Genomic DNA, 1,083,717 nt, shown 5'->3' with positions numbered 1-1,083,717 from the left:
ATGCTACACCTCCCCCAGTGAGGTGTAACAAGGAGTAATATCTTTATTTCTCAGGGAAAGCTTCAGGGAGAACACCCATCGAACATGGTGGAGAGAACTGTACTGGAGGGTGTCCCTTTGCTAGATATGCAATATGGCTGGCTTGCCTTTGCTCCATGGTGCAAGACTGGGTGTCATACTAAATAGCCTTTATTATGCAAGCACTGGCAATGATATAATTTGTAGATGACACTCTATAAACCTAGTGCAGCACGTTTTTCCATTTTCCGTAAAAGACAGCTCAGCTATTACCATGCAATACACCATTGAATGAAGAATAGTACATTTGGGCCTATGTGTCTGAGAGTGGTTGTTTCCCTGTCTGCATGCATTTAAGAGGGACTCTCTGTGAGTCTCTTTCTTCCGCTCTCTCTTAGGGCTTGATGTGTGGCGGCTCTCCCTTTGGGGCGTGGGGGCGTTGCTCCACTACTTTCTTGCCGTGCGGGAAGGCAGAAAAATAAATGGTAATAACTACCATTTTATGTTTCTGCCTTCTCGCACAGCGAGAAAGCAGAAGTGCCTCGTTGGGGGTGGGCGGTCCTACTCGAGGGCAGGGAGGAGTGGCTTGCCCACTGTTGTGCATACTGACTGTTTGGTCGGCCCTGGGGCCGACCAAACAGTCAGTATGCACAACAGTGGGCAAACCACTCCTCCCCTGCCCTCGAGCAGGACCGCCTACTCTCCCTTTTTCTCTATGTCCCCCACGACGACCCCATTTCCACACCCACCCCCCTCCCCGCCCGTCATGCCGACCGTGACTGTTGATTTGCCACTGACCGCGACCCCCACAGGGGGCCACTAGAGCGGTCGGCGCCCTAGTATCGTCTGGGCACCGGTCTCCCCTCCCCGCCCCCCCCCCGGGGGCAGGGACTCCGGCTGGTGTCCCCTCCTCTTCCTGCCCGGTGGTGGCGCGAGGGACGTCACTTTCGGGGCTTATCTGTTGTGGGGGGAGGCTATATAGCCCTCCCCCACCATGCTGGCGACCCCTTGATCGCCTCGCACGCCACAAATCAATAAAAAAACAAAAAAACAAATACTAAATCCCAAGGGGCAGCAAGGGAAGGCAGGGCTCTTTCCAAATCTGGCACCAGGACACTAGTCAGCCAGGGGTAACACGTATGTTGGGTAACTTGGGTAGGCAGTGTGATTTGTATCAAATAATGGGCACAAGGCATATATTTTTTCAAACCAGATTTGACACCGTAAGGTGTTCACTAGGGTTTAGCACCCAAGGAGTTTGGGCTATCGTCGCAGGGGTGAACCCAGGCGGAAATTGTGTGCTTCTCAGGGTTCTCATGACCAATACGGTGTGGTAGCACACCAAGCTGATTGTTTAAGGTCACCCTGGGCCGCATTTACACATTCCAGTAGGAGCACTACAGCTGGGTGGAGCCAGGCCCATTTAGAGGCACGGTTAGGGGAAATGCTGTGCTCCCTAAGGTTCCCACGACCTAGGCGGTGCGTGGCGTCTCCCGCATCACATGTTAGGCACCATATTCAGACAGTGCGCCCTGTATTGAATCAGACAGATTCTCCATGCGGGATACCTAGGTGTCTCCACCAGTGGGAGCTGAGCGGGCGAAATTCCCAGCAGGGATAAGGGTTGCAGGGCAAGTGCTGAAGGGCAGCCTTGCTCACTGTCACAGTACGCCCAGTTACGGGCATTCCTGTGCGCCTTCGCTGGCAAGCACAGGGACTGTTAAAAGGTTAAGTAGAATCCTTCTTGCTATAATAGCCAAAGTAGGCAGGCGGGCGGGGGAGTGGTCACCTAGCACGTAGGCTGCTGTCCCATAGGCGAGCACCAGGTGTTCAGGCACACTCGGTACTAGTAGGACGGCAGCTAGGTGAGATCAGCAAATAGATGGGGCATTGTGAGCCTGGGTGTCGGCATCCACCCCGCCCAGAGTTGTCTCGGGGTTGAGGCAAGTGATGCAGTGGAACTTTTCCGCAGGGGGTGAATAGTTTGTGGCACAACTCTCAGGCCTAACGGGCCTTTTGTTTCATCAGACACTATCTGACCCAGGCTAGCGTCTAGGGCCTTGGGTTATAGATGGGGCCACCTATAACCAGTAGGGATGGTGCTCTTTCATCTAGCTGTGCAGGAGGCTCTAGACAGGAGAGGTTGCAGGGAAGACCATAGCTGTGGTGGGGGGCCCTGGCGGTGACGGGGGCCACCTCCAGAGCTGTGGCGGAGTTACAGGGCGATCTGGAAGCAGGCCGGTACCAAGGGTACCTCTGCGCGGCACCATAGGGGGTGCCAGAGCCAAATCCGAGGAGCCTCATGGGAGGGTCCTGAAAGCCGTGTCTGCGCCCCGCTAGTCCTTCGGGCGGTTGTGGGCTTGAACAACTGGGTTTTTTTTCCATGCGACGCTCCGCCCCGTGAAGGGGCGTGAGTAGAAGTTACCAACGGTCAAGTGATCCTGTAAGCGAATCACTTGGAGGGCAGCAGAGGCGGGGTTCGCCCCAGTGCTGCCCAGCTCATCAGGCGGGCAGGCGGCCCAGTTGGTTGCCTGCCCTTGGATCGCCCGTATGATAACCCACCTATTACATAACGGTGTATGTAATAAACCTGCAGCAATTGTACCCAATCAAACAGCCTGTGTTGTGTGTTTATTAATGGGAAATGTTATTGGTTGGAGGGGGGACAGAGGGATGCCTATGACGATACTATGCCACTGACCGCGGCCCCCACAGGGGGCCACTAGATCGGTCGGCGCCCTAGTATCGTCTGGGCACCGGTCTCCCCTCTTCGCCCCCCCCTCTCAGGGGGCAGGGACTCCAGCGGTGTCCCCTCCTCTTCCTGCCCGGTGGTGACGCGAGGGGCGTCACTTCCGGGACTTATCTGTTTTGGTGGGAGGCTATATAGCCCTCCCCCACCATGCTGGCGACCCCTTGATCGCCTCGCACACCGCATCCCTCCCTACCGCTTACCCGGCGTGCTCTTGACAGGTGGGGGGTGAGAATATTGTAATGTTTTCTTTTTCGTTGCAGGTGGAGTTACAGGGCGATCTGGAAGCAGGCCGGTACCAAGGGTACCTATGCATGGCACCATAGGGGGTGCCAGAGCCAAATCCGAGGAGCCTCATGGGAGTGTCTTGGAAGCCGTGTCAGCGCTCCGCTAGTCCTTCGGGCGGTTGTGGGCCTGAACAACCGGGGGGTTTGCTATGCGACGCTCCGCCCCATGAAGGGGCGTGAGTACAAGTTACCAACGGTCACGTCATCCTGTAAGCGAATCACTTGAAGGGCAGCAGAGGCGGGGTTCGCCCCAGTGCTGCCCGGCTCATCAGGCGGCCCAGTTGGTTGCCTGCCCTTGGATCACCCGTAAGATAACCCACCTGTTACATAACGGTGTATGTAATAAACCTGCAGCAATTGTACCCAATCAAACAGCCTGTGTTGTGTGTTTATTATTGGGTAATGTTATTGGTTGGAGGGGGGACAGAGGGATGCCTATGACGATACTATGTCACTCGTACAAAGATTAAAAAAGAAATCCAGCCTGCATGCTTAAAAAACTGTGAAGACGTGACAGTTGAATTTTGTTTTCTCTTCGGATGGAGTCGGTTTTGTTGGTCTCGAGGTCGGATCTCGGTAGCATGGAGCGGGCACACCTTTGTTGCTCTCTGTCTACGTTTCCAGCTTCCACTTCCCCCCCTCTCCGAATACTTTACAACACAGCCTTGGACATGAATCGCCTTGGCGCACACTTATTTTCCACAATAAAGCATGATGGCTCCTCTTCGTGGGCAATGAAATGCCGATAAAGCTGGCACTATCTACTTATCGGCGTTTCACTGCCCACAACAAGCAGCTATCATGATTATTTCAGGAAATAAGTGTGTGTAGGATATGCTGCTTGAGCCTGACGCAAATATAAAAGTGCAGGACAAAGTGGAAGCTATAAACCAACACTGTATGCTAGCAATGCATTCTTTAGTAAAGTTAAGTCGACCTTGCGTTTTTCATGTTAAAGAAAATAGAAAAAACAGCCTTGCGTGCCACTTTCCTAGGGAATGCTTACATCGTTGGGTTCCAGCTTCCATTTCACCAGTACTTTATATTTGCATTACAGCATTGGGTGTTAATCTACCAGACGCACACTTATTTCCCCAAATGAATCATGACTGCTGCTCGCCCTTAATTATAGTATTTTAGAACCGGCGTTTCATTGCCCACAATGAGAAACTATCATGATTTATTGAGGTAAATAAGTGTGCGCGTTAGTAAATGAAGGATGGTCCAAGGCTGCCTGGTGCAATATAAAACACATTTGGAACAGATAGGAAGCCGTCAGGGTAAATTAATTTCCCTCTCTGGCTTTTTCTACCCATAAAAAACCTCTACCCTTTTGGTCCCACTAGCCTCCAAAGCTTATCCCACGAATTATGGATGTAGCATTTCTGCTTACAGAAGTGCTGTGGGCCCAAAAAGAGCCTCATCCTCTTTGTATCAAATCCTATTGTGACTGATGGTAACTTCAAGAAAGTAATGCCTGCTAACAGTCACAGAATTTAGACACTGGAAGACTGCTAGTAATGCCTGCATCTCACTTCTTACCTCCTCAAAGATAATTGCAGCAGGCATGTTTGGACCTGGGCAAAAATAAACTGTGGGGCGGGTATTAGAATTACAGTGTACTCCTTACTGAATTAATAGCTAAGAAAAAAAACGGGTGGAGGGGGCCCTAGGTTTTCAAATCAGGGCAGTATTTTGTTTTTTTACAAGGTAGGGGAGAGAACATGCATTTATGCTTGCTGTATGCAATGTTTCTCTTAATATTCGGGAAATCAAATGTAAAAACTGTCCTGCCAGACCTTATGGGGCAGTTTTTAATGTGTTTAAATATTTCAAGACTTCATGTTCACAATTGCTTTTCTTGCTTTCTCAAATTTGCTTTAAAATACTCCATTTGCCACTCCTTTTTCAACATTTTCTCTTGGGGAAGACCCTCAACCCCACCCCAAACCTGCCTTCAGTCAGTCTGGCTCCCTCACAATGCAACACTCATCCCCCAACTTTTACGCCTCACCACTTTCAAATGTCACCAGCCGCCACTGATATAGACAGGTCCCAAATAGTGGGTGAAAATTGCACACCAACTTTTTCCAACTTGCCTTTCCTTTTGTGCTGTGATCTATGTACTTTAATGCCACATTGCAAAATGCCCATTTCCCCGGGGGAAGAGTGGGGGTCACAAATTGACTTGGCTAATGATTATGAATTAGCCAAGTCTCTATTTGCCCCTATTCGATTTCCTGCTAATGCAGGGATAGTGACAGCAGACCTACTTCCCTGCATTTTCATTCCAAAATGGAAATATATATATATATTTTAAAAGCAGCACCTCCATCAAAGGGAAATGTGCTGCTTTTCTAAAGTCTTTCAAGTTTGGGAAGACTTTGGGTAGAGTAGGCATTAAACTACAGCATGTTCTTCCCGAGGCCACACAACACAATACCTAGGGCGAAAGTGACCTTGGGGACAACTTCACCTATGCAAATCCTTTACCACCTGAACGTAGAAGTCAGTAACGTTTCAGTGGTTGCAACAGCATTGAGATCACAAACCATTGACACATTTCATGACAATTCACATTTAGGAGGGGAATCCTCTTTTCGCCCCCTCCAATTCGTGATTTGGAGTGAGTCGCATGAGCTCCTTTTGTGAGTCAGAAAAACTTTATCAACTCGCAAAAGGGGTTTGATACATCACAAAACACACTTTGTGGTCACGAACAATGGGATTTTCTAAACTGAAGGGTCCACAAACACAAAAGTGCTTTGTATATCAGGCCATAATTCCCAAAACAGTGTTAGTGAGAGCTCTGTGATCTGGTCTGCTTCTGCGTTGTGTGGTACCTACTGTCATGATTGTGTGTGATGGGGAGGCAGAATATAACCACGTCCATATCGACCAATCACAAGGCAGAGAAAGCCCTGCAAGTGCAACTGCCTCTGTGAAACTGGTATATTGCTGTCCTCCTCTCTACTGGCGAGAGAGTGTATGGAGATCAAGTCTTATGTATGTGCACGGCTGAGGGAGTGTGATGTCCCTGCAAGTCCCTCAGGGGGTTCCACATCTAGTAAACTCCTTACATCTAGACAATGGAGTGACTGCTTGCATAGTGCTGGGCTGAGATATCTCGTGAAGACCCAGAGGCTGGGATGGGCTTTTCTGCCAGACAGGACAGGGTTCTCAGGGACCTACCAGCTAGAAGGTCTTGCACCTGGCTGGTTTGAACCCCTGCCACTCCTGACTCGCATGACATTTCTATAGCATACTGTAAGTGCTAAAGGTTAAGTGGAGTCATTTGGTACCTAGATCCACCTGGCCTCTCAAGCAGCAATGGGTGATGCAAGGCAGGTAGAATTAATATAACTCCTAACCCAGGTGGGGCTCTGCTCTGTGTCCACGTGGTGGGCCTTCCATAGACGAGGTCCTGGGGTTTTTGTTTTGATGTAGACAAAACCACATGAAATTGGCTTCATAGACATTTGCGAGACCGCGCAAGATTTCCAAGTGCAAAATTTGTGTGATTTCCATCTGCGAGAGACTGGTTTGAGCAGAAAACGTCTCACAGGAACAGTAAAACCAAGATAGAGAGACCTTTTCTCTCCGAATCAGCCTCTTGCTGTTATCTAACGTGGTATTAGAACCTGAAGTGTGTTGCCAAATACATTTTGCAAAATCTCGCGTCATTTTGCACAATTTTCCACGAATTTGTGAGAAATATTGTGAAACACAAAGTTTGTGATTTCAGCCACCCCTGCCCTACACAGACCTAGGTGGCAAGCCATAGTTGCCAGCAGGTTTGCAACGCCAAACTAATCGTTTGAAGATCACATCCTGACACAGCAGGTTAACTCGTCGCACCGCGTTACCGTGGCCACCGGTTTGTTCTGTGTTATAGAGAGCCCTTTAGTATCCAACTAGATAAAATGAGAAACACCAGATGATCTGTTTGGGAGGGAGGAGCTACCCCCAGACCAAGAGAGATGACAACAATTTGAGGAAAGAGTGGCGCCTCATTCAGGAGTCTTTGAGGGGTACAAGTACCAACTGTGCATGTGTCTTCCCCTGGGTGACTGCAGTCTATTATAGGCAGCGCTTTAAATGGAAATATAGAAGTGCTGGTACTCACTAGCTGCAGTACCTGTTTGCACCTGAAAAGTGCTGGTACTCTCCCATTAAATGTCATGCAGCAGTGCTCAGAAAAGTAGGTACTCTCCTTTTCAAATGAAAGAAATAGAAGTACTCACTACCAAATGGGGACCTGCGAATCTAAAGCACTGATTATTTGTGTTCAGTTTATCAGGCTAGCCATGTTGTCTTTTATTTATAAATATCTTGGAATTAGTTTCCTGTGAGTCAGCGAGATGGCTTATAACGGGCCCTGCTTTAGCGGGGCACTATTTAGTGTAACGATTCAGACTTGAGCAGTGTATCCAGCAAAGATACCACCACGCGTGTGCGCATGCCTGCGTGCATTCACACACTTACACAAACACACACACACACGCGCACACACACGCACACACACACACACACACACACACACACACTCTCTCTCTCTCTCTCACTTCCTTGTGTGAACTTGCACACAAACATACACTGCACCCCGTCCCCCCTGTACTGTGAGGCAGGGTGTGCACCCTCTCTGGCTCAGGTAAGTGCCAACATTCTCACATTGCCGGGGGGGGGTACCTCAGGTATGTGTGAAGAGCTCCTCTGAGTAGAGTTCAATTTGGATACAACCCTTGGATAATGTTAATACAATTACAAAGAGTTCACCATAGTGGGTTGTCAATGCAGAATGTGCATCAGTTGTTTAGGTCTCGCCTAGGCAGCGCTTGTGCTGTCTCTTCGAGACATGCTATATCTAAGATATGGCCTTGAAAAAACACCCATCTTTTTAATTGGTTCTTGTTGCTGTCCTTTAGAAATGCTGGCTTTTCATTGGTGAATACAATTAAGTAGTCCCTCCTTTTGGAATTTTGTATCCTCCCATGAGGACTGGCCCTCTTACATGTGGTCTTACTGTTCACGTTATTTATACTTAGAAATAACTATTTTTTTAGTTGGCCTGCCTCTTTGCTCATTAACTGTTCTGTTTACTTTGGTCGCATCATTTGCTTGCTGTTGCTTTATCTCCCTGTGCCTCCCCCTCACCCCTCCCATAACACTGCTTTGGTTGCTTCATGTCCCTTAATCTCCCTGTGCCTCCCCCACACTCCTCCCACAACACTGCCCACAGGCCCCCACCACCCCTCCAAGGCCACTATTGTGTTACTTGTTTTTTTTGTTACTTTATGCATCATTTGCATAGCAGTACCCTCGTTTAATATTCCTTTGCCGTCTACCTCATCGTGCTGCACGAACATGCTTGCCCGCCCCCTGAGATCGCTGTATTGAATTCTTATGTTATTTTACATTAAACACTTTATTTTATATAGCACACCTAGCCATAGGCTTGGGGAACAATAAACAATCAGCCCATTACCACAGGAAGTTGAGCCAACAGCAGACTTGAACATGGATCCCCAGCTCACCAGTCAGCAGCTCTCACCACTGCGCCATACCCATTGCCAAGTCATGTTTCAGGGTTCAGTACAATATGTTGCCAAAAGAGGTCCCAAGGGACACCTACTGACAGTCTGTGGTGCTGCACCCTCACAACACTGTGTTTTTTTGCAGTTGTAGCGCAAACCCGACTGGAGGGTATTGGAGAGCTTTACCTAAGCACCAGTTTTCCAGTTCCAAAATGCCAGCTTGCAAAAAAACTGTTCAAAATATGAAAAAAAGAATAATAAATAAAGCAATACAGAGTGGTCGCAAAATGGCCAGATTGGTTTTGTTCACAACCACATACATTAGCACCACTTTACAAATTTGCCAGTGAAGCGCTACTTTCATTTTCTCCTCTTTCTTTGAACAACATTGTTTTTTGGGTGGAGAAGGATGTACTGCAATACTCGGTTGATGCGTAAAATGGAAAAGTTTTAATGTGATCCTTATTAGCGTTTTTCCTTATTTTAGTTTATAAAATGTGTACCGCGGCTCTGTGTTCATGGATGTGGTCTTTTTAAACCATACTGCTTACGTTTTGTAAGTATATAAGCAATGGACATTGAAACAGGTTCCTTCTGGCCCTGCAGTCATGTTCTTAACTTTTCAGGCAAAAACACTCAATGATTTCTGAATATTAAGTGTAGAAGCGTTAAGGTAACTATGTTGTTCCTGTTTACATTTCACATGCTTTACTTAATCTTGCATTCCCTATGAGTGTCTGCTATTTCCAGGATGTTGTTACTTTTTTTTCCAGCCAGCATATTACTCTTGTCTCCCCTCCCTCATAACCTACTTCCCAATTTCTGCTTCTCCAGCACCGCAAGGTCATACGAATGCCAGTAGCACTATGCAAATATCATCACTCCACTGCATAAAAAAGAACAGAAGTAAAAACATTGTAATTTTCAACGCCAAGAGCTCTAGCATTCAAAAATGCGAAACCGATTGCATTGCAAATGCTTGTTTATACGTTCACTTCACTGCAAACCAATACACATGGCTAAAAGACATTGCCATTTACAACGTCAATACCTCTAACTCTCGCAAATGCGAGACCTATTGCATTGCAAATGCTTGTTTGATTTCGCGCCTAGTCATTGCATTTCCTGCACCCATGTACTTATCTCCATGTTCATTAGACGAATAAATAGAAAGGAACCTATGAGTACTGGTAAGTTAGCTCATTGGAGCAATGCATCCATTGTCGAAATCTATGCGTAATCTGCAGGTGACCGGTTTGATCCCTGGCAGGCCACACAGCGCATTACACAATTATATGTGAAGAAAATGACACCTTCACAAAAGCTGTGTAGTAGGCTGAGATCATACTCATTTAAGGTTTTTTAAGAGAGTGCAGTATTAGAAAATTGTGTAGTTTTAATCCATTTGATTAAAGTCTGAGTCATTTTCGGTCACTTGAGAAGAACTGGCCATATGCGTATTTGATTTAATACGCTAATTGTGGCTTACGGCCTCAAGAGACCAAACACCCTGTCTGCTGTAGGCTGCTTTCCCAAGAATTCCTGATTCTTATGTGTGAAACAAAACAAAACACTGTTTTTTATGTAAAAGAAATCAACAACATCTCCTCCATCCCCTGAAGATTTTTTGCGCGCTCTTTTGCCAAAAGAAAGCTCTAGTTTTGCCAAAAACGCAGCAAACAGCTGCTCTGGGTAGATTTCAAGGCAAAGCACGCACACGTGTAGAGACGGAAGTCCTTGAAATGTGTGAGGAGAGCCGCACCCTCCTGTCCTCACATGACATTTCTTTTCCTGACCTTGTGTTTTCTCACTGTGGGCTCTGCGTGTCTTGCCCACTGGAGGTGCCCCACTGTCTCCACATGTGCCAGGTGGAGCACAATGCCTCAGGGGCGTAGCTTCAGGCGGGCAGTTTGGGGTGTTACAGCCCCTTAATATATTTGTGATATAATAGATAGATGGGTACAGGAGCTTTCAGTTGGGTATGCTAAGGCATCTGTCGGATTTCACCTGGGGTTTTTAAATACTCACTCAGACACACAAACACACACATGCGTGCACCCCCCCCCCCAACACACACTTTTACTTTCTCCTCTCTGTTTTAAGGGGCATAAAGATAGTTATTTTACAAAATACGGTGGGCCTAATTTACAATATTTTGCAGTTGGGCAGCGTCGCACTCACAAGCCTTCCTGCTGCGCTTCTAAAAGAAAAGGGCAGTAATGCGCCTTATCTATCGGATACGGCGCATTCGTGTCCTCTTTCCCTGCGTTGGTGCTCAATTAGGTGCCATGCATCAATGCAAGCATTGTAGAGATGATTGTTTTTGTGCAGGATAAGACACCTTCCTGCAGAAAAAGAATCAATGGAGGTGATTTCCTCTTTCTATGTATTCTGCAGAATGTAGCACACATAAAAAGAGGAAACAAGCATTTGAATGCAATAGGTCTCGCATTTGCAAGAGTTTATGGTATTGACATTGTTAATGACAATGACTTTTATTTATCTGTTTTGATAATTAACACATAAATAAAAGACATTGTCATTTACAATACCAATAGCTCAAACTCTTGCAAATGTGAGACCTATTTAATTTCAAAGAAGCGGCCTCCAAAGTTCCAAGCTGCTTGGAAAGTGAAAGCCTGCATGGCGTGCTAAATCTTGCAAGAAAGCATGTCCTGCCTGCAGTAGGAGAAACTAATTGTAACAACAGAAGTAAAAAGGCCAGTCATCATGGGAGGCTACAAATGAAGACAAGGAAGTACGAAGGAGGGACTAACAAGCCTATTAACGAATCAAAAGCCAGCATTTACAAAGAACAATGACACAAGCCTATGAAATATATGGGCGGAGAGTGGGCGGAGCTTCAAGTCCAAACTCCAAAACACCATGCCTGGCAGAGCAGCGCATGCGCTGCCCAGGCTCAACCTAAAAATGAGGGGAAATAATGTTATTTCTCCTCGTTGCGCCTCCCCTACACCACCCCTGGGGAGGCATAGGTTTTTGGCGCATTCCCAGGTTTACAGATTGTTGTAAATCTGGGAATGTGTCAAATGCCATGTGTGTTTTGTGGGAATACCCACAGTAACGCCGCTGGCATGCCTCCCCATCGTAAGGTGGGATAACTCAGTGACTTGGCTGCATTGCCTCACTCCATCTCTACAAGGCGATGAAAAGCCACGCAGGGTGGCTTTACGTGGCCTTGTAGATATGGCTTAGTCCTCTGCGCTATGGGAACGTCACAATAAGTGACATCATGGCGGCGCACAGGTTTTATAATTGAGCCCCTGTGTTTTAAGTACCTCTTACAATCGGCACTTCTTTCCATTTCCACTAGCCTTTAAGCCCCCCTCATGCGCTGCTTCTCATAGAATGAGTAACATGATATGCCAGTGTGATTGTCAGAAAATCTGAAGCTTACACCCCGCAGTCTTGTTGACCAAGCTACGCCACTGACAATGCTCTGCGGGACATCAAAACGGTACCCCTACTAGCTCTGCCATCTTAAGGGTTTTTGGGGGCTAAGGCCAGGCATATTATGGGGCTCCACTGTTCAGGACAACTGAAATTATTTCCCATTTTCAGCTATGTGGAGCCCTTGTGATGCCTACATCATAGTGAATTATATGTTAAACTTTCAGAAACTGGGGCATGCACAAACAGTTCAAAGCTCCGGCTGCCCAGCAGCCAGTCAATCAGTTAAAAAAGAAAGCTTGAAAAATAATCTGTAAAACTTTTTCATTTTAGTGTTGGATCTAGATTTTTTTGTATCATGGAACAATTTGTTTTTACATGGAATTCAGCTTCTAACCAATATCTTCCTTCCACTGTAGGATAGACACAGAAAGGATAACTTGGTGGATGTTCAGTGAATTAAAGCATGATATTTAAATAAAACATATTGACATAGTACTTGAAATTGCATCTTTAATTGCCGGGTATTCATAATCAAAAATAAATTCCCATTAGAAATTAGCATTTTCAGTGCAACACTAAAATTCAAAACACTGCTCTGAGATTTTTTTTTCCATTTCATCGAGTGAAATCTGATAATTTTCCTCTTAAATCTCTTACCGTTCCTTATATTCCCCCTGCTCTTTCTGTGCATACAGTTCTTTGGCTAAGCAGTGATACCCGGCTTTACTAAGGGAAATAAAAGGATGCTGGACACAGGAATAGGACTGAGAGGCAGCAGCACTCCTCTGAATGGCGGAGGAGCATTGCCCCACTGCTCAGAGCGAGTAGATGAAAAATCAAATGGTAATAAAACAATGTTATCATCATTTTATTTTTCAGTGACTGACTGAGCCGATGCCAGTTTAGGGCGGGTCGGGACGGGCTATGGCAGGGAGGAGGAGTGGTGGGCACTGTAAGTGCGCATGTCAGTTTAGCTGGCCATCTTAGGATGGCCATTCCGACATGCACACTTATATTCCTCCAATCCAGCTGTGCTGCACAGCCGGGTGGAGATTAGGCACAGGCACCCGGTACCTGAGTGAGCTTCAAACCAGCCTGCTCATGCCAATCCCAGTTCTTCTCTTATGCTTGGTAATAGCATGAGAGCAGCATCTGGATTGGGTGGGGGAGTCTCGGAGCCTGGGAGTCTGTGCTGTGTGGCAGAGGAGCTCTGAGGTGACCAGCAGCATCAGGTAAGTCTTTTTTATTTATTATTATGCCCCACATTGCCCCACCACTTTATATTGCAAGCAGTCGCCACTGCTGAGAGGTAAAGAGAAAACTGTAGTGAGAAAGGTGAAATAGAGGGAGAAGTAAGTCAGAGACACAGATGAGGTAGAGAGATAGGTAAGGTAGAGATATGTGTAAGGTACAGAGGGAGGGGTGAGGGAGCCAGAAGGATACAGAGAAGTAGAAAAAGGAAGAGGTAGATAGAGAAAGAGTAGTAGACAGAAAAGTTAAGTTTTAGAATGAGGTATAGAGTGCAAAGAGTTATACATTTAAAGAAGGAAGGTACAGAGATTGAAGGAGGTGGGTACACAGAGGAGTGTGACAGAGGTAAGGTAGAAAAGTAGGTGACTTAGAGGTAGAGGAAGACAGGTAGAGATAAACATGCAGAGAGGTGAGGTAGAAAAGTATAGCCGTACAAGGTAGAGGAAGTGGTGAGGTGGATTGTGGAATGAGAAGCACAGAATAGAAAGACAACCCAGTTTAAGAGAGTAGTGAGGCAGTGAGAGGACTGAAGGGTACAAAGAAGTGGTGTAGCAAGAACTGATGGGAAATAGAGAGAGAAGAGTGTAGAAAAAGAAGAGAGGTGAAGTTTATCCAGAGGCAGAAAGAGGGAGAAGGAGAGAGAGATTAGTGAGGAAGAGACAGGTGAGATAGGGAGAGGGAGCCTAATGAAAGGCAAAAAGGGTAGCAGTTGGGGAAAAGGGGTACAGAGAAAAAAATAACATTGCAAGAGAGATGAGGTAGAGGGAACAGAGGTGGGAAGATAGAAGGAATGGAGATGTGAGGTAGCGAACAAATGATGATTTAAATTTAGAGGTTAGGTTGAGAGAAAGAGAGGTAAGTAGACCAGAGATGATGTTGGTGTGAGAGGGATGTGACGTAGTGAGACAAATGAGATAGAAAGAGAGAGGTGAAGAAGAAATAGTGAGGCACAGAGGCATGAAAATGAGAGGTGGTGTATAGGGGCGTAGCTTAGTCAGTGAAAATACAGAGGGGTGTAAATCTCAAATTTGCCAACTAAAAAGCGGTGGTTCGCAAGGTGGAGGGGTGAGATGACCAAGGTTCGGGATGGACTGCTCCCATGAGGGACAGGGTCAGTACTTATTTGCATTAGGTGGGCGTCGGTCCAGAATAGAGCAGTGGCCAAAAAACAATGGTTGGAATAAGGCCTGAGCAAAATGTAATTATGTATTGTGCATATTTTCACGGACCAGGGTTACGCTTATGTGAAATTCCCAAAGTTACACCATTATGCCACTTAGCATAAAATTCATGGTTTAATGCACTTCATAACATGCCATTTGCAGTAAAAATTTACTACAGTGAAAATTTACTATGAATAACAGAATGCAGGAAACTGTTGTTCATGGTCCCTTGTTTGAATGCCTCCTTGCACGAAAAATTGACGTGAGGACGTATTTCACGTAAAAATGAATCGCAACATGACAGATTTGTATTTTGCATAATTATGTTTGATTTCACATATTTTTGCTGAGATTTTGAGCAATTCAATGGAAGCAAATTACGCACATTTTGCACATCCCTTGTTAGAATGCTACTCCGAGCAATTGTCAGCGGTTAGACTGTTCACAAGTATTCATCCCCTCACGTTTTTGGTGTTTGATTGCCAGTAGTATGCCTCAAAACCTGACAACAAAATGTAGAAAATTCAAGGAGTACTTCTGGGGGGGCAGATTTATCAATTTTCTGGCAAACCAGTCACTATATCTATTTAAGTTCCTAATCCAAAAAATGAACAAGTTAAAACCTTTTTCTGAAATATGAATGACAAGCAAAGCAAACACAGTACTAGCAGACCCGACTCAGTGTCCCCAGACCCAACTACCTAGGCAAGAATGCATTTATTTGGGGGGTTGTCAGACCCCAGACACCCCCCCCCCCCGAAGCTACGCCCCTAGTGGTGTAGAGCGATGAGGCGTGAGAGACACAGAGAAGTGAGGTAACAAGATAAATTTGGTTCAGAGTAAGATGGTTTAGGTACAGCAGAGATATAGGGAGGTGAGATGGACAGAGAGAAGTGAGGGGATAATGTAGATAGTTGGGGTACAGTGACAGAGATGGTGAGGTAGGCACAAAGATTGGTAGAAAGAGCGTCCTGGTAACTTTTCAGCAGGCGTCATGGATAGGGAGGGGAGACCGAGCATAGTCCACTTTGCCAATGGCTAGAACGGCTCTATTTATGACCTCCTCACATGTTAAGTGGACATTGACGCTTGACGGTGGCTGTTAATTTATGTCTGTTTTTACTTGTACACGTGGGAGAGCATATAACGACCATCTCACAGAAAATCAACTCAATCCTCTATAACTGGGTGGCTTTACAGCACTTTAAAGTGTGTGGCTTGCTTGTACTTGTGTGTTCGATATGTGTACATAGCAACTTCTTACCAGGCACTCGCTGAAAAAGGTTTAGTTAAGAGGCCCTACTATTTCGCCAATATGGCAACTAACAGCTCAGCACTAGGCCTGGGCTAAATTTCCGTTCCGCTTGCGGAAATTGCGATAATTTGACATTTTCGCGTTCCGCAGAAAGCGCGAAAATGTAAAAATGTCCGCATTCCGCAGCTTAGCGATAATTTGTTTTTTGCTCGCGCTGTAAAATAATACATTCTCGCGCGTGCGCGATCGCCTTACCTGAATCCCCGCGTTCGCCGACAAGTGTTCCCGATCCGGTCGCGTTCTCCACGAGATGTTGGATTGTTGGTAGCCATTTGCGCTGTCTCGTGACAGTTCGCGCCCGCAGTAACGTCTTTCTTCTCGCGATCATGCACCGCGAGAAGAGTGAAAACAAGATGGCCGCGCCCGCGAGCAACCGAATGGGTAAGTTGGCGAGCCGCGACCATGCAGAAAATACCGCGAACGGGCGGGAAAAAAACTTCTGCATCTTCGCGATATTTCCGCGTGTTTGCGGAGATTTTTAACATTTTTGCGATCATTTTCGAAAGTCACTTTCGCAAATTCCGCCCACCACTACTCAGCACCACCTGGGATATCTAGCCTGCAACGTCTCTATATATATCTGCGGGGACATTTCTTACCCTGCCATTGCTAGCGGAAGTTGAAGATATTGCAGGTGGCACTCCAACCTTCTGGCTGGGCCGTTGGCTTCCACTTGTACCCCAATTTTTCCCAAGTAGCAGCCAACCAGTACTTCATATTTGCCTTAACTTAAGAGCTGAGAGCACAACAGACCACCTTTTCAATTTGTTTTAGTTTATAGAATTTGATTATTTCATTTTTAACCTCTTTGCTTCATTGATTGTCTTGTAAACCGAAAGAGCCTAGCCTTTGTTTGTTACCATTGTTCTTGGTCAAACTTTTCGAGTTATCCCCAGTTTTATTTTAGTCTTACTTAGGTAACACCTTTAATGGTCTTTTAGTGAGCTTTTTTATAGTTGGGCTGTATTTTGTTTAGTCATCCCTGTTGTTCCCTGCCCGTTTCCCTCCACATATCTTTCTTCCATTTCAATTTCTGGGTTTGGAATTTCCTTCAGGAGTACACGTTCCTTTGCTGGCTCTTACTGTTGTCTGCCTCTTCTTATCTATATTTAAAACTACCTGCATGCACCTGCTCAAAGTAAGGCAAGGCAACCACTACTCCCCTCCACATCTCTGCAACAGCCTTCCTTTTTCATTATTTATTTCATCTGATAGAATTAAACGTTTTTGTGTTTTTCTCTCCCCTTTATTATATGCCACATAATAAACCAGCTGGCATTCGTTTATGATTCTTTGCCTGTTTAAACAGTTTCCTTGAGCTTTCTTCAAATTGTAATATTCTTTAGCTTTTTTGCTTTTTTTTGGTACAAATTTCTATGCTTAGCTGTATTCTTTCTTATGATCCCTCTGGTTCTGTTTCTGTATGCCTTCAATGGCTTTTGGCCCATTTTTAGGTCTCGCGAGCCAAAGGCTTGAAGAGACATTTTATATCTGGGCTTTTCAAAGTGCTGCCGTGGCCTAAAGCTACAGTGCACGTGAACGTGCACGCGCGCTGCGCCATGTGTCTTTCCTCCGTAGCGATCGTAATCACGATCACTTTCGCGGGCTCCTCTGTTGCTGGCATTCCCCCCTCCCTTCTCGTTTGTTTATTTTCTCTGGCTGCACGCATAGAAACAACTGTGTTACATTCCTGATATTTTCATCATGATGCCATTGAGGACTATTCATTTGATCTCACTCTACATTTTATGTGGGCTTAAATTCTTGAACGATTTTATAACTTTGTTTTCGGCAGTTATATTAGAGTGCCTGCTCGAGCCGTGTGACGATTTTACGTCACTCTCTCCCCATATTGGAAGACCTGGACAACACTGCCATCTACTGGTTGTTTTTTTAATTGAATATAAGAATTGCTCTTGTTTCTACCTGACACTTTCTTGCCTCTTGCCATTCGTCATCTTGCTTTATCTGTATGTTTTTCCCCATTTAGTTTCAATTTGGTTAGCATGTGTTTGGCATTATTTTTTCAATATTTAGTGTCCACGAAACGGCTTTACTGTCCATCATGTGATTCAACTGACGATTTTCGAATAAGGGATAATCTGTCACATCTTCTCCTGTTACCGCTATGCAAGACTGAATGTGTGTGCGTTTGAATGTTTTGGGAATCAGGGTAACATCACCTCCTAAGATTCTTCGCCCCCTTGCATAACTGTATCGCGCTTATGTGTGTCCTTCCTTTTTATGTATCTCTCCCTCTACTAGTGTGTGACTACGAAGGACCCACCCCACCCTTGACAGATTTTCTGGTATCCCCTAACAAATAGTGTAAGAAATGGGTCTTTTCACTTTTGAATTTTGATCAGGTACAGTCAACAATGCTGAACCTGATTGACATTAGCTATTGATGTCTCAAGTGTTATGGTTAAAAAATGAGAATAATAATATAGTGATTTCTTACATACAATGGATGATGAGATGCCCCATCCTAATGCATGGAGTTTCCCACCGTATGAACTACCTGCACTCTAAAACCACTGGTGTCCCAGACTAGCTGCATGAGCTGGGTAGGGTGTTTAATAAGTATAAGGTGGCCTAGATATTATTTCTTGTGGTTCACTAGATCAGATGTTCCGACATGTAAGTGACAAATTGAATTTGGATGAGATTTGTCCTTCTTTTGTCTCCCTTTCTTTTTCCCTGATACAGGTAACTGACGAAGAACGGACATTAGTTTCCCAGGTAGGACACACTTACATCAGCATTTTGGGTGATACTACTGCTTCCATGCAAGGAACTAGTAATCATACATTTTTAAAATGACTTAGTATACCATAGAGCTACCAATGAGGAGTAGCTGAATATATCACTGAGACCAATAGTATTGTAGCAGGAGTATCGTACACTTGGAGCGTTGTATATGGAATAGTTGTCATAGGGGCTCTAGAGCAGACTGATTTACATTGTGATGGTATGGGGCTGGTTCTAGACATCACACTGCATTTTTCATATTTTCACATCTGGATGCATAGCTAATGTGTGGTTGTACGAGGTTGCAAAGATTTTCCTTCCCAAACTTTGTGAAGATGTCTTCAAAACTTTTCAAGGTTCACAACCTCCTTAAACACAGCAACATTTTAATTGCGAGAAACAAATCTGTAGGGTTTGCTAAATTGAACCTCAGCAAAACCAAATTCTCTCTCTAAAAAGTTTTAAGTTTACAAAACATTCTCATGTTTGTAAAGGGAAAACATACATTTAGGAAAACTATGCAGGCAGAATTTACATTTCACCAACTCGAAGTAATAACAAGCATTTGCAATGCAATAGGTCTCGCATTACTGAATCTTTGAGCTGCTATTGTTATTGCATTATCATTAGCAATGCCAGTAGCTCAAACTTTAATAATGCGAGACCTATTGCATTGCAAATGCTTGTTAACTTTGAGCTTGGTTTGGTCGTCTCCACAGATATACAGCTGCTGAAGACCTATTGTCTGTAATACATTGTACAGAGTGTTGTTGGCGTTTGGTCAGCCCTCTAGTCCTGACTGAATGGATTCTTCAGTTCCTGTTTCATATTCAACGTCTTTCCTCCATATTCTTGTGTTTCAGTTTGTGCCACCTCTGCAGCATAGCTTCCTTGCATCAGTTGTGAGTGGTAGGCTTGTATGGGAGAGCTCTCTCTCTCTCTCTCTCTCACTTCCACTCAGAAATGCACCCCTTCAAATGCTCCCCCACCCCTCCCCTACTTTATTTTTCAGTATAGTCTTTTTGAATTTTTTTTATGGTCTGGATTGAGAGCACAACTGTCGCCAGACAATTATGTGAGCATCACTAGAGAGGGACTTTGACTCCACCCACATGTTATGTCTCAAGAGTACATATTTTAATTAGGCAGAAGTTGTGTGCTTCCACCAGTAGCGGCTGCTACTTTATGGGGGTAGTGGGCGGGGATTAATTAACAAAACAAAAAAAACACACTTAACTTAGAAAGGCCGGCCGGCAGCAGAAGGCACTCGGCACACAGGCTCCCCTGAGCCAATCACAACGCTGCAATGCAGTGTTGTGATTGGTCTGAGCACCATTGATCGGCGCACATACTGGAACAGGGAGCCTGTGCATGTTCCTGACCAGGCTGTGTAATGCAGCCTGGTAGGAACATGCAAAGTGCGCATGAACTGTTTGATCAGCCCAAGAGGGCCTGCCAAACAGTTCATGCACACTTTTGGAGTGCAAACTCCTCCTCCCCTGCTCTGGCCAGCCCTGCCCCGCCCCACACTGGCCACTGACTGCATGCAATTTTAAAAATAAAAGGACAATAACGATACATTATTGTCATTTGGTTTTTCCTTTCTGCGCAGTGAGGCAGTGCTCCTCTGCCTTAACGGAGGAGCCGCCACTGACTTCCACAAAAAAAGTGTTACCCTCCACACAGCTGTAAACATTTTATTTATACATCCAGCTCAACTTTTAGGGGCACACGCATAAGGATCTAATGCTATTAAAGTGTCTTAGATAACTAGATAATTAATGTGGTTTTTCTCTGGCAGCAGCACAGATGGGAAGTGGGCAGTCATTCACCTGCATGGAATTTTAGGTCTGACTTGACAGTTCAACCGTCACCTGACTTTTTGACCTACACCAATATTAATCTACAGTTCTTTGTTTCCGCACACATACATATCTATTCACAAGCTATTAACTTGTAATGCTTCACATACCATACAACATTTCTTTAAAGCCAGATCTATTGGTATTCTCAATGCTTGTTTTGTTAAAGTTGCTTGTGCGAGGTCCCGGCAACCGCAGACGGTTGCCAGCTCCTTGTCTCGCTGTCCCTTGCACTTCATCACTCTCCCCACAAAGCCTGCATTTTTTGTTTATTAATGCTTTTCTTTTATTTCTGTGAGGGCTTGGCAGCTGCACACTGCTGCTGGGCCGCTCTCCGTTGGCTCCCCACACCCTGTCCCGATCGTGTATTTGTGTGTGTTTACTATTGCCTCCATGGTGAAGTGTTGTTCTCCTGTGACTGTCCACCTGCATGATGACGTCAATGAATAATTTCAAGAGGCCTGGAGCACTGCAAGGCCTCTGCTACATGTGCCGAGACCTGACCGGAATGCATTCAGTTCTGGGAGTTGCACGTGACCTTGAGCAGGGGCGAGGCTTCCATTGGTGCATCAGGTGCAGTGGCACCGGGGCCCAGAGGCCTGAGGGGCCCACTGAACCCTGACTATTTCCGATGTTTTACTTGTTGTCGAGGTAACGTGAGGAAGCCCCACTTTGTTACGGGGAGGGGGGCGAGTTCGACAAGTCCTGCACATACTGGTGCTTGTACTTTTGAGTTATGGATGGTTGAAGAAGTCCAGAAACGAACTGGAAATGCCTCGACAGTGTCAACTGCTCAAAGGGGAAATGTGGTAACACTTTCTGGGCGACCAGGTCCCACAGCAACTCTCTCACTTGGCTGACAGGGTCTTCTTTGTTGACCTTACATCACCTCAGACCACACGCCCCACTGCCCCTCTGTCCAGGTCGAAGTATTATAGTCTTTCCAGTATTCATTGGATTATCATGAAATCATGAACCCCACCCCCTTTCTTACAAACCTCAGGTGAGTCGGGTACACGAGAAGGGGGTCTCCATACATGTAAGCTCCACAGACAGTCTCTAGGAAGCACAGGGAGGCTCCCTGTTGGATAACAGAGGGAGGATACTGAGAGGTGAAAGTGCTGTGTGCCCGCCCACTGAGTGCTGTGCTCCTGGGTGGGGTGCACCACAGGTGCGGGTGGATGGACGCATGCTTGGGTGGATGATTAATATGCAAGGTGACATTGGATGATGTATGCCTGGGTGAGGGTGGGTGATGGCATGTGTGTGGATGTGTGTATACATATGGGTAGATGTGTGGTTGGAAGGATACATTGACAAGTGCATCATACACATGAGTAGAACTTAGAAGGGTGAATGGATTTATGCTTGAGAATGGGTGGCTAGATGGGGCAAGGTGAGGGTGGCATAGATTTCTATCTGGGGATTGAGCTTCAAGGCGTGGCTGGATTCACCCATCCACCCACACTTGCATCTACCAACCATGCAACCACACCCATCCATCTGTTTGCACCTGCAGCCATTCAACCATGTATTCATCCATCACCCTCAAAGCCGGCAATCTTTCCATACAGCCATCCAACATCATGTCTCCAAGTGCCGTATGAGTGCTGATTGGCTATGTGTGGGGGGGAGGGACTTATTGTCTGGATGTGTATGGGGGCCTGTGTATTTTCCGTTTGTGCATCCAGACATATCACACAACAACATACATTACAGCAAAGCACACATAAACAGAAAATAAACCAAACCTATTTGATTTGCAGATCCGTGTCCGACTACCGGCTGGTTAGCTCGCTCCTTCTGCTTTCCCCTCTGAGTCGGCCAACTGTCCAGGGCCCAAGGACCACCTTGCTGCCTATTGAAATATCACTCATGGTGAGCTCGATCACCTGGTTAAAGGCAAACAGTGTTTCCCTTGTCTACGTAGGTCTGACATCTCCTGAGACCCAGTCACACCCAGAACGCTTTTGACATCTTGACGTCCATCTGACCCCATTGGCATGTCCATCGAGCACCGCCTTAGTGCCTGCGAGGTGCTTTGACAGTGTCCATTCGATTTTCATGGACATTGGACTTTCACTGACCCCCGCCCACTCCCCCATGCAACAGTTGCTCCACGTTCAAATATTCAACTTACATTTATTAGCCTTATTGAAGCGGAATAGGCGCATTTGTTCTGAATTATAGACTTGGCTCAGTGGCCACCATGGATCTGTCATTTCAGAAGCCATCGACCCTAATGAAAGACCAGGCCTCAGGTATTCATGGTGGTGGGCTTTCCCTAGTAGTGAGGCATTGGATTGATATCTACATATGGTCCCCACCTCTCCCCGTTTAGTATGAACTTCTAATTACTAAATGTAAGATCTGCCACAGTTACACCAACTCATTACTTATTCTTCACCTTCCCCCTGTCTGCAATAAATCTTTCATCTCCGAGTTTTCAGAAATGAAGACATCATTACTTTTGACACCTGACAATATCATTTTTATTGGAGACTTGAAATTTGGGACAATGGCCCTCACTACTCCTTGGGCTATGATTTTATACATCTAATGGAAGCTCTTTGCTTTCACGCTTCAACTGTTTTCGACATGAATGTCCTGCCAATCTCACAACTCTTGCACCAGAGCCTGCATCACACTTGACTGATAGAGTGTTGACTGACTTGCGAAATATGCCTCTGAGCACCCCTTAGAGTGTGTGACTCCTTTCACCAATGGGTCTCTACATTTCTTGATCATCTCGCTTAGACTTGTGTCCGGTCATCCAAGTGAGGTTGTATGAAACGAGTCCAATGGTACACCCTGGTACTTAAGATGTAGGTACGTTTGCCCAAAAGGATAAGGCAATTTATTTATAAGTCTTAAACATGTGGACACTATAAAACGTCAAAAAAGCCTATACATTGGAAATGCAGAAGTCAAGTTTTAGCTATTTTGTAAACACATTCAAGGATACGAAAACAAGCAGACAGACATCCTCGAAAGCATGAAAGAGAATTCTTTGCCTGTCTCAACTACTTTCACAAGATGCAAAAATCCAATATTTTATAATCACGTCACTATTCCCACATACCTATAATCTTCTGTCCCACTAATTGTACAGGATTCGACCATAGTTAGTTTAATAACGCTTTGTACACTTTATATTTCACGTATCCCCAGTACAAAGTTCCAGGATACCCTTAACATTAATCCAACTCTCTTGGTATCAGGACTTATTTGCTGCTTCTGATGTTGTTTTTCGACTGTATACATCACAATACAAAAGCCTTTATCACGACTTATCATGCCTCACAAACTCTTCCCATCAGAGCCTTTTTACAGTGGCTAATGCCCTGGATAAATATAACACAGGAATTATTTTTAATATGTTTTATTGGACATATTTTGTAATTTTGTAACTATTGAATTCGCTGCCCACTAGGGTTAGGACAATTGTCAAGAAGGTATATGAAGGAATGAGGCAAGGATTGTGTGTAGTTTATGGAACAGAGTTGCTCTTGTACTTTGGGTTTTATAATATTTCAATCCACCTCTCATTAATATATGACAACTTTAACTTAAGAATGCTGAAGACTTCCAGTTATGCAACAGCTGTATAAAGTTCCTTATCCCTTGTAAATTGCCGGATTTTGTACTCAGTGCCATGAAACCGTTAGGAAGACGGAAGCTTCGAGTTGCTGTTCTCCTCTGGGCTGAGAAGATGCCTTAGCTGGCTCCACTGAAATGCCTTACTTAGCGAAGATGAGCTGTGCTGCTTAAAGGGAACAGAACTATCAACTGACCTTGAGGACCAGACCAAGGCCCTGCAGACTGAGATCTGCATGGAAGACAACTCTAGGGAAACAGTGGGCCAAGAAGGTGTGAGGAGCACAAAGTCCAGCTCCAATGCATCTCTTATATATCTGCATCATGAGAGAGTTGAGAACATGCCAGGCACACTGAAAGACTGGCCCAGCCGGGGACCTTGCTGTGCCACATTGATTTGCCACCCTAGACACCCATCCTGTAGGTTAATTGTGAGCACCTGGGACCACGACCCACTGGTAGACAACAGTATGTCCTGAATAATATCAGTGAAATTTCCTGGAATCTGTTGGAGCCTTTATTATCCATGCCAGAAACAGAGAAGGAAAGGATTCCGTCTCTAATATTAGACACCTGCGTATGTTGCATTGGCTGAAGCAAGTCTATATGACCAACTGTAACCATCACTGTGCACTTACGGTTTTCGTGATATTGATCCCCGATGTTTAGGAATCCACAGATATTCCCTGTACTATGCATGCAAAGATGCGCCAGTTGCAGCTTTTTAGGTGGATGTGCACTACTGGGAATGTGATGTGACATCTGCTGATTCCATCATGTGGAGCTAGACACACAGTAAAACTCTTCATTGGGAAATGCAGTCTTGTGCAAATGGCCATTACCCACCTGCCATCCAAGGGGGAATTTTTTTTCTCGCATTGGCGAAACTCCTTCCCCAACGCCCCACAACATTTGAGAGTGTTTCATTCCACTTTCCATTCTGGATGGCTCGATCCCTTTGCTTGAGTAAATCTCAGACCATTCCCAAGGCTGGAAGAGGTTTCTGAATGCCAACTAACTCATAAATTTGTGGCCATAGACAAACTCTCCAGGCAAGCCACGTATTGATCTGCCCACTCTGCACTCATTCTACTTTCCTAGCATCCGGCGTAGACTACTGCATAATTATACGCCGCTTTGGCACACAATTTCATTGTAGTAAAACCATATTACCCCTGACAAGTATGCTATTGTTTATCGTGGTCAGCCATAAATGGAGCCATAATGACAATTAATATAGATCTACCTCCACAAAAGGCTTTGTACCTTAGACTTATAGTGTTTGGAAGGTCGAGTTGTTCCATAACCCTAAAGATAGGCATACCTCTGTCCTTGGTAGGTGCCACCTAAACCCACGAGTGCCTACTATCTTAGGGTTGTCCCTTCTACTAAAAATTCTTGACTGTGACCAACTAGTAGAAAGATTCAGCCCCTGATGTTTGCTATACTCATTGGGTCCACATGGTGCGGTACTAACCCATCTTCCAGAGCCATTTAGCATCCAGAACCTTTTATGACACTGTTCTGAAGCTTCTACTCATCCTTTAAATGCTTTCTGATGACCCTGTGGCCAGAACTGGAGTTCGAAGCTCTGGTACACCGGATACCCTTGTGACTTAGTCTGGTTCCCATGTTAAATCAGTAGCACCTCATTTTAAATTGGCCTCGCTGTTCAGTTTTTGGGTAGTGGGGTTGTGGCATTTTCGATACATTCACTGCAGCATTTGCTTAGGCCCACCGATCTATCTTGTCTCTACCCTGACCTGGTGAGGAAACGCTGGACAAAGGACAGACTTATCACAGCACCTAGGACACTTTGTTGCCATTGACTGGGTTGTAATGAATGCTCTGAGAGGATTGTGGTAGTGATAGTCGAAGACCGAATATGGAATGGTCACAACATTGAGACCAAAATATCGAAAACGAGAATATTGAGGGGATAAGTGCACTGAGGGATGTATGGATGTATTATTCTTAACTTTACATCTACGTACATGTGGAGTTAGATATATATATAAATCTATGCACACCTAATCAATCAACTTACCTGTTGATATTTTGGTCCTTGATATTCTGGTCATGATATTCTGTCCAATCAAAATTCTGCCCTCGCTGTTTCCTACCCACGCGCTCCGAGAGTTCTGGCTTCACCAATGGATAGAGAGCTGAATTGTTGAAGACGTTGCAGTTTACGGTCTAGTGACAAACCCAATACAGTCCCATAACAGAGGTGTGGTTATTCGCGCCATAAACGTCAAATCAATGGAATTACTTTGATGTCATATTTCGGCCATGGTTCAGGTTATCACCTTCTTGTTTTCAGTGTTGTGACTCTTTATAACTGTTCTACCATCCTATATGTGTACTCTTTTTATCTGCACGAGTCTGACAGGACATTCATTTATCACATTTAATTAATTTGATATCTTTCTCTACTTCCTTTCGCCACCCTTTTTTCCCGCCTTTTTGCTAGTAGTCAAAACCTAAAGGACGAAAAATAAGTTCCATGTCCGCATCCTCAAAAAATGAGTGCCCGAGCCCACCACCAGCAACCATCGGAGCAAATCACGCATTTGAGAAAAACAACACGTACTGACTAAGACCCTGGAGAAAATGAAACGCTTTGCAGCAAGTCGGAATCTCTTCAGTGTGGAAAAAAAAAACATCGGAAGGAAGCAAAAAGGTTGCCTAATCGATGCGTTATGCTAAACCTCATTACACATAAAATAGCTTTATTTAAAAAGAAGCATTAGACTTTCAAACAATGTTGAGTGCTTTTATTGGGATACGCCCCCTTTATTAATAGGCTTCTGAAGATCTTCAGAGTTAGCGATACTTACATTTGTTGCAGGAAAGGGATACATTCATGTCAACAGTATACTTCTGTGTTGTGGCAGGAGCCCATGATGTTCTTTTTTGGCACATCGAGCAAGTATCTGAACTACGCAACGAGTTAAGCGCTCCAGCGTGAGAGGCCTTGAATCAAGAACTTGAGAGCATTAACGGTCAATGCTAACTCAACGCCACAAACCCCGCCCACCTCTGACGTCGTACAAGCCCTGAACTGTGCGCGCCAGCTTCCAGGAAGCGAACAGGCTCCCGCGAGCTGAAAGGAGAACCTCCTGCGGTCTCTGACGTCATCCTTCTCAAACAGTTGCAGCTTCCGTCTCTCAGTCCTTGTATTCCCAGCTGCGGGGGGCATGGGGTGAGGGAGTAACTAAGTACTGAATGTGCTGCTTGTGCTCTGTTGTGCACGCTCATTGTCCTTCTTCTGGAGAGGGAGGGTGAGGGATTACTGTGTGCCAGGATGGGCGGTCTCCATGCTCTCCTTACTTCCGTCCCCATGGAGCCTGGCACATGTTGTGCAGCGTGGGTCTCTGGTGTGACCAAGGGCCGCACTGTAGCCAGCAGGCTTGTGGTGGGGGTGGTTGGGAGCAAAAAGTGGGTGTAGGGGAAGCACAGCATGTACATCTAGTAGCTGAACTGGACTGCACAATGTGGAACAAGAAAACCCGGGTTGAATTCCGGCTTCCCCACTAGTACAAACTGTGTGATCGTGGGCAATTGCTTAATTTCAATTTTCTTCCTTTTACTTCATTATCACATATAAGGGGTCTTTTAAACACATTACTTAAGGATGTGTGCTGTACAAAACCTTCTCTTGTGTGTTTGGATGTAATCACTAATTGCATTGTGGTCAGGGTGGAGTGGGGATAAGCGTGGATGTTTCTAAATTCATTTTTGAAAACGATCAGTTTATAAAAAAATACTTCTGAATGCACTGCTATAAATCTGATTTACTAAGGTGAAATGGTTCTGCAGGTTAATTAAATACACTTTTTGAATTTTGAAGAGACTATCATATTTTTACAAATTTGCTGTCTTTAAAAATGAAAGTGTTCCTAAAGTTAAGAAGTTCAGTACATCCAAGTTACTTATTTTCTTTAACTGAAATAAACCTTTAAATAAATACTTTGTTTATTAAATTTTTTTAATGTTAGTGCTGAGTAAACAGCAGCCCAGTGCTGCTGTTGCCCAAGGGGCCACATTTAAAGGTCAGGAGGGCCGCATGTGGCCCCCGGGCCGTACTTTGAGTATCACTGTTGTACAGGGTATATGCAGTGTGTAGGGCGAGGACTGTGCCAGGGTAAGTGAATTGTTCGAATTACCGCTTACGCAAATAGTACCTTCGGGCAAGGCCGCCCTTTCAGGGTGCCCGTTACTTGGGGAGTGGGACTCCAAACAGGTCACTCTGTCCGCAGTCTCTGAGTTTAAGCTACTGCCATCGAAAATGGTTCCCTCGGTCAGTTCAACTGTTCTGCTAGTTGATGTAGCTACGTTGTCCAACACAGCTTTGATTTCACTAGTGCATATTTGACAAATGATGTTTCAACACGTGCCCTGGTGCTAGGCAGTGTGAAAACTTAGCTATCACTGGCGAATGGCTATGTGTGAGAGTAAGTGTTAAAGTGCATGTGAGAAATTTGCATGATAATGAGACTGCATGTGAAAGAAAAGGGATAGGTGAGAGAGAAAGTGTTGAGGAAGGAGCAAGAGGGTGAGTGAGAAAAGGGTAAGGACAGGGATTTGGAGGAAAAGGGGTTTGTGATCGGTGAGGGCATTAAAGAACTGTGAGGGGGTTTAGCATGAGCACGGCGTGAGAGTATTTGTGAGAGGAGTGAGTGTGTGTGAAAAGAAGGTGTTAAGGAAGGAAGTAGGGGCGTTACTCAGGCCTCTGCAGTGCAGGCCCCCATTCAGCCCCCTACCAACAAATATCTGGGAGATACAGGAAGCTCAGTGGCCCTCACAACATTCTGCAACCCCCTCCCCCAATGATCTTGTGTTAGGCCACTGGAGGGAATGGATGTGAGAAGAAACTTGTGATCAGAGTTTGTTGAAAAGAAGTTGTAAAAGGAGAATAAGCAAGTGAGTGTCATGTGAGAGGGGTGAACCAGAGGAAAGTGGGTGGAAGGGAGAGAGTGAGCAGGGTGTTAGAGGATGGACAAAGCTTGGAAATGAAATAACCTACTGTGCAATAGGAGGTCTGTAGAAAAGGTGGTGCGAGATAGAGAAAGTGTTAGAAATGTGAGGGTGAAAAATTGGAGAGTGTGGAGAAAATGCGAATTAGGATAAAGGAGGATGCATGATAAAGAGGAACTTGGAGAGGATGATGTGTGTAATAACCACTAGGACAGGGAAGAATGTACCAGGTGGATATCTATCACACCTCCAACAGGAGAAGCCATATTTACACCACAGGGGAAATATAGCAACATTGATGGAGGAGTGGTACAGAAAAAAGGCAGGGTCTGGGCACAGCTTCTGTTCCCTTAACTGAACAGACACTGAATGTTCTTGCATAGGAAGATGGATGCATTTTCCGGTAACTAAGCAAAGAAAAAATCCCTGGAAAGCACACGCATTTTCCGGTAAACACTGGTAGCCAAGGTGACATCTCTGCTGCAATCCTGGATTGACACACACAACATCCTCAACAGTAAACCCACCATTGTTACCAGTGCCAAGTCCCTGGGAGTCATCCTAGACAAAAGACTCAACCTACAAGATCAAATCAGCAGCGTGGCCAAAAATGCTCACTATCAACTATGCCTTCTGTGGGGAATCCGCTGTTACATCTCAGAACAAGAACTTAAATCTCTTGCTCATATGCTGATGGTCTCCAAAATAGACTATTATAACTTTTGTCTGACTGGTCTCTACAAAACCCATCTCACCGCCCTGAAAATGATTCTACACTTGCCAGCGTGGTTCATCTATAGGGCCAAATGAAATGATCACATTTCGCCCTTGCTGGTCACTCTGCAATGGTTGCCAATTGAAGCAAGGGCTGTCTACAAGTCTGCCCGCATCACCCATAAAGCACTGCACACATCTACTCCCCGTTACCTGGTGGACAAACTAAAGCTATCAGGTGGCTCCAGACCATCGTGAAATGCCAAAGCAATGATGGCACAATCCTCCTTGGGAAGTGCATCCAGAATCTGCGCACAACTACCTCACTGATGACTTTCAAAACAGATCTGAAAGTCCTTCTCTTCCAAAGGTATTTTAACTAAAACACTGTAATAAGGGGGGGCGTGGTTTCGAGTGTCAAGATGGCGATCACACTCTAAGAGTGTTCTGGAACCCCTTATCATTTGCTCGCATCCCTGCATCCCTCCGAGAGCAACACTCCTCCAGCATATTGTGCAATGAGCAGTGCCTGAAGAGTTAATTTATCTGATGTGAGGGGCGCGTCGAATGGTGCCGGGAAGGCTTGAAATGGCAACGTTTGGCGGTATCAGTGAGTAGGCAAAATGGCACCTGCTGGCTCAAAGCCTGGGAGGCCTATGGTTGCTAACCACCGGGTGCAGCTGTGCTTCGTCGGAGGCTGGTCTGGCCCCCACCCCCCCAGTCCGAGCGGCGCATCAAGGTTGGCATAGTGCGGAAGGGGAGAGCTGCGGCAGACAATCGGCCTGCGGACCGGCAGGACTATGCCTGATGCTGGGTTGCCGATGGGTCAGCTCTGGAGGGACACCCACGAGCGGAGATTAACCGTGCAGGACTGCCAGATGACTGAGCTTCTCATCACTGCACCCACAATCGTCCCTCTCCCTCTCATTCCCCTCCGGAGAGATGTGGTGGCTGAGATCGGCTTGCGGTCGGCAGGACACCGAGTTGTTGGCTGCCCCCCACAGCACGGCACGCCTTGGAGACGTGGGGGCGGTGAGTTAGGCGGACCGGGCTCCAGACACATCCAAGCCCGCAGAAGAAACCGAAGCCTGCGATGTCTAGAGGCGGGCGTTCCCTCCCTGCAGGCATCTGTGACTCGGTTGGGTGCCCCCTCTCTCAGTGATGCCGGGCCTGGCTTCATTGAAGGCCTGATTCTCAATGGGGCCCCAATGAGGTACAACAAGGCCTCCTGCATGAACTAGACATAAGGTACTGGGGCCAAAGCAATACAGGGTGTGCAGGGTCAGTGGGGATGCGGGACTGGCCTACAAGTGCAGCAGGCCTCTGGACACAATAGGGATTGGGACAGCCCTCCAAACATCCAAACCGACCTGAAGTGCGAAGACGAGCCTTTAAGCCTCCTGCCAGACACCCCCGAGTGAAGGCTACTTGGGGTTTGAGGCCACCTCCTCCACATCGGGGTCGGCGCCCCTGTCTCCTCCACTCTCCCCTGGGATTGGGAGGACAACGCATCTGGTCTGCAGCCTGGCAAAATAACCACTGAAGGGCAGGGTGGATAGCAATTCCTGCCTAACCTGTGCTGGCTCCTGAGCGAGAGGGCTTCACCCTTATTGAGGGCCTGCCGAAGACCTCAGGGGGCCGTCTGAGGAGGTGTAACTGTACTGGCAAACCCTGCATTCTGGCCTCCATTGTCACGCAATGCTCTGAGTGATCCTTGGAGATAGACTCCCAGACTAGACGATGAAGAGGCTAGATTGATGGTCAGAAGCCGCACAGAGCACCTTGGGGCGCCACAGCGCCTACATCGCGAGGAAAGAAAGTGGGCGCTCTAGATGGACACCTTGAGAATCTGGTGCAAGACAGAAGTGACGGAAGTCCCCCCCGGCAACCCCGAGGTCAAGAAAGACAATTGCCGGGTCCCCTCTCTGATGATGGCAGGTTTACATAACCCCTGAAGCGGATCTGGTGACAAACAGCAAGGGGTGAACGCCATGGAGTTAGACACAACTACACAAGAAACTTCAGAAGAGATGCCTTGGCTGTGACCGCACGCTGTAGATCGGCGCTCCCCCTCTCAATACAGTTTCGCCATGGGGAAATATAAAGAGGTGAAGCCACCACTGTCCCAAACCCGCATAGAACAATACACCACAGGTAGCCCCAGCCTCAATGAGGTCGCACCGACCAAGACCCCTCGCGAGGACAGAGAACTCGCCATGATCCTGCAAGCCATAAAATCTTCCTAGGACTCAGGAGAAAACAAAATAGGGGAGGTGCGAGTAGACATGGCCCTCATCTGCCAAGATCTTCATAATGCCACCACCCTGGACAGAAGCCGAATCCCAATTGTCTAAGATGGAAGATGTTGTGTCCCACCTGAAAGAGCTGGTCAAGCAGCTACTATACCACACAAACAAGCTCCATAGGTGGGCAGAAGACACCGAAAATCGATCGCGCCAAAAGAATTTCCACATGGCGGGTGTCCCCCAATCGGTGTAACCAGAGCAAGTGGCCACCTTTGTTGAAGACTGGCTCAAATCCTGGATGCCACCGGGCGCAATCTCCACGTGGTTTGATATGGAATGCGTTCATCACGCCCTCATACCTAAGCCCCCATCGGGAGCCCCACATCGGCCAATCATTGCCAAGATTCTACATTTCAAAGATAGAGACGCCATTCTGCAAGAAACTGTCACCCGTTCAACCTTGTCCTGTCATGGTTCTAAAATAATGATTTTCCCGGACTACACTAAGGAAGTGCAAGTGCAGAGGAGATCATACTACTCGGTAAAGCAGAAACTATGAGCCCATTATCTCCCATACAGACTCAGGGTGGTCTTTCAAAGCAAAAATGTTTTCTTTGACAGTCCAGAGATGGCATGGACCTGGGTAACTGAGGAATGCCCATTCTGCCCTAGGGTGACTGCCCCTCCACCTGGCCCTCTGACAGCATCACAAACAACCAAGCCCACTGGCTCCCATAGGCAACATACTCGACCTCGTAGCGGACGTAACGCCCATAGAGCAGTGTACGCCTCGCCTACCACCACGGCCGGTAAGACACAGAGGTCGCAAACGCCACAAGGATCATCGAGCCTCCCAAGGAATATTGATGACTTGGAAGGGGCCACAGGAGAAAGACCGCCTGAGTACCCAAGGCTGGGGTCAGAGGACACTGACCTATCCCGAAGCCCCCAGATTTAATAATAATGCACTGCTACCACTATTCATGCTCCAGAGGACTGGAAATCCTGATACATGGAGGGGTCCACGTCTATGCTTCCAGAGTCAACTTTAAAGCCTAGTTTGGGTTTTTAGAGTTCTAGTTAATTGGGCGACAGATGCTTCACTGGGGGAAGTATTGGGTGGGAGGTTGGTTGGGGGGTGGGGTAGGGACCGTTGTCCCTGTGGCTGTTTTAATTTCTTTGTTTTGCTGCAACACTGGACATGACATTAGGGATGCACCAGCGTCCATCTGCCATAGCGAGGTCGGATTCCTTCAGCTACTCCCAGGTCGTAGCCATTCAGATCCACCAAGTTGCCCACACCCATGGCACTACATACCAATATTTAGCCGACATGGCAATACCCCGCTTTGAGGTAGGTCCTCTCCTGGAATGTGAATGTGCTCCTTGATAAAGTGAAATGCACAGCGGTCCTAAAATACTCACAAAACGTTGCCCCAGATGCTCTTCTGCTGCAAGAGACATCTTATGGGGAGTCACTGCCCTTTTCTAGCGCACCAAGGGTTTGAAAGGGTTTGGCATTCGGGGTTCTCCTGGGGATCCCAAGGAGTGGCGATCCTTATGCGGTGATCACTTCCCTTCACACCGGTCCACACAATTAGAGACCCTCAGGGCCAATTTGTAGCCCTTATGGGGACACTGGGAAAAGCCACTATTAACCTAGTATCACTTTATATACCTCTGGCGACCCTTGAGCCTACCCTCCGCGCTACTGTAGAAGTAATATCTTCCCTTCCCCAGGGACTGAAGGTGATCGGAGGGGACGCCATAGGGACTCCCTCTTCCCACAGAAAGCTAGGTGCTAGGTGACTCGCTGACTGGGCTTCCAAACTCGGCCTCTGTGATATCTGGTGTATTTGGAACCCCAGGGAGCTCCAATACACCCACACCTCTGCTGCACACCACAACCACTCCCGCATCGATCTTGTCGTTATGCCTGTCCCTGATTGTCGCTCTGTCACGAGTGTCCAAATCCTAGCAGGAAGCATATCGGATCACTCTCCCCTCCGCCATCATGTGGGGTACCCTACGGGCGCTCTACGCCCCATTTGGAGGCTTAACGCCTGGTGTATCCAGGATCAGGACTACAAACAGGCAGTTGGAGACAAACTCATACACTACTTTTGATCCAACGAGGTCACAGTAAAATCCCAGGGCCATCTTTGGGCGGCGGGCAAGGCCACAATCCAAAGCTACACTAAAGGGCTTCTTAGGCACAAATGTCGGACCAGTGCCTTTCCTAATTAGAGGCACAGGCTTTTCACCTGGAGCAGTGTACCGCTCCGGTGAGTAGCGAGGATGAGTGTCTGCAACTCCAGCTACTGAGCAAAGAAGTTAGACATGTATCACTTGAATTCCGCAAGTCCCTGTGGAGGCTCTCCACCGCCCGAGTCTATGTATGGGGCGATAAAATGGTAAGTTGCTCCACTGGCTTGCTTCCCATCTCCTGGCCAACCGAAAAGTCCCAGAAGTCAGAGACAATCAAGGGCATACGTCTCGCACCCCGACCGCAACTGCGCAGACTTTTGAAGATTATTATAGGGAGATATATTTCACTGATCGAGCGCATGCACCAGACTCCATCCCCCAATTCCTACAAGGAATCCCTCTCCCAAGGCTATCGGAAGCAGAAAACTAGAGCATCAATGATCATATTATAAGGGAAGAGATCGAAGAGGCAATCTCAACGCTTGCAGCTCGAAAGACTCCTGGCCCAGATGGATTCCCAGCGGAGTACTATGTTGCATTCTGGGAAATTCTGGTCCCATGCCTCCATGCTCTTTACGAGGAGGTGGTATAGAGAGGCGTCTTCTCCCCGGACATTGATACTGCTACGGTAGTAGCAATACCCAAAATGGATCCCACGTGGGCCTCCTGCTCAGACTACTGGCCAATCTTGCTCATAAATACCGAAGTCAAAATATTTGCACCCATCCTGGCCACATGTGTCAAACGGGTGCTTGGCAGCTTAATACACTCTGATCAATGTATTTTTATGCCACACCGAAGTACGAGACACTGCAGTGCCTACATGTGGCACTCTCCCATTGCCACCTCCTCCCTCCATACTTAGCTTTACTATTAATCGACTTCGAAAAAGCCTGCGCCACCATTAACTGGCTGTATTTGGATAATGTACTGGAGAGGGCTGGATTAGGCTCGCATTTCAGGATGCTGATACGGGTGCTCTACTCAAATCCGTTCACCAGGGTCCTCATAAATGGGGCACTCTCGGAGACGTTCCCTATGGGAAGAGGAACCCGACAGGAAGCCCTCTGTCCCCCCTCCTTTTCGCGGTAGCAATAGAGCTGTTAGCTTGCATTATACGGACCGTCATGCAGATACGGGGCTGGCACTGGCAGGGTGCACATGAAGATCGCATCACTCTGTATGCAGACGATGTCCTACTCTTCCTTGCAGACCAGGCACGCTTGGGTCCCCAATGCCTCCACATCCTTTGGCTAATGAGCGATGCATCAGGACTGCACTTTAACCCGGTCAAATCAATGTTAATACCCCATCATAGCTCGCGAGAATGTATAGATTGGCAAACTACCATTCCCCAGAGACGCCTCTCCTTCAAGTATCCAGGCATCTGGGTGGCGCTCCACCAAGAAATAACCTGGTCCCTCAACATTAACCCATTACTTAAGCGCGTGAAGGAAGACCTGTGCAGACTGCAATCTTTCCCCCTCAATCCCTTAGGCAAGACTGCCCTATTCAAAATGATGGTGTTGTCCCGGTTTTTAAATTTAATCCAAAATCTCCCACTTCATCTCCCTCACAGGTGGATCTGGGAAATAGATGGGGTAATCACAACCTTTCTCTGGGGTAACTCAAGGCCACGGCTAGCCCTAGCCCACTGTCAACGACCCCCCTATGACGGGGGTATGGAGATGATGAACCCTTTCCTGTACTACCTGGCTCCCCGTCTCCTGGTGATATATGACTGGCTTAATGAAGGATGGTCTGATCCGGCCTACCGGCTGGAGCTTCGGAGCCTTGGGTTTTCTCGGGTCCAGGCCATGCTTTACGGGGGCCCGATCCCCCAAACTGTTCCGGCGGTGACTCGGGCAGTCCTACTGGCATGGCGTTCGGCATTGCGATACACTCAGTGGGATTCCAAACTCACCTTACAGTCATCCCTGTGGTATGGAAATTGCCTTGGGGAGGATGGGGCGCTGGAGGGGTTTTGGATGTGGGATCTGATAGGGATTGCACACCTTGGAGACGTGTGGAAGGGAGGGTACCTATGCTCCTTTCAAGACTTACAACATATATATTCAATACATTATAACCCGTTCTATAAATATCTTCAACTTCGGCATGCCATTGCCCCTCATGCCCCTGAAAACACTACATTCTCAGAATTCAGCCCTTTAGATGCCAAAATCCTCATGGGTAATCTGGGGAAGGGGGAGTCTCTCAAATATACCGATCCCTGATAAATAATTCCCCGTCTACCCTGGACTCTCTTAAAAAGCACTGGGAACAATGGCTAGATCCTCTAGACGAGGAGGATTGGAGAGACGCCCACATACTCACCATTTCTGCCAGGCTCCGCCTAATCCAAATATACTACTTTCCCTGCGCCTACCTGACTCCAGTCCGCCTGTATCGGGCTGGATCCCTTCCCGCCCCAGGGTACCCAAGGTTCACAACGGAATACGCAGACTTCTATCACATGGTTTGGTCCTGCACCTCCCTCACCAGTTATAGGGCAACAATAATAGCAGAACTGAGTGACATTTTGGGCTGGTTGTCCCACCTGACCCAGTGCACTTCTCCTGGGAGTGATGGCGGGGCTGGACGGCTCCCGAGCCAATAGATTGTTCCTAGGAACGGCCATTATTGTGCCCAAAAGAAACATTGCAGCCGCTTGGAAAGATCCAACCCCCCGACCATCGCCAAATGGCAAAGGGGAGTGGACTGGTGCACCATACAAGAAAAGTCAGTGTATGAGGCGAGAGGATGTCTTGCTAAGCATGAACGCATATGAGTCAAATGGCTGGGATTGATGAATTGAGGCCAATTTGTTGGGGGTTGTTGGAGCCGGCCTCGTGGCGTGGTCCTGTTCCCCCTCGCCAAGCCGCACGAGGTCCCCTGCACCTCGGGGCCCCTCCATTTTGGATTGTACGTGACTCTGCGCACCAGCCTACGTGACCCCGCTCAATCCGGCCTCGGCCCCAGCAAGCCCCGACATCAAGGCACCAACAACTGGCCAGGGGGTACCACGTGAACACTTCCCCACTCCCGGCGGAGGGCAGTATCGATGGGACTCCCAACCGTCCTCCCACACCTAGGTGCGATCGCCCCACAGCTCTCCTGGGCCTGGCGCCTCTCCTGCTGAGCGTCTGGCCGCTCCCGACCCGGCCTCCTCCTCCCATCGGGTACCCGGGAAGGATTGGGGTGCCGGCCTATGGGGGAGGTTCCTCAGCGAGGGCCGGGATACCCTGCTGCAACTCCCCGACGCGGTGATGACCTCGTACGACCACATGAAAGAGGCCCTACTCACCCGCTACGGACTATCAGCCGAGATGTACCGGCAGCGCTTCCGGGACTGCAAGAAGCTCCCCGGTACCACATGGGTCGAATACGTGGACTTCTTCAGCAGAGCCTTTGAAGGGTGGATAAGAGGGAGCAAGGTTACCTCGTACAACGAACTGTTCGACCTCATTGTCTGGGAGCACCTCGCCAACAACTGCTTTGTCGAACTAAGGCAACACCTCCTTGACAGCAAACTGACCGAGCCCCGGAAGCTCGCCGCCGAAGCCGACCGATGGGTCAACACCCGGGTCCCCCGGAACCCCGTGGGGGACTACCAACGGAGTACCACGGGACCTCCTCGCCAGCGGGGCGGAGGAGGAGGGTCCCACCGCGGTCGAGAATTCCCGGCCGGGCCGCCCCGAAGCCCGCCACGAGGCCAAGCCGCCAACCACACGTCCCCGACCCTGGTCCGTAGGGGGACCCCCATCGCCAGGCCTGGACCCCGACCAACAGTGACCTGCTTCGGCTGCCAACAGACAGGCCACTATGCGAGCGACCCGGCCTGCCCCGTGAACCGACGAAACGGGACCGTTGGGCCCCCTCCCCGACAAATAGCCGCCGCAGCCCTGGGGGAAGGAGAAGAAGAGGAGGAAAACCGCGACGTCGGGTCCCCCGAGTGGGAACCGGCTGCCATGTCACTCGTATGCCTGGGCACCCGAGAAATGGTGCCCCGAGCCCCCATCCCGAGCAACACCCAGAAGTACCAGCAGTGGGTCACCATCAATGGGCAACGGGCCGAAGCCCTCCGTGACACTGGGGCCAGTGTGACCGCTGTCCGCTGCCACCTGGTGACCCCCGAACAGATCCTGCCGCATGTCCTATGCCCTGTCCGGACAGCGGACAACACCGAAAGCATGTGCCGGATGGCCCGGATCCCCTTCGAGTGGGGAGGAGTGTCAGGCACCCTGAAAGTAACTGTCCGCGATGACGCTCCAGTGGACTGCCTCCTGGGGAACGACCTGGAGAGCTCCCCCTGGGCCCAGGTGGAGCGCCGAGAGCATCTGGGGATGCTAGGGCTGCCCGAATGGGCCTGCGCCACCACCCGGTCCATGACCGCCCAACCAGCCGCTGCAGCGCCCCCCGTCGAGCCTGCGGGTCCAGAACTGCCACCCTCCTCCGGCACGGAGGAGCCTGACGATGAGGCCGGGCCATCCGAACTTTCCCCCGACGAGGCCGCCTCCCTCAGCGAGATCCCTGAGCTGGCCCAGTGGCGCCACGACGGGGGCCCCACCCGCGAACAGTTCCAACAAGAACAGAAGGCCTGCCCGTCCCTCGAGGGGGCCCGACAGCAAGCGGCCGCCCAGGCCACGGGGGACCCCACGGGAACCCACTGGATCTATTGGGACAATGACTTGTTATATAGCGAACAGAAAGTCGCCGAACTAGGAGCCGGCCGTGTGTTGGTGGTTCCCCTCCGATTCCGAGATTTCCTCCTGAACCTGGCGCATAACGTGCCCCTCGCCGGACACCTCGGGCGAGACAAGACCTACAGCCGCTTGGTGACCCATTTTTATTGGCCCCGAATGCGGAGGGACGTGGATCACCACTGCCGGTCCTGCCAGACCTGCCAAGCCAGCGGGAAGACTGGGGGTCGAGTCAAGGCCCCCCTCCAACCATTTCCAGCCGTCCACACCCCGTTCGAACGGGTAGGGATCGACATCGTGGGGCCCCTCGACCCCCGAACCGCCCTGGGCCACCGCTTCATCCTGGTACTGGTCGACCACGCCACCCGATACCCAGAGGCCATCCCCCTCCGAACTGTGACAGCTCCAGTGGTGGGCCGGGCCCTGATGGGCATCTTCTCCAGGGTAGGGTTCCCCCGAGAAGTGGTGAGCGACAGGGGTACGAACTTCATCTCGAAATACATGAGATCCCTCTGGCAACAATGTGGGGTCACCTACAAGTTCACCACCCCCTACCACCCTCAGGGGAACGGACTGGTCGAGCGGTTCAACAGAACCTTGAAAGGAATGATCAAGGGCCTGGAAAAGCCCCTGAGGAGGAGATGGGACGTCCTGCTGCCATGCCTCCTGTTCGCCTATCGAGAGGTTCCACAGAAATCCCTGGGCTTCAGCCCCTTCGAACTGTTGTATGGGCACCCCGTCCGAGGGCCCCTCAGCCTGGTCAAAGAGGGCTGGGAGGGGAGCGTCCAAGATGCCCCCCCCCGACGTCTACAGGTACCTCTTGACCCTGCGGAACCAGACTCGGAAGTTCCGGGCCCTGGCAAAAGCCAACCTCGAAGCCAATGAAACGCTGGTATGACGAAAATGCCTCGACCATCGAGTTCGAGCCGGGCCAGCAAGTCTGGGTCATGTCGCCCGTGGACCCCTGCGCCCTTCAGGACAAATGGACCGGACCCTTCAAGGTGGTTGAGAAGAAGAGCCCCGTCACCTACTTGGTCGACATGGAGTCCGCAAGGAACCCCCTCTGGGTCCTACACGCCAACCGGCTCAAGCCCCACTTTGCCCGAACCGAGCTAAGCCTGCTGCTGGCTACCGACGATGGGGGCGAAAGCGACTCCGAGCCCCTACCCGACCCCCTGGGGTCCTCGGACCAAGACGGCTCCATGGAGGGCATCAAACTCTCCACCACCCTGACCCCAGAACAGTGCCATGACTGCGGGCAGCTGCTGCAACCCTTCGCTGCCCTCTTCTCTCTCACGCCCGGGGTGACCCCCTGGTGCGTCCACGACGTGGATACCGGGGACAGCCCCCCTGTGCGACACCGCGCCTACAGAGTGCCCGACCGGGTCCGAGCCTGCATACAAACGGAGGTCTCCAAGATGCTCGCCCTCGGAGTCATCGAGCCATCCGACAGCCCGTGGGCCAGCCCTGTGGTCTTGGTGCTGAAGGCCGCCGCCCCCGGCACCCCCCCGGAACTCAGATTTTGTGTGGAATACAGTGGTCTAAACGCAGTCACCAAGACTGATGCCCACCCCCTGCCACGGGCAGACGAGCTGATCGACCGCTTAGGGGCCGCCCGCTACCTAAGCACTTTTGATCTCACCGCTGGGTACTGGCAGATCAGGCTCACCCCCGGCGCCCAGGAACGATCCGCCTTCTCCACCCCCGACGGGCACTACCACTTTCGGGTGATGCCCTTCGGTATGAAGAACGCCCCAGCGTCCTTCCAGAGACTGGTGAACAAGGTCCTGGCCGGACTAGGAGCCTTCAGCGCGTCCTACTTAGACAACATTGCAGTCTTCAGCAACCACTGGGCCGCGCACCTAGGACACCTCAGAGAAGTCCTGGCCGCTCTCCAAAGGGCCGGGCTCACGATTAAGGCCAGCAAGTGCCAGATCGGTCAAGGATCAGTGACCTATCTGGGCCATCAGGTGGGAAGTGGCCAGGTGGCGCCCCTCCAGTTGAAGGTCGATGCCATCCAGGCGTGGGAGCCCCCGCCACCCAAACAGCTGTCCGGGCCTTCTTAGGCCTCACAGGCTACTACCGGTGATTTATCAAAGACTATGGCAGTATTGTGGGCCCCCTCACGGAGCTCACTTCCAAAAAGCAGCCCAAGACGGTGCACTGGACACCCCGCTGTCAGACCGCTTTTGAAACACTCAAGGCGGCAATGTGCGCTGCCCCTGTACTACAGGCCCCTGACTACGGCAAAGAATTCGTGGTTCAGACAGATGCCTCGGAGTACGGGGTTGGGGCGGTCCTCTCCCAGATGGACACCGAGGGCCTCGACAGACCTGTGGCCTTCATCAGCCACCGACTGCTGCCCCGAGAACAGAGGTGGAGCACCATCGAGCGGGAGGCCTTCGCCGTGGTATGGGCTCTCAAAAAGCTCCGGCCCTACCTTTTCGGCACCCACTTCCGAGTCCAGACTGACCACCGGCCCCTGCGGTGGCTAATGCAGATGCGGGGCGAGAACCCCAAATTGTTGCGATGGTCCATCTCGCTGCAAGGGATGGACTTCACCGTAGAGCACCGGCCCGGCAACGACCACGCCAATGCCGACGGCCTATCCAGATTCTTCTGCCTCGGCGAGGAGAACCCCCAAGGAGATGGGTGACTCTACCTGCCTTCAGCTGGGGGGGACGCTTGTTGGAGCCGGCCTTGTGGCGTGGTCCTGTTCCCCCTCGCCAAGCCGCACGAGGTCCCCTGCACCTCGTTGCCCCTCCATTTTGGATTGTACGTGACTCTGCGCACCAGCCTACGTGACCCCGCTCAACCCGGCCTCGGCCCCAGCAAGCCCCGACATCAAGGCACCAACAACTGGCCAGGGGGTACCACGTGAACACTTCCCCACTCCCGGCGGAGGGCAGTATTGATGGGACCCCCAACCGTCCTCCCACACCTAGGTGCGATCGCCCCACAGCTCTCCTGGGCCTGGCGCCTCTCCTGCTGAGCGTCTGGCCGCTCCCGACCCGGCCTCTCCGCCCCCCCGGGCGCAAGGGTCCGGACATCAAAGGGCTCCAGACCTATATCTGGGGCGGCCCTGCAACAGGACAGCAGTTGTATCCCGGAGTCAAGAGCCCTGCTGATCGGATCGCGGCTGACCCTGCGGAGAAAGACTAATCCTGGAACCACACTCTGAGCCCTGCTGACGACGTCGCGGCTCCACCGTGCTTAAAGACCTTCACGAACCTTTGGGGCCCTGCTGACGCTGTCGCGGCCCGACCTTGTTGAACTTGCCATCAGAGCCCGGCTGACCTCGTCGCGGCTCGACCGAAGCGGACCTACCACCAGAGCCCTGCTGACTGTGTCGCGGCTCGACCCAAGCGGAACTACCACCCGAGCCCTGCAGACACCGTCGCGGCTCTCCATGTCCGAGCTGCTTTGAGACCAGCACCTGCCGCTCCGATCCCCGGAGCCACCTTCGGCCTAACGCAAGGTCTGGCGCAGAGCTTCCCCGTACCAGGCTGGTACTAAGACTGTCCCGCTACCCTGTCCCTACAAAGACATTGAGACTCTTTCTGGATCTCTCGATCCCCCTGTAAATATTTCGAATGTGCTACTATTGATAAAGTACCTAGATAAGCAACTGATACGGAGTCCTGTGTGGTGGTGTTACTGGGCCTAGTACGATCATAGGAGAAAGACCTCTCCTAGGAGGCTTCTCAGCGGCGCTCGGCTATAACTTTGCGGTAGGAAGGTGCCCCTGAGTGGGTCCCCTGACTCCCCGGCGGTCCTCCCTCCAACAGGGGTCTCATCAAACGTGTCATTTGTCACAGTGTACCAATGTATTGCGCTGTTGTCTGCAAAAACCAATAAAATTGATTATCAAAATTAAATCCACTATAATAAACTCTTGCCACCTCTATACTACCTCAACCTTTTGACGACTGTATACTAACGACCTCAACCTTTTTACTGCCATATATACCTCTTGTACACTCTGTATGCTACCCTAACCTTTTTACGCCTTTTCATGGCCTTTGTATATTCTGTTTTAGGCATTGATTTACTTTCTTACACTTTTAACCATTGGATTTTACTTGTAGCTGTATTGTCTATCTTAAATTATCTGTAACTTCCATGTAACTAAATATTTCTCCCGAAAAGCACTCTAGCACCTTTGGGTAATGTCTGCGCTATATAAATATGCATAAACAAATAAATTGCAAGGAGCCTTTTTCTACATGAAGAGCACTGACCAGAATCCGACTTTGTTAGCTGTGCAACCACACTCAAAATTGTTTTGTAGAGAGTAGCCAGACTTGGACAGAAATTAGGCCCAGGCACCAAAATAAAAGTGGACTCAAATTGCAAATCAGATAACGAAAAAAGTGGTCCATTTTCACAAATCATATAGCTAAAAAAGTGACCTATGTTTACAAATCAATGCAGTTTTGAACAGGGCCGGCTTTAGCACTGTGCGACAATCATGTTTGGCACCACCTCCCACCCATGACCTCTTCCTCAGATTCCCTCACTACTACAGGAGCAAAGTGCCCCTCATCTCCCTATAGCCCCTGTCTCACATTCATTTCCATTGTTTTAGAACACTGGTAAAGGCCAGCTTTAGAAATAAGAATGTATATCTATCCAAACGAACCCTTTTTAGCAACATTCAGAATAGATAATAAAAGACTGGAGAACAAAAGTTACTACCTTCGATAACGCTTTTTCTGGTGGATATAGTATCTGCCTGTGGATTCCTCACCTTTTGAATTACCCTGTGGTGTACTTAGCCTCTCTGACAGCCCTTAGCTTCTAGAATGCTTGTTGTCTAGAATGTGGGTTGCCTAGTGCTGTTTGAACAAATGGTCAGTTGTCCTCAGCTTTCTGCTGGATGGGGTCTCTATTCAATCCTGTACCTGAATAAACAACGTTTAATCAACTCTTCATGTCTGAGACTGCTTCTTGAAAAGGACGTTCCTCCACATTTTGGCGACGATTAACCTACGTGTGTCATGGCGTGTGAGACCCCAACAGCCAACTGTTACCGGAAAAGACAACTCTCTACTTACTATTTACTGCCTCCACGGGATCAATCAGCATCTTGCAACGGCAAATTTTGTGCTTGTTTGTCGTTCCTCCTGAAATACATGCACAAGAAGGATGCCAGGAGCACACAGCGCGCACCAAGAAGCTAACGCTGGATCAGACTGTAGGATCTTCCCATATACTGTCTCCCGAGCTCTTGATCCCATCTTTCGGCCGCAAACCTCCGGGGGAGGTGTTTCTGGACTGCAATTATTTAAATAACTTTATTCCAAGGCTTTTTTTTTTGTAAATCTTTTTTTATTAAACAGTCTTGACATAAAGGTACAAATTCACAGAGTCAATTGAGGGTTACAGTGAAATCAAGTTAAATACAATACAACAACATAATTACATTGAAAGTCACAGGGATGGGGAATCATCATCATCAGCCTCACGGGGAGGGGTACATATCTCGCCCCGGTATGTGTTCCAGGGGGCCCAACCCTTGGACCATTTGCGGGGGCAACCCCGGGCCACATAGACTGTTTTCTCTCTTAGCATACACCAGTCAAGATCTCGCTCCCAAGCTATGACCGTATGCGGGTGTGGAGCTCCCCAGAGCTGGGCAATATTTCTCTTGGCGATCATGCAGCCAAGTGTGACCCATTTTGTAGTATAAGTGGTGAGGTCGGTAGGTTCCCAGATGTTAAGGAGGCACCTGGGTGCTTCCGGTCTGACTTCCACTCCCAACACTTCACTCATGACCGTGTGGATGTTGCGCCAGTATTTCTGGATTTGCTCACAGTGCCATTGTATATGTATGAATGTGCCCAATTGTGTGCATCCCCTCCTACAAGAGCCATCCGTCAGTCCACCCATATGCACCAGTTGGGGACCCGTTACATAAATTCTATGAAGGATCTTTAGCTGCACCAGTCTGAGTCGCGCTAAGATAGCAACCATTTTAGGAGAGGAGACCGCTTCCTGCCAGGTTTCATCATCTAATTCTATCCCGTCCTCAGTCCATTTGTCTCGCAGTTTCAATAGGGGGTTGTCGATATTGTTAATGAGTTTGCGATATGTTAGGGAAATGGCCCTGTCAGGCAGGTGGCCATACAGTAATCTGTCCTCTAGTGGGGAGGTGTCTGGTGGAGTCCGCAAGGGCATACTGAGTTTGTAGAGCGTCAAAGGGTTCCACATCCCCAGCGCACCAAAGGTCTTTGACATGGGAAATGCCTATTAAGTCCCATTTATCAAAGCCCCTTGAGTTTCCCATATAGCCAAATTTTTGTGAGTCCCACAGAGGTGTGGCAAGAGTCAACTTGTTTTGCCAGCCTAGTGATTTAGTAGCAGAGTGCCAAATTTGAACTGTGTGGTCAATGGGGCCGGTGAGTGGGTATTTGGTTGGTGTTGAATATAGCGCCATCAAAAAGGTTCTGGTGGGTAAAAGCCAGTGATCCATAAGGAACCCTGGGTTATCAGGGCGGCCATATGTACAATGGTTGATAGCTGTTAGATGCGCAGCCCAATAATATTTTTTAATATCGGGCAAGCCGATCCCTCCATCATACCAGCTAAGTGTCAGTTTTTTATAGCAATACATGGTATTATTCCAAGGCTTTTACATGCCGACGCATTCCTCCTCACAGCGCATGCTCAGAGGCAACTTTACTGTATTTAATTATTGCTGGAACGCAGCGCTGGAACGCAGCTGCCATTTCACAACGTATCAGTGGCGGACATCTTAAGAAGGTGTTCCCTTGTCACGACGTCATCGCGCTACTGTTTATGCGCACAGCTGTTGTTCAAAGCCATTTGCACGAACTTCTTCGCTCACGTGCACAGCTTCCATGTTTCAAGTTTACGCGATGGCAATGATAAGACGCTGCTAGATGTAACGCTGACGCGCACAGCCTTTTGTTCTACTTCTTTGAGTGCGGAGAGAAAAACTTTGCTTCTCATGCACTGTTTGGGCTCTGAAGGCCAAGAGGTATTTGAACACCTTCCTGTACTCTCTGATAGTGACTCTGCTTCACTCAATGAGTATGAGATCTTTATAAAAAAACTGGATCTACACTTTCTACCCAAAATAAGTACTGTTCTTGAACGTTATCATTTTGGAAGGCGAATGCAGAGAGAGGAAGAGTATGTCCAACAATATATAACAATATTACGAAAATTAGCTTCAACTTGCAATTTTGGTGCCGCCCTGGAAGAATGGTTGAGGGATCAGTTCATGTTGGGTTGTGTCCAAGACAAGACTAGGGATGCTTTATGGCAAAAAGTCAATCCTACTCTTCAAGAAGTCATAACAATAGCTAAGAGTCATGAACATTCAAAGGCTTGTGTTGATGTCATAAAGAAAGACTCATCTAATGAAAAGAAAGAGAGTTCAGAAGTGAAGGTGGTGGTGGATAATTCAGCGGACAAAGCTGTTAGTTCCAAAAACACTTTAACTCAGAAGACGACCTTTCAAAAAGGTTTTCAAGGAAGGTGTTTTAGGTGTGGTGACCCTGGCCATATGGCTAATTTCAAAGATTGCCCAGGGTGGAAGTCTATATGTAACATTTGTAATAAGAGAGGTCATGTCTCCAAGTGTTGCAGATCTGAGAAGACTCAAAAGAAAGTCAGTGAAGTTGATCTCTTTGTAGAAGATGTAGAAGAAATTGTGGTTTCCCAAATTTCGGGGGGGTTCATCTGATGTCCTTACGAACTTGTACTAGTCAATGATGCGCCTGTTGACATGCTGTTTGAATCTGGTGCCAAGATTACATTGGTACCAAAGACATTCTATGAGAAAAGTTTACTAGGCAAAGTGACTCTTTCCAAATTCGACATCAGACCCAAAGGGTATGGTGGTGTTACGATAGACTTATTAGGTTACTTTTGGGGAACTATTGATTTCAAAGGAAGAATTATTCCTGGGAAAATTTATGTTTCCATGAAAGGTGATTCACTTATTAGTTGGTTTCACCAAAGAGATCTTCATGTCTATCTTGATCCTAACGAAAAGCCATCAGTCTGTTTGAAAGAGTTACCACCTGTGAGTGTGGTTGATGATTCAACTCAAGATTGGATCAAAGCCTTTCCCACTGCTTTTGGAAGTGATTTAGACTGCTTGAAAAAATATGTCCATCTCATTCTTCTAATGAAAAATGTCGTTCCGAAAGTTGCAAAAGATAGAAATGTGCCTCTCTTAGTAAGGGAAAGTATGAAACGTGAACTTGATAAACCTTTGAAGAAGGGAATTATTCAGGAAGTTGAAGCAACTGAGTGGGTCTCTCCGGTTGTGATGGATCAAAAAACCAATGGAGAGGCCTGGCTTTGTGTTGACCTAAGAGAGCTCAAAAGAGCAGTGATCATAGATCACTATGCTTTGCCCAACATCGCTGAGATGTTGTGCTCTCTTGAAGGGGCAAGACATTTCTCTTCGTTGGATTTAACCTCGGCTTACCCCCAGGTTAAACTTCACTCTTCTTCTGAAGATCTCACAAATTTTGTAACTCCCTTTGGGACTTTTAAGTATTTAAGGATGCCATTCGGGCTCATTTCAGTGGCCTCCATCTTTCAAAGAGTGATGGAGAACATACTAGGAGGTCTTAAGGAGGTTAAAGTATATCAAGATGATATACTCATTTTTGGGGCTGATCTTGGTCAACATGACGCATGGTTGAGGTCTGTCTTGAACGTATTACAAGATGCGGGTCTCACACTTCGTGCTGAAAAATGTAAGTTTAATGTTGCAGAGATAGAGTATCTTGGTCATTATGTCTCTGCGACAGGTATTAGACCAAAGGATGCTCTAGTTAATTCCATTCTTAATTTACACTCACCCTCGACTAAAGATGAGTTAATCAAATTTTTGGGAATGGCAGAATTTTATCACAAATTTGTACACAACTTTGCTGGGAAGACACAATTTTGAGATCTCTTTTGAAGAAAGGGTGTGAATTTGTGTGGTCTAAAAGTTGTGAGGAGGAGTTTGTTGGTGTAAAAAAGGATCTTAATAATGCCCCGTGTCTTAGTAGCTTTGATCCTGCCAAGACTTCTTACCTTATGACGGATGCAAGTTCGACGGGACGAGGAGCTGTTTTATTACAGAAGATTGATGGGGAAGAGAGAACAGTGTTGTTTATCTCCAGACCTTTGAGAGGTGCTGAATGTGATTATTCAGTTGTGGAAAAAGAGGCCCTTGGTGTGTTTTGGGCTATACGTAAGTTAAGGAAATTTCTATGGGGAAAGGAGTTCAAGGTTTTGTCTGATCACAAACCTCTTAACGAGGTTTTTAAAAAGAAGGGTATTGATTTTGTTTCCCATCGCATTCGCAAATGGATAGTAACTCTTCAACAATTTGAGTTTGAGGTATCGTACTTACCTGGTGCAAATAATGTTCTCACTGATTGTCTTTCAAGACTTGATTCTGTTGATGATGACGTAGTGGAGGATGTAGAATGGTTTGGAGGGGAGTACATTGAAGAAGAAGTGAATGTTTGTTTGATCACTGAGGGTATCATAACAGAAAGTGAATGGAAGGAATGCCTTGTGGGTGATGATGTTTTTCAAACGGTCATTACTATGGTGAAAGGTGGTTGGTGTGAGAAGAAGGATTGTAGTGAGGTTCTCAAAGGTTTTTGGAATGTAAAAGAAGACTTGGCTGTAGTGGATGATCTCCTTTTGCATGGGAGTAAGCTTGTTCCGCCTTTTACTATGAGGGACAAGCTAGTCAGAAATGCTCATGCATCGCATATGGGCATTGCTAAAACCAAGAAAAGGATTAGAGAAGCATACTGGTGGCCTCCCATGGATGTTTTTGTGGAGAGAATTGTTCATGACTGTGTTGAATGTGCAAATTGTGACAAACTACTTAAATGCAGAGCTCAACCCATGATTGTTAGGGAGCAAGTAGCTAGTCTATTGTCTGACATCTCAATAGATATTTTGGGACCTGTGAGGTTCAATTCTCATGATAGGTATGTCATTCTGTGGGATTTGTTTTCCCAGTAGCCTGTGATAAAAGTGGTGAATTCAGTGGAGGCTATTGTGGTGATTGAATTTTTGGATGAGATTTTTGAGAGTGAAGGCTTTTCCCAAACTCTCTTGTCAGATAATGGCGAGCAATTTACTTAAAAAATGATGCAAGATTTTCTGTCTTTGAGAGGAATTAAGCACAAGAGGACTTCTTTGTTTCATCCCCAAAGTAACGGTGTTGTAGAGAGGTTTATCAAGGATTTGAAGGAGTCTATGCAACAGGCAAGATCCTGTGGTGAAAATTGGGAGGTGGCATTAAGAAAGAAGGTCAGGGACTATCGGTTCACTCCCCATTCATCTACTGGTGTGGCTCCTTTTCGTTTGTTCAAAGGAAGAATGGCGAGTACTGAAACTGTTCCCTTGTGGGTGTGTGACAAGAGGTCCTTAGTGTGTGACAATGTGGGGGGCTCAGATGGATGGAGAGAAAGGGAGAAATGTATAATGGTTGAACGGAAGGTTCGGTATGATGAAAGAAAGGCTGTCAAGAGTACTGTTGTCAGTGTTGGAGATTGGGTCAAAATTAAGTCCCCAAGGAAAACAGGAGGCATTTCCAAGTTTAGTAAGCCTTTTCAGGTTATTAAAGTGTTTCAGAATGCCATAAAGACAAGTGATCACAAGATTTGGAACCTAAACAGGGTTGCAAAGTTTCGTCCTGTGCCATCCATCGATGGAACTTCTGTGACTCCCACACGTGAGGTGGTTCCTGAGTCTGGTGCTGAAGAAAGGGGATCCAGACCACTTTGTGTGAGGCGAGTTCCTCTACGGTTACAAGATTGTGTTTCATGATGGATTTCATGCACTTCAATTTTCTCAGGTTTCTTATTTGTTTTTCATTTACAAATCTTTGTTTTTATAGGTTGTTGATTTGTGAAGGGGGAGGTGATGTGGTGTTCTTAGCATCTTTGATGGCCCTTAGCTTCTAGAATGCTTGTTGTCTAGCATGCAGGTTGCCTAGTTCTGTTTGAACAAATGGTCAGTTGTCCTCAGCTTTCTGCTGGATGGGGTCTCTATACAATCCTGTACCTGAATAAACAACGTTTAATCAACTCTTCATGTCTGGGACCGCTTCTTGAAAAGGACGTTCCTCCACATACCCCTTGCGCAGCATTCCACAGAAACCTTTTTCATAGCTCTCCCACATCATCGAGGAGGTCACAATGGTACGGCTCCGCTCCCGTCTCCGCGTGACATCATTGGAGCCATAAGAACAACTCGTCAGTTCCACCCATTTTTTCTGTGCCTTTGAGGTGAACCAGTGAACCGACAACATTTTGCAAGTATACACAGTATACAATACATACACAAATATACACAGTAAATTATTTCAATAAGAAAGAAAAATGGAAATTCTGAAGTATAGACAATTCCCAGTGACAAGCATCATATCATTTCAAATTACAATGAAATACAAGAATGTCATACCCAAAATTATTTTCGGTAAAGGTAGGCTGAAAACAGGGAGGCGGGTTGGTCAGTGAGGAATCCACAGGCAGATACTGTATCCACCATAAAAAGTGTTAACGAAAGTAAGGAACTTGTTCTTCTGATGGCTACATCTGCCTGTGGATTCCTCCCCTTTTGAATTGAATCCCAAAGCAGTCCCGCTCCTGGTGGAGGGTGTCCATCAACCTATGCCAAAATATCCTGCAGCACAGAACGTGCAAAATGGCCATCCCTCTTCACCTTTGAGTCTCAGCAGTAATGCTTTGCTAAAGTGTGAAGGGATGCCCAAGTTGCCACCTTGCAGATGTCTACAACAGGGACACCTCGAGCTAAAGCAAAAGAAGAAGAAGATTTAGCTCTGGTGGAATGAACTCTAATACCTTCAGACAGCTCCTTCTTTGCCAAGGCGTATTAGATCTTGATGCACAAGATGATCCACCTGGAAAGCGTTCGCTTGTGGACAGCTTTGCCCTTCATTCTTCCCACATAACCAATAGAGAGGTGGTCGTCCAACCTTAAGTACTTGTTTCTGTCCAGGTAGAAGCTGACTGCCCTCTTAGGGTCTAGGCGGTGAAGTCTCTCATCCTCCTTGGAAGGGTGAGGGAGAGGATAGAAAATAAGTAAGGTGATTGACTACCCTAGATGAAAAGGAGTAACCACCTTAGGCAGGAAAGCAGCTCTGGTCCTGAGAACCATCATATCTGCATGGATATCGGTAAAAGGAGGTTTAGAACTAATTGCCTGAAACTCACTCACCCTCCTGGCAGAGGTAATAGCAATCAGAAAAATAGTTTTGAATGTAAGAAGCCTCAACGGGCAACTATGAAGAGGCTCGAAAGGAGACCCAATCAGGAAAGTAAGAAACAAATCTAAATCCCACTGAGGCATAATAAAATGATTGGGAGGGAATCTATTAGTGAGGCCCTTAATGAACCTCATGACTATGGGAGACTTAAACAACGATGGTTGGTCTGGCAACAAAGGAAGGCTGATAAAGCCGACAAGTAGCCCTTAACATTCGCCACAGAACAACCCTGCTGGGCCAAAGAAAAAGAAAAACTAAGAACATCAGACAAATGAGCCTTCAAAGGATCAATTGAACTCTCTTCACCCCATTTAACAAATATGGCCCATCTACAGGAATAAACAGATTTGGTGGAGTGTCTTCTGGCTGATAATATAACATCCACAACATCTGGTGGGAGAGAGAAAAAACTCAGGTTGCCCCGTTCAATCTCCAGGCATGAAGGTGCAGGCTCTGGAGGGGGTGTAGAAACTGCCCCTGCGATTGCGAGAGGAGGTCTGCCCTGAGAGGGAGATGGAGCAGAGGGTGCGATGAGAGGTGAAGAAGATCTGTGTACCACACCCTTCTTGGCCAATCCGGGACGACCAACATGACTTGGGCCCGGTCTTGGCGAATCTTCCTCAGACCCGAGGAATCAAGGGTATTGGAGGAAATGCGTAAAGAAGCCGAAAGCTCCAATCTAGTTGAAACGCATCCCCCAACTCTCCCCGCATCGGATACTGGAGACTGCAGAACGGCAGGCAGTGCATTTTCTCAAGAGTGGCAAACAGGTCCATCCAAGGAAACCCCCACATCTTGAAAATACGGTGAACCACATCCAGGTGAAGACGCCATTTGTGATCGGCCAAGTATTGCCGACTGAGACTGTCTGCACACACATTCAGCACTTTGGCAGAATGATTTGCTATTACACAAATCTGGTGATCCTGAGCCCAGGACCAGAGCCGCAGAACCTCTCTGCAGGGAAAATATGACCCTACACCTCCTTGTTTGTAGATGTACCACATCGCGGTAGTGTTGTCCATTAGGACCAAAACTGACTGACCGCAAATGGAGGGAAGAAAGGCCTTGAGAGCCAAACGTATCACCCGCAATTCCAGAAGATTGATGTGAAGCAATCTCTCCTCTGGAGACCAAAGACCCTTGATTTCCAGGTCCCCCAGATGAGCACCCCACCCCAGAGTGAAGGCATCCTTTATCACTGTGGCCATCGGAGAGGGAGGTTGAAATGGTTTCCTCTGAGACAGGTTGCCTGAAACACTCCACCATAACAAAGCCACTGCAGTGTCTCTGGAGATTCTAACCACCTCCCTGAGATCCCCGTTGTATTGAAACCACTGCCTGCGGAGGCACCACTGGAGTGCCCTCATGTGCCAGCATGCATGGTTGGCCAGCAGTATGCATGAAGTGTACAGACCGAGCAGGCACAAAACCTTCAGGATTGGAACAGTCGCTCTATTTTGAAACATTGGGATCATAGTTTGGTGGTCTAGAACCCTCTGAGGAGACGGGAAAGCACGACTCAGAGTAGTATTCAGTACTGCCCCTATGAAAAGGTTGCCCTGAGAGGGCACCAGGTGAGATTTGGGTACATTTATCGAAAAACCCAAGTTTTTGAGCAGCTGGTCCTCCAGATAGGGGGAACCAGGAATCCCCGACCTTCTGAGATGTATTGCCACCACTGCCATCACCTTCGTGAAGACCCGAGGTGCAGATGTAAGACCGAATGGAAGGACCGCAAACTGATAATGTTAAGATCCCACCGTAAAACGGAGATACTTCTGATGCGACTTCAGGATGGGAATGTGAAAATGCGCATCCTGTAAATCGATCGACACCATCAAGTCTACCTGCTGCAGCACCAGAAGAACCTGAGCTAGGGTCAACATATTGAACTTCTCCTGTTTGAGATAAAAATTCAAGACCCTGAGGTCCAGGATCGGCCAGTAACGGCCGTCCTTCTTGGGGATCAGGAAATATTAGGAGTAGCATCCCTGACCCCTCTCCTGCTCTGGAACAATCTCTATTTCACCTTTATATAATAGGGACAGGACCTCTTGTTGTAGAAGCATCAGATGGTCCTCTGAACACCGACGCAAGCGAGGAGGATAAGGAGGGTGAAACTACCGGAAAGGAAGGACGTACCCATTTTCTACAAGATTTTAAAAAAACACAAAGACCTGACGTAACAGATTTCCAATTTTGTAGCAAATGGGACACCCGACCTCCAACAGGACCAATATGCTCCAAGATGGGGGATCTAGAGCTGCTTCCCTAGGGATCCAGTGGTGGGGACAGGGGAGGGGACCTGTTTGCAAGCAGCCCCTCACACACAACCTCTTCCCTTCCCTCACTATGATCCATACAGAAGGTTGTATTGTTACTGATGTTATTGCTGCTGCCTGCCTCGAAAAGGAGCTGCCTTTCCAAATCCCTGAAATCTCTGGAAACCAAAACCCTTAGACTGGGATTGTAAGAAGAGGAGTTGGCCTAACGGCTAGGTTGGTCGACCTCGAATCTGGGGAACCGGGCCCGAGTCTCGGCAGTGACGCTGAACGTCCTGTGATTCTGGGCAAATCACTTAATCTCCCCCTTGCCTAAAAAAAAAAAAAAAAAGTAATGTGTCCTCATGTAATGCAACTGGTGCTATGTAAAGTGCTCTGATACCCAATACCTTCAGGTCAAGTTCGCGATATATAAAACATCGTAAAAAAAAAAAAAAGCAGTGGCTCTGCTATCCTTAAATTGTTCTAAAGCTGAATCAGCCTTGGTCCCAAAGAGTCTTGAGCATTCAAAGGAAGATCCAGCAGCGTGGCTTGGACGTCAGGGAAAAAACCCAGAATCTCTCTACCAGGCATGCCTCCTAGTCCCCTCCTGTAGAGCCCATTACTCTGGCAACGGAGTGAGCTGTATCAAGGCCAGACTGGCTCACCTGACAGGCCGCAGCCTGCGTTTCTGACAGTACCTCAGCGAAGTGACCCTGGACATCCTCCGGCAACAAAGGTATTTCCTCCTTGTCAGAATACATCAATGCCTGGATATAACGCCCCAGCAAGGACATGGCATTAGTTGATTTCAAGGCCATGCTGGCTGACGAAAACACCTTTTTTGCTGATTGTTACAACTTATTGGAATCCCTATCCCCAGAGTGGAATGGAAGGAACCAACAGATTGTTTTGAGGAACAAGACACTTGAACCAACAGGCTCTCAGGTGAAGGGTGTGATGATAAAAATGCTGGGTCCCCAGGCGCAACCTTATAGCATCTTACCACAGTTCTCGAAACAGCAGGGGCAGACATTGGCTTCTGCCATACTTCCAAAATCCGATCTGTGAGAGCCTCATTGAAAGGAAGCAATGGCTCCACCGCAGAAGGAGAGTGTAGTACCTCTGTTAGGATATTAGATTTGACCTCTGCAGTTGGCATCTGCAAGTCCAAAAGGTCAGCCGCCTTTCTTATAATCGAATGATATGAGGCCACATCCTGAGAAGGGAGAGCTTTTGGAGAAGAAAGCTCCCACTTAGTGATGTGTCAAATCATTCATAGGGACTATTATCTCCCCCCCCTTCAGCTTGTTCCTGTTGCTCTTGGAATTCCTCCTCTTCCTGAAACATCTAAGCCTCCCTCCTTGACCGCAATTTTGAGGTCGGCGTCGGCAGCGCCAGGCTTGACACCGTAGACCTTGGAGCCGGCGTCGATTTAGGACCTTCAGAAGCGGGAAGTGGCACTGACTGAAGTTGAGACAGCGACAGAGCAGAGCCCGATGGTGCCGGTGAGAAGTCCATCCTTTCCTCCTGAGATGGGATTGGCGTCTTGAACCTCAGCAATGGTAGAGTCGAAGACAGAGTCATTGGCATGAACGTCATGAATAGTGCCAGGGCATAATGTTCGGGAACGTCCAAATTATAAGAAAGCGGTCCCACGGGGCCACGAGGCGCTACGGATGGGTTGACCGCCCTGGCAATCATGCAATTCATCGCATTAAGAAAAATGCGTTGGATCCGCACCCAGAGCCGGGAGAGGTGGATATGGATCCGGAAAAGCCTGACCTGAGCTAGGTCGAGGTCGTAGTACGGGCTCTGGTTGCGGCGCTTGAGACTCCGGACCCGGGCCCGGAGCATCTGGAGGTGCAGGAGACTCTCCCCTGGACGCCTGAGAATTCCTCAATGTCGAAGAGCTCCTCGGTGTCGGAGAGGGTACAGGAGACACCTGCGGTGAAGGAGAAGCGGAGACGTCATCCTTCCTATGATGACACCGGACCGGGAACACCGACTTTCGACGACTTCTCCTTAGAAGATCGATGCTTTGACCCATGTCGCCTCTTTTTCTTGTGTTTTTTTGACGACCTCAAGGTGTGCCGAGTCGACGACTTCGACCTCAACTTGGTCCTCTTCCAACCTCTCTTTTCCTTCTTCGCCCCGGCCATAAATAACTTTGCTTGCATTTCTTTAAGTTCCTTCAGGTTCATCTGACGGCATAAAGAACATTGTTCTACATCATGGTTCGACAAGAAGCACCAAAGACTGTCTCTGTGGGGGTCTGTAACCGACATATGGCCCCACATTCCTTACAGGGTTTAAAACCAGGCCTTTTCTGAGTAACCATTGTGCAGAAACAGGTTCAGGACAACTGCAACAAAGTAGAACACCAAGAAACGGAGAACCTACAAAAAAAAACGATACATGTCGACTGTACAGGAAAAAAAGGAACTGACGTCAGCAAGCCAATGAGGTCTTCTTATGGCTTCAATGACGTCATGCAGTCATGAGCGGAGCCGTACTATTGTGACGTCCTTGTCGACGTGGGAGAGCTATGAAAAAAGTTTCTGTGGAATGCTGCGCAAAGGGTCATTCAAAAGGTGAGGAATCCACAGGCAGATGTATCCATCAGAAACATAATGTCCTAACCTATTTTATGCAGTTTGCATGCAGCGCTTTGAAGACGGTTCTGTAAAAGTCACTGTTCTATATTAGGGTTGTATATTATGAACTGCAGTAACAAAAGGATCTCTGTGACAAAAGCAGTAATCCACTCAGCTGTCCACATAAAATACAGATCTGTGCTCTGCACGGTACACATTCGTTGCAGCAAGCATTTTAACCCTCTGCACTACTTTATGGCGAGCCGAATCTGCCACTACACAAAACTCTGAGCCCTCTCTCTAGCAGGAAAAAGGAATCACAATAGTTATCTCGACATTTTTATAGCTGCCTGAAAGCTGGTTTCATAAGAAACTTGGCAGCCAGTTTTTTAAAATCGTAAGTTATTGTTAATCACAGTGACCCCCCACCCCGAGCTCAAGGCTCCCCTCCCCCCAGGTCAGTGCCCAGTGCAGCTGCACCGGCCACACCGCCCTAAAGCCGGCCCTGGTTTCGAACATTAAAGGCAGGGTGTATGTGTATGTTGAAACTATTGGAGGACTGCAGTCATCTGTGTTTGATGCAGGCAATGTTTGTGATAATATCTGAGAACAAATAGGCCCACCAGACCACAGAACAGGCCCACACACAAACAAAAAGGTCCACACTCTGCTTTTCAGCCCAGCCCTTCGGACACTGCTAGATTGTCCTTTACGCCAATCCAATCGTAAGAACAGCCAAAGTCCTACCCTAATGATTATGAAACATGCCTCAGCTGAGGTTGCTGCATGAAATCTGTTGCCCTCTTCGCTTTCAGTTGAGCTGCCTTCTCAGATTTTGTGGAGCATAGTTCCACCCACTCACTTTGATGTTTTCCCTCTAACCAATTATTTGGAGGAGGTAATAGTCTGAATGTTAGCTGTTCTGGAAGAGAATGACAGCATTATGCTTGATGGGCAAACATAACAACAGGACTGACCAGTAGGATAGCCAGTGTGTCATAGGCCATAGTGCAAGGAAGGGAATGGACCCCCTTGCTGGTGTTTTGAATTGTAAACTACAGCAATAAACAGGGTTCAGCGGACTCCTCAGGCCGAGAGGTGCCACTGCACCTGCTGCACCAATGGCAGCTCCGCCCTTGGGACTGGCTTAACTTCACAGTAGCATGAGTTACAGCAGTGACACTGCGACTCACAGGGAAGCTTGTACTGCCGCGGGCCTGGTGCAGCTCTTTGGCATGCAAAGGAAGCTTGAACTGATGTTGCTTGGTCTGTATCCACCCTGGGAGGAAAGAAAGCTTGCATGGCCAGTGCTGTGAGTGTGATGGAACTTTGCACTGGTGCTACTGCTACCTTTACTTTTTCTTTGTATTGTTGTATTATAAAAGTTTGCACATTTTGCTGACCTTGCCACAGGGTCTTGCCTGTTTGTGTGGCTTACTAAACAATTGTGCTATACACAAGGCAGCTCAAATGGCATTTTCAATGCCCGGTTTCCTACATCGTGCAAATGAAGTAGTTCCTTACCATAAAGTACGTGAACTCGCTTCATAGAAGGTATTGCACGTGAAACAAGCAGTAATAATGTTAGAAATGGGCTAAACCGATTTGTTAATTAAAAACTTGCAAGTGACTCCTTCAGCCAGTCCTGACCTTTTAGCCAGCAACATTTTGCACATTGTGATTTTCAGCCCTCCATCTTTCAGGCTTTATTGATATAGTACATGGGTATAACAAAGCAATACAAACAAAAAGGTCTCATAAACTCCTATATAACAAATATTCACTACAGTTATGCAATGTATATTTGTGTGATGCAACCATCCGTGTGCATTCATAAAAATATTCTACCAAAACATAGATTAAGAATGACATCTGACACAATAAAAGTGCTTGAGCCTTATCAGTAATTATTTTCCCAGCAGCCTCACTAAAAGCAAGTTTTCGCAAAAATGTAATGACTTTGTAAACAACAAATGCACACTATGCTGCAAAGTTGTCATCATTTTAATGTAAATGGATTCCTTTACAGATTTTCTGCCACCTTTCCAAGAACATCTGCATTGAATACGCTTAATCTGAGACAATGCAGAGGGGAAGGGGGAAATGGGATGAAAGAGGAGATATGACACTGCAACTGCAAATAGCTGTGCTGCTGTGTTCCTTCACATTGCTCTGTTTGGTGATGTACCTCACTGCTTTTAATTTAATTCCTCTCTTCCTTATGATTAATTTCTGAGGGCGTAACACTGCAAGGTTAAAAGACAATGTTAATACACCACCCCACCACTGGATGTGCAATCCCCTTTGTGTCCTCCCTTGTGTGTGCAAAACCCCTCCGTATCTTGTTTTTCCTTAAAGTCTCTCTTAGTGAAGGGCAAAGTATGAATGTCCAACCTCGAAGGTTTTTCGACTGTAGGTCCGAATTCTGAACTTAGGGACATATTCTCAAGGAGCTATTGCCGAGTTAACGACACTTTATCGCAGCCAAAGTCGCAATAAAGTTATAACCCAATTCACAAGCTGGTGCTAACAGCCCATAGCACCAGTTTACCCGCAATAGCAGCCGCAAAAAACATCGCCACAGACCACCCCGGCAACGATCGCTAATGAGATGCAGAGTAGGCATTCCCGTGCAAAAAACCGCGACAACACCACTCCGCAACATTCTCAACGACCTGCCAGATCGGCGAAAAGACCACGGAACATGCGATAAGGCGTGTTAGCAGCAGGAAACTAACACCTGCTCTGACCTGGTGCAAAGTCGGACGACAGCCTGCACCACAAAAGGGAGGCCAGCCCAGAGCCACACCTGAAGAATAACAGATGCCATGGAGCCACTGAACATGCGGGCCGGACACCCAAGAGGGCCACAACACCCACCGCCACCACCCCCAGTACCCCCCCCCCCCACGCCCCCTGACCTCCACTGCCCTCCCTGGTCCAACACTGAGGCAGTGCAGACAAAGACAGCAACCCTCAGAAAATGCACCATCCTCACAGACCCAACACCAGAGAATGTCATTGCCCACTACATGATAAAAGGGACAACCCTCCTCCGCATCCCGACCACCATTGTCCATAGGCTAACGGTACCAACACAGCAGACAACCAACATCCCACCTCAGACAAAGCTGCTGGCCGTGCTGCACCTGTTGGCCTCTGGTACCCTCCAACCAACAACCGCCTGAGACGGAGGAGTCACAGAGCCGGGCCAATCAAAGTCCCCCACTACGTTCATAGATGACACCATCAGCTTGGTACCCCACCATCTATACTTCCCACACACTGCGCAGGAACAGCCGGAGAGCAAGCAAGGTGTCTACGCCACAGCTGGCTTCCCGCACATGTCAGGGGGCAATTGACTGCACACATGTCCTACTAGTGGCCCCTGCAACACTGCACACAATAAGCGCAACAGAAAGCGCACGTATCCCACCAATGACCAGGCAATATTGGACCACCGAGAAATGTCAGCCAACGCCGTCACCGACCCTCCAGGCAGTGTGCATGAGTCCTACACCTTCCGACAGTCCATCATCAACCTGAGCTACCAGGATGGCACCCACGGAAATGCACTGCTCGTTGACCAATACCAAATAAACACACCACACACCTCAACTACACAATCATGCAACTCACAACACAGGAAATGCACACGTCACAAACTCACATACAACATGCACACCCACCAGACACGACAAAACAACTTACTGTGGGAACCTGGGCCAGCCATGTACATTAGCCATCAACGGCATGGCACCTCAGCCACACAATAGCAGGATGTTGGAAGAGGTGGGGACCAGACATGTGCGATGGAGGAAAGTGATCGATGAATATGAATGTACACAATGGCAAGTGTGGCGTGGATGTGATGGCCAGACTGCAATATGCAGACCACACACATATCCATGTCGACATACCCCGCTGGTGTATGGAGTGTGGTGGACAGTGGACGCAACCATGTCACCCCAGCCAGTGGGAAAGATCGTGGAAATGTAGCTTGTTACGTCCCCCCCGGAAGCGTGAGTGGAGTAGGCTGGCCCGGCGTACGCCAGGCCAGCGTAGGGGTGTGAATAAAAGGCACGTAACTCTGGGCATGGTCCTCTTCCGGAATGCCCAACGTCTCTGCCAGGGCGGTGCCTCTCACCCCGCCACGAGGCCGATGCCATGAGCGGTGTTGCCAGCGAATCTGTGCGCCTGCTGCACCCTGGGACGCTGGTCCGTGAACCAGTCCGCCCACCACTGCGCACCCAGGCCTCAATTCCCACCTGCAGACACCGGCGTGTGTCGAAGAGGGCCCACCACGTGCCGGTACAATCTCCAAGCCCGAGGCCTGCGACCTTGGCGACCACCTCAGACCATCACGGCCTCCGCAACACATGCCCGCAGTACTACTTTCTCATTGACGTACTCCACCGGCATGCACAGCGGACAAGTAGGTCACACATTTGGGACTGAGTCTTGATTACACCATGGCAGAGCACATTAATTATGGCTGAGTGTATGTCACTATACACCCTTCGATGTGGTGCCACCAGGACTTAGTCGAACATCACAACTGCAAGATTCTGTGGGCCCACGCGGACTACTGCTCTCGGCCTACGCTGCGCTCGAGTAGGTAACAGAATGGGAACTGGACATCGATTATTCAAAGGCAGAGTATATATCATTGCATGCAAGGAGAGGTGTAAGAGGATGACGCGTTGCATTTGGGCGGAAAAAAGGATCATCGTTACGGAGGTGATCGAACACTACCAACAACTGCCCTTGTGTCACTAACTCTGTGCATCGCGAGCCAACGTCACATGGCTGTGGGCCACTGCTGACCGCTGCCTTCAGCCTACACTGCAGTCCAGTAGATCAAAGAGTCTTGATTTAGCAATGGCGCAGTTCATATCAGTGTACCGGCATCATCGCAGACTGCATCCCCTCTCAGCCCCGGTGCCACTAAGTCTGTTCCCCGACATTCATGGACACTCTCTGGTCGTACATTGGTGGCATCTGAGTCTATGGACTAGGGGGTAGTTTTCATCCTCATGTAGCTTATACCGAATTGGTTGTGGCAACGAGGCTGTCGCTTTCCACTACCCCATTTGCTGCTTCCGGATAACATCAGACCTCTGCATCATGCCCTGGTGACACCTTCCACTGTCCCCGAAACCCTCCGCCACATTCACCTTCGACATCGACGAGGACCCGCTCAGTCTGCGTGGCCCTACCTCAGTGGACCGCAAGTCACCTGTGCCGGCCGCTGTGCATCCGGGGCCACTAACTTTGTGCTGGTCAAGTCAGGGACCCTTTCCACTGTTACGTTGGATGACCTCTGAGACGGTAGTCTTGGGGTCTTCGATGCCATGTGTATGTGGCCCTGTGCTGTCCGCTGCCTCCGGCCTCAACTGCGGTCCACCAGGGCTCACACATCCAATCGAGTCATGACCTGCCCGGACATGGCATCATCACAGGAGGCACACGCCACCATCGCCAGGACCACCTCAAACCGCCATCGGCCAAATTCGAAATAGTGGTACTGGCAGACTGACGGAGTTGCTCACACCTGTCGTGGTGGCCATCATCTGCCTGGTACCCTGCTCAGCACTCCAGGTACCACTGACTCAGTGCACCGCAACCCATGGACCGTTACTGATTGAGTTTTGTGCTGTGGAGAGGTTGCACAGCAATGTCACCTCAAGCAGTGTGGGAGACCTGGGACGTTGATGAGGAAGATGATGCAGGTCTAACACACCCCAATGCATCTGCATCAGGAATATCTCGAAGGGACACAATCCTAGACATTTTCTTCACATGAGCGCGCTCAGCTCTAGTGCCCCAACCTCAGTGCACTGCAACTCACCGACACTTCTGTTTGCATGTTGGGTGACGTCTATACTTGCTCCGGCTCCCTTCATGTTGCTCAGCAGTTGACTCTGTTATGCAGGTGTTTTCAGTTTCCGTTGCACTGGTGTCCACTGTTCAAGTTGTTGCCAGCACCAAGCACTCCGTGCGGGCTGGCTTGTACTTACCCCACACACATCCAGCACAGACGTCACTGTACATGTGGCCCTGCCAATAAAGGGGCCAGGCGCAAGTGCTCTTAGCCAGTTCAACATAATATCTGCGTGTGTCCCTGTGGTCTTGTTGTATGCATGAGGGCCCTGGGCCCTACAACATTACATTGTGCTGTGTACAGCGGGTGCAGACATGTCACCGCAGGCAGTGGGTCGGAGCTTGGACATGTAGCTTTGTCGTGACCCACTCAATTCCTATGGGGAGTGGCCTGGGCCGTTGTACGCAGAGCCAACGTGGGTGTGTGACTGCTATTTGCGTGCCCCTAGCCGTGGTTCTGTACTGTGCATGTGCACTTGCATGTGTCTCTATGGCAGTGTGGGTCTCCTTTGTGTGGTGTAGGTGGTCCCTGAAGGATAATAGACACCCACGTATGTGGTCTAGTTCGACTTCCATGGGTTCGGACCCCAACCGCACCTGTTCAGCCACCTCCGTTTGGCGTTCTGACACCTGGCATTGGGGTGCCATATGTGGGTCGGTTATGTGTCATGAGCCAGCCGTGCTTGAGGGTGCTTCCTGCTGTATGGTCTGTTGCAGGGTCTGTGTTCTCATCTAAGTAGCATGGCTGCCCGGGTCCTGGTGGTGGGTTGCGTGGGATGCCCATGGGCTGTTGTAGGGCGTCGGTGTAGAAGGTGTGGTGGTCCTCTCCGGCATCACAGATGTGTCGTCTTCTGTGCTCTGCTGGAGGTGTTGTGTGTCCCTATGCAATGTGAAGAGGAGATGCATGTTGACATTGTGTTGACATGTATGTTGGCGCATTGTTCTTGTTTACATGCAGACTGTATGACAATGGACATTGTGACTGTTTGGAAGGTGCAGGATTTGGATGCGGGACCGTGTACATTTGGACTACATGACAGATATGAGGTTGTATGTGTACGTTTCCATTTCACAGTTTCCAGCTCTGTCAGATGTAGTAGGCCTGTTTCTGTGTGTGTGCGGAGCCAGTTGTGTCCTCTTTTCTGCAGTGTCGGGTTTGCGCATTGTACCACATTGTCGTCAATGTGGGTGTGCTGTTCTTGCTATGTGTGTGTGCTGCAGTGTGCCCCGGGGATCAGGGTCGTGATCTAGGGTCATTGTGGGTGTGCAGTGTGCTACACCTCGTTGTGCATGTGTGCCATTGTGCCCATCTCCCCCCGTCCCCCAGTCCCTGGTCGTTACTCACCCTGTTGATGTTGTGTCAGGTCCTCTCAAGCTGTGTTCGTACTCCCTACTCCTTGCACCATCTCCACACTGATGACTGTGGCCTCGGTTTCCTCCAGCTCCTCCTGTGGTGCAGGACTCCCACCTCCTGTCGCCGTTGCAGCCTTCCTGTTGGCAGCGGGTTTGTGCCTGGTTTAGCTTGATGGTAGTGTTCTGTCACCTCTGTGACGCTGATCTGGTTTTGCTGCGGACTGCACCCTGTCTTCCTCTCCTTCTTCTCCTTGGCCGTCCCCGTTGTTCCTTGCTGGTGGTCTGTGGGGGTTGTGGGGTTCGAGTTGGACTCTGTACTCAGTCAGGGTGCATCCATGTTGCTACGCGCTTTGGATTGTTTCTGGGGTGTTGTTTCTGTAGTTTTTATAGTGCATTTTTCCGCCAGACGCGTAGGATTTGCAGACCTGGTGCTGGTTTTCGCTGCTTTTTGTACCACGATTGGCCTCATCGCAAGATTTTTTGCGCTCGCGTTTCGCATTCTTGCTGCGTGGCGTTGATTTTAACGCAGACGTTTGATGCGTTATCTGGAGACTATCGCATGGTAGCAAACACAAGAATCCTAGGGTCTACGAACTACCTCTAAGTTTATTATTTAAACCTATGTGATAGTGAACCTAACTGGAGAGAAACTAATAGACAAAATATGCATAAGGGCAGATCCCTTTAAGGACGAAATCCCTCACTCACCAATGGTGACATGCTTCATCATAGGGACTCTCCTCCCAAAGGAAAAACCTAGTTCCTTTGGGGGCTACAACCCCCTCTCTGAGAGGGAGGAGCTCAGGGATGTTTTATTTCTAATAATTAGGACTGACTAAGTCCACAGATGATGAGCAAGGATGTGTGAGCAAGGGTGCAGCGCAAAAAATGAAAATAGTGAGTATGTGAGAAATAGTGATAAACTAAAACTGGCTAGGAGGCACCAAAGCCAACTTTAATCATAAGGTGCCTACTGTCAGGCTTAAAAAGCAGTACACCTGCAGTATGGATTTAAAACTGCTATGGTGTGGGTTTTAGGTGGTCAACATGTTTCAGCCCACGAAGACCAAAGATGGATCGGGCTTTCGTCAGGACCTTACAGAGAAACGCTACTGCAAGTAAATAAAGTGAACAAACTAAACCAAAAAGGATATATGGCCAATGCAATATCATCAGCCTTTATCCGAACCTGCATGTACCTAGAATGAAAAGAGAGTGACACATGTCAGGAGAATGTGATGCTTATCATAACAGTATAGAAAGTTTACTGAAAAAAGGGATCTGCATATACAATAGTCATAAAAAAGGAAAAGAGATACCTTACCCGCAAAGGCTGGGTACAGGATCTCACCTCTGCCTGGCAACCGCTCAGGAAGGCAGCACCGCTCTACAAAAAAAGGTTTTAATATTATGGGGTGCAGCAAGAGTCACCAAAATCTCAAAAGATGATCGTATAATAGTCAGATGCTAAACATATCGATCATATGAAGATAACCATTAGTGTGGGGAGCTGTAGAATAATGAAAAACAGAAGCGGGGTTAACCTGTATAAGCTCACATTACACATGTTTATGGGTCTTAAGCGGGGGCTCCAGAGATACTGATCACTCAACCTACTGCCCAGCAAACCCAGCAGAGGGAGGTAGAGCTGACCACAAAATATGTGAATAGTAATAGACAAACTACAGCGTCTAGCACTAAACAATCAAGTCCCAAAAAAACTGCGTGATTCGTTCAAAGTTCAGCGCTGAAGGGCATCATGAAGTGCTCACAATCACTCACCTATCCGTCGGTACCACTAGACCAGGAGAGCCTGCTGCCGGAGGTAAATGCTAGTCCACGACCACGCTCTTAAATAGCCCTCGCCGTGATATCCTAATCGCGCTCAGGTGGTAGTAACAGTGTATTATCGCGCATGCCCAGTGCAAAGTGTATTGGATTGTAATATAGCGCATGCGCGGAATAAAGATGCTGTTGTTCCAAATAACGGTCTTCTGTTGCGCAGGCCCAGTGAAAATCATAATAAAGCGCATGTGCGAAGTGAAAGTGCTACATGTCGGCATTGCGCTTATGTCTAGGGGTTCGTGTTTAGACCTGACTGCCCACGCGTGTCTCCAGTGTAAAAAAGGATATTTAAAATGCATACCCTACAATGCACTTTCACTTCGCACATGCGCTTTATTATGATTTTCACTGGGCCTGCGCAACAGAAGACCGTTATTTGGAACAACAGCATCTTTATTCCGCGCATGCGCTATATTACAATCCAATACACTTTGCACTGGGCATGCACAATAATACACTGTTACTACCACCTGAGCGCGATTAGGATATCACGGCGAGGGCTATTTAAGAGCGTGGTCGTGGACTAGCATTTACCTCCGGCAGCAGGCTCTCCTGGTCTAGTGGTACCGACGGATAGGTGAGTGATTGTGAGCACTTCATGATGCCCTTCAGCGCTGAACTTTGAACGAATCACGCTGTTTTTTTGGGACTTGATTGTTTAGTGCTAGACGCTGTAGTTTGTCTATTACTATTCACATATTTTGTGGTCAGCTCTACCTCCCTCTGCTGGGTTTGCTGGGCAGTAGGTTGAGTGATCAGTATCTCTGGAGCCCCCGCTTAAGACCCATAAACATGTGTAATGTGAGCTTATACAGGTTAACCCCGCTTCTGTTTTTCATTATTCTACAGCTCCCCACACTAATGGTTATCTTCATATGATCGATATGTTTATCATCTGACTATTATACGATCATCTTTTGAGATTTTGGTGACTCTTGCTGCACCCCATAATATTAAAACCTTTTTTTGTAGAGCGGTGCTGCCTTCCTGAGCGGTTGCCAGGCAGAGGTGAGATCCTGTACCCAGCCTTTGCGGGTAAGGTATCTCTTTTCCTTTTTTATGACTATTGTATATGCAGATCCCTTTTTTCAGTAAACTTTCTATACTGTTATGATAAGCATCACATTCTCCTGACATGTGTCACTCTCTTTTCATTCTAGGTACATGCAGGTTCGGATAAAGGCTGATGATATTGCATTGGCCATATATCCTTTTTGGTTTAGTTTGTTCACTTTATTTACTTGCAGTAGCGTTTCTCTGTAAGGTCCTGACGAAAGCCCGATCCATCTTTGGTCTTCGTGGGCTGAAACATGTTGACCACCTAAAACCCACACCATAGCAGTTTTAAATCCATACTGCAGGTGTACTGCTTTTTAATCCTGACAGTAGGCACCTTATGATTAAAGTTGGCTTTGGTGCCTCCTAGCCAGTTTTAGTGTATCACTATTTCTCACATACTCACTATTTTCATTTTTTGCGCTGCACCCTTGCTCACACATCCTTGCTCATCATATGTGGACTTAGTCAGTCCTAATTATTAGAAATAAAACATCCCTGAGCTCCTCCCTCTCAGAGAGGGGGTTGTAGCCCCCAAAGGAACTAGGTTTTTCCTTTGGGAGGAGAGTCCCTATGATGAAGCATGTCACCATTGGTGAGTGAGGGATTTCGTCCTTAAAGGGATCTGCCCTTATGCATATTTTGTCTATTAGTTTCTCTCCAGTTAGGTTCACTATCACATATGTTTAAATAATAAACTTAGAGGTAGTTCGTAGACCCTAGGATTCTTGTGTTTGCTAATAGTAGTTTGGGGATATAATCCTTTAGCGGTCTTTAAAATTTTCCCTAGGACTCTCTTGTTCAAACTGCTTGTTTATTGACTATCGCATGGTACCACCCTGTTGAGAATGCTTTGTTAACACGGCGTAATCTTCCCGCGATAGACTGAGATATTGTAAGTTGCGTTGTTATTTTTGCGATGGTTATCACGCGTTCTTGAGAATATGCCCCCTTAGTGTTTGAGAGTTTGCCCAACAAGTTGTTAGCTTTATCTGGCTGTTAGGTCTTGTTCCTGTCACAGTGACCTCAAATAATCACGCTTAGCCTCACACAATATCTCACAAATTCTCTCCTAAATCAAAGAGTAGTCTCTCCTAGTTCTAGTAAAACAAAAAGTTAAGGGCACATATTATAGTTCAGGACGAATTGAACTCATCTGTACTCTTTCTTTTGCAGGTTTCATAGTGCAGGAATTGGTGATGCTGGGATGCTGTTCTCTGGGATGACTAGACAATCAAGAATGAAGTTGTTCCAGGAAGCTGAATAGGACTGTGTAGATAAGTCTGACAATCAAACAGTAGCTTTCGTCTGCTGGTGCTGAGTTCCCAAATGCCAAGCAGGGCATGGCAGACAGGCGTACCTTTTATAGGCTCTGGATTCAAAATGGCTACCAAGAATATTCCAGAAGGTTCTGAATTCAAAATGGTCACCAAGAAGATTCAAGAAGATTCCAGAAGGTTTTCAAGCTAGATAGCCTAGGGCAGCTGGACAAAATCGTATTGGTGGTAAAATATTTGGACATATGGCCCTTTAAACACTTGAAAGCTTAAATGCTATGTTGGTAGGCCTGGCCACTGTGTGTGCATTGAGCTACACGAATGACAACTGTGTTCCTGAATTCTCCTACTGGCCGTGACAATATCTCATATGTTGTTTATGACTACAATGTTTCAAGGGGCTCCACGTGGTCTTGCATGGATAGGGGTGACCGAGGACAAAGGACATAAGGGAGCTCTGGGTGGTTCTGACAGTACTCCCTTTCAACATCCTCTACCTCAGCAGATTTCCGGGTTTAGAAGGGTATTTCAAGTGACAGTTTTTCACTAGCAGAGGAACTTGGTGGAGATGTTTTTCATGCTCAAAATACCTCTCCTAAGGCCTAATTCCTAACCAATCTCTAAGGTGGTACAATCAACCTCTGACTTCCTTACTGTCTAAGATGTGCTTAATCTTATTTTCCGGTTCTCCTTCTATGGTAAATGGGCCCAGAGGGGCTCTCAAATGAACGTCTGGATGACACAACTGGGAAACGTGAAACACTGGATGAATGTGCATACTGGTGGGTAATTTTAATTTAACTGCCACTGGGTTAGTATTTTTGGGATAGGGAAAGGTCCTAGGTATTTTGGTTCAGTTTTTGATTTCCTGTGATCAACAAATGTTTTGTAGCTAACAAAATCCTTATCACCAATCTTGCACCCTGGTTCTTTCCGTCACTCTTGGGCTGTATATTTCTTGGTATGCTCCATTGCATCTTTTAAAAGAGTTTTGGCTTGATCATAAAATTCTCTAAAGTGCCTATAGTAATCTAGGCTTGACAGGAAGGGCGACACCTTGGTCCACTCAAATAGTAGAGTGGATGATAACTGTATAGACAAAAGAAAGGGGAACACCCAAGGGCTGAGTGGTCCGAATTGTTATACATCAATTCTGCCATCCAGAGATTCTCATTCCAGTTGTCACCCTGCTGAACGACTAAACACCTTAAATACAGGCCCAAGGTTTGATTTATTTGTTCTGTCTGTAAATGCTCACCTGTTGTTTCTGCAGGAGCAAGATGCAAGGTCTAATGCTGGGTCGTCGCTTCCAACACCCACCGGAGCTAGCCCAACAATTTCAAAGCGAACACAGGGCAGTATGGGGGAAGAGGGGAAACAAAACAAGGAAAGCGAAAAGGAGATGAGTCACTTTTATAGGTCTTGCACTGATATTCTGGTAAAACGAGTTGTATGCAATTCCTGGATAGAAACACGATATAAGGGTTACCATGTATACACATGTGTTGTGCCCATTTACCCGCCACTAATGTTATTCCCTCTAATTTTAACTACCCGGGTAGAGTCCCTCTTATCTTGGTCAGTATATAGAAAAGCAGAAAACAGATATAGGTTGATATATCTAGCAATAGAAAAAAAAACAAGGTTTTTAGATAATGTACTCAGTGTAACAGCTTAATAATATATATGGAAAGAAGTAGTGTGAATGACCTCAAAACATATCAAGATAAAAATCCAAGCAAGCCCTCTTAATTCATTTCCAACATATATTAGGAAAAAACTAAAACAAATCCCATACTGGATAAGCAAAGAAAAATAACACACAAAAAGGTGTAGGGCTAAGAAATATATTCAATCAGCGCCTTAAGATTTCAGGAAACTAATATATATATATTTTGTCTTTTCAGCCATAAAGCAAAGCAAGCACAAGAAAACAGGATCTCCACTCACCGAGGAAAAGACCATTAGATAAGTATTGTGACAGAAATGTGCACTTCTCAATGTCTTTGCAGGAAAAATAACGAGAAGTTTTTAACCACTGAAGACGCAGTTACAAGCACCCGACAGAGACAGCCGTTGGGAGCAGAATACCTAACGCGGGAGACGCAGAGCACGGCCAACATGGAAGGACTTCAGGCAGGAGAGTGACGAGGACCAGAACTGAAGAACAAACGTCCGACGAGGGATTGCCGATATGTCTGTGGACACAAAGAAGATCAGGTATGTGCAGTAGGAGTAGGGTGCGAGGTGCAAGAAACACACGGATCGAAACTGAACGCAAAGCACATACTTGCAGGTCTTGGTCACTTTTATTCTAGCTTGACTCTGCCCCGCACACACCTGCGACTGGGTGCGGTGCAAGCATGACAGTACACCCCCCTAGAACCCCACTTACCGGTTTGGATTTGTCAGAATAACACCCATGGAACAATCGCAATAGCCGAGGGGAATGTACATGGCCAGCGGATGGGCATGTACAAGGCCAGCTGGTTCCCAGTATGATCTTCTGGCCCGTACCCCTTCCAATGGATTAGATACTGTAATCTGCGTCTTACTCTGCGTGAATCCACAATAGCCTCTACCTCATATTCAGTCTCATCATCAACCAATACGGGGGCGGGGGGGATTGGATGGGCAGATTAGTTTCTGAGACCACTGGTTTCAGCAGGGAGACAAGAAAGACGTAGTGGATCTTTAGAGAAGATGGTAGGCCCAACTTCATGGCAACAGGGTGAACCACCTTTAAGATAGTATAAGGTCCAATCAAATGAGGCTTGAAATTTTGTGTGCCCTTCACTGCGATGTTTTTTGTGGACAACTATACTTTGTCTCCACATGCATAGTCAGGAGACAGTCGGCGATGGAGATCTGAACAATTTTTGTACATGCTCTTGGCTTTGCTAAGGTTTTGTTGTGAAGATTCATATGTTTCGTTAGGTGGTTCACAAATTCTAAGGCTACAGGAGTAGGAGTAGTAACAGGAGGAGACATAAGTAGGAAACGCAAATTAAAGCCAAAATTACAGAAGAAATTAGCATAGCTAATGGAAGCGTATTTCCCATTATTGTACTGTCAAGAATTCCTGTCATGCGAGGGGAGGAAAACGGTAACCAGCGAAAACGGACTACATCTCCCAGGATGCTTAGCGGTTGAGAGGTTATGTAAACAGGAGAGCTGTTACATAACTCAAGGAAAACACGCCCTTATGTAAACAGGAGAGCTGTTACATAACTCAAGGAAAACACGCCCTTATGTAAACAGGAGAGCTGTTACATAACTCAAGGAAAACACGCCCTATAAAGGGAGGAACCGGGAGGTACAACGCTGTCGGATATTGTGTTTACACCGACGTACCTGCTTAGTGAAGAGCAGTGTTCCGGAGTGGTGCTCCAGTAAGGCAAGAACGGAGGTAGGTCTAGTCGTTACTCCCTGGGCCGTGTCTTGCCCCATCGTCACCTGTGAAGGACCCGGAAGCTCTACCGGATAACCATTGAGCTTCGCTTTTTGACTTGGCTGAGTCAAAGCGCAGTGGCGCTTTTGCTGGTTGGAGTCGTAACTCCCAGCCCGACCAGAGATACAGGGACTGCCAGCTGTAACGCACACCAGGAGGTGTTTGCCGCGTTACAGACTCGGAAGTCCACAGGATCGATCGAGCGGCTGCTCTCGGTTCAGTCTTCTTTGCTTGTGATTGGGGTATCGGTGACGCATCACCAGGAGGTGACTCCGCGTCCCGGTGCAGTCTGAGGAAGAGGTTGAGCGGCTGCTCCCTTCAGGTAGAGACCCCGGCTGGGTGTTTCCCTGACTCCTCGATTCTCCCCAACACTCTTCGTGCCCCTCACAGCCTACCGATTGGCATTGTCGGCCATTTCATTTCTGCCCTCTGTTGGCATACGCCGGGATCGGCGTATATGCAGAGGACGGCTAGGACCATCCGTGCTGTGGGCTGGTAACGTACTTAGCCTGGAGGATTCCAGTGACTATAACCTTTGTTTATTCCTTGTATTATTTTTGCCTTCATTAAAATAACTAAACCTTCACAAGTGGTTGCGTTCTCATTATCGTGTCTGTTAAACGATCCTGAGACGTTCAGGGCGTTACAAAATATCCGACCTTAATAACACTAACTGTCTCCCGGTCGATAACAGACATGGCAACACTTGATGATGTGCTGGCTGCTTTAGCGACCGTGCAAATTGAATTGGCTGCCTCCAGGCAAGAAACAGCCGATGTAAAAGCCAGACTGGATGCTATCCAATTGGACCCGCTTGTAACGCCCTGAACGTCTCAGGATCGTTTAACAGACACGATAATGAGAACGCAACCACTTGTGAAGGTTTAGTTATTTTAATGAAGGCAAAAATAATACAAGGAATAAACAAAGGTTATAGTCACTGGAATCCTCCAGGCTAAGTACGTTACCAGCCCACAGCACGGATGGTCCTAACCGCCCTCTGCATATACGCCGATCCCGGCGTATGCCAACAGAGGGCAGAAATGAAATGGCCGACAATGCCAATCGGTAGGCTGTGAGGGGCACGAAGAGTGTTGGGGAGAATCGAGGAGTCAGGGAAACACCTAGCCGGGGTCTCTACCTGAAGGGAGCAGCCGCTCAACCTCTTCCTCAGACTGCACCGGGACGCGGAGTCACCTCCTGGTGATGCGTCACCGATACCCCAATCACAAGCAAAGAAGACTGAACCGAGAGCAGCCGCTCGATCGATCCTGTGGACTTCCGAGTCTGTAACGCGGCAAACACCTCCTGGTGTGCGTTACAGCTGGCAGTCCCTGTATCTCTGGTCGGGCTGGGAGTTACGACTCCAACCAGCAAAAGCGCCACTGCGCTTTGACTCAGCCGAGTCAAAAAGCGAAGCTCAATGGTTATCCGGTAGAGCTTCCGGGTCCTTCACAGGTGACGATGGGGCAAGACACGGCCCAGGGAGTAACGACTCGACCTACCTCCGTTCTTGCCTTACTGGAGCACCACTCCGGAACACTGCTCTTCACTAAGCAGGTACGTCGGTGTAAACACAATATCCGACAGCGTTGTACCTCCCGGTTCCTCCCTTTATAGGGCGTGTTTTCCTTGAGTTTATGTAACAGCTCTCCTGTTTACATAAGGGTGTGTTTTCCTTGAGTTATGTAACAGCTCTCCTGTTTACATAAGGGCGTGTTTTCCTTGAGTTATGTAACAGCTCTCCTGTTTACATAAGGGCGTGTTTTCCTTGAGTTATGTAACAGCTCTCCTGTTTACATAACCTCTCAACCGCTAAGCATCCTGGGAGATGTAGTCCGTTTTCGCTGGTTACCGTTTTCCTCCCCTCGCATGACAGGAATTCTTGACACCGCTCACGCCCAGCACCTCCCTCACGAACCAGACCCCTGCGGTAGTAGTGGAAATGCCGGTAGCCGTCCCCTTGGCAACACCAGAGAGGTACAGTGGGGATCCTAACACAGTGCAGGTATTCCTCACACAAGTGGCGCTCCATTTATCGTGCAAACCAAGGGCGTTCCCCACGAGTCAGGCTCGTGTGGCTTTCCTTATATCCTATTTGGCTGGAAACGCGGCACAATGGGCCGTACCTCTGGTGAGCAGGGACGACCCCATCTTATGTGATTGGGGTGCTTTTCGCGAGGAATTCCTGAAAGTCTTCGACAGAAGGGCTGACTCGTACACGGCGGACCGTGAAATGCTTGAGTTGAGACAGGGATCCAACGACCTGGTGCAGTATCTCAACGTGTTCCGAAGGCTGGTTGCGGAAACCAAGTGGCCTGTTGCTAAACAGACGGCGCTCTTCCATCACGGGCTGTGCGATGAGCTCAAGGACGCCGTGGCTCATATTGACCCACAACCCAAGACATGTGAGGGCCTTATCAACCTGGTATTACGGCTGGAACATAGGCTAAGTGAAAGAAAGGGGGATCATGGGAGAAAAGGAAACTCCCTTCCATCCTATGTGACAGTGGGAAGTCCTGAAACTTCCACCGCATCCAAGGGAGAACCCATGGACATCGGCGCAATACGAGCGAGCCTCACAGCCACGGAGAAAGAGTCACGCCGTAAACAAGGATTGTGCCTATATTGTGGCAAAAAAGGCCACTACGTACGTGAATGCCCTGCCAAACCGAAGACGTCACGTTATCGGGCCAACCGGTCGGTAACAGCCGTGGTGGACGTACCGGCGGAAAACTAGAGGACTCCCAGACCAAAGAAGGGGCATCTCGGAGTCACTCATCCATCCCTTCACTTTCCAACTCGGTCACTAAGGGACAACGACACCTGTTTCTCACGGTGCACGTGGGAGTGCATGACCAGTGGATACCCGTTGTGGCCATGGTGGATTCAGGGGCCACTGGCATGTTTATGGACCACAACGAGGCATGCAGGCTAGGGCTAGTGCTTCTTCCCAAAGCTGTACCCGAAGACGTCTATGCTGTAGACGGAAGGCGATTGGTGACGGGGCCCATCGGGCAGCACACGGGGGTCCTTCCGATGAGATGTGGGAGGAACCATTTGGAACAAATCGATTTTAACATCATCCGAGCGCCCCAATATGGCTTCATATTGGGATTGCCGTGGCTACAGAAACACAACCCCTCTGTGGATTGGCCAACACATCGCATCGAACTGACGTCACCGTATTGCATCCTGCATTGTGGAATAAGAACGGAATCCCTTGACGCAGATGAGAGCGGGAGTCAGACGGTGGCTACAGCGGCAGAAAAAGATGTGGCTCTCCCCCAGGCTTATCACAGTTTTGAGGATGTATTTGATGAGGTGAAGGCGGAAGTGCTACCACCACATAGACAGTTTGACTGCCAGATCGACCTGGTGCCAGGGGCCAGCGTTCCCAGCGGCAGGCTGTATGCCCTGACGGAGCCTGAAAACGTGCATCTCCGGGGGTACCTGGATAAACTCCTCAAGCTAGGATTCATCCGCCCGTCCAAGTCTCCGGCCGCCTCGCCACTCTTCTTCATCCCGAAGGCTAATGGGGAGCTGAGAGCCTGTGTGGACTTTAGGGCATTGAATGCGATAACCGTAAAGAATCGGTACCCCTTGCCTCTCATCAGTGTACTTCTGGAACAGGTCAAGAAAGCTCGTATCTACACCAAGTTGGATTTGAAAGGGGCATACCATCTGGTGCGCATGAGGGACGGAGACGAGTGGAAGACCGCCTTTAAGACCAGGTTCGGCCTTTTTGAGTACCTCGTCATGCCGTTCGGTCTGTGCAACGCCCCGGCAGCCTTTCAGTACTTTTTGAATGAGGTATTCAGAGAGGAGTTGGATATCTACGTGGTCGTATATATCGACGACATCCTCATCTATTCGTCCAGTGTGGAGGAGCACGTACACCACGTCAAAGCTGTGCTCCAAAAGCTGAGGGAAAACATGCTGTTTTGTAAACTCAGCAAGTGTGACTTCCACGTCACATCCGTGGAATTCCTCGGAGTGATGCTGAGTCCAGAGGGACAGGAGATGGCAGAACGAAAGATCAAGGCGGTGAAAGAATGGCCGGTGCCCCAAAGCGTGAAGGACGTCCAAAGTTTCATTGGCTTCGCCAACTTTTACAGGCGGTTTATAGATGGATTTTCGGGATTGGTGGCCCCAATCACACAGCTACTGAGGAAGTCCAAGGAGTTTGTCTGGTCCCCTGAAGCGAACAAAGCCTTTGAGGCCCTGAAAAGCGCCTTTGGTAAGGCGCCGGTGTTGGCTCACCCCGATCCGGATCTCCCCTACGTGGTGGAAGCGGACGCATCGGATGTGGCGCTGGGGGCTATCTTGTCCCAACGCAACCACGACACAGGGGTGCTTCATCCCGTTGCGTACATGTCCCGCAAACTCAACGACGCCGAACGCAACTACCATATTGCGGAGAAGGAGCTTCTCGCAATCAAGGACGCCTTCACCGAATGGAGGCATTGGTTGATGGGGGCAAGACATGTGGTATCGGTGTACACGGACCATCGGAACCTACAGTTCATGACGGCCACAAGACACCTTTCTCCCAGACAGCTGCGGTGGATGATCTTCTTTGCGGGGTTCAACTTCCGCATCACATATCGGCCCGGGACGGAAAACCGGAAGGCGGACGCCCTGTCCCGTCAATCTGCAGTTAAGGAACCATTGCCTGCGACCGAGCATTCCATCATTTCCCCGAGGATGGTATTGGGGGTTATCCAACCGGATACTTTCCTGAGGGGAATAAAGAGAGGGATCAGGTCATTCGCATGGCGGAGGTGGCTCCTCAGTCACAGAGAATGGCAGCTGAAGGACGGGATACCCCTGAAGGGTAGGTGCCTATTGATACCCACGCCTAGGCTAAGGAAACAAGCATTCATCTGGTGCCATGACTCTCCATGCGCAGGTCATTTGGGCTTTGAAAAAACGGTGGCTAGCATGGGACGGCATTTCTGGTGGCCAACCATGAGAGTGAATGTCAGGAGGTGGGGACAGGAGTGTCCTACGTGTGCTACCATGAAGGCCGACCATGGCCGAACCCAAGGGCTCTTACATCCACTTCCGACCCCGGATAGACCATGGGATAGCATATCACTGGACTTCGTGGTGGGCCTACCGGTAGACCAGGGGATGACGGCAATACTGGTGGTGGTGGATTACTTGACGAAAAAGGGGCACTTCATCCCCTGCAAGAGAGTCCCTACGGCCGGGGAATTGGCGTCACTACTCCTAAAGAATGTGGTACGACTGCATGGATTACCTGGGGTGATCGTGTCGGACCGGGGGTCGCAGTTTACTGCGCAATTCTGGAAGACTTGGTGCACTGCGCTGCATGTTAAGACCGCCCTGTCCACCAGCTACCACCCTCAAACGGACGGCCAAACCGAGCGCCTGAACCAAACGCTCAAACAGTATCTGCGATGTTTTGTGGACCAGGGCAGGGAAGAATGGGTCGACTTGCTATGGGTTGCAGAGATAGCCTATAACAACGCCACTCACAGCTCCACACAGGCATCTCCGTTCTATAGCAACTATGGCCAACATCCCAGGTTCTTGCCATTTCTACATCCGTTCAGAGAGGACAGGATTCCCGCCACAGCGGACAGGGTGGCACACATAAAAGACACGTTGATGCGCTCAAGGGCTGTCCTAATAGAGGCCAAGAGAAGATACAAGGCTGCGGCAGACAGGAAGAGAAGGCCCGGGCCACTGTACCGCACTGGAGACTACGTCTGGATATCCACAAGAAACATGAGGTTTCGAAAGAACAGTGTGTTCCATCCCAAGTACATGGGCCCCTATCGAATTACCAAGTGTATGGGTCCCGTGAACGTGAAGGTGTGCTTGCCCCAGTCATTGCGGATACACCCTGTCTTTCATGTATCATTGCTCAAACCAGCGCCCTCCAAGCCGTCTGGGACACCTAGGCCGGTATGCGTGGAGTCGGAGGTGGAGTATGAAGTGTCGGGCATACGGGCGTCCAAATGGCGCAGGGGGAAGCTGTGGTACCTGGTTGCATGGAAAGGCTATGGCCCGGAGGAGCAGTCATGGGAACCGGCTGAAGGGGTTCATGCTCCGCGCTTGGTCTCCTTGTTCCATCGGCGTTTTCCTGCCAGCGCTGGACCCGTGGGGAGCCGCTGAGAGGGAGGATGTACTGTCAAGAATTCCTGTCATGCGAGGGGAGGAAAACGGTAACCAGCGAAAACGGACTACATCTCCCAGGATGCTTAGCGGTTGAGAGGTTATGTAAACAGGAGAGCTGTTACATAACTCAAGGAAAACACGCCCTTATGTAAACAGGAGAGCTGTTACATAACTCAAGGAAAACACGCCCTTATGTAAACAGGAGAGCTGTTACATAACTCAAGGAAAACACGCCCTATAAAGGGAGGAACCGGGAGGTACAACGCTGTCGGATATTGTGTTTACACCGACGTACCTGCTTAGTGAAGAGCAGTGTTCCGGAGTGGTGCTCCAGTAAGGCAAGAACGGAGGTAGGTCGAGTCGTTACTCCCTGGGCCGTGTCTTGCCCCATCGTCACCTGTGAAGGACCCGGAAGCTCTACCGGATAACCATTGAGCTTCGCTTTTTGACTCGGCTGAGTAAAAGCGCAGTGGCGCTTTTGCTGGTTGGAGTCGTAACTCCCAGCCCGACCAGAGATACAGGGACTGCCAGCTGTAACGCACACCAGGAGGTGTTTGCCGCGTTACAGACTCGGAAGTCCACAGGATCGATCGAGCGGCTGCTCTCGGTTCAGTCTTCTTTGCTTGTGATTGGGGTATCGGTGACGCATCACCAGGAGGTGACTCCGCGTCCCGGTGCAGTCTGAGGAAGAGGTTGAGCGGCTGCTCCCTTCAGGTAGAGACCCCGGCTGGGTGTTTCCCTGACTCCTCGATTCTCCCCAACACTCTTCGTGCCCCTCACAGCCTACCGATTGGCATTGTCGGCCATTTCATTTCTGCCCTCTGTTGGCATACTCCGGGATCGGCGTATATGCAGAGGATGGCTAGGACCATCCGTGCTGTGGGCTGGTAACGTACTTAGCCTGGAGGATTCCAGTGACTATAACCTTTGTTTATTCCTTGTATTATTTTTGCCTTCATTAAAATAACTAAACCTTCACAAGTGGTTGCGTTCTCATTATCGTGTCTGTTAAACGATCCTGAGACGTTCAGGGCGTTACATGTACACAAATTCAGCTGCCCAAAGAAATGTATCCCAATCAACAGAAGAAAGAAACAACTGGCTTCTTAAGTATTTTGATTACGTGATACAATTCCAGGCAGGCAAGAAACATGGTAAGGCGGATGCTTTATCACGTTATGGCTATGATGATCAGAAGCCTCCATTACTCATAATCAGCCGCTTATTATAGCTCCAGAACGAACTATAATAAGGGGCTGTCCCGTCTACGAACTGACTACAGCAAGAACGGAAGTAGTGTATCCAGCGCGATTGTCGCATAGATAGGGCTCTAGCGGTTTTTAAGAATTGTAAATTCCTATGAGCTGTAAGAACGGTGACCGTATCTAGAGCACCCAACAGATATTGGCACCATTCCACAAAGGCCCACATTATAGCTAGAAGTTCTCTGTCTCCAACCAAATAGTTTTGCTCAGTTGGCGTTAACTTATGTGAATAAAAGGCCACAGAATGTAACTGGCAGGTTTCTTTGTCTCTTTGCGGCAGGATTCCCCCAATGGCTACTTGAGAAGCATCATCTTCAACAATAAACAGCTGAGAGGAATCAGGATGGTTCAAAATGGAAGTAATAACAAAAGCAGTTTTTAGTTTTGTGATGGCTTCTTTAGCAGCAGGAGTCCAGCAAAAGGATACCCCTTTTTTCAATAGTTTCGTTATGGGGGATGCCAAAAATGCAAAATCATCTATAAAACACCTATAGAAATTGGCAAATCCTAGGAAACTCTGTGCTCCTTTTACAGAAGTAGGGGAAGGCCAGCTCTTGATAGCCGTAATCTTTAGTGGATCCATTGTCACCACTTCAGAGGACAGCACAAAACCTGAAAAGGTTACTTTAGTAGTGTGGAACTGTGGGAAAGTGTCCCTTTTTGCATGTTTACCCCCCACTTTTTGCCTGACATCTGATGCAACCTGATGATGGGCCCTTCTCCCCCAGGATGGGCTGGGTCCACGAAAGAGGAAGCTTCAGAGGTCTGCCGCCTTTGAATGCTATCCCTGCCTTTTGCTGCCCCCAGCAACTGGCCCTCACTTTGGGCGGGAGAACCGGTGGGAAATCCGAGCTAGGAAGAGAGGTGTGCCCACCTTTGCCAACCCGACCCTTCAGGTTGAGGAGGCGAGGTGAAGCACACATCTCAGTCCCCTCCATCTTGAAGATGAGGGGACTCAGCCAATTAGGACGAGGCTCATTCTCCCTCCCACTCGAGGGTGGCATAATAGGGGGTGTACCCACCCCAAGTAAAGGACCCATTGGTCCCAAACTGCACAGCCCTTTAACACCCTCAATTTAGAATTTAGGGGTGACCCTGAACCTTGCCTTCTCAAATTAGAGAAAGAAATATGAAGGACCGAAGAGCCGTACTGACCCAGGAAGGAGAAGAGGACACCAACTGCCTTGTCCCCAGCCCTACTGGCCTGTCCCGTCTACGAACTGACCACAACAAGAACCCCGGTGAGTGCAGCAGCCAGCAACCTCCAGAGCCCAGAGGACATGCTCTGCGACCTTCCCACAGACTCTGTCTCCCATGAGCACTGGATTTGTTCAACCAAAGACTCAACTCCAGAATCCGGATACCTGTGTCTCCGTGATTCTGCACCACTCTGCACGGCCCGAGTTCAAGTGGCCCAACACCCCAAGGAGGTCTCCCCAGCGATCCTGACCTGGGATCTGGTGATGCCCGACATGTCTCAGGACAACAGCTGCAGCTTCAACCCAAAGGGTCCCCCAGACCGCGACCGGAGCTGGTAAGAAAACCCAGTGCCAGAAGACACCCCTGTACCTGACGCCCCACAGCCTTGGGCGGCCCAACAGACGGTGTCCAGGCATCCCCTAGGATCCCAACTTACCTCTCCAGATGGTGGTCACCTTCAGGAAGCCTCCCTGCCCAAGCCTGCAACATCTTTTCGAAACCGAAGGTCTCCATTTGAAAGCGCAGGGTCCCCGACGTACGACTTGCATCCTGCACCCAGCCGCCCCACTGCCACTGGTGATGCAGCTCCTCTGCTGGCCATTGTCCCCTGCAGTGTTGACCTTAACCCCAGGAGCTTTGCTCCCACACCGAGTGGCGTGCTTGTCAGCAGTCGCTAACCGAAGGCCTCTTATCCCCATTGGCTTACATTGGGCCTCTGCACTCTGCACCCGGCTGCCCCAGTGCCGCTAGTGGTGCAATTTAAGTGCCCATCTAGACCTTGGGGAACCTTAGTCATAACCCCCAAAACTCACCCTTGTAAGTCGAGTACATACCTTCAAAACTGATAATCATTTTTTTTTCCAGAGGACCCCATTTTATAAGATTTTGGGCCTAAAAAATTTCAACTTGTGGAACTGTTAAATGAATGGAGAAGAGTGAACTCAATTGCTAAGTATAAAAAGTCATACTTACCATGTATTGCACAAACGTAGGGTGTGGTATTTAGGCTTACCACCCCAGTACTCAAAGTAATCTGAAAGTAATTACTGTGTCATTCAAACTGCATTTCAAAGTAATACGAACCTGCAAATTCGATCACAGGTTCATTTTCTTGAACAGTCTTGCATTTGAGAAGTGTATTTGTATTTTACTTACCTGTGCCAAGTCCTGCTTGGTTCTAAAAATAAAACACATGTATACCTTTTTTTAGGACGAGCCTAGGGAGGCTTCTTGTGAGCGCCCTAAACTTCTCTATGTGGGTCTGACTCCTCCCACACATTGGATTGGCCTTTGCATGTGTCTTTCAATAATGAAAGCATGCAAATGGTCAAAGGCAGGTGCATGTCCCACCACTTCTCCAAACGTTCACTCCCACGGCGTTTTGCTCTCGGGAGAGAGCAGCGGCGCTCAGGCTGGCAGCTGCATTCCTCGTCGTGGATCAGGTTACTAATTAAACACAGCGCGTCGCTTTCACTTTAGCGGCCGCGCTTGTTGTTTTGTGTGGGCTTTTTTTAAATTCAGCTTCACGTCAAGGCGAAGGCTTTATGAACCAAAAAAAGTGACGTCAACCAAACAAGGCTTCTCTTCTCAGGTCCCTAAACAATGAAACTTGCTGTTCGACAGAAGAAAGGGAGGGAATCGAATTGCGTGTTTAATTTCTCAACCGAAACAGGGAATGCCCAGTCGTCCCCAGATTGACTCCATTCAGCAGGGAGACTGTTTCTCCTATAACCCACTCGGGACTAGTTCTCCTGTATGTTTACTGGCCTGGGAAAAGTCCATAAAGCTTATGTTTACTATCCCGAACGCTTAAAAAAGTGCTATATAGTCAGGACTGCATTTCGTCAGCATCTTCAAGGCATTTGCGTAGTTTTTGGGGGTGGGTGAAAATGTTATATTTTAGGAATGCATTGCCTACATTAGGACTTAAAGAGCAGGGGCAAGATGTACTATAAAAAAATAATTAAAAAAGCATCAATACGTTTTCTGGTCTGTTTTGTTTGAAGCAGAAGTGTACACAATATTGCAAGACAAGTCATTCACGAATAGTCTTTCATGGCGTGAAACTGACTCGTTTTTTAAATAATATTCCCAGATGGTCTTCTTTCAGAAAGCACGAAGGAAATGAACTTAATTTTTTTCAGGGACACCCTCATTATATATATTTTTTTTATTCAGTAAGTAACAAGAGCAGTCAAGAAAAGACTGGACACATAAAGTCGATAAAATGAAACCACATCAGTGGAAACGCAATAATAAAAACAGGTTCTTCAACAGGCAAAGTGTGAATTGCTCCATTACTTAACCCTCCTCTCCTTCTTGGTGCTGGTGCAATGTTCTACTTGCCTGGCATGGCTAATCTGAAGCACAGCTACACCGTGCTTAGTATCCATTATGGCAACAGAACAGAGATTCTATCTACCCTTTGCTGCTGGTGCCAGCAGCAGCCCAATTCATGTTCTTTTGCAGAGTAACAGGAGAAACGAGGCACCTCCCCGTCCCAACCCATTAAACTCTACGCGTGGTTTCTTTATTTGGATAACATTCAAGCTAAGCCGAGGTTAAAGAACACTACAACAAAGAATGACTTCTGTGTAGCATGGGCACTTCCAAAACTCAAAACTGGAAATAATGCCTCCTCTTATGAAACAAACGGTTGTTTCCGTATTTTGATCAGCTGCATAAACTTCGATTTTCTCTCAATTTAAGAAATCTGGACATTTTTCCGTCCAGATGGCAGCCGTGGTAACAAAAGGTAATCTTATGTGTCTGGTGTTGGCTGTGAAGTGTCCATGGTATAAATCGAACTGTTCTTTGCTTACAAGCGGATATTATAAAACATATTGTGCGTGCAATGCTTTAATCGATGGCGGCACAGCACCCAGGATAATGTGCTGCATGACTAACCACTTATAAGGTCCCAAAGGCGAGACCTATTGGCTATGCTAATGCTTATTATACTTACCCAATTGATCTGGATTCTGTCTCTGAGTGTGTGTATCAGTTCTTAATTGAGATATGCTATGTTATGTTAAATATACTTCTATAGCGTGCGTCTACCCATAGGTGTCTTGGCGCTTGAGGAGTCATGAGCTACTAAGCTAGAGCATTACTGATTCCTAAACAGCCAGGTCTTAAGTTCCCTTCTGAATGCGAGAAGGGTGGGTATGGTCTTGAGATACAATGGGATAGAGTTCCACAGCTTAGCTGGGCTGTTTATGAAACTCCTTCCCCCCATTTCACTTTCCTGATTCTTATGGTGGTAATCAATTTTGCATTGTTGATCGTAGAAGTCTACTTGGTGAATGCCAGTTAAAAACCTTCCACAGGAATTCCGGTCCTTCTCTGTGCAAGGCTTTATGGGCCACACAGAGTGCCTTGAATTAAATCCGTTGTCACACCGGGAGCCAGTGAATCTCCTGAATGCCTGCGGAAATCGACTGGTATTTAGGGATGTCCAAAGTCAATCTGGCTGCTGCATTCTGCACCGCCTGGAGCTTATCAAGTAGTTTAACCTGGAGATTCATATATAAGCCATTACAATAGTCCAGTTTTGATCAAATTAATGAAGAACCAACAGTCTTTCTGGTATTTCTGTGAATAAAAGGAAAAATTATCCGCAAGGTTCTGATGGTGAAATATGAGGAGGATACTACTTTCGACACCTGGGCCTCATATCTGAGCTCATCATCCATGATAAATCCAAGATTTTGAGCTTTAGTCACCAGAATGGGAGGAAAACCCAAACTGTCTGGCCACCAGGCAGGAGACCATGCTGGAGAGAGATTGCCAAACAGAATGGCCTCTGTTTTACTCGAGTTCAGTTTTAGGTAGTGTCTACTCATCCAGTTGCTTAAGGCGGTCATGCAATTGTGTAATCTTAGAGGATAGTTGATATCATTATCTATAGCTGATACAACCAGTTGGGTGTCATCAGCATACGATGTTGGATTTAAATTGAAGCATTTAATTAGAGTGAATACAATAAAGGCTTAACAAACCATCTGGATAAGCCTAACTGCTCGCCCACACCAACACAAAGAAAGCTGTTGGTACTTACCTAATTTGGCATCTGCTATACCACTGGGGACTCCCTGGACTCGGTGCACACTAAACCTTACTTTGGTATAATATATACAGAGCCAGCTTCCTATGGGACCTCACACTTAGCCAATTTTACATATAAGTGCTTCTCACATAGGCGTTCTAGCATGGTTTTCACATGTCCTATGTGTTCTTCAGTGGTAGAAGAATATATCAAAATATCGTCTATGTATGCTATAGCACTGATAGCCAAAACATCCCTCAGGGCTTCGTTAATAAAAGACTGGTAGGTGTCAGGGGCATTGCAAAGGCCGAGGGGCATTGCAAAGGCCGAAGGGCATTACCAGGTATTCATAAAGCCCAAATTTCATGCGATAACCGATCTTCCACTCGTTGCCGTCTTGCACCCTCACCAAATGATAAGCCCCTCTCAAATCCAATTTTGTAAAGATTGAGGCGTCTTTTACCTGATCTAGTAATGATTGGATGAGGGGTAGAGGGTATCTGTTTTTTATGGTAATGCCCTTGAGGGCACAATAATCGATGCAACATCTGAGACCTCCCTCTTGTTCAGGAATGAAGAAGAGAGGAGAAGATGCAGGTGACCTTGAAGGATGAATGAACCCTATCTTCAGCATTTCATCCAGATACTCTCTTAAATAGCTGTTCTCCTTTTCTGTTAGCGCATAGATCCGACTACATGGGATCTTAGCTCCAGTTACTAAATCAATTCGGCAATCGTACGGGCAGTGTGGTGATAGTACAGAAGCTTTTTCTTTATCAAACACCTTCCTCAAGGAATGATAACAGTTAGGTAAATCAGGTAGACTTAAATCTACTAATAAGGCTATGTCCTTTGGTTGTGTAGATCTTTTTTTGCAATGTAGCATGCAAAACTCAGAAGTAAAAGATATGGAATGATTTCTTCAATCAATGTCTGGATTATGGCGCATTAGTCAAGGAATCCCAAAGATCGTTTGGAATTGGGGTGAATAAATTAAATCAAATTGAACTGTCTCTGTATGTTGGTCAAACATAAAGAGTTCTAATTCATCAGGGACATGTAGGACGGGATCTGATTTTATGCTACTCCCATCAATAGTCTTTATGTCATGCACTACCATTTTAGGTATTACATGAATGGCCATATGCTTGGCTCATTGGGTGTCATTAAAATGTCCAGTCGCACCAGAGTCAATCATGATATGTCTATAGACTGCTCTCCCCAGCGTAACTATGCTTTGACCATAAAATGACGAAAAGGGATGAAAGCGTGGCTCTGAGTCAATAGCTGGGAGACTATTAATCCTGATCTACCTGAAGACTTTGTCTCCTTAGACCTCGGGCTTATCAGTTTCATGACTCATTGCGCTTTTAGGGTTTAACAGGGCAGTCCCATAGATAGTATCCTGATTTTCCACAATAGATACACAATCTTTTGTCTCTGCGATGTTGTCTCTCTTCCTCACTCAAGTGGCCCCTAATACTACCTATTTGCTTAGGCTCAGCATCTTCTGCAACTCTTTCTAGTTCTGTTTTCTTCTTTTTAAATACAACAAACTTGGACTCAGTATGTCCTTTTTCTCACTTCCTCTCGTGTAATCGATGGTCCAATATAACCACGAGGTCTGTTAGTGCATTACATGATTCAGGGGGGGTCTACTACTTGGGCAAACACATCTATTAATTCACCCTTCAGCCCTTTATAAAACAGAGCACTTTGTTTAGCTTCAAGCCATCCTGCCTCAGCCACTAACCTATTAAAGCAGGAGATATAAGTTTTCAGATCCCTTGTTCCTTGTTTAAGGTTCAAGAATTCTGTGTCTACAGATTGCATGAAAGAATGCCTGTTGAATAATCGACGCAATTCCTTGTTGAACTCGGTGTAATTATATAATAAGGGGTCGTTGCGTTCCACTAAAGGAATAGACCAAGTGGCAGCCGTTCCCCCTAAATACGATAAGACAAAGGCTACTTTCGCTTGTTCAGTGGGAAAATAAGATGCTTTGCACATGAAATGCAATTGGCACTGATTAATGAAAGTAGCAAATTTAGCAGGATCTCTTAGAAACCCCTCTGGTGGAGTTAAGGGTTTAGAGGATGGGTAGGTTACATGAAACACAGGATGACCAGCACTAGACAAGGAGGGTAGGAACGAGAACAGATTACAATCATCCACTGCAGCAGCATCTGCAGAGGATGCAGGCATGGAGCCAACATGTAAGGCATCTACCCTGAGTTAAGGGCTTGAGTTTCTTTCTGCAATTTCCCTATCATATGGGCAAACTCAGCTTATGTGATCTGGTGGTCTTCCATCTCGCTTAGGCAGAAAATAAACATGGGCTTCATGTTCTCTAAATGCTCACCTGTTGTTTCTGCAGGAGCGAGATGCAAGGTCTGATGCTGGGTCCCTACTTCCCACACCCACTGGAGCCAGACCAACAATGTCAAAGCGAACACAAGGGGGATGGGGGGAAGAGGGGAAACAAAACAAGGAAAGGAAAAAGGAGATGAGTCACTGTCATAAGTCTTGCACTGATGTTCTGGTAAAACGAGTAGTATGCAATTCCTGGATAGAAACCAGATATGAGTGTTACATGTATACACATGTGTTGAGCCCATTTACCCGTTACTAAGGTTGTTCCCTTTAATTATAACTACCTGGGTAGAATCCCTCTTCCCTTGGGAAGTATATATAAAAGCATGAAATCGATATAGGTTGATATATCTAGAAATAAAAAAAACCAAGGTTTTTAGATAATGTACTTAGTGTAACAGCTTAGTAATATATGTGGAAAGAAGTAATGTGACTGACCTCAAAACATATCAAGATAAAAATCCAAGCAAGTCCTCTTATTCATATCCAAAATATATTAGGAAAAAACAAAAACATATTTTTCTAAACGGGATAAGAAAAGAAAAATAACACACAAAAAGGTGCAGGGCTAAGAAATATATCCAATCAGCTCCTTAGGATATCAGGAAACTAATATATGTATATTTTTTCTTTTCAGACATAAACCAAACCAAGCACAAAAAAAACAGGATCTCCACTTACCGAGGAAAATAACATTAGATAAGTATTGTTAACAGAAATACACGACTTTCAAAATAAATGTTACCACCTTAATAGGATACGCAGGTACTTTAAAACAAATCTGCATTTCTCAATGTATTTGCAGGAAAAAAAGAGAAGTTTTTAACCATGGGGACACAGTTACAAGCACCCGACAGAGACAGCCGTTGGGAGCAAAATGCCTAACACGGGAGACACAGAACGTCAGCAACCCGGAAGGACTTCAGGCAGGAGACTGACGAGGACCAGAACTGAAGAACCAACGTCCAACAAGGGATCGTCGACACGCCTTGGACACAAAGAAGATCAGGTAAGTGCAGCAAGAGTAGGGACGAGGCACTAGGAACCCACGGATCAGATCTGAACACAAAGCTCATTCTTGCAGGTCTCGGTCGCTTTTGTTCTATCTCGACTTCGTCCCGCGCACACTTGAGACCGGGAGTGAAACAAGCATGACATTGTAGGCCCATCTGTCTCATGGAGGTATCTCGTTGATATGCAGACGTCAATAGCTATGTTTTTAGGTCTCGCCTAGCGCTGCAGCGCTGCCATCGCTTTGCGAGGCATGCAGTATACACTATACTGGGAGAAGCTCCTTTTAAGCTCCGCCCATCTTTTGGATTGGCTTAGATTGTAAATGCTGCCTTCTGATTGGTTTTTAGCTTGTTAGTTCCTCCTCCTGATGGCCATGTTCTGATTTGTATCCTTCCAGGGCTATCAGCCCCTTCACTTTAAAAACAATTTTGTTGCTGTGGCTCACCCCCTTCCCTTTTGCAGTCCATCACTTCTGGGGCCATACCCACACACCCCCGCACTCCCGTTCATGCCTTTTGCCCCGCCCGCACTCCCGTTTTAAATGCAATAGGACTCGCGTAAATGCGAGTTCTATTGCATTGCAAATGCTTGTTTTTAAAGTAGTCCTCCCAAATGTCAGCAGCAGTTGCCTGTTTGTGGGCGGCAGCGCGCGTCACTTCCGCCTCGCTCGAGCCTCCCTGGAGCCCACACCTTCCTTTAAATATACATTTTACAGCAGCTGCCCGGCATCATTGAATGCGAAAGCGCTTAATATAAACAAAGCACTTCCTGTTTGTCCGGACTTTTGGCGCACATGCGTACTATGTACGGCATCGCGCAAATGGTGAACATACTTGTGACAGACTCCCCCGAAGGAAACAGCCTCAGATTCTACTTCGGGACATTCACATTTGAATGTGAAGTTTATCGCTTCTAGGCACGTAGAACCATTGCGTGCTTGCAATTTGTATGGATTTGCGGCGGGTATGAGTTTGATTTTTAATTCAGCTTACTGATTGGAAGGGGGTAAGGCATGTGCTATGGTTTGAATTAATTAAAACCGGGTGCCCGCAGCTTAGGGTGTGTCACTCACATATATCGCAGTAATTTTCAAATAAAAACCGTCTTAAAATATTCCCCGGTTCCTGCGTTCTCTTTATAACGCTTTTTTACCCAAGTAGAAATGCACACGGTGGCTGTCTCAGAGCTATAAATAAAACTCATGAACTAGATTGCATGCCAATTCAAACGTGTTTTTTTGCGTGTTCGATGTAATTAATGATGTTAAATAGTGCATTTCGATTTTGAAAAAGAGACAATCGTGTGAGCAGGATCTCTATGGCGTTGCTAACAAATGTACGTATTACCCCGGCCTGTTCATATTGAGCGCGCTGTGCTTTCAATGCTGCCGGGACACTCAACACCCTCGTTAATCGCCATCCTGGCCGGCGACGCCACGGGCTGCGGGGACACGGGCACTGGTTGCTCCTCCTGGCAATGCTGGGGCACGGGTGGGGGCTACTGGTGCTCATACGAAGGGGCGGTGGCAGGGACTCAATCGCCGATGTGCCCGGTGCCGTGGGAGGACGCGGGCGGTTTACGGAAACCGGTGTACGAGATGCACCGCTTAATGAGGCTGCTTTGGGGGAGCTGGGCCGGGAAATAAAGTTGAACTTTCAGGGCGAGTAGCGCACCAAGAAAAAGGCGAGCATCAACCAACACCAGATCAACACCTACCCCAGCCAGCGCATCTCCCTTCACCGGCGCCTGCCCGAACGCTGAAACCCTCTGTGAGTGTTGGGGTAGGGATGGCTGTGCTAACCAAAGGGGGAGAAAACAAAAGGCTGATGTGCAAGGGAAGAGACAAATGGGCACCTGCACTTTAGCGTGCCTGGCCCAACCTGCCACCCCCCCTCCCCCCCCAACAAGCCCACTTAACGTTTGTTGACACACAGTAGACCTGTCTTTCTTAGACCTTTTAGGGGTAATCCTCCAGTTTCCCATTCCTTTGAGCTTTGTTGCCACTATCATTGGCCTTGATTTATATTTCTTTTTCATGTGTAGGACAGTACCTTATACACTCTCGGTGCTTCCGCTCTCTATCTCTTTGGTGCTCACCGACGTGTGTTGTTACTATGTCCTCTTGTTTCTTTCTCCTTTCCGTAGCATTTACCCCTAGGTAAGGAGGGATTCCTTTCATTCCCCGATGTTCTCCTTATGCCTCTGTCACCACTTTCACCCTAACCTTGCCTTTTGTAACTCTTCTCTTACGTTTCTTCCCCCACTGTTCTACCTTTAGATGCGGCTTCTGTGTCAGCTCTTGCATTCTCTTTCCTACCACTCCCCACATTTCTCTTCACCTGCAGCTTCACCCTCTCACACTGCGTCTCTTTCACTGCTGGTTTAGCTCGTCCTATACTGTTGCTCTCCTCCGCTATTACCTCACTGCATCAGTCACTCTTGTTTTTCTCTCTGTCCTTTCCGTTGCTCTCCCCCAGCTCCCCATTTGCCTCTCCTTTTGCCCCCCCACTGCTGTTTCTCTGTCTTTACCTCTAGTCCACACCCGTATGTTTTTTTGTCAGTTTTATATAGCGCAAAGTCAACCCGAAGGTTTTGGAGCGCTTTACATGAGCACCAGTTCCAAAAGCAACCTCTCTGCCACTACGCAACATCTTCGCTCACCTTCTCTCTACTTTTCCTCCCAACTCTACGTCTGCTGTTTCCCTATCCTCTGAAAATTCCGTGAGCTCCTCTTATCTGCTGTTCCTATATCTTCCCTGTTACTGTAGTTTTCCTCCCATCTCTCCGCGCCGTCTAGCTCTGCTGTTTCTTGCACTCTCCCTTTGCTGCTTCTTGGCCCATCCTCTCTGTTAATTCGCCCCCTGTCCTGCTGTTGCTCTTCCTTTGGCGCCCATCGTTTGCTCTCTGTCTCCTCTGCTGGTACCTTTTGTGGGTCCTCCTAAGTGTGCCATTTGATTGGTAGGAAAAGGCTTGAGAAACGTATCAGGTGGCGTATTGTGTTTTCTTTACATTGAGTAGGCGTTTAGTTGAGGAGGAGTGGCAAGGGAAGTGCCACTGGCTGTGTGTGTACTCGGGCTAGTAGTTGGGCTACTGTGTTGCTTGTTTGTGTGATGCTCTGTGTAAGGCTCAATCGAGTCCGTGTACGAGCAGCGGGTGGAGAACGTTTTGGAACTCCATGCAAATCACGCAGTTTGGTGCTTATTTTCCCTCCATGTTAAAGAACAGTAGATGTTTCAGTACACAGGCTAATGTGCTGCATAGCTAAATGCATATAAGGTCCCAAAGGCGAGACCAATTGCATTGCAAATGCTTGTTACATAAGTGTTTCCAAAAAGGGGAATCACATTTTGTTTTCTTAATTGGTTATAACCACCCTGGGTATGCCCAGGTGTCTAGTTTCTAAAAACATGAATATTTGGTAGGTTTCCCTTGGTGCCGGCTGAGCTAGGGCCCAAAATCCACAGCAAATCAAATTGCAAAAAAAGGGTTGGTTTTCAATTGAAACTTTTACGTGTTCATACTGCGTTTTGTGCCCTTTCGTGTCATAGTGGCTTGGTCCACCCAGACAAGTGAGGTATCATTTTTATCTAAAAACTTGTGGAAACGCAGGGTCATAGAACATCTGTGGCTTCCTGCAGATTTCAAAACATTCCATCACAGAAATATGAGAAAAAAATGTTTTTAGCCAAAGTTTGAGGTCTGCAAGAGCTTCTGGGTAAAAAAAACCCTGTGAGAGCCACACAAGTCTCACCAATCCGGATTGTCCCAGGTATATAGTTTTAGGAAATGTGCAGGTTAAGTACGTTTCCATAGGTGCTGGCTGAGCTAGGTCCTGAAATCCATAGCTACCCAAACTGCAAAAAATAAAGCTGATGTTCAGTGGACAAAGCTGATGTGTTCATGTTAGGTTTTGAGCCCTTTCCTGTTGCGGGGGTTAGGTCCACCCACTCAAGTGAGGTACCGGTTTTATTGGGAGACTTGGGAGAATACCATGTGAAATTTGTGGATTCTTGCAGATTCCAGAACTTTCCAATGCAGAAATGTGAGGAAAATGTGTGCTTCTATCCAAAGTTTGAGATTTGCAAGGGTTTGTGGGTAAAATAACCTGGTGAGAACCACACAAACCACAGCACCCTGGTCTCTGCCAGGTGTCTAATTTTTAGAAATGTGCTGGTGTGGTAGGTTTCCCTAGGTGCTTTCTGAGCTAGGGTTCACAATCTAAAGCTAACCAAATTGAAAATAAGGGATTGGTTTTCAGTGGAAAAAGTTGATGTGTCTATGTTGCACATTGAGCCCTTTTCTGTTGCGGGGACAAGGCCCATCCACACAAGTGAGGTACCATTTTTATCAGGAGACTTGAAAGAGCGGTGAGTGGTAGAAAATTTGTGTCTTCTGGCAGATTTCGGAACTTTCCATCACAGAAATATGAGGAAAATGTGTGTTTTAGCCAAAGTTTGAAGTTTGCAAGTGCCTCTGGGTAAAAACTCCTAGCAAAAGTCATAAAGTTTGCCATCCTGGACTCCCACAGGTGCCTAGATGTTACAAATGTGCAGGTTTGGTAGGTTTCCCTGGGTGAGGGCTGATCTAGGGGTCAGATTCAGCAGCCTTTAATGTTGCAGAAAAGGGTTGGTTTTTAGTTAGAAAAATGTGATGTGTCCAAGTTGCGTTTTAGGTGTTTTGCTGTTGTGAGCGCAAGGTCCACTCAAATAAATGAGGGACCATTTTTATTTGGAGATATGGGAGGATGATGGGTGGTAGCAAATATGTGAATTCACACGGATTTCTGAACTTTCCCTTACACAGAAACATGAAGAAAATGTGTGTGTTCAGCACAGCGTGAGGTTTGCAGTTGCTTCGGGGTAATAACACCTCATAAGAACCATAGAAATCACACCACCCTGGTCAACCCCAGGTGTCTAGTTTCAGAAATGTCTGGGTATGGTAGGTTTTCCTTCAAGGCAGCAGGGGTGTAGATTAGTCAGTGAGATTTGGAAGGTGTGAATCTCAAATTTCCCACCTAAATAGGGATATGCCTCAGAGTGAATGGGTGTGATGACCTAGATTTTGGGTGTACTACTTCCCTGAGGAACAGGGTCAGTACTGATTTGCATTAGGTGGGCTTCTGGGTTTGACTTAAGAGTTAGGTGGACAGATATTACATAGCAACGAAGTACCTTGTCCACCAAACTGAAGGTCCGCCCACCCATTTTTGAGTCGGGTGGGCTGCAAGTCTTACGCTGATGGATTAAAAATGTACTCAGTCGATGTAAAACTTCCTGCGAGGGCCCAAAGGAGTAGTGGCGGTCAGAGCCAAGTCATCCAACCATCTGCTGTATTTAGAGTGGAAGGCCAGTCTGCTTTTCAGGTTGAGCATTTGATACCTCTTGTATATACAGGGATGTTTTAAGGATTTTGTGGGGCCTTGGGCAAAACGTATTCTGGGGGGCCTTGTTCAGAACACTTTGATTTTATGATCCAGTTTCAGCTCTTTCATGGCCGCCTTGGCCAGGTCACTGACAGTGCACAAGCACAGTCGTCCAAATTCTAAATGTATATACATCTAATATTCAGGGATAGTGATGTGTGTTTTCAGTATTTTAACATAGCAGCAGCTCCCTAATATTACTACAAAAAATCTCTATGACCCCCTCCAATTTCTCATATGTGAGGTCCGGTATTGATCTAAGAGAAACATTTATTATGGATGTTGCATGAAACATAAACAAACCATTTGTCTGCAAAATGTCTGTAATTGACTCTCACATATTACCCACATTAAAAATTAATTAAAGGAAAATGCTTTTTACAACATACTGTCCAATAATTATTCAAGGTCATCAGGACAAGAACAGATTTGGCTCTATCAGGGGCCCCCTAAAAGGCTGGGGCCCTGGGTTAGAGCTCACTTTGTCCATGCCTTAAAACGTCTCTCTGTGTATATACATTAGTATCTTAGTATATACTTCTTTCTGGGTTTAAAACCACCCACTGCTTTTCTTTTGTTTGTTTCAGTGTCCTTTAAAAATCCTTGCTTACTATTGGTCAATACTTCCTATTTGTCCCTCCTTTTTGTCTTTGTTTCCTCCCACGGAGCAGGGACCAAGTACTGTAAGGTTTTTCTTCGCACAGCTGCTCCCCCTGCCTTTCGAATTCCAGCATGGTTACAAACAGGCCTGTAAATCTTGTGAGTGTCTTTTATTAGCATGGCGTCCACATTAATTTTTCACCATCGCACGCATTTGATTTTATCAGGCACGGCACCCCACAGCTGGTCATCGGCACTGCAAGTACTCCAGTTATGTAAAGCCTCGGCCCCGGGACCATACGCGCATGTGCCTCTTGTTTACATTTGCCTGTTTATTTTAGCGATGGGCGCAGAGGCTGAGAGCTGCTCAGCTCATCGCAGCAGTATGGATCCCGACACACAACCCAATCCTGGCCACCAGTGGCTGACTCGAGTATCAGTGTGGCCAGTCCAGACCCAGCCGTCGTAAACCCTCAGTGCAGCAATAGATCTGCGGCTCGCACGGCACCACCGCAGGCGGGCGTGGTATTCATCTTGTGACCGCCGGGACAGTCTGACTCGACCCCAGTCTACCGGCCTATGGCGCTGGCAGCCTCATGATCATCAGGTGCCCAAACTACAGAGCCCGGACCCGGCGACTGCCATTTCTCAGCAGGCAGCTGAGCCCTTACTGAGTGAGAACACTGTCATGCGATGGTGGTGTTGGTTGCCGTGCCGGGGGCGTCCAAGTTGTTGTGGGCTGGCCATGCAGGGGACCCGCCTGTTGCTGCGGTGCAGGCTTGAGTTGCTTTAAGAACTAAAGTAAGTTCCCCGACCTGAGAGAGAGTGTCAGTGTGAGCCAGTATAAAATAAACACTTGTGCTATATCACCTAGCAAATAATAAAGTAGCAGTTTGTATTTTCTTGGTGCCCGGGTACGTCATTTTTATTACTTCCAGGCCTGGTGAGACTATAAAACTGAAGGCGGAGACAGGATGGGTTGGCTTGAAAAGAAAAAACTCACAACAGTGGTAATGTGAGACGACTTGTGTTTGAACAGAAATAAGGGGAATGTTAATTAAATTGCTTTAGACTGTCTAGAGCCACTGGTGCCAGTTAACTGAACTCAGGCAGCTGCAAGCGTTGCGATTGTACCCCAGGGGGATCAGGGGAGAACCCCTCATCTACAATTAATGATTTAAACATAATACTGCTAAGTCAGTGAAAGTCTTTTTGAAATAATACAGCCTGCCCGCTGTTTGGGCCACGAGTCAGCTGACTCTAGAGTTTCTCATTGCTCAAATGTTTCAGCACATTCTGGAATAAAGGGCTCCGCCCCTTTCTTTTTTTCTGCTGGACCAGAGATGCGGGTAAATGCCTCGCTGTCTTCAAGCAGTTTTCAGCCAGAACGTGGTCCCTATCTAAATTAAGACATCATTTAATAACTTATCTTATTTATTCATTTCCATCCTCGAAGGACCGCCCTAGGCCCTCACATGCTGTATATCTCTGCCCAGAACCAACAACCAGGCAGTCAGCTGGGGTGGGACTCGGTCCCCCAGCTTTCCTCGCGCTGCAGAGCTTGACGAGACGGAGGTGGAGCCTGCCCTCCCAGACCTGATAAAAGCATTTCTTCACTCCTGCATCGCCGGATCACACGAAGGGCCGCCCAAGGCCCCCACACGCTGCATAGCTCTACCCAGAACCAGGCAACTAGGCCGTCAGCTGGCGTGGGACTCGGTCCCCCAGCTTTCCTCGCGCGGCAGAGCACGATGAGAGGAGGCGGTGCCAGCTCTCCCGGACCTGATGAACAAGTTACTTACCTTCAGTAACGATGTATCTGTAAGAGACATTAGTAGTTATAGATTCCTTACATTAGAATTACCCCCAGGCGTCAGACTGGATACGGAGAAATGTTTTCGTAGCATTACCCCTGCACGTCGGTAGGTGGCACCGGTTGACTCCGCGTTCGTCGTAGGCGTCGTGGTAACCGGCATGACGTTTCGGTGTCTAGACGACACCCCTGCGTGCTGACGTCAGTTGTGACACAACTTTCCATGCCTGAAGCGCAGAGCTATGCAAGACACTGACCACGGGTGCACAAACCTAGGGCCCTGTAAGGGAGTCCCTATCCCTAGAAGTCAGTTCGCAGACTACTAATGTCTCTTTCAGATGCATTGTTTCTTTTTTTTATTGTTCTTCATTGATTTTCAACAAATTGTACAAATAATATACATATGACAATAATCTTTTGCTGCCATTACAATGACAGTTGCTTAAATAGCACAGGTGGGATGCCAGGGCATAACCAATACAGCGAAAAATTAACACAGTGTTGTTATTAGCCGCCTACAATTTCGCAGGAGAATATATTAGCATTCAAATACAATTTTTTTTATTAGATCACAAAACAATCGAAATATTAACTTTATGTAGACAAAGGAACATAAGGTCGATCTTGTCTGACTGATCCGAGTTTAACCTCGGTCGCTGGTAGTTCGGGGCTTGGGGCCACGTATGTGGCCAGGTGAATGTGAAGGTTTACGCACGGGGGGAGGGGAGGAGAGCGGAGCTATGTCCAGAGCCCAGCCCAGGAGACTCAACAGGTCTCTCCCAACTTGACACAGACATTTTTTGTGGTTACTTGTGTTTGAGGGCATGGCCTACCGGAGTCATCCAGCAGGTTTGCAAGCTATGTCGGGGGCAATTGTGTCGTAGCTAGCCTGGTCTCTATGAACGATAAATGATCTTGCCACTGAGTGGGATTGGCCTGTGTAAGTGCAGCCACTCGTGGTGCGTTGGACAACTGCGCTGTATGCTCTGCGACTAATGCCCTGCGAAGGTCAAGCAGCCATGATTGGATTTTGAGGCCCAGTTGCAACTTCCACGACCTGGCTATTTTATGTTTAGCGAGGCCCAGGGCCAGATCCAAGAATTTATTAAGGCCTTTGCGAGAGGCACTACGTTCTAGTATAACTGAATGAGGCGACACGTCCATACCATGGGAGTGAACGTTGCCTCTGAGTTCAGGCACACATCGGCAGAGGCTGGATACATTTGCCCCAGCTTATGTGGCGTCAAGTATGTGTGGTGTAAATAGTTAAATTGAGTGTATTTCAGCCTAGCGTTTGTAGATATGGTTTTAGGATAGCTTATACATTGTGCCCACTGTTTATCGGTGATAGTGGTTGACAGTTCCGTGTCCCAGTATGCGTGCAGTGATGTCAACAGAGGCACGCCTTCAAGCTTAAGATAGTTGTAGATTGACAGTATTGTGTGTCTGACGCATCCATGCATCAATAGTGTTTGTATGAGATGGTTTGTGGGAAGTTCAGTGCAATCGTTATCCCAAGTCTGGAGGAATTGGCGTGTTAGCAATGTGTATAGTATGAACGTCCCCTGTGGTATCCCGAAGTTAGTCACTAGAGCCTCAAAAGTTTGAAATTGCGAGTCCGCATACATTTCGTCCAGATGTACAATCCCCCCATCTTCCAAGACTCGAGTTCCGGGCGGCATTGACAGGCGAATGTGCCCGGCAAGACCTCTAGTGGTAGGCTAGGGGCGTAAGGCTCGTCCTGGTTTTTGGGCAACATGTATTTAGCCCAATTGCATCTAGCTGTCACCATTAAAATGTTGCCTTGTTTTTTCTGTAGCACTATATTAGCGCCCGATAGCCACTCCAGTATTGCTGGTTGCCCCCAGGACAATGCCGCGGTTACTTGTTTGGTGAGATTGCTCTAGGCAAGCCACCTCATCGGCCATTGCAGTTGCGCTGCAGCATAATAATGTTTGTAATTTTGTGCACCCAGGCTGCCGTCTGACATTGGCAGGTATAATTTTTAGAGAGCCACCCTGAGCCTAGAGTTCCCCCAAATCAGGGAGACAAGAAATTACTCTAAGTCCTTGAATAGCCTCTGCGGCAATCGATAAGGAAGTGTGGAGAAAAAATATAAGAGTCTGGGGAGTACAAGCATCTTGGAGATGGCCACTCGCCCCATGGGGGACAAAGGCAAACACAACCAGAATGGAAGAGCTGCGTGGGCCCTGACGATAGCACGTCCTAAGTTACCATCTATCTTATCTGTGCTTTAATGATAGACCTGGACCCCCAGGTATTTGAAGGTGTCAAACGCCCATTCCAGTGCTGTATGAGGCATGGCACGTCTCTGGTCTGGGGATAGTGCCTTCATTGGGAACACTGCCGACTTGGATCAGTTAACCCGTAGGCCAGAGACCCGTACGTGTTCATTCAGCAGGTCCATCAGTTCCCGCAGGACCTCAGTCCAGCCATGCAAGTAGATCAGTGCGTTATCTGTATACAGAAATACTATGTGCCACCACCGGTCCATGCATATACCCCTGTTGTGTCAAAATAATTATTCCAAGGGCCACACTTACCATTGGCCCGCAATATCCATTAAATAAGGAGCAGTTGGCAACGTGGAAGGTTCAAACGTTTATTAATCACCATAGATCTCTATATAGAGGAGCCTCGTCGATCCTCACCCATCAGGTGCGCCGAGGAAGACTGCTGGCTCCTTGACAGTAACACACTTTTATACATTATCAGCATAGCATACAAAACCCTATATGTGGAAAAGTACCAGTTAGTCCTGGCGCCCCTAATGAGCTCATGCCTATTTCTAGTTTCGGTTACACATACAAAGGGTTACTATCTTTACAGAGAAGGTCGGAAGGGTGACTCCCTTCTCGTCCCAGGTCTGGAGGAATTCGCTTGATACTCCCTTTTAGCAGATGTGACCTTGCTTCTCAGCAACTCCGTCTGTCTCCTAATAATTACCGTGAAAAGGGAAGGCAGATGGTGTGTAAGAGGGCCACGTGACTCTTAAGCGAAAGAGCCGCAATCCAAGATGGAGGCAGTTTGGTTCTCGGCCCTTTTTGTCAGGCTAAACGTAAAGGGGATTTCGATCCTTCGAATGTACCATGGCTAAGCATACCGTCATTAGATATACTGCGCTATCATACCATAATAACTTGAATACCTCAGAACGGCCCTTTAGCGCAGCATAGCTAATAACGAAGTCAGTCTTCGAAAATACCCTCATCAATCTGCATTAAATCATGCGTCTCTTTCTGGGTCCGTTGAGCATCGATTCTGGTTTGGTTGGACATGGGCTTAGGAATGGATCGGCGAACCTGAGTAGCACAATATGCACAACAGGCCGGCCCGCATTGCAGGCAAATGCAACAGGTAAAAAGGAATCCTACCGCCCCCAGGAGAATCATAAATAACTTCCATCCCCAGGCGGTCACCAAGCCCCAGAACCACCCGGACAATGACCAAGTACCAGTGTCGGTGTGAATTTCAGAGGCTAGTCGGTGCAGTTTCTGGATAGCTAGATGAACGGAAGGGGCGGAGTCAGGTATATATACACAACAGGAACTGCCGATGACCCTACAAGCTCCACCTCGATCAGCTAGGATAACGTCTAAAACAAGACGATTTTGAAGGGTCACGAGCCGGGTCGCCTGGAGCTCCACTGTGATATTAGTCAATATCCCTGCCGTAGTGTTAATCACCCCCTCCACCACTCTGGATAACCTCCTAACCTCCTTACTATTTAGGATGGGTCCCCATATGGGCAACGCTCCTTTTATAATATCAACAAAATGTTGCGCTGGAGTGTCGGTTTGGTCAGTGGCATCATTACTGGCGCCTACAGCTGTTAGGCTTCGTCGATTTAAAGTATGAGACTTATGATAGTCAGAGGGAGCTATGTACACCGGGGGGTAAAGGAAAGACAAGTAACACCTACCCATCCACCCTCTGGGCAACCAGGTATAGGCGTTTTCACCACATAGAAAATAAACATTGGGAGGGGTGAGTGTAGGGGGGCTACTGTATGTCTGTAGTTTATAAGTGTAATTACATCTGCTATATCCTACGAACAAATGCCCCATCCCCTGCACACAGAAAGAGGAGGATGTATTCAACACCGGGACCGGAATGATTTTTTCATTTGAGACATTTCGCTCTTGGAAGTATTTGAAATATTCAGTAAAGTTAAAAGTCATGAAATCCAGTATTTCCTCCCTCAACCAGGTATCATTTTCATGATCAGTATACACGTTCATACAGGCGGTGGGGTCAAGGGTACCATCCGTTCCCTCAGCATTAGGGGTGAAACCTTGGTGTGTCTCTATGTATGCTAAAATCAAGGCATAATCCTTCTCTGAGAATCGACGTTCATCTATAGCATAGTGTTCGTACAACATGGACAACATTTTAAACCAGGCTTCACAACTACCTAGGTAAGAAAAAGGCACTGATATAAACAAGTCTTGCTTATGCATTACTGACGGGAGAAGCCCACAGACCCAACAATCAGTAACATTTGTAGAACTATGAGTCTGGTGCAGCATTTCGATAAAGGCATTATGGACATATGTCTGTCGATGTCTTTCTTTATGAGGAGCGAAAGTCTGGAAATGATGTTCTTTAGGTGCAGGAGTAGACATTATCAGGGTGTGCACAGGATGACGAAGTTCCAAATATATGAACAAACCTAAGCATAGTACAAATGATACCATCAGTATAAAAATGAAAACAACTTTGACACGCAAGCTCCATGAAGAGAACATTGGCAAATGCGGGGGAACAGCACGGGGTGCTAGGGGACGCCCGTCTTCAGGGACAAAACGAGCAAAAGGGTACATTTTCCTCACTAAAAGTCCAATATAATCTCGGGCAACAAGGGGGGGTCTACAAGCAGTCTGACCTGCCGGAGGGTGCTTCTTTCCTGTGTCCGTTCAGAGCCTCACAGGCAGACTCCTATTGTTCAGAAAAACAAAAAAAGGGAAAAAAAAGCAAAAACTTCTCGCGTTGGAGTCACACTTGACGCAACTCATGCTGAAAAGAGATCTCCACCTGGGCCCCTGTTCGTCTCATCAATGTCTCTATCTTCGTTCTGAACAGAGCTTTACTTAAAGTTCCATGCTCTCAACGAGTTCAGTCCAGTGTTCCGACAATCCTCAGGTCTCTGCAGCGGCCTCCAGCTGCACTTGCCGGGGCTAGACCTGGGACTCGTTTATTTTCGGGGCCGCAGGTGATATCGATCCCGACCAGGGGTTTCAGGATTCGTGAACAAGGTGGGCACAGTGGGGTCAGATGAGGAGCTGGGCTCCCAACCAGATTCTTCACTTTGGACGATTGGGTGGCGACAAAAAGGGGTTTCAATGCCCTCAGCACTCTCCCCTCGCCCGTCAACCTCTCTGCGGGTGTCCGGGGAAAGTGACTCTTCTGCGCTGGGCTCACCCTGAGTCGGCTGACCTTCCTCCTGGTCCAGTTGCTCCCTTGGCAATGGGAGAGGAACTCGCTTAAGATGGGAGATATGGATCCAGTGCTGCTTCCCTTCGACTTTCACCGCTGTTCGCGTGGCCAGGAGCACTTGATAAGGCCGGGACCAGCGCGGATCTAAACTCGATTTCCGTTGGTAGTTTCGGACCAGGACCCACTGTCCTGGTTCTACGCCGTGTCCAGGACCCTCCGGCAGGGGCTGCAGTGTGGCAGATATCTGTTGATGAATGGAACGAAGATCTTTAGTCAGAGCATACAAGTAATCAGTCAACATAGGGTATTCAATGTCCCTGAAAGACTTGGGCCGGGGTACTCCCCATACGTTGGCGGGTCTGCCGAAGATGACTTCGTAAGGGGAGATACCACTCCGGGAATGGGGAGTAGTTCTTACGGACAACAGGGCCAGGGGGAGGAGATCGGGCCATTTTAATCCCGTCGTATCCTGGAGCTTAGCCAATCGCAGTTTTAAGATTCCATTATATTTTTCAACTAGACCCGCTGACTGGGGATGTCGAGCGGCATGAAACTTCTGCCGGATGGACAGGCCCTTGCATACATACTTAACTAAGTTAGCATTAAAATGGGTCCCATTGTCACTCCAAATCACCCTTGGTAACCCATATCGAGGAAAGAACTCTTTTACCAAGGCTTTTGCCATTGCCAATGCAGTGTTCTCCTTCGTGGGATACGCTTCTACCCATTTGCTAAAGGTACAAATCACCACCAGCACATATTTCAGATTGTTAACTCGTTCTAGCTGTATGTAATCCATTTGGAGTACTTCGAAAGGCAAGGTGGGTGGTGCAAAACTACCGGCTAGGACGGGGATACTAACCCCAGGATTATGCTGGAGACAAATTATACAATGTTGGACCAAGTTCCTAGCTGTCTTGGGGATATTGACATTATACCAGACAGAATCCAATATGGCACAGATGGCCTGAACTCCTACATGCGAAGGTCCGTGTGCCATGGTTACCACTGCATTTAAAAGGCGTTCGGTAGCAACCATCTACACCTTTCTGACAGGTCGGTCCAACACCCATTCTCATCAAGCCTCCCCACTTGCTCTCGCCAGTATATCAGTTCTTCCGAGGTCGCCTCTTTCTGTAGCTCTTTCACACTATTTATGGTGTTATTAAAAACCTCTGCTTCTATCATTTTTGTCACTACAAGCATGGAAGTGGTGTCAGACCGGGCTGTTTCCTTTGCGATCTGGTCTGCAAAGGCATTTCCCCTCCCCACATCATCAGTTATAGTTTTGTGTGCACTGCATTTGACTATAGCCAGGGTCTTGGGCAATGTTAACGCGGCTAATAACCGTTCAACCAGTGGCCCATTCTTTATTCTCTCACCGTGAGATGTCAAGAATCCTCTTTCTGCCCACAACCTCCCGAAGCTGTGCACTACACCGAACGCATACTGGCTGTCGGTGTAGACGTTCAGCTTGATGCCTTTTCCTAGCTCGCAAGCCCTGAATAATGCAACCAATTCGGCTGCCTGGGCTGACCGGTATGGTATCTTCGCTGCCTCGACTACCGTTTGTAGGGTAGTGATCGCATAGGCCGCAGCTGTCTTACCATCCGGTAATCTGAAACATGACCCATCTACATATAATTCCCCTTGGGCATCAGAGAGTGGGGTGTCAGTTAGGTCTATCCGACCCTTGGTTTCTTCTTCAGTTCGAAAGATACAATCATGCATGTCTTGTCCACCGCCCTCCGAAGGGAGGGGTAACAACGTGGCAGGGTTCAAATAAACACATCTTTTGATCGTTATGTGAGGTGAAAACAGGGTCAATTCGTACCCCGTAAGACGCGCACTAGTTAAGTGCTGCGTCTGTGTCCTGTTTAGTAATACGTCCACAGCATGAGGCACCATCACTGTCAGATCCGTATTCAGGACTAGCCCTTCCGATTGTCTGATGGCTATGGCAACTGCCGCTACAGCCCTCAGGCAACTGGGAAGCGCTTTGGCGACATTGTCCAAAACCGCCGAGAAATATGCACAAGGCCTTTGCTTACCACCAAAGTCTTGTGTCAACACTGAAAGAGAACAACCGTCCACCTCATGCACATAGAGCACAAAAGGTTTCCGGTAGTCAGGGGTGCCAAGCACAGGAGCAGAGCAAAGAGCAGTTTTCAGAGCGGAAAAAGCGGTCTGGCATTCGTCAGTCCAAGGTAAAGGTTCATGCACATCCTTCGTAGTTAGATACAGGAAAGGTTTAGTCAAGAGAGAATAGTTAGCAATCCATTGGCGACAGTAGGAGGTTATGCCAAGCAAAGCACGGACATCACGTTGCGTGCGAGGAACAGGCATGTTAGTTATGGTTGCAATACGTTCAGCAGTTAACCGTCTTCCCTCCTTCGACAGGAGATGACCGAGATAGGTCACCTCCGGTCGACAATATTGAAATTTGGAGAGTGACACCTTGTTACCGTGAGTGGCCAGATGTCGTAGCAGGGTAACCGTGGCATCGCGGCAACCCTGTTCTGTATCAGAAGCCACAAGAAGGTCATCAACATACTGCAACAGGACATTACCTGGGGGCAATTGCAAAGAGTCCAATACCCTCTTCAGGGCTTGGCTATAAATACTAGGACTTTCAGTGTACCCCTGGGGAGCGCGACAGAATCTGAAACTGCGGCCTCCTAATGAGAAACCGAACAAATGTCTACTATCCGGATGAATGGGAATACTAAAGAACGCATTCTTTAAATCAATCACCGAGAAAAATGTGGCAGTGGGAGGAATCATTGTTAAAATAGAATTGATGTCCGGCACCACAGGATACCGGGGTACCACAATTTTATTGATTTCTCGTAGGTCAATCACAAATCGATAGGTATTAGCATAATCAGGGGACTGGGGTACAGGGGCTCGTTTAAGAATCGGGAGAATCGGACTGTTGCAGGTATTGGACACTGTTTCTTCCACCACCCCTGTTTTAATTAGGTCGGAAATAATGGCCAGTAAGGCACGTTCACCTTCGGGGGCTATTTTGTATTGCGGAATCCTTGACAGTTGAGCATTCTGTTTTAAAGTGATGGACACCGGTGGAATTGGTAAGTACCCCACATCAGTGTCCCCCAGGGCCCAAAGATCTTTCGGGAGTGTCGCGAGCTCAGGGGGTAAGGAGTCGGTTTTAGCAAAACATTGGATGGAGGGGACAGAGGGATTCCTAATAGTTAGGTAAACTCCATCGGGGGAGCAAAAGATGCGTGCATGCAATCTTTTTAGTATATCCATACCCAGGAGATTTTCCCCACACTGAGAGGTGAGGAGAAAAGGTGATTCAATCGTTACTGGTCCTACAGTAAGGGAAAGTGGTTTCGAAATGGGGCTTACCACCGGAGTTCCAGAGAACCCTACGGACACATTAGTCTGGCCAGACAGAGCAGCCCCCGGGACCAAGGCACGTGAAACAGAACTGTTCATAGCCCCTGTGTCAACCAAAAACTTACCTGATGCCTCCAGCAATTGTGCATGGACATAAGGTCCAGCCTGATCTATCGGAATTGACACATGCCCCTTACTCTGCCCTTGGCTATCCTATGCTTGAGTGTACCCAATATCCTCATCCGTCACACGTCCGTCATGGTAGTATTGTTTACCCTGACTCTGATCGAAATAATTTTGACTGTTCTCACCTCTGACCGCCTGTTCTTGCCTCGTGTATCCGCCTCGATGTCCACTTACTCTACCCCTTCCACGTCCCCTAGAAGCCGCATTCTGCTCATGCAATAACGGGCATTGAGCTCTCCAATGCCCCTCCTCCTTGCAGAAAGCACATTGATTTATGCCAAGATCCGTTCGTCCAGTCGAGTGCACGGGCCCCGCCCCTCTCGGAACGAAATTCTGCAACCCTCTCCCTCTTCCTCTACCCCTCTCCACTTGCTGTAACAATACTCGTGTCTTCAAATCCTTCGACTTTCTTTCTGTCTTATCCTTGCTCTCATTTTCCCGATGCTCATAATACTGAGCCATGCTTAATATCGTGGAAGGCGTGGTGGTCGTCCAGGTACTCTCGGCTGCCTGTAGCCGAGCCGATACCTCGGGTAGCAAATTTGTCACAAATCTATTAACAAATAAACGTACACCTCCCTCCGTAGCCAGGTCCTGCCCGCTGAAATCAATGAATACTCCCTCAAACCTTGTGAAGAAATCAGATACACTTTCATCCCTCTTTTGTTTACAGGCCGTCAACTTGTCCCAATCTACCTTTCTGGGCGGGATCAATGAATGCATATATGTTATTATTCTCTCGGGTAGAGCCAATATCTCAGCTCAGGGCTTATTCCCTGGTTTGCGATCTCTATCCCAGTTTCTCAGTTGGTCCCATGTCCCCCCAAATTCCGTGACATGGTCCTGGTCATGTACTTGGCGCCAAATATCCACCGGTACTAGTAGGGCGAAGAATAATTCGATATCTGCCAACGTCATCACTGCTGACGAGGCGGCTTCGGTCAGTTCCTTATAATAGGCAGTGGGGTTCTTTCTAGGGTCGGGCAACTGGCTTTTCAAGGATAATACCTCACTCCACTTCCAAGGGGTATAGACCCATTGTTCCTGGAACCGGGCGTCTATTCCCGGACGGGTAACAACACCGTTACCATCCACCACCGCGGCAACTTCCGGATGGAAGATAGGGTGTACCTCTCGCATAGGGAATTGGGATGATCCGGCGGGAAGGGCGGACTCCAGACGAGTTCTATAAGAAACCAAAGTCTGTACCTTCCCATACACGTCTTCAGGTGTCAATCTGGATCTGTGAGTCTGATCAAGAATATCATACAATATGGCCGGAGCTCTCCCCTCCTGGTGTACCTGTTCCCATATAGAGATGAGACGGTTGGCCATATGCTCCAGGGCATGCTGTTGCATTACCGGCTAGTAGTCTCTCATGGTACTCCAGATATCAGCAAGAGTATAAATAGAATGTCGCATCCACTGGGATGCTTGTGTGGCAATAGCTGCCCTTTCTTCTGTTCCCAAAGCAGAACGAGTGAACAATCTCCTTCCCTCTGTTAGACTGGCCGGATGTACCGGAGTGGTTACAGCTGCTACTGGTGTTGTGCTAGCGGAGGAGGAGGGTAGAACAGAAGGGGAAGACATTGACCCCGTCGGCAGCTGAGGGGTCCCGGCAGCAGCTGTCGAAAATAAATTAGGTAACAGGGCTATAACGTCGGACACAGATGCCGACAACTGGGAGAGGTTAGGCAGGGAGGGAGAGGCAGTATTGGCCGGGGGAGCCGGAGCCGAGGCTCCCAGGGACGTATCGGGTGTCGGGGCTGTGGCCCTTGACACCTCGGGGTATAGTTTCTGGGGCACATAAGGGGGCGGTGGCCTGGTATCCAACAGATCTTCTATTTCATCGTCCGCATTTGGGCGGGTCACATAACTTTTATCAATTTTTAGTCTAAAATCGCGATTCATGCAATCCAATCCTTTCTCTACTCTTTCTCGGTCATAGGCCATAGCCTTCTGAGTAACATTCTGTCCTGCCTTAGCTCTAGCCACTTTCTCTTCTTTTATTCGCCGTTGTTTGGCCTCCTTCTGCCATGCAATTAGAGCATCGAACATGGCTTGCCTACTTCGCCTAGAAAACAATTGTTCTTGTAGGAACGCAATTTTCTTTTCATCAAACGAACCAGTCTTGGGCCACCGTAATTCTTCATTACCCTTAGTATACTTATGCCATAGAGTGCAAAACAGTAAAGGAGAGATCCCATGTTTGACATACATAAAATGGCTCGGACTGCCCTCCGGTGGGGCGGGTTGGCTCTCAGCTAATCTAGAGTCACTTGTGCGGCAGCAGCAACCAAAACAATTCAATTTACTGAAACAAGACATTTTGGTTAGTTTTTAGACATGTACATATAAAACATCAATCAGACACAACATACAATCAATATCAGAGAACCAAGCCCGTCGACTCTGGTTCAGGGTCCAGGCTTCAAACTGCACACAGGGATTCCGGTTACCCTCCTGGCTCACCACTAAGACCAACCCCTCCTCCAACAAGGACTTGCCTCGTCGGGAGTATGGCCTGTGGTTACCCAGTCCAGGTCACAGGTCCTTCCACGTGCAATCCGCCTATATTACTCCGGCGCGCTATTTCTAATCAAACCAGTATCATCTGTACGTACTTCGAGTCAAGCCACTGTAATGCAAACCTAATCAAGCAAGACACCACTCTCCGGTGCGTGTCTTCGAATCAATGAACCGCTGTCCAGCGCAAGCTTCAAACAAATGCAACCAGTGCTCAAGTCAAGACAAATGCATCGTTCTCAACGAATGCTTTCAAATCAATCAAATAGCACACCGTCCTCGACGCGTGCTTCAACAAAACATAATGCACCGTTTACAACGCGTGCGTCAAGTCAAATCAAATCAATCTATACTCACCGGGTGCACCCAGATACGAATGTTCGTTCTCCGCTGCCAACTCCTCCTGACCAACTTAGTCCATTCCCTGGGTTAAGCCCGTAGGACCCCGGTGAAGGGTCACTAGCAGCAGGGGACGTACCGAAAAGTCGCGCAGGGTGGGAGAATTCTTCAGGCTCCTTCTCCCGTCGACCGGTCAGGACGCCCCCAATCCCACCACCCGAATACGGGGGGGGGTTTGACCCTGTCACGGGGTCCCTTCGTGGTCGCCAACTGTTGTGTCAAAATAATTATTCCAAGGGCCACACTTACCATTGGCCCGCAATATCCATTAAATAAGGAGCAGTTGGCAACGTGGAAGGTTCAAACGTTTATTAATCACCATAGATCTCTATATAGAGGAGCCTCGTCGATCCTCACCCATCAGGTGCGCCGAGGAAGACTGCTGGCTCCTTGACAGTAACACACTTTTATACATTATCAGCACAGCATACAAAACCCTATATGTGGAAAAGTACCAGTTAGTCCTGGCGCCCCTAATGAGCTCATGCCTATTTCTAGTTTCGGTTACACATACAAAGGGTTACTATCTTTACAGAGAAGGTCGGAAGGGTGACTCCCTTCTCGTCCCAGGTCTGGAGGAATTCGCTTGATACTCCCTTTTAGCAGATGTGACCTTGCTTCTCAGCAACTCCGTCTGTCTCCTAATAATTACCGTGAAAAGGGAAGGCAGATGGTGTGTAAGAGGGCCACGTGACTCTTAAGCGAAAGAGCCGCAATCCAAGATGGAGGCAGTTTGGTTCTCGGCCCTTTTTGTCAGGCTAAACGTAAAGGGGATTTCGATCCTTCGAATGTACCATGGCTAAGCATACCGTCATTAGATATACTGCGCTATCATACCATAATAACTTGAATACCTCACCCCACTCCAGCACGCATTGGCGCAGTTTGCATGCCAATGGCTCTATGGCCAGTGCAAAGAGGATGGGCGACAAAGGGCATCCCGGCCTTGTGCCGCGTTCTATTGCAAATAGTGGAGAGAAAGTGCAGCCCGTCTTTACCCTGGCTTCTGGCTTTGCATAAAGTACACGTATCCACTTCAAAAAATTAGGGCCAATGCCAAAACTGGACAATACTGCCAGCAGGTGACGCCAGTCCAAGGTGTCGCAAGCCTTTTCGATATCTAAAGGCGCTATCCAAGGTATTCCAGGTTCCGCCCGTGCCTGTTCTAATAGTGCAAAGAGACAGCACAAATTCAGTTTGTTGCTCCTCCCTGGGATGAAACTGTTCTGGTCTTCATGCACCAGCACAGGCACAGCCTCGATCAGTCTATTGGCCAATAATTTCTCTAAGATTTTGTAATCTACATTCAGCATCGATAAAGGGTGATAAGTAGTCATCTGGAGGGGGTCTCTGCCTGGCTTGGGTAACACCACCAGCCTTACATCACGGAGGGTGGGCGGGAGTTCTCCCTTTTCGAACGCTTCTGTATACATAGTGGCCAGTCGGGGTATAAGTTGTTCAGAGTATGTTGTATAAAATTCCAACAGCCAGCCATCCGTCCCCGAAGTCTTGCCCGCCGCCAGTTGCCCAATGGACTTGGGGATCTCACACACAGCGATAGGGTCTTCAAGTGAGTCATAGTGCTGTTGTGTTATCTGCGAGAGTTAAACCTCCAAAAGAAACCTCTATGTAAAGACGGGATCATCAGTGTCTGAAGCTGTATATAAGGAGGTATAATACTCATAGAAGGAGTTATTGATCATCTCCTGGGTATTCGCTATGGTCCCTGTGGGTGTGAGTATTGCTTTAATGGGAGGTTGTGAAGTGTCGGTTTTTAAGAGTCATGCCAACATATTCCCAGCTTTGTCCCCCTCGGAGTGCCGATGGGCCAAATATGTTTTATAATCTAATGCGCAGAGATTATCAAGTGTTTATATGTATGCCAGATGGACCTGGGCCAACAAGGGGCCAACTTGGGGATCTGTGGGAGAGAGCAACTCGCATCTCTGTATTTCCAGTTTATGGTTTTGGAGCGCGTCTGTGAGTGATTTACGGCAGCCATATGTGTTTTTGATGTCATGTCCTGACAGGACAGCCTTAAATGCATCCCACTCCGCCCCATGCTCGAGGCCGTGCCCGAGTTGGCTTGGAAGTATGAGTCGATGGAACGTGACAGAATGGTGCGGAACGACGAGGCAGTGAGTGCTTCGCCCCCCCATACAAGACGCAACTGCACTGGATTTTGATCCGAGATCGTGCGCACTAAATATTCTGCATGTAGTATGCTATGTAGGGCATTGTCTGAGCAATATATGGTGTCTATCCTCGTGTAGAGGTCATGAATTGCAGAATAGGTTCGCAGCGCAGGGTGCCTGCTTCGCCATGCGTCCTGTAACTGCATATTGACTATTCACGCCTTCATATGTTGTGCTAATTTAATGGACTGTGCTCCTGGAAGTGGAGCTTGAGATCGGTCCAAAGTGAGGTCCTGTACACCATTGTAATCTCCACCCCAGTATGTAGGTACTGTGGGGTCTGTGAGTAAAGACGGTGTAATTGATTGCAAGAATGCCGCTTGACCTGAGCTTGGGGCATAGAGGGATATCAGTGCCAGTGGGGATCTATTTAAGAGGCCTTCTAGGGTTGCATAACGGCCTTGTGTGTCAATTCGGGAATGCAATATCTTTAACGGGACGCCGGGTGCCACCCATAAAAGAGCGCCCCTAGCTTGTCCTGAGTATGTGGTACCAAGGACAATGCCCCTCCAACGCTTGCGGAGGGACACAAGAATTTGCAGGGTCAGATGTGTTTCCTGTAACAGTGCTAATGAGACACTGTGGCTATGCAAATATTGATACACCTTGTGGCGTTTGGCGCAACCCGCCAGGCCACGCACATTCCAAGTTAGCAGAGTATAATTACCGTCAACCATCTACTTGGCAATAAAGAAGTAAGCAAACTCAGGATTGCAGTCTAAGCCCCTCCCCGGTAATGGTCCGTCCCCCAACCCCACCGACCCCTATCCCCAGCAACAAAAAAATGAGCAGTCAGCCCGCACTCTCCGTGCTACGTGGAAAAATGGACAGATCAAAACAAATAATAAAATCCCCCAACATCCCACTACAGGCCGACTTGCCAAAGGGCAATTGGCCATCTGCACTGAAATGGAATTTATTTGAACAAAAGATAACATCAATAGAAGAAATACAAAGAAGCATCTCAAAGGATCTAATTCCAATGAAGGAAATATAAAGAATCAGAGGGACAAAAGGATAGAGAAAAAAGAATTAAAATGAGAATAGCGTAAGAAAGGAAAAGAGAAAAGAATAAGAAAGAAAAGACAATGGATTATAAGAGTGCTGAATTAGCTACTTATCACACTCCGGGGGGCGCAGCTGGTCAGAGTGGTGCTGCCGGTTGGCCGCCTTATAGAATTCGAGCTGGCAACGTTCTTGTTTACAGTACGTGGTTCTGTTGTAAGTTCTCAGACATGTCTATAGGTGTTCAACTAAGTTCCTCTGCAGACTGCGGGGTGAGAGCCGGGTCGACCCCGATAATGCCGTGTGCTGTGAGGCAGTCAGAAGTAGTGTCTGATCCATTGCTGTGCCTGAGTCAGATTCTAATCTTTGGGGAGCTGTGGGGCTGCCGATGTGTTCTGCTGACTAAATAGCTAACGCACGTTCTTGGGCCAGCGGGGCTTTCATTGGTCATTGCATTCTACCCTTGCAGCGGCCCTTACGCGGACCCACCAGTTTCCATGCTTGGCGAGAATCCGTCTACATCGTGGGCGGTGTGTGTGCAAATCTGTGCTGATATATTCAAGCCCAGATTTCTTCAAGAGTGGGCCAGAAGACGGTGTTGTCTTTATGGCGGATACGTAGCTTGGCTGGGTATTGTAGTGAATATTGTATTTCGTGGTCTCTCAGGTACTTCTTGACCTCCAAGTAGGAGGATCTGCGGCGCACGACCAACAGGGTGTAATCTGGGTATCTATGGACTGTTGCATTGTTGACTTGCCATGGGCACCGGGCTCTAGTTACCTGTAGGATGTGGTCCCGGTCTCAATAATTGAATAACTTCGGCACCAAAGGTCTGGGAGGGTTGCCTGGACGAGGGGCCCCCGGGTACCCTATGAGCTACTTCAACCGAAAATAATTTTGAATTCTTGCTCTCGAGGATTTCCGTGGAGAACCAGGTCTCTAAGTAGAGCTCCATGCTGTGGCCCTCCACCCGTTCCGGTAGGCCCACAAGGCGTACGTTGTTCCTACGCGATCGCCCTTCCTGGTCCTCCACGCGAGCTCTCAGGTATTCCACTTCCTGCTGGAGGGATTGAATCTGGTCCGTTGCTGCATTCACTGTGGGGAGCAATGATGCTAAAGCGGCCTCCGACTCCTCCACTCTATCTTTCAGTTTTTTATTGGTCTTCCCTCATAAACCCTATGTCGACACTGAGCGAGTCCATTTTTAGGCCCAAGGTAGTCTTGATGTCCAGTATCGTTGCCATCAGTTCATCAAACTGATGTGATTGATTATAGCGATCAACAGGATTCGGGGGCCCAGAGTGTTCCATATTCGTTGCGCCAGGAGCCATGTTATTGTGACTGATGGCTGCGATTGCGCCTTATCCATTCTAGGATTTCCCATCTAGACAGTATGGGCGTGTGGTACTTCGTAGTTTATCTGTCCGTTGTTGTCCTCTAGGAAGGGGCTAGTATTGAATTGCTAGTCAATAATCGGCGGACTCATGATTGAGAGCGCAGCTCAGCCAGGCAACATGTAAAGTGCATAAATGGAGGCCCGTGAAGTCACCAGTCACCATTGACCAATCCGCCAGGCAGCCCCGGTAGCGTCTCACCAAACCAGGTGACGCATGTAACTTGGAGTTGACTTACACCCAGGATGCGTGATAAAGCTGTTGTGGTGTGAGGCATCAAGGTATCAGGGGTCCTATACCTAGTACGGCGCAGCTGTCATACAAGTAGGGGCCACTCACTGAAGAAGGAGTGAGTTAGTGTGTGCGCTGCGTTCGCATCACTCACCAGTAGCCCTGTGCTGGACCCTCACTTCATAGGCTCCCATACTCTGTTCAGTGTACACCCAAAAGAGTCCTCAGGTCCGGGGAGTCCCAGGGGCCCCTGGCACGGCAGGCGGTATGCGGGTGTTCGCCTCTCTATCTGTCAGCCCTGTGAATGTCTGTCCAGTGCCAGCTCAGTGCTTCCAGTAGGGACCACTGGCAAGGGAGGCCATCAGCGCACCAACAACACAGTTCAGTGCGTGAGCGCCCTCAGTGTGGTGACCACGCCAATAGGCCTCCGGGACACGCTGCTCACCCGAGCAAGTCGCAGTCACGCTGGATCCACAGCGTGCCCCCTGCGAAGTCCTGATGCCCCATTACCATCCGGTAGACTCCTGGTGAAAGGACGTGTCCTCTTGTAGGCCGCGCAGCCCAGTGCTACTCCGATGGTTCAGCAGCGCAGGATAGCCACATCCCCCGGCCTGCTGTGTCTCAAGAGGAGATGGCGGATGTAGATCTCGGGGCCTCCCGGCTGGTCCGGTACGGGTCAGGAACTCCCTCTGCGTTTTGCGCCTCTTTTGGTTCTCCCTCGGCACAGTAAGCGGAAAGCGCAGACAGTGCACACCGGCCTACGGCCTACTGCATAGCTCTCGAGGTCCACAGCTTCAGGCAGCCTGACGGCAAACTCCTCCTGCGGCCTGTTTTCTCCAGCTTTTCGGCTGCAGACGTTGCCTCCATTGCCAAAATATTACCGCTGTGTGGGACGCGGTTTTAATTCGTCCAGCTCAGGTTTTATTCAGGATACTTCAGTGGGCCCGGAGCGGAGTTCAGATTAGCACCTTCATGCTCGCTGCCATCTTGGCCACGCCCCCCTTACAGATACATTGTTACCGAAGGTAAGTAACTTGTTCCTCAGAAAGAGACCGTAGTTATAGATTCCTTACCTTAGAATAGATACCCCAGCAGTGCCAACCCCGGAGGTGGGTCTGCAAACTAAGTTCACACCAGGATGTCCTGGAGAACAGAATGGTCAAAAAGGCCGTCTCTATGGACTTGGCTGTCCAGGAAGTAATGCTTAGTAAACGTGTGCTGGGATGCCCACGTGGCTGCTTGGCAGATGTCAACCAGCTGAGCTCCACATCCCAAAGCATAAGAAGCTGCAGTCGCCCTGGTAGAGTGGGCGCACAGTCCTACTGGAGGTTCCATTTTAGCCAAAGAATAACAGATCTTAATGCATTGGATGACCCATCGAGAGATGGTATGTTTGTGCACTGCCCGACCTTTCTTGGCGCCCTCATAACCCATGAAGAGTTGATCGTCCACCCGGAAGTCTTTAGTGTGGTCAAGGTAGAAAGACAGCGCACATTTTGGGTCCAAACAGTGGAGTCTCTACTCCTCTTTGGAAGGGTGTGGAGGTGGGAAGAAGGTGGGCAATGTGAAGGTCTGATCTATGTGAAAAGAGGTAACCACTTTGGGCAGAAAAGAGGGCTTAGTACAAAGGACTTCTTTGTCCGGATGGACAGCAAGAAAGGGAGGTCTGGAAGATAAGGCTTGAAGCTCACTCACCCTGCGAGCAGAGGTGATGGCAAGCAAGAAAGCAGTCTGAAAAGTAAGGAGATGAAGAGGACAATTATGTAGTGGCTCAAAGGGAGAACACATACGAAAAGTGAGGACAAGATTCAAGTCCCACTGGGGCATTATGAAAGGAGAAAAAAGATGAGTAGTGCCCTTCAGAAATCTGTTAACAATAGGGGACTTGAAAAGAGAAGGTTGATCAGGAAGGCGAAGAAAGGCTGAAATGGCCAAAAGATATCCTTTAGGAGTGTCCAGAGCAGAGCCCTGCTGGGCCAAAGAAAGAATGAATAGGAGAACCTCTGAAAGATTGGCAGAAAGGGGATCCACAGCCTTTGCTGTGCACCATGCCACAAATTTGTTCCATCTACAGGCGTATACCGTTTTAGTGGAGGGACGCCTGTCTGCCAAGATGACATTACAGACTCCGGGAGGAAGGTCAAAAGCTGTCAACTGACGCTGCTCGATCTCTACGCAAGGAGGTGGAGACTGGACAGGTTCAGGCGGAGGACTGTCCCCTGCTGCTGCGACAGAAGATCCTCCAGAAGAGACAGTCTGATCGGAGGATCGATGACCATGCTCAAGAGCTCGGGTGCCAGACTATTCATGCCCAGTCCAGAGCCACAAGAATGACTTGGGCCCAGTCGCGCTTGATCTTCTTCAGCACTCAGGGTAGAAGTGGTACAGGCGGAAAGGCCGTAATTCCACTCACGACAAAAGGCGTCGACAAGCTAGTGTCGCCTTGGAAACTCCAACGCGCAGAACTGCTGACATTGCGTGTTCTCTTTGGTGGAGAATAGATCTATCTAAGGCTCTCCCCACTGCTGAAAGAGACCTTGCACCACCTCTGAGTGAATACGCCATTCGTGATCCATCATGTACCAGCGGCTGAGTTCGTCCACCCTTGCATTCAGGGAACTTGCCAGGTGTTGAACAACACCTGAATATGCCCTGATGTTCCAGCAATGTCCAAAGCCGAAGAGCCTCTTGACAAAGGGTATGCAACCCCACCCCGCCTTGTTTGCAGCAGTACCACATGGCGGTGGTGTTGTCTGTGAACACCTGCACTACTCTACCTTTGCCTTCAGTGCAAGACGAGTCGCCCGGAGCTCCAGAAGGATGATGTGGAGTCCGGACTACGCCGTAGACCAGAGGCCTCTGATCTCCGCCTCCCCAATGTGGCCGCCCCATCCCAGAAGTGACGCATCTGTCACTACTGTGAAATTTTGGTTGGGGAAGGGAGAGGGATCTGCCGCTGACCCAATCCTGGTTCCTGAGCCACCACTGCAACTGACTTGCAGTCCCCTCTGAATTCTGGACATCATCAGAAGGATTCCCCAGATGCTGCGCCCACTGGAACTTCAGGTCCCACTGCAATGTTGTAATGTTATGTTACGGGGTTTTATATAGCACATAGCTGCCCCAGCAAAGGGGCATCCCAGCGCTGACTAGCAGAGAAATTGGGAGGCTGCAGAAAGAGGGCAGATCCTAAGTCAGTGGGAAAAGGTGAGTTTCAATGGCCTTACGAAAAGCCAGGTAGTTGTCCGTGCTGCGGATGTGGCCTGGGAGAGAGTTCCAAAGTTTAGCCGTCAAAGTGCAGAATGAACATCCTCCTGATGCCAGCCCATAGATCAAGTTGGCAAGTGGGTGTACAAGGTAAGAGCAAGTTTGCCAGAACGCTAGAGGAGGAGAGATTCATAATCTTGAAGGCAATGCAGAGGGACTTGAACTCGACGCGTCTAGCCACTGGCAACCAATGGAGTCGGCGGATGGCGTTAGTTATGTAACAGGTCCTAGGAAGGTCAAGGAGAGTTCTAGCAGCCACATTTTGAACTTTCTGCAGTCATAGAATTTCAGCCTTGTTAACCCCCAGGTAAAGAGAGCAGGCATAGTCTAACCTAGGCATGATGGTGGCCTGATAATAACTTGACGAGTGGGAGGATCGAAGAAACCTAACAAAGGTTTGAGCCCATGCAGGAGTCCAAAGCAGGTCCATGCGACTTTTTGGGTTTGGACCTTGAAACTGAGGGCCGAGTCTACCCATACACCCAGATTTTTAACCACCTGTTTGGTGATGTATGCACTTCCCAGGGACGCCGGCCACCAGCGCTCTCTCCACATCTCAGAGTCTTTCCATACCAGCAAAACCTCCGATTTGCGGGTGTTAAGCTGAAGACGGTTAGCTGATATCCACTCCGCGATAGCTGCAAGATCGCTCCGGAACTTGAGGGCATCCTGCATGGAGTCGTCGGAGAGTGCTACTACCAACTGAGTATCATCAGCATATGATACTGGCGTTAGTCCTCTGCTCCTGGTCACAGCAGCCAAAGGTTGGACATACAGGTTGAATAGCGTAGGGCTCAACGCTGAGCCCTGTTGAACCCCTTGTTTCACAGTATGTATCTGGGAGGCGAAAGGGGGCCACCACCTGGAAGGTTCTCTCTGCAAGAAAAAAGGCGAACCATCCCAGGGCCGAGCCCTCGATTCAAGCCTCCACCAACCGTTGCAGCAAGATCTGGTGTGATACCGTGTCGAACGCGGTGCTGAGATCTAATAAAATCAGCGCCGAAGTGCGTCTGGCATCTAAGGCTGCCCTCAGATGTTCGGTCAGAGCTAGGAGAGCAGACTCCGTGCTGTGACCCCGGGCGAAAACTATTCTGAGAAGCATCAAGCGTGCTGTTGTTTTCCAGAAATCCTGTCAGAATGGAATTGATATAAGCCTCAGAGATCTTGCACACCCACGGCAGGAGAAGAATTGGGTGAAAAGTCTCCGGTTTGGCGTTATCTAAAGTAGTTTTTTTTAGCAGAGGGACCACCCTGGCTTGTTTCCGAGCCCTAGGAATGACCGCCATGGACAGGGACATGTTGATCAGCTGACACAGAGGTGTAAGAAGCAAAGGCAGGGATTTTAGAAATTGCTCAGGCTTACGTGGATCTGTTGAAGAACCAGATTTAACCCTGCTACATAACATACGCAACTCCTTCTGGGAGATCGGGGGAAGACAGCAAGAGGGCAGGTGGAGAGGGGTCTCTGAACGGGACCTGGACTCATCGAGGTGAGGGGGAAGGTCCTGTAGATGTTCTCTACCTTCTTAATGAAGAAGGTGGCAAGATCCTCACATTGCTGGTTAGATGAGATCAAAGGTGCTGTAGAAGACCCTGCCGCTTTAAGATCTTCAAGTATAGAAAAGATACTTTTAGCGGGATTGCTGCTATTCCTAATTTCGTCTGCAAAATTGGCCGCCCTATCCTTGGTAGTTCTTGATGGCTGCATGATAATGCCCCTTCAAGACCGGGTCATAATCCCGTCTCCATGATCGTTCCAACCATTTGCATGCTTTTCGCATAGTAGCAAGTTTACTGTTATACCATGGACTGGGTTTGCTGTTGCGACTCTTAGACCACTTAGCAGGGATGAGTACGTCAAGATGCTGCCGAATCCAGTCAGATAGAGCCTTATCAGTTTCATCAGGGTCATCAGGCAAGCTGAGAGTGTGCATAGAGAGGAGGGCAAGAAATTGATCAGTGTTCAATTTGTACCATGGATGTTTAAAGGATGACTTCTAACCCCCCCTCTGAGAGGGCCCTACCCCGGAGAGTGCCATGGGTATCAAATAGTGGTCAGACCAGCTCATCGGGATAGGAGTATTAACTATGAGGGCAGGAAGATTAGAAAAAACTGGATCAAGCAGGTGGCCTGCAAAATGGCTGCGGCCTAGGACCAGTTGAGTCAGCTGACAAGCAGTAAGATCTGCTTAGAAACTGCCCGTTTCTGTGTCATGTGGACTCTCCAAATGCAGGTTCAGGTCACCAATGATATTAAAATTGGCAGATCTCATAACCAAGAAGCTGACTACATCAGTGAGTGCTACCCTAAACTCTTTAGATGGCCCCGGCGGGCGATATACTAGTAACCCAGACATAGTGTAATTGGCGTTAAAGGAGATCCCAATAGGCGCGCACTCACCCCACCAAGACCTCCTTTGCGAAAGTGCACTTGTAGCAAGAGTTAAAAATAACTGCGACACCGCAACCTCTTGTGTCTGTTGAGAGTCACAATGCTGAAGCCCTGGGGAAGTGCCAAACCCCATCTGGCATGATCCACCAGCAGGATGCAGTAGGCCATGAGGCCTAGCAGCCTCAGGGTCCTTCTCACCAAAATCCGGGATAGAGGCTGAAACATCGGTATCATAACCCGAATATTGTGGACTCGCTGCTCGGGAAAATAGACCCGAAACTGTGCTGTGTCCAGAACCGCTCTAGTGAAAAGAAGCTTCTGAGAGGGAATCAGGTGTGACTTCGGCACGTTGATAGTGAACCCCAGTGAATGCAGGAGGTCCGCCGTAGTCTGGAGGTGGGAGACGACAGCCAGGGGCGAGCCTGCCTTCAACAGCCAGTCGTCGAGATAGGGGAAGACTGGAATCCCTGATCTGGGCAGGTGAGCTGCGACCACCGCCATCACTTTCGTGAACACCCGAGGGGCACTGGTAAGGCCAAAGGGGAGCACGGTAAACTGAAAATGTTCGTGGCCTACCGTGAACTGTAGGTAATGCCGGTGGGCAGGTAAGACGGTGATGTGAAAGCCTGCAAGTCCAGCGCTACCATCCAGTCTCCAGGGTCGAGGGCAGACAAGACCTGAGCCAAGGTTAACATCTTGAACTTCTCCTTCTGGAGGAAGCTGTTGACATCCCTGAGGTCTAAGATAAGACGCAGACCTTGGTCCTTCTTGGGTACCAGAAAGTAGTGGGAGTAGCAACCACAACCTACTTCTGGCACATGTACGCATTTGATAGATCTCTTGGCCAAGAGAGCCGTATCTTCCTGGCGGAGAAGGGCCAAATGATCCTCCGACATACGATGGAGTGTAGGTGGCACTGAGGGAGGGGTCTCGAAGGGGAGGGAGTAGCCCCTTCGGACTATCTGCAAAACCCACCTGTCCGATGTGATGTTGTGCCAGTGGGGGAGGTGGTGGCCGATCCTGACGCCACTGGCAACTGGTGGCTCTGAAAGGTCGGACTAGGAAGGTTTAAAGGCTGCTGCAGCGGAGGCATTGGTGAACTGGCCCGCCCGCTGGCCCCCAGACTCACGACTCTGGGTCCTACGTCCCCGGCCATGCAGAGGCTGGGTAGCTTGCGCGGCCCTGTGGCTCTGGGAGGAATGTGGTGAGGCACCCCTTCCATATCCACGAAAGGGGTGAAAGGCAGATTGTGTGGGCGAGAAGTGGCTGTGAGGCCCAAGGATCGGGTCGTATCCCTAGAGCCCTTGAAACGCTCGAGCGCGTAGTCCACCTTGTCACCAAACAGGCAACCCCAGAGAAGCCAGACGTTCTCAGCCAGGCGTAGTGCCTCAGGGCTACCGATGTGGAAACCGTTCTACCCAGCGAGTTGGAGTTTTCCAGCCCACATCGGATGGTGAACTTTGCTGCATCTCGACCCTGAGCAACATCGCGGGTGAGCACTGTCCGAGCCTCCTCCGGGCACTGCGGCAGCACGTGCATGACTGTATCCCACACCGTGTGTGTATAACGGCCGAAGAGACATGCAGTGTTCATCGACCGCAGTCCTAAGCTGGCGGAAGAAGGCATCTTCTTCCCATGATGGTCCAGCTTCTTGGATTTCCTATCTGGGGGAGCAGTAGGGAATGTGCCTTTTGAGGATGAGGCTTGGACCACCAAGCTCTCAGGGGTAGGGTGTTGGGAGAGAAAAAGTGGGTCTCCTCTGGCAATCATCCTGTCCACAGTAGCCCCTGTGCTGGCCATGGACAAAGTGCCGAGAATAATGTCGGTGAGGGCTTCATTAAAAGGTAGCAGGGAATCGGAAGAGGCTGCTGCCGGGCTGAAGCACCCCAGTCAGGAGATTAGTCCTGACAGACACCGTAGGAAGCTCGAGGCACAAGGCCTCAGCCGCCCTATGCAACACCACAGCATAGGAAGCTCCTTCCTCCGTAGCCACGGTAGGGGGAGAAAGCATACCAAGGTGTGGGGAGGTATCCAGACCACTGGCATCACCCAACTCCTCTTGCCAGTCCTGCTCCTTAAGTTGGTCTGCTAGAGGGTCAACAGTCCCCTCCCAGTCCTCCTCACCCTCCTCTGGCTGCCACTCAGGGTGATAGGGAATGCCCGGGATGAACAGAGGTACAAAGTACCCTCCGGCGCCGGTCCAGCACCGGGTCCAAGTCGGGGTGAGGCTGGGTTCAACGCCGGTTGGGAGCACAACCGGCATCGGGGGCGTCGTCACTGGAATCGGTGCCGGGAAAGGCACTGTGGGGTCGACTGACACCGATCTGGATCCAGGCCTGGATCCTCAGGGGCCCTCCGGCTCTGGAGCTGAAGCCGCCAGCGTCGAAGGCCCAGGGCCCCAGCTGAGTCCGTGGGGCCTGAAAGCGCGCCGGTGGAGTTGGGCTGCCAAAAGATGCTGTGAAGCACTTCGTAGAAACCTCAAAGCTGGGCAGGGGACGCTCCTCCTCCAGGAAAAGGGAGGGAAGCGTGGAGTTGTCCCAGAAGCGGGCTCCGTAGGCAGTGCCGGAGAGCGACGACGCTCCGGGTCCCGCCTCGCGTCGGCCGATGCACGGGGAGAAGGTGAAGAGTGACGGTACTTCTTCGCCTTCTTCTTGTGCTTCGACTTACCAGAGGAGTGCGAAGACTTCAAAGAGGAATGGTGATGACTCCACGACCGTACCCGCGACTTTCCTCTCGAGGGGTACCTCGAACAGCACGGAGCGGACTGCCTGGCCTCTACAAGCTTTCGGGACCGCTCCCGCAAAGACTTTGGGTTCATGGCCTGGCAGTCGGAGCACGACTTCGGATCGTGGTCGCGCTCCAGGCACCAAAGGCACACGAGGTGCGGATCGGTGACTGACTTCAACTTGTGAAAGGAGTCACAGGGCTTGAAGCTGGTCCGACAATGGGACATCCCTCGTGCACCAAGAGTCGAAGGTTAAAAAAAGCCGTCGACAAAAGTCAAAAAAGGATTAGTCAAAAATTGACTAAGGGGCACACTCTCTCCGGATCTGCGCTGGCTGGCGCGGAAAAAGAAAGAACTGACGTCAGCACGCAGGGGCGGCATCTAAATAGACACTGTGACGTCATCTCGGCGACCATGACGCCGATGACAAAAGCAGAGTCGACCGATGCCACCTACTGACGTGCAGGGGTACTGCTACAAAACAATTTCTCCGGATCTAGTCTGACTCCTGGGGCTAATTCTAAGGTAAGGAATCTATAACTACGGTCTCTTTCAGATAAAAGCATTTCTTCGCTCCCGCAGAGCTGGATCACACAAAGGGCTGCCCAAGGCCCCCGCAGTCTGCCCAGAACCAGGCAGTCAGCTGGGGCGGGACTCGGTCCCCCAGTTTTCCTCGCACGGCACAGCATGACGAGAAGGAGGCGGAGCCAGCCCTCCCAGACCTGATAAAAGTATTTCTTCCCTCCCACAATGCCGGACGCACGTGGGTGCGCAGAAGCCACGCCCGGGCGAAGTTTGGGCCAAGGGTGGGCCCGTCCACGCCCGGAGGAGGCTGGGCTGGGCCCGCCCTCTAGCGTCTTTTTCAATACCTGGTTCAAAATGGGTAAGAAAACGTCACCTGCCACAGAGAAGGTAACTTTATTAGATACTTTTTTGGCTAAGGCATCATCTGCTTTAGAAAAGGAAATTGCTCTAACTGAAAGGAGACTTTCACTGGAGGTGGGAGCAGGGCAGGCATCAAACACAGCTATTTCTCTATTTCAGGGAGGGGATGTGGTGCGACAGGGGGATCTTCCTCCTGCATTGTCAGTGGTTACTTTGCTGATCCCCGAAATCTCCCAGACTGCTTCCGCATCTAGGGGGAAGCCAATAGACTTAATTATTTGTAACGGGAAAAGGAAAAGAGGCCCTGTGGTATTGCCCTCTATTTGTTCCGCTAAGAAGCCTAGACAGGCCGCCGTACAAACGTCACTTTCATGAAGGTCTGGACACCTACAATCTGAAGCCACACCTCCTCCAATTTGGGGTGATCTCCTAGATAACTTTAAACAGCTTCTACAACCGATCTATGCCCGTTTAGATTGCATAGATCGCACTCTACAAGGTTTGTTAATGCCCACTTTAGAGCAACAAAAGGCAGTAGTTTCTGAGAACAGTTCAGATAATTTTAGTTCCCGATCCCAAACCAAGGTCACCCCTCTTATTGTCAGTAACACCTGTACAAATTGTAACCCTAATTGTCATAATTGGTGTTTGGACTTTAAAAACAGGTTCCTTTCTAGCTAAATAGACAAGCAGCCTCCTGTTTTTACTGGTCGCCCTTGTGTCGTGAATCAGACGGCCCCTAGTATGGATCCTATATGCTCAGATCATGGAGGTTTGAACATTAGAGGCTGTTCTTCACAGGTGTCTATTCAAGGTACCTTGGGCAAGGGGCAATTTCAACACGCTACAAGTTCACAGGCGATTTCAAGACCCTCTGTTTCTCAGCCATATAGTAGATTAAAGCAGCTTGTCCCTATGTTTTAATTCTAGTTAATGTGCCTTTACTCTGACCCAATTAAAGAGAGTTTATATCTCAGCTTATGGCCAAGGCCCGGCACTGGTTGTTACAAAACTCAAATAGTGGCCACTGTATCCAAAATCACATGATTAGGGCCAGAAGAACACCATGGATAGGTTCTGATGTAAAAATCAATAATAATGACTGTCATTGTAAATTTGGACAATGAACAGTTAGTGAGAGACCTTTTGGGGAGTTTAGCGTCCGGTCCTTCATCTCATTTCCAGATCTATGCTGGTTTTTTTTTTTAATAGGCCTGCAATAGTATTCTGTTTTACCACACATGCCCTAGGTCCTCCTTCAATGAGTATTGGCCATAAGTTAGATCAGTTGCCCGCTGATACTGTTCCTGTTTCAAATAGATATTCTCCTCTGGCAGATATGGAGGCTTGCGATTGACTCTCTTTAAATATAAATAATTTGCCATCCCAATCTGACCCTTACCATGAATATCAACCAATTCCCTGTTTGGTACAAGATGGGAAGGGACAGACGGTTCCATCTGTTTTACAAAGTAGTACAATATCTTCACCAATTGTTTCTATATTATCAGTGCCTAAATTATCTGTGCCCTGTTCTGAGGGGATTTTAAGGGATACAATGTTTCTCACTTGGAACATAGCGGGTATTGAAGAAAAAAGATAACCAAGATTGGTATAAAGTGTTTATGAACTGTGATATCATCTGCTTCTAGGAAACCTCGACGGAACAGGCGGTCTATGTAAATGGTTATAGTTATTTAAGTACGCCAGCTCTCACATCTTAATCAGGCAGATCTAAAGGGGGCCTACTCGCTCTTATAGCAACCACAATCCCCCTAGGAAAGGTGACTTTTACTAATAACTCGCCTTATTTTTTATTATCCTAGCTGAAGGCTTTGGAAAAATTTACTTATTATTGATTAACTATTATAATAATAATTTTCAGAATCCTATACAGGTGACTGATGAGATGGGGGAAATACTGAAAGCCTTGTTAACTCATCACCCTCGGCCAATCTTTATAATCTGGGCTGGTGATTTCAACATGCATTATTGCACTAAATCAGATCAACGTATCGACACCAATGACTCATTGTTAGTTCATTTTAACTATTTTAACTATGGTAACGTCCTAAATAGTTTTTTATTAATCTGGAACTTAGTCATAATAAACCTGTGTCACCCCACTACAGGTGCTCTTCTTTCCACTTTTCAACAAGCAGGGGCTATTTCTACAAATTATTTTATAATTATTCACGCTAATTTTAAGAGATGTATTAAGTATTCTATGGCTGAGTTGACAGAATATAGGGGCATATCAACAAGGGCTTTATCTCTGCTTTTTTTGGCTTTAAAAGCCAAAAAAGGAGAGATAAAACTAGCGCCCTATCAACAACAGGGTGCTAACATGCAAATTTGCATGTTAGCACCCTTTTACTCTACGCTTCCCCTTGCATCTCTAATGAGATGTAAAGGGGGCGTTCCAGAGTAAAATAATAGGAGAAATGTCGCTAAGCGACATTTCTCCTATTATCAAGAATATCGCTAACCCTGTTAGAGACAAAAAAAGCAGCGCTAACCGCGGTTAACGCTGCTTTTTTACGTCTGGTATTTTTCAGACTTAGCCATGATATCCTATGGAAGGAGGATATCATGGCTAAGTTTGCCTGTCCCTATCAACAAGGTAACGTGAGATTATCGCTGGGTTTCCAGCGATAATCTCACGTTAGCCTGTTAGCGTGAGGATTTTTATCGCTATTGAGATAAGCGTTGCTAATAGCACGCTATCTCAGCGATAAAAATTCACGCTAGCTGGCGATAATTATCCTAGCGCTAAGTGCGCTTAGAGATAATTATCGCCGGTTGTTGTTGATATGCCCCCTAGTCACCACGTCTTCCTCCTCTTTTGTTTTACGTGGCCTCTCTCCACTAAGTCAAGTTTTTATCTACCCCTATACCTATCCTGAGTAAAAAATGGATTTACACTCAAGTTGGAGAAAATAGATTCAACAGTTTTTTTCCCACAGGTGATAAAAAAAAGGTTTTACCTGAGATCTAACTTTGTCTAGATATCCACTCCGACAGTCATCAAGTAGTAACAGCGATTAGTAGAATTTTGATGTCTAAAAGATCTAATCTCTCGTGCCTGGCAATAAAACACACTCCACCGGTGTTACGATGGTTTGAGGCAGAAGGCTCAAGGGCTTCCAAACAACTCAGCACTGCTCTTAAAATACACCCTTGGAATAAAGACTTGATAAGGAAGCTACGAGCTGACTAGAAGAAAGCTAGGGTGATGAGGAAAAAGCAGCTGCGGGAAGAAGCATGTGAAAATCTATGTGAGGCCTTGAGGAACAAAGACAGCAAGGCATTTTGGAAGGCGGTTAACACCCCTTTTTTGCAGGATCAGGGTGGCCCCTCTCTTGACCTTTTTATTGAAGAATTTACTTGGCTGTCCTATTTCCAAAGCATTTTTCAGGGTGGGAGGGATTGTCCTATAAAAGATCCAGAGGATTGATGGTGGCCCAACTAGGGTTGAAATTTTCCTTAGAGGAAATGGAGCTCGCACTCTTTCAATTCCCTGTCTTAAAGCCAGCGGGCCCGGATGGGGTCCCACTGGATATTTTCTTTGTCTATAAAAATGTATGGGCCCGACTCCTGACTCAAGTCTTTAATGCTGTTACGAAAGTGGGTCCCCCAACATCCTGGAAACAGTCTGTGATCATCCCTATAGATAACAAGGGGGATCCCTCGAATCCCGCAAATTACCGTCCAATCTCCTTGTTGGGCAGCACGGCCAAGTTAATGGGGAAATTGCTTTTAAACAGATTGAGGGTGTGGACTCGCAGCAAAATGTGTTTATGCTAAAGAGGGTCAGTTTTATATGGCTTTTATGGACATGTCCGTGGCCTTTGACTGCGTGAGCCACACTAAATTGTGGGCTCTTTTGGAGTCGATGGCCGTGAACAACTCCATAATTCTTTTTATCACAGAAATGTATAGAGAGACAGGGGCTTAAATGAGGTATGGAAAACAGGTGGCATGTACAAAACTGTTTAAAATTGAAAAGGGGGTTAGACAGGGGTGTGTGCTCGCCCCCTTACTTTCTTTCCCTGTATACCAATAAACTAAATGAAGTTTTGACAGCACTGTGTAGGGATGTTCCATCTGCTGGTGGATTATTGCTCCCTGCTCTTCTCTACGCAGACAATGCGGTCTTGATGGCCAGAACGCCTCTGGCCCTTTAGCGTTTGATTGGAATGTATTCAAATTATATGGCTGCACTGGGTTTGTCTGTCAACAAATCGAAAACTTTTGTTATGACAGCAGGCTCAGGAAGGAAAAAGCCAATTTCACTTAATTTAGATGGAGGCCCCTTGGTATGCGTAGAGTCTTTTACGTATTTAGGTCTCCTTTTTGTTTCCAAACTTAATTGGTCCGTTATGGTAGAAAATAGAACCAACATGCTGAAACGAAGTATAGCTGCTCTCTGGAAATTTGCTTCTAATTTGGGCAAAAAGCCATGTAGGGAAATGGTAGAAGTCTATCTGGCAAAATCTGTCGCCATAGCTACCTTTGGCGCTGAAAGTGGATACCCTGCAGACAGTGAAGAATACGTTTGTTAAAAAGCTGCTTTCAGTCCCTCAGATCTCTTGACTGGGGGTGTTTTATTGTTATTGTTAGCTTATGTTAAGCAGTCATTTACAGACCTGGGCCTAGCTTTTCTGTATACACCACCCTTGAAATGCTTGTCCTGTTCTAAGACCAAGTTAAGAGAGGCTTTTATAAATAAGTGTGATTTAGAATGTTGTCAACGCAATCAAAGTAAACTGACGGTTTTATTTTACCAGAACCTGCCAAGAGCAGCCACAGGCAATGATTCTTATCTTTCCCTCGTCTCAAATGATTTGCACAGATATTTATTAACTAGAATAAGGATGTAGCCTTACAGCTAGAGCAGTCGACTGCGGAACTGTGTTCGAGTCTCAGCAATGACGCTCAACATCATGTGGTTCTGGGCAAATCACTTAATCTCCCTGGGCCTCACAAACAAATTAATGTGTCCTTCTGTAACGAAACTGGTGCTCATGTAAAGCGCTCTGATACCCGATGTCTCGGGTCTAGTTCGCCCTATATAAAACTCTAAAAAAAAAAAAATGAGACTGAGCTATTTTCCCTTAATGGTAGGATATCCAGCTACAGCATATTCGTTAAATCATCTATTGCTATGACCTTGTGATGATCGATCTTTACAAACTAGGTCACACATTTTATTTTTCTGTCATTTTTATAAGACGGAAAGGAAATATTTTATTTATCCAATGTCAACAAAATTGAGCTTATCTACTCATTCCTCTGCTCTGATAGTCATTAATACCCTTGAAACCCCTTTTGTTTGTTACATGACTGCAAATTTTTTATATTCAGTCCTGCGTACTAGGAAAGCTGCATCAGCAATGGGGGTTGCTCTATTGGATCTGTTTTAATAGTTTGTTTTTACCATCTATTGATGTGCTGTAAGGATTTTACTACAATAGCCCAAGTTTACTGTGGGATTAGGAGGAGCTTGCCTTGGATTAGTGCTGTTTTTAATTGGTCTGTTTTAATAACTTGTTTTATAATTTTTAATTTGTGGAAAATGAACTGTTGTTTGGTACTTATCCTGATGCTAACATATCGCATCGGTCATGTCTGTGACAAGTGGTATTTTCTCAAATATTCAATTGCTGATCTTAGGATGTATTTGTCCACCATTATACTGTGTTTTTTATTATGTGAACTTTTATGCATTTATCAAATGCGAGAAAAGTTGTTTTTGAATTTGAATTTCCATCCCCATTAAAAAGTCATCCAGCATGAAATCTGGGGGCTACTTTTAGCTTGAAAAAGGGAGGGGACATGATTTAATATACCCACATGTCTTGGGATCAAAAATATCTTTGTTTTATCTTTTTAAGGACTACAATATAACAAAAATATTGATACCTTCCCATCCCTCCAGGATCCCCACAAACACAATGACACATGGGTGCGCACACACCGCACGTTGGCACAGACATGCAAACATAGACACACAAGAACATGCACACACACACTTTTGTTTCATGTCCCACTTAAATATACCTGTTAAAAGTGACCATCCAGTCAACGGCATCAGACATCCGAAAAAACTCAAGATCACGACATCAAATAAAGCAATCTTCGACAATGCTTATTGCTGATGATCATTGTTGACGCTGGGCTGGTAAAGAGAACAATTGTTGTTCTTTATTCAGCAGGGTCCCTTCAAAAATATTCTACATATTAAAGGGTGGTAGGTATTTCTCAGCCAACATGGACTTTTGACTATTTATTCTTTTTTTTTAAGTGGTGCTGGTAGATATGCTTCTATTCACATACAACGTTGTTTTGCTGAACGCATTAAAGCAATAATAAAAATATTTTATTATCAGAGACTTTTCGTACTTTAGAACATGCCATCACCTCAGAGATTATTAATGTAACACAAAATCTTTAAAACGAAACTAACACCTCGAGTTGACACTGTAATTCCATAGCAAAGTAGCTTTTTTTTAAAAAGCAACTCATTTTTAGGTTTTGCCTGCACAGTGCTTGTGCTGTGCTTGAGAAATCCATTGTTTTTAATATAAACTTAAAAGGGACTTACATCCCGCCTCCTCTCTTTCCTGGCTTCTCATTGTTTCCTGTGCGTGACACTTACCTTTTCTCCATTTTTATTGGCAGTAGCATATTTTCCTGCATTTACTAATGCTTGTTTCTCGTCTGCTTCTCTTATCAGTTTCCCGCCGCCAAAATACTCTTAACATCCGCTTTAGTGGAACTAAATTTTCATAAAGGTTTGCCTTTTACTCTTGCAGCGTATTTATATAACAATTTATCACCCAAAGGGATTGAATGATTTTCATAGAATCACAGGATGTTGCGCAGTACCCCTGAGACTCGAACCGGCATCCCCAGCTCTCAAGTCAGCAACTCTGGCCACTGAGCTACATCCTCTCCACTCACGTGTTATTTGTCAGGGAGCTCTTTCGTTCTTCTGGACGATGAGGTATGGAAACAGCTCTTTACTTATTACATAGGAGAAACCAATGCATTACCAGTGCTTGTTAATTAACGCTGTCCAACATGACAGTCATACAAAACATAATTGAAACTAACAGCCCATTCACATAGGCGTTTTATCATACATAGCTGTAATATAGTCATGTGTACATTTCCGTCATGAGTCCATACCAATCTCCCAGACCCTTATGGTCATTCTTACAATTTTTATATTTAAATGTCGGAAGCTTTTTTCTTTTTCAAACAAAAGCAGGAGAATCTATTGCACTAAAACAGTTAGTACTTGGGATATATTTTTAATTGCAGACTAAAGGCCTGAGTAAGACTTTGGCAGATAGGATACTCTGTGACAAATGCAACAGATATACAGTCTACCGTGTTACAAGTGCCATAGGAGATAATGTACTTGTAATATGGCAGACAGGAGATTCGTCATGTTTGTGACTGAGAATCCCATCTACCAAAGTCAAAATCAGGCCCTAAATCTTTCGCTCAAGAAGTTCTTCCATGCTTTGTTGTATAACGTTGAGTTTGGCCAAGCTGTGTGGGACAAGATACATTCTTTCTGTGATAAATACATTTAAAAATCAAATTTCGACTTGCAGTCCATATTAGATTTGCATCTTAGAATGCATTTAAAACTGCTGTAGAAATGTTTTCACATAGAAAATGACACGTAGGAAAATGTGCCTGATTAATAACATGAAAGAATCCTGAAAATTAATCACTACTATTGGAATTCTGCCTTGGACTTTAAACATGACACACAGACATTTGGTGCTGAAAACATGAAAGCACAAGGCTTTGATATTCACACGCCTTTAACCAGACACTTTCCCTTTAATAAAACATGTTCTTTAGAATACTGAAACATGCACAAATAATAGTTTGACTTTAGTGCGACTAGTTTAGATTCTGTCTTACCTATAGAATGTTTTTTTTTTAACTTACAATAGTTATTAAACAAGTGTGCAGCATTAATTGTAGTTTGTATCATATTAACACGGCATTTAAAAGTGCAGAATACAGAATTAATGGTTTGTAGAAATACAGCTTGCACCAGAAGCTTACTTCATCTTTGACAAGAATGTGCCTTTTTTTTGGGGGGGGGGGGGAAAGACACTTTGCATAATTTACAGCATGTAACCTCGGAACCTTATGCTATTATTTGCCGGTAAAAGGTTTCATTCAAACAGAGCCCTATTCCCAAATAAAGAGATTGGAGCACTCTTATTATTCTTCTAAATCGAAAGTGTGTTTGTCAGAGTTTATGAAGGTCAAATTCCAATTTAACCAAGATACAACTAACAATGCCTCTAATTATTTATTGAAGCCTAGTGCAAAATGTTATGGTGGCCAAAACAAAGCTGGTAAACTGCTTGCTAACTATTTAAAGGTCAAACACAACAAACTTAATATAGAATCTATTTTTGATAGAAATCACACATTGAAGTTCAAAGATGATGATATCCTTAATGAATTTCTTCAGTTTTATAAAACATTATATACATCTGAAACTCTCTCTTCGGACCATTCAATTTCTCAATTTCTGTCTAGAATCCAATGCTCACCCGCCACACGTCTAGATCTTTCACTTTTGGAAACTGACCTTATGCAGAAGGAGCTTATCACTGCCTTAAAAACACTCAAAAAAGATAAGGCCCCTGGCCCGGATGGATTCACCGTTGAATTCTTCACTCACTTTGCACATTTACTCATCCCTAAATTACATACCCTCATAACCACTTTCTTACAGGCAGGAGGATCGTCTGGCTCTTTCTCAGATGCCCTTATATGCCTTATACCTAAAGATGGCAAAGATCCACAGCATTGCAAAAATTACCGTCCTATTTCTCTCGTCAATATAGATTATAAAATGTTCTCCAAAGCCCTAGCATCGCGTTTGGAATCCCAATTGCCTGACCTATTAGGCGCAGAACAATCCGGTTTTGTTAAGGGCCGACTCCTTACGGATAATACTCGCTTATTCTTCGATGTCCTTTCCAAGGTTTCCCAGGTTCCTCATTCCTTAGCAGCGATAGCTTTAGATGCAGAAAAAGCATTTGACAGAGTTGAATGGTCATACCATTTTCATACACTTGAGTGGTTTGGTTTTGGTCCAAAAATCATTGCTCTGATATCTATTTTGTATTCTAACCCGAGGGTGGCTGTATGCGCAAACGGCGGTGTCTCTTCTTATTGTCAACTTGGTAGGGGTGTCCGACAGGGCTGTCCACTTTCTCCGTTTCTTTTTAATCTTGCTTTAGAACCTTTTCTACTGAGAATTCATCACAATGACAACATTCATGGTTTCACCTTCAAAGAGACTAACATCAAAATGGCAGCTTATGCTGATGATGTCCTTCTGTTTCTTTCGCAACCTCAACTCTCCCTTCCCACCTTTTTAGAAGAAGTTGACTCCTTTGCATATGTTTCTGGATATAAATTAAACAAAGATAAATGCGAAATTTTGCCTCTCACCAAATATACTTTTATGGCTGAATTTGTTACTTCGGGTTTCACATGGAGTCCCCAATACATTAGGTATTTAGGTTTACACTTTACCTCTTCCATATCAGGAACCATATCACGCTGTATGGATAGCGGAGGCCAAAAGATCCTGGGATAATGATAATAAGAAAATTTTTAAACTTGTTTGCAGGATTTCAGTTGTGGAGTGTGAGGTACCATCAGCTACATCGTTCATACAGTTGTTTGAGATTTGTTTGTGATTGACTTATATTGATTGTGTTAGTGGAACCCGATTGTACACAGAGTGAAGCGGCATTGATTAGGGTGATTTCACACTGGTCGAGATTTTACTTGCAGTTGTGAAAATTTGTCTTGGGTGATTGTAATACTGTTGATTCTTTAAGCAGAGCAAACAAGTTGTTTAAAGAAGTTATTAGTTGGTGTAGTGTGAATACAACGAAAATTGGGATGGAGGATGAGCTGCTGCGAGGAGTGAGTTAATGCGTCATATCGTTTTACGCTGAGATTGGTTGGTTGGCGAAATATTAAGCTGTGATGTGTTGACAGTGTCGTATGGTGCTGTTCTGTGATGGGTCACTTGTGTGAATACCGCATTGAGATTGATTGAAAGCCTTCAAGGATTTAAACTGTAACAGGATTGGAGGAAAGAAATCTGACATTTATGGAATTGAATTAAAACATTGCATTGAATTAATGTGAAGATGAGATGGTTTAAAGGCTTTAAGAATGTTTTTGGAGGTGATGTGATAAATTTGATCTGGGACGGTGACAAGGCACCACCTGAGGGAACACCTTCACATTTTATATTAACAAATTTGGAACTAAATTTGTTTGTGTATTCGCCAATAGTGCAGGATTACTGAGAAAGAGGGTCCTTTGAGTTTCCAAAAAATGGTACTTTTGAATGGCAAATTATTAACAGGTTAGGGGAAATGTTATGAAAGATAAAGTCACCATCTAAACCTACACATTTTGAAGCCTTAAGCATCTGGGAAAAGACAGCAAGAGACAAGGAAAGAGAGGAATGCCAGAACAACACTAGCAGAGCAGAGCCTAATAATGCAGTTGCTTATTGGGATGAAGCACTACAGAGTTGGAGGAAGTTATAATTGAGGAAACCAGATTACATAGAGCCATTACTACTGAGAGACCTGAGAAGCAGAAAAAGGATCGGATACAACACAAGGAAATTAAGGATGACAAAATCCTCAAACCGATAGTGATTCAGGGGATGAAAGTTTGGTTGCATGGTTAACTGAGTGTCCACCACTTCAAGTGATCCCCCCAGCAAATAATGTTTATAGTGTACCAACAAGTACTACAGTAGCTATTGCTTCTGTTGAACCAAGAGAAATATAGATTGAGAGACCTTTGGAGATATTTCAGATTTCCCCAGGACCGGTTGACTCAACACCAACAGCGATACCTCCAGGTACTGCTTTACTTGTGACTGAGTCAGTACAAATACTACAAACTGTAGCTGCACTAACAGTGCCTAGACAATTTTTGACTGTCCTAATTAATATGGTCCCAACTCAAGAAGCTCAAAGAGCTGTTGAAGAAATAATTACATCAGGGTTTATCTCGATATCTCGGAATTCACTGATTTTTTTACGGAAACTGCCCCAGGCATTTCAAGCATTTAAAGACAGGGAAGAATTGTCTTTACAACACCAATAGCTCAGGGGAAAACAGATTTGTTTTAAGGTGAGATCTTTCAACCATGGTTTGTGAAAGCAGTAGGGATTGAAAAGATAGAGAGCACGGTACAACAAGTTAACCCAGAACCCGAAAAAGAGAGACCACTTAATGTTTCAAAGTTGCAAATTGAACTTGAAGAAATTATATGGGGATGTTTAAGTCTTGAGAATTTGAGCCAGTATCAGAAACATAAATTAATTTAACTGAGCGAGGTAATTACAATATGTGCAGAAAATACACATGATATACTGGTTCAGCCCAAAAATATGAAATCGATATTTCAGAAAGTTTTCCATTTCAGAAAAGTTTCAGGGTGCAAATGGTTAATGAAGCAATGCAAACAATGCATTCTTCAGGAATGGAGTTACACATTACAGAATTAGTCAAATTAATTTATAAATGGAATGGTTTTGAGAAATTAGGAAGCAAGTCGGCTAGGAACCATAAGAGGAAAAAGAAACCACCAGACCTACTTTGGGAAAATAATATGCTTTTTTTATTTATTTAAGAATTTTATATAGGGCTGGCAAGACCCGAAGGTATTAGAGTGCTTTACATCAGTATATATTTCCATCAAGTTAACAAGTCTAATCAAATCAAGAAAGTTAGATCACAACGTTACAATGCCTTGTCCATTGTACAATGTGAGACTGCTAATAACTTCTGATGTCAGCAAATCTGTTTTGTTAATCAATAAAAAATTTCCAAAAAAAAAAAGAAAGTTAGATCAAGTCCAAACAGTGGATGTGCATAGCGAAGGTGAAATAGTAGGGTGGGGTCCAGGGAGAGCAGAGGGTGGAGACGCTGTCTCGTTGGGCGAATGATGATCCACTAGTTGAGATGTTGGTTCGCTGAGAGTGATTCTGATGGGCACAAGGTGGGCTTGGCAGTGCCTGTGAGGGTGTCATTTCCGTAGTTCAATCTAGACAGCACCAGCACTTATGTGGCAGATTTGAGATCTTCCTGCGGTAGGTAGGGTTTGATTTTGTCCAGGAGTTTTAGGTTGTAGAAGGCACTCTTTTCACTATTCTTTATATGATCTTTCATGGTCAGTTTGGAGTCCAGAGTGATACCTAGAGATTTGATGGAGTCAGCTAGTGATAGAGTGCAGCTGAGAGCATCTCTGGAATTTATCCATTCTGGCATCGGGGTGGGGGGGACTTGTCTGTCCTGGATACGAGTACAATTTCTGTCTTATCTTGGTTGAGCTTTAGGTGGTTGTGAGATAACCAGTGTTGGATTTCTTTGAGGGTGCCATTTACTCAGTGGATGTCTTCTAGTGAGGAGGTTTCCATATATAGCTGGGTGTCATCTGCATATAAATGGAAGGGGATTTTTGCTTCGTTGAGGATGGTGGTGAGAGTTTCTATGTAGATATTGAATAGTGTTGGTGAGAAGACAGAGCCTTGGGGGACCCAGTGTTATCGCTGTTGTGTCAGATGTCTGATTGTCTATTTTTATTCTTTGAGCGTGGTTATGTAGAAAGGATGCAAACCAGCGCAGTACCACCCCGTCCGCACCAATTCTTTTTTGGAGGGAATCCAAGACAAGCTTGTGGTTGACCTGTCGAAGGCTGCCAATAGGTCTAGGAAAATGAGTTGGCAGATTTGGCCTTATACAGGGACTTGCGTAAGTCATCTATTATGTTCAGGATGGCTTTTTTCCGTGCTGCATCCCTTTCTGAAGCCCGATAGGTGACGGTCCAGGAGATTATTGTTTTCGATGTGATGATTAAGTTGCGCAAGAAAACATCCCTCCAGAGTTTTGGCTAGGAGTTATTGAGGTCGATCGGGTTTGCTCACTGTTTTTTTTTTATTGGCGTTGCTTGACAGAGTTTGAGACAGTCTGGCATCACTCCAGTTTTCAGGGAGTTGTTTATTATGCTGGTCCAGAGAGGAGTTACAGCATGATTTCGTTTTTTGGCTAGAGAGTCTGGGAGGCGGTCATCAAGGTGGGAGGAGGGTTTGGACATAGCCCGCAGGGAAGATATATCTGCCTCCATGAGTGAGTTGAAAACCTTCCAGCTTCTCTGGTTTATGTGGGACCATGGGGTTTGAATTGAATCGATGTTGTCCTGTGGAGTGCTTGTTGCTACGGAGGCATGGAGTGAGAGGGGAGGTTATCTTTATTTCTGGAAGGGGGGTCTCCATTGGGGAGCTGGATGAGATCGAGGGAGAGATCGATCTTCATTTTATTATTGAAGGAGGAGGCACATTTTTCACATTGTTCTTTGAATATCTGAGGGATTTTTAGGGCTGGCTTCGAGGTTTGTTGATTGATGATTTAGAAGAGCTCTTTTGGGCATTTTTTGGCCTTATGTAGAGCGTTGCGGAAGATTTTTTTTGTGATGTGCTTTTTATATTTTCTGCATTCCCTTCTGGGCTGGTCCAGGTGGGCTGTGGATGGATTTGTTCCCTAGAGTCTTTCAGCTGCTCTCAGCTGTCTTGTTTCGTTGTTGAGCTCTTTATTGAACCAGGACCTTGAGGGAGTGTTTCTCGCCTTTTTCAGTTTCAGAGGGGCTACTTGGTCCAGGATGGAGGACATTGTTGAGTTGTAATGGGTGATGAGTTCAGTTGTTGAGATGTTCTCTGATGAGGGAGGTAGTAGAGACACCATTCTTTCTTCAACGTCTTGTAGAGGAACTTGCCTAAAGTTTGTCCTCCATTGGAAGGTTTTTGCGTACGCGTTACGAGGGGAGATACTTTGTTGATGTGAAATAGGATGATGTGGTTGTCCGACCAGTCGACAGGGAGCATGCTGTCAATGGTTAATGTTTATTCCTGAGCTATGAAGGCATCCAGGGCTGAGCCTTTAATGTGGGTTTGATCTTTGCAATGCTAGGAGAGCTTGTTGCTGAGTGATAGGTAATTTAGGGATTGGATCAGGGTGTTGATTTTATCATCTCAGTGAAGGTTGAAGTCACCTAGGAAGATGTTGGTGTGTGAGATTGAGAAGTGTGCTATCATGTCATCTAGGTGTTCGCCAAAAGATAGTGTGGTACCAGGTGGGTGGTAGAGCAGATGACAGATCATTGTTAAATTGCCTTTCATCCTTATGGAGGTGCTGATATGTTCAAAGGAAGTGTAGGAGCAAATGTCTGTTTCACCCATGTTGATGTTGCTCTTATGTATAAGTGGTCCTTCCTGTTTTTCCTAATGATTCAAAACCCCGGTGACACTAGCATGTTAATGATTGGGTAGGAGTAGTCACTTAGTCAAGTCTCTGTAATAAATGCGATATCAATGTCTGTATTCAAGATTGTTTCTGCTAGTTCTGTTGATTTCTTGGTTGCTGATCTGCAGTTTATGAACATGCATTTAGTCTTTCTAAAGTTAGTAGTATCTTGGGGGAAGGAGGACAGGGGAATATTGGTAAGGTGAACTGGTGGTCTGGTCGTTGACGATGGCGTAGGACATCTCCCTTGTGCCATGATAACCTGGATTTTCGAGGGGGGGATGTGCCTATTATATGCTGGCCTGTAAGATTTGGTTAGCTTTGTTGCCTCTCTCAGAGATATCGTGGGGGTTGTTCTTTTAGGCCTCTGTGTTTTGTTGTTAAGAGGTGTAGTGGTCCAGCTGAGTGGTTGTGTCTTCGTTCGTCTTAGGGGTTGTGTGCTGTTGCATGTAGGGGGACAGTGAGGTGATGGGTAGGGTTTGAATCTGAGTTAAGGTTCTTACTGATAATGTTGAGACCCTGTAGAAGTTTTTAGGTTGGGCCTAGATGCAACACGCATGCGCTGTTCTGTGAGGCATGCTGTAATCCCTTGGGGGGCTTTGACACGCCCGCTGCATTTTCATAGGTTGCTTTGTCTGCCTTTACAAAATCCATTGCTTTAGTTGGTGAATAGTGTCCATTTATCCCGCCTTGTGGCTATTTTGTTCCCGCCCTGTGGACTACCCCTGCTACATGGATCCTTTAATTATTAGCCATAGGTTTGTCACAAGTTAAACACCAGACAGAAGCAGTGACCTAAAGATCACTACAGCAAGGAGAAGAAAGGGGTGAAAATTTGAAACCAGTCACATCAATCCAAGTTCCTGTGATTTCGCAAAGTGGCATTGAAGTCTCTAACAAAGAAGAAGAGACACCTCAAGCTAAAAAGACTACAGAGACAAACCGAAGATTTATTGGGAAAAGAAACAAGCACTGAAACAAGTGCCTGTGAAGTTTTTGTGTTCATTCCACTAAACAATATGCAAAAGAGACTGAAAACAAGGCTATCAGTTGATCGAAAATAAAAGACTTTAGCTGAAGAAAAAGAACCAAGTGGTGAAAGTGATAAAAAATAAGATCAACAGAAACAAAGAAGATCAATGAGAGCAAGAGTGCCTTGTCGTAGGTATTCATCAACACAGTGGTCATAATGCGTGGACAAAGTACTGAACAGTGTGACGTGCATCGCTGGTGTTTCAGGCAGGGTTTGGAAACAAGAACACCGGAGGATTGTGGAAATAGCGGACTTCAAGCCCCAGGAGGTAGAGGGGCAGTGTAGTGACCTGTGGCCCCTCCCTCCTCCCTGCACCGGACATACAAAGGAGCTCGCGCCCCCCGCTTCGCGGGACGCGCGTGCACGGGCGCCGGGCAAAGGGCGGGCCGTCTGTGGCCGTCCGGGGCCAGAGTAGGCCAGGCCGGGCCCACCCTCTTTCCAGCACACCATCAAGACGCAACTATGGGTAAGCGGAAATTACATATCACTCAGGCTCAGGGGGGGGCTAAAGCTAAAGTCCCTAGGAAATCGGGAAGCATCATTTCATATTTAACCTCTGCTGTGGGGGTGCTAACATCGGCAATTTCTCAGGCCGAGAGAGAATTGGGCCTCAATGTCAACGAACTTCATGACCCTGGCCTCATACAGCCATCGGAGGCCACTCCAGTTCCATTAGAACCTGTCGTTATTATTGGCCCCCCACCCTTGACTCAAGATCATCAAAATGATGCTGGAACCATATCGGCCCCTGACCCCCCGATAATCTCGCCTAAACCCATCATCTGTCAGCCCCCTGCTACTAACAGACAACTCAAACCCCAATTAAAAGGCACAAGGAAAATGGGCAAAAGAAATACAAATAAGCGGGACATTATACCCAGCCGCAATGCATCGGAGCCTACCCAAGTGAACATTGATTCCTTCCACTCTTCTGTCCGAGTCTTGGTGGAAAATATTTTTACTAGTAGACTTGAGGAGTCCCTTACTAACATTGCTAAGGACATAGTTGATACGCTGAATATGTGTGTGGCCAGTTTATTCGAGAAATGTGCTCGAATTGACTCTACACTTTTAGCTATGAACAAGGCATCTGAATTATTACAAAAGAGCACTTGCCTCAGTCTGACCCATTTAACATCATCTGGCCCCACTAGTGGGTCATCGGGTGTATCCCCCAGGTTACAGAGTGGTGACCCGTCGTCAAACCCAAGTCCCACTATTACAGTTCCAGTGTCTAGAGCTCAAGAGGGGCATTCAAATAGGGATACTAGCTCATTGCCCCAACTAACATCCCAGGCTAATGTTGCTAGTGAGTACATTTTAAGCACTACCCCAGTTCACCCTTATATTAATCTCCCCCCTGAGGCTGTCCCATTGGTGGTCATCTTGGTAAATGTGCCTCCACTTTTGCAAGGGAAAAGTGAAACACCCGAGGAACTACTGGCAGATACCAGAATTTAGTGCGACCAGAACTGCTCGGGTGATGCCAATATATCACCCTATATTCTGACAGCCAGGCGGGTTGGATGGATAGGTGAAACCAAGAAAAAATTTAAGGGAGACTGTGTGGTGGCAAATTTTAATAATCCTTATGTAGCTCCCCGTTTGTTATGGAATGCCTCTGATTGGGTTAGGGATTCCAACATTAGGGCTGTCCCTTTAAGCCTTTTTTATCCACTGCCCCTTACTTCTTCTTCGATCCGAGGGAGACATTGTCCCCCAACACGAACGGTGCATCCTTTGGTTGTCCCCCGTTGTACAGTTCCTAGTGCTGATCCCGAGCCTTGGCGCTTTATCAAAGCCCCTTTCCAGGGTCACCTCAGCAACAACAGGATAGATAGGCCCATTAACACCATCGCTTTATCTAACAGGTTTTTACCCTTGTCACAACTAGATGTCAATGAGTGACTAGCCTCATCAGTTCCCATAATTAGTAACACCGGTGGTGACTCTATTAACTTTGAGGATTCTGGTGTCTTTGTGAAAATAATGAGTTGGAACATAGCTGGCCTACGGTCTAAACAAGAAGATGCAAATTGGTTAAAATTTGTCTCTTCTTTTGACATTATAGCCCTACAAGAGACGTGGGCTAGGGAAAATAGCCTGTGGCTCGATGGTTTTAAATCTTTTTTTCTCCCTGCATCTCCATCGCCCGCAGGAAGAGCTAAGGGTGGCCTGCTATTCCTTTGCTCTATAAAATTAAAGGCCAAGATCATCCAGCTAGACACAAACTCCCTTAACTGTCACATATTGGAATGTACATTAGAGTCGCAACCCAAAATGTTGTTTATTAACTTTTATAATGCTGGGGATTGTGCTCCTGTGAACGCGAATCTTAGTTTTTTATTACATTTCTTGGAATCTTATAGGACACGTCAGACCACTTTGGTACAAATTGTTTTTATGGGTGATTTTAATATTCATCTTTGTGTAGATAACTGTAAGATTGTTGATTTACATGGCCCCCCGCACGCTGTATCCCCTCATTTTGAACACTCTATTAAGGGTGAAGCCCTCGAAGAGCTTCTTCAATCAGCGGATCTGTATGAGCCCTGTCTTTTATCCAAGAGTCAACGAGTTGCGACGTTTGAAGCGGGGGAAAGTGAATCAATTATCGATTATATTTTTTTATCTCCAGCTCTTTTAAGGTGGGTCTTTAGGTATTTTGTTTTCCGGTCCCCATTTAGTGATCATAACCCTGTAATTCTAGTTTTAGATAAGGGTTTTTGTCCCAAGGATGTAACCCTGGCCCTACCTCCACCTGTTATGTTAGTCTCCTGTGATCATGGAAGGAAATTAAAATGGGCCAAAGTAGCCCCAGAGGATTTTATGGAAAACTTACTGGTAAACAACAGTCTTGCGTTTGGGAAGTGTCTGGACCCCTCCTCTACGGGGGGAGAAATTATCTCTGTTTATGACTCCAGACGCCTACCTGAACTGGAACAGTAGCTTCTTTGCCAGCCGTGAGGGGAACGGCTTGTTGGAGGTGGCGGCGGAGGAGAAAACCATCGGGGCCATTCGAAATACTGCCGTGAGGGGAACGGCCTACAAATCCCGGCATCCCTTGCAGCCGCGCACACCTGTGGCGCTACGCGGCAGCCGTGGGACGGCATAAAGCCTTCTTGGTGCCCCCGCAGCGCGGGACGCCTACCTGAACTGGAACAGTAGCTTCTTTGCCAGCCGTGAGGGGAACGGCTTGTTGGAGGTGGCGGCGGAGGAGAAAACCATCGGGGCCATTCGAAATACTGCCGTGAGGGGAACGGCCTACAAATCCCGGCATCCTTTGCAGCCGCGCACACCTGTGGCGCTACGCGGCAGCCGTGGGACGGCATAAAGCCTTCTTGGTGCCCCCGCAGCGCGGGACGCCTACCTGAACTGGAACAGTAGCTTCTTTGCCAGCCGTGAGGGGAACGGCTTGTTGGAGGTGGCGGCGGAGGAGAAAACCATCGGGGCCATTCGAAATACTGCCGTGAGGGGAACGGCCTACAAATCCCGGCATCCTTTGCAGCCGCGCACACCTGTGGCGCTACGCGGCAGCCGTGGGACGGCATAAAGCCTTCTTGGTGCCCCCGCAGCGCGGGACGCCTACCTGAACTGGAACAGTAGCTTCTTTGCCAGCCGTGAGGGGAACAGCTTGTTGGAGGTGGCGGCGGAGGAGAAAACCATCGGGGCCATTCGAAATACTGCCGTGAGGGGAACGGCCTACAAATCCCGGCATCCTTTGCAGCCGCGCACACCTGTGGCGCTACGCGGCAGCCGTGGGACGGCATAAAGCCTTCTTGGTGCCCCCGCAGCGCGGGACGCCTACCTGAACTGGAACAGTAGCTTCTTTGCCAGCCGTGAGGGGAACGGCTTGTTGGAGGTGGCGGCGGAGGAGAAAACCATCGGGGCCATTCGAAATACTGCCGTGAGGGGAACGGCCTACAAATCCCGGCATCCCTTGCAGCCGCGCACACCTGTGGCGCTACGCGGCAGCCGTGGGACGGCATAAAGCCTTCTTGGTGCCCCCGCAGCGCGGGACGCGAGCGGGCAGCGCCCGGGCGAAGCCCGGGCCAAGGGCGGGCCCGTCCTTGCCCGTCATCGCCAGGAAGAGGCAGGGCTGGGCCGTCCCTCCAAGATCACTCCCGTAAGAAGGAAAATTGACAACCAAAGCCTGATTCCCGCACAGTGTGTAGCTGAGAACTGTAAGTACTGTGGCGGCAGAACAGACGCAGTAGGGATACCACCTGATTGGAGACTTAATATTGTTCATTGGGGTTAATGAGCTGGCAGCGTAACCCAGAGGCAAGGTGGCTGGATTGACATTACGAACACATCAAGCTATAGAGACCACAGCTGCCCTTTCTAGTACTGTGGGTGTGATTTGAAGGGATTACAGTTACCAAGCAGAGGAGTAGGGGATAACCTGGGGTATAGAAGGCTTTAAAGGGTTGGGGTAGGTGAGGGGTAGGGTGAAGCAAGTGGTGGGTGTTAAGCTGACTAGATTGCCTGGTAGCCTCACCTAAAGATAGCGGAAGTATGGCAGGCATAGCTAGAACCCGCTCTACTAAATCAAAGATGAGGCAAACTACGCAGCCAAATCCGCCCCCCACGGAACAGGGTCTTTTGCCATTACAGATTCAACCAACGGCAATCGATCGAATGTTGCAAAAAGCTATAGGGGCGGTTTCTAGCGAAATTGAACGCACAGAGAGACGCTTATCACTCACCCCACTACTAGATATACCATCCCCGGTTCAAACAATAGTGAGTGACAATACGGATTCCCCCCCCCCCCCAAATTACTACAATGAATGTCTCGGATGTCCCTTGTGCCCAGCGGACTGCGGAGAGGGATAGTGAGGCCCATATTAGGGGTCCACCACTAGGGGCAGGCAGGAAACGAAGAGTCGGCCCTGCAAAAGGTAGGACTAAATCAAAAAGTCGTAATGCCCCCCCAACAATGGAGACTACTATAGAGTCAGGGAGGGACGACGAGCCAAAACAATACTCAATCCCACCATTATGGTTAGCTCAAATAATGGCAGATTTCCAATCTCAATTAGAAACTTTTATAGCCAGTCAGATTAGACCACTCACTAGTAGATTGGATAAGATAATTAATGAAATAAAAAGCAGGGAAAGGGTAGTAAGGTCAACCCCAGAAATAGCCCCCATCCCTAATGTAAGTGGTATCAACAGTGTCCGCACGAATGAGGGACAACTTATTAACTTAGAGGTTAATCAAGTACAAGTTATGCAGACCCCAGAATGTGAGAATCACACACTGTTGCAATCCAAACCCACAAATCTAAGGGGGAAAGTTCAACAAAAAGAAGTGTTAGGGCAAGCTTTACATGTGACATCTGGGAATAACCAAAACCCCCCGCACACAGCGTATAGGAATCAGGTCACTCAACAACCAATGAGCATCTCTAGGCCAGCGGTTACAGTCTCCCTCCCGACAGTAAATTTACCGCCACAGGCATGCCCACTAGTTGTTATCCTGACTGGGGCACCGGAACTCAATGGTGATCAGAAGGAGTCCCACCAGGAATTAAAGAACAAGGTCATACACTGGTTGGGCAGCCACAAGCCTTTACCACATGGGAAAGATGGCGAGATCCTTTTAGTGAGAAGGGTAAACTGGCTCGGAAATAGGCACAAAAACATCCCGGGAAATTGCATAATCATTAATTTTAGGGATAGCAGTGTAGTCAACCACATTCTTAGAGAGGACATAGGGGTGAACAGTAAAACTATAAAACCGTTACCCCTAGACTATTTTTACCCCTGCCAAAACGTACCATACAAGGGAAGTCAACATGAGGATGGGCAATGGGAGTTAACCCGCATAAAACCCCACGAACCTCGGGAATGGCGGGGAGAAAGACCGAGGTCGTGGGACGCCGAGCAGGTTAGGTGGGAAAATAGGTATGCACCCCTTATGTCCTTGGAAGCTAATGACTGACTAACCCACGCTGTCTCGATAATGGAATATAGATGCATGGAGGGTAAGGTCAATAAGCCGGAAGACAGGGTGAACGAACCGACCATTGTACAGGTTGCCCCCAAAGAAGGTAATTGCCATACGATCTATTTAGATTCGTTGGTATCGCCCCAAGAAACAAGAGAGGCTGATTTGGTCGATAAGCCATATGCCACCCGTGACGTATTGCCAGGAATTAACAACGCGGGAATGGCATTAGATGAAGGTGGGACACCCCAAGGTTTGGAGGGTACAAGCGAGGAGTCAAGAGTGACAGGGGATTTTGACGGGTCACAAGTAATTTCCCAACAAACGGACCAGCCAAGGAAGTTAGAGGGTGGTCTAAATGTTATCTCCTGGAACACGGCTGGCCTGGCAAGCAAGTTCCACATCCAGGAGTGGAGAGAATACATAACAGAATTTGAGATAATAGGCCTCCAGGAAACCTGGGTAACAGAAAATAGCCCCTATCACATACAGGGTTTTAAATGTTTTTTCATTCCAGCCCTGAAATCAAGATCAGGGAGAGCCATGGGGGGTTTATCCCTATATGTGGATCTAAGGATAAAAGGCAAGTGGACGAACATATCAAGCCCATCGCGTAATATACAGGCCGTAAGGTTTGAGGGGCAGGGTCTAGGTCTGTTATTGCTCAACATATATAACCCGGGTGATGCTAAAGAGGAAGAGGATTTCGTGAGAACATTGGATACCCTATTGAGCAAGAATTATACACAAGCAAATGGAGTAATTCACCCACATTATATAATAATGGGTGATTTAAATATCCATTTATGCTCCTCCTTGTTCCCCATAAACTTTGAATGGTCACGCTGCCCGTTGATCAAGGGGCCCCATTTTGCCCACACGATAGCAGGCAGAGAATTGAGTAACCTCTTGAATAGCCATAACATGGAACATACTTTGGACATGATGGCCATGGGAAGTGATGGCTCCCTCCCTCCGACCTTTAAAGGCAGAGGGTGCTCATCAATTATCGATTACCTTTTGGTGTCTAGATCCCTCAAGCGCATGGTTATAGCGGTCGGAATTGAGTGGAACCCATTCAGTGATCATAACCCCCTAACACTAAAATTACAGTACCAGGTAGCAGCCAAGATAGCCACTATGGATGGGGTTCTCGAGAGGGCAACAGATCAAGGAAGGCGGATTAGGTGGGCCAAGATTGAGGGCGCAGTATTCTACAGAGATCTGATAGACAAAGGGAAACAACCTATTGAAGATTGTCTCGATCTAACTACTGAGGGTCCTCAAGTATTGTGTGCCTTTGGGCAGATTACAAGTTTGGTGGACAAACTTCTAACTACACGATCTGCCAAAAGAACCATAACGCAACCAAAATGGTTCGACAGCGATTGCTCTCGTGCACTCAGAGAGCTAAAATGCTGTTTAAAACAAAAGCCCAGGAATAAAGATAGGGTCACCAAGTGTAGAGCAAAATACAAGGCTGTCACTAAAAGAAGGAAATCAGCTCTACAGGGGGAAGTGTGGGCTGACCTAAGGGAGGCGGCCGAATCTAGGGATCTTGCTAAATTCTGGAGTATTATTAACAAACCCTGCTTTCATGAAAGCAATACACCAGAAATCAGCACAAATATCCTACCGGAGCAGTGGGTCGCACATTTTAAGAGTTTGTACAATCATGAAAAGACGGCCCCTGTCACCGTGGAAGATATCACATCACAGACCCAGAGGGTAGAGTTTACTCTAGCAGAAATTATTATAGGAATCGAGGGATTATCAAAAAACAAAGTGCCTGGCCCTGATGGGGTTCCCCCCGACTTGTTCATCAGTAACGTGGAATTGTGGGCTCCCCTAATGACCAGGGTAATAAATGCAGCAATCAAGTTTGGTTTGCCAAGGTCATGGTCAATGGCTACCATTATCACCATCTTCAAGAAGGGTAATAGGGATAACCCCCAGTGCTATCGGCCCATTTCTCTGATTGATGTCTCTGCTAAGATCTTGGGAAGGGTAATCCTTAACCGACTAACTGAATGGACCGAGGAGAACAATATAATCTCGGACATTCAATATGGTTTTAGATCTGGGAGATCTACTAGTGATCAATGTCTCAACTTATATATGTTAGTCGCCAAGTATACCATAGCAAGTAACGAATCCATTTATTTAGGATTCATGGACTTGGCGGCCGCCTTTGATCATGTAAATAGGGAGTAATTGTGGCAAATGATGTCCCAACTTGGTATCGACCAGGGATTGATCATTATTCTCAGGGAGCTGCATAGAGATACCACAGCTAGGGTACGCTACAACAATGCTGGGGGCCTTACTGAAGCTTTTGGGTGTTCAAGCGGGGTAAGACAAGGGTGCATCCTTGCGCCCTTTTTATTTTCCCTCTATATCAACAAACTCGAGCAGACCCTGGTTGCTTTAAATACTGATTGCCCGAAAATTGGAATGCGTCAGATTCCAGTCTTACTCTACGCCGATGATGCGGTATTGTTAGCCCGCACCCCGAAAAGTTTACAGGTTTTAATTGACGGCTTTGTGAAGTTCATGGGATCCCTAGACCTCTCTGTAAATCTGGACAAATCATTTGTGATGAGGGCAGGGAAAAAATCATGGCCCACATCTACACACAGAATTGGGTCTCACAAACTAGAAAGAGTACAACTTTTCTCCTACCTAGGGATATTGTTTGATGAGAGATTAAAATTTACATCCCTGGTAGAAGAAAGATGCGGGAAACTGATATCCTCTAATGGTGCAGTGATGAACTATGGGCGTAGACTAGGCAGATGGTCCCCTGAACAAGTACTGCATATGTACAATTCCATCTGCTGTTCGAAAGCTCTGTATGGAGCCGAAGTATGGGGCTTTGTAAACACTACACAATTACAGCGGGAGGAAAATAAAATATTGCGGTCTTTACTGAAAATCCCGCAGAGCACCCCAGCTATTATTGCCCATAGAGAGTTAGGGAGGCCATACATTGAAGATATGGTCAAGCTCAGGCCGATCCTGGCGTGGCTCAACATCTGGTTAAATACAGAAGCTAAGTTAAGCAGACTAATTTTGAGCGACTGTCTAGGCAGAGAGAAATGTATGAAGATACCCTGGTTCAAATATGTCATGGATATTTTAGAGAAGCTGGGTCACATAGAACTCTTCACTCACCCTTTAGAGATTAGAGCTCAGGATAAACTAATGGTAAAAAGCCTGTTTATGGCCCAAAGGAACACAACCAGACTCACGGAAGAAGGGTCTAAAAGGTCAGTGAACTTGTATACTCACACTGAGACCACAGTGGGCATGGAACCCTATCTTTGTTTATTGCATAATGCCCAAGATAGATTTTTAATAACCCGTTTTAGGCTCAATCTTTTACCGTATTTATTGGCGGACCCACAAGGGTATTCAGTACCGATTGAGCAGAAGGGTGCCTGCGGCTGCGACAATCGGTCTCCGCAGGACACCCTTCATTTTGTATTATTTTGTTCTTATTATTCTACTCCCAGGCGAGGTTTTTTAATTGATATCTTGAAAAGGGCTAAACTGACCCAGGCACACTCAGCAATACTGTTCTTACAAAGGGCAGCTGACCCACTGACTCTGTGTTGTATTTTGAACTTTCTCAAAGTGTCTTGGAGACTAAGATTAACCAAAGGTTAAGTCTAAACAGCGTCCGACTAGAAGTAGTGTACCTGTGAGGGGACACAATTGTTTTATCTGGTACTATCTTCATCAAATGTTCTTCTGATTGATTTAATTGTTTTTTTTTTTTTAAAAATGGATAATGAATGATATTTGTATTGTGCATATGTGCTTTTATGGTGTTTTTAACATCCGAATAAAGAACTTTTGATTGATTGATTGACTCCATCTGTTCCCAGGTTGCTTCTGACCTTACTATTACCAGCAAACCGCGCCCATCACATGGGAAAAAGTGGTTTGATTCCAGCTGTTCTAGGGCCCATCAAACCTTATTAATTGCGCTGAAAAAACAACCTCGGGATAAGGCCCTAATCTCTTACTTAAGGAAAAATTATAAACTAACTACCCAGAGGCGTAAAAACGAACTTAAGAAAGAGGCCTGGGAAGCCCTTATCTCGGTGGAGGTGCTCAAGGATAGTGCCAAGTTTTGGAACATTGTGAATAGCCCACTCCTAACAGGAGAAGAAAATGCCCCATTGGATATAAATATCCCAGAGGAGGAGTGGCTGGCGCACTTTGAACAAATTTATGCTAGTAATATAACCTTAGTCAACCCTGAGGCCTCTGAAACACCGTCCGCCATTAACCACCTAACCTTTGATAAACATGAAGTCTGTAAGGCTATAAAAGATTCGGCCTCAAATAAAGCCCCAGGACCAGACAGTGTCCCTTTGGATCTTTACAAAGGTGACACCGAGCTCTGGAGTATCATCTTAACCAACGTTTTTAATGCTAGTGTGGTGAATGGGTTCCCGGAGTCCTGGTCCAAATCGATCATTGTACCGGTTTTTAAGAAGGGAGAGAGGGGGGACCCAAGATGTTACCGGCCCATCTCGCTAATTGACTCAGCGGTGAAAAGTGATTTTGTACAAAATTTCAGACTGGGTATCGGAGAGGGGGATTTTATCAGAGGCCCAATATGGTTTTAGATCTGGTAGAGGCACCATGGACCAATGTCTTAATTTGTACACGCTAATCAACAAGTACACTAAATCAATTAAAGGTCCCATATATTTGGCATTTATGGATCTGTCCACAGCCTTTGATCTGGTTAACAGATCAAAGCTGTGGACGATCCTATTGGAAATGGGCATTGATCCCTGCTTAGTCCTTTTTCTTGCGGATTTGCACCAAGACCTACATGCTGCTATAAGGGTGTCTCATGAGGGGAAATGTAGACAACATTTTAAATCATCTAGAGGGGTTCGCCAGGGTTGCATTCTTGCCCCCATACTCTTTACTTTATATATCAATAGATTAGATATTACCCTAGGTAAGGCCTGCCTGGACACTCCGCGTATAGGGAACAGTGGTCTACCTGTTCTCCTGTACGCGGATGATTCCGTGTTATTGGCACGTACCCCTCTGGGTTTGCAGCGACTACTGAACTCCTTTGGGGAGTTAATGAACTCTTTGGATTTAGTGGTAAATAGCACTAAGTCACATGTTATGTCCCTGGGTATGTGTAAAAACAGAGGAAAAACCTTTTATTGTAATGGAGTTGAGGTTACAAAGGTAAAGGTATTCACATACCTGGGGGTCCTGTTTGAAGATAGGTGTTCATGGACCCCCCAGCTTTTAGATAAGAAGAATAGCGTAGGTAGAGCCTCCTCAGCTATATTAAGTTTTGCTCGACGGTTGGGTGGCAAACCATGTGAGGCAGTTCTTGCCATCTACAGGGCGAAATGTCTGGCCTTAGCGACCTACGGAGCTGCCATCTGGGGGTACAAAAAAGCGGAGGGCGTACAAACCGTAGAAAATAAATTTTTTGCTCTATCCTCTCCGTCCCCCAGTCCTCCCCGACCTTTTCAATACATCAAGAATTGGGAATGGACTATGTTTCTGACCGTATTAGTCTGGCCCCTCTGGTATTCTGGTTGAAAATATGGCTGAACCCTGAACTCTCTCTGAATCGACTGATCTTAAAAGACTGTATGGGTCTAGATAGAGCTCTAAATAGTCCGTGGCTCCTGTATATCAAGAAAACATTTTACAATTTAGGGCGCCCTGAGCTCTATGACAACCCAGAAACAATTGCTAAGGGGGATGTTAAGCAGATTAAAGCCCAATTCTTGATTCTAAGGTCTTTAGAGCGGGAGGGAGAGGAACTCAATAAAGTATCAGTAAGGGCCCATTTTTTATCAATAACTTCCCCCCAGACTGAGCCTTATCTCAAGATAGTCTCAAATCATTTTCACCGCTGGCTGCTGACAAGATTCCGTTTTAATCTAATACATTTTAATTTAGGTAGCTTTCAAGGTTGGTGCAAACCAGAAGATGCCGCTTTGTGTAATTGCGACGACAGTTCAATTCAAGACACTGCGCACTTTATCCTATTCTGTAACCATTACACAGTAATTAGAACAAAGTATATTTTACCTTTGTTACAAGGGAGAGGTTTTTACCAAGTAAAACCAGCACTGATGTACCTTCAATTACTTGACTCCCCATGGATAATTTTTAATATTGCTAACTTTTTGGTAACTGCGGTAAGGAAAAGGAAAAAACTTGATGCTCAGTTTGTATACTGCTGTTAGGGGCACATTTATTGGCGTGGTCGACCCCTATGTGAACTATTTTATACTGTATTTTGTAATGTTTTTATGTGTATGAATTATTGTGATGTACTTTTATGATTTTAATTAATCGATTAAAGTGGTTATGACTGACTGAACAGTGTGATGTGAGATATAAACTGTATGAGCCACCCTGATTTCAAGCTTGAGACAAAAAAACTGAGAAAAGCTGAAACAAATAACTGAGAACTATCAAAAGCTGAAAAGAAAAAAATAATTGAACAGTGAAAAAGAACTGTCCTGTTAGACCTTTATTATTTTAGTTACTTATTTTCCAGACGATCAACCTAGGCCCGAGTGTAAAGCTACAAGAAGAGTTAGGGATAACATTTCTAGAAGAACACGGAGAAGGTTTAAGGACTGTCTATTTAGAAATCTAAACTGCTGAAAACTAACTACTCTAAGAAGCTACTTAGAGAACTCTTCACTGAACCTTTGAGCTTGGCTATATATGATCTGATTACAGACAAAACATGTATTGCCTTAGAAATAGATGTAAAATTATTATGTGCTCGATTTTTGTAATAGTGATACTGATCATACTAGTGTTAGTAGGTTTCTTTTTTACACCCACCAGATATTACATCTACTAATGAAATCACCACATTTACAGACACCACAGATGAGTATCAATATTCTAGGTTAGTGAAGAGAAAGAAGAAAACAATTCTTAATTCAACTAATGATAAGAGTGCTCTTTAAATGATTTCACATTGAAATAAAGTTAGTGTGATGATTTAAAAATCAAAAGGGAGTGAATTGTGGAAAATAACTTTAAAAATCAAATTTCGACTTGCAGACCATATTAGATTTGCACCTTAGAAAGCTGTTAAAACTGCTATAGAAATGTTTTCACATAGAAAATGACACAGTAAATGTGCCTGATTTATAACATCAAAGAATCTTGAAAATATATCACTACTAATGACAATCTGCCTTTGACCTTAAACATGACACACAGACATTTGATGTTGAAAATATAAATCCACAAGCCTTTGATATTCACAGACCTTTAACCAGATGCTTTCCTGTTAATAAATCATGTTCTTTAGAATGCTAAATCATGCGCAAATAATAGTTTGACTTCAATGTGACTAGTTTAGATTCTGTCTTACCTTAGAACGTGCTTTTAACCTACAATAATAATTAAACTTCTTTGCAGCATTAATGAACGAGTTACTTACCTTCGGTAACTCATTATCTTGTAGAGAATGTATCTAGTTGCAGATTCCTTACCTTTTAATTTCCCAGGCGTTAGGCAGGATCCAGAAACTTTTGCTGAGCAGTACCACTTGCGTGCAACTTCGGGTGGGTCCATTTGGCTCCGCATGACGTCGTTTGCATCGTTAGCGTCGGTTATGACGTTGCGGTGTCTATATAGGCGCCACCCAAGCACGCGGATGTTAGTACTTTTTGTTTCCTTCCACACCAGAGTCACGAAGTAACTGACGTAGTCGTGTGCAAAACTAGGGCCCTGGAAGGGGGAAACAACCCTAGCCCTACAATATCAGTCCGCAAAGCGGGGAGGCATTGGTGGGGCTGTAAGGAACCTGCGGCTAGATAGATACCAGATGATGCGGTACCGAAGGTAAGTAACTATCATCTGATAGAGACTTCTAGCTGCAGATTCCTTACCTTTGAATTAGATCCCCAAGCCATACCATCCCGGCGGTGGGTTGCGGACTTACATCCTAAACTAAGAAGTCTTGCAGGACTGAACGGGTAAAATGACCGTCCCTGCGTACCTGACCATCAAGGCAGTAATGTTTTGCGAATGTGTGCAAAGAAGCCCACGTCGCTGCCTGACAGATGTCTTGGACTGGGACACTCAAGCCAAGGCCATAGTTGCAGCCTTTCCACTGGTGAAATGGGTTCTTAATCCCTGAGGGGGCTGCTTCTTTGCCAAGGCATAACAGATTTTGATGCAGAAAACGACCCAGCCAGGTGTTGAACCAACAGGGTTATTCCCTGCTGTTCCAGCCATGTCCAGAGACGAACAGCCTCTCGACAAAGGGTCCACGACCCCACATTGCCCTGCTTGTTGCAGTACCACATGGCAGTGGTGTTGTCTGTAAACACCTGCCCTAACTTCCCTTTGAAGGAAGAAATGCTCTCAATGGCAAACAAATTGCTCGGAGCTCTAATAAATTTCCCCTGATGTCCACCTCTCCCAAATGGCCACCCCATCCCAGAAGTGACGCATCCATCATGACTGTGAGATCTGGTTGGGGAAGGGAGAGAGGTCTGCCGTTGACCCAATCGCGGTTCGTTAACCACCATTGCAGATCCTTTGCAGATCCTTCCAAGATTTGAACCACATCGGTGAGATTTCCCCGATGCTGTGCCCATTGGAGCATTGGAACTTCAAGTCCCACTGCAGAGCCTGCATACGCCATCTGGCGTGTCTCACCAACAGTATGCAGGAGGTCCTGAGGCCCAACAGCCTCAGATGCAGTCTCACGGAAATCCAGGATAGAGGCTAAAATATCAGAATCAAAGCCTCAATATCCTGGACACGCTGTTCGGGAGGATAAGCCCGAAACTGCACTGTGTCCAGAACAGCTGCGATGAAAGGGAGTGTCTGAGAAGGAGTCAGGTGTGACTTCGGCACGTTTATAGAGAACCCCAATGAACGCAGAAGGTTTGCCGTAGTCTGAAGGTGGGAGACGACTGTCTGGGGCGAGGACGCCTTCAACAGCCAGTCGTCGAGGTAGGGGGAAGACTGACAACCCAACCTGTGCAGATGAGCTGCGACTGCCGCCATCACCTTGGTGAACTCCCGAGGGGCACTGGTAAGACCGAAAGGGAGCACGGTAAACTTCTGGCCTGCATTCCGAGCTCGGAATGCACTGCATCCACGTTCTCGCATGGCTTAGCCAGTCTGTGCGGGATGGTGGCTGGGATGGGGTTGATGCGGCTGGAAACCCCTTCCGTTGCCACGAAAGGGGCAAAAGGAAGACTGGCCAAGGGGGGTGGAGGAGAGGCCTGAGGATCTGGCCGTAGCTCGAGAGTCCTTGAACCTGACCAGGGCCGAGTCTCCCTTTTCCCCAATAAGGCGGGTTCCATCAAAGGGCATGTCCATCAAATTTGCTTGGACATCGCCCGAGAAGCCAATTGTACGAAGCCAGGCATGGCGCCTCAAGGCCACCGTCATTGAAATCGATCTACCCAGCGAATCAGCCGTATCTAGGCCACACCATATGGTGAATTTCGCTGTATCTCTCCCATCCATAACAGCCTGAGAGAGCACAGCCCGGGCCTCCTCCGGGACTTGTCGCAGCACTTACTCAACCGTCTCCCAAAGCGAATTGGAGAAGCGGCCCAATAAGCATTCAGTATTCACCGACCCAAATACTAGGCTGGAGGAAGAAAACAACTTCCTCCCAAATAAATCCAGCCTCTTGGATTCCCTATCTGGAGGGGCGGAAGGGAAGGGAATGCGCTCTGGGACGTAGAGGCCTGCACCACCAAACTCTCTGGGTTGGGATGTTGGCTGAGCAACTTCTGGTCACCCGGTGCTGGGCGATGGCGGTGTGCAATCGTCCTATTCACAGGAGCCCCTGTGCCAGGTTTGGACCATGTTCCCAGAAGGACATCCGTAAGTACCTCATTAATGGGCAACAAGGGTTCGGAAGTGGAAGCCCCAGGTTGAAGCATCTCAGCCAGGAGATTAGTCATGACCTGCACCAAGGGCAGCTCCAGTCCAAGGACCTCGGCTTCCCTCTTAACCACCATGGCATAGGATGCCCCCTCCTCCGTAACCACTGTTGGCGGGGAAAGCATGCCAGTATCTGGAGAAGTATCCAGTCCACTGGCATTCCCAAGTTCCCCAAACCAGTCCAAATTCTCCTCAGAGACTTCCTGGGTTTCAAGAGGGTCCCCAGACCGCTTCCATTCCTCTCCTGAGCCTAGCACATCCTCAAAGTGCTCATGCAACAACATAGAACCTCTGGTTTCTGTCAACGCCAGAATCAGCATAGATTGGCACCATTCCAGCTCCGTGTCATCAGGGATGAGGATGGGGCTTGTGCCACCAACGGGCATCGGTGATGTCGTAGGCACGACTTTGGATTCGACGTTGGGGACAGTCGGGTTGGCACGGCTGGCCTCGAATCGGATCCGAGTTTGGATCCCTGGGGCCCCAACGGCGTCGGAGCCGGAGCCAATGGCGTCAAACCCAATGGGGTCCCTTCCGAGTTAACACATGAGGTAGTGGTGCATAATGCGTCGCACAATCAAACCAAATATTTAACAGATAGTAGGGTACTTGTATAGAATGGGTACAATTGGCTAAAAATCGAACAAATTCATAGGTGCCAACTCGAGGTAAGATATCCCACTACCAAGGATGTCGATCAAACAGGCCACAGGTGGCCAGTAGTACATATAAGCATAGAAACCCCGGCACTCTAATTAAATGTAAATATACACAATTATGGAAATTAATCCTTTGGGCTAAGAACACAAAAATTATGTTTGAGAGAAGACCTCTGACATAGAGAATGTTCAGAAACGTACAAATATATAGTACAAATGCTGATTTATTGATTCTTAGAAACACAAATCCAGAATATTGTATCCCATGTCAAAAAATTCATAAATACAAATAATTTCGTAAAGTTCTTGACAGTTCAGTTCTTGACATGAGAAGCATCAGAAACAGCCAAAAATCTATTAGTGGAGAAAAGTCACCGAAAATGGATTTTCGTGATTATAGTTAGCCATAGACCAATAAAAATAGTAAAAAATGCAAACAAAGGTAAAAAATGTGAAAAGGAGAAGAGACATGAGTGAGGAATAGAACCTAATAGTGAAGGCTCACCAGCGGGGTAGTTCTGCTCAAATATGCGGTGCATGGCCCCGTAAAATTATTTTATTTGAGCGGGAGTTGCTCCGGCTCCCGGAAAGGTTGGGAGACGCGAAGTCGACTCTGGCTCCAGCTCCGCGCAACAATGCCTAGAGCGTCGGTGCTCCCTACCTCTCTCGACGACGGGCGCCAGTTGAGGTGAAGACAAAGTCCCCTTGGACTTCTTCCTATGCCTCTTCCCCGAGTGTCCCGAGGACCTTGAATGGGAGGTAGAGGACTTAGGGCTCCGTGAGCGGTCCCACGACCTCCTCTTCTTCGATCGGGACCGTGACCTCTTCGGAATTTCGCTTGACGGTGTAGACTGCTGGGCCATGAGTAACATCATCGCCTAATCCCTCAAGATCTTCAGAGCCATCACCCGCAGTCCAAACATGACTTTGTGTATCATGGTCGCCCTCGAGACACCACAGACATACGCGGTGCGGATTGGTAACTGACATCATGCGGGAACAAGTCCCCCATGGCTTGAAACCTGTCTTCCTCGAAGACATCCCTTGCGCACAAAGTCGGAATCCAAAAATGTCGACAAAAGTCGAGAAAAAAGCATGCCAAAAAGTGGCAGAGGGGTAGCTCTTCCCGGATTGGCGCTTAACTGGCGTGGAAAGAAAAGAACTGACCTCCGCGCGCCTGGGTGGCGCCTATATAGGCACCACGACGTCATAACCGACGCTGACGACGTCATGCGGAGCCGACGCCTGGGAAATTCAAAGGTAAGGAATCTGCAGCTAGAAGTCTTTATCAGATGAGCACTTTGTATTAAATTAACACAACATTTAAAAGTACAGAAAACAGTGACAACTAACTAGAATTCATGGTTTGCAAAAACACAGCTTGCTTGAAAAGCTTAGTTCATCTTATGACCGTGCGGATAATAGAATGTGCCTTTCGTTTGTGAAATAAAGACGCCTCGCTTAATTTACAGCATGTAACCTCGGAACCTTATCGTATTGGTTGACAGTAAAATGTTTCATTTAAACAGAGCCCTATTTATAACTGCCTTAAAGATTGCTTAATTTGCCATAGAGAACAGAAAGCACACATATTTTAAAATGCATGACCATATTTTGTTTCTAATGACTTCCTGCTAAAATTAAGTTTTCTTTGCAGCTTACAGACCTAATATTCAGCAAAAATAACAGTTGATTTATCAGAAGGTTAGGAAATGAAGTCATTTTAAATAGGATTCGAACTGCACACGTGGAAAAGATGTAATCATTGCCACAAAGAAGACAGCCAGCTTGCATGATGGATGACATGGAGAGGTGTGGAGGTTACCATTGGATGAAGACAAGAACAGAACAACTTTGAGTTACAACTTTATAAACGCGTTCCTAGTTTAGGAGCTTCAGACTTAGACTTTGTAGAGCACAGATTCAGCGGGAGAGCAGATGACAGGTGAGAGAACACAGTGATTTAGATTCCTTTAGCACAGCAGAGATTCAGAACAGAAAAGTGAGGCTGTTCACTTTTGATATTTATTAAAACCCAAGCTTTATGCTTTGAGTAATTGGCTTTGCCAAGGCTTATTTGTTCAATACTTTATCTCTTTTTGGGAAACTGCAATTATTGATTTGTTTTAGCTTCATGCTAATTTCATGCTTGCCTTTAGTTTTGAGCTCTTCATGGGTTCTGATTGACATAATTTGTGCCCCATTTGTTGGTACAGGGATTCTTTCCTTTATGGATGTGCTGTATGCACATTATAATATGATCTGCACTAACTTTATTTTTCTGTTATCAGTTCTGCAATCTGATTGATATTTGCCTGATGAACAAATAATCGGAAAACCTAAAACTTTAATTAGAAAATAAAACCTTTTTAAAACTACTCATACCTCTCATCATTGACTGAACATAAAGCACTTGAAGTTGATTATATACATGACCTGTGTGTTTTGTTTCAGCTCGGTTCAAAACACAGCGGCCAAGGTCCATGCGACCTGGAGGGAAATCATCAGGCTTTGCAAAGGACAACATTTGTAAGTTGGGATGTTTAGTCCTAAGTACCCATCTGACCAAATCCTCTTAGATTTCCCACACTTCCTTGCTACAGTGTGTAGGTTAAAGTTAGCCGCCCAAGAGACTGCTGCATTACTTGTGGCATGACGTAGAGTTGCAGCCCGTTTATCCTGGTAAGGCTAAGAAACCTATCCTGCCCTAACATGCCCTGCTGTCGGTACCTGAGCTTGATGAGAAAACTCAACCATCATTGGGTGTTTCCTGTCTTGTATCATTGTGGGCGGCTGTAGGAAGCTGGTTCTGTATATAGTATACCCTAGTATGGTATAGTGTGCACGGGAGTCCCCAGAGGTATAGCAGAGGCTACATTAGGTAAGTTCTAACAGTTCGCTTTGTGGTAGTGTGGGTGAGCAGTTAGGCTTATCCAGAGGGTGTGTTAAATATTTATTGTATTCACTCAATCAAGACTGATGCACACACTCAGAGACTAAATCCATACCAATTGGGTAAGTATAAAAAAGTTATACTTGTATTTTATTACTAGAACCGAGCAGGACTTGATACAGGTAGGTAAAATATACTTGGAATGCAGGATTTCACAATTAAACACAGTTATGATTTAATCTTGCAATAATTACAGGTTGGTATTGATTGAGAAATCAGTTTGCATTATACAATAATTACTATAAGAATACTTTTTAGTTACTTTTAGATTACTTTGAGTCCGGGGGCTGGGATGCATGGATACCCACACCTAAGGATCTCACAATGAAAGGTAAGTAAGACTTTTTTTGACTTTGAGTTATAGTTTCTGTTTTCCCATGCAAAACAACAGTTCAACACTTAAAACATTTTAGGCCCAAAATCTCATAACATGGGTTCCTATGTTAAAAAACGGTTATCGGTTTTGCAGGTAAGTAAACATCTTAGTTGGAGTTTTGGGGGATAGGACCAAGGTCTCCCAAGGTCTAGATAGGCACTCAAATTGCACCACTAGTGGCAACGGGGGACAGGTGCAGAGTGCAGGGGCCCAATGTTAGCCAATTGGGCGAAGGGGGCCTTCAGTTAGGGACTGCTTATGAGCAGGCCACTCGGGTGTGGGAGCAAAGATCCTAGGATTAAGTTCAGCACTGCAGGGGCAAACAACCAGCACAGGAGCTGCACCACCAGCATCACTGGGGCGGGTGGCGGCAGGGTGCCAAAAAGACGTCAGGACCCTGTGCTTTTCAATAGAGACCTTCGGTTCGGTGAAGCTTCTGCAAGCTCGGGCAGGGAGACCTCCTCAAGGCAACCACCAGCTGGAGAGGCAAGTTGGGATCTTGGGGGATACCTGGAGACCGTCGGTTGGGCCACCCAAGGCTGTGGGGCATTGGGTGCAAGTGTCTTATGGGATTGGGTTTTCTTAACAGCTCCGGTTGTGGTCGGGGGGACCCTTCAGGTTGAGGCTTCAGGCGTCGTCTTGAAGCTTAAGAGAGGTCGGGGATCACCAGATCCCAGGTCAGGATCACTGGGGAGACCTCCTCATGATGTTGGGCCACTCGGACCGTGGGCCTCGGTTGCAGAGTGGTGCAGAAACGCAGAGTTGTCTGAATCCAGATTCTGGTCTTGGAGTCTTTGCTGTGCAAATTCGGTGCTCACAGGAGACATAGTCTGTAAGGTGAGTGCAGGACAGGTCCTCTGGGCGGCTTCTAGACACGCCGGTTTCTTCGCTGTAGGCATTTCCGAGTCGAGACAGGCCTGTAGGACTGGTGCCAAAGCAGTATGTGTCCTCTTCTTCCTGGGTCAGCACAGCTCTTCGGTCCTTTTTCTTTCTTCCTCGAATCTGAGAAGGCAAGATTCAGGGTTGCCTTAAATCCTAGATTCAGGGGCGCTTAAAGGGGTGTGCAGGTCGGGACCAATGGGTCCCTTCCTTGTGTGCCCACCCCTGATTGGCTAGGTCCCCTCATCTTCAGGATGGAGGGGACTGAAATGTGTGCTTCACCTCGCCTCCCCCACCTGAGGGGTATGGTTGACAAATTTGGGCACACCTCTCTTCCTAGCTTGGTTTTACCACCAATTCTCCCACCCAAAGTGGGGGCGAGAAACGGTGGGAGCCAGTTGCTGGGGACAGCAAAAGTCAGGGACAGCTTCCAAAGGCAGCAGGCCTTTGAAGCTTCCCCTTTGTGGACCCAGCCCATCCTGGGAGAGGAGGCATGACACCTCTGCCCAAGATGGGCTTTGTGTCTGGACCCAGAGAGTGGAGGCTCTCCAGGGGTCCTGAAAACTGTCTGATGGTGGTGACTATATACTCTTTATGGCTTTATTACACTTAACAGTGTCTAAGAATTGACTTAGACACTGTAGGGGCACAGGGATCATCAATCAATCAATCACAGAATTTGTAAAGCGCACTACTTACCCGCGAGGGTCACAAGGCCCTGGGGAAGAGGAAGGGGGGGGGGGTGCCGCTACTGGTGGAATAGCCAGGTCTTGAGTAGCCTCCTGAAGGTCAGCAGGTCTTGGGTCTGTCGTAGGCTGAGTGGAAGGGTGTTCCAGGTTTTGGCGGCGGGAGAAGGATCTGCCGCCAGTGGTAGTTTTTCAGATGTGCGGGACGGTGGCCAGGGAGAGGTCGGCGGAGCGGAGCTGGCGGTTGGGAGCGTAGAAGGAGAGTCGTCTGTTGAGGTAGGCTGGGACAGTCTTGTGGAGTGCCTTGTGTGCGTGGATGAGGAGTTTGATGGAGATTCTCCTGTCGACGGGGAGCCAGTGCAGGTTTCTCAGGTGGGGGGTGATGTGGCTGTGGTGTGGAACTTCGAGGATCAGGCGTGCAGAGGCATTTTGAATTCTTTGCAGTCGTTTGATGAGCTTGGTCGGGGCTCCCGCGTAGAGGGTCTTTCCATAGTCGAGTCGGCTGCTAACGAGGGCCTGAGTGACTGTTCTTCTCGTGTCTGTCGGGATCCATCTGTAGATCTTGCGGAGCATGCGGAGGGTGTTGAAGCAGGAGGAGGAGACTGCGTTGACTTGCTTGGTCATGGAGAGCGTTGAGTCGAGGATGACTCCCAGGTTGCGTGCATGGTCGGTGGGTGTCAGGGGTGCCCCCAGTGTCGTGGGCCACCAGGAGTCATCCCAGGCTGAAGGGTTGGAGCCGAGGATGAGGACTTCCGTCTTGTCCGTGTTCAGCTTTAGTCGGCTGCTCTTCATCCAGTTGGCGACGGCCTTCATTCCTTCGTGGAGGTTGGATTTGGTGGTTAGGGGGTCCTTGGTGCGGTAGAGGATCAGTTGAGTGTCGTTGGCGTAGGAGATTATGTTGAGGTTGTGCTGTCGGGCGATGCGTGCGAGTGGGGCCATGTAGATGTTGAACAGTGTCGGGCTGAGGGATGATCCCTGGGGTACGCCGCAGATGATCTCGGAGGCTTCGGATCGAAATGGCGGGAGGCGGAATCTGTGTTCTGCCGGAGAGGAAGGAGGTGGTCCATTCCAGGGCTTTCTCTTGGATCCCTGCGTCGTGGAGGCATGCGCGTAGTGTGCGGTGCCCTCACCTGAGGGTTAGTGCCCCCTGCTAAATGGGTGACTTACCTAGGCCTCAGGCAGTGGGTTGCGGGCATGGCACACAGAGATGTGAGCCATGTCGACTCTTCACTTTTCTCTACGTGTGTTAAGGTACAGGGACTCTAAGGGTAGCACAATAGGTGTGGAAGTCCTTAGTGGCCTTCCTTGGCCACAGTGCCCTTGGTATCCATGGTACCTTTTAGAAAGGGGCTGACCTGTGGCAAGGGATGTGCCAGTTGTGGGTACAGAGGTACAACGTTGGGAAAGAACACAGGCCCTGGGAACCTGGTTGACAGGGAGCCAAGGCACATTGTCAGGGTGCATCACAGGTCAGGCAAAAAGTAACCATGCAAAAAGGGGTACTTTCCTACACAGGCTAACATACCCTCGAAGATACAGCAGGGTAGATGGATGTTCCTGTAACCTGCAGAGGTTTTCAAATCTGCCAGTGCTTGAAACAAATGGCATTATGTGGATGGCTGTAAGGTAGCAAGCTGCAGATGGGGGTGTAGGGTAGAGTGACCAAAATTGTAAAGCCCAAAACCAGAACATTTCACAAGAATAGAAGAAGGACTACAATTTTACATCAAGTGAGCGCACAGAATGACAGCGCTCCTCAGCAGAGAATTACAAAACAGGCAGGTAGAACATACATAAAATGCAATTTTAAACCCAGTAGCTTCCCTGTTAACTAAGTTTCTTACTTGAAACAACTGCTAACTATCCCTGCTTTGTAAAACATAAAAAACACCTTCCACTGGTTTCAGTCGACCTTCTCTAAAAACTGGGACATGAGCTAAATTTCCTGAAATCTGCCGGGACAGCTGGTGAAAAACGGGGACCACCCTGGCAAATCCAGGATGCCTGGTCACTCTAGTGTAGGGTCACTGGAAGATACGGGCTTTCATATTGAGTACTGACAATCCTGGCTGTGGTTTTAGATTTGAGAATATTTAAGTTTAGCTTTGCTTGGTGTTTTAGACATGGTGGCTTGGTGTTTGTGCACATTCTGTAAGCATTTAGGATCTTATTTTAGTTTGTGGTTAGTTGGCGGAGAATATTCCCACCTGTCAAAACAGCAGAATAAAATTGTACCACTATCAGTTGCTGCTTTTAGGTGATGGAAACATGGCTTAGAGAGGTAATCGGTTTGTGCAGTTTGATTGTCCTATGGCCTTATCACACATCACTGGACTTCCCAGGACCTTATTTTATATATTCATTTTTAGGCCTATTGTGGAAATACTAATACTTACATTGGACTTTTAGTAAGCCCGTTGCTTACCATTGGTTTGCTTTCTTGTCAACCTCATTTGCTTGCTAAGCCAAAAGGTCTGTGCTGGCGAAGCCAAATGGCGAGACCTATTGGCTGTGCCAATGCTTGGTTTTTTTACTGTCCATCACAGCCAGGTATATCCTAGCTGTGAGGGACAATATAAAAAGAAAAATGACACACACAACATGGGAGAAAACTCCCATAGTGTGGAGGTCATTCATTTTTTTTATTTTTCAAGAACAAACTCCCGATTTGAAATATAAAAAAATGTTGTAAACGTTTTGAGGTATTCAAGATATCACGATATGATTAGCGCAGTATATCTAATGATAGTTTACCTCGTTATGGTGTATTAAACGGCTCGAGATCCCCGATTATGTTTAGTACGACAAAAAGGGCCGAGAAACCGAACCGCCTCCATCTTGGATTGCGGCTCTCTCTCTCACTTGGGAGTCACGTGGTCTTTTCCGCACACCCTCTGCTTTCCCCTTTCCTTGCATTTAATTAGGAGACAGGCTGAGTTGCTGAGAAGCAAGGTCACATCTGCTAAAAGGGAGTATCAGGCGAATTCCTCTAGGCCTGGGACGAGAAGGGAGTTACCCTTTCGACCTTCTCTGTAAAGATAGTAACCCTTTGTAAGTGTAACCGAAACTAGAAATGGGCATGAGCTCATTAGGGGCGCCAGGACTAACTGGTACTTTTCCACATATATGGTTTTGTATGCTGTACTGATAATGTATAAAAGTGTGTTACTGTCAAGGAGCCAGCAGTCTTCCTCGGCGCACCTGATGGGTGAGGATCGACGAGGCTCCTCTATATAGAGTTCTGTGGTGGCTAATAAACGTTTGAACCTTCCACGTTGCCAACTGCTCCTTCTTACCTAATATTGCGGGCCAATGGTAAGTGTGGCCCTTGGAATAACTGTTTTGGACACAACAGTTGGCGACCACGAAGAGACCCTGTGAAAGGGTCTCCCCCCCCCCGTATTCGGGTGGTGGGGTTGGGGGCGTCCTGACCGGTTGGCGGGAGAGGAGCCTGAGGATTTCTCCCACCCTGCACGACTTTTCGGTACGTCCCCTGCTGCTAGTTACCCTTCACCGGGGTCCTACGGGCTTAACCCAGAAACTGGATCGATTTGGTCGGGAGGAGTTGGCAGCGGAGAACGAACATTCGTATCTGGGTGCACCCGGTGAGTATTGATTTGATTTTGACGCACGCGTTGTACACGGTGCATTATTGGTTTAGGCACGCGTCGAAGACGGTGTGCTATTTGATTGATTTGAGAGCATTCGTTGGGAACGATGCGTTTTTGATTTTGAACACGGATTGCATTTGTTTGAAGCTTGCGCTGGACAGCGGTGCATTGATTTGAAGACACGCACCGGAGGGTGGTGTCTTGCTTGATCGAGGTTAGCATTACCGTGGTTTGACTCGAAGTACGTACAGGTTGTATTTGATTTGAGTAAAAACGGCGCGCCGAAGGATTATAAAACAGATTGTGCGTGGAAGGACCCGCGACCTAGACTGGGTAGCCACAGGGCATACTCCTGACGGGGCGAGTCCTCGTTTGGGGCTGGCCTTAGTGGTGAGCCAGGAGGGTGGCCGGAATCCCGCGTACAGTCTGGTGTTTGGACTGTGAACCAGAGTCGATGGGCTTGGTTCCCTGATACGGATTGTATGTTGTGTATGATTCATGTTGACTGTTGTTTATGTATACATGTCTGAAACTAACAACAAAAAATGTCTTGTTTTAGTAAATTGAATTGTTTTGGCTGCTGTTGTCGAACGAGTGACTCCAGACTAGCTGAGAGCCAACCTGCCCCGCCGGAGGGCAGTCCTAGCCATTTTATGTATGTCAAACATGGGATCTCTCCGTTGTTGTTTTGCACTCTGTGGCATAAGTATACCAAGGGCAATGAGGAGTTACGCTGGCCCAAAACGGGCTCATTTGATGAAAAGAAAATTGCGTTCCTACAGGAACAGCTGTTTTCTAGGCGAAGTAGGCAGGCCATGTTTGACGCCCTCATTGCATGGCAGAAGGAGGCCAAACAACGGCGAATAAGGGAAGAGAAAGTAGCCAGAGCCAAGGCAGGACAGAATGTTACTCAGAAAGCTATGGCCTATGACCGAGACAGAGCAGAAAGGGGATTGGATTGCATGAATCGTGAATTTCGACTGAAGGTGGATAAGAGCTATGTGACCCGCCCGAATGCAGAAGATGAGATAGAGGATTTACTGGACACCAGACTACCACCCCCTTATGTGCCACAGAGGATATATCCGGAGGTATCAGGGGCCTCGGCCCCGGCTCCAGATATGTCCCTGGGGGCCTCGGCTTCGGCTCCCCCGGCCACCACTACCCCTCCCTCCCTGCCGAACCTCTCCCGGTTACCGACATCTGTGTCTGAAGTTATGGCCATACTGCCTAATTTACTGACGGCAGCTGCAGCCGGGACCCCTCAGCTGTCGCTGGGGTCAATGCCTTCCCCTTCTGTTCTGCCCTCCTCCTCCGCCAGTACCACGCCGGTAACAGCTGCAACTACTCCGCTACGTCCGGCCAGTCTCACTGAGGGTAGGAAGTTGTTCACTCGTTCGGCCTTGGGAACGGAAGAAAGGGAAACTATTGCTACACAAGCATCCCAGTGGATGCGACATCCCATTTATACGCTTGCCGATATTTGGAGTACTATGAGGGACTATGAACCGGTGAGGCAACAGCATGCTCTGGAGCATATGGCCAACCGTCTTATTTCTGTGTGGGAACAGGTACATCAGGAAGGGAAGGCTCCGGCTATACTATATGATATTCTTGATCAGGTCCATAAATCTCAGTTGACACCGGAGGAGGTGTATGGGAAGGTACAGACTTTGGTCTCTTATAGAGCTCGTTTGCAGTCTACTACTCCCGCCGGATTCTCCCAGTTCCCTATGCGGGAAGTGCACCCTATCTTCCATCCAGAAGTTGCCGCAGTAGTAGATGCCCACGGCGTCATTACCCGTCCCGGGGTAGACGCCCGGTTCCAGGAACAATGGGTCTATACCCCCTGGAAGCGGAGTGAGGTACTATCCCTAAAAAGCCAGTTGCCAGATCCTAGAAAGAACCCCACCGCATATTACAAGGAACTGACCGAGGCCGCCTCGTCAGCGGTAATGACGTTGGCAGATATTGAATTATTCTTTGCCTTATTAGTACCGGTGGACATTTGGCGCCAGGTACATGACCAGGACCATGTGTCGGAATTTGGTGGGACATGGGATCAACTGAGAAACTGGGATAGAGATCGTAAACCAGGGAACAAGCCCCGACCTGAGATACTGGCCTTGCCTGAGAGAATAATAACCTATATGCATTCACTGATCCCACCCAGGAAAGTAGATTGGGACAAGCTGACGGCCTGTAAGCAAAAGAAGGACGAGAGTGTCTCTGATTTTTTCACGAGGTTTGAGGGAGTGTTCATTGACTTCAGCGGACAGGACTTGGCAACGGAGGGGGGTGTACGTTTATTTGTCAATAGATTCGTAACCAATTTGCTACCTGAGGTATCGGCTCGGTTACAGGCAGCTGAGAGTACCTGGACGACCACCACGCCCTCCACGATACTGAGCATGGCTCAGTATTATGAGCATCGGGAGAATGAGAGCAAGGATAAGACAGAAAGAAAGTCAAAAGAGTTGAAAACACGAGTGTTACTACAGCAAGTGGAGAGGGGTAGAGGAAGAGGACGAGGGTTGCAGAATTTCGCTCCAAGAGGGGCGGGACTGACGCAAACAGCTGGGCGAACAGATTTGGGCATAAATCAATGTGCTTTCTGTAAAGAGGAGGGGCATTGGAGAGCGCAGTGTCCGTTACTATATGAACAGAATACGGCTTCAAGGGGTCGCGGACGGGGAATGATGAGTGGGCATCGTAGTGGACACACGAGACAAGAACAGGCAGCCCGAGGTGAGAACAGTCAGAATTATTTCGACCAAAACCAGGGTAAACAGTACTACAATGATGGACGTGTAACGGACGAAGACGCCGGGTATACTCAAGCATAGGACAGCCAAGGGCAGAGTAAGGGGCATGTGTCAATCCCGATAGATCAAGCTGGACCTTATGTCCATGCACGATTGTTGGATGCATCGGGAGAGTTTTGGTTGACACAGGGGCTATGAACAGTTCTGTTTCACGTGCCCTGGTCCCGGGGGCCGCTCTGTCTGGCCAGACTAATGTGTCCGTGGGGTTCTCTGGAACTCCGGTGGTGAGCCCCATTTCTAAGCCACTTTCCCTTACTCTAGGACCGGTTTCGATAGAATCACCTTTCCTCCTCACCTCCCAGTGTGGGGAAAATCTCTTGGGTATGGATATATTGAAAAGATTGCATGCCCGCATCTATTGCTCCCCTGATGGAGTTTATCTGACCATCCGGAATACCTCTATCCCCTCCGTTCAATGTTTTTCGAAAACTGACTGACTACCTCCTGAGCTTGCACAACTCCCAAAGGATCTTTGGGCCCTGGGGGACACTGACGTAGAATTCCTACACATTCCCCCGGTGCCCATCACCCTGAAACAGAATGCCAAATTACCGAAGATCCCACAGTATAAAATAGCCCCCGCAGGGGAACGCGCTTTACTGGCCATTATTTCTGACTTGATTAGAACAGGGGTGGTGGAGGAAACGGCTTCTAATGTCTGTAACAGTCCCATTCTTCCGATTCTTAAACGAGCCCCTGTACCCCAATCCCCTGATTATGCTGATACCTATCGATTTGTGATTGATTTGCGAGAGATTAACAAGATTGTGGTACCCCAATATCCGGTGGTACCAGACATTAATTCCATTTTGACCATGATTCCTCCCACTGCAACATTTTTCTCGGTGATTGATTTGAAGAATGCCTTCTTTAGTATTCCCATACATCCAGATAGCAGACATTTGTTCGGTTTCTCATTGGGGGGCCGCAGCTTTAGATTCTGTCGCGCCCCCCAGGGGTATACCGAAAGCCCTAGTATCTACAGCCAAGCCCTAAAAAGAGTATTGGATTCTTTAAAATTGCCGCCAGGTAATGTCCTATTGCAGTATGTTGACGACCTCCTTGTGGCCTCTGATACAGAACTGGGTTGCCGCGATGCTACGGTTACCCTGCTACGGCATTTGGCCACTCATGGTAACAAGGTGTCGCTCTCTAAATTTCAATATTGTCGACCAGAGGTGACCTATCTCGGTCATCTCCTGTCGAAGGAGGGAAGACGGTTGACTCCTGAGCGCATCGCAACCATAACTAACATGCCTGTTCCTCGCACGCAACGTGATGTCCGCGCTTTGCTTGGTATAACCTCCTACTGTCGCCAATGGATTGCTAACTATTCTCTCTTGACTAAACCTTTCTTGTATCTAACTACGAAGGATGTGCATGAACCTTTACCTTGGACTGATGAATGCCAGACTGCCTTTTCTGCTCTGAAAACTGCTCTTTGCTCTGCTCCTGTGCTTGGCACCCCTGACTACCGGAAACCTTTTGTGCTCTATGTGCATGAGGTGGACGGTTGTTCTCTTTCAGTGTTGACACAGGACTTTGGTGGTAAGCAAAGGCCTTGTGCATATTTCTCGGCGGTTTTGGATAATGTCGCCAGAGCACTTCCCAGTTGTCTGAGGGCTGCAGCGGCAGTGGCTGTAGCGATCAGACAATCGGAAGGGCTAGTCCTGAATACGGATCTGACAGTGATGGTGCCTCATGCTGTGGACGTATTATTGAACAGGACACAGACGCAGCACTTAACTAGTGCGCGTCTTACAGGGTACGAATTGACCCTGTTTGCACCTCATATAACGATCAAACGATGTGTTAACTTGAACCCTGCCACGCTGTTGCCCCTCCCTTCAGGGGATGGTGGACAAGACATACATGATTGTATTTTTCGAACTGAAGAAGAAACCAAGGGCCGGATAGATCTAACTGACACCCCACTATCTGATGCCCAAGGAGAATTGTATGTTGATGGGTCCTGTTTTAGATTACTGGATGGCACGACAGCTGCGGCTTATGCGATCACTACCCTGCAAACGGTAGTCGAGGCAGCCAAGATACCATACCGGTCAGCCCAGGCGGCCGAATTGGTTGCATTATTCAGGGCCTGCGAGTTGGGGAAAGGCTTGAAGCTAAATGTCTACACCGATAGCCAATATGCGTTCGGTGTAGCACATAGCTTCGGGAGGTTATGGGCGGAAAGAGGATTCTTGACATCTCATGGCGAAAAGATAAAGAATGGGCCATTAGTTGACCGATTGCTGGCTGCATTAACATTGCCTAAAACCCTGGCCATAGTGAAATGTAGTGCACACAAGGTTGTAGTGGATGATGTGGGGAGGGGAAATTCCTTTGCGGATAGGATCGCCAAGGAAACAGCCCAGTCTGACACCATTTCCATGCTTGTAGTGACAAAAATGATAGAGGCAGGGGTTTTTAACAACACCATAGACAGTGTGAAAGAGCTACAAAAGGAGGTGACCCCGGAAGAACTGGCATACTGGCAAGAACAGGTGGGGAGGCTTGATGAGAATGGATGTTGGACTGACTTGTCAGAGAGGTGTAGATGGTTACTACCAAACGCATTCGTAAATGCAGTAGTAACTATGGCGCACGGACCTTCACATGTAGGGGTCCAGGGCATCTGTGCCACACTGGATCCTGTCTGGTATAATGTTAATATCCATAAGACAGCTAGGAACCTGGTTCAGCATTGCATGATTTGTCTCCAGCATAATCCTGGGGTTAGCATTCCCGTCTTGGCGGGTAGTTTTGCGCCTCCCACCCTGCCTTTTGAAGTACTTCAAATGGATTAAATACAGCTAGAACGAGTTAACAATCTGAAATACGTGCTGGTGGTGATCTGTACTTTTAGTAAATGGGTGGAGGTGGAGGCCACAAAGGAAAATACTGCCCTGGCAACCGCGAAAGCTCTGGTAAAGGAGTTTTTCCCTCGATATGGGTTGCCAAGGGTGATTTGGAGTGACAACGGGACACATTTCAATGCTGACTTGGTTAAGCATGTATGCAAGGGTTTGTCCATTCAGCAGAAGTTTCACGCAGCCCGACATCCTCAATCAGCGGGTCTAGTTGAAAAATATAATGGGATTCTGAAATTGAAACTGGCTAAACCTCAGGACACGACAGGATTAAAATGGCCTGATCTCCTGCCCCTGGCCCTGTTGTCCGTAAGAACTACTCCCCATTCCCGGAGCGGTATCTCCCCTCATGAGGTAATCTTTGGTAGACCTGCCAACGTGTGGGGAGTACCCCGGCCCAAATCCTTCAGGGACATCGACCATCCTATGTTGACTGATTATTTGTATGCTTTGACTAAAGATCTCCATTCCATTCATCAACAGATATCTGCCGTACTGCAGCCCCTGCCGGAGGGACCCGGACACAGCGTGGAACCCGGACAGTGGGTCTTGGTTCGGAACTATCAACGAAAATCGAGTTTGGATCCGCGCTGGTCCCGACCGTACCAGGTGCTCCTGGCAACACGAACGGCGGTGAAAGTTGAGGGTAAGCAGCGCTGGATCCATATCTCCCATCTTAAGCGAGTCCCTCTCCCATTGTCAAGGTAGCAGCTTTACCAGGAGGAAGGCCTGCCAAACCAGGGCGAACCCAGCACTAGGAAACGACTTTCCCTGGACACCCGCAGAGAAGTTGACGGGCGAGGGGAGAGTGCTGTGAGCCTGCAAGACCCTTCTTGCGATCACTCAATTACTCCGAGTGAGGCGTCTGGTCAGGAGCCCAGCTCCTCGTCTGATCCCATTGTGCCTGCTTTGTTTGTGAATCCTGACACCCCTGGTCGGGATCGATAACACCTGCGGCCCCGGAAATAGGGAATCCCAGGTCTAGCCTTGGCAAGTGAAGTTGGAAGCCTCGGCAAAGACCTGAGGATTGGTAGAACACTGGACTGAACTCGGTGAGAGCATGGAACTTTCAGTAAAGCTCTGTTCAGAATGAAGGTAGAGACATTGGTTGGACTGGTGGGGGCCCAGGTGGAGTTTCCTTTCAACAAGGGTTGCGTCAAGTGCGACCCCAACGCGAGAAGTTTTTCTTTTTCTTTTTCTGAACAATAGGAGTCTGCCTGTGAGGCTCTATACGGACACAGGAAAGAAGCACCCTCCGGCAGGTCGGACTGCTCGTAGCCCTTTTCCCGAGATTATATTGGACTTTTAGTGAGAAAATGTACCCTTTTGCTCGTTTTGTCCCTGAAGAAGGGCGGCCCATAGTACCCCGTACCATTCCCCCGCATTTGCCTATGTTCTCCTCATGGAGTTTGCGTGTTAAAATTTTTTCATTTTTATATTGATTGTATCCTTTGTGCTATGCTTAGGTCTGTTTATATATCTAGAGTTTCGCCATCCTGTGCACACCTTGATAGTGTCTACCCCTGCTCCTAAGGAACATCATTTCCAGACTTTTGCCCCCCATAAGGAGAGACACCGACAGACATATGTACATAATGCTTTCATTGAGATGCTACACCAGACTCATAGTTCCACAAATGTTACTGATTGTTGGGTCTGTGGTCTTCTCCCGTCAGTGATGCATAAGCAGGATTTGTTCATATCAATGCCCTTGTCTTATTTAGGTAGTTGCGAAGCCTGGTTTAAAATGTTATCCATGCTATATGAACACTACGCTATAGATGAACGTCGATTCTCAGAGAAGGATTACGCCTTGATTTTAGCCTATATAGAGACACACCAAGGTTTTACTCCTAATGCTGAGGGGACAGATGGTACCCTTGATCCTACCGCCTGTATGAACGTATACACTGATCATGAGAATGATACCTGGTTGAGGGATGAAGTGTTGGATTTCATGACCTTTAATTTTACTGAGTATTTCAAGTATTTCCAGGAGCGAAATGTCTCAGATGAGAAAATCATTCCGGTCCCGGTATTGAATACGTCCTCTTCCTTCTGCGTGCAGGGTACTGGACATCTATCCGTAGGTTATAGTAGATGTAATTACACTTATAAACTACAGACTTTCAGTAGTCCCCCAACACTCACCCCTCCCAATGTTTATTTCGTGTGCGGTGAAAATGCATACACTTGGCTACCCAGGGGATGGGCAGGCCGATGTTACTTATCTTTTCTTTACCCACCGGTCTACATAGCTCCTTCCGATTATCACAAATCTCATTCCTTAAATCGGCGGAGCCTAAAAGCTGAAGCCGCCAGTAATGATGCCACTGACCAGACTGACACTCCAGCCCAACACTTCGTTGATATCATAAAAGGGGCGTTGCCCATATGGGGACCCATCCTCAACAGTAAAGAAGTTAGGAGGCTATCTAGAGTAGTGGAAGGGGTGGTCAATACTACTGCAGGAATATTAACTAATATCACAGTGGAGCTCCAGGCGACCCGGCTTGTGACCCTCCAAAATCGTCTTGTTTTAGATGTTATTCTAGCTGATCGCGGAGGAGCTTGTAGAGTCATCGGCAGCTCCTGTTGTGTATATATACCTGACTCCGCCCCTTCTGTCCATTTAGCCATTCAGAAACTACATCGGCTAGCTTCAGAAATTCACACCGAGACTGGTACTTGGTCCTTGTCTGGGTGGTTTTGGGATTTGGTGACCACCTGGGGATGGAAGTTATTTATGATTCTTTTAGGAATAGTGGGGTTCATTTTCACCTGCTGTCTTTGTCTACAGTGCGGGCCTGCTTGCTGTGCATACTGTGCCGCTCAAGTTCGCCGATCCATCCCTAGGCCCGAGCCCGTCCAAACCAGAATAGATACCCAGCGGGACTCAGAAGGAGACGCACGACTTAATGCAGATTGATGAGGGTATTTTCGAAGACTGACCCCGTTATTAGCTATGCTGCGCTAAAAGGGCCGTTCTGAGGTATTCAAGATATCACGATATGATTAGCGCAGTATATCTAATGATAGTTTACCTCGTTATGGTGTATTAAACGGCTCGAGATCCCCGATTATGTTTAGTACGACAAAAAGGGCCGAGAAACCGAACCGCCTCCATCTTGGATTGCGGCTCTCTCTCTCACTTGGGAGTCACGTGGTCTTTTCCGCACACCCTCTGCTTTCCCCTTTCCTTGCATTTAATTAGGAGACAGGCTGAGTTGCTGAGAAGCAAGGTCACATCTGCTTAAAGGGAGTATCAGGCGAATTCCTCTAGGCCTGGGACGAGAAGGGAGTTACCCTTTCGACCTTCTCTGTAAAGATAGTAACCCTTTGTAAGTGTAACCGAAACTAGAAATGGGCATGAGCTCATTAGGGGCGCCAGGACTAACTGGTACTTTTCCACATATATGGTTTTGTATGCTGTACTGATAATGTATAAAAGTGTGTTACTGTCAAGGAGCCAGCAGTCTTCCTCGGCGCACCTGATGGGTGAGGATCGACGAGGCTCCTCTATATAGAGTTCTGTGGTGGCTAATAAACGTTTGAACCTTCCACGTTGCCAACTGCTCCTTCTTACCTAATATTGCGGGCCAATGGTAAGTGTGGCCCTTGGAATAACTGTTTTGGACACAACAGTTTGAAGGACGGCCATCATGTTTGATAGAGCCATTCATCAAACTTTTCCTACATTTGCAGGAATCTCCTTGTCTGCGGTTCTTACCAATGTATAGAGATGTGTGTGGGACGGTGGCCATCTTTACATGTGGCAGGCATTATAAAGGCAGGTATGCCGGCTTAAAGTCCATAGCCACCCTGTCTGTCTTTACTCTGTGTAGGAGAGTAGGATCTGCTTCACATGGGTACCCCCACTTTTTGCTGGTGTTTCATTGTTTTTCGACCTTAGACTGGCTGTGGCCCTGCTAATCAGGCCCACAGCCTTGCTGCTTTCTCTCTAAAATGGTTTCCATGTACATTAGGTACATATCTAATTGGATTCTGGAGAGCCTTATAAGCCCCTAGTACATGGTATACTATGTACCTAGGGCATAGGTACCTCAGAGGCCTACCATGGGCTGCAGTATGTATTATGCCACCCCTGGGAAGCACTCCAAAATGACACCACAGGTCTGCTACTGCAACCTGGGTAAGGGTGTGCTTGCACCCCTTACTGTGGTATAGGCTACCTATATCACTACCTTATACAGACACATATACACCTATAAGCCACTCCTATGGCAGGCCTTGACAATCCTGAAGGCAGGGTGCTTGGTTTTATGTAACAGGGTGCCCGAGCATGAGCTGAGCCCCTCTGCAGCATTCGGAAATGCTTCCTTATGGCTGTGATACAGCCATACCATATACTCTTAAGTGCATTATAACCTCGCGGTAAATGCTAACTTTGGGATGGCTGCATCAAGACATGTCGTGTTTGGTGTCAAACGCTTTGGAATACTACCCCCCCCCCCGCCAGTTCTGGCGACAGGGGTAGCATTACACCCTTCTAGAGGGAGAGACATGTTCACACTGGCTAAGCCCGGTTAAATCCTTTCAAAGCCCTGGCATCACAAAATGGATGCCACTGCCACAGACACGGGTCTGGCCTCCTGCTGCTGGGGGAAACTCCGGCAGGGGAGGCCTCGACAATAGATTTCCTGTCACAGGGAGGTGTGCCCACCTCCCCAGACAGGCAGATGTGTATTGGGGCAGGGTGGGTGCATTCAGAGAATGCTTTTGAGACACTGCCTGGGGCACACAAGGTGTCCCTGTGCATAGCCCAGTTCAAACCGGTTGCAGGGGCACTCAGCCCCTGCTCTGGCGTGAAACTAGACAAAGGGGAAGGGGTGTAACCACCCCCACCCCAGCCCGACCCATAGGTGGAGCCTTAGAGTTAGTCCATCCCCTAAACTAAGTATAAGTATAGGAATCCAGTCCCTAGGACTTTAGATTACCCTGGACGAACCTCTGAAACATATATCCTGGACCTTCGACTTTCTGTTATGACTAGAAGATGGAAGAAATCTCCCTTGGGGTCAAGGAGTGACTCCCCTACTTTGCAGGCACCAAAGAAGCAACTGACCGGTCTGCATTATTGAAGGTCCTGCCGGATGCCGAAGTCTCTGCATCCCCATAGGTAGATTTCCAGACTTCCCCGAGGCTACCCTGAGTCCACAGCAAAGCTGAGGCCCGTGGTTATCATGGGTAACGTGGAACCGTGACCCCTGGACACCGTGAACTTTTGCAGCAACAACACCTTCCTGGTCATCCTCGAAGTTGTGCTTTGGACTCTGAGTAGTCCCAGCCTTGAGCACCTCCTGCACCGAAGATTGTTGGCCTCCACTCCATGAGTGACCCGTGGGCCAGCTTCCAGTGCGACTGCTCAAGGCTCATTCGCGATCACTAGCCCGTTGGCTAGCAGGTCCCCACGCAGGCAACTCCACTTCTGTTGGGGCTTTTCTGGTTGATTCAGACTTTTTCTTACTTACCCTCGCTGGGTGAGTCCATCAGATCTTTCTGGTCTGCACCGCAGTCCTTTCTCTGACTTCCTGATACTTGCCGATGCCAAGGTTTGTTGGGTCCTTCCTGGTTGCCGACACCGCAGCACTCAACAGACTTCGGGGGACAGCTCGAATCCGGCACGTGGACTTCGTCGACGCCTCCTGGACCTTGTGGCTGAAGAGTCAAGACACCCATCAACTCACCTGAAGCACCCGGCATCTGTGGGCATTGGTCCATTCTGCCCTAGGTCACTGGCAAGTGACCCAGACTCTGTCCCCACTGCTTTCAGGTTCCTTACATCCTAGATCCAGGTTTGGATCTCTCCGGACACTTCTCCTCTTCACGGCAGTAGCAGTTCTTTGCAGGATTCCATTGAAATCGACGACGCGACCCGACACCAAAAGACACCTGTGCACCCGGCTTCCCTGGGTGAGGTAACTCGAGTACTCCGGTACTCTCGTGGGTGCTAGCCCTAGAACTTCCTAAATCCAAGAGGGTTTGGTCCTGACTCGATTAGAAGTGTCCCTAATCTTTAAAATTCCAACCGCGACATTCCCCTTAGAAAGTAATAGGAACCCGCGGTTGTGTTCCACACTGCATACAGTTCCCGTGGGTCCGCTGTGTTCCTACCTTGGGTGGTTCCTTGGGGTTCCAGCGATTCTAGAGGCAATAGGCCTAGTGCCTATTAAAGTCGTGGTTCTTATACCACTTTTTTAGTATATGGTTTGGTACGCCCCTAGGGCTCAAACGTGTATTTGTGCTTTTACTGATGCTTAATCACTTGTAACTTTAGTACTTCGAACTCCAGTCTCATAAAGAGACTAGAGGGGTGGGTTTAACCTTATATACATATATTTTGAATATATACCTGGTGTGGTTGTCTTTTCATTTGATCATTCAAGAGATTATAGACTGGTAAAACAAGCTGCTTTATATTCCTTCAAGACTTAGCCTGAAGGCTGCTCTCCATAGCTACCACTAGGATAGCTTTCACATAAGGTTGTCTTTAACCATTCACCATAAGGGGTTGTTTGGACTGACACAAGGTGCCCACTAGAACTAGTGGACAGCATATATCAGGCCATCTTCTCACATTGTTGTGCAGCGTGTGGGATTCCAGCTTGCTATTGTTTTACCAGATATTCTCAATTGAATTGATCAACTGAAAACCACTAAAGGTACCTGAGGTACATATAATATCAAGTTTAGCTATAGTAAGTTCTACTGAACTTAGAGTTGTGTGTTAAGGAATAACACACCCTTTCTACAACTCAAGAGAGGTTAGTAGGCCACACTAGTGTAGGTAGTGCGTTACACCACACCACATTAGTAATGTCTAACCAGCCAGGAACCACTGAGTCCCTACCTGGAACCAGTGAGCTCCTTCCCTACAAGTATGAGGATCTCTCCTTTGCTAGACTTAGGGCCTTATGCACCATTAGGAAGCTGAAGACAGGCAAATGTCCATCCACACAGCATCTTATACAGATACTGAAACTGGATGATATCACAAGTCCTAGTGGGCCTGTAGATGGAGACAGTGTGGTTGGGGCAGCACCTGAGAATGGGTCCAGGGCTGGAAACTCCCCTGACCCTACCTCTGATGCTGACCAGACTGGTGACAATGACCAGACTCTGGTGGACACAGACCATTAGGATGAGTACAACAATGCCCCCTCCGTCATTCCTCCTGGTAGGCCTGAACACAGGGCTAGAAGGGATAGATCTCTGTCAAGGGGATCTATTCAGTCTAACTCCTCTATTGGAACCTCTGTTTCTTTTCACAGAGGGAGGGAAACCTCCCAGCAGAGGAGAGAGAGACTGCTGAAGTATGAGCAAGACAAGTTCAACCTCAGAAAGCAGCAGATGGCCTTAGATAGGGAAGCCCTGGAGCTCTACAGAGCTAGTAAAAATGAGGGACTAGAGTCTCTTGGTGGCAGCAATTTCCCTAGAGACAGGGAGAGGTCTTATGACCATAGAAACCTAAGTAAGATTGTCCCTCCCTACCAGAGTGGGGATGACATCCACAAATGGATAACTGCCTTGGAGAGGGCCTGTAAAGTACAGAAGGTCCCTCAAGGTCAGTGGGCAGCAATCTTATGGCTCTCCTTTGCAGACAAAGGTAGAGACAAGCTCCTGTTGCAGGAATTCTGCTCATGCACAGAACTATGCGCAGGAAACCAGGACCTCAGTGAATTGCGGTGTACCAAAAACTCACCTCAGTACCCAGAACCCCTATCCGACTAGCATCAGTGTCTCATTCGTTCTCCGTATCATCTCAAAGCTACCAATGATTAGACAACCCAGAACAAGCTACTTAGAGTACTCTCCGGAATGGTGGGAATTAGAAATACCTGTTCGTTATTATTCTCATATCAGTCCACAACAAGAGTAATCAGAGACACAGTAAAGTTTAAAATGTTTATTTTTTAAACTACGTGTCCTAAGATGCAGTACTTTGGCTAACATAAGCAGACACATGATTAAGAATAAAACCATCAGCATTGTTACAATACCATAGAAAATGAAGGGAGAAATCATGTTACAAATTATAGTGGAATACAACCACCCTCCCTTCGCTAGTAAGCTAGTATTATTAGACTAATAGAAGGTCTCTAGGTTTGAATGGGGAACCCCATACCGTAAATATCAGCTTAGGTGAATCACATCACAGGATCAGCTTTGCTCTGTGTCAGGAAAAAGTCTTCTCCAAAGTGTGTATCTCATGCATGCAAACTGCAATATTAAAGGCGCTCGAATTTCAGATATTTGGAGCTGTGTGCGTGTTATTCTAGAGCGTGGGCCGATCAACCTGAATTCAAAAGCATAAATTGTTTGTTGGCCCTGACTGTTTCTGCACATAATGTTCAGACCAAGGTCACGGTGCACGTCTAGGGATGTGAACAACAGACCGTTCTCATGTGAAGAAAAAGCAAGCAAGCAGTTTTCACATAAAAACATCTATCTGCAGTGTCATGTGCAAAAGCAGCAAAAGTGGCAAGATGGCGTTTTAACTGCTAAGACGCTTATGCTAACATAGCAATGTGTGTACCTGGACCTCTGTCTCCACTACACTCCTCACTGTAAGAGAAGAGGATGCTGATGATTACAAAGTCTTGAAAAGTGCTCTGATAGATGGGTTTGGCCTAACCACTGAACAATACAGGTTAAAGTTCAGAGATACCCAAAAGGCACAGAATCAGGACTGGGTTGACTTTGTTGACTGTGGTGCCAAGGCTCTGGAAGGTTGGTTATTGGGCAGTAAAGTGTGTGACTTCAAAGGATTGTATAATCTGATAATGAGGGAGCAGATTCTTAATAACTGTCAAAATCAGCTGTTGCACCAGTACCTGGTAGACTCTGATCTGACCTCTCCCCATGAATTGGGAAAGAAGGCAGACAAATGGGTCAGAACCAGGGTGAGGCAGAAAGTACAGAACCAAGGTGGTGACCCTAAGAAGCAAGATTCTAAAAACTCTGATAAGGGAGGGGACAAGGGTAAAGACCAGAAGTCTTCACAAGGGTCCCAACAATCTTCTTCAGGGGAGGATTCCCAGTCAGGAATGGGAAAAGGCCAAAATAAGCCCTGGTGCAAAATCTGTAAGCAGAAAACTCACTGGACTAGTGACTGCACCAAGGCTAAAGAAAATACTCCAACCACCACCAATGCCCCTAAGGCACCTGTTCCCCCTAGTACAGTTACAATTGGTGGTGGAAATACACAGAATAAGGGTGTAGTAGGGATGACCCTGGTTTCTGAGATGGACTCTGGCCTAGTCAGAGTACCAACTCCGGCTGTGCTTGTCAGTGATGGGGGCATGGATATGTCCCCCTTTGTGAGCCCCAGTAACCTGGGCAAATACAGACAGCAACCTTTAATTCTTTAATTAATGGAGTGGAAGCTTGGGCATTCAGGGAAACAGGAGCAAGTGTCACCATGGTGACAAAAGATCTTGTGGATCCTGGGCAGATTATACTTGGTGAAATGTACCAAGTGACCAATGCTAGCAACGTCAAAACAGACCATTCTCTGGCAGTTGTTAACTTCTCCTGGGGAGGGGTAACTGGCCTTAAGAAGGTTGTGGTAAGTGCAGACCTACCAGTACAATGCTTGCTTGGCAATGATCTGGAAACTCCAGCTTGGGCTGAAGTGGAGCTCAGGACACATGCAGAAATGTTAGGGATCCTTGCACATGTCTTTGCTGTGACTAGGTCACAGGCTAAAATATCAAAAGCTGCACAGGCCCTGGATTCTGGAATAATGGACCAGGTGTCTCACAAGAGGAGGAGCAGTAGGGTTAAGGCAGAGCCTTCCCACCTGTCTCAGGATGCAGATCAGTCTCCTCAGGGGGATGATCTTGAGCCTGAAGAAGGAACTGTCCCAGAGGAGCTTGAACCTGACCAGGTTGAGTTCTTGGGGACAGGGGGCCCTTCCAGGTCTGATCTGAGCCAGGAGCAGAAAACCTGCCCCTCCCTTGAAACCCTCAGACAGCAAGCTGCTGATGAGGCTGCTGGGAATGCTAGTGGCACCCATAAAGTTTATTGGGATGATGGACTCCTTTACTCAGAGAGTAGAGACCCCAAGCCTGGTGCATCCAGGAGGTTGGTTATACCTCTGAAGTTTAGGGGTTTCCTATTGACACTAGCCCATGATATTCCCCTAGCAGGACACTTAGGCCAGAACAAGACTTGGGACAGAATTGTTCCTCACTTTCACTGGCCACACATGTCTGAAGACACAAAGGAGTTTTGTCACTCCTATGTAACCTGCCAAGCCAGTGGCAAAGCAGGTGGCACTACAAAGGCCCCCCTGATACCACTACCTGTGTTGGGGGTTCCCTTTGAGAGGGTTGGGATTGACATTGTTGGTCCCATGGATCCTCAAACTGCATCTAGGCACAGGTTTATACTGGTGGTAGTGGATCATGCCACCAGGTATCCAGAAGCAATTCCCCTAAGGACCACTACAGCACCTGTAGTGGCAAGAGCTCTCGTGAGTGTGTTCTCAAGAGTAGGCTTTCCTAAGGAGGTAGTATCTGACAGAGATGCAAACTTTATGTCACGTTACTTAACTGCAATGTGGAAGGAGTGTGGAGTGAATTACAAATTCACCACACCCTATCACCCATAATGGAATGGTTTAGTTGAAAGGTTCAACAAAAACTTTAAGGGCATGATCAAAGGACTCCCAGAGAAGCTTAGGTGAAAATGGGACCTTCTCTTGCCCTGCCTTTTATTTGCATACAGGGAGTTGCCTCAGAAGGGGGTTGGCTACAGCCCATTTGAACTTCTGTTTGGTCACCCTGTCAGGGATCCATTGTGTTTGGTGAAGGAAGGATGGAAGTTACCTCTCAAGCCCCCAAAGCAAGACATCGTGGACTATGTACTTGGTCTCTGATCCCGGATGGCTGAGTATATGAAAAAGGCAAACAAAAACCTTGAGGCTAACCAGGAACTGCAAAAAGCCTGGCATGACCAAAAGGCTGTACTGACTATTTATCAGCCAGGACAAAAGGTTTGGGTGTTGGAGCCTGTGGCCCCAGCAGCTCTCCAGGACAAGTGGAGTGGACCCCACACTATTGTTGAACAGAAATGGGAGGTTACCTACTTGGTAGATCTTGGAACCCCTAGGAGTCCCCATAGGGTTCTCCATGTCAACAGGCTGAAGCCATATGTGGACAGGGCTGACATGGGCTTGCTCATGGCAACTGATGAGGGACCGGAGGAAGAGAGTGACCCACTCCCTGACCTCCTCTCACAGAACCCTGATGATGGGTCAGTAGATGGTGTAGCCTTGGCAGGCAGCCTCACTGCCCAGCAGCAAACTGATTGCAGACAAGTTCTTAATCAGTTCAGACACATGTTTTCACTGACTCCAAGTCAGACTACCTGGTACACTCATGAAGTGGACACTGGGGACAGTCTGCCTATTAAAAATAAGATTTATAGGCAACCTGACCATGTCAGGGACTGTATCAGGACTGAAGTCCATCAAATGTTGGATCTGGGTGTGATTGAGCCCTCAGATAGTCCAGTGGTCCTTTTGCCATAACCTCACACCAGTGGTGGAAAAAGAGAGATGAGGTTTTGTGTGGACTACAGAGGCCTCAGTGCAGTCACTAGGACTGATGCCCATCCAATACCAAGGGCAGATGAGCTTATAGATACTTTGGCCTCAGCCAAGTATCTTAGCACATTTGACTTGACAGCTGGCTACTGGCAGATCAGGCTAGCTGATGATGCAACGCTAAACACAGCATTTTTTAGCCCTAGTGGGCACTATCAATTTGTGGTAATGCCCTTTGGTTTGAAGAATGCACCTGTCACTTTCCAAAAGTTGGTGAATACAGTTCTCACAGGCCTGGAAGCCTTTAGTGCAGCATATCTAGATGATATTGCTGTCTTTAGCTCCACCTGGGAGGATCACCTGGTCCACCTAAGGAATGTTTTGGAGGCCCTGCAAAAAGCAGGCCTAATTATCAAGGCTACTAAGTGCCAGATAGGGCAGAGTCAGGTTGTGTACCTGGGCCACCTTGTAGGTGGAGGCCAGGTTCAACCATTGCAGAGCAAGATCCAGACCATAATGGAATGGACTTCTCCAACTACCCAGACTCAGGTGAGAGCCTTCTTAGGTCTGACTGGGTACTATAGGAGAATTGTCAAAGGGTATGGATCAATAGTGACACCCTTGAATGACTTAACTTCTAAGAAAATGCCTAAAAAGGTTCAGTGGACAGCTAGATGTCAAAAGGCATTTGATGACCTGAAGCAGGCCATGTGTACTGCTCCCATTCTGCAGAGTCCTGACTAATCACGGTCACATACTTGACCAGGTCTGGTCCCTTAACCTTCCAGTCTCCCCGGTGACGGTTTCCCCCTGTCCTTGGTCCGATCATGCCCTTATCTCTTTCTCTATCTCTCCTAACTCGGTGTCCAAAGTTCCCCACGCCAAAAATACCTGGGCGCGAAATTGGAACAGAGTTGACTTTCCTACCCTGACGTCCCACCTTCGGAATACTATCCCATCCCTTTCTGGTCTTCCGTCCGACTCTCAAGCCAACATCATCAACTCCTGGATGACTATGGGTTGTGACTCAGTGGCTCCCCTGCGTCGCATCTCCGCCCGGCGACCCAAGGAGTCTAACAGGTGGTTTAATGACCACCTAAAAGAATTAAAACTGTCCGCTCGTCAGGCAGAAAGGCACTGGAGGAAAAATTACTGTCCCTCACTTAAAACCCTTTACCTGACATCACTCGCCCACTACAAGACCGCAATCCTTGCTGCCAAAACTTCTTATTTTTCTACAAGAATTTTGTCTGCTGAAAATAAATCTAGGGAGATTTTCGGCATAGTGCAGGACCTAGCCTACTCCGATAGGGCTTCACCTCAAATCCCCCCATCCCAGCCTCTATGTAACCAACTAAACACCTACTTTCTTGATAAGATTGTTACCATCAAGGCCAACATCCCCCCTCCCTCCCCTGCTTTTGTTGATCCTTCTCCTCCCACTATTCAAAACCGTCTTCTTTCCATCCCTCCCCTCACTGAAGAGGTATTCCTGGAGATACTTCCCAAAGTAAAATCAGGCTCTCCGGCTGACATCTGTCCGGCGCGAGTCCTCCAACAAATCTATTCCTCTTGTCCTGAACCTCCCATCACCTTCCTTAACAGCTCCCTAGCGCAGGGAGTAGTGACCCCTACGCTCAAATCAGCCACCATAGTGCCCATTCTAAAGAAGCCTGGCGCTGACCCATCCATCTCAGCAAATTACCGCCCCATTTCCCTGCTGCCCTATCTGGGCAAGGTGCTGGAGCGCTATGTCACCGCGGTATTCAGCACCCACGTAGAGGCCAATGGGGGACTGGCTTCCCGCCAGGCTGGCTTTCGACCTAGGCACTCGACTGAATCAGTCGTGGTATCAGTCCTAGACAACCTCAGGAAGGGTATGGATAACAACAAACACCAGGTGCTGGTACTCCTCGATCTCTCCGCCGCATTTGACACGGTAGACCATACCATCTTATTGTCCCGTGTCAAGGCGGCTGGAATTGAGGGATCAGCCCTGGTGTGGCTTTCCTCCTTCCTGAGGGACCGCACCCAGGCGGTCCGACTAGGAGACTTCACAACCACCCCACTCCCCGTCACGTGTGGTGTCCCCCAGGGTTCTTCTCTGTCCCCCCTACTATTTAATCTTTATATCTCCCCCCTCATCTTTGCTCTTCAGCAGCTGGAGGTCACCGTGTATAATTACGCGGATGACCTCCAGCTCATCTTCGATCTATCCTCTTCTCCCCTCTCTGTCTCCAGTTTCCAGCACACTATGTCATTCATCAGGGACTGGATGAACCACAACCATCTCAAGTTGAACCCGGATAAAACCGAGTTGGTTCTTACCGGAGGCTCTTCCAGTCCCTGGAACTCTCTCTTCTGGCCCTCAACCCTTGGTCCCGCCCCCACCCCTTCTACCACGGTCAAAACACTGGGGGTCAAAATGAATAACCAGCTCACCCTTCACTCTCAAATTAGTTCTGTAGTTTCTTCCTGCTTCCTCACCCTCCGTACTATTCGCACTGTCGCCCGTTTCTTTTCCCCTCAGGCACTCAAAATGATCATGGCCGCTTTAGTGATATCACGGCTGGATTATGCCAACGCTCTTTACAACGGCATACCAGCATACAATCTTAGGAGGCTACAGTTGGTTCAAAACCAAGCCGCCCGGCTGGTCTTTGGTCTCCCTCGCTATCATCACTCCACACCCCTCCTCAGGGAGCTCCATTGGCTCCCTGTTAAGGAACGTTCTCTGTTTAAAACCGCCTGTATGGTATTCCAGGCCCGTCAAGGCACTGCCCCCGCCTTCATTTCCTCATTATTAAAAGAATATGTTCCCCCCAGAGAACTTCGTTCCTCCACCAAGTCCCTCCTTCAAATCCCACGCTTCAGATGCAAAAAGTGGGGTGGATCCAACTTCTCCACCCTGGCCCCCACTTTTTGGAACTCCCTCCCAGACCATCTCCGTGCGGCTACCCATTATGTATCCTTCCGTAAGGATCTAAAAACGTTTCTTCCATGCATAATCTTCCCTTCCCGGCTCTACCATCGGTTCTCGCTTTGTCTCTGTAGCCATTACCCTTTATCAGCGCCAAGAAACCGTTCGGTGCACGCTGCGCTTTATAAATGTTTTTTAAATTAAATTAAATTAAATAAATTTTAAATTAAATTAAATTTAAATTTTAAATTAAATTAAATTAATCCAAAAGGTTCATCGTTCAAACTGATGCATCTGAATTGGGGGTTGGGGCTGTACTGTCACAATTGAATGAAGAAGGTCAGGATCAGCCAGTAGCTTTCATAAGCAGAAGGCTGACCCCTAGAGAGAAACGTTGGTCAGCTATTGAGAGGGAGGCTTTTGCTGTGGTTTGGGCTCTGAAGAAGTTGAGGCCATACTTGTTTAGTACTCACTTCCTTGTTCAGACAGACCATAAGCCCCTCTTATGGCTAAAACAAATGAAGGGTGAAGCCTCCAAACTACTTAGGTGGTACATTTCCCTACAGGGGATGGACTTTACAGTGGGACATAGACCTGGGAGTAACCATGCCAATGCAGATGGACTCTCTAGGTATTTCCACTTAGAACATGAAGACTCAACTGGTCAAGGTTAGTTTAATGTCCCTGCGTTTGGATGGGGGGGGGGTGTAGGAGAGTAGGATCTGCTTCACATGGGTACCCCCACTTTTTGCTGGTGTTTCACTGTTTTTCGACCTTAGACTGGCTGTGGACCTGCTAATCAGGCCCACAGCCTAGCTGCTTCCTCTCTAAAATGGTTTCCATGTACATTAGGTACATATCTAATTGGATTCTGGAGTGCCTTATAAGCCCCTAGTACATGGTATACTATGTACCTAGAGCATAGGTACCTCAGAGGCCTACCAGGGGCTGCAGCATGTATTATGCCACCCCTGGGAAACACTCCAAAATGACACCACGGGTCTGCTACTGTAACCTAGGTAAGGGTGTGCTTGCACCCCTTACTGTGATATAGGCTACCTATATCACTACCTTATACAGACACATATAAACCTATAAGCCACTCCTATGGCAGGCCTTGACAATCCTGAAGGCAGAGTGCTTGGTTTTATGTGAGAGGGTGCCTGAGCATGAGCTGAGCCCCTCTGCAGCATTCGGAAATGCTTCCTTATGGCTGCTCTGTGATACAGCCATACCATATACTCTTAAGTGCATTATAACCTCGCGGCAAATGCTAACTTTGGGATGGCTGCGTCAAAACATGTCGTGTTTGGTGTCAAACGCTTTGGAATACTACCCCCCCCCCCCCGCCAGTTCTGGCGGCTGGGATAGCATTCCACCCTTCTAGAGGGAGAGACATGTTCACACTGGCTAAACCCAGTTAAATCCTTTCAAAGCCCTGGCATCACAAAATGGATGCCACTGCCACAGACACAGGTCTGGCCTCCTGCTGCTGGGGGAAACTCCAGCAGGGGAGGCCTGGACAATAGGTTTCCTGTCACAGGGAGGTGTAACCACCTCCCCAGACAGGCAGATGTGTATTGGGGCAGGGTGGGTGCATTCAGAGAATGCTTTTGAGACACTGCCTGGGGCACACAAGGTGTTCCTGTGCATAGCCCAGTTCAAACCGGTTGCAGGGGCACTCAGCCCCTGCTCTGGTGCGAAACTGGACAAAGGGGAAGGGGTGTAACCACCCCCACCCCAGGCCGACCCATAGGTGGAGCCTTAGAGTTAGTCCATCCCCTAAACTAAGTATAAGTATATGAATCCAGTCCCTAGGACTTTAGATTACCCTGGATTAACCTCTGAAACATATATCCTGGACCTTCGACTTTCTATCATGACTAGAAGACGGATGAAATCTCCCTTGGGGTCAAGGAGTGACTCCCCTGCTTTGCAGGCACCAAAGAAGCAACGGACCAGTCTGCATTACTGAAGCTCCTGCTGGACGCCGAAGTCTCTGCATCCCCAGAGGAGGATTTCCAGACTTCCCCGAGGCTACCCTGAGTCCACAGCAAAGCTGAGGCCCGTGGCTATCATGGGTAACGTGGAACCGTGACCCCTGGAGACCGTGAACTTTTGCAGCAACAACACCTTCCTGGTCATCCTCGAAGTTGTGCTTTGGGCTCCGAGTAGCCCCAGCCTTGAGCACCTCCTGCACCGAAGATTGTTGACCTCCACTCAACGAGTGACCCGTGGGCCAGCTTCCAGTGCAACCGCTCGAGGCTCCTTTGTGATCACTAGCCCGTTGGCTAGCAGGTCCCCACGAAGGCAACTCCACTTCTGTTGGGGCTTTTCTGGTTGCTCCAGACTTGCTTTTACTTACCCTCGCTGGGTGAGTCCATCAGACCCTGCTGGTCTGCACCGCAGTCCTTTCTCTGATTTCCTGAGACTGGCCGACACCGCAGCACTCAACAGACTTCGTGGGACAGCTCGAATCCGGCTCATGGACTTTGTCGACGCCTCCTGAACCTCGTGGCTGAAGAGTCAAGACACCCATCAACTCACCTGAAGCACCCGACATCTGTGGGCATTGGTCCATCCTGCCCTAGGTCACTGGCAAGTGACCCAGACTCTGTCCCCACTGCTTTCAGGTTCCTTACATCCTAGATCCAGGCTTTGATCTCTCCGGACACTTCTCCTCTTCACGGCAGCAGCAGTTCTTTGCAGGCTTCCATTGAAATCGACGACGCGACCTGACACCAAAAGACACCTATGCAGCCGTCTTCCCTGGGTGAGGTAACTCGAGTACTCCGGTACTCTCGTGGGTGCTAGCCCTAGAACTTCCTAAGTCCAAGAGGGTTTGGTCCTGACTCGATTACATATATTTTGAATATATACCTGGTGTGGTTGTCTTTTCATTTGATCATTCAAGAGATTATAGACTGATAAAACAAGCTGCTTTACATTCCTTCAAGACTTAGCCTGAAGGCTGCTCTCCATAGCTACCACTAGGATAGCTTTCACATAAGGTTGTCTTTAACCATTCACCATAAGGGGTTGTTTTGACTGATACAAGGTGCCCACTAGAACTAGTGGACAGCATATATAAGGCCACCTTCTCACACTCTGTATGCCAAACCATCAATTAAAGGATCTGTCTAATGCGGCACAGGGGTCGAAAAACGATGGTGCTAATGCCACTCCAAGTGATTGCCAGAGGTTAAACTATTTGCAAGCATTCATCCCAGCCTAACAGGCTTCACTTTAGGAAAATGGTCAAGACCTGGCTATTCCTCCCCACATAAACTCCGGTACTGAGCCTGGTAGTTACGACACTTCACCCCTAGCACCAACACGCCTTGGCATTTGTACGTTCTACAAATATGCTACTTATTTACTTACTTACTATAACCTTTTGGGTGTTTGATTGCCAGCAGTGTGACTGAAAACCTGAGACTGGTGCAGATTTCCAAGCCTACTACTGGCTTTTGTGAATTCCAAAAAGTAGTAAAATTGCATCCATGGAGTACTTGTATGAGTGCAGATATGCTACTTTTTTGATAAACCAGTAAGTATATATATTTACGATACTGCTCCAAATTTTTTTAGTTAAACCTCTGAGTGATATCAGGACAACGAGAAAAACCAACACAAATATAGCAGACCGGACTCAGGGCCTCACAAGACCTAACGACTGAGACAAAAAAACATTTATTTGGGGGTGTCACATCCTCCCAAACACCCCGTCCCCCAAAGCTACGGACCTAGATGCCAGCCTAATGAGGGCCTAAAATCTGCAGATACCCAAGTTGCAAAAAGCATGGATTCTGCTGGGTAAATTATGATGTCACTAGGTCACTCTTTAGGGTGTATTGTGTCACATGTGCTAGACCCAGCCACACAAGTGGGGTACCATTTTTATCAGGAGACGTGTGGAAACACAATAGTAGAACATTGGTTATTACCAATTAGATTTCTTTTCATTTCTGCCTTACAATTGTAAGTGAGTAAGAAAGAAGACATTTAGTAAAATGCTCTCAGAGTCACATTCTAGAATGGATATAACCACAAATACAGAGGTGTTAAAATAGCCACTACTCCTAAACTCAGTATCTGTTGTACATTTTATAAATGGAAAGGCTCCCTTCATACCCATTTTCACTCTTTATATTTTACGTTATGAATTGCTCTATATTTGGTACACAATGAAAAAGCATTGTAAGGTGCTGCTCATGTTGGCTCTGGGTACCTCTGCTTCTTGGAGAACCTACAAATCCTATATATCCCAATGACCATAAGAGTCTAGTGGACATACCGGTGTATTGCTTATGTAAATCGGCCATCATGACAAGAAGTTACAGATGAAAATGTCAAAAATGGCTGGTTTTTCATAATCATTTTTCCTATTTTTTTTATTTCAACAGTTAGTTGTACACACAAGTGTGTAGTTTCAGGAGGTACCCTGGTCACCATTTTTGAATAGTGGACTTTCATGCTTTTAAATAGTTTTTATAAGTAGTTAGTGATTTCACATTGTTTCTTTTCCTTCTCCTTTGTGACTAGGGAGCTTGTGAAGGTCAGCAAGGGTTGCTGGACCCTATTTAGTCATTTTCTTTTGCCCGCACATTATTTTTTAACTTGGTAACAATGACCGAGTAGCGCTCCATTACATGCCCCTGGACACGCACCCGGATGCCGGACTACAAAGCCGGCTCTACAGTACATCAGCGCAGCTCTCGGTAGGAGGTTTCTCCCCGCTAAAATCTTGCTTTTGTTACTTTCTTTGCATGCACAAGTGTGTAGTTTCATGAGGTGCCTGGCTCCCTGGTCGCCATATTTGTATGGTGGACTTTCATACTATAAATTGTTTTTATGAGTTATTAGTGATATCACATTGTTTATTTTCCTTCTCTTTTGTTACCAGTAGCTGGTCCTTCACAAGGGAGCGTGTGATGGTCAGCAGGGATTGCTGGACCCTAGATAGTCGTTTTATTTTTATGGCACGTTATTTTTTAACTTGGTAGCGTCGCAAATAGTAGCTCTTCCTCACACATCCCCAACATGCTCCCAGATGCCGGGCTACAAAGCCGGCTCTACAGTGCATCCGCACAGTGGACGCGTGCAGCGTGCACGCTGCTGGCGTGCGGAAGGCATGTCTAAGGCAAGCCTGTCTGCACCCGTCTGTGCTCGAAACACACTGAGCGCCAGACGCCCTGCCAGTTTCACTCCCCAACCGGCTGGTATCACCCGCTACTCACATGAAGAGCTGTTGGCCCTTAATCCCCCAGGTAAGAACTGCCCAGGCCTCATTCTGACCCCCTTAGACACCATAAATGAGAATATTTGCCTGGACTGTAACTGAAAACTGACCAACTCTGGCATCCTTGCTCTCAGCTCCACTATAGCCCACATCCGTAAGCCGCCCACTCTACCAAAGGCATTCAGATGCACACTTATCAAAGCAAGGTCTCTTATCAAAAGTGCATTCGATTTCGCAGATTTTTTAGATGCTCATTCACTGGATATGGCTTTTATCACCGAGACCTCGGCAGAGGCTTCCTCTGACCCGGATCTCATTTCTGCAACCCCACCCAGGTTTTGCCATTTCCAGGTAGAACACATTGGGAAAAGGGGCTGGGTTTCGCGATTATTTATAGGGATTACCTCAAAGCATTTTTTGAGCCGTTCACGGCCACCCGATTATGAAGCGCTCTCCTCTAAAATAACACTTTGTAAAACGCCTTTAATGGGGTACTTATATATCGGCCCCCTGGCTCTTGGACAGCTTTACTAAACAGCAATAATCAGCTGGAGGATATTAAATCCAACTTTTTCGATGTTACTATACTCTAGGATTTAAATTTCCATCTTGAAAACTCAGCAGACAGGGATTCCATTCATCTCATAGACTCTTTGGAAATTCTAGAACTTGGTAAAGGTACCAACACATTTAGCCGGCCACTCCCTAAATGGTATTTTTCAGACAATCCTCACCTCCAAGTCACTACCTTTCTCCTACTCCTCTGGTCAGACCATAGTGCAGTTATGTTCCATCTGAATCTGGAAGCTAAACACCTTATTGCTCACCCTCAGTCATGTTGAACTTCATGCCGTTCCTGGCATAAAATTAATTCTGACTCGCTCACTGCACATCTTGTTCAATCCACGCCTGAGATTACTGGAGATTTAGATGTGGCACCGGATAAATATCATCAGTGGACTGACTCTAGTCTTAACATGCTTGCCCCACTCAAAATCTATAAAAACAAAAGAATTTCCCCTTCTGAAACCTGGTTTGACGATAATCTTAAGAGCTCATAAACAAGCCTGTAGAAGGCTAGAAAGAAAATGGCGCACCCGCTAAGACCCCTGAGACAAAGTTGCATACAAGCATGCCATTCTGGCATCTAAGGATATTCTCTGTAAAGCAAAATCCAGAGATTATAGCGCAAAGATCAAATCCTCCTTGAACATCCCTAAAGAACTCTTTGCTTTAGTGATAAAATTGAGCCAGCTTCCCGAACCTAAAAACAACACTGCCGACCAAACCATCTGCAACACGAGGGCTAGCTTTTTCCAGAATAAGGTCGAAGCCGTCTACAACAAGTTCTTGGACAACCATTCTTCTTGTGGTCCAACTGAAGAGGACTCACTCATTGATCTTGTATCGGCTACTACCATACTGGACATGACCAGCCCAACTGAAAATACCTCTGCCCCTCCTTCTATCATATAGGGAGGTTGCCCATTGACCGGAAACATTCTCCTGTTGTCCTTTAACCCTCTATCGGAAGGTATTGTTCAGTCCCTACTTAGCCAAATTAAATCTGGCTCCCCACTGGATCCTTGGCTTCCTGAAATTCTTCATCTAGCACCTGATATTACTTCTAGGTACCTCAGGGACATCTTCACAGGATGTTCACTACAGGTTATTTCCCAAAGAAATGGAAGAAGGCTTCCATTTTGCCTTTTATAAAAAAAAACACAACCTAGATAGCAATGACCCAAATAATTACAGGCTTATCTCATACCTCCCCTTCCCTGCCAAGATTGTAGAGAAGGCCATACAATCCAAACCTTTCTCTCTATATCAATAACAATGCACTTCTAGATGCCACCCAGCTTGGCTTCAGAAGCCAACACAGCACTGAACTAGCTCTGATCACTGCCTCCGAAAAAATAAGGCAAACCTTAGACTTTGGTGGTAAGTCTGCTTTAATCTTATTAGACCTCTCTGCAGCATTCGACACGGTGAACAGCAGCCTCCTTATTCACCATCTCTTCACTGTAGGCATCAGGAGAAAGGCCCTCAAGCTCCTAAAATCTTTTTTCTCAGGCAGAGAGCAGTTTGTTGAGCTGAATGGCTTCAATCCCCCTCCTTCTCTCTACTTTGTGGCATCCCGAAGAGCTCCTCTCTGAGCCCAACCCTTTTTAATTTGTATGTAACCCCTCTGGCTAACCTAAACATATCTTTTGAGTTCACAGTGGTGTCATACACCAACAACACTCAAATTGTTGTGTCGGTGGCTAGTAACCAGAATGATACTGCCTCTAGATCTCATGACTGCATGCTTCAAGTCTGAAATTGGATGTCGAGCAACTGTCTAAAAGTGAACTCGGGCAAAACCGAGCTTCTGTTATTTGCTAGAAACACATCTTTTTGGTTTTCCAATTGATGGGGGAGCTCCCTAACCTGTTACCAAAGTCAAAAACCTTGGGGTTTACTTTGATAGCAAACTCTCCTTTGAAGGACTCAAACTCCATCACCTCCTCCTTTTTTTTAATGCTCAGAACCCTCAGGAAAATCTTTCATTTCATCCCACTTGATCTGCAGAAATCTGTGATCTCTGCACACACCCTGTCCAAAATCGACTACTGTGGCATGTTTTTCTCCAATATCCAGAAAAGATTTCTGAACAAATTGTAGATCCTCCAGACTCGACTGCTCAGCTGCTTCTAGCCATTCCTAAACAACAATCAGTAGCTCACGTTATTCCCCGACTGCATTGGGTTCCTAATAAAAAACGGATTGAGTTTAGATCCCTCTGCATTGCATTTAAAGCACTGCATAAAGCAGGTCCGAAATACCTTAAACAATACTTTCAATGGTACGTTCCCAAAATATCTCTGCATTCTTTCTCTGCATCCAATCTTGTGATACCCAAGGTCAGAAGAGCCAATGTGTGAGCTAGGCTGTGGAATTCCATACCACCAGATCTCAAGAATGAATCAGATCTGCTCTCCGTCCGTAAAGCCCTACAGAACAAGTTACTTACCTTCGATAACAATATATCTGTAAGAGACATATATTAGATATAGATTCCTTACTTGAGAATTACCCCCAGTCGTCAGACTGGATCCAGAGATTTTTTTCTTTAGCAGTACCCCTGCGCCTCAGTAGGTTGCATCAGTCGACTCCCCGTCCGTCGTTTGTTTCGTGTGCCCCTGCACACTGACGTCAGTTCTTTACACGACATTCCACACCAGAAGTGCAGAGCCATGCAAGATACTGACCACTGGTGCACAAAACAAGGGCCCTGAAAGAGAGTCCCTTACTCTAGAAGTCAGTTCGCAGAACTGGGAGGAAGGGTGGGGCGGTAAGGAATCTATAACTATTATATGTCTCTTACAGGTATATTGTTACCGAAGGTAAGTGACTTGTTCATCTGAAAGAGACTATTAGTTATAGATTTGTTACCTTAGAATAGATAACCCAGCAATACCAACCCCGGAGGTGGGTCTGCGAGCCAAGTTCAAACCTGAAAGTCCTGGAGAACTGAACGGCCAAAGAAGCCCTTTCTCCGGAGTTGGCTATCCAGGCAGTAATGTTTTGTGAACGTGTGCAGGGATGTCCAAGTGGCTGCCTGGCAGATGTCACAGAGGGGGAATCCACATCCCAAAGCAGTAGTAGCTGCCGTCGCCCTGGTGAAATGGGCGCGAAGCCCTACCGGAGGCTCCTTTTTCGCCAGGGAATAACAGATTCTGATGCAAAAGACGCCCCATTGAGAATTGTTCCGTTTTTGCACGGCCCGACCGTTCTTGGTGCCAACAAAGAGTTGATCATCCACCTGGAATTGTTTTGTGCGATCCAAAAAAAAGGATAATACATGTTTTGGATCCAGACGGTAGAGTCTCTCCTCCTCCCAGGAAGGGTGCAGGGGTGAGATGAACGTGGGCAAAGTGATGGTCTGTCCTATGTGGAAAGAAGTAACCACTTTGAGAAGAAAAGGTCTAATGCAAAGGACAACCTTGTCCAGGTGAACAGCAAGGAAAGGCGGTTTAGAAGAAAGAGCCTGAAGCTCACTCCTGTGAGCAGAAGTGATGGCAACTAGAAAAGAAAGCAGTTTTTAAGGTCATGGGTCTGAGAGGACAATTACGTAGTGGCTCGAAAGGAACACACATAAGGTAGGTTAAGACCAGATTCAAGTCGCACTGGGGCATTACAAAAGGAATAGGAGGAAAGAGGTGAGTAATGCCCTTAAGAAATCTATTTACAATAGTGGACTTGAAAGAGAAGGCTGATCAGGGAGGCGAAGAAAGGCCGAAATGGCCGAAAAATAGCCTTTAAGGGTGCCCAGAGCGGAGCCCTGCTGGGACAAAGGCAGAATGAAGGGGAGTACCTCTGAAAGAGGAGCAGAAAGGGGATCCACAGCTTTTGCTGTGGACCATGCCACAAATGTGCTCCATTTACATGCGTATACCATTTTAGTGGAGGGATGCCTGGCTGCCAAGATGACATTACAGACTTCGGGAGGAAGGTCGAAGGTTGTCAACTGTCGCCGCTCAATCTCCACGCAAGTAGGTGGAGGCTGGACAGGTTCGGGTGGAGGACTGTCTCCTGTTGCTGCGACAGAAGATCCTCCCGAAGAGGCAGTCTGATCGGAGGATCGATGGCCATGGTCAAGAGCTCGGGATACCACACTCTTCGTGCCCAATGCAGAGGCACAAGAATGACTCAGGCCGGTCACGCTTGATCTTCTTCAGCAGTCTGGGCAGAAGTGGTATAGGGAAAAAGTTGTATAGAAGACCGTAATTCCACTTGCGATGAAAAACATCGGCAAGCGAGTGCCGCCTTGGAAATTCCAATGCGCAGAACTGCTGACATTGGGCATTCTCTTCAGTGGCAAACAGATCTAACCAAGGTTCTCCCCACTGCTGAAAGAGACCTTGCACCACCTCCGATTGAAGATGCCATTTGTGATCCATCATGCACCAGCGGCTGAGTTCATCCGCCCTGGCGTTCAGTGAACCGGCCAGGTGTTGAACCGCCAGGAACATGCCCTGATGTTCCAGCCATGTCCAGAGGCAAAGGGCCTCTTGACATAGAGTCAACGACCCCACCCTGTCCTGTTTTTTGTAGTACAACATGGCAGTGGTGTTGTCCGTGAACACCTGCACTTCTCTTCCCTTGACACAAGGAAGGAATGGTTTTAGTGCAAGACGAATCGCCCGGAGCTCCAGAAGGTTGATGTGGACCCCGAACTCCACCGGAGACCGGAGGCCTCTGATCTCCACTTCTGCCATGTGGCCCCCCCATCCCAGAAGGGATGCATCTGTCACCACTGTGAAGTCTGGTTGGGGAAGGGAGAGGGATCAGCCGCTGACCCAATCCTGGTTCGTTATCCACCACTGCAATTGGCGTGCAGTGCCCTCCAAGATCTGGACAACATTGGAAAGATTCCCCTGATGCTGCGCCCATTGGAACTTCAGGTCCCACTGCAGAGCCCGCATGTGCCACCTGGTATGGTCCACCAGCAGGATGCAGGAGGCCATGAGGCCCAGCAGCCTCAAGGTCAATCTCACCGAAATCCGGGATAGAGGCTGAAACATCGGTATCATAGCCCGAATATCCCAGACTCGCTGCTCAGGAGGATAAGTCCGAAACTGCGCTGTATCCAGAACTGCTCTGATGAAAATTAGCTTCTGAGAGGGAATCAGGTGTGACTTTGGCACGTTGATAGTGAACCCCAGTGAATGTAAGAGGTCCGCTGTAGTCTGGAGGTGGGAGACGACAGCCTGGGGCAAGCCCGCCTTCAACAACCAGTTATCGAGATAGGGGAAGACTGGAACCCCTGATCTGCGCAGATGAGCTGTGAGCACAGCCATCACTTTCATGAACACCTGAGGAGCGCTGGTAAGGCCAAAGGGGAGCACTGTAAACTGAAAATGCTCCATAGTTAATGCCTGCAAGTCCAACGCTACCATCCAGTCTCCATGGTCGAGGGCAGACAGGACCTAAGCCAATGTCAACATTTTGAACTTCTCTTTCCGGAGGAAGGGGTTGAGATCCAAGATATGACACAGGCCTTTGTCCTTCTTGGGCACCAGGAAGTAGTGGGAGTAACAACCACAACCTACTGCTGGGACAGGGACTCGCTCGATAGCTCCCTTGACCAGGAGAGCCCTAACTTCCTGACGGAGAAGGGCCAAGTGATCCTTCGACATGCGATGGAGTGTTGGTGGCCAGGAGGGAGGGGTAGTCTCAAAGGGGAGGGAGTAGCCCCTTCAGACTATCTGCAAAACCCACCTGTACGACGTGATGTTGTGCCAGTGGAGGAGGTGATTGCGGATCCTGCTGCCCACTGGCAACTGGTGGCCCTGAAAGGTCGGACTAGGAAGGCTTAGAGGCTGCTGCAGAGGGGGCACTGGTGGACTGGCCCACTTGCTGGCTTCCAAACCTAAGGCGTTGAGTCCCACATCCCCAGCCACGCAGAGGCTGGGTAACTTGCGCCGGCCTGTGGCCCTGTGTGGAACGTGGTGGGGCTCTTCTTCCATAGCCACGAAAGGGGCCAAAGGCAGACTGCGCAGGACGAGAGGTGGCAGCGAGGCCCAAGGATCTGGCCGTAGCTCTAGAGTCCTTGAAGCGCTCGGGTGCACTGTCCGCCTTGTCCCCAAACAGCCCACAGCCATTAAAGGGCATGTCCAAAAGGGTCGATTGGACATCCCCTGAAAAGCCAGTGGATCTCAGCCAGGCGTAACATCTTAGAGCTAATGACGTAGAAATCGTTCTACCCAGCGAGTCGGCGGTGTCTAGTCCATAGCGTATGGCAAACTTTGCTACATCCTCTCCCTGTGTGACCCGGGCCTCCTCTGGACACTGTGGCAGCACCTGCACAACCCTTTTCCAAACAGAGTGGGTGTAACAGCCCAAGAGACATGTGGTGTTCACCGACCGCAGTCCTAAGCTGGCGGAAGAAAACATCTTCTTCCCAAGATGGTCCAGCTTCTTGCATTCCCTATCTGGGGGAGCAGAAGGGAACGCGCATTTGGATGTTGAGGCTTGGACCACCAAGCTCTCGGGGGTAGGGTGTTGGGAGAAGAAAATGGGGTCGCCCGGGGGCGTTGGGCAATCATCCTATCCACAGAAGCCCCTGTGCTAGGCCTGGACGAAGTGCCTAGAAGTATGTCTGAGGGCCTAATTTACCAGCAGCAGGGGTTCCGAAGAGGCCGCTGCCAGCTGAAGCACCTCAGTCAGGAGATTTGTTCTGACTGCTGCCGTAGGAAACTCAAGGCCCAAGGCCTCAGCCACCCTATGCAACACCACAGCGTAGGAGGCTCCCTCCTCCGTGGCCACGGTAGGTGGAGAAATCATGCCAAGGTCTGGGGAGTTATCCAGACCACTGGCTTCCCCCAACTCCTCTCTCCAGTCCGGCTCCTCGAGCTGATCTGCCAAAGGGTCAACAGACACCTCCCAGTCCCCCTCAAGCAAGAGTCCCCAGCCGAGTCTGCGTGGCCCGAAGGCACGCCGGCGGAATCGGGCTGCCCAAAAATGGAGTGGAGGACTTAGTAAAATGCACAAAGCTGGGCAGGGGACGCTCGGGCTCCTGGGAAGGGAGGGAAGCTCGGAGCCGACCCAGTAGGCTACACGGGCGGAGCCAAAGGCCGACGACCTTCTGTGTCCCGCGTCGCATCAGCCGACGGACGGGGAGCAGACGAAGAGCGACGGTGCTTCTTCAACTTCTTCTTGTGCTTCGACTTACCCGAAGACGAAGACTTCAACAAGGAGTGATGATGGTGACTCTGGGACCATTCCCGCGACCTCCCTCTCAACTGGGACCTCGAGCGGCGCAGATCTGACTGTCGGGCCCCCAGAAGCTTTTGGGACTGCTCCCACAAAGACTTCGGGTTCATGGCCCAATAGTCAAAGCACGACTTTGGGTCGTGGTTGCGCTCCAGACACCAGAGGCACCCGAGATGGGGGTCCGTCACCGACATCAGCTTGTGGCAGGAGCCATAAGGCTTGAAGCCGGTCTGTCGAGATGACATCTCTGTGCACCAAGAGTCGGATGACTCGAAAAAGATGTCGACAAAAAGTCACAAAAAGAGAGTAAAAAAGTGACTCGAGGTACCCCTCTCTCCGGATCTGCGCTGGTTTGTGCGGAAAAAGAAAGAACTGAAATCAGCGTGCAGGGGTGGCCACTAAGTAGACACCGCGACGTCATTCCGACGAACACAACACCAACGACGGATGTGGAGTCGACCTACGCCACCTACCGACGCGCAAGGGCACTGCTAAAGAAAAATCACCGGATCCAGTCTGACGCCTGGGGGTAATTCTAAGGTAAGGAATCTATAACTGATAGTCTCTTTCAGATAACCTGGCTTTTCAACCAGTAGTTCTCACGGTGTCATCCACCATCTTCTCTGTTCCTGAGGTTTCTACTCTTCCTTCCGAGAAACAGCACCTAGACACCCTTGGGTAGTAGAGCACTTCGCTAATCTAAATTTATATTTCATTTCTGTTACTTTGGGAAAACCTTGAGAGATCTATATGACCCTTTGCTAAATTCAGAATTTGAGCCACTATCTCATGGGTATGCCATGTACTTTGACTGTTTGGTGAATAAAGATTTGAGCTAAGGCTGGGGATATCAGAAGACCCCTACGCCACCAGAGCCAACTTACTCAGATGTATGATAAATGTCGCTGACTGGATGAAGGACAACCGTTTCAAACTCAACATGGATAAGACAGAAGTCCTTATTTTTAGGAACAATATCTCGCCATGGAATGACACTTGGAGGCCTGCTGAACTCGGGCCATCCTGTGCTCCGACACACCGCACCTGTAACCTCGGGATCATCTTGGACAGTAAGTTATCTATACAGAAACAGGTAAATGCAGTCTCGTTCGCTGTTCGAATGAACAGAGTACAGCAAAGCAGCTAGCAACTCCAGCGCCTAGAGACCTCACAGGTGATTTTCCATGCTTTATAAATCCTGATCGATTGATTGAAAGAGAAGCCTGTGAAGCACCACACTAAAGCACCACACTGGTTCAAATTGCCCTGCGCAGACAGTCGGTCATATTCAGGCCGGAGGGAATGGAGTAATTCATCACATCTTGGCTATCCAAGATAAGGCGTTGAAGGGTTGGATGTATTTCATCCAAGACAGCTGGCAAGATATCAGCCACTCCCTTCCACAGCGAATGCTTGTATCTGCTCACAAGGCAATAGTAAGGCTGGCAGATGAAAATATACGGTTAGCAAACGTCTTCATGTGCTGTGTTTGTCTGTGAGAGTTGTGGGGAACGCATTAGGGCTAAGCGAGTATTGGATGCCTGTCCCACTAAGCTCTCTGGAGTCTGGTATAGGAGTAGAAAGTCAGGATTCCCAGGAGCAGGTATCTGCCCCCTTACCCCTTGTTTAATTACAGGATGTCAAGATCTGGGCTTTGTCCAGGTACTTATCAACACATCTGTAACAGCCTCATTAAATGGAAGCAGAAGTTCTCTCTCATTTGGCCAGGGTTGGGCACTTCATTCAGGACATTTGTGTTTACCTCTGTTGTGGACAGAGTAAGGTCTAAGACTTCTGCCTTCCTCCTAATCACCGTGGTGAAGGAGGCAGACCCTTCTACTGCCATCGAGTGGAGTGGGGAAAGGCCAATGTCTGGAGAGGTGTCTAGACCAATGGAATCTTGTAAAACTAAAAAGATGCTTTTCTCATCATAGCGTTTATAATCACTGTTCTTATCAGCAGGTGGTTGGCAGGTTTCAGGGACAGAATAGAAGTACATGCGTGCCAGTGTGACCTCTGGGGTGGGAAGAGGAAGAAATTGAGTTTCGGGGTCCAATAAAACTAATAGCTCTGGTTCCTACATTGGTGACTTTGGAGATGGCATCAAGGCGCTGGGTGGTGGCGTCAGTCACGGCACAAGTGATGTTGCTGATGGTGGAGTCAACGGAGCTGGGGACAACCTCATAGTGAGGTGAATTGAAGCAGTGGCGTTGAGGAATGATACACCGGCTATAACTCAACTGGAAACCACCTAGGATCATTGGGGCCCCAAGGTGCTACAGAGAGAGGGACCTGGTGGAGTATCAAAATATACATTTAGGGTCATGGCCATTTTGAACTCGTGGACTTGTTGCGGTGTCACCGACGGTCCGAGGAAGTCGGGGCTCATAAGGACCAATTGTGGAATCAGTTCCAAGTGTGGAAACAATTCTGTCTCCTAGAGGCACTCAAGGTATTCACACACCTTCAAATGGTGGGAGTGGTCTGACTTCTTATGTTTATTTAATTTCTTAAACTTATTTGAACTCCTGGACATTAAAGGTGATGGTCATGACAGCAGCCCCTTGATCAAGACCACAATCGCACCTTTGACTTCGACCAAGACCAGGGGTTCTCTTCAACTTCCTCCAAACTACTGCAAGTTTGGCTACGCGGATGGCCTTCTTGTTCATCTTCACATAGCAGTTGGACAACGCCGAATCGTGCCTAGAGCCAAGGGACCAGAGATAGACCTTATGGGTGTCTGTGACCGACATTTGTCGGTTGGAGTCTTTGCAAGTTTTAAACACTATTGCTTTTGGAGGGAACATGTCTCTCGTACATTGGATAAAAAAAGTTTAAGGGAAAATAAACTGTCACTCAGACAAGAGTCAATGGAGTTCTGGATCCACGTTAAAAGGCTTGGAAAGAAAAGAATTGATCTCAGCATGCAGACGTGGTACATATAGGCATGATTCCGATCCAAAGCAGTGCTGCACAACGCCACCTACCGACGCATGAAGAACTGCTACCAAATTTCTTCGGATCAAGTCTGGTGCATGGGGAACATTACAAGGTGAGGAATCTGCAAATATAAGTCTCTATAAAAACAATTCATTTGAAATGCTTGTGAGATTAAAGGTTTATCATCATTTTGAGAATTCTCAAACTGAAAGGGGTGTGAAAAGTGCACAAATTACATGAATATACAGAAAAGCAGAATATGTTCAAGTGGAAGGTTGCAGCAATGTATAAAAAAACTCTCAGCCCACAAAACAGTTTTAAGTATTTACTAGTGTAACATATACAAAGTCTCCTTGAACTCACTGCGGTCTTCCTGATGGCAAATAATCTCCCTGATGCAGATTAGAAATGTAACTATTTTTTAACTGATTATAACTAGAACAAATCTGCTAACAAAAACGAAGCCATTTTTTAAAAGCTCCACATAATGGATAAATATAACTCCCAAATCCCTGAATCAGAACACACAATTGACAATAAAAATGCCTTTTTGAGTGAATTACATACTTAAAATAGGAAAATACAACGCTCCTAGAAATCAAATATCCTAAATATTATCTGACCTCATATAAATCAGTGTATTATACAGCAAGGAGGAAATAGCACCATTTCTATTGTGAATGCACATATACAATGCAATCAGGTAAACATTTAACCCATTGTCAAAGATCTTGTTTTTCTGTATTATTGCTCTTGTCTTAGGGCACCGGGTACATCTAAGAAATGGCAGAAAATGTATTTTGCATAGTGGGGTACGTAGGAGACATTACATTGCTTTTTTCAACATATTCGAATCACTCTTGGTATGTGTGCAAGAGGCGTCCCATGCTATGCTTAACGAGAGGCTTGTTAAAGTATACTTGGACTAGTTTAAAATTGGCCCAAGATTGTGTGCAAATTAAATGGCACATTTTGAAACAGTCTATGTGTTCAACACTCTGTAAGGAGATGGACATATTATCCACCCCTCTATCTCAGCAGTGTGAACCTTCTTTTAAGTGAAACCTTTTAAAGGGCTAACAGGGCACTCAAAGAGCATGGGAATCATAAAATTAAGACCTTGTTTATACCAGTTTTACTGAGTGCACATAATGGGGTCATGTGCTGCTGCTCTCTACATCTTCCCCTGGAGTAAGCAGCATCATCCCTACAATGTGATTGGTGCATCAGATATGGATGAAAAAGACACTTCACATATGTCAATTCCTGGATTGCCACTTGGGCTTAAAGGGTAGGTGGTTCACATGATGTGTTATATCAGTACATCCACATTCCTGGATCACTTTTCTGTTTACAGTGATCCTGGTAAACTCTTTTGCACTTTGCAATTCAACACTGCTTTGGATCAATGTGCACTTAGTAATAGAGGATTACACGAACCCTGATAAGTCTGATGTGCTAACGCAAAAGCCCTGACACCAGGAGCACATGGCTTCTGAAAGAGGGAAAGGACTGAAAGAACACAGAGTCTGTAGCCCAGCACCAAGAGGTTAGCGCTCTAGCATAAATAACCATGGAATGAGAGCGGTCACTGCAGTCTTCTCTGCAATGGAGTGGAGGCGGCAGCAAGGAGCAGAGGAGCACAAGAGAGGATAGCAGGAGAAATTGAAACCAGAGACAGCGTGGGGGAGCTAATTCACAATAACTGAGGGTGAGAGAGTGAGTGAAAAACAAGAAAGATATTATAGGAGGAGCCTAGCGCTTGACCAAGATGGCCGCGTGAGCCTTCAGCTCCCGCGACCCTCGCGCCCTCCTGCAATTATCCTGTCCTAAATCCTGTTTTTCATGCACGGAATCCTGCAGATGAGTCACAGCTGGGGCGATTGACGTTGTCCGGGCTAAGATCACCCACCGGGAACCGAAGTTGTGCATGGCGGAAGATTGCGGCCTACCTCCGGAGGATGCCAGGGGCTCGCGTTGGCAGGATGCCCGGCCACTAATTGAACAACAGCGGCCTTGGGAGGTGTGAACTGGCGGACGGGTGCCGCTGCACTTTCACTTTCGCTTTCTCGCCCGTTGCTTGCTCTGGCCCGGGAGTGCTTCATGCCGATCCCCTGATATCTGGAAGACCTGCACTCGACCCTGGCTGGCTGTTGAAGTTCTGGTTGACCCTGTTTCCTCTGGCTGAGCGAGGCACGTCTTTTTGTAACTGACCACCCTGCTGTTCGAGATGTCGGCCAAATCGGAGGTAGACAAGCCGAAGTCTAAGACTACCAGGCGGGGAGGCTATACCCAATCCAACAATATGGATCGCTATGCCCAGCAGAAGGGGTCGCCTGGTGGATCGGGACAGTCGCTGGAAGCACAGAAGGCCGATCCATCCCCAGCCTCGGAGTTATCATTGCAGGATATCAAGGGGGCGATCGAGGGGATGCAATCATCGATTGGGCGACAGTTCGAGACCCTGGCGCACAAGGTGGACATGATTTTGGTTGATGTCAACTTGATTCGCGCGGACCTGGGCAAAACCAATGAGCGGGTCAAGTCCCTGGATTTCAAGACCACTGGCCTCGCGGATGATGTTTCGGAACTCCAGGCTGAGGTTCGCAAGTTACGGACCGCGAATGACCTCTCCGCCCGCCGGCTCGAAGATTTTGAAGGTCGGGCCCGGCGCAACAATGTGCGCCTTATTGGGGTCCCGGAAACTTCGGAGGAGCTCTCCGTGGATTTACTCGTCGAGGACTTGGTGGTGAATCATCTTGCGCCTAAGGGCCTCGGCAGGTTTTTTGCGGTTGACCGGGCTCACCGAGTGCCTGGCGGAAGGCCTAAGGTGGGAGCCCCCCCGCGACCGATTGTCGCCCGGATCTTTAATTTTCGAGACCGAGACGCTATCCTGCAAGCATCGAGGGTGACAGGCCCGGTGCCCTTTCAGAATGCCTCTGTGAGCTTTTATCCTGACTTCACCCAGATGGTGCAGAAGCAAAGGCAGGGTTTCCTGGGGGTGAAGAGGCGGCTTAGGGAGATGGACCTGAAATATGCCATGCTTTTCCCCGCCAGGCTACGTGTGGTGTATGAGGATCGGACTTTCTTCTTCGAATCGCCGGACATGGCAAGGGACTGGTTGGATGCGCTCCCTCGGCGACAGCCCGGCGGGGACCGCGTGGTTGGAGCGGAAGGCGACCGGGATGGACAGGAGTGATACCTCCGGTGTCGGTCTGTTTTGACTCAGACCCGGACAGTGACTAGCACCCTACTGCAGTAATGGGAGGGCGGCGGGGGGAAGATAGGAGCTCTTTCCTCCCTTGGGGTACTTTTTGTAGATTTGTTTTTGATAGGGCGACAGGCACACTGCAAGTTGGGGGGGCTTTGCAAGCTGATGCAGGGGTGCAGGGAGGGGGGGGGATTTGGTATGTTGGGGTTGTTGTTGGGGTTTTTTTTCTTGCAAGGCGTAGTAATTGTTGTCAATATTGTCCGATTGTGGTTCTCCGGGGGGGGGGTGGAGGTCTCTTTGTGTTTGGGGATGGGGGGTAGGGGCTTAAACATAATTAGCTGGAATGTTAATGGCTTAGGGGATCGTATTAAATGGGGGATAGTCCTGCAATTCTTGAAACGGACCTCGCCAGATGTGGTCCTTTTGCAGGAGACCCACCTTATAGGGAATACGTGTTATGCACTTAATAGAAAGGGTTATAAATTCATTGCTCACTCGGGGTTCTCCTCGGGCTCCAGGGGTGCGGGCATACTTGTTAGAGCTTCCCTGCCATTTGAGGTTGACTCCACCATTGCTGATGATAGGGGGCGCTTTGTGGCTGTGGCGGGGAGGTGGGAGGGCAGAACGTTGGTATTGGTTTCTGTTTATGTCCCTCCTGCCCTGCAGGCCTCCACGTTTGCTGATCTGGGCAAGGCCTTGTTGGAACTCCCTGACGGGATGCTGGTGGTGGGAGGAGACTTCAATGCGGTTGGATCTGGATTGCTCGATAGGTACCCGCCCAGGGACACCGGGGGGGCTCAGAAGTGGCTTCCCGGCTTTATAGACACTTTTGGCCTGGTAGACTGCTGGAGGCTACGGCACCCCACTCAGAGACAATATACCTTTCACTCCGGGGCCCACGGTAGTCTCTCTCGGATTGATTACTTGCTCACTCTGGCTGCGCACGCCTCATTGGTATCTGAGGCTAGGCACATGGCACGGGGTATATCCGATCACTCGCCGGTGTGGGCCCGTCTGGATATTGGCCGGGCAGTGGGAGGCAGGGTGGCTCCCATTAACCCCTGGTACTTTCGTGACCCCAAGCTGCGCGGTGCGTTGCGTTGCTGAAGGCAGTCGATCACTATTTTCAGGAAAATAAGGGTTGAGTTGAATCTGCGGTGTCCTTGTGGGAAGCGTTTAAGACCGTATTGAGAGGGGAGGCCCTTTCCTTGGTAGTTGCCGCCAAGCGGCGGAGAGACGCCGAGGTGACACAAGTTGAGGACGAGATTGCGGCTTTAGACGTGGCCTTGGAGGAGGAGGTTGCAGCGGCCACACTGCATAATTTGAGCTTGAAGCAATTGGAATACAGGGATCTGGTGACAAACGCTGCCAAGACCCTCAATAGGGAGCAGCAGGGTCGATTGTACGATGTCGGTGATAAGGCCGGGAAACTGTTAGCGTGGTTGGATAAAAAAGAGCGTGTTAATAGAGTGGTGCCGGAGTTGTCGATGGATGGGGGAGAGGTTGTCACTGACCCTGACGGTATAGTCCAGTGTTTCTCGGACTATTTTCGTACGGTATACACCTCGGTTTCGGACAGGCCGACTGAGGACTCGTGCGACCTTCTGCGTGATATTGCTCTGCCCTGCCTTTCTGCCATAGATAGGGATGACCTCGATGGAGATATAACTGTTGACGAAGTGGCGTGTGCTATCCGCGTGTTGCGCTCGGGTAAGGCCTCGGGCCCAAATGGTTTGCCGATTGAGTTGTATAAGCTTCGTCTGGATAAGTTGGCTCCTCACCTGCGCGCCATGTTCGTGGAGGCGCGGGTGAATGGGTTTCTTCCGCTCGATCAACGACTGGCGACGATTGTGGTAATACACAAAGACGGTAAGCCCCGGAACAAGTGTGGTCCCTATCGGCCGATATCACTTCTCAACGCCGAGCCGAAAATCCTTGCCAAGATCCTTGCTAACCGCCTGGTCCGGGTGCTTGGAGATTTGATCCACCCGGACCAGTCGGGCTTTATCCCGCACCGTAACACTGCACTGAATCTTAGACGTCTTCATGGAGTGATTGCTAGGACGGGCACGATGCGAGAACCGGCCATTGTGGCGGCCCTCGATGCCACGATGGCTTTCGATACGGTGGAGTGGGCATACCTGTGGGCGGTGCTAGCCAAGTTCGGCTTCGGGCCTGGCTTTGTAGGCTGGGTGAGGTTGCTTTATGAGGGGCCCCTTGCTAGCGTCGTGGTGAACGGGCAGGCGTCGACACCATTCGAGCTCGGGAGGGGCACCCGGCAGGGCTGTCCCCTGTCGCCGTTGTTGTTTGCCCTTGCCCTTGAACCGCTGGCGGCGTGGATACGATGGCACCCGGATATACGTGGGATTCGTTGGTCGCCTGACCACGAGGACCGTATTTCGCTTTACGCCAACGATATTCTGTTATACCTCACTTCGCCTAAGAAATCTCTCATAGTGGTTTGTGACGTCTTGACTTCTTTCGGTAGGAACTCTGGTCTTGTTATTAATTGGGGAAAGTCATACTTGTATGTCCTGTGTGGTGATGTCCCGCCTATCCCGCGAAACTGCTCGATCCAGATCGCCCGGCAGGGCTTTTTGTATTTAGGGATCTATATTTCCACTGACCCCACTTTACGATACGAGAAAAACTTGCTCCCTCCCTTGGCGCGTTTGCGGCGGGACGTGGCGGGCTGGCGGCGGTTGCCGCTTTCCCTCCTTGGCCGCGCCGCCCTGTTTAAAATGATGTCTCTTCCCCGTTTCCTCTATGCCTTGCAGAATACCCTTGACTTGGTCCCGGCCAGTTATTTCCGAGAGGTAGAAAGCCTCCAGCGTGCGCTATTGTGGGAAGGGCGACCGCGCATAGCGATTGCTAAGTTGACGCTTCCGTGGTATGACGGGGGTATCGTGCTTCCAGACATTCGCCGTTATTATTGGGCCACTCAGTTGAGCGCGATTAACCATGGTGTCTATGGTCCGGCGCTGAGCCCCGGCTACGCCATGGACCGGTGGTTGCTGCGCGGGGGTAATTACCACAGAGCGCTGAACTCGAAGTCGTTGGAATTAACCCTTACGGGGCCCACCAGGGTGGCTGTGCACGTGTGGAAGGTGGCGACAGATTCACTGGGCTGGAAGGGTAAGCTTACCCTTGCCACCCCGTTGTTTGACTCCGATATTCTGGGAAAGCTTTGGCATACAAAAGGGTTTGAGAAATGGGACCTGATCGGTATATCCAGGGTTGGAGACCTTTTGGTTAAGGGTAGGGTGAAGTCATTCGAGGAGCTGCAGAAGGAGTACGAGCTAGGGAGCACGGAGTTCTTCCGATACGCTCAAGTGTGTCGTGCCTTGCGGTCAGTCCTTGTAGAGGGGGAGACGGTGCCTGAGTCCTCTCCGTTAGAGGACCGGATCCTGGATGGCCATATGCCAGAGAGTACGATCTCTCTCATTTATAAGAAACTAATTAATGTTCGGGCAGATCTTCTTCTAGGGCTGCGCGACCAATGGACTAGGGATGGCCTTGAATTAGATGATGAGGATTGGCAGTATGCAGTTTCTTCTCCCAAAGAGGTCGCGATCCCTGCGCGCCTGCGGCTGGTGCAGCTTAAAATACTCCATAGAGTTTACGTGACAGGGCCTAGGCTGGTCCATATGGGTTTCTCTGAGGAGGGCTTATGTAAGAGAGGCTGTGGTATGGTGGGCACCTTCCTACATATTATTTGGGAATGAGGTGCGATCATGGAGTTCTGGAAGCGAATCCACGATGTCTTGGGGGAGGTGACGGGCATCGCCATGCAGCCGGAGGCGCGGTGTTATCTTCTGAATGTTTGGGGTCCTACTGACCACGACGCGGCACAGACTCAGTGGGTGACCCTAGGGAACATGGTAGCTAAGCGCGACATCGCTCGCCTGTGGGGCTCTACCAGGCCTCCTACGTTGACAGCGTGGATGGAAAACATGGATTGGAGCATGTTTAGGGAGAAGACAGTGTATTGTGCTCGAGGGCGCCCCCGGAAATGGCACACTGTATGGGGGCGATGGAACCAGTACAGAGGGGACATATGCCTGCCCCCAGACCCGGACCCGCCTGAGGAGCAGCTCTCCCCTTAGCATTCTTTCCGGCTTTGTATTCTTTGCCGGTGTGTGTTTGCCTTCTTGAGTCTCTGCCTTCCCCTCCTTCCCTTACTATAGACCTGTGTCTGATGGACGAAATGGGGCTCGCTCCCCCTGATGGGAACCCTTTTTGTGCTTTAAGTACTTATCGCCTTGCTTGTGTTTAGGTTTGTGTTTCTTTAAAGCAGAACCTTTTGATTCTCCTATCAGTGAAAAGTGGACGCTCGTTTGTGTTGTGTTTCCAAAGCTGCCGTACCTCCGGGTTGTCGGCTGAATAGCTGTGTCCCTGACTCAAAAGAATAAAGGTTTTAAAAAAAAAAAAAAAAAAGAAAGATATTATACTAGAGTTAATTAACAATAACCAGAGAGGGGGAGGAGCGGCAAAGAGATGGTGAATGAGCACAAAGACTTTGGGCCCGATTCACAAAAGTAATATGAGACAAAATCCTAACTTTACGACTTTCTGTATTCACAAAAGCCATTTAGCAGTAGTAAAGTTAGGATTCCTAACTTTACTACTCATAAACTGAGACAAAATCTTAACTTCACGACTTTTGGTATTCACAAAAGGCATTTAGGAGTAGTAAAGTTAGGATTCCTAACTTTACTACTCCAAAACTGAGACAAAATCCTAACTTTACGACTTAAGGTATTCACAAAAGGTATTGTAAATATGCCCAATTCTTTCTTTTCAAGACTGTGTTTCTGCTCATCCTGACATACTGCCTCAGACATACAACAAACAATAAGCACTGCACGTAGGCCCAGCAGGTAGTTAACAGACGTGGTATACAAGAGGCACCCACTACTAGCCAATGCCTGACTATTTTGCCTACTCCCTTATGCCAACCCAGCCTAAGGAAGTGGAAAGTCTACCCGGGCCTACAAGAAATCAAAGTCAAGTCGACCACACATCTGTGATGTCATCAATAAAAGAGCGGAAGTCTGTTCTTGGACAAACTGCAACTGGGTGCTATGCAACAAGGGGGAATTCCTCACCTTATAAATTCCCTGCCAGCGTCAAACTGGATCTGAAAATCTTTTCTCCAGCAATAGCTCTCCAAGTGGTGCCATCCTTCCCAAGCATGAACTCGGAACACCGCGGACCACTGCATATTTGGAGTCCAGCCTATGAAGCAGCTTCTCGTCTTTGGTGGGAAAAGGAGGGGGAAAAAAAGATGGTAGGGTGATTGACTGACCCATAATAACAGCAGATAGCACTTCTGGAATTAATGGATGGACTGGTCCCAAGAGTGAATTTATCGGGTAGAATATCATTAATGGTGGCTGAACCGAATGGGCCTGGAATTTCTGACCCAATGGGCTGAAGTCATTGCCACTAAGAAGGCAGTATTAAAAGTTAGAAGTCTAGCCAGGCAACTGTGCATCAGATGGGGATGCCATAAAAAAAGTCAACTAAAGATTTAGATCCCACTGAGGAACAATAAACCTTGTAGACAGAAATATATCAAGCAAATCTTTCATAATGCACACAACTTGTGGCAACTTAAACAATGAAGGTTGGTTTGGGAGGCAAATGAAAGTGGCTTGAGCAGCCACATCGTCTTTTACATTGGATACTGCTAGGCTATTCTAGGCAAGAGACAGTGCAAACAGCAGGACATCGGAAATGCATGACCACCTCCGAAAATAGGGCCCCCCCTTTCTATTGATAAAGCGAATGTTGGTGGTGTTTTCGGACAGAAACTGAATGATGCTCTCTAAGACTGAAGGGACAAAGGCATTCATGGCAAGGTACATTTATCATAGCTCCAGCATGTTTATATGCAGGCGGTGCTACAACGTCGACCAAAGTCCCAATGCCATCATGTGGTCCAGACAGGTGCCTGAGGTCAGCAAGTAGGAATACCTTACTACAGTAGGCTGTACCTTCAGAGGGCTGAAGAAACAACCCATCAGTAGTAGTACAGCTCCAGATAGGCTGACTTGAAGACAGCCACACAAGCTGAGGAGCTCACTTGGAGCCGGTGCCAACTCAGACACAATTGTAGGGTTCTTATCTGCCACTAGGTGTGAGGCACCAAAAGTATGCATGTGTCCACATACCTAGCAGTCATAAGACCTGCAGGACCTGGGTCCGAATTTGAATCAGACACATCCGAATGATCACCTGAATAGCCACAATTCTCTGACAAGTGAAGTCCTTCATAAGGGTTATGTCAACCGCTGCCCCAATAAGAGTCAGCCTCTGCATGGATGAGAGGTGAGAGTTTTGGAAGTAGGTGGTAAAGTCCAGGCAGTGTAGGCAAGTCATCATCTGCTGGAGATGTTCTTGGACCAGCACCGTCATTTTTATGTTATTTAAAGGTTTAGTTGCAGGTAGAGGTAAAGGGAGATTTTAGTGTTATGGGGTGGATAGAGGTAAAGGGAGGTTTGTGTAACTTTAGGGTTCATGGGTGGGTAAAGGGAGGTATGGGGATATTAGGGTTTATGGGTGGCTAAAGGGAAAGATAGTTTAAGGGTTTAGGAGTAGGTAAAGCTAAAGGGAAATAATGGTGAATTTGGGCTTAGGGGTGGGTAGAGGTAAAGGGAGTGAAGAGTAATTTTAGATTTCAGGGGTGGGTAGAGTAATGGGCCTTTATCAGCCACTCATGCAAGTATGGGACTACATGGTCACTTGACTGCCACAGTGAAGTTGCCACCACAGCCAGCATCTTTCTAAAAGCATATTGAGCTGTCATCAGTCCGAAATGGAGGACCGCAAAATGTTAGTGACATCACGTCAGAGGCGAGGTCGTGGCTGGAGCTGTGTGACGCCACCTGGCAGAACTGGAGAGTCATTGTTGGGGAAAAAATTCTGAACCATTTTGAAGCCAAAAAGCTGTATTTATAGAATGACGAACCTTTAGGAAAATGTATCCATCATAATATTCGTTTTGTTCTTTCTTCACAGTAGATTCCCTGTTTTCTTTAGAGCATTTCCTTCACAGCCTCGTAGACCTACCACATAACTTTTCTACTACCCCATCACTTTGCACAGCTCCTCCCACCTTCACCCTGCCACTGTGCCAACTGATCGAGTGACCGATTGCTGTACAACAGCTCCTTTTTCCCACCTGGGACCATGCAGGGTATCGCTGGATAGGCGCTCACTGTGGTCCTGAACTCTTCCATCTGCCCTCAGCCAAATGGGCAGGCTAATTAAAGAAGACAATCGTTATTTTAATAATAATGATAATTATATGCAATTTTAAATTAAGCGTTCGTTTTTCAGAGAATCATGTTTTAAAGCATTTAACATGTAACTAGCATTACTCAAATCAACACTTCATTTTCTTCATGGTTTCTTGGAAGTTCCACTGTCTCTGACAGGACTATAGGTGCTGGGGAAGGTTTTACAGGCAACAGCCTGTTGGGAAGCATCCTCTTTTCTCAGTAAGCCAGTCTTTGTGAATAGGAAATGCAGAAACTCTTGATCTTGAGATAAGCATTCTTATGACTTTCATCATCAGGGCTGACATTCATCTATATCCACCAATCCTCAAATGGACCCAATCCATTCTTTGCCAACCTAATCAAAGCACCATAGCATCATGAACCTAGCAAACTCCACCTATATGAAGAAACAAAAGATATTTCACAGTCTGTGTAACATGATATTCAGCGAGCGCCAAGCAAATGGTGCATTCTAGCCCTAGATGGAAGCTGTCTACATACTACTCAGAAATTATCTATCTCCTCATGATGGGGAGGAAGACCATTTCTTCTTGAAAGCCCACAGCTTGGTAGGCTGCAATACATTGTGAGTACTTCATATTGGAGCTGGAGACCATATTCAGGTCAGGACAGCTGGCTTCATCTTGTCAGAGCATTTCAGTTATCTCGATGGGCTTTGGCATGAAGGTGTAGAGATTCCAAGCTCCTCTGTAGTATCACACAGGTGGACTTGCAGTGGTCCCAGCTCTCAAATCGGTTGCCATTTCCACCACAGCCACCATACCAGAAACGCTCACAGCGCAAGGAAGTGCTGTTGAAGAACCACTTAGCCAGGAAAGAGTGGCATGGTCCAGCATCTTTTTGCTCTTTGCACACTGCTGCTGCAGAAGAAGATTAAAAAGGGAAGATGGATTAGTAGTGTTGCAACTTACAAGAGCACAAAGTTAATGACATCTTTAACTCAACACAATTAGGTTGACTGATGATATCAACCATGACATTATGAATGTCATTCCTATGAAATAAAGCTTTGGCTTTTTTAAAGCAAAGAGCGATACCTACATAAGGTCTGGCCAAACAGGCAGTAGAGTCCCACCACACACACAGATCCATGCTGAGTTGGCAAGGATTTTTCACCAAAAGTCCTCCTGCCAACATGGACGGAGCACTTTTGTAAAAAATGCTGTGTCCACCATCTGCCATTGCCATCTTGGGTCGGTTTGCTTTTTCCCCCCCAAAACCTCCCACAGCAGAAGTTCCTTTCTGAAGTCCCTGGGGCACTGGAAGTTCTCTCCCAGCGCTTCAGGTAAATTGCTGCTTTAGTTCCTGCCCCCGACAGCCAGGCTTTGCAAGGTGGGCCCAGGCGGGAAAAACATTATTTGAAGCCCACTCTAAATAGGAGAGACATTCCAACACTATTCAGCCAGAGATTCTTTGGCGGCAGGCCAAATGCAAAGTGGTTTCCAGTAGCAGACCAACTGAGGCTCCTCCTTCAGAAAGAAAGTAATCCCCCATCTATACGTGAGGATAGCTACAGAAAATTTGGCATGCTAGGTACCCACAGATTGCTGGCAGATGTCCTGTAATTGCCCACCTCTAAATAAGAGCCTAAGGGCCAGATGTACGACCCACCAATTTGCGACTCGCAAATTGCGTCACATTTGCGACTGGCAATTTGCTACTCACAAATTAGGATATACAACAGTGTCTCAGACACTGTTTGCGATTCCCAATGGGGTTGCAAATTGCATGCCTCATTAATATTAATGAGGCAGGCGCAATTTGCGACCCCATTAGGAATGGCTAGCACTCACAGGGATGGTAGCCTGCTGGGGTCAGCACACCACCATGTCTATGACTGCTTTTAAAAAAAGCAGGTTTTTTTTTATGCAGCCTTTTTTCTTAAAGGAAAACGTGATGCATTTAAAAACAGAAAAATGAAACTTTTCATTTTCATTTTCCCTAGAACCACTGCCTGCCCTTAAAATTCTTTTGGCCCATTCACAAAAGGGAATTTTTACTGAATAGCAAAATGAGGTTTGTACATGGCCGTGCCCTAATTTGCGGTCGCAAACAGGCCGATTGTCTGTTTGCGACGCAATTTAGGGTCGTACATCTGGCCCTACATGTTTAGCTGAATCAATAACAGAGTAAAAAGTTTCCAAGGGTACAGGTTCATTCCTTGTTTGCTATATTGATGCAAGAGGTATATCAAAGGCCAGTGCAAAGTCAGCAGATGGTCAGATTGAGAGGATTGTAAACATCAACACGATTAGCTAAGTTTGTCCCGTTTTGACCCGGTTTTTTGCTTTGTCTATAGAACCTTTGGCTGGGTAATAAAAAACAGTCAGACAAAATAACGAAATACGGGTGGATACAGTGTAAACTGCAGACTACGTGATTGGCATAGTTTTGGTTCTATCAGCTGAAAGAGAGACTGTAGGAAAGTAGGATCTGCTTTCATGGTCACCCCCACTTTTTGCTGGTGTCATGTTTTTCTAACTAGTCTGACTGGGATCCTGCTAATCAGGGCCCCAGTCTCTGCACTTCTTCCCTAAATTGGACACGGTGAGTACTTAGGTAAACTCCAGCTTGGCTAGTGGTGTACCCTGATTAGTCCCTGGTATATGGTACTAAGGTACCCAGGGCATAGGTCCACCAGGGGTCTCCCATGGGCTGAAGCATTTATTATGCCACCCATGAGAGACCACCTCAGATTGTAACTACAGGTCTGTCATTGCAGCCTGTGTAAACTAGTGCTAGCACCACTTATGAAAAATATAGGTTTCCTGATATCTAAGGTCACTGCAGTTAAAACCTATAAATCACTCCCTAGGCAGACATTTCAATCCTGAAGGCAGGCTGCTCAGTTCTAAGTGTGAGGGTGCCCCTGCATGGCCAGGACACACCTACAACCTTCGGAGTCCATTCTCCCGGGTTGTAAGTACATCACCATTAAAATACATATAGTGGCTGTAACGAACCCTGTCAGGTTTGCTATCAAACATGTTGGAATCATACCCCCACTGTAAAGCTCTCAGTGCTCCCGGTACCAGTCTCCTAGACCCAGACATCAAACTATGGCTGCTGACGACCAGAGACACGATTCTGCCCTCCTGCTGCTGAGCCAAGCTCGAGCAGAGGAAGGCAGGACAATAGGTATCCTGTCACAGGGAGGTGTGACCAACTCCCAGACAGGACTTACTGTATTGGGACAGGGTGGGGGTGCTTACCAGTGCCAGTCGGACTTCTTGAAGGGCACATTTGGTGCCCTCCTTACATACTCAGGTCCAAACCAGTTCAGGGAACTGTTGGCTCTGGTGCAAAACTGGACAAAGGACATGGGAGTAACCTCCCCACTGTCCAGCCTCTCCTCTAGGAGGACCCCAGAATCATTCCAACCCTTTCCTTAGGGTACTTAAGGGCTTACTGTGGGTGGGTCCCTAGATTTATCGTGGGACAAGATTTAGATCACATACCACTTCAACTTCGTCCGTCTGGGCACTCTGGACCTCGCTGGACTTCGCACGGTAAACCGAGACTACTGGCAAGACTCCTGCTGCTCCTGCTCTCGTCGTCCTTCCAGTCTGCTGCAATGTCTGTGCCTGTGCTCCATAGGTTCTTTACAGGGCCTGTGGACTCATCCAAGACACCCGAATGAATCTCCCTTGGAGTGAAGGAGTCACTCCCCTGCATCTGAAAGCACCGCAACGCAGCTGACCGGTTTGTTGATCCTGGGCTGTCCGGTTCTGGAGACTGGTACCGGGAGCAATATAGGCCCCCCGGAGGAGCTTTACAGTGCATGGAATCATAGGTCCCCACTGTTTACGGTGTGGAGGTATGATTCCAACATGTTTGATGCCAAACATGACAGGGTTTGTTACAGCCAGTTTAGAGAAGGTCGTTGCGTAATGATACATGGCAACTCTATATGTTATAATGGCTAATGCACTTACAAACCAGGAGAATGGACTCCGAAGGTTGTAGGGGTTACCTGCTCATGCAGGGGCACCCTCACACTTACGACCCAGCACCCTGCCTTCAGGATTGAAAGGCCTGCCTTAGGGGTGATGTAGGACTTGGCCTTTTTGGCTAAAGTTCCCTAAACTTTTTGCTTTCCCCCTAGACCGTTTTCATGACATAGAGTTGTCATTTTAGATGCTTTGGGTACTTTGCCACTGCTGGTCAGTGTCAAAGTACAAGTGTTCTCTATGTAAAGTGTAATGGTAATTGGTTGGCCATGATTGGTATGTTTGCCTTACTATTAAAGTCCCTAGTGTTGTGCACTGTGTGGGCCAGGGCTAGTAATGCAAAGGCGTGTGGAGAAGGGAACTCAGGCCTGCAGTGTAGGGCCTGCGCGCAGTTTGCTAAATTAGCATGTTGTCCTGACAAGTGTAACCACTTGTTAGGTCTTACTTTCCCTTTTTCATACACATTTGGTACCCCCTGGGCAGGGTGCAGTGTAGGTAAAAGGCAGGACATATACTAAGGCGTGTGTTATGTCCTGACAGTGAAACACTTTCCATTTCGTTTTTCACTGCTGAAAGGCCATTCTGTCCATATGATAGAATGGGAGAGGCTGGGTGTTATGTTTTGGTAGCCTAGTTTCCTGTAATTTTATAATGGAGAGGTGAAGTTCAGTATGTATGAACTCACAGTGTCATAACACATCTTTCTATGAAAATGGTTTTGTCACTGTGTGTTCAGAAACCACTCTTTTAGAAAGTGGTCGAGTTTTGTGCTTTAAGCATTTCTGTGTGTCTCTGCTGAATGTGGATTGAATGTCTGGATCCGAGAGGTGAGAGGAGCCGGGAGAGGTCTTGGCCCAGGGAGGGGTTGAGATGGCACCAGGCTGCCCTGCATCTGGAGAGTAGGGGGAGGAGAAGCCCGGGAGGTGGAAAGGCCTGAGCTGGTGCTATAAACCAATTGACCCATCTCCTGCTGAGTGATTAAGGATCCAGTTCCCCGTATTAAAGGTAGAAAGGTGACACTGGGAGGGAGACACCCAGAACTGTTTTAGGGAGGGGTCAGGGACCCCTGAGCACAATGAACTTCAAAGACATTAAGGGGTATAACTATTAGAGCTGAAACCCCTGAACGTTGGAATGAAACAGAAATGGATTGAGACTGAAAAGGCTTGGACCCATTTCGTGGTCAAGAGGAACCTCTGCTAAGGAAGGAGCAACTTAAGAGACTGCTGGGGAAAGACCAACCCTTGCTTTGTGATCTGGGGCTGGTTTGCAGTTTGCTGTTCTAACCAAGGAAGAGGCTGTTGGGACTGTGCTTCGAGGCGCCGGGTCCCCCTTCTTGACAGAGACTGTGCTTTGTGCTGTGTCTTATAACCCCAAGGGCCCGAGGTGATCTGGCTCCCTCTTTGGAAACACAGGAACATAAAAGTTTCCTGAGAAGTTTCAAGTGTCGCGGTGGGCGCGTGTTGTGGCAGCTTGAGACCCTCGGAAGGTGTGCCCTGTGATCTTGGACACACCAAGGAGGAGTGAGACTCGGATGCGCTGGGTGCGTGTCGTGGTGCACAGGAAGCACAGGTGAAGAGCGCCTGGACAACTTGGGTATCACCGGTGAAGTGAGTCTCGGACGCGCTGGGTGCGTGTCGTGGTGCACCGCAGGTGTTAGTGAAGAGTGCCTGGTCAGCGTGTGCACTGAAGCTGAAGTGAGACTCGGACGCGCAGGGTCTCTCGGTCTCTCAGACCTTCTGACGACGTGAGCCTTTGCTTCGGCTCAGAGTGGGGCCCGTACTGACGAAAGGAGCCAAAGTAAGAAGCTGTACTCTGTCATCATTGAACCGTGTGGGGGCAACTGTTATCAAAGAGCCTGATTGTCGTAATACACATTGCCAATATTGCTGCTAACGAACTGCCGGACTGTCTTAGGACGCCTGACATTATTATTGCCTAACGAAGTACAAGATTGTAGCGCTACACATTGCATTATTTCTCCCTTGCCAAGTACATGATTGTAGTTACGCATTGCATTATTTCTTAATTGCAAAGTATATGATTGTAGCAGCCCGCATTGCATTATTTCTTCATTGCAAAGTACGTGATTGGGGTGTGACGCATTGCATTATTCCTTCATTGCGCAGTACATGAATGTAGCGGTACACATTGCATTTTTTTTCCCATTGCAGGTACCGGGGTGTATCGTTACGCATTGTATTATTTCTCCTGTGCCCAGCACAGGATTGTATCATTACGCAGAGCACTATTGTTTGTCTATCGCAACGTGTGGGATTCTAGCATTGCGACCAGCATAGCATTTTGAAAGTGGTGGTTGGGATTTGAACCTACCAGCCAGCCGGAACGAATATTACCCTTTATTCTATGTTGGCTTATGTATCGTGTGGTCTGATCGTATATATCTTTTTGTATAAAGTTATACTCGTTTTTATCAAACTTGTGTCGAGTCCATTTGTGGTGTCACCAGGGGGTTGCTGTGGGCGTGGTTGCACATACAGAACACTTGTGCCTTGGAGATAGGCCTGGCTGCTCGTGCCAAGCTACTAAGCGGGTGAGCAGGGTTATCTCAAACAGTGTCCTTACTTGGCCTAACGTTGAGTGGGGAGCCCCAGGCCACGCACTTGGTGACAATAGTGCGGGACTGGGACTCCGGCTTCCAACAGGTGACTCATAGGTTTTAAGTGTAGTGACTTTAGTTATAGTGAAACCTATATCTGTCGTTAGTGGTGCTAGCACCAGCGTACACAGGCTGCAATGGCAGGCCTGGAGTCACAATTTGAGTAGTTTCTCATGGGTGGCATAATACATGCTTTAGCCCATGGGAGACCTCTGGTGTACCTATGTCCTGGGTACCATGGTACCATATACTAGCGACTTACAAGGGTACCTTAGTTGCCAATCTGGAGTGTACCTAAGTACTCACCATGTCCAATTTAGAGAAGTAGCACAGTGACTGGGGTCCTTATTAGCAGGATCCAGTCAGACTTGTCAGAAAAACATAACAACACCAGCAAAAAGTGGGGGTGACTATGAAAGCACATCCTACACAACCCCCCCCACTCAACCGTAAGGAGATGAGACTAACCTTGCCCAGGCACTTCTTCTTTTTCTAAGTGGAAATATCTGGAGAGACCATCTGCGTTGGCATGGTTACTCCAAGCCTATGTTCCCCTGAATAGTCCATCGCCTGTAGGGAATTGGACCATTTAAAAGGTTTGGGATTTTCACCCTTCATTTGTTTAAGCCATAACAGGGGCTTATGGTCTGTCTGAAAAATGAAGTGAGTACCAAACAGGTATGACCTCAACGCCCAGACCACAGCAAAGGCCTTCCTCTCTATAGCTGACCAACATTGCTCCCTGGGGGTCAACCTTCTGCTTATAAAAGCTACTGGTTGGTCCTGGCCCTCTGCATTCAGTTGTGACAAACAGCTCCTACCCCTATCTCAGATGCATCTGTCTGGACAATAAAGGTTTTGGAATACTCAGGACTTTGCAGAATGGGAACAGTGCACATGGCCTGCTCAGTTCAACAAATGACCTTTGACAGCTAACTGTCCACTAAACTTTCTTTGGCATTCTCTTGGAGGTGAGATCGTTATGGGGGTCACAATGGACCCATAGCCCTTAACAAACCTCCTGTAGTACCCAATCAGGCCCAAGAAAGCTCTGACCTGAGTCTGGGTTGTGGGAGCAACCCAGTCCATGATGGTCTGGATTTTGCTCTCCAATGGATGAACTTGGCTTCCATCTAACAAGTTGCCGAAGTATACAACTGTGCTCTGCCCTATCTGGCACTTGGTGGCCTTGACAGTGAGACCTGCCTTTTGCAGGGCCTCCAGAACATTCCTGAGGTGGACCAGGTGAGCCTCACAGGTGGAGCTAAAGACAGCAATATCATCTGGATATTCTGCACTATAGGCTTCCAGACCTGTGAGAACTTTGTTCAGCAACCTCTGGAATGTGGCAGGTGCATTTTTCAGACGAAAGGGCATCACAAGGCGTCACTGCCCGGAGGAGCCCGGCCTGGACCACCGCTCTAAAGCCTGCATTCCCGGTTATACTTCTGCTAACCACGCATAAGGTACAGATTCCTTTTTCTAGCAGGCATTGTTGCACTTGGTTGTGATGGCTTCCAAAGCCCCCCACTCCCGTACACAGGGGAAAAGTGCATGTGCAGCATAGCGCTCTGGCCTAAAGTCGCATCCTCCCACTCCAGCTCTCCCTACTTCTATTGACTTAATGCTCCAGAAGGCGATCGGAATTGTTACCTCTGAAATTGAACAGACTGAGAGGCGTCTTTCCATTACTCCGGAATGTTTTAATTCTAACCAATCTCTCTCGAATGACCGTGCTAATTCCATTGATTTGAACTGTGGTCAAAATGTGGTTCTAACTGTTTCTGATTCGCCTACACCTCTAAATTCTGTGCCTATAAGTGAGGGGTCTATTATCAAACCAAGGAAGGAAAAACTAGCTGCCCGGGGGAGATCCAAAGGTAAGAAACTCAGAGGGAGACCCAAGCAAGGTTCTACGCCCACTCTCTCTAAATCTCCCCAATCTCAGTCCTATCCCCCTGGGCTCATGCCGTCCTTGTGGATCTACTTGCTCAGTGCCGACTGATGGTAAGGGAAGAGATTGCCCCCGTTTTACTCAAACTCCAAAATAGCACGTTCATTAATAATACACCACTGGTCCTCCCACACCAGGAATGTAGGCCTACCATTCCAGACCCTACCCCAAATCTTGGGCTTTCTCCCATACAGAACTCAATCTCACCTTCGATTCGGCAGCCTCACGTAGCCCCTATTTTAACCCTAGAGCGACCTTTTTTAAATCCCGCAGCCCCTAGTAATAATAAAAATGTTTCTAATTTAACTGATGGCCAGGGAATGGTTGGTCCATTTTCTTATACCTCACATAATAATATCCATCCTACTGTTCCTCAAATAGCAAGGCAAGACGCAATGCCATCCAGACATGTAGATGATAATTCTAATAGCCTTCTGCCATCTTCTTTAGGGAATGTTGGGGGGGTTAGTCATCCGCTCCCACTAACCCGTCCTCCCACAATCAATCTACCTCCGGAAGCTGCTCCTTATGTATTAATACTGGCAGGCTTGCCCGAATTGAACCATGGTAATAGAGAATCTCATTTGGAACTTCGTAACAAGAGTTTGTTCTGGCTGGCAAAAAACAAGCAATTCCCTTACAGCAAGGCCGACGACATTCTGATGGTCAGGTGGGTGGCTTGGGTGGGCCCTACACACAAGTCTCTTCCTGGGGATTGTGTGATGATAAATTTTAGATCTCCTGCAGTCATCCGAAGTATATTAATGCAACATCCAATATTAAGGGATTCATCCTCGAAAATACGTGCTCTCACCCTTGATTTTTTTTATCCTTGTCCTTGGAGGACGGGTGCCCCCTTCCCTCTACTTAATCCTGAAGGTCGCGCCCCGCCGCCACAGTCCTTACCTCTGAATCTGCAACACCATACTACTCTTTTCAATTTACCTGTATCAAATCGCTATGCTCCACTGGAAGATGTGGATTGACTTATCAGGTCAGTCGTTCTGTCACCAGTTACCCACTATTTGGGCACATTGGATAATGACGGGGACTCTACTGCCATTTTTCCAAATACTGACCTAAGTAGGCCCGATGCTTTAGGGGGTCACCCTCATTTTTTATCTTCCTCTGTTAAAGGATCCCAATTGGCGAAGGGTTCTATTAATCTAGTGAACGACAAGGCTAGTACTCCTCCTCCCCCGGCATCTGTGGAGTTAAGTTCCCCAAAAATCAATGGCCCTGAATCACTGGCAATTGCTAACAAACTCTCCTTTCTGTCATGGAATGTAGCGGGGCTTCGTAGCAAGATGGATCTTCCAGACTGGGGCTCCTTTATCGATCAGTTTGACGTTTGTATGCTCCAGGAGACTTGGCTCAAGGAGCATTTTTCCAGGATGGGCTTTCTATCTGTTAATAATCTGGCTTCAACCGTCGAGAGGGGAAGACCTTTTGGGGGCATGTCTATCCTAATTGGTTCTCACTTAGGCTGTACTGTGTCTCATGTAGATATCTCTTCCCTGGACATACAGTGCGTTAGACTCTCGTTTCCCTCTAAAATTACTTTGACTCTTATTAATGTATATTCTCGGCCTACTCAATCTGGTAAAGAATCGCCTTACTGGACACCATAGATAAATTTATTCCAACAGTACAGGGCGAGACTATTTTGATTGTTGCTGGAGACTTTAACTGCCATTACGAAACCTTGCCTGGCTTTGCAGAGTCTATTACCTCTGAGGAGGACTCACTCTGGTCTATTCCTGACCTCCAAGTTCCACCGATTAAGTCCTGGACACCTCTTGCCCTTCAGTTGAATTCTATCACTCTGGCACACTCTTTGAGAGCTTGTAACGGTCGCTCTCTATCAGACTTGGAGGGTAGATCAACTTTTAACCGTCCTGGCCAGTCCTCTCGTATTGATTATGTTCTGGTAGAGACTAGGACCTGACCTAGGGTAATAGACTTTAAGGTCCTTCCTCGCCACGACAGTGACCATGATGCCCTTTCTCTTGATTTAAGTTTCCCAGAGATGGGCCTAGGTACAGAGGAAAGAGCCATTACTCGTGGTACCCCTCTTCTTTCAAATGACAGAAGAAGGCTTAAATGGCCTACGGTCAAAAGATCTCCAGACAAAATGTCCATTTTATACCAAGCTGTCTATCAGGCACTCTCAAAACTAATTGCTTAAATGAGACCAGTGCTATGATGTGTTTACCCAACAGATTTATTATATCCACTTGGGCTTAGTGTCCGCTCTTGCTGATACATTAAATCCTTCATTTGCCAAACCAGGAAAGCCCAAACAACTTTCTACCTGGTTTGATTGTAATTGCAAGACTGCAAAGGGGGCACTTTTGGTTGCTATTAAATCCATGAATAGACCATTGATTAGGCAAAAGAGATTACATTATAAGTCAGTGTTAAAGGAGGCTAAACAGAACTGGGACAACAGTAAATGGGATGCTATAAAATCTGCACTTGGGAATCGGGACACAAGGGAATTCTGGTTACTAATCAGAAATGGAAGTGGGGCAGGCCGCAAAGCAGACAACCCTAATATTGCCCCAGAGAAATGGATTGAGCATTACCAACTTTTGTACTCCTCTCCAACTGTCCCCAACCCTACTCCCAATTTCTCCTCTCATCCCTTGCCCCAGAACGTTGAGACCATATCAATATGCTCTTCACCTATCCCCTTTCACACACTTACTGAAGCCTCTCATTTTAGAGTTACTCTTTTAGAGGTTGAATCTGCCATAAAAAGGCTCCCTGCCGGCAAGGCGCCCGGCCTCGATAACATCCCTGGAGACCTTTACAAGGACCAAGTGGCGATATGGGTGCCGTACCTTTGCTACCTTTTTAATGCCATAATTATGGGAGCTAAAATTCCGGACACCTGGGTGGGAGCTGAGATCATTCCAGTTTTCAAAAAGGGTTCTCCCTTACTTCCGGTCAGTTATCGTCCGATCAGTCTGATCGATGTTAGCCAGAAACTCTACTCACGTATAATACTCGATCGGCTTCAGACTTGGATGGCTGACCATTCGATTCTCAGTTGTTATCAGGCAGGTTTTAGGGATAAGATATCTACGGTAGATCAGCTACTCAGGCTTCTACTTCTATATTGGAAAACCGTTAAGAGTAGAGGGTGGCAGCCTCTACCTACTTTTTGTAGATCTCAAATCTGCCTTTGACTTGGTACCTCGTCATATTCTATGGGCAGTGATGGAGGACATGGGGGTCCCCGCTAATCTTCTTAATATCATGAGGCGACTTCACATGGACAATTTTGCACAAGTTAGGAGTGGCAAACGGGGTGGTATAACATCCAGATTTCCAGTCTCGAGAGGAGTTAGACAGGGCTGTGTTTTGGCCCCCACTCTGTTCTGTCTCTTTGTGAATGCACTCATTACTCACCTCAAAGAGGTTAAAGACATCGATGCCCCAAAACTACTCAATGACCAGGTGGTTGCATTAATGTTTGCAGATGACACTCTTCTGCTATCTAAATCGCCTATGGCTATCCAACGTGCCCTGGACAGTTTCGCCAACTTCTGCCACACAAGGGGATTGGAGATTAATACACTAAAAACTAAATTTATGGTCTGTAATCCTCCTAAGACCAGACGTTCCAATCCTTCCTTGAATGGTATAGTACTTGACAGGGTCACTGTATTTGAATATTTGGGCATCACCTTGACTGACAGAATGGAGTGGGGCCCACAACTGGCCGAAGCCAAATTAAGACTGGCACAAACCACAGGTGGTAAATTAAGGCTTCACAGAGAGTCCTCCACCAAGCCAGTCGCTCCTATCGTGGAAATATATAGTTGCCAAGCACGTGGTGCTATCTTGTATGGCACCGAACTGTGGGGCCACTCCCTGATTTCTGACATTTGTAGGATGGAAAACGCATTCTTTAGATCATTGCTGTCTCTACCTTCTAGCTCCCCTCTTATTCCCATCAGAATGGACTTGGGTATTAGATCCATTGAAGAACTTGTCTCCTTACGACTTTTATTGTATTGGCGAAGACTTTGGGTAAGCCCTGAACTGCTGCATTTTAGACTTGAAACCCAAGAGCTGTTGTCACACGTGGGAGCCCACAAACTGCCCTGGTTTGCTTTTATCAAGAATGCAAGTGTGAAACTGGGTATCCCAGGTTTCTGGTCCAATCCTGCCTTATTTTGTGCCGAAATGTCTTGTGCTGACTTGGTCAATCTACATCGTAGGTACAGCATCTCGACCATTCTTTGTAATCCTGGGCTGGGCTCACTCACACTCGGCTATTTTAATAACAAAATTCATTATAGAGCAGAGCCATTTCTTGATGAGATTGTGCCGACCTCTGCGAGAAAACTGTATCTTCAGTTTAGATACGGTACACTCCCTTTAAGGGCTTTCTCTTATAAATGGTCGAATGATAAATCTACTGAATGTCCGGCCGGTGGGGGCAAGGAAGAGTCAGTTGCCCACGTATTTTTTTTTTTTGTGAGGGGTACAAATTAATACGACACTGCTGGCTTGTTCCATCTTGTAGAAATCTTGGGGTTACCAACTACAAACAGGCACTCAGTATATTACAAACTAACACCTCCACGCCCATAGTCTTTTCGGTCTCACGTTTTATTAATGCGATGTGGCGCAGGAGGAAAGCCTTTATATAAATTCATGGGATTTCTCCCCTCTGTCGATAATCTAGGAAAATGTATTCCTTTTTATTTTTTTAATTTATTAACTGTAAAAATTGTATAACTCAATTTTAAATCTTGTTTTTATCTCTGTGTATTTGTTATTGACCTGTCTGAAATTTTGTATCTTTGATGGTCTTTGACCGAAATAAAGATTATTTGATGTAAAGAAATTGATAATGCCCACTGGGGGTTGAAAATGCTGGTTTTGGCTTGGTATCCTCAGCTAGTTTGATTTGCCAGTAGCCAGCAGTTAGGTCAAATGTACTCAGAAACTTGGCTGAGGCCAAAGTATCTATGAGTTCATCTGCCCTTGGAATAGGATGGGCATCAGTCCTAGTGACTCTGTAGTAAAACCCCATCTCTCTTTTTCCACCCTTGGTGTGAGGTTTTGGCACAAGGACTACTGGACTAACCCAGGGGCTATCTGAAGGCTCAATGAGCCCCAATTCCAGCATATTTTGGACCTCTGTCCTGATGCAGTCTCTGATATGGTCAGGCTGTCTGTAAATGTTGTCCTTTACTGGCAGACTGTCACCTGTGTCTACTTCATGGGTATACCAGGTGGTTTGACTGGATGTCAGATAAAACATATGCTTGTACTGATTGAGGACCTTCCTGCAATCAGATTGCTGCTGGTCAGGGAGGCTGCCTGCCAAGGCTAGTCCATCAACTGACTCATCAACAGGGTTCTGTGAGAGGAGATCATGTCAGCCCTGTCCACAAAAGGTTTTGAGGCGGTTCACATGGAGTACCCTGTCGGGACTTCTCTGAGTGCCTAGGTCCACCAAGTAGGTGACCTCCCCTTTCTTTTCAAGGATGGTGGGGGGGGGGGGGGTCACTCCGTTTGTCTTGGAGAGCTGCTGGGGCCACAGGCTCCAACACCCACACTTTCTGGCCTGACTGCTAAACAGTCAGGACAGCCTTTTGGTCATGCAAGGCTTTCTGAAACTCCTGACTGGCCTCAAGGTTTTTACTTGCCTTCTTCATGTACTCAGCCATACATGAACCCAGCCCAAGGACATAGGAGGTTTGAGAGGTTGCTCCCATCCCTCCTTAACTAGACACAATGGACCCCTAACTGGATGTCCAAACAAAAGTTAAAATGAACTGTAGCTAACCCCCTTCTGAGGAACCTCTCTGTAGGCAAAGAGAAGGCAGGGTAGTAAGACATCCCATTTTCGCATGAGCTTTTCTGGGAGTCCCATGATCATACCTTTTAGGGTCTTGTTGAACAAGCCCATTGCAATGTGGATGGTAGGGTGTGGTAAAGGGCAAGTTACTTACCTTCGGTAATGATGTGCCTGTAAGAGACATATGTTAGTTATAGATTCCTTATCACCCCCCCGTGTCAGGATTTGGAGATTTTTTTTAGCAGTACCCCTGCATGTCGGTGGGTGGCGTCGGTCGTCTCCACGTCCGTCTTCGGCATCGTGCTTGCAGGGAGGACGTTGCGGTGCCTACTTAGACGCCGCCCCTGCTTGCTGACGTCAGTTCTGACACGACTTTCCACCCCAGAAGCGCAGAGCCATATAAGACACTGACCACTGTGCACAATAACTAGGGCCCTGCAAGGGAGTCCCTATCCTTAGAAGTCAGTTCGCATGGTGGGGAAGATGGGTGGGGATGTAAGGAATCTATAACTAACATATGTCTCTTACAGATACATCGTTACCGAAGGTAAGTAACTTGTTCATCTGATAGAGACTGTGAGTTATAAATTCCCTACCTTAGAATAGATACCCCAGCAATACCAACATCGGATGTGGGTCTGCGAACTAATTTCACACCAGAAAGTCCTGGAGGACTGAACGGGCGAAATAGCCATTTTTCTGGACTTGGCTATCCAGGCAGTAGTGCCTGGTGAACGTGTGCAAGGATGCCCACGTGCCTGCCTGACAGATATCGAGAAGTGGGACTCCACGTGCCCATGCAGTAGTTGCTTCCGTAGCTCTAGTGGAATGAGCACGAAGCCCCAATGGAGGCTCTTTTTTCACCAAAGCGTAGCAGATGTTTATGCAAAGGACAACCCATCGAGAGATGGTATGCTTTTGAACAGCCTGACCTTTCTTGGCGCCAACGAAGAGTTGATGATCCACCCAGAATCCTTTGTGCGATCAAGGTAGTAGGACAATGCATATTTAGGGTCCAGACGGTGGAGTCTCTCCTCCTCCTTGGAAGGTGGGCAAAGTTATCGTTTGTTCTATTTAAAAAGGTGTAACCACTTTAGGAAGGAACGAGGGCCTCGCCCTAAGCACCACTTTGTCCATATGCACAGAGAAGAAAGGGGGCTTGAAAGATAGAGCCTGAAGCTATCTCACCCTGCGAACAGAGGTGATGGCAACAAGGAAGGCAGTTTTCAGAGTGAGGAGCCTGAGAGGACAGTTGTGAAGGGGCTTAAAGGTAGCACACATAAGATAAGTTAAAATGCTGTTCAAGTCCCATTGGGGCATTATGAATGGAGAGGGAGGAAAGAGATGAGTAATGCCCTTAAAAAATCTATGTGCAATAGGGGACTTGAATAAAGAAGGCTGACCTGATAGCCGAAGAAAAGCAGAAATAGCGGCAAGGTAGCCTTTAAGAGTGCCCAGGGCAGAGCCCTGCTGGGTCAAATAAAATATATACAAAAGGACTTCTGAAAAAGAGGGTCAGAGAGGGGATCTACAGCCTTTGCTATGCACCATGCCTCAAACTTGTTCCATCAACTGGCGTATACCGTTTTCATGGAGGGACACCTGGATGCCAAGATGACATCACAGACTTCAGGTTGAAGGTCAAAAGCTGTCAACTGTCACCACTCAATCTTCACGTAAGGAGTTGGAGGCTGGACAGGTTTGGGTGAAGAACCGTCCCCTGCTGCTGCCACAGAAGATCCTCCCGAAGGGGCAGTCTGATCGGAGGATCAATGGCAATGCTCAACAGCTCGGGATACCAGACACTTCGTGCCCCGTCTGGGGCCACAAGAAAAACTTGGGCCCGTTCACGCTTGATCTTCTTCAGCACTCGGGGCAGAAGTGGTACCGGTGAAAAGGCGTACAGGAGGCCGCAACTCCACTCGCAACAAAAAGCGTTGCCGAGGGAGAGCCGCCTTGGAAACTCCAACGCACAGAATTGCTGACATTGCGCGTTCTCTTCGGTGGCGAACAGATCTAACCAAGGCTCTCCGCACCGCTGAAAGAGAACTTGCACCACCTCTGAGTGAAGACACCATTCGGGATCTACCAGGCACCGATGGCTGAGTTTGTCTGCCCTGGTGTTCAGGGAACCTTAAAGTACTGTGGCAGCATGGTTTCACGAATATTAAACCAAATATGCATTTTGCTCTCTCATATAGTCATGTGAACATCAGGATCCTGGGGATTCCGAATGTTGATCAAAATTATTCTTGCAAGAAAAAGTTATCTGCGAGGGTGGTGGGTAACCCTGGGCGGTGAACTCCGCTCGCAGAGTTTGTGGAGTTTTCCGCACTCCCAAAAACTCCGCTCTACATAGCGGAGCGGAGTTTTTTCCCTCGCTCGCGTTTGTCAATGTCAAGTTGGCGACCGCAAGCGAGGAAAATCAACCTACCAGCAAGATTTTTCTTCATTTGCGATCACCGGCATCAAGCTGGCGAGCGGGGAAAATCAACCTCCCAGTGAGATTTCTCAACGCGCGGGGGGGGGGGTCATGTTTCTCACTGCGAGTGGTCGCGTTGAGAACCAGCCCGTTCGCGTTGAGAAAGCTACCACTCGAGTAAAAATCTACTCGAGCAGCAGAAAAGGAAAGCAGGGACCGCTTGCGCTGTGCATGGTGCTGTTCGCGATGATTGCACAGTGCGGACAAGCATCCAGCACTGTGCAATCACCGCGAACGGCATTTTTCTATCATACTCCGCCACTTGTGGAGCTCCGCGTAGTGCGGCAGAGTTTTTTCTTTACACTTTGCGGAGTTCCGCGTAGTGCAGCTCCACGAACTCCGCCCAGGGTTAGTGGTGGGTCATGTGTTTGCCAGCATATTCACTGAACACAGGCTATACCTGTGAAAATTCTGTTGTTTCAACTTTTTTTTAAACATTTGATTAGTGCGTCACTGGAACCAAGCAAACTTTATTTACTCGTCGCAACACACTGACAAAGAATTCTATTGAGTGTTTTCTCTGACTATTGTGCACCGCTGGCGTCGGTACGCACGTATTTACGCAAACGTCTGGGATTCTTGTTTTGATAAAGGTCGGGCACTCGGTGCAATGCACTTGTGGCGGCAGGGAGAAAAGCGTGGCAGAGGTTGATTTGAAGTAAGTACCATAGCCTGTAACAGTCAATTGGTTGCATGGACTGTTGAGTCACGGTATTGACATTAGAATTCGGTTTCTGATCTAGGAAAGTGGCAGTACGATGGACATATTAATCGAGCATTTACACATTTTTGGACAGTTGTCGTTTAAGTAAGTTAATCTCGCAGGTGATTGACACACAAACAATGTAAGCTGCACAGTCACACTAATGGGTACTCTTGTTGTCTTACAGATTATTTTACATCAGTGAATTAGTAAAGCCGCGTAATGTTTAGGTAGGATTGGAAACTTTTTTTAATTAGGCTTCTTTGCACAAGATGGTGGTGTATTGGGAGATACTTTCTCCACTTGGGAAATAAGAGGTGCAGTTTTTCGGAAAGGCTTGCATGTTTTATTCAATCAGTAGAGCATGGCTATCTTTTTTTTTTATCTCAATATATTCGGACACTTCATGGAGCATGCTACACACAGCAGTGGTAAGGGCACTTTGGGTGAGCCGGTAATAATCTTTAGGACACAAATAATTTTGAACAACTTCATTTGGCAATCATGTACCAATTAATAGGGGATGGGAGAGCCTATTATGTTCTCTAATACTTCTTGTTTTCTATTTTTGCTTGAACATATGTATTATTTGTCATTTATAGAGTTCCCCTGATGAAAGGAATTCCCGAAATGCATTGGGAACACTGCATTGGATACATCAGAATGGTCATTTGTTTGTAATATAACGCAATGAGGAAACTGCAACACGATCATTGTATGACATAGAATTGTAGTATTGAGGATTATTTGTTGTTTTGTGAAAATACTTCCTTTGAAAATAATGGTTGTGAACAAAAAATTAAATAAATTGCAACAAGATTGCATGAGAAAGAGGTTACAAAAGTTTACTTTATTGATGAACCATAGGGACATGTGCACCTTGAAGGGTGTGACAGGATTTGTACACAAAGTTTCAGAGTTCAGGGAACCTGCCAGGTGTTGAACCACCAGGGACATGCCCTGATGTTCCAGCCATGTCCAGAGGTTAAGAGCCTCTTGACATAGGGTCCACAACCCCACCCCGTCCTGTTTGTTGCAGTATCACATGCTGGTGATGTTATTTGTGCACACCTGCACAACCTTCCCTTTGAGGGTGGGAAGAAATGCTTTCAGTGCCAGGCGGATCGCCCGGAGCTCCAACAGGTTGATATGGAGCTCAGCCTCCACTGGAGACCTGACTCCTCTGCTCTCCGCCTCTCCCAGATGGCTGTCCCATCCCAGGAGGGAAACATCCGTCACTACTGTGAGGTAGGGTAGGGGAAGAGTGAGGGCTCTGCCTCTGACCCAAGCTTGGTTTGTTAACCACCACTGCAATTGTTGCACACTTCCCTCTGAGATCTGAACATAGTTGGAAAGATTCCCCTAGTGCTGCACCCACTGGAACTTCAAGTCCCACTGCAGAGCCCGCATATGCCATTTGGCATTATCTACCAGCAGGATGCAGGAGGCCATGAGGCCCAGCAGCTTCAGGGTTATTCTCGCCGAAACCTGGGATAGAGGCTAAAACATCAGTATCATAGCCTGAATATCCCGGACTCACTGTTTGGAATGATAAGCCTGAAACTGCACTGTGTCCAGAACAGCTCTGATAAAAGGGAGCATCTGAGAGGGAGTCAGGTGTGACTTTGGCACGTTGATAGGGAACCCCAGTGAATGCAGGAGGTCTGCCGTAGTCTGGAGGTGGGAGACAACCACCTGGGGAAAGCCCGCCTTCAACAGCCAGTCGTCGAGATAGGGGAAGACTGGGACCCCTGATCTGCGCAAATGTGCTGCGAACACCGCAATCACCTTCGTGAACACCCGAGGGGCACTGGTAAGGCCAAAGGGGAGCACGGTGAACTGAAAATGCCTGGTGGTGAACCAGCTGCTCCATCAAACTAATTGTACCACACAACCAAATTACATGTGAAGAGCACTTTGTAGGACATGCACAAAGCTCAAGGGCTTTGGGATTGGGGGTTGGTGCAGGGAGAGTGGTGCAAGCCATGGAAAGCAGTGGCTAGAAACTACTGGGTAACTGTTCAAATGAGGCAAGAGGCAGGGTACTGGAGCAAAGGGTCTCCAAGCTCAACAGGGTCTAGAATAAGGGGGCTGAGACACTGTTCACTGCTGTAGCTGGTGCTTCTTAACACCAGTAAACAAAACTGATTGTCTATATGATGTGGGGTGGTCAGTGATTCATACAAGGGCATTACGGATGGGGTTGGCCTTCCAGCATTCACTAGTCAAGGGTTCTCAAAAGTAAATTCCATCTCCACTTCTAACTGGCTAAATCGCCAGCACTGTTATACGTTAAAAAACTGGAACTTATTTTGTTCACACACTGCTCACCTGAGTTGACAACCCGCTCATCTCTGGAGTCACTTCGTCGTCGATCTGTGGGAATTATAATAACAAGAAGGATGTTCAAACATGGGAACTTTAAAATAATTAAAGTTATTGAACAATACAAAAAAACAATGTAAATGTTAAAACAGCTTCAGGATCTGTGTTCTGAATAACACCAGGGCTAACCAATCACAGGGTACTCTGTACATTTCAAGTCTATAACAAATTCCATGTTTCAGAACAGTTCTTCATGTACTAATGAGGTGGTCATCCCATAGGAAACTGATTTTTTGATGGTCAATAACTTTGGAGCTGTTTGAAGACTATACAAATAATTTAGGGAAAACGTTGCCATGCACCACAGGTTCATATTTTAATCAGCTGTGCAGATTGGTAACAGTGTGGGAAGCTATTTGCGTTTGGATTGAGAAAATCATATCCAATTTAAATTATGTAGCAACTTTATCTATTTGTTACAGTAAACACTGTTGAACAGATTTACAATAAATAAGGTATGATAGGACAAATGGATGGCAGAAAACCTCCCATTATGCTCAGTAAGACAAGAAACTGCTGAATGTTTTGCCCACTGGTGACACAGATATTGGGATTAAACAATAGTTGAAGGGTACGTACTGAGCTCAGGGTGTACAAGGGTTGGGAAACCACACTGCTAGACCAAAGGCTACGTCATTTGCCCAGGACCTACTGTGGAGCAGTATTGAGTGCAGGGCATGATAAAGGACACACCATGTGCCCAGTACCTGCTGGGCACGGTCAAAGGCTGTTCCATACAGGTAACAGTAATGAGAGGAGAAGCAAGGAGTTGCCATGCAACCAAGAGTTACTGAAGTGGTGTACTTGTTGCAGGGCATGACCAAAGGGCCAGAATTTACTGAGAGTTGCACAATATTGTTTCCTATGGGGAATGGAGACATTGGCTGGTAACTTGGCAGTGCTTAATTTGAGCTGGTGGGTGCAGGTGGGACCAACCGTCACTCATCTTTGGGGACCGGCACTTATTTTCTCCTCATCAGACTTTGACCCAGACCAGGAGAGTGAAATAAAAGAGGAAGAGAAAGACAGAAAAGAACGTGAGAAACGTAGGGAAAAAGACACTGCAGGACTGAGATAAAGGGACAGGGAGAGTCTGATGTTGGCTTAAAGAGGCATGTGGTTGAATCAAGACCATGTGTCTTTGGTATTGGCATGCTGACAATCAATAGAGCTGGCTGTGGGATTCTGAGCACAGCACTGACCACGATACAACTTATTTTACAAATCGAGTACTGGAACTGGCCTAAGCTACTTGGCATAACTGAAGGCCACTTCCAGCAGGTTTTGGGGTGACACAGCCAGGAAACATGTTGTGGCTGAAGCCCAGAGCCTTCTTGGCATGACCATACCCCAAGCCCACTGGGATCTAGAGAGTGAGGTACTGGGTTCAGGAAATGGTAAAACACCATGTCCTGAATGCAACACCCGCTGAGAATGGCTGAAGTCCATGTCCCTGGCACTGTGGAGCCAGGTGGTGAAGGATTAAGTGCAAGACAATGATGAAGGCCAAACAACTGTGCCAAGATGTTGCTGGACATGGCTGAAAGATGTTCCCTTTAGGTTCTAACGGAAGAGGAACTGGGCACATGTTTCTAAAGGCAAAGTCTGATGCCCAATACTAGTTGCAATCTGCCATATGCTAAACCCACTCAGCTGTTTGGTACAGGTCATGCCTGAAGGCCACAGCCTTTGGCCAGATAACCCTCCACATGGTCATAAGCTGAGTACAGTGTGGTCTCAAGCAAGTGAACACAGCACAGCGACACAGCTTCAGCAATGTTCTGAGCTGTGAAGAAAAAGTTCATTTCTGGTGGATACTCTAGCTATCTGTAGATTAGTCAACTGTACAATATTCTCAGGACCCAGAGTGGATCCAGATACCTTTACTGTAGTACTCTGCTGGTAGGTGGCGTTAGTTACGTTTCAGCACTGGAAGCGGCAGAGGTGTGATGTTACTCGAGTTATATACTACCACCCATGCACAACCACAGTACTTCCTCATCCATTTTCTCTCATCTTTTCAATTAACTTGAAACCATATTAATACCATTGGTCCTGACCACTCATCAGAAAGGGAGGTGGATGGGATCAGTGAGAAATCTGCAGGTAGTGTCCATCAAAAAGATTATTACCAATGTTTAGTAACTTTTTCTTCTGATGGATACTTTTACCTGCAGATTCGTCACCTTTTGAACAGATACCATAGCCGTACCTCTTACCAGGTGGTGGGTATAAAGGAGTGGTTAGACAAGGAAATCCTGTAGCAAGAAAATAACAAAATGCCATCTCTTCTCACTAAGGAGTACAAGCAATAGCATTTTGCAAAAGTGTGAAGGAAAGCTCAAGTTGCCACACAACAGACCTCAGCAGAGGGAACCACTGTGACAAGTGCTGAAGTTGAAGACTTCACTCTATTGGAATAAGCACAGATTTCCTCTTGCATTTCCTTCTTGGCAAGGGAGAGACACATTTTGATGCACAGCATGATCCAGTGTGGCAAGATTCTCTTCTGGAGCACCTTGCCCTTTTCGCTGACTACATACTCAATGACCTGCTGTTGGAAAAACTGGAGTTTCCTTTTCTGATCGATGTAATAACTTCAAAACCCTCCTAAGGGCCGGCTGATGTAATCTCTCCTCCTTCTTGGTGGTATGGATTGGAAGAAAAAAATTAGGAAGGGTAATGCATTGCTCAAGATGGAAAGGGGACACCATCTTAGGCAGAAAAGCAGCATTAATACTCAAGCATGTGCAAAGGGGCAAACCACAGTACTTGCAACTCGATGACTCATCTCACTGACATGATGGGCGCAAGAGAAAAAGGTAAAAGGTTAATAAGCATCCTGGAACCAGTTTTGGGGAAACAGCCCTCATCAGCCAGGCTAGCTTGAATCCAGTGGTACAGCGAGCAATGGACTGGGGATGGTGTGGTGAGCAAAAGAACGATGTATTAAAAACAGATCTTTGTGATTGGGGGTGAATGTTTGCATTATTCAGCATTCAGTCCATCAATTGATCATTTTGCTTTTGTCGTCCTAAGTGGGAAGGGTATGCCCAGACGTGGGTCCCATGCTCACTACACCACTGGATTCAAGCTAACCTGGATGATGAAGGGTGATGCCCCGAAACCGGTCCCAGGATGCTTGTTTCTGGTCCATGGAGGACCTGGCTTGGCAGTTCGGGCTGTACTGTTCCCATGTGGAACAGGGTCAAGACTGATTTGCATATGGCTGGGTCCAAACTGGGGTGGCGTGGTGAACAAAAGAACAATGGATTCAATCCAGAGCTTTGTGACTGGGGGGAATGTTTGCATTGTTCAGCATTCTGTCCATCAATTGTTCCTTCTCCTTACACTTTCAGGATAGGCACACCCCTAAGGTGGGCTACCTAAATTGGACACTCTAAGAAGGGTTTCACCATCTTGGTTTTGGTGATACTAGGAACTCTGCACCAGGTTTATGTCCACTGTAAGAAAGTAGGATCTGCTTTCAAGGTTACCCCCACATTTTGCTGGTGTCATGTTTATCTAACTAGTCTGACTGGGATCCTGATAATCAGGACCCCAGTCTCTGTGCTTCTCCCCTAAATTGGATATGGTGAGTACTTAGATTGGCTACTGATGAATCCTTCTAAGTCCCTAGTATTGTGTTCTAAGGTACACAGGGCATAGGTACACCAGGGGTCCCCCATGGGCTGAAGCATGTATTATGCCACCCATGGGGGAACACACAAATTGTGACTACAGGCTTACCATTGCAGCCTGTGTAAGCTGGTGCTAGCACCACTTACTACAGATATACATTTCCTTACATCTGTGGTCACTGCACTTAAACCTATAAGTCACCCCTAAGGCAGGCCTTTCAATCCTGAAGGCAGGGAGCTTGGGTCTACGAGTGAGGGTGCCCCTGTATGAGCAGGACACCCCTACAACCTACGGTGCTCATTCTCCCAGGTTGTTAGTGCACCAGCCATTACGATATATAGAGTGACCATGCGTCATTACGCGATGGCTATCTCTAAACTGGCTGAGACGAACCCTGTCGTGTTTGGTATCAAATATGTTGGACTCATACCCCAATACCGTAAACGGTGTTGGAGGTATGATTCCATGCACTGTAAAGCTCCTCAGTGAGGCCCTCAGTGCTTCTGGTACCAGTCTTCTAGAACCAGACAGCAAACTATGGCTGCTGCTGACCAGAGACACAATTTTGCGCTCCAGCTGCTGATCCTAGCTCACGCAGGGGAAGGAAGGACAATAGGTTTCCTGTCACAGGGAGGTGTGACCACTTCCCAGGCAGGACTTAGTGTCTGGGACGGCGTAGCCTGCTTTGAAGGACACATTTGGTGCCCTCCTTGCATGCTCCAGTTGAAACCTGTTCAGGGGGTCTTCTTTGGCTCCAGTGGGCTCTCATGCTTGCTCAGGGCCTGCTCTGACTTACCTGCTCATGGAGAGTCACTTCGAACTTGCTGGTCCTGAAACTGCACCTTTTTCGACTACTACGCTGGTTGCCATTGCCAAGGCTTGTTGGTGCCCCTGCCGGACACTGACCCCCTGGCATCTTGATATCCGACGTGGGAGAGCTTGTGAACGGCTCCTACCACAGCATCGCCTGGTCTGCACATCTGCAACTTCAAGGACACTGTCAACTCTTCTGCATCCGTCACATCAGTGGGCATTTGTCTTCCGTGCCTCCTGGTCACTCCTGAGTGGCACAGACTCTGTCCCCTCTTCTTGCAGGTGCCTCTCATCTTGAATACACCTTTGGGTTCCACCGGACTCTTCTGCCTTCTTCGCAAGCGGCATCTTCACTGAAGCCCTCCATTGTGGTCTACGACGGTTTCCGACGTCACTTCGCACCTATGCACCTGGCTTCCCTGGTGAAGGTATCCTGGTTCCTGGGGTACCCACAAGTTGGGTGACTCTCCAACCTTCCATCTTCCCCGGGGTTTCTTCAGGGTCCGCTCGGAAGGGTCCTTCTTCTTTAAAACTGCATCTGCGAGTTATCTATTGACTTGTACTAAGCATGCAGTCATGTTTCCACTCCGCACACAGCCTCCATAGGGTTCCTGGGTTCTTACCTTGGGTGGTTCCTTGGGTCCAGTCCTGACTTAAGTTGTGATTTGCATTCCTCTATTTTAGTATATGGTTTGATCTCCCCCTGGAGACCACTGTGTTTTTGTGCTACTTACATGTTCTATTATCAAAGTATTGTGTGTATTGTGGTTATATCTCCGGGTAGGAGATATTGCAATGTGTTAGTGAGTGTTTATAATAAATACATATTTTTATAACTACACTGTGTGGTTCTTTTTCACTTAACCTGCACCATAAGATTAAGTACTGGTAAAACAAGCTGCTTTACACTGCTTCTGGACTCAGCCTGAAGGCTGCTCTCCACAGCTATCACTGAGAGAGCTTTCTAAGATTGTCTTAGACCACTAAAATCCCCATAAGGGTTGTCTGGATTAGTGAAGGGTGCTACACTTACATACGTGTGCACCATATAGTAAGCCAGCCTCCTACATCCACTCTCAACAGGAAATGGCCATATGGGGGGTGTAGTCACCCCAGGGGTAGGTAGCCCATTGGCTACTACCTTACACTCCTCTTCATGCCCCTAAATTCAGTTTTTAGGTGGCCCCCTGACACCCGGAACTCGGATTCGTATACCTAGGAACAGAAGAAGGACAAAGAAGCGCCAACAACGCAAGTACTGTGACCCAGCACTGAAACTGGGGCAAAACCCTGCCTGGCTGCTGCTCTCCCAACAATTGCAAGAACTGACTCATCCTGCCAGTGAGCACCCTCCCCAAACCCACGGAGGACAGTCTAGTACTTCGCTAAACCAAGCAGCATCTCCCTTAACATGGGGGAGCCATCTCCCTAAATTTGCAGGCACTGACCGCATCTTCCCGGTTCACCATTTTTCTGACCATTTATCCACCAAGGGAGCAACTTGCCAGAAGGAGATCATCAAGAGTCCTGCAGGTCAGCCCCATCACTTCGACAAGTTTTGAGACGCTGAGCCGTCCCAGAGCTTCCCTGCACCAATCCCCGGGAACCAGAGCCCTTGCAAGCACCAAGGCTTGTTGTGTGTCAAGTTCGGATGCCACCAATGCCAAGACAAACCTGCTGACGAGGGACGTCCGGATCCACGAGGTGATCACCGAAAGTGGCCCTATAGTCTTTTTTTCTCTCCACCTACAGGTCATCAAAGCCAAGTCAGAGCCTCTGACTCAAGCAACTGGCCAGAAAACACCTCTGCACCGAACACCCGAGCCAGGGTTCACGTAAACCAACTGTGTCTTTGTGCTGCAGAGACCCTCAAGAGCTGAGCCCCTTATTGGGTTCTGCCGGACTGGTCCTACAGTCCCCACCTGCAAACTCTCTTTTTGCAGTCATTCTTCCCCACTGACTTTACTGCGTAGCGCTAGAGGCTACCAACGCAACCAATACCCCTGCACCCGGACATCCCAGGGCAGGTAAAACTGAACTGCTCATGTTTTCTTGGACCATGGCCCCTTTAGTCCAGGAGAAGAACCCTGTAAAATGTTTGCAAGTATTTCTATGTAGTGAATGTTTCTCCCATAGGATAACATTACTTAATTTGAGGCTCATGCCTCAAAACCATTATTCAACTCTATTTTCTTTTTCTACAAAAAGTTCTATCTCAGAAAGTACTTACCTGCTCTGATGATCTTGGTGTGTAAAATGATATAAAACCCTGTATTATTTTTCTAAATTTATCTCAGATTTCTTTTGGAGTGTGTGTCTCCTTTATTGACTCTGTGTACAACATATGCTCAACACTCTCTTTTGACAAGCCTCAGCTGCTCGTCCACACTAACACAAATAGAGCACTTGGGGTTCTTAAAGTAAGGCTCTGTAAACTAATAAGAGTCGTCTGGACTATCTGCATGGTGTACCCCTACATTGGTACACTACATAAATAGCCAGCTTCCGACAGCGGCCCAAAAGACATGCATTGTTTACAGACCGCAGTGCCAGGCTGGCGGAAAAAAACATCTTCTTCCCCAAAATGTCCTGCCTCTTGTATTCCCTATCCGGGAGTGTGGTAGGGAATGCACCAGGGTTTACATGGGATGCAGAGGCTTGGATCACCAAGCTCTCTGGGGTAGGGTGTTGAGTGAGGAAGTTTGGGTCCCCTGGACCAGGCGGTGGCCTGTGTTGAATTTGGACCAGGTCCCAAGTAGGACGTCCATGGGGGCTTCATTGAACTGAGTAGCAGTTCTAAGGAGGACACTCCCAGTTGCAGCACCTCTGTTAAGAAGTTTGTCTTGACTGCCACTGTGGGTAGGCTAAGGTCAAGGACCTCAGCCGCCCTCCTTACCACCATAGCGAAGCACACTCCCTCCTCCATAGCCATGGTAGTGGGAGAAAGCATGACATTATCTGAAGAAGTGTCAAGTTAACTGGCTTCTCCCAGATCCTCACACCACTCCATGTTTGCATCATAAGGCTGCTATTCTCTAGGGACCCCTCACATTCCTCCATGAGTCCGAGCACGTAAGAATAGGGCTCAGGCTCTTGAAGAGCATGGGTCTAGTACACACAGGAGCCGGTGTCAGGTGACACCCCTCCAGCTCCATGTTGGGGATATAAATGGGGATGGCACCATCGGTGGGCATAAGCAGCGCTGGGAGCATCTGCCTCGGGACTGGCACCAGGGAAGGTCAAGATGATATGGGCAGGCTTTCGGGCATGACAATCAGGGCAGGCTTTTGGGTCATGGCTGCGCTCGAGGCACTAGAAGCAAACAAGATCCGGGCCCGCCACTGATATCTGTTGGTGACAGGCGCAGCAGGGCTTGGAGCCGGTCTTCTTCAAGACCTCAAAAACACTTTGACAAAACGTCAAAAACACTTAGTTAAAAAGTGACTAGGGGGTAGCTGTTCCTGGTTCTTCACTGACTGGTGCAGAAAGTAAGAACTGACATAATCACGCATGGGTAACGCCGATATAGGCACCACGAATGTCACTTCCGGGATGGACGATGCCACGTGGAGCTGAATGGCACCACCTACTGGATATACCTCATGAAACAAATTGCAGATCCAGTCTGACGCTTGGTGATAATTGTAAGGTAGGAATCTGCAGCTAGAAGTTTCGATCAGATATGTAATTCTTGCATGCAATTGGCAAGATTCAGTTGTCTGCAACAGAATGAGTTGAAAGTCAGCTCACATACCACCAGAGATCTAGACACTAGAAGAACAATGGCTTTGCAACTCATAGGGGGTTGCTTGGTACATTTACTAAGAGGGCATGCAAATAGAACTGGGTAAAATTTAGAAGAAAGGCAACGTTTAGGGGAAGCACCACAGAGAAGAGATGATGTAGTGAAATATATATGTTAAGTTATGTTATGTTATGTCAAGGGGCATCTGTTTCGCACGACCCCATCAAATCTCTTGGCGCTCTCGCATTTGAGCAAAGAAATGGTGATTATTAGTCAAAGACAGATATATATAAGGATTGATTAAATATTGAAAGGAAAAGTTTTTGGAGATTTCCTGAAACACAGCAGTGACAGTTGATTTTTCAAATGGAAAGGCAACACGTTCCAGAATTGTGCTGCACCTACAGAGAAAGATTTGAAGACTTGAAGCAAAAAGTTCTTATCCGAGGACAAAGACCTACGTCGGACGTACCAAGAGAATGTTTCAGCCAGGATCTTTTTTTTTCAAAACAAAAATAATTTGTGCGCTATAGACAGTGCTTTGAACATGTTTTTGACCACAGAGGTAATCAGTGAATGGATTTGAGAGTAAGAGAAAGCTACTGTCACATTTCTTAAGGTTTCACAACAGTCTAACTACTGCATTCTGTAAACATTGTAGTTGAGCAATTAGACCTTTGGGGGCATTTGACAATGCTGCATTACCATAGTCCAAACACAACTGGATTAGGGCAATAATGAACATGTTACTAACCTTTGGTAATACTTTTTTTGGAATAGACTCTATCTAACCTCAGACTCTTCACCTTAGAAAATATTACAGGCATCAGACAGGATCTGTAAAATCTTGAGCAGTGACTTCTGCACGCCGGTAGGTGGTGTCAACTAGCTCCATGTTGACGTTGTCCATCCGGTATGCTGACATCAGTTTCCTTAATGACTATATCTGCTCCAAAAATGAGGAGTCATATAATAACCAATGTTTGTACCAGTGCGCAGTATCTAATGGGATCTTTAGGGTGAAGAGCCCAGTCAGCAGAGCAGAGAGGATGGGAGGGTCAGTGTGGTTAGATAGAGGCTCTACCAGGAAAACTGGTTCCAACAGTAAGTAACTTGTTCTTTTCATAGAGATTTCTAACCGCAGATTCATCACCTTAGAACAGATACCAAAGCAATACCTCCTAGGACGTGGGTCTGTGAACTTGCTCAACCAAAGAATCCTAGAGGATCAATCAAGCAAACGCCCATCCCGACGGACCTGAGTGTCCAAGCAGTAGTGTTTGTGAACGTGTGGAGTGACGCCCATGTAGCGGCTTGGCAGATGTCCAAGACAGGTACTCTGCGTGCTAACCCAGTTATAGTGACCTTGGCCCTGATGGAATGGGTCTGCAATCCCTCAGGAGGTTGCTTCTTAGGCAGTGTGTAGTATACTCCATTGAGAAATAGTCTATTTCTTCACAGTCTTGCTTTTTTTTGCTCCAGTGAACCCGATGAAGCACTGATCGTCCACCAGATGGACCTTGGTGCGATCAATGAAGAACAAAAGTTTTCTTTGGTTCCAGGCAATGGAGTTTCTTCTCTTCCTTATAAGGATGAGATGGGGGTAAAAAAGGTAGGCAGAGTGATACTGAAGAGGAGTGACAACCTTCGGCAGGGATGCAGCATATGTCCGAAGTCACTTCGATGACCTGGGCTCAGTCAGTCCTGATCGTCTTGAGAACTCAGAGAAGGAGGGGTATCAGCAGAATGGCGTACAGGAGTACTGAAGTTTACTCAGGGGGGACATTTGCCGAAGCCCTAGCTGATAGCACTCACCAGATTTTCCGGGTCCTGAGCAGGCTACTGTTGACGGGGTCCAAACGCTGTTTGTTTCTTCCGGCTGGCCCACGCCATCGGCCGCAGCTGGGGGAACTACAGCTCCCGTGAGCCTCTGCAAACTTCCGGACATCAGCGCGCCCAGAGGCGCTTTAAAAGCATTGGCTCCCTCCGCGTCGCGGGACGCGCGCGGGCGGCGCCGGGCTGAGCCCGGGCAGAGGGCGGGCCGTCTGTGGCCGTCCGGGGTCGAAGGAGGTCAGGCCGGGCCACCCCCCCTGGCCCAAACGAGGTGTAGGTCTAGCTGCAAGAGAACCCTACTTTGTGAGTATATTATATACTGTGGCTGGGAACTATTTAGTGTTGTGTAGTATACCCGGATACACATTGAAAATGGGGAAAAGGCCACCACCTGTGCCTAAATCTATTCGCAAGCAGCCAACTTCATCACTTACTGCTACTACCCCCACTCCATTGCCCAGTTTGACCGCTATTGATAAAATGCTCCAGAAGACAATTGGCGTTCTGGCTTCTGCAATTCAAAATACCGAAAGACGTCTCTCGCTCCCATCGAGCCTGCCACCACCTTTGCTGCAGGATAACTCACTGGACTCCCTGCTTGCTACATCGCATATAACATCTTACGCGGGGCTACCATGCACAGACCCTAATAAGAACTGCATAAATGTGGACACAGTATCCCCTAACCATTGCTTGATGGATAATAGACTCTCGATAACCCTGACTATGCTAAGATCAAGTGTTAACAGGAGCGCTGACTCTATTCCATCCCTAGTTAACGAGCAGGCACATTCGGAAGGAATAGAACTATGCTCAGATACCGATGTGTCGATTATAGACAGGGAGAAAAGTGATAGCATACCAACGCGAACAAGGGGACAGAAAGCAAGAAAACAAAAAGCAAAGCGAAAAGGGAAACAAATAGAGCAAGTAGTAAATAAACGTAGAGACAATGGTGGGTGCCACCAATCGCGGAGGCCTCCTACCTTTGTAGAGCAAAATGATGGCAATAGCGAAGTTTATCTTAGCAAGAAGGATGAACAAATCACACTAACTAATGTAATGCTGGGGAACGAAGGATTCTGGGGGAGAATGGAGACCCTGATAACTACCCTCCTAGGACCAATTAATCAACAAGTCCTTAATATTGACAAGAGGTTGAGGGCATTAGATGATCATGTGTTAAAACTAGGTACAGGGCGTAACCCTACAACCACACTACACCCTGGGATAATTAACACCAACACAGATAAATCGCAATATACTAAGGTCAAGAAGAAAAGTATAGCGCACATCAATGCCTCTCCTTTAACACCCAAACCGAGCACAAGTAAAGACCTATTAAACACGGAACTTCCATCCAAACAGGCATCTAACATTAAAACAACTAAGGCAGCTAGTTCTGGAGGAGGGGATCAAATCACTGCTAGAAGTAACAGGGCATCAACGACACAAGTGAATGATGTTGACCAATACCCCCCGATTGCCAAGCCGGATATAATTGAAGTGACTAATACGAGACAGATCCCGGCTCGCATTAGCTTAACCCCAGAGTGTGGAGCATATGTTTTGGTTTTAGCCAATGTCCCAAAATTGAGGGAAAACCAAGAGGAAAACCATACAAGTTTAAGAAATAGAACTCTTCATTGGCTCTCTGCAAATTGTAATTTTCCAATGGAAGGAGCAGGGGAGATTATCCACACTCAAAGAGTAGGGTGGGTGGGCCCACTGAGAAAAAAGTTTGAAGGGGATTGTATAATTATAAACTTTAGATCCCCACAATGGGTACAATCCACACTTTCAAAAGCCCCATTGCCCTCACCTTGGGAATTCTATACTACTCTGCTTCCTCTTGGGTATTTTTACAGACATTTAATTGATTTTAATCCTAATCCTGGGTTTAACTTTCTAGCAGATCAACTCGGCACGAACTACAACATTATGAATGGCTATGGATATCCTCATCAGGATCTTAATTGTAATCCTAGGAATGGTCGCTTAATAGGCCCTTGGACCATACCTCCATTGCATCAAATGTCATATTTACCTCTTCCCACTCCCTCTTATTTCAATCCAAGGGAGAGACCTTATGAAAGGCCCAAGCAAAATCTTAATATGCCCCAGAATGAGCCAAGGTACACATATAATATACCAACGCATAATCGATTTGAATATGCTCTTTCCAACTTGGAATGTCAGGATTGACTGGGGAAAAGAGATAGAGAGAGTGAGGATGTACCTATCATCACCAGGGAAAATCCTCAATATATACAAATCAATGAAATTGAGATAATGGCACCATATGTTGCTCCGGTTATATCCCCAGCCACACATGAGCACATAATTACCCTACCAATCCAACTTAAGCAGCTTAGTGGGTATAATATCTCTTGTGCTCCAAGACGCTCTAAACTGTCAATTCTTAGCTGGAATGTCGCTGGGCTGGAACCAAGATTGCTTGACCCTCAATGGGTCAAGCTACTGGACGATAAAGATATTGTTATGTTCCAGGAGACATGGGCTGTTAGCAATTTATTTATTGAGGGTTACCACTGCTTCAGTGTAACTTCAAGTAATCCTATTTTTGGCCGTGCAGTGGGAGGATTCTTCATAGGTATTAGTACATTGATGGGAGGTACCATCAAAGATCTATCAGAAGGAAATCAGAATATCCAGGTTCTTGAGTTGAAACAAAAATCCAGGATTTATATAATTAATTTTTATAACAATGATTTTCACTCTACACCCAATACAAACTATATAGCACTCTCTAAGACTTTACGGAAATTGGAAACAAATCTGGAATCAGAGGAGGAGATAGGGATTTTAATCGGGGGGGGACTTTAACGCCAAATTTACAAAGAAATGTTGGGCTAAGGACATTAATAATATTACAGACCAAGCTGAAAAAAGGGGGTTTGAATTGGCAAAGATACTAAGTGAGCACACCCTTAGTAATTACATGGAAGTGTGCCAATCACCTGGTATGCATTATGTCCCTACGTTTAGGGGGAGAGACTGTTGCTCAACTATTGACTTTATTTTTATGTCCCCCGATTTAGTGGATCGCGTGCTGGAATCCAAGGTAATAAAGACATCATTTGTCGACCATAATCCCCTCACAATTACTTTGCATTTAGGCTCCGGCCCTGTATATGCGAAATTTAATGGCGCAATAGACATTACACCATCTGGTGATGGCCTGCGGCTAAAATGGTGGGGAATTGATAGCGGAGCTATTTTAGAAAATGTGCGGAATGATTATCCTGACTTAATTAATTCTTGTTTACTCTCAAATGGAAATAACAATAGAATAATCACTGATTTTGGCAAACTGTGTCTAGTAATTAAAAAATTGTTGTTAGTCCCATTGCCAAAGACAGTGAAAGAACCAAGATGGTTTGATTCTACCTGTTCCACGGCAAACAGGGAACTACGTAAGGCACTGTCTTCCAAACCAAGGTGCACACTAGAGGTACAGTTGGCCAGGAAAAATTATAAATTAAAAACAACTGAAAGGAAGGCCGCACTGCTGACAGAACAGTGGGAAACGCTGGTCGAAAGCGCTAATTTGAAGAGCAGCGGCCCCTTCTGGTCAGCTGTCAGGAAGACGCGAGACATGGGGAAACATTTATCCCCAATCAGCTGTAACATAACTAGCAGCAGCTGGGAGGCCCATTTTTCTAAAATATATGCTACTCCTTCCAAAGAAGTAATTATCTCTACTTCGGAGCAGTCATGCAGCCTCAAGATTGACCTCTTTGAGGTAGTTACAGCTATTAAAGAGAACCTTGGTAACAAGGCCCCCGGTCCCGATGGACTTCCTATAGATATTATCAAGCATAACACGGACTTATGGGCACCAATTCTTCTTAATGTTTTTAACAGCTTACCCATGGTGCCTATGCCTGAAAATTGGGCCACTAGTACCATAGTCCCCATTTTAAAGAAGAGCGATAGGTCAGACCCAGCTAACTATCGTCCAATCTCGCTCTTGGATAACACTTTAAAAATCCTTGGACGAGTTATTTATAATAGGATGATAGAGTGGACTGAAGACACAGACCTATTGGACTCGTGCCAGATGGGATTTAGGAGCGGCATGGGCACGGTGGAGCAATGTTTAAACTTAAAATTGATTGTTGATAAGTATAATGTTGCTCGATCAAGTCCAATCTATCTCGCATTCATGGACCTCTCATCCGCTTTTGACCTAGTTAATAGATCCAAATTATGGCTTATGCTTTCTAACTATGGTCTGGATGAAGCTCTTGTAAACTTTCTGGCTTACCTTCATACTGACCTCAAAGCACAAGTTAGGATCGGGTCCGGTGGTGATGTGTCTGGACCCATAAAAATAGGCAGGGGGTTAGGCAGGGGTGCTTTTTAGCACCTCTGCTATTTATTATTTATATTAACGGTCTTGCCAAAGCATTGAAACAAGTGACGAGAGATGTTCCAATTATTCAGGGGAACCCATTACCAGTTTTATTATATGCAGACGATGCGGTCCTTATGGGCCGCACCCCTAATGCTCTTCGTTTGCTTGTTGGAACTTTCGTCCAACATATGGAGACATTAGATCTGCGTGTAAATTTAAAAAAATCTTTTATCATGTCTTGTGGACCTGGGAAAAGGAAGCTTAACATTATAAATGTAGGCTCGGATAAACTAGAATCCGTAACCATTTTTCCGTACTTAGGGTTGGTTTTCGCTGCGAACGGCTCATGGAGTGGGCACTCTGCCCATGCCATGGGTAAGTTCTCGAAAGCCACCAATTCTATATTGAGCCTCCCACGCCCGAAGAAAATAGGTGCCACTAGAGCTATTTTAATTTTTTTTAAATTACAGTGCATTCCTGTAGCCACGTATGGGGCTGAGGTCTGGGGTTCGGGGAGAAATCCAGGGATCCAGCGTGAGGAAAATCGTTTTTGCAGGAAAATATTGGGTGCACCTTTCTCCGCTTCTGAATTCATTTGTCATAAAGAATTAAATCTCCCCTATGTTTGTGACTTTATTAGAGCTAGACCAGCCCTATTCTGGATTAGGATCTGGATAAATAATTCAGCGACCTTAACAAAAAGCATTATAAAAGATTGCCTAAAATGTGACCACGGCATGCTAATACCTTAGTTAGCTGAAGTTTTTAATACATTGTGCGCCGTGGATAAAGGCGATCTTTTTTCCGAACCAACTAGAATTGAGCCTAAAGATAAGGTTGTGGTTAAACAAGCACTTTATGCACTTTTTAATTCAGAAAAAATGGGGAGGGAGTCACTCAAATCTTCTGTTGTCACATACATGGGGAATGATTTGTGTAGGTATCCACTACCACTCTACCTCACTCTCCCCATGTCTAACTGGGAACGATCCTTGCTCTTTCGTTTAAGGGCAGGTTCTGTAAAATTCTTTTTGGCTTTCCCTCTGGGGTATCATCATACAGTAGAATATAACCCATGCCCATGTGATGGCACTAGCAAACAGAATGATATCCACTTCCTATTCTTCTGTAAATTTTATTTAAAATATATTAATTGGTTTTTAACTCCCTATTTTAGAAAATTAAGACCCCTTTCCTTGGGGGAATCCTGTTCATTATTATTCTCCCTGGATACAGATGAATTAATCTTCCGCACTAGCACTTTTCTGAGATTAATAGTACGCGCACGCAAAATGGTGGAAAATCCCTGAAAATTGTTTTATGAGAGTTGCATTTCTGAAAATGAATTGTTTTGATTGTGGTGTTTTTATGGATTGTATTATTGTGTAAACAATTTGTTTTTGTTGTACTTTTATGGATTTTATGAAACCCGAATAAAGGTCTTTTGAATTGAATTGAATACTCAGGGGGGAATGCGTCTCAGAGTGAGAGCCACTTTAGAGACTGTGGGAGGCTGGCTTAGTATATGGTGCTTACTTATGTAAGTGTAGCACCCAGCACTAATCCAGACAACCCTTATGGTGATTTTAGTGATCTTAGACAACCTTATAAAGCTCTATAAGTGGTAGCTGTGGAGAGGAGCATTCAGGCTTAGTCCAGAAGAAGTGTAAAACAGCTTGTTTTTACCACTACTTAATCTTATGGTATAGGTTAAGTGAAAAAGAATCACACAGTGTAGTTATAAAAATATGTATTTTTATTAGAAACACTCACTCACACATTGTATTATCTCATACCCGGAGATATAAACACAATACACACAATACGTAGGAAATAGAACACGTAAATAGCACAAATACACAATGGACTACAGGAGGAGACCAAACCATATACTAAAATAGTGGAATGCGAACAATGACTCAAGTCGAGACTGGACCCAGAAGATGTAGAAGAGCCATGTGCAGAGTTTGAACACGACCGCGTTCTCAATGCTAGTTGATAGGTAAGTTGCTGTTGCAATTTTAAAGAAGAAGGACCCTTCCCAGTAGACCCTGCGGAAACCGCATGGAAGATGGAGGGTTGGAGAGTCACCCTACCCTTGGATACCCCAGGAACCAGGATACCTACACAGGGAAGCCGGGAGCATAAGTGTCAAGTGACGTCAGAAACTGCCGTAGACCACAATGGAGGACTGCAGGAAAGATGCAGTTGGAGAAGATGACGAAGGTGTCCGGTGGAACCCAAAGGTGGATTCAGGATGAGAGGTACCTGCAAGCAGAGGGGACAGAGTCTATGCAACTCAGGAGTGACCAGGAGGCAGGAAAGATGAATGCCCACAGATGTCGTGGATGCTGGAGAGGTTGACAGTGCCCTTGAAGGTGCAGCTGCTCACGAACTGTCCCACGTCAGATGTCGAGAGCCAAGGGGTCAGTGTCCGGCAGGAGCACCAACAAGCCTTGGCGGCAGCAACTAACGTAGTCGACGAAAAAGGTGCAGTGTCGGGACCAGCAAGGTCCAAGTGACTCACCATGAGCAGTTAAGTTGGAGCAGGCCCGAGCAAACAAGGGAGTCCACTGAAGCCCAAGAAGACCCTCAAGAAGACCCACAAGCCGAAGTCACAGAAGTCGCAAGAGGACCTTGAGCAATTCACCAATGAAGAAGACCCACGGTGCAGAGGAAGTGGTGAGGGTGAAGATCTTGGCTGCAGGAGCTGCTTGAGGTTTGAGCTTCTTGGAGCCTGAAGATCTCTGGAGGAGAGAGTCAACAAGCCTTGGCAACGGTAAATCAATGTGGTGCACAGTGGACCTGTTCCAGCCATTATGATGAGGGATACTGGCCTCAATCTTGGTATGAGGACAGTGCAGGCCTCGAGGGAGCAGCAGAACTACCACCTGTATTGTTAAGCCTTTCGGAGTCCGTGGGAGCCCAGGATCAGAAGACCGGTCAGCTGCATTGCAGTGCCTGCAGATGCACAGGAGTGACTCCTTCACTCCAAGGGAGATTCCTTCGGGTTGGATGTCCACAAGCCTGGTGAGTAACCTGTATGGAGCACGGCCACAAACGTTGCAGAAGACCAGCAGGTCAATGAGACCAGGAACAGCAGGAATCTTCCCTGTTGCAGTCTCGGTTCCCAAAGTAAAGTCTAGAGTGTCCAGACGGTCAAAGTTGAAGTAGTATGTGATCTGAATCTTGTACCACGATTAATCTGGGGACCCACCCACAGGTAAGCCCTTAAGTACCCTTAGGAAAGGGTTGGGACGATTCAGGGGTCCCTCCCAGAGGAGGCGCTGGACAGTGGGGAGGATACTCCCATGTCCTTTGTCCAGTTTCGCCCCAGAGCGGGAGCCAACGGCTCCTTGAACTGGTTTGAACTGGAGTATGCAAGGAGTGCACCAAATGTGCCCTTCAAGCAGTCTCATAGGCGCTGGCAAGAGCCCCCATCCTGCCTCAATATACTAAACTCTGTCTGGGAGGTGGTCACCCCTCCCTGTGACAGGATACCTATTGTTCTGTCTTCCCTGCTTGAGCTTGGCTCAGCAGCACGAGGGCAAAATCGTCTCTCTAGTCGGCAGCAGCCCTAGCTTGCTGTCTGGTTCTGGAAGATGGTACAGGGAACACTGAGGGCCTCCTGGAGGAGCTTTACAATGCATGGAATCATACCTCCCACACCGTTTATGGTGTGGGGGTATGATTCCAACATGTTTGATACCAAACATGACAGGGTTAGTTACAGCCAGGTTAGAGATGGTCATCGCGTAATGACGCATGGCCACTATATATGTTGTAATGGCTGATGCACTTACAACCCGGGGGAATGGACTCTGAAGGTTGTAGGTGTGCCCCGGTAATGCAGGGGCACCCTCACACTTAGAACCGAGCACCATGGCTTCAGGATTGAAAGGCCTGCCTTTGGGGTGACTTATAGGTACTAAGTGCAGTGACCTCAGATATAAGGAAACTTATATCTGTCGTAAGTGGTGCTAGCACCAGCTTACACAGGGTGCAATTACAGGCCTGTAGTCACAATTTGAGTGGTCTCTTATGGGTGGCATAATACATGCTTCAGCCCATGGGAGACCCCTGGTGCACCTATGCCCTGGGTACCTTAGTACCCATGTACTAGGGACTTATCAGGGTGCCCCAGTAGCCAATCTGGAGTGTACCTAAGTACTCACCATGTCCAATTTAGGGAGGAAGCACAGAGACTGGGGTCCTGGTGAGCAGGATCCCAGTTAGACTAGTCAGAAAATATAGCAACACTAGGCAAAAAGTGGGGGTAACCATGCAGAAGGATCATACCTTCCTACATAAACTATAACTTGCAGAATTGCTGACATTGCACGTTCTCGGCGGTGACGAACAGATCGAGCCAAGACTCTACCCATTCTTGGAAGAGTCCTTGCTCCACCTCCAGATGTAGTTACCATTTGTGATCTGCAAAACATCACTAGCTGAGATCATCCGCCCTAGCCTGCCAGGTGCTGCACCACCAGGAAAATGTGCTGCCACTCCAGCCAAGTCCAGAGGAGCAGAGTCTCTTGGCACAGGTTCCATGACCCCACCCGCTCTGTTTGTTGCAATACCACATGGTGGTGGTTTTGTTGGTGAACACCTGATCCAGGCTTCCATTGATGGATGGGAGGAAGGCTTTCAATGCTAAGCAGATCATCCTCAGCGGAAACATCTGGATCATAATACGAATATTTTGGACTCTCCACTCCGGAACACAGGTGCGTAACTGCACTCTGTCCAGAATAGCTCCAATGAAAGGGAGCATCTGAGAAAGAGTCACATGTGCCTTTGGCATGTTCATAGTGAATCCCAGCAAGGGCAAAAGGATTGTTGTAGTTTGGGGGAGGGGGATGACTGCCTGAGGCAAGCCCACCTTCCGCTGCCAGTCGTCGAGGTAGGCAAAGACTGAAACCCCGACCTCTGAAGATGAGCTGCAACCACCGGCATCACTTTCGTGAACACCCGAGAGGGAATGGTGAGGCTGCAGGGGAGCACAGCATACTGAAAGTGCTTGTGCCCTACTGTCAACCACAGGTAACACTTGTCAGCTCGCAGGACAGGCGTGTGAAAATAAGCCTCCTGCCAAGTCCGAAATTCCCATCCAGTCTCCAGGGTCCAGAGCAGACAAGACCTGAGGCAGGGTGAGCATTTAAAAGAATTTACTCCATAGAAAGGTGTTAAGAAGATGAGAAGATGCAGATCTAGGAGAGGATGAAGTTATCTGTCCTGTTTCGCAGTAGCGGCTGTTACCGGACGGGGTGGTGGGATGGTGAGGGAGGGGGAGGAATGTAATTAAAGAAAAGGACTTACCTTTAACGGCCGGCCACCGCCCCTACTCTGTCCTCTGTCCTTGTCCTCTTCATCTTCCAGTACTGGCCGACAGCAGCAGGAAGCACCCGGGCAGACAGGCCCCCCCTGAGCCAATTACAATGCTGCAACGCAGCGTTGTGATTGGTCTGAGCACCGTGGATCGGCGCTCAGACTGGAACAGGAAGCCTGTACATGTTCCTGACCAGGCTGTGTAATGCAGCCTGGTAGAAACATGCAAAATGCGCATGAACTGTTCGGTCGGCCCAAAAGGGCAGGCCAAACAGTTAATATGCACTTTGGCAATGCACCCCACTCCTCCCCTGCTCTGGCTAGCCCCACCCCACCACTGACTGCAATAGAGAAATGATAATAGCAATGCGTTATTATCATTTTTTTTTTCCTTTTGAGCAGGTGGGCGACGCTCCTCTGCCTTAGCGGCGGAGCCGCCACTGCTGTTTCAGCACCAGAAAGTAGTGGGAATAGCAACCACAATCTACTTCTGCCACAGGCACCCTCTTGTGCCTCCTTTGGTCAAAAGAGCCTGCACTGCCTGAAGGAGCAAGGAGATGTGGTTCTCCGTCAGCCATTCTTGGGATGGTGGCAAAGGCAGAGGAGTTTCCACAAATGGGAGAGCATACCCTTTCTGCACAATCTGAAGAACCCATGTGTCGAAGTTAATTGCGGACCATTGCTGCAGGTGGTCCCAATATCCCAGCTGGCTTCAGATGCGGCCCTGCCGGAGGTAACCCAGCCAGGACAACTCGTGGCTCTGTGGGTCCCGAAGGTTTGCCAAAGGAAGTTGAGGGCCCAAATATGGCATGCATTGCATTGTAGAACTCTTTTAATTGGGCAGGCGTTGACCCAGGGGAAATCAAGTTAGCGTGGAGTAGGCCCTGACATCGGCGATGCAGGTGGAATGTGGAAGCCGGGCCTAGAAACACCTTTAGATGGAAAAGCTGAAGGAACACTTCAATTTCTTTTTCTTGTGCTTCTTCAGCTTACCTGACTTGGAGGAACAGGTCTAACAGCATGAAGACGACCATCCACAGGACGTGGCTCCGACACCTGCCCCGAGGTCTGCCCCAGGAACAGGACCGGGACCGATAACACTGCGGAGCCTTCTTCTGCTGCGCATCTAGGAGCTTATCACCTGCTTGCAAACCACCTTAGGGTGCATGGACTTGAACTGAGCACAATCCTTGGAGTTGTGACTCGTCCCCAGGAATCAGAGAATGACCAAGTGGGGATCAGACACAGGCATCTGCCTGTGACATTCCCTGCAAGGAGGTTTAAACTATGTGGCTTTCGTAGGAGACATGTCCCTAACACTCTGGGACGAATAGCTCAAAAAAGGTCAATGAAAAGGTAGAAAAAGTTAGTAAAAAATGATTGAGGTTGTTTGCTAGATTTACGCTTTTGATGCGGAAAGAAAGTAACTGATGCTAGCTTCCCGGGGTGATGCTTATATGGACACCACAACATAAATTCCGAGGCGTATGACGCTGACCCTGAGCCGATCTATGTCACTTACTGGTGAGCAGAGGTACTGCTCATGATTTTCCAGAACCAGTCTGATGCCTTGGGAATATTCTAAGGTGAGGTATCCACAGTTAGAAGTCTCTATTTGAACACCAGTGCCCTTAATTCCTTTTGATATAGGAGAAAGATATTTTTCAAAGAGTTTTAGATGATAGAACTTTGCAAAATTTATATCATGCCCTTGGAGCTCAAAGTTGGATTCAGTTTGGAATCCTATGTTCTGGACTTTGGTGGCAGCTACCAAAGGAGCACCTAGAGTACTAGGCCAGTTCAGGTTATTTATCTGAATAGTTGAAGATGTCAGAAGTATCTCAGTTTTACTAGTGTTCCGTTTCAAGAAGTTGGTGGCCACTAACCAATGAATTACTAACATACAATCAGTTAGATGAAAGAGAAAATGATTGGGGAGATAGACCGAAGATTAGCCGAGCGTTGTTGGCATTCATATATGACCAAATAGTCCATTGAATTACAAAATTACATGAAACAGTGATTATTGGTATATAAAACAAGTACTGAAAAGGGTATAACTCTAACAGCACAGATCGTTTGCAGAGTGGAGAGGATGGGCATTGCGTTATGGAATCTGCGGCTAAACTGTATCTTCACCAGATAGTACGTTCCCGAAGGTAAGTAACTTGTTCATCTGATAGAGGCATCTTGCCACAGTTTCTTAACTTGTGAATTAAATACCATAGCAATACCAACCCAAAGAAGGGTCTGCAAACTAATCCTACAAAAGCTCTCAAAAGGAACCAGCTGGTCGAAATTGACCACAGACCAGACCTATGTAGGAATTGAATAAAAAGAGCATGGCTCTACATAAAAACCATGGCAATACCCACAGACAATTGAAATGAAAAAAACATTTATAAAGCGCATGGCTACCCGGGAGCATCCCAGCGCTAGGACTGACAGGGGCAGGCAGAAAGTGCTAAGGAAACAGAAAGGTCTTCAGTTGTTTACGGAAAGCCAGATGATTGGGAACTATGCGAAGGTGTAGTGGCAGAGAGTTCCAGAGTTTAGCGGCATTATAAGAGAAGAGCCGTCCACCACTTCTGGCATTTTTGATCCTAGGGACCTCGGCCAGAAGCAATTCATCTCACCGAAGTTTCCTATTAGCTTTGTAAGGAATAAGAAATAACCCCGCAGGCACAGAAAACCAAGCCTCAAGGGAAACAGGATAATAGCCTGTCAGAAGACATATGGCAACAGTCAGACAATAGTGTTTAACCCACAAAGGCTAAGTGAGTCCTTGGACTAGAAGGGCTAAAGGCACAGTGAATGCCATGTAACCCACATTCTCTACCTTAGTAAAAAATATCTGCAGGAAATCTGTCCTTTAAAAAAGAAGGGCTTCCAAAACCTATTCCCATCAAAAAGAAGATGAATAAACCCATTCATTGCAAGGTCGCTAAGATCATCCAAGTATCAAGACAGAGGAATATCATAGTCCACCTCAAAAACAAAGAACATTTTTTTTTAAACATAATGACCACCCAAAGGTTCACACAATGCATAGTGCCCGTAAAGACGAAAATATGGTAATTAAATATGAATCTGGTATAAATATTGATCAGTTTAACCCAGATCTATATGTAAGTTTTCCACGCATTCATATAGATCCGAACCCAAAACTCACCGCGAAGAGAGAAGCAATTGCATATCAAAATAATTGTTTTTTAAATGTGATATCCTTTCTGTTACATAGAGCAGAACTATATCTCAGCATGTTTAAATATATATGCAACAAGTTTATGTAAACTATGCATACACACATGGATAAACGGAACTGAAAACCCAGTGCCAATGTGCTATATAATATAAAAAGAGATATCGCACCCACAATGTATTACCTTGAATGACTCAGTATTAAGATAATGCTGCCAGTCAAAAGTATCTTAACAGGTTGGTACTACCTAAAGAAAACCCATATGATAATGAGCCCGCCAGCAGCAAGCACTTATGACGATACTTGGCCTAGAAGGTCAAGATGAATAAAATAAACCAAGCCCGTGGAAAAAACCCAAAAATGGAACCCAGTTGGAGTATCTGTCCACAAGGCATATGAGCCAGAATCGCATCTGACTGTAAGGCAGAAACGTACTCAAATACACAAATTTAGTTGTATAAGAACACACGAAGCACCAGATCATACCTTCGCACTATGATCCCTTAAAGGGCTGTGAGGTACAGAAAATAATAATTGATTATTAGAGAAAGAGAAATGTTCCCAAGGAGAAAGAATATCCAACCTCTGACAGGAAATATTTGACTATCAATGGTACCAATGCCAAGAGTATGGAAATATCCAGGTCGTTCTTAAAGTGAAGAAGGATTCAAAAGCGAACCATTTCTTCCTAGAAAACAGAAATCTTTTCAACCATGTCAGAAATGGTTGTAAACAGCCCAAAGAGAACTATTCAGACACTGCATCTCAGATAAACTTAGAAGCAGAGCTCACGGGACAACCATGTTCCATAACTGAACATAAGAAAAAATATCACCTGCAAAAATGGAGGAAACCAAGACTTTAAGTATTCAGAAGAATACAAATCAGACACCTTGAATTGCTGAACATAATGTCTCCAGCAAGAAGGAGCACACCTCCATGGAACAAATTCCTATGTGCAGGTAAGGAACACATCACATAATAAAGCTGGCATTACCCCCTCAACGGGAAGCATAACCTAAAAATTATCCAACGCAAAAACTATCCGCACACCCCTTGAATTCAATGAAAAGTTCACTCCGCTAAAGTAGTAAAAAGAACTGCGTTAGAGAAACCAGAGACCAAATTTACCCTGAAGTGGAAATTCTGAGTAGTCGCAGAAAACAAGTATACACTCTGTATATAAGGTCTCACAATTGGCATAAGTAATATATCTCCGTTAGAGATACTGCCAGACAACAGTAATGCATAACAGTATACCAAACTGCTTCGAAAGAAGCATGTGCAAAGTAAACTTCCTAACCGAAAGACACATCATCTGCAATGACCTCTTGAGCATGAAGCCCATTTCAGAGGAAAGAGAAAAAACTATACTTCAGTTATCCTTGTACCACATAAACTGTTAAAAAAGTATTGAAACAATAGCATCTGCTCCTTTCATTTATACAACCCACGAATAGAGGTAAAACCAAAGAACATATAAACAGAGAAAGAGTAATTACGACTTTGTATCACTTCGCCTATCACGGAAGCATCTCAATGCTGAGTCTGCCTGAGCCCCAAAAAGATGGGCACTGTCAAAGGGCATATCGACCAAAGTCGCCTGTTCAGCCTCTGAAGAAACCTGAAGTTCTTAACCATGCACAACGTCGTAGTACCACCGAAGATGTTATGGCCTGACCTACTGAATCAGTAGTATCCATGCCACATCTAATTATCAGCTTGGCTGCCTGTTGGCCATCTCAAAACAGCTGTTCAACATCAGAGCGGAGGGCATCCAAAAGTGATGGCAACCTAGTCTGCAAAAAATCCCACAAAGCATGGGAAAAACATTGAAGAACACAAGACGTGTTGGTGGACCTTAAAGCAGAACTAGCTGAAGAAAAGATGTGCTTGCCACATGCATCTTGATTTCTAGACTCCCTTGTCAATGGAGTCGAGTGAAGAATCCATATCCTGTGAAGGTGTAGCAGCCTGAACTACCAGGCTACAAGTGGTAGGAAGCCTGAGGAGACAAACTGGGTCTCCAGGCGCAGGCACCTTAGCACGGTCCACCGAGACCCCTGTATCAGGCTTGGCCCAAGTACCCAACAAAATGTCGAACAGGGCCTCACTGTATGGAAGAACAGACTCTTACCCCGACTGTCCATGATAAATGACATCAATCAGAGGGTCGGTGGACTTCTCCAACGTGGGCAGTGACAAGTTCAAAACTTGGAAACCGAGGGAAATGGCCGCCGCCCGTCGGAGCTCCGTGACGGGGTAACGCGCCGGAATCCCTCCAGGCTGCTATTTCTACCCTTCGGATCCCTCAAACGCATCAGCATACATTGGAATCCATCCTGCGTCGCTGGGAGTGGCTGCGAAGTCCGGGGCTGAGCACAAATGGCATTTATCTGTGGTTTCTTTTCGCTCTCGGCTTAATGAAAAGCCGCGGCCGCCATTTTGTTTACTCCAGCTTTCCCGCGTTTTCAATGAAGAAACTTCTCCTCAAAATCTAACGCTCATATGACCAAAGGTGAGCGTATATTCTTATACCATTTATCACCTGGACTCACATTTGACTGCTGAACAATGCAAGGGAGGGGGGCGTGGCTTGGCGCCCGCAGGTGATGGCGGCGCTCCAGTGAAGCTCCGGGGCAGCGTAGAGAGATTAGCCGGTTCCCGTTCGACTTTCCTGAGGACGACTGACTGACGGAGGGTCGGAAGATGCCCTGACCTCCCTCGTATTCGGTGGAAGCATTTTGAGGCTCCATGACACTGCAATTACCTGTCGTAAGTTCTGACAGGATTCACTCGGTTGCGGCCGCCATCTTGGGTCCGCCGAGCGACGCGCACTATGTTGCGGTTCTCTAACGTCAGCACAGCGCTTTCTCTGCCTAAATCCACGCATTTTTAATGATTTGCAATTCGCCTGCTTTGTTGTTTCCTCTTGCTCACATGGAACCATTGAACTATTGAAACGCATGTTCTTCCTAAGAGCGCACAGATAACGTTCCCACATGAACTGCCCTTGTTTCACATTGCTGTTTCTGTGCTGTCTTTCAAGCCATGACTTCGTCGACGCCTGTATGGACCCCTCTCTGACTCTTTTTGCTAATGGCAATTTGTTGTGTTGAAGCATACCAGGTGGCTCCCTGCGTTCAGCACCATTGCTCACTGTGGATTATTGTGAGGTGCGCGATGGGACTTTTCTTTTCACCAATTTATCTGAGCTCATTTTTTGTCGCGCAATGAGTGGGTGCCACCTTTCTGCCATATAATATCACATGAATAACGCTTTGCTCCTTTCACAGACGGCTTCTTCCACTTCTTCATATGCGCTCTGACGATTATTTCACTTGAACTGCTGTGAAGTTGGCTGCATTCCTTTCGTGAACTATTCAGACAACATCGCACTTCTGTCGTGTTATACTTTATGTAGCCTTCGTTTCCGCTTCCTGTGACCTCCACTGAGCTAGCCATTCCACGGCTTTGTTACATGGGTAGACTTAAGTCAATGTCGCGCTTGCCTCGCTCTACCAAGCCCCAGATTCTGAAGAATTCTAAGGTTTTTTCTGCTTTTTCACAATTGGAAGATTCTCTCAACTCGTTTGGCTCTGACACGCCAATGGATCCTCCCAGAAACCCGCAAGACAATTCTAAATCTAACATGAAGAGACTTAAGTCAAATTCTCTTTCTCCTCCAAAACACTCGGGGCCAGTATCCATGGAGTTGTTGTTAGAGGAGATAAGATCCTTGCGTCCTTTCATGGAAGAGACCAATATTAAACTCCAGGTTCTTACGGATAATTGGTCGCAAATGGAAACAAGAGTAACTTCGATTGAAAAATCTGTTCAGTCGTTCCAAGAGACATCCTCTGTGGTATCCAATCTGAAGTCTCAAATCTCAGATCTTCAACAACAAGTGGAGCAGTTGGAAAACAGAAATCGGCGCAATAACCTTCGCATTTATGGCCTGGTTGAAGGTCTTGAGGGGTCCGATCCAATCACCTTCTTCAAGTCGTTCCTCCCCAAGCTCTTGCATCTGACACAGGATAAGGTCCTCAACATTCAACGTGCTCACAGGCTGGGTCGATCACCTTCTTCTACTTCTTCCTCTCAGAGGCCCAGAGGGGTCATCATCTACTTTCTGGAGTATACCGACCTTCTGATGGTTTTGGCGGCGGCCAAATCTTCTCCGAATTTAACCTGGTCTGGTTCGTCCCTGTTCTTCGCACAGGACTACGCTAAGGCTACTGCTGCTCGGCGAAAAGCTTTTCTGAATTCAAGGGCGGATCTGCGGGCAATGGGGGCGCGATATGGCCTTTACCACCCATGCCTATTCAAAGTTACTTACAACAATAAGACTACAACTTATGAAGATCCAGTGCGCTTACAAAGTTTTATCAATTCGCACAAATCATCTGCCATGGATGCCTCCGGTCCATCATCTTCTGCTCATGGCTGACTATTGCTTGTATATTTCTCATATGGCTATTGTATTTTCTTCTATACCTCTTCAGGAACTTTCTCTTGGTTGTAGTTCATCTGAATTCCTCTGATTTTCCGGTTGCCCACTGTGCTGACTCTTTACTGTCTATGCATGATGGTTGTTCCTTGTTTTCCCTGTTAGTCATGGTTTCAACAGGCTTTCCTGGTATGTTTTAATCCTTTGTTTCTCCTTTTTTCGTCTTACAGGAATTTGTTCCCGTATTTAATGATGTCTCTCGATCCCTGCCTCGTTGTTCCTGGATGTGCTACCTCACCCATGTGGTTCCTTCCTCCCTCCACCCTCTCTCGTATCTCTCCTTCGTAGGTATGTTTTTTCCCTATTTCCTTCCTTGTCTTCTTAGTGCATCTGTTGGTTTTTCCTCCTCTCTTTCCCGTTTCCCTCTTCCCTTGTTCCTGTTCTTGTCCATATGTCTATATTATGATTTAATATCTCTTACCGGACCTTTTTGCCTATATAAGCGTTACATTCCTTGTTCTTCTTGGCACACCTATTTTACAATTTTTTTCCTCTCTCTGGTTTCCTATTCAAGTGCCTTTAATGTTTCCCTATATTCTCCTTTTTGTGCTAGTGCTCTTGCTCTCGTTTTTGGTGAGAGTTGTACTCTTTGTCGTTTTGGTTACATTTCTCTTTCCACTTTTTCTTTAATTCCGGCTTTTTGTGCTATCTTCGACGCTGTTGCATTTTCTTCTTCCTTTCCTGCAATGGCTCACGCTCCTGATCACTTGCTTCCTTTCTTTTACTTCTGCGTATTTACACTGGTTTTTCATTTTTCTTTCTGTCTTCTCTCATTTTCATGGGTGTTCCTTTTACTAGATATAATATTCACATGTTTTGTAGATAAATTACTGTTATGTCGTTGAACATATTATCATGGAATGTGAGGGGTATTAATTCTCCGATTAAGCGTCAACGGATTTTATCACACCTTGCCAAATTGAATGTTGATATTGCATTCCTCCAAGAAACACATTTAACTGAAGTAGAACCTGTTAAGCTTAAACGTGGTTGGGTGGGTGAATTGTTTTATTCGCAGGGTGATGGCAAACGCAATGGTGTGGCAATCCTCTGTCGCAAGTCTCTGCCCTTCCAGGTCCTTGCCCATGAATCGGATGCTTCTGGTCGATGGGTTTATGCCAAGCTATCACTCAGAGGTGTTCCAATTTCTCTCCTTAATGTCTACGGTCCTACCATGGGTGAACCTTCTTTTTGGGCTGATTTCTCCCCACTCCTAACTAAATTTGTGGACCACAATTTTATTCTGGCGGGGGACTGTAATCATCCTCTCGACCCTTTTATCGATAGGATGTCCATGGCCCCCCATATTCCCAACAAATCCCACAAGCTGTTTTGCCATGCTATTTCGCAGCATAAGTTAGTGGATTCTTGGTGCCTTTGTAATCCAAAGTTGCGGGAGTATACTTTTTATTCTCCCTGTCACCACTCCCAATCACGAGTTGATTACATCTTTGTTTCACACAACCTCACTCAATCACTCTTACATTCCGAGATAGGCCCGATACTGCTTTATGATCACGCTCCTGTTCTTACAAGTGTTGATGTATTCCCTAAAAATGCTGGTCCTAGGAGATGGCGTTTTAACAACTCCCTCCTTCTCGATCCCAAGTTTACGTCTACCTTCACTTCCTTCTTTGATGAATTTTTCCTGATTAATGATGACGCTACTCTCCCTAACGACACTATTTGGGATGCTTTTAAGGCAGCAGCACGTGACTTTATTATTAGTTACGTTGCGGACAAACGTAAGAATGCACGAAGATTCACTAAAACTCTCCTTTCTGACATTAAGAAATTGGAACATGCGTATTTCACCTCTCATTCTGCTGATAGCTTGGCAGCCCTTGTTGCAGCAAAAATGAAATTTAATGAGAAATCTACGGAGGATGCCTCCTTGTACTTATTGAAATCTACTGCTAAATTTTATGGGGGTCGGAACAAAGCGGGAAAGCTCTTGGCTAATTATTTGAAGGTTAAACATAATAAGTTAAATATTGAATCCATTTATGACTCTGATGATAATTTAAAACACATGGATGCTGACATTCTCGCTGAATTTTCACGTTTTTATGAGACTTTGTATACATCTGAAACTCATTCCTCTCCTAGTTCCCTGGCTCGTTTTTTCTCTACCATTCACGCACCACCCGACTTCCCCTTTGATCTCTCCTCTTTAGAATCCGACGTCACACAAAAAGAATTACTCAATGCATTGCAACATCTCAAACCCAACAAAGCCCCTGGCCCTGATGGTTTTACCGTCGAATTCTACCTTCACTTTTCTAAATTGTTGATTCCACGATTGCATTCCCTTCTCCACAATTTTATTTCCCACGGTGCTTCTTCAGGGACATTTTCGGACGCCCATATATGCCTCATACCTAAGCCTGGGAAGGACGCACAATACTGCAAAAATTACAGGCCCATATCCTTAGTCAATATTGACTATAAACTTTTCGCCAAAGCGTTGGCGATACGATTAGATCACCTTCTTCCCGATCTCCTAGGCGAGGAGCAATCTGGGTTTAAGGGCCGACATATTACGGACAACACTAGACTCTTATTCAACATCCTGTCAAAGTCTTCCCGTTGTCAGTACTCACTTGCTGCGATTGCCCTTGACGCCGAAAAGGCTTTCGACCGGGTTGAATGGCGCTATCTCTTTCACACTCGGTTCGGTTTTGGCCCTAGATTTATTTCTTTAGTTTCCCTACTATATTCACACCCCAGGGCGGCAGTTTTTGCGAATGGTCAAATTTCCTCTTATTTTGATCTTGGCAGAGGCGTCCGCCAGGGTTGCCCTCTGTCTCCCTTTCTCTTTAACCTCGCTTTAGAGCCTTTTCTGTCCAGGCTGCGTCAGAACCCTGCTATCCATGGTTTCCAATTTGCAGACACTCATATTAAACTCGCTGCTTATGCAGATGATATTTTACTCTTTCTTTCCAATCCTACAGAATCCGTTCCTGCTTTTCTGAATGAAGTTAGACATTTTTCCTCTATCTCTGGGTATAAGCTTAATCATGACAAATGTGAAATCCTTCCCCTGACCAAATTTACTTTTAAACAAGAATTTAGTGATTCTCGGTTTACTTGGTGTCCTTCACATATTAAGTATCTTGGTTTATACATTACCCCCTCTATTTCAGACACTGTTTCTTTATGTATGTCCAAATGCACACAAAAGATTGTAGATCTCACTGTAAGATGGCATCCCTTATACCTATCCTGGTGGGGCCGTCTTGACACCATTAAAATGATGATTTCTCCTATTATTCTTTATACACTCTCCAATATTCCAGTGTCCATCCCAACGAAATTCTTTACAAAAATTAACTCAACGCTATCCTCATTTTTATGGAACTCCAAAAAACCCAGAATGTCTCTTGCCAGGCTCATCCGTCCTGCTTCGGAGGGTGGTGTCAATTTTCCTGACTTCCCTGCATATCAGAAGGCCTTTTTATTACGTCAAGCCTCCCTCTGGTTACTAGATCCCACTTCTCCTTGCCCTCTATGGGTTAAGGTCGAACTTACTCTTCTCTCTCCATTTTCTTTTGCAGAATATCTTGCTTTTTCCCGTAAGCCCTCTTTGATTCCTACTTCTATTCACAAGTATACTCTTAAGCTTTTATTGTCTGCTACTCCTGATTCCCCTACGACCATTGCTGATTTCCTCTCTTCCCCCATCTGGCATAATAAATACCTCCTAATTGGTGGTAAGCCCTTCTACTGGAAATCTTGGAGAGTCCGAGGTTTGATCTGGATCTCGCAGCTCTTTTCTGGTTCCACCTTTATCTCTTTCCCTGATATCTGTTCTTCCTTTGGCCTAACCCCATCCTTTCTCTCCAAATATCTTCTACTTAAAGCGGCTGTATTGGACATTCATGAGAGACTCTCGGTTTTTCCTTCTCCCCCTGTTTTATGCACCCCTACCTTTCAACTTCATTCTCTCCTACGTAATACTCCCAAAGCGTCTCTTATCTATAAATACCTCCACACACACGAGTCAATTAGACCTAAATCCAAAGTTGAGCTTCAATGGGAAGCTGACCTCGGATTGGATTGGCCGATATCTCTATGGGACAAAATCTGGACAAAGCTACGTAAAACTTCTAGAGCGGCTTCCTTGACACAATCACTATTTTTTATTTACAACAGATTACTTCTCACTCCTTCTACACTACACAAACGATTTCCTACTGCCCCAGACAAATGTTGGTCATGTGATTCTCCCAATGCCACCCTACTTCACATGATATTTCTTTGTAAGCATGTACATGCTTTTTGGTTACAGGTGTGGGCTCAAGTCAATGTTATTTTTCATACTTGTATTCCTTTCTCCCTCACCCACCTTTTCTTGGGCAGTTTATCCCCTGATTGGGATAACGTAGATATGTATGCTCGCATTGTTGATTTGCTACTGGCTGTTGCCTTTCAACAGATTACCGTTAATTGGAAAAACACTTCCAATATTTCTTTTAAAGCGTGGTGGTACAATGTCTGTCATAACCATAGACTTGATAATGCCTTTGTCTTTCCTGTTCAATTAGCAGCTAGACGTGCGGACCTATGGCTTCCCATTACGCTATATTTAGACAATTGTGTTGCTCGTTCCTTCTGTCCATCACCTGCTCAACAGGAAGTTCCTAAGCCTCCATGATACCCTTTTTACATTCAGAATTTTTCAACATGCTGTTTTATTTTCATGCTCTCTGCAGTTAGTTATTTAGTTATGGTTGATGTAATTTCTCTGTTTCTTTTTAAAGGCCCATGACTATTGTTTTATTGTTTTGTTGTACACTCTCCCCTACATATTGTATTTTGCAATCCCCTCCCCACCCTCTCTACCCTCTCTCTCCCCTTCCCCCTTCCCCCTTTCCTATTGATATTCTGTATTGCATTTTCCTTTTTCATTGCCTAATAAAATTCTTTTAAACTTAAAAACAATGCAAGGGATATCCCATGTGGAACTTTATACTGATATTCAATCTTGAAGCATCACTCCTCATGGGCTAATACTCCAATGTTTTTAAAATGAGCGTTTGTTGATATTTTTTCAATGCATTTACATATTTTTGACCAGTAATATGCACCAGAGCTGGTACCATTGAACTTCTTGTTGTTTTTTATTTCTGCAGTCTACGCATATTCAGTTTTTCTGTGGCCGTGGAATTTATCTTGGTACATCTTACGTTTCCAGTGCATTTCTCCCTTATTTTTATGTCAATGCCCCATACTAATCATAGTAGAGCTCAGCATACTAAAAATATGTAATTAGATGACCATAATTCTTTCAGCATACTACAAGATAATAAGGAGGAGGCTTATTTCACCCTTGTTTGTTCAACGTGACTTATAATAACAAAACAACAAATTATGAAGATCCTGCGCTTCTTCAACACTTCTTGAACACTTGCAGAGATTAATCCATGGACATTCCTCAACCATATGTTTTCTGGATTGAGTTAATATCGTTTGTTGCTAATTGTTTTAGTTTCCCCTCTGATGTATTTGGTTTTGTTGTAATATTTCTTGTTAACATTTTTCTTTTCCTTTCTTATTAGATGCGGTTTTGTGATCCTTCACCTCATGTCCCTTCGTTATTCCTGGAGGTCGTGTTTCCTCGTACCTTCGTCCGTCCCGGGGCCCCCCGTCTGGTGTGCTGTCTTCCTCATGTGGCTTCACCCCCCCCGCTTTCATTGTTTACTTGTGGTATGTCTTTTTGTTATCTCTTATTGTTTTTTTGTAATATGTCTTTTTGATATTTGTTTCTATTATCAAATGTTGGACTTGTATTGTATGTTTGTTTTGTGTTTTGTTCTCCCTCATTTCTTTCCTTTCCTGTCTCTCTCCTTCACCCTTTTCTCTTCTCACATTTATATAACTTATAATAACTTACCTAAACATCTCTCTCCTTACTTGTTTCTGTTCTTTGTTCCTTTCCTTCTCTTCCTGACTTCTTGTTTCATCTTAATTATTGGTCTTCTCTTTTATCTTCTCTTTGCAACTCTCATTTCTCATTTCATATTCATTTATTTTTCTATTCTTTATTGTTCTAAATCTCTATTTACTATTTCTTTATGGCAATACTTCAAATTTATAATCTGACATGTGATGTATCATTATTCGCATATATATATAAGTATTGTTCTCACATTGTTCTACTTAGATGTCGTTAAATATCATATCTTGTAATGTTAAGGGTTTGGGTTCTCCCATCAAACGACAGCAAGTTCTATCACATATTGCAAGTTTAAAAGGTGATATTGCTTTACTACAAGAAATTCATGTAACTGATACTGAGGTAACTAAACTATAACGTAACTGGGTAGGACATGTTTTTGCATCACCAGGTTCAGGAAAGCGCAATGGCGTTGCCATTCTCTGCCATAAATGTTTGATGTCCAACTCATAAGTCAAGATAATGATTCTGATGGTAGATGGATTGCAGTGTATTTATTGATTAACAAGATTCCCTTAACCATTTTTAATATTTATGCACCCACTAACCAAGATAAATTGTCTGGCCCCAAATTCTATCCTCCTTGATGCAATACACTGACGATTATTTAATTTTGGGTGGTGACTGCAATATGGTTACGGACCCTTTTATAGATAGAAAATCTAATTCTAGATTCTCTTCTTCTCCCATGCATACACAATTTACCTCCACTATCTCTCAAAGGTCTCTTGTAGACTCCTGGCGACTTTGTCATCCTACGCTACAAGAATACACTTATTACTCGCCTGCACACTCCTCTCAATCCCGGATAGACTGCATCTATATTTCCAAAGCCCTAACTCAACATATTTCTAGGTTTCTAGGTTCTAGGTTCTATCCTAATTTCTGATCATGCCCCAGTCTCTCTCAGTCTGAAGTTGCTCCCTCACATTAAAGGTGCTAGACGATGGAGATTCAATAATTCTCTTCTATTAGATTCTAAATTTACTTCAGCCTTTCTTGATTTTGCATCCTTATTTTTTGAAGAAAATGAGTCCCCTCAGATTTCTCCTCAAATTGTATGGGATTTTTTTAAAGCTGCCTCTAGAGATTTAATTATTACTTTTGTTGCCCAAAAACGAGCAGCCTCTCAATCCATACAAATAATCAATACTCAAATTAAAAGATTAGAACATTCTTATTATCTTTCTAAGAACCAGTCTGTTTTGAATGATCTTATTAAAGCCAAACTCTCTTTTAATAAACTTTCTACAGATTCTGCCAATTTGTATTTACTTAAGTCTAGTGCTAAATATTATACTGCACAAAATAAATCTGGCAATCTTCTTGCTAATTATCTTAAAGTTAAAAAGGAACGCACTAAGATTGAATCTATTGTATCTTCTTCTAATACTACAGTCCATAAAGATGAAGATATTCTATTAGCATTCACTAACTTTTATCAAAAACTTTATAGTCCTGAATCCTCCCCTCAACAGACTGACATTGCTCAATATTTATCGCCCGTTCCTCCACCCTCCTCCCCGGATGTTGATCTCTACTCTTTAGAAGTCGATATACAATCTAAGGACATTCTTAAAGCCATTCAAGTACTCAAGAAAGGAAAAGCTCCTGGACCTGACGGATTCACCATAGAATTCTACACCCACTTTTCCAATGTACTCATTCCCAAATTACATCAATTATTTGTATTCTTCATATCATCCAAGAAATCTGAAGGTTCATTCCAAGAAGCCTTGATTTGTCTTCTCCCTAAGGAAAATAAAGATCACACACTATGTAAAAAGTATAGACCCATTTCTTTAATTAACCTGGATTATAAAATATTTGCGAAAATTCTTGCGCTCCGTTTGGATAACATCTTACCAAAATTAATTGGAAAAGAACAATGTGGTTTTATTAAGGGCCGCCATCTATCTGACAATACTCGTCTCTTTTTCAATGTTCTTAGTAAATTCCAATCCCATAAACAATCTCTAGCAGCTGTTGCATTAGATGCTGAAAAAGCTTTTGACAAGGTTAATTGGCAGTTTATTTTTTCAATGCTCGTTTGGTTTGGTTTTGGTCCTAAATTTCTTTCTTATATTTCATTATCATATTCTTTTCCTAGATTTTTTATTCTAGCTAATGGCCTTGTTTCTTCCTCATTCCCACTCTTCAAAGGGGTCCGACAAGGTTGTCCCCTTTCTCCTTTTTTATTTATATTGGCATTAGAACCCTTCCTAACAAACATGTGCATGAATAAAGATATCACGGCATTTACATATGGTGAGAAACATTTAAAAATTTCAGCATATGCGGACGATATTCTTTTATTTATTTCTAATCCCCAAACTTCTATACCAACTTTTTTATCAGAAGTCTCAGCTTTTGCTTCAGCTTCAGGATATAAACTCAATGTTGATAAATGCGAAATCCTTCCTTTAAACAAGCATTGTTTTCACGCTAATTTTTTGACTTCCTCCTTTAACTGGAGCCCAACAAAGATTAAATACTTTGGCTTATGGTTCACTCCCTCTATTAAGGATACTGTATCATTAAACTTGAGAAACCTACAATTACATTGAACTAACTCTACGACACGCTGGCACCCCTTATTCTTATCTTGGTGGGGTAGATTAGACTCTATAAAAATGATGTTAGTTCCAACAATCCTATTTTTCTTATCTAAACTCCCAATTAATATTCCTAATTCTTGTTACAAGAATATCTATAATATTCTTTCAACATTTTTATGGCAAAACAAAAAAGCTAGGATGTCTTTTTCCAAATTTAAGCAACCTAAACGTTTGGGTGGAGTAAATTTTCCGGATTTCTTTTCATACCATACTTCATTTTTTCTTAAACACTCTTCTTCTTTATTATCTGAAAATACGAATGATTCCACATCCCAAGCTTTATGGGTAGAGATTGAAAACTCTCTTTTTCTACTCCTATACATTTGAAGAATGTATTTCTATATCTCATACTCCCAAAAAAAAGTCTCTTCCCATTCTTAAATATACTCGTAAAATCTTTCATCCTATCCTATCAGATGGCCTAGATGACCGACCTCGATTTCTTCAATCCCCAATTTGGTATAGTAAACATATTAAAATTAAAAATGGGACTCTTTTTTGGAAAGATTGGATAGATCTTGGTCTTAAATGGACTTATCAGATTTTTCAAGGTGATACTTGTATCCCCTTCTCTATAATTCAATCCCGTTTTTCTTTCCCTTACTCATATAGCTCCAAATATATTTTGTTGATCACAGCCGCTCAAAAATCCTACAATGCCCTCACAAATTCCGTTGCACATACTAAATCTTCGCCCATCTTGCTCACATTTTTAAAATCTCCTTCTTCTGCATCTCAAATTTATAACAAATTAAGAAATTCTGTTAATATACGTGATAAATCTAACGTAGAAATCAACTGGGAATCTGATCTACATGAATCATTTCCTATTACAACATGGGACAAACTTTGGATCAAAATAAGGAAATCCTCTAGGGCAGCGAATACTACACAAACTTTATTTTTTATATATAAATGACTTTTAATTACTCCAGATAAACTTCATCAAATTGATCCCATCCCTCCCTCTACTTGCTGGTCGTGCCCGACCCCTGTAGCTTTCCTTAAACATATGTTATTTACATGTCCCGCTATTCATGCTTTTTGGATTAGAATGTGGCAACAAATTTAAAAAAAATTCCATACACATATCCCTTTTTCTTTTTCATATATTATTCTAGGTAGCATCTCAGAAGTATGGTCCTCCTCTTCTATTAATGTCTCCATTGTTGATATGCTTATAGCTGTAGCATTTCAGCAAGTCATGTAAAAATGCTTCAAATGTATCTTTTCAAGCCTGGTGGTATGGAGTCTGTTATAATCACAGACTAGATAGGGCATATGTTCACCCCATTTCACTTGCTATTAAGAGAGATTTATTGTGGTTACCTATTACTGATTTCTTAAACATATCAGCTCAATCCTTACCTCAACATACTCCTTGTAATGAAGAAGTACCCAATCCTCCTTGAAGTTAAACATTTTTTCATCTGTGTTTGAATTCTGTTTTATACTTTGATTCAGTTTATGAGCTAATAGTATAGAATTTAATGTAACTCAATTGTTGTACTGCAATTATAAGACCAATCATATCTTTTGATACATCCTTTTCCTTCTCCCCCTTCCCCATACCCCTCCCCTCTTTTTTCCCCCCTCTTTCTTCATGAATTATTCATATTGTTATACAATGATATAATATGTTTTATTGCTGTTATACGCTATTTTCAGACCCAAGAAAGTTTCTTTTAAACTTAAAAGTAGAACTTTAAAACTACAGCCACTCTCTCAACACATCTGCGAAGGAGAACTTGCCTCAGTAGCGAGACTTGGGGGGGAAAGTAGACCCGAGGCTGGGGAAGATTCCAACCCACTAGTCTCACCAAGTGCAGATATGCAACTCTCCTCCACTTGTGATGGAATTGTCTCAGAAATGGGCTGCAAAGGCCCAGACTCTTGTATCACCTGCCACAAGGCGACTCCCAGGAGCCTCATCATGAAAAGGAAGTGAAAATACCACATTCCCCTCAGTTTGCTCTGCTGACGCCAATCAACGCCGAGAAGACGCATTGATGTTGATAGGGGGAGGAGAAGTGGCTTAGATCGGTGCCACCAACTTCAAGGCTGGAGTCAGCTGATCAAGAATGGACGCTGAAGGTGGAGTCCCTGAAGGGCTGTGCACTGGCGCCAAAGAGGACACCAACCAGCGCCCACCCAATGACTTGATGGCCCAACTAACACCGAGGGTAAACCCGCAGGCATGGCTCCATTCACCTCCTTGGAGCTCAGGGACACTCCAGAGGAAGATGAGATTCAAAAGATGAGATGTAGGGAGTTGTAATACTACCTCATCTATGCCATCAATGCCCCGGGTCTCAGAAAGACGGGGAGGTGTAGGGCGGAGTCGTGAAAGACCTTCCCAACCGGCGACGGGAGGAGCCATGGGAGATGAAGACTCCACGTGGCAAAGTCGGGGGGGGTGGGTGGCTGCAACTTCAAACTTCTGCGCTTACCTTTGGACGTCGCTGCCCAAGATCGGCCCGGCTCCTGGAACAGCCCCGTGAACGGACTTCTGTACGAGAAAAAAGTGACTGAGGCTGTGAAGTTTCCAAGGACCGCAACAGACGCACTGCCAGTAACTTCATACGGCATTATTTGAGTCCATTCGGCTTCAAACTCTGGCAGGAGCCACAATCCTCAGAATCGCAGTGTTCTCCCAAACATCACCTACAAATGGAATGCGGGTCTGTAGCTGGCATTTGTAGCGAAAAGGACCCACAAGGCTTAAAACCTGACGACATAGAAAAAGGCACACTGTTCCCAACTGACAAAAACTGTTGAAGAAGGCCAGAAAAACGGCCTGGGGAAATGCTTATCCGGATCCGCATTACAGCCTGAAAAAGAAGAAACTGACGTCTGCGTGACGGATGTGGACTTATATGACTCTACTGACATCACAATCAGAGTCAACGTCATCACGGAGTCAGAAGGCACCGTCCCCCGGTGCGCAGAGGGACTGCTGAAATGGTTCCGGATCCAGTCTGATGCCTGGGGAGAATTCACAAGCTAAGGAATCTGCTGCTAGATGTCTCTATCAGATATAATAAATCTAGTACAGGTATCAGTACAGATTTATTAAGACACAGTGTTTGACACCAAACACCATTAGTTTCAGTGAAGCCATCATGTAGCTGGGTAACTCGTAATGATCAGTGCCCAGTACATGTCCTCAAGATGGCTTCCTGATCACTTGCAATATCTAGTAATGGAGCTTCACATCACAGGGGTACATCTGCTTATGCATATGTGCCCTTACATTTAATATAATGCACCCTGCCTTAGGGCTCTAAGGCCTGCTGTTGGGGTGACTTGCATATATTACATGCAGTGTACATGGGCATGAAACACAGGGAGTGTGCCATGTCATGTTTTCAAAATGGCTTGCACCATTTCACACGTCCTGCAATGGCAGTTTGCATGCTGTTTCTGTGTGGGTCCCTTAGCGTGGCATAATACATGCTGCAGCCCTTAGGGACCCTCTTCATTACCCATGCCCTAGGTGCTAGGGGTACCATTCACTAGGCACTTACAGGGTGCTAAAATCTTTGTCAACTGGGTTACAATTAGATATTTACCTTGTTTACTGGGGGCCGTATTAGCAGGAACCCTGTGCACTTTCTGTCAAAAAAGCATCAGTACCAGGCAAAAAGTGGGGGTGACCATGTCAAAAAGAGGCACTTTCCTACACTTGTGCCCCATACCAGTCTCCTTTTTTGCATAAACCCACTGAATTGTATTAGGTCTCTACAAATTCAGATGAATAAAGCACAGGGAAAAAGAGGTATGATCATTTTAGGTGTTCAAATCACTCACCTTTCGTAATGCCTTTTCTTATAGAGACTCTATTTAGCCACAGATTCCTTACCTTAGAATATTCCCCAGGCATCAGACTGGATCTGGAAGTTTTTGAGCAGTACCTGTGTGCACCGGTAGTTGGTGCTGTTTGGCTCCACGTCGACACTGTCTGTGTCGGAGAGATGACGTGCGCAGTACCTATATAGGCACCACCCCGGCATGCTGATGTCAGTTACTTTCGTGTCTTTCCATGCCAGGAGCATGGAGCAACGATGAGAACTCACCACTGGTATGAAATACTAATGCCCTGAGAAGGGTGTCTCTTACACTGCAATAGGCTCGCAGAGTGGGAAGGATAAGTAAGGAGTCTGCGACTAGATAGAGCCTCTACCAGATAAGGTGTTACCGAAGGTAAGTAACTTGTTCATCTGATAGAGACTTCTAGTTGCAGATTCCTTACCTTAGAATAGATAACCAAGCAATGCCTTCCTAGAGGTGGGTCTTTGACGCCAATTTCAATGAGAAAAACAGGCAGGACCGAACAGGAGAAGTGAACATTGCGACGTATCCGACTGTCCAGACAGTAGTGTTTGGTGAACCTGTGTAAAGATGCCCACGTTGCTGCCTGACGGATGTCCAGGACAGGGACTCTAAGGGCTAACACAGTGGTCGCAGCCTTAGCTCTGGTGGAATGAGCATGCAAACCCTCAGGGGTTGCTTCTTGCCAAGTGCGTAGCAGATCTTGATGCACAGCACTATCCATGTTGAGATGGTCTGTTTCTGCATAGCCTTCCTATTCTTAGCTCTCACATACGAGGAGTTGATTGCCCACCCAGAACTCTTACGTGCGTTCAAGGTAGAATGACAATGCTCTTTTTGAGTCCAGATGATGGAGTGTCTCCTACTCTTTGGAGGGGTGAGGAGAAGCAAAAACGTAGGCAGGGTGATGTTCTGGACTATATGGAAGGGAGTTACAACCTTCAGAAGGAAGGGGGCACATGTCCAGAGCACCAACTTGTCCGGGTAGAAGGTTGCATAGGGAGTGTGTGCCAAGAGTTCCCGCAATTTGCTGACCCTATTTGCCGATGGTATAACCACTAGAAAGGTGGTTTTAATGGTCAATAGGCTAAGATGGCAATTGTGCAGAGGCTTAAAGGGTGCACGCATCAAGAAGGTGAGAACAAGATTTAAATCCCAATGGGGCATGATGAATGGGCTGAGGAGAAACATGTGCTGCAAGCCTTTAAGAAACCTAATTACCACAGGTAACCTGAATAAGGAAGACGTGTCCGGCACAGCAGAAAATGCCGAAGTTGTTTACAGATAGCCAACCTTTAACTGTACCCAGAGCAGAGCCCAGCTGGGTCAACGATAGAGCAAATGGAGGAACCTTAGAGAGCGGTGCAGAAAGAGGGTTGATTCTATGGTTATCACATCATGTCACAAGTGTATCTCACTGGCAGGCATACCCTGACTTGGTGGAGGGATGCCTGGCTGCCAGAATGACATCACAGACCTCAGGAGGAAGGTTGAAAGCTGTCAATTGTCACTGTTCAATATCCATGCATTAAGGTGAAGGGTGTGCAGGTTTGGGTGCTGAACCTTCCCCTGTTTCTGAGACAGAACATCCCATCAAAAGGCAGCCTGATCAGAGGACTGATCATGCTCAACAGCTCAGAATATCAGACTCTGTGCCCAATCCAGATCCAAGATCTGGACCATGTCAGAGAGACTGCCATGATGCTGCACCCACTGGGACTTCAGGTCCCACTGTAGAGCCTACATATGCCAACAGACATGAGTTACAATCAGGAGGCCATGAGGCCCAAAAACCTCATGGTCATTCGCACCAAAATTCAGGATTGAAGCGGAAACATCGATATGGTAGCCTGAATATCCTGAACTCGCCGCTCAAGAGGATAAGCTTGAAACTGCACTGTGTCCAGAACAGATCCGATGATAAAGGAGTGTCTCAGAAGAAGTCAGGTGTGGCTTTGGCACATTAGTAGCAAACCCCATCGAGTGCAGAAGGTCTGCCGTAATCTGGAGTTGAAAGATGACCGACTGGAGCAAGCCCACCTTCAACAGCCAATTGTCAAGGTAAGGAAACACTGGAACCCTTGACCTCTGCAGACAAGCTGTAACCACCATCATCACTTTAGTGAACACCCAAGGGGTGCTGGTAAGGCCAAAGGGGAGCCTGGCAAAAGGAAAGTGCTCCAGGCCCACCGTGAACTGCAGGTAACATCTGTGAGCAGGAAGAACAGGGGTGTAGAAATATGAATCCTTCAAGTCCAACAATGCCATCCAGTCTCCCAGGTCCAGGCAAGATAGAACTTGTGCAAGTGTGAACATCTTGAATTTCTCCTTTTTCAGGAAGAGATTCAGAAAGTGAGGGTCTAGGACAGAACAAACGCCTCTTTGAGCACCAGAAAGTTGCAGGAAAAGCAACCACAACCTACTTATGATGCTGCTATACTCTCTATAGCTCGCTTGGCAAAGAGTTCCAGCACTTCCTGACAGAGCAATGAGAGGGGGTCCTCCATCAGCTAGTAGTAAGTAGGTGGCATGGGTGGAGGAGTGGTCTCAAAGGGGGGGGGGGGAGTAGCCCCTCTGGACAATTTGTAAAACCCAATGTTCCAATGTTAATGACCGCAGTGGTGCAGGTGATGGCGTATCCTACCACCCACTGGATGCTCATGATGGTTGGAGGGAAAACTAAAAGGGTCTGGAGTCTGCGGCTGCCGAGGCGGTGGGGGTGGGGGTGATTAGACTGGCTTGACCTCTGGCTACCTGTCCTACATAGTCTATGGAACCCGCATCCTCAGCAACGAAAAGTCTGGTAAGCCTGTTGACCGTGGTGGCTGGGAGGGTATTGACGAAGTTGGGGCCCCTTTCCATGGCCACAATAGAGGCAGAAAGCAGACAGGGTATGAAGAAGGGCCATAAACAAGTCCAAAGACCTGGCCACAGCTCTGCTGTGCTTAAAGCGCTTCAGTGCTGAGTCCGCCTTCTCTCCAAAACTACGAGAGCCATCAAAGGGCATGTGTAGGAAGCTGGCTCTGTATATACTATACCAAAATGAGGTATAGTGTGCACAGAATCCAGCGTAACCCAAAAGGTAGGCAGAGGTCAAAGTAGATAGCACCTTACTCTCTATTTATGGTAGTGTGGGCGAGCAGTAAGACTTTATCAGAGGGTAGTGTTAAGCATGTGTTGTACACACTCAGGCAGCAAAGGATGTCACACACTCAAAGACTAAACTCAGACCAATTTGTTCGCATAAAAATATTATTAGAACCAAGCAAGCCTGGCACAGGTACGTCTAAATAGTACTTTTCAAGGCAGGTTGAATAATACAAGCAAGCTGAATGAAAATGGCTTAATGAAAGGTTTGTAAATCTTTTCAATACAGTGGAAATTACTGTTAGATTACTTTTCAGATTACTTCATGGATTACTTTTTCTACTCAGTGTGATATGCCTAGATATCATACTGGGACATTTCCTACAGAAAAGGTAAGTAAAGCAGTTTTTAAATATTTGCCGTATTTTAAGTTCTCATACATAACCAACTCCACACACAACAATTTCAACATGAAAGCAGTCAATACAGTCCTATGGGAAGAAATGTGGTTATCAGTTTCAAGGTAAGTACTTGGGTTTGGGAGTTGGTTTTCTGGGGTTAGAACCAGGGTTCTCCAAAGGTCAAGGATGTACTCTAAAAGCAATTTCAGAGGCACTAGGGCGGCTGGGTGTAGAGTGCTGAGGCCCAACGTTATCCAATAAGAGATAGGGGGCCCCCTGTTGGTGGCTGCTCACGAGTAGGCCACAGGGTTGTGGGAGCAAAGATCCTGGTGTTAGGCTCAGGGTAAAGGGGGATCCCAGTTAGCACCCAAATTACACCAGCGGCGGCGCAGGGGCATCTGGGTGCAGGGTGCTGTTTTGGTGACTGGTGCCCTGTTGTTTTTAATGGGGATTCTCCGGTTGCAACAAAGACTGCAGGCTCAGGGACAAAGATCTTCTGGAGGCAACCACCGGTTGGAGAGGTAAGTTGGGATGCCTGGGAAAGCTGAAACACCATCGGTTGGGCCACCCAAGCCCGTGGGACATCGGGTGCAGGGGTGTCTTTAGGCATCGGGTTTTCTCACCAGCTCCAGTCGCGGTTGTGGGGGTCCTCCAGAAAGAGACTGCAGGCGTCGTTTGAAGAGTCTAGGCAGGTCAGCGATCACCATATCTTAGGTCAGGATTACTGGGGAGACCTCCTCGTTGTGTTGGGCTACTCGAACTTGGGCCATAGGCATCGGGTGCAGAGTGGTGCAGACTCACGATTTTGGCTGGGGCCAGAGTCTGTTGGTGAGTAAATCCAGTGCTCATGGGAGACAAACTCTTGGGTTTGGAAGTCAGGGCAGCTCTTGCAGGTTTTGAAGGCTGCTGGCTGAAGGACACAGGGATTTCGCTGGAGCAGGTTCGAGGTGAGGACAAGCAGGTAGGGCTGGGGCCAAGTCAGTGGATGTCCTACTCTTCTTAGTTTCAGCATGGCTTCTTCGGTCCTTATTCTTCCTTTCTTCTGGTCAGTCCTTGTCTGAGGAGGCAAGGTTCAGGGTTGCCCCTAAATACTAGATTTAGAGGCGTTACAGGTAATTAAAGGTTGGGACCAATGGATCCTTTCCTTGGGGTGGGTACACCCCCTATTATGCCACCCTCCAGTGGGAGGGGGGCATATGCCTCTCTCTGGTTGGCTGGGTCCACCCATCTGCAAGATGGCGGGGACTGAAAGTTGTGCTTCACCTCACGTCCCCTACCTGAGCGGTAGGGTTGGCAAAGGTGGGCACACCTCCGTTCCTCACTTGGTTTTCCTGTCGATTCTCCCACCCAAAGTGGGGGTCAAAACTGGTGGGAGGCAGTTGCTGGAAGCAGCAAAGGGCTGGGATAGTTCACAAAGGCAGCAAGCCATTGAAGCTTCCCCTTCGTGGACCCTGCCCATCCTGGGGGAGGAGGCTTGGCACTTCGTCCCAGGATGTGCATTGTTTCAGACCCCGAGAGCAGCAGGCTCTCGACCCCGGGGTCCAGAAACATGTCTGGTGGTGGCAGCTGGCGAGCAGCCACTCAGCCATGACACTAGAGTTAGGTCGTTTTTCAGGGGGCATCTCTAAGATGCCCTCTGAGTGCATTTTTCATTAAATCCCACACTGGCATCAGTGTGGGTTTAATGTGCTGAGAAGTTTGATACCAAACTTCCCAGTTTTCAATAAAGCCATTATGGTGCTGGGGAGTTCGTAATGACAATCTCCCAGCAACATATACTCTTACTGGTATTACTGCACTTACAATGTCTAAGAATTGGCTTAAGACACTGTATGGGTACAGGGCTCATGCACCTGTACTCTCACCACTAGTATAGTGCACCCAGCTAGAGGGGTGGCTGTCCTATGCCAGGGCAGTGGGTTGTAGGCATCGCACACAGGAAGGAGTGCTATGTCGACTCTTCGTTTTGTTCTGCACCAATACACGCAGCTTGCAAAGGCAAGGTGTGTGTGTAAAGGTACAGGGCCTCTAAGGGTGGCACAATAAGTGCTGCAGCCCCTAGAGACCTTCCCTGGCCACAGTGCCCTTGGTACCTGTGGTACAATTTACAAGGGACTGACATGTGGCCAAAGAGTGCCAATTGGGTTTTGTCTCAATTCATATTAGGGAAAGAAGGCCCTGGCTACCTGTTTGGCAGGAACCCAGGGCACACTCAGTCAAAGTACATCGGCAGTTTGGCAAAAAGTGGGGGAAATCATGCAAAAAGAGGGCATTTTCTTACAGCATGTCCATAAGCGAGGCTTGGACATACCCTGAAAAGCCAGTGGTTCTCATTCAGGTGTGGTGCCGCAAGGCAACCGATGATGAAATCGTTGTACCCAGAGAGTCAGTCATGTCCAGTCCACATCGTATGGTGAACTTCGCTGCGTCTCTCACACCTGCGATAGCTTGGGAAAGTATGGCTCAAGCCTCCTCCGAGAGCATAGGCAGCAGCACTTGCGCAACTGAATCCCAGATCGCATGGGACTATCGGCCCAAAAGGCACATGGTGTTCACCAACCGCAGTGCAAGGCAGGCAAAAGAGAACATTCTCTTGCCAAAGGTATCCAACCTCTTGGATTCCCTATCTGCTGGAGAGGTAGGGAACACGCCGGGGTTGATCCTAGAGGTGGAGGCTTGGACCACTAAGCTCTCTAGAGTGGGGTGCTGGGTAAGGAAACTGGGTCCCCAGGAGCAGGGCGATGGCGGTGGGCAATTTGTCCAATGCACAGGAGCCCTTGGCAGGGCTTGGCTAGGCCCCAAGAAAGAAGTCAGCAAGGGCCTTATTAAAGTGGAGTAAAGGTCTAGAAGGGGCAACTCTCAGCTGAAGCACCTCTGTCAAGATGTTCATCTTGACTGCCACTGTGGGTAGCTAAAGGTCCAAACCACCATAGCGAAAAAAGGTTCCCTCCTCCCTAGCCACAGTAAGCAGAGAGACTGAGCCAGCATCAGGTGAGGTGTCTAACCCGCTGCCTCTGACAGCTCCTCATACCAGTTGTCCTCTTTCTCATTTAGGGAATACTGGTGTCCATAAGGGTTCTCAGACCCTCCCATTCGTCTCCTTGTCCAGGTCTGTCAAATGCAAAAGGCGCTGGCTATGATCCGGAGAGCATGTTCCTGGTCAGCGCCACAGCCAGTGTTGGGCGATGCCCGTCTTGTTCTGTTTTGGAGTTGGGAATGACGATGGGGTGGCGCAACTGTGGGTCGTCAGCGACATCGGCCCTAGAGAAGGTGCTGAGAAAGGTCTCGGTCTCGCTGGCAGCTCCGACCCGAGTACAACAAAGGATCCTTGGGGAACCCTCCCTAGTCCGTGGATCCTGATGTGCTCCAGTGGGGCAGGGATGCCCAAATATGAGGTGCATGGCCTCATAAAATTCCTTAAGCTTGGTGGGGGTTGCTCTGGCTCCAGGAACATCAGAAAAGCACAGAGCGGACCCTGACTCAGGCTCTGCCGAAGCGTGAGGCCTGCAAGTGCTGACGCTTCCACGCCTCGTCAGAAGACTTCGACGGGCGCAGCGAATTCGAAGACCTCTCTCAACTTCATGTGTTTGTCAGACTTATCTGACTACCCTGATGACTTTGAGTGTGATAATGAATGCTGGGTACAGCAGTCCCAAGACCTTCTGCATGATCAGGATCTTTAGGGTCACGGGGTCGTCCAACGTTGGGAGGCAAGGAGCATAGGAGATCACGCCCTCACAGCGTTTGGGTGAATGGAGCAGCAGTCCTTGCAGGTCTTGGAGTCATGATCCCTCTTCAAGCCCCATAACCATACTAAGTGTTGGTCTGTTACAGACATCTGCCTGTGACGGGCACCACATGGTTTAAAACCAGTGGTTTCTTAGGGGACCTCCTGTCACACCAAGGTCGAAAATCTCTCAAAAACGTGTTGACAAAAAGTCAAGAAAAAAGCCAGTAAAAAATGAATGTCCAAATCAGCGCTATGTGGCGCGGAAAGGAAATGTAGGAAAGTAGGATCTGCTTTCATGGTCACCTCCACTTTTTGCTGGTGTAATTGTTTTACTGACAAGTCTGACTGGGATCCTGCTTATCAGGCCCCCAGTCTCTGTGCTTCTTCCCTAAATTGGACATGGTGAGTACTTAGGTGCACCCCAGATTGGCTACTGGTGTACCCTTGTAAGTCCCTAGTATATTGTACTAAGGTACCCAGGGCATAGGTAGGGGTCTCCCATGGGCTGAAGCATGTATTATGCAACCCATGAAAGACCACTCAAATTGTGACTACAGGCCTGCCATTGCAGGCTGTGTAAGCTGGTGCTAGCACCACTTATGAAAGATATAAGATTCCTTATATCTGAGTTCACTGCACTTAAAACCTTTAAGTCACACATAAAGCAGGCCTTTCAATCCTGAAGGCAGGGTGCTCGTTCTAAGTGTGAGGATGCCCCTGAATGAGCAGGACACCCTTACAACCTTCAGAGTCTATTCTCCGGGGTTGTAAGTGCATCAGCCATTACAATACATAGAGTGGCCATGCGTCATTATGCGATGGCTATCTCTAAACTTGCTGTAATTAACCCTGTTGTGTTTGGTATCAAATGTAAAGCTCCTCCGGGAGGCCCTCACTGTTCCTGGTACCAGTCTTCTAGACCCGGACAGCAAAATATAGCTGCTGCCGACCATAGACATGATTCTGCCCTCCTGCTGCTGAGTGAAGCTTGGGCAGGGGAAGGCATGACAATAGGTTTCCTGTCACAGGGAGGTGTAACCACATCCCTGACAGGACTTAGTTTATTGGGACAGGGTGGGGGTGCTTGCCGGTGCCACTAGACTGCTTTGAAGGGCACATTTGGTGCCCTCATTGCATACACTGGGAGGACCCTCTGATTTGTCCCAACCCTTTCCTTAGGTTACTTAAGGGCTTACCTGTGGGTGGGTCTTTAGATTTGCTGTGGGACAAGATTCAGATCTATTACCACTTCTTCTTCAACTGTCTGGGCATTCTGGACTTCGCTTTGGGAACCAAGACTGCAACTGGGAGGACTCCTGCTGCTCCTGGTCTCGTTGTTCTGAAAGTCTGCTGCAACGTATGTGCTTTGATCCATACAGGTTCTTCACAGGACCTCTGCACATTCAAGAATCCTGAAGGAATTTCCCTTGGAGTGAAGAAGTCACTCCTCTGCATCTGCAGGCACAGCAACAAAGCTGATCGGTCTACTAATCCTGGGCTCCCACGGGCTCTGAAAGGTTCAGCAACACAGGTGGTGGTTCTGCAGCTCCCTCGAGGCCTGCACTGTCTTCTAACCTAGTTTGAGGCCAGAATCCCTCATCAGAACCGCTGGAACAGAACCACTCCGCAGTGACTTGCCGTTGCCAAGGCTTGTTGATTCTCTCCTGCAGAGATCTTCGGGCTCCACCCAGCTTCAAGCATCTCTTGCAGCCAAGATCTTTGCCTGCACCGCATCTTTTGCTCCGTGGGCCTTCATCTTTTCGTGAGGTCCACTTGCGACTCCTGGGCCTTATTTATGAAGCCCTGCATCACATTTACGCCGCCGTTGCATCACGTTTTGTGACGCTGCGGGGGCGTAAATAATGCACCCGTTGTGCCATATTTGCGCAGTAATGCATCTAGGCAGATGCGTCACTTCTTAAACCCCTGCGCTACATTATACCTGCGTCAGGTATAATGTGTGCAGGGTGGGCATTCCCTGGCATCAAAGCCTCATAGAAGTGGCTCTTTGAAATCTGTAAGATTTCAGTGCGCCACTTCTAGGATGCCATTGCGTCAAAACCTTACGCCTGCCTCTTGGCAGGCGTAAGGCCCTTTCATGTGGGGCTTGCCCCATGTGAAAGGACACATTGCTGGATTTGTCTGTTTTAAGACATACCCCAGCAATGCATCACTTTTGCGCCTACAGATATGTCAGTAATACTGACATATCTGTAACTCCTTGCTTCGTGATGTGCCGTACTGTTAATTCAGAGCATCCATGGTGTTGCAAGGAGGGCGCACTGAGAAGTGTTGCATCGCTGCTTCGTCGTAGCGATGCAACACTTCTCATAAATAAGGTCCCCTGTGCCTTTGGCCTGTGAGTCCTCTTGAGGGTCTTGTTTGGCTCCAATGGGCTCTTCTGCTTGCTCGTTGCCTGCTCTGACTTACCTGCTTGTGGTGAGTCACTTGAAGCTTGCTGGTCCAGACAATGCACCTACGTTGGTTGCCATTGCCAAGGCTTGCTGGTGCCCCTGCCGCACACTGACCCCTTTGCTCTTGACATCCGACATGGGACAGCTCGTAAACAGCTCCTGGTCTTCCACAGCGTCGCCTCGTCCGCACAGTTGCAACTTCAAGGGCACCATCAACTCTCCTCCATCTCCGACATTGTGGGCATTTGTCTTCCGTGCCTCCTGGTCACTCCTGAGTGGCATAGAATCTGTCCCCTCAGATTGAAGATACCTCTCATCTTGAATCCACTTTTGGGTTTCACCGGACACTTTCACCTCCTTCGCCAGCAGCATCTTTTCTGAAGTCTTCAATTGTGGTCTACGGCGGTTCCCAAAGTCACTTCGCACCTATGCACCCGGCTTCCCTGGTGTAGGTATCCTGGTTCCCGGGGTATCCACCGGTGGGGTGACTCTTCAACTTCCAACTTCCACAGAGTTTCTTCAGGGTCTGCTGGGAAGGGTCCTTTTCTTTAAAACGGCCACAGGGACTTACCTATTGACTAATATTGAGGACGCAGTCATGTTTCTACTCTGCACACGACCTCCGTGGGGTTCCTAGATACTCACCTTAGTTGGTTCCTTGGGGCCCCTGCTCTTCTACTTCTCCTGGGTCCATTCTCGACTTAGGTTGTGGTTCGCATTACACTATTTTAGTATATGGTTTGGTCTCCCCCTGGAGACCACTGTGTATTCTGGGCTACTTACATATTCTATTGACAAAGTATTGTGTGTATTGTGTTTATATCTCCTGGTAGGAGATAATGCATTGTGTTGGTGAGTGTCAATAATAAATACATATTTTTATAACTACACTGTGTGGTTCTTTTTCACTTAACTCATACCATAAGATTAAGGACTGGAAAAACAAGCTGCTCTACAGTCCTTCTGGACTAAGCCTGAAGGCTTCTCTCCACAGCTACCACTAAGAGAGCTTTCTAAGGTTGTCTAAAACCACTAAAATCACTGTAAGGGTAGTATGGATTGGTACAGGGTGCCACACTTACATAAGTGTGCACCATATACTGAGCCAGCCTCCTACAAGAAAGAACTGATGTCAGAACACCAGGGTTGCACCTAAAGTGGTACTGTGCACATCCTTTCTAGCGCGGACAATGCTGAGCTGAACAACGACAAATACCGGCACGAACGGGTACTGCTGGAAAATCTTCTGGATCCAGTCTGATGCCTGGGAATTTGCATATGGCCATGTCTGAACTGGGGTGGCAGAGTGGGCTAAAGAACGGTGATGGATTAAACCCAGATCAGTTGACTGGGGGTGATTGCTTGCAATGTTCAACACTCCGTCCATCATTTCCTTTGGTTTTGCTTTGTTCGCCATAAGTTGGCAGGGTATGCTCAGACGTGAGTCCCTTGCTCACTTTGCCACTGGATTCAAGCAAGCCTGGCTGAAGACGGCTGAAATGCCAGAAACCGGTCCTAGGAAGCTTGTTTCCGGTCCAGGGAAGACATGGCTTGGCAGTTCGGGCTCGACTGTTCCCATGAGGCGGCACAGGGTCAGACTGATTTGCATATGGCCATGTCTGAACTGGGGTGGCAGAGTGGGCTAAAGAACGGTGATGGATTAAACCCAGATCAGTTGACTGGGGGTGAGTGCTTGCAATGTTCAACACTCCGTCCATCATTTCCTTTGGTTTTGCTGGGAATATTCTAAGGCAAGGAATCTGCCACCAGAGGTATCTATCAGATACAGGCAGTTATAGCTGTCTACAAAGTCAGAAAGAAAGATCAATTGAGAGATGAGGCTATTTCGCAGGAGTAACATTAGTTAACATTGCTTTTGTTAACTAGCTTGGTTATGGGGAAGTTGTCAAAGTCACTGTGCGGGCAGGCCTGCTCAATGGGCTTGGACGTGTTGTCAATAGACTGAAGGTGGGCCAGGCAGGAAAGAGAAAATGGAAGATAGATAAAGAAACAAGTGAACGACTACAGGAAAAGGGAAATACAAGAAAAATTGTGTTTATGGATTAATAGGATAGATTCTACATAGTCAGCAGAAAGGAGGGAGCAATGCATTTTGAGAGAGGAAGAAGGATCGGGGTCAAAGTGGTGGGTCATTTAGGGCAGGCGGCATGGATGAGATTCTGAATCTAGTAAGTGATCTTGTTTGGGTAGTGGGTAGTCAGTATGACAAAGGAACCAGTGGCTGTAGCCTTTGTAGAGGCCTCGAGAAATATACTAGCTCACTCGCTATGGCAAGTCAGATTTTACCAGGGCAAGCTATTTTTAGGTCCTACTGGTCAAGCTGAGAAAGAACAGCTGCCCTGTTCACTCACAAAGTGAATGAGCAATAAAGAGGCCATAAAATCTTGCTTTTATCTTGTCACATTTGCTCTGCATCCAGAGTCAGAAGTCAAATGTCAGCTTATGTCTTCTTACAATTTGCTGCTTATTTTATCCTGGAGGTTGGTGTTTACTTTTCTTTCTCTGACTGCAAAGTTAGAGGATTTTGTAAAGTGAACGGCTTGACTATCGTGCTGTACGAAGAGTGAAATGAAAGGCTTTATGTAGCATGTCAGTTTTTTTTTCTAACACAGCATTTAAATTGCTTATAAATTAACTGTACACATATTTCACAACGTATTTCAGTAGTTACGAAAGCACAGTTTTTGTAATGTAGTGTGATGCTAAAAAAAGATTTCAATAGGATGAAAACAAACCAGAACACTTTACTTGGTGATGTGTAAATCATACCTATAATCTCTGAACCCAGTTTCCACAGATTATCGACTCTGTGCTATACATATGAGCAGATCATTCAAGTCACTAGACCTGCAGGTCTGGTAACATTTTTATGATTTTTCAATGCCTGGTGTAAGACCAGCTAATTTTATTTAGGCGGTGTTTATACAGTATACGGTGTGTGTCAATGACTGTATACGAAAGAGCAATAAGCATGAATAATACAAATACACAAGGGTACAGGTTTAAATTCAAACCACAGCCTGCCTCCTAGTGTAATAATCAACTTTGCTGTAGCATGGAATTGAACTTAAATCAGTGGATCACCTGAGACGTCTGGTTACAGGGGGTCTTGAAAATACAATAAGCGGTTGGTTGACTTAATGTCTACCAGATATGCAGATAGTTGAATTCTGGATGTAAAAGGGATCCACTTTGGGTGGGAAAGTATCTCCCGCGATTACTGGCTCCTGCCTGGCAATTTAAATGGAAAACATCTCAGAGAAGCACTTACCTGCGGTAATGCAGGCCTCGAGGCATTCCTGTTCAGTATCAAAGCGGTTGGCATTGCCCCCACAGCCTCGGTACCAAAAGCGGACGCACACACCCTGGGAGGGCTCGTGGTACCACTTCAGAGAGTAATCAGCACAGACAGTGCCCGCATCCTTTGGCAGCAAACATGGGTCTCCCATGGCTACTGGTGCATTTGCAGGATGTCCAGGGAGGGCCAGCGTGGATGACATTAGGGGTTTGCTTGTGGTGGGCTCTGTGCTGAGGTTGGTAGTGCCTTCCAATGTCACACCCCTGGGCACCACTGTGGAAGCTTCCGGTGTGACTTCAACTTGCTGGAGCAAGGTAATGTTGAGCTCGGTTTTCAAATGCATGGCATCAGAAATTGCCTCCATGCCACTGCTGTCGGTGTGTAATGCTATACCAATCTCAGGTGGGAGCTCAGCCAAGCGGTGCAGCATAAAACGGGTGTCCACCTCCCTAGGAGAGAAAATAAGTGTTGTTAATATGAAATGGGAGAGGCACGTCAAGTGGAATAATGCCAGCAAAAGCACAAAGGCTAACTGCAGCAAACTCTCCATGTTACAGTAGGCTTTCCTGGTACTCACTCAGCAGGTGTAGGAGTCGATGGGGCCATGGTAGAGGCAGGAAGGGGGAGTCCTCCTGCCTTGCAGTTCTTCTTTAGCTGAGCCAGCGGCTTTCTTTGAGTTTCCACTGATGTAAATAAAGAAAAAGTATGAAACCACTAAAGAATGACAACAGGAGGTACTAAAATTCTTTCCGTAAGCAGTTTGAGTAAGGAAACATGGGTTAGATTTAATACTGCCTTTCTTACCCTCGGACTCAGGCAGAAAAAATAACGTTCTAAACACCAAAGAAAATGTCACACATTCAGAAATCATGCTTTGACATTTTTTGCAACATACTGTTTGGGTAGAACCTGCACATCACATGTCCTAAAAAATGTATGGCAAGGGGAGTATTTTAAAGCAACTTTGGTCAACTAAAGGATTTTTCTGATTATATGTGAAGCAAATACTGCATTTTAAGGCACATCACTAACTAACCTCGATCTGTAATGGGTCTGTCTGCAGCCTTCCATGCCGGCCTGCTTGGTACTACAGCCTCGGCTGCTGCAACTGCATAGCCTTTATGCTATACACTAGCTCCCACAGTAGTAATTTAGGTGCAAGATGTACAAAATACCGTTGCAGTCGCAAACCTTAGGATACGCAAATTCTATGGGCTGCAAATGCAAATGTGTCTTTATATACTAAATCCATTTTGCAAGTTGTAAAAGCCTTTCCCACACACAAAATGGCTGTTGTGATCTATTCCAAATCGCAATTAAGAGAGGCATAAAGCCTGTCCTAACTGCGAGTCGCAATTGTATGCATCAGTGGTTTGCGACCCCCACTGATCAACACCGACACCTCAAAAGGTGTGATAACCACCTTATCTTCAGAAAACAACTCAAGAATTGGCTCTTCCCCATATAAGCACCATACGCAAACAGAAATATACAGCATATACCTCTGTATATAAGCATTTATTTGTACTATAGGTATGTACCTATATATGTGTATTGCTTTGTATAAACATGTTGAATAATTATGTTTAAAAAAATGAATACATACATTTTTAAGTACAACCCTTGAAAACCAGAGTTTATCAAATGCATCTTTAATCTACTTATACTTACTTCCTTTATGCATCTATATACGTTCCATGTACTTGGATCCGTGTATTTATTACTTTCCTCTGTTAAAAAAAAACCACAAAAAAAACCAACATATTCAATGCACTACCCTATTTCTCACCCTATACCTCTATCAATATATTTAATCTACATATACTTATTTCATGTATGCACCTATAAACCTTCCATGTACTTATGGATCTATATATTTATCACTTTCTTCTAATTCAGCATATCCAATGCACTACCCTATTTCTCACCCTATACCTCTCTCAATATATCTTCTACCTCGACTCTCTGACTCATCTCAAACATCTTTCTACTACTCTTTCCAATGCACCATCCTATTTCTCACCCTATACCTCTATCAATATATCCTCTACATCCACTCTCTCATTCATCTCAAACCCCATACCCCTACTATGACCCCCAAAATAGCCTTTTCTAGACTCTCCCCATCTCTACCCCTCCTTGCACCATCTGACATCTTTTACTATACTGATTCCCCTCCCTTTTTACTCATTCCAAGCCTCCCACTACTGCTGTGACGTCCCAAAAATAAAATTAAAAAAACAGTCTAAATCCTTCACTCTTCTATCCCTCCGCTATACTTCTCAATCCAAATAACGGACTAATATCCACCACTTAAATTACTTTCATATTTCACTATACTAATTCACCACTAATCCTTTATGGGTTCCGGAGTTGCGTACTACTCGCCGAAAAAGCGCTTCAACACCCCTCAGGTGTAACAAGCGCTATATATTATCTACTGGCGGTCGCCAGTAGATAGTTATAGTTAGGACCGAGTTCCCATAGGAAATCTGAAAATTCTATTTTGAATAACTTTGGCGCCGGTTGACTTATCTTCGTGAAATTTTCAAAACTAATGGGGTGCTCCGCTCAGCTCCTACCCTGAAAGTCTCGGGGTGATTCGTCAAGCAGGGGCTGAGAAAGAAGGGGGGTCCCAAAACGCGTTTTCCCCATGCATTTTCCCATAGGACCTTTAGTCGAAGGTACAGCCCGAACGGCTGAACAGAATTACTTGAAATTTGGCAAAGAGGTAGTCCTCAGGTCAGGCAAGTGCCTTTTGCTCAAATGGTGTAAATCTGTTCAGTAGTTCCTGAGAAGATCAAAAGTAAAATCACATATATATCTGGGCGGAGCCTAACCACACATCTCATCGTGAGATCTGATTGGCTGTCAGCACTTCATCCAAGAAGTGTTGGCAGCCATCTTGGGACCAATATACATGATAGCACCTCATTAAAAAGCATTGCAGTTAATAGAAGGTTTTAAGACTTTAGTTACATTATAAATCATTTGTTGATGGTACATACTCATTTTAGGAATTGTGGTGTGTTCTAAGGTGATTTTACCATGTGAAAAAGCCTTCTGCTGTGATATCATGAATCATGTTTGAGAGAAAAGTATTTTCTCATGCTTTTCCCACAGAGGTTTGGAAGGTGATCTATAAGCTAACTGAGAGCATATTTTCTGTAAATTCATATTATCTTTCTCAGTCATGTGAGAATGAAGTCTGACATTCTCAGTAAAACATGTACATCCAACAAGGGCAGAGACTGTCAGTTGATTCCTTTGTGTTCTACTGCAGCTTCCCAGAGTGTTCTAAAGAACAACTAGAGCGCTAACAGTCCTACTTATGACAAACGTATGGCACACCTGAAGCCATCTTGGTTGGAATAAAGTGGTAATTCTTAAAACATTTAATTTAAAAAGGAACAAAATGAGGGGGTTCATTTTGCCATAGAAAGTATGATTAGTGCTGCAGAAAGAAAAATTAGGGCACATTTTGAGTGACTTCTCAAATCCTCTTCTATTTCATTAAAAAATTCTGACATGCAGACTGAAACATGCACTTTCAATACCAGCAGCAGACTTCCCTGGTGAGCAGTAGCTTTACTACAGTGATCTAATAAGCAACTAGAGTGCTAACATTCTGAATTTATGGCAAATTTGTGACACATCTGAATGCCTTCTTGATGGAATCAAAGTAAAAAACTGAAAGTATTTCCTACTGAGGAGACTGTAGTAAATGAGGAAATTAGGAAACATCATAACAAATAAGTCTCCCAAAATGGCCACCAGAGACAAAAGAGCCCAAATGTAGCCCAAATATCACCCAGATGTAGCCCAAGTATAGCCCAATGACAGAATGTCCCAGAGTGTTCTAACGAACAACTAGAGCGCTAACAGTCTTACTTATGACAAAAGTATGGCACACCTGAAGCCATCTTGATTGGAATAAAGTGGTAACACTTAAAACATTTAATTTACAAAGGAACAAAATTAAGGGGTTCATTTTGCCATAGAAAGTATGATTAGTGCTGCAGAAAGAAAACTTAGGGCACATTTTGAGTGACTTCTCAAATCCTCTTCTATTTCATTAAAAAATTCTGATATGCAGACTGAAACATGTACTTTTAATACCAGCAGCAGACTTCCGTGGTGAGCAGTAGCTTTACTACAGTGATCTAATGAGCAACTAGAGTGCTAACATTCAGAATTTATGGCAAATGTGTGACATATCTGAATACTTTCTTGATGGAATCAAAGTAAAAAACTGAAAGCATTTCCTACTGAGGAGACTGCAGTAAATGAGGAAATTAGGAAACTTCATAACAAATACATCTCCCAAGATGGCCACCAGACACAAAAGAGCCTAAATGCAGCACAAATATCACCCAGATGTATCCCACGTGTAGCCCAATGACAGAAGTGTGCAAAAACCTTATTTTTTGTGTATTTGCAGTTTTATATAGTGCAGACTTGTCAGGTATTGGAATGCTTTACATGAGCATTGGTTACATCACACAAGATCAAATTCATTTTGGTTGTAGACATGGGGAGATTAAGTGATTTGACCACAATCACAGAATGTTGAGCTGAAGCAGAAACTCCAACCTGGTTCCCCAGTTGCAAAGTCTGCAGCTCTGAAAGTAACACCACATCCTCTCGCCAAGGTGCAACATTTAATCAAGTGGTCAACTGGATAAAAAAACATAAAGATTACAAATAATTTAAAAGTTCTTTGTCGCTATTTGAAAACTCAGAAAATATGTCCTCATTTTAGTTTTTTAGAGCACTAACCATAATTTTGATGCAAATAAGACCCTCTCATATATGTAATTTCTAAAGGAAATACTCTAGGTATTACAGTTTTGATTACATCAAGATGACGTCAGGCGTTCCACACTTTTGTAATAAATATAGAATGTTAGCAATCTAGTTGTTCATTGGGATACTGTTGAGAGGCAGAGGCCAGGAGCACGGACTCTGAAAATTTAAGGCAGGTAGGAGAGTGCAGAGGCAACAATTTGACCACACTGGGCAGGCAGGAAGGGCAGTGGCAGCACAACAGACTATGGAGGGCAGTGGAAAGGGGGGCAGGGGCAACAAACCAACAATACAGGACTGGCAAGAGAGGCTGTGGCAATATAATAGACCATTGTGGGCAGAAGGAAGAGGCAGTGGTAGTACAACCATACATGCCAACAGACCTGTTTCAGCCAGGAAACGTCCAATGTTTTTAAGCTCAAATGGGCTTTATTTGATCTGTATCCTGTCTACAATCTCCTCTTTTTCAATGTAACTCAAAGGTAAAATCATTACCCCAGTTTTTTTTCAAAATCTCCCTCTTACCAAGTTCAAAATGTTCGCAAGTATGGTACATTGAATCATGGTAGGCAGGAGGAATTGGGGTAGGGACATGGACTCGGATAACAGAGGACAGGAGGGACATGGAGAGGTGCACCACACTGACCCTACAGGGCAGGCATCAGGGTTTGCAGCAGCACAATACACCACACAGCGCATGCGGGACGGGAGTGCAGCACAACAATCCATAGAAAGCAATAGGGAGGGGACAGGACCATGCACATGGACAACAGAGAACAGATGGGAACGAGGCAATGGTAGCTAGCTGACCATAATGGACAGACAGGAGAGAAAGCTGCAGCATAACAGACCATAAAGTGCAGGAGGGACGGATCGAGGCATTACAATGGAACAGACAAACCAGGAGGGAGGGAATAGGGGGTTTGCACATGGAAAAAGAGGGCTGGGGGCAAGGTGGCAGGGCAAGATCATCAAGATGACCATGGAGGTCAGGCAGGATGGGCACTAGAAACAAGACACACCATGGAGCGCAACAATGAGACTATGGTGGCATACACACAGACCATGGAGGGAAGGTGGGAGGGGGTCAGGGGCAGCTAGCCGACCACACAGGGAAGGTGGGAGGGGCCATGGCAGCACAGAAGACCATGCATGGCAAGCGGGAGGGTTAGTGGCAGCACAATGGCTATGATGGGCAAGAAGGAGGGTGCAGGGCATGCACAAAGGACCATGGAGGATAGAAGGGAGGGTCAGGACCTGGGCACAGACAAGAGAGTTCAGGGGAAGGGGCCTCACAACAGACCGCGCGGGGCAGGCAGGAGGAGCAGTTGCAGCACAACAGATCAGGTAGGGCAGAAGGGTGTGGCAGTAAAATGGACCATGGAGGACAGGAGGAAGGGGATAGGGGCATGGCATGTGGACAGGCAGGGTGGAGGTGGCAGGGACAGGTTACAGTCATCTGACAATGCTAGGCAGGTGGGAGGGGAGTGGCAGCTCAACAGAACACTCAGAGTAGATAGGAGTGGCAGGTCCATGGAACATAGTGGGCAAAAAGGATGGAGCAGGGGCATGCACAAAGACATCGGAGGGCAGGGGGAAGGATAATAGGGGCAGCAAGCTAAGCACAGAGGCTAAGCAGGAGGTCAATGATGGGCCATAGAATTGGGCAATGGAGGGCAGGAGGAGTGGACTGGTACATCATGCTAAATGGAGGGCAGTGGCAGCACATCAGACCATGCATGGCAGGAGGGAGGAGGCTAGTCCATGGATTCAGACAACAGAGGATAGGGAGGAGGTGGATGGGGCAGCAAGCTAACTGTTCAGAGAAGGTGGGTATTAGAAACTTTATTGTTTTTAAAATGTGTGTCTGTGCGAACTACTTAAAATATGAACAAGTATGCAGCATAATCTCACTTTTATTCAGGAAGAAGAGGACGTTTGTGACTGTGACTCCGGGCTCACTTGGCAGAAACACCCCCTGACCCTCCACCCCCATCGCAAAATGTAATGCCCGTAAAAAGGGAAGGTGGACGCAGTGTTATATAGAACATAGTCCTGAGAGCACGATTGAAAATGAAAACTAGATGTAGTATATGGTATAAACTATGCACCAAAAAGTGTGATATAAGATGAACCGGGGCGTGAAATATAATATGCAATACATTGTGCGCAATGACAGATTCATTGGAGAGCGCGATATAGCACAGGCACTAGCGCGTGCTATGCGATATCCGCCTTGGAGTGTAATATGCACAGGGCAGTGTTGTGTAACATAACTAGTCTCTAAAGTTGTAATATAAAATATGTGCTGGGGAGTGTAATGTTGCATATGCACTGTGACAAAGATATGGATCCCAGATTGCAATATGTATGGCATAGCGCTATGCGTTATAACATACACATCGAGGAAGGAACGTTAGATGGGGCAATATAACCCGTGCGAAGGCAAGTGTGGCATGACATATTCACGGGGTGGTGTTACAGTGCACATGGGCTAGAGAGTATCATAGCATACGCACTAGCTGGTGGAATACAACACAGAGGTGTGAGGCAATCGGCGGGCACTGGTGGGTGTAACACAGCATTGGGCTCAGCCAGGAGCACGCTGTGACTCTCAAGTAAGGTTCGTCTCCTTTCCAGAGAGTAAAATAAAAAGTATTACACATCCGGCGGTGGATGTGTTTTTTATTAACCGTGAGGGGGGTTTCTTGCATAGTTTGGTCAAATTTTTGTCGAATCCCCTTTGAATGGCTTGGTGTGCGTGTATATTAAATGTGCCCGTCAATAGCTACCCATGTTTGTATAAATAAACGACAAGGGTGTCTACTTGGAGAGTACCCACCGGAGTGTCCTAGGTGTTTCTATAAATATATATATTTTTAAAATAATAAAAAACAAAGGCCGGCGCCGGGGGATGGGGTCCCCGCAGCCCCCTCCTAAAGAATTTAAATTTAAAAAAGGCCATGACACGGGGATTGGGGTCCCCGGGGCCGATTAAGGCCTTGGGAGGGCCAAATTTATTTTTTTCAACAAAAAAAATTAGGGTGTAGGCCCTGGGGGATGGGGTCCCCGGGGCCAGTAAATTAGAAAAAGAAGGGGGGCCACACAGCCCTCCTTAAAAAAAATAAAAACAATAAAAGACCGGCATCGCGCTGGAGGCCACGCCCACTCCTTGCAGCACTCTGCAAACGCGCCCCCTGGCCAGTTGTAAGTTGGGGAATTAATTCCCCTTCAATACTGAGGGTCCCTGAGGGCCAACTAGCCCAACAGGTATCTCCAGTGTGCGCCAGGGAGCTGCGTTGCAGACAGGTGTTCTGAGGCCACGCCCCTTTTTACAACTCTATGCAACGCAGCTCTGTGGCGCTTACTGGAGGTACCTAGTGGGATAGTTTGACCCTAGGGACCCTTAGGATTCAAGGGAACTTAATCTCTCAACTTAGAACAGCCACAGGGCGCGTTTACACAGTGGTGAAGGGAGGGGACGGGGCCCGAGGTGACGTGTGCAAACACGCCCTGTGGCGCGTTTTAAGTTGGGGAAATAATTCCCTTTCAATCCTGAGGGGCCCTGGGGGCCAACTAGCCCACCAGGTGCTTCCAGTAAGTGCCACTGCTCTGTGTTGCAGAGAGGTGGTGCAGGCCGTGCCCCTTTTTACACCTCTCTGCAATGGCGCTTACTGGACGTACCTAGTGGGCTATTTTGCCCCTAGGGATCCTCAGGATTCATGGGGACTTAATCTCCCAACTTAAAAAACGGCCACAGGGCATGTTTACACAGTGGGGAAGGAAGGGGACGGGGCCTGAGGTGACGTGTGCAAACACACCCTATGGCGCGTTTTAAGTTGGGGAAATAATTCCCCTTCAATCCTGAGGGCCCCTGGGGGCTAACTAGCCCACCAGGTGCTTCCAGTAAGCGCCACTGAGCTGCGTTGCAGAGAGGTGGTCCAGGCTGTGCCACTTTTTACACCTCTCTGCAACGCAGCTCTGTGGTGCATACTGGAGGTACCTAATGGGCTAGTTGGACCCTAGGGACCCTCAGGATTCAAATTAACTTAATCTCCCAACTAAAAATGGCCACAGGGCATGTTTACACAGTGCTGAAGGGAGGCGACGGGGCCTGAGTTAACGTGTGCAAACAAGCCCTGTGGCGCGTTTTAAGTTGGGGAAATAATTCCCCTTCAATCCTGAGGGACCCTGGGGGCTAACTAGCCCACCAGGTGCTTCCAGTAAGCGCCACTGAGCTGCGTTGCAGAGAGGTGGTCCAGGCCGTGCCACTTTTTACACCTCTCTGCAACGCAGCTCTGTGGCGCATACTGGAGGTACCTAGTGGGCTAGTTGGACCCTAGGGACCCTTAGGATTCAAATGAACTTAATCTCCCAACTAAAAACGGCCACAGGGCGTGTTTACACAGTGGTGAAGGGAGTGAACGGGGCCTGAGTTAACGTGTGCAAACAAGCCCTGTGGCGCGTTTTAAGTTGGGGAAATAATTCCCCTTCAATCCTGAGGGACCCTGGGGGCTAACTAGCCCACCAGGTGCTTCCAGTAAGCGCCACTGAGCTGCGTTGCAGAGAGGTGGTCCAGGCTGTGCCACTTTTTACATCTCTCTGCAATGCAGCTCTGTGGCGCATACTGGAGGTACCTAGTGGGCTAGTTGGACCCTAGGGACCCTCAGGATTCAAATGAACTTAATCTCCCAACTAAAAACGGCCACAGGGCGTGTTTACACAGTGGTGAAGGGAGGGAACGGGGCCTGAGTTAACGTGTGCAAACAAGCCCTGTGGCGCGTTTTAAGTTGGGGAAATAATTCCCCTTCAATCCTGAGGGACCCTGGGGGCCAACTAGCCCACCAGGTGCTTCCAGTAAGCACCACTCCGCTGCGTTGCAGAGAGGTGGTCTAGGCCGTCCCCATTTTTACATCTCTCTGCAACGCAGCTCTGTGGCGCTTACTGGAGGTACCTAGTGGTCTAGTTGGACCCTAGGGACCCTCAGGATTCAAGAGGACTTAATCTCCCAACTTAAAACGGCCACAGGGCGTGTTTACACAGTGGGGAAGTGAGGGGACGGGGCCTGAGGTGACGTGTGCAAACAAGCCCTGTGGCGCGTTTTAAGAGGTAGTTTTAATCCCCTGCCCTATTATATACTAGGGGCTTACAGAGTAGGTCATGCTGATCACAGGGGGACCCCAACGCATGGTGTTCCCTAGTGTATTAGGTGTTTTCACTGTATTCTGAGTGTCTTTTAACATAGCACTGGCTCTAGGACTGGTTAGTCAGACTCCGTTACCACCAGTATCCGTCTGAAAAAGTTGAGGGTACAGGATGATTTTGCAACAAGGCTTCTTTCTGCTCTTCTGTTTGTTCTTTCTGCACGTTATCCTTCTTCCTGCACTTTTCTTCGTCTTTGAGGACTTCTGTTGCTTCTTTCTGCATTTCTTTTTTTACTTTCTGTACGTTTTTTCTTCTTTCTTCAGATGTCCTATCTCTGTAGGCATAGTTAGAAATTAGCATTTAAAAAACCTTTGAAATTCACTGAAAAAACCATAGGTTTCAGGCACGTTATAGTTAGGAATTAGCATTTAAAAAACCTTAGATGACGTCACATATTACATCACTCATGACATGGTCAGTGACATCACTCATGACATCACTGATGACATCTCAAATGACATCACTAATGACATCACTGATGACATTATCCTTGTGATAGAGTGGCAGACCTCCTCTTCCCCCAATATAACCTTTGTTACACACATTCAAAAATAGAAACTACAATGTTCAAAACAATGGACATACCAATACCAGTTACAACAACCTATTCAGTAATTCCAAGATCCACATACACATCCACTCATTCACCAACAGTCCTATACAGTCACTCATGCATGTACTCACTCATCATATGTACTCACACACCTATACATCCTGTTACACAACGCCACTCATCCATAGTTACTCACACACATAGTCACTCATGCTAATAAAGAATCAAACATCCATTTACTTGCATATACAGCTATACACACACCACCACACTTACTTCTACAGTAACTTACACATACTTAGTCTTTTAAACAATCACTTATAGAAACACATACTTATTCATACAGGAACTCTTTCAATCTCTCACTCTCACATATACTCACTTATATACACCAATAGTCACATATACTAGTTTAAAACATATGTAGTTACTCATAAAGACACTATTGCGACAGTCTATCACTCACTAACACACCCATGCACACACTCATCCACCCATACAGTCCTGCACACATGCTGTCTTCAACACATACAAACAGTGAGTCACTCATTCATGCACCTATGCACTATGTAATACCCCCCACCGAACCATACAGACACTCAGACACTCATACTGATACTCAAAAAACCAACTAATAACCTATATAGACACTCATGTAGCTACTCACCAACCCATGCAGCCACTTATACACAAAGTGAGAGACTGATACAGATATTTACACATTTAAACATTACTCACTAAGCCATGTATTCACTAAGATACACTTAATCAGTCAGTTATACAATCAATTTTTCAAAAACAAATCATCCATTTAGACACTTATATACCCATTTATTCTTCCATCGACCTTAAGATATACATATATAAAACATATGTAATTTTCAGAAAAACACACATTCACTGGATTATGTCATCAGTGATGTCATTTGAGATGTCATCAGTGATGTCATGAGTGATGTCACTGACCATGTCATGAGTGATGTAATATGTAACGTCATCAGCAGTGCATAGCGGGCGCGCGAGTTATAGTTAGCTGAACTAACTATAACGGGTGAATTTCAATGGTTTTGTATGAGTGAAAAGTCCAGCTAACTATAACGCCCCTGAAACCTATGGTTTTTTCAGTGAATATATATATATGATCAAGACCGGGGTGACCCGGTCGAAACGCGTCATGTTGCTGAGGGAATAATAAAACAACACTAAAGAAACTTTTACTGTGTGGTCTGTTCCTGCTCGTTTGTGCCAGGACTATGTTTTTATTAGGACCTATTTTCTATAGGAAATCTGCAACATTCTATTCCCAATAAGTCTGGCGCCGGTTGATGAATCTTCGCAAAATTTTTTAAACTTTTGGCCAGCTCCGGTCCGCTCCTATCCTGAAAGTCTCGGGGTGATTCGTCAAGCGGGGGCCGAGAAAAAGGGAGGTCCCAAAACGCGTTTTCTCCATGCATTTTCCTCATAGGACCTTTAGCCGCAGCTACAGCCCGAACTGCTGAACGGAATTACACCAAATTTGGCAAAGAGGTAGTCCTCAGTTCAGACTTGTGCCTTTTGCTTAAATGGTGTTAATCTGTTGAGTAGTTTCTGAGAAAATTACAGTTAAAAGTACATATATATATCTATGGCCTCGGAGGATCCGCAAACCCTATGCGCACCCTGAGCGCACCCTCTGCGCACCCTCCCGATCACGCGCTGAATGCTAATTGGCTGTCAAGTGGTTGTCAACATTCGAAAACAGGAAGTGTTGGCAGCCATTTTGTGCCTCGGTAGAAGCGAGGCTGAAGAAGTAAGGGAAATAAGTGTGTAAAACATATAAAGGGGGCAGGGTAGAAATACTTTGACCCTCTAGACTTGCTTAAGGGGTCCCAGAAGGACTCCCAGGACCCCTTTTTTTTTTTTTAAACGGCAAAATGCGCGCAGGCTGCGCGGATCCGGCCGTAATAATTAGCCCCCGGGAGGGCCAAATCCCGGGGGCAAACACTGTACCATTTATTGGGGGGCCAAGGGGGGCCCCCCAGCTCTGGGGAGCGCTACCCCCCCCCCCGGGGCTAGAAAATAAATAGGGTGGGGGGGCTGAACGGCCCCCCAATCCCCGGGAACCACCACCCCCCGGGGCTTTATTGTTTTGAGGGAGGGGGGCTGTTCGGCCCCCCTCCTCGAGCCCTTGGGGGGCCCTGGGGACCGCCACCCCCCAGGGCCTGCTCCTTCAGTGTCCTGGGGTGCCCACCCCTAGGACACTGTTTGCTATGAGAGGGCGGAAGTCTCCCGCCCTCCCATAGCAAGCTTTGTTTGGATTTTGAAAGAGAGAGCAGTGAACCTGCTCACTCTCTCAAAATCTAAACCATATTGCTTTCCTACACGGGGAGCTGCATGTCAGCAGCTCCCCATGTAGAAAAGCAATGCTGGCTACCGAAGGACGCGGGGAGCCAGCTGGGACCGTGGGGGCGTTTCGGCTCCCTTCACGTTCCCGAACGTTTTTTATAAGCCCCGGGGGATGGGGTCCCCGGGGATAATAAAAATTAGTGATAGGGGCTATTTTTTTTTTTACTGTAAAATTAGGAGTCAAGCATCCAGCGCGGGTCTCAGTGCGACCCCTGGTGTGCACGCATTGGGTGCATAACTCTCGCGTAGGGTGCGTGGTTCCTACCGAGTTGGGTGCGGTCATCAATGATGTCATTTGAGATGTCATCAGTGATGTCATCAGTGAAGTCACTGACCATGTCATGAGTGATGTAATATGTGACGTCATCAGCAGTGCATTGCGGGGGCGCAAGTTATAGTTAGCTGAACTAACTATAACGGGGGAATTTCAATGGTTTTCTATGAGGGAAATGTCCAGCTAACTATAACGCCCCTGAAACCTATGTTTTTTTCAGTGAATTTCTTAAGTTTTTTAGATGCTAATTCCTAACTATAACATACCTGAAACCTATGGTTTTTTAACTGAAAAAAAAAAAAAAATATATATATATATATATATGCAAACCTCTGTCCCTCTTCTATCACTCTGCTACACTTCTCAATCCAAATAACTGATTAACATATCGTCCACCACTCAAATTACTTTCATGTCACTGTACTAGTTAAGCACTAATCCTTTAATGGGTTCCGGAGTAGCGTGCTACTCGCCAAAAAAGTACTTCAACCCCCCATCAGGGGTAACAAGCGCTATATAAATGCAAACTTTTTTCCTTCATCTATCCCTCCGCTATCCTTTTCAATCCAAATAACTGATTAATACCCACCACTCAAATTACTTTCATATTTCACTTACTAATTCACCACCAATCCTAATGGATTCTGGAGTAGCGTGCTACTCACTAAGAAAGTGCTTCAACACCCCACTAGGGGTAACAAGCGCTATATAAATGCAAACGTTTTTTCCCTCTTCTATCCCTCCGCTATCCTTCTCAATCCAAATACCTGACTAATATCCACCACTCAAATTACTTTCATATTTCACCATACTAATTCACCACCAATCCTTTATGGGTTCCGGAGTAGCGTGCTACTCGCCAAAAAAAGCTCTTCAACAAACCATCATGGATAACAAGCGCTATATAAATGCAAACCTTTTTCCATCTTCTATCCCTCCGCTATCCTTCTGAATCCAAATAACTGACTAGCCTATCCACCACTCAAATTACTTTCATATTTCACTATACTAATTGTTATGTTATGCTACTGAGATTTTTAGAGCACTCTGCTACCCTGAGGTGTCCTGGCGCTATGCACTACCTGCCAAAGGAGACAGCTGAGGCAGTGGGCTGGATAGACCATCTAGGCGAATAACCAAGTTTTTAATCCCTTCCTAAAGGGAAGAAGTTCTGTAGAGTTCCTAAGATGAAAAGGAAGGACGTTCCATGCCTTAATAGCGCAATGGCGGAAACTCCTGCTATTCCCAGCTAGTTTTATTATAGCGGGGGAGGATAGCAAATCTGGATTGCAGGGAGCGCAAGGCTCTCCCCGGCACATACCACTGAATTGAGTGTCTCAAAAAGTCCGGGCCATACCATTAAGAGCCTTGAAGACTATACACATGGCCTAATTCAACACTAATCCTTCTTGAGTTCCAGAGTAGCGTGCTACTCGCCAAAAAAGCGCTTCGACGCCTCGTCAGGGGTAGTAAGCGCTATATAAATGCAATTACAATACAATACAATACAAAAAAAGATGTGATAATTGATTCGCAATATGGAAGATTTCCATTTGGGACAACTTCACTTATGTGAATTGTGTTCGCAACCTTGATGGTCAGTAAGCAGTGGTTGAGGGGACAACTGCCTGCCATTGAGGTTTTCCAAAATGGAAAACATTAATAAAAGAAGGAAAAAAAGCAGCACTGATTCCTTTAAGGAACATGGGCTGTTTAAAAAACGTATAATTGTTTTCCCTTGAGACAGTAGTGAAAGGCATTCTGGGCGCCATATGCGAGTGGTAGCGAGCTCCTTTATATTTGTTTGTTCTGTTTAAAAAACGTGAAGTTTCCCGTGTGATTATGCAAATATAACAATGGCGGTCTGCTGTTCCTTGCAGGCCACCATCCCTTTGTTTGTATTCAATCAAAGGTGGTTTCAAATAGGAACATGTCTAATGAAAAAGTTAGGGAAATGCCTAGTGAAAAAGTTACTTACCTGTGGTAACGATCTTTCTGGCAGATACTCTATCTACCTGCTAATTCGTCATCTGTAGACTAATCACAGACATAAGACTGGATCAGGAAACTTCAATCTCTGAAATCGCCATAAGGGGTACATTGGCTTCATATCGACAGCAGAAGTGACAACGCGTGGCATCACCAAAGCCATATGGTGTAGCACCCTCCACCCCACCCAGCACTAAATCAGTTTCCATCCATTTTTTCCAAGCCATCGAGACAGGCGGATGGACTGGCATCAACAGTTAACACTGTAGTACCAAACTTGAATTTGGACCTTATTAATCTTTCATGGTAATACATTATTCAAAAGTGGAGGTGAGCGAGATCCACCAGAAGGATTGTTACCGTAAGTAAGTACGTTTTTCTTCTGATGGCTGCTTCTCCATGCAGATTCCTCACCTGTAGCATGGATTCCCAAGCAGTGCGCTTCTTAGTAGGAGAGTTCATGAATGATTACATGAGTAAGTACTACAAGGCAGAGCATAGGATGCTCAGATGCAGTAATGCTTTGCAAATGTGGGTAGGGATGCCCCTCTAGCTGACTTGACATCTCTGCTATTGATAACTCTCTGGAAAGACAAGAGGTTGGAGATTTGGCTCTGGTGGAATAATCCCTGATTCCTTCCAGGATTCTTCTGGGCCAAAACGTAGCTGATCTTGATGTAGAGCATGATCCATCTGAACAGCGTACCCTTCTCGACAGATTTGCCTTTCTGCGAACTGCAGTAACCAATGAAGAGCTGGTCATCCAGTGGTATATCCTTGGTGCGGTCTAGATAGAAGCTGACCAACTCCCTAAGATATAGCCTATGAAGCCACTCCTTCATGGGGTGAGGCGTGGGGAAGCAGGTTGGAAGGGCGACGGATTGGCCTAAGTGAAAGAGAGTCACCACTATACGAAGGAAGGCAGTCCTAGTTCACAACACCAATTTGTCATGGAAAAAAGAAGCGAGCGGCAAACAGGAACACAGGGCCTTCAACTCATTAACCCATCTCACGGAGGTGATTACACTGTAAACAACGTTTTGAGGGTTAGCAACCATAACTGGCAACTGTGTAGGGGCTCAACTAGAGACCCAATTGGTTGCTTCCCATCATGGATATTTTGGTGCATGAAGACCAATCTGGTTTTAATCCGGCCCGAAACACCTTCCTAAATAAACGCAGGGTACTATGTTTGATGGATGTTACCCCACCCCCTCCCTGATGACAAGAGACAGAGCGCTGTGTCATTGGATACAGAAAATACTTTTTACACCCTGAGCTGAGACCACTTGTTGGCCTCCATCGAGTGTATGGGTTTTGACCCTACATATATGAGTTGGATTTGTGCCTTATGTAGGAGACCCAATGCTCAGGTGTGCACAAGTGTCACAATTTCCGACTGTTTTGAGATTCTGAGTGACACCAGGCAAGGTTGACCACTGTCTCCTTTAATATTCGCATGGCCATGGAGCATCTGGCCTGTACCCTATGACTGCGGGCACATCAGTGGGAGAGTCTGGCCCAGGGCGAACACCACATCAGCTCCTTATATGCTGATGATGTATTGGTGTACTTGTGCGATACTTCCTCTACACTACCAGCCCTGATGACACTGTTAGATGACTTTGGCAAAGTATCTGGCCTCAAAGTGAACTGGGCCAAATCATGCATCTACATCCTGTCGACGAAACTGGAGCGAGAACTTACCTCACAATCCTGGCTACAGTGGTGTTATACCCCATTCAAATATTTAGGGGTACAAGTTTATCACGACCTCAGTGACCTTTGTGATGGGAATCTTAATAAAGGACTGTCAGGAATATATATGTCCCTCTCATTCTGGACATCGCTGCTGTTATCCCTAGCAGGGCGGGTGGTGATAGCAAAGATGTTGATACTGCCTCACCTCCTGTATTTCTTTGCTGCTCTCCCCATCTATCTCTTCCGCACTTTTTTCAAGGAGCCACACAAACTCTTATCTGGGCTCATATGGGAGGAGGGGAGATGTTGGGTGTCCCTTTCTGGGCTACAGAGGCTGCTACTTGAAGGTAAACTAGGTGCACCCAACTATGAGTGGTATTATGTGGCATTTATCAACAGCTAACATAAAGCACAAGATAAGAACAGAAAATTAGAAGAAAACCATTAGTATGTGACCCTGAAGAAGTGAGTTACAAGATCCATGAGGTCCTAGCAAAAGGGCCAGTGCCAGATAATGTGTCTTATATCTTGCTTTTGGGGCCTAGTCAAGACCAGTCGCAGCCGGCATGACTTGAGGGTGGGGGCGGAGGGTCGCACAGGGGGGGGGGGGAGGGGGGGGGGGTTCATTTAATTAAAAAAAAAAATATTACAACTTACCTTCGCCTTCGGTCCCGCATCGCATCTCCTCTCTCTGCTCACAGGAAGCAGAAATAGGCAGCCTCCCTCTCCTTCCCTAAGCCAATCACAATGCCGCAATGGCAGCGTTGTGATTTGCTGGGACGCTGACTGCACAGATGTCTATGGGGAGGCTTTTTTCTCCATGCAGGTTGCATGCAGCCTACATGGAGAAAATGGGAAAGTGTGCATGACTGGTTTGGTTGGCCCTGGGGCAGACCAAACCGTCAGCGCCCACAACATTGGGCTAGCCTCTCTTCCCCGACCCGCCCACCTCCAACCAAACCCTTCTTCTGCTTTCTCGCAGTGCGAGAAGCAGAAACATTAAATGATATTTATACCATTTTATGTTTCTGCTTCTCGCACTGCGAGTAAACAGTGGGGCGATGCTCCTTCGCCCACGTGGAGGGGCCGCCCCTGGTCAAGACACCAAGTTCAGCAAGAATAATGTCTGTTCTCTCTGACTTCTCTCATGACTCGCGGGTGTGGGGGCAGGGGTTCACGCGGGGAGGGGGTCACGCATGGAGGGGGGGTTAATTTAATTTAAAACATTTTTTTAACTTGCCTTCGCCTCCAGTCCCGCGTCGCATCTCCTCTCTCTGCTCACAGGAAGCAGAAGTAGGCAGCCTCCCTCTCTTGCCCTAAGCCAATCACAAACTCTGCAATGGCAGCGTTGTGATTGGCTGGGACGCTGACCGCACAGGCGTCTATGGGGAGGCCATTTTCTCCATGCAGGCTGCATGCAGCCTATATAGAGTGAAAGGGAGAGTGTGCATGACTGGTTTGTTCGGCCCTGGGGCCGACCAAACAGTCAGCGCCCACAACATTGGGCTAGCCACTCGCCCACCCCCAACCAAACTCTTCTTCTCATTTCTCACAGTGCGAGAAGCAGAAACATAACATGGTATTTATACCATTTTATGTTTCTGCTTCTCGCACTGTGAGAAAGCAGTGGGGTGACGCTCCTCCACCCACGTGCAGGAGCCACCCCTGGTCAAGACACCAGGTTCAGCAAGAATTATCTCTGTTCTCTCTGACTTCTTTGAGTTCCCAGGAGATGTGCTGCTCAACCCTGGCACCACTGGATTACTTGAGGGCCCTGATTAGGGTGTGTGTCAAAATGAAGAGCTACTTACCTTTGTTAATGCTCTTTCTGGAGATGCTCTGTCTAACCACATATTCCTCACCTTTTGAATATTCCACGGCATCAGGCTGGATCTGGAATGTTTAAGAAAGTACTCCTGTGTGCCAGTAGGTGGTGTTGTATGAATTCACACCAACTTTGTTCCACTCCAGAGTGGCAAATGGAGCTACATATAAGCGCCACCCTTGTGCACTGACAGCAGTTGCTATCGTAGGCTTGCCCATGCTCTCAGATACAGAGCCCATTAGCCAATGGGCATGAACAGTGTGCAGTGTCTACACTGGGATCCTTTTTGAGGGAAAACAGTTTAATTTACAGAACGAAAAGTTGGAAGGGTCAGTGGAGAATTTGCAGTTAGATTAAATACCCATCAGAAACAAGTTACCAAAGGTAGGTAACTTCTTCTTTTGGTGGATTCTTCTAACTGTAGATTCCTCACCTTGTGAATAGATATCATAGCAGTAGATCTCCAGGGGGTGGGTCTGTGAATTGGCTCAGATCAAAATGTTCTGCTGCACCTAGGGGACAACATGCCCTTCACGGCCGACCTAACTGTCAAGATAGTAATGCTTTGTGAACATGTGTACTGATGCCCATGCCTGAGAAATATGCAGAACAGGACAGAGGTAGCAGCTTTGGATATGGTGAAATCAGCCGGTAAAATCTTCAGGAGGCTGTTTCTTAACGCAGAAAACAATGCATTGAGAGACATTCTGTTTTTGCACTGTCTTACCCTTCTTTGCACCAGAGAACCCCACAAAAAGCTGATTGACAATGCAATATTTCTTGGTGCAATATATATAAAAGTAGAGTGTTCTTTTGGGATCAAAACAATTGAGTCTCTCTTCCTCATTTGAGGGATGAAGTGAAGTAAAGAATGCTGGAAGAGTGATAACCTGCCCGACATGAATAGGCGTGATCACTTCAGTAGATATGCAAAAAGAACAGATGAAGAGATGGTGGACGGAATGCAGAACCAATCAAACATTCACCCCCAGTCACAGAACTGGGTTAAATCCATCATTTTTTGACATGCCACACCATTCCAGTTTAGACCTAGTCATATGCAAATCAGTCTTGACCCTGCTTCCCATGGGAACAGTCCAGCCCACACTGCCAGGCCAGGTCCTCCCTGGACCAGAAACAAGCCTCCTGGGACCATTTCCGGGGTTTCAACCCTCATCAGCCAGGCTAGCTTGAGTATGGTGGCGTAGCGAGCATGTGACCCATGTCTGGGCATACACTTCCCACTTAGGGCAACAAATGCAAAAAAGACAAATGATAGACAGAATTCAGAAGCAATCAAATATTCACCCCCAGTCACAGATCTGTTTTAAATCCATCGTTTTTTTGCACGCCACGCCATTCCAATTTAGACCCAGGCATATGCAAATCATTCTTGTCCCTGCTCCCCATGGAAACAGTCCAGCCAGAATTGCCAGGCCAGGTCCTCCCTGGACCAGAAACAAGCATCCTGGGGCCGGTTTTGGGGTTTCACCCCTCATCAGCCAGGCATGCTTGAATATGGTGGTGTAGTGAGAACGGGACCCACGTTCTGGCATACCCTTCCCACTTAGGGTGACAAATGCAAAAAGAACAGATGATGGACGAAATGTAGAACCAATCAAACATTCACCCCCAGTCACAGAGCTGGATTAAATCCATAATTTGTGTGCCTGCCACGTCATTCCAGTTTCGACCCAGTCATATGAAATCAGTATTGACCCTGCTCCCCATGGGAACAGTCGAGCCTGAACTGCCAGGCCTGGTGCTCTCTGGACCAGAAACAAGCGTCCTGGGACCGGTTTCGGGGTTTCACCCCTCGTCAGCCAGGCTAGCTTAAATCTGGTTGCGTAGCAAGGCTCCATCCATCATCTTGTTGTGTTTACCACTTTCAGTAGAAAGGCAGCTTGAGTCTTCAAAACCAACTTGTCCTGGCAGAATGTTGAATAAAGAGCCTGGACAGAAAGAACCTGAAGCTCGCTCACACACCAAGCTGACGTTATTGAAGCGAGAAAAAAGTTTTTCAAAGTTAGAAGACGGTATGAACAACTATGCATCAGTTCAAAAGGGTACACATCAAAAAAGTAAGAACTAAATTCAGGTCCCGCTGTGGCATCACAAATGGCTTTCTTGAAAACAAGTGTTGTAAATCTTTCAGAAATCAAACCATAAAGGGTGGTTTAAACAAAAAAATCTTTGACGTCAACCCCAAAAAAGGCAAAAGTGCCGACAAACAGCCTTTACCAATCCTTGTGGGGCCAGGGACAAAACAAACAATACTACAGACAGCTTGGCTTTTAGCAGGTCAATCTGGTGGGTGACACACCAAACCACAAATTTGTTCCAACGACTGGCGTATATTAATGTTGTAGAGAGACGCCTAGTCACCACGGTAATATCAACTAACATAGGAGGAAGGTTAAATGTAATTAACTGCCACTGCTCAATCTCCATGCATGGAGATGCAGATTGCGCAGACCCAGGTGCAAGACGTTGCCCTTCTGCTGCAACAGAACATCCTCCGAAAGGGGCAGCTTGATCATACCGAGGAGTTCTGGGTACCACACTCTCCTGGCCCATTCTGATGCCACTAGGATGAATTGGGCCTAGTTGTTCCTGATCTTTTTCAGAACTTGGGACAGAGAGGTAGTGGTGAGAAGGCATCAACATGCAAAAGTGCATGTTTTTGGCTGTGGTGAACAGATCAAGCCAGGGCTCTTCCCATTGCTGGAAGACACCCTCTACCACCGCCTGGTGTAAGTGGCTGAGTTCATCCGCCCTGGCATTTTGGCATGTCACCAAGTGTTTCACCACCTGAGAAATTCTCTGATGGTCCAGGCACTTCCAGAGCCCAGAGCCTTCTGATACAGGAGTCAAGACACAACCCCACCCTGCTTGTAGCAGAACCACATGGCTAGGATGTTCTCTGCAAGCACCTGCACCAGCCTTCCTCTAATGATGGGCAGGAAGGCCTTCAATGCAATCCGAATTTCCCTGAACTCCAGCAAACTGGTGTGCAATCAGGCTTCTGATGGAGACTAGAGTCCTCTGATCTCAAGCTCTCCCAACGGCCTCCCCTGCCCAAAAGTGATGCCTCGGTCACCACTGGCAAATCTAGGTGGGATAAGGAGAGGAGTCTGTCACTGACTATGTCACAGTATAGCAGCCACCAATAAAGATCTTTTGCAGTCTCTTCTGAAATGTGAATCCAATCTGACAGATGCCCCTGGTGCTGTGCCCACTGGGACTTCAGATCACACTGTAAAGTCTGCATATTCCATCTGGCATGTTTCACCTGCAAGATGCAGGAGGCCAGCAGTCTGAGTAGCCTCAGAACCATTCCCACTGAGATTAAGGACAGAGAAGAAACACTGAGATTTTAGTCCAAAGGTTCTGGATGCTAAGGAGGAAAAGCACGAAATACAGAACGGCTACAATAAATGGAAGCACCTGAGAAGGAGTCAGGTGTGTTGGCACGTTGATAGTGAACACCAACAATGTTAGAAGGTTACCAGTCATCTGTAGGCAGTCTACAACTGTCTGGGGTGGGCTCCCCTTCAACAACCAGTCATCAAGGTAGGGGAAGGGAGGAACCTTTGACATCCAAAGGTTTGTTGCGACCTGCCTGCATTACTTTTGTGAATACCTGAGTGGCACGGATGAGGTCTAAAGGGAGGGCTGTGAACTTAAAATGCTCCTGGTCCATTAAGAACCACAGATAGTGCCTGTGGGCCCGCAGGACAGGGATATGGAAATAAGCGTTCTGCAGGTCCAACACTATCATCAAGTCTCCGGGATTTAGGCCAGACAGGACCTGGGCTATCGTGAGTATCTTGAATTTGTCCTTTTTCAGGAAGGTGTTGAGTGGGAGAAGATATAAAATAGGACAAATGCAATTGTCCTTCTTCGGCACAAGGAAGTAGCAGGAGTAACACCCAGTTCCTACTTCTGAGACTGGAACCCTCTCTATGGCCCCTTTGGTCAAAAGGGCCTGCACTTTCTGCTGCAAATTGACAAATGGTCCTATGTTAGCTGCCCTGATGGTGGCGGAAGGTGTCGTGGGGTATAAAGGAAGAAGAGGGCGTAGCCTCGGTGGAAAATTTGGAGAGCCAATTTGTCTGAAGTGACAGCTTGCCACCCCAGGAGGGACAGTTGGTTACTGCCTTCCATTGGGCAGCTGTGCATCGGAAAGGACACACTAAAATGGTTTTGTGGCTGCTGTTGCTGGAGGGGCAGGGGACTGAGCTGTGCATTGTCCCAGATGCCCTGTGCATTTTTTTAGAGAACTGCAGCGTCATCCATGAAAGGACTGGGAAGCTTGTTGGGTTGGCGGTGGGGTCTGACCTTGGTAGTACTGAAAACCCCTAGTGTATCCCTGTAGGGGATGACATTTTTAATGGAATCGTCTGGTGGGGGGAAGACAAACCCAAGGAATGTGTTGTGGCCCTACACTCTTTTAAGGGCTGAATCTGCTTTCTTGCCAAAAAGGTGAGAGTCATTGAATGGCATACCCGTTAAGGATGCCTGGACATCCCCATAGAATCCTGTAGACCTCATTCAGGCATGACGACAAACCACCACTCCCATGCTGATCACCTGACTTAAGCAATTGTTTGTGTCCAACCTTGAGAGTATCATGAACTTTGCTGCTTCAGGCCCATTCTGTATGATTTGGGTAAGGGATGCTCATAGGTTGTCTGAACTGCTGGCAGAAACTGGACCACCATGTTCCAAAACACAGGGTCATCTGGTGAGGGTCTATGGCAAGGAGCAACCTGCCTGTTGACTGAAGGTCCAGAGCCTCTTTTATCCCAAGAGGATATCCGTGAAGACTTCATTGAGGTTCTGTAGGTTCCTGGCCAGGCTGGAGAACCTCAGTGAGTTAAGTCTTTACCTTCATAGTAGGAAGTTGTAGGTCAAGTATGTCTTCCGTCCTCTGCATAACAACAGTGAAGGAGGTGCCTTCCTATGTTGCAGGGCCGGGAGGAGAAGCAAGGACGATGTCTGGGGAAGTATCACAAACACATGCATCCTGTAGTTCCTCATTTCAATTGTCCTCATCATTTTTTTGGAACAAATTCATACCCCTCGTCAAAATTATTATTATTGTCTGAGTTTGAGCCAAAAATATGGTATAAGGCCTGAGCTCTGCTGTATGGTAAGGGTAATTTGTTTAAATCATAAGGGCTGCTGAGAGGCATTCAGTGGAATCAGAATGCTGCTTCAGAAAAGATTGAGGCAGTTTCAGGTTGGAGTTGGAAAGCACAATGTGTTGTGGACCATCCTTCGGCACCAGCTTTGATGCAGAAGGAACCTGTGCAGGGAGTGTCGCTGAAACTGAGGTCTGCACTGAAGTGGGTTTGAGGGGCACAGACGGCACCAAGAGAGAAACTGCTGGAGGAAATCTGACTGGAGGGCGTTACGGATCCTTGGGGCCCAAAGACGTGTCAGAAAGTGCTGATGATGCACAGCATGGCCTCCCTAAAGTCCTCAAATTGGTGCAACATTGCTGTTGGATCCACAAATTTGGTTTGCACCGGGACCAGGCTTGGAATTACCTCCTCAGGAGATCAGGAGGCACGTTGAAGTATTTGCGCTTTCTCTGGAGTTTAAGAGTGGTGGGAAGGCGCCTATTCCTGCTTCGATTTATTGTTTTTCTTTTTGGACTTTCTTAAAGACCTTGACCGTTATAAAGATCTGCCGCAGGAACTACTTTGACAGTGGGAACAGGACCTTCCTTTCGACTTCAACCGGTCATGCCATGAAGTCTTCTAATGCTTGGCGAAGTAGAGTTTTGCCTCGTAGAATGTATGGTCTTTAAATTCATCTGGACTCTGTTGTTGCTTTTCCGGGAGTCGTGTTCGAACCCCCAAGTACCACAGTTATACCTCGTGAGGGTCTGTCACAGACATCTGTTGGTGAAAGTTGCTACATGGTTTAAACCCTGTTGTCTTAGGAGGTTATATTTCCCTTGCACACTGAGAAAAAAAAATATTTGTGAAAAAAAAATGTCTCAAAAAAGAGGAAAGAGCAGCCATGGCCCGTATAGGGCGTGTTAGCGGGACGGTGAGGTGGGGCGGGGGAGGGGTTGTAAAATGCGGCATACGTCCGATTTCAGGTAAATTACGAAAACAGTAAATAAAACAAATTTTGTTGCGTGCGCTGCATCGCATTTGGCGATGCAGCGCACGCAACGAAATTCGTTTTTTTTCCTTTTTCGTAACTTACCTGAAATCGGCCGTATGCCGCATTTTACAACCCCCCGCCCCAAGTCACCGCCCCGCTAACACGCCCTATACGGGCTGTGGCTGGGAAAGAGCAGCTTCAGATCCGCGTCTGAAGGCGTGGAAAGAAAGGAACTGACATCAGCGTGTATGGAAGGCACTTATATGCAGCTCTGTTTATCCTTCCACAGCCGCACAATGCCACCTAATGGTGTGCAGGAGTACTACTTTAAAGTTTCCGGATCCACTTTGATGCCTGGGGAATATTCAGAAGGTGAGGAATCTATGGTTTTAGGTTTTTATGAAGCTATTTCACCGTGCAGCAATTTAGTCTTGGTAAGAATATATAGGTAATCATAGGTTTACATCTCTAAATGTCCATATCTACATATTGTGAAGATGCATATGTCTTTAAGGTACACAAATGTGGATTCAAAAATAATAAATCTATACGTACCTATAAATATGCTTACCTTGATGCCATAGTCGTTGTCGATATTCTGCACTTGATATTGTGGTAGACCACACTCTATTATAGCTGCTTCTGTGTGAAAAAGCAATGTAGCAAATCCCAGTGTGTTCTAAATGCCTCTGCAGTATTAAAGTCTGGCCTTAAACACACTGAGAGAGCAGCCTCTGCTAGATCTGTGCATGGAGTGCTATCCTGTCCTTATCCTTACTGACGCGCCTGGCAACCAGTGTATTACAACTTGCCACCAAAAACATGACTGCAGATTATTTTAGTGTCAAACTGCATCACCATGCGCAAGGCAGTCAGATAAGATATTCTTGCATAATTTCCATAATTTTAAAAATACTTAATGTAAGCGGCTGTGAATGAACGGAGCCCCCTCTATACCTCCACCACCTCCTGTTTATAATAGAGCAGTGGGGGAAGCTTTGATGAAATAATGGTGATGTTCCTGAAGAACAAGTTACTTACCTTTGGTAACGCCTTATCTGGTAAATAATCTATCTAGCCACAGATGCCTTACTTTTAAAATTATCCCTAGGTGTCAGACTGGATTCAAAAATGTTTCTATAGCAGTACCTCTGTGCGCCGGTAGGTGGCATCCTTTGGCTCTGCGTGGAGTCATTGCCCATGCCGGAAGTGATGTGCACGGTGCCTATATAGGCGCCACCCCAGTGTGCTGACAGCAGTTTCTTTTTGTGACTTTCCACGCCACGAGCACGGGAACCACGTATGACACTGACCACTGGTGTGGAAAACTATGGCCCTAAAAGAGGGAAAGCCATGTCCCTAGAAATCCGATCTCAGTCAGAGCGGGGAGGCTGGGTAGGTCGATAAGGAATCTGCTGCTTGATAGCATCACTATCAGATGAGGCATTGCCAATGGTAAGTAACTTGTTCATCTCATAGAGACTTCTAGCCGCAGATGCTTTACCTTTTGAATAGATATACAAGCAATACCTCCCCTGAGGTGGGCCTGCAGACCAATTACATATGAGGAAGTCCTGTAGGACTGAACGGGCTAAGTTCCATTGCAAGGAAGCCCACATTGCTGCCTGGCAGATATCCAGGACCTGAACTATGCATGCAACTCAATGGTCGTAGCTTTAGATTTGGTGGAATGAACATACAAACCCTCAAGGGGTTGCTTTTTGGTCAAAGTATAGCAGATCTTTATACAGAGCACAAACCATCTGGAGATGGCCTGCTTATGCATGGCCCGTCCTTTCTTCGCTCCAACATACCCCTCGAAGAGTTGGTCATCCACCCTGAACTCTCGTGTGCTGTCAAGGTAGAATGACAATGCTCTTTTTGGATCCAGCCAGTGAAGTTGCTCCTCTTCCTTGGAAGGGTGTAGGCAGAATAATGGACAGTCCTACATGAAAGAGAGTGATGAATTTTGGCAGAAAGGAGGCTCTAGTGCGTAGAGCCAACTTGTCTGGGTAGATGTTCAGGTATGGTGGCATGGATGACAAAGCCTGAAGGTCACTGACCCTACAGGCAGATGTTATTGCCAACAAGAAGGCTGTCTAGGTGGTAGGGAGGCTGAGGGGACAATTATATAAAGGCTCAAAGGGAGCGCACATCAAAAAACTGAGGACAAGAATAAGGTCCCATGATAAAGGGCGAACGTGGAAACGTGAAGCAACCCTTTCAAGAATATATTTACAACAGGGGCTTTGAAGAGGGATGGCTGATCTGGCAACCGCAGATGGCAGAAAAATAGCCCTTTAGGGTGCCCAGAGCAGAGTCCTGATGGATGAGACAAAGGATAAAGAGAAGGACCTGAGAGAGGGGAGCAGAAAGAGGGTCCGCCTGTTTCTCTGCACACCATGCTACAAACTTGCCCCCAATGGCAGGCGTACACAGTCTTAGCAGAGGGAAGCCTGGCTGGCAAGAAAACATTGCAGATTTCAGGCAGAAGGTTGAAAACTGTCAACTGTCGCTGCTCAATCTCCACGCATGATGGTGGAATGTTGACAGGTTCCTGTGGCACACCCTACCCTACTGCTGCACCAGAAGATCTTCCTGAAGGGACAGGCCTTCAAGCCCTGTGGCACCTGTCACCGTGAGGTTCCGTGCGAGACGGAACAACACTTTTTGGGTGTTGTCGAATATGGATGAGTTTGGTATCTACGAACCGCAAATGACGAGTTTAGTGGGTGTACGCGTTTTCGCTACGCAACCACGCATGGTTCGTCTAATTTTTGGGTTTGTCCATCCGAACCCTCGGGTTCCATTTTAGATGCGGCATCCATCTTGTCTCTTGCCCTCAAGTAGCCAGCGAACGGACTTTGTCCGCTCTGTGACCCTGGGACTCCCAAGCTTACACGAAGGACACGTGTTTCTTTGAGGGTGACTTTTATGATAGGGGAAATGACACGGCAAAGGCAGATGGCCCCGCTCGAGGCTCATCTTACCGTGCTGGTCTATTGTTTCAGTCGTGCATGCATTGAGCACGAGGTCTTTGATCCTGTAATCAAGTTCCCGTTATTACTCCCAACACTCTTTTCCAATCTGTCGTGCATCCTTGTTCTTTCTTTGCATCTGTTTCTGTCCCTTCTCTTAATGTGTTTACAGTCAGAATGGAATGTGTTTAACTGTGGGGATGATATGCTTTTACAGTTGGGAACCGGCAATGCTGCTGTAATTATGTTCCGGCCTCCTGAAACATGAACGCGACTCTTTTGAAGTTTATTGTGGGAACTGAGTTGTAACCTTTGTTTGCCATGTTGTGCAATGGCAAAAACGTGTATAAAAGGAGCGATCCACTTTTGCAATTTGAAGCAGTCTCCGAGAACCTACACGTTGTGTATTTCTTGCGATTTCTGTATCCCTGCAGTAAATAAACGCTGATCTTTGACGTCGCTGGAAGTGTCCCGTGTCTCTGTATTTTGTACGCCAGAACAGGTAACCCACAAAGGTTTCATGGGTTGTCCCCTGGCACCGCTGGGTCTTAGAATAACCCAGTCCTTCAGTTGGCGCCCAACGTGGGGCGACATCAGCGGTACCGGTCCAAAGCCCGACGATCGTGAGGAACTTCGTGTGAAATCTCGGAGGGAAGGTGCACCCTGCTTCATCGATCCAGTTGTCGAAATAAGTGGCCCGAAGTCTTTTCCCGCGAAGATTCCCGCTTCCAGGCGACTGCGACGGACTGATGCCCTGACTGTCGACCTGTTTTGGCGCCTGGCGTAGTCCTTTGTACGGCGAGACGATAGACGGGCCTTCCTGGTGACGCCATTGCTCTTTCAGTTAAGTATTTGTGGGTCGCTCCCAGAGTTACCTTGTTGTTTGCATGGTTCCATTGCATTTGTGGTTCTTAGTCGTTGGTTCTTAGTTGTTGGGTTTTATTTGACGATTGCAATTGCCAAAAACCGAGGGTCTTGCATTTTTTGTGCGAGGACATCATAATTCGATAGCCCTCGAAGTTTGTAAACTCGGTTAGTGTGCACGATGCCTGGCCGTAGTACTTTGTTTGGTTTCCTTAAATGTTGCAGCACGGATTCCCGGCTGGAGGATTCATGTCCGATACCTCCGGTTGGAACTCCAATTTATGAGCTCTATAGTCGCCATGGCGTAGGTCCTATCGTATATAATGAATATTGGGTCCGTTACACTAAAAATGATGGTGTTCTTAGTTGGCCATCACATGGTAGTTTCAAAACTGCTGTCTTAGATAATCTTGAAGCTAAACTGTTTAAAAAGAAGGCGAGGCCGGCCATGTTTGATTCTTTCCGGTTATGGCGCAAAGAGGCCAAGTAGAAAGAAATCAAACAGATTAAGAAAAATAAGAGAGAAGGTGTTATTACGGTGATGCGAAATGCAGAACAGTATCAGCGAGACAAAGATGAGAAGGAGCAGGAAGTTAGTGCTCGACTTCATCACATGGCGGTGGATAAGTGTTATCCGGCGTTACCGTCTAATTCTGATAAGACGGGAGAGGAGGTGATAGAAGATTCGTTATTGTCTTATCTCTTGAAATCACCACCTCCCTATGCTCCAGATACCGTGGGTCCTATGATTCTTCCTATTCCTCAACCTGCTGTTCTGGCGGCTGCTGGTCAGCCCGTTGTTCCTCCTGCTCTCCCGAATCCTCTTGTGCCGCAGATCGTTCATCCTCCTGTACCAGTTCTTCTTCCTACTGCTCCTTTGCCAGTCCCTTATCAGCCTATTGTTACCACTACTCCTGTTATCCCGTCCACTACTACTGTCTCTACTCCTACTGTTGTTGCTCCTGTACCTCCTTCTTCTTCTCCTTCTGTTCGTAGCCGTCTCTTTAACGCTGTTGCTACTCTCTATTCTCCGCTTTTTGGGCCAATACTCGGATCGACTCTTTCTGATGTTGCTCAGAGGCGCAGTCAGATTCCTGATGGTAGGGAACGTGAGTCGTTGGTAAAAATGGCGCGTAAATGGATTCGCCATCCTGTGAAGTACACTTCGCGTGTAGTGTTTGAGACATTTTCCCAGTTTAATGCGCCCACACAGCGATTCGTGTTCGAGGAAATGTGTAAATCTCTGAGAGAAGAGTGGGATAATGATGCGGTTGATAATGTACCGCCCGAGGTCTCCGAGCTCCAGAATCAATTTACGACTGGTGTGATTGTAGGTGATAATGTTCGATGTGCTCTAGAGCGTCTGTTATCTTTTCGATGTACAGTGCAACCTCGAGCATTGTTTAAGGACGAGACTGAAGAGTGGATGGCAAAACCTGGTCAGTATCCTATGCGGGAAGTTCCCCCAGTATGGATGCCAGGTGATCCTAATGCTAATCCCGCTATTCCAGCACGTTTTCAGAGAGTTTGGATACACCTTCCTTGGAAGCGATCGGAAGTTTTGCAGGTAAAGCAAACCTTGCCCGACCCTCGTAAAAATCCTGCAGGTTATTATAAGGAATTGTCCCAACTAGTGGATGCTACCGTTATGAACCTTGCCGATATTGACATGTTGTTTGGCAATGTAGTGCCTCAGCCGATTTGGGCGAAAATCCGTCATGAGAATCACGCGGCCGAGTTAGGCGGCGACTGGGCTGCTCTTGCGGCGGCAGACGCCCAGCAAGTTGGTGAGGCTAAACCTGAACAGCTTATTGCGGATTTGCCCCAGAGGATAATTACCCTTATTAAGACACTTATGCCAGCAATACGCGTTAATTGGGACAAGTTGTCTGCGTGCAAATAAAAGAGGGATGAGAGTGTCTCCGATTTCTTTACGAGATTTGAGGAGGCATTTATTGATCATAGTGGTCAGGACATGAGCTCTGAGGGTGGTCAGCGTTTGTTCGTTGATAAATTCGTATCGAATTTGTTGCCTGAACTCAGCAACAAGCTGAAGAATTCTGAAAGTTCGTGGGCTGTTTCTACCACTGCTCAGATATTAGCCACAGCCCAGTACTACGAAAACAGAGGGAAGGAAGAAAGCGAACGCGCAGACAAGAAAACGAAGGATCTTAAAACTAAGGTCTTATTGCAGCAAGCGTATCCTCCGCGCTCGAATTACAATGACTCGCAACAGCCAAATCGATCACAATCGCAGTTTTCTAGATCACAGTTGCGTAATGACTCTTCTGCACCTCGCTTTGTGTTGGGGTATAATCAATGCGCATATTGTCGGGGTGAGGGCCATTTGAAGTTTAATTGTCCAGTTTTACGTGACAGGAACAATGGTGTTTCGGCTCGAGGAGGTCGTAGTGGTCCTCAACAAGCTTCCCGTGGTAGAGGTCGCGGTGTTACTCAGAATTAGACCGAGCGTCTTGCCACTTCCTCAGACTCACAAAATTGTTTCGATCGACGCGATCTCTCGTCTGGTAGATCTGCACAGTATCATGTGGATGACTATTATGTTGAGCATGATGTTGATGCGGATGGTATCTACTAGGACAGCCGTAGACAGAGGAAGGGAGAAGTATCAGTTCCGGTTGATCAGAGAGGGCCTTATGTCGCAGTTGCCACATTGGGCGTAGTCGAGCCTTTTCTGTTGGACACTGGTGCAGCGAAAAGTTCCATCATGCATTCGAAACTCCCTGGCGCGCCTTTGTCTGGCTTAACTAATGTTTCCGTTGGATTCTCTGGCGCCCCCGTTAGCAATCCAGTTTCTAGCCCTTTGCCCCTTACAATTGGGTCTTCTGAGTTAGAAGCTCCGTTGATTTTGACTACTGGTTGTGGTGAGAATCTTTTGGGCTTGGATGTGTTGAAACGGTTACATGCGACTTTGTATTGCTCTCCCGCGGGAGTGGAGCTTACATTGGGTCAGAGAGTGATCTCCCCTATGTATTTGTCGATTGATAAGCTCCCACCGGAATTGAGTTCTCTTCCGGCTTCTTTGTGGGCGACAGGTCCCAATGATGTGGGCCTGCTGGATATACCACCTTATGTTGTTCAATTGAAATTCAACGCGCGACTGCCGCGCATACCCCAGTATCGTATCTCCCTTGATGGTGAACGAGCACTATTAGCGATCATTTACGATTTGATCGATAAAGATGTCATTGAGGAAACACGAGGTAACGTGTGTAATAGTCCTGTGTTGCCTATTTTGAAGCGAACTGATCCCTCCAAGCCTCCTGTGTACCGTCTAGTTATTGATTTAAGGGAGGTAAATAAAATTGTTGTTCCACAGTTTCCCGTGGTACCTGACATTACAGCTTTGCTGACTCTGATTCCAGCCTCTGCATCTTGGTTCTCGGTAATCGATCTGAAGAATGCGTTCTTTAGCATTCCGATTGCTGCGGAAAGCAGAGATTTCTTCGGTTTCTCATTAGGTGGTCGTAGCTTCAGGTTCAAACGTGCACCTCAGGGCTACTGTGAGAGTCCATCGATCTACAGCCAAGCTCATAAGAGTCAACTTGATGCGTTCGTGCTGCCAACTGGTGCGGCCTTGATTCAGTACGTTGACGATCTGTTGGTAGCTGCGGACACTGAACAGATTTGCAAGACTGCTACAGTGTCACTGTTACAGCATCTTTGTGACTTACATCACAAAGTGTCACCTTCTAAACTGCAATATTGTTGTCAAGAAGTAACCTATCTAGGTCACTTATTGTCAAAGGCGGGAAGAAGGTTGACCCCTGAAAGAATTGCAGCAATTGCTCGAATGACTGTGCCAACAACTCAGAGAGATGTGCGTGCCTTTCTAGGTATCACGTCATACTGCAGACAGTGGATTCCAAATTTTTCACTGTTAGCGAAGCCATTGATCGCTCTCACATGCAAGGATGTTTCGACTCCTTTGCCATGGACGGAAGAATGTCAGAAAAGTTTTTCTGAACTGCGTGATGCGTTGTGTTCGGCTCCTGTGTTAGGTACTCCTGATTACAGTAAGCCATTTACACTATATGTCCACGAGAGGGAAGGTTGTGCGTTGAGCGTTTTAACGCAACAATTTGGTGGCAAGCAGCGTTCGTGTGCATATTTTTCCTCGACCTTAGACCCGGTAGCTAGAGCGTTGCCGAGTTGCTTGAGGGCGACGGCGGCAGCTGCGGCGTCTATTCGACAATCCGCAGGTTTGGTCATGGATAATATGCTCATTGTGATGGTTCTGCATGCAGTTGACACTCTCTTGAATCGGACAAAAACTCAACATCTGACGAGTGCAAGGTTGTCTGGGTATGAGCTGACCCTTTTGGCAAGTCATATACAGATCAAGCGTTGTAATGTACTGAATCCGGCGACATTGTTGCCGACTAATATGGAATCAGATGATGTACCACCACATGATTGTTATTTACGAACTGAGGAAGAAACAAAGGGTTGTGTGGACCTGAAAAACACTCCATTGACAGATCCCGATGGCACTTTGTATGTTGATGGTTCCTGTTTTAAATTTCCGAATGGCGATGTGACGACTGCGTACGCTGTAGTGACGTTGAGCACGGTTGTGGAGACCGCGAGATTGAGTCAGAATTCAGCGCAAGCGGCAGAGTTGATTGCATTGACAAGAGCATGTGTTTTGTCTAAGGGAAAGTGAGTGAATGTGTTTACCGACAGTCAGTATGCATTTGGCGTTTCGCACAGTTTTGGACGATTGTGGAGAGAAAGAGGATTTATGACATCGCATGGCACGAAGATCCAACACGGGCAGCTCGTGAATGATCTTTTGGATGCACTTACACTGCCTAAACAGGTGGCGATCGTTAAATGTAGTGCACATCGGAAAGTGACAGATGATGTTGGTCGTGGTAATGCATTTGCGGATGAGATTGCTAAGAAAACGGCTAAGAATCTTGTAACCCGAATGTATGTGACAGGTTCAGCGAGATGGTCGACGGAAACTGGTATGTGTGAAGACACTGTTGAGAGTGTAAAAGCAATTCAGAACGAGGCCACTGAAGCTGAAAAGACCAAGTGAAAAGAAAGCACGGGAAAGTTGGATATGCACGGATGTTGGGTTGACTTGTCGGAACGTCAGAGGTGGATGTTACCGGATGCATATGTATTAGCTGTCGTGACGATGGCTCATGGGTTGTCACATATTAGTGCGAAAGGGATATGCAAGTTCTTGTCCCCTGTATGGAAGAATGATGGTATTGCTAAATGTGCTGAGAGAGTGGTTAAGAATTGCATGGTGTGTTTGATGCATAATCCTGGCAAGGGCACCCCCACTCCACCTGGTCATTTTGCTCCTCCTGCCTGTCCCTTTGAGGTTATCCAGCTGGACTTCATCCATATGGAGAGATGCAATAATCTAAAATATGTTTTGGTTGTGGTTTGTGCGTTCTCCAGATGGATTGAGGCCTATTCTCTTAAGGATAACACTGCCCTGTCCACAGCGAAAATCCTACTGAAGGAATACTTTCCTCGGTATGGAATGCCACGGATCGTGTGGTCGGATAATGGAAGTGAGTTCGTGGGGAGTGTGATGCAGAGTGTATGTAAGGGCCTTGGAATTCGGCAGAAATTCCATAGCGCTAATCATCCTCAGGCAGCGGGTTTAGTTGAAGGGTACAATGGTACCCTGAAGCTGAAACTTGCAAAGATACAAGCTACGACTGGTCTATCATGGCCTGATGCCTTGCCTCTGGCTCTCCAATCAACCAGAGCGACTGTACACTCTCGAGTAGGGCTTAGCCCATATGAGATTGTGTTCGGCCGCCCTGCGAACATTTGGGGAGTCCCGAGACCTAAGGCCTTTGATAGTCTTGAGTATCCAATGCTAATTGATTACCTTCATGATTTGACCACTAAACTAAGGTTAATTCACCAACAGGTCATTGAAGCTCTACCGGCGCAGACAGAGGGTCCTGGACATCAGCTCCGGCCAGGCGATTGGGTCGTTACCCGAAATTTTGGTCGAAAACGTAACTTGGAGCCAAGATTCGTGAGACCCTTTCAAGTCTTATTAACAACGAGGACTGCAGTTCGATTGGAAGGCAGAAAGAACTGGGTCCACGCCGGCCACACGAAAAAAGTACCGATCCCCTCACCAACAGATGGTTGGGTGAGAACTGGGATTGCGACAACGGAAACTGAGACCCCTTTAAGCTTTGTGCCGTTTAGTGATGCTCAACCTGTAGGAGACAATTTGTCGCTGCCAGACACATTTGTGGAGTCATCAGTCGTAGAGAACTCAAGGTCTGAATCATCATCCACTCTACCGAACACTGTTTTACCAGCTGAACAATTGTTTGTAGAGCAAACTCGACCTGGAAGAAATCGATACTTTCTTCGTCCACGTAGCAAGGACTAATAAAATTTAGTTTTATATTTTTTTTCCTTTACTGGTGCTACGAACATTATGGACGATTACATCCTTTTTTTTTTAGTTTTTATGTGCTTTTCACTGCTAAGAGATTTGTATTAAAGCTGAGTGTTTGAGAAAACCTATCATCCGGGTTAACCGTAGAGCCGTGCGGGTACTCCTTTCTGTTTAGCAGGTTTCTGACACTAGGTCGGTTACTTTTGTCGACTCCTGGGATCTCCTAGGAATTGATAATCGCAACTCAGAATGAAGTGCGTCAAGTACGTCACGGACGGTTTTAGAGGATGGCATTCTCTAAGCTGTTGGAAGTAGAAAGGATGTCGGCGCAAAGATCAAAATTGCATAAGATTGTACGAACAAAATGTTTTCTGTTTCAGGTATTCCTACTGTTTCTGACTGTGTCTATGCTATTGGTGGGCGGAGTGTATTTTGGAATACAGTCGTTATTACCTTCTGTTTCACCTACTCTTTCTCCTAAACTAAGCTCCATTACCACTGTTTCTCTACATTCTTTTCATCCCCTGCCTCAACACGAACAGGTTAGACGTGCGGAATTTATGAATAACTCCTTCGTTCAACTCCTACATCAGCATCAGTTGGTGATGAATACTACCAACTGTTGGGTGTGTGGGTTAATGCCACATACCATGGATAGGGGTATTCCGTATCTGGTTCTTCCTTATAGCTCCCAAGGGTCAGCTCGAGCATTCCAAACTATGTTTCGTAGTGCACTAGATTCCTACCCCAGTCGAGAGCCATGCTCTGCAAACTTTGGTCCTGGTCCGTACCACAAGCCTTTGGCGATAGCGATTGCTGATCTAGATAGAGATGTTTTTGATGCATCGCTTATTCCAGATGAAGAGGTGCAAGCCTATAAGGATCTGAGTGAGGCTGAGTATAGTACGGCTCAAGAGTTCGTCCCCAATATGGATTGTACCCCACATCGGTAATTTCTGCTTGAAGGGTTTGGGTCGAAATCCGAGAGCACAACTTGGGAACAGTGCTTGTACTGACACGTATGTCCTACCGATGCTCTCTTCCCCTGTTTTTCTGACTGCTAAGGGCACTTATTTCGTATGTTATGAACGTGCATATACATGGTTACCCCGTGATTTCTCGGGTACCTGTTATATTGCGAATCTTTTACCACCGACTTTTACAGTTGCCTCAGACTATCACAAGACTAGAATTGTGAGAGGTGTTATTAGCAAAGAGGACACTGCCGGTCAAGAAGCAGGAGACTTCTTTAAGGGTTTCTTGCCGTTTTGGGGACCTATGGTTAATAGTAGGAACCTAAGACAGTTGACCCGTGTAGTCGAGTCGACTGCTAACATAACTGCGAGTGCTCTTGGTAATTTAACAGCTGAACTTCAGGCGGATAGACTCATGACGTTGCAGAACCGTATGGTTCTAGACGTTGTTCTTGCAGATAGAGGTGGTGTGTGTAAAGTTATCCATTCGAGCTGTTGCATTTTCATTCCTGACAACGCTCCAACTGTCTACCAAAGCCATCTCGAAGTTGCACAAGATTTCCGAGTCCATACACGTGGACGAAGGTAATTGGACACTTCTAGGATGGTTTTGGGGCTTGATATCCACTTGGGGTTGGAAAATTCTGATGATCGTAGGGGTTGTTGTAACGTTTCTATTCACGTGTTGTCTTTGTGTACAGTGTGGTCCTGCCTTATGTGGCCTTTGTGCTACAACGTGTGTAAGACGGCCATCTGTTACCAAGGAGACATTGATGGATAGAATGATGTTCCAGCAGCAGCTGAACGATCTGATGAATATCGAAATCGATTCTGATATTGACTAGTGCTTGCCTACATGAGGGCAAAAGGAGCGTCTGAGGTTCCGTGCGAGACGGAACGACACTTTTTGGGTGTTGTTGAATATGGATGAGTTTGGTATCTACGAACCGCAAATGACGAGTTTAGTGGGTGTACGCGTTTTCGCTACGCAACCACGCATGGTTCGTCTAATTTTTGGGTTTGTCCATCCGAACCCTCGGGTTCCATTTTAGATGCGGCATCCATCTTGTCTCTTGCCCTCAAGTAGCCAGCGAACGGACTTTGTCCGCTCTGTGACCCTGGGACTCCCAAGCTTACACGAAGGACACGTGTTTCTTTGAGGGTGACTTTTATGATAGGGGAAATGACACGGCAAAGGCAGATGGCCCCGCTCGAGGCTCATCTTACCGTGCTGGTCTATTGTTTCAGTCGTGCATGCATTGAGCACGAGGTCTTTGATCCTGTAATCAAGTTCCCGTTATTACTCCCAACACTCTTTTCCAATCTGTCGTGCATCCTTGTTCTTTCTTTGCATCTGTTTCTGTCCCTTCTCTTAATGTGTTTACAGTCAGAATGGAATGTGTTTAACTGTGGGGATGATATGCTTTTACAGTTGGGAACCGGCAATGCTGCTGTAATTATGTTCCGGCCTCCTGAAACATGAACGCGACTCTTTTGAAGTTTATTGTGGGAACTGAGTTGTAACCTTTGTTTGCCATGTTGTGCAATGGCAAAAACGTGTATAAAAGGAGCGATCCACTTTTGCAATTTGAAGCAGTCTCCGAGAACCTACACGTTGTGTACTTCTTGCGATTTCTGTATCCCTGCAGTAAATAAACGCTGATCTTTGACGTCGCTGGAAGTGTCCCGTGTCTCTGTATTTTGTACGCCAGAACAGGTAACCCACGAAGGTTTCAGGTGTTGTCCCCTGGCACCGCTGGGTCTTAGAATAACCCAGTCCTTCAACCGCAAGATGTCAGTGGTGGACCCGCACCTTGTTTGTCTATGGTATCTCAAACGGGACCATGACCCGAGGCCCTGCCTGGACTGCCGTGCCATGCATCTGAAGGCCTTGATGGAGCTATCTCTGAAGCTCCTGGCGGCTCAACATGTGACACCACGACGCTCGAGGTCCCATATGAGAGGAATGTCCTGGGAGTGGTCACCCCCCCACTCCAAGTCATTGAGCCGTGCAGGTAAGTCGTGGAACCACAAGAAGAAAAACAAGTTGGCAGACGAGATGAGAAAGTGCCGCTCAAAGCCTGGCTCAGCGGATGAGCCAGCGCCTGGCCCAACACCGTGCCTCCCTGCATTTCTGGAGCCGGAGTTACCCTCACTCAAATAATGGATTTTATGCGCCTCATATTTGAGCGGCCTGTTCCCTCTGGTGCGCCTTCGGGCCCACTGGTTTGAGAGCGGCCCCTACTGGATCCACACTGGCGGCTCCGGTCAGGCCCTAAGGATCCACAGAAGGATCCAGATCGACGTTGGTCATGCTATCTCATCCTTCCCTGGTGCCATCCCCATTCTCATCCTCGATCCTACACGGAGTCGGAGGGGCGTCGTCCAACGCCGGCTCCAGCACTGAATGGAGCCATGTCTTCCAGGCCAGAGCCTGAGCCCTATTCCTATGAGCTAGGACTCGGGGAGGAATGGGAGGTGTCGCTGGACCCTGAAGAATACCAGCCTTATGACACTTTGGACTGGTGTGATAATCTGGGTGAAGCCAGCAGACTGGACACTTCTCCAGATACTGGCATGATTTCTCCCCCTATCATGGCCATGAAGTAGTTAGCGTCATTCACAATGGGGGTGCAGAGGGTGGTTTAGGCCATGAACCTTAGCTTGCCCTAGGTGACAGTTAGGGCTTATGTCTTGATGGAAGTGCTTCAGCCAGGAGCATCCCCTTCTTAACCACTTCTACCATTTAATGAGGCACTTGCTGATGTCCTGCTTGGGACCTGGTCCAAGCCCAGCACAGGGGCTCCTGTGAACAGGACAACAGAACAGGCCGCCGCCACTGCCCCGCTCCAGGGTACCCAACATTCCTCACGGAACATCCTACCCCGGAGAGCTTGGTGGTCTAAGCCTCCACTTCAGAAGTAAATACTGGAGCATTCCCAACTATCTGCTGTATAAGGAATCTAAGACGCTGGACAATTTAGGCAAGAAGATGTTGTTTTCCACCAGCCTGGGATTGCGGTCGTTGAACACCGCTTGCCTTTTGAACTGCTATTCCCATGCTATGTGGGATACGATTGCGCAGTAACTGCCTATGGTCCAGGCTGTGCTCTACCGTGGACTTGCCGATGGGAAGGATGCAGCTAAGTTCATCATTAGATGTGGACTAGACACCAAAACTCACTAGGCAGAGTGGTTTAGTTGCCAGTGGTGCTGTGACGCCATGCCTGGTTGAGGACTACTTGTTTTTCTGGAGATGTCCAGTCATCATTCATGGACATGTCCTTTGATGGCTTCCGTCTCTTTGGAAACAAGGTGGATTCTGCACTGGAGCGCTTTAAGGACAGCTGCCCCAGTGTCTGAAGGGCTACCAACAGATACTTGGGCCTTTCTTTAGCCCCTTGTTCCCCTCAATCTGCCTATTGCTCCTTTCAAGGCCAAAGAAGGGGCATGCAACTGCTTCCTTACCCATCCAGCCACTGCAGTGCACAAACTTTCCAGCCTCTGCGTAGCCATGGATGCGGCTATTACCGGACCCTTGAGTCAGGTTTCCAGTGGTTGGGTCAGTCCATCACTACCCCCCTTGCAGCCGTAGCCTCCCAACCCTCCTAGTCTGCCCATTTATCATCATGGATACCCGGTGGGTGGCAGGATTCACCACCATCTGCCCTGTTGGTGGTCTATAACATCGGACAGGTGAGTTTTGCAGATTGTCCGAACGGGCTACACTCTCCTCTTAAAGACTAACCCCCCCAATGCCACCCACCTATGACAGGCTGACAGAGGACCACCTATTCCTTCTCCACCAAGAAGTGACAGCTCTTTTGGTCAAAGGAGCCACAGTGAGAGTGTCGATGCCAGAAGTAGGTCATAGATTGGTATTCCTGCTACTTCCTGGTATCCAAGAAGGATGGAGGACTTCGTCCTATCCTTGATCTGCTCTCTCTCAATTTCTTCCTCAAGAAGGAAAAATTCAAATTGCTAACTTTGCACAGGTCCTGTCTGCCCTAGATCCGGGGGACTGGATAGTAGTATTGGACTTGCAAGACACATATTTCCACATTCCTGTCCTGCCTACAGACATTACCTGCAGTTCACTGTGGGCTACGCGCACTTGCAGTTTGCTGTGCTCCCTTTTGGCCTCAAGGATGCCAGTCTTCCCCTATCTCGAAGATGGGCTGTTGAAGGCGGGCTTGCCCCAGGCTGTTGTCTCCCACCTCCAGACTACGGTGGACCTCCTGCTTTTGCTGGGGTTTACGATCAACGTGCCGAAGTTGAGAGGGCTCAGGACTAAGATAGGACGAAGGCCTCGGTTGTTTTTGAGTAACAGAAAGTAGCGGGAAAAACAAACATGACCTGCTTCTGGCGTCGGCACCCTCTCTATGGCTCTGTCAGCCAAGAGAGCTGTCACTTCCTGGCAGAGCAGAGTGAGAGTGTCCTCCGCCAGCCTGTTGCAATTGGGTGGAGGAGCGGTCACTAAGGGGAGGGAGTAGCCTCTTCAGTTAATTTGAAGAACCCATTGGTCTGATGTTATAGAGTTCCTGTGAGACAGGTGATCGCTTATCCTGCTTCCCACTGGGTGCTCATGATAGCAGGATGGCAAACTAAAGGGGTTTCGAGGCCAGGGCTGCCGGGAGGTGGTGGACTGGCCCAACCTCTGGCTGCCTGACCCACAGGGTCAGTGGGTACCGCGTCCTCGGCCACGCAGAGGCTGGGAAGCTTGCGTGCCGTGGTGGGTGAGCAGGTAAAGACTCGGCTGGAAGCCCCTTCTGTGCCCACGAAAAGAATGAAAGGTGTATTGGGGTTGGCAAGGGCCAATGGAAAGGGCCAAGGACCTGGCAGTAGCCCTGCTATCCTTGAAGCGCTCCAGTGCTGAGTCCGCCATGTCTCCGAAGAGACGGAAACCATCAAAGGGCATGTCCTTAAGTGATGCTTGGACATCCCTGGAAAAGCCCGTTGTTTTCAGTCAGGCATGGCGCTGTAAGGTCACCCTCAACTAAACCGCTCTGTTTTGTGAATCAGCGGTATCCAGTCCACATCTGATTGTGAACTTAGCTGCATCTCTCCTGTCAGCAACGGCATGGGAAAGTATGGCCTGAGCCTCCTTCAGAACCATGGGCAGCACCTGCACAACCGAATCCCATAGAGCATGGGAGTAATGGCCCAAAAGCCATGAGGTGTTTATGGACCACAGTGCCAAGCTTGTAGAAAAAAACATGTTTTTGCCTGAGGTGTCCAGTCTCTTAGATTCCCTATCCAGTGGTGTGGTAGGAAATGCACCAGGATGTACACAGGAAGTGGAGGCTTGGATGACTATTCTCTCTGGGGTAGGGTGTTGCCTGAGAAACTGGGGGTCCATTACAGCGGGCGGTGGTGGCGGGCAGCTGTCCTGATCACAGGAGCCCCAGTGCTGGCTTGGACCAAGTCCCAAGTAGGAAGTCTGTAAGGGCTTCATTAAAAGGAAGAAGCGGTTCAGAGGGGGGCGCTCCCATCTGAAGCACCTTTGGCAAGACGTTGGTTGTGACTGGCACCATGGTTTACTGAAGGTCCAGGACCTCAGCTGCCCTTCTCACCACCATAGTGAAGACGCTCCCTCCTCCGTAGACATGGTAGGAGGAGAAAGCATGCCAGAATCTGGGGAGGTGTTCAGTCCACTGGCCTTTGCCAAATCCTCACACCCGTCCGCATTTGGGTCAAGGGGCTGGTATTCTTCAGGGTCCAGCGACACCTCTCAATCCTTCCTAAGTCCTAACCCAAAGGAATAGAGCTCAGGCTCCGGCCTGGAAGGTATGGTTCTAGTCAGCACTGGAGACGGCATCAGACGATGCCCCTCTGGCTCAATGTCAGAGTTGGGATGAGAATGGGTGTTGGACCTGGCCCTTTTGGCAAGTTCACCCTTAAACTTTCTGCATTTATCCTAGCCTTTTCCCCTATGTAGTGTTAGTGGTTTTAGGCCTCTAGGCACTTTAGCACTGTGTCCCAGTGTAAAGTGCATGCGCTCTGTGTTACCATTGGTGAGACTGGCCTGCCCTCCCATAGGAATGCATGGGGGATTTGTGTGTCCATGGTAATTCCTGGTGTGAGAGGAGTGCAGGGTCAAGTTTAGTATGTGCGAACTCGTGAGAATAAATGCTGCGCAATGGGGTGCGCAGATTTATTGTGACTGGTGGAGAAGTGCCCCTTTTAGAAGTTGGCATTTCTGTGTACAGTGTGATGTGAATTGCCTGTCTGACTTGTGAGTGCCAGGGGCTGGATGGTGTGGGGAATTCCAGGAGCCAGGATGGGTCTGCCCGGTGGTGAATGGAGAGATCTGCATGTAGATGGGAGGGAGGAGTTGCACCTGGGACCTGAATAGGGCTGTGCCTTCCCTACACAATGCTGGCTCCACCTCCTGTGGTGCATCTGATGTCCCTAGCCTGTCCTGTGAATAGGGAGAGGGGCTAAGCAAAACAAAGTGCTCCAGAACCAGTTGTAACCCTTGCCCTACAGTTTGTGACAAAGGAAATGTGTGTATAAGAAGGGGCTGTGACCCCATGAGCGGTGTTCTGCTGTGCTGGTCCTGACGCTGGGGGCTGCTGCTGCTGGGCTCCAGGAGGAACCGCCACAAGGGACTGCCGCCCTGCTGGAGGGCCCTGTGTGCTGGCCTGCCTGAGCCCAGCCTTGTGCCCCCTGAACTTTGCCTTATTTGGAGGAGCGCTTTGTCTTCCATTGCCAAGGAGCGCTTCATTTTTCATTCTGAAGAAGCGCTTGATCTTCCTTTCCTGAGGAGCTCTTTATTGTGGTGCCTTTCTGTAGAGGAGCTGTGCTTCTACTTGTTGGCTGCAGCACGGAGCTGCAACCATTTTAAGGGAATCCCCGGCGTGGGGATCCCCCCCTGCAGTAGTGCCCTTCTCGAGCTAGAGCCCACCCCGCTGAGAACTGCTTGAAAACCGAGCAGGAGCCCACCCCGCATCGATACCTCCATAGCGGGTGCCCACCCGCGTTGCACATCTTTGAGAGGAGCAGGAGCCCACCCCGCATTTGTGTGTCCTTGGCAGCAGGAGCCTACCCCGCTTTGCCGCACTTTTAAATTTCATTATTGGCGGGTGCCCACCCCGCATCGCCGCTTTGTAAGAAAGGGAATTTACCGCCGCGGGCCCGAGGGACGCCGAAGTGTTGCCTGGCAACCGGGACTCCCACCCCTACGTCGTCGTGACGCAGAGCGGAGGCAGGAAGTCCTGGTGCCAGAGAGATCACAGGAACAGAGTCGGCATCTCCCCCCGGGAGAACCCCGTAGCGCAGCGGAGGAGCGGAGAAGTGCTACAGCTGCTGGCGGGGCTCCCGTGTTGTGAGGGGAGCCCCGCGTGTACTGACAAACAGAACCTGAAGTTCGGCGGGAGCCCACCCCGCATGCTGCCGGAGCCTCGGAGGCTCTCCAGTGATGTCCTGGTCCCAGGAAGAGGGACCGGGTGAAGAAAGGAGTTGGAAGGAGCCTCCCCAACTTCAGATGAGACGGCTGGTGATTTCTAGAGGGGTCTCCAGGTGGCACCGAGCGGGTAATTGTTATTTCAGAGTCCCAGTGGGGGCCCCGGTGGCACCGTGAGTGCCATTGTTATTTTGCCTCTTCAGCTGCACCGCCGTAGCACAGCAGCGCCAGTGCTTTTCCAACGTGGGGGCATCGAGGTGCCCATGCCCACCTTTGGGTTGGAGGGCCAGTGCCACTGTGCTAACATTGGGGGCAAAGCATTACAGAGTCCCAGAATGGGACAGAGGGCACAGTGAATGCCCGTGGCCATCTTTTGATTTCCCAGTTGCCCAGCAAGTAGTGGGCAGCTGCATCGTTTAGGCCTGATCTTTTGTGCCGTCTGCTTTTGCTGCGTGCGCAGCCGCCCGGACATTCTGGACATCGGGCATTTGAGCCCCTGTGTGAGGCCAGTTGGCCTGAGGCCAGTTTTCAGGTGTTGTGCCCCCGCTTGGGGCCTACTGTGTTCGTGATAGTGATTATATGATGTTTTATACCTAACATGATGCCTAATGTGATTTATGCGTAATGTATTTATGGCCCTGAGGGTTGGGTAGGACATATTTGATCCCTAATGTGTAGGGTATTTATGCTTAGGATGTTAGGCATAATGGGATTTATGCTAAATTGAAGATGCCAAGTTCATTTCTTCTACCAGTAGCGACTGGTTGTTATTACTGATTGACTACCTTTATTATTTTATGCCACAGTTAGTATATGTTCTACATTTGCTAATTTCCCTTTGTGATTGTTCTGACAGTGGCCCAATTGGCCCTGTCAGGTGTATATAATCCCCTGTAGATACTGCCCAGTGCCAGTTGGCACAGCGTATATTATGTGATTAGGATCTAATGTGTTTATTATAATACAAAGGCTATTTTTATATATAACCTTGTGCAGAGTTCCTTTTGTGGTGTGCATGGGGTGTTGTGGCTGTGTGCTCGCGCAAACGCTTTACACATTGCCTCCGGGATAAGCCTGACTGCTCGTGCCAAGCTACCAAGGGGGTGAGCAGGGGTTATCTTTGGCGTGTAACTTCCTTGCCCTGACTAGAGTGGTGGTCTCTGCCTGGCTTTGGCGCAAGCCTCAGCCAACCAGAGATCCCATTTCTAACAATGGGGCTGGTGCATCAGCAGCACCAGAAGCATTAGCGCCGGCGCCTTGGCAGGTCAAGGTGGTACAACTAGCATAGGTCCAGATCCATCTGCGTATCCAACGGGCCTGACAGGTGCCTGGGGTGGACTTACCTGCGGGAAACCAGCAGATGCACCTCCTGAACCATGTGAAGAAGCACCAGCAGGGATGCGCCTCCCAAATATGAGCTGCATGTCCTCATAAAACTCACACAGTTAGGAGGGGGTAACTAGGGCTCTCGGAAACTCAGGGAGGCACATACCCCGCCCAGGCGCAGGCTCAACCATGGAGTCAGACCTCAAATTATGACGCTCCATTGTTTCGTCTGAAGACCACAACTGTAGCGCCAGAGGCACTCCCATTTATTAGGACCACATGATGATCTTTCACTACCATTATTTTAACTTTAGTTGTTTTCTTGAATGTACAACATCCTTTTTCCTGCATGTGTACTTTGCCTTAAATATTTCATTTGGTGTCTCCTAGTAGCAGCAGAGTGGGAGTGCTTTCACAGCCTTGCCAGGAACAGAACTTGTGGGATGTGCATTTGAAAGCATGAGAGAGAGAAAGGTGTGGAATGTACTTCTCGGTCTCAGAGTGCAGTGTTATAAGCAGTGGTGCTCAAATGTGGATTATGTTGTACATTGGGAGATGGAGTCTGTAGTGCTATAGGCAATGTGCATTGTGCTGTTAATTGGGAAGTTTTATGAAGTTCTTACTATTGGCTTTGACATGCTCTCATGCCATCTTGAATTTTGACTCCGTCTAGCTTGAGCTTTGCACAAACAGGCAGGCCCCCAGATCACTCCAAGTTGTTTAGGTTATTCACGTTCAAGGTTTTCTTCTATACTTTTGGAGACTTTCGTAAGCTTCACTGAGTTAATGTGTGGGAAACGTGCTAGGTACCTTTCAGAGAAGAGATTATTGTTGCCAAAGGAATGTGTGGAATGTACAGCTCTGTCTCAGAGTTAAAATACAGGGGCCTGGCCAGCTTCTGTCTTGACCTTGACACCGACCAGTACGGTCAGCTCGGTTTTTCGTAACAGAAGAAAGGGGGCGAGGTTTCTAGAACTTTCTCCTCAGGTTGAGTAAAAGGTATTAAAGGAGGGAAATCTTGGCACCCAGACGGGAGCTCGCTGTGGAACAGACGTGTTGCCGCAGGGAACTTGTTTTTAGGTTCCTGATCAAAGCTTCTGCCTGGCTGTCAAGGACTCCTCCAGCTGAGTTGGCAAGAATGCAGAGAAAGAGCGATTGGTGAGGTGTTTTCTTTTGATTATTGGCATTATGATGTGTGAGTGTGTCTGTGTGCACATTCAAATCTCCAGTGGTTATAAACATCTGATGTATTTAGTGTATATATCTTTATGATTTCTTGCAATGGACGTCTAGTATTATTATCTGCTTGTATTTTATTCCATGCATTTAACAGTTCTATTTGTTTACTTATAAGTGTGTTATATATATATATATATATATATATATATATATTCACTTAAAAAACCATAGGTTTCACACATGTTATAGTTAGCTGGACATTTCCCTCGTAAAAAACCAATGAAATTCCCCTGTTATAGTTAGTGCAGGCAACTATAACTCACGCGACCGCAATCCTCTGCTGATAATGTCAGATATTACATCACTGATGACATATGTGTCTTTCTGAAAAATAAATATTTGTAATATTTGTATAGGTAAAGATCAATGGAAGAAGACATGGGTAAATAGGTGTCTAAATACAGTGATGTAATATCTGACATCATCAGCAGAGGATTGCGGTCGCGTGAGTTATAGTTGCCTGCACTAACTATAACGGGGGAATTTCATTGGTTTTTTACGAGAGAAATGTCTAGCTAACTATAACATGTGTGAAACCTATGGTTTTTTAAGTGAATATATATATATATATATATAGCAACTGTCATTGCAGGGGTGTTAACAATTTCGTCCAAAAGAAATGTTACTGAGTAACTGACAACAGGTATCAAAATGTAAACAACATTTCTACTTTCCAAGAATGTTGGGCATTTATGCAAACATAAAGTAAACACAATTGTCATGAATGTATCATTGTTGTGTGCAATATGGCAGAAACTGCACGAATAGTATGTTTTCTAGCTCCATTATTTTAGTGGAAAAGAAACAAAGAAAAAAACTATGCACTTGTCACTTTAAAAGCCGGGGGAATTGACGTGGTGTGTCATGTGATCAAGAACCCTTGGAGGTTCGAAACGCGTCATGGCGGCCATGCACCGAAAGAAATAACAATAAAAACTATACCTGCACTCCAAAAAGTGGAGTTTGCGCCTTTCTTGGTTCTGGGGACTGGATCGAGGAGAGACCGTTGTCAGAAAGGATTACGAAATATATATATATATATATATATATATATATATATATATATATATATATATAGTGTATGTCTAATTAACTTTAATAATCATTGACACACACTTATAGATAGATATGTAGATATATATATATATATATATATTCACTGAAAAAACCATAGGTTTCACACATGTTATAGTTAGCTGTACATTTCACTCGTAAAAAACCAATGAAATTCCCCCGTTATAGTTAGTGCAGGCAACTATAACTCACGCGACCGCAATCCTCTGCTGATGCTAATACTGTATTTAGACACTTATTTGCCCATGTCTTCTTCCATTAAATTTTAGCTATACATATATTACAAATATTTTTTTTTCATAAAGACACATATGTCATCAGCAGAAGATTGCGGTCGCGTGAGTTATAGTTGCCTGCACTAACTATAACGGGGGAATTTCATTGGTTTTTTACGAGTGAAATGTACAGCTAACTATAACATGTGTGAAACCTATGGTTTTTTCAGTGAATTTGCAAGGTTTTTTAAATGCTAATTCCTAACTATAACGTGTGTGAAACCTATGGTTTTTTCAGTGAATTTGTACGGTTTTTTAAATGCTAAGTTACTTTACGCCATTCGTGGCGTGCGCGCCCAGTTAACGCAGTTCGTTCCGTGCGCGCACGGTGCGCTTCGCGCACCGTGCGCGCACAGTGAGCACGCGGTGCGCTTCACGCACCGCGCCCCCACTTTACGCAGTTAGTGCCGTGCACGCACGGTGGTCACGCGGTGCGCTGCGCGCACCGCGTGCCCACGTTATGCGGGATGGGCCATATACGCACGATGCGCTTCGCGCACCGTGCGCACATGGGGGACATATTATGCGCATCTTTGTGAAATTTATTCTTTGTTTATTTCTTAACTGTAATAAGCCATGCACAAATGGTGCCCTTCGGGCATCATTTGCACACGGGGTGGGGAGGGTGTGGATAATTTTTTTTAAAAAAAATTTTTACCGTACGCGCACGGCAAGCGTAATCGGTGATTTTCCCAAAAAAAAAAAAAATTTCTTTGGGCTTGGGGGTTGTTTGGGGACCCCTATATCAATGCTGGGTGGTTAGGATCTCAAGAAACTGCCTCTTTAGACATTTTTTGGCATCGTTTTTGCTGCCCAACTCAGAGAGCGAGAGAGAAAATGGCGGCCGCCGCTTCCTGGTTTCGACCGATTCGAATGTTTACTAAGATCTAACAGCCAATCAAAATCGCGCTCGCGCACGCCACCGTACGCGTACGGTAAGCGCACCGTAAGCGCACCGTACGCTGGCTCAGATATATATATTGATTTAAAGGCTATTTTCTCTGAATCTACTGAACAGATTTACACCAAACCTACAAAAGGCACTTCCTTGACCTGAGGACTACCTCTCTGCCAAATTTCAAGTAATTCTGTTCAGCCGTTCGGGCTGTAGCTGTGTCTAAAGGTCCTATGGAAAAATGCATGGGAAAAACGTGTTTTGGGACCCCCCTTTTATCTCAGCCCCCGCTTGACGAATCCCCCCGAGACTTTCAGGGTAGGAGCGGAGCGTAGCGCCCCACCTATTTTGAAAAATTCGCGAGGATTCGTCAACCGGCGCCAAAGTTATTCAAAATAGAATGTTGCGGATTTCCTATGGAAACGTGGTCCTAACTATAACTACCTACTGGCGACCGCCAGTAGGTAATATATATATATATATATATATATATATATATATATATATATATATATATATATATATATATATATATATATATATATATATATATATATATATATTTATTTATTTTTTCTTCAAAAAAAAAGATGCTCAGTAAGTCTTGTGCGGAGCAGTGGAGGCTGAGACAACAATGCATATTGTGTATACGCCCACTTTGGCCGGATTTATTAACCTATCCAAAGTGTGATGTGATTGTTTGCCGCTACTGCATCTTTCATTTGGAATATTTAGTGGCCTGCTCCGGTCGCGAAGACGCCCCACTGCTGACAGTGCAGCTCCAGCGCTGTTACTAACACTGCGTGAAAGGAACGACATGCAAGTTTGTTTTGACCAAAAGACTTTCATGGCACCTACTTCTATAGATGTCAGGAATTTAGGAAGCAATGGAGTGGCACCCTCTTGGGACATAATGAACTACGGAGACCACAATGCATATTGTGTATACGCCCACTTTGGAAGGATATATTAACCTATCGCAAGCGCGATGTGATTGTTTGCCGCTACTGCTCCGCACAAGACTTACCAGTGATCAAGGGCGAAGGAACGCCTGAAACGCGTATGGTGGACTAAGAGGCATATTCACCTTTGAAAGTGAAGTTGTTTGCCAAATGGTTTTTCAAACAATAAAGGAATTGAACATGACATGTGTGGCACCTCCAATCCTGAACATCTTTCATTTGGAATATTTAGCGGCCTGCTCCGGTCGCAGAGATGCCCCGCTGCTGACAGTGCAGCTCCAGCGCTGTTACTAACACGGCTAGTGCTTGCTTCTAGACAGTAGTTTCACACCTAGGCCCCCCCTTCCTTCTTTTCTTTTACAAGCTCTACCTGCAGGTGACTTTTCTGCACCTTGCTCTGGAACAGTTACCCCCCTTTTCTGATTAGTGCTAAGCAATACAGCAACAAACGGGGCAAACTTGAAGACCTCTACGACTTCTTGTTCTTGTTTTTCTTGTGGGACCTATCCGAACGCCCAGACATCTTCAAATGCGACGATGATCTTGGACTACGCGACCTATCGGGGACCCTTCTCTCAACCAGGATCAAGACCGTTGCAGTGTTGTAGGTAGAGAAGCAAGGAACTTGAGGGACCGCTTCCTCAAGGCCTTGGGGTGCATGGAGTGGCAGTCGGTGCAGGTCTTTGACAGAGGTAAACAAGATACGGGTCCTTCACCATCATCCGTCGATAACAGGAGCCAAAGGGTTTGAAACAGGCCTTCCTAGTGGACATTCCTGCCACACTAGGAGAAGATTCTTAAAAAAGAATTTAACAAAAGTAAAAAAAAGGTCAGTCAAATATTGACTTGTGGTAACTCTCTCCGGATCTGCGCTGACTGGTGTGGAAAGAAAGCAACTGACGTCAGCGTGCTGGGATTGCACCTATATAGGCACCACACGCATAACTTCTAGCGAGGACGACACCGATGACTCCATGCGGAGCCCAAGGAAGCTACCTGCCGACACACAGGGGTAGTGCTCACAAAATTTTCCGGATCGAGTCTGACACCTACAGATAATTCTACGGCAAGGAATTTGCAGCTAGAAGTCTCTATCAGATTGTACTTTTGGGTGTTATCAGATTGTACTTTTGGGTGTTATGTCATCTTTTGCTTTACAAAATGATTTTTTGGCTCTACAGTATTATGTGGGACAAAAAATTTCGACATTAAAATTGTTTGATAAAAAACAGTTACCCGCTTGAAAAATATAATATTCTAAAATAAAATTGTCTGATGACAAAATGCATTTTTAATAAAACTAGTCACTACAATAGTGCATTGACTTGGGGATAAAAGAAAGGCAATGCTAGCTTTGATTATATTATCAATGAGGGGGACTAGTGGGCTTATAAAAGGAGGTCCAGCATACGGGCCCAATTAATCATCGAAAGAATGAAGAGTATGCAGTTCCTCAGGATAGAGGGAGAGAGAGTATATTTTCACTTTTTTCTTCCAATAGGACACCAGAATCTTGGTGTCCCGGTAGCGCAGCGAACACGGACAGAAGCAGGGATATACACTCTAATAGGTGAGTGCCCTGCAACTCCATGATGTGAATACTAGTCCTTCACTGCAGCTACTACCGCACATCCAGTCTTCTGATTTTAAATGGTTCTTGTTTTTAATCTCACATTCACGTATAGTAATTTCTATACTCTATTGTTTGATTACCTACACTTGGTTACAATTGGCATAGTCTATTATCACACCTTGTAGGAAGAGAGACATTGTTTGTGATATATGTCCGGACAAGTACCAAGTACTCTACACTGACCTGTGTCTTGGTTACCTTATTTCCTTCTCCTAGGTTCCCATTTGACACACGGCAAGATCGTTTTCCATAATACATGTGGCAGGCAGGGCCGGACTGGGAACCAAAACCGGCCCTGGCAAAGTGCTCGTCCGGCACCCCCGGCCTTCGGGGTGCCGCCGACCTCTTTGCCAGGGCCGGTTTTCGGGCGATTTTGTTACAGGGCCGATTTTGCAGCTATGCTGCAAAAACGGCCCTGTAACAAAAACGGCCCCCAGGATCCCAAAACCGGCCCCCACCCGTGCAGCGCACCGGGGGATTGCCCGGTGCCCGCCACGGCCAGTCCGGCCCTGGTGGCAGGTAACAAATGCACCCACCACATTGTGTAGATAGTTAACATTTCATTAGGTCCTGAAGAATTGCCAAGGATCACTAGGACCGCGAGGCATGAAACATGTTGACCACCACAGAAGAGCATAGCTAAGCCGAACCCTCACGTCAGCTAGCTGCAACTCTGTTTTTGTTTTTTTAATCAAGTGGATAGCCATTCCCAATAAAGTCTCATTTTTGGATTATCCAACTTGTTTTAATCACCCACACGCATTCACATCTACACCACTAGACCCCTCACACGCACTACACCATACGGCCAGGAACAGAAGATCTCCGCTAAAGAGCCCCTTTAAGGGTGCCCGTCGGGCATTGCAGCGCCGACCCGACGAGGAGCAGGTCCATATGATGAAGCATGACACCTAGCTTGCTTGGTGTGTGAGGACCCTAGTTCCGACTAGAGGAACTCCTTTCCTCTTTCACACGGTCTCTTTGTCACTTACACCCTCTCTCTCCCTCTATCCTGAGGAACTGCATACTCTTCATTCTTTCAATGCTAGCTTTGATATCAGACTATCAACGGTCCATTTTACATGCTTCACTCCAATAGTAATGTTACATTCACTTTTTTTACTGTCAGCCAGGGACCTCTTTTTCATTTACCCTTTTCTGCTCTTTTTGACGGAAGATTCACTCCTCAGTATTGTTTTTGCTTTCTATTATTAGCTTTGTAAAGATTCTTTATACTGTATATTCTCCTGAACATCCATTGTGTTTATTCTCTAATACTTCCCTCACAAATAGTCTTGTTTTGTACTCATTATCTACCTTTTAAAGAACTCTGCAACTCATGTGGGTCTGGTTGGTGCTACATAAAACTGCATTAATAAATACAAAATACTGACTATCAAATAAGGTGGCACAAACCGTATGGAGGAAGTGTGGGTAGCTTACCTCAAAATTTATAGCTGAAGAAATACAATCTGTGTTACTTTATAGAGATCTGATACCCCTGATACCCTCTATTTAGCTGAGAAGTTGGGACCCACTCCATCATGATTTGGAACACTTCCCTAATCTCAGGGCAGAACCATCTCGTAGTCCCAAAGTATGATCTCATTTTCAAAGGACAATTACCCTTCTGGAATAACATGGCTAGGCAATATATACCACTTGTTATGGATTGCGTGTTCTATGCTCTTCAAGGTCTTTTGGTTCTAGCCGCACCATCAAATACTCACCTAAGACTCGCCGGAAAAATGCCAGAACTATCCTTCTTGCATACTCTATCTCTGGCTCCAGTGTCAGCGGCAACTGCAGCATGTGGTACTTCCATGGGGCAATGCCCATTCCATCGAGGGTTGCCTCCATGTCCTCAGCTACTGCTCTCTCTCCAAGCAGTAAAATGAACAAGATGACATCCTTGCAGTCAGTAAGCTGCGCAAGAGCCATATGCTTCTCCTGCTCCCAATGCCTGGTGCCTCCCGTAAGTACTACCAAAAGGCCCCTCAATCTTCCAGGATAGTCATGCGGGAAGCCAATCTCTACTGCCCATTCCAAGGCACGTGTCAGAGGGGGTATGTAGGGCCAAGGTTTCAGGGCCCTCTGCATGTGATGCTTCATGTCCTCTCGTGTTATGTGTCGGGTAAAGCCGAACTCCAAAGAGTCATTTTCCAAAAGGTCCTCTTCAGAAAGACCATTTTCCAAAGGGTTCTCTCCAGAAAGTGTACGGATTCTCATGGCCCACCTCTGAGATCCTGTTTGGAGAAAAGAGATTCTTGTGGTGTTTCCAGGGTGCTTGGGGTGAGGAGAGATCTTTAGACTATCCAGAACAGTGCCGAGGAAGCGAGACACCATTTCAGCACTGACAGAGGGTGAGTTGAAGGAGGTATCCACCAAAAGACGCAAGTCCATGGGCAAACGCAACGGGTTTGGTACTGTCCTATTCAGGCAGTCTCCGGGTTCACAAATATCTGAGTGACAAAATGAGATTACAGATTAATCAATAGGAAGATGTTCAGATTCAAACCCCAGAATCACACAACAGAAGACAACAGAGCATCGAACCATCAAAAGCCACTTGCTCAAGATGCAGCACTTGGGTAATAGGAAGTAATCAGAACAAGAGACTCTGCCAAACGTTCTATAGTAGTGAGCTCTCAGAGAGAGTTATATCTTTACGTAGAACTTTACAGTTTTGTGGTATCCAAGCACTGGCAGAAACACAGGTGATGAGGTTAGGATAGTACAGCATACAAACAAATTACAAATTTCATGTTTGTTATTGTGTGATAACATGCAGTACTGTATTAACAATGCAGTGCACAAGCAAACCCATTCTGGATGTGTTCATTATTATGTGTTAACATGCACTAATCACAGTATAATGGCCAGACACACACATTCTACACTTCTGATGATCATTATTGTAATACAATATGCATTACGAACAGTTTTATGCGCAGGCAACCAAATGGCAGATTTTTGGGGAGCTTACAGTCCTGAAACACTGTTCCCACAGTCGTTTGCTTTGCATCCTAAGCTCTGTGTAGGCAAATGAAAGAGTATACACTGTGCACTAAAAACCCATTCAGCCACTGCCTTTTCCAATAAATAATAGACAAAAACAAATTCACCTTGTCAGGAGGATGGTAAAATGCTTTTGGGGAGTGTATTACGAGACCCTACAACTAAGTTATCTTCGACAATGGTCTGGTAGATACTGTATCTGCAGATTCCTCACCTTAATATACACCCTTGGGTCCAGTCTGGATCAAAAACATCTCTCGAGCACCTCTAGGTTACGCTGTGTAGCTTCATACTGGCTCCGTAGTGCCCCAGAATTGGGGCTGCATATAAGTGCTACTTCTGTGCCTTGGCGTCAGTGTAAGAAAGTGCCCTTTTTGACATGGTCACCCCCACTTTTTGCCCTAGTACTGATATTCTTCGACTGAAAGGGCACTGGTTCGCTGCTAACCAGGCCCTCAGTGCCAGTGCTCTTTCCCTAAAACAAGGTATATGTCAATTGTAACCCAATTGGCAAGGACTTTAGAACCTCTGTAAGTCACTAGTAAATGGTACCTCTGGTACCCAGGGCATGGGTACTAAAGTGGGTGCCTATGGGCTACAGAATGTATTATGCCACTCAAGGGGACCCACACAAAAACTGCATGCAGCCTGCCAAAGCAGGATGCATTAATTGGTGCAAACCATTTTGAAAACACAACATGGCACACTCCCTGTGACCCATGCCCATGTACACTGCATATACTATATGTAAGTTACTCTTACAGCAGGCCTTAGAGCCCTAAGGCAATGTGCATTCTATTATATCCGAGGGCACATCTGCATGAGCATATGCCCCTGTGATGTCTGGTTGTGTTACCAGATATTGCAAGTGAGCAGGCAACCATCTTAAGGACATGCACTGGGCAATGGCCATTATGGGTTACCCAGCAACATGATGGCTGCACTGAAACCAATGGTGTCTGGTATCAAATATCTTGTCTTAATAAATCCACACTGATGCCAGGGTTGGATTTATTATGACATGCACCGAGTGGGGACCTTAGAGGTACCCCATGAAACCTACCAGTCATATGGTGTAATGACTGACTGAACTCTTCCAGCCTGCCGCCACAGACGAGTTTCTGACCCCCTGCTTGGGAGGACCAACGCTCTCGGATGTCAGGAACAATGCCTTCCCTGGAAGAAGGTGATCACACCTCCTCCAGCAGGGTGGCTAGTGCATTAGCATAGCAAGGCTAGAGACTTCAAAGCCTACCTGCCTTTGATATGTGATCCAAGCTTCCTCCAGACCTGGAGAATGCCACCCCCTGCCCTGGGACCAATATGGCCAATTTGGCACCAGAGCAGACGGAAAAATTAGCTAGGCAAGGCTAGAGACTTCAAAGCCTACCTGCCTTTGATATGTGACCCAAGCTTCCTCCAGACCTGGAGAATGCCACCCCTGCCCTGGGACCAATTTGGCCAATTTGGCACCAGAGCCGGCGGAAAAATTAGCTAGTCAGTAGACGTGCTGCACTATCAGGCTAGGCACACCCCCTAAGGAGGGCCACCTGAAGTGGACACTTGAAGATGTGTTTCACCACCTTGTTTTTGGTGCAACTAGGAACTCTGGTTCAGGTTTATGCCCACTCTCCACAGCAAGCATCAAGAATTGTTGTGTCCAGCCAGGACACCACCAACCTGCCGACGAGGGACATCAGGATCTCCAAGGTCATCACCGATAGTGACCCTGCAGCTTTATTTTCTCCCTCTCTCCAGGTCACCAAAACCAAGTGAGAGCCTCTGACTCAAGCGACCCACTGAACAAAACACCTCTGCACCTGAGCCCCCAAGCCAGGGTCCGTGCTCCAGAGACCCTCAAGAGCCAAGTCCCCCTTTGGGTTCTGCCAGACTGGTCCCCCAGTCCCCACTTGTAGCCTTTCTTTTTGCAGCTACTTCTCCATTGACTTTACAGAGCAGCACTCAAGGCTACCAATGTGACCAGCACCTCTGTACCCAGACACACCAGAGCAGGTAAAACCAAACTGCTGGTGGTTTCTTGGACCTTTTCCCCTAAGCCTCTTAAGTTCAGGAGAAGAACCCTGTAGGCCATTTGCAAGGATTTCTATGTTTATAGGATAACATTACAGCGTTCGAGGCTCATACCTCAAAAACCATTATTCAACTGTATTTTCTATTTCTATTAAAATCGCTATCTCCAAAAGTAATTATCTTATCCCGATTAGCTCGGTGACTTCATTTAAATAAAAATCTGTGTTATTTGATTCGAGTGTGTGTCTGATTTAATGACGAACAAGTTACTTACCTTCGGTAACAATGATTGTCTAACAGACATATGTGAGTTATAGATTCCTTACCTTAGAATTACCCCCAGTCGTCAGACTGGATCCGGAGAATTTCTTCTCAGCAGTACCCCTGTGCGTCGGTAGGTGGCAACGGTCGACTCCAGGTCCGTCTTCGGCATTGGGTTCGCCAGGATGACGCCGCGGTGTCTATATAGATGCCACCCCTGCACCCTGATGTCAGTTGTGACATGACTTTCCACGCCAGTAGTGCAGAGCCATGCAAGACACTGACCAAAGGTGCACTAAACTAGGGCCCTGCAACGGAGTCCCTGTACCTAGAAGTCAGTTCACAGAGCGGGGAGGATGGGTGGGGCAGTAAGGAATCTATAATTAACATATGTCTCTTACAGATACATCGTTACTGAAGATAAGTAACTTGTTCATCTGAAAGAGACTGTTAGTTATAGATTCCTTACCTTAGAATAGATACTTCAGCAATACCAACCGGAGGAGGGTCTGCGAAATAAGTTCACATCAGAAAATCCTGGAGGACAGAACGGGCAAAATAGCTGTCCATCCGGACTTGCCTGTCCAGGCAGTAAAGTCTGGTGAACGTGTGCAAGGCTGCCCATGTGGCTGCCTGACAGATGTCTAGGAGTGGAACTCCGCGAGCAAGAGCAGTGGTGGCCATAGTAGCTCTGGTAGAATGAGCACAGAGCCCCACTGGAGGTTCCTTCTTTGCCAAAGCATAGCAGATTTTTATACAAAGGACTACCCATCTAGAGATGGTCCGCTTTTGAATGACCCGACCTTTCTTGGCACCCACATAGCAAACGAAGAGTTGATCGTCCACCCGGAAATCTTTTGTGCGATCAAGGTAGAAATATAGCGCACGCTTGGGGTCCAGACGGTGGAGTCTCTCCTCCTCTCTGGGAGGGAGCGGAGGTGGGAAAAAGGTGGGCAAAGTAATGGCTTGTCCAATGTGAAAGGGCGTTACCACTTTGGAAAGGAGCAAAGGCCTTGTCCTAAGCACCACTTTGTCCGGATGGACAGGGAAGAATGGGGACTTAGAAGAAAGAGCTTGTAGCTCACAAACTCTGAGAGCAGAGGTGATGGCAACAAGGAAAGCTGTCTTCAGAATGAGGAGCCTGAGAGGACAGTTGTGAAGAGGCTCGAAGGGAACACACATAAGTTAGGTTAAGACCAAGTTCAAGTCCCACTGGGGCATTACGAAAGGAGAAGGAGGAAAGAGATGAGTAATGCCCTTGAGGAATCTCAGTACAATAGGGGACTTGTACAAAGATGGCTGATCTGAAAGCTGAAGGAAAGCAGAGATGGCTGAAGGATAGCCTTTAAGAGTGCTCATGGCAGAGCCCTGCTGGGCCAAAGAAAGTATGTACAGAAAGAGGGACAGAAAGGCGATCCACAGCCTTTGCTGTGCACCATGCCACAAACTTGTTCCATCAACAGGCGTATACCATTTTAGTGGAGGGACGCCTGGCTGCCAAGATGACGCTACAGGCTTCGGGAGGAAGGTCAAAAGCTGTCAACTGTCGCCACTCAATCTCCACGCAAGGACGCAGAGGCTCGACAGGATTGGGAGAAGAACCCTCCCCTGCTGCTGCGACAGAAGATCCTCCCGAAGAGACAGTCGGAGTAGAGGATTGATGCCATGCTCAGGAGCTCTGGGTACCAGACTTATCGTGCCCAGTCTGGAGCCGCAAAAATGACTTGAGCCCGGTCGCGCTTGATCTTCTTCAGCACTCTGGGTTGAAGTGGTACAGGTGGAAAGGCATACAGAAGGCCGCAGTTCCACTCACGATGAAAAGCTTCACCGAGAGAAATGCGCATGGCCCCGCGCGCATGCACAGTTCATGCAAGATGTACGGTGAAAAGGAAGAGGGCAGCCCGGGGATGCCGCAATACAGATAAGTGATTTTTTATTCCTTTAAATTATGTTTAAGTATTATTTTATTAAGGAGAGTGAAGGCGGGTGGCGGAGCGGAGTTCCAAGGAGTTTTTCCCCAACTCCGTGGACCTCCGCATAGTTGCACTCTGCCAGCTCCGCCCAGGGTTTTCCAGTAGACGATCAGGGCTATGGTGGCGGATGCCAAAGAGAAGAAGTGGATTACCCACAAGGATCACAATAACAAAGAGAGGGTGAGGGAAAATCACTCTTGTTCCCACTGGCAAACTAATTAAACAACAGAAGAGTGACAAGGGAAAACGGAACAAAAGGAGAGAGCAACAGCGTGGGCAAAAACCAAAAGGATTTGTTAAAAGAACCCTCACTCACCAACCTAGTTGGTGACATGCTTCATCATTGGGTTCCCACCAGAGAGGCCGAGTGCCTCTCTGGTGTGCTGCGACGCCTGGATTACAGCGGAGCTGGTTTTTGAATGGGAAAGTGGAAGTGAAATTAAAAGGTAAATGGTTTTAACCAACAACTAATTTAATCCTGGCAAACCAAAGACCAGTAAAAACAAGTGAGTTGGACCAGAGCCGGTTGTTTAGGTTAACCAGAGCTTGTCCAATTTACAATAAGGTCGACATGTTTCTGCTTTTCATGCCCAGTCGGCTAAGCATTCATCAGGACCACATGGACCCCCACGGCGGTATGCGCACGCTAAGGCGCACCCTAACCTGTGGAGATCAACTGGTAAAACTTACAGTTCTACCGTAAAGCCATCCTACTATTCCGGGGCTAGTAACGTCTGTAGGAGAAAGAACAGACAAAACACACATAAAGGAATAAAGAAACATGACTTTGTTGGTTGCATTACTATCCTTTACGTGATGAGTGAACAAATAATTTGGTAATCCCGTGCTGTGGAGCGGAAGTGGGTGTTAAATAGCAATTTCAGCCAAAGAACGCCCTAACCCGAGTATTACTCGTCATTGGCAGGGAGCCTCTAGAAATATCAAGGACGTTTCTATGGGGCTCTGTACACTAGTTGTGCCAGCGTTAAATTCAATGGTGGTGTGTCAAATCAGCAGGCATTGTGAAATCGTAGTGGCTGTTTTGCCGCTGTGTATGCCGAAGAAATAGCGGACTCGTGGAGGTGATAGGCATGCTGAAAACGAGCGTCTGTGGTGTTTGCCAGGCGCCGTTGCTCCAGTGCATGTCTAGCATTAAAAGTTATTAAAAACAGCAGCATGGAAAAATAGTGAACCTCTTACTCATGTACTCGGTGCTACTAACATAATGGGTCCGAGAGGGGGGTAGTGAGCTATAGTATCTGTCAGGGTGGAAAACAAACAAGCAATTACTCATGTTCTGTTAAGATACTAAATGGGAGATAAAGGGATCCTAGGATTGTGACAAAAAGGTACCCCAACTTACTTCCATGCTCGCACACTCCCGCGATCAACCTGGATCTGACCTGCTCGGCCCGGATGTTGGTGAGTGAATGGGGAACACGGAAGTAAATACTCCGTGGCTCCCGTCACATGATTGCCCCTACGTGCGTACGCGTGTGACGTCAGCAAAAGGGGAGGAGGGGGGGGGGGGGGGGCGTGTGTCAGAATGTGAAAACCAATGCGTGCGTTCGTATTGGTCCTCGCTTCGTCATAGGGAAGAAGACGTAACCATTTCAACTAGCGAGCTTTATCCAGCGTGTATTGTAAACACTCGGAACAACATTTCTATGTACACCGGAAGGTAAATAGTGCGTCTGGTTAGTAAAGGGGCTCATTTCAATAGTCAGACTACTTTTTAAGAATCTGGTACATATAATATCTTGTCATATTAGCTGCCTTAGGGTGATCTCAGTAAAATACATCTACAGTCACCTTGATGTTAGGCTGCAGATGGAAACATTGTGAAATAAGCTACACGGAGGCTATTTAGGCACTATTCCAAACTGGATAGGCTGGGTCAACAATTCAGTGCTTTAATATTGAACTCCATGGGATATTGTCATTCAAACCAATAAGGTGAGTGGATAGACGGTAGACCCAACGTTGTTCTTTTTCAAAGAGTGACTGTTGGGTGTTCGGTCCAGGCTTCAATTTTTCAATGACTGTCCACTTTAGGTCATTTGTTATGTGGTTCAACTGTAAAAAATGTTCCGTAAGTTTAGTGCTTAGCTTGCGACAACGAATGGTGCTGCGATGTTCGCAAATGCGCTGTTTAATTTTTCTACTTGTCATACCGACATATTTCAGTCCGCATGGACAGGTGATTAAGTAGACCACATCAGTGGAATTGCAATTAGTGTGCATTTTCTGCATCCATTGTTTTCCTTGTTCAAGCATTAGGTATTTAGAAGGGGATGTCAAATGGCAGACGCTGCATGAACCACACGGGTAGTGGCCAACAATTGGGGGAAGACCCCACGCACTGACATTAGACTGGTCCTGATTCTTATCATGTGCTTTAGGGCGAGTGTGTACCAAAGAATCCTTAAGGCTTCTTGCTCTTTTGTAAGAGAACAGGGGTTTTTCCCAATCGTGTTTGCTACTTGTTAAAATGTTCCAATGTTTCCTAATGGACTTGCTTACTGCGTTTGATGCTGCATTGTAAGTGGTAACGCATGTGAGAGGTATGGAGTTCTGGTCTTCTCTCGTATGAACTTCCAAAAGGGCCTCCCTGTTTTGGTTGCGGGTTCGTTTGTTACTCTTCGAGAGGATTTTATCAGGGTAGCCACGATCTTTCAATTTCCAAGTGAGTTCCTGTGCTTGTTTTTTGTATGTAGAAACTTCACTGCAATTCCGTTGGAGACGTAGATATTGACCAAAAGGGAGGTTTTCCCTCAATGGGCGAGGGTGGTAGCTTGAAAAATGTAGCAAATTGTTTTTTGCTGTAGGTTTTATGATGGGTTCTGGTTTGTAGAGTATTGCCTACCCTGGTAATGACCACAACCCAAAAAATCATCTTGTCTTTGTCATGAGTATGAGTGAACTTAAGATGAGGATCACAAGCGTTCACCCAATTGTAAAATTCCAGGAGGGATTCTTCCGATCCCTGCCAAATGATCAGTACATCGTCAATATATCTTTTCCAAAAGAAAATATTTGACGAAAAAGGGTTCTGTGGAGCTAGGATGTACTTGCATTCAAAATCAAACACATACAACCCTGCTACCGAAGGCGCGAAGGTACTGCCCATCGATGTACCAGTTGACTGTAAAAACAGATCGCCCTTGTATTAAAAAAAAATTGTTTTTAATGCGAGGGCAGCACAAGTGACCACGAAATCACGTGGAGTTGTGTAGCTCCAAGTGCTAGACTCTAGAGTGCTCCTGATGACATTGATAGTGTTGTCCTGTGGAATGCAAGTATAGAGGCTTTCTATATCCATAGTCACCAGGAACATTCCCTGTCATAAGCAGCAGTGTCTTGAATTACTACTCCGCCACCCTTGTCTGCTGATTTTATTACGATGTTAGTGTTGGATTGCAAGGAGTGTAAAGCTTGGAACTCGCTAGCCTTCATGTTCTTAAAGCGGTTCGGTTCAATGAATGCTTCAATGTCATTAGAAACTGCCTGTTCAAAGGCTGTGATCTCAGGCGGAATTGTATAGGGGGGAGGGGTAAAATTAGATTTTACCTTAAGGCCTGTATCGCTCAATTGAGGCTGAGTATTCTCTGGAGGCTGTTTTTCAAAGAAACTCTTAAGCTTCAGTTTCCTAAAAAATTCCGAAAGTTCGCATTTAAGTTTAAAGCACCCAAAACGGGCTGTGGGTATAAAACCTAACCCCTTTTCCAGGACTGAGGTCTCATCAGCTGTGAGGGTCACTGAAGAAAGGTTCGTGATCAAACTCTTTGATTGCTGGGGCCTGCTCGTTGAGCCATGCTCCGCGTGTTGTCCCCCACTGTTTCGTCTTATTGCCAGTGGACTTGAGTGGGACCTCTCCTTCGGCCTCTGCCTCTTCTGCCCCTCTCTAAAAAAGGGGGTCGGTATTGGTTCTGTTGAAACTGGGGATGAGGTAGAAAACCGGGGTTCCAACCCATCATAGGGTGGAACGGTGGAGGTTGAAAACGTGATTGTTGGAAGGGAAGCCAGGTCTGGTTGTTATATTGTCGTCTATTCCTTCCTCTTCCTCGCTGGCGCGCCTTATAGCTGTCGCCACTGGAATCACTCGCAGTGGAACCATCAAGTGAGCTGTCAGTACTGTAATCATTCCTCACAGGCGGGGTGTAGTCTGGACTGGCATAAGGGTATGCTCTTGTGTAGGACCATTTTGCCAGATCTTTTTGGAATTTTTGGGCTTTGGATTGAGTGAGGGAATCCTTATATTCATTCATTTCTTTGTTGAGTTCATCGAGCCGTTTCTTGTAGCCGGTTAGAGTGGTTCTAAAGTGAGTTTCCGTGAGTTGGATCTCTACCATAATAGCCTCCGAGAGCCTTAGAGCTGTTTTTATGATGAGCACCAACCAGTCCCTGGTGCAGTGCCAAGCGATCTGTGCCCATTCTTTTCTAAATTGTGCATCATCTAGAAAAATACGAGGGGCATTTGTAACTAGCAAACCCTTGGGTGCTATGTTGTTTCTGAGATATTCAGTAAGGATTGTGCCGTGAAGGATGGTACGTATCCGCCCTCTTTTTTGCTCACTGAGTTTATCCCACTCTGTGGTTTGTGAGATAGTTTGAGCAATCGAGGGGTCAGAGAAGAGTGAGGGGTCTGCCAGCAAGGCATCCACTTCCTCATTAGAGTACGAGAGGCCAAGATTATCCATGCTGCTGGGTGGGAAGAGTCGCTAAAAATAGGCAAAAAAAGGGGAAATACCCTTGCAGCTGTGCGCTGCAAAATATCACAATAACAAAGAGAGGGTGAGGGAAAATCACTCTTGTTCCCCCTGGCAAACTAATTAAACAACAGAAGAGTGACAAGGGAAAACGGAACAAATTGTAAATTGGACAAGCTCTGGTTACCCTAAACAACCGGCTCTGGTCCAACTCACTTGTTTTTACTGGTCTTTGGTTTGCCAGGATTAAATTAGTTGTTGGTTAAAACCATTTACCTTTTAATTTCACTTCCACTTTCCCATTCAAAAACCAGCTCCGCTGTAATCCAGGCGTCGCAGCACACCAGAGAGGCACTCGGCCTCTCTGGTGGGAACCCAATGATGAAGCATGTCACCAACTAGGTTGGTGAGTGAGGGTTCTTTTAACAAATCCTTTTGGTTTTTGCCCATGCTGTTGCTCTCTCCTTTTACCCACAAGGATGCCAATTTCTTGATGAATCCAAAGCCAAGGACTCTGGCATTTTATATCTTGCCGAAGATTCACAAGGCACAACATCCACCCCCAGGTTGCCCAATTGTGTTGGGGATCCAGTCGTTACTGGAGCCGCTCTCACAGTTCGCAGACTTTTTCTTGAGGGAATCCATCATAACTCGACCCTCGTTTGTCCAGGATACAACTAACATCTTCAACTTCCTGGGCCCTGTAGACTATGATCCTGAACACCAATTTTTGGTGACAATTGATATCGAATCCCTGTATACCAGCATTCCCCAAGATGCCATGCTGAAGGCAGCAGCGCGGGCACTTGGGGTGCAGGATTGGTTTTTACTATACATCACCATCCTTTGTGTTGCAGTGTGTTGAGTTGGCACTCACACGTAACGTTTTTGGCTATAAGAACCAGCTATATCTTCAGGTCTCCGGGACCTCTATGGGGGCCACCTTTGTGCCCAGTCTGGCTTGCATTTACGTCAGTCAATTTGAGGAGAACTTTATTCATCATGTCTCCAACCCCTTACTACAGAACATCTCTCTTTGGAAGAGGTTTATTGACGATGTGTTGTGCACCTAGACTGGGCCAGAGGACAAATTGTATGACTTCCTAAGATGCCTAAATGAGGCAGATAACTGCCTCCATTTTACATGGACCATCAGTAGGCATTCGGCTGTCTATTTAGATCTGGAAATTGCTGCAATTGACAATAAACTCCACACTACTGTCCATCAAAAACCCATTGATAGGAACTCACTGTTACATTATCGCTCCTTCCACCCAAGGGCCTTGCGGAACGATCTTCCCGTGGGTCAGTTTTTCAGGTATCGAATGTACATGGAACAATCTGAGGACCTGATGAAAAGGCTTGAAACAGAGCGTATCCAACTATGGTGGTAAAACGGGCATGCAAGAGAGTGCTCAACACTCCTCGTAAGTCATTGCTAGAAAGGAATGAAAGACACAATGAGGCCTGTCTACCGGTGGTCACCAATTTTGACCCCCTGTCTACTAAAATTAGGCAGATTATAAGAAAGCACTGGACTTTGCTGGACACAAGTCAGACCAAGATGCCTCCCCCAGGTTTGCATTTAGAAGAGCAACTAGTCTAAGAGACCGGCTGGTCCACACCCGCCCAATCCAAAATAAAAGAGAATCAGGTATACCATCAGGGCACTTCCCATGTGGGAGTTGCATGGTGTGTGATCTCACGCAGGTGTCCAAATGTGTCCAGTTGACGAACAGCAGAACTTGGCATCTAAATAAATTTAGCAACTACGACACCACAAATGTAATTTACAGACGGACCTGTGCGTGTGGATTGCATTATATTGGCCTCACATCCCGTAAAGTGAAGGTGAGGATAAAAGAACACATTAGCACCCTTAAGGCAGGGAAATTGACTACATGATTGGTCTGGCATTACCAGGAGCAGAAACATAATTTCAGGGATCTGAAATGGACAGTGCTGGAGAGAATAGTGGGAGGCACGCACAGTGCTGAAGACATACTGGTCAGGAAGGAGGCACGTTGGATTTGTACAGAAAAGGTGGATCAAATAGGTTTGAATGACTGCATTGAGTGGAACAAGGTGGGCAGATAGGAACCTGTCCTGCTTGAGACATGCCTGGGATATTGGCATGTGACGGGCTATGGTGAGATGAGTCCGTATTACAAAAGGCATGCCTGCGGCGGATAGGATGTGGTCCCCACCACGATTTAAACAAAGGCTAGAATACATGGTGGGCAGGAGGTGTGTACATAAATAAACGTCTGCCGATGTCTGTGTTAGTCTGCACTAAGTGCTTAATACCTACATTATGATCGTGGGGGCATCGGCATGGATTTCGGAGTTATAAAACACACTGCAGCCATACATTTATTTATTGTAGGGAATGCATTATAGGGAGGATCGGGAAAGGCATAGAGTGTGATGTTACACCACACCACACCTTTATTATTATTACTCGTTTGAGGTACACCACATAGGACACCTAGGAACCCATATGGGCACCAGGGGGTAGTGGTAAAACTAATCAGTCGTAGTTAGAGCACGATTGATACAACCAGATAGAGAGTAACATACTTCCATCCTTCTTAATAAGTGCAATGTTCAGAAGTGCAGATGTTCCAATGCCTGTACATTACACCAGGAATGCATATAACTGCCCGAGTAGATCAACTTATTCTGGCAAATGTGTCGATTTTTTGTAAAATACATGAAGTGTACAACAGGCTCTTTTATTAGAAAAAATAAAAAGAAGGCTTTAAGAAAATTCGAAATCATGATAAAGTCTAGATAGAAATTGAAAATGTCACAATCCAGGCAGCTGTTGGGTGTAACTAATACCACTCCAAGATGGCACCCGTGTGTGAGCAGGACTTGTACCAGTGTGCTGTCTCACACTACGGGGTGAGCGTGAATGCTGACTGACGTCAGTACAATTGGTCATAGTAGCAATAATTGAACAATATGGAAGAAATAGTGGCATTCACAACACCAAATTTGCAATCTTAACCTTCAACCTTCCGGCTCCATCCCTCGAGTCACTTAACCTTCAACCTTCCAGCTCCATCCCTCATCCCTCAAGTCACTTGAGGGATGGAGCCGGAAGGTTGAAGGTTAAGATTTGTCATTTTACTGTGAGGGATCTTTTGACCCACAGTTTAACTACGGATGATCGTACGTGTACTCTTGGCCGCACTGGTTCCCACTAATTAGAGCTCCGTTGAGCCCACTCTCCCTGACTGCACAGCCTGATTCTACATGCTGTTTGCCAGATTAGGTGCTCCTTTCGCACTGTCCTGATGAAGACCCTACTCTAAGGATCCAATCACCTTGAACTTCTAAGGGGTTGAAACGTTGACTACTACTAACCATTATAGAAGCTCTCACGACTGAAATTCATTATCAGTGTCTTCAAATGCTATGTGTATTTACTGGAACATTTGGCCTGTGATAGGCCGGAAAGGTTTCACTACGAAAATTTGATGTATATATGTTACATTACCCCTCCCTCGTCAATTACCCTCACTCACTCACTTTGACCCAGAACACCCCTATCATTCCTTTCCCAACACTAGAGCACCTTTGTTACAAATATATTCATGACTATAGATGCATGAGCAACTGTGTTGCCTATAAAAATGAATGCTTTGAAAATAAATCACATTCACTGCGGATTTTTGCAAATTTGGTGTTGTGAATGTCACTATTTCTTTCATATTGTTAAATTGTTGCTACTGTGACCAATTGTTTATTGTACTGCAATTTTGACCCGGGTCTGGTAGCATTTCTGGTAACCCCATTGATAATTAACGACTGAGGTCAGTGGGCTGGCTTCCCGATGTCTTTCCGGGACGCGCTTCATGCTCATTAAGGAGCGCATGAGCACTCTCAGCGTCCTGAAGGATTGCACGACAGAGACGGCCACTTGTGGGGTAAGAGTATGGTAGCACGCATGTGGTGAGTGGGACTACCAGGCAATGGTCAATTAACAGCGTGATACCGCCGGTCACGGCAAAGTACGGCGTAGTGCTGTGGCGATATGATTGGTAGTTCTCCAGAGACCGGAGTAGTATAGAATACAACCAGTGATGCTTTTAGTGTTAAACTAATGTACCGCGAGGCTGCAAAGGATTGGAATATTACCCAGCAGGATAGGTTTATGGATGTGAGGTGGGCACTCACTGATTACAGGGTGAATATGGGTGACCCCCAGGGGACATGGTCAGTGCAGATCAATTAAAATGTATGTATATATATCCACAGGTTGACGAGCGGCGACTGCTACTTTCTGCAGGGGATGCATTGCTAAAAGTTGTGTGTGCTCCCCTAATGGTGTGTTGCTGGTACGAACTCTGTTAGCAAACACCTGGTAAATATGGCATTACCTCATACATTCGCATGCATTAATGTCTTGGTAATATTGCCAGTGAACCACAATTTCAATGTGTGTGCTTTATTTTTTTTAATAAATATTTTTATTGCAGTTTTTTTAACTTCCAGAATCACAGTAAAATCATGGCAGCAGTTATACATCACAGGAGTTCAATGTGTGTTTAAATGTTTGGCACCATCTTTCTTTTATTGTTTGTCAATCACCATAGGTTGTGTTTGAAGCATCTGTGAGGTGGAGATCAGTCCCCAAGCCCTCATGAAAATGCTGAAAATAAGTGGCAATGAAACATGTTGGCCTTTCTAACTGAAATAGTCTAACACATGCCATTCTTTTAATCGGAGTGTGATCACTGCGATCAATAAAGTATGTATACCTGCAAGTGAGTCACAACTCATTTTAGTTTAGAGAAGCAACTTTCTTCTTTCTCACCACGGGGTCTGATTGACTAAGAATGACATAAGCTTTGTTATTGCATTCTCTTCCACATTCTTTTCTTTTCTTCACCTCTAAAAATTAAGACACTACCTTTTTTCTTTCTTCACGGTCATGAAAGTTACCAATGAAGATAGCGTGAGCAAACTGGTGAGTACCAATTAGCAGCTCCCTTGGTGATGCTTATGTGAGGTACTTTCTGACCTCTCACACTTTTTTCCTAGTTTTGCTCATGAAATGAGGTGTTATTTGGTGTATTGACAAACATTTTAAATTTGAACACTGGGAATTTGGTATGACTGGCACCTTGGCGAAGCCAGCTTCTTGACAGAAATAGTTTCAGACTGCCCAAGGTACTCTAAAAAAGAATAGTGTTTCCCCATAATCAGGTCTTGTGTATTATGACACTATATAAATAGCCAGCTTCCTACAGTCAGTTCCTCATTTTTTCCCTTTCCACACCATCAGACTGGGAGCATGAACAGCTGTTGGTACCAGCATGCTGATTCCTAATTTGGGTTTTTTCAAGATATTAGAAAGAGGCCTCTCCACGGAACTGGAAGGTGGGTGGACAGTGAGGAATCTGCGGTTAGAGCATCCACCTGAAAGTGCGTTATTGAAGGTAAGTAAAGTTTTTTTCGAAAGGATACTTCTAACAGCAGATTCCTCACCGTAGAATAAATACCGAAGCAATAGCTCCGCCGGTGGAGATTCTGTGGAGTGGACTCAAACCAAAATGTCTTGTAGGACAGAGTGGGTGAAATGTTCTTCTCCGTGTCAAAGCAGTAGTGCTTCATGAATGTATGCACTGATGCCTAGGTCACAGGCTGGAAGATGTCAAGAACAGGCACTCTGAATGCCAATGTAGTGGTAGCAGCCTTAGCCCTGGTGGAATCTTCTTTTTGGCAATGAATAGCAGATATTAATGCAGAGAACTATCCAAACTTTCTGCACAGCCTTCCCTTTCTTTGCCCCAGAGAACCCCACAAAAAGCTGATCGACCACATGTTGTTCTTTAGTACAATCAGTATAAAAGCTTAAATCCCTTTTGTGGTCCAGCCAATAAAGCCTTTCCTCCTCTTTGAGAGGTGATGGGGTATAAAGCAGGCTGGTAGTGTGATGGGTTGACCACTGTGGAAGGGAGTCACAACTTTTGGCAAGAATGCAGTCTAATCCCCAACTTGTCAGGGAAAAAGGTACTGCAGGCGGTTGCACAGACAGGGGCAGAAGTTCACTCACACGACGAGCTGAAATAATAGCAATGAGGAAGACAGTTTTTAAAGTCAGGAGATGCAGCTAGCAGCCAGGCATTAGCTCAAAGGTGCATACATGACAAAATGAAAACCAAGTTAAGGTCTCACTATTGCAACACAAACAGTTTGAGAGGAGACTTGTGCCAAACCATTTAATACGTTTCAATACATCAGGTTATTTAAACAAAGTTGGTTGGTCAGGTAAACAGAGGAAAACTGATAGGGTCAAAAAATAACCTTTGATAGTGCCACTTGCAAGGTCTTGCTGGGCCAAAGTCAAAAAGCTTGTAAAGGGTCAATCTTGTGGATGTCACACAAGGCTTCAAACTTGTACCAGCATCCAGCATAAATGGACTTCATTTGGCAGCAAGGTTCAGAGGAGAAGTGGCCTAATGGCCAGCACTGCCAACTTTAGAACTGAGGAATCAGTTTCGAGTCACAGCGTCAGCTCACCATCTTTTTTATTCTGGGCAAATCACTTAATATCTCTGTATCTAAAAAACAAACAAAAAAAACTGATCCTGAGTAATGTAATCTGGTGCTCATGTAAAGCACTCTAATGCCATATTTGCGCTATATAAAACTGTTAAAAAAAATTACATTCAGCACTTCAGGTGGCAGATCAAATGCAGTCAACTACCCCTGCTCTATCTCCATGCATCGAGAAGTAGATTGCGTATATTTGGGCAAAGGACCCAGATGTGCTGGTGTGACAGAAGATAGACTCTCCGCAAGTGTTAGCATAATCAGATGCACCTTGGGATGTAGACACTGTCTATTGAGCTTGCCCACTCTGGCGTTCTAAGACCTTGTCAGGTGGGTCTCAAGCAGGAAAATGCCCAGACGCTTCAACCAACTCCAGAGTATCCCATATGAAAGCAACATAAGTTACATGAGCTCAGGATGGGTGTTGTAAAAAAAGGATTGCAATTTGAACAGCATACAAGGCGCCATCATATGTGCTAATGACGTCACTAGCACTTATGGGAGTGCCTTGAAGTATGTAAGCTCAGGATTTGCTAATGACATAGGTCAAAAATGATCTGAAAGTCTGAGGATCTAGTGTGGAGAGTGGTCACCAACACTCAGCAGTACTTTAGGAACCCTTGCACTGTAAAAAATGAACTACTTATTAAAGTACATGGCTTTCTAAAGTGTGAAGATGACCTCAAGGGTGATGGAGGCATGGTGTGCATCTAGGGACATCAATCCGCATTCCCTACACCTTTCTCAGGTTCTTTTATCATTGGCCCAGCAGGGCTCTGCTCTGGGCATGGTTAAAGGTTACTTATCGGTCATTTCGGAGTTTTTGCAGCTGCCAGACCAACCTTTTTTGTTCTAGTCACCTGTTGTGGCCAGGTGCCTCAAAGATTTGCCACATGTTTCCTCCCAGGCCATTCTTCAGGGATTTAAACCTTGTTCTAAAAAGTGTTCGCACTGCTTTTGTAGTGGCCATTACATTGGCCAGGAGGAACAGTGAAATGCAAGTACTCTCGGCACACACTCCCTACACCACTTTCTATCCGGACAAGCTGGTACTCCGGACACTTGCCTACTTCCTTTCGAAGGTTGTGACTTCTTTCCATGTAGGCCAGACCATCAACCCTCCCTACTTTCTGTGCTCCACCTCACATTTCCATAGAGGAGGAGCGACTCCACCCTTCTGGACCCAAAAAGAGCGTTGTCGTCCTTCATTGATTACACAAAAGAGTTCCGGATGGACGATCAACTCTTCGTAGGGTATGTAGGGGCCAAAAAAGGGAAGGCTGTGAAGAAGTGGACCATCTTAAGTTGAAAGTACTCTGCATAAAGATGTGCTATGCATTGCTAAGAAGCAACCCCCTGAGGGCTTGCGTGCTCATTCTACCAGAGCCAAGAATATGACCTCTTTAGTCCATGCAGACCCTGAACTGGACATTTGTCAGGCAGCAATGCAAGCATCTTTGCATACGTTTACCAAGCACTACTGCCTGGCCAGTCAGGTTCGATGTGACGGGCATTTTACCCATTCAGTCCTGCAGGACTTTCTTGTTTAAATCGGTTTTGCAGACCAACCTCTGAGACGGCATTGCTTGGGTATCTATCCTAAGGCAACAAATCTGTGGAAAGAAACCTCTATATGATAAACAAGTTACTTAACTTTGGTAACGCCTTACCTAGTAGCTACTTTATATAGTCGCAGATTTGTTACCATCCCTCCCATCCTCCATGCTTTGCAACCTTATTAGAGTGTAAGGGTCACCCTTATTATGGGACTTAGAATTTTACACCTGTGTCAGTCTTCATCGTAGCTCCGCGCTCCTGGTGTGGAAGATGTCAGCGAGCCAGGGTGGCTCCTACACAGGCTCCGCACACGTCATTTCTGGTGCAGATGCCGCTGACACGAAGCTGAATCACGTCACCTAGGGAAGTACTGCTTGAATCTCCCGGATCAAGTCTGATGCCTGGGGAATATTGTATGGTACGGAATCTGCAGCTAGAAAGTCTCTATCAGATAAGGCGTTACTGAAGGTAAATAATTATTCATTATGCATAAAGATCTGCCATATATGCAAGCCAAGAAGCTGATTGTTGAATGCTTACATCCTCATTCCACCAGAGCAAAGGCTGCTAAGCCTGCGCTGGTGTGCAGTGTGCCCATCGTAGACATCTGCCAGGCTGCTACATGGGTGTTCCTAAACATCTTCACAAAACACTATTTTTAGACAACCAGGTCCAGCGGTATGGACATTTCACCTGACCTGTTCTGCAGAACTCCTGGTCTAAGTCATTCACAGACCCACCAACAGGAGAGGTACTGCTTCCAAGGTGAAGAATCTGCAGTTAGAAGTATTTCAGAAGCACAAGTTACTTACCTTTGGTAATGTCTTTCCTGGTAGAGACTCTGACTGCGGATTCCTCACTGACCCGTCCTCCTCCCTGTTCTGCGTAATGGACTCATACAGCCTATTAATAAGATTCCAAACTTAAAGATCTTCACAATGGCATAGTCTGATTTCTGTGGACTACGCATCCAACTGCCCATACATAGATCAGAAAGACACTGATGTCAGTATGTGGAGGTGGTGTATATATAGGGGCCTCAACATCACATCTAGGTTGGAATGGACACGATGTGGAGTGGCACAACGCCAACGCAAGGGGTTTGCTTTGAAAAACTTTCTGATCCAGTCTGGTACCTGTGGAAATTCGCAAGTGGAGGAATCTGCTGTTAGACAGATTCTCTACCAGAAGAGGTGTTACCAAAGGTAAGTAACACTACACTCTTTGTCATACATATATGTATATATCAAACCCAAGAATGCCCTGCATATAAGCTCGCACTCCAAAGACAGGTAAGTTGCAACAACAACTTTATTTAGACATGAAGCAGGCGTTTCAGTCCGTGTTCTCCTTTAAAATTTGCCTGACGCTTTTCAAAGATCACCATCCTCTTTTTCAAAGGCAATGTTAAAGTTCCAAAAGCTTTTCCTGCTGCAAATCCGCTTTCAATGTGAGAAGTTTTCAAAAGCGCTCCTGCATGGCTTTCACTACAATAGCTCATTAAGCTCAGGTGTGTCTTTGCAGAGCATTGCGGTATTTGTAGTCTTACGGCATTTTAAGAGAAAAGCCCTCCAGTGGGCAAAGACTGAAAATCCTGCTTCCATAGCATTTCAATACCTGTATTGCCCATTCGACCTGGCATAATTCCAAATCGGGGACCCATCATTTTTCGGGCGGTGCCGTGGCTCCACGGCTGGACCTGCCGTGCTATTATATCAAACCCAAGAATGCCCTGCATATAAGCTCGCACTCCAAAGACAGGTAAGTTGCAACAACAACTTTATTTAGACATGAAGCAGGCGTTTCAGTCCGTGTTCTCCTTTAAAATTTGCCTGACGCGTTTCAAAGATCACCATCCTCTTTTTCAAAGGCAATGTTAAAGTTCCAAAAGCTTTTCCTGCTGCAAATCCGCTTTCAATGTGAGAAGTTTTCAAAAGCGCTCCTGCATGGCTTTCACTACAATAGCTCATTAAGCTCAGGTGTGTCTTTGCAGAGCATTGCGGTATTTGTAGTCTTACGGCATTTTAAGAGAAAAGACCTCCAGTGGGCAAAGACTGAAAATCCTGCTTCCATAGCATTTCAATACCTGTATTGCCCATTCGACCTGGCATATTTCCAAATCGGGGACCCATCATTTTTCGGGCGGTGCGGTGGCTCCAGGGCTGGACCTGCCGTGCTATTATATCAAACCCAAGAATGCCCTGCATATAAGCTCGCACTCCAAAGACAGGTAAGTTGCAACAACAACTTTATTTAGACATGAAGCAGGCGTTTCAGTCCGTGTTCTCCTTTAAAATTTGCCTGACGCGTTTCAAAGATCACCATCCTCTTTTTCAAAGGCAATGTTAAAGTTCCAAAAGCTTTTCCTGCTGCAAATCCGCTTTCAATGTGAGAAGTTTTCAAAAGCGCTCCTGCATGGCTTTCACTACAATAGCTCATTAAGCTCAGGTGTGTCTTTGCAGAGCATTGCGGTATTTGTAGTCTTACGGCATTTTAAGAGAAAAGCCCTCCAGTGGGCAAAGACTGAAAATCCTGCTTCCATAGCATTTCAATACCTGTATTGCCCATTCGACCAGGCATAATTCCAAATCGGGGACCCATCATTTTTCGGGCAGTGCGGTGGCTCCACGGCTGGACCTGCCGTGCTATTACATCAAACCCAAGAATGCCCTGCATATAAGCTCGCACTCCAAAGACAGGTAAGTTGCAACAACAACTTTATTTAGACATGAAGCAGGCGTTTCAGTCCGTGTTCTCCTTTAAAATTTGCCTGACGCGTTTCAAAGATCACCATCCTCTTTTCCAAAGGCAATGTTAAAGTTCCAAAAGCTTTTCCTGCTGCAAATCCGCTTTCAATGTGAGAAGTTTTCAAAAGCGCTCCTGCATGGCTTTCACTACAATAGCTCATTAAGCTCAGGTGTGTCTTTGCAGAGCATTGCGGTATTTGTAGACTTACGGCATTTTAAGAGAAAAGCCCTCCAGTGGGCAAAGACTGAAAATCCTGCTTCCATAGCATTTCAATACCTGTATTGCCCATTCGACCTGGCATAATTCCAAATCGGGGACCCATCATTTTTCGGGCGGTGCGGTGGCTCCACGGCTGGACCTGCCGTGCTATTATATCAAACCCAAGAATGCCCTGCATATAAGCTCGCACTCCAAAGACAGGTAAGTTGCAACAACAACTTTATTTAGACATGAAGCAGGCGTTTCAGTCCGTGTTCTCCTTTAAAATTTGCCTGACGCGTTTCAAAGATCACCATCCTCTTTTTCAAAGGCAATGTTAAAGTTCCAAAAGCTTTTCCTGCTGCAAATCCGCTTTCAATGTGAGAAGTTTTCAAAAGCGCTCCTGCATGGCTTTCACTACAATAGCTCATTAAGCTCAGGTGTGTCTTTGCAGAGCATTGCGGTATTTGTAGTCTTACGGCATTTTAAGAGAAAAGCCCTCCACTGGGCAAAGACTGAAAATCCTGCTTCCATAGCATTTCAATACCTGTATTGCCCATTCGACCTGGCATAATTCCAAATCGGGGACCCATCATATTTCGGGCGGTGCGGTGGCTCCACGGCTGGACCTGCCGTGCTATTATATCAAACCCAAGAATGCCCTGCATATAAGCTCGCACTCCAAAGACAGGTAAGTTGCAACAACAACTTTATTTAGACATGAAGCAGGCGTTTCAGTCCGTGTTCTCCTTTAAAATTTGCCTGACGCGTTTCAAAGATCACCATCCTCTTTTTCAAAGGCAATGTTAAAGTTCCAAAAGCTTTTCCTGCTGCAAATCCGCTTTCAATGTGAGAAGTTTTCAAAAGCGCTCCTGCATGGCTTTCACTACAATAGCTCATTAAGCTCAGGTGTGTCTTTGCAGAGCATTGCGGTATTTGTAGTCTTACGGCATTTTAAGAGAAAAGACCTCCAGTGGGCAAAGACTGAAAATCCTGCTTCCATAGCATTTCAATACCTGTATTGCCCATTCGACCTGGCATATTTCCAAATCGGGGACCCATCATTTTTCGGGCGGTGCGGTGGCTCCAGGGCTGGACCTGCCGTGCTATTATATCAAACCCAAGAATGCCCTGCATATAAGCTCGCACTCCAAAGACAGGTAAGTTGCAACAACAACTTTATTTAGACATGAAGCAGGCGTTTCAGTCCGTGTTCTCCTTTAAAATTTGCCTGACGCGTTTCAAAGATCACCATCCTCTTTTTCAAAGGCAATGTTAAAGTTCCAAAAGCTTTTCCTGCTGCAAATCCGCTTTCAATGTGAGAAGTTTTCAAAAGCGCTCCTGCATAGCTTTCACTACAATAGCTCATTAAGCTCAGGTGTGTCTTTGCAGAGCATTGCGGTATTTGTAGTCTTACGGCATTTTAAGAGAAAAGCCCTCCAGTGGGCAAAGACTGAAAATCCTGCTTCCATAGCATTTCAATACCTGTATTGCCCATTCGACCAGGCATAATTCCAAATCGGGGACCCATCATTTTTCGGGCGGTGCGGTGGCTCCACGGCTGGACCTGCCGTGCTATTACATCAAACCCAAGAATGCCCTGCATATAAGCTCGCACTCCAAAGACAGGTAAGTTGCAACAACAACTTTATTTAGACATGAAGCAGGCGTTTCAGTCCGTGTTCTCCTTTAAAATTTGCCTGACGCGTTTCAAAGATCACCATCCTCTTTTCCAAAGGCAATGTTAAAGTTCCAAAAGCTTTTCCTGCTGCAAATCCGCTTTCAATGTGAGAAGTTTTCAAAAGCGCTCCTGCATGGCTTTCACTACAATAGCTCATTAAGCTCAGGTGTGTCTTTGCAGAGCATTGCGGTATTTGTAGTCTTACGGCATTTTAAGAGAAAAGCCCTCCAGTGGGCAAAGACTGAAAATCCTGCTTCCATAGCATTTCAATACCTGTATTGCCCATTCGACCTGGCATAATTCCAAATCGGGGACCCATCATTTTTCGGGCGGTGCGGTGGCTCCACGGCTGGACCTGCCGTGCTATTATATCAAACCCAAGAATGCCCTGCATATAAGCTCGCACTCCAAAGACAGGTAAGTTGCAACAACAACTTTATTTAGACATGAAGCAGGCGTTTCAGTCCGTGTTCTCCTTTAAAATTTGCCTGACGCGTTTCAAAGATCACCATCCTCTTTTCCAAAGGCAATGTTAAAGTTCCAAAAGCTTTTCCTGCTGCAAATCCGCTTTCAATGTGAGAAGTTTTCAAAAGCGCTCCTGCATGGCTTTCACTACAATAGCTCATTAAGCTCAGGTGTGTCTTTGCAGAGCATTGCGGTATTTGTAGTCTTACGGCATTTTAAGAGAAAAGCCCTCCAGTGGGCAAAGACTGAAAATCCTGCTTCCATAGCATTTCAATACCTGTATTGCCCATTCGACCTGGCATAATTCCAAATCGGGGACCCATCATTTTTCGGGCGGTGCGGTGGCTCCACGGCTGGACCTGCCGTGCTATTATATCAAACCCAAGAATGCCCTACATATAAGCTCGCACTCCAAAGACAGGTAAGTTGCAACAACAACTTTATTTAGACATGAAGCAGGCGTTTCAGTCCGTGTTCTCCTTTAAAATTTGCCTGACGCGTTTCAAAGATCACCATCCTCTTTTTCAAAGGCAATGTTAAAGTTCCAAAAGCTTTTCCTGCTGCAAATCCGCTTTCAATGTGAGAAGTTTTCAAAAGCGCTCCTGCATGGCTTTCACTACAATAGCTCATTAAGCTCAGGTGTGTCTTTGCAGAGCATTGCGGTATTTGTAGTCTTACGGCATTTTAAGAGAAAAGCCCTCCAGTGGGCAAAGACTGAAAATCCTGCTTCCATAGCATTTCAATACCTGTATTGCCCATTCGACCTGGCATAATTCCAAATCGGGGACCCATCATTTTTCGGGTGGTGCGGTAGCTGAGCCGTGGAGCTACCGCACCGCCCAAAAAATGATGGGTCCCCGATTTGGAATTATGCCAGGTCGAATGGGCAACACAGGTATTGAAATGCTATGGAAGCAGGATTTTCAGTCTTTGCCCACTGGAGGGCTTTTCTCTTAAAATGCCGTAAGACTACAAATACCGCAATGCTCTGCAAAGACACACCTGAGCTTAATGAGCTATTGTAGTGAAAGCCATGCAGGAGCGCTTTTGAAAACTTCTCACATTGAAAGCGGATTTGCAGCAGGAAAAGCTTTTGGAACTTTAACATTGCCTTTGAAAAAGAGGATGGTGATCTTTGAAACGCGTCAGGCAAATTTTAAAGGGGAACACGGACTGAAACGCCTGCTTCATGTCTAAATAAAGTTGTTGTTGCAACTTACCTGTCTTTGGAGTGCGAGCTTATATGCAGGGCATTCTCGGGTTTGATATAATAGCACGGCAGGTCCAGCCGTGGAGCTACCGCACCGCCCGAAAAATGATGGGTCCCCGATTTGGAATTATGCCAGGTCGAATGGGCAACACAGGTATTGAAATGCTATGGAAGCAGGATTTTCAGTCTTTGCCCACTGGAGGGCTTTTCTCTTAAAATGCCGTAAGACTACAAATACCGCAATGCTCTGCAAAGACACACCTGAGCTTAATGAGCTATTGTAGTGAAAGCCATGCAGGAGCGCTTTTGAAAACTTCTCACATTGAAAGCGGATTTGCAGGAGGAAAAGCTTTTGGAACTTTAACATTGCCTTTGAAAAAGAGGATGGTGATCTTTGAAACGCGTCAGGCAAATTTTAAAGGAGAACACGGACTGAAACGCCTGCTTCATGTCTAAATAAAGTTGTTGTTGCAACTTACCTGTCTTTGGAGTGCGAGCTTATATGCAGGGCATTCTTGGGTTTGATATATGTATATATATAAAACAATAGTACTGTAGTAAATACAAATATATGACTATGTTTTCAAAGTCCTTACTGAAATTTGCAGCCTTTGTCAGTTACGCCTGAACACTTGCTCCCCTTCAATGAGGCCCACACCGATACCTTAAAGGGCACTTGTTTTAAGCCTTATTCCTGCCCACTAGTGAATAGGCAGGGGGTCAGGCATCACTGGCTCCTTGTGACAGTGAGTTTCTTACTGAACATCCTACTCCAGAGAGCCTTGTGTTTTAGGTTTACAGCAGTAAGGTGTACCCCAATTCATTGTACACAGCTCCACTGGATAAGGAATCCAACAGGATTGAGTTGTTTGGCAAATGTATGTTCTCCTCTGCAGCCTGGCATTGTGATAGGTAAATGCTGCATGTTTGTTGGGTCACTACACCAAGGGTAGCTTCTGTATCTGGGTGTTGAGGTTACACCCTTCTAATTTTGTGAGCCAGGCAGTTTCCAGAGAGCATGTGCCAGCTAACATTTTTTTTGCTCACGGGCATGATCAGGGGGAGGGGTCTTCTAACTTAAGTAGGTTAAGAAAGGCTGACCTAGTGCCAGCACTAACCTGCAATTATCAGGGTCTTGAGCGACTACGCACTGGCCTGATTACATTTTAGAGCAGCCCAGACACTTAGGACATCATCCCCGTACTTCCCAAGGCTGCATGTCACTAATTCCTGGCAATGACCCTCATTCTCACCTGCCTCACCACCCCACCCTTCCCCAGTCATCACAGGTTGGGGTGGGGTCAACAAGCATTACTGACCACACCCTATCAGAAGTTGGGAAAGAGTGGGGCTACACAGGAACATGCTGAAGGAAGGAAAACTATTCCCTTTCTATATTATGCCAACAATTACTCTGTTTGCTTCCAGCTTTTCTCAAGGCTGGGACAGAAGGTGCCGGAAGCTTCCTTGTTCCTGTAAAACACATGGGTTCTGGATGTGCACTGCACATGAAGATATGCTTTTTGTTCAGCACTCTCATATGTGCTAATGACTTATGATAAGTCATGTCAGAAGTGAGAGCAACAAGACCAGTGATCATAGTCATTGAGATGAGGGCAGTGAAGAGGTAGCATTGAGGACAGTGGGGAATAACATCATCAGTTTCTAGAATTTCTTTAATGGCTCTCAGGCTGCATGGTCTTGTTTTCTGATTGGCCAAAGCTGCCTGATGCATTCCATGTATAGCTTGCTTGAAAGTAAATTGCTTTTTCACAGTAATGGCTTGTTTTTGGCTCTGAGTATCATGGTATTTTTTTCTACTTCCTAAATGTTTCTAGTTGTTCCTGATCTTCTTGGGGACTCTGTGCAGGAGTGGTATTGGTAGAAAGTCAGAAAGGAGGCCGGAGCTCCACTTGAAATGAAAAGATTCCCCGAGCGATAGCCGCCTTGGAAACCCCAATATGCATAATTGGGGACCTTGTGATTCTCAATAGAAGTGAACAGATCTAACTAAAGCTATCCCCACTCTAAAAAGAGACCTCTCACCACCTCTAGATGGAGACTCCATTTGTGATCTGGTAGGCATCTTCAGTTGAGTTCATTCACCATAGAGTTCAGAGGGCCCGCCAGGCGTTGAACCAACAGGGAAAGGCCCTGGCATTCCAGCCATGTCCAGAGACGCAGAGGCTCTTGAAAAAGGGTCCACAATCCTATCTCGCCCTGTTTGTTGCAGTACAACATGGTGGTGGCATTGTCTGTGAACACCTGCACCAGCTTTACCTTGATTGGAGGAAGAAAGGATATCAATCCCAAGCGGATTGCCAAAGCTCCAACAGGATGATGTGAAGCTCATACTTCGCTGGAGATCTGAGTCCTCTAATCACCTCTCCCAGATGGCAGCTCCCTCCAAAAAGTGGCGCATCTGTCAATACAGTGAGGTCTGAATTGGAAAGGGAAAGAGGTCTGCCACTGACCCAATCGCGGTTCATCAGCCACCACTGCAAATCTTTCGTAGTTCCATCCGAGATCTGCACCATGTTGGAGAGATGTCCTTAATGATGTGCCCACTGGGACTTCAGGTCCTACTGCATAGCCTGCATATGCCAACGGGAATATGTTACAAGCAGGATTCAGGAGAAGGCCCAACAACCTCATGGTCATTCTCACCGAAATCCACAACAGAGGCTGAAACATCAGAATTATAGCCTGATTATCCGGGACTCGCTACTCAGAAGGATATGCCGGAAACTGCACTGTGTCCAGAACAGATGCGATGAAAGGGAGCGTCTGAGAGGGAGTCAGGGGTGACTTTGACACTTTGATAGCTAACCCAATAGTGCAAGAGGTTCACCATATGCTGGAGGTGGGAGACGACTGCCTGTGATGAGCCTGCCTTCAACAGGCAATCCTCGATGTAGGGGAAGACTGAAACACCTGACCTCCACAGATGAACTGCAACCACCACCATCACTTTTGTGAACACCCGAGGGGCGCTGGTGAGGCCAAAAAGGAGCACCGCAAACTGAAACAGGCCCACTGTGAACCACAGGTAACATCTGTGGGCAGATTCACAGCTGGAACGCTTTAAGGACAGCAGAGCTATGGCCAGATGGCAAGAACCATCAAAGGGCATGTCCAAACAAGATACTTAATAAGGGACTGGGATTTGTCCCTACTTCTCAGGAAGATGAATTTAAACTTAACTGCAAATTCAAAATGTTTTTCACAAAATTCTGAAGCAAGGCCTTATTTTTTTAATAAAGCTGAACCAAAGGTAAGAGGTGATTCTGGTTTAAGAAACCCCTTTGCTTTCACCCCAGCTACCAGCACTATACCCAATGAAACTATTACCTTTGAACAGGCAGTACTGAATGACATAAAAAAAAAACATGACGGAAATGAGACCATTCTCTAATCTATCAAGAGAAGAAAGGAAAGCTATTAGCTCACTTTCTAATGATGACTCTATCACCATAAAACCTGCTGACAAGGGCGGAGCCATGGTGGTCCTCTCCACCACAGATTACAGAAACCAATGCTTGAGACAACTTTTCAAATGCAAGGTATTACATGGTAATCACTGAGGACCCTACAAAAAAACAGACTTGAGAAATTCTTACTATACTGAATGAAGCCAGTCATGAGATGGATTATGAAAAGAATGAATGTCCGAAAATCCCATACTTTTACACCCTACATATAATACCCTCCCCCATTGCCGCCTGTTTGTCTCCCCCATGCCGCCTGTTTGTTTCGGGTATTGGCTCCATATTGGAGCCCCTCTCCAAATTTTGTGACCATTTAATTCGGCCACTGGTGTAAAAAACTCCTTCATTTCTGAAAGACACAAAAGATGTTCTCAACCTTATCAAAGACATTAATCAAAGTGGAACTGTTAAGCTACTTGTTTCATCGGATGTTGAGACATTATATACTAATATCCCTAAAGATGCGAGCCTTGAAGTGATTGAGGAAATAATGAGAGCTAGTAATTGGACAACACCCTACACCAACACACTTCATCATTGACTGTGCATCAATAGTATTGAAAAATAATTTCTTTCAATTCGAAACAAAAACTATAGTTACAAATATAAGGGACTTCGATGGGGAGCAGCTCTGCCCCCGGTCTGGCCTGCCTGTATATGTCCAATTTTGAAAAAAACTACATTCTATGTGACGGCAACCCTTACAGAAACAACATACAGTTGTGGAGGAGGTTCATTGAGGATATCCTCATAGTGTGGAAAGACGAACCGGAATTATATGAACTCTTTAGACCCATACTTGAAAGTTTCAAAGAATGTGTCCGACAAGGAATTATCTTTTTGAAATTTAACCATTACCATTACGTAAATGGCTTGTTGACAACCAAGGCCTTCAGAAAACCTACAGGCCGTGACAGTCTTCTATTCTCTGATAGACATCATCCCAGTTCATTAAGAAATACCTTGCCATTTGGCCAATTTCTGAGGATCAGAAGAAACTGTAGCGACCTAAGGGATTTTGATCAGCAGTCTGGTAGAGTAAAAGAAAAACTGATGAAGAGAAATTAACCCTACAACACCATCAACAAGGCATGTAAAAGAGAGAGGAACAATAACTGGGATGCATTACTAGAACAAAGACCACAAGAACTATCAAAAATACTAACTTGTGTCACTACTTTTACTCCAAATTCAAATAGAATCAATTATTAACAAACGGTGGAACATTGTCAACTGCAATTCACTTAATTTTGACCGTTTCTGTTTTGCATTTAAATGCACCAAAAACCGTAGAGATATGCTGGTTCACACCAGACCACTAATTAAAGAACAGAAAAACAAAATACATGTGGATTACCACCTGTAACTGGTTATTTTCTGTGTAGGAAATGTAATGTTTGTATATTGACAAAACAAACGAGAGAGATTGTAGGTTCAGAGCTGTTTTGAAAGTGTAGATTAGTTAATTTTAATTCAACTTTCAATTCTTCACCAATTTCCCCCATTATAACTGCTTTTATTCTGGGAGTCCCTGTTAATGATTAAAAACGATAACCTAATCAACATAGAGTGGGACCACAACTCACTTCCAAGTGTGTACCCACAATAATGATTCACCAGGTGTGTGTTCGCAAGATTTTCTAACTCTTCGTATTCTAAAAACGAATCCAGAACATTAAAAGCGACCTCAAAAATAAAGAATAAAATATTCATGTAACCATACAATTGTGGGGGATGAATACAAAAGAGGATCCTCCTTTGTAGCCATGGTAGGAAGAGAGACCAGGCGAGTGTCAGGTGAGGAGTTTATTCTTCTGGCGTCTGACAGTTCCCATACCAGTCGTCCTATTCCTGTTCCCCTTCTGGGAGCTATTAACTATAAGGGTCCTTAGTCACCTCCCATTTGTCTCCCTCTCTAGAGCTATCAAATAGAAAAAGGAATTGGCTACAATTTGGGAAGCTTCGACCCGGTAGGCGTCAGATTCGGAGTCGGACGACACCCATCCTGCTCTGTGTTGGATTCAGGAATGACGAAAGGGACGGCGCCAGTGGCGGTGGCACTGTACTGGGCACCAAGGAAAGTTTCAGTCTCAACCAGCATCCCTGCTCCAGATCCAGCAAGGGATCCATGGGCCCAACTGGTGCCAAGGGTGAACCTACTGGCATGGGTATAGAAGGAGCAGGGCCCGAAGGCACTCCAGAAGGGCTGCCAAATATGAGGTGCACAGCCTCATAAAACTCCTTCAGCTGGGTGGGGGTCAATCTGGGAAAATCAGAGATGTGTGGAGCGAGCCCGGGTTCCCGGCTCTTCTGACTCACTGGCCTGGAGCGCTGACGCGTCTCATTGGAAGACTTTGACGGACACAGCGAAGTCGAAGACTTCTTAACTTCTTACGTTGTGGGACTTACCCAACTTTCCCGATGACTTGGAGTACAACGAAGACCATCATGAAGGGCTCTGCAAATGCTCCCGGGACCTTTCGCACGAATGGGACCTCTAGCGTTGCGGAGTTGACCAACGTCAGGCAGCAAGGAGCTTGAGGGAGTACTCTCTCAGCGCCTCGCGATGCATGGCACGGTATTGGAGTTGTGGTACCGCTTGTGGAACCCCCTCCCTTGGGGCGGTGACATTTATTTGATTGGGGAGGGAGCGTGGCACTTCCCCTCCCTAAGTCTACTTGAGGCCCCGGGAAGTGATCCACTGGAGGCAGTAGGTTAATTGAAGGGGATGGGGTGTGCAGCCCCCCTCCCAGACCATACTTCAAGCCCGGGACCCCATCCTCAGGGACCGAATTTACAATTGGTGGAAATAAACATGCGGTCCCCTCCCCTTGAGGTCCCAGGGACTACGTCCCCTGAAGCAGATACGTTAATCTAAGGGGAAATCGTGTGGCCCCCTTCCCCGAGTCTTCAGGCCCTGGGGACCCCATCACACCAGGGCCAATTTTATAATTGGAGGAGGGTGGCTTGCACCCCCTTCCAGAGCCTCCTTGAGGCCCTGGGAATCCCATCCCATGTTTTACGGGGAGGGTTGTGCACCCCCTCACCTCCCTGACCCATACTATGGCCCTGGAGACGCCATCTCCAGTGGCTAGCTCTGTGGTAGTGACTGTATTCCTTAGTATTAGAGCAAGTTGGATGCAATTTAGCAGAGGTCTCGTGGGGGCTAACACTGGGTATTGGCCTATGGACCATCCTGTGCAGGAGGCTGAACAGGGTGAAGAAAAATCGCCTAAAATCTCTTTAAGACACTGGAAATGAAACCCCCGAAGACTGTTATAGTGTCAGATTCCCCTAAGAATGCTTCATGGTACACTGGAGGCAAACTACCAAAAGTTGCTCCATTACTTTAAGAAATCAGGTTTTAAGAAAGGGACACTGATACTTTAGGGCTGCTACAGTACTGAAGTAAGGTCAAGCAGTCTATATTGTGGTGAACAAATATCTGAGAAGGAATTAAGTGTCCCGGGAGATCAGGAAAATAAGAAGTTCTTACCAAAGCAAATCGTGCACCTGGAAACTGGGCCATGAAGCTTTTCCACATCCTGATAGTCATCATTGACAGACAGCTGAATGTACTGGGATAGTCCATTCGCCTAGAGGGAAACATTCAAGCCATTGAGAAGATATAACATACTAGCTTAATCGTTAATGTCACAAGATCATTTCCTTAACCTTACCGGCAGTATATGACTTCCTTGCTATTGCCCTCATAGCCCTCATAGCCCTGCAAATATATCTCATACACAACTCTCACAACCAGTATTCCTGTACCATAATCTACAGTTCATGGACATCCGGCATTTAAATACCATGAAGTAAATCTTCACAACTAGTGCTCTTACATCACTCCATGAATTACCCATATTAATAGCTCCTAGCAAATTCCTTACAACTTTACCAATGGTAATAATGTGACATCACTTTCTATAGCTCTGCCACAGGCAGCAACACCTTAATTTTCTCATGATATGTCACTTGAAAACCAGCAATTCAACACAATTATCTAAACGTTTCTGCTTTATGTCCTCTCCATATCATTTGCTCCAAATCTGTGACTCCTAATCCATCTTCGTCAGGTCACACCTCTGTAAGCACATCTACACCATTCAGTACAGCTCTAATGCCAGATACCTCATACAGGTACTGATGTAGTGTGTCTACACCATTCCTCACAACCTTATCACAGCTACCCACTCCTGATATGTGCCAATAATCTCTGACACACTCAGACACTGGTCATAAAAAGCTTCTCCACAATCCAAGCTCTTGCACCATCCCCGCAGCCTCGAAAATCATCTGGCTTAGCAGAACAATTTTCTTATAAGCCTTATAAGCTCTCTTACCTGTAATGCATTCTCTACCTCAGGCACCCGCTGGAAGGTGACTACAACTGGAATGATGCCAAGTGCCTCCATCTGAAGCAGTGCCTTGTCTACGCCCTCCACAGCCTGCGAGTCTCCACTGGAGAAGAAGATGGCCACCTTTCTGCCCAGCAGTGTGGACCGTGCTCGCTTGAAGACGTTCCTGGACACAAACCTAATAGAGGCAGCAAGGCGACCACGCTGTGATGAACGTGCCTGAACAAGATTGTGCACTGCCTGCAGTAGCTGCCGTCTGCTGTGGTGGTCCTGGAAGCGCACATGGTAGCTGGAGGAGTGTGCATAAGCAAGCAGGGCCACACGGGCCCCTACTGGACAGTTACTGTTGCTGATGCGGAGGTCCTGCAGGAGTGCAGCCACCATGGCCTTCATACGGGCAAAGAGCTCTGGTGTTACCGTGGCTGACATCTCCAAGACAAACACAAGTTCTGTGGGATAAATTGGGCAGAGGGGACTGCCATCTGCATCTGTGAGAGACAGAAGGGTGTTCAACACATCAGACCCAGAAAGGTGGAAACATGATTAACAACCCAAAACAGAACTGCATCACATCATTCTGACCCTAAACAGCAATAAGATCTTTTCCGCACACCATACACAAGTATGCATAAAACTGGTCCAAACATTATGCGTAACACTGGTTGGCTCTGATCTGAACCTCATACACAATGCTGCCTGTGATAGATCCAAATCCTATGCAGAGTCAATGAGTACCATCTACAGACTGCTGGAACCTGCCCAGAACAGATATTGTTTACGGTGACTCGCTGGAACCCTGTACGAAACAATGCTGAGAACTGGTCAGAATCCCCTGCACAGCACTGGCTAGCACCACTCCTAACTCCATGCACAGTCCAGCCCAGAAGGGTCAGTAACACATGCACATTACTGGTCAACACTGAGCAGAACCTCATTACTGATGTTAATGCAATTCATAGCATTGCCTTGTCAGAACTCCATGTAGAGCAGTGTTCAATATTGAGTCTAACCCAGTGATACTGAAAGTACGGCCCTTTCATGCTGCTAATTACTCGACTCGGCACTAATATTAAAAATAGGTTAAATAAACAATGAAGCATGTATTTAAAAGTGAATTGCAGTTAAAGAAAGGAAGTAACTAGGGAGTCCTGCATTCTTAGCTTTAGGAACACCTTAATTTTTAAACAGATCTTTCAGTAAATATCAAATATATGATGAAGTCTCTTCAAAATTCAAAAAGTGTATTTCGGTAACATACGGAAGTGTTTTACCTTCATACACCTGATTATATCACTGCACTTAGAAGTATTATTTTCAATGGGATACATTTCAAAAAGGAATTTAGAAACATTCATGGTTCTCCCCACCCTGACAACAACGCCACAAGTGAACTAAGATGCAACTCAGTTGTTATGTGCAGCCTCTGGGTGGCCTGGATTGGAATGCGATTAAACATGGACAACATTATAGTTTATTAAACTTAACACAAGAAAAGGTTTTGCATATTTATACATGGACAAGATTATGTAAATCGAACGAAAGAGAAGGTTTTCTACAGCACACATTCTGAAGTCATGTATTTTGTGGTCCTCCTATACGTAATGAAGAAAAAGGAGGAAAAATTAAATGAAACAACTGCCTAGGATCTCGTAATTTGGTCAAGTGGGAAGCAGGGATGGATCCCAGGTTTACTGGTTTCCCATTGTGTAATTCAGCCACTAGATGTACATGCTTCGCTTCCCCTACAGCCACTTCACCCCACACCCCCAAACCACCACCCTGCTGGCAACAATGCCACAGACAAAACTTGTTTTGCCCCTAGGAAACTGTTTGTTAGTGCCCGTGATGTAACCCAAAATAAAAGCAAAAGACACACTAGGCTGGGTCTAAACGGGGGTGGCAACAATGGATTTAACCCAGATCTATTGACTCGGGGTGAATGTTTGATTTGCTCTGCATTCTGCCCATCATCTGTGTAACATTTGCTTTCTCGCCCTAAGTGCGCCGGGTATGCCCAGACGTAGGTCCCAGGCTCACTGTGTCACTGGATTCAAGCTAGCCTGGCTGATGAGGGGAGATGCCCCGAAACTAGTCCTAGGATGCTTTCCAGTCCAGGGAGAACCTGGCTTGGCTGTTCGGGCAGGATTGCTCCCATGAGGCACAGGGTCAAGACTGATTTGCATATGGATGGGTCTAAACTGTGGTGGCATGGTGAACAAAAGAACGATGGACTTAACCCAGATCTATTGACTGGGGTTGAATACTCGATTTGCTCTGCCTTACGTCCATCATCTGTGTGTGTTTCGCTTTGTAACTCAAAATAAAGCATGACTCCAAACTAGTCTGAATCCCCTATGCTGCAATGCCCAGGACTGGTCAGATTATTGCCCCAAACACGTTCCAGGAACAGTACAAAATAGATATACATCTTTAAGTGTGCGGGACTGAACCTCTTCTTCAATTGAGCTCAGAAATAATCACAACCCAATGCAGAACCCTTCCTAGGACTGATGAGTGAATGAACGCTAGGGGGTTTTCACAACAACAAATGCCATTCGTTACTTCCAAGAGGAAATTTTAGTGATGGATGCCAACGCTTCGGAGCATGGCAAATGGTTGAGGCTGCCTGACGGTAGTGTTAACTGTGGAGCGACAGTAAGGGGACGTAAGTTGAGTTGCACCTCTGCCCAATGCTGCCACAGACCTCTTTTGGTTCATTTCTAAGACAGGTATTTCTAGTGTAACAGATCGAGGACACAAGTTAAATGTTTGAAAACTAGGGAACACCCAGTGAATTAGTTAAAAGTAGCTTAAGCGTTGGTAAAGAACACTTAGGTCATTCCTAGGTATGGTAGAGTTTTGGTCAAGATAGCACTCATCAATACAAATATCAAATTTAAATGGGATGATAATTTCCAAGAAGCATTTGAATTGTATAAGTTATCTACATGACTCAACTGCTTTAAACCAAAACTGAAAAGTGCTGTCACAATTGATGCAAGTAATAAGGGTCTAGGAGCAGTATTAGATCAGAGGATCGAGAGAGGGGGAAAAATAATTCAGTTTGCCTCAAAGTCCTTCGTGCCATCATGCAAGCAGTATTATCTACGAAGGAGAAGAGAAAAAAAGGTAATTCTATGTTTCAAAGCCCCTCATGACATTCGAAATCCTGTGGTGAAATGTGAAGCTTCTGTTTCAGTATAGGGTTTGAACCACTTTAGACATTGCATACAGGGAAATGAATGTATTATCTGTGGTGATCATGAGCTACTGACAATGACATTTATCATTAAGGGTACATTAATGGCTCGATTTTCTAAACATTGTTATGATAGGGAGCACCAGTCTGGAGTGAAAGTCATCACATTTGACTTTTTGTCACATATATCAAATAAGCTCTAGCGTGTATGGATAACAAAATCTTTAGAATGGTGTGGTAGGTGAGTCAGGGTGTAGGAATTCTCCTTTATATTTTGTGGGAGTGGCTAAGGAAGTCCAGTTTATACAGTTTGGAAAGGTTATTTGAGGAAGTGCAATTAAAGTGGTCTTGATTTGTTGTATTAAAAACCATGCCTCCCATAAATGTAAAGGTCATGGTAATTGCATAGTGCCTTGAAGGTCATGTTAAAAGACCAAGGAAAGGCAATGACATACTTAGGTGACCACAGGTTGACTTACAGGTAGAGAAAGCACTGATAGCGTGTCATTACTCTGTGTTAAACCTCAAAAACCGTAAAGCCACTTCTTGTCTCCATGAGTGTTAGCATGCTCAGGGACACATCTGCTGCAGATGATGCAGTTTCCATTGAAACGGGGAGGTAGAAGTAATGAGATATACCTCTGGAATGATACAATTATTCAGCATGTTTTTGGTATTAGGATTAGTGGAGAATGTGGGCAAAGAACGTTTGGTGAAATGTATGTCAGGGTTTTTTTATGGTTGATAACTAACCCCAGATTCCTCACCTTTAGAATATCCCCGGGCGCCAGAGTGGATCCGGAAGATTTTACACTCTTGCTTTGCTGCTCCAGTAGGTGGCATTGTGCAGCTCTGCGTCAACCTCCTTCTACTGAGACTTCAGGTTCCGCTTATACTCCACTGCAGGTGTACTCTGCTTATACCACCTGGAAGTCTAGTAGCAGGATGAGAAGAGGCCCAAGTGCCTAAGAGCTACTCTCACTGAGACCCAGAATGGAGGCTGAGACATCAAGATCATAGCCTGAATGTCCTAGACTCATTGTGGTGAAGGAAAGACCGTGTCCAAAATGATTCAATAGAAAGGGAGCCTTAGCAAAGGAGTTACATGTGACTTTTGGCATGCTGATAGAGAACCCCAGTGACGTTAGGTTAGCATTCATCTGGGGGTGGTTTACGATTGATTGTGGCAAGCCTGCATGGAAGCCAGCTATTAAGGTAGAGGAAAACTGGTATTTCCAACTTCCAAAGGTGTGCTGCGACCATGGCCCTCCCTTTCATGAACAACCGAGGTGCACTAGTGAGGCCAAAGGGAAAATGGCAAATTGAAAATGCTTGTGGCCCACCTTGAACCCAGAGAGCATCTGTGCGACTGCAGAACGGGTACAAAAAAGTAATCATCCTGTAAGCATTTGCAGGACAGATATCTAAAATAGGACAAAGGTCTTCATCCTTCTTCGGCACCCAGATATAATGGAAATAACGCCCAGTACTTAGTTCCTCAGCCAGAACCCTCCTTATGGCTCCTTTGACTAAAAGAGCCTGTACTTCTTGGAGCAAGATGGACAAGTACTTCTCTGAAAGACTTTCGGATGTGAGTGGGAGGTGCAGTGGATCGAAAAGGAATGGTAGGGCATTGATTTGTTAGATGATCTGGAGGACCCCGCTGTTTGATGTGATTATTTTGCCATCCCTGGAGAAAGTATCTGAAACTGCCTCCCACAGGATGGTTGTGTACTGCTAAGGGCAAACTAACTCTGCTAAGTATGGATGCTGGAGGTGCAGGGGACTGAGAAAGTTACTGCTCTTGATGGCATGGGCATTGTCTGCTTCATCCACGCCCAACCCAAAATGTTTGAGGTGCTTGTTGCAGGGGAGGTGGGCCTTGGTGAGTGCAGTACTCCAGTCCTCTGGAGTAGCCTCAAAAGAGATGAGGAATGCCCTGTGACCAGCTCTCTTTAAAGTGTTCCAATATGGAATTAGCCTTCTCGCCAAGCAGGCAAGACCCATCAAATGGCATGTCAATAAAGAGTATTGAACATCTCCAGAGTAGCCTGTTGAACGCATCCATGGGTGCTGCCGAAGCATCATGCTGGTGCCAACTGCTCTCCCGAAGCAGTCATTGGTGCCCAACCCAGAGCGAATAATATACTTTGCGGCATCCTGATCATCATGGATCTTTTGAGCCAAACTGACCTGAAATTCCTCAGGAACTGCTGACACGATCTTGTCAACCATGTCCCATAAAGCATGGGTATATCTTTCCACCATGTAGCTAGCATTGAATGACTGAAGGGCAAGACTGGCAGAGAAAACCTCTACTTCCCACTCACTGAGATCTTGTAAATCCATGTACAAATTGTCATCCTCTTAATGTTGGGAATAATACTCCCCCTCATCACCATTGTCATCCCCTAGGGTTGTTGGCTCTGGTCACAGCCTGAACCAAAGATAAAAGCACAGTTCTGTCTCAATCGGAATTATCTGGGTGACCTTGGTGGAGGCAGAAATAGACCTGGCTCGGAGTCAGATAGTATGATAGGAATGGAGCTGCCTTTTGGCCCCGGCGTCAATGTCTCAAGTACCAGAGTGTATTTTGGTATGGACTGGAAGTCAGCTCTGGTGTTGGAGCAGAACTTGAAGCTGGTTCCGGATGCACAGATGGTGCAGAGGAGTGACCTGCCAGCATTCTGACTGAACACCTCCTTGAATCCTCAGGTTCAGAAAGTGCTCCCAGATGGGTGCAGAAAATTCACAACATGGCCACTCTGAAGTCCTCAATGTGTTACAACATTACCAACGGCCCTGGAAACTCAGGGTGCATCAGTATCAGTTTCGGAATTGGCTCTTCAGCAGAGGACTGGGAGTGGGACCCCATGGCACCTGCATTACACACAAATTTCCCGGCTGAGAGGGGTGAACAGGGATGAAACATTGATTTTGACTTACCGAAGACTTCAACAATGGCCTGTTGTGGTGACATCCTCGAGAGAGGTAACAGGTCAGCGTTCTCAACTTCAAGTGGGAACCGGGCTTCGAGTCTTTTGGCAACATACAGCTTCACTTCAAGGTCTGAAATCACCATCAGGTTAATAAGGGCACACTCCTAACTGGACTTGGAGTCGTGCACCGAACCCAAATAGCAGAGGCAGACCTCTGGGTAACTGTCACGGACATTTGTTTGCAACAGCCCCAACAAGCCTTAAACCCTGCCGTTATAGCCCTTGCACACTAGTGAAGGTTTTTGAGGAAATAAACTCATTAAAGACGAGAAAAAAGTAGGGAGCGAGCTCCGTATATGCGTTAGAAGGCATGGAAAAAAAGGACATCAGATAATAGGGGTAGCACTTATATGCAGCACTGTTTGTCATTTACGTGGCAGAACAAAGTCACAAGGAGCCACACAACTCTACGGCGCTCAGGATGTTGCAGAGCTTACATTTATGCTCTATTTTAGCTTTCCTTTTTAACTTAGAATCTTTTTGTAAAGGTGGTTTGCACATGTTCTCCCCTAATACGAGGAAGTGCCATGTACTCGTTTATTCCTGGTAGATATTGTCACCCGGCAGTCTGCACAATTAGTCCCAGGGGATGACTCTTTCTCCCCAGACTAACTAAAGTCGCTGTTCTGTAAGGCAGATAAGGTTGGTGTGATATTATTTAAACAGCATCCATGCTGAATTCCGTGAGAGGCACTTCACGTCGAAGTTATTATGGAAACTGTGGTGAGCTGTGACTGAGATGCAGCCCTTCTGGCCTCTCCTTCATCCTAAGAAGGAAGATAGCTGTGCAATAGAAGGGTGCAGGCCTGCACACTTAGACAGGTGCATTTGTTTATGCACTGAGGCTGGCTTCCTGACACAGAATACCAAGGTATGGGGTTAAATCATTCCAACAGGTCTGGCAGAAGGGTACTCCCACTATGCTCTCACTCTCTCTAGTGTAAAGGTACTAGTGACATACAGGAGTAATAGTAGGAACAATTAACATGGTTGAATTGTTTGTGTTTTGCATAATTCTAATAATGCTTATAACAATGATGTGTTTCATCTGTTTAATAACCGCAGCTTATGTGTTATTTACAAGGATAAGATATTTTCAATAAATATTTGAAAATGTATTCTTGTATCTTTTTTTTGTGACTCCTTGAGCATGCAAAAGCGACAAACGAAAGGGTTAGATCTGTTTCCACAAATTCCTTAGGGATTGGAGTGGTCATGTTCGAGGTTACCAGTAGCATCTATAACTCTGATACTTTAGGAGTTTAGATGTGGTACTGTGAGCTAGCCAGAAATCAGAAATAGTGATGATATTAGTAGAATAAATCTCTATATTGTGAAGTTTTGTTGACCTAATTTAATACACAGTCCTACTAAATTCGTATGAACCGTACAAACGAGCAATGCTGTAAAATCTTCCGGATCCACTTGGGTGTCTGTGAATATTCTACAGGTGAGGAAACTGCAGTTAAAAGTACCCATTAAAAATCAGACACATCAAAGAATTTCTTAAAAACTTAGGATTGAAAAACAAGTTACTTACCTTCGGTAATGTCTTCACTGGTAGGCACTCTATGTAACTGAAGATTCCTCATCTTATGAAAATTCCCAGGGTCAGAATGGATCTGGAAACTTTCATGGGAATTGCCTCGTGCTTCGGTAGGTGCAGTTGTGCAGCCCCACAAAGGATCTGTCCCGCCTCAGGTATGAAATCAGGGCTGCTATAAATGCGCTATAATATGCTCCGATTTCTGTCTGTGCCAACAGATGTGGTGCATATAGAAATCAATATGTTACAATGTGTAGATGTTTTCAACAGCTGGAACCTAATGAGTGGACAATCAGTTTCCATTTTAAAGGTCGTGGAGGAGGGTGGGTAGGTGAGGAATCTGCTGTTAGATAGAGTCTCTACCAGAAAAGCTGTTACTGAACGTATGTAACTCATTCCTCTTATAAAGACTTCGAACTGCAGATTCCTCACCTTGTGAATAGATACATAGGAGTATATCTCCTCAGGTGTTGGGTCTGTGGAATGGCTCAGACCAGAAAATCCTGCAGGACGGATCAGAGAAAGTGACCATTCTGCCTTGCTAACCAGGCAGTAATGCTTAGTGAACATATGGAGGGATGACCACATAGCAGCCTGGCAGATGTCCAAGACTGGCAGCCTTTGATCTGGTGGAATAAGTCTGCAAACCTTTGGGGGGTTGCTTTTTAGTAAGCCCATAGAATATCTTGATGCACAGCACAATCCATCAGGAGATGGTCTTCTTGTGCACTGCTTTTCCTTTCTTAGCTAAAGATAAACCAAGGTAAAATTGGTCACCCTGATGGTATTCCTGTGAACAATTAATGTAGAAGCAAAGGCTCTTTTTAGGGCAAGACAGTGGACCTATTAATTCTCCTTAGAGAACAAGGTAGCACATAGAAAGCCAGCAAGATGATTGTCTTTCCTATGTGAACAGGCGTGGCTACTTTGAGCAGGAATGCAGCTTTTGTCTGGGGGACCAGTTTCTCGAAGAAGAACAGTGCATAGTGGCACAAAAGACAATGCCTGCTGTTCACTCAGTTGAATGGCTGATGTTATGGTGATGAGGAAAACTGTCTTGATGGTTATAAGACAAAGGGGACAACTGTGCATAACCTTCAAAGGAGCGCACATGAAAAAGGTAAGAACCAAATTGAGGTCCCATTCCGGCATCAGAAATCGATTTGGCTGGAACATGAGGGTTAACCCTTTCAAAGGGCACATCACAACATGTGATTTGAAGGAAGATGGCTGATCCGGTAAACATAAAAAGGATGAAAGAGCCAATAAATTACCTTTAACTGTGGTCACAGCAAAGTCTTGCTGGGTCCGTCAAAGACAAAACAGAAGAATGTCAGAAAAACTTGCTTGCAAGGGTTGAACATGACAAGAGGAACACCAAGCAACAAACTTCTCCCAGTGTCCTGCTTATACAGTTTTTATAAAAGGACACCTGGCTAAGATAATGACAATTGCTTTGGGAGGGAGATCGAAAGCTATTAACTGTCGATGGTCAATCTTCACGCATGGAGGTGTAGGTTGTGCAAGCTCACATGCAGGACTTGGTCCTGCTGCAGCAACAGGAGGGCCACTAGGATGACTTTGGTCTGGTCTTGCCTGATCTTTTTCAGTACTCTGAACAGGAGAGGAAGGGGCAGAAAGGCGTACACGAGTCCCAAGCCCAGTGTAGACGTCTCTTAGGACTGCTTCGGGAACTCCAGTGCCCAAAAGCTTTGACATTGCGTTCTCTCTGCGAAGGCAAATAGATTTAGCCAGGATTCTCCCAATTGCTGGAAGACAGCCTGTGCCACTTTCAAGTGTACCTGCCATTTGTAATCTGATGGCAGCGGCGACTGAGTTTGTCTGCCCTGGCATTCAATGATCCCGCCAGGATCAAGGAAATGCTCTGAGCATTCAGCCTTTTCCAGAGATACAGAGCCTCCTAGCACAGGACCCACAACCCTATACCTCCCTGTTTGTTGCACTACCACATGGTGGTCATGTTGTCTGCGAGCAACTGTACTTATTTCCCCTTGATGGTTGGGAAGAACACCTTCAGTGCCAAGTGAATCCCTTGCAACTCCAGCAAGATGATGTGGAAGCGTGCTTCTGCTGGAAACCAGAATCCTCTGATCTCCACTTTTCCCAGATGGCCTTCGCAACCCAGCAACGATGCAGTTATCACGATATTTAGCTCTGGGTGGGGTAGGGAGAGGGGCCTGCTGCTGGTTAAATTGGAGTAGAGTAGCCACCATTGCAGGCCTTCTGCAGTCTCCTTCTACACCTAGATTGAATCTGGTACATTGTTTTGGTGCTGAGTCCACTGAGACTTCAGATCCGGCTGCAGAGTTTGCATGTGCAACCTGGTCTGGTCCACGAGCAGGATGCAGGGGAACAAGATTCCAAGAAGTCTCAAAACCGAACTCACTGAGCAGCCGCGGCCTGTGCAGGTAAGAGCGGTGGGGCCGGGTTGGGGGGAGAGGGTTTGACAGACGACGATGAGGGAAAATTAATTATTTAATTTTACCTTGTGGTTGTCTGTCAAACCCCCCCCCACCAACACCTCCACCCGGCCCCACCGCCCAGCTGCTCTTTCCTGCACAAGCTGCAGCTGTCACTGAGACCAAGGCTGCAGGTTCAAATATCAGGAACATAACCTGAATGTTGAGGAAAAGTAGGTCGCACACTGCTCGTCACACCAGCAAGTTGCCCCAAAGGACTGTGGGAAATGTAGTGGCGACGGCGGGTACGCCTATGCCACAAAATGTAAATAGAACAGTATGTGTATGCGTTAGCCATCCCTGGACACGTGTTTCGAGGTAGTTGCCTCTCGTCAGCAGGGAGCAGGTCAGTGTAAAGGGGTGCCGCGTGGACTGCCAAATGTAATTAAAAGCAGGTCAAGTACCTCTCCTGGCGCACAGGTGCAGACTCAAGGCTCGTCAGCCCGTTGACTTAAGGAAGCCGTTTAAATTGAGGAAAAGTAGGTCGCACACTGCTCGTCACACCAGCAAGTTGCCCCAAAGGACTGTGGGAAATGTAGTGGCGACGGCGGGTACGCCTATGCCACAAAATGTAAATAGAACAGTATGTGTATGCGTTAGCCATCCCTGGACACGTGTTTCGAGGTAGTTGCCTCTCGTCAGCAGGGAGCAGGTCAGTGTAAAGGGGTGCCGCGTGGACTGCCAAATGTAATTAAAAGCAGGTCAAGTACCTCTCCTGGCGCGCAGGTGCAGACTCAAGGCTCGTCAGCCCGTTGACTTAAGGAAGCCGTTTAAATTGAGGAAAAGTAGGTCGCACACTGCTCGTCACACCAGCAAGTTGCCCCAAAGGACTGTGGGAAATGTAGTGGCGACGGCGGGTACGCCTATGCCACAAAATGTAAATAGAACAGTATGTGTATGCGTTAGCCATCCCTGGACACGTGTTTCGAGGTAGTTGCCTCTCGTCAGCAGGGAGCAGGTCAGTGTAAAGGGGTGCCGCGTGGACTGCCAAATGTAATTAAAAGCAGGTCAAGTACCTCTCCTGGCGCGCAGGTGCAGACTCAAGGCTCGTCAGCCCGTTGACTTAAGGAAGCCGTTTAAATTGAGGAAAAGTAGGTCGTACACTGCTCGTCACACCAGCAAGTTGCCCCAAAGGACTGTGGGAAATGTAGTGGCGACGGCGGGTACGCCTATGCCACAAAATGTAAATAGAACAGTATGTGTATGCGTTAGCCATCCCTGGACACGTGTTTCGAGGTAGTTGCCTCTCGTCAGCAGGGAGCAGGTCAGTGTAAAGGGGTGCCGCGTGGACTGCCAAATGTAATTAAAAGCAGGTCAAGTACCTCTCCTGGCGCGCAGGTGCAGACTCAAGGCTCGTCAGCCCGTTGACTTAAGGAAGCCGTTTAAATTGAGGAAAAGTAGGTCGCACACTGCTCGTCACACCAGCAAGTTGCCCCAAAGGACTGTGGGAAATGTAGTGGCGACGGCGGGTACGCCTATGCCACAAAATGTAAATAGAACAGTATGTGTATGCGTTAGCCATCCCTGGACACGTGTTTCGAGGTAGTTGCCTCTCGTCAGCAGGGAGCAGGTCAGTGTAAAGGGGTGCCGCGTGGACTGCCAAATGTAATTAAAAGCAGGTCAAGTACCTCTCCTGGCGCGCAGGTGCAGACTCAAGGCTCGTCAGCCCGTTGACTTAAGGAGGCCTTCTGCAGTCTCCTTCTACACCTAGATTGAATCTGGTACATTGTTTTGGTGCTGAGTCCACTGAGACTTCAGATCCGGCTGCAGAGTTTGCATGTGCAACCTGGTCTGGTCCACGAGCAGGATGCAGGGGAACAAGATTCCAAGAAGTCTCAAAACCGAACTCACTGAGCAGCCGCGGCCTGTGCAGGTAAGAGCGGTGGGGCCGGGTTGGGGGGAGAGGGTTTGACAGACGACGATGAGGGAAAATTAATTATTTAATTTTACCTTGTGGTTGTCTGTCAAACCCCCCCCCCACCAACACCTCCACCCGGCCCCACCGCCCAGCTGCTCTTTCCTGCACAAGCTGCAGCTGTCACTGAGACCAAGGCTGCAGGTTCAAATATCAGGAACATAACCTGAATGTTCTGGACTTGTTGAGACTGAGGAATGCTGCGGAAAAGCGCTGCATCCACGATGGCTCCGATAAAGGGGAGGCACTGTGAAGGAGTCAGGTGTAACTTTGGCACATTGATGGAAAAGTTCAACAATGTCAAGAGGTCAGCCATCGCCTGGAGATGGTTTACGACTTTTTGAGGAGAGCCGGTCTTCAGCAACCAGTCGTCAAGGTATGGGAAGACTCATATTCCCAACCTCGGCAGATGATCTGCGACTACCACCATCACAACCACCATCACTTTCGTGAACACCTGAGGTGCAATGGTCAGGCCAAAAGGTAGCCCCGAAAATTGGAAGTGCTCCTGGCCTACCTGAATCCATAGACAGAGTCTACGGGACTGTCAGAGGAAGATGTGAAGATAGGCGCCCTGCTAGTCAAGCGCCATTATCCTGTATCCTGAATCCAGGGCAGACAGAATTTGGGCAAGTTGGTGTCTCGCATGACTCCAGCTTCGGAATCAGTGGAGTCGCACCGAAGGAGGGTTGGAGTCTGACATGGGGCCAGATGGGAATGAGAGACTAGCATTGGGTCGAGGTCGAGTGCAGCGGTTGGTGCTGGGGAAGGATCCGCCTGCTGGAACCTGATTGACATCCTTCAAGGATCCGTGCTGCCCGAAAATGCTCCAAAGGAACACGGTGAAGCACCAAAAATGTTATCCATGGACAGGCAAAGCACATGGACCAGGTTTGCCATTGTTATCCATTGTGCATTGGGCAGGTTTGGGACCGGCGAAAGTGTGAGTTCCAGGCTTGGAGACCGACTTTGTGGCTTGGAGGTGTCTGGAGCGTTGCACCTCTCTGAATAATGGGAGTGGCAAGACAAAGGCGACCTGTGCTTTGATTTTTTATGTTTTTATGGTTTTTTCTTTACTTACCTGAGCCCTGTGACCTCAAAGCTGATCCATCATGGGAGAGATCTTGGGAGTGAGAGCGAGTCCTCACTCGCGTCTTCGATCGAGACTGCGTCTTCGACTTCCTGAGTTTAGTGACTCTAAGTTTGGCCTCTCGAATGGCCTTTCTATTCATTTTGGCACAGAGGTTGCACGACTTTGAGTTGTACTTAGTGCCGAGGCACTAGACGCAGTTGTTGTCGGTGTCAGTAACAGACATCTGTTGATTACAGGCATAATACAGTTTAAACCAAGCAGTTTTAGGGGGTGTCATGCTGCATAATGTAGATTCTTTTCAGGGAAAATAATCTTTGTCAGGTATGATAGGATTTGAAAACTCCGGATCTGCGCTGGCATGCGCGGAAAGAAAGTAACTGACCCACTCGCGCATATGGCACATATACAGCTGCCCGAATCCTGGGTGCGGAACACACTCTGCCACCTACTGATGTGTGAGGGAAAAGCTACGAACGTTTCTAGATCCAGTCTGAGGCCTAGGGATACTCACAAGGCGGGAATCTGCCCTTAGAAGTCTCTATCAGAGATTAAAGTTTACTTCTTTGTACCTCATAGGAGCCAGTGACATGGCTGAGTGGTTCAATCAAGTAGTTAAAGGAGCCACAGGTGCCCACAGCGGAGCGAGCTGGAGGGTGGTGGTTATGAGAACTTTAGGAGTGTATTGTACATCTACAAATTCAACTACAGATTTGTATCCATTTGCTTTAATGATTAAAAGATGATGCATGATTGTTTGATGTTGTACAAAAGGGTGAAAGGTCCACTGCGGAAGTCAGACGGAGAATTGGTTGGCTGAAGGACAGTACAGGATTAGGAGAATGCTCAGAATAGTGTGTGCAAATGCAATGTGAGTGAGACATTGTGTGATGATTGAAATATCTGTCAAGGTTACCAAAAGGGAACCTTGTTTAGGGACCCAATGAGCCGTGAAAGAAGGGGAGGATATTGCACTTGAGAAGAACATTGTGCAAAAAGTGCTATTTGAAAGCTGGTCAGGGAATATGTTGGTTGTAGTGGTTTCAGAAGGAGAATGTAACAGTAAAGAAATGCTGGTGAATGGCAAATGTGAGCATAGTTAAAAGAGCACAGGTGTGATGGTACTAAATAAGGGTTCTGAGCAGCGAGTGGAAGAGGCTGTTGGTGATGAAGTGCATGTCAGCAGTCACTATTAATATGGTGGGAGGTACTAAAGTCAGTTTCCAATGTATGCCCAGAGGAACAGATATCCTAAAACAGCACAAACACCTTAAGGCACCTAGCTAGCGGTACCTATCAGCTCCCTTTTGACAAAGTCTACAACCACTGATGGGAGATCATGGAAACAGATGATATGGCATTGAATTGTAAGTGTTAGGGTCAGATATTATGTTTGCCTCGAACAATAATTAATGCCTTCAACTTGTAAAAACCTGCAACTTGCCTTACCTTTTCCACAACAAGCTGCAAAAGAAACAAAATATTTACTGATTATAAAGATAACAATACAGAAAAGCACACAAGCCATTGACATAGGATAACTTTTGACACCTGACTGGGTTTCTCTGCAACCCTTTATTTAGGGTGTTAGCTCAATTCCATTTAAAGGAGTGTATGGTGTACCACCATACAACTGAACGTGAGAAATTACAAGAGCAGAAATACAGCATAAAACATAGCCGAATTCCAAAGGTCAAAATTATTGAAAAGAAATTTGAAATTCAACAGTAGGAAATTCCAGATCTTCACTAACAGGGTGTCAGGATTTAGTGCCAATCACGATGTTGCGCTATGCCATTTATCAACAGAGAGATGCTCCTAAGGGAATACTAAAGCGAGGGCTGGGGCAGTGACAGCTGTGGAGACCAGACACATTGGCTTCTGGAGTGGTCTGCAGCAAGCAGGTATACTGGAAAAGACACAAGGCCAAAAGTAGTAAGCCATTTTGCAGTTGCAAACCATGAAAATAACAAAATTAGAGAGTGGCGACCACAAAATAGTTTTTTTTATATTGACTAAACTCCTTTTGTGATTTTGTGAGTTTTGTAACTTCTGATTGGGTGGAAATCTTGTTACCATCCAAATCAGAATTTCCAAGAATCTGGGGGCGAGGGCCTCAATCGCAGACACTAAAAGCACAGTAGCATAACACATGAAGAGCAAAAATGTAGGAAAGAATTAACGTATACAGATATATCAGTGGTATGAAGTCAAAAAGTCACATTGAATTCCATAGTGGTTTCTGTTAGTAAAAGTGTTTTTTTAGGCGTATGTCACTTGGGTCCAAATAATTTTATGCATCAGGCCCACAAACTCTATGAATGATTTATTGTATTATTAGAGTGTGAACCAAGCGGCAAAGCAAGCAGGTGCTTAACTAAGGAGGGTTACAATATAGGAGGTCGTAATATGAGGGGGCACACAGGAGAAGGGCATTCAGTAGTTTTGAGAATAGAGGGGCGGTCAGTGGGGAGGAAATATGGTGTGGCTAGATTATGTGTGAAAAATGTCTTGATTGGCTTGTGAAAGAGAAGAAAGGAGGGCGCCTGCTGGATATAGGGTTGCCACCTGGTGTCTTTTTAATGACCTGGCCTGAATTTGTAAGTCCAGTCCGATGAAAATATTGGGAAAAGCAGTGAAATCTTGTATTTTCCCTTCTAAAATAGCACACACATAAAGAAATCAGTTAAAACGTTTTTCTTGACTGGACAGCAATCTCGTTCTAGATTCAAGAAAGATCAACACTCACAGGCCTAGACTACACAGAGTAAGCCTGCTGACTCTTCCAATATATAGAAGGCAACTTTGAAAAAGGTGTGGCTGGTAACATCTCCAAAGACCATGTCCACTGTGAAGATTTTAGTTATTGCGAATAGAAATATACATTTTTACTTGGCTTGCTGCAGACTGTGGGTGACAATGCTTGACCCCAGACCTAGATTTAAATAACTTACCTTGAATGCTTACTAAGAAACAATGGCCTCACTGGAGTGCGGGTTAGCTAAAAGTAAATTATAATACTAATTGCATGGCAGAAGACCTGACACTGCCTCTCTTCAAGACGTGTAATAAGTCTCTCTTAACCCTGATGCACCAACATGCCAAATGGTAGCTATCATAATCCTAAACCACAGATCCAACACCGAGAGTAGTTTATATTGCAGTACAGCTGGCATGGCAGCCTATCTTGGGAAAGAACCTTCCTTCTTGGTCAGGGTTAATGGTCACTGCTCATCCAAATTCCTAACTTGTGTTTGGGTTTCTTGTTGAGCAGCTGCAGAGGCCACTGAGTCGGCTTTTACCTGGTTTAAGATGCATGCAGAAGATTCTGTTGCCTGCTATTTCTTCTCTGTTCTCAACAGATTCACTTGCAGTAACTGGGTTCTTCACAACTAAGTGGCCTTTCTCCCAGATGTGGTCTAGAATTTCAATTACTCTGGTCGATCGATGTAATTTTGCCTCGAAATCAAAATTGGAAACTCAATTTTCGTGACGCTTTCTCAATAACGGCATGGAATCTGGCAGTGAAACTATGAAAACAAGGTCTGTGCTTTCATCGCCCGGCCCTTCGAAACAACCCCACTCTATATCTTGTCTGCAGTGTTAGCATGGGCCCATAATTGTCCCTCATGTCATAATTGTCGGCGCATTCATCAGAGGATTCATAATCCCATTGTTGCTCCTCTTAACTTTCACTGTATCCTGAAGATATATCCTCGTCACTTTGAGCTTCAACACTCTGCATCTTTATGGAGTATGCAAGCACCCACTTGACAAGCTTGGAGCATGGGTGTAAGAGTCTCCTTAAGTATAGACTGATATGCAACTGGATGTAAAATTGGTGTTTGAGGCATTGATACAGCTTCATGTTATGAGATTTGCTGAGAAAGGCCTAGCAATTTATGGTAAATATCCTGTACCATTGTTTGTAATGTCAAACAAAAGGGGTAAGAATGGGGTTCTCTTCTAGGCTATTCAAACCTCAAACATGGTGTATTGCCTGTCCCCTTAATCCAGAGGTCTTCAAACTGCCCCACCCTCTGGGGAGGGCCTTAATTGATTTCAGGGGGAGCGGCAGGCTCTGGCCAAGATAAGCATCATGCTTTTTTTTAAGTGATAAAAACATGAGTGGCAGTAAGCGGCATTAAGAAATTTGAAGACCACTGCCTTATTCTATCTAAATAAGTACAAGGTTTGAGGTCTTCAGTTATATAATAAATCGTCATGTAAGAATCAATTCAAGGTTCAGAGACTAATGTCATTGAAGTCACAGGCCATTTTTTTGGATTCCAAATCTTATATTTCTTTCACGAAGAAACAAATCAGTCTTCTTGGATTCCAGCCCTTCGATGCAGAGGACTGCTGTGTTTTGTGGTCTCCTCTGGATGTCATGTCAACCGCCACAGTCTCAGAACAGCATGCAGCGTCTCTGTCATAGCTTCCTCAGCTTCTTGGTATCTAGGTCAGGTCACTCTTGGTTGATCCTTCGGCGGGCGTTCTCTTGGTACGATGTTTGAGGGTGACGGCCTGAAAAATCATGGTGGCCCCAACTGGCATATGGGGATCCCCAACTTGCACCAGAAAGGGTGAAGGCCCTAAACTTCACGGTGGCCACATATGGGAGCTGCTGACTTTGTATGAGAGGGATGGATAGCTCGCACTCTTGCAACGGTCTAAAAAAAATGCCTCACACATCGCTCACAGGGATCCACTCAGCAGGATCCCTCGGGCCTCACTCTCTCTAGGCGGTCTCTTCCTCCCAGGGTCTGCTGCTCTTGGCAGCCAGGTAGAAGGCTGGTGCTCCAATCTCGGGTAAATGCTCTTGACTTTCTGGGTGATGGCCGTTCATCCAGCAAGAAGACTATCAGACCTTGGTCCCTAGTCCTAGTTGCAGCAGCTCGAAGTCTTGATTGATAGCTTGTGACACTCATGCTCCCAGTTTTATAGACTGTATTCACATGCAGATTTGGTTTAGTGTCTGGTCTTCAGAAATGTGGGTGTCGACTCCTTTAAAGTGCCTTTTCCTTTGTCCTTTCCTTTGCCAAAGGAGCAGTCTGTGACAGCAGGAGCATCTGCAATTTTGAATGACCCACAACACAGGACGAGGGAGGAACCGTGGATCACACCTGGCTCATAATCTTCATTAAAACATACCTCACATAGGTTCAACAGCCGAAGCCTTCCCCTCTATTATGATGCCCTGGTTCTACAGTGCCAACCTTATCAGACCCACCATCTCGCCTGACAATAAGCCCAGGCTCCAATGACCAGTAACACTTCCTTGAATCAAGAAGGTCTTTGATTTGCACAAAGGACGCTCTTCGCCCCTTCCTCCAGTGTGGGTGCTCCCACCCCAGCCCTATAAAATGTCAGCAATACACATCTCCTGTCTGGGGTTGCAGCCCTCATCTCCTAATAGCATTTACGGGCCACCGGCTTTCAAAATGGAACCCTCAGGTCTCCATGTTATGTACAACGCACAGACACACATACAGCACAGCACACACATACAAAAAAATGCGTTGCCCGGCACTATATACAGTCATTATGTAGATTAAAGTGTGAGTTAAGTACAGAGCCGCAGAACTTTACATGAGTGGACTAGTGGGACCGCTCCAGTGACACAGGTAAAAAGGCCTGTTCACACTACTGATTTTTATGAAACATAAAACAGGTATGCTACCACCACTGTGCTTGTGTCACTTAACTCCTGGTAGGGGCAGTAGCCGTCTCTCAGTATTAGGTTAATGCTTGGTGCACCCTTCCTGGTCTAATAAGATTGCATTACCCTGAGACAGGCCAAGGTCATGCAACTCAGGCGTGATCCGTGTTTGCTCATGGCCAAAAATCAGTACCAGAGGTCCAGATATCCATGCACCTGGGACACTCCTGGTAGGGGTGCACATCCATCATCATGCAGGGGACCTTTCCGTCCAAAAAGAGCGCTTCCTTTTTTGCTTCTTATTAATTTTTCTTATGTATATCAACATGTGGGCTCATGTTACATTTATAATCAGCTATGTTGATGAAATAAATAAAAGCCGTTTTATTTTTGTTGTTGATGGTCGTCATCATACTGCCTCTTTTCGTGGTATCAGAATTGAAGGGGCTAAATTCAGATCTCTGTATGTTGCTGAAGATTTTGAAGTTGAAACTTTTCTGTTGATATTTCTGTCCCCCTCCTTGGACGTGACATTGGGCTGTGGCTGGCGCATTTCTGCAATGTGGAATCTGTTTTAACTTCAGCTTGGGCCACTGCAGATTTTCCAGTATGACTATTTTTTTATCTGGAGCATGTGTATCCTCATAATTTTTTTTTTTTTGATGAATGAGATTTAGTCACATAAAAGGTGTTTTGTCAAATTGTCAATCGTGGATTTTAGGAGCCAGCTTGAAAATCTCCCTCAACAGCATTTTAACCCCCTTGCTGCCATACTATTGTTTATATACATCATGAGAGGGAGTTTCTAGGGCACCCTTTTGATGTATTTACAGGTCATTGCAACCAAGAGGTTAAAAGTGTCCTGCGAACATTTCTATTTTTTTTTTAGCCCCCCCCCCCACACTGATGGGGGATAAGCTCCTCTGCACTGTGAGGGGTGACATAAGGAAGCTTACCAGTGCCCATACCCTTCCGGTCACCAGCAAACTGCTGATTAAGGCTGCCCAGTGCTCATTTCCAGGCTGTCTCATCAATATGCATGTGACGTCGCTAATAACACATTCCAGATTGGACACGTTTGGGAGGGATTTGTTGTGGGGCTGCAGAAGGGTCAAGGGCAGCTGTTACTGCCCCCACCTCCTTCCTAGCCATGCCCATCAGCATGACTGACTTTCTTCTATTAGTGGGAGGGAGGGAGGTGGTAAAAAGTACAAGAGAAACAGCTCTGCTCCTCCTATTGCTCACACCTCACCAAAAGAATAAATTAACCAGGAAGTGGGGATTGGAAGGGGAGGGGCAAGAATTGCTCCTAGTGCCTCCTCCTCCAATCCCCACTTCCTGATTAAGTTTCATACAGCTTCTTCCTCTACCAATGCTGCTTTGTCTAAGCAATGCATGTGGAGAGGACGTACCTGTAAATCTACACCCCACAAAGGAGTCAGACACTGGTTGGATTTCCTTTAGCTTACAAAAACATCCAGAGTCTGACTCCTGTCTGGGGCACTCACACACATTTATGTGCACCATTAAGGAACAAGAGGCTGTTTGGACATTTAAGAAAAAACCCAAAACAGCACCTGGCACCATCCTGATGCACAAGCACACACTTCTGTGCCTCAGCAAGGAGCGATGAACATCTGCTGTGACTGAACGTTCTGGATTTTTTAAGGAACACCAAAGCGGCCAGCAATCAGTGATCCCACACTTTTACCATTAAAAACAGTGCCTGAGATGTATGGGTGGGTCTACTGCTACTGACAGGACATGGCCAAACCTATGACGATGAGGGGTTAACATATAGAGCTAACGTGGTTGTCACCTGGTCACATTTTTGGCCTATTCCTGTCGTGTGAAGTAGGCTGACCCACACAGGTGCGGTGCTGTTTTGCATTAGAGAAGTATAGAAGTGTTGGATGGTAGGACTTCTGCCATTTGCCTGAGGTTCTGGAGCTTTCTGTCAAAGTGAAGTGAATAAATTGTAATTTTGTTTTACCTATACTTTGATATTTGAAGAGGGTTCTGGGTAAAAAAAAGTGTGTGGAGTTTCATGCAATCCACATCATCATGGATTCCTCTATGTTTCTAGTTTTCAGAAATATCTGGGGTTGACAGGTCCCCATGGGTGACAGCCAACCCTGAGTCCAGATACTGAAAGCATTCTCCATGCAATCTCCCCTCGTCAAAAAATATTCACTGGGATCTAGTTGGTGAAAACCTGCTCAAACATATGGAAAATCCATATATCTGATAGCCCCACACTAAAAAGACCTAGAGAAAGATAGATACAGGGCAAGCCTTGGGATGGATATGTTCATGAGTGAGGCAGGCTGAAGTAAACTACCAGGTTTTGGAGGGTAAAATGCTGAAAATCTGCTGTCTTGTTCAGTGCAGTGTCCCGTCAAACCAATCAGGGTGAGTGAGGTTTGACACCCAGCAATGGAAGCCTTAGAATGTGTTGATGCTAAACCTATATAGTTTTGGTATGTTTCTATACAGTCCAGGGGTGATACTAACAGCCCACATGTGCCACCTGGTGTGGTCCACAAGCATTATGCAGGAAGCCGGTAAAGAGGTCCAGCAGTCTCAGAGCTGCTATCACTGAGATTCAGGTCAAGGGTTGAAACATTGGGATCATAGCCAGAGTGTCCTGGACTCATTGAGGTGGAGGAATAGCTCACAAAAGCACCAGTTCCTGGATGACTTAGATGAAGAGGAGCCGCTGTGAAGGAGTCAAGTGTGACTTCGGCACACTGATGGAGAAACATAACAATGTTAACAGGTTGCCATCGTCGGGAGGTGGTTTACGACTGTATAGAGTCATCCCGCCTTCAGTAACCAGTCATCGTGGTATAGGAAGACTGGTATACCCAACCACCGTAGATGAGCTGCATTCACCAACATCACCTTTGTGAACACCCGAGGTGCACTGGTCAGGCCAAAGTGGAGCAAGGAGAACTGAAATTGCTCTTGGCCTACCTTGAAAAGCAGGTAACACCGGTGGGACTGCAGGATGGGGAAGTGAAAATATGCATCCTGCATGTAGCCCAACCATACAGTCTCCTGGATCCATGGCAGAGGAACATGGGCCAGTGTGAGCATCTCAAAATTGTCCTTTTGGATGTAGAAGTTCAGAGTACAGAGATCTAGGATGGGGTGACAGCCTTCGTCCTTTTTCAGGAAATAACAGAAGTGACAGACAGTCCCAACCTCTGATGCGGGAACCCTCTCTATTCCACGCTTGCCCAAGGTAGCTTGAAATTCTCTGCAGCTGATGAACAACCTGTCCTCCACAGGAGTTTCAGTATTGGTGGCATATCCAGGGTGATAGGACAATAAAGGGAGAAAGTAGCCATGCTTTACGATCTGGAACACCCATTGGTCTGACATGATAATGTCCTGGGAGGAGAAAGGGTGATCAGGTGTCACCAAGGACAAATTAAAGCAGTTTTGCAGCAACAGCTGAGGAAGGAGGTGTTGTGGTCTGGGAAGAGCATTGCCCCAGTGGGCCTGAATGTTGTTGGCCAGCTGCCCGGCCTTGCCCCCAAAAGGGATGAAAGGCCTGTTGCTGTTGAGATCAATATTGACGCTACCTCTTGAAATATACAATGTCGAAGGGGCGTTGTTGTTGGGGGAACTGCTGAGCTGGCTGAACTAGGCAAAGAGAGAGAGTGGTGGTTTTGCTCTCCTTAAATACATCTAGGGCCGAGTCAGCCTTTGCCTCAAAACATTTCAAAACATCAAACGGCATGTCCATAAGGGACTGCTGGACGTCAAAAGAGAAGCCCATGGAGAGAATCCAGGTATGGCGCCTAAGCACCACACTTGTTCCAACTGCCCTACCCAGGAAGTTGGCTGTGTCCAGGACAGAACAGATTGTGTATTTTGCAGCATCTTGGCCATCATGGATCAAACGCTTTAGGGTGTGTCTGAAATCCTCAGGGAGAGCTGGCAACACATCTGCCATCCTGCGCCACAAGGTGGGCAAATACTGTCCCAGGAAGCAAGGGGGTGTTGATGGACCGAAGAGCAAGATTGGCACTATGAAAAAACACATTTTGCAAACTTTTCCATCTCTCTGGATGATGACTGTACCACCAAGCTCTCCGGGGTATGATGTCGTAGCAAGAAATCAGGGTCTCCAGAGACAGGCATCTGCCATTTTGCCTCTTGTGTGTTAAGTGGTGGGTAAGATCCTCGTTTAGTTCAGGTGCCCACTAGTATATCTGTTAGGGCCTCATTAAAATGTAATAAAAGGGGGGTTCTTGTGTGGTCGCTGCAGGGTTAAGAGCATCTGTCAAAACTTTGGTGCTGACCTCCTGCATAAGTAAAGTTATGTCAAGCACATCCGCTGCCTTTCTGATAACAGTTGCGAAGCAGGCAGATTCTTCTGTGGCAATAAGATTAGGGAATGAGAGGCCAGTGTGAGGAGAGGTGTCAAGTCTATTGCCATCCTGCAGATCATCAAAAATGTCACCCCTTCATTACCATCTTCATCTGGATCATAGTCTTGGAATTCTAGGTTGGGATGATGTGGGAGGTGAGCTTCGTAATCCAATAAAAGTATCAGGTCCGAATCTTGCATCAGTGATATTGGAACCAGTGTCAAGGCTAGCATCAGTGGTGCCACGCTTGGCACTGAAGGCAGCATCGTACATTGTGCCAAAACTGGAACCAGCAGTGCTGTGCTTGTTGATGGAGCTGACCTCTGTTTTAGAGGTCAGGGATGGATCTACCGACAAGCTTCCGAAAGGCTACCACGTTGAATCTGTGGGGACCGATGGTGCTCCAGTGGGGTACCAAAATTGGAGACTGCGGTCTTTTTCAGGCACTGTATTTCGTCTGTCGTGACTGTCTACTGAAGAGGAAAGAGGTCAGGTGACAGCGGTTCTGGAGCACACTCCATGGAGCGGCTCAGAGGCATAGAGGTACCCAGGGCATCACGTGACTCTGAGTGGTACGAGTGGTGGGATGTCGCTAAACCATGCTTGGGTTTTTTGGGGGAATGTTTAGTCCTACCTGAACTCCTTGACCCTGAGGTCGAACAGCCTCGAGATCAGTCCCGGGAGGGAGAGCCCATCCACACCTTCAACAGAGACAGTTTTATTACTTCTTTTGGAGCTCTGAAATCTTGAGCTTGGCCTTAAGGTCTCGAATCACTTTCTGGTTCATCTTGAAACAACACAAACACAACTGTATTGTGAATTGGGGAGGAGACACCATAGGCAAATGTCATGGATGACCGTCACAGGCATTTATCAGTGACAATCATGACATGGCCTGATACCTGTCATTTTAAGGCCATAGCTGAACAACTTTAGACAAATTATAGAGTGTAAGAAAGGATTTTCCTGAGGGAAAGTTCGGTCAAAGAGACAGCACTGCTAGCTCTGGATCATATTGGAAGGCACAGAGGAACAAGATACATACTTTTGGTAATGCTCTTTCTTGTATAGTGCTTATCTATCCACAGATTCCTCACCTTTTGAATATTCTCCAGGTGTCAGACCATGCCCAGAAACTTTTGCAGTAACTCTGCCTGATCGTAGGTAGTGCCATGCGGCTCCGCACAGATGCCGTTCTGCTCCAGAAATGACGTGTGGAGCCTATACAGGCGGCACTCCCATGACCCCAGACACAGAGCCTCACTAGCAAACTGGTTACGACCAGTGTGCAGATTCCTAGACTTGGGATCTTTTTAATTGATACAGTCCACTTACAGAAAGAGAGGGTCAATAAGAAATCTTTGACAAGATAAAGTCTCTTTCAGAAAGAGCTTTACAGAAGGTAAGCTACTTGTTCTCCCGCCAGAGACCTCTAGCCGCAGATTACTCACCTTTTAAATAGATACCAAAGCAAGCAGTACCTATTCGGGGGCTAGTCTGTGAATGGACTCAAACCAGAAAGTCCTGCAGGACCGTGTGGGCAAAAGGCTCCTCTCGGTGAACCTGACTGTCCTAACAACACTGCTTTGTGAATGTATGGAGTGACGCCTATATAGCTGACTGGCAAATGTCCAAGACAAGTAATCCAAGTGTCAAAGCAGTGGTAGCAGCTTTGACCGTGGTAGAATTAGCATGTTGTCCTTCCGGAAGCTGCGTTTTGGCCAATGCAGAGCAGATCTTAATGCAAAGGTGGAATCAGCAGGAGATGGTTCTCTTCTGTACAGCCTTACCACATTTTGCTCCAGAGAACGCCACAAAGAGTTGACTGTACACACGGTCTTCTTTAGAATGATCAATATAAAAACTTAGAGCTCTCCTAGGGTCCAAACGGTGATGTCTCTCCTACTTAGAGGCATGAGGTGGCAAACTGATGTGTTAACTGGCGTGGAATGGTGTCACCACTTTAGGCAAGAAGGATGCCAGGATCCGCAAAAGCAGGTTGTCTGGGAAGAAGGTAGTGTACTGTGGGTTAACATAGAGAGCCTGAAGTTCATTCCAGCTCATTCACACACTGCGCCAATGTTATAGCAATGAAGAACACTATCTTGAGGGTGAGAAGCCTCAAGGGACAGCTGTGAAGCGGTCCATAGGGAGTGCACATCAGATGTGCGAGGACCTGGTTAAGGCCCCACTGTGGCATGACAGAGGGAGAGGGAGAGGGAAGAAACAAATGTTGTAAACCTTGAAAAATGCGCATGACAACTGCAAATTTAAACAATGAGGGCTGATCTGGCAACCGTGAAAAGGCCGAAAGGCACGCTTTAATTGCGCCCAAAGTAAAGCCTTGCTAGATTAGGGACAAAACAAAACACAAAATGCCAGGTAACTTTGCCTTGATGGGAGTCTATCTGCTGAGTACCGCACCAAACCACAAATGTGTCCCAACGATAGGTAGGTCGAAGATGTTCAGCTGTCACTTCTCAATAGCCAAGCATGAAAGTGGAGATTGTGACGTCCCGGGTGCAAAACCCTGCCCTGCATCTGCAACAGCAGATCATCCTGGAGGGGAAGCCTGGGAGGAGGCTTGATGCTCAAATCCAGGAGTTTTAGATACCATACCATGTGTGCCCAATCCAGAGTCACTACAATGACTTGGGCCCGGTTGGTCCTGATCTTGAGAACTCGGAGCAGGAGTGGTATTGGTGTAAAAGCATACAGGAGTGCTGAGTTCCACTTAAAGCAGAACGTGTCTCAGAGCGAGGAACACATTGGAAACTCCAACATGCAGAAGTGCTGATATTGGATATTCTCGGCGGTGGTGAACATATCGAGCCAAGGTTCTCCCCATTAGCGGAAGAGACCTTACGCCACCACCGGGAGTTACTACCACTAGTGATCTGCTAGTCACTGATGACTGAGCTTGTCTGCTCTGGCACTCAACGATCCTGCTAGGTGTTTCACCACCAGGAAAATTCCCAGTTGGTCCAGCCATTTCCAGAGGCACTGGTCCTACTGGCACAGGCTCCGTGACCCCACCTGCTCTGCTTGTTGCTGTACGGTGGAGAAGTGTGGCTCAATGGTTAGAGCGGCAGACTCTGATGCGGAGGTCTGGCCCGGGACCAGGGTTCAATTCCCCGCCTCGGCGGGTCTTGGGCTCAAAATTCCACGGACCTGACAATTCTCGCCTCGGTGCCTATTCCAATCATGGAGTCCCACTCTGCAACTCTGGGCAATAGCTTGCTTAATCTCCACAACGGCCCCCACAACGCTAAGGATGCCTGGCCTCCACCTTGGGGGTGCCCAGGAGTGGACACCTCACAGGGAAAGCCAGGATGGGTTCCACAGCGGTATTCATACAAGCGCCTTGAGACCCTTGCGGGTGAGTAGTGCGCTATACAAGTATCAATTTACAATTTATGACATGGTCTGTGGTGTTATCCATGAGCACCAGTCTCTCCTTGATGGATGAAAGGAAAGCTTTCAGGGCCAAGTGGATAGCCCTCAGCTCCAGAGGGTTGATGTGGAGCTAGACTCTGCCAGAGAGCAGAGGCCTCTGATTCTCTCCTTTCCCAGATGGCCACCCCCACCCAGAAGCGATGCATTGGTCATTACTGTCAGTTCTGGGTGGGGAAAGGAGAAGTGTCTAGCTGTCATGGTCCAGCAACCACCAATACAGATCGTTTGCAATCCCCTTTGAAATCTGAACATGGTCAGAGAGGTCCCTTTGATGTTGGGCCAGATCCTACTGCAAAAACTGCGTTGCTTGCTTAACCGAAAGGATACAGGAGCCAATCATTCCCAGCAGCCTCAAATTCGATCTCATTAAAAATCAGGATAGAAGCTGAAAGATCTGGAACTAAGACTGAATGTCTTGGACTCTCCTTTCCAAGGGGAAAGGCATGAAACCGAAACCTGTCCAGAATGGCTCCAATGAAGAGGAGCGTCTGAGAAGTCAGGAGTGACTTTGGCATGTTGACAATGAAACCCAAAAATTATAGGAGGTTTGCAGTTTCTGGAGGGGGATGATAAATACCTGGGCAAGCCAGCTGTCAACAGCAAGTAGAGGTTGGGGAGAATTGGGACCCGAAGGCGTGCAGCCGCCCCGAATGTGTGCTGCCACCATGCTATCACTTTTGTGAACACCAAAGGCGCACTACTGAGACCAAAGGGGAGCACAGCGAACTGGAAATGCTCCTTTCTCACCATGAGCTGCATGTAGCACCCATGGATCTCTAGGGCAGGTATATGTAAATAGGCATCCTGCAGGTTCAATGCCACCATCCAGTCTCCAGGGCTGAGGGCAGACAACACCTTGGTCAGTTTGAGCATCTTTAATTTTTCCTTTCGGAGGAAGGTTTTGAGAGGGAGAATGTCTAAAATAGAACCAAGCCCTCTGTCCTTCTTTACAACCAGAAAATAACAGAAATAACAAACACAACCTACTTCTGGCACAGGTGCCCCTTGATAGTCCCTTTGGCCAAAAGGGCTTGCACTTCCTGCCTCAAAATGGATAGATGGTCTTCAATCCGTCATTGGAGGGCGGTGGAAGATGCAGTGATGTGGAAAGGATGGGTAGGGCATACAGGACCCACCTGGCTAATATTGTGGCCTACCAACCCGGCAAGAATCACCAGATCCTGTCTTCCATCGGTTGGTGGTGCTCCACTAAGGGCACACTAAAGGGGTTTGGTAGGTGGGGCTGCAGGGGACAGTGGACTGGGCAGTCCGTTGACCTTGACCAAAGGGAAAGGAGCCCCAGGGCCTTGACCGCAAAACTGCAGGGCACCTTGTTGGGGCTGGATTGGCTGATAGTACGGGTGCCTCTGACGAAGCCGCAAGAGGAGTGATACGATATATGCGGTTGACCAGGTGGGACAGATAAGCCAGGGAGCATGCTGTGGCCCTACTCTCCTTGAGCCACTCTTGAGCCAAATCTGCCTTGTCCCCAAATAGGCGAGCCCCGTCAAAAGGCATGTCCATGGGGGACGACTGGACGTCACCTGAAAAACCGGCTGACCGCAGACACGCTTGGTGGCGAATGGCAACATTAGTGTCAATAGCCCATCTGATGAAATTGGTGGTGTCGAAGCCACAATTAATTGTGAACTTGGCTGTGTCACAACTGTCCTGTAGAGCATGGGTGAGGAGAGGTCGGAGACCTTCAGGGACACCTGTGAGGACTTTAGCCACCGAATCCCAGAAGGCGTGGGAATAGCCCCCCAAGAGGCAGCTGCCATTCACTGATCTAAGAGCTAAGCTGACGGATGAAAAAACTCTTTCCAAACGTCTAAACCTGATTGACTCACAATCAGCAGGAGTTGTTGCAAATGTGGTTGAAGTTGTCCTTCTTAAAGATGAGTGCTCAACCAAGCTTTCAGGAGGGGAGTGTTAATGGGTGCTGAGATAAAACTGGAGGGTCACCTTGGGCAGGGCAGTCGCGTTGTGTGATGTTGTGGTTGACTGGGGTGCCAGAGCAAGGCTTAGCCCCCGCCACCAAAAAGGTATCTGTAAGTGCCGCATTGAAAGGCAAGACAGGTTTCATGGATGTTTGCCCCGGCTGAAGGACTTCTGTAAAGGCATTGGTCTTGATCTCCAAGGCGGGGAGCTTGAAGTCTAGGACTTTGCCTGCCCTTCACATCACCATGGCGTAAGAAGCGCTTTCTTCAGTGACAGGACCAGAGGGTGAGAGTAGCCCCAGCTCAGGAGAGGTATCAAGGTCACTATCCTTTTGTAGGTTGTCATACCAATTTTCTTTGTGGTACGACTGTCCAATCTCATCACCCGTGCAATATTCATTGTCTGACTCTGAATCCATGCCAAAAAGAGAATTTAGTACATGCATTTTCCCAAGTGGAAGCAGCAGGTCGAGCGAAGGAAGTAGAGTCCAGTTTAAAGCATTGTGCCTGGTTTTTAAGGCTTTACATGAGGTAGGCTCTGATTTTTTAATAAAACAATTCAAATGGTACGCCCCTTCGCGGCGGCTTCGGTCATCCGATGCTAATCTGACTACTGTCCCCGTTATAAAAAATGCCCGCTGGGGTGGACGTAGCTTTTCCTTTGGTGCAGCTAAGTTGTGGAACGGGCTGCCTCTCCACCTTCGTCGTATGGATAGCCTACTCTGTTTTAGAAAATCGCTGAAGACCTGGCTGTTTGTGAATTAGTTGTTGCCTGTCTGGGTTTATGGAGGAGTGGATAGCGCCAGGACACCTTTTTGGTAATCGCGCGCTCTATAAATCTCTTAAAATAAATAAATAAGGAAGTGGTGCCTCGACAGCGGCTGGGCACGGCTTCAGTTGAGGTTGAATAAGTGCCAACTCGGGGTCAGAGAGTACAATACATACCTTGCCTTCCGCATGATGGAGTTGGCATTGGTGTCAAAGTTCTGGATTGGACTGTGGTGCTGGAAATGGAGTTGAAACTGGAGCCGAAGGTGTCCCTGTCATGGTCTCAGAGGGTCCAACAGGTGCCACAGGCAAACTAGTCAGCAATATCACAGCTAGCGAGCCTCTCAGCTCCGTTAGGACAGAAGGCGAGCCAGAGGAAGTTTGCAAGGATTTAAAAAGTCGTAGCATAGCTTTATGGAACTTGTCAATATGTTTCAGAGAGGTGGTTGGCCCTGGAAACTCAGGTCGAGCTGGAACAACTTGTGGGCTAGGCTCCGACATCAAGCAACTTTGGAGCAAGATCAAGATATATGATGCTGCCCCCGCATCTTCTCATAATGTGAGTGGTGGGAATGGCTGAGTCTCACTTAGATTTCTAGTGTTTCTTCCTTGATATACCCAACAACTTTGAACAAGACAACCTCTAGAGCAACCCCTTTGACTTCTGAAATGGGGCAGAACTTTCCAACTGGACCTGTCTCTTCGCAGAGTCTTCCGGAGCTTGGTGATGTAGTTTCACCTCTTGGTCTCACGTGTCCTTTGGGTTTACCGACGCACAATCACTGCAGGCCTTAGAGTTGTGGCTCGACCCCAGGCACCACAGGCAGATCTGATAAGGATTTGTCACAGATATTTGTTTGCGACGGTCCTTAAAGGGTTTCAAACCGGTCGTTTACACATTGAACATTTTAGAAGAGGTAAAGGTCTCAAACAGACACAAGGTAGCTTCGGATCCGCAGCTGGTGGAACTGAAAGAAAGGAACTAACAGTACATGGGAGTGACACCTCTATAGGCTCTGCACATAATTTCCATAGTAGAACGGTGTAAGTGCAGAGCCATACGATGCCACCACCGGGGCATACAGGTACTGTTGAAAAGTTTACGGATCAGTGTAATGCCTGAGGACTATTCAAAAGGTTAGTTATCTGGGGCTAGAAGTCTCAATAAGAAAGAAAGGAACTCACTCATGTCAGCATGCGGAGGAGGTGGTCTTATAGTGGCCACAATAACACATTCAGAACGTATGGACCTGATGTGGATCTGCACTTTTTTTTTTGCACAACACCACTTGTCCATGTGCAAGAGAATTACTATTAAAGTTTCCAGATCCGGTCTGGCACCTGGGGAAATTCACAAAGGGAGGAATCTGCAGTTCAAAGTTTCTATCAGGAATTAATTTATTTATTTATCCATTATGTATTTATTTATGTATAGCATACACTTACAGTTGTAGGCATGATGGTACAAAGACAACTAGAGATGGAAAAAAGGGGGCAAGCTGATTAGCAGAAAATATAAGTTTTCAGAAGTTTACAGAATCTCGCGCAAATTCAAGGGCAGGTTGTTCCGAGGAGTGCGATTGATGGATGGGACGGACAGACGGACCGAGAGACAGACAGATAGATAGATAGATAGATAGATAGATAGATAGATAGATAGATAGATAGATAGATAGGTTGAACCCACTATGGAAAACCGATAATAGAGAGTACAAGAAAGGTGATGGAATGCAAAGTCTGGAGGACCAGCTGAGCAGATAGTAATGTTCTTTATGGCTGGTCTGGACAAATCTTAATCTGAGTGAACGACTCATGACTCACTTCTGGACGGAAATTCTGACAGACAGATGGATAGCAGGTAGATGGGCTGGCCGGTATAGAAAGATAGACTTGAAGACAGACAGTGACATACATAGAGAGAGAAAGATAGACAGGGATTAATAGCATAGAGATAGGCTGATAGATATAGACAAAGATAGAGAAAGCTAGGGATAGTTAGAGATGCATTTAGATTGAAAGGTATGTAGCTGGATTAGACCAGTAAGACATAGTTCATAAGAACTAACCTAATGGCCTGCCTTTTCTGCTGTCATCTTGCAAAGCCCTTTTTCCACCACCAACCTGCTCAAAATGTTTGACCAGAGATCACAAAAGTAATCAGCATGCCTAAGCAGAATTGTATCACTCAGTCAGATGACCTGAGGCTCTGATCCACCCTTTCTTGAATCAACTTGGGAAGTAGCTTTTTGCACATTCATATTTAAGAGAACCGTTCTGCAGCCACAGAATTGCGCATTTCCAGTGGGCCTAAGCATTTTACATAATGAGGCACTTGAGTCACTGTTAGGTATACACACCTAGCATAATGCATACCTCAAATCGTATGGTATTAGGTATTGCTGGATTGAAAGTCAATGATACTTCCTCTGCATTAATAGAGGTTGTATTCCAGGCATACAGAGGTTACTGGGCTTAGGTTGTAACAATTAAAGCCTTTTACCATTGTCCTTCTGTGGATTTACCCTACTATTAAGCCCAAAACAAAGCACCAAGTACTGCCCTGTCGAGTAAGACCCTCAGGGTAGTGATGTTGAAAGTCCAAAGCTTACTCAGACAGGTGGTTTGGGGTAGGAATTCTGAACATTTTATATCCTAAAATAGCCACCAATACCTCAATCACCAGCCAATGCTTTTAAATCTGATAAAAAAGTACTTTATTTCTAGCAGACATCAAAATACTGGTCATATAAATTCAGTGAGAAAATGACTAATACACAAAGTTGAGTATTAATTACTGTGTGGAGGAACACTAACCATTACAGACTCTGCTACTTTCCATTTAAGGTAGTGTATTACAGTAGAGACAGTGAGTACACAAAGTAGGCTTGTAGCCCTCAGTGAAGAAATCACTTAGGATCTAGTTCTCAGGGTGCCCCTCCAGGTTCTAGTCTCTCTCTTTCCCCCAAAGACAGACAGAGATAGATAGACAAAAATAGAAAATACAGATATATTGAAAGATAAAAATATACAGATAGATGGTGAAAGAGATATATAGATGGAAATATAGGTAAATAGGCAGCATGATGAAGAGAAAAGAGGGCTAGCGAGAGGGATATGGCAAAGTGATAGGCAAAGATAGATGGAGTGATGTAGCTATATACAGGAGACAGATGGACACACAGGAATGGAAAGAGGGTGAAGTTGAGGTAAACTGAGATAGATAGATAGATTGCCCCTATTCTCTCCCTTTCTCTCTCCCTATCTTTGTGTGTCTCTATCACTTCTGTCTCTTTCTCACTATGTCTTACTCTCTTCCTGGCTTTCTCTGCCTCGCCATGTCTTTCTGTCTGTCTCTCTTTTATACCTTTCTCTATCCCTGAATCTTGTCATACAATTCTCTACTGTCTGTCTCTTTTTCAGTTTCTCTCTCTTTCTCTCACGGTTTCTCTCTGCCTGTCTCTCTCTCACTGTTTCGCTCTTTATCAGTCTGCCTCTATCTCCCCCCTTCTATCGTGTTCCCTCTATATCTCTTGCTATATTTATCTGTTTATCGTGGTCTTTCTCTTCCTCTCCCTGTCTCTCTGCCTGCCTCTTTCTTTCCATGTCTTTCTCCCTGTATCTCTCTCTCTGTCTCTCTCCAGCCTATCTCCCGGTCTCCTTCTCTCACTCCCAACGTCTTTTCAGACTTTGTCTCTCCCTATCTTTCTTTTGTTCTTTCCTTCTCATGCTATTTCTCTCTTTCTGTCTCTCATTGTCTCTCTTGCTCACCTCTCCCTGTTTTTCTGCACTAACTCATTCCTAATGTAATGTATTTTATATATTTTATCATTTAGATAACACTTATTATCCCGAAGTGGGCCGCTGAAGCACTTGACTGCACGGGTAGTACACAACACCAACGAAGGTCATTGCCGTTGTTTTAATAGATTGTGGGAAGTGTTTCCATGAGATACGTGATGACCAAAGAGGTGTAGTTATCATGTTAAGAGGTGCAGTGCTTAACAGTGTGACAGATGAGGAAGTGTGGGAGATAAATGCTTAGTTAATGGTTAGCAGTATGCTCACAGCTTTGATCAGTTCTACGGTTCCATTTACATAGTTCCTTATGTTCACAGTCCACTATGCTGGTAACTGTACACAGTCATCCATATTATGATTTTATAGTCATGAGCATGCATCTTTGGGAGGCGTAATTGGTCAAAAATCTGCAGGTTGAACTGTGATACAAAAAGCAGTCGTATTATATAGTTTTGTTAGGAACTTACAGTAGAGTCCTCTTGTGACAAGTAATATGTAGCAGATCTCTTCATTCATTCCATGACTGTCCAATTGGTGGTAAGTGGTAGTTGCCGTGAAGTAGTATGGGTAGGTAATGGTAGACATGGCCTATTGAGGGCCATGTGGAATAAGTTAATTATTCTCAAGCCTGGCTTGAATTACAATCAACTGCCGGACGACTTAGAATATTATTCAGGATCAAAAGAGAGATGGTATCTCAAAGTGAATATTGTTACCTCTGGATTGGAAGAAAGCATATTTTGTTACTGCTCTGTGGGTAGGCACAGGCATTTAGAGCCATATGTACAAAAAAAAAATCTGAATTCCAAATTGCGATTCTTACGAACTCGCAATTAGGAAATCACAATTCTTAATGAAGAACACTTACATCTATTAAATAGTGAATCCTAGTGGATCGCAAATCGACCTACCGCATAAATATTGATGAGGCAGGTCGCAGTCTGGGATCCATTAGGAATTCCATATTTAAGACAAAGGGAGGAAAAGAGCCCATGTAACCCTCCGGAGCCTGGGCTGCAACATGAGCATATATCGAAAAAGAAAATGGCTCCAGGGGATTGATAACCAACAAATCTCTAGATGGGCCAACTAATTAATATTTGGCTTCTGGCATAGGTGCTCGTCTAGTGTAGTCTATTAATTTTTTAGCAATCATGTAGAATATCTTGATTAAAATAAATGAAAGTATTGCTGTGCAAATGAAAAGGAAACACTGACACAAAAGTAACTTTGTTGTTCAAAACATTTACTTGGTCAGTTAATGTTTATCTACACATAGATAATACTAAATCACAGTACATAGTTAGTATAGCTCAAATGTTCACACAAATTAGTTGAGTAGGGTGTCTGCAAATGACAGATGATGTACCTTCCTTTGAGCAAATATAAAAACGGTCTGCAGGATCCAACACTAGTTCATTATAGACCAACTGTTACAATTCACAAATAAATTGAGTCCACCATTAGATGTATGGTCTAATCTCCAATGGGTTCTTTTCTTTCTGTAAAATGCACAGTGTTGGACCTGAATGATGAAAAGTCGATGCGTTTTGGCATCTAAATTTGACCTCCTCAGCACAATGCGGGACAGGAATCATCCAATAGTAGAGTCCAACCAAAGTAGGGAACTTACCAAAAAGGAAGCTCATATGGTCACTGCGATCTCCAAAGGCATGCATCCCTAGGGGATGCCAATAATAGCTGAATAAACAGTCAAAACTTAAGGAGCTTTTATTAAAGTCTGCTTACCATTATGCAATCCAGTATCATTCGGCAGTGCCTCCTAGCCATCACAAGAATGGTGGCCTTCTGGGGTCAGCAGACCATCATGTCTTTTTAATGAAGCAATCTTTTTTTAAATGCAGGCCATTTTCCTTAATGGAAAACAGGAAGCGTTTACAAAAAAATAAAAAGTGTTTACATTCTCAAAGGGGAAGGGGTCTCTTTAGGACCCCTTCCCATTTGCGAATGGTTACCACTACTTTTTAGTAGTCAGCAAAAAATGTATGTTTTGCAACCGTAATTTGGTCGCAAACATTATTACTTACCAATGCGATTTGGCAGTTGGAAAGGCCGCCCTAAACATGTCCCTTCTAAATACTGAATCGCTAAACCAAATTGCGATTGAATTGCAATTTGGCATTTGTACATTCAAAAATGCTTTTTCGAGGTTACACACATACCGATTCTGCGATTCGGCCTATTTGTGACCTCAAAAAGATTTTGTACATATGGCTCTTAGATCCTTCATTTCCCCAGTCAGAATGTGCCATACCTCTGTCCTCTACACCATAATGACTCTGGCTTCCTACTGTCCAGAGCCACACAGACACAGGAATATAGAGTAAGAAGACACATTTAGTGATGGCACTATCATTAGTTCCACATCTGCAGTAGCGGGAAACATCGTTTACATCGCATTCAGTACAACTCGATGCTGTTACATCGCGGTCGTTACAACGAACGCATGTAACCACGCGATGCCATTACAACGCAAGTCTTTACATCGACTTGCGCTAGATGGCATGCTAACATTACAAATAGTGTCGTTTACTATTCCAACACCTTCCCTACTGTTAAGTGGACTGGAGTTGGAATAGTAAATTACGCTTTTCTAATGTTAGCACGCCATCTAGCGCAAGTCGATGTAAAGACTTGCGTTGTAATGGCATAGCGTAGTAACATCGCAGTCGTGGTAACGACCGCGATGTAACTGCACGCGTTGTAATGACTCGCGTTGTTACATCATACATCCGCAGTAGCACCAGGTCTCTGTGGTGTGAGGGACCCACTGTGCCCTAAATGTGATTGCCTTTTGCAACCCTACCGGAGGATGGGGGATCCATGTTTCTTGATTTTTAAGGGCCAGGGGCACCTTGCTACACCACTGAATACACATATATACCTGACCTGTTCCATAGCACCCAGCCTATTCTAGTACTCTTGATACCAAAAACAATGGTCCTTGACCAGATTGTTAATACAAGAGAGCCAAATGCTTCACTTAGTCAATTAATTTTATGATCCTGAGCTCAGAAACCAAAACTCTTTTTAAAGGAAGGAGCTCACAATACTCAATATACAATTCAATCCGACAAAGAACAACATCCCACCTTGTTTAAATTATTATACATATTCATTTATTATTTAATAAGGCAGTACAAGGTTGCTCCAAGGGGAACGTGCGTCAAAGAAGAGTGATTAAAGGGTGAGTAGGAGAAACAAGGAATGGAAAATTAGTGATAAAGACATTCATTTAGTTTACAACAATGAGGATCGGTTGTAATTCACCGTCCAGTAGACCTGGTCACATTTCTCAATCGCAGAAACATATTTTTATATTTCAAAGACCCAACAAGTGGTCTAGCACGAAGGACTGTATGTGTGTCCCAGGTAATAAGGAGTAAGCGTCGACGTTATTAGTATCGGTTAGCCTGTAATTTTTATTTACATTACGCGCTAGCGTTCGATGTGACTAAATGCTCCTCTCCACACTAATGAGCGTTAGTCCTATGTCATCAGCTCTCGTCACTTGATTAATTAAGCACACATATTGTGTGACACTACACCTATGGTGTATCTGGCATCATAATCTTTCAGTATAAGTGCGTGTAGGTTACACCGCCCATACTTATAATTCTTTCATCTTTGATATTCCCCACAGCATGGATTAACTCCCCTACAGCTTGACAAACTACCCCTGACACGCAGTCCTCCATCCATTGGAAGTCTGGTGACCCCTATTGAATTGAAATCCTTAATTCAATCAGGTACACGATTGACTATGACGTACGTGGTTTTAGTGTTTGTTTTTAATTAGGACAACATCCTCACATCCCCTTGTTTTAACATTCTAGGTGGTTGATCAATATCATCACCCAGTCAGGTTGCCCGCTTTTGGTCCTGATGAAGATCCTCACGGCCAAGGTCTAAATCTCCTAAAGGCCTTCAAGACGGGTCGAAACGTCGACGCTTATGTTATGTTATGTTAATGGGTGACTTGTATAGCGCACGGCTACTCCAAGGAGTGTCCCGGCGCTTTCTGACCCATTACTGAGAAAGGAAAAAGAGAACAGAAACATAACAGAATTACTGATTAAAAAGCCAGGTTTTCAAGGCCTTTCTAAAGGCAAACAGGTTGGGAATAAGACGGAGATCAACAGGAAGGGAGTTCCATAGTTTGGGAGCGAGATATTTAAAGGAACGTCCACCAATTCTGACTTTCCTAATGGGAGGCACCATTGCCAGGCCAAGATTTTCCGACCGGAGAGATCTGGAGGGTTTGTAAAAAGAAAGCCGTTTCTGAATGTAGGAGGCCCCCACCAAATGGAGTGCCTTATGGGCCAGTGTAAGAGCTTTGAATGTGATTCGCTTCTTGATCGGAAGCCAGTGAAGGGAGGAAAGCAACTCAGATGATCTGGCTTGCCGGGGTAGGCCGAAGATGGCTCTTGCCGCTGAATTATGTACAACCTGGAGTTTATGCAAGAGATAGTCCGGCAAACCCAGGTAGAGGACATTCGAATAATCAAGCCTGGAACAGATCAGAGCTTGTACTGTCAGCTTCCTGTGGGCTAAAGGGAGCAAAGGAAGGAATTTACGCATCATTTTAAGTAGACCAAAACAGGTACCCGTGAGACCTGTGATCTGTGTTTTCAGAGCCAGGGTGTTATCGATTTTGACCCCAAGGTTTTTACTTACTCCTTATTACCTGGGACACACATACAGTCCTTCGTGCTAGACCACTTGTTGGGTCTTTGAAATATAAAAATATGTTTCTGCGATTGAGAAATGTGACCAGGTCTACTGGACGGTGAATTACAACCGATCCTCATTGTTGTAAACTAAATGAATGTCTTTATCACTAATTTTCCATTCCTTGTTTCTCCTACTCACCCTTTAATCACTCTTCTTTGATGCACGTTCCCCTTGGAGCAACCTTGTACTGCCTTATTAAATAATAAATGAATATGTATAATAATTTAAACAAGGTGGGATGTTGTTCTTTGTCGGATTGAATTGTATATTGAGTATTGTGAGCTCCTTCCTTTAAAAAGAGTTTTGGTTTCTGAGCTCAGGATCATAAAATTAATTGACTAAGTGAAGCATTTGGCTCTCTTGTATTAACAATCTGGTCAAGGACCATTGTTTTTGGTATCAAGTCTATACCCAGGTCCCCAAACCATGGTTTACCCCATTTTTGTAATGGCTATTCTAGTACTCTGGCATTTTCCAGGTGGGTTACAAGCTGGGACTAAATTCAGAGTTAGATGGGCTGCCATGACCCAAACTTGCAACAATAGCCCCATTATAGTGGTGGCCTCTTGCAGTGTGGAATTGGTTTAACATTCTTGCCAGGGCTGATTTTGGTGTCCAGTCCAGTCCTGGTCAAGCTCCCCTACTTCCTTACCCCTTCCACCCCGCACCTCAATGCCCCAATGAAACACATCCGTGCACGCCCAGCGAGGCGCCGGTAGGGAGAGCAGAATACATCAGTCCCCTGAATATGGAACTCTAGGCTATTTATCCACAAAAACCTAACCCCAGCCTCCAAAGGGTCTCCACCCAAACAATTAGCCGAGATCACGTGCACTCTCTCCTTCCGAGGCAGCCATCAGCACCAAGAGGCAAGGTTGATTTCAGACACTGCACACATCACATTGCTCTTGCTTGTCTCTCTTCCTTCCTCCTGCTCACGCCAAACACCCATTGCCCTTCTGCCTTCTACTCTCTTTTATTTCTCTGGGTATCTCTTCTCCCCTCCCTTAAAACTGGGTATCTCTTCTCCCCTCCCTTAAAACTTTCTGGCACTTCTAAGTGCTGTTAATAAATAAATGGTGTAGGAAAGTAGGATCTGCTTTTATGGTTACCCCCACTTTTTGCCTGGTGCTATGCTGTTTCTGACTAGTCTGACTGGGATCCTGCTAATCAGGACCCCAGTCTCTGTGGTTTCTCCTCTAAATTGGTATGGGGTGTACTTAGGTACATCCCAGATTGGACACTGGTGTACTCTTATCAGTCCCTAGTATTTGGTACTAAGGTACCCAGGGCATAGGTCGACCAGGGGTCCCTCATGGGCTAAAGCATGAATTATGCCACTCATGGGAGATCACTCAAACTGTAACTACAGGCCTGCCACTGCAGCCTGTGTAAGCTGGTGCTAGCACCACTTACGACAGATATTGGTTTCCTTGTATCTGAGGTCACTGCACTTAAAACCTATAAGTCACCCCTAGATCAGACCCTTCAATCCTGAAGGCAGGGTGTTCGGTTCTAAGTGTTTGGGTGTCCCTGAATGAGCAGGACACCCCTACAGCATTCAGAGTCCATTCTCCCGAGTTATAAGTGCATCAGCCATTACGATGCATAGAGTGGCCATGCGTCATTACGCAATGACCATCTCTAAACTGTCTGTAACGAACCCTGTCATGTTTGGTACAAAAAATGTTGGAATCATACCCCCGCACCATAAATGGTGTGGCAGGTACGATTCCATGCACTGTAAAGCTCCTCTGGGAGGCCCTCAGTGCTCCCGGTACCAGTCTTCTAGACCCGTATAGCACAAGATGGCTGCTGCTGACCAGAGACACGATTCTGCCCTATTGCTGCTGAGCCAAGCTCGAGCAAGTGAAGGCAGAACAATAGGTATCCTGTCACAGGGAGGTGTGACCACCTCCCAGACAGGGATTGGTGTACTGGGGCCGGGTGGGAGCGCTTGCCAGCGCCACTCAGTCTGCTTGGGGCCACATTTGGTGCCCTCTTTGCATAGTTTAGTTCAAACCAGCTCAGGGAGCTGTTGGCTCCTGCTCTGGTGCAAAACTGGACATAGGACATGGGAGTATCCTCCCCACTGTCCGAACCCTCCCCTGGGAGGAAACCCTGAATCGCCCCAACCCTTTCCTTAGGGTGGGGGCGTGGCCAAGCCGCGGGCTAAGATGGCCGCACGGCGTTGAAGCTCCGCCATCGACCCGGCGCAAACCCTGCTTTCCTCGCCCTCCTGATGCGGGCGCGGGATGCCAGACGATGCCGCTGACCCTACTAAGACCCCGGAGTGCGCTGGGATACAGAGCGGACCTCCCGGGCCGCGGGGGCGCCCGGAGATGAGCACACCATCCTGAGGCCCAAGATGGCGGGCTGATCCGGGATCGGGGGACTCGAGTGCGAGGAGGGCGGCCGGCCGAGAGACAGGTACCCGGGGGGCTCGGAGGGGGGGGCATTGAGCACCGGGGTGCTGGCTGGCGGGGGCCCGCTTCTTTCTCCCTACGCCGTTGCGGGCCGAGGGGCGACCGGGCGCACGGCTCTGGCCCTGCGCTCCGGCCGCGGCCTCACTCGTTGTCTCCTCCCTGGGGCCCCGGACTAATCCGGTCGGGGAGCCTGGGAGGTGTGGCGGGACGGCCTGCTGGCGGTGGGGGGGGGCGGTTGGGGCCCTGCGCTGGGCCCGACGCCCGGGTTGTCTCGGCCTCGTCACTTGGGCCCTCTCGGGTTTTGCCATGTGCTCCGCGGCTGGTTGTTGCGTTCCTCTCTTGCCCCTCCCGGCGGCGCCGAATCGTGGCTGCTGACAACATCGCGATGGCGCACTTGATGTTCCATTGGGGCCCTGCTGGCTACACGGAGTCGTGGCTCTTGCCTGCTGCGCAGTGAGGACGTGATCTGTCCGGTGCCCGGTGGGCCCACCATCATCAGTGCCCCAGACCAGATTGGCTAAGGATTAGCCGGACGCTCCATCGCACCATCGCCTCCCTTGCGCTCCCCACGTCTGGCGGTTGTGAGAATGGGTCGCAAGGACCCCAAACAGAAAACGCTGCAATTCGAGAAACTGTCTGAGCAGCCCACGGATAACCCCCCTGACATGCCGGACCCGGCTGATGGGGCGACCGGCGGCGCGACGACCCAGGCTCCGGCCCCGGACTGGCTACAGGAGATGCGTGCCGGCTTCAGGGCCCTGGATGGTCGTTTTGACGCCCTAAATAAGACGCTGGAAACTATGGGGGCCAAAATCCAGGCCCATGACAAGCGTTTGGGAGAGGCTGAGGCCCGGATCTCGGCAGTGGAGGATAAATCGGTACAGGAGATCAAAAGGGTGGACAGATTGGAGCGCATACTGAAGGAAGTGGCCAGCAAAAACGAAGATTTGGAATCGCGCAGTCGGCGAAACAATGTACGGATTATTGGGGTTCCGGAGTCCACGGCCACGGGCCGGCTGGATGTTTTTGTGGAACAACTGTTGGCTGATATCTTTGGGAGAGACTCCTTCACTCCTGGCTTCGTGGTGGAGCGTGCCCACCGCTCCCTTGGGCCGAGGCCTAACCCGGGGCTCCCGCCTCGCCCCCTGATTGCCCGCATTATGAACTTCCGAGACCGTGACACGGCCTTGCGGCTTGCCAGAGAGAAGGGCGAGATTACTTGGCAAGGTGCACGACTCTCATTCTACCCAGACTTCACCGCCATGGTCCAGGAGGCCAGGCGTAAGTATGCGGGGGTGAAGGCGGCGCTCCGGAACCTGGGCCTTAAATATGGCATGCTCTATCCGGCCCGGCTCCGGGTCGAGGTTGATGGCCGAGCTCGGCTATTTGACAATCCCGCTGCGGTGCAGGAGTTTTGCCGTACCTACAAGCCGCGCGGGGGCCCGCCGGGGGGAGATGAGGGTGGACGGTCTCCCCCTGGTAGTGGGTCTGCGGGCAGCCAGGACCTGTTCTCATCCTCCGGTGTCGGCTGAGACTGCGCCCGTTACTGAACTTTGCACTGTTTTGACTTTGGTTATTTGAGGACGTATTAACATTTGGAGTATATTGGTTCTGCAGCGCTGGGTTGATTGCGGATCGTTGTCACCCCCCTTTGGTTGAAACCGCTGGGATCGTTTTCTGTTACGATGCTCTACTTTTTGTTGTTTGGTTACACTGGGTATTCCTGCCTAGAGCTATGTTCTTCTTTTTTTCCAGAATTGGGATTGCCTCACGTTTGCGTGGTTTGGCTGGGCGGGGGGAGGGGGGTTGGGGTAAGCAATTTTGATTCTACTACTACGGCTATGTGTGAACGAACTTTATTGATACACAGTGACATTCCGATTTTGCTGCTCCCATCACTTGCTGACTGGCATCAATGGCCCACATAGGTTTGAATGAAGCTCCTTGCAATCTATCGTTAATGACTTGGAATGTCCGGGGCCTGAACAACCGGAGTAAATGCAAACAAGTACTGCATTACTTAAATCGGCATCAGGTGGACATTGCTTTTCTCCAAGAGACTCATCTGCATGGCCCCATGCCCTCCCGCTTTGCGGCTTCCTGGGGCGCTCACCGATACTTCGCTAATTATAGTAATTACGCCAGAGGCACTGCGGTGCTGATCCATAAGAGAGTCCCGTTTCAATGCCAAACGTTCCTAGGGGACAGGGAGGGGCGCTACTGTATTGTACAGGGGGTCTTGATGGGCCATGTTGTTACTCTTGTCTGTGTGTATGCCCCCAACACTGATACCCCGGATTTTTTCAATGCGCTTGCGGCCCATCTGGTAACCCTGGCGCCGGCTGGCGTTTTGCTGGGCGGCGACCTAAACATGTTGCTGGATGTGGGGCTGGATAGCACCTCTGGGGCCACAGACTCTAAGCCTAGGGCAAGGCGCGCATTCCAGGACCTTTACCGTCGATTCTTGTTGACGGATATATGGCGCAGGCGACACCCAAACACTACTGACTACACACACTTTTCAGGGCAGCACAACACTTGGACCAGAATTGACTACTGGCTCCTCTCCCCGGGCCTGTCCCCTTGGTTCCGCGCGTTGAGGACGTTCCCGAGAACGTACTCGGACCACTCTCCAGTCCTGCTGGGCTTAGACGTTCCTCGACCTGAGGGGTTTGAGCGGCAGTGGCGCTTCCCTGGGAGGGCGCTGCTAGATGACCTTTTTGTGCACGAGGTTTCCGAGGCGATAGAGGACTACTTCACCATAAATACTGGCTCGGTGGACTCGTGGGCAGTGCTCTGGGATGGGTTCAAGGCATACATCAGAGGGGTCTGCATTGCTAAGCACGCGGGGGTCCTGAAAGTATTGCGCGCCACAATAACACAACTGGAGACACAGCTAGACGCGCTAGACACTGAGGCGCAGCAAGCACCCGCGGACGAGGTATTTACCATGCGCTTACGACTGTTATCTGACTTCCGGGAGGCCGCGGACAGGGAGATCCTGTATCTGGGGAAATACCAGGTTGCGCGTAGGTATGGAGAGGGGGACAGACCAGGGCGCACGCTAGCGCAGGCCTTGCGACCACCATACAGCAAGTCCCTGATCGCCGAGGTGCGGGGCACGGACGGGGAGCTCCGCACAACGCCCGCTGAGATCCGGGACGAGTTCCTGGCCTACTACACAGATCTATACACCACCAAGTTGGGTGACTCCGCGGCCGCGCGTGCGGCCTATTTATCGGAAATCGCTCTGGTGTTCCTGGATAAGGGCATGCAGGAGTTCATGGCGGAACCTATAACAGTGGCGGAGGTGCGGGGGGCGATCAAGGTGCTCCGGGGCTCTTCTGCCCCGGGCCTTGATGGCTTCTCCGCTGACTTCTACAAGGCCTTTTCGGATCTGCTGGCGCCCAAGCTAATAGAAGTGTATGCGGAGGCCTTGGAACGTGGCTCCCTCCCGTCAACTCTTAGTGAGGCGGTCATTGTGCTGCTCCCGAAGCCGAATAAGGACCCTACATTGTGTGGGTCGTACAGGCCCCTCTCCCTCTTAAACACTGACTATAAGATCTTGGCCAAAATAGTGGCCAACAGGCTTTCCCAGCTGATGGAATTCATTATATCGCCCGCACAGTCCGGCTTTGTCCCCCGCCGCTCGACGTCGCTTAATTTGCGAACGCTCTTCACGGTTCTGCACAGAATTAACCCGACCACTCCGGCTGCCGCGATCCTCCTAGACACCGAAAAAGCGTTCGATTCTTTGGAGTGGCCTTTCTTTCTTTCCGTCATGGAGCGCATGGGCATGCCCATGAACTTCCTGGCGACCGTCAGACTCCTTTATAGTCGCCCTACGGCCCGTTTGCGTCTCAACGGCGCGCTCTCTCGCCCGTTCTCACTTACGCGCGGTACGCGACAGGGTTGCCCGCTTTCACCGCTCTTGTTCATTTTGGCTATGGACCCCCTGATTCGGCATTTCTAAGAGCGGCACCTCCACAGGGGTCTCCAGTTTCGGACGGGCCCATTGCTGGCCTCTCTTTATGCCGATGACACAATCCTGTATGTCAGGGAGCCGCAGGCCAACCTGGCCCCCTTGATACAGGAGATCCTTCGTTTCGGTAGCCATTCGGGCCTGGGCATAAACTGGCATAAGTCCATCATCTTCCCGCTGACTATCGGCACCTCCCCATGGCAATGTGAGTTCCCTCTTGAGTGGTGCTCAGACTCGGTGCGATACTTGGGCATACAAATACATTTGAACACGGACGAAATCATCCGCCTCAACTATGGCCGCGCGATTGCGCGGCTGGAGACTCAGGTGGATGGGTGGTTGCGGCTCCCGCTCTCTATGTCCGCCAGGATAGCTATTCTTAAAATGATAGTGCTCCCCAAATTCTTGTATCTTTTCAATAACATCCCTATCCCTCTGACCCGGGCCTTCTTCTCCACGCTGCGGTCCCTCATGATTAGGCTGGTCTGGGGCGGGAAACACCCCCGGATCCGCTGGGCGACCCTCACACTCCCGCAAGATCGTGGCGGCCTTGGAGTGCCGGATTTATATTTATACTATTTAGTCGCTCAGTGTGCCCATGCCTATGCCTGGTATCACCCTGATGCTCGGATCCCATTCCTTCGCCCAGAGGCGGACTTTGTCCTCCCGGGTCGCCTGTCGACGGTGTTGCCCAAAGGTGTCCCCAGGGACCCAAAGGACATTCAAACCGTGTCTACCGCCAGCTGGGCATGGAACAGGCTCTCGCGCTATTTGGCTCAGCCTATGCTGTATTCGTCTTCCCTCCCGATACCCAACCCTGGGCTGTTGCCTGGCACGGATGAAGCACTGGTGCGACGAACGTTGACGAAATTTGACCTCACCAGGATCGGGGACTTGTACCCGGGTGGGCACATTTTCTCGGCGTCAGAGGACGCGCGATTAAGTGACGCTACATTCATGGACCGGTTCGTTCTTCGCCGGCTCTATTGCGCCGCCCGGGCGGAGATTCAGGGATTCCCCCTCGAGCCGGCCTCCCTTGAACCTCTCACCATCCTGATTGACGCCGATACGGGGGCACATATTGTTTCCAAGCTGTACAGGGCGTGCGCGGCGCGGGTCCCCTGTGCGGATGATCGTGCGCGGGAGGAGTGGGGGACCGACCTTGGTAGGCCTATCACGGACGAACAATGGACGGCATGTTGCAAGGTCACCGACACAGTGTCATTGAATAGCCGTCACAAACTCCTACATTATAAATTCCTACGCCGTTGGTATATGACCCCGGTTAGACTCCACGCCATTGATCCCGCGCGGCCGCACGCCTGCTGGAAATGCGCTGCACCACATGCCGATTTTGCACACATGGCCTGGACGTGTCCGAGACTGCAGACATTCTGGGCTCAGGTTCACAAGATCCTAGAAGAGATGCTAGGGCTTACACTCATTCCCACTCCTGAGGTCGCACTGCTGGGTTATACGGTCAATTTCCCAAAGAATGTCCGTAAGCTGGCCTCTCTAGGGCTTCTTCTGGCCAAGCGGGAGATAGCAAAGCACTGGGGGAGGAAGACAGCTCCCACGTCCAAGACATGGCTTACAGCCATGGCTTTCTGCAGCACGAATAGCGAGATCTACTCTAGTCTCCTCCCAACGATAGCGCGTCCTAGGGACATCTGGGGCCCTTATAAAACATACATTGCAGGCTTGCCTGACTCGACCCCGCCATCCCCGAATCCCGGAATAGCTCCCACTGGAGTGGGGTAGGTCGTACCAACCCACTATTACGAAGATGTAGGGGTCCTGCTGGGGTGTCGACGCGGGGATATTGAGCTCCTGAGGTCGGGTACTGTGCACCGCGTGGCGTTTTCCCATGTTAGAAATGAGGGCAGGGGAGGGGGACGTCTTTAGTATCCTGGAGACAGCTCACGGGTCAGGGATCCCCCTGGTTCAGGTTCGGGCAGGTGTTGATGATGGATTGGCAGATGGGGTCTTGTTGTCGGTTGCATTCATGGTGTGGTATTGTTTATTTCAGGACCGGAAATGTCACAATGCTGCTACTGATTGGTTATTTGTGTATCGCACAGCCGCAAAATCTGTATTATTTGATTTGTCTAATTTCAATAAAAACTTTAAAAAAAAAAAGAAAAAAAAAAAACCCCTTTCCTTAGGGTACTTAAGGGCTTACCTGAGAGTAGGTCCCTAGATTCGTTGTGGGACAAGATTCATTTCAAGACACCACTTCTTTTAAGATCCATCTGGGAACCCTGGACTTTCCTCTGGGCATCAAGGCTGCAACTGGCAAGACTCCTGCTGCTTCTGATCTCATCGCCCGGCTCCTCTACGGCAACGTCCGTGCCTGTGCTCCATACAGGAACCTTCCAATGCCTGTGGGCATCCAAGACACCTGAAGGAATCTCCCTTGAAGTGAAGGAGTTACTTCCCTGCATCTGCAGGCACTGCAACTAAGCTGACCGGTCTGCTGATCCAAGGCTCTCACGGACTCCAAAAGGCTCAGCAAGACAGGTGGTGTTTCTTCACATCCCTCGAGGCCTGCCCTGTCTTCTCACTAAGTTCGAGGCCAGTATCAATCATCGGAGCTGCAGGAACTGAACCCCTGTGCACCACATCAACTTGCTGTTGCAAAAGCTTTTTGGCTTCCTTCCATCAAGATCTTCAGGCTACAAGTAGCCCCCACCTCAAGCATCTCCTGTGACCAAGATCTTCATCCTCACCACATCACTTGCACAGTGGGCCTGCATCATTGGTGAGCTGCTTGAGGTCCTCTTGCGACTCCAGTGCCTCCGGCATGTGGGTCTTCTTGAGGGTCTTCTTTAATTTCTGTGGGCTCCCCTGATTGCTCATGCCTGTCCTGACTACCCTGCTTGTGGTGAGTCACCTAGACCTTGCTGGTCCCGACACTGCACTTTCTTCGCTTTCCACGTTTGTTGCAGTTGCCAAGGCTTTTTGGTGATCCCGGTGGACACCGACCCCTCAACTCTTGACATCAGACGTGGGACAGCTCATGAACGGCTCCTGGTCTTCCACAGCATCGCCAGGTCCTCACAGTTCAGTTCCAAGGTCGTCATCATCTCTCCTGCAGCACCCGACATCGGTGGGCATTAGTCTTCTGTGCCTCCTTGTCACTCCTGAGTGGCATAGACTATGTCCCCTCTACTTTCAGGTTCTTCACATCTCGAATCCACCTTTGAGTTCCACTGGACACTTTCACCTTCTCCAGCAGCGGCATCTTCCTGAAGTCTCTCATTGAGTTTGACAGCATTTTTCAATGCCACTTCGCACCAATTTACCTGGCTTCCCTGGTGTAGGTATCCTGGTTCCTAGAATATCCACAGGAAGGGTGGCTCTCCAACCTTCTGTCTTCCACTGGGTTGCATCAGGGTCCACTAGGAAGGGTCCTTCTTCTTTAAAATTGCAACCATGAATTACCCGTTGACTTGTATTGAGAACGCAGTCGTGTTCCCACTCTGCACACGACCTCCGTGGGGTTCCTAGATAATCACCTTGGGTGGTTCTTTGGGTCCCCTGCATTTCTACGTCTTCTGGGTATAGTCTCGAGTTGTGGTTCACATACCACTATTTTAGCATATGGTTTGGTCTCCCCCTGGTGATCACTGTGTATTTCTTGCTACTTACCTGTTGCTATTGAAAAGTATTGTGTGCATTGTGTATATCTCCGATTAGGAGATATCTGTATGTATTAGTGAGTGTCTTATAATGAATACATATTTCTATAAATACACTGTGTGGTTCATTTTCACTTAATCTATACCTATAAGATTATATTCTGGCAAAACAAGCTGCTTTACACTCCTTCTGGACTAAGCCTGAAGGCTGCTCTCCACAGCTACCACTTAGAGAGATTTCTAAGGTTGTCTAAGACCACTAAAATCACCATAAGGGTTGTCTGGATTAGTGCAGAGTGCCCACTTACGTAAGTGTGCACCATATAGTAAGCCAGCTTCTCACAAATGGCAATTATTTCCAAATGTGTACGGTTCCCAGGGTGTCTCTTCTCCCCACCCCCAAACCTTATTGGCGTTTCTCATTACACTGTGTAAGTTTGCACTGCATCGGACGATCTAAAAATGTTCCGGAGCCATTACATGAGAAGAGAACTGAACACCTTTATCTATGAAATGCTGTCAGTGTCTTGCAGAGATTTAAATGCCCAGACTTAGACACTCAGTGCCTTATTTTCATATTGCATGTTAAGTGAAAAGCTTTTGCGCAGAAACGCTGTGAATGCTCAGTGTGATTCCTCAAGCGATCCTGCCGGGGCAGGGGTAGTTTTGGTCACTTTCTATCCCCACATCTGTGGGGACAGTAGAGAATTTGTTTCTTTGACACATACTTGTTTCTTTAATGCAGTCCATTATCTTTAAAGAAAACTGAGCTGCGTTAAAAAAAAGGATTTCTATTTTTTTTACAACTTTTCTTTTTTTTACATTCACAAAGGGGAAGGCGTCGCAAGGAGACTCTTTCCCTTTTGCAAAGCATTACCACTTCTTTTGAGGTGTCAGTAAATCTTCAATGTTTTGTGTCCGCATTTCAGTCGCCAAACACTGCTACATAAATAAGACACAGATTTGGTAGTCTGAAGCGACGCCTAGAACATGCTCCTTCCTGATACTGAATCGGTATCCATTTGGAATGCCATTTTAGTAGTCGGAAAAACATCATGTTTACTAAATGTGTGAATCTGGATAGGTCGAGCTTAAAGTAATTTGTTTCACATATTTAAGGAACACCTTGGTGGACAATGTGAGAAATTGGCACTGGTAAGCAGTGACAGAAGCTAGCATCGGTAGGCACCATGACCAGTTCACACAATTACGCAGCGTGAAAAATGGCACTTGTGGGATGGGGAACATATAACAAAGTTGACCAGAGTAAGAAGCTTGCGGTGGGAGTCAATGTGAGAAGATAACAATGGTGTAGAGGGTAAAAAGATGGCATTGGTGGCCAGTGAGAGAAGCTCACACTTCTTGTCAATTTGTATATATTGAGGACACTAATGCAGCTAGGTAAGGGCACAACCTTCTTTATTTAACCATAAACCCTTTCTGCCCGCGCCATCAGCACTCCGCCCTTCCGCTTCCCCCCTTCCCATATCTTCCCCTTTCCACCTGGTCCTAGCGCCGAGCTCCGGAGCCAGGCATGCCAACGTGACATCTCCCCCCTTCTTAAAGTCCAATGTTCACTAAGTTAATGTTCCTCGATGAGTCGGGTAGGTCCCCGAATGATTCTCTGAGGCCTGCGCTGAGGAGTTAGTTCTCTTGACCTTCTTGAGCTTAGTGGTGTCTTTGGTCTTTCTTGGATCTTGATTTCTTGGCCCGAGTCATCTGTGTCTTGTTCTGACTCAGCTGCGCGACTATAAGCTGCTGGATTGCACTTGTTGAAATGCGACACATTCTGTGTGATTCTCTTGTTCTCAGAGGTTGCCATGACCATGGTTCCTTTGAGGCTCGTCACTCGCAGGGGCTGGTCACGCTAGCCACTGTCCGTCTTTGTCTTCTGTTCTTGCCTGACCAGCACGCAGTCTCCTTCTTGGATGTCCGATGTCCTGGCGTTGAAGCGTCCATCCGCATATTCTTTCATCTTTGTCTTTTTTGCTTTGTCAACCTCTGCCAACATCCTGTGGTCACAGGACTGGGATTTGGAGCGCACGGTGGCATCTGTGCCAGGTTTTCTGGTGCGCAGTGTTCTTCCCAGCATCAGCGTGGCTGGGCATTTGTCAGTGGTGCTGTGCGGCGTAGTTCGATAGGCTCTTAACACCTCGTTGAGCGCAGGTTGGATGTCTCGCCGGTCCAGTTCTGCCTGTTGTACGGTCTTCTTTATTGTAGCCATGAACCTCTCCACCATCCCATTGGCTTGAGGCCACATGGGAGTGATCTTCCGGTGTTTGAAGTTAAGGTGTCTGGCAAATTCTGTGAAGTCGTGTCCATTGAATGGCGGGTCATTGTCTGTTTTGACTACCAAGGGGATTCCCAGGCAGCAAATGCTTCAACCAAAATCAGTATGATGGTGGTGGCTCTTGTTGACGATAGTTGTTGCGCGATGGGGAATCTGGAGTATTAATCCATGATGATGATGATGTACTTCCCGGACTTCAGTGGCCCGATGAAATCAATGTCTACCTGTTGCCATATGCTGTTTGGGAGGTCAGACATCTGAAGCGGGAGTCGCAGTTCTTCTCGCCCTACTAGTTGGCATTGAGGGCAGTCTTGAAGTGTGGTTTCTACCATGTGATCGAGGGACGGGAACCAGACACATTCCCGTAGTGCTTTCTTTGTTGCCATTACACCTCGGTGTCCTTCGTGTACCAATTAGACAACTCCTTGACGTAACTGTTGCGGTATGACAATTTGTCTGTCTCTTAGAAGCAATCCGTTATCACGGATTGTGAGGTCAGTTTTAATGTGTTGGAAAGACACTAGTTCCTGTGCATCAACGCTTTTGTTAGTTGGCGTTTCTTCCAGGTGTCTCCACGAGTTTGTCTGAATGCGGTGTAAGATGTTTTGAAGCGTGGCATTTTTCGCACTGGCTTCCGTGATTGCTTCCAATGGGACAGCTGGTGGTCTTACCTAATCAATGACAAAGTGGATGTATTCTTCTGTCAGTGAGTGCCTCGTTCGTGTTGAGGCTTTGGGATGTCTCGAGATATGATCCGCTGGGTTTTCCGCTTTTCCTGGCTTGTAGATGATCGTGTAGATGTATTCCTGGAGACGGATGCCCCAGCGCTCGATTCTTGGTGGCATCTTCGCTCGAGGGTTCCTGAATATAGTTATCAGGGCTTTGATGGTCGGTGATCAGTGTGAAGTGTTTCCCATATACACAAACGTGAAAGTGCTTGCATGCCCATACAACCGCCAGGCTCTCCTTCTCCGGTTGGGAGTATGCTCTCTCAGTGTCTGTGAGACTGCGGCTGGAGTATGCTACAATGTGTCTTTGGTCCCCTTCATCTTCGTACTGAGCCAGGATGGCTCTGAGTCCCACTGGGCTCACGTCAACCGTTATTTCTGTCTTCTTGCGGGGGTCAAAGTATGCCAGGTTAATGGCCGAGCTTACTGCAGTCTTGATTTTGTTGAACACTCGTTCACAGTTGGTTGGCCATCGGAATGATTGTCCTTGTTTTGTAAGTTCCCGTAGAGGATAGCTAATGGTGGCGTAGTGTTTGATATATCGGGCGCAGTAGCTGGCCATGCCTAGGAAGGAACGTATGTCACTGACATCCCGGGGGCAAGGCGTGTCAGCCAGTGCCGTCACTTTTTCAGGGTCAGGTCGCATTCCTTCACTGGAGAAGATGTGTCCATAGAATTTTAGCATTGATTTGTGGAATTCACACTTGTCCCGATTGAGTGTAAGGTTGGCATTTAGAAGAGCGTGACACACTCGATCTAGAGCTTTGTCGTGTTCCTTGAGAGTGCCACCGAATACCAGAATATCATCGCTATAGTTGAATGCGTTAGGAATGTGATGAATAACTCACCTCACTGCCTCTTGGAATATTTCCGCAGCTGAGGAAATTCCAAAGTTGAGGCGTTTGTACCTGAAGAGTCCTTGGTGCATCGAAAAAGTGGTGATGTACCGGATTTTCTCATGAAGCTCAAGCTGATGGTATCCCTTGTTTAGATCCAATTTTGAAAAGACTTTTGCCCCATTTAGGCGAGTGATCATATGGCTGATGTGCAGTCCAGGGTGTCTTTCTCGCTCTATGGCTTTATTCGGGCCCTCATATCCACGCACAGGTGCACCTTGTTTTCTGCTCCCCACTTGGGTACTGCCACTACTGGGGATACCCACGGTGTGGGTCCAGTTGACCTTTCGATAATGTCAGCCCTTAGAAGGTCTTGTAGCTCCCAATCAACAGCTTGTTGGAGGTGGAAAGGTACCTTTTGGTGGTGCTGATCTACGGGTAGTATCTGCTCATTTATGTGTAGTCAGACTTTGAAGTGTGCCAGTTTGCCAAGTCCTTTGAATAGATTTGGGAATTTGGTGACAATGTCCGGCGAGTCGTCGACTTTGTATAGGATCTCCACTAGTTTTAAGTGTTCAGCCGTGGGTAAGCTAAAGAGACAGTAAGCTGCTTCAGGTCCTTCTATGACGTGAATCTGTGCGTGGACTGTTCTGTCTTCGTATGTTAAAGACATGCTGAATTGTCCCCGACACGGTAGGGGTTCTTTGGACATCCATGTAAAGACGCATACAGCAGCTTTCTGTAATTTGGGTTTTGGATTCATTTTCTTGTATTCTGTTGCACATATGTAGTTGAGCGACGCTCCAGTGTCTAGGACAAACTTTGCTGGGTGGTTTCCCATTTGGATGTGTAGTCTCGGGTATTTCTTCAGCCTGTCAGGGTCTGCTACCATGCATACGTATTCATCGCTATCTTGAGATATGGGGGTGAGAGGTGAGGATTTCCTTGATGACAAGCGATGGGACCGGTGTGTGCGGTACGACCGTATGTTGGATCTCGATGAACTGGTCCACCTGTCTCGCCTCTCACGCACTGTTCTGACGTGATGGCGAGGTCCCAGGGTGCGTCTTGTTGGTGCAGATTCTCTGCGGGGTGCTTGGCACACTTGTTCAAAGTGATTCTCCTTCTCACAGCGGTGGCAACGTTGCCCCATGGCAGGACATGGGCCCATGTGAAGGTAATCCTGTCTGCAGCGGTAGCAGTGTAGTTGTTGTTTCTTGTTGCTGCTAGTCTTGTTCCCACAGCGAGTTTGACTTGCTGACTTTGGTTTTTTTTTTGTATTCTGATGAGCTACACGTGTCTGAGTGGAGTCGAAAGGCTTGTTCGCGTTTTTCTGTCTTTCCTGCTTCCATCTTTTTTGCATGGTCTTCGGCTTGATCATTTATTCGCGTCAGCTCTTCGATGTCGTCGAAAGAGTAGTGTTTCTTTAGCAGGCGACGACGTAGTGACTCTGATTGACACCCCTCTATGATTCGTAGGCGAGGTGCATCTTGTGTTGAAATTGTCGAATTCGCAGTAGCGAGCTAAGCGTTTGAGCCTTGTATTTAAATCACCCATTGGTTCATCTTTTTCCTGTGACGCCAGATTGAAGGTGTACCGTTCGTAGTCTAGATTTCGTTTGTCAAGGAATTTCCTATTCAGTGCTTCTGTCACGTCTTGATATGAGGTTGCAGTGGCTGGCGGTAGTTCTTTAATAACTTGTCCGACGTCTTTGCCTATCAGGTTGCTCAGGGCAATGAGCTGCTGTTTGGGGTCGTGACTTGTGACCCCATCAAAAAGTCCTCGAAATCTTCTAGCCAGCTTTGCCATCTCAGACCCATGCCACTGCCGGGCGTGAGGACCAAACGTTCTGGGGGGCGTAGGAAGCATACACCCAGCATTACTGGACCTGGCTGCGCATTTTGTGATGTGTCCGGGGCCACTGACATGTCGCTGTGTAAATGTGGCTTCTTGGCTCTCTCTGAGGGTTCAACAGGTGCTCTAGGGCTTTGATGGTGCCAGGAATTGAGAGTGAGCAGATTTTGTAGACTTTTTGCCTGGTTTTAAGATGGCCGCCGAAGTGTTTGTAGGGTCTATGGCTGTATGGCCTGACTCTAACATAGCCGCCGAGTAGGTCACGTGTGCTCAAGGCTTTGGGCACACTGGTGGTTAGCTGCAGGCAGGCAGGCAAACAACAGGCAGGGGCTTACCCTGGGCGCGATGAGGCAGCATACAGTGACTCACAGTTCCAGGCTTTTGGCAGATGGCAGCCTCCTCAGTGCAGTTCCACCTGCAGCCACCGTTATATGCGATTGTGAGCGCATTTGCAAGCATCATCTGGCACGCGCTGACTCGACCGGGATCAGCAGGTTCAATAGCCCATCCTCGTCGCCAGTGTCAATTTGTATATATTGAGGACACTAACACAGCTAGGTTAGGGCCCAACCTTCTTTATTTAACTATAAACCATTTCTGCCTGCGCCGTCGGTGCTCCGCCCTTCAGCTTCTCCCCTTCCCATATCTTCCCCTTTCCGCCTGGTCCTAGCGCCGAGCGCTGGAGCCAGGCATGGCGACGTGACACTTCTAGACAAGGTAAGAAGTAGGGACTGTGAATAGCTTGGCACAGAACATTCTAAGACATGTGGAAAGTGTGAACCAGTGCTTGCAAAAAGTTTGGAGCTATACCACTATTTTGAAAGACTTTAGGTCCCGGTATCCTAAATCCAACTCCTTTCACTATTACCACACAGTAAGCAATCTAAGCGTCTGAAGCCAGTACACACTGCAATAAAATTAATGTAATCAGAAGAGGCAAGTACTTACCGCAGCGCTTTCGAACGAGAGCTGCTACTTCACATGGCTGGAAAGAGAGAAATCATCAGGTTACGCTAATATTTCTGATAGGTCTGCTCTTTCGTAGTATAGCCCCTTTCCTTCTATTCGTGTTATTATTTACTTCTACAGTGTTTAGTGGAAGTATTAGGTGCCATTATCATGAAGTAATTGGGTCCTCCTATTCTCCAACATCTAGGAGAGAGCTATCTTAAACTATTAAAGACACTTTTAACACCAGGCCCTAGTAAGCTGCTCCTTCTCTCATGGAATCTGGCTGGTCTAAGGACCAAAATATGTCTCTTCCAGGAAACAAGGTCCCTTGACTCGCTCCATCGACCTGGCTATCTGAATTATTTTGTTCCAGCAATTCCTATCAAAATAGGCAGGGTGTTAAGTATGAAGAGTCGCAGCATAGTTGAATAAAAGTACATTATTTGTAGAAAGGAAAGCACCACCGGTTACACGTCTTCCTGCTCCGGTAGTCTTTCACCAACTGCCTGCACCAAGCCACAGCACCGACCAGATGTTCTAGAATGGAGCGTTCTGGTCGTGCCATAATGCGGTGCATTCAAACATAAATACACAACACATCTTCCTCCTTTAATATAGAAAAATAATTTTTTAAAAACAAAAATAATAATAATAATAATAATTGCAAGCAACAAGTAAAACGAGGCACAAAACAATTACAGCAAATACAATAGAGCATATTTTCACACTGCAAATTTGCCTTTGACAAGAGCAACAAAATCTGACAACCATCTAGGTTTTTTCCGAGAATGCCTGTCTGTTGACTCATTAAGCTGACTCTCCATAGTTTCATTGCACACTACAGGAACCAAGGGCCAGATGTAGGAGGCTAAATACTGGTCGGTAACACCAAAATTCGGTAAATTTCAGCATTACCGACCGGTATTTAGCCATTCCTAATGTAGGTAAGGAATCGGTAAATACCGATTCCTTATTGCTCTTGCATTTAAGGAATCAGTAAATACCGATTCCTTATTGCTCTTGCATTTAAGGAATCGGTAATACCGATTCCTTATATGCAACGTAGGAAGCACATTAAAGAGTGCTTTTGAGCCTTAAGAAATCGGTAATTACCACCAACTTCAAGTTTGTGGTAATTACCGATTTCCTTTTAAAAAATAACTTTTTTGTTTTTTGTTAAGTGCCATGTGGCACACATACATGACCTTAGGGCATGTATGTGCGCCACATGTGCACACTTGCACATTTCAGGGGTGCAACAGGGTGTCCTTTTGACACCCTGGCACCCTTGAAAGTGCTCCCGCTATTAGCGAAACGGTAATACCGAATCGCTAATAGTGAATGTCTTCACATTCATTCTTATGGACCTCCAAGCCCATAGAAATTAATGGGTAGGTATTCCTTATTAACGAATCTCAATTACCGATTCAGTAATAAGAAATATTAAGGATTCGGTATTTTTTACTGAATCTTTACCTACATAGGAAATACCGATTTCTTAATAGCGAATCGGTAAAATTCGCTATTAAGAAATCGGTATTTCAGATTTACCTACATCTGGCCTCAAATCTTTGCATGTTTCGTCTTCCTCTAAAAAATCCGGCAGAACTACTTTTTTAGGATCAATCCCTCCGCAATCATTTTCCTCAAACATTTCTTGACAAATCTTCATAGACATTTTTGTCTCCTTTGAGAACTGCTATTCTGGTTAGGTTCCACACTCTGCCATCCATAGGTCTTACAGCATTCTTTAACACTTCCTTGACTTCAAAAGGACCTATGTACTGGCTTCCCCTTTTCTTACTCTACATGTTTTTTTTTACCTTCACAAACATTCCAATACTGATCACTGGATTACATTTAGATCCCCTTTTCTTATCAAATTTCTGTTTGTTGGTAATGTGTGTTTTTGCAATCCTTGCTTTAACCACTTCCAAATCCATGGTAGTGGAAGTTGACTGGACTAACCAAGCGGGGTTACACTTCGTCCTGGGTAACCTACCCCACATCATTTCAAATGGAGAACACCCTGTCATGTCATTTATAGTAGTTCTGTACATCCAAACTGTTTTAAATATTTGTGTCTCCCATTTATCACTGTCCACCTCAGCAATTTGTATAGCACTTTTGAGCACTCAATTAAATCTCTCAATAACACCATTGGCACTAGGGTTATACAGGGAAATGGTGCAATGTGTAACTCCTACTCTCTTGAAGAAACTTTTTGCCTTGCCAGATAAAAACTGCACACCATTGTCTGTAATGAGGCATACGATTAAACCTTTTTCCGTGAAGGTATCACCAAGAAACTTTAATACAGCATCCGTGTCCTATTTCTCTACAATTTTTATCACTGGCCACCATGAAAAAACATAAATAGCAGCAAGGATAAACTTTGAATTATGACCAATCAGACCCATAATATCCATAGCGATGGTGTCTCATGGGTTCTCCGGAACAACATGTTCTCCCATGTTTGGCCTTAGGGTTTTAAGAGATTTATCCGACTTTGCACAAGTAATACAGTTTATGACTAAACGTTCAATGAAAATGTCAACACCTGGCCACCAAAATCCTCTTTTCACAGTCTGCTTGGTTCTAATGATTCCACTGTGTCCTTCGTGCTTTTATTGTTTTCTGGTTTTGGTCTCCTGTGTGGCGAATAGTAGACCACACAACTGTGTCCTTCGTGACAGTGTTGGACCACACTGCGTCTTAAACCAGTGGGGGGTATTACTCTGTCACCCCTTCTGATAACACCCTCTACACAAGACCGCTCATTCCGTACCTCCCAAAAACACCTAAAATCAGGCTTCTATGAAATTCTTACTGGGCCACCCATTCACAATGTACATTTCTACTATTTGTAGCACTTTGTCCTTTGCAAACTCCTCACGCCAAACAATTTTGTCAATAGGCATGGTACCTTCATCATGCACCAACACAATTTGATATTCATCCCATTTGTTGCGGATGTCTTCTTTGATAGGTAAGGGCATCCTGGATAGAAAATCAGCTGTAACATTGTCGCTTCCAGGAACATACACTATGTTGTAAACAAAATCCTGGAGCCTCATGGACATTCTAGCAATGCGTGCTGACGCTTTGATCATACCCTCAATGGTTAAAAGGCGCACTAAGGGTTTATGATCACTTCTTATTATACATTCCTTGCCCCAAATAAAAGCTCTAAAATGTTCTAGCACCCACACACAGGCAAGGGTTTCCCTTTCAATAGTGGAGTAGTTTTTTCCTCCGTAGGTGTAAGTGCTCTGGATGCATGCGCTATAATGAATTCTTTCCCACAGTTAGATTTTTGTGCCAAACTCAGCACCTTAACCCTTAGAACTTGCATCAGTGGTAATGATACTTGTGAGTTGTGGATCAAAACCACAAAGTGCTGTGGCCTCGCAAATTGCCTTTTTCACATCATAGAATTCTTTTGCACATTCATCACTCCATACAAACTTCTTCTTGTTTTTTACAATTGCATAATATTATATGTTCTGAAAGAGAAAGTGTGCACGTATTTTGAATTAAACTCACTTAACCCTAAGAAGGACCTTACATCATCTTTGGAACTAGGGTGGGGCGCAGCATGTTTGGCTTCTACTAAATTCGTTTTTGGTTTTATACCTTTGTAGGGAGTGGGGTACTCGGTGGGGCAAGAGGGACCACAGGACGCTCTAGGTACACGTGCTTTTATTGTTTTCTGGTTTTGGTCTCCTGTGTGGGGAATAGTAGACCACACAACAGTGTCAACGCTCAGTTCTCTTAATTAGGCAAACAAAACGGTTGGAGATAGTCTCTCCCGTTGCTCCTCAGGAGTCTTCTTCAGCACGTCGGGGACTTGTGGTATTCTGGGCTTTAGGGTCTCTTTCTCTCTCTTGGACGAAGGTGCGGGAAAAGAAAAGAAAAACAGATCAGGGTTAAACCGAGTTTTTGGTTCCCCTTTTTAAGTGCCACCGCCACCAGTTATCTCGCAGTGGGGGAGGGAAACCATGAGGGAATTATCGCTGTGCTTGAGCAGAACCACACAAGTGTGCTCTAACTCCCTGTGCCTCCACACCACTCCCAACAAAACGACCCCCTCAGTGGTACTCGCCTTAAGCCACAACCCGTATCCAGAGCCGTGGCGTAGGGACCCGGGGCGTCTTCTCCCTCCTGCGGCCCGCCGGGTTTGGTTGCTGTGTACAAGATGGTCTTCTGGATCCACGTCTTTCCGCCTTGCTCGTCCTCTTCCTCGTCCCTTTTGCTACTCGCCTCCGCCTTCTCCTACAACCTCCTTTCGCTCTCTCATGCCTTGAACTCTTTGTGCACGCCTTTTGGGTCCTCTCCTTCTGCTGTCGTCAGAAACTACTCCCCACTCTCTTCAGGCGAGACTATACCGCTGTTTGTTTCCGGCTTGGTAGCTGTGTCTGGCTCGCCCATCAGCCACTTCCGGTCCGCATCGGTACAGTCCTTCTCACAACCTTCCTCACATAGCTTGTGTCCCAAATAAGTGACAGATTTAACAGCAAATCTGCACTTTGAATGTTTCACTGTCAAACCATTTTCGCTCAACACCTTTAGGACTTTCTTTAGCATGTCATCGTGCTCGTATTTGTCACTCCCAAAAACCAGGATATTGTCATGAAAACATACGGCATTTTTGTAATCCCCAAATAGTTTGTGCATAATACAGTGAAAAACAGCTGCCACGGACGCCAACCCGAATGGCATCCTATTATATCGATAGCAGCTAAAAGGTGTGATGAAGGCAGTAAGATTTTTGCACTTCTCATGTAACTCAATTTGGTGGTAAGCTGCCGAAAGGTCAATTGTAGAAAATTATTTTGCTTTGCCAACTGTAGCTAACAACTCTGCAATGCGTGGTAGGGGAAACTGGTCAACTAAAATGTTGTTGTTTAAATGTCGTAAACCAATGCAAAGTCTAATTTTTCCATTGGATCGTCTGGCCACCACAATGGTAGAAACCCATTTGGACGATTCAATTTTCTCGATAATGCCCTCACTCACTAAGTTGTTAAGTTCTCTTTCCACTTCATCTTGTACTACCATGGGAATGTTCCTCGCTTTGTGTATTTTAGGGCAAGCATTCTCTTTTAAGTGAATCTCATGTTTGAAATTCACTAATTTGCCAATTTCACTTCTAAAAACACTATGGATTTTTTTTAACATAAGATCCCCAATACTATCATGATCCCCTATAACCATAACAGGATCAGGACTGTTGGGATTGAGTATAATATCCAGTTTCCCTTGCTTGCACCAACTCAACATAGATGTAACTTTCTTTGACACGTATAGTTTTGCTGTACATTCCCGATTTTTAAACCTGAAGATTAAAGACCTGAAACCAAGAATTTCTATTCTTTCACCCGAATACCCTTCAGGATTTATGTCTGAAGCTTCTAAACTACTTCCCAACCTTTTAGCAAATGGAGATCTCCATATAAATGAATTCACTGTAGAATAAGGCGATCCAGAGTCTGCATACATTTGGATTTCTACTACACCTATCACCATGTTGCAAGCAGGTTTCTTTCTTGCCATAGTGTTGTCTATGTTGAGGATTACAGGGCTGGTATCCTTTATGTTCAGTACAAATTAATTACTTTCCATACAATATTTATGTAACTGTTCATTATCACTGCTTTCACTGTCATCTATACTGTCATCTATACATTTGGGTGGCGATCACGATCCGGTAAAAAATGTCCCCGTACGACTCGTATCGGGTCTTTTTACCGTACGAATCGTACAAGTGCCGTACGAACTGGCAATCACGATTCGCATGGTAAAAAGTCCATACGAACCGCACTGGGAATAGTTCCCCACACGTCCTCGGGTCGGAAAATGTGTCCGACACGTCCTCGTACGATTCACCGTACAAACGTGAAGGGTGAACTCCGACCGGGGAATCACGATCCATCCCGGGCGTCCGAATGTACAACCGTATGGTGAAAAGACCGTCCGCACCGAACTCCCATAACAACCATGGAGACGTCCAAACAGGTGCCCGGTACGTGCCGTACCCCCCCCAGCCCCCGTAGGTACAGGCCGACCCCCCCCCCCGCCCCCGTAGGTACGGGCCGACCCCCCCCAGCCCCCGTAGGTACGCGCCGACCCCCCCTGTGTGTACACCCGTGTACGGTGCGTACCCCCCCGTGTACGCTCGAGTCGGACCCCCCCGTGTACGCTCGAGTCGTACCCCCCGTGTACGCTCGAGTCGTACCCCCACCCGTGTATGTACGGTGCGTACCCCCCCGTGTACGCTCGAGTCGGACCCCCCCGTGTACGCTCGAGTCGTACCCCCACCCGTGTATGTACGGTGCGTACCCCCAGCGCGTAGCGCTGGGGGTACGCACCGTACATACACGGGTGGGGGTACGACTCGAGCGTACACGGGGGGGTCCGACTCGAGCGTACACGGGGGGGTCCGACTCGAGCGTACACGGGGGGGTACGCACCGTACATACACGGGTGGGGGTACGACTCGAGCGTACACGGGGGGGTCCGACTCGAGCGTACACGGGGGGGTCCGACTCGAGCACGGGGGGTACGCACCGTACACGGGTGTACACACAGGGGGGGTCGGCGCGTACATACGGGGGCTGGGGGGGGTCGGCGCGTACCTACGGGGGCTGGGGGGGGGTCGGCGCGTACCAACGGGGGCGGGGGGGGGGTCGGCGCGTACCTACGGGGGCTGGGGGGGGTCGGCGCGTACCGGGTTCGTGAAACGCTGCCTGAAAGCGTCCCGACGTCACGTCGCAGCATTCCCGGATCACATTCGTATGTATATTTTCGTCGGTCGGTGTTTTTTACGATTCGTACGGAAATGGTGTTTCCGTGCGAATCGTAATTCCATGTTTGTAAAGTTTTACAACCGGGTACGAGTCGGACGGGGAATTCGCTCCGACCGACGGTTCGTACGCGGTTTTTAACGGATCGTAATCGGCACCTTGATCTTATTGTTTTTACTTTTTCGACACACTTTTGTGGAATGCCCTGTAATGCCACAATTCACGCACCTTTGCTTAATAGCTGGGCATAACTTGCTGTTAGCAAAATGTGATTTGCTGTCACATCTATAGCATCTCCATTTCACAGCACTGTATTGCTTTTTCTTTGTTAACAAACTTGCTGCCAACCTTAGCTATAGTTTCATTGCTAATAACACTCACTTCACTTTTCACTTCTTTGGTGCTCCTACAGCACATTTCAGATTTTCTCACTATAGCTAGAATACTCTCAAGATTGGAATCACCATTCACCCAGAGTCTTTCCTGAACAGTAGAATTGTTCACATGCATGATCACTTGGTCTCTGATTAAACCTTCTTGTGAGACACCAAATTTGCAATCAAGAGATAATGATCGCAAAGCAGACACATAACTATCTACAGATTCATCCATCTGCTGTTTCCTCTGAAAAATGTGTACATGGAAATGCCAATGTAAACTTTAGGTGAAAAATAGCGATCAAAATCTGCAATAACCCTCTCAAATACATTTCTATCACCTTCTCCACCGTCCTTGGGTAACTGATTGAAAGCCCTAAGACCCTCAGGTCCTATGCAGTGTAAAACAATGTCTTTCTTTTGTCCAGCTGACATTTTGCCTTGTACATCTAAAGTTTCGATGTAGTCTAGGAAGTATGCTTTCCATTCTGCTCAACTCATGCAGGGTGTACTATCTGCTGCCCAAAAACACTGCGGTGGTGCTAATGAATAGCTTTGAGCACACATAGTAATGATATTTGAGGTAAAGAGAAGGGAAAAAAACAAGAGAAACAGAAGGAAGAAGGAAAAAAAAAAAAACTAACATGGAAACAGAACTCAAGGCAAAAAAAAATAGCAAATGTCTTTAACAACAGAGGAATTTTAGTCTTTGTTGCCTGAACTTGCAAATGATGGCAACAGGGACTTCACTGGTAAGTGCTTGATCCAGTGTCCATTCTTCACCCTTTGCAAATGCAGCTTCAAAACGTAATCCAAATTCCACTTGTTTTCCTCTTTTAAACAATGTGCTTCCTAGCATGAACTAAATCGCTGACCAATTAAATCCAAAACACACATGCTGATTATGGAGACACTTTGAGAAGAAGAAAAAAAACTGTCCCAAAAAAAATTTAAGAACGCGCCAATAATAATATTCATGAATAGCGCGATACAGTAATTTGTGTTGAAATTGTTTATTAGCATTTACTAAATATATTACAATAGAGACAATATACAGAATTATGTAATACAATAACGTGAATTACATTGCAATTAATGAATAAATAATGAAATATATGAATTACAGAAGGGTGGAGATATTAACTGACTAGAATACAAGTGATACATTAATAAGATGCAAGAAGGAGGAAAGAATACAAGTATGAATAAAACAATAAGCAATTTGATAGAAAAACTCTAATGACAGATGGTAAGATAGAGAGGAAGTTTAAAGCCAAAAGATCAAGAACGTGATATAAGGTGAGGTATAAAATAGCAATCAATTATATGGGAGAAAAAGAAAAAAATATATATATATAATATATATTTAATATATAATATATATATATATATATATAATATATATTTTTATCTTCTCACCTTTATTGCTACAGATTTGCGATACAGTAATTTGAATGAACTCTCAACCAAGACTTTTGCTTTGAATTGGAAAGAATGCTCTTGACACAACGGCAACTCCAAAACGTTACTAAAATATGCCCTGTGCATGTTAGTTTCCAAGCACTCCCGGGAGTATGGCTCCGGAAGAAATATGGTTGACCTCACGTCTGAAATCCTGATTCCACATTAATCACATCACAACGCCCTTAGATCCGTCGTACAAAGAAGGAATCCAGACTGAACGAACATGAAATACCCTTCTATGTCGCTGCGTGGATAGAATATTCAGAGAAACAGCCATTGTCGCTCCTGTAGTTTACCTTTGAAAACAAATATGCGCCAGCTAGTACAGAGCGGTAAGATGCACGGTGATCTCAATTGCGCTGAAAGCAATTAAATTCTCCAACTAACTCAAACTCTAGACGTTGTACCCATTGCACCGTCCACCATAGAAGTTTATAAATAAAAATCCAACTTGTTCGAAAAGGATAATCCACTAAATGTCCATTTCACGCGTGTGGTTCTCATCGGTGGTGCTTGTTTTCCGCTCGTCGCCACATTGTTAAGTATGAAGAGTTGCAGAATAGAGTACTTTATTCATAGAAAGGAAAGCACCACCGGTTACACGTCTTCCCGCTCCGGTAATCTCTCACCAACTGCCTGCACCAAGCCACGGCACCAACCAGATGTTCTAGAATGGAGCATCATGGTCGTGCCATGGTGTGGTCCATTAAAACATAAATACACAACACAGTACTTCTGGGGGACTTGGTTGTGTGGGTTAGAGCTTCTTTAAACTGCCACATTACTCAATAATCTATTGCCTTGCCAGACATTCTAGCCATCGAAATAATCAGCAGCTCTGGCTTAAGGGTAACTGTTTACAACATTTTTGTGAGGGAGACCAAGGGAAGAGTGACCTCACACACATTCAAAATACTAGAATATTACCTTGATCAGTGCTCTAGTATCCAACGTCTAATAGTGACAAGCAATTTGAATACTTAGTTTGAACCTCTGGACAGAGACGATGTCAGCTTAGCATGCAATAAAGATTTGGCATGGGCTATTCCTCCGTTGAATATTGATCCAATTCGCAGATGAACACAAGTTGCCTTACAATTAAAGGCCCTTATAATTAGGCTGCTAATGGTTGACCAACCTCTGAAAGAGTAGGGGTTCATACCTTTAACAAATGATTCCACACCAGTAGGATCGATTAATTCTCATTGATCTTAAGACTCTGGTCATCTGTTATAGATATGACCACAATTCCCTTCCATTGAGTTATTTGCGACTACACCTTTAACCTCTGGTCCATCCCTTTTATCTAAAGAAGTTTCACTGTTGTCTAATAAGCGCCATTTAAAATGGCACCAGTTGGCTTGTTGTCCGAACTTTTTGGTTAGTCTCAGTGCTGATATTACTGATGTTCTGGACTTCAGGAGGGAGGACATGTTCATCCTGACAATCTAATTAATACCCATGAAGTTTCCTTTGATCGCATTGCGAGCTAATCTTTTGTGCCGGCTAAACCTAAAGTGCGCATCGCTCAAACAAGCAATCCCTGGTTTAACAAGGAATGCAGAAAAGTGCAGCATTCACTCGCTAGTGCAATTAGATTGAGAGAGCCTCTTAAAATTTCTTTAGCCAGGAAAGCCTACAAAGTCTCTATTACTCACACCAAGAGGGACTTGATTCCAAGAGATGGAACACTCTCTATGATGCCTGTCTGGTTAAAGACACTATCCTTTTCTGGCAGCATTGAGCGCAAAATGGAGCTAAGGCCCCAATTGAACCTCCAAATAATGTTGTCCCCTCAACCTGGGTCGATTACTTTTATGACTTCTATTCAGACGTTTTAATGACAAATCCCAGTGGTCCTATGATGCCTTCATCTCGCCCACCCTCTTCAAAAGGAATTTTTTGATATTTCAGTTGTGACTGAATCCCTTTCAGTTGTCGCACGTATAGGTTACCAGGGCCGGACAGCATCTCGGCTGATGTCTTTCTAAATAACATTAATTTATGGGCCCGTTACATTTTAAAAATTGCCAACTGCATCGCTGAGGGCAGGAATTCCCAAATCATGGAAAGGCGCTGTCGTCATTCCTATTCACAAAAAAGCAGATGGGTCCTCCCACAATAGTTATAGACTGATTAGCCTAATCGACTGCCTCCAAAAAGTATTTTCTCGAAGATTCAGGACTGGATGACTGATGAAGATATTCTTAGCCCTTACCAAGCGGGTTTCCGGTCCAAGGTCTCCACTATCGACCAGATGTTTAGTTTCCTTTTGATGTATTGGCACATTGTTATCATCAGCAAGGGCTCTTTATATGTTGCATCTGTGGATCTTAGATCTGCTTTCAACTTGGTACCATGGTCTACACTCTGGCAGGCCCTGTATAACATGGAGATGCTGTTAGTTACCTTTTTCTTGGTACGACGTCTTCAAGAGGACAACTTTGCACAAATTAGGTGGGGGAATCAGTGTTGTGCGGAGTATGCCAGGGTTATATCTTGCCCCTTACTCTGTTTTCATTATTTATTAACGATATTGATTCCTTTTTATCGACAGTTGATGCTGATACCGCCTCGTTGGCTGGATCTAAAATGTCTATTCTCTTATTTGCGGATGACACCCTGTTGATCTACATGACCCTGAGTGAGTTACAAAAACTTCTCCATAGTTTTGAGGGGCTCTGTCTCACTCGGGACTTGGAGAGTAGCACAAACAAAGTTGATGTCGTTCAATCCACATACGTCATTCAAGAAACGCATTGTTTTTGGGGGTGCTCTTCTCGGGATGGTGGATTGTTTTACCTACCTGGGCATCATGATTTCTAAAAACATGTCCTGGAACTCTAATCAATCAATCAGGCGTTTGTTGAGCGCGACTACTCACCCATAAGGGTCTCAAGGTGCTGGGGGTGGGTTGGGGGTGCAGGTTCCAGTCCATCAAGGAGGGGGTCTGTCGAAGAGCCAGGTTTGAGGTTTCTTGCGTAAATGGGGAGCGCTGTTGTCTGCCTGAGGTGGAGCGGAAGGACGTCCCAGGCTCTGGTCGCGAGGAAGGAGAAGGAGCGTTCTCCCGATCTGGTCTTTCTGGTGCGGGGGACCATGGCATAGGAGAGCTGGGCTGATTGTAGGGTCCTTTGGTGTGCGTGGAATTTGAGTTGGCTGTTCAGGTAGGCTGGTCCGGTGTCGTGGAGGGCCTTGTGTGCATGGGTGAGCATCTTGAAGGTGACTCTAGCCTCGATGGGGAGCCAGTGGAGTGTGCGCAGGTGCTGGGAGATGTGGCAGTGTCTTGGCAGGTTGAGGACCAGTCTTGCGGCGGCGTACTGGATGTTCTGTAGCTTGCGGGTGAGGTTTTTGTTTATTCCGGCCTAGAGTGTGTTGCTGTAGTCGAGTCTGCTGGTGACCAGGGCGTGAGTGACGATCTTTCTGTGTTCGAGGGGGATCCATTTGAAGGTCTTAAGTAGGAGGCGGAGGGTGTGGAAGCAGGGGGAGTTGATCTGGCGGTCCATTTTGAGCTCGGAGTCCCAGAGGATTCCCAGGTTGTGTGCGTGGTCCGTGGGGGTGGGTGGGCTTCCGAGGGCGGGGGGCTACCAGGTGTCATTCCAGGCATCAGGGTTTGGGCCCATGATGAGTACTTCTGTTTTGTTGGTGTTTAGTTTAGGCCGCTGTTTTTCTTCCATTTGGCGACGGCTTCCATGCCTTCTCGAAAGTTGTGTCTGGTGGTGTTGGGTTCTTTGGATAGGGAGAGGATGAGTTGGGTGTCGTCTGCATATGACACAATGTTGAGTCCGTAGGTTCTGACGATGGGGGTGAGCAGAGCCATGTAGACGTTGAAGAGCGTAGGGCTGAGGGAGGACCACATGGGGACGCCGCAGGTGGTTGGTGTAGGTGTAGGGGTCCGAGAGGAAAGGGGGGAGTCTGACCCGCTGCGTTCTGCCTGTGAGGAAGGAGCGGATCCAGTCGAGGGCCTTGTCATGGATCCCTGCGTCGTGGAGTCTGCGTATTAGGGTACGGTGAGAGACTGTGTCAAACGCTGCTGAGAGGTCGAGGAGGATGAGGGCTACTGCTTCTCCTTTGCCCAGTAGGGTGTGGATGTCGTCTGTTGCACCGAGGAGGACGGTTTCCGTACTGTGGTCTTTTCTGAAGGGAGGAGTTGAGGATGTTGTGCTCTTCGAGGAATGTGGCGAATTGGCTGTTGATGGCTTTCTCGATGACCTTCGCTGGGAACAGGAGCAGGGAGATGGGTGTATAGTTTTTGAGAGTGGTGAGGTCCGCCGAAGGTTTCTTCAGGAGGGGATTGACCTTGGCGTGTTTCCTGTCATCGGGGAACGAGGCGGTCGCCAGGGAGCGGTTGATGGTGTGGCGGAGCATAGGTGCGGTGGTTCTGTTATTTATTTTATTTTTATTTATTTGAAGATGTGGTGGGGGTAGGGGTCCGTGGGGGCCCCGGAGTGGACTGACTTCATTGTCTTCAGTGTGTCTTCGTTGGTGAGGGCCGTCCAGTTGTCAATTGCTGGCTTCAGGGTGTTGGGGGTGGTTGGTGAGGGTTCAGTGTTTTGGTTGTCTTCATCGAATTTGTCGTAGATGCTCTTGATTTTGTGGTGGAATAGGTGCTGAGTTTATCGCAGAGGTCTTGTGAGGGAGGGATGTCAGTAGACTCGCTGGTGGGTTGGGCGAACTCCTTGATGATGTTGAAGAGTTCTTTGCTGTTGTGCGCGTGTGTGGACATTCTGTCTTCAATCGCTTTTTTTGGTGTTCCTCCAGGCCTTTTCGAGGCGGCAGCAAGTGCATCTGGACTTTCAAGGTTCGGTGGTAAACCATCTGGCTTTCTTGGCTTGGGTTGTTGTTTTCCGCGATGGTTGGTGTGGAGTTGCTGAGTGAGGAGGTGAGCTGGTCATTGGTGATTCTGGTCCAGTTTCTTCGTGGGAGCAGGTGCTGGTGTCTGTGGATGGTGGGTGTTCTGAAGGTGAAGTGGACGCATCGATGGTCAGTCCATGGGAGTTCGGTGGTGTGGCTGAAGGTGATAGAGATTCCTGTTGTGAAGAGGGGGTCAAGGGTGTGTCCTGCTGAGTGCGTGTGTTCGGTCACGATCTGGTGGAGTCCAATGTTGTGGAGGTTGTCCAGGAGGGATGTGGTGTTGGGATCCAGTTGGTTGTCGAGGTGGAAGTTGAGGTCTCCCAGAAGAGTGTAGTTGGTGGATGCGATGGCATGCGGGGAGATGATGTCCGTGATGGAGTTGGCGAAAAGTCCACGGTGTTCAGGGGGTCGGTAAATGAGGGTTCCTCGGAGGGTGGTGGTAGGACTGGCCAGTATCTTGAAGTGAAAGTGTTCCATCAGGTCTGTGGGCTCCTCGGGGAGTGTGCTCAGGCGGGGGGTGGATTTGTGGACGATGGCGATTCCTCCTCGGTTTCGGTGAAGAACGCTTCGTCCTTGGTGGTGCTGTTGAGGAGGTCCCACCTCGACAAAGCTGTTTTGAAGTTAAAGCAAACAATGGATGCTCTCTATAAACAGTATTTGTCTTCATACACTAGACACATCTCTCAGGTGCTTCATCTTTATGAGGTCAAGGCCCTGGCTTCTGCTCTATATGGAAAAGAACTGTGGGCTTTTTCCAACTTAGACCCACTTACCATCATGGAGAACAAGTTTATCCGTAACCTAGTTTCTCTCCCTCTCAGCACTCCTTTACACCTGCTTCGCTATGATACGGGCATGAAAAGATCCGTGGGCAAAGCCAGACAACGCCCCTGAGCTAGTCCACTACGCGCTGGCACTACAGGACATAATGGAGGCAGACCAATTCCACAGAGTGACATGGCTCTCAAACATTAGAAAAATCACTTAATCTCCTTGGTTTGTCGAACTCTGGGAACATCTCGCCTCTGCATCCTTCCCGTCTAAGATAGCATTGAAGTCGCTTTACAGGGAAACTGTAGCAACAATTGACTATAGGGAGGCTGTTTCATCCAGGCTGTCTTCTGACTTTTCTTATTTCAAGCCTGTGAGTACATATGAAGCATTCTGGGACATGGTCACTGCTTCTTTAGATCGTAAGTTATACTTTCAGTTTTGAGTGGGCACCTTACCGTTGAGATCTTTTACGGCAAGGTGGTCTACTGTGTCCACAGATATTTGTCCAGCTTGCACAGTCTTGCTGGAGAGTGTTGCCCATGTCTCCTTTGTCTGTCCAACCTATGCTCACCCACACGGCTTTTGGCTTGCCCCTACCTGCAGATGCTTGGGTGTGTGTAACAACCTTGTGGCTCTTTTGAGAGCTTGGAAATCTCCGTTTTTTTAAATGTCTGTGTTTTTCCTTCCTTGGAGGGTACGATTATGGTTTCCCTATGATTTCTAGCATGCGTCTATGCTTGACGATATACAGCACTCATTTGTCTGTTGTTAAATTCTGCAAGTTTTGACAGAAATTAGTAATCCGGTCTCACATGGGCAGGAAAGAGGGAATAAGAGAGGCAGGCAATGTCAGACTTTACTTCGTCTCCAAACTTGGAAGCTTGGTTTACTCTCTGCTTCTGTCCCTTTTTGTTGTAATGAAGACACTGTTGTCTTTGCTGTTCTGAGTAAGAATATTGGGAACTATACTGGCCATATTGTCTGTACAGACAAAAATTAGATCCTGTTGTAATGGCCTCTGATTTGGGAGTCTGTATTACTTGAAAGATTGATGATTTTGTAGAGATCCCAATCAACTGGTAGAGTCAGTATCAGCTTTTGATTGACTGGAGGGGTTCATCCACCTTTCTACAGAAAACATTCTGCCCATAAAAGGGTATGTTCATGATACTGCACTGTATGTCAGGCCTAAAGGTCATGCTTTTGAGTCATCTGTGTTGCATTCGTAATTTGGCAAAAAACATAGATCATGGAATTCACATCAGCATTAAATAAAGAGGCGGAGGCTTGTCCTCCTTCCTTTGGAATAGCCTTGGCTGTATTCTGTCATCCCTCCATTTTTCAATAAAAGGAGCTATGTCACTCAATTGCTGCCAGTCATATCTGGCTACTACGCCTGAAGCAGTTATAAACTTAAGGGCCTCCGCTGCCATCACATTAGCTAGCTTTCCCACTGAGTCACACTTACACCCTTCTCTTTAAGTGGGAGTTGGTAACGGTGTTGCTGGGATTCGGGATTTATGAGGTAATCACTGAATCAGCTCTCACTTGGTTTTGAATGCACGCACGAGCATACTCAGTAGGTTTGTACTTTGTTTCTATATTTGAAACGTTCAGTCGCAGTGGCTGTAGTCTTAATTACAAATACAATTATAAAGACCTTCCTCCCAGGGTAAGAATTGCGTTAGAAGATATATTTGGCTTAAAACCAAAAAGGAAACATATTTTTTCCATATTAGAATCCCAAAGATATGTCTGAGGTGTCTTTTCAACAAGGGCACAGAATCTGCCAATATCATCAGTGGTCTTGCATCGTCTTGTAATATAATTTAATTCCACTCTGAGTCCTTGTCTGCCACATTTGTCTGGAGGCCATCATCTACTCCTGTGTTATCATTACTGTCACAGCCACCAGATGAATCATTGCCTCCTTGGGGTTCTTGTAGATCATGGGTACTCACAAACATTTTCCCGGGGGCCGCAAAGTTTGGTATTTGGTGTGAGTGAGGGCCGTACTGATTCCAGGGGCAAGGGGGATGTAAAGTGGGTGTAGGGGAAGCGAAGCATGTATATTTACTGGCTGAACTCAACTGCACAATGAATGAATCCCAGGTTCTCCACTTGACCAAATTGTGTGACCCTGGGCAATTGTTTTTTTCAAGTTCCCTCCTTTTTCTTCATTATCACATATAAGAGGAACTCGAAATACATGAATTCAAGGCTGCGTGCTGTACAAAACCATCTCCTGTGCTTGGATGTATTCACTAATGGCATTGTGGTTAGGGGGGGAGGTGTTGGAAGCATGAGCGTTTCTAAATTCATGTTTGAAAACCATCACTTTAACAAAATACTTCTGAATGCACTGCTAAAATTTGATTTACTACGGTGAAATAGTTCTGCAGGTCACTTTTTGAATTTGGAAAAGACTCGTTTTTATACATGTTTGCTGTCTTTAAAAATGAAGGTGTACCTAAACTTAAGGAAGTATTTACTTCCTTTTGTTCAACTGCAATTAACCTTTAAATAAGTGCTTGCTGTATATTTAATTTTTCTTTAATGTTAGTGCTAAGTCAAGTAAACAGCAGCCCAGTGCTGCTGCTCAGGGGGCCACATGCAAAAGTCAGGAGAGCCACATGTGGCCCTCGGGCTGTAATTTGAGTATCACTGTTGTAGATCATCACTGCACGCTGAAGACCTATCAATATCACTATTAACATGTACATACTCCACATTTGGGCAAAGTTGTAAAGGCACTTGTTTAAAAGATCTTAACAGGAGTACCCATTTGAGCAATAGATATCGGATGAATAGTTTGCAGTTCCCTACGAGATCCAGACCATGTCAGAGAGATTTCCTTGATACTTCATCCACTGCAGAGCCTGCATTGCCATTGGGCCCAAGTTACAAGCAGGATGCAGGAGGCCATGAGGTCCAACAACCTCAGGGTCATTCTTACCCAAATCCAAGATAGAGGCTGAAAGATCAGTATCAAAGCCTGAATATCCTGGACTCGTCGCTCGGGAGGATAGGCCCAGAACAACTCCTATGAAAAAGAGCATCTGAGAAGGAGGCAGATGTGACTTTTCCAAGTGGATAGTGAACCCCAGTGAGTGCAGAAGGTACGCAGTAGTTTTGAGGTGGAAGATGACTGCCTGAGTCGAGCCCGCCTTTAACAGCCAATCGTTGAGGTAGGGAAAGATGGAACTCCTGACCACCGCAGATGAACTGCAACCACTGCCATCACTTTCACAAGCACCAGAAGGGTGCTGTCAAGGCTGAAGTGGAGCATGGCAAACGGAAAGTGCTGTTGGTCCACCATGAACCACAGGTAACATCTGTGGACTGGCAGGACAGGGATGTGGAAATATGCACCCTGCAACTTTACCATCTAGTCTCCAGGGTCCAGTGCAAACAGAACTGGAGCGAGCATGACCATTTTGAATTTCTCCTTTTTCAGGAAGAGCTTGAGAAGGTGCAGGTCTAGGATAGGACAAAGGCCTCCGTCTTTCTTGGGTGCCAGAAAGTAGCAGGAATAGAAACCACGACCTACTTCTGATGCCGGCACCCTCTCTATGGCTCCCTTGGCCAAGAAAGCTAGCACTTCCTGACGGAGCAAGGAGAGGTGGTCCTCCATTAGCTGGTTGTAAGTGGGTAGCATGGGGGGCACGTGACCACAAAGGGGAGGGAGTAGCCCCTTTGCCCAATTTGCAAAACCCAATGGTCCGATGTTACTGACCTGCAGAGGTGCAGGTGATGCCATATTCTGCCCTTCCACTGGATGACTATGATGGTGGTAGAGCAAACTAAAGGGATTTGGAGGCAGGGGCTGCCAGGGATGGTACACTGGCCCAATTTATGGCTACCTCACCCACATGGTCTCCAGGACCTGCATCCTAGGCCACGAAAGGGCTGGGAAGCCTGTTGGTGGTGGTGGCTTGGAAGGTATGAAGGCAGTTTGAGTCCCCTTCCATGGCCATGAAAGGGAAGGAAGGCCGACTGGGGATGATGAGGCACCATAGACAAGCCGAAGGACCTGGTTGTAGCTCTGCTCTCCTTAAAGCTCTAAGTGCGTTTTCTCTCCTATAAGACGAGACCCATCCGAGGGCATGTTCATAGGTGAGGCTTGGACATCCCCTGAAAAGCCACTGGTTCTCAGCCAGGCATGGCACCGCAAGGCCACCGCCGAAATCGATCTACCTAGAGAGTTGGTTGTATCCAGCCCACATTGTATGATGAACTTTGCTGTGTCTCTCCCATCAGCAATAGCTTGGGAGAGTACAGCTCGTGAATCCACTGAGACCACAGACAGAACTTGCACAACCGAATCCTAGATCATATGGGAATATTGACCCAAAAGGCATGTGATGTTCTCCGACCACAGTGAAAGGTTGGTGGAAGAGATCATTCTCAGGCCAAAGGTATACATCTTTTAGGATTCCCTATCTGGTGGAGTGGTAGGGAAAGTGCCGAGGTTTACCCTAGAGGTGGAGACTTGGACCACCAAGCTCCCCGTGGTGAGGTGCTGGGTAAGGAAACTGGGGTCCCCGGGAGCAGGGGATGGTGGAAGACAATTGCCATATAGACAGGAGCCCCTGTGCAGGGCTTGGACCAGGCCCCAAGTAGGATGTTGGTAAGGGCTTCATTAAAGGGGAGTAAAGGTTCAGAGGGGGTGACTCCCAACTGAAGCACCTCCGTCAAAACATTCATCTTGAATGCCACTGAGGGTGGCTGAAGGTCCAAGTCCTCAGCCACCCTACGCGCCACCATGGAGAGAGAGGCTCCCTCTTCTGTAGCCACGGAAGGATGAGAGACCAAGATAGTGCCAGGTGAGGTGTCTAGCCCACTGGCTTCTGCCAGTTCCTCATACCAGTTGTGCTTGTTTATATTTGCTGGAACCCATAAATGGTCCCCAGATCCCTCCCATTCGTCTCACTCTCTGGGCCTGTCAAAGGCAAAATGCACTGGTTCTGATCCGGAGAGCATGGTACTGGTCGGAGCCAGGACCGGCATTGTCACCTGTCGGCTCTGTGACGGAGTCAGGAATTACGATGGGGATAGCACTGCAATGGGGCATCAGCACTGACTCTAGCAGGGGCCAAGGAAGATCTTGGTCTCGCTGGTGGCTTTTCTCCAGATCCAACATGGGATCCATGGGGCTTGGCTGGCGCCAAGGGAAAACCTGTCAGCGAGGATCTAGTGCGTACCCCTTCCAAGCCCTTGGGTCCCAAAGGTGCTCCAGAGGGGCCAGGCCCCCCAAATATGAGGTGCATGGCCTCATAAAATACTTTAAGCTGGGCAGGGGTCACTCCAGCTCTGGAAAAGTCAGGGAAGAGCTGAGTGGACCATGACGCAGGCTGGACCGAAGCCTGAGACCAGGAGTGCCAAAATTCACACTCCTCTTCAGAAGACTTTGACGGGCACGGCGAAGTCAAATACGTCTTCGACTTCTTATGTTTGTGGGACTTAGCCAGCTTCCACAGCGACTTTGAGTGGAAAGACGATCACCGGCAGTTCTGCAAATGGGCCTTGGATCTTGAGCGTCGCTGGGTCATCCAACATCGGGCTGCGATGCGCTTGAGGGATCACTCCCTCAGCACCTCTGGGTGCATGGCACAGCAGTCCTCGCAGGTATTGGAATTGTGGGCCCTCTCCAAGCACCACAAAGAAACCAAGAGTGGGTCTGTCACAGATATCAGACTGTGACTGATACCACATGGTTTGAGACCAGTCGGTTTCTTAGGGCCATATCCACAAATTTTAGGGATTGTGATTCCCTAATTATGATTCTTTGAGATTCGCAAGTAGGAAATTGCAATTCTGAATGTATGAAACCCATCGAGTTTCATTTAGCGATTCCTAATGGGGTCGCAATCAACCTACCTCATGAATAGTTATGAGGTAGATCACAATTTTCAACCCATTAGGAATTGCGCCAATCACACGGTTGGTGGCCTACTGGGGTCAGCAGATCACCATGTTTGTCATTGCTTTTTCATAAAGCAGCCCTTTTAAAGGAAAACAAGATACGGTAAAAAGAAAAAAACAAACTGTGACGTTTCATTTTATAGGAGCAGGCAGTGGTCCTTTGGATCACTGCATGTACTAACAAAGGGGAAGAGGTCTCTTGGGCACCCCTTTCTATCTGCAAATGGTTACCACCACCCTTGAGGTGTCGGTAAAAAATAAATGTATTGTGACTGTAATTTGGTTGCAAAACATTGATACACACCACTGAGATTCTATGTCAGGACGGGAGGCGAGGATTATGCTTATCTTTCTTCACTTTAATGACAGCAGCCATTTTAAAGTCACCAAAACAAACAACTATTCCCATGAAACATAGGGAATATTACAAGAAAACGATAGTGTCCATGGATAGAGTGTCCCTTGTTCTCTGCACCAATCAGAGGACTCCGAGGTGATGGTAGTCCTCTGTCACTGTCCAATCTCCCTCTTTCTTCGCTGCTTGCAGCCAGATAAGTCCTGTTTTACTTTTCTCTTCGTGATTTCACAGTTTCAATTGATATAGTGTTTGCACTGTTTTAGTTTGTTCCTTCTGAATTTACGGTTTCCTCAATTCTCTTGCGTTTATTTGCTTTGCCTGTTCTCAAGGGGTTTTCTGATTGATTTTTCTCCTCTGGCATTTCTCGAGCCTTCGCGCTCTACTGCCTTTATTGGTACGGCGTGCGCCGGCTGCTGACCGACACGTGCCGTTTATTTCCTGATTTATTGCCTCATTAGGGACTCACGCCACATATTTGTTATTTGTTGGCCTTTTCTGTTACTTTTAATCGCGTTTTGTCAAGCGCGAGTCAGTCGCTACTCGGCTGACTCGCTTCCAGCCGTGGGAGTGTTCCTCCCTAGCAGCTGCGTACTTTGGTGCAGCTCGCGGTGCGTTGTTCCACTGCTTGAGGGCGCATGTGCATATCCTCCTCACTGAGTGCGTTCCTGAGATTCCGCGCATTCAGCGCGTTTTCAATCTCGGAAAGCACTGCAGTGAGCGAGCCTCTGCCTGCCTTTATGCCGCTTGCCGGTCTGTCTCTGCCATTAGGCAGCTGTTTTTTCTTGAACGCCTCCTGAACGCCTTCAAGGTCGGTATCACGCTAAGTGATGCTCTGTGCTGATGGTTCTGCCCAGCCTCTGGGGTCTGTATTTTTAGGCCTGATTAATGCTCCTAGGAGTGTGTATTGCATGCTGCATCCTGCTGGGGGGCCCATTTGTTGGCAGGCAGCACTTTTATTCTAGCACCAGGGCTGTTGGGTCCCAAGGCTTGGTTCCCGAACGCGAGTCCTGCTTGCTAAAGAGTAGGCTGACACCCAGCCCCCCATATTGCGAGGTTACCCCTGTCTCTCAACTCTCCCACTTACCTTGGTAGTGTCTTTTTCGTCTCCTCATGGAATCTTATCAAGACGACCGTTACCTGGATGACCAGTGGGAAGAAGACCCACTCACAGCACTGCAGTGGGATGAAGATTTCTACGACGCAGTGGATTCTTCTATACATAAAGCGGTGGAGCAGGCTATGACCCCCTTAGAAAACCGCCTCTCCCGCAAAATTGAGCTAGCCTGTGATAAATTGGCCAAGGCAGCTCAGGCCATTCCGGCCTCCCTCCCTCCCAGCGGTGCCCCCGCTGCCCCTCAACTGCCTCCCGCCAAGCGAGCCAAAGAAGTGGGGGTTGACACTGATGCCTTCGCTCACCTCAAACAGGCTTTCATAGCTAGCAAACCCGCTCCTGCGACGACCACTACTCTTGGGGACTCTGCTCATGGGGACAATGAGGATGCCGGTCCTTCACGTCCCTGGCGTCCTTCGCAGCCTGCGCCTGCAAATCCTGTACCTGGCGCAGATGATCAGAATCTCTGCGCAGATATGCTAGACCCCGACGACATCTTACACCCTAGATCTTCAGACTGGGCGCCCTGTGGCAAGGTCTCCCAGTACGTCGCCAGCGGCATACGCCGGACATTAGAGGCCTCAGTGCGTAACTGTCTTAGGGTGGAGTGTCCTCGCCCCTTTTTAGAAGGTAAGGTGGTGGCCACCCCAGAAATTGACCCTCGCATGCCGACGTTTTTACAAAAATTCGTAAAGGATCCTAAAAAAGGTATTGATAGGTCTTGGCGGGCTTGCCAAGACAAGCTCCTTGACATTCTTGGGCCCATAACAAAAATCCTCGATATGGCTGAAGCCAAATCGTCGGGAGCCCTGATCTCTCTGGAGAACCAATCATCTTGGGCCCAGCGCGTGGTGGTATTACTGGGGAATGCCAACTGCACCATTTCGACAGAATGGCGAAGATTCTCCTGATAAAAGTGGACCCCAAACTTGGGGACCTGGCGGATTCGGAGGCAGGACCTTTTGCCCAAGGGGGCCTTTTTGGCGAACCCTTTATGAAGGAACTGGGGCGCTTCGTGAATACTTTCACGTCCTTGGACAGGGCGCAAACTTCTATACGCAAGGTCTTTCGTCCTTGGGTTATCCGAGGGGCCGGACGAGGTAGGGGCCGCTCATCTGGCCGTCCTACAGCAGAGAGGAGGCTCCAACCAAGCATCTTACCAGGATCAAGCCAGATTTGGCAACTTCTACCCTAACAGGGGACGGCGAGGAAAGAACCGTGGTGGTAGAGGTGGCGGCGGCACCTCCACTTCTTCCGGTGAGTGTTCTCCCTTCTTCCCATCTAAAAGTGGGGAGCCAGCTGGCGCATTTTTTCCAGGCCTGGACTTCTGTCACAGGAGATGCATGGATACTCCAAACTGTCTGAGGGTTTCATATAGAGTTTCTCTGGGAACCCTTCCAACCGGCTCCGCCGTATCATGTGGTGTTCTCAGCAACGGACGATGCTTTGGTTGACCAAGAGGTTCAGTCTCTTTTGCACAAAGGAGCGGTCGTACAAACCACTCCCCATGCTCGCGGCTTCATCAGCAATCTTTTTGTGGTGGACAAGGTGGACGGGGGCTAGAGGCCCGTCATCAATTTGCGCGAGTTCAACGAGTGGCTGGTTTACCGCCACTTCAAGATGGAGGGAATCCATCTTCTTCGCAATCTTCTCAGGCCGAACGACTGGATATCGCGTCTCGACCTAAAAGACGCATATCTGACCATACCAATTTTTCCTCCACACCGGAGATTCCTGCAGTTTCTTTGGCGAGACAAGGTGTACGAATTCACCACACTCCCTTTCGGTCTATCCTCCGCTCCTTGGTGCTTCACCAAGGTACTGCGTCCGGTGATCGAACGTCTGCGTGCGTCCGGGATGCGGCTTATAGTTTATTTGGACAACATTTTACTCATGGTGCAATGCCCCAGTACTCTGTCTCAACAGCTTCACAGAGCGGTCAATCTGCTCCAAAGCCTGGGCTTTGTGATCAACGAGGCAAAATCCATGCTCGCTCCATCCCAGAAGGTTGTTTTCCTAGGGTTTTCCATCGACTCCGTAGCTGCTACTCTCAGCCTTCCCTCCCGGAAGATGATGAAAATCCGTCACAAACTGAGGAGAGCTCTCACCCAACACCAGCTCTCCCTCAGACAGGTAGCCCGCATTGTGGGTCTTCTTTCGGTGTGGATTCAAGCTATTTTTCCAAGTCCCCTCCATTACGGGGCCTTGCAACGCCCAACACCTTCGCAAAGGCCTCTCCTACTCTCAGAAGGTGTCCCTCTCTGCGGAAGCCAGAGAGGAGATACAATGGTAGCTTTCCAACATGGAAGTCTGGAATGGACGTGCGATCTTTGGTTCTGCGCCAGATATCGTTATCGAGTCAGATGCCAGCAGATCAGGCTGGAACGCGCGATGTGGCGGGTTCACAACAGGAGGTGTGTGGTCTCCTCTGGAGCAACAGTTGCACATCAACTGTCTGGAACTTTCAGTGGGATCGTTTGCGATCCAATGTTGGACCAAAGACTCGGTACGATCTTGTGTCCTGCTCAAGATGGACAACATATCAGCCGTCCGGTACATCAACCATCTTGGGGGCACGTGCTTGAGGGCTCTCTCGGACATGGCAGCGAACTTTTGGAAATACTGTCTGGACCATCATGTGTCCGTGACGGTGGAATACCTTCCGGGTCGGGACAACCAGATCGCGGACTTTCAATCTCGCCATTTCCACGACGGCAGTCCCTGGAAATTGCACCCGGGGGTTTTCGCAGATCTCCAGTCCCTCTGGGGTCCTTTTTCAGTTGACGTCTTTGCCTCTCACTTGATCACCAACTGCCCAAGTTCTTCAGTTGGAGACTGGATCCTCTGGCAGCGCAGACAGAAGCATTTCTTCAGAATTGGCGGGAGGAACAAGACTATGCCTTTCCCCCATTTGCCATGCTCACGAGGGTCTCAGCCCAGGTGCAACGCCAGAATGGGGACGTGGTTCTCATTTCCCCAATCTGGTGGTCTCAAGTGTGGTTTCCGGTTCTTCTGGAACTTTCTTGGGATTCTCCAATCCCACACCCCCTCTTTCCGACTCTGCTTCTCAATCCGGACGGAGTACCTCATCCATTGATAGAGCAGGGCTCTCTCGCCCTCATGGCATGGAGGATTACAGGGACGCTGGGCGGTCCCAGGCCTTTCGGGAGCGGCTGAGAAATTCATGTCGAAGGCTTGGGCCGACAGCACCGTCAAGCGCTACCGCTCCACCTGGAGGAGGTGGTATCGTTGGTGTGTGCGACGGAGTCTCAATCCCGTGACAACGGATGTGACCTTTAGTCTGAATTTTGGGCCCTCTCTGGCAGAGGAGGGCTTGGCTTATAGGACTATCAACACCTTCCACCTTCCACACACCATCTCGGCGGGTCATACCATGGTTGACAGGTCCCCTGTGGGCGAACATCCCTTGGTCTGCCGTCTCCTTCACGGCATCCGTCTCTCGCTACCGCCTGCACCTCGTTATTTTCAGCTTTGGGATGTTAACCAGGTCTTAAATTTGTTTCTGTCTTCGCAGCCGAACAGGTTCCTCTCTAGGAAAGAACTGTCAGCAAAATTGGCGATGCTTCTTTGCCTTATCTCATGCAGAAGTGTTTCGGATGTCAGAGCCCTTGATATTTCCAGTAGAATTTTTTCCCCCACGGGGGTCACTTTTACAATTCGGAGACGAACGAAGTGTGGGACAAGATCCATTTCTTATCCGGCGTTCCCGGATTCTCCGAAGCTGTGTGTGGTTGCTTGCCTTAAAGCATATGAAGAAATGTCCGAGGAGTTTCGTCCTCCGGGAGAGCAGCAATTACTCCTTGCGCTTATAAAACCTCATAAGGCGGTTTCTTCCCCCACCATTGCCCAGTGCGTAAGGTGGGTCATGCAAGAAGCTGGAATCGACCTTCGAACCTCCTGTGCTCACAAGATACGTGAAGTCTCTAGGCTGGCTGGCCTTCAGCGACGAAAGAGGGAGATTGGACAGTGACAGAGGACTACCATCACCTCGGAGGCCTGTGATTGGTGCAGAGAACAAGGGACACTCTATCCATGGACACTCTATTGTTTGCTTGTGATATTCCCTATGTTTCATGGGAATAGTTGTTTGTTTTGGTGACTTTAAAATGGCTGCTGTCATTAACCCCTTCAGTGCCACGCCCTTTCCCCGCCCTGTGCCGGGCGTTACATTAGCGGGCGGGGTTCATGACGAGATAGTCTCGTCATGGGGACAGCGCAACCGTGCTCCATGACGAGACTATCTCGTCATGGGCACAGAAGAGGTTAAAGTGAAGAAAGATAAAGCATAATCCTCGCCTCCGAGTCCTTAATAGAATTGAAACTTTCCATTACCATAGCTAGGAAATTTTTCATTCTGTTTTAGGAAGGGATGCCCTAAACACGCCCCTTTCAAATACCGAATCACTACATACAACCTGCGATCCAGTAACATGTTACTGAATCGCAATTTGTGCTCTGTACATATGTAAAAGCATTTTTGCAGTCGGAAAATGCCCGATTCTGCGAATAGGGTTGTTACCCACTGCAACAATGCTTTTGTACATATGGCCCTTGGTCATTTAGACAGTTTCGCTTATTTTGTTCTTGGCACTTGAAGTACAGAAACCTTCTTTCCTCCCCATGTTTGAAGGTTATTGTGAAGAGAAACCTAAAAGACGTAAACCAAACAGAGACCAGGTGCAGGAGAAACATTTGTTTCACAACACGAGAGAACAAGATGAAACAAACAAGATGTTTTTATGCTTTTTGAAGGAAAACCCAGAATGCAAACTTTTCCTAGGTAGAGATCAGGCAAGAGCAATCAACTTATCCGGTCTTAAAGGATGGAAAATGATTTTCTCAAGAGTACACTAGATCTTCATGTCCACATCAGGCACAAGGCCTGTGAATTTTGTGAGCACAAGAGCTCCAAGGGCACAGTTTCTCAGGCACAAATGGGGCAAAATGGAGCAGAAACTGCTTACCACCTGTAGCTGAGGGTTAGGACGGAATCTGGAGAAAGGCTGACCAAAATGAAGAAAAAATGCTTTTAGAAGAAAAAGGCAAAAACAACAATTGATGGACAGAATGCAGAACAATGTCATACATTCACCCCAGTACAGAGATCTGGGCCTAAATCCATCGTTTTTTTGCTCACCATGCCGTTCCAGTTTGAACCCAGCCATATGCAAATCAGTCTTGACCCTGTGCCTCATGGGAACAGTCCAGCCCGAACTGCCAAGCCAGGTCCTCACTGAACTGGAAACAAGTATCCTAGGACCGGTTTCGGGGTTTCACCCCTCTTCAGCCAGGATAGCTTGATTCCAGTGGCATGGAGAGCAAGGGACCCACGTCTGGGCATACCCTTCCCACTCGGGGTGACAAATGCAAAAACAACAATTGATGGACAGAATGCAGAACAATGTCATACATTCACCCCAGTACAGAGATCTGGGCCTAAATCCATCGTTTTGTTGCTCACCATGCCATTCCAGTTTGAACCCAGCCATATGCAAATCAGTCTTGACCCTGTGCCTCATGGGAACAGTCCAGCCCGAACTGCCAAGCCAGGTCCTCACTGAACTGGAAACAAGTATCCTAGGACCGGTTTCGGGGTTTCACCCCTCTTCAGCCAGGATAGCTTGATTCCAGTGGCATGGAGAGCAAGGGACCCACGTCTGGGCATACCCTTCCCACTCGGGGTGACAAATGCAAAAACAACAATTGATGGACAGAATGCAGAACAATGTCATACATTCACCCCAGTACAGAGATCTGGGCCTAAATCCATCGTTTTTTTGCTCACCATGCAGTTCCAGTTTGAACCCAGCCATATGCAAATCAGTCTTGACCCTGTGCCTCATGGGAACAGTCCAGCCCGAACTGCCAAGCCAGGTCCTCACTGAACTGGAAACAAGTATCCTAGGACCGGTTTCGGGGTTTCACCCCTCTTCAGCCAGGATAGCTTGACTCCAGTGGCATGGAGAGCAAGGGACCCACGTCTGGGCATACCCTTCCCACTCGGGGGGACAAATGCAAAAACAAAAATTGATGGACAGAATGCAGAACAATGTCATACATTCACCCCAGTACAGAGATCTGGGCCTAAATCCATCGTTTTTTTGCTCACCATGCCGTTCCAGTTTGAAATGTCTGCATTGTCAGCATTCCGTCCATCATTTGTTTGTTGTAACGCTTTTCGCCCTAAGTGGGATGGGTATTCCCAGACGTGGGACCCGTGCTCACTACGCCACTGGAGTCAAGCTATCCTGGCTGATGACGGCTGATAGCCAGAAACCGGTCCTGGGATGCTTGATTCCGGTCCAGGGAAGACATGGCTTGGCAGTTCGGGCTGGACTGTTCCCATGAGGCACAGGGTCAAGACTGATTTGCATATGGCCATGTCTAAACTGGGGTGGTGTAGTGGGCAAAAGAACGATGGATTTAACCCAGATCTCTTGACTGGGGGAGAATGTCTGCATTGTCAGCATTTCGTCCATCATTTGTTTGTTGTAACGCTTTTCGCCCTAAGTGGGATGGGTATTCCCAGACGTGGGACCCGTGCTCACTACGCCACTGGAGTCGAGCTATCCTGGCTGATGACGGCTGATAGCCAGAAACCGGTCCTGGGATGCTTGATTCCGGTCCAGGGAAGACATGGCTTGGCAGTTCGGGCTGGACTGTTCCCATGAGGCACAGGGTCAAGACTGATTTGCATATGGCCATGTCTAAACTGGGGTGGTGTAGTGGGCAAAAGAACGATGGATTTAACCCAGATCTCTTGACTGGGGGAGAATGTCTGCATTGTCAGCATTCCGTCCATCATTTGTTTGTTGTAACGCTTTTCGCCCTAAGTGGGATGGGTATTCCCAGACGTGGGACCCGTGCTCACTACGCCACTGGAGTCAAGCTATCCTGGCTGATGACGGCTGATAGCCAGAAACCGGTCCTGGGATGCTTGATTCCGGTCCAGGGAAGACATGGCTTGGCAGTTCGGGCTGGACTGTTCCCATGAGGCACAGGGTCAAGACTGATTTGCATATGGCCATGTCTAAACTGGGGTGGTGTAGTGGGCAAAAGAACGATGGATTTAACCCAGATCTCTTGACTGGGGGAGAATGTCTGCATTGTCAGCATTCCATCCATCATTTGTTTGTTGTAACGCTTTAGAAGAAAAAGAGCAGAGCTCTGTGGGTTTCCTGTTAACAGCTTGATAACAGTAGAAAGTATGAGCAGCTGAGCCTCTGTGATGAGTTGAAGCTCTGTGTCTAGCCACCTGATTGGCCAGAAATAGGGTCATAAAATGAGGTGGACAGAAAGCATGTTGTCTTTGACTGTTTCAGTGTCATTTAAGTATGTATTGAACACTACTGTATTAAGAATGACCACCAAGAACTACCAGCCTGTCGATGTGGAATATTCAAGTATGTGAATCTAATGTTAGCGAAGCAAACAGTGCCCCTTCTGTGAGCCTGTCAAGAGGCAACTTTGCTCAGCCATGGCCAGGACTGACCCCTCTGGTGATGTCCTAACTGATTACTCTCAAGTTTTATAATGGAGGAGGAAGATGAGTGATCCTGATCAGGGGTGGTTTCCATTGAAGCTAAGGGCACTGTTGGTATTCCTCAGAGGATGCAATGTAATACATTTTGTGTCTGTGTCTTTCCCGTGAATTATGGAGCAGATGGCAACCCTAAGGGTGAATGAGCCTGTGACAGTAAGCACAACATAATTTAAACATACCTTGAAGTTGGGGACTCCACGCTGACCTGAGAGGCCCTGTATGCCCAGAAAGAAAAAGATAATTAATTACATAAACACAATTAATGGTCAACATGAGACAAATGCTACATTTGTAATCTGGGATTACAGATGCCACCATTTACAGGATTCTTTGGCAAGACTCTGGGACCCATCTTCACCCTCTCGGACAAACTCAGAACCTTATTCCACCTAGGTTGCAGATCTGAGATCAGACTCTGGGACCTCTGATTTGCCTCTGTTATGCAGCCAAGTCAGCCGGAATTCCAGATAACCTTGTTGAACTGCCACATCATAGACTGTCACCATTTATTTTACTGGCATGCACCTGGGAACATTTGTAAGAAACCTGCAAAAAATCTGCTAGCCTGGTGGACCATGCTGGTGAATTATTCACGTATGCAACATATGTTCCCTGGTGGTCTGGAAACTGGACACATTTCAGGATTGCCTTTCCAATGGAAGCTGATATAAAGTTGTGTGGCCTATCAACTTGCACATCACTTCCAGTTAAATAACCTCCTAGACAATTTTCAATTAGAGTTTAGAAATGGCTAGAGCACAGAGATTGCTCTTTAACAAGTTATGGACAATCCTATCCACTTCCTTGACTCGGGAAAAAAATAAGTTACTTATCTGTAAATATAGTTCTCCAGTTTTGGAAGCTTTCATAGATTCACATGCTTGAATCATTCCCCGTCATCATGATGGGAGTTCCTGGTACTTTAAAATACTAGTAGTAGCAGTAGTAGTAGTAGTACACTGATAGGTATAGACCAGAGAAAGGCCCAGGCCTCCTAGTTTATTAACCTATCCTAGTCATTATTAAAAAAGAAACCAAAGCTTTGCCTTAGCCAATCAGCATGAATCACACTCTAGAACACACCTGAGAGAAGCTCGGAAACTCAGATTTTCGAGCACTAGTGCTAGCGTTACTATACTGAGATAGATGAAGGTGAGCTGCCCCGGGGAGGAGGGTGGGTCGCATGTGAATCTATCAAAGCTTCCAATACTGGAGAACTATAGTTACAGGTAAGTAACTTATTTCTAACTCCAGTATTGGAACTTTCATAGATTCACATGCTTGAATCAGAATAGCAAGCAGTTGAGTATTACATTTAACATAACAGTGAACAGCTTAACAGGAATATGCATCACCAAAATCTGCAAATAATCACTAAATACGACAACCATAATCATATTAATAACAATCAAGGAATAAACTCCTTTAAGCTTTAAGCAGAGTAAATGGTTTACACTACGGAAATGTGATACAGTAATAGAAGTGGGTGGGTAGACAGGGGTGGCTCACGTCAGTGAAATAGATGCCGTAGTACTGCCTGGTCCACCGCCATGTCCTTTAGGACTGCTGAATCCAAGCAGTGGTGTCTAGTAAATGTGTGTCTATTCTTTCACGTTGCTGCACAGCAAATTTCCAGGAGTAACACTCCCGCAAATAAAGCTGTAGACGTAGACACAGCCCTCGTGGAATGGGCTTGAACTCTAGAAGACAGTGGTCGGCCTGCTTTGTGGTGGCAATATTGAATCGCACTTGAGATCCATCTAGAGATACTCTGTTTGGAGAGTGGGAAACCTTTTCTTGGAGCGCTGTATGCGACAAATATTGTGAAGTCTTGCAAACAGCTTGTGTCTTTTGCAGATAAATCTTTAGGCAATGCCTGACATCCAATGAATGAACAGCTCTTTCAGCAGTTGACGATGGATTCGGGAAGAAAGTCTTTAGTACCACAGGCTCATTCAGGTGGAAATCCGATGGAACTTTGGGTATGAACTTTGGATTTGTGAGGAGTAGAACTCCATCAGTCTTGAATTGCAAAAAGGATCCCTCTATAACAAAATCCTGTATCTCCCTGACCCATCTGGCTGTGCTCAGGGCAAGAAGTAAAGCCAACATCTATGAGAGGAACTTGATCTCTGCTTTGTGAATTGGATCGAAAGGAGATGTCATCAATTGAGAAAGAACAGTGTACGAAACAGTCCTTTGAGGAACTCCTTTATTGTTCTAGAAGACCACAAAGGTGGATAATAATGTGATCTTCCATAACGGAAAATGGCCACAAAGTGAACCTTTATCGAGCTATGCGCCAAACCTGATTTCGCTAGCTGTAAAAGGTAAGGTAAGACCTGCTCTGGAGAGGAGGATAGCGGCTGTATCCCTGCTTGATGGCACCAGTTGTAGAAACGCTTCCATTTGAGATGGTACGTTTTGTTGGTACTGTTCAAGTGCTGGAACTCATTGAATTCAGAAGCCATGCCAATAAGTGAAGGTTCCTGGGGTCCGGGTGTAGAATCTGTCCCTGGTTCATCGTCAAGAAGATTGGGAAACACTGGATGTCGGAAGTGCTGGACCTGGGAAAGAAGAAGCAGTTCTGTGTACCAGTGTTGACTTGGCCATGCTGGAGCAATGAGGATCAGTTTGCATGGTTCAATCTTCATCGTCCTCAAAGCTCTTGGAAGAAGGGGAATGGGAGGAAAAGTGTAAGCAAAGATGCCAGACCATGGAATTGAAAAGGCATTCCCCCCATGACCCCTGTTGGGGATGCCAACTTGCATAGTACTGGCATTTGCTGTTCTGGGGAGTTGTGAATAAGTCCAATTCTGGTGAGCCCCACCGCAGGAAGATGCTGTGCAGGGTTTGCTTGTGCAATTCCCACTAGTGGCACGATGATGTGAGCCTGCTGAGTGTGTTCGCAATCTTGTTTTGTCGTCCTGGAACACGTTCTGCTAGATTCTGTGAATTATAGCCCATTTCCACAACTTCTGTGCTTCCCTGGAAAGCTGGTGAGATCTTGTACCTCCCTGTTTGTTTATATAGTGCATTGTTGTGGTATTGTCCGTATGCACCAGCACTGATGAATGCTGTATCCTGGGAAGAAAAGCCTGGAGGTCTAGATGTACCGCTCCTAGTTCCAATAAATTTATATGGGATTAACTTTGAGTCCGATGCCACTTGCCACTCACTTGAAGCTCATTGAGATAAGCTGCCCATCCCTCCAGTGACGCATCTGTAGTAATCACGAAGGGTGCCGCCATATGTTGGGTAGACAGCCGTGCTGACGGGTTTTGACTGCCCACCACTCCAAGGCTTTTAGCATGCGTGGAATTATCTTGATGATGTCGTTGAAAGAGCCTTTAGATTGTGCCCACTGCTTGTCCAGTTCCTCCTGCATGGGTCGCATCTTGAGGCGGCAGAATGGGATCAGTGGTATTGCATGATGACATCATACCCAAGAGAGACTTGTTCAGTCACACTGAAAGAGACTTTTTTCTTCTAATGGATTTTGTGAGCATGAGAAGCCAGTGTTGGCGTTCCTCTGAAGGATAAACCTTTAAGCACATGGAGTCTAACTTGGCCCCCAGGAAGACAACCGTTTGCAATAGGTTCTGTCTAGATTTTTGTAGATTGAGAGTGAGACCCAGCCGCCGGAAGAGAACTGTGCAGGCCTTTGTAGATGCTTGCGCTGCTGATTTGGAAGGTGCCTTTATCAGCCAGTCATCCAGTTACGGGAAGACTTGATGTTGATGCTGTCTGAGAATTGCTGCGACCGGAGCAAGGCACTTCTTAAAATTCTGGGTGCAGATTTGAGACCGAAGGGAAGCACCTTGAATTAGAAGTGACATCCGGCAACCAAAGACCTCAGATATTTCCTGTGCCTTGGGTGAATGGGTATGTGGAAATAAGTGTCTTGGAGGTCTAATGAGGTCATGAAATCGCACTGGTTTCGGAGCTTCAGAACCTCTTGCAACCTGATCATCCAAAATTATTGTTTTTTTCAAGTAGACGTTGAGACTTCTTAGGTCTCAAATTGGTTGTCACTTCCTTAGCTTCTGTGGGAGACTGAGACCATCTTGATCGCTCCTTTTTGGAGCATGGCTTTGACCTCTTGTTGAAGAGCCTTGAGATGCTTCTGGTGGAAGGGTTGTGGTGGGGTTGTTGGGGATTTTTGGATAAACTCCAGTGTATTTCCAAATTACACAAGGTGAAGAACCCACCGGTCTGTAGTAATAGTTTTCCATTGCTGAAGGTGGTTTGAAAACTTGCCAGCAAGATATGAGGTTTTTGATGGGAGAAATTGAGGAGAATGCAGTGGAGAAGTTGGAGCCGGAGCCTGTACCATATAATTGTCAATGCGCAATGTCTTTGCTTGCCAGTACTGATACCCCTGTTTGATCTGATGTCTGAGGAGGCTGTCTTAGTTGGAATTGGAAACGGTAAGATTGATTATTCGATGAGTATGCTGGGAATCGATATTGCTGATACCCCCTATAGGAAGGTGCCCTCTTCCTCTGGATCCCCAAAAAGGAGTTTTCACGAGCTGCAACATCCTCAAAGACTTGGCGTTATCCATGTCTGCCTTTATGGTTTTAAGGGATTACTCTACCTGACATCCAAAGAGATCTTCTCTGTCATATGGTAGGTCTAAGATCTTATTCTGAACCTCTGGGTGGAATGAGGTGGCTTTGAGCCATCCTTGTCTCCGAAGAACTGCTGCCCCTGCCTACTGCCTGAAACCTGCGATGGCGACGTCCATGGCAGAATCTATAATTTCGTTGAATGGTCTTTCTCCCTTGTGGAGGATCTCCTTTGCCTCTTCCTTAGCATCCTCTGGTTGTTGGTCAAGGTATGGGGCTATGTCTGACCACATCGGCCATCACGCCCTAAGATCACCACAGAATTTGCAGCTCTCACTGTCAATGCTGACATCGAAGAAAAACGTTTGCCGATGGAATCTAGACATCTGCCATCCTTGTCAGGAGGACCCGAAAGAAGTGCTGTCTGGTTTTTTGAGCAGCGCTGAGCAGCTTGCATGACCACGGAATCCGGTTTTGGGTTTCTTGTGAGACATGCTGGTTCATGAACCATAGCATTGTATTTCTTGTCAAGGTGTGGAAGTACCGCTGGTATAGAAGCTGAGGTCTTCATTATTCTAATACCCTCTTACCAGATGTAATCGATAATTGGTATAGGCCTGACAGACTTACGAAAGGTTCTTGAAGTCATACAGGAAACAGTTAGGGCAGTCCATCACCTTACCCACTTTCTACCCTCCCCCTCACCCTTCAAAGGAGGAGGAGAGACTTCATCGCCTGAACCCCAAGTGGGTGGTCAGCTTCAAAATGGACAGAACCAAGGACTTCAGTTTGTACAATCAACTCTTCATTGGATATGTGGGCAACATGAAGGGCAAGGCTGTCCACAAAATAACTCTGTTCAGGTGGATCATCCTCTGTATCAAGATCTGCTACCCCATGACCAAGAATCAGCCTCCTGAAGGTATTCAAGCTGATTTTACCAGAGCTAAGTCTTCTTCTACTGCTTTAGCTAGAGGTGTTCCTGTGGTAGACAGCTGCAAGGCGGCAACTTGGGCCTCCCTTCACACTTTTGCAAAGCACTATTGCTAGGATTCGGAGGTGAGGAGGGATGGCCATTTTGTACGTTCTGTGCTGCAGGATGTTTTGGTATAGGCAGGCAGGCACCCTCCGCGGGACTGCTTGGGGATTCGATTCAAAAGGTGAGGAATCCACAGGCAGATGTATCTATCAGAAGAACAAGGTACTTACCTTCGGTAGTGCTTTTTCTGGTGGATTCAGTATCTGCCCGTGGATTCCTCACTGACCCACCTGCCTCCCCTTGCCTGTCTGCTTATACCGAAAAATAATCAATGTATATCTTGTGTGATTTATTGTTGGAATCATGTGAGGCTTGGAATTAGGAAATGCCCATGATGAAGAATTTCCAGTTTTGGCTGTGTTTGTTTACTGTGTATACTTGTGAAAATGTTGTTGGTTCACCCGTTCGCCTCAAAGGCACGAAAAAAATGGGTGGAACTGACATCAGCTGATATCTTGTGCTTCTTGCAATGCTGTCTATTTAGGAGCCCCTGAAGCTACTCTGGACAAGCTGCAACGAACCCATAATGCAGCTGCTCGGATGCTGATGGGCCTTCCCTCCAGATCCTCCGCCAGACCGGCACTTAAGGCACTCCACTGGCTGCCAGTGCGAGAGAGGATCGAGTTCAAGGCTATGTGCATCGCGCACAAGCTCCTCAATGGACAAGGCCCCTCGATCCTGGGAGACATGGTTACCCCGTACAAAGCCTCGAGATCTCTGCGCTCGGACAATGGGCGACTGGCGAATATCCCCAAGTTTAGGAGGGCACGTACCGGAGGTCGTCGCTTCTCAGTAAAGGCAGCCACCCGCTGGAACTTGCTCCCCCTTAGTTTGCGTTTGGAACCCTGCTACCTGCGCTTTTGCAAGCAGCTCAAAACTCTGCTTTTCCCCAAATAAAAAGGTTTTCTTCCCCCTCTCCCCTCTTAGCCAACCTTACAGGTTTACAGCGCGGGGATGCCTCCGGGTCACCAGGCGCTCTACAAATCTTTAAATAATAATAATAATAATAATAATTCTTCTCCTTAAATCAAACCAAAAATATGTTTTTTCTGCAACAGAGACTGGTAGACTGAAGCATTCAGAGGCTTTTTCTATCAGAGAATGAAACCTTCCTATGTCATCTGGGGGTGAATAAAGTCTCATATGCTCTGGCCTGGGTCAATAAACTGGCTCCATTCAGAATCATTATCTGGCGTTCAAGGCAGACTGTGTATTACTTCATCCTTATCTCCTTTACTGTTAACACCGCCTGCATGACTATATGGTGAACCTGCTTGTTCTTCTTGGTCATCATCATCCAATACCCTCTCATCCGGATTCTCTTCCTTAGATAATTGCTGTTTCTCCTGTTTTTCTTTATCATTTTCTCTGTATCATTCTGGCTGCAGAATTGCCGGCTGAGGAACCATCAGGTCCCCTTAACCTTTCTGGTCTGTTTGTGGTGCAAGTCTCTTATAAATGTATGAAATCATGTTTTGCAGTGATTTAAACATATGTAAATGTACCTGAATTAATTTGGCTGATGCAAGCCTTTGTACCTTTCTCTGGGCTTGATAATCCTCATATTCCTCATCATCATCCTCATTCTAAATATACTGTATGTCCAAATCATCTGAATGAGTTGCCCTTTCTTCCTCATCACTGGTGTCACTAAAGTCAGGTACCGTAATACCCTGACAAAATGATTATTGTTTTTGGCCTGCAGGTGAGGGGAATGCAAATGAACAGTTTTGAAATTGTATAGTTTATGTGGTGGTTTAAGTGGCACTGGTGACACTAGCATTGTCTCTAATATTGTCTCCATCTCATCTTGCATCTCACTTAACTTATTCTGTAAAGTTTTTGGGGTTGCCAATGCTTGTTTTTCGCTCGTCTAAAGCACCAGCTAATTTCCACTCATCGACTGCATCATTTTTGTCGACGTTGAGTCTTCTGTAGACTGTAGCCTTCGGATCAACTGTGCTTTTTAGACGATTACTCATTCCTTGCCAACGATGCTAATCTTGTTGCTGCAGTCATTGATGGCAACTCTTCCATTGATGAGCTCTCATTCGTTGACGTTGATGCTCTTGCCAATGAATCCTCTGTTGTCGGTGAACCTATCCTAGTTCCCTCTTTCAGGCTCCCCACCTTGTGTTTTGTGTAGTTGAAGAAGCCTGTTACCTGAATGTTTTTTACCTGATTCCTGACTCTTAATGGCAGAGTCAAAGGGTGCTTTATCTTGCGTTCCTGTAGATTTCCCTTTCTCCATCTCCTTTTCCAAAATTGTTAAAGCCAGACTTCTTTCTCAATCTTTTAAGGTCTTTGTTGAGAAAGTTTGACAAATCTTACAGTCAGCTGGCTTGTGCTCCAGCTGCAGACAGTTAGCCACTTTTTATGGGGGTCTTCTACATGTATTTTCTTTTTGCGAAATGATATACAAGTTCTAAATAAAGATTTTCTTTAATGCTGCCTCTGCAATACTTTAAAAAAAAATCTCCTTCAAGAGCTGTCATTCCTCAAACCTAAATGTGCGGTAGACAATCTGACAGTTCGAGGCATCAGTGTGAGAACAGCTTGGTGTAGGGCACTCGTTTCCTGGGGTCACCCAAGTACGTGTTGAACAGGCTGCAGGTGGTACAAAATGCAGCAGCTAGGTTACTTAAAAGCATACCCAGGTATGAATCAGCGAAAGAGGCCTTGAGACTACTCCACTGGCTGCCACTCCAGGCAAGGGTTAAATTTAAAGCACTAAGTATGGCACACAAGGCCTTGAATGGCAAAGGGCCGGCCCCCCTCAGGGCACTTATCACACCATATACACCGGAAAGAGCCCTGAGATCCTCCTCAGATCGCCTTGCCAAAATCACCAGGATAAGGCGGTCAAGATGGCGAGGAAGATCCTTCTAGGACTTGGTATCAAAAATCTGGAACTCCATGACTAAATAACTAAGGCGTCTCACGAACGAGTGTAGCTTGAGGAAAAAACTGAAGACATGGTTGTTTCCAGGATGATTCAATTCGTCACTGCTATCTCCTGCTCCGCAGCTCTGGGAAGCCCTTGGGCAGCTATGCGCTATACAAAACTCATAAACATAAACTCTGAAGGGCTGGAGTTTGGATCTTAAAGAGATGAGGATAGGTTGAAAACGATGCCTGTTATTTAATGGTAGAGTGAGGCTTAAGTATGTACTGATGTGGGTGAGTATACTAGGGTTCCCAGTTTGATGATGGGGAAGAATTCAAGCATGTGAATCTATGAATGATCCAATACTGAAGAAACAGAACTTCCTCTCTGGCTGAAAGACTTAGAAGGTTGTAACAAAATGTTTCATACTAATCAATGCCTGTTCTCTCACACATGTATGTGCATGATCTCGCTGGAGCTGGATTGCCTTTTGAAATTCCAGGTTATGGAAGCTCCTTTGGCATCTGAATAGGAATTCAGAAAAAAACTATTAGAGAGAAAGAAAGAAAGAAAGAAAGAAAGAAAGAAAGAAAGAAAGAAAGAAAGAAAGAAAGAAAGAAAGAAAGAAAGAAAGAAAGAAAGAAAGAAAAAGAAAGGAAAGATATTTCACAGTTCACTTGAACTACTTCCTGAGATTTCTTAGGGGACAGACAGACAGAGAAAGACAGAGATACTCTCTCATCATCCTCTCCCATGTCACAGCCACAATAAAGGCTGTTTTGAATATTTCCAGTTTAACATTACTGGTTTAAAAGTCTTGTGAGCAAAACAAATAAAAATAATATTCAAATCCCTGCTGGAATGGGGCTTCAATAAGTGGAAAATTATGCTTCACAACAGAGTTTTTGTACATAGAGACATTCCCTAAAAATCAGTTGAGCAGGGTATTGCCAACATCACGGTGTGTACAGATGTGGAATAGGACATGGAAAGAACATTGTTTGGAGTGAGAAAGGTCTTTATTTTAGGCATTAGACACAATTGGAACCAAGTGCCTCACTGGAAAGTTTCAGTTAGTGCAACCAGGTTGTCTGCTATCTGGATACTCTTTGCTGCTGCATCTACAGGAGTAGTGATCACAGCAAAAACAAAGTCTGTTCTGCCACTTGAAGCTTACAACAGTCTGTGTTGATAGCATCTCCATTCATCTGAAAAGTAAAACTTTTTTGGTGCAAATTCTTTGCTTTGAAATCAAGAAATAAAGCTGCCTAATCCAAGCTGTAAACAAGCAAGAGGAGTGATGCTTACCCTGCTTAGAGCTACTGAACCTCAAAGTACTGGGGACAAGGCTGGGCACATGCAAATAAAGTCGCACTAGTAAAATAACTTGAGTTGGTACTCATATTTCTGTTAATGACACAGCTTTACCAAAAATCAATGACATCCTTTAATACATAGGATATGTTTAAGTTCTTGTCCTCAGCTAATTATGAGATGGGAGAGTTTGGGCCACAGGGAGAGAAGGCTCTTGACCCCATTCACAACAGCATGTCTTTTAGAGAACTTAAACTTGGATAAGGGCTTTTTCTCTAGCTCCTATTCAGAAGCCAGGCCATCAGTTTCTAATAGAGTAATGAGATAATCCCGAGGGTGATTAAGAGGATCAAGAGGCTCAGACCATGGCAGCTTTGTGGGTTCTAAAGGAGGTGGTATGTGCTGCCTAAGACTGTAAAAACACTGACATGGGGGCCTTTAAAGTCATGAGCTTTGTAAAGGTATGAGGTCATGAACACGGAGAAGATATCCAGAATCTAGGCTGCAGATAAGGGACATTAGGTGGCTGACACCTCAGAACCCAGAGACTATTAAGGTTTGATGGAGAATGTGGATGCCTCCTTGTAAAACGACCCAATGTTTCTTGATGTCTACCTGATGATAACTTGTGATACAGAGGGAAATGATGTTGCCAGCTTAGCAGTGGCCTGACAAACACAGGAGAATCATAAAGTCAGCAATAAAGCCATTGGTGCTTAGTCACCAAACATGAGAAGCATGGACTCTGCGTGCCACATCCTAAAACCGGACAACCTAGAAAAGCACATACAACACTACTTTAATCAATCACCTAAGGCTTGAGCAGGAACCCCAAACCATTCATGAAGGTCCAGGGTCACCAGGATTATGTTAAGTGTAGACAATTTGAATTTACAAACGAACATGCAGGACCTGCCCTCACGTTGCGAATAAAATTCAGTTCCCTTTTAGCAGAAAAAAAACTGGGGTAATTAATCTAGCATGTGTTGACCCAAGGCACCAACACATGCACACAGGTCGCCTTCTATAAATGTTTATGAACTGAGTAAATATTAATGTCTTCCTCTGAAGCAACATTTTATGCGTCTGACAACAGTTTCTTGCAGTCACTCTCAGAAATATGAAACCTGTCTAGTGTGTTTCAGTGGAAACTTCAAGTTGGACCTGCAGTTTTATGTCAGATGAGCCTCACTACAACCTTGACAGTTTCATTACTATGCTTGAACTAAGAAGCTAGATAACATTGTGGCCATGAACATGTCAAACATTCTATCTGGTGACGGTCTGGACAAGAATGACTTACCACTTCTCCTTTTGGTCCAGGGATTCCAAGCTCTCCAGGACTTCCAGTAACTCCAGGCCCACCCTGAAAGAATGGGCAAATGTTTAGGCATTTCAGGTTTAGCATGTGGAATAATAACAGCCATAAGGAGTGCATGAATAAACAAGTTACTTACCTTTGGTAACGTCTTTTCTGATAAAGACTATCTCAGCACAGATTCCTCAAGCTAGCATATTCCCCAAACGTCAGACTGGATCCAGAAACTCTTGAACAGTACCTCTGCACGCCGGAACGTGGCGCTGATCAACTCTGCATCATCCACATCGAAGTAATGTTGCAGTGCCCATATAGGCACCATTCCAGAGTACTGATATCAGTTTCTTTCGTGAATACTTTTGCGCCCAAAATGTCACGTAAAAACCAATATGTTGATCAGTTTACTGTTTCTAATGGGATCTGTAGGGTCAAGAGCAAAATTTGCAGAGTGGGTGCAAGTAAGTACTTGTTGAACTGATGATCTCTGATGGAGTTCTTGAGTGGTTCACCCCAGTGGGTGCAAGTAAGTACTTGTTGAACTGATGATCTCTAGACCCGATACATGTCCCGGGTTTTAAAATATCGCCCGAGACATGGCTCGGGTTTCGGGATAACTTCCCTCCTCAGTAGAGAAAATAGTTAGGGGTGGAAGAGAGGGCCGCCAAGCAACCGCCAAGGGCCTCAGTGCCCGCACAGGCACGCAGGTGCGTCGTCCAGGAGCTCGTCAGCTCAAAGCTCGAGGGAGCCATTTTTATAAACAACCGCAATGGACCGCACTCCGCTAGCTCCTCCTTCGGGTCGCCCCAAGGGAAGCTGGTACATGAAGTTCTTGAGTGGTTCACCCCAGTGGGTGCAAGTAAGTACTTGTTGAACTGATGATCTCTGATGGAGTTCTTGAGTGGTTCACCCCAGTGGGTGCAAGTAAGTACTTGTTGAAATGATGATCTCTAGACCCGATACATGTCCCGGGTTTTAAAATATCGCCCGAGACATGGCTCGGGTTTCGGGATAACTTCCTTCCTCAGTAGAGAAAATAGTTAGGGGTGGAAGAGAGGGCCGCCAAGCAACCGTCAAGAGCCTCAGTGCCCGCACAGGCACGCAGGTGCGTCGTCCAGGAGCTCGTCAGCTCAAAGCTCGAGGGAGCCATTTTTATAAACAACCGCAATGGACCGCACTCCGCTAGCTCCTCCTCCGGGTCGCCCCAAGGGAAGCTGGTACATGAAGTTCTTGAGTTGTTCACCCCAGTGGGTGCAAGTAAGTACTTGTTGAACTGATGATCTCTGATGGAGTTCTTGAGTGGTTCACCCCAGTGGGTGCAAGTAAGTACTTGTTGAACTGATGATCTCTAGACCCGATACATGTCCCGGGTTTTAAAATATCGCCCGAGACATGGCTCGGGTTTCGGGATAACTTCCCTCCTCAGTAGAGAAAATAGTTAGGGGTGGAAGAGAGGGCCGCCAAGCAACCGTCAAGGGCCTCAGTGCCCGCACAGGCACGTAGGTGCGTCGTCCAGGAGCTCGTCAGCTCAAAGCTCGAGGGAGCCATTTTTATAAACAACCGCAATGGACCGCACTCCGCTAGCTCCTCCTCTGGGTCGCCCCAAGGGAAGCTGGTACATGAAGTTCTTGAGTGGTTCACCCCAGTGGGTGCAAGTAAGTACTTGTTGAACTGATGATCTCTGATGGAGTTCTTAAGTGGTTCACCCCAGTGGGTGCAAGTAAGTACTTGTTGAACTGATGATCTCTAGACCCGATACATGTCCCGGGTTTTAAAATATCGCCCGAGACATGGCTCGGGTTTCGGGATAACTTCCCTCCTCAGGAGGAGAAGCTAGCGGAGTGCGGTCCATTGCGGTTGTTTAATAGAATCAATTGTGCCTGGTTTGTCCTAATCTTCTTGAGAACTCTGGGCAGGAGTGGCATCAATGGTAAGGAGTACAGGAATCCCGAGCTCCATTCTACGCAGAATGTGTCTCTGAGCAAGAGCCGCTTTGGAAACCCGTACACGCAGAAATGCTGACATTGCATGTTCTTCATGGTGGCAAACAGATCAAGCAAAGGTTCTCCTTATTCTTGGATGAGATCTCACACCACCTCAGGGTGTAGTTGCCATTCATGATCCGCAAAGCACCACAGCTAAGTTAATCTGCCCTGGCATTCAAGAAGCCTGCTGGGTGTTGTACGACCAGAAAAATGTCATGACGCTCCAGCAAAGTCCAGACACACAGAGCCTCCTGGCACAGGGTCCACAACCCCACCCCACCCTGTTTGTTGCAATACCATATGATGGTGGTGTTGTCTGGAAGGAAGGCTTTCAGCGCCAAGCAGATAGCTCCCAGCTCCAAAAGATTGCTATAAAGCTGCAATTCCGTCGGAGACTAGAGTCCTCTTAGCTCTACCTCTCCCAGATTGCTGCCCCAAACCAGAAGTGATGCATCAGTCACTAAGATGTGCTCTGGGTGGAGAACAGAGAGGGATCTGCCACAGGGCAAATCGCAATTTGTCAGCCACCACTACAGGTCTTTTGCAGTCTCCTTCAAAATCTGGAACAGGTCTGTGAGGTTTCCCTAGTGCTGCACCCACTGGGACTTCAGATCCCACTGCAGAGCCCACATATTCCATCTGGCGTGTTTCACCAGCAGGATGCAGGAGGCCATCACGCCCTGCAACCTCACAGCCAGTCTCACCGAAATCCAGGACTGAGGCTAAAACATCGATATTATAGCCCGAATATCCTGGACTCTCCTTTCCGGAGAATTGGCATGGAACTACATTGTATACAGAATGGCTCCAATGAAGCAGAGTGTCTGAGGAGTCAGGTGTGACTTCGGCATGTTGATAATGAACCCCCCCGCGATGACTACCTGGGGCGAGCCCGGCTTCAGAAGCCAGTCGTCAAGATAGGGAAAGACTGGGAGCCCTGACCTCTGCAGATGAGCTGCAACCAACACTATCACTTTCATGAATACCTGATGGGCACTGGTAAGGCTGAAAGGGAGCACAGAGAACTGGAAATGCTTGAGACCCACATGAACCAGAGTTAACGCCTGTGGGCAGGCAGGACGGGAATGTGGAAATACGCATCCTGCAGGTCCAGCACGACCATCCAGTCTCCACAATCCAGCGCAGACAGAACCTGAGCCAAAGTCAGCATCTTGAATTTCTCTAGAAATAGGAAATAGGAAGAGGGTGCAGATCTGGGATAGGATGAAGTCCTCCAACCTTTTTTGGCACTATAAAGTAGTAGGAGTAGCAACCACAACCTACTTCTGGTACAAAGCACCTCTTGAAGGCCAAAAGAGCCTGCACCTTCTGATGGACGAATGAGAGGTGATACTCAGTCTGCAGTTCTTGAGATGTTGGCAAAGACCAGAGGGGTTTCCAGGAATGGGAGGGTGTACCCCTTCCGTGCAATTTGAAGCACTCCCTTGTCAATAGTGACACCAGGCAATTGGCGCAGGTGGTGCATGATCCTTCCACCAACGGGATGGCTGTGTGTGACGGAGGGTGTATTAAAGTGGTTTTAAGGCTGCAGCTGCCAGAGAGGAGGGGGACTGAACAGCTTAATGGGCCTGGCTCCTGCCTCCTTTATAAGATCTGAGGCCCTCTTCACAAAAGACCTGGTCAGGTTGCAGTGCCGGCGGGTACGACTGGCGTAGTGGATGCTAATAGTTGTTCTGACTACTGCCATGGTAGGGCCAAAAGGACTGCCGCTGAGACCAAACAAATAAAGCAAGTCTCAAAGATCTGGCGGTGACCCTGCCCCCTTGAAAGCACTTGAGTGCCTTGTCAGCCTTATCACCAAATAGGCAGGGACAGTTAAAGGGAATGACGATCGGAGAAGCCAGGATATCCCCCAAAAACCCTGTGGACTGCAACCAGGCATGACGGCTCAGCACCACTGAGGTTGGAACAGATCTGACTAGGGGGTCTAGTGTGACCAGCCCGCACCTAATGCCGAAATTTGCTGCACTCCAACCATTCACAAGAGCTTGGTTAAGGATGGTGCTGACCTTCTTGGGAAGCATCTGTACAACAGAGTCCCACAAAGCATGCGAGTAACGGCCCAAGAGGCATGCAGTATTCACTGACCACAAATCGAGGCTGGTGGAAGAAAAGATGCATTTCCATAAGGGTTCCAGCATCTTGGGTTCCCTGTCCGGTGGTGTGGACAGGAAAGCATTTGGGTTGAACTTAGAGGTTGAGGCCTGCACCACCAATTTCTCATGGGAGGAGTGCAAGGAGAGGAAAGCTGGGTCCTCTGGAGCAGGGCGATGATGTCGGGCAATCATGCAGTGCCCAGAAGCCCGTCTATAAGGTTTGGCCAGGCCCTCAGGAGAATGTTTTTGAGTGCTTCATTAAAAGGAAGCCAGTGCTCCGCAGAGCCAACTCCTGAATGAAGCACCTCGGTTAAGACGTTGGTCTTGACTTTGACTGCCAGCAGCTGCAGGTCAAAGAACTATGCTGCTCTGTGCACAACAGTGGTGAAGGACGCGCCTTCCTCTGAAACCAGCGCCAGAGAGGAAATCATGCCCGAGACTGGGGAAGTGTCCAGCCTACCATTGTCACCCAAATTCTTGTAGCGGTGTTTAGATGGATCATGGTCCTCCTCCACAGGACCAAACTGCTTTTCTCCATCTCCCCCCTGCAGGAAGGACGATGTCGGCAACGACATCGAGCTATGTCGGGGCAGCACTGGTTTAGAGTTGGGAATAAGGATGGGCTTGCATCATTGAGCAGCGTTGGCAGAGACTAAGGGGGTGATTAGGATGGCAGGCGGACTTTAGTCCGCCCGCCACCCTAGCGGTAACGGGACCGCCCACCTGCCATGCGCCGGTCCCGCCACCCCAATTATGATGCGACCGCCACTGCGGCCAACGCATCAGACATTTTAACATGGCGGCGGGTGCTGCCGCAATGGTAAAATGCCATGTTGTGCATTACCATGCACAATTTGGCAGGCACCATGCAGTGCCTGCCACCTTGTGCATGGCAATGTAAGGGGGTACCATAGGTACCCCCCAAGTGCAGCCCCCATCACCTCAACCCCTCAAGGGGCCTGCAACTGGCCCCCAAAGCAAATCCCCACCAGCCTTTCCATGGCAGCATCGCTGCCATGGAAAGACCTGGAACACTACACATCATAATATGGATGGCGGTGCCTGCTAGGCACCACCACAATATATGTGCCCCAGCTCCACCCGGCCAGCAATCGTAATGATTGTCGATCGGCGTAAAACCAGCGGACAGACTTTCCGACCACCGCTTTACCCACCGTCATTGTAATCTGGCGGTGGGTAAATCAGGTTACGATGGCATGACGGTCGGCGATTGTTACGCCATCCTAATCACCCCCTACATTGGGATGGAGGGAGCAGGAGTGGAAGATGACACCCATGTTATCAGTAACCCAGTCGGGGCACCTCGCAACTTTGTGAGACCCTAATACACACCAGAATGAGTCAGTGACCCAATGATGGCGTGCATGGCTTTGTAAAATTATTTTAGTTGGGTGGGGTCACTCCGGCTCTGTGGAACTATGGGTAGTGCAGTGCGGGCCCTGACGTTGGCTGCACAGGCGGAGTGTGAGAGTGGTGCCAAGAAGCATAGAGGGAGAAGTAAACAAGTGCTTCAACTTCTCTTTCCTGTACTTCTTTGACTTACCTGACTTAAAGGAAGAGGTCTTTGGGTGTGAATATGACCGTCAACAAGAACGGCCCCGGGAGTGGCTGCAAGAATAGGACCGAGAACAGTGAGGAGCCTTCTTCTGCCGTTCCGCCAGGAGCTTCATTGCCCTGGCGTGCATTGACTTGAACTCGGCGCAGGCCTTGGAGTCATGACTCGACCCCAGCCACCAAAGGCAGACCAGGTGGGGATCAGACACCAAGAGATGTCTGACTTTCACCACAAGGCTAAGACCCAATAGGCTAAATAGGGGATTTTTTCCTAGCAACCTGGGATCAACTGCTCAAAAAAGAGTTAACAAAAAGTTGTTCAAAAATGGACTACCTTAGTCTACTAATCTGAGCTGTTGGCATAGAAAGAAAGGAACTGATGTCAGCTTATATTAGCACCACGACATCACGTCCAACCCAGATGACTCTGATGCGGAGCCATTTGACACCACCTACCGGCACACAGAGGTACTGCTGAAGATTTTCTGCATCCAGTCTGACGCCTGGGAAATATTCTAAGGGGAGGAATCTGCGATTGGTAGTCTCTATCAGAAATTTGAGAACAGGTATGTCCATGTATGTATATGTGAGAGGGTGGGTATTTGTCTTTGTGTGTTAGACATGGACAGCCAGAAAACTAATAGGGAGAGCTCTGCATATAGCACACATCCTGAAAAGAATGTCTTCAAGGTGCTCCCAGATTGGAGACTCCCGCAAAATGAGACACAGTGAAGTTAAGTGGTTTCCCTAAGCTCATACAGTTTGTTCAAGTGGAAAAGGATTTGAACCTAGGTTTCCTGGCTCCACATTTAGCAATTCAGTCACCGAGTGAATAGCTCAATCTCTCTCCTTTTTGTCACCATTTCACAAAGGTAGTATTTAATCAGTTTATGACCTATATTAGTACACTGTGTTCAATAAATACAACTACCTCATGTTCATTTGTTCTATGTGACACTTTGTGTATAAAATGTCAAAATGTCTTTTTTGAAAAAAGTACGAAGTTAAGCCTAAGGGAGAGCGGAGGACTATTTCTATGTTAATATCATAGACTTGCCCACAATTTATAAAGGAGGACAGCCCCTTTGATGACGATAATTTAATCAGTTATCAAAAAGAAGAGAACTCTGACATACAGCAGTTTTTCTTGGTAACGGCAGAAAAACACCTCTTTTATGTACCCAGCTGCCTAGCGTTTAATAGTTTCTAGGTCGAGCATTCGAGACCTCTTGTATATACTTTATTATATACTTATATACTTTAGTATTTACTTATATGTGTATGTACTTTGTGGGCTCTGGAGATCAGCCCTAGGACTTGTCTGCTTCCGCTTAGGGATTTTTTTTCTGTTCAACTGCCTCTATTTAACTATCTTGATAGAAAATGACCAGCAGAGGTCAGTAAAATACCAGAATTGCTGAGGGGCTTTCTTTTATTTTTATTTTTCTGGCAACTGCCTCTATTTAACTTTCTTGATAGAAAACGACCAGCAGAGGTCAGTTAAGTACCATAATCACTTTAGCATTCTCTAGATTCCAGTCCATAGAAATTGTCTTCCACGAGCACCCGTAGACAATAATATTCTTTTCAAATCTTGTATTTTCAGTGATATGACCACCGAAGGCCCTGATTTTATATTAAAAACAGAGCTTTGGACTATACCATTTCTTGCTAAAAGGCAATATTTTTCTCCATGTGTTCCCATACCTGGTGTGTCACGCAGTTTGGTGTTTACTTTCCCTCTATGTTAAAGAACAGTAGATGTTTCAGCACCCAGGCTAATGTGCTGACTAGCTAAATACATATAAGGTCCCAAAGGTGAGACCGTTTGCATTGCAAATGCTTGTTTTGATTCTTAAGACTGCATTAGAGTTGGAAAAGCAATATGTTTACGATGCCAGCTCAGCTCCAGTTTAGCCTGCCTGTCCCAGGAGAGAAGGGCCACGCCAGAGCCAATCATTAGATTCACGACAGGCTCGAGTTTTGCTTGGCTTGTCCACCTTCAGGGAAGGGCACTTATATGTGGTCAATGTTGTTGCTAATCATGGAGCAACATTATGGGCTACTAAACCATATACAAGTAAAGTTTTATTTTGTGCACATCCTATGCTAAATTCATTCAAGGTACTCTCAGATCTGACAGAGAAAATGAGACACGGCAAAACTAAAGTGTTGTGCCTAGGCTCACACAATTTGGCAAGTGGGGGTGGCAGAATTCGAATCTACATGATCTGATTCCACTTCCTGGACTACTGCACTTGGATGCGTATGGTCCTATCTCTCACTTTTACCACGAAAGGGCATTGATTTCTGTTTAATTATTTAATGGTCTAATTTAGTGCATTGTGTTCAATAAATGTAAGTATTCCATGTAAATCTAATCTATATAGCTAAATATAAAAAAAAATAGAAAATGCCTTTTTGAAACAAAATGGCCAAGCTAAGCGTAAAGAATAGCAGGAACCTATGTGTATGTTAATACCACTGCCTTCCACAGAAGGTCCGTAACTCAATGCCAGCTATCACATTGATTACTAAAACAAAGACAACTGATATCCAGCAGAGTTTGTTCTCTCTAGCAGGTCTTCGGTGAGAAACAAACTGCACAACGGCCGACAGTCACATACAGAAGAAACCACCTTTCTAGATGCCATGCGCTCAGTTGCCCTCTGTTCAGCAGGTTTCGCCTGTTGAAACTGTGTTAAGTGGGCAGAAGTTTTCCAAGAGTGCTCTATGGAACCTGCAACGGTCACAGCCCTCCTCGGGTGACCTACTGGGAACTGTTGAGAGTTTCAGAAATTCGAAAATCAGCTCACACGTGTAGTTGTAAAAGTATGAGACTTCAAATTTATTTGTACAACGGGCCCTATCTGTGCGAGGAACAGAGCAAAATGAGGACCGGTCATGTAGGGCTTGAACACTTTAAAGTACTTCAAGGTGTGTGCTATTAGAATTGAAGTGTGAAGGTGGGTGTGTGCCTGGGTTTGTTGTTTAATGTGCATTTGCATATGTTAGTGTGTGCGTCTGTTACTTAGTGTATATCTGTCTGTTGGTGCGCATCTGTAAGTATGTCTATAGAAATGGCTGTCTGTAAGTCAGTGTTTGAGTGAAATGGCCGCAGTCAAAGATGAGCTTATTCCAAACTTACGTCACGTCCACGGAATCCATTGCCTCCTTTACTGCCTCTGCTGCCTGCACTGCCTTTTCCTCCCTTGAAAGAAAAATATTAACAAATCAGAAACATATTACAGACATTGAGAACTCAAAAATACCCATTCAAAGCTGTGCAGATGCACCACAACCATTAATAATCCTATCAGCATGGCCAACCCTTCCCACTACTAGCGTATTCCAATCCACAGGCCAATGTGAACCAACAAAGGAGGTGTCGTCCAACCAGCCTCCCTCACCCATGTGCCTCTACAGAGGAATCCCCTCCGAGCATGTATCACACCCAAGGTTATGGGATCACTACACGACATCAAGAATGCAACACTCCAGCCGTGGATAGTTCTTTCACAAATCATTGTTCCCTATTGTGTTTGTTCAACTGGATCAACTGAAGTGCACCACGACTACAACTCAAAGGATGCTTGAGGTTGTTTAATGAGAAGCACTGATGACGTGGATGCATCTGGTAGCCTTAATCATATCCTCTCTGTGCGATGCTGAGAAATTTCATTTGGGACGGACGTGCCCCCAGTGGCAATGAAAAAATGCACCAAATCCCCATTTCATGGTGGTTTAGGTATGGCCAACACGCTGTCCTATTACTGTGCCTGCAATTGAGAGTCATCGATGGTGTGTTGCTTTGAATCAGACCCTACCGATGCAATGCAGCGGTGGCTCTGCATCCACCACACCTCTTACATGAAGGAGAGGTCCTTGATCTCTCACCAGTTCCATGATCTACTGCAGTCAAGATGTGGATGGGCGCCCTGAGGGCTATCGGCTGCTACAGACACCTTGCAGGTTAGGCCCCGCTAAGGATGGATCACTGCTGAGCTAAGTACACTCTCTGTGGGGCTTCAAACGGTGTGATGCTATTGGCGTCACCACACTAGGAGATGCAGTGACCCAAAACACCGCCCGCTAGTTTGTAGACTTCCAAACCCAGCTTGATCTACATAGGCAACACTTCTCCCTGCGTCTAGAGCTCCATCATGCCCTTCCCGCATATTTAAAGTTGTGCTGGGCCTGAATTTAATCTACTGGAAGCAAAGCTGCTGATGGGAGAGATCTGTAAGACACAACATATCGTGACTATACCGCTCACTCGTTATTAACACGCCAGGCACTGACATGTACTGCGTGAAGCATGAAAGTCAGACATCGGCCCACTCATGGAGGAGGAATGGTGTGATGCCCCAATGGCCCTAACGAAAGCCACAACTCACACTGATTCAATTCACATGCCTCCGCTACACTTATCTGACACGTAAAAGATTCGGAAGCTCTAGGAGTGATTCTTCCCCAAAATGCTTAAGAATTAAGGTCTCAGAAAGTTACTTTGTGCACACTACCTAGTGGCGCCCAGTGATACAGACCTTATGGTGCGGACTTGCTTGCGGGTTGTCACTGGCACTTGAGAAACCCACGGAATTTACACAAAAGATGGCCCTCTCAATGTCCTACTCGACATAATGCAAACAGACACAAAGAGGCTCTCATACAGATTAGTATGACAGTCGCCAAAAGAGACATTGCAAATGAATGGCAAAATGCGAGTTCACAACATGACCTGGAGGTATGGACTCATCATGGACTGTACCACTATAAGACAAATAAACTACCTGTACATAGAGCCTCAAAAGCACCAAAAGATCTGGGAAGCTTGGGGAAATGATATGGGTACTGTATTGATGTCCATTGGAGGGGTACATGTATGAGGTAGAGAATAGGTATGGTAATATCAGAGATACACTGTAAATGAATAATGTCATTGCTTATTGGAGTCTAGTGATGGAGCAAGGTTTCATGGAAAAGAGACTTGCTCGGATGCAATCCACTCATTTAACTTACTAACGAAGTTATTAACAAAGTGTCGTGAATAACTAATACGCACCACATAAACACGCGGGTTAGTGAAGCTTGTGAAGCTTGCGTATGTGTGTAATAATGTGGATAACAATGAAGACCGACTAATACTGCTTTAAACGGGGAACTGTTGTATGCATGCGTCAACTGCATCTACATAGTATGACGAGTTAATGCTTGGAGGGAAATTCTGGAGCATGAGCAGAAGACACTAAAATGGAGTCTTGAAGACTCGTGTGCATGGCATCTGCTTACTTGAAATGAAAACAAGCTATTTTGCTAATGCGGGAAAAGTATTAATGAATAAAGGGGAACAGAGTAGAGGTGGGTGGTATACAGTGCGACCCCTTTATTTGTGAAATTAATATTTGTCCTTCTGACTTTATCACTAGTGCGTATTTGGGCCTCTCTCGTATAACTGGATTAAGCTGAATAGCTTGAAGTCTGCGCATGTCCACTGAAAGGGAGCCCGGAACGATGACTGAGAGATTGAATGCGATCCAAAGGACAAGTGTTACAGCATGAGAATGGATGGTGCAGAGTTCAACAATGAAGACTCGTATTCAGAATGTTATTAAATTGTTTCAAAGTGAACTAAGAAAGCATATGGGAATCCAATTTATGAATAAAAATTAAGGGGATGGGTTTGCGAACAATAGTTGAACTAATTTCTGTGACATGTAAGCATGGTGTGATGGAGCTTCCCCACTTGCCTGACCAATGATATTTCGTATTTTTACGATATTGAAACTTTAGTGGGTGGAACATGAAGAAACGAAAGGTATAATTGAGATAGCTTTAGTTAGTTAGGAGAGATTGCTATGCTGGGTGGAGAATTGCTGGGGGAGATGCTGAGTGCAGTGCTAGAGAGATGCTGTGAGATGCTGAGTTGCTGATGAAGAGCCGAATGCAAAACCTGAAGCAGAACCTTCTATCCTAATTTAATTGGGTTAGATCAGAAGATCGCGAAAGAATCTCGAGGAGGAAGAGAGTGTCAGAGAGGGGTGCGGCGCAATCGTCGGTATTCTAGAGAGGTTAAATTTCCTGTCCCGAATCCTGTCCTGGAGTCTTAGTCCCCTGACCTATCGGGGGGACCCTTACCATCCCTTTGGACAGGGGGTTGGTCTTTCACACCATCCTTGGTAAATATCATTTCTTGTTATTTGTTGATGTTCTTTTCTCTCTGTCCTCTCCCTTTCTGAGCATTGATTATTGTACGAGTCCGAAGTATATGCATGGTGGTTATGAACAGAATTTTCTTGCCTATGAATGTCGGTGACTGCACTGTATTTTGGAATGGTTCACATACATTTATTTTAGATAAAGATTTTAAAACTTCCTGAGTCTACGGTTATTTACTTTTAAATAAAGTTAAGATTATGTTAATTATCACCATCAACTAGTTCAACTAATGGTCAATCAACCAGAGGAAAGAACTTGTTGATCTGTGACGGGTTAGTTAAGTGATGAATGAGAGTATTGAATAAACTAATCCTAAACAGTTTGTGAAAATTAAACGGAAACCCCCTTAACCGACCAGCAGTTTTTACCACTTGTGAGTTTATGGGCCCAGGTGAGTATATGGTAGTGGAGTATCTGTTGTTGGTGAACCACTGGATCAGTTTTCTGATAGCAGAGTTATGGTTATTGTTGACTAGTTTGGTGATAAATATTGTTATTGATTATTGATTATGTTTAACAAAAGAGTTAGTGTCTTGTTTTATGTTGTCTAGAAGCACAGGTACAGAGGTTGCCTGGGCATCCCAGGAATGGAATAGCGGGTGGTGATAGAAGCCATACTGCAAGAGGTTATTCGTCTGTTGTCATAACACTGAGAAGCTACGGAGGGCTGGCAGGGTTGTAGTAGGGATTATATTGTGTAAAAGTAAACTGCGAATGAAGGGGTTCGCTGGTGAAACTTTGGACTCATTTCCCAATGCCATTTCCCAATACGGGTGACACTGAAGAAGTAACAGGTTCTTCTGAGCTTGAATGAAGGGTAAACAGGGGTTCTACTCGAAGTAAAAGAATTCTGGAATAAATTGAAATCTATCCTGGTTTAGTGGAACAGACAGAGTAGCAAATGTTTTATGTTGTTACAAACAAAGTTTTATTTTGAGAAAAGTTAAAGAAATAAGTTAACATATTACCTTGTAAAGGGAGGGTCAGTTCCAGGAGTTGAACTGACGTCACATTGGTTGGAACAACAGGCGTGAGAGAGAAGCCGATTGTAAAGGGAGGGTCAGTAGTGAGGAGCAATACTGATGTCACAAAAGACCGCGCTGGCATTGGTCAGACCACAAGCGCGAGTCTGATTGGTTGATAGATAGAAGCCACGCTAGGTTTGGTGGGAAAAGAATTGTATGATGAGTCCTGATTTGACTGCGGGTGTGAGCCCTGCTGACATAGGACGGGATGTAGGTAATAGAGTTCGAAGGTATACGGAAGACTCTTTCCTATATGATCCGTCTGAAATGTTTGGAGGACGAAAGAAAATGACTTTAATGAAGAAAATTAAACATTTCTTTAAGAAAGACAAACATGTAATGACTAGAGAGGCAATTCCTATTCCGCAACCTAAGACACCTGCTTAATTTATGATGATGGAGAAGGGATATCACACGTGTGTATGGTTTGAGAATTGGGTGGAGTATACAAGGGGTGATGGTGTTTTGGCTTTTCCAGATCATGGTACTTTTAACTTAAAGATACTACAGAATTTGAGAGATAGAATGAATATGTTAGAACCAAGTCCTAGAATGACACAGTATGAAGCTTTGGAAGAATGGGAGATTGAGGCATTTGATCATGAAAAATTCAGAAGTAGTCGGAGATTTAGAGGATTTTTGCCTAGATATCCGTATGAGTAGAGTGGAGATCAAATGAAGCGTTGGAGAAGAGCTGTAATGACAGAGGGTTTATATCTAGTATTAATGGCTGAAGAGCAGTCAGGAGGCAAGTGTAAAGAAAAAACGAAACATATAAATACGACAGAATATGGTGAATCGGATGATAAACTATTGGAGGATATTTAAATCAAAAACCCTCCACCGTACCAAGAAGAACCTAGCCGGGTCAACCCAAGTGCACCAATGTTAGGAACGCCTTTAACCCCACAAATTTTACATGATGAGTCAGTTAATAGAGTGTTGCAAGATAATTAAAGAGAAGCCTTAAATAAAACTAAGGAAGAATTAGTTCAGAAAATAAGCCAATTGAATGTAAATGCAGAGGCCTTGACAGTACCAGTGACTATTGGTCCTGTTATTCCATGATATGGAGATAAAAAGGTTTGCCCGAAAACACAAGTTGTGACAACTCCTATGAATAATCCTAGAAAAGAAGTAGTGATGTCTGATGATCAGGCTAGTGAGAGTGATTCACTCATTTCATTAATGGATCTCCCAATAATGGAACCTTTAGAAGAAACTCCAAAGAGAGTTTCACCCGAAAAGTTGAAAGAAAAAGGGTCTATGGTCCCTAAAGGAACAGGGGGTTCAACAACGGTTACTCCCGAAGATTTAGAGAGATGGGCACAGGGAATGGAAACACGAAACTCACAATCAAAAATTCTAGATATCAGCAGATTGAAAGTAGACTTGGAAGAAATGATAGCTGGTAATGTGAGCACAGAAGGATTGAACATTTACAGTGATGAGGAGTTATTATTCCTATGCAAGAACATAACAAGAAGAGCAAAAGTGAGGAGGAGCCTAGCACGCATCCAAGATGGTCGCGTGAGCACAGGGCTCCCCGGACCCTCGCTGCTCCTCGGAACTTATCCTGACTTTATCCTGACTTGGTTGACGGATTCTGGAAGATGAACGTTGGCTGAACCCTAAACTCTTTTCAGAAACCAAATCGGACCTGGGAGACCTGATCTATGGTGGTTTGAACTTTTGAGGCCCAACTGATGGCTGTGCCGGTGCGAAGGTGAACTGTGGAGCCGGGGCATAGTTGAACAACAACGGCATCGGGGCTGTGCCAGCGGCCGTCCCCTCACTTTCGGTTTCACTTTTGGATCTCCGAGTGGCTGGACAGTGGAGTTGCTTTGTGCGGCTGGGTTTTCACTCGGCCTTCGCTTGGTGCCTTTGCCTCCGCCTGATACCAGTGTGCCCATTGACTTTGATCCTCTCGCACCGCCACATTGCGGTCTCTGGTACGGCTCGTGTCTGCTTCGCCTGTGCCCCTTCGCCGCTTGCTCGGTGGTCCCCTTCGGCGAGTGTGGTTCAACATGGGTGGCAGGGGGGATCCCGAGAGGCGTAAGACCAAGACATCCCTACGTGGGGGACCGGTCCAGACTAACAACATGGACCGCTACACCCAAGGTAGAGGGTCCCCTGGGGCGGCCAGTGTTCTCCCGGATGACGCTGGTGGTGTTCCGTCCGTCCCTCCGGATTTGTCATTGCAGGACATCATGGGCGCCATTAATGGCATCAAGGAGACCATCGCTAAGCAGTACGAGGCCTTGGCCCGTAAAATCGACACGGTGGCCATTGATGTTACGCTAATTCGGGCGGATCTCTCTAAGACCAATGAGAGGGTTCAATCGCTGGATTTGCGGACGTCCACCCTTGGTACGGATGTGTCGGACCTGCAGACTGCTCTTGGCGACCTCAAGTCGGCCAACGACCTGATGGCCCGGCGGCTGGAGGACTTCGAGGGACGGGCTCGACGCAATAACATCCGCGTCATAGAAGTTCCAGAGACCTCCGACAATCGCCCGGTTGATCTTATGGTTGAGGATCTCATCCTCAACCAGCTTGCCCCCACTGGCCTGAGTAAGTTCTTTGCCGTGGAGCGGGCCCATCGAGTACCAGGCGGTCGGCCGCGACCAGGGGCTCCCCCGAGGCCTATTGTTGCAAAACTTTTTCACTACAGAGACCGAGATGCGATTCTGCAGGCCTCACGAGTACATGGCCCGGTCCGATATGAGAACTCATCCGTTAACTTTTTCCCGGACTTCACCCAACTTGTCCAGAAGCAGCGGATGGGCTTCCAGGGGGTGAAGCGTCGTCTCCGGGACCTGGGTCTTAAGTACTCTATGCTTTTTCCTGCTAGGCTCCGAGTGGAATACGAAGACCGGACTACCTTTTTTGACTGTCCTGCGACTGTGAGTGACTGGCTGGATTCTCTGCCGGACCGGGGTGACCGGCCTGGGCCTTCTGGTGATGCCGAGGGTGGCGGGCCTTGACTTTGACATTTTGTTTTGTTCGGCTGGGTTCTACTTCTTTTGTACATTTTGTCTAATTATGATCTGTGTTGGGGGCGGGCAGGGACGGGTCCCTTTCCTCCTCCGGGGTCTTTTCGTAGAATGGGGTTTCTAGGGCGACAGGCACACTGCAAGTTGGGGTGTTTTTTTGGACCGCAGGGGTGCAGGGTGGGGGGAGTTGAATTCGGGGGGGGGGTGGGTGGTAGGGGTTGTTTGGATTTGTGTTTTTTGTTTTCAAGGCGAGGTATTGGCTCTGTTTCAGTTTCAGGTGTCGCGCTATTTGTTGGGGGACCCTTGATCTACTGGAGGGGATGGGGGGGGGACGGGTTGAGATTGATGTCTTGGAACGTCAATGGATTGGGGGATCGTATCAAACGGGGTGTTGTGCTGCAATATTTGCGTCGTTTGACTCCTGATGTGGTATTCTTACAGGAGACGCATTTGGTTGGTAATGTTTGTCATGCCATGAACAGGGGGGGCTACCGACTCGTGGCCCATTCCGGTTTCACCACCGGCTCTAGAGGGGTGGGCATTCTCCTACGATCTTCACTTCCACTAGAGATCACCAGGGTTGTCCTAGACGATAGAGGGCGCTATGCGGCCCTGACTGGGAGGTGGGAGGGACAGTCCCTTTCCTTGGTTTCGGTTTATGTTCCCCCGGGCCTCCAGAACTCCACTTTCTCAGACTTGGGTCGTATGCTGCTTGAGCTTCCTGACAGTCTTTTGCTTATGGGTGGGGATTTTAATTAGGTTGTTTCGGGAGATCTGGATTGCCACCCGCCCAGGGCCCTCCCTGCTGCCCAGGCGTGGCTCGGCGGGCTCTTGGATACCCTCGGTCTGGTGGATTGTTGGAGGTTAATGCATCCGACACAGTGTCAGTACACATTTCTCTCTGGGGCCCATGGGAGTCTCTCCAGATTGGATTATTTTCTTATGCCCGCGGCCCAGACTGCCCGGATTCGAGAGGTTAAGCACCTGGCCCGGGGTATCTCTGATCATTCCCCACTGTGGTTGCTTTTTGACACCGGGACGCGGTCCGCTGGGCGGATCGCCCCTATTAACCCTTGGTACTTGCGTGACCCCAAGATTCGTGATAGCCTTGTTAAGTCGATTGATCAGTATTTTCTCGAGAATGAGGGTCGGTGCTGTCCTCAGTGTCCCTGTGGGAAGCCTTCAAAGCAGTGCTCCGAGGGCACGCCCTATCCCAGATAGTGGAGGCTAAGAGGGTTAAGAATGAGGCAGTGGTGAAGCTGGAGACTGACATATCGGGGCTGGAGGCAGCTCTGGAGACGGGTGTCACTCAGGATGGGCTTCACGCCCTCAGCCTGAAGCAGTTTGAATATAAGTCTCTTGTCACTGACGCTGCCAAGACCATGTATAGGGAGCAGCAGGGTAGGTTGTATGATGCCGGGGACAAGGCGGGTAAACTGATTGCTTGGTTGGATAAGAAGGAGAGAGTGAATCGTGTGGTCCCGGAGCTTCGGGTTTCGGATGGAGTGTGTGTGACTGACCCTGGTGAGATTGTGGAGTGTTTTGCGGACCACCTCCGGGCGGTGTACTCCCCGGTGTCTGATAGAGATGAGGATGACTCTCGTCTCTTGCTGCGGGATATTGCCTTGCCCGGCTTATCTGTCGAGGACCGTGAGCAGATGGAGGCCTCCCTGTCTGTCGATGAGATTGCTACCGCGATTCGTTCCCTTCGCTCGGGCAAGGCTATGGGCCCCAACGGACTGCCGATTGAACTGTATAAACTACGCCCGGATAAAATCGCGCCCTTCCTCCGTCGTATGTTTCTGGAGTCGCTCGAGCGGGGTTCCCTTCCCGACGACCAGCGTCTGGCGACCATAGTTGTGATTCCCAAGGACGGTAAGCCACGAGATCGCTGTGCCTCATATAGGCCTATTTCCCTCCTAAATGCCGAACCGAAAATCCTTGCCAAGGTCCTCGCTAATCGCTTGCTGAGAGTTATATGTGATTTGATACATCCGGATCAATGTGGCTTTATCCCGCATCGTAATACCGCGCTCAACTTGCGGCGTCTCCATGGCGTCCTCGCTAGGGCGAAGTACTTCTCTGAATCGGCCATATTGGTTTCCTTAGACGCCACGATGGCCTTTGATACCATCGAGTGGCCATTCCTTTGGGCCGTCTTGGCGAAGTTTGGCTTTGGGGAGGGATTTATTAGTTGGGTTAAGCTCCTCTATGCTGGACCAATGGCTCAGGTTGTTGTCAATGGGCGGGTTTCTCGGCCCTTCGCTCTCGGGAGGGGTACTAGGCAGGGGTGCCCGTTGTCCCCTCTGCTCTTTGCTCTCGCCTTGGAACCGCTCGCTGCCTGGCTCCACTGGGAGCCCTCGATCAGAGGGATCCGGTGGGCCCCGGGCTTCGAGGATCGGGTCTCGTTGTACGCGGATGACATTCTCTTGTACCTCACCTCGCCGCGGAAGTCGCTCAATGTGCTTTTTGATGTTCTTACTTCCTTCGGGAGAAATTCGGGTTTGATAATTAACTGGTCCAAATCTTGCGTGTATCCTATCTCCGGTGGCCTTCCTCTCTTGCCGCCTCGGCTTCCGATCCGAACATCTCAATCCGGCTTTAAATACTTGGGGGTGTACGTTTCGTTGGATCCGGTGGTCCGCTACGAGCAGAATCTCCTGTCTCCTCTCCGGCGTTTGAGGGTGGATACGGCTCGGTGGTGTAAGCTGCCCTTGTCTCCACTTGGTCGCGCAGCACTGTTTAAAATGATGTCCCTTCCCAGATTTCTTTACGCACTCCAGAACTCCTTCGATATCATTCCGGCGGCCTACTTTAGGGAAGTGGAGAGTTTGCAGAGGAGACTGGTTTGGGACGGTCGTGCGCGTATCGCTTTGGAAAAGCTGACTCTTCCCTGGTATGACGGGGGCATCGCGCTTCCTGACATTAGAAGGTACTATTGGGCCTCCCAGCTGGCTGCCATTAACCATGCTACGTACGCTCCTGGTTCGAACCCGGCATATGAGATGGATAAATTCCTGCTTCCCGGCGGTAACTATAACAGAGCGCTTTACTCTCGGTCTGCCGGTAGGACCCTCACGGGCCCTACAAGGATTGCGGTACGTGTGTGGAAGGCGGCGAATGTAGCTGTGGGCTGGAGTGAGCGTTTAACGTGTGCTACTCCTTTATTCGCCTCAGAGCGCTTGGGAAGCCTCTGGACAACGAAAGGCTTTGAGCACTGGGATACGATCGGCATTAGCAGAGTGGGGGACCTATGGGTTAAAGGCGCGGTTAAATCCTTCGCGGCGCTTCAGAGCGAGTACGAGCTTAGTGAAAGGGAGTTCTTCCGCTATGCCCAGGTTCTGCACGCCCTGCTCTCGGTCTTTGGGGAGGGGACCACGGTCCCTGTCTCTTCGCCTCTCGAGGACCGTATACTCGATGGACACGTCCCCGACAGTACTATCTCCCTGATTTATAAAAAACGAATAAATAATCGGGCTGATCTCTTGGTGCGTCTTCGGGAGGCGTGGACGGGTGATGGGGTTGAGTTGGACGACGAGGACTGGCAGTCTGCGCTGTCATCCCCTAAGGAGGTTGCTATCCCGGCCCGTCTCCGTCTGGTCCAGCTTAAGATTCTCCATCGTGTCTATGTGACGGGTCCCCGTTTGGTCTCGATGGGGTTTTCTGATGACGGGCTCTGTAAGCGTGGCTGCGGGCTCAGTGCCACCTTTCTCCACATCCTCTGGGAGTGCCGCGAGGTGGCGGAATATTGGCGCCAGGTGCATGATGTTATGAAACGAGTCACTGGGGTCGCTCTGCTGCCGGAGGTGCGCCGATGTGTTCTGAATGTGTGGGAGCCCAATGACTATAATGCGGCCCAGGCTCGGTGGGCGGCCCTTGGGAACATGATCGCAAAGAGAGATATTGCGCAGCTTTGGGGTTCCCAACGGCCTCCCACCGTGTCCGTATGGAAGGAGAATATGGACTGGTGCATGTTCAGGGAGAAGTTGGTGTATGTGGCTCGTGGTAAACCGGGGGCGTGGGGTAGAATCTGGGGTCAGTGGAATGTGTATCGAGGGACTATCTGTTCTCCCCCCCTGGTGGATACGTCTGAGGTTGCCTTGTCCCCCTGATCCTTGAGGGTTCCTTGCTTAATTTGTTCATCTATGTATAGATTTGGTTTTCCCGTGGCCCCCCCCTCCCTCTCAGACCCCCCCCTTTTTATTGACCACCCTAGGGTGGTCGGGTGTGGAGTTCCTCTACTATGGTTAGACGCCCTTTCAATGTTTTTCGCCTTGCTTTTTGTTTTTCTTTACTTTTGTTGATATTTATGTAAAAAGGGTATATCCTGACGTCCCTTATGTGCAGTCTGATCTCCTGTAATTTAGCGGAGCCCCTGTGGGCCAGTCAGTGTTTTTTTTTTTTGAACTGCTTGATCATTTCTGAAGACTAGCGGCCGGCCCCGGAGGTTGTAGGCCCGTGCTTGTACCCTTTTTATCTGCACAATAACATTTTTATAAAAAAAAAAAAATAAAAAAAAAAAAGAATAGCAAAAGTATTTCATGAGAAATTAACAGAAGTTGCCTCAGAGATTGGAATAGATATAAGAAAATCGAAATATTGCAAAAACTATATAGAGTGGAATTTACTGAAAAGGATTTAGAAAGTGTAAATGCTTCTGGTAAAAGATTGCAGATAAGAGTTGATGAATATTTTGCGAAAGTGGGGAGACATTGACAAATGGAGGATTAGGTGGACAAGAAAGAAAGAGGAAGTACAAGCGAAAGAAGTGTCATCTGAATTTCCAGTGAGAGAATCAGATAAGATTGAAAGAATATGTCCAATGAGAGAAGTTCCTGGTGGTGGATATAATCATGTTCCTTGGAGTAGACAGGATATTTTGTCATTTACTAATGATTTCCCTAGGTTAAGAGAAAAACCTGTTGAATGGTATAAACAGGTGGAAAGATTTGTAAAAGCTTTAAAGGTTTTGTTGAAGGATTTGGATGGTTTGTTTGATATTGTGGTACCTACTGATTTATGGACAGAATGTAAGATTACAGTTGATTGGCCAAATGAGGAATATCCGAGGGACTCCAAAATAGGAGCGCCATCAGAGGAGGTAATGAATAAATATCATCAGGTGATTACGTTTTTGAAAGGGAAAATTCCTCCTAAAGACACAGATTGGGTATAAATAGATAGAACAACTCAGGAGCCAAAAGGGTCCGTACACGCGTATTATGAAAGGTTATTACAGGTCTTTAAGCAGTATAGTGGATTTGAGAACATTGGAGATAAGGATATGGGACATTTTGTATATCGGTTTGTGTATGGTCTGAAACCAGAGATTAGTCAGATGATTCAACAGCACATGTTGTGCTGGCAAAGCAAAACCATAGATGAAATATTGAAATATGCAAAGTATTGTGATGACGACATTGAGGCAAAACATAGAAAGCTAAACGAGAAAATGATGTGGGCACAGGTGAAATTGGCAGAACAGCAGGAAGCAAAATTAATTTCCCAGACTGATAATGAGATAAAAGACCAAAATCAAAATGAACAAGTGTCGAGTGGTGGTAAAGGACGAGGACGAATGAATAGAGAGGAAGTAAGGAAGACATTTCCTTGTCATGCGTGCGGAAAACTTGGACATTGGAAGAACGAGTGTAAAAATGTCCAGAATAATAATGGGCCAAATCAAAATTTAAATCCGCAGAAGCAGAATGAAGTGGTTGTGAAACAGCAGCAGGTAGTTACTCCACAGTATCAGGTGGCACAACCTCCTATGCCAAACCATGTGAGCATTAAAAAATGAAGTGTGAACACCGGATTTCACGGAGAAAGTGGTAAGAATAAGCCTGTGGTTTCACAGTATTTTTTGCAGAATGATGACGAATCAGAAAATGTGCAATGATGGTGCCTGAGGGGGAAGAAGAGGAGTACGTGCTTGGCGCATCCTTGCCAGTAGATCAGACAGGTCCATTTATTGATGGGAAAGTTGAATGTAGTGACATCACTTTTCTATTGGACACTGGTGCTACCCGGTCTACTGTGAGAACAGCAGACATCCCAAACCTACCCCTCTCGGGAGAAACTATCCAAGTTGTAGGAGTGTCTAATAACAGATTAGAACCCCAGGTACAAAACCAATGGCAGTGCATATTGTAAATTTTAAAGACATGCATCAGTTTGTAGTTTGTGACTCAAGCTTAGTAAATCTGTTGGGAAGAGACCTATTGGGCAAAATGAATTGTACAATTTACTGTACGCCTGATGGTGTTGTTTTCCAAACACCTGATGAGGATGTTGTTTACAAGATGATGTTAGCTAAGCAAGGTACAGAAGTGGATGAAATGTTTTCATTAGTAACAAAGTGAATTACCAGAAGAATTGAGAGCCACCGTAAATCCAGAGGTGTGGGATTTTTCAGGAAAAGATATAGGGCTAATGGTGAATGTATATCCAGTGAAAATAGTGGTAAAAGAATGTGCTGTTTATCCAAACACACAACAATACAAAATGAGTCCAGAAGTAAAAGCAGGAGTTGCTCCAGTAATTGATAAAATGATTAAAGAAGAAATTTTGAAAGAAATAATGAGCAGTCTTTGTAATTTGCCAATCATGGGACTCAAAAAGCCTAGTGGAAAGTACAGGATAGTGCAGGATTTGCGAAAAATAAACAAAATTGTAGTGCCTTGTTGCCCAGTGGTGCCAAATCCAGCAATAATTCTTTATCAAATACCCTGGAATGCAGGTTGGTATACAGTGATTGATTTGTGTCAGGCATTCTTTTCCATTCCTTTACACCCAGACAGCCAGTATCTTTTCGCCTTCTGGTTTGAAGATCGTGTCTTGGCATGGTGCGAGTTCCTCAAGGGTACACAGATAGTCCTTCGATTTCCAATCAAATTTTGAAAAAGTGTCTAGAGTCATTAATTATGCCTGGGAAATCAGTTCTGGTTCAGTACATTGATGACCTATTGGTGGCATCAAAGACACGAGAAGATTGTGTCACTGACACAATTGCATTACTGAATCATTTGGCCGAAGGAGGACACAAGGGGGCATATTCACAAGGACTTATCGTCACCTTAACGCAACAAAAAGAGATAGATTTAACACCCCATTCACAAGCAGGTGCAAACTGCAGACATCGCCAGTATTCCCGCGATAACGCCCCCAAAATCTAACACCACGGCGGACACCACCAACTAACTCTAATGAGATGCAGAGTAGGCGTTCCCGTTCAAAAACACACAAAAAAACGACAACACTTTCACAACGAACTGACAGAACTGCAAAGTGAACCAAAAACAGGCGATAAGCCGCGGTGGCCGCAGGTATTTAACACCTGCCTCAAGCAGGTGTAAAGACAGACGCCTACCTGCAGTAGGCAATAGAGCCCCGCACACAGCCATACCCGAAGAAAAAACGACGCCATGCAGCTCGGAGCCCCAACACCCACCTCCACCACCCCCAGGACCACCACCACCCCCAGGACCCGGACCCGTCCCCCCCCCCGGACCACCACAGAGGTAGCGTAGAGTAAGACAGCGGACCAACCAAAAACGCACCACCCTCACAGACCTAACGCCCGTGGAAGACATTGCCCACTACAGGCTCAAAAGGACAACCATTCTCTGCATCATGACCCACATCGCCCACAGGCTGACAGTTCCAACACAGCGGAGAGCCAACATCTCACCTCAGACAAAGCTGCTGTGCTGCACCTGTTGGCCTCTGGGACATTCCAACCAACAACTGCCAGAATTGGCGAGTCTCACAGCCATCCCTATCAAAGTTCATCACACCTGTCCTGGATGCCATCCTCAGCTTCATACCTCAGTACCTTCACTTCCCCAACACTGCGCAGGAACAGCTGGAGACAAAGCAAGGCTTCTACGCCATAGCCGGATTCCCGGCGTGTTGGGGGCAATTGACTGCACACATGTTCCACTTGTGCCCCCTGCGGATACTGCACACCACTACCGCAACAGAACGCACACGCATTACATCAATGTGCAGGCAATAGTGGACCACCGGGGACTATTCACCAATGTCGTCGCAAACTATCCAGGCAGTGTGCACGATTCCTTCATCTTCCGACAGTCCATCATCAACCAGCGCTTCCAGGATGGCACATATGGAACGGGACTGCTCGTTGGTAAGTACCAAATCAATACACCGCACATCCCACAGCCACCAATGCACAAAGCACATCTGTGGGGATGCACACGTGACCCTGCCCCATTCTCCAGCAGGTCAGCGTCCCGTGGCGGTGAGCCCATGTCGGTCTCTGTGCATCCGTGGCCACTGGCCCTGTGCGACTCGAGTCATCCCCCCTTGTGGTTCTGACATTGCATGGATGAGTGCCTGATGACTGTTGGAGTTGTTGCCAGCACCAGCTACTCCCTGAGGGCTGGCTTACACTCACCCCACACACAGCCAGCACAGGCGTCACTGAAATGGTGGGCCTGCCATTACATCCTGCCGAACCAAGTATTGACTCTTTTCTCCCTGCCCTGTCACAGGTGATCAAGGATATGCACTCTGCCCTTGGATGATGACACCCATCCGGGACCCGAACACACCCGCTCAGAGGCAGTACAATGCAGCCCACATACGCACCAGGGGCATCGTTGAACGCACATTTGGCGTGTTGAAGTCACCTTTCAGGTGCCTGGACTGCACAGGTGGGAAGCTCCTGTACAGCCCGGACGTCGTGTGCAAGATGATCGTTGCATGTTGTGTGTTGCACAACATCTGTGTTTGCACCAGGGCCCCATGGATCCCAGTTCCAGAGGTACCGGATGATGGTGATGGGGCTGGTGGCCCACATCCCACTGCAGCTGCGGCAGGAATGGCCCGTAGGAACTACATCATTGACACCTACTTCTCATGAGCAAGTCACATTGTGTCCGTCTGTGGCAATCATGGGACAGAAGTAGATGTCCAATTGCACTGCATGTGTGAATAAAACATATTTGCAGGTTACAGGTTGGGATTGTGCATTGTCATGTTACGTATGCATGGGGTTACAGATGTGATTTGCCTGGTTGTGCACATTTGCCGATCCAGTTGTGTCCTGTGTTCAGTTGTGGAGGGGTTGCTGTTTGTACCGGGATGTTGCCAATGTCGAGGTACACTTCTGCTTATGTGCGTATGCTGCACGGTGGGTGTGTCGCTCCTGCGACTCTGATTTGTCTGCCACTGGTCTCTTTCATGCGGTGTGCCTGTGGGTTCTGTCCTTCCACGGTGCTTGGATGTTGTGGTGTGCATGTTGTCCTCTGCAGTTGGCCAGGGTGCATCCGTGGTACTCCGCTGTTGCTGTATTTTGTTCAGTGGCATTTTCCATATGCTGTACTTGTGCTTGTTCCAACATTGCGCATGAGTTTGTTGCCCTTGCGCTGCTTAACCCTGTTTTCTTCATCGCGGAAGGGCTCATCGCAGGTTTTCTGGTGTTGTTTTTTGTGTTTTTATCTCCATCGGGGTGTTTGTATCGCGGACATTGTCTGCGTTTTCAACAGACTATCGCATGGTACCGCCGTGTTGTGAATTCTACATTGACACGGGGTTATTTTCCCATGATGGGCTGCGATATTGAAAGTTGTGTTACGCTACTCTTGCGGTAGTTATCACACGTTCTTGTGAATATACCCCAAGGTGTCTCCAGAGAAATTGCAGTTTTGTCAACAAGAAGTTAGATATTTAGGGCATAAAATAGAAAGAGTTGTAAGAAAAGTGACACCGGAAAGAATACAAATAATCAAACAAATGCAACTACCTCAAACACAGAAGGAGATGAGAAGGTTTCTGGAGTGGTTGGGTATTGTGGGCAGTGGATTAATAGCTTCTCCCAGCTAGCAAAACCATTGATACAATTGACTCAGAAAAGAGCGAAAGATCCAATTGATTAGAATGACGAATGTCTGGAAGCATTTGTAAAATTTAGAAATTGTTTGTGTGAGGCCCCTGCCTTAGGCATGCCTGATTATTCAAAAGAATTTGCGCTGTTTTGTTGTGAGAGAGAAAATTGTGCACTTTCAGTTTTAACACAGAGACATGGATTGAGCCGACGTCCAGTGGCGTATTTCTCTGCCACTTTGGATCCAGTGGCTTCAGCCTTACCTAGCTGCTTAAAAGCAGTAGCTGCTACCTGTATGAGTCTGGAGCAAAGTGAGTCAATTGTGATGGGACATCCTGTAAAGCTATATGTTCCACACTCAGTTGAGATTCTTTTGACAAGAACGCGAACAGAGCACCTCACGCCTAGTCGGATGACTAAGTATGAAAGAGTGATTTTGGGAGCAGAAAATGTGACAGTGAAAAGATGTACAATAATGAATCCTGTCACATTATTGCCAGACCCATGTTGTGAGGAAGTGAAAGATGAGATTGATCATGATTGTTTGGATGTGACAGAATTATGTACTAAGCCCGTCAAATATAAAAGAAACTCCCTTGAAGGAATCTGATCATGAATTGTTCGTGGATGGGTCATGTCTGAGAATGGGAGAAGGAGGGCTTAGTGCAGCATATGCTGTATGCAAAATATCAGGAGTCATTGAAGCATCCTGTTTACCGGGAGTCAAGTCTGCACAAGTAGCAGAATTGATGGCCTTAACAAAGGCATGCAAAATTGGGAAAAATTGGAGAATAACCATATTTACAGATGGTCAATATGGTTTCAGGGTTGTGCACGACTTTGGCCAGCTCTAGATGCAGAGGGGATTTCTGACTTCTTCAGGATCTCCTATCAGAAATAGTACAAATGTAAAAGATTTGTTGGAAGCATTACAATTGCCAAAAGAAATAGCGGTTGTTAAATGTGCTGTACATCAGTCAGGAAATGACTATGTGGCGGCAGGGAATAAGGACCAGTCCAAATTGCTCAATACTGTGCCAAAAATACAATGTCAATTAACAGAAAAGTGGAAACAGGTGAAACCAGCTGCCAACTTATGTTTTTCTCAGTTCCAGAAACATGGGATGAGGTCAGACAGTTGCAGGAAGAAGTTGAGGAAAAGGAAATGTGGATAAAGTCCGATTGTACAAAAAGGACAGAAGATGAAGTGTGGGTGTACTTAGATGGCAGACCAGTCATGCCAGATTGCTTACTCTCACAAATGGCAAGAGTATACCATGGGACAACAGATATTGGCAGGGATTCAATGATCAGACTATTCAGACAAAGGTGGTATAATCCAAAGTTTAGGGTAGTTTCAGAAAGCCTTTGCCAAAGATGCTTGATTTGTCAGCAGCAAAATCCAGGCAGAAAAACAGTGGTTAGTTGGGAAAAAATTGGAAAGGCAGAGGGACCATACACCAGGCTGCAGTAAGACTTCATTGAGTTGCCTCTGTGCAATGGATTAAAGTATGTACTTGTTATAGTGTGCCTGTTCGCGAGATGGGTAGAGGCATACCCCACAAGAAGAAATGACAGTCTCACAGTTGCTAAATTACTGTTGAGGGAGTTGATACCTCGTTTCAGTTTTCCAGTTACTTTGGAATCAGATAGAGGATCTCATTTTAATAATTAGATAATTTGATTAATCTGTGCTGCATTTGACATTGAACAAAAACTGGACTGTGCTTATCGCCCAGAGGCTTCTGGAATAGTTGAACAGTTTAATGGCAAAATCAAGTCAAGGTTAGGGAAAGTGTGTGCATCCACAATGCTAAAATGGCCAGATGCGTTGCCTCTTGTATTGGTGGGTCTCAGAAGTATTCCTGACAGGAAAACAGGCTTGAGCCCTCATGAAGTGCTCATAGGAAGGGCAATGAGACAAGCATTTATTCCTGGAAATAAATTGATGAATATAACTGATGTTCTGGTATTGGACTATTGCAAAGGATTGGCTGAAATGGTGCGTTCTGTCTCTCATCAGGATGGAGAAGACGCAGTTGTAAGGCAGCCAGACCAGGCGCATGATTTGAATCCTGGAGACTGGGTGTTAGTGAAGAAACACGCAAGAAAATCGTGTCTAGCACCCAGGTGGGATAAACCACGTCAAGTCATACTAGTCACTACCACAGCAGCGAAGTGTGCAGGTTTACCCAATTGGATTCATGCTTGCCATACCAGAAGAATTCCAAGCCCATCTGAAGAACAAGAGCAGCAACTGACCGAGCCAGCTGAGACACCAGAAGCTTAAGGTTGGGAAGTCAAAGAATCTAAGGTGACAGATTCTGAAAGACAAATAGATGATGAACAACCAAGTACAAGTCAAAAAGGGTGGATACCAGCGATTGACATACCTGAAGCTGTTATCGAAACAAGAAGAAGAAACAAATTTGAAAAACAAGAAGGTAGAAAGGAAAAGAAGAACACGCTCAGGCAAAAGAGAACAACGTTATTCAAAACCCTGAGCAGGGTCAGATAGAAGGAGAAGAACAAGTTCAGGCAGAAGAAGAACAGATCAAAATAAGATCTGAACAGGACCAAATAGTTGTAGAAACAAGTTCAGGCAGAAGAAGAACAAATTACAATAGGACATGAACAGGAGCAAGCAGAAGAAGATCCAAATACAGAAAAAACAGAGCAAAGACAATTAGTAAGGGAAGAAGAACAAGAACAGATTGTGCCTAGACATATTGAAAATAAATGAACTTTAGAAAACAACAGAGAAGGTGAAAGTGCAGTTCAGGTCAAAAGAATTAGAAAAGGTGATAATTGGCCAGGTGGAGTGAAAAGATTAAAATATTACCTTAGAAAATCAGGGGAGAAACCAGAGCAAGTAAATGAAGTTTCAAGTAAAACTAAACCCAAACAGCCAATAGTAAAACTCACTCGAAGAAGTCCAAGACTGAGGATTCTAAACAGAAAATACAAGGCCCCTGAGTGGACCTATGTAATCCTAGAAGAATTTTAAAATTTAGATTTACGTGAGGAATCTGAGAAAGTTCATGTTGCACAGATTGATGAAAACAAATTAAGACTACTTTAGGAATAAAAGAGGCTGAATTGCGAAGAAAAAAAGAAAATAAATTTTCACAGATTAAAAATGGCAGAAGTTGAAGTCACTGAACAACTGAAACGAAGTATAAAACGAAAATGTCTTAGGTTTTGCTTATGTAGTATCATATTAGAAGTATCAGTGTGGTTATTTTTAACAGTGGGAGTACCTTTATCATTGGAAGCAAGTAACAAGAATATTACAACTACTAATGAGGTAGTAGATAGAATAAAGGAAAATAAAATAGAAATAGGGGTAGCAGATGAGATAAATTACCATCATAATGAATTAGACAATGATTCGTCTTTAAAATGTGTTTACTAAATTGTTATTTCAGTACGTTAATACAATGGAGATTAGTGATTGCTATGTCTGTATGAAATTACCATCATCTGTGTCAGAAGGGGTGACCTATCACCATATACCTTTAACAAACGGTGTGTCATGTAGTGTTTTATCAAGTTTATTTTATGTAACTGGGAAACTTCAGTATTTGTATTCAAACTTAGATGTAGTGTTTTCAGAACTACCTATTCGAAAGAACATGAACCCAGTACTTAGTAGTAAAGATGCACAGTTTATGGGTGAATTTTTCTTAACAATGAGTTCCATAAATATAGCACAAGCACACAAGGATAACCTAACGTATATTACGTGAAGAAGAAAAAGAGTTTTTTATTTAGTAGAAGAAAGAAGACAGGATTTAACAAAGAAAGCTGCAAAACAGAAATCTCATGTACCTTCATGGGCTGAAAAGGAGGGAATGTATGCAAAGGGCGAGGCTCATGCTGCAATGTCCCTAGACTTTGTGAAAAGGGGAACATTCTGCCGTCATAGGTTAAAGACAGATTATAATAACTTTTTCATTGGTTCCAGTGAATGTGAACTCAACTTCCTAATTTTAGGGGGATGGGGACTAAAAGGGGGAACTGATCCTGTATTTCCAGGAGTTTATTATGTGTGCGGAAATAATGCCTATTGTAGGTTACCAAGTCTTATCAATGGTGGACGGACCCAATGTAGTGTGGTACGATCACTGTGAGACCAGTACTGGCTTTTCCTGTCTCCCCCACAGGCCCCTTTTTCCAGCCTATCAGATGAGACCAGTACTGGCTTTTCCTGTCTCCCCCACAGGCCCCTTTTTCCAGCCTATCAGCATCCATGGCCTCATCGGGGTCGCGCAGGTTTAGTAAACTTGTCCTGATTGCCATCCCTTTCCTCACCGCGTCCCTGGAGCACCTACGCATGCGCGCCGTGCACACTTCTCTCCTGGGAGCCGGCGCTGTTCACCTAGGCACCCCGGCAGCATTCACCCATGCGCGCCAGGCCTACGCTGCTCCTCCACGCATGCGCAGTCCTCGCGGCTCCGCCCGAGCTTACCAGCAAGCCCGCACGTACGCAATGGAGCACTTCACCATTTAACCTCCCCCTTCCGTGAGTCCCACAGCATCCGAGATTTCGGGAGTCCACAGTAGGTGCCAGGCGATGGTAGCTCTTCAACCAAGTAAGGTGGCGTTTACTTTTTTCCATGGGGAATACCATATCCTTCCCTACCTCACCTCTGAGACGCGTTACTCCTTTCTTCTACAGAATTGACGTGAGGAGCGCCCCCCTCCCGCTTCCTGAACAGCGCACTCACTCAGCCATAGTGTAATTATTTTAATACTTTTACATTTCCTTCCCCACATGCGCATTGTGCCTCCTTTTAGTAATCAGCGCCCACCACGAACTCTCAGCGCTTTCCTCTTGGCTCCATTCAGCCCCGTCTCAGCCGCGCTCACTGGGCCAATCACTGTGACACACCTCATTTGAGGTCTCACGGTTCCTCCTCAACCAGATCATCGCCGGGATACTCACCAGGCACCATATGTGTAATTTTCACCATCTGCTGTTCACTTTAGTAGTGCCGTGTTATTTACCACCTGGCACACATAGTTCACAAAGCGCTTCGCGTTTCTCTAATTGTCTTGCCTCCATTCTTTATACGCTTAGCAGCATGATACACCTTCATAGTGTGTGTGTCACCTATAGTATGATCCTTGAAGACAGGTTTGCTTTATCACAGCACTTAAGATTGCATTTTATAGTTGCTATAAATCCACGGCACCCAAGTGGCAGTCTCATATGTGTTTTTGTGCTGTCTTGTTTTCCTTCCACAGGTTTTGCGCTGCAGTGTCCGCAATTGTGCCGACACTGGGTCCACACACCTTAGCGAGTGTGTAGGTAAACAACCTTTTTATTTTTTCACTTACCACGTGGCATTTCGCACTTTGCCACTCACTTACTGCACTGGTCCTGACGAAAGCTCCACATTTTTACACAAGAGCTGAAACACGTAGACCCACAACACAGACAACTAGTAGATAATTATTTCTTTCGTAGTTGCATCACATACCCTGCTTTTTAATCTATATCCTGAGCCGCCAGTAATACATTTCCTAAAGGCAAGGATTCTCAGAGATATAATTTCAACTATCACTTCATCACACTCTTGCACCACACCAGCTCCGCTGTAGCCAGGCGTCGCAGCACAACCGGGGGGCATTCGGCCACCCGGTTGGGACCCCGATGATGAAGCATGACACCAACCAGGTTGGTGTGTGAGGGGTCTTTTAACCTACCTAGTGGGTTCCCAAACACTGTCTCACAGTGATCGTACCACACTACATTGGGTCCGTCCACCATTGATAAGACTTATTTACATCCAGGGGATACGGACGTACCTCTCCTTCTCCCTAGCTCTCTCATTGTTTTCCATATTGTAGGTTACCTGCAAGGTGGTATGGTAGTTGTTATTTTGGAATAGTTTTTCCAAAGATCTATCATGTGGACTGAATCAATGGAATCAATGAAATATCTAATGGACTAACACGGATAAGAAGAGCTAGTTTTTCAGAAATTGTAGGTGATATATTTAGTGCATTGATACCCTCAGTTGGAGTCATTCTAAATGCACGTAAAATTTGCAAATTGTCAACAATAGTTGATGGTCTTTCTACAGATACGGCTGGAGGTTTCTTGATGATTAATACAGAAATGGTTGCGATAAGGTCTATGGTTTTACAAAAGCGTCTTACTCTTGATATCTTATTGGCAAAAGAGGGCGGAGGCCTGTGCTATGTTAAAAATTCAACATTGCTGCAATTACATTCCTGACAAAAGTAAGGATATTAAAGGGTATATTGAAAATATTACAAAAATGCATGAAGATTTGAACCAACTGGAGGTTGACAGTGTATGGGAAAAATTAACAAAGAGTATAACATCAATACGGAAATGGTTTTCTAATTTTGGAAAGAGTTTTCTAGGCCAACTAATATTACCGGTAGATGTGATAATGACAATAGTATTGATAGTAATGATCACATGCAAGTGTTGTAGAAGCAAGGAAAAAAGGAGGATACATACAGAAAAGGAAGAGAAAGGAAAGAAACGAAGGAGGGAATATGAAGAAATTCAGTTAGAAGAAATAAAAGGAAAGCTATATAAAAAGATGAAAAATTTGAAAGGAGAAGGAGAAACTGACAAAGATAAGAGGGAAGGAAAAGAAGCTGAGATATGCTAAAGTTGGCATCTGGGAAGGGATGGGTAATTTTGTGATGGCTCAAAACCGCCATCAGAGAGGGGATTGATGGAGCAAGGTTTTGTGGAAAAGAGACTTGCTCGGATGCAATCCACTCATTTAACTTACTAACGAAGTTATTAACAAAGTGTTGTGAATAACTAATATGCACCACATGAACACGCGGGTTAGGGAAGCTTGCGTATGTGTGTACTAATGTGGATAACAATGAAGACGGACTAATACCGCTTTAAACGGGGAACTGTTGTGCGCATGCATCAACTGCATCTACGTAGTATGACGAGTTAATGCTTGGAGGGAAATTCTGGCTCATGAGCAGAAGACAGTAAAATGGAGTCTTGAAGACTTGCGTGCATTGCATCTGCTTACTTGAAACGAAAACAAGCTATTTTACTAATGCTAATGCGGGAAAAGTATTAATGAGTAAAGGGGAACAGAGTAGAGGTGGGTGGTATACAGTGCGACCACTTTATTTGTGAAATTAATATTTTTACTTCTGACTTTATCACTAGTGCGTACTTGGGCCTCTCTCGTATAACTGGATTAAGCTGAGTAATGTGAAGTCTGCGCATGTCCACTGAAAGGGAGCCCAGAACGATGACTGAGAGATTGAATGCGAGCCAAAGGACAAGTATTACATCATGAGAACGGATGGTACAGAGTTCAACAATGAAGACTCATATTCAGAATGTTATTAAATTGTTTCAAAGTGAACTAAGAAAGCATATGGGAATCAAATTTATGAATAAAAATTAAGGGGATGGGTTTGCGAACAACAGTTGAACTAATTTGTGCGACATGTAAGCATGGTGTGATGGAGCTTCCCCCCTTGCCTGACCAATGATATTTCGTATTTTTACGATATTGAAACTTTAGTGGGTGGAACATGAAGAAACGAAAGGTATAATTAGGATACCTTTAGTTAGTTAGGAGAGATTGCTATGCTAGATGGAGAATTGCTGGAGGAGATGCTGAGTGCAGTGCTGGAGAGATGCTGAGTTGCTGATGAAGAGCCGAATGCAGAACCTGAAGCAGAACCTTCTATCCTAATTTAATCTGGTTAGATCAGAAGATCGCGGAAGAATCTCGAAGAGGAACAGAGTGTCAGAGAGGGGTGCGGCGCAATCGTCGGTATTCTAGAGAGGTTAACTATCCTGTTCTGAATCCTGTCTTGGAGTCTTTGTCTCCTGACCTCACCCAGGGGACCCTTACCAGCCCTTTGGCCAGGGGGTTGGTCTTTCACACCATCCTTGGTAAATATATTTTCTTGTTATTTGTTGATGTTCTTTTCTCTCTGTACTCTCCCTTTCTGAGCATTGATTATTATATGAGTCCGAAGTATTTGCTTGGTGGTTATGAATTGAATTTTCTCTCCTATGAATGTCGGTCACTGTACTGTATTTTGGAATGGTTCACATACATTTATTTTAGATAAAGATTTTAAAACTTCCTGAGTCTACGGTTATTTACTTTTAAGATTATGTTAATTATCACCATCAACTAGTTCAACTAATGGTCCATTGACCAGAAGAAAGAACTTGTTGATCTGTGAAGGGTTAGTTAAGTGATGAATGAGAGTATTGAATAAACTAATCCCAAACAGTTTGTGAAAATTAAACGGAAACCCCCTTAACCGACCAGCGTTTTTTACCACTTGTGAGTTTATGAGCCCAGGTGAGTATATGGTAATGGAGTATCTGTTGTTGGTGAATCGCTGGATCAATAGCACTTGCGCTGTTGGCTGTAAGACAAAGGGGGCTTAGAGCCTACCCATTACTTACCATTGGTTGGCTTCATCGCCACTCTCACTTCCTTGTATCACATTGGTCAAACGCTGCCAGCGTCATTTCTGCGAGATCTGGATAGAGTTGGAGAGGCAGCCTGATGCTGGGCCTTTTGAAGCTTGAGTTTCTACTGATGGGCTTGCATATGCATTGGTGTTCATGGCAAGGTGGATGAACAAGGTTAGAAGTCCGAGACACCTCATAGCTATCCTCAATGTGATCCAGGACAGCACTCAAAACTTCAGGATCATATCCTGAATACCCCAGACATGCTGAGGTGGGGGAGAGGCCTGAATGCCCCAGACATGCTGAGATGGGGGAGAGACCCTGAATATCAATGTGTTTAAGGCAGTCCCAATGAAGGATGTCGTATGCATCGGGCTCACCTGGTCATTTAGTTCATTAATGAAAACCCCAAAGGATTTCGTTCATCATCCAGTGCTGGCCAATGACTGACTGCAGCAAACATGTCTTGAGCAGCCAGTCATCAAGGTATGAAATCACATGTAGCTCTGACCTCGGAAGATGGGATGTGACCACCGCCATCACTTCCATTAACACTTGTGGGGCCAATGTATGGTAGAAGGGGAGCACAGCAAATTCGAAGTACTTCAATCCCACTGTGTAACTGGAGATAATGCCTGTTGGACTGAAGGGCGGGTATATGAAAATGCACACCTTACAAGCTCAAGACACCACACAATCTCCTGGATCAAGAGCAGAACAAATTTGAGACAAGGTGAGCAATTTGAATTTGTCTCTCCTCAGAGAGTCATTCGAATACGGAGGTCAAGTATAGGCATGAGCCCTTGGGCCTTCTTGAGTGTGAGGAAGGAGAGCAAGAAACACCTCTTTCCGAATCCAGTACCCACTCAATGGCACCATTTGGCAGCAGAAGGTTGACTCCTTGAAGCAAGATTGCATAATGGTCTGCTGATAGTCACTTTGATGTAGGGGGAATCTGGGCGGGTATAAAGTGAAAGGCAGGGCATAGCCCCTTTGCATGTTTTAAAAGGCCCATCTGTCCAACATGAAGGGTCTCCAGCCAAGGAGGAACCGTCATTTTGTGTCTCCTACTGGCTGAATGTGTAACTATGAGGGTATGTTAAAGAAGCTTAGCAGGTGCTGCTGAAGGGGAGAAATACTTCGAGGAGCGCTGGCCTTGCTGGTGTGAATGGAGGCTACATTAACTTCAGTTTCAAAAGGACTGAATCTGCAGGTGCTGTACAGGCTAGGAATACTGACATGGTCTGTGATATAGCCCCCTGGGATAATCATTAAAATGTCTGTTATGTACGTAAAAAATGCCACAGTTGCAGAAAAGCATAATACTGTATAGTGTTCATTCTGGCTCTTATACATTTACCTGCACACCAGGCTCTCCGCGTGGTCCTGTCTGCCCCTGGAATCACAAGAAAATCTTAAGTTATTATGGTATTTATCGCAGGCTGGCACAGTGCAGGATATTATAAAGTGTGCTTTATAACATCCCAAGAGAGATGCTGCTCTGAACTCCTGCTAACTAATCCATCACTTCACATTCTTTCTTTGCCAGTTAACATTCCAGGCTGTAATGTGTTCCAGGATCTTTTTGCAACTGCCCAATATTCTCCCCAGATTGCTGTGCACCCCTGACACTCGGAACAGACTGAATAACATCAGAAGCTTAAAGTTAACAGCTTAATGCAAACAGGCATCCTGCAAAAAGCAGAGGCTTCCGGGAAATTCTTATTCTGTCCAAAATAGTTCAAAAGCAAGATCTTGGTCATACACGGACACACACACATGGACACACACACACACACACACACACGGACACACACACAAACACACACACACACTCATTCCTCAAGGCTAAATATGACCCTGCTAAAGATTGCAACGGTAAGAAAACAGTGAGTGGGCCACTTAAAAGTATGGAAGCAAACACACACACTGCATGCTTGGAAAATAACCACAGGTAATTCCACCTGGGGCCTTTTCTGCTAAATATGATCGAATCTGTCAAAAACAAGGAGCTGCCTCGTGTTGTTTATCCGCCTGACCATCCTAGAGCGTCATTCTTCCGCAGAAGCACATCTTTTCTGTTAGTTGATGTTATATTGTATCACTTTCCATTTAAACTGCTATGTTAGATGTTGATAGAAGGATCAGTCTCCACACAAAGGTAGCCCCATGCAGCTCAACGTCCTCATTAATGGAATGAGGGCCATAAGACAGGGTATAAGTACTAGTTTCTTATTTAACCAATTAAAACAGTACTCCTGTGGAGATTAACAATTTATAACCTTAACAGCACGAGCTAGAAAGGAAATGGAGAGCCAGCCATGACACCACCAACAGAACAACTTACAAGCCTGCACTCTGACGCTATCACCAGCAAATTGGAGACACCAAGAAAAAAGCACTAGTGGACCGCATTTGCTGGTAGGAGATCTTCTCTATCGTCAAGGATTTCACTTCGCTCTCAGCCACTGTCAACAACATTGCTGCCTCCCAACAACTCTGAAACAACCTATCCAACTTCTTCCACAGCCTAATTGCAAACATCTACAGCAACTTCTCACACCAACCCAATCCCAGCACAGTGGCAATAATGCGGCCCATCCACTCTTAGGCCCCAAAGGACCCATGCCCCCATCATATCTACAACCTGGGAACATCACCAATCAGCACCACCCTGACCCACATCATCAGCATATCCATCATGTCCACCATTTTCTCGGATGAATGGACACTTGCAGATATCAATGCCCTCCTCAAGAAGCCCCCAGCCGATCTGAATCAACTGAGCAACTTCCAACCAATCTCCCAGCAAACCTATCCAGCTAAAGTGATTGAGAACACCATTAACAAGCAACTCACAACCCACTTCGAACTTCACCATCTTCTAGACAAAACACAATCAGGATTCAGTAAGAACCACAGCACCGAAACAGCACTCATCGCGGCCGACGACATTCGAAACATCCTGGACCGAGAAGAAACAGCTACACTCTTCCAGCTCAACCTCTCAGCGGTCTTTGACACGGTCTCCCACAACACCCTCATCAGAAGACACCATGAGATTCACATACAAGGCTCCACTCTCAAATGGATCTATTCCTTCCTCACGAAAAAAAACCAAAGGCTCAGACTGCCACCCTTCACATCAGAGACCAAGAAACTGATATGCAGTGTCCCACAGGGATTGGTTCTCAGCCCCACTCTTTTCAACATAAACATGACACCGCTCGCCAGCATCATCCAATCACAAGATATCACCATCATCTCCTATGCCAATGACACACAACTCATCCTCTCTCTGATAGACAAGACAAAGACCACTAGAACCACATTGACCAACTGTATGCCCATGGTAGCAGACTGAATGCGAACCAAGTGCCTGAAGCTCAACTCCAACATGACAGAAGTACTGGTCTTCGGTAACAAGACCTCCCCATGGGATTCAGCCTGGAGGCCATCAGAGCTAGGACCAACACCCACAGACCACGTAAGAAATCTAGGGAGCATCCTAGATGACAAGCTCAACATGACAGCTCCAATCAACGCTGTGTGCACCTCCTGCTTCCAAATCCTACGCATGCTGCAAAAGATCTTCAAAAGGTTGCCTCAGAACACCAAATGGATCATCACACAAGAACTTATCACCAGCAGGCTGGACTACGGCAAAACTCTCTACACCAGAATCTCCAAACAACTAATATGCAGATTCTAGACCATCCTGAATGCAGTCGCAAGACTCATACTCGACCTCCCATGCTGTACCCACATCACACAGCACCTTAGGAGGCTTCACTGGCTCTCCATTCATAAGCACAGCCAATTCAAACTTCTCAGGCACACATACAAAGCCCTGCACAACACAGGACCAGAATACCTGAGCAGCCACACACACTTTCATCAACCCACCAGTCACCTACACTCTGCCTTACTCTCACTCGCACATACGCCCCGCACCCGTAAAACTGGAGGTCAATCATTCTCCTACATCGCACCCAAGACAAGGAACAACCTTCATCAACAAATCAGAGCCTCTTCCTTACTTATTGCGTTCCACAAGAAGCTGAAGACCTAGCTCTTCATATAAGCAGCTAGGGACCACACACCTACACACCTTGCCAAAGGCCCTTGTCCATAACATGAATATTAGAAAAAGCGATTCTCCAAATAAAGTGCCTAGAGAATCTGAATTTCATTAAAGACACAGAGGCTAGCATTATTCATGAATCTTCCAACGCAGCACTTTAAAGTACATATTACATCATACAACACTGACAATTCAGAATAGAATCTTCCTCCACATATAGTCCATTCACTGAATCATCTTCCTCTCTAAAATGCAAAACTTGCTCCTTCCTCTATATGTCTGAATGTACTCTCCTCTTATTCACTTCCTTCTTTCTTATACTAGCTCTCATCCATCGTCCACTGACTAATTGATGGTTTTCTGAAACCTGAAAAAACTTGATAAATATTAATTCCAAATATAAATAACCAAGGTTATTCTTATAAATGTATCTCTCTATTTTTTTTATCAACACATGAACGTATATCACTCCCATAAACCAGGGAGCGGAGGGCGGGATAATGCTAGCCTCTGTGTCTTTAATGAAATTCAGGTTCTCTAGGCACTTTATTTGGAGAATCGCTAATTCATTACAAGACGGAGGCTATCATTATGCATGTTGCTAGTCCTCTAACACCACATTTTCCAAATGCACAATTGGCTTGCAATAATGTTTAGCAAACACAGAAGCATGCCACTAATCAGCAGCTCTCATAATATATTTCAGTCTTACACCTTTTCAAAAGGCCGGACTCGCCCTTGCACCTCTCATTGGATGTGCCTTAAATTTCTGTAAATCGACACCTGCTTGCTGAATGGTAAATTTCACCCATCTCACAATAGTCACAAAAGAAATCATTAATTGGTTCACCCCGTCAGGGCGATACGCCTGCATTCTAGAATCATATTCTCTTATAAAATCTACTACACAAAACTTCTTGCACCCATCACATTTCGGTTAGTAAATAGTCTCTGACATTGTTTTAGTTCTTTTTGTAATATCAAAGTTTACTCAAAAGGGATCATAGACCCTGTTACGTACCTCCAATGCCTTGACATCAGAAACTCTACGACAAGAAAATGGACACAACAAGGATGCTAATTTCATAGTCATTTAAATTCCAAATATCTATTGCCTGGCCATGAGGTTAAAAAGGATAAGACCAAATTGACATCCCACAACACCTCATATCTTGGTCTAGGAGGTCTCAGCAATCTGATGCTCTTAAGAACCCTACAAGTCAACACATTTTCCTCTACACTCCCACCCTTAACATGACTGTGTCCAGCAGAGACTGCTCATTCCTAGCACTTTATTGTTCTCTAACTAAGGCCCTTATCAAATTGTTCCACCAGAAAGTTAACTAACTCCACTACAGGTGCCTGCACAGGATCCAAATTCCTTTCCATGCACCACCGTACCTATTATTTGTAAATTCTTTTATATCTACACCAAGTACCTGGGCCCCAAAGACTCCTTGAGTAACTCCTCAGCCTTTCTCGAAAGTCCTAACATGCCTGAAGATATCTCCAATGCCTTGACATCAGAAACTCTACGACAAGAAAATGGACACAACAAGGATGCTAATTTCAAAGTCATTTAAATTCCAAATATCTATTGCCTGGCCATGAGGTTAAAAAGGATAAGACCAAATTGACATCCCACAACACCTCATCTTGGTCTAGGAGGTCTCAGCAATCTGATGCTCTTAAGAACCCTACAAGTCAACACATTTTCCTCTACACTCCCACCCTTAACATGACTGTGTCCAGCAGAGACTGCTTATTCCTAGCACTTTATTGTTCTCTAACTAAGGCCCTTATCAAATTGTTCCACCAGAAAGTTAACTAACTCCACTACAGGTGCCTGCACAGGATCCAAATTCCTTTCCATGCACCACTGTACCTATTATTTGCAAATTCTTTTATATCTACACCAAGTACCTGGGCCCCAAAGACTCCTTGAGTAACTCCTCAGCCTTTCTCGAAAGTCCTAACATGCCTGAAGATCTCTTGATACTTTCCAGACAAGAAGATTCAAAGCCCCTGTCTGAATTAGAGGATGTTCCTCTCCATCTACAACTCTCAGAAGACCCTCCATTGCAGTAAGATAAAATGGTATTTTGCATGTGAGCTCCAAGATCATTGGAAACCATGCCTGAGACACCCAGAATGGAGATACCAGTGCCAGAACACATTTCTCTCTCCTCACTTTCTGCAGGACCCTCTGAATCATTGCAAAATGCGGAAGAACGCATATGCGATCATCCCCTTCCAACTCTGTATAAAAGCATCCACTGCTAGAGCCCTTGGATTGGGAATCCAACTGTAATTTATTTTAGTTGAAATGTCAACCTGCTCGCAAAAAGGTCTACCTCCAAAGGATCCTCTAACTGATCTATCTTCTTGAAGCAATCCTGATTCAACTTCTAATCGCTATTATCCCTAAAAACCTTAAATTCCAATTTTCAGTTATATTTTCCTTCCCAGGCAAATATTCTGCCAGTAAACAGATTTTGTGTTCTAAACAAAACAACCAAAGCTCTTTTGCCAACTATGACAGTCCAAGGGACCTTGTGCCGCCTCATCGATTTATATGAGGCACTGCAGAAAAATTGTCCATCTTTAACAATACTGCTCCGCCTTCCAAATAATATCTGAAACTCATGAAAGTTGACAGAGACCTGCTGTCAACCCCAAACAATGTATGAGTTGCTCTCTATCTCTGTGTTTGATCACAAAACACCAGTTCCCTGTACACCCAATCATGCACCCCATCTAGTTAGACTCGCATCTGACTCCAAAATGAAGTCTGGAGTACAACCAAAAATGACTCGCTCATTCCAGGGATCTAAATTCTCTAACCACCAATCTAATTTCATCTATACCTCCTGGTCTAAGTTTATCTTATCTCCATAGCATAAGCCTGGCCGGAGGCCTCTTCCTTCACTCTCTGCAATGTGCGATAGTGTAATGGACCAGTAAAAAACGCTTGAATTGAAGAGGATAAAAGACCTATTAGCCTTGCTAGTTCCCTTAGTGTCAAAAACTCTCTTTTGAGTACATAGCAAATCTACTTCCTTATCTTGGTCACCTTTTTTACTGGTGTGAGAAGTTGGCCTGGTATATGCTGTCCACTAGTTAAAGTGGGCACCTTGTACCAGTCCAAACAACCCCTTATGGTGATAGGTTAAAGACAACCTTATTTGAAAGCTATTCTAGTGGTAGCTATGGAGAGCAGCCTTCAGGCTAAGTCTTGAAGGAATGTAAAGCAGCTTGTTTTACCAGTCTATAATCTCTTGAATGACCAAATGAAAGGACAACCACACCAGGTATATATTTAAAATATATGTATTTAAGATAAAACACACCCCTCTAGTCTCTTTATGAGGCTAGAGTTTGAAGTACTTAAGTTACAAGTCAGTATTCAACAGGACAAGCACAAATACACGTTTGGGCCCTAGGGGCGTACCAAACCATATACCAATAAAGTGTTATAAGAACCACGACTGAACTAGACACAAGGCCTAGAGCCTGTAGAAGCGTTTGGGCCCCAAGGAACCACCCAAGGTAGTGACGTAGGGGACCCACGGGGGACGCGTGCAATGTTAGAACACAGGCGCGAATCACCGTTGATTTCTATGGGGAAAGTCGCGGTTGGAATTTAAGAGTTTAAGGACACTTAGAGGACGACTACAAGCAAACCCTTTTGGACTTAGAGGTGTCTAGGGCCAACACCCATGGGAGCACCGGAATACTCAAGTTACCTCACCCAGGGAAGCCGGGTGCATAGGTGTCAAATGGTGTCGGGTCGCGGCGTCGTTTTCAATGGAAGCTGGCAAAGAAGTGCTGCTGCCGTGAATAGGAGAAGTGTCCGGAGAGATCCGAGCATGGATCGAGGATGGAAGGAACCTGAAAGTAGAGGGGACAGAGTCTCGGTCAATTACCAGTGACCAGGGGCACGATAGTCCAATGCCCACAGATGTCGGGTGCTTCAGGTGAGTTGACGGGTGCCTTGACTCTTCAGTCACGAGGTCCAGGAGGCATCGACGACAACCAGGAGCTGAATTCGAGCTGTCCCACGAAGTCTGTCGAGTGCTGCAGTGTCGGCGACCAGAATAGACCCAACAAGCCTTGGCAACTGCAAGTCAAGTGGAAATAGAAGAAAGACATTGGCGCAGACCAGCAAGGTCTGGGGGACTCACCCAGCGAGGGTAAGTCAGGGCACATCTGGAGCAACCAGGAAAGCCCAAGCAGAAAAGGAGTTGCCTTCGTGGGGACCCATTAGCCAACGGGCTACCGATCGCGAAGGAACCTCGAGCAGTCACAATGGAAACTGGCCCAAGGGTCACTCGTGGAGTGGAGGACAGAGATCTTCGGTGCTGTAGGTGCCCAAGGCAGGGGCTACTTGGAGCCCAAATCACAACTTCGAGGAGGACCAGGAAGATGATGTACCTGCAAAAGGTCACAGTGTCCAGGGGTCACGGTTCCACGTCACCCACGATAGCCACAGGCCTCAGCTTTGCTGTGGACTCAGGGTAGCCTCGGGGAAGTCCGGAAATCCACCTCTGGTGATGTAAAGACTTTGGCGTCCGGCGGGAGCTTCAGAGTTGCAGACCGGACAGTTGCTTCTTTGGTGCCTGTCAAGCAGGGGAGTCACTCCTTGACCCCAAGGGAGATTTCTTCAGTCTTCTAGCGAAAATAGAAAGTCAAAGGTCCAGGATATATGTTGCAGAGTTTCGTCCAGGGTAATCTAAAGTCTCAAGGACTGGGTTCCTATACTTATACTAAGTTTGGGGGTTGGACATACTCTAGGGACCCACCTATGGGAGGGTTTGGAAAGAGGGGTGATTACACCCATTTCCTTTGTCCAGTTTCACGCCAGAGCAGGGGCAGGTAGCCCCTGCAACCGGTTTGAACTGGACTATGCACAGGGACACCAAGTGTGCCCCCAGTGCAGGACTTCAAAGCACCAGAGAGTGCTCCCGCCCAGCCCTAATACACATCTGCCTGTCTGGGGAGGTGGTTACACCTCCCTGTGACAGGAAACCTATTGTCCAGGCCTCCCCTGCCGGAGTTTCGGTCAGCAGCAGGAGGCCAGACTTGTGTCTGTGGCAGTGGCATCCATATTGTGATGCCAGGGCTCTAGAAAGTCTTTACCGGGTAGACCAGTGTGAACATGTCTCTCCCTCTAGAAGGGTGGAATGCTACCCCCACCACCGGAACTGGTGGGGGGTAGTATTCCAAAGTGTTTGACCGCAAACACGACATGTTTCCGTGCAGCTAGTCCAAAGTTAGCATTTACCGCGAGGTTATAATGCACTTAAGAGTATATGGTCAGGCTGCACCACAAACAGCATCAGAGGAGGAACTCCGAATGCTGCAGAGGGGCTCTGCTCATGCAGGGGCACCCTCTCACATAAAAACCAAGCACTCTGCCTTCAGGATTGTCAAGGCCTGCCATAGGAGTGACTTATAGGTTTTATATGTGTGTGCAATGGTAGTGATATAGGTAGCCTATACCACAGTAAGGGGTGCATGCACCACCTTACCCAGGCTGCAGTAGCAGACCTGTGGTGTCATTTTGGAGTGCTTCCCAGGGGTGGCATAATACATGCTTCAGCCCCTGGTAGGCCTCTGATGTACCTATGCCCTGGGTATATAGTATACCATATACTAGGGACTGATAAGACACTCCAGAATCCAATTAGAGATGTACCTAATGTACATGGAAACCATTTTAGAGAGGAAGCATCTAGGCTGGGGTCCTGATTAGCAGGGCCCCAGCCAGACTAAGGTCGAAAAACAGTGAAACACCAGCAAAAAGTGGGGGTACCCATGTGAAGCAGATCCTACTCTCCTACACAACCCCCCCCCTCAAACGCAGGAACATTAAATTAACCTTGACCAGTTGAGTCTTCATGTTCTAAGTGGAAATACCTGGAGAGTCCATCTGCATTGGCATGGTTACTCCCAGGTCTATGTTCCACTGTAAAGTCCATCCCCTGTAGGGAAATGGACCACCTAAGCAGTTTGGGGTTTTCACCCTTCATTTGTTTTAGCCATAAGAGGGGCTTATGGTCTGTCTGAACAAGGAAGTGAGTACCAAACAAGTATGGCCTCAACTTCTTCAGAGCCCAAACCACAGCAAAGGCCTCCCTCTCAATGGCTGACCAACGTTTCTCTCTAGGGGTCAGCATTCTGCTTATGAAAGCTGATGGCTGATCCTGACCTTCATCATTCAATTGTGACAGTACAGCCCCTACCCCAAATTCAGATGCATCTGTTTGGACAATGAACTTCTTGGAGTAAACAGGACTCTGTAGAATGGGAGCAGTGCACATGGCCTGCTTCAGATCATCAAATGCCTTTTGACAGCTAGCTGTCCACTGAACCTTTTTGGAAATTTTCTTAGAAGTTAAGTCAATCAGGGGTGTCACTATTGATCCATACCCCTTGACAAATCTCCTATAGTACCCAGTCAGGCCTAAGAAGGCTCTTACCTAAGTCTGGGTGGTTGGAGCAACCCAGTCCATGATGGTCTGGAGTTTGCTCTGCAGTGGTTGAACCTGGCCTCCACCTACAAGGTGGCCCAGGTACACAACCTGACTCTGCCCTATCTGGCACTTGGTGGCCTTGATAGTGAGGCCTGCCTTTTACAGGGCCTCCAAAACATTCCTTAGGTGGACCAGGTGATCCTCCCAGGTGGAGCTAAAGACAGCAATATCATCTAGATAAGCTGCACTGTAGACTTCCAGACCTGTGAGAACTGTATTCACCAACCTTTGGAAAGTGGCAGGTGCATTCTTCAAACCAAAGGGCATCACCACAAATTGGTAATGCCCACTGGGGGTCGGAAATGCCGTTTTTGGCTTTGCATCATCAGCTGGTCTGATTTGCCAGTAGCCAGCTGTCAAGTCAAATGTGCTAAGGTACTTGGCTGAGGCCAAAGCATCTATGAGCTCATCTGCCCTTGGAATTGGATGGGCATCAGTCCTAGTGACTGCATTGAGACCCCTGTAGTCCACACAAAACCTCATCTCTCTTTTCCCACCTCTGGTGTGAGGTTTTGGCACAAGGACTACTGTACTAGCCCAAGGGCCATCTGAGGGTTCAATAACTCCCAAATCCAACATTTTCTGGACTTCTGTGCTGATACAGTCCCTGACATGGTCAGGTTGCCTATAAATGTTATTTTTAATAGGCAGACTGTCCCCAGTGTCCACTTCATGAGTGCACCAGGTAGTCTGACTTGAAGTCAGAGAAAACATGTTTCTGAACTGATTGAGCACTTGTCTGCAATCAGTTTGCTGCTGGGCAGTGAGGCTGCCTGCCAAGGCCACACCATCAACTGACCCATCATCAGGGTTCTGTGAGAGGAGGTCAGGGAGTCGGTCACTCTCTTCCTCCTGTCCCTCATCAGTAGCCATGAGCAAGCCCATGTCAGCCCTGTCTACATATGGCTTTAGCCTGTTGACATGGAGAACCCTTTGGGGACTCCTGGGAGTTCCTAGGTCTACTAAGTCAGTAACCTCTCCCTTCTGTTCAACAATAGTGTGGGGTCCACTCCATTTGTCTTGGAGAGCTGCTGGGGCCACAGGCTCCAACCCCACACTTTCTGTCCTGGCTGGTAAACGGTCAGTACAGCCTTTTGGTCATGCCAGGCTTGTTGCAGTTCCTGGCTAGCCTCAAGGTTTTTAGTTGCCTTTTTCATGTACTCAGCCATCCTGGAGTGGAGACCAAGTACATAGTCCACTATGTCTTGCTTTGGGGGCTTGAGAGGTAACTCCCATCCTTCCTTCACCAAACACAATGGACCCCTGACAGGGTGACCAAACAAAAGTTTAAAGGGGCTGTAGCCAACCCCCTTTTGTGGCACCTCCCTGTATGCAAACAAAAGGCAGGGCAAGAGAATGTCCCATCTTCGCCTGAGCTTTTCTGGGAGCCCTTTAATCATGCCCTTTAAGGTTTTGTTGAACCTTTCAACCAAACCATTGCATTGTGGGTGATAGGGTGTGGTGAATTTGTAAGTCACTCCACACTCCTTCCACATTGCTCTTAAGTAACCAGACATGAAGTTTGTTACTCTGTCTGATACTACCTCCTTAGGAAAACCCACTCTTGAGAAAATTCCCAACAGGGCTCTGGCCACCACAGGTGCTTTAGTGGTCCTAAGGGGAATAGCTTCTGGGTACCTGGTAGCATGATCCACTACCACCAGGATAAATCTGTGCCCAGATGCTGTTTGGGGATCCATGGGACCAACAACGTAAATCTCGACCCTTTCAAAGGGCACCCCCACCACAGGTAGTGGTATCAGGGGGGGCCTTTGTAGTGCCACCTGCTTTGCCACTGGCTTGGCAGGTTACACAGGAGCGACAAAACTCCTTGGTGTCCTCAGACATGTGGGGCCAGTGAAAGTGAGGGACCAGTCTGTCCCAAGTCTTGTTCTGGCCCAGGTGACCTGCTAAAGGGATATCATGGGCTAGGGTCAGTAGGAAGCCCCTGAACCTCAGAGGTATGACCAACCTCCTGGTGGCACCAGGCTTGGGGTCTCTACACTCTGAATACAGGAGTCCATCATCCCAATACACCTTATGGGGACCACTAGCATTCCCAGCAGCCTCAGCAGCAGCTTGCTGTCTGAGGGGTTTCGAGAGAGGGGCAGCTCTGCTGCTCCTGGCTCAGATCTGCCCTGGAAGGGCCCCCTGTCCTCAAGAACTCAACCTGATCAGGATCAAGCTCCTCTGGGACAGTTCCTTCTTCAGGACTGTGATCATCTCCCCCAAGAGACTGATCCTCCTTCTGAGTCAGGGGGGAAGGCTCTGCCTTAACCCTTCTGCTCCTCCTCTTGGATGGCACTTGGTCCATTGTTCCAGAATCCAAGGCCTATTTAGTTTCAGACATTTTGGCCTGTGACCTGGTCACAGCAAACACATCTGCAGGGATGCCCAGCATTTCTGCATGAGTCCTGAGCTCTACTTCTGCCCAAGCTGAAGTCTCTAGATCATTGCCAAGCAAGCATTCGACTGGTAGGTTTGCACTCATCACAACCTTCTTAAGGCCAGTTACCCCTCCCCAGGAGAAGTTAACAACTGCCAGAGAATGGCCTGTTCTGACGTTGCTAGCATTCGTCACTTGGTACATTTCACCAAGTATAATCTGCCCAGGATCCACAAGATCTTTTGTCACCATAGTGACACTTGCTCCTGTGTCCCTGAATGCCAAAGCCTGTATTCCATTGATTAAAGGCTGTTGCCTGTACTTGCCCAAGTTACTGGGACTCACAGAGGGGGTCATATCCATGCCCCCATCACAGACAAGAACAGCCTGAGTGGTTTGTCTGACTAGGCCAGAGCCCAACTCAGTACCCAGGGTCAACCCTACTAAACCCTTGGCTTGTGTACTCCCACCACTGGGACTGCACTAGGGGGAGCAGGTGCCTTAGGGGCATTGGTGGGGGCTGGAGTATTTTCTTTGGACTTGGTGTAATCACTGGTTCAGTGTGTCTTTTGCTTACAGACTTTGCACCATGGTTTCTTTTGGCCTTTCCCCTTGTTAGACTGTGAATCCCCACCTGAAGAAGATTTTTGGGGCCCTTGTGAAGACTTCTGGTCATTACCCTGCTCCCCACCCTTGTCAGAGTTCTTAGAATCTTGCTTCTTAGGGTCACCACCTTGGTTCTGTACCTTCTGCCGCACCCTGGTTCTGACCCATTTGTCTGCCTTCTTTCCCAATTCTTGGGGAGAGGTCAGATCAGAGTCTACCAGGTACTGGTACAACAGCTGATTTTGACAGTTATTAAGAATCTGCTCCCTCATTATCAGATTGTACAATCCTGTGAAGTCACACACCTTACTGCCCAATAACCAACCTTCCAGAGCCTTAGCAGAACAGTCAACAAAGTCCACCCAGTCTTTATTTTGTGCCTTTTGGGTATCCCTGAACTTTAACCTGTATTGTTCAGTGGTTAGGCCAAACCCATCTATCAGTGCACTTTTCAAGACCTGGTAATCATCAGCATCCTCTTCTCTTACAGTGAGGAGCTTATCTCTACCTTTCTCTGCAAAGGAGAGCCATAAGATTGCTGCCCACTGCCCTTGTGAGGACCCTCTGTACCTTACAGGCCCTCTCCAAGGCAGTGATCCATTTGTGGATGTCATCCCCACTCTGGTAGGGAGGGACAATCTTACTTAGGTTTCTATGGTCATAAGACCTCTTCCTATCTCTAGGGAAGTTGCTGCCACCAAGGGACTCTAGTCCCTCCTTTTTTCTAGCTCTGTATAGCTCTAGGGCTTCCTTATCTAGGGCCATCTGCTGCTTTCTGAGGTTAAACTGAGCTTGCTCATACTTCAGCAGTGTCTCTCTCCTCTCCTGGGAGGTTTCCCTCCCTCTGTGAGAAGACATAGAGGTCCCTACAGATGAGGTAGACTGGACAGACTCCCTGTAGAGAGATCTATCCCTTCTAACCCTACTTTCAACTCTTCCTGGGGGGACAAAGAGGGGAGCATTGTGCTCTTCCTCATCATCCTCATCCAGGGGAGCAGGGTATCCCAGATCCTGATCATTGTCATCAGTCTGGTCAGCAGCAGAGGTTGGGTCAGGGGGAGTTCCACCCCTAGGTCCACCCTCAACTGCTGCCGCACCCACTCTGCCTACCCCTTCAGGCCCCCTAGGCCCTCAGAGATCATCCAGCCTGAGTATCTGCAAGAGATGCTGGGTGGTTGGGCTTTTGCTTGTCTTCAGCTTCCTAATAGAACATAAGGCCCTAAGCTGAGCAAAGGTGAGATCCTCATACTTATAGGGGAGAAACCCACTGGCTTCTGGCAGGGACCCATTGGTTCCTGGCTGATTAGACATTACTAGTGTGGTGTGGTGTGGTGTATTGCACTACCTACACTAGTGTGGCCTACTAAATTCTCTTGAGTTGTAGAAAGGGTGTGCTAAGCCCTTGACACACAACTCTAAGTTCAGTAGAACTTACTGTATACTAAGTTTGATATTATATGTACCTAAGGTACCTTTAGTGGTTTTCAGTTGATCAATTCAATTGAGATTATCTGGTAAAACAATAGCAAGCTGGAATCCCACACGCTGCACACCAACGTGAGAAGTTGGCCTGGTATATGCTGTCCACTAGTTAAAGTGGGCACCTTGTACCAGTCCACCCCTTATGGTGATAGGTTAAAGACAACCTTTATTGAAAGCTATCCTAGTGGTAGCTATGGAGAGCAGCCTTCAGGCTAAATCTTGAAGGAATGTAAAGCAGCTTGTTTTACCAGTCTATAATCTCTTGAATGACCAAATGAAAGGACAACCACACCAGGTATATATTTAAAATGTATGCATTTATGATAAAACACACCCCTCTAGTCTCTTTATGAGGCTAGAGTTTGAAGTACTTAAATTACAAGTCAGTATTCAACAGTACAAGCATAAATACACGTTTGGGCCCTAGGGGCGTACCAAACAATATACCAATAAAGTGGTATAAGAACCACGACTGAACTAGACACAAGGCCTGGAGCCTGTAGAAGCGTTTGGACCCCAAGGAACCACCCAAGGTAGTGACGTAGGGGACCCACGGGGGACGCATGCAGTGTTAGAACACAGGCGCGAATCGCCGTTGATTTGTATGGGGAATGTCGCGGTTGGAATTTAAGAGTTTAAGGACACTTAGAGGACGACTACAAGCAAACCCTTTTGGACTTAGAGGTGTCTAGGGCCACCACCCACGGGAGCACCGGAGTACTCGAGTTACCTCACACAGGGAATCCGGGTGCATAGGTGTCAAATGGTGTCGGGTCGCGGCGTCGTTTTCAATGGAAGCTGGCAAAGAAGTAGCTGCTGCCGTGAAGAGGAGAAGTGTCCGGAGAGATCCGAGCCTGGATCGAGGATGGAAGGAACCTGAAAGCAGAGGGGACAGAGTCTGGGTCACTTACCAGTGACCAGGGGCACGATAGTCCAATGCCCACAGATGTTGGGTGCTTCAGGTGAGTTGACGGGTGCCTTGACTCTTCAGCCACGAGGTCCAGGAGGCGTCGACGACAACCAGGAGCTGAATTCGAGCTGTCCCACGAAGTCTGTCGAGTGCTGCAGTGTCGGCGACCAGAATGGACCCAACAAGCCTTGGCAACTGCAAGTCAAGTGGAAATAGAAGAAAGACGTCGGTGCAGACCAGCAAGGTCTGGGGGACTCACCCAGCGAGGGTAAGTCAGGGCACATCTGGAGCAACCAAGAAAGCCCAAGCAGAAAAGGAGTTGCCTTTGTGGGGACCCACTAGCAAACGGGCTAGCGATCCCAAAGGAGCCTCGAGAAGTCGCACTGGAAACTGGCCCACGGGTCACTCGTGGAGTGGAGGCCAGAGATCTTCGGTGCTGTAGGTGGCCAAGGCTGGGGATACTCGGACCCAAAGCACAACTTCGAGGAGGACCAGGAAGATGATGTACCTGCAAAAGTTCACGGTGTCCAGGGGTCACGGTTCCACATCACCCACAATAGCCACGGGCCTCAGCTTTGCTGTGGATTCAGGGTAGCCTCGGGGAAGTCTGGAAATCCACCTCTGGTGATGCAAAGACTTCGGCATCCGGCGGGAGCTTCAGACCGGACAGTTGCTTCTTTGGTGCCTGCCAAGCAGGGGAGTCACTCCTTGACCCCAAGGGAGATTTCTTCAGTCTTCTAGCGAAAATAGAAAGTCGAAGGTCCAGGATATATGTTGCAGAGTTTCGTCCAGGGTAATCTAAAGTCTCGAGGACTGGGTTCCCATACTTATACCAAGTTTGGGGGTTGGACATACTCTAGGAACCTCCCTATGGGAGGGTTTGGAAAGAGGGGTGGTTACACCCATTTCCTTTGTCCAGTTTCTCGCCAGAGCAGGGGCAGGTAGCCCCTGCAACCGGTTTGAACTGGACTATGCACAGGGACACCAAGTGTGCCCCCGATGCAGGACTTCAAAGCACCAGAGAGTGCTCCCGCCCAGCCCCAATACACATCTGCCTGTCTGGGGAGGTGGTTACACCTCCCTGTGACAGGAAACCTATTATCCAGGCCTCCCCTGCCGGAGTTTCGGTCAGCGGCAGGAGGCCAGACCCTTGTCTGTGGCAGTGGCATCCATTTTGTGATGCCAGGACTCTAGAAAGTCTTTACTGGGTAGACCAGTGTGAACATGTCTCTCCCTCTAGAAGGGTGGAATGCTACCCCCGCCGCCAGAACTGGCGGGGGGGCGGTAGTATTCCAAAGTGTTTGACCGCAAACACGACATGTTGCTGTGCATCCAGTCCAAAGTTAGCATTTACCGCGAGGTTATAATGCACTTAAGAGTATATGGTCAGGCTGCACCACAAACAGCATCAGAGGAGGTACTCTGAATGGTGCTGTACATGCTTTATGTGTGCTCTATACATTCTGCATGTGAGCTTCATGTTCTGCATGTGCTCTACGTGTGCTCTACATGTTTTGCGTGAGCGTTTCATGTACTGTGTGTGCGCTACATGTTTTGCATGTGCGCGGCATATTTTGTGTGCGCTACATCTTTTACGTTTGCTCTACGTGCTTTATGTACGCTCTACATGTTTTGCATGTGCACTGCATGTTTTGCACGTGCACTACATATTTTACGCGTTCTCTACATACATTACGTGTGCGCTATACGTTTTACATGTGTGCTTCATGTTATGTGTGCTCTACATGGTTGTGTGTGCGCCTCATATTTTCTAGGTGCTGCTGGGCTGGGTGTTGCTGTAAGCTTTACAAAGGTTTTGAAAGAGAGCCAAGAAAGAGTGGTTTCAGGCCTTGTCTTCGCAGAGGCTGCAGCTGGATTTGTGATACACAACTTATTTTTACGGCAGCCACATTGCTTGGCTCATATTTATTTTAATCATCCGGATCTCATGCGTAAAACGTTCCGTTGTCCATTGGTATTGCACCCGAGAGACACTAATGTCTTTCCTCTGAGTGATCAGTAATCTGTTCCAAGGAATGAGGCAACACGATGGTGGCCATCTTAAGCCAGTAGATATCCACAAGGAAGTCCTAAGCACATGGACAGCAGTAACGCTGACCCTCCTCTGCCCCATGCATGGGCTAAGGCCTCAATGTGTTACATGGGTGGGAGGACTGCATGGTATCTGCCACCCATGGCAATATAGCACCTGCAGCGTTGGTGCACTCACATCACCTGCATGTGTGTGGGGATGACACCTCTCCAATCCACTTGCTCGTTAGCTAATGCAGTACAAGCTTGTTACCTGGTGACATCAATACATGGAGTGAGCAATTATAGCAAGATGGCGCCTAGGCCTCTGGTTCAGGATAACTACTCCTTCAATAGTCATGAGGTGAAGGCAATGCCCTCCTGTTAATATCCATTTTATGTCTCTTATAAGACCCTAGTCCTTCCAGTGATTCGTGAACAATTAATAATAACTGATGGTGTAATGTATGGAGGACTGGAATCAATTCATTTAATCTTAATCTTAAAAAGGGTAACCTCATACAATGTGGTTAGTCTGATGTTTCCAGGTGACTTTATGTGCTGTGGAGAAAGTCTCTCTCGTCTGAATGGGATCACATTGCAGGAGGAGGCCTGGGTCGGCACAGTTCTCCCTTCCCCCTCATCAAACAGGAAGGCGGGCAGGTCAATGAGGGATCTGCAGGTAGCTAGATGATCCACATTTTCTTCTGATGGATACTTCTACTTGAAGATTCCCTACCTGTAGAACATTTTTCACAGCAATACCCTACCCAGGAGGCTGGTTGATGGATGGTTAAACAAGGATGCCCTGTAAGATCTTGCAAAATAGCCATCCATGCGCACCTTGAGTCCAGGCAGTAGTGCTTGGCGAAGGTGTGCAAGGACGTCAATGTTGCTGCCTTACACATTTCTGCAATAGGCACCCCCCTGACAAGGGCAGAAGTGATAAACTTAGCCCTGGTGGAATGGGCCCTGATCCCTTCTGGGAGTCCTCTGTTGGCTTAGTCTTAGCAGTTCTTGATGCAGAGGATGAATCATCTTGGAAGAATCCTCTTCTGCATTGCCTTACCCTTTTTGGCAGCACAATATCCAACCAAGATCTGGTCATCCAGTCAAAAGTCTTTGGTGCGGTCCAGATAGTAATTAATCGCCTGACTAGGATCCAACCGCTGCAACTGCTCCTCCTCCTTAGCGGGATGGGGGGGGGGTGGATTAAAGGTTGGAATAGTGGTGGATAGACCAGGGTAGAAGGGGGTCACCACCACAGGAACAAAAGCATCCCTGGTTCGCAACACCAACTTAACCGGATAGAAAGAGGTGAAGGGAGGAGTGCATCTAAGGCCTTGCAGCTCACTCACCCGTCTAGCAGAAATTATAGCAACTGAAAATACAGTTTTGAAAGATAACGTGCTGAATGGACAACTATGAAGGGTCTCAAACAAAGTCCCCATAAAAAAAGTGAGAGCCACATTCAAGTCCCACTGGGGAATGACTAAAAAAGTTTGAGGATACATGTGTCAGAACCAGGTTCGGAGAGCCACGAGGCAAGCAGGAGCTACTGGGCACAACCATGAGGGGTTGAGGCCTTTTGTTCCTGATGTCCCAGAGTCCGAACTACTGTGGATTTTGAGCAACTGGGTCAAGTACCTCATGAGAACTTGACTCTCAGTGGTAATAGGTCACGCAGTCAAAGGCTTCTTAGAGGGAGGTAGACACAGGGGGACACAGGCTCACAACTCAAAACACGTTCACTAGCAGCAATAAATGATTGTCCAGTCAAATTCTTGCTTTGTATGAAAAACAGGAGTAATTATATAACAACACAAAGGAAGGTGCAGAGACAGAATATCGAGTAAAAAATATCGAGTTGCACAAATATCGACTCATTAATAACATGGGTCAGGAATATCGACAGCAAGAATATCGTGGTCAAAAATATCGACTTAAGGTAAGTAATATCAATTTTAAAAATATCGAAGTGTTTAATATCGTTTTCAAAAATATAGTTGTTAAAAATATCGGTTTTTATTAATGTTATGTATTTTAGTATATATTTTATATGTATGTGATGTATGTTTTTTGTATAGAAAATATTAGTATTTTTAATATATGTGTTACATTTTATGGGGTCGATTCCGATCCGGGTTGGAAGGGCACCGAACGCGATTCTGCCGGAAAAACTACGAGCAGTATGCGTGTTTTCCGACCGACACGTACAGCTGTACGAGCGAGCAAGTACGATGCGAGCTACGTAAAATTCACCGACCGAGTCGTTTCCCGGTCCGAACCTCTCCGTACGTCTCAGCCGTAAGCTAACCGTGGTGTGCAATGGATGCGATTTACGACCGAGCCAGTACGATGCAAGCGTCGGACAGCCGGTGCGAGCCAGAGTGTCCGGCTCGCAAAACGCCCGGGAAGTTGCCTTTGGGGGTCTGCGTCGGACCCCCTATCATCCGCAGCCCTACGACTCGGACACACAGGCATGCACGGTGCGGATGGCACCGACGCGTACCCACTGTAGGGGGCACCTTTGTGCGAGACGTACCCATTCAGTCAATGGGAGCCCATGTACGCGTCGTACGACCGGCTCCCATTGACTTCTATGGGAGTCCGACCGAACCGAGTCTGGCAGCATACGGCCACATCGTACTCGCTCGGTCGGACTGCAGGACTCCGGCTCGTCGGAAAACACTGCGGATCCGGCTCGGTCGGAGAGCTTTCCGACCCGGATCGGCCCCTTATTAGTTTTCTTTTTTTTTATTTGAATTTTGCGTTTTTAATTCAGCAGCGGGTTGTGGGTTTATAGGGGAATAGGGTGGGAGGTAATTTAATCATATTAAATGTATTGATTATTTTTTATTTATTAATATTTGTTTAATTGAGATGTTATAGTGTTAAATGTGTAAAGTAATTTATTATTAACTAATAATTGGTTGTCAAATAATAAATTAATAATTAATTTTGGTAATTGTTTAATTAATTTTAGGTGTGTGTTGTGGTGTTTATCGGTGTAAAGGATGGAAAGTAATTTATTTTTAATTGATGAAATATTAATTGGTTGTTAATTAATTTTAATGAATTAATTGGTAATTAATTATGGTAAACGTGTAATTAATTTTAGGTGTGTGTTGTAGTGTTTATAGGAGTAAAGGGAGGTAAGTAATTTGCGCTTAATTAATTAATATATAGTTGTTAATGTTAATTATTTGATATTTATTTTGGGTAATTGTTTATTTTTTTGTGTGTTGTTTTACTTTTAAAGGGGTAAAGTGGGGGTATTAAATAAATTTAAAAATGTAATTATTAGTTGTTAATAGTAATAGTTTTTAATTTAAAAATAAGTTTTGTGTTTTATTATTTTATAGTTTAATTTAGGTGTGTGTTGTGGATATTATAGTTTTAAAGTGTGTGTAGTCAGTTAATGTGTATTCGTTTTTTATTAATAATATTTTTTGATTGATTATTAATTATGTTAATTATGGAAATACATTTAATTAAAAATGTTGAAGTATTTTATTAGTGTGTTGTTATAGGGTAGGAAGTGAAATAAATACATTTATGCTTTGATTAATTTTTTGTTTGTAAATATTTTTTAGTTTAAAAGAATTATTTTTCTGTAAATGTATTTATTATTTTATATAATATTTGTAAGTTTTTGTTATATGTAATTAATACTATGTGTTCTTTTTATATGTTTAATATATATATATATATATATTTTTTTTTGAATATTGTCCCATTTATTTAAAAAAAAATGTAATCTTTTTTATTTATTTTAACTGTTTGAGTGGGAATAGTAATTTTTACCTCTCCGCTATTCAGCACTTTCCCTACTGTTGCATTCACTGGAGTGGGAATAGTAATTTTTACCTCTCCGCTATCCAGCACTTTCCCTACTGTTGCACTCACTAGAGTGGGAATAGTAATTTTTACCTCTCCGCTATCCAACACTTATCCTACTGTTGCACTCTGTGGAGTGGGAATAGTAATGTGTTCCCATCAGCTATCGAACACTTTCCCTACTATTGCTCTTACTGGAGTGGGACAGTAATTTTCACCCCTCTGCTATTCAACACTTTCCCTACTGTTTCACTCATTGGAGTTGGAATAGTAAATGTAATTCCTCCGCCATACAACACTTACCCTACTTTTGCACTCACTGGAGTGGCAATAGTTATTTTTACCCCTTTGCTATCCAACACTTTCCCTACTGTTGCACTGATTGTATTGTGAAATGTAAGTTTAAATATTTTTCTAATAGTTTAATGCTTTAATTTATTAAGGATTTTAGTTTTTTTATATTTGAATAATTAATATATATTTTTTATATTATTTTAAACTTTTAACAAATTAAAAATAAATTAATAAGCTATTATTTTTTATATATATTTATAAATTATTATGTTTGTGTGTTTATTTTATTATGTTTATTTGTTATATTTTATTAAAATGTATATTAAATGTATGTTATTTCCTTAATATTATATTTAATATGTAATGTATTTAATATATATTATTTTATTTGATATTTATAAAAAAGTTGATATTTTATACAACTATATGTTTTACATCGATAGTTTTTTTACTTACCTGTTTAAGTATAGGAGTCGATATTTTTGTTGTCTATATTTTTTATTCAATATTTTTAAAATCGATATTTTTTACATCGATGTTGTGTCAGTGAACCACAAAGTAAAATACAGCATTCACAAACAATATACACAGTCCCCCGAGGTCAGGGATCTATTGTTTCAATAGGCAGGTTCCGGAGTACCATTCCCCTCTCGCTAGAGGTAGTGGTTATTCCTCATTCACTACAGGCGACATTCAGGTTTTCCCAACCAGTCCAGCCCATCAATCAGTCTTATCCACACCATTAGGTGCGGAGGCTGCAGCAGTTGTCTACAGTGAGTGTTGGATATGCAACCCAGGGGCAGCGGTTGGGTGTCTTCGAATTACTCACACGCAATCCTGTGGGGACAGCAGCCAGGTGTCCTTGATGCTCCTCCGATGCCAGTAAGTTTCCTTGGATTCCCCCCACAGGTGGAGGAATTCGACACTCCAGGTACAGATCCTCAGTCGGGGATCGGGCTCACACAGGTTACCAGAGCGCCCCCTTCTCCTCGGCGACAGTCTTGACCAGACCACGCTCCTTGCCTTTTACCCCCATGGCCCCACCTGGCACACATGGCCTATGACCTCACTCTGCACACAGGCTACGTCCCAATTGGCAGAGAAGTCATCTACAGGATGACCCCACCTGGCATACGGGGTCGCCGACTTCACTCCTCACACGGGCTACGACACAATCGGTGCAGAAGCCATCTTCTCACATCTCGCTTCAGAGATCCAATCGCCAGGATCTCCCACTGGACCTCATTCCCTCCAGCATTCGTATGTTCTTCACAGCGCACAGCGGTCTTGGCAAGCACTGCTGCTCAAGGTTCCAGGGACAGGTAGTCTTGGATTTCCTGGGTGATGTCCTCTCACCCAGCTGTGAGACTGGCAGGCCTCAGCCTCCAGTACAGGTAACATACAGAGGTCTTGCAGAGCTTCTCCTCCTCACACAGCTTGACTGGCTGCTTGACAGTTCACAATTTTGGGGGACTCTAGCTCCTCTTCTTATAGTCCATTTTCAGGCACAAATTGTCATTTAGGGTCTGAGGCTTTGACGTTTATGTTGGGTGTTTGCTTCCTTTTTGAAATGCCCTCTTCTGGACCTGCCCTTCCTCCAGAAAGCAGTCTGTCACAGCAGGAGCAACTCCAAATTTGATAACCCCACAGCACGGGCAATGGGAGTGACTAGAGGTTCACACCTAGATGTCAGCCACAGTGATACATGTATAAAAAGGTTACTCCAGGGTCTCAACCCTGCTCTTTATGATTCTCTTACCTGCCCCATCACCTTCCTGAGATGTGCTCAGGCACCTTTCCAGTGGCCTCTTTCTGAACCAAAGAGCAATCTATGAAGTATAAGGAAGATCCTGACTCTCCCTTCCTCCAGTGTGTCCCACCCAGCTCACAAGAATGCAGCAATCCACAAATCTGTCTGGGGGATTCCTCTGCCTCCCAATGCTCCTCCCGTCAGCCATGGCCCCCGCAAAATGAAACTTAGAATCTTCCATGTATTCCACCATTCACATGCACACATACACCGAGAACATGCATATAACATGCACGCACTGCACATTACTACATCTTCCATGAATTGTACCATTCACATGCACACATACACCCATCACATACATATAACACACACACATACATACACACTGCACAGCACTACATACTAACCTGATGTAGGCCAAGGGTGAGTTAAGCACACAGCAACAGAACTTTACATGAGGACCAGAAATGGATCTACCTACACTTTTTGGTGGTGGTCAGGACCTCAATGAAGTGCACGACCCGGTCTGTTAGAGCGCAGGGCTAGGGATACGGAAGGTCCTCCACTTCGTAACAGCACACAATGTCGTGAGCCCATGACTCAAACAGGATTGTGGTATAGACCTGCCAGTACCACTTTTTAGGGTTCTGTAAGGGTGGTCACTTATGTACTGCATTAAGGTCCTGACCACCACCAAAAAGTGTAGGTAGATTCATTTCTGGTCCTGAGGAATTGCCATCAATAGATAACAGGCAAGAAACATGTTGACCTATTACACCAGCACATATTCTCACATACCTTAGAGTGGGAGTGTGCGTTCTTCTAGTTTTAACCAGGGTAATGACCACATATCATTACATTTGTTCTCAGTGGACCACTATTTCCTGTTTTAATCCACACACATACACAACATCACCACCTACACCACAATCATACACTAGGGCCCTCACCCGCACTGCACCCAATGGCTTAAGGAATAAAGATCTCCGCCAAGTAGGCCCCGTCCCGGGCGCCTGGTCGGGTACTGCAGCGCCAACCCGAGTAGGAGCAGACCCGATGATGAAGCAAGACACCTGCTTGTTGGGTGTGTGAGGGTCCTTTTCTGGAAGGAGGAACACCTTCTCCTGTCCTTGTGAACTTCCACACACCGGGGTCACGTTTGAGATCACTTACCTCCGCCTGCACCATGTATTAGGAACTGCATACCTCTTTGGTTTACACTAGTTATTGGGCATGTATGCTGAACCTCATTTATAAAAACCCTGAGTTCCCCCTCTTGGAAAAGACATGTGGAGAAGCACAGAAGCCCTCATACCACACCCTTCTCTACAAATACAGGGCAATTCGAATATATTAGGCCCTGTCTTGGAAAATCTTTCTGAGAACTCAAGGAATCAAGGGTATGGGGGAAACGTGTAGTGTGGCTGAAAGTTTCATATCAACTAAAAAGCATCTCCCCAATGCTCTCTCCACCAGATACTGGTGGGCACAGTACTGCTTGCATTAGGCATGCTCCGAGGAGGCGAATAAATCCATATGAGGGGTGCCCCACTGGGTGAAGATGTTCAGGACTACCTCTGGTAGGAGACTGGTGATCTGCCTGATAACGCTGGTTCAGGCTGTCAGCTCTGAAATTCAGAGAAGCTGCCATGTGATTGGCTGATAACCTGATCCATTGGCGATGAGCCCAAGATCACAGTCTCAGTGCCTCCATCTGCTGGAGTAAGCAGACTTAGTGGAGGGGCAACATGTTGGATATATTACATCGACCACCTCCATTGGCAGCTGAAAGCAACTCAGTTGTCCTCGCTCAAACTCCAACCATGGAGGTCTCGAGGACTAGGGTGCAGAACCATTCCCCCTGACTGGGAGAAAAGGTCTGGCCTGAATGCAAGCGGGGCACAGAGGACATGTGGAGAAGCACAGAAGGTCGGCATACCACACCCTTCTCTGCAAATTCAGGGCAATTAGAATATCTTAGGCTCTGTCTTGGAAAATCTTCCGGAGAACTCGAGGAATCAAGGGTGTGGGGGAAACGTGTAGTGTGGCTAAAAGTTTCACATCAACTAAAAAGCATCCCCCAATGCTCCCTCCACCAGATACTGGTGGGCACAGTACTGCTGGCATTAGGCATGCTGCGACAAGGCGAATAAATCCACATGAGGGGTGACCCACTTTGTGAAGATGTTCATGACTACCTCTGTTTGGAGACACCACTGGTGATTTGCCTGATAACGCTGGTTCAGGCTGTCGGCTCTGAAATTCAGAGAAGCCGCCAGGTGACTGGCTGATAACCAGATCCCTTGGCGATGAGCCCAAGATCACAGTCTCCGTGCCTCCAGACAAAGAAGTTGAGACCCTACTCCCCCTTTGTTGTTCACTTACCCCATTGCTGTTGTATTGTCCATCAATCTCTAGACAGACCAACCTTGGATGGAAAGGAGGAAGGCCTTGAGTGTCAGCCAAATTACCTGCAGTTCCAATAGGTTGATGTGAAGAACTTGCTCCTCCAGAGATCAAATGTCTCTGATCTCCAGATACTTGAGATGGGCTCCCCACCCTAATCGGTCACTACCGCAGTCACAGTTTGAGGGGGAGTAAAGGCCATCCCACGCGCCAGGGTTGCCTCTTTTCCCACCACCAAACCACTTTCACTACAAAGCTGGTGGAGATTATGATAGAGACCAACAGGTCTCTCTCATAATAATGCTACTGCTTATGGACACACCACTGCAGGGCCCTTATGTGCCAACGTACATGCTTGACTAGTGGAATACAGGAACCTTCAGACCAAGGAATTAGAGGACTCTCAGGACTGGTACTTGCACACCCTGCTAGAAGAATGGAACCATTTCCTGAATGTCGGCGATCCCCTAAGGCGGGGGAAAGGCGCGGAGAAGGGTAATGTCCAGTACTGACCCTATGAACAGGAGCTGTTGGGAGGGCCACAGGTGAGATTTGGTTTTGTTTGAAAAGCCCAAATCAAACAGCACAAAAGCTGTCGACTGCAGATGGCAATAGAACCAACTCTTGTGACCTGGCTTTGATCAGCCAGTCATCCAGGTATGGAAAAATTAGTATGCCTGATCTTCTTAGATGCACCACCACCACTACCATCGCCTTCATGAAGACTCAAGGTGCCGAAGTCAAACCAAAAGGAAAGACTGCAAATTGGTAACACGTAGAACCCGCCACAAGTTGCAAGTACCTCCAGTGCGACCACAGTGCAGTATAGGGATATGGAAGTATGTATCCTGCAGGTCGAGCAACACCATCCAGTCTCTAAGTTCCAGTGCCAGTAGTACTTGAGCTAGGATCAGCATCTTGAAATGTTCCTTTTTGAGGACAAAGTTCACATCCCTGCAGTGTAGGATCAGACGAAGACCACAGTCCTTATTGGGTACCAGAACGTAACAACTATAACATCCCTGGGCCCTTTCCTGCTCTGACAGTAACTCCATTGCTCCTTTCAGGAGAAGAGGTGCCACTTCCTGTTGCAGTATGGTTAAATGGTGTGAAGGTAGGGAAGAGGGAGAAGAAGGGATAGAGGTGGAACAGGAAGAAAGGTAAGGGTGAAACCCTTTTCTAGGATTTGTAGGACACAATGGTCTGAAGTAATGGCCTTCCAGACTGGAAGAAAGTGAGGCAACCGCCCTCCCACAGGCTCCTGGTGAACTTGGGGTAGCAAACTAGATCTGCTATCCTGGCAGTGAAAGAGAACAGGAGGAGGGTTTCAAGGCAGATCCCAGCTTCTACCTCTGTACTGCCTGACCAGAGGATTAGGCTTTTGCGGGAGTTGTGGATGGTATTGACTTTGGCAAAATAAAGCCTCGCTCTAGAGGCTACAAAAGTGAAAATAATTGTGGAAATCTTTGGACGGAGGCGGAGCTGCTGGCCAAGGGAGCAAGCAGTGGCCTTACTGGTTTTAAAATGCTCCAAAGCTGAATCAGCCTTGTCACCAAAAAGCTGCACACCTTCAAAAAGGAGGTCCATAAGATTTGCCTGAACATTTGCAGAAAAGTTGAGTGTGCAGAGTCAAGCATGTCTACAAATGGTGACTAAAGTGTCCCTGGCAAGGGCCACAGAATCTGCCATGTCAAACCCCGATTTTATAATATAGCGAGAGGAATTTTGACCATCTCCTGGAAATATCCTATCATTTCCTCTGGAACATGAAGCAAGATCATTGGAACCATATCCCAAAAGACATGATTATACCTGGCTAGAAGGAGGTTAGCATGAGGGGACTTCAAGGCCATACTTCTTGCAGAAAAAGGCTTTTTGCCCCAAGCCTCAAGATGTTTTCATTCCCTACTGGAGAGTGCTGTGGGAAAAGAACCTCCGGATTGACCCCCAGAACAGGAAGCTTGAACGACAAGGCTCTCCAGTGAGAGGTGGGCCAAGAGAAACGCTGGGTCACCTGAAGCTAGGCAATAAAAGTGGCCTAGAAGCCGGTTGCTTGTCGGAGCGGAAGGTTTCTCCCATGTCACCAAAACGAGATCTAAAACGGCTTGATTTAAAAGGAGAGGCAGCTCTGATGCAGAAGTAGAGGGGGGAAGGAACTCTGTAAGAACGTTGGGCTTGGTTTTCATGGTGGGCAAGTGCATGTCTAACACTTCGGCAGCCTTTAGCACCACCTTATGAAGAGAGACCACCTCAGGCGTTGGTGGACCAATAGGAAATTCCATAGCTAGCTCTAGAGAGGTATCTAGGCCACTGGCGGAGACAGTCCTTGAAACTCATAAGCATAATTTCCAGAGTCTTCCTGTGGAATCAGATCAAGAGGGTCAAATTCCATCTAAAAAATATTGTGAAGATTGTTTCTGTACTCTTCCTCCTCCAAAAGTTACTATCAAATCGGTGCTGAGGAACGATGTAGAGCTGTGGTGTCGAGGGTACCACATCCGAAGTTAGAGATGGAGCCAGTGGTGGCAGAGGTGGAGGTGACGTCATCAACAGCGCCAACTGCTTAGGAGCTGTGTACCTGAGCACAGGGTCAAAACAACATGGCGCCAACCCTGGATCCGCCAGATCATCGCCGAAGGGCATCGGATGAAGAGCATGAACTTCGGAAGCCGGTATGGGGCCTCTGGCCATAAAGGGGTGGCAATTGGCATTAATGCCTTGAGAAGATAGAATACATTGTGTTGGGGAATGCTGCAGGGTCCAATTCTGAAGTTGGGAACTTGAGGAAGGCTGGTGTTGATGCCGCAATATTGGGCCGTGGAGGCACTAGCGCTGAGGTTCACAAAGGTTCAAAAGTTGCTCCGGAGCCAAGTCAAGTGGTGGAGCAGAACTGCACAGGCATGGAGGAGGAGCCGCCGGAATCAAGTCGACTAACTCTGGCTCAGAGGACAAAGGTCCTATGGGAGATGTAGAGTGACGGGGACTTACCTCTAGAGTGTTTCTTCGATTTTCTATGCTATTTCTTCTTCTTGTTCCTTGAGAAAGAAAATGGAGACCTAGAATGATGTCTTGACCGTTTGCAGTAATTATGGTCCTCTTTGGCCCTGGCCTTGAAGCACTTAGCTTTGTGCTCTTTTATGGCCTTAGGGTGCATGCTGAGGCAAGAAAAGCAGACCCAGGAGTCATGGCCGGACCCAAGACACAAAAGACAAACTGTGTGGGGGCCTGTAATGGTCATCTGTCCCTACCAATCCTTACAGGCCTTGAAACCTGATTTCTCAAGAGGGAACATGGTACTGCAATTTGTATTTTAGACTTTATGTGAGGAAAATCCTTAGAGAGAGCACATTTCTGGATTCATGTTGAAGGCTTGAAAAAATGGAGCTGATGTTGTTACGCCAGGAGGGGTGCTATATGGCTTCGGGATGCTGCCTGACCTCACTTCCGGCGTCGACTGAGACCAGCGCCCTCTACCAGTGACATAAGCGCTTTTGAAGTTTTCCAGAGCAGTCTGACACCTGGGGTTATTCTACAGGTGAGGAATCTGCAGGTAGATAAGAGTATCCGCCAAATAGCTAGTAACTTTTTCTTCCTTTCATGGAGTTAAGTCCAGGTGGTGCAAAACTTGCATCCAGAGTGTGACTGAATGTGTGTGTTGTTCCAGAGATGGGTCGAGTGAAGTTAAGAAATTCCAGGTTTGTCCCAGACTGCACCATCATTCAGATTTCCAGGTCTCAAAATGTGTGCAATTTACTGCAGAACACCCTGTGGCTAAAACAAAGATAGTGGGACAACAAGACCCCTGTCATTAAGCCTGCATAGACTAGGATCAAGAAGACTAAACTGACTAAACGACAGACACTGGACCCTGACATCCTTAAACCACCTCTAGGTCTCTTCATTCAACAACCTGGTCAGTGCAAGTGGCCCTCTGGCTCACTGCCAAACCCCAGTCCAGCATAAACGTTCAAGGAGATCTTACTCTCAAAGGTTGCTGCCACATTACTAGGTCCTTCAGGAACAGCTTTCCCAGGCTATAATCAAGCAGGCTCCACTAAAATCTCAAGAGCAGCTACATATCATGACTCATCAAGAACAATCTAGATCCAACTGACCCTGCCAGATGAAGACGAGCTTTAACTGCCTTGCTCTTAGGAAAACCAATCAAAAAAGTGGGATTAACTCAGATCATAAGCTTTCTTGAAGAAAATGACTTAATTTCCAATCAACAAACTTTTTTTCTCCATGGCAAAGGTACAAAAAGCTGTTGATTTCCATCTGGGAAAAAGTGTAGACTATATCTGACAGAAATGGAGTTACCATACGGTCTGCCTCATTTGACGCAGTTCCTCACTCTGACTGGACAAAAGTGTCATGAAAGTACCCATTCTTCACTAGATCTCCTACCTCTCTGACAGACCCAGCATCATCTTAAAGCCTCCTTTCACTTCCCATCTACCAGCACTGATGCTGGCATACCTCACAGTTTCAACATTACACCACTCCTCATCAACGCCTATCTCAACCCATGACTCAATCATGCAAACCTTTCAACCAAACATACCACAACTAAACTCAGAATATCTTACTGCTGGAAAACCAGAGGGGCAAGACATCTCAGGACTAGACCTCTGCCTCCAAGTTGTCCACCAATCTGCTCTGAAGACTACAAAGAATTCAAAATGCAGCAGCAAAACAACAAATACCTGATTACCTCTTCACCATCCCTCCCATCCTTCATTGGCTACCCATTGCCAAATATCCAAACTTCAAGACTCTTTGTGTCACCAAAAGGGTCTTGCATGGTGATGGCTCAACTGTTAACCAAGCAAAGCTGTAAAGATATGCACATAGGAACCCCTCCACTCCAGAAAGGCACCCCAGCTGACTGCCCCTCTAAACAGGTGGAACCTCCATTCCCACAGAAACAGCAAAACTCTGGAACTCTCTCACAGTAAATATAAGAAACATCCGGGAAAGCCTGAAAAAGGTGTAGTGAAGACCTGACTCCTCCCAAGATATCACACAACCAGTAGATAGAAACACTAACCATCAGTAGTAGGGGGTGAATGAAACAAAACTCATGATCCAACCCACCCTAAACAGGAGCAAATATCACTGAGGATGATAGGCACAAACACTTGTGCAACTATCTGTTACTCTACTTTCTTCCACTCAAATTATAACAGCTGATTCACTTTTGCAGCCACGCCATATGAGAAGCATTTGCAGTACATGACTGAATAACACTAAAATACATTCCACGTATGCCAATCTTTATCTACACACTTTAATCTCCATCCATACACTAGCACCATGACGGCATAACTCGTCCCTACATACAAAACTGAAACATTATTTCACATAAGTCACATCAAAGACCCACACTCCTCCATCCAAGAAGGGCCATAGGGTTTGCGACCCTCAACACATGCATTTCACTACCACATCAGGGATCTGAAGCAATATATACATGCAACTGCAATACAATAATACAGGTCATAGATTTACTCTAGAGTGGTGCTCCTGGGTCCAAGTAGCCATTCATCGCCAGGGGCTACCTATTTTTACTTGATGGTTAACATGGAGTATGGATGCAATATAGAGCACTGTGAAAAAGGAACTGTCTGCACTTCACAGGATGTTTTAAAGAAAGAAGCAGAGTCTCTGTACTCTTCTTCTGTAGGTCTGGGGTCTGCCATTGTGAAGTTGTCAAACATCTGAGGAGTGCCAGGGGAGGAAATGAACCAACCCTGGCAGGTGGTAAGTGGATTGATACTGCACCCACTTCAGTCTGGAGGCCGAAGACAGCCTGCCTCCACAAGCTGTTTTTGTTAATAGTGCATGATGCCCAGTATCTTGTGTCTGGACCTCCCTGCTGATACAGCAAGAGCCTGCAATTAATGTGCATGTTGCCTAATCTGTGCATGTTAGGGTCCAGAAGGGAACTCTCATCATCAGTGCCAATGGAAAACAGAATATTCATCACTGGAGACAGCCCTGATGCTAGACATTATGTGGAGTCCAGCTGCCATTGATGTTTTTCAAACCTTCTGCACTGCCTCTCTGCCACATCAGGAGCCTAATACACAGTCTCACAGCAGAGGCTATGTGAGGCTTGCAGTCAGCCCATAACACCTTCTTACCTTAAGATAATTCACAGTTGGGGCTTAGGCTTACATAATATCCACATGCAACCCTATAAATATGTATTATCAGGCAACAGAGCCAAGAAACCCCCTCAAGGTTAGCACATGTTATACGCCTGTTACATCATGTCATAGTGAGTCCCCGACTATATGATTCTTTTATATTCAGCTGTGTAGCACAAGCCTACATCCCTTTGTTTGTTTTTCCATAATCAGCCATCCCAGGCATCACACCATGCATTTGCTCCACTTCTGTGCACAAAAATACCGATCTTCAATGATAGTAACTCATTCCTGTGGTAGAACTGATCACAGGACTTTCATTAACAAGACCTATAGAGGCATTAAACACAGTTTGCTGGCTAACCAGCTCCTTCCCAGTGCAGGGAAGGTGTATGCGTCTATTCATATTTCACGCTTTTTCATTGTGTGCTAGTGACATCATGCTATTAATGTTAAGGTCTGGCACAACTGTTTACAGCTTTTCCTACCTCAGACACAGTACCCAGTTCCACTACAACTACTTGCTTACTCCTGTGCCTCTGAACACCACGCAAGGCGCAATCACCCGCATTCATCTTACTCATGGGTACGGAATACTGTGCTAATACCCCTTGCAATGCTGGCACTATACCTGTTCAATCCAAACTGAACTCAATACTATGGAATTTGCTCACAAGCAATCATGTGAAATGACATGTCAACCTTAATACGCATATGCCCTCATTACAAGTTGGGCGAGAAAGGGTGGTGTATTCACCACATGTGGTAAATACCAGTACCCCAGGGTAAAGTATTTGCCACATGTGGTATATACCTCCTATTTTGAGTTTTCAATACAAAAGTAAGTAAGGCATAATTTGCAAATTCACTTTTTAACACAGCAAATTTCACGTGTTTAGACTTTTTTCAGGCCTTTTCCTTTTTAAATTCCAGCAGGTTTGACCTACTGGAATCTATCAGGGAAAGATTGTGGGCACGTGAGAATTATGGCACAACTGGTTATTCTGATGCCTATGAACATTCTTGTTTGTGCAGGGATCAAGCCGAATTTAGCATTTGACTTGTAATGAGGGCCACAGTAGACAAATGGTTACTATTGATCAATGCTCATATTATGAAAAAAGGTGTCATGTTTCCCAGGTTATTGGCAAAGCCCTCCAGCCCTGCCCATTGCAATAGAACAATAGTACACTCATAACTCAATGAATGAAACAGTCACCAGAGGATATGACCAAAACACAATGCCTCTACCACCTCAACAGAAACTGAATCAGACTCTGTTCTACAATAGCAATCCCAGAACTCATTGCATAGTTCAAGAATAGAACATGTTGCATCAAAAGCAACCTGAAATGAGGGAACCATTCAATTTGTCTTTACAGAATCAAGAAGATCCATGACGTGGCTTAACAGAATCACAGAGTATATAGATTAGGAACATCACCAAAAGAGTTGAATCCTTAACGCTGAGTGACGTGCTGGATTGGAAGGAATTGCCAAAACAGTGGCAAGAAGACCTCTCAAGTGGCAACTATTATATTTTACCTTTTGTTTCATTTCAATGAAGGAATGATCTGGACAAATTAATTCTCCATTGAACGGTGGAATAATAAAACCAATATATGAAAAAAAGGAAGTAGCAGTGAGACTCGGTCGTAAGCATTCACTGCCTTATTGGACTGTGCCGATAGGCTGTTTTCATGGATTCTTCTCCAGACCTTTGTATCCTGGGCCACCGACAGTAATTAAATACTCAATGAACATGGTGGATTCCACCAGCGTTTGACAAGCTTCACCATGCTTTTGCATGGAAGGCCACAAGGAGGTGTACTTCATAGACCTGCTTTGCAATGTGCAGACAGCATCTGAAACTGTTGATTGTGTGTTTCTCTTGCATAAGCTTGCCAATAGGGACAGTTTGTCTGTTTTCCTGGGCTTCATAAAGCTCTTACACTCTGCAAACTGATAATGAGTAATTTAGGATTTGGGTGGGTCTTTATCTAGAGAAATTGCCATTGAATACGGCTCAAAGTGCGGGTGCATACTCATACCCCCCTTGTTTTCTTTATATTTAGATGATCTTCCCTTGATTTAATCTACAATTTGCTGTTGTCTACCTATCAGAAGCCATTCAACACACTATTATGCACTAACAATATTGTTAAAATGGATCAGATGTCAGGATGTCTATAATGTCAGATAGAATGTTTGTAAACATATTGCAGCCAAAATATCCTGATTATCAAAACCAGTGAGCCTAAAATAAATGTATTTGACAAGCAAACGCTTACATCTATATGGTGTCTGAGCAATGAACTCGGGTAAGTAGAAAGATAATATAAACTTCATGGCAGTATGTTCAGTAAGTTTGCTGTGGTCTGCTCACCATGAAATGGCAAAAGAGACGGCCTTTCTATTTGTTGTCATTGCTTAGGGCAAATGCTTGTTAAGTTCTTGTAAAGTAAACTATTACCTTACATGGGTATCCTATAATGAATTTGTCTAACCTACATGATTAACATTAACTAGAATGTGAATGCTGTAAATCTCTATCTTGTTTCCATGATCGTGGGCATTCACCTTGAAATAGCTCTCAGCTCACTTAAAATAGAGTTTTAAGTTCTCCTGTTGAATTTTGTAGCACACTTTTTAAGGTTGAAGAGGATTTGGTTGCCTGAAAGTGAATGAAAGAAATATTTTAAAGCAATATGAACTTGCCATTTACTATTTTATTAAGAACTAAATAGTTATGTAAGAAATATAAAGATTAACCCAATGGCACAGTATGTAAATAGAGAGAGACTAAAGAGTTGTTTGCAGTATTTTGCTTTGACTAAGATCAAAAATATATCTCTTAAGAAAACAGCTGTGATTGTAAGCCCGTCAAAGTGCACCTTTCATTTCATTGTTTACAAACTCTTTATTTCAGAATCCACAGACTATAGCCTCTTACTGAAAATGAGCTAAGTCTTGCATTCATAAACAGTCAAACTCATTGGAAGTCGGACAATTTGGATACATACTTGTGTAATTGCTATCTAAAGAGCTCTACTAAACTTGGTCACTTTTTGCAATTAGTTTTAAAACAAAGCAGACTACGAACTTCCACATGCCCAAGCATATCTCTGTTTGCTCTGAAAAGTGTGCCAAAAGGTTTTACTATAGAAAATATTTCAAGAGATGTACAAAAATTATACATTTTTAATTTATGGCTGCGAATTATGTTTTTGCAGGAATTATTTGATTATGGCCCAACATCTAATTAACAACTATTTTATTTATTGCAAAATTATATCTAACAAAAAGCTTTTCCCAAAGTCAGGTCCACTTGAAATTGTGCCTTTTAAAAACAAAATAAATGATGGCTTAAGTCGACTGTAAGAAGGTATGAACAGTGTATAAAGTATGGGAAGATCCTGAAATCATGGAAGAGTAGTCTGGAATTTTTAAAAATTAACATGAGGTCATGTAGATCAATAGCTCTTTTAGATAATACTGGAAAGCTATTATTAAAACAGTTTGCTTTTATACTTAGAGAATTGTGCAAATTTGATAGCACAATTTAAAGAAGATCACGTTGCATTCATAGCTCCATTTTATGCCTGGGTTTGAAATTTAGTATTAGAATATATACACTATTTGATGAACAAAGCCTCTTTGCTTTCCTTGTAGATGTATATTTTGCAATCAATGCTTACATGCTTAAAAATTATGCTAAATCTATGCAGTAAAACTGCATGGAATTGTGAATTCCATGTTATTTTATGCCCAGAAAAAGCAGTTATACAAAGTGATTCCTAATTCCATGGTATTGGACATGTATTTACATGGTACTGGGGTGATTCTACCATGCAGGAACGGTAAATTGCATACAATTTTACAGTGCCCCCAGTACTCTGCAATTTGTAATCAGGGCCTTAATGTTATGCTTTGTTGATGGATGTGAAGAATGTGCATTGATTGAGTGGAATGGGTTGAAATTCTCTCTTAGCCTAGCAATCCATGACCACTGCACTGAGCTAACTAATAGTGCGCATTATTGCCATTGCTCAATTGGTGAATAAAATACATTTACGCATTTGATCTTTATGAAAAGTTGGTTTGTGGATATTATATTTCATTTCATATTATTACATGGGGATGTAATGTTTGTACAAAAATGTTATTACAAAATCTTACTACGAAATAAATAAATAAATATATCTTCGCAGACCTCAAAGGAATTTCATACATTCTAAACTCATACAGTTTTAAAGCAGTTGCGCCCTTGCCTACAGTAACTCGATGAAGTCTCACGAGAGCTCTCAAACTACAACATTCGGGCTAGGTGTGATTACCTGACGGCCTTTTGTCCCTGCCGATCCCTTGCGGTCACAGCCAGGCTCCCCCTGCAAATAGAAATCAGGTAAGTACAGAACATGCTGTCTGTCGCAAATAGCTAAACTGATTCTGGGCAGCACTGCTTGCCAATCATGGAGTAGCCTATCCATCAGAGATCCCATCACTGGATGGCACTGCCCACAGCCCAACTAATTTTAAGGAGAAGGTTTGCCCATTACGCAGCTCCCTTCAGAGAAGACCTGTTCATCACAGAGTACTGAGCATAAGTCAGCCTTGCCTATCTCACAGCTTCCTTCACAGAATAGTTCCAACCGTTGTATATATCTCCTTATGCAGCCAGGCCCATCACTAGGATGTTATAAGAGAGCTCCCTTTATGAGAGCAGCTTTGCAAATCACAGAGCTCACCTCTGAGCGGAACGGCCCATTGCAGAGATTCAGTAATAGAGTAACCATGCCCAGTGGAGAGTTTCCACTATGGCACAGCTGTCCCCTTGTCATAGTCCCAATATGAGCAGCCTGCTTTATGTGGGCAAAGCTGTCACCATTAACCCTCCCAGCCATCATTAGCAACCTAATCCATTACAAAGATCCATCTTTGAGCAGCCCTACCCTTGAAGCAGCGTCGTCTGCAAATCTCTTAGTATGAAGCATTGGAGAGCTCTGTCACTGAGCTCGTCCCACCTATCCTAAAGCTCATATTATGCCCCAAACTCTGCCCATCGCAAAGGCTCCTTCATGGTCTCATTCCAACTCACCCTCTGCACTCATGATGACAGGAGTGGACTCACCGTGACTCCCTCTGGCCCAACAGGTCCTGGATCACCCTTCTCTCCAACATCTCCTCTTATTCCCTGTAAGGTTGTTAAAAAACGTCATGATAAGAGGAAAGTCTAGTATTAATATCACTGCAGACGTCATCATATTACAAAGGTAAAGCAAAGTTATCGGCCTAACATATGCAAGTGCATGCATCAAAGGATCAACATCACTTAGAGAAGGATTTCTCAGATCCAGGAGTTGCAACACCCATCAACCAGACAGATGGCCTAATGTATATGTTGGTGCAAAGGAAATTCTGTCACAACAGCAAAGGAGTTCCCCTCTGCCAACATTACATTATGGTTTGCCCATCCGGTTTAGAAGCAGGTGTACCATGGTTTACAACAGCAGTGACTTCTCCAACTCCACCAGATCAAACCCCTCCAACTACCCAACGCAGTATGGGGCGTTGGAGGTTTGGCTATATGCCCACCCACCTGATTTTGATGCACAGACATACAGCTATTTTTCAATGCCTGTCACCATCAGGAAAAACCTGACAGTAAGGGGCATTGAAAAGTGCTCAATGCCCCCTCACCATGACAGTAAACTCCAATTGGGAGGGGGGCATTGTTTTTAATATTTTCAAAAATATAACACATTGCAAGTTTGCCGCCACATTATTCAGAAATACACCAATTAACAAGCTCCAACAAGGACACATCACAAAATCTTCAACTCTGCATTGTTTTTTTTCATTTTATTACTATTATACTGTTTCCAAGTTCCACACATCCCACCTCCACCTGCACTAAGCTTTGACTTTCGAATCTACCTCCCCTTGGAGAGTCAAGTGTGCAAAGGTAGTTGCTGATTATTAAACTGATCAATCAAGCATTTGTAAAGCGCACTACTTACCCGTGAGGGTCTCAAGGCACTAAGGGGTGGGGAATGCTGCTACTGTTCGAAGAGCCAGGTCTTGAGGAGTTTTCTGAAGGTCAGTAGGTCTTGGGTCTGCAGTAGGTGGATGGGGAGGATGTTTCATGTCTTGGCGGCGAGGTGGGAGAATGATCTGCCGCAGGTGGTCACTCTTCGGATGCGGGGGACAGTGGCGAGGGCGTGGTCGGCAGAGCGGAGCTGGCGGGTGGGGGTGTAGAAGCTGAGACGCCTGTTGAGGTAGGCTGGTCCGGTGTTGTGGAGTGCTTTGTGTGCGTGGGTGAGAAGCTTGAAGGTTATCCTCTTGCTGACGGGAAGCCAGTGTAGGGCTCTCAGGTGGGGTGTGATGTGGCTGTGGCGAGGGATGTCGAGGATCAGGCGTGCAGAGGCGTTCTGGATGCGATGGAGCCGTTTCAGGAGTTTTGTCGAGGCTCCTGCGTAGAGTGCGTTTCCGTAATCCAGTCTGCTGCTGACGAGGGTTTGGGTGACCGTCCTTCTCATTTCGGTGGGGATCCACTTGTAGATCCTGCGGAGCATGCGGAGGGTGTTGAAGCAGGAGGAGGAGACGACGCTGACCTGTTTCGTCATGGAGAGGGTGGAGTCGAGGATGACCCCCAGGTTGCGTGCGTGGTCTGTGGGCGTTGGAGCTGTTACTAGTGCAGTCGGCTACCAGGAGTCATCCCAGGCCGAGGGGGTGGATCCGAGGATGAGGACCTCCGTATTGTCAGAGTTCAGCTTCAGTCGGCTGTTTCTCATCCAGTCTGCAACGGCCTTCATTCCCTCATGGAGGTTGGTTTTTGGCGGTGTGGGGTTCTCTGGTGAGGGAGAGGATCAGCTGGGTATAGTCGGCATAATAGATGCTGTTGAGGTTGTGCACTCGGGCGACGTGGGCGAGCGGTGCCATGTAGCTGTTGAACAGCGTTGGGCTGAGGGATGAGCCCTGGGGTATGCCGCAGATGATTTCGGTGGCTTCGGAGCAGAAGGGGGGAGGCGGACACTCTGTGTTCCAGTGCCTTCTCTTGGATCCCGGAATCATGGAGGCGTGTTCGTAGTGTGCGGTGGCAGACCGTGTCGAAGGCGGCTGACAGGTCCAGGAGGATGAGGGTTTCTCCGTTGTCTAGCAGGGTCCTGATGTCGTCGGTGGCGGCGATGAGTGCAGTTTCGGTGCTGTGGTTGCTGCAGAACCCGGACTGGGATGGGTCTAGGATGCTGTTCTCCTCGAGGAATTTGGTCAGTTGTTTGTTGACGGCCTTCTCTGTGACCTTCGCCGGGAACGGGAGCAGGGAGATGGGTCGGAAGTTCTTGAGGTCCTTGGGGTCCATCTTGGGTTTCTTGAGTAAGGCGTTGATCTCTGCGTGCTTCCAGCTCTCCGGGAAGGTTGCTGTCTTGAAGGAGATAATGATGGCTTTCCGGAGATGGGGTGCGAAGGTGGTGCTGGCTTTGTTGAAGATGTGGTGAGGGCATGGGTCTGACGGGGATCCGGAGTGGACGGAGTTCATGATCTTGATGGTGTCATCGTCGGTGACGTTGGTCCAGGAGGTCAGACGGTTGGTGCGGATGGTGGTCGTGGGGGTCTCGGTGGTTGCCGGGGCGATCGCGGTGTTGAGGCTGTCGTGGATGTCTGCGATCTTACGGTGGAAGAAGGTGGCCAGCGAGTCGCACACGTCTTTTGAAGGTGGGATGTCGTTGGTGTTGAAGCTGGGGTTGGAGAGTTCCTTCACGATGTTGAAGAGCTCTTTGCTGTTGTTTGCGTTGCTGTCTAGACAGTCTTTGTAGGAGGCCCTTTTGGCGGATCTGATGAGGTGATGGTGTCTGCGGGTGGCGTTCTTGTGGGCTGTGTAGCTTCCCGGTTCGTTCACGGAGCCAGTTCTTCTGTAGCCTTCAGCAGGTTTGCTTGGAGGCCTGGAGGTCTTCAGTGAACCAGCTGGCTTTCTTGCTATTGTGGCTGTTGGAGAGTTTCTTGAGCGGGGCGAGGGTGTTGGCGCAGTCGTCGATCCACTGTCTGAGGTTGCGGGCGGCAGCGGCGGGGTCGGTCGGGTCTGCAGTTGGGCTCCGGGCGAGGCTCGTGGATTGCTGGTCTTCGGTGACTTTGCCCCAGCAGCAGCGAGGCAACTGTTGGGTGCGGTGGTGTGTGATGGGTTTCCTGAAGGTGAAGTGGATGCATCGGTGGTCGGTCCAGTGGAGTTCGGTGGTGTGTTTGAAGGAGACGTGGGGGCTTGCGTAGGAGATGGGGTCGAGCGTGTGGCCTGTGGAGTGGGTGGGTGTAGTGACGAGTTGTCTGAGTCCGAGGTTGGCGAGGTTGTCGATCAGGGTGGAAGAGTTGGAGTCATTGTTGTTCTCGAGGTGGAAGTTCAGGTCCCGAGGAGGATGTAGTCCATGGAGGCGAGGGCGTGTGTGCTGACGAAGTCGGAGATGGAGTCGCTGAACTGTGGCCGGGGTCCGGGGGGTCTGTAGATGAGGGTTCCTCTGAGGGTGGTGTTGGGATCGGTGTGGATCTGGAAGTGCAGGTTTTCGGCGGTGCTGAGTGTGTCGTCGGTGTTTGTTGATACTTTGAGAGTGTTCCTGTGGACAATGGCGATTCCTCCTCCAACTCCTTTGGTACGGTCCTTGCGGGTGATCTTGTAGCCTTCCGGGATGGCTATGGCGATCTCGGGTGCCGACGAGGAGTTCAGCCAGGTCTCCATCAGGAAGGCGACGTCTGGGGTGTTGGAGTAGAGTAGGTCCCAGAGTTCAATGGCGTGTTTGCAGGCGGAGCGGGTGTTGAGAAGGATGCATCTGAGGTGGTTGGGTTCTTTGGTAGGTTGTTTGGAGGGCCGGATGCTGGTGAAGCTGCAGTTCCGGCAGGAGAAGGGTCCTTGGGTGTGCTTCGGGGCGGCCAGGAAACAGGAGTGTGATCGTTCGATGTTGAGTGCGTGGAGGGTGCTGGCATCATAGGGGCGTCGGGTGTCGTGGTGTTCATGGGGGCCAGGGGTTCTGGCACTGGGCACGGTCCAGGTGCGGGCAGGTGCAGACGGGCTTGCCTTAGGCGTGCCTTTGGCGCGCCAGTGGCACGCGTCTGCTGTGCGGTCTCCATAAGAGGGGAGGGAGGAGCAGCTGGGAGGCGGGGTGGCGAATGGGCGAACAGGGGGGCGTGGCCGTAGGGACGCAGCGGCAGGAAAATGGGTGAGGGATGGCGGGGGGAGCGGAGGGCAGAACGGGGCACAGAAAGGAAGCACGAGGGGGAAAAAAGGAATTGAGGCACAGCCGAAAGGCACAATCAGAGCGAATACAGTCAGCAAAACAGAATAATTACGAGCAAGAAACGGGGCACAGAAAGGAAGCAGGAGGGGGAAAAAGGAATTGAGGCACAACAGAAGGGCACAATCAGAGCGAATACAGTCAGCAAAACAGAGTAATTATGAGCAAGAAACGGGACACAGAAAGGAAGCAGGGGGGAGGAATTGAGGCAATGCACAACAGAAGGGCCCAATCAGAGTAAATACAGTCAGCAAAACAGAAAACAGGATAATTATGACCTGGAGCAGTACAGCAGCGTGGGGAGCGACCTGCCTGAGAGCAGGGACGGATGTGCAATAGTACACTGAAGCTACGTCAGTACCCAGCAGGGAGCTTTACCATTGGAATTCTCCAAGCCTTTGACACCACAATGGAGAGTAATCAATTCAATTGATTTCGGTTATATCAATTAGTTTCCAATCCAGGCATTTTACATCTGTAATTAATCTCCATTGATTAAGTAACGTATAAAAAATAAATAAATACATAAGTGGGGAAAAAAAGAAATCTAAACAATGAAATTATAAACATACCGTAATTTATTTAACAAGGTAGATGCTTACCAGTACACAATTTTATGAACCAGATATGTCCTAAGTGTTATGTCACCTTGAGTTAAGTTCAAATTAGAGTCATTGTGTGTATCCACACTAGCTCCATGAGGTGTGATGCAGTTAGGGTTCTAGAGGAAGTGGTCTGAGAACAGTCAGTCAATCAACCGTCAAAAACAACTCTAAAAGTAAGTGTATACAACAACATATTACTTGTAGCACGAGATGGAACAAGGATCATATACTTCAATGGTGATCCTAGGGGTGTGTGCTATCAATGCAAAATTTGTATTTGTGAATCACTGTTAACTATTACCAAAGGCTTTGTGTATTCGTCTTAAATTAGATTTTAGGTTCTAATTCACTAGTTTCACACAAAAACATCACCACCTTCTCAAAGATTTGATTATTCGTCCCCTTTGATATAGGTGCGGTGCATTATGTACTTGTGAGTTTGGAAGGAATTTAACCATCTTCCTTTCATTATAAACTGGCAACAAGCTAAATAGCTCATGTGCAGTAGTTTCTGCGGACTGGTGAAGTCAAAATCTGGAAAAAGTGTAACTCAGTACTGTTTTCGCAGGGAACAGTAGGTACCTCTGTGGGTCTTCTAGGGTTCAAGCAGCTACACATTTCTACTCGTTTTGCAGAATTGCTTAAGCAGATAAACTGGAGTTAAGGGTAAGGTTTTTAATTACCTGTTTTTGTAAAGGTTTTCATTAGAATGTATTCTTGACAGTTAGAGATTCCAAGGCTAAATTGTACTTTAACAGGAGTTATTTTAATACATTAATTATAAAAATATTAGGACCACTATGTTTCTCATTTGAATGCTGCTCATATAATTTTGATAAGGACTCATTAAAAAGTGTACGATATTCTCAAATTATAATGTAGAATCAGCTTTTCAACAAGTTTACTAATGGCACAACAAAGACTGATTGAGATATAGCTGTCAATGCATGGTCACAAAGGACATTCCAGTTAAAGAGAGAGAATATAAGATCTGTTAGGGTTAAAAGCGTGAGTCAGGAGAAGATAATGGCTGCCTCTCCGTACAATTGCCAGTACACAATAGTGGCACTGATGCCTAGGCTTAAGGGTAATCTGACTGTATTGAATATCCGAGGGAGAACCAATGTGCAGCCAAGTGATACCAATGATAAATAAGACGACAGTAAAGGTGTAATCCAAAATAGATTTTTGGGGATTTCTCAGTTTATTGCCTGTGCCCTTTGAATGACAATTCATTTGCATGCCACATACATGCAATTCAGTAAGCATCCATCATCTCTTTGTTCCATCATTGGTTTACACATGTAACTTTTAAATATTCCAATAATTCTTCTCGTCAATGGTAAAAACGCATCAATCATGAAGGCTAATAGTAGGGACCAGTAGCAACAGAGTAGAATTACCACATTTGCGGAACAGGAATGCCGGCTGTAAATAACTGGCCGACCGTAGAGAAAATACCAGGTAGCGGACAAACATTGAAAAAACATGGAAAAAGACTAGTAGAACTGGATTGTACGCATGATTTACTTGAAACTCTTCACACACTACGGTCAAGGGGTGGGGGAGCTGCAATGGAAATCGTTGGTCTGCTGTTTAATGTTTGTCTGCGTGTTCTGAATCAATAAAAATATCTTTTTTTTTTTAAAAAGCATTAATGGAAGTCACTTTCCACAATAATTATGTCCCACTAAAGTCAGCAGTTTGTTTCTTAGGCATTTTATTCAGCCATTCCAAAGCAAGGGGCAAATATATGTTTATGTCATTGGAACAATAATAGTGGAAACAATGTATGCATCGAGAATCGGAGAACAACAGTTAAATTAGTTTCCAAGCCTTTTCGACACAAAATCAAAAGCCTACTAATGTGAATGTCCTCTCACAGGATCAAGATATGTGGTAGATCCAAAAAACAGACTCAGAGGGCCCTCAAAGTCTCTTGTATTGGCAATTAACTGAAGCCCCAATGGCTTGGCCAATGGGTATGTTCACAGGGACCTGTGTCTTAAAGGACGACAAGTCCACAAACACCATGGAGGGGATAACCTCTTGTATTTCTTTTATTTACCTCCTACAACCTTTTTGGTAACTCAGTGGGTGTGCGCCATACTTTGTTATACCATGCTAAGGATCTGGTCGAACCCTCATCCATACATCTATGTTTTGTATAATATATATATCTATATCTATCTATCTATATATATATATTTATATATATATATATTTATTCACTGAAAAAATACAGGTTTCAGGGACGTTATAGTTAGTTGGACATTTCACTCGTACAAAACCAGAGAAATTCGTCCGTTATAGTTAGTTGACCTAACTATAACTTGCGCCCCAGCAATGCACTGCTGATGAGATCACATATTATATCACTCATGAAATGGTCAGTGACATCACTCATGATATCTCAAATGACATCACTGATGACATCACTGATAACATCATCCAGAGACTGAGTGATTTTTAATAGTTTAAGAATGTTATATATAGATATGCAAAGGTGTATTGAAGAATGAGTGCGTGTATCAGTTTCTGAATGGATGATTTAGTGGGTATGTGACTTACTGAATTAGTGAGTGATTAAACGTGTCTTAGTGAATGCATGGGTGAATGACTAATCTGGGTTAATGTCTGTATCAGTCTGTCAGTTGGTGTATAAGTCGCTGCATGAGGTGGTAAGTAGCTACATGAGTGTCTATGTGGGTTAATAATTGGTTGTCTGAGTGCCTGTATGGGTGCCTGAGTGTCTGTTTGGGTGGGTGGGGGGTGTAACTCCCTGCATGGATGTGTGAGTGGGTGATTCAGTGGTTGTATGGGTTCATGAGTGCATCAGCGAGGGGCTGTATGGGTGAGTGAGTGTGCGTATGGCTGTGCTGGTGAGTGAATGGATGTCTCAGTGGTATATGTGTGAGTAACTACATATTTGAAAGGCAGTATATGTGAGTGTTGGAGTATATAACTGACTATATGTGAAAGTGGTTGTATGGATGAGTGTGAGCTTGTGTCAGTGATTGTATAAGAGAGCAAGTATGTGTTAGTATCTGTATGAATAAGTGAGGTGGTGTGTGTATAACTGTATTGATGAGTAAATGGCAGTGTGATTGAGTCTTTGGGTGACAGACAAGGTGTGTGAGTATCACTGTGGATGAGTGGCAGTATGTGAGTGTCTGTATGGGTGTATGAGTGCATATATTAGAGGCTGTATTGATGAGTGACTGTGTATGAGTGACTGTGTTGGTGAGTGAGTGGATGTGTGTAGACCTATGAATCAGTGAGTGGGTATGTACTAACTGGTATTGGTGTGTCGATGGTTTTGAGAATGGTAGTCTGTACTTCAGAGTGGGTGTATGAAAGATTATATTAGGGTGTGAGGAGTTGCATCAGATATTAAGTGGGTGATGTCATCAGTGATGTCACTGACCATGTCATGAGTGATGTAATATGTGACGTCATCAGCAGTGCATTGCGGGGGCACGAGTTCTAGTTAGCTCAACTAACTATAATTACCAAATTTCTCTGGTTTTGTACAAGTGAAATGTCCAACTAACTATAACGTCCCTGCAACCTGTGTTTTTTTCAGTGAATTTCTAAGGTTTTTCAAATGCTAATTTCTAACTATTACATCTCTGAAACCTATGTTTTTTTCAGTGAATTTCCAAGGTTTTTTAAATGCTAATTTCTAACTATAAGGTAGTAGTTGGATTTGCAGAGTGGTGCAGAAAGGGGGCTTGGCCTCCGACCAGCGCTCAGGAATTCCGCTGCGTAGGACTTACAGGAAGTACCAGGAGGGCTTCTTGACCCTCAAAGTACCTCAGGAGTAAAGTGGACTTCATCCCCCAACCCGTAGTGTGCCAGGAGGCACCTTTGCAGAGTGTTGGAGAAAGAGGGGCGTGGCCTCTGAAGACCTCTTAGCAATCTTACTGTGTGGGACGTACTGGAGGTAACAGGAGGGGGAGTTGGCCACCAAGGACAACCTTGGCGGCCAACTACCCCTCCTATTACCTCTAGTAAGACCCACACAGCAGCATTGGTAAGTTCTCATAGCAGGCCATGCCCCCTTTGCCCACCAGTCTGCAAACGTGCTCCCTGGCGTGCTCTTGGATGGGGATTAAAGTCCCCTTCGCTGCTGGGGGTCTTTAGGGGCCAACTAGCCTACATGATACCTCCAGTAAGCTGCAGATAGTGGGATTGCTGAGAGGTGGACACAGGCCAGGCCCCCTTTCTCTACCACTCGGCAAACGCGCCTCCTGGTACGCTCTTGGTTGGGGGATGAAGTCCCCTTGCCTCCTGAGGGTCCCAGGGGGCCAACTAGCCCTCCTGTTATCTCTAGTAAGCCCCACACAGCTGGATTGCTGAGAGTGGTCCGAGGCCATGCTCCCTTTTTACACCACTCTACAAATGCGCCTCCTGGCGCACTGCTGCTCGGTGGATGAAGTCCACTTTAGTCCTGAGGTCCTCAGGATACAAGAGAACCTCATCATCACACCAGCAGTGCGCCAAGAGGTGCGTTTGCAGAGTGGTGTAAAAAGGGGCATGGCCTCGGACCACCTCTCAGTAATCCCACTGTGTGGGGCTTTCTGGAGGTACCTGGTGGGCTAGTTGGCCCCTAAGGACTCTTAGGACTCAAGGGGATTTAATACCCCAATCCAGAATGCACCAGGACGCACAGTGGTGCAGGGAGGGGGCAGGGCCTCGGGCGAGATGTTGGCTTCTTTAGGTCGAGCGTACAGCGCTTGCACTGTTGCTTAACGACCTCTTGTGTATGGTTTAGGAGTTGAACTCAACCTATTCCTTGCCGGTGCTTTTTATTTGTCTGGGTTGGTGTCCTTTAAATGAACTTGCTTTCCAATGGGCAATCTGCCGCCTTGGTCCCTCCTTCTCATTTCCGGTTTTCTCCGTGCAGCACCGACAAAGTACAACATCTTTACGCTTTACATGTTTATGTCTTTGTGTCAGGGTCTAAATACTTATTGCTGTCTGAACCACACAGGAGCAGAATGACGCTAGATCCAATACCCTTCTCAGAACAAACTCTGCTAGGTCTTTTAGTATTCCATTGCAGGTAAGTTCTAAGGGGGAAAAGGGGTTGGGACAGAGAAGAGACTGCTCCAATATTCTGCCTGTTCAGCTACGTCTTCTTCTTCTTCTTACAGGACTGCAACATTAACATGTAAAAACCTTTATTTACTGTGCCTTTTAACTTACTGATTTTTCTATGGTGTATATATAACTTATCTTACCAGAATGTTTACTGAAGCTTACTTCTCTTCTACTTCTCATGTATTGTTTGCTTGGTTGTATGAGAAGTCTTCACTCAAATCTCTTTTCTTTACGTTCTCAGGTACAATCTGCACGTGATCCTACTATTCCTTAATGTAAGAAAGATAAGGTAAGTATTTATTGCTGTATTCTTAATTTACGTATTATATGGGTTTCTCTTTCTTCCTAATAACTCACTGTTAAGAGACTGGAGTGGACCTTGAACTAGGGTTTCTCAAGTAGGATGACTGTTTTTCTGTCTTTAATTAGTTTTTAAACAATGCTTCAGAACTTAGGTCAAATGTTAAAAGGAAGTGTTCATTTTATTCAGGCCTTCAGTTTTAATTTTTGCTGGAAGCACAATTCATTCTGCCCCGGGTTTTAATGCTTGCTGAAGAGTTAATTTATTCTGGCCATAGAACATTACTGGAGTTATTTAACTGGGCCTTCACTTATTTATCTTCAAACCTAACACCTGGCATGAGAAAGAAATAAGCTGGGCTTTTGACCCTGACTTTCACCTTTTAATTAATTCTCTGAAGAGTGAACAAGTTTCAGTCAAAGAAGACACGGTGTGTTGAAAGGGTGTGTTGAAAGGTCGCCCGGGTCTGACAGATTCTGGAACAGCTGAATAAGACAGCTGATTCAAAAAGCTTTTTATTTAATCTTCTCAGCTAAGGAAAGCAATTACTGAAAGGTAGTTCCAGTTTTCCAAGGAAGGAAAATATATTCTGACTTCGTTTCCTTTTTAAATAGAAATTTACCTCTGACATGATAACCTTTTCTCACAGAATGTTTTATTTTAGCTACATAGTTTAACACTAACATGATTAGTGAGGGAATGTAGTTCCAACGAAGCTAACCTCAATTTTATCGCAACTACCCTAACTGACTTCCACGACGCTGGGGAAAACAGGTGCTCTTCCAATTATTTCTTCAGTGAAGTGCGCAGTGGAATGTTGAAGCACACTTCACCAGGTGTTCTGGAGCCTAAAATACTAGCCTGCTAACAGCGGTGTGCTGTTGCAGTATGTGTATGTTGGCAGCCATCTTGGAGTTCCATCGGTGCCAACAAGCACTCCAGCTTGAGGGATGAACTGACTTTTGATAATTTAGTAGGGGGAGATCGTAGCCAGCGGTGCGTTAAAAGGAGGAAACCTCCCGTGAGTCCTGACACTTTGTGCGGGGACTACTTTTCTTCATCATGGGTTTCCCTTCCTAAGCGACACACTTGCTTCACATCCAGGATGCTTCCCATTTGTAGAAACTTCAAAAGGAACGAACCACTTCCTTGTTAGTCTGGCATATGCAAAGTCGATAACAGTGAATTAACTTCACTGATATTAATGACTTTGCAACAGCGCAGCACACGCTTACGGACACTACTTATTAGTTTAATCTATCGGTAATCTCTTTGATGTTGAGTGCATACCCTTGTGATGTCCAGGTGATGTAACAATCGAAGACGGCTGCCTCGCTGCTGGCACAGGGGAGAGACGCCATGGTTGTTTCTATGACAAAGTTAGTGAGGACGCCGTTGGCCAATGTGAGTATTTATCTTCTTCAGCCCAGCCTATGTAGGTGCTGCTGAGCCACACAATCCACTCAAGCCCGGGCCGGTGCTTGCTACTGGAGGGAGTCATTGCAGCGAGGTGTGGCCCGGGCCGTCCACTTGCCTCTCCTCGAGAAGACTCAGTCACAAAGTAAGTTATGCCTCAGCGAGGTATCTCTCTTTTTTCAAAGTGTACTTAAAATGTTGGTAGTACCACTAGCACACCGCCAGTGCTGCCAGTCCTATTACTTTCAGCGCTAGAGAACTTAATTCAGCACAGCTCACAAATGTGTGCAGGAGCCCCTCTTTTGATCTGGGCAGTGTGCGGGCTCTGCATTCACATTAGATTAAGTTATGTAAGTTACTTCATAACGTGTTGTGTTGCAGAGGCCTGCTTGGGAACTGTTTAGCAGTGAGCCTAGTGTATTTTAATCAGAACCCCTATTGTTATGCACATGCTCTGACTGCTTCTGATCTCCACGACTGCGTTTCTGTTTAAATGATTACATTTTATTTTCCTCGGGCTGTTTCTTGCAGTGCATTATGGCATCTTGAGGTCCCCTAAAAGCGCTGGGAGTTCTGGAGTTAGTTTTCATGTTACAGAGTGCTGCCATCCGTATGGGAGGGTGCACGTGCCCTGCTCTCCACAGGCAGCCTAAGCAGCATATTGCTTGTGATACCTGAACACTTCTGTTTCTATAAATGCCAAAAACCAAAAACATTTTTTGAAAAGCAGTCTGAAAACGGCAAAGGGAGAAATGGTGCCTTAAAAAAAAAATTTAAAAAAATCACACTTGGACAGGTTACATGTTCACATTTATTGATTCTAGTATTTCTTAATTAACAAGATTGATCATCCCAGCACAATTTCTACCTCCATGGAGTTTTAAAAGGCAAGCCTGTTGCAAGCCTGAAATATGAAATGGCTCCTCTCAGATCCCCTTCATGTAACAATCATCTTAGAAAGGGGCAGTGGGATAGAACTTTGCAATTCAGGGATTTTGCAGCATCTTGAAAGTCTTTCCGAAGCTTAATATTGTTTTAAAGGCCGTCATTTCTGATATTTAGCTTTTTCCATGGACTTAAGTGCTTGGTTTTATTTCGGAGCAAAAACGTCCCTGTCACTGAGAACTGCAGTCACGCAGTCAGTCGCCAGTTAGTGCCCTTCCTTCCATTTCTGGTGCTTTGCTGCAGTTTTATGTTTAATAAGCTTTATTAAGTAAGTAACAATTACATAATTATAGGTAATGAAAAAACAAAATATCTATAGTATTATAGAAATATAAAAAACAGACAAGCAGAGTAGAAAGCTGTTTACATTTTAACAATAATTAAAGGAAAACAAGGGGGGGAAGGGAAGAAGGAAAAAGGGGTGTATATAATACAGTTCTATAATTGAAGATCATGAGAATATATTATAGACTTATTAAACCTATTCAACTTATTAAACTTATTATACTTATTAAACTTATCTTGTCCAAGAGGCAGGCAAACTGTCAAAACATAAAAAATGCAATACACGAAAAGGGGACAAGTAGTGTAGGGGACAAAAAAGCAGTGAACAAATGATCTATGGAGGCTGGAAATTCTCAGAACGATTACGTGATAGATGAGTTGAAATCTTAGATAAATAATTGGTTAATGATAACCAAAATAAATCCCTATTCACATAAGGTTTAACAGAAGAAGCAAATGCAATGTCTGATCTATGATAATGACAAACATCGTTCCACCAGGCTTTCACTGAAAGTTTAGTTGAACATTTCCAATTAAGTGAGATCTGCTGAAAGGCTAAGGCCAACATCAAATCAAATAAACCCTTCTCATGTAAAGACAATCCCAATGAATCTGATAAACTAACTATAAAAAGATTAATGTTTGATAAAGGGGTCTGTAGGTTAAAATAAGTGAGAGGTGCTTTCAAACATCCTTCCAAAAGGAAGCGACAGCGGAGCAAGAATTTTCTCCAGTTTTAAGGTCTTCTAAGAGTTTCTTGTTGCTCAAATGGATGTAATTCCTAATATTTATACCTCATCTTCATTGCCTGATTTTGCTCGCGAGAAAGTGTCACTCATAGTCATTGAAATGTCACTCATAATTACTCTGACATTATGAAAATGTCACACATAGCAATCTGAAACCTTGACAGCTATGACTTGACACAGACTCTTTAATTAAGCACCAGGCTCGGGTTGTGCAGGAAATGCCTCAGGCCGTTTCTCAGCTCTTTTCATGAAGCTCAGCAGGTATGAAGAGGGTGCTTTGTTGGTAAAACAATGCATAGCCTTGCTGTTCTGACGGCTCTGTTAATCTTTCTTTAAATATAAATATGTCCGCCGTGATGCGGTTCTTCTGTTTACAAGTACATACTATGTGGGCTGTAGCAGGGATTAGCCCGACTGACTCTTGCAAAAAAAACGTCATCGAGGAGGCAAGCACTGAAAATATTCCAGTTGATACCATTTTCCAAAATTTTACCCCACCTCTCTTGTGCCTTTTTTGACACCCCCTCATCATAACTGCTATTGTGCTTTCACTCCTCATCTTTGTTTTTTCTCTTCGCCAATCCCTTCACCTCCAACTCGTGACTATTTCTCTTACCATTTGCCCCTTTCCTCCTCATCTCTTCTCCTTCACCCTCGCCCCCTCCATCTGATTCTTCTTTCAACACTCACAAACCTTTGTACCTCTCTGCCATTTTACCCCTTCTTTCCCTTGCACTCCTTCGGTCCTCTTTATCTCTCCCGCTTTTTGCTCTCACTTATTTCGAACACTTTTTGCCCGTCCTTTCTTTATGCGTCTCTTACTTCATTTCAATCTTTTCTTCCTTCTTCTACTCTTCCCCTCCTCATTTCTTTCCCAAATCACTTTCTCCCTTTCTTTCCTCTTCCCTCTTCCCTCTCACCCTGCAACCCCTTAAACTTTACCCTTTATTTCTCCCCACTCTGTTCGCTACTCTTCTCCCTCCCTTACTCCTCCCCCTGGTATCCTGGAAATCACCAATTTGAGGGACGATTTCCAGCCTCTCATGCTAGTGTTAGCTGGATCCCCAACCCCACCTCCAATGCACGTTCATTCCTTTCTTTTGGAAGGTAATGCCCAGGCCGGCACAGGCACTGCTACAAGCACCTGAAGGAGGGGTAACATCTCTTAGCAGGTACCATGCAGGGCACAGCGGTGTGTAGCCATGTGTGTTGCTTTTAGTGTAATGTTTTCACTGGAAAACAGCCTTTGCAAAAACACAGACTTAAAAACAGACCATGTATAAATATCTCCACACAAAAAGTCGGCCTGCACTTAAATCCATGTCAAGCACATGTCTCAAATTATAAGCATAGATTATCCACAAATATAGTGTGCATACATTTATCTGATTCTTGATATGGTGCATCTCGATCCCACGAGGAATCAGATCATATGACATGATAAAGACAGATAACTTTTCTGCGCACACAATTACATTATTTCCTACTAATATCTGCTTAGCTTCGTGGCCATGCCTCACACACCCATGTTATTTTTTGCCAAAGTGGAGACTGGGGTGGCATTTTATTGGCCTTCGTATTCGCACAGCATTTTGCTACCGCTGGTGGTCCACAAGCACTGTGCAGAAGTTGTGCACTACAGTACTTATTATAGCCCGCCCTTTTTGGGAAGCATTGGATGTTGCACGTTAGATCCAGAGGGTATCGCCATTGTCACTGCAGACTTGGCACCGTGCTTATTTTGTGCTGGTGGTTGCAGGTAGTGGCCACTGGCACTCCTTTCTGGGGATCGGAATTTATTTGTCAAGATCAGACTTTCACTGAGAGCACGAGAGGCAAACGTAGACAATGGTGACAAAGGAGGAAGTGGAGATGAAAAGAGCCTGCAAGAGTTGTCTATCTGGTCATTCCAAACCATATATCCGTGTTACAGCCCAAGAGATTCAAATCAATGCTGTTCAAGGGGAGTCGGCCCTGTGCTGATTTTCACTGCTTCTCTGTGTGAGACAGTCAATGGTGCCATTGAGGGAAGTCTTAACCAGCGTGCCACCTCCCTTCAGAGGATATTTCAGTAGGTTTCTCTTGCCTTAATTTTTTATTGACTTCAGGTCAGGCATTTGAAATTCAGGACTATTAGAATTTTTTTGTGGGGACTGGGTCCCTCCAACATCAAGCAAGGACCCTACATGGCCACCTAGCCGTTAATGTCAATCCATGCAGCTCGTTTTCAAACACTGCTACCTTTTTCACCATTACATTGTAACATTTTCTCAGGTGCTCCCTTAGTTGGTTGAGTGCTCCAATTCTCTGTGGGCACATCTGAGTTTGATAAAGACGAAAAATAAATACATTATTTTCGAAGTACTTTTATGTTCACTTTAAGAGAAACAATTATGAATCTACACTGTCAAAAAGTGGCCGGAAATATTAATTGTGAAATAATTTAGAGCTCAACTGCCATCACCAAAAACGCAAAGCTGTCCAGACAGTTACGCGCCACACAATTCAACTCCACACATTTCCCATCCACACCACCTAATTCGAGACCAAACCACATAATACGGCTCAACAAAACAATTGCTAAACACACCACCTAGATCCAATCCACACCATACAATTCCACATTGTGTCATACAATTCAACAGCACATCATAATTAAACCCCACTACATACCACTCCACCACACAAAATACCTTTCCACATAACCACACTCCGTAAAACACGATCCCTTTCGACATAATTCCAGAACACTCAGTACCACCTAATTACTGTCTACATAATTCCACACCACACCATGCAGCATAATTGCACTACACAAATCCACTCCGCACAACACAATTCCACGCCACACATTTACACAACTGATCCAATACAAACCAGATAATTCCACTACACACCACATTCATACACTCCATAACACAGAAGTAAAAACATTGCTATTTACAATCTCAAGAGCTCTAACTCAAGGAAATGTGAGCCTGATTGCATTTCCAATGCTTGTTTCTATTATTGCTATAAGGGGGGCCTGACCCATTTAAAAAAAAAGAAAATTACAAAACGGGATGGGGGCTGCGAGGCCCACCTCCTGAAGCCGATTTTGGCCCCAGGTACCCCATTCCCGGGGCATGGCCTAGTTTTTTTTTTTTTTTTTAATTATTTATACAGGAGGGCGGCCAAGTGGCCCCCCTTCCCTGGGCCACTTTTGGCCCCAGGGACCCCATCCCCCATGCCTGGCCTCAACGTTGGGGAATGCGGGGGAGCCCCAACGCCCCTGCGGCTCCTGCCGGCTCCCCACCTCCTGCGGGAGCCGGCATTGCTGTGGGCAAAGGGAGCTGCAAAAGCAATTCTGCTTTGCTTCGTGGAAGCAAGACCAGGTTTCCTACAAGCAAAGCAGCTCCCGCCCTAATATAGCAAACTGCAATGTCCCGGGGGTGGGCACCCCGGGACATTGCTGGAGCCGGGCCTGGTGGGGTGGCGGTCCCCAGGGCCAAGGAGGGCTCCAGGAGGTTAAAGCCCCGGGGAGGTGGTGGTCCCCGGGGGTCCGCTACAGACCCCCATTTTTACATAAAGTGTGCCCCGAGGATGTGGTGGTCCCCGGGGCGGTGTGGGGGGCAGGAGACCCCCACACTTAAGTTATTGAAGCCCTGGGGAGGTGATTGTCCCCGATCTTGGGGGGCCCGTGAGGCTCCCCTGCCCATAATTACAGAATTGCCCCAGGGAGGTGGCGGTCTCCGAGGCCACGCATTTTTTAGGAAAAGCCCTGGGGAGGTGGCGGTCCCTGGGGCTGCGGGGGCCTCCGTGGGCCCAAGCATACCAATTACACATTACCCCCGGGCCATGGTCCACCCGGGGACCTAAAACCAACGATTTGGGGTTATTTTGATTATCATGCCAGTCACTGTATTACTAGGATTGGACATTAGGTTATAAAGCATGTATATTTAAATCATATTGTTTGTATGAATTGCTACACTAGACCACAAATCACTGTCTTTATGTAACACACAGGTATCCCTTTTGTTGCAGGAAAATACCATATGAAGTTGCCCATAGTCAATTTTGAAGTTGTGTGGGGTTTTTGTACATCTAAATAGTTCACAATGGTTATATTTAGCCAACAGAAAACAGCACGGACCATGAATCGATTGCATCTTCACAATTAGTCTGTCTTTTAGTAGTCTGTTTTTCATTTCTTATTGTGTGTATTTTTTTACTTTGTATTCAAGCACTGTGATTTGCTAACTTTGTACATGTGATCAAGGCCACGGCTGTGGCCGAAAAAAGCCATGTTCGGAAGTTAACTTTTGCAGCAACAAGAGTCTAAGTGAGCGTTTTTTTTCCTTCGTCGTGTTGGATTTCTTTATATATATATATATATATATGTATATATATATATAATATACATATATATTACCTACTGGCGGTCGCCAGTAGGTAGTTATAGTTAGGACCTATATGCCATAGGAATTCTGCAACATTCTATTCCCAATATCTTTGGCGCCGGTTGACGAATCTTCGCGAAATTTTCAAAACGTTTGGCCAGCTCCATTCCGCTCCTATCCTGAAAGTCTCGGGGTGATTCGTCAAGCAGGGGCCAAGAAAAAAGGGGAGTCCCAAAACATGTTTTCCCCATGCAATTTTCCATAGGATCCTTTAGTCGCAGCTACAGCCCTAACTGCTGAACGGAATTACACCAATTTTGGCAAAAAGGTAGCCCTTGGTTCAGAGTCATGACTTTTGGTTAAATGGTGTAAATCCGTTCAGTAGTTCCTGAGAAAATCAAAAGTAAAATCACATATCTATCTGGGCGGAGCCTAACCACACATCTCATCGTGAGATCTGATTGTCTGTCAGCACTTCATCCAAGAAGTGTTGGCAGTCATCTTGGGACCAATATACATGATAGCACCTCATTAAAAAGTATTGCTGTTAATAGAAGGCTTTAAGACTTTAGTTACATTATAAATCATTTGTTAATGGTACCATACTCGTTTTAGGAATTGTGGCGTGTTCTAAGGTGATTTTACCATGTGAAAAAGCCTTCTGCTGGGATATCATGAATCATGTTTGAGAGAAAACTATTTTCTCATGCTTTTGCCACAGAGGTTTGGAAGGTGATCTATAGGCTAAACTGAGAGCATACTTTCTGTAAATTCACATTATCTTTCTCAGTCATGTGAGAATGAAGTCTGACATTCTCAGTACATGTACATCCAACAAGGGCAGAGCCTGTCAGTTAATTCCTTTGTGTTCTACTGCAGCTTCCCAGAGTGTTCTAAAGAACAACTAGAGCGCTAACAGTCCGACTTATGACAAACGTATTGCACACCTGAAGCCATCTTGATTGGAATATAGTGGTAACTCTTAAAACATTTAATTTAAAAAGGAACAAAATGAGGGGGTTCATTTTGCCATAGAAATTATGATTAGTGCTGCAGAAAGAAAAATTAGAGCACATTTTGACTTCTCAAATCCTCTTCTATTTCATAAAAAATCTGACATGCAGACTGAAACATGCACTTTGAATACCAGCAGCAGACTTCCCTGGTGAGCAGTGGCTTTACTACAGTGACCTAATGAGCAACTAGAGTGCTAACATTCAGAATTTATGGCAAATGTGTGACACATCTAAATGCCTTCTTGATGGAACCAAAGTAAAAAACTGAAAGTATTTCCTAATGAGGAGACTGCAGTAAATGAGGAAATTAGGAAACTTCATAACAAATAAGTCTCCCAAGATGGCCACCAGAGACTAAATAGCCCAAATGTAGCACACATATCACCCAGATGTAGCCCAAGTATAGCCCAATGACAGAATGTCCCAGAGTGTTCTTAAGAACAACTAGAGCGCTTACTGTCTTACTTATGACAAAAGTATGGCACACCTGAAGCCATCTTGATTGGAATAAACTGGTAACACTTAAAATATTTAATTTACAAAGGAACACAATGAGGGGGTTCATTTTGCCATAGAAATTATGATTAGTGCTGAAGAAAGAAACATTAGGGCACATTTTGAGTGACTTCTCAAATCCTCTTCTATTTCATTAAACAATTCTGACATGCAGACTGAAACATGCACTTTTAATACCAGCAGCAGACTTCCGTGGTGAGCAGTAGCTTTACTACAGTGATCTAATGAGCAACTAGAGTGCTAACATTCAGAATTTATGGCAAATGTGTGACACATCTGAATGCCTTCTTGATGGAATCAAAGTAAAAAACTGAAAGCATTTCCTACTGAGGAGACTGCAGTAAATGAGGAAATTAGGAAACTTCATAACAAATAAATCTCCCAAGATGGCCACCAGAGACAAAAGAGCCCGAATGCAGCACAAATATCACCCAGATGTAGCCCACATGTAGCCCAATGACAGAAGTGTGCAAAACACTTTATTTTTTGTGTTTTTGCAGTTTTATATAGTGCAGACTTGTCAGGTGTTCGAGTGCTTTACATGAGCACTGGTTACATCACACAAGAACAAATTCATTTTGGTTGAAGACATGGGGAGATTAAGTGATTTGACCAGAATCACAGAATGTCGAGCTGAAGCAGAAATTCCAACCTGGTTCCCCAGTTGCAAAGTCTGCAGCTCTGGAAGCAACACCACATCCTCTCCCCTAAGTGCAACATTTAATCAAGTGGTTAACTGGATAAAAAAACATAAAGATAACAAATAATTTAAAAGTGCTTTGTCGCTATTTGAAAACTTACAAAATATGTCCTCATTTGAGTTTTTTAGAGCATTAACCATAATTTTGATGCAAATAACACCCTCTCATATATGTAATTTCTAAAGGAAATGCTCTAGGTATTACAGTTTTGATTACATCAAGATGACGTCAGGCGTTCCACACTTTTGTAATAAATATAGAATGTTAGCAATCTAGTTGTTCATTTTATATATATATATATATTCACTTAAAAAATGATAGGTTTCAGGTATGTTATAGTTCGGAATTAGCATTCAAAAAACCTTAGAAATTCATTGAAAAAACCATAGGTTTCAGGGGTGTTCTAGTTAGCTGGACATTTTGCTCGTACAAAACCATTGAAATTCCCCCGTTATAGTTAGTTCAGCTAACTATAACTCACACCCCCGCAATGCACTGCTGATGATGTCACATATTACATCACTCATGACATGGTCAGTGACATCACTGATGACATCACTGATGACATCTCAAATGACATCACTGATGACATCACTGATGACGTCATCCAGTGACTGTGTGTTTCTGTAAAGTTTAATTTTGTTTTATATATATGCCAAGCTGTATTGGGGAATGAGTGGGTGTATAAGTGTCTGTATGGAGGATTTAGTAGGTGCGTTACTGACTGTATAAGTGAGTGATTAAACGTATCTTACTGAATGCATGGGTTAGTGACTAAACTGAGTGAATGTCTGTATGCGTCTGTCTGTTGGTGTGTAAGTGGCTGCATGGGTTTTTGAATAGCTATATGAGTGTCTATATGAGTTATTTTTTGGTTGTCTGAGTATCTGTATGGGTGCCTGAGTGTTTGTGTGGGTCGGATGTGTGTGACTGTGCATAGATGTGTGAGTGGGTGATTCGCTGGGTGCATGGTTTCTAGACTTTGTCTGTGATGTACTGTATGGGTGGGTGAATATGTGTATGGTTGTGTTAGCGAGTGAATATATATTTCATTAGTACATGTGTGATTTAGTACATATGTGAACGGCAGTATATATGTATGTTGGAGTACAGAAATTACTATAAGTGAGAGTGTGTGATTGTGTGAGTGGCTGTATGGATGAGTGTGTGGTTGTATCATTGATTCTATAAGAGCATAAGAATGTGCTAGTATTTGTATGAGTAATTGAGCTAGTGTGTGTGTGTAACTGTATAGGTGAGTAAATGGCAGTGTGATGAATTATTTGCATGACTAAGCAAGTGTGTGAGTACCTCTATGGATGAGTAGTGGTGTGTGAGTGTCTATATAGGTGTATGAGTACATATGATAGTCCTGTACTGAGTGACCATAAGTATGAGTGACTGTACGGGTGAGTGTGTGGATGGGTGTGTAGACCTAAGACTCTGTGATGGGGTATGTACTTATTGGTATTGGAGTATCTATGGTTTTGAGAGTGGCAGTATGTAATTTAGAGTGGGTGTATCAAAGGTTATATTAGATTGTGAGAAGATGCATCAAATAATCACATGAATGATGTCATCAGTGACGTCATCAGTGATGTCATTTGAGATGTCATCAGTGATGTCACTGACCATGTCATGAGTGATGTAATATGTGACGTCATCAGCAGTGCATTGCGGGGGCGCGAGTTATAGTTAGCTGAACTAACTATAACAGGGGAATTTCAATGGTTTTGTATGAGGGAAATGTCCAGCTAACTAACACCCCTTGCTAATTCCTAACTATAACATACCTGAAACCTATGGTTTTTTAAGTGAATTTCAAAGGTTTTTTAAATGCTAATTCCTATCTATAACTTATCTCTAAACCTATGATGTTTAATGATTTTCATAGGATTTCTAAATCTTTATATTTCAGTGTATCAATTCCTTTAATAAATGTTTTTATATTGTTTTTCACCATTTTTATAAGTTTTTTTTCACTTAACTCTTTTAAAAATAAAAAATATTATTTGTTTTTAATGAATTTAAAAAAAAAAATATTTGTAAAATTTTTGTAAACTATTTTTTAAAAATATTTTTTAAACTATATTTTTAATAGTTCATTATTTTTTTTTACAAGTTTTTTTTGGATTCGCGCACCCTATGCGCACCTTTCTCGATCCCTGCGCGGGACATAGTCGCCATTTTACGATTGTAGTGTAGGATCCGCGTACGGTATGCGTTGGGTACGTATTTTCGTGCGCGATTGCTATGCGACCTGTACGCGACTCCAAGCCCATACGCGACACGTACGAAGTACGTTACGCGATGATCAAGCGCTTCCGTGTGACGTCATATACGTGCTCGACGCGGTGGATGCGTTAGGAACCGCGCACCCTACACGAGAGAAATCATGCACCCAACGCGTTAGGATGCGCGACTCCTAATTTTACCGTAAAAAAAGAAATCGCCTCTATCACTTACTTTTATTATCCCCATCCACCGGGGCTTATGAAAACACGTTGGGGACCGTGGGGGGAGCCCCAACGCCCCCACAGTCCCAGCCGGCTCCCTGCGTCCTTTGGGAGCCGGCATTGCTTTTCCACATGGGGAGCTGCTGACATGCAGCTCCCCATGTGGAAAAGCAATATGGTTTGGATTTTTAAAGAGAAAGCAGGTTTCCATGCTCTCTCTTTCAAAATCCAAATGAAGTTTGCTATGGGAGGGCGGGAGACTCCCGCCCTCTCATAGCAAACAACAGTGTCCTGGGGGTGGGCACCCCAGGACACTGTAGGAGCCGGCCCTGGGTGTGGCGGTCCCCAGGGCCCTTGAAGGCTCCAGGAGGGAGGCCACGCTGCCCCCCTCCCTCAATAAATAAAGCCCCGGGGTGGTGGTCCCTGGGGCTTGGGGGGCCATTCAGCCCCCCAACCCTATTTATTTTCTAGCCCCGGGGGTGTGGCGGTCTCCAGGGCCCCCCTGGGCCCCCGTTTAATTTCTTACGCATTTTGCCCCAGGGATTTGGCACCCCGGGGGCTAATTATTAAGGAAGCGCGAAAGCCCGCGCTTCGTTTTTTTTTTACGGCCGGATCCACGCACCCTGCGCACATTTTGGTGTTAAAAAAAAAAAAGGGTCCCTGGGAGTCCTTCTGGGACCCCCTAAGCAACACTTGAGGATCAGAGTATTTATACCCTGCCCCCTTTACATCTTTCACACACTTATTTCCCCTACTTCTTCAGCCTCGCTTCTACCAAGGCACAAAATGGCTGCCAACAGTTCCTGGTTTCGAATGTTGACAGACATTTGACAGCCAATTAGCATTCAGCGCGTGATCGGGAGGGTGCGCACACGGTTCGCAGACAGTGCGCTCAGGGTGCGCATAGGGTGCGCGGATCCTCCGAGGCCATAGATATATATGTACTTTTAACTCATATTTTCTCAGGAACTACTGAACGGATTTACACCATTTAAGCAAAAGGCACGAGTCTGAACTGAGGACTACCTTTTTGCCAAATTTGGTGTAATTCCGTTAAGCAGTTTGGGCTGTAGTTGCGTCAAAAGGTCCTATGAGAAATTGCATGGGGAAAACGCGTTTTGGGACCCCCCATTTTTCTCGGCCCCCGCTTGACAAATCACCCCGAAACTTTCAGGATAGGAGCGGACCGGAGCTGGCCAAAAGTTTGGAAACTTTTGCAAAGATTCGTCAACTGGCGCCAGACTTATTGGGAATAGAATGTTGCGGATTATCCTATGGAAAATAGGTCCTAACTATAACTACCTAGGTTTCAGGAACGTTCTAGTTAGTTGGACATTTGACTCATATAAAACCAGAGAAATTCGCCTGTTATAGTTAGTTGAGCTAACTATAACTCGCGCGCCCGCAATGCACTGCTGATGATGTCACATATTACATCACTCATGACATGGTCAGTGACATCACTGATGACAACACTGATGACATCTCAAATGACATCACTGATGACATCATCCAGTGAATGTATGTTTCTGTAAAGTTTAAATATTTTTCATATATATCTATGCCAAGGTGTATTAAAGAATGAATGCATTTACAAGTGCCTGAAGGGATTATTTAGTAGGTGCGTGACTGACTGTATAAGTGACTGATTGAACATGTCTTACTGAATGCATGGGTTAGTGACTACACTGTGTGAAAGTCTGTATTAGTCTCTCAGTTGGTGTGTAAGCAACTGCATGGGTTGCTGAACAGCTACATGAGTATCTATATGGTTTATTGATTTGTTGTCTGAGTATGCATCCCTGAGTGTCTGTATGGGTGGGTGGGAGTGTTGTGTGACTGTGCATAGATGTCTGAGTGGGTGATTCACTGGTTGTATGGATTCAAAAGCGCATCTGGGAAGGGCTCTATGGATGATTTACTGTGTGTATGGGTGTGTTGGTGATTGAATGAATGTCTCAGTGGTATATGTGTGACTAACTACATATGTTTTAAGGCACTATATGTGAGTGTTGGAGTATATAAATGACTATTCATGAGAGTAAGTTATTTGAATAATTCGTGTATAAATGAGTGTCTGCTTGTATCACTAATTGTATAAAACAGTAAATATGTGTCAGTATCTCTATACATAAGTGATATGGTGTGTCTATAAATAACGGACTTGGTGTGTATAACTGTATACATGAATACATGGATATGTGATTGATTCTTTGCATTACTGACTATCTGAATGACTAACTCTATGGATGAGCGGCGGAGTGTGACTACATATTTATATGTATGAGTGCATATTATACTACTGTATTGATGAGTAACTACATGTATAAGTGACTGGATGCGTGTGTAGACCTAGGAAACAGTGAGTGGTATTTAGTATATGGCATTGTTGTGTGTATAGTTTCAAAAATTGTAGTCTGCATTTTAGAATGGGTGTATCAAAGTTTATATTAGGACATCAGTATGTGCATCAGATTATCACGTGGATGATGTCATCAGTGATGTTATTTGAGATGTCACCAGTGATGTCATCAGTGAGTGGGTATGTACTAACTGGTATTGGCGTGTCTATGGTTTTGAGAATGGTAGTCTGTACTTCAGAGTGGGTGTATGAAAGATTATATTAGGGTGCGAGAAGTTGCATCAGATATTAAGTGGGTGATGTCATCAGTGATGTCATCAGTGATGTCACTGATCATGTAATGAGTGATGTAATATGTGACATAATCAGCAGTGCATTGCGGGCGCGCGAGTTATAGTTAGCTCAACTAACTATAACAGGCAAATTTATCTGGTCTTATACGAGTCAAATGTCCAACTAACTATAACGTCCCTGAAACCTGTTTTTTTTAGTGAATTTCAAAGGTTTTTTAAATGCTAATTCCTAACTATAACGTCTGTAAAACCTATGTCTTTTTCAGTGAATTTCAAAGGTTTTTTAAATGTTAATTTCATATTTTAATGTTTATAAAACCTATATTTTTTCTTTTGTAATATATTGGAACTCTATTATACGTCTTTTTTTTAACTTTAAAAATTAAGAAATGTTTTATATCTTCCCCCAAAAATCTGCATATCTTTTTTTTTTTTATTTAGAAAACTGCACTCCCATACCGGTAGTGTACCAAGCTCCATCACCACGTGAATCCTATCCGCCATATTGCTAAACTCGTAAAGAATGCGTATTTTGTATCCGATGGCTTCGTGGCACCGTGTCCCGCTTAACATCATATACGTATGAGTTCGCGCCAGCTGCCACATAGGTATCCGATGGATATGCAGTACCAAGCCATGCATTACATCATGTATGTATGGGGTCGCGCCCACTGCGCATTGCGTATGCGACAAGTGCACGCTGTCAGGCCCTGTGTTACGTCATAGACGTATGGTGTCGCGCCGGGTATGCCATTCCCTCTGGTTTTTTTTTACGTCTCAAAACTATATCTAAATAACTTTAAACTGTATATGATAAACTTATATTATGATAAATATATTTTCTCAAAATCTTGTCGGGTGCATCCTCCTTGCGCCCTCGATGCGCGATTGCCATGTGACCTTAAAAAAAAGCATCTGATTAGTTCATAACAATTCCCATTGTAACAGTTGGAGGACCCCACCCATTTTAGTCATTCTCTCTACAGCATTTGATGAGACACACTCCTTCTGCTTAGAGAGCTTTTTTGAAAAGTTTTTTTGCTGTTACACATATCTTCTCCTACACACAACATGCAACGAGCATCTTGATCAATATTCATGTTCTGTACATTAGCCTTCCACGTGTGATCGCCATGCATCTCAAACGTTACATCAAAAATCAAATGAGTGTTACACAATGCCCCTGGTGTGTGTGTACATTATTGTGCTGCCTTTCGGCCTGGGTATTGCTGGCCCGAAGGGGTATCATCAGCCACGGGCAAAGTGCACATCCTAGATGACATGTGACAAACAGTAAACAGTAATGTGTACATTTGTATTGCTATATTCTCTGTTGTCAGGTTTTACCAGTATAGTAGTGTGTCATATGTGAGACTTTCAGATTCACTTTTGGCATGCATTGCTTAACTATAATGAACGTTATCACTATTTATGACGTAGCCTCACTGCTGATCCTCCCTCCATCCGAGCACATTCACATGTGTGTTATTCAATGTTTTCGAACAGCATCTCATTAGCGATAGTTGCCGCCCTCCCGGTACATGCTACATTAATGTAAATTGCGCATTCTGCAACGTTAAAAATGCAACAGAGGGGCGTGGCCGGGCAAGATGGCCGATCGGAAGTTGACCGCGAGCGCTAACATGGCGGCCGGAGCTCGGCGGTAACGGGGGCGGCCCGGCCCTACTGGGGAGCGGTGTGCCAACTGGCTCCAAGCGGACGCTCCGGAGGCTGAGTGCAAGTAGCGGTAAGCCTCGAGAAGAGCATTGCGGGGTTTTTGGTAGCAGAGGAGACTGCTATGCTCCCTCTCTTGCATGCCTGACTTCAAGATGGAGGCCGCACAGCCCCCAAATGGCGGCGATCGGTGCTAAAATGCCTTTTTCTCACTGTGGAGGAGTGCTGGATTCGCCGTGAGGAGCGTGCCTGATGGGGTGAAGGGGGGTTTCTCCTCCTTGTTTATCACGCGCTGGTTGGAGGCTATGTTCGGGGGTGCGTGGAGGGACCCCAACCCCTTACATACTTTTCACCCCGAATTCACTCTCAGCCCTCTCGACCACGGAGCCACATACTCCATGTCCCTGTGCGACAATCTACTCGTCAGCTTCCTCCTTGATTAGAGGCCACAAACTCAGTACTAGGGTGCACATTCAGCTCCTGGAGGCCTCTGATTCCTTGCTGCCCCGGTTTGCACTAGATACCACAGGTGGTCTCTTCCATACCCTGCGCACCTCTCCTTAGTATGGCTTCCTCTTGACAGGGCGTTTTGGGTGACACCTCGGCACTGACTACAATACCCGCAGAGGGCGCGGGGCATGATTGCCACTGTTCTGAGGGGAGGCCTAGCAGCGGTGCGGACTTGTATCACACCCCCCTTCTGTGACACGGTGGGGGCTAGACCTTGAGGCCCTATAATTTCTGACGGGGCTGCGGGGTCTTGTGAGGCCTCATCCTTATGTCGCCAAAGAAAGGAACAAGTAAGACGCCCAGCAAATTACCAGATTTCTTTACGTCTATCGACAGGCGCCCAACGCTGCGAGGGGATACGGAAGGTGCAACCATGGCTATCACGAAGGCAGACCTACTGTCCATGTTTAAGGACTTTAAATCTGAATTACGTACAGAACTCTTTCAGGACATCAAATCCTCCATAGACCAATTGCGGTCTGACTTGACGGACCGTTTGACCTCTCTCCAGCATGATGTGGATTCTGTGGGCGCCAGAGTGTTGGATCTGGAGGCGCAACACCAGGAACAAGAGCAGCACACTACCGAGACACGTGGGGCTATTCGGGTTCTTAAGGAGCAGTTACACCAGGCACAATTGAAAGCTGAAGATCTTGAGAACCGAGCACGGAGGGAGAACATACGGGTCAGGGACCTGGAGGAGGGGGCGGAAGGGTCGGACCTAGAGGCCTTTATAGAGGGCCTCTTCGTGGAGATTCTGAGCCTCCAGACTCTCAAGATAAAGCTCGACATGGTCCATCGGGTGGGTCCAGCACAGCATGGCGACCAGAGGAGACCCCGCGACATCCTGGCGAAGTTCCACTCCTATAAGGTCAAGGAGGCGGTTCTACATGCGGCCAGATCGATGAACTCTATCTCCTTTCAGGATCATTCCTGAACCATCTATCAGGATGTCGCACCGTCTACATTAGCACGAAGACAAATGCTCCGGCCCGTCACCATCAAATTACAAGCTGACAAAATCAGATATCGGTGGACCTACCCGTTTGGGCTCAGTTTTGAATTCCAGAACAAGCGACGCCACATTACTAAGCTAAAGGAGGGGTTAGAGCTCCTGGGCCTTCCCTCCGAAGAGGATGGCCCTGTTCAAAGGCAAAACTGGTAACCGCCCTCAAGGCTCACAATCAACCTCCACCTGGGCGATGAAAGCATGTAGAGGTCGTTGATGGTTGCTGACAGTGTGTATCACGGCGGATGAGAGGCCTTTCAACTTCACCAGCAGTGTGTTGCACAGTCCTATGAACGTTCGCCGAGGAGGTTGTCGATTCAGGATAACTCAGGTGTCTGCCGTAGTAGAGCCACATCTTTCCTGTGCTCGCGGGTCTCTGCCCTTGCACTCCTCCTCGGCCCCTGGCTTTGGGGTCCAGGCCTCTACTGGAGATATGGATTTGTTATCGGCCAAGAGTGCTCCATAGGTCAGAACAATGATGTCCTCTTTTTTCAAAAATGGCGGGATGACTGACCCATATTATGTTTATCCTTAGGTTTGTCCTGTTATTCCATTCACGGCTAATTGTCTTATTATATTCTGCAAGGGACTTTCTGTATTTGTGCCCCTAGATGGGGTACTGTAGGTTGGCCTGATTCTCAATAATACAAAGATGATTTACAATTTGGAGACTTGCCGAGATGGGCGTGGACTGGGTCCTCGGACCTGTTGTCCCCCAAGGTCTATGTGGGGGTGTTCTAGCCCCGCAAGACGACCTAGCAATGATTTTAGTAATGTTTTTTTGTTCCTGTTGGTTTCTATCCTTTAGGGGGAGGGGCGGGAGGGACATGGTGGCGGCTTTTTAACAACTACCTATGAGGGGTTCTCTGCTATTTGTCTCTGTCATGTCAGTGCTCAATGGCTCAGCATGGACCTTTGGGAATAGGCAACCATTACGGTCATAACGGGGTTACCGAAGCCCTTAGAGAGGGGTAGTTTCTTCCTATAGCACAATGCCGATAACTGTTGGAACCTGGAACGTTAAGGGTCTTAATTCCCCTCAAAAGCGCCCAAAAATATGGAAATACATAATCGACCATCACCTTGATATAGTTGCCTTGCAAGAGACCCACCTAGTGAGGGCGGAGGACACACGCCTTAGACACAAACAATTTCCTCTAATTTACAGATCCTCGGCTCACACGAAACACAGGGGGGTGGCGTTTATGTTTCGTTCTACTATACACTTCCACCCACTGGGAGTCCAAAGTGATAAGGATGGCCGCTGGGTCATGGCTAAGGGGCGCTTGAGAGGAAAACTGTGTACCTTTGCAGTGGTATATGCCCCCAATACTGGTCAAACAGTCTTTCTACACACACTCTTAGGGAAGCTGACAGACTTTGCGGAAGGCCCAATGTTTCTTATGGGTGACTTCAACTTGATTTGGCAGAAAGGGTTGGACAGTACACACTTGCAGTGCTCGGATGGGGGCTCCTTTACTTCGGACACGCAACAGCGTATACATGATTTGGGCCTCCTGGACACTTGGCGCCTTCTTTATCCACAACCCGAGATTACACATTTTATTCACACGTTCACTGCACATATGCCCGATTAGATTATATTTTTCTTAGCCAATCCTTACAGGGAGCCCTGCGTGAGGCCAAGATATTTCCCCTGTCAGTATCGGACCATAGCTTATTCTCTATCTGTCTCACTTGGTCTGGGAGTGCCCCAACTGCTCCCAGATGGTACTTTCTGGCATCGCTGGTTCGAGACAAGGAATCTTGTACCAAACTAAGAGAAACCATTACTGAATGTTTTACTATCAATAAACTCGAGGACATATCGGTGTATACCAACTGGGACACATTTAAGGCTGTCTTTAGGGGGGAAGTGTATTGCTCTTAATGCAGCACTAAATGCGCAGCGCACTAGGGAAAGGGAGCAACTAGAGTTGGAGCTGTCTTCTCTTGAAACCGCTCACAAATTGAATCCCACTAGGCAAACCTCGCGCAACCTGGCGGCGATACGAGGTAAACTCCGGGCTATTTACAACTATAGGGCGGAGTTTACACTTCTTAAATTGCGGCATCTCTCATATACTCAGGGCAACAAAATTGGTAAACATCTTGCCAGACAGCTAAGGGATAAACGTGAAAAAGAGTACATAGGGGTCATTCGGGGACCCTCTGGTGATATCTCGCACAAAGACGAGGACAAGGCAGAGATCTTTGGCGCCTTTTACAAAACTCTTTATTCTGGGGAAACCCTAGACTTGGACAAACAGCGGGAACACCTCCGGATGTTACTCTTGCCCCAGGTGTCCACTGAATGGAACGACCTACTCGCCGCCCCTTTTACCTTAGAGGAGGTTACCAATGCTATTAAAGCCCTGAAGCCCCACAAGACTCCTGGAACGGACGGTTACACCGCCATCATTTATAAGACATTCTCCCCTTACATTGGCCCCCACCTTGTGCAGCTATTTAACAAGATGGCTGAGGACGGCGAGACTTCCAACTCCATGTCTGAGGCCACGATCTCAGTAATACCTAAAACAGGAAAGGACCCTCATCGTTGTGCCTCTTATAGGCCTATTGCCCTGCTAAACCTGGATGCGAAACTGTACTCATCTATTATTGCCAAACGACTAAATGACCTCATGCCTGCCCTCATACACCCTGATCAGTCCAGATTTATTAAGGGTCGCCAAACGCACGATAACACCCGTCGAATTATTCATTTGATAGAGAAGACTAACAGACGTAAGATTCCGGCGGTTTTGGTTGGGTTGGATGCCGAGAAGGCGTTCGACAGGGTTGACTGGGTTTTTCTTTTCCACACACTTACAGCATTCGGCTTCTCGCCTAAATTTATAAATATGATTCGCGCTAATTATCTTCGGCCTCGCTCTAAGGTGGCGGTTAATGGGGTACAATCCTCCTCCTTTGTTCACTCTAGAGGCACTAGGCAGGGGTGTCCCCTATCACCCTTGCTCTTTGCTCTTAGTATTGAACTACTAGCACTAGCGGTGAGGGCTAATCCTGGAATCCAGGGGTTACCATTTACGGGGAGTCGCACAAAATGTCTATTTGCGGACGACGTCCTTTTGTCCCTCTTCGACCCGGCCACGTCCCTCCCACACTTGCAATCGGAGCTTCAACGCTTCGAAGCTGTAGCAGGCTTTAAAATATATTTAGATAAATCATATATTCTCAACCTCACCCTCCCGCAGGCGGAAGTTCACCGGCTCCAGGCTCTTACACCTTTGCAGTGGGCTGCTTCCTCGCTTCAATATTTGGGAGTTCAGCTGACGCCAACGGTAGAGAAGCTATATGCTGCCAATTTCCCCCCCATTCTAACACGAATCCAATCAGACCTCACGAGGTGGAAACCACTCTTCCTGTCCTGGCTAGGCTGGATACATGCGGTGAAAATGACCCTCCTTCCTAAGCTCTTATATTTATTCCAGGCCTTACCCATAGAATTGGAGGGGGATTTCTTTCGGCGAGTGAAGGCCCTGATTCTACGCTTTTTTCTGGCAGGGGGGACGCGCTCGCTTCTCCTTCTTCCTATTGCGCCGCTCACGCAGGGAGGGAGGAGTAGGTCTCCCAGACATCCACTTATACTATAAAGCTGCACAGCTAAGAGTCTTAGTTGTATGGTCGCAGCAGGAATCTGAAAAGCACTGGTTACATATGGATCGCAGCGTGACTGGACGGACTATATGGGATCTAGTTTGGCGACCCAAAAGCGATAGGCCTAAGAACACATACGTCAGACCCCCACGCGCACCACTTTAACAGTATGGGACTCAGTTTCACGAGATGACAGGTGGACTACGTTACCCTCGCCATTTACACCACTCCATTTCAATCCGGCATTTCCCCCAGCCCTACATGAGGGGCCCTTTGACGCCTGGAGGGAGGGAGGGAGGATGCCTCGCCTTGACACACCTATTCCATAACTTGACCCCCTCTCTTTTGATAATTGCAAGCAGGATTATGGAATAGCAAATACAGAAAGATACCATTATTCCCAACTTATGCACTGGGCCCTTACACCTCAGGTACACGAGGCAACCACTCACCCCCTCACAAAATTCGAGGCTTTTCTTACTAGGACTTCCTCCATTAAGGGGGTGATTTCGTTCATATACAACTTCCTCCTCACCACCGCATTATCCCCACGCCCTCGGTATATGTACATGTGGGAAGAGTTACTTCAGCGACCTATCACTGACGAAGAATGGACTCATTTGCGGTCCGACATCATTAGATTCAATCACTCCACAGAACTCCGTGAAGCTCACTTGAAGACCATGATGGACTGGTACTTGCACCCGTCCAAGCTTAAGCAAATTTTTCCCAACACCTCAGATAGATGATGGAGAGGGTGCGGACTACTGGGGGATTTTTGGCATATATGGTGGGATTGCCCAACTATCCGCCCCTTCTGGGAGGAAATTTTGGCACATACAAAAGTCATATTGGGATACCCCATCCCCACAACTATGGCGGGTGTTCTTTTGGGGCTTCGTGACTCCATCCTAGAACATCAGACCAGAGCAGATAAACTGATAATGTGGCTTTGTATAGGAGCAGCCAAGATCACCTTAGCAGCCACTTGGAAAAGGAAGGAGGCGCCGGCTATCTCTCTCTGGCACTCTCGCTTATGGAAACTGCTTAGCCTGAAACGCATGTCAGACATTTTCAGAGATAACTATACGAATTTTGAGTTTAAGTGGGGTCCTTTAGTCAACTTTCTTTCACGAGGATTATCGGCTGTATGCCCCTCCACCATTAGGGCCCTTCATCTCTTTCAATTTTGAGTAGAGCTCTAGTATCGTAGGTTAATTCAAATGCATGACTACTGCCGCCACCACGGTAGGGTAGGGGGGTGGGAACCGGGGAGAGGTATTTTCCTTTTTCGTTTGTAATTATATTTTCTCTCGGGGGGAGACTGTTAGGTGTGGATTATATGGTCATTTCGTGTGGCGCCTTCCCCTTGGAAGGCTTAGGAGAGATCACCTCGCAGGAAGAAAACGTAACACGTCCAGAATCGTTGTTCGGACTTTAGGCTGGACAGACTGAGCCCCGTGCTCTGCTATTATTAGAAGCTGTACCCACCATTTTAGCCTCTCTCTGAGAAAGGAGTTTGATTTAGGCTGGGCAACGTATTTTGTCTAAGCATTTGTCTTTCTGCCGGAATATGCGGTTCCCCTGCGAGGGAAGTTGTGTTGATATTGTTTCAGATTACTTGCTGGAAAATTCAATAAAAATATATTTGACAAAACTGCAACAGAAACACACATAAGTACACTTCCTGGCCAGGCAGGAACTGAACAACGCCCAGGTCCCCGGAGCTATTATTCACACCCCTACGCTTGCCTGGCGTACGCAAGCCCAGCCCACTTTGCGTACGTATAAATAGGATAACGACGACGCCACATGTCCCAGTTCTTCTACAATGCCTCAGGTGATATGGCCGCATCCACCTCGCATATCACAATGCACAAAAAAAAAAGGGATCCATGAGGCGTACACCATCGTCGCAATCAACACTGCACCTGAATTGTGAACACTGCTGCCCGTCGTGTTTGGACACACAACAATGACAGCAGGTGAGCAGTGGGGCCTGGGTGCACATGGGCTGCAATTGAGCGCGATTCTGCGGGAGGGATGGGGTGCATCAGCCTGGGTGCGCAGGTACAAACAAGCGATATTGCCCTGCTTAATAATGTGTTCTCTGACCTCATTCAGTCACATGTCTGTCTCATTTTAAGGATCTGCTGGATCATACTGTAGGCCTGAGCCAGCAGGCAGCGCTGCCCTACAGACACGTGTTGAGCGCAGTGCTGCAGGAGGGGTGGGGTCCATCAGCCTGTGTGCAAAGGTGCGAACAACCGATGTTACCCTGCGTACCGATGTGATCTCTGACCTCATTCAGTTACATCTCTATCTCATATTAAGGACCTGCTGGACTGTACTGTAGGCCTGATCCAGCGGGCAGCGCTGCCCTACAGACACGTGGCGTTGGCTTTTGGGGTACTGTAGTGAGCTGATTACTAAGTGTACATGCACACAGGCTTGCGCCACTGCATTAAACATGCACATTATACTTCTATGTCAGGACCGGAGGCTCCGATTATGCTTCTCATTTCTTTACTCTAGGAAGCTCAGCAGCCAATAAGATTATAAATAACAAAATCACGTGACCAACCATAGAGTTTCGTGATATATAAGGACTGATCACAACCATAGTGTCCTCTTTCTTTGCTGCTCCGCAGCCAGTTAAGTGCTTTTCACTTTGCTTGTATTCGAAATATGTATGACTGATGTAAAACGGCTTGTTGTCATCTGATTTCGCTTCCGCTTGCTGTTTGAGCTTTGGGAATCAACTTTCATGTGTTTGATTTAATCGGGGTGTTCCCTGAGTATTGTGCTCGTCGGGCAGTGCTGGTGCCGATTCGGTGTACTCACCGTCTCTTGTGTGCTGCTTATAGTCGCTCCGTGGTGGCGGTTTGCCCGCAGCGCTCCGTAGGCTTCTCCGGCTCGGCGGAGATCGCGGTTGTGTGTGGAGCGGGAGGCCTCGGGGAGCGAGGACGCGCGTCACTGTGACGCGCTGTCCTCTTTCGATTGCTACGAGCCTCAGCCACCGCGCATGCGCGGCGGCCATTTTGCCCTGTAATACACTGTCGGGCATCAGATTGAACGCCGAAACAGCGTTTTTCATGTTTCTGACCCTCGTGCTGCTCCGGTTAAAGCAGTTAAGGCTCGTTTTTGCTCCCCTGACGCCCCATTTGTTTGGAAATACAGTGGGGCTGTACAATCACGCATAGGCTTTGCCTAGAGTGGGTAATAAGCAAGCTCTTCCTCCCTCCACTTCAGAAATTACCTTTTTTATACGTCCTTTGCGGATTGTGTGAGCTTGCCTGGGGCTACCACTCCCCCTGACTTCTTCTATATATATTATTCCAACCTGTATTTGCTTTATACAGTTACAGGCTGTCCTCCTGGGTCGGTGAATTCACACTTGTGTGCTAAGATGGCTGAGTACTATGAGGAGGATTACTACTATTATGAGGAGGAACCCTCAGGGTCTATTGAACTAGACCTCGTGGAGGCACTGGACGCAGGTGTCCAGCATTCCGTGAATTCGGCACTTATAAGGGATATTGCCCCACTCAAACGTCATCTTTGTACCTATGCCAAGCAACAAGGCTGGCTCCCCTCTTCAGGCCCGCGTGCCAGACCTGGGGGTAAGGGTAGGACGAATCCCCATGCCGCGGACTTTGCTAGATTAGCCAATCAATGGCAGATCAGGAATGCGCTTCTTCTAATAGAGAAGCCACGATCACTGAGATTTCTCAGGACAATGATGACCAGGACACCTCCTCGGACCCCTCCACAGACCAGGAGGAGGCTCCTCGTCCTTCCAAAAAGGCAAGGAAGGAGAAACATGCGGAACCGACCCCCTCCCCTAGAGTCCTCAATTTTGAACCTGCGGACATCATCCACCCTAACTCGACTGCTTGGATCCCACCTCAAGAGGTGGCAGATTATGTCCAGTCGCACCTACGCCAGGCGTTTGATAAAGAAGTACGGGCACGTCTGCGATCTGAGTGTCCTAGGCCTGATCTGGCGGATAAAGTAGCGGATTCTCCCGAGGTGGACCCCTCGATGCTTACTTACCTAAAGAAATACTCAAAGGACCCCAAGAAGGGCCTTGACAGATCTTGGAGGTCCTGTCAGGACACATTGTTGGATATCGCTGGGCCCCTGACCAAAATTCTGGAGCTTGGTTTTAGAGCCAAAGAGTCGTCGATCACTGTTGACCCTGACGAGTTGATTGGCTAGGCCCAGAGGGTGGTGTGCCAGCTTGGCAATGCCAACTGTGCACTTTCGACTGAACGCCGCCGGTCCATTCTACTGAAACTGGACCCCAAACTGGCCGAATTGTCTACTTCGGAATCAGGCCCTCTAGCCCAGGGTCTGTTATTTGGTCAACCTTTTTTTAAAGAGCTAACCAAGTTCGTGGCTACCTTTAGTGGGCTTGATAAGGCCCAAGGATCACTCAAGCGAGCTCTCCGCCCGTTTTTTGGCAGGGCCGGATGCTTCCATGGGCGCTCGTTCGGCCGGGGTTACGGTCAAGGCGCCCAGCGTGGCCAGCAGAGGGGAGGATATCAGGACAACAACTCTTCCAATACCTCCTCCTTCTACCCCACTCGACGATCCCGGAACAAGTTCCGCAAAGGAAGATTTGGTGGCAATTCCAGTGGTCCACAAGATTCCGGAAACTCAGGTGAGCCGGATTCCTTGCTCCGAGGTGATTTTGGGGGGCAGAGTAGGGTGTTTTCTGAACAACTGGCGCGAGATCTCTCAGGATGCTTGGGTGTTAGAGACAGTGCAAGGGTACAGAATAGATTTTTACGACTCCCCATCCCAAGACGGTCATCCCACTCAGATGTCTTTTTCCCAACGAGATCAGAACTTTATCTTAGCAGAAATCAAGTCCCTGCTTCGGAAAGGTGCCATAACGCTCTCCACTCTCCACCCTCGAGGTTTCCTCAGCAACGTCTTTCTTGTGGAGAAGAAAGGGGGTGGATCCAGACTGGTTTTAAACTTAAAAGATTTCAATTCCTGGATTGTTTACAGGCATTTCAAGATGGAGGGCATCCATCTTCTGCGAGACCTCCTACAGGAAGGGGACTGGATGGTCCGGCTGGACCTGAAAGATGCGTATTTGGCCATTCCCATTTTCGCCCCTCACTGCCGATTCCTGCAGTTTCTGTGGAACGGTATTTGTTACGAGTACAAAGTCCTCCCGTTCGGACTAGCATCAGCACCTTGGTGCTTTATGAAGCTTCTTCGGCCGGTGATAGAATCTCTCAGAGCGCGGGGTGTACGCCTCATCGTCTACCTAGACGACATAATTATCATGGCACAATCCCCTCAGTTAGTGGTCTTACACCTCAATTGGGCGATCAATCTCTTGCAGAATCTGGGGTTCATTGTCAACCCGCAGAAGTCGATTCTATCTCCAACTCAATCGATAGATTTCCTAGGCTTCTTAGTCAATTCCCTGACTTGTCAGCTCTTGATGCCAATGCAGAAGATCAGAGCTATCAAACGAGAGTTGAGAGCTACTCTTCACAAACAGACGATATCTCTAAGGTCATTAGCCCGATTAGTGGGCTTGCTAGCCTCGTCAATTCAGGCTATCTTCCCGGGACCCCTCCACTACCGGGCCCTTCAACGGCTCAAGATCCGCCATCTCCAAAAAGGCCTCAGTTACTCACAACAAATTCCCCTCTCAGAGGAGGCGATGCTAGAGATGATATAGTGGTTACACCACATGGAAGCCTGGAATGGCCGGGCAATATTCGGATCGGCCCCGGATGTCGTGATCAAATCCGATGCCAGCCGGTGGGGTTGGGGAGCCAGTTGCGGCCAGTTGTCCACAGGTGGTCGTTGGTCGCCGGAAGAACTATCATTACATATCAACTGCCTGGAACTGTTGGCTGATTCCTTTGCGATCCGATGCTTGTCGCCCCAGAAGACAGATTGTTGTATTCTTCTTCGGATGGACAATATTTCGGCAGTTCCCTACGTCAACAAACTGGGCGGCACGAAGTCCCGAATGCTGGCAGAGATTGCCAAGGACTTCTGGCACTTCTGCCTTCCAAACAGAATCTCAGTAGTGGCGGAATACCTTCCGGGCTACAGCAACGAGGTGGCGGACTGGCACTCCCGCCATCTGCAAGATTTCAGCGACTGGATGTTGCTTCCCCAGGTGTTTCGGAACCTGACTCGCATTTGGGGTGCCTGTCAGATAGACCTATTTGCATCCCGTCTCAACAGACATGTCCCAAAGTTTTTCAGTTGGAGACCGGACCCGGAGGCTCTTGCCTCGGACGTTTTCCTTCAGGAGTGGCCGCCAACTTTGTGTTACGCATTTCCCCCATTCATGATGATCCCCAGGGTTCTGGCACGAACCAGATCTTATCGGGCGGAACTCATCCTGATCACTCCTTTATGGAGGGCTCAAGCATGGTTCCCGGTCCTTCTGGGCATGATTTGCGCAGTTCCGATTCTCCTCCCTCGGTTGGAGAACCTATTGCTGGACCCTCTACAGAATCCCCATCCATTAGTGCTGTCAGGTCAAATCCGTCTTGTAGCTTGGCGGGTTTCAGGGACAGATGGAAAGTCCCAGGCCTTTCACGAGAGGCTGACAGATTTATCAATGAGGCCTGGTCAGTCAATACCCATAAAAGATATGCTTCCTCTTGGAGAAGATGGTGTGATTGGTGCACTCAACGGGAGGTGGATCCCGCTAAGGCACATGTCTCTCTAGTGGTTAATTTCCTAGCTTCAGTAGCGTCTTCAGGTTTAGCGTACAGAACGGTCAACAACTTTCGGTTCGCCATCTCGGCTGGTCATATACCCTTGGATGGTAAGCCCATTGGGAAGCATCCGTTGGTGTGTAAACTTCTCAGAGGCGTACGGATGGTGAAGCCCCCGTGTCCCAAATATTCTCATCTATGGGATGTCTCCGTTGTCCTTCGGTTTCTGGAGGCTTGGCCTTCTAATAAGTATTTTTCCCGGAAACAGCTTTCAGCTAAACTAACGATGCTATTATGTCTAGTTTCATGTAAACGAGTTTCGGATGCAAGAGCACTAGATTTGGCGGGGCGTAGGTTTTCTCCGGAAGGGGTGACATTCACCTTATCCAGAAGGACTAAATGTAATACTGCTTCTATTTCATACCCGGCTTTTCCCAATAATTCTAAGCTGTGTGTGGTGCAATGTTTTAAAGACTACGAGGTAAGTACTGCAGAATTTCGTACTGATATGTATGGTCAATTGTTGATTGCTCTGCAGAAGCCTTTTCGACCAGTGACTCCAGCGACTTTGTCGCGATGGATGCGTTGGCTCATGGGCGAAGCTGGTATTGATACTTCCAAATTTGGAGCACATTCAGCTCGTGGTGCTATGACCTCTAAGGCCTATTCAGCAGGGGTCAGTTTGTCAGACATTATGAATGCAGCTGATTGGTCTACTGAAAGTACGTTTAAGGCTTTTAATTACAAACCCATAGTGGATGTGGCTTCTGTGGTGGTGGCTAAGCTTTGAACAAGCATAATCGGAGCCTCCGGTCCTGACATAGAATTAAAAATTTGCGAACAGTCGTGACAAGAATTTTCAATTCTATTAAGGACACGGAGGCGAGGATTATCCCACCCAAAATCTGTGATGCATTATATGATATGTAATTAATCATTAAGACTGTGTATACTGCATATGTTTCTCTCTCCCACCCATTTTTTGACACGGTTGATGTTTGTCTTTGAATGATGGACAGCTATTACGGAGTATTCCTTTACTATTTCAGGTGCGGATAATAAGTAAAGGCCTGTCTACTCATGCAGCTGCTGCTGAGGTTATGCAGTTCTTCGTGTTCCCACGCTGTTGCAGTTCCTGGGCCGGGTCCCCGTTCAGAGGACAGCCCCGTTGGGCCTTCAAAGTTTGATGGTTTGGAGAATCTCTCTTTCGCCGGTTGGATTCAAGAACAGAGCGTGCATGGACTTAACTACTATGGTTACAAAGAAAGAGGACACTATGGTTGTGATCAGTCCTTATATATTACGACACTCTATGGTTGGTCACGTGATTTTGTTATTTGTATTCTTATTGGCTGCTGAGCTTCCTAGAGTAAAGAAATGAGAAGCATAATCCTCGCCTCCGTGTCCTTAATAGAATTGAAAATTCTTGTCACGACTGTTCGCAAATTTTTAATTCTAGCATGCGCTCTGTTCCTTTGTATGTGAACGTTGGCATAACATATTATTATTTAACCTTGTGTATTCTCGTGCCCTCCAACTCCTCTTTGAACCATGATTACCACTAACAGTTCGAAGATCGTACTTCAAGAAGGAAGGATGCACTCAACTGGTGTTCTCTATTAACGTTGAAAGAAACCTTCATTTACCTCAAGACGTTTCCAACATTATATTTTTTCTCCCTTTTCAGACACTGGGTTAGTGGAGCCAAAATGGGCGGAGCGGGTGTTCACCCCGTGATGATGCCCTGGGCATTCTGACGCCTTCCACTGTGGTATCAAGACACCGTCCCCGACCGGAGACCTGCTAGGCCACCCTGATAGCGGCACCCCGGAGTTGGAGCTCGCACCGGCACATCCTTGGACACACCGATTGAGACAGGTGAGCAGTCAAGACTCGGCGCGCAGGAGCTGCAATTGAGCACAGAGCGGAGAAAGGGGCTCGGGTGCAGCAGCCTGGGTGCACAAGTGCAGGCAAGCCATGTTGCCATAGATAATAATGTAATCACTGGCCTCATTCATATCTCTGTTTCATTTTAAAGACTTGCTGGACCGCACTCTTTCTCATGGACCCCAGCGTCCCAGACACACAGGTGAATGAAGGTGAACAGTGTGGGATGGGTGCAGTAGGCCGGCGCTCTGTCTCCTCCTCCCTCTGTTCTTTTCACTCTCCCTCCCCTTCTCCCTTCCACCCACTCGCTCTCTGTCCCATTCTCACTTTCCTCCGTTCATTCTCACTATCTTTCTTTTTCTCTTAGACATGGCACACATACTTATGTTTCTTTTTTGTCTTGCAGGTTTTGTACGCTGCTTCCGGAGGAGTCCCACACACTTCTTTCATGTTTTACTGTTGTTCTAATAAAGTTACATTTCCATTTATTTGTGTTGTGTTAATAAAAGTTATTTTTTTTTACCAATAAATAACTGAGCGTATGGGTCTTCTTTTTCTGACAACACTTGTCTATAGTTTATTGTGAAAATCGGCGGTTGGTAGTAGGTTATAAGGGAAATTTTGTTTAATTTTCTGGTGCACCTACCAAATATAAACCAACAGACTATTACATAAATGAAGCCTGGGTAATTGTACAACGGCAAGAGTTCTATGAGTGTATCACTTTATAACACCATGAATACTGCCCGTGTGATTTCAGAACCAATAAGGCACTGCCTAGGGCCACCGAGGCTTCAAGGACTGGCGAGGTCCACCCTCCATATTTAAATAAAGCCCCGGAGGTTGCCGATTCCCAGACTTGAGTTGGCCTCGAAGCCCCCCGAACAATTCGTAAACAATACCCGGGGAGGTGTCGATCCCCTGGTCTGCAAAACGTCTCTGTGCCCTCCCGTGCCTAATTTACATGTGAGATTAAGATCCCCAGTGCTGCAGAGACCCCGCAATATAATATTAGGATTGGCCCCGGAACATTACCCACCAGTGTGCTCATTTAAATGAACGGGTGAGACCCTGCTTCATTTTTTTTTCTCCATTTTTACCATCCGGTTCCGCTTTATTGAAACGATACAAGGTTTTCCTCCTCTTGCTTCAACGAGGCAAACAAGAATTTACTATCACAGGGTGCAAGCAATGCTCCCGCCCTGTAATAGCAAACATAAATGTCCCACGCTTGCACACCCCGGGACATTGTATGACCTGCGCCTGGGAGGTGCCGCTCCATGGGACCATGATGCTTTGTTTAATGCATAACTACAGAATTAGTATAAACGCATAGTAACACTACTTGCACACATGTGGTACAGCAACCAGAGTGTAGTGAAGAGGCAGAAGAAGCCCAAAATCAAAAAATATAAATCCTACCAGAGGTAGGATCACATAGTTCGATCAGCCGACGACCATGGGATGAGTAGAAACAGATTCACCAAGAAAACGGGTCTTCAGCACACGACCCTGGGATGAGTAGAAACAGATTCACCAAGAAAACGGGTCTTCAGCACAACGCAAGCAAGCGCAAAATCTTGGTGAGTGCTGCCTTCTTTTCACCTTCTCCCGCTCGTCGACAAATTTATGTAGTGAACAGGAAGACAGCAGTGGATCCGATAAGTAGATTTATTGCAGGAAAAGAACACAGCTTAAACAGCCACCAACAAGACCAGACACCAAGGCATCCGTTTTTTTTCCAGCACCGTGTACAAACTCCCCAAGATTCCCCTCATGACAGCCCTACATTCTAACATTACATACTTACATTATAGTATCATTACATACTAACATTGTACTATGACTTACATTGAAATAGTACACAGAGCACATCACTTTACAGCAATGAGCTCACGGTTTAATCCCCGAGTCTTCAGACCAGTAGGGATGAGTAGTTCGCTTCCCACTCCCTATATCGTATAAACGCATACTAACACTACTTACAGTTATACTACAGCGGCTAGTATGCTACAGCACCCACAGCCCATCACTTTACAACAATCAGCTCGGTTTGATTACCGAGTCTTCACACCGGTAGGCGTAGTACTTCACTTCCCACTTCCAGTATAGTATAAACGCACGGTAGAGCTCAGTAGTTCGCTTCCCACTCCCTGTATGGTATAAACGCCTACTAACACTACTTCCACAGGTATCCTACAAACACCAGAGCACATCACTTTACAGCAATGACCTCCCGGTTTAGGCTCTAGGTTTCATACCCGACTGTAGCACCATCTCATCTCAGCACCATGTCACTCTGAGCAACACCGCACTTTCCAACCGGTAGGTGTGCCTACTTCGCTTCGCACCCCCCCACAGAGGTTACAGTGCTCCTATCCTCCTGTTTCCTACTCTTTTCACCCTTTTTCCCCCTTTACTCGCTTCAATGGAATCACAAAATGGCGACCAACACTTCCTAGTTGCAACCGCTCGCAGCGCTCACAACCAATAAGCAGCAAGCTCGTGCTCGTAACGCCTCAGCCAATCAGATAGCAGAATTCCCAAATATCGATATCTTTAAATTTCGATATTTCTCCAAAACTACTGAACAGATTTACACCAATAGTGTGCTTTCTAGACCAAGACCCTTCTCCCTGCCAAATTTGGGGTAATTCCGTTCACCCGTTCGACCTGTAGCCTTGTCTAAAGTTTCCTATGGAAATTAACATGGAGAAAACATGTTTTGGGACCCCCCTTTTTTCTCAGCCCCCCCTTGACGAATCACCCCCAAACTTCCCACATAGGAGCTGATATGCACAAAGAATTAGTTTGGAAAGTTTTATGAAGATTCATCAAACGACGCCAACGTTATAAGCTAAACAAATAATGTTCTTCCTATGGAAACTTGGTCCTAACTATAACTACCTACTGGCGACCGCCAGTAGGTAATATTTATATATATTACCTACTGGCGGTTGCCAGTAGGTAGTTATAGTTAGGAACTATTTTCCATAGGAAATCCGCAACATTCTATTCCCAATAACTTTGGCGCCGGTTGACGAATCTTTGCGAAATTTTCAAAACTTTTGGCCAGCTCCGGTCCGCTCCTATCCTGAATGTCTCGGGGTGATTCGTCAAGTGGGGGCCGAGGAAAAAGGGGGGTCCCAAAATGTGTTTTCCCCATGCAATTTTCCATAGGAACCTTTAGTCGCAGCTGCAGCCCGAACTGCTGAACGGAATTACACCAAATTTGGCAAAAAGGTAGCCCTTGGTTCAGAGTCGTGCCTTTTGGTTAAATGGTGTAAATCCGTTCAGTAGTTCCTGAGAAAATCAAAAGTAAAATCACATATATATCTATGGGCGCGGTGGATCTGCGCACCCTGAGCGCACCCTGTGCGCACCCTCCTGATCACGAGCTGCATGTTAATTGGCTGTCAACTTGCTGTCAACACTCCAAACCAGGAAGTTTTGGCAGCCATTTTGTGCCTCGGTAGAACCGAGGCACAAGAAATCCTTGAAAAAGTGCGCAAAATGCAAAAAGCGGGCAGGGTAGAAACACCCTGACCCCCTAGGCGTGCTTAGGGACCCCCTGGGCCCAAAAAATATATATATATTTTTTTAAACGGGAAGATGCGCGCAAGTTGCGCGGATCCTGCCGATGAAAACAAAAAAATGAAGTGCGGACTCCCGTGTTTCGTTGGTAATTAGCCCCCGGGGGGCCAAGTCCCTGGGGCAATATTATCATGTGAATGGGGGGCCCAGAGGGGCCCCCCAGCCCCGGGGACAGGCACCACCTGGGGCTTTATGAAATTATGTACGGGGGCTCCCAGCCCCGGGGACCGCCATCCCCAGGGCTTTTCACGCGCAAGCGCTCAAACGTCGCGTAAAGTAATACGTATGTGTGGCATATGCACCTGGAGTCGCGTACTGGTCGCATAGCGATCGCGCACCAAAATACGCACCCATCCACATCCTACGCAGATCCCACACAACAATCCTAAAATGGCGGCTAGGTTCCGCGCAGTGATCGTGAAAGGTACGCTTTGGGTGCGTGACTCCCAAAAAACATTTGAAAAACAAAAACAATAAAGAAAATAATATAAATATATTAAAATATATATATTAAACAAAAACTTTTTCCCATTTATATTAAAAATATATAATGTAATTTAAAAAATAAAATATGTAAAAATAAATAGTTAAAGAAATTTAGAAAATCAGTATCAAAAAAATAAATATAACTATTATTACATTTAAAAATTGTCACTTAAGAAATCTTTGAAATTCACCAGAAAAAAAACATAGGTTTCAGACAGGTTATAGTTAGCAATTAGAAATTAAAAAACCTTTGAAATTCACTGAGAAAACCATAGGTTTCAGACATGGTATAGTTAGGAATTAGCATTTAAAAAACCTTTGAAATTCACTGAAAAAAACCATAGGTTTCAGACATGTTATAGTTAGGAATTAGCATTTAAAAAACCTTAGAAATTCACTGAAAAAAACATAGGTTTCAGGGGTGTTATAGTTAGCTGGACATCTCACTCATACAAACCATTGAAATTCCTTCATTATAGTTAGTTCTACTAACTATAACTCGCGCGCCCGCAATCCACTGCTGATGATGTCACATATTACATCATTCATGACATTGTGGAAATGTGGATTTTCCTGATCAGTTATGTCCCCTATCTTGGACCCCAACGGTTCTATATGCATGTTACAAGTACATGTATGTTCCCTCCAGTTCCAGTTTCTAAGACGCAAACATATGTGTGTCTACCGTCAACATGTTCTCTGTCAGATCCGCCATCAATGGGCTGGATATTCGATTCCTAAGTATGAAAGGCCACCGACTTTATATGGCTAAGTTACTCCATTTTTACAGTTCAGGCAAGTAGGCCCGATTCTGTCCTCAAAGCCTTTCCCTGCTCTCTGTCTCTGACAGCTTCAGTTTGAGCTCGCATCTGTATCCATGAACTTTGTCCTACTCCCTGTGCAGCTAACGGTGCCTGCCTCGGCTAGTTTTCGCCTGTCTGCCAAGAAGTTGTATTTCACCTTCGAATTATCTATTTTGCTCTTCAGCCGATGCATTCCTGTCCAGTGATTTAGGTAAACATTTCCTTTAGCTCACAAGCAAAGGACTCAGCCTTTCCGTCCTCCTGCAAGTGATTCATAGCCCTGTTGCCATGGAAAGTTTTCTGCCCCTCGCATCTCATATAGACACTTAGACGCTTGTACACGTACACAGTCAGTATAGAATAGATTCTGTCCGAGAGTCTCTTCCTTGTGGATAACATAGTTCTTTAAACATAGGATGTTAGATATGATTTGGGATTAGGATGACTTGACCCCAGACTTCTCGTCTCCACATGTAGAGCTAAATGTCAAGTCCCCTTCACCCCCTAGTTGCACGTCAATTACACGTCATGCTGCCGCGCGCGCATCTATGCCAAGTATTATCTTATAGATCCACCTATGTCTGATAATTCTAACCAATCATGTTTCTTTTATTCCTTATTACGCCTAGTTTCGATTATGTCACTGTCACGTCATTTTTCTTATCAAATGTTACGCCTTCTACATTCGTTTCATTGTAATGAACTTATTATAAAAATACATGTCTGTTAATGAATTATTGTACTTCACTTCCTGAACCTTCGTGGTGACGGAACCTGAGGGCCGCGACTCGAGTCGGCCATTTTGAATGGAATAAAGCCCATTAGAAAACCTCTTATACCACGGATTCTGCCTCTCGTTATTTTGAGCTATTTACTTTAATTTAAGATTCCGCATGAAATTCAGTCCGGTAATATTTATTTTATTTACCACATAATGGCGCCCGAACAGGGACACTTTCTCATCTCACGCGCCGGCGGTGCGTTGCAGGCCCGGTCTCCTGCCACAGCTGGACGGACCATAAACGCGTACCAGCAGGATTTCCTGTAAGCTCCCTCCGGTCAAGCGGGGGCGACTGAGGCTGCGATCAACCCAGACGAGGCGGTGAGAAGTGCGAAGTATCCCGACCAGAGCCTAGCTGAGAGAGCAAGATCCGAGGTATACAGAGGCCCACCAGGTTTTCCGAAATTCCGACGTCCAGAGGGTCCGATGTCCGCAGTTATCGAGTCCTGTCCATTCTCTGAGGCCTTCCGTTTCAAGGAGCTACTCGGTGAGTACCATCGCCGGGGAGGCGTGTTGACGCGCACATAGGTTGTGCCGGTCAAGACGGATTTGGGTACACAAATCCGGTCTGCACTGTTTAGCAGTGTATATGTACTGTTTAGCAGTATATCAAGTATTCCGAAGTATTCAGTTATTGTCAAGAATTCAGCGTGGTGATTAGTTAGGCAGACTGTCATCATTGTCGATCATTGTTATAATGTTTAATGTTTAATGTTTAAAGTATTCAGAAAATGTCTTGCATATTGTGGTATGAATGATTGTTCATTGTTCACTGTTCATTATTGTGTTTCTCGTATTAAGTAAGTTCAAGAGTAAGTATCAGATCAGTTGTCAATATGCCGCTCTTCTCGAAGTTAAGACAGATTACTACCAGAAAAGGGGTGCTTGAAGAAGCAGTTCCTATTCCTCCTAGAGACACTCCAGGACATTTCATGTACCATAAACATGGCTTAGATGCCATATTGTTTCTTGATCTATGGGTAGATTATACCAAAGGATTACCGGAAAGTCAAAGGTGGCCCATAGCGGGAACCTGGGATGCAGAGTGCATCATGAAAGTGGAGGAAGAGTTATGGAAAAGAAAGGTCAGACAGTCACAGAAAGACGCTGTTGAGTTATGGCGTAAAGAATCTCATAGACGAACAGAAAAAGCACGTAGACAAGAAGAGAGGAGTAAAGAAAGTTCAAATAAAGTTCAAGAAAATCTATTAATTGAGGAAGGTATCCGAGTGAAATCAGAACAAGTAAATAGACAAAGAAATGCTCTTATGAATGGTATGTATCCCCTTCTAGCCGAAGGACTACCTAAGGCTGTTACGGAGGTGCCAAAAGACTTGCCACCCCCATTATTTCCAATTAAGGTACATCCAAAGGGGCATCCCAGAACCGCAGAAGATGTTTTTCTTTCCTCATATCTAGACGATGCAGCCCCCGAGTATGCTAACGCCACACCACATAGACCGTCTGGCGGAGGGATTCAACGTCAGGATCAGGTATCTGTCCCCGTGCAAGTCCCGACGCAAGCATCGGCAAGCACATCTGTTTCCGCATCTGTCTCCGCAGTCGACTCTACAGAGGTATCGACACCCATAGTTGCTGTGTCACGTTCGACGAACCCATTCACACCCGACGCCCCAGATAGGGCCACGGGAGGTGCTAGCAGTACTTTCACACCACCTAGAATAAATAAACTTGTTTTTCAAGAGTCAGCACATTCACGTACACCTAAGTTCGTAAATGAACGTACGCTTAAGGAACTCCTTGTAAATTGTAGATATGACCCGGTAGTTGGTAAAGAGGACGAAATGGTCCTGGCATCATTACGTATCAGGCGAGCCGCAGAGTATTTAGCAAGGTTACCAGGAATGACTACGCATCTGGATAACATATATCATTTTGTTCAAACAGGACGAGATCCAGGATGTATTAACAGAGCTATGGAATTCCAGAAAGTAGAGATACAGGGGGAACTGTTACGTTTCCTCATAAACTGTGTGATCAGAAATCAAGATCGTCCGGGGGTAGACCCGAATGCAATGCTTATTCTTACAAGATGGAGTCAGAATATATCAGAAGGGAGACACGATAAGCAAAATTGTATAATAGCCATGTGCCGAAAAATACGTAAAGAAATAGAGCGTATTCATGAAGAGAGATTGGGAACAGACGAGTTTGAGCAAGATGAAGTGTCCGAAGCAGGGAATTCTGCAAGACAGTCAGAGACCATAGCTTATGTAGGCAGAGGAAGATCTTGTGAAAATACTAGATGTTTTTCTGATCCAATACACTCTGTATGTCCAAATAATAGCAGAACGTATCCGACGCCTGTAATGAATCTAAAGTCTCCTGAACATTCGTTTCAAGCCGCAGATAAAATACTACGAGAACGAAGAGGTTACCACCTCCTCGATTCCATGGATGAGCAAGAATTAGCCAGATCAGCCGTGCACTGGGTTGTTAGTCCTGAAAAATACGGTGATGAGACCGTAGCACACACGTTTCTCAACCTCAGTACAGATGAACAACGTTTAGCTGGAATCTATATGATTCAGCAACTCCTCATATTATATAAGAGCCAACATGCTGACCCTGGTCCTTTACCTGATATATTAACGGAACTACTTACGTACAGATGGAGAGGTTCTAGTAACAAGCTAATTAAAGAGATATTAGTGTCACGTAAGCAGTACGTCCTTTTTGTAAATCCAGATTCGCTCTCCCTGCCCCCCAGAGAAAGAGCACCGTACTACATGGATAGACAAAATCCTTTACGAGAAGTGCACCCAATAAAAGGCGAAGACAATGAGTTTCACCGTGTATTTGTTTACACACCCATATCAAAAATGGAATTATTAGAAATGAAGAAAGTAGTACCTAGTCATGACAAAGACCCAGCGGGTTTCCACCGAGAAATTAAAGACATGTTACTGATGGGAGAGTACACCTTTCCTGATATTATGACGATATTAAAGGTGCTTTTGCCTGCTGGCATATATGAAAAACTGAAAGAAAAAGAGTGGGAAGTGGGAGACCAAAAGATAGACTGGACAGCATTAGCGGAGGAAGAAAGGGGCCGAGCTGCAGGTTCGGGGCTCGGGGATAAAGTTAAACTATTACCAGGTTTACTAGTACAGGTACTGCCACGTTTATTAACTACAAAAAAGGAAGATTGGGGTGCAATCACAGCCTGTAAACAAAAGCAAGATGAAGACACAAGCGATTATTATGCTCGATTTGAAAAATGTTTTGGTATAAATAGTGGTATAAAAGCAAGTAGTGACTCATATCCACATCTATTTGTGACAAAATTAGTGGAAAATGCATTGCCTCCAGTGAAGAATAGAATACTGAAATTCGAGAGTACCTGGCAAAGTAACACTCCGTCGCAAATGCTACAAATGTTACAGTATCATCACAATAGAATTAGGGATGAACAAGAACACGAGCATAAACGCATGAAGGATACAAAAATGAAAATGCTAGTTTCTCAGACAGTACCAGCAGATGGTCACAAAAAGGGTGTGACACATTCTGGTGATTCTGCAGTTCCTGTAAAAGGAACCTGCAATTACTGTAAACAACTAGGCCATTATGTACATGATTGTCAAGTCCTGAAACGAAATATAGCAACAGGTATTGCAAAAGAGAGACCACGATTAGTTAGACAAGATCAGAATGAACAAGGAGCTATGCAGCATGGACAGTCCGTGCCAGTTCAGCAACAGTCTATGCCAGCCTCACAGCAACCCATACAGTTTGTGCCAGCTGCACCACCGTTGCCTGCTACTGCCACACAAACCACAACACAACAAATGTATCAGACTGCACAGTATGAATACCCTGAGTATCAGCGTTACGCATGAACCAGCCTAGAGAGGGAAGTTGACTTACCGCTTATCGAGATTCCGGTAGATCAAGAAGGACCTTATGTACATAGTGAATTATTAGGTCAAGATAGAAAATTCTTACTCGATACAGGGGCAAGTCGAACAACCATAAAACGTAGTGAAGTTCCAGGGGCACCCCTCTCAGGCTCTCAAAATGTTTCCCTTGGTTTTTCAGGAAAACCTATTGTTAATGAAGTATCACAGCCTCTACCACTTACGATAGGACCTTTGACACGAACTACAGATTTATTGCTTACTAAATCATGCCCAGAAAATTTGTTAGGAATTAAAACTCTGAAAGCACTAGGAGCCATAATATGTTGTTCTCCGGAAGGAGTAAGGTTGTTTTTGCGTGATTTTAAAGGTCACTATGTGTCTAGAGACATGGATCCCCGACTACAGATTTTACCAGTACATCTATGGGCACAAGGCCCTACGGATGTTGGCTGCATGAACATTACACCCTATCGAGTTACATTGAAAGCAGGAGTGGTACTACCACGAATGCGACAATACAAGTTACCGCATGATGCTGTAGTGGCTTTGTTGAAAATTATTGATGAGCTAATTGCCCAGGGAGTAGTTGTAGAAACAGACTCCAATGTATGTAATTCACCGATAATTCCGATTCTTAAACGAACTGATCCTACTGCTCCACCAGTGTACCGATTGGTTATTGATTTGCGTGAACTAAACAAGTGTATTGTACCACAATTCCCTGTGGTCCCTGATATATCATCATTGTTGACAGCAATTGATTCCGAAGCAACATTTTTTACTGTAATTGATCTCAAGAATGCCTTTTTCAGCGTCCCAATAGATCCGGAAAGCCAATACTTGTTCGGATTCAGTTTAAATGGGCGCAGTTTTAAATTCTCACGCGCTCCCCAAGGATTTACAGAAAGCCCCAGCATCTACAGCCAAGCACTGAAACGAGAACTTGACAGTATCCACATGCCAGTCAATACTGCACTGCTTCAATATGTCGATGATCTGCTGATCACCGCGAGAAGCGAGCCAGAATGTGAAAAAGCTTCTCTGACGGTTTTACATTTCCTAGCCGACAAGGGGCACAAGGTGTCCCCTTCTAAGCTGCAATTCTGTGTTCAGCGAGTTATTTATCTTGGTCACTCGCTGTCCAAGGAGGGAAGGCAGCTTACACCAGATCGCATCCAGTTAATTGCTAACATGTCAATACCCCAGACACAAAAGGAGGTGCGGGCTTTCATAGGCCTCACTTCATATTGTAGGCAGTGGATCCCTCAGTACGCATTTCTAGCAAAACCACTCATTCAGTTAACCACACAGGAGGCAGCCACATCGACTGTTCTCCCTTGGACTCAGGAACATACACAAGCTTTTGAAAGCCTAAAGGAAGCTTTATGTCAAGCACCTGTTTTAGCAACACCATGTTATAGCAAACCTTTTACACTCTTTGTTACAGAACGCGAAGGTACTGCCTTGTCAGTACTCACTCAGGATCAAGCAGGATCACGCAAGCCATGTGCTTATTTTTCCAGTACATTAGATCCCGTAGCTCAGGCTTTGCCTGCATGCCTGAAATCAGTGGCAGCGACAGCTTTAGCAATCAGACAAAGCGATGCCATAGTATTAGGACACCCATTGACAGTACAAGTACCACATGCAGTAGAGATTCTTGTGAACCGAACACAAACACAACACTTGACCATAGCAAGACTTACCGGTTATGAACTGACATTGTTTCAACCACACATAGAGATCCGACGGTGTAATACATTGAATCCTGCTACACTATTACCTGTAATTGGAACAGACCCACTAGCTCATGATTGTGTTGAAATCATTGAAATAAAGACGAAACCTAGACAAGACTTGACAGACGTTCCATTGTTAGATCCAGACCTGACGTTGTATGTAGACGGATCGTGCATGAGAGCAAGTACAGGAGATTTAGTGGCCGCGTATGCAGTCACAACAGACACTGAAGTTATTGAGACACATTGTATAGATACTCTGTCAGCCCAAGCAGCAGAACTTATTGCTCTAACGCAAGCCTGTATTCAAGCCACAAATAAGAAAGTTAATGTATACACTGACTCACGTTATGCATTCGGAGTTGTACACGACTTCGGTGTGCTGTGGCGAGAGAGAGGTTATCTAACGTCCCATGGTGCCCACATTCAGCACGGACCCCTCATTCATGCCTTGTTAGACGCAATACATCTACCCACTGCTATATCGATTATGAAATGTAAAGCACACACGAAGGTTACTGATACCATTTCTCAAGGCAATGATTTAGCTGACAGAACAGCTAAACAGACTGCTCAGAATCGCACATTAGACATGACAAAGCCAATAGTTCAGACACCAACGCAGTGTATGACGATTAAGGATCCCGCACTTGACGTAATTGACATACAGACACATGCCACAGCAGAAGAAATAAAGAAGTGGACTGAACTAGGAGGGATCCAGACAGATCAAGGGTGGATGACGAAAGAGAAATCTGTATGGTTTCTCCCTGATTCCATGGTTCAAGCCATTATAGCTACAGTTCACAGTCCAGCACATTTAGGAGAGAAGGCTATGCTAGACAGCATTCAGCACATTTGGTTCAACAAACATTTACGAGCAGCAGCTAAACAAAAAGTTCGTACCTGTATGATATGTTGTCAGTTCAATCCAGGAAAGAGTGTTCCCGTAGAGCAGGGTGGATTTCAGCCTCCTGACCATCCTTTTGAAGTCCTCCAGATGGATTATATTCAGATGGAACGTTGTCGAGGATTCAAATATGTCCTCGTAGTTGTCTGCGCTCTCTCCCGTTGGACAGAGGCGTATCCCGTATCAGATTACACTGCCCCGACTACTGCCAAACAGCTAGTTCGAGAATTCTTCCCACGGTACGGTTTACCACGTGTTGTATATTCAGATAACGGTCAGCCTTTCTCATCCGAATTAATGAAACATGTCTCACTCTTGTTGGGATATCAGTGGAAATTCCACTGTGTCCGACATCCCGAGGCAGCAGGTCTCGTAGAAAGACATAACCAGACACTGAAAATCAGACTGTCCAAAATATGTAGAGAGAAAGGTGTCGACTGGATAGTAGCATTACCAGTTGCACTCTTTTACATGAGAATGGTAGCACATTCTAGAACAGGGCTATCCCCGTATGAGGTGATCTTTGGTAGACCACCGAATATGTGGGGGACGCCTATACCACGTAAAATAACTGATGTTGACTGTAATATGCTGACAGATTACCTGGCTTCCTTGATGTCTGCACTACAATCTTCTCGTTCACAGGTAGCTGCAGCCTTTCCCGACAACACTGAGGCGAAACCCCATGACGTTGTTCCGGGTAATCTTGTCTTTGTGAGAAACTTCGACAGGAAAAGTCAATTGGAGCCCAGGTGGAAAGCACCCAAGTTGGTCCTGTTGACCACAAGAACAGCCGTGAAGATCGAGGGACGAAAAGGGTGGATTCATTCCAGTCACGTCAAAAAATTTCATGGACTTCCTCCTGACACAGACAGTACTGCCCGTGTGTCTTCCCCCATTGACTCAAAGCTACCTTTGGCTGAGGCCAGTAGCACCGAACTCTATAAACAGAAACTCAGGTCCAGATCTAAACTGTCGGACGATTTGATTGTTTAAGTCCTCTCCAAGGTGAAGCGGTTGAATCTGTCCCGACATGTACCCCTTAGGTCTGAATCATGTAGAGTCCAGAATCATAATGAAACGACATGCTTATTGTAAATTACTGCGTAACCACTGTATTGTGACTTTATTAATTTTGTCTTCCTTGAGTTTTTTAATAGTTACTGCAAGTATATTGTTGCATATGTATTATCCTGTTTCTAAACGTGTTTTCAATATAACTGATGAACATTCTTTTAGTGACCTACCGCCACATGAATTATCTTATAGACTTGCGCTGCGCAATAACACATTCATTAGTATGTTACATCATTCCCATCAGACTAGTAATGCGACCAATTGTTGGGTGTGTGGCCGACTTCCTCCCTATCAGAATAACAAAGGAGTTCTGCCTTTCTTTCCACATCCATTCACACACAATGGCTCCTGTGGAGCATGGTTTAGTTTATTAAATTCCATAGACCCAGACACAGCAGTTTATCAACAACATTGGATATGGGGAAATCTGAATCTAGTTTTATTCAAAGTCTGTCACCCTAATAAGGAGGGTCATCCCAGTAGAACAGGAACTGATTTAGAAAATGAAGTGTATAAATTAGGTAATTTTACGCCTAATCTTATGATTCTGAATGTCAAATCCGAAGTTGAACTAATTCTGCCCACTATGTCAGTATTTCCAGTTAAGGGTGAATTATGTGTAAGAAAAGTTGGTTCCATACACATGGGCCATAGCCAATGCGTTACTACAGTAGAATATAGTGATCAAGGTAAATCTTCATTTAGAGCTTCTCGCCATTCTTACTTCATATGTGGTCAGACGGCATATATGCGTCTGCCTCTAGATTGGGATGGTACCTGTTACATAGCATTCCTTTTGCCACCTGTTTTCCTAGCTCCCCCTGATTATTATCGAGATGTTCATTTAGTACACAATAGAGAGCGGAGAGATCTCCCAGTTGTCGATTATACTGAGACGGCATGGGACAAGTATGTAGATTTCAATAAAGGTATCTTTCCCTATATAGGTACAATATCAAATAGTAAGCTGATACGCAGACTCACCAAGACTCTTGAAGCTGTAGTAAACGAGACTATAGCCGCCCTAGGCAATCTGACAGAGGAACAATCAGTGATGAGAATTGTTGTTCTCCAGAATCGTCTTGTTCTTGACGTCATCCTGGCCGATAGGGGCGGAGCTTGCAGGGTCATCGGATCCAGCTGCTGTATATTCATACCAGAAAATTCGCCATCTGTATATAAAGCTATAACACGCCTTCATAAGATTGTAAGCCAGATACACGAGAATCCAGGCACTTGGACGTGGTCCGGGTGGTTTTGGAGTGTGATATCAGCCTGGGGATGGAGAGTTCTATCCTTCCTAGGTATTGGCCTTCTTATGCTCTTCAGTTGTTGTCTATGCCTACAATGTGGACCAGCGATTTGTGGTCTGTGTGCCACATCGTGTATTCCACATCAAAGTTCTCGTTCAAGATCCCGGAAGAAGAAAGAAGAAGAAATGATGCTCCATGAGCAAATCAATGGATTGATGAAGATTGATGTCTCGTGAAGGGCAAGAAGGGGACAAGGAGGGAATGTGGAAATGTGGATTTTCCTGATCAGTTATGTCCCCTATCTTGGACCCCAACGGTTCTATATGCATGTTACAAGTACATGTATGTTCCCTCCAGTTCCAGTTTCTAAGACGCAAACATATGTGTGTCTACCGTCAACATGTTCTCTGTCAGATCCGCCATCAATGGGCTGGATATTCGATTCCTAAGTATGAAAGGCCACCGACTTTATATGGCTAAGTTACTCCATTTTTACAGTTCAGGCAAGTAGGCCCGATTCTGTCCTCAAAGCCTTTCCCTGCTCTCTGTCTCTGACAGCTTCAGTTTGAGCTCGCATCTGTATCCATGAACTTTGTCCTACTCCCTGTGCAGCTAACGGTGCCTGCCTCGGCTAGTTTTCGCCTGTCTGCCAAGAAGTTGTATTTCACCTTCGAATTATCTATTTTGCTCTTCAGCCGATGCATTCCTGTCCAGTGATTTAGGTAAACATTTCCTTTAGCTCACAAGCAAAGGACTCAGCCTTTCCGTCCTCCTGCAAGTGATTCATAGCCCTGTTGCCATGGAAAGTTTTCTGCCCCTCGCATCTCATATAGACACTTAGACGCTTGTACACGTACACAGTCAGTATAGAATAGATTCTGTCCGAGAGTCTCTTCCTTGTGGATAACATAGTTCTTTAAACATAGGATGTTAGATATGATTTGGGATTAGGATGACTTGACCCCAGACTTCTCGTCTCCACATGTAGAGCTAAATGTCAAGTCCCCTTCACCCCCTAGTTGCACGTCAATTACACGTCATGCTGCCGCGCGCGCATCTATGCCAAGTATTATCTTATAGATCCACCTATGTCTGATAATTCTAACCAATCATGTTTCTTTTATTCCTTATTACGCCTAGTTTCGATTATGTCACTGTCACGTCATTTTTCTTATCAAATGTTACGCCTTCTACATTCGTTTCATTGTAATGAACTTATTATAAAAATACATGTCTGTTAATGAATTATTGTACTTCACTTCCTGAACCTTCGTGGTGACGGAACCTGAGGGCCGCGACTCGAGTCGGCCATTTTGAATGGAATAAAGCCCATTAGAAAACCTCTTATACCACGGATTCTGCCTCTCGTTATTTTGAGCTATTTACTTTAATTTAAGATTCCGCATGAAATTCAGTCCGGTAATATTTATTTTATTTACCACAGTGACATCACTGATGACACCTCAAATGACATAATGGATGACATCATCCACGTGACAAGCTGATACACCTCATCATACACTAGTATAACCTTTCATCACTCATTATAAAATATGGAGTACCATATTTGAAACCATTGGCACACCAATATAAGTGTCTAAAAACCGACTCAGTGATTCCTAGATCTACACACACATCTAAACACTTACCTATAGATTCACTCATACACGCTGACAAAGATCAATAGAACACAATCAAATTTACTTATACACCTACATCAACATTACACACCAGCATACATCCTATTCACGTATGCAGTCGTCCTACTCACTTATGCAAACAATTGATCATACTTACATTTACTCAGCTACACACTTATACAAACACCACTTCATTTATTCATATAGATAGTAACTCATACTTAGTGTGTTATAAAATCACTATTACAAGTATACAGTTATCCATACAGTCATTCATAGAATCACTGAGTCTTATGTATACGTATTTATATACAACTGTCACATACACTGCCTTTTATATTTCTACTTTGTTGGACATGCATCATTGAGAAATATATTTACTCATCACTACACCCATAAATACATTCACTCACCCAAACAACGGTTTCCACATGCAGTCTTAACCTCATATACCTACTAAATCAACTATTTACACATCTTTGGACAGTCACACACCTCCCACCCAACCACACACACATTCACTCTCCCATAAAAATACTCACTTAACTAATCAATAACTAATATAGACTTTCACATAGCTAGTAACCAACTTATGCAGTAGTTTACACAACAAGAGACAGTGATACAGATATTCACACAGTTTAATCACTATCCCATATATTTAGTGAGACACTTTAAATTAGTCACTTAAACAGACAATCACACTGCTAGTAAATCCTCCATCCAGATACTTATACTTCCACTCATTCTTCAATGCAGATTGCTATATATATAATACATATTTAAATATCGAACCAAACCACATTCACTCGATGTCATTAGTGATGTCATCAGTGATGTCACTGACCATGTCATGAATGATGTAATATGTGACATCATCAACAGTGGATTGCGGGCACGCGAGTTATAGTTAGTAGAACTAACTATAACAAAGGAATTTCAATGGTTTTGTACGAGTGAAATGTCCAGCTAACTCTAACACCCCTGAAACCTATGTTTTTTTCAGTGAATATATATATATACATACATACATACATACATATGGGGTACTGGACAGACCATCCATTCTTGTCGTCAACACTCTGGATTCCCAAGGAGTACAGGAAAACGGCAAAGTCAAGTATGGAACTTTACAAACTATATTTATTTTCTTTATTCAGCCAAGTGCATTATGCATAACAACAAAGGCCTACGCGTTTCAGCCAGAGCCTTCAACTGGGCCATTGAGAGGCTACATCTAAAGTGTCTTTCTAAAGGGCAACTGCCCTAATTCCCTCCACCTCTTTTAAAACCAGCACTAGACCGCATATAATATTTCCTGTTTTGAAGTCTGTGAATATTTCTTTATACCTGAATTTCAATAGTGAAAATAAAGACCATTTGCAATATTTTTTGCAATATTTTTGCACAAGAAGCAGTCTTTCACAAAAGTGAACAATATTAAAAAATATATAAAATTGCATGAAGGGAAAAGAGTCTTTTAACCCTTTCCACCTTTGTAGTTCATCGGTTACAGGATTAAAATTCATAATTGCTGTAAACCACAATATTTATTAATAAAAAATGCACTCTTACATTTTATATTTTTTGATTCTCAAACCCTGCACATAAATTACGTAATTGCTGTAAAGTACGCTACTTCTAAATTAAAGACTGCTTCTGCGAGAGCATTGATATTATCACTCTAACTTCATCTAAAGTCATTTCACATTTCAAATTAATGGATATTATCAAATTCTCTTGACATCTGGAGCAGAGCGGTCAATAATGAAGCTATTATATCTATCTCTTGCAGTGCACCGCCTATTATCCAATAAGGTTTATATATCCTTCATTGAATTTCCTATTTCATCCAGTAGTTAAATAAATGGGTTGTTACTGAAATGGGTAGATATCCACATTAATGCAGTTCCATTGATTTACACTAATTTGCGTAAAGTACTTAGTCCTCAACAATTCTGTGTCAAATCTTCTCCATACTAATTCTAATGGAATGCTTTACACAGGATTTAATAAGAGCGCATCACTTGTCCTCTAACCTTGAAATAAAAACAAGGGGGGGCTGTTCATAAACTTAATCGTAATGACCCAACTACACTTTTTCTTTTCTATTCAAAAGAGATTCAAAAAGGAGCATCTCATTATATTAATACTACACACACACATATATATGTTACACAGTGAATGTGTATGAAGCTGATGAATACATTTGGGGATTTTATGGAATCCAAATAAATGGTGATTAACAAAACTAATACCTATACAATGGCATGCGGGAAAAAAACGCTAAAATGTAGTCACTTTTTATCGGGGACTCCCCAATTACTAAAGTAAATTTCTTCTACTATTTGGGGCTTTTATTCTCAAGTAATGGCGCCTTGTCGCAGCAGGTCCTAAATGCTAAATCCAAGATGAGCAGGAATTGTCATGGGATTTTTAGGTTTTTCACATAAACTGGGTAGCTGACCTGTTAAGGAGATGGTCGATATATACAAGGCTAGAGGGGTGTCCACTGGCACTTTCGGGGCAGGACTGTGGGGTTATACCCCTAGTAACCCACTCCAAATCAAGGATTTTCTTTTTAAACATTTGTTATGTCTACCTGTTTCAGCCTCATCCTTGATTGCTCATAAAGAGATCGACTTGCAGCATATGGAGGATCTGCTTTTAGTAAAACGTTTATTAATTTGGTTCTCCATAAGGTCAAAAGCGGAAACGATTATTTTAGACTCCCTAACTCTGGACAATGTTTCTCATTTTCCCAGGCTCTTTTATATGAATGCATCTTTTAGTATTTTATTTAATGTGTCAGTGTCGCACTTAAAGTGCTATCTCTTAATAAGAAGCTTATTAAGGAAAATTTCTTTAAACACAGGCATGAATGCAGAATGTGTGTAGAGCTGAAGAAGCCGACTGTAGCTTTTTATAACATGCTTACCTCCCAGGAGGGTTGTGAATACTACCTGACTTGTGTAAACAACATCCAACATAATCAGACTACGAGCTGGTACGGACCATTATTTGGTCGCTTTCAATAATATGATGACTCGTCCCTCGGACATGATGCCCTGCCCATGTGACGGTTTGTTTATGCAAAGCACTCAGCACTTTATGTTGTTCTGCAACTTTTATAAGAATTTCAGGTGTTATTATCGCAAACCAATTTTTCTTGCTCAGAATATTAGAAACCAAAAAAAGCACTGAACTACCCGTTTGCAATTGGAGACCATTGTGTGTATTTTAATGCTGCTCTTTTTATAAGGAGGGCTATACACCTCAGGAAAAGTATTGTGTGTTAGACATTATCAGGGGATGAATGTCTTTTTTTATAATTTGTTTTTATGATTTGGAGATAAAGTTGGATTGCATTTTTGTAACTGTATTTTTATGCTGAATATTTACTGCATGTACTTTTATTGCTATTTTGAAACCTGTTGAAAAAATGTATAGAACTGACTTCGCCGAGCCAAAGAAGTTAGGGTAATTTGTCTTTTACAGAAGTGGAGCTTCAACTGGGGCACCTGCTATGCATATATTAGTAAGTGTTTCCTGTTGAGGTTTAATTTCTGTGAAATGAGCATCAAGGCCAGAATGGAACCTCACCTGCCCGTTTATCCAACAGTAGGCCATAGTTTTGCACAAAATGTCTAACCAACTGCAGTACTTTCTGTTGGTTAATTAGTAAGTGCTACCTCGTGTCTAAATGTCTAGTCCATATTCTACACTACAGTTGCATAATGGACCACGAGGAAATACCTCCAGTAACCTTGTGTGCGTTTAATTTCAGAAATGTGATTGTTCCTTGAGCGTCTTCTTCCAGAAATCTGTGATAACATGAATCCTTATATAGAGTAGACAAAGAGACTACGAAGATGTGAATCTCCACCAGACAAGGGTACTTCCTCTTAACTATACGAAATAGGTGCTTCTCTGTTTGGTAGTTTCTCTATATGCCTCGGCATCTACAAAGCGTCAACAAAATTGTTGGGAAACGTGCTTGGGGGTCCTTTTGGTAAGCTGTCCATCAACCTGGAGAAAGCCAGAAAGTCCTTTGCATGCTACTAAGGTGGACATGGCGAAGTCAAACGGGTGGAACTTTGAGGTGATTTTGCACATCTGCATATTCGTAGTAATTTAAAGTGAGAACCATGGACTCTGATCTCACCAGGAGACGACAAGAAAGAACCCATTTGTCACAGTCACTACAGATTTCGCTCCGATAGATCAACAATGCATTCACGTCCAACAATACATTTCAGATCGTTTTTTGGTCTCGGCTAGATGGCGCAAGCACTGCCTTTGTCTCAAATAGACATGTGCTTAATCTGTGTGTACAGCCCACCCATTGGCTTCCCATTTGCTCGCTCCATCGTCTCTGTCATAGTCTTTGTCCCTAACATGCATGGTCATGCTTCTTCTGTTTAGCCCTCCCCCAGAGCATCGACCAAGTACTTGTAAACATCCACTATCCCGTTTTTACCACCATTTTAGGATGTACATTTTTCCGTATTTTTCAGCACTCTACACAGTGCTTGTGCTTTTACCAGCTCCATCTCCTCCCACTCGCCCTCATGCCCTGTCCACAGATCACCCCATTCACCTCCCCATCACTGCTTTTCCCTTTGTTGCTGCTTTCCGTTTCCCCCTCCTCCTCCTTCCTCATGTCCCTGCTTGCTTCCTTGCACCTCCCAGTGCTTGACCCATGCACAAATCACCCCATCACTGCTTTAAACCCCACTGTTGTCTGTTGGTTTCTAGTGAATGGTGGTGTTCTGCCTTTTAATGGTCAGTTAGTGTATAGCTGACGTGCTAATTGGAGCATGTATGCACAGCTGCTATTACTTGGTACACGTGTAGTCTCTGTTTAGTTTCTACTCGATGGGTACTAGATGTGTGTGCATGTTTACACCTTATGCAGTCATTCTGCAATAGTGTTTATAGCTGGAAAATCAGACCTCAATTGAATCAGGTATGCGTTATCACAGGGCATGTCAGAGCTTCTAAGTACGTGTCTTCTGCTGTAATTGCATAGCTATTTTTCTCCTGTGCGAAATGATTGAGCTGTTAGTTTCTTACCTTGTTGCTTCTCATTTTATAGGATTGGACTCTAGTTCTTCGAATGTCTTCCGTCGGGACACTTACTTACTTTTTCCTCATTCACCGGTGAAGTGTTTCCATGCGCCATTGTTGCCTAACTCTCTTCAAAGGAGCCAGGCTGAGTCTTGATGTTATCAAGGTCTGACTGCCCCTCAGAGTCCATGACAAAAGTAGCCTTTTTAATGTGGTTGCTGATGCGAGTATTTCCTCATGTTTACTACTGTAAACTAGCCTAACACTAGGATTATTTCGTTTTCGTTTGTGCAGTTTTATATAGCGGCAACACCACCCGAAGGTGGTGGACTGCTTTATATTAGCACCAGTTGCTGTTTTGTGCAGTTTTATATAGCGTCCAAAACCACATGAAGGTATTGGAGCGCTTTACATTAGTACCAGTTCCTTTGCAAAAGGACACATTCATTTTTGTAGGCACGGTGAGATTAAGCGATTTACCCAGAATCAAGGATGCTAAGCGGACGCCAAAACTCGAACCCGATTTCCCAGCTACTTACACCACATCCTCATACAAGTGGACGCCATATGGTCTCCCTAGCCTCAGATCCACATTTTATGATTACGGCCAAATCACTTAATCTCCCCATGGCAGTCTGCATTTGCTGTTGGATGCCCATCCACCTCCCGTCCGTTGCTGCTTGCCCCGCTGAACAACACTACACAGATCCCCTGCTCACCAACTCTGTTTTTCAAATTTTTTTGGGCCAGTGTTATACAGCGCCAACACCACCCGAAGGGATGGAGCACTTTACAGTAGCACCAGGTACTTTTTTTGTGCAGTTTTATATAGGTCAAACGCCCCCCGAAGGTATTGGAACACTTTACATTAACACTAGTTACTTTCACGAGGACACTGTAAATGTAAACAAATCACTTAATCTCCCAGTGGCAGCTCGCATTCGGCCGTGCCCCAGAGAGGTGGTGGCCAAATACTGCTCCGGAGGGGGGCCGCCTGGCCTGCCTCCCCTTTTAGCATTTGACCTGGCCCCGGGTAGGTTGTGGTCCTCTGGGCTGAAAACGGACCGAGATGGGGAGCCCACATGTGCCCCCTTCTCATTATAATAACATATAAACCCTCTGTACCTGGCCCACCTGTGGGGCAATTAGAAAACAAGTGCAGAGAGCACGCTTGTTTTTGGGGTTTTTTCAATTTTGCCGCGGATTCGCAGTTCGACCCCAAAACTGAAAAAATATGTTTTTGGCCCCTGTGAGACATCACCACCAGGGCCTCGGGGGTCAGGGTATTCCTACCCTGCCCCGTTATGTTTTTTTGCCTTTTTTCTTGGGACTCAGATGAGTCTGAGTCCCAAGATGGTTGCCAACACTTTCTGGTTGAAGTGTTGGCAGCCAATCAGAGCTCAGCATGAGATCTGTCGGATCGTGGAGAAGTTACGTCCCTAGATAGACAAATTTCTTTTCCCTTTAATAATTCCAAAACTACTGAAGGGATTTACACAAAATAACAAAAAGAGATCTTTCTGTACCATGTCAGAAGTGATGCTGTATGTAAGGTCATAAGCAGTGCATTGTGAGGGTGTAAGTTATAGTTAGCTCAGGTAACTATAACTGCTGAATTTCACTGGTTTTGTACGAGTGAATTCTGAGCCTAACTATAACGTCCCTGTAACCTTTGGTTTTTTCAGTGAATGTCTACTTTTTTAAAATTCAACTTCCTAACTATAACGCCCCTGTCAACATATATTTTTTGTGTGGATTTCTACGTTTTTTTTAATTCTGTTTCCTAACTATAACGTCCCTGTAATCTTTGTTTTTTTCAGGGAATTTCAATGTTTTTTACAATTTTACTTGCCAACTGTAACCTGTAACCTTTGAGAGTGTGTGTGAGTGGCCAAACAGATAGGTGAGTGGGTGTGTGACTGGCTGTATAGGTCTCGGAATGGGTGTGTGAGCGGCTTTGTGGGTGTGTGAGTGGTTGTATGGGCCTGTGAGTGGGTGTGTGAATGACTGTATGGGTGTCTACATGGCTGTGTGAGTGTGTCTGTGAGTGAGTGGTTGAGTATCTGAGAGGGTGAGTGGATGAGTCTCCGAGTGGGTGAGTGGGTCTGTGAGTGATTGTGTGAGTCTTTGAGTGGGTGAATGAGTGTCTGAGTGGGTCAGTCAGTGGGTGTGTGAGTCTCTGAGTGGGTCTGTGAGTGGATGCATGAGTGTCTCAATGGGTCTGTGACAGCATGCATGAGTCTCTGAGTGGGTCTGTAAGTGATTGCGTGAGTATCTGAGTGGGCCTGCGAGTGGGTGTGTGAGTCTCTGAGTGGGTCTGTGAGGTGGTGCATGACTGCTTGAATGAATGTATGAGTGGGTGCATGACTGTGTGAGTGGGTTTGTGAGTGGGTGCTTGAGTGTATAAGTGGATCTGTCACTGGGAGTGTGCTAAAAAAAGGAGGGGCTAACGGGCCCCTACTCCTGGAGCTCCTCAAAAACATTTTAAAAAAGACATAAGGGTGAAGGTAGGAATACCCTGCCCCCTAAGGTCTGGTTGTGGGGTCCCACAGAAACCCTATTGGGGGTTAAAAAAAAAATTCAAAATGTTGCCACAAATTCGCAGTTTGATCCCGAAATTTGCAGTAAACTCGCACAAAAAAATAACAAGCGGTCTCCTGCGCTTATTTACACTATAACCACCAGGTGGGCCCCGTCCTGGGGGCATCCCCAGGGCTTTATTTAATATATTGGAGGGGGGCCACTTGGACATCCCTCTATTGGGCTTATTGAGGCCCGGGGACCACCCTCCTGGGGTTTTACCATTCCCCGGGGGCCATCACCTCCCCAGGGTTGAATAAGCAGGGGGGCACATAGACCCCCATGGAACACCACCTCCCCGGTGCCTATTAGAAAAATAATACTCGGAGAGCCCAGGTACCCCATCCCCCTGTAACCGGCCAAACTTCAATGAGGGAGGGGGCTGCACAGCCCCCCTTACCGGGCCGATTTCGGCCCCGGGGACCCTCTATCCGAGACCCAACCAAAGTGCTCTGGACCCACACAGTGTGCTTTAATGGGGACAGCAGGAGGAGCCTGAATGCTCCCGCAGTCCCTGCCGGCTCCCCACCTCCTGTGGGAGCCGGCATTACTCTAGCACGCAGGGGGCTGCTAAATATGCATCTCCCTGCGAGTGGGAACAATTCTTGTCATCTGTTTCCCTGTCCGTATTACAGCAGACAGAAAAACAGATAAAAACTCAGTTCCCAGCAAGCTGAAGTGGTTTGACAGCTCCCGTTTGCTGGGAGCGGTGTTAGTGTTTGCTTTTGCTTGGCTGAAGCTGTCATAGCTCCCAGCAAGCGAAAGCAAACTGCTATCTCCCGAGGGTGGACACCTCAGGAGATAGCAGGAGCCTGCCCTGGAAGATGGCGGTCCCCCAGGGCTATCAATGACTCCAGGAGGGGGAGGGCACACGGCCCCTTTCCTTTGTTTTGTACGGGCCGGCCCCTGGAAAGTGGTGGTCCATGGGCCGTATATGGCCCAGGAGGGGTGCCTCGCGCCCCCCTCCATGTTTAAATTTTGGATTTGCCCTGGGGCGATTGTGGCCCCCGGGGACGGAAGTCACGCAGACCCTCGCCGTATTGTTTAATTTAGCCCCGGGGAAGTTGTGGTCCCCGGGGCTTCTAAAAGTCCTAGAAAGGGGGCTTTTTTAAAAAAAAAAGCCAGAGGGAGATGGGGGATCCCTGGGGCCTGTAGGAGCCACTCGCCCCCCCTATATATAAATGTACAGAGGGGAGGTGGAAGTCCTCAGGGCCTGGGGTGGTCTGCGTGGCCCCCCCTATATGTATATGTAGCCCCGGGGAGCTGGTGGTCCACCACATGTGCCCCTTCCATTATTTTAATGCAAATATGAATGCCCCCAGAACATGGCCCTGCTGGGAAACTGTTTTTATTACGTACAGCGATATTCATGAATATTTGCGAAAATGGCTGTGAATTTTAAAAAAATGCATTTTTGCCCTTGCAGGGTCCCAGGGGTATTCCAAGACCAAGGCTAGAGGGTTAGGGTATTCGTACCATGGCCCCTTTTCTTTTTTGTTGTTTTGGTTTTGGACTCGGCTGCAGCCAAGTCCCAAAATGGCTGCTAACATTCCTTGTTTGAATTATTGGCAACCAATCCGAGATCTGCAGCTCTCTGTACGAGTTCTTCATTATTCGTGACCCTAGATATACAAATTTGGATATACTTTAATATCTCGAAAACTACTGAATGGATTTACAGCAAATAACAAAAAGTGTGCTTTCTGGAACAAAAGCTACCTTTTTGCCAAATTTGGTGTTGTTCCGTCCAGCTGATCGGGCTTTAGGCATGTCTAAAATCTCAATGGGAATTAACATGGGAAACACACTTTTTTTAATCACCCCTTTTTCTCGGTCCCCGCTTGATGGATCGTCCCAAAACTTTCCATGCATAACTAGATTCACTGACACACTTTTTTAGGAAACTTTCGATCAACACCATCCAGTCTTCCTGCTGCAGTGCCAGAAGAACCTGAGCCAGGGTCCTCATCTTGAACTTCTCCTGCTTGAGGTAAAAATTTAAGATTCGGAGGTCTAGGATCGGTCTCAATCGCCTGTCCTTTTTGGGGATCAGGAAATACCGGGAGCAGAATCCCTGACCCCTTTCCTGCTCTGGAACAACCTCTATCGTACCTTTCTGTAGCAAAGACAGAACCTCTTGTTGCAGGAGCAACAGATGGTCCTCTGACCACCAGCCCTGACGAGGAGGGAATGGAGGGGGAAACCCCTGAAAAGGAAGGGCGTCTCCATTTTCTATGAGATGCAAAACCCAGAGATCTGACGTAACAGATCTCCAATTTCGTAGAAAATGGGACACCCGACCTCCCACTGGACAAACATTCTCCAAGATGGGGATATAGAGCTGCTTCCCTGCAGTACCAGTTGGGGGAACGGGACAGGAGGAGGAGACTTGCTGACAAGCTGAACCTCGCAGGCGACCTCTACTCTTCCCTCTGTATGATCTATTCAGCTGATTCGCCTGTTGCTGCTGCTGTTGGCAGGCCTGATGGAAAGAATTTTTGCCAAACCCCCGAAATCTTGGGTAACCAAAGCCTCTGGGCTGGGACTATAGACCCAATGATCTAGCTGTGGCCCTACTATCCTTAAAGCGCTGCAGCGCTGAGTATGCTAAGAGACAAGAGCCATCAAAAGGCCAGTCCAAAAGGGTGGCCTGCACATCTGGAGAAATCCAGACCCCTTAGCCAGGCTTGCCACCTGGCTGCTACTCAGGAACCCATCACTCTAGCAACAGAGTCAGCTGTTTCAAGCCCTGACTGTATGACTTGACAGGCTGCAGCTTGTGTGTCCAATAAGACCTCTGCAAAATGGCCCTGATCATCCTCCGGAAGCTTGGGAATCACTTCTTTTGCAGAATCCATCACTGCGTGTATGTAGCGACCTAGCAGACACATTGCATTTGGTGATTTTAAGGCCATAGTGGCTGTGGGAAATACCTTCTTGGCTTATTATTCAATCCTCATATATTCCCTATCCACAGGCGTGGATGGAAAAAAACCTTAGATTGCTTTGTAGAGCATGATGCCTGAACAACTAAGCCCTCAGGGGATGGATGCGCAGATAAGAAAGCCGGATTCCCAGGCGCTACTTTGTACCTTCTCGCCACTGACCTGGACACAGCGGGGGCAGTCATGTGCTTCTGCCATACATCTAGGATGGGCTCCATCAAAGCCTCATTAAAGGGGAGTAGAGGCTCCGTCACAGAAAAAGGAGAGTGAAAAACCTCTGTCAGGATGTTTGACTTGATCTTAGCAGTAGGCAACTGCAAGTCCAGTAGATCTGCCGCCTTCCTTATGATTGAGTAGTAAGGAGAGACCTTGTGCAAAGGAAGGCCCTTCGGAGAAGCGAGTTCCCACTCTGGAGACATATCTAAACCACTAGCCTCCTGCAGTCCCTCAAACTATTGCATGGGCTCAACAATCTCCCCTTCTTCAGCCCTTTTCCTGTTGCTCCTGGAATTCTTCCGCCTCCAGTAGCCTCTGTGCCTCCCTTCTTGACCTCATCTTAGGTATCAGCATCAGAGGTACCAGAAGCAGCGCTGGTGACTTCGGGGCAGGCGTCGATAGGTGCTCCACAGGGATAGCTGACAGCACCGGGCAAAGCCGAGACGGCACCAGACAGGAGCCAGACGGCACTGGAGAAAACTCCATTCTTCCCTCCAGGGATTGCACCGGAATCGAGCACCTCTGTGTTGGGAGAGGCCAACTTCCCGGGGTCATCGGCATAAAAGACATTAAATGTGCTTGGGCATGATAAGGTGGCAAGCCCATGTTGAAAGACAGCCGCCCCTTGGGGCCAACAGGCGCACCAGTAGGGTTAGCCGCCTTGGCAAACATGTCAAACCTCGCATTTAAGAAATGCGAAGGATCAGTACCTGGAACCGGAAAGGGAGGGTACGGATCCGGTACCGCCTGCCCAGGAACAGCTCCAGGAGGCTGCAAGACTGGCTCCGGCTGTAGCACCGGTGACCCTGAAGCCGGAGTGGTCGGAGGCGAAGGCGATGGCGATGCTCCCCTGGACATCAGAGAACCTCTCAGAGCCAAAAAGTGCGCTGGAGTCACCTGAGGAGAAGGAGAGGGTGATACTTGATCCTGTCTAGGACACTGAAGTACAGGAGACCCCAACTTTGGAGATTTATCCTTGGACGAGTGACACCTAGACCCATGACGCTGCTTTTTCTCATGCTTCCTCGACGACTTCGAGGTGTGCGGAGTCGGCTACTTAGACTACGATCTCATCCTTCTTCAGCTCCTCTTCTGCTTCTTTGTCCTGGCCATGAACAACTTGGCCTCCCTCTACTTGAGGGCCTTCGGATTCATGCGACGACATGACAAACATCCCTCAACGTGATATGACGAAAGGCACCAAAGACAATCATCATGGGGTCAGTGATCGACACGACATATGACCCCTGCATTCCCTACAAGGGTTGAAACCAGATTTCTTCTGAGCAGCCATTGCAATGCTACAATTTAAGGAGAACCTGTAACAATGAAAAACTCAGTAAATGGAGAGCCCTGGAAAAAACGTTATGCATCGACGGTGCGGAAAAAAGTGAACTGACGTCAGCACGCCGATGAGGTCTTCTTATTGCTCCGTTGACATCACGCAGGGTCACGAGCGGAGCTGTTACATCGTGACGTCCTCATTGATGTGAGAGAGCTATGGAGAAAAGCTTCCGTGGACTGATGCGCAAGGGGTAATTCAAAAGGTGAGGAATCCACAGGCAGATGTATCCATCAGAAATGGGGGCGTCTGGTAATATTGTGTGAGTTGCTGGCTTCCAGTAACTCACAATGATTTTCACTGATCAGAAGTAGCCCTCACTACAGAAATGGATGGAGACCCCTGGTGCAGACAATACTAACTTATCATCTTATTAGGAAAGACAGAAGGTTTTAAATAATGGGTAGAATGGACGGACATTGAGGAATCTGCAGGAAGATCATTACCAAAAGTAACAAACTTTTCTTCTGATGGATACTTCTACCTGCAGATAACTCACCTTTAAATAGAGTCCGAAGCAATACTTCACCTGGTGGTGGGATTGGAGAACTAAACCAAAGATTGTGAAGGCCAGACCGGGCAAACTGATTTTCCCTTCTCACTTGCAAATTCAAGCAGTAGTGCTTGGTGAAGGTATGATGGGAGGACTGAATAGGTGCCTTACAGATATCAGAAAGTTGAACCCCTCTAGCCAGGGCCAAAGTGGCCTGACTAAAGCATAGCAGATCTTGATGCAGAAGAGGACCCAGCAAGATAGAGTTTGCTTCTTTACTGCCTGTCTTTTCTTAAAGTGCTGCGGAAACAAATGATGGACGTAATGCTGAATGAATCAAACATTCACCCCCAGGCAAGAGATCTGGGTTAAATGCATTGTTCTTTTGCTCACTACACCACCCCAGTTTGGAACCAGCCATATGCAAATCAGTCTTGACCCTGCTCCTCATAGGAACTGTCCAGTCTGAACTGCCAAGCCGGGTCCTCCCCAGACGGGAAACAAGTATCCTAGGACTGGTTTCGGGGTCACACCACTCATCAGACAGGCTAGATTGAATCCAGTGGCACAGCGAGCAAGTGACCCATATCTGGGCATACCCATCCCACTTAGGGCGAAAAGTGCTGCAGCAACAAATGAAGGACAGAATGCTGAATGAATCAAACATTCACCCCTACTCAAGAGATCTGGGTTAAATCCATTGTTCTTTTGCTCACTACACCATCCCAGTTTGGACCCAGCCATAGGCAAATCAGTCTTGACTGTACTCCTCATGGGAACAGTCCAGTCCAAACTGCCAAGCAAGGTCCTCCCTGGATCGTAAAACAAGCATCCTGGGACCGGTTTTGGGGTAACACACCTCATCAGCCAGGGTAGCTTGAATCCAGTGGCACAGTTAAAAAAAAAAAAAATGTATATAGTTTTATATAGCGCAAACTTGACCCGAATCGGGTATCAGAGTGCTTTACATAGCACCAGTTGCATTACATTAGGACACATTCATTTTTGTTAGGCACTGGGAGATTAAGTGATTTGCCCAGAATCACAGGCTGTTCAGCGTCATTGCCGTGACTCGAACCTAGTTCCCCAGATTCGAGGTCGACCGCCCTAGCCGTTAGGCCAACTCCTCTCCCCTAAGTGAGCAAGGAACCCACGTCTGGGCATACCCATCCCACTTAGGGCAAAAAGTGCTGCAGCAGCAAGTGATGGACGGGATGGGTATGCCTAGACGTGGGTCCCTTGCTCGCTGTGCCACTGGATTCAAGCTAGCCTACTTCCCCCTCACCACATAGGCTTATCACAAAACGAAATACTAGCATGTAAACATCGGCACCGATACGTGCCCCAAGCAGTACGGCAGCCTGGGCTACCGACATCACACCACCACTAACTGACGCCCATTAGCATTACTGCTGGGTGCAGATATCGTGCTCTGTCCCCCAATTATTGACTTTGCCTTATCCATTTTGAATTAATTCACAGACTAAATTACACCTAAGTGAGAATGGTAAGAATTGGCCTTAGTACGAACTCCAGTTGTAGCAGGCTCCATTTCCCAGATGCTGACTTCTTGCATCTGACCTGGTCATGCCGGGGTATCTCTGAGTACTGGGAGGAGATTTTTACTGCACTTGATAGCATTCTGGAGTGCCACCTTGAGCGCTCCACCGGATGGCACTATTGGGATTCGAACAAGTGGTATCATCGGACAGGCATAGGCTGACTGCGCTTCTTCTGCTGTTGGAAAAGCGCAGAATGGCAATGAGATGGGGACGCCGTGCTTTGCCAACCGTAACAGACTGGCTTGCAGATGCAGTATACTGCCAGGACCAGCTCACCTTGTACTGAACTAATACCCATTCAATCAGGGCCAAAGGATATTTGGTTACCATTGATGAAATATTGGCGCACCCAGTCAACTGTGCTAAGACTAGATGATGACATACCTGTTTCATCCCAATAGAACATTCATTATTTAATTGTATGTAGGCCACCAATTCTGCTCTATCATACGATTGCAATGTCACTTAAACAGCATGTTAGTTGCCTTCCTCTGATGTGATGAACTGAATCAAACACGTCAGTTATACTTGCATGCCGATGATATTTGTTGTGCTGCTGTTTATTTGTTTTATTGATTTTCCTTTCATTCATTATAGGTTGAACTTTCAGAACCAACGCTTTGAATAGCATTGATACCTGGGAAAATGTCTGCATGTTTTGAGATTAGTGCATTGTAATGGAAATCCTTACAATGTTCTATGGCTGTTATGCCCACTGTATTATGGCCATATCTTTAATAAAGAGTAGGAAAAAAAGAATAAGCCACAACTAGCTGCTGATGGGCATTTAACAGAAGAAAAGCATTCTAAAGCATAGGGCAGTACAGGATGGCACAACCTGCCACAATCATTGGCCCTTCTTTACGAGCTGCGAAAGAGGAAAACAGGTTTGAAAGAGAACATTCAGACGGTGCAATCTAAAAAAATAGTTAATCCACATTAGCCCTTAGTCCTGAGCTGCACAATGAAGGCTAGAATGACAGCATCAAAATGTGTGCTCCGCAACCTAACAACACAGATGAAGCAGTGTAACTGTCCCCTGACCACCTCTTTGAAGCACATGCTGCACACCAGAAACTGGACTAATGTGTGTTCAAGCGCCTGTGTATGGTCCTTACCCTCCTCCTCAGCTCTCATTCTGGATAACTAATAAGATAAAGTTACTTTCCCATAAATTCAGTTCTCCTACTTTTGTATCTTTCATAGATTCACATGCTTGAATATTGCCTTTTATCATGCTCTGAATCCTCAGCTGTCAATGTTAACATATCACTGTCCCATAAACTCAGCACTAAAACAGCCACAGAGTAGCCACTTCATTATGTGAACCCAACTCTGACTGAAGGGCTAACAGCTCCAACTCCCAATTAAGCTTGCCAGGTGGAATGTAAAACTATGAAACATACCAAAGGTGGAGAACTGTAGTTGCAGGTAAGTAACTTTTCCTTCTCCGTCATTGAATATTTCATAGATTTGCATGCTTTAATAATGAATACCATAGAAGTAACATTACAATGCAAAAGTTAAAAGACTCAATAAATGAAAGTTACTTACTAGCAACCCCAGTTCTGGATCATAAGTATCTTTCCTGATGTCTGCTTCTCGTGGGATGACGGACATCACCAGAAGTGTGAAGTAAGTAAGGATACCTGCCTCTGTTTCCTGACCATGTTCGAAATTAGTGGGACAGGAGGAAAAGTGTAAGCTCAGACCAGCTCATCCACAGTGCATTACTCATGGACTGTGGCTATGGCCACCTGGAGTCAAGGTTTTGGCATTTTCAATTTCCAGTGGTCATTTCCAGTAGTGTCAAACAGGTTAATGGTCAAATTGGTAAAAGTACCTATGGAGCACTTGTGGGCTCAGTTCCCAGTCATGGACTAACTGATGCATTCTGCTTACCATATCTGTGATATTGTTGCTCACTTCCTGCAAGTGTTTCCCAAAGAGGCGTATTTTGTCGGGGATCACTAGATGTCAAGTCTCCTGTGCCAGTACTGACAGCTGGGAAGAGCAGGTTGCTCCCCCGCTTTTTGATGTAGTATTTGGCTGACATGTGGTCCATCACATCCAGAGCACACCTGATATTAGCAACGTTAATAACCTTGCCCTCTGCCACTAATTCTTTTCCTGTCCTTCTGAGGGTCACGGAGTGTGCTTTATAAGTTCCTTCTACTTCTCTCAAAGATCCCTAATGTAGCAGAAGGAGAGATCTGCAGAGTTGGCAATGTGTCAGTGGGTGGCATCTCCAACCACCTTGTGCTTGATCACAGTGTCAATGCGCTTGCTCCCTAGGGGTGACAGCATTTGCTTTTACCGGCTCTTTAAAGTTTACAGTTGTCTGCGGTTGTCTATAGCATGCTCAACAACCCAGAGAGGTACTGCACCACGTGGACAGGATGTCCACCAGAAAATCATCTATCTTGCAGCACATGCAATTTTAAGTTGTGGTGCCTAGCAGCCCTTTCTATCACCACATGGTATGTGGTGGTATTGTCTGGTGGAGAGGCTTTGTAAGGATAGGGCTCTTTGGATCATCAGGAGGATTTATATTTTAGTCCTCCCAGGAGTCGTCCCTATCCCCAGGGGTTAAGGGCTTTTCAAATGGGTCCTGCAAGTAGTATGAGCAGTTGCGATCTGACCAAGAGTCTGGCGGAGGTGGTGGTTGAGAGTACCTACAACAGATGGAAATAAAGGTGGGCTTGCTGCCCTGTCTCTATCCTTTTTTGGTGCAGGAGTTGTTGGAGGCTTTAAGGGAACTTCCTCCTCATAAGTGACCCTACTCATTTTGAGAGTACGGAAGGCTGCATATGTAGGCTCTAGAGGCTTGGTGAAGATCTTCCTCTTTGCAAGATTATCTTCTGCCCGAGTCCAGGACCTTGGACTGTTGAAGGAAGATGAAAGCCTCTGTGTCGAAGGTACCACTGGCATCAGCTTCAAAGTCTTCCGGGGCTGTGCTTTCAGCATCGACCTCAGCTCTGAAGGTAGCCGCTTGTGTCAAGGGGGCATTGACACTTGCCGTGGTTCAACACCCTTGGGCGGTGGTTGTTCAGCATCAAGCATGGTGATCGAGGCTGAGATGTAGCCGCTGTCAATGCAAGACCTGAGGATCAGTGCCTCTTGAGGTTTGACTCGAGCCTCGTTGCTCGGCTCCCGCTGGAGCAGTGCAGTGCTTCAATTGTGGGGCACTTTTTGGAGCAAGGTTGAGAATGACCCAATTGCATCAACTTCACTGGGACTGTGGGAGTCGTTTTAGTTTTCAACACTTAGGGCTTAAGCGAGGTTGCTCCACAACTCTTTGTTCAACGTCAGAGGCCTTCAAAGCAATTAACTAAGGGCTCTTGCCACCCTGGGCAGCTGGAATGCTGAATGGGCCTGCCTGCTCCTTCTCCACCTTGAGGAGGTCTTCGGGCTGAAAGGTTGGGAGGTCTTGGGCTATGTGGGCTGCTACATTTTATGATGTGCCCAGTGCCAGTCCCTGAGAAAGGAGTGTCTTCTTGCACCGAAAGGCACACCAGGCATTGCAGGGGGTCTTGTTGTGCTAAAGAATACATACACCATGCTGCTCAGACCAGGAGCAGTTGGTTTTGCAGGTTAAACAGAATTTAAATGGTGCATGTTCCATACCTTTCCCTACAGTTATTTACCAAAATGCAGACTGGGGTGTCAAGTGTTGTTGATGAACGGGAGTCCCTGACAGTGGTGCATCGAGGCTTGTTGTTCACAATGCGTCAAGAGAAGAGCAAGGAATCATGCAGAACTCTCTTGGCGGGTGCAGGAGGCATGGTGTTGTTCTCTAAGTCTTAGGATTCCGAAGGTCGAAAGGCTGGTCCGAATAATCCGGCAAGGAATGCAACAGTCCCAGAGCTGGCACTCGAAGTGCCAAACATGATGGCAGAAGAATACAATCTGAGGGGGAGTCATTATATTGGTGTATTATGGGCCAAGGAAGGGAGAAGTCACAATAGTCCTTGTGGCTCAAGACTTCTTCAAAGGAAATAAGTTGCACATGTCTGGGCCCAACAAGCAGAAGTATTCAGAGCACGTGTATCTAACATCACATATGCTACAACCGCACATATATGTGTATGTGTATATTTCTTAATAATAAATATTACCATTAGTCAATAAATGGAAAGCACAAAAAAGTCCTATCAGTGACATAGAAAACACTGTGGCCAATTTACCAAATCTCAAATGTTTTTCCACTCGATTTATTTACAATAATAAACAAGATAAATTCTCCTCGAAAAAAAAAACCCTGCTGAGCATAACATTGCAACATACCTGAAAAACATGTATAAATGCAGGGGAAAGTAACAGATCTGTACATGTAAAGAATAAGAGATTACCCCTTTAAGAATCTAGCACACCTTTCTATCCCATCTGTCCTTGTAACTGGCAGTAGTTTGGACCAACAGTTCTGAGATCCCCATACAACTTGTTGGAAATAACAAAACTTCTGAGGGGTTTCTAAACTCTCTTTCGTCCGAGAATATATTTGTCTGTACCTCTAAGGTGTCCCTTGACATCTAAGGAGGTTTTCAGTGTCACCATCAGAAATTTTGTTTTTCCACTCTTTTTTTAATAGAAATACCATCCTTTTTTGTCTTGTGCCCAAAAGGAAGGGTAAGGAAGGCAGCAAATGATCCATGTGCTTACTGTGGCTTGTTTCTCAAACCCCCATTCTGTGGAGCAATGACCCTTTTCCAAGCAGATTTGTAGGAGGACCCTCAAAGATTGTGAATGCGTCTGCCTTGGACCAGGCTGGAAGATGACATCAGGAAATTGCAGAAGCACAAAATAGCACCCAGTGTAAAGGTTCTTTCTACTGCAGCTGAATTGTTCATCCTTGCGCACTCTGCTAGGGGAAGATCAGGGAAAGCAGTAGGCACAAGAGGTACTGCCTGTCCAAACAGAGGCATCAGGTCCATTCGACGTTAGGATACCAATATCAAATCTGCATTTAAGCAATCCAAGAGAAGAACCTTAAGTGCAGATTCTTATGTGTCTTAGGTTAAGCTTGATTGGAAAGAAGGTGGATCAATTAATAAGGCCTGTGAGTATACTATCTAAGAAAGGTGTAGACATCAAGATTGTCACCTGGATTTGGTCGCTTAGTGGACTACTGCATCCACTGTAGGGGCCTGTGTTCAACCTGATGGTCACAGGTTCAAATCCCGGCAGGTCCACTCAACCTTTCATCCTTCTAATTTTGATAAAATGAGTACCATTGAGTTGGGTAACAATAAACATCTGTTATTCAGTGACATGATACCCTTGGGTGAACGTGCATTTTACAAATACACGTTATGTTTTGATGTCAATTCACATAAGCATTTGTGAGTATGGGACGTAGTACTTCAGGAGTACTCATACACTCCTTTCTGAATCAACCTGAAACATCCAACTCACTCTTGTGGACATTCAACTCTCTCTTCATAAGTGCAAACAGGGTGCAGTCCATTGTTCTCTTTATACTAATTGTATACGAACAGTCCCTGTTTTTTCCACTGTATACCAATTTTAAGAAGTTTGGAGCTAATACACAAAGACATTTAAGAGTACGTAAAAGTGTACACAGGAGTACTACTTCAAGTACCCCAAAAGATTCTTCTTTACAGGCCCCATTGCGTTGATGACTCAGACAGGAGGCTGTACTACCCAACTGATTTGATTTGCTAATGAGCGGTTTGTTATTCACTTTTAAATCAAATTTATACATGGAAGTATTATATATTTTTTAGACTAAGAAGACTTATCCTTGTGCAGGAACAATACAAGCTATTAAAGGTTTTTGCAAAGTAAGTATGACTGAGTAATAGAGGAATAAGCCATAAAGTTAACATTTATTTTTCATCACAACACATACCTTTAAGGAGAGTTTTATGTTACAATAGTATCCCAAATCAGGCTAAACCTCTGCTGAAAGCACATACCTTAAACATGACATACTGTTAAATGAGAAGGAAGCTAAAGTAATAACAAGCAGATAGGACCTATTGAGCTTCAAGGGAAATAGAATACTGCCTGCTAAGAACTATTTATACTATCCTTGCCGTAACAGACTATGGAATTCCTGACACTAAGTCAGCCCCAGCCTAAGTAAGCCCGAGGCTCAGCAGGTCTCATCTGGGGTCAGTCCCAACCTATGCCAGGTCCGGGCTAAGGAAAGGGACATTCTTTCTTTTGCAGGTTAAGGTAACAGAACTTGACTTACTTTTTTGCCCGTTGGTCCTGGCCCTCCGACTTCTCCAGCAGAACCAGCTCTTCCAGGGCGACCCTAAGGGAGTGAAAATGAGGAAAACAAATCCCATAACTGTTGATGCAAAAATGATTGCCTAGCAAATATATTGGTGCACCGTTAAGAGGATGCTTGCTAGGCTAGAGAATTGTAACACTAAGAGATGAAACTAATGGGCAATTCACACAACCTTAGTCCTAAAGCACTGAGGGGCCACTGATGTGCTACACTCACACTTCTGTAGCACAATACCACTCACAAAGCACCACTAGAGCAAGCACATTCTGAGTACCTTGCAAGGAGTCTTAAAGGAAGCACTACCATGACATTGCTCACACCAAGGAGACTGCTGAGGGAAGCTCATACTGAGCATTGTTCATAAGAAGCTGAAACTATTGGACATGCAACAAGATATTCACAGTGATTTACTGCTAAAAGGAAGCTCACACTGAGGCCCCTGATGGGAGGAGACACACACTGAGGATACCGCTTGGAAGAAATATGCACAAGACACTAATTAGACACGTTCACGTTGACAAAACTTCTGTGAGGAAGCTAACATTGAAATGGAATATCCTCTCTAATACATTTTAAATATTATGCACACAAACCTGCACCCCATGAATTCCAGGGGGTCCATTTGCACCTCTGATTCCTCTGGGGCCTCGGATTCCCTAAACAAAAAGGGATGGGTGAGATCCAGACATTTCACTGTCATTTTACTCTCATCAAAGGCACTGAGCAGGGGAAATCTTCATACAGCCTCCAATAATTTGATACTTCCTGCTTTCTGGTTCATTGTTCTCTCTTCTCTATTTCTAACCATGTACCAAAGAGGTGATGTCATGTTTTCTCTACTATGAAACCTTCAGGAAACTGTACTCTTCACTTTCTGCACATTTGCTGCCACCGGACTTCTTTTCTTTCTAGATCTTCTGTTTTCTATCACCAACATCCTTCCTGGCACTTCTTATCCCAAACATATTTCCTTTTAATCTATTTCTGTGTTAATCTTCCATCATCATATCACGTACTGCCCCTGACTCTTGATTTTAGTTGAATCCTCTTCCCCCATGTCTTCTCACTCCCTTATTATCTGTGTATATGCACCACTATTCCTCCATATTGTATATTGATAACAGTAATATGTTTTGTACATACCTTTCATTACAAAAATTGTGTTTACTTCACTTAACGCCATCTGAAGTCTACCCTTCCATTATTTGATACTCCCTTCATTGCTTCTCAATCACTTGCCTTCATGTTCTTCCCTCACTCCCACTCCTACATCAATCCCATGTAGTATCTATCTCTCCTCAAGGACCTGATGTGATGTATACTGATCCAGACTCACCTGCTCCCCTTGAACTCCTTGCTCACCAGGGGGACCAGCTAGGCCTGGTATGCCCTCCTCTCCCTGGATGTAAAAAACAGACATCAAGTTATTACACGAGGGCTCATATTCCCGTCTACAGCCATCCCTCTGATAAAACATCCCCCAAACACTACTTTCTTACTCAGCAGGGCACTAGAAGTCCAACCAGAACTGGCTCGGTTACTTCCCAGCAATCTTAATGATGACTCCTAGACTTCCCTCTAACACTCGTACATAATGTGGTTTTCCCTCCAAGAGAAGTGTGGCCAAGTTCTGGGCTGTCCTCAAAGCAGCCATAATAAAAGACAGTTATAATGTCACTTGGGCTTCCCCACATACTTTAATTTTCCTATAATTTTTAGTTGGTGGGGGTTCTTAGATGACTTTGGTGCTCAAGTGTTGTCTGAGGTGGGCCCTTGAATCTGTGTTGTTGGTATTTAACCATAACTGGCTGTACCAACAATTTGGCTCATGTGGTTTATTTTCAGCTGCCATGTGCTCCATTTACTGGTGGGTGTACATCCTCATTGTGTAAGACAAACAAATGAGTAATGACCTAGGTGCCTACCTATCATTATTCAAAGGTATCACTGACACAATTTCATGGGAAACAATATCGTTGACAAAAATATTGTGTCACAAATATTGTTTATAACAATATTGTGTCCAATACTTATAATGGTTAGTACAAAAATATCGGGGGAAAATATAGTTGGCAATAATATTGTCTCAAAAAATAAAAATTTTTTTTTTTTAAATATATAGAGTTTAAAGTAGTGCATCTTAAATATTATAATATATAACATTATAATTAATATTAAATACATTCCACTAATATTAAATACTATATATGTAAATGCACACACAATTATAAAAAAATATATTTTACATTATATTAATTTTATTTTTTAGTATCTTACATTTTAAGTATATATATATATATATATATATATATATATATATATATATATATATATATATATATATATATATATATTCTCTCCAATCCTAGTTTCAACAATTCAAAACAGGCACTGACTCCGTGGGATGCGGTGATTCAAAGAAAATCTTTATTCAATAAGATGAAACCCAGACGCGTTTCGGCGGACGAGTCCGCCTCGCTCACTACATCTGGCATCACTCAGGTATGTTTCTTTTTATCGTTTTGCACTCGTGACACAAGCCAAAATGGTTGTCATGGCAACCAACAAAGTGGTGAAGGACATAGAAGAGTTTCAAAAACGTGCATGGCATGACTCAACTTTACGTAAAAAACAAACATCACTGTCCACCTTTAACCAAATACCGAATGTAGTACAATATTTGTTATAAATTCACAAATGCGAAACTGAACACAGGAAAATTAATAAAATTCAGCAAACAATTACAATGCATTCTCTGTAGTTAATAAATTGCGAGCCACTGGGATATTGACCCCTTGTGAGAAACCTGGTGTCTGTCACTAGCCATTTCTATTCATAGCTTTTGCCCAATATTAGTAATAGTGGAGTGCTAGTACTATGTGCCTCATGATAAGATGCTGGTGCTATATAAAAACTACTGGCAGTCGCCAGTAGGTAGTTATAGTTCGGACCTAGTTTCCATAGACAAAGCGTTTTTTGTTTTGCCAATAACTTTAATGCCATTTGACAAATCTTCAGGAAATTTACAGAACTAGTACACCAATCACTTCAAAAGTTTCGGGGTGATTCGTCAAGCGGGGGCTGAGAAAAAAGGAGGGTTCCAAAAGGAATTTTCCCATGCAATTTCCCATTGGGATTTTAAACACGACTACAGCTCGAATCCTTAAATGGAATTTCACCAAAATTGGAAGAAAGCTAGATCTTGGTCCAGAAACATCTATTTTTGTAATCTGGTGCAAATGCATTCAGTTTAGAGTTATTAAAGAAAAAAGATATCTAGGGCATCCTCCATGAATTCGACAGATTTCAAAATGAGAACTAATTGTCTGCCAACACTTCAACCAGGAAGTGTTGGCAGCCATATTGGGACTCTGATTCGGCCGAGTTCCAAGAAAAAACATCAAACAAAAAGAAGGGGGCAGGGTAGTAATACCCTGACACCATTGGCCTGGTGGCTCAGCTAACTATAACTGCAGAATTTCACTGGTTTTGTATGAGTGAAATCTGAGCCTAACTATAACTTCCCTGTAACCTTTGTTTTTTTCAGTGAATTTCTAAGGTTTTTTAAATGCTAATTCCTAACTATAACGTCCCTGTAACCTTTCTATGGGTTGTTAACTAGTAGTCACGTTTGCAGAGTGGTAGAGACAGGGGGTGACACCTGCGACCAGCTCCCGCTGTTTGGCACTTGCTGGAGTTAACAGAACGGGTTTCTTACCCCCAAGGACCCTCAGCATCCCAGGGGACTTAATCTCCCAACCAGCAGTGCGCCAGGAGGCACGTTTCCAGAGTAGTGGAGAAAGGGGGCCTGGCCTCCGACCACCTCATAGCAATCATGCAGTGTGGGATTTACTGGAGGTAACAGTAGTTTCTGGCCCACAAGGATGCTCAGGAGGCAAGGGGACTTCATCCCCAAACAAGTAGTGCACCATGAGGTGCGTGTGCAGAGTGGTGGAGAATGGGGGCATGGCCTCTGAAGGCTTCTCAGCAATCCCACTGTGTGGGACTTACTGGAGGTAACAGGAGGTCTTGTTGGCCCCCAAGAACCCCCAGCAGCCAAGGAGGCTTCATCCCCAACCAACAGTGTACCAGGAGGCATGTTTGCAGAGTGGTGAAGAAAGGGGTCGTGGCTGCCGGTGACCTGCCAACCTTTATTTTTATTTATTTTGTCCCCGGGAACCCTATTCCTTGGAGCCCTGCCTTTTTAATAAAAAAGTTTTTTAACTAAAAGGCAGGGGGATTGAGCAGCTCTTCAGGCCACGGCCACGGGCACCCCTTCCCCCAGGGCCTGGCCTAGTTTTTTACATAATTAAAAAAAGAAAATAATAGGAGATTGGCTGTGCTACCCCACTCCTGGGCTGCTTTCGGTCCCGGGGAATTCCCCCCAGGCACGGCCTCACTTGTGGGTGCCCTGGTCCCACTCAGGGCACCCACTCCATTGGGGACCATGGCGGGAGCATCAAAGCCCCTGCGGTCCCTGGAGGCTCTCCACCTCCTGCGGGAGCCGGCACTGCTTTGACACCGAGGGAGCTGCTAACACGCAGCTCCCTCTGTTTCAAAGCAATTATGCTCCGCTTTGAGCAAGCAAGAGCAAAATACTCTAGCTTGCTCCAAGCGGAGCATAGTTTGCTATGGCTTGACGGGAGTTGTAATGCTCCAGCTAAGGCATAGCAAAGAGCTATGTCCCGATGTGGGCACCCCAGGACATAGCAGGAGCCAGCCCTGGGAGGTGGTGTTTCGTGGGTCATCTATGGCTCCAGGAGAGGGGCAGCGCGGCCCACTTCCATTGCAGGACACAGCCCCATGGAGGTGGTGGCCGCCGAGTCTGCAGGGGGGGGCTTGTGCCCCCCACCACATTATTTCAGATTTAGCCCCAGGGAGGTGGTGATCTCTGGGGTTGCGCGGGAGCTGGTGCCCCCGTGAAAAAGTTAGATTTAGCCCTGTGGAGGTGGTGGTCCCCAGAGCACAGGGTTGCTCAGGGCAACCCCCACATAAATTGTAAGGAATGAGGGGGAGGCCATACTAGCCTCCCCTGAACTAATTGTCATGACCATGTCATCAGTGATGTAATATGTGAGGTCATCAGCATTACATTGCAGGGGCATAAGTTATAGTTAGCTCAGGTAACAATAACTGCTGAATTTCACTGGGTTTGTGCGAGTGAAATCTGATGTCTCTGTAACCTTTAGTTTTTTCAGTGAATTTCTATGTTTTTTTAAATTCAATTTCCTCACTATAACATACCTGTATCCTTTGTTTTTTTAGGTAAACTTCTAACTCAGACGTCTAACCTTTGAGAGTGAGTGTGTGAGTGCATGAGTGTCTCAGTGGGGATGTGACTGGATGTGTGAGTGTCTGAGTGAGGCTGGGTGTACCTGCATAAGTGTCTTACTGGATGTGTGAGTGGGTGCATCAGTGTCTGACTGGGTTTATGAGTGAGTGCATGAGTGTCTGAATGGGTCTGTGAGTGGGTACATAAGTATCTGAGTGGGTCTGTGAGTGGATGTATGAGTGTCTAAGTAGATCTGTGAGTGAGTGTGCAAGTGTCTGAGTGGGTCTATGAGTGGGTGCGTGAGACTGAGTGGGTGTGTGAGTCGCTGAGTGGGTCTGTGATTGGATGTGTGTGAATAAGTAGGTCTGAGTGAGTACATGAGTGTCTGAGTGGATCTGTGAGTTGGTGTGTGAGTCTCTGAGTGGGTGTGTGAGTGTCTGTGTGGGTCTCTGAGTGGGTAAGTGGGTCTGTGAGTGGGTGTGTGAGTGGCCAGGCCACATTTGAATGGGGATGGGGCGGCGCGTCTCCCCTCCCCGGGGTGATTTTGGCCCCGAGGACCCCATCCCCTGGGGCCCGGCTATAATTCAATAGGGGAAGGGGAACACGTGGCCCAATTCCCTGGACTGTTTTTGGCCCCGGGGACCCCATCCCCCGGGGCCTGGACATAAACAAATGGGGAGGGGCCTCCTGGTCCCCCTCCCCAGGCCGAGTTTGTCCCCAGGGACCCCATCCCCTGGGGCCTGGTCATAAACAACCGGGGGAGGGGGGCAATGTGGTTGCCCTCCCTGAGCCAATTTCATCCCCAGGGAACCCATCCCACGGTGCCCGGTCTTTTCATTTTTTTATTCTGAATACGGGAGGTGAACCCCCCTCCCAGGGTCGGTTTCAGCCATGGGGACCCCATCCCCCAGGGCCTGGCCATTAACAAATGGGAATTATAATTTTTACAAATATATTACTGAAAACAATATTAAAAACAATATTACCCCAAAAAACAATATTCTTGACGATGATATTTTTGAAGCACAATTTGTTTCAATTACAATATTTTTAGATTTAGAATAGATTATCGAGAGACTCTGAAGGAGCTGTTGAGGGTGAACAGTGGCAAAAAGATTCCCTGGTTGAAACATGTGGCAACTTGGTTTAGGTCACTTGGTTTGTCCAATCAATGGGATCAACCCAAGGGAATAAGTAAGGCAGTGATACTTCCTGAAAAAAACACAAATATTGGGAATATGTGCATGACCAATATCTCTTAAGTACAAAAGTGGGTTGCTTGACAAGTCGGCTTCTGAGCTTTAAGCCTAGACCACAAATTTGAATTATTTCTAGATATGGTTTCCACACCATTAGCAAAGAGAATGTATCTGAGATTTTGATTGAGCTGCTTACCACTAAGGACGTTTGGTGATTGTGCCAGAAAGCAAGCTTCAGATAAGTGCCCAGTATGTGGCCTAGTTCCAGAAACAGAAGAACATGTTTTTGTTTCTTGCACTGCGTATTATTATTCTCGCAGGCTTTGGATACACCCAATCTGTTTAAATTTAAAAACTACACGTTATTTGATTGCACATAGGTTTCTAAAAACAGATACCTCAGGCCCAATAGTCTTTGCAGTTAGTCGTTTTTTGTTGAACGTCTGGTTTAAACATCTGAGACTGTCCTAAAAAGCATAGCGATTTGTAGGCCTCTGTAATCCCAATTATAGATCGTGACCTGATCTTTTTTTTATATAGAGATTTTATTGCTGGGTATTCTTTTTATAATAATCAATATGAACTTATATGTTATTGTATTCCTGTATTTTAACTATTGGTTCTTATAAGGTATGAAGTTGTTTAGATATTCTTAAATGTAGCTTTGTGGCGTTATAACCTAGTATGTTTAAACTAGATGTGTGCATTTTATTTGTACTTGCTTTGCTAGATTTTATTCACTGATAATAAATTATATTTCCTCTTTGAAATTTTGTATGCTTTAATGTTTTTTTTTTTTAAATGAATTAAGTTCTATTGATTGATTGAGTAGCTTCTCATATGTAATTGCTTATTACAGTTAAGTTGTGAAGTCATAATACCTGCTACTATAGCCAGTAGTCAAGGGGAAAGGCAGGTCATGGAGCATCATTACAGCTGCAGTTTGAATATATTTCTGATTTATAATCTCTTTGTGTAAAATGAAGAGCGATAAGTACAAAGATGAAGATTATACCAACAAGTTTATTTTTTGCAATCTATAATTCATTACAGGAAAAAAGAACTCTGCATGCTACTATTTATTCTGGGATACAACCTTTCTTAAAATGTCTTTACATGAAACTGAGTTTAATACATTGTTACTACTAATTACTAACTACTTTTTGTTGTGCTTAATTCCGCACTACAGATTCCACTTATGTACATCATGTCTGCAAATATACTATCTCTTACATAAGAGTTGCAAGACACCAAGGATATAAGCAATTTGTGGGATGGGTGATGATGTGACCTTGTATTATAAGGAATAAAAAACCCTCTGCTCTACAAAAAAGGATGTTACAAGTCATCTTGGAGTTCCATATCCTTATAATGGACCTCCTCAGTGACTTGTAATAGTCCTATAATGTATGACAGGGATTACTTTATCCAAGATAAAGGGCCATGAAATGTTTGTACAGTGTTTTAATATAGATGAGTTGAGAATAAACAAATACCAGTGATTAAAAATATGGGAAAAGTAGAAGAAGTGCTTCAGATCTGAAAACTGAAGTTTCAGAGATAATGCAGTTTGAAGCTTGTGGGTGTTAGATTGCTTTACTGTATAATTTGCGTAAGCAGAATAATACAAACGGCAAAATTAGTCAGATACAGACTTTCCATTTGTAATGGCGCAAGATTAAAAATTGAATAAAAAACTACTATAACATTTCTTAGATAGTCTAATGAGAAGAATTCTGTTCATGCAAAAAATATTATAGCAGGACGTAATTACTCTGTACAGAAATAACTGCGGACCTAATGATCCAGTTAGAAAGCTCTGCAACAAACAGGTATTTATTTAAACCACTGAAAAATGAATTGCAATTACAAGAGCTTTAAGAGAAAGTAGTCTCTTCCTCTGAAAATAAACATCCACGACAGGCATGGAGAGAGGTGAAGAGCCAGTAAAATCTTTCATAAAGAACAAATGAAAGAGGCATGAGCAAGAGACATAATTTAATATTGTTAAAGACAATTATATCAAAACTGTATTAAATGCAATAAAGAAAGTTATATTAAACTGTACATTATCTATTCAGTTTTGAGATGATAGGATCAAGTGGTCTTCTAAAGTAAGGTGCCACGGTGGTGTGCGCAAATTTACATTTTCTTATTCAGTCATTCAAGTAAATCTGACATGTTTAGAAGGTGTCCTGCAGAATACAAGAAGTACATTTTGAAAGACAATGCCCAAAAAAGTGTGATCAAAAGTGCATTGGGGCATTCACCTGTCAGGCTCTAAGACTATGGAACTCACTACATGAAAACAATGGACTGTCCCTAACCGTGCTGTACTTTCTAAGCGCCCTTCAGACCAACATATTCAGGAACAAATCTTGAATACCAAAACTCGCCAATTTCTTTTTGCAAGCTTCTACAAATCTAGTTATTTTATCTAGTCATTGTCACTGCAAGTTCACCGGGTGAACTGCAATAGTTTTTTGTCCATTATTGTAAAGCACAACATTGCCTTATATGTGAGGGTGACCCTTGTAAAAACATAGGGGCCGATTCACAGAAATAACTTAAGATAAAATCCTAAACTTACTACTTTTGGTATTCACAGAAGGCATTTAGTAGTAGTAAAGTTAGGATTTTGTCTTAAATTTGACTTAAGACAAACTTAAGACAGACTTAAGACAGACTTAAGACAGACTTAAGACAGACTTAAGACAAACTTAAGGCAAACGTAAGACAGACTTTAAGACAGACTTAAGACAGACTTAAGACAGACTTAAGACAGACTTAAGACAGACTTAAGACAGACTTAAGACAGACCTAAGACAGACTTAAGACAGACTTAGGACAGACTTAAGACAAACTTAAGACAAAATCCTAACTTAAGTCTGTCTTAAGTCTGTCTTAAGTCTGTCTTAAATCTGTCTTAATTCTGTCTTAAGTTTGTCTTAAGTTTGTCTTAAGTCAAATTTAAGACAAAATCCTAACTTTACTACTACTAAATGCCTTCTGTGAATACCAAAAGTAGTAAGTTTAGGATTTTGTCTTACGTTACTTCTGTGAATCAGGCCCATAGATAAGTAGAAGAGACCTTTAAAAGTGCACTCTAAGTTTTATGTGACTTTTTAGAGGTGAAGGCCAGAAAATATGTGTTAATTTACAGGGATATTGACAATGTCAAGAAAAGAAAATAACTTCAGCAAACTATCAAAAGAAGTTGGTTACAGTGTGCCGTTATATTTTACCAATCAAACAAAACAGCCTGCCAGATAGAGATTAGTAGGGCAGCAGTGGGTGGAGTCAGGATTACTTGACTTCTGAAACAGAACATTATAGCATGCTTATTTCAGTCGCTTTTGTGTAATCTATTGATATGGATTCTATTTTTAGACCTTGCCAGACTGGAGAGCTAGCAGCTAGCCATCTACTTACTATTGGGGGCTGATGACATTTAGGGGTCACTTTGAAAGTAGTTTTTGTTCTGAAATTCCTTTTTATTTTAAAAGGGTAGTTTTTAAAAAAAATAATTTCAGACGAGCCAAGAGCTTTTGAAAGGAAGTTACATTTTAAGAAAGAGAAAATAATAAGGAGTGAAAAGGAGGGATACAATTCCATAAAGAAAAGGTGGTGTTGATGGCAGTTCATTCTGAGTTGGAGCGCTGATGACTTCTCACGCTCCATCATTAAAGGTATTATGGCCAAAAGATCAAAGATAACAGATGAATAGCGAACGAACTGACTTATTCTCTAATAAAATGCAAAGTGTAATTACACTAATATCAATGGTGCGAAATGTGAAGAACTGCTGCATATTATTGAGCTCTGTGTGAAGAAACCCGTGAGTATTCATACACTTGTATTAAAAGGTTACTATGTACGTGGAAATCATTGTTGGTGCTTTGAGTAAAGTTTGTAATCTGCCTGGGTCTTAATATACCAGTCAACAAATACTTTTCAGAATCAGTGAATAACAAAATGTCAAACCACATGAAGGGCACTGGGATAAGATGCAGCTCGTTCTGTCATCAACATTTGTTGCCTTCTTAGTTCTACCTTCAGTATCTGGGCCCTGCGCAGGCTGCAGTAAACAGGGCTAATTCAGGAGCAAGCTGGCTCTCCCCACCTTTGGTATGTGTATCTGGTGCCAGGGTCCATGATTTTAGGCACTGGTTATCAGCCACTGCTAAAACTCCATGATCAACAACTCGTTGCAGTTCAGTCAAGGAAGGACTCGGCACTATGTACCTCAGCTCGGCCATTAAAAGGGGTGCTGATGCAAGGATTACGGCAGCTAGGATTGGGCACATCCTCAACATGTACCACCAACAGAGCAATGGCACCACTGGGAGAAGCATACTACTTCTCTCTGCTTGCAACATCTGGAGATTGCACATGGCTGGAGACAGCAGGGGTCGGGATCAGCCCAGCTCTGCCATAAACCTCAGGTGCCAGTGTGTTGCTGGACAAAGCAGAAGCCTGCCTCTCTTGCACTGTGCCAACCCCATCTAACCATGCATCTGGTGCTTGTGCAGATGGAGAAACAAAAACAAAACAGCACTTCCCAGCTCAATTATTGTTCGCCAACAAGCTACAACTGACGATCACTGCAAAGCCAGACACAGAAAGCAATGTGGCCATAAAAGGAAAACTTAAGAAAGGTGATGAAAAGGTTGGTCTCACCATAGGTCCACGTATCCCTTTGTGACAAGTGCCCTGGAACAAAAGAAGGAAAACAATTAAAACTACACTGCAGTGGTGATATTTTACCTTTTATGAACGTGAGAGAATCCCACGATGAAGAATTTAAAATACATTTGCTTGGCATGAAGTTACAGTGTTCCTGAGGCTTATTAGCATAAAGATGCAGAAATATTAAATATAGATAGATAAATGGGGATCACCGATTACGAACACAAAGTAAGTAGACAGGACACAACATGTTAGCTCACAGCATGCATAATGAAAGCCCAGCAGTCAGTAATGTAAGCTCACAGGGCATAGAATGTACACTATGATGGTGCACGCTGTAAGCTCACAGGACACAATGTATGCTCATAGGGCGCACAATGTAAACTCACTGAATGCACAATGTAATTTCACTGAATACACAATCAAAGTTCCTTTGAAGGACAATGTAAGGTCACTGGACACACAATACAAGGTCAATAGACAGAACATACAGTCACTGAACATACAACGCAATCTCACTGGACTACAATATAAACTGACGACACACAAAATCTCAACGGACATACAATATAAACTCAAAAGGGCACAATTTAGGCCCAGAGAGCAAATGAGATACAATGTAAGGCTACTAGACACATAATGTAAGTTCACCGTGCATACAATACGAGCTCAAAGGATATACAATTTAAGCTCAAAATATGTACAATTTAAGGTCAGAGGGCGCACAGTGTAAGTGGATTTGTATTGGAAACTCATATGGCATACAAAGTAGACTCATAAGGCAAAAATGTATGCTCACTAGAGACACAATGTAAGGTAATTGGACACACACTGTAAGCTCACAGGTCACATATTGTAAGTTCACTTGGCCATAATGTAAGCCTCACACTACACATTATATAAGCTCACAAATTAAGCTCAAAGGATTCACAATTGAAGTTCAAAAGGTGCACAATGTAATATCAAAAGATGTGCATTGTAAGCTTGCAGGGCACACAGTCTAAGCTCAAGGGGATACAATATAAGCTTAGTGAACGCACAGTGTAAGCTTTCCGGGTACACACTGTAAAGTCACAGGACACACACTGTAAGGTTATTGGACACATAAGATAAGGTCACAGTGCACACAATGTAAGCTCAATAAACACACAATGTAAGGTAACTAAACCGAGAATGTAAGCTCAATGGACAATTCTGTACGTTAATAAGAAACACAGTGTTGTCTCACAGGGCTTATCATGTAAGTTCAAAAGACATACAATTTAACACCAAAAGGGCGCACAATTTAAGCTCATAGGAAACACAATGTAAGCTCTAAGGACATATAATGTAAGATTAAAGCATGTGGAATGTACACTTAGAGGACACATATTGTACGTTCAGATAACACTCAATGTATTACTGTGCATCCTCTAAAGGACCCACAGAGTCAGCTCACAGAAAACACAATGCAAGCCTGCATGAGCACAATTCAAGTGTGCACGACCAGCAATGCATTTTAAAAGGGCAAACAAAGGGGCAGAAAATTCATTCTGCGCCTACGTTTACAGGGGGGATAATCCATACTCCTTTATTCACAATCTAACTTCAAAGTGCATACAATGTAAAATCACAGGACATACAATGTAAGTACAAAGGACAAACAGCATTAGCTTCCATGATCCACAATATAAGCTCACAGATCACACAAAGTTAGCTCACAGTGAAAGCAATACAAGCTTGCAGCACACAATACAAACTCACAGGTTACACAATGCAGCTCACAGGTCTACACAACTTGTGCACTCCGGACAAAAAAAAGCAAACTTATCTGACACACAATATAAACAGGACACACAGTGCTGAGCCATGGGTCAGACAATGTAGTCTGAACAGTCACAAAATGTAATCTCAAAGGACCCAAAATATGAACTCACAATATACAAAATGTTAATCTCACATGACATACAACGCAAGCTTACAGGACAATTTAAGCTGACAGCACACCATTAAGTAACCAGGGCACAAACAATATCGCACTATGGGCTCCATGCAACTTTAAATACATTACATGCAGTTGACATATCACATCAAGAGATGAGGTGCTTGCACAGGCAATCGTGATCCAGCATAAGAGAGGGCAATTAGGACCAATCAAACAAAACTCACTGTATCTCCTATAGGACCCTGTTGCCCAGGTTCACCTCTGATGCCATCTGGCCCTGGGTCACCCTGAGAACAAAAGCAACAAAAGAAGATACATAAAAGATTATAGCTCTAGGGGTAGGTAAACAATGAAGAGATAAGGTCATAGACGGACCACCTCAACCATAAACACACTATTCGGAAACGTTTGTGCACAGTAATCTATAAGGGGATCCTTGTCTATGAAGGATCCCTTCAAATGGCAGCGCTAAGTGGATGGCCTCACCGATCTCTCAGGTTCCTCTGCTAGAAGCAATTGCTCCCGTTCAGTTTGTTCACTATAAGCAAGCGCATGCCTTCATGTATCCACACCAGACTATACCCTAAATCCTACAATTCGCTCACGTTATTACCTGAGCTCCTTCATCCCCTTTGGCCCCCTGAGGTCCAGCTGTTGTGTTTCGTCTTCCGGGGTTACCCTGAGGGAAACAAACAGAGTTAAACAAATGTTGTACACTAACAATAGGCTTTGGCACTACATAGGGTGGGTTAAGATCCACCGTATCAGTGGTTGGATGCTGTCATACAGAAACTTAGATGCTCTCTGTTAGCAGGGGTGACCACAACTATAGAAAGAAGAAAACAAGTTATGTTCTGCATTTAAATTCCAACTAACTGATCATTAATAAAGACTAGGTAAATCAAACGTTTATTGGATCTGGTTCACACCTCCCACTTCCATTTTCATATTCGCATGGACAACACACTGCTGTACTTCTGAGTTACTGGGGTATCCAACCAATTTGAAGCTGTAAGCAAGAGTTTTAAAATCATTGATTTGTTGGTGAGTGAGAGCAGGCTCAAACAAAACGACCTAAAATGGAAGTCCTGGTTCTAGGGCCAGCACCACTCTGCAAAACCCTTCTCACCGAAGGCCCACATCCATGTATTTTGAGTCATATGGTAGCCATCAAAAGTAGAAACATGAAAGTACAGTGGGGAGCACACCTGGAAAATAAGAGTTGTGAAAGCCTTCTTCTACCAAAATTAACTCATAAGAAAGTCCCTCTCTCTCACCACCTCACTATTCGCGGGGCTATGATCAACTTAAGACTAGGCTGTGGAAATAAGTGGTATGACGCACCAAATCAAAAGGTTATAAAATGGTGCAAAATGCAAAAAAGAAAATGAACTTTGGTCTAAAATATGAACCAGTCATCGTCCAACTCAGAAGGCTGCACTGGTTCCCAGTAAAATACTGAAAAATCATATTCAAACTGCACTGCCTCACATATAAATGTATCGAAGGCACAGCTTCCTAAAAATCTTGGAGAGAACATTGTAAAATATGCCTAACCTACCAACTATGGCCTAAAGAGGGGCTCTTCCTGGTCATACTCAGACACAGATGCAAAAAACATGTGGCCCTTACACTTCTGAGTTGTGTTCTTGTACCCCTGGAACAACCTGCCAAAAGAAATCTATCTGGCCTAGTGAATGGTGTAATTCAGGACAAATCTCTGCTATATCCACACCCATACATACTCACCATAACCCTATCCCTACACGTTCTGCCTACGCATCATTGACACCAACTTGGTAAGGGCAATGTAACTAAGACCGGCCCTATCATCATTTTACAGTACATAGAAGATAAACAAACCTAAACACGCCCTAAAGTCACATGAAATTAACAAAATCTAAGCCTCTCATATGGGTAGCACACCCAATAGCCTTGTGTGAGGACCAAAATATAAACCCAAGGACCAACTTATGCTATAAGAAGTATTTCTCTCTGCCATGAGCAAACACTATACTCTAATCCCAGCCCACCAGAAGAAGCTATGCAAGGAGCAGAATTGAAGTCTCCCCAATCAGAAGCATACCAGATAGCAATGTGCAAATACTAGATTATTAGCCTGACTTGCTAGGAGTAAGTCCTAAGCTATGTGCTAGGACTTGTATTTCAGTGATTCTTATCCAGAATACATTCCACTATCACAGGCATGGATCTCGACTTCTCTGATGAGGAGCATCTAAGGCTGCCAAGTGCAAAAATAAAAACAAAACTCAAAGGGCATGATTTAGATTCCAGCGGAAAGGTTAGTCTGTCACAACAGCAATGAAGTACCTTTTTCGCAGAGAGCAGCAGCGGGGGCCTTGAACTTTGTTTCCCTACAGCCCATCTGTGGCATGGGGAAATGTAAGGCATCTGAACCTCTGAAGACCAATGTGAAGAGATCTAAGAAACTTTCCCCTATGGGCACTGGCACTAATCTTTCTGCGGTAGTAACTGCACTGTGGATGACATTGACCATTTAATTGAGGAAGTGGAATCCATAATTATAAACAATACCACAATACTCAGAGGTACAAAATGAGCAACCAAAGTCCCTGATATGTTTAATAAAGGAGGTACAAAACCTGCAAGAAATACTGAAGGGGCTGCATCCGAGGATGGGGATTTGTTGGTTAATATCCCTTTGTCTCCCTTACCTGGGCCACCTTATCACCTGTAGTTCATGTAGTTTCCAATGTACCCTATGTTAATAGGTACTCTAGTGGTTGATGATGCGCCCAGTCAAGTTCCCGGTTCCCCCCTACACAACACTTGCATGTGAACTTCCCTACTTTAATGCCATCTGCATCACAGGATGCTATCGCCTCTGTGCCTCACAGTAATGCCAACCTCAATTCATTGTTTCATAAACTAGACAATCTCAATAGCCTGGCTGTCCTTCTAGTTGAGCGCCTTTCTAAAGAGGAGGCTCAACGAGTGGATATCTGCTCCTGCTCACACAAAAACCCTTCAAATCTGGTAAGGGAGATTTTGTGTACTGACTCAAGAAGGGGTTATATTTATAGAGCCGAGAAGAGTGCAGGACCGGCTGCTCTAGGCCAAGCTGCAACACATGTTTGTGATCCCGTTACCACCTTGAAAGCCCATGTGCCACTTGGAGCGACTAACCAGGTCAATATTAACTCTAACCAGGGTGTTGATTCATCATTTCTGGGGCCTACGCAAGGGTACTCGCTTTCTTCATCTAGTACTGCGCAATCAGTTACATAGGCTAATGAGAACCCTCTTCTGCCATATCTACCTCTGGCTGATACGATTGAGAGCAATGATTTTTCAACCTCGAGAAAATCCCCTGTTGTATCACACTTTCCCAAATCTACACTGTATACTAGAGAGGCTAACTCTAAGATGCTCGTTTAGTTAACATCGGTACCCAAGTTTTGAAGATACTGAGGCACTTATTAACAAAGTTATCTATTGGCTTAGATCGAAATGTAATTGGCTATCCATCATCTGTTCAGACATTGTAAGTGCCAAACTGTGCAGAGGCGGTCTTATTAATTCTGAAGAGATGGAACAAGATCTCTTGGACATGGAGCTTAGAACATGTAATCTTCAACTCCGCTTGCACAACCCGTCCAAACTCACACATGAATGGTATCCACCTTGAGCGGGTATCTGGTTTTGACTATTTAGGTCTTGCCCTAACAGAAAAAATGGACTGGGGGCCACAAATGGATAAGTCAAGCCTTAAGCTAGCCCAGACCACAGGGCAAGATATACAGAAACTCTTTTCATAAGCCTGTAGGACCGGTTATAAAGATCTATAAAAAAAACTAAGAATTGCTGCTATGTATGGGGCCGAACTCTGGGGGCATGGTATTCCCAAGACCATCATCAAGACTGAGAATCATTTTTTCAAACAGTTGTTCGGCCTACCAGCAAGCTCCCCCTCTTGTTCCACTGCATCTGGACTTAGGGGTGGGACCAATCGTAGAGGAAATTGGCTGTAAACCCTTAATATTTTGGCAGCGACTATGGGTAACCTCTGAACTGGCCGAATATAGGACAGAGTTACAAGAAATATTGGGATTTCCCAGAACAAGTAAACTGGCATGGTTTGCACACATCAAGGAAGGTCTTCACGCTATAGGTAGAGACAGTCTATGGAGTAACCCGGAGGTAGCATGTAATGCAATCTCGCGCATACAATTAGTCAGTAGCTAAAGGGGGAGTAAACTTTCCCAACTCCATGAAAACTCTGCCACAGGCTCTCTTACAGTTAATTTCCTGAAAATAAAGGACACCTATAATTTGGAGCCTTGCTTAGATGATATACAACCGGCCTTAGCTAGGAAGCTCTATCTTCAGTTCAGGCATGGCCCCCTCCCTCTGCTTGCATTTTCTAACAAATGGACTGGCAGTTCTGCTCTGGGGTGCCCAGTAGGGAAGAGGAGACCGAACTCCACATTTTTTCTTTTGTCCTGGATACAAAAACATTTGACAGAAATGGTTGGTATAATTGTGTAGGAACCAAGGTACAAGACGCTGTGAAGAAGCATTTAGGCTTCTGAAACATGATACCCAAATGCCAATTGTTTATGCTGTATATTGTTTTTTAACTTCCATGTGGTGGCGCGTAAGGCTGTTTTAGGAACCAGTAATGGACTTAACACTGATTGACCTTTTTATCTGATCTTGTATCAATTTTATCGGGTTTTACTGAGTTTTAGTTTTTAAATCTGTTTTAATATATTGTATGTTTTTTGCAATGCTCTTTTATGGTCCACGGACCGAAATAAAGAAAGATTGGATTGGATTTGATTGTAATCTAATCTGAAGCGGTCGCCACCGTCTTTATCAAAGAACCATGTGAATGAGGCCTAGATTCCAGCTCCGCTGGTGCCTGCACTTGCTCCAGAGCCTACCACTGGTACTCTGCTTGATGGCGGTGTTGACTCGATGTTAAATACAGTTGAATGACTAATTCTAATCTCTCCCCTTCCTGGTTCATCTTCCAGGAGTTCATCTTTTGATCCAGAAGCTCTATGTCGAACTGTGATCAATAGGGCTGTGATATATCTTCCAAAGGCTAAAACAAATTATGTTGGGCACTCATTAGCTGGTTCTATAAACAAGGGTGGTACTGAACATGTCTTTCTCGAACAGCATGACTCTCTCAGTGTGATTTCATGGAATCTTGCAGGAATCATGTCAAAATTGTCATTTCCCGACTGAATAACTTTTATTGGGAATTACGACATCTGTCTTTTCGACAAAACCTGGGCAATGGAGAAGATTTTTCTTGATGGTTATGTCACCTATAGTGTTGAGGTAACACCCGAAGTGGGCCGGGCAGAGCGATAGAGGGGTTATTGATTCTGAATAAAAATGATATTGCATGCTTCCATTCGCAGATGGAAATTGCCTCACTTGATCTTATGGGGCCTTTTTGGAATTCCCTCTTGGCTTATGTTTGGTGTTGCTAAATGTATATGCCAGGTCTGTATCTCCCAGTAATTTCTCAACAAGTGTGTTTCTGTTAGATGAAGTAATTGAGAAGTACTAACATGAGGCCAAACTTATGGTTGGAGGTGATTTTAATGTCAATTTTGAGCCCTCTTCTATCATTAACAGTCTGGTAGAGGCCGAGGATGAGCAATGGGGAATTCCTTGCCTTACTGGAAAACCTCAACAGTACTCTTTTTCCAATTTGGCTCTTCAGCTGGCATCTCTTGTGGTTAGGCGGGGAGTCTGGGCTTGTAACAGATGTACTCGCTCTGATCGAAAGAGATCTCATATGTTTAAAAGAGGAACCTATGCCAATGTTATTGGTTATGTCTTTTGAACATTAGGCTTTGGCCGTTATCATTTGATATGGCAGTGTTGACCCGATCAGATAGTGACCATAACCCGCTTACTACCTTTTTAAAAAGGGGATGTCATTAGAAGGTCTGACGGCTCTTGACACGGCTGCTGTAACTCTGACCATTGACAACTATCATAGAAATGTTTCTTGGCCCCAGGTTGTCGCCGACCCTAAACTGTATGCTGACATATATAGTTGGTTTGTCTACTACTTTGTGTCCGAAATTGATGTCAGACTTACGTTACCAGAAGCCATCTTAGTTGTTTATCAATGCTTTTTTAGTACCTTTTTGAATATTTTTTCCAGGGAAACTGATGGTAAACAAATATGGTTTAATTCTGCTTGTAAATCTGCTAAAAGTGACCATCAGAATGGCTATTAAAGCAGGGGTACGGGTAGATAGTGGGACTGAGTAAAAGTATAAGAACGCCTAGGAGAAAGCCAAAAATGATTGGGATGAGCACATTTGGGATGACCTGTTGTGCGTTGCCAAATCAAATGATTGTCGAACATTCTGGCGCTTAGTTTCTCATGGTAGCGCAAATGCTAGTAATAGTTTCTGCTACAATTTTCAACCAGAGAAATGGGAAGCGGACTTTGCAGATTTGAATGCCCCAAGCACTCCAGGTCCCAGACACAAATATTTTATCTAATTCAATGGGTTTTAGTTGAGCATTAAAATAAGCTTGGCTAAGTCTGAAGTATGTCACTCACTAATAGCACAGTGCCAATTAAATTGGAATATCTTCTCAGCTGGAGTATAGACTTTGTTAGATACCTTAGGATTGAAGTACACATCTCCTGGGGAGTTGTAAACAAGGACAATTAATGGCCCATGGTTTAATAGCTATTTTCCCAGACTGATAGATGGATAAGGCCGCCTTTACATTTAGTGGTCAGGATCGCACTGATTAAAATAGTGGCCATACCAAAATTCCTGTTCTTACTTGCCAGTATACTGATTCCACTGTCACAGATGCTCTTCGCCTACCTTTGAGACACTCTGACTCATTTGATATGGGCTGGGAAGTAAGCACGACTAAAGTAGGACATCATGACATTACCATACGAGTAGGGTTATTTTGGGTGCCAGACCTAAAGAGCTGTTTTCTTGCTACACAAGCAGACTTTGCAATATACTTGCTCTATTAGCCTGCCAATAATTACACATATAATAGTGGAAAAAGACCCAATAGACAATGCACTCTCCATAAGGTCACCCTACCCAAGGGATCATACAAACATAGTTGCTCCCAACAATAGGGCATGGCATACCCTGGGGGAAACAGTCTGGTTATACTCAATTAAATTCACCTGAATTCCCTCGGAATAATCATGCAATCCTGCTGTCGAGTGAAGGTACAGTTGGGGACTCTTTGAGACGGAGAGGGTTGATTGCATAGGACATTAGAAAGAGAAGAAGTTTTTGTCCCAAGTGCAATTCAAAGAAGGTGGTACAACCAGCTCTCTCAAAATCTCTTCCTATTTCAGATTATAATACCATATCAGGTCACAATATCTCTCTTTCCCAGATGAGCCCTCAGACTTTCTACTGCTAACTAGGCTAATACAACCAAAGGACATCAGAGGTTGAGTAGCTAGTCTATAAAATATGGCCGATACCACTAGTAATGACACACACTTTCCCACCAAGAGACACTGCGAGGAAGATATTTGGGATCTACTAGCTGAAGACAAATGATTGTTCTGTGGTATAAGGATGGCCAATCTTTCTATAATTTACAGACACAGGCTACTATGCTTCAAGTTCTTTCATGAAAGATAATACACAGCCGGCTCCATTGCGTACACTGGACAGAAATACAGACCATATTTCCATAGATTTAGGGTCATTGTGCAGATCTTATTGATTTTCTTGGTTCAGCAACATGTCCAGTGCTACAGACAGGAAATATTACCAATGAGCTCTAAGATTATAGATTATGAGCTACAAGCCACCGCTCTTATCACCCTACTAGACTATATAGCTGAAGCTCGTAAACTTGTCCAGAGACTGACAGCAGTAATTTCCCTATTAGTCAAATAGTGAGTAGCAATATCTCAGTTCGAAGGTTCAATGCCAATTGTAAAAAGAAGGTTGCAAGATGTGGCATGGTGTAATGTCAATGCTGAGACATATGTTGTCCTGCAGCCAGAGATGGCAAAGCCACATTTCATCTGGGGCCTACTTCGCACTTATCTATCAAAGAAAGAGGATATACCACAATGAAAACCAGCCAATCTTACAAGCCACAGTTCCTCTTGTTCTATCGAAGAAACATATGGGTACGTCAGAGTCACCATCTAGTGCTATGTTGCTTGACATATGCAATGTAATAAGACCAGTTTCCTAAATTATCAGTGAGGGAGTTATACTTCTTTATAGTGTGAGTTGTCAGCTGATGTCTATATTTGCACCTTATATATGTTGTGGTAATGTATGCATGTGATGTTTGTGTTTTATATGTTAAATAAATTACAAAAAAGTAGTTTGAAACATTTCCTGGTACAACTGGGACCTGTAAGTCGATAAAGCACAAAACCCTGGTTCCATTACTTACCACATCACCTCTAACACCGGGGAGGCCTTTAACACCTGGGTCGCCTCGAACACCTTTTCTTCCCTAGATGAGAGTGGAGGGAAAGGATTAAGACCAACAGCCACTTAACAACATACAGAGACTACCCAAACAAGAAGGTAGGCCAGAGATAAACAGTGGAAGAACAATGAGACCTTGCACAGTAACAGGGCAGGAAATAGGCCAAGCAGAGCAAAGCAAGGCCAGAGGGGCATATATAGAGGAGAATCATTTAGGTATAAAGCAGAACCAGGATAAAGAGACAAAGTCCTGTAAAATGGAACAAATATGAGTAGGTCGAGACCTGGAGGAAAAACCCATGGGGAGTATTACAAAATCCGTATGGTACATCCAGAGGACATATCAGTCATCGAGGAAAGGCAAGCAGTCCCAGGTCTTTATGTCACAACTAGGGCAAGCAACCTATGACTTTTCCTCTGAAAATATCCAAGATGGAGCCTCCAGAGATCTGTACAACAGACCCATTCAGGTTCTAGAGGCCAGACACCAGAAGAAGCTGCTGAGGGCCTTGAGGACAGACCCAGGAATCACCTGGAGAATGGACACACTGATGGTAACCTTATGTCTAAAGGAACGACATATGGGGCAGCTCCATACCTACAGGACTTACACAAGGGGATCAGCCTAAAGCCTGGAGTGCAGATCAACAGGGACACCACAAGGGCTGGAGGACCCCAAAATATGCATGACCGTCTAAGCGTGAGGGTCATGCCAATCCCAGAAGTCAAATAAACAAGAAGAAGTCCATGAGCTATACGTCAGACAATTAAAACAACATATGAGAATTCATAGTTCTGAACCAGGGGCAGAACCGATTGGTGGGTTGATGGAAGAAATTGTTCACAACAACGAATCAACTTTGGAATCCAAGTGCAGCTTCGAGGTGACAAAGATTTGTTGTTAACAATGGGCTCTGCACCCTGCTCACTTACCTGCTTCCCAAAGTAACCTTTGCTTCCTGGCTGTCCAAGTGCCCCAGGTTCTCCCTGTGTGCAGAAGAGAGTGTGAATCAGATAACAGAGTCCAAGATCGGGGGAGACACAGCCAAGGCAGGTACATCAGGTAAATATTACTTATCTCTATTTACACTTCTTCTTTCAAATAAAGGGATACAAGAGAGCTTGCAGAGTCATTGTGTGAAGGCTATGGGTGGATTTGTCAGGAGTAATGTCAGGTACAAAAGATGCCATACTAGGTGATGTATATGGAATGACATACCAGCTGATTTGTGAAGGATATGGAAGGCCATGCTACGTGATCCTACGAGGTATAAGAGAAACCAGGCATAGTGATTATGTAAGGGAAAGAAAAAGCCTTGTTAGGGATGCTTGTGAGGAATGCCATGCTAGGTGATGTGTGATGTATAAGGACTGCCATATTAGATGATATGTTAGTGATACGGTGGTCCACGCAAAATTGAAAAGTGAGTGGTATGGAAGGCCAAAGTATGTGATGGGGTAAGGGAGACCATGCAAGGTGTGAGGGATAAGGAAGGCTTCGCTAAGCGATGAAGTGAAGCATAAGGAATAGCATGCAAGAGGATCGTCAGGAAAATAATGAAGTTTATGTAAGGTGATGGTGTTAGCAATGGTTATCAGTGATAAGGGATGGTGTCATTGACAATGAAGAAAGTTTAAGTCATGCGTTGTCAGTTAACTGAACCGATGATTTTAAGCCTCAAGTGCTTGAAACATCTAAAACCTCCCTCTGTATCACTGGCATTTTGGAAATTAATCATTCTCTTCAAGAATTCAAGTGTTCAAAAACAGATTTTGTGTGTTGTAAAACCACTTTAAGTATGGCTTCACTGACATAAAAAGTTAATTGTTTAAAAGCATGTTTCCCTGGTGGCTTATCACAAATAGTCGTGTCAACTGTTTTGTGGAGAGACATCAATTAGAATGTGTATAGAATAAGGGGCCAATTCACAAAGGTAATCTGGGACAAAAATCCAACTTTACGACTTTGGTATTCAGAGATCATTTACGAGTATTATCTTTACATCTGCAGTCGGGCTGGAATCTCCGCACCGGAGTGCAATTTTTACAAAAAGGAACATTAGGAAAGTGTGATAAATGGTAGAGGAGGTCATGAAAAACTGTTTGGGCAAGGGAAACGGTGTGGCCAGACACTAGATCATATCCCAGAAAAGTTTGGTCCTTTGCATCATGGTACAATTTGCGTTCCCCTCAGTGTTAACAGTAGTGTTAACACTACAGTCAACACTAAGGGCGCTCCCCTTAGTGTTTACTTTAGTCTTGACACTACAGTCAACACTGAGGGTAACACAAGTTGTGTACTGCCTGTACCAAGATGCAAAGGAGCTAACTTTCCCGGGATATAATGTAGTGTCTCGCCACACCCTTTTCCCTGCCCAAACTGATTTTTGTGACCTCCTCAACCATTTATGACACATTCCTAATGTTCCCTTTGTAAAAATTGAATTCTGGCCCATTGATTACACTTCCTCCAGCCCAAGCTGGAGAGTACGGCCCGGGTGCCGGAGACTGCTGATGTAAACATACGACTTGTAAATGATCTCTGTGAATACCAAAAGTAGTAAAGTTAGACTTTTGTCTCAGATTACCCTCGTGAATCGGCCCCTATGAGTTTATCACATGGAGAAAGTCCCATTCATAATCAAGTCTTTACCTGTAGAGCAACAACAGCATATATGATGAAACATATACCAGTGAAACTAATAACCAAAAAGATGCATTCAGAATTGTTGGAAACTTAACCCTTTCAGCAGGGTCAACCTGGATTTTTGGCCTTTTGGCTGAACTCTATTTTTGTTGGCAAGAACTCTGCACATTTTGCTCCTGATAACCAAGAGTAAAGTGCTTGTGTTCTTCCCTCTTAGCTTGTAGAAATTGGTATACACCTGATTGGCATATTTAAGTTACCTACAAGTCCCTAATATATGTTACAGGGTGTACCCAGGGCCTGTAAGTTACATGTCACTACTGAGCAGCAGTACCCATTGTGCCACCAACTGCAGTGACCCAGCAATCCTGTCTTTAGGCTGTCATTGTAAACTGGCTGAGCAGTTTTAGACTGTCAATTTGACCTGTCAAAATTAAACCTTTTTGGACAAAAACTTAAATTTTGAATAGTAATAAGTAATTCCTAAGTAGGTCTTATTGCACATAAGGCAGGGTTCATGGTATTTAAAAGGTTTGCTGACCCAGATGTCCTTACCATGACAAAGGCCCAAAGCTATTTTGTAGCAAGACTGGTTGCTCCAAAAGAAAAAAATGGGTTGCATTATTACATCTATTAATGCTAATTTACTTTTTTGGAGGCAGCTAGAAAAAATTCAAGGACTCTTCCTAATAGTTATTACCAATTGGCATGGTAAAATCTAATTTTGTAAAACTATTAAATAAAAGGTGCTTTCAGAAAGTTACCTTTCAGCTGCCACTTCTGCCAACCAGTAATTGCTATTTGAATAGTTGTGAACTTGCTCCAAGGACAGGAAAAAAAGGAATTGGGTGTGGTGAGGTCTTGTTGTGCTCTTGACAGGATCGTCTGTGGACTAGCCCCAGGAACTTGATTACCTTCAAAGAGGCCTACACTAACACCCAGGCATTCACCCTTCGTTTGTACCCCTAGTCAGACAGGCCCCAATAACAGTGGATTTTTTGTTGACATCATAGTGTCAAATCCAGCTGTAGTGTTAAAACCTGCTTGACAGGTCTGATTGGATTTTGCATATTACACTTGAAGCGCACTTCACAGGACAAGAGCAAAATGTCAAAATAATTCTTGTGTATCCACTGGTTGGTTGCTGTAAATTCAGTTTTTATTCTATTAGACTTTTGTCTATTAGGCTGCTGTGGGGAGTTTGTGCTTCAAACTAGATTTAGTGTAAGATGTGGGAGGACACTAGGACTACCACAGTACACTCCCCACACGCATCCCCAGCCCTCAGAGCCCACGTTTAGTATTGCTAAAGACTTTTGGAATCTTGAAAACGCCTAATGTGGGTAGAGTTAGCTTTGGGAACCTTTAACCCATTTATTAGGGTGTCCCAGGGTTAATTCCTAACCACAAGCTTGTGCAATGCATATACGGGTCATCTCCAGGTGCCCAGTTCAGAACGCTCCTGGACCTGTGGAAGATCAGAAGAGGACTGAACCTCCTGTCTGAGACCTGAGAAGAGCCCTAAAGGACTGGATCTGCTCTCCCTTGTGTACTCAGAACAAAGACGTGGACTTCAAGGGTCATAAGGCTGACGTCCTGTTCCAGTAGCTACAAGAGGAATTTCCTGTAACTGGTGTTCTTTTTGTTTTTTTAAATGTAATTTTATTTCTCTAATCCGTTCTGGGTTTTAATTGTTTTGCATTTCAAATACATTGCTGTTTTAGCACTGCATAAATACTTTGCATATTTCCTCTCGGTAAAGCCTGTCTGCTGCTGTGTGCCATAGCTACCAGGGTGTTGAGGTGAGGTTAATTTAGTGACTTGGAGGGTTCACCCTGACAAGGTTTGTGGCTATTACCTGAGGTGAGTACCAACGCACCTCAGCTAATACCCCAATTTCTTACATTAGTGTCTTCATTACTCGTACTTCTCACTGTTCATTAGTTGGCAAACTGTTCAACCCATTGTAAATATATGCACTGTCAGGGCTGCCATTTTCATGTCTTTGGTGAGTTCTGACCTCCATGTTTGAATCATTCTTGTGTGATATATAAACATTTGAAATTGACATAAACAAAAAATTGTGGTTGCAAACCTCTGTGTCTGTGTTGAAAGGATAATTAAAGAGCCACAGCAATGTGGCGCTGATTTCCAAAATAAGCTGCATTATTTACTGAAAGCCTGCACTCTTAATGAACAATCCCCTCAGATGTGATTAGAAAAAGGTTTTCTTTTTCTTTAGAGTCTATAAGCCATAGCTCTGGCTAAATGATTTTCTTTGAGGTGGTTTCACTACCTTTACTTAATTGATGAGGTTAAACAAGGCTGAAACCTGTCTTGGATTGCTTGTGTTTCTGCTGAGGGGGGAAGTAGTCTAGCAGGTCATACTAACTGTTCCTACTGAAGCAGGACCAAGATACATTTGTGTATGGTTGGCTTCTATCTGTAGTGGCATATGGAGTAAAACAAATGATGGAGTGTAATGAAGTCCAGAGTTTTTACTAGAGGCTGACATTAATTCAAGCATTCCATACATCACCTTTTTGTTATGATCAGTAAGATGCACTAGGTTTGATGGGTACACCCAGACATGGGTCCCATAGCTCACTCTGACAGTTGATCCAATGCACAATTCACTATTAAGGCCCAGTATGCTGCAGTCTGTTGAGAACTGAGACAGTCAGTGGAAAGAGAAAACAAGAGTCTCCTAAATATGCCCAAGAGTGAGATAAAGCCAGAAGTGCTGCATAAATGTGATGTGTAAGAACACTAGACCCTCAGACAGCCTGTCAAGAACACACTAGTTCTGATCGACTGATGCAACAACATGTTGCATGATGAGTGTGTGCTTATGATACGTGCTGTGATATAGTACTCGAAAATGTGAGGATGTGGACCGAAGTACCGAAGAACAAGAAAGGCAAGAAGAAGGCAACACCTGTAAATAACGATTGCTACATATCCAAAATCCTTTGAACCGATTCTAATTGTGGTACTTTAAAACTATTCCCTGGCTGGAACATAAAAGGCTCCCATGCAATTATTTTCCCAAAGCAGTGACAACCCTTCAGCTGATATATTTGATCACAGAGTTTACACATCTTTCCCAGGTCTGCATTCTGTGTTTCAGCCTCTCATTAGGATTTGATTTTTCAATGTAATTAAACGGAGTTGCTTCACTAGAGCAGGTCTCATTTGGAGCATTCCAAACCTTTTCTCTTTCCCAGTACCCACACTCTACTGCACCTTTTTTTAATTAATGGTCTGTACTGTTTTTTAATCAAATTGTTCAAACATTCAGATGGGTTGTGGCCTAGCAGTTAGGGCTCGGCTGGTTCTATATTGGAAGGTCCAAGACTGTTTTGTATTTGGTTGGTTCCCATCTTAAGTGGCACCACGAGCAAAACATGAATGCCTGGAATGCTCCCAGAGTATTTATCACGGACTGAGATTAATTCAAGAACTCAAACAATAATCTTTTTAGTTTTCTGAGTGAGATTCTCTAAGTGTGACAGGCATGCCAAGAGGTGGGTCCTGGAGCTCACATTGCCTTATGATGTAAATTACCCTTAAAAGTCCAACATGGATTCAACAGCGTTGGGGTTGCTTGTGTTCCAATTCAGAGTGGATTTGGCCTAGCAGTTTCGGTTGAACTGTTTCTCTGTCTATATGTATGCTGTGCTAAGCAAATCAGACACTCCCCACAGAGACTGGATGTTCATCCTGCCCAAGAAACCTGGAAAAATGGTAGCACAATAGTGTTTGTAGCACAACTTCCATAAGGATTGGTTATAAAGGCAAAGTTATAACAATACTTCAGAGGATCTGAATATTCATTAATCTACCCTACTACTTCCAAGCAGACACTCACTCATATGATCATACCGAAAATCTTTTTTAAAGGTCAAGTTGGGAAAATTAAAATCACACATATCTCATAACTATTATGCTGAAAAAGGAAATCATACAAGCTCAGACAGAAATGCTACCACTCAAAACAGATAGAAATTATAGATTCAGGCAGGTTACCCTAATTTCTTAACCCCAGACAGGAGTTTTCATAATGTCTTAAAAGCTTTCTCTAAACAGGAGATGAAAAACATCTACAAAGGTCGAGAAATAACAGCCAAAGCAGCAAGTGCCTTCTGGCACTAAAGAGGCAGCAGTAACATTTAGCCTCAGAAACTCAGCATAAACTATAACTTAAATGTCAGTTTTAAATATATTTAACCAATGCAAAATTTTGCCCCAAACACCAACTTTTAATTTTCTAAAATTATGAACATTGTGCTATCAATTTGTAATTTTACATTTTAGATAAATAAATCAATAACACCAGAAATAAAAACTTGTCATTTTCATGACTAGACACCATTATTGTTCTGAAATACAAGCTTTTCATTTTCAATAGATACGTTTTCTCCCAGAACATCTATATGTTATGATACACCAGTGATACACAACTCTACGGAAAAATCTCCTCTGCTTCAGACATCCAGTGCCTCAAATACTACTTGCACATCATCCAGACCTGAATGTCCAACACCTACCTGAAGGTCAACCCAACTAAGACAAACCTGTTATTTGTCAAGAACAACAAACAAAATACAGTATACCCTGGCTCAATTACATGAACCTTGACACCTTCAAACTCCGACATACACTGAATACCAAGTCAATTGGATTCAAAATGGACACCAACCTCACCCTCAATGAACACATGGCCAAAAGAACAAAGACGGTCAGGTAAACCTGACATCCTTAGTGTTGTCTTCCCCCAAACTTTTTGTCTTCACCCCTCCTGTTTTCTGAATTAATTTTTGCTGGCATCAGAACTCTGTGCCCTGTAACGCTGCCAACCACTGCCACAATGCTTGTGCTCACTCCCTAAAATATGGTAAAATTGGCCTACTCCTGGTTGGCACATTTAATTACTTATAAGTCCCTAGTATATGGTATTACATGTACCCACGGCCTGTAAATAAAATGCTACTAGTGGGCCTGCAGCAATCATTGACTATCCACTTACATAGCACCTTAAAACATGTCCAGGCCTGCTACTGCAGCAGAAATCCAGTTTTAAAACAACCATTTCGACTTGGAAAAATAAACCTTTGCTGGGTCCAAGCCTTCCTTTTTAATACATACAAGCCACCCCTAAGATAGATCCTAAATGCCCATAAGATAGGGTGAGGTTATTTAAAAAGTAGGACATGTGTTCTTAAGTTTTGCATTTCCTATTAGCGAAAAATTCCTAAATTCATTTTTTCACTACCAGAAGGCCAATCTCTACCATTGGATAACACTGAATTAGCTTATTACATTTATTAAGTGTTAACTTTTTGATTGGGAGCTGGTAGAAATGTCATGTTTAGACTCACATTAATTGTATCCCTAAATCCTCTTTAAAGGTAAAGTCAGATTTAATGTCACAATTCTGAAAATGCCACTTTTAGAAATTTGTCATTTTCCTGTCCTAACCATTTGTACCTTCTGCCAGTGCCCTGGGTCACATGACTGTGACTTGCTCTGCTGTTGGGCTTTGAGTATTTCTCCCAGACAGTGAAAAAGGGGGACTAGATGTTGGCAGGATGGGCCATCCTACCAGGTGTGTGGGGGCTGAGCTTTCCCTAACCCACTTACACTTCAAAGGGCTAGCCTCCAGCACACACAAAGGAACCGGACACTAGTCTCTGTATCCCCAGATTTCCTGGAGCCTTGTCAGGGGAAGGAAAGAACTTTCCAGAAACAGATGTAGGGGTAGTATAGAGAAGCCCCCACTTCAAAAGCTGGCACCAGGTATAAATATTGGACCCTTAGAACACCTCTTTAGTTCACTCCTGAACCTGTGAACACTACAGAAAAAGGACTGTCTTTCTCCCCAGAGGACTACCCTGCTGCTTGGGGCCTACCTTGCTCCCAACAGGACTGACCTGCTGCTACCAGAGGACAACCCTGCAACCTGTGGGCTGCCTTAACAGCAAGAGAGCTGCTCTCCTGTTCCAGGATTGCCCTGCTCTCTAAGAAGGAAGAGGGAACCTGCTCCAATTCATCCCAGGCTACTCGAGTGACCCCAAGTGTTAGTTGGCTACCCTCCTGTCTGAGGTATAGGGACACACACAACAAGCTACAGAGGCCTCCCTGCAACTTACCAGCTGACATGCTTAACTGGACCTGTCTAGCCCTGCAACTGGACCTGGCAGAGCCCTGCTGGCCTCTGCTTGCCTCTGCTGGAGTGAGTTCCTGGTCCCAAAGTGATGCCTCCCCAATTCCTGGACCCTTGGCTGGTATCAGATGAACTCCTCCTGTGAAGAAAGGTGAAATCCTGAACTTTAGGGCTCTTCATGACTGCGAGCAAGCCCATTTGTGCTGGGAGTCTGCCACTTGTGACAACCGCCAATGCAAAGCTCTGGTGAATCTGACACTTCCTTCTAAAGTGACTGCCCGCAACGACTGGCAACCCGAGATCTGCACTTCCCACTGTAGCAACAGCAGCCCGTGGTGACGGCCAACTTGAAGGCCCAGCAACAACAGCCCGCTACGCCCGACCTACTCTTCCCGATGCAGTCACAACCATCCATGATGCTCTACCTGCTCCTCGTGGCCTCCTCCACCGTACATGGAACGCTTCGTGCAGATTTAAAGAAGGCTATTCAGTGTGACTAACTTGGCCTCTGTATCCGGTCCGTGCTCCATCATGGTCGGCCTGAACATGAGACTATTCCCCAGTCTAGCACAACCCAATGGCTGTGAGTGGCCCTTTGTGCTTTTAAGGCTATATCTACATAAAACGTTAAAATTGCACATCTCTGGTTCTACTGATTGTATTTTTTGTAGTTTTGGTGTCATTTCATTTATTTACATTTTCTATTTTTTTCTAAATTGGTTTGGGGGGGGTTTCTTATGTAGTGTTTTCACTTTATTACTGTTTGTGTAATGCATAAATACTTTACACAATGCATCTAAGTTAAGCCTGACTGGTTTTGTGCCAAGTTACCAGAGGGATAAGAACACATCAATTTACTGACTTTCTAGATTCCCCTGACAAGGATTGTGGTAGTCTTACACCAGGTCTCTATTTTAAAGAAAGTCAAATAGTTTATTCTACAAAGTGACTTCAAAACTGCTGCCCATGCCCTATTCTATGGTCTCCCAGACTCCACACTGACACAACTTATGGGCGTCCTTCATACCGCAGCACATCGCATCCAGGGCATAAAGAAATATGATCACATCACCTGATCCTTATGAAACTCATCATCTTCAAAACTAGCTACATCATTTGGAAAGCTATCACAACCATCACCTCCGCTTATCTTGCAGACAAGCTCGCCATCTCCATTTGTTCTCAGCACACCTGCAACCAGGACACCATTAGACCGTAGACAAAGTGTAAAAAACATAAAAAAGTAGACAGCAGTCCTTTTCCATCTATACACAAGGATGTAAATGTAAATGTTGTAGACTTGTAAAGCGCACAGCTGCCCCAGCAACGGGGCGTCCCAGCTCTGTAGACCGCTGGGGAACCCGTCCTGGCTATCCCTGTGAGATGGTCCCCTTCTGGGTATCTCCAAGGTGAAACCAGGCATCCCCGGCGTCTGTGGGGGGCCGTTGTAGAGATGAGGCAAGCTTAATGCCCAGAGTTGCCGAGTGTGTTCCTGGTTAGAGTAGGTACCGAGGCGAGAATTATTGAGTCCGTTTTGACCCTGGTCCATGACCCTGCCGCGTCGGGAATTGAACCCTGGTCCCTGGCCGATTCTCTGCTTACGGGTCTGCCTCTAACCAGTGAGCCACACCTCTCCACACCAGTGAGCCACACCTCTCAGGATCTGTAACAATGTCCCCAATGTCCATCAAAAACGTCCCAACGCTGCTCCAACTTAGGTAAGAGTTGAAGACTCACCTCTTTAAAGAACACTACATCACAATGCTTCAACTATCCTCAACCCAGCTACCTCTCATATTACTCATTGGCTTTATGCTTGTCTTTGACCATGCCTTTTAGTTAGGTGTGGGCTACAAAAATACCAAAAGCATAGCTCCTCCAGTAGTATTGTTCTTTGCATTCTAGTACTTTTAGTTTGTATCTTATCATTTTAATTAAAGAAATTAAATTACCAGGATGCTCATAATAAACTAGGACTGGCTGAACTATTCACTCGAGAGGAGTGAGTTCATCAGATATCTGCTACTCAACAGGACGACTCATGCCAGGAATTTTGCTGGTAAACTTGCAGCCTCAGCAAGGCATGTGCCTCTCTAAGACCTTAGGCTAATATGTTTTACTTGAAAACATCTCACAGATTTCCTTTTTTCTCCAATGAAAAGTGAAGAATATACATTTTTCGCAAAACACATCCACAATGACTGTATTGATTTATTTCAGTCCACTGTCCACTTAACAGTGCCCTGTCAGGACAATGAGCAAAGCCATTTCAATGGGGTGAAAAACAACTGATGTAGTACCAATGTTTCAATTAAGTTGCAGGGCTCCAAAGCCCAAGTATTGAGGAGTTAATGGGAGACTACTGGAATGATTAGTGCTTCAAGAAATGTACTAATAATAATGAACATCTAAGAGATAACACAATAAATTAACTGATATGGCTGCACAGTGTGAGCTGGGAATGTCAAGTCTCTTAGAAGCTCAAACAAGTCTTGGAAACTGAAGTTTATGAGATGCCTTGCTGGGCATTTAGATTTTCATCCCATTAAAATTTGAGTACAATTCGGATGCATGGAAGAAAACCAAAACTCCAACTCACAGAATGTATTCAGTTGGAAACTGAACGTGGTCCTGTCATGCATGGAGGGAGGAGGAACCGCGAGAACGGAGAGCCGGTCGCCCAGCAGAAGCCAGAGTCAGACTGTGTGGGTTCTGCAGCTGTGGAGGGGAAGCTTAGGGAGCTGAGAATCAGGTCACCCTCTAATCACCCAGCAGGGGAGAAGAGGTTGCGGAAGCAGCTGGCATGCTCACGTTTGTTCCCATGAGAAGCCTGTTGCTTCTTGGTGCTGCCCCGAGACGCCGCAACAAACCCCACTTTCACATGTGGCACTCTCTGGTTGCCCGAGGAATTGAGCAGCAAGAGGACGACACGTGCAGTTTTGAGACGGCGCTGGTTGTGAGGTGGCGTAGCGTTGTCGGTGCACTAGCAACAGGCTAGCAAAGGGGCCGGGTGGCAACAGTGCGGCTTGCAGCACATCCTACAGATTATTAAGTTATTGTTCAAACTCCCTGCAAGCTACTGCACTGCAACCCTTCCCAGCGCCCAAATAAAGACATTGATTTCCTCGAGGAAGGTCACTGTTACTTGTATTTGCATCAGGAATCCCCTACTCCTCCAGATAACAGGCACATAACGTCAGGTGAGAGAGGATAGCCCATCAGAGTGCCGAAAATTTGGGAATTAATGGGAGCTCTGCCTACGTAGGGGCAGATTCGCAGAACTAATCTGAGATAAAATCCTAAACTTACTACTTTTGGTATTCACAGAAGGCATTTAGTAGTAGTAAAGTGAGGACTCCTAACTTTATTCCTACTAAATGCAGTTTGTGAATACTGAAAGTTGTAAAGTTAGTATTTTGTTTCAGTTTAGTAGTAGTAAAGTTAGGAGTCCTAACTTTACTACTACTAAATGCCTTCTGTGAATACAAAAAGTAGTAAGTGTAGGATTTTATCTCAGATTAGTTCTGTATATCGGCCCCTGTGTGAGGTGTTACTCACTCTGATATTTGACATCATTGGTCCCCACTGCACTACATTGAGACTGGAGTGTTTAAAAGTGCAAAAATAATAAACTTCCACACGGCCACCCCCATTCTTGATAAAGCACTAAACGATAATGTTGGTTTGGAAGTTATTTGTCCTCAGCTTTATTACAAGGTTACACAATATTTGAACTCTTAACTTTATTGCGGTCATAAATCATCCGGCAAGATTGATTGTCATGGCAACATCTGTCACCCAGTTTGCATCATAAATCACAGTTCAGGTCATAGATCAAGTTATAAATCAACCACAAACATCAGTACCACTGGCTAGTCACCAGGTCATTAATTATTCCATAAATCAATCATACAGTAATATTTTTGCTTGTGTTACAGTCCTAATTCAAGTCATAAATCATGATGATGCTTGTTGCTGTCAGTTGCAGTCTCCGAGCTGGAGTTTTTCCCTTTCTGTGTGTGGGCGGGTAATTCCACAGTCTTTTCTGGCCCAACACGCTACCTTTGCTTACTCTGTGCGGTCCGCCCACCAACGGCCTGGTCTGCGAGTACCGTGTTCTGTGTCCCCCCCACTGACCGCATTACCCTACCGTGAGGCATCCCAATGTAAGTACCTGGTCTGCCACACTGTCATGGTTGGGTGTGGACTTTCAAACCTCCTTAAGCTCTTTCGTTACCTCCTTATACTGCTGGCTACATTGTTTGCTGCTGCAACAGTTCTGTTTGTTAGGTCTTTTCTTCAAAGTGCTTGCCCACAAAAACAAGTGGTTAGGCCAGGAGGTTTTGTTTACTTATATGGGGCTCAGATGCCCCCGGGGGAAATTTCAAAACCTGCCTGGCCCACCTAATGGCCGGCAGCTTGGCACCTTTCACCAAGTTTTGCCGCTGTTTTGCTCTGCCCCATTTCTGAACCCTTTGAGGGGGCGGGGGTGCCACTTCTGGCCCTATTGTCCTTTTTAGGATGACCCTCCTCCATTCTCGGGCCTTGGTGTCATTTAACGCACCGGCCCCTTTGCCCCCTTTGCCCCCTTCAGGTGCGAGCCTCTGCTCTAAACTTCACACGTGGCCACTCCCATTCTTAATAAAGGACTAAACAATTACGCTGTTTTGGAAGTTATTGGCTGCAGCTTTATTACAAGGTTGCACAATATTTGACCTCTCAACTTTATTGTGGTCATAAATCATCCAGCATGATTGATTGTCATGGCGACACCGGTCACTCAGGTTGCATCATAAATCACAGTTCAGGTCATAAATCAAGTTATAAATCAACCACAAACAACAGTACTGCTGGCTTGTCACCAGGTCATAAATTATGCCATAAATGTATTATACAGTAATATTGTTGCCTTGTGTTACAGTCATAAATCAAGTCACAAATCACTGACGCTTGTTGTTGTGGGGGGTAATTCCACAGTCATTTTAGGCCCAACTCGTTACCTTTGCTTACTCTGTGTGGTCTGCCCAAGGGCGGCCTGGGCTGCGAGTGCCGTGTTCTGTATCCCCCCCTCACTCACTGACTGCCTTACCCTGCCGTGAGGCAGCCCAAGGTAAGTACTTGGTCTGCCACCCTGTCGTGGTTAGGTGTGTACTTTCAAACCTCCTTAAGCTCTTTCATTAACTCCTTATACTGCCACACTGCTCATAGGCTCACGTTTTCGGGTAGCACCCCCAAAACCGCTGCTTTTATTGGCATCCAGCTGCTTTCAAGGTTGCCCACCAGTTGGCCCTGAACACTTCTGTGCCCGCTTCAGACTAGTGAATCCCATCCTTGCTGAAATATTATGGTCGCCTCAGGTTTATTAGGCCATGCATTCCTGATGCTTTCCCATCCGTTTGCCCTTTAACATTTGGTGGCCGCCACATTGAGCTTTTTTCTGGATTTTTCCAGAACGTTGGTGGACCATGCCCCCCTCCACCTCCGTTGGGACACAATCTCTGGCCAAATCAAGCTGGTGCTGCCCAGCAGTCTGGAAGCCCTGGTCAGGTCCTGCCTGATGCACCCCAGGAGCTCCTTTCTACCCCATTATGCTAGGTCATTGCCGCCTAGATGTATTACCAAGCTGTCTAGCTCCTCAGGATGTTCCCTGTGTAATTTCTCCAGTGTGTCTCCCAGTTGTTCCCAGCGCATTTCAGACGACTCCATCCATCTTATCTTCGTTCTGCTGGGCCTGCTGAGTCTGGCTCCTCACCCCCGGACCACCAATTCTGTGTCCTCCGAACGAATGAGTGCCCCACGATCCAGACTGTTTTCTCTTGTCCTCCTGTTAATAAATGGGATTTTCCATGCTTAAGTGGGTGGAGGGTTGTGCATCGGGAAGAGGGAGGTTGTCCTGGAGGACCCTATGAAACCTCTTCTTTAGGGATTCTCACATATCGCTTGTACGCTGCTAAGCGCCATCTACCTATTCCTTTGATGCCTTCAAGCTTGACCCCTACCCTTGCTGCTGTTGTTTACGCCCCAAAGCGTAATGAGTGTATGCCATATTCCGCTGCCGCAGCCCCACCTTAGCGAGCGCCATCCTTAGCACTACTTGGAACTGAAACCTACTCAGGAAATCACGGTTAGTGTGTTTTGAAAAGAGGACCACCTCCCAGGGGGCAGATTGCCCACATGTTGCTGTCTGCCAGGCTCTGCAATGTTATTAAGGACCCTTTCACCTGCTGATCAGTTTTGGACCTCCTCAGTGTAAAGACCACCTGCCCTTAGCTTAGCTGAATGTCAGAGGCTTGGAGGCTGACCCCGCTGACTCCTGCTTGGATGCTACCACAATCTTGCTTACCCTAAAAGTCCCAAAGAAAGCCACTGTGAATACTGCTTTGAACAGTATGACCTCTGTACTGTCAATGCAGGTGGAGGGCAGAGCTCCTCACAGCTGTGTTAATGTGCTGAATTCAATGGGACGCTTCTTGTCGTCCCTTTTCCCTTCAAGACACTGCCAGCCCTTTTTGCCGCCTCAATGAAGTGGGAGGTAGTGAGATCCTTCCTAGTGGTTAGTTTTGAGAAATGTGCCATGGCCGCCAGGTATGCCTGAGCCCATGACCTGGTTTTGCTCAAATGGCCATTTTATGATTTCTCTACTGCCCCTTCTCTGCTCCGGGCATTGCTAAACTTGTGACCCCCTGCAGTGTTTTTCCATATGTAGCATACCACTGCGCTGTCTTGGGAGACAGGGTGTGCCTTACCAACACTGACAGGTCACATCTGCCAGTGACCAAAGCAACTCTGGAAAAGGGAACATCACTACCTCTGCCGTGGGGGCCAGCTCCCTGAACTTCTCCATCTGTAAACCAGAGAGAGCATCTGCCTAAGCATTATTGACCCCCAGGACTAGGTTCGACCTCACTTCCAGATTGCCTGCCAGTTGTAGCTTCACCAGGCGTCTTAACAGCCTCAGGACCCTTAGACATATGGGTGACCTGTGTTAATGGTGTGTACCACTGCTTGGTTGTCCGACCATGATGTCAGCATAATTTTGCACATCCTAGCCTGCCAGATTGTCAGAGCTACTATTATGGGGAATAACTCCCGGAATGATATGTTCTTTGTTATTCCTGCTGTTGCCCACTCAATTGGCCATCTCTTGGCACACCACCTGTTCCCTAGAATTGCTCCGAAACCGAGGCTGCCTGGGGCGTCTGTGTAGAGAGCTACCTGCCTGTCTGACACTGAGAACTCCATTAAACTCCAGCAGGAAAGATAGCCATGTTTTCAGATCTTGTTTTGCCCCTGCGCTTAGCCTGGTGTGGTGGTGTTTCTTGCATAACCCCCTGGTCAGCTTCGTGAGTCACCTTGCAATACTTTCCCCGCAGGGATCACCCTTGCAGCGAAGTTCAGTTTCCCAATAAGTTGCTAGAGCTCCCCTAGTGTGACCTTCTCTTTTTCTATTAGAGCCTTGATTCCCTTTGTAATATCTTTTACTTCGTCCTCAGGGATGAGGGATGTGCCCGCAATGGAATCCAGTTCTATTTCTAGAAAAAACATCTTTGTTTTTGGACCTATTGTATTCTCTGGGACAAACGCCACTTCCAGGTTCGCTGCCAGCCGCCGGAAGGAGACCAGCAGGTTCTCGCACTTTGGCCCTTTTGGCTCTCCCACGAATAGGAAATCATCCAGGTAATGGAGCTTGCCCCCTTTTGGGTGTCTTTTGTGAAGGGCTCATTCCAGGAAGGTACTGAACTGCTCGAAATAGGCGCAAAATATGGAGCAGTCCATGGGTGCACTTTATCAAAGTATGTGTTCCCCTCAAATTGGAAACCTAGCAAGTGGCAGCTCTCTGGATGAACTGGGAAGAGCCTGAAGGTGGACTCAATGTCTGCCTTTGCCACAATGCCCCCTTCCCGGCTGAGTGCACCAAATCAATGGCGTCGTCCACTGAGGCAAAACTAACTGCGCGAGTGTACGGGTTTATTCTGTCATTGACTGACTCCCCCTCAGGGAATGACAAATGATGTATTAGCCGGTACTGCCCAGGCTGCTTCTTAGGTATTACCCCTAAGGGAGAATTAACCTAAGTCTCTGGTACACCCTGGCCCCAATGGGCCCTCTATACTGCCCAGCTCCTTCTCCTTTGCAATCTTTCTCCTCTTTGGCCTTGAACTTTCCCTCCTGAAGTGCTTGCGCAAAACTCAGTGGGCGCTGCAGGGGGCCTGCCCGTGTCTGGTGTAACCCCCCTGCTAATTGATCTGTTCAGGGCCTGTGTAAGTATGTCAAACGTGCTTGCGTGCCCCCCAATCGCTTTAACGAACCAGTGGTTGGGCCAGGAGGCCTTGTTTACATATATGTGGTTCAGATACCCAGAGGGAAAATTTCAAAACCCACCTGGCCCAGCCATCGGCCGTTGGCTTGGCGCCTTTCGACAAATGTTGCCGCCGTTTTGCTCTGCCCCATTTCTGGACCTCTTGATGGGGCTGGTGCCACTTCTGGCCCTATTGTCCCTTTTGGGGCGACCCTCCTTCCTAATCAGGCCTTGCCGCCGTTTAACGCACCGGCCCCTTAGCCCACTTTCGGGTGTGGATCTCTGCTCAAACATCTTAAGAGTTCAATACCCATTGGGCAGGGAAAAGTTTGGGCAGGCAAAGAACAACCCTTTAAGGTCCTTCCTTGAAGAGAGTACAATTGTCAGGAAACTAGCCGCTGTGAGCAAGCAGAGAATCAAAAAAAGTTTGGGCAAATCTAACGCTTTTGTGTCCACCGTTGTTAAGAATAAATGCACCAAGTCACAGCTAAACTAGTAAATAAATACCCCCCCCTCCCCACACAGTGTTTAACTTCTTTAAAAACTCTATAGGTCATGAACTGTACACCAATTGCAGTCTGTGGGGCTAGTTACTACAAATGTACTGAGCGTATCAAACGTCCTGTGCAATTTAGAATTGACCAGTGCCCAAGAGTTATCAAGTTCCTCAGATAATCAGGCTTAAGATCAACAGTAGCCTCTTTCAAAATATAAATACCTTAAATACCTTAATAGCAAGTGACTAGACGGAAAATAAACAAGCATTGGCATAGCCAATAGGTCTCGCTTTGGGACCTTATAAGTATTTAGTTATGCAGCACAATATCCTTGGTGCAACAACATCAACTGCTGCATGGCTAAACACTTATAAGGTCCCAAAGGCGAGACCTATTGGTTGTGCTAAATGTTTGTTCTAGAATGGTTCCTGTTAATGCTTTACAAATACACACACGCATTTATGCTTAACCCCATTAAAAATATAATTCATTATTTAACTTTCTCTGTTCTCAACTTGCCTGTAAACAACAAAATGATTACAATTTCTAACTGAATCAGAATAAAAAGCAAATGACATGTTTCCAGGAAAAACAAAGTAAATGCAACCGACCATACGACAAAACATATTGAGAATAATCCTTGTTTTTAACTATTTGTGTAAAAAAAATAAGATATTTTCGGTAAAAATAAATATTTAAAAGCATTTCTTTCAAAGTAATAGCTTTTTGTCCTAATGTTTTCGATACATAATTTTCAATAGCTGTATTTTACTCTGGGTCCTTACAACTGTACTCTGTTTTCTCTGTAGGGGTAGCTCTGCAGAGGAACAGGAAATGAGGTGACATTTGTGCCAGAAGGTGGCTTTGAGTGTCACATGGTATGGGTGGGGGGGTACACGGTTTGTGACAGTTCGCGCTGGGGCTTCTCAGCACAGCTTGATCAGTGCATGCAGGGAGAGAATGAGGCACGTGGTTCTCCGTAAGTCCACCCACGGGAGATCTACCCTGTTTTTGTGGGTTGGCGTTATAGAAGATGAGGTCATTTGCAGGCAGTATGTATGGCCTCTCACATCCTGTGTGGTACAGTCGGGTCCCACAGTGCCTCTGCATTTCTGGTGCTTTGCTGTAGTTTAAAAAAATTCTTGGAGTTTCTTGTTGCTCAGATGGGTGTAGTTTCTGGTATTTATATGTTTCCCTCGTCTTCATATCTTGATTTTGCTCACGAGAAAGTGTCACTCATAGTCATTGAAATGTCACTCTTAATTACACTGAAATTGTGAAAATGTCACACATAGCAATCTGAAACCTTGGCAGCTATTCAACCATCGAATCAAAATACCAACACAAAGGAGTGAAGGCACAGAATACAACAAAACGATGGAAGGAGGAGATTAAACCAAACCCAACTAAACTCATCGAAGGGTGAGAGGGTCAGCGCCCCACCTAATAAGAAGCACCTAGAAACCCGCTGGTATGCATATTTACTTCGCCAGTATGGATCAGGGAGGGAGAAATGGCGGCACCAACACAGGTCAAGAAAATCTATATTCTTTCGGCTAAGCTAAAAAGCGAATTCCTGTGTTTTTTTTAACACAAAGTTTCCCCGTCCTGCCAGTTTCAATTGGTTCTGGCCTTCCATTGACGTGCTCTCGATCTTCCAGATTTCTAAACGTTGCACGTGGACTCTGCAATTATGGGACATTTTTGAATCTTCAATCCCCAGAAAGCTATTCTTCTGAATCCTACTCGATCTCATTTTCAATTTGAAGCGTTTATGGTTTTAAGGAAAGTACACTAGCGCCTCCTTCTGGCAAAAGAGCAACATAGTCTCTGTGACATGCACAATCTATGTGAACATGCATCCGTAAAACAGTTTTCTTTACACTTAGAATGCATGAATGAATAACTGAAAAGTACTTTTCGGTTCTGTTGTTTTGTTAGTTGCACGCCTCTGCATTATTTCGGGAGAGCTCTGGTGTGCCTACCGCGTGTATGCAGCGCTTTTTAAAACAAGCATTGGCGAAAAAGTGCAAGTGATTGCGATCGTGCGCTGCGAGCGATACGCTTAATGAGCATGATGAGGAAAGCCAGATGGCGCCTCTGTTCGTAAGCGCACGCCCGTGCGCGCAACTGCAAGCTCGAGGCCAGAAAAAGTGTGTGGTAGCATTTTCTGAAGGCCACTTACTAAAAGTCTCGCCAGAGCAGCACATGCGCTAGCTCAGCCGAGACCTAAAAAGAGACTTAAATGGAGTGACATCAACAAACAGAAATAATTGGCCAATGTGCTAACTTTCTTAGGAAGCAGAATTTAAATATGGGAAATCCAATAACAAAAAGGGTACAATTAATTAAAAAGCTTTTAATAGGGTGGCCAAATAAAAATGCAACACCTCGATCACCACGGGGCCAAACTTTTGTATGCCAGAAAAAAATAAAATTCCCAAATGTTTTGGAAAATAATAAATCAATTAGAAAAAGATACTTTGGATGCCAATAATGCAAACGTCTGAAAATCTACATGGGTTAATTTTGTGTATGATCACTATTCTGTCAAGCCATCACCTATGGATAACATCTCAAGTAGGAAGATAAATTAAATCTTCCTATTACTTACCACAAAGTTTCATTTTTCAACAATCAAATATCGGATGAGACATGAAATTGCCAAATAGATTTATGTGATTTAAGCGTATTGGATTGCAGCGAAAATCAAGAGCAGAAAGTAATTGTAATCAGCCGTGCCAGCCGAAGTAGGTCCAGGGCAAAACTGACTTTCACACGCCTTATTTAAAGCAAAACATGTGTTCTGAGCTATGAAACTGAGCAAGCTGTATAAATATGTCTCCCATAGAGAGACTGCTCCAGACTCGTGGAGGGGAATGATATTCCAAGCAATATATAAAGGGGACGATAAATTTAAACCAGTTAGCTACTACTTAGTAGCCCTCTTAGATTATGAGGCCAGGTACTTTGCTGGGCTTTTACTTCAGGACCTCAATAAATTGGCTTTAGGGTAAAATATAGTACACTGGAACCAGAAAGGGAACCGCTATGGAATGGAAACTATTGCAAACCTAGTAGAACTTTCATTAAGCACAGAAAATACTTCTACAGCTTGCTCATTAGCAGTGGCGTAGCTAGGGGGGTGGTCCGTTCTGGATGGCACTCTTTTTGGGGACGGCGGAGGTAAGCAAGTCGTGTCTGTCGACTGCCTCCCGAGAACAAGTCGTCTTCCACCCAACCACCCCTCCTTGAACAAGTCGGCCCCTACACACCCCACCCCCGCTCTTACCTGCACTGGGCGGCAAAGTTAGGGGCCGCCCTGGGTGGTCTAGCTATGCCACTACTCATTAGTGTATGAATGCTTTGTTGATTTCAAAGAGTCTTTGGACTGTGCTCTGAGAAAAATCTTATGGAAAAAATGAGCCACTTGGGGAAAACCATCAAGTCTCCTTAGAGCGATCCAACTATTATATAACAAAACTTGGTGATGGTAGCAAGTTATCACAAAAAGTTCCAACAATGTCAAGTTTTAGGCAGAGCTTAATACAAGGCATGTGCTTTTAAATATGTAAATGCGTACTGCCGAAAAAAGGCAGCAGGTTAATCTCACACCTCTTGTACGTGGTTGACCTCCTTATTGCTCAGTAAAACCAAAATTGGACTGCAGAGCCTGCTAAACAAGCTGTATGAATTGACAGAGGTGAACAAAATGCAGAATAGTTTAAATAAAACAAAAATACTAGTAATAGGAAAAAAGATCAATAAGTCAGTTTCTTGGCACATAAATGGCTGTACCATCGTCGGAGAAATAGAGTGCAACTATTTTGGAGTAGTCATTGACTTAAGAGGCTCTTTCTAGCCGCATAAACAGTTAATAAAGCATATTAACAACAGCATTTCTCACACTGTTTAAAATCATTGTGGGGTCATACCTTAGAGCCTGTGCAAAAAATAAGAGATAAACTGCTTCCTAACATCACGCATGGCAGTGACATTTTACGAGGTAACGGGGCTAAGGGCTAGATGTCGGAAACATTTCTGCAGTCGCACACGGCCCGATTCACAGACTCGGGGCATTGCCGACCGCAAAAATACATTTTGTGATATATTAATTCCAAATTGCGATTCGGTAACATGTCACCAAATCGCAATTTGGAATGGGAAGTTTTTAGGGTGTCCCTTCCAAATACTGAATGAGAATGGGATGTATGAATGTTTTGTGACTGAAATGCAGTCGCCAAACATTCGCACTTTACCACCAACTCAAAGTTGGTGGTAACCCATTCACAAATGGGAAGGGGTCCTCTTGGGACCCCATCCCCTTTGAGAACATTTAAAAATATATGTTTTAAGAGCAGGCAGTGGGCCCACGGACCACTGCCTACTCTTAAAAAATAAAAATGAAACATTTCATTTTTGTATTTTTAAACGCTTCCCATTTTCCTTTAAACAAATGGGCTGTATTGAAAAAAAGTATTGGTCTATTTAAAAGCAATCACAGACATGAGGGACTGGTGACTCCAGAAGGCCACCATCCCGGTGATGGCAGTGAATCCTAGTAGGTCACAAATTGTGACCTACCTCATTAATATTCATGAGGTAGGTCTATTAGCGGTCCACTACGAAATCACTAATGGGCAAGATATTACTTTTGTACATTGGTAATAGCGATTCGTAAAAGAATCCCTATTTGGTATTCTCTAGTACTAATTTTCATACATCTAGCCCGAAATTCCTGCACACCTTCACTGCCACTACTTACAGAACAACATTTCGACTGCCAAAACAAAAATCACAGGCTCAAGTGCGTCTTGAATTTGGTCTCACCAAACAAGAAATAGTAAGACAAGGCTCTTTCTTGAAGATGAATCAACAGCTGAGGTTGGCAAAGAAAGACACTGTTGAAAGCTCACTCTGGCTGGAAGTGAATACCCCTAATGTGAAGACAACATATGGAGAAATTGCTAAATAACATACAAGCAAGAGAGGCTTGCAACGCCCCAGTCATGACGAACAAATTAAAACATTTCCTGAATTAGAACATCCAAAAGTTGTCTCTATTTGAGGACTAAAATGAACTGGCATGTCGTAGCCATGTGTGGTTGATAATATACAACTACTCTGAGCTAAAACGCAATCCTACTTGGCAACATAGTATTCCAAGTTTTAAAAAAGCAAATTCATGTCATATCGCTTTGAGGCCTGTCTAGGTTGGGCTTTTTACCACAATGGGCAAAGACTTCAGAAGGGACTGCATGTAGACTATGTGAAGCAGAAAGAAACCCTTATTCACATCACCTGCAATTACTCCAGCCTTTTACAACTGCAGAGAGCATTTTAACCAACTGGCTGTTCGGACATACAGACAAGGAGTCATTGAAGCTTTAAACGCAAAAAACATTGCCCTAAACATTCGATTCGTCAAGTACAGGGGGTTAATTGAAAAAAGGTTGAGCCATGAAAGTCTGTATGTAAAAGGAAAAGCCTTGAACGGTTGACTTCTTGCATGTACGCTGCCTGACATACGTGGGATATAGCTTTGTTTATGAATATATTGCATGACCTTTTTAAAGCTGCTCTCAACCAGTCTACAATTATGCATTCACTATTTTACACTTTTATACATGCACTGGTTTTAAGTAATTATGTATGATCTAATTACAATTTTAAATGTGAAACACCACAACAGGCGCAATGTGTCCTAATGAAATATAATGAAGTGAAAATTCCAGGTCCAAGAAGCAACAATGAGAATAAGAGTGCACAACTCACCCGGGAGGGTATCCTGGCACTGAAGCAGGAACTGTAAGGGCTGAGCCAGGGTTGGGGCTAGGTGAAGAGCCAGGTCTTCAGTTTCTTGTGGAATTCAAGAACTGAGAAGGCTCTGATGTGCACAAGCAGGTAGTTCCAGTCTTCAGGAGCAAAGTAAGAGAAGGCATGACCACCAAATCTGGTCCTGCAAACGCAGGAGTACTGTGTATGTAGGAGTTCGGCTGAGCACAGATGTCTGGTAGGTTTGTGCAACTTTATATGGTTCTTGAGGTATCTGGGCCAATGTTGTGAAAGGCTTTTTATGTGTGCGTGAGCAGTTTGAAGAGTGCTTGTTTCAGGATTGGGAGCCAGTGGAGCTCTCTGAGGCACGGGTGATGTGAGTGTGGGGTAGTAGGTTGAGGGTGAACCTGGCCCCACAGATTTGTATGGTGTTCTTTGAGCATTGAATCCAGGATAGAGTGCGTTGTCGTAGCCCAATGATGAGGGCTTGGGTGACGTTCTGTGAGTCTTTATGGGGAGCTATTTGAAGATCTTAAGCATCTTGAGTGCATGAAATCTGGAGATGGAGGCTGCATTCACTTGGCCGGTCATGGTGAGTTGGTTGTTGTTTTTCTGAGGTTCTTTGCATGGATTCACAGGAGGGGTGTGGGTTCCCTTTCGGCAGGCCGCCAGGTGGAGTCCCAAAGCAAGGGGCCTTAGCCAAAGATTACTACTTCTGTCTTATCTGTGTTGAGCTTGAGGCGGTTGGTTTTCATCCATCTGGCTACTTCGGTCATGGAGGCAGAGAGATTGGTCTTGGTGTTTGGCGTCTTGTTGGAGAGAAAGATCATAAGCTGGGTGTTGTTAGCATAGGATGTGAGGTTAAATCCATGAGTGACAAGTGGGGTTTTGTAGGTGTTAAAGAGAGTGAGGCGAATGAAGATCCTTGTGGAACTCCGCAGATAGGGTTGACGATCTTGGTGGATCTTGTTAGGAAGGAGCAAATCAGAGCCCGTTGAATGCCAACTTTGTGCAGTTGTTGGATAAGGATGGGGTGGGAGAATGTATTGAAGGCTGCTGAAAGATCCAGCAGGTTGAGGGCTGCAGAGCCATCTCTGTCCATTATCATACACATGTTGTCCGTGTTAGCTGTGAGGGCAGTCTCTGTACTGTGGCTGGTTCTGAAACCGTATTGAGTACTGTCGTGGAGGAGGTTTTTAGTGAGGTAGGGTGGCTAGGTGTTTATCATTTTTTCTATGACTTTTGCTATGTTTATGTTAACAGGGAGATAGGCCAGTAGTTGGCTGGCGTCTTCAGGTCTGCTGATGATTTCTTGAGGAGGGGGGAGTACTGTGGCATATTTCCAAAGATCAGGTAGGTGGCTGTGATGATCGAGGTTTAGTACTATGATGAAGGTGTGGTGAGGGCAGGAGACCGAGAGTGCTCCAGAGCCTATGGACTGCATAGTTGTTGCAGTTACTTGAGTGGTGATGGTGGGCCAGGTGGTCATGGTGGTCATCTGGGTGTTGGTTGAGGTGGGCAGGAGAGATTGAAGTTTACGAGGATGTTGGTGGTCTTGTTGCTGAAGAATAGGGACAGTTGGGTGCATAGTTCCTGAGAGGGGTTACGCTGAAGGAGCTTGCTGTGGGAGGGGTGAAAGCTTTTACTATGGAAAAGATTTCTTTGGTGCTTTGGTGCTGCTTTCAAAGCAGTTGGTCAGTGTGGAGCATTTGGTGGCTCTGCTTTGCTGATAGTAGTGTCTGAGGTTCGATCTGTAGGTACTCTTGTCTGTCTCATACTGACTTTGCCTCCATCTGCTTTCAAGTTGCTTACAGTGGTGTTTGGTGAACCTGAGCTCCTCCATGTACCAGCTTGCTTATGGTTTGATTTTCGTGGCTTTGCTGGCTTTGGGAAGAGCCAGAATATCTGTGCAGGCGGTGATCCAGTCATTGAAGTTCAAGATGGATACAGAGAGTTTGTTGTAATCGAGGCTGTTGGTGTAGGAGTTTGGAACACCAGGATGCTTCTGAGATCTTGTTCCAGTCCTGTCATGAAGATTTGGTGATGGTGTTCCTGCGGTGGTTTAGGATGAGAATGTTGATGAGGGAATGGTCTAACGAGGTGATCGGTGTGACCTTCTCTACTGTGATGTTGCAGAAGCGGGTGAAGATGGAGTACAACAGATGTCTGGCGGTGTGTGCAAGTCCTTCCACTCACTGGATGAGTCGGAGGTAGGACAGGTCCTCAAAGAAGTGTTTATTTTTGGGATTGCAGTGGTCCCTCAAGTGGCAGTTGAGGTCCGGGGGAGGATGAAAGAGACGAGGATCAGTGGGCGACAAAGTCTGCAATGGTGCTGCCAAAGTTGGTGCGTGGTCTGGGAGGAAGGTAGACGAGGGTGCCACTCGCGGTATAGTTGGCGATGATGGGGAGTTTGAAGGTCAAGTGTTCCATGTTGCTGGTGGTGCTTTCTGAGGTGGTGGAGCTTTGAATAGATTCTTTGAAGCTGATAGCGAGTCAGCCCTGGGTCTGTTTGTCCTGTCTTGCGATCTTGTGTCTGGAAGATGGGAACTGCTGTGATGACAGAGGCAGATGAGGGACTAGTCAGGAAGAGCAGGTCTGTTGAGCACTCGTGTAGCAGATCCCAAATTTCAGTGGCGTGTTTATTGTGAGAGCGAGTGTTGAGGAGTATGCAGGACACGGATGGGTGTGGGGTATTGGGGGTCGGGTGTGAGCAATTGCGTGTGTATTGAGTGTGTTGGGTGTGTGAGATGCGTGGGGTGAGTGGGGTGGGTGCGGGAGGGTACAGTGAAATGACAGTGGCATCAGAGAACACACCTCGGGCAGCGAGGTGCCGCACCAGTGCTGAGTGATGTGACCAGGTTCAGGGTGCCAAGGGTTGTGGTGAAATATCGATGGGGGAAGTGTACAAGAGGAAGACCAGGGAATCTGCTGCTGGGCACAAACAGGCTTGACTTTGGCATATCTTCGGCGTGCCCCCTGTGTGCGTCCTTGCTGCGGCTTCCATTAAATAAAGAGAGTTTTGGCAGGAAACCAGTGATGTCACTGCAACCAGAGTTAAGCTTCCGTTGCCTGTCTCACTCAATGATTATACTTATTCATGTACAATTTTATGTTGTACATGGCTAGATCCTCTGTCCATTTCTCCCTTCTTCCCCTGGCCTAATATTACGGACATGTAAAATAAGGGATGAGGAGAGGTGGCTAATAAAAAGTACCTAGTACCAGCTTTCTCCCTCTCTCACTTTAAAACACATCTGTGTTCATACAATATATATGGCTTCTTTCCACACTCCCCATATACCTCCAAATGCTGTACCCCCATTCCCATTTGAAATTAAAACAGGTAGTATTCTGACACTTGCCTTACTTGCCTCAGTGCCCACCCCCACCCCATTAGGTATTAGGAAATATAATGAGCCTACAGGGCTGGGCATGCCAGTGGTATGCATGTGTCATTTCATCAAAATACCAGGGGTAGAAATGAACTTGTGTACTTTTGACTCTGATGACATCAGAGGGCTGATCTCTTGCCCAACCCACACTTAGCCCTGCAACAGCCTGTTATTTACTGCTGAAAAACTGGAGGAATGGCAAAGAGCGAAAGTACACAAAATTAACACAACTCTTAATGCGAAGTTTACTTGCTCCTGTTCCTGTTGTTGTATTTGTGGCCCTTGAGAAAATGGAAGTCAGGGGCAGTGTGGTGCACCAGAAGGCACTCTAAAGGTAGTAACTGATACCCTTTCCTATCTCTAATCTAATGGGACATTGGCAAGCCTATACAAAGTCATGGTTATCACACGGTGGGGTCCTGGGATTCAGAGCCCTCTACCTGAATGAAACTTCACAGAGAAACTCACCTTTTCACCATTAACTCCATCATATCCATTCTGGCCCAGTTCACCCTGCAGAGTGAAACAGAGAGGTCAAAGAAGAAAGCTCAGCAGTCACAAAATCTTCCAAGAAAAATTTGTAAGAGAAGCAATAAGGTTCAGTCTCGCCTTTGGGAAGTAATCAATCTACATATACCTAACACCAACAGCCAACCCTTGGGCAATTTACTACCACTTCAAATTCAGTACCACAACAGTAATGAAAATACTCGAGTTTTAATAGCATGTTAAGAATTCTAATTTTAAGATCTTTCAGTATATGCATCCATAATATCATAACATAAAGAACATGCCATTCTTAACGTTAAAAACAGTTTTTAAAAACAAATAGAGAAGTCTTACAATTGAGATCTTCCAAGTGCAGCGCAAAGCAATTTATTTACCATACATACAAAACAAAGTTGAAACAAAAAACAGGGAGGGACAAAAACAGACAACAACAATTGTCTAATCAAAATTGTTAGACAATTGTTGTTGTCTGTTTATGTCCCTGCCTATTTTTGTTTCAAATTTATTTTGTAATTATGGTATAAAATTAATTTGCACCGGACTTGGAAGAACTCAATTGTAAGATTTCTCTTTTTTTTAAAACTGTTTTTAACTTTAAGAATGGCATGTTCATTATGTTATGATATTATGGATGCAAATACTCAAAGGTCTTAAAATTTGAATTCTTAACACGCTATTAAAACTTAGCAGTTTTTAATTACTGTTGTGGTACTGGATTAATAGCGGTAGTAAATTGCCCAACGGTTGAGTGAGGAGTGAGTGTAGGGTGTATATGTGGATTGATTACTTCCCAAAGGGAGATTGAATGTATTTGCTTATAACGGTGCTCTGTCCCCATCTGCTATGGGCCTAGTCTCGTAGTTCGCAGACTTTAGAGAAGTCCATAGGCTGTTCTGCCAAAAAGATGAGGGAAGAACATGTGGGGGCTGCTGATTTTTTTTTATTAAGGTAACTGTGTTTTATAACTAGAATCAGATTCAAGGAAAATGGAGGCTTGGGTTTGCGTAGATATTAGTATTACAGAGGCTCCCATAACAGAAACTATTTCGAAGGGCATTGACATTCTGGGAAAGGCAAGGGATAAACAGGGCAAATTGTTCAACGTATCAGTACTTATGAGGAAAAATGACTTTCCAAAAGATGTTGTTGGACTGTGGAGGGTTTGTCAAAGGGGTGTTCTGACAGAAGGATATGCTTTAAAAGAGAGGGACGCGCTGATGCTGAGATGAAATGTTCTCATCTCGTGATGAGTGTTGTGGTCTCACAACAGACAGCTCCAACTTGCTTAAGATTGGATGGCTTTCGTGTCAAACTCAGTTTCCCTGCTCTTATTAGTTGCGTTCTTCCCTTTTTGTGTTTGACCCTCCCAAAGGAGCTATTGGTTTTGGTGTCAGTAGATTCGTCATTCGTCCTCTACTCAACACAGCGCTGCAGCTAACAAAACAGAGCCACGAATAAACAAAACCAATTTGCTGCATTTCAATACCTTCTAGTGGTCACTATTAAAACTGCATTGACACATAGAAAATACAACATCGATATTGACAGGCACTCAAGACTACTATAAACAAACATTGGCAAAGCCAATTGGGGCCTCTTGTTTGTAAAGGTAAGAGAAGCTGACTGGCATTGACAATGCTTCTAGTTTCTGGAATTACTGCATTTTCAGACTTTGCACCTTGCAGTCACAATGTTTCTTGGAACATATCACTTGCACATACCTGGTCTCCGGAGTATCCCTTTAGACCCTGTAGTAGACAAATGAGAAAAGAGACGGCAAATGAGAGTAATCATGGGCTGGCTAAGATTCATGGAGGGGGCAGCAGTGCTCTTACTGTACCTTGAAGCCAATCGGTCCTGAGCATCCCTGGTCCCCTCGGCTCCCAGGCAGACCCAGAGGGCCCTGCTCCCCCTGGAATGTGAAGATTAACAGAAAAACAAAGATGTTAGTTTTCTTGACAGCAAGAGCCTATGATGTGCCACCCTCTGACAGAAGAAAATAAGTTATCCTTAACTACGGTTATCCAGTATTGGTATCTTTTCATAGATTCACATGCCTTAATCCTTCCCCATCGTCGAAATGGGAGTCCCACACCATCTCGACAATGGGTAATGATTCAGGCAAGTGAATCTATGAAAGATACCCCAATACTGAAATATAAAAATAAGTTACTGACCTGTAACTATTTTTTACACAAATTGTTGTACCTCGGCACTCTAATAGTTAACATAAGAAGTCTCTGAATGAGTCTGTAACAATATTGTCACTTATAAAGCCCAATTATTCAAATATTTTTGTATGTTTACTCACAGGAAAAATACATCAAATAAACATGAATCATATGTGACTGTTTTTAATTCAAAATTGTCAAAACAGCACGTTCAAGTAACTGAGAAAGCATGAAGATGTTGTATGCTTATAACATTGTTTTTCAACAAAAGAAACAAGTACAGTTGCCAAAATAAAGGTCCTATTTCTAGAGCCTTCCAAGTGATGGCAGTTGGAAGCAGCCGACACGTGTTTCGTTACTTGCGGTAACTTTTTCAAGGCTTATTCATTATACATGTACATTTTCCATTTTGAGGGAGTAATCTCGGGTACTAAATAAAGACAGCAATGATTTTTTTATAACAATCCTAAAGTTTGCTATTTTGGAATTCCAGTTCAGTAATGTCTCATGCAACTGGAAGGTATATTGATTTTTTAGTAGATAAATCTTCTATTCTGCAAGAGTTAAAATAGGTTCGTTCGCCCCTTTGTTCTACAGCGGTTAATTGTGCAATGTTAGCCTCGTTTCCAAATATTATTGACACAGGTTATTAGTCCATCTTAGTATGATTATAAAATACGGCATGGGCTATGATATGCCCTTTTTAGAGTAGGTTGCTGTCTGAAAATGGGGCGATCCTAGTACCTCCGGGGTAGCAGCAGTTTGAGGCAATAGAGTTTATCCAGTATTGGCATCTTTCATAGATTCACATGCCTGAATCATTCTCTGTCATCGAGATGGAAGTCCCATGTGGGACTCCCATCTCAACAATGGGGAATGGTTCCCTAAGTGAATCTATGAAAGATACCCCAATACTGGATAAACTCTATTGCCTCAGACTGCTGTCAACTGTTTTTCACAAGAGTGTCCCATCAGATAAAGACAAAAGAGTACCTAACAGACAAGAAATTTCCCAGCAAAATTTCTGCTGATAAATTTTACATGGGTGACACAGTCGACCAATGGGGGTGACTGAGACAAGGCAATATACAGGTAAATAGCCAAAACATTTCTATGAAATACTAATGGGGTATTATTTTAGAAGAGAGATAGCAAACTGAGTGCAAAGCACTTATTATTTGTAAGCAGGATCTATAGGTTTACTTTCATAAGGCCTTTTGGTTATAAGATGGACTTCCCATTTACTTATATATGGAAAGCACTGCTGGCACTACACAAAATAAGGAAAAATATATTTATTGAAATTGAACCTAAAATTCATTTATAAATGGAGAAAATAAACATCAGGTGCTGTACATTATTAATCCGGAGCACAGACTTGGTCTTCCTCATGTACCCTTGATGCAGACCTGGACGGACACCAGATTTCAGAAATAAATGTGCCCCGGTCTTGACGAAAAGCATGAACACCCAAGTCTGCACCTCCACTCTGAAGAGCACAGCAGATGGAGCCACAGCTCCATCCCTTAATGCCAGTGGACTGCGCCATGGGCCTTATTACCCATGTGGAGCACTGACCTGGTCTGTGCTACTGCACGCCTTATTGTGAGTGCCTGGCACACATCAGGGCAGAGCCCCTGATTACGAAAATAATGGGCTGTCCCCATTACTGCAGTCACATGTGGAGGGGTGGTTTCAAACTCTGATTGTCACTGGAGGCCTGGACTGGCAGTATTTCAAGAGGGGTCAAAGACACATCCACTGCTAGGTGTAGTGGCACTTCGTGGCACCCACCTCCTTGGGATGGGGGGCCTGTGGGGTTCACTAGTACCCCCTCTGCCCCGTCCATGGACGGTTTTAGGGTTTTTAGGACAATGGGTGAAAATGGAATGTGCGAGGCACCTTTCATTTGCATAAAATGTGACATCATAGGAAATTACATCACAGGAAATTACATCAATTAACCCTTATTCCTCTGGCATAACTTAAACGACTTTCCAAGAAGCCACTTTCCTATCAGCAAAACAAGACAAATATAAATCTTAATAAAATAAGGACCGCTATTTCAAAGTTCTAGTAAGTGGAAATACATTATATTAGTCACTCTGGGTGGAAAACCTTAGCGCAGACCTCTATAAAACTGGTCTTTTCTCAAATGTAACTATATGTTCCCAGATCAGTGCACTATTATGTATGTGTGGATGTGGTAGTTATACAGCGCAAACCTAGCAGAAAAGCAGTGAAGTTTTGTAGTGGGTCAAAGGTAAACACCCAGTCAACATGTGATAGGAAAAGTAGCTGATTTGTGGAATGTTGTGGAAAGTTGCTTCTTGGAATGTTACTCCATCATGATGTAGTGTTCCTTAAAGAGGTGAGTTTTCCTAATTTGGAGCAGGGTGGTGGAAGTCCTTTAGGTATGACCTTTGCCTAGTATTTCACCAACATAGCCAGTATTTTCATGTCTAAACCAGGACGACATTCCTTGTCTGCAAAACATCTATGGACTGGAATGTTTACACTAATAATTAGGGACTGACATTAATTCAAGCATTCCCCCTAAACGTTTTTCTTCTTCTTAGGGAAATTCCGTAACTGCAATGAGTAAGCCCAGTCGTGGACCCCATAGCTCACTGTGCAATATAATGGCATCTTCTCCTTGCCGAGAAGACCTATCAAGGCTGAAACCAGTCTAGGATTACTATACTTCCACTGAGACATGGCTGGACTGTTGCTATCTGAGCAGGGCCAAGACTGAGTGAGCTGCATAAGGTTGGCTCGTGACAGCAGTGACACAGTGAATGGAAAACATGGACTGTAATATTGCCCAAGAAATGATCAGTGTCTGAGATTTATTCAAACATTCTTCCCATCACTTTTTGTGTTTTCGTAAGCAAAAATGTTATTAGGACGTCTTGGGATATAGCTTTCATCTGTTTTGTATGCAGACATATATATTTTCAAAAAGGTCTGGGTGCACTGAAAGTAAAAATGTAATTTTAAAACCAAAGCCCATGAAAGCTAAGTATATCAAGAAAGTAGGACATTTTAGGACTGGCTAGTTATGCTGTTCAATTTCACATTCAACTCAACCCATGTATCATGCATGGTATAAAACGTTTTATACTGCATAAATCGGGCTCCGGGTTTTATGGTATTTATTTTTTTGATATTTCTGTCCGTATTCATCCATATTTATTATTTGCTCATTTTATATGTATTTATCTGTATTTATTTTGTGTAAAGAAGAAGTTGAAATAGGTATATTTCTACATTTATGTAACAAATAACAATATATACTAACGTCACAGTGTCCAGGGGTTCTAGAAATTCCCAGTACAATGCAATTATCTGAAAATATTGATTTTGTAGAACAGCTCAAATATGTACCTCTACAGTTATTTAAACTTCTTAAGGAAATCTATTTTTGGGGTTTTTTTTAACTGCCCCTCTGTCAATCTGCAAAGTCATTGACCTGCAACGCATTGTTGACAGAAGTGACAAATTGCCCAAAAGAAGAAATACTCTCTGTATTTTTTCATATTTAAAAATAAATACAGCCAGGAAATAGATGGTTTTCTGTCTGTATTTATCTACAAAAATCTGTAAGAACTGAACACTGGGAGCCTTCTGCACAATCAATCGTTTCTAGTAAAAGCATGTGGATAGTCTTTTAGTAAAACACAAAGGAGTAGTTACTTCTTCACATAAACAAAGCTGGCTTTTGTTGAATGGACATGGCTATGCGCTATTTGAAAAGTCACTGTGTAGGAAACAGTGGGAGAGATTTTGCATGCAGGTGAACTGGGATGGGGGAAACCAACTGCAGTCTGCGGACAAGATACTTGAAAGAAATTATCATTTTAACTTAAGAAGTAATTAAAGAGATCCCTGGGACCCCCATCCCTGGGCCACACAGCACTTGCCTATGACTGCAAGTTGCAAGAGAGGAAGGGCACTCACAGCACTAAACCATCAGTGTGAGGCCCACAAGAGGGAGGCGGCCTTCCCTGGGCCTTGCAGCTCTGGGCCACCGCTGGGAGCCCTCAATGACAAGAAGCACCCTTTGCTCCTCTGTTACTATGTTCTAAAAATGAAAATAAAAATGGATTTACAGCTCACCCACACATTCCTTACGGCTCCCTTCCCTATACAGTAGCCAACTTCTCATTGTAAATTTGCAGGACTCTGCACACCTGTGGTTTCATCAAGAAGACATTCACATGGGGGTCAGAAAAAGTTGGTGAGTTCCTTTTTGGGGTTTCATGTCATAACACTATATCCTAAATCAGGGTCCTAATCTATAAAACAATGTGATATAGTTGTGAAGTCATTAACCTTGAAACAAGAAGCCATGTGTTGCATTCTTGGTTCTCCTACTTGCTCAAACGGTTTGATTTGGGGCAAATCATGTTCTCCCTGTGCCTTTGTCCCTTATCTGCCATTAGCTCCTGGGCTGACTGGCCATCTGAATGCAAAGGTTGTTAGGGCGGGCATCTGCTGGTTTAGGGTTGCTTCATTCTCAGATTTTCCATTCATCATGTTTAGCACCTGTAAAGGTAAACATTCTGAGAAAGTACCTTGATTGTTCACCTCGGGTTCAGAAGTCCTTGCTTCCAGCTACCAAGTGAACAAAAGCTGGTCCCTCGAGTTCTGTGCAGTGTTTGCTCCCAGTATCAGTGCTTGGACATGCCACTGGAAGGGGCCACTTGAGGCTTTCCAGCTGGCCTCTTTGCTTGGTTGTATGTGCATTAATGGAAAAAGATTTTCTCGAACTTCATTGCTACAATTTAAGGGAAACGTTTTTATCGAATTATGGTTTTAACATTGATTTGTTCGATTTACCGAAACCTTTTGAAAAGATTTGAAGACATGGCAATTTCTCCGCTAAGTACGCGCAGGCATTTCTTCTCACTAACAGAATCCTTTCTAGCGCTGGGAAGCCTGCGGGCAGCCATGCGCTCTACAAATCCCCTTTACATTACATTACATTACAAAGTATTTTTTTCTCGAAAAAGGCTATTTTTATCCTGTTTCAAACTATTTTCTATGTGAAGCAGAAGTTTAGAATATGATTTTTCGTCAAATCAACTGTAATTCTAACTGGAAGGCACAAGAGGGAGCAGTGTCACAAGACTTCTGTTAGCTCTGTCTGCCACACAAAAGGTAAAGTTAACCATTTGCTGACACAAATCTGCTCTAAATGTAGTGTTCCTTTTCCTTGCATTAAACAGAAAAGACCCTACTTTTGTGTTCTATTGCAGTGCCAATAATTCTGAAAAGAAATGGAAGTAAAATATATTAACTCCCAGGGTGGTAGACTGTTGTTAAGTACAGGAGAGTACATCTACAGCAGAGACAAAAGTTACAAAGAAAGTTTTCTGGAAATGCACTCAATATCAAAGGACAAACTGTTGGGGACGTGCCTGCACTGTTTTCTAAAATTGCGGGCGCTGCATGTGAACTTTATTCTTTTGTTCCAGAGGTCTATTTCTAGTGCCATTGTTTAAAAATAAACATGTTGCAACCGTTGCTTCCTTGTTTAAGATTCAATAAATCACTGAGACTAAATACTTACTGTATTGTAGTTTCGATTAAACTGTTTTCATTTAAAGGCACCTTTACATTTTCGATTTAAATGCATTTCCGTCAAAATGTTTCCACTAATTTTCGATGTTTTGTTCTAAATGGCTTTCCTTAAGTAAGGTTTTCCATGACTTCGTTTCCTCCAACATGCTTTTTATGTTTTTCAAGGAATTCACCTACTACCCTTTGCTTTACATCACCTATTGTCTAGCCTGTTTTCCTGCATCAGCTCCCTTGGTGTGAACAAAGTGGGACGTTTGGCGTCCCGCAGGAGCTCACAAAAAGATACAGGACAAAGAACTAAAATGTGGGGCAATCCAACACGCTGCCACCCTATATTGCTGGGCCTTCAAGCCCATGGTGCCCTTCCCATGGCCTCCCCGTGCTGGATCATGGCTTGTGGTACATGGGAAAGGAGCCCTAGCCTGGGTTTTGCAGTGCTAGATTATGTCTGAAAGGCCCAGGGGCAACAAACAGTAGCAGGGCACTAGTACCACAGGTCCTGGTTCAAGAAAGGCCCCCATTCCCCAGCTGGAAAATAAAATGCAGCCATAACTTGGGTGTATTGGGTCACTAACTTACTTAGGCCACTGCACTTGCTGCACTTTTGATAGCCACACCCCTGCGTGGGGGCTCACAGTCCTGGGCTTCACAGCACTGGACCATGGTTGTGAGGCCAGAGGAGTGAGGACACCTTTGGGGCCTTGCTACCCTGACACACAGCTATAAGTCTCATGGAAAAAGGGTCAGTCACTTTGCAATGCTGTAATAGGACCTAGCCAAAGCAAAGTACATACTCACCACCCCGGTCTACAGGCTGCGCAGTAAAATGAGGGCATAATTTGATTTGGGTGCCCTCGGCACCAAACATACTGTGCCCTTGAGCTTCTTCGCCTGCTGTACTGATAGCTAAGCCCTTAGAAGGGCCCCATTTATTGGGCCTCCAGTGATAGTTAAGCCATGGCTAGGAGGCCTATGGGAGAGAGGCCAGTTCTGTAGTAAAAGCCTCATGGCACTGGTGCAAGAAAGGTAAATTGGCTCACCATCTGCTGCCCGAACAGTAAAATGCGCCCATAAATTGGGCTTCACCAGTAATAGTCACACTCCTGGAAGGGGGCCCTTCCCCGGGTCTTGCAGCCATGGTTAAGTGCTGTGACGCACAGGGATGGTGGGTCTTCTTCCTTGGGCTGCGCTTAGTTGCATCAGCGCCTCCTCCAATATGTCAGAGGAGCGTCCCCCCCCTCCCCTCGCCAGCAGCAGCTGCAAACCTTGAAAAATAAAACGAGAATAACGTATGTTTATTATCGTTTTATTTTTCTTCTCCATAGCTTCAGTTCTGGGGGATGGGACCATGGGAATGACAGGCACAAGGGGGAGTGGTAGGTTCACTGTTGTCAGTGCGCATGTGGGTGTGGACGACTGTCTCAGGATGGTCAAACCGACATGCACACTGAAGCTGTCTCCGACCCGAGCTGCGTTGCCGGATTGGAAAAAGCAGGCACAGGCTCCCAGTCTCTCTGAGAGAGCAAATCCATGCCGCTCAGGCCAATCACGACACTGCTCTCATTCATGAGAGCAGTGTTAGGATTGGCCACAGGGCAGTCTGGGAAACTGTGTCTGCAGTGGAGCCAGAAGAGTGGCGATGCGGCGGGCATTCAGGTAAGATTTTTTGTTGTTGTTTTTTGTTTTGTCCCCCGCCCCTTTGCCCCGCCACCAGCCGCAACTGCATAGTTGGATTCTGGCTGTGAAATCTCAGGAAGGGGGGCCCCCTTCTCCTGGGACCCGCAGTACTAAATCACCGGTATGAGGCCCATGGTAGAGTGGAGGGCTCTTTCTCCGGTGCTTCATAGCCTCCCTGAAATCCACAGTATGGTGCGTGGGGCAGATGGGGGAGAAAGCACAGAATGTATTCTTCTAGAGAGAGACCTGTGGGGCACCATGGAGGTGAGCTGGCACGGGACCCTGGCCACTGCTCACACTGACTATGCCTAAAGCAACCTTGCTTCTGCTCTCTCTCACTGGGTGTTCTCAGGGGGCACATAAACCGTGCACCACTACCCTGGTGCACTGTTAGTGTGTCTTCCCCTGACACTTTTCCTGCTTGAATACAGTGTACCATTTTCTCATTTCAAGGGCAGCAGTAAATACATATATAGGGTAAGAAAGGGAAGGAAAAATCAACAGGTTTGTGGAAGAAGGAGTTTCTCCATACAGAGAAATATTTTCCCTGTAGAAAAAAATAATAAAAAAAGTTACGTGAAACTGCACTTGGACACAAATGTCCACTTAATAATACACTGCGTGTAAGTGAATATAAATGATTTTGTGTCAGCAACTGAGAATTGATTATATATTCCCAGAAAATGCTCAGAATCTGTGACTGCTATAGCTTCCCTGGGTTACTCCTGCAATCTTTTGTGAATTCTAAAATAATCTAAAATCTGTTCCACATCCACAACCCTGGATGAGTACATTTCTGAGTTGAATTTTAGATTCAGGCTCAACAATTCTAGACACAAGGGACCTTAAGGAGTCTGCTAATTTTGGTGTGAGGATACTGGAGGACTGGAATTTCCTATTGTGGATTGTACTCCTAAATGGGGAATAACATCATGGTCCCTGAGATGCAAGTCCTTTACTGTGTATTTTCCCCAATTCCAGTGGTGGTTGTTGGAGCTGTGCGGAATCACTTACATTCTTCACCTGCCCAGAGAATGTGTAAAGTGTCAGTGAAAGAGCTGTTAAGGATGAGGCGGGCTGGTTGAGATTGGGGGCTAGAGAAGACATGTGCCTGGCTGGGTGGAACACTGTCTGTTCTATCTGTGCTGCTGCAGGAGTCAGGCAAGGGCTATGCTGTGCTTGTAGAGGGTGGAGACCCAGTATCTCCGGTCTCGCTATTATCGGGTCTGGCGCTTGCAGACTCAATAACTCCAGGCCTGATACAGTCAGTATTGTGAGTGGCAAAATTTCACCTTGAGTTATTATCCAGGTGAAATTTCGTCATTTGTAATGAGGGTCGTAATATGAAATAGGAAGAAGTTACTTACCTTCAGTAATACTCTTTCTGATGGATACTGAATCTAACCATTGATTCCTCACCTTAGAATATGCCCTAGGCACTGGACTGGGACTCTTTTTTCATAGCAGTGCTCCTGAGTGCCTATAGGTGGCATTGTGTAGCTCCACTCTTGACTACACACTTCTCCTGAAGTGATGGAGCAGACATATTAGCGCCACCTCTGAGCCCGGATGTCAGCTTCTTATCATTTTCCCTTTCTACACCCACAGACGCTGAGTGTGAACAATCATTGGTACCAGCGAGCCGACTACTAATATGAGATCTTTTTAGATGTTAAAAAGAAGCCACTCTACAGAGCAGAGAGGTGGGAGGATGGTGAGGTATTTGCAGTTAGAAAGAATATTCCCCAGAAAGAGTGTTACCGAAGGTACAAATCTTTTTCTTCTGATGCACACTTCTAAGCAGATTTCTCACCTTACGATACCAAAGCTGTACCTCCCCAAGATGGAGGGTTTGTGGAATGGGCACAAACCAAAAAGTCTTGCAGGATGTGGACGAAATGCCCTTTGCGCCGACCCTGGCTGTCAAGGTAGTTGTGCTTCATGAATGCGTGCACTGACGCCCCCATCACAGCATGGCAAATGTCAAGGACAGGCCATCCACATGCTAATGCAATGGTAGCAACCACAGCCCTGAAGAAATAGGCTCCCAGACATTCTGGAGGCTGCTTCTCAGTCAGTGCGCAGCAGATCTAAAAACCGAGGACTATCCACCTCAACAGCATCCCTTCTGCACAGCCTTCCCTTTCTTTGCAATAGAGATCCCCACATTGTTCATTCGATGGTCCTTAGTACGGTAAATATAAAATCTTAAAGTTATTTCTGGGTCCTGCCAGTGGAGCCTCTCCTCTTTTGAAGGGAGAGGTGGAGCAAAGAACACAAGCATAGTGATAGATCGCGCAATGTGTAAGGGAGTCACAACATTTGGCAACAGTGTTACTTAAGTCCTCAACACCAACCAGTCTGAGAGAAAGGTGGTGTGGGGTGGTTGTAATGAAAGTGCCTGAAGCTCACTCACCGTTCTCTAGCACACTGGTGAAATAACAAAGCTGGGAGCGGAACTCCAGACCCCCATTGAAAGGTGTGGAAAGAAAGGAAACGATGTCACCACACAGGGGTCTGTCACTTTCAGGCTGGTGGGCAATTTAGTGTGGAGCCGCATGATGCCATCCAGCGGCGCATGGGATCACTGCAATGAAAAATGTTTCCAGATCCAGTCTGGCACCGTGGGAGTATTCTAAGGTGAGGAATCTACATGAAGAAGAAGCCATCAGAATGATTTTTCACTAAAGTTGTAATGCCCCTTCTAAAACAAAAACTTCTGCCGCTAGATCACATAATTGCATAGAGGCGCAAGAGAAGTTTGCACCTGTTTTTTGTAGTGCAAGTCCTTTTTCACAGAATTTTGTAACCTGGTTGGGTACACTGACCATGTGGCATACATTTTCCAACCACGCAATGTCATGGAGTGTTTCTCTCATTTGCGGTGTGGCCCTATACAAATGAAGCAACGCCTGTGCCCCTTTGCCATATTACCAATGGGATCTCAGGAGCACACAGGCTCGAAGGAAGGGCACTAACTGTGCCACAGGAGAAGTGATCCACAGTTAGTGCAGACCCGAATGCATCTTCTGTGATCTGTAATGGGTCCCTGGGATCCCCATTCACCTTCTGGAAGCAAGTGAAGTCACACACTGCACCCACCTGTGAAGGGAAAAGGGGATCCTTGGCCTTCTGGAAACTAAGACCGGTCTGCTACATGCTGTGATGGACAGAGCAGCAGTTTAAGTCAGCAGCTCTGTCTTTCACAGCAGCACCGCTCCCATTGCAAGCCAATTCATGCCTGGTAACTGGGAACCAGGTCTCCATCTGTCGGGCGGACCAGGACATTGAGTCCAATAACGGAATCCAACTGATGATCTAAAATTGAGCTTCAACTGCTGGTCTCCCTGCAGAGAACAACTGGCATCAGACTGCAGCGAGCAGCCTCTTCCACCTGTGCCAGAGGGCTGATCCTCCATGGAGGGCTTGAGGGAGTCTGTGCAGAGCTAGGGACTGACCTCAGGATATAGGCCTCACCCTGGCGCTGCACTTAAGGAAGTAGTCCTGTGTCTCGGATCACACCAGGCGTTCATGGCAGAGCTTGGGTCTGGCCCCACAAGACCAGCCTCAGGCTCTTGCTTCTATCATGCCTGAGGGGACACCAACATCCAGCACCACAGGTGTTTTCGACTTCAAAAGAACAAACTCTGCCTCAAGCTACACCAAACCTCGTCTAGGCCTGGGATCCCACAAAGAGTTTGCTGCAAAGAAGGGAATTACACTTCAACGTACCTGCTCACTAGCAATGACATTGGAAACATCCCCAGGCCTGATTTTATAATTCCAGAAAAGTCCATAACTTACCAAGAACAGGTGAGGAGTGAGGGTGGAAGGCATGCATACTTACATTGGCCCCGCAAGTACCGGGCTCCCCAGCTTGGCCTCTGGCTCCGGAACTTCCCTACAAGTAAAGTAAACAGAACATGGTGAAACAGAGTACTCTCTGCAAAACGAAAAGATACCAAACAAGCTGTAGCCGGATGAAGTGAAGTACACAGCGACAAGGATGTTTTTCAGTTGCATAGTATGTAATGCGAGCGACCTATTTGGAAAGAGCGAACAACACCCCCTTAAGAGTTTCAAGGCGCTGGGGGGCGGTGGGGAGATTAAATGAGCTATTGCCCAGTCAGATGATGGTGAGCTGAGCTGCAGCCGGGAACGCGAATCCCATGCGTACCGTGAACCCCACGCTCCGGAGTCGGCCACTCTGGGCGCTGTGCCAAACCTCTTCTCTGTAACTTTTGCGAAGCTATTCTGGTGCAGTCTGTGATAGGGCGTGAGGTGTAGTATGAGATGATACTAACACTGAGGCCCACAGCCTACAATGGGCTACTAATGAGGCATGCAATATGTGATGGGGCTAATACTGAGGCGTACAGTCTTTGGTGGGGCTAATATTGAGGCACACTGCCTGTGACGGGCTAATATTGAGGCAGACTGCCTGTGATGGGCTAATATTGAGGCACACTGCCTGTGACGGGCTAATATTGAGGCAGACTGCCTGTGACGGGCTAATATTGAGGCACACTGCCTGTGATGGGCTAATATTAAGGCACACTGCCTGTGACAGGCTAATATTGAGGGACACTGCCTGTGACGGGCTAATATTGAGGCACATGGCCTATGATGGGGTGATGTTAATGGGCACCGTCTGCAATGGGGAGGATATTGAGGAACACAATTTCATGAGGGTGATACTGAGGTGCACAGTTTGTGATGGAATTGATGATGAGAAGCACAGGGGGGTGTCATTGAGGTACTCACTCCGTGGTCTATTCGAGTACACAGAAAGCTGTGTCAGCACAGCTAGCTTATACAGAGGTACACCATCTATGAGGAAGATGATACAGGAGGACACGGTCAGAAATGTTGACGGAACTGAGTTTGCAATGTTAGCAATGATGCTGTGGTCCACAAAATCTTTCTCCCCAAGTCCTATACTCTCTTCCACTTCTCTCCAGACCCCGGGCAGGAAACCTGAACGTGCATCCCCAGCCAGGCCAGATGTGAGCACAGCTGCAGGCTGTTCCAAGTGCTTGGAGAACAAGCAAACTGTTTTTGACTTAAAATGCCTGACATTCTTCCCTTGAACCTTCTCAGTGCTGCCAAGCTACTCAACGCTTCATTCCTATTCAGTCCAAACAAAGCATTCTGGATTGTGTAGTTGCGTGTCTTCTAACAAAAGAAGGGAATCGCACAGGAAATCTCTGTCAGGCGCACGAGTCAAAAGTGACCTGTACTTTCCTTCTTACCCCAACCCAATGTCCTACAGAAAGTCTTACAGATCAAGATGTTATTTACTATCTCCCGGACCCAGCCAGTGACCCTAAAGCTTGCAGAGGTTGTAGGCTTTGAGCACGATGGCATGACACAAGATTATGAGCACTCCATGCAAAATTATTGAGGATTTCCTAAAAATACCCACCACCAAGAAGTTTAACTAACCAACAGTGAGCACCTAACAGTCATACAAAGGGCTTGGGCTGAGTACCTTCTCTTGAATGTCCTGGTTCACAAACCAAAGGGGCTGCGGTCAGGAATAGGATGACAGCAAACCTCCCAGTGCTTTATTTGTTAGCAAAAAAAAGGGGGTCAGGCTCAACGTTTTTAGGGGCTTGCCGCTGTACTGCAAAATGCCTGGGTTGCTGAATAATAAGGCAGCCTAGTTTTGATTCCACCTCATGCCTTTTTATTCCACCATCCAACACTGTCTGATTATTTATCACACTCTTGCGGTTCTTTTTCTGCCCCTTTCTTCCTTTCTCAATGCTGTCCTATCTTTCTCTTCTTCCTTTCTCTCTCTTTCTCTGGGTGAAAGTCTGATGATGACAAACAAGCCCTATGCAAAAAGAAAAGATGATGGACGGAATGCTGAACAAATCAAACATTCACACCCAGTCAAAGATCTGGGTTGAGTCCATCGTTTTTTTGCTTGCCATGCCCTTCCAGTTTGGAATCAGCCATAAGCAAATCAGTCTTGTAGACCATATACCTGGATGGTAGTAACACCCTACTCCACAGCCTTCCAGCCTCGATACTGATCCATCCAAAAAGACGTCCTTCACAATGCTGCATGCCTCCTAAAGGGCGTCGTGAAACATGACCACAATGCCCCTGCTCTAAGGGAATTCCATTACGTTTGTCTCGGGAGGCTCTTCGCACACCCTCTTCCAGGTCACCATCACATTGAAAGAAGAACTGCAAAAAATAAATAAATAAAACAAGGCAACAGGCCTTCTCCATTTATGCACCTACAACCTGTGTCCATCATTACCGCAACACATGTGCTCCAGTTAAGAAACACACAACTTCCAGTAAGTTCCAGTAACAGTCAGTCTAATTTTGGTCGTAGGAACAAACTACCCCTTCACTCATTGACTGTACCTTTGCTTTTGACACCATACAGCGCTATAGGTTTCACCTAGGAATATGGCACATACATACTAAGTAAGCCTTTGTAAAAGCTGTCATGTCTATCTGTCCAGTCGCATCTTCATAGTAGCACGTATCTTGCAATAGGACCTCATATGGTGTCACTTCTAATGATGTTGTTCTTGCAACATCACTTCCTGAATGTCGTCTGCAACAAATGTAGAGCGCTCACACTAAACCGAGCCACCCACGTAATATCTGAAACTTGGCGTCTCTGACAAGTTCCCTCCCACCAGCTTAATCCTAAACAGCACATGAAATAAACTGAAAGTACCCAAAATTTCAATGAACAGACGCGTATCGAAAGCCTCCCTAACAAACAGAGTGTTTCATTGGGGTAATTCTTACACAGATGCGCGATGAGGTCAGTGTGGACAGTCCCCGGGGTAAAGCGCGCAGCTTGCAGTTACTGGACCGCGCCTTCGAGGCCTGGCTGAGACCAGGGCCCGCGTTCTTACCTTTGTTCCCACAATCCCCCGCGGTCCGTGCTGGCCCGCTGGTCCTACGCAGGTGCAGAAACACCCGTGGCAGCACACGCGCTCCGACACCGCCATCTGCAAAAGAGAATGCTCTAGTCATGTATTCATCAGTGCTTTAAAAGGAGGGGGGGGGGGGGTTAATTGCATGTAGAAAACGCCAGTAATAGGGCAACCTTTTAGTAGCTGGAAAGGAGAGAACATTGATTGGAGAAGACGGAGGGCGTCGTGAGGGATCCTTCAGGAGGATGGAGGTCGAGGGTTAAGAAATAGGGTGCCTTCGAGCAGGCTGAGGTGGCCGACTAGGGGTTGGGGGGGGGCTGTGAGCAGTGAGGTCTTAAAATTCAGAATCACTTTAGAAGGAGGAATTATTGCCCAAAGCAAAGCTATAAATAGAATAAACATTGGCAAAACCAAAAGGTCTCCCATATGCGAGAGTTATTGGCTTTGGCAAAGGTGTTTTAGCCATGTTCCACACCATTGTGGCTGCTATTCAGAATGGTTAAAAGTTAGTGGCGTGGGGGGGTTAGATTGGAGTGAGACAGATTGGGGTAGAGTGGAGTGGGTAGATTGGCATAGAGTGGAGTGGGGTTTTCCGGTTTGCTGGGGTAAGCACCTAAGCCAGTCAGAACCCACCACTCTAGTCAGGGCAAGTAAGTTACACACTAAAGATAGCCTGTGCTCACCCTCTGGTAGCTTGGTGCAGAGCAGTCAGGCCTATCATCAAAGGCAATATGTAAAGAGTTTGCGCAACACACTCACATAGAAACACTATGAATACACCACTAAAGACTCCACACAGGATTATATAAAAAATATATAGGGTATATTATACATAACACAAGACCAAAACAACATGAATTAAATACTGTGCACATTATGCAAATCCAGAGATAGTACTCGTTATGCTCAAGGTAAAGGAATCAAAACGACTTATATTATAACATTAGGGCATTAAATGCAGTAGTTTAGTTAGGACAAGAAAACACACGATTCACTATATATCACCAGGAAACCATAAATACTTTGCAGGTAATGCAGTCTTATTTAGAGGCCACAATATAGAAACCCTGTGTAATCACAGAACATAAGACCCAGTACCTCTGCCCTTCATCCAGTAGGATTTCGCTAGATTGTGGGAGCCTCATCTAAACAAGAGTATTTATAAAGCAGACATAGGCTGCAGGGGCACCTGCGCGCCTACTGGTTGTGACATGGTAACTCAATCCAAAGTTGAGTGATAACTGAGGGCCTCTGTTGAGGGTTCACCCCGTAATGGCACCAATAAATAAGGAAACCTCCCAAGAACAAAATACCCTAAGGTACGGCCCGGCAGGGGCACACACACCATAGATAATAGTGAGGAGACCTCTCCTGGTCCTCCCCAGTGTGCAGGTTACCAACAAAGCGCGCAGGCCAGTTAGTGGAGCAAGTGCAGCCTTTTCCGCAAACACTGGCCGGCCGCCCCCAAAGGAAACGTGGGGCGGCTACCCAACTTCCCCACAGCCCAGATCACCCTAAGTACTCCTGGTAATGAGAGCGGTCCTCTCTTCCCTGGGGACCTGCTGTATCTGGGCCAAATGTGGCGGCAGATGTATAAGGCAGCAAGAGGAGAGATCCTCTCCGTTCTTGGCAGCTTGCCAGCAGAATGTGCCCTACTGGGGGATTTCAAAGGCCAGCGTCGGTCTTCTCCTGTGGTGCCACTGGACTGCACTTTTATCCTCAGGCACCGTAGGTCGCGGTCCCCTCAGTGAAGGGGGGGCCGCATGTAAAGTAAGGCACAAGCTGCTCCTGTGACATCAGGAACACAGAGCAGCGCTTCACCTTGCATTAGTTCCAGAATCATGCGACTGAGCAGTACTCACCTTGCACTTTTTCTGTAGGAGTGCCACACTTCAGGTTTTGCGCAAAAGTGAAGCGCAAGTCACACAGCAGAGCCACGAGCTGTAAAAGCGCTCACCATACGCTGAGCTCCTGGGAGAACACAGGGGATACACAGGGAGTGACAGGCAGGCAGGCCAGCACATCGAGGTCCTTAACAGAGTGGCAGTCCCTCCAGCAGCAGGCCAACACAACAAAGTAGGTAGTCCTAATGGCAGTTCCTCCTGGCAGCACAGCAGTCCTCTAGTAATGTGCAGAATGTTGAGCCAGCAGAGTCTGATTACAAGCCCCACGCAGTGTCTAAAATCATGGGGTCAGAGCTCCTGTACTTATACTCAAAAATGTCTTTGTTCAAGAGGGAACTTCAAAGGGAAACTTTAGAAGTGCACAACAATCCCTTTCAACCCAGGCCTGGCTCCAGACATCAGTAGGGGGTAAATCACCCCTTAGTGTGAGAGCTGTACACAGCTTATACAATTGTAAAGTGTGAAGACCATCAGTATGCAGATGTAATCCCTGTCACACCCAGCCTTTCTTGTGTGATGGTTGATTGTAAAGTATGCACAACGTGTAGCTGTCTCCTAGACCCAGATGTGGATTGGAGTCAGGCTGCAAAGCACAAAGAGTGACAAGCACAGAGAAAAACCCTTTTTCTAAAAGTGGCAATTTTAAAATAGCACCGTAAAATCCAACTACACCAGTACGTAGGATTTCTCACTACCATTGTAAATATACCAAACATGGCAAAGCCACTCCTTTCAGATCGTGAATTGTCACTTTAAAGTATATTAGGGAATTCACATTGCTAGCCTATGAGGAAAGTAGGCCTCACAGTAGTGAGAAACAAAACAGGCTGTCAGTATTAGGACATGCCACACATAAAGGCATGTCCTACCTTTTGCTAACACAACAACCTGGCCATAGGGCTGACTAGGACCTACCTTAGGGGTGACCTATGTGGAATAAAAGGGGAGGTTAAGGCTTGGCAAGTACTTTTAAATGCCCAGTCAAAGAGACAGTAAACTGCACACACAGGCCCTGCAGTGGCAGGCCTGAGACAGGCTTGAAAGGCTAGGTCTGTGGGTGTCACAAGTAGTGCTGCAGGCCCACTAACAACATTTAATTTACAGGGCCTGTGTATATGGGATACAACTTTACAACTTAAAAGTAAATCAAATATGCCAAACAGGTGTAAACCAATCATACCATGTTTTGAGGGAAGAGCACATGCACCTTAGCACTGATTAACAGTGGTAAAGTGCCCAGAGTCCCAATGCCTACAAAAAGAAGGTCAGAAAACAGACAGAGGAAGGCAAAAAGTCTGGGGATAACCCTGCAAAAAGGGCCCCGCCCAACAGGTAGATTGGAGTGGAGTGGGGTGGGGTAGATTGCAGTGGGGTGGAGTGGGGTAGATTGAAGTGAAGTAGATATGGGTATATTGGCATGGTGTATATTTGGGTGGAGTAGATTGAGTAGGGGTAGATTGGAGTAGGGTAGATTGCGGTGGGGTGGGGTAGAATGATGGGGTGGAGTGAGTTAAATTTGAGGAGTTTGGTAGAGTGTAGTGTGATGTAGATAGGGCGATTGGGTGGATTGGAGTGTGGTAAGTCAGAGGGGAGTGAGGTAGATTGTGGTAGATTGGTATGGGGTAGACTGCGGTAGATTGCAGTTGTGTCGATTGTGGTGGAGTGAGGTAGATTGGAGTGGGGTAGATTAGAGTGGAGAGGATTTGGATAGATTGCAGTGTAGTTTGGTGTGGAGTGGGGTACATTGGACTGGGGTAGAGTGGAGTGGGGTAGACTGGAGTACAGTTGAGTAGATTGAAGTGGATTGGAATAGGATACATTGTAGTGGGATGAATGGATGGGATTGGAGTGGGGTAGATTGGAATGCATTCAGTAGACTGGGTAGATCGGAGCAAAGTGGTGTAGATTTGAGTGGAGTGGGGTACATTGAAGTGGAGTGGGGTAGACTAGAATGGGGTGTGGTTGATTGGGTTAGATTGAGTGGAGTGGGGTAAAATGGAGTGGAGTAGGGACAAGTGGGGTACAGTGGAGTGGACTAGATTGGGGTAGAGTGGAGTGGAGTGGACTAGATTGGAGTGGGATAGATTGTAGTGGAGCTGAGTAGATTGGATCATAGTAGAGCGTATTGGGGTAGACTGGAGTGGATAGAGGTAGATTGAAGTGGGGTGGGGTAAATTGGGGTTGGCAGACTGGAGTTGAGTGGGGTATATTGGGTGGAGTGCAGTGGGCTAGGTTGGAGTGTAGTAGATTGGGGTAGATTGTAGCGAACTGAAGTGGGGTACATTGAGGTACATTGGAGTGGGGTAAGAAGTGTGGATGGAGAGGTGTACAGTAGAGTGGCATGTGTCGTGGAGTGAGTTGCATAGCGTGGAGACGCATGGAGTTGAGTGGCGTGGCATGCGATAGAGTGTCTTAGAGTGGAAAGAGTGGAGTGGCACATAATGGAGTGACGTGGTATAGAGTGGAAGGGAGTGGAGTGGAGTGGTGTAGTTTAGAGTGTGCATGGTGTAGTAGTGCACTGCCATTATATACAACACATTTTCAATTGAAATGAACATTACATTTGCACCGAAATACAGTTTTACAGCACATAAACGATAATGTGTGCAAATGGCATCTCCTAGTGTATTGATGTGTTTTGATTGTGTTCGAATATTTATCACCACACTTCAGAATTACAAAAAAAATGTGCTTCATGGTGGTCTGTCCACATGTTTTCTGAGGTTACCAACCTAATATGAAGTAGATTCTTTTCCTTCTAAGTGAAATCCTGTTTGAATTATTTATAAGGAATCATTGCCAAGTGATGGAAGCATCACAATACATTTGTTCTGTTATTTTTGTCACTTTCTTCACCACCTTGCTAATGTTTTTGTCCGTGGTTTTTGGTTATAGCACATCTACTAGATCTACTTCTGGATACTCTTGCCTGGCTCTTTCCTCTTCCATGATGTCAGCGGAAGTTTGGTGCCTTGCTATTAACTTCAGTATTTCATTTTATCTTCATTCAAGAACTACAAGATTGTCAAGAAGGTTTTTTTTACCTTTTGTATTTTTGTCTTCCTAACCGGGACCCTCTTGAGGAGATAATTGACACCTTTCACCTGCACTATTTAGTGCATGGTGGCACTGTGGCTTCTTGGAGGGGTAGCACTTTCCCCAGGAAATGAAGAAGGAAACTCCACAGGCCATTCCAGTGTTCTGTCCTTGGCCACCTAGTTGAAAGTAAGGAGTTAAAAAAGACACTAAGAAGCCTTAGCATGCATGCAACCTAAATATCTGAGGTCCCCATGTAGGAGAAAAGCCCAAGTAATACTGTGGAAACCGGCTTTTACTGCAGGAAAGGCTGTAGGGAACGCCCAAGCCTGACTGACCCTAAAATGGCGCCTGATGCATTTCGGACTGTAGCCCAACAAATCAATGAGGCTGTACCCCAAGGGAGAGCACTCAATATCAGGTCAGCAGGAGAGAAGAGTAGCGGTGGACGTCGGCCACGCCGCACAGATGGTATGAATATGACAACTCCCATAGTGGACACCGACCAGACCTTGCTCATTTCCCCCACCTGCCACCCCCATCACGCTCACCCATCATGACATGGAACCTGTGAATCTTGCCAACGACCGTAGAGACAACTTTTTGGCCAATGCCCGGTGGAGCTACTTTGATAGCTATAGAGGAGATGAGCTGTGGACTTCCCCCTAAGCTGTCACCTACCCAGCCGAACATTGGGCAGACTTTCCTTCATCTCTCCGCTTTCTCTCCCTCCCAGTTACCCTTTTACATTACCCCCTTACCCTTCTACACGTCACAGACCAACTGATGTAACTTGTAACTGATGTATCTTCTGTAACAATGTGTAACTTGTAACCTATGTAATTTTCCTCATGTAAAACTCTGATACCTTCGGGTCTAGCCAGCGCTATATAAAACTCAAGTAAATAAATAAATAAATACATTTGGAAGAGTGATAGCCTCAGGAGCATCACAAGGAAGGAATTATAGATGTGAGAATATCACAGGGAAAAGATGTAATGACTCTGGAATATCAATGTCTGAGGCAGAACGGTCTAAGATTCACAGTATTATTGTTCCCCGGAACATCTTTTCTTTGTTTTCTGGTTCATCTGGGATATATTACATTCAGCCCCTGGCAACAGCTGATATTCTTGGTACAATTCAGATATGTGGCCTCAAAACATACTTTTATTGTGTGGACAGGAGATGTAAACTGTATTTTCCTTCTCTGGAAAGTAATCTTTGTAGGATTATTACATGCAGTTGGCGATGAGCATACAATTACTACTGAGCTTGTTTAGTGGTAGAAGACAATGCTGTATCCACCAAATGTCTGACTTTAAAACAGTATCGCTCTATAACCATGCTAGAGACATGCTTGATACTACTGCAGAGACATCCACAGTCAACAGGTTGTAACTGCAATGGCAGAGGTCAAACGTATGTTTCCCTCTAGCCCTGTAAACAGGTAGATATGGGCACCCAAGGCATGATGATTGACAATGAGAATGTAAGCTCACCACAGATGTGTTGATGGAAGATGTATATGCAGCTGCTTGCCCTCAGGCAATATTTTGTCTTTAGTCTTTATTCTGGCCAGTTGGACTATAGGGAATAACGGGCACCTGAGTGCTGCTGTACACTGAGATGGCCTTCTGGTAATTCTTCAGTTAACTGGGGCACAAGTGGTCACCATGCTCAATTCTGGCGCAAAGGTTTTTGAAATCCTGAACAAATTGATATTTTGTCATTCAGGCGCTCCCACTTCCTCCACAACAATTCCCTCTGATGCAATTTGTTGCACTGTAGCACTCTCTTGTGGCAATTTTGGTGGTGACCTAAGGCATATGCCTAAAGTGGCCTTAATAATGTAGCAATGGCTCTGTTCCAGGCAGTCGGAGTCGATCTTCTACTCACCAAGCAATTCAGCTCTTCTTCCTCCACTAAGCACATAAGAGCAAACAGCTCCAGTGGACAGGGCTGATCCACAGCCTTCAGCAAGACAGACACCTGCAAGGGACCTCTCTCAGGCAAACATCGCTTCAGCACTGGTGTGCAGAGTAGGCCTGGGCAGTAAATTCCGTTCCGCTCGCGGAATTTGCGGAATTTGGGTAATTTCACGTTCCGCGGAGAATGCGCAATTGCCCAAAATTCTGTGCTTCGCAGAATTTTTTGCTTGTTCGCGTTCTCAAAATGCGTGTTCGCGAGATATTTCCCGCGAGCACGCAAACAGTGTTTGCGAACAGGAAAAAAGAATCGCGAACAAGCAATTTCGCATGTTTGCAGAATTTCTGCGTGCTCGCAGAGATTTTTTACCGTTTCGCAGAGCTTTGCGTAGCACAACTACGCAAATTCCGCCCACCCCTAGTGCAGAGCCTCCTCGGAGTCCAATGAAGTGAGAGCTAATGCCTCTATAGTGCCAATGTTTATCCTTTTTTGAAGGCAGCAGCAGAAAGCAAGGGCCAAGGACTGTTGCTTTGTGGGAAAGCTAAAATGTCTCTATTTTGAATATCATGCATCCTTGGTCTTTGTCTTGAACTTCTTGAGCTTTTACAGGCACCTAGTAAAGGCTAGGCTCGTCTGAACGGTTTAAGGAGCAAAGTGGGCATTAGCCAGATGGTATTAAGCTACACAGTCTTGGTTGCCAGACAACAACCAAAAATTGAGGAAGAGTGGGACAGCTGGATTTTCTACATATGGTCTGGAGTTGCCTTACAATAGTCTGCTTTGGGGAAAGGGGTTACAGCTGATATGGAAAGAGCCTTAGATAGAGTTCATCTTGGTAGTCTGGAAGTAGGACAGGATGAGGCCTTACGGCTAGAGCGGTGGACCTCGATGATGGGGAACCGGGTTCGAGTCACGGCAGGGATGCTCAACATCCTGTGATTCCGGCCAAATCACTTAATCTCCCCATGCCTAACATAAAAAAAAAATTATGTTCCCATCTGTAATGCAACGGGTGCTCATGTAAAACGCTCTGATGCCTTCGGGTCAAGCTCGCGCTGTATAAAACTCCGGGGAAAAAAAGTATTCTTGCTGAGCATAGAAGGTGGGCACCAAATTTCTGGACTTGGTGCTAGTGCTTGCCAGGAGGGCTATAGCAATGCACTGGCACTCGCCTGAGGACTGCCCAATAGCAGAGGGATAGAGGCGATGGAGAGATGGGCGATTGCGAAGAACATAGAAATACATACACGATGAGCGATGGATACAGGCAGATGGCCAGCTGTAGATGTAGCTGGAGATACTGAACTCATTTAATGAGACCAGTGAACATGTGCCTACAAGCTCACCCATCATTCGACCACTTATGGGGTGGGACAAATGGGCACCAATACAAACTGATGGTGATGGGATAACAAAGGGGGTGTCGACTGCTGAAGCAAGCGGGCAAAGATAATCTGGGAACCTCCGACCTACGGACTGTTGAAGAAAAGAAGGGCAGGACTGGACATCCGGGGTTAGGGTTGATATTGGGTTACTAAGATTTAATGCAGATGCAAGCTAAGATTTTTGTAACGAAAATGTTGAAAGATACAGCAGAGAAGGTATGAAAAATCTGATAATCGCTTTAAAGTGAACTTGCACACATGTTACCTCAAAGATCTCTCTAGTTGTTTGTACATATCTTCATTTTACTAAAAAGAAATACAAATGAATAAAAATGTGTTAAAAAATGATTGGGAAGCCTAGGTTCAACTACAGAAGGGGGAATCTGTACAGGGCAGGAGATGAAGATTCTCTCTGTGTGCTGTTACTGGACAGCTTAAGTCTTGAAGAGAGGGCCTAAGGCTGTCACGTCATCTTGGATGACCGAGACCTGCAAGGAACCATCAACTAGTTCACCCAGTGTCTTCTTGCCAAGCACACAGTCTTCTTGTCAAGCACACAGGGACAGAATACACCGCCCTTCACACACATGAGAAAAGACAAGACACTCAATTATGCAGGAGTAGAAAGACCTTTACAAAGAGGGCTGATAAGTAGTCTCTGAACCATACATTCAGTTATAAATGCCTACTATACCACTGAATTATTATCTACTGCCCCTACTACCAGTCATATCATAGCCCAGTAAGGGAGCACAGCAGCCAGACTCACGTTAGGGTGGACACTTTGAGTGCACCACCTTTCAACAGAACTACTAGGCTCTGCTTTTCAATGTCTCTTCTTTAAAAAGGGAGTGTCCCAGTGGGTTCACAAACTGTTGAGCTCACTAGAAGAAAAACATAATGCAGGCTGGAAAAATGGCAGCGCAGCACAACTTTTCCAGACTATGTGGAAGAATTCAGTTCCACCACTAGCACTGAAGACCCACGAGGTCGATCTACATTCAGTCATACTATTCCAGCAAAACTGACAGCACTGTGATGCGTCTTCTGCATCCCATTCCAGCATGGCCACAGCCAGTCATCCCAATAATGTTGTGTCAGTATGTTAATCAAATGAACCTATGCAAGGAGCCATTGTAACAGTTTATCCTGCTGCTCCAGTACTTTGAAGATGTGGACTTCATCCTGACTCTGGACTTCATGTAGGACCTTGGTAATTGTTGATCTGTACCTACAAGTTCCTACCTGACACATCCCCAGATAGGTATTTGAGGGTCCTGAGGAGTCCATGCATCTTTTGGCATCCATTCCTATGGTTTTCTGCAATTAAGCTTACCAGAGCAGGCTTGCATTAGCTTCTCTACCACAAATCTACTGTGCACATAGTTGTTGGGGTGTGCATAGGACCCATGTTTGGGCATAACACCCCCCCCCCCCCTTGCCTGAGGCGCTTAAGTATACATCGGGCTGGACTGTTCCTACTGGAGCATGGTCAAGACTCACTTGTATATGGCTAGGTCCAAACTAAGGTGGCAAAGTGTGCAAAATAAAGAAGGACTGGGATGCGGCCCTGAGTAATTGCCAAAGACTGAGATTAATTCTAGCATTCCACTCATTACTGTTTTGTATACTTCAGTGTGATGCCCTCAGTGGGGCAGGTATGCCCAGATGTGGGTACCATGCACACCATTTAACCCACAGAGAACTGTGAGGTTCTCACATAAAAAAGAAGTAATTAGCATAAGTATTTACATTTTTTATTTATGGTTTATAAACCATATTTGTAAATATTAGTCAGTGAAGAACAAGTTACTTACCTTCGGTAACACCTTTTCTGGTAGAGACTCTAACTGCAGATTCCTCACCTTGTGAATATCCCCAGGCATCAGACTGGATCTAGAATTTTTTGTAGCAATTCTCTTGCACAACAGTTGGTGGCATCGTACCGCTCCATGACAGATCCATCTCATCCCAAATATGGCATTGGAACCTCTACATGTGTGGCACCTCCACTCAGTGAAATCAGTTTTTTTCTGAACTCTGTGCCAACGGAGGTGGAGCCCACAGAAACCAACATGTGACAGGGTGCACGTTTTCAATAGATGGAACCTTACTAATAGACAGTATAAGCTAATTCCACAGAATAGAGAAGAGGATGGGTAGGTGAAGAATCTACAGTTTGATAATGTCTCTACCAGAAAAAGCGTTACCAAAGGTAAGTAACTTGTTCTTTTGATACAGACTTCAAACTGCAGATTCCGCACCTCGTGAATACATACTGAAGCAGTACACTTCCAGGTGGTGAGTTTGTGGAATGGATCAGATCAGGAAACCATACAGGATAGATCGGGCAAAATGCCCATCCTTCTGGACCTGGCTCTCATGGCAGTAGTGCCTTGTGAACATATGAAGGGATGCCCATGTAACAGCCTGGCAAATGTCCAAGATTGGCACACCATGCACCAGTGGGGTGGCAGCTTTTGGTCTGTTGGAATAAGCACACAAAATTTCACGGGGTTGCTTTTTGGCTAGCCCACGGCAGATCTTGGTGCATAGCACAATCCATCTGGAGATGGTTCTCTTCTGCACTGCTTTTTATTTCTTAGCTTTAGAGAAACCCCCAAAAAGTTGTTCATTCTGTCAGTATTTTCGTGAACGATCAACATAGAAGCCAATGGCTCTCTTTGGGTCAAAATAGTGAAGCCATTGGAGGGATGCGGCGGTGTACAGAGAGCCATCAAGGTGATGGATGGCCCTCTGTGAAAGGGTGGTACTACCTTGGTAAAGAATGCTGCTTTTGTCCAGTAGACCAATTTTTCTTGGAAGAGCGAAGTGTATTGTGGCACTACAGAAAATGCCTGCAATCCACTCACTAACCTCACTGATGTTATGGCGATGAGGGAAACTTTCTTGATGGTTAACAGGCAAAGAAGACAACTGTGCATGGCCTCGTAAGGAGTGCACATGACGTAGGTGAGAACTAAATTAATGGCCCACTGAAGCATCAAAAATGGTGTTAGTAAGAACATGTGGGTCAGCCCCTTCAAAAAGCACATCACATGTGATGTGAAGAGAGAAGACTGATTCAGTAAATGTACAAAGGCCAAAAGAGTTGACACGTAACCTTTTACTGCAGCCACAGCAAACTTGCTGGCAAGTGAAAGACAAAACAGAAGGATGTTTGACAAACTAGCTTGCAAGGTTTGAACATGATGGGAGGAATGTTGAGCAACAAACTTCTCCCAGCTTCCTGCATATACAGTTTTGGTAGATGGACGCCTGGCTGCCAGAATGACACCAACTACTTGGGAGGAAGATTGAAAGCCATCAACTGCCCTTGCACAATCTCCATGCATAGAGATGTAGGTTGTGTAGGCTCAGGATTGAAAGACAAATGTGCTCATGGCCAGAAATTCAGGGTACTACACTCTCCTCACCCTGTCTGGAGCTAGTAAGATGACTTTAGCCTGGTCTTTCCTGATCTTTTTCAGTACTCTGAGCAGGTGAGGGATGGGCACAAAGCTGTACAGGAGTCCCAAACCCCACTGTAGGCAGAAGGTGTCACCTAAAGAGGACTGCCTTTAGAATTCCAACATGCAAAAGCTTTGACACTGCGTTTTCTCTGGGGTGGTAAATAAATCAAGACAGGGGTCTCTCCATTGCTGGAAGACACTCTGTGCCACCTGAGTGTAACTACCATTCATAATCTGCTAGGCAATGGTGACTGAGCATTGTCCCGTGGGCCTGGACGTTGGTGGTCTGTTCCCCTGCCTCTACATCGAAAGCATTCGTCGACTTTATGTTGCTGCTGCTGAGGTCCATATTGGCACCTCTATTTGTAACCCCGTTCTAAGCCTCAAAATTGACGAGTGGTCTGGGGCGACCGACGGACAGGCAGAGCTAGGCCTTGAAAGTGATTTATGGCCTTGCTCTCTTTAAAACATTTTGAGGCTGAGTCTACCTTCGCTCCAATTAGGCGAGAAGAAGTAACAGACTTGAAGCATTTGTCAGATAAAATAAATAAGCATGAACCCTCGAGGATCTATATGGAAAACCTGACAAGACTCGGAATGTTGGGAGACACACCGATTGAAGCCCGCGTAAGCAATGTGTACTGAAAACCAACAAAGAAACACAATGAAGCAGTCGATAGGGATAGACACACACTGTGAAAAATAATTGATTGGATTCATTTCTATGGCGCTTTCAAATTGGCATTATAAGGGAATGATGAATCTGAAAGTTCCTCAAATCCTGGTATATTTAGAGGCCTTGTGGATTTGATAGCAAGCCTAGACAGTGAAATGAAAGCACATTTAGCAAGCGCTACAGTCTTTAAGGGCACCTCTAAAACAGCACAAAATTAACTTCTTGATTGTATGTTTCAGTACCGTGGCAATGATGGGAAAGTTGTGGAGAGGTTCTACAATTTCATACATTTAACAGACGATAGTGCGGAAACCTTTTCTTTAGCTATACTCTGTGAACTGAAATTGATTTTTCCAGAGCACCCTCAAAAACAAAAACGTATTGCACAAAGCTACGATGGTGCTACAGCAACGAGGGGAATTTTTGGTGAAGTACAAAAACAATTTAAGATATGTACGCTAATGTCCATTATGTGCACTGTTATGCCCACCAAACTAATCTTATTGTGCAACAAGCACTAGCAAAGATCTGAGGCCCAGATTTTCTTTTTGGATGTAGCAGACATGGCAGCATTCTTTCAGGTTTGCCCAAAAGAACTGAAATACTTCAGGACATTGTGGCCAGAAGGCTTCTAAAGGGATCGCCAACTCGCGGGAACTTTCACATTCGCACAACCAACCTAATTTGCAAATATAGAGTTGATCTTGAGAAATGTTTTGACATCATAGAAACCAGTGGTGACTTTGATTGCAAAAGTCGAAATGAGGCCTGTGGCTTTGTTAGAACACTACAAGACAGGGAGCTCCAGTTCTTTTTATTTTTGTTTCATGAATAGTGCCTTATGTCGACATATTATATGACCTGCAAAAAAATGAGAAATAGATATTCTATTGATAAAACAAGCTACAATTCAATTTGTCACAAGCATGCACAAAGTCAGAGAGGGGACTGAAAATTTAGACAGCAGACTGCCAAACGATTCTAGTTTTTCAAACCGTAGAAAAAACATAGACAGCCTTGTCCAAATTGCAAAGGAAATATGTGACACAATAGTTGTTCATGCTAAGCAATGTTTTTCTTTTACAAATCATTTGGTGAGTGCCACATTACTGCAAAGTGATCAGTTTGCAAATTATGATATTCTTTCCCTGTGCAAGCACTGAATCAGGCTGTGGAAGCTTATCCTTTGCTCAACAAAGAGGATCTGAGAACTGCGTTAGCTGTACTATACAGAATGCATGTATATCAGCAGGCTACTAGTGCCATTTCTTTGTTCGCTTTTATTCAGAAACTTGATATGGAAAAATCACAGAGACAGTGGCTTTACTAAAAATACAAATAAATACGCCCATGACAACAACAGAGTATGAACGACATATTTCAACTTTGAACAGAATTAAAACATTCTTGAGGAAGACCATGATTGAGGAAAGACTAAGGGCTACATTGTGACAGGTTTTAGCAGTCACAAATGGAGAAAAGGGCCGTTTGTGACTGCTAATGCGCTTTTTGGCATGTTCTAAACCTACTGGATCTAATGTCTAGCACTAGCCTAAATCACATAGTGTCCTGTTTAACTCATTACGCAGGACACTGTTTAGACGGGATTCGTACTAATAATCCAGGACTAATAAATGTCAGCATTATGCCAGTAACATGATCAGATCAACACACTGTTACATTTGACTTATATCGGCGTCCACACGCAAAGACAGGGTCTTAACCTACTAGTGCGCTTACATTCCACACTTGGTATAACATTTCTCCAGATTGTCTTCGCCAGGTCCTAAAACAGTTTCAACCCAAAATGACAGAGGACTTAGATACCTCAGTCGATACATATTCGTCTTGGATTTTTGATGCGGTGAACACACTGTCCTCAGTAAAAACGTCTTATACTAGGAGACTTAATCCCTCTGCACCTTTGTTTAATGAAGCACTTAAAACTCAAAAGCAATGGTGCAGAAGACAGGAATGCAAGTAGAAGAAAGAGTACCTAAATGCCGAGAAAGAGATCTGCAAGCAATTAATGACCGAGTATTAAAAAATCGATCATTAGAGTGAAATCCGCTTATTTCACCTGAAAAATTGAGGAAGCCAAAAACTTGGTGAAATAACTTTTTCTTACAGTTAACAAGTTAACTTCCTTGCCTGGTAATAATACAGCAGTCTGCAGCCAAAGATTTCTTAACACCCTAGCCAGTATTTTTTCCAAAATAAGTTGGATAAAATCTTTAATGGATTCTGCACCACCAACCCCATTTCTCAGTTGGAAGTGACTTTCTCCCCAACCTGCTGGTGTCTGAGTCCTTTCTGAATTTCACAAACACCACCATGGAACAGGTCACACAGCTCATAAAAGCTATTAAGTCAGGCTCTCCCCCCCTGGTCCTCTGGATGTTGCAATAACAACACCTGAAATCACTGCTGGCCAACTAATAGTTATATTTAACCAGATGTGTGACAGTGGCTATTTTCCTAAGCAATGGAAAATAGCAACAATACTCCCATTGATAAAAAAGGCAACTCTGTCCCCCACCAACCCTAATAGCTATCGCCCCATATCTCGGCTACCATTTCCTGAAAAGATAGAAAGATAATGAATCAACAACTGGCAGCATTCATATCGGAGAAAGAACTCTTGGGCCCTGCTCAGTATGGGTTCAGAAGTGGCCATAGCACTGAGACGGCACTGATAAAGGCCACCGTTTGGATCAGAGAATTCCTTGATCAAGGGGGTAGAGCGGCCCTGATCTTATTAGATCATACAGCAGTATTCAATACCGTCCACCACGGGCTACTGATTGGTCACCTTCAAAACATCGGCATAGGAGGAAACTGCCCTTGCCCTTCTGAGTTATTTTCTATAAGGCCTCAAACAAGCAGTGGCACTTAGCAAATTTACTTCTGATCTTTCCTCTTTTCCTTGCGGGGTTCCCAAGGATCTTCATAAGTCCGACACTGTGCAGTATTTGCATTACAACCTTGGCCAATTTAATTAGATCATTTGGGTTTTCGCTCACATGCTATGCCGACAACACTCAGATCATGGTCTCCATGACCAAGAAAGAGCAGAGTACTGGCATGAGATTCTATGGCTGCATGCAAGCAGTCAGAGACTGGATGGCAAATGATTGCCTGAATCCTAACTCTACAACAATGGAGATCATCATATTTGGAAACTCATTCTCCCTCTGGTCCCCTTCCTGGTGGCCGCTGGAACTGGGTTCCCTCCCCACCCCTGTAAGGAAAGTATGTAACATGGTAGTACTGGTGGATGATAAACTTACTTTTGGTGCCCAGGTCAATGCCATTACATCATCCTCCTTTCACACACTAAACACCTTAAAGAAAGTCCTGCCTTTCATCCCTTCTGAGCTGCAGAAAACAGAAGTCACATCCATGGTCCTCACAAAAATTGAATATTGCAACTCTCCATATATGAACATCCAACAGCAACACAGGAATAAACTACAAAGCCTTCACAACGCTGCAGCATGACTGCTATTGGGTACCCCCAAGTTTCAACCCGTCTCATCGGCACTCAAACAGCTACATTGGCTGCCAGGTAGACAAAAAGTTATTTTCAAGGCCCCCTGTATCATGTTCAAAGCTCCTCTTGGTACAGGGTCTGACTACTAGGCCTGATCGGAGTTCGCGGAGTTCTGCTCAGTGGAACTCCGTGAAGTGCCAAATAAACTCTGCGACACTCTGCGGAGTTCCGTGAGCAGCTGAGTGTGGTAAGTCTTGCTGCTCACACTGATTTTTAGCACCAGGAGTTTGTCCTGCTCTGTAAAATGAGCACAAACAGGACTACGCGTCATGCCAGAGGACTCTGCTTTTTTCTGCCGTTTGAATAGATATTCTACTCGAGCGGCAGCTTCCTCAACACGAGCATCAGATTTCACAACGTGACCCATCGCAACCTGCCGTGACTGCCCGCATTGAGAAATCTGGCTGGGAGAAGGTGTCGCGATTTTTCTCGCTCGCCAACATAACTTTGCCAAGCCACACAAGAGCGGGATTCTTCGTCCACCCCTACAGAATGCTTGAAGAAGAAATTCAAGTGGTATCTCCACCTAGGACCTTACACTCCTCAGCAGCCAAAAATGTGTCAATCTCAAGATTCAAACTTGCCTCCTGCGGAGAAAGAAGCTTTGTGAACAGTTCCTCCACAGCTTGAATGAAATACCTCTTCACTAAAATCTATGAACAATCTTCTCCTTTTCAAAAAAAGCTCTTAAAACGTATCTTTTTTAAATCCATGAGCATGAAGTTATACGTTTTCAGAATCAGCGGTGGATCCTGTAATATGACAGAGAAGCGTCCCCCCTCAAAAACGCCAGGAAAGGAGAAACAAAACAACATTAGTTTTATTTCACCTCTCCTGCTGAGTTTTGGGGGGCGCAGCCGAGGGGTGAGCGCACTGAGGGGAGTGGAGTGCACTCCCTTAACTGCGCATGACGGTATGGCAGGCCGTCTCAGGCCGGCCAAACAGTCATGGGCAGGGAAGCTCTCTCCAACCCCAGCTGCACTGCTGTGGTTGGAGAGAGCAGGCACAGACTTCCAGTCTGTCCTGGAGTTCTAATCTAGGGCAATCAAGCCAATCCTGAAGCTGCTGTCATGTGAGAGCAGCTTCAGGATTCGTCGTAGGACATTCTGGGTACCTGTGCCCGAAGAAGAGGAGCAGAGGAGCGTGACGTGGCCGGCTAAAGATACGCTTTAAAAAACAAATTATTATTCTTTTTTATTTTGCCCTCTTCCCTTCGTGAGCCCTATTGCCCCCCTCAAGGCCCCCCACCCGGCCTCCTTGCCAGTCATCCGAAACACCGTATGATATTGTTCAGTATGAGCTAGCACCAAGACACGCCTGGGTATTTGTGCACTCTAGAAATTAATTTAACACAACATACTAACCCTATTTTGCAAGTCGGTAACCTATTACTGACTCACAAACTAGGGTGTGCGCGTCGATATTGGGAAGAAGCATGTCAAGGGAGTCCCTTCCTAATAGCGAGTCGCAGGGAGATGTATGAATGTTTTGCGACCGGAATGCAGTGACAAAACATTCACAGTTTACTGCCTACTTCAAGTAGATGGTAAGCCAGCCGTAAACAAGGAGGGTTCCCCTTAGGACCCCTTCCCCTATGAGAATGGTAGCAAAAACATTTTTTAGAGCAGGCAGTGGTCCCATGTACCACTGCCTACTCTTAAAACAAGCATTTGCCATTCAATAGGTCTCGCATTTGCAAGATTTGGAGATATTGGCGTTGTAAATGACAGTGTCTTTTACCTATGTGTTTTGGTTTGTAGTGTAATGGATGTATGTGGTGAAATTATGTGGGTTGTATTGAAATGGTTAGTTGTGAAATTGTGTGGGGCGGAAAGTGTATTTGTGAAGTGGAATTATGTGGCATGGTGAATAGATGGGGTGAGACCTACACAGATTAGACAGAAAGGAAGAAAGAGAGGGATAGGTAAATTGTGCCAGAAGTGGTGAATAAACTCGAGATAGAGGAGCAGAAAGAGTGTGTGAAACAAAAGGGAGAGCAGGCCACAGACGCATAAAGAGGGAGGACCTGTGTATGCAGAAGACACCCTAAGAAGAGGAGGAGAGTGTGGGTTGTGGGGATGGAAACCTTGAAAAAGCACAGGAAAGAAACTGGGCTTAGTATGTGTAAGCAGGCAATATAGAGAGGAGATAGGGAGTGTGAGGTAGGGCTGAGAGGAGGCAGTGGGATTGTGAGCTGAGAGGGTGTAGGGGCAGTGTGAGAGAGAGATGAGGGGGCAGTGGGTGTGTGGGGGAGAGTTGATAGAGTTGGTGGAAGTGGAAAGGAGAGATGTGTTGGACTGGAGTTGTTTGTTGTGGAATTGTGTGGCGTGGAATTGTGTGGTGTGAAGTGTAGTGGAAATATGTGACATGTCAGTGACATACCTTTGAATGTTGTTTTCTAGAATAACTACTCATCCATGCTCAAAATGGTGGCCATGTTTTTGCTACTGCTACTTATTATTGTACTTTCACTTATAACCACATTTCCACATTGCTCACTGAAGGTCTTTATAGGATAAAGCTGTCCTGACTTCTTCAATGGATTTCCATTTACTGGTGTTGAGTATAATTATTTTGTGTGGAATTGTGTGATGGGGAATTGTGTTGTGTGTGAAATTAAGTGGTATGGTGTGGAATAGAATTATGTGGTATGGTGTGGAATGGAATTATGCGTTGTGGAATTATGTGCCATGGAGCAGAGAGAAAATATGTTGAGTTTAATTTATTGGATTGTAATTATGTGGCATGGAGTGGAATGATGTGGGTTGGAAGAGTGTGTTCTTGCATAGTGTGGTGTGGAGCTATGAGATGTTTAAATGGGTTGCGTAGTGGAATAATGCAGCATGGAATTGTGTGTTGTGGCATTGTTTGGCACTTTCACTCATAATGCAAAACTCCAAGCGCCTCTCTAGAGAAAATGTAAAATAAAAATTGGCGCCAGGCCATCAACATTTTAGTGGAAAGTGTTGGGCAGACATGCGTAATGGACAAAGCAAGGCTCAGGTTTTCAAATGATAACTGTGGAATATTTTTTAAATTATGAAAACAAAACAAAGGACCCAGCCTCTTGCTGTGTGGAGTTCTTTGTTTCCTTGTTCCTTCACTTTGCGGGAAAACATAACGTTTTCCATAAAACCCTCACCCACCAGTGTTACCCCTTGGTGGCATGCTTTATCATAGTTTCCTTCCTGTTCCGCTACAGAATGGGGCGTGCTGCGACCAGACGAACTACGCAGGAGCACTGAATGTAATGACTATGTGAGGCAGGTGATTCTGCTAGGGAGGAGTGAGCTAAAGGAAGGTGTGTGTTTAAAAATACCTGTATAGTGGGTGATGCTACTTTTATTTTAACCCCCAGTCGGTATGATTAAAAAATGGGGAACAACTTAGGACTGATGGGATTTAATGTACCCAAATCCTAATGGTTGATATGTTTCTAGCCTACCCCTATGGCTATTCTTCAGGACCTAGTATCGAATATTGGTGTACCTAGTTCCAGTCCTACTGTTGGTCTGTTAAACCCAGCTCATATAGAGTGCCTCGATGGCACAACTATACACAGGTGCAGTACAAAATAAATACCACCTGGTAATCCTAATGTAATTACTCTGAAATTAAAAAATCAAAAGAACAATAGTTATAATGTCTCCACAATAGTTCTAGTTGTGCTGTAAGGGTGTGTTACAAAAGCCCCTCCTTACTAGGTGGACACCTCTTTGGTGAAAAAGACCAACAAAAGGTGCCCCTCATAACACCAAGTTTTCTACACATCCTGGTTAGGCCAAAACGGAACGGCCATTTTGAAAATGAACGCACTAGTCTCCCCACGTCCGACGCAACACGCATTAACGCAAGCATGCACACAGTTTATAGTCGAATCTGCATCGGAACCAGATGATAAGATATCCATTGGATAGTGGACAGAGTCCATATCTTGGCCTTTTGTCTGCCATATCAAATTATTATACGACTGAAATAGAGAACAAACTTGGGACTTGCTATTCCCAGTGATTATACTGGGGGAATGGAACAGGTGTGGAACTCCTACTTCTACAAAGGTTTTCCAACATATGACAACCAGGAACTGTAGTTACTGTTATCCAATTCTATACAATCAGCTAATACACTGTATGCGAATTTTGTAAAGATGGAACTCCAAATTTTAACCCATAGGAGAAGTGGAGCTAGTCTAAATGTTTCTTTGGTATAAAGGAGACCAACCTCTGAGTGGATGATAAAAGACACGTAGCTGTTCGAAACACCTAGCAATCTTGCAAAAATGTGTTCTCAGCTACAGCATAGCCCTAGAACTCCATCCCGTAGGTGCGTACTGGAGTGCATTTTGCTTTGTAAAGGGATCCTTTACTGGTTTCTGTTTGAGTTTCCTGTAGAAACCAAAAATAGCCTCAGCCACAAAGTTAATTTTGTTCCCTCTCTGTTTGCCAAGTTTTGCTCAATTAAAATTAACATCCAGTAAAATACCTAAGTAGTTAAAGTTGGACACTTTTGTGATGACCACACCATCAATACTAAATCTGCGAGTACGCATATTTCTAGGACCTAATGACATAATACAATATTTTTTATGCCTTGCCCCTTAGTCTTAGAACTAGCATGAAGTCATCAAAAGTATTCAGCAAGTTTTGGAGCCCATTGACTGTGCGTAACAGCAGTACGGCATCATCCGCGTACATTAATACTGATACAGACCGCTCCCCTGTCCTTAGTAAATCCTTAACCCTACTCTATAAAACAGAATGAAGTGAATTACTGTAGATAAGAAAAAAACGAAAGGGGCTAGGATGCACCCTTGCCTGACACCCTTAGCCACTTTAAAAGCAGGAGTGTATTCACCTGCACTTCTGTAGCGTACATGGGCAGTGGTATCCCAGTGCAGGTGTTTTAGTAGTTACACCAGGTCAACCTCCACCCCCTCCTGGAGCATGAGGTCTTACAACCGTCCACCTTTCCACTAAATCCAATGCGCTGAACAAGTCCATAAAGGCGAGATGTCCAATGCCTTTCTTGACCTTTGCGTATTTCCCAGACATCAGGAGCAGGTTGAGGGACTGTTCAACCGTGCCGACGCCTGCGTTGAACCCATGTTGTAACTCAGAAAGGAAACCCCTGTCTTCTGCCTAGGCCTCGAGTTTCTCGAGAATTACCCAGCCCAGGATTTTGACAGAGGAGTCCAACAGAGAAATGGGGCGGTAACATGATGGATCACCTCTGTCAACCTTTGAGAAGTTTGGCACAATGATCGATTTTTCCATGAGCTGGGCATCTCAGCATGCAGTGCGGCTCGAAACACATTGGCTAACAATGGATCCCAAAAGGAAATATTATGGTGTAAAACATCAATGGGAACTCCATCTGGCCTGGCAGTTTTATCTAGGATGCTCTTTTTGATTGCAGATGCGACGTCACTCATGTCGATGCAAAAGGGTAAAAGGACAGCCGGCATCAGGCGAGTCAGGGGAATTGGAGAGGGAGATGGTGTACCGGAGGGAGCAGCAGTAGGGCTCCGCTCGGACGGGTCCTCAAAAATGCGAGAAACGTAAGTCAGCCAATTGTCCGAGGACACGTTGCAAGCGATAGTGGGAACAACACTATCTGTGAAAAAGAGACAATAAATCACCTCCCAGAAGAGTTTGACGTCGCTCAGGGCAGTAGCCTTGAGGAGATCTTGCCAAGCCCTCTCTCCGATTTCTATCCTTCTTAGTTCCAATGCCTTTTTATAATCCCTTCTGGCTGCTATTATTTCTTTGATGTTTCTGGTCGAAGAATTAGTTGCCAATTTCAGTTGTTTTAAAGCTGCAGTACATGCATGGTTGAACTAGCGTTGGGGTGGAGTGTTGAGTTTCTTAGTGACCAACAAAGATGTCATAAAGGAACAAACAGTGTTAAAGCTACCCAGTAACAAATGGGCCCAACTATTAGCAAAAACACTGTGACACATCCTCATATTTCCCTCTTGCGAGGTCGGAATTCTTTTTTCCTGGGTTCACATTTTCCCATTTCTGTCGAACCCCCTTATTGTTTGAGTAATAGGGTTTTGTAGAGTTGGCAGAAACAGGTACATGGGTAATTGAGTCGGGCAGAGATATGCAAATAGAGACTGGGTTGTGAACGCTCAAATTTGGAGATAGAATAATGGAGTCAGACACCAATGCGGGCAAGTGTTATAGAAAAGAGAATAAAGTCAATGGATTAGCCAACCTCATGACCTGTAAAAGTGGGGAGAGAGGCTAAGGCATTTTCAATAAGGTCTACATTGAATAATAAATTGTGCTTAAGTAGGACAAAATTCAGAGCCTCTCCATATGAGCTATGAAGGAAGTGGTAAGGGTCACCCCCTGCTGGTTTGTAAGACCACAAACACTGTTACGAGGGTAGGGGCATTTCGAGATGTTAAAATCACCGCCACAAAAAATGGACACCCTCCCAAGCAACACTCCATAAAATTTGAAATAACACAATCCAGTTCCCAAATTAGATCGACTGGCTGGTTGACAAAATAAAAAAATCAAAAGCAGGGTGTAGACCAGACAAATGTAAAACCCAGACCTGATACCAAGGAGTACATTTAAAAACATCTAGATTTAAGGATTCCAGTTTTAGGGAAATACACACTCCAAACCCACCCTTGGAACAGCCTGATGCCGATGGTGTGGCGAGGACACATTAACACTGATAACCATTGACTAGTCAAGTTATTAAATTAGGGTATGTTGTACTTGTTTCAGTCAATGATTGTTTTAATTTAATTCAATAATTTTAAAATCTTCCTTCCATACTATTAAATAGGCCCATAAACAGCCTGGAGCAAAAAACAGGGTCACAAACTGACCTGTCAGACCACCCCGTCAACATATAAATAAAATGGCTGTAAAACAAATCCGTGGAATGTTGTAACAAAAAGGCCTACAATTACCTTTTTTTGTGAACTTTTTGTTGTCCTGCAAATGCTATTCCGCAAAAATGTTACATCTCAGAAAGAAGTGCAAATGTAAATACATTTTTAAAAAACAATTGCACGAAGTGTTTAAAGTATGAGGCCAAGTGTTGATCCAAAAGAAGTTGTTGCTGTATTTTTTTGTTGTCAAGTACATTTCAGAAAAGTAATGTTTAGCCTAGATGTGGATCTGGTTAAAGCATAAAAGTCACATATAGTTTAACGTATGTGTGTGAACGTAAATAATAACACGTCAACAGCACTATAACTAGGCCTGCGCTAAAATTCCGTTCCGCTCGCGGAAATTGCGATAATTTGAGATTTTCGCGTTCCGCGGGGAGCGCGAAAATGTCAAAATTTCCGCAATCCGCATTTTACCGGAAATTTTTTGCTTGCTCGCGCTGTAAAATAATACATTCTCACGTGCGCGCGATCGCCTTACCTGAATCCCCGCGTTCGCCGACAAGTTTTCCCGATCCGGTCGCGTTCTCCACGAGATGTTGGATTGTTGGTAGCCATTTGCGCTGTCTCGCGACAGTTCACGCCCGCAGTAATGTCATTTGTCGCGTGATCACGTCTTTCTTCTCGTGATCATGCACCGCGAGACAAGTGAAAACAAGATGGCCGCACCCGAAAGCAACCGCATGGGTAAGTTGGCGAGCCGTGACCATGCAGAACATACCGCGAACGGGCGGGAAAAAAACTTCCGCATCTTCGCGATATTTTCGCGTGTTTGCGGAGATTTTTAACATTTTCGCGATAATTTGCGAAAGTGAATTTCGCAAATTCCGCCCACCCCTAACTATAACATTTTGTATGCGACTGGGCATTAACAACCTACCAAAAGGACAGAAAAGAAAGATTACCCACTAGAAAGCAAGCAATGGGTTCAGATAGCGCATTGGACATTTTCCAAGTATAAAGCAGGTGCGGTAACCCACATAGTCTATTGATGGTCTATCACTCATAAGTCAATATTCCTGTTGTGATGCAAACAACCATTCATTTACCACAATTAACTGAGAAGCCCAGTAGTATTTTTCAACATGTTGGAGCTTGTATTAATGGTATAGTAACATTATGCTAATAGAAGCTACCGAAGTGCTGCAAAATCTATCAAAATGATACCGGGGAAAGAGAGGCAGCGGCAGAACCAGTCGACAACACCCATGCGCAAGAGCGGGGTTTAGCCTCCTACCCCCGAAGGTTTTCCTCGACTTGAGAAAACAAGGTTCAAAGTGAACAAATTCGTGTTGGTTGGACTATTCACTCCACCCTCCTCAAAGGAGTCCTATGAATATTTAGATTCCTCCACTATCACACTAGGTCCTGAAGAAAGCCCACCTGACCCTTAGGGGCGCAAGATAGGGCTGAAACATGTCGACCATTTTTTGAATACTTTCACTAAGTGCAACAGACCCTAAAGTGTCTGACTCTGCACGTAAATCATTTTTTAACCAAACCCGAACCCAGTTCTATTAAAAAAAAATTTTTGACTGGTTTTACGAGTTTTTTAACCTACACTCACTGGGATGCCTTTATCACACACCTTTTATGATCACTACTGAAAAAACCAGAGGCAAGAACCTCCGGGTGGAGGAAGCACACAGTAACCCAAAGATGATGCTGTCACGTTGTTAAGCAAAGCGGATAACCGAACATACCGCTACAACACCACCTTGCAAAAAAACGTGCATGAGGGTTTCTTAACAGTTTATTAACTGTTGATGCTTACTTTGGTTCTTTCAGGACCAGTGATCCACTCTCATTTGATATTCAGCAAAATCTATCTCCCCAATTACTTAAAGTTCTTCCCAATATCTGGAAGTAATAATGGCGAGTCAGAGATGGGGCACAGCCTTCGGTGGAATCACCACTTCTTTGGACCACAGAACCCTACATTCAGAATATCCATTGTATACTTTAAAAAAAAAGTACAACAACCTATCAATTGTCTTAGCAGAATCCACTGCAAGCAAAACAGTATGAAAGTCACCAAAATTAGAAACTGTGAAGGGTGCGCACTCACCAGGACCGCTTCTGGTCCTACTACTCTCAACTGAGTCACCGCCGACGTCGCACGGAGGCTTCTCAGGTTGGGCCTTTGCAGTCGACAACTTCAATTACTGTAGACCACAGTTCTGTGTGTGAAGGGGGGCCACGCTGAACTGGGTTGGCGAGATGCGTCCCTAAGATGCCCCCAGCTGCGATGGCAGAAGGAAGGGGGCCACACTGAGGGAGGTTTCCATGGTGTGACGGTGTATTTGGGCCAGCCGCCCCTGCAGTGGCACTTAGGGCTTCCACGCTAGTCAGGGTGAGAGTATGTGGGCGGCGCTAATCTTTGCGTGGGAGGCACCTCATCCACGGCGTGCTGAGACCAGCTGGTGAGCCGGCAGTGCTGGTTGCAGCCAAACTTCTGGGAAGCAAGTCTTTGCAAGCAGCACTTGAATCACGGCGCGCAGAGCCCAGCCAACAAGTGTGCAGCGCTGACTTTAATCAAAATGCACACAAAGCTTTGATCCTCACAGAGAGGGTGCAGGGGAAGCGTAAGAGGAGGAAAGAATCAACATGCACCTTTGGCCATGTTGGCTGGCTGTTCAAAAGCTTTGCTGTGTGTTTTCAAAAAGGGAGGTTTTTTTGTGCTTATCACAGCATGACGGGTGTAAAGCAACAACTAAAAAAAGAGTTCTCCCAAAACAACAGAAAAGCAATGCAAGCGTAAGGAAAATGTACTTGGCTGGTGCTCCTCCGCGAGAAATGGAAGTGATGTATTGCTGCGTGAACCAGTTAGGTAGCCCCTGTTAGGCGGCACCAGTTAGGCGGCATCAAAGAAGCGACACTGGACTGAATCTATGGTAAGAAGCAGGCAGGAGCAAAGTCATTTATTGAATACAACAGGTCTTGCAGACAGCGCATGCGCGCTGCCTAGGCTCGACCTAAAAAAATTGAAACATTTAATTTTTCTTTTTGAAACACATTCCATTTTCCTTCAAGGAAAACGGGCTCCATTTAAAAAAAAAAAAATCAGGGAAGGAGGAGAAACTCAGTGAAGAAAAGTATATTAATGATAAAGGCTAGTAATGTAAGGTGGAGGAGGAGTTTACTATCAAGTACTTGTGATACAAATGTGCAATCCAAAAACTCATTTATAGCAACATTTCCCGTTAGGAGCAGATTCTTCAGTATCCTTTGTGGACATTTGAGGGGCAGCTGCAAGCGAGGAGTGAGAGATTTTATCTGTGCCAGGAAAGGTGGGCGAGGCGCTGCTTTGTGGGAGGAGTTAGAAATCCTAGAGACTCGCAAAAGTGTTGATATAATATACAGTGGAACAAAGACACACTTAAAGTTGTCGGACAGTGTCAGTCCTTACCAGCTCTTGCGTCAGCACGCTGTTAAACTGAGGCATGTCCAGGGACAACTGCACACTGTATCTCGTGCCGCGGCCAAACTCGATCTGCTTCAACTGCTCTCGATCCGTGGCATTATTCACTGCGACCGTCACAAGAGTGTCAAACCAACCTGGATTTGAAATGGAAAATTGTTACTGAATAACGGCCTTCCAACGCTGAGAAAAACGTTCCAAGCACTGAGCCTAATGGCAGTGCATTACACATTACCCCTGCCAAACCGTGCCTAGAGTGTTCATGCCCTCCTCAAGGGCCAAGGCATCCCCAGTAAAATATCACAACCAGCGCCAGTGGCTAATGTAGTATATAGACAGAGTCCCATACAGTGCGCATGCACAGATGAGAGGCAAACCATCCCCAGCACTAGAGCCTACTACAGTGTACATGTGCCTCTCAGAGGTGCAAGCCATCTCCACCACCATACATTTCCAAGAGACTACTGCAGTGTCTCTGCACACCTCAGAGGCATGGAGCTTCTCTCACTTACCAGCCAGGACCAGCCCCTAGAGCAGTGCGCTTCGAATCATACTCAGCACAAGTGTCTAATGTAGTTAGTATATCCGCAGAGAGGAATCCCCACCATCATACCATTCCCAGGGACTACTGCAGAGGCCTCAGAGGCAGAAAGCTTCTAACACTTGCAAACCGTAATCTGGACCCGACCATGACCCAGTGTGTATGCACACATTGGAAGAAGGGACCACCCACCCTCCACCCCGCTGTGGCAGACTGTCCACCCCACCAAGTTTAGGTTAATATTCTGTTTCTTCGCACATCTCTTATTTCTTACTGATCTGCCTGCTCACATTTGCTCTATGAAGAGCGACACAGTCTCCCTAACCATGAGGGAGTCTCCCTGTTTAGGTCAGAATTCCCTGGATCCTTCTGTGACTCATGCATCTCAAATGAATGGATAAAGGGCTCCATGCCTCCCTGAAACTGAAGTGATCTAATGGCATCCTGCACACTTACCTTCCTGGCGCAGATTGGCGGACATTTCTTGCAGCTTCTGGACTTCTTCATCCAGCCCGTCTGTGAAGAGCAGAAGAATCTAAGGTGGTTAGACAGACAGAGAGGAGGGAATAGACAGACAGAGTGAGATTGAGTCCTCTCACAAACAAAAATATCTAGATAACCAGTAAAGAATATGTGGTCCTATCAGAGGTCAGAGAGTGGCATGAGGTGATACTGACCACTAACCAGTCTGTCACAGAGGTACAATATATATTCACAGCACGCCTAGCTCCCCTTTTTAGGGAAGTAATGCAGTGCAAACAGGCCGCTGGAATGATGCGGCAGAGGCTGACCAAATTATGTGGCAGAGACGGCTAAATTATGCAGCAATACAAGCCAAATTATATGCCATTATGCTGCACATTCTGTGACAGTATTATCTCTCCATTATGTCACACATTGTTTACAAAAGGGTTCCCAATGCTATACAAAATATAACTGGGTTTCTTAAGAAAGAAAGGTATATATAGTCACCAAAACATAATGAAAATTAAATGAACCAGCAATTAATTTTCTCTTGAACATAAGCACAAAGACTCATTTTAATTAACATTGTCACTTTTAACTCCTAAAGTAGCTTATGTTTAACATACACGTTTGCACGCAGCAGAAAACAGACCTACATGTGTACACTTCACACAATAAAAGGTAAATGTCTTTATTAAGCATATCCCAAATGTGTTATAGATCTGGTCTAAAGTGTTTGTTTTAATAGTGAGCAGACAACAGGCCTCTAGAACCACCTCCTTCCATTAAGAACCTGCTTGTAGAACAGTAATTTAAATTACTTATACTTGTATAATATATGTGCCTCGTTATTAGGCACTCTAAGACTGATATATAACGTTACAACGCAAACAATTACAACGCATGCTTTTTTACAACACGTTTTTTACATCTCAACTACCATTACATCGCATGAATTTACAACGCATGTCTTTACAACGCATTTTTAAAAACCGCATTCCATTACAACTCATACCATTACAACGCATAATACTTTTAGGGCAACAGCAGGGTAAGTGTTGGATAGTGTAGGGGCAAAAATTACTATTCCCTCTCCACTCCAATGAGTGCAACAGTAGGGTAAGTGTTGGATAGTGTGGGGGTAAAAATTACTATTCCCACTCCAGTGAGTGCAACAGTAGGGAATGTGTTGGATAGTGTAGGGGTAAAAATTACTATTCTCATCTACATCAAAACACATACCCACCCTAAAACAAAAAAATCTCCATCACTTACCTTATAATGCGTTGTAATGGCATGAGTTGTAATGGGAAGGGTTGTAATGGCATGCGTTGTAGTGACATGCATTGTAATGGCACGCGTTGTAATGGCATATGATGTAAAGGCAGTTGCGTTGTAACAGTTGTGGTGTAAAAGCAGTGCGATGTAATGACTGTGTTGTAATGGATGTTTCCCCTCTAAGACTGACCTCATTAGATATCGGTCTAACCGTTTCACAGTAAAGTCTGGCTTCCCGCAGGAACTGTAGTAGGTAATACTGTCTGGAGGAAATAATGTCACCATACCTTGCACTGTCATCCCCCTCTGTTTTTACTGCGCAAACCCATGTTTGGAATGTCAGAATGGCACATAACATGCGGTTTCAGTCTCACCAATTGGTAAAACCACATGTTTTCATCCTTGCTAGCCTGTTTTCTCTATGCAAATACATCCAGACAGCACAAATATAACACAGGACCCATGAGCAAAGTATGCAAGACTCGAAATGTCACATTTGGCGCAAACCGAATGTATTGCAGGGCTTAGAATGAGACTGTAGTGTTCTAGTGCAGGCAATATGTTGAGTAGTTAATAATTCAGGCTCTTTCACTGCAGGATTTCGGTTCATACTTGTCACTAAATCAAACTGCATTTTTCCAAGTTACAAATCAAAATTAACTGGTTTATAATAATGCATTAGGGTATAGTCGTGATTTTAACTACACATTCTAGTAATTCAATTTTACATAGTTTCATATGAACTCTATCCAGATTCTTAAATTCAAACTTAATCTTTCTCAACATCTAACACAGTTAATACATGGTTTACCCTTAAAATAAACATATGATACTTATTTATGACCGACTTTATCTCCTTAGCAATAAAGCTACACATTGTAGTCAGGGTGGCATGATGAAAAGAGTAAAATTAGGGTGAGATCTGGGCACTTTCCATATATGTTATCCCAAGCCTTCCCCAGTTCAAGCCTGATTGCTGCCTTGGATATACTTTTCCTCAGAGCCTTTGGATGAAAGATTTAAATGTTTTATAGTAGTACATGCGAGATCAGAAAAAGAAACAGCATCTATTTTTACATTATACTCCTTGCTTACAGCAATCACATTTCTTCTGCCCATTCAATTGAAAATGGATACCAAGTCCACCACAACAAAGGTTGCCTGATTCTCCTGCATCAAACCACTTGACAGGGATTGCGCCTTATACATAGCTACTTCTGCCAACCAGAGAGGGGGGTATCTTCTTAAAGGGACAGAGCACCAAGACTGGCAGACGCAGTGGGATGTCCACTGCCCCCATGGGAAGGACAAGAGGCATCAGCCACATGGCACATGAACAGGCTGCGCCCCCCTCATCCCAGGCCCCCACTTAACAGCAGGCGACCACCACCATACCAGAAGCAGTAGCAATCAAGTTCGACCAAATCCTGCAAGCTATCGCTACAACCAGAACTGCATTTGAGGCCAAGATAGATGCAGTCACATCATATCTTAACCTCCTGCAGGACGACCACAAGCTTGCGGACCTTGTTAAGTGAACCGAGGAGAATGTAAAACATATGCTCCCTCCCACAACAGAACTTAGACATAACGAAAGTATACTACAGAGACCAAGAACACTTAGATCTCAAATAACCTTTTGGAAGCCTATACTGAGGACTACAATTGGCGTAATTACCCTTGCAAAAATGATTATGCGACCCCGACTATTGCATCTGTTTTTAACTTACTCTTATGTCTTTCGTCAAGGTTCTTCCGATCCATAGACTGCATACTGGGTACTTGATATGAATACAGGTTGGCACAGGGTTTCATTGGCCAAGTTATGGCTCCCTCTCGTGCAGGAGGACCTAGGTTCCACCTACTTTGAATATTACTGCTTGGTGGCATAACTCCAATGGTCTTCATGCTGGTTGGTGGAGCACTCTTCGGCTGAAGCTGCCCTGGTATCGATTCACTTAAAAGTTGCATAGCTACCGGAGCTCTTTCTTCCCACTATTTACACCTGTGTCAAGTCTATTGGCAATAGCATTATTTTGTTATAGAAGATTAAAACGCATTAGTAAACCAGAACCATATGGCCATTCCCTCACAGAGTATCCCTGAATATAGACAAGACCTTTGCAGGTACAAAATTGAGACCTGGGAAAATGTGGAGCTTCTGTCAATCGGCAATTTACTCTAGGATGCCATTCTACTTCCCTTTCAATCCCTGATGGAACAATGTAGTTTACACCCTGGACAATTCCTAGCACACAGGAAGTTGATCAGAGCACTACACTCTCACGAGGCCATCACTGACACCAAACCGTCTATCCACGATCTAGTACAGGCATTATATACCATGGAATCAAAAAGAAAACTATTAATGAAGCTCAGAAAGGCTATACAATCATATACGGGTCCCTCCCTGTCCAAACTCAGGTAAGACTAGGTGGCTGATATAGGCAGAGCTCTCATTCATAAGGAATGAGACAATTCCCTTGCATAGGACGCCCTGCAATGCGATTTTCAAGTATATACAATTTAATGTTCTGGATAAAGTGTACATGACTTGTAAGTTACTACACAATATCTTTCAGAATGTAAATCCTGAATGCATCAGATGTCATGAGAATGGAGCCGATATAAAAACAGATATTGGGATTACCATCACATAGTAGCCGTGTGAAGCAAGGCTTGCAGCACTTTCTGTACCACGCTTGGAGGCGGTGGCATGTGTGGCCTTGAATTCAGCCTAATGGGGCTCTTCAAATGCACTAAGCACCAGGGAGAGGAATCTAGATTTATGGTCCTAGCATTACTCGTCACCAAGAGAGCAATCACCTCCAATAGTAAATCTCCTAATCCACCCAGGGTCAAACAATGGCGTAGATCGATCTTTAAATGAGTGAAGGTGGAAATTACAGACTTCAAGAGGGAGGAAGCAAGAGGTCTCAGAAAGCACTCCATCGCAAGACCGTGGAATGACATTCTGCTGGCTATTAAGAGCAAGATCAGTGAGGACATCAAACTCCCCTGGGATTACTTCCCTATAATGAGTCACATGTAAGGAAGTGCAGGGGACAATGTGGCTCTGATTAATCTATATAATTCTGATGGCTTTGCGGCTGCTGCCACGTGGGATCTCACTAATTCTCCCCTGTGATACATAATCCAGCCATATAACTACTGCTGTGATATATACATTGCATGCACATGTGTGAATTGTGAATCCTGATGGTTATAGCAGAAGTACATGCTAATTTATAGGGATTTCCTGGGTACCCACACCCAACCTTCATGGCTGTACCCGCCTATGTTCTAGTTATCTGTTTTTATAGGTCACCGCAGTTTAATGATGGGACAGTGTTTCACGTAGACTATTAATGTGCTCATCCTTGCTGTTCACTGCTGGAATATACCAGAATCTATGAAAGATATAAGATCTACGGGCCCGATTCACAAACGTAAACTGAGACGACAGTCTAACTTTATGACTTTCGGTATTCACAAAGGGCATTTACGAGTAGCAAAGTTAGAATTTTGTCTCAATTTAACTTAACTTTTGGTCTCAGTTAAACTTAAGAACAAAAATCAAGTTAAACTAAGACAAAAGTCTAACTTTACTACTCGTATATGCCCTTTGTGAATACCGAAAGTCATAAAGTTAAACTTTCGTCTCAGTTTACCCTTGTGAATCGGGCCCTACATGTACATTTGTAGTAAACTGTGTTATATATTTATATAAAATGTTCCTAAATACAGTAATGGAGATCAACCCATTAGAGTAGGTCTTACTTTGTACATGTTAAAAACCCAGTAAAGATTTTTTTTTAAATTGCCTGCAATGCACTGCTCATGATCTCACACGTCACAGATGACAATGACAAATGGCATAATCAATGACATAATTGGCGGCATCCCAGATCACATCACAATCGACATTATCAATCAGATAACTATGAATGGCGCAGACAGTGTAGCTCCGGACCAACATAAGTAACCTTTGGTACAAAACAAATCATCTCTAAGCACATCAAATTAAATCTGACCAAAACTCTGCAGTCAAAATGCCACGATTATTAAACTAAAAATCACTGCCCCTTTATCAAATCGACTGAAAATGTCTGCCTTTCATCCTGCAGCTGGGCTTGGGGGTAGGTGATGTAGTACAGGAATCCCTCCAAGTCCACTCAAAAATCTGAGTCTCCTGTCCTACAGACACATATGAGTGGATGAGTGCATAATGTGTGTAAGACTACGGACTTTGTAATGTCAAATAAGATTTTGGCGGCTGTAAAACCATCACTAAACAAATGAATCAATCACTTATATGATAGCAAGCCATAAATTCATATTCCATAGCGTCGTAAATAAGATTTATAAAACTTCCAGATTTTCCTACTTGTGAATACTGCCCAACCTAAAACTGACCACTGGAATACAAATATGATCCCCTGCAGTTCCCAACATAAGAAAGCAGTAGGAAGCAAGTCTACGACTCCTAAAACTTAAAGAAACTAACATTGAACTGACATGCCTGCTCCTTGCATTTTCCCATAAGCAACATAATAAAGTACAATGCATTCTTGATTGTAAGAATCACCCATCACAAGAGCAGAGAACCCTTCAGGAACTCTACCCATTGATGATACCAAAGCAAATAGAAACTGCGAAAGCAGATTCTGAAAATACACATTTTTAGTCAACACTGAATTATTTTCAGGGTGCTGACAACACCTGAGAAGTTGATACAATTGTACTCGGGACTTAGGATGATCATTGCTCCCTTGTGTGTTTTAATGACCAGAAAAGCATAGAGGATCCAAACTTTCCCCCCTTTTATTGTTGTGGAAGGTTCACTAAACATACTCAAACAGCATGGCAGAACATCTCTGAACCAGTATGGCAGAGAAGTTTGAGGTATCTGTTTTGAGCTATGGAGAACCTACAACATGTAAAAGGTTATTTCATTATTTTCTGTTGTGTATGATTAAGGGTTTAATGAGGCAGCATCTTAAAAGTAGTGACCTCTACTAAGAGAACCATCCTATAGGCATCAGTGCTTAGGGGGGACCTTACTGCTTTAATGGGAACAAAACCTCTATCCAGTCACAAGGGCAGCACCATCATATTGAAATGTTTGTCTTCATCTGTAGCTGTAAGCCAGCAATGTTGGACATTCCAAATAGCATAAGATATTAAGAGGTTTATTTCTTATCATTCTCTCTCATCTTCTTCCATGACCATCCAGCCCCTGTCCCAATGGAGGACAGACCCAGTGACCACACTACCTTTGCGCTGGCTTCCACGCTGCTGGCAGGGGCTAGGAAGCTACCCAGAAAGGCTTGGTTCAGGTAGGTGCGCTTTAAGGACAGGGCCTGGCGCAGATCATGAAGCGCACTATCTTGGTAGTCCTGGAGCTGGACTTCGAAGAGGGTCTGGCCCTCCCGGCCCACTGTCTGGATGTTGAGTGACGGCACCAGCCTGACGCAGCTGGTGTTCCTCAGAGAGAAGACTGTGCGCAGCAGCGTTTCTAGTCGTGTTGGAAGGTCCGAATGCAGATAATCCATGACGTCCAGGCCAATGGATAGGTGCAGGGAGCAACCTGTGGATATGGAGAGTAAACAGACGTCACAGACAGTACACGCCTTTTTGGTTGTAAATAACACAATTATATTACATGCTTATATGGGCAGATTTCTAATACAGATATGCTGAGTCTATATGTTAAAGGGTGTATTGTTGTCCATCTCAGTTACACTGATTTTCCCAGCCCAGAAAGGATGACTAACTAAGCAAACCTGTGATCTGTAGGTTCACTCATCTCAGTAGCATCAATAGGTGCTCAACATGGTGAGCTATATCATTCACTGAAACTAGTGTAGTTCGGTTTCAAGGTGATTGACAAACCTTGCAGGAACCATGATCTAAACAAAGGGATTAAAACCAAAGATTTCTCTACCAGGCAATGCCTTATCTATCAAAACTTCCAACTGGATAAAGGGTCTAAGGGAAAAATGTTTAAAGACCTGCCCAAAATCTAATCCCCATAAGCCAAACTATATAAACACAACAGAATAGGGGGTCTAATAGTCAAAGGCACAAGGTTAAAGAAAAGGAAGAGTAGTGTGTGAAATATCAAACCCAAATATAGTTAGAGCAGAGCACGGAAAACCATCAAACCGACTCAACCAAAGAGACCAAAATTGAGAGCAAAGTCACCTCTCACGATCAGTTATTATCATATGGTCTCCACCTTGAGCCGAGGTATGCCTCTTGATCATAGAGACTTCCTCGTTAGTGTACGGCTCTATTGCTCATGTGGGTTGATAAGAAGAGGTCTAGGGGTCACGTGACAGACTGTGACCACCAGACAGCAGAAGTGCAGTGCAGGGGAAAGTGAAATTTAAAAAGAGATTGTGTGAAGAGTACGATATAATTCACTAATTTCTACACATCTCGATTAAAAGGTGTGTGAACAAAAAATGTATACCAAGCAGTGCCAACTAGTCACTGTTGAATGAGGGTCAACATGTTTCAGCCTACACGGGATTGATGCCCAAGGCTTTCTTCAGGACCTATATACATTAACGCTACTGCATTCAAATGATGGATTCCAAATAGTGCATACTTAGCATGAGAAAAAGTAATAAATACGACCTCACTTAGTCCTAATCCTCTGAATCACAGGGTGCTAGCATCACCCAGCGTGATCAGGGATTGCACCTCACCTACCCTGGAACCTGGCTCAGGTTAAGGAGGCCCCGCTCTGTCCGTCGTTGCCCCTGGGGCAACGACGGACAGAGCGGGGCCTCCTTAACCTGAGCCAGGTTCCAGGGTAGGTGAGGTGCAATCCCTGATCACGCTGGGTGATGCTAGCACCCTGTGATTCAGAGGATTAGGACTAAGTGAGGTCGTATTTATTACTTTTTCTCATGCTAAGTATGCACTATTTGGAATCCATCATTTGAATGCAGTAGCGTTAATGTATATAGGTCCTGAAGAAAGCCTTGGGCATCAATCCCGTGTAGGCTGAAACATGTTGACCCTCATTCAACAGTGACTAGTTGGCACTGCTTGGTATACATTTTTTGTTCACACACCTTTTAATCGAGATGTGTAGAAATTAGTGAATTATATCGTACTCTTCACACAATCTCTTTTTAAATTTCACTTTCCCCTGCACTGCACTTCTGCTGTCTGGTGGTCACAGTCTGTCACGTGACCCCTAGACCTCTTCTTATCAACCCACATGAGCAATAGAGCCGTACACTAACGAGGAAGTCTCTATGATCAAGAGGCATACCTCGGCTCAAGGTGGAGACCATATGATAATAACTGATCGTGAGAGGTGACTTTGCTCTCAATTTTGGTCTCTTTGGTTGAGGCGGTTTGATGGTTTTCCGTGCTCTGCTCTAACTATATTTGGGTTTGATATTTCACACACTACTCTTCCTTTTCTTTAACCTTGTGCCTTTGACTATTAGACCCCCTATTCTGTTGTGTTTATAATGCCTTATCTATGACTGATAAAGAAACAGACAATTTAAGATTCCCCTTGCTTTCTATACTTACTATACTCACTATACTATCACTGGAATACAACACTGGAAGCCAGGGTCGGATTGGGATCAAAATTAGGCCCGGGCACCAAACGAAAATGTAGCCCACACTTATGCATAATGACTTTTCCTAAAATGTTGGTTAGTTAGGATCAGGGGGTTATTTTCCTCTCTCAATTTCATTTTCTCTTCCCTTCTTTTGCTATTCTTCTCCACGTTTCACTTTTCATTTTGTTTCTAAATTGCGCCCCTGGCTCATTCCATTTTGTAACACCCCCATGTATGTTCTCCCTCCCCTTTGTCAGTTTGTCCCATGATGAATGTTTTTCACAGTAGTGTTGTTAAAAAACAATTGTTTTGAGTTGGTAAAAAAGTTTTCTTTGTGCTTCATTTGGTTCTTAGCGTTATTAATTTTATTTTTTTCTCTAATTGGAAAACAGGAGCCCCCTCGCAGTTTTGAAGATGGCAAGGTGGCAGCAGACACCCAAGGCTCTTCTGTGTGCTGCTGCAGACAAAAGCAGAGGCCACCATTAGTAATCTGACTGCCCCCTTTCACTACACCCCATGTAACGTAAGTGCTAGCTGTGATGCTCAAAAACTGCATTGCTACTCCCCGAGGCCTCATAGTCGTGCTCAGTGACTCAGGGTGGGAGGAGACCCACCACATGCTGTGCCTGCTCAGTTTGGCCCATTGTCCTACTGTGCATAACAAGGATCCATCAAGGGTCTGTACTTGGTCATAATGAGGTCTGACCTCTGCTCTAGGCCTTCAGCAGCCTTTGGGGTTGTGTATGAGAGGCCAAGGTGGCCCAGGCAAATGTTGGGGTTTTATTTGCAATTGAAAACAAAACGGCCCACCACCTGGCCTTTGCCACAGGCCCCTCGGGCAACGGCAGATTGTCCCCCTTGCCAATCCGACCCTGCTGGAAGCTAAACAAACCCCTTTCAGGCCCTTCATCCTTAGCGGATGCCCAACAAGGATTAATAAAACGGGAAGTTAAATTACCTTTCTGGGATTCTCTAGGAGCCCGTGGCTGCCTAAGGAGCGTGAAGCTAAGGATAAAGCAATCTCAGCGTCCACCTCAGTCATAGATGGAAAATCTGCAATTGAAATGCATATTTCTGCCGGTAGTTCTACCTCTGGCTGCCACGAAGAGTAAGGCATTTTTTCATCACTCTTCATTTGTCAGACTGGTGAGAAAAAGGTCACTTGCCTGTAATGGTAGTTCTCCAGTATTGGTATCTTTCATAGATTCACTTTATTCAACTCTGCAGTGGCTATGTGTTGCTGCTGCCTTTAAAACGTGTGCATGTGCAGCCTTGCATCCTAGAGGCCTTTCTAAATAAAGCACTTTCAGCTACTGTTGTGACCCTTTGATCGGTGATGTGGTATTGCTGGTAATGTCAATGGGAATGTCCGTGTTGTTTAAGTTCTCTGTCCCAAACACAATGTCCAGTCAATTGAAGATTTGACAGGGACATATTTAGGAAATATGTTTTTCACTGATCAGCAACTGATCTAAGCATATGACTATATCTTTCTTTAACAAACGTTTTTTCAGAGGATCTGTGAGGCTTTTGATAGAAACCTTTTGAGAGGTACCTTGAATATCCAAGTACCCATACCCTGAAAGGCCCACTGGACACAGACTCATCTGTAATTAATTTGCCTTGGGGCCCAGGTGCGACCTTCAGTCATGTTCCTATTCCACACCCAGTTCTTCTACCCCCAAATCCACAGGACAAGCCTTTCAGATGACTCAAGCAGGCTCTGGTCACAGGATGTGGCTTTTGGCATGATCTGCACCAAGACTCTCTGCTTCATGAGAGTTGGGCACAGAGCATGGCCTTCGACTGCACCCTATGCATGTTTGCTGGCCCCCCTGTCCATGCCAGACATGCATTCGACCACACACAGCGAATTCTGTGCAAATAGGGTTCACTTCAGCTCACCCCTTATCGTGATCCTCCTTTCCACCAAGTCTTCAGGCCAAGTACAGCAAAGTCTGGGTACAGGGGCTGGACTATTGGCAATCCCTCTTTCAGATCTCCAGAGCCCACAATGCACACGTTGTATATGTTCCTAAAGGGCTATGATACGGGGGGGCTTTAGCCACACGCATTGCCCAGTTCCCCTGCATCCAGAACATGAGTGATAATGACCTTGTGTCATGTCTGGTGATCTCTCTGCACATTACTTGATCTTTCAAAACCACCTACCCTTGATCTCTCTACTCCAGATCCCACTGGACATGGCGTTGAGCCTTTCAACATATTCACTGCCACAACCAACTAGGAATGGCTTTGAAGTCTCCCAGCACAGTATATGGCCTTCACCCATACCATGGATAAATCCCCGACTCCCAAATCTCTTGTGATCGGTGTCACACCAAGGGAGGCAAAAGCCCCTCAGCATGACAAGCATATTTGGTTTACTGGGTCTCCCAAATACATGGCTTTATCTGTTTCTAAGTCTGTTTCTAAGATGGCACCTTCTATTTTTTTTTAGTAGAAACTGGAAAACACTAGATTTTGCTGCACTTTTAATGCTTTGGCACACTCTGATGTCAAACAGTATCAATTAAGTTTGTACCTCTAAGCACTTGGGCCATGCTAAGGCACTTGTTATGCCTGTGGGACCATCCACTAGGTCACGGTACTGTTGGGACCAACCTCTACTCCAAATTTGGTAACATGGCTCGCATCATATGGTTTCAGCTCACTGTTCGATGCATGTTGATGTGTTGTAGCCAGCAGGTTCACAGCTGAACTCTGAGCAGTGCAGTGTCTGTATCGAGAGCAAGCAGCAGCTCCATAACTCCGTCCTCTTTCATTAAGAGTGGGACAGAGCTTTGCTTTCTGAAATCTTGGGTATCAGGCGTTTGGTAACAAAGATCAGTTTGAAAATGAATGTCTCCAGTGTCAATGTCCTCCCATAAAACATTACTCTCAACATTCCTTTTCTTAGGTTTATATAATGATGGTCTAAAAAGCAAGACTATAGGAGGTACATCCTTTCAAACGGAAGTATAGGGCCATTTGAGGAGCATGTTCAGTGCCCAAGCGCCAAACAAAGAGGTCCATGAGCTGGTTGTGGTGAAACTGCTCCGCTTTAAGTGTGCACATTAACTCAGAACATCAATGAGTATGTTTATGAGTGGTGGACAGTACAGCTCAAGAACATGAAGAGACAGCCACTGCTCCATGTTATCTGCCTTTGGCTCCAGGCAAAATCTGGTGTATGTACCCTTTCAGGGCCTGCACACTGAAATAGAGACAGCCCCAGGATCACTGAGTGGAGCATTAACCTTTAAATAATCTGGAGACGACTCGTCCCTCTGATATTGGAGCCTGCTGGCCCATTGATCTGATCTTTTCCATGAACATGATTTCTGTGGAACAAGGTGGCTCCCCCCTGTCCTGATGAAGACCCCTGTCTAAGGATTAAATACTCATCTTTATTTTGGGGTCGAAACGTCGACTGTACCCAACTTACCTGTACTGGCTCTGTACCTACAGTTGGATAACAGTGATTCATTGGCAGTATCTCATCAATACTGTGTGTTTTATCGACCTTGATTATTGTATTGACCAGACAGGTCTTTGTAAATAGACTGTATACCCTGCAAAGTTCTCCTACCCTCACATGAGCACATTTCCATGCACAGTTCTTTCACTTCTTCTTGGAGCACATTTCATGCAAATTATTTTGATTATTCGTTTCATGCTAAATAATGATAACATTTCCTTTTGAATTGGAACTCTGATTGATTAATGTAGTTCTTTAGGGTGATGTGTTTTGATGAAATTCATGCTTCCACTGTGACCTCTTCTTCTGTACTATAATAGGCAAATTCTTAAACACTCGTCTCATTGTATATCTGCTGAACAGTATGTCTAGAAAAATTAAATAACTTCTCCTCGTTAGCGCCTACTTCAAGGGGGCATCGTTTTTATGCAAAGCCTGGTCTACCTATCTTAGTAGCAGGGAGTTTGCATAAAAAATTATGGGTGCTTATTCTGACACACCAAGTTACACCTAAGAAACACTCCCTTGACGCAAAGTGGCACAAATCAGTGCAATTCACTATTTGTGCAGAGAAAATGGCATATTTTTAGGCCAAAATACCTTTTGCAATAAAAAGTAAATATCCTTGCAAGAGTTAGCAACACTTTCCATCATTTTGTGTGACTTTGCCCGAGTACAAAATCTGGCTCTACGGCTACAAATAATGGTGACATATTGAGCTGTGCTTGGTCTTTTCCCAAAGATGGAAAAAGCAATATAATAATGCACACTGAAAGCAACACAAAGATTCACAACTGTTACTAATGCCTTGAAGGAACACAATCCTGACACTGATTTCAGAAAAAAAAGACTTACTCGCATGCTAGGTAAACATAAATGCTTACAGGTCCTGGAGCTAGCTTCCAAATAAAACAAAAATCTCACAGACAGGGATCAACAATTTAAAATGAACTTGAACTATACAGGCAAATGACCCAAGCCACTCTGCAGGAGATACTTGTAGTACCTTAGCTGCTTCTCAATAAAGCAGTACAGTTTGCTGCCCCCCAAAGTCCCTATAACTAACAGTATGCATATTAATTTCATAGCAAACCTCTCCCCTTTAAGCAGGTAGAGCAGCAACGGGCCCGGATCAAACATACAAAAATAAATATATTAGCCTAGTACTTTCTCAAGGAAAGAAAAGGACAGAGTGTCTCTGGCTTGCAGTTACTGAGCACCAAGCACCCCACTGTATGTCTCTCACGTCCTAAGTAGAAAATCTTCATTCGGCAAATCCTTGCCATCAGTCTGAAGAACAGAAGAGCAGGGAGGTGTGTTAAATGTCCACTGTTAACTTTTTACCTCCTACAATCAAACACTAATGGGGTGCAAATATATCCCCATTCGTGCACATCCTTAACATGGGATGGGACTGGACTGCTGGAAAGAGGGATTTGATCACTGGAAATGAAACAGACAGGGAATTGAAAAAAATATTTTAAAGAGCAAATTCAATAAAAAGGATACTAAGAAAGCAGTTAGGAGCAGGTTAGAATGTAAGGATAACTGGCAAGCGGAATAGATGAGGGAAAGAAGGAAAAGAAAGCAAATGTATTTATAAGCATAGAAAAGCAACATCCCAGTGAATATGTATGGCACAAAGCAGAATAAATAGCACTGATCCACTAATTTTTAAAAGTTTTGAAACCATTGAAAAAGACTGAAAAAGACTGAAAAACCTCACTGGAATTCACAACATAGAAACTGAAGACAAGAAAGCATCATTATAACAGTGGCTAAGAAGAAATGGGTGGGCTAATCTTTTAGGGAAATAAAAAGGCTGTAAGTGCTCCCATTCTACGTGGATCACACTAGGTTGTTTAATTTCTGACACCTCCGTGGGACCGAGACCATCTGCTCATGTAAGATTAATGCTCACCAGATCGAACCGACCGGTCCTGTGGACGATGGCCCTAAGGCTCCTGCCCCCAACATCAGGGCCGGCTTTAGCGTTGGTGGCGCCCAGTGCGAGAATCATTTTTGGCGCCACCACACACAATGACCGCCTTCCCGGATTATCTCACTACCACTGGGCAAAAGTGCCCCTCATCTCTCCAGTCATAAGTTATTGCTGAATACAGAGCCCCACCCCTGAATTTAGCGGCCCCTCCACAGGTCAGCGCCCAGTGCGACCGCACCAGTCGCACTGCCCTAAAGCCGGCCCTGTCCAACAGGAACACCCTCTTCCATAGGGATAGGACCCCCCGAGAAAGCCTCTACCCCACTGTCATGCCTGCTTTCGATGCTGGGTCAAGACCGAATAAAACAAACTTTAAAAATCTCCTTTTCAAAATGCAATTACAATACAATACAATTTTACCAGTGGAATCATTCTGCTGGGACCGAACAAAATAGGGCTGGTGACCAGCAGAAAAGGAAGGTTTTCACAGTTTTTCAAAAAATGTAGGTAATTGATGATGCAGTGAATAGAGATAGAAAGGGTGCTTTGTAGTCTAAGTTCCAGAACTGAAAGGAGCAACAGCCAGATGGGAGTACCTAACATTTGGCACAAACAGGTAAGGCTTAAAGTCATAGCTACATGTACACAGCACCACAAGGATGACCGGAGAGTACTGCAGCAAGTGCTTTAAGTGGGATACAAATAGGGGGAGGAGGTCATTTAAAAAGGGAGTAGCCAAAAAGGTGTAACTGGGAATCCTTTCCTGGAAGTTCGGTCTACGGTATTAAGTGGCATATTATCAAGACAGAAAACTGCCGTTAAAACGGTGATAATGGGCTTGATAATATGCTCTATGGAATTCCAATTGAAGCTCAGGTTAAATGTCCTTCACATCTAACATGGGCTTCAATTGGAATTCCATAGAGCATATTATGAAGCCCATTATCGCTGTTTTCTGCCGCTAAAGCGGCTATAATTTTATCACCTGGCTTGATAATATGCCCCCATGAGTTTAGCTTAAAACATGTGAACTAGAATACTGTGCTTCAAACAGCCTGCAACCTGACCAGTACTTGGTTACCTCCCTTTACGTTTTTATTTTAACAATAAAGAACAGCTACTCTTGCCTACAACTGCTGGAGTCAAGGCGCTGTCAGCTCAGTTAATCAAGTGCCAAAAAGAACTACTCCCCAGCCTCCCCTCCACTCTTCCTCTCCACTGTCACTAGACATGGTGTCACCAGCTGCTTGCTAGGAAATTGGTAAATGTAAGTTTTTTTAGAACCTTGGATACCTTATATGATTGTTAGATCTCTTGGCGGAGTGGTTTCTATATATTGCGTGCATTTAATTGTAAACTAGAACCTTTTTTTATGTATATGTATGTAATTTTGAGATTTTTATGTGGACCTCCTCGGAGCTCCGTGACATAAATAAATAAAACTTGAAAAACTTGGTGTCATCAGGACCAGCTCCCAGCTGCTCAAATATAGCCTACTGAATAGGACTAACCTGTCCAGGGATAAAGGGCTCTTTATACTGTTGCTCGCTAAACCTTAACTATTTTTTTTTTTTTTGTCCTCATCTCACCAAAAACTTCCACAGATTTGACAAGCCAGGTTTTGTTCTCGATTCCTGAGGGCCTCTTTGGCTCACTGTTTCTGTCTAGGCCCCATGGCCTTCCTCCCGTGTTGGAGGACTGGTGTAATCATAGGACCATGGGGAAAGGAAACATTTTTGGGGATATTGCCTTAATCCATCAGATCAAATACCTTTGTTGTGCCCAACGTATCAATGGTTGCCAAGTACTGGGTTGGTTGTCTACTCCGGTATCTTGGTCTAATCGTGCCGATTTAAAGGCGGCTCTGAGCCAATCTTCATTACCAGGGGGGTTTTGTCCTTCCACTTGATACATATTTCTCTCCTTGCCAAGATGATTAAATATAATATTAAGGCCATATGATTCTGTGAAGGTACACCATCAGTAGACTCATTTTTACCAAAGAACACCAAAGAGAGATCTACAACTATATCCACCTCCAGAATAGATGTCAACACTTCCCCCACTCCTTTCCAAAATGTGGTTAACACCGGACACTGAAAAAAAATGTGTATGTCGTTTGCATTTGTGAGACTACATCTTGGGCACCTTGGGGGCGGAATAGGAGCAAATTTGGCTATTTTAGCCGGAGTATAGTATAGCCTGTTTATTACATAAAAATGGTTTTTCTTCAAGGGAGCAGGCTTTATGTATTTATACAGCGTCTTTAATGATGGATAGAGTAGTTCCTCAATTTGGGCGGCCAAAGGTGAGTCATTCCAAACTGAAATTGGGGAGGGGATCCTGGCTTCCTCAGCGTCTTGGATTTGGGCATACCATAAGGCTATTTCTTTCTTCTTTGGGGACGGATCTTGAAAAAGCTGTTCTAATTCCCCTTTTCCTCCTATATCGCCTTTTTCAGACTCATACCAGCTATTCAGTTGAAGATATTTAAACCTTGAAAAGGTGGGGCCTATTTTGGCTGATAGAGCTGCCCACGGTAGAATGCCCTCTGAGTCCACTAGATCTAGCCATCGCTCCATACCTGAATTTTTGATCGGAATCGCCAGACTATCACACATAAGGGGCGGTGTCCCAGGCGAGTCCCATATTGGAGCAAAGTCCGAGAAATATCCAATTCCCCATATCCTCCTTAAATTATACCAGGTTTGTAATGCTGATTTCAATACCTTTAGCCGAACCTTTTTAAAAAACCTTGGAGTACCAAATTTGTACAAAAACCCTTCTTGACTGTTGGCACCTTCAGCCGTAACCATTTCTCCCAGTACTCTCCCCCAGGATGTTTGTTCGGGGTGAGATAATAGCATTCTTATCCCTTTAAACTGAAAAGCCATCAGATACCAGTTTATGTCAGGTAAGGCTAGTCCACCCTTAAGGAGCTTCCTCCTAAGCTTTTTCCATGACATTCTGGCATTTTTATGACCCCATATAAAGCTACCAATTTTACCCTGTATTTTAGTTATAGTTTTTCCAGGGAATGTTAAAGGGATTGCATTGAATAGGTAGGTCAATTTAGGGAGTACAGACATTTTAACAAGGTTAACCCTGCCATATATTGTCAAGGGGAGGTTCTTCCATTTAGCAAAGAGATAGTCTATTTCTTTTTCGATTTTCCCAAGATTTAAAGAAGGAATCTTATTTAGGTCTTTAACTATTTTAATACCCAAATACCTAAACTCCTTGCTTATGAGGCCTCTCGTGTATATGGTGTTCCAACACATTATTTCAGTTTTATCTGAGTTGACGCTGTAGCCTGAAACCTTGCCAAATTCCCTCAACATGGAGACCAGGTATGGAATTGTATGCTCTGGATCGCTGGTATAGACTATCACATCATCGGCATAGAGTGCCAGTTTGCATTCATATCCTAATGATCTAAATGGGATGATATCTCTGTCCAGTCTAATTGTTTGAGCTAAGGGCTCTATATAGAGATTAAACAACAGGGGGGACAGGGGACATCCCTGCCTGGTCCCTCTCTGAATTGGAAAGCTAGGGGAAAGTGAGCCGTTCAAGAGGATTCTGGATGAAGCTCCTAGATAACAATGCTTGATAGTCCTCACAAAAACGGGGCCAATTCCCATTGCCTCTAAGACACCCCAGAGATATCTCCAACACACATGATCAAATGCCTTGGCTGCATCGACTGCCACCACGGCCAATGGATCAGTTCTAGCCTCCGCTAGGTCGATATTGCCAATCAGCAGTTGGGTTTGATCTTGAATTACCCTCCCCTGTATAAAGCCCTTCTGATCGGGATTAATTAGGCTGGGTGCCAGTTTCGCCAATCTTCCTGCTAATATCCCCATAAATATTTTATAATCTGCATTTAGCAGGGAGACTGGACGATAGGAGTCTGCCAGTAAAGGGTCTTTCCCTGGTTTTAAGATTAACATTATCGTGGCCTCACTCCATGATCTCGGGATTTCCCCATTAGAACAGTATATTGAATTAAATAGCCTGTGTAGGACTGGAAGAAGATCGTCTTGTAATAGTTTGTATACTTCGTTAGGAAGGGCATCAAGCCCTGCAGCTTTTTTGTTTTTTGCCCGCTTTATTTGGGCCAATATCTCTTCTGTGGTAATAGGGGCATCCAGAGCTTCCCTAGAGGCCTCCGATAAAATTGGTAAAGATTTATCCACTAACCATTGTGATATCTGGTCTTGTGTGGGTTTAAGATCTTCTGTATACAAATCTGAAAATAATGTTATTAAAGCCTGTTGTATTTCCTCCGGATCGTTAGATTTAGTTCCACTGCTATCTATTACAAGTTCGTTAATATCATTCTTTGCCCTATCTAGTCTGGCCTTCCAGGCCAGGATTGCCCCTGCTTTCTCTCCATACTCAAACATCTCCATGTTTCTGGCCTGCCATTGTGCTTTACATTTTTGATCTAAAAAAGTTCTAAGATTTTTCCTGGCCTCCTCTAAATTACCGTTTATCTTAACTAATTGCCCTGTATCTCCAATTATGGCATTCCTCCTTTCAATCTCCAGAGTGCCGATCTTCTCCTCAAGAGCATACAGTTCTTGGGTCTTTAGGCGGTTCTTATAGCCTATTTGAACTTGTAATACGCCTCTCAAGTTAGCTTTATAGGCGTCCCATACTTGGTCAATAGAAGTTGATCCCAAGTTAAAAGAAAAAAAAACTCTATAGAGGACTTACTTATAGATTGGATTATCTCAGAATCTGCTAGCATTGCTCTATTCAATGTCCATCTTGCCTGAGGACGATTGACACATGCTACGTAGACTGCTAATAGGGGTGCGTGGTCTGATAGGTGAGTTGGTAGTATCGTTATACTAGTGGCGTTGTTTAATGCTTCTTTATTCACCAATAGGTAGTCGATCCGTGAGGAGTGACCGTATTTTTTACTGTAATAGGTGTATCCCTGGGTGTTTCCTTCCTTAAATCTCCACAAGTCAGCTAAATTCAAGTTTAACATTAAGTTTTTCATGACTCTACGTGATTTGGGAGTTGTTGTAATATGACTTAACCTAGAGCTATCCTTTACTGGGTCAAGCTTTATGTTAAAGTCACCTCCTACTATCAACGGAGGGGTTGCTGAAATTAGGCTTCCCTGTAGTTTAACCAGATATGATGGATCATCCAGTTTCGGGCCATAGTAAGATGAACATGTTATTTCAACTCCCCCTAGATCCAGGAGGACAGTAACCCATCTACCTGAATGGTCCGTTTGGACAGACTTAATCTTACAGGGAACCCCCTTTTTAACAACAATAGCTACCCCCCGAGAGTTTATTGCTTGTTGTGAAGCACAGAAACACTGTACCCATGAGATTTTGGAGAAAAGTACTTGAAATTCCACTGAATTTAAATGTGTCTCCTGCAGTAAACATATCTGTGCTGGAGCAAGCTCTAGATACTTTAAAATCAGCCTTCGTCTACGTTCACATCTCAGACCATTTAAATTCCAAGAAATATAATAAATTTTACGGCAATCATTCGCCCTACCTGTTGTGGCCATATATTACCAGATGATGGATTCTCTTTCTTAGAACTTTATCTGTTAGTAAAATGATTAATTTGGTGAGGTGAGGCTTTTTTTGTGTGATTTTTTTCCCTATCTGCTCCCCACCCTGTGAACCCTCCCCCCCTACTCCTATAACCTCCCCTGAGTGCCCTTTCCCCTCGCTCTCTCTTCCCAACCCTTGAGGAACCCACCCTTCCATTAAGCTAAGCCTCTTTGGGTATAGCTCCCTCTTGATCTCCCCTGTCAAAAAAAAAAAAAATATTTGATATCCTAGCGTCTTCGTGTTGCTTATATCGCAAGACCGACCCTAAACTTAAGGCCTGAATATCGCACTTGTTAACCACCCTTTTTTTCTTGTCGAATTTTAGCAATAAATATGTCAACCTCTTCCACAGATCTCAGCAAATGCATCTGGTTATTCCACATTACCCGGAGGGTTGCTGGAAACCTAAGCTGTGCTTTTGCCCCCAGGCTATTTATTTCTTCCAGTCTCTTCCCCAACTCCCACTGTCTTGTGGCAGTTATGTGGGAGATGTCAGATCTTATAGTGAAGGAAAAGGCCGGAAAATCAGTAGAAGGCGAGGAGATAGTCCCTTCTTTTAATGCTGCAGTAAGAATAAGCTCCTTGATTGAGTATGATAGAAAATTTACCAAAATCTTGCGCGGTTTTTGTTTCTCTATCCTTCTTTTGAAGGGGTCTCTATGGATCCTTTGAATCTCATAATTCAGGTCGATGTTCGGCTGGCTCTTGAGGACTGTATCCTTTAACAGTTTAATTACAAAGCCCTTTAGATCGTCTCTTTCTATCGCCTCAGGGACATTTAATCATTTTAAATTGTTTTGCCTTGAGTGGTTCTCAAGCCGTTCCAGGTCCTCCTTCAACTCTCTGTTCTGGATGGACAGAGAATCTACCTTCGCTGTAACGGCCTCTAAGGAATCTTTCAGCTTTGGCATTTCCTTCTCGAGTGTCTCAGTTCTTGCTGTGATCTCTTCCATTTTCTTGGCTAACACCTCACAAGAAACCCGAATAGCTGCCTGATTTGTCTCAGAGACTGTAAATCTCGTAGCCATCTCAGCTCGATTTAATTCTGAGGTTGAAAACCTTGATGACATTTCATCTCTCATGGCCAATAACAGGTTGGCTAGATTCCGTGTATTTGATACTGGGGTAGCTATGGTGGGAGGGTTTCCCTGAGTGGTTCCTTGCTCTGTATCATCTCCCGATCTATCGTGGCCCTCGTTTTGACCCTTATTACGACCCACCCCCTCTTGGTCCTCTAACACAGAGAACCTATTAGAGAGATCAATCTCTGGGTGGATATCCTGCTCTGCCATGACATCCGATGGTAGCTTCGGGGTGGCTTTTTCGGGAGATTGACATTTTAGAACACTTGTTTTAGGCGATTTAGCTGCCTTACTCTTAGCTGATCTTCCCAGCTTCTCCTTAGACCTTGATTTTGGAGACAACCGAGGAGAAACAGGGGATGGATGGGGCCTGTCGTTTAAAGGAGGAACCGTCCTACCCCCCTGTGATGGACTGGGCATGATGTCTGGCAGTTGAGGCGATTTAGCTGAGGATATTAATGAAATTACCTGATAGAAAGTATTCAGCGAAGGGGTAATTTTAGTTTTAATTGCTGTTTTTTTTCTCCTTCTTTCCTGAGCTCTTGGCTTCACTTGCGACTGCCTAGCAGAAAAAGACTCCCTGGATAAAACTTGATCTGTTGTTGCCTGGTTATGCTGCCCCGAAACTGTCTGGTGATCTCCTTTTGGACCTGGTGCGGCTGCCTGAGGGGGTGGAGCCCTCTGGGAAAAGTGAATAATATCTTTATTTGCAGCTAAGTGTGCCGCACTTGCTCGGAGTGTGTATCGACTTATTTTGGGGGGAGAAACACCCTCATAGAAGATGTCTCTTTCCTCCATACAGTCTAAGGAGCAAACACCTCCTTTTCCCAAGCAGCAGAAATGCCCTCCAGGCAACCCCTTCTCTCGGGTGCACACTTCGCCAGACTCTGTATGAATCTCTGGCTTTTCGCTGAGGAAAAGGGGGAACCCCCGCACTAAAGAAAGAAACCCCTCGGAGACCTCGGAGGCCTCGGTCCGGGCAATACGCGCTGACCGGGCTCCCCCTACCTTCAACGCCGCCAAATAGCAGACTCTCAGGCACTGAACTGATCCTCCCCACAGCGATCTCCGGAGCAGCGAGTGCAAGACACCGCTTCCACGAACTGCCGCCGCCGCCTCCCACATCCAGCGCGGGCCCTCGATGATTGCTCCGCCCTCGCTCTGAGAGTCCAGCGCGAATGCCTCGGCCGCGGAGGGGAAGGGAGAGCGGCAGCACCTGAAGTCCCGTCTCATCGCCAACAAAAAACGAATACGCAAAAAAACAGGTCAGTCGCTAGGATACCATTACTTAATTCTTAGTTGGCAGTTACTCGGATCCCTCCCGATTATCTGCCCATCTCAGGGGAGATCAAGGAGCACTCCCGCGACCGCTCACATTGCGGCCGCCATGTTCCTCAGTCGACGTCCACTAAACCTTAACTATTGAAAATACTGAGCCTCTTAAGTAGCAGATACTAGTAAGATTCTTACTTCGGTGGGAAAAACCTTTTGAGAGGTACCTTGAATGTCCAAGTACCCATACCCTGAAAGGCCCACTGGACACAGACTCATCTGTAATGAATTTGCCTTGGGGCCCAGGTGCGACCTTCAGTCATGTTCCTATTCCACACCCAGTTCTTCTACCCCCAAATCCACAGGACAAGCCTTTCGGATGACTCAAGCAGGCTCTGGTCACAGGATGTGGCTTTTGGCATGATCTGCACCAAGACTCTCTGCTTCATGAGAGTTGGGCACAGAGCATGGCCTTCGACTGCACCCAGTGCATGTTTGCTGGGCCCCCTGTCCATGCCAGACATGCATTCGACCACACACAGCGAATTCTGTGCAAATAGGGTTCACTTCAGCTCACCCCTTTTCTTGATCCTCCTTTCCACCAAGTCTTCAGGCCAAGGAAAGCAAAGTCTGGGTACAGGGGATGGACTATTGGCAATCCCTCTTTCAGATCTCCAGAGCCCACAATGCACACGTTGTATATGTTCCTAAAGGGCTATGATACGGGGGGCTTTAGCCACACTCATTGCCCAGTTCCCCTGCATCCAGAACATGAGTGACAATGACCTTGAGTCATGTCTGGTGATCTCTCTGCACATGACTTGATCTTTCAAAACCACCTACCCTTGATCTCTCTACTCCAGATCGCACTGGACATGGCGTTGAGCCTTCCAACATATTCACTGCCACAACCAACTAGGAATGGCTTTGAAGTCTCCCAGCACAGTATATGGCCTTCACCCATACCATGGATAAATCCCCGACTCCCAAATCTCTTGTGATCGGTGTCACACCAAGGGAGGCAAATGTCCCTCAGCATGACAAGCATATTTGGTTTACTGGGTCTCCCAAATACATGGCTTTATCTGTTTCTAAGTCTGTTTCTAAGATGGCCCCTTCTGCATATTTCTTTTTTAGTAGAAACTGGAAAACACTAGATTTTGCTGCACTTTTAATGCTTTGGCACACTCTGATGTCAAACAGTATCAATTAAGTGTGTACCTCTAAGCACCGGGTGCTCCCGCTAAGACCCACTTGGGCCATGCTAAGACACTTGTTATGCCTTTGGGACCATCCACTAGGTCACGGTACTGTTGGGACCAACCTCTACTCCAAATTTGGTAACATGGCTCGCATCATATGGTTTCAGCTCACTGTTCGATGCATGTTGATGTGTTGTAGCCAGCAGGTTCACAGCTGAACTCTGAGCAGTGCAGTGTCTGTATCGAGAGCAAGCAGCAGCTCCATAACTCCGTCCTCTTTCATTAAGAGTGGGACAGAGCTTTGCTTTCTGAAATCTTGGGTATCAGGCGTTTGGTAACAAAGATCAGTTTGAAAATGAATGTCTCCAGTATCAATGTCCTCCCATAAAACATTACTCTCAACATTCCTTTTCTTAGGTTTATATAAAGATGGTCTAAAAAGCATGACTATAGGAGATACATCCTTTCAAACGGAAGTATAGGGCCATTTGATGAGCATGTTCAGTGCCCAAGCGCCAAACAAAGAGGTCCATGAGCTGGTTGTGGTGAAACTGCTCCGCTTTAAGTGTGTACATTAACTCAGAACATCAATGAGTATGTTTATGAGTGGTGGACAGTACAGCTCAGGAACATGAAGAGACAGCCACTGCTCCATGTTATCTGCCTTTGGCTCCAGGCAAAAACTGGTGTATGTACCCTTTCAGGGCCTGCACACTGAAATAGATACAGCCCCAGGATCACTGAGTGGAGCATTAACCTTTAAATAATCTGGAGACGACTCGTCCCTCTGACATTGGAGCCTGATGGCCCATTGATCTGATCTTTTCCATGAACATGATTTCTGTGGAACAAGGTGGCTCCCCCCTGTCCTGATGAAGACCCCTGTCTAAGGATTAAATGCTCATCTTTATTTTGGGGTCGAAACGTCGACTGTACCCTACTTACCTGTACTGGCTCTGTACCTACAGTTGGATAACAGTGATTCATTGGCAGTATCTCATCAAAACTGTGTGTTTTATCGACCTTGATTATTGTATTGACCAGACAGGTCTTTGTAAATAGACTGTATACCCTGCAAAATTCTCCTACCCTCACATGAGCACATCTCCGTGCACAATTCTTTCACTTCTTCTCGGAGCACATTTCATGCAAATGATTTTGATTATTCGTTTCATGCTAAATAATGATAACATTTCCTTTTGAATTGGAACTCTGATTGATTCATGTGGTTCATTTAGGGTGATGTGTTTTGATGAAATTCATGCTGCCACTGTGGCCTCTTCTTCTGTACTATAATAGGCAAATTCTTAAACACTCGTCTCATTGTATATCTGCTGAACAGTATGTCTAGAAAAATTAAATAACTTCTCCTCGTTAGCGCCTACTTCAAGGGGGCATCGTTTTTATGCAAAGCCTGGTCTACCTATCTTAGTAGCTGGGAGTTTGCATCAAAAACTATGGGTGCTTATTCTGACACACCAAGTTACACCTAAGAAACACTCCCTTGACGCAAAGTGGCACAAATCAGTGCAATTCACTATTTGTGCAGAGAAAATGGCATATTTTTAGGCCAAAATACCTTTTGCAATAGAAAGTAAATATCCTTTCAAGAGTTGGCAACACTTTCCATCATTTTGTGTGACTTTGCCCGAGTACAAAATCTGGCTCTACGGCTACAAATAATGGCGACATATTGAGCTGTACTTGGTCTTTTCCCAAAGATGGAAAAAGCAATATAATAATGCACACTGAAAGCAACACAAAGATTCACAACTGTTACTAATGCATTGAAGGAACACAATTCTCACACTGCTTTAAGAAAACAAAGACTTACTCGCATGCTAGGTAAACATAAATGCTTACAGGTCCTGGAGGTAGCTTCCAAATAAAACAAAAATCTCACAGACAGGGATCAACAATTTAAAATGAACTTGAACTATACAGGCAAATGACCCAAGCCACTCTGCAGGAGATACTTGTAGTACCTTAGCTGCTTCTCAATAAAGCAGTACAGTTTGCTGCCCCCCAAAGTCCCTATAACTAACAGTATGTATATTAATTTCATAGCAAACCTCTCCCCTTTGAGCAGGTAGAGCAGCAACGGGCCCGGATCAAACATACAAAAATAAATATATTAATACTTTCTCAAGAAAAGAAAAGGACAGAGTGTCTCTGGCTTGCAGTTACTGAGCACCAAGCACCCCACTATATGTCTCTCACGTCCTAAGTAGAAAACCTTCATTCGGAAAATCCTTGCCATCAGTCTGAAGAACAGAAGTGCAGGGAGGTGTGTTAAATGTCCACTGTTACCTTTTTACCTCCTACAATCAAACACTAATGGGGTGCAAATATATCCCCATTCGTGCACATCCTTAACATGGGATGGGACTGGACTGCTGGAAAGAGGGATTTGATCACTGGAAATGAAACAGACAGGGAATTGAAAAAAATATTCTAAAGAGCAAATTCAATGAAAAGGATACTAAGAAAGCAGTTAGGAGCAGGTTAGAATGTAAGGATAACTGGCAAGCGGAATAGATGAGGGAAAGAAGGAAAAGAAAGCAAATGTATTTATAAGCATAGAAAAGCAACATCCCAGTGAATATGTATGGCACAAAGCAGAATAAATAGCACTGATCCACTAATTTCTAAAAGTTTTGAAACCATTGAAAAAGACTGAAAAACCTCACTGGAATTCACAACATAGAAACTGAAGACAAGAAAGCATAATTATAACAGTGGCTAAGAAGAAATGGGTGGGCTAATCTTTTAGGAAATAAAAAGGCTGCAAGTGCTCCCATTCTACGTGGATCACACTAGGTTATTTAATTCCTGACACCTCCGTGGGACCGAGACCATCTGCTCATGTAAGATTAATGCTCTCCAGATCGAACCGACCGGTCCTGTGGACGATGGCCCCAAGGCTCCTGCCCCCAACAGCAGGTCCGGCTTTAGCGTTGGTGGCGCCCAGTGCGAGAATCATTTTTGGCGCCCCCACACACAATGACCGCCTTCCCGGATTATCTCACTACCACTGGGCAAAAGTGCCCCTCATCTCTCCAGTCATAAGTTATTGCTAAATACAGAGCCCCTCCCCTGAATTTAGAGGCCCCTCCACAGGTCAGCGCCCAGTGCGACCGCACCAGTCGCACTGCCCTAAAGCCGGCCCTGTCCAACAGGAACACCCTCTTCCATAGGGATAGGACCCCCCGAGAAAGCCTCTACCCCACTGTCATGCCTGCTTTCGATGCTGGGTCAAGACCGAATGAAACAAACTTTAAAAATCTCCTTTTCCAAATGCAATTACAATACAATACAATTTTACCCGTGGAATCATTCTGCTGGGACCGAACAAAATAGGGCTGGTGACCAGCAGAAAAGGAAGGTTTTCACAGTTTTTCAAACAATGTAGGTAATTGATGATGCAGTGAATAGAGATAGAAAGGGTGCTTTGTAGTCTAAGTTCCAGAACTGAAAGGAGCAACAGCCAGATGGGAGTACCTAACATTTGGCACAAACAGGTAAGGCTTAAAGTCATAGCTACATGTACACAGCACCACAAGGATGACCGGAGAGTACTGCAGCAAGTGCTTTAAGTGGGATACAAATAGGGGGAGGAGGTCATTTAAAAAGGGAGTAGCCGAAAAGGTGAAACTAAGAATCCTTTCCTGGAAGTTCGGTCTACGGTATTAAGGGGCATATTATCAAGACAGGCGATAAAATTTTTGCCGCTAAAACGGCGATAATGGGCTTGATAATATGCTCTATGGAATTCCAATTGAAGCTCAGGTTAGATGTCCTTCACATCTAACATGGGCTTCAATTGGAATTCCATAGAGCATATTATCAAGCCCATTATCGCTGTTTTAGCGGCAGTTTTCTGCCGCTAAAGCGGCGATAATTTTATCACCTGGCTTGATAATATGCCCCCATGAGTTTAGCTTAAAACATGTGAACTAGAATACTGTGCTTCAAACAGCCTGCAACCTGACCAGTACTTGGTTACCTCCCTATACGTTTTTATTTTAACAATAAAGAGCAGCTACTCTTGCCTACAACTGCTGGAGACAAGGCGCTGTCAGTTCAGTTAATCAAGTTCCAAAAAGAACTCCTCCCCAGCCTTCCCTACACTTTTCCCCTCCACTGTCACAAGACATGGTGTCACCAGCTGCTTGCTAGGAAATTGGTAAATGTAAGTTTTTTTAGAACCTTGGATATCTTATATGCTTGTTAGATCTCTTGGCGGAGTGGTTTCTATATGTTGTGTGCATTTAATTGTAAAATAGAACCTTTTTTTATGTACACGTATGTAATTTTGAGATTTTTATGTGGACCTCCTCGGAGCTCCGTGACATAAATAAATAAAACTTGAAAAACTTGGTGTCATCAGGACCAGCTCCCAGGTGCTCAAATAGTGCCTACTGAATAGGAGTAACCTGTCCAGGGACAAAGGGCTCTTTATACTGTTGCTCGCTAAACCTTAACTATTGAAAATACTGAGCCTCTTAAGTAGCAGATACTAGTAAGATTCTTACTTCGGTGGGAGAAAAGTAGAGAACTGGAGCCTACTTCAGGCAATTTGTACGTATCCCTGTACCTTCTCAGACACAGTAGAAGTGGTTTTTGCCATCCCTAATAGGCCTATCGATACAGTGTCTCAGGTCTGGCCGATAACTTCGCCTCCATAGCGCAGCGCCAGCGCAAAGTGCCAGCGGCATCCGCTTCCCCCATTTAGAGAGCAGGGGGTAAGCTTGCAGGCCAAGTATATTTATTTATTTATTGACTGCAGTTTTATAGAGCGCGGCCTTTACCCAAAGGTGTCAGAGGGCTTTACAGTAGAACCAAGTATAATCAGGGCCGCTGGCACTATGTGAGGTTTGCACATAATTATGGGTTTGCCACATTTACAACATAACCTATCCTCTGCAGCATAATCTTCAGACTTTCGAAAACAAAATTGGATTCTACTTCAAACGGATGATAAGACACTAAAAACGTGGCGAAATGGGTTTCCGTGCAGTGAAAGGCCTTTTCCAAAAGTCAACTGCTCATCTTTCGGTTGCTTTTTTTCTGTATGTGGTTGTTAAACTGGTGGTACTAATGAGGTGAGATCTTTGCCCAGACTGTATTACCATGTGTAAAAATTACAAAACAATGAAGTAATAGTATCGAAAAATGTGCAGCATAATTTTGCCTTTTCTTGCTGCATAATTCAGTCAAACCTACTGCATAATTTGGTGCTCTCCTGCCGCGTATTTCCAGTGGCCCTATGTATAATATATGTTGGACGCCTGGTGTCACACACATCATTCACTGTGTTAAGCACTGCAGCTTGCTACACAGCGTTTTAAACCAAGAATCTTTGTTTGCTTTCTGATTATGAACATACTACTTTTACGTATATCTAATCAAGAGGGGGGAGGAAGAAGGAGCTCTGATCCATTCAGCTTCCTTGTCGTAATACAAAATATCAACGGGGAATGGATCACTTGACCTGAGTAACCAGGGTTCGATGTACTTGCCGTCTTTCAATAAAAACCCTCAATCACTTACACAGGCCGTGAGGCGGTATATCTTGGTTCTCCGCCTTATTAAAAATGTAACAGCATCATCATTGGGTTTCTTTTTCTCGTATGCTATCCTCCACCAGGAGGAGAAACCACTGGTTATTACAGTAGTGATTAGTGATGAGAACGTGGAAGTGCTCAAGTGAGGTGAGTTAAAAAGGCGGGCCTCATATTACCTAAACTGTACCTTTATTCAGTTTGGAATGGAGGCAGGTAAAAATAGTGTTGTGCGTGGGAAGACGAGTTATTAGTTTAACGCCCTGGATTGTCCATGTGAACGGTCGACATGTTTCAGCCCCATAAAATTGCCCCGACGGGTCGGGGGGCCTTCTTCAGGACCTAAAAATGCATCACCCGGGGCACCGCAAGGAGTGCGAGCACAAGTCGTGCTGTGCATTCTAACCAGGTCAATACGCCTGATTGGAAATGCTTTAATCTAGCCTTCTGTACCTCAAATTTAAGAGAGATGTGTCCAGCGGGAGCACCAAAGTCCGACAAGAACTATACCCCTCTCGATCCAGTGGCAGTGCGCTCAATAAGGTAAAAATATAGAGTGAGTCAACGCATTTACAGATCTGGTAACAGAGGATGGATCTGACTGGATCCGCCAAGTGCTAACTGGACCCATATATGTAAAGTGGTCTTGGAACTGAGAACTGTACATATATGGTATAGGTGGTTGCGCCCCAAGATTCAAAATCCACCTAGCCCCAATCCCGATGCTGACCAGTGACGACCGTGAGGAGATGAGGTGGCCGATGTGGTAACCCAAAGACAACAACATGAGTACCAATAGGGATTGCTACGTGTGCAGAGATGAGTGCAGAATAGAAGCTGTGTGTTAAACCTGTCAGCCTTAGGGTTGTCTTCCCTCAAACGTTTTGTCGTAATCCTCCATATTTTTCAAATCCCGTTATTATTGTCCTTAGGACTCTGTGAACTTTACCACTGCTACCCAGTGGTAAAGTGTGTGTGTGTGTGTGCTCAATCCTTAAAACATGGCAACATTGGCTTATCCCCAACTGGCATATTTCATTTACGTATAAGTTACTGATAAAGTGGTACTACTTGTACCCAGGGCCTGTAAATGAAATGCTACTTGTGGGCCTGCAGCACTGATTGTGCCCCCCACGTATGTAGCTCTGTAAATATGTCTTAGGTCTGCCATTACAGCCTGCGTGTGAAGTTTTAATCTGCCATTTCAACCTGGCAAACTAAACCTTTTACCAGGCCCAAACCTTCCTTTTTAATACATATAAGTCACCTGCGACCTGGACAGCCCAAAAATAGGGTTAAAAATAGGACATGTACTTTCGAGTTTCATATGTCCTGATAGTGAATAACTCATAAACGAGTTTTCACTATTGCAAGGCCTACCTCTCCCATAGGATAACATTGGAGCTACCTCATTACACTTACTAAGCTGTAACGTCCAAGTGGGAGCATGCAAACAATTCATGTTTGGTGTCTTTGGAATCTTTGGAATTGTAAAGAAAAATTCTCTTTGATGGCGAAGTCAGATTTTTTATTACATTTTTGAAAACGGGACTTTTAGAAAGTTGGCATTTTCATGCTTTAGTAATTTAGTGCCTGCAGCATATCTCTAGTTCACATGACTGAGTGTAGTTGGTAGTTGGACATTTCTTCTAGACAGCTACACACAACAGAGAGCTTAGGTGTGCCTGCATAGGCAATCACGGCAGGATGGGAGGGTGGAGTTGGGCACAGCCCTATTTACACCTATATAGGCTGTGTACTGCCTTCATATACAATATTGCATACCCCTGTAGATAGTTTGGAGCCAGGGCAGGGGAGGCAGGAAACCTGTGCACTTCAAAAGGAAACCTCTAGTGGCTTCTCACATTTCAAAGGAGGCACCAGGTATAAATATTGGACCTCAGACTCCAACTCTTCAGTATACTTCTGGACCTGTGGAAGACTATGCCCGGAAGAAGGACTGCTGTGCTGCAGAAAGGACTGTCACTCTACTGGACTGCTGGCCTGTAGGGACTGCTAACTGATGTGCTGACCTGCTGCCTCTTGCCCTCTTGCCTGGGTGAGAAGGACTGGATCCAAGTTCAAATTAAATTCACAAGATTCCGAAGTCCGGATGTACTCCATTTTCACAAAGGAAGATTTGCCCATTGAGAATATGATAGACAGGGCATTGCGAACGAGGTCATATGAAGTCCATGCACCTCTTCGATTATGGTCTTGCAAAAAGCAAATAAGAATTGGAGAATAGGTCAGGGCCTCTGAAAAATAAACCAAATAGCCATTCCATGCTATCCTGTGATACTGAACCCAGCTGTGATCCTATTTCAAATTCCCCCAGAAGCCGAGTGGTTCACGGTTACTGATTTATGTTAGGTATTCTTTTCCATTCCCCTTCACGAAGCGAGCGAGTATCTCTTCAAGTTTCAGTTTCAAGAGAGAAAAAGCCTGTGGCTTATCTGTCTGCGACTCTTAACCCTGTGCCACAGCATTGCCTGGTTGTCTCAAAGTGGTTACCAGTACCATGAGTTATGGTATATATTGCAGCAAAAACTGTTTCCCATGTTGCACAGTCGTCAATGGTGCAGGCGTATTGTGAGAATTCTATGTTTATCATGAGGTCCAGTATGGGTAAATGCTGCTTCTATCTGTTTTTTTTGTGCAGCCCAGAAAAAAATGTCCTCCCGTCTAGTAGGAATCTTTCCCATAATAGCATTAATAGTTATTGGACTAATCACAGGCACAGTTAACTGTGGCTAGACAACTTAAACAGCCCTTGCTGGGGCAGTTGTTATTGTATGCATAACAAACTGCATTAGACGCCTATAAAGTTGAATTAGACCAGTAAAGAGAGCATGTAGATCACACACATTAATCAGTGCTAAATATAAATATGGTGTGCAGCTGGCTAATACTGGCCATGTAGCCCTGTCATTGCTGAGGGGACCCAGTCGTATGTTATTTAGTGTGTGTGGTAGGGCGTCTTGGAACCAATTCTGATGTTCCTGATATGTTAAAGGTATTTCTAAGTCATTATAAGCTCTGTGCTGGTCTGGTAAGGCACCCTTACCACAATAATGAAATAGTGTGTGTTACCATCTATTGCTGGTAAAAGTGACCCATGAGAAGAATATTTCAGTTCTATAAGCATTGTGGGGCTCAACCACAAAGGTAACATCTCCATCTGCATTTTGGAGCCCATGTAATGTTTAGTGTGCTGTAACAGCAGGTCTGCAATTAGCAGGAATATTTATTTGGTTCACCATTGTAGTGAATGGAATTCAGAGAGGTAATTACTATAGTGGGGTAAGCTTTTGAAGGTTGAATCTTCAACAAGCTATAGACAAAAATAGGTGTTTCCTATTATGCTGAGGAGGATGTGTCCCTCATACCACAGATGTTGCTATTTGAAGGTGACTAGGGGTACCTTGGGCATGCCCTAGAACTACTCAGGAGACCCGTTAAATAAGTTCCTGACCTAAGAATGTTGGTGGCGCCATGTTATACGGTTCCCACTAGAAAACATATGACTGTGTGTTAGGACAACCGGACTTCAGAATGCAGGGACCATCTACACCATCACAGACTGTTGGCCCCATTCCTAGCTTGCTCACAGTACCTCACCCAAACCCCTAACCCTTCTGGGGTGGCAGGTGATTTTGACAACCTCGAACATGACAGTCTGATCCCCAAGGGAATCATGGAAACAGATCTTACCCCTTTCATTGTTAACTCATGCATGCCCATGGAAAACATAAGAAAGATACAAAGGAAGTTGCTTGAGTGTGTGTGTGTGTGTGTGTGTGTGTGTGTAAGTAGCAGAAGTGCATGCTTTGTTCACACAAAGCACTCTTGGAGGTTTAGGAAGAAATGGTCTAATAGTGCACATGGAAGGTTCATGTTTGCATACACACCTGTTTGCTGACCGTAGGCTCCAGGCACATAGGCCACCAAAATGGAGGACATAACGAGCAGGAACTTAACTAGACTGACCGACTCCATTCACAGGCAGGATGATGGTTACTGCAAAAGAACAGATGAAGTGGTGAGGAGGCAGTAGGTACCGTAAACAGTCAACTTCACGCTTAATATCATCAGTCTCTGAATGAATATCAAATATGCACTTGACGCCCACACCCCTATGCAGCTTCTAGCACATCGGTGGGCACCATGAGAATCTTGCTTTGATGTGAAGTGTTAGGAGCAAGCACCAGCGGACATGGTCAGCAGTGGCATTTGTGCAAGCTGTCAGATGTAAAGTGAGGAGCTGGCACTGGTGTATAACATGAGCAGCAGGCACTGTGGAAAATATGTGCTGTGAAATTTTGAGGAGTCAACACTAGTGTGCAGGGAATGTAAGGAGTTTGTGCTGGAAAGCAGTCTTAGAGCTTGGTATGGGTGGGTGGTGAGAGGAACTAAAACTGATGAGCAGTGGATGAGCTGGCACTGGTGGACAGTGTTAGATGATTTCCCTGCTGTGGGGAACTCCTGGCTCAAGTCCTGCAGCACATTTATGACCAGCATTAAAGCACCCATAGAAATGTAATGCCAAGGTTAGGAGGGTAACATTTTGCACGTTTCTTAAACGCTAGGCAACTCAAAAGTGAGCTATATGCCGAATGTACTGATGGTTAGGCTCTTCCTCAAACAAACTGCTTGGCCAAGGCTCCCCAAGAGAAAGGCAAGTGGGTGCGCATAAACCTGCATTATCTGCGTGTTGAGAGTGTGACACCGTCAGGTTAAACTCCCTACACCCGGCTTTTGTTGGCCGGGTGTAGGGAGATTAAAAGGGCTGAATCCCTCCTAACATGCATGCATGCCTGGGCACTTCTTCCAGAGGGTTCCATCAAGTATAGATATAAAGGATAAACCAATATTTATTGAAAGAAAAACACCTTGCAGAAACACAACCTTCTGCACCCATGCGTGACCTCTTTGTATACTTCCGATGTGCCTGTTATTGGTGATGAAATTGAGCGAATGCTGCCCCTTGCCCCAGCCCCATCACCCTAAGAGGAGAAAGGACATGCTCACGGATAGCCGAGTTACTGAGATGAAAGGTACTGCTGTTAAGTTGTGCATGGAAAGTGCCATCCAATGTTTGACCATGTTGCCATTAGACAGTGTGGACTAGCAATTTCATTCTAGTAGTGAAAGATGTTACCTAGCCACCTGGAAGCACTTTGTGCTAAAATTCATATATTTAGTTGCTTGTAAGTAAGGGTCCAAGCTTTGGAAAACGTATGTGTAAAATTCATTTACAGTGCACAGATGGAAATTCACTTTTCTTTTTGCATTGTTGCTGAAAGCAAATGGCTGTTTACAAAGTTTCACCCAGGTACATCTGTTCACTTCTCCTTTTTCTGACAAAGACCATCATTGTAGGATCTACGACTCACGTTTTCTAGAGGGTCCTCAAGAGGTGGGTGGTAAGTCTGTTTTACTCACTTCTTGATTAGGAAACTCTTGCCTGAGTGCTTTTGTGGCTGAGAGGCTAAACTGACTAGAAGGTAAGCAGGAAGATAACCATCAATCTCAGCGACACCCCTTTCCATACCCCACTAGACTTACATGAGCCACTAATGCCAGATGAAGGCGCTTCCAATAGGAAACAAGTCTTAGGTGAGGGTGTGGAAGTCTGCCTGGGGATACTACATTGGCACACTAGGAGGGATAGAATTTAAACTATTTGTACTGGAAACTTAGGTGAGTAGACAGGACGATGGCTGGCACATGGTATTAAACATGCCTTTAACCTCTCTTCAAGGTCAGAAGGTGACTATTTGACCTTGTATTCTGTGATAATTCCTCTGACTTGATAGTCAATGCAAATGCACTATTGTGGGAGCCCGCTTCAAAGGTGATTCTTTTTGTGTATGGCTGAAGCGGTATTTACTTCTACATAGTCTCTTTTACAGGATGATACTTTGTTCTGACTAAAATTAGGTGACTGAAGCACTGAAGTCCAAATAAAGGTAAACTCTACGGAGATGTCATACTATGAATCCCAGGAAGGGGCCTCTTGTGGCTATATACTTGCCTGACAACACTCTCTCCCCTTTTGCTGCATACTCCAAGCACCAGCCAGGGCTTGATTTGAGCCTTTAGGCACAAATTTGCATTGACGTACTCCCACTTAATAGATTTAACGCGTTTCCCTGAGTGTTACTGTTAGGGATATTTTGAGAATAACTGTATGTGGCATCAATATGCAAAACAGTTTCTACTTTTCTATACACTGTCTATAGAGGGTGCTCTCTCTCTCTCTCTCTCTTGTTGAGCCTAACAAACACAGGGTGCTATAGCCTGAAGGGTTGGAAATTGTAATAACTTGGGTCATTAGTTGAGAGGGGTGAGTATCCACCTCAAGTAATAATCACAGTCCTTGTCAGTGTAAACCGCCAAAGTCACAAAATTAACATAAGCCCCCCCCCCAGAACCTAATGGACAGAGCAGGCTGGTTTAACAAAGAAGTAATGTGCAAAGTATTTATGCAGTACTAAAACAGTAATAAAGTTGAAATGCAAAACAATGAAAAACCCAAAAGAAATTTGAAAAATAGAATAGAATTTAAAAAATCCTATATGGGGGACCAGAAAATTTTAAGAAAAAAGTGCCAGGAAGAACAAAGTGCCAGTGATAGTCAACTCTCACAGTGAAACAGGACCTAGACACAATTTGACGCTGACTGCAATGGAGCGCAGGTCAGATAAACTAATGAGGTTTGTCCTGGTAAAAGCAAAGACTTAACTTTCTGACTTTAGACCCTTCCTCTCCCAGTGCACCACAGGAGTCCACTTCTAAACCTCCCAAGACGTCAGAGGAGGCACTTAGAGATTCACTGGGTGGCAGGCAGAGTCCAACAGTAGAATCGAGTCCAGGTACAGTTGGCACCAGTCAGCTCGGTAGTTGTGGGAAAAAACCTCTTGTAGCTTGTTGTGTCCCTGCAGCTTTAATAGGAGGCCAGCCTTATGACCCTTGGAGTCCACTTCTTTGTCGTGGATACAACAGGGAGAGCAGATCAAGTTTTCACGGCTCGTCTCATGGCTTAGCCAGCAGATTCAGTCCTCCCTTGATCTTCCACCTGTGGAGGATCAGACTTCAAAGAGAGTAACTTCAGAGATGGTAGGCCTCTTTGAAGTTAATCAAGTTCTTGGGCCGTGCCGAATGGCCATCCTGCCAAGGACACACACACCCAAGGCTTTTTGTCCATGTCCTGGGAAGAAGTTCACACCTTGTTCACACCTATTCAAATGCTAATTATTGTCTGGCAGAAGTGGGAGAGCAAAATGCAGATTAACTTCTGTGGACTGAAGTGGGTACCCCGAGATGCCACATTTATGCCTAGCACGAGCGAGTAAGTGGGAACGCCACCTGGGGATGACCTAACCAATGGGACATAAGTTCTTGGGGATAACCCTACCCACTTTGGGCATCTTCAAGATGGCAAAAGTCCTGGCCATACTAAACTTGGGTTCTGAGGGCTGGATGTGTGTGTGGGAAGTGAACTATTGTAATCCTAGTGTCCTCCCACATCAAATACTAAAATCCAGTTTAAGGCAGGTTCTGTGCCTACAACATTTGGGACAAAATCTGGAAAAACAAACACTGGGTTTTCAGCAACCAGACAGTAGAAAAACAAAATCTGTTTACGCCTCCTGTTTTCCTCCTTTGAAGTGTGCCCCCAGTGTTAATGAAAAACCCCACCAGACCTATCAAGGAGGTTTTGACACTACAACAGGACCTGACACTGTAACGTCAACAAGAGGCCCACTGTGATTGTGGCTGGTCTGGTGGGGAGACAAGCCAGCCTGGTTGTTAGCTACAGCTGCTTGTGACAGGGTAGGCCTCTTTATAGGTAATCAAGTTCCTGGGAGCAACGTACAGGCCATCCTACCAATGGCAAAACAACACCTCCCCAAGTCCAAGGCCTTTTGTTCTGGTCCTGGGAAGAAGTTCACACCTCATTCACATCTATTCAAACTGGCTGGCAAAAGTGGGACAGCAAAATGCAGATTAGCTTCTGGGGACCTCAGGCTGGCCACCTTTCTAAAAGTACCTTTTCTCTTAATAGTTATACAATAGTTGATTTTACGATTAAATTGGGTTTTGAATACCTATTAAAAGGAGTTCTTGAATTATTTTTCTAGCTGCTTCCAAACCAAAGTTAACATTATTAGCTGTTAACCCTGTGTTTTCGTATGGAGCAGCCAGCCTTGCTACAATGAAAATAACTTTTGGGCCGTTTCCCTAGAAGGAGATGTGGAACAGTAAACGTTTACATTTCCTACTTTTAAATACCATACACCCTGCTTTATAGGTAATAAGGCCTACTTAAGGGTAAAGTAATAATATTTCAAAGGAAGGTTTGTGCCTGTCAACTGGAGTTATTTTAAGAGGTCAAATTTGTAGTTTAAAACTGTAAAGCCAGGTTACAGAGGGCATACCTGCAGTCATGTTTACACTGTCACTGTAGTGGGTGGGACAATGGGTGCTGTAGCCCACTTGTGACATTTAACTTACAGGTCCTGGGGACACGGAGGTACCATATACTAGGGTCCTACAGATAGGTTAGATATGCCAATTAGGAGTATCATAGTTTTACTATGTTGAAAGGGGAGTACAAGCACTTTCTCATTGGTTTGCAGGGGTAAAGTGGGTAAAATGGACAGAGTTCCACAGTCAGCAAAAAGATAGAGCCCAGTAAAATATGAAAAATTCAGGGTGAGCACCCAGAAAATTCAAATTTGCAAGAGAAATGATTAATTATTGAAGATAATCCCGCCAGGAGGTAAGGCAAGGCTAGGAGTTAAAGTGTGTGTTAATGTATACCTGTGTGGGAATATTTGGGGTCCCAGCACTTCAACATGTTGCTAATGGCATCTGTTTCATATCAGAAACCGTGGAGCAACAACAGCAAAGTTCTGGGTGCTATGCCTCAACCATGTTCCTAACACATCCCAACATGTGCACAACTGCGATCAAACACAGCCCCAGTTAGGCCTTGGAACTGGATCAGTCACGTCGGCAGCCTACGTTCAGGACAAGTGCTCCGGCAGCCTAACACCTGCTGCTTTGGAATAGGAGTCACGTCACAACTGATGAGGGCCCATGTCTTGAACACTTCTGTCCCCATTCCCACAGACGCTGATACTCGTTAGGGAAATAAGTATCTGGCACTCCTCTTGCTCTGACTCTTAACATCTGCCTCCAGTGCTGGGCTCTTCAACTTAATGTATTACGAATTGAGAGAGAGAGAGAGCAGTTAAGGTCTGCCTACAGCAGCAGGACTAAATTGAGGGCTTACATTTCTGATGCAGATTGTTATACATTTTGCTTGCTGGAAAGAACTACAGCTGCTGTGCAGCACTACTAATTAAGAGAAACACAAAACCTGTTAGTTAAAAAATGGCACTGCCACAACAAAAGAGTGAGTAGCATCAGAAACACGCAATGCCTTTCTCAGCCCCACCACACACCGAGCAGGGGCAGTCACGCACTGGCTTCCATACTATGTTTTTAGGTCTCGCCTGACCCAGCGCATGCGCTGGTCTGGGGAGACTTATTGAGAGTGCTCTAAAAAGTGCTACCAGGCCAGCCTAGAGCTACAGTGCATGAGCACGGGGGCGCGCGCCGCGCTTTACCGCGATTACTTTCACTTTCGCGGCCGCACAGCCGCTTGGCATAGCCAATAGGTCTCGCTTTTGGGACCTTATAAGTATTTAGTTATTCAAGTGTTGCATGGCTAAACACTTATAAGGTCCCAAAGGCGAGACCTATTGGCTATGCCAATGCTTGTTTTGTGTGCAAATGGCCAGGCCAGGCACTAAACATCCAGCATGCGTCCTTCTGATTAAAGGCATGCAAGTGTCCTATCTGGTCACATCTCTTTGTTTGCTTTCTGGAAATTGAAGTTTGCTTTCCATTCTAAACTCTGGACTAGAAATACCTGAATGAAAAGAAAAAACAGCACTGGACAAGCTACTTACACTGGAAATGGAAAAATGCACGCTCAATTCATCACTTCAAAATGTATTGTTCACTGCTTACTTGAAATTAATAGTACAGGGCATACTATTACTGCTCAAGTCTAGATGGGGGATTAATACCATGCTGTGAATAGCCATAGGGCTGACAAAGGAACTATTCTAAACAAAGGGACAGAACGACAGAAGCCTCACCAGCAGTTGCAGTAGGCAGCACCTGCGGCTCCTGAAGGCAGCAGCGACCTCTTAGGAAAATCTTTTGAGCCAGCACTTGTATTTTTCGGCAAATTAAGTGATGTCTGCCTGTGTCTGCTGGTAAATGTATCGATCAGTAAAAATCAGGTTTGGATTGGGGACACAATTTGGCCCGGGCAGCCAAGAAGAAATTACAGAGGGTCATATTATGTTTTTTTAGGTTCATGAGGATTGAGTGATTTGCCCAGAATCACGAGATGTCAAACTGACGCTGGGACTTGAACCTGGTTTCCCAGTTTCAAAGTCAACTGAGGCCACAACCTGTCCCTGTTGACTGAAGTAATTATTATGTGGCTGGGAAAGGAGAAGAGCAGAGACAGAATTATCTCCACTGCTTGCTTGAAGTGGAGGAGGACAAAAACTGAAGCGCTTCCTCCCTGGGCCTCACAAACCCCCACCTCTCAATGCTCCAGTCCTCTCCCCTGCTGCAGACCCCTGAAAAGTAAGTCTAATGGCTTCCCACCAGCAGCTCCTTGAGGCCTCAGGCACACCTCATGCTGTGACAGTCAGAGCAGCCTATTGTCATTCTGCCGCTGACATGAGCCCGCTGGCCTGTCTTCAGCTGCATGGGGTCATGTTTTGTCAAGGCTGTAACAGCTTTTCATGCTGTGCACCACGGGTGGAGTCCAAAAAACCAGCCCGCCAACTGACCTCAGCCAGAGACCCATCAGTCGGTGCAGGTAAAAGTGCACGGGGGTGGATGCAGAGGACGACGAGAGGCGTTTTATGAGGGGGAATAAAATAAAATAAAAAGAAAATGTACCTTGTGCTCGACGCCCCTCCCGCCCCCCAGCTACGCCACTGATTTGACCCGAAAGTTTTCCGTGAGAAGAGTTCGCAACAGGAGTATTAACATAAATGTTCTCTTGCTACAGGACAATAAAGTCATAAGTTTGATGCGCTGACATATTCATTGAATCGATTTAGCCAGGACAGCTATCACAAATGGCAGACCTATCTCTCATTGGTTATAGACACCACAGCTATGTCTTACACTGCGGATCGGATCCTGGACAGGAGAGTACCTGTTAGTCTTATTTTCCACTCTACTGGTCTCCTTGTAAGTTCTCATTTTCTGTCTCTCTACATCCATTCACCTCAACCATAGCTCTCTAAGGTAAGCCCCTACATGACAACCCTGCCACTGCTGACACAGGTTGGAGGTGTGAGATATGACCCTATGCCCCTTGAAAAGCACCCCTCAGTGATAATCCATGACAGGAATCTAGCAGACATCCATCAAAGACATTACAGTGGCATATCACAGTCCCAAAGTGTCCCAGCCATCCGACATTCATACGTATCCATTTGCTGGGTGATGGGCATGTCTGCCAACCTAGAAGAGGCATATACAACTTGGTGAAGCTCCCAAGTCCTATTCAAACAGCCATTTCAGATCATACTCCCACAAGCCAAAGACCATGACACTCACCTCAATGATGAACTGACATATGAACAAAACTGGCATGCGCGAATCCTCAGACAAATTTGTAAATCACTTGAACCTCTGTGCCATGACTAAGAGTTCAGGGTGGAACCCGCCATCTAAGAATATGAGCACCCCATTGGCAAATGGTACACAGACTCAAATAAGGGGAGGGACAGGAAGTAAGGGAATGGAAAGGGAAAAGATTGGAATTCTGAGCCTGGAGACAAACAAGGGTTGGTAATCAGAGAACAGCCCTCTATATAAAATATGTCACAATAACACATTATCACAGTACAGTACAAGCGTGGAAGAGATTATTGCACTCACCGCCGTCGGTCTTGAGTAAATGTTATTCTAGCCTGGTTCCACAAGTAATTATGTCAGCAGGTAGAAGCTGACAGAAAGGAATAGCAAACAGCTCCCACAGAAGAATCGAAATAGCAAAGCCAAAAGGACATGTGAGAAAATAAGTAAATAACAAAAGTGAAAGGATGGCAGAGAGCCCAGTAGCAAACTGAGATGAACACAAAGAACCTAACAATTCACTCAGTTGCCAGATGGAATTCTATTCACCTGTTTTTCTTTTTGTATTCCGCTGCCTATCATGGCTCGGAAACAAACTGTAGGGTACCGCTTCCATCTTGGGTAGGGGACAAACCACCTCTATGCTGGGACGGGACTGGTACACAAGGAGCCACCATGCTCCTGCCCGTCCCCCTAGCAGTGACCAAATACATTGCCGAACCCAGACACCAATATCCGCAAGCACCACCTACCCAGTGAATGCAATTATTCCCACAATCCACCATGGCAAATCCTGCAGAGGCCGAGGAAGGACGTGTCTGTCCTTGGAACACCTACAATTGGAAGTCCGACATTCCAATAGCTCAGTTAGGCCAAACGAGTGGCAGAATGTCCATTAAACAAATGTCTATAACATAAAAGCATCTTCAAGAGGTAGTTTTTAGTCCAACCAGTGGGTGGTCGATACCACCTGTAGGGAAGAAGTCTAGAAGAAACAGAGCCACTGAAAGGATAACTTTGTCTTTCAAGGCAATTACCAAGTATAGTTAGCCCTTTAGAAGACATTGCATCGATATTGTGCAGCCCCAAACCGTGTGTAACCTAAGAAGCATCAAACACCTCTAGGCTCTTTGAACTTCTGTGATTGTGGCTGCTGACATGTGGTTACATTTCTTCGAGCACCACGAAATCATAGGCATTCGATCTTAATGTGGGGGAGCAATACTGCTTAAAAGAGATCTCCTTGAGTGCTAAGCCATCACAGGCACTTCAACTTCAGGTCATGTTGCTAGAGCCGCCTGGTCCCCAGGAATCCCCATTCATTCTAGCAGTGCAAAAACTTCCCTGGGTTGCAACCGGCTGTGCCCTGCACCTCCTAACTCATCTCCTAGCACTCCTCCTTTTCAATGCAGCACATATTTCAGTTTCATAGAAGGGCACCTCCATGACCTCTCCTTTGCAGTGAGTCCATTGTTTTTTGGCTTTTTTTTAGTATGTTTTATTGTTTGATTCATTAAAATTTTACAATTAAAATAATAAAATAAAGGAAAGATCAACGTATTTTAAAATGCATTAGAGACTCATTGAATTGCAATATAAAACCAGAAAATGCAAAGACTTGTCGATTAGCAAACTAAAACCAGTTGTTAAGAAACCTAGGGTAACCACCCGTAGTTTCTGTAATCAGTCAATCTAAATTCTTACAATTTGAGCCAAACTCCTACGGGTTGAAACATCCATGGTAATAACTGATACATCGTTTTGGTACCATGACAAATGTGGTAAAAACTCAAAGTGCTGGCGAAAGGAGTATATAAACAGTCAAAGCGCATTCAGGCCGGGCCAGGTGCGTGTTCATTTGGAGCCTTTTTTCCGGTGTACATTTGGAGATTTTTTCCTGTGTACATTTGGAGCCTTTTTTCCTGTGTAGATTTGGAGCTTTTTTTCCTGTGTACATTTGGAGCTTTTTTTCCTGTGTACATTGGGAGCCTTTTTTCCTGTGTACATTTGGAGCTTTTTTCCTGTGTAACAACAGTCTTGGTGCAGCGGTCTTTTAAGGCTCAAACAAGTCGGGTTGGTGGATACACCTCTTCTACTTTTTCTTGGTGGTATTCCATGGCCTTGTCTTTGAGGCCGAGGGCTTTGAGCTTCGAAGTGGGAAGAGATAGAGGGGGGAACCCTAGTTTCATTTGTTTCACTTTTCTAACTCCTGTGCTTCTAGGTCCAGTAACTTCACTGCCTTGCATGCTAGCTGGACCGTGGAGCCTCCTAATAGTTTTATTAAGGCAGATCTGCAGGTTCTCAATTGCAGCTGTTTTAGTGTTGGCTGTAGAAGATTTTTCCGGTGGGTAGAAGGGCGAGACAGATGCCTAGTAGATGAAGTAATGATTCAATGCTATGTCTGCAGAGACAGCACTCCAGGGTTGGCCAGGTTTGTTTCCGTTTCAGTGTTAAGTCTTTGGATGAAAAGACTCCCAACCTCAGTAACATCAAGTTGTGCTTTTTTAATTCTGAAAAGTGTTCCAACAGATATGGTTGGGGTTTAAGACTTTGGATGTTGGCATCACCAGCCATGCATGCCTTTTGTTCGCCAAATCTGCTTTGTCTAATGCCAATGATTGGAGTCTGATAGCTTTGTTGATTACTCGTTTAAACTCTGGATATGCAGATACTGTGTGCCAGGCATCTACTAGTTTGAAAGCTTAAAGTGACTGGTGTAGCGAGCCGTAGACTGGTTCTTTACTCTGGCTTGTTTTTCTATTTCGAGCCAACATTGGTGGGCCAAGGAATTTGTGACTGCTGCCCTCATTCTCCAATAGCATTTTGTTAGGGCAGCTTGTCTGGCTGGGGTCTGGTTGTTTCATCCAAACTCCAACCTGATGTGTGCTTGTGATATATTTCGTGGAATCCTGAACATTGTTTTGAAAATGCTAGATTGTAAGGTGTACAAATTTGATGCATCTTTGCTTTTAAGCAATTCTGATCCATACGAAATCGAAGGCATGAAGTTTGCTGCTATAACCTTCAGAAGATGGTTTGTTGAGCAGTCACTCAATTTGTTTTGCAAGGTTTTGAATGCAAATAACAGGTTGTTTGCTTTTGCTTGCCTAGATGACACATGTTGTTTGTAGTTGAGGTGGCGATCGAGGTGTACCCCCTGGTATTTGTATCCTCTGCAGTGAGTCAGTTCCTTCCCTCAAGGCAGGCCTCTGGCAGCTCTTATAGGGGAAAATGTCAGATACACTAACCAAGTTTGTCTTGGTAAAATATATTACCTTTTAACTTTAGTCTTTCAAGTCCAAAAATCACCACAAAAGTACACTTTTAAAGCCTACTAGAATCTGAGGGGAGACACTTGGAGACTCACAATGTGTCGGGCAGAGGTGACAGCAGGGCCCAGTCTAGGTCTATTTGTTACTGGTCGGCTGGGCAGTTGCAGAAAAAGGCTCTTATAGCTTGTTGTGTCCCTTTAGCTTTAACAGGTCAACCATATGACTCTTGGAGTACACTACTTTGTCCTTGGTACAAGAGAGAGAGCAGGTCCAGTCTACCAGGCTTTTCTCAGGTCTTTGAGAGCAGGTTCAGTCCTTTTCTGATCTTCCACAGGTCCAAGAGTGCTCTGAAGTAGGTGCTTGGAGATGCCAAATGTATCCCTATCACAACCTAGTGGGTGGGAATGCCCTCTGGGGACACCCTAACCAATGTGGTAAAGGTTCGCAGAGCTAACCCTGCCCACTTTGTTCGTTTTCAATATGGCCGAAGTATTCAGCAGTCACACTACACTTGGCTTAGAGGGCGGGGACTTGTGTGGGGAGTGTACTATGGTAATCCTTGTGTCTTACCAAATCTAACACTAAAATCCAGGTTTAGGCAATCCCTATACCACAACAAACTCAAAGACACAAGTCTGGCAGGACGAAAGCTGAGCAACTTGACAGTGAATACACACAAATTGTTTTGGCATTCGGTTGCTCCCCAAATCTCATATGCAAATCCCCAGAAGACCTATCAAGCAGGTCTTGACACTCCGGCAGGATCTGACACTGTGATTTCAGCAAGAACCCCACTGTGATGGAGACTGATCTGGATGGGGGCACAATAGAAAGGTGCAGGCCTGGGTGTTGCTAACTACATCTGCTTGTGACTACTCACACTACCTCTCACCAAGCCTGTGTGCCCACATACCCACTCTCCTTTCCCTCAAAACCCCATATGTACAAAGCCACACAATCTGTCAACTAGCCTCATCTCACACTGCCCATATTCACTCTGCACCTCACACTGTTGTCTGTGTTCCCCTTCTCTATAAGTCGCTGTGCACCACACACCCTCGCAATGCACTCGTGCCACAAACCCCGAAACCGGTCCTAGGATGCTTGTTTCCAGTCCAGGGAGGACCTGGCTTGGCAGTTCGGGCTGGACTGTTCCCATGAGGCACAGGGTCAAGACTGATTTGCATATGGCTAGGTTCAAACTGGAATGGCATGGTGAGCAAAAAAACTATGGATTTAGGCCCAGATCTCTGGACTGGGGTGAATGTATGACATTGTTCTGCATTCTGTCCATCAACTGTTGTTTTTACATGGATATGTCACACAAGTGCAAACCGAAATCTTGGCAGCTATGCACTAATTTGCCAGTATTCTCGCAATATTTAGTATGACCAATCAGGCAGGTGTTGCATTGAACTGACTATGTGCCACGCAATGGTCTACTTGTATTGAGATGCATCTTACCTTTTGAGAAAAGTCTCAGGGCCATATGTATGAACACATTTTTCCATAGACACAGAATGGGAAAAAACCTTTGATACATACGGCCCTTCCTTCCCAATGGTGGGTTCTCGTGGAGTTTGCTGTGCTTTTTCCCACAGTAAACATGGTCATAGGGTTCCCTGGATCTTACTGGGTGCACTGCACCACTATTCACCCTTCATTTATCTGTCCTACTTTTAGGGTGGGATAGGAGAGCGGGAGGGGGAATAGTTGGGGGGGTTTTCTATTGTCTTTAGTTGAACTTAAAAAATGCACTATTTTGAATTATGGATGCGACACTGCCTGTACATTAGTGGTTAGGAAAAGGGAACAGACTATAAATGCCCTTTGTAAGACTCCCCTCTAACGCAAGATGTGAGAAACCAGATTGCTACGTACAAATGCATGGGGATGTATATGGTGGGAGAAAAACAAAAGACTGTATTTGAATGCTTATATTTTGGAAGTACATGGCATACAGCGGTCACCAATAAAGAGTGTTAAAAAAAAAATCTGTCCTACTTGTTGCCAGTTACTAATTGGCTCCCAGGAACTAATTCATGTAGCATCTCCTAGAAGGATCCTGGTGGCCCGCACAAAAGCACATGTTTTTGGGTTGTCTCTCTCATCAGTAATGATTTTGAGTTCGAAAGGGGTTTTTCAGACAATTCCCAACATGACTCCACTAGTCACTGGCCCTCGCTTACTGTAAGTGTCCCCAGGCAGTGCTTTCACCAGGCATTACAGAAAGGAATATTTCTGAAAGAAGGGTCCTCATAGATTTCTGATGCGATAAACCGCCCTGCCATACTCCTTCCTTATGCTCCAAACTCCAACCCCCCCTGACCCGCACTTTGAGAAGCAGTTCTAACCAGCCCAAATACCTTACTGTGATGACACATACCAACCTCTGAGGCTGGTTCACATGATACAGTAAAAGCATGCGAGCTGCAACTCTAACTTAATTCATACCTGAATACGCCTTCCCTTACAGATACAAACCCCTAGTGCTCAGACTAGCATTTCTGCAGCCAATGCAAAACCCTCTCTATTTAGTCATGGCTCTCCAACTTAAATCTAAGGGGCTTCAGACCCCAACTGAAAGAACAAGTCAAATATTTTGGATTCCCTCTCGAATCGACCGTCTCAATCAAGGAACATTGCCAAAAAGACCAAAATAGGGGGTTCCTACTCTCTCTCCTCAAAAATGAAAACCGTTTCTCCCAGTAGGAGGCTTCACAATGACAGTTCAATCTCTAGTCCCCTTCTACCTAGATAGAGACAACGCTTTGCTCTATGGCTATCCCTAAAAGACATCCTTTACACAGCAGCATGGCTCATCAAGGGGCTGAAGAAATCCAACCGCATCACCCTTGTGCTAAAAGATCTACATTGGTTCCCCCTGCAAGTGCGGATAGTCTTGAAGATCAGCTGCATCACTTACAAGGCCCTCTACACCAAGACCCCTATCTCACTAGCAACAGTCTAACAATACCTGGAGGTCAATGCCAGGCAAGGAGCTGCAACATCATCATATTAGAGACTAAACACTGCAGGAAGGAGAAAACAGGACTTCTTAGCCTATGCCCCCGGAATCCCGAAGAACATCCACTCCGGCATCAGAACAGCACCAACAATTCAGCAAGAAACGGAAAACTCACCTTATCAAGGAACCTTATCCATACTTATCGATATCTGTTATTGCTCACAAGATATATGCTCTAATCCTACTGTCTTACTTATGTACTTGAAATTTGCTGAATAAAATCTGTTCTAAAAAAAAAAACAAAATCAAGGAACTTTATCTCACTTCTCAGGACTAACATCTCACCCCTTTCTCTAGCACAGCCTCCTTGCTTTATCCCTTCCATCACCATGTATCCCCATTGGGGCTTGCTTCCTGTACAGCACTCCATTGCTAGCCATCAAGGTTTGTGCTTTAAAAATACCAACACAAACATGCATACTAGAGTTAGAGGTGGTTACAGCATGACTCTCTTGAACGGGATACCCTGCGTGAGAGTACAGGCGTTTCTAAATTACCTGGAATAGTGGGGGATACACTAATACGAGGCAAGCGAGGCTGTTTGTTGTCCAGACACAGTCAAACAATCACCCTCGTCCTTTAAAACTCAGCGCCTGCACTGCTTAGCTGGAGTTTAGTAAGTGGTTAAAAACTTGGCTATTTAAAGGTAATTGATTTACAGCCACTTTACAGCAGTGCTGGGAAACTCAGACAGACAGACAGACAGACAGATATGACTTGGGCTCTGTAAGGAATATTACACGTATCTCATTATGACTGATTATGACCTGGAGAATGACCCCGTACTGCCACTCTCACACATTTCTATAAACGGTGTTCTAGAATAGTCTACGGTTTTCTCTTGGGTACTGAGGAGTGGGATGTCTTCCACTGCTCTTCCTTGGAACAGGGGACGTAGAAGCAGGAGAGCGGTTTTGCTTCTCTGTTTAGGGCAAGATATAGCAATATAGCTTTCCCTACATTTTCCTTAGTGGGAGAGTTATGGCATGCAGCGATGTATTCTGAGAGAGAGTAGAATGAGATATATACCACCATTTTCCAGCCTGTGGACTGGTGGGGGGTGGCTTCTACTGCACGTTCTATTTGTTTACTGTGTGGTGGAGAACATTGGCCTACTGGTTGCCAACAAGTGTGGGCTTGATTGGGCTGAGCACAGCGTCTGGCAGCTCACTCATGCAGCATAAGGCAGCGTAGCGTTGTGGCAGCTAGCACAGGAGTAGAACTGTCAAGTTGTTTAATGTCTGAGGTCATAACCACCACTTTTTATTGGCTCTTGGACATGGACTACTGCAATACATTATGTTTAATGGACTCTAGGGCTGGGATTAGGGAAGTGTCAGCAGATGTTTCTTAACCCTAACACGACCTGACCATAAAACAGAAGTCTCAGAAAAGCATCTGAAGCTAGCTCTGAACTTCAGGTGTTTGTAAGCAGCTCTGCTTCCTGCTGTAAATAATAACGGTCTCTCATGTCACGTGTACTGAAGAGAAGTGACCTTCCATAAATAAGTGCTAAACTGAGTTTTTCAGTTGCCAATGATTGTTTTATTGTGGTGAATCTACCAGTGTTACTATTCAATTTTAAAATAACTGCTACATTGTTCTTTTGACCTACACTATTTCAATAACTACATCTACAAAATGAATAATGATTAATATGACAATTTTATAAATAAACAGTTTCCCTCTGATTTTACATGTACGCCTAGCTCCTTTATATGTTGAACATTATTGTCAAAAAGTGGCTTAATAATTTGGGAGGGTGTGCTTCGACCAACTTTAAAAAAACACATACTGCTTAGGTCCCAACTTAGGGCCTGATTCTGATGCGGTTAGGAAAGCATTCCCACTCATGGCCTGATTCTGATGCGGTTAGGAAGGCCTCCTAAGGGCATTTGCTCCTTCCAAATCGGATCGGGAATGTGTTTTTCCAACCGAGGGCCCAATTATGATGCGGTTAGGAACATATGCTCCCATTGAAGTCAATGGGAGTCCAACCAAATCGTATAGGGAAGCATCCGGATGCATCGTACTCCGTCGGTCGGACTCTCCCGATCCGAGTGGGTTGGAAATCATTTCCAAACCGATTCGGTCGGGAAGCTTTCCAACCCGCATCAGAATCAGGCCCAGAGTTGTAAAATAATGTCTGCTCTGTTAAAATGAATATCAATGTGTTTATCGACAAAAATGAACTATCATCCTTATTAATAGAATCACCTGTCCCAAACTCCACATCTACCTCGACATACAAGTATGTAGTCAGGCAGGCCCTGCGACCTAGTTCTGGGATTACTGATTGATGGGTCTCAGGTGGGAGGGTGCATAGCTGGCAGGCAAACACGCGGGCAGGAAACTCTTGATCAATCTCACAGATAGGCGCAGCGAGATCACAATGGTCAGTGGAGATTTCCCCCAATAAAGCACACATGTCCCGAGGGAGTATGCACGCTTCAGGAGACACCATAAAGTCAGATGCCACATGAGATAGGAAGACATAGCTAATCAGGACCCAGCACACATAGTGATCACGTGCTCCCCATGCTTGACATATTCACCACTGGCCACACTGTGTCCACGTAAGGTCGAGACCCACCTTTAGTAACCATTGACCATTAATTTATGACTCTTAAAAAGCAACCACCATTCCTCACCATATATGGTACACTGGATGCATTTATGGGTTGATGTAACATTGTATACTAGACCAATGTGAACCCAATGTAAATTGAGACAGTTCTCAGACATCGTGCCTGTAACTGTCTCCCGGCCGAATTGCTTAATTAAATGAAACTGTTCCTGTTTTGCCAAACGTCTCTTGTCTTCTGTTTTTTAAGGAATTCGAACCGGAGCAACAGGTCAACTGCTGGCAGCGACGCCAAAAGCAACAGGCAATTTCCCAGAGGAATGCGTGCTAAATTCAATCAGTACCAAACTACAATAAAGTTAAGAACACAATAAAATTTCTAAAATAATATGGAAAATCAAGAAAAAACTGAACAAGCACAACAATTATTAATATCAGATAGGGTGAACATGAGATATAGATTTTTAAAGTTTTTAAGGCAGTAAATACTAGGAAATCAGAACGTGCCAATTGAAAGTCAATGGGACCTAAGAATGATTCCAAGTGGACCAAAATGAAATAAGCATCAGTAAATATAGAAAGTCACACTGGTCGAAGTGTCTATTTTGGGACGCTGTTACATTTCTGGTTCTCATAATACTCCAGTTGTACAATGTAAGATAAGTGAGCAAGGAAGGGTCCCTTGAGATTGGATATATCGGTGTTGAGCTCATGCTGAAGCCTTTAGTTTTGGTGCCAAATGCTCCAATAGATAAAAAGCATGATTTTATAGGCAATGACATAAGTTCGCGGCTGGGGTATCTTTGTCACTACACCTTGTCCAAAGTTCTAACTTGAGACTTGCGCGCTTTATAGGTTCTCAAAATTCTCATGAGGTGCAAAGCTGTATGCTGAAGCCAGGCAGAGCTCCACAAGGCTGTATGCTTGTGAGAAGTTGGCCTGGTATATGGTGTCCACTAGTTATAGTGGGCACCCTGTACCAGTTCAAACAACCCCTTATTGGTTATAGGTTAAAGACAACCTTTATTGAAAGTTATCCTAGTGGTAGCTATGGAGAGCAGCCTCCAGGCTAAGACTTGAAGGAATGTAAAGCAGCTTGTTTTACCAGTCTATAATCTCTTGAGTGCCTAAATGAAAGACATCCACACCAGGTATATATATAAAATATATGTATTTATTACTAAACACACCCTCCTAGACTCTTTATGAGACTAGAGGTCAAAACACATAAGTTACACTTCAAATATTACAGTAAAATAGCACAAATACACGTCAGGCCCTAGGGGCGAGCCAAACCATATACTAAAATAGTGGTATAAGAACCACGACTTAACTAGACACAAGGCCTAGAGCCTGTAGAATCACTGGAACCCCAAGGAACCACCCAAGGTAGTGACACAGGGGACCCACGGGGTCGTGTGGAGTGTGTGAACACAGCCGCGAGCTCCCGTTAGCTTCTATGGGGAAAGTCGCGGTTAGATTTTTAAAGATTAGGGACACTTAGAAGTGAGTCAGGACCAAACCCTTTGGGACTTAGGAAGTTCTAGGGCCAACACCCACGGGAGCACCGGAGTACTCGTGTTACCTCACCCAGCGAAGCCGGGTGCATAGGTGTCAAATGATGTCGGGTCGCGTCGTCGATTTCAATGGGAGCTGGCGAAGAAGTGCTGCTACTGGGAAGATGCGAAGTGTCCGAAGAGATCCAATCCTGGATCGAAGATGAGAAAAACCTGAAAGCAGAGGGGACAGAGTCTGGGTCACTAGCCAGTGACCAGGAAGGCGATAGGCAGATGCCCACCGATGTCGGGTGATTTCAGATGAAGAAGGTGAAGCTTGACTCTTCAGCCACGAGGACCAAGAGGCGGCGAGGATGACCAGGAGCTGGATTCGAGCTGTCCCACAAATGATGTCGAGTGCTGCAGCATCGGTGCCCGGATTGGACACAACAAGCCTTGGCAACAGCAACCCACGTAGAAACGAGAAAGATGCTTCGGTGCAGATCAGCAACGTCTGAGAGACTCACCACTTGGTAGGGAGTCAGGGCAAATCTGGAGCAACCAGGAAAGCCCAAGTAAATTCAAAGTTACCTCCTCAGGGACACACCAGTCAACGGACCAGGGATCGCGAAGGGACCTCAAGACGAAACACAAAATTGCAGCCCACGGGTCACTCGGGGTGACTAGGCCAACAATCTTCAGTGGATTCTGTGCTCGAGGACAGAGCTACAAGTCAGCCCAAGCACGACTTCAGGAGACGTCGAGAAGTCAATGCACTTGCAACAGTGCACGGTGTCCAGGAGTTCCGGTTCCACACTACTCATGAGGGCTGCAGGTCTCAACTTTGTTGGGGACTCGGGTCAGCCTGTGAGACGTCTGGAAATCCTCTTCCTGGGCTACAAATACTTCGGACTCTGGCGGGAGCTTCGGAAATGCAGACCACCAAATTGCTTTGTTGGTGCCTGTCAAGCAGGGGAGTCACTCCTTGACCCCAAAGGAGATTTCTTCAGTCCTCTCGTCTTGAGTAGAGTGTCAAAGTTCCAGGATTCAGCTTCAGAGTTTCGTCCAGGGATATCTAAAGTTCTGGTTACAGAGGTTCCTTACTTATACCTAAGGAAGGTGTTGGACTAGCTCTGGGGACCCACCTATGGGAGGGTTTGGAAAGAGGGGTGGCTACACCCATTTTGTTTGTCCAGTTTCACGCCAGAGCAGGGGCTGGAATCCCCTGAACCGGTTTGAGCTGGACTATGCACAGGGACACCAAATGTGCCCCCAGTGCAGGACTTCAAAGCACTCAGAGAGTGCTCCCACCCAGCCCTAATACACATAAGCCTGTCTGGGAGGTGGTACCTATTGTCCAGGCCTCCCCTGCAGAGTTTCGGTCAGCAGCAGGAGGCCAGACCCGTGTCTGTGGCTGCAGCATCCATTTTGTGATGCCAGGGCTCTATTAAGTTTCTACCGGGTATACCAGTCTCTCCCTCTAGAAGGGTGGGATCATACTCCCACACCAGTTACTGGTGTGGGGGTATGATTCCAAGGTGTTTGACACCAAACACGACATGTTTCCGTGCAGCCAGTCCAAAGTTAGCATTTACCGTTTGGTTATAATGCACTTAAGAGTATATGGGTCAGGCTGCACCACTGACAACCCCGGAGAAAAGATTCCCAAGGCTGCAGAGGGGCTCAGCTCATGCCTGGGCACCCTCTCACATATAACGAAGCACTCTGCCTTCAGGATTGTTAAGGCCTGCCATAGGAGTGACTGATAGGTTTGTGTGTGCAGTGATAGGTGAGGTATAGTGAACCTATACTTCAGTAAGGGGTGAATGCACCACCTTACCCAGGCTGCAGTAGCAGACCTGTGGTGTCATTTTGGGTGGCTTTCCAGGGGTGGCATAATACATGCTTCAGCCCCTGGTAGGCCTCTGGGGCAGCTATGCCCTGGTTACATAGTGTACCACATACCAGGGACTCACAGGGTACCTCAGGATCCAATCTGTGGTGTACCTAAAGCACATGCAATCAATTTAGAGAGGAAGCAGTTAGGCTGGGGCCCTGAATAGCATGGTCCCAGCCAGACTAAAGTAAAAAAACAGTGAAACACCAGCAAAAAGTGGGGGTAAACATGTGAAGCAGATCCTACTCTCCTACACCCCCCCCCAAACGCAGGGACATTAAACTAACCTTGACCAGTTGAGTCTTCATGTTCTAAGTGGAAATATCAAGAGAGTCCATCTGCATTGGCATGGTTACTCCCATGTCTATGTTCTACTGTATAGTCCATCCCCTGTAGGGAAATGGACCACCTGAGAAGTTTGGGGTTTTCGCCCTTCATCTTTTTTAGTCATAAGAGGGGCTTATGGTCTGTCTGAACAATGAAGTGAGTACCAAACAGGTATGGCCTCAACTTCTTCAGAGCCCAAACCACATCAAAGGCCTTCCTCTCAATGGCTGACCAACATTTCTCTCTGGGGGTCAACCTTCTGCTTATGAAAGCCACTGGTTGATCCTGACCTTCATCATTCAACTGTGACAGTACAGCCCCTACCCCCAACTCAGATGCACCTGTTTGGACAATGAACTTTTTGGAGTAGTCAGGACTTCGCAGAATGGGAGCAGTGCACATGGCCTGCTTCAGGTCATCAAATGCCTTTTGACAGCTAACTGTCCACTGAACCTTTTTGGGCATTTTCTTAGAGGTTAAGTCATTCAGGGGTGTCACTATAGATCCATACCCCTTGACAAATCTTCTATAGTACCCAGTCAGGCCTAAGAAGGCTCTCACCTGAGTCTGGGTAGTGGGAGCAACCCAGTCCATTATGGTCTGGATTTTGCTCTGCAATGGTTGAACCTGGCCTCCACCTACAAGGTGGACCAGGTACACAACCTGACTCTGCCCTATCTGGCACTTAGTAGCCTTGATAGTTAGGCCTGCTTTTTGCAGGGCCTCCAAAACATTCCTTAGGTGGACCAGGTGATCCTCCCAGGGGGAGCTAAAGACAGCACTATCATCTAGATATGCTGCACTATAGTCTTCCATGCCTGTAAGGACTTGATTCACCAACCTTTGGAAAGTGGCAGGTGCATTCTTCAAACCAAAGGGCATTACCGCATATTGATAGTACCCACTAGGGGTAGAAAATGTCTTTGGCTTTGCATCATCAGCCAGTCTGATCTGCCAGTAGCCAGCTGTTAGGACAAATGTGCTTAGAAACTTGGCTGAGGCCAAAGTATCTATTAGCTCATCTGCCCTGGGGATGGGATTGGCATCAGTCCTAGTGACTGCATTGAGACCCCTGTACATCCACACAAAACCTAATCTCTCTCTTGCCATCTTTGGTGGAGGTTTAGGTACCAGGACTACTGGACTGCCCCAAGTGTTCAATAACTCCCAAATCCAACATCTTTTGGACCTCTGTCCTTATACAGTCCCTGACATGGCCAGGTTGCCTGTAGATCGTATTCTTCACAGGCAGACTGTCCCCAATGTACACTTCATGAGTGCACCAGGTAGTCTGACTTGGAGTCAGAGAAAACATATGTCTGTACTGGCTGAGAAGTTTCCTGCAGTCAGTTTAATGCTGGGCAGTGAGGCTGCCTGCCAAGGATACACCATCAACTGACCCATCATCAGGGTTCTGAGAAAGCAGGTTAGGGAGTGGGTCACTCTCATCCTCCTGTCCTTCATCAGTAGCCATTAGCAAGCCCATGTCTGCCATGTCAACATATGGTTTACGACTGTTGACATGAAGTACCCTGTGGGGACTCCTAGGGGTTCGAAGGTCTACCAAGTAGATGACTTCCCCTTTCTGTTCAACTATTGATGGGGGCCACTCCATTTGTCCTGGAGGGCTGCTGGGGCCAGGCTCCAACACCCACACTTTCTGTCCTGGGTGATAAACAGTCAGTACAGCCTTTTGGTCATGCCAGGCTTTTTGTAATTCCTGGCTAGCCTCAATGTTTTTGGTTGCTTTTTTCATATACTCAGCCATCCTGGAGCGGAGACCAAGTACATAGTCCACTATGTCCTGTTTAGGGGGTTTGAGAGGTACCCCTATCCCTCCTTCACCAGACACAAAGGACCCCTAACAGGATGGGCAAACAAAAGTTCAAATGGGCTGTAACCAACCCCCTTTTGCGGCACCTCCCAGTAGGCAAACAAAAGGCAGGGCAAAAGGATGTCCCATCTGCGCCTAAGCTTCTCTGGGAGACCTTTAATCATGCCCTTTAAGGTTTTGTTGAATCTTTCAACTAAACCATTGCATTGTGGGTGATAGGGTGTGGTGAACTTGTAGTTCACTTTACACTCCTTCCACATAGCAGTCAAGTAACTCGACATGATGTTTGCATCCCTGTCAGATACTACCTCCTTAGGAAAGCCTACTCTTGAGAATACACCCAAGAGAGCTCTTGCCGCCACAGGTGCTGTAGTGGTCCTTAGGGGAATTGCTTCTGGGTACCTGGTGGCAGGGTCCACCACCACCGGTATAAACCTGTGCCCAGATGCTGTCTGAGGATCCATGGGACCAACAATGCCAATACCAACCCTCTCAAAGGGAACCCCCACCACAGGTAGTGGTATCAGGGGGACCTTTGTGGTTCCAGCTGCCTTGCCACTGGCTTGGCAGGTCACACAGGAGCGACAAAACTCCTTAGTGTCTTCAGACATGTGGGGCTAGTGAAAGTGAGGGACAATTCTGTCCCAAGTCTTGTTCTGGCCCAGGTATCCTGCTAGGGGAATATCATGGGCTAGTGTCAATAGGACGCCCCTAAACTTCAGAGGTATAACCAACCTCCTGGATGCACCAGGCTTGGGGTCTCTACTCTCTGAGTAAAGGAGTCCATCATTTCAATATATTTTATGGGTGCCACTAGCATTCCCAGCAGCCTCATCAGCAGCTTGCTTTCTGAGGGGTTCAAGAGAGGGACAGGTTTTCTGCTTCTGGCTCAGATCAGACCTGGAAGGTCCCCCTGTCCCCTAGAACTCAACCTGGTCAGGTTCAAGCTCCTCTGGGACAGTTCCTTCTTCAGGCTCAAGATCATCTCCCTGAGGAGACTGATCTGAATTCTGAGTCAGGTGGGAAGGCACTGCCTTAACCCTACTGCTCCTCCTCTTGGGAGGCACCTGGTCCATTATTCCAGAATCCAGGGCCTGTCCAGTGTTAGACATTTTGGTCTGTTACCTAGTCATAGCAAAGACATGAGCAGGAATCCCTAACATTTCTGCATGTGTCCTGAGCTCCACTTCAGCCAAAGCTGAAGTTTCTAGATCATTGCCAAGCAAGCACTGCACTGGTAGGTCTGCACTTACCACAACCTTCTTAAGGCCAGTTACCCCTCCCCAGGAGAAGTTAACAACTGCCAGAGAATGGCCTGTTCTGACATTGCTAGCATTGGTCACTTGATACATTTCACCAAGTATAATTTGCCCAGGATCCACAAGATCTTTTGTCACCATTGTGACACTTGCTCCTGTGTCCCTGAATGCCAAAGCCTCTTTTCCATTTATTAAAGGCTGTTGTCTGTATTTGCTCAGATTACTGGGACTCACAAAGGAGGACATATCCATGCCTCCATCACAGACTAGAACAGCCTGAGTTGGAATTTTGACTAGGCCAGTGTCCATCTCAGAACCCAGGGTCAACCCTACTACACCATTATTCTGAACGTTACCATCACCAATTGTAGCTGTACTAGAGGGAACAGTTGCCTTAGGGGCAATGGTGGCTGGAGTAGATTCTTTGGACTTGGTGCAGTCACTGGTCCAGTGAGGTTTCTGCTTACAGATTTTGCACCATGGTTTATTTTGGCCTTTTCACTTGTTAGACTGTGAATCCCCACCTTTTGGGGGGCTTGTGAAGACTTCTGGTCTTTACCCTTGTCCCCACCCTTGTCAGAGTTTTTAGGATCTTTCTTCTTGGGTTCACCACCTTGGTTCTGTACCTTCTGCCTCACCCTGGTTCTGACCCACTTGTCTGCCTTCTTTCCCAATTCTTGGGGAGAGGTCAGATCTGAGTCCACCAGGTACTGGTGCAACAGCTGATTCTGACAATTATTAAGGATCTGCTCCCTCATAATCAACTTGTACAATCCTTGAAAGTCATGCACTTTGCTGCCAAGTAACCAACCTTCCAGAGCCTTAGTAGTACAATCTACAAAGTCTACCCAGTCTTGATTCTGTGCCTTTTGGGTATCCCTGAACTTTAACCTGTATTGCTCAGTGGTTAGGCCAAACCCATCAATCAAGGCACTCTTCAGACTGTTGTAATCATCTGCCTCCTCCTCTCTAACAGTGAGGAGCTTATCTCTATCTTTGTCTGCAAAGGAGAGCCTTAGGATTGCTGCCCACTGCTCCTAGGGGACCCTTTGAACTTTACAGGCCCTTTCCAGTGCAGTTATCCATTTGTGGATGTCATCCTCACTCCGGTAGGGAAGGACAATCTTATTCAGGTTTCTATGGTCATAAGACCTCTCCCTATCTCTAGGGATGTTGCTGCCATCCATGGGACTCAAGTCCCAACTTTTTTCTAGCTCTGTAGAGCTCTAGGGCCTCCTTATCTAGGGCTACCTGCCTCTTTCTGATTTCCAGCTGAGCTTCCTCATACTTAAGCAGTCTCTCCCTCCGCTCCTGAGAGGTTTCCCTCCTATGAGAGGGAATAGAGGTCCCTATGGATGAGCCAGAATGGTTAGACTCCACTGAGGGAGATCTTGACCTTCTAGTGCCACTACCAACTCTTCCAGGAGGGACAAAGAGGTGTCCATTGTGGCCCTCTCCATCACCTTCTAGGGGAATTGGATTTTCCAGGTCCAGATCATTGTCATCTGCCTGGCCAGCATCAGAGGTCAGGTCATGGGTAGTTTCACCCCTAGGTCCTTCCTCAGGTGCTGTCCCCCCACTCTGCCTACCCCTTCAGATCCTATAGATCTGCTGAGATCATCCAGCCTGAGTACCTCTATGAGATGCTGGGTGGTTGGACTTTTGCCTGTCCTCAGTTTCCTAGCTGTGCATAATGCTCTCAGTTCCACGAATGGGAGGTTATCATACTTGGAAACTAGAAGCCCATTGGCTTCTGGCAGGGACCCACTGGCTTTTGACCTTGAAGACATTACTGGTGAGGTGTGGTGTATTGCACTACCTACTCTAGTGTGGCCTACTAAACTCTCTTGAGTTGTAGAAAGGGTGTGCTAAGCCCTTAACACACAACTGTAAGTTCAGTAGAACTTACTGTATTCTAAAGCTTGTATTATCTGTACCTAGGGTACCTTTAGTGGTTTTCAGTTAGTCACTCAATTGAGATTATCTGGTAAGACAATAGCAAGCTGGAATCCCCCACGCTGCACACCAATGTGAGAAGTTGGCCTGGTATATGCTGTCTACTAGTTCTAGTGGGCACCCTGTACCAGTCCAAACAACCCCTTATTGGTTATAGGTTAAATACAACCTTTATTTAAAGCTATCCTAGTGGTAGCTATGGAGAGCTGGCTAAGTCTTGAAGGAATGTAAAGCAGCTTGTTTTACCAGTCTATAATCTCTTGAGTGCCTAAATGAAAGACATCCACACCAGGTATATATATAAAATATATGTATTTATTACTAAACACACCCTCCTAGTCTCTTTATGAGACTAGAGGTCAAAACACATAAGTTACACTTCAAATATTACAGTAAAATAGCACAAATACACGTCAGGCCCTAGGGGCGAGCCAAGCCATATACTAAAATAGAGGTATAAGAACCACGACTTAACTAGACACAAGGCCTAGAGCCTGTAGAATCGCAGGGACCCCAAGGAACCACCCACGGTAGTGACACAGGGGACCCACGGGGGCCGTGTGCAGTGTGTGAACACAGCCACGAGCTCCCATTAGCTTCTATGGGGAAAGTCGCGGTTAGATTTTTAAAGATTAGGGACACTTAGAAGTGAGTCAGGACCAAACCCTTTGGGACTTAGGAAGTTCTAGGGCCAACCCCCACGGGAGCATCGGAGTACTCGTGGTACCTTACCCAGGGAAGCCGGGTGCATAGGTGTCAAATGGTGTTGGGTTGCGTCGTCGATTTCAATGGGAGCTGGCGAAGAAGTGCTGCTGCCGGGAAGATGCGAAGTGTCCAAAGAGATCCAAGCCTGGATCGAAGATGAGAAGAACCTGAAAGCAGAGGGGACAGAGTCTGGGTCACTAGCCAGTGAACAGGAAGGTGATAGGCAGATGCCCACCGATGTCGGGTGATTTCATGTGAAGAAGGTGAAGCTTGACTCTTCAGCCACGAGGACCAGGAGGCATCGAGGACAACCAGGAGCTGGATTCGAGCTGTCCCACAAAGGATGTCGAGTGCTGCAGTGTTGGTGCCCGGATTGGACACAACAAGCCTTGGCAACAGCAACCCACGCAAAAACAAGAAAGATGCTTCGGTGCAGACCAGCAAGGTCTGAGGGACTCACCACTTGGTATGGAGTCGAGGCACATCTGGAGCAACCAGGGAAGCCCAATGAAATTCAAAGTTACCCCCTCAGGGACCCACCAGTCGAGGACCAGGGATCACGAAGGGACCTTGAGACGAAACACAAAATGGCGGCCCACGGGTCACTCGGGGTGACTAGGCCAACAATCTTTGGTGGATTCTGTGCTCGAGGTAGGGGCTACAAGTCAGCTCAAGCACAACTTCAGGAGATGTCGAGAAGTCGATGCACTTGCAAAAGTGCACGGTGACCAGGAGTTCCAGTTCCATGCTACTCACGAGGGCTATGGGTCTCAGCTTTGCAGGGGACTCGGGTCGGCCTGTGAGAGATCTGGAAATCCTCTTCTGGGCTGTAAATACTATGGTGTCTGGTGGGAGCTTTGTAAATGCAGACCGGCAAATTGCTTCGTTGGTGCCTGCCAAGCAGGGAAGTCACTCCTTGTCCCCAAGGGAGATTTCTTCAGTCCTCTAGTCTTGAGTAGAGCGTCGAAGTTCCAGGATTCAGCTTCAGAGTTTCATCCAGGGAAATCTAAAGTTCTGGTTACAGAGGTTCCTTACTTATACCTAAGGAAGGGGTTGGACTAGCTCTGGGGACCCAACTATGGGAGGATTTGGAAAGAGGGGTGGCTACACCCATTTCCTTTGTCCAGTTTTGCACCAGAGCAGGGGCAGGAAGCCCCTGAACCAGTTTGAGCTGGACTATGCACAGGGACACCAAATGTGCCCCCAGTGCAGGACTTCAAAGCACTCAGAGAGTGCTCCCACCCAGCCCTAATACACATAAGCCTGTCTGGGAGGTGGTTACACCTCCCTGTGACAAGAAACCTATTGTCCAGGCCTCCCCTGCCGGAGTTTCGGTCAGCAGCAGGAGGCCAGACCCGTGTCTGTGGCTGAAGCATCCATTTTGTGATGTCAGGGCTCTATTAAGTTTCTACCGGGTATACCAGTGCTGCCATGTCTCTCCCTCTAGAAGGGTGGGATCATACTCCCACACCAGTTACTGGTGTGGGGGTATGAATCCAAGGTGTGTGACACCAAACACGACATGTTTCCGTGCAGCCAGTCCAAAGTTAGCATTTACTGTTTGGTTATGATGCACTTAAGAGTATATGGTCAGGCTGCACCCCTGACAACCCCGGAGAAGAGATTAGCAAGGCTGCAGAGGAGCTCAGCTCATGCCTGGGCACCCTCTCACATAAAACGAAGCACTCTGCTTTCAGGATTGTTAAGGCCTGCCATTGGAGTGACTGATAGGTTTGTATGTGCAGTGATAGGTGAGGTATAGTGAACCTATACTTCAGTAAGGGGTGCATGCACCACCTTACCTAAGCTGCAGTAGCAGACCTGTGGTGTCATTTTGGGTGGCTTTCCAGGGGTGGCATAATACATGCTTCAGCCCCTGGTAGGCCTCTGGGGTACCTATGCCCTGAGTACATAGTGTACCATATACTAGGGACTCACAAGGGTACCTCAGGATCCAATCTGTGGTGTACCTAAAGTACATGCAATCAATTTAGAGAGGAAGCAGTTAGGATGGGGCCCTGAATAGCATGGTCCCAGCCAGACTAAAGTAAAAAAAACGGTGAAACACCAGCAAAAAGGGGGGGTAAACATATGAAGCAGATCCTACTCTCCTACAATGCTTTCCCTGCAAGATCACGCTGAAATGTTTTTCTTTCAGAATGGCACAACCCTGGAAAGCTTGCCCACAAAAGGTGCTCCCAATCTGGTGTAATCTCAGCACCATGCCCGGTCTCCCAGAGGTTGAAAAAAATGCTGAAAAGTTTCTTACTGTATGAGAAAGTCGTCCATGTTCTTTTTCTTCCAAGGGCATTAGGTCTTCACAATAGACATCCACACAACAGATGTCTCTCTCTAGCCAGCGTTTTCCATGGGTGAAGTCCTAAATGGTCAGCAGGGACTTCTTCAGAGCAGCCCTTCTGTCTTTTGAGTTCTTGTAATAGAGTAGAATGCCAAACCCTTGAACCTTAGAGAGGAGTTAGAAGCCATGGAAACCAGCAGAAGTCAGGAGTCCTTCCGTTTTCTCTGCCAGCAGTTTTGCTTCTTCTTGATGTACTTGCCAGCTCCAGGAATGTTCGGAGAAGGTGGTTGTGAGGTGCAAGTCTTATCCTGTGCACAAGTCAGTGAAGGGTGCATTCCCTTTATCCAATCCAGGTAACTTTCCAATGGGACAACCGGGGTTGTACAACAAATAAATTAGCAGGTCTCATGCCAATTCTGAAATGATCCATATATATATATATATATACTTCTAAGAAACGGTCCATTGAATACCAGTCAGTCTCCATTTCCCACACTAAAAGAACCCACAACAGGCAGAGCTTATGAACCCTTTAAATCACTACTACATGTAAAGATCTACTAAATAGCAGTACTCTCAAAAGATGTGTTGGGTGATCATATCTTTTTCATTCATGCCATAAGAAAAAGTTGAATCCATTACCCGAATTATGCCCTATTTCCACCACTCTACTAATGTACTAATCCATCTGGCTTCTGCTTATCTTAAATTTAACTCATGATGCCTGATTTGAGATGTAACAGATGGTACTCAATCCATCAGGAAGGTGGAGTGGAGGAAATTACCTCTGCCATCCTGAGAGACTACCATCCATCAGATTTAGAGACGACTGCTGACCCAGCGGTCACCTCTGTACCTTGAAGAGAACTGCCATGATGATGGGCCCATTCAAGGCCGCTGTCAGTTTTAAAGCTCATTCACCAAACTTTTTCAAAGTTTTAGTTTTTGAGAAACAAGCACCCAAAGCAGGAGCTAGTCTATGTAAAAAAAGAAAACTAATAAATCCCACTCCCAAAAAGTGGGGTCATTATTCTTTTCTGCCCCTCACTTCAACATTTTTCTTGACGGATATGGACAGAAAAACGCATTGCACCATCCAGCCTAAATATGGCAGTCCTTCCTCAGATGGACACCACTCCATTAGGTCATCGGAGGAAGTGTTCTGTTGTGAGACTCAACTGAGCTCTGTCGAGGGTAAACTTATGGTCTGCCCGTCTCTAAATCAGGCCCTGAGTCTGCACCTTTGCTTTTTAAAAATAATTTTTATTGTTTTTCAACTTTCAAATAGTTGCTTCTTTCAAGCAGTTTGTACCATCAATATGTATGCATATACTAACAAATCAGCATTTGTGTATCAACTTCATAAGCAATCCAATAATCATTTCAAATCTATGAGATTCCTTCCAGTAATTTTTTAACAATAATTATATAGTATTCTAACAACGACTTCACTTGGCATGCCATCACCTTTATTGCTGCCCTAAGAGTTAGCACCAATTCATCCCATTGCCGGACAATCAGATGTTTTCCTAGTTCTCTCTTTTCCTCCCTATGTAACGCTGCACTTTACTCTTCAGAGCAGTACCTCATGGCCTTGCTCCACTAAGCCAGTGGTGGGGCTTTCCATAATAAAGTAATGGATCTTCCACGTTTAAAGTGCTACATTATAACTACCCAGTTTATTACCAAAACATTAAGTTGCCCTATTTGTTTATATTTTACAACAACTAGTACACTGCACTACTCATTTGCTACCTACTTAATAAAGCTTTCACATGCCTACGTAGCCAATTTGATGTACAAAGCTTTCCACTGTCACAAATGTATATTATTATTACTGCAGAGTGTTCCAAAATCCACAGCCAGGGTTGCGCTAAAGTAAAAATTCATATAATAAAGGGGTAACTAAACATTTTTTTTGTAAGGAAACTTTCGTTGTTATTTCAGATAGGTTATATAGTTACGCCTAGCTCATGATATTTAAAGTAAACTTTTTTTTCTTAATTAATTTAAATAACTCCATTACATCCATATAAATATACCTTTATAAGCTTCAGTTGAAGGGATATTATGGTTATAATTTAAAACCTAAAATCATCTGAAATCTGGTTATGGTTTGTGATGCAAACTTAGTGATCCCACTGCACTGTTGTTAAGTTACTGATTTTAGTATAAAACTGTAACATCATTGCAAGATATTGGATTATTAGTTGTGAAACAAGTGAGAACTTCGCAAGTAATAAGTCCCCAATTGTCTATTTTCTGGAAACTAAGCACCCAATTGTAACACTTGACTTTCTCATGGTAGCAAAGTAGAACAGTCCAAGGTCTACTCAAGGTGGGCTAGTAACCCCAGCTCTCTGGTACACAACAGTGAAACTAAATACATTATTGTTCAGTCGGTGCTTTTTCTTTTAAAAAAGATAAATACTTTAAAAACATACATACACACACTACTAAATGCTACACATTAAATTTCAAATACGTACAATCAGGTAACTCGAAATACCTTTGGTGACACCCTTGTGTCACCCTTACACCTCTAGTGGGTCCTAAACCTTATAACCACAGTATCCCCCATCTGTACTAGATGCAACAGCACAATGTAAAAGAGTGTAGTTATCAATAAGGCAGGCTTAATGCCTTTGCCATGGTGTCACCAAATCAATAAAGTAGCCGCATGGTATAATTCACCAATGTACCATGACTGAAGCCAATGGAGACAGTCCCAATATGCAGTACATATTATGACCCACCATTGAAGTCATTGGGGGTAGTCCCAACAGTAAATAGCATTTATTATACTGTAAACCCTTGCATTGTCCACCGTTGCCATTAACACTAAGGCATTGGTTTGAAAACCATGTATCCCAGGTCCTAGGTGCAGCCTTAGGACCCACCAATAGAGATTCCCAAACTCCAAAGATTATAGGCAAAATCTCAGGCTACAGGAATAATTGAAACAATGAAAAGCATCTTCCAGGGTCATAAAGGCAACCCCCTGGGAGACATAGGGTCAGTTTTAGGGACGTTTCTTGGAGGAGCTGCTGCACTTTAGGCAGCCTCCTAAACATGTACTGGTAACTTTGGTGGTGACCCTGCACTTTGAGCGTTATCACGCTAAGGAGCAATATGCACATTATAGCCCTTTGCAAAGGCTCCATTGTCCCTGACATGAATATTTTGAACAAGCAGCATTCACTGAGGGCAGGGGTGCTATTTCCTTTTGTAAATTGGCCTTGTGCCAAGTTGTCCATTTTTCACAAGTGACCAAATGCCACTCGGAGCATCAACATGCCTTATCGTTTTTCTTTTGGGTGGGGCAGCATGGGGTGTCCAGTACCACGTTGCTCAGCCAGCTCCCTGTGCCAGTGCAGTTCTCTCAGCGAGCTGGCGCAGGAGTTGGCTTTGTTATTTTCCTGCCCACATGGATGCAGGTGGGAACAGCTCACTGGTGCACCCGCCCTTCTTCAGAAACAAGCATGGGGGCAGAAGAAGCACCAGTCACAATACCAGAGCTCCAAACTGACCTGTGAGCCTCAATCTCCCAAATCTTGGATCCAGGGTGGGCGGGGTCCCCTGGGGCAGTTTCCTATGCATCGGCCCTAAGTAATGGGGTCTCTGGGGCCAAAAGCTGGCTCTGACAAGGCACCCACACACGCGTAACCCCCTTCAGTATGAACAATTTCAGGTTGTGCTGACCTCTGAGGGCTTGGCTCTTCCTGGGGGAAAATAAAGAACTTGAAGAAAAGTGCCACTAGCTTCCTTGTCTGCCCGGTCCCCCAGGGAACCAGCTGTATCTCAGGCTTTGCAGGGCCAATTCCAATGTTCTTGTGATTGTTTTGCTCCACTTGGCCAGTCCTAGCCATCAGGAGCATTTATTTTAGGCCTCCTGCCCTTTAAATGGTGCTTTTTATGGGGAACAGGGTTTCCTAGTTCCCTTTGCCATACATGCCCTCTGCCTGACCCCCGTTGCTCTTCTACTTATGTCAGTATCTTGCACTGTCGGCAAGCAAAACTCCTTCCCTGCCACAATCCCCAGTCCACGTAGCCTCCTGGTTACTTGCAGGGCCCCTGTGTGTCAGCAGAGTGAAGGACCAATCCACAGACATTCTGGGGGAATCATTCAGAAGGTCCATTCCCCAACTGTGCCTCAGGGGGCAGAAGGGGACCAGCACCACTGGCTATAGAGAGACCCATCTTAGTGCTCGTGGTAAGATGGAGTTAAAGTCTTTCATCCCATTCTTGATATGGCATCAGGTGGCTTCTCCTTCCAGGTGACCATCAATTCGTCCTTGACCCTCCCAGTTCCAATGCCTTCTCATCTGGCTTTCCTATAGTGCAGTGATTTTTAAGTGGGGGTGGAAAGTTGTAAAAGCTAGGCACCTTTGGCCAGGGTGATACATCATCACTCCTCCTCTGTTCCAACCCTCCTGCACAGCATTCCAATATGGTGCCTTCAAGTTGCCTGTGGAAAGAGCTTTGCTGAGAGCCCCAGCTCCGACGCTAGCTGACACATCTGCCTGATCTCTTCCCACCAAACCTTCAAGGGCTTCCTGGTATGTTCCAGAGGTCTGGCTCTCCTCCTTTGTAACTGGGGGCCTGAGCAGTCCCAGCCAAGGTACAGGGTAACAAGCTGATGAAGATGTTCTCCTCACCCTTTCCTTTACCAGAAACTGTGTCAAGCATTGTTCATGGCTCTATAGTTCTGGGAGGTCTTTTGTCCTCCTGCTGGAGAGCAGAGTAATTAAGTTGGCCAGTTAGGGGGGCAAAGGCCTGTAATCTGATTATGAACTGAGCCAGGGAACTATGGTACATTTTACAGTGCCATGAGGAGTACGCTCAAGTGTTCATGTGTAATTAGCCCAGAACCTCATATCCTACCTGCACAGCAGCAGCCTTATCAGTGCCGGTCATCAATCTAAGTCCACTTACAGTGAATTTACAGTGAGTGAGACTCATGTGGTGCGATTTGCACACAGTAAAAGTCCAACAAACGGGTAGTTAAATGTGATAAATCAGGTGGGACTAAATCAACATAATACATTTGCTACAATTGGTTAGTCTGTGAAGTTTTGGAGGCCTGTAATGATATACTTTACTTAATTCCTATATTTCACTTGGACCACTCACTCACCAGTTGGCATGGCTGCAGGGGGTGTGGGCTTAAGAAACACCCTTTGCCCAGTTATTTTGCTCCAGTATCTGCTGGGCATGGCCTGTGGCCATACATACCGGGAAATTTGCACAGAGCTTGACCTTTGCCCACACCTGTTCCCAGTACCCACTCAACACCCTCGCCAGTGGGCAATAGACATTGAACCCAAGGTATTCTGCCATACCTTGTCCCAGTACCCATGATGCAATTGTTACTGGGCATGGGCTGTCTCCAAGTCCATCACTCAATGGGCTTAGGACATTGCCTCCAGCCACACCTTAAACCCAATACCAGTGCCCCAGATGCCAGTGTTACGCAACCTGTGTCCACTCCCCTACAAACCCAGGAGAACAATTTGGTCATGCACAGTGGGCTCTGGCTCGTGCCAGAAGCATGTCTGTGCCCTGTGCCCAGTGTCTCTTCTCCCAGAATGATTTGGGTGCCAACCATGCCATGTATGCTGGTCCATTCGGTCCCTAGCTCCTCTGTCCCAACCCTACTAATATGCATGACCTGCTTCTACACTAAGCATGAAACAACATACGCTCTAATAATTTTTATATAAGCAACATCGAAAAAGTCAGATACGACTGATTGATGTCTACTGAGTTCCTCAAGAAAGGGCTTCCAGTTTCACAGTGTAATGGGAATTATGGTGGCAAATATAAAAATGTGAATAATGTCATATTAATGTAAACAAAACACAGGGCAGGTTCTTTGGTCAAGCTCACCGCCTTCACTCTGTGCCTAGTCCCTCTGCATCTGAAATATTTTTGCGTTTCTTTCACCTCCTCCAGGTCCTCCTTAAGGGCCTTATGTAGGTAGCCTAACATTTACCACTTCATAAATACCGAATTTTACCGATTCGGTATTTATGAAGTGGTAAATGCTATGTAGGTAATCCATCGGTAATTTTTACCGAATCGGAATGGGTCGGTAATTTAGAATCGGTATTTACCAAATCGGTAAAATTACCGATTCGGTAATTTTACCGATTCGGTAAATTGCCGAATCCTGAAATGTGCCCCCTACATACCAAAAGCCTGAATACCGGTCGGTAACGGGATAATTACCGAAAATCGGCCGTTACCGACCGGTATTGGGCTTCCTACATATGGCCCTAAGTGATTTCCGCACTCCAAGTGTAAACATGTTTTTAAAGCTGTTTGACAACTTCATCGTGGTTCAAGAGCCAGCCTTCCCAGTTCACAAACTGATACACGAATGCTGCGGGAAATGCATTTGCAGCCCCTTATTTGACCCTAGTCCTCTCTGGAGATGGGAGGCACTCACTTTCCCCTACATGGTGTCAGCATTTTGAGGTCTCACCAACAGACAGCTGTTAGCTGTCTAATTACCAAAGACCTATTGTGGGCAGTACCAAACACTTAGAGTGGCATTAGAGCCCACCGACTGCTTACCATTGGTTAGCTTCATTGCCACTCAGTTGCTTGTTTCTTATCTGATGGTTTGTCTTCCTCTTTTTGAGTTCGTCCCTCCCCTTAAGAATAACCTCCTTGCCTTCCTTTTGTGTTGCTTACGTGTGTCCTTCTATTGCTTACATTTCAGGAACTACATTTTTTTCAGTGAGCACTTTTTTGCGAGGTGTTATATAGTCCAAACTTGGCCCAAGGGCTTTAGAGCGCTTTAAATGTGTACCAGGTCACATTACACAAGGTCAGATTAATTTGTTTTTCCTAAGTGATTGGTCCAGAATCACATGATGTTGAGCCAACACTAGAATTCAAACCTGGTTTCCCAAGTTTTCGAAGTCGGCTGCTCTGGCCGTTAGACCACATCTCTCAAGTGAATTTATTTTCTTGCTCTCTCTCATGTGCTACTACCCACTAATCAAATACACCACCACTATTGCTTTCTCTTCACCCGCGCCTCACGTATGTCTCTACTCTTCTCAATCCTTGAATAAAATGCTTACATTCTTTTGGAGGGGTTGGCAGCCACCATTTGCTTCTTAGCTGCTCCATTGTCCATAAAGCACTTTCGTTCCTTCCTCGCCCCTGCCTCCTCTCTGTTGCTTCCCCATCAGGAATCTTTAAATATATTGTTTGCATTTTTATTTATTTAGTTATTTTGGGGGTGGAGAAAATGCTTTAATTATTTGGGAGGACCCGGCAGCTGACATTTTCTGCTGAGCTGTTTCATTGCCCAATTAGAACTTTTGTGTCTTCCTCACTCTCCGTTGCTTTCCCCATCAGGGACTTTTAGATACATTGCACCTAATTCACAAAGGTAAGTTACATTATTGAGTAAGTTTACACTTCGGAGTAAGTGTACTACTTTTGGTATTCACAAACTACTGATGTTTAACTTACATGTATCACCCACTCACTTTGAGGGGGTGGAGTCAGAATAGTCAGAATTGTTGTGTTATTAAATCTGGCTGCAATAGCAGAAAGCTCAGAGAGAGAGAGTTGGGTGGCACACTATCGGAATCACAGAAATGTAGTTTACGTGGTTAAGCCACGCCTATAACTACATAGGCCACCTCCCTTTTAGAGACCCCCACTTTTTTCATCCCTCTTAAAGCTGTGCTTCCATGTCATCATGCATGCCCATGCATACAGAATGAAGTGACCATCAGCGGCATCCACATAATTGCAACTGTTCTTTTTTCTCTCCCTCTGTTTTTTGGTGACCTGGAAGATTGTTCACAAACTGTGAAATGGGCGAGGGGACAAAAATATGTCAGTGCTGTTCAGTTTAAAAGCCAGTGGCCTGGTTGTCTACAATTTTTGTTTTTTGGCTTTCTCAACAACGCCTTAACATATTTACACCACTCCATGCAAGAGGGTTCCACTGAACCTAGTGAATCTTCATGCCCAATTTTCTGTGTTTGTTTCTTGAAGCAGGGGTAATGACTGATTTTTAGAGGTGGTATCTACAGGGCTTTAAGTGGGATGAAAAACGAGGGGGGTTCTCTCCAAGGGGCACGTCCGATGTATTTAAATGTGTGGCTCAAAAGATCATAAGCTAAAAATCTGTGCTTAGCATAGTGTGCCGCCCGACTAGTATTTTGTTGCTTCTGTCATTGCATACAGATATATAATACAACAAGCAACATTACACCTACAACAAGCCAGGACTATTGGCTTTGTCAATAGTTGTTAGTTGCATAAGATGAAAACTGACCTGCCAACCTTCCAAGGTCAATGTTTGATGTGCTACTCCAATCCAGTTATTTTTCTTTGAATTCTGGGACTTGTAGTCTTGTATATTCCATATTGAAACAGGACTACAAATCCCAGGATCCAAAGGAAAAAACCTGGACTTGAACTGCCACTCATAGACCTGGGAAACTTGGCAGCTATGTTAAAAAAAAGCAGCAACTGTGGCTTCATTGTTTATAATATTAAAAATGCTTCTGTTCTAAAATGATAAGACAGTGAAAGAGCTATAGGAAGTCTCTTTGAAGTTACATCACAGGTAGTGAAGGCTGGTACTGCCGCAGAGTTGAGATTTATTTTTTCACAGAGGATGAGGGCAAAAATGGAGAGCCCGATTGGGACCTGTCTCAGCACCTGCTTTTTAGAACTGCTGGTGCCCAGCACCGACAGGACCTGGCCCACTTTTAAAGCCCTGAGTATCTATATATTTCTACAAATCCAAATCATACCGCACTCTCACTTAGAATAGCCCGTTAAGGTATCCGGTTGCGCGCAGTGGCGTAGCTGGGGGGGGGGGGGGGGCGGTCCGCCCCAGGCGGCACTATTTTGGGGGCGGAAAAGGCATTCAGATAAGGCTCGGCTTACTTTTGTGGACGTTCGGGGACGGGCAGAGAAGGAATAGGACTCGGGCAATGTCCTCTTCTGCAGCTGTCCCCCCTCTCTTCCTATTATTCCCTCTCTTTCTGTCTTGCTCCTCACTTACTGAAAACCGTAACTTGAAGAAACGGTTCACAGCCTCTTTCCTTCTTTCATTTAGTTGCTTCCCTGTGAAATGGATCCAAAAAAGAAAAACACTCTTGCGGGAAATGCCCTTTTTCTGACATTTTTCTATTCCAAAGTGCAGCGGGATGGAGAGAAATAGAAGGTTTTAAATATGAAAAATAAATACATAACTAAATAAAGCAAGACAGAGTGGTTGCAAAGTGGCCAGATTGGTTTTATTCACATCCAAACACATCAGCCTCACTTTACAGACTTTCCAGTGAAGCGCTACATTTGTTTTCTTGTATTTCTTTGAATAGCATTGTTGTTCCCAGGTGGGGAAGTGCACCATTCCTGGAGGTACTGCAATACCTGGTTGATGGATGGATTGGAAAACAAAATGTGTACCATGGACAAAATGTGTACCATGGCTCTGTTTATGGATGTGGTCTTTTTATAGCATACTGCTTACGTTTATTAAGGATATAAGCAATGGACATTGAAACGGTTCCCTTCAGGGCCCTGTAGTCATGTCCTTAACTTTTCAGGTAAAACCACTCGTTGATTTCTGAATAGTGAGTGAGAGATCGTTAAGGTAACCATGTTGTTTCTGCTTACATTTCACATGCTTTACTTAATCTTGGATTCCCTATCAGTGTTTGCTGTTACTTTTTTTTTTAGGCAGCATATTACTCTTATCAAGTGCATAATTTGAATTGAGCCACATCCAAGTGTTTATAGCGGGCACAATTAGGTTGTAGCTGAAGGCAGTGCGAGTTTCTCTCAGTGGGACAGTATGGTGTTCAGTGGGGGAGAGGATGTGACACTATGGCCAGAGCTGTCGAATTTGGAACTGGGGAACCGGGTTCAGCCTTCATGACCAGTCCACCAGACCACTCTACTGAGGGAGCATATTCCCATGCTAGACCTTACAAGGCCCCACTAGACCTTAGAAGGCTTGATGTCTTAGCACAAGCAGGTGTACCCTAGTGGTGTCAATTGTGAGTTAACCTTGAAGGCCTGTCCACCACAATCCATACTGAAGTTCATCTCCAGTCTTGCGGGCAGGCCTACGAAGCAGCACACCCTAGAGCAACAGTGATCCAGTCACTGTGACTCTGTCACTGAGGTCACATGAACCTTGAGCAGGTTAGGGCAGTGCAAACGGTGTGACCGCACTAGGTACCTATTTCGGGTGGGTGCGTAGTGTTTGCAAGTATATTATGGTTTAAAAAAAACTTGCTTCCTCCTTCCTGGCCTCCAGCAATTTTCAGAAACAATAAAAATGTCATGATAACTTTGGTGATTAATGTTCTTCCTAGAGAGAGATCCTAGTTTTGTCTAGTGGAAGGGTCGATTCCTGGAAAGGTAGCACAGAGGGTTAATATGCCTGCGGCAAAGAACATGTACCATGCAGATCACAAAGTGCACTGCTTTAATGGGGGGGCCATGATGAATGGTCATTTAATTTCAGCTGTAGATGATGGATCCCTGAACAGTGTCATGTATGTGCATGTTTGCATTGTGCTGAGGGGATTACCAGGTAATTGTTCACGCAGGTCTCTGATGGATGTCACATGCGTTTTTTCTGAGTCCCCAGATAGATCATGCAAGTCTGTGTGTTCTCTTTTGTACTGCCAGTCACTGCCAATCACCGATGTATTCAACTGTGTAGCCTTGGACCGTGTCATGTATGTGCATGTAACTTGCATGATCGAGGTAACTATTAGCGGCGATACTACGTGTCTCTCGTCCTCTTTCCAAGTGCTTGCCGTCCTTTTTCCCCAGCAACCCCCCGCCCCCCAGGGGCGGCAATCTGAGGGATAGCCCCGGGCGCCACAAGCTCTAGCTAGGCCTCTGGTTGCGCGACAACATAAAACCTGTAAGCGTTATTTGTAAAATATTGTTTGCAATAACATACATGTTATACAACAGAATCATGTGGTGCCAACAGCTCTCGAACAGTCGAACAAGCACATTCATCAAACAAGACCAAGGACCGCAGCGAACAAGCGAAGGCTTTTTCAATGGACCAATCCTCCCAGCTGCTGAGTTGTTATTGAGACAATATCCACCCAAACCCAATCATATCCGTTCATATCAATCGAGCATTATAGTTTCGAGGCACACGTCACATGAGCAAAGAGTGACGCCACCAAACAGCAGGAGATAGGGATAAGCAACACGAAGAGAGAAGGCCACCCGCGTTATTAATAATGTGCCTACTACTATTAAACGACGCATCCTCTCCCACTTGGAAGGTACAAATATGAGTTTGTCCCACGTGGATTCCAGTTCAGACACACATGCATCATATCATTTTGCATAGAAGATGCAGGGAAACCAGCATCCAGGAAAATGTGGCATGCGCTGGACACGTACCTGGCCTCTTGTGAACCTCCGTGAAAATAAGGTACCGACAGCACGCAACCTACATGGATGCCAATCACCCCACAGGATGTCATACGTCACAGAATGTCATATGTAATAGTTAAGAAATGTAACTCTGGCTGCCTGTCTCCTCTTCCCCTCTTGTTTCTATCCCCTGTCTCACCCTGTCTCTATCTCTTCTTTCTCTTCTTCTCTAACTACGGTCAGGTGGGGTTAGCTAAAAATATGGGACTTACACGTCTCTACATATCGAATTATAAAATGTGCCTGAAACAAAAAACAACTCTGCTAACCCTGTAACATAACCGCCAAGATGTTCATGTAAAAGGTTTTTAATAAAATAACAAATTTTTAAAAAGAAGATGCATTAACCCACCAAGCTAGCTCACACGGCCACAAAACAGTCACCACACGCCCACTGCATAAAAGTAATAAACATAAAGTCATTAGAAATCCCTCTCTGCCTGTCCCTCACCTGACTGGCCGTGAAGAGGGCTTGGCCGAGAGGGCCCTCAGAGAGGGGGCAAAGCCTCGGCGTTAGGCGCGGTCACACCCGAGCAGTCCGCTCCCTGTCGGGTCGGCCAGTGGCTTCAGTATCCAGACGACAGTGAGAGGAAGGAACACCTCGAGCGGGAGGCGGCGGAGGGGGAGGTACAGGGTCTGGAACCAGAGAGCAGCATCTGCTCCACACCCGCTCCTCTGCGACCCCTAAACAACAGTTCGTCAAAAGCTGCCAAAAATACTTGGCTACCATAACCACCTTCTTTTTAGTATTTTTCTATCACCCTTCCAAAAAATAAAACTTTCCCAGCGCAACAGCGCGAGGTTCTTATGACTCCAGAGAAGTCTGAAGAAGGTTCCAGGTCTTTCTCTAAGTCCAGTGGCGGATGGGAGCACTGGAGTGCACTGTGTGATTGGGCCGCTGAAAAAGAGCAATGTCCAATCCGAGCGCAGCTGCCAAGTTTCCCAGCGCAATATGTGATTAGCTGGTACCGTCCAGGCTTTTTTCTTGCTCTATGGGACTTGTAGAGTGTTTTTTAATGGTATGAATCTATTAATTCCAGTTTGAAGACAAAAAGACTGGAGTTGAAAAATTAGTCACGCTTGCACCTGGGGAAAGTGGCAAATCTGTAAAGGTATTTCTTTGAAAACGAATACATATTTAGTAGAGAACATGAACAATAAAACAGTTAACACAACAAAAACGTGGGAGCCCAAAGTCCCTCACACTTACGTTCACACTCCTCTTCACTAAAAGGCAGGCTGTCTTTCATCTATGGGGCCTACTTTGTGAGGACTTTCCACAGGGCTTGAATCTTCAGGGATTCCACGGTGGTTAGTTGCAGACAGCCAAGGAAAGGTTCAGAATAGCTGGGCAGTTTTGGGCCCTGCTTCTGGGTGTGGGTCAAAAAGTACGATAAAGTCCAGCTGGGAAAGACAGAGTTTACGGGTGCAGGGATTGTTTGTAGGGGAGCTGTTGCAGGGTTCTACCAAGTTCTCCACTAGCTGTGCCTGTGTGCCTAATGTTTTTTAACTGGTGTAACCCAAGGGCAAGTAACTCAGAATATATCAATTAGGGTGAATTCTGTAGGTGCCCCTGCCTCGTACTGGGATTTTCATGGGCCTGCATTTGAAAGGCTAACAACTGGTCATATTCAAGGTCTGCTGCCGCCAGTGGTTCCCTACGACCACAGATCACACCCTGAGATGTTCTGAGCAAAGGGATTTACAGATACCAAATACAGCCGGGGTAGGCTTAGGTTTTCTCTGACATGTGGATGCTCCGAGAAGGCTGAGGATGAGGGGTTGTTGCAGTCGCTGATGCTGGACCTCCAACCTTCCTAAGGAGATGGTCTTAAGAAAGCATCTGGTGTCACAGGGCACCGTCACAGCCCACCATAAGTTCTTGGCTCAAGCTCAACGACTGGTTGGATGAAGTTTGGAGGGGGAATGTCAAAGGACTGGAGGCTCCCTGGGAAGAAACAAGGGTAGTTTCATTAGTGCATGGAAGTGCGCCCACCAGTCACAACTCTACGTCCACTCAAAAGCTTTACGTCACTCTACTATTGCTTGTGTGTGGGGTTTGTTTTTCTAATTTGTAGTGTTTGACATATGAGAAATCAAGCTTATGCTAACCTAAAGCAACTTTGTGCTTCATTCTATTGGGGATGTGACATTTTAACATATCATGTGATCACTGCTGTTGATCTTTCACACCGTAACAAAGAATTGTAGGGTTTACGCTGAGAGACTAAGACTTTTCCAGTCACACTGAACACAATGTACCTAATCAGGGACAACCTAAATGTCTCAAAGCAAGTTACATGCTATGTAACAAGTATAGGCTCTGGTAATAGCCAAGTCTAATGTAGTAGCATTGTGAAAGAATCCTAAAATGTATTTAGTAGTAAAATGTTTCTTCTTGCTTGTTCCCTTTTGGTGCATATCCTGTGAACCGTGTATCTGTGTAGTAAATATATGAAACCCTTTCTCTAAAGTCTTATTAAAGGACTTGCTTTCTCTCTGTTGGGGGGCACCTTTGCACTTTTCCCTTTCTTCGAAGGCGCATCTATGCTGGATTTTCTGTTGAAATTTACTGAGTTCCTACATTGCCTGATTTATATGCTTATAAACTCAATTGGATGATGGCCCATCTCATGTATTTCAGTACTTATTTTCTTTGAGTAAACTTTTAAACTTCCATCCTTGTCTGTCATTCTTATTGAGAATGTTTACAGTTTTATTCAAACAAACGTATTAAATTAAGGAGAGATGAGTCCATCGGGGAGCACCAAAGTCTGTACAGGGACTACAGCACTCCTGGTCTAAGATGTTGGCTTGCATTGGGCAAGTAAATGAGATACAGGTTTGTGTGCCGACACTTGTCCTCCTAGGCAGGGGTAATGGTTTCTGGAGCAGAGTTGGCAGATGGCACCTGACGTCTCGTGGTGAGGATGCTTCTAGATATTCAGGCAAGTTCTCGCGCAGATACATCACTTAACTTGTTTCCAGATGTAAGGCTGAAGGATACATATGGCACTATGTTCTGGAAGCACCAACACAAGTCCTGGGATTTTTCGGAGTTTGTCTGTTTATGGTAAGTTCTTAGCAGCATTTTTAGGGGTCATTATGTCACATTTGTGCCAGTTCATGCCGGATTCTACAGTAAGGAAATTCTTAACTTTAAAATGGGCCAAACCCAAGTCTCTAATTCCTTTAAGAGACAAGGCATGGTAACTTTCCAGACCATCCCTTGCTACAGGAACAGCTAATCATAAACGAAGTGGCATTCTGTGGTATAGTAATCGCTGGCAGGGATGTCATTTAGTGATCCCAGAAGGTACAAGTCACATTTTTGGACCCTAAGGTACTGTGTCTTCAGTCAGTTTCCACATCTAGCTCTCTCAATAGTTCCCGCTTGACTGAAGGTGGATATAGGGTGGAACTGCTCCTTCCAACACCACCAAGCTACAAGATGAAGTAAAGGTGATGGTGGAAGCAGGGAAGGAGAAGAGCGGGAGTGCAATGGGTGGAAGTGTGATAGCTCTCTCTAACCGAAGCACAGCAGGAGCCTGGCAGTGTTACCAGGACTCCCTCACCCCAGGACATAAGGTTTCCTAAGGTAATGCCACTGAGGAGTGGGGAGAGAGGATACCAGAAGGAAACACAATGAACACAATGCCCTCAGAGTCTCCAGGGCACTGTGCAGGATCCATGACACACTGAGAATCGCCCGTGACAAACTCAGCAGTGCCCAGAAACACTGAACAGCAAGTGAACCACATCTATATATTGTATAAAGCAACCTAGTAGGTGGCGGTACTGATTTGAGTGGCGAATATTGTGACAATATAATATTGAGTGCCAAAAAATCTACAAAGTAACGATGTGCTATACTTAACTCCACCCATAAGTACCTTGACAATATATATACATCTTCACGGTATACAGATGTGACAATAAGTAGAGTGAACCTAACCTATACTTACCTCTCTTACCCCCTTGAAAGTTCGCTCTCAATGTTTTGGTAATGATATTACATGACCCCGATATCCCATCGGCACTCTAGGAATACTGCACAGCAACCTGACATGTGGAGCAACGCGCCTGGCATGTTTAGTGGGACGTTTGGCGCACTGAGCAGCGGCCTTTGCGCCAGTAGCAACACTCAGCAGCACACGCCGCATAATAAGCCGCATAGATATCCACTGACCAGCGACCTAGCAGATCACACTTTTCGTATGCTGAGCAGTCACTCTGGCGTTAATAGTAGGGCGCCCGGACACACTGAGCAGCACCTCTGGGGTTTGGAGCAGGAAGCTTGGCATCTTGAACAACCCAGACAGAATACCGAGGAGCAGCCTGCTGTGCAATGTGCTTCACAAGCAATGCTCTTAATGCAAAGCAATCCTTGGTTATTCCTAATTAAATTCAGGCATGTTCTGCCATAGTAAATACGTGGAAACATAAATTATGACGACCTATCTAGCAGTGGTGCTATCAAAACACCACTGCAGCGGAAACAGCTATTACCGTGGGGACTGTCATATTTTATGTATTTCCTATATTTTCTATGGCAGTAGCTGCCTGAATTGTCATTCTATTATAGCTTCGTCAGCCGCTCTTCTCTGCCTGCAGCTGGCCGTTTTTTCATGTTTTTAAGTACACTTATTTATGATTTTCTGTCATGCCCCGTCCCCAGCCAGCAATTCCTCAGTTCCTGGCCGCATTTCCTCAGCCCCTCTCTGCACTTCCCACCCCCTGTCAACATTTCTCTAGTTGCTGTCAACACTTCCCACATGGTTACCTCAGTTTAGTCCCCATTTTCAAAGCGGCTCTCACCCCCTTCTCTAGTGTGCCCTTAATGTTGTAGAGCGTGAGGATGGTCACGAGAGACTTCATGAGATGACATAGACTTGGTACCCACCTTGGTATATATAAGACCCCATGGTAAAGCACCTTGACCATTCTAGAAAACCGGCATAGGAAGTGGATATTACCGGAGTACTTTGTGCGACGGCGTCTCTGTATGGCTCAGCTGGTGAAGACAACCCCAGATTCCTATTTTGTATGACTACGACCTGTAAAAGAAGGCATGGTCAAACAAAGTAAGAATCCAGGGTTGTCATAGTGAGAATACTACTCGGGTAACACGTTGTGCATGCTGCTAGTACCCCACATTGCAAAATTAACTTATGTTCAAGGAAGGTGTTTCTCACCCTAGTAAAGGAAAACATAATAAAAGAGAAAAATAGTTGCAATTATTTAGGTCATAAATTCCTAGCGTTGACATATCATGAATTGATAGATTAGCAGGTAGAAAATTCCTTAGAGACACAAGAAATATTTGCATCAACAAGAAATAGCAAATTCTAAAGCAATAGGAAAATGCTTCAAGTGTGCTTTGTAGTGGACTGTGAAGGAACTTCCGACTAAGGGCCTGATTACGATGTTGGTCGAAGTTGCTTCCGACCGACACCTTTTTAGGGGAGGAATCGCCCCGACCATAAATCAGCGGGTCCGCACACCGAATTACGATCCAACCGCACATAGTGTGGTCGGAAACTCACATTTCTCAATGGGAGCTTGTGCGGTAGGCAGAAACTGCCCACAGTACAAGCTCCCATTGAAAAATGGGAGTTTGTGAACATCCCTGCACTGTGTGGCAGGCACCTCATGGTGCCTGCCACCCAGTGCCTGGATGTTCAGTGGGGCACCATGGGCACCCCAAAGCCCGGATGCAGAGAGCCAGGGAGAAAGGGGGCCTTGCGAGGGGCCCCCAATGTCAATTTCCGACAGCCCTTCCATGTCGGAAAAGCCGACCTTTGAAGGCTGTCAGAAAACGATATCATAATCCTGACAGCAGAAACACCCTCCTTAAAGGATTATGAGGAGTTTCCGACCGTTTTACGGGCTCCATGAGCCCGTCGGAAAGCGTTGTTCGTTCCCTCCAACTGTTGCCTCTGAATGCACGCATCGTAATGTGTCGGTCAGACCGCACCAGTAGATGCGCTCCAAACGGCATCGTAATTAGGTGCATAGTGTAGTTTGTAAGGTGTGCTTTTGTCCGGTGAATTTGAGAAACAACATGTATAAGTGTCTTATAAGGTTGGTAGACCTTAATCCAGGGTCTGATATTTTACAGCTCTTTACCAAGACACACTGTAGACGAAACCCATCACACCTGAAAAGAAGATTCACAATGAGCAAGTGGGTAGAGACATCACTATTTCCAGCAACCCATACAGTAATAGAGAGCACAATACCAGGAACTTCTTGCTCATTGACTTCATTGTTTTCTAAACTTTACTTTATGTCATATTCCAGACCATCCAGTGATGGAGACTGGGGATGAAAGAGCCCAAGAGCTAGAATTCTAATAAACCTTAGAACAGGCTTTGGCATTGCTCTTTGGGAAAATTGTCTTCTTCCTGTCATCCCATCCCCCTTCACTCTACTAGGTGCTGTGTTGACTGGTTTCCAGTTCAAGTTACCCATCAAGAACATTGGAGTGCTGGGCTATTTATCGTCCCAGGCATTTCTTTGGACACATAGGTGGCTGCCTATTTAAGATCTGTCACTTTGCCAGGATTCTCAGCACATTCACTCCAAGAGATGTCTCCCCCAAACATCAAAGCCAATACTACACATCTAAAACCCATAGTGAAACTGGGCACACTACGACCATGTCTAGTCAATGAAGGTGTTCAATCAATTGGCGCCAGATGGTCACATACTGTTCAAGATTAACAACCATGTCGGAAGAAAGTCTTCTATAGCTAGAACTGGCCATAGTTTACGATAACATCTTATGAGGAAAGGAGAATCTATTTGCAAGATACTGTTATCAGCTGCCTTGAAACCAATAATATATGTCCGACCAAAATTCTATCAGCTACCAACATTTTGGTGGCAAAGTCTCTCCAAATATTAATAAAACCAGCTTGCAGAGTTCCGCTATTGGATGGCTCAAAACTTGTCTAAGTCTTCTCAGCACCTCCTTCTGAAATCCTCACACTCTCAGGCATTCCCACCAGATAAATACATTTGTGTTATTGCCACCTCTCATCTCCAGCACTCTGCCTACTTAAGGTAAGTGAGGAGGTGTGTCTGCCTCTAAGGTAACACCACGCTGTGCGAGGGCTTCGCGCTGCGCGCACTGTAGTGCTTGCTAATCGTGTTTTAAAGCCTCCCTGGTTTCGATCTAATTTAGTTTTTGTTTATTTTTCCCTGTTTTTATTATAGCTGCGCCCCCCCTGGCCCTTACTCGCACCATAATTGTTTAATTCACCGCATTTCGCGGGCCCGGGCTCACGGGGTCACGTGACGCGCCGCCGCCATATTGCTGAGGGCGCCTTGCACTTCTTGGGCTCTGGGGTTAGCGCTCCAGCGCCGCGGCTACGCCTCTCTGCCTACTTAAAGCTCGCACCGGCGCGCAGCGGTGACGCGCTGCGGTAGCGCTTGACTCGCGCCTGAGTCAAGCCAGAGTCCTGCCCGTCTGCGCCCGTCAGCGCTAAGGAAGCGCGGGGCGCGGCAGACTCTTCATTTTATCATGGCTGCTCCGCTCTACAGGTATGATAGAGCTGATTTATTGGCCATCCGCGACCTCTGCGCCGTCTGCCCATTGCCGCCGGTAGCACCATTAATGGGCCCTTATCGGTGTACTTGCTGCTGCTGGCATCTGTCGCCTCCAGCTCGCATTCGCTCAAGCCATACATCAGCTCGACAATTGAGCGCGCTGGAGGGTAACACGGCCAGCATATACAGCCTAAATGTCAGATCTCTGGTGAAACATCAGGCGGAGATCTTTGACATGGTCACCAATGACTCCCCTGACGTGATGTTTATGACGGAGACATGGTTACTAGACGACGACACGGCGATTTTAAATCTTGCCTTCCCCCCTGAATATACCGTGGCAACGCTCAATCGCGGTTCGAGAGGTGGTGGGATTGCTATGGCAGTGAAACGTCGCTTTCCATGCGATTGGAAAGCATTAACAATTCCAGGTTGCGAATGTGCTCGCTTCAGAATTTCGCTATCCCCTTGTTTTAGTTTTTCTGGTCTTTTAATATATCGTCCTCCGGGCTGCGATGCGGCATTTAGGGCCGCTCTCCCGGCCGTTATCAGCTTAGAAGCGCTCGGCTGCGCGAATTTCAATGTGGTTGGTGACCTTAATTTGCATTTCGATTGTCCCTCCCAAGCCTCGATTAGGAGTTGTCTAGCAGATTTGGAAGCTTTGCAGCTTACACAGAGAGTGATGTCCCCCTCACATTCCGGGGGTCACATACTGGACCCGTTCTTCACTTCCTTAGAGGAGATTACTTTAGGCCACCCTGTCCAGCTGGCCTGGACAGATCATATGTTGGTGAAAGCAGTTCTCCCGGTGGCAGACCCTCTGCATGTGACTCAGAATAAAACATCCTGGTCTCGCCAGTGGTGCAAACTAAAGCTAGATGACTTTTATAGTTTTCTAGGCAACACTCCTTTACCCCTCTTCGCTGATGTGGACAGTGGGTATGACGCATTGTGCATTTGGATTGAGTCTGCTCTGGATTCTCTTATTCCCCGTGTACGCTCCAATTGCCGGACCAAGGCTCATAGCCCGTGGTACGACGAGACACTGGCGTCTCTTAAGAGAGAATGCAGACAAGCGGAAAGGCGTTGGAGGAAAGCCTACGACCCCGCGCTCAAGATCAGTTACCTTACTGCCTCCAAGGCATACCATAGAGCGGTGTGTCGTACACGCGCTGCTTTTTATGCGCAGGAGTTCCGGAATAGTCCGAACCCCTCCAAATTAATTTTTAAGGTCCTAAAAGACCTCATAAATAAGAGGACCCCTGCGGCCGATATATGCACTGATTCCCATTGTGAGCGCTTGGCCTTGTTCTTTGTGCAGAAGGTGCAAGCTATTTATCAAACCTTCCCTATTATCACGCACAGCTCTATACCAGCTGATTGTCTTGAGTCTCAGGATGTGATCCTGGACTGTCTCGCCCCCTTATCAGAGGAGGATTTTGATTCCTTGAGCAAGAAAATCAAATCTGGCTCTCCGATAGATCCCCTTAAACCGGCCCTATTTAGAAACCTGTTGGACACGTGTCGTACTCCCTTGCTTTCCCTGATTAATTTGTCCTTGGGGTCAGCGACTGTTCCTACCAAGTGGAAGGAAGCGGTAGTCACTCCCATCCTGAAAAAGCCTACCCTTGACCCCACTAAACCTGAGAATTACCGCCCCATTTCCTTGTTGCCGTGGGTCGCCAAAGTCACTGAAACTCATGTGAATGGGATCCTGGCGGATCACCTGGATAAAGCGAACATTCTGGATCCCACGCAAAATGGTTTCCGTAAAGCTCATAGCACGGAGACCGCCCTACTGTATATGGTTGAACATCTGCGCTCCGTGCTGGACACCGGTCATACTGCGGCACTCCTTTTGTTAGACCTGAGTGCCGCCTTTGACACGGTGTCCCATGACATTCTGCTGCGGCGGCTAGAGGAAGCTGGGGTTAGGGGTTTGGCGTTAGGATGGTTCCGCTCCTTTCTCTCCAACAGATCCTTTCGGGTAGCTATCCCGCCCGGTAAGTCCACCTCCCATCAGCTCACAACGGGGGTCCCGCAGGGCTCATCTCTGAGCCCCACTCTTTTTAATCTTTATGTGAGGCCGCTGGCTGCTATTGTCAAAAGTTGGGGTTTGACAATGGTCTCCTATGCGGATGACACGCAGCTGGCGGTCACACTAAGTGGGGACTCAGCTATTGATGCCCGCAACTTCTGTGAGGGGCTGCGTTCGGTGGCCAATTGGATGAATCAGAACTGTCTCCAATTGAACACCAAAAAGACTGAGGTGATGGTGTTTGGCACGCGTCCTGACTGTTGGAAGGAAAGTTGGTGGCCTTCTGAGTTAGGTGGGATCCCCTCTCCGGTTGTGGAGCTAAAGAACCTTGGGGTATGGCTTGACCCATCACTTAGCTTCACCTGTCATACGAAGAAGGTAGCTGCTGCTTGTTTTGGCATCATCAGGAGCATTAGACCGGTGCTCAAATTCTTTGATGCCAGTACGAGACAGCTGGTGGTCCAGGCCTCGGTTCTATCTAGAATAGATTATGCTAGTGCGTTGCTCGCTGGCACGAACAAGGCTGAACATGCGCGGCTGCAAAGAGTTCAGAACGCCGCTGCTAGAGCAATTTTTGGGCTGCCCAAACGCTGCTCAGTGTCTGGAGTATTATATACTCTTCACTGGCTACCTGTGGTGCGGCGTATTGAGTTTAAGGTGTTGTGCCTGGCCTTCAAAATTCTGAAGGGTTCGGCCCCTCCTATCCTAACGAATCTCCTTACTCCGTACATTCCTTCTCGCCCGCTGAGATCTCTGGGCCAGAATTTGGCGGTTGTTCCTCGCTTTCGGCTGACCAGGACGGGTGGCCGCTCCTTCCGAGTGGTAGCTGCCCAGCTCTGGAACGCTCTTCCTGCTGAAATCCGTGCTATGGATAATCTAACCAGGTTTAGAGGGGCTATTAAAACGTTTCTTTTTAATAAATCAAAGTAATCCCACTGCATACTGTGTTGTTGTGTTCACCTTTGGCGCCAGGACGCCCCTTTGCTGGGGCAGCTGTGCGCGGTATAAAACCCAGTAACATAACATAACATAACATAAAATGCAAATGATACTTTATCATATACTTTTATACATACATGGTCTATTTGATCATAGCCTCTCCCACTTGACGTCCACCATATTCTTTCCAAATGCATGGTTGAATGTGTCCTGTTAAGATCACCTCTAAGGGTGTTAGGACAAAATATTGAGTTTCAAATATTGAGTTACAGAAATATTAAAAAGAAATAGTGTAATACAAAAATATTGTGATGCAGAAATATTGTTAACAAGAATATCGATTTTTTATGTAAGGAAATTGTGTGGTTATAATATTTTTTAGTTACATATTAGGTGCGGGTTGCTGGGTTTGCAGCGGTATAGGGTGGGAAGTGAATTAAGAAATAATTAATTAATGAAATTTATTATTCATTATTCAATTGGTTATTTATTATGTAAATTGTGTAGTTATATCTTTTTGTTATATATTAGGTGCAGGTTGCTGGAATTGTAGGGGTATAGTGTGGAAAGTGAATTAAGTAATAGTTCATTAATAATTAAGGCTCCCTCTTTTCCGTTTTTACGGATTTTTACGGATAAATACAGACAGAAAACAATGTGTTTTCTGTCTGCATTTATTTTTTAAAGTGGATAAATATGGAAAATTGTGCTCCTTCTAAGTGACTCTCCGTGCTGTCTTTGATGAATTATAGGCCAGCAGCTGAGAATAAAGACAGCATGGGAAATTAAAAAACAGGATGAAAGTTCTTTAACCCCTTCTGTGCCCATGACGAGATAGTCTCGTCATGGAGCGCGGTTGCGCTGTGCCCATGACGAGACTATCTCGTCATGGACCCCGCCCGCTAATAAAAGGGCCGGCACAGGAGGGGGAAAGGGCGGGGCACTCAAGGGGTTAAATAATGGCATATGTCGACATATATTTAGGGTATAATGCTAGTATTTACCAGTGGATGTATTGGTATGTAATATTTGATAGCTTAAACTGCTAAAACACAACAAACATCAAACTATGAGTGCACGTCTATCAGTTAAATAAATATGGAAATGTACACTTTTTCAACTTCATTTATGTACAAAACACAAAATAAATATGGATAAATACAGACGGAAATGTTGAAAAAATAAATACCATAAAACCGGGAGCCCTATTAATAAATTTCATTTATTATTAATTATTTCATTGATTGTTAATTGTGTATATTGTGTAATTATTATATTTGTAAGTTATTGTGGGAGGGCAGGCCGGATAATCAGACGAGGAGGCTGTATATAGTGTGATACTCGGCGTGTTTTATTTGAAAGGACCGGATTTGGACCACTCAAAAGTTTTACAGAGCTAGCAGTTGTCCCCTCGGGCTCTTCGTCTTTCCCTGGTTCTTCTTCGGAGGGTTCTTCCTCTTGGGATTCTCCTAGTTCGTTTTCGGAAGTCTCGTCCCCGGGTTGTTCTCCTGGACCGACGGTTGTCCCACGGAGGCTCATAGGAGAGAGAAAAGGAGGAGCCGTCAGATACTTGATATAGATATGCTACGGGTTTAACCGACCGTCACCGCACCACCATGGTTGCATGTGAAACCCTCTTTTAAGCAGTCAAAAAAAGGGGGGGGGGAAAGTGATCACTTGTGAGGTATTAGGTACGGGGAAGGGGGGTCTGGGTCGGAGGGAGGGTTTGGTGTAATAGGTTGAATGGAAGTGCCCGTTAATCCAAAGCCCTCGTTGTTCCTCCTCCCGGTGAACACCAACCCCCACCTATCCTAAAAAGGGTAAACCAAACAAAGTGCAAACCTAAATAATACTTCTCAGTGCAGGACTCAAGTCCCTCCCTTCATGCGGGTTATACCCCTCCCGCCGCCCGTTACTCTTTCACCCTCGCTCGTGGTTACTCACAGGCTCCGCCGCAACTCTCCTGAGTTGCGGCCGCTCTCCAGCCTCCTCCGGTGGGGACCACCACTCCTCATACCAATTCTCGTCCTCTTCCAGGTACTCTTCGCCTTCGGTCTTCGTCCCGACCTTTTCTTCGTCCTCTCGTCCTTCGTCTGCTTCTCTTCCGCTTCCCGACTCCGTCCGAACTCCGTCTGCTTCCTCCTCGATTCTGCGCGTCCCGGCCCTTTTCACTTCCTGGTCCTCAGTGCATCCAGGGTTAGTCCCTCCTCTTACCACGCCCCCAGTGCTGACGACCTGTTCCTGCGAATGTAGAGGACAAGGGGGGAATATTATCGTTTCCGGGGTCTTCAAGATGGACCTTCGGGGTCGGATGGCGGCTCTCACGGATCCCTTAGACCCTGGTATATGGCGGACCCCAGCGGGTGAGTGACACAGGGGACCCGGCCCCTTCTCACATCCCCTTTCCCTTGCTGTCATTCCTGTAGGGGGGTTTGCTTGAGGAAAACGAGATAGAAAGTCTACGTTCGTTTGCTCGCTTCCTTTACGGTGTTTAGTGTGAAATCGATATGGTTGGAGGGATAAAAACCACCGTAGTACTCTGTCATTGTTTCCCTTGTTACGTGCCAACCACTCTAAAGGTGCGTGATCTGTATACAGGGTAAATTCCCTTCCCTCCAAATAATACTTCAAGGAGTCAATGGCCCATTTGATGGCCAGGGCTTCTTTTTCAATGACCGCGTAATTCTGTTCCCTGGGGTACAATTTTCGGCTAATATATAGAATGGGTTTCTCTTCCCCTTGGGGTGTTCTTTGGGACAGGACGGACCCCAGACCCTGATCTGAGGCGTCCGTTTGAAGAATAAAGGGCAAGGTGTAATCGGGGCTGGTCTGAGGTCAGGGAGGATTTCAGGGCGTTAAAGGCTTGAACTACTACGAGGCTGGGATTTCTTAACTGAGCTTTGGTTTTCACTGATTTGTGTAACAGATCGGTTAGGGGGGCAGCTGTTTGGGAAAACTGGGGTATGAACCTTCTATAATACCCAAGGAGCCCCAAAAAGGCCCGGAGGTCTCGAGCAGTCCGAGGGAAGGGGATATGGGAAATGGCCGACAATTTATTGTTTTGGGGCCGAATGACTCCTTCTCCCAACAGGTATCCCAAGTATCTTACAGTTTGGGCCGCTAAGTGGCTTTTAGCCGGGTTGATTTTGAGACCATGACTGCCCAACGCTTGGATCACTTCATAGAGGTGGGTTAGATGCTGCTCCCAGGTCTCGCTATAGATGACGATATCATCTATGTAAGCCCCAGCATACCTTTCATGTGGCTGAAGTATACGATTCATAGCCCTCTTAAAGGTGGCCGGTGCGCTATGCAAACCGAAAAGAAGTACTGCGAATTGAAACAACCCATCGGGAGTGGAAAAGGCCGTTTTTTCACGGTCTTGTAACCTAAGGGGTATTTGCCAGTACCTCTTACACAAATCAAGGGTGCTAATGTATTTGGCCGTACCGATCCGCTCTATCATCTCGTATACCCGGGGCAAGGGATAAGTGTCGAACTCTGAAATTTTATTGACCTCCCTGAAATCAATACAAAATCGTACCGAACCGTCTGGTTTTGGTACGAGGACTATCGGAGAGTTCCATTCGCTTATGGAGGGTTCTATGATACCCATCTGTAACATCTGCTGTACCTCGTCTCGAATGACATTTCTACGGGCCTCCGGTACACGGTAAGGACGAAGACGTACCGTTTTTCCTGCAGTTGTTTTTATCGAGTGTTCTACCAATGTGGTTCTTCCTGGGGTTAAGGAGAAGATGTGCTGTAGGGGCAGCAGGGTGGTCACTAACTCGGCCTTCAATTTGGAGGGTAACTCAGTATCAATACATTGAACATATAATGGGGTGTCTTTCACGTTCCCTACCAAAGAGGGGAGAGGCCCTTCCCATCGTTTCAAGAGGTTCACATGATATACCTGGGTAGTTCCTCGTCTTTTATCTAGTTCTAGCTTGTACGTAACGGGTGTCACCCTTTCTAATACAATATAGGGGCCCTGCCATTGCCCTAACAGTTTGTGGTCTGAGGAGGCCATCATGAGCAGTACTGCATCTCCCACCGAAAAGGTTCTACTCTTGGTTTTTTTGTCGTACTGTACTTTTTGGGCTTCCTGTGCTTTCTCCAAATTGTTCCTCACTATCGTTTGTATTTGTCCCAGCTGGGTTAGAAGTTGCTCTACATATTCGACTAGTGGTTTAGTGTGGTCTGGTTCCGCTTCCCATGCTTCCCACATCATGTCCATTAAGGACCGACGTTGATGACCATACAATAGTTCAAAGGGGGAGTATCCGGTGCTCTTCTGGATTTTGCACCGAATCGCATATAGTGCTAACGGTAACATATCCTCCCATCTTTTCGATTCCAGATCTAGGAGTTTTTTTAGTGTGGTCTTGAGGGTGGCATTGTACCGCTCTACCAGACCGTCGGTCTGGGGGTGATATGCCGCGGTTCGTATCTGTTTTATCCCCAGCTGGGCACATACTTGTTTCATTAATTTGGACACAAACGGGGTTCCCTGGTCGGTCAAAATTTCCTCCGGGAAACCCACTCTGGAGAATATTGCTATCATAGCTTTGGCTATGCTGGTGGCATCGGGATGTTTTAAGGCAACGGCTTCCGGGAATCTGGTAGCATAGTCTACCAGAACCAGTACATAGCGACATCCGCTACGGGAAGACAGTAATGGACCTATAATATCCATGCCGATCCTACAAAACGGTTCATCAATTATCGGGAGGGGTTGTAACGGGGCTTTTGGTGGCCCATACCGGCTGTTTTTCTGTCATATAGGACACTCACGACAATAGGTTTTTACTTGTTTATATATGCCTGGCCAATAAAACTGCTCTATTATTAATTGTTCTGTTTTCTCCTCCCCGAAATGACCTGCCAGTAAATGGCTATGGGCTAAGTACAGCACTTTGTCCCTGAAAGGGGTAGGAACTAACAACTGTGGGTTACCTAGGGGTTTGGCCTTTCTGTATAAAAGGCCATTCTGGATAAAGAATTGAGGTCCTACGTGTAGCGGGTCTACCTGGTCTTTGGCTTGGTTCCAAGCTTCCTGTAGAACGGGGTCCTCTCTCTGGGCCGTCTGGAAGTTTTGGTTCGTTTCCCACGGATTCTCTTCCGTTCGTACTGAAAAAACGGAAAACGGATGCCCCTTTTCTTTCCTTTTTTGGTTCTTTGATTTTCTAACCTTAGAGGGTGGCCACTCGGAATTCTCGTCCTGAGAGAAGGGAGCAACATTCCACCAATCCTTCTCGTCTGGAGTTGACTTCGTGAGTAAGTCGGATAAGTGGGTATAGCCATTTCCAAGTTTGAGTTGCTCCGGTAGACGGGGAATCAGACCAACTTTTAGATCCGAGCCGGGATCTGTGGCATGTTGTATGCGAACATGAGTGGTGGGGTAAGCTTTAGTATCTCCGTGTACACACTGTATATGTACCGTTCCATCAATAGCCCTACTTTCAGGGCCTAGATCCTGGGGTCGAACGACACTCTGTCGGCAACCTGTATCGGCTAACGCTGTCATGGGTTGTCCATCTACATAAACCCCACAGCGGTACGGAGGGGGTTGTTGGGCCGGGGAAAGACAACTGAAGTTCCGAGCAACCCCAATCTCCATGGGTTCCTCCTTCTGAGGACAAAACCGGGCTATGTGTCCTAAACCCCCACAGTGGAAACATTGGGGTCCTGGTGCGGGAGGCCTAAACACGGGAGGGCCCGGAGTCCTAAAGGGGGGGGGACCTGGGACAATGGTAATAGGGTCTGGCTTTCGGCCTAGCGGAGGACGAGAGGGGCGAGGAGTCCCGCTTATCCCTGATCTCCATGTGTGTTCATCCCGACCCTTCTGTGCCTCTTGTGCTCTACTGTAGGCGCTGGCTATCTCCACCGCGGTCTACAGGGTCAGATGAGCATGCTGTCTGACCCATTTTTGAATGGGAGGATGAAGGGAGGATAAGTATTGTTCCAAATATACTTTGGCCATGATGTCGTCCTTGGTGGCAGTGGTGGGTTTTAACCACAGGTCGGCCATATCTTTCACCCGAAAATATAAGGCCCGGGGCGTTTCTTGGGGTCCTTCTTTGATCTGTCGGAGTCTCTGTCGGTATGTTTCATCATCGACGCCTAGCCTTTCCATGATACACTGTTTTATCTCGGGGTATGGAGTCACTCCCAAGATGTTTGCGGCTTGGTATGAGGCTTGTAACTCTCCGGATAACAAGGGACCTAGATATTGTCCCCATTCGTCGGCTGGCCAGGCTGCTGCTAACGCCATTCGTTCAAACTTATTGAAGAAATACTCCGGGTCTTCTCCACTGACATATTTCTGGAGGATGACTGAGGGAAGCGTACCGGGGCCTCTCTGTTGTCCCAGGGCGTCTGCTATTTTCCCCATGGTAGTATCGTGCGCCTGTCCTTGATTGGTAAGGACTTGTTGTAATTTCCCCCAGTCTTCTTCCACCACCGTGAAGAATCTCTCCATCGCTTTTCCTAAACACTCTTGATTTTCCGCCATTCTGTTCAGTACAGCCTCCATGTCTCCGGGGGATCCCACTTCTGACACCACCTGTGGGAGGGCAGGCCGGATAATCAGACGAGGAGGCTGTATATGGTGTGATACTCGGCGTGTTTTATTTGAAAGGACCAGATTTGGACCACTCAAAAGTTTTACAGAGCTAGCCGTTGTCCCCTCGGGCTCTTCGCCTTTCCCTGGTTCTTCTTCGGAGGGTTCTTCCTCTTGGGATTCTCCTAGTTCGTTTTCGAAAGTCTCGTCCCCGGGTTGTTCTCCTGGACCGACGGTTGTCCCACGGAGGCTCATAGGAGAGAGAAAAGGAGGAGCCGTCAGATACTTGATATAGATATGCTACGGGTTTAACCGACCGTCACCGCACCACCGTGGTTGCATGTGAAACCCTCTTTTAAGCAGTCAAAAAAAGGGGGGGGGGAGTGATCACTTGTGAGGTATTAGGTACGGGGAAGGGGGGTCTGGGTCGAAGGGAGGGTTTGGTGTAATAGGTTGAATGGAAGTGCCCGTTAATCCGAAGCCCTCGTTGTTCCTCCTCCCGGTGAACACCAACCCCCACCTATCCTAAAAAGGGTAAACCAAACAAAGTGCAAACCTAAAGAATACTTCTCAGTGCAGGACTCAAGTCCCTCCCATCATGCGGGTTATACCCCTCCCGTCGCCCGTTACTCTTTCACCCTCGCTCGTGGTTACTCACAGGCTCCGCCGCAACTCTCCTGAGTTGCGGCCGCTCTCCAGCCTCCTCCGGTGGGGACCACCACTCCTCGTACCAATTCTCGTCCTCTTCCAGGTACTCTTCGCCTTCGGTCTTCGTCCTGACCTTTTCTTCGTCCTCTCGTCCTTCGTCTGCTTCTCTTCCGCTTCCCGACTCCGTCCGAACTCCGTCTGCTTCCTCCTCGATTCTGCGCGTCCCGGCCCTTTTCACTTCCTGGTCCTCAGTGCTTCTGGGGTTAGTCCCTCCTCTTACCACGCCCCCAGTGCTGATGACCTGTTCCTGCGAATGTAGAGGACAAGGGGGGAATATTATCGTTTCCGGGGTCTTCATGATGGACCTTCGGGGTCGGATGGCGGCTCTCACGGATCCCTTAGACCCTGGTATATGGCGGTCCCCAGCGGGTGAGTGACACAGGGGACCCGGCCCCTTCTCACAGTTATATATTATGTGTGGGTTGTTTGGCTTGTAGGGGTACAGGGTGGGACATCAATTAAGTATAATTAATTAATTATTCATTTATTATTAATTATTTGATTGTTAATTATGTAAACTGTGTAGTATTTATATTTTTTAATTTATATATTAGGCGCAGGTTGTCAGGTTTGTAGGTGATATGGTAGGAAGTTAAGTAATAATTAATTAACAATTTTTTATTCCATAGAAACCTTTCTCTATAGCTCTCCCATGTCGACGAGAACGTCACAGTGAAATGGCTCCACACGCGACTCCGTGTGACGTCATCGGAGCCATAAGAATACCTCGTTGGCGTCCTGACGTCGGTTCCACCCATTTTTACCATGCCTTCGAGGCGAACGGGTGAACCGACAACATTTTCACAAGAATACAAAGCATACAAAAACCAAGAAAGAAACTGGAAATTCTAAAATATAGACATTTCCTAGTGGCAAGTATCACATCATTTCAAATAAGCCATAATAAAATACATGTATTACATGGCAACTCTTTTTCGGTATAAACAGGCAGGCAACGGATAGGTGGTGGGCCAGTGAGGAATCCACAGGCAGATACTGTATCCACCAAAAAAGGCGTTACCGAAGGTAAGTAACTTGTTCTTCTGATGGATACATCTGCCTGTGGATTCCTCACCTTATGAATTGAATCCCCAAGCAGTCCCGCTCTCGGAGGAGGGTGTCTGCCTACCTATACCAAAATATCTTGCAGCACAGAACGTGCAAAGTGGCGTCCCTCCTCACCTCCGAGTCTAAGCAATAGTGCTTCGCAAAAGTGTGGAGAGAGGCCCAAGTTGCCGCCTTGTAGGTGTCTACAACAGGGACACCTTTAGCTAAAGCCGAAGAAGAAGATTTAGCTCTGGTGGAATGAGCTCAAATACCTTCAGGAGGCTCCTTCTTGGCCAAGGCTTAGCAGGTCTTGATGCAGAGGATGTTCCACCTGGACAGCGTTCTCTTGTGGACAGCCTTGCCTTTCATTTTGCCCACACATCCAATAAAGAGTTGGTCGTCCAACCTTAAGTCTTCAGTCCTGTCTAGGTAGAAGCTGATCACCCTCTTGGGGTCCTGGCAGTGAAGTCATTCCTCCTCCTTAGAAGGATAAGGGGAGGATAGAATGTGGGTAAAATGATAGATTGCACCCGGTGGAAGGGGATGACCACCTTTGGCAGGAAAGCAGCTCTGGTCCTAGGAAACATCTTATCCACATGAAATGAGGTCAAAGGGGGCTTGAAGCTAAGGGCCTGCAGCTCACTAACCCTCCTGGCAGAAGTAATTGCAATCAGAAATATTGTCTTAAATGCTAAGAATCTCAAGGGACAACTATGTAAGGGTTCAAAGGGAGACCCCCATCAGAAATGTAAGAACTAAATTCAAATCCCACTGAGGCATGATAATGGGAGTGGGAAGAAACCTATTGGTGAGACCCTTAATCAGTCTCATGGCTATAGGAGAGTTAAATAAAGAGGGTTGGTCTGGTAAACAGAGAAAAGTCAACAAGGCAGACAAGTAGCCTTTAACAGTAGCTACAGCACAACCCTGTTGTGTCAGGGCAAGAGAGAAACTCAGAATATCAGACTACTGGGCTCACAATAGATCAACTGATCTCTCACCGCACCACTTTACAAACTTGGCCCACCTACCAAAATAGACAGATTTGGTGGAATATCTTCTGGCTAATAAAAAAACATCCACCACATCCGGCGGGAGAGGGAAAGAGTTCAGGTTGCCCCATTCAATCTGCATGTATGAAGGTGCAAGCTCTGGAGGTGGGGGTGTAGAACCTGCCCCGGCGACTGTGAGAGGGAGGGACCCTGAGAGGGAGACGCAGCGGAGGCTGCGATGAGAGTTAAAGGAGATCTGTGTATTACACCCTTCTTGGCCAATCCGGGGCAATAATCTTTACTTGGGCCCAGTCTGTGTGAATTATCCTCAGAACTCGAGGAATCAAGGATATGGGGAGAAACAAGTAAAGAAGCTCTGAGCCCCAATCTAACTAAAAAGCATTCCCCAACGCACCCCGCATCGGATACTGGAGACTGCAGAACGACGGACAGTGTGCATTCTCGTGAGTGGCAAATAGGTCCAACAGAAGAAAACCGCAAAACCTGAAAATGGGATGGACCACCTCTGGATGGAGACGCCACTCCTGATCGGCTGAGTACTGCCGACTGAGACTGTCCGCTCGCACATTCAACACTCCGGCCAGATGATTCACAATCACGCAAATCTGATGGTTCTGAGCCAAGGTCCAAAGCCGCAGAGCCTCTCTGCAGAGACGATACAACCCTACTCCTCCCTGTTTGTTGATGCACCACATAGTGATAGTGTTTTCCGTCAGGACCTGAACCGACTAACTGTGAAGGGAAGGAAGGAAAGCCTTGAGAACCAAGCATATTGCCCGCAATTACAGAAGATTGATGTGAAACATTCTTTCCTCCGGAGACCAAAGACCTTTGACCTCCAGATCCCCAGATGAACTCCCGAACCTAGAGTTGGAAGCATCTGTTATCACTGAGGCCACAGGAGAAGGAGGCTGAAACGGCTTCCCTTGAGAGGGGTTGTCCAAAACCGTCCACCATAACAGCTCAGCTGCAGTGTCTCTGGAGATTTTGACCACCTTCTTAAGATCTCTGTTGTGTTGAAACCACTGTCTGCGGAGGCAGCACTAGAGGGCCCTCATGTGCCAGCATGCATGGTTGACCAACAGTATGCAGGAAGCAAACAGATCGAGCAGGCGCAAGACCTTCAGGACTGGAACAGCCGCTCCATGCTGAAAAAGTGGAATCATAGCCTGGATGTCTTGAATCCGCTGTAGAGGCAGGAAGGCATGACTTACAGTAGTGTCCAGTACTGCCCCAATGAACAGGTTGCGCTGAGAGGGCACCAGATGAGATTTGGGCACATATATCGAAAAACCCAAGTCGAATAATAGACGTGTTGTTAGTTGCTAAATGATGCAGCGACATCTTCAGCATATTTGCTTTGAGCAGTCAGTCGTCCAGATAGGAAAAAACAGGAAACCCGATCTTCAGAGATGTGCTGCTACCACCGCTATCACATTCGTGAAGAACCATGGTGCAGATGTAAGACCGAACAGAAGGACCGCATATTGGTAGTGTTGAGATCCCACCGTAAAACGGAGATACTTACGATGCGACTTCAGGATAGGTATGTGAAAATACGCATCCTGCAAATCCATCGACACCATCCAGTCTTCCTGCTGCAGCGCCAGAAGAACCTGAGCCAGGGTCAACATCTTGAACTTCTCATGCTTGAGGTAAAAATGTAAGACCCTGAGGTCTAGGATCGGCCTCAAGCAACCGTCCTTTTTGGGAATCAGGAAGTACCAGGAATAGCATCCCTTACCCCTTTCCTCCTCCAGAACCACCTCTATCGCATCTTTCTGCAGCAAAGATAGAACCTCCTGTTGAAGAAGCAACAGGTGGTCTTCGAGGCACCAACCCTGGCGAGGGGGAAAAGAAGGGGGAAAGTCCCAGAAGGGAAGGGCATACTCATTTTCTACAGGATCCAAAACCCAAAGATCTGAAGTAACAGACCTTCAATTTCGTAGAAAATGGGACAACCGTCCTCCCACAGGACCAACATGCTCTGGGATGGAGGATCTAGAGCTGCTTCCCTGCGGTACCAGTTGGAGTGATGGGAGATGAGAAGGAGGAGACTTGCTGCAGCACTGTGCCTCGCAGACAACCACTACCTTTTCCTCTGTACCTACACAGAGGGTTCGCCTGTTGCTGCGGTTGTGCCTGCTGTTATTGTTTGGCTCAAAAGGAAGGAGTCCTGCCAAACCCGTGGAATCTGCAGTACCTAAAACCTCTGGACTGGGACTGAGGACCCAATGATCACGCTGTGGCTCTGCTATCTTTAAAGCGCTGTAGTGCCGAGTCCACTTTGGCATCAAAAGGGCGAGAGCCATCAAAAGGCAAGTTCAATAGGGTGGCCTGAACATCAGATGAAAGCCCAGACCCCCTGAGCCAGCCGTGCCTCCTGGTTGCCACCGAGAAACTCATAATTTTGGCAACAGAGCCCACAGTATCAAGTCCTGACTGAATGACTTGATGGGCCGCTGCTTGGGTGTCTGATAGAACTTCCGCAAAATGGCCCTGAACATCCTCCAAAAGCTTGGGGAGCGCAGTCTTTGCCGAATCCATCAGAGAGTGGATATAGCGACCCAGCAGACTTGTTCCATTTGTCGATTTCAGAGCCATACTGGTTGAAGAAAGCACTTTCTTTGCTGACTGCTCCAGCCTTTTGGATTCCTTATCTGCAGGCATAGACGGGAAAGAGCCTGCAGACTGTTTAGTAGAGCATGATGCCTGGACTACTAAGCTCCCAGGAGATGGGTGTGTGGAAAGGAAAGCAGGATCTCCAGGAGCCACCTTATATCTCCATGCAACCGATCTTGACACTGCAGGGGTAGTCATTGGCTTCTGTCACTCCTCTAATATGGGCTCAGTCAAAGCCTCATTAAAGGGAAGGAGAGGTCCCGAAGCAGAAGAAAGAGAATGAAGCACTTCTGTTAAAATATTGGATTTAAGCTCTGCAGTAGGGAATGGCAAACACAGTAGATTCGCTGCTTTCCTTATTATAGAGTGGTAAGAGAAAACCTCCTGTGATGGTAGGCCTTTCAGTGAAGAGAGCTCCCATTCAGGAGATGTGTCCACTCCACTGGCCTCCTGCAGTCCCTCAAATTCCTGCATAGGGTCAACAATCTCACCCTTTCAGCCTCTTCCTGCTGCTCCTGCTATTCTTCCTACTCCAGCAGCCTCTGTGGCTCCCTTCTGGATCTCATCCTAGGGACCGGCGCCACACCTGAGCCAGACGGTGCCGGAGAAGACCCATCCAACGGCACTCTTCCCTCCAGGGATTGTACCAGAGTTGAGAACCTCTGCATCGGGAGTGGCCAACTCCCTGGGGCCATTGGCATGAAATGCATAAAAGTTGCCTGTGTGAAGTGAGGTGGCAAACCTCCAAGGGAGTATAAAAGCGGTCCCATGTGGCCAACTGGCTCATCAGCAGGGTTAGCCGTTCTGGCAAACATGCCAAACATTGCATTCAGGAAATGTGAAGGATCTGTACTTGGAGCCAGAAAGGGTGTATATGGATCTGGTACCGCTGGATCACAGACCGCACGAGGAGGCAGTCTGATTAGCTCCGGTTGTGGCGCTGGAGACACTGGAGTCAGGGGTGGAGTGGCCAGAGGTGAAGGCATCGCTTCTCTGGGTGCCGGTGCGACTCTCAGAGCCTGAGACTGTGCCGGAGTCATCTGAGGTGAAGGAGAAGGAGTATCAGAGACCCCGACTTCGGTGTTTCATCTTTCGACGAACAACGTCTGGATCCATGGCACTGCTACTTTTTGTGCTTCCTCGACAACTTTGAGGTATGCTTGGCCTCTGTCTCTTTCAAGGCCTTCGTATTCATGCTCCTCCATATCGAACACCCCTCAACATGGTGGCCCGACGAGATGCACCATAAACAACCCTTGTGGGGGTCAGTGATAGACATATGACCACCACATCCCCTGCAAGGCTTAAAACCGGATTTCGTCTGGGTAGCCATGACACTGCTACAATCACAGGAAGAGCCTGCAATAAAGAAACTCCAGAAATAGAGAGCCCTGGAAAAGAAACTATACGCATCGATGGCATGGAAGAAAGGGAACTGAAGTCAGCGCGACGATTACATCTTCTTATGGGTCCGATGACGTCACACGGAATCGCGTGCAGAGCCGTTCCATTGTGACGTCCTCGTCGACGTGGGAGAGCTATGAAGAAAAGTTTCAGTGGAATGCTGCACATGGGGTAATTCATAAGGTGAGGCATCCACAAGGTGAGGAATCCACAGGCAGACATATCCATCAGAACAGCAAATTTAATTCACTTTACTTCAGGATACTGTTTACTGAGAACTACCAGCATGTGTATAGAAAGAGCAAAATAATGGAGGGAAGGGGACAGCCTTGGAGTATCTCCCTGTCCAAAATGTAAATTCTCAGATCTGCCATCATTCGCGAGAAACTCCACCACTGGATCTGTATGGACTGAAAAGATACAGCTGCTTAATCGTGATCCAAACCCTAGTTTATCCAACACCAACCACAAGGAGCTTCAGCTGACATGGTTTAATGCTTTTTCAGCAACCAATATTGCACACACCTTTATATCAGGCCTACTAGGCAGTGCATGTGCTGTCAGTTGCAAGGCATATTGTGGCTTACCAAGAATATAGAGGGGCTTGCAGCCCGCCCATTTCTTACCATTGGTTGGCTTTTCTTGTCACTCTAATTTGCCTGCTTCTTATTCATGTCCTAGCTTCTCAGTCTTGTGTTTGTCCCTCCCTCCCATGGAGGAGGACCTCTTTTAATCCCTTTGAATGGCGGGCTTTACTCCATCCACTGCTTGCTTTTCAAGCTCTACATTTTACTTTTGTGTGAAGCACTCCATTAAAACGTGTGTGCGTTTGAGCTGTCTCCCTCATGTATGTCTTTGCCCATGTGCTCCATTTGCTCTGTTGCCTCACTGCCTCTCCCCACCCTCTACCATCTTGTGCTCGCCTGTGTGTTTCTCATTGATCCCCTACTCTGTGTTGCTTTCTCCCCGCGTGTTTTGCTTTTGCTCCTACCTTCCTCCCTGTTGATTTTACATTCCCTTCAGCCTTACCCCCATTGCTTTCGCATCCCCTCCTGTGTTACTTCACTATTATGTGTTGGTTTGCCTTTTCTCTCTCCCTGCCCGTGTTGTTTATGCCTCCCATAACCCTCCCCTGTGTTGCTTTGCTGTTTGTCTCAACCTCTACCCTGTTGCTTTTGCCCTCCGCCCACCTGCTTATTAAAATAAACATTTTGGGAACAAGGCCAAGACGCCGAGCAGGACCTTCCCCGCTGCCCTAGCAGCAGAACCCCTTCAGGGTGTGGAACGCTTGGTAGGGCCTCCGTGATGATGCGGACAACCCCGGGGGGAGATTAAGCAGATAGCTCCTGCAGAGCTGGCGGAGTTAGCGGGTGGCCTGGGCCCAGGCTATGCAGCATCGGAGACCCGGCGGGTGGAGACACGACCGGTTGACAGACGACAGCAAGGGATGGGGCTCTCCCTCTGCAGGCAGGGACTGGCTGGATTGAGCAGAGGGACTGCAACCCCTCCTGATTGGCACCAGGAAAGCGGATTGTCTTTCTCACTCGGGCCATTGGGCGACCGGTGCAGGCCTACCTGGACTGGGGAGAGGCAGTGAGAGACAGAGAGGACGAGGGTCTAGCAGGGAGAAGGCCCAGGGCAGACAACGAGGTGGCTGGCTGAGGCGCCCAAGGCCCATTCGGAGAAGGAGTATCTGCGAAGGCCGGGGAGTCTGCTCGACAGGCGAGAGCACAGAGGCCAGCGAAGGAGGACAAACACTGAAGAGGGTCAGCCGGAAGACGTATTCATGCCCATGCCCCCGACACAAGTGAGCATTGGTTCGGGCTGAGGTCCCTTCTCCGTGATCTGAGCCGACAGCTTGGACACCAGGTAGAGACCACGGGGCCGAATGAGCTGGAGGTAACGCATCTGGCAGCAGACATTACCTCAGCAAAAGCGAACAGCGTGGGAGAGGCAGGCGACCAGCAGTGGAGGGCAGTGAGAGGGAGTGCTGCGATGGAGCGTAGAGGCACAGGGGCAGGAACTCCTTGAGGGCCCCCAGAAACGCAGCAAGCTTCCAAGGGAAAGGACGCAATTAATCACTGCAGACTCTGCACCTAGAGGAAGAAGGCGCTGAAAGACCTGGGTCCGCGGCTGGGAATTCTGGTTATTTGCATCAGTGGATGCAGGCCGGTGTCCCAGAGCCACTAGAGAGGAAGAAGGGAGCACAACAAGGAGGAGACGGTCCTCGCTGTAGGGGCCACCCCGTCCCTTATTCCTCCACAGCAGAGGGTAAGAGTCATCAGGGCCAACACCAGGGGTGCTTGAATTTAAATCCACGAGATTGACCTAATGACGCAGTGAGCGTAGCATATTTGAGTCTAGAACCCAGTCAGAGGTGCAGCGGGCCGTAGCACTGAGCACAGTGTTGAGCCACTACAGCTCCCTACAGACCTGAGGGCCCAGTGGCTCAGAAAAGGATGACGTCCGTGAGGGCAAAGAAAGGGGGCTCCATTAAAGACATGTTAATAAAGCAGATAGTCTCCCAGGATGGCGAACCCCTGGGGAGCTCAAGCAGAGCGACCTCACCATCAGCGGAAGACTTGGAGGCCCCAGTCACTCATCCATACCTGGAGGCCCTGTTCTCCGACTTGAGAGATGACCTCCTGGAGGTGAAGCGGGACCTATCGAGTTATCTGCAGTCGGTACGCAAGAAGGCTACTGACCTTGGAGACCAGGTGGATGCCATTGAGGGACAAGAAACCTCTTGTGATGAGGAGATTTAGCAACTTCAACAGGAAGCCATTCGCCTAACAGACCAACAATTAGACCTACAAGCTCATGCGGAGGACTTAGAAAATCGCTCCAGAAGTAATAACATCAGTATAAAGGGGGCCCCAAGAGAGGCGGAGGGAGGTGACAATGAGGCCTACGTCGCAGTGCTATTCGCCCAAATCCTGGGAGACACTCAGACATCAGTGATTCGTCTGAATAGGACCCATAGAGTGGTTCGCTGGGGCCCCAGATCACCCAGATCGTTAAACATACTGACCTGTGTGCATAACTTTTCTTTGAAAGAACGGATACTGAAGAACGCCAGAGAACCTCCATCATTGTTGTTCCGTGGTCAGGTCCTCTGCCTGTATCAAGACCTGGTGGCCTACACACCACAGAAAAGGAGAGAATTTCATCCAGTAACAACCTTTCTGCGTGAAAAGAAAGTGGCTATTTGTGGGGGCATCTATTCAGGCTGCTTTTCCGTTGGCACAACCAGCTTCATTAAATCCGCTCCCTTTCTGCGGCATGTGCATTGCTTCAGATAGAGCCCCCCGGGGAGCCACGACAGGGGACATCAAATGACAATCCCAGATAGGGGAGCCGCTGGAGATGGCGACAGTTCCCCGCCAGACGGAGGGGGTCCGGTCCGGACCGGGTGACCATAGCATTTGAAAGGAGAGCCCTGCTGGACAAACTTGTGGAGTATACTTCCTCCAACGATCCTGCCTGAGGTGAAATGGCTTAAGTTGAGAGTCGGGTGGTGAAGGAGGGCTGCGGGGGGATGGAACAGGACCTTGCGGACTTGGTCATTGTCCCGCACAGAGACTTCACCACTGGTAGAGGGATGGACCTTCTGTTTCCCTCACAGATCCAGAGACTATTGTTATTTGATGTTATTGTTATGGTTTTGGGGAATGTTATTGGGTGCCCATCAGGGAATCACGTTACACATATTAATCCACACATGAGTTTCAAGGAACCCCACGAGGTATTAGGGAGTTAGGGGTCGAGGGGACCCGTCAGGGAGGGTCGGAGTCGAGTCGGGTGCTCACTATGGCATCAATAGGAAAAAGTCTCAGGAGCATATTCTCTAGGATCTATCGCCGAGTTATCGGCACTTTAGCGCAGCCAAAGTCACGATAAATTTATCGCCCCATTCACAAGCTGGTGCTAACAGCCGACATCACCAGTTTTCCGGCGATAGCCTCCTCAAAAAACATAGCCACGGATGACCCCGGCAACTATCGCTAATTAGATGCAGAGTAGGCGTTCCCGAGCAAAAAGCCGCAACAACACCACTCCGCAACATTCTGAACGACCAGACACATTGGCGATAAGATCACAAAACAGGCGATAAGGCGCGTTAGCAGCAGGAAACTAGCACCTGCTCTGACCTGGTGTAAAGTCGGACAACAACCGACAGCAAATGGCTGTTGGTGGAGCTGGAAATTGAAGCCTTCATATTGCCAACTGAATTATGGGGAAGATGCTTGCCGGAGGCACCGTTGGAACGTCAATGGCAAGTATCTATGTCCATGTTGTTTAAAATAGTTAAACCTGCACACCTAATAAGAAATCACCTTTTCTCCATTCACAGAGACTACTGGTCTCCTCAGAGGTTGTCAAAGTTTGGAAGTCGAGGTGACGTAGCCTGCCCCAAGTGCGGCAGTATGAGAGAAGATGATGTTCACATGTTTATGGATTGTCCAGAGATCCAGTCTTTTTGGAAGGACGTGAGTAGGGCCCTGTCTAGCATGTTGAAGCTCGATATAAAGGTAAGCATCCTGCTTGTTATTTTTGGATGTGTGGATTCTCTGGCAAATGTTACTAAAATGTATTCTCACACAAGAGGGTCAAAGGAAGAACTATGCTACTAGATAGATACTTCTGTCCTATATATCTTCCACAATATGATACTCACACTTAATATAGGGTAGCACTCATGTAAAAGCTATTTAAAAAGCAATGGGAACGGGCATAACAGCGTTATGGACGAAAACCCTCACTCACCCGAGGGTGACATGCTTCATCATTGGGTTCCTCCAGCACACGAGGACCGCAAGGTCTCTCGTGTGGGCTACGACTTCACCAAGAGGGAAGGAGCGGGAGTGCAAAGCACAGGTTGGATCTACCAACTCTATATGGTGAGGAGGGGCAGAGTGCAAAACAAAATGTGTGATTTAAAAGACTCTCTGTATAGGGGCAACAACTTTATTCTTCCTGCCTATATAGTAGTCGATTAAAATGCAAGTGAATATAGGGTCAAAGAGTACCCTAACTTAGGATCAACATGTTTCTGCCCTAGTGACAAGATAGTTCGGGGCATTCATCAGGATCATAAGGAAGTCACTCTGCTATAAAGGTGCGTAAATCATAATAAAATACTTAGGCCACCATATTTTGACTATCGGACGCAATATCATTTTGAACGATGGATCGGAGGGCTCTGTAAAATAATAAAATATTTTTTTTTAATTATTAGAGCATACACCCGTGTACACCACAGCCCAATATCTAGTGGTAGAATCCAAATTCTTACCTATAGCATGTAGTATCTGTGTTTACTCAATCATCAGCAGAGTCTCACACCAGTTCATCATGCTATTTGGGAACGTTATACTGGTTAGCAATATCAAAAAGGTACAAATTGCAGACACCACAGTAAAAACACACCGCAAAACTAGTAAACCCATTCTTATCATGGGCTATTCCTATCTATTCTCTAAACGTTCACAATCTTCTGTAATGTTGTAGAAATTGGTAATGTTCACCCACACTAGAATGTGTAATTTGTTAACCAGACAGATAATCATGATGGGACTAACTATATCTCAATATACTAGACTGCACTCTTGTATGATTACTGTATATCTTCTTTTGTATAGCAAGTAACAAGTAGCAGATCAAAATATCGGACTCTTAGTAATCCGAGGTCCAATAGGACTTCTGTAATTCTCTTTAAAAATTCTCTCTAGACAGAGGACTTAAAATCTAGCATGTTATTATCTGGTGTATAACGAGCCAAACTCTAGCACGCGTTTCACATGTATGCGAGTATCACACTCGCCGTCGAGCCTCCTTATTGTCATTGTTAACTAAATTAGTAGGTTTAAAGTATATCATCTGGAGATTGTCATCTGCTCACCTGCAGCTGGTGTGGCGTAATTTCTGTGACCCTGAAGGAGAGAACCGGACTCCGCGGACACGCAATCCATTTATCCGAAAAGGATGGCGGTCGACGACATACGCTTGACGTCACCGTACGTGTGCGTAAGTCGTCATGGAGACCGAGCAAACATCACTAGGTCGTAATAACGTGGTGTTTCATATGATTAACGTCATTGTACGTATGCGTACATAGTCATAGTAACCAAATAAACATCACCCAATCGTACTGTCATCACGCTCTATATGTGCGTGATGTACACACATTGTCACAACGAGCGGCAATGTCAATGGTAATTTGCAATGGCTAGCACAGCTCGTATTGGGAAGGAAAGAAATTCGATTCCACAATTCTCATATCGATTGTGGGTCACGTGACTATCACCGTCACTAGCCTTGTCGTTATCAGGTGGCTGTCAGAGCAAATTATAAACCCATAAAAGCGAGCCCAAAACTGATGGATGGAACACAACAAAACCAATAGAGACAATTAATGTCCCTTTATCGAAAATAGGGAAACAATATGAACCTAATGGGGCATAGAAATGACTTAACCCCGCCATATCAATAGGGCTACACAGCCGAATCGCACATAAATCCTAGAATAGTGTTAATGAGAGACCAATGAGCACCAGGGTATATCGTCGTTCAGACCATTAAGATGGCTACCCAATCTGAACACCCAACGCTGTTCTCTATGAAACAGAATAGTCTCAAGGGGCCCCATGTCCTTGTGGTAATGTGGTTTGTCTAGTACCACCCAGAACAAATCCTGTTCGGTGTGGCCCACTTCTAGAAAGTGTCTAGTTAGTTTTCGTTATACACCAGATAATAACATGCTAGATTTTAAGTCCTCAGTCTAGAGAGAATTTTTAAAGAGAATTACAGAAGTCCTTTTGGACCTCGGATTACTAAGAGTCCGATATTTTGATCTGCTACTTGTTACTTGCTATACAAAAGAAGATATATAGTAATCATACAAGCGTGCAGTCTAGTATATTGAGATATAGTTAGTCCCATCATGATTATCTGTCTGGTTAACAAATTACACATTCTAGTGTGGGTGAACATTACCAATTTCTACAACATCACAGAAGATTGGGAACGTTTAGAGAATAGATAGGAATAGCCCATGATAAGAATGGGTTTACTAGTTTGCGGTGTGTTTTTACTGTGGTGTCTGCAATTTGTACCTTTTTGATATTGCTAACCAGTATAACGTTCCCAAATAGCATGATGAACTGGTGTGAGACTCTGCTGATGATTGAGTAAACACAGATACTACATGCTATAGGTAAGAATTTGGATTCTGCCACTAGATATTGGGCTATGGTGTACACAGGTGTATGCTATAATAATTTAAAAAAGATATTTTATTATTTTACAGAGCCCTCCGATCCATTGTTCAAAACGATATTGCGTCCGATGGTCAAGATATGGTGGCCTAAGTATTTTATTATAATTTATGCACCTTTATAGCAGAGTGACTTCCTTATGATCCTGATGAATGCCCCAAACTATCTTGTCACTAGGGCAGAAACATGTTGATCCTAAGTTAGGGTACTCTTTGACCCTATATTCACTTGCATTTTAATCGACTACTATATAGGCAGGAAGAATAAAGTTGTTGCCCCTATACAGAGAGTCTTTTAAATCACACATTTTGTTTTGCACTCTGCCCCTCCTCACCATATAGAGTTGGTAGATCCAACCTGTGCTTTGCACTCCCGCTCCTTCCCTCTTGGTGAAGTCGTAGCCCACACGAGAGACCTTGCGGTCCTCGTGTGCTGGAGGAACCCAATGATGAAGCATGTCACCCTCGGGTGAGTGAGGGTTTTCGTCCATAACGCTGTTATGCCCGTTCCCATTGCTTTTTAAATAGCTTTTACATGAGTGCTACCCTATATTAAGTGTGAGTATCATCAAAGGTTACTAATAACCAGGCAAGGTTGATTTTCTATTCTACACTGCTGGCACAAAGGGAATTATGTAGACAGTGGGTAGCTACGGCTCCTCCCAGGTTTGGCGATTGGGTATGTTCTGTTAAATATGTTGCCAGATTGGATACGATGGAGTCTAAAAAGCAAAAATTCTGGCTTCCTTTCTTGAATTGGGTTGAGCATCAGACTGATGAAGTCCAATGATTAAGCCTGCATCCCTCTTCTGCAATCTGTCCTCCTGTCTTTTCTTACCCCCCTCTCTTCAAGGTGGGGTAGAAGCAGAGTGATCTGAAGGGAACTTTGTAGAGGACGGAGTTTCAATCGAACGAGGGAGGTAAAGGATGTAAATTTAGCACTCCATTCAATGGTGCAAATGGAATGGTGTTTTTTTAGAGGCAAATGAGGACAAAATAAATAAATAAATAAATAAACAACCAGCAGCAGCCAAGGGAGCACAGCCCATAGCCAAACATGAAGAACAACAGATGCCCCCGAGCAACTGAACATGCAGCCCGGAGCCCCAATAGGGCAACAACACCCACTGCCACCACCCCCAGGACCGCACCACCCGCCCCCCCTCCCTTTGGACAAAGAGAATGCACATCAACACCACGAAACCATGAACCAAACAAATCGCCTTAAGTCGCACAATCACAACACCTAACACAGGTGCGGCCAGAAAAAATGGAAATCAGACATTCAAATCATATAATCCAAATAAAAACTTTATTACAGAAGAAACAAAAAACAACAATCTGGAAGAGGCACGGCAGGTCTTCTCTGGGCATTTTTGTAAGTCACAGCCTGCAAGACAGAAATACAGAGAAGAAGGTGTGCCATGCGCCCATCAAAGTACAGAGAGAGAGAGCGAAAGAGAGGGGGAGAAAGAAAGAGAGCGAGAAAGAGTGAGAAAGAAAGAGAGGGAGAGAGAACGAGAGGGAGATAGAAAGAGAGAGAAAGAGAGAGGGAGAAAGAGAGATAGGGAGAAAGAGACGGAGAGAGAGGGAGGGAGATAGAAAGGGAGAGAAAGAGAGAGGGAGAGAGAAAGAAAAAGAGAGGGAGAGAGAAAAAAAAGTGAGGGAGAGAGAAAGAGAGGGAGAGAGAGAGGGCGATAGAAAGAGAGAGAAAGAAAGAGAGGGAGAGAGAAAGAGAGGGAGAGAGGGGGAGAGAGAAAGAGAGGGAGAGAGAAAGAGAGAGAGAGAGAAAGAGAGGGAGAGAGAGTGCCGACACGGCAGACCCAGGCCTCACTGCTCACCTGCAGCCACCGGTGTGTCTCCAACCACGTGCCGGTACACACTGCAGTCCCCCAGGTCCCTCATCTGAAACAGTTGCCAGAGACATGAATGGCAGAGTCCATACAGTAGCACAGCCCATCCGCGTTTGCCCGCCCCTGCGCACACAGGCTGCTGCACCCCAGCCCCTCCCGCCCCCGAGACGATATTGCCCGCCCCTGCGCGCAACCAGGCCACCGTGCTCACCTTCCGCCGCTGGCCTGTCTCCAAGAGGGCCTACCACGTGCCGCTGGGAGCCGCAAGCCCGGGGCTCGCAACCATGGCACCCTCCACATCATGCAGCCCCGCACCGCGGGCCACCAGGTCACACACTTGATTCTGGGTCTTGATTTCGCTATGGCAGAGAACATATCAGTGCACCCGGCCTCATCGCAGGCTGCACACCCGCTCAGCACTAGAGGTGGCACTAACTCTGTGAACTGCGAGGCGACGCCACGTGTCGGTAGACCCGCACTGCCGCTGGCTCAGGCCTACACTGCGACCCAACAGGGCTCCCACTAATGCCACCATTCAGGACCGCCTGGATGGAGCATCATCACAGGCTGCACACCTGCTCAGCACTTTAGGTGCCCCTACCTCACTGCACCCAAAGACACCGTCCCGTGGCGGTGTGCCTGTGCCTGCCGCTTTGTATCCGGTGCCACCAAGTCTGTACCCCGCAAGCCATGGACCCTTTATGATTGAGTCCCATGGTGCAGAGGCCATCATATCACCCCCGGCACCGGACAATGTGCTGTGCCCGGGCCCTAGGCCCTCAGGCAGAAATTATACACACATGGAGAAACCCAGTTACAGAGTGGAAATGGCATCCAGCACGTGCTCCAGGCCCTTTTTATTGGCAGGGTCACATGTCCTGTGACGCCGGTGCTGAATGGGTGTGGTGTGGGTGTGAACCAGCTGTGAGGGAGTGGCTGTGGCATGCTGACAACTAGACCTGTGAGCAGCAGGTCCCCACAGGGAAGACCTGGGACATGTATCGTTGTAGTCCCCCCCTGTGAGCGTAAGCGGAGTGGGCTGGCCTGGCGTAGCAAGTCCAGGGTAAGGGTGTGAACAATGACCTGGGGCTCTGGGCATGCTTCCGTTCTGGCTGGACAAGGAAGTGACTAATGTGTGTGTCTCCGTTCTAGTGTCGGCGCCACCCGAACCGCAATCGGCAATGTGTCACCCTGTGACCCAAGTCCCACAACATGAGCAACATGGATGTAAGGGGGAATCATTGACCCTACATTCATCCATACCTCCACACTTGCAAGATCATAGACAGGACACATCGGTGTGACAATTAATGTTTAATGCACATTCAATGGAGTGTCGTAGCTGGAGCAGTACAGGGCCATGCAAACCCCACTTTACACTGAAAGCCTGTGGAGGACCAGCCAGAGTCCTGCAGGGAAGAACAAGTACATTAGAAGAGGAGGGGTTCAGTCCGCAGTCTGATAGTTGTATCATTGGTGACCAAATAGAATATGGCAGCCCATGTCGAGGTCCAAGGTGAGTGTCGCAGAGTGCATCGGGGGACAGTGGAAGGTGATGATGCAGAGGGCAGAACCGAGCAGAAATAGGCCATATGGCGGAGATGAATGCTACCGCTTTCTTCTCACCACCATGGCAGATTCATCCACATCTTCGTCCTCTGCTGTTTCAGGTGCCTCACATGTGGGTGGTGGTGTTCAATCTCCAGCACTGTGTGGCAGTGACACCTCAGGGGCCGGAGATGTGGATGGAGTGGTAGCAGCAGCATGCATCAGCACCTGGCCTTGTGGCAGCAATGCCATGAGGAGGTTCTTTCTGCCATTGAGGGACCCAGCTACCTCTCGCTGGTGTGCAGCCGTGGCAGCATCTCTTTCCGTACGCGTCCGCTTTTTGCTCTCCATGAGCACCCGCATGAGTCCCAACTCCCAGGCAAGCTCGCTGGAGCCACTCTGACTAGACAGTCATTCTTGTCGCACAGTCAGTACTCTGGCGATGTCAGCCATGGTTCGTTGGAGGGCATGGAGCGGACTGTGGGTGTCCGTTACGGACTGTGAGTGGTCCCTGATGGGACTTAGACATCCACATATGGCGTCCAGTTTGTCTGCCATGCGGTCGAACCCCACCTGCACCTGTTCAGCCAGCTTCTCCTGGCACCCCAACACACGGCGTTGGAAGGCCATGTGTTTGTTGTGGGGGTCCTGGGAGGCAGCCGTGGTGGTTTGTACTGCCTGCTGTGAGTTCTGTGCAGGGGGTGGGTTCTCCTCGTAGCAGCTGGGCTGCCCTGCTCCTGGAAGTGGGCTGCAGAGGCTGTCCACGAGCTGTTGGAGGGCGTCGGAGTCAAAGTTGTGGTGGTCCTCTTCATCAACAGAGAAGAGAGGTTGGGACTGCTCTGCAGGAGGTGTTGAATTTTCCTCTGCAATGTGAAGGGGAGCTGCAGTTTAACATTTTGTTCACATGTATGTTGACGCATTGTACATGTTTACATTCAGACTGCATGACAGTGTACATTGTGACTGTTTGGGGGGAGCTTCCGATATGATGCAAGACAGTGGACATTTCGACAACATCACGGATGTGTGTACATTGTCAACTCATATTTCCCTGCGATGCCATATGTGATTGGCCAGTTTCTGCATACAAGCGGCACCAGTTGTGTTCTCTGTTCTGTTGTGGACGTGTTGCGGACTGTGCCACATCGTTGTCAATGTTGATGTGCTCTGCATGTGATGTGTGTGTGCCGCATTTTGGGGGTGTTGCCCCTGCAGCTCTGATTTGGCTGCCTCTTATCCCTTACATGCGATGTGCCTCTGACTTCTGTGCTTATACAGTGCTGGGATTTTGCATACTTGGGTGCATTGGTCTCTTGGTGGGAGTTGGGGGTCTGGGGCATGGTTTGTCCACAGATGTGCTATGCTTACTTGTGCATGTGTGCCATTGTGCCCATCTCCTCCTGTCCCCCCAGTCCCTGGTCGTTACTCACCATGTTGCTGTTGTGTCCGGTCATGTTGAGCAGTGTCCGGGCCCCCAACTCCTGCCACCGTCTCTCCACTGATGACTGTGGACACCATTTCCTCCATCTCGTCCAGCTCCTCCTGTGGCGCTGGGCTCCCACCTCCAGTCTGCATTGCTTCCTTCCGGTAGTTTGCGAGTTTCTGCTTGGTTTTGCGCTTGACATCATTCCAGCACCTCTTGACCTCTTCCATTGTCCTCTTCAGCACTCCGACTGCATTCACCTTGTCCACAATGGTCTGCCATATTCCATTTTTAGTTCCCAGTGACACAGTGGAGGTGACGAACAGTAGTTAATGGTATTCTATCATCTTTGTTATCAGGATCCTGTTTTCCTGCAGACTGAACCGCTACTTCCAACTCTTCTTGTTCTTGACCTTCCCTGACCCCGAGGTCCCAGGCTGGTCCTCCGGGGGCTTGTGGGGTTCTGGTTGTCCTCTGCACTTGCTCTGGTGGACTCCATTGTGCTTCGCTGTTGTTTGGCTTTTGTATGTGTTTTTTTCTCCTTTTGCAGTCCTTTTTCCCGCATGTCACATGGGGATTGCAGGCCTGTGGCTTGTTTTCACTGATTTTTGTATCGCGATTTGCGTCATTGCCGCTTTTTTTGCATTCGTGTTTCACATTTTTGCGGTGTCGCATTGATTTTAGCGCGTTCATTTGACGCGTTGTGGTGGGTCTATCGCATGGTGCCGCCGTGTTGAGAATACCACGTTGATACGGTGTTATTTTCCCGCGATAGACTGCGATGTGAAGAGTTGCGTTAAGCTACGTTTGCGGTAATTATGACACGTTCTTGAGAATATCCCCCTAAGTGTATTGACCCTAAATGTCAAGGGCTTGAACAATCCAGTTAAGAGGAGGGTATTACTTTCCTACTTGGAACAGTCACAGGCAGATGTCTGCCTCCTCCAAGAAACGCACCTGAGGCCTTCTCACAGAACTTTTTCTCCTCCTTACCACACAAGAGGGCGGGGGATGGCATTGTTGTTCTCTCGCTCTTTTCGAGGGAAAGTTGGGATGAAGGTAGCGGACATTAAGGGGCACCTTCTGGGGTTCCGAGTCCACTTTGGTTCTCATTCTATCATCCTGGGGACAACATACGTCCCTAACGAAGGGCAGGAATCGTTTCTACAAGAAGCGGTAGCAGACATACAGACCAACGTAAATCTGGTATTTAATAACCCTAGGGGGAGCATGCGGAGATGTTCTCCGCGAAATTTCCCAGAGTTAGTGGAAAACTCAGTGAAACTCCACAGAGCTCCGTGGCCTGGCAGAGTTACATTTGCAGCCCCCCTGCACCCCCGCCCCTGCCCTCCTGCACCCCCACACCCCTCCGTAGTAAGGCCTGACCTTACCTGTCCTGGGTCTCCTCCTGTCCTTGGTGGGTGGGTATGGCTGCCCCGTCTTCCTTCCTGGTTCTAGTTCCTTCCTTCTCCTGCTGCTGGCTGCACTCGTCTTCCGCTGCTTCGGCAGGATTGCCCTCCCAATCTCTACCTGTCTGCGATCACAGCGCCTACCCTCCGAGTCTGGGAAGCAGTAACCAAAAGGGATGGCCTCTCGTCGTTCCCCTCCCCACTTTCTCCTGTGGTGGAGAATCCAGACTTCACTCCGGGACTGAATGAAGTGGCTTTCCGGGAGTGGCTGAAGCCGGGATGTAGATCGATAGAGCATTTCTTTAACAAAATACAGTTTGATACCCAGAGGGCAGACAATGCTATCCCTGAGAGAGAGAGATTCCGGTGTGCACAAATCAGGCATTGACTGATACAGCCAGAGATCAGAGATGCAGCTCAGCGTCCCCTGACTAAATTTGAGAGATGGCTTCTTAGCAAAGACTCAGACAAGCATTTAGTATCTGACTTATATAAGATGTTGATGAACAGGGCTTCAGACACTAGGTTCCCATCCCAATTGCGATGAGAACGGGAACTGGAGCGGGAACTCTCTCTTCAGGATTGGCGGGAAATTCATTATTGGGCGAGGCACACAGAGTGCAATGCATCTAGCATAGAAACCGCGACAAAAATCGCTACTTACTGGTATTTCACACCGGCTCGCCTTCACAGAGGGAATCTAGTTCGGAATGAGTGACGTTGGAGATCTTGTGATACCCCCAGGACACTAATACACATTTTATAGGAGTGCCCCAAATTGACTGAATTCTGGGACGAAATCCTGATGGATTTCCCCGATTCCCTGCATATGTCCCAACTAGATTGGTGTGGCTCCACCACATTTGACATTTATTGGGGATGGAGAGGCTTCCGTCAACACTTAAACTACAAGGGGATACATTCAGGGAGGTTTGGCGCCCATTTATTACCCTTCTTTCTCAGGAATTCACAGAGCTTACCCGCCCTAGGAATTTAAAATTGCTACGCCTGACTGAATCACAGCTTTGACTTATCCGAGGGGACCATTGCAAGAATATCGGTTATATGTTCAAGGTGACATATTAGTTTATGGGCGCCCAGAAGAAGGGGGAAGTGGTTGGAGGGGGGTTTAGGGGTTAGTTTCCTTTTCTTTTGTTATAAGTTGCACAAATGGCTGACGGTGGCTGAATGTTGACGCTACATCAGTGACTGCATTGCTTTCGTTAAGTGTCCTGTGTCGCAACAATAAAATAAATATAAACAAACAAAAAAAGTTATTTTGCACATATGACACAGTTGACCGCTTTATAGGCTTATGTTTTTTTCTTTAGCCGCACTGCACAGTAGTGCAGGTGCTGTTAGTGTGGTTAAAAACCTTCGACAAAGCAAGTTGGTCACAAAGGTAAGACTGAGTGGTTTTTGCCAATGCTTGTTTATTGAAATGTGTGGTCTATCATGAGTTTTGCATTCTGTAAAGAAGCAGGGTTCACCCGTATCCACCAAGCCATGCATGTGACTGTCCAGGCAGTATTAAAAAACTCTGTCAAGGACCAAGCCAGAGCCATGCTAAAGTGTTTATAAACTTTTGCCAAGTTCACCATCAGGCCCAAGGAATTCTTACTTTTATTAGCAGATACTGCATCCTTCTCCTCCAATATTTAAATGGATTGATCCAAGTACAGTGCCTGAGCTCTGTTACACATATTTGATCAAAGGCTTTAAATAATTAACAGCCTCTTCAACACTCTCCCAGATGCCATTTATAGCCTCTGATAAAGACATTGAAACATTTCAGCCTTCTTTCCATCCCTACAAAGCCACTCTTGATCTTCTACTATTTCCACATTATGTGATTTATTATGTTGTGCTTTAAGGAGAAAGGTAAAAGCTCTATCTAGCTTCTTCCCTTCCAGTAAAATTTTAATTAAAGTCCTAAGAGGGTCCTCTCATTGTTGTTAGTTGATACTAGGGCCAGTTGTCCCATTAGCATGTCAAGCGGTCTAACTCACCTCGCTGTCATATGTTGCTTATTTGCCATCTCTAGCATTCTAACTCAAAGCACATGTTATGCATTTGTTCTCTCCGTATTTAGTTGTGCATCGAATACTTCACATCTAATAGTCTAATTAATGCTTCCCAATTCGTAGCCTGATAGGCGGTACTGCCTGTAAGTCTCTCTAAAATGTCCAATATCTGTTGCCCTATATCTCTTGCATACACACTGGGTCTCTAAGAAGGTATTCCTTAAAATGCTATCTCCACAGTCATCACTTCAGGGGGCATCCATCATTCCTGCTCTATATGAGCATTGTCAGATAAAGATATATCACAAATCTCTGCATGATGCATTCTACCCTCAAGTTGCTTACTCATGGTGAGATAATATACTTGAGGTTACTATTGATGTTTTGTGCGATAGGAGTATTCCGTACCAGTGGTGCAGAAGTTCTGCCAAGCATCTAAAAGACCAAGTATTTCATCAGTATTCTAAGTTTCTAGCTCATCTCACCGTTCTAGTGGTAAGTCTCTGTGGATCTGATCTGTCAAGGATTGTCTGCCAAATCAAATTTAAGTCACCAGTCAAAACAGCTTCTCCCTCCAACAAACATCTAAGAAATGTGGGGTTCTAGAGAGACATCTATCTTGTCATTTGCTAGATGCATAAATATTATGCATGGGAATTTACTACATAAATTGTTAAAGAGCTAATATAAAGTAGCCACTAGGGTTTTTCTTCAAAAGCACGTGTTGTAACGGTGAACGGAGAATGGCTACTTTCCCAGTTTTAGGCAGGAAGTTGAACAGGGTATGCTCTACTTTGATTCTCTTCCATGAGCTGAGCCTCCTACAGAAAAAACACATCTGCATTCTGATCTTTCAGAAAGTGCCACACCCTTCATCATTTATAGGCAAGTTGTGCCCCTTTACTAAACTCTATGTCTCCCAAAAATTGCATCCATGGTGTTGTCCCACAGGCATGTGTCCTCCACTGCTTAACTTGCTAAATTTCCATTGCAAGAACCAAAGGTTAAGGTGATGTTATAGTTAGGTCTTGAAATGAGATTGCAATGAACATTTGCAAACATAAAAAACACTGAAATTTACAAATTATAGTTTACTGAGTTAATTATAACTAAAGCCCCCTCCGTGCACTGTTTATCTGCTCACAAATTACATCCCTCATGACATGTAAAATGACTTCATTGATGACATCACTGACGTTAACTTAAATAACGTAACTGATGACACCACTGATGACATCAGTAATATCACCAAAGTCATATACAGCATAGACTGACTGTATGTATATGTGTTTGAGCATAGCATGGAAATAGTATAGGTCCTGGAGGAAAGTGTGGTTGAGCATGTTGAAAGTTATATGATGCACGTTTACAAATCATTAAACTTTGGAGTGCAAGTAGCACTCCAAATTAAACAAGGTAAAGGCTGAGCACATCTGATGGTTTGCAGAGGTCTGTGTAAAGGTAGGTTGTGGCTTAAAGCCAAAGCCTGCTGCAAAACAAATTGTGCCAAAGCTTCTGTTGAAAATAGGTTATGCACTAGTGGATATCTGGGCACCTGCCTGTGTTAAATAGTTATAAGGCAGCGGGATAGACAAATTCTATGGAACAAGGACATTTATATGGTGTGGTTGTTTATTTCCAGAACATCGTTGAAGATTTTGAGGTATTGCAGATCGTTGAATAATGTAGAAAGCAGGGTCTCCAACATAGAGGTGGTTTACCTAACACTGGGGTTGTAGGCATGTTTCTAAGGTAGTGTGCCATTGTGCTCATATCAAGAATGTGTGTAGTGTATTTGACCAAACTTCAGAGGATTCTCCACAGAGCCTGGTAGAAGGTGTCTTATCATTGGGTGATCCGGCTATATGGATAGAGGAAAATGAGAACCCCTTTGATCTGGGGACATAGATCAGCCCATGCTGCATGACAAATTGAAAATTCCTGCCTTGGGACTTCTCCCATTCTGTTGCAAAGCAGCTTTTAAGGCAGTTAGAAAACAGAAGTAAGGGGATCCAATAGGTACTTGCAGCTTCCCCATCAGTATGTAGACGCATCTCAGTCCTTATCAGCAGAGCACACAGCAATAACCACGAGACCCCAGCTTCTAAGCGATGTAAAGGTATTTTAGCAGCAGAAAGCTGGAGAGGATTAATTTACAGTATTAAAAGCCTCTGTACCAAGCATGCTTTGTAGTGCGTGGCAGCCATACCTCCTCCCCTCGAGCATAGAGATTCAAACTCAGATAACCACCAACCAAGGTGCCGATCCCTTCAAGGTACCAAGTACCACCCCCTGCTGTGCCTCACCACTGAAAGAGGCCTCTCCATTGCCTGCCCTTGCTTGTCATGGTCCCCGCATTAAAACCCCATCACTCCTTGCTTTCCTTCAGAGCCTCTGAGAGATGTCTTGTGCAGCGCCAGAGAAGCAATCCTGGTTAGCCATCTGAACTGTGCCCCACTGGACAGAGACAACAACCCCCCTCTTCAGGTAGCCCTCAAGTTCATACCCAAGCATCTTCCAGCCCGAACTGGTCTCTGCAGCTGCGACTGCTTGCACCATGCATTTGAAGACAGCAAGCCTGAACTTAGGGATCCTGAGTGGGCTTCACCTAAGGTAACGCTCACGCCTGATCAAAGCATTGACTGTGAACTTGAATAACGGATCTCGGTGGGAATTTGTTGAGATTACTGCAACCTCCTTAAGAAAACTTCCTTATTAAAGCATATATACAATGTCCTACAGGTCACAGAACTCAGGAAAGCTGCTGCAGTTCACCACAGTGAGCCAGCAGCAGTGGTTAAGTCTTATGCATGTGTTTGTGTTGTATTCTCCATAGCATTGCAGAATTCCTTCCTTGTAGCGTGGCATACGCCTTATGAGTAGCATAGAGCTATGGTGTGATTAAAGTACTTCTCTTTTGCTTGAAAGACATGCAGTGGGCTGGACACTCACTCACTGCGCCTGTTGTCTGGCTGAGTTCTGGCAGCCACCGTACTAACTCCCTGAGGCGCTTTGGACTGCTTTCCATTGCCGCCCTGAAAGTCAAGTGCAGTAGGGTGCACTTGATCCAGTTTGCAGTCTCACACTAGTATGGACACCAGAACGCCAGAGGCAAAAGACTCCAATGCCCATCATTGCGGCCATCTGGCCCCTACATAATCTATGCCCCCGAACTGGGTCCGGCACATAAGTTATTCACCATTTCTGAGTAACAGAGTTAATAATCTTGAGGCAATGCAGGGTCTGTTACCCTACATGTCATTTCCTCCAGTTATTCTAGAGGCTCTACATAAACCAGCTACTATTATGTTTACAGGCAAATAAAAATAATTATAAGAGGGATATGTGAATCACTCTGCCCCAGGCCTAAAGTCCAATCAGAAAAATGTACAAATCAGTTGGACAGTATTTAGATTTTCCTGTATGCCTGCCCACCTCCTTGCTTCTCCAAAAACATTTTAAGGTCACAATTGGTACATTATTCCAGCAGTGCAATTTTATTAAGCTCTACCTGACAATGAAGCTGGTTAATAACAGTCCTTCAATCCTCCACACAGGTGCCAAATGCTGGGGTACAGTCTGGTGTAAGCATTGCCAGAGCCACAAGCCAAATGATATTATGCACATTAACCAGTCTCTATTCACAAGCAACAAAGTTGTTTTAGGCCACTTGTTGCAATATGGTGCTTTCTTGTGGCTCTTTCTAGTGATGCCATAAGGTAGCTGTCTACAGCTGCTGTAATGTAGCACGAGCAATGCAATAGACCACAATATTAACCATTCATATAATTCTTACCACATAAAGAACACTCTTGATACAAGCGTTGGCAAGACTAATAGGCAGCCGGTACATTGGGGCTTTTGCCCCTCAAGAACAGTGTCAGTCAGGCTGAGCAAAGGTCCGCCTGGCAGACACTCTTTATTATCATGTCAGGCAGCAAGGAGCTAGACGTGCGTTAAATGCGCAGGCTCCTGGCTGCCTGATCTGAACTTTCCTGGTCGGAGGATGTCCCAGTTCCTGTGTGCGTGACCTCCTCAGTTTAGGAAAGATCATTGAGGTCCTACCCCTCGATGACGAGGGGTAATGTCACTCATTACCTCAGACCTGGGTGCTTAGTTTTAAGCCCTGATGCACCCAGGGTCGAGTGTCAATCAGTGACAGAGTGGGGTCAGCAGTCCCACCGACCCCATCCCACTCTGTGATTCAACCCTCCTGGGACCTCTGAGGCAGAGCTGTAGGCAAGTGTGATTTTTGTATAAATGTGTGGTCCATGCAGGTATGTTTGAATATTTGGTAATGAGTGTTATGAATGGATGTGTGAATGTGCACGTGTGTGAATGCATGGGTGTGAGTGAGTGTGTATGTGTGCATGTGTGTCTTGTCTGCCCCCTCCCTCCTAAAATTCCACTGCTTATAGGTATGGATTTAAAGTGCTAACACATGCTATGTTAGCACATTAGTATAATGGACATATGATGCAGCCAGCAGGAAAGGAAAGGGAGGGCTTTAGTTATAAAGTAGGTCCTTCAGCAGTTTAATGCAAGCACTCAAGTGCAGGTGGAGGCATTGATTACGTCTAGGCCCATTTATACAATTCTCTCCAGAGGGGATAGGTCTTTCTAGTAGAGTGAGCGGTGAAAGGAAATCAAATAACTGGGTATCTTTTTAATATAGTGCAACCAATGTGGCTACACATTAATCCACTCAACTCTTTGACCTGGGTTTAGTAGATTTAATTATAAATTCAGAAATAAATCAATGTAGATCATTCTTAATAAAATTTTATAAAAGTTCAAAAAGATCAGAGTAAGTCCAAATCTCCCTAAGAGATGTACCCTATATCGTACAAAGCAAATAACTAACTCTAAAAATATGACACGTAATGATAAAGAAAAAATAAAGGTTACATTTCATCAGATAATTCTCTTTAAGGTGCATGAGTAACCTAACTTTCCCTACACTAATATAATAAGAGTTCACAATGGAAAGGAGAAAGGTGTCAGCCATCAGAGCCCTCAGTAGAAAATACACCAACAATGGGTCAAGTAGCTTAAAGCCACTCAAGCAATAGCATAAGTCTGCTCCCCAAGGAAACTCAAGACGGGCTCTCACCCTAACTAAAACAAAGCACATAATATCATCTGTCGTTAAAATGACATCTCATGTGGATCATACTTGGGAAATGTCCATAGCTTTGGAACAACTAGATAGGTCAGCACCTTTTCTCAGCCAGATAGCACATTGGGCCTGATTACCATTTTGGGGGTGCGGCGCTGGGTCCGCCACACCGCCAAAGCCCTGGTCGGGCCACCCGGCAGATTAAGAGTTTCCTCCTGTCCGGCAGGCTTTTTTTTGGCATTCTCATGGTAGTGCCTCTAAAAATGGACACCGCAATAGATAGGCCAAAAACAGTTCCTGCATGGCATGGACTGGAAAGTTCATGCTGTACAGGAACTGGTATACATGCACACAGGGGGGCACATGCTGTGCCCCCCATGCGCATCTACAGGGCGCAGAGGCACCAGGGGGCCCTGTAGGGCCCCCTTTGTTTCCTCTCTGCCAGGGTTTAGATGGAAGAGGAACTGCCATGAAAACCCGGGCGGAGAGGAAACTCCAAATATGATTGGTGGGATCGCGGCAGTCCCACCAAGCTTATTGATGCCTCTACACCGCCGCAACATCGCTAGGGAATGGCGGTTCCCTGGCGGCTTCGGCAGGATTGTGGCGGTTTGACCGCCCAACTCATAATAGGGCATTTGGGAGACTGCCACCGCCGCACTCCACAAGTCTGGTGATCAATGGACTGCCAGACTCATAATCAAGCCCATTTTCTCTTCTCGTGCTTGGCCATTCCTTTCCCATGAGAACTCTCCTTGCATGTTACCGCGATTCCCTTGGCCGACTCCTCTTTCTCATGCTTTACTATTTATTATTAACAAAATACCTCCTTTATTCTAAATAAGGGGGCTTATCCACAACTGCAATAGAAACAACTCAGCAGCATACATTCCATACTTGAAGGTTAAATGTGAAATGTATTTAAAAGTTTTATGTGAGCAGCAACTTCTTGAGGCCTGGTTTTGCTAAGTTAACATGTGCACAGAGTTACGGAAGATGTGTGCATCTACACATAAAATAAATGCAAAAGCACAAATAAATGCTATGAAATATAAACGTCACAGTATAAATGTGTTTGCACATAATTAATTCAAATCACGCGTATACACGTTAAACATTAGTTGAATACATCCTAATTAAGCATTTCACAATACATTTTAGTTTATTCCCCGTCGCGATAATACATAAATTGTCACCTAACATTATAAATCCCACTCTAAATACATATATTTCAAATAAAAGACCCTTTAGTATAAACTGTTCCACCCCTTTTAGTACATTAGTTAAAACAGAGTATATTTGAGTGCTGACTATGAGTGAATATGATGCACTCCTTCCTACATCATCTCCAGATGGGATCAAGATTACACATCTTCAGCATACTCCCAATGACCAATAATATTAGTAGGTCTGGGTAAAATCTGCGTTGCACCGGAGTAATTTTGGTAATTTCGTGTTACTCTTCCCGAAATTATGCTATTATACTGCATAATTACATATCATTTGCAGTAAAACTGTATTGCCTATTTTGCAGTTCACAGTATAAATCTATCACAAATGTACAGGAACAACGCGAACAACAGAGCACAGTTCTTTGCACTATTTTTTTAGCAAATCCTTGCATCCAAAGTAGACAGGAGAACGTATTTCGTGCTATAATAGAGCACCAAATCCCATTTTTACATAATTATGCGTGATTTCGCTTAAATTTAACATCATGCCGCAAAAGCAAATTATGTAAATTTTGCTCACTCCTGAATATTAGGTGAAGGATGAATACTCCCGTGAGCTGAAACATGATGTGATTGACAAAGCCTCAATCCAATGACTGAAAGAGGGTGGATGAAGAAAGGCAATGAATGAAAGGGTTGGATCCAAATCCCCACTCTATGTACTTCGATAGCAATAGGTCTGTTCAAGCAGACCTAATAAAATCACAGGGGCTATTTCCTGTTAGGTAATGAGTGGGAGTGGATGAGTAGAGGAATAACTGTTCTGTGTTAGCACCTGTATGCCCGAAATAGCATACTGCTCATGTTTGGATTGAGTAATTTATTCTTTTACATAATTTTATCAGTTCGGTATATACGTTGCATTTTCAATATTTGAATCTGTTTGGCAGATATTTGCACCTTACCCTGTACGTTTTCCTTTCTTTGTATACTGGGGAACACTGAAATTGAAAGGAATGAGAGGGTAATTTTTTTCCATTTTGGGCATATGTAGAGAATTCTTCAAATGATATTCAGTTTAGTGTGATGAACGCTCAAAATCAGCCTTAGAAAAATTATTAACCAAAAAGGATTCCCTTCAGTTTCGGGGAAAATGAGCTTATGTGTGTGTGTGCGTGTGAGTGTGTGTGTACTCCCAAGGACGATATCCTCGCTTCTGTAACTAGGGCTCTTAATGCTTGTCAATGAAAGCATGAAAGCATGCAGCGCCATCTTGTGCTCATCGAAATATTAAACAAGTATTGCCAATCTCACTAGGGGCCGGATGTACGACCCTATTTTGCATGCACACACGGGTTTGTGACCCGTTTGCGCATGCAAAATCTAAATAGGGCCATGTACAATCCCTATTTAGCGAGTCACAGTTTTTTAGCGACTTGCTAAATAGGAATTGTGAGTCGCTATAAGGAAGGGGCGTACCAAGGGCGCACCTTCCTAATAGGAGTCAGAGGTATATGTAAGAATGTTTTGTAACCACAATTGTGGTCGCAAAACACTCTCAATTTACCGCCCTCTTCAAGAGGGTGGTAAAGCACTCGAAAATGGGAAGGGGTCCCCAGGGGACCCCTTCCCCTTTGCGAATACACATGAAAATATTTTTTCAGGGGCAGGCAGTGGTTCCAGGGACCACTACCTGCCCTTAAAAAATGTAACGAAAATGTTTCATTTTTCTTTTTTTAAATGCATCCCGTTTTCCTTCAAGGAAAATGGGTTGCATTTAAAAAACAGAAAACTGCTTTATTTAAAAGCAGTCCCAGACATGGAGGTCTGCTGATCCCAGCAGGCCACCATACCTGGGAGGGTCAGCCATTCCTAATGGGGTCACAAATTGCGAGTGCCTCATTAATATGCATGAGGCATGCAATTTGCTACCCCATTAGGAATCGCTAACCGTGTCTCAGACAATGTTGTACATGACATTTAGCGACTCGCAAATTGTAACTCGCAATTGAGCGCAATTTGCTAGTCGCTAAATGACATGGTCATACATCTGGCCCTAGGTCTCGTCTGTGAGAGGTGCTGGCTTTGGCAATGATTTTTTTAGCCATACTGTACGGCAGCGCAGTTGCTGTGCAGCATAACTGATTATTTTTTTTTAATTTTTCAAATCCGCTATGACAGCCAGCATTAATGAGCTTTTCTTTATAAACACAAATACTAAAAAAATGGGAGAATGGATCTGTGGATGAGGCAACACGAAGAACGGGAGGACGGGAGAGGAGGACTCGGCTTGGGGGGAGAAAACATGAAAAACAACGGGGAAGCACAGGGACAGTGGGAGAGAGTGACTGAGGCAGCAAGCTGACAATAGAGGGGGGGGCGGTTCGAAGCTGGGAAAGCAAACTGACAGGAGAGGATGGGTGGGGCAGTTAGTTGACAAGAGAGGGCTGACCTTCAGGAGACTTCTCAAGACCTGGTTGTTCGAACAGTAGCAGCCCCCCCCCCCCCACCCCCCCTCCCTTAGCGCCTTGAGACCCTCACGGGTGAGTAGCGCGCTCTACAAATGTTTGATTGATTGATTAAGGGTTGACAGGTGTAGAAGGCAAAAAAGCTGTCAACGGATGTTGGGACAGCAAGCTGACAATGGTGGATGGGCGAGAAGGGCTGGGGATGCAAGCTGACAACAATAACATTGGGACAATGGAAAGCAGGCTGGAGGGGCTGGGGGAGCAAGTGGACAATGAAGTAAGGGCGCGAGGGGCGGGGCAAGCAAGTTGAAAATGGAGGGCAGTCGGAAGGGGTTTGGGGGAGAAAGATAACAACACAGGGTGGACCGGAGTGGATGGGAAGCAAACTGTTAATGGATAGCTTGGCAGCCAGCTGACAATGGAGGGCTGGCAGCAAGATGGCAAAGGATGGTGTGCGGGAAGGGCTAAGAAAGCAAGCTGACAGAGGATGATGGGTGGGAGTAACTGGTCGAGCAAGCTGACAATGGACAGCGGGTGTCAGGGGCTCGGGAAGCAAGCTGACAACAGAGGTTGAGCAGTTTGGCTGGAAAGCATGTTGACAACGATGGGTGGATGGAAGAGACTGGAGAAGCAAGCTGACAATAGAGGGCAGGTGGAAAGGTCTGTGGCAGCAAGCTGACAATGGAGTGCAGGTGGGAGGGGCTGAAATCAGAGGGTGGGCGGCCTATCCTGGGGCAGCACACGAACAAGGTATGGCCTGGGGAAACACACAGACATTGGACGGTGGGCAGGTGGGGTTGGAGGAGGACACTGACAACTGAGGGTGGGCAGGCAGAGCAGGGCAAACAAATGGACATGGTGTTGGTAGGGAAGCAAGAATTGCAAGGGAAGGTGGCAGAGAGGAAGCAAGAAAGGCATCTGAAAGAGGGCGAGGAAGAAGAACATGGAGAGGGGAGACAGCTAGAAAACACAGTTCTTTAAAAAAAAAAAGAAAAATGTAGAGCCTGAAAAAGGAGCAGTGGAAGGACACAAGTAAAATGTCCATGTTCAAGGGGAGGGACAAACACAAGAAGAGGAAGGAAAGTTTACAGAAGTTGATGAATAAGAAGCAAGCAAATGAGGATGACAATGACCACCAATGGTAAGAAACGGACAGGCTCTAAGCCAACTGTAAGCTAACATCATGTCTCTGAACAGACAGCGCATGTCTGTCTTAGGCGAGACCTAAAAAGAGCATTCAAAGATTTGAAGATGACATTGTAGAATCAAGTACTACATCTTTTCCCAAACAACAAAAACACAAGACGGCAGTACAGATTAGGTGCCCAGACTCAATGCAGAACATATTTCTTAAAACCTTCAAAAGGTGACCTTCATCATATTTATTTTTTTATTTATTTTTGATGTTTTAAATATTTATATTACCTTTTGGCCTCTTGGGAGAACTTTATGACCCCGGAGAGAGGAGCCACTTAGAGCAGAAGGGTATTGAGAGTAAAGAGGGGATTATAGGAGACCAGGACCCTGCAGGTGGGTGTTCTTGTGGAACAAACCTGGAAGTATGTCGGCAAATGTCCCTTAAATTCTTCAAGAGCAAAGAAAAAAGTGGTGAGGGGCGTGATGGGGCTGGAAAAAAGATAGGCTGCAGATGAAGGGTACAAGGACAGGCCCTTCCTGTTTCCTCTTCCTAATACATAGACCTGTACAGTCCAATGCTTGAGAGATGTAGAGAAGGTGAGGTCCTAGAGGACTGATAGTTGCGTATCTTCCCCTTCTTCTAGGACCTAGGGACTTGTTGGACAGACACATTAATGCCATAGGTAGAAGCCTTACCCAGGTAGCCAAAGAATAGGTCATAACGCTCTTCAATCTTGGTGGCCTTCTACTGGGAACTACCATTAATTTGTGGAGGAGGCGACAATGTGATTAAAAACTAGAGTGATGCCTCGTAGTGATAATTGTTCCAGCATCTAACAGGTCAACATGTTTCAGCAAATGGCCCCGTCAAGGGTCTGTGGCTTTCATCAGGACCAGGGATTCCTATTTTTCTATACTACTAGTGCAAATATACTATACATGTAGGAGGCATCCACACACAAAAACAAATTGTATATTTCTTCTTCCTGCTGGAGAGAAAAGCGTTTCCCCAGCGTCTATTTAAGTGCTCCCCAACCTTGTAGTCACAATCATCAAAGGTTGCACCCAGCTTTTTCACCTGCTGTGGAATCTGTCTCTTTTCGATGATAATAAATATATCAATAAGTAGCCAGGACAGGAAAGATGTGAGCAGATGAGCCATCACAGAGTTCAGAAAGCTAGATGTGAGATGAATACAGGAATAGGTTTGGGGTGGAGGGTGTCTATGTTATCAGACTCAATTTGGGTGTGTCAGAGAAAGATAGGGGGAGATAGTTTTCTGTTCATGGTTCACACTTTCCAGGCTCTTTAGGAAGTTCCAATGGATGGGTCTTGATCACACTGGGATGGGTTGAGCAGTCTATCATGATGGTGAATTATCAGGCGAGTAAGGACCCTAGGGGCCAACTATGGCATCAATTATAGGCCCAGAGAAGAAGCAGTGTTTTTTTGGTGTTATGCATATCAATGCCCTGTCACCTTTCAGACACTTCAGAGTACTCCTGGAACATGTAGAATGGAGAAGGTAGGAGCTATAAAGTAAGACAGAGAGCATGAGTTAACTGATAGCGGTCGTGGGATAAATGGAGAGGAGGTCTTCAAAACTCTACAAGACCCCAGAGTGAGTGGGGGAAGCGGGAGAACATGAAGTGAGCTTGAGCAGGGTGGCTGCCTTTAAATAACAAGCATTGGCATAGCCAATAGGTCTCGCCTTTGGGACCTTATAAGTGTTTAGCCATGCAACAGTTGATGTTGTTGCACCAAGGATATTGTGCTGGAGAACTAAACACTTATAAGGTCCCAAAAGCGAGACCTATTGGCTTTGCCAGTGCTTGTTTAACATTTAAATGTTTTTTGCTCATCATTCTTGGTATATGAGGGTAGATTGGAGAATTATTTTTTTGCCAAAACAGATTAACACTGCTACATAGAATGTCACACAAGTTGTCATTCAATCATTTTTCCAGACTTAACATGTAGGCGATATCAAAGCTGAATAATGGTAAGGTTTTAAATGGAACGTAATGCTGATATTTAGCCCACTCTTAATTACTTGGCATTTTAGCAGATAAGAGAACAGAGATGCAGAGAGATTTATCCCGCATCTCACAATTTGGTAAACTTGTAAAGAAATTAATAGAACCATATGCTCTTGGTGTTAGAATTGACAACATAACCATTAATTCCGATATGTTCTCTAAGAATTTTTTGAGACATGAGCAGTAATTCAATTAATTATAAAATGCACTAGTAAGATTAGCAGAATTCTGTTTATGGGTTGTACTTTAACCTAATGGAAGGGCTACTGGAATTATGCAGCAGGTGAGGACAAAATTATGCTGCCGGAGAGGACAAAATTATTCAGCAAGAATAGGCAAATTATGTAGGATAAAGCAGCTCTTTTTGTGTTGGTATTATTTCATTATTTTGCAACTTTTACTCATCGTAACACTGTATGTGAAAAGATTTCACCTCAGTAGTACCTGCTTAGTAACCCTACATGCCAACAAGCAAGGCATCTCAACGCAACGCCCTTCAATTCCTCCACTATCCCTTTGGCTCACAGGAGCGTTGCATGTGACACTGCCCACGGGGCTGTGAATGGAGCTGCAGGGACTTGGAACTCGAGAGGCTATTCAGCCAAGACTGGCTGCAGTGTCAGCTGGTGAGGGTTTTCCTGCAAAGAGAGAAAGACAGTTTCTTAATTGCCCAGTGATACTTGTGTGTGCCCCCCTGAGGCGGTATAGCAGGCCTTCTTGTCAGCCTCCTGCTATTGCGCAGGTCAGCTTGGCATGAACCTACCATGCACATACGGCACGTGACAGGCTGCGGGCATTTCCAGATGAGAAGAAGCTACTTGGAAAAGAGCTGCCTCCGTCATGACAATGGTAGCAGGCGCCAAAGGGCTGCGGCTAGAGTCTGACCCGGCAGGGTTTAAGGATGGATGACTGTATCCCACCTGACCCTGAAAGCAGCTTCCCGCCTGCACAGCACAATGGAAATGCCAACATGACCGGATGACCAGCCCAGCTATGGAGGGTGTGACGTGTTTTTAGACAGCCCGTCCAGTGAATGGTGTCACAAAATCTCAAATCCCGAGCTGGAACCAAACAAAGGAATGTTATAGAAGCTGTTGGCAGTTATTAGCGACAGTGGACTGGGTAAAGAGAAAACATTTTGTTGTTCCTCGCAGAAGGGGTGAAACTGTCAGCCATAACATAGTGTGCATCATGCAGTAATGTGACAGGGAGGTTTGCATTTTGTATGGTTTGACGAATTTCTTGAATTGTGGTCTCAAAAGTAACCTGAACACAATCGCCATCCGTTTAGATAAGAGAACGCAACAATATAAATGCAGAATGTCAAGAAAGAAGACTAGAGATTAATTTTTCACAACTTGAGCACAATGATTGTGAGGTATTTCACACCTATTTTTTTGAGGTTCTACTTGCACACTGCAGTCGGGGGCAAATGCCATCTACCCAGCTATAGATTGTCAATGTTTAGGGACGAGAAAAAGCTCATTCTTTATGTTATGGAAAGTTTTGCCATGGTTAGAGCAGTCCAGGCCTCTGACACCAGGGCACCATCTGCCTACACAACATGCACATCAATATACTCTTGGGAGCGCAATGGCCTCACAACAAACAAAAACAAGCATTGGCCGCGTGGCAGTAAAAGTAACGCCGCGTGGCCGTAAAAGCGAAAGTCATCGCGATCGCTCTGAAAGCGAAAGTGATCGCGATCGTGATGACGCGCTAAAGCGCGTGTTTTCAAAGTGCTGCTGAAGGCTAGCTGTTCACGCGTGCACGCAAGCGCTAGACCAGCCAGCAGCACTTTGAAAACTCACCTCCAAAATGTCTCTCCGAGCCAGCGCGTGCGCTGGGCTCAGCGAGACCTAAAAATAGTGAAAGGGAATGAGTAAGAAAGAAAATGGTTGTAAGAACAGATTGGTAGCACAGAAAAATGGGAACTGTAAGGAAAATCTAAGTACAATTGAGGAGAGTAGAATACGAGAGAGTAGAAGCATGGAGTGGAGAGTCAGGGCTGATAAGCAACGGCTACTCATCTACTATTAATTTATTTTGGTATTTAATAGAGCACTTAACTGAGCTTCAAAACACAAATCCAGTGAGTGAAAAAAGGACAAAAGTGATTGGTTGAAACATGGGCATTTTATGGGGGATTGAGGAGTGGCCTGGATCCAGCCTAAGCCATAGAGCCAGCCCAAGAATGCAGTATGCAACGTTCAAGTGGATGCTGCTGTGCCAGGTTGCCTTGCTGACACCATGGAGAAAGATAACTCCTGTCCACCATCAGGTAATGTCATAGATTAGAGATAGTTCGAACAAATGAGACTTTACTCGAGACTATGACTTACTGAGTCACACATCCACGGCTACGGAGGTCTGGCACCACTTTCTATTGCAGACACATTCAAAATCAATATATCCCAGGGAGCAAGGATGTTCAGAGCCAAAATCCTTATAACTAAAACAGGCGCTGGCACTCTTATAAGCTGCACAGCATTTGAGGAACTTGGACTAATATTCTTTGCAAACAGACCTGCTGAAAGAATTAAAGTACATGTTTAAGTAATAGGGTGCCACAAAGCCCTGTGAATGCAGTTACACACAGAGCAAAGCTTCAAACCCATCGCTCTAAGGTACTTATCGTGACCTGGGGTAAGGGGCACTATGTCCCTGCACCTCAGTTGTGGGAGGGGTCAGGAACTGGACACCACTTCCGGTCAGGGAGTGGGGACGGGGCATTGTGGTACCAGGCGGGCAGGAAGGAAGATGTGCCTGTGAGCACAGAAGAAATAAAACAATAAAGGATAATCACCACCTACCTGTGTCTGCGTGTTCCTGGGGCATCGGGGACACGACAACTGGCTTTGACAAGGTGGGATCTGCAATCGCCACCGGAAGCACGTGCCCGTGGTCCCTGCCACGTTCTAACGGAGCAAGGAGCCCACCCTGGTCCTCCGACCACCAAAAGAAGAAACGCGATAGTGGGAGCCCACCCCGATCGCAAGAATGGAACCAGGAGCCCACCCTGGTCCGCCGAACCCCAGAAGAGGAACGTGACATCGGGAGCCCACCCCAATTGAAGTAGAACGAAGCCAGGAGCCCACCCTGGTCTGCGTACGGGAACTGCAGCGACATTGGGAGCCCACCTCGGCCGATTTGAGTGATAGGTGATGAGGAAACGGGTGGTGCACCCGACCGTGACTGCAGCCGCCCACTGACTGATTAGATAGCCCCAAGCCAAAATCTCGTGAGAACTTTGCGGCCATCTTTAGGTCAGGTGGGAGAGCCAATCGGAGGCTGGAGAAGGCCCGGCAGCCGTTTTAAAATCAGGCAATGGAACAAATAGGAAATCTTGCCCTGTAGAAACCGCAGTGGCCATTTTGAAGTCAGGCGATGGAGCCAATCAGAGGCTAGAGAAGGCCCAGCAGCCATTTTAAAGTCAGGCGAGCCTGAAAAAGCAAAAGAAAAGCAAAAAAAGGTGGAAATAAAAGGAAATTAAAGTGCACAACGTAATATAAAAGGAAATTAAGTACACTCAAAGGGGTAACTGCACACAAAAAAGAGGAAAGACATACAGGGTGAGGAGAAGTAGATCTGCACCACAACAAAATGACCAAGGAAGGCAATGATAACAATAGCGCAAATGCAATCTTCCACAGACCACTACCATTCAGCTTGTCAGACCCACAAACAAAAGGCATTTGCTGAGAAAGATAGATAAGGCAATTTGAATGCTACATGTGTGCCACATGCAAGGACTACACAGACCAACAAAGCATAGATTTGTTCCTAAACTTCGTAGGTGATGAGGTTGAGGACCTTCTGCTAACATTTCCCCTAGAACAGATCTCAACATACAATGGACTGATGAAGTGCCTCACTGACAAATGTGACCCTCAAAGAAATGTGGACTTTGAGAGGTGTATGTTCCACACCACATGCCAACTGGCAGAGGAGTCACTCGATGATTTCGCGACCAGACTACGCAAACTAGTTACATATTGCGAATTCGACAATTTTGACAATGAGCACGCCATACGACTATGCATCATTGAAGGCTGCCAGTCAGTGGAATTCCGTGCACAAATACTAAGAGAACCGTACATGTTAGAAAAAATACTAAAAATGGTCCGAGCGGAGGCCAGAGCAACAGCACATGCCAGGCAAATGGAAAATGGGAAGGCAAGAACAGTGGAACAAGCCAACCGTGTAGCTGGAAATGTCAGAAAACGAGACAAAACACCACTGCCACGGAAGCAGAAACAAGAAAGAACATGCTATCACTGTGGACTTGAATTCCCACCTGCTGGCGCCAGCCCACCGATGAGTCACAAATGCCGGAAATGCAACAGGGAAAACCATTTTGTGTGTTCCTGCATGAGTGGACAATTCAAAAGTGAGCGAGGGAGACCAGCAAGACCACGGACAGCGACAAGTAGATACGCACAGCACATGGACACACAGAATCGCAGTCCTTCAGCTGAATCGGCTGGAGCAAACACGCCAGAGGCAGCAGAACGGCTGTATCTGATGTCAAATGTACCAATGGAAGTTGGCATGCCAGAACACATCCATCTAGTGAACAAACAACAGATAAAGCAAACAGCGACAGTGAACATTGAGTTAGGGAGTCACTGCACAAGTTTTGTACTGGACAGTGGAGCTACTTGCAACATCATGTGCATGTCAGAATATGAAAAGATGAGTGTGAAACTGCCGCTATCACCGTCCACTGTTAATGTATTCACCTGGGGCTCAAGAAAACCAGTGGTGAACATGGGGAAGTTCATAGAGACACTGACATACAAAGAAAGGTCGATAAGGGAAGAAGTACATGTGCTACGAGGAGACATTCCAGCACTGTGTCTGTTAAGCAATGTCACTGCGCAGGTGATGGGTCTCTTAGCAATGATCTATAACATGTCAAAACTACAGAACATTCTGAGGGAACATCTAGCCATACTACAAGGACTGGGCAAACTAAGAGACAAGCAAATAATGTTACACATCAATGAAGCAGTCAAGCCTGTGGCTCAGCATCACCTAAGAGTGCTCATACATCTGCAACCACAAGTGGAAGAAGAAATACAAAGCCTACTGGCACAAGACATCATAGAGCAAGCTGATGAATCGACCCCAGGGGTATCTCCGATAGTCACAGTACCAAAGTAGAACACATCAAAGATTCGCATCTGCGTTGACCTGAGAATACCCAACACGGCTATTGAGAGGGAAAGACACCCAGGGCCTCACTTAAATGGCATGATCAGCTGTCTTACTGGTGTGTGCCGATTTTCAAAGTTAGACCTGTGCAAAGGATACCATCAACTGGAGCTTGATCCACAATTGCGATACATCACAACATTCTCCACCCACATGGGTCTTTTTCGCTACAAGCAACTATGTTTTGGAATATCATCAGCCGCTGAAATATTTCAAGAGATCATAAGGCAAGTGATCAGGCCTGTAAAGAACACTTTGAATTACAGTGATGACTTCATGGTATTCGGTAGTTCAGATGAAGAGCACGACAAAGTCCTACGTGAGGTCTGCAGCCAATTAGAACAAGCAGGCCTGACCTTAAATGAAGACAAGTATAAACTGGGAAAGAGGGAACTAGTATTCTTTGGACACATCTTTAAAAAAAAAAAGAAAGAGGCCAGATCTCAGCAAAGTGGAAATGATGGAAAAAGCAAGGCTTCCAACAGAAGTTGCAGAAGTGAGGTAATTCCTTGGGTTAGCAAGCTACTGTGCTCGATACATAAAGGACTTTGCCACAGTGAGCACACCCCTTCAGGACCTAACGAAGCAGGGTCACAAATTTCTCTGGACACATGAATGTGACAGGGGATTTGAGGCCATCAGACACGCAGTAATGGCTGTAGATCATCTTGCCTACTTCAACCCATCGCTATGCACTGAGCTCACTGTTGACGCCAGCCGGTAGGATTAGGAGCAATTCTAGTGCAGCACATGCCTGGAAGAGACTCGTCCAGGCAAATTGTCGCATATGCGTGCTAGAGCTTATCGGACATTGAGAGGGTATATTCATATCAGAGAAGGAAAGTCTAGCAGTAGTATGCGTGTGTGAACACTACCACATGTTCAATCTACGGAAAACCGTTCCCCATTGTAACTGACCATCAAGCCCTAGTGACAATATATGAAAACCCAAACGCAAAGATACCGCCATGCATTGAAAGGTGGGAAATAAGACTGATGGACTATGACTTCAAGATAGTACACAAGCCAGGAAACTAACACAACCCAGATGATTATATGTCATGGCATCCCCTACTGCAGACACCAGAAAACACATCCATGGCAGAAGAATACCTAAATTTTGTGTTAGGTCAGAACACTCCCGCGCCAATACCATTTGAAGAGCTAGAATAGGAGACAACAAGGGATGCCACAATGCAAGCTGTCAAATTAACAACACAACAGCAAAGATGGAGACATGTAAACAACAACAGCCCCATGAGAGAAGGAGTAAGCAGGGTAGAAATGCTGGCGTTCAGAAAGAGTAATCATACTAAGTGGAACAAGGATAGTAATGTCCAAAGCCTTGCGGCGGCAGACTGTAAATCTGGCACATGAGTCCCACAGAGGCATAGTAGCAACAAAAAAGATGCTACGGGAAAGAGTATAGTTCCCAGGTTTGGATCGACTGGTGGAAGACACCATCCTAAACTATCACCTATGCCAAATAACGGGGTGGCCTGCAAAGCCAGAAAAGCTACAGATGTTGGAGCTTCCAGGGACAGTGTGAACAACACTGGCAGCTTATTTCTATGGGCCATTGGACACTGGCAACTACTTGCTAGTGGTCATTGATGAGTACTCCAGGTTTCCCACAGTACGACACGTCTCATCAACATCAGTAACTTCAACGTTGCCAATACTGGATGACATTTTTGCAGCCTGGGGCTCCCCACAAACAATGAAGACAGACAATGGGCCACCCTTCTCAGGAGAGGAGTTTCGCACATTCATGGCCTACCTGGGCATTCACCACCGAAAGGTAACACCCCTGTGGCCACAAGCAAACAACACGGTGGAAAGATTTATGGGAAACATCAAGAAAGCAATCCAAAGAGCAAAACTGGCACAGATCTCTGTAGGCCAGGCACTCTGTCAATTATTGAGAGACTACCGAAAGACCCCTCACAGCTCTACGGGACAATGCCCAGTAGAACTGGTGCTGGGAAGAACAAGTAGGACAAGATTCCCCCAACTAGAGGCAAAAGTGCCACGTGAACACAACAGCATTGCAGCAAGAGATCAGGAAGCGAAAAACAAAATTATATGCGGACGCCCGGAGACATGCAACATCATCACAACTGAGGCAAGGGGATTCAGTTCTGGTGTGCCAATGACAAGCAAGAAAGTCAGACAGTTCATTCTCAGAGGAACCGCTGACAACAATAAGTGTCAAAGGGCCAATGATAACAGCTGCATCAGGCCCATACCGGATCACCAGGAATAGCTCACATTTCACTGGATTCAAGATATCAGATGAGGATGGAGGAGATACAACAGCTGAGCAACGCAACACATGACAAAGAGGAGGTTATGGACAGCATGGGAATGATGCCACACAACAGTAAGAGACAAAAAGAGGTACCAAACGAAGGGACAGAAGGGTCGTGCCCAAAGACAGTGAGAAGGCCAAAGAGACTTATTGGGGAAATATAGTGGTGGGGTCAGCAAACACCAACTTTCTCTCTCTCTCTCTCTGTTTCTTTCGTTCTTTTTCCTTCTTTCCACAAATGGGGAGATATCATGTCCTGGGGCAAAGGGCACTAGGACTCTGCACCTGAGTTGTGGGAGGAGTCAGGAACCGAACACCACTTCTGGTCAGGGAGTGGGGACGGGGCATTGCGGTACCAGGAGGGCAGGAAGGAAGACGTGCCTGTGAGCACAGAAGAAATATAACAATAAATGATAATCACCACCTACCTGCGTCTGTGTGTTCCTGGGACATCGGGGACATGACAGTACTGAAGAGTACCCTTCTATCTGATATCACTCACTGACGCACAGCTGCAAAAATTAGAAGCCCTTGATGTAAACAAGACGTTATCAGGGATCATGCCATAGGTGTCATCAGTGGCAATTAGACTGGCCAACTCCAGAAATATCTTCATTGTGTGACTGTACAACGAGAAGGGGTAACTCCCCCCTTCAATGCCCAAACTATCACACCTGCCCTCCCCCAGGAAGAACACAATCATTTGAAACCACTTTCCATGTCCTGGGAATGGTATATTGAGAGCCCAGCTGTGCAGAGCGTTCACTCAAGAGATGGGAATCTCATCTGTGCAAGAGTTTCCTACTCTTTGTGTAATATGGCTCTTCAGCAGAATGTGAGTGAAGAAACTGTGTGTCACATGGTGGCACCATGTGAGTTAGCAGGCCTGGGTAATCATGATGAAACTAAAACAACTGAGAGCAGTGTACATCTCCCTATTTATGCAAATACCAAAAAATAGAACACCATCTCACACCTACCATTGACAACATCCTGACAGACTTAAATGGGGCGAGATGGTTTTCAAAATCATGCCTCGACTGCAACTAGATGAAGTGAGCTGCTACATCATCACCTTCTTGACACACCTAGGCAGATGCAGATGCAGATACAAGTGTTCTACCTTCGGAATCTGATCAGCAGCCAAAGTCTTCCAAAACGTCATCAAAGAAGCATTATAAGGCCTGGATTGCATTCTGAACATTGACACCATAATGCACATAAAATGATCACTGAGTACTACCATCACCAAACATCTAGGCTACAAAGGAACTCAGAGTGTGTAGTCACGCTTAACCATCATCTTCTAAGGAGATGTGTTCTACCAACAAGGAGTGAGTGTGGATCCACAGAAGGCAAGGGTAATCAAAAAATTAAAAACACACAAAACATAACCAAAGTCAAAGCTTCCTTGGCATGGCAATTTAAACCTGGCATTTCATCTACACATTTGTACCCTGACAGAGCCTCTACAGCAGCTGATGAAAGCAGAGCGCCCCTGTGTATGGTCAGACGAACAGGCCTCCAGGTGAAAGAAACCCTGGTAAAGGAAGCTTTTGTGGCATATTTTGACCTGAAAATGTGAACACTCCTGGTCATTCAGACCTGCTTGGTGGGCTTAGGGGCAGTCCTCATCCAAGAATATTGTAATGAGGCCCGGGCATCGGAGGCATTCATACTTTGAGCTCTCTCTGAGGCAGCGATAAGATATTTGCAATTGAAAAGGAACTTATTGAAATCAAGTGGGGTTACACCCACTTTCCCCTATAACTATATGGACACGAATTTTATGGGATCAGGAACCATAAGCCAATGGTGCACCTGTTCACAGGTTCAACCTTCCACTCACCACCGAGGATCAAGGCACAGGTCTTACAACTGCAGAAATATAGATTAAAAATAGCATATCACCCTGCATGTATATCCCATAGACTTCCTGTCAAAACAACCCACAAACCATCCTCCACAAATGCCAAAAGAAGAAGAGGGGCAAATAAACTTCATCACTCAGATGGCATGACCAAAGCATTCTCACTGGAAGAAATAGCCAATACTGCAGCAAGGGATGAATGCCTACAGCTTGCACACTGCAAAACAAATGAACTCCTGAAAGACATTCTTGTCAGGAGAAAAAGACAAAGATCTCACAAGTCAACAATCAGTGACAGCCCTGTGGCCAATTCAAAATTAACTTAGTGCAGCCAAAAATCACCTAATGCTCCAATCGAACAGAATCGGAAATCCCCAGTCACTAAAAGATAAAGTGACTCAGCTGGCACATCAGGGCCCTCAAGGCTTCATGACGACCAACATGAACAAGAAAAGTTATAGTTTGGTATGGTATTGAAGACAGGGTCAATGAATACCACTGTGCCAACCCACAGGGGGGAATAAATGACCGGCACCAGTCATCACAGAAGGAACCTGCAAGACATCATGTAGCTACTTCAGTACTGACTTCTATCCCAATGGGCAACAATTACTGATCTTCAGAGACAATGGAACAGAACATCTAGTAGAGCAAATTGTTCAGACCACCACCGTCAAGTACGTTCACACGAAGTTGGAAAAGATCAGCACAGACTATATGATCCCTGAGGTGAACAAAACATACAGTGGTACAGTGGGCCCTTAATCTAGGGCATTGAGTTTCACTCATATCTGCAACCGTTGGGCACCTGTCATCTGATGATCACACTCCACTGGCCTCAGGCAAATAAAGAAGGTGAAAGGTTCATGCAAATCCGTAATAAAGCACCAAAGATAGGCACGAAGCAAGAGGACAGCATTGAGTGGATCATCCACCACTTCCTGCGCAGGAACGGTGCCACTCTGCTCTGCACCACTAGGTTTAGACATGCAAAACTACAGTGAGAGATATCATTGCAGCAGCTCCACAATGTACCTAAGGAGCAGTAAACCACCACCGTATGCCATTCGCAAGCAAAGAGCCAAGTATTTCCAGATTTAAAGAGGAGGTAAATTACTAATCTGTCAGAACCTTGGTCACAATGACTAGTTGAGGCTCCCTTTACTGTTGTGGTACAGTACATAATCCAGACAGCCCTATAACACACAGAATGTTGAAGTTGTATTCAGTGGTACTACATGTTAACCCTGAATTCCAGCTTCCATCATGTATTCATGCCTTTGATGTGCTCGGCAAGTGCCACAGCCTGAAAGCAACTCATATTTGTACAGATGTTGGTGCTGGCAGCACATGATGAAGCACAGAAACTGAATATAAAATATGATTGCTATGGTGCATCTCCCGCAAAAAAATTAGAGTCATCCAGCTAGCTGTATTAGCTGCTACAGCTGCCAGGACATTTGCTAACCCTTGCAGTGTCTTTGGTAATGCTGCTTTTGAGGTTCATCAAGGCAGTGGCTGGATCAGAAAATAAACATAGCTCTAAAAGTCCTGCACTGAGAAATCAAGAGGAGGACTGAAAGGCTCAGGGTGGGTCAAAGGATTAACCATGTATTGTCTTTCAGGGTCAAAGGGTATGTAACGTCCAGTCCATTATGGTACTTTAGTTGTTTGAAGTCCATGACTGCACAAAACCAATAACCAACCATGCATCACATATATGAACATAAATAGATGAATATATAATAAATATTAATGATTTCTAAAACATAGTAACAGTGCTAGAAGAAAAAATTCTACAGCCTTAAGTCTGTGGAATTTCTACACAATGTTTTTACAGATATTGTTGTGTGGATATTAAATTGAAATCCTTGAGTAGGAGCAAAGGGATTATGAAATATGACTGCTTGCTTTACTTTAAGTTTCTTTAAGTTTCAAGTTAGTTTATCATGATTTGGGACTCGGAAGAGTTCCACAGAAAATAGAAAATATACATCCAAAATCTGCAAACCCCTCCTATAAAAGAAGAATGTTCTTAATTTTTACGGTACAGAATTTATCATGTCATATAAAAGCAGAGAAAAAGCATATGCACAAGAAACCGTTCCAGGGAGCTTTCAAGTGCCAAGTAAATAGATCCATAACAAATCAGATTACCACCATTGAATACTTAGAGAACTTTGGTTAAACTTTTACGGTAATTCCAGAAATGTATATGTACAATACAATGAGAGCTTTGAAGATTAAAAACATACAGTAAAAGTGGGGATTTGACAATTCAAGATACGGTACAAAATAACCAGCAGCACAATGAAATTGCATGGATATGACTGCTTGTGGTAATACTAATTGAAATCATAACAATATACTTCTAGAAACAAGGGTAGTCTGGCTTCTTACAGCAGCGATGCAGTTAAATCAGAACAATTCAGAAAAAGGTTTTGGATAAACAGAAGTCATTTGCACTGCCCCTCATGCGAACCTAACCTGCTTCCTCCTACCTCTTAAACAGTTATTAAAGACCTGTATTCTCCTAAACTAATGGTCCCTGTCCTCCCAAGTCAAATCTTCCTCCAACACTTCTTCAACAGTGGGCACACAGTGAAATGTAACAATTTTTAGGAGTTTTGTAAGAGGTTGGACTTGGGGAAGCTGGACAATTTCCTGCCTCAGTGGGTCTCTATCTGACCTACCTTAGTATCTCTGCAAGATTTACAAAGCTCTGTCAGCATCTGATTCTTTCTACCGTCACCCCAAAAGCATCCTTCACTGATCCATCCTACAACTCATTGTTTTCACTTTTCTGTACTGCATAGCTGTTGGTCAGATGCTTAAGGCTCGTTACCCAAAAAGCACTGCTGCATGTCTGGTGCGAGACCAATGTTTTAGAGAATGCCCGCTTCATATACAAAGCTTATTCTCTCTGCCTTGTGTTTTTCCTTTCTCTCTCCTTATTTCCTCTCAATCACTCCCTCTGTACATCGAGACACTTTTATGACTGCTTAAAAAACTATACAGAAAAGCAAAATATCATCTTATGGCAATCAGAGACAAATGAGAAAAATAACTTCTTAAGGCACCCGGAGACGAAAACTAAAGCCCTTTGTGCCAACATTCTAAGTTAACATTTTCATTTCTTTTTAATTTTGAAGCACTCTTTTTTTCCCTCTCTCTCTCTCTCTCTCTCTCTCTGGGTATCTTTGTTGTGGTCTTACACTATCTCTGGGTTTTTGCCATTCTCCTTGGCTCTCTCTTTCTATGATTTTTTTCAATCTCTCTCACAGTATCGCTCTTACTGCCTCATCCTTCTCCGAGTTCCTCCTCTGCTCATCATCCTGCAACCGGTTAGCACTACATCTCCATTTTTTTTTATCTCCCCTTATCCATTGGCCAACTCAGTCTTCCTTCATTAGATCCACCAAAGAGTCTTTCCTCCTCCACCTCTTTTTAACCATTCTCATCCCATCACTATCTACATCCTTACCAACTTCATCACTTTTCCTTCTTCCAACACAGTTCCTTGTACTCATCTCCCTTCTTAATTTCCTCCACCCCCAAATAATTGTGCTCTCTTCTTCAATTTTTACCTCTAACCTCTACTGGGCCAACTACAAAATAACATGGGAGAAGGTTTCTCTCAGTTGAGCTGCAAGTGTTATTTGAATCGAACATACATCCCACTAAGGCAGAATTTTTGACAACTCCGCTGGAGTAGATGCATGTTGCCAGGTGGTCACCATGCTCCCTGCCAGCAACTTGATCTAAAATAAAAGGTAGTACAACCACAATATTATGTGGTACATTACCCCACTCCACCCTCTAAACATGAAATGCTATTTAATTGTAGTAACAGCATTGCACCTTCCAAAAACACACTAAACCAGAACAGCACATCAAGTATCACTGATGCATGTTTTAATCCCACAAAAAAACATGCACATCATTGGCAACAGCAATACATACTTATCTTACAGACAGAACAGGTACAGCATGGGCAGCAGAAAGATATGCCTAGGAGCTCCTGACACCAACAGTGTATGAAAGCTGGTCAGGGCAGCAAGGTTTTGGATCATCCCGGCAATAAAGTCTGTGTTTGAAGATAGGGTAAGTGCAGAAGTCCCCAGCAATACATGCAGAAGGGAAGAGCAGGGGTAGATGCCAGCTCAGAGTGTTGGGCCAGTGGACTCCTGACCACTATGGTCCTCCAGAACTCCTCTGTCTTCCCTCAGTGCTTATCGTTAAACCACCCAGTTTGTTGCATGTTTAGTTCGAGCATTCGAGACCTCTTGTATATACTTCAGTATATACTTATATATGTATGTACTTTGTGGGCTCTGGAGAGAAGCCCTAGGACTTGTCTGCTTCCGCTCAGGGACTTTTTTTTTCTGTTCAACTGCCTCTATTTAACTGTCTTGATAGAAAATGACCACTAGAGGTCAGTAAAATACCAGAATTGCTTTCTGCTTAGGGACTTTCTTTTTTTAATTTTTCTGGCAACTGCCTCTATTTAACTTTCTTGATAGAAAACAACCATCAGAGGCCAGTAAAATACCAGAATCACTTTAGCGTTCTCTAGATTCCAGTCCATAGAAATTGTGTTCCAGGAGCACCTGTGGACAATAATATTTTTTTCAAATCTTGTATTTTCAGTGATATGACCACCGAAGGCCCTGATTTTATATTAAAAACAGAGCTTTGGACATTATCATTTCCTGCTGAAAGGCAATATTTCTCTCCATGTGTTCGCATACCTGGGCTTGTAAATCTGCGCCTTTGTTGCTTATTTACAGGCTCCTTGTGCCGCTAGTGTGTCACTTTTGATATGGGAAAAAGTGACGTACCGGCGGAGCAAGGGGCTTGTAAATAAGCCCCTTTATTGCTAGTTGCTCAGCAATAGCGAAATCACATGAAATCCCAGCACAATGATGGAGTGCTGCGTTTGGTTCCGTATTAGCAAAGGGTCAAAAGCCGCTTGATCCTTCATATTAATGACCGGTAAGTCCAGCTGGTGTTCTGAGGGAGAGTTGGCCAAAGTGGAACCAAGTTAGAGGACTGAGTCTGCACTGAAGCAGCACATCCTATCTGACAATCAGCCAGGTGCAGAGGAGAGTTCTGAATGACTTACCTTTGCACTGTCCTGCACACACAAATAGAAGGATGCTGGGGTGACTGATGATGGATACCTACATGTGGCTTCATGGGCCTTTCTCAGGCATTCAGATCAACAGAGCGGCATTCACTGTGGAAGAGGCTATCGCACAGGATGCTACAATCTCTGTGACTTATTGAGGATGAGAAGGAAACACTACAAAACGATTTCTTGCGATAGTAGGATCAGCCGAAGCTGCACTCCTGCAGCACTGTTTATTTTTGTAGAAAAGACAAAATTTTGAAAAAGTACCCTCAAAGCTGAACAATGCAATTAAAGCACGCATACCACTTTTATGAGGATGCTGCCACACTAATGTCGAATCCAAACGTAGGGTGACCAACCATCCCTAAATTTCACGGACCGTCCGTCATTTTGGTGTTATGTCTATTATCGTTCCTTTTACGGATGCCTTTTGTCTGTAATTCTGGACATTTCAGCAAGCTGTGCTGTTCCCCTGCGAGAAGCCAACGGAGTTAAAGCTTCTCACAATTGAGGCCAGGTCGCACTTCTCTTTTCAACTCCACAGGATGCAGCATCCCCTCCCCGAGCTCGCACAGGCTGTGGACAGGCCCATTGTCATTCTGACTGCAGCTGATTATCACATTTAGAGTGACAATGGCCATCTGCCTTTAACATAACATGTGCAGGCAAGTGAGTGCCTCGGAGGTTAGTGGCTCAATTGGAGCCTGTAGATTGTAGCAGGGGATCTTTCCCAATCAGAGTACTGTGGGGAACTTGAGGCCTTGTGCAATTTGCCAATGTTGTTCACTGAGAGCCGCAAATAAATCAAGTACATGAATCCTCAGGGGTGTGGCACCTTCCCTGCTGCCAGTGCCATGGGCTGTTTTTTTCAGAATGCAGCACTCCTTTCCCTTACTACTTTGGAGACACAGAAAGGCCTGTCTCCTTATGAGATGGATACAGTCCAGCAATTAAAAATCTGTGGGGGTTCGATGTTGACAGCACATCCAGTTTAGGAGCTCGGTAGATTTTAGTACTTGCTCCCTGTGCTCAGGGCTGTTTGATTTTATTTGTAATCCAACAATGATGAGCAGTTTATGTTGGTTATCTATTTACTTACTCATATACTATTGGGTGACCTCCTCTGTCGTGTCTGTAAAACGTACCTTTTGTCTGTAATTTTTGTCCTGAATTTTGACCTTCTGTCCTAAATTTTTGTCCTGAATTTTGACACTTTGTCCTGAATTTTAACACTCACCGTCTTGAGTTTGCACCCATGCCAGTTGGTCACCCTATCCAAACGAGTTTCAAAGTAGATTAACTGCAGCGGGTTAACTATTTCAAGCCCAGAGGGAATAGGCTCTCAATCTCGATAAAACTGTGCATTTTGAAAATGGTGCTGAGACATTTACATGGACACTAAACAACTGTGTGTTGGGGCAGCCGAAAAGCAATACATACTTGGGCATACACTCATGGGCACAGGGAGTGAGGAGCAGCATTCATAAATATCTTTAAACTGACAATCAGAAATGTGTTTGGGCAGCCAAGGTGTTTCTTTTTCATTTATGGTGCAAATCCCAACACACGGTGTTAACAAGACACAAAACAGTTCTGTAGAGAGGATGTGGCCTTACAGTCAGAGCTGCCGACTTTGGAGTTGGAGCACCAGGTTCGAGCCCCAGCGTCTGCTCAACGTACTGTGATTCTGAGCAAATCACGTAATCTTCCTGTGACTACCAAAAACGAATGTGTCCTTGTGTGCAACGTAACTGGTGCTCATGTAAAGCGCTCCAATACCTTCGGGTCGAGTTCGCGCTGCAAAAAACTGCAATAAAAACAAAACAGCCACAACGGTATTGAATGGGCAAGATGTATGAGCTAGCTGGTGCGTCAGGCACATCCAGTGCTTTAAATGGGCCGGTACTGAGTACCGGCACATCTCCCCCCCCCTCCCAAGAGTACCAGCACTTCTCGGTTATTAAATAGATTACTGTTAGACCTGGCACCTTGGCGTGAGTCTCCCTTCCACTTTTTGTAGCTGTGCCTCATGTGTTTTGCTGGTGTTGGCTGCTCAGAGCACTGTGCCACTGCCAACCAGTGCCACAGTGCAAGTGCTCCCTATGTAACATGTATATGTTGGTTGGATTCCATGATTGACTTATTTGGTTTACTGTCAGACCCCAGTAAAGTGCACCAGGAGTGCCCAGGGCTTGTAAATACAAATGCTGCTGGTGGGCTTGCAGCACTGGTTGTGCCACCCACAGAAGCGGCCTAGTAAAATGTGTCTAAGGTCTGCCATTGCAGAACCTGCGTGCAGTCTGGTACTGTCATGCTGACTGGGCAAATGCACCCACTTCCCAGTCCCTAAACCTTCCCTTAACTTCATATTAGTCACCCCTATGGTAGGCCCAAGGGCAGGGTGCATTGTAAGCATAAGGTAGGACGAGCCCTGATGTGTGTGGCATGTCCTAATAGTGAATTACAGCCATTTTCGTTTTTCACTATTGTAAGGCTACCTGTTCTCCATAGGCCATAATGGGCTGTTAGATTTGTTACATCCTATGATCCTAACAGACCCAGGGAACATGGTAGAAATTCGAGTTTAGTATGCCTGAACTCAGAATAATAAAATACATCTTTTAGTAAAGTTTATTTTAATATTCTGTGTTTGCAAATACCACTTTTAGAAAGTTGCTATTTGCTTGCCTAACCATTTCAGCCCGCCTCTGCTATGATGTGTATCTGCCTGTCTGGTTTGTGTGAGTGACAGGGCTGGGGAAACCCAGAGGGGCAGGGCTAGGTAGCCTGGTGGTGAATAGAGAGATTGACATCCAGATGGGTGGGAGGAGTGCACCTGGACTCTGAATAGGGCTGTGCTCTGCCACCACAATGCTGGCTCCACCTCCTGTGGAGCGGCTGATGTCTCTGCCCTGCACCCTGAATAGAAAGGCAGAGTCATGTCAACAAAGTGCTCAAGAACTGGTTTGGACTGGGCAAAGGCCCCTCTATCCCAGAGGAACAAAGGAATTAGGGGTATAAGTATTGGGACCCTGCTCCCAAGAAATTAGATCCTGCTTGACAAGAAGAACCTCTGCCTGAGGAGAAGGAACTGGGAAAGCTGTAAGGAGGAGTACTGTCCCTGACCTGGGGGATTGGCCTGCAGTGGTTGCCTTGCTGCTGAAAGGAGAGGAGAAAAGACTACAAAGACTTGAATTCAACTTGTGCTTAAAAGATCTCCAAGGGCTTGTACTGAGCTTGCCCCCTGAACGAAGTCCCAGGACCAGTGGACTCCACCCCCAGCTCCCCAGAGTCTTTTGGAAGTGCCTGCTGCTGTTGTTGACCTTCTGAGGGACTGCGTGTCGCAAGGAGCTGGAAGCGCGACTCAAGAAGGAGAAGCGTGCCGCCGTCGGAGCTGTTGTCGTCGCATCTCGCAAAGGGTGTCGCCGCTGCAGCATCGCATCGAGCGGAAGCGTCTCGCATCATTCCGGAAGTGTCTTGCAACGCCGAAGAAGCGTGTCGCCATCGCAGCCATCGTAGCTGACGCATTGCACCGCATCAAGAGAAGAGTCTCGCATCGAGGAAGAAGTGTGTCGCCATCGCAGCCATCGTAGTAGTCGCATTGCACCACATCAAGAAAAGCGCCTCGCATCCACGGAGAAGCGTGCCGCCGTCGGAGCTGCTGTCGTCGCATCGCGTAAAGGGGTGACGCCGCTGCAGCATCGCATCGAGCGGAAGCGTCTCGCAAACGTCGGAGAAGAGTGCCACTGCCAAGGCCGCTGTCGTCGCATCGTGTAAAGGGGTGACGCCGCTGTAGCTGACGCATCGAGTCGAGTCTTCTCACAACATCGGAGAAGCGTAACGCATCTGGAAGATCTTCACGTCTTTATTTCTTTGCACCAAAAACGTCATCGCATCAGCATCGTTGCAACACGTTCGTTGCCCTGTGTGTCGCATCTAAGGTACATTGACTTAAAGTGTCGCATTTAAGAACTTAAGAGAACTAAGCAAACTTCTACCATCTAAAGTAACAGTATTGTGTATTTTTGTCGTTTAATGGTCTTGTGATAACTCTTTATAAAGAATCCTTATTTTTAATATAAAAACCTGTGTGGTGTCCCTTTGTAGTGTTGTCACTTGGTTACTGTATGTGTTCACAAATGCTTAACCTCTAACGCTCTGAGATAAGCCTTGTCTGCTCGCGCCAAGCTACCTAGAGGGTGAGCAGGGGTTATTTTAGGAGTGTAACCCCTTACCCTGACTAGAGGAAAGGTTCCCTGCTTGTCACAAGTACCTACCTGTGCCAACCAGAGAACCCGGATTCTAACATTGGTGGTCAGCGGTGAGGATTCTGGACTTGCATTTATGACTCATGTACAGTAATTGGTGAACACTACTTAGTGAGTGCAGACCTTAAATGCAACCAATACTTGTTGGTAGATTTCTTTTGGGACTGTCTATTTTTTAGCACTGCCAAGCTTAACCATGGTGGAGAAAGCAGCATCCATAGTCTCTGTCAATACTGAATTTGAATGGGAAGAAGAGAAACTGGAAAGCTACAAGTTATCACATCTGAAATTCTTCTGCAAGAAATTTAATGTTTCTACAACTGGATGTAAAAACAAGGCAGAGTTCTACAAGGCGCTGAGGGCCTGGGTAGAAGCAAGGAATGCCACTGATGATGATAATGCAGATAAGCAGCTGGATGGGCCAGTGGGTTCAAGGGGAAGGAGAACCCCTTTGCCTGCAGGTAGCAGTGTTTCTAGTAAAAGTTTATCTCCAGAGGAGTTGGCAGACAGGAAGGAAACCAGAGCTCATGAAATAGAGATGGCCAAACTAAATGGACAACTGGCAATGGAACTCCCAATGCAGGTAGAGTCCAGAGTGTACATACCCAAAGATGTAGTGAAATAATTTTTTTTAAATGATGACATAGGGCAGTGGTTCAAAGCCTACGAAGTAGCCATGTCCTCCCACCGGGTTCCTGAGAAGGATTGGGGAGCGGGGTTGTGGGGGCGGTTCTTGAGTGAAGGGCGGGACACACTGCTAGATTTGCCCTCAGAAGTGTATAACTCTTACCCCCATATGAAGGAAGCTTTAATGGCTAGGTATGGGTTAACCCCTGAAATGTATAGACAGAGGTTCAGGGGTTGCACTAAGATTCCCAATAGTACGTATGTGGAGTATGTGACTTTTTTTTGCAGAGCACTGGATGGTTGGGTGAAGGGTGGCAAGGTTGATAATTTTCAAGGGCTTCTTGATTTAATGGCATGGGAGCCATTGTCCAGTAATTGTTTTCCTGAGCTACGCCAGCACCTGATTGATAGTAGGCTGACTAACCCTAGGAAGCTTGCTGAGGAGGCGGACCGCTGGGTCAGTACCAGTGTTCACAAGGGTCCCGTGGGAGACTCCGCCAAAGGTGGGCAGGGTCCCCAGCAGAAGGGCGGGGGGGACAAGGGTAAACAGAGGGAGTTCCAGAGGAGGCCCCAAAGTAATCCCCAAGGGAACCAAGGGAAAGGTTCTCAGCCTCCCCCACCCCAGAAACCGACTGGGGCCCCGACAGGTACCCCTGTTCAAAGAGGGCCCCCAACCTGTTACAGATGTGGTGAGCTGGGTCATTTTGCCAATGATCCCAAGTGTCGCCAGTTTGGCAGTGGCGGCTGGTGACATTTGAAAGTAGTGAGGCGTAAAAGTTTGGGACGCGTGCTCGGTGGCGAGTGAGCCTAGCGGGTGAGCCGGACTGCCATGAGGTGGGTTCGAGGGTCCTTCTTGCCTTTTTTGTAATTACTCTGGCTATCCCCAGAGCTCAACTAACACACGCTATCCGTATTCAGATGCTGATTAAGCTGTCGTGTAATATCTGAAAAAACTCCAGGTGAAAATGGCGAACACTGCACAGAGGTGGTACCGTGACCACTGAAGCGCACACGGTATTGGACAGTCACACAATTCATGTACATGCGAGGTAATTGGCCACAGTGGGTAACAACAAAAGGAATTGGAGCGATTGGCATCCTGAAAACAGGCAACATATGCAGGGAACAAGCCCCTAGGCAACCTATGTGATAATGTGACCCAAGAACACCACCCAGCATGGATGCAACGATAAAAGAGTATGCATGCAAAATGAATAGCATATGAAGAGAGCAGTGCCTGAATAAACAAAAAACAGTAATAAACACATTCATGAACGAAATAAATGAATTTACCAACCAGGAAAGAAACACTAAAATACTCATTTATGAGACTCCATGCTATCTGAGCTCCTCGCAGAACATTTCACTACACTTTCAAAGGATGGGGGTCTTACGTGGAGGATGGGGCACTGACGTGGCCGTTTCCTCTTAAAGAAGATAACTAACACCAGTGTAACAAGAACTTCACTCGGGTATATTACCAAGTCTGACGGCATCAATATACATGTTTGAAAAATAATTTGTTTACAAATTAAATCCAAAATCTGTTGGTTTTTGTGCCATAAATCGTGTAATATCACCGCCACCGAGCACTGATTTTTCCTGCCAATATCGGCAGACTAGAGGTTGCTCTTGGGCACATGCGAAGCTCCCCCATCATGGATTTATACACGTCATATTTTTTTTTGCGGGCAGGCATGCCCCGCACTGCACAATCACAAATGTGCACACACACAGAGAATACTGCATATTGAAGCACCGTGGCACACTGCACACACACAGCCGTGGTACTCCATAAAGAGAACAAAGACACTTCAAACACGTAACTTAAGTGTAAACACAATGTTACTCACAACCATGGCGCGGTAAACATACAAGCACAGCACTACCCACATACACAATCACAGCACTCTCACCATACACAGGTACAGTATTTCCAGTATGGGAAATATCCACTAAACCAGTGAAAGGCAGGCTAATCTCGACATCTGTAGTTGCTAGTAAGGTAAAGTTTGTGTGTATGCTTTTTCTTATCTATTCACAGACCTACAGAGCCCATGGGACCAACAAATTAACAGCCCACGCACAGGCCCCATTCAAGCTGGCCCAACTGAGGATGCCCACACTGGCTGTCAAGTGATAACATTCACCTTCATGTGAACATTCACTGTTGTTAGTGAGAGAGATTACACGTTCAAGGGCAGTGGAGGTTTTGAAAACCAGCTGCCGAATGCTACGTTTTACCAGCTTGGAAGGCTCATGGCACATCCTAAACTCTCATAATGGAGATGCCAATTAGTCCAGTTCTAAAACGCATCGGTCAGTGTGGTTTCACACTGGCACTCTTTTCTTCGCTATCTTTAAAGGTTTAACTAAAAAAATACAGATAAATATTCTTACATATTTCCTCTACTACTTGACACTAAGACAGTGCTTGAAAGAGTAAGATATTTGATTACTTAAATGGAGCCTGTATTAGTATCGGAGCACTTTGTTATCACGTGACTCTATTTTACCACGTAAATCATGCCTCAATAGGAGGTTTGCGTTTGCTTGCACTGTTTCAGCTTCCCCTTTTGAAATATCCATATAGTCTCTCAGTCCATACACAAACCACAATTTTACGAAAAAAAGGCCATAGCGCTGTATGCACACCAGGCGCGGCCGGCATGACTGGAGAGGGCAGGGGGGGGTTCATTTAATCAATAAAAGAACTTACCAGGCATCTTCTCCGGTCCCACGTTGCATCCCGTCTGCTCTGCAACGTGGTGGAAGTAACTTCTCCCCGCTCTTTTCTTTTGCCAATTAGGAGACTGGGGGGCCGGGCGGCTTAACCTTCCTGGTATTTGATAGGGCATGGGGCGACTTTGCGCAAAACGCATCACCGCCCAAGCAGGAGCCTATCCTCAAACTCCTGCTCTACACAGGGCATGCGCAGCAAACCTAATGGTTTGTGAATGTGAGTGAGGGGCTTTGCTCCTCTCTCACATGCGCAGACCATCTTTTGAACTCCTGCTCGTCTCTGCCTGCGTGCGCTGTGCGTGACATGCGCACAGCGCACTTTCACCAATGAAGCGCACGGCACAGGCGAGCCCGGAAATGTAAACAGACGAATTGTAAGCTGTCAAATCGTCTGTTTACATTCCTGTTCACTGTGCCCGATTCTTTTGTGGGGTGCCGATTTATTTGTGGGGCGCTGCCCCAACGCCCCTAATGGACCAGCCGCCACTGCAGTTTGGTAAACCAGCACCCCCTGGTGCAACCCCCCGGCAGACGGCTAGTGTAGCCCTGGGTGGAGAGATGGGTGTCCAAGGTGGGTGGGGTTCAGTAGAAATGTCCCTGGATTCATTAGGAGACCGTGAAGTGGTACCCAAAACCCAGCTGCCCGAGAACACTAAAAAATACAGGCAGTGGGTGACCATTATGGCCATAGGGTTGAAGCTCTCAGAGACACAGGAGCCAGTGTGACGGCTGTCAAGCGCCACCTGGTGTCTCAGGAGCAGGTTGTCCCAGGAGCATTCTATCCAGTTGTTGCCGCCGACAACACCGAGAGTCACTGCCTGGTGGCTCAGGTTCCCTTTGAGTGGAGGGGGGTCTCTGGTACTCTTCAGGTAGCTGTGAGGCCCGCCATGCCTGTAGACTGTCTGTTAAGGAACGATCTGGAGAGCTCACCTTGGGCTAAGGTGGAGCGGAGTGCCCACCTGGAGATGTTGGGTATGCCAGATTGGGCGTGTGTCACCACACGGTCCATGACAGCGAGTAGAGGTGCTCAAGAGGACCTGGAGCCTGAGAGGGAGGCCCAGGAACCGGCCTTAGGGAGAAGAGGCGGGGGGCATGGGAAACCGGCCCCCGAAGTACCCACGGTCCAGGAGGAAGCAGACCTTGAGGGGAATGCCCTGGAACCTACAGGGGAACAGATAGCTGAACTGGGGGACCTGCCTGAGCTGACCCATTGGCAGCAAGAAGGAGGACCCTCCAGGGAGGAATTCTGCAGGGAACAGAAAGAATGCCCTTCTCTCGTGGGTATGCGGCAGCAGGCTGCAGACCAGGCCAATGGTGATCAGTCTGGAACACGTTTCATTTACTGGGAGAACGACCTCCTGTATTCTGAGCCTAAGGTTGCTGAGCCTGGGTCAGCCCGTGTGCTGGTGGCACCCCAGCGCTTCAGAGCCTTCCTACTGGGGCTGGCGCACGATGTGCCATTAGCAGGACATTTGGGGCAGGACAAGACCTTTGAAAGGCTTGTCACCCACTTCTTTTGGCCCCAAATGCGCAGTAGTTCAGACACTCACTGCAGGACCTGCCAGACTTGCCAGGCAAGTGGGAAGAGTGGAAGGAAGTAGAAGGCTCCACTCCAGCCATTCCCTGTGTTCGGTACCCCATTCCAGCGAGTGGGGATTGACATTGTAGGGCCACTGGACCCCAGGACAGCGATGGGCAATAGGTTCATCCTGGTCCTGGTGGACCATGCCACCCGGTACCAGGAAGCCATCCCTCTGAGGACAGTGACGGCCCCCGTGGTGAGACGTGCGCTGATGGGAATTTTCTCCCGAGTGGGATTCCCTCTAGAGGTGGTGTCTGACAGAGGTACCAATTTCATATCTAAATATATGAAATCCCTTTGGCAAGAGTGTGGTGTAACCTACAAGTTCACCACACCTTACCACCCCCAAGGAAACGGGTTGCTTGAGAGATTCAACCGAACCCTAAAGGGCATGATAATGGGTCTTGAGGAACCCATGAGGCGTAAGTGGGACGTCCTCTTACCATGCCTTCTCTTTGCTTACAGAGAGGTGCCACAGAAGTCTCTAGGGTTCAGTCCCTTTGAGCTTCTGTACGGACACCCAGTGAGAGAACCTCTAAGTCTGGTCAAGGAAGGCTGGGAGCAATCTCCCAGGAAACCTCCCCAGAATGTATATAGCTACATGCTGGCCTTCAGGAACCAGACTAGGCGTTTCAGGGAACTTGCTGAGGCAAACCTGGAAGCCAGCCAGGAGGAGATGAAGCGGTGGTACGACCAGAATGCCACTCTGGTAGAGCTTCAGCCTGGACAGAAGGTATGGGTCTTGGCCCCAGTGGAGCCCTGTGCGCTCCAGGATAAGTGGACCGGTCCCTTTGAGGTTGTGGAGCGCAAGAGCCCTGTCACCTATTTGGTGAACTTGCGGTCTCCAAGGAACCCCTTGAGGGTCCTTCATGTCAACCGCCTCAAGCCCCACTTGGAGAGGTCCCAAGTGGGCATGCTCTTAGCGACAGATGCTGGGATGGAGGAGGAGACCGAGCCTCTTCCTGACCTCCTGTCAACCAAGGAGCAAGATGGGTCAGTGGATGGTGTCATCCTCTCTTCCACCCTAACCCCTGAGCAACAGAACGATTGTCGCCAGTTACTGGGACAATTCTCTGACCTGTTTTCCCTGATTCCCAGTGTCACTGATTGGTGTGTCCATGATGTGGACACTGGGGATAGTACACCTGTGCGGCACAAGGCCTACAGGGTAACTGACAGGGTAAGGGTCTGCATCAAGGAGGAGGTCTCCAAGATGTTTGCCCTTGAGGTAATTGAGTCCTCAAGCAGTCCTTGGGCCAGCCCAGTGGTCTTGGTCCCAAAGCCTGCAGCGCCGGGAGCCACACCCGAACTCCGGTTCTGTGTGGACTACAGAGGACTCAATTCGGTCACCAGGACTGACGCACACCCCATCCCCAGAGCTGATGAGCTCATAGATCGGCTAGGGGCTGCCAACTACCTCAGCACGTTTGATTTAACGTCTGGGTATTGGCAGATCGCCTCGACCGATGGGGCCAAAGAGAGGTCAGCATTTTCCACCCCTGATGGGCATTACCAGTTCCGGGTTATGCCCTTTGGGATGAAAAATGCCCCTGCCACCTTCCAGAGGTTGGTCAACCAGGTGTTGGTTGGGCTGGATTCGTTCAGTGCAGCCTACCTGGATGACATCGCAGTGTTCAGCTCCACGTGGGAGGAACACCTGCGCCACCTCTGGGAAGTGTTGATGGCGCTGCGGAGGGCAGGCCTCACGATCAAGGCGAGTAAGTGCCAGATCGGGCAGGGTTCAGTGGTGTACTTGGGGCACCAAGTTGGGAGTGGCCAGGTGGCACCCCTTCAACCCAAGATAGAAACCATCCTGAATTGGGAGTCGCCCAAAACCCAGACAGAGGTGAGAGCCTTCCTAGGTCTCACCGGGTATTACAGGAGGTTTGTCAAGGGGTATGGCAACATTGTTGCCCCCTTGACAGCGCTGACTTCAAGGAAGCATCCCAGGAATGTGATTTGGACTGACACCTGTCAGAAATCTTTTGAGGCCCTGAAAGCTGCTATGTGCACAGTGCCCATGCTTTTGGCTCCCAACTTCTCCAAAGAGTTTATCGTTCAGACAGACGCTTCAGAGCATGGTGTGGGGGCTGTTCTTTCACAGATTAATGAAGAGGGCCTAGATCAACCTGTAGCCTTTATTAGCAGGAGGTTACTACCACGGGAACAGAGATGGAGTGCTATTGAGCGTGAGGCATTTGCTGTGGTCTGGGCGCTGGAAAAGCTAAGACTCTACCTGTTTGGGTCTCACTTCTGGGTTCAGACAGACCACAGGCCCCTCAGATGGTTGATGCATATGAGGGGTGAGAATCCAAAGCTGTTGAGGTGGTCCATTTCCCTACAGGGTATGGATTTCACGGTGGAACATCGCCCTGGTACAGATCACGCCAATGCTGACGGTCTGTCCAGATTTTTCCGCCTTAGTGATGAGGAACTCCCTGGGGTAGGGTAGTTCCCCCCACTTTTCAGCTGGAGGGGACACGTGTTAGACCTGGCACCTTGGCGTGAGTCTCCCTTCCACTTTTTGTCGCTGTGCCTCATGTGTTTTGCTGGTGTTGGCTACTCAGAGCACTGTGCCACTGCCAACCAGTGCCACAGTGCAAGTGCTCCCTATATAAAATGTATATGTTGGTTGGATTCCATGATTGGCTTATTTGGTTTACTGTCAGACCCCAGTAAAGTGCACCAGGAGTGCCCAGGGCTTGTAAATACAAATGCTGCTGGTGGGCTTGCAGCACTGGTCGTGCCACCCACAGAAGCGGCCTAGTAAAATGTGTCTAAGGTCTGCCATTGCAGAACCTGCGTGCAGTCTGGTACTGTCATGCTGACTGGGCAAGTGCACCCACTTCCCAGTCCCTAAACCTTCCCTTAACTTCATTTTAGTCACCCCTATGGTAGGCCCAAGGGCAGGGCGCATTGTAAGCATAAGGTAGGACGAGCCCTGATGTGTGTGGCCTGTCCTAATAGTGAATTACAGCCATTTTCGTTTTTCACTATTGTAAGGCTACCTGTTCTCCATAGGCCAGAATGGGCTGTTAGAATTGTTACATCCTATGATCCTAACAGACCCAGGGAACATGGTAGAAATTCGAGTTTAGTATGCCTGAACTCAGAATAATAAAATACATCTTTTAGTAAAGTTTATTTTAATATTCTGTGTTTGCAAATACCACTTTTAGAAAGTTGCTATTTGCTTGCCTAACCATTTCAGCCCGCCTCTGCTATGATGTGCATCTGCGTGTCTGGTTTGTGTGAGTGACAGGGCTGGGAAAACCCAGAGGGGCAGGGCTAGGTAGCCTGGTGGTGAATAGAGAGATTGACATCCAGATGGGTGGGAGGAGTGCACCTGGACTCTGAATAGGGCTGTGCTCTGCCAGCACAATGCTGGCTCCACCTCCTGTGGAGCGGCTGATTTCTCTGCCCTGCACCCTGAATAGAAAGGCAGAGTCATGTCAACAAAGTGCTCAAGAACTGGTTTGGACTGGGCAAAGGCCCCTCTACCCCAGAGGAACAAAGGAATTAGGGGTATAAGTATTGGGACCCTGCTCCCAATAAATTAGATCCTGCTTGACAAGAAGAACCTCTGCCTGAGGAGAAGGAACTGGGAAAGCTGTAAGGAGGAGTACTGTCCCTGACCTGGGGGATTGGCCTGCAGTGGTTGCCTTGCTGCTGAAAGGAGAGGATAAAAGACTACAAAGACTTTAATTCAACTTGTGCTTAAAAGATCTCCAAGGGCTTGTACTGAGCTTGCCCCTGAACGAAGTCCCAGGACCAGTGGACTTCACCCCCAGCTCCCCAGAGTCTTTTGGAAGTGCCTGCTGCTGTTGTTGGCCTTCAGAGGGACTGCGTGTCGCAAGGAGCTGGAAGCGCGACTCAAGAAGGAGAAGCGTGCCGCCGTCGGAGCTGTTATCGTTGCATCTCGCAAAGGGTGTCGCCGCTGTAGCATCGCATCGAGCGGAAGCGTCTCGCATCATTCCGGAAGTGTCTCGCAACGCCGAAGAAGCGGGTCGCCATCGCAGCCATCATAGCTGACGCATTGCACTGCATCAAGAGAAGAGTCTCACATTGAGGAAGAAGCGTGTCGCCATCGCAGCCATCATAGTTGTCGCATTGCACTGCATCAAGAAAAGCGCCTCGCATCCACGGAGAAGCGTGCCGCCGTCGGAGCTGCTGTCGTCGCATCGCATAAAGGGGTGAGGCCGCTGCAGCATCGCATCGAGCGGAAGCGTCTCGCAAACGTCGGAGAAGAGTGCCGCTGCCAAGGCCGCTGTCGTAGCATCGCGTAAAGGGGTGACGCCGCTGTAGCTGACGCATGAAGTCGAGTCTTCTCGCAACATCGGAGAAGCGTAACGCATCTGGAAGATCTTCACGTCTTTATTTCTTTGCACCAAAAATGTCATCGCATCAGCATCGTTGCAACACTTTTGTTGCCCTGCGTGTCGCATCTAAGGTACATTGACTTAAAGTGTCGCATTTAAGAACTTAAGAGAACTAAGCAAACTTCTACCATCTAAAGTAACAGTATTGTGTATTTTTGTTGTTTAATGGTCTTGTGATAACTCTATATAAAGAATCCTTATTTTTAATATAAAAACCTGTGTGGTGTCCCTTTGTAGTGTTGTCACTTGGTTACTGTATGTGTTCACAAATGCTTAACCTATAACGCTCTGAGATAAGCCTTGTATGCTCGCGCCAAGCTACCTAGAGGGTGAGCAGGGGTTATTTTAGGAGTGTAACCCCTTACCCTGACTAGAGGAAAGGTTCCCTGCTTGTCACAAGTACCTACCTGTGCCAACCAGAGAACCCGGATTCTAACAATTACCGGTACTCACTGTCACACAAAGTCATGTGAGCATGCATCGCATTTCTAAACTGCGGTGCATGCTCACATATTGGTGATTTCACAAGTAGAGCAGTGACGCCATGGCGCCAAAGCAGAGCAACGTGTGACCCAGGCGCGTAACGTCCATTGGACTCAAAGGCCTTCGCCCCCCCACGTCGTGTGTGGCAGCCCGGGATGAGATAGCTTCCCGGGCACACACACAGCCGCACCTGAGTACTTCACAGGTCTTTAAAAGACCTTTTGCTTGTTAACGAGGCTTTGATGTTTTTCACCCCTTCTTAGAGCCCCTGCACCTCCACTCTACCTTTTGCTTGAAGAATCAGCCCCCTCCCCCACACGAAATTTGACTCTAGTTGTGTCTCTGGTGTGACCTCACCTGCCAGGAAGCTTTGCAGCAGGAAGAAAGGGAAGCTCTTTAAAAAGCACAATTTGCTCTGGCTTTCCCTTTCTTCTGTGCGAAAAAGACGGAGAGGATAGCACAGCAGCTGGCAGGTGAAAAAGGGGACAACTGAGGAGAGGTTTCAGAAGTGAAGGGGTATAAGCCCTTTCAGCGAAATGAATAGAGGGGTTATCTGAAAAAAAGAAAGGGGCAAGCAAACGCTATTTGAGAATACACTGCGGGCGCGGGGCAGTGGGTTTAAAATAAAGCACCTGATGGATGAGATGAGGATCATCTGATGAGAGTCGGGGTGGGTAAGTGTCCCAAGAAAGAGCCAAGGCTTTCGAGAATGACAGGTCAGTGGAAGGGGCCTGTTGAGTGAGGACAGAGCGACAGCTGCAGTGGCAGACTCTGGTATTTTAAATGGGGGAGGGGTATCCCAGAAAAGCAAGAGAAGGAATTTGATGAGATGAACGAGGGGACATTTAAGATGAAAGGTGGCCTGACCACCTGAAATAAGAGAAAATGTAAAGAGACACATGGGGCATCGGAGGGGAGATGGGGCTAGTAAGTACAGGCTAGGCACATCAGAGGGTAGAGGTAGAGGGGGCGGCAGCTGAATAGAAAAATAATTTTGAGGGGAGGGTGGTATTTTTAAGTCATGTGGTTTTTTTTCAGCTAATATTAAGTTTACCATAATGTGACTCATTTTTTTGTAACGAAGTTAAACAATGAAAGGCCCAACAAACAATCATAAGAATTCAGATTGCATAGTTGGAGGAAGAATGGATTTATCAAAATACTTAAACACAGTATGGACCTTATTGGGCCACACTGGAAGGGGAAGAATAATGTGCACGGAGTTGAAAATGCGCATTTACCAGAAAACACTGAATGTACCTAACAATATAAGCATTCAAACACGACTAAGACATGAAGTCCCATGGCTTGGTGAATGTTTCTCATTCATTTCTATGATGTTAGATCAAACTTTGAATTGCTTCCAGAATGCTTGGGTCTGATATTGAGCATTTCTCTGAAACGAGGCCTATTCCAGATTGACAAGTACGCTTTTTTGCTGTCATACACATGCACAGTCACACTTTTTGGTATTTCTTTGTTCTTTGAACCCAATAAGTGCTACTCTCCAAACAAAAGCGCTTCAACACCCCATCAGGGGTAACAAGCGCTATATAAATGCAAACCTGTTTCCCTCTTCTATCCCTCCGCTTTCCTTTTGAATCCAAATAACTGACTAACCTATCCACCACTCAAATGACTTTCACATTTTCACTATACTAATTCAACACTAATCCTTCTAGGGTTTCGGAGTAGCGCGCTACTCACCGAAAAAGCACTTCAACGCCTCGTCTGGGGTAGTAAGCGCTATATAAAAGCAATTACAATACAATACAATACCTTCAGTGTGGGTGGATTTGGCCAACTTCTACAAGCCCTTTATGGGAAGTGTTACAGTGGCTAAGGTGCTTTCATGGGTCTCTGAATATTGTTAAGGAGGCTAATGGGCAGAGAGTTGCCTCCATTCCGGTGGGTGAGGACCAGGGCTTCGACTGACACCGACATCTGGAAGAAAGGATGTCTGGAGGCAGAGCTCTTACCATACTGGGACAGGCCCATATCCAGTTATCTGCCACAGATGCAGAAATTACTAGATTCCCCAAACAGTGAATGTTACTGACATCCTACAATAATCACAAACGGGGAAATTCAGTTTTATTTCTGCATGTCAAAGACTGTCTGCCTTCGGGAAGGGACACTTACAGCCAGCCCTTCACCTCCTTTTATAGCGAACTGAAGCAAATTCACATAACTTTCTGGGGAAAATAACTGCAGTTTTCAGCTAAATAAAGTAAAACCATCTATTTTAGGTGTGGTTTATCTTTCATTTGCTGCCTTCTTCTGGATGCACACCCAACACTCCAGCTTGGGAGTTCTGCACCCACAGAGTGCCACTACTGTGTTGTGACAAAAGTATAATATGAAAATGGATTTCCATCCATTTAAAATTAGTGAATTGGCAAAGTGGTACACAGACTACTGTAAATATTGTCCCAAGAATGTAGTTGTCATTTCAGATGTGGCCAGAGGGCTAGACCCCTCAGGCCAGGCACGGAGCTTAAGAACCACCCACACCACTACAAGCCAGGACACATATCCCCGCACTGGACGGAGGCAGCGGGCAGAGAAGTCAAAAGAAGGAAGAATCATGGTTAGCCGGGGAATCGCAGGCATGTGTTTCCTGCTACAATGCTATGGAGGCATCCATAAGTGTGTGGCTGTGAGCAGTACAGAGATATGAACGAGAAGTGCCAAATGTATGCCCCTCCCAATGTCCCTCCCAATTTCCACTACAGCAGCTTAGAAATCTGTAGGGTTCCACTGCGCTATGAGGTGCACCAGACTGGTCATCACCAGTTGACACAACAGCTGGCTGTATCTGGTATTCATGACAAAAAAGAGCCATATAGTAGGAGTGGGAGCACCAGGGAACCCAAAGCACCCAAGGGAGGAAACCAAGCCTTGGACTTGAGGAGAAGGAGCAGGCCTAAGGGAAGCTTTGAGCATCAAACACATGTGGGTACAGGGTGCCTCCCATATCAGAAATAGTGGCTACAGCAGGCCTACTGACCACCATCATCAGTGACACCTTGCTCATATGTACATGGTTATATGTGCCTCCATCCCTTTACTAGCCCCTCATAATTTTGGACTAGATTTTGCTGGGTGGCACAGTATCTGAAAGTTAATGAAAGGGTGAAATATTATTGCTGTGTTGTGAGGCCCCAGATAACTTTCTTCTCCCAGGATCACTAGCATGACAACTGTTGGCTTCCTTCCAACGATGCGGGTCAGAGTTGCATTTTAGGATGTAGTCTTTTTTCCTTTAATTATTTTTCAGTACAACAAGTCTCTGCACCTTTTAATGATTTGTTTAATATACAGTTGCCTCTGACAAAAAGGGAAACCTGATAGTTACCTGTCAATAGTCTGTCAACTAGTACAACTTAATACATGCAAGGGCATCAACAATAAATTGCAGAGGGAAGAAATTTGTCATCATTCGCAACCCAAAAAAATTCTTGAGCCCATCAAATGTTTTTCATTAGACCCACCCTTAGTTCCGCCTCTAGCCCCGCCTCCTTGCCACACCTCCAGTTCAATCTGATGAGTACCTGCACTTTTTCTTCCCCATTTAAAGCACTGGGCACATCTATGGTCTCCCTTTGTTAACACTGTCTTAGAATATGAGACTACAAGCAGGTGCTCGCTTCTTTGCTGATTCGAGCATACGCTGGTGGTCGGCCTTTGCGGTCTAAGAGTTGCCCAGAGAACCCATAACAAGGGCTCTTCTTGCCCGTTCAATCTGAAGAATGGTTTGCGGAACTCCAAGGTTTCCGGAGAACTGCAAAATATGCCAACACAATAGAAAATATGTCGCTGCCATTAACGTATAAACGGGAATATAAGAGATGTCTCGGGAACAGGAAGGATGTCAGATGTATACGGGACGTCTTTTAGACACACAAAAGGTGTTGCAGCAGAAGGATTATCATAGAAACAAGTGACATTCCACAGGTATAAGAGAGCTGTCCCAGCCATAAGAGAGGTGCCACAGTTTTAGCGGAGATGTAGCAACCACAGAGGCAAAGAACAGCTTACATTTACGCATGTCAGAAGAAGCAGACAGACAGACACTTGTGGTTGTCTTGCGGAACCTCTCGTAGGTGCTACAGTACTGCCATTGGCCTCACGGTGGCAATGTTGACAAAGGAATCAGCACTGAGCAAAAAAAGTTACTAAAAAACAGAGTCTTCGAAAATCGAAGGGGTAGCTTAAAAAGAGTTTGGTATCGCTGTACCACTATTTTAAAGGAAGTCTGAGAACCAGGACCGGTTCTAGCGGGTGGGCCGGGTGGGCCAGGCCAGAGGCGCAACTAGAGCCAAATTTCGGGGGGGGGGGGGGGGGGGGGGGCTAAGAAAAAATTTCGGGGGGGGGGGGAGCTGAAACTTTAAGCAATAGGCAGAGTGGAGCTTCAGGGGCTCTTAGAAGGGGTGAAACAGCGAGGCCTCATTAACATACAAATGGTCTTTTAAAGACCTGTGAAGTGCTTGGGTGCGGCTGTGTGTGTACCCGGGAAGCTGTCTCAGCCCGGGCTGCCACACACGACGGGGGGGCTGAAGCCCTTTGAGTCCAATGGGTGTTGCGCGCCTGGGCCAGGCCCACCCAAACATGAGCCTGGCCCACCCAAACAGGAGCCTTGGCCCTCGCAGTGAGTGAGGGCTTGAAGGCAGGCGCGCAAAGCACACGTCGTATGTGTCAGCCGAGCCGAGGCAGCTTCCCGGGCGCGCGCACACACAGACAGTTTTAGAGATTATCGCAGCCGCACCCGAGTACTTCACAGGTCTTTAAAAGACCATTTACATGTTAAAGGCTTTGTTTATTTTTTCACCCCTTCATCTCCACATGGCGAAAGGGACAAATCCTTTCTTTGACAAAGGTAACCTTTGCCTACTGTTCTGCTGCGTGGATATTTCTTTTCTATGCAGCGCAGGAGAAAATAAGTTTGTTTATTCGTATTCACCTTTCTTGGCCCCTGCAGCTGCTTATCACATCAGTCTGTGACACAAAGTTTGACTAATGGAGTAGGTAAGAGAATGTGTTACTATTTGTTTTTCGTTTTAAAATCTGCGCAGGCCCAGCAGGACACATACCTTGTGTGTGCTTCATTTAAACAGTTTTTATCATTATAATGGCCGATGCAGGACAACAATAAGACAATAAAAAATGCCCAGATAACGCTGGTGATAAATGATCCTGCTGGAGAGCGGTCATTTGTCTGTTAGTAGTTTTTAAATGCAGATGAACTGTATTTTATGTGGAAGCTCAGTGGGTTACTGCCTTTGTCACAGAGATCCTTGTGTTACTTGCAGTTCAGAAGTTACAATCCTAACATAGGACAGTAACCAATGAACTGTCCTCAAAGAGCTGCATACAAACATGAATGGTATATTTAGAACTTCGCTTTTTTTGTTTTGTGATATAGTTAGAACTTCCCCAGTCTTTCATTATTCTAATGTTGCTAAAATGAGTATGTTTGGGCAGATATACATTTTTATCCGTAAAGCCAACCCCCAACCGCTGGAGTACTCTTTAAATCCTGAGTGTGTGCTTCTCCAGACCAAACCCTCTCAAAATATACTGCCCACCAGTATGGATGACATGTGATTCATACACCTTGTAATCCTCATTGGCTTATGTGACATTCCCTGTAGACTGATTTATATACTTGTAGGATTCATTGTCCCTGTATAATGTGTGGGTGGTGTAAAGTACTGACACACACTACACTGATATAAGTAGCGCTATACAACAAATGAAATGCATATGAGAGAGGGGCTACGTCAAGATGAGGGGCACTGGTGGAGGGTGGCAGTGAGGGAATCTGAGGAGGAGGTAGTGGGAGGGGCTATGGAGCGATGAGGGGCACTGTTGGAGGGTGGCAGTGAGGGAATCCGAGGAGGAGGTAGTGGGAGGGGCTGTGGAGCGATGAGGGGCACTGTTGGAGGGTGGCAGTGAGGGAATCTGAGGAAGAGGTCATGGGGTGGAGGGGGGAGAGAGGGAGAGATGAGGGGCACTGCTGGAGGGTGTTAGTGAGGGAGTCTGAGGAGGAGGTCATGAGGGGGATAGGCTACAGAGAGATGAGGGGCACTGGTGGAAGGTGGCAGTGAGGGAATCCAAGGAGGAGGTAGTGGGAGGGGCTATGGAGTGATGATGACACTGTTGGAGGGTGGCAGTGAGGGAATCCGAGGAAGAGGTCATGGGGTGGAGGGGGGAGCTAGGGAGAGATGAGGGGCACTGCTGGAGGGTGTTAGTGAGGGAGTCTGAGGAGGAGGTCATGAGGGGGATGGGCTACAGAGAGATGAGGGGCACTGGTGAAGGGTGGCAGTGAGGGAATCCGAGGAGTAGGTCATGAGGGGTAGGGACTATGGGGAGATGAGGGGCACTTGTGGCGTGTGGCAGTGAGAGAATCTGAGGAGGAGATCAATAGGGGGGGGCATGGAGGGATGAGGGGCACTGTTGGAAGGTGGTAGTAAAGGTATTTACGGAGAAAGAGGTTTTTAGTGCAGCACCAAAAAAGACTTTCGCATCAGCGCTGAAGCCGGCCCTGTCATGGCCTTTCTGTTTTTCTTTATTTAATTAGCAGTCGGGTCATAAGGGCTACTGTTGAACATACTTTAAAGTGCGTGCTAATTATATTTACTGCTATATTCAATGTTTTAAGTTTGAAGGTTATTTTACTAATGTTTTTACTGGGAAAAATGAAAATGGAGCCCGATGGTGCCTGATATGGGGCTGGGGCCCAAGGTCAGCTGTGAGAAAAGGTGCACTGGAGAGGAGTAGTGGATAATCAAGCCTGGAAGGGAGTGCGCTGCAGAGTCCGGGGTCAGGTGGAGGTAGTAATGAAGAGGGATTCTCCCTGAAGGCTCGCACAGAGGAAACCTGTAAGGGAGTGCGCTGCAGAGTCCGGGGTCAGGTGGAGGTAGTAATGAAGAGGGATTCTCCCTGAAGGCTGGCACAGAGGTAGCCTGTAATGGAGTGCTTGTAGAGTGCGGGGTCAGGTGGAGGTAGTAATGAAGAGGGATTCTCCCTGAAGGCTCGCACAGAGGGAGCCTGTAAGGGAGTGCGTTGCAGAGTCCGGGGTCAGCTGGAGGTAGTAATGAAGAGGGATTCACCCTGAAGGCTGGCACTGAGGGAGCCTGTAAGGGAGTGCACTGCAGAAGTCCGGGGTCAGGTGGAGGTAGTAATGAAGAGGGATTCTCCCTGAAGGCTCGCACAGAGGAAGCCTGTAAGGGAGTGCGCTGCAGAGTCCGGGGTCAGGTGGAGGTAGTAATGAAGAGGGATTCTCCCTGAAGGCTGGCACAGAGGTAGCCTGTAATGGAGTGCTTGTAGAGTCCGGGGTCAGGTGGAGGTAGTAATGAAGAGGGATTCTCCCTGAAGGCTCGCACAGAGGGAGCCTGTAAGGGAGTGCGTTGCAGAGTCCGGGGTCAGCTGGAGGTAGTAATAAAGAGGGATTCTCCCTGAAGGCTCGCACAGAGGGAGCCTGTAAGGGAGTGCGTTACAGAGTCCGGGGTCAGGTGGAGGTAGTAATGAAGAGGGATTCTCCCTGAAGGCTCGCACAGAGGGAGCCTTTAAGGGAGTGCGCTGCAGAGTCCGGGGTCAGGTGGAGGTAGTAATGAAGAGGGATTCTCCCTGAAGGCTGGCACTGAGGGAGCCTGTAAGGGAGTGCGCTGCAGAGTCCGGGGTCAGGTGGAGGTAGTAATGAAGAGGGATTCTCCCTGAAGGCTCGCACAGAGAGAGCCTGTAAGGGAGTGCGTTACAGAGTCCGGGGTCAGGTGGAGGTAGTAATGAAGAGGGATTCTCCCTGAAGGCTCACACAGAGGGAGCCTGTAAGGGAGTGTGTTGCAGAGTCCGGGGTCAGCTGGAGGTAGTAATAAAGAGGGATTCTCCCTGAAGGCTCGCACAGAGGGAGCCTGTAAGGGAGTGCGCTACAGAGTCCGGGGTCAGGTGGAGGTAGTAATGAAGAGGGATTCTCCCAGAAGGCTGGCACTGAGGGAGCCTGTAAGGGAGTGCACTGCAGAAGTCCGGGGTCAGGTGGAGGTAGTAATGAAGAGGGATTCTCCCTGCAGGCTCGCACAGAGGGAGCCTGTAAGGGAGTGTGTTGCAGAGTCCGGGGTCAGGTGGAGGTAGTAATGAAGAGGGATTCTCCCTGCAGGCTCGCACAGAGGGAGCCTGTAAGGGAGTGCGCTGCAGAGTCCGGGGTCAGGTGGAGGTAGTAATGAAGAGGGATTCTCCCTGAAGGCTCGCACAGAGGGAGCCTGAGAAGCATCACTTGCCTGACATTTCCACCTCAGAAACCTCCTCTTCCCATCAAAGGAACATTACATGGAAAAAACACTTTTTGAGAGTGATAATATTTAGAAAGAGATTTGGAAAAGAGTGCGTTTTACTGGGCCTTGTAAGGTTAAGAAGAGATAAAGGAGGGCCCTGAAGTAGGCCTGCCTAGACATATATGCGACAAATCGAGCCCGTAGTGGCCCACCCAAATGCACCCTTGGCCCACCCAAATAACAATTCCTGGAGCCGGGCCTGCTGAGAACAGAAACGCCGAATTCATTCAGCCCTACAAAATCACAAATATGAGAGGAACCTGCGTAATTATATCCTGCGAAGGCTAGATTACCAGTCTCCAAAAACAACTTTAAACAAGCATTTACAATGCAATAGGTCTCGCATTTACGCGAGTTTGAGCTATTCACATTGCAAATAAGAATGCCTTTTATTTGTGTTTTCGTTTTTTAAACATAAATAAAAGGCATCGTCATTCACAATGCCAATAGCTTAACCTCGCGTAAATGCGAGTGTACCGGGGGATGGAACACCAAGGCTGTCAGATGTACTCTTACCAGCCGCGGTCTGTAGTAGGAGTAGCTGCAGGGCGGTGACGTGGGGAGGGGGAGGGGCAGGGTGGACGGTATTAAACTATGGATTACGGAGGTCTACAGGTAAGTTAACATATAAATTAATAAAAACGAATTTCATTGTGTGCACTGCATCGCATTCTCTCTACCCTCCTCCCCACCTCCTCTAGTGGGGCGGGGGGCAGGGGCACGAATGTAATGAAAATCCCCGGTCACAGTTAAAGCCCCCGGTTTTGGGGCCGAAGGGTCCGCGCCCACCTCAGATCCAGTCCCAGCCGCGGGTGAAAATACCCCACAGGGCTCCCGGAACGGCCCCACCCACCCTGGTATTTACGGGTCTTTGTTTAGAAACAAACTGATACACAGTAACAACCGGTGCCTGATACACACGGACCGGCCTTTGTAGTTACAAACACTTCCTTGTAATTCTAACAAACCGATTCCGAGGACTGCACCCTTCAGGGAGGATTTCCATATTTCACATCACTATGCGCAGCGGACGGATTTACTTTCGCCTTCCCTAGAAACCTCACCCGCTTTCCAGGAAAACCGAATCAAGGATTTGAACGGGTTAAAGATTAAGTTAACGGTTTAACGCTGCAGGAAGAAGCGCTCCTCTCGCAATGGAAACCTGCACAAAAGTAAAATGCAATGAAATATCGATGCGGTGAAGAAATCTATAGAATTACAGGTTACTGAAAATAAACGGAAACAAGCCTGGGATCATTGTACTCCGGGTACAGAGGGGCCCGCATGCCCGCCACCGCCTGGCCATGGCCAGGAATGCAGACTCCTTCTCTTCACGTGCGCACGCCATGACGTATTTGCTCGGCTTTCCTCGCCTGTTACCTTTTGCGACGAGCGCAAAGCAGGCGAGGCCGTCCAAATGGGACGGCTCAGAAAGCCAAGCAAATAAGTCACCGACACCTCTTTTCCAATGGCTGGCCACCATTTAGCATAAACGGTGACGCCAGCCAATGGAAAAGAGGGGCGGGGCTTAATGCCCCTTGCAGAAAATACCCACATCTCATTAAATCTCGCCAGCGAGACTGCGCATGCGCGCAGCCTACGCTAGGCGAGACCTAAAAAGTGATCTTCAGTAAATTCTGCCTAAACGCAACCCATATCTAGATAGTTGACTCTGGACTAGTGTTTACATGTTGTAAATGCATGCATTCTTCTGATACCGGATTAGGATGGACACGTGTCCTCAGAGGCATGTAGGGCACAGCGTCCCCTGCTGCAGTGAAGGGAACCTCCTGTGCTTTGAAGCCGAGGGAGGGAGGGAAAGACAGCTAAACAAGAAACAAGCCTTCTTGCCAGAGTGCCTCCTGCATGAAAGAAATATAAATGTGTGCAAATGGTTAATCTGAAAATGTAAGGGCTGCTTGGAAGCTGGTATTGGCTTTAATTGATGCAGTCACTTGAAGCTTTGTTGAGACAAAGATGTATTCTTTATGAGAAGTATTGCAAGGGTTTTACTAGCTGAGCGGTGGAGTGTGAGTTTTTAACAGAGTCAGGGTCGAACTGGCCTATATGGCAATCAGGCAGTGCCTGACCGGCTGGTTTGACAGGTCAGTGTATGGGCAATTTTCTGTTTGTGGGTCTGTTTTATGATCTGGACCGTTTTTTGTTATTGATTTCCCTGATATTAAAATTAACTTTTCCTGCAGTATGCTCAAATCCATGCAGTCTTCCATACCTTTCAGAACACCCACACAGTGTGTCTTTACAAGTTCAAAGCTGCCTCAATTTGCAAAACATGGACCACTTTTCTGGCTATGTGATTCACTAATAAGGGTCACTTTTATTTTGGTGCTGGGCCTATTTTCAGTCCCAGTCCAACCCTGCACAGTTATGATTTTTTTTGCACTGGGTACAGTCTGCAAATTATGAAAAACTCTAAATTGGAAGCACATTTTTATTTTAAACCTAATTCATTTTGTGTCCAGCCCCTGGATACCATCACGGGTGATGAGCTGCACTTTACAAGTACTGATTGATTGATATTTTGTGGCAGCCTATTTTATTCTGATTGTAACTCAAGTTTAAAATAACAACTTAATATTCACAGTGCTTTCTGTCACAGGCTGGGACCGCGTAGCAATAAAAATACACAAGTAACTATTCCCCACTGCACAAATCAGGGTTCAATTCTGTGGCTCTCTGGTTACACAAACACAGACAAAGACATCTGCAGGGATCGCATTAACCAATAGTAGTTTCATAATGCAAACCAGTGAATTTCCCACTGATTAGCTTAACTTGCATTTATTTTTAATTTAAGGTGTGCATTATTTTACATGTAGTTACCTAAAGGTGAAAAACCAAAACATTTGTTAGAGAATATTTTGGATCTGTTAGCCACTCCTTTGATTTCACCCCCCACACTCACTGCCCCTGCCCCTATTGCACTCAGCATCACAGTTCCCATTCTTTATTTAATTCACTTCAACCCCCGCTTGTTCCCCCATAACTTTCCATTGTCTATGCTCGTATCACGTCCTGCTTTGTTATTTGTATTGACACCCCTAATATGACCTAAATTGCATGTCCCTCAACATCCGACCTATTTGTCCTCATATCGCACTATAACTTACTCACAAGTCTGGACACCGGCCATTCTACAAATCATCAGCATGCTTTCTTACCATTTTATTCTCGCAATCGCTCTTCTATTGCCTGTTATCTGTTCAAGTTATGTGTTGTGTAAAGCACTCTGCTGCTCTCAGACCTAGTACGCACTATATAAAAAACATAAGGGAAAAACATCACAATAATCCTATAAATGCAAGTCTCAGGGAGGAACCATGAAGCAGTCCGCTTACATTAAAAAAGGAACCTGTCTCCAGGGACAGTGCACCTAATTCTTGAGAGAGACAATGGTATATAAATCCCTAGGCAGGTCAGTGCACCGCAAATCTGCCAGAGGTAAGAATAAGACAAGGTTGCAATCCTACAAAGGTAAACTAGGGAGAAGAAGCATAACAACCCACTCTTATAAAGGCAAATCTAGGAGACTAACCACTCACACGCAGTCCAAATAGGAATCAGGGTGCATCTCAATCCTGAAAAAGACCACTGGTCACATTAATCCTGAGGGGGATTGCCTCACCTCCGTTCTGAGAGGTCAGTGCACTTCAATCCTGAAAGGGACCAATGCACTCCAATCCACAGAGGTGGAATGCCACCTTAGCCCTGAGAGAGGCCACCAGCCACCTCAATCCTGAAAGAGACCTTTTCATCTTAACCCTGTGAAGGACCAGTTAGTGCACCTCAGCCTTGACAGTGACCAGTCTTGGTCATCAATCCAGAGAGGGACCAGTGTGTATCAGCTATGATAGGGACCAGTGTACCCCAGTCCCAAAGAGACCAGTGCTTCTGAACTCTGCTAGGGACCACTAAACCTCAACCCTGTGAGGGACCATTGAACCTTAATACAGAGAAAGACCAGTGCAACTCGATCAAGTGCAGCTCACTCCTGAGAGGTACCAGTGAGCATAGAACCTGTACACCTCAAACCTAAGAAGGACCAGTGCACCTCAATCCTAAGAGAGACAAAATTACCTCAAGCTTGAGAGGGAAAAGTGCACCTCGGCCCAGTGCCCCTCATACCTGAGTGGGAGCAGTGAACCTGAATCTCGAGAATGTACTTCAACATTCACGACTAATAGCAGTCAAGTGTTTTCTCTTCTTCTTAAACATTAAGATTCGCCTCGAAAAAGCATTTCTACTAAAACTGCTGTACAACGTTCATGTGGACTATTTAAATACATAACAGCCTTGAAGAAGTCTCATTGGGACGAAACGCGTTGCGTCGGCTATGAATTCTGTGTTGTGTTCTTAACAAGTGAATCATGAATAAAAGAATAAAAGAATAAAGGAAGAATACAATTTATTTGATTCATTTGGAAGACGCCGTGTTAATGTTCAACTATTTGATGTTTACGTACTACTGTTAACCTTAGAAACTGTGCATGAAAACAGATGTGTGCTGAGCTAGTTTGCTCTTTGTGTCTTTGGTTTTCCAATTAGTGGGGACGTAGGAAGGTCACGTTCCTGGCTCTTAGCACCATATTCTGGTCTTAACTACTGTATACTAGACTGACTGGTGCAGGTATCTAGTGCCTTGACCTCCTTTTTCTTGTTGATCTTATAAATATAACTTGCCAGAGGGACAAGATAAGAAAGTAAAGTTTAGTATGCCTGAACTCAGAACATAATGCATCTTTTTTTTTATTAAAGATGATTTTTATATTCTGTGTTTGAAAATAGCACTTTTAGAAAGTAGGTGTTTTCTTGCTTAGCCATTCTAAGTGCCGCTGCTGGTTTGTGTATTGACTGTCTGGCTTTGGAGTGACAGGGGCTGAGGAGGTGCAGTCTCTCAGACGGCCACCGGGGGGGGGGGGTTGATGTGTGTCCTGTCTTTCCTGAATGAGTCAGGGCTGGGCTGAATAGACCTGGGCTGCATTCAGAGTAGTGGGAGGAGTTGTTACTAGCACCTGAATAGGCCCGGTCTGCATTTTGAGTGCTGGGAGGAGATTTCCCTTGCACCTGAATAGGCCCTGTCTGCCTTGGAAAATGCTGTTTCTGCCTCCTGCTGGGAAGTTGGGCCAGAGAGGGCCAAACTGGTTTGGACTAAGCACAACACTCTCTGCCTCCAGAGAACAAAAGATTTTAGTGTATAAATATTGGGGCCCAGATCCCAGTATTTTAGATTACTGCTGAACTGAGGAACCTGCCAGGAAGAAGGGCTGGAAAAGCTGTCAAGAAGAACTGACACTTTGCTGTGTGCTGTGCTGTGTTGGCCTGCTGCTTGCTGCTTCTGTCTTGAGCAGGGAAAGGACTGGATTGTACTTTCATCATCCTGCTTTTAGAGTTTTCTCCAAGGCCTTGAAGTAGAGCTTGCCTCCTGTTGGAAGTCTCAGGGATATAAAAGTCTTCAGAGAACTCTTTTGGAACCATGAAGACTGCCAAGAAGAAGAGCTGGAGAAACTGTGAGGAGGGACTACCACTTTGCAGTGTGCTTTGCTGTGTTGGCCTGCAGTGGCTGCTTCTGTCTTGGGCATTGAAAGGACTAGACTGAACTTTCTGCAACTATCTTTTTGTGAGTTTCTCCAAGGGCTTGAGGTAGAGCGTGCCCCCTGTTCAAGAAGTCTCAGGAACAGCAAAGACTTCAAGTTCATCTGTTTCCAGCACTGAGGACTGTGTGTTTTGGGCTGCAACAGAAGCAAAGCACCTGATGCCGTCAACGACGCCGCTGCCGACTCCGTGTCGTGAAGGCACCGCAGAGGGCACCGCCGCACTTTGCACCGCAAACCTGGTCTCACCAATGACACCATCTGACGCCGCCACCGAGCCTCTGCTTGCACCGTGACCTGTGGGCACCGCACTCCGCACTGCCTCGCTTCTGGCGTGGCCCTGATATCCCCGACGACGACGCTCCACGCCAACATCAATGCCGCTGCTTGCACCATGGTTCGAGGGCACTGCTCGTAAGTTACACAATGCACCGTTCTCATTCCGCACCGCAGCCTTGGCCCACCGACGCCGGCGCCATCGACTCCAGTTCATCAGCTGACGACAGTGCTTCAGCAACGACGATGACGCTGCTTGCACCCAGACCTGCCAGCACCGCAAAGAGCCCCACATCCCTTCCCAACGCAGTCCTGGTCTCACCGCTGCTGCTGGACACCACTACCTGAGGGCATCGCACGCCACAACGCTGCACTTCACACCGGAGCGCTGACGCCTGCCAACGCCGGCCCTCCCGACTTCACCTGCGAGGATTTCGATCTGCAACGCGTGTAACTTCAAGGGCCCAACGACTCCTGCACCGACCTCCAGAACCGACGCCTGCAGACGCCGGACCTTCGGGGCTCATTAAGAGGTCGCTGACGCCCTACATTTCTAAAGGTACTGTTTTGCTGGTCTTCCCGACACCGTACCTGGCCCGCGATGCCACGGTCAGCCAGAACTGTTTGGATTTGTTGTTCACGACGCTGTGCTAGCCCCAGACGGAGCTCTCAACTTCAAGGAACTTTATTTCAAATCTATTTTGATTTCTGAGAACTGTATGGTGGATTTTTATTGTTTTTGGTCTTCTTTTGGATATATATAAATAGTGGATAATTTCCTAAACTGGTGTGGACTCTTTTTGTAGTGTCTTCACTGTATTACTGTTGGTTATATGCAAACGCTTTACACACTGCCTCTAAGATAAGCCCAGCTGCTCGTGCCAATCTTCCAAGGGGGTGAACAGGGGTTATTTTAGGAGTGTAACTGCCTTATCCTGACTAGAATGAAGGGTCCCTACTTGGACAAAGGTGCAAACCCTTGCCAACTAGAGACCCCCATTTCTAACATTGGTTGTCAGCAGTAAGGATAGGACTTTTGTTTGCACTTGACTTACAGTGTTTGGTGTGCACTACTACCATATCACAGACCATTACGTACCATATACTGGGTTTTTCCTTTTTGATCTATTTTTGTCTTTCTCTACCTTTGAACTTGAACTTCCTACTGCATCATGTCTCAATCAAGAGCATCGTCAGTTACATTCCTAGAATTGTTTGTTGAGGAGGATAGGTTGAAAACATACCCCGTAAAGGAACTGAAGGCAGTTTGCAAAAACCTCAAAGTCCCATTGAGAGGTCTCACCAACAAGGAGAAATTACGAAAGGTGCTGAGGGCCTGGTAGCAACCAGGAATGCCAGTGGGCATCCTGAAGATCCTAGTGTGAAGATCAGGGAGCAAATTCAAATAGAAGATGTGCTGAAGGCTCTGGAGGTGTTAGGAGGGATGGCACCCTCTGGGTCAGGCAGCAGTAGTCCTTCTCCAGGTCTATCTCTAGAGGAGCTAGAGAATAGGAGGAGAGCTAGGAGGCTCAAGTTGGAGCAGGTGAAAAGACAAATGGAGATGATGGAAAGGGAAATGATTGTAGCTTATGAGCTTACAGTGAACAAGCTGGAGCTGGACTGGGAAGCCAGGAGGGTTATGTCTAGCCCAGATGGTGGTTGCAAAAGTGTTAGTTCCAGTACTGAGGGTGAGGCACACACACACACACACACACACACAGATTTGGTGCCCTGCTTCTAAGAGGGGGTTGGTATACGCCAGGGGGTTCAGAATTGTGAGGATACTCCAGTGGTGTGCAGTGTCCCTGAGGTGCATTGGGGACCGGACACAGGCGATCATATTCCTGGTGGTGGGAGGGACACTCTACTGACTCTAGATGAGAGGTGCAGGGAGAGGGGTTCCCCCATGGTAGAAGCCCTGGTAAGTGAGTATGGAGACCAGCCAGAAGAGTGTGGGTTGAGGGACAGCAACAGTCAGACACTATCTCACCAGTCTTGTAAGAATGATGTGGGGTACATTTCTAAGGCACTGGATGGTTGGGTGAAGGGTCGTTTAGTTTAACACATGTGTAGGGCTGTGTGATTCAATTGTTGGAGAGCATATTTTAAGTCCCTGTTTTTCCAGAGCTATGCCAATATCCGGTGGAGTGTGAGTTCTCTGATCCCAGGGAGCTCACACTGGAGGCAGACCTTTTGGTGGATTCCAGAGGGTCTGAAGAAGCATCTGGGGTGATCCTGAAGGAGGTGGCTCAGGTTTTCCCCAACTAGGTGAGGTAGGGAGGTTGGTAGTGACCAAGATAGGTCCCAGTATAATGGGATGGGTGAGGGGTCCTACATCCTGTCTCTGAGGAGAAGGAGTGGAGGTGGGCTGAGTCCCAAGATGCCCGAGACCCCATCCCAGAGTCTGGTTGGATCCATGAGGGAACACGAGAAGGGGGGCCTGCCAGCACTGCGACGAACCCCGCAGCACTTCGCACCGCAGCCCTGGTCTCGCTGACGCCACTGAACGACCGTCACCGAGCCGCTGCCTGCACTCCGACCTGAAGGTACACTGCCTATTGACCCCAGTGCTCCCGACTTCAACTGCGAGGAGTTCGATCTGCAAGGCGTGTAACTTCAAGGGTCTGACGAATCCTGCACCGACCTTCGAAACCAACGCCTGCAGACGCCGGCCCTTCGGGGCTCATCAAGAGGTTGCCAACGCCCTACATTTCTAAAGATACTGTTTTACTGGTCTTCCTGACACCGTAGCTGGCCCACGATGCCGTGGTCAGCCAGAACTGTTTGGATTTGTTGTTCACAATGCGGTGTTAGCCCCAGACGGAGCTATCGGCTTCAAGGAACTGTATCTCAAGTCTATTTTGATTACTGAAGATTTCTGAGAACTGTATGGTAGATTTTTATCATTTATGGGTCTTGTTTTGGATATATAAAAATGTTGGATATTTTTCTAAACTGGTGTGGTGTCCTTTTGTAGTGTATTACTGTTGGTTATGTGCAAATGCTCTACACACTGCCTCTATGATAAGCCTGACTGCTCGTGCCAAGCTACCAAGGGGTTATTTTAGGAGTGTAACTCCCTTATCCTGACTAGAAGGAAGGGTCCCTACTTGGACAAAGGTGCAAACCCTTGCCAACTAGAGACACCCATTTCTAACATCAGTGCACCTACATTGCGAGATAAGGCTTTATGCACAACAGCAGTGCTCTGCATTCCTGAAAACAATCAAGGTGATTCAATCATGAGGACCACTGGTGTCCCCGATCCTGAGACGAAGCAATTTATGTCAAGCTTGAGTACAAACTGTGTGCCTGGATCCTACAAAGTCGAAGCTGGGGAAGGAACTACTATACAGCAAAGGGAAGAGCGCTTTCATCTTAACCCTGATAACAGGAAGTGTCATCAATATCGTGAGAAAGTAGTGCGCCCCAATTCAGAGTAATTCTAACATTGATTAGAACACCACAATCCTGTTAGGGTGCAGTATATTCCAGTGCTGAGAGAGACAATGTACTCCAATTCGAAAAGGGATCAGCCCACCGCAGTCCTAGGCTGACAGAGCTGACACTACAACACAGTCCTGCAAAGGTACAGCTGAGCGATGAAGCCAATCAATATTCAGGTATATATATACCTTAATCCTAACAGAAAGCATTGCTTCTCAATTTGATATAGGCAACACCAGGGAAAAGAAATCCTGAGAAGAATCGATGCACCTAAATTTTAAGAGGCGTCAGTTTACCTTAATCTTAAAAGACATCCGAGCACCTCTGTCCCACAGAATAATGCACTTTGATCATGAAAGGGTCCATTTCATCTCTACCCTGAAGAAATTAGTCCAATTCAATCCTGAAAGGAAACAGAGCACTTCATCCCAGAGAGGAACTAGTACACCTCACTCCTGAGAGGGACTAGTGTACCTCAATTGTTAGAGTAGCCATTGCATACTGATATCTAAAGGAATCAGTGCACTTTAGCTATGAAATAAAATACTTAAAGGGCAACAAGAGCAACCCTTAATACCATGGTAACCAAGGAAATATCCTCAGCTGCAAATATTCTTAACTACAGCAGTGGTTCTCAGGGGTGTCATTCGAACAAAAAAATGTGAGGTTGATTATCCTCATGCAATCAATGCTAAAAGAATATAAGCAATATGGGGTAAATTAACCCACACACAATCAATGTTTCAAAAGACCACCATCACAAATTAGAGTTTATATAGCAAATGCATCTGTAATAGACACATTAGATTGAGTACAACACAAAATTGACAAAGAATTTTTAAAAACATTAAAAAACAGTGCTATGTGACACCAGTGCAAATAACCTAAAACCACAATCTAACCACAATCGAAAACCAAACGATATCAGTTTTACGCAAGGGCTGATCAATTAGTAACAAACAATCCGCAACAAAATGACCTTAAAGATCTATGTGATGAAAGGTCCTTAGTTAATTAGTTTGTTAGTTCTTGATGTCAAGACCAACATTGCAATGTTTTTTAACGTTTTCTGTAATTCTTTGGCAATTTTGTGTTGTGCTCAATCTAATGTGTCTATAACAAATGCAGTAGGGCGGGCCCTGACTGTCTCCATCTTTTGGCCTCCGGTGGTTACAAGATGACATTCCCTTCTTAAATGCCATTCAGTGCAAGTAGTGCTAACATGCAGGGTTGTTTGGTACCAAGCAGGTTTGTTCGCAGACGTAGTTCCTTGAAGAAGTAAGTAAAGGAGGCTGGACTTACTTGATTCCATGACCTTTTAAGGGTAAAAAAGCAAACCTAAAACTTTGTTTTTCTCGACAGTGTGTGACTACAGGGAGTGTCGTAGGGAACATAGGTGCACTTGCAAAATCTTCTTCCACTATTCTCACTAACTTTGTGTGTGCATGTTATACACCGTTTTAAAACTTATTTTGTACAATTTAATAATCTTTCGTCTAATGTGCCTATTCATTGTGTATATATATAAATATATATATATACATTTCCACGCTCGAATTTGTTTCAATAAAGCCACTTGAACCCCGGAGCTGTGTCCTGCCTACTTCGTACCCATAAGTGTGCATTTGGTGGTGATGTTAGGCCGGTATTGTTCAGGCGCGCTGCGTGTAGTCAACAAAAACTTGGATTGTGCATTGAAAATGCAACGCAGAGCCCCCCCAAGCGGAGTTAGTGCCATGGAGTGATTTTCTGCACGGGGAGAGAGGAGGCAGATTTTACTGCCTGATAAGGGGACACAAGTGGTATGAACCGGACAATCTTACTCTTGGCAAGCTGCGGCGGATTATGTGAAAAATCGCCAAGTTTGGGGACACCACTGTGTGTTTTGGACTCACTCTATCACTGCATGAGGTTTCCACGATGAACTACATGACCCAGCATGCAGCCTGCCTAGAAACGCTGCATGAAGATGTACATACCTTGGATAGGAGGAGGAGCCAAGAGACTGCTACACTGGGAGTGGTCTCTGAAATGCTTTAAGAACTACAGGTGAATCGACCATGCCTGTGATTCCGGCACTGATGAAAGCCGTCCCGGCTAGAAACGCGTCTGCCTCAGCATTTCACGGACATTTCCACGCTCAAATTTGTTGCAATAACGCCACTTGAACCCCGGAGCTGTGTCCTGCCTACTTCGTACCCGTAAGTGAGCATTTGGTGGTGATGTTAGGCCGGTATTGTTGACACCGGCATAGGACACGCCCTCTCGTTCAGGCGCGCTGCGTGTAGTCAACAAAAACTTGGATTGTGCATTGAAAATGCAACGCAGAGCCCCCCCAAGTGGAGTTAGTGCCATGGAGTGATTTTCTGAACGGGGAGAGAGGAGGCAGATTTCATTGCCTGATAAGGGGACACAAGTGGTATGAACCGGACAATCTTACTCTTGGCAAGCTGCGGCGGATTATGTGAAAAATCGCCAAGTTTGGGGACACCACTGTGTGTTTTGGACTCACTCTATCACTGCACGAGGTTTCCACGATGAACTACATGACCCAGCATGCAGCCTGCCTGGAAACGCTGCGTGAAGATGTACATACCTTGGATAGGAGGAGGAGCCAAGAGACTGCTACACTGGGAGTGGTCTCTGAAATGCTTTAAGAACTACAGGTGAATCGACCATGCCTGTGATTCCGGCACTGATGAAAGCCGTCCCGGCTAGAAACGCGTCTGCCTCAGCATTTCACGGACATTTCCACTCTCAAATTTGTTTCAATAAAGCCACTTGAACCCCGGAGCTGTGTCCTGCCTACTTCGTACCCGTAAGTGAGCATTTGGTGGTGATGTTCGGCCGGTATTGTTGACACCGGCATAGGACACGCCTTTTCGTTCAGGCGCGCTGAGTGTAGTCAACAAAAACTTGGATTGTGCAATGAAAATGCAACACAGAGCCCCCCCAAGCGGAGTTAGTGCCATGGAGTGATTTTCTGCACGGGCAGAGAGGAGGCAGATTTTACTGCCTGATAAGGGGACACAAGTGGTATGAACCGGACAATCTTACTCTTGGCAAGCTGCGGCGGCTTATGTGAAAAATCGGCAAGTTTGGGGACACCACTGTGTGTTTTGGACTCACTCTATCACTGCATGAGGTTTCCACGATGAACTACATGACCCAGCGTGCAGCCTGCCTGGAAACGCTGCGTGAAGATGTACATACCTTGGATAGGAGGAGGAGCCAAGAGACTGCTACACTTGGAGTGGTCTCTGAAATGCTTTAAGAACTACAGGTGAATCGACCATGCCTGTGATTCCGGCACTGATGAAAGCCGTCCCGGCTAGAAACGCGTCTGCCTCAGCATTTCACGGACATTTCCACGCTCGAATTTGTTTCACTAAAGCCACTTGAACCCCGGAGCTGTGTCCTGCCTACTTCGTACCCGTAAGTGAGCATTTGGTGGTGATGTTAGGCCGGTATTGTTGACACCGGCATAGGACACGCCCTCTCGTTCAGGCGCGCTGCGTGTAGTCAACAAAAACTTGGATTGTGCATTGAAAATGCAACGCAGAGCCCCCCCAAGTGGAGTTAGTGCCATGGAGTGATTTTCTGAACGGGGAGAGAGGAGGCAGATTTAATTGCCTGATAAGGGGACACAAGTGGTATGAACCAGACAATCTTACTCTTGGCAAGCTGCGGCGGATTATGTGAAAAATCGCCAAGTTTGGGGACACCACTGTGTGTTTTGGACTCACTCTATCACTGCACGAGGTTTCCACGATGAACTACATGACCCAGCATGCAGCCTGCCTGGAAACGCTGCGTGAAGATGTACATACCTTGGATAGGAGGAGGAGCCAAGAGACTGCTACACTTGGAGTGGTCTCTGAAATGCTTTAAGAACTACAGGTGAATCGACCATGCCTGTGATTCCGGCACTGATGAAAGCCGTCCCGGCTAGAAACGCGTCTGCCTCAGCATTTCACGGACATTTCCACGCTCGAATTTGTTTCACTAAAGCCACTTGAACCCCGGAGCTGTGTCCTGCCTACTTCGTACCCGTAAGTGAGCATTTGGTGGTGATGTTAGGCCGGTATTGTTGACACCGGCATAGGACACGCCCTCTCGTTCAGGCGCGCTGCGTGTAGTCAACAAAAACTTGGATTGTGCATTGAAAATGCAACGCAGAGCCCCCCCAAGTGGAGTTAGTGCCATGGAGTGATTTTCTGAACGGGGAGAGAGGAGGCAGATTTAATTGCCTGATAAGGGGACACAAGTGGTATGAACCAGACAATCTTACTCTTGGCAAGCTGCGGCGGATTATGTGAAAAATCGCCAAGTTTGGGGACACCACTGTGTGTTTTGGACTCACTCTATCACTGCACGAGGTTTCCACGATGAACTACATGACCCAGCATGCAGCCTGCCTGGAAACGCTGCGTGAAGATGTACATACCTTGGATAGGAGGAGGAGCCAAGAGACTGCTACACTGGGAGTGGTCTCTGAAATGCTTTAAGAACTACAGGTGAATCGACCATGCCTGTGATTCCGGCACTGATGAAAGCCGTCCCGGCTAGAAACGCGTCTGCCTCAGCATTTCACGGACATTTCCACTCTCAAATTTGTTTCAATAAAGCCACTTGAACCCCGGAGCTGTGTCCTGCCTACTTTGTACCCGTAAGTGAGCATTTGGTGGTGATATATATATATATATATATTATCTACTAGCGGTCGCCAGCAGATAGTTATAGTTAGGACTGAGTTTCCATGGGAAATCTCAAAATTCTATTTTGAATAACTTTGGCGCCGGTTGACGAATTCTCACAAAATTTTCAAAACTAATGGGGCGCTCCGCTCAGCTCCTACCCTGAAAGTCTCGGGGTGATTTGTCAAGCGGGGGCCGAGAAAAAAGGGGGGTCCCAAAATGCGTTTTCCCTATGCATTTTCCCATAGGACCTTTAGTCGAAGGTACAGCCCGAACGACTGAACAGAATTACTTGAAATTTGGCAAAGAGGTAGTCCTCAGGTCAGGCATGTGCCTTTTGCATATATGGTGTCAATCTGTTCAGTAGTTCCTGAGAAAATTACAGTTAAAAGAACATAAATATCTATAGCCGCGCACCGTGCGCGCACCGTGCGCGCACAGTGCCGTGCGCGAGCGTAATTCTGATTCGTGGTTACATGTCAGTCAACATTCGAATCGGTCGAAATCAGGAAGTGTCGGCCGCCATTTTGTGTGTTGTGTGTATGACAGGGAAAAAGAAAGGTGGAGAACGTGAAAAGGGGAAGGGTAGAGAGTTCCTGACCCCCTAGCCTTTGTCAGGGGGTCCCTGAAGGACCCCGAAGGGTGAAAAAAACATTTTATTTTTTTTCAAAAAATCGCGGGGTGCGCGCACGGTGCGCGCACCCCCCAGCCGCCATTTTGAGTTTTAGAGGCAGAAGAGAGTTAAAAACACAAGTGGAGAACGTTAAAAGGGGGCAGGGTAGATAGTTCCTGACCCCCTAGGCCTTCTCAGGGGGACCATGAAAGACCCCTTAGGTCACAAAAAAATAAAAATAAAATTACAAATATCGCGGTGCGCACGCGGTGCGCGCGCACGGTGCGCGCACGGCGGCAAAAAAAACATTAAGTAAATAGAATTAAAAATCAAGTTTAAGTGTTTAGATGTTGGTTGGCTCTAAAAAGAGCCGTTGTGTTCATTGAGTGTTTTTTTGTACCTACAAGTAAGTACCGATGCAGAGTCTAAAGTTCAAGAGGAAGACTCTGTTGCCTTCATCTGTGAAATATACACCGTCTCCTCTATAAATGCCTTGCATGTTGTAACGCAAGTTGTTGTGGTATATAGAAACCATACCATAGTCTCTGAGGAAAGCAGAAACAGACTTATTGACGTGCTTTCTTGCTTTGTCAATCTGCGGACAATATTGGTTGGACCAGTTCCACTTTTGCCTTTGGCATATATTAGAATATACAAAGGTAGTTTGTGGAAAAAGAGACATCAATTGCACAAAGGTGTCCTTAACAAGCATTTCCAGACCTACCCCAGTTAAAGTGCCTAGGTCATTTCCACCACAGTGCACAATTATAAGGTCAGGCTGTGGGAGATGTAGAAAGGATTTCACCAAAGGCATTAATTGGTGCCACTTTAACCCTCTCTGACTAATCCATTTAATGTCTACATTTGGCAAAGCAAGGTCTTTCACAATACCTTTTTTTTCTGCATACTTTTCACTCCAGAAGACATAGCTATGACCTACAATCCACACTGTGAACATCTTTCAAGGAGATCTGGATGCACTCAGAAGGTGTCTTTCAGTAGAATGGCAATATGAAAAGAAAGATAGTTGTAAAATGGAGGCTTACATACTTTTTTTAAATAAAAAGAACTCATTGGCTGTGTCAGACCATTCAACACTAAAAACTAGGCTGTATGTTTAAATTTTTAAAAGCATGTTTTGTATTGGTTCAGAAAAATGTGTTCCCACAGAACATTACTTTGGATTTGCTGTTAGGTTTGAAAAGTCAAGCACTCTTGCTCTTTGGATTAGAAACATTGTGTGCTAAACTTCTGACCTCTCTGCTCACACCAGTGTTCCATGACCTGTTGCTATGGTAGCAGGCAGAAGTCACGTTGGGGGTAGGGATCATTTGGAAAGGGTTGAAATTTGCAACCAATAGAAATGTGTGTTTCCATTTGAAAAAATATGGGAAGCACTGTGATTTGAAGTTAACATGTATATGTGTGAAAAAAGAGAGGGAAAGATTGCCATTTACTGGTTCTGCTGAGAGGTGTACAGCTCAGAAATTCTGGCTCTGATAATCTGCCGTGTGAGTGCCACATTTCTTTCTCAACTAACTACTTTTAAAGGTGAGTTATGAATTTGAGAGGGGATGTATGTGGTGCATTTTTATATAAAAAAAGAAATGTGATTCTTGTTTTAAAGATGTGTTTTACATTTTATGTTTTGGAAGATATTTAACTGCTTTGAACTTGTAAGATATTATGGAGTATGTCTTCACCATAAGTTAAGGTGTACTGGTATCACCCAGGAATACCGTTTTCTGCCTAGAATCACACCATGAGTCTGTGTGCACAAAGGAATTGTTGTCAGAGATTTAATTTGTGGTGGTCTGGTTCTGTAAGACTTGCATTCGTAGGAAAGGGGCAGCTTGTTTTCTTGAACTGTGATGGCTAGCATTCAGCACAAATCAATATCTCACAAATGAGAGGCAAATGCTAACACATTTGAAATCAACATGGTAGATTTTCCTTCCACTCCTGCAATGGGTGAGGTAGTTCCTATATGTTCAAAACTCCAATTAACCATTACCCCACATGTACTCTTACATACATCTCTGCAGTCTTCATGCAGTTGTGCAAGCGTCCATGCAGATCTCTCTTGCACCTGACAATACACAGTCTCCAGAAGCACACTCTTAGCATACAGGCAGCTGCTTCTCCTGCACTCCCATGCTAAGTATTCAGCACTGTGTGGTATTTTAGAAAGTAGTGTGTAACGCTACCACATTCAACATCACCAAGGCTCATTTCCTTTGCTCTAGTCTAATCACTCACCCAGGTTCCACATGTTCATGGTCTCAAGTAGCTATTAGGACATGTGCTCTTTTCTGCCTCTCTAAACTATAAGGAAAATGTGTCAGGCTGTTACAGTAATTATCACTTGCAAAACTACAGTAGTAAATGTGCTTTGAAATAGCCAATCAAATATCGTTTTCTGCCTAGACTCACACCATTAGTCTGTGTGCACAAAGGAATTGTTGTCAGAGATTTAATTCATGGTGGTCTGGTTCTGTAAGACTTGCATTCGTAGGAAAGGGGCAGCTTGTTTTCTTGAACTGTGATGGCTAGCATTCAGCACAAATCAATATCTCACAAATGAGAGGCAAATGCTAACACATTTGAAAACAACAGGGTAGATTTTCCTTACACTCCTGCAATGGGTGAGGTAGATCCTACATGTTCAAAACTCCAATTAACCCTTACCCCACATGTACTCTTACATACATCTCTGCAGTCTTCATGCAGTTGTGCAAGCGTCCATGCAGATCTCTCTTGCACCTGACAATACACAGTCTCCAGAAGCACGCTCTTAGCACACAGGCAGCTGCTTCTCCTGCACTCCCATGCTAAGTATTCAGCACTGTGTGGTATTTTAGATAGTAGTGTGTAACGCTACCACATTCAACATCACCAAGGCTCATTTCCTTTTCTATAGTCTAATCACTCACCCAGGTTCCACATGCTCATGCTCTCAAGTAGCTGTTAGGACATGTGCTCTTTTCTGCCTCTCTAAACTATAAGAAAAATGTGTCAGGCTGTAACAGTAATTATCACTTGCAAAACCACAGTAGTAAATGTGCTTTGAAATTGCCAATCAAATATCGTTTTCTGCCTAGAATCACACCATGAGTCTGTGTGCACAAAGGAATTGTTGTAAGAGATTTAATTTGTGTTGGTCTGGTTCTGTAAGACTTGCATTCGTAGGAAAGGGGCAGCTTGTTTTCTTGAACTGTGATGGCTAGCATTCAGCACAAATCAATATCTCACAAATGAGAGGCAAATGCTAACACATTTGAAAATAACAGGGTAGATTTTCCTTACACTCCTGCAATGGGTGAGGTAGATCCTACATGTTCAAAACTCCAATTAACCCTTACCCCACATGTACTCGTACATACATCTCTGCAGTCTTCATGCAGTTGTGCAAGCGTCCATGCAGATCTCTCTTGCACCTGACAATACACAGTCTCCAGAAGCACGCTCTTAGCACACAGGCAGCTGCTTCTCCTGCACTCCCATGCTAAGTATTCAGCACTGTGTGGTATTTTAGATAGTAGTGTGTAACGCTACCACATTCAACATCACCAAGGCTCATTTCCTTTGCTCTAGTCTAATCACTCACCCAGGTTCCACATGTTCATGGTCTCAAGTAGCTGTTAGGACATGTGCTCTTTTCTGCCTCTCTAAACTATAAGGAAAATGTGTCAGGCTGTTACAGTAATTATCACTTGCAAAACCACAGTAGTAAATGTGCTTTGAAATAGCCAATCAAATATCGTTTTCTGCCTAGAATCACACCATGAGTCTGTGTGCACAAAGGAATTGTTGTCAGAGATTTAATTCATGGTGGTCTGGTTCTGTAAGACTTGCATTCGTAGGAAAGGGGCAGCTTGTTTTCTTGAACTGTGATGGCTAGCATTCAGCACAAATCAATATCTCACAAATGAGAGGCAAATGCTAACACATTTGAAAACAAAAGGGTAGATTGTCCTTACACTCCTGCAATGGGTGAGGTAGATCCTACATGTTCACAACTTCAATTAACCCTTACCCCACATGTACTCTTACATACATCTCTGCAGTCTTCATGCAGTTGTGCAAGCGTCCATGCAGATCTCTCTTGCACCTGACAATACACAGTCTCCAGAAGCACGCTCTTAGCACACAGGCAGCTGCTTCTCCTGCACTCCCATGCTAAGTATTCAGCACTGTGTGGTATTTTAGATAGTAGTGTGTAACGCTACCACATTCAACATCACCAAGGCTCATTTCCTTTGCTCTAGTCTAATCACTCACCCAGGTTCCACATGTTCATGGTCTCAAGTAGCTGTTAGGACATGTGCTCTTTTCTGCCTCTCTAAACTATAAGGAAAATGTGTCAGGCTGTTACAGTAATTATCACTTGCAAAACTACAGTAGTAAATGTGCTTTGAAATAGCCAATCAAATATCGTTTTCTGCCTAGACTCACACCATTAGTCTGTGTGCACAAAGGAATTGTTGTCAGAGATTTAATTCATGGTGGTCTGGTTCTGTAAGACTTGCATTCGTAGGAAAGGGGCAGCTTGTTTTCTTGAACTGTGATGGCTAGCATTCAGCACAAATCAATATCTCACAAATGAGAGGCAAATGCTAACACATTTGAAAACAACAGGGTAGATTTTCCTTACACTCCTGCAATGGGTGAGGTAGATCCTACATGTTCAAAACTCCAATTAACCCTTACCCCACATGTACTCTTACATACATCTCTGCAGTCTTCATGCAGTTGTGCAAGCGTCCATGCAGATCTCTCTTGCACCTGACAATACACAGTCTCCAGAAGCACGCTCTTAGCACACAGGCAGCTGCTTCTCCTGCACTCCCATGCTAAGTATTCAGCACTGTGTGGTATTTTAGATAGTAGTGTGTAACGCTACCACATTCAACATCACCAAGGCTCATTTCCTTTTCTCTAGTCTAATCACTCACCCAGGTTCCACATGCTCATGCTCTCAAGTAGCTGTTAGGACATGTGCTCTTTTCTGCCTCTCTAAACTATAAGAAAAATGTGTCAGGCTGTAACAGTAATTATCACTTGCAAAACCACAGTAGTAAATGTGCTTTGAAATTGCCAATCAAATATCGTTTTCTGCCTAGAATCACACCATGAGTCTGTGTGCACAAAGGAATTGTTGTAAGAGATTTAATTTGTGTTGGTCTGGTTCTGTAAGACTTGATTTCGTAGGAAAGGGGCAGCTTGTTTTCTTGAACTGTGATGGCTAGCATTCAGCACAAATCAATATCTCACAAATGAGAGGCAAATGCTAACACATTTGAAAATAACAGGGTAGATTTTCCTTACACTCCTGCAATGGGTGAGGTAGATCCTACATGTTCAAAACTCCAATTAACCCTTACCCCACATGTACTCGTACATACATCTCTGCAGTCTTCATGCAGTTGTGCAAGCGTCCATGCAGATCTCTCTTGCACCTGACAATACACAGTCTCCAGAAGCACGCTCTTAGCACACAGGCAGCTGCTTCTTCTGCACTCCCATGCTAAGTATTCAGCACTGTGTGGTATTTTAGATAGTAGTGTGTAACGCTACCACATTCAACATCACCAAGGCTCATTTCCTTTGCTCTAGTCTAATCACTCACCCAGGTTCCACATGTTCATGGTCTCAAGTAGCTGTTAGGACATGTGCTCTTTTCTGCCTCTCTAAACTATAAGGAAAATGTGTCAGGCTGTTACAGTAATTATCACTTGCAAAACCACAGTAGTAAATGTGCTTTGAAATAGCCAATCAAATATCGTTTTCTGCCTAGAATCACACCATGAGTCTGTGTGCACAAAGGAATTGTTGTCAGAGATTTAATTCATGGTGGTCTGGTTCTGTAAGACTTGCATTCGTAGGAAAGGGGCAGCTTGTTTTCTTGAACTGTGATGGCTAGCATTCAGCACAAATCAATATCTCACAAATGAGAGGCAAATGCTAACACATTTGAAAACAAAAGGGTAGATTGTCCTTACACTCCTGCAATGGGTGAGGTAGATCCTACATGTTCACAACTTCAATTAACCCTTACCCCACATGTACTCTTACATACATCTCTGCAGTCTTCATGCAGTTGTGCAAGCGTCCATGCAGATCTCTCTTGCACCTGACAATACACAGTCTCCAGAAGCACGCTCTTAGCACACAGGCAGCTGCTTCTCCTGCACTCCCATGCTAAGTATTCAGCACTGTGTGGTATTTTAGATAGTAGTGTGTAACGCTACCACATTCAACATCACCAAGGCTCATTTCCTTTGCTCTAGTCTAATCACTCACCCAGGTTCCACATGTTCATGGTCTCAAGTAGCTGTTAGGACATGTGCTCTTTTCTGCCTCTCTAAACTATAAGGAAAATGTGTCAGGCTGTTACAGTAATTATCACTTGCAAAACTACAGTAGTAAATGTGCTTTGAAATAGCCAATCAAATATCGTTTTCTGCCTAGACTCACACCATTAGTCTGTGTGCACAAAGGAATTGTTGTCAGAGATTTAATTCATGGTGGTCTGGTTCTGTAAGACTTGCATTCGTAGGAAAGGGGCAGCTTGTTTTCTTGAACTGTGATGGCTAGCATTCAGCACAAATCAATATCTCACAAATGAGAGGCAAATGCTAACACATTTGAAAACAACAGGGTAGATTTTCCTTACACTCCTGCAATGGGTGAGGTAGATCCTACATGTTCAAAACTCCAATTAACCCTTACCCCACATGTACTCGTACATACATCTCTGCAGTCTTCATGCAGTTGTGCAAGCGTCCATGCAGATCTCTCTTGCACCTGACAATACACAGTCTCCAGAAGCACGCTCTTAGCACACAGGCAGCTGCTTCTCCTGCACTCCCATGCTAAGTATTCAGCACTGTGTGGTATTTTAGATAGTAGTGTGTAACGCTACCACATTCAACATCACCAAGGCTCATTTCCTTTTCTCTAGTCTAATCACTCACCCAGGTTCCACATGCTCATGCTCTCAAGTAGCTGTTAGGACATGTGCTCTTTTCTGCCTCTCTAAACTATAAGAAAAATGTGTCAGGCTGTAACAGTAATTATCACTTGCAAAACCACAGTAGTAAATGTGCTTTGAAATTGCCAATCAAATATCGTTTTCTGCCTAGAATCACACCATGAGTCTGTGTGCACAAAGGAATTGTTGTAAGAGATTTAATTTGTGTTGGTCTGGTTCTGTAAGACTTGATTTCGTAGGAAAGGGGCAGCTTGTTTTCTTGAACTGTGATGGCTAGCATTCAGCACAAATCAATATCTCACAAATGAGAGGCAAATGCTAACACATTTGAAAATAACAGGGTAGATTTTCCTTACACTCCTGCAATGGGTGAGGTAGATCCTACATGTTCAAAACTCCAATTAACCCTTACCCCACATGTACTCGTACATACATCTCTGCAGTCTTCATGCAGTTGTGCAAGCGTCCATGCAGATCTCTCTTGCACCTGACAATACACAGTCTCCAGAAGCACGCTCTTAGCACACAGGCAGCTGCTTCTTCTGCACTCCCATGCTAAGTATTCAGCACTGTGTGGTATTTTAGATAGTAGTGTGTAACGCTACCACATTCAACATCACCAAGGCTCATTTCCTTTGCTCTAGTCTAATCACTCACCCAGGTTCCACATGTTCATGGTCTCAAGTAGCTGTTAGGACATGTGCTCTTTTCTGCCTCTCTAAACTATAAGGAAAATGTGTCAGGCTGTTACAGTAATTATCACTTGCAAAACCACAGTAGTAAATGTGCTTTGAAATAGCCAATCAAATATCGTTTTCTGCCTAGAATCACACCATGAGTCTGTGTGCACAAAGGAATTGTTGTCAGAGATTTAATTCATGGTGGTCTGGTTCTGTAAGACTTGCATTCGTAGGAAAGGGGCAGCTTGTTTTCTTGAACTGTGATGGCTAGCATTCAGCACAAATCAATATCTCACAAATGAGAGGCAAATGCTAACACATTTGAAAACAAAAGGGTAGATTGTCCTTACACTCCTGCAATGGGTGAGGTAGATCCTACATGTTCACAACTTCAATTAACCCTTACCCCACATGTACTCTTACATACATCTCTGCAGTCTTCATGCAGTTGTGCAAGCGTCCATGCAGATCTCTCTTGCACCTGACAATACACAGTCTCCAGAAGCACGCTCTTAGCACACAGGCAGCTGCTTCTCCTGCACTCCCATGCTAAGTATTTAGCACTGTGTGGTATTTTAGATAGTAGTGTGTAACGCTACCACATTCAACATCACCAAGGCTCATTTCCTTTGCTCTAGTCTAATCACTCACCCAGGTTCCACATGTTCATGGTCTCAAGTAGCTGTTAGGACATGTGCTCTTTTCTGCCTCTCTAAACTATAAGGAAAATGTGTCAGGCTGTTACAGTAATTATCACTTGCAAAACTACAGTAGTAAATGTGCTTTGAAATAGCCAATCAAATATCGTTTTCTGCCTAGACTCACACCATTAGTCTGTGTGCACAAAGGAATTGTTGTCAGAGATTTAATTCATGGTGGTCTGGTTCTGTAAGACTTGCATTCGTAGGAAAGGGGCAGCTTGTTTTCTTGAACTGTGATGGCTAGCATTCAGCACAAATCAATATCTCACAAATGAGAGGCAAATGCTAACACATTTGAAAACAACAGGGTAGATTTTCCTTACACTCCTGCAATGGGTGAGGTAGATCCTACATGTTCAAAACTCCAATTAACCCTTACCCCACATGTACTCTTACATACATCTCTGCAGTCTTCATGCAGTTGTGCAAGCGTCCATGCAGATCTCTCTTGCACCTGACAATACACAGTCTCCAGAAGCACGCTCTTAGCACACAGGCAGCTGCTTCTCCTGCACTCCCATGCTAAGTATTCAGCACTGTGTGGTATTTTAGATAGTAGTGTGTAACGCTACCACATTCAACATCACCAAGGCTCATTTCCTTTTCTCTAGTCTAATCACTCACCCAGGTTCCACATGCTCATGCTCTCAAGTAGCTGTTAGGACATGTGCTCTTTTCTGCCTCTCTAAACTATAAGAAAAATGTGTCAGGCTGTAACAGTAATTATCACTTGCAAAACCACAGTAGTAAATGTGCTTTGAAATTGCCAATCAAATATCGTTTTCTGCCTAGAATCACACCATGAGTCTGTGTGCACAAAGGAATTGTTGTAAGAGATTTAATTTGTGTTGGTCTGGTTCTGTAAGACTTGATTTCGTAGGAAAGGGGCAGCTTGTTTTCTTGAACTGTGATGGCTAGCATTCAGCACAAATCAATATCTCACAAATGAGAGGCAAATGCTAACACATTTGAAAATAACAGGGTAGATTTTCCTTACACTCCTGCAATGGGTGAGGTAGATCCTACATGTTCAAAACTCCAATTAACCCTTACCCCACATGTACTCGTACATACATCTCTGCAGTCTTCATGCAGTTGTGCAAGCGTCCATGCAGATCTCTCTTGCACCTGACAATACACAGTCTCCAGAAGCACGCTCTTAGCACACAGGCAGCTGCTTCTTCTGCACTCCCATGCTAAGTATTCAGCACTGTGTGGTATTTTAGATAGTAGTGTGTAACGCTACCACATTCAACATCACCAAGGCTCATTTCCTTTGCTCTAGTCTAATCACTCACCCAGGTTCCACATGTTCATGGTCTCAAGTAGCTGTTAGGACATGTGCTCTTTTCTGCCTCTCTAAACTATAAGGAAAATGTGTCAGGCTGTTACAGTAATTATCACTTGCAAAACCACAGTAGTAAATGTGCTTTGAAATAGCCAATCAAATATCGTTTTCTGCCTAGAATCACACCATGAGTCTGTGTGCACAAAGGAATTGTTGTCAGAGATTTAATTCATGGTGGTCTGGTTCTGTAAGACTTGCATTCGTAGGAAAGGGGCAGCTTGTTTTCTTGAACTGTGATGGCTAGCATTCAGCACAAATCAATATCTCACAAATGAGAGGCAAATGCTAACACATTTGAAAACAAAAGGGTAGATTGTCCTTACACTCCTGCAATGGGTGAGGTAGATCCTACATGTTCACAACTTCAATTAACCCTTACCCCACATGTACTCTTACATACATCTCTGCAGTCTTCATGCAGTTGTGCAAGCGTCCATGCAGATCTCTCTTGCACCTGACAATACACAGTCTCCAGAAGCACGCTCTTAGCACACAGGCAGCTGCTTCTCCTGCACTCCCATGCTAAGTATTCAGCACTGTGTGGTATTTTAGATAGTAGTGTGTAACGCTACCACATTCAACATCACCAAGGCTCATTTCCTTTTCTCTAGTCTAATCACTCACCCAGGTTCCACATGCTCATGCTCTCAAGTAGCTGTTAGGACATGTGCTCTTTTCTGCCTCTCTAAACTATAAAAAAAATATGTCAGGCTGTAACAGTAATTATCACTTGCAAAACCACAGTAGTAAATGTGCTTTGAAATTGCCAATCAAATATCGTTTTCTGCCTAGAATCACACCATGAGTCTGTGTGCACAAAAGAATTGTTGTCAGAGATTTAATTTGTGTTGGTCTGGTTCTGTAAGACTTGCATTTGTAGGAAAGGGGCAGCTTGTTTTCTTGAACTGTGATGGCTAGCATTCAACACAAATCAATATCTCACAAATGAGAGGCAAATGCTAACACATTTGAAAATAACAGGGTAGATTTTCATTACACTCCTGCAATGGGTGAGGTAGATCCTACATGTTCAAAACTCCAATTAACCCTTACCCCACATGTACTCGTACATACATCTCTGCAGTCTTCATGCAGATGTGCAAGCGTCCATGCAGATCTCTCTTGCACCTGACAATACACAGTCTCCAGAAGCACGCTCTTCGCACACAGGCAGCTGCTTCTCCTGCACTCCCATGCTAAGTATTCAGCACTGTGTGGTATTTTAGATAGTAGTGTGTAATGCTACCACATTCAACATCACCAAGGCTCATTTCCTTTTCTCTAGTCTAATCACTCACCCAGGTTCCACATGCTCATGCTCTCAAGTAGCTGTTAGGACATGTGCTCTTTCTGCCTCTCTAAACTATAAGAAAAATGTGTCAGGCTGTAACAGTAATTATCACTTGCAAAACCACAGTAGTAAATGTGCTTTGAAATTGCCAATCAAATATCATTTTCTGCCTAGAATCACACCATGAGTCTGTGTCCACAAAGGAATTGTTGTCGGAGATTTAATTTGTGTTGGTCTGGTTCTGTAAGACTTGTATTCGTAGGAAAGGGGCAGCTTGTTTTCTTGAACTGTGATGGCTAGCATTCAGCACAAATCAATATCTCACAAATGAGAGGCAAATGCTAACACATTTGAAAACAACAGGGTAGATTTTCCTTACACTCCTGCAATGGGTGAGGTAGATCCTACATGTTCAAAACTCCAATTAACCCTTACCCCACATATCCTCTTACATACATCTCTGCAGTCTTCATGCAGTTGTGCAAGCATCCATGCAGATCTCTCTTGCACCTGACAATACACAGTCTCCAGAAACACACTCTTAGCACACAGCCAGCTGCTTCTCCTGCACTCCCATGCTAAGTATTCAGCACTGTGTGGTATTTTAGATAGTAGTGTGTAACGCTACCACATTCAACATCAGCAAGGCTCATTTCCTTTGCTCTAGTCTAATCACTCACCCAGGTTCCACATGCTCATGCTCTCAAGTAGCTGTTAGGACATGTGCTCTTTTCAGCCTCTCTAACCTATAAGGAAAATGTGTCAGGCTGTAACAGTAATTATCACTTGCAAAACCACAGTAGTAAATGTGCTTTGAAATTGCCAATCAAATATTGTTTTCTGCCTAAAATCACACCATGAGTCTGTGTGCACAAAGGAATTGTTGTCAGAGATTTAATTCGTGGTGGTCTGGTTCTGTAAGACTTGCATTTGTAGGAAAGGGGCAGCTTGTTTTCTTGAACTGTGATGGTTAGCATTCAGCATAAATCAATATCTCACAAATGAGAGACAAATGCTAACACATTTGAAAACAACAGGGTAGATTTTCCTTACACTCCTGCAATGGGTGAGGTAGATCCTACATGTTCAAAACTCCAATTAATGCTTACCCCACATGTACTCTTACATACATCTCTGCAGTCTTCATGCAGTTGTGCAAGCGTCCATGCAGATCTCTCTTGCACCTGACAATACACAGTCTCCAGAAGCACGCTCTTAGCACACAGGCAGCTGCTTCTCCTGCACTCGCATGCTAAGTATTCAGCACTGTGTGGTATTTCAGATAGCAGTGTGTAACGCTACCACATTCAACATCACCAAGGCTCATTTCCTTTGCTCTAGTCTAATCACTCACCCAGGTTCCACATGCTCATGGTCTCAAGTAGCTGTTAGGACATGTACTCTTTTCGGCCTCTCTAAACTATAAGGAAAATGTGTCAGGCTGTTACAGTAATTATCACTTGCAAAACCACAGTAGTAAATGTGCTTTGAAATTGCCAATCAAATATCGTTTTCTGCCTAGAATCACACCATGAGTCTGTGTGCACAAAGGAATTGTTGTCAGAGATTTAATTCATGTTGGTCTGGTTCTGTAAGACTTGCGTTTGTAGGAAAGGGGCAGATTGTTTTCTTGAACTGTGATGGCTAGCATTCAGCACAAATCAATATCTCACAAACGAGAGGCAAATGCTAACACATTTGAAAACAACAGGGTAGATTTTCCTTACACTCCTGCAATGGATGAGGTAGATCCTACATGTTCAAAACTCCAATTAACCCTTACCCCACATGTACTCTTACATACATCTCTGCAGTCTTCATGCAGATGTGCAAGCGTCCATGCAGATCTCTCTTGCACCTGACAATACACAGTCTCCAGAAGCACGCTCTTAGCACACAGGCAGCTGCTTCTCCTGCACTCCCATGCTAAGTATTCAGCACTGTGTGGTATTTCAGATAGCAGTGTGTAACGCTACCACATTCAACATCACCAAGGCTCATTTCCTTTGCTCTAGTCTAATCACTCACCCAGGTTCACCATGCTCATGGTCTCAAGTAGCTGTTAGGACATGTACTCTTTTCTGCCTCTCTAAACTATAAGGAAAATGTGTCAGGCTGTTACAGTAATTATCACTTGCTCTACCACAGTAGTAAATGTGCTTTGAAATTGCCAATCAAATATCGTTTTCTGCCTAGAATCACACCATGAGTCTGTGTGCACACAGGAATTGTTGTCAGAGATTTAATTTGTGTAGCTTTTATTGTGTAAGACTTGCAGTCGTAGGAAAGGGACCACTCATATGATAGGATTTGAAAAGCTCATAAAAAATATAGTAATATATTTAAATTACATAAAGGTATTTTTTTTTTTGTTTCTTTCAGGTATTGCTGAACAACACTGAAATAAATTAAAGATGCCTATAAAATCAAGAAAGAGAAAAGAACAGCAACAACATCTATATTTGAAGACAACTGGACAACAAAAATTAGTTGAAGAACCTCATGTTGGAAAAAAGAAAAAGTCTTCTGGTAAGCAGACTAAGAATTTTAAAAATATATCCACTGCAAATAGTGTTTCAAGTAGAAAACAACAAGACAATCGACAGAATATACTAAATGCTAATGTACAATCAGAAGTAAGAAAGAATGACTTAAAAAGAAAAATAGATTTTAAAAACATTCGTAGAAAAATGTTTCAGAGAAGAGTGATGTTCAATTTGCTGAAGGATGTGAAAAAATATAGGAAGAAAGCCAAATTTTATAAGCAAAAGAAACATATTGAATCAATTGTTGCAAAGGCTTTGGAATTAAAAAGGAAGTTATTCATTTTAATTTTGAACAGGATCCGTACATTAGATAAATTAGTGAATGTAATGAAGTCAAAAAGAAAAAGAAAAAGAGAAGTGAAAAAAAAAAACTTTTGTAAAGTGTTCTTAGGAGAATGGAAGCATAGTTCAAGTACTGAACCATTTTTTAATGAAGAGAGTTATCTTCAAATAATAGTTTGCTGCATGTAGTTGACACCAGTGGTCGAGCATATGTAGTTAAGGATGGTTGTGTAATGGAGATTTACAAAGAGGTTTAAAAGGAAGAGTTGTCTATTTGCCATTAGATTTGAAAAAAAGTATTGAAACAATTGATGCAGATAGTTTGGAAACCGAACCATTAGTTATTCTGGTTAATGGTGTACCTACAAAGAATAAGAAAATTTGGCAGGAGCTGGTGGATGTACGAAAAGTACAAGGAGCAAATTTATATTTGAAAAGAAATAATAAATGGTATGAATCAATTTATATGGATGAAGATGAAGAAGTTTTACTAGCAGACACAGGAATACCAACTGGGCAAATTGAAAAAGTGGATAAGTCAAAAGAAGAAGAAATTTATGAACATTTCAGCATACATCCTCTTCATTCTAAAGAAGTTATGGGAAACACTATTGATCTGTTTCAGATGAAAAAAGCAAAAGGAACTCCTGTGAGTGTATGGGAGGAGAGCTTGGAAGCTCGTTGTTTTCCCCAGCTGTTTCCTACAGGAAAAGGTGTACGATATGATGAACGTCCAGTACAGATTCCTGCTTCTGAGTATCGGACTACAAGATTATATGCAGAAGATCCAAGATTTCGTCAAAGTATTCCTTATTTGTTCCATCTTTTATTTGAAAGTGACTTGTCTGCACTATCTTATGCAGTAAATCACATTTTAAAAACTGGAGTACATCTACATAATGTGTTTGCAAAGGATTTTCTGAACAAAGTGCAACAGCGAGATGATCATTTGGAATCTCAATTGATTAATCTGATGGCTTGTCAGCGTGGGAATTAGGAATATTGGTACCGACGCCATGGAGAATTGAAATGTATGTTAAATTTAGGAACACCTACATGGTTCCTTACCCTAAGCTGTGCTGAGTATGCGTGGGATGATTTACTGGATTTTCTTCGAGAGGCAAATTCAAATATTGAAAACATCCAATACAAGACAGCAGGAGAATTGTGCTCATTGGATCCGGTTAATGTTTGCAGATATTTCAATCATAGATTTGAGGCTATGATGTCCTTCATCTGCAATAAAAAAAATCCACCTCTTGGAGAAGTTGTGGATTTCTTTTGGAGAAAAGAGTACCAAGCAAGAGGTGCTCCTCATATTCATATGCTGTTGTGGATCAAGGATGCCCCAAAATTTGGAACAGATTCTGATGATGCAGTTTTATCTTTCATTGAAGGATATGCAACATGTGCTATACCTAAAAGCACAGAAGAAAAAAACTTAAAAGAGCAAGTTTTACGTTTTCAAAGTCATCGGTGTGGAAAATACTGTCGACGAAAGTACAAGAGTAAAGATAAATTCTACACAAAATGTCGATTTGGATTTCCACGACCTGTTCTTTCAAAAGGAAGAGTAAACAGTTTTATGTCAGCTGTGCGACATACTATTACAAGAAAATCGCCTAAAAATACCTACAACCTAAGAAGAAAAGAAGAGTCAAAATATATAAATGACTAAAACCCAGTCATTTTATCCATGTGGAATGCTAACATGGATATTCAGTATGTAGCTGACAATTCTATTGCTGTTGCTCGGTATGTCACATCTTACATCACTAAATCTGAGAAAACGGAATTGAAAGAAATGTGGGAAGAGATTTCTCACGAGAAGACTGTCAGTAAAAAGCTATACAGTTTCAGTTTAAAGATGTTGTCGCATCGAGAAATTGGGTCATACGAATGCTCAGATAGGTTATCATCTGCAAGTCTGTACTCCAAATCCAGAAGAATAATTTGGGTAAGTTTAGGCCTTGCAGGAATGCGAAATCGGGTATTGAAATCTATTCGAGAAATTGAATATTTAGCAGAGTACGAACCAGAAAGTACAGACATTTTAAGAACAAACATGTTGGACACATATTACCCAAAGAGAAGTCATCATCTTGACAACATGTGTCTCTATGAAGTGCTGCAGAACTACATTTTTAAACGGAATACCACAGAAGACATCAACAATGGAAAATATAAAGTCATTGGTGAGGAAGGATGTTTGGTAAAACAAACAAAAGGAAGTTTGATTAATCACAGAAAGCTGAGTTGCGACACTACTGACAAGAAGGAATTTTACTACTTAGCACTTTTACAGTTCTTTAAACCATGGCGTTCAGAGGATGAATTACTTGGACATTTTCAAAGCAATTCAGATTCCTTTAATGCATGCAAAGATACCATAGAATGCAGTACTTTCACAACTTATGTACAAATGTTAAATGAAGAAATTGAACAAGAAGCAACAATTGCAGCTGAAGTAGCTAGAGACAGTTCTCAAGACAGTCAAAGTTCTGGGACGCTCAGTCAAGATCCTCTAGGACAACCAATCGTAGAAAATGAAGCTGCAATAGCCATGACTGAAGTGGAAACAGCTATGAATCAAGCTCAGGAAGATTTAATAAACTTACCAAATTTGGAACAACATCTGAATGATGAACAACAACAAATTTATGAGGAAGTCACAAAACAAATTGATCATGGATTACTACATGAAAATAAAGAGTGCTCATGCACATCATTTGAACCAATCAGAATGTATGTGAGTGGACAAGCTGGAACTGGAAAAAGTTTCTTAATTAAAGTAATTAGAAGCTACCTACAGAAAAAAACTGATTCAACTTTGTCTTGTGTTGTTACTGCTCCAACTGGGTTAGCAGCATATAACATAATAGGAATTACCCTCCATCGTTTGCTAATGTTACCAGTAGAGCATGAGAACAAATTACAATACCACAAGCTAACAGGAGAAGCATGTTTTGAAGTTTCAAGAGTATTGAAAAAAATGAAAGTTCTCATTATTGATGAGGTAAGCATGGTATCAAACTTAATGCTTGCCTTCGTGCATTTAAGAATGCAGCAAATTCTAAAGACAGACTATGACGTGCTATTTGGAGGAAAACATGTTATAGTTTTTGGGGATCTACTGCAGCTCACTCCAGTTAAAGGACAACCAGTATTTCAAACTCTTACACATGAAGACATGAAAAAGTCGTTAGGAAGTATAGGTAATGTGAATATTTGGACATACTTTGAGTACAAAGAACTCATTACCAATATGCGGCAAGCAAATGATGATTATGCAAGTATTCTCAAAGATATCAGAATTGGACTACTCAAAGAACATGGCAGAAAAGCTTTACAGAGTCGATTGCTATGTAATTTGTTTCCAACAGAACAAATAGTTCCAGAGAAAATATACAAGAAAATTGCAGAAAAAAATACTGTAATCTGCTTAATGCCAACACTACATGAATGCTCTATATTCAATCAAGAACTTTTGAAATTGGAAAATGAAGAGATTATAAAACTGGAAGCTGTGGATAAAATACAGCATGAAGGAGTAACTATTATATTGACAAGCAAATTGACAACTAAATTGGATTCGCTAGAGAAAAACATATTGAAAACAGCTGGTTTAGAAAAGAATCTTTATGTATGTATGAACTATCGAGTAATTTTAAGACGTAATTTGGATGTAGAAAAAGGTTTAGTGAATGGAGCTATGGGTAAAGTTGTGGGTTTTGTTAATTACCAGAAAAAAGATGGAATTGAATTTTTAAAAATAAAATTTGATCAGATTGAAGAGGTTAAAGACATTAGTCGTTGTTCAGTTCGTTTCTTGCTAGTGAAAGACTTATATGTACGTAGGAAGCAGTTTCCGTTTTCTCTAGCATATGCTGTAACTATTTACAAATCTCAAGGATTAACTGTAGATAGTGCTTTTGTAAACATTGGATCTAGTGTGTTTAAAGAAGGTATGGCATATGTTGCTTTGTCACGTGTGAAAACATTATCTGGTTTATTCATGATAGACTTTGATGAGTCAAAAGTTAGTGCTGATGCAAACTGTGTTAAAGAGTATAATAGATTAAGAAGAAGCTATGCTCCTCATTTAGGTCAGTATCCTGTGTTTGAAAAACGTGTTGTTTGTCGGAAAAGGAGAATTGAGAATATCTGTAATGAGGATGTACAGAAGAGTAAACAAATAGAGACTGATGGGATTGCAAGCAAAAAGAAAAAGGACAATGTTGAAGTTGGTTGTAATTTTGAAAATAGCTCTGGTGTCAACTGCTACGCTAATGTAGTACTGAATGTTGTATTTTATCTTGAAAGTTTGAAAGAGCAGATAATACTAAATCATGAAAAAAGATTCTGTTCTCTGCTGAGTTTCCTTTATGAGAAGCTGAGTAATGATAAAACTAAAATAGAAAGTGCTTCTGATGCTAGAAATCTTTTAGATGTATGTTCTGGATGTACACAGTTTACTCAAAATGTCCAGCAAGATGCACAGGAATTCTTAATGTATATGCTTATGGTACTGGAAGATGAAGGGGTAGAAATAGAAAATATGTTTGGTCTCTCTTATAAATGGGAACATAGTTGTGAAAACTGTTTGAGCACATGCAGCTCTAATGTTGATTCTGAAAGGTTCATATATTTAACATTACCAGAGAGTAAATCAGTGACTTTTAGTACATTAGTTAAAGATGCAAATCACAACATGGAATGTTCTCAATGTAAATCAGAAATGTTATCAACGTTATTTTTAAATAAATATGGACAGTATGTAATTTTAATGATGCAACATTGTAGAGCTGATGGAACAAAATTGGACACTTTAATAACAAAGTTTACAGGAAATCAATTATCAATATCAGGAAAGACTTTTGTTGCAGTTGCAATAATTTTCCATGATGGACCTTGTATAACTTCTGGTCATTACACAGTTTATCTAAAATGTGAAAAAGGCTGGACACTGTGTAATGATTCACAATTGATTTTCAAGCAACGTTTGCCTGCAGAATTACCAAATTCCTACTTAATTTTTCTAAAACCAAAATTTTAGATACAAATTGCAGCATCTGAAGAAACCATTATTTCGATTTTATTGGATTACCATTGGATATTTCACCAATTTGTTTTTTTAAATTACCATTTGGCCTCATGAAAAGGTAACTGTTTCTATTGTGGACTTCTTTGACAGATATTATTTTGGTGTATGTGCTTAAGCAACAAGATTTACAGACGATATTTATTGCAAATAGTTATTGTTCTTAGAAGATATTTTTAATATATATGTTACATTTCTATCAAAGGTATGTTTTACTGAGGATAGATTCAGGGCTTTTTTTAAACAATCTTTCAGATTGTTAATTTTTTTGCCCGCTGTTAAGTGATGAATGCAATTGATATCACTATTTTCAGTGAAATTCAATATATTCTGAAAACAGCAAAAAAAAGGGCAAAAAATTACTTTGTTAAATATGAAAATATGTGTACTGTATTCTAAAATGTATTGTTAAATATTAATACTTTTTTCTTTTTTTTCAGATCGAGAAAAAAAATTTAGGAAATTTAATTCTTTTTTCTAGCAATTAAAAAAACCCATTTATTTCTAATTAAGTTATTTTGTTGGTCAGGTAAGTTTAAAATGTCTGTATTTCTCACCCCTTCACTTTCATGCTCCCTTTTCTTCACTTCTACTCACTCTGCTTTTCTCATTCCCCTTCCCTCTCTCTTCTTCCTCTACTGCTCTTTCGTAACTCCCTCACTCCTTCTCTACTCACTACTCCCCTAGGTTTACTGCCTCCATCGCTATTTTTTCAACCATGTTTCTCTCCCTGTTTCCATATGTCTCAGTCATTCTAACTGCCTTACTCCTTCTTAGTTCCTTGCTCTCTGTCTCTGTTTCTGTCTCTCTCCCTTTTTCTGTCTTACCCTTAATTTCCTTAACATCTCTGTTTCTACCACTTCTCCTCTCTACATCACTCATTTTCCATCTATGTAAATTTTTTAACCTTCTCCGTCATTCTCCTTCCCTCACCTTCCCTAACTGTCACTATCCTTTACTCATAGTCACTCCTATTCTCCTACTTCACTTCCTCCTGTCTGTATCTCACACCCCTTCATCTTTTGGCATTCTTTCCTTCACTCTCCCTCACTGTCCTTTGACCATTGAAATCATGACTCCCTTTCTCTCACTCCAGTTTCCTAAATCCTTCCACCCCCTCACTCCCTATCTCTCACTTTCCCTTACCCCCTTTTCTAATCCTCATACCCCTTATCTCACCATCACTCCACTTCTCTTACTTTCAATCCCTTTACCCTGCTGTACTTCTTACGCTTCATCTGTTACTCCCTTTTCCTATCTCCGTCCCTTACTCCCCTTTTCTCACTCCCCCTCCATCACTCTCCATTACCCACTGCCATTCCCTTACTCATTTACTCTTCTTACCTGTATCCTCTACCCTTAGTCCTTTTGTTGCAGTCAGTCTTTTACTTCCCTTTCATGACTGATCATAATTTCCTTTTCTCACTCATTCTGTCTGTCCTTTCCTCCTCTTCACTCAGTCATTTCAATCATTTCAATCATTCTTGTATACACTACACATTCATTCAATCAAAATAAAAAACAGTATATTAAGAATATTGCTCTTTTTGGAGAAGTGAAGTGAGTTCTTAAAAGAACTGTTTTTTTGTCTTTTTTTTGTTTTATATATTTTTTTTAGTTTTCAAACAATTTTTTATTTTTTTTAATTTTTTTTACAGCACCAAAACAAAACTGGGAATCAAAAAACTGCTCAACAGGAACAAAAAAAAAACCAAAAAAATTATGACCTGGAGCATGTGTGTTGCTGTATACGGTTTTCAATTAAATTTATGCTACTCTCTCCGTAGCAAATTACCTCATTGCACATATTGCAATGAATGTGCACTTTTTGAAACAGGGGCCGGATGTCAAGAGGCCTGGTGCATGGTGAATCTGCAGCCGCAGATGATGTGCTCGGCTGAGAAGGTCCAGGTGGAGGGTTCTCCCTTAGGGCTCTTGTGGTTTCACGAGCAAACCGAATTGGATGCATTGATTTAAAATGCCTGAGCATACGAAGCACGCGCGTAGGGAGCACGCGCGCATGCGCGTAGGGAGCACGCGCGCACGGAGCACGCACGACGTACACATGCGCACGGAGCACGCACGACGTACGCATTCGCACGTGGAGCGCACACCGTGCGCGCACGGTCAAAAATCCTTAAAAAAAATAAAAATAATTAAACCGAATTGGATGCATTGATTTAAAATGCCTGAGCATGCAATGAATGCTGAAGGAGTATGTTTTTGGCCGGAACCCCTCTAGACAGGACACTTCCGCAAATTGTACAAGTGACCTTTGGCGCATTCACTTTTTTTTGCCCGTCTGGAAAAGTGAAATAATTCCAAATGAAAGAGTGCTTCTGTTTGCTCATTCTTGGTGGTTCTTGAAAGGTCTCCTCACTGTCTGAAGATGACTAGTGTTCTGCCATTTCACTGGAGTAGCTCTTCAACAACCTTCACTCAGGAAATTAGTAGAAAAAGTGAGGGGAGTGGGTGTGGTGTTTGAAGATTCTGAAACAGAAACTAATATGAACCAATGAAAAGTGTTGTTTTGTAATCACATGACTTGCCGTGCACGCACCGTGCGCGCACGGTACGCGTACCGTACGCGCACGGAGCACGCACGCATGCGCACTCGGAGCACGCATGCGCACTCGGAGCACGTACGCATGCGCACTCGGAGCACGCCGGTATGCGCACCGTACGCGCACGGTGCACGCACGCATATGCGTACAGAGCACGCACGATGTCATGAGTGCAGTCACTGACCATGCCATGAGTGATGTAATATGTGACGTCATCAGCAGTGGATTGCAGAACTAACTATAACGGGGGAATTTCATTGTTTTTTTACGAGTGAAATGTCCAGCTAACTATAACATGTGTGAAACCTATGGTTTTTCAGTGAATATATATATATATATATATACGCTACTTTCCGTAGTTTCGTCAAGTCCGCCCGCTTCTGGTGCCGGTCCCCAACAGTACAGACACGGACCTCGGTTTTGGTGCAATTTTTATTTACAAATCTCGCGTGCTAGTCGCCATAACGTTTCGGCTCCACCTGAGCCTTGTTCACATGACATATATATATATATATTACTGGCGGTCGCCAGTAGGTAGATATAGTTAGGACCTATTTTCCATAGGAAATCCACAACATTCTATTTGGAATAACTTTAGCGCCGATTGACGAATCTTCGTGAAATTTTCAAAACTTTTGGCCAGCTCTGGTCCGCTCCTATCCTGAAAGTTTCACGGTGATTCGTAAAGCGGGGGCCGAGAAAAATGGGGGTCCCAAAACACATTTTCCCCATGCAATTTCCCATAGGACCTTTAGCCGCAACTGCTGAACGGTATTACACCAAATTTGGCAAAGAGGTAGTCCTTAGTTCAGACTCGTGCCTTTTACTTACTTAAATGGTGTAAATCCGTTCAGTAGTTCCAGAGAAAATGACAGTTAAAAGTACATATATATCTATGGCCTCGGAGGATCCGCGCACCCTCCCGATCACGAGCTGAATTTTAATTGGCTGCCAACACTCTGAATCAGGTAGAACCGAGGCACAAGAAACCCCCCAAAAAACATTACAAAACGCGAAAAGTGGGCAGGGTAGAAACACCCTGACCCCCTAGGCCTGCTTAGGGGGTCCCACAAGGACCCCCAAGGCCCAAAAACAAAATCCTGTCGATAGAAAAAAAAAATCAGCGCTAAATATGCTAATTTGCCCCCGGGGGGGCCAAATCCCGGGGGCATAATGAAACAAGCATCGGCATACAAATAGAACATGGTGACCAGTACGGGGTTGGTTGCTTTCCCCACGCCCCAGTGACACACTCAGGAGTGAGACCCTCAGTAATGACACACCCGGTAGTGATACATCCAGGAGTGATAACCTCAGGAGAGACACACAGGACTGACAAACTTAAGAGTGACACGCTCTGGAGTGTGAGTACAGGGGACCCTGTCCCTGCAGGCTAGACTCAATAAGATGTGGCCTAACGGCTAGAGCGTATGACCTCGAAGCTTGGTAACCAGGTTCGAGTCTCTGCGGCTCAACCTCTTGTGATTCTGGGCAAATCACTTCATCTCACCACGCCTAACAAAACATGGATGTGCCCGTCTGGAACAGCTGGTGCTCGTGTAAAGCGCCCTGATACCTCTGGGTTGAGTTTGAGCTATATAAACCTACAAGACAAAAAACATGGCTCTGCGGATCTCACACGCCCTCACACGTGCACTCACTGTCACGGGCCTCAGAGATGCTCTCGTGCTCGTGGGGGATGCACTCTCCCCCTCCATATGTAGCCCTCGCTCCGAGTAGATTCACGCACTTCCTGCTGGTTGGTGAGAAGTGAGACACTAGCTCTCACGTGACAAAGTCGGGGTATAGCGCCCACCAAGTGCATCTCGGGTTTAAACAAGCATCGTCGTACAAATAGAACACGGTGACCAGTACGGGGTTGTTTGCTCTACCCCACGCCCCAGTGACACACTCAGGAGTGACACCCTCTGTAATGACACACCCAGTAATGACACACCCGGTAGTGATACATCCATGAGTGATAACCTCAGGAGAGACACACAGGACTGACAAACTTAAGAGTGACACACTCTGGAGTGTAAGTACATGGGTCCCTGTCCCTGCAGGCTGAACTCATTAAGATGTGGCCTAACGGTTAGAGTGTATAAACTCGAAGCTGGGTAACCAGGTTCGAGTCTCAGCGGCTCAACCTCTTGTGATTCAGGGAAAATCATTTCATCTCACCACGCCTAAAAAACCATGGACGTGCCCGTCTGGAACAGCTGGTGCCTGTGTAAAGCGCTCTGATTCCTCCGGGTTGAGTTTGAGCTATATAAACCTACAAGACAAAAAACATGGCTCTGGGGATCTCACACGCCCTCACACGTGCACTCACTGTCACGGGCCTCAGAGATGCTCTCGTGCTCGTGGGGGATGCACTCTCCCCCTCCATATGTAGCCCTCGCTCCGAGTAGATTCACGCACTTCCTGCTGGTTGATGAAGAGTGAGACACAAGCCCTCACGTGACAAAGTCGGGGTATAGCGCCCACCAAGCGCATCTCGGGTTTAAACAAGCATCATCATACAAATAGAACACAGTGACCAGTACGGGGTTGTTTGCTCTACCCCACGCCCCAGTGACACACTCAGGAGTGACACCCTCAGTAATGACACACCCAGTAATGACACACCCGGTAGTGATACATCCATGAGTGATAACCTCAGGAGAGACACGCAGGACTGACAAACTTAAGAGTGACACACTCTGGAGTGTAAGTACATGGGTCCCTGTCCCTGCAGGCTGGACTCATTAAGATGTGGCCTAACGGTTAGAGAGTACAACCTCGAAGCTGGGTAACCAGGTTTGAGTCTCAGCGGCTCAACCTCTTGTGATTCTGGGCAAATCATTTCATCTCCCCACGCCTAAAAAAACATGGATGTGCCCATCTGGAACAGCTGGTGCTCGTGTAAAGCGCCATGATACCTCCGGGTCGAGTTCGAGCTGTGTAAAACTGCAAGACAAAAAACACGGCTCTGCGGATCTTACACGCCCTCACACATGCACTCACTGTCACGTGCCTCAGAGTTACTCCCGTGCTCGTGGGAGATGCACCTTCTCCCCTCCATAAGTGCCTCTCTCTCCCAGAAGATTCACGCACTTCCTGCTGGTTGGTGAAGAGTGAGACACAAGCTCTCATGTGACAAGGTTGGGGTATAGCGCCCACGAAGCGCCTCTCGGGTTTAAACAAGCATCGGCATACAAATAGAACATGGTGACCAGTATGGGGTTGTTTGCTCTCCCCCACGCCCCAGTGACACACTCAGGAGTGACACCCTCAGTAATGACACACCCAGTAGTGATACATCCAGGAGTGATAATCTCAGGAGAGACACACAGGACTGAAAAACTTAAGAGTGACACGCCCAGGAGTGCAATGCAAAAAAAAAAAAGATACGGCCCGAGGGATGGGGTCCCCGGGGCCATAAGGGGCCATGCCCCTTTTTACACCTCTCTGCAACGCAGCTCCGTGGCGCTTACTGGAGGTACCTGGTAGGCTACTTGGCCGCCAGGGCACCTCAGGATTCAAGGGGACTTAATCCCCTAACTTAAAACGTGCCACGGGGCGCGTTTGCACAGTGGTGAAGGTAGGGGGCGGGGCCTGAGGTGATATGTGTGCAAACATGCCCTGTGGTGCGTTTTAAGTTGGGGAATTCATTCCTCTTCAATCCAGAGGTCCCCTAGGGGCCAACTAGCCCACCAGGTACCTCCACTAAGCGCCACGGAGCTGCGTTGCATAATGTTGTAAAAAGGGGCGTGGCCTCTGAACACCTCTCTGCAACGAAGCTCCCTATCGCATACTGGAGGTACCTGGTGGGCTAGTTGGCCGCCAGGGGACCTCAGGATTCAAGGGGACTTAATCCCCTAACTTAAAACGTGCCACGGGGCGCGTTTGCACAGTGGTGAAGGTAGGGGGCGGGGCCTGAGGTGATATGTGTGCAAACACGCCCTGTGGTGCGTTTTAAATTGGGGATTATTCCTCTTCAATCCAGAGGTCCCCTAGGGGCCAACTAGCCCACCAGGTACCTCCAGTAAGCGCCACGGAGCTGTGTTGCAGAGTGTTGTAAAAAGGGGCGTGGCCTCTGAACACCTCTCTGCAACGCTGCTCTCTGGCGCATACTGGAGGTACCTGGTGGGCTAGTTGGACCCCAGGGGACCACAGGATTGAAGAGGAATTAATTCCCCAACTTAAAACGCGCCACAGGGCGTGTTTGCACACGTCATTTCAGGCCCCAAGTCCCTTCCTTCACCATTGTACAAATATTCCTCTAAAATCAGCCGAACTACGAATTCCGATTTACTCACCTGTTATCAGGGGAGAACTCAGTGCTGCATCTTTTAGCCCAGCACTGACCCTGAAAAGTAATTCTAAGCGTACTTACCAGTAACTTGTATTTCCTTCCATAGGAATCTATTGTGTGGTTTTCACCAGAAAAGTTTCTGTCGATTTTTGAAACGTACAAATATTCCTCTAAAATCAGCCGAACTACGAATTCAGATTTACTCACCTGTTATCAGGAGAGAACCCAGTGCTGCATCTTTTAGCCCAGCACTGACCCTGAAAAGTAATTTTAAGCGTTCTTACCAGTAACTTGTATTTCCTTCCATAGGAATCCATTGTGTGGTTTTCAGCAGGAAAGTTTCTAAGTGTCTATTTTCACAAACTAAAAATATTTCTAAAAAATCGTCTGTATGACTTAAACACATTCTTTCAACTGTTTACAGGAGATGCACCAGTGCAGGATCCACCACTGAGTAAGAAAAACGAACGATAACACTACTTACCTGCTAAGTGAATTTTCTGCCATAGGATAACATTGGTAATTGTATGTGAAAAAATGTTTAAGTGTCAACTTTTAAAATACAATAATATTCCTTAAAAATCACTACTGTAACCAAAACGCTTTTACTCAACTGTTTACAGGAGATGTCCAAGGACTGAATCTAGGTTCCAGTCCTGTGGTTAGAAAAGTAATCCATAAAGTTACTAATTGCATTTGACTAGAAATTCACATTGAGCTCAATGTTGCATTGTGTTTGAAATTGTGTTGCCCATTGCAACAACTGTAACTACTGTACTTAAAATTCTATTGCCTATTTGCAAAGTATTTAAACTAAAGTAATTCATTCTGAGAAAGTATATTTTGTATTTTAATGTATAATGTAATTATAATGTAATTAAAAAAAGAAAATATCTAAAAATAAATAGTTTAAAAAATGTAGTAAATCAGTATAAAAAAAATCAGTATAACAATTAATACATAAAAAAAATGTCATTTACAAAACCTTTGAAATTCACTGAAAAAACCATAGGTTTCAGGCCTGATATAGTTAGGAATTAGCATTTAAAAAACCTTTGAAATTCACTGAAAAAAACCATAAGTTTCAGCCTTGATATAGTTAGGAATTAGCATTTAGAAAACCTTTGAAATTCACTGAAAAAAACATAGGTTTTAGGGGTGTTATAGTTAGCTGGACATTTCACTTGTACAAAACCATTGAAATTCCTCCGATATAGTTAGTTGTACTAACTGCATCTCGCGCGCCCGCAATCCACTGCTGATGATGTCACATATTACATCATTCATGACATGGTCAGTGACATCACTGATGACATGCGCGGACGCCCGAGCATGCGCATTTCTCGCAAGAAATGCGCATGCGCGGGAGTCCGCGCATGCGCATTTGTCACAAGAAGTTGAAAACGAGGAAGAGGGAGCCCCGGAGACGCCGCGCTTCAGGTAAGTCTCTTTACTTTTAATTATTTAACATGCAAGATATGATTTAAAAGGAGGGCGGGCGTTAGGCGGGTGGCGGGCGGCAGGCAGCTACGCTTCGCCCTGGCGTGTGCGTAGCGTTTGCCTGCTTCGCCTACTTCGAAAACTGCGAAGCAGGCAGCGCTACGTACACTACGTGGGCGAAGTGTAGTGTAACGCCCAGGGTTACACTGAACCCTGCGAGTATGAGCAGCATGCACCTAATTGGGAAGACCTCCGCACTTCACAGCAGTTGTGGTGACAAGGATCACTTGGTAAGGACCATGCCAACGAGGTTCCAGACAGCTATCCAGACATGTTTTTTCACCAAGACCCAGTCACCCGGGACTGAGATCATGACAGTGCTCCTGATGAGGAGGGGCTGTGGCCGCTTCAACCTGATGAGACACAGAACTCACAACATCAGCCAACCCCTTGCAATAGTCCAGAATAATGTCATGGGAGATATTCACAAGAGCATTTGCAGGCACAGTTGGCAAACGCATAGCCCTCCCCATGGTAATTTCAATCCTGTCCTTAATCAGGAATACTGTGAAGACTCATCAACACATGAGGCAAAGCATTTAAGAGATGTTGAAGCACACACTTTAGGCAATCTGAATTTCAGCATTCTATTAACCTGCTCCACAATGCCAGTAGCATCAGGCCAACAACTGCAATGTAGCCTCTGTTCCACTTGCAATGCAGCACACAATATTCTTAGGACCTCATTATTAAAATGAGTTCCTCAGTCGGACTCCAGAGAAGTCATAAATCCAAACCTGGGAAGGAGTTCTCAACAACAGCTTAGCTACAGTGAGACTATCACACCTTCTAGTCGGATAGGCATCAACCCAATGTGAAGAAATGCACACCACCATCAAAATATACCTCAGACCATTGCACTTAGGCATCTCAATAAAGCCCGCCTCCATCCTGTTAAAGGGACCTCCAGACCTCCCTATGGGACTCAGTTGAACTGCAGTCCTTTTCCCCACATTCATCTGTTGGCAAACAACACACCTATGACACAATGCTTCTGCCATCAATCTGAACTTGGAATTGAACCACATGTGCTGAAAAAATCTAACCATGGCATCTCGTCCTACATGCATGGATCCATGATATTGCCTAGCCATAGGTGGCAACAAACTGTTAGGCAACACATGTCTTCCAACTCCTGAAACCCAAATGTCTTCATCTCTCTTTAGACATCCTGTCTTTACCCAGATCTGCTGTTCTGTCTCTGTCACTTATTGCAACCTCTTAACTTCCTTCCAAGTATCAGCAACTGTTAACAAAAGGTTGTAATCTGTTTCATCTGCTCCCTCATTGAAATACTCTCCATTAAAGGTAAAAGCATTGAGTGCAGCATTTTGCAACTTCATCGGCATATTTGTTGCCAACAGCCACACAGTCATCTCCTTTGCAATGTGCAAAACTTTTCAGGACTGCAACTTGTGCAGCCAACTGCAAAGCCTCCAACAGCTTGAGTACTTGTTCACCATTGGAAATAGGGGAACCTGACGAAGTCATGAACCCCTTCTGAGACCATAACTGCCCGTAGTCGTGCACCACACCAAACCCATACTGACTATCTGTAAAAATGGTCACCTTCAGCTGGTCTGAAATACAACAGGCTCTAGTAAGGGCAATCAGTTCAGCTACCTGAGCTCTGAACACTCGATGTAACCAGGCAGCTTCCACTACCCCTGAGACAGTACAGACTGCATAAGCAGCTCTCAGAGTTCCCTTTTGGTTTTGTAAATAGGAGCCATCCACAAACAGTGAATAGTCAGATTCAGGTAGTGGTTCATCTTGTATATCTGGTTTGGTGCACAGTTCAGTAACATTGAGACAGTCATGTTCTACGTAATCAGAATTAACATCACAATCAGGAAGAGGCAACAAAGTAGCAGGGTTCAGAACAGCACAACATTTTAACATGACATTCCCACCCACCAGAATAACTTGCTCATACCTAGTAAGACGACTATTCCGCAGGTGCTCTGTACGTGTTGTAGTCAACAATATTTCAACAGAGTATTGAACATTGACAGTCAAAGGGTAACCCATGACAATGTTTTCAAATCCCTCGATACTGACACCTGTGGCTGTGGCTATGGGATCTAAGGTAGCCGTAAAATATGCAACAAGCTTCCTGGCAACTTCATTATTCTGTGTTAGCACTGAGAGACCGCAGCGCTCCCTCTCACTGTAGAAAAGTGAAAACACTTTGTTGTAATCAGGCATTTCTAACACCAGGGCGCGGCAGAGACTTTCTCTCAACATTAGAAAAGCAACCAAATATTCATTGTCCCATCCTTGTGTGTCAGCCTCTGTAAAGGCTTAGCCACTAGGGAAACGTTGTGCATCCATTGGCAACAGTAGCCAACCATTCCCAAAAACATCCTGACTTCCTTCAGACTCATTGGCGCAACCATCTGCATGATCTTCGATATTCTTTCCTGTGACATCTTCCTTGCACCTCTCACAATATAGTGTCCTAAATACAGGACCTTTGTCAAACAGTACTGCAATTTGTTTGGGGACACTTTATGTCCATTCTCTGTTAAATGGTTCAGCAAGGCGACAGTATCCATTTTACAAGCTTCTCGAGTATTTGATGCAATCAGTTGGCCATCAATGTACTCTGACCAACACTGAATTGCAGGGCATGATCAAAGATTCCAGATTCTTTTTCAAGATCTGGTTGAAGATGGAAGGACTCTCTGTATACCCTGGAGGAACTTGGCACCATGACAGAACACGACCGTTGAACTGCAAAGCGAAGAGGAACTGACTACCCTCATGCAACGGTACAGAGAAAAATGTCTGACAAAGGTCAATGATGGTGAACCATTCTGTTTCACGTGGGATTTGAAATTATATCACAGTTGGATTCGATACCACAAGACAACAAGGAACCACAGTGCCATTTATCTTTCTCAGGTCCTGCACGATACAGCACTTACCGCTTTGCTTCTGCAGGCCCATCATGGGTGAGTTACAGGGACTACCCATTATTTCTATCAAAATTCCTTGTTGGATCATGTTCTCAATCACCGGAGTGATGCCAGTAGCCGTTTCTGGGGGCAAATTGTATTGCGGTGTTCTTGGGTACTCAGCATTAGGCTTTACTTGTATCCGGACAGGCTCAACTCCTTTAATGAGACCAATGTCCTTCCTTGAGAAATCCCAAACTTCCATCCTTACAGCATCTCTAAGATCTAGGAAATTCATCAATGGTCATGTTTGGGAACATTGTAACAGCTACATTTTGATTTGCTATCTTGAATATAACATCCTCATCATTCATCTGGAGTTCTATGCCATTCAGTATGCAGTAAATTATGCAGTTTAACTTGCACAACAAATCACGTACCAACAAACACACAGAGCTGAAGTCGCATACCACAAATTGATGATTTTCAGCAAAAGACCCTATTTTTACGGAGACCTCTTCTGTCACTGGACCAGACATTTGTTTACTTACTGCTCCTACAACTTGGATTCTTCTTCCTGAGAGGGGTAGGTTTGGAGCTTTCACTGTTCTCACAATAGAGTGGGTAGCACCACTAGCAATCAAAAATGTAACAGGGTGACCATCTACTTCAGCATCTCCAAATGGTGCACTCTGGTCTACCTTCAAGACTGCAACAAGTGCACAATCTTCCTCCCCTCTGAGGCACCATCTGGAGGACTGGTCAGAACCATAGCCTCCGACGGCTCAAACACAGAAAACTGCTGAGCTACATTTTTGTTCTGGAAAGAATTCTGATTCATCTTTGGGATCTGATTTGTATTGAACCTAGGGTTATTGGCATTCTGCTGTGGCATCGGGGGTTGCGGCACATTAGAATTTTGAAATTTTGGCCTCAGTCCATTTTGTGGTTGCATTGGGTTACTATTCTGAGGATGAACAAACCCTAAATTTTGTCCTTGAATATCTGGATTTAGACAACATTCGTGCTTCCAGTGCCCCAACCTAATACAGTAATGACATGGATTAGACATTTTCAAGGTGGCCACATCAATCCCAGTACTAGGATCAATAGGAATAACTTGACCTCTACCCTGCGACTGGAAACCTCCTCCACCTTGCATCATAGGAGCTCCCTGCTGAGAAACACCATGAATAGGGGCTACATTTCCCATATAGGGATGAAGCTGGTTACCCCTCTGAGCAGCCTTCATCTGCACAATCATCAACTTTTCCTTGAGCCTCTTCTGTTTCATCTTACTCTCTTCATGGCAGTACTTGGCATACCATAAAATCTCATCAATGGACTTATTCTGCCAACATATTAAATGCAGTTGAATCATCATACTAATTTTGGATCTCAATCCTGTCACAAATCGGGACACAAGCTGTCCCTTGTCCTTAGGTTCCAATATGTCCATCCCACTATACTTTAGAAAAAGCCTGTAACAATCTCTCACAGAATGCATGAACTTTGTCTTTAGGTTATTGGGTCTCCTTTCAATCTTAACCCAATTAATATCCTGTTACAGCACCTTTCAGCCAGGTCATCACCTGATCATACTTTTTCATTACAATAGCAGATGGGCCATGTGTTACTGCATCTCTATTCCGGCTGCCTTTCAGGCCAATCCGTAGCTATTTTGAACGCAGACCACAAATCACTTGGAATAACAATGTTAAACAAAGCAAAGTATTCAAATCATTCCACTACACCTTTGAAATTTTCACAAATCGGTCAACTTGTTGTATCACTCCACAGGCTTCCCTATCAATCGCGGAAAGTCATTTGTGAATGACGCAATATCACTTCTCCAAGGCACATGAAAATAACCTCCGCTAGGTAATTCTTCAATGGGAAACTTGTGGTACTTGCTCCCTTTTCTCCTAAAGGAGGCGGTTCCCCCATAGATCTTTTGGTACCCTTCTTCCTTGACCACTTGTCCTCCCATTTATTCAATTTACCCCGGATTTGAATACTCTGAATCAATTCCCAAATTAACATTTTCAGTACTCTCATGTTCTCGATTTCCTAATCTGAGAACGCGAGTCGGTGGCTCCTTTGTAAAGCCTTTGTCCGCTCTAGGTCTACCTCATACTTTTTTGCTAAGTCAACAAGTTTTTCATGAGCTTGTCTTCCTCTTCTGGTAACGTCCTTACTTAACAAAAGTTAATTTGGCTGAAAGACATCTATTCAAGCATATTCAAACTTCCACTTATCATCTCATCCAGTTCCAGCTCCAGTTTTAATTTAGGTACATCCACCAAATTTACACTGAGGGTTGACCTGATTGTTCCCTGACTCAATTCTGTACTCCCACTTCCATTTGACTTTTCATGAAATGATTTCAGCCATTCATCCAATTCTTGGACACTCAAATTAGACTGCCCTGCCAGAGCTTTAGACATTCCTCCCTCTCTAGGTGTACTACTACTTGTATTTTGAGGTGGCTCCCACATAATCGTATCGATCTCTGGTAATCCCTGGAATGTCCTTAAAGGTCCAAATCAAGGTTGGTTCATTGAGGGGTCTGCGCTCGCCCCACAAGGGGAGCTCACATTCATCGGAACTAAATGAATTAATCTTCCAGCTCCTACATTTGTAGGCATTTTCCCTGAAACCTGTGGTTTAGCCGGAAGAGCCAAATTATGTCTTTCATCCCCTGCTGAATTAGGATTGTATATAGGAACTACTGGGCTGATAGCAACCGGACCAGTAAGAGCATCTGGAGCGTTGAGAGCTGTGGAGGTTCTAGGATCACACATCCCTGAGCTTACTCCAATCATATTTTGATTCATATTCAAAGTAGTAGCCTCTGTCGTAATTGAATTTACATTTACTGGGTGGTAGCCACTCCCGTCTGACCACTTATATTAGTGCCTTCCCCACTCATCATGTGAGGCTCATTGTACAGAGGTGGGCGCTCTGACAATAACACATCCAAAAGACTATCACTTGTATCACTATCACTATCCTCTCTCCTGATCCCTTTGACTTGTCTCTCTTCTCCTTCTTACTCCCTGTCCGACTTTCTTCACCAGTCAATGCAGGGTACAGCTTTGCACCCTCTATCATATCCATCCTCCACCTTTTCTGTTCTGCATCCCATCTAGCATCCACATTTGTTCACACTGCCTTTCTAGCTCTACCCTGATATTTCTTCCTTTCTCTGCCATGCGCTGCTTGCTCCCAAGCGTTGAGAGCTTTAAACTGTGCAGGTCTAGGTAACGGTTTTGTTTCATATAAAATTCTTCTTGAGTTTTCAATGATTCTCAAATGTACCAAAGCATGGAAACGCCAGTGCACCTTCTTTCTTTGTGATCTTGTGCCATTGACTAAGTCAAATATATGTGTGAATCCCTGCATTTATTGCCATATAATGCCTGCCGTATCCTCAAGTGGTGCCTCTTTTCCCTCTCTCACTGGTATTGTCAAATCTTCCCTCACATAGTCGCACAATATTTTAAAACATTTCATTTCCCCAGCAACTTTGTTAGCAATAGAAATCAGAATATGTTCCAATCCAAAACAATGTTTTTCTCAACAATTTTTGTACCAAACCACTAACGATTAACAAAGCAACACCCAATGATGTGAACAACTAATAACAGCCCGGCTTTACACCAACCCACCAATCTCAGTGTGGCACACTATGACGCCAATCTTGCCCCTCACAGCGGCTCACCCGTCCTTTACAATTTCCACGAGCACTCTAATTTCACCAACACACATAAACGCCTCTAATACAAACAACAATCAACAACAATTATCTACTTTACTAAAGAAATCAACAGAATGCAATCACCCAAGAAATATTTCCATTATGACGCACATTCAAAATGAGACTTCGACCTCTGAGGAATCACCCTGATCAACACAAATTCTCTCTGTGCAAAAGGTTCACAGCACTGATCATCTCTCACTTTCACACATAGAAATAAAGTCCCTATCTCAACTGGGCTATCGACGACGTCTCACAACAAACACAACCAATTTAACAGACAAATTACAGTACAATGTTGTCTACAATTTCTAATATCATCCCAGAATCTTTGGTCATGTCGGACCCAATAACAACTTCAACTTAACACCACACTTGCACAACACTCAAACAAGTCCGCAAGACCTCACACCATTCTCGTACAACCCTCAAACTATGAATAAGCCACTGCAACACACACTCTATTAATACTCACTCCTCCGCTGCTACTTCCACTCTCTTCCAAACTGCTGGAACTTCATTGATCTGCCATTCCAAAACATAGACCCTAGGGGCTGGGGTTGGGTTTAAACTAGCCTAAGGTAACCTTTCTACCTCTCTCTGCTTCAAGAACAAACCTTTTTCGCTATGCTACCATCTGAGAACGATCCAAAACTGTCAATATTGTCTCTCCTTGGTCGTGGACCCTTATTAGTTAGGTAAGAGGGTGTATACGTAGATTACATATCTCAATAATGGTGTAATCAACTAGTCACACATTCAGACTAGGACTACTGAAGAAAGTTAGAGTTTTATTACAGACTCAGAAACAAACTGTTATAGATGAGTCTCAAAGCATAGCGTAGAAATATAGTATCAGGAGCATGAGTCAACATGTCCCAATAAAATTCAATTTAAAGAATAGAATGCAAAAGATGAGAAAGAGAATCTGAAGGTTTATTTGCAGAATTCAATCCTACTGTCTAGTCGTTAGTATCTCTAATATAATCAAACTCATCCTTTTCTATACTAACTTCGAGGAAACCCTGGTAAACTATGGGAAGCAAGGAACATGTGTCAGTATGAGAGACTCTCATAAAAGTACTCCAATTCTAAAGAGTGTAGCATGAAGCTACACAGTGAGAGGAATCGCATAAGAGCTCTGTTCCTCATAAAATCCTAAAGGTCGGCTCCCTAATGATACAACATGTATTAGTACAAGAAGTATTCAAGGTAACCAGCGTCATCACTTTCCAGTACATTTCCATCGTCTTATGTCGAATTTAGCAACATCCAGCTCTTCTCCCACACTTTCAATTGAGCACATTCAATTGTCCTTGAGCGTCCCTTCTCTGCCATAAAAATGGTTTCCCACCTCGTTAACACGTCTTCTTTTTGCCCAAAAAATCCTCCCGTACTTTACTATCTCTAAAAACAAAAAATGCATTACTCTAGCTACTGAAGCCTTGTACACATGCCGAGGAGAGAACACTCAAGCAAAACAATTCTCATGTGAAAGTTAAACATTAAAACTCAGAAGCATAAGGCCTTTGGTTACACTAAATTAGCACAGCAGTTATATATGTTTTTTCTTTTTGTGTTTGACTAATCAATAAAAGTTACTGAATTAAAAAAAGTGCACTCGACATTTGAATATATGTGCACACTCATTCACAAATAATGCACATATGAAACATCACATGGAATTAAATCCTGACTACGTACAATTACATTATTAAACATTCGTAGAACTATGAACGAGAAATTCATTTCTAGTCAACATTAGTATGAACACGTTAAAGAATCCTACTACGTTTAATCATGGAGTATTTCAGTAATACATTTGAAATCCCTTTTGTTTATTCAGTCAGTCAGTCAGTCAGAAAACTTTATTTCGGCTATCAGCCATAAAAGTTCATAATACACAATAAAACACAATAAAACAAGAGCAAGGAATATAAGAAGATGATACAGAATTACAAAGAAGTAAAATTTGAGACATATAAACAAGCACATAAAAAAGAGCACTATATTTGGGGTAAATAGTGCCGCAGGATTTACCTTAATGTAATAATAATCGTCTTCTGATTAGCCACATTGAGAATAAATATTTTGCAATTACAGTGACAAATAGAGGAGAAGGATCATACTTCAGCAACCTAAAGAGGTCTCTGAAGTTCCTAGCCCCCATGTTTTTTGCAAGCTGGATAATCCATTTTCTGCGGGGGGTTTTGTAGGCTACACAAAAGAAGATTACATGAACCTCCGATTCTTCGAGAACACCACACCCAGGGCAGGGCTGTCTGCTGAAACCAGCCCAGTTGTTCGTTCTCGAGAAGAGAGGGAGAGAGCCATGCCTAAATTGAATAAATAGTTTCTTAGCAATAACCGGGTGGATCAAATCTAAAGCAAGCTCAAAGCTATAACCATTTTTAACTTCAAGAAATACCGAGGTCAGGTTAGGGCTATTCACTGATCGAAAAACCTGGGTCAGATTATGTTCCTCTAGGATTTTTTCCAGAGACTTTTTTGAAAGAAGAGGGCATGACTCCTCAGGTGTAAGCCAGAGATCTTCTCTCCCAATTGCCCTCAGTGATTATTTTACAAATACTAAACAGGGAATGGCACCTGCCTTTGGAATCAACAGGATAGATTTCAGTTCCTCCCGAAAATTTACAAGTTCAGGAGTGGTCCATAGTCGGCGCCAATACATTACCGGTCTTGAGGAGACCAGGTCCGCAATGGGTTGTATGCCCATCCTAAGCGGCTGCATAGAAGTGCTCATGGGGAGTGCCAATAAGTGTCTAATAAATTGGTTTTCTGACTTAGTTAAAATCTGGACTGTGTTATGGCCCCAAAGTTCAGCACCATAGGCCACCAAGCCCCTCGCCTGTACTTTGTATATCTCCACTAGTGGGCTAATCAACTTTAATGGGCTGTTTTTATACATTTTTATAATTCCCCCGGTAATCTGTACAAATTTCAAGTTCGCTTTTGAAATCTGGGGGCCCCAGTTCATCTTATTATTGAGGGTCAAGCCCAAATAATCAAAGATGTTCAACCGTTCAAGGTGCAGACCATCCAGTTTAGGTGCGGGGCGGTTTGTAATGTCTGCATTCAGGACCATATATTTGGTCTTATTCACATTAATGACTAAGTTCCTTTTCCTGCAGAATGAAGCAAAGCCGTCCAGGATTCTATCCATCCCCATGGGAGTCCTGGACAGAAGCAGGGTGTCGTCTGCAAACATTAATGCAGGTATTTTTCTACCCGCCAGCCTGGGTGCGTCTATATCCTTTAGGGCCAAAATCTCCTCCACCAGCCCATTTAAAAAAAGGGAAAAAATTGTTGGAGCTAGTACGCATCCCTGCCTTACTCCCTTCTTTACTCCGAAAGGGTGCGTGAGTTCTCCATTTAATCCGAAGGGATAGACATGATGGCTCCCAGTGAAGAACGTTTCCCTAATAGGGGATCCAGGGATAATCTGCGTTCAGTAGCAGCGATCTCATAGGCCAGAACGTTACTCGCGCGAGTGATGAAATTGTCCAAGGTCCCCGCAACAGAACATCCCTTGGGAGCCAATCTCAATAGACCGGTAGCCATGATATAATTACCTTAAGAAGGTCTGACCAGGGGGGATGCCCAACCCAGCCTCGTACAGTCTCGAACGGCCTCAAACGGCCTGCTCTTTGCCCGGTCTTCGCCCCGGGCTTCGTCCCGCACGCGTCCCGCTGACGCGAGGGGAGGGAATGATTATGAAATGAGTAAAGGTAGGCGGGAAGAGGACCCAGCTGCGCCGAAGGTGGAAGTGCGCAAGGGAAGCTGGTCCTTGCAGTCCCACCAAACAGTGTGATGAATAACACAGTCTCACCCAGCGGGATCCGGCAAATGTCAGAAGGAGCACAAGTGTTCAAAGGCAGGGAAGGCTTAAATAGCGGCGAGCGGGGGCCGCGAGTCGTGTTCACGCTGATGCAGGAGGAGGGCGGGAAGAGGACCCAGCTGCGCCGAAGGTGGAAGTGCGCAAGGGAAGCTGGTCCTCGCAGTCCCACCAAACAGTGTTCCAGCGGGATCCAGCAAATGTCAGTTTATTAGAAAATGAGTACACACAGAATGAATAAATTTTAATCTATATAAATCATTGTAAATAAGTGATTTGGAAGGGTGGAGCCAAGTTAAGCTACTCCACAGGATACAGTGCCCATTCACCTTCACTGCATAGCTCATGTGATACAGGTTCACCAAAGCTGACTAGGATTCACTGCCATGGTGAATATTACCACCACTCACTCAAGGGAAGGTGCATACAGAACAAGCCTTTATTCTGCTCTTTCCAGGATTGGGCAACATTCTGCTGAATGTCTCTGTCATTCTTGGGAATCAACCCAGCTACTAGTGCTGCCCTGAACAGAGTAACCAGAAGGAGAGACAGGATACCAAATATGTTTTGAAGATTTCCATGCTCAGGCCACTTAGGCCAGGTGCCTTTCCTGTTGCCATGCCCAAAAGTGCAGTCTAGATATCTTATTCTGTAAGAGCCTCTATAAGGAAGTCAGTCATTTCCCTTGTACAAGAAGTCAGTCATTTCCCTTGTACAAGAAGTCAGTCATTTCCCTTGTACATCGGTCTAAAAGGCATATTGCTACAAATTCTTTTAAATGCCTAGAGGGAGCGTTGGCTCCGCCCCGTGGTAGTAGTAATACCATCTCACCTCATACAACTGATTGTTTGGCGTATCATTCCACCTCTTACAGAGTGCTTGCACTGCTATGCATGAGGGACTGTTTTTCATCTCACAAGTTCACTCAATTATCACACATTGAATTCTTTATCCCATAAATCCATATTATATAAAAAGCAACCTTTTTTGTTTTTCTATTGCAGCAGGCTTTTAAAAAATATTTTAGTCGGAGCTCAAAATGCAAGCCAGAACTATTGGCTTTTCTAAAGCTTGTTTTCAATACATTTTGAACATTTGTTCCTTGTGATACATCTTTAACAATTAATTCAACTCATACGGGCCCATCACATTTTACTTGTCTTCAGTTCTAATATCAAACATCTGTGACATATGCGTATCCATGTTCTTTGATCGTCATCCAGGTCAGTGTATGACCTACATGTTGCAGCTTAAGATCTTACGCGGTTTATAATTTAATTTACCTAAAGTTTCTGCCTTGTCCTCCTTTAAGAGTCAAGAGCGCAGTGCCCTCGTCGTGGGGCCATACATCCAGTGCTTTGGCCTTTTATGCCTTTACTTGTATTTCCAGTCCCTGTAATGTCCTAGTAGGCAATCTACTGAAACCAAATTAAGTCAAAATAAACATCCCTTTGATACACATTTTAAATGCCTCCGAGACAGCCAAGAAACTAAATGTAAATCACAGATTCACTTCAGTGCTTTCAACTTATTTGTATATATATATGTTCCTTAAATACCATTTGGAAACCCGAGCCTTGCAAAACGTATGACCTGAACTACTAAGGTAGCTTTTCACACAGCTCTCACTCCATTCGATGGGCCAATAATGATGGAGAGAAGTGAGTCAATCAATCAAATAATCCTTTATTCGGTTACCAAGTAAAAAATAACCATAAAAGTAAATATTAAGAAACAACTTAAAAGGTTTTACATTTCGTTGAGTTAAAATACCAGCAATTTAAAAAGGAATTAAACATTTTCAGTATTTCAAGGTAATAGATTATTTGAATAAAACATTTAAAAATCCGACAGTTTGAGCTTTAAAAACAGCTGGTTATGAAGGCCATCAATTTTGTCATACAGAGATTCAGCCCAGATTAGATCTATGTCTTACGGTAAACTTTAAAAATCTGGCCAAGGCTATCGCAATATACTCTTCTTCTAGTAGTTGTAAAAACAGGAAGGCAGGGCGACAAGTACGAAAACCCAGTGATTTTAGAATTGGAATAATCCAGCGTTTTTGGGGCTCATTGTAAAATTTACAGAAGAGGACAGTATGCAAGGTTGTCTGGTTGGACTGGTCATCACAAGGACAAACAGGTAGTTCTTTTGACCAGTCATTTAGCTCTGGAAAGGAAACCAACCGATGAAATATGTTGAGCCTAAACCTTGTCAATAATAATCTTTCATAAGTAGTTAAGCAGAAGGTTAGGTAAGGTTGAATTTTCCAAGTTGTTTGTACTCTCATGGATTGTTGCACAGATTTCATGTCTGCCACCTTAGACAAACGCAATTCCTCTAAATGAGTAAGACACACCTTTTTAAAATCTTTCCTTGAAATTTCCGCAATAAGAGTCGGTGAGTAATAATATTTCTCTAAGCCAAGATCGGTAAAAAAACGCTTGATATACTCTAACCAGCCGATTTTGCGGGAGTTATCAAGGGTAAGGCAGTCTCGTATAAGCCTCTGACACAAACCAGCTTTTTCTGAAACCCATATGCGATACCACAATAAAAGGGATTGAATTTTTAAAATGTCCGTTAAATATGGCAAGCCAAGTTCTATGTGGCAAGAGTAGGTTGATGTACTTTGGGGGACGGCAAGGAGAAATCTTAAAAAACTATTCTCTACAATTTGTAATTTGTCTACTAGGTCGTACCCCCAAACCCCAGCCCCGTATGTTGCTACACTAATACATTTTGCACGATATATTTCAATAAGTTCCTCTGGTGGCCTTTTTCCCAGTCTACGTGCAAAGTTTGCTAATGCAGTTGTGGCCCTAATGAAGAGCAGTTTTCTAGCTTCAATAGCCGGTTTCCAGGATAATTTATAGTGGATTAAAATGCCAAGATACGGGTAGGTGTTTGTACTCTCCAACTTTGTGTCCTCAATCGCTATGGGCATGGTCTTCTTCAACTTACGGCTAACAGTCATAACAAAAGTCTTTTTGAGACTAATTTTCAGATCCAAATTTGCCATAAAAGCGTTATATCTCAGAATAGCACGTTGAAGTTCTAGGGGGGTTCTAGCTAGGATAACTGCGTCGTCGGCATACAGGAGGGTGGGAATAGGGCGATTATTTATAGATGGTAAGTCCTTGGCACCCTCCAACATCTCCTTTTCCAGAGCGTTGGTATACAGTGTAAAAAGATAAGGTGCAAGGATGCAGCCCTGCCTAACCCCTCTCTGTACCCTAAATGGCGCAGTTAGTTCCCCCCTTGTGCCAAACCTTACCCTAGCAGTGGCGTCTGTGTAGAGTTCACGCAGAAAGTTTACTATTTGGACATCTACCCCCATCTCCATTAAAATTTGCCATAATTTTGAATGGTTGACGCAGTCAAATGCTGCGGAGAGGTCCACATACGCCATGTAGAGGGCCCCTCCCTTAGCATTTACATACTTTCCTATTAGTAGTGTCAGGTTGAGGACTTGCTCTATCGTCCCCAAACCTTCACGGAAACCGAATTGGAGATCAGACATTATATTGTTATCAGTTGCCCAATTTTGGAGGCGGCTGAGGATAACACGGCCTGCAACCTTCCCCAGAGAGTCCAGTAATGATATAGGACGATAACAAGTTGGGGATTGGCGATCTCCCTTTTTAAATATAGGGACCAGAATAGAACTCAACCAAGATTCTGCCAACCCAACGGCGCATGACGCCCTCAAAACCTTTGTCAATATTGGTAGCCACAGATCAAGATTATATTTAAAGAAATCGACCGGGACCCTATCCGGACCCGGCGCTTTCCCATTTTTGCTTGCTAAGATGGCCCGCTCAACCTCCTCCTGAGAAAAAACAAGGGCTATCGGATAGGGTGTTTCTACCTCTTCTAAAATTAGGGGTGGGAGAGAACTAGGCCCTTCTCGGACAGCCAATGTTGGCGCAAATATCTGGCCATAATGCTCAAGCCACTTGCTCTCATCTATTGCCACTGCCAATTTAGAGGAGTCTATGGGATCTGAGAGAAAAGGGGATCTTATTAGTGCCCAAAAGGTGGTACTATCTTTTGTGGCACAGCTTTTACGTAGTCCCTCCCATAGTTCTTGTTTTAGGTCCACCTTCCTTACTTTAATGGCTAAGGTGTATTCCTTCCTCAGTGAGATGATTTCATCCTTGTCTCTTGGTTTCTTCCGGAGGGCTAGTTTTAAATTTGAATATGCTTGGGTGCAGGATTTATTGAACCAGCCTTTTTGTTTTGACGCAGGATTTTTTAATTTTAAGGAGATGGATTCTTTTATGGTCCTTACAATGGTCGTAAAATGTATCATTATTTCTTTGTTTGAGGCAGTGTCCTCTAAGCATTTATCAATCGCGGCCAATGATTTCTTTACAACCCTTGTAGTTATCTCTAATGGATCGACTTTCTGCCATTTTAGTGTGCCCCCATCTGACCTGCCCAGCCGAACCGCTGCTTGTGCCAAATATCCCACAGGTTTAGACAATTTTGATTTTCCAAGCAGTGTCACCGTAATACTAATCGGGTAATGGTCGCTGGTTGCATTATCATGTGTTCTAAAGTCGATCAGTCGGGACCCTACGTTAGTCGAAACAAGTATAAAATCTATGATTGATCCGCAACCTCTCCCGTTAAAAGTAGCTGTAAGGGGAACTGGAGGAGCTGTTAACTCATTGGCCAGTCCCATTTCAAGACTGAAAAAAATTTCATTTAGAGGGTCCCCTGTTAATTAATGCGGAAAGTGAGTTAGGAGAAACTCGTTCTCATCGCTAAGGTCACAAAGGTTTTTCTCCCCTTTTTTACAGAGATTGATTTTAAAATCGCCACCCCATATAATTACTAGTTCCCTGGTCCGCTCATTTCTTTTTAACTCTGAGAGGACAGAAAATATCACCTTTAATATCGTTAATAATTCGAGTTGAGGGAGATTATTATAAAAATTAACTAAGACAAGCTTATCCGGGCTGGTCACAGTAAGGCAGATTATCTGGAAGTTTGGATCCATCTTAACAGGTACTATTTGGTCGATGGCCATCAAATTTGATACAAAAATAGTGAGGCCTCCTTTTGATCTACCTGAGGTTGAAAAAAGGGCCGCAGTGAAATAGGTCTTAAAACCCTCCATATGTATAGGAGCAGTAGACCACGTTTCTTGTAGGCAGAGAATTTCAAAGTTTCTGGCAAATGTGCACCAAATTTAATTCAGTATCTTACTTGCCAGACCCGCTACATTCCAGTATAGTATTTTGGCGCTAGAATTGACTTGGAGTGAGCGAGAAGGTAAGTACTGCTCTGTGTTACCCGCGTTGTTCACAGGGACAAGGGAGCTGTTACCTTCATCTAAGATAGATGAAGCGCAAACATGGACTGTATTTGAAGAAATAGAACCCTGGATAGATAAGTTTAAAGAATGAGACTCATTGATACAGGCGAGTTGTTGACCGTGGTGACTATTATCAGTTTTGAGATGACCATGTGGAGGGATGAGTGTTCCTTGTTCTGGGACTGTTACAGAATTGACCTGGGTCTTCCTTTCCAAAGTAAGTCAGTCTAGATCGTCAAGGCCTGAGAGGGGGGCAAATCTGTTATAGGTGGGTATGTTGTTATGGTAATTCCCGCAAAACCAGCTTTCTGATGCGTTGTTCAGGCTAACTTGTGTTAGGGATTTATTCTGGCGGGGATAGAAAAAATCAAGCGGAAGTATATTTATCATACCTGACTGAAAAAAGTGATTACCTGCCTCATAGAGAATTCGCCTTACAAGCCAGGGGGATCTAAAGGTGAGAACAAGACAGTCTCCCTGAGGGAATTTACCTCGAGTACCCACCCTTTCAACCCTTCTAGCCATTTTAAATTCGCTGAACAATGAGTCAGTCATACCTGTTTTCCAACCTAGCCAATGAAGAGATTTATTCCTAAGAGATTCCCAGCCCTCCCTTTCAAATTGTGATTTTTTTGGAACATTGACCAGGACAATAATGTAAGGAGTGGCCGCCGGTGGAAGGTCTAAGTGTTCATCATAAGGTGAGGGGTCGTTATTTGTATCTATAATGGGCTGACCTGAGTATAGAGAATGCTGGGAAGGGTCAGTATCATGGATATGTTGGGACTGTCTAATATCCTCTTGGGTTATAGCTAGACTCTTTTTATTAGTTATATTTGGTCCCGCATCCCTTTGGGCTTTTGATGATTTAAGAGGGGAGATTTTGTGCTGAACAGTCTGTTGTATTACCTTATTATCAGAATGGTTATCAGGTATGAGTAATGGTTGGTTTTCTGTTGTGAGCGGAGCAATTAATACCTCCGGGTGCAAGTGAGTATGAACTGTGGCATCATTTCCCAATGGATTTAATCCAAACACACATTTTTCAATTAAAGTTAGTCTTGAGACTATTTGATCTAACCTAACCCTCAAGAATAGATCTAATCGTTCAACTGTAGTTATTAAATTTGTTAGGTCTTCAGTTTTTAAAGAAACGTTCTTAGTTGTCACTAGTTTTGGTTTCAGTGGAGTTTTACCGGGACCCCGCTTTTTTTCCTCACTAATGCCTTTGTTGTCCTAGGGTTCAAGATCTTCTGTTGTTCCAGAATTAGGAGATCCTGAGATATATCGTGCATAGTAGTGCCTACGCTGTTAATTGATCTGGTGGTTTTGTCAGTTTGTGCTGTGCTGGCCCCTGGAGCTGACTCACTCGCTACGGAGGGATTTTTTTGCTTTTTTTGTGGGGGTTGTAATACTGAGTCTAACTCACTAACAGTAATTTCATCTGATATGTCAAGGATACAGCCATTGGAGGGGGTAGGTGGAGCACCATTACTTATCGTATCCGTAGGACCCAGCGGATCCTGATCAATGTTTAGCCTTAAAGAGCTGAATTCTAATGATTCTTGAACTGATGTGATTTCTTTGTCTAAAGCTCCCATTGCACCCGTCAAAAAGCCTAGTATCGTTTGCTGGGACTCTGATATATATTTTTTCCCTGTTGTGCTATTTGGACTGTAATTTTTCCTTTTCACCATGATTACAAGTTTATGAAGTACTAGGGAACACTGTACAAGTACTTACTAACAATTTAGTTGGGCTATGGTCAATTTAGTTGCTATATCGAAAAGAAAATACCTTGTAACAGAAAAAGGAGTAGCCAAGAGATTAAGCCCGGCCCGGCCTCAGTCGGTCACTGACGGGCAAGGACAGGCCCGCCCTTGGCCCGGGCGCGGCCCACGCGCGTCCCGCTTCGCGCTGGGGTCTTCCCGCTTTTATGGACCCGGATAGAGGTGAGAGCCCGGTTCACGCGAGAGCGCACTGCCTTCTGGGGGTTGTAGTGCCCCGGCAGTCCGCGGTCTCCTCGCTCACCAGGATGCTGAAGGACAGGGTGATTCCCCTTCTGCAGGATACTTGTGGCTCAGCAGGCGTGGATTGGAGTCAAGGCAAAGGCTGTGGCGATTTCAAGTGAGTCTATATTAATATATTTTAAGGCTTTTCTACCCGACGTCTAACATGCCTACCGTATGTTACACCAAGAGTGCGATTACACCCACATCTTCACCGCATGACTCCAAGCTTCATTCACATCAAAATCAAGCAACATATCTCAAAGGCAACCTGGGGCCCTGGGGTAATTTTGAATTACTGTTAAGGACATATTCAGGGTCTATCACTCTCTATTAGAACCTCTTTCACAGTGTACAACACTATCTGGAGTCTGGAAAACCTTCAGCGTTATTTCTTCAAAGATCGCTAGTATGTCACGGTTTGAACAATATAACTCAATCAAATTAATTGATCTTTCAAATATGTTTGATCTCATAGGGCTTTTTTCTGAATTTTCGCCCAACCCTAAAATTCATAGTTTTTTAAATGTATGCGGTCTTTCATATTTCTCAACTGTGGCTTAAGTGCCTCTACTTTGTTCGGAGTGTTCATCATTCTCTAGAAATAAAATATCTCCTCGAGTCTATTTCGCTCTCTGACTTTTGCCACCACTTCACACACACACTATTTAGTCTTTTCGTCTAAAGCTCTGTCTTGACTCCAAATATGTTACTGTCTTCACCATTTAGATTTCAGAGTCGGTAATTGCTTCATTTCCCGCCAATGTACTGCATGATTGCCAATGTTCTTTATCCAGCTTGTTTAAGAAGTTTCTCATGCAAGGCTTTCCTCAGCTGACTACTGAGACCCCCAGGCGTTACTTCTTTTAGCGAGCAGATGTACAAGCCACTGTGAGTCAATGGTCAGGCCCTGGATATCCAACGTCACTTTCAGTCAGGTGGGACATAGTATTTCTCCCTAGTGCGCAACACTAAATAAGCCCGAGGGTATAGTTACTGGCAAGTGTATCGGCTAATGCTCTGGGAGGGCTTAACTGCTTTGGAAGGGAAAGTAGTTATCCACAACATCAGTAAAGAACCCGAGGGAAATCCCCCACTTAAAATGTATATGAATGGGTAATAACTCCAAATATAAATATATCACCCACAGAAAGAACTCATTTTACAATTGTTTAGTCATCCTAATATAGAAATTCATTTTTTTTGTGTAAATATGTTTTAGTGCATTGATATAAACAAACAATAAATAACAACACTCATATGTACATTAAATAGTCACAGAAAAATATATACAATTGAGCAAAGAAACACAAGAGCCCTAAAGTAAAGAGAACAAAAACTATAAAAACTATACGAATGACCACCTCAACTACACATAAGAGGAGACGATGTAAACATCAACACATCCTAGAGAGAAAAGAATACATGATAACAAACAACTTGCATTATACAAAAAATACATTAACTGTGCACCACATGTAACGAACAAAGAGACGAAGGTGAAAGCGCCGACGCGCGTTTCGGAAATGCCAATGTGTATGACTTCCTTCATCAGGGCGCAGACTTCCTCAATCGACAACCTCTCCTGTATTCTGCATACAGAAGACTGTCGGATACACAATTCTTGTGGAGGGTGGGGGGGAGCTCTCCAGGAGGGCTCTCTCTGAATGTCAGATCCAGTCAGGGCTTGCAGGTGACGATGAGGAGATGGTGCTGTTCCAGAGACGTCAAAGGCCCTTTGTCCCCCGGTAGTGTCTCCGCTGCTAGGATAAGAGGAGAAGAATCCTCGCATCGACGTCAGGAGGCTCTGGGGCAGAGCTGCCGCAATCCTCTCTCCGCGGTCTGATACTCACGTGTCTCTTCCAGAATGTGAGTAGGTTGTGTGCTCCTGCTTATAGATGAGAAGAACAGGGCACGTGCCGGGATCATGTTTGTAGAGAGGTCAGGGGCTGGCAGGTATTAGAGGAAAGTCCATTGGCAAATTATCCGCACCATCACGAAATCAGCCACAGGAGAGTCACACCGGAGAACACGGGACATCAGCGTTTTCCTTGTAAGGACTGTCAAGTATGCCTTTTAATGAAAGAGGGGCAGAAAAGATCAAGCACAGATCACCCAAAAGGATGATGGGAGAGCTAGAAAAGAAAGGTGACCTTGAGCACGAGGTCAGGGTCCAGGCTTCTCATCCCAGAGGAGACCAGGAGGCACTCGAGGTGGACAGCTGATGAAGGAGCTGCGCCGGCCCCTGGAGGAAGGGGACGGTCTGCTCGCCCCTGAAAAAACACCTGGCCGTCCTAGCACTTTGAGATAAGCCTTCCCGATGAAAAGAAACAATGTACGGCCTGTGCTGGATTACAGGCCTCAAGGAAGTGTTGCAAAGCTGAGGAACACAAAGGATTTGCAAGCAAGACTGCACCCTCATCCACTCACGACCAGCTGCCACTCAGCAGTTCACATGTGGCGCGGAGTCTCTCAGTGAAAGCCTAAGGGAGCGTGTTCATGATTATCCTGGCAATCTCGAAAACATGTATGGATAAGGCAGACACACCACAACAGGATGCCAGTGGCAGTTTGGCCGTGTACAGACATGCTGGTGTGAAAGGAGCGCTTTCAGTGGCGCTTTAACACTCAAATGTAGTGTCGATGTCAGCACAAGAGACACAAGTCACAAATAATGAGAAGCAATGGAGGCAAACCAGCTCAGCAGCACCGGGTCCATTCAGACCCAAGACAGGCAGGTATCTCATTAATTCTCGCTAAGGCATTCTGCCCATACTTGCACGAAACTATGCCTCTCCACAAACTATGCCTCTCCTCAAAGGCCCCTGTAGCCCCCCCTGCGGGCTCTGCACCACGGTTTGGGCTGCATGGTTGTCCCATGGTTACCACCCGACCCAGACTCCACCCAACGCTGTTGGCAACAAAGGCCACCAACCGCTCACCAGCAGCTGCCTACACTGCTGTTGAGGGACTGCACCCCAGCATAAGCTCCACTATGAAACACCTTATCACTCCACAGGTGACTAGTTTAAGAGCCCAATTTCTATATGGATTTTCCACAGCTGGGAGAATACTGGGGACAACTAGTGAAGCACGTATCAACCAAGTGATGTCACCGAGTTATCAAATAATGCTAGACATCACTTTCGCAACTCCTGACACCAGTGCTTTAAATGGGCACCAGAGTAGCAGTACTCATGTGGGAGAGTACCGGCACTTCTCAGTAGCTCTGGGATAGAGAGTACCACCTGCAGTTTTATATTCCCATTTCAAGCACTGGCTGGCATTTTTGAGGAATTGCGGTCTATAATGTCTCCTCAAGAAATGCAGACAGCAGAGGCTTCCAGCTCCAACGTGGTGTGCCTTGCAGTCAAGCAGTTGGCCAGCGGCCCCATAGGACCTTGTATAGCCTCAGTGACCAGTTCCAGTGAAGATAACTGAGTGGCACTGGGTTTCATCAAATGTTAGTCAATTTTTTTGCTGATTAGGCTGTGGCTCCGCCTTAGGACTTTTCACATACAGTCTTTCTCTCAATGCTGTTGGCTGCTTTGTGCATCAGCCAATGGGGTGCCTTTATTGCATTTTTTGATGCTCTATTTTATATCTCACAAATGAGCTGAATCATCACACTTTAAAAGTGTTATTTCATAGGTGCATTGCTTACAGAAAACAATCATTTTTTTAAATAAAACATTTAATTCGGGATTCATAAAGCAAGTGACCTATTGGCTTTGCCAATACGTGTTCTGAATGAAGGCACATTTAGCTGCCATACAACCAACTCCTAGTCAAACGTAGAATACTTGAAGCCAAACATCTTTATCAGCCTTGCAGGCAGTTATTGTAAAGTCTGCTGGTAAACAAGTAATGATAAGTGACTTGTGCATGAATAACTGTGGCTGTTTACATGCAGGACGCCGGACTGCACTGTGGCGTTTGTGAACAACAGACCTTAAAGCAGCCTCTCCGAAGCCCCAACCTACATGACAGACAAAATATATAAGGCCTGACTCTGTCCTCTTGTTAACCTAGCGGGGTGATACTCGCTTACTACTTGTAAAGCTTCCTGCTCCAAAGACATCCTTTACAAACGAATCAATGCAAATGGACAGGTTTTCTTAGTCCAGTGCAACAGCGAGGTTATATGTTACACTATGGTCTGGGAGGATTCCTGTTTGTCCTGCAGCGCTCGTCAAGAAAATATGCAACTGAGCATTGCGTTATCTTTCAACTGGGCCAGGGCGTGCATTAAATCACACATATTTAATAAGTAAGGTATTTATTTCCTGAAGAGACTGGGCTAGAAGGCCAGATGATCTTGATTCGAAGAACATTATGGGTGAGAGGCAGGGCCGGACTGGATGTGGCGGGCATCGGGCATTTCCCCGGGGAAGCTGGGGGGGGGCCTTTCTGCAGCGGTGGGGCCGATTTTGTTACTAGGGGCCTGTTTTGCAATATCGGCCGCAGTACCAAAAGCAGCAGTGCTTCACACTTGCCCCCTCACTCCTCCCAGAGCTGGGCTGACAAAATTGCCAGGGCTGCTTTGTGTTCCCAGCCCTGTCCTGGTGAGAGGGCGGCAGACAGGCTGTCAGTTCTGATCAAGTGTGTATCTTGTATCTTGTGTGTGGGTCTGTGTAGCTGTACTAGTGAAATGTGTTAACACGCAAGTGCTCAATGAGCTCGGAGAAACGGATTAGCAGTTGAAGCTGTGAACATCTGCTCCTGCTGTGTTGTCGGTACCCCTATAACTGCTGCATAAAGGGACCTACATCTAATGAACTGTGTTTTGCTTCTTCTTCATGACACATCTGAGAGGTTACTACAGGAAACTACTAACAACTCCCTCCAATTCCTTCCACCACATAAACACTTTGGGCCTGATTACGATGCCGGTTGTACCAACTTCTGCGGTCCTGTAGGAGATGGTCAGACTGTGGCGGTCTCGCCGAAGCGGTCAGTCTGACTGCCAGATTATGATGCTTGTATCCTGTAATCCGACAGACAGCTGAACGACTGACTATTCAGTCAGTGAAAAACAGCATCCATGGGGCAGTACAGGGATCTCCAAACGAAGTCCGGATTATAATGTGGGTTTCCGATGACCCAACAGTGGCGGTCCGACCGTCTGCCTTGAGTCATCTGAATCGATGGATTTGGGATATATATGCACTCAAATCAGCTTCTCTCCAGCAGTCTCTGCCGTGGATCCCTTCCTCGAGATCCCCCCTACACCTGAGCAGCTGCACTCTGATGTAGGTCCTTATGCGGTATGTATCCCCATTGACTGGACTGTGCGCATTCCGCCACACTCCAGCAATGAATACATGGTGTACAAGGCTTATCACCACATATGTCATGCATGTGTGTAAAATTCACGTTGTCTGTGATTTTGTAAGCATTTGCAGCGACATATTCCTGGATATGTGCTCCGCCACAGATGCGACCGCGGGGGTAGCAGCGGCTGCATTTTAATTCAACGGGGGGAAACTTCTTGGCCTCTGCGATCAGAAAGGGCTCGCGAGTACTGTGGTTGGATGGTCGGTCCGACCTGCATCGTAATCAGACCTTTTCTTTTTAACGTGTTCTCTGATTACAGTGAGATGTATTTTAAGAGTTTGAGTCCATGCTGGGAGATACCCTAATACCTATGTTATATATAGAAAGTTTCTTCTATTATTATAGTTTTAATAAATATAATTTTTCTTCTTTTTGACACCACATGCTCTTGCTTACATTAAAAGAAGTCGAGCTGTATATCCTATGCCATGAAAACAACTGAGTACAGCATCCATTTTAGGACATCCTCATTCTGTGTGACTTCAAATATTGCTCAACTCTGGAGAGCAGTGGAAAGATACAGGGCCAGATGTACCAGCTGTTAAAATAGCGACTCGCTATTAGCAAAAAAATAGCGAACCGCTAATAGTGAGTCGCTATTCGCTACCTACCAACACCGCAGTCAACCAGATTACGAGTCGGTATTTACTCGCAATGCTATTTGGCCCACTCGCTATTAGCGAGTCGCAATTGTCTCGCAAATAGCAAGACCTATAGAAACAGCGTTTTTGCATGTGCTAGTTGTGAGTGTGCGTGAAAATTGCAATGAAGCACTCACAAATAGCTAAATTGTATGAAAAAAAAGAAAAACACTTCCTGCTTGTGGCGAAAGACCCACAAAACAGGAAGTGGTGCCCAAATCAACTCCTGAACAAAACCAAGCACATGTGCAGGCGCAGCAGCACTGTGAGACACTGCTGAGAGAGAAAACATGAGAAGCTAGGAGAGCAATAAGGCAAGTAAGCAGAGGCAGCGGAAGCTGGAGTTCGCAGATAAAGAGTTGGACATCATCACGGAAGAATACTGCAATCATCATGATGAATTATTTGGCAGAGCGTCACACCGCCTGGGTGAAAGCGAGAAGAGGAAGATCTCGCGCATTATGCAGCAAAGGATTAATGCCCTGGGAGTAGCACACCGCTCCACTGATGAAATAACAAAAGGTGGTATGACCTTCGCTCCAGGGCAAAGGATAGGGTGGCAGCACGGCTGGAAGCAGCAAAACAGACCAGAGGGGGACCATCCACTTTAGCAGACCCAACACCAGCTGAATCAATGGTGAAAGCCACCCTGGAGAGGGCAGCTGTAGCAGGCTTTGGGAGCCTTGATACATCCCAGCCATACATAAATCCTGGTATGTGAAAACTGTGCATGTGGCGTGTGAATACCCACTAACGCCTGTACTGTGCATGCATACTAATCAAACACAAGCAAAGATCCATGTACAAAAACAAACAACACTAGTGTTGCATCATGGGAGATGTAGTCTGTGACAAGATAAGTGTAGTGAGGGAATGACTTGAGCTGATAAACATTGTAAAACCACTGAAACAATGAAACACATCTTTTATTATGTACTGTCATCTCTTTTGTTACATAGGCACACCATTGGAAGCAGAGGACACTGATGTGGACACACTGGGTAGCCACGAGCCAGAACAATTGGAGGAAGGGCAGGACATTGGTGAAATGAGTGGGGACAGGTCCACTGACGTCCCATCCACTGTGGCTTCAACCACTACAGTGTCAACACCGACCGTCACCTCTGCAGTGCAGCAGGACATCACACCACCAGGCCCTGTGTCCACCCGTGTGCGTCTCTCATGGAGAACCCAACAGTCCCAGCGCCAGTCCCAAGGTCTGTCCACCACTGGGTCACTCATTCAGGCTGTGTCTGCTTCCATTGACAGGGAAATGCTGCAAATACAACGCCTGCACAATCAAATACAAAGACAGAGAAATGTCAGAATGTCGCAGGGGTTCCGCATGGTCACAACCAAACTGACACAAAATCAGGCCAGAATCGAAGCCAAACTGGATGCCCTCACCAGCACTGTGGCAGACGTAGCCAAGGAGTGGTCTGCAGAAAGAGATAATCAGAGGCACATTGAGCGCAGCAGGGGACAGAAAATGGACAATCTCAGCAGGGCAATCAATGGGCTGGTGCATGCAACTAAAAGACAAAGCCAGCGCACACTTGGCCAGCAAGTGGAGATGGGCCACTACTGTGGTGACATGGTACGTGGCCTAGAAAAAATCACAGCTGCAGTAGAAACACAAATTGGGGATGTTGGCATTGGTGGCACTGACAGTGGATTGTCTAGCCAGAGCAGCATATCAGCCACGGAGACACCAATGTTGCACAGCAGCAGCCAGCCTGGGTTGGGTAGTGGCACCTCTGGCCAGGCTACATGCAGGGGCAGGAAATGAACGTTTTGAGGTCCCCAAACATCTTTCAATGTGCCTTTAATTTCATTACTATTGGTGACGAAACCCATTTATTTTCCATTATGTGGCATATTCATACAGTTACTGATGGACATGTTGTCCTACTTTGAAAATTGATGTGTGGAAGTTAAAACACCCACTGCTATTTACAATTAGTTCTGTGTTTTGTACAGCTGAGTCTCTAGCTGGTGTGTACGTACCTTTCAGAAAAAGTTGTTGGCAATCTGGTCCCTGTGCCTTCTCCCCTCTGCTGCAGCGCTACCATCCCTTAGTTGTTGGGCAGGTGGTCCCGGGCCATCATCCTCAGAATCTGTGTCAGACACATCCTTGGGCAGTCCACCCCTGCAGGCCATGTTTTGCAGCATGGCACATGTAGCAACAATTTTACAGACTGTCTCTGGTGCATACTGCAGAGCTCCCCCACTCTTATGTAGGCATCTGAAGCACGATTTCAGTATTCCAAAAGTACGCTCAATCACTGTCCTTGTGCGCCTGTGTGCAGTGTTGTACCACCTTTCATGTATGTTGTTGGGAGACAGATACGGTGTGAGGATCCACGGGTGCAGAGCGTACGCACTGTCACCTGTTGTGAGTCATATGATGTTGATGTTAAATGCTTACAGACATGCAAGTACATTAACAAAAGTCTGGGGACAGTTGATGACATTACCTAGGAGGTATCCATCATCAAAGTCACCTCTTTCTAACCTTTGATATAGACCACTGTGCCGGAAAATGAATGCATCATGGGTGCTTCCTGGGTATTTGGCTACAATATCTGTGATGATGTTTTTGCATTACACACTACTTGGATATTGAGGGAATGTGTGCTTTTTCTGTTACAAAAATGTATTCAATGCGGGTAGGTGGACATATGGGCACATGTGTCCCATCTAAGCACCCTATTACCTGTGGGAATCTTGCTAACCTGTATAAATCCATTTTTGTCTGGTCTAATTCCTCATTGTCACAGGGCATGTATATGTGTTGATGTATGTGGGGTAGCATTGCCTCTAGGAAATCATGGAAGAAACGCGAAAGCGCACTCTGAGACACACCACCAGCCACTGCAATGACATCCTGGTAACTGCCAGTGGCCAAGAGGTGGAGGGAGCACAACACCTGCACATGTGTGGGAATACCATTGATGTGCATGGTTCTACTCTCAAGTTGTGGCTTGACCCTGCAACTTAACCTGTACTGATCATAAATCTCCTCTTCTCTCTTATCCAACAATGTCAGCCTGACCCTGAATATCCTCTCCTGTCTTCTTTTCCTCTGCAATGCCACCGTTATCTGCCTCCTCCTTGCTAACACATACAGTACAGCCATTGTGGAAATGATTGTGATGTATTCTGGGTGTGTTTTTATAGGTTGAACCTGATTACCACCTGTTTCAGCTTAGTGATAAATTGCATGCGCAAAATGACTTTTTTGCGCGATCTCGCAATGTGCGACTAGTCTGTACATGCAATTTTGCGAGTCGCAAATTGCGATACGCAATTTGGTTAACGCAAATTTCATGAACTAATATTGCGAGTCGGTATTCACTCGCAATTGTTGAGGGGCAATTGCGAATGCTTTTTGTACATTGTAAACGGCCATTTTGCATGCGCAAATCATTTTGCGACCGATTTTGCGCATGCAATTTGGTTGTACATCTGGCCCACAGTGAGCAAAAGGCGACTTTGCTAACTATGGTCACGAAAACAATTTGGGAGCTCAGAGAGAGTACAGAGCTGTGGTCATAAGCAATATATAGAGTAAGAATGGACATCCAGTAGCCATCACATGGAGACAAACTCTGCCAAAGTACTCTTCTTTTGCACAACTACATGTCAACATCCCCTCATATACCAATATGTGTAAACAAATACCTTTTGACCTACTCACTATCCCCAAGATAAATGGGGTTCAGGCAATGTATCTCAATCTTGTTGTACATTGATTTGTACAGTGTTAGCTATTTACTACTAAAATATCCATCTATATCTGAGAGCATTTATTGTGCTAAAATAAATACTTTAAAAAATTTGTATGACGTGCTGGGGTTGGGTGGAGAGTTGTAGTGCACCTAGTTCTTGCCATTTTACTTCCCTACTACGTCAATTAATTGCTGTTTTTTTCCCCCTTTCTCTTTTTTTTTTCCAACTAAAATCTTTGTGTTTATATTAACCCTTTCTCTGTTCTTGTCTCTCCTATTACTCTATGAACTTTATATATTTTACCATGTTCATAGTCAGACACCACAACTGGCTCCTCCCCAGCTCTACATTATCCAGACATGGCCAGATGAAATGTTCCTTCCATATGATGTTTCTAACTTACATTTTATAGAATATATCGGAAATAGATTTAATCATACTTCCAACTAACCCCAGGAGTATTACCACCCATTCCCTCTGACTGTCTTTCCCCTTTTCTGCAGTCTCTGTTCCACCTATAAGACCGTTGGAAAGTTCCATATGGCACTTATAAAGCAATAAATATATAATTTCTTGTTGCAGCATTCTGTGGCACTAAAATCCAGCCGCGGTCCGAGCAAATAACAGCGGTGGGACGGTGGGGCCTGTAATGTCGTGACATGTGCTGGGCGCTAGGACCAGCACATGAGATGGGGAGATGGGAGCAGAGTGAGGGGCGGCGGAAGAGGCGGAGCGAGGAAAGGGCAGGGTAGAGCAGGGTTAGGAACGAGAAGGAAGCAGGGAAATAAAGCTATTACAAGAAACATAGTGTCGGCGCCATTTATGATATAGGGGCGACACTACAACTGGCGACGAAGGTGGTCACAACCTGTGCATCCTGCTTACCTACTTCCTGGTGTGCGTGCGCTCCGCTGCCTGGGAGCTGTGCTGCGGACCGGGTGCCCATCTCGGCCGCGTTGTGCCCACTGTGGCGCCGTCTCGCTCCGCTGCCTTGGAGCTGAAGGATCCGGTTCTGCGCGCCCTGGGAGGCCACCCCAGCCGTGTGCAGTCGTCCCGGTGAGGTCACTGGTCTGATCGCGATCCGGGAGCCCAGCCCAGTCACGTGTGGAGAGGAGCCCGCTGCTCTGCTCGCGATCCGGGAGCCCATCCCGGTCGCGTGTGGCGAAGAGCCTGCTGGTCTTATCGCGATCCGGGAGCCCACCCTGGTCGCGTATGGTGAGGAGCTCGCTGCTCTCGTCGCGATCCGGGAGCCCACCGCGGTCGCGTGTGGTGAGGAAGCTGCTGCACGAACTCCTGCTGCCCGTGTGAAAGCCTGCATGGCTGCTATCACAGGAATAAGGCCCAAATCTCGCGAGGAGCAAGATCTCACCGGCGGCCATCTTGAAGTCAGGCGCCTCACCCAATCCGCTGCGAGGAGTACCCGGCGGCCATTTTAAGGTCAGGCGTTTGCTGCCATTGACAACAAGCATTGGCAAATGGCTATGAGAAACGATTTCTGATGCATATAATTCAATTTCAAGGCCATTTAAAAGTCGTATGGGACTGCCTGCACGTCTAGGTGCATACCCTCAATGTCCAGTGGTACAAGTGACCAGTCATATCTGTCCAGTGGCTGGTGGACTGTTCTTCTACTTCATAGGCGCCCTGTTACTGATCCTACATACTAGCGACGTTAAAGAGGGGCGTTGACGGTGCCAGTCTGGACTGAGTGGCAGGCGCTTGGAGGACCCCTGTGACTTGCCCATCTTCGCAAAGCATCTGCTTCACCATTTGCATACGCCATGTCGGGATCGCCAACGTCAAGACAGGGTCATGCCTCTGCCAGCGCCAGCACCAGGCCAGACTCGACTACATCCACCAGGCACATGGCTTGACCCAGACTCGGCTTGACCGGAGTCTCTTTTCTACACCCACCAGAACCCCTGGTCCTCATATCGGGGGGAGGTATGGGCCTTCGCTGGCAGGAGTGGCTAGAAGACTTCGAAGACTTCATGAAAGGGTCTCATGTAACCGAGGAAGAGCAGCAACTGATTGCACTACGCAATTTAATAGGGAAAGACGTTGGTCAGATTATAAAGGAGCTTCCGGCCGCTGCTGCTTCGTCCTATGTCAATGTGCGTGACGCACTAAACAGAAAATTCCTTCACAAACGGAATGTTGACTACGAAAGATATACATTCAATTTGGCTTCGCAAGAAAAAGATGAACCCATGAACACCTTCATCACGCTACTCCGACATTTGGCCCGCTACTGTGAAGTTGATTCTTTCTCGACGGAAGACGCACTTCGCCTGCGAATCATAGAAGGATGACAGTCTGAGTCGTTACGTAGACGTCTGCTAAAGAAGAGCTACTCGCTGGATGATATCGAGGAAATGACGCGAGTACATGCTCAGGCGGAAGAACATGCCAAGAAAATGGAGGCTGGAAGAGGCGAAAAACGTGAACAAGCATTTCGGCTCCAATCTCGTAACACCAACAGGTCCTCCCCTACAAAGCAAAGATCTTCTAGATCCAAAGTTCAGTCACATTATGCAAGTCGCCGGTGTTGCAGTTCTAGCCGGACTGATAAGCGACAGGCACGCCAACTTAAATGTTATCGCTGTGGATATGACTTCCCTCACACGGAGACATGCCCTGCCTTAGGCCAAAAATGCAGGAAGTGTGGTCGGGATAACCACTTTGAAAACGTTTGCGGAGCCTCTCGCAAAGACACCCACAGAGACAATTACAGACAATCCAGACAGCCTAACACTCGCCATCATGCCAAAGCAGTGTGGGACTACAGAGATTCTTCCACTGGGTCTTCACAGTCCAGTCGTCATTCTCATGGGACATATCGATCTCGTCGATCACCATCTCGTGAGTCAAGGTCACTGTCACCAATATCTCAAGACAGCGACGAGTACGTCTGCATGGTTGCGGACCCGGACCGGCTGAAGAAATATCCGCGACTAGATATTAAAATGGACACACACTGGGCCAAGTTTGTTCTGGATAGTGGAGCATCTCTCAACTACATTTCAGTTGCAGAATACAAGAAAATGAGTCCATCACCACACTTGCATAAAGCCAACGTGCGAGTATACACCTGGATGTCGAAGAAACCTCTTCCGTGTTTAGGACAATTCCCGACTAATCTTACATACAAGGACAGAACCATTCCAGCTCACATTCATGTCATTGATGGTCCGGAAGAGGATTGTCTTCTCAGTCTGCCCACGGCGGAACAACTTCGACTAGTGGACATTTTGTATAAAGTAGATGATGAACCGGACATAGTCCACAAGTTTCCAAAATTATTCACCGGCCTTGGAAAGATGGCTCACTGCCAAGTTCGACTGCACATAAACGAACGAGTGACTCCTATAGCGCAACACCACTGGAAAATTCCATTTCACCAGCAACAGTCCGTAGAGGAGGAACTACAGGATCTTCTCCAGGCTGACATTATTATTTATTTTTTTTTTTAAACCTTTATTACAGAATGCAATAGATATACAAGTATGGGCCTACAACCTTCAGGCCGGCCGCTAGCAAGCAGTGGGACCATAAAACACAGTTATAAACACAAGCGGCAAGTGGTAAAGGTCCAAGAAGTCGAAGGAAGCGTTCGCGGCCACACCGTCCAGACCCCCCAAATGGCGGTTCCATTTTTAAATGAAAAACTACAAACAAACCCACAAGGCAGCAGAAGTCTAAACAGCATTATGTGCTCCCCTCGGGAGGACCCCACCGATCCACAGGAATAGGGGGGGGGGACGGGCCGGGACAGAAACAAAGCGGGCATGACGACACAGAATCAAAGTAACAAGCAGACTAGGGAGACTGGGCCGCTGCCAAGTCAGGCGTCAGTGGCGGGGTACAAATCCCGCCACGATAGGAGTTCCAGGGGCCCCATACCTTCACCCATTTCCCAGGCTTACCTCTCGCCACATACACTACCTTCTCCCGAAACATACACCAATCCATGTTGTCCTTCCATACCGAAACCGTTGGTGACCTCTGGGAGCCCCACAATTGTGCTATATCACGTTTGGCCACCATGTATCCCAGTGTCACCCACCACGTTTGCGGCACCGTGTAATCAGTCGGTTCCCACACATTCAACAGACATCTCCTAGCCTCGGGAAACAGCGTCACATGCGTGACCGCTTGCAACACCGCATGCACACCACGCCAGAACCGCGCCACCTCCGGGCATTCCCACAAAGTATGGAAGAAGGTCCCTGACAAACCACACCCACGCTTACACATCCCATCCACGGCATATCCCATACGCATCAGACCCGGCCCCGTAACGTATACCCTGTGGAGTATTTTGAGCTGGACGAAACGAAGGCGGGCCGGTATGGCCACCTCTTTCGGGGAGGCCACCGCAGATACCCAGTCCTCGTCATCCAGCTCCAATCCATCGGCAACCCATGCCTCAAGAAGGCCAGTCAGCAGTCCCGAGCGATCGTTGATGAGCTTTTTATAAATCAACGAGATAGTGCCATCCGGTACATGCCCGTCTAGCACTCTATCTTCCAGAGGGGAGCACTCCGGGATGGACCCCACATCCGGGAACACAGAACACAGCGCGTGACGAACCTGTATATACCGGAAGTACTCCCTGTCCTGCAACTGGAATTCCGTCTGCAGCACATCAAACGTTTTAAATCCCCCCCTCGTCCAGAGATCGCCCACCCTGCTGATGCCAATCGTGTCCCACTTATCAAAGCCTTTCGTGGTCCACAAGCAGCCCAATCGCTCAGATGCATACAATGGCGTCTCCCGGGTCAACCGATCCTTCCACCCCATCGCCAAGTTTGCCGCGTGCCACACCCGTACCGCGGCCCGTGTAGGACCCGTCAAACGTGCGTCGAGCGATCTAGAGTAGAGCGCACGATTGTAGTCGCCACCCGGCAACAACAATTTGTCCATTTCAAAAGCCGGGTTAAGGGCGGGCCCATAAAGCCCGTGGTTTATCGCAGCCAGCTGGGTGGCCCAGTAATACCGTTTGATGTCTGGGAGGGCGACCCCCCCGTCATACCACGGGAGCGTCAGCTTCGCAAGGGCGATACGCGGCCTCCCATCCCAAAACAGTTGGCGCTGCAGACCCTCCACCTCCCGAAAGTAGCGAGCCGGGACGACGTCCATCGTGTTTTGTAAAGCGTATAAAAAACGTGGCAACGACATCATCTTAAACAGCGCCGCACGGCCGAGCGGCGAGAGCGGCAAGCGCCTCCAACGCGCCACATCCTCCTTCAGGCGCTGGAGGGGGGGGAGTAGGTTCTGTTTATATCGGGCCGCAGAGTCCAGGGTAATAAAGATACCCAGATACTTAAATCCCTGCGGAGCAACCTGGATAGGACAACCCCGCGGAAGGAGAGGAGCCTCCCCTGAGAGGACATATACACAGGATTTAGCCCAGTTGATGACTAGGCCGGAGTTGCGGCCAAATGAACACAATACATCCACTAACACAATCAACGATTCACGCGGGGAAGCAAGGTACAAAAGAATATCGTCCGCGTAAAGGGAGACGCGATCCTCATACTCAGGAGTCCATCAGAGACCACGAATCGAAGGGTGCCACCGCAGCCACTCTGCCAGGGGCTCCAAGGCGAGCGCAAAGAGGAGCGGTGACAGCGGGCTGCCCAATTCAAAAGGAGCCGATACTCTACCATTCACCACCACCCGCGCCAGCGGACCGGAATACAACAATTTCACCCAGCCAATGAATCCCGGGCCAAACCCAAACTTCGCCAGCGTCGCCCAGATATACGGCCACTCGAGCGTGTCGAACGCCATAGTGGCGTCCAAGGACGCCAAAATGGCTGGCTCACGCATGAACGGGACCCTCGCGAGCACCCCATGCAGACGCCGCAGGTTAAGCGCGGTGTTGCGATGAGGGATAAAGCCGGATTGGTCCTGATGTATCAGATCGCACACCACGCTGACCAGCCGATTAGCCAGCACCTTGGCCAGAATTTTCGGCTCCGCATTCAACAACGAAATAGGTCTGTAAGACGTGACCCGATCCCGCGGCCTCCCCTCCTTGTGAATAACCACAATAGTGGCAAGACGCTGGTCCAGCGGGAGGGTACCCGCCGAACGGGCCGCGAGGAACATATCACGGAGATGCGGAGCCAGTGTATCCGGCCGCAATTTGTACAATTCGATGGGAAGGCTATTAGGACCCATGGCCTTGCCAGAGGCGACCGAACGTATGGCGAGGGCAATCTCCTCAGATGTCGGAGCCGCGTCCATCAACAATTTATCCTCCTCCGAAAGGGAAGGCAGCGCAATATCTTTAAGCAGGGCGTGGGAATCCTCTTCCGAGCGGGAAGATACCGGGGAATACACCCCGCGAAAATACTCAGCGAAGCAATCAACAATTTCCTCCGGCTCAGTGACACACACACCATCCAGTCTCTCAACCGACGGGACAACTCGACTCGCTCTCTCCTTTTTATCCAGCCACGCAATCAGTTTACCAGCCTTATCACCCACATCATACAGTCGCCCCTGTTGCTCTCTACTCAGGCCCCTGGCCGCCTCCGTGACTAGGGCCCTGTAGTCCGCCTGTTTGAGTCTGAGAGCATGCAATTTGTCGTCTGTGACACCACAATCCAGATCACTCTCCAACTCAGTTATCTCAGATTCGATACGGGTCACCTCCTCCCGCTCGCGCCTCCTGGAATGGGAAATGAGGGACAGGGCCTCCCCCCGGATTACCGTCTTGAACGCCTCCCACAGAGAAACAGCAGAGGACACAGATCCCACATTATCTCCAAAATATTGCTCAAGGGATTTAACCAAATCTGCGCGGATTGTGGGGTTACGCAGGTACCAGGGGTTGATCGGGACCACCCTCCCTTCCCCCCTCGGGACAATATCGAAGTGCAACAAGAGCGGGGAGTGGTCGGAAATACCCCGAGCTAGATGCCGCACCTCCCCAACCCTCCCCGCCTGTGCTGCTGGCATCAGAACATAGTCAAGCCTCGAAAGACTGCCATGAGCCCCGGAATGAAAGGTGTATTGTACCTGCGTAGGGTGTTTCAGCCGCCAACAATCCACCAGTCCCAGGGTATCCAAGAGGCCAGACAACCAAGCTTGGGCGCGGGGGAGATCCCTGGGTGGGTGACGATCCTCAGTTCCGGAAATTACCGCGTTAAAATCCCCCCCAACCACTAAAGTCCCTTCCGGCAGTCCAAGAAGAAGGCGCCCCAAATCAGCGAAAGTAGTCGTCTGCAACCCCGGCGGGACATAAACAGAAACCAAAACAATCACTTTACCCTCCAATCTGCCCACTAGAGCCGTATACCGTCCCCTATCATCATGGAGCACCTCATCAACCTCCAACGGGAGCGAGGTTTTAACCATAATGCCCACACCCCTCGAACCAGAGGTGAAGCCCGAATGGGCTACAAGGCGATAGCCCCGCCTGTTCATGGCACGAAAGGAATTGCCAATAAGGTGTGTTTCCTGCAGAAATACAATATCAGGTGAAATCCGTTTTAAGAACTGCAGGACCACCCCCCGTTTTATCCTGTCCCCCAGCCAAAACCGATCAATCTCCCCCCAGAGAACACTTTAGATATAGCACAACAATACTTCTGCCTTGTGGTTCAAACAAACAATACCCAACCCCAACCCAACATCCCAAACAAAACTCCCCCCTCCCTGCACCCCTGCATGAGCCCAGACAGCCCCCCCAACTTGCAGTGTGCCTGTCGCCCCTGTGTGAACTAAACTACAAAGACCCCCTAGAGGAGGAAAGAGAACCCCCTCGAGACACCGCACAACCTCCAATGGAGGGGGAACGAGACACAACAGTCAAGGAACCCTGAGCTTGGCCGAAAAGTGGCATCATCAGGAATGAGCCCCAGTGTCAATACCTCATACCCGGTCCGGTGGGCACTCTCCTCCCGCTGCCCCCATCCCATCCCGATCATGTCCCCCAGACAAAGTGTCCAACCAGTCCCCGGCCGTCTCAGGACGGTCAAAAAAGTGAGTGCGACCATCAGACTCCACACGCAGCCTGGCCGGGAAAAGCATTGCGTATTTTAAGTTCATATCTCGAAGCTGCCGCTTGACGCCCATGAAACTCAGTCTCTGCTTCTGGACCGCCTGCGTGAAATCAGGATAAAAGTTCACCTCCACGTTCTCCAGCTTAAGCGGCCCCCGCAGTCTGGAAGCTTGTAGAATCGCATCCCTGTCCCGAAAGTTGAAGATACGGGCAATGAGAGGCCGCGGGGGAGCTCCGACCTTCGGCTTGCCGCCAGGAACTCTATGGGCCCTTTCCACCGCAACGAATTTACTCAGTCCTCGGGGCTGGAGATGAGTAGAAATCAGATCCTCCACAAAGAGATCCGCCGCCGAATCCTCCAGTCCCTCAGGCCCTCCGATAATGCGAACGTTATTCCTCCGGGCCCTGCTCTCGGAGTCCTCCAGTCGCCGATCCGTGAGCGCACTGGCCTGCCGGAGCCGGCGCACCTCCGTCTGGAGGGCCGCCACCTCAGTCGTGAGGCCCGACGCGGTATGGGCCAAAGAGTCAACCCGGTCATTTGTCTTGGATAGATCTGCTCTAATAAGGTTGACATCGATGAGGACCGCGTCGAGTTTGTGCGCCAGGGTGTCGAATTGTTGACCCACCGAGGTCTTCATCTCAGCTATGGCGCCCATGACGTCCTGCAAAGTCAGATCCGTCGGCAAATCCGGGGCATCCGGAGGGCACTCGGAAGACTTATGCGACCCGCCGGGAGAACCTTTTGGTAGGGTGTAGCGATCCATGATGTTGACTTGAAGTGCGGCGCCACGCCGGGTCGATTTGGCCTTCAGCCGATCTCCATCCTGCTTCGTGGCCATCGTCTGGTATCTCGCACCCTCACGAGTCATGCAGCGGAGAACGAGCAATCGAGGCCGAGGACCCCGGAGGTCACCTCAGGAAGGCGGAGCAGGTCCCCGCAGGCAGGCAGGATCCCCCAGCGAGGCAACCACCACACAAAGAAGCGCCGTGATCCCACTCGCGATGACGGCAAGGGGACTCAAAAGCGAAAGTGTGGGGTACGCGGCTCGCCAGGCTCGTCCCGCCGTTGTTATTCACTTCTCCACTGGATCACCCCCAAACTCAAGTCCGGGGTCAGGAGAGGAGCAGGCCGCAAACTTCAGTCGATGCTCATCACGGCACCCGGGGTCCGATTCAAAAACGGAAAACGGGTACCACCTCGGCTCAGGTTCACCGACACAGTCCCCTCAACCGATTCAGGATGAAGACAGGATAAACGTAGGAGGTTGCGGAGGTCCTCGGGAGCCTCGCACCTACGCGGCCATCTTGGTTGCGCGCTAGGCTCCTCCCCCCCAGGCTGACATTATTGGGAGAACATCAGGGCCCACGCCCTGGGTCTCTCCGGTGGTCGTCGTGCATAAGAAGGGCTTTCCTGGCAAAGTGCGCCTCTGCGTCGATATGAGGGTACCCAACACCGCCATTGAACGAGAAAGACACTCAGGACCTCATAGCGACATGATTGCGTCACTGAATGGTGCGCAAATATTTTCCAAATTAGATCTCAACAAGGGCTATCACCAATTGGAACTTCATAAAAAATCAAGATATATAGCCACCTTCTCGGCTCACCAAGGCCTATTTAGATACAAAAGACTCAGCTTTGAGGTCTGCTCGGCCGCTGAAATATTCCAGGAGGCCATCTGAAAGGTAATCCATCACGTTCCCAACCCTCTAAATTACAGTGACGACATCCTGGTATATGGAGCAACCATGCAAGAACACGACACAGCGCTGGACCGAGTTTGCCATGCTCTATTGGAGGCCAATCTCACTTTAAATAAGGACAAATGTGAATTCCATAAGTTCACTTTGAAATTCTTCGGACACATCTTCTCAGGCGCGGGAATGAAACCAGATCCAGAAAAGATTGCTGCTCTGAATGACACCCCCAGGCCGCGAGACGCGGGGGATGTACAGTCCTTCCTAGGCATGGCAAGCTACTGTGCACGGTATGTCAAGGACTATGCCACCATTAGCTACCCTCTGAGAAAGCTGACCAAACAAGGACACCCATTTCAATGGACCACAAGATGTGATCAAGCCTTTCAGGAAATCAAAACTGCGGTAAATCTGCCAACAATGTGGCATATTTCAATCCGAGAAGAAAAACCAAAATCACTGTGGATGGAAGTCCCGTAGGATTGGGGGCGATATTAGCTCAATATGACAATGAGAATGACCAACGTTATATTGTAGCATATGCCAGTAGGAGCTTCACGAACACAGAGAGAGCCTACTCTCAGCCTGAAAAGTAGCCTGGTGGTAGTTTGGGCCTGCGAGCATTTCCACATTTTCATCTATGGGAAGCAATTCACTCTTATCACGGATCACCAGGCCCTGATAACCATCTTTGGAAATCCCCGAGCTAAAATGCCACCCAGAATAGAGCGCTGGGGCATCCGCCTTCAGGAATACACTTATACTATAATCCACAAGCCAGGAAAAGCTGCAAACCCTGCTAACTACATGTCTCGACATCCCAAGGCAACGTCCAAATCCAATCCATCACTGGCTGAGGAGTACATCCACTTTGTAGTGGCCCAAGCAAAATTGCCTGCAGTTCCCTTAGAGGCCATCCTTGAAGCTACAAATGAAGATGTCACACTTCAAGATGTAAAACATCGCATTCGGGCAAACAGTTGGAGGAACTTGGAAGAAGTAGGACAGAGTGAACGGATCAACAATCAGGAACTGGCTTCTTTCAAACATGTGAAAGAGGAACTATCCATCACCGCCGACGGCCTCATACTAAGGGACAAGTGGATTATCATCCCGAAACAGCTGCCTCAAGGAGTCATCAACCTAGTGCATGAAGGACACAGAGGAATCGTAGCCACGAAGTGAGCGTTGCGGGAACAAGTCTGGTTCCCTATGCTGGATCAGATGGTAGAACTTACACTGAAGGACTGTCATCAGTGTCAGCTAGTAAGTCGAGAGGATCCCCCTGCGCCGCTTCAGATGTCTGAACTGCCGGATGGTGTGTGGCATCATGTTGCAGTGGACTTCTTTGGACCGCTACAATCCAGCAAGTATGTCCTAGTCATCATGGACGAATACTCACGCTTCCCTATTGCGCACCTCATAGCGTCAACCAAAGCGGCCACTGTTATACCGGTACTCGATGAGGTATTTACAGCATGGGGCATACCGAAGGTCATAAAAACAAATAACGGCCCTCCATTCAATGGACAAGACTTCGCTGAATTTGCCAGACATCTCAATTTCAAACACCGGAAGATCACGCCTCTGTGGCCCTAGGCCAATGGAATGGTAGAAAGATTTATTGCCACGTTAAAGAAGACAATCCAGCAGGCAGAACTTTCAAAGCGTGATGTGCAAGTGGCTCTAAATGAAGTATTACGCGCCTATCGAACCACACCACACATGACCACAGGCAAGTATCCGGCAACCTTAATGTTGGGTCGCACTGTGCGCACCAGAATACCAACTTGGGAAGATACAGCTAGTGGTGTGTCTCAAGACTCTGAGCACGAAGAATTAGCAGCCACAGACAAACTGAAAAAGGAAAAAATGAAGGAATATGCTGACTGACGGAGAAAAGCTGCACAGCCATCTATCCATGAAGGGGACTGGGTATTGGTGAGACAAGAACAACAGAGAAAAGCAGACTGTCGATATCAAGCCTGCCCACTCCTGGTTACAAAACAAAAGGGAACCATGATTACGGCTGAGGCGGAGAACAAGAGGGTCACGAGGAATGTGACGCATTTTCAGAAATGCACGCCCAATATCCGAGAAGCGTTGACTGTGCCCATCAGTGTAGAAACAGGAGTTGCATCTGGGTCAGTAAGTGATCATTGACCGTCCATGCCTCCTGACGAAAAGGAACAGGCGGATCGAAAAGTTCATCTCCGACCGCAACAAACTCAGCGAAGACCAGTTCGCCTAATTGAAGAACTGTAACTATATTAGTTTATATTACATTGTACCTCTGACCTGCATGGACACAGGTAACCCAGTTAAAAGTGTTTAAGAAGGGGGAGATGTAATGTCGTGACATGTGCTGGGCGCTAGGACCAGCACATGAGAAGGGGAGATGGGAGGAGAGCGAAGGGCGGCGGAAGAGGAGGAGCGAGGAAAGGGCAGGGTAGAGCAGGGTTAGGAACGAGAAGGAAACAGGGAAATAAAGCTATTAAAAGAAACATAGTGTCGGTGTCATTTATGATATTGGGGCGACACTACAGGGCCATGTAAGGGTGAATTCCAAGGGACGATGCAGAGGGAAAATTAATGATTTATTTAATTTTCCCTTGGCATCGTCCCTCTGAATCCCCCCTTAAACGGCCCCATCGCCCCACAGCTGTTCATGCACGGACCGCAGCTGCTAAAATTCCCTTTCAAACCTGAAAACTATCACACTAGGAGGACTAGTTTACCTTCTTTATACACTTCATATTCAGTTCCTATGCAACCATATCCATCCAATATCTTACTAACCATCGTACACATCCTATATTTCTTTCTTTTTTAGCTCCTCATAAATGTCCCAACTTATCGGTCTGCTCCCCTTACCCTATACATTCCTATCAGTTGCTTCTGATGGGCTCCTCATTTTTTTTCCTGTTGTTCTTTGGTCATTTTACTTAACGGATTTTTGTTTTTAACAAAGCCTGAATTATATAATATCTTTGACGATGATAGAAAAATAAACTTTATTTGTTATACACATTCTACAAGCAGTTCATTATTTGTCTCTAGCATATGTAAAGTGAGTGGCCATGAAGAACAAACTGATCTTTTAAAATTATAACTTTTGATTTTCTAAGCTGTTGGATAGACGTCATATAATGACATGCACTCTTAATATTTTAATGGTGCACATGAACAGTTTTGCTTAGTTATCAGCTGTTGACTAACTCTTTTTCTTTCATCTGTAATTTTGCGTGCCCATTGAGAACTGATCACCATGTTTTAATATTACTTTTCAAAACTGCAATACAGTTGGTATTAACCACATATTGTAAACAAATAATTCATATTCATTAACAGGGCCCGTTTATGGTATCAAACGGACAGCCATCAACAACCTGGCTGTGGCCCGATCGCCACATTATGACGTGTGGCAGTCGGAGGCAGCTGGTGGAAGGGCTGACCAAAGTGTCTGATGGGCTCAACGAGCCCATCCGACCATCGGTCGGAACGCAATACCCTAAATTGGGGCGGGCCTGCAGGCATCACCATAGGGATTACGTTGGCCTATTCCGACTGCCTTTTCATGGCAGTTCGACCACCATGAAAAGGCAGCCGGAATGGGACTTTGGGGGCCCTAAGAGGGCTCCCGTGAGCCTTCACTATGGGCCTTTTGGGGGCACCTGTTTTTTTTAGGGTTTTTTTGCAGAGTTTTATATAGCGCAAACTTGACCCGAATCCAATCAGGTATCAGAGCGCTTTACATAGCACCAGTTACGTTACATGAGGACACACATTCATTTTTTTGTTGTGCCCACCTCCCACAAATCCATGCCCCATGTGCCAGGCACACGGTGCATGGATGTTTGGAACATTCGTTTTTCCATTGTGGCTTGTGCTGCGGCCCTTTTCGGGTCGCAGCACAAGCAGCAATGGAAACAGTTATGATTCCAACTTCCTACTGGGCGGTTGCCTCGTAGTTCAGTTGGTGGAACCTCCAACTGCTTGTCGGTTCGTCCCAATTCTTCTACGATGTCAGTCAGATGCTCGTCCGACTGCCATCGTAATGAGCTCCTCAGCTCCATAATGTTCCTGGCTGGAGAAAATGCAATATTCACACTGCACCCTTCAGCATATCGCAGAGAAGGGCTCTGCAAGTAAAACAAATATTCATCACTGCAATCCCCCAACTCCCACTACACTGCTTTGTTCAGCTATTAAAAAGCATGAGAATCACTTTTACTTTGTACTCCTCATCAACATCCTTTGGTGGACTATCGCCTCATGCAATGTTTGGAAAAAATATCGATTTAAAAATATCAGGAGATAGAAATATCGAAAGTTAAATATCATGACACTCAAATATGATGATGCGCAAATATAGTTGACAAGAATATAGTTTTTTGAGGTATTATCATGGTAAACAATATCGATGTGTCTAATATCGTTTTGACTAATAAAGCGGTTACAAAATATGGTTTTGCAATTATTTTAATGTGCTTTAGTTGATGTATTAATTTTATGTGTTACTATTGTTTATATAAATGTTGTTAATTGTTTTTTTTAAATATAGCTAGCAATGTTAAGTGATTTGGATTTTTTAATACATTTTTATAATGTCATTGCGGGTTGTGTTGTTTGTAAGGGGATAGGGTGGGAAGTTATAATGATTAATTAAGAATTATTTAATACATTTTATTTAATTATATGATTGATATTTTGGGGTCGATTCCGATCCTGGAAAAACCGGGTACGAACCGTCGGTCGGAGAGTTTTCTCCATCCGACTCGTACCCGGTAAAAACACCATACAAAAATGCAAGTACGATTCGCACGGAAACACCATTTCCGTACGAGTCGGAAAAAACACCGACCGACAGCAAAATCCATACGAATGTGATCCGGGACACCGCGGACGTGACGTCCGGGCGGAGTTAGGCATGTTTTTACGTCCCAGCAAGTACGATTCGTACCGACAGCAGTCCGGACGGCAATATTTTTACGGCACCCAAAAAGTGCCAGAAAAGCGAAGGACGCCGCGATGCGAGCGGAATAGGGGGCCCGGTACGCGCCGTCCCCCCCCCCCAGCTCCCTGGATGTACGCGCCGTCCCCCCCCAGCCCCGCGGATGTACGTGCCATACCCCCCGAGCCCCCCGTATGTACGCGCCATACCCCCACCCCCGTAGGTACGGTGCAGACCCCCACCACCGTAGGTACGGCACGTACCCCCACCCCCGTAGGTACGGCACGTACCCCCACCCGTGTATGTACGGCACGTACCCCCACCCGTGTATGTACGGCACGTAGCGCTGGGGGGCACACCGTACCTACGGGGGTGGGGGTACGTGCCGTACATACACGGGTGGGGGTACGTGCCGTACATACACGGGTGGGGGTACGTGCCGTACATACATGGGTGGGGGTACGCGCCGTACATGCACAGGTGGGGGTACGTGCCGTACATACACGGGTGGGGGTATGTGCCGTACATACGGGGGGCTGGGGGGGGACGGCGCGTACATCCGCGGGGCTGGGGGGGACGGCGCGTACATCTGCGGGGCTAGGGGGGTGTTCGGCGCGTACCGGGCACCTGTTTGGACCTCGCCATGGTTGCTATAGGAGTTCGCTCCGGACATTCTTTTTACCATACGGTTGTACAATCGGACGGACGGACGGTACGAATCGTACTTGCGCGCTCGGACTTCAGTTTTCAGATTCGGACGTAAAAATGTCCGGGGACGTGTCGGACACCTTTTCCGACCCGAGGACGTGTCGGGGAATTTACCCAATGCGATTCGTATGGACTTTTTCACGTACGAATCATACTTGCCAGTTTGTACGGGACTTGTACGATTCGTACGGTAAAAAATCCAGATACGATTCGTACAGGGAATATTTTTCCAGGATCGGAATCGGCCCCTTAGTAGGTAATTTAAGTAATACTGATTTATTTTTGTTATATGTTATTTGTGGGCTGTTTGGTTTATAGGAGTGCAAGGTAGGAAGTTAATTAACAATTAACAATTAATTATTAATTAATTATTTAATTGTTTTGTTACTAAATCTTTTTATTAAAGGCATGGCAAAAAACTAATATAAACAAAGCAAACAACACACTGTTGTATGTTGGCATAGCAAATTATAACAGTTTTCCTTCCTCACAATCACAAACAGTCCCTGAGTTCCCTCCTTCTCCCCCCATCACATTGCAAACAACAACATCTGATTCGGAGTGATTAGCAAGCAATACCTCCGAATCAGCACTCATGAGGGGAGTGCAAGGATTTTCTCTATAGTCATCCCATTTTCTGCATATTTTGTCAATTTTTTAGGACAACCTTGGCCCTCATACATCACTTTCTTGGCCAGCATGCACCAATCCATGTCTCGTTTCCAGTCCCCCAGTTGTGGCATCTGCTCGCCCCATAATTGCACAATGTTTCGCTTTTCTATTGCCAGTCCCAGAGTCATCCAAATTTGCTCCTTGCAGCTTAGGTCTGTAGCATCTCAGACATTTAAGTGACACCATTTTGCAGCGGCGCCCATGTTCCTACCACATAGGCCATTCATAGAGGCAACCACTGACTCCCAGGATCATTGTATGTCAGGGCAGCTCCATATAGTGTGGAAGGATGTGCCCATTTGGCTGCACTGTTTGCGATACTGTGCATCTGTTGTCCTACCTATTTTTACCATGGTGGGCATGCATAGTAGGATCCATGTTAAAGTTTTAGCGGCAATAGACGGAATCTCCACCTTATAGGCTGCTCCCCTGTGGATGCTAGGGCCTCGGGCCACTTGTTGTCCTCAAGATCCTCTAGGTCGCGCGTCCACTATTCCCACAGATGATTTAGTGTATCTGGTGAGTTGATTAGTTTTTGGTACGAGAGGGAAGTTGCCTTGCGGGCATGTGATCGTCTAATATTCTGTCCTGTAAGGACGAAAACTTGGGGAGTACCGCTCCTTTCAGCACTGCCGTCTGCAATGCGTGGCATATCTGTAAATAGCGATAAGTTTCAGTGGGTGCTAGTTGGTACTCACATTGCAGTTCAGCGAAGGGGATGACCTCTCTCTGTGCCCAGAAGTTTCCTACCCTAGAGAGACCGATGAGGTCCCACTTATCAAATCCGGGTTGTGTTCCTAGTTTTGCTGTAGCCCAGAGGAGAGTGGCTTCAGTTTTCTTGTCCCTCCTGCAGAATGTTTGAAGTGTTATGTGCCAGAGGCTGATTGTCACCGCCATATTGCCTTTAAAGTCTGTGTAATGCGGTCCGCCATTGATGGCCCTAAGATATCCCCCTGGTTTTATAGTTTGTCTATCCATGTGAAACGCAGGTTCTTCTGCAGGAAAGTGAACCAAGTGGTTAATGTCAGTTAGCTGTGCCGTCCAGAGTAGGGTGTGTTATGTACAGCTTAAAGAAAATGGGGTGGGTCCATCATATTAAAAAGTTGCGACTCTATTGAGTAGCGACAGAGTAGGGATCTCCAGTGTTGGACATCGCACTTCAGTCGCGCCAGCGGTGGTAACAGATTGTTATAAAACATGTTGGGGTCAGTAGTGATGTAAATTCCTAGGTATCGGAACCAACGTGTGGGGATTCTCACATCACAGTCGCGGGGCAGTCATAGTATTTGTCAGTGAAGAATGTAGATCAGGGATTTTTCTCCTGATAATAGTATGTCCAGAGTAGGGGCTAAACTGGGTAAGTATTTGCATAATTCTGTCAAGCGTTAAGACGGGGTCTGACACGTAAAGCAAAATGTCATCTGCATAGAGCGATATTTCATCTTTCTAGTGGTCGGTCCATTGCAAACCACATACCAGTGGGTTCCGCCTGACCCAGGTTGCCAGAGGTTCTAAAAGGAGAGCAAAAATTAATGGCGAGAGCGGGCAACCCTGTCAGGTACCATATTGGAATCAGAATATCTGAACTGATTTTTAATTATGTAATTTATGGAATATTTATATATTTTACTTATTTTTTAGTTGCAGGCTGCAAGATCTGTAGGGGTGTAGGGTGGGAATTCAGTAAGTAATTATTAATTAACCCTTTATTAATTAATTATTTAATTGATTTTTAATTATGGAAAAAATGGCTTACTGATTTATTTTACTTATATTTTAGTTGCAGGATGCTAAGTTTGTAGGGGTATAGGGTGGGAAGTTATGGAATAATTCATTGTTTAGTAGTGATTATTTTAACATGAATTATTTAATTGGATTTTACATATGTTAATTGTGGAATACTTATTTCATTTATTTTAGTTGCGGTATGCTAGGTTTGTAAAGGTCTAGGGTGGGAAGTTAAGGAACTAATTAATTCATTAGTAGTGATTATTTGTCGCATTGATTAATTAAGAATTAATTATTCATCTTTAATTAATTATTTAATTTATTTTAAAATATGTGTTATCTTTTTAGTTATATTTTTGGTGTGGGCTGCTAGGTTTGATGGGGTACAGGGTGTACAGTTAATTAATTAATAATTGAATAACATCTATTAATTGATAAACATTTTATTGACTACTAATTATGTAAATTGATTCATTGTTTTTAGTTTTACATACATATATATTTTTTGCGTTACCTAATATATTTTTTATTAAAAGTTAAATATTTTTTCTACATTCATAGGGTTACTCTTATATGTAATGTGTTTGAAGTGAAGTATTTTCCCTACTCTTGCTTAGACTGCAGTAAGAATAGTAAAATGTACATTTTCTCTACTGTTGCGCTGTTTGGGGTGGGAACAGTAAACCGCACACCTCCCAAATCCAATGCTTTCCCTATTATTGCATAGACTGGAGTGGAAATAGTAAATTTTACTCCTCCAAAGGCCAACATTTTTCCTACTATTGCGCTGACTGGATAGGGAGTAGTAAATCTCACCCCTCCGAAATTCAACGCTTTCCCTACTGTTGCACAGACTGGAGTAGGAATAGTACATTTTACCCCTTCAATCCTCAACACTTTCCCTACTGTTGTTTAGATTGAAGTGGAAGAAGTAAATTTAACCCCTTCAAAGTTCCAACAACTTCTTTACTGTTGCTTAGACTGGAGTGGGAATAGTAAATTTCACCCTTCTGAAGTCCAACCTTTTCCCTACTGTTGCACTGATTGGAGTAGGAATAGTAAATCTAACTCCTCCGAAGTCCAATACTTTCCCTATCACTGCGGTGACTAGAGTAGGATTAGTAAATCGAAGCCCAACAGTTTCCTACTGGAGCATAAACTAAAGGGGGAATAGTATATTTATTGTTCTTAGACTCCAATATTTGTCATAATATTAATTAAATAGATTTTATAGCATTAATTGTCTTATTTTTTAATTTTCTTTTTATGTTTTTATTTTCAAATTTATTTTAATGTTTGTAGTATTTTTTGTCAGAAAAACTTTTAGGATTTTTACATTTTTAAATATTTTCTATATTGTCTACATTAATATATTTTTCTTACTATTTTTTTTATATTGTTATGGTTTTATTGTGTATGTATGTTTTATAAATGTGTGTGTGTGTATACATACATATATATGGAATAACATAATTAATGAAAATATTTAGCTTACATTATATTATTGTATTAATATTTTAAATTTGGGTGTGTGGCTACGCAGCGTAGCGTAATGGTCGCTGCCTAAACCAGCTCCGTCCGAACTAATTCTCCCTCTACTATCCGCCACACTAATCCAACAACCGAGTGGGGTTCCTGTGACAGAAGGGTGCATAGAACCTGATCCAGCAAGAACTGCATTGATCGGCCGTTGGCAGCCGGAGTTACAGCTTCAACTGTTAGCGGCCTCCACGGGGCGCCCAAGCCGGGGCCTGGAGTGATTGCTGAGACCGAGAGCGTGCTGACGCACAGGGGCACGGACGGTCGCGCACTCGGATAAATGGACAGGCACCGGAAATAAAGCCCTGGGGCCCGCAACACTCGGCATGGGGGCGGCACCACCTGGAATACAACACAAGGGCACCAGAACAATTTCAGGATGCCAGGAGCCAATGCACAACAGTGCATGAAGGAGCCTACTCTGTGACGCAGTAACCTTTCCCTTGGACCCGGAACTCAGAGGGGTGGTGCGGCGGTGGTCGGGAGCCCGGAGTCCGGGGTAAGTCGTGGGACCCCCCCGGCTCCTCCCACCCCTTCCCCCCCACTCCCCACATGGCTCGCATTGATGCAGTGACTTCCACGGTGGTGGGGCCCTTGTGGTGTGTGATGGTGGCCGGCAAGGAGCAGAGCCTGGCAGTTGAAAGGCCTCACTAATGAAGGGGCACGGAGGTGAAGGGTGACCCAACCTCCTGGCCTGTGAATGCGGACTGGTGAAGTTGACGGTTTGGGGCGGCAGATCCTCGAGGGAACAGCGGTGGGCACTGCCCCCCTCAGCCAACAGACCGTAGTGGCAGGAAACGGCGTCCGCACTACAGTGTGAGGTGGCAACCGGCGCCAACTGGGAGCGGAGCGGTGGTGGACGCGACGGTCCCTTGAGCACCCTTGTTATTCCGGAGACTGGAGGATCCAGGGTTCATGGCCCATGGCTTCACTCGCTCATTCCCCACGGGCTCACCCGCCTACAGGGCCCGGTAGGAGAGACCCGAATCAGCAGTGTACCACCAGCCGCAATTGCCCGCAAGCAGACAAGGGTTGGTGCGGTCACCATCGTTACAGCAGGGAGCGGACAGAACCGCCTAAGAAGCGGCCAAGATGTCGTCCACGAGGGGGTCTAAATCAGTACAAACAAACAAACTAGACCGTTATGAGTTCCCCAAGGATATGCTACCAGACCCAACAGCCAGAGACAAACGCACTGGAGAAATGGGGGATGAGAGCCCAGAACTCACCTTGAAAGACGTGATGGAGGCAATAACTGGGGTCAAGACCTAGCTGGAGCATAAAATGGACTTGATATTGATTGATGTGACTCTTATTCAAGCAGACCTAAAAAAAATCAGCGAAAAGGTCAAACAGGTAGAAATCAACACGGCCAGCCTGATGGACGCTACAGCGCAACTTCAGGGCGAAGTCCGAGAGCTACAAACTTTCCGAAAGTTAACAGAAACCAAGCTGGATGACTACGAAGGACGCCTCAGAAGAAACAATATTCACATCCTGGGAGTGCCGGAGAAATCAGAGGGCCAGTCACGGGACCTTTTCGTAGAAGAACTGATCCTTAAACACCTGCAGCCTAAATGACTGAGTAAATTCTTTGTAATAGAGAGGGCACACAGAGTCCACGGGGGTCGCCCGAAGCCTGGGGCTCCTCCCCGTCCAATGCTGGCAAGAGTCCTCAATTTTCGAGACAGAGATGCTATACTTCTGACCTCTAGAGTGGCCCCACCACTCCGATACGAAAATGCAGACATAACCTTCTTCCCAGACTTTACTCAACTAGTGCAGAAGCAGAGAAGGTCCTTTGTGGCAATCAAGAAGAAACTCAGAGACAGAGGCCTGAAGTATGCAATGCTGTTCCTCGGTCGGCTCCGGGGGGAGGCGGAGGGAAGGGCATGGTTTTTTGAGCACCTGGAGTCGGCGGCCGAATGGTTGGAGAATCGAAAGGAATGAGACAGTGACCTCGAAGGCCATGATGACCAGACAGACCGTCACGCTGCGGAATGGGCAGTAGCCATGGAACTGTGGGGCTTGTCCCTCAGGGGTGCTGAACATATACCCATTAATGGGAACAGGTACCAGGGACTAATGTCAGACCTGAACCATGGAGGGGTACCCTCCGTGACTGGAGGGTTTAATTTTGTAGTATAACCTCACTCGGGGAACATACCGTGGTAGACACAGAAGGGGGACAGGGGGACGGGGCACCACGCACCTCACCTTTCTTCTTTTAGTTAACCTGTTGGGTGACAGGCACTCTACAAGTTTATTCATGGGCAGTTTCACGCCCAGAGTGCAGGGACGCAGGGAGAGGGGTGGTTGGGACGGGGATTTACAGTTTTTGAATGTTGTAGTTCTTATGTCGACAGATCGTTAAATTGAATGAGTACACAGTGGGATAAAAGTGCCCAAATCCTAAGTTGGAATGTCAACGGGCTTGGGGATAAGATCAAACGCAGATTAATCCTACAATATATTAAGAGACAGGCCTCAGCCATTATACTGCTTCAGGAAACTCATTTGGTGGGCAACTCCTGTAAGGCTTTAAATAGATGGGGCTACAAGTTGATAGCACACACCGACTTCATGACCAGTTCACGGGGGTAGGCATACTGGTGAGGAACTCATTCCCTCTCTCCATAAACTCTACATGGACGGATGATAGGGGACGATATATAGGAGTCTCGGGGCACTGGGAAGGGAACGTATTGATGCTTATGTTGGTCTATGTGCCTCCTGGCTTCCAGAACGAAACCTGTAAAGACTTGAGGACAATCCTTCTATCACTTCCTGAGGGTCTCCTGGTGGTGGGAGGTGACTTTAATGAAGTGGTATCAGGCACCCTAGACCGCCACCCACCACGTGAGATCGGATCTTCCTATAGATGGTTGCCTAACTTTATGGAGGCGTTGGGGTTGGTGGATGGGTGGAGGACATACAATCCAGACAGAATTCAACATGCCTTCCACTCTGAGGCGCACCACAGCCTCTCTCGCATAGACTACCTCCTACTTCCAGCGTCACAGGTAGCCAATATTCAAGAGATCAGACATCTGGCAAGGGGGATCTCCGACCACTCTCTGGTATGGGCATGTATAGTCCTGGATCGGACAAGGGTAGGGAAGATTGCTCCCATCAACCCCTGGTATTTCTGTGACCCAGGAGTCCGGAAAGCATTACTCCAAGCTATGGATCATTATTTCCTAGAAAATGAGTGAATTGTAGATTCGGCCCAGACCTTGTGGGAAGCGTTCAAATCAGTAATACGAGACCAAGCACTGTCAATAATCGCAGGCATGATAAAAAGATAGACAGAAAAAAATTGTAGAAGCTGAAGATGAGGGCCTCCGGCTAGAGGAGGAGCTGGAAATAGAGGCTACCAACGTGGTACTTCACACAATACAACTCATACAGGAAGACTATAGAGCATTGGCCACTGATAGGGCTAAAATTCTGGGGAGAGAAAAACTGGGCAGAATATATGACCTTGGGGATAAGGCGGGGAAGTTAATTGCATGGCTTGACAAAAGGAGTGGGCTAGTAGAATAGTTCAGGAGTTGAGCGGTGCTGACAACACATCCATAACTGATCCACAGGATATAGCGGATCAATTCCCCAACCACTACCGGGAGGTTTACCATACTAGTGGGTCATTCACGGAGGAAGACTCCCAGTCGCTGAAACGTGATATAACACTTCCCACACTGACAGAAGAAAACCGCCACTTTCTGGAATGTGAGTTCTCCAATGACGAAATAGCTCAAGCCATCAGGTCGCTGCACTCAGGCTAGGCCCTAGGACCCAATGGTATTCCCATTGAGTTGTACAAGCTTAGACCCGATAAATTAGCCCAAAACCTCCGAGCTATGTTCGTGGCAAGCAGGGAGCTGGGAGTGCTACCAGATGATCAGAGGGTGGCCACTTTAATCGCCATTCATAAGGAGGGTAAACCAAAGACTGACTGTGCCTCCTATAGGCCGATCTCCCTGCTCAACGGTGAACCTAAAATCCTAGCTAAACTTCTGGCAAATCGTCTGGTGAAGGTGATCGGTCGGGTTTCATGCCGCATCGAAACACCGCACAAAATTTACGAAGTGTGCATGGCGTGATAGGGAGAGTAGCTACGATCCAAGAGGAAGGAATAATAGTGTCTTTAAATGCAATCATGGCATTCGACACCATCGAATGCCCATACCTCTTTGCAGTCCTTGGTAAACTGGGGTTTGGACTGAGTTTTATCCAATGGGTACGGCTCCTATACTCGGAGCCCCTGGCTCAGGTCGTAGTTAATAATAAGAAATCAACGGTGTTTAAACTGAGCCGGGTGACCCGTCAAGGGTGTCCCCTTTCCCCTCTCCTATTCACCCTAGCCCTGGAGCCTCTGGCCGCCTGGATTCGTAGGGACCCTGTCATATGAGGTCTGCGTTGGTCCTCTGAATGGGAGGACCGTATTTCACTCTACGCAGATGACATTCTGCTCTACCTGGCCTCCCCGAAGGCATCGTTAATAGCGGCATTGGATATATTGGCCGTATTTGGGAGATATGGTGGGTTTTCTATTAATTGGGGCAAGTCCCTCATCTATGTTTTAAAAGGGGATTCACCTACCCCTCCACGGAACTGCCCAATATAAATCAGAATGACGGGCTTCAAATATATAGGTATCGTTATCTCTCTAGAACAGACACTCCATTTTCATCATAATCTTCTCCCACCCCTGCAAAGGTTGAGACGAGACATAGCAAGCTGGAAAATGCTTCTGCTTTCGCTGCTGGCAGCCCTTTTTAAAATGATGGCTTTGCCTTGCTTTCTATGTGCGTTGCAGAACTCTCTAGACCCAGTTCCAGCATCCTATTTCAAAGAAATCTGAGGCCTACAGAGGGATTTATTGTGGGATGGAAAGCCTCGTATTGCCTTAACCAAATGAACTCTAAATTGGTATGATGGAGGGATTAGCCTCCCAGATATTAAAAAATACTATTGTGCAATGCAACTCGCGGCTATTAATCAGGGCACTTACGGACGCCCGGATGATCCCGGGTACGCCATCGATCGGTGGCTCCTATCGGGAGGAAACTTTAACAGAGCACTCAATTCACGACCCCGGAAACACTTATTAACTGGGCCAACTAAACACTCAGTCCATATTTGGCACGTGGTAAATAAACACTTGGGTTGGGACCGAAAACTCACATTGGCAACCCCCTTGTGGGACACCGAGAGGCTGGGGAACCTGTGTAGGACGAAAGGTTTTGATAAATGGGATCTCATAGGGATCTCACGTACTAAAGAGGTATGGGTTAAAGGCGTAATGATACAGTTTGCCTCCTTGCAGCAACAGCATGAACTGGCCGGTTCAGAACGTTTCAGATACACCCAGATCCGCCAGGCCCTCGAATCCCAACTCCCAAGAGGCTCATCCCCCCAGAAGCCTCGCCACTAGAGGACAGACTGCTAGATGGCTACCTGCCTGAGAGGGCCATCTCCTTGACTTATAAAAAATGTATTAATAATATGGAGGACCCACTCCGGTCACTCAGGGAAAAATGGATACGTGATGGGATCGAGCTGGATGATGAGGAATGGCAGGAGACAGTGTCTTCCCCGCGGGAGGTGGCTATCCAGGATAGACTGAGATTAGTCCGACTTATAATTCTCCACAGAGTCTACATTACAGGGCCTGGTTTAGTTTGCATGGGTAGAGCAGAAGTAGGAGATTGCAGGCGACAATGTGGGAGTGAGGGCACATTCATGCACATAATATGGGAGTGCGACCTCATACAGGCATATTGGCATAGCATACACGACATCCTCAGTGAAGTGCTCAACCTAGACCTGCGCATGGGGGCTCGGAGATGCCTTCTGAATGTGTGGGAACCCACCGACCTCTCTATCTATAACAAACAATGGGTCACACTGGGATTAATGCTAGCAAAGAGGAACATTGCGCAACTGTGGAGAGCCTCGCAGCCACCTAGAGTAGAGGCATGGAAAGAAGATCTAGACTGGTGTATGTTCAGGGAAAAGACAGTTTATGTGGCCCGGAGCTGCCCCAGGAAGTGGTCCCGGATATGGAGTCCTTGGATAAGTTACCGAGAGGACATTTGCAACCCACCGCAGTGTGCTGCTCAGGACGAATCCCCTACCCCATACATTTCCACTGTGTACTGTTGCACGAATCTACTTGAATTTGTACCTGTTGAAAAGTGTACTCTGTCTCCTCTGTCCCATATACTGCATGTCGATGAATAAGTTTAATAAAAGAAATAATTTTAAAAAAACATCTTAAATGTATTACTACGAATATATATACATATATATTTTCATATGAATACATTTAAACTATTACAACTTTAATATAATGTAAAATGATGTTTTATTATATTATATATATTTTCATAGTCATAAATGTAAAATAACAAAAAATAATATTGTGTAAAATAAATATTGTTTATTAAATATGCTATACTATATCTTTATATAAATACAAACACATATTTATGATCTGATGCATATCATTTAATTTTTGGGCCATTTTTCATTTATTTTGTGAGATGTGCTCGGACACAAATATCGTACACTGCATTTTGTTATAAAGGGTCAAAATATTCATGTTCACTTCTTAACATGTCTAACATGAAATGCTAATGTATCTTGCACTGAACATTCGATCAACGTATTTTGTATACATTTCAAGATGGTGCTGTTTTGCTTCACTCTTGCACTAATCCTTTTTCCTTTTTGTATACTTTAAATTGTTTCGACGGCATGGCTATGGTCATGTGATCAAGGCAGTTTCACGGCCGAAACGTGTCGTTTTCTTTGCACAGTTTATTGACTAAACTCTTTCACATTGCTGGTTGGAGTCCTGCGAGAGCGTTTATTGTTTGTGTGGAACAGAATGTTGTCGGCGTGACCTGCTGACTGCACACTCCCCCCCCCCCCTTCCCCGCGCTCAGAAGTCTGACAGGAGCATCATGGATCAGATATATTTATATATATAGTATCAAATATTAGTGGCATATATTTAATTTACATTATATTACATTTATATAGTAAAATATGTAATATTTACTATGTTAAACTATTTATATTACAATATCAAAATTTTAGTTTTTTCTATTTATTTCTATTTAGGGAGTTTTGTAAAGCGCTTGGTGACGCACAGCGGCGTGTCCCCGCGCTAAGGAGCGGCTGCTAACTGGAACCTACAGAAGTGGAATACTTTACTGTTCGAATAGTGTAGTTTTGAGCTTGGCTCTAAAGATTTGTTCAGATGGTTCGAGACGCAATATTAAGGGTAATGTGTTCCATCTGACGGCTGCAAGGTACCTAAAGGATCTTCCGCCCATCCGTGCTCTGGACACCTTGGGGACAACAAGGCGTCCCGAGCCAGAGGATCTGAGGGAGCGGGACGGTTCATAAGGCGTCAACAGTCCTTTCAAAGGGAGAGGAGACCTCCCGTTGATGATCCGATGGCACATGCAGAGTGCTTTGAAATCAACCCTACTTCTGATCGGGAGCCAATGCAAGGACCGAAGGGCCACCGAGGATGCGGCTCTTCTGGGTAGTCTAAGTACTAGCCTGGCAGCGGCATTCTGTAGGACCTGTAAACGGCTCAGATTCTTCTTCGGAGTCCCTAGATAGAGGAGGTTGCCATAGTCCATCTTTGAGGTGACTAGTGCATGCACAAGGGTTTGACGGGCCTTTACAGGTAAAAACTTCAATGCCTTCCTGAGACTTTTGAGGGTCCCAAAGCATGATCCGACCACCCGGTTGATCTGAGGGCCGAAGGTCAGGTCGGAGTCGAACCAAATGCCCAAGTTCTTTGCTTTCAGGCATGGGATAGGTGTTGAGCCAAGGCATGGAGGCCACCATGCCGACGTCCACGCCGATCGGTCTCCCCCTACGACTAGCACCTCGGTCTTATTTCCGTTAAGCTTAAGGCAGTTTGCGGACATCCAGGCAGCTAGGTCTTGCATACAGGCTCTGAAGATGTCCGCCGAAAGATCGGGTGCGCGCGACAGGGAGATCACCAACTGCGTGTCATCGGCATAAGAAACCATTCGGAGGCCGTAGCTCTCTACCAAGGAGGCAATCGGGGCTACGTAGAGATTAAAAAGTGTTGGGCTCAGGGACGAGCCCTGCGGCACCCCCTGGTCCAGAGCAATTCGCTCAGAGTAATAGTCACCCTGCCTCACTTTTCTGGACGATATTAGTGTCAACAATAATATTTTCTGGTATTTTTGTACTTACCATTATAGTATAGGAGCACAATATTGTGGTAAACGATATTTTTGGCACAATATGTTTTGTCAACCATATTGTATATCTCGATATTGTAGCAATGATCCACCTCATGCAGAGGATGGGTTTTTCTGGCCTGAACTTATGTTTTTTAGCCCAACCCTTTGGGCGGTCAGAAAGAACCGAACTTTTTACTGGGCCGGGGCCAAGCATTTCATGTGGGCTCCCACACAGAATAAGCACCCGTTTAGGTAAAAAGAAAACCCTACAGGAAAAGAGAAATCCCAGCAGCTCCAGCCTCTCAAGTCATGTAGTTGTGCAGCTGTCACATCATTAATAAACAGGGTAGACAGACTTGCATGAAAAGCACCACATACATGTTTTAGAATGTGCTCCCAAAATAGTGTGGGACCTTGGAAATAATGCCTCCTTAATACATATTTCTAACGACCCTTGCGTGGCTTCTCTGGTTCCCGCCATTGTGGAGGATGCCTGCACCTTCCCCACATTCTAATTTTCTGTCTTTAAAAGAAGATGAGGCATTTCCTAATCCGCACGCAGAAGGTAGCACATTTCTCTGAAGGGAAAAAGCAGACAACCTTGGACCTCAAGGAAGGTGCCGATTTTGTGGCATGTTAGGAGGCCCACTCGCTTATGGTATTTAATAAATGATGAGCGACACGTATATATCAAAGCTTGTTGACAGCACTGAATGAAACATAACCACACAAGAAAAAATTACTAACAATAATAATAATTGTTAATAATATTAATATAATTATTTAATTAATCTGTTGTCTGCGAAAAGCCTGAATCAGCAAAGTCACCAGAGGCGTGGCGCAGTGGCCAGGGCGACTGACGCCGGATGCTGGAGATCACGGTTCCATCCCTGGCACCGGTGGCAGGTCAGTCCAGCACCATGTGACTCTGGGCAATAGCTCGCTTAATCTTCCCGACGGCCCCCAGCACCGGGATGCCTACGTGTAGCTGTGCGCTTTACAAATACTGGATTTACATTTTACATTATTACTAGAGCTGCAGTGAGACTGTATTGAGCTTTTGTTACAGCTACAGAAAAAGCCCTGACGCAAAACCAGAGTGCTTGTCTAAGGGATCTGAAGTAGCATTATCCTGTTGATTATAAGGTGTTGTAGTAGTTAACAGATTTCAATTTACCAATCTGCAGTAGTGTCGCAAATCTAGTCCCATTCACCTCCACAGAGAGACCATGACTTCTCATTAGAACAGAAATCACAGCAGCCCATACAGAGGAGAAAAGGGAAGAGCAAAAGAGAGAAAACACTGATGCGAGGCTTATCACACTTCCTCCCAGACTGCTATAGAAGTCTGTAAGAAACAACATCAGATTAGTAAAGAACCTTGTATCATCAGTATAATATACAGTCCTTCAACCTAATTACCTTAAGTAACAAGTCCTCTAACTCAGCCCTTTTATTCCCTGAACTTACATGCAGTTCTCTCCCTGAAAATATAGAAACACACTCATTACTATTGTCCCTTAGAATCCATGCGGTGTGGTTTTCACAAATGACTGCAAACTTACTAGACAGTTCAATGCAAAGGAGTCCAAATGAGTTCATTCTTCAATATGTAATATGGTAATGATGTAAACAGGAGAGATACTGAGAGCAAAATAGGAATGTGCCTGAAAAAACAAAAATGCAAGAAAAATAGAGTGTGCAAATATATATACAAATATACAAGGCCTTGAAAATCATAACCAATCATAAGTATGATCTGAATGGGCAAAACCGTGCAAAAAGCAGATAGTCAAAGTTCCAATCTAAACTCTAGCCGCAAGATACTGTCTCCTCAATGATCCTCCGGCGACTGCCAACCACAAACTGCTTTGGGAAGCAACAAGAATCTGACTCCATTCTCCTTTTATACAATAACATCCAAGATGGCAGTTGATTGCAAAATCCACAGGATGCCTGTTTCCGGTCCAGGGAGGACCAGGCTTGGCAGTTCGGGCTTAACTGTTCCCACAAAGAACAGGGTCAAGACTGATTTGCATATGGCTGGGTCCAAACTGGGGTGGTGTGGTGAGCAAAAGAATGATGGATTTAACCCAGATTCTTGTGACTTGTGGGTGAATGTTTGCATTGTTCAGCATTCCGTCCATCAATTGTTTCTTTTGCATATGTCGCCCTAAGTGAGAAGGGTATGCCCAGACGTGGGTCCCGTGCTCACTACACCACTGGATTCAAGCTAGCCTGGCTGATGAAGGGTGATGCCCTGAAACCGGTCCCAGGATGCTTGTTTCCGGTCTAGGGAGAACCTGGCTTGGCAGTTCGGGCTGGACTGTTCCCACAAGGAACAGGGTAAAGACTGATTTGTGTTTGGCTGGGTTCAAACTGGGATGGTGTGGTGAGCAAAAGAATGATGGATTTAACCCAGATTCTTGTGATTTGTGGGTGAATGTTTGCATTGTCCAGCATTCCGTCCATCAATTGCTTCTTTTGCATATGTCGCCCTAAGTGAGAAGGGTATGCCCAGACGTGGGTCCCGTGCTCACTGCACCACTGGATTCAAGCTAGCCTGGCTGATGAAGGGTGATGCCCTGAAACCGGTCCCAGGATGCTTGTTTCCGGTCTAGGGAGAACCTGGCTTGGCAGTTCGGGCTGGACTGTTCCCACAAGGAACAGGGTAAAGACTGATTTGTGTATGGCTGGGTTCACACTGGGGTGGTGTGGTGAGCAAAAGAATGATGGATTTAACCCAGATCCTTGTGACTGGGGGTGAATGTTTGCATTGTCCAGCATTCCGTCCATCAATTGTATCTTTTGCCTATGTACAATGTAGACCTGAATAAGCTTGAATCTGGCGTTGCGTGGTACATGTCTCGGGCTATCCAGTACAGAGGCACATTCCTTCTCAGTGGACAGGGCGTGTTAAATCCGTCTCCAACCTGTATCGCAAAGGGAGTAGTTGAGGAGTAGAGTGGGATCAGAGGGATTCAGCAAACCAGCGTACGAGGTGTCTGCCCCTACCCATCATGTGAAGGTATTAATTATACTGTGAGATGCATGGCAGTTCGGTGGTCACATCTCCCCCAGTGGCGCCCTATTGTGGGAAGAAATGTTATGTAGCAAGAATTGTCCCGGAGGCAGGTCATCCTCTCCCTTCAGTACATCAAACGTCGCCAGCATGCCATCTCTGTATAAGTTCCCCAAGGTATGTATGCCCACCTCCTGCCAGGTTGCCAATTCAGTTATCGATGTGGACCCTCAAAGCCTTGGTATGCCCAGCAGTGCCAACCTGGGTGCATAGGGGATCATATGTTTGGTGAGACAGAGGCATCTGCGAAAAAGCAGCGAGTAGCAACCCTAGTAGACTTGCCAGCCACCTCACTATCCATTGGATTAGGGCAACGATGTAATACTGCTCAAAATGTGGGGCAGCTAGCCCCCCCTTGTGTGTGGGTGAGTGGAGATTCACCAGGGCCATGCAGCATCTCAAGTTGTTCCAAATTAATTCTCAAATCTGTTGCTCCAACACACAGAAAAACACCCTAGGAATGTGAATAGGGAGGTCTGTAAAGAAGTACCAAAGTCCGGGCACCACCACCATCTTCAGCAATGCCACTCTACATGTTACCGCCAGTGGCAGTGTGTGCCAAAAGGTCATCTAGGAATGCAAGGATTTCACCGCCTTTTCCAGGTCTAAGACCAGACACCCTGCACAGGGCACACATGTCACGCATAAGTCGTGACTCGGAAGAAGCGATGCAAAATCAGGGAGGTATTGCAAGCTGTGACAAACCCGTTTTGGTCCTATAAGGACTCGAGTAGCGGGTCCCTCTAGGGTTTGGTAGTGAGATGACCATTGCCTCCCTCTGGGGGCAGAGAGACTGTCACTTGAGATTGCTTCCTCGTACATTGGTAACAAATGGGGATCCAATTGCGATGCATAAGCCTTGTATAGCTCAGACAATAGCCCGTCCAGTCCGGGGGACTTGCCCGTGGCCAACGCTGCAACTGTCTCCTTAACCTCTTCCATTGTAAGAGGAACATTCAAATCAGTTCTCTGCTCGCCGGTGATGCGGGGCAGAGTTAGGTTGGCGAAGAAGGGCTCTTGGCCCTCCAGGCTTGTGTCGAAGCATAACGCTACTATAGGCCGCTGAGGCTGGTCCTGTCTGATAAGCCAGGCCAAAAACCAGCCATCTCTATCCACCATGGCATGTGTACGGGCTGAGTGTGCAGAGTAATTAAGGCAGTGTAACATGGTCGCTCTACGCTTTTGACAGCTCTCCGGCAACACTAGGGTCTCCAGCAGCCCGTCTCTCTAAGTCTGGAAGAGGAGTATGTTGCAACTTGGTTATGTCTGTGGTAATGAATTGCCTCATGTTGCCCTGTACTCCCAAACAGTGACCCCTTATTGTGACCTTGAATGCATCCCATTCAATTAACTTAGAGGAGGTGGTACCAGCGTTGTGTTCAAAGTAGTCCTCAATCGCCGATTCCACAGAGGCACGGAACGGGGCATCCTCCAGCAAGGCAGGCTGGTGCAACCAGATAGGGATAGGTGGTGGCTTTGTCACCCACCGCAGCCGCATGGTCTGGGGATTGTGATCGGAATGGGTGTAGCCCATGTATTCCACCTGGAGGGAAGTAGGGATGTTGCCCCAATCAGCCTGTCAATGCAAACATGTAAATGGTGTGGTGCTGAGCAGAAGGAATACACCCTAGTATCCGGGTTCCGAACCCACCACAGGTCAACCATTCGCCACTGGAGGAGCCAATCTGTGAGCATTTGTGCGTTGGAGGACGCAACCGTGCGGGGCAGTTGGGGAAGGTGCGGTCAAGGGCAGTATCTAAGATGCTGTTAAAGTGCCCCCAAGATGCTGTTAAAGTGCCCCCAAAAAGCTACAGAATGTCACTCCATTTTGAGAGTGTATATGAAAGTGTGTGAACGAATTTGGCCTGTTCCGAGTTTGGGGCATATATAGTTTTTTTTTTGTTTTAGTTTATTTGTTCAGGTGTTTATTCTTTTAAAACCATTACACTAAAATGCATTCATTATAACCTTTTAACTTATTTTACAGAAATTTGAATCTATCCTCCGGGTCCAGGAGCATGTCATCAACCACAAATGGAGTCTCCCCTAATTCATATGAGTACCCCTCAGGCATAAGTGGAATAGATGGTAGAAAATACCCTGCCCAAGCAAGCTCTCCACATGTATGAGATGAGTCTCTTGTGATAACGTAATGTGCATGGAGTGGCGCTTCAGGTAGGGGTATACCAAAGAGCAGATGGACAACATGATTGCGCCCAAACCGTTACAAAAACAAACTCAGCAGGAGTTAAATAGTTGTGTAACTGATGAGGAAAAAAAGTAAGTAGTTAGGGTTAAAACATCCCGTTCAGAGAAGGAGATATAGATGGGAGCCCATGACTAGGGCTACCCCTGTATTAGCTTACCATCCACACCTGAGTAAGGACACCGAGGTTTTCTCTGGGCATGCCCAACCATCTCCCCCACCCTGTTTTTCCTCCGCCAGGCTACAATAAAACAAGGAGGTACAAGAACCCCCCATGCTCCACACCCCCTGTGAAAGAAAGAGAGGAACAAATAGCTTAAATAATGCAGAAACACAAGAAAAAAAAGGGGGGGAATGAGCGCAGCTACACTGAGCCGCCAAGGACAAAGTGGAGGTATTAGACAGCCATAGACAGGCACTGTAAGGGTCAAACAATGTCAGCCGACATCTGTGGTTTGGTTACAGGGAGTACCACTGTAGCCGCTCTAGAGGGCCAAGTATTGGAGCAGCCGTCGTCACTTGTCTGTGTCATTGTCCAGGTTTGAGCCATGGTCCACCTCAGCCAACGCCGCTGCAGTTTGCATTGCCTGACGTCTCTCCCGAATGATCTGTTCCAAGTCCGGTGCAACCGTCAGCCGCAGGGAGCAACGCGATCCGAGACGTCTGTTGTGGTGCATCGGCCCCCACACCACGGGTTGCAGCGTAACGCCTGTGCTCTGTCGTCAAATGGACCGCCGCCTCCAACCATTCCCACACACCCTCCGGGGATCCATTACCCCCAGCTTCACCGGTAAGAGGAGGGCGTTTCTGACGTCCAGGTCTCTGAGCTGACATTTCACCGTGAGGAAAGAGCTGTGTTGTGCCTGTACACAGAATGTGTAGTCTGGGAAGAACATTACTTTTGCATTATCCACTGTGATCTCCTGCAGTTTCCGTGCCTCGCGCAATACAGCATCTCTATCCCTGTAGTGCAGTAGGCTGAACAACAGCCTGGTATTGGAGCCCGGTGGTGGTGGGCGTGCCGGGACACGCTGAGCGCGCTCCAATGAAAATAACTGCAAAAAAGTATCCAGAGGTAGTAGTTGTCTCAACCAGTCCTCCACATATGCCACGGCATTACTGCCTTCCGTGCCCTCCAGAAGCCCAATGATGCAGACATTGTTGCGGCGTGAGCACCTCTTTGCGTCTTTCATGCAGTGCTCAAGGACCTCTACGCGCTCCACCATCACGCGCATCGTAGAGTCAAGTTTACAAGCCTTGGGCTGCAGCTCCATAAGAGTCAGCTCAGTTTTGTATTCTCTGTCTGCCAGTTTGTGTTGATCCTCATGGAGCAATGTCAGATCCATTGTTACCGCATCTATCTATCTTGATTTCCAAGGCCGTACGCATCGTCTTCAAAGTAGCACCAAATTTGTCTACTGCTACTAGAACAGCATCCAGCTTGTTGCTTATAGATGGCGCTTGAAGAAGAGTCATCAGCTAGGCCAGAGCCACTTATCTTGTCTCCTTCAGTGGAGGGCTTCGAGGGTGCACCCTGAGCACCTGTGCTCTGCCACCCCATCCGTCCTGATTCCAGTAAATCCGCCCAGTGTACTCCACCTCTATTGGCCGGGGCTACCACTTGCCAGTACCACGGTAGGATACGCTCATGACAGCACGAGCAGCCCGAGCCTGCAGGCACATAGATGTGGCTGTTGCACACCTTATATGGAGTCCGGTGAGCAGGTGGAAGGACGGTCAATCGCAACATTAGTCTGTGTTCCTTGCCGGTGTCACTGCTACAGCCTGCGAGATACAGAAGGTGAAGTGTGCCCGTTTATCTACGCCAATAATGTCCAATGGGCGCGACAGCATGAGCAGCCCCAGTAGTATAAAGCACATCCGGCCCCATGGGCAAGGGTATCAGGCAGTTCAGTGTGGGGTTACAGTATACTGGCTTAGATACAGTTGGCAACCAGCCCAGGAACACCCACAGAGCAGCGCGACAAAGCTACACTGCAATGCAGCAGGTCTCATGGGTTCCTAGTGCTGGTGTCTATAGCGTCCCTGTGGGTGATGCAGCAGTTAGAGGCCCCCTCGTCTGGGCTGCTCGCTGGGGAACACTGTCCAATTGGAGCACACTTGCGGGCCGGGCCCTGTTGACTCCTGGCCCGCACAAATGCAACAGCAGCCTCACGCCACCACCCCTGGCTTCACTGAGGGGCAGGAGTGGGCAGCTGCCATGCTTTCACCCACTGGCCTATCCCCACCACAGGCGCTATGGCCCGTGCGGGAGTCAGGCAGTGGGGAGTGCCACTTCACTCCCGGCAGTGCTTCCAGTGGCAGGATCCATTCTCGATAAAGGGCCACTCCCGTGCAGACTCCCTGGGGCAGCTCCTGCGTCCCACCAGCGGTGTCCAGGGGAGTGGGCCCCACCTACTGCACACACAGAGCAGAATTCCGCAGTCAGGCCTTGACCTTGCATCCTCCACTATTCAACCTTGGGCATCCCTAGCTCAATTTAGTAGCCTCATCACACCAGCCGCGAGCCCGTCCCTCGGCCAAATCAGTTGAGCTTCGCAGTGCCGGCAGAACACAGCTCACAGCAGTGCTTCCGGGTGCATGCACAGTGGGATGTACAGAGAGCACGGGGGGGTGTCTGATGGCGATGGATATCAGGCTCCCCTCCGGATAGGCAAAGGATAATTGGAGTTAATCACAGAGCTCACTCAGAACACATCCGCAATGTTGGCTGCTGAACCCATGCCCCCTATGATGTTCTTTGTTGATAAGGGGTACATTTTTCTTTAGCAGTTTGATTTGCCAAAAGCATGTGCTAGTAATGTTTGATACTTGTATCACAAGGGCGAGGTCAGCATCAGAACAAATGCCTAAGGTAAGGGGTATATGGTATTAGATGGAACTGGTATGGAATTAGTTGTTATGAAGGCATTGGTTAAAGAATTCTGAAGAGTGCAGTGGACTGGATAGATGACCTTTTGAGGTTACACTTGAAGGTCATATGGTTGTCGTTGGTGTACATATAGTTTTGGAGATCCAGGGAGTGCAGTATTTTGGCAAAAGGTAGCATACTGATGCTGAATTAGAGTGGGAAAATATCCAAGCCTTTGGGCACTCAGCAGCCAATCTTCTTTACCTCAAATCTAAACAGGGGGTTGTGTGACGATTTATTCCCACTCGATCAAGGATGACTCAATCTAAAAATGTGGTGCCTCCAATCCCCACTTCCTGAAGATGGGTTAAGATGGATGACATGATCAACGCCACTGTAAGGTCTAACAGGACAGGGGCTTCAACACTTTTGTCATTCACCAAGGTACACAAGTTGTTTAAGACTAGAGTTAACCAACTCAGTGTTTGGTCCAAGACAGAAGAATGCATGGAAAGAATACAGTTTGGCACTGCTTTTGAAATAAGCTTGTGTAAATGGTGAAAAGCTAATTTCTCGAGATTTTTTATAGGTTTGGTAGAAGTGAAATTGGACGAAAGGAGTTAGGATCGATCAGGATCAGAAAGGTTTCTATAATAATGGTGTAACCATTGCCGGTTTCCAAGGTAGAGGCTTCTCCCTGCCTTTGTGAACTGTTAAATAGTTACTAAAGTAGAGGGATGAAAAAAGGGCCGGGTGATTTCATTATTTTGGTTCGGCACAGCCCAGCAGCCAGGCCAGGTGGCAGATTACTAGACATGAGCTACATTAGTTAATTTAGGGAGTTTTCTTTCAATTGTACTAGCCTATCATTTAAGGAGAGTGTCTGGTCTTGTAACACTGAGGACAGGGTATAGATTCTAGTGTAATAGGTGTTCTTATCTTGATAGTTTTTTTTTTTTTAAACCGTTAGCGTATTGCCTAATTTCTTGCAATTTGGGAAGGAGCTTTATGCTTTTCAATGACCCGAAACACTTCCTTGTCCATGTTGGAGGCCTTGGAGATCAACGCTTGTGAATGCATTGCTGCACCAGTTATATATAGATATAAAGGGTGGATAACTATTGTTTTTTTAGGCTCCAGAGAGTAATCCCGCCTCTATTTTATTTCCAGTTATTGTGTCACTAAGCTTTGCATATAAACTATAGGTTTCGTCTGAGCTAAGATTCAAAATAATGCTTTTGGCATCTCATGGTCAGGGCTGAGTCGAGCAGTTTATGTAAAGCATCTTTCAAAATTCTGACTAGACAGTTAATGTTAGAACCACATGCAATAGAGGCCTGTGCTTGAAAGAACAGTGGTGTGTGATCAATTGCATAATGAAGATTAAAATTCTTGCCCCTTGGGAAGCAGGACACATTTGGCGAGAAGCCGTGTATAGCAATGAATATTCATTAACATGATTGTAGATGACTACTATCAGCTGCATGATGGAACTCTTTCACCCCTTTGCATAGATCCTACTCGATGTGATGTAACTGAATAAAATTTGTTTACAAAAAAAAAATGAAGATTAAAATTCTTCCATTTTCTCTCTAGTACAGTAGACTTTATAATTGGTCTTTTCTGAGGCTTAGGAAATTTAAGGGAAAAGGGAACGCCATAACAATCAGGCCAGATTTGCTCAGGAAAATGAAAAATGGCATAAAGTAGATTGCCTGTTGGTGGGTGGTTTGCTGATTAAAAGCATTCAGATTACAAACTGCTAAATTATTGAGAAAAGTTGTGGTTGTTCCTGCTTAATGACTCCAACCAGAGATGAAATACTCTGGACATTTACATTGTCTTTGCATGAGGATGCACTTGGCTAGATGGTGATTGTGACAAGGGATACTCAGATTTGGAGTAATTTAGATCATTAGTAAGTTCTTGTGCCAGTTCCATTGCTTAAGACCCAAAAACAACACTCGCCAAAGGCAACTGTTACTAGGGGTGTGTAAAGCTGCACTCACCAAAGGCAACTGTTACTAGGGGTGTGTAAAGCTGCACCCACCAAAGGCAACTGTTACTAGGGGTGTGTAAAGCTGGAAAGTGTTTTCCTCACATTCTTTGTCAAATTCCATGAAAATCTCTGCCTTTGGAGGGGTTGTTCTTAAAGAACTGAATTTTAAACGGTCTAAAACCAAAAGGCCTCATGAAGCTGTTATATGGAGAGTGGGTACAGACAGCACTGGGCCTGATGCCTAAACCAGGGACTCTTTTGCAAGCATTGATCCATACAGTCCTAAATTATCGAGACCGAGACACCGTAATGCAGCAGGCACAAACAACTACAGCTCAATATGAAGGACTGAAGATTGTAATCTTTCCTGATTACACTCAACTAGCACATAAGCAGAGTAAATCATGTGAAGCAGTGAAATGCAGACTTGGGGAGAGAGGTACCCAACCCAAATAGAGATTAAAAAAGATGATGCCTGCACTTTTTAGATTCATCTGAATTGGAATGTTATCTGAAGTGGCATTGGACTGGATAGCTGGCTGGGAGAGTACAAGGGGAACCAGGAAAAGGAACTGGGCAGGCTGAGTCACAGTGCAACTGCACCTGTGAGCCACCGGACTCTGACACCAAAGTGATATCAGTGTACACTCAATACAATGAATTGTCATAAATGAAGATGGTACCTTTGCAACTTTGGGTGTGGTAGACCACCCACCACCCCAATGAACAGTTGCACACTCAATAACTTTCCTTTAAGTGTCTGGTGGGCAAGATTAGTACCTGCAGCTCCGCTTTTTTCCCCCTGGATCACAATGTGGATATTTTCCTCGACCTAAGTGGACCAACCTATTGGAGGGGCCTAAGGTTCTTAAGCCAAAGTCTAACTCACTTGATGAATTTGGAAGGTTAGTTTACCTTTGTTTTATAAGAATCAGGGGTGATTTACACGATATATGTAGGCAAAGCCTGGATTGGCTAGCCTGTCTGCACCATGATTGGATGTGAAGGTCTGTTTTATCACTTTGCCCTGAAGGCGTGAAGGAGGAACTGTATTGGTAAGTTAATTATGAACAATTCGGGGCCTGGAATAGATGGAGAAGGGTGGCAGGCCTACAGTTGCAGACACAAGGCACCAACTAATTTGCATGTTCTTTAGTTGATAAATGGAGGTTGCAATGATGACATGGAATGTGAAAAGGCTGAACGACTATTGAAAAATACACAGGTTATTGTCTTATGTCGGCCGACATGGCGCTAGTATGGCTTTCTGATACAGAGCACAGTAAACTGGCTAACAGGCAGCAATGGCAACTCATTTATCACCTTGCTGCTCACATTTTTTTGTGAGACTGGCAAAGATACTGCAACAATTTGCAATGTCCCTTAAGCTCTGGGTTGGAGGCTTTAACTGTGTCCTTGACTGCTTAAATGAAAGGTGTCTGACAGCAGTACCATACTCTAAACTCAAATGTGTCTGACAGCAGTACCGTACTCTGAAGCAAGTGTCTAGTTGAAGTGTAGCATGCTGATCACCCTGTGGCATATACTGTTTTCATTCTGGTCCACAAAAGTCCAGAATCCAATAGCCTATTTTTTGTGAACAATGTCATTCCACTGGCGTGTGAAAAGTGTGACTACTTTTATTGTGCTTTGCCACCCTTCAGATATAAATAAATATATGATGCTTCGACTGCTAGAATCCCAACATGGCTTCTGTTATCGGAGCTGCTGCTCAATTTAATCTTCAGAACACAATTGATGGATGAACTCATAGCCTACATGGAAACTACCTGGAATACTGTTATCTTTCATGCATTAGGATGGGAAGCCATAAAGTGAGCTGTAAGGTTATTCAGTCTAGGCAAGGTGTATGGAGCGTAAACAAAGACCTATACTTACACTTTTTCCGATTCGGCCCCCAGAGCATGGAACTCTCTCCCACCGGAGCCTCGGCTGAACCTATTGATCATCGTTTTAAAAAAAGAGAGGTCAAAAGGATTTTATTCAACAAAATCCTCTGGTGATGTGCAGATCAACGGTCAACACCAACACAGCCCAACCTCACCTGCTACCCGCTCCCCACACCAGAGCTAGGGGCAGTTTCGATCACCAGCTGTCAGAATAGCTCATGGGTGAACAGCTGTAGCTGATACCATTTGTATCTTATAATTGTCTATGTTGTTGATGGACGTTTATCTATATACTTCATTGATGTTCCTATTATATACTTCATTGATGTTACTATTTATATACTTCATTGAAGTTACTTTTTATATACTTCATTGAATTACTATTTATATACTTCATTGATGTTACTATTTATATACTTCCTTGCTGTTACTATTTATATACTTCATTGATGTTACTATTTACATACTTCATTGATGTTACTATTTATATACTTCATTAATGCTACTATTTACATATTTCATTGATGTTACTATTTACATACTTCAATGGAGTTACTATTTACATACTTCATTGATGTTACTATTTATATACTTCATTGAAGTTATTATTTACATACTTCACTGAAGTTACTATTTACATACTTCATCAATGTTACTATTTACATACTTCATTGATGTTACTATGTATATACTTCATTGATGTTACTATTTACATACTTCATTAGTTGCTATTTACATACTTAATTGAAGTTACTATTTATATACTTCATTGATGTTACTATTTATATACTTCATTGAAGTTACTTTTTATATACTTCATTGAATTACTATTTATATACTTCATTGATGTTACTATTTATATACTTCCTTGCTGTTACTATTTATATACTTCATTGATGTTACTATTTACATACTTCATTGATGTTACTATTTATATACTTCATTAATGCTACTATTTACATATTTCATTGATGTTACTATTTACATACTTCAATGGAGTTACTATTTACATACTTCATTGATGTTACTATTTATATACTTCATTAGTTGCTATTTACATACTTAATTGAAGTTACTATTTATATACTTCATTGATGTTACTATTTACATACTTCATTGATGTGACTATTTATATACTTCATTGATGTTACTATTTATATGCTTATTTGATGTTTCTATTTATATACTTCATTGATGTTACTATTTACATACTTCATTGATGTGACTATTTATATACTTCATTGATGTTACTATTTACATACTTCATTGGAGTTACTATTTATATACTTCATTGAAGTTACTATTTATATACTTTTTTGATGTTACTATTTACATACTTCATTGGTGTTACTATTTATATACTTCATTGAGGTTACTATTTATATACTTCATTGATGTTACTATGTATATACTTCATTGATGTTATTATTTATATACTTCATTGAAGTTACTATTTATATACTTCATTGATGTTACTATTTACATACTTCATTGATGTTACTATTTACATACTTCATTGATTTTACTATTTATGTGTCTCAAAATATTCTTTATTCAGTTATTGTCATAACCATAGAAGAGAAAAAGAGACATACATTTAAGATACAGTTAGAAACAATAATCATCAGAGGGCATGATTAAAACATGCAGAAAGATAGTTCACGATATACATACAGATTTGTTAGATAAAAACTTATTTAAAATCCATTTAAAAATAAGTGGATTTCAAATTGCATGAGTCTTATTCACTTGATCAAACAATCACCCTGCAACAATAAACACTATGTAGGCTGGGTACTACACAGCTAAAAACCAGGCTAAAAAGAAAATGCATTATACATGACCAAATATCACTCATTTTAAAACAGGCAAAAGGATAATTCAGAGTAATTCATAAAGATTTTTTGAGAGGGATCAGTAAAAAAAGTGCTGGCGTGCCAAGATGCATACAGTTTGATTTGGTGGATAGTTATTAAAATCCTTACCGCACTATTAAAAGACCAAAGTGAAAAACATAAAACCTAATAAAATAACATTGTTTACTGCACAATAGGCCACGTGTTAATCATTTTCCTACTGAATCACGCAGCCGTACCACTGAGGAGATAAAATTGTGAATCACCGGGCATATTTCTTCAGTTTGCAGGAGCTGCAAGTAACACAGGGCCGGTCTGCATTGCCTTATATTCAGTGTTTTTAAGAGTGGGATGATAAAATGTCTCTGTGGCCCTGAATAGAGCTGGCAAAAAAATTAAAAGTGCACAATATTTAGTTTCGACTCTGAGTCACATGGGCATAAATGTAGCTCAGAATCACAGTACGCCTTACGGGGGTAGGAAACCAAAAAGTGGGCTATACTAAACTGAAATCTAACCAGGTGAAATTTTGCCCTTTGACTTAAAGGGGAGAGTAAATAAGGTTCAATGTTATCAGTACAGACCAGTGGCAAGTACTCCTGCACCTTCTTTTTACCCAGCTCTGTGCGCTCATTTTCTAATTTTAACATGTGTAACAGATCCTTTTTCAGCTGCTGTTTAGATATGGTTGCCATTTTATCCGGGATGCAGAAACATTCCCCTCTACCCATTTGTTCTAGCAATTTCTTGACATGCCGTAGCCACAGGATCTCCTGTGTGTGATCTAAACTGAGGCAGTCTAATATTATTGCACGGTTAAGTGGGGGCTCCTCTTTAACCCATACCGAGTACCAAAACATTATCAGGGCAATCTTTACGCAATGCGTTAACGGAGTTAAGCCTAGCTCCCTGTGACATAAGATGAATGGTAAACTGCAGGGACCACCAGAAGATGTATGAGAAAATGATTTTCTCCTGTCTGAAGGCTTGTTAGGTTAGCAAAGCCCCACACTCCTGCCCCATACAGGATTACGGCACAACTGTGGGCTTTGTAAATGGTGATCACGGAGTCTAGCTCCTTAGATCCTAACTTCCTAACAAACCTGAATAATGCCTACACGTTGTGGTCGAGGGAGCTCTTCCTAGCACTCACAAGATGACTCCATGTACCTTTCTGATCGAAAGGTGTGCCCAAATACGAGAAGGTTGGCACGTAAAGTAATGTGTTGCTATTAATGAAACAGGTTTTTAATGGGTGTGGAGTACGTCCTACCACCATGACATAAGACTTGGCTGTGTTTGCTTTTAATCCAAGGTTGTGCATATAGTCATTAAATCTGCTTAAAAGTAGTTGCAAACCCATCCCCGGCCTAGCCATAAAAACACATTCAGCATAATGTAATGCTGGCAAATTTCTGGACCCCACCCTCGGGACATCAACCTGCCCTTGACTGAGATAATTCTCCAGGTCGTTAATATATAGGCAGAATAGAAACAGGGCTAATACACACCATTGTGGAACACAGCAGTTCATTTTTATAGGGGCGGAAAGTTCCCCATCTGCCCCATGCCTTACTCTGCCAGTTACATCTTGGTGCATTTGTGCTAAGAAATGGACCAATGGTGGCTCTAGGCCCATGGTTAACATTTTTTCCCAGAGTCTCCCTCTGTCTACCCTATCGAAAGCTGAGACTTAAGCTGAGGTTAAGTCCATGAAGCCCAGGTAGAGTGATCCTTTCTTTACTAGCATGTATTTACTTATGAGCAAGTGTAAATTAAGACACTGCTCAGCCGTTCCTAGGCCTCTCCTGAAGCCATATTGGATGTCAGAAAGCTTCCCTCTCTCCATTACCCAGGTTTCCAAACAGCCTAATAAGACCCTATCCATTATTTTACAAGTGCAGTGGATTAGTGGGATCGGCCAGTCGCATTTAGGGTCCACCCTGTCTACTTTCTTAAAAATCGGTTCTATTGTCACGTTGGCCAAAGACTTGGGCGGGCCAACGTGAGCTATACAGCTCAGAATGTTAGTAAGGATTGGGGCCCAGAGATCAAGGTTCGCCAGAAAAAGATCGGCCAGAACCCCATCCGGACCTGATGCCTTATTGGCGTCAGTCTGCCTTAAGGCTTTTCTAACTTCTTCCTAAGTTGGGGGTGCCAAGCGCCCCACAGATACATCCGTACAGGAAGCCACAGACACCATGGATCCAGAGGGCGCCTCCTCGCTTCTATAAACAGTAGAAAAGTGCTTCACCAATTTCTCTGGTGGAATCACAGTGTCAGTGTAGCTGGTATGAGTCTCCTTAAAACATGGAGCATTAACCGCCTCTCAGAAGAGTCTAGAGTCCTTCTTAGCTCTTGCTTCATGTAGTTTCTCCCAAGCCTCCCGTCTAATGATCACTTTTCGTCTGTCACGTTCTTGTTTGTAAAGAAGTCTACAACAGCAGACTACCGTTTTGTCCCTTGGTGTTTGTTTCAGGGCCATTATAAGGTTGGTGTGTGTCTGTGTAAGTTATTGTCGAACCATTTAAAGGCTCTTTGTGTTAATGATTTCCCAACCCCTTGAAGAGCAACATTAATGGTCCTAATTATGTCAGCAAAGGCAGGAAGCATACCCTTTGGGTTGATGGTGACTTTCAAATATTCCTCTATTTGAGACTTATTTATGAGCATTATCGGAGCCAGGATAGCATCTGGGTTTATGGTTATCCATTTACATAATATGCCCTTATTTCTATGATGTTTTATGAGGTGTAATTTTGGCATCTCGCTGATTTTCTTATTCTGAAGTGTGACCAGAAGCGAGAGCGGGAGATGATCACTCAAACACTCCTCTAAAATTGAGAATCTGACTGACTATGGTTTAAAATAATCAGAAATGGCAATGAAGTCAATGAGGCTACCACTACCTCGCCTTAAGAATCTAATCTGATTTAAGATGTGAGCATTAAGAAAATCAATTGTTAAATAAGTGAATATTTTGATAGTATAGTATTAAAAATGTCCCCTCAGGGATTGTGCTCAAAGTGGTACCTTACGTCTGAACCTTCAGACCTCAGGCTACAAGCAGTTGTCAGAGATAGGGGACACAATTTACAGTTAAAATCTCCTCTATTTATATACTTCATTGACGTTACAGGAAACAACATTTTCTCTGTACAGCATTGATGATGTACAGATTTACATTTTGCATATGTTGTAATGGGTAACAACCTTTTCTCTGTACAGTGCTCTGATAACTTTGGGGCATGTTTGCGCTTTTTAAAACTCTCTAAACAGATAAAAATGGAGTGAGATAGCATCTGGACCTTGGGACTGGAAACCTTTAAAATGATCTTGGCAAACTAAAGTAAAAATTGCCATTGCGGCCAGAACAACGAAGGTTGTGACAGAAGAGTTGTGCTTTAGGGACAGCACATGATAGACTAGATCACTGGTTCCCAAACTGTTTCGACCCACTGCTCCCTTGACCCATTGGCCATTGCCCGTGGCTCCCCACTGTTAATTTTTTGGGAGGGTGGGAGGCATGTGAGCCCAGCCTCGGGAGTACTTGCATTTTTCTCTCTCAAAATAATACGGATGAAGCTGAAGAGGGCATTATAATCATATACACAGGGTGTTTCGTATTACTAAGGCGGCGCCTCAAATAAAATATTCCTAGTTACTCTTCTTTGCCCATGCCTTTTTTTAGAGTACCCTCTCAAACTTTTTTATTCCACTTACAGTGCTAGATAACACCCCTATGAATGCCCCAGTGCCAAAGGGTTTCTGCGCTTGAAGAATATTTGCACACACTTCCATTTCTACCCTTGTCATACGTGCCAAAACACCTGTCTCAGTAGGGTGACTGATGATTTTTTTAAACCACATACAGCTTCATTTTCGCTGTCTCCTCCCTGAAATTGGCTCCAAATCAATGCAAATAAAATACATTCTCAGATTTTATTTTTAAACGTCCCTCTCATGCTTCCAAATGTTAGCATTATGCTGTATATGGTGGTTTACTTCCCTGTGTTCAAGGAGAGAGCAGGACTGTCTGGAAATGTGTGTGATCTGAAAGAAATCTGTACTAGAAGTACCTATGGTTCAAGTACAAATGTCAATACTTAATAATACTTAGTGTGTTTAATAGAGAGGACAACTGAACTTTCCTGATAACTTGCATTGGTGTAAAATGCATTTGAAAAAAAAAAACTATTAACAAGCCTAACAGAATTATTCAGGCATCTTCCACTTACTTTGGGAGTGTTGGAACATGGGGATCCAGTGAAATATTGAGGTCATCTCCTTCGCATTGACATCAATTAAGCACTATGTTTACAGCTTTAGGCATGTCACTTACAAATCATTGACATCATGTGTTTAAGTCTTATTAATTTACTAGATACATTTGCAGGCACTGGGTGCCGCCAGCGCCTCCACAAGGAGGGTGAGAAGGGCAGTGGGCTAAAGTGCTGGCTGTTAAAGAGGAAAACACCCAGGCGTGATTCTGCATGTTCAGACACCGGGGAACGAGGATGTGGTCACTCAGGGAGGAATCAATGAAACGTGCTCAGAGTGTGGGCAGTCTGTTTACTCAGGTGGCAGCTCCAGCACAGACAACAGGGAGGGAGAACCTGAAGTCCAGCCAAGATATGCATGTTACAGCAGAACATGGAGCTTTTATTGATCAGCTGTTGAATCATTGCAAGCCATCTCAGAAATTAAGGCAGGCAAAACCCCTGGCACAGATGTGTTTCTCGGTTACTTTTATCAACAGAATACTGGGGCGCCGGTAGACACACCTTTGGGAGTATACATTTAGGCCCTAGCCCTGGGTGAGCTCTTCCTACAATGAGAGAGGCAATGATAGTGGTCATTCCCATACTGAAGAGGGATCTAGGGACTGTGGATCATATCACCTTTAATCTTGATCAAAGCTACAGCGGAAAGGCTGTTGAAGGTTGGTGGCTCATTGATGCGTACTGATCAACTGGGGTATATCCCGACGAGAAGCGCAATGTTAAATATAAAGATTCCTGATGCATGAAATCATTACCCAGAGAAGGCCAATGAAAAGTTCAAGTTCTCATCGCTCCATTCGGTAAAGACTTCTGACACGCTGGGGCGGAGCTTTTTGTTCTCTATGCTGCACCAATACGATTTCAGCCCAGATATAACTGTAACAAAGCTCAGTGCTTAATTTGTAAAAGACTGAGTGCCAACACTCAAAGCTCTGCTCAGAAGCCCAAGGCTAGAAATATTAAATGTTGGTGCACCCAATACCAAGGTTGCTAGCCTGAAATCCACCTGAGGCCTCTTTAATGCACTTCTAGACCCTCTCTGTCTATGCACTGAGTGCTGGAGGTGATGACCAGGCTGGACTGCCCCGACTCCACCATCTCATTTCTGTGGAGGTGAAGCCATTTGCGGCTATGCTTAGGAACACCAAGCAAGGCAAGGCATGAGCTGGGGAACAAACAGCACACAAGGGGCATCACTATATGTGGATGAAACCCTGGTGCAGATGCATGACCCTAGAGGGCTATGCCTTGTTTGCTAAGTCTCAGGACTCACTTCAAACTGGGGGCTCTGTCAAAGACGGGTGTCTGCACTAATGATGTGGGTTTGACAAACAGGCAAGGGATATTAAATATTCAGGCATATAGATAGCGCATTCTGCGCAAGTACCCCACACTCCAATATTGGAAGGGTGATGACACAATTTGAACAATCAGCCCAGTTGTGAGCCACACTCCCACAGTCGCTAATGGGACAACCTTGACTTGTCAAGATGATTAAAGTACCTCCAAGGCCTGCGGGATATCATGTGTAAAGTGCCAACAGAAATAATTCGTACTCTTGTTGGTCTAATGTTGTCCATTGTGTAAGCGGACATGAGGCCGAAAATGAAGCTATTGATCCTGAAAAGACCTTATGAAGTAGGTAGCCTAGCACTCCCAGCTCTAGAATTACATCACTCTGCCTCACCTACAAGACGTGGCCTGGAAGACACAGCTGAGTAACAGATGACAGACGACATGAAACCGCAGGAGCAGCTGATGTTAGTGGTAAGTAGCCTCTACCTGGTCTACTTCATCTCCCATCTAGTGGAAAGGCATGGAGAAATGGTAAAGATACATACAGGGGGCGGGTTGCGAATGCGATGCGATGTGCCATTGTGGGACATACCCAAATTCCTTAAATTAAGAAAGAAAGGTTGGTCACAAGATGGCTGCGGAGTGAAATGAGGCACCTGTTTGAGAATGGCAGATCTGTAGGGTTTGCGGAGGCGCAAACTAGGTTTAAGCTACAGTGGGGCCTGTTCCTGGTCTATGCACGCCTGAAGCAGGAAACAAGAACAGATTGGTAGGCGTAAGTCGTGTGCATTAATGTGCATTGGGTGCTTTATTGGTCATACACCGGGGACCATAGGGAGTGTCCGTTCTCGAGAGCCTGCCTCCAAGGGAGGCTGCCTGACCTTCCCACTGGAACTAAAAGGAAAATAGAAAGAGTAATCGCAGAGGCCAGTTAACCGAAATGACAGGCAGCTTGTCAGATGCTAGGCTCGAAATAGCACAATATAAAATCCTGCACAAAAGCAACCTGATCCCTGCTGCAGTAAGCAGGATGTGCCCAGAAATGGCTGACTCCCGCCACAAAGTCCACGAGTATGCAAGTAAGAGCCCTTTCCTTAGAGGCAGCAAGGTGTGCAGGATCGAGCCTTGGGCCGCCGAAGAAACAGAACAAGGGCGAGACCCCCGCCCCCCAATGGCCAATGGAGGGATAGAGACAACAATTTGTAATAAGGGGTGAGAGAACCAGGGCTTTAAGTAGGCTGGGTCTTAGTTTTAAAAAGCAGGTCCTGAGATGGGTCTCTACCGGGCTCCCCATTTTTTTTCTCTCACCCTCAGCGTGGAAAATAAGTCTTAACTCTGCAGCAGTACCACTGCTCAAAGCCTTTGATGTAACTACAGAGAGACTCGGTGTAATTCTTTCACAGTCTCATCATGTCAGAACTAAAGTATTTTCAATATTATATACAACAAAGCCGTGGTTCTTGCTTATTGCTCTTAAACAACCAACAACCATTGGCAAAGCCAATATTCCTGGGTTGTTATAGTTGTAATGTTACTTATATTATATATCTGGATGCACTGAGACGAGCAAAATACCAGTCGGGCGGCACGCTATGCTAAGCACAGATTTTATGCTTACTGTATTTTTAAGCCTGGCCCTTAATTACATCGGCCATGCCCTTTTGAGAGACCCCCCAGTTTTTTCATCCCACTTAAAGCCCTGGAGAGAACTTGATCTATGTTCTTGAAATGATTATTTGGGGGGCAATGCTGCTGTAGTATTGTACTGTCCAGGTAGTGTTGTTGTTTATTTAAATAAAAAATTATAAATCCTTTCATAAATAAAGACCACCAAGGAGCTAAACCTGGCGGTCAGCCTTAAACAGAGATGGATCTCTTTTGGTTTGGGATAGCCCTGGAATGCTTATCTGATCCTTGCTGGGGCACTTAACTTCTGAAATATAACTGGTTAGGCAGATGGCATTGGCTATAAAGTGAATCTAGGCCCAAACAAAGGCCTCACAAAGAAGCATTGACAAAGCCAATAGGCCTCTTCAATGTGGAAACTATTAGCTTTGCCAATGTCTTTTGCCCATGTCTTACAGCTAGGTGGCTGTGCAGCATGGATCAAAGTAAAGTTAGAAACAAAGTGCTGGCCGCGGCATAGCGCATTATTTTTATAACTTAACTTTTAGCCCTGATGTGCAGCCACAGAACTGCACAACATGGCTAAAAGACATTGGCAAAGCCAAGACTTATTGGCTTTACCAAAGGTCGTTAATACTTGCCCCTTTAAAACACATTTTCTCCAATATTGGCCTGTTGAAAGATAATAAAAGGGAATGTTCAATGCTAAACTTATCATGGAGGCTATTCTACCCACAACCCTACTATTCTCACCCAAACCCAGGGGCGTAGCTTCCACTGGTGCAGTAGGTGCAGTCGCACTGGGTCCCAGTGAGCCCTGATTATTGTTGTATTTCACAGTTCAAACCGTGGCCAGGAGGCCCATATCCTTCCTTGCACTAGGGCCCATGACACACTGGCTACGATCCTGGCCAAACCCATAAAGATGATGGGCCTGATTCACAAAGGTAAACTTACATCTTGTGTAAGTTTACAATTTTTTGCAATACACAAAGCAATTTTACGAGTAGTATGTTTACGACTGCTGAGTCTTAACACATAAAAAGATAGATAGTCGTAAAGATACTACGTTTAATTGCTTTGTGAATTGCAAACAATTGTAAACTTACACATAAGTGCAAGTTTACCTTTGTGACTCAGGCTCTATTACTTATTGTGTTGAAACTAAATATATTACACTATTTTCAAAAGCAGAACAAAGGTTTGTACTTTAACTTGAAGATGCCCTCCAAAAACCGTCCCTGAAATGTGCGACTCTCTCATGTTATTTTAAATTGCATTTGTTTATAGCATTGATTAATAATCACATTGCCTAAATTTATGGGAGACTAAACTGTCCTGAAACCTGCGGTAATGTTTTAGCTTGACTGTGATACATACAATGTAATTATGAGAAGTCCATAAATATTTCACCATTCAGACTGCACCCGGCTCAATCATTTTATTAAAGGGGTTTAGGCATAAAAATGTTTCATCACTGTTCTGCGAACAGTGTCCATCCCATATGTACTTTACCGCCGCGCTCTCGCTTAAAGCACACTGCAAGGTGAGACAGCCAATGGCACCAAGAGCCTTCTGCGATAATCTGAAGCTCTGCCCATCGCCTGACAGCAAACCACATACATCTCTGCAGCCAGTCAGCCGGGCTCACACACTAACAAAAGCACACTGGGAAACCGAGCAAAAGTTAGAAAGAGATGATGTTTAGTTGGGCATTACCCTAACATCTGCTGACTCAGGAAAGAAGCATCCTGTTGTAGTCCTGCTGAAATGTGTAGCAGGTATACAACAAGCATTTGCAATGCAATAGGTCTCGCATTTACAAGAGTTTGAGCTATCGGCATTGTAAATGAGAATGCCTTTTATTTATGTAGTTTTTTAAAACAGATAAATAAAAGGCAGTCGTTTACAATGCCAATAGCTTAAACTCTCGCAAATGCGAGACCTATTGCATTGCAAATGCCAGGGCCCGTGCTATTAAAAAAAAAAAAAGCATTAGGAGCGAGCGAGTCCTGCCTGCAGCAGCAGGCAGGACAAAGCTATTTGAGAAAATAGTGCTCAGAGGCTGTAATTAAAGCCTACCGAGTAACAACACACAGAACAGGGGGTGTCGCCATAGGAGGTTACACAATGAGACAAGGCGGTACTAAGGAGGGAGTACTAAGCCTTTTGACCAATGAACAGCCACAGTTTGCAGTGGACAATGAAACAAGCCAATTAAAAATGTGGGCGGAGAGTGGGCGGAGCTTCAAGGCTCTACCTCAATACAGCATGCCTCGCAGGGCAGCGCATGCGCTGCCCAGGCTCGACCTAAAAACTGCTCAGCTCCAACCAACGCAGCAAGAGACACCTGCAGCACACACAGCTACAAGGACAGTAAGACACAAGACAGAAGAATGCATTAAAAACTGCCCACAAAAATGCAGTTGCAAATAACAATCATCCACAGATACCCGGAAGGCGCTTTACAGAAGAATGTACTATATATAGTAGGCAGACAGCACGCGCCGACAGAAGCACACCGGTGCACAATGGGTGCTACCCATCAGGTAGTGCGCTTTAAGTACATTCTTCTGTGCTGCTGTCAGAATGTGTGGTTTTCAGTTGAATCACTTGTGCACCTGCCCTGCCTTTTTGCCTCAGGATGCTGTTGTTAGTGGCTGCTGCCTATGGACCTTTCTTCAATGCTGCTGTTCTTGTGCTCTACTGTACTTGTCCTTGGTAGCGGTCACATGCACTCAACTCAGAAAATGTGACGCGCATATGAATTTACAGTGAAATTTCGGATTTATTTTTAAAGTGAGAGGATTCAGTGCATAAAAACTGCTCAAGGAAGCTTTGTATATCTGCTGCGCTGATTTGGCCTTTCATTCTACTGAAGGCGATACAGATCTTCATTGTGGGTGTCACACTATTCTTTGTGTGAGCTGTGCATGCAGTGTGTAGTGCTTCTCCGGGTTTTCAACTCAGTTTTTTTGTCTTGATGTAAATTCACGCCTCGTTACACACTGCACTGAAACCCTGTCATTTAGTCACTCAATAGAAGCATGTGCATGCAGGGGAGAAGTAAGTCTCCAACCTTCCCAGCATTAGCATCTATTCAACCGATTCTCGGCATCGATTCAACATCCTGTGATTCTGGGCAAATCACTTAATCTCTCAGTGCCTAAATAAAAAAAATTAGAACATGTTTAATGGGTAGGTTTAAAGCCCCTTTGAAAGTTTTTTTTTAAGAAAACCCAACAGATTATCCCTAAGCGACAACGCATGCGCATTGCCTGCAGGCTCAACCAAAAAGCTTTGTCCTATGAAGAAGCCCAAATTATTGGCTTTGTAATTGCTTTTCAATTTTTTCTGCTATACTTTGCACAGATTAGCTCTTTTCCTCAATCGAAAACAGGTCAGTTTCCTCTACGTTGTGTAGGATACAGTTCTCCAACTGGGTGGAAAGAACACATCTCACAACTTTGCACAGAATTTCAAAAACCTCTATAGCTCAACAGAGAACTACAGTTAAACACAATAAATCAAAGAGGCCTTCATCATAGAGAGGCCTTCATCGAAAAGACTAAAAAAGTGTGTGTGTTTTTACGAATACAATTTTCAAACCGTTCTAATTCAAGAACAACAATAAGAGACAAATGCATCACTGGCCAGGCCGCAATGTCTTTGATGTGATTCGACCAATTGTTTGAGCTGTGCAGGATGGCTCAATCGAGCACATTACATTGCATGTTCACAAAGATTCACAGATTACTGCCTCATCAACACTCTTGAGACAGGATTCCTTCAGCAAATCCTGGTGAAAAGCTTTACATGCAGCAGTGGAAGTCTGCATGGGCCAGTTCACAACACACTCTGCATCTGCAATATGCCAGTTTACATCCTTTGCCCGATAAGTTAACACAATGACAATGCCAGAGAAGCCCATACAAACCCCATAGGTCTTGTCTGGCAATGGCCAGCACCCAAGCTGTTGGCATTGTAATGCTGTTTCACACCGGCAAACAAAAAAACAAAAAATCATGCTTGTTTGCCAATGCAGAACATCATCGGCCAAAAAAACCAGAAAAGCTGCATAATGATGACGTATATGCATGCATAGATTACCACATGTGCACGAGGGTGTCCTGATGCAGTAGGCATTTTTTCTTTTTCTTTTTTTACACTTTCCATTCCAAGATGACAGACAACAATCTTAGAACAGTAAATTAAAAAATATATATAAACATGAAAGTGCATCAAGGTGAAAGCAGCCCAGTAGTAAACTGCAAACTTGCGGGCTCCCCAACAAACACATTTAAAAAGATTTTAAAAAGAACACAGAGGGGCTTGTGGGAGAGTAACAGAGGAGTGAGAGAGCTTGGGCCCGCTTAAACATCCCTACTCAACCAGATGATCTTTTTAGCTGCTTGAGAGGTAAGAGGGAGGATACAATCACTTTTATCTGGGATATAAGTACATTGTTGAACCTTAAACATTTGGCAGACTCTGCCTTCTTTTGCAAGCAGAATATCTAAAGCAAGCCGATTCTGCATAACCACAGCCCAAATAGCAACCATTTCAGTATTCACAAGCATTAGAGCTCCAGCAGTACTAGTGGATAACCTATCAACTACAGAAGATAACTTTCTAATCTTAATATTATTCAGTATCACACCGACATTTGATATTATAGCACCAAAAATATCTCCCACAATCTGTCCAGCACTAGCACCTTGTTTAGTTCTAGATTTCTCCTCCCAAACTGGATGATCAACATTTTCTACACTGTAGATCTTTGCAAACACTAATCCTAGATAACATGTGCCATGACATTTATTAGGCAATTTGAAATAAGCCTTCTTCCCACAAATAAAATAGACTTTAGGAATCACAGGATCACCACCATCTAAAATTAGCTTCCAAGCTCCTCGGACCTCAAAGATATGGTCACATTCACTCTTCCCTAGAAAGATAGTATCATATTAATTCTTCTCATTCTGTTCGCACAGCTTCCCTTGGTGTTGCCAATCTAATATTAGTGCTCCAATGCTCCCTGCTGTCTGGTGATCCCTTTCTTCTTGTGACAAAATGGGGAAATGTGTTTCTTTATTTGCCTTAGCCTTTACTTCTCTATAACTATCCTCTGCTTGATTTAAGAACTTCTTTTCAATGGCAGTGAAAATGCAGGTCAAATTATGTCTATGTGCACAAGTGTCTAACGTTTTAACTGGGGCAAACTATCTACTGGAAGTTTCAGTAATCTGAGCATGTGAATGTCTATTCGGGTGTTTTAATAAAGGAATGTCCAAAAAAATTAAATCATAATTAGACTAATAGAACTGAAAATGACAGTAGACTACAAGCGACAATATGTCAGGGGTATATGATGGTAAGTAATGCTTTTGACTGCTGAAACAGGTAACTGCCTACAAACATAGCAACCCCTTGCTTTCACAGTATCAACATACTTATAAAGCAACCTAGTGTAAGTGTTTAATGTATAATCTCCTCCAGATAAATCTACATGTAAGTTCAGCTCTCTTAATGAGTATAAACCTTCATCTACTTCATGGGATAATTTCTGCTCAGGTGCACGCTTTTCTTCTACAGTGCTAGTGGAATTTGAATATAATCCTACAACCAGTATTATTAAGCTCAAAACTAGAAATATTATCGCACCAACTATGTACCTAAATCTACGGTTAGAATTATTAGTTTCCATACTATTTAGACTCAGAACAAGTGGGTAGAGAAATAGCAGTAACAGAATCTTCTCTGTTGATCTCCACCTGTACAAACAGCAACACCAGTCTTTAATTGTGCTTCAGCTTTATTTATAAAGGTATGTACAATCTTTGTGAGGCTTCCCTAGCCCTACACCATATTCTTCTAGATTTCAACCCTAAGTTTATTCTTCTTCCACTCAGATCTAGGTAATCTTTTAAACAGCTCAACAAAGTTAATTCAACATCTCTGATAATAAAGGGACCAAGTTCGTTGATGAGCATTTCTAATATCATGATTTTCAGTCCATCAACAAGCACAGGAAATTCTCTTGAATCCAGATAGGAAAATTCAGCTTCATTCAGTGCTAGGTGGCTCAAGGCATTCAGTCTTGTCGGGTAAAGAAGTTCAAATGTAAGAAGAAAGTTCAGACCAAGTCTCGAAAGCTTCAGATGAATCTCCACTATTATTCCAGAATCCCCACAATTTCCCCTCGCTATCATCCGTAGCAACATAAGTCCACTCAGGAGAAGAATATCTCAGAAAAGGCACCGTTGATCTCTTGGACCGTCTCAGATTAGGCCCTTCACTTTCATCTCCACTCAGCTCAGCTTTTCCAGATGTTTCAGCTATGGGTGCAAGTGTTCTTTCAGAGGACAACTTCAGTCTTCTACTCGCTTGATTTCTTGGCCAGCTTTCTTCCACTACCACTTGTGGTACCACAGCACTAGTACCTTCTTTGGGGTCAGGATCTGACTCATTCGCCACCACTGTATCAGCTTCCTCTGAGTCAACTTCAACTTCTGTTTCATCTGGACCCCCCTCAGATCGCTCTAGTGCTGTCTAAGACTCTGCCTAGTCCTCTACAGCTTGGCTGACCTCTTCCTGTGGCCTTTCGACCACTGATAGCGTCTCTTCTGGGAAAGGTGCTGTTACTTTTTCAAGATGACACAGGACCCTACGAGTGTGGGAAGCATGCACCCAGTTAGGAAGGCCACCACACTTCACAGCAGTGGTGGTGACCAAGTTCGCCTGGTACGGACCACGCCAATGAAGCACAAGGCAGCTCTTTCTCACATGCATTTTCATCACGACCTAGTCGCGGGACTCAGGTCATGACACTGTTCTTGATGAGGCGAAGCTGTAGCTGCTTCAACCTGGTGAGACACAGAACTAACCACGTCAGCCAATCCTTTACAGTAGTTGAACACCAAATCATCTGTGATGTTTCCAAGCACATTCGCAGGCACAGCAAGCAATCACATAGCCTTTCCCATGATGATCTCATTAGGCAGAAATCTTGTCCTTTGATCAAGGACACCGCGAAGACTCTTCAGCACAAGAGGCAAAGTGTCTGGCCCTTTCGGAGACTTCGAAGCACACACTTTAGCCAGCCTGGATTTCAGGGTGCCATTGACCTATTCCACGATGCCTGAAGCTTCTGGCCGATAACTACAATGCAAACTCTGCTCCACTTGCAATGCTGCACATAACATTCTCAGAACCTCATTATTAAAATGAGTTCCTCAGTCTGATTCTAAAGAGGTTGGAAAGCTGAAGATGGAATGAGTTCCCTCAATAACAGTTTAGCTACTGTGCGACTATCACATCTAGTCGGATAGGCTGCCACCCAACATGAGAAAATGCATACCACCACTAAGATGTACCTCACTCCATTGCATACTGGCATCTCAAGGAAACCCAGCTGCATACTGTTGAAAGGGCCTTTAGATCTCCCTATATGACTCTGGGAAATAGCAGTCCTTTTCCCCACATTCATTTGCTGACAAGTCACACATCTATGTGACAATGCCTCAGCCATCACTTGAAACTTTGGATTAAACCAGGTTTGCCTAATCAACCTCACTATGGCATCCCATACTACATGGGATGACCCATGGTAATGCCTCGTCATCTGTGGCAACAAACTATTGGGCAGTGATCCAGCGGAAAGGGGGCAAATTTACAGTTCCTCCCTGCGTCACAGACCCGTCACCACACAAGTTCATTCATGCACGCTTTCATTGGTGGGGCCCATAACACCAACACTCACACGTTCTCACTCTGAATCCGCATGCAGGAGGACGACGTATCCGCTGGACATGTGGGGGGGAACCTTATTACGTATAGGGAAGAAAATCTGTTACAGAATATACATATTTACATGATCATATATAGGATCCTAACCTTAACATCGAGGCACTCCACCACTTGGTCGATGGACCAATTAGTTGGACTGGTTGATGGTGATTTAGAACCAGCTAAAACACATTAAAGCTTTAGAATCCTTTTCGTAACCTATTTGAAGAACCACAAACTCATTTTCTTCTTTCAATCAATATTTAGTTTATCTAATTTCTTGCTTGCAATTATATAATTAGCATTTCGGTCAATCAAGTTGAATTTTAATCAATCAACACAAATTGTATGACATTTTATATTTACCTAATCTTGCTATCGGGGTATTTTCTACATCAATTGGCTCTGCATAACCCAAATCCTTTTGCTTAATCGTCCCAACCGAAAGCAGGCCAAGACTCAACAAGTCCAAATGTCTCTTTGCTCAGCACGACCCAGTCCCAAAGATATCCAAAGTACCAAGCTATCGTGCAAGCAAGTCGATCACGCAAATTCGGGACACCCCTCTGGAACGCACTCTCCTTGGGACGCACACTTACTAACTCCTCCCTTTTCTACTACCCTTTTTATAATAAAATTCTGGGTAACATGAAACATTTATTGAACTGAGAAGTACAATGATTGGCCAATTCTGCCATATTTGTTATATGGTCCAGTTTTCTCACTGTCTTGGGTTCTCAGAGAACTTGCGTGGTCACATCCTTAGTTTATGTCATGCTCATGCAACATTGTTGATTCTTCATCATAGGTGACTATTGTTTTCTCCGGGTAATTTTCACTGACTGAAATCTGGCAGTCCTCCATGTTCCTATCCTTGACCAGGAACACTGTGCTCTGAATTGAGGATGCCTGGAGATCTTCGAAGCCATCCGAGTCTGTGCAGAAGACATCGTGCTCACAAGACGGTGGCCACTTCCGAACTCCATTTTGAATGTCATGGCTTGGTAGGCCCGAATGCCAACTTAAGCAAAACAAACACAAAAGAAAATTAATATGCTGAAATGAAGATTCTAATGTTAAACCCACACTAATCCCTTTATATATTAGTATATTCCTAGCTTATAGCGACATTTAAAGCAATAATACTCACCATTCGACCCTAGCAGGAACGCAAATTCACCAAAGCAACATAAATCATGCAATATTCTATCTTCACACCTACTACTGTTAATAGGCGTACAACGATTAGTTATTAGGGTTATTCTGCCATGCAAATAGCAATGAGTCCCGCGTGTAATTTGTGTTTATAAAAATGCACATTGTTGATTAGTATATCACAGCATACAGTTAATTCAAATTAATATATCAATTGATTACGTCATTAGTATTTTCATGCAAAATAGAGAAGGTATACAAAATGTTGCTTTACCTGCTCCATCAATACCCCCTTTGGAGATTTTTAATATCACCACAAATTCCCTTAAATTTTTATAACATTTTTATGGAAATGAATTCAGTTCTCTTAGGTTTTTGTTATGTCACATGATTGTTTCCCCTGTTTCATCCTCTACATAAACATCCTAGTCTCAGAATTAATACAAAAAATATCACACATGTTACTGTAATTAAAATCTTACCAATAAATGTACTACCTAATTTTATTAAAAAGTTTTTAATAGTAGAAAACCCTTTTCCAATCTTCTCCCAAACACTTTCAACCTCCAATGGAACAATCTCCTCATGCAAATCAGTTATATTCTTAATATATGTTTCTAAATCTTGACTTTCGTCAGGAATATAAATACAACAATGTTGCACTTTCATCATTCCACAGACTCCTCCCTCTTTGGCCAAAATAATATCAAGGGCAATTCGATTCTGCATAATCATGGCTCTCATGGCAACCATTTCGGTATTTACCAGTAAGAACCCTCCAGCAGTGCTTGTCGATAAGCGATCCACTACTGTAGACAATTTTCTAATTTTGAGTGCATTCAGAGATATTCTAACAGCTGGTATCAGTGCTCCAAAAATATCCCCTACAATTTCTGACCAACTTTCCCTCCTTCTACGTGTTAGTTGTCTACCTATCTCATGCGCCCCATCTTTTCCTCTTCCCACATGAAATATCTTTGGGAAGACCAGGCCTAGGTAACATGTGCAATACCAATGGTCCAGTAATCGATAATAAGCTTTGTTCCCACAGATAAAATATAATCCAGGGAATACCGGATCATTTCCTCCTTTAAATCTCCATCCTCTCATGATTCTATAAGTATCATGGCAGTCACTCGCACCTATGAAATAGTTGTCATATACAGTTTGATTTCTTCTAATACACAATTTCCCTTTCTGAGGCCAATCTAAAGCCATAGCTGGACTAGTTTTGTCCTTTCAAATGTTTTTCTCTTTCAACGTCCAAGACTGTTTTTTCTTCCTTTCCCTCAGGTATCTTCCTTTGCATCTTTATTATCCTTTCTTCTACCATCTCTAAAAAAGTATTTTCTTCACTCTTCAAACTACAAGTGAGATTATTCCTAAATACTTATTCTAAAGTTAATTCTCTAGTTTCCAGGAAAAACTCACCTAAAACTTTACCAGGTTTTACCCTATTTAATTCAGGAACTACGGGTACTTGTGAAAAAATGTTATCTACATCAGAAAAATAATATTCTAGTTTCCCTGTTTTATAAAACAAACTTGCTAATACACTACATGTTATACCATATGTCACTGGAAGGTGGTGGTATGTAACCCCCTCAGACACTGATGCAGACATAGCAGTCTCTCACATCCATGGTTTTTACATATTCATACAACAATTTTGAGAAGACATTGTTAGAAAAATCAGTTATGGACCTATCCTTATGTAAGTAAGTTCTATCTATTTCTTTAGTTGGATGAATATCATGAATTTTTTCTACATTAGACTTATTCTCACTATGACCTTCTATTGTTTTAAACGTTACTTTAAATGAAACTATTAATGCTAATACACTCCACAGAAGCATTAGTAATCCTGTACAACAGCAACACACCTTGCACCATCTTTGAAGGAACACACATGTAGATTTTCTACTTTCTGTGTTTGCCATTTCGGAAAATGATCAGTGTCTTTTGACTTAGCCTCGTCTACTCACAACTAGTTTTGTCTAAACCCAAGGCTCTAGGCGCCTACTTGGTTCCTTTCAGATATATCTCTTTATTCAGTATTTTCAAAGTTTTCTTCTGGAACACCTTGGTTTCCTCAATTTGGCATTTGATCGCCTTTCACTTTATTCTCACAGTCTTGGTTCAGAATTTCCTGAACATCCGTCTCTTCTCTGATGTCGGACAAGATAACTCTCAGGATTTCCTAATCTTCGTCTTCCTCAACCACTTCCGGTATAGTCACCCCTAAATCCCCTTGGCTGTCTGCTTCCTCTTGTACTTCAGGAAGTGCCACGTATGTCCATTCTGGTGACTTATCCTTCTGGTTGGGTTTCTTAGTCCGTTTTCCCTTCTCCAATGGTGTTTGATCAATGTCTTTTGATTTCTCTTGGCTAGACACCTCATTCACTTGTTCAGCTCTAGATGACTTTTCTCGAGTCAATTGATATCTTAATCTCTTTACCTTGTTTGGCCAAACTTCCTCCTTTGCTGGCCTTTTCAACGTACTTCCCTTTTCACTTCTTTCAGTTTTTCCATGCTCCTTTTCTCAGGACTCGGCCTTCTTGTACTTCTTCGTCACTGTCCTCAGATTCAGTTCCACCTTGACTCTTACCTTCGGTAGTTTTTCTTTCCACAATTTCCTTTTCCTTATCTAATTCTGTCCCTCCTCGTGTTTCTTCCACGCAATCTTCCTGCTGACTAACTGTCCCTTCTTCTACCTGGATGTGTGGTTTCCCTACACCTCCTCGGGGTTCTTCCGCAACAATCTTTCCCTCTCTCTCTGTATCTAGTACCTCACCATCTACTTCTGTGATTTCAGGTGGAATCTCTCTCGTTTTTACCTGTGGAGCTTCTTTATCGAGAATTTCTTTGACAATCTCTTCACTGTTTTCTTTTACTCTTTCAGGTACTTGTACTTATTCAGTATCTGACTCTGAGCTAGTGTCAGAAATCTCCAATCTCCTTCTTAATGGTAGATTCTCTGTGCTATAACTGGACTTGATTCTAACTCCCCCCTTTCAGGAGTTGGTCTTGTTCTTGTTTCTTCTGATTCTGACTCAGAACTGGTATTAGATTCTTCAAAGTATTCTTCTTCACTGTTATTCGCTGGATTAGGAATTCGCAAGGAATGGCTAGCATGAATCCAATTCTTCACTTCAGCACATTTCACAGCTGTCGTCGTGGTCAAGATTACCTGATGTGGTTTACCCCACCGTGGGACCAGACAATTTCTTCTTCTATGCACTTTAACTCTCACCCAGTCTCCTGGACTTAGATCATGATCACGATCCAACATGATGAAACACAGAATGAACAGAATCAGCCAACCCCTTGCAATAATCCAATACCAAGTCATCAGATATAGGCAGTAGTTTGTTGACAGGAATGAAAACATGTCTCATTGCCCTCCCCATTATTATTTCATGGGGACTCAATCCAGTATTCCTATCAGGGATAGATCTAATAGTCATGAGCACTAGAGGCAAGACATCAGGCCATTTCAAACCTGTGGCTAAACACATTTTTCCCTATCTATTTTTAATGGTGCCATTCACTTGTTCCACTACACCAGAAGCCTCGGGGCGATAAGCACAATGCAGTTTCTGCTGTACATTCAATGCTTCACAAATTAGTTTCATGGCTTCATTATGAAAATGCTTTCCTCTATCTGATTCGATTGTGACTGGAAAACCAAATCTTGGAATGAATTCTCTCAATAGTAGTCTTGCTACAGTAATTCCATCACTCCTTCTAGTTGGGTATGCTTCCACCCATCGTGAAAATAGGCAAACTACCACTAGAACATACCTCAGTCTATTGCAGGGGGGCATTTCAATGAAGTCAATTTGCATTCTGGTGAAAGGCCCTCCTTCCCGTCCTATCGTTCCTAGGCTCACCACTGTTTTCCTTCCTGGATTGTATTGCTGACATATAAGGCATCTCTGACACAGGCTCTCAGTTACGAGTCTAAACTTGGCATTATACCATGTCTGTTTAAAAAGCCTAATCATAGCATCCCTTCCTACATGTGCTTGTCCATGATACATCCGTGCCATGGCAGAGACCATGCTATCAGGCATGACTGGTCTTCCATCCCGATAAACCCAAACGTGATCTGTCTCTCGGGGTGCACATCCTGAGTTTATCCACTGTTTCCTTTCCTCGTCTCCTGCTTCTTCTTGTAACTGCCTCACCTCCTCCCATGTATTCACAGTGTTAGTAAAAAGCAAGGGACATGAATTAATTTCCTTTTCCCTGCCTCGATTAACCGAATTCTGATTACGTGCACAATATTGTGCCATGTCATTGGCAAACTCATTCCCCGCCGATATATAATCAGCAGTCTTTGAGTGTGCAGCACATTTTACTACTGCCAATTGCTTAGGCAGCTGTATCGCCTCAAGCAATTTTCCAACCACTTCTGCATTCCTTATAGGAGTTACACTTGATGTTGAAAATCCTCCTTGGGACAAAATCTGCCCAAAGTCATGCACCACACCAAAGCCGTACTGACTATCGGTAATCACAGTGCCTCTCAGATTCTTTCCCAACTTGCACACTCTTGTTAATGCAAAGAGTTCCGCAACCTGGGCTGATTTCACCCCTTTCAGACAAGATGCTTCCAGTATATCTGCTACAGTACATACTGCATACACTGCACTCAAAATCCCCTAGTCTGTTCTCAAGCATGACCCATCCACGAACATCACATAGTCACTTTACTTTAGAGGTACATCTTTTATATCAGGGCGTGGCTTAGTACAAAAATCAAGCACTTCCAGACAATCAAGATACACATCATCCCTAACTTCCACATTCTCAGCATCAGGTAACAATGTTGAAGGGTTCACATTAAGACACCTCACAAGGCTCACATTTGTTGTACCTAAAATGACCTTCTCATACTTAGTTAGACGACTATGCGTCATAAACTGAGTGCGACTCCTAGTTAAAAGAATCGCCACGTCATGGGGCACAAACACTCTCACAGGATATCCCATCACAATTCCTTCACTTTTTTCCAGGCTCTTACAAGTAGCTGCTACAGCTTTCAAACAACCAGGTAATGCCACAGCTACAGGATCTAGTATAGCCGAAAAATATGCAATTGGTCGTCTCAATTTTCCATGTTTCTGTACTAGTACAGAAAGCGCACATCCATTTCTTTCGCTGCAATGGAGCTCAAACTCTTTTTCATAGTCAGGCATGCCAAGAGCTGGGGCTTCACACAAACCATCTCTCAATTGTTTAAAAGCCTTCAACTCCTCCTTATTCAATTCAATGGGGTCTTTTACATCACTCTTTGTCATACGTACCAGAGGTTTTGCAATCAGTGAGAAATTACTGATTCACTGACGGCAGTACCCAACCATTCCAAGAAACCTTCTCACCTCTCTTTGAGTCATTGGGGCTCTCATTCCTTTGATTATCCTGATCCTAGCTGCAGTCACTTTTCTTAGCCCTTTTTTGATTTTATGGCCTAAATACTGTACTTCCTTTTGACAAAATCGTTACTTTGATGGGGATACTTTAAGTCCTCCATCTGCTAAATGATTCAGCAATGCAACAGTATCCACTACACAGGCTTCTCGAGTTTTCGATGCCACCAAAAGGTCATCGATATATTGGACTAGTACCAAACTTTCGGGCATTTTTAAATCTTCTAGGGACTTCTTCAAAATCTGATTAAATATCGATGGACTTTCTGTATAACCCTGTGGGATTCGGCACCATGCCAAAGTACGTTCGCCAAACCGAATGCAAAAATCTGTTGGCTGTCAGGGTGCAATGGAATGGAAAAGAAAGCATGACACAGGTCAATGACAATGTACCATTCTACATCATGAGAAATCTGGTATAGAATCACAGAAGGGTTTGGTACGATGGGACAACATGATACAACCATTTTATTCACCTTTCTCAGGTCTTGCACTATCCTGAAAGTTCCGTTAGGCTTTTTCAGACCCATAATTGGCGAATTGCATGGACTACTCATTATTTCTCTCAAAATACCTTGTTCAATCATTCTGTCTATTATAGGTGTAACTCCTGCAATTATCTCAGGTGTCAATTTATACTGTGGAATATTTGGGTAACTTACTCCTTCCTTTACAGTAATTTTTACAGGGTCTACATTTCTCATTAGTCCCACATCTTCCCCTGTGAAATCCCATAATTCAGTTTTCACTGTTCTCTTTAATTCCTGAGGCAATTCCTCTGGGTCAAATACAGCAAATGCCTCAGTAACCTCAGGTTCCATATTGGCTATGGTCATTTTGTACAGTACATCCTCGTCAGGGGTCTCAAAGGCTATGCCATCAGGAGTACAGAAAATCCTGCAGTTCATTTTACACAGCAAATCCCTCCCTAACAAATTTACAGGGCTGGTGTCGCACACGACAAAACGGTGCATCTCGGAAAATTTCCCTATTTTAACCTGAACTGGTTCAGTAAGATATGTTTTTATTTGTCTGTTTGAGACTCCGACTACTTGGATTGTGTCGTCCGAGAGAGGAAGATCTTTAACATCAGTTGATCTAACAGTTGAACGAGTAGCACCAGTATCTACTAGGAAAGTAATGTTTTCGTCATTTATCTTTCCATCCACAAAAGGGCCTGTCTGGTCTACTTCCAGAGTTGCGCCAAGTACTCACTCTTCTTCCTCTCCTCGGCACCGTCAATAACTCTCTTCTGACTCACTCTCATTGTGCTGCAGCCAATACTGCAAAACAACACTAGCACGCCGCAGCTTAGTTACCTGTTCTTCGGTGTAGAATCCTGTCTCATTACTGTATCTCTGAGGGTTTACGCTCTGTGGAAAAGGCGGTTTTGGCACCTGACACTGTTGGGTAACAACCTGCTGCTGTCGCTGTGGTTGACAACTCACCTCATTCTGCACCTGTGGATTTAATGATGCATTATCGCCATTAGCACTTGGTGATAATTTACACTCGGATTTCCAATGCCCTATCTTTCCGCAGTTATGACATGGCCACTTCTTTTTAGCCTCTTCTATACTAATCTGTCCTTTTCCTTTCCCAATATTGGGTTTTTGTTTCATATGGCTCATGCCATTTGCCTGTTCAATCAGTTGGGCTTCCTGTCTTTCTGCCACTTTAACCTGAGCCCACATGGCCTTTTCTTTTAACCCCTTCGCTGCCAGGCCTTTTCCCCTCCTGTGCCACGCCCTTTTTTGGCTATTTGGGGTAGTGCGTGCTGAGGCCCCTGTAACTATTTGACCACATAAGGTATCCACGCCAAATTTGCGTCCTTTTCTTCCAACATCATGGGGATTCTAAAGGTACTCAGGGTTTGTGGATTCTCCTAGAAGGGTCACAGAAATGAGCCAAAATACAGCAAAAGTTTGTTTTTTTTCAGAAAAATTGGAAAAACGGGCTGCAATGAAAGCATCTGGGTTTTCCCCTGTAAATGTTATCAAAAAAGGGTTTGTGGGGTTGAAATCACAATTTTCCCAGCTTTTCGGGGATACCAGACTTTTGTCAGAAACCCAACATTTTTTACACAGTTTTGGCATTTTTCTGGGACATAGCCTAATTTTGCTATTTTTTGTGCTTTTGACCTCCTTCCAGTTAATGGCAGAAATGGGTACAAAAGCAATAATGGATCCTGGAAAGCTATACATTTTCGAGAAGAAGACAAAATTCTGAATTCAGCAAGGGGTCATTTGTGTAGATCCATCAAGGTTTTTTTTATAGAAACTAACAGTTAAATATAGGATGAATTGAAAATTAGTTGAAAAGAAACATCCTTTTGTGTCAACGTTTTCACCTGTAACTTCTTCTAATTATGACAGCTCTTTGAAAGCAATATACCATTACATCCGCTGGACATTACTGGTTGTGGGGATATATAGGAATTGTAGGTTCACCAAGAACCCGACGAACCCAGAGCCAAAAACTGAGCAGCAACTTGCAATGGTTTTTTATTATGTACCGGGTATATAGTAATTATTCTGTAAAAATGTGTACATGGAAAAATTGGTATGAAAGACACCTATGTATTTCTGAAATGGGAACAAAATCTAGAGTTTAGAAACAGTAGAAATTTGCACATTTCTGAAATTGGGAATACTCATACTATTATCAGTCATTTTTTAGAATGACTTCTTTTTTACACAATATCTTTCATTTGAAAGGCAGAAATGCATCGAAAGTCAATAGATAATAACAGTTCCTTTACAAATCTGAATTACCCTAAGTCTCCCGATAAAAATGGTACCTCACTTGTGTGGGTAGGCATAGTGCCCGCGACAGGACACGGCGCAAAACGCAACGTGGTCACAACTCAATTTCGCAGTGAAAATTTACCCTTTTTTGGCAAAGTGCCTAGCTCTAGTTTTTGAACCCTAGCTCTGCAGGCACCTTGGGAAACCTAGCAAACCTATACATTTTGGAAAACTAGACACCCAGGGGAATCCAGGATGGGGTGACTTGACTGCCTCCCACCAGGGTCTGTTAGCCAGAATCCCTTGCAAACCTAAAAAATTGACAAAAAAAACACATTTTCTCCACATTTCTGTGGTGGAAAGTTCTGGAATCTGCGTGGATCCACAAATTTCAACCCACCCCGCGTTCCCCAAAGTCTTACGAGAAAAACGTTACCTCACTTGTGTGGGTCGGCCTAGTGCCCGCGACAGGAAACGGCGCAAAACGCAACGTGGTCACACCTCAATTTCGCAGTGAAAAATGACCCTTTTTTGGCAAAATGTCTAGCTGTAGTTTTTGAACCCTAGCTCTGCGGGCACATTGGGAAACCTAGCAAACCTATACATTTTTTAAAACTAGACACCCAGGGGAATCCAGGAAGGGGTGACTTGACTGCCTCCCACCAGGGTCTGTTACCCAGAATCCCTTGGAAACCTAAAAAATTGACAAAAAAAACACATTTTCCCCATATTTCTGTGGTGGAAAGTTCCGGAATCTGCGTGGATCCACAAATTTCCACCCACCCCGCGTTCCCCAAAGTCTTATGAGAAAAATGGTACCTCACTTGTGTGGGTCAATTTTGCAGTGAAAAATGACCCTTTTTTGGCAAAATGTCTAGCTGTAGTTTTTGAACCCTAGCTCTGCGGGCACCTTGGGAATCCTAGCAAACCTATACATTTTTGAAAACTAGACACCCGTGTGCTTCCAGGGAGGCATGGCTTGCGTGGATCCCCCAATGTTTCCTTACCCAGAATCCCCTGCAAACCTCAATTTTAGCTGAAAAAATCACATTTTTCACACATTTTTGTGTGGGAAAGTTGTGGCATCACCGGGCTCACTCAAATTTCCCACCACTCTGCCTCCCCCCGGGTCTCCCGGTAAAAATGGTGCCTCACTTGTGTGGGAGGCCCAAGTACCCGCGACAGGCAAGGGCCCAAAACGCAGTGAGGCGACATGAAAATTGCCTACCTCAAAACGACCTGGTTTTGCAAGGGGGTCACCTGCGTTTTTGGCCCACTGCTCGGCAGCCACCTAGGGGAACCTACCAAACCCACACATTTCTGAAGACTAGACACCCGGGGGGTCCAGGGAGGTATGGCTTGCGTGGATCCCCCAACGTTTCCTTACCCAGAATGCCCTGCAAACCTCAAATTTAGCTGAACAAATCACCTTTTTCACACATTTTTGTGTGGGAAAGTTGAGGCATCACCGGCCTGACACAAATTTACTACCACCCAGCGTTCCCCCGGGTCTCCCGATAAAAACGGTGCCTCACTCGTGTGGGAGGCCCAAGTACCCGCGACAGGCAAGGCCCCAAAACGTATTGAGGCGACATGAAAATTGCCTACCTCAAAACGACCTGGTTTTGCAAGGGGGGTCACCTGGGTTTTTGGCCGGGTGCTCGGCGGCCACCTAGGGGAACCTACCAAACCCACACATTTCTGAAAACTAGACACCCGGGGGATTTTAGGGAGGTATGGCTTGCGTGGATCCCCCAACGTTTCCTTACCCAGAATGCCCTGCAAACCTCAAATTTAGCTAAAAAAATCACCTTTTTCACACATTTTTGTGTGGGAAAGTTGAGGCATCACCGGGCTGACACAAATTTCCTACCACCCAGCGTTCCCCCGGGTCTCCCGATAAAAACGGTGCCTCACTCGTGTGGGAGGCCCAAGTACCCGCGACAGGCAAGGCCCCAAAACGTATTGAGGCGACTTGAAAATTGCCTACCTCAAAACGACCTGGTTTTGCAAGGGTGGTCACCTGGGTTTTTGGCCCGGTGCTCGGCGGCCACCTAGGGGAACCTACCAAACCCACAGATTTCTGAAAACTAGACACCCGGGGGATTCCAGGGAGGTATGGCTTGCGTGGATCCCCCAACGTTTCCTTACCCAGAATGCCCTGCAAACCTCAAATTTAGCTGAAAAAATCACCTTTTTCACACATTTTTGTGTGGGAAAGTTGAGCATCACCGGGCTGACACAAATTTCCTACCACCCAGCGTTCCCCCGGGTCTCCCGATAAAAACGGTGCCTCACTCGTGTGGGAGGCCCAAGTACCCGCGACAGGCAAGGCCCCAAAACGGATTGAGGCGACATGAAAATTGCCTACCTCAAAATGACCTGGTTTTGCAAGGGGGGTCACCTGGGTTTTTGGCCCGGTGCTCGGCGGCCACCTTTTTCCTACCACTCACTACGTTTTGGGCCCTACGCTGGGTGGTAGGAAATTTGTGTCAGCCCGGTGATGCCTCAACTTTCCCACACAAAAATGTGTGAGAAAGGTGATTTTTTCAGCTAAATTTGAGGTTTGCAGGGCATTCTGGGTTAGGAAACGTTGGGGGATCCACGCAAACCATACCTCCCTGGAATCCCCCGGGTGTCTAGTTTTCCGAAATGTGTGGGTTTGGTAGGTTCCCCTAGGTGGCCGCCGAGCACCGGGCCGAAAACCCAGGTGACCCCCCTTGCAAAACCAGGTCGTTTTGAGGTAGGCAATTTTCATGTCGCCTCAATACGTTGTGGGCCCTTGCCTGTCGCGGTTACTTGGGCCTCCCACACGAGTGAGGCACCGTTTTTATCGGGAGACCCGGGGGAACGCTGGGTGGTAGGAAATTTGTGTCAGCCCGGTGATGCCACAACTTTCCCACACAAAAATGTGTGAAAAAGGTGATTTTTTCAGCTAAATTTGAGGTTTGCAGGGCATTCTGGGTAAGGAAACGTTGGGGATCCACGCAAGCCATACCTCCCTGGAATCCCCCGGGTGTCTAGTTTTCAGAAATGTGTGGGTTTGGTAGGGTCCCGTAGGTGGCCGCCGAGCACCGGGCCAAAAACCCAGGTGACCCCCCTTGCAAAACCAAGTCGTTTTGAGGTAGGCAATTTTCATGTCGCCTCAATATGTTTTGGGACCTTGCCTTTCACGGGTACTTGGGCCTCCCACACGAGTGAGGGACCGTTTTTATCGGGAGACCTGGGGGAACGCTGGGTGGTAGGAAATTTGTGTCAGCCCGGTGATGCCTCAACTTTCCCACACAAAAATGTGTGAAAAAGGTGATTTTTTTAGCTAAATTTGAGGTTTGCAGGGCATTCTGGGTAAGGAAACGTTGGGGGATCCACGCAAGCCATACCTCCCTGGAATCCCCCGGATGTCTAGTTTTCAGAAATGTGTGGGTTTGATAGGTTCCCCTAGGTGGCCGCCGAGCAGCGGGCCAAAAACCCAGGTGACCCCCTTGCAAAACCAGGTCGTTTTGAGGTAGGCAATTTTCATGTCGCCTCAATACGTTTTGGGGCCTTGCCTGTCGCGGGTACTTGGGCCTCCCACACGAGTGAGGCACCGTTTTTATCGGGAGACCCGGGGGAACGCTGGGTGGTAGGAAATTTGTGTCAGCCCGGTGATGCCTCAACTTTCCCACACAAAAATGTGTGAAAAAGGTGATTTTTTCAGCTAAATTTGAGGTTTGCAGGGCATTCTGGGTAAGGAAACGTTGGGGGATCCACGCAAGCCATACCTCCCTAAAATCCCCCGGGTGTCTAGTTTTCAGAAATGTGTGGGTTTGGTAGGTTCCCCTAGGTGGCCGCCGAGCACCGGGCCAAAAACCCAGGTGACCCCCCTTGCAAAACCAGGTCGTTTTGAGGTAGGCAATTTTCATGTCGCCTCAATACGTTTTGGGTCCTTGCCTGTCGCGGGTACTTGGGCCTCCCACACGAGTGAGGCACCGTTTTTATCGGGAGACCCGGGGGAACGCTGGGTGGTAGGAAATTTATGTCAGCCCGTTGATGCCACAACTTTCCCACACAAAAATGTGTGAAAAAGGTGATTTTTTTCAGCTAAATTTGAGGTTTGCAGGGCATTCTGGGTAAGGAAACGTTGGGGGATCCACGCAAACCATACCTCCCTGGAATCCCCCGGGTGTCTAGTTTTCCGAAATGTGTGGGTTTGGTAGGTTTCCCTAGGTGGCCGCCGAGCACCGGGCCAAAAACCCAGGTGACCCCCCTTGCAAAACCAGGTCGTTTTGAGGTAGGCAATTTTCATGTCGCCTCAATACGTTGTGGGCCCTTGCCTGTCGCGGGTACTTGGGCCTCCCACACGAGTGAGGCACCGTTTTTATCGGGAGACCCGGGGGAACGCTGGGTGGTAGGAAATTTGTGTCAGCCCGGTGATGCCACAACTTTCCCACACAAAAATGTGTGAAAAAGGTGATTTTTTCAGCTAAATTTGAGGTTTGCAGGGCATTCTGGGTAAGGAAACGTTGGGGATCCACGCAAGCCATACCTCCCTGGAATCCCCCGGGTGTCTAGTTTACAGAAATGTGTGGGTTTGGTAGGGTCCCGTAGGTGGCCGCCGAGCACCGGGCCAAAAACCCAGGTGACCCCCCTTGCAAAACCAAGTCATTTTGAGGTAGGCAATTTTCATGTCGCCTCAATATGTTTTGGGACCTTGCCTTTCACGGGTACTTGGGCCTCCCACACGAGTGAGGGACCGTTTTTATCGGGAGACCTGGGGGAACGCTGGGTGGTAGGAAATTTGTGTCAGCCCGGTGATGCCTCAACTTTCCCACACAAAAATGTGTGAAAAAGGTGATTTTTTTAGCTAAATTTGAGGTTTGCAGGGCCTTCTGGGTAAGGAAACGTTGGGGGATCCACGCAAGCCATACCTCCCTGGAATCCCCCGGATGTCTAGTTTTCAGAAATGTGTGGGTTTGATAGGTTCCCCTAGGTGGCCGCCGAGCAGCGGGCCAAAAACCCAGGTGACCCCCTTGCAAAACCAGGTCGTTTTGAGGTAGGCAATTTTCATGTCGCCTCAATACGTTTTGGGGCCTTGCCTGTCGCGGGTACTTGGGCCTCCCACACGAGTGAGGCACCGTTTTTATCGGGAGACCCGGGGGAACGCTGGGTGGTAGGAAATTTGTGTCAGCCCGGTGATGCCTCAACTTTCCCACACAAAAATGTGTGAAAAAGGTGATTTTTTCAGCTAAATTTGAGGTTTGCAGGGCATTCTGGGTAAGGAAACGTTGGGGGATCCACGCAAGCCATACCTCCCTAAAATCCCCCGGGTGTCTAGTTTTCAGAAATGTGTGGGTTTGGTAGGTTCCCCTAGGTGGCCGCCGAGCACCGGGCCAAAAACCCAGGTGACCCCCCTTGCAAAACCAGGTCGTTTTGAGGTAGGCAATTTTCATGTCGCCTCAATACGTTTTGGGTCCTTGCCTGTCGCGGGTACTTGGGCCTCCCACACGAGTGAGGCACCGTTTTTATCGGGAGACCCGGGGGAACGCTGGGTGGTAGGAAATTTATGTCAGCCCGTTGATGCCACAACTTTCCCACACAAAAATGTGTGAAAAAGGTGATTTTTTTCAGCTAAATTTGAGGTTTGCAGGGCATTCTGGGTAAGGAAACGTTGGGGGATCCACGCAAACCATACCTCCCTGGAATCCCCCGGGTGTCTAGTTTTCCGAAATGTGTGGGTTTGGTAGGTTTCCCTAGGTGGCCGCCGAGCACCGGGCCAAAAACCCAGGTGACCCCCCTTGCAAAACCAGGTCGTTTTGAGGTAGGCAATTTTCATGTCGCCTCAATACGTTGTGGGCCCTTGCCTGTCGCGGGTACTTGGGCCTCCCACACGAGTGAGGCACCGTTTTTATCGGGAGACCCGGGGGAACGCTGGGTGGTAGGAAATTTGTGTCAGCCCGGTGATGCCACAACTTTCCCACACAAAAATGTGTGAAAAAGGTGATTTTTTCAGCTAAATTTGAGGTTTGCAGGGCATTCTGGGTAAGGAAACGTTGGGGGATCCACGCAAGCCATACTTCCCTGGAATCCCCCGGGTGTCTAGTTTTCAGAAATGTGTGGGTTTGGTAGGTTTCCCTAGGTGGCCGCCAAGCCCGGGGCCAAAAGCTCATAGGACCCCCTTTGCAAAACCAGGTTGTTTTGTGATAGGTAATTTTGATGTCTCCTCAATAGGTTTTGGGCCCTTGCCTGACGCGGGCACTAGGCCTACCCACGCAAGTGAGGTACCATTTTTCTCTGAAGACTTTGGGGAACGCAGGGTGGGTGGAATGTTGTGGACCCACGCAGATTCCAGAACTTTCCGACAAAGAAATGTGAGGACAATGTGTTATTTTGAACACATTTTTAGGTTTGCAATGGATTCTGGGTAACAGAACCTAGTGAGAACCAGTGAAGTCACCCCATCCAGGATTCCCCTCGGTGTCTAGTTTTAAAGAATGTACAGGTTTGCTAGGTTTGCCTACGTGCCAACTGCGCTAGGGCCCAAAATCCACAGGTATGCACATTGCTAAAAAAAAATCGGAGCCCGGTGGGCTTTCTGTCGCCCTTGGGGGGAATCGGGGAAGGGGGTTTCATCCTGATATGCCCCTAAAGGGGCAGAAAGACTGTGGCTATTTTTTGTGGGGGCATTGGTATGACCATTTTGGGCAGCCCCCACGCATAAAAAAAGCCTGCATACTCGCTGGCGCCTACTTGGCTTTCTGCCCCCCCCGCCAGGGGGCAGATCAGGGGCCACTGCCACCATCTGCCCTCCCGGGGGGGGCAGAAAGACTGGAATTTCTCTGGGGGTGGGGTGGGGTATTGTCATGCCCATTTTGGGGAGCCCCTACCCCTACACTAATAAAACAAAAAAATCCATGGTTTCTAGTGGGCATTCTGCGCCCCCAGGGGGGCCAGATTGGGGGCTACAGCTCCCATCTGCCTCCTGGGGGGCAGAAAGACTGTCATTGTTTTGGGGGTGGGGAGTGGGGGCATTGGCGTGCCCGTTTCGGGCAGCCCACACCCTAAAAACAATTGCGCAAAAAAAAACCCTGGTGTTTAGTGGGCTTTCTGCCCCACCCCGAAGGGGCAGATTAGGGGCCAATGCCCCATCTGCCCCCCGGGGGGGGCAGAAAGACTGTGATAATTGGGGTGTGGGGTGGGGGCATGGGCCTGCCCGTTTTGGGGAGCCCCCACCCCTATTTTTATGGATAAAAAAAATCCCTGGGGTCTAGTGGGCTTTTTGCCCCCCCAGGGGGGCAGATTGGGGGCTAATGCCCCCATCTGCCCCCAGGGGGGGCAAAAAGACTAAATTTCGCCAAATTTACATGGGGGAGCAAAGGCCCTTGCCCAAGGGGCCGCTCCCCCCTCCCTGGTGTCTAGTGGGTGGATCCCTGCTTGGGGATCGCCCTCCTGTGGCGATCCCCAAGCAGGGATCCACTGGGGAGGGGTACCATTGGAAAGGGGAGATTCTCCCCTTTCCAACGATACCTCTCCCGTCTTTCTACGTGCTCAGGGGGCTGAGATAGCCCCCTGAGCACGTAGAAAGTGAAACTGAAATGAGCCTCTTGGGTATGCCTCATGATGAGCTGGACTCGTCATGGGCACAGCGCGACTGTGGTCCATGACGAGTCCAGCTCGTCATGGGCATACAAGGGGTTAACTTACGTTGCTTGGCTTCCATCTCATCGCTAAAATACTTTGCATGCCTTAATACTTCGTCTATCTTTTTATTTTGCCAATCCACAGTATGCTGTTTAATCATTTCACTTACTTCAGGTCGCAACCCGTACACAAATCGATATACAAAATGACTTAAATCTTTCTCACTCAAATTTTCATCTCCACTGTATTGTTTAAAAACCAATAACAATCTCTCATAATAGGCATGTACAGATTATTTTACTTCTTGGTGAGTTCTATCAATCTGTTCCCAATCAGTTTCTTTTGGATGTACTTTATTTTTCAGAAAGGTAACTACCTGTTCGTATTTTCTCATTACCTCTGGATGAGGGGCACCTGTTTTAGGATCTCTAGGGTATTCCTGAGTAGGCCAACCTATTGTAATTTTACATTCTGCCCATAAATCTGCTGGCACAATTATGTCAAGTAGACTGTTCAAATCTATCCACAGTACTTTTGATGATTTGACAAACCTATCTACCTGCCTATACCATTCCACCGGCTTCTCGCGAAGACGGGGGAAGTCATTTGTAAATGATAAGATGTCCTGTCTAGTTCAGGGAACATGCACATAGCCTCCTCCTGGGATCTCCCTCATGGGACACTCAGTCACCACTTTCTCTTTTTCTCTTACTGGGAAAGCTGCAAACGTTTTGTCTGTTGCATCGTCTCGTTTCCGAAACCACCTGCTCTTCCATTTATCTACATCGCCCCATTTTCTTAGTAAAACAATTAGTTCTTGAATTTGAGTTAATCTTCCTGCAGTATTTAAATTCTCAATGTCTTTTTCAGCAAAGTCTAATCTGTATGGTTTCTGTAATGACTTTATTTTCTCAAAATCGATACCCATTTCACTTGCCACTTCTTCCAATTTCTCATGCAAATTTCTCGCCCTCCATGTTATACTTTTACATAGAAACATTAGTTCTTCATCCTGATATGCTTTTAACTTTTCTGATGGAATACTTCCTACTATTAATTCTTCCAAAGTTAATTCCTTTAACCATTCACTTAGTTCATCAGAAGTGGGACCTACAGGAATTATTTCATTACTCACTTGTTCTGGACCCTTTGGTGATCCTGGTACTGATTCTGTTGCCATTAGGGTTTTATTTGTTGGACTCGGATTCACTGTCAAATTTTTAGGAGTACTTAATCCAGAAGTTCCTACCAATTGTCCCCATGGATTTTCTCCTGAATTCCTTTTTTCCATTTCAGCTAGTTTATTGCTGTTGTAAGGGATCGTTAGACAATGCTTACTATCCTTTTGCTTCTCAAAGACAGGCATCACTGGTCCTATTGTTACAGGAACAGTTACAGCTTCCATATTTTTGGTCAATTTCCTAATCTTTTCAGTTAACTCCAGGGTAGTTCTGACTAATTCAGCTGAGTTTTCAATTGTCATTCTACCGGGTTGTGTATTTTCTGATTCTCTAGAGGGATTATTTTTCCCTACCTCAGGTGGCGTTGGCTCAAATTTTATATTTTGTGGTGCCTCCTTTACTGGCGCACTTGGTGTCAACAACGTAGAATTTGGTTGGTACGGGGGGGGGGGATTTTTATAAAACATGTCCTCGAGTACATCTTCCTCCGACTCATTCACACCATACTTGTAGCCTTCCGATCCTGTATTGTTTCTCTTTTCTGTACACTTTCTACTACTAGTCTCTTCAGCATTTCTCATAGGAAACATCCCATCAGCCATATTTGCACTCCGCCATCTCCTCATTCTGTCATCATGATTTTCCTGTCCACACGGTCTACCAAACATGTATTTATACCTTCCGCCACTCCGCTGTCGCTCTCTTTCATACATCTCATCTTCCCATTCTGTTAATGCTTCAAACTGAGTAAGTCTAGGTCTCGGTTCTAATCTCATCATCCTTTCTCTTAAGTTCCTTAATATCGCTAAATTAAATGAACCATATTCTGGAAACGCTAAAACTCCATCATTTTTTGTATACTTTGCCCAATGATCTAGCCAAATACATGTATGATACCCATATTTTGCAACCATGAAGGATGCGGGCGATTTCGGTGGAGGAAGCAACTGTCCCTCTCTAGTCACAATCGGTTTATCCTTTTTGAATAAATTCTTGATCTTCCCAAACCATGACTTTTTTTCTCTTTTTCTGGTGGATCGTAATACATCATTTTCCTTATTCTGTATCACTAGATTTCCTCTACGACTATTCTGTGGTCTTATCCAATCGTAGCGCGACTCACACTAACGCACCAATCAGGAGCGTCTATGTCACTTTTGTAGTTCTCCAATCACAGCGCGACTCACACTACCGCACCAGTCCCAAGCGTTCACGTCACACTGAAATTCTCCACTCCTAGCGCGGCGTACACTAACGCACCAATCCGGAGCGTTTACGTCTCTTAATGGCTGGCCAATCCCAGCGCGGTCTTTCTGACGTCAGCTTTTCTCGCTACTCCTGCTTCTGCAGACCCCTCCTTTACAAAATTTAAAAGGCAAAATTTTCTTTACGTTCTCTTTCACTCAAAATCTGTTAGTAACGACTTAAAAACACCACCATTGTCCGCTTCGCTAAACCAAAGAGATAGTTTTGACCTTTTATACAAGAATTCCGTATTTCTCGAGAACAGCGCTTACCTCTGCCCTACCACGGAATTATTCCATTCGCCAATAAAGTAGCACTTCCCTCTACCTTATCCTTCTAGCAAGCATTAGCTAACCGTTTCTCTGGAGATAAAACACATGTGGAGACTACACTGCTCCTGAGAATTAAGGCCAGAGTTTCACGATAAAACCGAATGCTATTTCACTTACACACATTCATACGGAAAATGTAGCCCATTTGCCCAAGAATCCTGTATTTCTCGAGAGCAGCGCTTCCCTCTGCCCTTCCACAGAATTATTTCATTCGCCGATAAAGTAGCACTTCCCTCTACTTTACCCTTCTTACAAGCTTAGGGGAGACCTATTACCTTTCCAGTGATAAGCGTAATCAGAGCTCACAATTGACTGCTGTTCTTAAGACCGAAATTTCATAGGTGGCCTTCGCTATCCATACACCACTTTCACAAAGAAAATCCCTACCGATAACACATGACGATGTTACCAATTCGAACCCAGACAATGCGTTGTGCGACTCAATCGTCACACGTTTTCCCTGTGTACCTACAGGGCAACAAGACAATACACCGTGCGACTTCACTTGTCACACGTTTTCCCAGTGTACCAACAGGGCATCCAACTTCCTGCATCCCAGAAGTCTTCAGAAACAAAATAGAACGCGACATGCCTCAACATAGAATGTTAGTGCATAAATCAATAATTCATCAATCATCCGCGACCAGCAATCAATAATCAGAAATTTAAATCAATAAGCAATAATCACCAAACCAATACAATAAAAATGAAAGGGCCTTTATATCTCCCTATATGACTCAGGGAAATAGCAGTCCTTTTCCCCACATTCATTTGATGACAAGTCACACATCTATGAGACAATGCCTCAGCCATCACTCGAAACTTTGGATTAAACCAGGTTTGCCTAAACAAACTCACTATGGCATCCAATACTACATGGGATGACCCATGGTAATGCCTCGTCATCTGTGGCAACAAACTATTGGGCAGTGATCCAGAGGAAGGGGGCAAATTTACAGTTCCTTCCTGCATCACAGACCCGTCACCACACAAGTTCATTCACGCACGCATTCATTGGTGGGGTCCATAACACCAACACTCGCACGTTCCCACTCTGAATCCGCACGCAGGAGTACGACGTATCCGCTGGACATGTGAGGGGGTACCTTATTACCTATAGGGAAGAAAATCTGTTACAGAATATACATATTTACATCAACACCTATAGGATCCTAACCTTAACATCAAGACACTCCACCACTTGGTCGATGGACCAATTAGTTGGACTGGTTGATGGTGATTTAGAACCAGCTTAAACACATAAAGCTTTAGAATCATTTTAGTAACCTATTTGAAGAACCACAAACTCATTTTCTTCTTTCAATCAATATTTAGTTTATCTAATTTCTTGCTTGCAATTATATCATTAGCATTTCAGTCAATCAAGTTGAATTTTAATCAATCAACACAAATTGTATGACATTTTATATTTATCTATTCTTGCTATCGGGGTCTTTTCTAAATCAATTGGCTCTGCATAACCCAAATCCTTTTGCTTAATCGTCCCAACCGAAAGCAGGCCAAGACTCAACAAGTCCAAATGATCCTTTGCTCAGCACGACCTAGTCCCAAAGCTATCCAAAGGACAAAGCTATCGTGCAAGCAAGTCGATCACGCAAATTCGGGACACCCCTCTGGAACGCACTCTCCTCGGGACGCACACTCACTAACTCCTCCCTTTTCTACTACCCTTTTTATAATAAAATTCTGGGTAACATGAAACATTTATTGAACTGAGAAGAACGATGATTGGCCAATTTTGCCAAATTTGTTATATGGTCCATTTTTCTCACTGTCTTGGGTTCTCAGAGAACTTGCTTGGTCACATCCTTAGTTTATGTCATGCTCATGCAACATTGTTGATTCTTCATCATAGGTGACTATTGTTTTCTCCTGGTAATTTTCACTGACTGAAATCTGGCAGTCCTCCATGTTCCTATCCTTGACCCGGAACACTGTGCTCTGAATTGAGGATGCCTGGAGATCTTCGGAGCCATCCGAGTCTGCGCAGAAGACATCGCGCTCACAAGACGGTGGCCACTTCCGAACTCCATTTTGAATGTCATGGCTTGGTAGGCCCGAATGCCAACTTAAGCAAAACAAACACAAAAAAATAATTAATATGCTGAAATGAAGATTCTAATGTTAAACCCACACTAATCCCTTTATATATTAGTATATTCCTAGCTTATAGCGACATTTAAAGCAATAATACTCACCATTCGACCCTAGTAGGAACGCAAATTCACCAAAGCAACATAACCTACTACTATTAATAGGCGTACATCGATTAGTTATTAGGGTTATTCTGTCATGCAAATAGCAATGAGTCCCGCGTGTAATTTGTGCTTATCAAAATGCACGATGTTGATTAGTATATCACAGCATACAGTTAATTCAAATTAATATATAAATTGATTACGTCATTAGTATTTTCATGCAAAATAGAGACGGTATACAAAACTTTGCTTTACCTGCTCCATCAGCAGTACTGGTCTCCCATCTCCTTCCAGCTCTAATCCAACCCTGCTGCTCTTCCTCAGTAACTTCCTCTTGCAATCTCTTCACTTCATCTAATGTATCAGCAATGGTCATCAGAAGGTTGAAATTGGTTTCTTCTGCTCCCTCATTGGTGTATTCTCCATTGAAAGGGCAGACATTCAGAGCACAGTACCGTGCAGCCTCATCTGCATAATGATTTCCAACTGTAACAAAATCGTTTCCCTTACAATGGGCAGAGCATTTTTTTGAAATATTAAACTGAATTTGTAGGGCGCACAGCTACCCCAAGAGGTTTCCCAATGCCAACCCGGTAGGAGAGATAAAGGAACGAACAGGAAATTAAAGATTGAACAACCAAGTCTTCAAACGTCTGCGGAATCTACCATACACGGTTTCCTCACGTAAAGAGAGACGTAGAGAATTCCATAGGGTGGGTCCCAGGTAGGAAAAAGACCGACCATGCATGCAAGTGAGCTTGATTTTAGGAACCTAATTTGCAGGGCAGAGCGCAAAGGGCGTGAGGGTTGGTAGAGTTGAACTAGAGATTGCAAATATTTTGGGGCCACCCAAGTTTTAATTTTGATTATATAGCACAAGGCTTTGAATTTGACTCGATTCTCCACCTTTAGCCAATGAAGTTTGCGAAGAAAGTCAGAGACTGAGGCAGTCTTAGGTATATGACACAGCAGTCTGACCGCCGCATTCTGCACCACTTGAAGTCTTTGGATCGTAGCTTTGTTGGAGCCCAGATAAAAAACATTGCTGTAGTCCAGCCTAGACGTGACTAGGGCATGAACTACAGTTCTCTGCGCAGCCACTTTAGAACACTAAAACAGATGGAAGCCACCTTGTTGACTTGTTATTTCATTGAAAGATGGTCGTCAATGATGAAGCCCAAATTGCGAACCTGATGTACTAGCAGGGGCAAGGCACCCATTTCAGACAGCCAGTGTTGAGGTCCCCAGAGGTCATGTTTTTTCCCTAAGATCATGACTTCAGTCTCGTCTCCATTAAGTTTGAGCAAGTTGTTTTGCATTCAAGACGCAATTTTACTCAGACCTGACTTAAGAGCAGAGGGTTCAGATCCCTTCGATGAAGAGAGGGAAAAGATGATCTGAGTGTCATCGGCGTAGGAAAAAAGGGACAGCCCAGCCACCTCGGCAACATATGCCAGAGGACAGACATAGGCATTAAACAGCAAAGGGCTCAGCACAGAGCCCTGGAGGACTCAATAGGGTGAAAAGTAAGAATTGGAGCTGGCCGCTGCAGAAAAGACCTGAAAAGTACAGCCAGTTAAGAAAGAGCTGAGCCACTGCAAGGTTGAGCCCTCTAGGCCCAAGGGCTGCAAGGCTCTCAATAGAACAGCGTGAGACACCATATGAAACGCGGCGCTGAGGTAGAGTAAAATAAGAGCCGCCGTATCGCCCTCATCTATCCGGTGCCTCAGCATTTCGGTGACTCCAAGTAGAGTTGATTCAGTAGAGAAACCAGCTCTAAATCCAGATTGAGAGGTGTGAAGAAATTTCTGGGACTCAACAAAGGAGGTCAGCTGAGTGTTAACATGCTTTTCAAGAATTTTAGAAAAAGGCTGGAGCGGCAAGATGGGACGGAAATTAGACGGCTCAGTCGGGTCAGCGTTGGCTTTCTTTAAAAGAGGGAGCACCATAGCATGTTTCCATTCCGAGGAACCAGGCCCTCCTGCAAGAAGGCGTTGAGGAGGTCCATAATTATGGAGAGTATAGGGGCATCAAACTGCATCATCACAGAAGTAGGAAGTAGATCACAGGGCGAACCAGATTTAATGTTTTGCCAAAAGACGGTTAAACAAACTGAATTGCAAAAGGCAACAAACTTTCAGTTAGGTCACAGTCACCCAGTCACTGGTAGCATTTGGGGAGGTCTCGGTATAAGGTGGAGTATTTTGTGAGTTTTTACTGGACAGTGCAGAGTGTATTTTTTCAACTTTATCCACAAAGTAGTGGGCAAGTTCCTCACATTGAGTACCAGTAAGAACAAGAGGAGTGGTCTGGGTTTCAGAACCTGATAGTTCTTTTACCACCTTGAAAAGAGTTTTGGAGCAATTTTGTGCTTGAGAAATTTTATGAGAAAAACTCGGCTCGAGCTACTTTACAGAGAATGTGGAATTCCTTTAGGGCTTTTTTGTTTGCCACTTTGGCATCTATCTGGTAGTTTTTCCTCCAGTGTCTTTCTAGGGTGTTACATTTGGACTTTTCAATCTTAAGCCTGTCAGTGAACCAAGGGGCTGGTGGTCGATGATTGATAAAGCATTTGCTGGACAGAGGGAGGCAGGTATCAACTGCTTGTAAAGTCTAGTTTCGGATAGAACCAAGATCCGTGGTTGAAATCTGTTTGACAGCTGATCTACTGTCAGTTAGAAGTTTGTTTAAAGCCAAGACATCGAGTTTTGCCCAACTTCTTTGTTTAGGCCCCATAGAGATTGCTGGAGGACAAGGCGAAACTTTCAACAAGAAAGTAACAGCAAGGGGGGGCGTGGCATGCAGGGGCAGCATGGCGGACATGTTTTGATATCACTACGTCATCTATCCCCTTATTCCGGCACAATTACCCAGCATCGCTGTCATCTGATGTCGCAGGGCTGTGCAGGATGCCCCTGTGACACTCCCGGGGGCCTGCGGAGGCCAGAACCGGGCCTCGACGACGAGTTTCCGACCAATTGCAGCGGAGCGCCAGAGAGCGGTCAGAGGGACACGGCTGCAATCGATCAGGCGAGGCGCCTGCAACTAGGCCTCGGCTCCCGGGTCCTGACTCCCACACAAGTTTCACCCCTGCGGGAGTGTGGTGTGAGTCGCCGAGCGGGGGGGCTGAAACCCGAGACGCCAGGGGCAGTGAAGAGCGTGGACCATGAGGCTCCGGAATTGGCAGCGACTGAGACGGGCCCGATTCTGCCACACGAGGAGCGGTGACGGCAGTGCGGAGTCGCCAGCTGGCCGAGCGGGGGCCGAAAATGCAGAGGGGGAGCCCTGCGGGCCTATTATAGGCCGGGAGAACGAAGGAGGCACCTGGCCGGGGCCTGATTTCGACGGCGACTAATGACCGGACTGGAAGAGGATGCCAGGTGGTGCCGGTACGGACCATTCCGGTTTATCCTGTCGGCGGCAGTGAGAGGTATGGAGAGGTGGCTCTGACCAGGGGCGCAACCACAGAACGGGTTGGCGCGAGGTGTGGTCATCACGGCAAACACGGTCGAGTGTAGGCCTACCATGCTGGAGCACAGATGTGGCGCTCTCAGGGGTGGTGGAGCGGCGTAGCGCCCTGGTGCCCCTGTGATTGTGGGGTGAAGTGCAGCTACCACTGGCTGCTACTAAGGAGGTGAGCGACGGGGGATAGCGTAAGACCCACGGGTGCGGCCTGGTGAGGAGCATGCTGGTGGGGAGCCGGGAGGCGAAGCGACGGCCCCCCTGAGGCAAGATCCAGGCAGCACTTGCCCGGTGGATAGCGGAAGACATATAGTGCACGGCCAACGGAGTGTGGCAGCCTGAGAGCTACAAAGGTGGGGCTGGGACACATCAGCAGACCCTTGAGGTAGTCGGCCCGAGCACGTGGCTGACTGAAGCGACGACGCACTGGTGCTATGGTGCGGTCACGCCTCTGTGAGCCGTTGACATGACAACGGTGGGGATAGCTTTGGACTGTGCTCTACGCGTTACATGTTTGAATCGACCCCCGTATTTTCAGAGGTGCACTGACCTGCTACTTTGATCGACTAGAGGCCCTGGTGGTACTTTGGACGTGTGAAGGGGAATGGGGTGCACCAGGAGTGCACCCGGGGCACTGAGTCGAGGGCCTCCTCTCAAGCTGTGGGCACCAGTGAAGCGGATCCTCTGCAACAGATGGTGGAGCAGAAGGCTCCGGATGACCGCCTGGATGCTATCCTATAAGCAATCAAGCACTCTTGTGCGTCAATGGAAGCCAGGTTAGACAAAATGACCCTAGATCTCAACCTGCTGCACGCCGACCACCAGAACCTGAAAGACTGGGTCACTGCAGTGGAGCAGGAGGTATCTGAATTGAAACCAGCCACGGAGTTCCAAGAAAAGCAGCAAAATGCCCATGAGGTTCAGATCAGGTACCTTGAGGAGCGTGTTGAGGACGTGGAAGGCCGCTCCCGGAGAAATAATGTCCAGCTGATTGGGCTGCCAGAAGGTGCGGAAGAACAAGACACGGTCACCTTCCTAGAACAATGGCTTAAGATCATCTTGCCACATACAGAATTCTCCCCATTCTTCACCATAGAAGGGGTGCATCGTGTTCCGTGCAGGAAGCCGGCCCCAGGTGACAGGGCATGCCAACTCATCTTCAAACTGTTCCACTTCAGGGATCAGGATGTGATCCTTCGTTAGACGAGGAAACTGGACGAAGTCCAATATGAGAATGCCAAGGTACTGTTTTTTCCAGACTATACAATGAAAGTCCAACGACAGCGGTGGGTCCTTCTTACCTGTCAAGCATCAGCTCCGGCAGCAAAACATCTCCTATTCGCTGCTGTTCCCGGCTAGACTCCGGGTAGTCTGTGATGGGAAGTCCACATTCTTCAACACGCCTCAGGATGCTTGGGACTGGTTGGAGACGTCGGGACAGTACTCTGGCCCACAACCTATGGGCACAGCAGCGACATGGTCTGGGGAGGCAGGTGGTAGAGGTCCTCGATAACGGCGGCCGGGGAGACGATTCCTTGGGTCATTGGTGGCACCTGGCCCGGACCAGATCTGAAGGAAGCGGCAGGCGGTGGTCCGTATTTCGGAACAGATGGCGAACACAGCAGTACCCGAGGACAAAGTGGACACTTCCCTTCAGTCATAAGGTGATGGAGGCTCCTCGATAGCAGATAAGGTTTCGTTGAAAATGCCGGACGTTACACCTTAGACGTGAGGAACTTAAATTTTCGACCGTGATCGAATCGACCCGCCATCTTGTGCTCCGCCGCCATTTTGTGTTGGCATCACTCAGGCAGCACGGCGAGCAAAGTCTATTCTGCTTTTTCTGCAGCTTCGTGTCAGAAATTGTCCTTCTGCCTCTATTTGCAAAGCTGTGTTAGGTTTAGCCGAGTACACTAATCCCTGTCTGGTTTTTCTAATTCCCGTTTCGACTATCTGTTGGTTCACACTATTCTTTTCCAACTTTATCTTATCGTCTGGCCTTCACTGTCCTCTGCTAGCATTCTCTCGTTTCACAACTGTCCTCCAACACACAAACGTATCTCGCCACCTGCAAGTTAGTTACAAATCCGTTAATGAATTAGTTTGAGGGAGGGGTGACAAACACAGTTGGAGGAGAGGTATCTTCGAGTCATCTGACACTTCTGTTTTCAAATCTCTCCTATTGGTTCCGTCCTACTTTCCAACTTTCCTTATTGGCTCTTTCTTGTATGCTCTGAGTGTCCACTTGGTTAATGTATAAGTTATCTATGTTCTATAAAAGATTGTGCGCCACAGAGTGAAGTGGCAGTCTCCTAAGAACCTACCTTGTGTACTTCTGGGACAACTGTACTAGCTGCAGCTAATAAATCTGATCTTCTAACGCCTAACAGAGTGTCCCGTGTCTCTGTGTAGCTGAGCAGGTGAAGCTAGGAGATTAAGGTATACCCTGCGCCGCCAGGTCCAAAAGGTTCTGATTCTTCAACTGGCGCCCAACGTAGGGCGGCTTCAGTGGTACCGGTTCTGCCTGAAGGTCGTGAGGAACCCCGCAAGAAAATTCCGGAGGGTTCGCGAGCCACCTCAAGCGACCCCTGTATGTCGAAAGTGGTCCGAAGGTCTTTTTCAGCGCGGTTACTCCTTCCTGACGGCTACTAAAAACCGCTGCCCTGACTGCTGCCCTGCCTTGGCACTTTCTTTGATGATGTATGGTAAGGCGAGACGATAGACGGGCCTCTGTTGGTGTGAGAAGACGTCCTTAGTTAAGTATCTTCGTGGGTCGCGCCCACAATTTTTGTCCTTTGCTTTCTTAGTATTTGTAGTCCTTAGTCTTCGAATATTGCAATAATCAAAACCGAGGGTAAGTGCATTTGTGCTGCGTAAACTGAGTTTTACTCCCTTGAAGTTTGTGAACAGCCAGGTAAAATCGTGAGATGCCTGGTCTGACTAAGTTTGGAAAATTTGGTTGCTTTGGCTGTAATAGGGATTCCCGACTTGAGGACTCTTGTCCGATTCCTTCGGTTGGAACTCCCACATATGAGCTCTATTCGAAACATGGTATTGGCCCCATTGCCTTTAACGAGACATGGACCCGATACACGAAGAAAGATGGTGTTTTAAAATGGCCAGAAAATGGTAGTTTCGATTCTAATGTGCTAGATAATTTGGAAGTAGTCCTATTCAAAAGAAAAGCCCGGCCGGCAATGTTTGACTCTCTTCGACTTTGGCGTAAGGAAGCCAAACAGAAAGAAATTAAGCAAGAAAAACGAGATAGGAAAGCACAGGGTATGACGATTATACAGGTTGCTCAACAATTCAAAGATGTTGAAGTTGATAATGCGACTGAAATTTCAGAGAGACAGCATCGCATGGCGATAGATAAATGCTATCCGGTGTTGCCTGTTTCCCCTTCTGAAAACAAGAAAGATATAGAAGAAGATCCCCTAATGTCCCATTTATTGAGGTTGCCTCCGCCCTATGCACAAAGTGCTAACGCACCCCAATTGTTACAGCCTGTTCAGCCGCCAGCGGTACCTCCGCTTGTTCCGGCTCTTCCGCATTTGCCTCCTCCAGTATCACCGCCTCCGCCAGTGTTACCATTAACTTTAACTTCTTTGCCCTCATCTCCTGATCTTAGATCTCCTTCGCCTTCTGCTCCTCCTGCAATTATCGTTTCTCCTCCTGTCAGTTCTCCTAATACTTTGTCTCCAATTCTCATGTCTAATTCTCCGTCGGTGCGTAAACGTCTCACAGACACTGTCACTGGTATTCTATCTCCTTTCTTTGGAGCTTTAAGTGTGTCTCCGGCCTTTGCTCGAAGACAATCTTGTAGTGAGTTCCCAGATTTTGAAGAACGAGAAAGGCTAGACTCTCTCGCACGTAAATGGATCAAAAAGGGTCCTCAATACAGTGTGTCCGATATTATGCCTACTTTCTCACAATGGAATGCGCCTACGCAAAGATAATGTAATGTGCGATACTCTCATTAAAGAATGGGAAGATGTGGATTCGAGTCCGATCCCACAAGATTTGTTAGATGTTCAGGCTGATTTTGATAAAGGACTTATTGTGGGATCTAAGGTTGAGAAAGCTGTAAGGACACTTATTTCTTATAGGTCTTTGTTGTTCTCTCAGGCTTTTCTTGATTCTGATCCGTCGGTTAGACGAACACAGAAAAGCTATCCCATGAGAGAGGTTCCTCCAGTATGGAAGGAAGAGGTTGCAGCAGTAGGTGCTAATCCACTGATTCCTGCTCATTTTCCATGGAAACGATCTGAAGTCTTGGCTCTTAAGCAGACTTTACCAGATCCTCGTAAGAACACTGCAGGTTATTACAAAGAATTGGGGGCGCTAGGTGGCGCCAAACCAAGATGGCCGCACTGTAGTGAGGCTCCTGCCCGACCGGGCACTTTCAACATCCTGCTTGCCATCCTGACCGCGACATCCTGCCTAGAATCCTCACCGCTGTCCCCGCAAGAGCCTGCTGACTGTGGCGGTGTGGGGATCGCCGCGCTCGCGCGTTGGAGAGCCGAGATATTTGCTGCTGATCCGTGGGGCGGAGAGCGGTGCCTGTTGGAAGCTCGAGGTCAGTCGGCGCGTGCCCGCTAGGAAACCCCGAGGCTTTGGGGCCTGCGCGGCGCGGTGGGAGCGGCGGCCCACGAGGACCATCGCGGCACAAGAAGGAGCGTGTCTACCACATCGGCGGGATATCGCCTGCTGGGTGCAGAGGTGAGCGGAGAGAGGAGGGTGTGCGCGCCGGGGACCCTGACCGGCCGCTCACTGCTGATCTGGGCTGCTGCTGCTCCGACACTGAGCTGGGGAACTGCTGATTCGTCCAGGGAGCGTGAGTGGACCCGGAGAACAGCGGTGTCTGCCTTGTTGTTGCGTTGCCAGGCATTGAGTGCTCTTCTGTGCTGCCGATGGCTCTGCACTCCGGGGGAGGAAACCGACGACCTGCTGTGGCCTGATCTATGCTGGGAAGGGCTGTCACATTACACAGCACCGGGGCTGAACTGCACTCTTGGGCCGAGGCTGGAACCGCGATCTACCCGCCCGCTGGGGGACCCACTAGGGTTTGGAGCCCTCTGCCGTTTCCTGCCCTGGGGGACTGCCGGCGTCGTGGCTGGACCGGTCGCCTGAGGCTGTGAGCTGTGACCCTACTGCACCCTGTTGGACTCGGCCCTCCTCCCACCGTCCTTAATACTAACGCCACTTGCGGGCTGGCTCGCGCCTCGCGGACGGAGGTCGCTGAGGAGTGGCCCCCCCCCCTTCGGTCCCAGAGCGGGAAAGGATCAGTACGTGACCCTGGGACCACATGGCCCATGAGCTGGGGGGAGGATCCCACCATTGACCTCGCCGGCGGGCTGGTCCGTACCCCCGCCCGCGCCGCTTGTCTCCGCGTGACCCGCGGCACTTACTGACGCCATCTTAAAACGTTTTCACTTGTGTGGCTGTGGTGGGCCTGGGCTAGAGCCTACCTGGACCTGGGTGTTCGACCTCCTGCCGCCCGCCAGTCGATTGGAGGCCGGGCTCCATCTCCGGTTTGGCTACTGCGGGGGGATATTGATGAGAGGACCCTTCTTCGGCCGGCCTTGCCCCTCCGGATTGGATTGCGGGCGGTTCGGGGGTTTGCCTCCTGGCCGCGCCATGGGCCGCAGTGACGCTCGCCAGTCCAAATTGCCATTCGAGGCCAAGAAAAACCCCCCGCCGACGCCCGGTGCGGGGGACGGGCCTCCGGGCGCCGAGGCCCCGGACGAGGACTGGAAATCCCTACTACTGGGCATGAAGCAAGGCCTATCGACCATCGACTCCAAGATTGATACTATCAATGCCCGACTGGACGGAGTTGTGGCTAAACTGGAGCAACATGATACCCGAATTTAGGAGACTGAAGAAAGGATCTCTACCCTGGAAGACGGCGCCTCTTCCACGGGCAAACAGATGACTCAAATGGACAGGCTTCTTAAAATAATTGCGGACAAGAACGAGGACCTTGAGGCCAGGTCCCGACGCAATAACGTCCGCATTCTAGGCCTTGCGGAGTCCACCAATACTGGGAAAATGGAGGTCTTCGTTGAGAACCTTGTGACTGAGCTCTTTGGGAAAGATTCCTTCTCCCCACACCTCATCGTGGAAAGAGCGCACAGATCCTTAGCTGCCCGCCCCCCTCCTGGGACCCCTCCACGGCCCATTATTGCACGATTCCTTAACTACAGGGATAGAGACGCTGTGCTGCGCCGTGCGCGGGAGATTGGTGCAGTGCGATACGGCAATACAACGCTGTCCTTCTTCCCCGACTTCACTGCATCTGTGCAGGAGTCCCGACGGAAATTCGCAGTGGTCAAAAAGAAATTACAAGCCCAGGAGATTCCATATGCCATGCTCTACCCTGCGAAATTGAAAATATCTCACCAAGGCAAACAACTTTTTTTTCAGCAACCGCAACACGTGGAAGACTTCCTCAAGCAACATAAGAAGGACCTGGCTCGAGAGAATACAGCACTACAACGCTCTAGATCGCCCTCGCCGTTGGAGCAGCAGGACTGACCGCGTGTATGGTGGTGACACAGCCACTTGCGCATGCCGATGCTGAACTTGGCCGATCAAGAAACTGCACACCCCGGTGAGGTATCTTTCTCCTATTACCAATGCTTGAACTGGTCACTGTTAAATCTTGTGCTCGGTCACCCACCTCCGTCCCACACTGAGAGGCCAGGCATGTTGTCTGGGTTCTTGTGGGTGTAAGTAGGGAGGTGGTTGGCGGGTTGGGCGCCCCTAGACTTTGTCCCCCCGATGGGTGAGCCCCAATGCACCCCCCCCCCCTTAGTGGGGCAGGGGTTGCTGTTCTACAGTTTTTGCCTGTTGTGTTGGTAATGATAGGGATGGGGAGGGAAGGGTGGGATCTATATTCCCGGCCAGTTGGGGTTGCCGGTGTGGGTGGGCATACGATCCGACTTCGTTTTCGAACCACTGACTCACGAGTGACGAATGTACGGACATGGGAAGTTGGGGTAGTTATATGGGGGGCTTGTTTTGGTTGCTACACTGAATGCTATGTGATGTTCCATGCCATGAACACATGTCAAACATTTTTAAGTCTGGCTCAATGGGGGACGTAGGAGACACGGGACCAACCTTGCAGCTTCAGCTGGTCTCCTGGAACGTGCGCGGATTAAATGACCCGAGAAAATGGAGACAGGTCCTGGGGTACCTAGATAGGCAGGGAGCGTCTATTGCCATGCTTCAGGAGACACATTTGCTGCCGGGAGGGAACACCTCTTTCGTATCTCGCTGGGCTGCCTGCAGGGTGTTTTCATCTTACTCAACATATGCTAGGGGTGTGACCATTTTGGTGCGACGTGGGATGGGGTATATACCGGCGGGAACTGAGGTGGGGTCCTGTGGCAGATACTGCATGATTTGGGGAAAACTGCACTCTCATACAATACTGTTTGCTTGCTACTACGGCCCCAATACAGATGACCCGACCACGCTTCTCACCATGTGGGGCAAGATACAAACCCTGGGTATCTCTCATGTCATCCTGGGAGGTGACTTCAATACTGCGCTCAGGCCCGTGATGGACAGATCGCACCCACAGCCGTCGCACTACTCTCATACCCAACGCACTTTGGTAAACATAACGGACGGGCACCAGCTGGTAGATGCGTGGAGACCCCTCACTCAGACAAGGCACGCATTACTCTGCTGTACACTCTACTTGGGCTCGCATTGACTATATATTTCTGTCGGCGGGCCTCACCCCGTGACTGTTTAAGGCGCATCACCTGGCTCGAACATTCTCTGATCACTCACCTGTACTACTGTCACTACGCATACCCCTTGATGTGTCCCCATACCTGAGTTGGCGCCTCAACCCTGCGCACCTCACAGACTCTGCCTTTACGGCGGAACTAGAGGACGACATAACAGACTTCTTTGACCGTAATACTAACTCAGTCTCCAGCTTCACTACTGTATGGGAAGCTTTCAAAGTTACCGTGAGGGGGTGGTGCATAGGTAAAGGCGGGGGGGTCCTCAAGTGCCTGCGCGGAGACGTGCGCAAGCGAGAGGCCGAGCTGCTGCTCCTGGAGCACGAGATGGCGCGGAACACACGTGATCGGGGGGTCGCGGCGCGTCTTAGAGAGAAACTGAATGAATATACTGAAGCTGCTGCTAAGGAATGCAAGTTCCTAGGGAAGCCTTATGTTGCGCGGGTGTATGGAGAGGGTGACAGACCCGGTAGAGCGTTAGCCTTTGCAGTCCGGCCCCCTCGGTACCGAAATTACGTGGCCTCCCTACTAGACAGACACGGTGTCCCGCAGAGGGACCTTGCGGCCCAGCTCAGAGTCCTTACTGATCATTACATTGGTTTGTACACCTCCCGCAGGACGACACCGATTGCATTGCATGAGTGCCTGGCTGGGCCCATCCCAGCAGAAATTCCTACATCATGAACTAGAGCTTGACGAGATAAAGGACGCGATAATGTCCATGAAGTCTGGCAAGGCGCCGGGCTCGGATGGATTACCGATAGACTTTTACAAAGCCTTCATCCATGTCCAGGCCCCTATACTGAAGCAAGTGTACTACTCCGCCCTAGAGGGGGGTATCTTGCCGGGGACGATGCGCGAAGCCCTCATCACATCTCTGTTGAAGCCGGGTAAACGCCCTGAGCACTATGACTCGTACAGGCCCCTCTCTTTGTTGAATACGGATAGTAAAATACTGTCAAAAGTACTAGCTACACGCCTTAACCTCCTGATGGAACGTCTTGTCCTTCCCGATCAGGCCGGGTTCGTCCCGAATCGGGCGACTTCCCACAACCTGCGTACCCTGCAGGCGGTGATACAGGATATCGATCCCAGATGTGAGGCTGCGGCAGTTTTTCTGGACGCCACTAAGGCGTTTGACTCACTCGAGTGGGACTACCTTCTGGCCTTATTGGAACGGATGGGAGTACCCTTCAACTTCCTGGACTGGATCCGGTTGTTGTACCGCCAGCCTCAAGCTGCGGTCCTGCTTAATGGGGCCCGCTCTGCTCCCTTCGTTATCCGAAGAGGCACCCGTCAGGGATGTCCTCTCTCTCCAGTCCTATTTGCTATCGCTATAGAACCGCTGGCGGCCAAACTTCGGCAACATCACAAACACCGATCTCTTATTTATCCGGAGCGCCAACTACTCATTGCGTTATATGCGGATGACATGACGCTGTACGTCCACAAACTGCAAGAGAATCTTAACCCCTTATTACGTGAGATAACTAAATTCGGCGCTATATCGGGGATACAAATAAACTGGACGAAGTCTGCCTTGTTCCCCTTGACTGATAACACTGTGCAGTTCCCTTTAGATTACCCCTTGGTGTGGGAGGCGGACGAAATAACATACCTGGGGGTTAGGGTGACCAGGAACCGGGAGGCCCTTATTAGAGCTAACTACGGGACTGTCATGGACAAACTCTCGGATAAAATCACACAATGGATCCATCTCCCGCTGTCTATGGCGGGACGTATCTCCCTGATTAAGATGGTGGTGCTTCCCAAATTGTTATACCTCTTTACCAACATACCATATAGCCCAGGGGCATACTTCTTCCGGACCCTCAACTCCCAGTTGTCCCGACTTATCTGGGGCGGGAAGCAGGCCAGGATTGGGCTGAGGACACTTATGTTGCCCTATCATCAGGGTGGGCTTGATGTTCCTAATTTTCAGCGATACTACGATTGCGCCCAGGGCCACTTTGCTGTTTACTGGTTCCATCCTCCCCCCTTTATGGCTCACCTGGCAGTGGAGGATGGGTTTATGAGACCTGAGCAACCATCCGGGTATCTATACACGGAGGCTCGAATGGGGATTCGTGACCCCACCACGGTGGATTGCACCGTGCGGGCCTGGAAACGCATGGCAGATTATATGGAAGTTAAATTCCTGTATTCTCGTATGGTTCTGGCGCACGACCCCAGACTGAGTGTTGCCCGCGAGGAGCTTGGACGCAAGCTGCTTGCGCGGCTGGCGATCCACACATGGGGCGATCTATATCACCAGGGATGCTTTCGTACGTCGGCTCACTTCTTTGGGGACACTGCTCCTTCTGTAATGGATAAATTCCTTTACACTCGGCTTCGGCAAAATATCAGGGCTGTCACGCCTGACTTCCCTGCTGAGCCGGAAATCATGGCGCTTTTACATGCTCTGCTTCAGGCGGCCACCCCGACACATGTGGTCTCTATGTTATATAAACATGCTCAGGCAGCTCCTTCCTCCCCCTCTCTTAAAGCGCGGACTGATTGGAACAACGATCTGGGAGCTCCAATGTCGGATGACCAATGGGAGGAAAGTTGTTCTCATACTACAGTGGTGACGGGTAATGCCCGCCTCCGCTTGGTTCACTTTAAATTCTTACATCGCCTCTACTTCACCCCTGCCAAATTGTACCGCTTCGGACTCCGGGACAATGATAGCTGTCTGAGATGCAGGAATTCGGGCGCAGATTTCATGCACCTGGCATGGTCATGCCGGGCGGTGGCTACGTACTGGATGGCGGTGTTCGCGGCCCTTTCGGAAATGATCGGGGTGGATATAGCGCCCTGCCCTATGATTGCCCTGCTGGGCCGCTCCTGCCCCGCGTTAAAGGCGCATCGGAAATTTTTCGCGCTGGGACTTTTGCTGGCTAAGCGCCATGTGGCGTGCAGGTGGGGACGGGGGCTAGCGCCCAAGTTCATGATCTGGCTGGCTACGATGTCAAGCTGGCAGGAACAACTTCACAGTTATGCTGACCTCTTGCCTCACAAATCCCGTCCCAAAGACTTATGGGGACCCCTCACTGCATATCTCTTGCGGTCTCAGAGCACGGACGAGGCGGGGAGGGAATTGCATGGGGACTCCGAGGGAGACGGCCCGTCCGCTGTGTGCTGTCCTGCGCCTACCCCCACTGGCACCCATGGCTGATGGATCTCCTCACCTCACTTACTACTTTCCTTCCAATGCATGCCACACACAGCGTTTCTGGGCACGCCCAGATAGGCTGCACGCTTTCTGATGTACTCACACACCGCACGCCGGATACTCGGGAGAGGCGGACGGCGGGTCTGTGACTCCCCTGGATCCTGGGTAGGGAGGCCCTCGCTCTCTGACAGCGCACACAGCATGGCATCCTAGATAGTAGCACCAAGTTCTGTTCCCTGATTAGTTCATACCATACCCTCCCAGCGCAATAGATCGGTCAGCCAGGGGCAGAGCTGCGCCGCTCCATGCCCTTGATTCACTCTGCAGTGAGATACACCGCACCGCAGCTCTGCGCTGAACGGTCCTTTATGCCACATACTGTGTATGGTGGACACATCCTGGGAGAGAACTGATGTCGTTGTTTTTTTTTTTTTTCTCTTAAAGGTGGTTAAGGCAGATAAACGAAACCTCAAATATTCTCTGTCTGACTCTATATTGCTGATGTAACTGCGCACCATTGCACACTTAAACAGCTTGTGTTCCAATTTCGCTGCCGGCCCTTATGGGTTGTAGGCGTTGAGCTGTGTTGACTGGTCGGTACTTGTCAGCTAATGTTTCTTACTCATGACACTGCACTGTCGCTACTGGCCTGTTCATTCAGGATGTAGGTAAAAAAGCTGTGTACTATTTGTTTGTGACCAATAAAGGTTTTTCAAAACAAAAAAAAAGGTTATTACAAAGAATTATCGCAGACAGTTGATGCTTGCATCATGAATTTAGCTGATATCGACATGTTAATGGGAAATGTAGTCCCACAGACAATATGGGCTAAGATTCGCAAAGAGAATCACGCACAGGAATTAGGTGCTACTTGGGATGTTATAACTACCACAGATAGAGACCAAGTGGGTGGTGCAAAGCCTGAAGCTTTGATTACGGAACTCCCTGGTAGAATCATTACATTAATGAAAACTATGATGCCTGCATTGAGAGTTAACTGGGATTAATTAACAGCATGCAAACAGAAGAAAGACGAGAGTGTCTCTGATTTCTTTACTCGTTTTGAGGAGACATTTATCGATCACAGTGGTCAGGATATGGCTACAGAGGGTGGACAGCGATTATTTGTGGACAAATTCGTATTTAATTTGCTTCCCGAGCTGTCACACAAATTGAAAGAATCTGAAAGTTCATGGGCTGTTTCTTCTTCTGCCCAGATGTTGGCTACTGCACAATATTATGAGAATAGAGACAAAGAAGAGAAGGAGAAGCAAGAGAAAAAGACGAAAGAATTAATAACGAAGGTTCTCTTGCAACAAGCTTATCCTCCTCGCTATGTTCAGCCTCAGTTTCAACAACCTCCGCAGTTTCAGAGGTTGTATCAAAAACCTGAATCACATATTCCGCGACCCTTGTTAGGACCTAATCAATGTGCCTATTGTAGAGAGGAAGGTCATTTTAAGAATAGTTGTCCGGTTTTATTACAGCGCAATGGAGCGTTATCTGCTCCACGAGGTCGTGCTGGCCTCCAGTCAGCAAACAGAGGTAGAGGTCGAGGTGTGTTGAACAGCGTGCCCTTCCTTCTCCCAATTCTGTGAACTGTTTTGATCAGCAAAATGTCATGTCTACGCAATATTATAATGAAGATTATTATGTTGAAAACGGAAATGAGAGTCTTCATGCTAACTAGGACAGCCATGGACAAAGTAAGGGAGTTGTGTCGGTTCCAGTAGATCAGAATGGACCTTATGCTCACGTCACTACAATGGGTGTTTCAGAGCCATTTCTTCTAGATACTGGGGCGATGAGAAGTTCTATCATTCATTCCAAACTCCCTGGGGCACCTTTGTCCGGCTTAACGAATGTTTCTGTAGGATTCTCTGGCGCCCCTGTTCGTAACCCAGTTTCTTGCCCTTTGCCTATTACAATTGGCCCTTATGACTTGGAAGCTCCACTTCTCTTGACGAATGGTTGCGGTGAGAATCTGTTGGGCTTAGATCTATTGAAAAGAATGCATGCTACGATATATTGTTCTCCTTCTGGTGTACATCTTAACTTGGGACGGAAACTGACTTCTCCAATGTATTTATCCAAAGATCAGTTTCCACCTGAACTGCTTTCTCTTCCAGCAACGCTTTGGGCCACGGGTCCGAACGATGTGGGTTGTCTTGAGATTCCACCTTATGTTGTCACTCTTAAGCCTAACGTTGAATTGCCACGCATTCGCAGTACAGAATTTCCACTGAAGGTGAAAAAGCGCTTTTGGAAATCATTCATGACTCGATTCAGAAGGGTGTGGTTGAAGAAACGAGAGGTAACACATGCAATAGTCCTATTCTTCCTGTTCTTAAACGCACTGATCCTTCTCAACCATCTGTATATCGTTTTGTGATTGATCTCCGGGAGGTAAACAAAATTGTTGTACCACAGTTTCCCGTAGTATCAGATATTACTGCTTTGTTGACAATGATACCTTCTACAGCGACCTGGTTTTCTGTTATCGATCTAAAGAATGCCTTCTTTAGTATTCCTATTGCAGAAGAGAGTAGGGATATTTTTGGTTTCTCTCTTGGAGGCCGAAGCTTCCGGTTTAAGCACACCCTCAAGGCTATTGTGAAAGTCCTTTTATTTACAGTCAAGCTTTAAAAAGTCATCTTGATACTTTTCATTTGCCACCTGGCGCTGCTCTTATCCAGTATATGGATGACTTGTTAATAGCTGCTGATTCAGAAGAGATCTGCAAAAATGTCACTGTTGCATTATTACGCCATTTGTTTAATCTGAATCATAAGGTTTCACCCTCCAAACTACAATACGTTCGTAGAGAGGTTACCTACTTGGGTCATCTCCTATCAAAGGAGGGACGACGATTAACGCCAGAACGAATTCAGGCAATCACGCAAATGTCTGTGCCATCCACACAAAGGGAGGTACGTGCCTTTCTGGGTATCACCTCTTATTGTAGGCAATGGATCCCTAACTTCTCTTTGATAGCCAAACCTCTGTTGGCCCTCACTTTGAAAGATACGCCTCATCCCCTTCCATGGACTGATGAATGCCAAAAGAGTTTTGCCGATTTACGTACTGCTCTGTGTTCCGCTCCTGTATTGGGTACTCCTGATTACAGTAAGCCCTCTACGCTTTATGTTCACGAGAGAGAAGGTTGTGCGTTGTCAGTTTTAACACAGCGATTTAGAGACAAGCAGCGGCCATGTGCCTATTTCTCAGCTACGTTAGACCCAGTAGCTAAAGCATTGCCCAGTTGCCTCAAAGCGACAGCAGCAGCAATTTCTATCCGACAGTCTGCTGGAGTAGTGTTGGATAACACTCTCATTGTCATGGTACCACATGCAGTGGATACCGTACTAAATAGAAAGAAAACACAGCATCTTACGAGCGCTCGTCTAACTGGATACGAGCTGACACTGTTGGCTGGTCACGTACACATCAAATGATGTAATACCCTAAATCCAGCCACTCTGTTGCCTCTTCCAGATGAGAAAAGTGTTGAGGAGCAACATGATTGTTTCTTTCGTACTGAGGAAGAGACTAAAGGAAGAATTGATTTAAAAGACACACCGCTAGAGAATCCAGATGGAACTCTATGTGTAGATGGTTCTTGTTTTAAAATGCCTAATGGGGATTCAGTTTCAGCCTATGCTGTAACTACTTTGCATACAGTTGTGGAAGCTGCACGTATTAGGCATAATTCAGCCCAAGCAGCAGAATTGATAGCTTTAACAAGAGCATGTGTCTTGTCGAAAGAGAAGAGAGTGAACGTGTACACCGACAGCCAATATGCCTTTGGTGTAGCGTTCAACTTTGGGCGTCTTTGGAAGGAAAGGGGATTCCTCACTTCACATGGCACCAAAATACAACATGGTCAGTTAGTGACTGATCTCCTTGAATCACTTGCCTTACCCACCCAAATAGCGATTGTGAAGTTTAGTGCACACAAAAAGATTACGGATGACGTTGGTCGAGGAAATGCATTTGCAGACGAGGTAGCGAAAAAGACAGCGAGAGATGCAACAAGTCGAATGTATGTGGCGGGTCCTGCAAATTGGGTTAGAGAGAGAGGAATGTATGAGGATACAGTGGAGAGTGTACGAGCGATTCAGAACGAGGCTTCAGAGAAAGAGTTGAGCATGTGGGGAGAAAGTACAGGAATGTTAGATGAGATGGGTTGTTGGGTGGAATTATCTGAACACCAACGTTGGCTGTTACCAGATGCCTATGTGCTTCCAGTGGTCACTATGGCGCATGGTCCAGCCCACTTAAGTGTGAAGGGTATATGCAAACTTCTGGCTCCAGTATGGCAAAATGACAGAATCCCAAAATGTGCAGACAATGTAGTGAAACATTGTATTGTTTGTCTGATGTACAATCCGGGAAAGGGAACCCCAACTCCAGCAGGTCACTTTGCTCCTCTGACATATCCATTTGAGGTGTTGCAGATCGACTATATTCATATGGAGCGATGCAACAACCTCAAATATGTTCTGGTAGTAGTATGCGCCTTTTCAAGATGGATAGAAGCATACCCTTTAAAAGACAACACAGCCTTATCCACAGCCAAAATTCTATTGAAAGAATTTTTCCCCAGGTTTGGTTTGCCGTGCATTGTCTGGAGTGACAATGGGAGCGAATTTATTGGCCAAGTCATGCAGAAAGTTTGTGCGGGTCTTGGTATCAAACAAAAGTTCCATGCGGCAAATCATCCACAATCAGCGGGTTTAGTAGAATGCTACAATGGTGCATTGAAGTTGAAATTAGCGAAGATTCAGGCTAGTACAGGACTCAATTGGCCCGATGCTTTGCCATTAGCTCTACTATCCACCAGAACTGCAGTACACTCTCGTTTGGGACTTAGCCCTTACGAAGTGGTTTTTGGACGCCCGGCTAATGTATGGGGAGTCCCTCGCCCTAAGAAATACTCAGACTTGCCATATCCAATGTTGATTGATTAATTGCATGATCTCACGACTAAATTGCATGTTCTCCATCAACAGGTTCAGAGTGCTTTACCAGAGGCTTCCACAGACCCAGGTCATTCCATCCGACCAGGTGACTGGGTCTGCATCAAAAACTTTCAGAAAACGAGAAATTTGGAGCCCAGATGGAGGGAGCCCCGAATGGTCTTGCTCACTACGAGAACAGCAGTTAAAGTCGAGGGAAAGAAGAATTGGATTCACGGCGTGCATTGCAAGAAAGTGCCTTTGCCCTTACCTTATGATCAATGGGTGCGTAGGGGCATTGGTGACTTTGAGAGCGAGAAGGTTCCACGATTCGTACCCTTTAGTGATGCACGCCTGAATGGGACACTGTCTGAGAAAGAGGACGACGATATGTTACAGGAAGCAATACCATCGCATCGTCGATTAGATACAACCAATCCACGAACATTGTTTCAAAATCAGAAGGTTCCCGGAAAGAAACGATACCACCTGAGACCTAGACAAAAGAACACTTAAGATTTTTCTCTCTTGTGTAGTATTCTGTCCCGGTTGCAGGGTCACGGTAGGAGTCTTAATTGTGACCTGAATAGTGGCAATAGGCCTGCAGGACTTGCAGTGTCATAGGACGGCAGACAATCATAATTGAGTGATCGAGGAAGATTGCCGTGAGCATCCATTAGAAAGATGGAAACTACACCAGACAAAAGAGAGAGAAAAGATAAAATGAAGAAAGAATTCTGTAAATCAATGTACAGTCGTTTTAATATAACCCTATGTGTTATTATATTATTGTGTATTGTTTTGGCGTTTATGGGTTGGATTGCTTATGCTCTGCAGCAAAAAGTTGTCTCTCCTTTTTCCTCTTCGTCTTCTTCTACTGTCTCTCCACATCTCTTTCATACCCTTCCTCAACATGAACTCATTAGAAGAGCTGAATACTACAACAATTCCTTTGTCCAGTTGTTGCATCAACACCAGTTAGTAGTCAATACGACTGACTGTTGGGTGTGTGGTCTTATGCCACATACCACAGAGAAAGGAATGCCATATTTGGTTCTCCCGTTCTCTTATGAGGGTTCCGCTTGGGCTTATTTTGTTATTTTCTCTAATGCCTACCAAAGTAAGTTCAAACGCTCCATTAGTTCACATATTGGTGGTCCAGATTTTAGTCATAGCTCATTAATTAAGGGAATGGTAGTGATGGCTAAAATTATGGAAAATAGTAGGATTTCCATTGATGAAAGAAAAGCGTATACAAACTGGAACGTCACCCATTATGTCTCTAGTCTTAGTGATAAAATCAAACAAAGAAAATCTCCACCCATTTGGACGATTCCTCATCAGGGAAATTTCTGTCTGCAAATTAATGATCGCTCTTCTGACACCATACAAAGAAATAACTGTTCCCACACGTACATTTATTCCTCTCAGAACTCGCCTCCTCTAGTGCCATCTCAAGGTACCTATTTCATTTGCTATAATAGAGCTTACACTTGGTTACCCACGGGTTTTTCTGGCACCTGTTATATAGCTTTCCTTCTTCCCCCTACATACACCGCTTCTGCAAACTATCGTCGAAACAGATATGGCAGAGGGATTATTGATTCGAAAGACACAGCAGGACAAGAGGGAGGAGATTTCCTTAAAGGATTTCTTCCTTTTTGGGGTCCAATGGCCAATAGAAATATAAGGCAACTAGTCCGTGTCGTAGAGACCACAATAGACATCACTGTAGGAGCCTTAAGTAATATCATGGCAGAACTACAGGCGGACCGTCTTATGACCTTACAAAATCGAGTTGCCTTAGACTTTGTTCTCGCAGATCGTGGTGGAGTGTGCAAATTGATCGGGTCAAGTTGCTGTATTTTCATACCTAATGACGCTCGGACAGTATACCAAGCTATTTGATTCACCAGGACGAAGGAGATTGGTCCTTTTCGGAGTGGTTTTGGGGACTACTGTCCAAATGGGGTTGGAAAGCATTGACATTTCTCTGAATAATTTTGACCATTATTTTCTCCTGCTGCCTTTGTATGCACTGTGGTCCCGCCATCTGTGACCTATGTGCTACCATGTGCATCCCTAAGCCCAAATCGCCAAAAACAGAAAACATAAGAATGATGTTACAGCAACAGCTCGATGACCTCATGGCTATCGACATCGACTCAGATTAACATTAATCTACCTTGCCTGAGTTCTGGCAAAAGGAGGGTCTGAGGAACTTCAATTTTCGATTGTGATCGAATCGACCCGCCATCTTGTGCTCCGCCGCCATTTTGTGTTGCCATCACTCAGGCAGCACGGCGAGCAAAGTCTATTCTGCTTTTTCTGCAGCTTCGTGTCAGAAATTGTCCTTCGCCTCTATTTGCAAAGCTGTGTTAGGTTTAGCCGAGTACACTAATCCCTGTCTGGTTTTTCTAATTCCCGTCTCAACTATCTGTTGGTTCACACTATTCTTTTCCAACTTTATCTTATCGTCTGGCCTTCACTGTCCTCTGCTAACATTCTCTCGTTTCACAACTGTCCTCCAACACACAAATGTATCTCGCCACCTGCAAGTTAGTTACAATTCCGTTAATGAATTAGTTTGAGGGAGGGGTGACAAACACAGTTGGAGGAGAGGTATCTTCGAGTCATCTGACACTTCTGTTTTCAAATCTCTCCTATTGGTTCCGTCCTACTTTCCAACTTTCCTTATTGGCTCTTTCTTGTATGCTCTGAGTGTCCACTTGGTTAATGTATAAGTTATCTATGTTCTATAAAAGATTGTATGCCACAGAGTGAAGTGGCAGTCTCCTGAGAACCTACCTTGTGTACTTCTGGGACAACTGTACTAGCTGCAGCTAATAAATCTGATCTTCTAATGCCTAACAGAGTATCCTGTGTCTCTGTGTAGCTGAGCAGGTGAACCTAGGAGATTAAGGCGTACCCTGCGCCGCCAGGTCCAAAAGGATCTGGTTCTTCAGACGGCGGATGGTATTGTATGAAACATGGCTGAAATGGACATTCATTAATGAGCATTGTTATTTGAATTGCTGTGGGTAATATTACTACTGTTTGTTAGTTGCATAGAGGCAGGATGGGACAGGGCTGGTGCATTGGGAGTGCTTTTGCGCCCTGGGGGGGTCGTTCTAAGTTATACTTTATGACGATGTGTCATTAGATGACTCTAGGGGGATTCATGATGGTACACCCTGCATGGTTACACAACCCCCTGTTTTTCCCATCTATTTGGGGCCAGTAGGACACGTGGTTGTGCTGCTGTATTTCACGTTTGGGCGACACCCCAATATTATGGGGGTCCCCCTTATAGGGTTTTTTCTTTCCCTGGTTGGTTTATCCCATTTCCCCTTTGCTGCAGGAATCTCTGGGGGGTATTGGAGTTGTTGCTGTGCATGTCCGACTGCTACTTAACGGGATCCGGGAGGATCGGGACGTTACTTTTTGTTTACTTACCTTAGCTCTGAAATGGGTCACGTGATACTTACCTGGAATGTACAGGATATCCGAACGCCTTCCCGCAGGTATGCTGTGTATTCCTATCTTAAACGTCATAACGTACACATAACACTCTTACAGGGGACACACTTAAATGCGGTAGAGATTACCACGTTGTAACGCAGATGGAGGGGTAAAATATACGCCATGGATTACTCTCTGCTTGATAGGGGGGCCCTCATTTGGATACACCCTGGTACGCCTTTTGCCATGGATGAGGTCCTTACTGATAGGGAGGGCAGGTATGTACTCGTAAAAGGTAGGTTAGATGGACGGCACATATTCCTTGGAAATGTGTATGCCCCGAATGTGGATAAGGGTCAGTTCTTTACTCAGCTGTCCCTTGCATTGGGGAAATGATGTGAGGTCCCGTGGTTACTGGGCGGGGACTTTAACAGCGTCTTGGACGTGGGGATTGATAGATCCTGTTCCCCACTTGGGGGCACAGCCGCCATGACTAATTCTACGGTGATGAATGGTTGGGAAAATGGATGGGGTCTGGTTGACGTCTGGAGGCATCATAATCTAGGGGTGAAGGTGTACTCTTTTATTTCAGTACCTTATAATCTGCCTGTCAATCTCGATAGATTCTTCGGATCCCCCTCCCTACTTCCATATGTTTCCAGATCGGAGTACTGGGGGCGCACGCACTCCGATCACAACCCTCATTGTGTCGCGCTGGCCTGGGAAGACGGGATTCCTGGGGTTCCGACATGGAGACTGCAGCTGGCGATGCTTGAGGACTCAATCTTCCGGGAGGCAATTGGAGAGGCTATAGGGGAATATTTTGCACTCAACATGGGGACAGCCTCTTCCTCGTTAGTGGAGTGGGCGGCTATGAAAGTCACCTTGCGAGGGAAGTGCCTGGGACTGGGCTGTGGGCTGTGACAACAGGTGGCATTGCGGACTTGCTTGACAGAGAGAGACGGCTGCTGCCGTTGGAGTCCAGGTTGGTGGTCGATGCTGAGGAAGTGGCTTCCTTGGAGGAGGCACGCAAGAAGCATGCGGAACTGCTCGAGTGGCAGCGCTGTCTTAACTTTGCGGCGCACTCCGCGTCTGCTCATGTCAAGGTGGATCGGTCGGGGTCCTTCTCGCCTGGTTAATCAAACAGGAGCAATCGGTTGGGCCGATTACTGCGCTCCGATCTTTGGATTGGAGACTTAAACATACACAGTTGGAAATACACGGTGAGCTGTCCATGCATTTTACACAGCTTTATAGGTCTGTTCAGAAGGCATTAGAGGGGGCGATACAGGAGTTCCTAGAAGGACTCCCTTTCCCTGTTGCAGGAACACCGGTGGTCACGTTAGACGAAGTTAGGGCCCGATGAGGGCCCTGCCATCTGGGAAGGTTCCAGGTCAGGATTTCCCCATGAATTTTCCAAGTCTTATGCTGACCTCTTTAGCCTGCACCTACTCAAAGTACACAGAGAGGCGCTCGAAACCCTCACCCTCCCAGCCTCAATGACGGAAGCTACACTGATCACGCTTCCCAACCGGGTAGGGACCCCACTTCCACTGGTGCCTACCGCCCCTTGGCGCTTCTGAATGGAGATTATAAGATCCTAGCGGGCATCCTGGCAAATAGATTAGCACATATGATCCCAAAATTGGTCAACCATGACAAAAATGGATTTGTGCCAGCCCATAGTACGTTGCTTAACATACGGCGGCTGTTCCGGGTGATGCGCTGCGCTGCAGTGGATTGGCCCTCGGCCGGTTGCATTGTGTTGGACTTGGAGAAAGCTTTTGACACGGTTGAATGGTACTTCATGTGCGCGGTGCTCCATCGATTTGGATTCGGGCCATACATCTTAAGCCTTATTACATTACTATACGGGGCTCAACGGTCCGGGTGTGGCTGGGGACACTCTTCTCTGACCCTATATTGATAGAAAGGGGGACTCGCCAGGGGTGCCCCCTCTCCTCATTGATTTTTGCCCTGGTGATAGCACCACTAGCGATGGCGCTGCGGAGCTCGGCGCCGGAGTGGGGGATACGTCTTGGAGATGGCATACATGCGGTCTCGCTTTATGCGGATGACATTTTGCTGTATGTCAAGGATATTCTAGCTGTCCCACGAGTCATCCCTGACACGTTGAGGTCCTTTGCATCTCTGTCTGGGCTGGGTGTGCACTAGGGTAAGTCTTGCATATACCCCTTTACCCCTGGAATGGAAGATCCGTGTTGGGAGGTGGACGGGGCAATAGTGCATTGACAGCCAGTGGCGTTCAGGTATCTGGGCATAGGCATTTATTATAACGACCAGGCTCTTATGGACGGCAACATTACTAGGGCGGTTACAGCGCTAAAATCCCAGATTGAGTTCTGGAAGACGCTCAATCTCTCAGAGATAGGAAGGGTGGAGTTAATCAAAATGGTCATGCTGCCGCATCTCCTTTATTATTTTTCTCATCTCCCGCTTTACCTACCCGTGTCCTCCTTTCACTCCCTGGAGGGGATTGTCAGGGATTTTATTTGGAATAACTCGTGGTGCAGGGTAGCTCTGACGAAGTTGTACCTACCACGGTCGAGGGTAGGCTGGCTCTAACCAACTTAGAGCACTACTTCCTGGCTTCTCAAATACTATGGGTGGAAAAATGGGTGGAGGAACTACATCTGTCAGACTCGGCAGAAAGTGGCCCCCCCGTACTCTCTGGACAGGACCCTTTCCTTATTCCACCCTTGTAATAGATTGAATGAACCGCTTCCTTTAATGGTCCGGATTGCGCGGATATGTTTCTGCAGGGCGCTGAACCTAGGCACGTCACACTGTGCTCACCCATTATGCCCTTACTGGGTATGCCGACAGTGAGTGGATAAGTACAGAGTACGGACCTTACTGATTGGGTGGAGGTAGACAAAAATCAAGAAGAATCCCCAGAGTACAATTGGAGAATGAACCCACAACCGGCGGAGGAGCAGTCACACACAGCAGGGGGAGGGGCGGCGCCCCAGCAACGAACAAGGAGTGACGAATATCATGAATCTAAGGGATTACACAATCAGCAGAGATGAAGAAGCCATACTCTCAAAGGGCCTCGGCTTTGTCCCTACCCCGAACAATGACCCATTTTCTCTCAACACCGAACTGGCACAGTTCTTTAGAAATATCAAGCTGAGGGATTACTTTGGTGAATCACAAAAAGATGATGATAGAAATTCAAATACAGACCTATGAAAAAAGTCCACTTTCACTCCACCGACCCAAAACATCTCATGCAACGTGCTGGAATTTGAACAAGCAGTTCTCAAAGAGGTCGAAGAAATTGACTTCAACAATACTAAGGGGTTCCAGAACCTGACCAAGGGAGAGAGGACAGCACTCCAGCAACTCAACAACAATCATGATATAGTAATAAAACCGGCGGACAAAGGCCGGGCTATAGTTCTTATGAGCTATACTATGTACAGAGAAGAGTGCCTACGCCTTCTATCAGACACCACAAACTACAAGATACATCGTAGTGACCCTACAACACGGATTATGCACAAGATTAAAAGCCAGGTCAGTGAGGGTATGACCTGTGACTGGATCACAAAACATGAAGCAGACTTCCTTATAAACACCAAACCGAGAACACCTAGGTTCTATACCCTTTCCCAAAATCCACAAAAACAGGACACCACCCCCGGGAAGGCCTATAGTGTCGGCATTGGCTCAGCACTAGAACCTCTGTTGCAATTCTGCGATTGTTTTTTAAGACCCATTGTGCAGAAGTCCCCGTCGTACCTTAAGGACACGAAGGATGTTTTATGCCACCTGAGAGATCTGGAGGTCAATATCAATGAGGACTTGTTTATAACCATGGACATCGAAGCGCTCTATACGAGCATCCCCCAAAGACGCACCCTGGAGGTGGTTGAACAAATCCTCCTGAACCAAGAATGGATCTGCATAACACCAAGACACTTCATTATGGAATGTGCAGAGCTGGCCCTCACCGAAAACTTTTTCGAGTTCGAGGATATCCTGTACCATCAGATCAAGGGCACGTCTATGGGCAACACTTTCGCACCCAGTATGGCGTACGTGTATGTCCACCAGTTTGAGGAAAACTACATCTTCAATGCTAACAGTCCATTGGCCCAACAGATGAAAATGTGGAAGCGATACATAGACGATATTTTCATTGTGTGGCATGGTATACCGGAGGAGGCCACGACGTTTGTGGAGTGGGTCAATCGCAGAGACAATCATCTCAACTTCACCCACAATATCGAGAAGAATCATGCTATATTCCTCGACTTGGACATCACCCTGACGACCAGCGGGATCTCCACAAAGGTGCATATAAAACCAACAGATAGGATCAGCCTATTACTGTACGAAAGCTACCATCCTAGAGTACTGCGCCGAAATCTGCCAGTGGGACAATTTCTCAGAATTTGGAGAAATTGTTCTGAGCTGGAAACATTTCAAGAGCAGGCAGAACATTTGGAGACCACACTCTTGGCAAGACACTACCCAAAACAAATGATCAGGAGAGCCAAGAACAGGGCCAGGAATAATAATCGGGAAGCACTGCTGGACACTACACCAAAAGAAAAATCCGAGCGCATGGTGTGCGTAACCACATACACCCCAGCATCCAACAAAGTCCAAAGCATAATAAAGAAAAAATGGTCAATTCTTAATAGTGGACAACGTCAGTAGGCATCTCCCCTTTTTGCCATCAAGAGAAGTAGGAACCTCAGGGACAACCTGGTACACTCCAAAATCAAACACGAGGATGACAGTGTTCAGAACACCCTTTGGAGCCAACCAAATCCAACAGGCCATTTCCCATGCGGCAGTTGCGTTTGCTGCCCCCTGACTACCACCACGAAAGAAGTGGATATCGGCACCAACAATCCATGGAAACTGAAGGATTTCAGTAATTGCAACACTGAGAATGTGATCTACCTCTTGAACTGTCCGTGAAACCTGAAGTACGTTGGTATGACGACAAGGAAAGTAAAAACACGGATCAACGAACACCGTAGCACAATCCGCTGTAAAAAATCTAATACCAGACTGACAAAACTCTTCCTAGACCTATACCACAAGGAATCAGATCTGCAATGGGTGGTATTGGAGGTTATGAAGAAACAAAAAACAGACATCTGTAGAAACCTGCATGTCAGGGAACAACTTTGGGTATACCGGTTGCGCACATGGGACACAGGCCTGAATGACGAAATCCTGTGGCTGCAGCTGGCACGGTAACCCATTTACAGTGCCATACCGCAAATGAAGTAACATTAAGAACACATGTATACACATGTAGCTAAGACATGGGGTACTTAAATAGGTATAAATCCATGACCAAAACGAAATTACACACCTTAACCAACCACACAATTACCCCCATTATCTGACTTGGGCAAACTTAGAATGTGCGCCAAACATACATGGCCTATAAAATAAAATAGCCCTCGGATGAGATCACAGGAAGGAGAAATACCCGCCAACATCATACGTGGCACAACCCCACTGGGTTGTATCTGTACGTGTGTTCCTCCGAAAATATATCCAGCCCCATGCTGATCCACTCAAGGATGAAATTTGCTGTGCTTTATATATACCCATTTACAAGATGAAACATGATGTCCACCCTAGTATTGGCTATCCTGTGGTTTGGCTATAGTAATGAGATTACTAATAGATGTACCATATCTGACACCAAGCGCATGCGTTTTTGAAATATAGGCACAGGACGCATGCGTGGCAGATTCACTGCACGTCTTTCCAGAAATGGGGAGGAGAGCTGAAGGCATACAAGCTCTCCTCCTGTGAACCGCAGACACTCCCTCTAGAACAACGCCCACCTAGGAGGGAGGCAGTATCTCACGAGCGGATCACTTCCTAGGTAACGCCCTTAACTAGGCAACCAGGCACGATCCCACCAAGACACCGGATCTTGTCCAGGTGTCACCGATTGATTCCCAATTAACAAGCAATTACACAAACCACGGACACTATAAAAGACGGCTCCCTTCCCACCATTATTCACCGGCTGGGAGGCGAAGCGGACAACTGTAGAAGACACGGCGGAAGGCGCTGAAAAAGACAGTAAGAGTGTGTGTGTTGTGGATGGATATAAGCGCGTACTTAAACGCGTTGGTGCATTTTAACCCTTACCACTGGAACGCACCATTTTTAACATGCATCTGTGTATATGCTTTTTTCTCCCTGTCATGGACCTGATTTATCAACACCAGGCTGTGATTTTGTGTCTCTCTTTCCAGGATGTCAAAGTAGGGCCTTCCACCCTCGACCTCCCATGGAGTAAGTAGGATAGTGACCTAGGGTAAGCAGTGAGAGACAATTCTTCTCTCCTCTACAAGTGTTGACATGTATGACTGACACGTGTTTTTCACTTAGAAACCACCACGCATGCTTTAAAGTGTGGTGATGTATGCAATGTAACATTACAAACAGAAACCCTCATATTCTGTTTGTTTTCTACAGGCATTTCTTTTGAGTACTACACTAGCGGGGAGAGTGGTATCTACATACACCCTCCCTTTTCCATTAGTGGTTTATGCATTTTGTATATAAAGACGGAGCCCTCTAACATACTTGGTCCTGACGAATGCTATGTACCCTCTGGGGACCTTTAGCAGAAACATGTTAACCACATCTAGCACGGTGAGGGGATAATTAGTTCCCATATCACCACTCACTTCTTTTAATACCATACAGTTGCCCATTTAATTAAATTAGTCTTTTTGACAACTGTAATGATTTTTTAATCACTTTTCACTACTCACTGGCCCCCACTTAGTTTAGAAGTGCATCCCTGTCTCCAGGTTTATGCCCGCCCTCTATCAAACAAAGTTTTTAGAGGGCGAGGATGGCCTATGATGAAGCATGACACCAGGTGGTGTGTGAGGCCAGTCCTTCACTTTTTGTGAGATGCCCCCACTTGACACGCATCTCTAAAAATCCTGTAGAAATCCCAACTAAGGGCAGCCCCATTTGTGTTTATAGCAGATTTAACTATACTGGAGAACTTATATGGAGAGGTTGCATTATAGCCGTTCCTCACCATCACGGACGAGGATGGGGTTCCACCGGGCCAATTCCTGCATCATGCCTCCTGGACGGCCACGATGAGGCGCTGGTGGGGTGACATTGCACAGGAGCCTCCAACACATCTCCTTATGCAATATGTGCACATAATGGGTACGGGGCATCAACTAGTGAAGTGGTTTGTGGAGTAGATCCGAGAGCACACACTGGTGGACTTAACGCTGTTGCAGGCTAAATGGGAGGCAGATTGGGGGAAGCCCTATTCAGAGAAGAGTGGTCCGTAGTCTTGGAGAGTCCTAAACAGATCCCTAGAAATGCCCATTTTAGATTAATCCAATTCTACATTGTCCACAGAGTATATCTCGCCCCAGACAACATAAATAGGTATTTTCACAGACAGGATGAGTGCTGTCCGCGCTGCAAATTGGTAGATGCGGATCTTTTACATATGCTCTGGCCCTGCCCTGATCTGCATTCGTACTGGGACGGGGTGATTGGTGCGTTAGTCACTAGTACCAACAGGAAGGTACCGCGGACATAGGAGGCATGTATCACAGGGATATTTCCAAGAATCAAAAAACACAAAGCATCCTCTAGGTTTTTGGATTTGGGTCTAGTTGTCGCTGAATGGCTTATTACACGCCGGTGAAAGGAGGAGAGCCCCGCCGAAGAAGGCTTGGTTTCTCTCAATGCTGAATTGGGTTAAGGCAGAGGCAGTCTCCTTAGTACATGAGGATACGCTGGGTCTTTGTAAATTCCCCATTTCCACAGAGTGGAATGCAATGCTGTGTACAATTCAGGGACTGCTGGCGCAGGATGACCCTCTGGATATTCCTATTCCAGATTGATATTGTGTAATACATGCGCTGAACTATGGCCTGAGCTGTACGCTGGTTTGTAAAGAACGTCCCATAGACCCCAAACTGTTATGTATGTTCTCCAAGCAGCCATGAAGTTCACCTATATGATTATTGACAAGGTACTGTCTCATAGCGATTGAGATCCAATTTTTTCTTACCTACCTTTATAAGGCTTCGGCTCCCCCTCCTACCCCCCGATGGTGTTCTTACATTAGATGTTATTAATATGACTGTTTGTTTGCATAAGAAGATTGAGGTGTCATGGCGGAGTGAAGCCATATGAGCTGCATATAGGCATTTGATATGTACATGCATAGTAGAATTATACTGTACCACAACAAGATTAAATAGACATGCTGCAGGAGGGATGTGGTTAAGTGATTGATGGGGTATGCCATTTGCTGTTACTAGATGCAACCGATAATAGTGATGTCTCCATGCCGATAAGATGTTGGTTTACAAATGTTGTCTGGCAAATAAACTACTGGTTCTATATGATAATTTCTATGATGGTATATTGTTTTTCATTCATGTACAAAACTTTAATAAACAGATCAAACAAAAAAAAAGAAAGTAACAGCAAAATGATCGGACCAGCATGAGGGAAAAGCAGGGGGGCAGCTAAGGTCAGACAAATTAGAAAAAAATAGGATCAAGCAGATGGCCTGCTACATGGGTAGGGCCTGAATTACAAAGTCGAACGTTCTTTGCTTCTAAATCAGCAATGAATGACACACTTTTAGTACATTTAGGGTCATCTAAGTGTAAATTCAGATCACCCAAAATGGTAAAGTTGGCAGCCTTCAAAATATGAGGAGTTACTAGGTTGGGGAAGGACAGTGCCCATGGCCCAGCTGGCCCCGGAGGACGGTAAAGCAATATACCGGAAAAAGTGAACTTCGGTGTAAGCAGGATTTTAAATAGTAACGCTTCACAATCAGTGGCAGAGAAATCATCAGCTTTGCATTCAAGAGTGCTTTTGTAGATAATCGCAATGCCACCCCTAACTTTAGCTTTGTATCTTTTCTGATGATGGAATAGTTAGATGGAAGTGCCGCTGCCACGTCAGGACCTGAGCTATCTTGTAGCCAGGTCTCTGTTAAAAAGACAGCATCCGGTTGAGTATTTATCAGGAGATCAAAAATAATAGCTTTGTGTTTAGGGAGTGATCGGCAATTAATGTTATAAAATGTAAAATCTTGATGAGCTGAGAGTGTACCATAATGCGTAATTTTCCCCGGTAGCTCAGCATAGTTAGATTTTCCTGTTTCACTGCATTTATGTCGGACCCTTCCACTGTGCCCATTACTTTGCCTAGAGCAAGTGAGAGAAAACCTACAATGCTGGCAGTCGGAGAGGGCTTCATCTAATTTAAGAATTTTGCAGTTGGAGGAAGAGGTCTGACAGAGCTCGGACAATTGTTTAGCAGAATAGATCAATATTATAGCATTAGTTGGAAAAGGGGTTGTGGCCCCTTGTCCCGGTCGCTGCGTGTCCGCTCGCGGGCCATTAAATAGTGAGCCGAGGCGAGACGCAGCGTGAGTGCTGACTAGAGATGGCGTGAGGCACAACAAAATGGCCTCTCAGGGAAACAAAGCCTCGTATTATTAAGTGCAAAGTGCTGATCCGAACTAAATTAAAAAACAATCAGATTCAGTTCAAAACGTACATTTCACGATTGTATCTGTACCGATGTGCGGTCTAGTAGTGGGGAGGGCGGAGCGTGGGCGGAGCGAGGGAAGAGGAAGGGGCGAGGAAAGGGAAACGGGGAGTTAGAGTAGGGACGTGAAAGAGAGAGGTTGAATAAAGAAGCCTCTCCGAACCTACTGTGTCTGTCGTCATTGAGGGGCGCTGCAGGGGGACACGACAGCTGGCGACGAGGGTGGGATGAGCAGTGGACTCTCCCGGACCCGACACCGTAAGCATTTAAGGAACCCCCCCAGGGAGAACTGCTTTGCAAGAGACGATCTCGACGCATGAGAGCCCCCCCCCCTGCGCAGGAGACTCGAAGATACGCGTGCGAGCAGCAGTGAGGCCCCCCCCCCTACCTGGCACAAGCGGCAGGCTCCAGGAGTGGGTGAGTGAAGCTTCAGCACGCTGCAACAAGCAGAAAGCAAGGCTCGAGCCTCGTGTGAGGCCCCACGTGTGTAGTGACCCGGCGGCCATCTTGAAGTCAGGCAGCCTTGGAGGGACATCCCCATTGAAGTGAATAGGCGGCCATCTTGAAGTCAGGCGCCCAGAACAAATTTAAACAAGCACAAGCCAATGCAAACAAGCACGAGCTAATGCAAACGAAGGAACAAACAGACACGAGCAAGGCCACAGCAAGCCTGAAAGCACACAAGCATAAGAAACAGCAAGAGTGAAAGCAGAATACAACCAACAAGTACAAGTCAAGGCGAAACAAACAAGCACGAGCTAATTCAGACAAGTGAACAAGCAAGCACGAACACTGCCCACACAATGTCGAACAACGGATCACCGACCCGTCAGGAAGTGAAGCCAATCGTCATGGGACTGTCACACTTGCGCCCTCCGGAGCCTCTGGCGCTCGTCGTCGGTAGCAGTATGGGCCCCCGTTGGGAGGAATGGATAGAGGACTTTGAGGACTACATCAAAGGTTCCAAAGTACTCGGAGATGAGGACCAGCTGATTGCACTCCGCAATCTAGTGGGGAAAGATGTCAGCAAAATGATCAAGGAAATTCCCGCAGCAGATGCAGGAACATACGCCAAAGTTCGTGAAGCCCTCGATAAAAAATTCATACACAAGAAAAATGTGGACTATGAGCGGTACGTGTTTCAGCGGGCGCGACAAGAGAAAGATGAGATAATGGGCGCCTACATTACGCGGCTTCGGCGGCTAGCGCGTCACTGCGACTTTGAAAGGTTTTCAACGGATGATGCCATACGCTTGCGCGTGATCGACGGCTGCCAGTCGGAGACACTTCGACGAAAACTGCTAAAGAAGACCCACACACTGGACGAAATAGAAGAACTCACAAGAGTGCACGACCAGGCTGAGGAACATGCCAAGTCCATGGAGTCGGGGTGCACGGAGCGCAAGGAGCTTGCGTGTCAAGTGCGCACCGGTCGTCCCCGCCGGGGGTCGAAAGAGCGCGAGCGACACGCCCGACCATCGTCGCGCCGCCGCTATCCAGAACATCGGCGGCCTGACTCGGGAAGGAGGAGCAAAAGACACGATCACACGAAGAAATCGGCCGCAAGACGGTGTTACCGATGTGGATACGACTTTCCACACAGCGGGACATGCCCGGCCATGGGGCAACAATGCCGCAAGTGCGGCCGGAGCCATCACTTTGAAGCTATGTGCGGGGAGTACCGCCGCGAGAAAGACAAAGACAAGACCGCGCCTGAGTCGTCGAGAAGAGACACCCGCCGGCACCATGTGCGAGCAGTCCATGTCCGTCGGAAGTCGTCATCAAGGTCTTCCCACTCCAGCAGAGAGTCCCGGTCGTCCAGGTGGTCAAGGCGATCTCCGTCTCGAGACTCAGGGTCATCTTCGGACGAACAAGAGTATTCGGTAGAGTACGCGAACATGATCGCTGACCCGGACCAACTCAAAAAGTACCCCCGTTTGGACATAAGCGTGGGTGGCCACAACACGAAGTTCGTGATGGACAGCGGGGCGTCGCTGAATTACATCCCAGTGACTGAATACCGGAAGATGAACCCTCGCCCCCGACTGAACCCTGCGCACGTCCGTGTCTACACCTGGATGTCCAGGGAACCACTTCCGTGTCTTGGGAAATTTCCGACTGTACTGAGGCACCAAACAACATCAGTTCCCGCGGTGATACATGTCATTGAGGGGCCGGAAGCGGACTGTCTCCTCAGTCTCCCAACGGCCGAACGGCTAAGACTGGTTGAAATTCTATATCGCGTCACCGATGACAGTGACACTGTCCGCAAGTTCCCAAAACTGTTCACAGGACTCGGCAAAATGAATAGAGGCCAGATCCGCTTGCATATTGATGAACAGGTTCGGCCGGTTGCCCAGCACCCCAGAAAGGTTCCTTTTCACCTTCAACAGGCTGTAGAAGATGAACTGCAAGACCTCCTGACAGCCGACATCATCGAGCGTACGGAGGGCCCCACGCCGTGGGTTTCACCAGTGGTGATCGTCCCAAAGAAAGGAACTCCAGGGAAAGTCCGACTCTGTGTGGATATGCGCATGCCCAACACAGCTATCGAGAGAGAACGACACCCTGGACCCCACCTGAGTGACATGATAGCCGCACTAAATGGTGCGCGCGTGTTTTCCAAACTTGACCTCAACAAGGGGTACCATCAACTGGAACTCCATGAAGATTCTCGGTACATCACAACGTTCGCGACGCACCTGGGGCTGTTCCGGTATAAACGACTGAACTTTGGCATATCATCAGCTGCCGAGATATTCCAAGAAGCCATCCGGCAGACGATCCATCACATCCCCAACACGCTGAATTACAGCGATGACATCCTAGTGTATGGGGCAGACATTCAAGCGCATGACACAGCCCTCGACAGAGTCTGCCACGCGCTTTTGGACGCAAACCTAACTCTCAACAAGGAGAAGTGCGAATTCCACCAAGAAAAGCTGAAATTCTTTGGGCACGTCTTCTCTAGTGCAGGGATGAAGCCGGACCCGGACAAAGTGAGCTCGTTGAATGACACCAAGAGTCCACGGGATGTCAGCGATGTGCGATCCTTCCTAGGGATGGCGAGCTACTGCTCGCGGTACATCGAAGACTACGCCACTATCAGTCACCCCCTCCGGAGATTGACCAAACAAGGCCAGGCATTCGAGTGGACTTCAGAGTGCGAGCGAGCATTTCGAGACATCAAACAAGCGGTGGGAAGAGCCGACAGCCTGGCGTACTTCAGCCCGGACCGAAAAACTGAGATCACAGTGGACGCCAGCCCCGTCGGTCTCGGGGCCATCTTAGCCCAATACGATAAGGACACTGACCAGCGTCATATAGTGGCCCATGCCAGCCGAAGTCTCTCAGACACGGAGAAGGCCTACTCCCAACCTGAGAAAGAAAGCCTCGCGGTAGTATGGGCCTGCGAACATTTCCACGTATTCATATATGGGAAACACTTCACCATGGTGACAGACCACCAAGCGCTTGTCACCATCTTTGGGAACCCGCGCTCCAAAATGCCACCCCGCATCGAACGATGGGGACTACGCCTGCAAGAATATACTTTCACTATCGTCCACAAACCAGGAAAGTCGGCCAACCCAGCTGACTACATGTCAAGGCACCCCGAAGCTACCCACCGTCTCACTCCGTCTGTAGCTGAGGAGTACATCCACTTTGTAGTGGCCCAGGCACGGCCGCCGGCTGTTCCCCTGGAAGCCATCCAACAAGCCACCTCGCAGGATGAGCTGCTACAAAGAGTGATTCACCGGATACGAACACATCGGTGGAGACAGGACGATGCACCTGAGGAGAGTGACCCAGAGAAGTGCCAAGAGCTACAGGCGTTTAAGAATGTGAGCGAGGAACTATCCGTCACAGCGGAAGGGCTGCTCCTGAGAGACCACCGGATCGTCATCCCACAGCACCTGCGCCAAGGAGTCATCAACTTGGCCCATGAAAGCCACCGAGGCGTGGTTGCGACCAAGAGGGCTCTTCGTGAACGTGTCTGGTTCCCGTTCCTTGACAAAATGGTAGAACGTACCCTCAAAGACTGTCCGCAGTGCCAAGTAGTGGGGCGCGGTGATCCCCCAGCTCCGCTCCAAATGACACCACTACCATCAGGAGTGTGGCAGGAACTAGCCATGGACTTCTACGGCCCAATGCAGTCGGGCAAGTACGTGCTGGTGATTGTTGATGAGTACTCGAGATTCCCCATCGCTCAATTTGTCCCGTCCACCGGAGCAACTGCTACGCTCGCCGTCCTTGACGAAGTGTTTGCAGCGTGGGGAGTACCCAAAGTAATGAAGACGGACAATGGCCCACCGTTCAACGGGCAAGAATTCAGCGACTTCATGAAAGTAATGGATATCCGACACCGGCGAATAACACCGCTATGGCCTCAGGCCAACGGCACTGTTGAAAGATTCATGGCCACCCTCAAGAGAACTTTCCAGCAGGCTGTGCTTGATAGAAAAGACATGCAAACAGCCCTCAATGACGTGCTCCGATCATACCGAACCACACCACATGCCACCACAGGCAAATGCCCAGCGACACTCATGCTGGGGCGGCCCATTCGGACACGAATACCCACCTGGGAAGGAGCATTACGACCTGTGTCCCCAGGTCGCGTCCATCAAGAAATGGTGACCACCGACAGAGCTCGCAAAGAGGGCATGAAGACGTATGCTGATGGTCGTAGGCGAGCCCGATCGCTCTCTTTCCGAGAGGGAGACTGCGTGGTGGTTAAGCAGGAGCAATGTAAGAAAACGGACAGCAGGTTTCGAGCAGAGCCGCTGACAGTCACCCGGCAAAGGGGAACCATGCTGACGGCGGAATCAGACCGGAGACGCATCACTCGAAATGTGTCTCATTTTCAGAGATGCAGCTCGGCTCTGCAGGATGCGCTAGAGTCACAACTCCAGCCTCCGAGAGCTGACCAGACTGAACTGCGAGGTGAGACTGTTACTGGCTCAGAGGAGAGAAGCGAAGGTAACACTGCTGTGTTTCCAGAGGGCCGGTCTCTCAGACCACGACAGACAATTCGCCAGCCACGTCGGCTGATTGAAGAGATGTAAACATTTTGTAAGTTTGTTCTGCTAACAAAGGGGGAGATGTACCGATGTGCGGTCTAGTAGTGGGGAGGGCGGAGCGTGGGCGGAGCGAGGGAAGAGGAAGGGGCGAGGAAAGGGAAACGGGGAGTTAGAGTAGGGACGTGAAAGAGAGAGGTTGAATAAAGAAGCCTCTCCGAACCTACTGTGTCTGTCGTCATTGAGGGGCGCTGCAGGGGGACACGACAGTATCGTTATTCAGTTTAAAACAGATTCAGAGGTAAAATAATGATAGGTAGAGAGCCTACCAGGCACTGCACGTCCGCTCCCGGGCCATTAAATAGCGAGCCGAGGGGAGAACCAGCGTGAAAGCTAGAATGCTGACTGGAGATTGCGTGAGGCACAACAAAAAGGCCTCTCAGGGAAGCAGAGCCTCATATTACTAAAGTGCAAAGTGCCGATTCGAACTAAATTAAAAAAACAATCAGATTCAGTGCAAAACGTACAATTCACGATTTTATATGATATTCAGTTTGAAACAGATTCAAGGGTTCAGTCAGAGGTAAAATACAACTAGGTAGAGAGCCTACCAGGCAACAGCAATCTGGATAGGCATGTGTAAAGTCTCTAACAGTTTTCTCACATTTTCTCCATTGCGGATGGGAGACCCTGACATGGTCATAAATCACCTTCAAGACCATAACTGTTTGAAGTCATGAACATACCTAACCCATATTGTCTATTGGTGAAGGTTGTAACCCTCAGCTGGTCTGAAACACAGCATGCACGTGTTAGGGCAACCAATTTGTCCACCTGTGCAGAGAATACTCCGCAGCTTCCACTACACCAGTAACGGTACAGACAGCATAGGCAGCCCTTAGATTTCCTTCATTGTCCCTTAGACAAGAGTCATCCACAAAGAGGATGTCATCAGACTCAGGCAATGGCTCGTTCATTATGTACGGACGTGGCTTGGTGCACAGTTCACTGACATCAAGACAGTCATGTCCTACTTCGATCTCATCTGCATCAAAATCAGGTAATGGTAGTAAAGTGGCAGGATTTAAAATGTAACATCTCTTCAGGTTTACATTTTCAGCAGCCAAGATTGACTGCTCATACCTAGTGAGCTGGATATTCGTCAAATGCTGTGTACGTATTCTGGTCAGCAATATTTCAAAAGTGTGGCACATAAACAGTCAAAGGGTGACCCATTACGATGCTCTTGCATCTCTCTATGCTGACACCTGCTGCTGCAACGGATATGAGACATCCGGGCAACGCTGATGCTACTGGATCTAAAGTAGCTAAAAAGTAGGCATCTGGTCTACGGGCACCTCCATGATTCTGAGTCAACACTAAGAGAGCACAACCATCTCTTTCACTGCAGAAAAGCAAAAACGCCTCATTGTAGTCAGGCATTCTAAGTGAAGGAGCACAACAGAGACTCTCTCTCAACTCCAGGAATACAATCCGACTCTTCCTTGTGAGTTAACCTCTACAGAGGTTTGGCCACTATGGAAAAGCTGGGTATCCACTGGTGACAGTAGCCCACCATTCCTAGAAATATCCCGACTTCCTTCTGCGTGTGTGGCGGATTCATCTGCATGATCACCAATATTCTTTCTCGCACCTTTCACAATGTGATGTCCTAAGTAGAGGACTTCCATTATACAGTACTGCTAATTATTTGGGGACATTTCAATCTCAGCCAAATGATTCAACAAGGCAATGGGATCAGTTTTCTATGCTTCTCTAGAATCTGATGCGACCAAAAGGTCATTGATGTACAGAACCAGGACAGAATTGCAGGTCTTGACCAGAGACTCCAGATTCTTCTTCAAGATCTGGTTAAAACTTGAAGGGCTTTCCGTATGGAACACGGCACCAGGTTAAAACACAATTCCCCAGCCAAAAAGCAAATAAAAACTGTCTATCTTTGTGCAAGGGACTGGAGAAAAATGCTTGGCAGAGATCAATGACAGTCAACCATTCAGCTTCACATGGAATCTGAAACAATATTACAGAAGGATTCGGTACCATGGGACAACAAGGAACCACTATGCTGTTTATTGTATGGAGATCCTGTTCCACATGGTACATACTGCTTGGATTTTGCAAACACATAATAGGTGAGTGTCACCAACCTGTTGACGGCAACACAGTAGCCAGCCCGTTCTTCCTTGCCTGGCCTGGAAGTCAGGCACTTGGGAGGAGTCACGTCGTCGTGCCAGACCCGGAACTACAAGTAAACAGTGAAGAGGACAGTAATATTCCTCTAACGAAAAGAAAAGAAAAGGGATACAAAGCATTGCACCAGTTATTTGGGGCTACCAAATGTTGCTGTTGTGTAATTACCACGTTGAGTTAGAGTTGTAAACGTGCACCCCCTCCCATAACAGCACAAGGAACCACTATCCCTATAAAACAAGGACAGACACTTACCAGCTTCTTTGTTTTTGTCGAGGGTGCTGGCGGAGAGGGCCTCCGAAGGACCTGGAAGAGAAGAAGAGGAGTGAAACACCTGAACAAGGAGGTATTCCATCAACACTAAGATAAATGTACACATTTGAATAAAGAAAAAAAAAACAAGCTTGAGACCACTCTGAGTAGTCTTTAAGAGCCAATTTCAAACAAGTGGTCACATTTGGTGGAGAATGCGGGCATAAGCCCTACCATTGAAGAAAAAAAGGAAGCCCTTATAGAACATCTTGTGCAAGGACAACAAAAGCTTAAGTGGGCTTTGGAACACCAGATGACTTCCGCCCAGGCTGACCGGGAGTTGCTTCGGGACCCACTAAAACCCAGACAGATCAGCTGGCTAAGTTAGCTCAAGAACAGGTACAAGCGACCTCAGGACTAACGACTTACAAAACAATCCCACCCAACATCCCAATGGTGACCTTGCAAAAACTGTTACCTGGTGACGACTTTGATGCCTTTCTGACAAACTTTGAATGTACGGTGAGGGCATGTGCTTGTCTCCTAGAAAGATGGCCTTTTTATCTGGCTCCCTTGTTGTCCGGAGACACCCAGGCAGTATATCAAACTGCCAATCCTCAAGGGACTGCTACCTATGAGGAAGTAAAGAAAGTACTGCTAGACAGGGCGGGTCTAGACGAAGAAGCATATAGATTGTGATTCAGGCAAGAGAGGGGTAAGCCAGGTGACACCGCGAAGGTATTATATTTCAAATTGAGAACGGCTGTTGACAAATGGCTAAAACCCCATGACCACACCGAAGAAGAAATTATGGATAAAATTTGTCTTGAACAGTTTATAGAAGCTCTTCCTCACCAGACTCAACGGTGGCTACGCCAGCATTCAGGATTCAACAGTGAGCAAGCTGTTGAAATGGCCACCTCGTTCTCATGGGTCCAGCCTCGATAATCCTCCCACGAGGTGGAAAGACCCCACAGAAATAACCCCAGAGTCTTTAATCCGTCATCAGAACGAAAACAAAGCAGAACGATCAACAAGGGTAGGAGAGCCAACCAGAGTAAACCAGATCTTCAGCTTCCATCTGGTCCCCAATGTTTTGAATGCAGCGAATGGGGCCATATTGCCGGTTTTTGTAAAAATAAAAAAGTGTCAGAGGAACCAATGGAGATCAATTACGCCCCAAGCCCTGTTTACTATACCCAGGAGATGGGTCCCGTATTTCTTGTAAGTGTGTGGGTAAACAAAAAGTCAACAATTGCCTTGTTAGACTCCGGTTGCAAACAATCTGTTATAAGGGCAGAACTTGTGTTACCTTGCCAGATCCTACCCAAGAAAAACGTACATATTAGATGTGTACCTGGAGATGTTAAACAGTACCCCCTTGCTAGACTGGAACTTTCCACGCCTTGTAAATCCACCACCGTAGAAGTAGGGGTGCTACCGAATTTGCCGGAAGATCTCATCATAGGAACCGATAACCCACAATTCATAGAAATGTTTTATACTATGTTGACCCAACTAAAAGAAAACACAAGACGCTATCCCCAAAGATGCTCTTCTAGCTCCTGAACCATGGATGACTCATCGTAACTTACGTTTCACTCAAGCGAACGACACGCTATCAACCTATCTTGGACAAAGACCGACAGAACAATACCCAGGTGTTCCCCATTTCCAAATAAGGAATGGACTTTTGCATTGAATCCCGGGACCCACTGATCCCCCTCAGTTGTTAGTACCAAAAGAATTTCAAGACCAGATAATGTTTTATGCCCATTCCTATTTACTAGCTGGACATCTGGGCCCGGAGAAAACAACCAAAGAAATCCTTGCAAATTTCTACTGGCCTGGTATTTTCACCCATATAAACAAGCATTTGCATTGCAATAGGTCTCGCATTTGCGAGAGTTTATGCTATTGGCATTGTAAATGACAATGCCTTTTATTTATTTGTTTAAAAAAAAACACCTTAATAAAAGGCATTGTAATCTACAAAGCCAATAGCTCAAACTCGTGTAAATGCGAGACCTATTGCATTGCAAATGCTAGTTTGTCTATGACAGGGGTGATAAAACCTCAGAAGACGCGGATACTGTGAGGATGAGAAACCGAATCTCCCACCCCTCTGCTCCCCAACTGAAATATACTTTTAACTCAGTGTAGTTTTTATTGATTTTTACGTTTTTTTTTCAATGGGGTCATGCAATCAAAATAAACATCACCGGGGTGAACAGAAGACAACCAAGGGACGAAAATCACCATAATGGATAAAAACAACTCTCGCCAGCCACGTAATACAGTAGTTTCTTAGTGGACTCGCAGTTAAGGTCCTCAATGCTCAGATCAAGTCACGGGTCCTGCCCGTGACAGGCCTCGGCGAAGGAGGCAAAGCACAGAACGCTGCCGAGAATAGTGCCACACGGAACCCTAAGACGAGGCTACTCGAGGCCGGGGATGCTGTGGACACACTAGGCCCCGCGCCGGTGGACCTACCCTGAAGGTCCCGGCGTTCGCTCTGCTTGGCCTGGTGCTCCTTCAGGAGGCGAGAGAGCATGGCTGGCTGTGCCGGAGCCGGCTGGGGATCCTACTGTTCCGGAGGCCGCTGTCTGCCGCAGAGACGCCGAAGGATACGGGAAGAGAGGCCGGCCTCTGCAAGAAGAGGGCTGGGCCAAAAACCTTTCAGCGCGAAATACGAACAGTCACCGTTTGCAGAGAGAAAACTAGGTTTCGTTGATATTGCATTTATGTATTAAGCGTTTACATTTATTAGTTAAGCCGAACGAGGCGAATGGTTAGCTGCGTGATTTAACACTGCTTAATGTTTTAATGGGCTAAATATTTACAACTAAAGTTAGTTTTGGATATTTTCACAAAATAGCCTGGGGTATGTCCAAACCGACCTCGGAAAGGCGCAGCTCGGGGATGGGGGGGGGGGGACATCACGCGTTGCCAGGACTTACAAAGCGAACGAGCTAGAAATAATTTTCATGATTCCGGAGGTGGTGCCTAGCCACAGTACACTGTGACGTTGTTTGGAAACGTTTTAGTAATTTGATGCTCGTTGCTGCTGATGTCTCTGGCAGTGCTTTACATGGAAAACAAGGAGTAAATGTGTCTTTTTCACCACTTTTTCACATGATCCTATGTGGCTTTACAGTCGAATATTAAATGCTTAAGGTAGCTAATTCAGCCTGCACGACCGATGTGTTATCGTGAATCACTTTCTTTGGATTTAGACGTCAACGGTAATTGTGTTGGGAGAGTTTAGTCAGACGTAACTGCGGAGGAGATTCCAATTGAACTTTTTTTTTTTTTTTTATTTCAAAAAGCTTTATTGAACTTTAACAATTGGTGCACCTGGTGACCCAAAGGTCCTGGCGCTACCATTTTTGTCATCGGTTGATTATTTTGTTTTGTTTGTTGAGGGGAGAGAATACTTCGGACATTTGGAGAACTAAAACGTCAATATAACCGAAAGTTTCCCAATTAGGGCAATCAATTCTGCGTCCTCGTCCGTAGTACAAGCCTTTTCCGGAAGGCAGATGTGGTGTTCCGTCATCGACACCGGTCTGCTTCTTGTTAGCTACCAGCAGCCAGGCCTGCGCGGCTACCGTAGCACCGAGGGCCCCTCGAGAAATTAGGCACACGTGTACACTCCAGGCCTGAAGCTTTGTCAGACAGAAACAATCACGCTTTCCACGTCACTAGCGGCGCTCCCTCCTCGAGAGACCCATTCACCAAGCGGGAGAGGTGCTGTGTGTTCTGTGATGCTTAAGGACTGGAAGACCAGATGTTTACGGTTAGGTTTTCTACACACAAATGTACATTTTAACAACCACCGTCTGCACTGTGTCTAAAGCGCCAAAAATCATGCACACGCACCGCTGTTAGCTTCTGTGTTGCAGCCGGAGTTCCAAACTGACTTTTAGTAGTTTGGTATGGTAACGTGAAAAATGAATCAGAGATAACAGTTTATAGTCAGTCAGGCCATGCTGGGAGAGTTTGCATATTTGCCGAATTAAAAACTCTCAGAGTGAAGCATACCCACCAGCTTCCAAACCGCGGTGTTCTGGTTAATGCGCCATCACTCAAGCACACAGCAAACACGCGCCGACACCCCCACTGATATGTCTGAGCGGTTCTGATGATGTCTTAGGTAAGATTGTATTTAGCGGTAAACTTCAAGGGCTCCTTCGCAGGTCTTGTCTTCGTTTGAAACAACAGCGCGCATCCTGCGTCAGCTAATGACTGTGTTATTCACCTGGTGCGACCTGAGGGAGCAGAGCATCAGCACGCAGTGCCTGGGGAGGGAATTATACACTCGGAGGGGGGAGGGGGCTGTTGAGAATGCAAAGACGCATCCTTAACAAGCCCGGCGGAGCGTGGCGCGCGCGCGCTTGGGGGCGGGGGAGCGGACCCTTTGAAGTGCTCCCAAAAGGCGGATTGCATGGCGGCACGATGCGCGTGATTGTGCGCGTGCTAGCAAGGCAATCCGCTTTTTGGGAGCACTTTTCAAACCCGCTCTCTATAGTCTCGTTTTGCGATCGCTTACGCGATAGCAAGGCGAGACCTAAAAATGATTGCTTAGAATGTGAGGTGTGTCAAAAGAAAAACCCCTACTTGCCTCCTAAGGCACCCCTTCAAACCCTACCAATAATAGGCACCCCATTTGAGAGAATTGGGATGGACCTAAGTGGCTCCCTACCAAAAACCAACAAAGGATGCCAATATGCTCTCGTCATAGTCGATTATGCCACCCGTTATCCAGAAGCTTTCCCACTACGTACTCCTGATAGCAAGACCATCACGAAACACCTGATAGAGTTGTTTTCCCATGTTGGGTTTCCAAAGGAAATCCTTACCGATTGAGGCACCCCTTTTATATCATGACTTATGAGCCAAATATGTAAACAGTTGAATACCAAACATCTAAAAACCTCCGTATACCATCCCCAGACAGATGGGCTAGTTGAAAGATACAACAGTTACCTCAAGTTACTTATAAAAAAGATGTTGTCAGGGGAAGGAAGACAATGGGACCAAATGCTTCCACTAGCTCTCTTTGTGCTAAGAAGCCAAATTCAGAGCAGCTTCGGACTGCTCTATGGCCGAAAACCCCGAACCCTTCTAGAAATCACTAGAGAGGCATGGGAGAATGACATAAAACCCGAAGCAGACAACTTATTAGAATACACCCAGCAACTGAAATCCCATATTGGAAAACGCAGAGAATTAGCGACATAAAACCTAGAGAAGAGCCAAAATAAACAAAAATTACTATATGACAGAGGAACGAGACTACGAATATACCAACCAGGCGACTTGGTTTTGGCACTATTACCTACCTCTTCTCATAAAATAAAGTCCGAATGGAGGGGCCCTTATAAAACTATAGCCAAGGTCGGTAACCTCTGTTATAAGTTAAGAATGGGAAAGCATAGGGAACAGACTTTCCATATAAACCTCTTAAAAAAGTGGCTTGGTCCCTTACCCCAAAGTGTACACCTAGCGTGCCTAGAACCTGGCATTCCATCCACCCTAGAACAGCTAAGTATCAATGAAGACCTATCTCAAGAACAAAAGGAAGAAATAAACAGAGTGTTACAACCGTTTGCCTCGGTCTTTTCCGATGTCCCAGGAAAAACACATCTAGCTCAACACTCTATCCACACTCCTGAAGGAAGTGTGGTAAAACAAAGGACCTATCGAATCCCCCCAGCCAGGAGAAAAGCAGTAGTGGCGAAACTAGAATAGATACTAAAGATGAAGGTGATAGAACCCTCCCAGAGCAACTGGTCTTCTCCCATTGTATTATTCCCAAACCGGATTGGAGTATAAGATTTTGCATAGATTTTCGGGCAGTCAACAAAATCTCCAAACTAGATGACTATCCCCTTCCCAGGGTCGACAAATTAATTGAGGGACTAAGAGATGCCAAATATATCACCACGATTGACCTTAGGAAAGGGTACTGGCAGGTCCCCTTGAGGAGCGAGGACAAGGAGAAAACAGCTTTCTCCACACTGTTTGGTCTATTTCATTTTACAGTGCTCCCTTCTGGGCTCCATGGGGCTCCCGCCACTTTTCAAAGGCTAATGAACATCATCCTTAAAACCCATCTTGAATACTCCTCCGCCTATTTAGATGACATCATTATATTCAGCCACTCCTGGGACGACCATTTGAAACATTTATGCTCCATCCTAACTGACTTAGAAAAGACCAACCTTCACATAAACGCGAAGAAGTCAAGAGTAGGATTTAACAAAGTCAAATATTTGGGTTACCTGCTGGGCAATGGGCCAATCGAACCCCAAACCGAGAAAATCAAGGCCATCACTGAAATACTATTTCCAAACAATAAAAGGGCGCTCCAATCCTTCTTAGGGTTAGTAAGATATTATCGTAGGTTCATTCCTAAATACTCCATCATAGCGGTGCCTTTGACTGATCTTTTAAAGAAAGCGACATCTATGACCAGATCCCAAAAACCTACCAATGAAGCACTAGAAGCTTTCTGTTCCCTGAAAGAAATCATCAGCTCTGCCTTGGTTCTCATTGCACCGGATTTCAATATGGTCTTTATTTTACAAACGGATGCCTCCAATATAGGTATAGGCGCTGTGCTCGCACAAAAGAATAATGAACGAGTAGAAAAAACGATCTTATTTATTAGCAGAAAGTTATTTCCCCGTGAGACTGTCTACTCTACTATAGAAAAGGAGTGGTTGGCCATTAAGTGGGCAGTCGAAAAACTCCGATATTATCTTGAGGGTAAACCTTTTGTTTTTATATACAGACCACGAACCTCTCACTTGGCTGAGCAAAAACAAAGGGAATAACCCCAGGGAGCTTAGGTGGTTTCTCTCACTACAACCTTTTAAGTTTGAAGTGCTCCATAAATCAGGGAGAGACCTTATAGGGCCAGATTTCCTATCACGGTTTCCCCTTTTTCCCGATCAGGAAAATCCAGGTGTGGGGATCTGTCACCAACATGGTGACGGCAACACAGCAGCCAGCCCGTTCTTCCTTACCTGGCCCGAAGTCAGGCTTCTGGGAGGAGTCACGTCGTCGCGCCAGACCCGGAACTCCAAGAAAATGGCAGATCGCGCTGGCGTGGAGAGAGAAAAGAAGACAGAGACCAGAGAAGGGAGGAAGCCAAGCGGAAGAAGACCCGCGGGTGGGAACGCAGGAAAGAGCAACGCAGAGGGAGTCTGTGCCGTCTATGGGAGAGCAGGAAGCCCAAGCCGAGAAGGAGCCACCTCACCGCCAGTTGGGAAGGGATACCCGTTGCGTCCCAGGAGGGGCGTGGCTTAGTCAGGTGCGTGCCCGTTTCTTTAAATAAAAGTGCTAGAAGGGCCACATTAAAAAGGGATGTGGAGGAGAAGGGAGGAGGAAAAGAAAAGGGGAAGACAGAACGAGAAAGGGAGAAAGGATAACTCTAAAAAAAGGGGACTTAAAAAGAAACGAGTCTGAACAAAGAAAGGAGGAGAATACAGAGTTTAGGTTGAAGGAAGACAGAACAGTGAGGAGGACAGTAATATTCCTCTAACAAAAAGAAAAGTAAAGGGATACAAAGCACTGCACCAGTTATTTGGTGCTACCAAATGTTGCTGTTGTGTAATTACCGCTTTGATTGTTGTAAAAGTGCACCCCCTCCCATAACAGCACAAGCAACCACTATCCCTATAAAACAGGGACAGCCACTTACCTGCTTCTTTGTTTTTGTTGAGGGTGCTGGAGGAGAGGGCCTCCGAAGGACCTGGAGGAGAAGAAGACGAGTGAAACACCTGAACAAAGACTGTATTCCATTAACACTAAGATAATTGTACATGTTTGACTAAAGAAAAAAACAAGCTTGAGACCACTCCGAGTAGTCTTTAAGCACCAATTTCAAACAAGTGGTCACAGTGAGTTACATGGACTTTACAGGCTCTCTGTCAGAATACCTTGCTTAATCATAGTCTCGATTACAGATGTAATTCCAGCAACTGTCTCGGGTGTCAGGTTATACTGTGGAGTTTTTGAATATTCGGAAATTCAGATTTGGCTTATGGACTGGCTGAACTCCTCTAATGAGTCCAATGCCCTTTCCCGAAAAATCCCAAACTAGGTCTCTCACTGTGTCTCTGAGATCCAACGGAATGTCTTCTACCATCAACATGGGGAACAATAAGACGTGTAAATTTTGATTTTGATTTGCAAATTTAAAGGCAATATCCTCATTGTTCGATTGAAGCTCAATGCCCTTCAGTGTGCACAACAAATCACGTCCTAAAAGACACACAGGACTTGAAACACACACCACAAATTGATAATTATCTTCAAATGTCCTTATCTTCATATGTACTTCTTCAGTCAAGGGGTTTGACAACCTCTTATTTGCAACTCATACAACTTGAATTGTTTTACCCGAGTGGGGTAGGTTTGGAACCTCTCTTGTTCTCACAGTAGAGCGGATAGCACCAGTGTCGATCAAGAAAGTGACATTGTGGCCATCTACATCAGCATCAACATATGGCCCACTTTGGTCTACCTCTAAGACTGCGCCAAGTGTACAGTCTTCCTCCCCCCTCACGCACCGTTATAAGGACTAATCTGAACCATATCCATTAGGAGTCTCAAACATGGGGTACTATTGGAATGGATTGTTACTATGGGACGGATTCTGATTTCCACTCGTGTCTGTGTTCTGGTTAAATCAAATATTATTTACAGCTTGCTGTGGCTTTGAGGGTTGTGACACTTGCATTACAGGACCTTGGGGAATAACTGAATTTTGAGAACTTGGTCTACGCGCATTCTGAGATTGCATAACATTACCCTGCAATTGACTAAACCCTCAGTTCTTCTCTTTATTTGCAGGATTAAGACAACCTTCGCACTTCCAATGCCCCAATCTATTACAAAAATTACATGGATTAGACTTATTCAAGGTGACAACATCAGCTCCAGTCCTTGGATCTATAGGAGCACCTCTTCCTCGTCCATGCCCCTCAAATCCTCCACCTTGTTGCACTGGAACTCATACCTGGTAAACTCTCTGCATAAGAACAGTATTCCCAATATAAGGCTGAATTTGACCTCCTATTTGAGCAGCCTTCATCTGCGCATCATTAACTTTTCCTTCAACTTCTTGTGTTTTATCTCAATGTTGTTGAATCATCATACTAATTTCAGGCCACAACCCGGTCACAAATCTGGACACAAACTGTCCCATATCCTTGGATTCAAGGGTGTCCATCCCATTATACTGTTTGTTAACCTGCAACAACCTTTCTTAACATGCATGAATAATCTCTTTAGGTTCTTGAGTTTTCCTGTCAATCTTTACCCAATCAGTATCTTGTGGGGGCACCTTACCCTTCAACCAAGTAATATTCTGATCATATTTCTTCATCACTATAGGTTACGCATCATGTGTCACTGGATCTCTCTCAGGTTCATCTTCGGGCCATTCTGTAGCTATTTTATAATGCAGACCAGAAACCACTAGGGACTACAATCTTGAACAGTGTATTCAAATCAATCCACAGTACCTCAAATTATTCACAAATCGATCGACCTATTTGTACGATTCTACAGCCTTTTCTTTCAATCTTGGGAAATTATTGGCAAATGCTGCAAGATCACCTCTAATCCAAGGCACATGAACATAACCTCCACTTGGTACTTCTTGCAAAGGGAAAGCCTGGACAGCTGTACACTTTTCCTCTAAGGAAGGTGGTTCTTTTTGAACCCTTTCTTTCAGTCCATTTATCTTCCCATTTGTCCAATATGCTCCAAATCCAAATGCTCAAAATTAATTCTCGGATTTGGGTCTTCAACCCTGGTAATCCCAGGTTCGCTATGTCCTGATCGGTGAATGCAAGTCTATGGTTCTTCTATAAAGCCTTTGTTAGTTCTATGTCAACATCCTAACTTTGAGCCAATTCAGATAATTTTTCGTGAGCTTGCCTCACTATCGTAGTAACATCTTTACTTATGAATAGCAATTTGCTTTGTTGACAAGTATCTATTCGATTGAGCTCTAGACTCCTGCTTATCATTTCATCTAATTCAGTTTTTAATTTGACCACATCAATCAAATACACCTTTATAGCCAATTTTATAGTTCCATGGCTTGTCTCTGTATTCGAACTCTCATTTGAATTATTATTGAGCGCCTTCAACCACTGCTCTAAATCTTGAACATCAAATAAATGTTGGCCCTCAGCAGTTCTTTTTGGGGTAGTGCTTTCTCGAGGCGTACTGTTACGTAGATTTTGGAGTGTTTCCCATACATGTGAATCCATATCTGCCAATCCAGGAAAGGTCCTTATGGGTACAAATCTATTCTGCACTGCAGAGGGATCTGCCCTCGCTGCACATGGTGAGCTCGCATTCATCAAAGTGAATGGGATAAATCTTGCATTGGGGCAATCTATTCTTTTGTCAGATGCTCTCACTTCTGTAGGAACAGGCATTTTCTGACTTTCATTCCCAACCGAACTGGGATCATACATGGCGACTATAGGACAAATAGTAACTGGTACTGCAAGAGCATACGGAATCCTTGAAGCTGAATTAGAATTACAAGTTCCTGAAGGAACAGGAGCACAAGCTCCCATATTCCCTTCCGCTACAGTTTGTATCATGCCTGTTGATATGACCCCAACACCATAGCTCGAAGCTACCGGTGCTGAAGCACCTTCAGAGCTGTTAGTAACATCTATATCTCACCCACCTCCAATGTGTGACTGATTATATGGGGGTGGATGTTTTGTTAACAGTCCGTCCAAAAGGCTGTCACTTGCGTCACTGTCACCATCCTCATGTCTATCTCCGTATTGCTCTTTTCTCTTCTCTTTCTCTCTCTTCCAGTAATACTCCCCTCGCTCATTATGGCAGGGTATAATCTTGCTCATTCAATCATATCTACCCTCCATCATCTTTGCTGTTCATCTCATCTCACATAAGCACACATCGCTTTCTTCATTCTCCCTTGATATTTGCCTCTTTGTTTTGCATGAGCTGCGCAAAGCCATACTTTAAGCGCTTCAAACTGTGTAGGTCTAAGTAATGGTTTTATTGCAAACAAAATTCCTCTCACATTATCAATTATCCTCAAATTAAATGTACCATAGGGTGGAAATGATAATGCACCTTCCTTCTCTGTGATCTTATGCCAATTTTTAAGCCGAATCAAGGTGTGGATGCCTACATCCGTCGCCATATACTGAGCTGATATATCTTCCGGTGACGTCTCTTCGCCCACTCTAGTAGGTACATCCACATCTCCTCGTATGATATTCCTTATTACTTTGAAGCACCTAATTTTCAAACCTTTATCTGAACAATTGCAATTCATTTCCAAACTCAAGAATTTCAAGTTCCGTAACAATTCGACCACTAATACCATTGCGGCACCAAATTATAAATACAACCAATCCCAGCACGGCGTTACACCAACCGACTTATGCCAGTGCAGCACACTCTGATATTACTCTCACGCCTCGCAGCAGTTCATCCTCCTTCACAGCTCTTCACACTCTCTCTTATTCACACTAATCATACAAAAAAAAACCAAATAAAAATCGTCTGCTCCTCTAAAAGAATCGACAGAATTCAATCACTCGAAGAACACATTCACACATGAAACCTCGACCAGCGGGGAATCACTTTGATCAGTGTAGTTTCCCTTCTGAGCAAAAGGTCCACCACGCTAATCACAACTTTATCTGGCACACAAAAGTTCCCTATCTCACTTGGGCCATCGATGACATCTCACGACAAACCCCACAAAACCATAGTAGACAATAACAACACAGTGTCTTCTGCACCTTTATAATATATCCCAGCATCTTGGGCCAAATCGGACCCTATAACAACTTCAACAAAAACTTAACACCACATTCACACAACTCTCACAACATCTCCACCAGACGCCACACAATTACTATTTCACCGCAAGCTAAGCATAATCCTTATACACACAACCCTACTAATACTCACTCCGCCGCTGCTGTTTCGATGCACACCACTGCAACTTCATCTAGTCCCCATGTTTCAATCCTGGACTAGGGCCACTGGGGTTGTGTCTAGACTGTTCTAGGTTAATTGCTATCTCCCTCTACTTCAAGAGCTAACCATCTTCTCTGCTACCAACTGAGAGAGTTCGGGCCAACTTAAACATCCCTACTCAACCAGATGGTCCTTTTAGCTGCTTGAGAGGTAAGAGGGAGGAAACAATCACAATTTCAATTTCAATACTATGTAACCAATTTAGTCACACAATAACCCACTCGACAACTAAATCTCAGTTAAGTAAGGTTTTAATTATATATTCAAAAATAGATTGATGTAAATCAATCTCAGCATCACAGTATAGAAATACAGGACAGACAGAATTAGTCCAAATCTTCTAAAGAGATTTACCCTATATAACAAAAAGCAAACAACTAATTCGGTTATGAAGATGCAAGTAAAAAAAGGAAAAAGAATTGAACAACATTTCATCAAATGATTTTGAAAGGTAAGCATAAGAAAACTATCTCTCCCTACACTGCCTTAAAAGGGTACAAAACCTGAGCTAAGAAGCATACGTAAAATGAGAATTAGAAAGGTGTCAGCTGTCAGAGTCTTCAGTAGAAGAAATTCCAACCAAGGGTCAAGTAGCATGAAGTCAGAAAAAGCAGAAGAGGTCTCTACCTCATGAAGTCCTAAGAAGTCTCTATGACCCTCACTAAGTTACAGCATAAGACATTTGTTGCATTCAAGGTAAATCACATGATCAGCTCCAGTAACTTGCCACGATTTCAGCACAAATTAGTTTCTGGCACCACCTTTCCCACATCGATAAGTTGCTACTCCATTCATCCTTAGCCATTCTTCTCCTCCATGGGAGCTCGCCTTCTTGCTCGTTACCACGTTTCTCCTTGCCAAGATCCATCTTCTCATACCTTGTTATCTAACTAAAACACAAACCATACTTTACCAAATAATGAAGGCTTGTTCGCACCTACAGTGGAAACAAAAATGCAGGCAAACACATTCTACATTGAAGGTTCAATACAAATTAAATTGTAGACTTGAACATGAGATTGTGCTGAAACTGCTGAAACTATAACTGAAGCTGCAAAATCTTGTCAACTTAATGGTGCACAGGGTTACAAATACGTGCACATTTCTAAACATATTGCAAATGCAGTCTCTTAATGAACGAATAAGATGCAAGATTACGAAAAAATGTCATTTCAAAATACACCGTTAAGCAAGAGGTATGCAGTTCCTATGGAGAGAAGGGGAGGTTCTTACCAGAAAGATACTAGAGGGGAGTGCTCCATATAGGAGCAATGGCCCTCACACACCCGGAGGGTTTCATGCTTCATCATCGGGCAGTTCCTCTTTGGGCCGGCGCTGCAATGCCCCCGCAGGGGGGCTCCTTGCCGGAGTTCTTTTATTTTTAGGATTGTATCATTTTACTGATTTTTAAAGGTACAACGTCATTCGCATACATCCATTGGCCGGCGAAGAGGCATGAAGGAAAGAAAAAACAAGGGATAGGGTGGGATGGGGTCAAAACATAAGGAGGGGGGAACAGAACAACCATGCTCGTACATGGTAACATAATTTTATTCTGTCTTCACCCACATCTTTGAGCATGTTAATTGTCAGCTTGGGGGTTGGAAGTGAGGCGTAGGATGCGCCAGTATATTGGACAGGTAAGTTCAGGAAACGTGGTGGTGAGTTGTTTATGCAGGATCCCCAAGTTTTCTCAAATGTGGGTCAGGTATGATTTATAACCGCCAACAGCTTTTCGATGCCCACCAGATCCCATAGTTTGTGCAGCCAGTCCATATGTGTTGGGATTGTGTCTGTTCCCCATTTTGATAACAGGACTTATTTTGGCACGCACAGCGCCAAGGTAATGGCCCTCCCGCTAGTGGAGCCTAGTGGGTATGTTTGGACATTGGGCAAACCCAGGAGAATATAACTGGGGAAGCGGGGCAGTTCGGTGTCGAACATCTGATCTACGCCTGCCAACACCTCCTCCCAGTAACGGTGGAGCTTGGGACAGTGCCCATAACAGGTGGGAGAGTGTACCTGAATAGTTGCAGTGACGCCAACATTTATCGTCCCTCCCTTTTTGCCACTGGCCTAAGCAAGCAGGTGTGTAATACTAGCAGTGGGCTGTTTTATGCAGAGTTTCTTTACCAGAGGCGCTAGCAGGTGACGCGGGAGCGCGGTGTATAATGTCTGCCCATTCCTTGTCTGTGAATCATTGTTCGCATTCTGTTTCCCATCTTTTCCTAGCAGGTGAGCTTAAGAAGTTCGCTAGAGTGTTTAGGAATGTGTATATGTCTGATAGCAACCGGCGATCGTCTCGTCTGGACAGGAGTTAGCACTCGAAAGGGGTGAGCGGCCTGCTTATGTGTGGCCGTGTCGATGGGAGTGTTAACCAGTGTCATACTGCAATGTAGCACCAATGCTCAGAGTCCGGAAGTCCAAAGTCCTGCTGTACCCTCTGAAAGTCTAGCAGTCCTTGCTCATCAAATAGGTCACCGATGTGTTTACAATTGGCCTCTTGCCTTCGTGAATATGTCCGTCCGAGCAGTGCCTGCGGGAAATCTGTGTTTCCCATGATTGGGGTGAGGGGAGAGATCAGAGTGGAGAGCTGTTTAAGAATGCAGATGTTGTCCCAAACTCCTATTGTGGCCTTAACCACTGGGGAGATATACACTTCCGGCGGGCGATTTCTGTGTGAGAGCCAAGGTACCTTCCAGATATGGATTCCGGCCACCGCCTGATCTAAGAAACACCAGTGCTTCTCTGTGAGTGAACGTTGCCATTCTACGAGGAAACGCAACTGGGGGGCCTGGTAGTAATGCACCAGGTGCGGTGTACCCAGCCCCTCCTTAGCCACCGGGAGATATGTACAGTCTTTGGACATTCTAGCACGTTCACTGTCCCAGATAAAGGATTCTATAGTCAACTGAAGCTTTTTTATCATGGAGGCAGGCGTTGTAATGGCATCAGCTACATGAGGTACAGGATTTTGGGCAACAGTGATATTTTCACCGCTGCTATTTGTCCCAGCCATGAGATGGGGCCCCCATGCCTGGACTGGATGAGAGATCTCACCGTACTCAGTAATTCAGAGTACTTGTGCGACACTGATGCATCAATGGTAGGGAGTATGCTTATGCCCAGGTATAGGATTCCCTGCTTAGCCCACGTGAAAGGGAATTCTGTTGCACGGTGTGTCTGTTCATCTTGTGGGATGGTGATGTTAAGTGCTTGGGATTTAGTGTTGTTTACCTTGAAGCCAGAGACTTTGCAAAATGCTGCGAGTTCCTCCATCAGTGGGGTCAATGACTGTCGGGGTTTGGTGATAGTTAGCAGTACGTCATATGTGTATAAGGTTATCTTGTGGGATTGGCCACCCATTCAGACTCCCTCAATAAGAGGGTGTCTTCTAATGCGTTCCGCCAGCGGCTCCATATATAATGCGAATAGGAGTGGGGAGAGTGGACACCCCTGCTGCATTCCCCTAGAGACCGGGAATGTTCAAGATAGGGAGTTATTGACTCTGACCAGCGCTAGCGGGTTCACATAAGCAGCCTGGAAACAAGGACCCAGACCAAAAGTGTCCAGAACTGTGCGCAGGAATGGCCAGTGTACCCGGTCGAATGCATTTTCAGCAACTATCGACAGAAATAGTGTTGGAGTCGTAGACCGCTGGGTCTTGTCTAATAGATGGAAAAGGCGCTTAGTGTTGTCTCCACAGGTGCGTCCCGGTATAAACCCGGATTGGTCGGGATCTACCAACCTGGGCATGTGTTGCCCTAGTCTATGTGCCAGGATCCCCGTGAAAATCTTTGAGTCTATGTTGAGTAGGGATATAGGCTGATAGGATGCGCAGAGCTGAGGGTCCTTCCCAGGTTTTGGTAGGACAGCTATAATTGCAGTACGCATGGAGCCTGTGAGTGCTCCAGAGGAGCTGAAGGAATTATACAACCTTACCAGCACAGGGGATTAAAGCTCTGCATACAACTTGTAGAACGCAGTTATGTACCCATCTTGGCCGGGGGCTTTCTCCAACTAAAGCCTCCCTATTGCTTCCCTAATCTCCTGTTATGGTATATCAGCTTCTAGTAGTGCTGCAGTTTACTCCGGGAAATGCATTAGCAGTATCTGTGCCACATAGGAGGAACAGCACGTAGTGGACAGCATGTCTGCCCTATACAGGTGCACATAGAATTGGCCAAATTCATCCGTGATGTCCTTGTCTCTCGTCTTGAGTTTCTGATCTTGACCTATCAGGCTGTGTATGCGTCTGGAGTGCGTTTGAACCAGCAGTCTATGGGCCAATAACTAACCCTGGGCGTAGTTCGCGAAGTAGCACTTCGCGAAGCTACGCAGAGTGCACTTCGCACTACGCGAGCTACGCTTAGCACTTCGCGAACTGCGTAGTACCTTGTTCGCACTGTGCCAGATGTCGTTTTCAATGATTGCACAGTGCGGACAAGCAACTGGCACTGTGCAATCATTGAAAATGGCATCTTGCACAGTGCGAGCTGTAGTTTTCTGCTGCTCGAGTAGATTTTTACTCGAGCGGCAGCTTTCTCAACGCGAACTGGTAGTTTCTCATCGCGAGCGGTCGCGAGCATACGCGACCACTCGCAATGAGAAACCTGACCTCCTCTCGCAGAAGGAAAAAGTCTCACCGGGATGTCATTTTGCTTGCTCGCGGTCGCCATCTTGACGTTGAGGACCGCGAGCAAGCAAAAAATGACCGCAGCACTACGCAACACTACGCTACGCGTGTTCGCACTGTGCTACGTGCAATTCGTGTAGTGTGAAGTAGCGCGAACTTCGCAAACTACGCGAGCGTAGCGTAGTGCTTTGCCCAGGCTTACCAATAACTTCCCAGCCTTATTGCCCCCTGCATAGTACTTCTGTCTTGTCCGGAGCAAAGCATGCTCCACTACGTCCATGTCGAGGGTCATGAGCTGTTTCCAGGCGATAGTCAGCTGCCTCCGTGCTTTCTGTGAGCCTGTCCATCTGTGTGTCCCCTCCAACTCCCTCACCTGTGTCACCAACCCGTTGCGCTTTGTCCTGCGCTCCCCATTGAGCAGCGCGGCTATGGATATGTATGTTCCCCTCACCACCGCCTTGAGAGTGTCCCATAATGTCGCTATGGCTGTGTGTGGTGTGTTGTTAATCGCAAGGTAGTCAACAATGGTGCTTCCCACCTCCTTAACTGTGGGATCGTACTATAGCATTTTAGGGTTGAGACGCCACATCCTGGAGCCCTGGTTACAGGCCGGGAGGTGCAACACAAGTTGAATTGGGGCATGGTCTGAAATGGAGGCTACCTCAATGTCTGCGTGTGTCACCACAGGGAGAAGAAGTGCTGAGATGAGGAAGTAATCGGTTCTGGCATAGGATTGATGTGCGGCCGAAAAGAAGGAATAGGACTATGTGGAAGGATGCAGTGTCCTTCAGACGTCAATCAGCCCAGCGTCAGCCAACCAGCGGGTTCCCTGTGGAGAGACAGTCCCCGTGGGCCCTGCTCTTTGGGGAGTCTGGTCCATGAAGGCATCAGGGGCCAAATTAAAATCCCCCCCACCACTATATGTACATTTGGTGTGATAAGAATGGTACCAATTGCTTGATGGATAAAGGGCTCTTGGTGGTCGTTGGGTGCGTAAATGCATTCTTCTGTGAAAGTGTGATTGTAAGAGAAATATGCACCGATATCATACTGCCCGTGATTTCCTAGTGTGTTTGGAGGACTCGTCCCTTGAAGTGGGTGGCAATACGAATAGCCACTCCTGCTTTATTCCCGGGCCCAGCCCTGACTTGTCGGTCAAACCATTTAGACCACATTCAACCCCAGTCCTTTTTCAAGAGGTGAGTCTCTTGCAAGAGACATATGTCGCAGAGGGTGGACTTGAGTTGGGCCAGTAGTGTTATTCTCTTGGCTGGTGAGTTCAGGTCCCTCACATTGTGGCTAATTATCAGCCCCCTATAGTAGTAAAATTACCGGCGGTTACCTGGATTCTGGTTAGAGCAGACAGTGTCCCTTCCCCCTTCCCGTGTGGTGAGATGTGACAGTGTGGCAGAAAGTAGAGCATGGTGATATATTACCACTGTGTGAACATTAAAACAAGAAAAACTAAAGCACGGATTGGTGCTAAACTAGTAAATACGTAGTAGAGATCCATGTTGTCAGTACTTCGTGACAGTTCTCAAAGAAGTGGTAAAAGTGCGGGAGCCTCCACCGCTGCCTGTGATTTGTCCTCTAGTTGACGTCAGACCCGGGAGTACCCCTCCAGACAATAGCCCCGTGGACCCAGCCGAAGGACCCGCATCAATGTCCCCACTATGAGCCACATACAGTGTCGATGGGTTCTCATACTCCAGATTCCAGCCCAGCCTGAATTAATCAACTTCTCGTTCTGGAGATTGCTTTTGCTCAGTGAGGGTTTGCAATATTGCTGATCTTTCTCTGATGATTTCGGTAGCAGACGGTTTACTCAGCTGCTGTTTTGTCTGAGTCTTGGAGTGCCTCCGTCGGTGGGGGTCCTGCGGGGGCCCCTGAGAGCTCTTCTGCCGAGGTGAGGTCCTTTGTACCAGAACCAACCCTAGAACCGCCACCGCCTCAGGAGGTGTATGGACCACATGTGTTTCTACTTTCCAGACAAATATAAGGCGGAAAGAGTGTCCCCACTTGTACCGCGCCCCTTTATCTTGTAGGAATTCCGTGACTGGCTTCATGGTGCGCCGCTGCTGCAAGGTGATAATGGACAAGTCCTGACATAGGCGGACTTTGTTCCCTTCAAAGGATATGTGTGATTGGTCTTGTACTGCAGCCATTATGAGTTCCTTTTGTCTGTAATCATGGAGATAAGTGAGAATGTCCTGTGGGGAGCCGGGCTCCTGTGAGGGGCAACCAGCCCTGTGCATTCGGTATGGTCCAGCGGAAGGTCCTTCCCTTTTAATTCCAGGACGATGTGGCAGAACAGTCACAGGATATACTTCTCCAGGTGGCCCGCATCTGCCTGAAACAGGACAACCTTGATGCGGATGTTGGATCAGCTGGATCTATTTTCCAGGCTTTCTAGGTGGTAGTTGAGATCTGCATTGGGGTCTTTGAATTCTAGGATCTCCCTGCAGCACTCCTCTAGTTCTTCGTCTCTTGCATCCCCTGACTTTTCCACTGTGTCTACTCGTTGTTCCAGTTCACACATCTCATGGCGCAGATCTTTAACCTCTTTGGTCACCTCCGTCATCAAAGTCGCTTTGTCATCTCGCAGAGTGCTGAAGAGGGATTCCATTAATCCACATGTGGTGGGAGCCTCCTCACTCACATCCTGTCTCCCCGCTGGGTCCGAAGTGACATGGTCTGGGGACGCCAGGTCTGGAGCAGGCCCGTTCGTTTAGTAAAGCTCTTAGCGAGAAGGTCTTTGATGGTGGCATCTTTTTTGGGCCTAGTTGAAGTCATGGTATCGGTTCTGGCTGTTCCTCTCGGGGTGTTCCCGGTCTCATGTTGCTGTTCTTGCTTCCAGTGGGCCGGCGGATTCCTTTGTCCACTTTCGGTGTCCAATGCTGGGTATCCTCTGTCACCAGGCTGGCTTCAACCAGACCAAGCCCGTTGACAGCCAGAGACAGTGCTGGGGAAAGATCTTAGCCAAGGTTTTGGCCAATCAACTTAAACCCTTAATAACTACTTTGATCCATCCAGATCAGGCCGGTTTTATGTCTTAGAGGGCTGCGCGTCACAACATCCGGTAAGCCCACATGCCCACACATGCCTCAACATTCAACAGTGAAATGGGGCGGAATGAAGCATGTTGGTCTGGTGGCCGGCCTGGTTTGTGGAATACAACTACTTCCGCATATCTCTAGTCTCGTGGCAGATGACCCCGGTCTCTCGCTTCGCCTACAACACGGAGAAAATGAGGCCCCAGTTTAAAAAAGTACTTCTTAAAGAATTCGCATGGGAACCCATTCGGACCCAGTGCCTTTCCAGAGTTCAAGTCCCCAAGGGCTGTGCAGATCTTCTCTTCAGTAAGCGAAGATCAAGTTTGTCTCATGCGTCATCTGATAGAGCACGGGTGGCAAGTCCGCTATAAAGCTGTGTATCAGGACTTCCTATAGCAGTTCCTCAGGGGTGTACAGCTCTTCAAAGTAGCTGACGAAGCTCTCGGCTGTATGGGAGGTGTCACTAAGAATCCTCCCATCCGGACCCGGTATACCAGGGAGAATCTGTTGGAGTAAGGTCCCTTGACACAGTCTATGTAGTAATTTACTGGACTTATCGCTCTATTGGTAAATTCTGCTGCGGGATGCGAGCCACGCAAGACGGGCCTCCTCCATCAAAGTATCGCCATGTGTCTGCCAGGCCGGCACTAGCTGTCGGTGCACCTGATACCCTCCTTCCTTCCTACTGCTTCGCTCCAGTTCCATGATATGAGCCTCCGATCGCAGAAGTGACTCCCGCCGGGTTTGAAGCACTGCCGCGCAGAAGGATATATCTACCCACAGTAGAGTGGGTTTCATAGCCTCCCACAGGATTTCAGCCTCTGCTACTGTCCCCACATTTAGGTCCAGGTTTTGCTCGACTGCCAGCCCCATATGCTCCCAATACTTCTCATCCTGCAAATGCCATGGGGAGAGGCACCACTGAAAGGGCCGTTTCGCAGGGCCCAACCGCACGGTCAAAACAACTAGGGAGTGATCGGATACGCCTCTTTGGAGAATTTCAATTGCCCTCACCCTACCAATGGCACCTATTGGCATGGAGAGATAGTCAAGATGGGAGTAAGAATCATGGGTTATCGAGAAGTACATGTATCCCTGCTACTTGCCATGCAACCGCCACCATGGGTCCACCCATCCCAATCCCGTCACTAGGGAGTTCAGTTTGGTGCCCAGATGTACATTGGAATATCCCCCAGTTCTCCATCTAACCATGGCCAAATCCTTCACGTCGTTCCAGTCACCCCTCTTCTATCGCCAACCCTTCCAGAATATCTGCCCGCAGAGTCGTAAGGTGCTCGACCAATGCCTATGGCAGAGGCGGGGGGCATATGCACAGCCTAGTACCACCTTCTCCTCGTAAATGGTGCCTCTAATAAATACGTATCTCCGCTGGATGTCTGTCCATGTCTTGAGATGCTGATAAGGAACTCTACGATGGATTAAAATCGCGACCCCCCCATGACCCCCTGGTAAAGCCAGAGTGGTATACTTGAATAAAACCATATCAGAGGAGACACAATGCTTTGGTACTCATTAGGTGCGTCTCCTGCAGCATCAGGACGTCTGCTCTGTATCTTTTGGCCTGTTGGAGTATAGCCCATTTTTTAACTTTATCCAGCGCTCCTCTGATATTCCAACTCACTACCTGGAGGTCCCCCACCTGGAGTCGTGCCCTATCTATATGAACCGCCATCTAAGGGACTCGGGACTTCAATGTGTGAGACAACTAACATCCAGTGTGCGAGTAGTGACTGTGTGCAATAGTGACTCAGTGCAAACGCATAACATGTGTACCCCAACTTCCCCCCACCCTCATACCTCAAAACTGGTGAAGTATATGTCACGTCAGAGGTGGCTTGTGGAACCCCACGGGAGCCCCCCGCCTGCCCCGTCAATGGTTCCCCAATAACTTGCCCATATTGAACGGGCATTCCCCTCGGCTACTAAGAGTCCGACAAAGGTACTAGTCCCCACTCATGCTTCGTCGGCCTGAACAAGGATCAGCAACAGTCTCCCATCGTGGAGAATCCCGACATGGCTATGAGGTCGAAGTCTCCTGCCGGAACACTGAAGTGGATCTGTTGGGATCACTGCAGGATTTAGATCGGCATCTAGATCTCGATCTCCTTGTCCCTTTAATTTTGGGCTTGAGTGGCTTGCAAACCGCATCACTTGACGAGGTATCCGATTCCCTCCTGGGCAGCGTGCGGGGCCGGACCTTCACTGTTTCATCCATCCAACTGAAAACATCTTCTGGCGATTCAAATATAAATAGCGTGCGAGACTGGTACACCACTTTTATCCTGGCGGGATTCAGCAATGCATACGGAAGTATCAGCTCACAAAGGCGGGCCTCGGCTGCCAGAAATGACTGTCGCTTCTGCTGAACCAATCATGTATAGTCTGGAAATATGAGGATGCGGGTGTCCTCAAACAACAAGGGTTCTTTTATCCTGGCTTGCTTTAATATCACGTCCCTGTCATGATAGTTTAAAAGCTTTGCAATTACCGGCATTGGTCTGGCTCCCGGGGGCGGCTTCTGCATCAAGGTCCTTTGTGCCCTTTTAACAATAAAACAACAGGACAACGACTCCAGGGGGAGCCAACTCACGAGCCATTTCGTCAGGAACTGTTCCATGTCTACCTCTTCGCATCCTTCTGGAAACCCCACAAAACGTAGGTTATTCTTCCTGGCTCTGCCCTCCGCATCTTCCACCCGCAAGGCCAGACCCCTGGTGATCGTCTCCAGTGACGCAACTTTTTTCTGCAAGGTCGCGACCGAGTCCTCCACTCCGGAGATCCTGGTCTCGGTCTCGGTAATGCGCTCCACCGCATTCCGCAGATCCTGCCTGAGGAGCATAACATCGGAGCCCACCTCACCAATCTTCGCCTCCAATGCGCCCCTGGATTGGGTAATGGCTGCCATGAGTGCGGCATTGTCTGGAATGCCCGCCTGTGCACCTCCTTGATCGGCTGTCGAGGCCCCCATTCTGGTGTAGCGGTCCAGCGTGCTCTGTTTGGCCGAGCCTCCCGCCATTCTGTCTTTTGTCATAGTGCAATCCGGGCATTCACCCCTCCGGATAGCAGTTCCAGAATTTTCCTGGCTGGGCCTCAAGGACGAACCACGCCTGCAAAGCCTGCGGCATATGAATCTTCTCCCTGTGGGCTCAACTATCAATATCCGGCTCTGCTTTGTAGCTTCCGAGAAAGCAGGACTCGGGCGGAGACCTCCTGCCCACAAGCCGCACAGAGAGCTGACCCGGCCGCTTCCACCGACAGTAGTATTTCCCCCCCTACTGGGTGACCCACTATCCTCCCGGGTACTGCCTCCTGCTGTCCACAGTAGTAGATCTCACCTCTCTTCCGGGTCTACGCAGTGTTTATGGCCCAGGCCCGATCCCCTCCTAGATAGGCGTCAGTTTCTCATAGGGTCTAACGGTCACAAGCCGATACTCATGCTGCAGATCTACTGTGAGCCACCATTGGAAGAGACAGGAATGTCTACAGGGGGCTGTTCTCCACCAAGCAAGGCTCCATGCAGCTCCACGGGTTACTGTGGCTAGGGACCCCATGCCCGGCTAGATGGATCTCCTTTGAGGGTTTTGTCACATGTCAGACACTGCATGAACCATTTGGAAAATGTCCCTTTACTGGAGGAGACCCCAGAGTGGATGTTCGGGTGTTGTGTTATTGCTATTAGGCCTGGTGTGCACTACACTGTCTTCCAAATTGGAAGTTCGCTTAAAGGCAAAGCGAGGTACTGCCGGTGATAGGGTGCCAGTATGCAGTATCGGCCAGTGTTTTTTAATGATTATTTAAATCTGGCTGGAATTAGAAGTTACACCAACATGAATATAATTTTTTGTTACATGCATAAACGTCTAAACAATAGTCTGCACATACATATCATACTATTAACTTAACAATGAGACACGCTATAAGCTTATTTTTGTCTCAGAGTATTATTATATAAGTATTGCAGAAAACTCTAGTAATCACATTTCTAAGCACACAGTGTACATCTCTCATGAGTTTTCACATGGAGTACTCTAAATATATAGTACCCCATTTTCCATTAGTAACGTCAATCACACAGAATATATATGAGCGCTGACTACACATGATTATATGCACTCCTATTTTAGGATGGAATCAAAATTACGCTGCTCCAGGAGCAAGTTAGTAAGTCACTGCCGCCGAGCGACAGGAGCAACAGGGGAGAGCAATGGAGGTGTTGTGGAGGGTTTGAAAAATAAAATTTTAAAAAGCAAAACAAAAACGTGTGGAGCAAATAAGGAGCTGGAGGGGGTGTTAGAGCAACATGGAGACTGTTGGTGTGGTGATTTTAGCTGGGAAGAAGCACAGAAAAGGAGGGTTCAAGAAAATATGTGTATTTCCTCGGAGTGCAGATAGAAAAAGTGCAATGACAAAATTCATCTATTCAAAAGGATGGTAAAGAAGCTATGCTCCAGAGGAGAGCCAAGCAGAAGAAAAGGAAGGAAAACAAACCAATGAATAAGAATCAAGCAAATGAAATCGTCAAGAACATCAACCAATGCCAAGCAATGGGATGTCCCAAAGCCCATTGTAAGTACTGGTCTTGTCCACAGTAGGTATTCGACAACTGACAGCTTTTAGATGAGACGTAAAAAGTGCTACACTGCCTAAGGTGAATGGGTAAGAAGGTGCCTTCAAGGGATTTATTCAATGAAAATAGAAAACTTTTTGATATTAATCAATGGTAGGTTAGTGATATCCCTACAGTCTTAGTCGCTGTTATTTATATGATTTTAGATCAACTTAATTTCTTAGAATGTTCGTTAGATAAATGAAAGCATATCAATGCAAATTGGTCTTAACTAAGCTACGGAGGAGAGAAAAACTGAACAAAGTAATCAAAAGAAAAAGGTGTGTATTAAAAATTCAATTTTATAATCATAATTCAAAAGGGTACTTTACATAGCAGCAATTGTTTATGAAATGAAAGAAAATAATTGAATCATTCAAGTCTTCACATTGATAATTGGTCAAACACTTTTTCACAAAATCATAGACAGTTGATTCATTGGAAAACAGTGTGAAGTCGACGTTTCGGTCTTTACAGTTTCTTTGATAAGACCATCCTCAGGACTAAATGATTTAAAATGTTGACCCCTGGTAACAAAACAATAATGGAATAAAGTCACAAATAATGAAAAATCAAAGTAAAAAATTAACACCTTTATCAACAATACTCTTCCTCCAAAAAGTATGTATCTACAAATCCTCATTTTTGTAACATTCCTGTACATATGATATGTAAAACGGAGAATTTCTTTTTAGTCAAGCTATATGAATAACCAGTCAATGTTATATAAAGTCAATCCATACCAAACAATTGTACATTGGTTAGCCATTTATTTATAGACGGGAGCTTCTATTCAATCATAGTGCATTTCGCGTTTCTAGATAATCAAATTAGTGACCATAAAGCATGTTGTTGAAGTCCTATATTCGGTCTAACACTAATTATTGTTAGAGATAATATATATTAAAGAGATTCTGTTCTTGTTTATCTTTTCAGTATGTTCTCTGTATTTCTTTTTTATCTTTTTTAACTCAACTCGTTTTGAGTAGTTAAAGTATTTACAATCTAAGGTGTAGAGAGGATAACATCACCTAAATTAGCAAGATTCATATCTTTCATGTGGAATGTATCGGGGTATCTAAATAGTGATATTAGTCTAAGACAAGATATGGAAATATCTATGGTTCTGCTGCTTTATATGACAAAAAGATACTGCGAGCGTTGTCAAAAAGATCAGTTACTGCTACATTGTTAGTGCTGAACATTACTTGTTATCAGGTATATTTAATTAACCATTGTTAAGAGGAGGATGTCCTTAGCATTAATGATATGAAGTTAAGACATACCTTGCGTGGCTTACTAATTTCTTTAGCCAATGGGAAGAATCAAAAAGCCGTATAGGCGAGTCTTTCGTTAATTTCAAATGAGGAATCAATCGTTTCTCATGTGAGTAACGTTGTGTGGAGTTTCAAGTGAATCTGGGAAGTAATCGATAAACTAGTATAAGTTTGTTGCTAAACGTTGGTATATTTCTCCAGAAAATTTCAAGGGCGTTTTGAACATACCTCATTTATGATAGATTCAATCGTCTCAGATTTCGATATAGATGTAGACGCTCTCAATTTAATCTAAAATGTAAACATTCAAAAGGCAGGTGTAAATTCGCAATACCCTAGTGAAATACCGTTTTGAAATATTCAGAGGGCGCTTTGAACATACCTGGCGTCTAAAGCGGAAAATGAAGCACGTCAAGTCGTGTACGCAGCGAGCGAAGCTAGGCGTTTGGATGTTCGCGGTATTTAAAGTGATTAGCTGAGAAATAGAAAACGGACTAGGAAGTCCGAGAATTACTTGTTGGGTGCCATCTTTAGATGGGAAAGTTGTTATATACATCATGGGGGATTGCTTCTTGGGAATGGCAAAGTAAAAGATGTCTAAATATTCAGCGGCCATCTTTGTAGGGAGTAGTAATATCGGCTTAAGTGTCATATTATACAAAATCAGCCTTTTTTTTAACGAATTAGATTGTCTGAGTAGTTAGTGATCAATTTAATGACAGCTAATAGTGGAAGGCTGTAAGATCGTTATTTACAAATATAATCACATATCGAAAAGTAATCACTGAAGATTTTAAAATAAAATATCATGTTAGTACTGAAAATATTATCGCCCTGTGACTCGTCATATACCAGGATTGTTTATACACATTAAGATAGTTGTCAAAGCATTTCCTGTTACAATGGATTAAGAATGCCAGTTTATCTTATATCATGATAACCTGCCTATACAAATCTAAATTGTATAACAATGTCTAAACTGGCACAGATATATTAAATTGACATTCGCTAAAATATCCTTACAGATCACCGATAATGCAGATGAAGATCATAGGGAAATTAGGCCAGACAAGCTAAAGTGTGCCATTCAGTTGCGGAATTCAAACCATGACTTACAACATCAGTTAGACAGATTAATTTACCCTCTTTGATAGTTAATAAGTGGTCAACATTGGTCTGTCTTTTTGTTGGTTTAATTACTTCAAGTACCCACCAGCGCATTTCTCTTTCAGAGTGACCCTGTTTGTGGTAATGTTCTACCAGAGGAGCATTGTCTGTGGAACATCTGATACGGGACTGATGTTGCAAAATTCTTTTTTTAACTGGTTGTATCGTTTTACCTATGTAATGCAAATTACAGGGGCATTGTATACAATACACCACATTGGGTGTGTTGCAATTCGAAAAAGATTTGAGATTGATGGTAATGTTGTTGATCATACATGTTTACGCAGAAATTGTACTTTTAGAGACGATTATTTTCTGAAGGCTAAGAAACTTAAAGAGAAACTCAAAGCTCGTGGATACCCATCTAAATTACTGAAAAAATCCATGAAACGTGCATGGTACAATGATAGAGACGCATTGCTGCGTGTTAAAGATCGACCAACCAATTCACAATTAATATGTGTATCTACATTTGGAACCCACTCAAACGCAATTAAAAAAATTGTAAATAGACACTGGAACCTTTTGAAAAGCATACCTATATTTTTCCAAAAACCAATGTTTGCGTTCAAAAGAGGAACCAATCTACAGGATAGATTGGTCAGAGCCTATGATGATAATCACAAAGATCTTATAGATAACATGCGCCAACTTTCCCCGATCATTGGCCATTACAAATGTAACATGTGTTTGGCGTGCAACACCACACAAATCACCAAAACATGTACGATCAACAACATTACCATCAATCTCAAATCTTTTTCGAATTGCAACACACCCAATGTGGTGTATTGTATACAATGTCCCTGTAATTTGCATTACATAGGTAAAACGATACAACCAGTTAAAAAAAGAATTTTGCAACATCAGTCCCGTATCAGATGTTCCACAGACAATGCTCCTCTGGTAGAACATTACCACAAACAGGGTCACTCTGAAAGAGAAATGCGCTGGTGGGTACTTGAAGTAATTAAACCAACAAAAAGACAGACCAATGTTGACCACTTATTAACTATCAAAGAGGGTAAATTAATCTGTCTAACTGATGTTGTAAGTCATGGTTTGAATTCCGCAACTGAATTGCACACTTTAGCTTGTCTGGCCTAATTTCCCTATGATCTTCATCTGCATTATCGGTGATCTGTAAGGATATTTTAGCGAATGTCAATTTAATATATCTGTGCCAGTTTAGACATTGTTATACAATTTAGATTTGTATAGGCAGGTTATCATGATTTAAGATAAACTGGCATTCTTAATCCATTGTAACAGGAAATGCTTTGACAACTATCTTAATGTGTATAAACAATCCTGGTATATGACGAGTCACAGGGCGAAAATATTTTCAGTACTAACATGATATTTTATTTTAAAATCTTCAGTGATTACTTTTCGATATGTGATTATATTTGTAAATAACGATCTTACAGCCTTCCACTATTAGCTGTCATTAAATTGATCACTAACTACTCAGACAATCTAATTCGTTAAAAAAAAGGCTGATTTTGTATAATATGACACTTAAGCCGATATTACTACTCCCTACAAAGATGGCCGCTGAATATTTAGACATCTTTTACTTTGCCATTCCCAAGAAGCAATCCCCCATGATGTATATAACAACTTTCCCATCTAAAGATGGCACCCAACAAGTAATTCTCGGACTTCCTAGTCCGTTTTCTATTTCTCAGCTAATCACTTTAAATACCGCGAACATCCAAACGCCTAGCTTCGCTCGCTGCGTACACGACTTGACGTGCTTCATTTTCCGCTTTAGACGCCAGGTATGTTCAAAGCGCCCTCTGAATATTTCAAAACGGTATTTCACTAGGGTATTGCGAATTTACACCTGCCTTTTGAATGTTTACATTTTAGATTAAATTGAGAGCGTCTACATCTATATCGAAATCTGAGACGATTGAATCTATCATAAATGAGGTATGTTCAAAACGCCCTTGAAATTTTCTGGAGAAATATACCAACGTTTAGCAACAAACTTATACTAGTTTATCGATTACTTCCCAGATTCACTTGAAACTCCACACAACGTTACTCACATGAGAAACGATTGATTCCTCATTTGAAATTAACGAAAGACTCGCCTATACGGCTTTTTGATTCTTCCCATTGGCTAAAGAAATTAGTAAGCCACGCAAGGTATGTCTTAACTTCATATCATTAATGCTAAGGACATCCTCCTCTTAACAATGGTTAATTAAATATACCTGATAACAAGTAATGTTCAGCACTAACAATGTAGCAGTAACTGATCTTTTTGACAACGCTCGCAGTATCTTTTTGTCATATAAAGCAGCAGAACCATAGATATTTCCATATCTTGTCTTAGACTAATATCACTATTTAGATACCCCGATACATTCCACATGAAAGATATGAATCTTGCTAATTTAGGTGATGTTATCCTCTCTACACCTTAGATTGTAAATACTTTAACTACTCAAAACGAGTTGAGTTAAAAAAGATAAAAAAGAAATACAGAGAACATACTGAAAAGATAAACAAGAACAGAAACTCTTTAATATATATTATCTCTAACAATAATTAGTGTTAGACCGAATATAGGACTTCAACAACATGCTTTATGGTCACTAATTTGATTATCTAGAAACGCGAAATGCACTATGATTGAATAGAAGCTCCCGTCTATAAATAAATGGCTAACCAATGTACAATTGTTTGGTATGGATTGACTTTATATAACATTGACTGGTTATTCATATAGCTTGACTAAAAAGAAATTCTCCGTTTTACATATCATATGTACAGGAATGTTACAAAAATGAGGATTTGTAGATACATACTTTTTGGAGGAAGAGTATTGTTGATAAAGGTGTTAATTTTTTACTTTGATTTTTCATTATTTGTGACTTTATTCCATTATTGTTTTGTTACCAGGGGTCAACATTTTAAATCATTTAGTCCTGAGGATGGTCTTATCAAAGAAACTGTAAAGACCGAAACGTCGACTTCACACTGTTTTCCAATGAATCAACTGTCTATGATTTTGTGAAAAAGTGTTTGACCAATTATCAATGTGAAGACTTGAATGATTCAATTATTTTCTTTCATTTCATAAACAATTGCTGCTATGTAAAGTACCCTTTTGAATTATGATTATAAAATTGAATTTTTAATACACACCTTTTTCTTTTGATTACTTTGTTCAGTTTTTCTCTCCTCCGTAGCTTAGTTAAGACCAATTTGCATTGATATGCTTTCATTTATCTAACGAACATTCTAAGAAATTAAGTTGATCTAAAATCATATAAATAACAGCGACTAAGACTGTAGGGATATCACTAACCTACCATTGATTAATATCAATAAGTTTTCTATTTTCATTGAATAAATCCCTTGAAGGCACCTTCTTACCCATTCATCTATATTTGCCCAAGCCCTCAAGGGTACATTGGGTTGTCCATTACACGTACTCTACACTGCCTAAGGGACATTGGAGAGTCTGTCCAATGTCCAGAGGTGTATTTCCACAGAGAAAACTGTCCCTATCAGACCGCTTTTAGTGTGCGAATGATTACAGACTGAGAAGGGCAGTTAATGAAGTTTCATTTCTTTATATGTAAATGTAAATGTAAATGTAGTTGAGCTTATATAGCGCACAGCTACCCGCTGTGGGTTTCCCGGCGCTTGCTCAGGGAACCCGTCCTGGTATTCCCCTGTGAGATAGCAGGGTATCCACAAGGTGAAAGTCAGGCATCCCGCCACGAGGGGCCGTTGTGGAGATTAAGCAAGCTATTGCCCAGAGTCGCAGAGTGTGAACCCGTGAGTCGAGGAGGCACCGGGGCGAGAATTATCGAGTCCATGGAATTTTTAGCCCAAGACCCGCCGAGGCGGGGAATTGAACCCTGGTCCAGGACCGATCTCAGCTTCCGGGTCTGCCGCCTCTAACCCCTGAGCCACACTTCTCCACATATCTGCTGATAAGCAGCACACCACTGACACTACTTTGTGGATCGCAAGGAGGGGAAAACCCCTCTTTAAAGCCCCCTTTTCCTTGCAATTCGGAAAGAATCACGCTTTTGACATTGTAAGTCACAAAGGGCCAGATGTATCAAACAATGCTTTTGCGAATCTAAAATAGCGAATTTTACCGATTCACTATTTTGGAATTGCAAAATGCAATGTATGTAGGAATTGCAAAATATTTTGCGAATCCCTAACATTCCCTAGTAGCGAATCGCAAATTGCAATTCCCATTCATTCCTATGGGAATGAATGAGAATGCATTCGCAATTTGTGATTACCAAATTGGTAATCGCAATTTGAGGATGCAAATCCAAGGGTGATAGGGGGCCTAATGCCCCCCTGATGCACCCCCCAAAAAAGGTAAGTGTGCATGTGTGTGCGCCACATGGCACTTTGAAAAAGGCCCTTTTGTGCATTTTTCAAAGGATTCGCAAAATACCATCAACTTGAAGTTGATGTTAATTTGCGATTCCTAAATGTAAAGTTGCATTTACCGAATGCTACATACATTGCAATTAGGGAATCGCAAACTGCGATTCCCTAAATCCATTTGCAATTTAGGTAATCGCAAAAAATTGCGATTTCGTTGATTGCAAATGCAAAATGTTACATACATTGCAAAAGGCCTTTTTTGCGTTCGCAAACGGGCCGATTCTGCGATTTAGCCTGTTTGAGAACGCAAAAAGCCTTGATATATCAGGCCCAAAGACATCTGTGACTCGCAATGTCACTTTGATACATTCAAACCTCTTCTAAACTAGTTTCAAAGACATCAAAAACCAGTGAGAGATAACGCCATCCAATTTAGGTGAGAGGAAAGGCATACGAATTGAGTTCAATTACTATTAAAACATTTGTTATGTTATGACAGTGGCAATGTATAGCGCACAAGTTTGTCATAACATAAACATGCTCAATGTATTTGTCAAGCACACATTCAGAGGGCTTTAACAGTTGCTTCTATATCGGAAGAAATACAACATAGACTGGTCTGAGGTTGGGTTTATAAGATGTAGTATCCGTAGTGTATTTGCCTTGTTAATTGATAATTATTAAATTAATAGATTACGGATATTAGTTATGAGTTTTAATGTGTGTCACAACAGTTCCTGCGAAAGCGCTTTCGGGCAGTCTAGGTTACGTGGCTCGCCCATTGCCCAGTATGGTGTTTTGTGTGTAAACTTAGAGTTAGAAGTGGTGATGTAGAGCAATACTACCCACCTTCTGACCTACTTAAGCTTCGCTTGGTGAGTGTATAGAGTTGTTTTGAATGTTTTCTGTTGTTGGTTAGAGAGTGGAGTAGTGTATAGGGTGGACATGGTGATGTCCAACAATACAGCCTATCTTTACTTTGTTGGGTGCTCGTTCAGCGTTCTTTCTAACATATTTTGCTAGAATGTTTAACTGGAGTTAAATGCAGTTGGGGTCACCATGATGGCCATTTAATGGCATATGTGTCATTCTGGATGCATGCGAAATGCTCTGCCCAAATTGTTCT

General features: G+C 46.0%; 1 protein-coding gene across 2 annotated transcripts; it reads right to left on the bottom strand.

The window, feature by feature from the left end:
• Positions 1–197,660: 197,660 nt before the first annotated feature.
• Positions 197,661–775,860, bottom strand: LOC146785119 (uncharacterized). Of its 2 annotated transcripts, none has more exons than XM_085633808.1 (32): positions 775,741–775,860; positions 735,393–735,501; positions 709,023–709,336; positions 702,460–702,538; positions 701,451–701,599; positions 675,149–675,244; positions 672,106–672,159; positions 660,665–660,736; positions 660,546–660,572; positions 658,783–658,827; positions 632,472–632,525; positions 631,501–631,563; positions 623,684–623,749; positions 623,295–623,357; positions 621,138–621,170; positions 611,323–611,385; positions 610,580–610,642; positions 609,945–610,007; positions 532,665–532,727; positions 531,871–531,921; positions 496,414–496,449; positions 469,648–469,710; positions 460,811–460,873; positions 449,876–449,911; positions 420,464–420,500; positions 365,754–366,256; positions 364,904–365,003; positions 333,232–333,963; positions 281,178–281,283; positions 280,574–281,049; positions 227,731–227,775; positions 197,661–208,726 (listed from the first exon to the last, which is right to left on the bottom strand). In XM_085633808.1, exons 2-32 carry the CDS (start codon positions 735,478–735,480, stop codon positions 208,503–208,505), a joined length of 3,927 nt encoding a protein of 1,308 aa, XP_085489934.1. In that variant the 5' UTR covers positions 735,481–735,501; positions 775,741–775,860; the 3' UTR covers positions 197,661–208,502. The 2 variants fall into 2 exon arrangements, with proteins under 2 accessions (XP_085489934.1, XP_085489935.1); XM_085633809.1 differs by having other exon boundaries at positions 197,661–208,723.
• Between the last annotated feature and the right edge of the window lie 307,857 nt (positions 775,861–1,083,717).

This window comes from Triturus cristatus, chromosome 11, assembly GCF_964204655.1.
Source record: "Triturus cristatus chromosome 11, aTriCri1.1, whole genome shotgun sequence".
Classification (NCBI taxonomy): Eukaryota; Metazoa; Chordata; class Amphibia; order Caudata; family Salamandridae; genus Triturus; species Triturus cristatus.
The sequence above is the reverse complement of the archived record's forward strand: the minus strand, read 5'-3'. Positions and strand labels throughout refer to the sequence as shown.

What these genes read in the sequence shown, in the direction of transcription:
- LOC146785119 (XM_085633808.1), bottom strand. Translation starts at nt 735,480, where the DNA reads ATGGAGTCGGTCAGTCTAGTTAAGTTCCTGCTCGTTATGTCCTCCATT. An exon ending in AGGGATACTCCGGAGACCAG is followed by an intron (nt 658,828 to 660,545) that starts GTATGTGCAAGT and finishes TTCACTCTGCAG; the next exon opens with GGTGAACTGGGCCAGAATGG. An exon ending in CAGGACCAACGGGCAAAAAA is followed by an intron (nt 532,728 to 609,944) that starts GTAAGTCAAGTT and finishes ACAACCTTACAG; the next exon opens with GGAATAAGAGGAGATGTTGG.